We start from the raw sequence: 953579 nt of genomic DNA, 5'->3' as shown, positions 1-953579 counted from the left end.
TAAAAAAATTATGAGTGAAAATTACGTACATAGACTTGTGTCCCCAATTCCTCTTATATATATTCTGTAAAATATAAAAGAAAATAAATGTTAGGTCAATTCATTATTTATGTTTGTAGAAAATTACTTAAAATATTTAATATTTTAACAATAGCTATAGGTAGTATTTTACCATTTAAAAATTTTTAAATCTCTTAAATGTAATAGTTCTCCTATTTTTGTTTGAGGTGATATTTATCAGAAAATAGACATTTGCTAAAGAAAATCTAAAATTAGCACTTCTCTTTTGCACAATGTTTTATCTTTGCATTTATAATTATTATGTCCTTTTAACTTTCTGCTTTCTTAAATTTCTTCTAAGTAAAAAAAAATAAAATAAAATAAAATTTTGGGCTATAAATTTACCCATAAGATCAGCTTTGGTAAGATCCCATAATGCATTACATTGCTCAAAAAGGTTTTAAGGCCAGCTCAGATTCAAGACGAGGGGAAACAAGTCCCACTTTGGGGGAAGAATAATACTCTCCTCAAGGAGGGAAAGAATTGGTAGAAGTCAGTTTTTAGAGACTAACAAAACTTTCTTGTAGAGTTACAAATTTTTTTAACATATCAAAGAAAAACTCTGTTTAATGGATAACCAAATTATTCTAGGCAAGTCTTTTTCTCACATTTAAATTGTCCTCCTTATAATAGTAGTTTCAGAAGTGCTGTCCTACACCAGCACTACCCAACAGAGATACAATACAAAACATGTAATTTTAAGTGTTCTAATAGTCACATAAAAAATAAAAATAATTCAGTACTATATTTTATTTAACCCCATTATCTAAAGTGCTATCATTTCAACATGTAATCAACATGAAAATTACTAACATGTTTTACATACTTATCTTTGAACTATGTCCTTGAAATCCAGTGTATATTTTACATGTTTTATTGAGGTAAAGCTGACACACTGTACGTTAGTTTCAGGTGTGCAACATAAGGATGCAACAACTCTGTGCATTATGTTATGCTCACAAGTGTAGCTACCATGTGCCATCATACAACGCTATTCCAATATCATTGGCTATATTCCCTATACCTTTCATCCCCTTTCATCATGACTTATTCATTCCATAACTAAAAGCCTGTACCTCCCTCTTCCCTTCACCCATTTTTCCTATCCCCCCAACCCACTCCCTTTTGGCAACTATCAGTTTGCTCTCTCTATTAATGGATCTGTTTATACTTTTTGTTTGTTCATTTGTTTCATGTTTTAGATTCCACATACAAGTGAAATTATATGGTATTTGTCTTTGTCTGACTTAGTTCACTTAGCAGAATACCCCTATGTTAGAGTACATCACAAGGGTTCACTAGGCATGTGTGACTCTTCTGGAAAGTGGTGTTCTAGTCTGTAGGTTCTTGAGAAGCAGGAATCATGTTCTGACACAAATCTGCTTGATACATGGGAAGAACTTATATGTGTTCAATAAGTGTCTTAAGGAATGAACTTCAAAGTCAAAACATTTTTAAATGCACTCCTCCAATTCTTCCTCCCTTGTAAATTGAGGTATCACTTGCCAGTCTTCCCATATTCACTGCTGGGCTTTGTCAAGAGGAATTTGCTATACTTTTAATGTTCTTAACTTACAGAAATAATTCATAGATTGCATTAATTTTATTAATACATTGATAGCAGTAACTTTGATAGTTTTGTTTTGCAAAGCCACTCATTTATTCCTCTTTTTAGTCAACAAATAATTATTGAGGTCCTAATATTTGCCACATTGTACTGGGAAGGAAATTTAAAACGATGAGAAAAATCAAACATAATTTCTACCCTCTTTCTGTTACTCTCCTTTAATTAGGCCTTAATTTGTTTTTTCTGAGTCTTCTAGTATAACATTTGGAAAAAAGTGATATAGGTTTTTGTCCTAGAGAAATTGTCAATGTATTTCTATTGATGCCAATTTGACTAAATATATATTCCTTGTATTGCTACCATTTCCCCTTAAATATAGAGTATAGATATTTCTCTACCATCATCAAACACAAACTGTTACAGAGAAAAATTCTGAGACTGGCACGATTATTTTCTAGTGGTAGTTGTTTGTTTTCTTTTTTTTTTCTTCTGCATAGTGCTTAGAAGATTGATTTCTTGCATGTCAAATTTCTTCAAGGTGTCTCTTTTATTTACTTTTTCTTGCAACATAGTAAATTCCTTTAATCTCACAAAGACTCATTTCTTTTTGTTAGTTCAGGAAAGATTTCTCCTTTTTTTTATTGTTGATTTCTGCTTCTGGTTCCATTTGTTTCACTTTGTTGTTTTCTCAACTTAAGCTATGCATATCTATCATATTTTCTTATGAAATTGTTTTTATTTTGCTTTTTCTTCTGTATTTAAAAAGGATTTTTATTCTCCTCTACACAGAACTGTGCACAGTTGTGCCATCGTGACCAAATATTAGCCCATACTCCATTTGTCAAACCATGTGCTCTGAGAGAAGCTGAAACCACTCAGGGGTATACCTTGTTCTTATTTTGTCATTTAGATGGGAGCTTATTTTCCTAATTCATCAGCCAAGATAAAGCACCTTTTCCTAGCCTGCATTAAGGACCCTCTAAAATCTCTCAACAGCCCTGATTCTCTATCATTAACTTTGTATTCTGCTGGGCCATTTTCCTTTTTCATCAATAATGTTTTTCAGTTCCTTACTGATTTTTCTTTATCAGATCCATCGTTTTCCTAAACCTATATCTCAGTTGCTTGATAGGGTTTTTAAGTGTTAATAAACTTACCAGATTCTCTGCATCAATTTTTCTTTCACATATCATTGTTTTTATTTTCTATTTTTCTCCCACATTTGATTATGAAAACTTCTCAGCTACAGAATGTATTTTCTTTTATTCTTTGTCATACAAACATTACTATAACTCTGATGAAACACATGAAAACTCTTGTGACCCAACCTTCAGACCACAATGTCTGCCTCCTCAACTTGAGTCTGTCTCCACAGGCCCAGGTAGAGGCACTTGTGCTCAATTTTTTTTCCACCTTTTGAAAATTAGTATGTATTCTTGATTATAAAATTAGTATATGCTCACTTCAGACAGTTTAGAAACTATGTATAAATATTGAAAAGAAAAAAAATAAAAATAACCCATGACCTACCACCCAAAATATTAACTTTCCGATGTGTTTCTTTTCATTCTTGTGTTTTCATTCTTTGCCTTTCTTGTACAACTTATATCATGACGTTTCAACACCATTAAATATTCTTCAAAAACATAATTTAAAATTTTGTATACCATCCTACTATAATGATATTCCATAATTTACTTAACCATTGCTTAGTTTAGGTTATTTTAAAATTAAGGTTATTTTCAAATTTTAGCTATTAATGTACAAAAATATCTTTGAATAGAAACCCCTATATGTACTTTTGGTTACTTTCTTTGGCTTTCACTAAAGATAAAATATTTTTTACATACTTCTTTTGGGAAAATATCTTTTAATGACTCTGACCAATTTTTCTTTTGGAATGTTCATGTTTTTCTCAGCTTTATTAAGATATAATTGACATATAACATTGTGTAAGTTTAAGATGTACAATATGTTGTTATGACAATCTTATATTTTGCAAAATGATTACCACCATAGTGTTAGCTAATACTTCGTCACTTCGTATGCTTACCATTACATTTTATTTCCCATTAGGACAAGCTTGTTAATTTAATTTAATTTATTTATTTTTGAGTATAGTTGACACATCATGTGGCATTAGTTTCATGTGGACAACATAGTGATCCAAATTTTCTATGCCTTGTGCTATGCTCACCACAAGGGTAGCTACATCTCTCGCCATATAATGCTATGACAATATCATTGACTAGGGTCCCTATGCTGTGTCAGTTATTCCTGTGAAATTTATTCCCATAACTAGAAGCCTGTATCTCCCATTCCTCTTCACCCATTTAACCCATCCTCTTACCCCCTCCTCTCTGGCACCCATTGGTTCTCTGTATATATAGGTCTGATTCTGCTTTCTATTTGTTTCTGCATTTGATTTGCTTTTTAGACTCCACATACGAGGGAAATCATATGGTATTTCTCTCTCTAACTTATTTCACTTAGCAAATACCTTCCAGGTCCATCCATGTGGTTGCAAATGACAAGATCTTATCCTTTTCTATGGCTGCATAATGTTCCTGTGTGTGTGTGTGTGTGTGTGTGTGTGTGTGTGTGTATGCGTGTGCACATGTGCACGTACATGTGCATGCATCTAAAAACATGCCACATCTTTATCAATTCATCCAGTGATGAACACTTGGGTTGCTTCCAGATCTTGGCTATTGGAAATAATGCTTCAATAAAAATAGGGGTGCATATGTCTTTTCAAATTAGCAGTTTAGTCTTAAAGATGGCCAATAAACACATGAAAAGATGCTCAATATCACTAATCATGGATGTGCAAATCAAAACCACAATGAGATATCACCTTATAACTGTCAGAATTGCTAAAATCAAAAAAAAAAAAAAAGAAGAAGAAGAAGAAGAAATGACAAATGTTGGCAAGGATCTGGAGGTGAAGGAACTTTCATGCATTGTTGCTAGGAATGTAAATTGGTATAGCCACTAAGGAAAAGAGTATGGAGGTTTCTCAAAAAAATTAAAGAAATCGCATATGTACTAATTTCACTACTTTTTTTTTTTTATAAGTAGGATCCTTTATTTTTAAAAAAATTTTTTTTTCAACGTTTTTTATTTATTTTTGGGACAGAGAGAGACAGAGCATGAACGGGGGAGGGGCAGAGAGAGAGGGAGACACAGAATTGGAAACAGGCTCCAGGCTCCGAGCCATCAGCCCAGAGCCTGACGCGGGGCTCGAACTCACGGACCGCGAGATTGTGACCTGGCTGAAGTCGGACGCTTAACCGACTGCGCCACCCAGGCGCCCCAATTTCACTACTTTTTAAATATATTATTTTGTGCTATTATTCTATGTGTTTTAGCCATTAACCCCTTATCTGATAAATGATTGGTAAATATTTTCTGCCATTAATTAGGTTGTCTTTAACTTTTTTGACTGCTTCTTTTGCTCTGCAGAAGCTTTTTAGTTTGATTTTTTGCCCCACTTACTGGCTTTTGCTTTTATTGCTTGTGCTTTTTGTGACCTATCCAAAAATCATTGCCAAGATCAATGTCAGGGAGCTTCTTCTCTGGTTTTTTTTTCTAGAAGTTTTATGGTTTCAGGTCTATATTTAAAATCTTTAATCCATTTCAAATTAATTTTTGCAAGTTGTATAAAATAGGGATTCAACATCATTTTTCTGCAGATGGTTATCCACTTTTCCCAGAACCTTTTTTTGAAGAACCTATATTTTCCCCCATTGAATATTCATTAATCACCTGTCAAATATTAGTTCGCCTTGTATGCAGAACTTCATTCCTGGGCTCTCAATTCTGTCCCATTGATGTATGTATCTATTTCTTTGTCTGCGCCACACTGTTTTGATTAGTATAGCTTTGTAGTAGAGTTTGAAAACAGGAAGTGTGATGCCTCTGGCTTTGCTGTTCTTTCTAGGATTGGTTTGGCAATAAGGATCTTTTGTGGTTCCTTAAAAATTTTAGGATTTTTTTTTTCCATTTCTGTAAAAAATGCCATTGGAATTTTGATAATGGTTACATTGAATCTATAGGTAGCTTTGGATAGTATGAACATTTTGACAATATGAATTATTTCAATCCATGACATGATATATCTTATCATTTATTTGTGTCTTCTTTAGTTTCTTTCATCATAGTCTTATAGTTTTCAGTATACAGATCTTTTACCTTTTAGATTAAATTTATTCCTAAGTATTTTATTGTATTTGATGCAATCAAATGGCATTGTTTTCTTTATTTCTTTTTCAGATGTTTTGTTGTTAGTGTATATAAATGCAACTGACTTCTATATGTTGATGTTGTGTCCTTCCCAGCCTTTTGAGTTGCTATCAGCTACAAGTGCCTGAGGCACTTGCCCTGCCTGCCCTTATTACTTGTACTGAGTCTCCTCAGACATTTTCCACACTGGGGTCAATGTTGCCACTTGATCAGCCCTGTGGTTCTTACGATTTCAGGACACACTTCAGCAGTAACCATCGGGCAACTTTGAGGAATAAGGTTTATTACTCACAGGTTCTGCAGGATAACCAGCATGTCAGCAGCCACACAGCAAGATCACAAGGGAAAGAAGGAGAGAAAGAGCAAGCAAGCAAGCATGGACCAGACACTTTGCCTTTATTAGGGTCCAGGGGTGGATTATATAGAGATTTGCAGTTTCACTCTTTATTGTGTAACTTGAGGCATAAAAGTGGCATAAAAGCATCCACGTTTCCTGGACTTTCTGAAAGAAGAATCTTCATGGGTGCAGGTAGTCTAATTTCTTACCTAGATGTTTTGTTAGTAGCTATGTTTCACAGCTGACAATATTTGTATTCAAGATGGATATCATTTGAGATGGGTGGCTTGACAATAAAAAGCTTAATGTCACTCACTCACTCTACCCTTTACCCTGTGAGGCATTAAAGAGTGGCCGATATGTAAAAGTCAGGGGTAGAGCAAGTAGTGGCCAAAAGTGTGAACATCTGCATAGGATTACAGTAACAAATCCTATAGTAATTATTCAAGCAGTGGTCCCCAGGCTGTAGCCATTACCCCCAACTAGAAGAGTCCAGCCACAAAATATGTCAGTGATCTCAGGGACCCTGGAATCTGTTCAGAAATTTGGGTAATATTACAGAATATTTTAAATCTTGGGTCATCTGGTAAAGCAGGTTTGAATGTGTCTTGAGTTGCTGATATACACGATACAAGCAGTCCCAAGGGGGCACAAACCTTTTGTTTCTTGGCCAGTAGGTAGTAGGGTCAGATAGTTGTCTAAAACCATTTGGGCAAGAGACTCCTGGGACTGTTGCACAAGAGGCAAGGTTCTATGGAGTCACTCTACATGTTGGGTTAAAGTGGTCAGTAATTGCTGGTTGGTCTCAATTACCCAATTTTGAGTGCCTAGGGCCACTACACTTTTCCCAAGTCCAGTCAATCCTAGTAGTATTGAAATGTCCAGGAATAAGGGAATGAAGATGATTCTCTTGGATTAGTAGTAGCCAGTCAGGGAAGAAAATTCAGGAGGCCTATGACCTGAGGGGAATACTTATAGAGGCAAGCTGAGTGAGACAATAGTACATTAGAGTGTAGCCCAGGGGAAGCCAATCAGATGGTCGATGAAGTATAGTGCGCCAGGTGAGGTCTTTACAATGTGGGCCTACAGTAAAACCTAAAACTGGATATTCCTAGTGTAAAATATTAATCAGAGCTTCTGGTGGTAAAACCAGAAATGTGAGCCTCTTCTTTGCCTATCAGTGCTATATGATTCCAGGTGGTATAATTTAAGTGGTATGGGGGCCAAGATCTGTTTTTGCCTGGGCACAGAATCACCAAGGTGACCTCAAAGGCATCCCAAGATGAACTTCAAGGAGCAGGTAGGGCAGAAAATAGTTGGGGCATCTAACTAAAGGGAAGCTCAGGGTAAAGGTAGTGGTGGTAAGTGGAATTGGCTGAGGTTGAGTATATCGGTAGAGTATGAATTTATAATGAGGTATTGTCATTTGGAGGCCAAATCACAGGTCTAGCAAGCTCTGATTTCCAGTGCATGGGCAGCCCTTTCAGCCCAAAGGATATAAATGTTGGTGGTGTTTATGAAGCATGTTGCCAGCCATGTGGAAAGTCTAGTGGGAAGAGTAGTGAAAGTGGTCATGATAGCGTGGGGGGTACTTGTGGTATGGGATTGTGGCATCACAGGGAAGTACTGGAGGCAGGTTCAACAGATATGTGGTCAATGAAGTGAAACCTGTGGTATAACTGAGGAAAGCAGGAGAACAGCAGAAGTTTTGGTTGGGTATTCCCATGTAAGCATACAGAAGCTGAAGATAAGAGAGTATAGGCAAGGAGGAGTGATCTAAATGTGTCGTATTTCTAGGTAAGGGAGCTGTCTGGTTCCAAATGAACATTTTGGCCTGCCACAGTGGGGAGATATGATACAATGCTGCCCTGTGGCTGATGGAAGAGGTACTCAGTTTGACAGACAGCTTGGGTAGGCAAACAGAAGGTAAATTCATGAAAATAATATTCCACTGGATCTTCTGATTCCATCAGAGCAGTGTGTTTAACCCATTGTTCCCAGAAACTTTGAGTCCCCATTGTAGTATCTTGCTGAGTTTGCAGTGAACTGGGGCAGGGGGTGGGGGGCGGGGGAGGGCAGGCATCTGAGTTAGTAGTAATATCTGTGATGTAGTGATATGTCCCTGGGATGTCATCTATGATGTAGTGGGAATAGTCATTTCCAATGATGACCACTTGGGCTAAGACATAGTCATCTCTAACCATGAACTCTTGAGTTGGGGTGATGTCATCTTGGGTGATGTCCTTTCCAGTGATGAGTCTGTTGCAGTTGGGGTTGAGATCCTCTGGAGTGGTGGTCACCGAGGGTAGGTGACCCTCCTATAATGTGGCTGTCTAGTTAGAGTATTGGTCATGGGCTGAGAGTAGAGTATCCTGATACAACTTGGAGGCTTCCCTGAGGACTGAGCTGCATATCTGCATAACTGTGGTTAGTGAAACAGATTTTTAAGAGGTCCCTGGAGTTGTTAGTGGCACATTTAGCATAGGAAGAGGTGCTGCCCTTGCACTCCCTCAGGAACTCATTCAAGATGTACAAAGATTCTGGGCAATATCTATATCCTGGGCTAAGGCAGATCTTACAGATGCTATTGAGGCATTCCTAGGACCAACCCATGAGAATCATTGAAAGATTATAGGGGCACAGTCTCTATAACCAGATGGGTTTTATGTATGAGCAACATTTGATGTATTTGGTAGGGGGTGAAGGTGAATGTCATTTAAGCATCACCTCCAGAAGGCCCATTGCATGTATAGAGATTTAGTCCCTTTGCTCAGTGGCATGCTGTCCTGAGCTCTTCCATCAGGGCTCTGCAACATTCCCTTCTTTTCCACCTTGTGGAGCAATTGGGGACTGGAGTCATGGTGTTCCAACATTGCTTCTAGGTAAAGATTAGGCCCAAGGGTCTTCTAGTAACCCATCACTCAGACTGCACAAAGCAGTAAGAATAACAATAGCTGTATAAAGCACCAACATTTGATGAGCTTGGGTTAAATTCCTTCTGGATGAGCTACCTGCATGTTACTAATGGCTGAATGTGGTTCTCTTTGAGAAACTTTGGGTTACCTCATCTAGCATGGAGTAAAGCCATGACTTGTACTTTTCTCTCCATGCTATTCTCTCTAAATATGGATCCAAATATGGCAGAGAGTTTCTTTCCTTCTTGCAGACACCCAAACTGTGCCACTGGTTGATCATGGGGTGATGATTTCCACTTCCTGTAAATTAGTAGGGGAATTATTTTCACTAGCCAACCTTTATAGACACTATATTCACGCAGAGTGGCTGGCATGGAGGTGGCTGCTTTTGGAGACTCCTCACCATTGCTAGGGTTTCCAAAGAAATGATCTCACACTGACTTGGTAGACATTTGACCCAGGGAGTATTCAGTGATGAAGGGATCAAACTAGTTGCCCTGGATCACATTGCCATTGAGATGCAAGTGATGAGAGGATGAAAAAATCATAACAATAAGGGAACAGTGAGTCAGAAGATGAAATAAAAAAAGGCAAAATCTTGGAGGGTAAAACATTCATCATCTTGGAAGATAAAAGCTTAAGGATTTCCAGAGACAATCAAAGTGGAATTTTAGGGTGTGTGGAATAGTTGGTATGTGCAGTATGAAGGCCCCAGGGATGAGAATTAAGCCAGGCAGGCAGAATTAAAGGGGCTTAGGACAAGAGTTCAGTCCATTTTGGGAACCACATGTCTGAAAGTAATTTAAGGCTGTGTCTTTAAGGTTATTATGATGCTCAATGAAGCTAGTCACCTGGGGGTGGTAGCCTAGATGGAAGTTCAAAGAATATGTTGGAAAGCCAACTGTTGAATCTTCTGGGAGATGAAGTGGGTACTTTGATCAGAATCAATGTCTGGTAATCCAAAAGGAACAAGAATATATTTAGGAAGGAAAGAGATTTCCTATTTTGAAGTGGAAATCTAGGTGGGAGTTGCCAAAAGGAGAACCATTTTAGGTATCAATGATTGTTATTGTATCTGAATGCCCTAGGAAAAATAGAGGATCAGGCAATAAAATCAGTCTGCCAGCAGGAATATGGCTGGTCTCCCCAGGAAGTATATCCCCATCTGGACAGTCTCCATTGTTTACTGGGATCAGAGAATGCAATCATGTGTCACAACTTTAACTGCTACAAAGGAGAAAGAGGTATACCCTCATGTAAGCCGGAGTTGTTAAGGCATAAATTTCCCAGTGACGTAAGGTTGTGTGGGCCCATATAGTGAGCCAGTAGGAAAGGCCAGTACCTTGAGGAGCCTGTACCAGGCAGAGTATGAAGGGCTTAGTGAGGGAGTCTATGATATTATTGAAAATGGTTTCTTGTATAGAGCAGTTGGTGTGAGTGGAAACATGAGTAATGATAGGAGCTAGGGGTTCTGCTAGTTCCTTTCATATATGGATGCCCAAATGGTCTTGCCTTGTATAGAAAATTGTCCCTCAGCTTTTGGCCAGACTGAACCAAGAGGCCATTAGCAATAGCTCAGAAGTTTGTGAAAATGTTAATATTCAAAGGACCCTTTTTATGGCCTCCTTAAGGGCTAAGTGAACAGCTACAAGTTCCACTAATTGGACTGAGCCAGGAGTACTCTCCTCAACTAGAGAGGTGTTTTGAGGCAAGATGGAATGTCATGGCCCTCCAGTGAGATGCATTTCCTACAATGGCAGCACTACCATTGGTGAAGAACACTAACTCCCTGTCCATCTTTGAAAGGTGGTACTAGAGGGATCCCCAAGATGAGGAAGGAATGGAGTGCCACTATCAGTTAAGCAAGAGTCTTGGGCAAGGGTTGAGTATGAGAGAAGCCACATACTTCTGTGATTTGGAGAAAGCTTTGATGTCAGGTTTGGCCTTCTGAAGGAACCATTTCCATTTCATCAGGGAGGCATCAGTGGCTGTGCTGAGTCTGCTGGGAAGCATCTCTAGCTCAGGGCATTATAGGAACTTAGGAATGGAACAGTACTGGGTGGAGGCTGATTAGGGCATTGATTTCTAAAAGAGACAAGTAGGATGCCAGAAGTTGGAGCTCAAGGAGCTCAGGGTGTTGCTGGGTGAAGTAATTAGTCCTAAGCCTCATAGGAAGTCAAATAAACTCATGTCTGGTCCAGAAACTCCAGTCAAGTGTGGCCAATGACTTGACTCAGAATACAGAACCAAAAAAATAATTTAAAAAAAGAAGGTGAAACCAGGTGGGACTAAAGATAAGTTTTGTCAGGCTACCTGTTTGGCAGCTTCTAGAGTGTGCGATGGGGGCTCACCCCAATGGAAGGTAGCAGATTGACATGTGATTGTGTATGTCAGCTGAAGAATTAGTGAGAGATGAGGAATGTGTTGCCTTTAGAACATGAAAAGACCTAGTATGTGTGATGCCTAAGTATAGTGGGTAGTTTAATAGTGAGAAATTGATATTTGACACCTAGGAGAATATCTCAGCTCTAAGAGAACCATATGATGCCCAGAAATTGACAGATGGATGATTGCCCACCCATGTTGGTATAGATGGCACATGAGAATGTGTAGATTTGTCTGTACTGCCCCCTCAGCATGCCATCAATATAATGCCAAAAATGGCAATTTTCCAATTGTAAGGTATTTCAATCCTGATAGCAGAGGTTATGTGCATTTGCAAGACTGTTGAAATATCCCATTGGGAGCCAAGTAAATGTATCCTGTCTCTTAAGAAATGAAAGCAAATTGAGTCAAGGATTCTTCCACAGTGGGAACATATTAGAACATATTAGCTAGGTCAGTGACTGCAAAGGACATTTCTTGGGTCCATTGAATGTCCTCAATCAGTTCTATAACATTAGTAATTGGAGTTTTAATGGGGGGAACCTGAGCATGGAGGTTTCTATAGACAATGGTGAGGCACTACTTATTAGTGACTGGCTTAAGTACGGGCCAACTGTAGCTATTAAAAGGGGAGACTAGTGACCCCATCTCAAGCACATCTTTAATGACAGGCCTTCAATGCCCTGTTTAGGTTGGTATTGGATGGTGTTTACCATATTGACTGGAAGAGGAAGTCACTGGCATCCATTTGGTGAGTCCCACCAAGAAAGCCAAGTACTTGGGCTTGTTCCATGTGGCTTGGCATAGTCTCAGTGTATCTATGTCTATAAAAGGGAACAAAAAATTAGCCAAGGGGGAAACCACCAGAGGAAGCTGTTTGAGTCAAATGATTACAAAAGTTACGTGAGAACAGATATGTTCACCTTTGCTTGTTTTACCAACAGCGCTCTATGTTGAAGGCCTTCCCTGCTGGAAATTTAGAGAGATTACCTGGAATGATAGTGATTTGGGTTCTGGTGTTTAACAGGACCAAAAAGGACTATATATTTTTGTTGTCCCAATAGACCACCAGAGGCGTAGTTGTCTCCAGAAGGTGGGACAAGCCCCAAGGAGCCACTGATTTCCTAGGGTAGGGGCTTAATTGAATGCCAGTCCTGGAGATAAGGGAAGGATACACAAGAATTAGTGGAGACTGGGTTGGGACAGAGGGTTTAGAAGTAGCTGTGTGGCAAAAGGGTAGATAGTAGAAAGATAGATATAGCTGGAGAATATGAGTTTTAGGGACTAGAGTTTAGAAACTGGGTCTGGTGATCAACTGGCCAGGAACACTGAAATTTTATAACTGCCAGTAGAGTTTGCCTGTGTATTCCCATAAGTGGCAAAATTAGGTCAAGGATTTACTGAGGAGGAAGTAGGGAGCCCTTTCATTGAGGGAAATTTTCTCAAAGGGAATTCCTCTGGAACAGAAGGGGGTACAGGGAAATGAGCCCGGAGTATCTGGACTTCTGAATGAGAATGTCCTCCCTGTCTGACAACCATCTCAACACTCTCCAGTACCTTTTGAATGGTTTTGGCACTCCCAAATAAAATATAGTAGTGCCACCTTGTAATTGGAGGGAACACCTTGTAAAAAGAATTCTCTGGACTTGGTCCAATGGAGCCTCTTATAGATGATGAGGGGATCACTGGGTCACTATGATCATAGAAATGATAAAGCCATTGGACTAGGCTAATTTTACACAGCAGGAGACTGGCCTTATTTGACGTTTTCCATTCACTGTGAGCCTTGACAGTCATGTGATGAAAAGACAGGCACAGTGCCAGGCAATAAATACCAAGTGAGGAGAGGGAGGGCCCTGGTATGAATATCAGTAGCTCAAGGGCTCCTTTATTTCCTTCTCCCTCCTCGCTAGACATCTGGATAACCCTGTCACCTTTTCTCCTGGTGGCAGGAGGCCTCATGAAGCATGTTTCTTTGTATTGCACCATTTGAGGGGCAAGCTGAGGGGTGCAGGATCTGTGGTGTCTCAGAGGAAACATGCATATAGCCCTGATGCGTCTTGAAGAAGGTTATGGATTTTAGGTTGTTTTTTGAAAACTATTCTTTTTTCAATGTTTATTTATTTATTTGAGAGAGAAAAGGAGAGCAAGGGAGGGGCAGAGAGAAAGGGGGTGAGAGAGAGACCACCCCAAGCAGGCTCAGCACAGAGCCCAACTTGGAATTCGATCCCACGAACCATGAGATCATGACTTGAGCCCAAATCAAAAGGTGGATTCTTAACTGACTGAGCCACCCAGGAGACCATGGATTTTAAGGTTTTTAGAGGTACCTGCCAGTTGGTGCATTTTGGCAGCCATAAGTAACAATTGAGAGCCTGTTCCAAAAACCTGTAGGAGCCAATCAGCTTCTTTATCTCGCTGCTACACAAAATCTTTAAAGGTTTGAATTTCAGTTAAAGTATAATTTTTGGTTTCAGTTTCTGCTTCCTAGTTTTCTCCTGTTATTTTGACCTTCCATGTTGTTACTGGGAAAATTTGTGGAAGACATCCCTGCAAGCCCTCTTCTTAAGGGGCCGCCTCCCTTCCAGGGTGTCCCAATTGACCTCTCCGGGATTGGGGTCTGCCTCTACTTGCTCAGCACTCACAGGATACTTGGGGAAAGCGGCTAGGCCTCTGGAGCATCATGATACCAGAACCTTGGCATGTTGGTATACAGAGGAATCAAGCAATGCCCAGGAAGCTTCCATGGGGTGGGGGGGGGGGGAGGGTTACACTTACCAAGGAACTGGTGAACCTCCTTGGGGGTTTTAGCTCAACTTGGCCCAAGGCATGGAGGACACAGTCCTGTACTCTATGCCAATTGTCTGTCCCCACCAACTAATAACAGTGTTATTAATTAGGAATGCCTAAGGCACTTACCTGGGCCCATACTTACTAGTAGTAAGCTTCCCATGAGGGCCAGTGTTGTGGTGAGACCAGCCCTTGTGAGGCTTATTTTGATTGCAGGACAAACTTCAAAAACCATCAAGGATTTGAGAAACTAGATTTATTACTCACAGTTCACAAAGAGAGTTCTGCTCACCTCAGGGTCACACAATGAGGTCATGGGTAAAGGGACCAAGGATGTTAGGGTCCAAGTATGTGGTGTCTGGAGTTTTCCAAGTTCACTCTTTATTGGCTAACTTAAAGCATAAGAGTGTGAATTAGGGCATGGGAAAGGAGAAGAGGAGTTATCTAGATTATTAAAAGAGAGAATTCACTGGGGGATGGGGGCGGGGAGCTGATGTCTGATCAGACAGGGATGTCTGATTGTTTTGCTGTGTCACACAGCTGGTAATGTTTATTTAAGATGGATGTCTTTTGAAAGGGATCCACTGACAATCAAAAGCTTAATGTCAGGCAATTTTACTAAATTTGTTTATTCTAACAGTTTTTGGGTGGAATCTTTATGATTTTCTGTATATAAAATCATATCCTCTGCAAACAGACAATTTTACTTCTTTTCTGATTTGGATGCCTTTTATTTCTTTGTCTTGTCCGATTGCTCTGGCTAGTACATCCGGTACTGTGTTGAATAAGACTGGTGAGAGTGGACACCCTTTTCTTGTTCCCAATCTTACAAGAAAAGCTTTTAATCTTTCACTGTTGAGTATAATGTTAACTGTGGGTTTGTCATATATGGCCTTTATTATGTTGAGGTATAATTTCTTCTACCTATACCCAATTTGTTGAGTATTTTTTACCATGAAAAGATATTGTTTCAAATGCTTTCTCTGCATCAATTGAAAAGGTCATGTGATTTTTATCTTTCATTCTATTCATGTGGTGTATCACATTTGTTGATTTGCTTATATTTTTTCAATTTTTTTTTAATGTTTATTCTTGAGAGAGAGAGAAACAGCATGAGCGTGGGAAGGGGCAGAGAAATCTGAAGGGACAGAATCTGAAGTAGGCTCCAGGCTCTGAGCTGTCAGCACAGAGCCCGATGTGGGGGTTTGAACCCACAAACCATGAGCTCATGACCTGAGCTGAAGTCTGATGCTTAGCCCACTGAGCCATCCAGGTGCCCCTGATTTGCTAATTAACCATCCTTGCATCTGATAGATAAAGCCTGCTTGATCGTGGTGTATGATCCCTTTAAAGTGCTGTTGAATTCAGCCTGCTAATATTTTATTGAGGATTTTTGCATCTATGTTCATTAAGGATACTGGTCTATAGCTTTCTTGTAGGTGTCCTTATCTGGACTTGCTATCAGGGTAATGCCGGCCTGCTAAAATATGTTTGGAAGTGTCACCTTCTCTTCAATTTTTTGGAAAAGTTTGAAAAGGATTGACATGAATTCCTTAAATGATTGGTAGAATTGACCAGTGAAACAACTAGTCCTATAGGCTGTTGTTGTGAAGGGTTTTGTTTTGTTTTTATTGAAGTATAGTTGACATACAATGTTATATTAGTTTCAGGTGTACAACAGTGAGTGATTCCAAAATTCTATACATTACTCAATGCTTACCATGAAAAGTGTAGTCACCATCTGTCACCAGACAACGTGATTATAATAGTGACTTAATGTGCACTTTTCATCTTCATTACTTATTTTATAACTGAAAGTTTATACCCCTTTATCCCCTTCACCTATTTTTCCCATTCCCCCACCCACCTCCCTTCTGGCAACCACCAGTCTGCTCACTGTATGTAAGTGTCTGTTGGCTTTGTTTGGTTGTGATTTTTTTGTTTTTTTGTTTGTTTTTTAGATTACACATTGAAGTGAAATCATTTCATACTTGTCTTTTTTTTGTCTGACTTATTTCACTTAGCATAATACCCTAGGTATATCTAGGTCCCTCCGTGTTGTTCCAAATGGCAAGATTTCATTCTTTTTTATGGTGGAGCAACATTCCATTTTTTTCATATACACCCCACACCTTCTTTATTAATCTATTATTACACACTAGGGTTGCTTCAGTATCTTGGCTATTGTAACTAATGCTGCAATAAACATAAGGGTACATATATCTTTTTCACTTAGTGTTTTCATTTTATTTGGGTAAATACAGAGTAGTGGAATTAATTGGTGGGTTATTTGGTATTTCTAGCTTTGATTTTCTGAGAAACCTCCATACTGTTCCACAGTGGTTGCACCAATTTACATTCCCACCAACAAGGTGCAAAGGTTTCTTTTCCCCCACATCTTCACCAATAGCTATTTCTTGTCTTTTGGATACTAGCAGTTCTGACAGGCGCAATGTGATATCTCATTGTGGTTTTGATATGCATTTCCCTAATGATCAATGATATGGAGCATCTTTTCTTTTGTCTATTGGCCATCTGTATGTCTTCTCTAGAAAAATTTCTATTCAGGTCCTCTCTCCGCTTTTGATCAGACTGTTTTTCTGATGTTAAGTTGTAGAAGTTCATGATATATTTTGTATATTAACCCTTTAGTGATTATCTCATTTTGAAATACCTTTTCTCATTTAGTGGGTTGCCTTTTCATTGTTTATAGTTTCTTTTGCTGAGAAAAAGTTTTTTATTTTGGTGTGTTGTGAGGTTTTTGATTATAGATTCAATCTCTTTACTCACTGATCTGTTCAAATTTTCTATTTCTTTAGGATTCAGTTTTATCAAGTCATAAGTTTCTAGGAATTTACCCATTTCTTCTGGGTGTCTAGTTTGTTGGCATATAGTTGTTTATAGTAGTCTCTTAAGATCCTTTGTATTTCTGTGGTATCAGTTGTAAGGTCTCCTTCATTTCTAATTGTATTTGGATGTTTTCCTTTTAGGTGAATCTAGCTAAAAACTTGTCACCTAGTTTATCTTTTGAAAAAAATCAGCTTTCAGTTTCATTTATCTTTTCAATTGTCTTTAGTCTCTATTTCATTTATTTCTGCTCTGATCTTTGTTATTTCATTCCTTCTGCTAACTTTGAGCTTCATTTGTTCTTTTTCTAGTTTCTTCAGGTGTAATATCATGTTGTTGTTTGAGATCTCTCCTTTTACTTAAGGTAGACATTTTTCACTATAAACTTCCCTCTTAGAACTATTTTTGCTGTAGCCCATAAGTTTTGGTATATTGTATTTTCATTTTTTTCAAGATATTTATTTTTTATTTCTTCTTTGAAATATTGGCTTTCAGGAGTGTGTTGTTTAATTTCCACTATTTATAAGTTTTCCAGTCTTCCTCCTATTATTGCTGTCTATTTTCATATGATTGTGGTCAGAAAAGATACTTGATATAATTTCTAACTTCTCAAATTTGTTGAAACTCGTTTTGTGGCCTAACCTAAGATCTGTCCTGGATAATGCTGCATGTGCCATGGAAATTCTGATTCTGCTGCTGTGAGATGCAATGTTCTATATATGTCTGTTAGGTGCATTTGGTCTATAGTGTTGTTCAATGCCACTATTTGCATATTGATTTTCTGTCTGGATGATCAATCCCTTGTTGAGAGTGGGGGTACAGAAGCCCCCTACTATTATTGTATTGCTTTATATTTCTCCTTTAGTTCTGTTAGTATTTGCTTCATATATTTAGGTGATCCAATGTGGGTGCATAAATATTTACAATACTTATGTTTTCTTGATGAATTGACCCTTTTATTATTGTATTATGAACTTTTTTGTTTCTTGTGACCATTATTCACTTAAAGTCTATTTTGTCTGCAATTAAGTATAAGAATACCTTGTTTTATTTCACTTTCTTTACTGCACTTCACAGATATTGTGGTTTTTACAAATAGAAGGTTCATGGCAACGTGCATGAAGCAAGTTTATCAGCACCATTTTTTTCCCAATAGCATATGCTTCCTTTGTGTTTCTGTGTCACATTTTGGTAATTCTCACAATATTTCAAATCTTTTAATTATTTTCTTGTGTTATCTATGATCAGGGATTATGACTAGCTAAAAGTTCAGATGATGGTTAGCATTTTTCACCAATAAAGTGTTTTTTAATTAAAGTACAGACATTGTTATCTTAGATAATGCTATTGGACAGTCAATAGACTATAGTATAGTATAAACATAACTTTTATATACACTGGGAAACCAAAAAATTTCTTTGGCTCACTTTATCGCAGTGGTCTGCAACCAAACCTGCAGTATATCCAAGTTATCCTGTATAGCTACCTCTGGCCTGTGTTAGTTAGTATGTGGTTGGAATATCTTTTTCCATCCATTCACTTTCAATCTATGCCTGTGTTTTAAAGCTACAGAGAGTCCTTTGTAGGCAGCATATTACTGTATCTTGATTTTTTAATCTATTCAGCCATTCTTTTGATTAGAGAATTTAATCCACCTACACAAAGTCATTACTGATAGTTATAACTTCCTATTTTAAATGGGGCTGCTAGCTGGGCTCCACAATCATCTCTGGGTGGGTGCAGTCACAGGGTGTGTTCCCTGGCAAGGTGGTACCATTGGTTGCAGTCTGCAGTGAGTTGGTACTATAAGCTGGGGTCTTCAATTACTCCTGGCCAGATAGGGTCTCAGACTGTGCTCCTTGGGTGGATGGTACTGCTATCTGGACATTGTTCAGGCAGGGCTTCAGGTGGAGCTTCACATCAGACAGAGCCTCAGGCTGTGCTCCAAGATCAAGAGAGCAACAAGCTGAGCTCCATCATTAGGCAAGTGCTGGCTGTGCTCTGCTGTTGGACAAGCTCACAGGCCAGGCTCTCTGGTCAGATGGGGCCTCTAGCTGTGCCCCACTGTTAGGTGTGGGTGGAGGTTGTGCCGTGTGGTTAGGCAGAGTCACTATCCAGGCTTCCTGTTTGGGTGACACCAGGGGCTATGCTAAACAAATGAGCAGGGCCAATAGGTTGAGTTCAGCTGTTAGATGGAGCTCTGCAGCCTGCCTGTACCATTGGCTGAGCTCCAAGGCTACTCAGATCACTGTTTGTGCTTCCTGGTCAAATGGAACTGGAGGTTATGCATTTGGGCAGGTCTGCTGACTTGCTTCCTTCTACTAGTGTGCCACAGTGTTCTTTGAAGTTTCATGGCATCTATGGTTAGACTTTCTGGTGGGGCAGGGATGGAATCTATACTCACCAGTTGAATGGGGCTGCTGACTTGCTCTCCTATCCAGGTAGGGCCATACAATGGTCTGCTAAGGCCCTTGTCTGGGGATCCAAACCAGGCAGAAATGCCACCTGACTTCCTTGGCCCTGCAGGGTCATGGCTTGGGTCTCAGATTGGGTACCACTTTCATCAGAAACATGGTCTGCCAGTATACATGCATTGGTTGCTCTAATCCATGGCCCCTTCTCCATCTCTATCTGATGCCTGGTGGTCCAAGCACCCTAATTATTTCAGTGGTCCCTGTGAGGCAAGACCCAAGTGGCCCTCCTGGGAAGCATCCTGCAATTCTGTGGAACAGGATATTTACCTTGGGCTCTCTTTGCCCACTGGAGAAATCCTAGGCTGAAGGACTCCTCTGTGTGCCACTGTGCTGGCCTGGGGAAGGAGCAATGCAGAGTGAAACCAATTCTGTTACCCTTCTAATGTGGTTCTTCTCAGCCTCATTCCTAGGAGAAGCTTCTACCTAACCCCTGGGTTCTGGGATTTTCACCGCTGTGTCTTGTCTGTGGATGGCTTCTAGTTGCTCTTTTTGTGAGTGGGATTGAAGTCAGGAACCACCTATTCTGCCATCTTGATGATACCACCTTGTTTCTTTTAATAAGGAAAAAGTAACCCGGCTCAGGACTGTCAGTAGAAAGAAAATACAGATTACCCTTCTTTCTGCTCCATAGTTATTAGGCTGCCTTTAAGTAACTGCTGTTAGGCTTAAACTAAACAGATATAAAATGAAATAGCCCACTTGTATTGATTCATAGGAATTCATCAGGTATCACTTTGCTGAACAAAGGTAAATCTCCGCCTTCACTCCTTGATTCTCTAGTTACCAAAGTATGTAAGAATTTACTAATGGAACCTAGGAAGGGGATGATCCTGATTCAGCCTTAGAAACCAATGCTACACAATGGGAAATTGGTTGCCACGGTTCTTATTGCTTTATAATCAGCATCAGAATGCTAGAGGTAGATAGTAAGGAGGACTAAATCCACTTTATGATAGATGGCTCTATTTCTATATGGCAATATGAATCACAGTGTTATATCCTCAGCTCCTTATGATCTAAATTTATTGTGATCTGTTCTGTCCCATATATATGGTATTTTTAAATGCAGTCAGTTTCAGAGATCAATTAGTTAATCACAACATCAGTTTAGCTGATGTAACTAAAATGATAATAATAATATGAAAATAGTGAGAGAGTCCAGTATTAGTCAATACTAGCAACCAGAGAGAATTCAGGTATCCCCTATTGTTTTTTTACCATTGTCTGTCAGGATTGCATCTCTTTGGAGTGTTAGCTTTGGACTTTCTTTTGAGATCTTCGTCCTTTGTAACTCATTTAAGGTTAGTACATAGGACTGGTCAATTATCTTCCATTTGGGAATGGTTTCTTGGCCTGGAAAAGCCTGTAGTTCTCAAATGAAGGCAGTTTTTCCACTAGAGGACTTTTGGTGATGCCTAGAGACATTTTACATACTGAAAAGCATAGAACAGCCCTCCACAACAAAGAATTACCCATCTCAATATATCATTGTACTGAGGTTGAAAAACTCTATGCTAAAACGACCAGGATGAAGACCACACGGAGGAAAGAGCCAAGAGTAGGTGACATAGTACTTACATTATTACATGTTATTTCTGATTTTCACTATCAAAGTAATCCTGTCATATAGGTACTATTATCCCCATTTTACACATGAAGAAGGTATTTTGTGTATGCACACATATGTAGATAGGTAGGTAGACAGAAAGAAACATTATAAATAACCTTACAAAGTCTATTTTAATTATCCGTTTCCTGTCAGTGCTCAAAAAATACTATAACAGTTCAAAAGGAATATTGGACTCATAGCTCAAGAGCCAAGATCTAAGTCCAAGTCTGTCCCATTGTAAACCCCCCACCTTCCCATGGTAGTACTCTAATACTAATATACGAATGCATATTTGTTCATCTGTGAAGCATTGGTGAACACTCAACTGTTATTTTGCTCTAAAGGGTAGGTGGGCCTGGAAGCATCTGCCTGCATGTATCCACACACATGTAGCTCTGTGCAGTTGTAGAAAAGGTTTTTCATATGTTATCTCATCCTCAAAACAATTGTTGAGGTAAATGAAGTTGTATACACCATTTTTCACTTGATAAAACTGAGGCCACATGAGTTTAGGGATGCCAAGACTCAAACTCTGATCTTTCTGATTCTTTACATTAGTCTTTGCTAGAAAAGCCATTCTTAGCTTAGCTTTCGTCATGTTCACCCTAACTGTTCTTTCAACGCTTCTCACAGTTGAACATAGTCGTAATATTTGCTCTTTGCCTTTGGGAAAGCAAGGTGTTATTTGCTTACGATCCTGAGATTTCAGCTGTTTCAAAGCCTCCCGGGCCAAAATAGCTAAATGGACCAATAATTTGGCACATCAGTACCCTACACTAGTGCATTGTGTACACTGTGAGAATATCCACTTAGTCTCACAAATAGGCTTTATAAGATATCTCAATTGACTCCATTGCTCCTAAAATGCTGTAGGCTACACTGTTAATATGTCAATAAGAGTACAAATTTACAATCAAAATTATAGTGATTACTGCCCACATTGGGTATGCTACCTACATAAACACAGTATTTTCATGTTTTTTGCTACTGTAAACATTAAAGAAAGATCAGTTCGAATACTGCCTACATTATTACTGGGATGGATTAAAGATATAGTTGCCACCTAAGGATCTTTCACCCAATATATTGTGTCTCCTTATCAACAGAAATCAGTAAGAAAAGTAAATTATGATATAACCCTGGGTTTTTTTTTTAGCCCACCATTAATCGTTACCTTTACATGCTATTGAAATTCACTTTACCTAACAAAAACAACATTCTTAATGATATATTAGCTCAAATTTAACAAAGTATGTCAGGAATTAGAAATGTGAATCTCAGACGTAATAACATGTCAGTATGAGTGAATTTCCTTCTGTGTCTGTGTCACTTTTGAGCTTATTTTTCCCCCATCAGATCTTGATCTCTTCAAATAACACTTACCAACCCCCATCACATCATTATAAATAAGTTTTAAACCCTTCTGAATTAAATAATTTCACAGTTTCCTCTTGGCTAACCTTTTTCTCTAGCTAATCTAGAATTTTTACAAAATGTGAACAGATCAAATAATCACATGCCATCCTATTTCTTACTTGAATGTGATAATTGTTAACATCTTGCAGTATTTTCTATTATCATGAATAAGATCACATTGATTCACTTCATCAAAGATGCTGAAAAAATTAACTGTTTGTGGGAACAGAATATGTTGAATGCTCTAGTTTATTTGATGGGTTTTTAGTAAAATTGAATTATGATTGGAAGAGATTGTGAACTTTTCAAATATGTATCTCAGAAGATGTCTATTTGCTTTATTATGGCTAAATGCTTTCAATCTGCTATGTTAATAATATTTAGTAACTTAGACTCCTAGTGAAGAGAAGATATATTCTTACAGAATTATAGAAAACAAACTGGAATGCCAGTCACCTGTGAATTGTCTAAAACCTAGGCTCAATAATTTAAATATTATAAGATCATGTGCCTATGCTTTCTTTCTTTTTTTTTAATTTTTTAATGTTTATTTTTGAGAGAGAAAGAGAGCAGAAGGAGGCAGAAAGAGAGGGAGACACAGAATCTGAAGCAGGTTCCAGGCTCTAAGCTGTCAGCACAGAGCCCCATGCAGGACTTGAACCCACAGACTGTGAGATCATTACCTGAGCCAAAGTCGGACACTTAACTGACTGAGCCATTCAGGTGCCTCAGATAATGTGCCTATGCTTTTAAAACAAACACCTGGTATTTGTACCCTGTATGTTTTGTTTTTAATATAGGAATTAAACTGAAAAACAACAACAGCAAAAACTGTGATCCACCTTTCTGTTTGTCACCAAAACTGCTTAGCTCTAATAAAAGTAAATTTTTTTTCTGTTTAATCTGAATACAATGTTTATAACAGCAACTCCTGCTTGGAGTTACACATACACACACACATACATATGACATACAAATTCCTTCCTCCTTCTTATTGCAAGTAATGAATTCTGCCTGCAAATTGAGAAAAAATTAATTCAAAAGTATTTTATAGACAGCGACTCATAATTTGTAGAATATAAGAAAAAACGTTTTGAATGTAAATCTGTTTAGGTCTCTCCACTTTTAAAAAGTCTTCCCTAATCCCCTACTTACTCAAGGATAAATAATAAGCACATTATTAGGCACCCAAGAACCTTCATAACCAGAGCTAAGCTTGTTTTCCAGCCTCATCTCCCATCCCTTCTCACCATTTCTTCTGATCCATGTCGGGTCTATCTGATGCTCCTTGGACCTACACCCCAGGACACTGTTATTTCAAGTGTTTCCCCATAAATGGCTTTCCCAGGCTTCTCACTTCATGAGCTCCCATATTTTCTTTATCTCAATGAAAATAATCAGCATTCTTGTCTTATCTCATGCCTGTAGCCCTAGTTTGCCACCTAGTCTTATGCTACCTTGTACATACCTCTCCCTGAGTTAGAACCTGACAAATTTGCACAGAACAGAAATATTTGATCTTCCTCTAAGAAACATACAGGACCTTAAAATGTGCATTTTGTACTCTAATCTTACACCTGTTTCAACCTAAACTTATTTTCCCTTTATAACCTAATTCCTGCACTTATTTTGGTTTTACCTTGTTCTCTTTTATGAACACATTTTCAAATAAATAAATATAGTTGTATTTAACTTAAAAGCTGACATCAGAATTATTAAAGAGAAAATTGTCTTTATTTTGAAGCACGTTTTTAAGCCATTGGGAGAAAAGGTTAAACTCCTTTGGGCAGCCTTCAGGGCAACAAAAGTGATCATCAAATTGTTCTGCAATAACAATGAAGAGAAATTTGTCAGGAAGAAATGAAAAAGAAAGAAGGTAGGGGAGAAAAGAATATAATATATAGAAGATTTAAACTAGAATTTTGAATATTTCAGAGGAATTTAGGAACAGAATTATCCTAAGATTAATATTGAGCTTATTTCATTGATGTTAATACAAACCTATGCATCATTCCAAATACCAAATACATACTGTGCACCAAGGGACAGAATTTCATCTCTTGGATGTCTAGATACATAGCAGGAGACTGCTAAAAAGAGGATCTCTAAACTGAGCTAATTGTTGAATTTGGGAGCTAAGTCAGTTATATCCATAAGAACCCCTGATAGTTTCAAGAATGTTGTCCTAGACATTGACCACAATCTATGGAACACATATTAAGTCAATTCGAGCTATACTTTAAGGACAGTGTGATTCCACCAGATAGCTACTATGGAGGAAAATCAATCGTGGCATTATTAACATAAGACTTTGTTTGAAAATGCTTAGGCAGAGAAGGCTTCAGAAATCTTTCTAATTTGAGAAATAAGGGCAGTAATTTTACAGGATTTTAGCAGGAGGGCTTACATAATTTTCAGCTTATTTTAAGAATAGTGTAAGGGCAAATATAAATTAAAAATAAGACAATTTTTGAAAATAAAGAGACTGCTGCCCTTTTCCTTAGAACATTTATTTTAGAGAACTTACTGTAAGTTCTTTTCTGTCTCTTTGAAATGCATATAAATCTTTTTAGAAGTTATTAAGCCTCTTGCCAGCTTTATGACCCCGAATGTCTTTCTCAAGGACCTGGGAGCCATCCCCTTTTAATGTAAGAATCAAAAGAGTTTGCATCCCTTTCCCCAGTTTCTAGGGGAGGGTAGGAGCCTAACTTAAACAAGTGCCTGGTGCCATGTTGCAAAACTACCTCCTACCAACAACATATGAGAAATTTATTTTCCCTTGATATTAAAACAAGTAATACAGATTATCACCCCAATTACCAGGTGAATAAATTTAGGGTGAACTGTATATGACACATGGTGCTTTCAAACATTCTTATTTGAGAATCAGTTATCATTTATCTTTAGAAAATGTATGCAATGGGTTGTATCTACTTCCCTATATAAAAGGATGTGATTTCTTCCTGTTTTTTCAATCTCTTAGCACATTGCCTATGGTACGTATCACATTCTGGTTTAATGCTCATTTGTTAATAATAAAACTGGTTACTTTCTTTACTATCCTTGTGAGAAGTTTTCTGGTTGGGAGAAGATTTAGTTTATGATTATGTCCCCAACAGTTGGTCAAACAATTGACCAACAAGTGGTCAAAAGATGGTTTTCCCAAAGGGAGAAATTTTTCTTCGGGTTAGCAGCAACTGGGCAATTTGGATTTACTGAAAGAATGTGTAGGAGGGTATATTACACCATCAGAGATCATTGTCTTTTGCGAAAGAGGATGAGAAGAACAGCTGTGTGTTGGAGGAGTTGGAATAAGGACATGTAAAAATCATAGTGGAAAATCCTCACTCAATGTCCATTATAATGAATTATAGAAATTGACAATTATTTATGTATTTGAATGATCTCTCTCCCATTAAACACATTGACATTAGACTGTGTAACTCATATTTGTATTCTTGATGTCTCGAATATATTACTGTCTAATGGACATTTGTATTGATATATAATTGGCATAACATTGTGTAAATGTAAGGTGTACAATGTGTTGATTAAATACATCTATCTATTGCAACATGATTCCTCCCTATCTTTAGCTAACGTCTCTATCATATTACATAATTATCATTTCTTTTGTGTGGTGAGAACATTTAAGATCCAGCCTCTTAGCAGTTTTGGGGAATATAATATAATATCATTGATGATAAACACTGTGCTGTGCTTTAGATCTCCAGAACTTTTTTATCTACTGCTTGCAAGTTTGTACCCTTAAATAATATCTTCCCAATTCCCCCACCTCTCAGTTGCTGATAACCATCATCCCGTGTTTCTGCAAGTTTAGCTTTTTTTATTATTATTCCAAATATAAGTAATACCATACACTATTTGCCTTTCTCTGTTTGGCTTATCTCACTAAGCATAATGCCCTCAAGGTCCATCCATGTTGTTGCAAATGGCAGAATTTCCTTCTTTATTATGTCTGGACAATATCCCATTGTATATAAATAGCCATATCTTTATCCATTTATCCACTGGGAGACACTTAGGTTGTTTCTAATTCTTGGCTATTGTGAACAATGATGCAATAAACATAGGAGTGCAGATATCTTTCTGATATACTGTTTTCATTTGCTTTGGGTATTTACCCAGAATAACATTGCTGGATCATGTTCTATTTGTGGTTTTTTGAGGAACCTCCAAAACTGTTTCCCATAGTGGCTGCACCAATTTACATTCCCACCAGCAGCACACAAGGGTTTCTTTTTCCTCTACATCCATGCTTACACTTGTCTTTTCTCTTTTTGATCTTAACCATCCTAACAGATATGAGGGACTATTTCATTGTGGTTTTGATTTACATTTCCCTGATGATTAGCAATGTTCACCACTTTTTCATATACCCATTGTCCATGGATGTCATCTTTGGGGAAATGCTTATTTGGTTCTTCTGCCCATTTTTTAATCAGGTGGTGATTGTTGTTGTCATTGTTGTTTTTGATGCGGTTTTTACTGGGTTGTATGACTTCTTTATGTATTGGCTATTAACCACTTATCTGATACATGGTTTGCAAATATTTTCTCCCAATTTGCAGACTGCCTTTTATTTTGTTGATTGTTTCTTTTGTTGTACAGAAGCTTTTAAGTTTAACTTAGTCCCATTTATTTGAGTTTTGCTTTTGTTGCTTGTGCTTTTGGCATCAAATCCAAAGAATTACTGCCAAGACAAAGGTCAAGGAGATTTTTCCCTATGTTTTCTTATTGGAGTATTACAATATCAGGTCTTTTGCTTAATTGTTTAATCTATTTCAGGCTAATTTTTGTTAGTGATGTAACATGGGGGTCCAGTTTCATTTTTCTGCATGTGGTTATTCAGTTTTCTCAGCACCAGTTATTGAAGAGACTGTCCTTTCCTCAATGAATGTTCTTGGCTCCTTTGTCAAATATTAGTTTGTTGCATATATGGGGGTTTATTTCTGGGTTTATTTCTGCTCCTTTGGTCTATGTGTCTGGTTTTATGCCAGTATATACTATTTTGATGACTGTAGCTTTCTGGTATAGTTTAAAACCAGGAAATATGATACTCAGTAGTGAAAGAAAGCTTTCCCTCAAAGATCAGAAACAAGATAAACATGTCCACTTTCAAAGCCTCCAGCTTTGTTCTTCTTTCTCAGGATTGCTTTGACTATTCAAGGTCTTTTGTGGTTCCATACGAGTGATAGGATTTTTTTCTATTTGAAAAATGCCACATAATTCTGTTAGGACTGCCTCAAATCTATAGATAGCTTTGAGTACTATGGGTGCTTTAACAAATCAATTTTTTCTGAATTATGAACATGGGATATCTTTCCATTGTTTGTGTCATTGTCAATTTCTTTCATCAAAGTCTTGTAGTTTTCATTATACAGATCTTTCATTTCCTAGGTTAAATTTATTCCTAAGTATTTCATTGTTTTGATGCTATTGTGAATGGGATAGTACCGCTCAGTTCTTTTCAGATATTGCATTGTTACTGTAAAGAAACACAACTGGTTTCTGTATGTTGAGTTTATATCCTAAAATTTTACTGGATTTATTTATTAGTTACAAAAGTTTTTTGGTTGAGTCTTGAGGATTTTCTATATATAATATTATATCATCTGCAAACAGAGATAATTTTACTTTTTCTTTTCCAGTTTGGGTATCTTTTATTTCTTCACTGATTTGATTGCTTTAGCTAGGACTAAAGAGTATTATGTTGTATAAAAGTCATGAAAGTGGACATGCTTGCCTTGTTTCTGATCTTTGAGGGAAAGCTTTCTTTCACTACTGAGTATAATATTAGCTGGGGGTGGGGGTGTCATACTGATCATTTATATGTTGAGATATATTCCTTCTATATCCAATTTATTGAGGGGTTTTTTCATGAAAAAGCATTATGTTACATCAGACGCTCTTTATGCATCTATTAAGATGACCCTATGATTTTTATCTTTCATTCTATTGATGTGGTGTATTATGTTTTTTAACTTGTATTTTGAACCACTCTCACATCCGAGGGATAAATCTCACTTGGGTATGGTGCATGAACCATTTCACATGTTGTTGGATTTGGTTTGCTAATATTTTGTTGAAAATTTGCATCCATATTCAGCAGGGATATTGGCCTGTGATTTTCTTTTCTTGTGATGTCCTTGTCTGGCTTTGAAATCAAGCAATGCTGACTTTATAAAATGAGTTTAGAGTGTATCCTGATCATCAGTTTTTTGGAAAACTTTGAGAAGGATTGGCATTAATTCTTCTTTACTATTTGTTGGAATTCACCAATGAAGTCATCTGATTTTGGGCTTTTGTGTAGGGGAAGGTTTTTGATTATCTATTCAATCCCCTTACTAGTAATTGATCTATTCATAGTTTCTATCTCTTCATGATTCTGTCTTGGTATCTTGTGTTTCTAGAATATCATTTCTTCTAGGTTACCCAGTTTGTTGGCATATAATTGTTTATGGTAGGCTTTTATGATTCTATGTATTTTTGTGGTATCAGTTGTAATGTCTTATTTTCTAATTTTATTTGAGTCTTCTTTTTTTCTTAGTTTGTCTAGCAGAATTTTTATTAATTTTGTTTGACTTTTTGAAAAACCAGCTTTTATTTTCACTGATAATTTTTATTTTTTTTTTATTTTTTTAAACATTTATTTATTTTTGAGAGACAGAGAGAGACAGAGCAGGAGCAGGGGAGGGGCAGAGAGAGAGGGAGACACAGAATCCGAAACAGGCTCCAGACTCTGAGCCATCAGTACAGAGTCCCATGTGGGTCTTGAACTCACAAACCGTGAGATCATGACTTGAGCCAAAGTCGGACGCTTAACCGACTGAGCCACCCAGGCACCCCTTTCACTGGTAATTATTAGTCTCTATTTCATTTATTTCCACTCTGAACATTATTATTTCCTTTCTTCTGCTAACTTTGGGCTTAATTTGTTCTTTTTGAAACTAACAACTGACAAACTTACGCCATGTTTTAGGCTTCCACTACCAATTATTTTTAGAAGGAGTCTAGCTATATGCCACTTAAAATAAGAGGTCTTCTTACAGATACAGATGAACCCTTATGACTTTAATGACCCTATTTCTCTGATTATTTGTTGGAAAGGGTAATTAAGCTCACCAGAACCACAGCCATCCAAATCTGCTTTTGCAATTTGACTTTTTCTTTATGGTAGTTTTGTTTGTTGATTTGTTTTTTAATTTCTCTTTTTTTTAAAGAATAAACTCCCTGTCACTATACTAACACCTTTTGTTATCAAATATTCCTTTAAAGTATACATGTCCCATGGTATAGGTGTCAAGAAAACTTGGAATTTAAGGACCTAGGTCTCTTGTTCTTAGCACAGATCACATCATGGCACTGGACACTCTCCTTATTACTGTCCACTTAAGAGACAGTATGTTGCTACAGTTCTTGAAAGATCACACATCCAGACCAGAGGGCTGCTTTATTCAAATCTTTAACCTCAAGGGGCATAAATAAGCATTTCCTCCTCTGCTTCTTTCATTATACTACTAATCACCCTGCTATAATCATGTCTAACCTCTATACCAGCTCTTCCACCAGATTGAGAGGTCCCAGATCAGAAATATACTCTATTCATATTTCTGTCAAATCCAGTACCTTTCCTGGTACTTAATAAATGTTTTCTGACTCAATGAATAAATTGTAACTTCTTCAAATACAAGTGAAATTTGCTGAATTAAAATAAAATGAGAGAGAAAGTTTATGTAGTGTGCATCTCTGGATAATTGGTGGTGACCATCTGGAGAGCTATATTGAGAAGGGCTCTAAATATAAATATGTAAGTAAATAAGCACGTAAATACACATACACTCCTTGAAAAGACTGCTATAATAAATTAGCAATATTTTCTGTGCACTAGTAGAATAGTGCTGACACGAATGACACATAGTTATCACCTCAAGACCAAATGATGAAAATATCTATATTTTATAGTTAGTTTTCAAAGACTACAATGTAATTTAAAGCATTTGATTTTCACATCAACCTTTTTCCTGCTTTACAAATGTGTAAAAAAGAGATGAAAGCATGGTCATTTTCCAAAGCTTAGAACTTACAGGTCAATAACTGGCAAACCTGAAACTCACATCTGAATTCTAGCAACAATAACAACAAAATACCAGAGATATCCCCCCTACACCACTATTGCCATCTTTTCTATTACCTGTAATGAACTCAGCTCATGTGCAGGCATTCCCAAGATACACATGGATGGCTACAGTTTGGGCATAATTATAGCAAGGGAACAGGCTGGAAAGTGCAAAGTGAACAATTTTACCAAAGTGTATCCAGATGTGTTTCTTGCAAAGTCCTGTTGCATTAACAGTCACTAATGATATGTTCTTAGACATTTCATTTCAAATTCCTGTATCACCCAATGATTGAAGGTTATTTAAAAGTTCGTTTAACAGTAGAAATGTCCAGATAGCGATTGAACTTTGATTGTGAAATGAAGTTGAAGTCCTTTGCTCTTTGCTTTGTATTGCCTAGAAAAGTCAAGTTAGCATAAACAAGCAAACAACTCTAACAGCTATAATCCAAATGGTAATGTAGCTCAAAAATGTGTAAGGTGAAAGTATAAAGCAAGAGGAGGAAACTCAAGAAAACTGGCCCAATGCATTATCAGCCTTTCCATGTATTTGATATTCTTTTCTTATTCTGTTCAGTCCCCACCCCCACTCCAGTCCACCTCCTCAAGCATGTAGAATTGTTGGTCATCAGAGAAACAATTTCAAGGATTTCTGCAATCCCGTATAAATTCTGCTAAGGCCTTGCTCTGTAGTAGTGTGTCCTGAATTGGAGACTGAGGAATAAAGAGGTTTGGGAAGGTAGTTCTTAGATGTGGGAAGACCTTCATGTCAGCATCGGCAAAGAGATTTCCCACAGGTCTCTGGCCTCACATCTCTCACCAAACAGGATAACATGGAGATGTTAGGAGTCTCAAGTGTGCAAAATGCTTAGGAAAATGCCAGGCATGTGTCAGCCGCTCAATAACTGTAAGTCACTAGTAATAAAAGTAAGTGTGGTTATCAAATTGTTTTCTTTTTAATATAAATAGTATTAAAATGGTGCTATAGTGGAGAGAACATAAATTCTGAAGTCTAAAGATCTCTCTTTGAATCCAACCCTGCTGTGCATGTAAACAAACCTCTAAACCTCACTATTTCTTAGTATCATCATCAGGAAAATGGACCTAATAATATTTAATTCAAAGGTATGTTGTTAAAATCGGGGCTTTACACATTAAGAAAAAGGGTTTTTTTGCAAACTAAAGGAAAAGTGCTACGTAATCATTGGTTACCCTATCTGCATAGAGTAGGCAGAACCAGTCTGACTTGAGGGTGACTGAATCTTCCTAAAATCACTTTCTAACAGGCCTCGTGTAGATATTTTTTTCTCACCCTTACAAATTATTTTTGTAGCCAATCCAAGTGCTTCTAAAGAAGATACAAAGCTGTTATATCAATTATGCCATTAGGTAGGCCTAGACTTGTAACAAAGGTATCCCACTCACTTCTGCTCTGACAACTAGGTGAGAACAGATCTGAATGAAGTAGAGGATAGCATCAGAAGAGAGACCTAGCACATAGAAACAATATTTTGGAAGGACAGAGTGTGTAATAGGTGGTATGAGCAACACACATTAGACTTCAGAGAGACAGGACATTGGCAGAATCAAACACCGAAGAGAAATTTCACTTGCAAACAACACAATTCAACTAAGGTTGAACTCACAAAGACTTTTTGTCATTTTCTTTTTGATAAAAACTATGAAGACTATACTTTTGGACAAAATATTTTGCTTAGTTTAAGTTTGATATGAAAGCCATTTAAAAAAAATGTTTATTTTCTTCACTTATGTTACTTGTCAGTCCACTGATTCATCTAAATGAACTATAGACACAAACTACCATATTCTTGAACCACTGAGTGGGGGTAAAAATCCTCTTTTATTGTAAAATCTTTGTTTTTTTCCCCCAAAGATTCTGTGATGAACACTACATAATTTTGATGTGTTATAGTCCCTGAAACTAACTTTATAAAGACAGAAAACAACATTCTGGCTACCAGAAATCTCTCTGTAGTGATGCTGACATCCTGAAGGAGCAGAGAAAAGTGGGAGAGGCCACTTTTCAGTGGGTCTTGGTAAAAGGAAGGATGTCTCCCTTCACAGCAGGCAATGGCTATTACTCTTTAATATGGAAATGAGCAGGCTAGGCATTGTTTCAAAACTTATGAAATGTCACCACGCAGATTTCCCTGCACCTGCGTGAGCCACAGAAATTACAGCAGTGCTCCCAATTCATTCCAAACATCACTGACAATCACCTTACTTTTTGTTTTGAAATTATAAACTTATCTCCTCCTCTGTTTTCTCTCCTAAGTATACATATCCAGACTACCCCTGGGAAGCAGCTAGACTTTGGGTAGAACCTTCTGAGATACACAATGGTAATGCTGATTCACACACAAGATTGTGAATTGCCGAGGATTCTAAATTGTGTCCTATACCATGTTTAATTAATGTGCAAACTTAATGTGTTCCTTCTCAGTTACTCTTGCCTGCCTAGTCACAGCAAAGCCACAGAGAGGTCTTTGGGGGAGATTAAGAATTAATACTTGAAGTAGTAACTAGACTGGGGAATGAGATATTAAGATAAGATGAGTAAGATGAGAAATATGGATTTAAGCATAACTTAGACTATAAACATATTTTCTACAAGGTTATGAGTACTTTGGGGGAACCTCTCATTCACTCAGTATTGCACTCCTTGCAGCATCCTGCTCAAATGGGCATTTCATAAATACCTATTGATGATAACACACAGATATGGCTTTTTTAAAATTTTTTAATGTTTATTTTTGAGAAAGGGGTAGGGACAGAGAGGGGTAGGGACAGAGAGAGAGGGAGACACAGAATCCAAAGCAGGCTCCAGGCTCTCAGCTGTCAGCACGGAGCCCAATGCGCAGCTCGAACTCACAGACCTTGAGATCATGATTTGAGCCAAAGTTAGTCACTTTACGACTGAGCCACCCAGGCTCTCCGACATGACTTTTAACAGTATCCAAGCAAGGAACTCAAAGCTCCAAGTTTTATTAAACCCTTTTCATTGCATTTTTCACCCAATTCCCTAGTTATTTAGAATAGTAGAATATTTAGCTTCCCATTTACATTCTGTACCTAAATACTATTTTCTAACATTCTCATCACTCATCTCTGGACAGTTGTTACTGTCTGGGATGCTTGTGAATGGAGCTAAGTGGAACCCTTTTTTTTTTCCTTTCTGAAACTTTGTATTGGCAGGTGTCCTCTTCTTAGGAGGATGACAAGTTAGCCAGATAAAAAGAGAACAGGAGAACCTCTCTGAGGTTTGTAAATGTAAAAAAATATTTCTGATGAGCTAGAATAAGCTCACTGAGATCAAACTTCAAAATAATACCAGGGCTCCGGAGAGGGAAATCTACATAAAGGAAAACATCCCAGGGTGATGATCTGGCTGCAACACCAAGACCTAGGTGTGTTTAGAGATATCAAGGCTCTGGCAGGGCTTGTGGTTCAGTGGAATCCATACTGTGCCAGTCTCCCTAGCATTTGCCACATTTCTTAGGGTAACACCAAGGGGCAAACTCCCCAAGAGAGATAACACCACTTCTGGCTCCAAAGATGGCTATAGGACACACTTTGATTAAATGTGGGCTCATTCTCTAACTTTGCTAAACCTGTGCATGTAACTAGCAGCAACATGTGCAGACTTCTGGCTTCCCTGTGGGCCTGATTTCTCAGAGAAGCAAGGACCACTTGACTGCAGCAGCACTGCTCCCAGCCCACTCAGGTGTTGGTGAGTTCCAACTCAAGTGGATCACTGACTTCTAGGGCCATTTACAGTTGAGAAGTACATTCCTAGGTTAATGATTATCTTTGGGAGTTTAGAGAAAATATTTGAAGAAGTAAACCAAGGAAAAAAAACTGGATTTTTTTTTTTGTTAGTTAATACGTCGGGTATTTGAGCCTTGAGACCTACGACAAATTGTAAACATGACCTTATTTGATACTGAGTTGTCCAACTGATACACCTAACCATCATCCAAATTGCAAGAACTCTAGGGATTATCTGGGATACAAACAAATAAAACTAATGATAATACAGAATCTTATTAGTTATGGCAAATCAAAATGTCATTTCAGTGGCACACACATCATGCCATTATTTCTACTTGCACTAGCTTTCCTGCAAGGTGTCTGTGAGCTAGTTTAACATGGCTTATACGTTCATTTCCCCAGCTAACCTTCATGCAGTGAAGGCATACATACCTCCTACTGATAACCAAGGGATTCTTATTTCCCTCGTTTGTGAGACACCTCCCATTCAGCCTCTTTTAACTGATGCCAAAGCCATGATGCACATATTGTGAATAGTCCGACATACCCAAGGAATTGACTCATCTCCTCACTTTTAGTCACCTTCTTTCCCCTTCATGCAAATGTTATGCCCATTGACCACCCTGTGGAGTAGTCATGTTGAGCTTTCAGCTCTCTCCAGCTACCCTACCTGCCACTTGCACAGTGGTGTTTCAACTAATTGCATCATATGCAGTGGATTTTCCTTTACCACTTTTAAAGGTACAGGAATTTAGAATGTTGAATTTTTTTTTAAAAAAATTGCTTTTCAAAATAAACAAAAGTTTATGATAATCTACCCAAATATTTGAATTTTTTTAATTTCATTTATTTATTTTGAGAGCAAGAATGAGAATGCATGTGTGCACAAATGGGGGAAGGGCAGAGAGAGAGAGAATCCCAAGAGAGAGAATCTGCACTGATAGAGCAGAGCCTGACACGGGGCTTGATCTCACGAATCGTGAGATCATGACGTGAGCAGAAATCAAGAGTCAAGTGCTTAACCAACTGAGCCAGTCAGGTGCCCCTCAAATGTTTGAATTTTTATTTTATTTGTTCCATATTTATGATTAGAAATTTTATAAAATCTGCCTGATTCTTTTCCACTGTTGGCAAAATAATCACATACTAATTAATAGCATATAAAACCATATCAATTCTTCTTTAGTATCCTACATGTTCTCCTGTAGTATGGATAACTTAGAGCTTTTGAGGAAAAGTTTAAAGGAAAAAGGGAACCAAAATATCTATAATCAAATATAACTATGACCCTATTAAATAAGAAATGTAATAGTATAACTAAGGAAGTTAATATAATATGAATCATGAATAATGGCAGGGTAGTATTCTTCACAGGACTCAGTTATTATTGGCCCACCTACTCCCAAGCTGTAGTGGTCAATAACTCATAAAACCCTATTACCTTCACACGCCAATCCCCACCAAGGTTCAGGGAGAAATAACAAGTGGCCTTTAGCAGCAGCAGAGTGAATAAAGATTTGAGGAAAATGAAGCTGTCGTAGTTCTAGTATCACATGGACCTATGCAGTAGCAAACAGGGAAATACAGCTGCTGGTACTTTAATACAGTTGATAAAGTCTTCATACCTTAAAATCTGAATTGTATGCACTTACAGATTGCATAAGAATTATCTGGCCTTGGATATCAAGACTGACACATGGAAGTGATCACATTAATGTGGTGAGCAGGCTGGTTTGTGACACAAAAAAGAATTAGAAAACAACCAAACTCTGTACAGGAGTCTTTACAGGAAAGGCTAAGGATGGAGACATTTAACACATACAGTCAAAGCTAAATATATCTCCGGAGACACAAATATTAATGATTCAAGTAAGGTGGAAATTTTCTTCCCTCCTGTAATAGTGCAAGACTGGCAGGCAGACTCCACTCTGTCAAGCTATCTGGGGTCCAGGCTAGCAGGACATCTCTACCATCCTGTGGGTATTATTCTCCTCTGTGTGATAGAAGTGAATTTCCAGCCAGGATAACCAGCAAAAAAGAAAGAGCATGAAGAAGCCTATCTTAAAGCCCCATCCAAAGGGAACACATTTCACTTCTGTTCATATTCCATGAGAAGAAGTAGATAGCAAAATTTGGACAGCTAGCAGGATTGGACTTAATAGCAAGTCTGCACTACAGGTGCATTTTATTTTTGGTTTGAGAGAGATAAATGGTTGGGTGGATGACTGCCATGTATTAGTGATTTTATAAATAATTTGTAACTTATGTTATCTAGTTGGTGTAATGACTTTAATTAACCCTTTTTATCATATTGTACAATGCCCTGAGGTTTTTTTTTTTATTTTTTAATGCTTTTATTTATTTTTGAGAGACAAAGAGAGACAGAGTATGAATGGGGGAGGGGCAGAGAGAGAGGGAGACACAGAATCCAAAGCAGGCTCCAGGTTCTGAGCGGTCAGCACGGAGCCTGACACGGGGCTTGAACTCACGGACTGCGGGAACATGACCTGAGCCCAGTTGGACGCTTAACCGACTGAGCCACCCAGGTGCCCCTACAATGCCCTGAATTTAAAGAAAAACTTAGGCTATTGGGGGGGGGGAAGCTTATTGATCTGATTGGATTCAAATTGCAGAGGTTAAAATGTTAAGACTAAGGAGAGTAGGTAAGCAGCAACATGACCAAAGGGTATCTAAATCAGGACTTCTCTAGACCCTCCCTTTACTGTGTTACTAAGGATTTACACCTATTTTGCCACATCTTCAACTTTCTTTATTGATGTATTGATATTTCCTACTTTCTGAATAGTGAGCAATGATAGATAGGTACAATATACCTATTCACATATGTAGCACATCACTGAGAAACATACTACACCAAATATCAATAATTAAATGTGCTGCGAGGATGTGAATAAAAGGGAACGTTTCTGCTTTTACAACTGTTGGTGTGAATGTAAATTGATAGGGCCATTATAGCAAACAGTATGAGAATTCTTCAAAAAATTTAAAATAGGTATGATCCAGCAATCCCATTTCTGGGTATAGAACCAATGGTAATGAAATCAGTATATGTATTCCCATGTTCATTGCAGCATTTTTCACAATAGCTAAAATATGGATATAACCTTTGTCCATCTGCAAATGAATGGCTAAAGAAGGTGTAATATATGTATATGTGCGCGCACACACACACACAGTGGAATCTTACTCAGCCATGAGAAAAAAAGGAAATACTACCATCTGTGAGAACATAGATGAACCCAGAGGACATTATGCTAAGTGAAATAGACAGAGAAAGGCAGTACTGTAGGTGGGATGACATGTGTGGAATCAAAAACTAGAAGAGAAAAGAAAAGAAAAACTTATAGAAGCAGAGAGTAGAATGGTGATGGCCAGGGGTAATAGGGTGGAGGAAATGAGAAGATATTGATCAAAGGTACAAAATTGTGAGTTACATAGAATTAATACATCTAGACATCTAATATAGATCATGATGATGATAGCTCAGAACACTAGAAATATACTAAGAGAATGGATTCCGGGTGCCCTCATCACAAAAAAATAGTAACCATGTAAAAAGAGTTTATGTTAATTAGTTTGATGGTAGTAATTATTTTGCTATATTTACGTATATCAAATCAGGCTGCAATCTTAAATATATATAATTTTCATTTAAAAATATTTTTAGGTGTGCCTGGGTGGCTCAGTCCATTGAGCATCCAACTCAGTTTCAGCTCAGGTCATGATTCCACAGACCACACTCAGCATCTCTCTCCCGCTCTGTCCCTCTCCCACACTTTTGCTCTGTCTCTTAAATATAAATACATACATACATACATACATACATATATACATATATACATACATACATACATACATAAATACATAAGAAAATAAAAATTTTATGAACAAATAAAATTTATTTGTAATGTGCTGTAATCTGGTCTGGAGACAAACTAATTGACCTCTAATATTTGGGAGGAAAAGGGAGGTTTTTCCACAAGTTCCAGCCATTTGGCTCATAAAACTACTCTCTTTCCTCAAAGCAAAGCATGTCAAGAGGTTACCAGGATCCATATTTAGTATTGTCCATGTATGTAAAGGCCTGACTCCCAACTGCTTTTGTATCTCTGATCTATTCATTTTTATCATTTCCCCACTAATAAGATAATGGAAATTTGGGAGGGGGGTTTATTCCAACCATCTGAATATTTCCTGATCTGATCTGAGAAGGGTAGTCCATCCAGGAGAGTTCAGAGTGCATTTAACCTGACACTTTTCAACTAGATCATTTGAGATTCACAGTCCAAGTACCACTTTTTTGGTTTTCCCATCACATTGATCTCAGCAACATCTAAATAAAGAGGGAAGGATATTCTCAAAAACTAGTTTTCTACAACTCTTGTGAGCTATAAGCAAGTGGCAGCATCCACAGAGTGTTGCATGGAAACAGGATCACCATTTTAAGATGCTTCTGTCATAGTATTTCTTAAGGTTTAGGATTTTAAGCTCATTTCACTGACAAGGAACTGTTCCTTCATCCCTATAAAAAATAATCTTCCAGCACAGTTTTTATTTATATACCAGTATTTTTTTCTTTCTTTCATTCTCTCATTCTTTCTTTCTCTCTCTCCCCCTCCCTCCCTCCCTCCCTCCCTCCCTCCCTCTTTTGTACATCAGTATCTCTTACATGATGTAGAACACAGTAAGGAAAATAAAGTAGCTAGTCTTACATAGTGGTTAGACATAGAGATTTTGCAGGCTGGCCAGTAGATAATGCACCCACTGCTTGTTAGCTTTGAATCCAGCCAAGTTATTTAAACAATCTAGGGCTCCATTTCATCATCTGTAGAAGGACGGTCATGTTTATGCCATGGCATTGTCTGAGGATTAAATGAGCTCTTTTGCCTGGCACATGGTAAGCTGTCAATAAGCATATGACAGTTACTAACTATCGTTTATCCTTTGATTGACTTTGAGTTTAAGAATAATGTTGACCCCTTTACAAATTATGACAGAATACTGTTGAGGTCTCTTCCCAGGTCTGCCATCTGCATTGTCTTTCATTAGTATTTAAATTGGCTGTAAGTATGTACATTTCCCCAGCATTTCAACATTATGTTTTCCTATATGTTTCAGTGGTGACTGATGGTCAAAACATCTGAGACTCACTATGCTTGAGAAACTGGTAATGAAGCTTAGAGAGCTTATTGAAAGTGCCATTTAACAAAATATATTAGTCCATTCCAAATGTCATCTCAAACTCTATTGTATTTCACGTTAAACGCCATGCAAAAACAGAACTAAAAGGCTCCAATTACTTGCTTATTTCCAAGGGCATGAGGAAAATGTCCCTAGCTGACAAAGTAAAAACAAGGGTTTCTGTAGCACCCCTCTGACAAAATGGTGGAAAGCAAGCTGAGCAAAAAATAGTCACTGATAATGACTCATCACTTATTGGGAATAATTGATGTTTTCTGATTTCCCAATCTTCTTTCAAAATAGCATCTACTCATTTCACTATTTCATGGTATCTTTTTTGTATCCGTTAATGTAACATTTTCTTCCACAATTCAGTGGGGGAGATTTCTCCCTCCTGAAATGTCACCCTCCATAAATAAGTGGAGTGTAAGCCTTCCATCAATGTAATAGTTAAACTATGGCAAAGCTGAGTAATTGAAACAGAAAGAGAAGTCACCTTGACACTCCTATAACTAGGAAAGCAGCTTAAGGCACTGGAGCTTTTATTGTGAATGAGCTGAGTGAGTTTATATCTCTTTGCCAAACAACATATATTTAAATAATATTCCAGCTTTGAGGCAAATCTTCCAACAAAAATTCTTGTTGGATTTTTAATATTCTATCAATTACAGTAAAATATACATACTTTGGGAAATAAAGTGAAACCATAGTTTCTCTAGGTATTATGCAAATTATTGCTATCACTTTGACATCTTTTTAAATGATTTTTTAAAATATTTTTGTTTATTTTTTTGACAGAGATAGAGACAGCGTGATTGGAGGAGGTGCAGAGAGGGAGAGGGAGAGAAAATCCCAAGCAGTCTCTGCACTGTCAGCGTAGAGCCTGACATGGGGCTCAAACCCACGAAACCATGAAATCAAGACCTGAGCTGAAACTGAGGGTCTGACGCTCAACAGACTGAACCACTTAGGCACCCCTCACTTTGTCCCTCACAGGCATCTTTTACAAAAAAAAAAAAAAAAATTCTCACCAAAATGAAAAATAAATGAAGTCATTGCTGTTGACCCTTCATATGAATTCCAGGATTCATTAAAGTTTGGGTCTTGTTTTGTTGTTATTTAATACCCCACAATAGGCATTAGAAAAACAGGTATACTAAACAGTCTGGTAGATTTGGAGTCATGCTAGCCCAAGTAGATATTAGGGGGAAAAAACCAGAAGGGATTTAGAAAGGTAAGGATGCCACCTTACTGTATAGCTCACTGGAGTAAGATTTTTTTTTTCTCCTGAATTAAACACATAATTGTACCAAATTGCCATTTTGGCATTGCTAATGTAGGCTCATTCTTGAATCATCATTATTATTTTTTATACATACAAGAAAATGGCAGCACTTAACTTTACATAATAAAAGTTATTTTTTGGAAGACTCCTTTGGGTCATGAGGATATAGAATATTTTATAACCTAGTTTGGGCAAAGACCCCATTTTAATGATCTGAACTGAAATTAAACTTCCAGCTCAATATCATTGACACTTAAATTCCATGTAGCAAATACTGTATGACCCAATAATAAAAATAAGGGCTATTCATAAAAATTAGAACTCTTAGCCTTAGTGTTTATTGCCTATCAAACAGATTTTCTCTAAATTTAATAAAATGCAATGTGTTCCTGCTTTGATGCATTAACATTTCCCATCACACTTTCAATAGCATGGTGATTATTGCTTAAAATTAAATTAAACTTGAACAGGCCTTGAAGTCTAAGTTCAAGAGCTGTTCAGTTGCTGCATTTTTCTGGAAATGATAGAAATGTAAGGAAAGATGCAAAGGTGGAAATCACAGTGCCTTTGGTACCATGGTACCTTATGGTACGCCACTGGGCAAACTGAGTTGCTTCATGGAATAGTTACAGAATAACTTGTTTTGATGGAAGTAGTTAGAGACCCTTTTAGTAAATTCAGGCCCCATGCTAACTGGGAATGTGTAGAAATCCTGCACACGGACTCTATATGCAAACAAGGAAGCATTGTTATAGGTGGCCCAGAAATGACTGCTCATGTCTCATTGGACTCTTCAGGGCCACCTGATCTTTCAGTTAGGAATCTCAGTCTAAAATAGTTCTTCCCTGATAGAATGTTTATTGCCTAGATATAGGATGCTTACAGTTCCAATCCAATTACAGACACATAAACACACTCAAAGATGGTCATATGTTGGATTATAAGAATATTTTTCTTTTAAAAAAATCCTTTTACTTGGACTTCCTATTTTCCTTCATGTAAAGCACAGTGAAAACAAAAATTAATACCACAAGGCACTTGCTATAGTGCTTCAAGTCCAGAAGCATCAAGAGATGACATTTTTTAGATTTGTGTTCTGTGTATTTTCCTGGTTTCTAAACTTTGAATATTTATTTATCAGTATGTATCAGTGGTGTTTTTATTTACCAAAACTGAAAATAATGCTGCAAAGTATGATATGCAAGTACACTTACAAAGAAAACAGAGGAGGATTTTAAAATCAGAATTATATTTTAAAAGTTAGGTATATTGTTTCCTGGGTCTTATTATGCTCTGTGGAGGGGCTGCCCATCTGGGCAGAATATTGGCAAGGCTGATCCCACACTGAGCTGGTGTTATAAGGGTAAAAATATCGAATAGGTCTGGCCCTAACTATAGGCCTCTAGGCTTGGTCCTGAAATTGCCATTAATATAAGTCTTAATGTACTTTGCTGAAAGCAAATTCTTAAAGGGCCAAGCCTGGCAATTGTCTTCATATTTAAATGACCTTTTAAAAACTATTACAATAAATCCATAAAATAGCTATATGCTGCTCTAGTATGAGGGAGCCGATGGTTATCCTGACATTTTTTACCTCTGCATTATACTTTTCGCTCCCATAGCAATGTTATAAATTTTAAGTATAACCGCCCTTTTATAGAAAAAGGTATTTAACATAAAATTCAGCTTTCAGCATTGTTTGACCTGAATATTACCAAATTATAAATCCCCTTGTTCTCAGGCAAGCAGTGCTCAGTGAGATTCTGTACACTTACTATATTGCCTTCGCCAGGCTGATTGATACCTGAAAAGTAGAAGATATAATCAGCTGCTACTTAGTTTAAACTATCTGAATAATTAATTCAAATTTACATTTTGCCTGGAGTGTGTAAATAAACCATCTTCCTGTATGTACATCCTTTCTTTGGACTCATGATCCCTGATGAAGTATCCTCAGTGTTTCTTCCAATTGTCTTGTCTCTGGGTAACAAATACAGTGATTATCAGTTCACTATTGGATTGACTTTTTTTTAATATAACTTATTGTCAAATTGGCTTACATGCAACACCCAGTGCTCATCCCAACAAGTGCCCACCTCAGTGCCCATCACCCACTTTCCCCTCTCCCCCAGCCCCCATCAACCCTCAGTTTATTCTCTGTATTTAAGAGTCTCTTATACTCCCTCCCTCTCTGTTTCTAATTTCCACCCCCCTTCCCTGCTCTCATGGTCTTCTATTAAGTTTCTCAAAATCCATATATAAGTGAAAACATGTGATATCTGCCTTTCTCTGACTGACTTATTTCACTTAGCATAATACCGTCCAGTTCCATCCACATTGCTGCAAATGGCATGATTTCATTCTTTCTCATTGCCAAGTCATATTCCATTGTATATATAAACTACATCTTCTTTATCCATTCATCCATTGATGGACATTTAGGTTCTTTCCATAATTTGGCTATTGTTAAAAGTGCTGCTATAAACATTGGGGTACACCTGCCCCTATGCATCAGCACTCCTGTAATCATTTGGGTAAATTCCTAGCAGTGCGATTTCTGGGTCAGAGGGTAGTTCTATATTTAATTTTTGAGGAAGCTCCATACTGTTTTCCAGAATGGCCGCACCAGTTTGCATTCCCACCAACAGTGTAAGAGGGTTCCCATTTCTTCACATGCTCATCACCATCTATAGTTCCCCGGTTTGCTCATTTTAACCACTCTGACAAGTGTGAGGTGATATCTCAGTGTGGCTTTGATTTGTATTTCCCTGATGAGTGACGTTGAGCATCATTTCATGTGTCTGTTGGCCATCTGGATGTCTTCTTCAGAAAAATGTTATTTATGTCTTCTGCCCATTTCTTCACTCAATTATTTGTTTTCCAGGTATGGAGTTTGGTGAGTTTTTTATAGATTTTGGTTACTAGCCCTTTGTCTGATATGTCATTTACAAATATCTTCCCATTTTGTTGATTGCCTTTTAGTTTTGTTGATTGTTTCCTTTGCAGTTCAGAAGCTTTTTATCTTGATGAGGTCCCAATAGTTCATTTTTGCTTTCATTTCCCTTGCCTTTGGATACATGTGGAGTGAGAAATGGCTGTGGCTGAGGTGAAAGAGGTTGTTTCCTGTTTTCTCCTCCAGGGTTTTGATGGTTTCCTGTCTCACATTGAGGTCTTTCATCCATTTTGAGTTTATTTTTGTGTATGGTATAAGAAAGTGGTCTAGTTCCATTCTTCTGCATGTTGTTGTCTGCTTCCCCCAGCACCATTTGGTAGACTGTTTTCCATTGGATACTCTTTCCTGCTTTGTCAAAGATTAGTTGGCAATATATTTGTGGGTCGAATTCTGGGTTCTCTATTCTGTGCCATTGGTCTTTGTGTCTGTTTGTGTGTCAATACCATACCTTCTTGATGATTACAGCTTTGTAGTAGAGGCTAAAGTCTGGGATTGTGATGCATCCCGCTTTGGTTTTCTTTTTCACCATTACTTTGGCTATTTGGGGTCTTTTGTGGTTCCATACAAATTTTTAGGATTGTTTGTTTTATCTTTGAGAAGAATGCTGGTGCAATTTTGATTGGGATTGCACTGATTGTGTAGATTGCTTTGGGTACTATTGACATTTTAACAATATTTGTTCTTCTAATCCATGAGCATGGAATGTTTTTCCATTTCTTTGTCTCTTCTTCAATTTCCTTCATAAGCTTTCTATAGTTTTCAGCGTATAGATCTTTTACATCTTTGGTTAGGTTTATATCTAAGTATTTTATTGTTGGTGCAATTGTAAATAGGATCATTTTCTTTATTTCTCTTTCTGTTGCTTCATTGTTGGTGTATAAAAAAGCAACTGATTTCTGTACGTTGATTTTGTATCCTGTGACTTTGCTGAATTCATGTATCAGTTCTAGCAGTCTTTTGGTGGAGTCTATAGGGTTTTCCATGTAGAGTATCATGTTGTCTTCAAAAAGTGAGTTTGGCTTCTTTACCGATTTGGATAACTTTTGTTTCATTTTGTTGTCTGAATGCTGATACTAGGGCTTCCAACACTATGTTAAACAACAGTGGTGAGAGTGGACGTCCCTGTCGTGTTCCTGATCTTAGGAAATTTCTTAGTTTTTCCCCACTGAGGATGATATTAGCTGTGGGCTTTTCACATATGGCTTTTATGATGCTTAAGTATGTTCCTTCTACCCTAACTTTCTTGAGTGTTTTTATTAAGAAAGGATGCTGTATTCTGTCAAATGTTTTTTTCTGTATTGATTGACAGGATCATATGGTTCATATCCTTTATTTTATTAACATAATATATCTCATTGATTGGTTTGTGAATATTGAATGGTTTTGATGGTTTCCTGTCTCACATTGAGGTCTTTCATCCATTTTGAGTTTATTTTTGTGTATGGTATAAGAAAGTGGTCTAGTTCCATTCTTCTGAAGCCCCGAAGCCCAGGAATGAATCCCACTTGATCATGGAGAATAATTCTTTTTCTATGTTGTTGAATTCGATTTGCTAGTATCTTGTTGAAAATTTTTGCATCCGTGTTCATCAGGGATATTGGCCTGTAGTTCTCCTATTTTTGTGGAGTCTCTGTCTGGTTTGGGAATCAAGTACTGCTGGCTTCATAGAATGAATCCAGAAGTTTTCCTTCCACTTCTGTTTTTTGGAACAGCTTGAGAAAGATAGGTATTAACTCTGCTTTCAGTGTCTGGTAGAAGTCCCCATCTGGTCCAGGAATCTAATTTGTTGGGAGATTTTTGGTAACTTACTCAATTTCTTTACTAGGTATGGCTCTGTTCAAATTTTCTATTTCTTACTGTTTGAGTATTGGTAGTGTGTGAGTGTCTAGGAATTTGTTAATTTCTTCCAAGTTTTCCAGTTTGTTGGCATATATTTTTCATAGTATTCTCTGATAATTGCTTGTATTTCTGAGGGATTGGTTGTGATAAATCCATTTTAATTTGTGATTTTATCTACTTGGATCCTCTCTCTTTTCTTTTTGATAAGCCTGGCTGGAGGTTTTGCAATTTTGTTTATTTTTTTCAAGAAACCAACTCTTAGTTTTATTGATCCATTCTACTGTTGTTGTTTTTTTTTAATTCTATATTGTTTATTTTTTGCTCTGATCTTTATTATTTCTTTTCTTCTTCTGCTGGGTTTGGGGTTTCTTTGCTGTTCTGCTTCTAGTTCCCTTAGGTGTGCTTTAGATTTTTTATTTGGGATTTTTCTTGTTTCTTGAGATAGGCCTGGATTGTGATGCATTTTCCTCTTAGGACTGCCTTTGCTGCATCCCAAAGGGTCTGGGCTGTTGTGTTTTCATTTTCATTTGTTTCCATATATTTTTCTAATTTATTTTTTAATTGCCTGGTTGGCCCACTCATTCTTTAGTATGATGTTCTTTAACCTCCATGCTTTTGGAGGTGTTCCAAACTTTTTCCTGTGGTTGATTTCAAGTTTCATAGCATTGTGATCCTAAAGTGTGCATAGTATAATCTGAATTGTTTTATATTTATTGAGGGCCGTTTTGTGACCCAGTATGTGATCTATCTTGGAGAACATTCCATGTGCACTCTAGAAAAATGTGTATTCTGCTGCTTTCAGATGAAAAGTTCTGAATATATCTGTCAGGTCCATCTGGTCCTGAGTATCATTCAGGGCCATTATTTCTTTATTGATTTTCTGTCTAAATGATCTGTCCAATGTTTTAAGTAGAGTATTAAAGTCCCTTGCAATTACCATATTCTTACCAATAAGATGGCTTATGTTTGTGATTAATTGTTTTATATATTTGGGTGCTCCTGAATTCAGTGTATAGACATTTATAATAGTTAGCTCTTCTTGATGGATAGACCCCATAATTATGATATAATGCCCTTTTTCATCTCTTGTTACAGCATTTAGTTTAAAATCTAGTCTGATTTGACTAGTAGTCTGATATGACTACTCCAGCTTTCTTTTGACTTCCAGTAGCATGATAGATGTTTCTCCATCCCCACACTTTCAGTCAGAAGGTGTCCTCAGGTCTAAAATGGGTCTCTTGTAGACAGCATATAGATGGGTCTTGTTTTTTTTTTTTTTATCCCCATATCCTATGTATTTTAATTGGAGCACTTAGTCCATTTACATTCAGTGTTATTATTAAAAGATATAGGTTTAGAGTCATTGTGTTATCTGTAGGTTTCATGTTTGTAGTGATGTCTCATGTCCTTTGTGGTCCTTGCAACATTTCACTCACAGAGTCCCCCTTAGGCTCTCTTGCAGGGCTGGTTTAGTAGTGATGAATTCCTTCAGTTTTTGTTTGTCTGGGAAGACCTTTATCTCTCCTTCTGTTCTGAATGACAGGCTTGCTGGATAAAGGATTCTTGGCTGCCTATATTTCCTGTTGATCACCTTGAAAGTTTCCTGCCACTCCTTTCTGGACTGCCAAGTTTCAGTAGATAGGTCTGCTACTACCCTTATGTGTCTCCCCTTATAGGTTAAGGCCCATTTGTCCCTAGCTGCTTTCAGAGTTCTCTCTTTATCTTTGTACTTTGCCAGTTTCACTGTGATATGTCATGCAGAAGATCTATTCAAGTTAAGTCTGAAGGGAGTTCTCTGTGCCTCCTGGATTTCAATGTTTGTTTCCTTCTCCAGATTGGGGAAGTTCTCACCTATGATTTGCTCAAGTACACCTTCAGCCCTTTTCTCTCTCTTCTTCTTCTTCTTCTGGAACTCCTATGATACAGATATTGTTCCATTTCATTGAATCACTTAGTTTTCTAATTCTCCCCTCATGATCCACAATTTTTTTTATCTCTCTTTTTCTTAGATTCCTCTTTTTCCATAACTTTATCTTCTAATTCACCTATTCTCCCCTCTGCCTCTTCAGTCCTCGCTGTGACCGCCTCTATTTTATTTTGCACCTCATTTATACCATTTTTTAAAAATTCATCGTTACTATCTTTTAGTTCCTTTATCTCTGCAGCAATAGATTCTCTGCTGTCTTCTATGCTTTTTTCAAGCCCAGCCATTAGTCTTATGACTATTTTTCTAAATTCTTGCTCCATTATATTGTTTATATCTGTTTTGATCAATTCTTTAGCTGTCATTTTTTACTGGAATTTCTTTTGAGGGGAATTATTCTGTTTCATCATTTTGGCTAGTTTTCTGTCTCATAGGTGCTTTAAAAGCTTGTTGTGTGCCCTGGACCTGCGAGCACTACTATTTTAAAGAGGGGTCATACACTGTCCAGGGCCTGGCCCTTCAGGAGGTGTTTTTTGGAGAGTGTTACTTGCTGTCTGTTGTGACTTTGGTTACTTTAGCTCCCTACTCATAGTGATATTTTGGACCCTCCACTAGGTGTGCTTTGATTTGTTCGTTGAAGTAGCCCTGGGAAGGAAAACAAACAGAAAACGAAAACAGACAAACAAAAATACCAAAAACAAAGTAAACAACAGGATGGAGGCAATGCTGATGGAAGAGGCTTTATCCCATATAAGGAGAGAAATGACAGGGGTGGGGAAAAAGAAAGAATAAAAATAAAGAGAGAGAGAATGGAAAATAAAGAAGGAGGTGGGGAGAGAGAAAAAGAAAATAAAGTTATCCAGACAGAGAAACTATATGGATTAATCCAGGGAGAGAGAAAAGAAAATTCAGAAGGAGGTGGGGAAAAAGAAAAGAAGATAAAGTTGTCCAGACAGGGAAAGTATATGGCTTAATCCAGAGAGAAAGAATGGAGAATAAAGAAGGAGGTGTGGAACATGTATCAAGAGAATGGATTAAATATGTCTGCTTAAACAAACCAACAACCAGAGTAACCAGAATAGAGGAGTGAAGACATAAGAAGGAGAAAAGGAAGGAAGAATGTATCTATATAATAATAATTGTCCAAGAATTAAACCAGGCAATGCAACAGTGCAGGTCTGGAGGAGGAGCTGTCTGTTACCTCAGTGTCTATCCAGCTTGAGTGGATGTGCAGTTACCGGGAGCAGAGGGGTGGGGTTTGGTATAGGCGGGTCCTGGACACCAATCCCTGAGGCCTTGCCTTGGTGGTGGTGGGGAGAAAAAGGGTGACACCCCAGTCTCTTCTCCACAGACCCGGTGTCCTAAACCACTCTGTTCGAGCCATCCTCACTGTGCTGTGGGCGCAAATGAAGCAGTTTGTCTCGCTCTGCTGACTCCTGTGCCTGGCATTTGGCTTGATTCAGACTCTCACTCTGCACGCCCCAGTACTAGGGAAGCATTGCTCCGCACCACCCAATATGTGGTCCCTTCTGGCGGTCACAGGCAGGCTTTGTCCTGTCCCATAGCTCTCCAGGCAGGGGATAGCTTTCTCCTACTGCGGACTGCGCCCCTGAGCTAGCCACTGAGCCTGGGGCAGGCTCCCCTCCTCCCCAGGCTCATGATCCAGGCAGCAGGCCACAGTCCAGAGCAAGCCCCACAGTTAGAGATCTGATCTTTCTCCCTCAATTTCTGAGTTTTTTCTCTTGTTCAGATACAGTCCCATGCGTCCCCAGCCGCACTTTATCTTCCCTTTGTTTCTCTGCAGAAGTGGATCCCTCCCCTCTGTTAGTTTTATCTCTCCCAGTTCACAATCACACACCTGTGGCCCATCAGGTTGTCCTGGTGGGTCCCTGGAAGCGCAACCTTCTCTTTTCCTCTGGGACTCTTGGGATTCAAAGTAATTTGGCTTCAACACTTCTTTGTTTGAGAGAAAAGGGAAGTTTGGATCCCCCTACTTCTCCGCCATGTTGGCCCCCTCTCACTACTGGATTGATTTAAAATTCCATGTTAATATTTAAGCCTGTGGTGGCATGTATCTTTTCCACAGAATAGACTGAAAAATTAAAGAATCTAGTTTGCTCATTTTATCAAGACCCCTCTAACAGCGAGGCACTAGAAACAGAGATTCTTTCAATCTATTTGATAGGGAAGAAAACAGAGTAAATTTTGTTTTATGGTATATTTGTCTAAAGTCTATCCCTATAAAGCTTTGAAAAAAATAGAAATGGGGTTGGGGCGCCTGGGTGGCTCAGTTGGTTAAGCGTTTGACTTTGGCTCAGGTGATGATCCCACAGTTCACGTGTTTGAGCCCTACATCAGACTCTGTGCTGACAGCTCTGAGCCTGGGACCTGCTTTGGATTCTTTGTCTCCCTCTTTCTCTGCTCTTCCCCCACTGATGCTCTATCTTTCTCTCTCTCAAAAATAAATAAACATTAAAAATATATAAATGGGGTAAATGCTTGAGTAATCTGGTCAAAGTGTAGAGTCAAAAAAGATAACCTGCTTGTCTATCCCTTATCTCCACTTACATTTGTGATATTGAATTCACACTTTCTAGATTTCTACTTGGCTCAGCTTCCTGAAGATAGAGTCTAAAAAAGGAAACAAAATTCACCATCCCATTTACTGGGACCCTGGAAGAAGCCCAGTGTAAGTCAAGAAAGATAATGTTGTTGGAACATGGCATTTGCAAATATGTCCTAAAAAGTTACATGAATTATTTTTTGAATCTAGGGGTTTTTTTCCTTGTCACTCATGTCTCAACTGAGGAGATTGTTCTCAAAACATTTTTCCATTAACATCAGTGACAGAAGGAAGGCCAAGAGCTTAATGAACAGAACTCACAAACAGGAAAAATCAGATGGCATCTTGGGTTACATTTTGCAATAGGTCTTCTTTACCAATTGTGCCACTGCAAAGATGCTGACTACTATATAATAACGACATACCGAAAAAGAAAGTCTCCTGATAGAATAATTGACAGAAATCATGATTCACACTATATAAATAGATGACAATAATATGCAACAAATCTTACTTATAAATATTAGAATCAACCCTCAGTAACAACAAAACAATGTATTGTATTTCAAAACTTTTAGTTTGACTGGTATGAATTTGGATGTGTATTTGGATTGTTCCCTCTGGTAGCTGCAATTTTCCATTATCTGAATGTCCTTTTCTTTTACCCTTTAGCCTAGTAGGATAAAAGTATTTTTAAAATAAATGTATTCATTGGGAAACTGTCCAGTGATGGTGATAATGATGACAACTTAAGTAGGAGAACCTGATTGACATTAATCAATTCACTAAATTCTTACAACTTCAGAGTTAGATCCTGTTGCCCTTACTTTATAGATGAAGAAATAAGGACACAGAGACCATAAATAGCTTGTGCCAAGCCATGGAGCCTGAACTGGAACCCTGGTCTTTCTGATTGAATACTCCAAGCTCTGAACTACTAAGTTAAAACACCTCTGTCCTTTTAATGTAACAATTCTTCCATCAAAAGAGAGATCACAGCTTCAAAAAATTCAACAGCATCTCCTCTTCCACAGAATAATTAAGATTTCTGAAATCACTGGGGCACTTGGGTGGCTCAGTCGGTTAAGTGTCCAACTTCAGCTCAGGTCATGATCTCACGGCTGGTGAGTTCGAGCCCCGCATCGGGCTCTGTGCTGACAGCTCAGAGCCTGAAGCCTGCTTCAGATTCTGCGTCTCCCTCTCTCTCTGCTCCTCCCCCACTCGTGTTCTGTCTCTGTCTTTCTTTCTCTCAAAAATAAATAAACATTAAAAAAATTAAAGATTTCTGAAATCACTAACTAGACTTTCAATACTGAAAAAGAAAATTAGAGAAAACAGTTCCTCTGGCCAAAAGGCCAGATATTTTATTTCAATTGAGAATGTTTTCACTTGCATTTAAGACAGTGAGAATTAAGTTACTATCTACTTCATGAAATAGCAGTCATTACTATGTTTAGTAAGCTGTTTGCAGCAAGATCTTTTAGAATATAAATACACTGTTATACAGCATTTTCTACCAATAGAATCATTGTTTCCCTCCATATGTTCTTCCTGTAGGTGTCTAATGAGTTTCCACATATGAAAAATTAAAAAGGAATCTATCTGAGGAATAATTCCAGCAACCACGGCATATGGAGACATAGTTTTCAAGTCCCTTTGCCATGATTCCTAGGCAAAGCAGCAAGATTTCCCGGTGGTAGCAGCTAGCAATACTGTCGTCCTCCACTTATAAGTTCTACTGTGTTCTTTGCTGCAGATCTTGGGCTATTCTATTTTACTCCATGTCAAAAGTGATAATGGGAAATGAGGCACATTTTCTGTCAGACTTTGAGTACATACTTTACCTTGTCCAAACCATAGTGGATGTTTCCCTGCCCTCAGCTCAATGCCAGGACTCTGTGAAAGGAATTATTAGGACATGTGCATATGGTGCATTTAGCTCTGCCTCATTCATGAAGCCCTTTCATGTTTCTGAGTGGCTGATGCTCCCCCAAATACTTGTGAGAATGTGCCACACTAACTGGCTGTGTTTCAGTAAAACATTTTCCAATCCATAGCTCTACTTTTTCCTCATTCAAATGAAGACCCTAACACCTTTGATACAGGGTAGTAGAGACACACAGTAAAAAGTGACTCTCCACCCGCTCTGTCCTTCCAGATCCTTAAAGGTAGTGATTATATGGCTTATTTCTCTTGCATTCCACTTACACATACATATATGAATGAATACTCATTCACAAATATTACTGAGAAAATTCCTGGATTGAGGAATTCGTACTACCTTCCATCACACTTTAGTGTGTGTGGTGCTACCTAGGAGTACATATGTTTACTTCACCGATTACATGCCAATTCCCAGCTTGGTCTTTGGTGTTTTGACATTAATGGAATTGACACAGTCTTCACTCAGGCCTATACTATAATTCTATATTGTGATTCAAGCAAGTGGCCGTTCCAGCCTTCTCTCTCTCTCTCTCTTTCACCTGCCTGCCCGCTTCATCACTTAAATAAATGAATATGAGTGTCTGCTACCTGCCAAACACTGTCTTGATACAAGGAAACAATGCTGAAGAAAATAAACAAGATGTTACCTTCATGGGATTCACATTTGAATCAAATGAGAGGTATAAGAGTAAACTAGATAATATCATATCTTGATGAAAGCTTTAAGGAGAATGAAAAAGTTAAATGGTAGAGTGAATGGACAGAGTAGAGTGTAACCTACTCTGGATAAGGTACATAAGAAAGGTGTCTGTTTAGGAGGAAACATTAGAAAGGATATATGAGTGACAAGAAGACAACCAAGTGAAAATCTGGAGGGATGCCTTTCCAGACAGAGAGAACAGCTCTAGAAAGGAATATGGAGTTTATTCTGTTTTATTTAAGTCTGGTCAACTTATGGTGGGGCTTATTCAGAGGGGTGATTTACACATTTTTAAAAGAAATTTTTATTGAGAGAATTATAGATCCACTTGCAATTTTAGAAATAAAGATGATGGATACCTGACCTCTTACCAAATTTTACCAATCTTATCTTGCAAAACTATAGTGAAAAAAAAAACTATAGTAAATATTACAACCAGAATAATGACATTGATAAAATCCACCCCACTTTTACTTACCACTACCTTTCATTTTAGCTAGCCATATTTAAATATGAGTAATGATGGCTTATTGTGGCTTTAATTTCCCTAGTACTTAGAACATATTTTCTTTGCAATCTCTGTATCCTCTTCAGTAAAACATTTATTCATGTCTTTTGCCCATTTTTCTTCTTAGATCTTTTATTTTATTGCTGATGTTTTGTTTATTTGCTTGTTTAGATTTAATTGATGTAATATAGTATTGGTTTTAGATGCACAAAAAAATATGCCTTGATATATGTGCATGTTGCAAAATGATCATCACAATAAGTTTAGTCAACACACAGTTATAACTGTTTTCTTGTGATGAGAAGGTTGAATATTTACTCTTACCTCTTAGTACTGTCCAAATATATAATACAATATTGTTAACTAAAATTGCCATGTTGTATATTACACCCCCAGAATTTACATAACTCATAATGGGAAGTTTGAACGTTTGGCGACTTTCACCCATTAGTGCACCCACCCAAACCCCACTTTGGGCAATCACTAATCTGTTCTCTATACCTGTGAATTTGGATTTTTGTTACGTTCCACATATAAGTGAAATCAGACAGTTTTTGTCATTCTCTGTCAGACTTATTTCACATAGCATAATACCCTCAAGGTGCATCCATGTTGTCACAAATGTCAGAATTTCCTTCTTCTTTATGACTGAGAGATATTTCTTCTTTTAATAGAGAATAAAGCAGAATTTTAATCTTATACTACTGTACTTTTTTAAAAACATAATTTATTTTCAAGTTATCTAACATACAGTGTATACAATGTGTTCTTGGTTTTGGGAGTAGATTCCCACGATTTACTGTTTCCATACAACACCCAGTGCTCATCCCAACAGGTGCCCTCCTCAATTTCCATCACTCATTTTCCTCTCTCTCCCACCCTCCCCCATCAACCCTCAGTTTGTTCTCTGTATTTAAGAGTCTCTTATGGTTTGCCTCCCTCTCTGTTTGAAACTATTTTTTCCCTTTCCCTTGTCCCATGGTCGTCTGTTAAGTTTCTTAAGTTACACATATGTGTGAAAATATATAATATCTGTCTTTCGCTGACTGATGAAATACCTTCCAGTTCCATCCATGTTGCTGCCACTGGCAAGATTTAATTCTTTCCCCTTGCCAAGTAGTATTCCATTGTGTATGTAAACCACATCTTCCTTATCCATTCATCCATTGATGGACATTTAGGCTCTTTCCATAATTTGGCTATTGTTGAAAGTGCTGCTATAAACATTAGGGTAAATGTGCCCCTATAAATCAGCACTCCTCTATCCTTTGGATAAATTCCTAGCAATGCTATTGCTGGGTCGCAGGGTAGTTCTATTTTTAATTTTTTGAGGAACCTCCACACTGCTTTCCAAAACGGCTGCACCAGTTGGCATTCCCACCAAAAGTGCAAGAGGCTTTCTGTTTCTCCACTTCCTTACCAACATCCGTTGTTGCCTGAATTGTTAATTTTAGCCATTCTGAACAGTGTGAGGTGGTATCTCAATGTGGTTTTGATTTGTATTTCCCTGATGATGAGTGATATTGAGCATCTTTCCATGTGTATGTTGGCCATCTGGATGTCTCCTTTGGAAAAGTGTCTATTCATTTCTTCTGCCATTTCTTCACTCGATTGTTAGTTTTTTGGGTGTTGAGTTTGGTAAGTTCTTTATAGATTTTGGATACTAACCCTTTATCAGATATATAATTTGCAAATATCTTTCTCATTCCATCAGTTGCCTTTTAGTTTTGTTAACTGTTCCCTTTGCAGTGCAGAAGCTTTTTATCTTGATGAGGTTCCAGTAGTTCATTTTTGCTTTCATTTCTGTTGCCTTCGGAGACAGGTCGAGCAAGAAATTGCTGGGGCTGAGGTCAAAGAGGTTATTGCCTGCCTGTTTTCTCTTCCAGTGTTTTGATGGTTTCCTGTCTCACATTGAGGTCTTTCATCCATTTCTTTTTTTTTTTTTTTTTTTTTTTTTTTTTTTTTTTTAAATTTTTTTTTTCAACATTTTTAATTTTATTTTTGGGACAGAGAGAGACAGAGCATGAACGGGGGAGGGGCAGAGAGAGAGGGAGACACAGAATCGGAAACAGGCTCCAGGCTCCGAGCCATCAGCCCAGAGCCTGACGCGGGGCTCGAACTCACGGACCGCGAGATCGTGACCTGGCTGAAGTCGGCCGCTTAACCGACTGCGCCACCCAGGCGCCCCAAGGTCTTTCATCCATTTCGAGTTTATTTTTGCATATGGTGTAAGAAAGTGGTCCAGTTTCATTCTTCTGCATGCCACTGTCCAGTTTTCCCAGCACCACTTGCTGAAGAGACTGTCTTTATTCCATTGGATACTCTTTCCTGCTTTGTCAAAGATCAGTTGGCCATACATTTGTGGGTCCAATTCTCCGTTCTCTATTCTGGTCCATTCGTCTTTGTGTCTGTTTTTGTGCCAATATCATACTTTCTTGATGATTACAGCTTTGTAGTAGAGGCTAAAGTCTGGTACTGTGAGGCCTCCTGCTTTGGTTTTCTTTTTCAACATTACTTAGGCTATTCGGGGTCTTTTGTGGTTCCATACAAATTTTAGGATTGCTTGTTCTAGCTTTGAGAAGAATGCTGGTGCAATTTTGATTGGGATTGCATTGAATGTGTAGATTGCTTTGGGTAGTATTGACATTTTAACAATATTTGTTCTTCTAATCTATGAACATGGAATGTTTTTCTACTTCTTTGTATCTTCTTCAGTTTATTTCATAAGTTTCTATAGTTTTTAGCATGCAGATATTTTACATCTTTGGTTAGGTTTATTCCTAGACATTTTATGGTTCTTGGTGCAATTATAAATGGGACTGATTTCTGGATTTATCTTTCTGTTACTTCATTATTTATGTATAGAAATGCAACTGATTTCTGTACATTGATTTTGTATCCTGTGACTTTGCTGAATTCATGTGTCTGTTCTGGCAGCTTTTTGGTGGAGTCTTTGGGGTTTTCCATGTAGAGTATCATGTTATCTGCAAAAAGTGAAAGCTTGACTTCTTCTTTGCCAATTTTGATGCCTTTTATCTTATTTTGTTGTCTGATTGCTGAGGCTTGCACTTCCAACACTATGTTAAACAACAGTGTTGAGAGTGGACATCCCTGTCATGTTTCTGATCTCAGGGGGAAAGCTCTTAGTTTTTCCCCATTAAGGATGATATTATCTGTGAACTTCTCATATATGGCTTTTATGATGTTAAGTTATGTTCTGTCTATCATGACTTTCTTGAGGATTTTTATTAAGGAAGGACAAAATAAGCTGTATTTTGTCAAATGCTTTTTCTGTATTGATTGATGGGATCATATGGTTATTATCCTTTCTTCTATTAATGTGATATATCACCTTGTTTTGTGAATATTGAACCAGTCCTGAAGCCCAGGAATGAATCCCACTTGATCGTAGTGAATAACTCTTTTAATACACTGTTGAATTCAATGTGCTGGTATCTTGTTGAGAATTTTTGCATCCATGTTCATCAGGGATATTGGCCTGTAATTCTCCTTTTTAGTAGGGTCTCTGTCTGCTTTGGGAATCAAGGTCATGCTGGTTTCATAGAATGAGTCCAAAGCTTTCCTTCTGTTTCTATTTTTGGAACAGCTTGAGAAGGATAGGTATTAACTTTGCTTTATTTTTTAAACATTTTCTAATGTTTATTTATTTTTGAGCGAGGGACAGAGCATTAAGGGTGGAGGGTCAGAGAGAGAGGGAATCACAGAATCTCAAGCAGGCTCCAGACTCTGAGCTGTCTGCTCAGAGCCCAATGCGGGATCGAACTCATGAACCATGAGATCATGACCTGAAGTGAAGTCAGACGCTTAACTGACTGAGCCAGTTATCAGGCACCCCAGATAATAACTTTGCTTTAAATGTCTGGTAGAATTCCCCTTGAAAGCCTTCTGGGCCAGGACTCTTATTTGTTGGGAGATTTTTGATAACTGATTCCATTTCTTTGCTGGTTATGGGTCTGTTCAAATTTTCTGTTTCTTCCCATTTGAGTTTTGGTAGTGTGTGGGTGTCTAGGAATTTGTCAATTTCCTCCAGGTTGCCCGGTTTATTTGCATATAATTTTTCACAGTATTCCCTAATAATTGTATTTCTGTGGTGTTGGTTGTGATCTCTTTCATTCTTTTTCATTCATGATTGGGTTCTCTCTCTTTTCTTTTTAAGAACTCTGTCTAGGAATTTATCAATTTTGTTTATTTTTTCAAAAAACCAGCTCTTAGATTCATTGATCTTTGTTTTTGGATTCTCTATTATTTATTTCTGTTCTAATCTTTATTATTTCTCTTCTTCTGCTAGATTTGGGGTTTCTTTGCTGTTCTGATTCTAGTTCCTTTAGGTGTGCTTTAGATTTTGTATTTGGGATTTTTCTTGTTTCTTGAGATAGGCCTGGATTGCAATGTATTTTCCTCTTAAGACTGCCTTTGCTGCATCCCAAAGGGTTTAGACTGTCATGTTTTCCTTTTCATTTGTTTCCATATATTCTTTAATTTCTTCTTTAATTGCCTGGTTGACCCATTCATTCTTTAGTAGGATGTTCTTTAACCTCCTTGCATTTGGAGGTATTCCAAATTTCTGTGTGTGGTTTATTTCAAATTTCATAGCATTGTGATCTCAAAATATGCATGGTATGATGTCAGTTATTTTATATTTATTGAGGGCCATGTTGTGACCCAGTATGTGATCTATTCTGGAGAATGTTCCATGTACACTCGAGAAGAATGTGTATTCTGCCACTTTCAGATGAAAAATTCTGAATATATCCGTCAAGTCCATCTAGTCCAGTATATCTTTCAAGGCCATTGTTTCTTTATTGATTTTCTGCAGAGATAATCTGCCCATTGTTGTAAGTGGAGTATTAAAATCCCCTGCAATTACCATACGGTTATCAACAAGATTGCTTATGTTTGTGATTAATTGAGGGGCGCCTGGGTGGCGCAGTCGGTTAAGCGTCCGACTTCAGCCAGGTCACGATCTCGCGGTCCGTGAGTTCGAGCCCCGCGTCAGGCTCTGGGCTGATGGCTCGGAGCCTGGAGCCTGTTTCCGATTCTGTGTCTCCCTCTCTCTCTGCCCCTCCCCCGTTCATGCTCTGTCTCTCTCTGTCCCAAAAATAAATAAAAAATGTTGAAAAAAAAAAAAATGTTTGTGATTAATTGATTTATATATTTGGGTTTCTTCAAGTTGGGGACATAAACATTTACAATTGTTAGCTCTTCTTGATGGATAGACCCCATAATTATGATAAAATGCCCTTCTTCATCTCTTGTTACAGCCTTTAGTTTAAAATATAGTTTATCTGATATAAGTCTGGGTACTCCAGCTTTCCTTTGACTTCCAGTAACATGATAGATGGTTCTCCATCCCCTCACTTTGAATATGAAGGTGTCCTCAGGCCTAAAATGAGTCTCTTGTAGACAGTATATAAATGGATCTTGGTTTTTTATCTGTTCTGATACCCTATGTCTTTTGATTGGAGCATTTAATCCATTTACATTCAGAGTTATTATTGAAAGACATGGATTTAGTGTCATTGTGTTATCTATGGATTTCATGCTTGTGGTGATGTCTCTGGTCCTTTGTATTCTTTGCAGCATTTCACTCACAATGTCCCCCTTAGGATCTTTTACAGGGCTGGTTTAGTGGTCATGAACACCTTAAGTTTTTGTTTGTCTGGGAAAGCTTTTATCTCTCCTTCTATTCTGAATGACAGCCTTGCTGGATAAAGGATTCTTGGCTGAATATTTTTCCTATTCATCACATTGAATATTTCCTGCCACTTCCTTCTGGCCTGCCAAGTTTCAGTGGACATGTCTGCTACTACCCTTATGTATCTACGCTTGCAAGTTAAGGCCCATTTGTCCCTCGCTGCTTTCAGAATTCTCTTTATCTTCGTACTTTGCCAGTTTCATTGTGATATGCTGTGAAGACCTATTCTTTTAAAATATTCATGTATATTATATATTTATATTAATATGTATTTATATTTATATTTGTATATATCTCAAATCAGAAAATGCAAAACCACTGGACTGGTATCTGACTGTGCCTTGCAACCAGTGGTTCCGCTGGTCTGGAGGAGGGGCTCTCTTCTTTGGGCTTGAGGGGCTCTCAGTGTCAATCTTGCTCTCATACACAAGTTACCAGTCATGGAGAGGCATGGTTTGATGTAGGTGGGCCCATTGTCCATTCCCTGAGGCCCTATCTTGTTGGTGATGGGGAGAAACATGGTGACACCCCAGTCTCTCCACCCCCCCACTGCCCCGGTTCAGGTGTGCCAAACCATTCTTTTCAGGCTGTCCTCTTAGTGCCACTCAGGCATGAGCAGGCCAGTTTGTCCCACTCCACAGTCTCTCATGCCTCTCAGGTTGTCAGCTGGCTTTCAAACCCTGATGTCTTGAAGGATCCCACTCCGCTTGCCCTGGTTTCATGGCAGAGCCACTCTGCCACACGAACAAAGGGCCTCTGGTTCCTCACTGTGCCCTGCAGGCACGAGTGGGCCTGTTTGTTCTGCTTCACACTCTCCTGCATTTCCCAGGCACTCAGCTGAGATTCAGACCCTGATATCTTAAAGGATCCCTTTGGTGTGTCCCAGTTCCAGGGTAGTGCCACTCTGTCAGCCAGCTGACAGAGGGCCTCTCTAATATTTCATTGTATGCATATATACTAACTTTCTTTGTCTATTCATCAGTCAATGGACATTTATATTTTTCCATGTCTTTTCTATTTAAAATGAAATTTTAATGTTTTTTTCTGGGGGAGAGAGAAAGAGAAACATGAGTAGGGGAGGCGCAGAGAGAGAGAGGGGGGGAGAGAGAGAATCCCAAGCAGGCTCCATGCTGTTAGTGCAGAGCCTGACATGGGGCTCGATGTGGGACTTGATATCAAGAACGATGAAATCATGACCTGAGCTGAAATCAAGAGTTGAATGCTTAATCAACTGAGCCACCCAAGCACCCCTACTTACATTGTTTCCACGTCTTTCATATTTTAAATAATGCTACAGCAAACACAGTGTTGCAGACACCTTTTTGAGATAATGGTGTTGTTTCATTTGGATATATACCGAAAAGTGGGGTTGCTAGATTACATGGTAGTTCTATTTTTATTTTTCTGAGGAACCCCATACTGCTTTCCATAGTGGCTGCATAATTTACATTCTACCAACAGCATACAAGGACTTTATGGATTCTGCATCCTTGCCCACACTTGTTATCTATTGTCTTTTTTGATAACAGTCATTCTAACAGGTATAACCTGTTACCTCATTGCAGTTGATTTGAACTTTCAAATTTTCAAATTTCAAGATTTCTCAAATTTTCAAATTTGAATTTCAGATGGCAAAACTGCTATCTCATTGCAGTTTTGACTTAATTTTCTTGATGATTTGTGATGCTGAGCACCTTTTCTTATTATCCATTTGTATGTCTACTCAGACAAAAGTCTATTCAGTTCCTCTGCCCATTTTTTAATCATATTGTTTATTTTTTAGCTATTTAATTCTATGAGTTGTTTTAAAATACATTTTGGAGGGGTTCCTGGGTGGCTCAGTCTGTTAAGCATCTGACTTTGGCTTAGGTCATGATCTCCCAGTTCTTGGCTTCTAGCCCCATGTCAGGCTCTGTGGTGACAGTTTGTATTCTGTGTCTCCCTCTCTCTTTGGCCCTCTCTCACTCATGCTCTGTCTCTCTCTCTCTCAAAAATAAACATTATATATATAAATATGTATATGTTATTAACCCCTTACCAGACATGAATTGTAAATATTTTCTCCCATTCAATAGGTTGCCTTGTCATTTTATTGAAGGCTTCCTTTGCTGTACAGAAAGTTTTTAGTTTCTTTGTAGTCCCATTTACTTACTTTTACATTTATTGCCCTTGGTTTTGGTGGCAAATTAAAAAAAAAAAAATCAATGCCAAGGCCTATGTCAAGGAGTTTACTAAGCATGTTTTCTCCTAGAAGTTTTATGGTTTCAAATCTTATGTTGAAATCTAATTCATTTTGAATTGATTTTTGTTTATAGTGTAAGATAGTGGTCCAGTTTCATTCTTTTGCTTCTGGCTCTCCAGTTTTCCCAGCACCACTTATTGGAGAAACCATCCTTTACCCAAATTTTGGCTTCATTGTCTTAATTGACCATATATGCATCAATTTATTTCTGAATTCTCTATTCTGTTCTATTGATACATGTGTCTGTTTTGATCACTGTAAGTTTGTAACATAGTTTGAAATCAGAAAAGTGTGGTGCCTACAACTGTTCTTTCTGAAGATTGCTTTGGCTATTTGGATTCTTTTCTGGTTCCATACAAATTTTAGGATTGTTCTATTTCCATGGGACATGCCATTGGAATTTTGATAGGAATTGCACTGAATCTGTAGATAGCTTTGAATGGTATGGACATTTTAACAATACTAATTTTTCCAATTCATGAGCACAGAATATCTTTTATTTATGCCTTCAGTTTCTTTCATCAATGTCTTATAGTTTTAATTGTACAGTTTTTTCACCTGCTTGGTTAATTTATTCCTAGATTTTTTTATTCTTTTTGATGCAATTGTTAATGGGATGTTTTCTTAATATCTCTTCATGATAATTCATTATTAGTGCATAGAAATATGACAGATTTTTATATATGGATTTGTATACAGCAACTTTCCTGTATATTTTAATTAGTTCTAACAGTTTTTGGTGAAGTTTTTAGGGTTTTTCTACATATGATATTATATCATTTTCAAATAGAGACAGTTTTACCTGAAAAACTTTTATTTCTTTTTCTTGTATTCTGATGCTTTGGCTCAGACTTTCAGTACTCTACTGAATAAAAGAGGTGAGAGTGGGCAGCCTTTTTTGGTTCCTGATTTTTGAAGAAAAGTTTTCAGCTTTTCATCATTGAGGAAGCTGTGGGCTTGTCATACATGTACGATTTTTATTATGTTGAGGTACATTCCTTTTATACCCACTTTGTTGAGAGTTTTTATCACAAATTGACGTTGAATTTTGTCATACATTTTTTCTGATCTATTGAGATCATATGATTTTTTATCTTTAATTTTGTTAATATATCACATTGATTTGTGGATGTTGAATGATCTTGCATCTCTGGAAAAGTTCCATTTGATTGTGATATGATCCTTTTAATGTATTGTTGAATTTGGTTTGCTCTTACTTTGTTGAAGATTTTTGCATCTGTGGTCCCCAGGAATATTGACCTATGATTTTCATTTATTATGGCATCCTACTCTGGTTTTCATCTCAGGGTAATGCTGGCCTGGTAAGATGAGTTTGGAAGTGTTTCCTGCTCTTTTATTTTTTGGAAGAGTTTGAGAATTTGGTATTCTTTTTTAAATGTTTGGTAGAATTGAATAGTGAAGCCACCTGATCCTAGACTTTTGTTTTGCTGGAAGTTTTTGATTACTGATTCAATCTCTTTACTAGTTATTGGTCTTGTCAGATTTTTTATTTATTCTGGGCATGTTGTATGTTTTTAGGAATATATCTCTTTCTTCTATGTTGTCCAACTTGTTGGCATATAATTGCTCATTGTAGTTCCTTTACAATATTTTTATTTCTGTGTTACCCTTTCTAATGTCTTCTCTTTGATTTCTGATTTTATTTCAGTCTTCTTTTTTATAGTGTGTCTATCTAAAGGTTTGTTATTTTGTTTATCTTTGAAAAAAACCACCTCTTTCAATGAATCTTTGTTATCATCTTTTTAGTCTCTATGTCATTTATTTTCATTCTAATGTTTGTTATTTGCTTCCTTTGCAAACATTGGACTTAGTTTGTTCTTATATTAGTTTTGTAATGTATATATTTGGATTGCTTATTTGAAATCTTTCTCTTTTCTTTATGCATTTTTCACTATAAATTCCTTTTTAGCACTTTTGCTGCATCTCGTAAGTTTTGGTACATTGTATTCCCATTTTCTTTTGTCTCAACATTTTTTAAAATTTTTTTGTTGACCCATTGGTTGTTCAGTAGTATGTTGTTTAATCTCCATATATTTTTTTAATTTTCTACTTTTCTTCTTGTAACTTCTAATGTCATACCATTATGATTGAAGAAGATGCTTGATATGATTTCAGTCTTCTTTAATTTATTAAGACTTGTTTAGGACTTAACATATGATCTCTACTGGAGAATGTTCCCTGTGCCCTTGAGAAGAATGTGTGCAAGACATTCTATAAATGTCTAAGTTTATCTAGTCAATCAAGTCATTTAAGTCCAGTGTTTCTTTATTGATTTTTCTGTCTGGCTGATCTACCCATTGATGAAAATGGGGTATTGAAGTCCTCCAGTATTATTAGATTGCCATCTTTTTCTCCCTTTTGGTCAGTTAATATTTGCTTTATATATTTAGGTGCTCTTAGAGTGGGTGCATAAGTTTTTATAAATGTTATATCCTCATGTTGGTTTCACCCATTTATCATTATATAAAAACCTTGTTTGTGTCTTACTACAGCCTTTGTCTTAAGGTACTTTTTGTCTGATATACATACAGTTACCCCAACTTTCTTTTGGTGTCTGTTTGCATAAAATACTTCTTTCCATCCCATTACTTTCATTTTGTGTGAGGGTCTTCTAGGCCACATGTATTGGGTTCTATTTTTTATCCATTCAGCCACTCTGTGTCTGTTGATTATAGAATTTAGTCCATTTACATTTAAAGTAGTTATCAGGGGCGCCTGGGTGGCGCAGTCGGTTAAGCGTCCGACTGCAGCCAGGTCACGATCTCGCGGTCCATGAGTTCGAGCCCTGCATCAGGCTCTGGGCTGATGGCTCGGAGCCTGGAGCCTGTTTCCGATTCTGTGTCTCCCTCTCTCTCTGCCCCTCCCCTGTTCATGCTCTGTCTCTCTCTGTCCCAAAAATAAATAAAAAAACGTTGAAAAAAAATTTTTAAATAAAGTAGTTATCAATATATATGTACTTATCACCATTTTGTTAATTGTATTCTGGCTGTTTTATAATTCCTTTGTTTCAGCCTCCTACCTCTGTGCTGGTCTCTGGAGGAATAGTCAAGGTGAGTAAGCTAAAGTCTATTAAGAACTGTTTCTTAGTTCCCTCTCACTTGTCACTGTGCTGGTTTTATGGCAAGACTGTATGTTGTTGTGCTGGTGTTTATGGTAAGGTCGTGGCTGAACCTCTCCTCCCCATTTTGATGTGTGTTTTTTTTCTCATTAATCTGATGTGTAGGAGTTGTCCAGCTAGTTTTTGGATTTCTTTCAAAGGGAATTGTTCCATATGTAGCTGTAGACTTGGTGTGTCCATTGCAGGAGGTGAATTCACAATCTTCCTAAGTTGCTATCTTGAATCAGAACTTCTATTGTTGACTTTTGAGAGTTTTTACATATTCTAGATAGTATTCATCTGTTGGATATGTGGTTTGAAAATATTTTCTCCAAATCTGTAGTCTGTATCTTCAACCTTTTCACATTGTCTTCCACAAAGCAAAAGTTTTTAATTTTGATGAAGTCCCAGTTATGAATTTCCTCCCTTAATGGATTATGTATTAATCTCAAATCTAAGATTTCTTTACCTAAATCAAAACCCCAAATATATCTCCCACTTAAAAAACCATTTCTATTATTTTAAGTTTTACATTTAAGTCCATAATCTGGATTGTTTTATTTATTTATTTTTTTAATGTTTATTTATTTTTGAGAGAGAGACAGACAGACAGAGAGCGAGCAGGGGAGGGGCAGACAGAGAGGGAGACACAGAATCCAAAGCAGGCTCCAGGCTCCGAGCTGTCAGCACAGAGCCCATTGCGGGGCTCAAACTCACGAACCACAAAATCATGACCTGTGTCGAAGTCAGATGCACAACTGACTGAGCCACTGAGGCGCCCCAAGGATTGTTTTAATGTTTGTACAAAGTATGAAATTTTGTTTAAGGTGAGATGTTTTTTGTTTATTTGTTTATTTTATCTGTTTTTGTTGGTTTGTTTGCCTATGAGTGTACAGTTGCCCCCGCACAATTTGTTGAAAGATAGATTTATTCTTTTAAAAGTTTTTTTCTGGCTGTTGTGTGCAGAATGGATTATCGTCAGTGGTCTGTATAGGAGTGGGAGGACCAATTAAGAAACTTTTTCATTTACCTAAGTAAATCACCTGGTGAATTAGGCCAGGGTGATGGAATAAGAGATAAAGAAAAATGGACTCAAGGTATTTGGGGCGGTTAAGTGAATAGTGCTGCTGATGGAATAGATGTGGAGGAAAGAAAATGAGAGAAGAATTCAAAGATGACTAAGTGTTTAACATGATAAGCGAAGTATATGGTGATTTTAACATTAGAGGAGACTTAAGAAAGAAGGAAGAATGATCTGTTTTGCTCATGTTCTGTTTAAAATACCAATTAGACAGCTGAGTGAGGATGTCTGGTTGTAGGTTGTTAGACTAATGATCTTATAATTCAAGGGCAAGAGCAGGGCTGAAAACACACATTTGAAGAGTCATCAGTGTAGATGATCTTGCTTAGGAAGAAAGTCTAAATAGTGAAGAGAAAAATTTTCATCATTGTCATTGTTCAAGAAATTAAATCTCCTGAAATACTTACATATAAAGATTTCCTAAAAGTGATTAAGTTGGGATACTATTAATCTAACATAGCAAATCTCTATTTATTTATACTGGCATTAATCTTTGATTAAATATTTTAATACATTTTATTGTATATACTTATATAATAATATACTAATGATCTTAATGAAATGACAGATTTTACATTAAAATCTTGTATGTGCTTCATTGCACCAAATCAGAATCCAATGAAATAAAATGACTTAGTCTATATTGATTAATATTTTATCTTTTAAAAATAGAATCCAGGGGCGCCTGGGTGGCTCATTTGGTTAAGTACCTGACTTTGGCTCAGGTCATGACCTCGCAGCCCATGAGTTCAAGCCCCACATGAGGCTCTGTGCTGACAGCTCACAGCCTGAAGCCTGCTTCAGATTCTGTGTCTCCCTCTCTCTCTGCCCCTCCCTGGCTTTACTCTGTCTCTCTATCTCTAAAAAATAAATATTAAAAAAAATAAAGATAGAATCCATAAAATAAACAAAATACACTGGCATAAATTACCACTGGCCAAACATTATAAGTTTTCAACCTTAATAACTGTGATTCTAAGTGAAGGCAACCCTCACAATACAATGAATCTTCACTTTTATGTGAATCAAAGGAGTCTTGAGTGAATGGATTAGTTCTGGATATAGTAAAAATACTTGTGACTGCTTTTAAGTGGATCAAAGTTTGTCTCTAGGAATTGTTAGTCAAAGATATTGATAGATTCCTATAAATTGGAAAACAAGTTTATTTACGAGTGACCGAGAAATTGAAAATGGGGTAGGAAAATTTACCTAAAAATACTGGTCGAGCTGCAAAGAGAACTCTATAAGGAGCTCCAATTACTAAAAAAAAAAAATGTGCAAAAGATGAGAGCACTTTAAGTATAGACTTTACAGTATAGGCTTGCATAAATAGTAACTGGAAATCAAGAACTGAGAAATATGGGAAATTCTTATAAAACTAAAAGTCTCTTTAATTTCTCGTAACACCCATATCCCTCTGTCCTAACTAGTTGCTTATGTTAAATGGTGGTTGAGAGAGAATTGCAAAATAAAATAGAAAGTATAATGTACTTTGGAGTTTGGGGAGATTTGGATTTGATATTCAATGATTTACTTAATGGTTTTATAGCCCTCAGATAGTTACTTATATCTATGAATCAATGTTCTCTGTAAATTTAGTGATTATGTATATTCTCACATGACTGTAGTAAATATCAAATGAAATTAAATAAATCAAGGGTCCAATATTGCAGTAGGTGTGTCTTAAAATACAATATCTCTCTTTAATTTGTTTTACTTCTGCCTGCTTTCTCAAAAGGAATTAGTCTTTATTGTAGAGGGGTAATTAACATTAGAAATAAGGGGCGCCTGGGTGGCGCAGTCGGTTAAGCGTCCGACTTCAGCCAGGTCACGATCTCGCGGTCCGTGAGTTCGAGCCCCGCGTCAGGCTCTGGGCTGATGGCTCGGAGCCTGGAGCCTGTTTCCGATTCTGTGTCTCCCTCTCTCTCTGCCCCTCCCCCGTTCATGCTCTGTCTCTCTCTGTCCCAAAAATAAATTAAAAACGTTGAAAAAAAAAAAAAAAAAAAAAAAAAAAAGAAATAAGGTAGCAAGTGCATATATGAGGGAGGAGATTATTTTAACATGATTTCATTTGATATGGTTGATCTCTCAAAAAATTATTGAAAGAACTCCTAGATTATAATGTCAAACCCTTGAATGAAATCATTGACTAGTCACAGATAGTGGAGAAATGCTGGAAGACTAGGGATAGTAAACGTACTTTTGATTTCCAAAGATCAAAAGAATAATAATGGTTGGATTATGGTACAAATAATAGGTGTATCCTATTCTAGGTTACAAAATAATTTCAAGTTACATAGAATTCCTTTGATTCCTTTGATAATAGTGTTAACATAGCTACACTACAGTTAGAAAACATGACCAAGCTACATAATTTTTTTTTAAAAAGACATGTAAACCTCCATATGGTACTTTGTTCTCATTTGATGGAAATTTTGACTCCCAATAATAGGACATTTGTTTAGGAATATTAAACTGGACATGGAAAAGCCTCAGCTTGTGATAGCATCCCATGCGATATCATAGTTGTGTGAATATTCAAATATGACATCTGGTCAGCAGTTGGGAACATGTGATGACTCACCGGAAATATTGGATATTTGCCAATTTCTTCTTTTACTTTTTCTAGTCCACAGGGACTAGATAAATAAATGGTGTTGATGTACATGGAAAGTTGTCCATGAAAATATGGCCTTCAACCTTAGCCTTATTTTTACAGCACTCAAATCACCTGATCTAGAAATTATAGGCATCTCTGCACATTACCCATGTGATCTGTAGTGTTTTCCTATACACAACTAAAGGGAACACCATGATTGATAACAAGTCAATGCTCATGAGACACAGACTTGTGTAGTCAGACATCTAGGATTTGAATCCTGCTCTCACACTTAATAGCTATGTGATGTATGTCAATTAGTTAATCTCTGCTGCTTTAATTTCCCATCAGAAAAATGCAGACAATAATAGTACCTGCTTTACGAAGTGGCTGTGAGCACTACAGGAGTGAAAATTTGTAGAAGGCTTAAACCATATATGACAAATAAATATTTATAAAGTAAATAATTAAGCTATTGTTTACATTTTGTCTTTAAACTGAGGCTGTGAACTGACTTGAACATGGTCTTTTGAAGAAAAATAAGCATTTCTAATTAGGAGTAAGAGAATTACAGTGCTACTCAGTCCTTAGGATAGCATAAGAATGCCACACACCTACCCTATTTACTCAAATATATAAATGTTTAAAAGATAACATCCTTCTAATTGTAATAGTATTAAAACCTTGTAAGAACCACAGTGTAATATGCCCTTGTTTTAATTAACAATGTACTGTAAATAGCTCTCACTGATAGAAAATGTTATACAGATTTCACCAAGATCATATGCCACGTGTCTTCTCTGGCACACTCTCACAATGAAAATAATATTAGAACACATTTTCCTAGCATGTTTAACTTTGCAGAGAATTAACCAGTCTCTCACTTCATCTTCACAATAGCTCTGGGCAGCAGAGAAAACAGATATTATCATTTATCTTTCACTGGTAAGAAAATTGAGGCCCAAAGAGGTTAAGTCATTTGCTTGCCTAGGGTCACAATTTATCAATTCGTGGCCCATATTCTCTACAGTGCCCTCAAAAAATGCCTAAGTCACGAATTGAAAATCTCTGTCACTCTTATTCTCTGTATTCCTTTGAAACAAAACAGGAGGCAATATCTCTTTCATGATGGAGAAACTCAACAGAGATTCTGTTTGTGGTTGTGCCTAGTGGACACTGCACAACTCCTCAGGACTGACATCCACATAACGATATATATCACTGGTACTCCCTGGATTTGTAGTGTCTAACCTGTATGACCGCTTGAGGCATGGATGGAGCAACTAGTTTCGCTGATCCAAAAGCCTGAGTCAGAAGCAGCAAGCAACAGTAGAATTGACATCCTGGTTTCCATTTCATTGTATGGTTTCACAGCAAATAAGAAAAAAAAATAATAAAATCAAACAAAAGTAACTTTAAGAGAAAAATCTGTCACTCAGGTTGAATTTTCTCTTAGTTGAAATTCACCCTGTCTATATTCAATTGAATAGAATGACATTTGATTGAACTGACTGGGAAAAAAAGTGACACGATACATCCGGATTCAGGCTCTCAAATTCGGTTTATTGTTTAGTGCAGCAACCCCTGAAATTAAATGAACACATACAGGAGATTCATCATAATGCTATCTGTGGAATCCTGTTATAGGAAGACAGTGCTATTACAAAGTCCTCCCACAGTTAAACTCCCAAGATGGACTCGATATTCTGCAAAATAGCACATTGCATTTAAGCTGAGCCTGGGATTTTTCTCTTTCTTTCCATTTTTTGACCTAAATAAGAAAATCTTGCAGTTGGATTTTAAAAAGCTCCTTGTGAAGTAATTATCTATAATCCATTCACAAGTATTCTTTTTCAGTAAACTTGTAAGAGATGCTAAGAGATATCTCATACTTTCCCTTTCACAACTGCCACATGGTTCTCATCTAAACTGGTTCTGATAATGAGTCTTTTAAAACAGAAAATGGACCATTTTAACTTTTTAAAACTAAATAGGAATCATAATAGAAGAAAGGGGCCTAATGTTAAGCCAGAGGTGAAATGAGGAGGCTCAAATGAGTTTCATATAGTATCACTAGGAATGCTACCAGAAACACTTAAGGCAACAAGAATATTTAAGCTTCCACTAGTGTTTACGGATGCTGGCAACATACATCATTAGGTTGTTATGAAACAATATGAAATTTAAAAACTTCTAAAATTATCTTGATAAAAGCATAAAGGAAATTCACGAAAAGAGCACTGAAGGTGAAAATCAACAGTGACCACTGCTGTTGATAATTTTAGTAAAATATTTGAAATGACTGACAATGAAAGAGCAACAGCAACAGATTGTGTACTTCAAAACAAACAACTTTTAAATTGTAATTTGAGATTTGAGTGTGTTTCTTAATGCCTTCAAAGTAAAAAAAAAAAAGAAGGATGTGTTTTCTATGTGAACTCACCAGCAAAGACTGACAACAGTGGTTAGGTAATATCTTTCTGCCATTTAGCAGCATGGAGATTATGAGGAACGGTTTAATCCTTCAGATTGTTTAGCTGTGACATTTTTGATGAATAGTACAAGAGATTTAACTATCAGCCAAAAAACAAAAAGAATTAACGTGACATTTGCACTGCAAATCACCATCACGCTCCATTTGCCAGAATCTTTCCTAACAGCTGATACTCAGCATTTTGAATAAGGAACAAGTTAGTAAATCAACAAGAGCAAACTCAGTTATTACTAAATGTGCCTTTAATGTAGTGTACATTAAATCATGCAATGATTCACTTAATAAGCAATGTCTTGGCTGCCTGCTGCATCCCAGAGACTGTTATGCAGTAAGATTATCAAGAGAAAAAGACTAGGATTGCAGAAGTTAGCCAGACAGCAAACAAAGGAACATTGCAAAAGAAAGCAATGTGAGCATGTAGAAAAGGCACCTACATCCTGTGGGGTTCAGGGGAGATTTGATGGAGGTACATACTGTAAAGGAAAGCTCTAAAGTATTTTTTTCTGTCTCATATCAAAATCATTTTACCAAAAAAAAAAAAAAAGACCTGAGAATGGATGGATCACAATTACCTCACAAGCAACTCTACAAAACATCTCTGTAAAATATTTTTAATACAAATTATAAAATATCAACAGAAAAAACTAAGATTAAATATTTAATATACACTACCCTTTGTAGAACCCTGAATTAAGTCCTTGTTGAGAACAAGTCCTTGTTGAGAGTTGGGTTGTAGGAAGACTTTACCTCAAAACTGTTTTACCAGTATGAGTCTTGTGATAACATCTCAATATTCATCCACTTAATTTTATGGTGGAAATATTAATTAGCAACGGAATTTGATAATTTAAACTTACAGACATGAGAAAGGGCTGACTGGAAATAGCTAGGGAAAGATGGAGAAAGAATCCTTCAGAGGCAAAATGAGTGTTTGTAGAAGCAGATGTGTTCTAGGAAGTACATACAATGACTTGGTGTGACAGGATTTGTTGCATAGGGGGGGAGGTAAGAAGAAGTAGGTAGGGGCCAAATAATGGAATGCCACTTATGTTTGAGTATAGAGTATGGGTTTCATTTCAGGATAGTGGGGAGCCATTGAAGAATTTAAAGTTGATGTATATCAAAATCCCATTAGGATTGAAAAGATTACCGAGATAAGCAAGTAAAGTTTGCATTGAAGACTATCATGAAGCTAGTAGTGGTGATTGAAAAAATGGCTCCAATTCTTCATCCTTTCCTGCATCTAGCCTTGTATTGTGACTTTGCAGCAACTTTCACCAAAAGGTGGAGTCTTTTTCTCTACTCCTAGAATGTGACCTACCCTTATAAGTTGCTTTGGACATAGAATATAGCCAAAGTGAGTATGTCCCAGTCCTAAGCCTTTGCCTATCTATCTTTATTGTCTCAGAACCTTGCTTTCTCTGCCATGAGAACAGGCAAAGCACGTGAAAGGCGACATACCACGTGGAAGTAACTAAGTTGTTCCAGCTAAGGTAATGGTAGATTGGCCTATATCCGGAAATCTTGAACACATGTGACAGTCCAAACTGAACACTGCCTGTGCTTCCACAGCCACCAGCAGTCACAAGTGTGAGCCCAGCCATGACCAGCACAATTTCCCAGCTGACCCATAGATTTGGAAGCAATAATTGAGGGTTGCTGTTTTATGCTTCTGTGTTGTGGAGTTGTGTATTACATAGGAATACGCCTCTCTAACAGATCTTCCCTTGATACATGACAGTTGGGCACAAAAACAGGAAACCTCACTTCCAATTATGAACCAGAGGTAAGCCTTTAATATAGAATGCCATCTATTTGGTAGTCTTTCTTCCATAACATGCTCAGACATTGCTGAGGTTCCCAGTAATTAATACAAACCTGTCCTCATCAAAAGAATAGGCTTCTTTCTAAGCTATTTTATCTCCCTGCTCTTCATTTCGCCATCTTACATCCAGCTGGTTCTCTTTGTAGTGCTATGACCTCAGTGCCTCATGCCATCTTTCTGAACATTCTTAAGCTAAGTATCTTCAAATTCAGTTTATTACCCCTCCCAAGAAGGATATCATTTGAAAAGAAGGTAAAGCTTGCTACATTTGACCCTTGAACAATGCAGGGGCTAGAGGCACTGATCCCATGTACAGCTGAAAATCAATGTATAACCTTTTTTCTAATTGAAGTATAGTTGACACACTGTTACCTTAGTGTTAGGTTCAAACCAGCGATTCAACAGCTCTGTACATTATTCTGTGTTCGGGGGTGTAGCTTCCATCTGTCACTTCCATCTGTCATACAACACTGCTGAAGTACCATTGACTATTTCCTGTGCTATACCTTTCACCCTGTGACTTGTCCATTCTATAAATGGAAGCCTGTACCTCCCACTCCTCTTCATTTGCCCGTCCCCCAACCCCCTCTCCTCTGGCAATCGCCAGGTTGTTGTTTGTGTTTATGTGTCTGTTTCTGCTTTTGTTTGTTTTGTTTCAATTTTTAGAGTCCACATGTCAGTGAAATCATATGGCATTTGTCTTTCTCTGTCTGACTTATTTCACACATAATAGACTCTAGGTCATCCATGTCACAAATGGCAAGGTCTCATTCTTTCTTATGGCTAAGCAGTATCCCATTGTGTGTGTGTGTGTGTGTGTGTGTGTGTGTGTGTGTGTGTGTGTATTTACATGTGTACCTACCCACCACATCTTCTTGATCCATTAAGCTATCAATGGACACTTATGTTGCTTCCATATCTTGGCTATTGTAAATAATACTGCAGTAAACATAGAGGTGCATATATTACTTCAAGTTAGTGTTTTTGTTTTCTTTGGGTAAATAGCCAGTAGTGGAATTAATGGATCATATGGTATTTCTATTTGTAATTTTTTGAGGAACCTCCATACTTCAGTGGCTGCACCAATTTACATTCAAACCAGGAGTGTACATGGGTTTCTTTGTTTCTATATTAATAACACTTGTTATTTCTTGTCTTTAAATATTAGCCATTCTAACTGGTGTAAAATAATATTTCATCGTGGTTTTTATTTGCATTTTCCTGATCATTAATGATGTTGAACATCTTTCGATTTGTCTTTTAGATTTAACCCCTTATCACATAAATCATTTGAAAATATCATCTCCCATTTAGTGGGTTGCCTTTTTGTTTTATTGATGGTCTCCTTTGACGCACAAAAGTTTTTATTTTAGTATAGTCTCAATAATTTGTTTTTGTTTTTGTTTTTTCTTGCCTAAGGACACATGTCTAGAAAAATGTGAAGGCTGACAAGATTATTGCCTGTGTTTTCTATTAGGAGTTTTATGGTTTGGGGTCTCGCATTTAGGTCTTTAATCCATTATGAGTTTACTTTTGTGGATGATGTAAGAAAGTACTCCAGTTTCATTCTTTTGATTGTAGCTGTCCAGGGTTCAGTGTTCCCAGTACCATTTATTGAAGAGATTGTCTTTTCCCCATTGTATATCCTTGCCTCCTTTGTTATAGATTAACCAACCATAGAAGAATGGGTATATTTCTGATCTCTTCTGTTCTGTTGATCTATGTATCTATGTTTGTACCAGTACCATACTGTTTTGCTAATTATAGTTTTGTAGTAAATCTTATAATCTGAGATTGTGATATATCCAGTTTTTTTTTTTTTTCTTTCTCAAAATTGCTTTGGCTGTTTGAGGTTTTTTGTGGTTCCATACAAATTTTGGTATTATTTGTTCTAGTTCTGTGAAAAATGTTGCTATTTTGATGGGGATTGCATGAATCTGTAGATAGCTTTGGGTAGTATGAACATTTTAACAGTATTAATTCTTCCAGTGCATGAACATGTTAGATATTTGCATTTGTTTGCGTTGCCTTCAGTTTTTTCATTAATGTTTTATAGTTTTCAGAGTACAGGTATTTTACGTCTTTGGTTGATTCTTAGGTATTTTTGTTGTTGATGGTGGTAATTGTAAATGGAATTCTTTCTTAATTTTTCTGCTACTTTGTTATTAGTGTATAGAAATGCAAAAAATTTATGTATATTAATTTTGTATCCTGCAACTTTATCAAATTCATTATTACTTTCAATAGTTTTTGGTAGAGTCTTTAGAGTTTTCTCTGTACAGTATCATGTCATCTGCAAATAGTGACAGTTTTACTTTTACCTTACCAGTCTGGATGTCTTTTATATACTTTTCTTGTCTGATTGCTGTGGGTCAGACTTCCAATACTATATTCAATAAAAGTGGTGAGAGTGGACTTTCCTGTCTTGTTCTTGATCTTAGAGAAAACTCTCTCAGGTTTTCATCATTGCGTATGAGGTTATCTATGGGTTTGTCATATAAGGCCTATATTATGTTGAGGTATATTCCCTCTAAACCCACTTGTTGAGAATTTTTATCATTAATGGATGTTTGAATTTTGTCAAATGCTTTTTCTGCATCTCTTGAGATGATCCTATGATTTTTATCCTTCATTTTGTTAATGTGGTGCCATCACATTGATTGATTTGCAAATACTGAAACATCTTTGCATCCCCAGAATATATTCCACTTGATTGTTTAATGCATTGTTAAACTAGGTTTGCTAACATTTCGTTGAGGAGTTTTGCATCTGTGGTCATTAGGGATATTGTTCTGTAATTTTCTTTCTTTCTTCCTTCTCCCTTCCTCCCTTTATGTCTTTCTGTCTTTCTGTCTTTCTGTCTGTCTTTCTTTATCTGGTTTTGGTATCAGGGTAATGCCAGATGCATAGAATGTATTTGGAAGCTCTCGTTCATCCTTTATTTTTTGGAATAGTTGAGAATAGGTCTTAACTTTAGAAGAAGAATAGGTCTTGTTTAGATGTTGGTAGAATTCATGTATGATGCCATCTGGTCTCAGTCTTCTATTTTTTATTTTAGTATTTTATTGATTACCAATTCAATTTTGTTACTAGTAGTCATTCTTTTAAATTTTCTATTTCTTCCAATTTATTTTTGGAAGATTGTTTCTAGGAATCTATCCATTTCTTCTAGTTTGCCAAGCTATCTGGCATATAATTTTTCATAGTAGTCTCATAATTCTTTATATTTCTGTGGCATCATATGTTATTTTCCCTCTTTCATTTCTGATTTTATTTTTAAAAATTTTTTAACGTTTATTTACCATTATTAAGAGACAGAGAACATGAGCATGGGAGGGGCAGAGAGAGGAGAAGACACAGAATCTGAAGCAGGTTCCAGGCTCTGAGCTGTCAGCACAGAGCTGGATGCAGGGCTCGAACTCACAAACTGTGAGATCATGACCTGGCCGAAGTCAAACACTTAACCAACTGAGCCACTTAGCCACCCCATTCATTTCTGATTTTAAATGTTTGGATTCTCTCTTTTTTCTTGAGAAGATTGACTGTCAATTTTATCCTTTCATAGAATTAGCACTTGGTTTCATTGATCTTTTCTCTTGTGTTTTTGTCTCTGTTTTTATTCATTTCCATTCTGATCTTTATTATTTCCTTCTTTTTACTAACTTTGAGTTTTCTTTCTTTTTTTTTTTTTCTTGTTCCGGTTCCTTTAAATGTGAGGTTAAATTGCTTATTTGATGTTTTTCTTTTTTGTTTGTTTTTAATTTTTCTTATTTCTTAAATTTTTTTTTTTCAACGTTTTTTATTTATTTTTGGGACAGAGAGAGACAGAGCATGAACGGGGGAGGGGCAGAAAGAGAGGGAGACACAGAATCGGAAACAGGCTCCAGGCTCCGAGCCATCAGCCCAGAGCCCGACGCGGGGCTTGAACTCACGGACCGCGAGATCGTGACCTGGCTGAAGTCGGACGCTTAACCGACTGCGCCACCCAGGCGCCCCAAATTTTTCTTATTTCTTGAAGTAGGCATGTATTGCTATAAATTTCCCTGTTAGAACTACTTTTGCTACATCTCAAAGACTTTGGACCATTGTGTTTCATTTTCATTTGTCTCAGGTATTTTTTATTTCCTCTCTTGAGTTTTTCATTGACCTGTTGGTTGTTTAGTAGCATATTGCTTAGCCTTTATGTGATTGTGTTTTTTCCAGTTTTTTTTCCATGTAATTGATTTCTTGTTTCATATTGTTATGGTTGGGAAAGATGCTTGATATTATTTAAGTCTTCTTTAATTTATTGACACTTGTTTTCTGGCCTAACACGTACTCTGTCCTAGAGAATATTCCATGTGCACTTGGAAAGAATGTGTATTCTATTGTATTTTGATGGAATGTTCTGTATATATCTGTTAAGTATATCTGGCCTAATATGTCATTCATATGTTTTCTTATTTTCTGCCTGGATGATGTATCTATTGATGTAAGTGGGGTGTTAAAGTCCCCTACTAGTTAATTATTGTCTGTTTTAGGTATTGCTATTCTGCCTTTGTTTGTTTGTTTCATTTGCATGAAGTATCTTTTTTCATCCTTTCACTTTCATTCTGTGTGTCTATAGGTCTGAAGTGAATCTCTTATAGGCAGCATATAGATGGGTCTTGTTATGGGTTTTTTTTTTTTTATTCTGCCACCCTATGTCTTTCGATTGGAATATTTAGACCATTTACATTTAAAGTAGCTATTGATAGGTATGTACCTATTACCATTTTGTTAATTGTTTCTGGTTGTTTTGTTCTTTGTTCCTTCTCTTTTTCCCTTTCCTTGTGATTGATGAATTTCGATAGTGTTATGCTTGGCATTCTTACTCCCTATTTTTTTGTTCATCTGTTATAGGTTTCTGACCTGAAGAGAGTTTCAGCAGCTTTCCCCTTCCATTTGGTGGAGTTCTAGTGCTACATCTTTTATATTGTAGTTGCTCCTTTAAAATATGTTTTTTTTTTCTTACGCTCCTAGAGCCTGTAGGGTTGTTATGTACTAGGGGCCTGAGGCTTGCTAAGGCAGCAGGGCAGTTATGGTACCTGGATCCTACTAACAAGGTGGGGTGAGAATGTAAACCATGGTTCTTGCCAGCCTTGCTGACCTGAAGTGGGTACCAGCTGTTACCCTGCCATTTGTCAGGATTCTAGGGCTCGTTCCTTTATATTTCAATTGCCCTTTTAAGCCATGGCCTTTTTTGTGAGCCCCAGGGTAAATGAATCTGCTCGTGTCCATCAGTACTATCCCTCCACACTGCAGTTTGCAGCATTGGGGGTGGCGGTTCCTTTTGTTACTGTGTCTCTGTCTCTCTTCCTATTTTGTACATGGTCTCTCTGTCTTCTGTTGTGCAAAAGCTGTTCAGTCAGGCTTCAGCTTTTCTTCAGGAGGATTTGCTGTATAAGTAGGTATATATTTGGTGTGTCCATGGAGGAAGTGAGTTCAATGTCTTTGTCACCAGGTTAGACCTGAAGTCTCCTGTATAACTTTGGACTCTCCTAAAACTTAACTACTAATAGCCTATTGTTGATCAGAAGTCTTATCAATAACATAGTCAATTAACACATATTTTGTATGATATATGTATCACATACCATATTCCTAAAATAAAACTAGAGAAAAGTAAATGTTATGAAAATCAAAGGAAGAGAAAATGTATTTCTAGTACTGTACTTTAAAAAAGTCCATGTAAAAGTGGACCCACACAGTTCAAACCTGTGTTGTTCAAGGGCCAACCATACTTATATTGTATTCATTGCTTCTAACACAATTCTTGGCACACAAGAGCACAAAATGATTTGTTAAATAATGGATCTCTCCTTATTCCTTATGTCTAATAAAACTGCTCTCCAGTTTCAAATCTAGTTTCTTTCCTCCTCTCTAAATTTATAAACATCATTCCCTTTTATTTTACTTGCCCTCTGGGGTCTTCCTCTAGCCCTATCATATACTCTAATAGCATGTAAACTGACAACCTGCTATTTACTACTACACAGGTTAAAATCCTGGCTTTGCCACTTACTGTGACACTAGGGAAACTGTTTAACCTCCCCATGCCCCAGTTATCTTATTACAAAATGGTAGTAACAACAATATGTATCTCAAATAATATTAACTTAAGTAATAAAGTTCCTAGAACTCTTGTCACAGAGTAAGTACTCAAGTGATGCTAGCCTGTTTTTAGACCTTGGACTATGTTCATCCAAAGATGATCCCAACTATTTATTTTCACCTGTTCTTTGTCCAGACTGCATTATACTAAAGGAAAATCACCTATCTCTACCAATTAGGTGCCTTATATTGTGACATTATTGTCTTGTGAGCTCTGAGTATCTAAAAACACCAAAGTTTGCTTCAAATATTTTCTCTTTCCCCTGATTTCAAACCAAACTCTGTATCTTGTATACTCAGCAGATAAATCTCATCTATTTGAGACCTGCATGTGCTGCTGTTCCCTCAGCCCAGAGGCCCCTAGGCATTATTTCTCTTAACCGCACTTTTAAATAGCTTCACTCATTTTTGTTCATTTATTTAACAGCAGAAACACAGATTCTTCTCACACTAAACCGTCCCTTTGATATTCCCAACCTATTACCAATAAATTGGTAATAAATTGGTAACTCTTCTTTTATCAATTCCTCCTTCTCTACTTCTTTTTCAGTCAGCCTGTGAATGTTTCTGGTCCGTGTCAAAACATAGATATATTTCCGCTTGTTCTGCCACGAGTTATTCTTTAACCTTCTTTGCGGCCACACAAGTTTTGAAAAAAGTGGCTTAAATGTAATGCCTCTACATCTGCCCATATACCAGCGGGCCCCCGAATTTTTCATATCATATATGATATGATGTTATTATATTCTATCAACACAACTTTTACACTGACTGCAGGGTGAACAGAACTGACCTCTTTCAAAAATGAAGCACCACCATTTAGTTAAATACTATGCACTAGATGCTGCACTTTGCATATATTAACTCATTGAATCTTCACAACAATCCTGCGACATTAAGTATTTTCACATTATAAATAAGAGTATTGCCACTTAGGTAATTTATTTCTTATATATTTATGATCTTAGAGTCATTAACTAAAGTCTCAGTAGCCTGGGTATAAATTGATACCCTTGTACTAGTCAACCCAAGTTACTTGACTCAGGGTCTACCATACTAGTGACACTGTTTTATGGGGGGGTCACCAAAGACCTAAGCACCAATTGCTTCTTTACTGTTCACGCCAGTAGATTTTCTTTGGGATTTGGTTCTGTTTATTCCTTACACATTATGACTTTATTTCCATCTAGACATGGACACTCCTGCCTTCAGTTCCTTTGTATTTTCAGTTCTAGGATTTTTTTAATGTTTATTTATTTTGAGAGAGAGCGTACAAGAGAGCAGGGAAGGAGAAGAGAGAGGGAGAGAGAGAATCACAACCGGGCTCTGCGCTGACGGAGGGGGTGGGGCTCAAGCCCTTGAACCGTGAGATCATGACCTGAGGCAAAACCAAGAGTTGGTCACTTAACTGAGCCACTCAAGCACCCCTAGTCCTAGTTTCATAACACACCTCTTCCGCATCTTCCCTCCTTCTTTTGCAGAATATATAAACACAAATTTATCTCTTCCACATTTAAAAAAAACACACTTTTTGAATTCTACCTCCTCTCCGTAAACATTACCCTACTTTGCCTTTTCATTTCCCACTGAAAGAGAAGTCTGTGTGTGCTACTCCTACTTTCAAATCTCTCATTCACTCTCCAACCCACTGAAAGCTCAATTCTACAATAGACACTTCATTGAAACTGCTCTTACCAAGACCAACAATAATCTATAATTACAAATCCAATAAAACCTGTTCCGTTCTTATCTGACATGAACTTTCTGAATGTTTCATTGGCACTTTAAACTCCATAGGCTTAAAAAATTTAACTCATTGTCTCTACTAGCCACTCAGCCTGCTTTTCCCCAGGTTTTTCTGTCATACGTAACTGAATCTCAACTATCCCATCTTAGTAGGCTTAGGACATCCCAGAGTCCCCTTCCAAGTGTCTCTTTCACTCATGCAATCATGTCATCCAACTCATCACTCCCACCCTGGGCAAAACCCTTCATTAGTGGTTCTTGACCCTGAGTGCTCATTAGAATTACCTGGGGAGCTTTAAAAAAATGGCCTAATATTAAAGCCTGAGCCCAAGTAAGAGAATATCAGTAGGGTCAGGCATGGGTCATTGTTAGTATCCTCAAGTAATTTAAATTGCAACCAGGATTGATATCCACTGTTTCACATTCTTCTCAGTGTAATAATAGTCCAAGTTCAGGCCCTCATTCCCTCTACCTGGATTTTTTTTTACTCCTCTGTCATTTCTCTTCAAGTCCACAATCTCTCAAGATTCTCAGTCACATTTTTGCTAAAATCTATAAAACACCACTTGGGACATGCACTGCCCTCCTCACCTAACTTCTAGAATAAAGTTCATAAATAAGTAATTGAGTAAATAAATAAATACTGTTCATTCACTTTGCATAATAGAATTTCCAGAAAAACACTTAGGACATAGTACCTATTTAGTAATTTGCAATACTTTGAAAACATATGAAAAAATAAAAACAAATGTGAAATACTTAAAAGTGTTTTGGGTGCTCACTTTCTCAAAGGTTAGCATAGTGCCATGCATATGGAGAGCATTGAAAAAACTACCTAGTGTACTGATTTTAAAAGTGTTTTAAAGGCTAAACCCCAGGTAACCCCAAAATGTAATCTAGCCACATACATTTGGACCTAGTAGGAATTTAGTAACTGTCAGTTAAATGCCAGATACTTGTAATGTCTATGCTACTTTTCACAGCTTTACACAGTGCAAATAAAAACAAGGAAGAAGAAATCTGCTACCTCTACTCTTTTTCAAGAGCATTATATTACACATAGGCCTTACCTTGATAAAAATAGTACCACGTGGAGTTCTCTGTGTGGATAAGGGGAGCAGGAAACTGCCAGTGTACTATTTCTCTATTTTTTCTGTTTCTCCTAGTGAAGTGTCTGCCATCATTCTAATTCTCCCCACTTCAAAGTAAGTAAGTCGAAATGAGAAAGGGCAGGATGATGAAAAATACTATTTGATATTTTTGCATATATGGCTCTTTCAGATGGATATATCACCTATGAATTGAGAAAAGAATCAAATCTTTAAAAAGATCCAAGTTCCATTTAATCACTGTGCTATTAGCTATTGTGTGTTACCAAAAGTCACAACCCAACTGTACAGCATTGTGTGATAGAACAGGACTTGCTGAGGGCAATAAAAAAACAGGATCAACTCCCTTTTTATTTCAACCTTAGATACAGACTCTCAGTTCTCCTCCTACCCATTTAAGTCAAAACTAAATTTGAAATCACATGTGGTACGGCCTGTTAATAAAACTGGAAGTTTCCATTATGTTAAGGCAACAAGGGTGTATAAAAGTAAAGAAAAATACAGCTAAAGGATGTTATTCTAAAAACAGAGAATTTGCAAAAGTTATTACAAATCAGTCACTTATTGACCATATTCTTAGACTCTACCCCACACTACAGTGAACATTTGCCAAGTTAATTGAGAAGGATAATATCTCTTTCCCCCACCCCCTTACACAAACAAATATACACACACTGTGCATGTGAAACTGGTAAAATCTAAATAAGGTCTGTATTTGAGTTAATGGTATTATACCCATGCTAGTTTCCTTGTTTTGTAAGATTGTATCACTGGAGGACAGTGGGGAAAGGGTACACAGAGGTTCTCTGTTCTTTCTTGCTTTTGTATTTTAAACTATTATTAAAAATTGCTTTTTTAAAAAATTTAAAAGCTGAGTTATAACCGTATCTGATATTTTCATCAATATTTCCATATGTAATGTATTTCAAAGGATAAACAGCCTATTTAATAATTTGTATAATAATAACTTTGCGTATTACTAGCAAACATACAGCAGTTGTGCTCATACTCAAGATGTGGGCAAGTAGCACAAGTGTAAATGTATCTCTTTCATTTGTTTCCTAGCAAAGAAGCAAATCAATGATTGGAACCAAGATTTGCCACAGGTTTTTATCAAAAGGAGGTTGAAAAATTTATGTCAGCTTCCCCATTAATTCAGAGGTTTTCCTGAACAGTAACAGAAGGACTTTTAAAATAAAACACTCAAGGGGAGTCTGGGTGGCTCAGTGGGTTAAGCGTTTGACTTCGGCTCAGGTCATGATCTAATAATGGTTCATGAGTTCAGTCCCCACATCAGGCTCTGTACTCTCAGCTCAGAACCTGGAGCCTGCTCAGATTCTGCCCCTCCCCCTCTCAACAATAAACATTAAAAAAAGTTTTTTTTTAAATAAAACAGAATCAGAAAACAGATTCTCCAAATGTAACTCATGAAAGAGAGTCCATTTTATATCCCAATTTTATTTACCTTTTCTGAATAGTCACAACATTAATCTATGGGGGATAATCTAGTTAGTATAATTGAAATTCCATTTATTTTTTTCTATTGATATGCATGTGTCACACTTGTATATAATACAGAATTTCCAGTGTTGTTTTAAAGGACGCATTTAAAAAAAAACGAGAAGCATGATCTACAATTTCAAACAAACCTAGGATGAATTAATAATTTCCAAGATAAAATAGTTTTCTAACTCTGTTCCAAAGAAATTAATGATATTATAATTGGTGCAAAAACTCCAGCACAACTGTTCATTCTTTCTGATTTCATACAGTCTTGAACTATTGTAAAATCCACTCAGAACCATCTAATTCATTTTATGTATAATTAACAGGGAGGGAAGAAGTCATTTCATTCCATGGATTTGTGGGGCAGTGTCCTTTTTGATTCAGTGCCAAAAGTGTACTTTACAAATTTAATTTTGAACAGATTTTACACTTTTAATTTTTATGCCCAGAGACATTCTGGGAAATGTATTGGTCTTTGAAATTTGTTACCAACTAACAGTCCAAAATTCTCCAAGGTATATCAGCCCCCATCAGGGAAGCCAACATATAACTAGTTGGCCACGTCAGTGAGTTTTAAAAATATGAAAGATGTTCATATCTTCTCTAACATAATGGAACTTCTAATAGGACAGTTTCTGAAGTATCTTCCTATTAGTCTAAGATGACTAAGCAAAGAAGTCTTTCCCTTTACATCCTAATTACAGAATGGCTATGAGATTTCAATTCTTCCTTCACATAACAAATGAAACAAATGTAGTATAAAATTATACATTCTGTAATAACTTAGGAAAAAAGTACATACATGTTTAAGGCCTTTATAAATATTTGTAAGACTTTCCTGTAGAACTGAAAAACAGAAATGTTAAAATGACTACAAAAATGTGGACAGAAACTGACCTAAGAAATTATTTGAATGGGACAACTATAAGCAAATATTTATAAATTTGATACCAAGGAAAATGAGTAATTCTATTAACAGACTGAACAAATATATAAGCATTCAAACAGTCATTGGGAGCGAGCAAGGGGCAGTCTATTAAAATGATAGAAAGTATAGTTAAAAAAAATTACTAGAAGAAATCTAAGTGAGTAACACTCAAGCTAAGAAATCAGATATCCACATGCATCCCTGGCAATTTTTTGAAACTGAAGGCTACCTACATATTTGCTCACTGCTGATTTCTGTGAAGGAAAAAAATAAACACAAACATGAAAGAAAAAGCCCACTTAAAAAAAAAACTGAAAGGGAGAGTACTCTAGAAGTATAAAATAGTATATAATGAAAATGGAAATTCAGTTCTAACTATTACCTATTTGACTGACAGAGAGCTGCAGTAGAATGTTAGCCTTGGGGAAACATGTCAGCTTGTCTATACATTCTTATATGATTGATGTATTCAGATAACTATTACTTGCCAACAATAATTATTATCAATGGATATATATTTCCATTCCTTTAACAAAAGCAACTTTAAGATGTTAAAACATGTAGGCTTTCAGAGCTCCAAGATTAGGATACAAATAAAATTGTCTCAGTCTACACCATGCCAAAGGAGAAGTTTGCAAAGGAAATATCAATAAAGCTGGGTGCATTCCCACTAGCCAGTGAACACAGGACCGGACCCAGGAACACATCCATGGCAGAAGGCTGGTGCACTTGGCAAACTTTCAGAAACAAGAAAAGCAGTCATATTTGAAGCCAAAAACCCAAACGGTGAGTGTCTCTGACATCACCTGGAAACACCAACTCTTCAGATGGGAACTTCAAATTCTTTTAGCAAGTGCAATTTTACAAGTTGAACACAGTTCAAATCTGACATCTTCATGGCATAGAAGTTCATGTCAGACTTTTTTAAAGTCTTGGTTTCAAGAAGAGGCTGATTATGAGCCATGAAATCCCTTGGAAATATAGCTCTGGAGTGCCTCTTGTGAGCGGTATAAAAATCTCCCTTCAAGATCACCTCAGGAATTAAGTTTCTGTGCATATGTTGAATGTAATCAGGCTTGAGGATCACTTGATTGATTTATCCTTGGTTAATGGGTTACCTACAAAGGAAGAAGAAAATATAATCATTTTATAACAAGGCTATAATCTTAAAACCCCAAACACAAGTTAGTATTAGAAATTAATAGAGAACTCAAAATGGTGGTATTTACTTTATCAAATAAAATGTTAAAATTTTAAAGGCTACCATACTCAGGTGTTGCCACCTTATAAAAATACATCACTTCTATTTATCAGCTCACAATATTTTTAGAGCCACTTGCACAACTATTCAAATGACTGCAACTGTGACCAGGAAGATCTTAACTGGTCTTGTTACCCATCTCAAGTCCAAAGAATGATTCTGGAATCTTCATATGTCTTCTTGGACGACATAATCCAGAGATCATAAACACATTATGCTAGGCCTCAGTAAAGAAAGGCCTTTGTTCACAGGAGTACAATCAGACCACATACAGTCCTTGGGCCTTGTCTCCATAAAATCCACTCTTAAAATAGTTTAAAACATGGGTGTTTATTTGATTCAATTATGTTTCATAAAAATTAACTCTTTAGTGAGGAGAAAAGGAACACCTGGGAAGAAAAACAATGATTACGCACCTGTTTTACCAAGTTTTAAAGGTGTCAAAAATTCTCAAAAATTTGATTAGAGTTGTATGAATGCTGTTATAAATATTACTGAGGGAGATCCACACTGGCTTTTCACAACATAATAAACATCTAGAATTTCTGATACCTCTATCTTTCTATATACGCATAGATGTGGATGATAGATGGACATAGAGAAAGAGACAGATTTCTGCTGTGTCAGTGAACTTCCAGGCACACTCTAATATCAAGGTACTTAGAGTTTCATAATTGTTCTTTTTAAGCAATAGTTATAACAAAAAGTGAATCCTTGGAAATTACTGTGGATACTTTGGTTTTATTCCATTAAATTACATAATTACTCATCCTTTCATAAGACATTTATAGAAAAGCTTTTTTTTGTTTTGTTGTTTTTTTGAGCAACTATGAAAAAGAGAAACAGTAAGCAAAATAATCCAGCGATGGCTCTACCATGGCTAGTCTCCAATTACACTACAAAAAGAAGATATAAAATTTAAAAAAGTATTTTCTGCATAGAGGCAGTCATCTTATTTGTGTCTCTCTGGTCAGCTGTCTTTCCCAAGGAAGGAGCATCTGCTTACATATTTAAAACTACATGCTCCCATGCACAGAGGAACTATGGAAGGAACTGAACTGAGGATGGAAGGATACAAACACAGAAAGGGCCTGCTGACAACTAGAGATGCTGGGAGCAGGGGCTATCTTAGGTAGAGCAGCAATCTCATGATCAGTTTGTCTTCCACTTAGTTGGTCACTTTACAAAAGTTCTGTGAATAGCTCCCAATTTGAGTGTTAGTGTTAAGAACAACATGGAAAGTAAATATAAATGTCTCTACAGACATTAATGGAGAGATAACTGATCATTGTGAAAAACACAGAAACTTCATGACAGACTCTCTTGATAAATGCTGATTTACCAGAGTCTTCGATTGCCATTGCCTGAGCAAGATTGCCACTTGCCTTTTCTGAAGATTCTCCTCTTAGTAGGAAGAATTATAAAGCATAACAAGGGATTATATTTCCAAACTAGTGCCAGGAAAAGAGAGGAATTGAGAAAGAGAGGGACTGAGAGGAAACCAAAAGGTTAGCCTCAGCAGAGATTCAGCACAGGCATCTGGAGGGACATGGTGCAGTGAATCCATGAGAGCAAGTGGCCTGACCTCCTACATCATTTCAAACCCTGGTTACAAGTAATCTCTTCATGGGTATGGTAAATGCATTCTTCTATCTTCATTCCAAGCTAAGCATTTTAACCTACTAGGTTATATCAAGCTGGGAAGTGATTCTCTCAACTATTTATATATTAAAGCTTTATTTTCACCTTATTTTAAAAATAGACACTCAAGTTTACAGTACAACACCAAAGGTCTATGTACCTGGAACAAATTTTTCCTCCATCTCAGTAAACATATATGTGTACACATAGACATATATGTATATATATTGTGTGTGTGTATATATATATATATATACATATATATATAATCCATATCCTAAGAATATCATAAATATACTTTTTATTGTTTCTATCAGCTAAAATAATTGCTAGAAAGTGAAATTTTAAACGCAACTAAAAGAATGATCTAAATAAGCATAGACTGAAACCTGATTAAAACGATTTTTTCTCACCCCAGTTTTACACAATACTCCTATGTTATTAATCCTAAAACTATCCTAGCACATTTTATGAGATGAAGATAGGGCTTAAGTGGACTGTTTTAGATTCAGCCTTTGTAGGGGTGTCTGGGTGGCTCAATCGGTTAAGTATCTAACTTCAGCTCAGGTCATGATCTCACACCTCATGGGTTCGAGCCCTGCCATTGGGCTCTGAGCCTGGAGCCTGCTTGGGATTCTGTGTCTCCCTCTCTCTCTGCCCCTCCCCTGCTCACACTCTGTCTCTTTCACTCTCAAAAATAAATATTTTAAAAAATTATAGATTTAATTTTTGTAGATTACTCTGATCCAAAAATTGTGGTTTGGCCTGTGGAGTTCTACAATAAGGTCAGTGTGGCAATAATAGCAGTCACAGTGGATGTGTCATGCTACCTCTGGGCCCCTCAGCTTTCCCCTATGTAAAAAGGTTGCTGTGCAGATCAAATAGTATAATGTCTATGAAAACACCTAGCTCTGAGCACCTGGATGGTTCAGTCAGTTGAGCATTCAACTCTTGATCTCAGTTCAGGTCATAATCTCATGGTTGTGAGATCCAGCCTCACATCAGCTCCATGATGGGCATGAAGCCTGCGTGGGATTCTCTCTCTCTCCACCACCTCTCCCCTTCCCCCCCCCACCCAAAAAACAAAGAAAGTAAGAGTGAGTGAGAAAGAAAGGAAGAAAACACCTAGCTTTGCCAACTCTGGAGTAGTACAATGAAAGTTTGTTTTTTTTTTTTTTTAATGCACTAAAAGCACAATGAAAGGGTCACATTAATAGACATTCAGTCAAGTTAGAGAATTCCTACAGAATTCAAACAAAGGCTAATTGTCCTTTTCAATGTAATATAAATATGAACCTGTGTGAGAATGTATCAGCACCCTCCTTGATACCCTCCAGATGTGTACCAAATGAAATGGCAAAACCAAAGATTTAAAAACATAAAGATGATTTTGAATATAGGTGAATTATCAATTTTAATTGCCTAATACGCAAGACCCAATAATACTTAAAAATGAAACTGTCTAAAATGTAACACACAAACAAGTCAACCCTTCACAATTTAATGTGCTTCTTAAACAAGTGCAAGTTACTCAAGTCAAAGTTCTGGCAGACTAGTTGGGAAACAAGTACCATTCTACCCTTTGTGGACTATAAACTAGAACTTCCTGATATGCAAGGGTTGTTTAAGCAATATTTATGCAATCTAACATTTAAAAATGTTGCTTTCATTTAAAATTAATTTTTAATACACTACATTAAGCATCGCCTTATTTTCAGAACTCAAATATTGCTCTCTTTTCACTCAAGCTGTATCTTTTGGAAGAGGCCAAAGAGTAAAAAGTTTTAGGTGGTCAAGAAGATTTTCAGTAAAATGTTTTAGCTGGTAAGAAGATTTTCAGCAAGTTACCAGTAGCTAAAAGCAGGAGGTTATTAGAAAACCATCCTTACAGGATAGGAAATAGCATTTGCTACCATGAATGCACTGTCTTTTGGTTCTGAGGGCAATAGATATAAAATACTGCATGAAGCAGTGAAATGGTCTACAGTCATTATAGTTGTGCCTTGAGCTTTATAGGCTTTAATCACTACCTCAGTGAATTTGCTTTCCAAAGGCATTGTTTCACAAAGCTGTTTCTTTTTATGTAAGTCTTATTTGTGTGTGCTGCACACCAGCCAATTCAGCAAGAGAAACTACTTAACAGTTGAACACATGCAAAAGGCTAATAATAATAATGATAATAATGGCAGTTTTTCTAGTCACAAGCACAAAGCTATCTTGATAATGATCCACCAGGATGAAACTCACCTACTAACATTAAACAAAAAGCATTAATTCTTTAAGAATTACCCCCTTTTTAGCCCATCCATTTATCTCTCCCAACCTAACAAGTCTATTATAGAATACTGATTAGGTTTCTCAAAAATTTATGCTAAAATCACATCCTTTAAATCTGTTCACCAATTAGAGAAAATAAAACCAGGTAATAGCATATATAACATTAGTTAAGTGTGAAATTAAGTGAAGTCAACTATTTTATACTGTTTCTATTTTATGTTTTGAACATTATGAAGTATCCTCTGCCTATCTTCAAGATAAATTAGAAAGGCTAAAAAGGAAATTCAAGAATCTATCCTGTCCCCCGTGTAAAAGATGATTTTATAAAGTTCTTAAAATAATTATATTCATGGAGTCTGTAATTCCTTTTTTTTTTTTTTTCCCACTCAAGCCTTGCGCCTGCATTGTCAGGGGGAGACAACACACTATGGTGAGAGGCATGACAAAGTGTGGGCTCCGTGGGCACAGAGCCTAGGTTCAGATCTCTGCCTTAGCAATTTCTCACATTTTGGGGCTGAAGAAGTTATTTGAATTCCCTGAGCCTTAGTCTCCTGGAATGTAATACGAGAATTGTATTATCATCAGGCCTCATACATTTGCTATTGTGGTTAAATAAGACAATCCCTTGAAAGTCTCCAGGTAAATGCTTTTTAAATTATAACAGGTGGTAGTAGTCATAATTCCCAAACACGACACAAAAGATACTTAGGATAACTATTGGAGGGGGCAATACTGCTTATTTCTCTGTAAGTATTGATTTCAAGTTAATTTTCCATGTCTTCTAGAAACTGATCTTGCAATTATTCATTTCATATTCTTCTAATCATAAAAGTCATATAAAGAGGGGAACACGACCTTTTAGCCTGCTTTGGGAGTGAGACTATCTTTTCAGATGAGATGATACAGAGGAGCGGTTTAAAAGAATGTACCTGAGGCCATGCTTCCTAGGTTCAGTGCTTAGTTCTTCTGATAACTCAGTGTGTGACCTTGAGTAAAACAGGGACCTATATCATAAGGTTGTATGATCTGAGGAGCAAATAATAGGCCAAGTGCTTAGAACAACGCTAGGCACATAAACTCTATGTAAATGGTAACTATTATTCATACACACACACACACACACACACACACACACACACACACACTTCTAGGTATCTGAATGCAATGAATTCCTAGTTTTTGTTCCTGATTATTTCTGATCATACATCACTAGTCTTTATAGATACATAATTCCATTATTTTTTATTCTTACTTTGTCTTTTGCATCAGACTTTGCATACAGAACAAATATTTAGTAAATAATAAAGAAATATGTGGCGATATTTCCAAAAGGAGGTGGCAGGTTTAAATGGAGCACATGTCCAGTCTTCATAATACAGCTACTTAAATAACATCACAATAGGCACCATGTCAAACTCACATTCCGATAAATAAATGTAACTTACTTGATAAGAGTAAATGGAAAGCTAGATACCTTTATAATCCTAAAAGCTGATTTGAGTGAACTTTCCCTTGCGTGGAATATCATTGCTGCTTCACTGCAAATGTATTTTTTTAATGTAGCTCTTACAAGTACATGAATTAAGCTCTTCCCTTACTTTCTGTGTACAGAATGTGCAATTAAAACATCATCACTCTGCAGAAGCAGGTTTTCTCATTTAAACTAGAGAAAAGCTGCCATTGAGCTGGTCATAACTGTACATGAATGCACTTGTCCTATCTTAAAGCGCCTTATATACTGAGGTATTACAAAGTGAAAGACACCTGTCTGTCTAGGATAATCATTCAAGAGCAAGCTGAACAGACAGCTTTTAGGTATTGATGAGGCACTATAAGGCAATGACATATGAATCATCTTTATAATTATACCCCCTATAAAAAAAAAACTAAGGCTGTATTTTACTTTCTGGGCAATGGAGGTGATTCCTATAGACATGAAAACTGTTGGATTTTCATGCCACAGTTTAATTTTCCCTCCTAAGAATGTCTGGTGCTGGCTTGGCCTGAACATTTAACATTTGAGGCACCAAAAGCCATCTGTATAATAGTTCAGCTAGGGTCAGTATTTCTACTAAATGACTTTGTTATCTGTCCTATAAATTCTCAAAAAATCTAACAGCTTTGGATGTTTGGGAGTCATTTCAGACAACACAGAGCACTGCCCTAGCTAGCTGGTTATATTTACGTATAACACATGTGGGTACCAGTGTGGAAGCAGAAGATGGCATATAATCTAACCAGACTTCTGGAGAGAAGCAAAGCACCAAACATAACTGAGGAGACATGGCCTTATTCTGATAAAAGTTTTATACTAGTGTTACTACCTGCTAGTCTTAGAACAGTGGACAAGCCACTTAAAAATCTCAGAATCTCCAGGGCTTATATCTGTCAGCTCAGTCTGTCGGACTAAGTGAGCTTCTAATTCCCTTCTATCCCCAAACTACTAAGAGTTTTCTTAAGAAGCACTAATTCCAAATGGGATTAAGCTTTATTCTGATTACCTAAATTCACTGGTGGAACAACCACTGTGTAGAGTTCATTTTTCTAAGAAGCCTATTCATTATATTAGAATGCAGAACTAGTAAGCTTTTACCACAAACACAACATCTGTCACTGGCTTTCAACTTCATATGCTGTGTAAATGAAGATCTTGACTGGAAATGAATCTTTTGAACAGATGGACCTGCCCTATTTCTTGGAACTTTGAAAGCTGTACAGTGCGCCTGCCATGAACTCTTCTACGTGACTCATGAAAGCAGATGACTGTTTGCACTGCCATTTATGCACATTCATCTCCTCAGAAGCAGGTCGACTGATACTGCCTGGATGACATTCACTGCCAGCAAAACAAAATATTGCCTGATTTCTCTTTGGATAGTTAATAAATTCCTCTGGGACATCAAAGAAATTTAAGACTTTCCTTCTCCTGGCTCCTGTACACAACTTGTATTTATTCCAGGTGGAAAATGACCCCCAAAATGAAGATAATTCTGAAAGACAACAGGATAATGGGATCCAGTTATTTTTCTCTCAGAAACATTCAAAAGTCCTTAAAAGAGGAAAACAATTATTTTGAATACTTGAAGGAAATCTGAATAGACTTAAAAAAATATTCCACATACCAGCAGAGTTCCCACATTTTTAGAGACAGTGGAGATTATGAACTCAATCGGAAGGTACTTTACCTGCAAAATTTGATACTGGGTTCGTTTTTTAGACTCACCTCTAATTTATGAAGGAGTCATTTGAATTGATAGTTTTTATCCACTTTCTGACATAAAGCCTTACTTTAAAATTTTAAATCTGTTCAAGGATCTCACTTTTCAAGAGTTTCAGCTTCACTGCATATGAGGGCTGGCAGAAGGTACACAGTACAAATTGTGCTCAAAAGGTGAATTTAAGAGAAGTGGGTAGGGGAGAAGGGCTAAAACTTGATAGCCTAGGGATTACCAAGAACAACATGTTCTCTGAGCTTCCTGGATGGTTTGAGTTATAAATACAAATGGCTCTTTCCTTGAGATACCTGTCTGAGTAAAGAAGATGTTGTTGTCACCTGGAGAAGAACTTGGTGCAACGTGTACCAAGCCGCTACCATGCCTGAAGTAGCACATTCACCCTCTTCCCCAGCCCTGTCCTTTTCCATAATATTACATTAGAAATTATCCTACCATATGTGGCAGATCTTGGAAAAAAATTTGCTGTCTGTAACTTCCAAACCTAGAATGTATTTTCTGACAAACAGGGTAATATAGTCAGTGATGTTTAATATGTCGGGTGCTTTTGCCTCTTCCCTTCTTTTTTCTCAGTTATATTCTTCCCTGAGTTTCTTTTTTTTTTCTTTTAAGAATAATAGTCACATACCAGAAGTTTCAAAATCTCAAAGTTGATCAAAATATGAATCTTTAGCTACTTCTAATAGCTTAGATGCTAATTTGGCATAGCTGATTCAATTATAGAGCAATTTATGTAAGGATTGGACCAATAAATAAGAATATTATCTTCATTTGGGCTCAGTACTTTTCATGTTAACTTCTACATTAATAGGCAGGTTGAACACTGACAGAGGTCCACTAGTACACCCAAAGTTTTTATTATCCATTTCCTATGCTTGGAAAAACAATGTCAATGGCAGGGCCACTGTAGGTGACAATATTAGGTTCACCTCCTTGTCGCAGGGTTGTTTAATTGGTGGGCCTCATAATAGTTCAAAGAGCGATGCCCCCTCCTTATTTCTATAGGAGATAGTTCAATGCCTTTCTTTACTGAATACTGAGACAGTTCTTTGCTTTCTGATCCCTAAAGCTATACCAAGTTCATCTTTCACCCTGAAATCAGGAGCATCTGGAATGCTAATGGTAACTATAAGAAAGATTAGGTTACAGGTAATCCTGCAACACAGTGTACACACCTGCTCTGTGAGAAATAAACCAAGACGAGAGCTCATTTCGGGAGATGTTTTGAATCTTTACTCCTCAACGAAACTTCTGTCCCTTCCTTAGAATCCGACCAACACTAGGATTCGCCACACTAGTGCTCCAACGTGGAGCCAGAATATTTTTGAGTGTGGAAAAATCAAAAATTGTCATCAGGCACAGCAGAAACCTTCTCTTTCTACTTCTCCATTCGAACTTGAAGAGTTTTACACGTTTGCCTAAGGAACAAACACATGTCAGGTACTCCACTGTTCAACAGATTATTACAGGAAGCAAACCTGGGAGAAAGGGAACATTTCAACAAACATAAAGGGACAATGAGACAATAACTTCCTTTACGTCCATAAAAGTTCACAATGGAGATAGGTTTGCATCTCTCCTAGAGGATCACGAACTTGTAGAACATTTTTTTTTTAATTTCAGAAAGATACTCACAAATGGGACCTAAAATAAAAACACTTTTATGAGAAATTGATACAAAAATAGCAAGAATTTCTTGTGAATATTTTGAGAAGCGTTCTGCACAAACGTAATTAAAAAGTTCATTAAAGTCAAGGGAGAAAGTATATAGAAATTAGTACACCATCATTTTAATATAAAAGGGTAAGAGAACTATGCAAATAGTATTATGTAGTAATATTCAATCACAGTTCAAAGATTTAATATTCATGATCTTTCCTGAACAGCCATGTCTATGGTAATTTGTGATTTTGCTAAAGCATGAACCTAAATTGTACACAATTTAATGTTGATAAATGGGGCCAGGTCATTTAACCAATGTATAGGTCTAGCCACCCATAGGCATTCACAAGCCAGCTTTGTTATTCTCTGCTGATCAACTGTGTAATCCTCATTAACAGTCTGAATGGGATCCATGACATTTTACAGATATAGACTTGCAAAGGTTTGCTTTATAATCTCTTTCCCAAGCTACTCCAGAGATATCAAACATCTACTATTTGAATTTCAAATATTTGAATAATATTTGAGAGTATAACATAAATAACAATAACAAATAATAAAAATCCTATCAAGGAGTGGCTAACAATTTAGAATCAGACAATAGAAGGTTTTGGTAATATGAACCAGAAGTAAAACATTTCCTACATAAATTTGAGAGTTCAGGATAGTTAAAACCAATAGCAGGAGAAAAAATTAATAATGTTATAATATAGAAAGATGTCTCCCAATTTTGAAAAAAAAATGGAATATTTGAGTAATGAGAACCAACCCCTAATCCTCATCACACCTAGATCTCTCCCTACCTCAATGGAAAATGGAAGACTAAAATGATGGCCTGAGAAATAATGGAACTTTTGAGTTCGGGTCATCATGAGTACTTGATTTTATCCACACAGGTCAGAGCCAATGCAGTCATAAAGTGGGTCGGTGTCATGACTTGCCATAGACACTTGTTATAAAGGACGAAGCTGGAGGAAATTTATAGGAGCTTCATATCAATCCATCTACCCTCATCTCTCCATCTTCCCAATCCCTTCAGAGACAAACAGGCTTATCTCTAGTCATAACTATTTAATACTCACAGGACTTGATATGCCCATTCATATCTCCTTATCTTTATACATTTTTACCTTTGCCAGAAATCTCTTCTTTCAAACCTCAGAAGCAATGTTACCACTTCATAATTCATAAGCCTTTTGTGATTCATCCAGTCAGCACTTTGTCCATACATCTTTTATAAGACATATCTCATCATATTATGATTATTTAGTAATCTCTGTTTCTCGCACTAAGCTATGATATAGTAGGAAAAAAAAGATATTCAGCATACATTTTGTTTCCTCAGTGCTAAGCAGCATTCTAGGCACATAAATAATGCCTAATATTTGTCAAATGAAAGACTGAAATGATGGATGGGTGGGCGGATGGATAAATGAAAAAATGAATGAATGAAGGTAAGAGGAAAGTGATACATAATTTCAGGAGAAGGACACCTGGGACTACTATTTGGATTCTCTGTGAATAGCTAGGGGAACAATGAGGTGACCCCAAAGGTCAGTTCCTCCGTTTTTTATTTTTTTAAGATTATTCCCATGATTCTGTGGTTTCAGAATTTGAAATTATAGATATGCATGGGTCCTGACATCAGTTTCACATTTGCACCTTGGATATTTAAATTTATTCTCATTTGGAAAAGGTCTGATTTTTAAAACAAAATTAATTCATGAAAATAATGATGCAAGAAGATAATAGCAATGTGTGATGCTTTAATTGGTATTAGACTAACCACTTGGGATGTGGAAAATGTCCAAATAGATACATCAAGGTTGATTCCAGCATACTCATTACAGTTAACATTTCAGTTAGAAATTATCCTAATTTTTTAAATGCAATTCTCTCTTGAGTAATTTCCATACTGCTGCTTAACACTGTCAGGAAAATTTTCTCATGAAATATTCCGTGGTGACAATTATCCTACACCTAAGTATTACATGCTCACTTGACATCAGGTATGGTGTTACAAATGAAATACCAACAAATTTCTTATAATGGAACAAAGTAAACAAATTTCACAATGATTGATTCACTTCCAAAATAACTAATGTGAATTCAATCTCTCTTTCTTATATACTGATTATATACTCTATGTAGTTAGGATGCCTCACCCCTCCCCCTATTTCTTTTTTCAAATATAGAGGCTAGAAGGTTGGTTTTGTTTGTTTGTTTTGTTTTGTTTTGTTTTGTTTTTGAAAGAGAGAGATAGCAAGTGTGTGCAAATGAGGAAGGGGCAAAGGGAGGGAGGGAGAGAATCTTAAGCAGGCTCCACACCTAGCATGGAGCCTGATGTAGGGCTCAATCTCACAAACATGAGTCTAAAGAGTAGAAATAACAAATAACAATAACAGTAGAAATAACAAATAACAATAACCAATTAATGGACTGAACCACCAGGCACCCCTAGAGGCTAGTGTTTTAGAAGGCAAAGAGTTGATTTTTGCTTAGTGAAATGCAACAGACTCCATTTTCTGGTCTAGACTAGAATGCCAAAGACAGCTGATCCTTCTCCTCGTGGAAACCTGGAACCTTCCTCACCCTTTCCTTTGCCTCCACCTTTCAGATCATAATTGCTAGAATCAATAGACAACTTGGTGCACATTTATGTTCCCTTGTAACCCTCAGAATTATTCTTTGAGATTATCCCCATTTACTATTTACCGTTATTAGGCCTTGTTATTAATGACTGTTATCTTCAATTTACAGTTGAAAACACTGAAGTTCAGAAAAATTAAGCAAAACTTCTGGAAGATGCATCTAAGCAGTGATAGTCTAGGGACTGAGATCCTCATTCTGGGACTTCAAACCTACTAAAATAGGTACTGCATACCTGTTTCTTCCATTAATTTATTTGACTAATATTAATTGAGCACATAATAAGTAGTAGGGATACACTTGGGATATATTTTCCAGTTTGAGGAGTAGTCCTGCTTTACACCTGTTGTCCTGACTTTCTGTTGAACTTATCTTGGAAATATGTCCTATTATGGGCAATAAATTATATCTTCATTATATACAGTACTTATCTTTACTGTGGAAATTTGAATTTTAGTAAACAACGACTGAATGTTGAAATCTTAAAGCTACGAATGAATGATTCTTTAATACGGGAATTTAAGCCACTGTGGTTGCAAAAAAGGGAATATTTTTTGAAGCATAAAACATTTCTGAAATCCATTAAATCACATCAAGTTGGTAATAAATTTTTAAGGCTGGCATTGAGGAAGGGTTCCTAGATATATCTCTGTACTAACTTCTTCAACTTTTCCATCATAAAAATGAGACATTGAGGTTGTAATGTGAAAGACTGACTATAATATTATCAGTTACTATTGTAATCCAAGGTCATGAACTCAGAATCAAATTAAAGCCATGGCACACACTATTACCTTTGAGATAGAAGATTCATTTTAACAAAGAGGTCAAAAGAAGCTTCTTACAAAATCTAGATCTATTTTAAAACACTAATACTCCCTTAAGTATGAGGTTCACTTACTAGATATTTTTGTTATTTCTATTGCACCATAATGAAAAATATTTTAATGGCATCTTTCTAATCTTGAGTAAAATTGAAAAGTGATCATTGGGAATTTCAATTTCCCTCATTTTTTTTCTTTTCTTGACCATGAATAATTAAAAGTTGGCCAAGAGGTGGTGTGTCCTACATTTATTGAAAGTTCACCTACTGATGATGTTAAAAAAAAAAAAATAAATTTAAGACTTTCAGAGAATCAGGCAAGCAATAATTACAAGTAATGGTTAAGAGCATGGGTTAAGAGCATCCTCCAGCCATGGCTGGTTCTGACTTCAGTATCTTAAATGTGTGGCGCTGTTATTTCACTACAAAAAAACCTGTTTCCTTTCCTATACATGGAGATTGTCCCTGTCTCATCATACCACTATGAAGATTAAATGAAATAATACCTATAATAAGAATACAATAAATACTAACTTTTAAACATAAACAGTACCTTGAAATAAATATTTTCAAAACCATAAGTTTGTATACTTAACAACATTTTCAATATCCCATTGTCATTATAAAATATGAAATCTTATTCTATAATAAGACATTAAGTATGGATGTATTTCTGGCTCTCTGATACTATGTCCTTTCCAAAGCTATAAATTTCCTGTGCAAAGTCTGCTTTATTTTCAAAGGTTATGCTAGAGTCAGGATAAATTATAAGGAGGGTATATTATGCACATGAGGTCTAACACAACTTTTGTTATTTTCTAAGAGTAGAAACTTATATATAACACATTTTGTTGGAAATGTACTGAGGTTAAAAAAATCACTTAGGTTTTATTTGTTATTCCATAAATAGGAATTATTAGCTTCTGCTAATTGCTAAATATCTATAAACACTTTCAGCATCAGCTTCTACTTGCTGTTTTTGTGATTTAGTAAGAACATTAATGTTGTATTAGTAACAGCAAAATGGGCAAGAGTGGCTCAGGATTCAATAAAGCAGTCCTTTACTGCTGTACCAACTACTCCAAGCTAACTTCATCTTAAATTGCCATAGGCAAACAAATACAAAAACCTTAACATGAAGAGAAAAGAATAACCCACAAACCTAGCACATAAACCCTAGCATAACATTTCTTTCAGGTTAAGAAAACATTTTGACTATAAAGGGAAACTTTTTTGGTGAGAAGGTCTTTGAAATATACGAATGGATATAGAAATACCAGTTGAGTAATGACAATAATTGCAGTGTTCAGGGGGAAAAAAATGCCACCTTCATGTGGTAGCTTCTGATAAGTCCCTGAAGAGATGTTGCTGAAGAGCCATGGTCTAGTGGCTGTAAAGGAAAACCTGTATCTGCTCCTGCAGCGTAAGCCTAGCAAAGGTGCCTTTACAATTGATAAACACAACAGTTTCCATGAGGCCCATCTGTGGTAGCTAACTGGAATGGCCCAGATCCTGTTACCATCACAGACATTAGAATCCACATATTTCCTCTTTGTGGTCCCTTACCAGCATGATCTCTGCAGCTAATCCAAAAGAGAATAGGTGCATAGAACAACCTTGGAAGAATGTTTGCTTTTGAAAGCCCACGTATAATATGTATGCAGGCGGTAAGGGAAGATTTGAGGTATCTCTACATTAGTGCTTAATCAGGTTGACAACTTGGAATATAATGTTCATGTTTGAGTTCTGAAAAAGCTGGCTCATTGTATACACCTATTAACTTTATTGTTTAATGTATTTTACATAACAAGTAAATATAACCCTTACCCTTAAATAGGAACTATGTTGAGTGCTTTACAAATACTAACTTATTTATTCCAGACAGGGACCCTATGTGGTGGGTATACTATTGTCCGGATCTCACAGATGTGCAAACTGAGGAACACAGCTATTAAGTAACTTGTTAAAGGCCACCAGCTAAAAAGTGGCAGATTAGGGAAATGAATCCAAGTAATCTGACGCCAGAGACCAGTTTCTTAATCATTACACCATCCTTGAAGACATTCTCAACAGAACACAGCAACCATTTCTCATCAAGGCAAATAGGACCCATTGTAAAAATAGACAAACAGCTCCTGGCAATTCATCCATTGTGAGTGATTAAGGCAAAGCTAGTACAGCTCTTGGAAACGTTCTGGAGTCTCAGAGAAATTTTTTTTTCATGCAAAAGTCTTGTTAAATTAAAAACAGAATATTACTCCCTTCCCAAGAAACACTTTCTTGCTTATATATTAGACTAAATCACTAGGCATACTAGCTCTAGAATGTGTTTCTGACCGCTATGTTTCTTAGCTCTCTGTATGTGGTATGACTAAAGAATGAGGTTATATTCTTGAGAGTAATAATGGCTGTTGTTGTTCTTATAAAAAAAAATGCATCTGGGGCACCTGGGTGGCTCAGTCAGTTAAGCATCTGACTTCGGCTCAGGTCATGATCTCGCAGTTCGTGGGTTCAAGCCCTGCGTCAGGCTGTGGGCTGACAGCTCAGAGCCTGGAGCCTGCTTCAGATTCTGTGTCTCCCTCTCTCTCTCCCCCCCCACCCTCTATCTCTCAAAAATAAATAAACACTAAAAAAAAATTGTTAATGCATCCTTTAGGCATAAATGATTTAGAATGACAACTTTATAATTTACTTGCTTGCCTTATGGATCTTCTCAAAAGACTGGCATTTCCTAACTAATCTGGTATCTCATAATATGAGGTATATAACCTGAAGAGGTAGGTCAGAAAAAATATGTCAAACTTCCATTGTAGATGGGACAAGACAATGCGCAGAAGAACTGGGATCTCCATACAACAGAAATATTGTGACTAGATTTGTCTTTGGTATCTAGTTCCTAATATAATGACTGGCACTAAATAGGTGTTCAATAAATGCTTAGCAAATTCAGATTCAGGTATGATTTTGTTCTATTTCCATTGACAGGTACAACACACACAGTTTTTAAAAAAAACCTCCAAATTTATACATAGAGTGCCAAACCTGCACACATAGAAAACATCCTCTAGGCATATAAAAATATTCTACTTTTTAAAAACATTTTAAATTCTTTTTTGATATATAATTGACATTAGTTTCAGGTGTATAACATGATTCAATATTTATATACATTGCAAAATAATTACAACAAGGATCTACTTAACATAAAATTTTTTGTGTAAGAATTTTTAAGATTTATTCAGTTAGCAACTTTCAAATATGAAATACAATATTGTAAAGGATAGTCATCATGCTATATTTAATATCCCAATGAGTAAATTATTTTATAACTGGAAGGTTGTGCCTTGTGACACCCTTCACCCATTTCGCCCACCCCCAACCTCCACCTTTCATGACCACCAATCCATTAACTGTATCTATAAGCTTGGTGCTGTGGGTTTTTTGTTTTGTTTTCCTTTATTTATATTCCACAAATAAGAGATATCATATGGTATTTGTCTATGTATGACTTATTTCACTTAAAATAATGCCCTCTAGGTCCATCCATGTTGTTACAGATGGCTGAAATTATGCCATTGTATGTGATACACACACACACACACATACACACAACATTTTCTCTTTTTCTAAGTTTTTATTTTAATTCTGATTAGTATACAGTGTTATATTAGTTTCAGGGGTACAATGTAGTAATTCAACAATTCCATATATCACCTGGTGCTCATTACAACATGTGAACTCCTTAATCCCCATTACCTATTTCATCTACCCCCCTCCCCCCACCTCCCCTCTGGTACCATACAGTTTATTCTCTGTAGTTAAGAGTCTATTTCTTGGTTTGTCTCTCTCATATTTTCCCTTTGCTCATTTGTTTCTTAGATTCTACATGAGTGAAATCATATAATATTTGTCTTTCTCTGATTTATTTCACTTAGCGTAATACACTCTAGCTCCATACATGTCATTACATAATATATATGATACATATATGATAGATATATATATGATATATATATATGATATATATATATATATGATAAATTACTTTATACACCACATCTTCTTTATCCATCCATCATTTGATGGATACTTGGGTTGCTTCCATATCTTAGCTATTATAAATAATGCTGCTATAAACAGGTGTGCATGTATCCCTTTGAATTAGCATTTTTATATTCTTTGGATAAATACCCAGTAGTGCAATTGCTGGATTGTAGAGAAGTTCTGTTTTTAACTTTTTGAGGAAACTTCATACTATTTTGCACAGTGGCTGTACCAGTTTGCATTCCCACCAACAGTGTAAGAGGGTTCCCCTTTCTCCATATCCTTGCCAACACCTGTTGGTTCTTTTGTTGTTGATTTTAGCCATTCTGACAGGTGTGAGATGATACCTCCTTATAATTTTGATCTCAATTTCCCTGATAGTGAGTGATGATGAACATCTTTTCATGTGTCTGTTGGCCATCTGAATGTCTTCTTTGGAAAAATGTCTGTTCAGGTCTTCTGCGTATTTTTATATTGTATTATTTTTTTGGGGGGGGGTGTTGAGGTTTATAAATTCTTTATATATTTTGGATCTAACCCTTTAACAGATATGTCGTTTGCAAATATCTTCTCCCATTGAGTAGGTTGTCTTTTAGTTTTGTTAATTGTTTTCTTCACTGCACAGAAACTTTTTATTTTGATATAGTCCTAATAGTTCATTTTTGCTTTTATTTCCCTTGCCTCAGGACACATGTCTAGAAAACAGTTGCTGTGGCTCATGTCAGAGAAGTTGCTGCCTGTGTTATCTTCTAGGTCTTCAGGTCTTACATTTAGGTCTTTAATCCATTGTGAATGGTGTAACAAACTGGTCCAGTTACATTCTTTGCATGTAGCTGTACAGTTTTCCCAAAACCATTTGTTGAAGAGACTTTTTTCTATTGGAAATTCTTTCTTTGTTGAAGATTAGTTGGCCATATAGTGGTGGCTTTATTTCTGGGTTTTCCATTCTGTTCTATTGATCTATGTATCTGTTTTTGTGCCAGTTCCATATTGTTTTGATTACTATAGCTTTGACATATAACTTGAAGTCCAAAATTGTGATGCCTCCAGCATTGCTTTTCTTTTTAAAAGCTGCTCTGGCTATTCAGGGCTTTTATCATTCTATACAAATTTTAGGACTGCTTGTTCTAGTTCTGCAGAAAATGCTGCTGGTATTTTGATGAGGATTTCATTAAATGTATAGGTTGACTTGGGTAGTATAGACAGTTTAGCAATATTCTTCCATTCCATGAGCATGAATGTCTTTCCATTTCTTAGTGTCATCTTCAATTTATTTCATCAGTGTTTTATAGTTTTCAGAGGACAAGACTTTCACTTCTTTTTTTAATGTTTATTTTTGAGAGAGAGAGAGAGAGAGGCAGAGTGCAAGTGGGGGTGGGGGGAGCAGAGAGAGACAGAGACACAGAATCCAAAGCAGGCTCCAGGCTCTGAACTGTCAGCACAGAGCCCAACACAGGGCTCAAGATCATGACCTGAGCCGAAGTTGGACACTTAACCAACGGAGCCACCCAGGTGCCCCATAAGTCTTTAACTTCTTTGGTTAGGTTTATTCCTAAATATCTTATTATCTTTGGTGCAATTTTAAATGGGATGGTTTGCTTAATTTCTCTTTCTGCTGTTTCATTATTGGTGTATAAAAATGCAACCAATTTCTATGCACTCATTTTGTATCCTGCAAATTTACTGAATTCATCTATCAGTTCCAGCAGTGTTTTGGTGGACACTTTTGGGTTTTCTACATATAATGTCATCTCATCTACAAGTAGTAAAATTTTACTTCTTCCTTACCAATTTGGATGATTTTTATTTCTTTTCATTTTCTGATTGCTGTGGCTAGGACTTCTACTATTATGTTGAATAAAAGTGGTTAAGAGTGGACATCCTGACCTTAGTTCCTGACCTAAGGTTCCTGACCTTAGGTGAAAAACTCTGTTTTTCCCTATTAAGGATGATATTAGCTATCGCCTTTAGGATGTTGAGGTACATTCCCTCTAAACCCACTTTGCTGAGGATTTTTATAATTAATGGATGTTGTACTTTGTCAAATGCTTTGTCTTTGTCTATTGAAATGATCATATGATTCATATCCTTTCTCTTGAAGTGATTGATGCAAATCAATGATTGATTTGCAAATACTGAACCACCCTTGCAATCTAAGAATAAATCCCACTTGATTGTGGTGAATGATTTTTTAATGTATTTTGAGCTCAATTTATTAGTATGTTGAGTAGTTTTGCATCCATGTTGATCAGGGATATTAGCCTGTAGTTCTCTATTTTAATGGTGTCTTTATCTGGTTTTGTGGGCTAATGTGATGTATTCTGGAGAATGCTCTGTGTACACTTGGAAAGAATGTATTCTGCTGTTTTAGGATGGAAAGTTCTGAATATATCTGTTAAATCCATCTGTTCCATTGTGCCATTCCTAGCCATTGTCTCGTTTATTTTCTGTTTAAATGATTCGTCTGATGATGTAAGTGGGGTCTTAAAGTCCCCTACTATTATTGTATTATTATAGATTAGTTCCTTTATGTCTATTATTAATTGTTTTATGTTGGGTGCTACTATGTTGGGTGCATAAATATGTATAATTGTTATATTTTCTTGGATTGTCCTAATTGTTATTATATAGCATCTTTCTTCTTTGGTTACAGTCTTTGTTTTAACGTCTGTTTTTTCAGGGTGCCTGGGTGCCTCAGTTAGCTAAGCAGCCAACTTCAACTCAGATCATACTCTTGTGCTTCATGAGTTTGAGTCCCACATCAGGCTCTGTGCTGACAGCTCAGAACCTGGAGCCTGCTTAGGATTGTGTCTCCCTCTCTCTCTGCCCCTCCCCTGCTTATTGCTCTGTCGATGTCTCTCTCTCTCTCTTAAAAATAAACATTTACAATTTTTTTTAATTTTAAAAAAATAGTCTCTTTTGTCCAATATAAGTATTGCTATTCCTGCTTTCTTTTGACATCCAACTGCATCATAAATTTTTCCATCGCCCTCACTTTCAATGTACAGGTGTCTTTAGGTCTAAAATGAGTCTTCTGTAGGCGTCATATAGATGGGTCTTATTTTTTATCCATCCTGTCACACTATGTCTTTTGATTGGAGCATTTAGTCCGTTTACATTCAAAGTAATTATTGGTAGATATGTGTTTATTGACATTTTGTTACTTGCTTCATGGTTGTTTTTGGAGCTTTCCTTTGATCCTTTCTTGTCTTTGTCTCAAGTTTTGTTGATTTTCTTTAGTGATATATTTTGATTTCTTTCTATTTACACTTTGCATAATCACTAGGTTTTTTTTTTTTTTAATATGGTTACTATTAGGGTTGTGTCTAACTTCTTCTGCCTATAGCAGTCTACATTAAGGTGATGCCTGTGTAAGTTTGAACCCATCCTTTACTCCCTTCCTCCCCACATTTTAGGTATATGCTATATTTTATATCCTTTTTTGTGAGTCCCTTGGTTGAATTTTACAGAAATATTCATTTTTACTACTTTTGTGTTTCCTACCTTTGTGCTGCCACTTTTGGCCTCTATTTTCCACTCAAAGAGTCCCCTTTAAAATTTCTAGCCAGGCTGGTTTACTGGTTACAAACTCCTTTAGTTTCTGTTTGGGAAACTCCTGATATCTCTTTTTATTCTTAATGGTAGTCTTACTAAGTAGAATATTCTTGCTGCAGATTTTTCCCATTCAGCACTTTGAATATATCATGCCACTCCCTTCTGACTTGGAAGGTTTCTTCTGAAAATTCCTTGCTAGCCTAATGGGCTTCTCTTGTATGTAACTGTCTTCTTTTACATTGTGGCTTTTAAAACTTTTCCTTTATCACTGTATTTTCAATTTAATTACAATATGTCTTGGTGTGGATGTGCTTTTGTTGATTTTGTTGGGGGTTCTCTGTGCCTCCGGGATCTGCATATCTGTTTCCTTCCCCATATTAGGGATTCCAGTCATTGTCTCTTCAAATAAATGTCATGCTACCTTTTCTCTTTTTCTTCTGGAACTCCTATAATACGAATGTTATCACATTTAATGACATCACTGAGTTCCCTAAGTCTATTCTCATTTTGCATAATTCTTTTTTCTTTGTTTCAGCTTCATTACTTTCTGTTACTCTATTTTCTAGGTCACCAATTCGTTCCTCTGTTTTTTCATCAAACATGTTCATTCCATCACAAGTTTCTCATATTGTTTATTGAGGCTTTTATCTCTGTTATTCCTTATGTCTGTGTGAAAGCTCTCATTCATGTATTCCACTTTTTTCTCAAGTCCCATGAGTATTTTTATGATCATTGCTTTAAATATTCCATTATGCATGTGACTTATATTTGTTTTGCTTAGATCTCTAACCATGGTCTATTTTTTCATATGGAATAAATTTCTCCATCTTTTCATTTAGCCCCAAGTCTCTGTGCCTGTTTCTGTGTGTTAGGAGAGTCAGCTATGTCTCCTCTTCTTAAGAATAATGGCATTATGAAGAAGAGGTCCTATAGTGCCCTGCCATGTAGTGTCCCCTGTTCCCCAGGGCCTATTGCTTCTGAGAATGTCTTCAATGTGTGATGTATGTGCTCTGCTGCTTTGTCTTGGCTACTTTATCCTTTAGGCCAGTCATCTGCAGAGGCTCTCTTTGCCTATTGTGAGCAGTGTTTGGTCCCTGTCCTGAAGGTGGCTCATTTTAATGAGGTGTGCTCTGGTCTGCTTGTGAAATGAGACCTGTTGCCACCCCCACTGGAACTGAGGTTCCATAAAACTCCTCCCATGTTGGGAGATGTGTAAGCAGGAGTTTGGGGTCAGTTTTCTGGGGGAGGGGGCCTGTGAAGCTTGACTGAAGCAAAAGTGACTGTGAAGGGTGGTTCCAGTAGACTGGAGAAGCAGGACTTAGTGTAAGCTAGTTAGTTAGCAAGAACCTGCTCTGCACTTGTTCCCACAGGTGGCCCTGTGCTTATGCTGAAGGGTAGGGGAAGGAAATGGCAATAGTCAGTTCCTTTGTTCCCAGTGAGGTCTCTCTGTGAACACCGCCTCTCTGGTACATGCTCTGGGAAGAGCAAATAATCCCACACTGTGTGCCCCAGGTTCTCTTCAGATTGCTATTTCCATACTGTGGATTGTTAGCTTGCCTTCTCTCCAAGATCAGCACAATGCCCTCTGGGCTCGATCTGAGCCAAATCTGCTGACCTTTAAAACTCCAAGCTTTAAGCACCACAGGTGCCAGAAGTAACAGAATTCAGGCCCTCTCCCTTTCCAAGTCCATTGATATGGGGATTAATTTACCCTGCATAGTCCTCTGTGTTAGTCTGCTTCTCAGCCTTTTCCGTGTCTCTGGCTCCCTCCCTGCTGTAGTGTCCATTATATGTTTCTCTTCCAAACCACATCTCCACCGTTCCCACCTTCCTTTATATGGCCTTTTTTCTACCTTTAGTTGTGGAGTTTGTTCTGCCAGTCTTCAGGTCAATTTCTGGGGTATTTAGGATGATTTTTATAGTGATCTAGTTGTATTCGTAGGATGAAGCAAGCCTAAGGTCCTCCTACCCTGCCACCATATTCCTACATCTTAACACATTTTCTTTGTTCATTCATCCATTGATATACAGTTAGGTTGCTTCCATGTCTTGGCTACTGTAAATAATGCTGCAGAGAACATGGAGGTGCATATATCTCTTAAGTTAGTATTTTTGTTCAGATAAATGCCTAGAAGTAGTTTACTGGCTCATATGGTACTTTTAGTTTTGATTTTTTGAGGAAACTCCATACCGTTTCCATGGTGACTATACCAATGTCTATTCCTACCAAGAGTACACAAGGTTCCCTTTTCTTCATATCCTTACCAACACTTGTTATTTCTTTTTTTGATAGTAGCTATTCTAGTGTGTGTGAAGTGACATCTCATTGTGCTTTTGATGTGCATTTTCCTGATGATTAATGATGTTGAGCATCTTTTCACATATCTGTTGGCCATCTGTCTTTGGAAAAATGTCTATTCAGATCTTCTGCACATGTTTTAATCAGATTTTTTGGCTATTGTTTGTATTCTTTATATATTTTGGATATTAACCCCTTATCAGATATATGATTTGCAAATATTTTCTCCCATTCTGTAGGTTGTCTTTTCATTTTGTTGACAGTTTCCTTTACTGTGCAGAAGATATTTAGTTTGTGGTAGTGGCAGTTGTTTCTTTTTCTTTTTGCTTTGGGTGTCATATTAAAAAAATCATCTGCAAGACCAACATCAAGGAGCTTACTAATGTTTTCTTCTAGGAGTTGCATTGTTTCAGGTCTTACATTCAAGTCTTTAATTCACTTTGAATTAATTTTTGTGTATGGTGTAAGATAGTGGCCCAGTTTCACTCTTGGGCTGGTAGCTATCCAGTTTTCCCAATACAACTATTGAATAGGTGATCCTCTCCCCATTATGTATTCTCAGCTCCTCTTTTGTAAATTAATTGACCATATATGCATGTTTTTATTTCTGGGCTGTCTATTCTCTTCGACTGATCTATGTGTCTGTTTTTATTCCAATACCATACTGTTTTAATTACTATAGCTTTCTAATGTAGTTTGAAATCAGGAAGCATGATATCTTCAGTTTTGTTCTTCTCTCTAAAGATTGCTTGGCTATTCAGAGTCTTTTGTGGTTCCATATAAATTTCAGAATTCGTTGTTCTAAAACTGTGAGAATTGCCGTTGGAATTTTGATAGGGATTACACTGAATCTATAAAATGCTCTAGGTAGTATGGGCATTTTAACAATACTAATTCTTCCAGTCCATGATCACAGTATATCTTTCTATTTATTTGTGTCTTTTTCAGTTTCTTTCATCAATGCCTTATAGTTCTAAGTGTGCAGATCTTTCACCTCCTTGATTAAATTTACCTATGTATCTTATTCTTTTATATTGGGATACTTTTCTTAATTTCTCTTTCTGAAAGTTTATTATTAGTGTATAAAAACAACAGATTTTTGCATATTCATTTTGTATCCTGCAACTTTACTGTATTCATTTATTCTAAGAGCTTTGGTGGAGTCTCTAGAGTTTCTAAATATAATACCATGTCATCTGTATACTAACAGTTTCCTCCTCGTCCTTTCCAATTTTGATTTGTTTTTGCCTAATTACTCCACCTAAGATTTCCAATATTATGTTAAATATAAGTGGCAAGAGTGGGCATCCTTTTACTGTTTCTAATCTTAGGGAAAAAGCATTCAGCTTGTCACCATTGAGGATGATGTTAGCTGTGGGTTTGTCATATGTGGCCTTTACTATGTTGAGAGTTTCTATCATAAATGGTTGTTGATTCTGTCAAAAAGCTTTTTCTGCCTCTATTGAGATAATCATATAATATTATTCATCATTTTGTCAATGTAGTGTATTCACATTTATTGATTTGCAGATGGTGAATCATCTTTGCCTCTCTAGAGTAAATCCCTCTTGATCATAGCATATGATCCTTTTAATGTACTGTTGAATTATAATGCCTGAAATTTTATTGAGAATTTTGCATCTATGATCATCAGGGATGTTAGCCTATAATTTTATTTTCTTGTGGCATTTGGTCTTGGTATCAGAGTAATGCTGGCCTCAGAAAATGAGTTTGGAAACATCCCCTGCTCCTTGATTTTTTGGAAGAGTTTGAGAATAATTGGTATTTAATCCTTCTTTGAATGGTTAGTAGAATTCATCAGGGAAGCTATCTGGTCCTGGACTTTTGTTTATTGGAAAGTTTTTGATTACTGATTCAATCTCCTTACCAGTAATCAGTCTGTTCATGTTTTTCATTTTTTTCATGATTCAGTCTTGGTAGGTTGTATGTTTTTCAAAGTTCATCTATTCTAGGTTATCCAATTTATTGGTGTATAATTGTTCATAGTAGTATGTTATTATCCTTTGTGTTTCTGGGGTTTCAATTGTAACTTCTCTTTCATTTCTGATTTTATTTATTTGGGTCCTCTCTTTTTTTAGTGATAATAGCTAAAGGTTTATTAATTTTGTTTATCTTTTCAAAGAACTATATCTTAGTTTCACTGATCTTTTCTATTGTTTTTTGCCATTGCTTTTCTTCTAACTTTGGGCTTCATTTGATATTTTTCTTATATTTCTTAAGGTGCACAGTTAGGTTGCTTATTTGAGACCTGCCTTGTTTCTTAACATAGGCATTAATGGCTATGAACTTCCCTCCTACAAGTGTTGCATAGGTTTTGCTTTAGCTGTGTTTCATAGTTTTGGGTATGCTGTATTTCCATTTTTATTTGTCTCAAGGTATTTCTTTTCATTTTGATTTTTGACCCATTGGTTGTTCAAGAGCATGTTGTTTAATCTCTACATATTGTTGAATTTAGTTTTATTTTTATAATTTCTAGTTTCATTCCACTGTAGTCAGAAAATATGCTTGATATGATTTCAATAGTCTTAAATTTATTAAGATTTGTTATGTGGTCTAACATATGATATATCCTGGAGAATCTTCCATGTGCACTTGAGAAAATGTGTATTCTGTTGTTTTTGGATAGAATGTTCTGTAAATATGTGTTATGTCCATCTGGTCTAGCATGTAGGTTAAGTTTGATATTTCTTTATTGATTGTCTATGGATGACCTATCTATTGGTAAAAGTGGAGTATTAAAACCTATTTATTGGATTGCTGTTGATTTCTCTCTTTAGGTCTATTAATTTTTCCTTTGTATATTTAGGTGCTTCTATGTTGTGTGTGTAAATATTTCCAAATGTTACATCCTTTCATTGGATTAACCACTTTATCAGTATGTAATGCTCTTCTTTGTTTCTTATTACAATCTGTTTTAAGGTCTATTTTGTTTGATATAAGTATAGCTACCTCAGTTTTTTTTGGTTCCCATTTGCATGGAATATATTTTACCATCTATCCACTTTAAGTCTATGTGTCTCCTTACATCTAAAGTGAGTCTTTTTTAGGACATATACAGATGGGTCTTATTTTTTATTTCATTCAACCATTCTGTATTCTGATTTTAGAATCAGCCTATTTACAATTAAAGTAGTTATTGGTAGGTATGGACTTACTGCCATTTTGTTACTTGTTTTCTGGCTGTTTTTTTTAAGCTCTTCCCTGTTCCTTTCTTCTTCACTTGCTTTCTTCCTTAATAATTTGGTGACTTTATTGAGTTGTATGTTTAAATTTTTTCTTTGTCTCCCAAAGGTTTTTATTCTGTGGTTACTGTGAGGCTTACATATTTGTAATGGTCTATTTTATGTTTGTACTGAAGTTATTATAAGCTTATCTAAAGCTCTACATTTTTTTAAGTTTACTTATGTATTTTAAGACAGAGAGAGACAGACAGTGCACATGTGTGTGCAAAAATGAGGAAAGGGCAGAGAGGGAGAGAGAGAATCCCAATCAGGCCCCATGCTATTGGCACAGAGCCCAATGTGGGGCTCATCTCATAAACTGTGAGATCATGACCTGAGCCAAACAAAAGAGTCAGATGCTTAATCACCTGAGCTACCGAGGCACCCCTAAAACTCTACATTTTTACTCTCCAATCCCACTTTTTATGTTTTTGATGTCATATTTTACATAGCGTGTTTTCCTTAACTAATTATTGTACTTATTACTTTGTCTTTTACTCTTCATACTAGCTTTGTAAGTGATTAATGCACTACTTTTTCTTTATATTTACCTTTACTAGGGGGATCTATACTTTTCTTGTTCCTAACTAGAGCTCTTTCTTTTCAACTTAAATCCCTTTAGCTTTTTTTTTTTTTTTTTGAAAAGCCAGTTTAATGATGATGAACACTTTTGGTTTTTCCTTGTCTGGAAAACTTTATTGTTTTCTCAATTCTGAATGGTAACTTTGTTGGGTAGAGTGTTCTTGGTTGTCAGGTTTTTGTATTTGTTTCTTCCTTTTAGCACTTTTATACATCATGCCACTCCCTCTGGTTTGTCGTTTCTGCTGAAAAATTGATAATTTTATGGGGGGATTCTCTGTACATAACAAGTTACTTTTCTCTTGTTGCTTTTAAGATTCTCTCCTTGCCTTTAACTTTTTAAATTTTAATTATAATGTGTTTGGGTGAGGTATTCTTGAGTTCATCTTATTAGAAATTTTCTGAATCAAAATTAGGTTTCCTTCCCCAAGTTAGTAAAGTTTTCAGGCATTATTTCTTCAAATAGGCTTTCTTCTCCTTTCTCTTTCTGTCTTTTCCTTCTGGGACCCTTATAATGTGAATGTTAGTCCACTTCATGTTGTTCCACCAATCTCTTAAACTATCTTCAGTTTTTTAATTATTTTTTTTTGTTGCTATTCTGATTGGATGTGTCCCACTGCCCTGTTTTTAAGTTACTGATTTCTGTTTTCTGCTTCCTCTAGTCTGCTGTTGAATCTCAATAGTGTATTTTTCACTTCAGTATCGTATTCTCCAGTTCTGTGACTTCTGTTTGGTACCTTCTTATATTTTCTATTTCTTTGTTGAAGTTCTCAATGTGTTCATCTGTTCTTGAGTTTGGTATCTCTGTACCAAATAGTATTTTTATACTATCAGTTTGAATTTTCTATTATATAACATCTCCATTTCATTAAAGTTTTTTCTGAAGCTTTATCATATTCCTTTGTTTGGAACACACTCCTCTGTTTCTTCGCTTTGCTTGACTCTCTGTGTTGGTATGTATGCATTAGCTGAAACAACCACCTCTGAGACTCTTGAAGGAGTGGCCTTATGTAGGAGATTTGCCTTATTGCTCAACACTGCCATAGCTCTTGGTTGTGTCTCAGACCTTTGTAATTGTCCAAGCAGCTTATTCTATTTTATTAGCTCCCAGTGTTTAAGGGTGTGCTACAATCTATGTGTCCCAAAAGGGGTGGGATCTAGATTCAGCGCCTAGATTCAGGCTAATTTTAAGTGACATCCTTAGCAGATTTTAGAGTATGCAAATATAGTCCTGTGTACTACATGTGTAAGCCTTGTTAGCAACCAGAGCCAGGCAACCTGGAGGTGGCCACTGGGTGGCAATCACAAAACTCAGGACTCCACACAAGTGTATAAGATCCTTTCTGGGAGATATTGGTGCTCTAGAGCACAGCAGAGAGGGAGCATAAAGATGGGACCTGCCAGGAAAAAAAAAAAAGTTGGCGACTGAGTGCTGGAGCAAAACATAGGGAGGGTGTGAAAATGGTGCCAGCCAGTCTTCATCCCCAGAAAATATTCCAACAGTGTCCTACATATGTATGTTAAATGAGATGCCTGCCCCTTAGGCCAACACTTTAATATAAGCAAATGAGACTCTCACTTAAAGTCTGAGCATGATCTGCTACCTTTCAACAGGGCCCTGGGGCAGGTGACTCCAAGTGCACAAGCCCTTTAAGAGGCATTTCCCAATTCATTGCAGCCTTGTGGGTCTTACGAACAACAGCTCCGTTGTTTTTCAAAGCTAGATGTCTTGGCAGTTTGTCTCTCAGGTGTGTCTCTCTTAAAAGTTAGTGTATCCAATGTGAGGTTCAAACCCTTTGCTCCTCGGGGAAAAGCTCCAGGCTTGGAATTCTTTCCCAGTTGTGCGTTTGCTAGGCCAGGGATAAGGTTGATAGTGAGATTGTGTCCTGGTCTGTCCTACCCACTTTAATGTGGGGTTTTTTTCTTGTTTGCCCAGCGTGTAGGAGTTATTTAGCCAGTCTTGAGGATTTGTTTAAAAACCTCTTCCATATATATAGACTTAGTGTGTCCACATAGGATCTTCCTATGTTGCCATCTTGAACCAGAACTCCTAGAGAAAAACTCCACTTTTTGAACCTGCTGCAGTTGGGTATATCCATAACAGTTTTGATCAAGAATTGTGGTCAGATTTGTTGCTTCAGGGCTGATTACATAATTGCTAGTACAAACCCCTCCAGAATTATCTTTCCGTCTACCTTGGAAAACAACAACATGCCAGACCATGTCTGCACTTTGGTCTTAGTTATGGAAAGAGGATGACCCAGAATTGACACTTTGAGGCCCTCTATGATGAGAATTTAGCCTGAATAAGACATAAATCTTTGCTTTAAATTATGGATGTTTGAAGCTCATTTTTTTTTTAGGCTAATCTGACTAATGCAGAGTCCATCCCATCAGATCATGTGTTGGAACATCTCCTGGGCAAAAACAATATCTTACTCATATATGTATATCCACAGGATTTAGTATAGACCCTGACAAATAGTAGGTATTCAATATTATTTTAATAACTGAATATCTGTTTAATCTTTATCAGCACAACATTAAAATGAGGTACAATACCTACAGTTTTAGGGAAACAGAGTTTATAAACAGCACTGGAAAATTCTGTAATTCACGGCAATCAAGTCAGGGGAACCTGAGTGGCTCAACAGGTTGAGCATCCGATCCTGGCACAGCTCATGATCTCACTGCTTGTGAGTACTAGCCCCAAGTCGGACTCTGTGCTGACAGCTCAGAGCCTGGGGCCTGTTTCAGATTCTATGTCTCCCTCTCTTTCCACCCCTCCCCTGCTCATGTGTGCACTTGCTCTCTCTTTCTCTCTCTTTCAAAAATAAAATAAACATTAAAAATTTTTAATAAAAAAATCAAGTCAGAAACCTGATCAAAAGGGGTTATTATATGGATACCTAAAACAAAGTCACTGAATTACAATTATAAATTTTGTATAGACCTTCTATTATGCAAAAACAACAGTTGTCAATTGAAAGTCCTAGAGAAAAGTTTACTTAAGTGATTTACAATGCATTTCTAGTCTCCAAAAATTCTCACTTGAATATTGGTGCATTGGTTATAATTCTGCATGCCCATGGTTAGTTCAAAAGGTCTTTTCTTCATCAGATACTAAGTACCTTGTTTGGTTTTTTTTTTCCTTGTTTTCATCTTAGTACAAAAGTTCTTCCCGATGGATGTGTATAACGCATGGATCTTAATGAATTGGTATTGTTTCCCTCATGAAAGCTGCAAGTTCCTCACATTATACCCTGTGAAAACTACTACCAGTATTTTATCTGACTTCTAACTATAGAAATGTCTTAACTTTTAGTGGTGGGTCTAGTTCTTTAGCCCTTGTAATTGTATATGGATGATTATACACACAGTGTTGAATATTCACAATATTTCTTCTAAGAATATCCACTATGCAGTCATAACATTTGAAGAACAAATGACAATCATGTCAATATTAGTCAAAACTGAGAAAATATTGTAGAAAATATATTTACATTATAATGGTTACATGACACCTAGAATTTTTATACTTCTTGTGAACAATATATTTATTTGGAGAGTGTATAATCTTTGGTATCAGATTGGTGTTTGACCTTTGTCACTTACTAATTATATAACTTTAAGAAAGTTAATTTCTCTGGGCCTCTTTTTCTCATCTGTACTAAGGAATAAGAAAACTTATAATGCCAATGTGGTAATTACTAGAAATATTTTGTTGAGATGATATAGCATAATGCCTGGCAAACGTTGTAACTCATCAAAGACAGGTATTATTATCAATGTGATTGCTATTTCATATCTTCTATCTATTTTTTAATACTGTTGCAAATAAAATATCCAAATGTATTAGGACAGGAGGGCAGCCTTTTGTTCTAATTAAGATTTTGAATGGATAAGGTCCACCCACATTAAGGAGGATAATCAGCTTTACTCAGAATTCACAGATTTAAGTGTAAATCACATCTAAGAACACCCTCACAGAAGCATCTAGAATAATGTTTGACCAAATATCTGCGTACTGTGACCCAGATTAACACACAAGATTAACTGTCACAAAAACTAATTTGTTGCCTTTGACTTTCTGAACATATGATTCCTATACTTTACCATCTTGTGAATAAACAAGATTATCTGATGACTAAGCAAAAACTACAATACTTGTTGAACTTCTCTCTAGTGGACATTGAAAGAGACACTCCTAATGGGATCATTCCTCTTATAAAACCTATTAAGAGGTAGTTGACATCTGCATTTTGAATGGGGATTAGTCTATTTTTATGTTTGGTTTGTAGAGCTCTCATTTTGTACTAGATAAGAAGAGAAAAGAAGGCAAGTGCTCTGGAGAATGTAGTATTTCTATTCCAAATAATTAATGGCAACACTAATACCCTATCCTCATGTTAGCAAAATCTACCTAGTAGCACTCTGGAAGAGCACAGCATACTCGGCAAGCATTCGTCATGACACACAGTTGGTGTGCATGTGTGAGGATGTGGCTGAGAGAACCACAGTGAAGAAAAGTGTAAGGATGACATTAGGTTTATAAGGCTTGTGGTACCTTGACGTCACTGCACAGCAACCAGAGCGACTCTCCTGGGGAAAATGGTGAATTAAAAATCACCTGATCCGGGGCGCCTGGGTGGCGCAGTCGGTTAAGCGTCCGACTTCAGCCAGGTCACGATCTCGCGGTCCGTGAGTTCGAGCCCCGCGTCAGGCTCTGGGCTGATGGCTCGGAGCCTGGAGCCTGTTTCCGATTCTGTATCTCCCTCTCTCTCTGCCCCTCCCCCGTTCATGCTCTGTCTCTCTCTGTCCCAAAAATAAATAAAAAACGTTGAAAAAAAATTTAAAAAAAAAAAATAAAAAAAAAAATAAAAATCACCTGATCCATTCTGACAATGTCTTCATCTTTCTGTAATCTCAGTAACTTCAGAAAGGCTGAACCCTCAGTGAGAGGTTACTGGTACTACCAAAAATAATTCTACCCTAGATTTTTTTTAGATCACTGATAGGAACACTTTCCTTCCATGTTATGATACCTGTGGTATCATATAGCAAAGTGATATAGTTTCACTGACTAGGGTCTCCTTAAACCACCACATAAGTGTAATATCAATTTGTCAAGATTAACATTAACAGCCTTTATTCTAAACCTGTTCATAAGGAATCCCCTTACATCTCCTATAAGAAATCCTTATAGTTAAATGTTAAAATGTGGAGGCAGATAGTTCACATCTATGTTACATATGCAAGGGTACTCTCAAGTTGATTTCATTTGTGAAATTTAATCTCAAACAGTGGTTGACTGTCTGCCAGACATTTGCCTTCAGTAATCTTGCAAATCAGTCATATGTTGTAATTGAAGTTGGAGGTAGAGATTTCTAATCATGATACCTGTTTAAATTTTTCTGTCAGCCAAAGTGTCTACAGAGAATATTCAATTTTATTTCTTTCAAGACAGTATAAAAACATCTCAGTATATGAATCCTAGAAACAGTCTGACCAAATCAACTCTCCCCACAATTATTCCAACAGCTCTTTCCAGAAGAGGTTATTCTGAAGTTGCAAAGTAGAGATTGTATTCAATTATTTCCAAACATCCTTAGAAAATGAATTTACACTACCTAGTATGACCTATTCTGTCTCTCTCACTCCTATTCTTTTCCCAATCCTGTAAAAGAAAACTAGGAGATAAAAGGTAAAGGTAAAATATGTGTGCCGCCAGAAGAGAACAAGCAATAAAAGGTGAAGTAGTCAAGAGTAAGCAGAACCCTACAGAATAGTCCTTTATTGACTTTGGGCTAATCCCACCATACATCATGGGAACCCAACATTGCTACTTAATATAAGAGTAAAACCCAATAATACTAAACCACAAGAGCTAAAGGTATATTCAACAGCTAAATAACTCTCATCTTTATTAAGTTCAGTATTAACCATTACAAGAAATAGAGTTCCTAGCTTAATATAAATGATAAAAATATTTATTTTAATTTGGCAATTTGAGTTTTAGATCTTTTCAGCTGAATGGCTGACTTTGCTTTAAAATATATTAATTGTGGTGCACCTGGGTGGCTCAGTCGGTTGAGCATCCAACTTTGGCTTAGGTCATGATCTCACAGGTCACGGGTTCAACAGCTGACAGCTCAGAGCCTGGAGCCTCCTTTGGATTCTGTGTCTCCCTCTCTCTCTGCTCCTTCCCAGCTCATGCTCTGTCTCTCTCTGTCTCCCAAAAATAAATAAACGTTAAAAAAAATAAGAAATAAATAAAATATATTGTCTTTAAAGTGTTATTTTTTAAAAAAATTTGTTAATGTTTATTTATATTTTTGAGAGAGAGAGAATGAGCAGGGGAGGGGCAGATAGAGAGGGAGAGACAGAATCCAAAGCAGGCTCCAGGCTCCCAGCTGTCAGCACAGAGCCTGAAGTGGGGCTCAAACTCATAAACCACGAGATCATGACCTGAGCTGAAGTCAGATGCTTAACCAACTGAGCCACCCAGGTGTCCCATGTTTTTAAAGTGTTCTATAAGCTCAAAGCATTAATAAATGTGTACACTGTTGTGAGGCTCCAGTATTATTTCATGGCCACAATCTTAAACTATTTTTTATTTAATCAGTTATTACTATTACTCTCCCATATATAAAATCCTTCTTTCCCCCTCTCCTCTCTTCCATATTTTGTAACTGGTAGGAAACTTTAAAATGATTTAAAAATCTAATCTGAGAAGTTTTACTTATGGGTCTATTCAAATTATTTCTTGTTTCAGTTTTGGTAGTTTGTATGTTTCTAGGAATTTGTATATTTCTTCCAGATTTCCCAGTTTGTTGGCATATAATTTTTCATAATATTTTCTTATAATTGTTTGTAGTTCTGTGGTGTTGGTTGTGATATCTCCTCTTTCATTTGTGATTTTATCTATTTGAGTCCTTTCTCTTTTCTTTTTGGTAAGTCTGGCTGGGGGTTATCAGTTTCATTCTTTCAAAGAATCAGCTCTTAGTTTCATTGATCTGTTTCATTCATCTGTTTTTTATTGTTGTTTCTATATCATTCATTTCTGTTCTAATCTTTATTATTTCCCTTCTTCTGCTAGTGTTAGGCTTTATTTGCCATTCCTTTTCTAGCTCCTTCAGGTATAAGGTTAGGTTGTGTTTTTGAGACTTTTCTTGCTTCTTTAGTAGATGTGTATTGCAATATACTTCCCTCTTAAGATGCCTTTTCTCCATCCTAAAGGTTTTGAACTGTTATGTTTTGATTTTCATTTGCTTCCATGTATTTTTTAAATTTCTTCTTTAATTTCCTGGTTAGCCATTCATTCTTTAATAGGATATTTTAATCTCCATGTATTTGTGATCTAAATTTTTTCTTGTGTTGACTTCAAGTTCCATAGTATTGTGTTCTGAAAATATGCACGGTATGATCTCAGTCTTTTTGTGGTTTTGAGGACTGCTTTGTGACCCAGTATGTGATCTACTCTGGATAATGTTCCATGTTAACTCAAAAAGAATGTGTATTCCACTGATTTAGGATGAAATGTTTTGAATATATCTGTTAAGTCCATTCAGTCCAGATTGCCATTCAAATTGTTTCCTTGTTGATTTTCTGCTTAGATGATCTTTCCATTGCTGTAAGAGTAGGGTTTTAAAGCCCCATACTATTATTTTATTATCAGTGAGTTTCTTTACATTTGTTATTGACTGATTTACATATTTGGGAGTTCAAGTTTGGGGCATAAATATTTACAATTGTTAGATCTTCTTGATGGATAGACCCCTTAATTTTGATAAAATTCCCTTCATCTCTTGTTATAGTCTTTGTTTTAAAATCTAGTTTGTCTAATATAAGTATGGCTACTCCAGCTTTATTTCTACATCCATTAACATGATAGATGGTTCTCTATCCCCTCACTTTCAATCTGCAGATGTCTTTAGCTCTAAAATGAGTCTCTTGTGGGCAACATACAGATGGGCCTTGTTGGTTTTTTTTTGTTTTTTGTTTTTGTTTGTTTGTTTGATACCCTATGTCTTTTGATTGGAGCATTTAGTCCATTTATATTCATAGCAATTATTGTGTTACCTATAAAGTTGGTGTTCCTGGTTATGTTCTCTGTTCCTTTCTAGTCTTAATTGCTTTTGGTCTTTTATTTCCCCCGTCAAAGAGTCCCCTTTAATATTTCTTGCAGGGCTAGTTTAGTGGTCACAAACTCCTTTAGTTTTTGTTTGTCTGGAAAACTCTATCTCTCCTATTCTGAATGACAGCCTTGCTGGATATTCTTGGCTACGCCATTCCATTCAAACCTGCCACATTTCTGTGGACAGATCTGTGAACCTGATCTGTCTTCCCTCGTAGGTTAAGGACTCTTTTTCCCTCTCTACTCTCAGGATCCTTTCCTTGTTTGTGTTTTTGTGAGTTTGACTATGATATGTCTTGGTTATGGCTGTCTTTTGTTGAATTTAGTGGGAGCTCTCTGTGCTTCCTGGATTTCGATATGTTTCCTTCTCCAGATTAGAGAAGTTTTTATTATAATTTGATTAAATCTCCTTTTTTCTTTCCCTCTTTTTTTCAGCTTCATTATTTTCCATAATTTTATCTTCTATATCACTCATTTGTTCCTCCACTTTGTCCATCCTCTAGTTCTTTTATCTCTGCAGTAAGGGATTTTCTAATGTCTTCTATGCTTTTCTCAAACCCAGCTAGTATCCTTGTGATTGTTGTTTTAAATTCTGGTTCAGACATCATCTTTGTATCTGTATTGATTAAATCCTTGGCCATGACTTCTTCCTCCATCTTCTCACTTTGTGTGGGTCATCACTGTTTTTCGTATGTGTTAAGAAAGCCTGTTGTGTTTGGGCTCCTGAGAGTAATGGCTATAGTAAGAAGAGGTCCAGAAACAAAAAATTTTTTAAAATTAAAAAATAAAAAACAGGAAGCTAAAATCTATTTCCCCTAGAGCTGAAACTTTGCAGCACTCTATGATCAGTAAACTTGATGCATGGGAGGGGTCTGTGCTGGTGTTCTGGGGGTAGAGCTTGCTGTGCTGATTCATGCTCTAGTGGAGGGCACGGCAGGGGGTGGGGGAGGGGGGTGATGTAAGCAACTCTGGCCTCCACTTGGGGGTGCTGTGTTGCACACTAAAGTTGGTCACTGCTGATGGTGGTGTCGGGAGGGGAGAGAATGGTGTGTCCCTGCCCTCTCATCCTTAGAACAGGGAGTTCATGCCTGCTACCTCTTACTGCTACTCTCACCTCTCTTCCGTCAGATCCCTGGCTTCAATGAGCTGTCTGCCTGCCCGGCAGCGCAGTACTCCTGTTTTTTTTTTTTTTATCTCAGGTGTGTTGCTGTGTTTCAAAACTCCAAATCTTAGGGACCCACGATGCAGACCTGCACTTAACCTCTGGGAGAGGGTCTGGTTACACGTTTGTTCTTTCCTGGTTTGTCCCAGAAAAGTGGTCCCACCTCAGTGCAGCAGTTCAGAGTTTATGGTAAAACACAGCACAAAGCCAGCAAAGGTTTGTTTCCCTCAGCCAGTGTCTTTCTTCCTATACTAGGAAACAGGGCAGCAGGTTGACATCACCAGTTCTTTTTGTCCCTGGAGAGGCCATGTCAGCACTCGCAAATGTACTCCAAACAGGGGAACTATTTCTCCCCAGGGGGCTCAGGGGATCCTCAGACCATACTGCCTGCTTCCAGGTCTCTGCCAAGCCCACCAGGCATGACCCTGGTGATGGTGTGGACTTCTAAAACTTCAGACTTTCAGCTCTGCTGCTTATAACTTGTAGTATTCAGCCCCTCTTCTTTTTCCAGTCAGTGGTTTTGGGAAAAAGTTTTTCTTGTGCAATTTCCCCATGTACTTTTACTCTCTTTACCTCTCTCTTGCTCCTCTCTCTCTGATAAGGGCTCCCTTCCCTTCACAGCACTCGCAATTCTTTTCTTCCCCAAATTAACTCTCCATAACTCCCTTCTTCCACAATGTCCCATTTTTTTCTATCTCTAGTTGTGCAGTTTTACTCTCAGTCCTTGGATCAATTTCTTGGGTATTCAAAATGATTTGATATTTATCTAGGTGTATTTGAGGGATGAGGCAAGTCTAAGGCCCCCTACTCCTCTGCCATCTTAATCTTCTCATTCTGCTATATTCTTATTTTATATGTTTTATATTTTTATTCTTTATATTCTTTTTATGTTTTTATTTCTTTATATTTATATCCTTTATATTCTTTATATGTTTTATATTCTTATTTTATATGTTTTAAATGTTTCTTATATTACATTCTACTTTAAATAGATGTATATTCTACAGTATTTTCAATGGTTTGTCAATGGTACCATACAATGAGGAAGGAAATTTTAAGATTATGAGGGTAAATCATATTCAACTAACAGATTGTGAACTTCTAATATTTCTTGCAAATGTCATGTTCAGAAAGAAATTTAAAGTCCACATAATCTGGTAGGTTCTATATATTTGTTGTATAAATTGATGGCCCTGGCTCCCTGGAACTCTCTCTTTCTGCATTTTCTAAGACTCTACGGTCTCTTCGTTTTCCAGTCACTCTGTCCACATTTCATGTTCCTAAGCAGGGACCTTCTTGTGAATTACCTGCAAAAATGTCTTTGATTCTCTTCTCTCTCAACACATTTCTTCTCTGACAGCCTTCAGAATCATTTCCTCATCATCTAGGGGATAACTGTTCTCAAACTTCTGTCTTCATCTCTAAGGCTGTATATCAAACTGTCCAGTCGATCTCCATCTCATCGTGTCCTTGTCAATTAATATCACCAAATAGGTTAGGCCAAAAATAGGGACCTTTCTGAAATTTTCCTTTCACTATATTCTTATATAAAATTGCCAAACCCTATTGATTCTACTTCTTAGGCTATGACACCCTCAGTGTGTCACTTTCCTATCTTAGTTCAGGCCCATCATCTCTTACTCCTCTCAATTCCTTGCAGGTGACACATTGCCAACAAATAGATTTTCTAAAGTGTAAACCACATCTCTTCTCTTTTCATTAAGGTTCTTCAGTGGTTTATCATCTCTTAGAGATTAACATCCAATCATTTAGCATGGCATTTTAAAAAACTATTATGATAAAAACTTAACCTTCCATGATTCCCCTCACACACACATGAACTGATTTGTATTCCATGAGCAAAGAAAGACATGATCTTCTATACCTCCCTGCCTTTGCATAAGCCGTTTTGTGGTGGTGGTGGTGGGATAGTAAACTAGCCCACTCTAAATTTCTGCACATCCTTTAAGTCACAAATTGATGACTTGCAGAAATGTGGAATTTACTTTTTCCCAAGGCAGCCCATTCAACACCATCTAGAGCTGACACCATTAGAGTTATTCCTTGCCCTTAATTGTACTCCTTGTGGTCATGCAGAACAAGTCTAATGTTTTTCTTTTATGTGATAGATCTTCAAATAATTTAAAACATGTTACTCCTAGTGCTTCTGTTCTGTGACGTAACTATCCACAAAATCCTTTAGATAAGCCTTTTTTTTCCCCCTAGCCCACTAAAAGTTAGCATCCAGAACTTTATCATGGTCAGACATGGTCTCTGGGGTACACAATAGAGTGAAGCTTGACTCCGCTCTTTGTATTATGCACACCTCACATTATTCACAAGTGGATTGCTCAGCAGAGAGCTGGGATTCATGCTCATCCTAGAGAGAACTGGGAATTAGGCCACAGTTTTGTTTTCTTATGCAATCTCTGCACCAGTAATAAAGCATTTGAAATTCTGAGCCTGTGGGAAAATTACCTTTTATTTCTCAACTGTATCTTCATCCTGTTGGCCAAAGTAAGAAAATGAAATTGGATCTGAAATCACTGATTAAGAGTTTTAGATTCCATGTAAATTGTATGAAGAGTAGAGAAGAGAAAGAAGTATGGGGGATGTATACAGTGAAGATCATCCATGGTTTTGGACAGAGCTGTCACCCACTATTGGAAAAGGAGAAGGCATAGAACCCCCACTAGCTAGGGTGCCTTGGAGAGGAAAACGGAATATTCAAGTCCTTTGAGGTAGTGTTCTTCATTTATTAAGGCACTACAGATAACCAAAAATGGGCTTGCCTCTCTGAGGGATAGTTACCTCTGAACAAACATCAAGCTCTTCCATATTAAAAATGTATCCCTCACAGAAGTTTAATCCTCAGATAAGAGAGAGGGATGTGGTCCTCACCACTTAATTCACAGGACATAAGCAAGAACCTAAGGATGTACCTCATAGTTGCTAATGAACTTGTACCATGTCCCAACTTGATTCTATTACCATGTGTGAACATTCACAATTAATGTTAAGATTATAATCACAATATTCAGAATAACATCTACAAATAAACGCTTGGCTCAAATACTATAGAAGTATTTAAATCTTAAAGGAACTTCAACATATTCATATGTTGCCCATTTTTCATTTTAATTATAACACTATAGGCCTGATTTTGGAAATATAGCCCTGGTGATATGTATTTTTAAGTCTTTGCGTTAATTTCCATTAACTCTCTAAAGAAATACCAAGAGAGACACTTCTGGCCCTATTAGATTATTCTTAAGTAAGCAGCTCTTAAATTTATTTATTTTTTTTTAATTTTATTTTTTAATATATGAAATTTACTGTCAAATTGGTTTCCATACAACACCCAGTGCTCATCCCAAAAGGTGCCCTCCTCAGTACCCATCACCCACCCTGCCCTCCCTCCCACCCCCCATCAACCCTCAGTTTGTTCTCAGTTTTTAACAGTCTCTTATGCTTTGGCTCTCTCCCACTCTAACCTCTTTTTTTTTTTTTCCTTCCCCTCCCCCATGGGTTCCTGTTAAGTTTCTCAGGATCCACATAAGAGTGAAACCATATGGTATCTGTCTTTCTCTGTATGGCTTATTTCACGTAGCATCACACTCTCCAGTTCCATCCACGTTGCTACAAAAGGCCAGATTTTATTCTTTCTCATTGCCATGTAATATTCCATTGTGTATATAAACCACAATTTCTTTATCCATTCATCAGTTGACGGACATTTAGGCTCTTTCCATAATTTGGCTATTGTTGAGAGTGCTGCTATAAACATTGGGGTACAAGTGCCCCTATGCATCAGTACTCCTGTATCCCTTGGGTAAATTCCTAGCAGTGCTATTGCTGGGTCATAGGGTAGGTCTATTTTTAATTTTCTGAGGAACCTCCACACTGCTTTCCAGAGCGGAAGCAGCTCTTAAATTTAAAACTCCAGGTTTAAATGTTACTTTTACCAGTGCTGCTACATGGACACTAGCTTGTTTTCCTACCGACCTTTGGATTCATTATCTAATTGAGGGGGAAAAGTCCTTCAGTATATTAATCCATTTCTGTCTGCATCTCTTTAAAAAAATTATTATAGTAATTATATAGTCCCTTATATACTTTTCCAAATGTCCCTACTATTTGAAATTTTAAATCTTTTGTGATATTAAGGTCACTCAATGTGTGTATTTCTTACTATAGTAAAAACTTTTTACCTACTCTTCTTAATACATATCAAGTTCAAGATGTTCTACTGTATTTATTTCCATTAATTAAAGGACCTAGACTTAGCAGTATTAATGCAAAACATAAGACATGCTCTGCCTACAATCGTCTCCATCTCCCCTACTGGCAACTTCGTCATTCTGCGTGCTCAGGACAAAAATTTCAGTCAGTCGTGATAGGCCTCTGTTACCCTTCCAATCCTAAACTTAAGCCTCGCTCACTGCACTCCAGCCACACAAGCACCACTGCTGTCCCTTGAATGTGATATTCCCACAGCAGGTCCCAGGTCAGGTCCTTTGTACCTGTTCTTCTCTTTACCTGGAAAACCTGTCCTCTAGGTAGCCATGTGCCCCATTCCCTCACCTCCTCCAGGACCTCAGTGAAATATGCAAACCTCCTCCTCTGCACTGTCCATTTTCTTCCATGGCACTTATCACCATCTACCATACTATCTACTTCACCTACTTATTGTCTCTCTCTGCATGATAGGTACAATTCTAAAGATGGACCCCCCAAGATTACTGTCCCCTAGTTACTGAAATAACTTTGTAAGGGACTTTGTAAGCTCTCTAAAGTTGCTAAACAGCTGACCTTAACATAGGCAGATCATCTGGGTTACCTGTGTGGAGCCAATGTAATTATACCTGGCCCTCAGAAGCAGAAAAGTAAGGCAGAAGACATATGGGGGTCAGAGAGATTCAAGGTATGAGAAGGACTCCATATGCAGTGGCTGGTTTGAAAATGAATGAGTGTGATGAGGAAAGCAGGCATTCTGACTGAGGTGAGAGAGGCTCCCTAATGACAACTACTAGAAGAACAGAAACCTCATTCCTGCTTGTACAAGGAACAAAATACTGTCAACAACCTGAATGAGCCTAGAAGCAGAGTCTCCCTATAACCTCCAGACAGAAACACAGCCCTGCTGTGAAAAGATGAAACACATCCTGCAATTTCAGCGTGAAACCCAGAGCCGATAAATAACTGAACCATGCTGTGCCGAGTCTTACCAACAGAGAATAAATGAATGTTACGGTAAGTCACTACATTTGCTAAGGGTGCAATAGAAAACTAGTATACCCTATTAGAATATAAGCTTTATGAGGGCACAGATTCCCATCTGGGATTTTTTTTTTTCCATGCTGTGTGGCAGAGCCTAGAATAGCACCTCACAACAATAGACAATAAATACTTGTTGAACGAATGAATATACACAGTATATGCATTCTTTCCCATGAAATCTGTATTTTACAAGATGATAACGTTTTTTGACCCCAAAACATTGAATGAAAATATTTAAAACTAAAATGTAAAAGGCGGATTGATTTGAAAACTGTTTAATCAGTAGTCTGTATCTCTGCAAGTTAGTGGCGACTGGTTGCCACTTCCTAAAGCACTGGTTTTCAAAATGCATATCCTAACAGGTCATAAAATCAAGTTGTGGGGTTGAGATAGGTAGGAAGAAAATAAAACCAAAAAATTAGAACTTTAACTTCAGTGTGGGATGTATGAGTGTGTGTATTCTGGATCACACTGTAGGATGTATTTCTTACTGTAGAAATGCACCAGCAAAATAATTGGAAAACAACAGCCCTAAAGGTCACTGCACTCTGTGCTGTGGACCAGGATGCAATTTAGGGCCTGACCAGAGGTGAGACGAAGACAAATGAATGGTGAATGTGTCTGTAACAAAAGAGGTGATCAGGAAAGAACTACACTATGCTAAGTCTGTGATTAAATTTGCAAGGCAAGAGAGAGCACTATGGTTGAAGTAGTCACACAGATTGCACCGTGTTAAAGTGAAGAAATGAACCCTTTTCCTCGTGTGATGTTTGTTTGTTTTGTTTTGCCTTGGGGCTGGAATGGTGCCTGTGGACACTGTTCAGACCCCCCTAACAAAGAACAGTCAGTGTTCTCGGTATAAAATCCAACAGCATCTGGAAGAGGAAGACTTGAGGCTTTCATCAGCAAAGCATCTAAGATGCTGTTTCTTTCTTCCCTTACAGGGAAGGATTAAAAACCTAATACCTATCTATCTTCTGAGATTAGCCAGTTATTAGTGTCATATAAATTTAGCAGGAAAGGAAGTTAGAAATTTCCTTGGCACGTGGAACCAAAACATAAATACTAGTTAGAGAAACTGGAAATTGAATCTAACTCAATATTCTCATTTATTTTGCAGATGACGAAGCTGACCCAAAGGCTTACACTATCCCCATTATTATAACAATATTACTCTTATATTTATCCATGATTCCAGTGCTGTCTGTGGACTGCATATGGATAACAAATATAAGGATTGCAACTGTATGCTCTTCATTCCCCTTCTCAAGGGCATACTTCTGGCTGATAGGGCTCACACCATGTATCTTTGTACCCTCATTAATGCCTATTGTGGTTGGGGAACTAAGATAATACCTGCAGTCCACTTAGCAGAGTGCCTAGTACACTATAAAAGCTAAGTAAATACCAGCATATATGCTTTTGTGGCTTTGACTGTAATAAGAGCATTATTACTATAGAATGTTTATGCATGGGGAATTCTTAACAGCTGTTGATTTTCATTGCATTATACGACAAAAAAAAATCATGCTTTATCCACTTATATTCAGAGACATTAGAAAACTAGAGTTTTTATCTCTGTAATGCACTTTAAGTAAATTAGTAAAGATGAAAGAATTCCAATTAAAAATCACCCAGAAAATTTCTTATGTGAAAAATAAATAGGCCTAGGATTTGTGATTCATAAAGATAATGTTTCTAATGAAAATATAAAATCTTGCATATTATGAAGTTCATCTTTCTTTAGGTAAGAATCAGACTTAATGCTACATGACCATTGGCATTTAGAGTTTCGAGCCCATACCCAAGGCCATAGGCTCTGAATTCTGAAAGCAAAATGTGAGTTCCTTTAGGAGATGTTCCACAAAGAAAGAATATCAAAACATTAAAATAAGTGAATCATAGTCTGTTTTTTTTTTTTCTGAGGATCCAACAATGTTATCAAAGATTTTTTTTCCCCTCAAATCTTACAGCTCTATAGCACCTTTCCCCCCTGCTACTTTTGTATGATAGAATTAGCGTATAATTATGTGCTCTTTCACACTGGAAAGACTATTCTTTTATTAATGACTCTTTGAAAAAGTTCTTTATTATTTATCTTTGAAAGTGAGTTTGAAATCAAAAGGCTCTCATGACTTTTCCTTTCCTTCTTTTGAGCTTAGGAGTTCTTAAAAGCAATACAATAGGTGGTTATGGATGTCACAGGCAGTCCTAAGTTTCCATTTTTAAGATGAGAAATCAGGTTCAGGAAACAAATGTTGCATCCTCTTTTCCCTCCATATTAAATGTTTGAGGTGTCGAAGAACATGTATGCAAAATATTGATGTTCCAAAAAGGCTATTTGCCTTTTCTCTCCCTTGTCAGGACAAATAGAAAATGGGTCAGAACAATAAGAAGGGGGATATAATTCACATTTTATAGTAGGCAAATTCCAAATTAGTCTTAAATGAGGGATTCACCCAGCCCATAATCTGTAGTCAATTCTGGAAGGTACCACTGTATCTCTGCGGAGGCTAAGCAAGCCTCATTGCTGTTTTTGGCTGACTGCTTTTTTTCTAACATTAGGCTTACCAGAGTACTCCAGATTGAATATGGGCAATTAAAAGGGAGGGCGTACATTATTGCAAATTTTAATCATTTCTCGAGCCATTTTGCTTGCAGTGATAATCCCACATGACCAACATATCTTGCATAAGAAACTCAAATGACTCTTGGCTGCAAGCAGCTCTTCAGTTACTTTGTAACCTATTCCTGCTTAATTTCTTGGACTTTCCCCACTTATGGCCAGGACCTGCCAAATCAGGGCTTCAGTGGCTGCTTGGCTCCCCACAGCCATGGCTAACTTATCTAAGACTGGCACATGAACAATAATGCCAATGACTCAAGTGATGATCAGAATCTTCTCAATTACACTGCTGCCATTTATGTATGGCAGAAACTCTCTCTGTCCAACACTTCCACTGTGTGCAAAGTAATACTGTGCCAGAACTATTTAAAAAAATGTTGGGGCGCCTGGGTGGCGCAGTCGGTTAAGCGTCCGACTTCAGCCAGGTCACGATCTCGCGGTCCGTGAGTTCGAGCCCCGCGTCAGGCTCTGGGCTGATGGCTCGGAGCCTGGAGCCTGTTTCCGATTCTGTGTCTCCCTCTCTCTGCCCCTCCCCCGTTCATGCTCTGTCTCTCTCTGTCCCAAAAATAAATAAAAAACGTTGGAAAAAAAAAAAATTAAAAAAAAAATGTGTATCTCCTATGTTTTTGGTACTATTTCAGTGGAGAGAGAATAATAATAACCTGATGACCTTGGAAACTTTGTTTTTGAGGCCTCAGGGAAATTTACCCAAATTTTTTTGTGAGCCAAAAAACATTCCAAATTGCACATCTTTTTGCCTAGCCATTTGGAATGCCATGATATCCCTTTAGTTGGAAATGTCTACATAGCTGCATTCTCACCAGCCATCTTTTGCTTTTGAAGAAAAAAATAATAATTTACTTTGTACTCAAGAAATTCCATCTTTCTAGCTCACTGGTCTTATATATGATGATTTTTCCTTTTTAAATGAGAATAGTTGCCTGAGTCCTCCCTCAAATATCTTCAGTGAGGTCCTCCTTTAACAGATCTTCAGGGCAAAAGACACAAAATAAAACAGAAAGTACAAGCCACTATATGTGACATCACACCTTATAACTAAAACAAAATGGAGGATCTAGATATGGTCTTCCTCACTCACAAATTCTTAGCCTGTCATCCAACTTGTTTAATTACATTATGAAAGCCAGTTAAACCTGAAGAATTTCAGAGACTCAATTTTACCTTTGGACCGCTGAGACTAGAGCCCAGCAGGGAGTGAAGCAACCACTTGTAAAACAATTTACTATGAGAATTTTCATCCCATGGTCTTGACCTTTTCATTTCAATGATCCAGAATGTTAAAGGTCTACCTGATATGAATAGAACGATAGGAAACTTTCCTCACTATTACTTAGTTAAACTTAAGTTAAATTATCCAGTTTCAACTACGGTTTAAGAGATTAGATTCTGGAATGAGCCTGCTTGGTTTGAACTCTGGCTTCCCTGTTAATTAGCTGGCTGACCTTGGGAAGTCACTGAAGATTCTGAAACTTTGGTTTACTCATCTGTAAAAAGGAGATAATAATATTATCTTCCTCACTGGGCTGTTAAGAGGATTAAATGAGCTCAGTCACATGCGGTACTTTGTTCGGTTTATGGCATATGTTTTAAGTATCCAATAAATGTTAGCTTCCCCATGTCCACCAAAGTAATAAAAAGCTAAGTTTAGTTGTAGAGTGCTATTTTTTTTTTTTTAATTTGCTTCAGAATCTCAAATCTTCAGTGAATTTCCATGAGTGCTATTTTGGACTAAGAATTAATAGTGTTAGGAAGGAAATATTCCCATGCTATAAATAACTTATAAGGAAATTTTATATTGCCAGGATGTTTTTTAACAAAACAATATAGTTGATATCATGTGCTAACTGACTGAATAATACAATTATTCTAATTAACTGATCATACAGTCTATGGGTTTTGTAAAAGTGTGTCAGCATTTAGCCAACAGATACAGTCATGAATAATTTGACAAAGTATAAAGTTATTATTTTTGCTGTTGGAAACGTAGTTTTGTGTATGTGTGAACAGTCAATGCACTAAACATGTTATTCAACAGACTGAATTATATATCTCATGGGATTTTAAAAATAATCCTCTTGAATAGGTCCAGACAAGGTTTTTTAAAAAACTGCTATTATTAAACACTATGGTAAATTAACCAGTCTCTGGTTTTATGTTACTTTTTATAAAGTATCACCTTATATCATTATTCTGTTCTTGTCTCCAATTATCCAATTCTAATCAATAGTCTGCTTTCCCCTCAAAGCAAAAAGCAAAACAAGACAGAACTTTCATTTGCTGATTCTACAAAGAATTTAAATTCTGCCAGTCCAGAATATCCATGGAGCTAATTAGGAAATTAGAGAATAAATCTAACCATTGTTCACTTCTCTACCATGTCCCAGAAGTCAATCATTGCAAAATGAAATACATCATTGTCTGAAGAGTATTCCTTTCATATTGACCCTGAGATTTAGAAACTACTCTAGATAACTCATTACAATGATTACAGAGTTAACCATTAGAAAACTATTTACTGACCCAGAAATCAGGGAGATCAAAATAATTACTTTCATGAAAATGAAAGAATCTTCACTGGGAAATTGAAATAAGGTTTGTTTTGGTTTTGGTTTTTTGGTTTTTTTTTTTTCCCAGAATTTATTCAAATTACTGTCCATTAGAATTAAAGATCGGGGTTACCTTCCCAGCATTTAACATGCATCCTCAGGGGATTTCACATTATTGTAAGTATCTCATGAAGGAACAAATAACATTAATTTATTAAATAACATGACAGTTTATGGAAATCTATAGAAGATGTTATTCTGAGTGAAATAAAAATGTGCTATGAGAAAATGAATTAGGAAGAAAATGGAGGGGGTGGGCGGAAATGTAGTATGGAAAAGTCTTTGTTCTACAACCACCACTTAACCATGTTACTACAGTTTCCCATGCTCTATAAATTCAGAGACCTTTTGCTTTCCCAAGCTGGCTGTCCACTTACCCTAGTTGTTTTCACTTTATTCCCAGAGGAACAGCTCCATCCTTTCCGATCCGGAAGAACTTTACATTCCTCTCCCTCAAGACATGGCTGCATATGGCACCACCATTTCTGTTCCACTATTGAAGCTACAGGAGATAGAAAAATCAGTTCAGTGTTTTCTATTTGGACTAGTTAATTCTCTGAATGTACATTTAAAGAGGAAAAAAGGGCACCAATTTTCCCCATCACTGGGTAGATTGGGTTTTGAAGCATGCTTCTCTTTTTGTCCAAAGGGGCTGAATCTTTCTAGATTTTCTGACTAAAAGAATTTTTATTTTCTATTTTAGTTTATTGTGGTTAGAACGCTTAACATGAGCTCTACTCTCTTAACAAATAGTATTGTTAATTATAGGCACATTGTTGAAGGATTTTTTCATGTGAACATATAGGCTTCATTGGAAAGAGACTTCTGTAGGCATATGTGTGCAATTATTTACCTAAACATATAAAAAAATAAACCTATTACCAGTTCATAGTATTTTAGAATCAGTGTAATATTTCCCACAAGTAGGCTAAAATTAGGAGGCTATTAGAATTAATGTAATTGGGGGGGGATTTTTTTTCTTGTATTTTTTTAAATTTTATTTTTTTATTTTTTAAAATTTACATCCAAATTAGTTAGCATATAGTGAAACAATGATTTCAGGAGTAGATTCCTTAATGCCCCTTACCCATTTAGCCCATCCCCCCCTCCCACAACCCCTCCAGCAACCCTCAGAATTAATGTAATTTTTTTAATGTGGGCACTAACCATCATCACAAGGAATGAACCATGCTAATATGAGTACTTAATTATCTATGATAATATCAATTAAATAGACCCATACAAAGATTTATCTCCTATTGTAATTAGGTGAACCCTCCAATAAAGAAATTAATATTTTGATGGATCTCCATAAAAATCAATATTTCATGTGAATTTAATCTACAACTACAACTTTGCTCATTTGTATGGTGCTTATTTTTTCATTCTTAAGAACCATCCATGGGTTCTTAGGCAACCATACTGTTTAATCCATTATTTTCATCCTTCCTTTCCCAATTAATTTACATACACAAGCCCTTCACTGGCAAATCAGTATTTCATGGTATCAAAGTAAGAAACACATGGACTTGTCGGAACCTCATTATAATGCCTTATTACAAAACAGAGTAAGGTCTTCGACCTCCTTCCAAAGGATTTCAGATTTCAGAATACCCCCCAAATAATCTCTGCACAGCCACATGATTTATGGTATGGTCCCTCAGGATTGACCACAGTCAACAGCATTGTAGTGGGGTTCCAGTTCTAATGAGTCACCAGCTATACAACCACAAGGAGCAATGAAAGAAGTCTCACCATCCACACAAGATGGAGCTGCTCGTGTGGTGCCTGCCACCTGTCCGGGGAAGCAGGAACACTTGACCGTCTGTGATCGCTCTTCTATCTTGTTCTTATTACAGCATCTGTGGAGTGCCACCACCTCACAAGTGCCCGTTTTAACATGGTGAGCTGCACAAACAAAAACAAGAGATAAGGCAACGCTGAGAAAGCTTTGGATACTCCTGCCCCTTTTTAATTAGAAGCACATTAAATATTGCTCTATAAGGGACCCACCATGCATGAAACTAGAAATACAATGATGCTGACTCCATAATGCAGATTTGATTTCTTTTCTAAATGTGGTAGGACCATTTCTGTCAGTAAATGCTTGGTGAAGCAGGAACAATTAGTGACCAGATTAGGATGAGCTGTTAGAACAGTCTGAAATACAGAGACAATATGTGGTGCCATCAAAAACATACTTATCTGCATATGACTTTCTGTCCAACAAAGAAGAGTAAAGCCATAGACAAGGTATCCTGCAGTGGGGCTAAGAGCAGACCTGGTCTCAAAGTGGGGGAGGAGGGATTAAGGTTATGTTGTTCTTCTAGGGATGAGTGCAAAGGCCAGAAACGGAACCTCTTTTCAGGAAGCAAGTACAGGGTGGAACCCATCTTCTAGGTATTCTTCTGCCCAGTTTCCCTGGGCATGAATTAATTGGGAATTCTTCAACTTGCTGCCATTTTCCTGAAAGTCCCAGCCAGTTTCAGACCTGAAAATCATTTCTTTCAGTTCCTCCTGAGGGAACAACTGCCACCAATAGCAACAACTGTCGCCAGAATGTGGATGGATTTATATCTAGCCTGGAAGCCCCATCCAGCCAGCTTTAAGTGTCCCCGACCCATTGCGTTAACCTGGCAGTAAGGCTACTGAATGGTCTGGGTGCTTGAGAATTTTGGACCTCACTTATCACGTTACGTTAGGGTTCTAGTTTGCCCTCACTTTTTTGCAGCATTTCATCTTCAAAGTATTAACCCTACTGTGAAATGATAAAGAAGTTTCATCTGCTAAAAATAACAAATTTAAAATCAAACATCTGTTGAAACACTATGCTTTCAGAAATTTAAAAAATGTGATTGATATAAAAAGCACATCTGAAGTTGTTTAATGTTATAAACATATCGAGGCCCATTTTGTAAATGAGATCAGTACATCATATATTAATCTTCCCCTTGGGTATGAGTATCACTGTGCTGTAACTCAGGTTAGGTACCTTCCTTAGATTTTTCTTGTGAGAGAGAACAAATCACACATATTGTCAACATCATCCCTCTATGTGAGTCCAAGAAAGTTGGATGTGACATACAGCTTTGACATGCGACTCTCAAAAGAATTTGCAAGAAGCAGATACCATTTCCAATGTCATAAAGATCTTCCTGCCACTGAAGATACAAATGGGGATGTCTCGGTGTTTGATTCAAACAGAAGGCTATCTGTGGGAAAGTTAAAAACTTGAGAGCGAGATTTTTTCTTCTTATGCTCTAGAAAACATTTTCTTAGCTAAGGATGATTCAGTTTGTTTTAATTTATTGAATGCTTCACATTATGCCATCCAAGTCCATATACTGCTTTCTATACTGCACTTCACTTAATCAGATTTTATTTGAGTCAATATCACACCTGAGGTATGTTTCTGAGTACTGGGGCTACAACAACAAAAAGGCGGGACATAAAGCCAATACTAGATTTTTAAGCTCCTGGAAGGAATTTCTGTAGGATAAGGTGAGAGTAGGGAGGGAAATTATATTTTTGTAAGTCTCAGAGAAGACTTCTGTGAGTTAATCTAATGATGACCTGAGTGAGAAGAAAGCATCTATTATGAAGATCTAGGAAAGGAAGAGCATTCCAAAGAAAAGAAGCAGTAAGTGACAGGGAACTGAAATGGCGAAATGGGGAAATGTGTGCTGTGTTCCCAGGCTACAGTGTGGCTGAACAGTTGAGAGGTCTATGGAACTGTGTCAGAAATGTAGGAAGATCAAGTGGGGGCTGGGATGCTGCAGTGTGGGGACTGGATTTCACAAGGGAAATACTCTGGGTGGATATGGTACCATCTCATAAATGCTTTAGAAGTTTGCTCAGACTGTTCTTTAAATAATGGACTGAAGAAAGCAAGAGTGAGATCAGGGAGACCAGTTACAAAGAGTTTGCAAGAGTCTCAAAGATAAAGGATAGGACTTAGGCTATACTAATAGCAGCAGAGTTGGGGAGAAGTGGAAGATTAGGAGTATTTCCCTGTAGAGCTGTCTGACTTGTTAGGGGATTGAATGTGAGCTGTGAGTGAAGGAGGAATTAGGATTCCTCCTCAGCTTGTCCTGAACAATTAGAAGTTGGTAAATTGGTGTTCCTGCAAATTGATGTTTGCCAGATGGGAGATTGGGGGGTAGGGGGTTGAAATAGGTGAAGGTACATTCATCATGATGAGCACTGAGCAATGTGTAGGACTGTTCAATCATTATACTGTATACCTGAAACTAATATAGCACTGTATGTTAATTATACACGAACCATATACATATATAGTGGTGGTTCTGGCAGATAGAGAAAGCCTGGGAATAGGGGGGTCTGGCAATAGCTGGGTGGGGTTAAGACATCTATAGTTCTGTATTGTCAGTGTTAAATTTGAGATTATTACAAGGCACCCAAGTAGCTATGTAAATCAGGCAGTGGCATTTATGAACAGAGCTTAGGGAAGAGACATGGGCTGCAGATACACACTTAAGAAATCTAGGCTCATAGGTGATATTTAAAGCCACAGACTAAACCAAATTACCATGGAAAAGTTGCCGTGAGAGAAGGGAAAGAATAGTCAAAAAACCTCAGTCCGAAATGGGGAAGACAACAATAAAGACTGACAAAGAGCAGCGCATTAGGTAAGAGAAAAAGACCACAGGATGAAAGCATGAAAAACCAAAAACCAAAATGTTTCAAGAAGGAGGGGCTTGATCAGCTTTGTCAAGTGCTGCTGAAAGGTTCAATAAGCAAAGAGAAATCACTGTCCATTAAAAAAGTAATATCATGTACTAGCTTTGAAAACCAGAGTAGCTGGGTTCAAATGTAAGCTCCTCCGAAAAGCTGTGTGACCTTGGGCAAATTATTCAGTATCTCTGAATAGCATTTTTTTTTTCCTATCTAAAAGAGGGATACTAACAGCACCATCTTTATAGGGTTGGTTTGAGGCTAAAATGAGTTAATGGATATAAAGTATTTAGAGCACTGACTGCCTTATAGTAGGCACTCTGTGTTAGCTATTGCTAGCATTTGATCACAGTAAAAATCATTTTAGAGGCATGGTGAAAATAAAAGCATGATTAAAGTAAGTTTATTGGAGAATGGGATGTAAAACAGTGTAATTATACAAATTTCTTCGAAGAAGCTTTTCTGTTAAGGGAAGAAGGAAGCGAGCAATAGTTGGAATGAAACATGGTGTCAAGGGAATTTTTTTTTTTTAATGGATGCCATAAAGGCATGCTTGCTTGCTGGAACGATCTGGTAGAGAAACGCACAATATAGGAAAGAAGATGGGTAATTACAAAAGAATGTTCTTGAGAAGGCAGAAGGAATTGAGACTCGGAGCACTTGGGGGGTTAACAATAAATTGATGTGAAAATACTTAATCCATTTTAACAAGAGTGAAGGTCGGATGTGTAGCTACCGAGGCAGGTAGGTGTGAGTAGACTAGGTGGTGAGGACGTGAGGCAGTTTCTTATCCAATTTCATCTAATTTTGCCATGAAATATGAGAGCTGCTTGAAAAGAAAAAAGAGGATATACAATAGTTATCTGAGAAAGAGGAAAGTAATTGTACTGGGAAGGAGTAGGAGGATCGCCTGAGGGAGCTGGCTGGTGCACACTGTAAACTGCAGAGGACATGGCAGGATGCAAGAAGGGCTGGGATTTCAGAGCGGAATGGAGAAGACCCTCTCTGTCATCATTATTTGGGATCCTTGGACTTCTGATAGTGATTCGGGAAAACGGAGATGTAGGTCATGAGATCAGCCCTACAAGTCCTTGAATGGAAGCCAGGCTGGAGGTAAGAGATTATTAGTGACTCTGTTCAGCACTGAGCTGAGACAGCTCTGGGGACAGCCTGAGGTGGTGGGGGTTCTGGTCCCTTCCACAGTACAATGGCAACCAGGAGCACAGAGCAGCAGGCCACTGACCTCTCCCCTGAAAGAAGAGGCACTATTTCAGCACTCACAAAAGCCATTTTACCGTCTTTGTTATAAGGAGAGTTTATCATACACTGGAAAGGGATGGACAGGCAAAAACTCTGCATCTGGTGTCCCCTTCCCAATGCCAGTACCAAAATTCATTTCTACGTTGCCTGATAAGAACTATAAAAGGATAAAGTAGTTGTGGTAGTCATAATAAACATTAGTGCTGACTGCCAAATATTTCTGGTTCTCTCTCTTCTGGACACATGGTAATATTGTACTTTTCCACCTCATTAACTTTAGATGTGGTGATGTGACTTGCTCTGGCCAATGAAATGAAAGCTCAAGTAAAATGAAAGCAGTCACTTATGAGCAAAAGCAAAGGATATCAGTCTGTGTGGCCGCTTTAAAAGCTAGTGTGTAATTCGCTACATTCCTCCCTACCAGCCCGAGCCACCAAATCTGTTCCTAACAGTGGGAACTACATCAACCTGAGTCTCCAAGCGAAGAGACATGAAGCAGAGTCCCCACCAACCATGATGGACCTGAGTGGGAAATAAGCCTTGAGTTGTTAGAAGGCTCTAAAGTTTTGAGGTTGTTGTGGTTACTGTGTCAAAACTTAGCCCGCCCTGAGGACATAGTAGTACTTTCTACCACATCCTAGATTTTTTAGTAGGATATATTTTTCAGAATGCATTAGTTGGAGGATAAACCAGTGAAGCATCATATCTCAAAACATATTCTAGCTTCTATCTGAGTCAATGCAAAATGCATAAAGGAAAGTGTTTATATATTATATAAAGGACTGTAGAGAATTATTCCATGATTGGATAATTACATTGGCTAGGTTTGATACGTGAGGACTCTAGTGAAGGAAGTTATGCTTTCTTGTCTGAGGAGAAAGGAGGTAAAATGATGCCCATATGGCATAATGAAGAGGAGGAGAAGGCAGGAGCTGCACTGGGAAGACTGACAGACATGTCCTCCCCCTCAGAGAACATGGTACTAAATATGAAGAGATTAATAATAAAGCTGACCAGGAAAAGCAAGCCTGACAGACACGGGCTTTGCTGCCGTGACCTTTCTCTTCATTGAGGAAAGAAAAGAAAATGTACAGACATACAGGTTGAGTTTCCTGGTGAGAAATGAGACTGAGTAAAAACATCTCTCTCAGCGTTTGTTCTTCTTATTAAAACTGAAGTTGTAAAGCTTCTTTTGTGGAGAAATGAGAGAGTGTTAATTAACCTTTTTAAAATAGAATAGATGATAGGTAAGTGGATGGATGGATGGATGGATGGATGGGTAATATACTCACAGTGTTTGAAGGCATGGGTAGGAAGAATATGGTCCAGTACGTTATCATACAAGCCGGTAAATATGCCAAGTGAAACAAGACACCTCAAAATGCGGAAGTGAAACTTCTAGCAGAATTTAGTTCATCTAAGCATGGCCAGTATATACATATACATAGTTTTCTTATTTATCTATATGTCTAATGTCTTATGATAACCAGATTCTTATATACAAAGACTGATTTTTCATGTAAACTGCCCAGCATGTGATATGTGTTTAATAAATGGTAAACAAGCAATTTAAGAAAATAAAACTAATTCCCGTGGTTTTCCTTAAAAGGTTAATGAGACTGTAGGAAATTCCAGCAGTTACTAGAATTCTCTACACAGATTCAGACAGAGCTCCATGATAAACTAACCTAATCAAATATCAGGGCTTTCCAAATTAACAAAATAGGCTTCACAGACAGTTAGCATCATATTAAAATAATGAAAGACCCCCTGGAGAAGATTTAAATGAAAAAAGAACAAACAAACAATTTTCTTCATGTCACAATTCCCAAGTCAGGCACAAGCAAATAAAAAACACCTTTCTTCTATTCTATTTTTTCCTCCCTGGATGTGATGCATAAACACCAAGTGTTGCCTCCTACATTATTGCGAAAGGATGCTAGAGACACATAACTCTTATGAAACGTTAATTCTTATGAAAACAGGGATATCAAGTTTTACACAGCTCTAATTGTTGCCTTCCAAGGTTATTACCCTATGTTTCATTTCAACAATAGGATCATTAGCCTAGAGTACCCCCAGAACATGACCTTAAGATAGAAAAGAAAATGTACAGACATCCAGGTTGAGTTTCCTGGTGAGAAACTCACCTTGCCTTACAGGGCAACTGGGTGGCTCAGTCGGTTACGTGTCTGACTTCAGCTCACGCCATGAACTCATGGTTCATGAGTTCAAGCCCCATACTGGGCTCTGCACTGACAATGCAGGAGCCTGCCTGGGATTCTCTCTCTCCCTCTCTCTCTCTGTCCCTCCCCCACTTGCTTGTACTCTCTCGCTTTCAAGAAAAATAAACTTTTAAAAAAAAAGATACTGCCTCTTAAATCATGTCTCAAGACTCCTGAAAGTTTTCTAAAGCTATTGTGACTGGTAAATTCTGTGGCATGAAGTCCTATAAGGAATTTTAGCAAACGTTTGTTGTTTTCAACTACTTTTTTACCTACTGAAAGGAATTTCTCCAGAGGGGGGAAAAAAATTGAATGAAATAACATTTGCTCTGTATGCATGCATAGCTTTTTAAAAATTATATGGCCATACACATAATTATGTATGTATATGTATATACATATATATACACACACAAGCCTTGTAAAAATTATGCCCATACACATAATTATATATGTGTATATATATATATATATATATATATATATATATATATACACACACACACACACACACATATATACATATATATATACACACACGTAGGTTTATACATATGTTAATATGGTCACATTTTATTCATCAACTGTGAATCAGCTATAAACGTATGGGTATGAAAAATTGGTACACCAAAGAATAATATTTATGCAAATCATTTCACCTTGAGTAGTGTTTGCTGGCCTTAGGTTAATAAGAGCACAGAGCTACACATATCACATTCTCTATATATGAATTATTCACTCTGAAAACAATGTATAAAATAATGATTACTGCTACCATTTATTGAATATTCACGGTATGCCAGGCATTATTCCATTTTATCATTACAACAACCACTGGAGAAGAAGATAAAATTATCCCCAATTTACAAATGAAGAAGCTGAGCCCCAGAAATATTAAGTAAAATAGCTAGCTAGTAAGAGAAAAACCAGAGATGAGAATCCAGGCAGTCTGCTTTCAGAAACCATCATCTTAAACACTATCCTACAGTGCCTTTTCTGTAATGCTCCACACGCATCAACAATCTCCAGTTCCAGATGACTGGAGGTATACAGGACATGTTCCCCCACAAGCGATGCTTGGTAGCCTCAAAGGGACATGGGCTCTGGAGCTCAAATACCCCAGTCCAAGTCTTGCTATACCTACACTGTACTTAAGTAAGCCCTTAAGCAAATCCATTCACCAAAGAACTGCTTCGTACATCTCTAAAATGGCTCCACAAAGTCCTTGTGAAGACCACATGAGACAATTTATATGAAACTGCTTTTAAATTGTACAGCATTACTGCAATATTAATTAAATTTGTTTTTACTATTAATGTAATTAACGAATACGAAATGATGGAACATATATAAGTTACAAAGACACGAAAGCTAGGGAAAATTATCTACATTTTCTAAAAGTTCTAATTTGATATTTCAAAAAATCTATATATATACTTAATTGTGTTGACATGAGATGCATGTAAAAAAATACTTAATTTGACACGTAAGCTACAGAACAGTAAATTTAGCATCAAGTTGTGAATTTGTTCCTAGTTGGTTTCCTTTCCATTAGATTTCAGTTCTTATTTGTATTCTGATTTGTCTCATTGATTCCAAAATTTTGTTTGTCTCCGTACACTCCTATTTAATAGTTTTACCCAGCTTGACTAGCTCCCCGGAGAGTCTGCATTACACCTTCTAAGCAGAAATAAAGCATCACCTACATGCACCAATAGACATCTGAAATGCAAGCTAGTTAGTGGATTTAGGTTGCTGTAAATCACTTTGAATGGAAAAAATGTGCTGAAACAAAAACTTCTTAAGACAGCTAATTTCTCACTTTAATTCATTAGAAGGAGAAAATAGGGCACATTTTTAGACTTTCATGCTAAAGCAATCTAATTAAAAGAAATGGTTATTTAAAGAGCTCAATGAAATTTCAAAAGTTCACATAATTTATGAAGTCAAAATGATCAGGGAGGAAATAGCCAAGTGCTGGTGACATTTTTACAAAGCCTGTTTTCTAAAACTGCTCCGTTTTTATCTGAAAAACAGTCATTGGGGGAAAAAAGATTGCCACTAAAGGATAATAACCCCACTAACAGTACCATTTCTATTAAGAGAAAGCTCTCAACCAGAGGATGTCCACCAATCTATTTTAAGAGAAAGAGGTAGAACAGAAGAAGATCCACTCTTGAGAGAATTTTAGACATGTTGCCCCTCAACTCAATCATGAACATCTTCTACATCCACATTCTTTTAATATTTATTTATTTTTGAGAGACAGAGAATGCACACACATGAGCAATTGTGAATGAGCAGGGGAGAGGCAGAGAGGAAGGGAGAGAGAATCCCAAGCAGGCTCCACATTATCATTTTGGAGCTCTACATGGGACTCCATCCCACAAATTGTGAGATCATGACCTGAGCTGAAACCAAGAGGATGCTTAACTGACTGAGCCATCCAGGCACCCCTACATCCACATTTTAAATGAGAATTGATGTTGAGGGAGACAAACCTCACAGAATAGTGGTCTCTTTATAAACTGTCCAGAACTTCTGCTGGTAATGCGTGCTCTGAAGAACAGAAACTGGACGAATCAAATCCCTCTGGCTGGAAATTTGAAATGAAAGCCACCAAACTGCCACATGGAAATGGGCACTTGAGCCAAAGGTCATCTGGCATTCAGAATCAGGTGACCCACGGAGAGATGTGTGTATGTGTCACGGTGATGGGACTCAGAGGAAGCAGACGAGAAACGGAACTAACCACAGATACAAAGCGAGGTTAGAGATAAGAGAATGAGTAGTCCGACAAGCTGCCTTGGTGTTTGCCCTTCCTCAGGTCTTCCTGAAAATTTTCCTGCATTCCTGAAATACTTTAGAGAATAAGTTTCAATGAACCTCTTTTTTTTTTTCCCAAGGTAATTTCATGATGTTTGTGTTCTTTGACCCAAAAATGTGCTGGCCAGGGTAATTCTCTCTTTTTTTCTAATTGAAGTTATTATTCACACAAGCTAATTATCAGCTAGAATTATCTCTGTCCCCACTTGTAAGAGCAGGAGACAAGTGTGTACCTTTTCAAAGTAGGATCCAAGAAATGCCCAATCCACTTTCTACATTTCCCTCATAATGAAAATTCGACATTTCAAGTCATGACCCTGAGGCCATCTTGAATTGCTCAGACAGGAAAATGGCCTGTTGTGCTTTTTTAAATGTTTCTAATGTCAAACGTTTAAAAGCAGATTTTCTGCTTAATCCCAAATTACATACACATTTAAAAAATGTGAAGAATCAGAACATCCCCAATTCCTATAAACTGTAAGAGTCATGCTGTTCTTTTATGATTAATAATATTCCTGTGAGTGTCCCTGGGAGGAGGGTAGCACAGCCCAAGAGCTTCTTGAGGAAAATGACATGATGAGTAGAAAAGCAGGCACAAGAAAGCTGGGATATTTGGGCTCTGATGAATAGTTCTCTGTCTCTGAAGAGTGTAATGTGGAGTAGGTCATTTAGGTCTCTGGGTATCTTTCCTCTCCTGCAAAATGAAGAAATCAGACTAGTTTTAGTGGTAATTTAGAATTGAAAGTTCCTTCCAATTCTAAAATTCTTGGAATTTATGAAATGACTAAGTTTCATTATAATGGGTACAATATATTAGACCTATCAGAAAATGAAAGTCAAAGTAAAAGATTTTTTAACTGCTTCAAACTAACATAAATTAAGTCTATTAATTCACTGAACTTAATGAGAAACTGAGAAGGGAGTTTATGAAATTTATATTTTGAATATATTTCTTATCTGTGTGAAGTCACAAATCTTAACTACACAGAATATGCACTATAAAGTCAACCTGCATCCTTATATTGTTTTATGTACAAAACAGTTTGATTACTGTCAATTCCATGAAAGCAATCAAATCCAAAAGGTAATATAGCACAGTGGTTTGGGTGAGGATTTTTTTTAGATATTTGTTTTTAAGAGACAGAGAGTGTGAGCAGGGGAGGGGCAGAGAGAGAGAGGGAGAGAAACAACCCCAAGCAGGCTCCATGCTGTCAGTGCAGAGCCTGATGCAGGGCTCGATCCGAAGAACTGTGAGATCATGATCTTAGCCAAAATCAAGAGTCAGATGCTTAACTTACTGAGCCACCCAGGAGTCCTGGGTGAGGATTCTGATGCCAGATGGTCTAGGCTCAAGTCCCAGCTTCAAAAGAGAGTGCCTAACTGTTCACCAAGCCTTCTTTTTCTTTTCTTCTGGGCATACAACTAGACTGACTACATTTTCTATTCTTTCTTGCATGTGACACATGGAATATAGGCAGAAGTTATATGTCTTCAAGAACAGGTCTATGAAAACCTACTTTGTCAGCCACTCTCCCTCTTCCTCTTTCATACAGATGTCAGTGCCAAAGGTGACCTTGAAGAGCTACCATCAGCCTGTGACCCTGAATGACTGTATCAAGGAAAGATCCAGCCCCTGACACTAACCGGTTTCACATGCACAAGAAACAAGCTGTGTTAAGTCAATGAGATTTAGAGGTGTATCTGTTACAATAGCAAGTATTAACCAATATGCAATAATATTCCTATTATTGGAAATAGGAAAGAGTCAGGTAGAGCACAAATGCTTCTTAAGGGAGTTTATACAGTGAATCAAAAGAGCAGTGCTGTGTTTTGAATGTTTGTGTCCCTGCAAAAGTCAAATGTTAAAAAAGGTATGCCCAAGGTGATGGTATTAAGAGGTAACACCTTTGGAAGTTGATTAAGTTTACTGCTGATACAAAAGAAGCCCCCAAGAGCTAGCTCACCCCTTTTGCAATGTGAGGGTACAAAGTGAAGTCAGCATCCCCGAGAAGGGTTCTCACTATACCATGCAGGCACCCTGATCTAGGGCTTCTAGCCTCCAGAACCGTGAGCAATAAATTTCTCTCGTTTATAGGCCAGTCTCTGGTATTTTGCTATAGACAGCCTGAATGGACTGACAGAGAACAAAAAGATATGATCTAAAAAAATTTTTTCAAGTCTCTATGCTTCAGCTACTCATCTGTAAAATGGTAATTATAATATCATCTACCATAAAGGGTTGTAATGAGGATCCACTGAGTTGACATTCATAATGATGCTTATATTTTGATGAAGAATAAATGTTAGCTATAATTATTATAGAGGCTAAGATGACCTTACTTAGATCCTTGATTCTATTTATATAATACAAGTATCTAAGAGAGAACCATCAATTTGTAGAGACTTAAAGAAAAATAGAGGTAAAATCCTACCTTGCCATTTTACAAAAAGGAAATTGATGGTTAGAAAACATCTACAATATTCACTAGCGCAAGATCACAGAGCTAGAGAGTGGAAGATCCATAATTAGAACTCAGCTGTCTTAATTTTCCATTCAATCTCACTTCCATTACCTAACCCCCACATCTCTGTTCACCACATTCCTCTCATTCTGCCTCTGTACTCCCTAATTTCTACCCCTTCCACAACTTCACTTCTACTGACTTGGCTTAAGCACCTTTAGCATCTTTTCCTTGCATAACCATCAGGGGCCAGGACTGGTCTCCCTATTTGCTAACTTGTTCCCTTACACACACATAAACATATGCATTATATTACAGTAGATCTCCTTAAAACTAAGCCCAGAGTGTAAACTGTTCCTAGCTCTTCATTTTTTTTTGTAGGATACAGTCATACTCTTGGCACAGCCCAAGCATTTCTCCACTGGTCCATCCTCCAGCCACAATTTCATAGGCACTCTTGTTGCACACCCCACTAAAATCCTATAAACTATTTTTAGAATCTTATTATTATATCTTTGCTCAGGCTACCTATCACTCTTGAATCCTTGCCCACTTTTTATCTCCAGGAAACTTCTACCCCTTCTTTCAAACTCAGAACATCACAACATCTACTCTTTGAAGCTGTTAACTCCTCAGGTAGACTGAACCACTCTGTCCTCTGAATAACATTTTCTTACTTTTTCTGCAATACCTGTAACAGTGTTCTATATTTACTTTTTATATCTCTGTTTTTCTCTACTAAATTGTGAGACCCAAATTCATGATTATTCATCTCTGAATCCCCAGCTTGAGGCACAGTTTGAGATCCATAATAGAAAAATCAATATGCTTGATGAATAAATGAATAAATAGGTGATTTACTATAAGAGTTCTCAAAAGAGAAAAAAACAGTAAATTGAATCATTTTTCCAAATGCATGCTTAGATGAACTTACTAGAAATTGTAAAAACATTTGACCTTGTCATTTTGTGGTGGTGTGTGTATATGTGCTTAATTTGTTCTACTAGAGAGCCAAGTAGGGTTTCAGGAGGAGAGATACACTCAGTGAGCCCTGGATTGGGAGATGGAAAGTCCTAGTTTCTATTTATAGCACTACCATGAACTATTTAATCTTTGGTAAATCAGTTATCTCCCGAAGTAACAAGTTATCTGTAAAATAAGGAAGTTGGCTATGATGACAGATGATTTAATATCATGTCATAATGGGGAAAAAAAGTATAAAGTCAGCTAAAAGTATCTCAACCAATAGTATTGGCATATAACAGAAGAAACCTCCAATGTAGTCAATGAAAACTTACTCATCTGAGGATTATGACTTTCTGTTCTTCCCCCCAAAACCTTGATTTTGGTCCCAAATTGGTCAGGACAATTCTTTGAAAACTCAATTATTTGGATTTCAGTTTCCTCAACTACAAAATTAGAAGGATCTCTCAGTATCTTCTCCTCTCTAAAAATGTAATCTATGGTGTGCTATATGTACAAATCAGAGGGATAGAGGCACTAAAGTCTTTTAATTTTAGGAAATAATTATCACCTAAGAGAAGGAAAACTTTTACTGTTTTACTGTTTCCTTTATCTAATTTTGCAGATTCATAATTCTATACCCTTCAGTATACTAAGAGGTTTTCTACATATGGGGTATTCTTTGAAGCCAGCAAGACACCTATAAGCAGAAGAAATCAGTATCATTCAAGAATGAACAAAATCTTTGCCTTCCAACAAAATCTGTTCTCACACACAGATTTGCTTTGTTCCCAGTGATTGACATGAAAAGCAAATTTAGATTATCTTTCCTCTACACTTCAGCAATTTCAATATGGAACATCCAGGTTGTGAGTGTCACTCTAGATCAAAAGGATATAAATCTTAAGTCAAATTATTAAGGAAGACTAGATGAGGCTTTTTTTCAGTTTTTAGAAGAAAGATGCCAGTAACTTTTTGAGAAATTACATGCCATACTACCTATTCACTGGATAAGGATTTACACTGTATCAGTTAAGCTTTTTGTTGTTGTTGATAGCTTCTGAAAATGTCCTTTTAAAAAATGACTTTAGAATTCATTAATGATGTGAAATTCAAATTAGAATAGAGAAGTAGCAAAGTATAGTGAGAGCATCACTGGTTGGTGAGTTGGAAAATCTACATCCTCATTTGTACTCCATTACTAACTAACCAAGAGAGCTCTGCCAACTCATTCACACACTGAAGACGCATCCAACACTGACTCAGTGCCAGGCATTGTGCTGTAGGCATTGTGCTGTCTCCCCAGAATACAGACCAAAGGAAAAACTCTACCTGTTTTCATGGATCTCAGCAGGCCGTAGCAGGAGGGCATCATGTATACAAAAAGAAAATAAAGGATTAAGGGGCCATGATACCAGGAGCCACAGAATGTACTAAGAGTTTTAAAAAATAATAATAATCCCACCCAATGAGGGGCAGGCATGAGAAACGAAATAGGAAATAATTTGTGAAGAAGAGTAGGGAATTTTTTTTTAATGTTTATTTATTTTTGAGAGAGACAGAGTGTGAGCAGGGGAAGGGCAGAGAGAGAGAAGGGACACAGAATCCAAAGTGGGCTCCAGGCCCTGAGCTGTCAGCACAGAGCCCAACGCAGGGCTCAAACCCACGAACCATGAGATCATGACACCATGAGACCATGACCTAAACCAAAGTCGGACACTTGACTTACTGAGCCATCCAGGTGCCCCGAGGGAATAATTTTTAAAGAAGGTGATGCTTAATCTGAATTTTGTGAGATGCCTGAAAGTTGACATGTCAAGTCAGCAACATTGGCCTCACTTAGTTTCCTGATCTAGACTAGATGATCTCTATGTTATCTCTGATTTTAAATTTCTATAACTTTATGTACATTCTTAATAACAATACAGAGAGGTACATATTTGTGTTTTGTTTACATGAGTACATTTAACCATACCACATATACTATCTAGAATGCTATATTGAAATATTTCTAATATAAAACTTTTTTTTAATATTTATTTTTGAGAGAGAGGGAGACAGATGATCCGAAGTGGACAGAGAACCCAATGCAGGGCTCAAACTCATGAACCCTGCCTCAGATCATGACCTGAGCTGAAGTCGGATGCCTAACCAACTGAGCCACCCAAGTACCCTCTCATATAAAACATTCTAAAACACTTACCTTGCCTTTTTAAAAAAATTTTTTTTTGAATGTTTACTTATTTTTGTGAGAGACAGCACAAGCAGGACAGGGACAGAGAAAGGGGGACAGAGGATCCAAAGCAGGCTCTCTGCTGACAGCAACCAGGTCAATGTGGGGCTCAAACTCACAAACTGTGAGATCATGAAGTCAGATGCTCAACTGACTGAGCCACCCAGATGCCCCCCACTTATCTTGCTTTTTTTAAACAGTATCTCCTAAATATCATTTATGTTAATCTTGGCCATGATCATAAGCATTCAGTTCTCAGGTGTGTTGGAGTATAGCTTTATACAGATGCAAAACAAAAAGAAAGAAAAACCCAAACAAACAAAAAACAAACAACAAGACATAGTGTGAAATATGTACAACGTATACTGACTGGCATCCCAGGAATTCTTGAAGAGGTCACTGGTGTTCTGTTGTTCTTTTAATAATTTGCCTTTTTCTCCTGAGGGTGAAGTGAGCACGTACAATAACATGCCCTCCTGGGCAGCTTAAAATGGACACCACCCAGCAAAACTAATTAATGAATCAAAAGCTAAAACACCCCTCTGTGGGAGGCAGCAGAGCTTCTGGGATGTTCAAGGTAAAAATCAGACAGATGCCAGCTTTTCCACAGCTGTCAGTAGCTGTGTGACTGAGCAAAGTAACGTCCAAGCTTCAGTTTCCTCATCTGTACACCAAGAATAATAAGCTAACTTCACATTATTGTTGAGAAGATTAAGAATAGGGAAGGCTCTTAACACCATGTCCAGCACATAGACAGTGCTCAGTGATCATTGGCTGTTGTTATTATCATCATTATTACTAATCCAGAGACTCCTATTATCCTTGTGAGAACATTCCTCAGGAGGAGAGGTACACAGGTGGCAATGGTTTTAAGTGAAGCTAATTTAAGGATCTAGTCCTCAGCAAGTTACCTCTTTGAGAGTCGGTAGATAACATAGTTAAGTAGTAATTATGAAAACACAGATTCTGGAGCCAAGCTATATGGGTTCCAATTCCAGCTCTGCCATTTACTTCCCGCATCATTTTTGACAGGTTAAGTAACCTCATCTCAGTTTCCTCTTCTGTAAAATAAGGCACAACCATAGTGTCGGCCCATAGCACTGTTCTGAGGACTTAATGTATCTAAAGTGCGCGCAACAGCATTTGGCCACAGCAAGTATTCTGTAAATGATTGCCACTGATAGAAATGACATTTTGCTTAACACCTGTGGACAAGGAGGAGGTATTGTCATCCATGGGGAGTGAGAGGGACACTGGTGTTCATGGTAACATCTGCCTTGGTGGTTATGGTATTCTCATGAAGCCCCCTGAGAGTTCATTCTCTAGTGTCAGACTCAGACCCAAGTTGGAAAGGTGACCTCTTGTGCATGATTTTTGCTCAAGTTACTTCACTCCAAAGTCTCAAGGGACTCGGTGATAACATAGGAATAGCAGTATCTACCTCATAAAACTGTTGTGAGGATGAAATGGGATCCTGAATGTAAAATGGTTACTTCTATACTGGATTTTTGGAGATATTTTAAAGGGCTCTACCTTAGGCTTAACTGAATTTGAAGCTCACACCTTGACTGCTGCCCCGCACTGTCTCTGAGAGGCAAGGAAGCTACTCAACTGCCAAACTGTTCCACTGCCAAACCCCCGCTCTTAAACCTTGTTACCTCATTCTATCCGTCTGCCGGTGCTGCACTGGTTCTCACCCAGGACTCTCAGTGAGCATCCTCATGATGACTTGTGAACATACACATCCAACACTGTGCCTCCCTCAGATGCCGTCTTTTGTTCTTATTCCCTCTCCCTCTCATGTGTGACTTTAGTCATTCATATATTTACAAACACCTGTGATTTGCCAAACACAGGGAAGCCAAAGTCCCTCCCCTCATGGAGAAGATAACATTGAACTATGACAGGGAAAGGCAATATAGGGGGCCAGTTCAGGACACAGGCTGTGGAATTAGATTAACCTGGAGTTAAGCCCCAGTCCTCTTGTTCATTAGCTGTGTGTTGAACAAACTAGGTAATTGCTCTAAGCTTCAATTTCTGCTTTTGGGAAATGTGAGTGCCAAAGTCCACTTGAAACTGGAAGAATAACCCTTTTGTTGACCATCTACTTCATATCTGCCTCTTAGAATTAGCTGCAGACCAAGAAAGGAAAATAAATCATCTTACTAGTTCCCCTTTGCTTACAGAGTCTGACAAGAGAGGGTAACTTGCTTTAAAATGTAATTAGTTAAAAAGGTGGGGGGGGGGAGTTATGTTTTCAAAGCTTTGGCCAATTTTCTGTAATAAATGGTCACCACCACATTTCTGTCTTTTGAAAACACAAAGCAGTGAGTCCCAATGGAGAGTGAATTGTGCTTTACATCGCAATGTAAAGCTGTTTGTTCACTGTGAGCAGGTATCTTTTTATGTCATGTTGCATTTAAGACATTTTTTTCCCTCAAATTACACTTAAAAGGTAGTCAGTCTAAAAAGCACATTTTTTCCCTTGGAGTAGTGGTGTCCATCATGTGAATATGTGTATATGTGTGAGAGACAGAGAGAATGAGAAAATGTAATCCAATAATTGCACACCTGAAAGCATGATTGAATAAGGAGACGCACCTTCAGCACATGCTAGTAGAGGACCCTCAGAAGGGATCAGTACATGGAGTGAACAAGCTCCAGTGACCATATAATTTATGATCCACGTCAGGAGCCATTTGAAAAGTAAATAGATTTGCTATTAATGATTATATTGGAATAATAGGTGTTAACTGGAGCTGTGTAGATGCAAACTGGAACATATAATCACTGCCAACGCTCACTCTGAACTGTTCTGCTAAAGCCTGCCCTTGCTAACTATGGTGTTATTCTAGCCTAAATACCCAGGCTTTTGAAAATGTGCTGATCTGGGTCATTATGTCCTATGAAGTCTCGCATTGGGGTTGGGGGCAGGGGAGACTAAAATCCTAGTGATGAAGTTTTGGGGTGATGGTGCGGGGTTTTGAGCTGACGGCCAAGAAAGAATTTTTGAAGATGTCTTTGGTGCAAAAAGGTAATTTTATTAAAGCATTGGGACAGGACCCGTGGGCAGAAAGAGCTGCACTGGGGTTATGACGGGTAACTGATTACATGCACTCAGTTTGGGAGGGGGTTAGGGATAGAGTAGGTCTTTAGGGAATTTTGAAAGCAAGGTTTCCAAGACCTTGAGGGGGTAGCTGTTGTTAGGAAAACACCATTTATTATCATTTAGTAAAACCTTAGTCATGAGACCCTTCAGATCTGTATCAGAGGCCATAAACTTGGACTATGATTGCCAGCATATATCTTGGGGGAGTTCAGATAAAGGAAGTTTCCAAAGGAAGTTTTATATATTAAAGTAGACTTACAGGATCCTGGGGGCTGGGATAATGTTAAGCTAAGATTGTCTTTGGCCCCTAGCCAAGTGTCATCAGTGAGGCAGCTGAGCTCCTAGAAGGAGGTCACTCTGCCAGCTTCAAGGACTTGTCAATGGGCTGTAGGCAGGAAGTGAATTTAATTTTTCATTTACCTTGGTTCCCCACATCACCAGGCAAGCACTTAAACCCCTTTCCTTTGTTCTTGGGTAGCCAGGAGTATCTGAGGAATATCATACATATTCCACCTGGGGGGGTAGGGGGAATGCCGTTAGCCTGTACTTTGCCCTCAGCTTGCCCCACATTCCCTCATCATAGAAGAGACTAAAGTCAATCGGTAGGGAACAGGTTTTCCTACATGGGCATAGGGATTTTTGCACTCTGAAAACTCAGCCACATGTTTTCTCTGAAAAGCCTAGATTATATTGGCTGGGCTTGAAGCCTCCCAGATACAACACAGGTGGTTTCCTCTTGCTCTGCATCTATGACATCTTCTTTTCCTTTGTTTTGTGACTACAGATATTAACCCCCAATATGTAACATCTCTATTCACGAAGGCATGCAGCCCAGTACTATGTGGGTTTTAGACAAAACCTTATATCCGGAGGTATAAATAACATTGTGTTCAGAGGTGTGTTTGAGGACATCAAATACAGAAAGTTACGATATGTAAAATCATTAAATGCAAACGGAAACAATGTCAAGTATCCCAGAACATAATGTATGTGATTCCAAGCCAGAGAGCATGTGGAACAAATGGCAGAAATTAGATTAAAATTGGGAGAGAAGGCACATAAGGTTGAGGTAGGATAAATGCTAACACACATACCTCTGTGAGGGCAGAGCATGTATCATAAATGCAAGAAACTAATAATACAGGGATATCAGGTCAACTACAGTCAATGCAGTAAGAACCAAACATTTTATAATGTTCTTCAGCAGGCTGGAGAGCTTGTAGGTGGCGTTAGAAAGGGGAAGAGTGTGGAAAGTGGATGGCCAAGATGATCTTATGGTTCTCCTCAGCCTGACTGAACCTGAGACAGGCTTTGCCCAGACTGTATATCTCTGACCTCCCTTTTCTTACAAAACTTACTTTAGAAAATATGCACTTGTAGATTCTTTCTCTGCCTCTTTGAAATGTAAATCTTTCCCCAGGCTTTTGCCCATTTTATAACCCAAGAATATCTTTCTCAAGGACCCTGGAGACATTCCTTTGAAATGCAACCATCAAGGAAGACAGAGCTTCTGTCTCCCAGTCTCTGTGACAGGTTAGGAGGCTAACTTTGATATTCACCAATTAGCAGACACAGATGGCCCCAGATAATCACATTGACCAGTCTCCCCAAATTGTCCTTGAATACTCTTCCACCAATTCACCCCACTGTTTAAAAATCCCCCTGCCTTTTTTTGAGTTCATTCTTTCCACCCTTTTGCCATAGTCTTGAATAAAGTCTTCCTTGCCACTTTTAAACAAGTGTCCAATACAATTTTCCTTCCATAGGGCTTACTGTAGAGCATCTGCTCGGACAGCTGAAAACATCATAAACTCTAAATTAAATTTGCTTGACTAGAACAACTGTGATTTCAGGGGCTCCAAAGGGCCTCCTCCTACCTTACTCTCCAAAAACAATCTCCTCACCAGTTTGCAGAGGAAAACAAAATTTTTCTAACAAAGAATCGGCCTCTCCTACAATCAGAGATAAAAGGCTGGTTGAGGTAATGCTTCAGTGTGAAGGCATTTCAGTAGTGGTGTAATCAGCCAATCAATAGGTATAAATGGGTCATTATGAGAGCCTTTCCTGTTTGGATTAAGGAGCAGGAAGCCTGAGAAGAGTAGAAAGACAGGGGGCTGGTGGTGCAGAGGAGGAAAAAAGGCAGAAAAAATGAGGGCAAAGAAATTTCACAGGATTTACAGCTTCGCCTAGAGTCTGCCTCATCAACCTCCAACTGGTTTAGGATAAAAAGAAGTTGGGGGCTGAGGTATTTTTGCCATGCAGCTGCACACACAGGCAGCCACACTTGGTTTGATTAATGAAGATGTTCAGGGTTTGTTTTATTAAACACTTCTGACTTCTTGTAAAGTAGCTTCGATTTTAGAATATCACTGTACTTGAAATCTGACATTGTTTCTTCACTTTTCTTTCTATAGCATGTGTCAAATTAGCGTGTGTATGCACGTGTGTGCACGTGCGCACACACACACCACCATAGCCTCGGACAAGGCAAAAATTACCAATCTCCCTCCATTCCATTTATTGCTATATTGAAAAAAAAAGCCCTCAGCAATAACATTAGAAATAAACTATATATATATATATATATATATATATATATATATATATATATATACACACACACACACACACACACATATGTATATATATATGTATAAAGTCGTTAATAAAACTTTTAGGGAAAAATATTGTAACACAATTATATATTGATACAAAAAACTCAATAGATTTTACGAAATAACCTACAATTGACAAAATAATTGAGCTAAGATAATAATAATTACAATTAAAAATCAGGAAGACCAGCAATTTTTACTTCTGTGCAGGAAGAGTTGCTAATAAAAGAGGTAAAAAATAGAAATTTATGAGATTTCATGCCATCACCAACCAGTAAAGCTCATAAAATTCTTCTAGATGTTTTTTTTCTCATACCTCCTGAACTGGGATATCCCTTAGGAAACGGGGAATTTGAGATAAAGGGGAATCTTGTGTTAGACATAATAGTGTAAATGACTACTGAAAACGTCAACATTTTCATGTAAATGTTTCCACCCAAAGGTATAAGCTTAAATTATAGGCCTAAAAACAAACAAACAAACAAACAAAAAACCTTGCAAAGATTTCTCCATCTTTCGTTATTTAATCATGTTTTAAACTCCTCTGTAATTCAAGAGACTCTTTAGAAGAGGTTTTAAGTAAAGTTGCCATTGTATGTGACACAGTATTTATGAGCTCAGGTGAAGCAAATATATTTATTTCCTATTTAAGATATTTAGCAAAGACTTGAAACCTACTTCCCCTAAGAACATTCCAAAGAGTTCTTTCATTGTCTCATAATGAAGAGCACAGCTGACATACAATTTTTTTTTTCCTGGAAGTTTTAGAATTTAATCTTAAAGCTTCAGGAAAACATTTATTTTTGGAGAATTTATGTTAAATTACTTTACATATTGAGTTTTCAACATACTATCACATCAAAGGGTCAATAAGTTGTTTGAAAACTACTTATATAAAATACTGCTTACAGATCATTAACTACCTGATGGACAGCCCCAGGCAAGGAAGTCTGAAGTGCTTGGAGCCCAGGAAAGATCAATCAGAAATGTGAAAACAAATCCAGAAAAGGATATTATAAGGAATACAGAAATTAGTATTCATTTTACAGAGAACTGTTGAATAATGCCTCCCTATTTTGATTAAGACAAATTCCTGTGAATAAGCTTTGATTTCACATGCCTAATTATACATGACAGAATCAAGTTTATTTCTGGTAATAAAATTAAGAGCTTGTGACAACTTCTCTTTTGTACCCCCAATGCACTGAGGCAGTTATCAGATTCTATGGTAAGAACTGGCTTCCTCTGAGACAGACATTTCTTGCATTTGGCACAAAGTACGTGCTCAATAAAAACCTATTGACTTAAAATTAATGAACACTAAGCATATGCCAGACAAGAAGCCAACCAGGTGTTCTCCACTTCCTGTCCCAGACATGATATTAATTACTTCATGAACAGAAAGCAACTTCAGAAAGGAAGTGGGCAAGAGGCTCTGCTCTTTAAACTAGTAAAGGAATAGATGGTTAATATTGTAAATTATTTTAAATATGACTCATTGGGACTTAAGTCCCAAGACAAAAATCAACAAGACCTCACCAAAAACTGCAAAATTCAACATTACATTTTCTAAAGAAAATTCATTGCCATTAAGGAAGGTAAGAGGTATGCCTTTTAAGTATTTATAGCGCTTAATGTTCCATTTCAAGGCTTGTATTAACAGTTCAGTCAGAGGAGATTAATATATTGGTATTTTTCTTAAAATAACTCAAGACAATCCACTTTAGATCATGTATAAGTGGAAAACTAAATGGAAGCCAAAGGCATAAAAACAGCATGGCTACTTTATGAAAACAACATACTTTTGTCATCAAAGTTTGTTTGGATAGTCATGCTTCCTCCTGTGAGACTGAGACCTTTTCTGCAAAAGGGATGTAAAATAGGAAAGAAGGGAAGAAGTCATAATCTAATTCTTTTAGGTAATTTGGAAATAAGCCCAGCCTATAGAGAAAAATATGAAAAGTGTAGAGGGAAGAGGATACTGAGTAAGAGGTCCAGGAGGATGTCTTAGTTTGGTCTCCTATGACAAAAATATAATAGACTGGGTGGCTTAAACAACGTACACTTGTTTTCTCACAGTTCTGGAGACAGATCTGGTGTCTGGTGAGAGCTCACTGCCCTGCTTGTAGACAGCTGCCGTCTCACTATGTACTCACAAGGCTGAGAGAAAGAGGTCATCTATCTCCAGTCTCTTACAATATGAGCACTGATCCCATTCATCTGGGCCCTGCACTCATGATCTAATTACCTCTCTCTCCTAATACCATCACTTTGAGGGCAAGGAACTTCAATCTATGAATCTGGGGGAGGGAGGGAGGGAGGACACAATCATTCAGTGCACAACAGAGACTGCCTCCCACTTTAAGTCATGAAGCTTAGGTGACTGGGGAAGGCCTGAGAAGTAATTTTTCTTGCTAAAAGAGTGATCAACATAACAAAGAACTGTCAAGTATATTAAGTGCTATAAAAGAAGTCCCCTCAAAAAGGGGTGAGGCAGGACTCTTCTCTGGTCCTCATAGTGTCTCAGATTGATGAAGGAGCCAAAGACAAGCTGAGGGCAAAGCAAAAGCTAACACCCCCTCACACTCCCTATCCCCCAAGGTGGGATATGTGTGATATTCCTCAGGCACTCCTGGTGCCTAAGAACAAAGGAAAGGGAAAAACAAATGGTTAACTGATAGAGATCACAGTCATGCAGGACACACTCTCCATCAGTTTGCAACTTTTAATGATTTACAAGAACAAAAGGCTATCTCCAGAAACCTATAGACTCAGTTTCCTGGAGCCCTAACATCACCCTACCCTCCATTGTGATGTGGGGAACAAGAAGAAAATGTAGATAAAACTAAATTTCTTTATAACCTGCAGCCCACTGACAAATACTTGGGACAGGCAGAGTATAACATTTCTCTAGGAACTCCCTACTGTCCTAATGTTAATGCTTTGCTAGAGGGAAAAACAACAGAGCTTGACAACAGCTAAGCATCCTTATGTCAGGAGTCCTCTTTAGCATATGAAAGTCCTTATGGAAAACTCTCTTCTGCCTTTACCTCCCCCAACTCCATAGTGCACAATCAGTCACTCCTTACAGCCCCAGTGTCACTCTTTCTGCCTACAGGTCTTGCCCCCATGCTTTAATAAAATCACCTTTTTATGCCAATGTCTCAAGAATTCTTTCTTGGTCATCAGCTCTGGACCCCCACCATCACTCCACAACTGCAAAAAGATCAGAAGTGAGAAGAACCCTCGAGTTTCACTGGCACAATGTTATCCTACTGGAAGTGGTTCCAAACCACAGTTTGGGAAGAGAGTTTATGGAGAGAATTTCTCACAGTCCAGTACAGGGGGAGAGAATATGTTACAGATATAAGTATGCAGTGTTCAAGAATTTTTTGGTGTCAAAAGAACAAAGTTAGGTTTGAATGTATCACTAACTCTAATCAAACTAAATGGGGACTTCAATATGTCTTAAAATATCTCCCTCCATTTTTCAAAAAATTGTATTTCAAATTTATGTTATGTACAAGGGAAGCTTTATGTATTTAGTCTTTCTTAAATTCCCTCATTTTTAATTATTTACTTTTATCTTTCCTTGTTTAATTTCATTTTCTGACTCTTAAGGAAAGAATCAAAGGAAATGAACATTTTACTATAGTGTAGTTTTTCTATGCTACAAAAGCCAAGATTACTTCTACTTGTTGGCAATGGAATAATAACTGTAAATATAAAAGTGCACCTCTCATGCCATTTTGCAGTCCGTGAAGTATCAATTATGCCTTGAACTTTGTAAGAATTAGGACTATAATATGTCCGCACTTTTAGTGTATGAGCAAGTTTGTATTATATTGTTTATTGACTCTAACATATTGACACAGATACAGGCAAAAAATCAATGCCCCCCACACACACACACACACACACGGCTCCTCTCAAAATCCTATATAAGAAATATTGGAAATAAGATATAATTATCAATAAAAAAGAAGAGATATTGGACATGTGAGAAAATTAAAAATTGAGCACAAAACAGGAAAAAAGTGCTTTACCAAAATATATGTTTATAAGAGGATTGAAGTCTTAAAGATACTTTTCAAGTTAGAAGCTATATATGTCATATTGCCAAAATGTGTTGTTGTAGCACTGAGATAAAAAGCATGCATAAGGTTTACTTTCATCTGTAAGCTTCTGCAATAGTTACTCGTATGTAATTTATTTGTAATTTTTTTTTTTGCATATTGTGATCTATATGAGATCCTTTTCCTCAACTGATACTCTAAAAACCCAAATATTAACATTAGGAAGAGTCCAAAAGTGCAAAATACATTTCTTATCTTATTTCTCATATAACTTATCTCATAGAAACTTCATAACTACATATCGGCAGGGAAAGCTGTCACCTTAGACTTTTGGAAACTGAGGATCAGAGAGGTTTAGCAACTTGTTCAAGGTCATATCATTTATAAATGATAGAGCCAGGACTGAAGCTCCGGTCTTCAGATGCCAAATCTTACTTTTATATAATTTAAAATGATTCATTTATTAAATGGCCAGATATTTGTTATAAGCCCTATACCAATTGTGTCATAATTAAAGTTACTTTAAAATTTGTAGGTGACCAAAGAATTAGTTTCATGCTTTCTTCAAAGGAAACAAATTCCTATTCTAAGGATAGTTTGATCCCTATGAGAATCACATATAGGATGAATTATTAAACTAAAAAACATAACAAAACAAAACTAGGGAGGAGAAGCCCAGATGGGGCCTAGCTGATGCCATGATGCCCAGAGTTAAGGAGACACAGTTGTGAGAAAAAGTAGCTAGAGTTCACAGAGCAGTTTACCAGAGAGATCAGCTATGCAGAGAGAGAACTTGAATATTCAGCAGAGTACTGATACCACATGCTTCTGAGAAAATTCTCTGAAGCAAGGGAAATACTCAAAAGGATTCAAAGAAACAGTCACCAGAGACCACACAGGACTGGGAGTTGTAGGTGTAAAGTATGTGGGTATAAAGTATATTTAATTGCAGTTTCTGAAAGAAAGGAGAGAGAGGTTGGGAGATAGAAAAAAATATTACAACATTTATAAGAACTAATGGATAAAAATCCCCCAAAGTTGATAAAAGTATATATAAACTCACAGATCCAAAAAGTTCACCAAACACCAAGCACAATAAATATGAAAAAACTGCATTAAGGAATATTACGTGTGTGTGTGTGTGTGTGTGTGTGTGTGTGTGTGTGTGTGTGTGTATTCTTACAAAATGAAAAACGTTGCCAGAGGAAAAAGTCTCATTAGGTACAAAGGAACAAAGATGAGGATATTAGCAGATTTCACACTAGAAATAATGCAAATGAGAAGTAGTGGCACAACATCTTTTCACAGCTGAAAGACAAAAACTGTACACCATAATTCTATACCCAACAAAAATATCTTTTAAAACTGAAGGCAGAATACACACATCATTTGACATAAAACTATTAGAATAATTCATCACCAGCAGACCTACACCACAAGAAATGTTAAAGGAAGTCCTTTAGACATAAGGAAAATGATACCCAGTGGAAAAATGGATCTATACCAAGGAATAAGAATCCTGGATGTGGTATTATGTGGAAAATATGTAAGTTTTTCTGATAATTCAATTCTCTTAAAAAGATAGTTGACTTCTAAAGCAAAAATAATAATAGTGTGGTTTGAGGTGTATACAACAAATGAAGGAGTAAAATATATAACAACAATAGCACAGAGACCAAAGAGGGAGAAATAGAAGTACATTACTATAAGATTTTAAACTGTACATGAAGCAGCATAATATTACTGTCAGATAGACTGTTACCTTAAAGATGTGTACTGTATACTCTAAAGCAAAATAAGAACTATAAGAAAGTTACAATTAACAAGCCAAATAAGATATGCTAGAATTGTAAAACTTAATCCAAGGGAAGTGAGGAAAAAAAGGAATGAAGAGCAGATAGAAGAAAACAAAGAACAAGATCAGTGATTTAAACTTAAACATACAAATAATCTACATTAAATAAAATAGTCTGAATGCTCTGAGAGGCAGAGATGATGAGATTAGGTAAAACCACAAGACACAACTATTTCTTGCCTATAAGAAATCAACTATAAATAATGAAGACATAAATAGGTCAAAACAAAAGGATAGAAAAAGAGACACTATGCAAATACTACACTAAAAACGTGGTTGTGACTATTAATTTCAAATAATGTTGACTTCAGGGCAGAGAATATTAACAGGGATTTAAAAAAGAATACTAATGGATAAAGAGATCAGCTCATCAATAGGATATAACGATCAAGTTACAGAAAGCATGTTATCTGGCCACATGGAATGGAATTAGAAGTCAACTAAGGAGCTATCTAAAAATTGCCCAAATATTTGGAAACAAAGTAACACCCTTTAAATAACTCATGGGTCAAAGAAGACATCAAAAGGGGCACCTAAATGATTCAGTTGGTTAAGTGTCCAACTTCAGCTCGGGTCATTATCTCATGGTTCCTGGGTTTGCATCCTGCTTGGGCTTTGAGCTGACAGCCCAAAGCCTGGAGCCTGCTTTAGATTCTGTGTCTCCCTCTCTCTCTGCCCCTCCTCTGCTTGTTCTCTCTCTCTCTCCTCTCTCTCTTTCTAATAAATAAATAAATATTTTAAACATTAACAAAAAGATAGCAAAAGGGAAAATAAAACGTGTTTTTAACTAAAATATATCAAACATATGTCATTATTGTTAGGATGTCCTTGGAACCACAGTGGAGGGGACGGCCATCTTGCCAGCACAACCCAACGAAAAGCCTCTAGTAGTGTGCTAGAACGAATTGGAGGTTAACCAATCACCGAGCAACAGCACGACCTGACGCGAAAAAGGCCCACCCGGACCTAAACCCGGAACCGCTGCAGCTTAAAACCCCACCCCACCATACCTGGGTGCGACTTCCCTGACTCCTCTCTCTCTCTCCCTGAGTTACGGAACATCGCCCCAGACCTTAGTTCCCAATAAAGCCTTTGACTGCTAAAATTTTTTTAGCCTCTGACTCTTATCTTTACCCTGCCTTACGCCTGACCCTAACATTTGGTGCCGAAACCCGGGGGAGGTAGTAGCTCGCCTCCCTTGTCTGAGCTCCCTCCTCGCCAAGCCAGACGCCAACCACCCTACTCCCAAGCACCTACAGGAGCCGGTAAGTAGGACAGACCCCTCCTTCCCTCCTCAAACTATGGCTGACACCCACGAGACATGTCTCGCAAGTCAGTCTCCTTTCCTCCGCAGCCACAAGGCCCGCACGCCAATAGGCCCCTTACTGCAGTGTGAGGGGCACCTCGCCCTGCCACGCCAATGGGGAGTAACGAGTCTAAACTGCCTCGATCTCTTACCCCCCTCCAATGTCTGTTAAAAAACTTCCCGCTCCTGGGCTTACAAGGAGAACTTTGTCCTAACCAACTCATCCGCATTTGCACTGTAGTCTGGCCTCAGTACAAATTAGATAATGATTCTCAATGGCCACCCGAGGGGTCTTTACAATACCAAATCTTAACTGATCTGGATAATATTTGCCATCGGTGGGGAAAATGGGGAGAAATACCCTACGTCATGGCCTTTTGGGACCTCAGGTCTTGCCCCAACCTATGTTCCTCCTGCCCCTCTGCACGCATGCTCCTTGCCCACCCACAACCCCCCAATGACCCCACCTCACCAACTTCCCCGATCTCCGACCCATTAGAGGATCTAGCCACGCCGCCCACCTGGCCCTCGCCCCCCTCCATACTCCCAACCCCCAGCCATCCCGCCCTCGCCTCCCATATCATCCCAAACTCCTGCTCAGGCCCCTCCCAGCGAACAGACCCCAGTGGCCATCTTACCTCTCTGTGAGGTGGCAGGACCTAAAGGTCTGGTTCACGTTCACGTCCCCTTCTCCCTCCAAGACTTATCCACCATTGAAAAGCAGCTAGGGTCATTCTCGGCTGACCCCATCCAATACATTAAGGAATTCCAATACCTTGCCCAAGCCTACAGTCTCACATGGCATGACATCCATGTAATCCTCACCTCTACCCTCACCCCTGAGGAGAGGGAGCGTATCCAGGCCACAGCCAGAGAACATGCAGACCAAACCCACATGACCGACTCCACTATGCCTGTAGGGGCCGATGCTGTCCCGGCGGCCAACCCCAATTGGAATTACCAACATGCAGGCAATGGTCACCGGCACCGGGACCAGATGATCCAGTGCCTACTAGCAGGCATGAGGGCAACCTCAAACAAATCAGTAAATTTTAACAAACTTCAAGAAATAATACAGGACCACAATGAAAACCCCGCAGCCTTCCTTAGCCGGCTCACAGAGGCACTTACCCAGTATACCAGACTAGACCCTACCACCCCCGCCGGGGCCACAGTATTGGCCACCTATTTTGTTTCCCAATCAGCCCCTGATAATTCAAAAAAACTAAAAAAGGCCGAAGATGGTCCTCAAACCCCTATGGCCGACCTGGTAAAGATGGCTTTTAAAGTTTTTTAAGGCCGAGAGGAAGCTCAAGAACAACGGCGACAGGCCCGTCTCCAACAAAAGGTACAATTACAGACCCAAGCCTTGGTAGCTGCCCTGAGGCCAGCCACAATAAAGCCCTCTGGACCACGGCCCCCTCTGGGGCCTTGCTTTAAATGTGGCCAAGAAGGCCATCCGGTCTTGTCAGTGTCCCCATCCCAAAAAGCCTACCAGTCCATGCCCATTGTGCCAGCAAATGGGCCACTGGGAATCCGATTGTCCTAACCCAGGAGATGACAGACTCACAACACCCCCACGTGGTGAGGCTTCACCCTGATTGGACTCTGCCTTCCAACTGCTGGAGATGGAGGATGATGACTGACGAGGCCCAGACTCAGTAACTCCGGTGACCCACACCAAGCCCAGGGTAAAACTCCAGGTAGCGGGTAAGTCCATCTCCTTTCTGTTGGACACGGGGGCTACCTATTCCATCCTGCTGAGCTATTCCGGCCCCATCACACCATCCTCTGTTTCAGTCATGGGTATAAGCAGCACCTCCTCCATTCCCCCGTGCACACCGGTACTCACCTGCTGCCTGGATGGCTTCCACTTCTCCCACTCCTTTCTAGTCATCCCCACCTGCCCCGTCCCCCTGTTGGGCTGAGACATCCTCAATAAATTAGGAGCCTCTATACACCTACCAGCTATCTGCCCCTCTCCCTCCCCCACTCATCTCCTACTGACTGTTATCACAGACAACACAGACCACAACCTTAACCCACACCCAGACCTCCCAGTAAACCCAATCATATGGGATATGTCCACCCTGACGATCGCCACCCACCACCAACCTGTCCTCATTAGACTCAAAAATCCATCGCAATTCCTGTCTAGACCCCAATACCCAATTTCCCACACCCACTGACTAGGCCTAAAGCCCATCATCGATCGCCTACTCAAGGAAGGCCTCCTAATCCCATGTCACTCCCCCTGCAACATCCCGATCTTGCCTGTAAAAAAGCCTAATGGCTCATATAGACTAGTACAAGACCTCCGAATAATCAATGAAGCGGTAATCCCTATCCACCCAGTAGTGCCCAACCCATACACCCTCCTCTCCCAAATTCCCCCATCCACAACCCATTTTACAGTGCTTGATCTCAAAGATGCCTTTTTCACTATTCCCCTACATCCTGAATCCCAATTCCTCTTTGCCTTCACATGGCAAGATCCAGTCACCTCTTTGGCCTGCCAACTCACATGGACGGTACTTCCCCAGGGGTTCCGTGATAGTCCCCATCTCTTTGGGCAAGCCTTGGCCAGGGATCTCCTCAAAGCCCCACTCTCTAGTCACTGTACTCTACTACAATACGTAGATGACCTTCTACTATGTGGTACCTCTTTCAACCACACCAAACAAGATACAATCCATATCCTAAACTTCCTGGCTAACCTGGGGTATCGAGTCTCCCCACACAAAGCCCAAATCTGTACCAGCACAGTCACATTCCTGGGAGTCTCACTCACACCTACCACCAAGGCCCTAACCCAAGACCATCTCCAAGCCCTCCAGACCCTGTCCCCACCTACTAATGCAGACGAAATCCTCTCCTTCCTGGGTTTAGTGGGCTTCTTCAGGCACTGGATCCCTAACTTTGCTGTACACACAGCCCCCCTATACAAAGCAGCTAAAGAAACCCCTCAAGGCCCACTCTCCAGCCCGGGATTGGTAGCAAGGGCCTTCCAATGGCTGGTCACATCTCTAGTCACTCAACCGGTCCCTTCCCTCCCCAATGTTTCAAAGCCTTTCCTCTTATACACAGATGAAAGGGCTGGAATTGCAACAGGACTCCTAGCCCAACCATGTGGCCCCAAGTTACAAGCTGTCGCCTACCTCTCTAAACAACTGGGCCCTACTATCAAGGGGTGGCAACCCTGCCTCAGAGCACTTGCATCACCTGCCACCCTAACCAAAGAGGCACTCAAACTTACCCTACACTGCCCCCTAACGGTACTCTCATTGCACCATCCATCTGATCTCCTTACACATAAGGCCTTGGCGCTGCTCTCCCCATCACGCACATAATTGTTCCACCTGCTCTTTATTGAAAATCCTGAAATATCTCTCCAACTCTCCCCCAGACTCAATCCAGCCACCCTACTCCCACAAATTGACCCCAAAGACACTTCACAGCCACCCTTCCGCTCCTGCACTGAACTCATAGACATTCTCTCCAAACCTCCATCTAACTTAAAAGACCTTCCTCTCACTTCCCCTGATCTCACCCTATTTGTAGATGGTAGTTCACTAGTTGACTCCCAAGGCCACCGACGAGCAGCGTACGCTGTGGTTACATTAAACCAAACCCTAGAGGCCCAGACACTACCCACGGGAAACACATCCCAAAAGGCTGAACTCACAGCTCTTGCTAGGGCTCTCCAATTGTCCAAAAATAAGAGAGTCACAATATACACAGACTCAAAATAGGCTTTCCTTATTGCACATACACACTCCCACTTATGGGAAGAAAGAGGATTCCTCACAACGAAGGGTACCCCCATCATCAATGGGCCACTCATCACAAAACTCCTTGAGGCCCTCAAACTCCCACAAGAGGTGGCCATTGTCCATTGCAAAGGCCACCAACCCCTAACCACAGAGATAGCTATAGGAAATCACAAGGCTGACAACACCACCAGAAAAACAGCTCTCTCTCAACCCAGTTCCTATGGGCATCCTCACCGATGATACAACTCCCGACTACACCCCAGATGAACAAAAACAATACATGACCCATCCCGATGCCCATACCAATGCAGGCTGGATCATGTTAGGCCCCCGACTGGCCCTCCCAAATAACCTAGCCCCTTCCCTACTAACAAAAATCCACAAAACTCTACACAGTGGGCTGGAGGCCACCTTCTACTTCCTTGAGCCCATTATGTACCATTCCCACCTACAACAACTGATCACCAAAACACACCAACAATCCACCACATGCACTGCAGTCAGCCCCCAAGGGGAAATTAGGAGCCCAGGCCCCACTTATCAGATGTGGGGCCATCTCCCGAGCGAAGACTGGCAAATAGATTTTACTCACACGCCAAAACACAAAAAATTACGGTATCTCCTTACTATAAGTGACACCTTTACAGGGTGGATAGAAGCCTTCCCTACCTCATCTGAAGGGGCCTCCACAGTGGCTGAGATCCTACTCAAGGACATCATCCCTCGCTTTGGTCTACCAAGAAGGATACACTCTGACAATGGGCCTGCTTTCATCTCAGCAGCCACCCAACAGGTCTCCAAAGCTTTAGGCATTACTTGGAAACCACATACCATACCACCCCCAATCTTCGGGTAAGGTTGAAAGGGCCAATGGCCTCATAAAAGACCATCTCACTAAACTCTCCATAGAGGCTCGGCTTTCTTGGCCTCAACTCCTACCTATAGCACTCACCCGACTCCGAGCCGCTCCCCGACGACCCACAGGCCTCAGCCCATTTGAACTCCTGTACGGGCGACCCTTCCTGCTACCCCAACCCATATCAAAAGATCCTCCTTCTTTGGCTGCCTATCTTCCTTACCTTAGCCTGCTCTGCCACCTGATCTGACAGCACGCTGACCTCATTCTACCAGCTCCCACCGATCTCTCCTCTCCCCCAGTATCTGTAAACCCAGGAGACTCGGTACTCCTTCGAGTAAGACAAAAACCAACCCTTGCCCCCCGATGGAAGGGTCCCTACATGGTCATACTCACAACCCCCACGGCTGCTAAATTATTGGGCCACACCCCGTGGGTTCACACCTCCAACCTCAAGCGGGCCCCCCCCTTTACTCCCCATACCAGAAGAGTCGTGGACCTCCCAACCAACCGGCCCCCTCACCCTCAAACTAACTGGACAAACCCCTTCATGACTGACCCTTCCCCTCGGTTCTCCACCTTCACAATCACGATACTACATGAGCTACAACTCTCCCACCCATCCGACCCTACCACCTTCCCCTCATTCCTCTCCTGGGTCTCCGACTGTTGGCTTCAGGGAACTCTCTCCGATTTCTCCCCTGCCGAAATCTCCTTCTTTACCTTTTTGCTAACCATACTTATATATCATGATGATACTCCCCCTGTTACTCCTCGTTAACATCTTCCCCCTTATACCCTCACAGCCCTCCTATAGGTGGATTTTTTATCTATCCGAAACTTTTAATGGACACACCTCTATCATATCCTCTACCCCTTACCCCCTTGTTGGGTGCCAAAATCAAGTTACCTTTAAATTTCCCTCCTTCAACACACTCTGAGCCTCTGCACAGATTACTCCCGCCATTTGCTTTTTATATGACCAAACCGACAACAAATGCTCCCAAACCTCCCCCCCACAATATGGGGGATGCCCCTATTACTATCGTAACATACACTGGCTCAACCAATACTGTTTCACAGGGACAAAGATGGGCCGCTTCTGCTTGAGAAATGGCAACTTTACCCTTACTATCCCCGATCCATGGGATATCTGCTGGCAAACTGGAACAAGGGGCAAACTGTATCAGAACGGCCATCACTCTAACCCCGTCTCCTCTTTAACCATCTATCGATCCTAGGAACCCTCAATGGCTCCTTCCCTCTCCAACCTTAACGATTTTACCCAAACAATCACAGACCAAGAAAACCAGCTCAACACCCAACTACAGACACCCCCACACAACATCCCTTCTCATGGCTTACACTAATCAGACAAGGAGCGATCCTGCTTAATCAATCAGGCTTAACTAACCTGTCACACTGCTTTCTTTGCACATCCCTCCAGTGGGATCCAGTAATAGCTGTCCCATTACCCACCCCCTTTCCCAATGCCACTAACTCCATCAATCACCCCAGAAGTCAAATCTTCCTACAGGTTCCCATCCTCACTGAGACCCCTCAATACAACACATCTCACCTGACATGCTACTCTTCTCATGCCTCCCCAACTTGCCCCTCCCCCTTGCCTATGCCTAGCCACAATCCCTCCCCCCCCAGGGGGATTCTATTGGTGTAATGGCACAGCTTATAAACAAGTACCAAAACGCCTCTATCTGCCTCCCAGTCACCATCATCCCCCAACTCACCCTATACGGACAGGAAGAACTCCATCAACTCCTCGAACTCCATCTCCAAAAACGAGCCATTTTCCTCCCACTAATGGTCGGACTATCCCCAGCCACCTCCCTATTGGCTGCTGGGGTGGGGACCAGCTCCCTAATACACTCCATTAGCTCTTCCAAGGATCTGTCAGACAGGCTCCCAATCACAATAGAAGCCTCAGCAACCTCCCTATCTGCCTTAGAAAGGCAGGTCAACTCCCTAGCACAGGTCACTCTACAAAACCGATCGGCCCTAGATCTCTTGACAGCAGAAAAAGGGGGAACATGTCTATTCCTGAGAGAGGAATGTTGCTACTACCTCAATGAATCAGGCTTAGTCGAAACCAATATAGAACACCTAAAGGAAATCCAAAAAACTCTATCCGCCTGCCCAGGATCCTCAGACCCCCTAACCCCCTCCTAACTTGGCTCCTCCCCATAGTCACCCCACTAGTTGCTATCTGTATAATACTTATGCTCTTACCTTGTTTTCTCCATTTTGTATGAAAACAAATTCATGAAGTTTCCCAGGTTGCATTTCACCAGATGGTGGTCTGGCCATATTCCCGCATTCCAACCTCAGACCCCACATACCATAACGTCGCCCTTACACCCACAGGAAGCAGCCAGATCAGATCCGTCGCCCATTATCACCAATAAGAGATTGGAATGTTAGGATGTCCTTGGAACCACAGTAGAGGGGATGGCCATCTTGCCAGCGTAACCCAACGAAAAGCCCCTAGTAGTGTGCCAGAACGAATTGGAGGTCAACCAATCACTGAGTGACAGCACGACCTGACGTGAAAAAGGCCTGCCCAGACCTAAACCCGGAACCGCTGCAGCTTAAAAACCCCACCCCACCACACCTGGGCTCGACTTCCCTGACTCCTCTGTCTCTCTCTCTCTCCCTGAGTCATGGAACCTCATCCGAGACCTTAGTTCCCAATAAAGCCTTTGACTGCTAAAATTTTTTAGCCTCTGACTCTTATCTTTACCCTGCCTTACGCCTGACCCTAACAATTATATATTTGCCCAAATTCAGAAAATGTACAAAACAAAGAGAGAACCCTAAGGTACACTAGGGACTTTGGATGATTATGATGTATCAATGTAGATTTAACCTTGGTGGAAAAGTACCGTTCTGGGGAATGTTGATAATAGGAGAGGCTATGCAAGTGTGGGGGCAGTGAGTATATGGAAATTCCTCTATCTCTCTCTCAGTTTGCAGTAAACATAAAACTGCTCTAGAAAAAACTGTCTTTAAAAACAACACCAATCTGTTCTCTGTATATATGAGCTTTTTGTTTTGTTTTTAGATTCCACCTACAAACAAAATCATATGGTATTTGTCTTTCTCTGTCTGACTTATTTCACTTAGAATAATACCCTCAAGATCCACCCACGTTGTCACAAATGGCAAAATTTCATTCTCTTTTTTATGGCTAAATAATATTGCATTTTTCTACATATATACCACATTTGCTTTATCTATTCATCCATTAATAAAACTAAGGTCGTTTCCATATTGTGGCTATTATAAATAATGCTGCAATAAACATGGAGTGCATATATATTTTTAAGTTAGTGTTTTCATTTTCTTCATATAAATACCCAGAAGTGGAATTACTGGGTTGTAGGGTAGTTCTATTTTTAAATTTTTAAGGAACCTCCATACTTTTTTTTGCCAGAGTTGCTGTACCAATTTACATTCCCATCAACAGTGCACAAGGGTCCCCCCATCTCTCTACATCCTCTGCAATACCTTTTATCTCTTATCTTTTTGATGAGTTACTGTAACACGTGTTTAAAGTGGTATCTCATTATGGTCTTGATGTGCATTTCTCTGATGAGTAGTGATGCTGAGCATCTTTTTCACATACCTATTGCTCTCCTGTATGTCTTCTTTGGAAAAACGTCTATTTGGATCCTCAGCTCACTTTTTAATCAGATTTTTTAGTATAGTTAATAATACTCTATTGCATGTATTTTTTAAATGTTTATTTTTGGTAGTGCATAAGTAGAGGAGGGGCAGCGAATGAGGGGGACAGAGGATCCGAAGTGAGGTCTGTGCTGACACCAGCGAGCCTGATGCAGGGCTAGAACTCACCAACCATGAGATCATGACCTGAGCTGAAGTCAGATCTCAATGGACTGAGGCACCTGAGTGGCCTATTTTCTATTGAAAATTTTAAAGTCACTAAGAAAGTAAATCTTAAAAGTTCTCAACACACATACACATACACAAAAGTTCTCATCACAAAGAAAAAGATTATAATCGTATAGCAATGAAAGTTAATTTGGGCTCTTTGTGATGATCATTCCACAATCTATAAATATCAAATCATTATGTTGTTTATCTGGAAATAATATAATGTTATGTGACAATTATATCTCAGTAAAAAAAATTGAATTGAAAAAATCAAATAATACAAGCAAATTTTCTGGTCACAACTGAATTAAATTAGAAGTCAACAATAGAGAGCTATCTAGAATTACCCAAATTTATTTGAAAAAAATACATTTCTAAATAACTCATGAGTCAAAGAAAATATCAAAAGAGAAAATAAAACTTGTTTTTAACTGAATTTTAAATTAAAACAAAAACATAATCTATCAAATTTTATGGGATGCTGGGAAACTTATAACACTAAGCACCTATATTATAAAAGAATACGGATCTCAAATCAATGACCTTAGCTTCCACCTTAAGGAACAATAAGAAGAAAGGAAAATTAAGACCAAAGTAAGCAAAAGAAAGGAAATAATAAAGATTAGAATTAAAATTAGTGAACCAGAAAATATAAAAACAATAGAACATATCAATAAAACCAAGAGCTAATTCTTGGAGCAGTTTGATAAGATTTATAATCTTCCACCCTGGGCTATCAGGAACAAATGTGAGGGGGGGGAAATTACCCAAAACAAGAACGAGAGAAATGAGAACATTGTTTTTATAGATATTAAAAAGGGAAAAATAAAGATATTAACTTCATACCAATAATTTTAACAATTTATATGAAATGGACAAACTCCTTAAAAAATACCAACTGCCAAACCTTACTCAAGAAAAACTGAATATGGGGCGCCTGGGTGGTTCAGTCGGTTGAGCGTCCGACTTCGGCTCAGGTCATGATCTCGCGGCGGTCCGTGAGTTCGAGCCCCGCATTGGGCTCTGTGCTGACCGCTCAGAGCCTGGAGCCTATTTCAGATTCTGTGTCTCCCTCTCTCTCTGACCCTCCCCCATTCATGCTCTGTCTTTCTCTGTCTCAAAAATAAATAAACGTTAAAAAAAATTAAAAAGAAAAACTGAATAACCCAAATAGCCCATATCTGTCAAAGAAACTAAATTTTTAATGAACCACCTTCCCAGGAGAACTCTATGACTGGATGGCTTTACTTATTAATTCTACAAAACATATAAGGAAGAAATAATACCAATTCCACCAAAACTCTTTCAGAAAACTGAAGTGGGGGACTACTTCTCAATTCATTCTATGAGGCCTTCATTACCCTGATAACAAAGCCAGCAAAAACATTATAAAAAAGGAGAGAAAGCTATAAAAAAAAAATGCATACACACACACAAACTATTCTTCATGAACACAGATCCAAGAATTCTAAATAAAATTTTAGTAAAAAAAAATCTAACAATATATAAAAATGATAATATAGAGTGATGAAGTGGGGTTTATCTTAGGAATTCATGGTTTAACATTTGAAAAATAAAAATCTGCCATATTAATAAACTAAAAAATGATTTCAATACAGAACAAGCATTTAACAAAATCCAGTATCCATAATAAAATCTCACAACAAATTATGAATAGAAGACAACTTCCTATCCTTGATAAAGAATATTTATAGAAAACCTACAACTGTCATACTTAACTGTGAAAGATTAATTATTTTCTCTCTAAAATCAGTAGCAAGACAAAGATGTCCCATTTTCACCACTTCTACTGAACATTTTACTAGAAGTTCTGGATAGTTCAATCAGACAAGATAAAGAAATAAAAGGCATCCAGAATGGAATGGAATAAATAAAACTATTTGCTGACAATATGATCACCTATGTAGAAAACCCTCTGGAATCTAGAAAAAAAATACTAGAACTGAGTGAGTTTAATCAGGTTATAGAGTATAATGTTAATATACAAAAATAAGTTGTACTTATATATATGAGCAACAAACAATTAGAAACTGAAAATGTTTTATGAGCAATTATATGCTAATAAAATGGGCAATCTAGAAGAAATGGAAAAATTCTTAGAAACATATACACTACCAAAACTGGAACAGGAAGAAATAGAAAATTTTAACAGACCGATAACCCGTAAGGAAATCGAATTAGTAATCAAATATCTCCCAAAAAAACAAGAATCCAGGGCCAGATGGCTTTCCAGGGGAAATCTACAAAACATTTAAGAAAGAGCTAACACCTATTCTCTTGAAGCTGTTCCAAAAAATAGAAATGGAAGGAAAACTCCCAACCTCTTTCTATGAATCCAGCATTACCTTGATTCCAAAACCAGACAGAGACCCCACTAAAAAGGAGAACTATAGACCAATTTCCCTGATGAACATGGATGTAAATATTCAACAAGATATTAGCCAACAGGCTCCAACAAAACATTAAAAAAATTATTCACCATGATCAACTGGGATTTATACCTGGGATGCAGGGCTGGTTCAATATCCACAAAACAATTAACGTGATTCATCACATCAATAAAAGAAGGGCAAGAACCATATGATCCTCTCAATAGATGCAGAGAAAGCATTTGACAAAATGCAGCATAACTTCTTGATAAAAACCCTCAAGAAAGGAGGGATAGAAGGAGCATACCTTGAGATCATAAAAGCCATATATGAATGACCCAACACTAATATCATCCTCAAGGGGGAAAACTGACAGCTTTCCCCCTAAGGTCAGGAGGAAGACAGAGATGTCCACTTTTACCACTGTTATTCAACATAGTATTGGAAGTCTTAGCCTCTGCAATCAGACAACACAAAGAAATAAAAGGCATCCAAATCAGCCAGGAGGAGGTCAAACTTTCACTCTTCGCAGATGACATGATATTCTATATGGAAAACCAAAAAATTCCACCAAAAAGCTGCTAGAATAGATTCATGAATTCAGCAAAGTTGCAGGATATAAAATCAATGCACAGAAATCAGTTGCATTCCAAGACACCAACAATGAAGCAACAGAAAGAGAAATCAAGGAATCGATCCCATTTACAGTTGCACCAAACCCATAAAATACCTGGGAATAAATCTAACCAAAGAGGTGAAAAATCAATACACTGAAAACTATAGAAAGCTTATGAAAGAAATTGAAGAAAACACACACACAAAAAAGGAAAAAGATTCCATGCTCTTGGATAGGAAGAACAAATATTGTTAAAATGTCGATACTGACCAAAGCAACCTATATATTCAATGCAATCCCTATCAGAGTAACACCAGCATTCTTCACAGAGCTAGAACAAATAATCCTAAAATTTGTATGGAACCAGAAGAGATCCCGAATAGCCAAAGCAATCTTGAAAAAGAAAACCGAAGCTGGAGGCATCACAATCCCAGACTTCAAGCTGTATCACAAAGCTGTAATCATCAAGACAGTATGGTACTGGCACAAGAACAGACACTCCGATCAATGGAACAGAACAGGGAACCCAGAAATGGACCCACAAACATATGGCCAACTAATCTCTGACAAAGCAGGAAAAATATCCAATGGAAGAAAGACAGTCACTTCAGGAAGTGGTGCTGGGAAAACTGGACAGCGACATGCAGAAGAATGAACCTAGACCACTTTCTTACACCACACACAAAAATAAACTCAAAATGGACAAAAGACGTAAATGTAAGACAGGAAACCATCAAAATCCTCGAGGAGAAAGCAGGCAAAAACCTCTCTGATCTTGGCCGTACAACTTCTTACTCAACATATCTCTGGAGGCAAGGGAAACAAAAGCAAAAATGAACTACTGGGACCTCATCAAAATAAAAAGCTTCTTCACAGCAAAGGAAACAATCAGCAAGACTAAAACGCAACCAACAGATAAAAAAACGTATCAAACTCAACACCCAAAAAACAAATAATCCAGTGAAAAAAAGGGGCAAAAGACATGAATAGCCACTTCTCCAAAGAAGACATCCAGATGGCCAAGCAACACATGAAAAAATGCTCCACATCACTCATCATCAGGGAAATACAAATCAAAACCACAATGAGATACCACCTTACACCTGTCAGAATGGCTAACATTAACAACTCAGGCAACAACAGATGTTGGCGAGGATGCAGAGAAAGAGGATCTCTTTTGCATTGTTGGTGGGGATGCAAGCTGGTGCAGCCACTCTGGAGAACAGTATGGAGGTTCCTCAAAAAAACTAAAAATAGAACTACCCTACAACCCAGCAAGTGCACTACTAGGCATTTATCCACGGGATACAAGTGTGCTGTTTTGAAGGGACACATGCACCCCCATGTTTATAGCAGCACTATCAACAATAGCCGAAGTATGGAAAGAGCCCAAATGTCCACCGATGGATGAATGGATAAAGAAGATGTGGTGTATATATACAATGGAGTATTACTCGGCAATCAAAAAGAATGAAATCTTGCCATTTGCAACTATGTGGATGGAACTGGAGGGTATTATGTTGAGTGAAATTAGTCAGGGAAAGACAAAAATCATATGACTTCACTCATATGAGGACTTTAAGAGACAAAACAGATGAACATAAGGGAAGGGAAATAAAAATAATATAAAAACAGGAAGGGGGACAAAACAGAAGAGAGTCATAAACATGGAGAACAAACTGAGGGTTACTGGTGGGGTTGTGGGATGGGGGATGAGCTAAATGGGTAAGGGGCACTAAGGAATCTACTCCTGAAATCAGTACTGCACTATATGCTAACTAATATGGATGTAAATTAAAAAAATAAAATAAATTAAAAAAAGAAACAAAATGCTTTCAACAGCAAATAAGATAGCATCAAAAATTATGAAAACAGCTGAGAAAAAAATTGGAAGACCTATACTCTAAAAACTGTAAGGCATTTATGAAAGAAAATAAGATTTAAATCAATGGAGACATATATCTTGTTCAAGTGTCAAAACAGTTAATATTGTTAAGGTGTCAGTTTTCTCCACAGTGATCCTTAGATTCATTGTAACCCTACTTAATACTAAAATCCTAGCAGCAGATTTTGCAGAAATTTACAAGAAGCTTCTAAAATTACTATAGAATTTTAATTAATTGATCAATTTAATTAAATGATTAATTAATCTACAGACCTAGATTATTGAAAACAACTTTGAAAAGAAAAACAAAGTTGGAGAATTAATGTTTCCTGATCTCAAGATTTCTTATAAAGCTATGTTAATCAAGAATGTAAAGTACAGGGGCAGCTGGGTGGCTCAGTCAGTTTAGCGTCCAGCTCTTGATTTCGGATCAGGTCATGATCTCACAGTTCTTGGGATTGAGCCCCACTTTGGGCTCTGCCTTGATGTTGCAGAGCCTGCTAGGGATTCTCTCTCTCACTTTTTCTATCCCCTCCCAGTCTCTTTCTCAGTAAATAAATAAACATTAAAAAAAAAAAGAATGTATAGTACTGTTAAGACACACAGGTGAATGAAACAAAATAGAGTCCAGAATTAAACTCACACATATATGATCAATTGATTTTCAACAAAAAGACAAAAGCAATTCAGTGGAGAAAAGACAGCTTTTTAATAAATGGTACTGGAAAAATTGGCCAGCTATAAGCAACATGGATACTTCAAAAACAGAAAAATATGATGAGTGACAAATATGCATATGAAAGGATGTTCCACATCAGTAGTCATTGTGAAAATGTTAAACTACACCACAAGAAAATATCATCACACACTATTAGAACTGCTAAAATGACTGCTCTAGAACAAGTATTAGTGATAATGTAAACAAAATTGAAGACGCTGAAGTCTCACACCCCCCCCAGGAGGAATGCAAAATGAAGAGCCACCTTGAAAAGTAGTTTGACAATTTCTTACAATGCTAAACATACCACATGACCCAGTCATTCTACTCTGAGTAATTTCCTGAAGGAAATAAACACGTGTGTCTATATAAGGACTTGTAAATAAAATGTTTATAACAGATACACACATACACTAATCAGAAACCGGATATAACACAAATGGCAAGCAAAAAGTGAATGGATAAATTATGGTGTAACCACACAGTAAAATACTACTGAGCAATGAAAAAGAAATGAACTATTGATACAAACAACAACATGGAGGCTATTCAAATAATTATGCTGGATAAAAAAGCCCGATTTAAAGAGTGTATATAATTCCATTTATATAAAGTTATAGAAAAATTCTAACTAATTTATAATGACAGGAAGCAGAGGCACCTGGGTGGCTCAGTCGGCTAAGCATCTGACTTTGGCTCAGGTCATGATCTCACAGTTTGTGGGTTCAAGAGCCCAACATCAGGCTCTGTGCCAACAGCTGGGAGCTTGGATCCTGCTTTAGATTCTGTATCTCCTTTTCTCTGCCTCTCCCCAGCTCATGCACTCTCCCTCTCTCGAAAATAAACATTAAATAAAAATTTATAATGACAGAGAGCAGGTAAGTGGTTGCCTTGGAACTGGGAGCTAGAGCAAGATTGGGAGGGGCAGAAGAGAGATTTTTAAAAGGAAAAAACAAAGAAAAAATGATAACATCATTCTCATAATCTGAGAAAAAAATTTCCTACTCCAATGGGAAAAAAAAAGAGATCAAGAAATAAGATTTGAAAGTTATTATTAAAAGTGTGCTTTGACTTGATGGGCACCTGGATGGCCCAGTTGGTTAAGTGTCTGACTTCGGCTCATGTCATGATCTCACAGTTCATGAGTTCGAGCCCTACATCAGGCTCTCTGCTGTCAGTGCGCAACCTGCTTTGGATCTTCTGTCTTCTTCTCTCTCAGCCCCTCCCCTACTTGCTCTCTCCTTCTGTCCCTCTCAAAAATAAATAAAACATCTAAAAAACTTTTTTTGTAAGTGTGCTTTGACTTGAAAAGTCATGAGTGTTTAGTAGTTTTAAGTCCAGCTATTTGTGTTCGTGATGAATAGATGAGAAAATGGTGGCTTCATTCATCTTGTCTTACCTTTAGTGAACAATTCTGTCAAACACCGTCTTCTTCCCAAATTTTGGGAAGTGGCAGGGAATCTTTGCAAATCTGAAATTTACTGACTTCACAGTTTAACATATATACAAATGCAGAAACATATCTAACAACTAGCAAGAAATACAGGCAAAGAGGACATGCTTAATCATACCTCTTTCAAAGAGCTGTTACAAAACTCTCTCAATCAGACTAATTCCAGGGAGAGCAGTTGTGAATTCAAAGAACTAATTCTTGGTAAGTGTTTACTATACAGATGTTATGCCAGTTACATCAGAAGAGCTGATTCGACCAAGCAGTTAACCCATTTAGTCCAGTTGGGTGTAGAATGTTGAGCAGAATACACTGAGCATCACACACCAACAGCAACTCTGGTAGCCTTTAAAAGCGAGGCTAACAAATGGTTTGCCAGATCCACACTGCCAGGCATGCTCCACCACATCATGCCAAAGGAGAAAATTCTCCTCCATCAGTCTGCCTGCCAGCCACCAGTAACAGCCATCTGTCAAGGAAGAATTTTCCTCTTTGGAAAAAAAAAATCAAGGGAAACTCAAATGCAAGCAATTCTCTAAGGAGTTTATACACTAATGACCTAGTGAAATTAAGCCCCAAATAGTCCCAGGACACTGCCCATGAGCTGCAATGGAAGTTGGATGGATTTATAGCTGCTGAGTCAGGAAAAAGTTTATACAAATTTCAATGGAAAATTGGCCTAGACTCAGTTGGGCACAAAAGTCATTAAAGCAACAACAACAACAACAACAACAACATAAAACCACAGATGGAGTACTCCATGTACAAACTCTAGGACCTGGCCAGTTTTCAGCCATCTGAATTCAGCCTCCTGGCTTTACATGGACTCATTTTATTCAATCAGTGCTTCAGCACTGGTGAAAGCATGTTTCTCTGAATAGGTGACCTCATCTTCCACAAAGTCAAGATCCCTCCATGGCCACAGGAACAGAGAACTTTATTGCCAATGCTGTAATTAAGGGTGCAGGGATGGGCTGGACACCGGTTCCCTATACTTGTCGATACAAGAGCTTGCTGCCAATCAGACTTTCCCTAGAATGAAATTTTTGTCTTTCAACTTTTTGACTCTCAACCACAATAATAAATATATTTTATATCATGGTCTAGTACATAATACATGCAGAGGTGATTTTCCAAATATTTAATAATCAGTGTGTTAGAGGCACCAATCTATCAGAAGAGGGCATTAACTCAAGAGACCAAACATCAGCTGTAAACAGCCTATTATCACTATACCAATGTCGATTCGGTAAATTATCATGAAATGGAAGTTTGAGCAACGCGTACTCTTATGAGCAATGCATGCATAGGTGGTGGTTGTGTTGTTGTTGTTATCTTCTGTTCTTCCTTTTATTTGTTCAAATGCTGATCAATGCTGTCAGGATCAACTGATGCCTTACGTCTTGCAGTTTTAAAAATATTGCTCTTGAAAATCGGTTTCATGTTTGTTTGGTTTTTTACTGTGGTAAAATACATGGAAAATTTACTGTTTTATTCACTGGAATTGAGCACATTCACATTGTTGTGCCACCAGCAACACCATGCCTCTCCAGAACTTCATCTTTCCAAACTAAAACTCTGTACTCATTAAATACTAACTCCCCCATTCCTCTCTATCCCAAACCCTGGAAAACACCATTCTACTTTGTCTCTATGAATCTGACCACTTTATGTACCTGAGGTCCATTCTTAAGGCATCATGGTTCCATGAAATAGGACAATAAGAATATGTGCAGTGGGGGGAAAAGGTGAAACAGGACAAGAAGTGAACATATAGTAGACCCATTGTCAAAACGCAAAGTTCTATCATACTTACATATTGTATAGTTAACTGTTTTATAAAAAAATATTAAAGATCAGTTATACAGAGATCCACTAGGATACATAAGATATCTAAAATGTTCTATAGAATGCTAAGACAACTGACTATATGATCTTTCAGGAGAAATGCCCAGCACCAACAATGTTTATTCTCCCTTTTTCCTTGAGGGCCAAGTGCCCAGAATATGAAACCAGCAAGAAGAACAGATTTCAGCCAAGAGACAAAAGCAGATAGAAAACACAGCTTCCTTCATTTCAACTCCACTGAGTCTTTATACAACTGGCACCAAACGGGCACATACGCTTTATTACCAAATGTGTAAGATGCACTTTTCACTTTCAAACTCATGTAACAGATAATAGTATTTTGTGGCTAGAGAACAGTATTATAGAGTCCCTTTGTGATTCTTTCAGTATGTGTTTGTTCCTCATTTTTCTTCTTGTAACAAATTAATAATGTGTTGTTTATAGTTTACTGTTTAGCAGCATATTATTATTTTTACTTTGGAGAAGTCACATAATAAGTGTCATCAAACATTTTTGTCATTAAAGACACTGGTCCTATTTTAGATCACGTTTTCAATGTGTGATGAGAGGAGCTTGCATGAGAACTGAGGGAAGGCATAAGAGATCTCTCAGGGCACAGAACCAAGGCTCTCTTAGGATAGAACCCCTGTCTGAGGCTCATCAGAACTCTTATGAGGTAAACAATCAAAAAATATATTTATATCTCTAATTTAGAAGTGAAAAATTAAAAATCCAGAAGATAAAGTTGTTTACCCAAGTGGTGGAATCTAGACAAATACAGAGGTTTGAGGGTTTCAATACAGCTCTCTGTCCCTCCAGGAAAGAAGCTTTCTATTCCTTCTAGATTAGGATTGCATAAAATCAAGTAAATTGCATTGCTCCCAAATAAATACTATCATTTGGAATGGTGAGCAAGTAATGGATATTTTTATATAAATGACAACTGAGAAGACATCATACAATTAATTTAAGTGGCACTTAAGAAGCAAAATGTACTTGGGGTGCCTGGGTGGCTCAGTCGGTTGAGCATTCAACTTCGGCTCAGGTCATGATCTCACTATTCATGGGTTCGAGCCCCATGTCGGGCTCTGTGCTGACAGCTTGCTCAGAGCCTAGAACCTGATTCAGATTCTGTGTCTCCTTTGCTCTCTGCCCCTTCCCCACTTGCACTTTGTCTCTCAAAAATAAAAAAATGTAAAAAAATTTAAAAGCAGAAGCAAAATGTACTTGAATAAATAAAACTGGTGATCAGATGTCATTAGCCATCATCATGAATGATAGATTCAGTATTGTGTGTCCCAGATATAATGTTGGCTACCTGTACTTTTGATGACTCTTTTGATCTTCACTACAACTGCAGGAAGTTGGTAATATTTGTACCCATGTGTTCTGTATTCAAATTTAAGGTTTGCTGCAGAAAGAAATTGCATAATTAAAACCTTGCTTTTAGAAGATATATTTGACAGATTTATACAATTTATACTTATTAGGAGGAAGCTGCAGGTGAGAAACCATGATTCAATAACTGAAATCAGGAAAACATGAGAGAGCTTTATTCGAACACAATGAATTGGTGGTAACAGCCCAGTACTGGGAGAGAAATTCATCAAGCACTTGGAAACATGGGGCAAATATTGAGGAACTTGATTAGCCTGAGAAATGAGATGGGAAGAGGTTTGCTACAAAGGTGCAATCTATGAAGTTTTAAGACTACAGAAGGCATGAGCGGCAGCAAGGGTTCAGAAAGAAGAATTTGGGAAAGGGAGAAGGAGCAGCAAAAGAGAAGGAATGTTCAGAGATACAGAAGAAAGAAGATAATGCCAGATAGAGAAAGAAATGGAAGACAGATTTGAGGTTATGGACAAGAGTGCCAAATGCTTCAGAAGAGCTGGGGAGGTCCCTTATGGAAAAGATTCCTCCCCTGATCCCCAAGGGAACACTTATAGGGTCAGAAATAGACTCCACATGGAGCAAAAAAGGGTAAAAATTAATAAGATGCTATTTCTCACCCTCTTACTGTAAGGCAGCAAGGGTCACTGCATTACACATCACTTATGAAGAATGCATCACAGGACTCCACTGGGCTGGAGATTTTCAGCATCAGGGACTTCCATGTGTGCGGTGTTCTATACCCCAAGCAGTTATAACTTGAACCTTGAATCCCTTAATAGCAGTTTTTTAATTGAAAAAATATAGATAGATAGATAGATAGATAGATAGATAGATATTCCATTTTTTAAAGAATGGATAGCATATGGAATCTAAAACCTAATTTTTTTAAAAAAAGCAGAATCAGATGTGTAAATGCAGAGAACACACTGATAGTTGCTAAGGGGAGGAGGGCAGGGGGGCTGGAGAGGGGAAGATACAGGCTCCCAGTTATGGAATGAATAAGTCATGGGAATACAAGGTACTGTCAATGGTATTATATTAGCGTTGTGCAGTAACTGATGGCAGCAACACTTGTGAGCACAGCATAATGTATAGGCTTGTTGAAGCGCTATGTTGTACCCCTGACTAATGTAACATTATGTGTCAGCTACACTCAAAGGAAAACATTTTTTTGAAACTTCTCACAAGTCCAGCGTAGTAATGAAAAAAGTTTTTTAAAAATGCACAGCATGAATAAAATAACTAATATTTTTCTTCCTGTGGAATATAGATCTGACCAATACTTTTATCTATGGATTACAAATGATAAGACAAATTGATAAGAATAAAAGACATATAAAATGACTAGCCAGACTCAAGAATGAGCATGCCTACTGTTTCATCTCTAAGGCCCAAATTTCTGTTAATTCAGAGTCTCTGACTAGGGAGAAGCTATCTTTGAGTTGCAAGTCTATCATGCAATAGAATTCAGAGTATAGGGGCGCCTGGGTGGCTCAGTCGGTTGGGCGTCCGACTTCGGCTCAGGTCACGATCTCGCAGTCCGTGAGTTCGAGCCCCGCGTCGGGCTCTGGGCTGATGGCTCAGAGCCTGGAGCCTGCTTCCGATTCTGTGTCTCCCTCTCTCTCTCTGCCCCTCCCCCGTTCACGCTCTGTCTCTCTCTGTCTCAAAAATAAATAAAAAACGTTAAAAAAAATTTAAAAAAAAAGAATTCAGAGTATAAAAAAGAAATTAGTAGTGGAAAAGTAACAAAATTAATTGCCAAGTAACACAAAGCCATGTCTGATTTCATAGGGGTAGATTTCATTCAGATTCTGCAATGAACTTTGTGCACAGCTTTAAACACTAATGGTCTGTTCCATCTACATACATTAAATAAGAATTTTCAGTGATTAAAATAAACAAATTGTGTCAGTAATTATATGTCTTAATGGATAACAAAATTATCCTAAATCCCCCTTACACATTATATACATAACCTCTATACTGGCATAAATACTTGAATGGAACACAAACACAATTATATTTTTAAGATTTCACTCAATTTTATTTTTACTTATTTATTTGTAATTTTTTAATGTTTATTTTTGAGAGAGAGAGAAAGAGAGAGAGAGAGAGAGAGAGCATGAGTAACGGAGGGGCAGAGAGAGAGAGGGAGACACAGAATCTGAGCTGTCAGCCCAGAGCCCGATTCAGGGCTCAAACTCATGAACCACGAGATCATGACCTGAGCCAAAGTCAGATGTTCAAGCAACTGAGCCACCCAGGCACGCCAGATTTTACTCAGTTTCCTAATGTGTAACTATCACTCATTGGCTTATTTAAATATTTTTATTAATTTTTAAAATATGAAACATAACTTCTTCCTTTATTGCTAGCTAAATGAGTTCTCAAGAGATTTGCCATTAGAAACCACAGATATACCAAAGAGCACATACTCCAGAATAATGAGAAAAGCAATACCTAAGATTTATATATCACTCCTATGTGCAAAGTGCAATATTATGCATCTTACATATATTAACTCTTTTAATACTTATAAGCCTAGGAGAACAGTATTATTATTAAACACATTTTTATTATTCACTCAGTAACCCGAAGAAGAAAGATAGTACTGAACTCAGTACATTTGTCTAAAGTTTCCTACTCAAAATACTCAATATCTTCAAATGACAGAGTGAAGTCTTCTGAGACCTGGAAAACCAATCTACAGTTTTCTATCCAAGTCAAGACTAGAATATAATAGCTTTGCATACTTTGAATGTAAACACTTATAACTCATATTTCTCTTTCATAAGCCTTCAGTAATTTAACAAGCAACTGACACAAATGTTCCATAAATGTTCCATTCACTACTACCGTTGCTAACATAGAAGATATTATGTCCATCTTCAAAAACATTTGTCACTAATTCCAAACATTCACATGCCTATCTGTCAAAAACTTGCTATAAACAAAGCCATATGTTTTATGCCGCCCCCTTCTCACCACTTCATATTCAGAGAGACTTGAATTAGCTCAGCAGGCACACTCTCCTTGGTCTTCTCTAAGAGAGAAAGACAAGAAAAGGGTACTTCAACCAGTTACTACTTTTTTAATTACTAAAGCACAGTTGACATACAATATTGTATTTGTCTCAGGGATACAATATAGTGATTTGACAATTCTATACATTATGCAATGTTCACTATGACAATATAGGCACCATCTTTCACAATAAGAAGTTATTACAGTGTAATTAACTATATTCCCTATGCTATGCTTTTCATCCCCTTTTTCATGATTTTGTAACTGGAAGTTTATATCTCTCAATCCCCTTCACCTCTTTTACACATCCCCCTACTCCCCACCCCCAGGAACCACCAGTTTCTTCTCTGCATTTATGAGTCTGTTCCTGGTTTTGTTTGTTTGTTCATCTATTTTTCTAGATTCTGTATATGAGTGAAATCATACTGAATTTGTCTTTCTCCAACTTACTTCACTTAGCAAGATTTCATTCTATTTTATGGCTGAGTAATAATGCATTATATGTATGTATGTATGTATGTATGTATGTATGCATACATATGCCCCATATCTTTCTTTTAATGTTTATTTTTGAGCGAGCACACACACACAGTCAGGGAAGGGGCAGAGAGAGAGGGGGGAAGAGGATCCGAAGCAGGGTCTGTGCTGATAGCATAAAGCCCAATGTGGGGCTTAAATTCATGAACCATGAGATCATTACCTGAGCCAAAGTCGGACACTTCACTGACCAAGCCACCCAGGCACCCCCCTGCCACATCTTTCTTATTCATTTGTCTATCAGACACTTAGGTTGCTTCCATATATTCATAATTGTAAATAATGCTGCAGTAACATAAGGTTGCATGTATCCTTTTGAATTAGTGTTTTTGTTTTCTTTGGGTAAATACCCAGTAGTGGGATTACTGGATAGTATGATATTTTTATTATTAATTTTTTGAGGAACCTCCATACTGTTTTCCAAAGTGGCTTCCCCAGTGTACATTCCCACCAAAGTGCATGAGGGTTCTCTTTTCTCCACATCCTTGCCGACACTTGTTATTTCTCGTCTTCTTGATACTAGCCATTCTGACTGGTATGAGATGATATCTTATTGTGGTTTTGATTTCTGTTTCCCTGATGGTAGGTGTTGCTGAGGACCTTTTCATGTATCTGTTGGTCATCTGTATGTCTTCTTTGAAAAAAAAAATGTCTTTTCAAGTCCTTTGCCCTTTTTCTAATCAAATTATTAGTAGTAGTAGTAGTAGCAGTAGTATTTGGTGTTGAGTTATAGGGGTTCTTTATATATTTTGGATATTAACCTCTTGTTGGATATATCATTTACAAATAATATCTTCTCCCATTCAATAGGTTGCTTTTACACTTTATTGATGGTTTTTCTTCACTGTGTAAAAGCTTTTTAGCTTGATATAGTCCCATTAATTTGTGTTTTTGTTTCCCTTTCCTGATGAGACATATCCACAAAAATGTTGTTAAGGCTGATGTTCAGGAGATTATTACCTATGTTTTCTTTTAGGAGTTTTATAGGTTTGCGAGCTCACATTTAGGTCTTAAATCAAAGTTGAGATTATTTTTGTGTATAGTGAAAGAAAGTGGTCCCGTTTCATTCTTTTGCATGTAGCTTTCCAGTTTTCCCAACACGATCTATTGAAGAGAATGTCTTTCCTATGGTATATTCTTGCCTCCTCTGTTGTAGACTAAAAATATGGATTTATATAAATATGGATTTCTGGGCTCTCTATTCTGTTTCATTGATCTCTATGTTTATTTTTGTGCTAATACCATATTGTTTTGATTACTATTGCTTTGTGGTATCACTTAAGATCTGGGATTGTGATATCTCCAGCTTTGCTCTTTTTCAGACTCCTTTGGCATTCAGTAGTTTGTAGTTCCATACAAAATGTAAGATTATTTGTTCTAGGCCTGTGAAAAATATTGGTATTTTGATAAGGACTGCACTGAATTTGTAGACTGCTTTGGGAAATATGAACATTTTAACAATATCAATTCTTTTACCCATGAGAATGATAGATTTTTGCATTTATTTGTGTTTTCTTCAGTTTCTTTCATCAATGTCTTACAGTTTCAGACTACAAATCTTTCACCTCCTTTGTTCAATTTATTCCCAGGTGTTTTATTCATTTTGATATAATTGTAAATAGGATCATTTTCTTAATTTCTCTTTCTGCTACTTCATTATTAGTGTATAGAAACAACAGATTTCTGTATATTAGTTTTATATCTTGCAACTTAACTCAATTCATTTATTAGTTGTAAAGTTTTTCTGGTGATATTTTTAGAGTTTTCTACACATATTACCATGTCATCTGCAAACAGTTCTTACTAATAAACTTGTGCCAGTGCTATCCAGGAAATGGATTAGGTCAAGTTTGGAGGAGAGAATCAAGTCAGGGACTGCATTTTATATGGCAATGATTCTAAGTGCCATTTATAGAACATATTTGGGCCAAAATCATTTAGCCAAGTTAATTTTCCATAAAACGAGCTACTACAATATGTGCTCTGTAGAATCATCATTCCTGGAAGTCTTTTAAAAATTAATAAACCCTAATATCTTTGAAGCATTTTGAAGCTTTATATCCATTATCTCATTTAAACCTACAATAACCTTTTGTAACTATCCCTATTATTTTTCCTACTTTTCAAATGAGGAAATTGAGACACATAGAAATTAAATAACTTACTTAAGATCATACAGTTCATATTTGGAAGAACCAAGATACAAATTGAGAAAATTTCAAAATTCCAACGGTATTTAGAAAGTTACCTATACTATTCCTAGTTCTACAATTCTTATTGACATTGTAAACTAGACAGTAGGACAAGGCTTACTATGCACTTTCACATGTGACCAATTAAGCCTAAAAGCAAAATTAGCATATAATCATGAATATGATAATTCCTTGTACCAAATTAATAACTCTATTTTTATCTATCCATAAAAGAGTATATATCCTGAATTTATAGGCGATAACACATATTATGACCAAAATTTTATTTTAAAGATAATTTAGTAATTTAGAATAGTGTCTAAAGAGGGCCACGTGGGTGGCTCAGTCGGTTGAGTGTTCATCTCTTGATTTCAGCTCAGGTCATGATCCCAGGGTCATGGGATTCAGCCCCATATCCAGCTTTGTTCTGAGCCTGGAGCCTGCTTAAGATTCTCCCTCTGCTCTTCTCCTCTACTTATGTTCTCACTCTAAAATATTAATAATAATAATAATAATAATAATAATATGCCTGAAGAAATAAAATGAATAGAATAATGATAAAATTCTTTCTAATATATAACATTTGGCCATGACATTTAGCCACTACATAAATAAGTTGTCAGATGTCAAAATACACTTGCAGTTTGCATTTCTAAGGATTATTACCTTATAGTGACAGAGATTTATGACACCTACCACCAGTGGTAGAAAAGATTCTATCCTCACTTCATTCATGATTGTATGTGGAAACATCCACTTTTAATTCAAAACCTCAAACTTCAATGAATATTAAGATTACATATTGCAAGATTTAGAATATATTTATTATTTTTAAACAAAATGCTCCAAAGTGCATTTTTATTTTTACTAATAGTTTTCCAAAGTTTATTGCTCAGATGTTCAACACTGTTTAATACTTAATATTGTGATGGAGATTATTATGACAACTTCATGCCATATTAAGTAATTCTTTTCTTCAGGATATGTCCATCAAGATGCCCTAGGCAACATTATTTTAATTTCCAGAATGAGTATGTACCCATAGAAATAAGAAACCATATTCATTAGAATGTGGAAATAGCAATTTATTTAATTTAACCTCTTAAAAATACAGAGATACAGGGGTACCTGTGTGGTTCAGTTAGTTAAGCTTCTGACTTCAGCTCAGGTCATGATCTCGTGTGATCAGGTCGTCAATTCAAGACCCACGTAGGCTCTATGCTGACAGACAGCTCAGAGCCTGGAGCCTGCTTTGAATTCTGTGTCTCCCTCTCTCTCTGCCCATCTCCCACTCGTGCTCTGCCTCCCTCTTTCTCTCTCTCAAAAATAAATAAACATTAAAATCTTTTAAAAAAATAAAAGTACAGAAATACTAATAAGGAGAACTTAATAATATGTTTTTAATAGGACAATAATTTATTTATGGAACCCAAAACTGGGATGAGATTTTACCCTAAACTGCTGATGGTTTCATCTTGGTGGAGTTAACAAATTAACAGATTAAGTTGTTTGCTACTATGTATTCAGAAATATACAGTGCTAGAACAAACATCCTTAACACATAGTCTCTATAATCAAAACACATGGAGAAGAGGAAAGAAGGGAACAACAAACTATTAACACTGGTTACTTGGATGTGAGGGTGAAGAATGCAGCTGGTTTCCCCCACACTGTGTTGTATTTTTGCAGGGAACATGTATAGTTTTATTTTTCTATTTTATACTTTTTTGTATAAATGTATAATAATTAGAAAGTAGTATACAATTATTTATGTGTGCATTCCCTATTTCACAGGCAATAGTAACCCCATGGGAAAACCTTAAAAGATGATTAGGATTTAGGTAAGTTGAAGAGCAAAGCAATGTATGCCAGCATGGAGGTAGAAAAGAGAGGAAAGGACATGTTGTTTAGCCTGTAATCAAGACTGGATCAATGCTTTAAAAAGTCTTTAAGCAGCAAAGTTTAAATTTCCAGGATGAAACCAACATTGAACGACTGTTGATCTGGAAGGAGTAATGCTAATGGGTTCTAGGAGGGAAAGATTGGAAACAATGAATCAGTATTTTTTACAGCAGCCTCACATCCCTATAGAGTGCCTGCAGCACAATATGCAATCAGTAAATGTTTACTGAAGACATAAATGAATGAACTATGATATCAAGACAGAAAGTCTAGTAAAGACATCTAGAAATGGTGGTTACAGGAAATAGATGAGTCACAGAGGCTCAAGTTTGAAAGCATGTGTGCATAAGACCACACGTATGGAAAGGCAGAGGGAGCAGGGTTCAGTGAGCAACTCCAAAGTCAGGCTTCCTGGATATCATATTGGAACCATAATACTTACATGTGAGCTAATTGGGGGCAAGTTATTTAACCGATGTTTTTTTTTTTTCATATTTAAAATACTGACAATGATAGTAATTTCCTTACCTTTAAAATGGCATTAGAATAGTACTTATAAGATTAGTTGGGATAGTACAAGTATTTGTCAAACTGTCTTACACATAGTAAGCATCAATAAACTCTAGTTACTATTCTTTTTTTTATTTATTTTTTTAATGTTTTGTTTTAGAGAGAGAGAGAGAGAGAGAGAGAGAGAGAGAGAGAGAGAGAGAGGCAAAGAGAAGTAGAGAAAGGGAGGGGGGAGGGGCAGAGAGAGAGGAAGACACAGAATCTGAAGCAGGTTCCAGGCTCTGTGCTGTCAGCACAGATCCCAACACGGGGCTCGAACTCACGTGAGATCACGCCCTGAGCCAAAGTTGGAAGCTTAAGGTACTGAGCCACCCAGGTGTCCCCATTAGTCACTATTCTTGATGTTATTTTTTTCTTTTTTCAAAGAAAGAAAAGAGCTACTGCTCTTTCAGATGTGGTTCAGGTATAGTTGACTGAGCCTCAGGGCATTTGTCATAATAAAACTATGCTTTTTATTTAAAAAATTAAAAAACAGTGCATGCACTAATTATTATCTAAATAATGAAACTAGCAGGAATCATGATTAGAAAATTTTTCAATTAAACAACAACAAAAAAGCATTACTCCTATAACATTTCAACTGATAGTATTAATGCATTTTCTTCCCAGTTTTACATCTTAGTGTTTTACTCTAGAGGAAATTTAACTTTTACCTCCTGTTGAGTATAGGAACGCCTATTGAGGATAAATGTATGTACCTACTTTACCCTACTGTCATCAGCACAAAGCACCAAGCCCTTCCCGGCTTTGGTGGCCACTCTGCCACAGAAGGGCAAATTGCAACACTTCTAAGCACAGGTGACTTGAGTTTGATAAGTTCCAGCATTTCCAGGGGGTAATTTCCATACAGTTTCCCATTCCCATGGTGTTTGCTGCAGACATAATGGGGCACCCCTCCACATCGGCAAGGGAACCATAGGACAATGTTAGGGTCCTCTTGGGAACCACATTTCTTCTCCCATCATCTTTGCCCTCTGATCAAATATTTGCCTTGTACAAAAAATACATAAATAGTGATTTCCTGTCTTTTAAATATTTCACAAGTATTGGTAAATGAGCATGTAATATTTTTCCTCAAAATAAGCCCTGCCCAACATTTTAAGAATTCTGCCTCTCATTTCCAGTGTATCAAACTTAAACCTGGCTTCCTAAAATGAGCTCTGCTCTTTCTCTAGTGGGAAAAAAAAGCGTTTTAAGGAGGCACCACCACTATTTTGAATCTCTCTTTTCCAAAAATATAACTTTAGATCATGACTCCTCTGTTTTTAAAATGTACATATTTCCACATAAGTATATTTAAGGAGATTAAATGTACCCTCAGGTAAAATTATATGATTAGGAAGGGAGTGCTCACAGTCAAGAACAGATTAGAATTAGTGTTTCATATAAAGTGTTCCTATTAGTTTAAGGTGACTGTTCTAATAACATCTAAATATTAGAAAAGTTTAAATAATATGATAGAGATAGCTACTTACCTCCCTTGTATTCCCTTCCTCATTTCAGTGCTATTGCTGAAAAGTTGAAAGTTGCTGTCTGACTAGACATGACATTTCCCAACTTCCCTTATCTCTTGGTGGGGCCATGTGAGTAAGTTGTAGTCAGTGGAATCAGGGTACAAATGAAGTTTGCTACTTCCAGTCCTGGGGATTATAATCTCCTCTACAATCCTCAATGATCTTTCTCTCTTCTACCATCAAGCCAGCTGAAATTGTCTAAGGTGACCTTGTAAACCAGGTATTAAAGAAGGCAGAGTTTAGTCAGCCTGGGTTGCTGCAAGGCTGGGTGAGAATTAAGACCAAACTACCACTATTTCTGCCACTGTCAAGTGGTGTTGGAGGAGGGGAGGGCATGGATAATCTTTTATTGTATTAACCTATTGAGTGTTGGTACTTAATTTTTTATACCAGCTAGATTAACCTTAACTAGTCCATGTAGTCAAATTACTATCCAGTAAAAGAAAACCATATTGACTCTATATAACTTATAAGAAAAAATTATCATTTCTCTCAAAGGGAGATTTCTAAATGATAATGTCAACAGATTAACACACAATTATTATAAATAGCACATGATGGAAATTATTATGATTTGTCTAACACTTATTGATTTCTTACAGTGTGCCATTCTACATACATTACCACGTTAATTCTGAAAATCCTACCACTGGAAAACATAAAGCATAAAGAGGTTGAGTGATTTGCCAAAGATTATACTGGTATCAGTTGGTAAGAGAGGGGATTTGAAACACCCATCAACTGCAAAATAATCATGCGCCTAGTGAATGAAGAGAATATTAAGAAGCCCAAACCATAAAGAATAAAGCCAATCTGTAAACTCATCATTCATTCAATTAGGAAGTTTTTAGGTGCAGGGCATGATGACATTCAAGGACTGTGAGAAATACGAATATGTAAGGAACATGAAGCACATTAAAAAGTAGTTGGGGGCATCAAACATGTACAAAAATAACTGCAACAAAATATAGTATATAGTAAATGTCATAATAATACTACAGAATATTCTGAGAGTTTAGATGAGAAAGGTCATTTTTAGCAAAGAGTCAGCAAACTCTATAGAAAATACCACTTAACCTGGCCCTTCGTGAATAGGTAGAATTCAATGGGTAGAGACAGGAAAAAAACCTTTCAAGTGGACAAATATATGGTATAATGGAAAACAGGAAATGGATAGGCAAAGAGCTAGAATGACAAGTTGGGATCAGTTCATAGTGGTTCTTGAATATCAAGCTAAGTTTTGACTTTGTTACGCATGTAACAGAAACTATTATTAAAGTTCTATACTAGCTAGATAAATCTAAGGATCAAATATGGATTGAACTAGAGGATTAGAATCTGAAAAGCCTCATTTTTTTCTTCCTCTATTAATGTAATAGCTATTTTGTGTTGTGTTTTATTTTTCTTTGTAATAAATATTTACTGAAGACAATTCAGAGAATACAGATGAATAAAAACCAACAAATAGTCTCCTAACATGTTTGCTGTAACTCCTTCCCTAATTTTTCCTTGAAAATATACACAGAAAAAAATGCTTTAAAAAATAGCATGAAACAACACACACTGTCTGTAACCTACTGTTTTTCTAATTTTTTTTTTTAACATTTATTTTTGAGAGACAGCGTGAGACAAAGTGAGAGTAGGGGAGAAGCAGAGAGAAAGGGACACACAGGATCAGAAGCAGGCTTCAGGCTCTGAGCTGTCAGCACAGAGCCTGATGCAGGGCTCAAACCCACAGACCATGAGATCATGACCTGAGCTGAAGTTGGACACTCAACCGACTGAGCCACCCAGGTGCCCCATTCTTAACCTACTTTTAAAACTTCTTCATCATAATGGTTGTAAAGCATTTCAATGACTAAATCATAATGTATTAAACACCCAATTATTAGAAAATTAGTTTTTATTCATTCACTGTCATTGATAACTGTGATGAACAGAGCAATTCCTCTTCTCCACAAAGATGTCCACGTCCTCATCTGCAGGACCTGTCAGTATGTTACCTTACATGGCAAAAGAGACTTTGAAGATGTGATTAAATTAAGGATCTTCAGATGGGAATATTATCCTGGATTATCTGGGTTGGCCCAATGTAATCACAAGGGTCCTTTCAAGATGGAAATAAGGAATCAGCATCGGAAAAGGCAATATAATAATGGAAACAGAAAAAGAGATTGGAGGATGCTATGCTGCTTGGCTTTAAAAATAAATAATATGTGAAAACCGCCAGAGGATTAGCAGAACGGAGTCTCCAGAGCCAAGCGCAGACGAGAGGCCCACAGAAGAGGGTAGGAAGGGCGGCGAGGCGGTGCGCGCTCCACGGACTGGCGGGAGGGAGCCGGGGCGGAGGGGCGGCTCGCCGGCCAAGCAGAGCCCCCGAGTCGGGCTGGCAAAAGCAGAGGGGCCAGACGGACTGTGTTCTGACAGCAAGCGCGACTTAGCGACTGGGAGGTCAGAAGTTAACAGCTCTGCTCGGAAAGCGGGAAGGCTGGAGGACAAAGGGAGGGAGAGCTGCTGAGCCCCCAGACGGCAGAGCTCAGCTTGGCGGGGAACAAAGGCGCTCGCCAGCGCCATCTCCCTCGCCCATCCCCCAGCCAAAATCCCAAAGGGAACCAGTTCCTGCCAGGGAACTTGCTCGCTCCGCGCAAACACCCAACTCTGTGCTTCTGCGGAGCCAAACCTCCGGCAGCGGATCTGACTCCCTCCCGCTGCCACAGGGCCCCTCCTGAAGTGGATCACCTAAGGAGAAGCGAGCTAAGCCTGCCCCTCCCGCCCCCGTGCACCTTGCCTACCCACCCCAGCTAATACGCCAGATTCCCAGCACCACAAGCCTGGCAGTGTGCAAGTAGACCAGACGGGCCACACCACCCCACAGTGAATCCCGCCCCTAGGAGAGGGGAAGAGAAGGCACACACCAGTCTGACTATGGCCCCAACGGTGGGCTGGGGGCAGACATCAGGTCGGACTGCGGCCCCGCCCACCAACTCCAGTTATACACCACTGCACAGGGGAAGTGCCCTGCGGGTCCTCACCACTCCAGGGACTATCCAAAATGACCAAACGGAAGAATTCCCCTCAGAAGAATCTCCAGGAAATAACAACAGCTAATGAACTGATCAAAAAGGATTTAAATAATATAACAGAAAGTGAATTTAGAATAATAGTCATAAAATTAATCGCTGGGCTTGAAAACAGTATACAGGACAGCAGAGAATCTCTTGCCACAGAGATCAAGGGACTAAGGAACAGTCACGAGGAGCTGAAAAACGCTTTAAACGAAATGCAAAACAAAATGGAAACCACGACGGCTCGGATTGAAGAGGCAGAGGAGAGGATAGGTGAACTAGAAGATAAAGTTATGGAGAAAGAGGAAGCTGAAAGAAAGAGAGATAAAAAAATCCAGGAGTATGAGGGGAAAATTAGAGAACTAAGTGATACACTAAAAAGAAATAATATACGCATAATTGGTATCCCAGAGGAGGAAGAGAGAGGGAAAGGTGCTGAAGGGGTACTTGAAGAAATTATAGCTGAGAACTTCCCTGAACTGGGGAAGGAAAAAGGCATTGAAATCCAAGAGGCACAGAGAACTCCCTTCAGACGTAACTTGAATCGATCTTCTGCACGACATATCATAGTGAAACTGGCAAAATACAAGGATAAAGAGAAAATTCTGAAAGCAGCAAGGGATAAACGTGCCCTCACATATAAAGGGAGACCTATAAGACTCGTGACTGATCTCTCCTTTGAAACTTGGCAGGCCAGAAAGGCTTGGCACGATATCTTCCGTGTGCTAAACAGAAAAAATATGCAGCCGAGAATCCTTTATCCAGCAAGTCTGTCATTTAGAATAGAAGGAGAGATAAAGGTCTTCCCAAACAAACAAAAACTGAAGGAATTTGTCACCACGAAACCAGCCCTACAAGAGATCCTAAGGGGGATCCTGTGAGACAAAGTACCAGAGACATCACTACAAGCATAAAACATACAGACATCACAATGACTCTAAACCCGTATCTTTCTATAATAACACTGAATGTAAATGGATTAAATGCGCCAACCAAAAGACATAGGGTATCAGAATGGATAAAAAAACAAGACCCATCTATTTGCTGTCTACAAGAGACTCATTTTAGACCTGAGGACACCTTTAGATTGAGAGTGAGGGGATGGAGAACTATTTATCATGCTACTGGAAGCCAAAAGAAAGCTGGAGTAGCCATACTTATATCAGACAAACTAGACTTTAAATTAAAGGCTGTAACAAGAGATGAAGAAGGGCATTATATAATAATTACAGGGTCTATCCATCAGGAAGAGCTAACAATTATAAATGTCTATGCGCCAAATACCGGAGCCCCCAGATATATAAAACAATTACTCATAAACATAAGCAACCTTATTGATAAGAATGTGGTCATTGCAGAGGACTTTAACACCCCACTTACAGAAATGGATAGATCATCTAGACACACAGTCAATAAAGAAACAAGGGCCCTGAATGATACATTGGATCAGATGGACTTGACAGATATATTTAGAACTCTGCATCCCAAAGCAACAGAATATACTTTCTTCTTGAGTGCACATGGAACATTCTCCAAGATAGATCATATACTGGGTCACAAAACAGCCCTTCATAAGTTTACAAGAATTGAGATCATACCATGCACACTTTCAGACCACAATGCAATGAAGCTTGAAATCAACCACAGGAAAAAGTCTGGAAAACCTCCAAAAGCATGGAGGTTAAAGAACATTCTACTAAAGAATGAATGGGTCAACCAGGCAATTCGAGAAGAAATTAAAAAATATATGGAAACAAATGAAAATGAAAATACAACAATCCAAATGCTTTGGGATGCAGCGAAGGCAATCCTGAGAGGAAAATACATTGCAATCCAGGCCTATCTCAAGAAACAAGAAAAATCCCAAATACAAAATCTAACAGCACACCTAAAGGAAATAGAAGCAGAACAGCAAAGACAGCCTAAACCCAGCAGAAGAAGAGAAATAATAAAGATCAGAGAAGAAATAAACAATATAGATTCTAAAAAAACTGTAGAGCAGATCAAGAAACCAAGAGTTGGTTTTTTGAAAAAATAAACAAAATTGATAAACCTCTAGCCAGGCTTCTCAAAAAGAAAAGGGAGATGACCCAAACAGATAAAATCATGAATGAAAATGGAATTATTACAACCAATCCCTCAGAGATACAAGCAATTATCAGGGAATACTATGAAAAATTATATGCCAACAAACTGGACAACCTGGAAGAAATGGACAAATTCCTAAACACCCACAAGCTTCCAAACTCAAACTGGAGGAAATAGAAAGCTTGAACAGACCCATAACCAGCGAAGAAATTGAATCGGTTATCAAAAATCTCCCAACAAATAAGAGTCCAGGACCAGATGGCTTCCCAGGGGAGTTCTACCAGACGTTTAAAGCAGAGATAATACCTATCCTTCTCAAGCTATTCCAAGAAATAGAAAGGGAAGGAAAACTTCCAGACTCATTCTATGAAGCCAGTATTACTTTGATTCTTAAACCAGTCAGAGACCCAGTAAAAAAAGAGAACTACAGGCCAATATCCCTGATAAATATGGATGCAAAAATTCTCAATACGATACTAGCAAATCGAATTCAACAGCATATAAAAAGAATTATTCACCATGATCAAGCGGGATTCATTCCTGGGATGCAGGGCTGGTTCAACATTCGTAAATCAATCAATGTTATACATCACATTAATAAAAGAAAAGATAAGAACCATATGAGCCTGTCAATCGATGCAGAAAAAGCATTTGACAAAATTCAGCATCCTTTCTTAATAAAAACCCTCGAGAAAGTCGGGATAGAAGGAACATACTTAAACATCATAAAAGCCATTTATGAAAAGCCCACAGCTATCATCATCCTCAATGGGGAAAAACTGAGAGCTTTCCCCCTGAGATCAGGAACATGACAGGGATGTCCACTCTCACCACTGTTGTTTAACATAGTGTTGGAAGTGCTAGCATCAGCAATCAGACAACAAAAGGAAATCAAAGGCATCAAAATTGGGAAAAATGAAGTTAAGCTTTCACTTTTTGCAGATGACATGATATGATACATGGAAAATCCGATAGACTCCACCAAAAGTCTGCTAGAACTGATACATGAATTCAGCAAAGTTGCAGGATACAAAATCAATGTACAGCAATCAGTTGCATTCTTATACACTAATAATGAAGCAACAGAAAGACAAATAAAGAAACTGATCCCATTCACAACTGCATGAAGAAGCATAAAATACCTAGGAATAAATCTAACCCAAGATGTAAAAGATCTGTATGCTGAAAACTATAGAAAGCTTATGAAGGAAATTGAAGAAGATATAAAGAAATGGAAAAACATTCCGTGCTCATGGGTTGGAAGAATAAATATGTGAAAATGTCAATACTTCCCAAAGCTATCTATACATTCAATGCAATCCCAATCAAAATTGCACCAGCATTCTTCTTGAAGCTAGAACAAGCAATCCTAAAATTCATCTGGAACCACCAAAGGCCCTGAATAGCCAAAGTAATTTTGAAGATGAAGACCAAAGCAGGAGGCATCACAATCCCAGACTTTAGCCTCTACTACAAAGCTGTCATCATCAAGACAGCATGGTATTGGCACAAAAACAGACACATAGACCAATGGAATAGAATAGAAACCCCAGAATTAGACCCACAAAAGTATGGCCAACTCATCTTTCACAAAGCAGGAAAGAATATCCAATGGAAAAAAAACAGTATCTCTAACAAATGGTACTGGGAGAACTGGACAGCAACATGCAGAAGAATGAAACTAGACCACTTTCTCACACCATTCACAAAAATAAACTCAAAATGGATAAAGGACCTGAATGTGAGACAGGAAACCATCAAAACCCTAGAGGAGAAAGTAGATAAAGACCTCTCTGACTTCAGCCACAGCAATCTCTTACTTGACACATCCACAAAGGCAAGGGAATTAAAAGCAAAAATGAACTATTGGTACCTCATGAAGATAAAAAGCTTCTGCACAGCAAAGGAAACAACCAACAAAACTAAAAGGCAACCAACGGAATGGGAAAAGATCTTTGCAAATGACATATCAGACAAAGGGCTAGTATCCAAAATCTATAAAGAGCTCACCAAACTCCACACCCAAGAAACAAATAGTCCAGTGAAGAAATGAGCAGAAAACATGAATAGACACTTCTCTAAAGAAGACATCCAGATGGCCAACAGGCACATGAAAAGATGCTCAACATCACTCCTCATCAGGGAAATACAAATCAAAACCACACTCAGATATCACCTCAGGCCAGTCAGAGTGGCTAAAATGAACAAATCAGGAGACTATAGATGCTGGAGAGGATGTGGAGAAACGGGAACCCTCTTGCACTGTTGGTGGGAATGCAAACTGGTGCAGCCACTCTGGAAAACAGTGTGGAGGTTCCTCAAAAAATTAAAAATAGACCTACCCTATGACCCAGCAGGAGCACTGCTAGGAATTTACCCAAGGGATACAGAAGTACTGATGTATAGGGGCACTTGTACCCCAATGTTTATAGCAGCACTCTCAACAATAGCCAAATTATGGAAAGAGCCTAAATGTCCATCAACTGATGAATGGATAAAGAAATTGTGGTTTATATACACAAGGAGTACTACGTGGCAATGAGAAAGAACGAAATATGGCCCTTTGTAGCAACATGGATGGAAGTGGAGAGTGTGATGCTAAGTGAAATAAGCGATACAGAGAAAGACAGATACCATATGGTTTCACTCTTATGTGGATCCTGAGAAACTTAACAGAAACCCATGGGGGAGGGGAAGGAAAAAAAAAAAGAGGTTAGAGTGGGAGAGAGCCAAAGCATAAGACACTCTTAAAAAATGAGAACAGGGGCGCCTGGGTGGCGCAGTCGGTTAAGCGTCCGACTTCAGCCAGGTCACGATCTCGCGGTCCGTGAGTTCGAGCCCCGCGTCAGGCTCTGGGCTGATGGCTCGGAGCCTGGAGCCTGTTTCCGATTCTGTGTCTCCCTCTCTCTCTCTGCCCCTCCCCCGTTCATGCTCTGTCTCTCTCTGTCCCAAAAATAAATAAAAAAAAAAAAAAAAATGAGAACAAACTGAGGGCTGATGGGGGGTGGGAGGGAGGAGTGGGTGGGTGATGGGTATTGAAGAGGGCACCTTTTGGGATGAGCACTGGGTGTTGTATGGAAACCAATTCGACAATAAATTTCATATATTAAAAAAAAGCAAAAAAAAAAAAGAAATAGTAGAGAAGTAAATAAATATGATATATATTTTTTCTAGGCAGATCTGATAGGATAAGCATTGGATTGGATCTATGAGTTTTGACTCAAGCAGATAGATAATGAAGATAGGTATTAAGTTGGGAAAATTGTACAGAAAACAGGTTGGGCAAAAAAGGAGAAAGGGAAAATACAGTTTTATTTTGAAAGTGTTAAGTGTCTGATGCCTATTAGACAGTCCCGAGAGGGTAAGAAGTAGGCAACTGGATATGTTCATTTGGGATTCAGTGCAGAGGTAAGGGCTGGAGAGTTAAATTTTACTTAGAATTTGGAAGTCATCACTATTTAGGTGGCATTTGAAGCTATGAGGCTAGATAAAATTACTCCTTTAACCACTAAATATTTATTAAGTATCTGCTTTCCTAAGACCAGGACACACGGCAGTGAGCAAGACAAACTGTCCCTACTCTCATGAAGCTTTTATTCCAGTGAAAGGAGACAGATAATAAACCACATGAATAAATAAAAATTATAAGGAGGAATAAATGTTTTAATGAAAATAAAGCAAGATGGCAGGGGTCTCAGGGCTGTTTTACATAAAGCAGTTGGAAAAGGTCATTCTCAGAAATTGATAAAATATATTAGCATTTAAAAGAGAAGGCATCCTTAAATTGAGGACCAGAAACTTTTTTTTTTGAATTTTCAGGTTAATTCCAAGACATTTCTTTTTTTCTTAATTTAAAAAAAATATTTTTTTCTTCAATATATGAAATTTATTGTCAGATTGGTTTCCATACAACACCCAGTGCTCATCCCAAAAGGTGCCCTCCTCAAAAAATATTATTTATAGCAGAGGAGGGGCAGAGAGAGGGAGGGGGACAGTGAACCAGAAGCAGGCTCCAGGCTCCATGCTGTCAGCACAGAGAGAGCCCCACCCAGGGCTCGAACTCAGGAAGCATGAGACCATGACCTGAGCCAAAGTCGAAGGCTTAACCCACTGAGTCACCCAGGCATCCCCAGAGACTTCTTTATTGAGGAATCATTCAAGCTGAGATTTGAATGACAGGAAGCAGCCACACTTATTGTCTTCTCCCATCTTATTAAATACTTGGAGAAAAAAAAACACCTTTTCTTTTTTTGCATGCAGTCTGGCACTGAGGTAGCTATTATTATGATATATATTATTGTGTTTGCCACTGAAAAATTATGAGGAAATAATAAGTATTTATTATCTACAAGGTTGGGGGGACCAAAAGAAATAAAAGGACTTGCCCTTTCCAATAGTTCACAATTGACTTGAAGAGACTGCATAAACACAGTGACCCAAACGGCAATGTATCAGGCAGCATGATGTGTATTGCTACAGAGTACGCTACCTAAAGACATCCTGATAAAGTGAATGAAAAGTGGACTTGTAGTAAGGAGACAAGATTCTCAAACCGGATCTCACACACAATAGGACTGGGGACTTTGACAAGTAACTTCTGAGGCTTAATTTTCTTTATTTTAAGTTTACTGATTTTGAGAGAGAGAGAGAGAGAGAGCGAGCAGGGGAGGGCAGAGAGAGGGGGAGAGAGAGAATCCCAAGCAGACTCCACACCATTAGTACAGAGCCTGATGCAGGGCTGAGACTCCCAAACTGTGAGATCATGACCTGAGCCAAATCAAGAGTCTGACACATAACCTGTCTGAGCCACCCAGACTCTTGAGGCTTCATTTTCTAATCTATAAATGGTGGTAAACATATCTTCCACTCTTACCTGCATGTGACAGGGCCAAGCCAGTCACAAAGTAATAGCAGTAATTATTATAATAGTAAAAATAACAAATATTGGGATAATCATTAGGATAACACCATCAAGAAACTAAAGTGCCAAAAAATGGCCTAGAGATAGAGAATGTATGATGATGAATTTGCTTTACATGGTTTTGATTTACTAGAAACCTTAAACATACATGAATCAATTCCTAGACACAAATATTTCCCCTGGAGAGCTTTTTATTTTTTCCTACTCAAAAGGTCATCTTAAAGTTAGTGCTTTAAAGATGCTTTTTGTGTGTGTGTTAAGTGGCAACTAGGCATGCCCTGGGTCTTTAAAGACTGATTCCGCAACTCTTCCCAGTTCTGATGCAGATTAGTGTAGCACAGAGCAGCCATAAAAAGGCCACAGTGAGTGAATTTTAGCAGAAAGCAATAACAGTGATATATAAAAATGCCTAAAATAAACATAAATCAGCTACCTCAAAATGACATATTGACACAATTCTGTGGTCTACTCAACCACCCTCTACCTTCCTCTAGGCATTTTTTTTCTCCCAGTGCTCCAAACTTCATTCTCAGAAACTTTAAATCACAATGATGGCTCTGGGGAGCCTCTGCTATTCAGTTACCTTCCCTTCTTGCTTCCATCATCCTTCAGCAACACCCAAGGCTGCCAAGTAGCCAAAACAGGCTCTCTCCCAAGCGTCCAACATCGGCTAAATCATTCCTCCTCATAAGTCAGCATCAGGATGCCTGGCAGCCTCACCACAAAAATGGAATCCACATCTTCCTCCACTGAGACTTTCAGCCAATTGACTCTGATCATTTTTTCTGAAGCCCCAACTTTCTCTATCCTTCTTACTGGTCATTAAATCTTCAGCCCATTCTCTCTGTTCTATATTGTCACATCTCTCTTTTTCTTTAACAAACAGAATCTGCCAAACCCCATTCTTTAAAAAATTGTACATTTCAGGGCTCATGTTCTTTTACCTGTGTTTAATAAGTAATGAGCCAAAACAGTTATTCATTTTGGATACGTAATATAACGTCCCTGGGTCCTTCTCACAAGTAAAATTGAGGTGGAGTGGACTAAAATGACTGGATTTCACAATTTTATTAAATGTTGTTGTATATCTAGGTATAAAAAAAAAAGTCACCCAAACAAAGCACGACCTGACACAGGTTGGAATGGGATTCCAGAACCCTGCCCCCGTGGTGTATCATCACCCTTTTTTATGGTGGCCCCTGAGATATTTCCAACCCACAAGACTCCAGGGAGCACATGACAGTCTTTGAACTAAGGGATCATTAAGTCCCTTTACAGCTCTACTATCCAAAGATTCTATTCAACATAAGAAAAAAATAAGTAGGGAAGAAACTATAATATTGTTGAGTGCTAATTTTCACTTTATTGAAATGTTCCATAAGCAGTATCCCATTTAATCCCCCAATAATGGTATCATTTTTACTAATGAAAAGACAGATTCAGAGATGGTAACTTGTTTAAGTTTACATATTTTTTAAGAAGGCTGGGATGGGATTGAAACTCTTGCTTCTTCTACTATTGTACGTTACCTCTAAACCAGATCACATCTTCCTAACCTAGTCTGCATCCCACAATTATCACGAATTACATTCTCTTATATATTGTATTGTGAAGGTGTTCGGCATATCTGATTAACATGGTGGATGTTAATATTTACTTATACTAGTAAAAAACAGAACAGCAGCAAGGAGTAGGTTTGCATAGAGCACTAAGTAACAATAGTTTTGACTGGAAGAGAGAAATGGGGAGGATGGTATTGATAAATTTATAGTTAAAAGTTTTCAAAGTTTTCAAAGACTTTTTTTAAACTAAGTCTTTCACATCCGGATGGCCAACAGGCACATGAAAAGATGTTCAACGTCGCTCCTTATCAGGGAAATACAAATCAAAACCACACTCAGATATCACCTCACACCAGTCAGAGTGGCCAAAATGAAGAAATCAGGAGACTATAGATGCTGGAGAGGATGTGGAGAAACAGGAACCCTCTTGCACTGTTGGTGGGAATGCAAATTGGTGCATCCGCTCTGGAAAGCAGTGTGGAGGTTCCTCAGAAAATTAAAAATAGACCTACCCTATGACCCAGCAATAGCACTGCTAGGAATTTATCCAAGGGATACAGGAGTACTGATGCATAGGGGCACTTGTACCCCAATGTTTATAGCAGCACTCTCAACAATAGCCAAATTATGGAAAGAGCCTAAATGTCCATCAACGGATGAATGGATAAAGAAATTGTGGTTTATATACACAATGGAATACTACGTGGCAATGAGAAAAAATGAAATATGGCCTTTTGTAGCAACGTGGATGGAACTGGAGAGTGTGATGCTAAGTGAAATAAGCCATACAGAGAAAGACAGATACCATATGGTTTCACTCTTATGTGGATCCTGAGAAACTTAACAGAAACCCATGGGGGAGGGGAAGGAAAAAAAAAAAAAGAGGTTAGAGTGGGAGAGAGCCAAAGCATAAGAGACTGTTAAAAACTGAGAACAAACTGAGGGTTGATGGGGGGTGGGAGGGAGGGTAGGGTGGGTGATGGGTATTGAGGAGGGCACCTTTTGGGATGAGCACTGGGTGTTGTATGGAAACCAATTTGACAGTAAATTTCATATATTAAAAAATAAAAAAAATAATAAATAAATAAATAAATAAATAAATAAAAAATAAACTAAGTCTTTCAAATGTACTAGAAAAACTGTCATTACCTGAGAATATTACTTCAAAGAATATATTTTTAATTCATATTAACCCATCCAGTACCATCAAGTCCAGAGCATACACTGGATTTGTAGCAATTGTAAAATCTTTCCAGTAATAAAATGTAAAAATAAGCAGAATTCTTCTCCTAATCAGCTGAATTCCGTGTCCTTAGAACACTGCTACTGCAAATCCAAATATCTCTGGATAATTACAGAAACAGCATAGTTGTGGAAAACATACTAAGGATCTGAACTCAAAAACTTGTTAGATACTGCATTATCGCTCTCTGTTTATCAGCTTATATTTTCCCACAGATTCTATGTTATCTTTGCTCTTTTTCCTTTGGCAGATGTTCAGGGGTGAATTATGCAATTTAGAATCCAAAATTTCACTCCATCCAGATGCCTAATTTGCTAACTATTTACTTGTCAAAAACACATGTTTACTGTCTATTACGTAATGACACCAGCTCAGAACAGCTCTGGTTTCCATTTCATGAATCGATACAGAGAATCTGACAAATGTCCCGGAAGGCATTATTCAGTGCACATTTCCATGAAATTTTATTAAATTTCATAAATGCACCAACATCTGGGATAGAAAAACTTCTCCAAAAGTTTTAAGTTTCAAAATCATTGTACATTTTTCTGTTCAAAAATCCATAGATAAATTTGCGGAGTAATGATAAAATTTCAGAGTCTTCATATTTTGTTAAAAGTTTAGCTGATCTTGAAAAGAGCCACTCTACCGTACCCCAGAAACACAGGGCTGGGGGGGGCGGGGAATGTTTGCACAAGTCTTAATAGTTGTTGTTAAAATTTTTCATTTTCTTTCTTTCTTTCTTTCCTTTCTTTCTTTCTAACAAAAAAGGGGGAGGGGCAGAAAAAGAGAGAGAATCCCAAGCAGGATCCTTGCTGTCAGTGCAGAGCCCAATGTGGGGCTTGATCCCACAAACTTGTGAGATCATGACTGGAGCTGAAATCAAGAGTCGGTCACTCAATTGACTGAGCCATGCAGGTGCCTCAGTCATTGTTGAATTTTTAAAGAAAAGTGCATTTGTATTAGTTCCTCCCATACCAATAGTTGCTAATGCCCCTCACAGGGTCAAGGATTACATTACTGTGTGAATCAGTGATGATACAGTGATAGGCAGTACATCTATTATATTTACTTTAATATGAAAAGTTTATAAAACAGTGGGGTGGTCATGGAAAGTTGAAATAACTAGACACCAACAGATAACATTATACTGTGTTCTCACTTTAAATCTGTCTTAATATATCCAAATAATATGGGAAACATAAGCTTTTGTTAACTATAACATCTAAATTCATTCCCTAATTGATTTTTCACTAAACTCTAATAAGCACTAATATAAATAAGCAGTAATATAAGAATAATATCATCTTATCTACATATGTATCTATTAATCTTACCTACCTACCTACCTACCTTTGTGACTTTCTCGAACTACCTAACTGTAAGCTTTAGGAACTTCCAATAGCCAGAACAGTGTCAGTTAGAGTAAGTAATACAAAAGAAGGAGGAGAAGGGGAGGGAAGGAGGGAGATATCAAGCTTTATTATACCACCTTTTCTCTCTGTCCTACTAAACAAAGTACTCATTGATTATTTGATGGCTCTAAATAAATGAATATGAAAATAAGTTGTAAAGAATTCTATTTGGGAAAGGAGATGGATTTTAGTCCAAGTTTTTTTTCTCCAGCAGGAATATTCAGAAACACATTGGCTTTTGTGGATGTCATATACAACATGAAGAACTGGGACAAGGCAACTTGTAATTTGAGCACTAACATTCTATGAGGGTGTGTATATATAGTGATATATATGCTTATATGGAGACTCTTATTTTTGTTTTGAAATATGATGCAAGCCCTGGATATACCTATATACTAAGCCTTGGGAAGGGTCTGTACCTTTGCTAATTTGTTGGTGGGAAATAATAGCTTTTTTATTGCCTGCACACATTAGTCATTCATTCAATGATTAGTTACTTCCTTTTTTTCTTAAAGACCTACTACCTACAGTGTTGACACTTCATTTGATAGAGCCTTACACACACACACACACGCACGCACATACACACTACACAATTAAATGAGTTCACTAAAACATCTCATTGCAGTTTGAACTAATTGCTGTATTGAAGGTGAACATATCTCCTAACTTACTTTCTATAGCTAAAGGGTAAAATGTTGATATAGTAATATTGATGATTAAGTAGTTAGAATATAAGTGAATGCCTTGAGGATTCTCAAATTTTTATTAGGTGGAATCTGTTTTTACTGGTTCTTTTTAATACCTAATTTAGAAAGTAGTTAGGAAATAAAAATAAAACCAAAATACATCTACAGTTAAATAAGAGTTCTCTTCCCAAACCTAAATTGGAATTTTCACTTTGAGATAGCCTACTGAGGGTTATCTTTCAGTAAAGTGGCTTGCAAGAAAGAAAGGGAAGGAAAAAACAAGAAGAAGAAAGACAGGGAGGGAGGAGTAGAGAGGGGAAGAAAATAGAGACCCTTAGAAACAAATGTTATTTCAGAGCTGTTCTAGGAAACTCTGTGTCATTTGGACTGTGACTCATATTAACATAAATTTGCAAGCAAGAACTCTAATAAGAACATATTTATCCTCCATCCTTAAAATTCCACCAGCACCTCTCCAAGAGAATGTTAATTATAACAATGTATAACTAACTTTATGGGATTTAAATTCAGAGAAAAAATTTTTTTAATTAACTCATTTTCTGCCATGCTTCCAAACTTGTTCTCAAAACTTAAGAAATGAAAATTCTGAATTCACATTTCTGAATTTTGAATGGTTTTCATTTCTTTAGAGCTTTTAATTTGTAGGGAGCTTTCCTAGCCATGATCTTTGAGTTTCACAACACATCTACAGGCAAATTGGGATTGTTAGCCCCATTTTTCAGATAATCACAGTTACATGTGATTAAATGAATTAATTTGAAAATTATCTATAGTTTTATAATTGAAAATCAGTTATAAAGCAACAAATAAAATAAATTTTATGATAGATTTTTATGGATAATCTCTTTTTTGAATTTATTTTGCAAATTTAATTTCTCATTTATCCTTAGGAAGTCATTTGTACTAAAAGACATAATTAATTTGTATACTAATCCAATCTGTGTCTACTATATGTAAAAATGTTTACCTTATTCTTCACTGATGATGAGAAAACATGAATTCAAGATCCTGAGAAATTTTTCTCTCACCTCTAAATCTCGTAATAGCACAGATCTAAAATAAATCACCTACTTATTAGGCACATCATTGCATGTACCCCTTTGCTATGGGGTCATGAATAGCATTAAGTCGGGAGCAGTATCAAGTTGTAAAGGAAATGACAAGGTGCTTTCCCCCATGCCTCCCCAACTGTAATTTATTACAACTTCAGTGCCGCCTAAATATTCTAAATTGGAATAAACACCCAACTTTAAAGAATCAAATGTAGATAAGGTAAAATTGCTAGAGAACTAAGAAACCAGTAGGGAGGACAAGGTGAGTGTTCACTGTGCATCCCTGCCTGATTTTAAATGTCACTTCTCTGAAAGTCTCCTGAATTCTTCAGACACAGATATTGTTCCTGCCTATGGACTTATACCAGGGCTAGTTCATATCGCCACACTCTGAGCATACTGTGTATTAACTTTGTTTATGCTTCCTTCTTCCCCACTAGACCATGAAGTACTTAAAAGGACTAACTCTTGATCTTGACATTCCTAGGGCCAGCATAATGTCTATGATGTAGTATATACTAAGCTGCATTAATATATAATTAAGTAAATGAGCTGATGATTCACAATGAGGGAAACACAAATATATACTCTAAGAGGTAGAGCCTAACCAGGATCCAAAAAAGAGCCAGGAATATAATCAAGATTCAGGTCAAGGTGTTTCGTGTATTTATGATTCATAATTTTGACTGTTCATTCCATATTTTTCTCTATAGAGTTATAGTTAGAGACTTGTAGGAAACACCATGTTAGTTATTTTTTTTACTCTATATAAAGCTAACTGCTAAAAAAAATAAATAAATAAAGCTAACTGCTAGCATATGCATAAAATATCAAAGTGTCAAAAAATAAAAAAAATAATAAAGTGTCAAAGAATCTTTTAATTTTATTTTTTGTGTACCAAAATAAGTATAGTTTTTACTCTATTACACTTTTTTTTTAATGTTTACCAAAAAATCTTCCAAAACCTGTTTCTTTGGATCAAAGTCAATCTCCATAAACTACATTTAACTGAAATAATTTCAGGTCAAGTACTCATTACCTCTGCTATCTAAGAGCTCAGGGTCCCCAGGTAGATCACAGATTGACTTTAATCCTGGACAAACCAGACAACCTCTGAGCACTTCTGTTTGCAAGTGAGTAAAGTGAGTAGTTGTATCAGATGACCTCACAGGTTCTATCCCACTCATCACATTCTGTGTTGATGTAACTCCTTTTTAGGAATCTTAGTATGAACTCTGTAATATTTTCAGTTCTTGAAACTACTAACAAATAAAGGTAGTCTCCCTGCCCCCTGCAAAACTATCAGGTCCTTCAATTTTAATATCCTTACACTGGAAATCCACACATAAAAATAATTTTTAAAAAGAGGTACAGGGAAGATTCTTAAAATAAACTACAGCAGAGCTTGGACAAAAATTTATGCATGAACAAACAGGAATCATATACCAATGCCATCACTGTGGTGAAAGACTTTAAGTTGGCCCCTAAGATAGCCAATTATTGGTGTTTACACCCTTATAAATTCCCCTCTCTTTAAATATGGGTGAGACCTGTGATTTGCTCATAACCAGGAGAAGATGGCAGAAGTGATAGGATGTCACTTCATGACCATGTTATATAAGACTGTCTTGCCAGCAAAGTAACTCCCCTGTCTCTCTTCCTTATCAGCTGTCAAGAAGCAAGCTGCCATAAAGTAGAAACTCATGCTGCAGGGAACTGCTAGTAGTCTCTAGAAGGAAAGAGTGCAGCCTCAGTCCTAGACTGCAAGGAAATGAATGGCCAATAACCCAAGAAAGCTTGAAAATAAGTTCTAACCCAGTTGAGCCTCTGATGAGACTGAGACCCAGCCAACACCTGGATTTCAGCCTGGTGAAATCCTGAAGCACGGAACCAAGTCATACCATGTCTAGACTCGTGACCTATAAAAACCATGAGATAATAAATGTGTGTTGTTTTAAGCAGCTAATTGTGTGCCAATTTTTCATGCCCCAATAGGTAACTCGTACAACTATGAAGTTAATCTTGGTCTTTTCATGCTTGAATTTTGTGTAGGGTCCTCATTAGTGCTATGCACATAGGAAGTAAAATGACTCATTTTATCTCCTCTAGAAAAGCAATGGATATAGCTACTGTATTTCTAAAAAAAGTTATTACATTTTATTCTCTCAGAAATCTGGAATAAAGCATATTTTAGAGAATGAGTGAGGAACATATTTTCAAAGTAACTGACGAGGTCTCTGGCCATTCTTTACAATTAGGGTCTACTAATACTGATAGCAACAAGTCTTAAATTGGTTCACTCATTAATTTATCAAATATTTAATGCACTTCTGTCTTGTGTAAATTGTAAAGAGTGCTCTGGGGAATACAGATATGAATAAGACATGGCTAGTGCCTTAAGAGAAACTACAAGTTTGTTGCACTAAGTTTTGAGAATATGTTGTCAATATGAAAAGGTTTAAATTGTTTGTAGTACCAAATACCTTAACAGAAGAAAAAAAATTATTACTGAAAAGTAAAATTGCTTATATGAACTCATCTATACCATCTTTGTGGGGAAAAAAATGGCTTCAGTTAAATGACCATGAGTGTTATGAATGGATGGGTAATATTTCAATAGCTAAGTATAAGACAGAGAACATTCTATGGGAGAAAACAGTAAATGAATGCACTTAGGGGTAAGAATTGGGGGAATTTTCATAGAACAAGTGATTTGGGCTTGAAAGACATCATAGTTTATTGGGAAAAAACGAGCACGGGAGTCAGCATCAATTAAAAAATCATGAAGGCTTGAACCAAGCTGGCATGGAGAAGATCCTGACAGAAAAGAAAGATATTGTGGACCTGGACCCTACAATAAGCTGGTCAACTGATTGCATGAGACAGATGATAGAGAAAGACGAATTGAAAATGACTTTGAAGTTTCAAACCTGCATGAGAAGGAACAGAAGCATCATTAAACGATGTGAGAGAGACAAGAGGCAGACTGGTTTGTGTGGAGGGAGCAGGTGTATCTGGTATGTGCTGGACTTAAAGGGAAAAGTGAGTGAGACAAGAGGTGAGGAAGAAGTCAAGGAGGTCTGCCAATGAGGAAGCCCATAAAAGTGCAGTTTCACTTGAGTATTGGGTGTACAGTGAATAAGAAGCAGGTTAAGAAATAAAGAGGACATAACAACTACATGTAACATGCTTTCAAGGTAGCAAAGCAACAGGATCTTGAATAAGAACATGCGAAAAATTAGGAGGAGATTGGAGTTACCTAAATGCTTTTCAGGGTATGTCTGCCTACCAGTCAAAAGAAGAGTTCTGATCTGAGTATTTTCAAAAGATGAAAAGTATTATATTGAAGGAAGCCACTGAAATACATACAACAAGAATCTTAAATGTAATTTGGTGAGTTTTGACATACATGCCCTTTGGTACATAGCAACTCTGTTGTCTGTTAGGGAAAATTAAAGGAAAAAAGTAGATCATCTGTCCTGATTTTGAATGTAATATAAGATAGGCACATCTATAAAAATGGACCACATGGCAGCTGTGATGAGTATGAAAGGATTGGTGAACGTTCAGAGGAATATGGAGCTACTTTATGTATGTATGTGTATGTATGTGTGTGCATAGATAGATACACACATATATATGTGTATACATATACATACACACACACACACACACACACACACACATACACATATTGAGCAATTTTCTGACATACTTTCCATTTCTTGATACAGCACCCTAGATTGACGCAATGACAGCTAGATGCAAGATTCTAACAACTATGTTTTCAGCTATGAAAAGCAAGTTATTTCTTGATGATGAATGTTAGGTCCAAACAAGCAGATAACACCATGCCCACTAGTCCTATAATTTGCATTTTGTTTTAGAAAATTTTGTTTTCTAAGTTTTCTATTTTTAAAGTATGTGTAGCACACAACCTCACAGTAACCAAGTGCTACCCTTTTTCACATATTCCATAGCATTTACTGCAATTCTATATAGAGAGGGTGCTTATAATTACTTATTAGTTTATATATATATGTGTGTGTATATATATAGTTTATATATATACACACACATATATATATAGTTTTATAGTTTTATAGTTAATATACACATATTAGTTTATATGTTTATTAGTTATATATACTTTATATATTAGTATATATAATTAAAAGGTTCTTATAACTATTAGTTTATATATGTATATGATGTATATACATAATGTAAACATGTATGTATTTGTAAATTTGAAATTGTGTTTAGTGTTTAGTGAGAAAATAGATGTCAAATATAGGCAAATTGATTGTTCATTAAATAATTAAAAGAAAAATGCAATCTTAAAAATAATGAATGACAGGGGCACCTGGGTGGTTCAGTCAGTTAAGCATCCGATTCTTGCTTTAAACTCAGGTCATGATCTCAAGCCCTGAGTCAGGTTCTTTGCAGATAGTGTGGAGTCTGCTTGGGACTCTCTCTCTCTCTCTCTGCCCCTCCCCAACCCACATGCACACATGCTCTATCTCAAAACAAATAAATAAACTTAAAAAAAATACTGAATGACAAAAAGTTTTGAAATTCTTAAAAAAAATTAGGAAACAGTCCTTAGCTTCGAAATTATCTTACATAAAATATGAACTGTTAACACCATCATAAAGCAAATATATATGAATATTTGAGTGGCTATGAGTCAGAAAGCACATGTGGCTTTTTGAAACAGTACATATGAATTTACCAATGGCCAGGGAATCTTACCTTATATGCAAAATGTTACTCTCAGCTTTGACTCACAGCAAAATGCATTATACATGGTCTAGCTCATCTCATTCATATAGTTTCATTTGTTCATTCCTTCTCTCAGTGTGTTTGCACATTCTTTCTCTCTCAGATTTATTATCAACATTTTATATTTTGCTAGATTTTCTTGGATTTTAGGTATATACTTAAGGGAATGACAGAAATCAGTAAAGAAATATACTTTTAATTTCCAGAGGGAATGTTTTCTTACAAATATTATGTCATCAAGATGGCCAATAGACAAATGAAAAAATGCTCAACATCACTCAGAATCAGGGAAATACAAATCATAACTACAATGAGATATTGCCTCATACGTCTCAGAATGACTAAAATTAAAAACACAAGAAATAACAAGTGTTGGTAAGGATGCAGAGAAAAAGGAACTCTCTTGCACAGTTGTTGATGGAGATGCAAACTGGTGCAGCCACCCTGGAAACAGTATGGAGTTTCCTCAAAACACTAAAAACAGAACTACCATATGATCCAGTAATTGCATTATTGGGTATTTACCCAAAAAATACAAAAACAGTAATTCAAAGGGATACATGCACCCTATGTTTACTGCAGCATTACTTACAATAGCCAAACAATGGAAGGATCCCAAATGTACATCAAGAGATGAATGGATAAAGATGTGGTATATGTATACAATGGAATATTATTCAGCCTTAAAAAAGAATAAAATCTTGCCATTCCCAACAACATGGATAGATCTAGAGAATATAATGCTAAATGAAATAAGAGAAAGATACCATAAGGTCTCACTCATACGTGGAATTTAAGAAACAACAAATGGGCAAAGGAAAAGGAGAAAGAGAGAGAGAGAGAGAGAGAGAGAGAGAGAGAGAGAGAGAGAGAGAAGCAAACCTAGAAACAGACTCTTAACTATAGAGAACAAACTGAGGGTTACTAGAGGGGAGGGGTGTAGGGGAACAAGTGAAATAGGTGATGGGGATTAAAAAGTACACTTGTGATGACAAATTTTTTTTTAATTCAAAAACCACAAATATTATGTCATCAAAAGAAACTGCTCTGATAGCTCAGAGACTGCAGGTTTTTCTCTAGTATCCATACTCTCCTACTTTTATAGTAAGAGAATTTCCCAATCCTTAGCTGGGCATATAACCACCCAGAATAAACCGAGGTAGCTCGGTTTACAGTTGCAGTTACAGGTAGCTATAAGATTCAATTGTAGCCAAAAGGATGTCAGTAGTAGTGTGCAATTTGTAAGTTGTGCCCGTAAAAGAAAGTGGTTTGTCTTCTCTTTCCCCTTTTCTGCCTTCTTAGACCACGGAGATGAAGGGACTGCGCTAGGAGGCTGGAGTAACAAGGTAGAAGAACCCTCAGACTTGATAAATTCCCACAGCATATCGCCAATACCATTTCAGAATTTTATGAGAGAATAACCTCTTTTGTTTAAAGCAGTATTATTTAGGATCTTGTCATGTTGCTGAATGTCTATCCTTGTGTATTACTGAGGAAATAGGAGGTTCTCCATCATTATTTGCTCTTGGACATCACGCTTATTTTCTTTTCCTTCCAAATTTGCAGTTCCACTTTGGAAAAACAATTATAGTCAAATAATCTTAGAGCTTTAAGGAGCTTTATGTAACATGCAGTCTGGTGTTTCCTGATGTGTATTTAACTGGATAGGCAGTAGTCTCATGAGATAACAATAAAGGGCATCAAAGTCAAAAAAGTTTGGAAAACACTTAAAATTAATCTCTTCTTTGAGATGCACAAGGCATATTAGCATATCAAAAATATGAGTATTCCTGAAATAAAGGATCATGTTTAACTTTTTTCCCCTAGCAATAGAACATAGAAACACTTTAAACACAAAATATATTAACATATTTTATAACTGCGATTCTGTAGAACATTCTTTGGAGAATTTTTAATCACTACATAATGCATAAGTTTCTACATGTTCAACAAATAGTTCAACTCTTGCTAAGTAAGAAACCTTCCAGTAACAGAACTTGCTATTTCACAATATGGTCCATTTCATCCACTTCTTACTTTTCTAAGTAAAGACATTAATTAAGATAGACATTAACTGGTTCTATTAAATGTGCCCATGTCCACCTTTACTGGCCACAATATAGTAAGGATTATTTGCTAGTTCAGTGATGGCATCTGAAAGTTTAATGACACAAGTAGCACTCAATGAAGCAAGTAGCAACTAGAACTCAGTTCCTCTACTGTTATTGTCCACCTGCAGCAGTGTGCACTCAATTCACTTCAGTTTCATGGACAGCCTACATTGAGGAAAGGGGTAAACTGAGGAACTTTTGCTTTCACTCAATCATATAATAACATAACAAATATCAATGAAAGAAAGTCATTATTTTCTTTTTTTAATATAATTGACAAATTGGCTAACATATAGTGTGTAATGTGTGCTCTTGGTTTTGGGGGTAGATTCCGTGGTTCATCGCTTGCATACAACACCCAGTGCTCATCCCAGCAAGTGCCCTCTTCAATGCCCATCACCCACTTTCCCCTCTCCCCCACTCCCCCATCAACCCTCAGTTTGTTCTCTGTATTTAAGAGTCTTATGGTTTGCCTCCCTCCCTCTTTGTTTGTAACTATTGTTTTTTCTCCTTCCCTTCCCCCATGGTCTTCTATTAAGTTTCTCAAAATCCACATGTGAGTGAAAACATATGATATCTATCTTTTTCCGACTAGAAAGTCATTATTCTCTGATAATGAACATTACCAGTTTCATTACTTGCCATTTGACTAGGAACTCAAGAATCACAAAACCAAAGAATTATACAACTAAAATGCACATTTGGTCTTCCATATCCATTCTCTTAATCAGTAATTGTTGCCTCAATAAACAATCATAAATTCATATGTGGACAGGGCATATTAAAGTTTCATTAGTCATGTTAATAAAGTACAGTCTATTAGAAAATTTTAAATAAACTATATCTACCAAAATTATAGGATTTACAGTATAACTAACTTTGTGTAAGTCTACATAGTAATATGTTTGGTAGTAATAACTAACTATAAAATTAAAAATTGCCTTACCAAAATAACCAATTTTGAAAAACAAGTATATAAATTATTTGTGTGACCAATTTTTCAATAGCATTGTCTTGGCCAGTTTGTTTGTGACCAAGTTTTAATCAGATCATGTGCTACCATTTCATGAATTAACCAAATATACGGTTCTCCAAAAAAAAAAAAAAAAAAATTTAACTGCGTTTAGTCTAGGTAATCAAATTGATTTCAATCAAATCTCTTGGACCTCACTAATGGTAGCTCTCAACATTAAATGTCAGAAGTTTAATTAAAGATAATTAATAGTGATTCCACTGAGCTCTGAGTAATATGTAAACTTTTGAATAGCTATCTAATGACTCCACATGGACAGTTTGATTCTGAATATGAATATATTCTTGAATAAATTAATAGTGTTCTTGTTTCTTTTCTCAATTATAATTCCAAATTAAACTTATTCAAATGTCTTGTCACATTGGTAAGATATTTGTGGGTATTAATTAATTCTATTTAAAAGAAAAAATGGTCTCAGGATACATTTGGTTCCTGAGCTGTTTGTTTGATACTTAACAGTTTTACAAAGAGATGGGCATTCAGTAGGGAGAGACTAAAGTTTAGCTTCAGCCTTGGTATTACACTCAAATCTGCTGTCACATGTGACTTAAGCCATGACCTTGAGACTTCCAAGGAGTTAAAAGCCTACTTTGATGCCATTTCTGGCCTCAGTGAACTTGTGTGTGGTCAAAGATCATGTAATGGGTAGATGACCATCATTTCTACAGTATTAAATAAAGACAAGTCATTTCAATCCATTGTTAATATGTGAATATGTAACTTGGAGGAAATTTCCTTCTGTGCTATATATATCATAATATATAATATTTAATATGTAATAATTTGGAGGCACCTGGGTGGCTTAGTCAGTTGAGTATCTGACTCTCGATTTTGGCTCAGGTCATGTTTTCACAGTCATGAGGTCAAGTCCCACCTCAGATTTGGTTGGAGCACAGAGCCTATCAGGGATTCTCTCTGTCTCTTCTTCTTCTTTCTTTGCCCCTCCACCATATGTGCATGCACTCTGCCTCTCTTCAAAATAAATAAAATCTTTAAAAACCGGTAATAAGTTCAGTCACTAATGCAAATGCATTTTTCTAAGAGTAAAATGCTGTAACAATTTATATCTAATAATAAAAGCTGCTAATTTTATGTTGAAAATGATTAAAAACACCCAAAGGGTTAAACAGGGAAATGCATGTAATTAATAAATATCAGGGAAAAACACATTAGCTATATAACTTTATGAAATACATATTTTCTTGACAAGTTTTTATGAAATGTAAATAGTAAGAATAGTAGGGACTATATTGTCATTCCAATTTCTCTAGAATTAGTTTATAAGCATTGATACAATTAAAAAATCTATAATTACTTTAGGTAATCTTCCATCCATAAATAAATAACACAAAGTATAAAAAGAAGAAAGTCTGAGAAAAAAATGTAGTACTCCAAAATATCCTGCTCCTCCACCTACTTCAGTTAGTGTTCTAACAAAAATAGAGTTCAAAAACTTTTAAGAGCAAAATTTGGGGGAAAAAACACACACAAAACAAATAAGCCTTGTATTTAGTGCAACTGATCGCTATGAATAAAATACTTATTTAGATGTAAAAATTCTTATGTCTGGTAGAAGCACATACATACTTGGCCCAGGGAAGCCAAGGCCAAAGTCATATTTCACATTCATAGAATTAAATTCTGAGGTGTGATCATAAATCTAAAGGTTTATATTGCATAAAACAGTTGACACTCACTTATTATAAAGTGGAGATTGTTCTACTGCATGTGAAGTGAAGCATGCAGATTTCTGTATGTTCTCAGTATGCATCACTAGATAATGAAGTCTTTTGTGAAAAAAGGGGAAAAAAGAAGAAAAAAAAAACACTGTCTTTGTAAACTAACCAATTTCGTTTGAATGATTGAGTGACCCTAGACAAGCAATCTGAATTATTTGAACCTTTTGGATAATAACACCTACTTTGCAGGAGTGAAAGGATTTAAAGGGATCATATCTGTAAGGACTCTGGCTCAGAGCATGATATGTACAGATCTGCAACGACTGGTACTTTTCACTTTCTTCTTCCCCTGGCCTGTCCTCAATGTTTGGAATTGCTGTCAATGTCAGCTTATGAACAATACACAAAAATAGGAACATAGAAAGTTGGAAATAGAAGGAACTTTGAGAACTTCTACTTTGTTGTTTTCATTTTTTTTAGCAGCAAAATCCTTTTTCAAAATAAAATCCCAACTGGAGCCCCAATATAAAACTGATCAACTAAGAGCTGCTCTAGTTGAAGCAGAGATGGAGAGCCCTGAATCCACATCTACTGTGAGCAAAGCAGATTCTGGACCACCCCACTCCTACAGAATTCCAGGCTGTTATAATGGAATGGAAAGCACAGAATGCATGAGGGCTTCTGAGTCCTGCTTTCTGGAAACTGGCTTTCCTCCAAATTGTGTGCCCTTGTTCAGGTCACTTAATCTCTTTGGTTAAACTCTTCATGTTATTATCATGATGATGATGATGATTATTATTATTTGAAATAAAAAGTTTGAAATATTCCATTTATGTCTAATCCAGTCCATCTCTTTCTTTTACCACCAAGCAGAGAAATCTATATACATAAATAAGATTATCAAAAGTTATCAATTGTGGCAAATTGCATTTTCAAAGATGATAGCTATGAAATATCTCTCCCTGCATCTCCTTTTGCACTGTGATCTTGTCACTTGCCAATCAAGAAATGGAATCTAATTCCTACCCCAACCCCCAATTTTGAGTCTAATTATCTTCCCTTATCTGCACTGGCCATAGTTACCTGCTCATAGTCAACATCATGTAGCAGCACGACACTGTGTGATTTCCTAAACCGGATCAGAAGGGCCATGCAACTTACATCTGCTTCCCTTGGAAAGCTCATCTACCAGATGTACCTACTCTGGACAGTTCATCTCAGAAATAACCCTGACATCAAGCTATGATAAGCCCAAGCCAGAGGAAAGGTCACCTTTAGGTGCCCTGGTCAACAGTCTAGCTAAATCCCATCTAGACCAGGCACCAGACATGTGAACAAAGCCTCCAGATGATTCCAGCCCTAGTCTTTAAGTCATTCCAAGCCAATCAAGCTTTCCCAGCTGAGACCCCAAATAAGCCACTCCCACTGTGCCATGTCCAAATTCCTAACCCAAAGAATCTGTGAGCATATCAAAATTGTCTTTTTGCCACTAAATTTGAGATGGCTGATTATGCAGCAACAACCAGAACATATGTGGCTTTATTACTTACTAAACCCAATGCCCTCCACAAATTTTTCATTCTGTTAAACCTTGCAAGCACCCAGTCTTTAAATCTCTGTCCTATCTTTACATTCATCACTTAGCACATTCTGATTCTCTCCCTACCTCAATCTTTTTCAGTGGATTTATTTCTTCTAGCACACTCTTGAAAGAAGGCACTCCTAGAGGTCATTTCTTCAGCCCTCTTCCCTGCTATCTCCTTTTGATTAGCTCATCTACTACTAGGATTTCAATTATCACTTCATGTATTAATTCATTCAATAAATATTTATAATGTGTGGCAGACACTGTTGTAGGACCAGCTATAGATAGCTGTACACCAAACAGGTAACATCCTTCCTCTGATAGTGCATAAATTCTAGTAAAAATAGAAAATAAATTGGCATACAATAATATAATAATACAAGTATAAATAAGTAATATGAAGAAATATAAAGCAGGGTACAAAGGATAGAGAGGTACTTTTTACATAGAGTGGTACTGGAAGACATTTTTTTAGTTTTATTTCCTTATTTATTTTTAATTTATTGTTGAGTTAGGAAGACATTTTTAATAAGATGTATTTGATCAGAGGGGCACCTGGGTGGCTCAGTCAGTTAAGAGTCCGACTCTTGATTTTGGCTCAGGTAATGATCTCGTGGATTGTGAGATTCAGCTCCTCATTGGGCTCTGCACTGACAGCATGGAGCTTGCTTGGGATTCTCTCCCTCTCTCTTTGCATCTCCCCTGCTCGCTCACGCTCTCCCTCTCAAAAATAAAATAAATACTAAAAAAAAAAATGTATTTGACCAGAGACCTATATAAAATGAGAGATCCAGTCTTACACATAGAGAGAGATCATTCCAGGGAGAGGTCTGTGATCAGAGTGTTCAAAAATAATAAGAAGGCAGGAATAGCTGGAGTAGAGTGAAGAAGTAGGACAGTGGCAGAAGATGTAGCCAGAGTTATCCAGGAAGCAGATTCTATGAGCTCTTTTGGCTATCACAAAGGCTTTGGATTTTATTCTAAGTAAAATGATGTGTGAAACATTAAATATGTTCATGAATCTCTAGTTTTCTTCTCCTTTTTGGGCCACAGAAAATACACTTCTCAGTTGGACAAGACCTTTTGAATAGATGTGGCCAATGAAATATGAGTGGGAGTACCAGGTTACATTTCAGCTGAGAAAATAAAAATGTCATGTGGATTCTTTAGCCTCTCTTTTCACCTGCCTAAGCAATCAAGAAGGCTACAAATTCCAGGTGGTTGAACTACCACAAAGTAAAGCCTCTATTAGCTTGGATACCTGAGTAACTACTGGGAACAGAGATCACCACTCCTTTCCCCAAACAGACACACAATGGACGTGGTATATAAGTGACAGTCTTTGGCAGGGACGGGGGGGCTCACCGCTGAGGCTTATTCCTTTAGTATAATCTGGCCTACCCTAAGGATGGAAGGTACTGGAGGGCTTGAAGGGTGACTTGAGGGCTTATGTTTTGAAAAGGTCATATTGGCTACTATGTGGATAACAGACTATAGGACAAAAGAATGAAATGAGAGACTAGTGAGAGTCATTGGCAATAGTCCAGGAGATAGATGATAGTGACATGGATTAAGGTGGTAACTAAGATGACCATTATCCAAATTAAGGCACTTTTGAGAGTAAAAGGGAATGCTGTTAACAATCATGAACTAAGAATGCCTCAGGAAAATCAAATGGTAGCTATACAGGTGAAAAGGTAGGAATATCAACAGGATATGCTGATGGATTGAATGTTGAATGTGAGAAAAAGAGAAGTGTCTGGGTAAATTCCAATGTTTTATCTTAGCAACTGAAGAATGGAAATGGGAAAGACTGAGAAAAGAGTAGATTTAGGGCAAGAGTTGGGGAGTCAAAATATATTAGAAAAGTTAGGTTTGAGATGCACATTAGATATAAATGGGAGATGTCACTTAAAGAGTTAGATTTAGGACTATATAAATAAGGGGACAAGTTGAGGCTAGAAATGAAAATTTTTTTGGAAGTCAAGAGTGTATAAGTAGTATTCAAAGCCATGAAATGGTTGACCACACCGTGGGGGTCTAAGTAAATAAGAGATCCAAGGGCTGAGTGAGAAGATGAGGATTCTTCAAAGAAATAGAAGGATGACAAAAGAGATTAAAAGAGAACCAAGAAAAAAAAAAAGGATCTCCAAGAAAAATAAGTAAAGAAAACATCTTAAAAGAAAGTATGCTCCATGTCAATATCTGCTGTGATGTCCAGTAAAGTGAGTGCTGGGAATATATTATTAGTTTTAGCAACATGGAGATCCTTGGTGACCTTGACAAGAGCAAATTCAAAGGACTGATGGGAACCAAGGCCTGACTGAAGTGGTTAAAAGAGAAAACAGAAAGATAAAATATAGAAACAGGACATTCAGGCAACTCCTTCAAGGAATTTTGCTCTGATATGGAGCAAATAAATGAAGCAGAAAGTGGAGATGGGGTCTGGAGAAATAAGTGTGCTTTTATGTTAATAAGAATGATCCAAAAGAGAGGAAATAATTGATGATGCAGGGGAGAAAAATGAAAAACCAAAGGCAACCTTGAGTAGGTAAGAGAGGATTTATCTAGGGTTTATACATAGAAAGTTTGCCTAAATAGGGATCAGGGGCAGAAGAGAAAGTAGAGTACTGAATAAGAAGATGCACTTACAGGTTCAGGTTATAGGGAATTGTTTCTATTTACTCAAAGAAAAAAAAAAAAAAGAACAAAGCCAATACCTGAAAGTCATGAGGTAAGAAAATGAACAGCATTCAGAGAGAAAGAGAAATCTTGAAATGCTTTTACTAGTATAAGAGTGAATTGACTATGGCAGAGCTTCTCAAACCTGGTTGCATATTAGAATCACCTGGGGGATCTTCACTTGCTATCAACGGGGACACTCTACCCCAGAACAATTAGATCTTCTGGAATTGGGACCAGGGCATAGTTATTGTTTAAGAGCCACCCATGAGATTATTAATTGCAATTAAGTCTCAATTAATTTGATGACCATGAATATAAAATGAGATAAAGCATAATGGTTCTTCATGCCCACCCTCCCAAAGTGTTCCAATTTATATTCCTGATGCTCAGGACCAAGAATATCATTCTTAATCTCTCCTCAATCTTCAGTGAATCTCTAGCACCTAGCCAGTAAAGTCAAATACCTCTGGCATAGCACCCAAGATCCTTTATGTAATAACCCAAACTACCTTTTTGAATTTATCTTCATCTATAGCATTCCAGAACTCTCTTCCTCAAATAAACTGGGCTGACTCATTACAAACATCACACAAACCTCCACACTTCCTTGCATTTCATTATGCTGTTGTTCTCCACCCACAGCTCCAACTTCAATGATCTCAAACCAGGCTGTGCATCAGAAAAATTGGGGGAGGTCTAAAATACACATGATATAGCCCTGTTGCAACATCTAGGTAGAGCCTAGAGATTCCCTATTATTAGTAAATTTCCCGTGTGATTCTTACACAGCCAAGGTTGGTTCCTAAACCAAAGATGGAAATCAATGCACCTACTGAATCCATTAAAATTCTGCTCATCCTTCAAGACTCAGGGACTATCCCTTTACCATTATCCCTTCTTACTGCAATTTACTAATCCGTTTTCTCACTTACACTGTGTTTATTCCATAGGCCAAGCACTGATCTAAATACTTTTATATGCATTAATCCTCACAAGCACTATGAATCAACATAGCTTAGATATGGCTTCTGCCTTATTTCATCATTTTGCTCCTGGGCCCAGCTGTGGACATATGTCCAGTTTACAGAGATCCGCTGCTTCTTCCTACTCCAGAGAAATGAGAATTTGGCAGCATGAGCAGGAAGTCAGTAAAATCAATAGCATTGGGCTGTCTGGTGCTGTGGCTTGCTACTGGATTCCTGACCTGCACATCAGCTCTTATTTCTGCTATGAAGAACACCTCTGATTCACAATGTTGACCTCAGCCTGACCCAGTGACATTGGCTTCTGCAGAGGGAAATCTGGCAGACTGACAGGGCCTTCGGGCCAGTCTGCAGCTCCTTTTGCAACAGAGCACACCCGCAGGTTATAAGTCTCTTTACGGTTGTATACTGATCTGGTATATGGAGCTCTGTACAATGTTTTGCTAAGAGGTCAGTACAAGTTTTCCCACATTCCTTCCTGGCAAAACATCAACTCATGGGGGACTATCCTAATTAGATAACTTCAAACAATGAACAAACTCTGCAGATAAAAATAAGTGGAAAAAAACTGCAAGAAATAACCAGTTTTAAAACCCTACCAATGATCGATTTTATCATTTGGCTGGGTTCTTATTCTTTCTGGATTAAATGACAGACATTTCTCTTACTATCATTTACTATCCAATAAAATCAATACTGTGTAACTTATTTAAGCCACAGCAATTATTTGTTACATCAAATCGTGTAATTTATTTCTGTCATGGTTCTAGTCACTCCAAACTTAATTTTTGGAATACAATCTTTTTTTTTCCGTCACTTTGTTAATTTTTCTTTCTCTGTGACTATGATCTTCCATAATTGCTTATGTTGTCTCAGCTACCCTGTCTTGACTGTTCTTTGCATTTCTAACTGAAGGCTAATTCGTTTCCTCTCATTGCCTAAGGAAACAAATCAGTTCTACCCCCAAAACTTTATTTTCTTCTTCTGACTATAAAGTAATACATAAAACCTGTGAACAGGTATCAAAAAGAAAATTAAAATTACACACACAACCCAATCTGAGCCACTGTTAATAGTAATGTGTTTTTCATTCCAGGCTTTGAGATATATATAAATTTATTTATTATAATTTTTTATAATTAGGATAATGCTATGTATAGTTTTCACTGTAACTTAAAATAGAGCAAATTTTGAGCATTTTCCATGTTCTTTGAAAAAGAGACTTTATTATTTAAAAAAATAAATCACTTTTAATAATGGTATGACAGGTTATCAAACATTACCATAACTTATTTTTACATTTTTGGATATTTAGGATATTTTCCATCTTTTACTATTACAAACAATGCTTCAGTAAGCAACCCTATAAACCGTCAAAAAAACAACTTTCAATAAACACCTTTAAACATAGATGTTTGGCATAGGTCTGAATTTTTGTTAAGACAGATTTATAGAATTGAAATATTACCGAATGAAAGAGCACAAATATTCTGTTCCTTCCTTAATCCAACCTAAAAGTGCATAAACACCTATTTTGTGCTAGACCCTCTAACAGGCTCAAGAAACATAGGTATGGACAAGATGGAGTACCCATCCTGAAGGGGCCTACAGTTGAGCAGGAGATAGGTCAACTGTAAAAGTGCACTTAGCATCTTCAGTACTGAAATAATGGTAAGCACAGCAGATGTGTCTTAACTCACTTCCACTTAGCCAATACTGGATTATTTGGTGTCATCCACTCCTAGCCTTTGATTAATGGATTCCCCAACACCAAAAGTACATATTCTTAGTTAATGGCTATTCACTTCTACTGGTTAAATTGATTACTTACCAAAAATCCTTTGCATGTGTCCCCAGACATGTTTATATTACTTGTACATGCCATTGCACTTACATAATTTAATTATTGTAAAAAACTGATGCTATATGAATGTGAAAAGCTTTGGTAAGATTCAAGAAAGACAGGTTACTAAAAACGTATTTCTGGGGCGCCTGGGTGGCGCAGTCGGTTAAGCGTCCGACTTCAGCCAGGTCACGATCTCGCGGTCCGCGAGTTCGAGCCCCGCGTCAGGCTCTGGGCTGATGGCTCGGAGCCTGGAGCCTGTTTCCGATTCTGTGTCTGCCTCTCTCTCTGCCCCTCCCCCGTTCATGCTCCGTCTCTCTCTGTCCCAAAAATAAATAAAAAAAAAACGTTGAAAAAAAAAATTTAAAAAAAAAAAACGTATTTCTGAGGAGTTACATGTGACTGAAAAACATTTTTCAAAAATTAGGAAAGATTCTACAAACAGATTATTCAGCAAATGCCTTAGATTCTTGAATCCCAACCTAGAAATTTAGATGATGTGTTATATACAGGGAAGATAAGGCAAAATTCTACTTTGAGGACCCATCTCAAAGAAAAGGCCTTAGCCTCTGTAACAGTGGGGTGAATTAGTATATATATTTGCCAGTTTTAAATGATACAATTTCCTCCTTAAGCCAGCTATTGGGCTAACTAACTACTGCTGGCCTCAGTGTGTATGTGTGTATGTGTGTGTGTGTGTGTGTGTGTGTGTATGTGTAAAGATATATACCACTATTATGCTTTTAGCAAATTAATAGTGAAATGGAACCAATTTCTGTTTGTTTATATCTTTATTGGGAATTTGTATTCCTTCCTTTGTGAACTTCCTGCTAATCCATACAAGTGTTTGCAGAGGGGTTTTTTTTTCCTTTATTGATTTGTAAAAGATTCTTAATGCATTTAAGCTATTACCCTCTTATGTCATACATATTGTGGAAGTCTGTTCCATGTATTTTATTTGTGGTGTTTTTTAACTACCACAGTTTCCAATATTCATGTAGTCAAATCCATCATTCTATATCATTGATCTCTAAACTTCCCTCTACCTTATCTATATCTTGTGAATGATGTAACAACCAACAGATTTGATCGGGATGGCAGCCAGTATTCTATCTCAGAGCCAGTTTAATTTTTTTTCTTTTATTACTATTTAAGTTTTGAGGACTCAAAGGTCATGTGGTATGCCTTCTTATATCCATATGAGATTCCTCCTCTACTCCAGCATCCTCCTCACAAGGATGAAAATGAGTGTTGCTCTTTAGTCACATCATAATTTTAACTATTGGTGCTACCTTAACAGTTACATAAATTGCAAAGCACGTCTGGTATATAATAGTATTTAAATAGTATTTGAATGGGAATCATATTCTTGGTGTAGATAGCGGGCATTAGATGGAATCTACTAATACTCCTGTAAATGACTAATTTGGAAACTTTAAGCACTTCCTTGCTAAGACATCACTTGCATATGTGATTTGCTAGGTTTGAAATCTTATGACTTGGTCCAGGAATTCATTCCTATCTCCAATAACTATGAACCAAACGTGTACTTTTAGCAAGACTTAGTGCTAATTGTTGAAAACAACACAGAACAAACCGACATGGTTGCTGCATTCCTGAAGCTTGCATTTTACTGAGGAGGAGGGATGGCAAACAAATTATACCAATAAAAAAGTAATTATAATTTTAATAAGTATTATGAAGAAGTTAAAAGTGCTACAAGGGCTTGTAATTAGGGTTCTTTGGGTAAATGACATCAGAGATGAGCACTGAAGGATTGGAAATAATAAGCCAGTGAACTAGATGACATTGGGGTTAGCTGGGTAGCTCACAAAATCTAGAAAAGAACCCTGTGCTGCTATGTCTGTTTTACATGAGCTTAGCCCACAGCTTGAGCTGATTAAAGTATGCATAGACCTTTGATCTAAGGTAAGCCAATTCTGGGGACTAAACCTAAGAGAAGAGAATCAATGCCTCACAGGTGGTAAAACAGTCAACACAAGAGGCAGACTCAGCACACCACTGTGGCTCTGTTCTTCGCATGTGGACAAAGAAAGTTGTGGGAGGAGAAAATGAAGTTTCTAGCAGAGAGGAAAGGACAGAACAGCAGAGGGGTCATGCAGACAGCATTTAAGTTTCTTGTGCCAGTTGTACCCAAGGCCTGATCACCCTGCCCTTCGTATAATCTTGCAAGATACAATAGCATGCCTCCAATAAATCCTTTTTCCAAAGTTTGTTGAATATGAATTTCTGTAACTTTCAACCCAAATCATGCTAATTAACATGAGCAGGGGAACAGAGGCAGTATATTCCAGATAGAGAAGATAACACATTCCAAGGCTCAAGGCAGACAAAAGATTGACACATGAAAAAGTCCTTCTAAATGAAAATAAAAATCATCTGAGAGGAGAGTAGTCAGGTAGGAAGAGTTGGAATCATTCAGGGCCTTGTAGGCCACGTATAGGATTTGAGATGTAACCTACAAGCAATTTTCACATTGTTCCTACTGAAGCAGAAAGAGAATCAAACAAAGAAAAAAAGGGCAATTCAATGATTGAAAAATCTGTTCTTTCCAAGCATTTTTAAAATACTTTCAGCAGACATTTTTGAGCATCTATTATATAGCAGGTGTATCAAGGAGCGGGGCAGCAGTAGGGGGTGGGGGGGTGGGGAGGATAAACATTGGATTTTCCAGAAAACATTACATAAAAAGTACATTTTTCAATTATTTTGAAGAAATAGAAAGTTTGTTCAGATTATGATGAATATCCTGAGAGCACTAATTCTCAACTGGGAAAACTCTGCCTCTCACCTCCCAGGGAGAGTGGTTGAATACACTTTTGGTGGTCACAGCTGGAGTTGGGGGCTGTTTGTATCTAATGGATTGAGATCAGGAATATTGCTAAAATCCTACAGTGCATAGGGCAGGCCCCCACAACAAATAATTATCTAACTTCAAATGTCAATAGTGCTGAGGTTAAGAAACCCTGCCTCGGAGGAAACAAGGTGTTATCAAAGCTATTAACATTGAAGACAAAACAGCCCAAGAGCAGAGAATCCACTCAGGCTTGTGTCAGATGTTAAAACCGGTCTGTGCCATTAGGGCCCTGAAACAGGCAGTCATTTGCCCTCTAGAAACTTACAGTCCAATGGGGGACATAGGGCCAGGGAGACAGGAAGACAGAAATGTTGTCAGTACTAAGATACTGAGGAACATATGGTCCTATAATACAATGAAGTGAGTATCCAATCCAGTCTGGGGCGATCAAGGGACACTTCTATAAAGGAAAATGGTCTTAGATGCTGCCTAAGAAGGTAAGAGAAGGATCAGAGTCAGTACCAGAAGAACAAGGTAGAATTAGCCAGGCAAAGTTGGCATCAACATGGGGAAAAGATTTCAAACAGAAAAAAGCCTTATATGCAAAGATGTGAAGTCGTGATTCAAAGATCTGCACCTGTGAAAGCATGTGGACTGTCCACGGGGCTCAGGCTCTCAGGACTTCTGAAGCAGAGAGACCCAGAAACAGCAAGGCTAACAGAGATCATGCTGAAGTGGCAAGTCCTCACTGCCCCCAGAGCAGCGGTAATTCAAAACCAAACGCAAGGCTGCACCAGTCGAGTTGACAAAGCACACAGTTGTGATTTGGTGCACTGTGAAGTGGGAAGCAGGGGCATTTTGAGGTTAATTCTGACTTAATTTGCTTCAAGTCTATTTTTATATGTGTGCCTGAAGTGCCTCCGTTCTGTATTTCACTGTGCCTGGATATTTATATCGAGAGTGTGATAAATCAGTGATAATGTTATTTGGCATGTTTCACAACCAGTCAGTTTGACTGACACAAGGAATCAACCTCACATATTTTAAAACTTCTTAAATTCACTTTGGTTATAAGGTTGTATATATTCAACATCCACCTCCATTGTTCCTTGACAAACCTTTCTTTGATTTCATATACATGTTAATTTGCAAGATACACCAACCAAAGAGCAGATATTAAGCTGCACAGATCCTAGGAAGAGAAGCCTTACTAAAGGGACTGGTTGAGAGATGACACAACAGATGAGGCAGCTGAAAAATCTCAGGTAGAGAGCAAAACAATTTGGTATCAGTTGCCAGGGAATTATCCTAGTTTCTAAGGTAACTCTCAACATAGCTTGTTGTCTTCAGTATCTATTATATTATACTTTGGAAGATTTTCAGGCTTTTTTTTTCTTTTTCTTAAAGGTCTTTTACTCTTTTAAACATTCAAGATCACCAGTTAAACAAACAATTGTCTATTTACATGACCAGCCTCCCAGTAAAGGAGCAAAATAAAATAATGATTTTTCTTTCCTATGGGGTTTTGTTTCTGTTTCTCTTCTGAGAATGTCATATCAAGATGGTGGGAAGGTGAGGACAGTGGGAGACAGACACTTGAGAGATCAGGAGTAGAAATCATGAGGGAAACTTAGAATTTAGGTAAGGGCAAGGCCAGCATTCAGAAGCCGAAAAACACAGAGGTGCCTGAAATCAATGTTAAGCAAGGTCAATCATCAAAATGAAAGAGTCAAGATCCCAGATATAAAAAATATCTTATACGGACACAAAGCCTCCTCCATTTAATTCAGCAAAGACTGGTGGAGTCCCTAATTCACACAGGGCACTATGCATACCCATGTTTCCTGCTGGAGCAAGGATCAACACTAGTGACAGGTCAGCCAGCCCCCAATCTGCTTGTAACAATAGGTGAGTCCCATTGTAAACATGGCCCATAGCACTATATCTGCCATGGACAGTGCACAACCATATCGAGAGCAGCTCCTGAAAGAGTGGTGTTACACTCTTCATCAAAGGTGCTCTTCCTTTATCCAAACTCAGAATAGTCAAAATAGGGCTTCTTTTTACCAAAAGAAGGCTATTTTAGAAGGGCCTGTCTCAAACCAGTATACTTAAGGATGAGGCTGTTTGGAAGAGTAGGGAATTCATAGGGAATCTTTCTTTTTTTCCTTTTTGTTCATAGTTCAAAGGTGTACAGAAAATAATTACACTTAACAGGTTATGGATCTTCTCAACCAACTACATGGGTTTACTAACTACAGAGGGACAAAGGGTAGGAGGGAAAGAAGAAAAGAAAACATGGTCTATTTTTCCTCAATCAAAAGGCTACTTCAACATGGGGGAACTTACTCTTTATTTTGGGGAGGTCAAAATATTAACTGCAACTAAACGCCTTCATTCTAAAGGCAGATGCTATTTCAGCACAGTGTGTTCTTGATTTTTTAAAAGTTGAACTCTGTTGTTCTTGAAAATGTCAGGTACAAATCCTTTGAAATGCCTGACCTTTTCAATTTCCAAACAATGGACTGCATAAATCTGTATGAAGAATAAGAGGCCAAGTTAAGAACCTGAGTTTATTCAGATTTGTGAGGTTTTTATGATGAGCCCATTTAAAGGATGCTCATGACACTGGGTGGTGTTTGTAAGCGATGAATCATGGGAATCTACCCCCAAAACCAAAAGCACACTGTATACACTGTATGTCAGCCAATTTGATAACAAATTATATTAAAAAATAAATAAATAAAGGATGCTCCTGCAAAGGCCTAAAGGACTCTGTGAAATACTTTCTTGAAGTCACATTAAAACATACACTCTATGTCAAGAAAATTTGGGTGTTCTTAGATTTTTCAAAAACCTCAATGAGAAGCCCTAAATATATGATATTTTAATTTCATCAAAAATGAAAAATATAAAATAGTAGCAGCCACAGACTGAACACTGGGGCAAACCAAAGAGCGAATCAACATTAAAGTAGACACTCTTTCCCTTTGAAATTTTCTACACAAATCATATTTAAACTTGAACCACAGTTATTTAGGGCATCTTTCTCGGGAATTTTCACTTGACATTGTGATACTTCAGGCTCAGATTCAGTATGTGCCTGCATCTGATGTTGTATAAACTTGAGAGTTTATGGGCGGCCATCTAGGCATGGAGAAGTAGAGCAGATTCATCGAAGGAAGAAGGAAGAAGGAACCAGACACACAGAGGAGGGCTGAGATTAACCAGAGAGACACTAAGGGAATGGCTGCCTTTGTATCATTAGACCTTGCAGGGAAACTGAGACTAACTTCAGAACAAATTTGCCTCACCTAAGGGAAAAGAGGGCAATCAGGAAAGGTTATTTCAGTCAAGTCTTTTCTCTCTGTAACTACAGATCTGAGGTGCCTGAGTCAGATAAGGAAATTATTTCTTTGTTTGCTGAATTACCCTACTACACTCTGTTCTTAAAACAAAGTTGTATGCTATTTAAGAAGCACTGGGACTCAAGAAAATGGGAAAATTATATTTGAGGGAAGCCAGAAAAGTGAGGTTGACCAAAAAACTGCAGAAAAAGCAATAGAAAAATATTCAGAACACTGTACTTTCCATTTATTGTGCTTTGGACAGTTCCCAGTCCATAAATTAAAGTAACCTCTGATACACAGAGGTAAGTCCTCAAAAGATTATAAAGGAAAGAGTCTGATTTGAAGATTAGTTGAAAGAATTGGGAATTTTAATTCTAAAGAAGAGAAGACAGGTGTCTGGGACATTTAAAGGACCATTAATTACATAGAAGGAATGGCCATGTGATACCTCATTACCTATTTTCAATTGCAGTTATGCAACAGATGTTATTACTTCTAATTTTCAAAGTAGATGCATACATATCGCACAAATTGGTAAACAAATATATAAGTATATAAAGACATGATACAGAACTTCAAAAGAAGTTAGTCGTTCAAAAAATAAAGTAGGTGAACTTCGTGAAGTTGTGAAGCAAGCCTGTGACAATAGATTTAAAAAGCTGAAGACTAATCAGGAGTGTTATAGAAGTGATTCCTGCTTTGATTAGTGGTTAGAATATATGACCTCTGCTTTTTCAATCCTGAAACTCTGGATCAATGAGTTTCCTGGGAGGAGAAAATGTTTCATGTTAATAACAATGTATACATGGCTTGTATGAGATAATTCTTAAAAGATTTAATATTTTATGCAGAAATGTAGATTATTGAGAAAGGTGGTATTTTACAAGATGTTAGTTTTATAAATTTGTACTTTCTCATTATTCATTTAATAATTTCTTCCCTATAACAGCCAAATGAGACTTCCTGAGAATTTCACTTTAAATCGTTTCTACATTTTAGCCAATAAAAAATACTTTAGCCTTGAGCTTAAGACTGACACTAAATGGGAAACATCTCTGGTTTGAAAAAGATTTTAACTTTCCTGATAAAATATTTTGAAAATATTTTGGTTTTTTGAAAAATATTTCAAAGAATCTGTAGCAAAACTGAAAATTGATCTAGTTTCAGTGTTTCAGTATTCAGAACTGAATATGGAGTCACTTGTTTGTAAAAACATTTTTTAAAAAAAAAGTTTGCTTTCTTGTTACAGTAGTACCAAAAAAAAAAAAAGAGCATTTTGTACATATTTTCAAATGTTTTTTATTTCTTTGAGATACAGAAATGTATACTACTAAGTCTTTATTATTTAGGTTAAAATGGATCATTTTTACAGGAACTAGGTTTTAAAGCTCATTACACCCAAAGATTTTCATTATGATCTAATGTGAAATGAAAATAAACAGAAATAATAATTTGGTTCTTCTAAAAGAAGTCGCTGTGCTTTAATAAAATATCACCAATCACAGTTCACAGAGAAACAAGAAATTAGCTAAAGAGCACAACTCATGAACAATTATCAGCCATGTGAAAATTCATTATTAGTTTACAGAAAATCATCTATGTCTATGAGGAGTAACTGGCAGTTTGCTCATCCCTAGATCGTATATTGTTGCCTTCCTTACAAACAATCCACAAAGCAAGCTCATCTGGCAGTACCACAGAACATAGAACTATATGCACAGTGTACATTTCTAGGTTAATATAATACATAATAGACTACCTACCAGTCAAAGAAAGTTGCTATTGTGTTGAGCTCAGGACCAGCTACAGAAATGAGTTGAAGTCACAAGGAATTAAGCATGATGAAATTGTCTGTGTGACATGACAGAGATGGGTTCCAGGAAAAGAGGACACAGAGAGCAAAGATATTTCATAAAGAGAAGAAAGTCAAATAATAAACTAAGAAGTTTCCAAGGCAATTAGTTGAGTTAGTATTTTAAATCTCTGGTGTCTGAGAGAGCTCCAGCCTGATCATGTCTGTAGCAGTTATAGCACTACCAACAACAGAGGAGTTTTTTTTACTGTGACATAAGTCATTCAGTGAGACTATAAAAATTGTAACACAAATTTTCACTTGCATTATTAATAGTTTTTACCTATGTTCCCATGTTTAATCAGAGACACTATCTCTAGATAAAAGGAAAAGCATATGGAGACTCCAAATATGCCCAAGACCTTGGTCACCTGCAAATTCTGGATCCTAATATCCAACCCCAAAGCTTCTCATTGCCTTTTTAGGCCAGAGAAAAATGATACAGAGACCTTGAAACACTGCAGTGTATGAGACGCTGTGGCTTGACGATCAACCTTTGATTTATGAAGAATTTGTTTAGCACAGGAATGTTCCCTATGAGGAATCAGTATTAGGGCTTTGAGAGAAGCCAGATTTGAAACATTAAAAAAAATCCCCTAGAGAGTTGAGATAGGTCAGTATCCCCCTGGAAAGATCACCTATTTTCCAAAGAGAGTATCTCAGCATTTGGAATTACAACTTCATATTTTAAAGCTCCCCAGCGTGTGCAAGAAGCATAAGCAATGATTTGATAACTCTAAAGTCTAAAGCCCTTTGCTACTACCACTCGTGTGAATGATCCACAAAAGAAGATTCTACAAAAATACAAAAAATACAACATACCATATGGTAAGGGTCCAGGATGTTCCTATTGACAGAATAGGTAGTTGCCTAATTCCATTTTACAAGTTCATAATTTCTTCACTAACAGTACAATGCCGTGTCTGTGTTGAACTGACCACAGAATTCTTATATAAAATAAGCTTTTGTTCATTTTCATGATATTATTGAAAGTGCTATCAGTCTACATTATGAAATAAAGTAATACGTTTAGAGCCCAGATTGGGAGTCCAGACTCTTTTTGAAATATGAAACTTTAGCTAAAGAACAACAAAGTGAATCGTGAAAAATAATTCTAGAACTGATCATCAATAGCAATATCCTAGAGTACCTTCAGAGGTTCTGTCTTTGCATGTCTCACTTCCATTGCAAGTCTGATGGAAAGACTTTTCTCTATACTTATTAATGCATTGTAAATATTATTGTGGCTTTATATCTCATATTCCTTAGCATACTTTCTTCAAGTTATTAGGATTTGGGGCTTTTCTCTTCATCAAATATACATACTCACTTCCAAGAGCATTTTCTTAATGATTAGACTCAAGTTCAAAAACTACTTCTGAAAGATGAGTGGGAATCATCCTACTACTTCTACAAAGGTGATACAGCATTTTCATTAAAAAGACAACTTCACAGAAGTTTATGACTTATTTGAGAACTCTTCAGTCTGATAAAATAAAATCATAACCCCGAAACAAATTCAAGTAAGAAAACCATAATGAATAACGGGTTTTAAATGTTTCTATGATAGAAAGGTAGACCTTATTAAAGCTATAGTCTTTGTTCATATAACCTGAATATTATTGCAATTAAAATAAAAACTTGATTTGTGGTTAAATGAGAATGCAACTGCAACCTAAAACAACCACCTGACCAAAGAGGTCTGAGAATGACAGTCACATTTTGATAGAGATATTTAATGTCCTCTGTAAAAACGCAAAGAGATTAGAACAACTGTTCAGTTAAAGTGGTAAAAGTTCTACAATTTCAAAAATCCAAGCTGTTACTGGGGAAAAACCGAAGACTCAAGTTCATCTCCCAGGGGTGTTTCATCAAACAAGTTGTTTTGTGATCATAGCTTAGTCTCCCTTCCTTCTTACTTCCCACATAGATTTCTCATCCTTCCCTTAGCTGCCTTCTCACCACCTACGTGTTACCTCCCATACAAGTCCTTTACTCATCCATTAACACATCAGCCATCTCCTACCTACATGGACACTCTAAGGCTGACAGATTTTTGCACTTTTTAGTAACTTTTTTTGGTACTTTTTGCACTTTTCAACATTAATATGAACTTGCCTCTATCAGTTCTTCTGCTGTTGTTATTATATACACGTGAACATGCTTTGTCCTTATCTGTGAACGGTTAAGATTTTATTAAACACTCATGGTGTTCATACTTTCATTTCACAAATGTGCTTTTCTTTTAGTTGATGAGTTCCTTGAGAGCACAATGATCTAATTCATTGTGATGATCTCCTGGAGCCTAAGCAGTATGTGATATATGATAAGTGCTCAACCCATGTTTCTGAATGAATGAACGAACGAATGCTTGGAAGGGAAAAAAAAAAGACAATCAGAATTTGATTTTATTTCTGAAACTTAATTGTTTTCAAAGAGCTGATTAGTATAAATTACTTTGAAAAAACACATTATATGTAAAATGTGTAAGAGAAATACTTTGGGATATAATTATATGTTAATATGATTTACCTAGAAAGGTGAAATTTCTTCAGTGTTTTTTTTAAATGGTCTCATTTACAAAGTTCATTTAACATAAATTTTAGAAATATATAAATTGCAAAGAATAAAAGTGCTTCATCTGTCTTCGATCTAAATGTCTAGTGGGCACCAGCATTCTGGAGGAGTATTTGCTACAGGGTTTCATATCAATGTTAGAGCAGCATATTTTTGTGAGGAAACAAATACAACAGTAAAGGTGATTTTACTTAGGTAACATCTGTACTGAGATAAGACATTTGCAAAGTTAGAAAAAAACACATAAGCTAAAACTACTACACAAATAACCTAATAACATATTTTCTCCATGGATCCTCTATTAGTGAAGCTGTCACGTTTATCTATAGTTGATTTTCATTTCTTTTTTAATGCAGTTTGGTTCAATTCAGGTAAAATTTTCAATTAATTTTCTCAACATGAATCTTCCAGTGAACTAGTTATAACTTGAAAATACATTACAAAACAACACGTAACACTCTACTAACAGGTAACACTCGGTTTCCTCAAAATACTCCCACAGGTATATATTTGCAAAAGCATAATAATTTCATGTATATGCAAATAATTAAGGGACTGATCATTTTATGTGCCATATTCAAAAGGGAAAGAAAATGTTCCCTATATGACTTACACTTTAATTTTATTTCCCAAGAAATGCCTTTCAAAATAATCAATACTTATAAAAGTATCAGTAAAATTTAAATTAGACATCTAGTAAAAACTATAACTTACATTTTACGGCCCTTTAAAAGAAATATCACACACATTATCATTTTTTATCTATCAATCCAGTATAGGATATAGAAAAATAAGCACCTATTATTCCAATTTATGGATAAAGAAATTAAAATTTCAGAGATGATATGTTTTATTCAAGGAAATTCAGCTTAAACCCTAAATTCTCTTGACTCAAGTTTTTTTCTCTTTTTACTACTGTCATCAGATACGTATATTACCTTTTAAAATTAGTCTCTCAATCTGTTTATCCTACAAATACAGTCTCCCACAGCCATTGTGAACTTATAAACAATTTATTTGGAAAAGTAGACATGTTCATCTTGAGTGATCAGTTAAGTAGTCATTGTTTGGTAATTTAATATCTTGTCTTGTGTCCTGTTTATTTTATTTTATTAACATCCAAATATCATGACTAGACAAATTACTAAGTAAATGACTTCCTATTATCCAGGCATCCAATGTGTTAGTGATACAGACATGATATTCACAATATGAAAAAGTAGAAACTATAGAAAATACTAAGAATATTTCTCAGTGGCCCAATAACATATATTATTGTAAAAATTATAGAACAGTATGGTTTGATAATCTGATAAGAAACTTGTTCACAGCACTAAGGTTAGAAGGCTGATGTGACTGAACAAAAATTTTAGTACTTCAATAGGCCAGCATTTTTTCTTATAACACTCATGAAAAAGACATGAATAAAATAAATCATATGATATACGAAAGAACTTTTTCCCTCAAATATGTTGTCATATGAACTCATTAAAATGTAGATTATTGATCTGCTAGGTGATATTAGCTCCTCCAAATCCTTAAGGTCTATTATGTCAATATGTTATTGGGGACTTTGATAAATGATGATTAATGACAGGAGAAGAGTACTGTGAAACAGATAGCACACTAACAAAAATTGACTAACTCTGGGTCATGCATTTTCAACAAGGGTGAAAATTGATTCATGAGAAAAAAATCTTACCCCCTAACTGTAAGTCACAGATATATATGCAGCACACAATCAGATATGCAGGATATCTGTGGTATTAAAATCTTAAAAGAGTGGGGATCAATTGGGGGGGGGAAATCTAAAAACTCCTTAGAGTGCAAAAATGAGAAAACAATTGAGAAACACTCCTCTAAGTAAACAAGGACTAGCAAATTCTAAGTTAAACTAATTCAAGATGTCTTTGACTTCTTTTGATTGTTGCTACACAAGGCAAATCAATCATAGGAATACATTAAATTTCCCCAAATAATTTATGGAATGCTTTTTGATGGCTACACAATGTCCAGTATATGCCTGAAAATAACTAAATATTTTTCACCTAATGAATTGTTCACAATCAAAAAAAGAATAAATGCTTTAAGATGTTTATCTTTTTTTAAGCATGGAACTACACAACGATATATACCTTTACTCAGTGACTATCGAACCTGCCAATACCAAAAAAACTATATTGTACTTCCTGAAATAGTAAGATCTAGTCTCCTCATAGTAGACCTGTTCTACTTTAGGTTTATTATAAAAAAAAATTCTTGAATGCATCAGACTGTGAAAGAATATTCCTTTCATTGCCCAAATAATGTAGTTCAAGTCATACTAGAAATAATAGGATTATCCATTTTTTAACTTTAAATATTCAGAATTTCTCTAATTCTATACTTTCAAATACATTCTGAACCAAAACCAAAACCCAGTAACTTAAAATAAAAAGAGAAAAAGATTTCTTAAATATAATTTTTAAACTTTTTTTTTAAAGTCAACATTATACTTAATGCTGAAACACTAGACCTGCCACCAATAATTTTTTTCCAATGGAATATTATCCAGTCTTTTTTTTAATATATGAAATTTATTGTTAAACTGGTTTCCATACAACACCCAGTGCTCATCCCAAAAGATGCCCTCTTCAATACCCATCACCTACCCTCCCCTCCCTCCCACCTCCCATCAACCCTCAGTTTATTCTCAGTTTTTAAGAGTCTCTTATGCTTTGTCTCTCTCCCACTCTAACCTCTTTTTTTTTCCTTCCCCTCCCCCATGGGTTTCTGTTACGTTTCTCAGGATCCACATAAGAGTGAAACCATATGGTATCTGTCTTTCTCTGTATCGCTTATTTCACTTAGCATCACACTCTCCAGTTCCATCCATGTTGCTACAAAGGGCCATATTTCATTCTTTCTCATTGCCACGTAGTACTCCATTGTGTATATAAACCACAATTTCTTTATCCATTCATCAGTTGATGGACATTTAGGCTTTTTCCATAATGTGGCTATTGTTGAGAGTGCTGCTATAAACATTGGGGTACAAGTGCCCCTATGCATCAGTACTCCTGTATCCCTTGGGTAAATTCCTAGCAGTGCTACTGCTGGGTCATAGGGTATAGACGTGCCACCATTAAAATAAAAAATAAAATAAAAACAAGGATATCTTGTATCACTATTAAATTCTTAAATTCTTTTGTAATTATGTAAATTTGTAAATTTCTGTTCAATGTTTTGAAATATGAAATCTAAATTAAGAGCATATTTAAAAGAGGAGACCAGGTTATCATTTTAGTTATGCTAGATACTGTTAGGAACAGTCAATGCTGAACATGAAATATACTTGCATCTATCCTCATAAAGCTTATAGCTAAGTGGAAAAGTAAGCATTAACAAATAAATTGTACAAATAATCAATTAAATGTAAGATAAGACATATAAAGGGTACAAGGTACTATGTGACCCTTTGAAACTAACCTAGAAGGATATGAAAAGTTTTCTGGGGGAGATAACAGACGTGAATAATAGCTTGCATTTAGGTAGACAAATAAGGCAATAAAATGCAAAAGGCACACAGAGGCAAAGGTCACACAAAGGAGCCCAGTGCCTTCAAGAAACTGCAAAAGAGAATGCGTTTGGATCACACTAAGAGGGAAGGTACCTAAAGAAGAAAACCAGAGACAAATCACACAGGGCTTTGTCAATTGTGTTCTAAGTTTTAACTTTATCTTCAAGGTCCTAGGGGTACCTGGGTGGCTCAGTCGGTTGAGCGTCCGACTTTGGCTCAGGTCATAATCTCGCAGTCTGTGAGTTCAAGCCCCGTGTCAGGCTCTGTGCTGACAGCTCAGAGCTTGGAGCCTGTTTCAGGTTCTGTGTCTCCCTCTCTCTGACCCTCCCCCATTCATGCTCTGTCTCTCTCTGTCTCAAAAATAAATAAACGTTAAAAAAAATTTTTTTTTAAAAAAAGTTCCTAAAAAGTAAAATCACCAAATATTTACTTTTTTTAAATGTTTGTTTATTTTTGAAAGAGAGACCACATGTGCAGTGCACACACAAGCAGGGAAGGGACAGAGAGAGGGAGACAGAGGATCCAAAGCAGGATCTGCACTGACAACAGAGAGACTGATGCGGGGCTTGAACACACGAACCAAAATGTGAGATCATGACCTGAGCAGAAATCAAGACTCAGAAGCTTAACCAACTGATCCACCCAGGTACCCCACCAAACATTTACTTTTAAATTTCACTTCAGTAGTTGTGTGGATAATAGAGTCAGGAAAGTCCTGCTTTGTACTTCCATATAATTCGAGAAAAATGGACTTGATGAAAGCAAGAATGACAAATGAGTTGCAACAACAGAATGTGGAGTAAAAGTTTGGAACTGGAAAAGAGATATGTGGATGTAAAAGAGAGCCTAACAAGAACATGTAAAAGAAAACAAAACAGAAAAAAGAAAATTTAAAGCATCATTAGTGTTCTGATTTAAGAGGGTGGACTGAAAGACGCATCTAAGTAGGAGGCAATGGCAACAAAATTTTAGAATGAATTTCCTGGTCTCAGGAAAGAGACTCTTTAGGCTTGCAGTGCAGAATTATCAGAGAATGGGGGACTGAAAGCAGCAGATAGGTGTGGAAAGGGTGAGGGATTGAAGGCAATAATTAGGAGCCTTGGTGAAAGCTGTCTGAGAGGCAATTAAATCTCCAGTTACTCTCCATCATTCTATGTCACTAGGCAGCTGTCCACCTGCCAACCTGGCAAAAGCTTGTAGGTTTATTATTTGGGAAGAGACACAGGTAGTGTCTGGACAGGGGAACCCAAGAGAGAGGAGAGGTTACGGGCACCCTACTGAATCAACTACAGAATGGTGAAGTGAGACATAACTGCTCACCCCAGCCACTCTTACCTTTCAACTCTCTGACATTCTCAGCCAAGAGATTAAAGGATTCTTCTCTAAGAAATCTGGCCAGTCCAAAAGGGAAAACTCAAATGTACTGACATCGCTGGGCCTCCAATGAAAGCCCTACATCATCTTAAATTGAATCTCAAATTCTATAAGCCCCAGTGACGTGCCCAGAGTTTCCAGAGCAGACAGTTTGGGATTAACTATCCGTTATTTGAGAAAAGCTTCTAGCATGGAACACAGAAACTAAAGTAACAAAGGAGGGAAAAAATATATTAGAAGCAAAACTATGTAACAAGAAATATTTACAAATGGGGGGCAGGAGAACATCAGATAACAAAATAGCACATAGAAATTAAAAGTATAAAAAAGATATAAAATTTTACACAGGTTTAGACAAATAAAGGTGAAAATATCCCCCACCCCCGCAAAGAAAAAAAAACAAAAACATAAAGCAAAAAGACAGAAAATATAAGACTAGAAGAAGACAAGTCCAGGAGGCCAAAGAGACAAACAATAGGGGATCTAGAAACAGAGAGGAGGGAAAAAACAGAACAAAAAGACAAAAGCATTATTAAATGCAAAGTAAAAGTAAGGTTTTCTTTGTTCTTTGTTTTTGTTGTTTGTTAAGTTTATTTATTTGGGGAGAGTGCCTTGAGTAAGGGAGGGCCAGAGAGAGAGAGAGAGAGAGAGAGCAAGAGAAGCCCCATCAGGCTCCACACCATCAGGGTAGAGCCAGATGTGGGGCTCAAACTCACAAACCATGAGATCATCACCTGAGCCGAAACCAAGAGTCCGACGCTTAACTGACTGAGCTACCCAGGTGCCCCAGTAAGGTTTTCTTCGAAAACTGAAATCTAAGCTTGGAAAGATTTACTCCATAACTGAAAGAAACTAAACCTAGATATATATTGGCAATAATCATTTTTTTAAAAATTTAAGGTAAAAGAAACTGTCTTAAAAGTATCCAGATATTCCACCCCCCACCCCCCAACAAAAAAAGAGAAGCAAGATTACCTCCAAGTTAGTAAAAGGAGAAGTATGGATTGAAATAGACTGGGGCTTGGGGGCTCACACAAAGTGTGTGCTAACACAGTGACTAGACAAAATATAAACTACCGGTCACGTGACACGAAGCATTTGTTCTTTACAAAGAGCTTTCATAAAACTATAAAGAAAAACAGGGTCATCTAATAAAAATAATAGATAAAATACACGAAAAGATCATTAATAAAAATATCAGTGATCAATAAATCAATGAAGATGTGTATCATTTTAGTAATTAAGAATTGCAAATTAAAACAAGATGAACTCAACCAAGATTAAACAGAACGATAAATCTCGGTGTTGACAAGAATGTGTGAATTCCCTGCTGATGGTAACGTAAATTGGGATGTTTGCAACTTGACACTATATAGCAATATGCATACATTTTGCATATAATAAATATTAATAAACATCCTATATTAGATCATTTTTATCAGTGCTTCTTTTAGATTTTTCTAAAAAGAACACAAATAATTTTATAGTTAAAAATACTATTGTCGAAACACAGTAATATTTTAAAATTTAAGTCATTTGACCTAATAATTCCATCACTAAAAATCTAGCGTAATTAACAGATATGGGGAAAAGCAACATACAAATGTTCATTATAAGAACTATTTTATCAGAGAAAAATAAACAGCTTAACTACCCAATAATATAGTGTGGCTAAATATTTTCATAAGAAATATGAAGATAGTCTTGCAATATAATAAGAAAAATCTATGGATATAACATATTCTTGATATTATATGAATAATATTCAAGGATAGTGATATATGTGTAAGATTATAGGTGTTATAGAATTTCTTTATATTTTTATATACTTTCCAAAATATCTCCAACAACAAGCGTAGGATGCTTTATGTTCTGAAAAATATAAACATTATTTGAAAACAACATTAAATTTGAAAAGCATATAAACTGAAAATACACAACGAACATGATCAAGCTTTAAGAGTTATGTAAGGTTTTCAAACAGATCAACAGTAAGAAACACTGAATTGGCAAAGGAAACGATGAATAATTCAAATAATAGAAAATGAAGAGTTCAAAATGTATTCGTTCATTAGTACTCAAAAATATTAACTAAAACTTGAATAACTATGTCAGGACCTTTTTATTTAAAAAAGATTTTTTTAAACTAATAGTCAATATTTTCAGAGTGGTAAGATGGGAAGTTTTATATACCTCTGCGAGGGAAGACAGAGTAAATTGATAATATAACTATTCCTGCATATATAATATACATTCCTATATAAATATTCCTGTGGTAGATATTTGACACTTTCTTTTCCAACATTCATTTTTCCTATGTTCCTCTCTGTACTGAAGGGGGAGTGGGATCTTAGATATTAGATTTCTCAGATTGCCTTGCCATTTAGATACTGTCCATCAAGGTATGACAGCCATAAGGTGTGTGCTTAGATCTCCCTCAAAAGAACCCACTGCAAAGAACATCGTCGACCTATGACGTCCACCTATCCCACCTGTAGATCCATTATAGGCTCCCACCAAGGCCACACATTCCCTGAGCTGCTACCAGTGGCTGAGCATGACAAGAATTCTATAGCACATAATGGGACTCTCTCCAAAGGGTAACCTTTGCTTAAGGATTCCAAGTTTGCCTAAGATGTTTTCAAAACTGTGCTGAAGTTTGAGGCTCCTCCTCCTCAACCTTCCTTCTTTTCTTCTCTTCTTGCACAGGGGTCAGAACTTCCTCATGCTCTGAAGGCTTGCCTCCATTTACTCCTGCTCCTGCCCCCTTTGTACTTCAAAAGTGTCTACCCCAATAAATTTCTTGCACATTGAATTCCATCTTGGAGTCTGTTTCTCAGACGAAGGTTCTCATAAGAAAGGGAGACTGGAAGAACAAAGAGCCATCTATTTTTTTTTTCCTGTTTCTGGCTTCAGAAGTGCTAAGGAAGGATAATGTAGATGCCTGTGGGCTTTGGCAGCATTAGTGGAGTGTGTCTGGCAGCATCAGAATTGGTGCAGGCTTCCTACTCAGTGGCATTGGAAGTGATTCCTAAAGCAGTACCAGTGTTTCAGCAACATTGACAGGAAATACATTCAGGAGCTCTGGGTAACACTGCGTTTGGGGGGGTTTTGTTTTGTTTTTGTTTTTTTGCTCTTCCACCTCTAGAGGCAGGAATGGCTTTCTGCAGTTACCAATGTCTAGGGAGTAGTATCACCCTCCTTGTTTCCTTTTCCCACCCTTTCAATACTTTTGTAGCCAATTCCCTATTTTTAAATACCCTAGTATGATCTCCTCATTCCAGAGTGAACATTGAATGATACAAACCTGTTTCATTCTTTTTGACCTCAGAAATTGTCATTAGTGTTAACTATGTAAAAAAATGAATATGAACAAAATTTATTAATAAATTTAATGAGTTAGTATTACATGTAAATGATTATTGCACAAAAATTTTATATTAGTACGAACAAAAAAGTCCCAAAGAAATCTAAGACTAGAGAGAAGTAATTTACCAAAGGAATTTAGAGTACATTATTATGTTTTTTTAAGCCCCAGATAATATTTGTGTTTATGAATGGTGTTTAGATATATAAGTTAATACACATCATTTACTGTTAATTATACAAAGTGGGGGGGAGGGGAATGTTAAATATGCAGTTATCAGATGAGTCATAAATTTCTTATCTTAGAAATATATCCTGGGGAAATTTTTTACATGTAAATCAAAATACATGTACAATAAAGTCTACTGCAGTGTTGTTAAAAAACAACCAACAACTTGAAAGACCCAAATGTCCATCAATCATAAAAGAAATAAACACATAACAGTATATTCATATAGTGGAATCCTATGTCACAGCATAGATGAATCTCTAGAGAAAATCTTGAGGGCAAGCAATAAATAACACTTAAAAAATGTCCATAATAGGATTCCACTTTTACGAAATTAAAAATCACACAAAATTATGTTCTGTTGTTTAGGGGGAGAAAGTCAGGAAAGGAGTACATCTGTAAGAGGAGGGGTTATAACGAGGGTGAGGCATAAGGAGCTGTGAGAGGATGACAATATTCTATTTCTCGTCCTGGTTGATGGTTGCCCAGTTGTTTACTTTATAATTATTCTTGCAAGTGTACATACATGTTTTATTCTGTATGTATGAGGTATCTTAAAATAAAAGAAGAAAAATACCAGGACATGGAAGGATAAACTCCAGGAAGACAACACCTCTGTCTTCATAGTTTAAAACAGAATCACCAGCTCAGGGCAGTTCAGTCTCTCACACTTACCTATGTCCATGTCAATAAATGTGTGAATAAATAAATGAATGAACATCAAGCTCTCAGACATTTTAATATGTTCATAAATTAAACCAGATGAAAATACACCCAAATGACATCTAATAATTACCATGCGAAAGGATTATAGGTAACCCTATTGGTCTTCTTGATATTTCTCTTCGTTACCAAAATTTCTCAAATGAACATGTATTACTCTGAAAATTAAATAAAATAATTAAATACGTTGTTAAAAGTTCAGAATTAGGTCAGTTTTATGTTCTGGCCACTTTTCTTTCTATGGGAACATTAATCCAATTGTTTCCACAAACAAGATCCTTACAACACTGAATTGTATCAATATTTTATAGTTTTCAGAGTACAAGTCTTTCATCTCCCTTAAGTCTGTTCCTAGGTATTTTATTCTTTTTGGTGGCGCTGTAAATGGAAATATTTTCTTAATTTCTCTTAGTGTATAGACACTCTATCAGTTAGTGGGCATTATTTTTGTATTCTGCAATTTTACTGTATTTATTACTTCTAAGAATTTGTGTTTGTTTGCTTGTTTTGTTTTTTGATGGAGTCTTCAGGGTTTTCTAGGGATAATATTATGTCATCTCCAAATAGTGACAGCTTAACTGCTTCCTTACCAATACAGATGCCTCTTATTTCTTTTTCTTATCTTTTTCTTACCTTATTTCTTTTTCTTATCTGATTGCTGTGGCTAGGACTTTAAGTACCATATACAATAAAAATGGTGAGAGTGGACATCCTTGTCTTGGTCTTGATCTCAGTTTTTCACCACTGAGTATGATGTTAGCTGAGGGTTTTTCATATGGCCTTTATTATTTGAGTTATGTGCCCTCTTAACCCACTTTGTTGAGAGTTTTTATCATGAATGGATGTTGAATTATAAATCAGGATTCCTAAACTTTGGTATACATCATAGTCAGGTGAAAACCAGCCCAAGAGAATCTATTAATATCATAGCTAAATTGGATCAATTTTAACTGTTAGAAAACCAGCATTCTGAATATGGCCTCAAAGGAGCTACACCAGCCACCTTGCCAAGCTGACTGAATGCCACTAACCTCCTTGCTTATTTTCTCTGCAGACGCAGCAGTCTTCTCAGCTCCAGAGCATTTTGTTCCTTCATATCTCAGCACCTCGCACAGGCTGCTACTCTGGCCTGGATGCCCCACCCTGTGCCTACTTAATTCCCACTCCCCATTCAAAACTCAGCTCAAAGGTCTCTTCTCTAGAAAAGACTTCCCTGATCACCCTCCACCATTTTACAGTTTAGATACTCTTATCCTGAAATTTTATTTTTATAATACTCTTATACCATTTTAATTAAATATTTGCCTGATTATCAGATTAATGTTTTCTTCTCTGACTATAAGCTTCATAGCACGTGGGTCATGTCTATTTTGTTCACTTTTATTTTTATTGAAGTATAGTCAAAACACAATGTTACATTAGTTTCAGGTGTACAACACAGTGATTTGATAAGTTCATATGTTATGCTGTGCTCACGACAAGTGTAGCTACCATCTGTTACCATATAATGCTATTACAATACTATGGACTATATTTCCTACGCTGCACCATTTTGCTCACTTTTATATCTCCAGAACTTGATCTAAAACTCGATCCTCAAAATAGATTAACAATCTCAATATACATTAACAGGCCCTCAATATAGATTTTGTTTACTGGGTCATTGGTTAGATAAATAAATAAACTATGAAAATAAACCAACAAAGAAATAAAGAGCTACCAAAAAACAAAAATTAAATGACAGCTCTCTCTTCCAAGCTTTGAACTAAAAATCATCTGAATTTTAATTTTTTTTTTCCTTTGGAAAAAATTCCATTTAATCAAAAGTCTCAACTCAGATTAGTAATTACTTTGTATGACAATGAGGATAATATATATTAAATCTTAGCTAAGGAATTTTGATTTTTTTTTGTATATAACTCAACTGTGTGTATTTCTTTTACACTAATACAGATCCTTTTTCCAACCCAAATATCCTGTGATGACTCATTTTCTTTAGATTTAGTTTGGACATGATGGGTAGAGGAAGAAAAGGCTAGAAAATGTATTAGCCTCCTAAGATTAATGACTATATTTTTCTGTAGGGAACTTCGAGTCCTAAACTGAAATGTTTCCTCTCTGATCCCTAATATCTGAAGCTGGACCTAATGTAATTGCTTCCAAGGGGGAAATACTGCTTATGCTTTCTGACTGGCTGTCACAATGCTCTGAGTTAATCACCATCCCTTCCCAAAGTGCCCAGCTCAGTACAATCATGAGGATTCAGGACTGAATCTCCACGGCAGTTCGAGCAATAAACTTATTTATCTGTGTGTGAGGGACTTTTAGTTCCCAAAGCTCAGAATATTTTACTAAGTTGGTGACATTTTCTGATTTTTAGATATCTCATTTTTCAAACCCAAATGCTCTGGATTTCTAGTGTTCCTACGTCGTGTTCAGAAAACAGAGTAACAAGATTCTCCATTTGGTTGCTCTTGAGAGCACAATGCTATGGCACTGATATTTTAGAGTTATTTATTCCATTCTTTCATCTTCTCCATTTACCTGTTCTGTAATGACCTAATCTCCTACCACTATCTTTCTTACATACTCTCCTCTATGCATATCATCCTCCTCACTGTCTCCAAGCATGCTCCTACTTGAAACCATTCATGTTTATTGCTGCTTTGCCTGCAACACCTTTCCCCTAGATATTTCTGTGGCTGGCTCTAGGGGAAATGTTAAGTCTTACCCAAAGGCTTTATTTAAAATTACAATCCCTCTTGAACACTTCTTATACCTTTCTTCTTTTATTTTTTCCATAGCACTTACATGATAAAACTATTTTATTTTTCTCTTTATTATCTGTTTTCCTACCTCTAGGACAAAAGTTCCATAAAGACAAAAATTTTTGCCTCTTTTATGTACTGATATATTCTCAGCCCTTATTGTAGGTACATGAAAATTACTGAGTAAAACAAATATCCCATTGGAATTACCATAACTTAATACTCTTGTGAAAACTACTGATAGACTCTATAAGTCTAGGAGTACTGGTTCCCAGAAAGGGGATACTTTTACCAGGGGAAACAGTAGGAGTTCAGCTGAACACAAAGCTACAGCTGCTTCCTGGTAAACCGCATAGACCAACAAGAAAGAAAGGAGTTAATAATATTGATGTGGCAAATGACCCTAATGACCATGAGGAAGAGGGTAGTTGCTATGAATGGAAGGAGGAAGTACAGAAACGAGTATGTTAGGCTCTCGGATGATTCACTGGGCCATTTTTTGGCATCTTCATGTCAGTTATAACTATAAACTTGTAAGTACAACCATAGCATTAAGAACATGATAATCCAGGGCTCAGAATCCTCAGGTATTAGGTCTGGGTAAAACATCAAGCAAGCCTACCTGATGAGAAGTGCTGGCTAAAGGAAAGTGAAACCTAAATGGCTAGGGGGCTGGACAGATCATGAGTATCAGTAATGGCCTTGGTACCAACTGTATTATCAAGTACCTTTTCTTAGAAATTGCAACCAACTGTGACCAATTTGATAAACTTTGCCTGGATGAAGTGAACTTATATAAGCAGCAAGTGGATCTGAGGGCTATGAAAAATGGACAGTAATGGAATACAGATGGTGCAATGTTACCAAGATTCTTTTTTGTCAGCTGTGCACCTTTCCTACATTTGCTGTGAATGTGAGCAGAATGTTAGCAGAATGTTCTCAGCTCTTCCCTTCTTCAGAGGTTTACCCTCTGCAAAAGAAGAGCCACTTCCCCAGGAAGGCAATCAACAGACTTGACTAGACAATTACTAGTAGACACAAGGGTGGACGAGGCTGTCTATCTTATCTCAAGGAGAGGCCAACTCTGGAGCAATTCATGTTTCAGAGCACCTTCAAAGGACCTGACCAGGCTATTCTCCAGCTGACACTGTATTTGTATTTAGCCTTTATTTCCTGCTCTATCCTGCTTCCCTTGCTCTCCTCCTGAGAGCACTCTTTTAATAAATCACATAAACAAGAATTCCCGACTTGGCTCTGCTTCTGGAGAACCATACCTAGGACATAGGGTAATACGCAAATCATCTGAAAGAATGCATCCTAAGCACAGGCCTTAAAGATTCTCACAAACATGGTTTCAATGAACATTAGTTCATAATTTTTTTTTCAAATCACAAAACTTTATAATACATATCATGAGTGAGATTCACCAAGAAAAAGACACAAAAATTTTAGAAAAGAGAATCAACTCAAATAGAAAACATATATATAATATACAAAAAACATGTATTATATATACAATATATTCTGTATATATTATATGTTGTATGTATACAACATATAATATATTCTCTATATATTGTCTGTATATAAATACATATGACTATATATACTTTAAAACATATATGATATATACAAAACATATATTATATAAAATCCATAAAAAGAGGAAATGCAAACATGAATGACAACAAAAATATATCAATATCAAAAGTCAATTTCACCAAAAGGAAAAAAAAAGTAATCTTGAATAGCATATAGTAGATGAAACTAAAACTCAATATATGGATTAAAGAGAGATTAGATTGAGGAGAACAAAGAACTAGTGTGGCAGGAAGATGTGAATAAATACCCCAAAATATAGTACTGAGAGACTTAAAGGTGGAAAATACAAAGGTTGAGATACACAGAGGACACTATGAGAAAGCTGACATACATATAACTAGTAAAAATCTCTAGTTTAGTAGAGATGGTGGTGTAGAAGAAATATTTGATGAGATAATGCCTGAAATATTTTCAAAGTTCATGGAAGACACCAATCCACAGATTCAGAAAGTCAACCAAACCACAAATAGTGTAAAAAGAAATTCACTACTAGGTATATATCATGGTTATATGGAGCAAGACTGCCTAGATTTAAATCCTGCCTCCGAGTTACTAACTAGCCACTAGGGGACAAAGTATTTAACCTTCATTTGCTAATTTCTGATCTGTAAAGTGGGTTTAATAATATTTCATACTTCAGAGATTGTTATGAGGATTAAATGAGTATCTGTGAAGCTCTTAGAATAGTGTTGTTGAGTTTTTAATATTCATCTAACTTTTCTCTTGAATGTTTATACAAGGTGCTCTGAATCGGATATAGATTCAGATATAGATATTATGATTATCTCCCAATAAATAAGTATATTGGCCTGCTGTGCCCCAAGCCTTACTCATGATGAAAACCAGCTCAAATGTCCTACACAAATAGCTGAATACTTTACAGGTGAATGAGAGAAGAATGGGCTTTTCATCACTTATATACAGGAGAGACAGTCATCCTCTCCCATCCTGAAAGGAAAAAAAAAAAATCTTTTGCTGCTTTGAGATGGGTTGGAAAGGATCCTAGGTTCTCACTCTAATCTTTTGAATGTAAATACATCTTTCTAAGGGTCAAAGAAACCTCAGGGGTCTCCAAGATCTGAGTTTCATACTTAGAAAGGTAGTGGCCCTAATCTTTCTGACACCTTGAGAGCTTAATCTAGGGACCTAATCCAAGCTGTTAACCATTTATTTCACTTGAGGGGACAAGAGGAATTTTATCATTCTTTTGAATCAAAGCAATTAACTATATAATTAACTCTAGGTGTGATATATCTCAGGAGGCTGGGACTTTTTATTGGAGCACTGAAAACTCCAGAAAGTTTCACTTTCCCACAAATACCCACCCTATACTGAGTTTAAGTGATTGTTATATAAATAAAAATAAATACAATTAATGAAGCTATAAAGATAAGAGCAGAAAGTAATGACATATAAGAAGATACACAAAGGACAGGATCATTTGAAAATGAATAAAATTGACCAATTCTGGTTTCCTCAATCAAGAAAAGAGAGAAGACACACTGAGCACTAGTCACATAGGAAGAGGAGATATACATACAGACACAGAAGGTTACAAAGATAGTAAGAAAATATGCCCTGAACTACCTTATTAGCACTAACGCTTTGGAAAACCATTTGGCATCATCCGGTAAGTCTGAAGATATGCATGCCGTGAGAACCAGCATTTCTGTTCCTCAGAATGTGTTCTGAGAAACTCTCGCACACGTGCACCAGAAGTATGCAGATATGTATAGAAGCATTGTTCATAATGGCAAGAAAATAGAATACCAAATGTTCATGTACGAGAATATAAATATATTAATTGTGGTGACTTTATACAAAAAAATACACAGCAATAGTAAAAAATGAATAAACCAGAGCTATATGCCATCACCCATAATTAATGCCACAAATACTTATTGGGCAAAGTGCAGAAGAATACAATATAATACTATTATGCAAATTCAATAACAGCCAAAATTAAGGAATATGTCATTTGGATGTAAAGACATAGTGAAATTAGAAATAAATGCAAAATTATAATCACAAAATTTAAGAATAGTGATTATCTGGGGATCTAAGAGGCAAAGGAATGCAATCAGAGTGGCAGACATAGCCACAGAGTATGAGAAATACTACATTTCTCAACTGGGTGGTGAGCATGAACCACATATTCATTTTATAGACATGACTTACATATACATCATACTTACTATTTTAAATGTAAATTAGTTTAAAACAAAAGGGGCACTTTGCATGGATCCTATCACTTGGCTTTGAGCTGAGAAAGCATCTTTATCACAAACCTTTGCTTCACAAGAGTAACACCGACCATTCCTATAACCGTCCTGCACCCAACTTCTCTCAATTCTTCTTTTATCGGCTGGGAAAGGGAACTGGGGTGACCACCCATCACAGAAGGAATGGTGTGTCTTCTCCTGTTATGCGAAGGCAGGGGGTTCGGCCCTAGTAGTTTGCAAGTCTTATTAAAAGGTGAGTATTTGGGGTGCCTGGGTGGCTCAGTCAGGTGTCAGACTTCAGCTCAGGTCATGATCTCACAGTTCGTGGGTTCAAGCCTAGAGTCTCCTTCAGATTCTGTGTCTACCTCTCTCTCTGCCCCTCACCTGTTCCTGCTCTGACTCTGTCTCTCAAAAGAAAAAAAAAAAAAAAAGAGGTGAGTAATTAACACTACTTTGTCCTTAGATTTGGTCCATTGTTGCCAATTGGAGGCATGGGGAATAACGTCCTTCTCGCCATCTTTTTAATTTTACACTAATAACAATTATCAAAGACCATTTAAAGTTTGATTTGTGGATCAGTATGCTGTATTAAAGAAAGAAGGAAATTCTAAAAAAGACATGATATAATTAATATTATATGTATACACTGCCACACACACTGTGGGGTGAAAACAGGATTATAAAATATGAAGGGCTGCTTCATAAAACTCTCTTATTTTGAAAGATGTCTCTTTTTGGTTTTAAACATGGGGGTAAAGATTTTGTCCAAGAGGCATACCTCTCACAACACATCCCTCCTCTCCCTGGTGTTAATGTTCCAGGTAATGCTAATGAAGTGCACATGTGTAACTAATTTAAGTGTTACAGAATTCAAGGCACTCTTAACTCCCTCTCCCCCTCAAAATAAAATTTAAATGTTGCTCATCTCTAGACTTTACAGAGGACTGAAAATTGAATTGTAAAATCATATTTCACAGAAAAATCTGAACTGACTATTCAGGTTATGAATACTTGATTATGGTAGGGACAGTTCAGAAATAGCCCCATTTTAATTCATTTTGAAAAGGTAGTTATTCATATACTGAGTCTTACGCTCAGGAAAGAGAACAGAAAGGTCCTGAGCTGTCAGGCTTAACACATATGTTTAAAACAAATATTCTCACTCTGTCCTGAATTGAGCCTGCTGAATATCGTACTAGGGATAGAGTCCAAAAGGTGGTGAAAGAGGTACTCTGGCATGAAGAAATATGATCCATAAAAAGCACTGAGGGGAAATTTACATAAATATATATATGTGCATATATATATATATATATACACATACATACATATTTACATATATATTATATATGTATATTAAGATACAGATCCTTTCATTACCAGGATGACTGCAATTTGAAATTCATGTTTATTACATGTCAACTAAACATTTTAACATCAATACCTTGAAAATGGAAATGACAGCAGAAAGGCAGAGCCAAAATTCCGAACTCTTTGAACTCTTTGCAGAAATGGCAATAACCCTAGAAACATTTAAGCAATCATGCTTCCCCTAACAAAGCCATATCAAGGATAACTCTCTCTGCATTTTTACTTAAAGAGAATGACCAGGAAGGACCCATACCCAGTAAAACTAACAGACCAGTGAAGATAGAACAGGACAGTCTGGGTTAAAGGAAGTCACTTTCTACAGAGAGCTGAGGGAAAAAAAAATCAGAAGAGCTTACCTTTATGATGGTTTGCACTGGACACAACTTTCCCCCACAAGGTCACAATAAATATTATTATGAGCAGCTTTCCTTTTGTGGCTTTCTGTAAGTATCTCTTACTCATCCTGCAAATAAAAAACAATAATAAAAACCCTAAGCATATGAAATCACTGTTTTTCCATTATAATTGTGCTACATTTAAAGCTTTCATGACACCTGAACACCTGAAAATTGCATTTATTGTATTTGGAAAGCTGTTTACTGTATATAAACTCTGAAAAGAAAAAATAAAAGTATTCCAAACAAACTACCTTGATATGATGAAAGAGATAAGAGAGGCCCTATCTCAGTCAGTCTTCATTCACTTAACAATAGCCTAAATCAACTGGGAAACATTACCATTTTTCTCCATATAAATATAGATTAACTTATTCACAAAATCCGAGGCATAGTTGTTTGAATAAATAAGTGACTTATCTTACTTTTTTCCCTAAAAGATTCCTTCTTCAATTCCAAGTCAAATGGTCAGAGTAAACAGTTTAGATAAAATGTGTGAGATGAATTCCTGCCCAGAATAAACTCATTTCAAATCTATTATTCCTAATGTGCTTTAAAAAAAAAAAGTCACCTGGTACAACTTCTTACAATGCTACCATTAGAGACACACAGATGTTTTAATATTGTTGGAATCCACCATTCTGCACTTTATCAGAAGCAGGAGAGAAATGGAAAAGCAGAATGAAAAACACCAAGCAAACATTTTATTATTTTTTTTAATGTTTATTCATTTTTGGGAGACAGAGATAGACAGAGTACAAGTGGGGGAGGAGCAGAGAGAGAGAGAGAGAGAGAGAGAGAGACAGAATCTGAAGCAGGCTCCACGCTCTGAGTTGTCAGCACAGAGCCCAATGCGGGGCTCGAACTCATGAACCTTGAGATCATGTTCTGAGCCAAAGTCAGACACTTAACTGACTGAGTCACCCAGGTGCCCCCCAAGCAAACATTTTCAAGTTGAATGCACAAAACTCAGGAAAGCGATGTTCTAATAAAATAATAGCCACCTATAATAAAAGTTCAGCACCTACTTTCTCTAACTTTCTATGACATTATTTCAGTCATTCTTCACAACAAATTTGGGATATTGGTACGTCCATCTCCATTTCAAAGATGAAATTTAGAAATTTGCCTAAGCTCATATTTAATGATAGAATAAACATTCAAACCAGAAATGCCTAATTCTAAATTCCTTACATTACTGCCTTGTTAAGGGGTGAGTGAAACTGATATAAAATACAATTCATCTGCATTTATTTCTGAGGGACATAAAATATATGTCCATCACTTAGTGCCTTCTCAGATTCTGGTCCTATATTGAACTCCATTCTTGTTTGATCTACAGATTCTTACATTATTTCTAGGGAAGGTTCATGAGGTCACTTTCTGACCTAGCTTGATTCTTCTTCCTCTTGATTCTCTAAGTTACCTCTTTTCTCACATATTTACTTCCAAAAATTCCATCTCCAAAAATATGATTCAGTGGTAGCAATGATGGCTATAATTTTGTAAAATTTTGAAAAGGAGTCTTTCATATGGGTAAATGCCTTAAAATTGAATTATTATCTATTTTAATATAGATATATGCTAATATTCCTTGGCATGAAGAAGCTGTATGCACTGTGTATACACTATACACAGAAGATAATAAGTACTCAATAAATGTTAACAATTACTATAATCAATGATAGCAATGGAAATACATGCTGTTTTCTAAAAACTACACTGAAATTACAACTATGTAAAAGGTGTATGTACATAAACACAATGGAGTTTGCAAAAATAAATAAATAAGTAAACTTTTAAATCAAATAAAACAATTACTTGGTTAGTCCAGCTTTTCCCTTGGGGCATTCTGTGAGGCATCAATTTTCACAGAATGTTAATACAGTATTAGTGAAAAACATAGGGGGCATATATGTTTGTGTATGGGATTCAACAAATGTAAGAGGCATATCTGAGTGTGCAGCATTTTCCAGAAGCCTTTCTCCACAGAGTAACACAGGATACAAGTGTTCCCAGGAAGCCTCTTGGAGAAATAATCTGGTCTTGTATTCTCTCTCCGTAAACAAAATACCCATTCTACACCTTCCATTTTGTAGCCTTTGTTTCCTCTCAGGACTCTTACTACTAGAGTTTTGTTCTGAGAATCTACTTTTTCTATACTTTTTCTAACATTTTTTTTAGCCCTCCTGCCTCCCCACACACACACACCCGATCCTTGCAATCTTACTGTACTGCATATCATATAACTGAATGAACAGTTTAGCAAAACTCATCTGACAAGAAGAGCTGCTTAGCATAATTCTTGATAATAGCTTTCCCATAGCAAATGGCCTCTGCTACAAGGTCAATGACCCATTTGTATGTTCCATACCATTGTGCACTCACCAAATGGGATGACAGAACTGACAGCTGGTCAAACTGGTAACTGGACATATGGAAACAGAAACACCCACAAAGTCACCAGGCTGTCAAACTAAGAAAGGAAGGGGAATACAATGCAACATGTGGAGATGTATAAAGACCCCTTCCTTCTCCCTCTCACACCCCCTCCATCCCCTCCAGTCAATTATCATCTTCGGTCAGTACTACTTCCTGAGTATTTCTTAAATGTATACACTTATTTTCATCCCTACTGCAGTACTGCAGTTCACACCACCCAAATTTCTCTCTTAGCTGGATTTATTACTGCCAACACTGTCACCCTCTGGAATTGAAGACAAGCTCTCTGCCTTTTTCATGACCAAATTTGTAGTGTTTAACAGTCAGTAAGTGCCTAATATTATTGACTGAATGTAATAGAGTGTGGTCAAATACATAACTATGATCATGAGACACGCTTTACATGATTAAAACCTTCACAAGAATCCCCTTGGGTTCAGAAGTAAACACCCTTAATAAGTTCTTAGCAATTATATTAAAAAAAAAAAAAAAACCCTAAATCAGAGATAAACATTTTTTTTGACTATGTCCCTAATCTTAATGTTAGGGCTTTCCTCCCCATCTCCCTCTCCACACATGCTCCTAGTCTGTATTTTAACTCCATTACATTTCCTCAATTTCTTCCAGCCAAATTTCACTTCCACGTCACCTAAAACCTAACAGCCATCCACTCCATCCTCCATTCTTGTTAATGCTAACATTCTTTTTTTTTAAATTTTTTTTAATGTTTATTTATTTTTGACACAGAGACAGAGCATGAACGGGGGAGGGTCAGAGAGAGGGAGACACAGAATTGAAACAGGCTCCAAGCTCTGAGCTGTCAGCACAGAGCCCGATGCGGGGCTCAAACTCACAGACCGCGAGATCATGACCTGAGCCGAAGCCGGCCGCTTAACCGACTGAGCCACCCAGGCGCCCCAATTAATGCTAACATTCTATTCACTGGTCAAGGGGCAGATGAGCAGTCCCTCCAGGACCAGGTTGAGCATCCTTCCTTACACACACCAGCCACGTGCCACACTATTATAATTTCCATTTACTTATCTCCATCCCTCACTGTCATATAAGGTTCCTAAAGATAGGGACTGTACTCCATAAGTTTGTGAATAGCTAGGGCCTGGCCTAAGGGTCAGCTTAGAATGGAAAATGAGTTTTTGTTGAATGTTGGTGGTATCCTAGATCCAAATATATTGTGTAGTTGTCAACATGAGGAGGAAGCAAGTATGTGTCATTTCTTTAGGGTAAAACTGGGAAAAGACAAACAGAAAGAAGAATGTGAGAAAGAGGTGGGGGAGGGGTAGACAAGAAAGGGCAATCTGGAAGAGAAGAAAAAAGGAGAAATCCAATCTGGAATGTGTTTTATTCTGATTTTAAGTTTATTTATTTTGAAGGAAAGAAAGAGGGTGCATGAGGGGCAGAGAAGGAGAGAGAGAGAGAGAGAATCCCAAGCAAGCTCTGCACCATCAGCACAGAACCAGATGAGGGGCTCATATCTATCAACCGCGAGATCAGGACCTAAGCCCAAATCAAGAGGCAGATGCCAGACTGAGCCAGCCAGGTGCTATTCTAACTGAGTTTTAAAGAACAATCAAGTTTGAGCAAACTGAAGTGCAATGGAGTGAAGGAGGTTTTCAACAAAGGAGCGTTATCAAGAAGGAAGAAGGCTGAGTGCTCCATTTCTTCTTGACCTTCTGTGAGAGCACAGAAGAGGGGGCATTCACTTCTCATTCAGTGTGTAAACACCAGACCCCAGTTTGAACGTGTCCACCACAGTCAAGGGTCAGACGCACTTTCAGAACTGTCCCCTTCGTCTGCGAAAATGACAAAATATAAGTGCGTTTTTTAACAGCAACCTCTGAGGGAAGAAGAAATGGGAAACTGCAGGATAAATACACACAGAGGATGAAACCTTGAAACTGCTCCTCCAGCAGCAGCAGCTTACAAGGAGCACAAGGGAAACGGGATAATTGAGTAAGGGTAACCTTGGCAGTGGAGGATGTTGAAAAGTTGTCAGAGGAGAAAACTGACAATTAAACCTTCAGACTTTCTCCTACTCCTTTCTTTCATATGACATGTTTCAGTTATATTCTCTTAGATTACATCTTTGAAGCACTGGGAAACCCTTCGCCTCCCTACTGATGTTAAAAGTGTGTTTAATTGTAAATAAGCAAGAACAGAAAAATTGTTACGCTACTAGAAAAATCGTCTCCCCATAAAAACAGAAAGTTTAGCTGATCTAAAGAGGAGAAGATGTATGGGAAAAGGAGATAAAAGCTGGAGCCTAGTATCCACCTGGGCTCCCCTTGAGCTTAATATGCTCTGTTGAAATAAAGGCCACGTAAGACAATACACATAAGGGTCTTTTTAGGGCTCTCCTCTACACTGATCTAATGTGTATACCAATCCAGTGTAGGCATGGACTTTATCAGCCGAATCTAGTACAGGAATTTACCCTTGAGGCAGAATGCTACAATTGATAACACCAGTTCCTTTTCTCCTCACAGGGACCAGATTGGTCTTATAAAATTTAAATCCAATCATATTAACTCCCCCTAACCCTCCTGCACCCCTGCCAAACACACACTCCTTACTTTAAATTCCAGAATTTACCTACCTATTGAAACCAGAGTAAAATCTAAAATTCTTACCAGAAAGATAGCTCAACATCATCTCCCCCCTAGACCTCTCTGACCTCACCTCACATTCCTGGTCCCTTCCTTGCCTACACTGAAGCCACATTGGCCTTCTCTCTATCCTTTTGCTGAGGAAGTTCATCAAGAAGACATGACTGATAATTGGCTGCCGAGCTGGACCCAGGCAATTAGAGGCTTCTCACCCCTTGCCTGTCCTTGGAAGATACATTCTTCCCACCATTTACAGAGTGGGAGTTGTTTCAAAGACCTACTCTTGAGAGTAGAAGGTGTTGCTGACACCATCTGGAATGGTATACGTGACTGAACACCATTCAAGACTCTATATATACTTTTAAGAGTCTGGTGGGTGGGTGGAGACATCTACTCTGCTTGCAGCCACCCAAGACAAGCCTCATATGTAAGTCCCCTTGCTTAGTATTCCCTTCCCTGACACCTACCAATCTGGAGGGGCCTGCCTCTTTCTTCACTTTCTCCTTGCCCCACATGTATGGGAGTCAGTTTTAGATTTCACCCAGGAAACTCCCAAGGGTACAAACCAACACCCTCATGCCAAGCTTGTTCTAGACCTTACACTAACTGCTAGCTCTGCCTTAAAGTCTCCCCACAGGTCTTGGTACAGTGAGCTTCTATCTATGATAGCCTCCACAGAGTGGCTCCTGACCAGCCTACTTTCCAGAGTCCAGAGAAACCCACCCCACAGTCTCTCTTGTTCTCTTTCTCCACTTATTACAATCTGAAGTGGCCTTATTCACTTATTTATACATCTTTAGGGTTTACTTTATTCTTCTTTCCATTAAAAGATAATTTTCATGAGAGCAGGTCCTGTCTAGTAATCATTGCTCCAGCACAAAGAATACCAACATCATGGAATATCAACAGCTGTTCAATGAAGGAATGAGTATACTGATTTTACAATCAAAAGAAATGAATCCTGTTTAATGAATAACTTTCATTACTTTTTTTATTATTTATTTTTAGAGAAAGAAAGAAAACACATACACGTGCTTGGGTGGGTGGGGGGAGGCAGATGGAGAAGGAGAGAGAGAATCTTAAGCAGGTTCTATGTGGGGCTCCATCTCATGCCTGTGAGATCATGACCTGAACCAAAATCAAGAGTTGGATGTTTAACGGACTAAGCCACAGGTGTCTTTTAAGTTAAACAATTAAATTTCTATTATATACAGCAGCTAGGAATGCTAATGGTAAGAACCACATACATATTAGTGGAGTGATAGGAGATAAAATAAAAAGAGGACTGAGTGGGAGGCAAGGAAATAAAAACAGAGACCAGATTAATCTCTCAAGATACATGCAGAGAAGACAAGTAAAAATAGAGTGGTGCTAGAGAGATCTGAACAGAGTGAAGGGAAGGGGAGAGAAGGAAGAGAGAAGGTAAAGATATCAAAGTGAGGATAAACTTGAAGACTGAAGTTTTTGTATATTTTTATGTTCCATAACTATGTTATTATTACGATGCTGTTATAACATTGTTTTTTATGATTATTACTACTTCTAATTTCCTCATTTTATATTGAAACAAATGTATCTTCCAAAACTAAATGATTCTTCATTTCCTGATAGGTGATTAGAAAAAGCCTACTGAGTAGCACATGTAGAGCCACAAATTTCACAACATTTTTGGCTTTCTCCAAGAAGAATGTCAAGCTTGATGAACATTTTATGATAAATACTATGACTCTATCTACTATATCCAGGTGTTGACTGAAATAGCAATTATCTTTGAAGTAGACAGTAATATCTAGATTAAAGATTAAAGTATTGTGCATATAAAAGAATATATAGTAACAAACTTAAGAGATAATCATGCAACTCTACCAGTAATCCTATACTGTGTGTTACATCATCCAGAAGCTGGGGTGGTTGATTCAACACATTTTCATTACTGCAATTTATTTTGTTTACATTTTACATCATATAAATACAATATCATTACAATACAGTCCTTAAACCACACTTACCAAGTACATTTAAATTAAAACCTCCCTCCTGAACAATCAGAATCTGGACTTCCCATCTTGTAAATATGATCAAAAGTTTAGAGTTGCATTTTCATATGCCAGTCATATGATTAGCCCAGTTAGCTTGTATTTCCTTAGGTAACTTCAAAACAAAGTTTTTGGAATCTTAATCAGTTTCTCAACTCTTTCTGAATTAAAACAATGGCTTTAAAAATTTCATTCTATTTGTTACATTAGTGTTTTATGATGAATCTACATTTGGGATTTTATTCAGTTAAGTCAACCCTGGAGGTTTTGCCAAAAAAGCTCCAATGGTTTCCAAGGCTTGCCTGGTAGCAAGTACAAGATCCATTTAAGAACCACAACTGCCTCCTCCCCTCACCCAAATTTTATACTTCCATTCATTTTGCCACAATACTGCAATTTTCATGGGTGTAGAAACCCAGAGAGAACTTCTGCTTAATGCCTGGCAATGTATAGCCAAAGTGTTGATTGTGTACAAATGCCTTTGCCACCTAAAGACCATAATGATAGGAAATAGAAATGTATCATCACTTAAATGATTTCTCCAGAAACATGCAATATTCTAGGGATCCAAGCTCTAATACACCAAACTGGCAAAAATGAAAGAAGGCAAAATAAGTCAATCACTGGAGGTTTATGAAAGCCCTAGAAAGATATCTGCAATGAGGAGGACTAAATTGAACCACAGTGCTGTGCATCTGTGATTACAATTGAATCACGTACCCTCCTTTTCCATCTATAAAATGAGAATGTCACTATATTCTCAAGCAGGAATGCCACTCTAACAAACAAGAATTCACGTGACAGTTGGAACTTAATAAAAGATATATGATAGGGGTGCCTGGGTGGCTCAGTCAGTTAAGCATCCAACTTTGGCTCAGGTCATGATCTCACCATCTGTGAGTTTGAGCCCCGCGTCAAACTCTGTGTTGACAGCTCAGAGCCTGGAGCCTGCTTCAGATTCTGTGTGTCCCTCTCACTCTGCCCCTCCCCTGCTCATGTTCTCTTTCTATCAAAAATAAAAAAACATTAAAAAAATTTTTTAAATAAAAAAGTAAAGATATATGATAGATCAGAGGTGTTACTATTTCTTCAAAGGTCCTTCTATCAGAGCATTGGCTTACAAGTCAGAAATACCTGCTTGAGTGAGATACTGGCTCTAATACCTAAGGAAACTTGATAAATTCATTTGTCTATTAACAGCTTTGAGTCTCAAGGCCCACATATGGAATGCGTGGATACTATTACATATTGGTGGGACTGTTGTAAGAAATAAAAACGATGTATACAAAGCATCTACCACAAACCAGAATACAGTAGACATCAAAACTGTATCTATTATTTTATATTATTAATATTTGGAGCATAGCTTCATTCTAAGAATGAGTGAAATAGAAAAAGTCCTTGAGCAACAAAAAGACCTCATGTTCTCTAATCATAAGACATAAACCTACTTTTAGGGATGTGGGCTAAGTCTACAGAATTAAAAGGTGAGAATATGAAGCAACAGGCTAAAAACTGGAGGCAGGGCTAACGAACAGAGATTTCTGATGGTTCTGCAAAATAAATAGTGATACAAGGATAACAAAGAATACATCAAATCTATAAATATACAGCATTCTAGGATCATTAGGTATAAGGACAAATACTCCATGGGGTGCCTGGGTGACTCAGTGTGTTAAGCCTCAGACTCTTGATCTTGGCTCAGGTCATGAACTCAAGGGTCCTGAGATAAGAGCCCTGTGTTGGGCTCTGCACTGATAGCACAGAGCCTGCTTGGGATTCTGTCTCTACCTCTCTCTGTCCCTCCCTCACTTGCTCATGTGTGCTTGTTCTCTCTCTCTCTCTCTCTCTCTCTCTCTCTCTCTCTCTCTCCCCCCCCCCATCTCTCTCTCAAAATAAATAAATTTTTTAAAAACTTCAAAAAAAAACCTGTTAAAGAAATAGGACAAATACTCCCCAGATGCCCCTAGAGGTAAGTAGAGCACAGCATGCTAACTGAAGTTACTAATATTACTGCATATGTTTCTACAGCTCTAAATGTACTGGCTTAAAATATATTGGCTTGTTTAATGTATCACTGAATCCTCATGATAACTCTTTGAACAAAGCTCTGCATGTATTAATATCGCCAGATTACACATGAGAATCTGCAAGAATAATCTGAAGACAAGTTATAAGTGGGAATGCGGTCTTGAATCCAGATCTTCTGCCCACTGGCTTGGTCCTCATTGAGACAGTAGATGAACAATGCTCCACATTCTCTGTAATGTATCTCAAAAGTACATGCTGCATTTTAGAAAAGTGTGCACTGAAAAAGGCTAAAATGGAGTGCTAGCTCTTGGTTATCTGGCATTTTTTTTCATCACTTCTGTGCCATGATACTGGATAAAGGAGATACTATTGTATCTCATTACTGTGGGCTATAAATAAGATAAACTATCTTTACATGGTGCACCCTTTATCATGTATACACCCTGGTTTGATGAAAGGTGAGTTAACACTTTCAGAATTAAACAGAATTAAGTGTCCAGGATCTACCAGACACCAGTCTTTTGAGATTAGACCTAATGGAATTGCTACACCAAGAATGACAACCTTAGTTAACATTTGTCAGATAAAATACACAATGCCAATTTAAGTTGGAATTCATCTTTTTTTCACAGGTTGAGATACAACTGATACACAAAAATATTTACAGATATTTGGAAATATATCTATTCAGATCCCTTATTTTTTAATCTTTTTTTTCTGCTACTGTGTGTTTAAGTTCTGTGTATTTTTGGAAAATAATCTCCTATCAGTTTTATCTGAAATTGACATTTTAACTGTGTGTCCTATAATGCTACTTGCCAAATCTGATGACTCTACCCTAGTTTTCAACTATAACATCTTAAGCAAGAAACTAACATTGACATCTACATGGAAGCATGCTCATCTAAAGAAAAAAACAAGCTTAGAATTTTAGAGATGCTGACAAACAAATAATGAAATCTTCACTTGGTTTGTTTTTTTTTTTTTTTTTTTACTATTTTATGCATACGGACGCAAGAAGACATGGCTAAAAACTATTTATTCAAGTTGGCTGCAGTTCTGCTGGCCAATTTTGAAGATTCTGAATTGTTTATTCTGGCTAAAAATGTAGCATATTTAGTAAAGTATGGCAATTAAGAGTATGAGGTTTGAAGTCAGACATGGATGTCAAGACTTCGTGTGTACGAGCTGTTAGAGACATGCTGTTTAATTTCATAAAGATCCATTTCCTCTTCCATAAAATGTGGATAATAACTGCCTCCAAGAGCTGTTGGGAAGGTAAATGAGTTCACTGATGGTAAAGTATTAAGCACAGATCCTGACACATAGTAAGCAATCTATAAATGGGTGTGTAATATAGTAGACATTTAAAATTCTTCTGTGATTAATTCTTCATTAAATAAGAAAAAGCCAGTCAACTGATCTCCAAATCTGGCTGATAAGCACCACAAGGCATAAGGAAGTCAGTACTGAACACGTCTTCCTTCTTATGTGACCTGTTGAGGTATTTACTCCCTTCTCAGTGGCTTTAGACAATTGAGGGTAGTGTATCCATCAGATTTAAATTTCATATCTCTTTGCACTTCACAATATTAACCTTAAGCTACATTCTTTCTCTGCACTTCTGTTTCATATTCAGTAGCCCTATCCATACCTTTTTTTTATTGATTTTTTTAAATTATGGACTATTGCTTCTGGGATCCAAATGTGTTCTTCCTAAATTAAAAATAAACAACAGGCACTACGGTTATATGGTATGATCAAAGTGAGATTTCATACTGAACCACCTGAAACAAGCAATATACAATATCAAACAATAACCGATAAACAAATGTGAGTGTAATTGAGCTAAAACTTAAAATGTAATAAAGCCATTTAATTGGAAATAAACTAGCTTGTACAATTTAATATAAAACATATGTTTACCACCAAATAATGGTACATTGATGATACTTATAAAGAAAACTACTAGACCACGTAAAGCATCATTTCATATTCAATCTCTTCTATAAAGAAAAACTTCAGGCAAAAATGTCAACAACTAGGAAAATTTGGATTTACCTCCTCTCACCCTCTTGCAGCAATGACGCTATGTCACATGATGGCTAGGAACAGGTTGTGGGAGACACAGTATCTAGACAACTCACAGAGCATCTACTCCTGAATAATATAGATATGGCTACATCTCACAATTGTTGGGTAGAGGATCATTAAGTAGCATAAGAAAGAAAACTTCCAATCATATGTAGCTAAATCATAAGCCTAGCATTTAATTTTGTATGTATGATAAAAACAGCTCTGCACATGTATCTAAGGTCCACATAGAGTGTTCGTAATAAAATATGTCCTCTTTTTATTTTAGAGAGAGAGAGAAAGAGAGAGAGCAAGCTGGGGAGGAGCAGAGGGAGACAAGGGATCTCAAGCAGGCTCCATACCCAGCACAAAGCCTGACATGGGTCTTGATTCCACAACCTTGGTATCATGACCTGAGCCAAAATTTAGAGTCAGAATAATCAACTGACTAAGCCACCCAGGTGTCCCTTCCTTTCCTTTTTAATAAAGCTTGTATAGTTATGAAAGCAAGTAATTTATGGTCATGAAATCAGTTCTTTTTGTCTACTCTGTTAGCACTGGGACTAGTTAAGAACTTTTTTCCTTTTACTCTAGTGTACCTGTTCTCTTGGGAAATGAGGCCACAGAAAAAATCTACTCCACCTCAGGTCCTCCTGTATGCTAGCCAAGGAGCGAAAGAATGAGTGAGAATAATAAAAAAAAATTAATCTTTAAGGGTTTCCTGTTAGGATAAAGTTTGTGGTCTGAGAAGGACACATCTCACCTAAGAGAGATACACCTTTACCAATAAGCCATTGCAACACAGACCTTCCCCTCCACATAGAACCTCCTGTGACATAAGTGAACTGCAAGGCTCAAGACCTCCCCTTATGTAACCATCTCCCCCAAGGCACCAATATAAACAAATTTCAACCTTATGAAAATCTATAAAAGTAAATAAGCCATGAAAAAGTTAACAGCTATGTGTTGAAAGGCATGTGATTCTACATCCTCATAAGAAAACAGTAAGAGGTCCAAGAAGAGGCTATTCTAATCAAGTTCTCAATGGTCCACACTTTGCTCTAAGAATAATTGTTTAGCCAAGATTTTTGGACAACCATGTATACCCAGTATTAAACTCTAAGCATATCAGCTTCACAATGTATAATGAAAGAGAGTGACACTAGGATTCACCCATTTTCCTAACTGCATTTCATATACAATCCTTGTTTGTGTTCAGTATTTGTACATAACTTCATATATCTTAATGAGCTCCTTTTGAGGGAAGAGCAGAACATTATCAGATTTTAATATAGCAAAGTACTATAGTCAGCTTTCAGTTAATAGCTTAAGCAGCTGTAAATGCAACCAATTAAAAATCAAAGCAGCAACATCCATCTACACAGTAAGCTCTATGATAAATTAATAAATGGAAGAAATACTATATGTCCTCTTAATTTTGAGTTTGATTATCCTACATGATAATGTACTTTTTCTTACATCTGGTAACAATGACTGCCTCTTTCCCTTGTAGGCAGGATACTTTCAATTGTTATTTTATCTTATATGTAAGCCCTGTCTCTGTAACTAGATTCCAAGTTTGGAGAAACCATATGCTAGCTCTGCTTCCTCATAAAGTATCTCACCCTTGAAAAATGCCATATGGTGTACTAAGAACTTTCACATCCATGATCACATTCAATACGCATGACCAAGAGGCTGGCAGATATAATCACCTGGCAGAGATGAGGAAACAAGCACAGAGAAGTTAAATGACTTGTTCAAGGTCAAAGTTAGTTAGTGGCAGAGCCAAACTCAAAACCAGGTCTTCCAGATCCAATACTGTTTTCATTGAAAGTATGATAATGAAGGGCACCTGGGTGGTTCAGTTGGTTAAGCATCTGACTTTGGCTCAGGTCATGATCTCACAGTTCGTGAGTGAGAGCCGGGTGTCAGGCTCTGTGCTGAAGCACGGAGCCTAGAGCCTGTTTAAGATAATGTGTCTCCCTCTCTCTCTGCCCCTTCCCTGCTCATGTTCTGTCTGTCTGTCTGTCTGTCTGTCTCTCTCTCTCTCTGAAAAATAAATAAAAACATTTTTTTAAAAAGATTTAAAATGACGATAATGAAAACAATGACACTAATGGCACATTTTCTATGCTTTAAAATAGAATACTTTAAGTCCTACTATATTTCCTTTTGGGGCTTCTAAAAAAGATACCCTGACCATAGATATCTTTTAATCCTCAAAGATGCAGATTATCCATGTCTGGAAATAAATTTAGTGAACTATTTCCCAATATAATACTAGATGAAGGGAGAGAGGGCCTTCATGGGTGGAGAGGATGTGGAGGAGTAGGGGAAGGAAGGAAGGAAGGAAGGAAGGAAGGAAGGAAGGAAGGAAGGAAGGAAGGAAGGAAGGAAGGAAGGAAAGGAGGGAGGGAGAGAGGCTACTAGCTGTATATAGATCTATGATGGGGCCAGCAGGAGCAATAAAGTAAGGAAGTGAAATGGGAAATCAGTCTCACCCTCTAATTCACCTCCAGAAACCACCTCCAGTCCATTGGTGATACATGGAAATGTGAGCTTTGTTCTGTCATACCCTCATTTCTTATGAAGAGCCAGAAATCCAGAACCATTTATGAAATCTCTCAATTTTTCAATGTTTTCAATTAATTCCATTTTAAGAACACTCTGCATGCCAAATACAGCCCTTGAGCAGCTAGTGTGTACCTTTGATCTAAGCCATTATTTTTCTGGGTAGGTTATAGAAAATACTTTCCAGTAATAGGCTATATAATTCTGTTTGACTTGGATCAGAAAAAAAAAAAAGGAGCATATAAAGATGAAAATAACCTTAAACCAATTAGCAACTTTCCCTATACTTCTTATTTATTCCCAATTTAAAATTGTACCTAGACTTACAGGCTTCAAATGAATGCTTTTTTAATCAGACAACTGAGCTTATAGGAGTATTTTAAAGTCCTCAGATTTAAAGATGCTCCGTTTAAATGGTATCTTAAAACTCAGTTTGCATTCCATGCGAGAATCAAGAGGCTAAAAACAGAGTATTCGTTCTTACAAGGACAAGATGTGACTCTGTACTTTAGCAGTGGCACATAAAGATTATAATCAGGAATGAAAGAAAGAAAAGGACCTACTGAAAAGCAGATGTCTTGAACTAGAAGTAGCAATCACAGCATCTGCACTTTGGCATCGTGTAGAAAACACTGAAGGAAAACAATAAAGCACAAGGTATAAGAATACCCAAGAAGTCAGCTGGTTCTTTTCAGCTGATAGGAACAAAAACTACAGAGTACAAAAGGCTATTTAGAAGATTTTGGTAAAAATGTGAAGCCTTAAATAGCTTATGGTTCAGACAAACTAGAAACTAGAGGCAAAGGAAGTAAATGGAAAATAAGTGGTTTTACTTAATTTTTCCTCCTCGTCTAAGGCTCGAAGGACAATTCAGAACTACCTCAAGTTCAGACTCTTTCACCAAAATCATTAGCATTGTTTTCTTGGTGATACCATCTTTCAGATGCCAAAGCCACATCAATTTATTACATATAACTTTCCAGAAACACCTTAAAAGCATGTCTAATGTGATCACCCCAGTCAACATTCCATTCTACATGAAAACACAGAAGGACTGATTTGCAGTAAGAATATTTGGATTCAAGCCTTGGTCACCAGCTACTGTTAGGTAGATGATTTCTGGAATCATTCTATCTCTTGAAGCCTCTTTTTTTGTTAAATGAAGGTAAGAACACTTGCCTTCACTACCTCATCAGGTTGGTGTGAAGATCAAAAGAGATAACCTATATGAAAATGTCTTGCAACCTAAATAATATATTATCCAGAGTCAAAGGTCCATAACCCAATGAAAACTACATCCTCACCCACCGTTCAACAAATATTATTAAACATCTACTGTCACTCTAAATACTGGCAATATAGCTGTGAAAATCATAGGCAAGATCTTTACACACAGAGCCTACATTCTGCTAAAACTGCCAATTCTTTTCAAATTATTTATTTTTAAAAAATTTTTTAAAGTGAGAAAAAGTGTGAGTAGGGGAGGGGCAGAGAGAGACTACCAAGCAGACTCCACACTGTCAGCGCAGAGCCTGATGTGGGGCTCACACCCAGGAACCTTGGGATCATGAACTGAAGTAGGACACTTAACCAACTGAGCTACCGAGGCACCCCTAAAGTTGAAAATCCTTAATTTAAGGTTTGACAACAGCATAGTAAACACAATAATTCCTCATTTGGCTAATAAAGGATTATAAATAAGGCTCTGATAATGCATTGCTTGCTTTCCATTCATTTCCATTAAAAAAAGAATATAATAGCATATCTTAAATAAATTCAGAAAGACACTTAGCCTAAAATCACATAATCAAAGTACTGTTTACTATATATGCATCATCGGTACATAGTCATTATTAAGCAGTCAGCATGAACCCACTTCCTATCAGGCAAACTTAAGGGAAATGCAGCTGCTTACTCAGTTTGGCTTGGGGAAATACCATATATTCATCCAAAATAGCTATTGTTAAATGCTTATGTTATGCAAGGCCCTATGGAGGGCACTTTAAGTGATACCAAGATCAGCAAGTCCCAGGGCCTTCCATCCTTCAAAGGACTCATAATAGAGCAGAAATAAGATTTGTAGATGTGTAAGTAGGGAATAATGCATGAAGTATTAAATGAAGGATTGTAATGGCTTAGAGAGATAAACCAAAGTTAGAAGTCAAATAAAAAATTTTAACAAATAGGACAGAGAGGAGAAAAAGAACAAAATGCCAGACCAGTAGCCAAAATTCTGAGTTAGATTCTGATTATGTCTTCACCTAAGTCTGGTTATATGAACTAAAGCAAATTACTTCAACCCAGCTTTCCTATCTGTAAAATAAAACAATAAAACTTTACTAACTTTCTGGCCTTCACAAACTCTTCTGAAAAAAAAAAGGATAAATTAAACAGATTTATCTGAATATCAGTTACTCCACAACTTTGGTAGTTGAATTAGATAACATATGTGAAGCACCCTCACTATTTCGGACACCAGAATGTCCTCAATATGTTTTAAAACTGGCTTTGAAGTAAGAAATAACTGACCTACACCTTGAAGTATGGGTCAAATTTTAATAAGCTGAGATGATAAGAAAGACATACCAAGTCAAGGGAACAGGTAGGGAAAGATATGGAATCGGGAACGTGCAAGGAGGAGGGAAGGCAAGCAGTCTCCTTTGGCTCCACCCCAAAGTCTATGGAATGGAGTAATAAGAGTTAAATCTGGAACAATCTATTTCAAAAATAATAAAATCAAGATAGGTAAAGTGACTTGCCCAAAAGGAACACACCCAGACAGGATAGCTGTAGGACCCACATCCAGGTCTTTGACTACAAGGTCCTGTTCTTTCTACTACATCAACCTAAAGCAATGCCAGTGGACATTTCGCCCCAGAAGAAGAGTAGAGAAAGAGTCCTCGCTTATTAAGTGCCACTTTGCACAAAGGAGGAACAACATGACGCCAGGGTGCAGGGTAGCACTGCTCCTTTTATCCTCTTCTTTAGTTCTATACCAAGAACTGTACAACAATCACGTTCACAGAACGCTGACATCATACTGTACAAACACCAGAGGACGATGATAATACAATTAAGTGTTCATCTACCGGGGGTCACTTCCCAATTTGTGGATTATCTGGGGAGCATGCGTCCCCCACATAGTTCACCTTCGCTCTTCCCCTGATTCTGAATTAACTCCTTCCAGCTTAAAGTGTGAAGACTAAAAATTGATCACTATACGAAAACATATTTAAGGAGGTGATTATATGCTGACAACTACACAATGGTCCCTAATAGTCAATAGCAGCAATCTTGGACTCTCTGCTATGTAGGCTTAAGGACATCACCCTTCTCCTCCCTCCGTACCAGTGATTTGACCACTGATGTTATGACATGCCTAAATACACTTAATTCCCACTTTCTACCAGAAGATAACATACTGATATGAAGGATTCTTCTCTCTTTTCAAATTTTTTAGTCCTGAGGAAAGCAGACAACATATCTAGGAATACTGTCTTCGCTCTTCCTCAAGAACCAATCAGAAAAGAACCTAGTAAGTACAACCAATGGAATGCACCTAAATCTAGAAATAACCCCCACATTTATGACAAATAATTGGTTAATATTTGAGACAGGATATGGGCAAGGTCTTCCTCTGATATACAAAAAAGCATTTTCCCAAATCCAGAACCTCTCTATCTTCTTTAGGCTCAGACCTTCCTCCAATAATTAGGATCAGCCCTAGCAATTGCAATAAGAAATTTAAGAGGATACAGTCCAATACCATGGTACTCACATCACATTTGTCATTCTAACTATCTCATGGTGCTGCAGTTCTGGAAACTGAACTTCTGCCATTTTCCCAGGCTTGACCTCCTCTCTTAGTAAGGACTTTGCTCTTACTACCCACCTGGAGGGCTGTCCCTGAAATTTATCTCTGGTCTTTGATCTCTCCTGATAGTCTTTCCTGACACTAATTTGTCTGTGTATATCTCTACTGCCCTCCATAAGATTTCTCAGGCTTTATTGCCCTTGCCTTATCACTTAGATACCATGCATTGCCTGTCAGAATGGACCAACCCTCAAGACCCAAGCTGGATTTGATTCCAAGAGCAAACTCTCATAGTGGCAAGGTCTAGTTATGGGCCCCAGTGGTCGTCATCTGTGTCAACTTGCTGATATTTATCACTCAGGGCTTATAATCTAATTGAAAGAGATGTACATAGGTGCACTTGGGTGGCTTAGTTGTTGAACACCCAACTCTTGATTTAGGCTCAGGTCATGATCTCATGGATGTGAGACTGAGACCTGCATTAGGCTCCACATGGAGCATGGAGCCTGTTTAAGATATTCTCTCTCTCTCTCTCTCTCTCTCTCTCTCTCTCTCTCTCTCTCCCCACTCTCCTTCTCCCTCTCCCCCTCCCTCATGCCCATGCACACATGCACATGCTCTCTCTCTCCCAAAATAAAAAAAAATAAAATAAAAAAGAGAGAGATATACATAAAAAAAAAGATTGGTTCCTCACTTTTGTTGTTTTATACTGCTAGCTCTTACAGGACATTTAAAATATCAGAGAATAAAATAGTATGGTTCATGAACTGGTAAGGTTTGGGCAAAAGCTATAATTACAACTACCTTATTTGACATTGACAGTGCAATGGCTGTACTGAGTGGTGGGTATGTAACTCAGGAGTGACTTCCTGGAATCAAACCATACTTTTGACATTTGCCAACTTTGGGTAAATGGACAAAATTAGCAAGAACTTTCATTTCTTCAACTATGAAATAGGGGAAGATAATGGTGCCCTTCTTTTCTTTTTAAGCTTATTTATTTTGAGAAAGAGAGAACACACAAGTGAGGGAGGGGCAAAGAGAGGAACCCAAACAGGCTCTGCACTATCAGCACAGGGCCCAACTTGGGTCTCAAGCTCATGAACGGTGAGATCATTACCTGAGTGGAAATCGAGAGACAGAGGCTTAACCGCCTGAGCCACCCAGGCACCCCAATGATGCCTTTCTTAAAGACTTCATTAAATAACACATATAAAGGGCTTATAGCAGGGCCTCATTCATAATAAATGTTCAACAAGTATTATGTGGGTGGGCTGCCATATCTAATAAATAATTAGAAGAGTCATAGACAAGACCAAATGTAAAAATCAGTGCCATGTTGAAATCAACTATTAACTTTTCCACGAAGGCATCTCTGCCATTCCCCAGGACAATTTGGATTTGCCTCCTATGTATCAGTAACTGCTTAGCGGGGAGGTTTGAAGCACTAGGTCAGCCTTGACAGCTTACTACCTGTGTATAAGTCCTTTATCTGTTAAATGTGGAAAATAATTCTTCCCACTTAACAGGGTTAGTCTTCTTATTAAATTAGTTAAGACACATAAAGCACTTAGACTGGCACCTGACATACAGAAAACACTGAAGTGCTAGCTACTCTTCATTATTAGTGTAGCCCGCACAATAGGCAGGGAGATGAAATGATGAAACCAGCATGTCCTTAAGTGATTAAAGCCAGGAGGCATCCATGTTTCTAACAAACAGGCAGTGTGTCATTAGTTCTGGCCCTGATCAGGACTCTTCCCACTGAAAGCAAGCTGAAATATTAATTGCAGCCTAAAGAAGAACACACCCCATGGAAAAGATCACCCAAACTAGAAGGAAGTAATCATAACTGCATCACCCTACAAAGAAAGAAAGCAGGCAAAGGGAGCATAACAAGTATACATAACAACTCACATTTTCAAAGCTTTTAAAGGAAGCGATCTTTGTTAGAAATTCAGTGAAAGACTACACTTTAGAAGAGCAAGTGAATACAAAGACTCTTAGAATAAAAATTAGGGGCCCTGAGCAAGAATGCAGCAATCCAACACACAATGGCATGAGGTAAGAATAGTGTGAACACAAAAGAGGATTAGAAGTACCTAAAGGAAGAGAAATTCGGAGTGTGCCAATGTGCATTACCAGCTTCATAGTGACTACATCCTGGAAATGAATACAAGTTCCATTCTACACCATTTGTAGTTATCTATAAACATGTCCTAGTCATGTCGTAAATTTCAGAGAGTATTTCTTATTCCAAAATGTAGATTCAGTAGGTTAAACTCCCCTAGAGTCACGGGATGCCCTGTAAGGTGTCTACAGCAGGTTGGTCTTGACTGCTAACTGCCTGTGTGACCTTGGCAAAGTTATTTCATCTCATTCTCCATTTGTCTCATCTGCAAAGTGAAGCTAATGTTCAATTCTAGCTAATAGGAATAGCATGATTATTAGCTAACGCAAATGAAAGACTTAGGATGGTGCATGACACATACAAACATACGCATGTTCTGTTGTGACATAAGGTACCAAGTTAAAGGAAGTCACCTTTTGTCGTTTATGAATATCCAGACTAACTGGACCCCACTGAGTATTCCCGTCACTAATCTGGAGACCAGAGGGGGCACAAGCTGATCAGTAACACTTCTCTTAGAATGCTGTGTCTTGCTCTGTTCCCCAAGGTGCAGTCCCCAACCAAGGCTTAACAAGGTTCACTTTCTCTAGATTTACTCTACATTTACAACCCGAGATACTAGGAATGTGCTACTTGAGAAGTCACATTATGCCTTTGATCTCTGTGCACCTTACATTTAACACAGCACCAAGCTCAAACCAGGGTCTCAAAGAATAATGATCAACGAATATCAAACAAGAAAAAATTATTATAAATCCAGGACTACTTGCTAAAATCAGAAGACTTTTAAACTAACAAAATGATTGTCATTGTAATGTTCTTTTAATAATTTATAGCTAAGAGCATTAGCAGTGTTTTAAAAAAATTTTTTTTCAATGCTTATTCATTTTCTGAGAGACAGAGAGAGACAGATAATGAGCAGGAAAGGGGCAGAGAGAGGGAGACACAGAATCCAAAGCAGGCTCCAGGCTCTGAGCTGTCAGCACAGAGCCAGATACGGCGCTCGAACTCATGAACCGGGAGATCATGACCTGGGCTTAAGTCAGCCACTTAACTGACTGAGCCACCCAGGCACCCCAAGTAGTGCTTTTTAAAGGGCATTGTGTAAACTGGTATATTAGAAATCTTGAAATGTTTAAAATGAATATTACCAGCATTTCCTTCCATCTAAAGACTTTTTCAAGGTTTTTTTTTTTTTTTTTTGTCTGCCTCAAATGTTCTGAGAAGCACTAGGGTCTCTATGCATTGGAGTGCCTAAACATAGAAAAATTATCTGCTTCCCCATCAACGACTGATTTTTTCCATTACCAAATGAGAGGTTCTAAAGGCCCACAATGACTAGGATAAATCACTCCATTTCTTTGACTCTATTAGATATTTTATGTTCCACTGCCACAAAATCCAAGATGAACACCAGAAATAGCCTGTGAGTTGAAGACTCTCATTTTAAAATGGCACCACAATTTATCCTAGTTCTTACTGTACCATGAGCATTACATTATTCATTAGAAGTATTTGTTTTTTAAGCAGCCATTACGCAGCTTTTGCTGATTGTGGCATAAGGCGATGATTTTGAGGAATATCTTCCAGAGATAAGGTCACTTTGTGGAATCCCCACCTACGTGAACCTAATGTGTTTGCATAAATATAAATTCACTCTATGACATTCCTGTCATGTTTGCTCAGTGAGCAAGTAATTTGCCATTCTCATTACTCCAGGTACAAGGTACCTTGTAGAAAATCAATCTTCTTTCTGCTTCATACATCACAGCTTCCCCCCGACATCCAGAGCAGTCTGACACTGAAATGAAGGTGTAAGATACAGACACAAGTCTGTCTCAGCAACTGCATTGTCCAAAGGGGCTAATGAATGTTACACCTCACTGGGAAACCCCATCTTGGGGCAGGGGAAATGTCTATATACAAAGCAAAGATGTTGTTGCGTGCAAAGCATTTCCTATACCAGAGGGAGGAAGGTCTTAAGAGTGGAACAAACAAGTAGCTACAGGGGGTTTAGTGCACAGTTTTTCAAAAATATTAATCTACCATCTCTCCAGGTCACAAATCATTTTCTCCACCTCTTGACAGGCTGAAATTTGACTTTGAAAGACAATACATTGCAAGATCCTGACTGGCTATAATGTGTCAGCCTTCTCCCCAGGGACAGAGCCAGCTTATACCAGCAGATGAAACCATTTTCAGTGTTTTCACTGGTGTTGATTGCTGTTTTTTTCACCAACACATCCAATTCAACATCACGTATAAGTTCCAGTGGGGGGAAAAATACGGTGCAAATATTTTTATTCTATACCCATCTTCAAATCCATCCAAGGGTAATATGCTAGAACTTTCATGATATATTGTGGCTCACATTTATTGCAGAAAACCACTGTTTCAAATGTCAACAAACACTTAAGTACTTACGTATTATCATACAAACTGTACATAAAAATAATTAACAAACAAGCAAAAAATACAAAACAAAACAAAACAAGGTCCCTCCCTCCATGAAATTTATGTTCCAGAAGAGAGAAAATGAATGAAGACCTAAATAAATCACTGTGAAAATTTCAAATATTGATCAATGCTGTGAATAAAAGAGTCATGTGATAAGTAGTGATAGGTGAAAGTTAGAAAGTAGTATTAGATAAGATAATGACAAAGATATTAGTGATGATATTAGCCAAGGAGAATAGCCACAAGAAAAAAGAAGAGAAAGTATATTCTGGGGCAAAATAAAGACACAGAAATAGTGAAATAGAGAGAAGGCAGTGTGGCTGGAGGAGGTAACATGAATCAGAAGAGTAGTACTGGCAAGCATCAGATCATGGAAGCCTTGTTGGTTATGATAAAGAATTTGAGTTTATTTAAAGTGCAATGAGAAGTTACTGTCAAGTGGAATTAGGAGCTTTGAAACAACAGGGCAAATGACAGGATATGAGAGACAGTTTTTAGGGATCACTTTACAAACTGTTTTGCATAGATAAAGAGTTGTGGGGAGATAGATGTATTAGAAGCAAGAGGAACATTTAGGAAGCGGAAGCCATGGTCCAGGCAAGTTATCATGATGGCCCTGACTGAGGAAGCTATTAGTGAAGATAAAGCAAAGTACATATACTTGTTTTAGACATATACATCTTGGGACTCATCCAAAGACTGATGAGAGGATGCTAAAAAGAATATTGGTGTCATTACTAAGATGGAGAAGGGATAGAAATAGGCAATTCTCTTTCAGACATATTAACTTTGAGAAGACAGATATCCAAATGTTACTTATGAAATTGAGAGCACAAACCTGGAACTAGTTAGAGGTAAATTCTAGGGCATACAGATCATATTTAACACCAAGTAACCAGAAGAGTTCATCCAGAAAATGGTTACAGATGAAATACAGGATACTAGTGAAATTTGAATTTCAGATACAATAAATAATTTATTAGTATAAGTAAGTCCCAAATACTGCATGGAACATAATTATACTAAAGTATATCCCTATAGTTTATGGGATGGATGCACAGATAGACAGAAAGACAGGCAATACAAAGATAGATGTGTGTGTGTGTGTGTTGTGTGTGTGTGTGTGTGTGTATTACGTGGGAAAAAATTACACTAAAAAAATTTACTTGAGGGGCGCCTGGGTGGCTCAGTCGGTTGGGCGGCCGACTTCGGCTCAGGTCATGATCTCCCGGTTGTGAGTTCAAGCCCCGCATCGGGCTCTGTGCTGATAGCTCGGAGCCTAGAGCCTGTTTCAGATTCTGTGTTTCCCTCTCCTCTGACCCTCCCCTGTTCATGCTCGGTCTCTCTCTGTCTCAAAAATAAATAAACGTTAAAAAAAAATTTTTTTAATTTACTTGAAATTCAAATTTACTGGTTATTCTATTATTTTTTTCCTCAACGTGGAAACCCTAACTCAGGATGAGATTATAAATACAGGAAGACCAAGACCTGGTGTACTCTGACCTGCAGAGGTGGATCAGAGGAAGAAGAGTTTACAAAGCATATATAAGGAGACTTAGAAGGAAGGATCAAAAGGAGAGTGTGGGATCACAGGCAATAAGAGAAAAAAGGTGTCCCAAGAAAGTGATGCTTGACTGAGTCTAAAGTTTTGGCTCTTGCTCAGGTGTTAAATAAAATGGATTCAACTAGTAACCATGACCCTGGGCAGCATGGAAACAAGCCTTTATGACCTTGAAAACCACAGCTACAGTGAAGTGGAGGAACAAAAGACCCACTGGAGTGGGATGGAAAGATGAAGAAGTGAATACAGAATATAGGGGTGGTACGATGCAGTGACAAAGGTGGAGAAGATACACTAGGATGTGTATGTCAATGGAATGACCTGGTAGATAGAACTGGACGATTCAGAAATGAGAGGGGAAAATGGTGGGATGAAAGCCTTGGCAGGAAATGATATCCAAACTATGATGGATAGGTTGACTTTTAACAGTAGTAGAAACAATTCTTCCATTTTAACAGAAAGTAGATAGCAATTTGGTGTGGTTTCTGAGGGTTTCGAATGTTATAAAATGACTCCACTTATAAACATGTTCACAAAAATATCTCATGTATAATAAAATATATTGCCTACATTGTAGTTTGTCCAAAATTACTCAGCTATTATGTACTCATGCAAACAGAGACATACTCAAAATTAGTTGCATGTTTCAAGATATCTTGATAGGTAAATGAATTACTCTTAGATAGTTGTTTAGGAAAAAGTGTTCACTTTTACTTTCCCATGGTTGCCATTATTTTCTTGAATATGGGAAGTATAAAATAGCCTCTAAACTGTTATAACATCAAGCCTGAAGTTTTTCTAAATGGAAACCAGAAACTCCTAAATAACATTTCCTGCAACAACTGCATCATACCATACATCATTAAGTAGAAAAGTTTTGCTAATACAAAGTGAAAGTAAAAACTGCCAGCTCCAGAGAAACAAAGGTCAGTTGCTGTGGGAACCATACTTTGGACCTCCTGACCTTTGCATGTATTGCATTAATGTGGATATTTGCATTGGATCTCCTCCAAAATAAAAATCAGGTATTCAGTGATAGAGCTATAAATGCAGCTCAGCAGCAAAGAGGGCTGCATTTTGAGGAGCACAAAGAGAAACAGTGAAGACATTTTAAAAATAGATATATTACTTTTAGAACATTTTTCTAAGTATCATGCAGTCATTTGTCAGTTACCTGAGTTCCTGATATTTGTAAATGAACATAATTATTTGCCTATAACACTTCATGTTCTTATTAACAAGAGTGATGGTCTGATAAACAAAATTCCCTGATTTATTGAAATTTCAGAGTAAGGATTGTATGCATGGTTTCTGTTATTTTTAACACAAAGCTCACAGCTAAAACAATCCTGTATTCTTTTGAATATTTAAAGGAATGTGTCTTCCTATCCATATCCCGCATTTGAAATCAAACTGATACTGCTTTAGAATTGATGAAAATATGGGTACAGAAAAAAAAATCCTGATTATTAAACCAACACATCGTTATCTTTTGATAACATTTTCCAGATAAACAGGCCTCTTTCTCAGCAAGTTTACTACAATTTAAAATTTCCACCTTCACTATCTTTGGGGAGTATTTATCTTAGTTTCCTTCTATGAACACAAGGAGCATAGACAGAACAAAATCTAAGCTCCATAAAGACAGAGCCCTTTTATGCTGCAATTGCAGAGCATCTGTTACCCAAAAGGCAGTCAAGAAGATGGATGGATGGATGGAGGGAGGGAGGGAGAGAGAGAGGGAGGGAGGGAGGGAGGGAGGGCGGGCCAGCCAGCCAGAGGATTACGGAAGTGGAAATTATGAATTTAATGAGATGATAGAAAGAGATCATAAATATATTTTTAACCACATGAGAAAACTAAAACATATCAGAGATTCTCAATGACTTGGTACCATCCTAAAGCAACAAGTTAGTGACAAATATTTTAATTCCTTTTTAAAAACCCAATCCTTCTATATCCTTCCACCCCTCCCCTACAAAGCACACACTTTCCCTCTTCTCATTTACCTATTCACACACTCAAAAAGTAAAACAGATCTCATAAAAATTAGCCCAGTGACTCTCTACGCTCTTGTGGCTAGATTTTTTCTTCAGTTTTATTGAAATATAACAGATAGTATTATATAAACTAAAGTATACAATTGTGATGATTTAATATACAAATATCAAGTCTTGCTAATAGAAACTGAAAACAAATACTAAGAATATTAAGAAATAATTACCACAATGAGGTTAGATAACACCTCTATCACTTAATATAGCTACCTTTTCTGGTGTGTGTGGTGAGAATATTTAAGATTACTCTCTTAGCATTTTTCAAGTATTCAATATGGGTATTGTTAACTATAGTTCACTATGGTGTACATTAAATCCCCCAAACTTATCTTACAACTGGAAGTCTACTGTACCCTTTGACCAGCATTTCCTCATTTCCCCCACCCCCAGCTCCTGGACACCACCAATCTACTCTGTTTCTTTGAGTTCTGCTTTTTGACCATATTACATATGTGAGATCATACAATCTTTGTTTTTCTCTGACTTATTTCACTTAGCTTAATGCTCTCAAGATTCATCCATGTTGTCACCAAAAGGCAGGATTTCCCTCTTTTTACAGCTGAATAATATTCCATTGTGTAAATATCCATGATATGTAATAGATCTTTATCCATTCTTATTCATTCATCCACTGACAGACACTCAGTTGTTTCATGCCTTGGCTATTTCAAATAATGCTGCAATAAATTTAAGACCTGGTACCTGGGATTTTCTCAAGGGTACCAAAGCCATCACATATACAGTGCAGAAGAGAATTAGAGAGGAAATCACAAAGGCCAATATCCCCAAGAATGACAACTGTCCATCTTATTAGATAACCCCAACAGTTCATATATTTGACGGCACATACTTCTAAACCATAAGTGGGGTAATTCCTTCACCCAGAGAGAAAAAAAAAAACTTCAGAGGCTGGGACTCTGTTATTTTCAACTTGGTATCCTAGCAGTCCACCACAGCACTATCGTGTGGTAGGTTCTCAATACAGTGTGTACTGGATGAAATACAGTGTGAGCGAATGAAAGCATGAATGCCCAGGCACTCTATTAAGAAGTAGAATGTAACCTGGTAACTAATGTATTAAAAAAAACAGTTTATGCAAATTCCTCAAGGGTTTGGTTTTAGAGAGAAGTTACTCCAGCCCCCAAAGAAGGATTTGCCTTGTTAATAAGGATTTCTTAAGACTAAGACCACAAATCCAAACAGCAATAAGAGAAAGGGGAGATAAAGGAGAGAGAAAGAGAGAGGTAGAGAGAGAGGGAGAAGGAGAAGGGAGGGAGGGAAAATAGGAGGGAAAGGAAGAGCCAAAGGGAGGGGAGGGAAGAGATACAACTGCCAAAGGATGGTACCAAAAATCTATGCTCCTAGAGGAGACAATGGGGAGCCAGTTCTTTATTTTACTTTTCACTTCTTTTTATAGCAATTAAAGCCTTGAACTTAGCCAAAGCTAAGTATGGAGTGTATGGAAAGTAATGACTCTGGGGTTGGGAGTTAATAAAATTTTGGAATGAAAAAAATTAACAATGGCAGTCAAAAGCACAAACTAAGCCAAGATCTAATTATATTATACTTTCATGAATGTAAAAAACATTATGAAATATTTAATAATCTACCAAACTCCACGTTTTTCATCTGCCCAGGGATCCCATAGACTTGCATACAATTATCTCTTCAGTTAAATACACAGCACTTCACAAGTGCTTAGATTCACATTCACTTCATTGTTCCTGATATTATGTGGCCACTTCAAATGGCTGGAAGCTCTTCCCTTGACAATCCCTCTGCTTAGAGAGCTTAGGTTACCAGAGATTCAATATGCTTGTTTTAATTAGTACTTCTGTACTATCTGCCTATACCTTACAGGTGAGCCTTTCAGCAGGTGATTTGATTTTCTTTATTCTGATCTTGCCAGGATTTCTAAAATTGAATGAATGAAGAAAGGGAAAGCGTTCAGCAGGCATCGAACAACATGACTCCCTGTCAACCAGAATGCTAAACAGATATCCTGGCTTCTTAAGGACCCCAGAACTCGAGCTCAGCTTTCAAAAAGAAATGTAACTGTTTGTATTATCTATGTTCTTTTGTTTGCCATCAAGATAGTTGTGATTTAACTAGCAAAGGAAGGTTACCTAAGAGTTATGTAAGAGTATAACAAATAGACTTATTTAAGAACATGGTAACCTAGGTAGTACTCCACTGTCAGTCAAGAGGATTCCCATTATAACTGATTTCATGAGATACTACTTTTCTATACTATTTGATACATACACAAACAGGTAATGTGTGTATAGTTAGAAAGCATAATAAAATAAATGTGAACCACCACCTACTATGCATTACTAATTTAAGAACAAAAACATTATCACTGTTCTTAAACCACTCTATTTTGGGCTCCATCCCAGCTCTTTCTTGCTTCTCTTTATCCAAAAGTAACCAATAACTTTCCTTTTATAAAAATAATTTTAGCACATATATATGTATCCTGTACCAATGTATTATTTCTATTTTCTTGGTTTGAGCCTTATAAATATAGTAGCATACTGTGTATAGTATCCTGACACTTACTTCATCCACTCAACGTTACATTTCAAAAGATATGTTTATGTCATTGCATTCAACTGTAGGACATTCATCTTCACAGTTGTACAATCCCTTGTGTGGTTTTAGCAAAATACATTCACCCATTTCTTGTTCATGGACATTTAGGTTGTTTGTAGCTTATGTTTTTGCCATTGTGAATAATACAACTAGAAATAATCTTATACATGTCTCCTGGTTCACATGTGCTAAGAGTTTCTCTAGGAGTTATACAAGAGAAAGAAATTGGTGGCCACAGGGAATGCATGTGTTTAACTTTGCAGGATACTACTGAATTGTTTTCCAAAGTGGCTGTCCAAATTTACATCACCAATAGCAGTAGTGGATGAGGTTCCATTACCCTACATCCTTGCCAACTTTTGATATTGACAGGTTTCTGTATTTTTTACACTCTAGTGAGTACAAAATGATATCCATTTTGGTCTCAATTTGCATTTCCCCATTTGAAGGCAAATATTGTTTTTATTATTATTAAGATATAATTGACATGTAACATTGTATTTAGCCAATGTCTTTTTCTATGATGCTTATATTTTTTGACTTCATGACTTTCATTGATATCCATTAATTTCTGAACAATTAATGGATTTTCAGGCAAGCAGTCAACACCATCCCTTTTTTTCTATCACCAAAACCCCAAGATCACATCAAGTTTTTCATTAAATTAGCCACCCAGTACTGAACTTTGAGTTGTAGATATGATTACCAGTTTCTGGTCCACTTATAACAAGTATGTCAGATTTTAAGAGCTGCTGGTCACTTTTTCATGATCTTTATAAAATCTATGCCTAGATATGTCTATTGACTGATCCTTTTTTTGCCAGTAGTGTTTTGTATATTTTCTAAGTAGAATTATTTCAATTTGCCAAAGTTGCTTCCCAGGTTTTAACTCTTTAATTTCACTTTTTATAATAATTTTGATTGTTTTCCACCTTTGTAATTGAAAATCATTCTCTAAGTTTTATTAACACTTGCTAACTGTGGCAAAACAAACATATAGAACTCCTAGAGTAGAAAAAAGACACAGTGGAATTACAGTGAAAAATGCCTTGATTTCCTTAAGATGCTATTTGAAGACAGCTCATGTACTTGGCCAATAAAAATGAATTCTTCTCCTCAGATGAGAAAAGACAGAATGGTATTTAAAGTTGAAATGAAAGCACAGCCTGATCAAACATTTTAGATCCACACAACTCTGTTACATTATGTCTCCCACAGCATCCAGAGACAATTTTAGATTGTTAGACCATGTCAGTTAATGATGATGATTATACAGCTATACAACCTACCACAGATCTACCATAATATCATTTCTGACAATAGGGTCTGTTTCTTTGAATACTTTTATGCATAGGCATCACATTTTTCTTATTTACTACACATGACTAGAATAGCAGTACATCTTCTATCAAATATAGTTTTATGATTTTTATAGCACCTAGCTATGGCTATGGACAGGGCTTCCAGCTCTGCACCTCTGCCAGTTAGACTTTTTAAATTCAACCTGTTAACCACAGGGCATTAACATTAAAGAATGTGTATTTTTCTGGTATGGTACTATAGGAATAATCTAGCCTCTTAGTACCCTATTAAATCTAAGCTGTCTACATAATGCTTCAATCTAAGGATTCTAGCTAAACTATATAGAACTTGGGAAACATCTATTACATTAACTTTACATTTTAAAAATGACCAACTGTCACAAGCTTAAAATAACATGTTAATACTATGACTTACTGTCCATCCAGTTCAAAGCTGGACATAGCATATTATCAATGCTCAATTCCAAAAACAGCACAGACACCACCTCCTATGCTGTTGTTAACTTTGCTGTCCTCATTTCCTGGGGCTCTCTGTAGCATAGACACAATCGAGCATATCCTTCTTTTTTAAACATTTCTCCTTCTTCTGGGAGTGAGGAACCCAACACCCTCAGACTCTTGATTCTCCTACTACCTTACTGGGCTCTCATTCTCAGGACACTTTGCTAATATTGCTCTTCTGGATAACCTCTGAATGGCTATCACAGTGCCCTGGGGCTCTGCCAGAGCCTTCTTCTCTATCTACAATTTCTCCCCAGATGATCTCATCTAGTCCCACAGTTTGGGTATGATCTGACTGTTCATTCACAACCTTTTCCTTCAACCCTGCCATCTTACTGGAGCCAGATTTTCACATTCAATTGAGAGTTTCAAATCTCCAATATAGATCACATCCTTATAGACATCACAACCTTAAAAAGTAGAGTTATGCATTTCCATCCTTCTCCCCAACCCACTCTTCCTCTCCCATTCTCCATTGTACCACCATCCAGCCAATGGAAATACTCAGAAGTCACTTGTGATTCCTCTTTCCCTCACTCTCATTTCCAACATTTCAGCACAACTGATGCTCAACATTTTAAATATAAATTAAATCCATCCATTTTTTTTCCACCTACATTCTTTCCCAAGTCTAGCCTTCACTACTACAATGGCCTCCTATCTGATCTTTCTGCTTCCACTATTTCACCATAGGATATTTTCTCCTAATAACACACAGAGTCGTTTTCTTTTTTTACATGCAAATCTTACCACTGCCCACTTACAATTTACCAATGTAATGTTACTCAGAATAAAATCTCAACTCCTTACCATGACCCACTCACCTCTTTTCTAAAAGTGCCGAAATCCTCAAGCTCTTTATACTGCCAAGTTCCTCAGCCTAGAAGTCCCTCTCCTTCTTCAGATTTCGGTTCAAAGTCTTCATAGTCTTTCCTGATTATCACTTATAGCTGAGCATCCAATTTATTTCCAGTCAACAAACATTACTATCAGTGATAATGTGTTTGTGTACTTGTTTGTATATTTTCTGACTCTTACCACTAGCACCTAAGTTCCATATGAGGAATCTTTTGTCTTGCGTACCACCATGTTCCAAGCTACTTGGTCTAGAGCAGCTACTGGTTCACAGGAGATAGCAAATAAATATATAAAACATAAATTTAATAAAGACTCTCTTTCCAATACCCAATAGCCATCCGCCCCCAAAAAATGCCCTGAATTATTTATATTTTCACATAAATTTTAATAGTTTTTCAGAACTTGCTTGATTTGCATACCATTCTCTAATTTTAAGAAAGAGTCATTTAAAATTTCTACAGTTTGTATATCAGCTATTCCATGTTGAGTCAAAAATGCAACTGCACTTATGAAGTCAAAAACCTCACTTTTATTTTTACTTCTGAGGAACTTGAAGAGCTAAAGCTTTTCTCTACAAAGTCAATTGTAATTTATACTAATTAAATTCTATGCCTTTCAGACAATGAAATAATAATAGCCTAAGTGATTTGAGAAAAAATACTCAGCTTTTGGCAAGTCCTGCTATTCTTTTCAAGATCCATCATCAGAAATTACTAAAGATTCCATACCTTCAGAGCCATACTTTGGGGACAGTATAAAACTGACATAGAAGTTAGAAGTGGAAACCTCAAAGCATCCTTCCATATCAACTACATTATTAATAAGGTAAAGGAAAATGTAAATTTGATGAGCATCAGTACAGTCTAGCAATTAATGGTGATATTCTAAAGATATAACACCCACAAGGAGGTCCCCAGCTTTGCAGCCACCATACTAGGTGAAAGGTAAACAATCTCCAACATAAACATTTGGACATTTAAGCAAAAAATATTACCGGTTTTTTCCTGGTGGGACAAACTCCCTCCAAAACTCAGGTACTGAATCAAGACGCAGGGTAGAAGAGTAAGAATGTAGGGAGATTTTAGATTAAGTTCAAAATTTGGCTCTGCCTCTCACTGCTTGTACTTGAGCAGATTACAGGTCTTCCCCTCATCAAATAGCCACTGAGCACCTACTCTCCCAGGGGCTATCCTAGGTGAAGGCTACAAAAATAAGCCTATCCGGTAATTTAGAGACATAGTTTAGAACATTAGCTTTCTCCGAGATAAAACAAGAAAAATACTAATCCCATTAATGATCAGCCAAGATAAAGTAGGCAACATACTTAGCACAAAAGAAAATGCTTCAATAAGTAACTTACTATTTTTATAATTTTCAACCAGGTTACATTAACACATGGGCTATGTGATTCCTTCTAGCCATTGACAGTATACATTCATTCCATTCCACTGGCAAGAATACACTATAACCATTGGCCTGAACATATAAATGAACAATACTAAAAAATAGTTATAATTATATATTTTCTGTATGCTTAAAGATTGACTGAGTAAGCATTTCATTGGCCTCATCTCTGATTCACTGAAAAAGTACAAAAATTCACGGTGTTGATATATTTACTAAACAACCTAATTTTTAATGTCATATATTCACCAGGTTGCCATTAAAAACTATATCCTAAAAAGAAGTCAGAGGAAATTGTACATTTAGTACCCACTGGTGATTCAAGAGTGTGGGGTAGTTTTTCCCCCCATTTTCTGGTTCTCCATTTCATAACAATTCGTTGGTTAAATACAGGAATATAGCCAAGAAGTATTATTCTGTTTCACAGAGAATTACTGTACCTAATTCAGCAGTATGTGAGACTTCTATAGTGTAATGGACCTATTTTATACCTATCTTAAAAAGGTTGTCTCTTATCTTCTCATAGAGTAAGAGATTATTTTGTTGTTCAAAAGCCTAAGCCAGTGCCAGGCCTTCTAATAAGTGTGCTAATAACTTGAAATTACTTGAGAAGTGCCACAAATGAAAAAGCAATAAATTGTCAGTTCTTCTGAAACTATAGTTTAATGGCCCAATATTACTATTACCTTCATATCAAGATACTAATTTGGAGTAATAAATAGCTATAATAACAATGACATAAATTAAACAAAATAAATCATTCGCTTACCCTCTCAAAAGGTAATATGGTCTTAATATTTTTTCACTGAGGATCAAGTCTGAAATATACATGTATGAATATGTAAACTCCAAAGTGCTAAATAAATGTACAGAATTAGTATCACCAGAGAGTCTCAGTATCACCAGACAGATCACTGTTACATATATTAAAAACTGTTGAGGTCTCTAGGAAAATTTTCTTCATATCAAATTAGTATAAAATGAGATTTTAATTAGAAAAAGGGCTTCTTATCCTCCTCACTTTTGAAAGCAAAGAATAACGTAGAATTCCTTTCTCATATACAGGAGATAATAGCTTTTTGAAAATTACCAAAAGGCAAATACTCATTTTATTAAGTCCCTGAACAAAATGTCTCTGACATCTATCTATTGCTATCAGGCACAAAGACACTCTCTCTCACCCACAGGCCCCAAATCTCTCTTTTACAATGCTTTATCAATTCATCTGAGACGACATGGAGAAAGTCTAAGTTCAGTAATCATGTTGTTAACATACACCTTTACTACTTTTAATCTTTCTTTTAAGAAAGAAAGTATACTACCTCATTCAGAATAACTGCAGATGAAATTGGTTTTTGACAGGTTGTCAAGAAAAAGTATAACTATTCTAAACACTGAATGTTAACTAGGAAATACAGAGGAGTCACTGTATCCATCTGCAAGTATTGAGGATGTCATAAACTCTACAAGGTCATGGATTCTAGGGATTTTGAAAGCTTCAAGCCATGTGATATGTGGTACTAGGATATCCCAGAACTTCAAGACTGCCAAGAACCACTGGCCCAGACACCCAAAATATTTTGTGATATGACACCAAATGATGGTCCACTGAAGATACTGGTTTTGAAGAACATGAATGTATTCCATGTAAAATTGGGGAAATCTCTTTACAGAGTGACATAAACCTATACGTGAGAATGAGGGAGGAAACAAGGTAATAGTTCATGGTCTTTCCCATCCTTTTATTTCAATGTATGACCACAATGTTGCATTCTTTGCAAACCTAAGCCAAAATGATAAAACTGCTCCAAAGTCAGTTTATTCTCAGGTCTCAAGTGTAATTTTTAATCCTAGAGCGATCCATTAGTGCAACTTCATGAAGAAAGTTTTGTGTGAAGGAGCCTGTGTTTCACTGTGAGAGAGATACCAGAGATGGGAGTTTGTAATCCCATGGACACAGTGAAGAATGTCCACATATCCGGAGAGAAAGATGTCCAAGGCCCTACACAGGATAAGTAGTCAGTCACAAATTCATAAACTATAAGGAGCATTTTGACCTTGAAATCAAAACATTTTCAAGGTTCTATTTGCTAGTTTGAGAAAATGGAGGTATGTTACCAAAATATAAGAAAAATCATGCAATTTGAGAGCATGCTAACAGTGCCTAGGAACGCAAGGCTAAGTAACCCACAGACCCTTCTCACCAGTAAAGCTGACCAACAGGACATTTTTATATAAGGTTCTGAGCCCCAGGAGGAGACGTTTAGATTAAAAATACACATTTGGGAATCGTATCATACTGGGGCAAGAGGTAGGGATAGTTAGGACTGAGAAGCATGATAAGATCAACCAGGAAGGAATATGGCATCAACAGAGCTCTAGAAGAAGATAAATCCCTAAAGAAATGCCAGTATTTAAGGAGAAGCAAAGGAGAAGCCTACAAAAGACAGGAGGCCTGCCAAGTACCAGAAGAGTGCAAAGGTTAGGCAGCCAATGGAGGATAGAGAGTCAGTGACAAGGGATTAAATAGCAAATGTATCAAAGAATAATAAAGAGATTGGAAACCCTTCACTGACATATTTATACAATGGGGAAAAGCAGATTTGAGAGTGGTCACATCTAAAGGCTTCTGGTTTTCCACAAATTAAAAGTCATGGCAAACTGTAGAAAACAGAAGTAGCAAATTTGAGGGCAGTCTTAAATAGAGTGTGAAAAGTTTAGAATATTCACTGAGAGGAATTTACTTAAGGAAAAATTTCCTAGATTCCTTAAAAGAATAATTGATACACTTACTGCCTTTTAAATATGTAAAGAAGGTACATTTATTCAATAAAAAAATATTAAAGGAGATTATGGGAAAGGACAAGGATATGGAAGACAAACCTCTGACCTCGGGAATTCAACTGTGTTAATAATTTTCAATACAATGCAAAACAAGTCCCCAGAAAAGTCACAAATATTCTTCTATATGTGTGTGTCTTGTCTGATGGTTATGCTGACCCATCCATACTCTTTTCTCTTTCAGTCCCTCAGGACACAAGGCATGTACTGTCAAGAGAATTTATAGAATTTAGGGGTACAGTCCATGGTATGAAAAGAAGTTCTCTCTTACCTTATTCTTTGGTATTACATATCAGTATACATGCTAGGAACATTGCTTAGATAATTAAGTAGAGAATGCTGACTTCCAAAAAGTACAGGTAGCTGACAACAACTAACTGAAGCTCTCAGGGAGCTGAAAAGCCTCGACTCTGCCTGTCTCTCATCTCACTGGGTAACATGGGCCCCAGAAATTGACTCTTGGAATCAACATAATCAACAAATGCCCACTGGGCAGGGCTGGGGGTTAAAGTGATATAAATAATAGCCCCTGTTTTCGAGGAGCTTCCAATTTAACTGGAAAATTACACCCAGCCCTGAGAAGCCCTAAATAAATTAAGATGTTATAGCCTGGTCAAGACAACTAGAGGGCAGTTAGCTCAGGGTTATGCCTAATTGTTAATGAAATTTGTAGTACAAATGGAAATGTATTAAAAGAAGAAAGAACATACCTCAGGAAAAGCTGGGAAAAAGGCAGGAACTGCACTATCTCTTAAACCTAAGTGAAGCCAGAGACCCCAAGCAGCAAAATGAAACCAGCCAGTCTTCTCAAAGTTAGCACCCCCTTCACCATTACCACCAATAAACTCACCCCATGCAACTCTGAACCATCTGTGTTTCTTCAAAGTGAGTAATATCAGCCCTGACACTGCCAATGACTGGGACAGCTCTAATTTGGGAGGCACTTGTTTCAAAGATCAGATGTCTCACAATTTCTTTGTCCTTCCAACTTGCAAAAATAAGTAATTTGCCTAGAAGTTCCCCACATGGTTAAGGAGTTACATCATGTGCAGATGTTCACAAAGGTTGTATTTATTGTACTTTGTCCTTGCAATTTTCAAAAGAAAATAGCCGTGTTTATTCTATGTTATATTTTCTGGGCCATTCATTTAGGATTGGATTGGAAAGTTTCTTTGAGTTTACATTTTTGCATTTAAAAACACAACAAAATAATCCAACATGCAACCAAAAAAAATAGCAATTTACCATAATTAGCACTCTTATAATCACTCAGCAGCAAGAAGCTCCCTTCCCTGATTCTCTACTCAATACTCCCACCTTTGCACAGACTCTGGGCAACATATCAAGCAAAGAGGCATTGGGATTGGCCCAGTCCTCCAAATATTCTAAACAATAAACAACCCTACCATTTCCCTTACACTCATTACTCCCACGTCAAGGAAACTCCATGTACCACCAAGTGAAGTTGTATTAAATCCTGACATTTTGCACTCAAATACCACTTCAAATTAGTTTGCTTTGGCTACCAAATTAAATCCCGTAAGGCATTCCTTGTCAGGCTGAGGTACTGATACTAAAAATCACCCCAAATCTTTAGAAGGCCAACACTTCTCAGGCATTCAGTGAACAGGGTTATCTATCCTACTTTATTTTCTGAGGTAGAACAAGAATAAAACCAGGGTTGGTGCCAGAGAAGCAGAAAAAGCTAGCATCAAGCCTAGACAGTGAGTCACAAATAGAATTGGGGGGTAAAATCATAATTGACAGCAAGGATCCTGAATGAGAGATGTCAAGAACTTGAAGGTGAAACACCAGAACAGCATCCAGGAAACAACAAGCAAGGCTCTGAAGAGGGAAGTGAGCAATCAAAATGCAAACAGCACAGGCTAAAGCAGAGGATGCAGAGAATCTCAAAGAAGATCCAAACCAATGCCACACAGAAATTAACGCCTTGTCCTCACTGGCTAATAGTTTTCACCCAGTCCTTATTGAGTAGAAACTTAAGAATATCATGCAAACCCTTCACCGGAATCTAAGAATACTTGTAGCTATGATATACCTAGTGCCTGTATGCTAAACACTTTATATACACTATCTCCTTTATTTATTTAATGTTTATTTTTAAGAGAGACAGACAGAGTGCAAGCCTGAGATGGGCAGAGAGGGAGACAGAAGCTGACCATGCTCTAGGTTCTGAGCTGTCAGCACAGAGCCCGATGAGGGGCTTGAACCCATGAACTGTGAAATCACAATGTGAGCCAAAGTCAGACGCTTAACCGACTAAGCCACCCAGGTACCCCTACATTATCTCTTTTAAATGTCACACCCTCTAGACAGTTATTAATTTTCTATTTCACATATGAGAAATCCAAGGCCCAGAGAGATAATTTCCTTAAACTCACCACATAGTAAGAGCCAGAGCTGGGATTCAAAGGGCTCATTTCTCTATAATATGCTATTTATGATAAAGTTTGTGCAGATGAAAATGCATGTAGCTCTTTTTCATTCTAGAACAGTGCTGACCAATGCAATTGCCCCTGGCCACAAGTGGTTACCAAGCATGTGAATTGTGACTACGGCCACATGTTGAAATGATAATATTATTAATACATTAATTTGAATAAAATACATTGATACATCATGAAAATTAACTTCACCCCTTTTATTTTTTAAAGTGACTAACAGAAACTTACATATTTATATAAAACTTTTATAAAGAAATTTATATATGTACATATATATATGACCGAACTTACATTCTAGAATAGTGCTGACCAATAGAAATGCAGACAATTTATTTCTTAAAACTTCTTAAAACAAAACAGAACCTCCAAAGTCTTAGCTACAGAAAAACAGTAACCAGAAGAGAAAAATGACAACCGAATGCCCTCACTCTGCTCCCTTTTTTACCGTCCTCACTGGAATCCCTACTTAAGGCCACACCATCATGCCAGCATCTAAGTGTGGAAACAAACTCTTCTTTTACTTCCTCTTAGAACAGCAAAGAAATATTTGCCTCTTCAAAAGGATATTTTAAATGACCACAATACAACAGAGGCAAATCACAGAAAATTCAAGAAACATTAACATAGACCTGAATACAAGTCAGAGGTTTCAATTCTGAGCTTAGTTAACTTACATAAGAACTTGTGAGCCTCATCCTAGCTCAGAAAGGAAGTAATCCTCTAGGCCTGAGATCAGGGACCCAAGGACTTATAGAGTCTATGCTGGTTATATAAATGTAGTTCTGGTGTAGTACAATAGAGAGTAGTAGGAAGTCTGGTAATAGGTGATGTATGTCTGGCTAAAGGCATCAAATTTGAAAAAAAATTAAGATATTCTGTTGTAATTGCTGAGGTAACCATGAACAATCTTCTGTCGCAGTCTTAAGGCCATAGGCTTTAGTACACAGAACGAAAACCAAGCTAAGAAAGAAAGAATGAGGAAAGAAAATATGGAAGGAACGAGAGTGCTAAGAAAGGAAAGTGAGCATAAAATGTTCTGATTACTCCACAAAGTGGCCATCCCTATATGACCCAAGAAATCTGAATAATCAATTGACATATATAATACAAATCCTCTAACACTTCCCAAAATACTGTATGGATATGTGCTGATTATTATACACTATAGTCCCTAGAGGCAACCCTAATCCAACAAAGAAAAAAACTGGGAGGTTTTATTATTGAAGACAGCACTTTGAAAGCATGACTATGATTCTGTTCTCAATCTATGTGTCACATTCCTTTTTGTCTTATACCAGAGAAGTCAGAAGGATGTGATTCACAGAGACCGAATGGATAGAATCACGATCCTGACTTCCAAGTAGTTGTAACATTTTTCATTAATATTTTCTACACCACTTTCTCAGTAATGTAATTCTTAAGCAAATCAATGAGGTCAACAATAACAGGAACCTATGTCCTTCATGCAAGAAAGCCACAATCTGGTCACAGAAGAACATATACCTCTAAGGCAGCTATGCCCACCCCTGAAAGAACACTTAAGGACAGTCAGATGACAAAAGCTGGAGGCAATAGCTTCCCAAACTTTCAAAAGACTCCAAAATCTGAGTCCTAAGAACCATGATTTCACAGTATTCAGAATAAAGGTGACAAAAGAAACAAATGTTTAAGTAAGAACTTTTGGAAGTGGCTCTGTGGTATAGTACTAGAAGCCCAGGACTGAAAAAAGAAGACTTATATGTGTGCCACCTCGATTGACCTGAGGCAGGACATTTAACCTTGCTGGACTTAGATTAGATAGCCACTGAACCACTAAAAGCACTAACACTGTAGGATTCTGTAATGGAGAAATTTGTTCCTTACACCTATTCTAAGCAATTGTACTCATGCCATGTAAGGACCAGACCAGTCTTTACTAGAGACAAGAAGAGTGATGAGATTTGGGCACTCCAGGAAATCACCTTTCTCTCCTCACATCTGTCCCTGGTGCCTTAACTTTAAGGTTGAGGACCCATGGGTAGAATTTGAGGCAGTATAAGAAGAGACATGTTAAAAGTTCAGCTGGAAGGCATTAAAGTCAAACTCCATTCACTTCATAATTATGCCATGGGCCATCACTGTCTTTGGATCTGATAATATATTTCTATTAATAGTCTAAAGCTAGTCTCACACCAAAAGTAAAGGGGAGGCCCAGAATATGGATATCACATTCACCATACTGCTCCCCATAGCTCAAAGGTCCAAAAGTGTAGGAGTTTGAGCAATCACTATGAGTGTCCATAGGTTGGAAACGCATTCTTTGGAAAGCCTACTTATCTGAAACTATAGGTCACTCTCAGTCCCATGAAAATGATTAATGCCACTCCAGTTACAGACTCTCTTGGTTTATCAATAAGGCTACCTAAAAGAAGAGAAGACATGAGAGAATTTTCCTCAAAAGAAGTTTCTGAAAAAATATTCTCATTGCTAGATTGTAGGACCTATCATTATGTTCTCAAGACTTTACTCTAAGATTATCCTATACCATTCACAGATTCATTCAATAAGCATTTCAGCATCATTGTATGCCAGGCAAGGGATCTAAAGTTGGCAAAGAATTAGGCAAGGCTTTCATTCCCTAAATAGCTGCTTTCCAGTTGGAAAGACAGGCTATTAAAAAAAAACTTCTTTTATATATGTAGTGTAAGAAAATGATGTGCCATGAGGCGCCTGGGTGGCTGTCGGTTGAGGGTCGGACTTCAGCTCAGGTCATGATCTCACAGCTTGTGAGTTCAAGCCCCGTGTCGGGCTCTGTGCTAACAGCTCAGAGCCTGGAGCCTGCTTCGGATTCTGTGTTTCCCTCTCTCTCTGTCCCTCCCCTGCTCATGCTCTCTCTGTATTTAAAAAATAAATAAACATTACAAAAAAAATTTTTTTTAAGAAAATGATGTACCATAAGCTGGATGTGATTTGCAACTGCTCTACGATTCTATTTCCTAGACTAATATCATTTAAGGTTTAGAAGAGACCATAAATGTATACGGCCCAAACTATCCAATCCTCTCTACAAGATCCCCACCAAGTGGCTGTCCCACATATCCTAGAAATCACCATCACCAAACTCATTTTCCCAGTAGATCCTTGTCTCCCACCATGTAAATGAAGTCGCAGTCCCCATCCATATGGGTATTTTTAAATATATAGGACAGCTATCACCTTCTTCCTGATTGATCTAAGCTGTTCCCAAGGCCTTCAGCCCTTCCTCATAATGAAATGATACAAAAACCCTTTGCCACTAAGTTCACTTTTCTGGACAGGCTCCAGTTTGTCTATGTCCATCTTGAAAAATGAGATCCAGAAGTAAACATAATCAAGGGAAAATATATATCATAATAGCTTTAAAAGAATAGGCTTTGAGTTCTTATAGATCTGTATTAGATCCTCAGCTCTCCAACTTCCCAGTGCTTGGCCTTCAGCAAGTTAATTAACTTTCCTGTTTCTTCATCTCACCTTCCACATAGTAGAGATCAGAATGTTTCATTACATTCCTCAAAGGTTGATTGTAAGGATTAAATGTGATGTAGTGTGTATAATATTTAGTTTGGTATCTAAAAGTTTAAATCAAAAGTTTAATAAATGGTAGTTCTTTTTGTATTGTTACTGTGTTTACTCTCCAGCTGTTATCTGACCAGCCCACAGTAAAGCATGACTAAGTTATATTTGAAGTTGTTTAAAATCTACCTGAAGACAGCCTATTATCTGTTTCTGCTTTTCATCTTTTGGTTGCAATTCTATATTTTTGCTTTTTTTATTCTCTGATTTCTTGGCTTGGTAACTCACCTACCTCTGGCTTCTTCTTTCATCCCACTTTTATTTAGAAAAAAATTCTAAGTGGGGACACTGAGCCATGTATCACAGTAAATTCGGTGTGTGGGTTCATGATAAATCTCTAACTCCCAATTGACAGGATCATAGTGAAAACTCCCCATTAATCTAAGATGCTCTCCATTTTTGCTTGAAAAATAATTAAGAAAGGATATATTTCACATTTGATGCTTCCTTATCCAAATTATGTACAGATGCTGCATGGAAATGTCTTCTTAATAGCTACATTAACTATGGTAAGTTCACTCACATCATTGTCATTCATGTCTAATTAACCTAAGTGCCCGAATGGGAGTAGTAAGAACTTGCACAAGGCAAGGAGACTGAGTCATGTGGATCTCCTAGCCCCCAGTCCTGCCATCTAAATCTACAAAAGATAAGAGAAGGAAAGCAAAATCAGTGTTCAAAATCAAGAGGAGTAATTGTCAAGAGAACCTGGCAGACTGCTTTAATAGCAGAGATCTGAAGTTGTTGGGCATGGAAACTTTCTTTTGACAAGGAAACATTTGTGAAATAATAAAAACAGTAAGAAAAATGTATAAAATTGTCCCTATAAATCCAAACCTAGACAGTGTTTTGAAAGGAATGCGCAAAATTTTTTTTAATAATTTTCTCTTGCCAGAAATTAAACATTTAGTTTTCTTTAATAGTAAAGTCAGAGTTATATCCAGTTTCTTGTGTAGTATCCTTGACAATAAAGCATCCAGATTGTGCTTGATTATGCCCACTGGAGAAGGGCTCACTACCTCACAAGCCATAGCACAACAGTGATAAAAATTTTTTTGTTAGGCATTTACTCCATTTATTTGATTAAACTCTATACCCTCCCATAATACCTCCCCCCGCAAACCCATAATTGACCTGTGCTCTCTAGAGTGACATTGATCAGTAAGCTTTGCAGGTGGGAGATCAAAGGGAAGGAGCTGGTGGGTACTTATGGACAGTGCCTATTAAAGCAGGCCAGGCTACTTCTACATACTGGGGGACAATCTCTACTAGGGGCCTGAAAAACATAAGAATGTGTGATAACTGGGTATAGGTCTAAAGTCACAATTCCTACATCAGGCATGGATGTAAGGCCCAAGAAGCCATGCAGTAAAAAACAAAACAAAAGCAAACCTTAGCTAGCAGGCAGGCAGAGTCTAGCCTCATGGAAGAGAATCAATAACTAAGTTTTGTAAACAAAGGACAACTTGTTCAAGAGCTTCACAAATCATATGAATGAATACATGCAGTTGTAGAGAAGCAGTACTGGGTAGTTCAGAGATTCTCAAATTATTTAAGCCAGGCTTGTTTAAAATGCAGACTATTGCCTCCTTTCCTGGAGATTCTAACTCAGTACCTCTAGTGTGAGGCCCAGGAGGTTTTATATTTATCAAGAGCGGGCTCTTTGGGAAATAGCAATGCCATGGTTAAGAGCTCTAGAGTCAGAAAGACATGAGTTTATACCTGCACTTTGGCAATCCCAAACATATTTCTTCTTTAGCAAAATAAAAATGATAATCACAGCTTCCATCTGTTTGGATTGTTGTAAGAATTCAATAATAAAGTAAGTGTAAAGTATGTAACACACTGCCTATAGTGGCCACTAAGTAATTTGTAGCAATTATTATTTTTAGTTCTCATTATTATAACATATTGAGTTTAACTTCCCCTCAAGGAATTACTTACACTTTCAAGACCACATTTCTCTCTTGGCTTCCTTATTTCTGATGCTCTGTATATCTTTGGAAATAGGGCAAAGAGGAACCAACCAAAAGACCTGCTAATTTAATATTCACTGTATCTTTCATAGACAACCCTTCTCCCTTGCCCAGACACTACCCTCCACATGCTCACTGCCACTTCTCCCATACAAGCCTTCTGGCATGTTGCACTTTTTGCTAGAAAGCCTTCTAAGTGACTTTCTTAGCAGCTAAATATTTTCCATCTGTGAAACACTCAGATCAACCATCACCTCCACAATGCAATCTTTCTGATCATTGTATGTGTTCTCTAATTGTAATTGTATAACAGGCAATTTCTTCATTTATCTCATTTGATCATTGAGTCTAAATCTGTAGTAAGAGAGAGAAAGGGGGAAGTTGGGCAATGAAAGATAATCAATCACTCAACTCAAAACAGTAAGGTCTGTTTCAATTGCTGAATTCAGGCAAATGCATTTTGGGCCTAGCTTATCAGCATAATATCCTCAATTTCCTATGTCACTTTCTTGATGTTGACTCATGCTAAAATTTCTTGGTCCCATTAGTTCATTAGCAATATGAAATTATTATATGCAAAATTTAAAAATAGGTAATAATCACAAAGGCAATTTTTGAAGTACTTGAAGCATTTTCAAGTACTAAAATTAAAATACCTATAGTATCAATATAATATATAGTTGATAGACAAATAAGCACCAACTTAGACATTAAATGAGACACTGAATTGTGAAAGAATATTTTTTCATTGACAATAAATCATTAGTAAGCATACTACATAAGATAGTCTAAGACCCTAATAACATAACAGTATAACAACAAGTTATCTATGTAGTAAGTACTAAATAGTAAGGTTAAGATGCTATGAACAAAAGGGCAAGTGAAGAGTTGCCAGAGAAGCCCTCACTAAAAGGATACAACTTAAAGAAGATGAAGAGTAGCCTAGTGAATACTGGGAGCAAAAATTCCTTCTGGAAGTGCAAAGATCAAGACTCAGGAATGACACTGGTGGGCTTACAGGCTAGTGTAGTTAGAGTAAGAGAGGAAAAAGGGAAAGCAGTGAGAGTCATTAGAAAGAAAATGGTGGTCCAATCATTATGGGATTTTTTGGCCATTAGAGGAATTGGTTTTTACTCTGTGTGACAAATAGCGCCACAGGAGTGTTCTGAGCAGAGGAATGACAAGTTCTGACTTAGATGTGAAATTAATCACTCAGGCTGCTTGATTATGATGTACCTTAAGGGAAGGCAGAAAACAGGGGGGCCAGTCTGGAGATTATGCACTAATCCAGGTCAAAATGATAGTGATTTAGGCCACCTGATAACAGGGCAGGTGGCAAGAAGTGATCAGATATTGGATATAATTTGAAGGTACAATAAGACCTACTAAGTAACTGAACATAAGTGTAAGAAAAAGAGTTCTCAAGGAGAACTCTAAGATTTGGGGACTGAGCAGTGGAAGGATAGAGTTTCCACTATGTGAGACAGAAAAGGCTATCAGCTGTGTATCAGCCCTCCATGGAAATGCTGGATTAAGCAACTCCATATCTAAGTGAAGAATTAGGGATAGAGATCTGAATCTAAATACCAGCTTGGGAGCCACTAGCATAAAGAAATAGATCTAGGTATGATGACTATGGGAGAGTATGAACAGAAAAAAGAAGAGAATTAAAGACTGTGCCCAAGACCTCACCAACATGGTAAGGTCAGGGAAAAGGAAGCAACCAGTGAAGGAGACAGAAAATAAGGTAGGAGAAAAATCAAGTGTATGATGCCCTGTAAGTCATATAAAGAAATTGTATCAAGAAATGTGTAATCAACTATGTCAGATGCTGTTAACAAATCAAGGAAGATGAGGACTAAGAAATGAACCTTAGAATTGGCCACGGAGAAGTCTTTGGTTATCTTAGTAAGAACAGGTTTCAAGGAGTGGTGACACATGGACCAGATGAGATGTGCTGTCAGAGAGAACGGAAGAAGAGCAAGATTTGTTGCAAAGGAATATAAAATAATAGAGCTGATGGGGAAGTGCAGTAAAAAGAACTTTTAAAAAAAAATAATAGAGAAATAACACCAAGTTTGTATACAGGGAAAATGAATCCACTAGGGAGGTGAACAACTGATAACGGAAAGAGAAGGGAGAATCACCAGTGTTATGTCCTTGGGAGGTGAGAGGAAATAGGAGCCAATGAACAAATGGAAAAAATCGCTTTAGATAGTAATACGGATACATCTGTGGCAATGGTTCACAATGCTGTCTGAACAAAAATATCCTCCGGGAAGTCCTTAAAATATAATACCCTGGCCTCAACTAACCATGCAAGAGCAGAGGCATTACTAGATTTATAAGAGTCCCAGGTGATTCCAGTGAGCCCAGAGGGTTGAAAAACACTGCTCTATAGTACAAAGCAGGAAAGCAGATGAGGGGGTACAGGTAAATGTCTCAGTGGAACTTCGGTGTTGATCCTTTTTTTTTTTTCCTCCTCAATAAATCAGGAAGCAAGGCCATTAGGGAAGGGTGAGAATGAGGATGAGGAAGAGGTTCTGGACTATGAGGACAGAGAATAAATAGTGAAATGGGCATGCAGAGAGCAGAAGAGTAAAACAAGTGAAGAACACTATGCTGGCCAAGAAGCATTCCAGACCCTTTTGAGGTATATGGTTACAGATTTAAAGTGATACCAGTCAAATGGTTTTATTCTAACATCAATCAGCTACATAGGTATAGAAATAGAGGAGTTGAGTATAAAGAGAGTTGTGCTTCTCTAAGCAAGTATCGAGAAGCACAAGAAAAACAAGTGGGTCAAGAATGTATGCAAGGCAGTGAATATAATGATGGGCTAGGAGATTAAAATCAAGTAAAGAGGGGCTCCTGGGTGGCTCAGTTGGTTAAGCGTCTGACTCTTGACTTTGGCTAAGGGCATGATGTCACAGTGATAAGACTGAGCCCTGCATGGAGCTCTGCATTGATAGTGTGGAGTCGGCTTGGGATTCTCTCTCTTCCTCTCTCTCTTCCCCTCCCCCACTCATGCTCACTCACACTTGCTCTCTCTCAAAATAAATAAATATTTTTTATAAAAAAAAATTAGGTAAAGATTGGCTAAGAGAATAAAGAAGCTGAATAATGGTAAAAAGATGGTAGGATTAATGGATTGAAGATCCTGGAGGGTTGAAAGATTCATGAAGGATATTAGAAGGATGTCAGGATAAGAAAACAAATTAAATTAAAAGATCACCAATGGTAGCCAGAGAGCAGCACAGCTGAAATTGAAATTATATGTGGGCTACAGTTATTGGTAATGCAGAGGCCAGAGAACCACCATATGATTCAGTGGCTGAATCCTAGGAAGCAGGACAAGACTATAGAAGAGGAGTTTGAGAAACTTACCTGTCAAGTGTTGGAAGGATTATGTATATATGCATATTAAAACTGCCATGAATTAAAATATAGATAGTAATGGACAGTGGCATGAGTTAAGATTATCAAGAAATATGGAAGAATAATTCAAGGATCAGTTGATCAGAACAGTGAGAGGTAAAGGATCAAACAGTCTGCCAACATGGGATTCAGCACTGGGGTGTTTCAGGGAGGACAGAGGGAAAATGATCTACAAGTGGCAACAGATAACTAGGAAAACTTCCCCAGCTTCAGCCTTGATAGTAACAGAGCTATTGGAGGGGAAATGTCACCACCTGAGATAATCTGCAGGGGAAGCAAGATCCTCTGAAGAGAGTTAAAGGAACTGTTCAGAGCAAAGGATGTGAATATGGGGCTGGGCTCATGATGGACCTTGATGAGCCCAGTGGAAAAGTTTTGGGGTATGGGGAAGGGTAAGAGAAGGAGACAGAATAGGATACAGGCAAAGCTGATGCAAATTACAAGGTGGGAGAAGACTGGAGTCTTGTGGAGAATAACTTTAAAGAAATTAAGGGCCAACCTAATGGGCTCAAGTTCAAATGGGCTCAAGGTAGAATGTGATAGTGAGGCTGAGAGCATTTGGAAAGAATGGAAAAGAACCTGTGGTTCCCTCTAGACTCCTTCATGTATAATCAAGGAGGTCTGGAGTAACACGATGTTCTTACCCCTACTGTGGGTGGAATGTAGGCTCTCCCCTTAAAACTGAAAGTAAAGCGTCTCTTTAAAAAAAAAAATGAGGTGGTGATGGAAACAGTGTAAAGAATACAGGATTGGGACACAGAACTCTTGAAGTTAAATTCCAACTACAGTAATTGGTAATCAAATAATTGCTTTTATAGATTCCATCATTTATTGACCATAATGACTCCAAAAAGATTTATGGTCACACAAGCTGTTGCTTAGCACCTTTATTCAGTTTCTGTTATCCTAATCTCTAGCATACTCTTCTAGAAGATTTAGAATCACTAATAATCTTAATGATAAACATAAGCTCATTAAGCAGAGTCTGCAAGGGCTACAGAGTCAATAGGCCAATAGAACTGGAAGGGCAATTCAGTATCAAGAGCTAAGATGGGGCCAAGTCTTCAGAGAAAGTCCACCAACCTCCCCCAGATCAATCTCCATGCAATTTCCACATAGAGAGAATTGGAGATACATCAACACAAAGCAAAAGATGGCAAATGAAAAGCAAAACAGACCATTTGATACTTCCTGGATGCCAAAACACTCAAAAAGTCCCTTGGAGTTTAGAATCAGCTCTGGGCAGAAGGAGGACAGAGGGGGAAGAAAGGGGGAATAGAAGGGGAATATAAAATCCTCAAATCTATTCACTCAAAGCAGACTTAAGTTTTAAATGAGAAGTGACTGTATAACCTCAAGTTGGCAAGATTAAATCTTTTTTTTTTCCCTAGAGCAAAAATGAAGCCTCAAGAGCTAAACTAAGTTCAGAGAAAGGAACATACAGAAGCTTACATCTTTGTATCCCTTGAATGCTATGAAGCCACTTCAATAATAACAGGAGACATGCATTGAGCACTGAGTATGCGATAGCCTCCGTGTTAAATAGCTGACATGGATTATCACATTCCTCTTCAGAGCAAACTTATGAGGAAACACTATTATTAGTTCGACTGTGCAGACAAGAAAGCTGAAACCTCATACCTACTCATAGCAAAACCAAGATTGTAACTGCTGGGTACAAAGCCCCTGAACCTAATCATTGTGTTCTATATCTGCCTCCATCTAGTAGAGCAAAACATTCATACACTCAATACTTTAGGATATTAGATTCAGTGGATATCTTCAAAAGACTTATTTTCCCACAAGATATAAATTCCTTAGGACCTTGGAACATATTTTCAGCATTTTTAGTTTTCCCTTATAGCATTCTGCATGAGGTAGGGGGTAACTTATGCCCTTAAATGGCAATGTCTGTAATCCAATTTGTCAGGTGCCATGAGGTACAATGGTCCACATCGGAAGAGCACTTCCTATGATAGCCTTGCTGATAAATCCTAAAGAGGATTGCATGGCAGAAGTGATTTGGTGCCAACATCTTAATAAATACAGTGAGAATCTATCTCCCACTTAGGCTTTGGGATAGTTGATTTGTTTGATAAAATGACTAGAGAGACCAAAAAGAGATCATTTATTTCCTTTTTTTACATGTCAAAATGGCTAATGAAATTATACTGTTCAACATGTTCCTGTTCCTCATGCCATCATCAGTGTAATCATTATCATAAATTAGTATAGTTTCTCATAAGGAACTAGAGTGTATTATGCTAAGCTAAATAAGTCAGTCAGAGAAAGACAGATATCACAGGATTTCACTCATATGTGTAATTTAAGAAACAAAACAGATGAACATAGGGGAAAGGAAGGAAAAATAAGATAAAAACAGAGAGGGGAGGGAGACAAACCATAAGACATTCTTAAAAACAGAACAAACTGAGGGTTGCTGGAGGGGGTGTTGGGTGCGAGGATGGGCTAAATGGATGGCGGGCATTAAGGAGGACATGTGTTGGGATGAGCACCTGGTGTTACATGTAAGTGATGAATCACTAAATTCTACTTCTGAAATCATTATTACACTATATGTTAACTAACTTGGATTTAAACAAAATTTTAAAAAATATTTACGGTTAAAGTATATTACCACTTTTTTTTCAATTTTAGAATTACTAGAAACTGATCCATTTCATATGTTGTCTTTCAGCATTCATAATTAATCCCTGCTATGTGCACATCAAAATTAATCCTCATATTACCTATATTATATTGGAAATCTCAGATACCTTGGTTCACCTGATATATCAAAATACTTACTTTAATTTTAGATTCAAATATTATAGTAGTCCAATTCAAATCAATATAATAAAGAGGGCACAATGCCTGACCTTATGCTGTGTGAGCACATAGTAAGGTCCAGCTGCTGTGAAACTGGATACCGTTTAATGCCTTTCTGTGATTACCATATTATATGAAAGCCATAAATGAGGAATCCCCAAGCCCAAGGTTTATTTTTGTTGCAGCTTACCTGTGATCCTTTATGAAACCCTACTCAACACACAAAATCTTGGATCTGTTGTGCCTCTCCGAGAAGTTTCAAAAACTAAAGAGAAGTGAGCTATTTTAATCTCCAGTATGGAAGGTGCTGTTTGACTCGAGCTGCATATATGTCCCTGTTGGTCACTGTCATTTTGTAATCTTACAAGGTCTTTTGTTTTAAATGCACAGTGGGCTTACAGAGCAACTTTATCAGATGAATTATCTTCTTTGGGAAGTCTTCTGGAACACAAAAGGTAATATACAGCAAACTAATTTTTGTATTAGGTTTGTGCCAGGAAATTTCTATATATAATCAAAGCTCTGTATATAGGGCTCTTGCTTGCCTACAAAAATGTATTTGAAGAGAATTCTGCTTCACCAATGTTTTCATTCCTTGCAAGTGTTATACCTAAGCCTAAATTTCCTCCTTTGCCTCATATCTTTTTTCACTTCAGCTACATCAAATAACATTAAAAATCACTGACTCATTTCAAATTAATTTTGTACCAAAAAATGAACTTCCTTATCTACAGTAATAAAATAATGTATATTACTAATGTAATATACAAGAAGCCCCCAAATGGTATTTTAAAGGGAGAAAAATAGTTTGTAGATTTTCCTATTGGGGGAGTGATCTCTGAAGGGGTACCACAAATGCTGTCTGCCGAGTGCATCAAGGATGGTGCCCTTTGCAGCCAAAGACAAGGGGCTACGATCACATGACACGTTATTTTTCTTTGCTACTTGCATTTCAACTTTATAAAGAAACTTTGTGGTGGTGACCTCTTAATCATAGTGGAATAACAGCTGTTTTCCAAGGTTGGGAAATGGTGTAGCTAGAGTAGAAAGTGGAAAGCAGATAGTAGTACAGCAAAGAAAGGAAAGACAGCATGTACACCCTAAGTCTTCTACTGCCCCCGAAGAGGCCCCCACAACCCTTCTTTTCTATTCAATAAGCTCTAAGTTTTGTGCACCCAAGTGGTTCTGTTAACCTTCCTATACCCTTCCTCTTCCTGGCAGAGAGTCGACTCCTTAATATTTAATGAGAGTCTGTTGGAAATTAGTCTGTGTGGTAGACATTTTGCTACATTATGGAGCCACCAAATCAAATGTTAGATACTAGTAGGCTTCCCTAGGCCACAAGCTACTGTCTCCTGGGACTAAGGAACTATAAAAGCTGAGCTGCATTCAAGGCAACCATGGAAAAAAACAGAAAATTGAGTTTGCCTCACTGAGCTTCTTACCAAGTTCCCCAAACAAGTCCCCCAAACACAGTGAAAAAGATCCATTGAGGTCAAGGTAAAGAAGATACTTGTGTTCATGCAAGAAGAAATCTTTGTAAGCTAACATGAATTTGATTCATTTCTAGATTTATCTTAGATACTTCATGGCATCAAAGAAGAAATGCAGAATTTGGGATCAAACAACTGACTTCAAATCCTACTTCATGCTCTTACAGATCCTTAGCAAAAGTATTCTGAAAAGGTCTGAGCTGTGGTTTCCACATTTACTTAATGGGTAGATAAGAGCTACCTCATTAGTTTGTCATGAGGATTAAATAAAATAATGTACATAAAGTTCCTGGTGCAGAGCTTTATCCCAGGGTTTGAAAAATTTGTTACTTCTTTATTGGTCAAAAACTATCCAAAATAATAGTAGCATCCATCCCAACAGTAGCAGATACAGTAAAAATAACAATGACCTACTATTGAATACTTTACAGGCTAGTCACTGTGCCAAGCATATGGATATAGTATTTCTAAATCTCATTTAAAAAAACCTACAGTGTGAATACATTATTATTTGACAGAACAGTATCCCTGGTAAGTGATACAAACAGCACAGAGAAAACTGGATATGTAAAGGATATCCCATCCGTTGCTTTGAGTCAGGGTTCCACCAGACAAATTAGCATCTAATTTGACTTCAGAAAAGGTAAGTAACTTCTCCAATGTCACACAGCCAAGAACTGCCCAATGCTCATTTTCGTCATGTATTCTAAACGTAATAGTTTTCCTTAGTTTATGTAACAGATCTCAAAACCTAAGTGAAAGAGATTTTTGGGACCCAAGTAAATCTATACAAACTCACCACCCTAATTCCTGCTGCCACACTGCCCAAGACTCCCCAGAACTCCCCTAACCAGAAACCCATGGAGTAGGGTAAAGTAGTACCACCTATCAGAGAAAGAAGGTCAGTGCCTCTAGCTTGATTAGAAAGTCCCAAGAGGCTAGCTGACAGTGACCCAATGTCACAAAACTTCCACTCAAAGAGCTTGGAGACTCAGAATTGAAGAATAAAGCCTAACGCTCACAACCGCCAATGACACTGAAGTAGGTAGTGGAGGAAAGCAAATGCCTCTTCAGAAATTAAGGTTGAGACCAAACACCAATTGAAATGACCTCAGCAATGAACAAAATTACTATAAGAAAATGAAAATCTACTTCCTGTACCTTTTTATCAAGCTAAATTGAACTCTGAGATGATACAAAATAACCCCTGGGCCCATATATACCTACCAAATAGATGTTCATTTGCCTGGGAAAACTCTGCCTCAAAGCAAAGATAACTGTCCTCAACTTCTCCAGATGTTTCTTCATGCTGCTATGATACCTGACAGAGACATTTCTCTGTATGTCAAAAACTGTTTTTCAAATATTGGAGATGAGCAAAAGTTTCTCTGGAGAGAAACTTCCACATCATCACTCTTGACATTTATCACACTGCGCATCCAATGGCTAACTCAGGAAAGTGATAAGAGAAACACCTAGATCAGAATCTAAATAAATAAAATAGATTGATTTTTGCAAGAGTCTCCACTTCTCAAGAGGATCTCTTTAAATAACCACTTCCTCACCACAGTTAATGTGTGATTCTATTTACATAGCCCTTTTGGGGAAATAGACTTAATTTCTAAAGAACACCTGTATGTATGCCTCCGATCAGATAAGATTTATGAAAAAATGAGTGCATTTGGCTGAATTCATAAACATCAACTAAGCACGACATGAGTATATGAAATAACTAATTATTGACTGTATAACACCATCGACTGAATCAGGATGAAAAATGGAACTACAAACAGCTATATGCAAAGTCCTAAGTTTTACTAATATTCCTTACCTTGAAAAAATGTTAACTCTAGGAGAATGTGTTTTATTTTTAGAATGTCTGGCTTCTGACAACATTATCCAGAAATAATCATTCAATAGTGAATGCCAAGAAACCCGAGTACTAAAATGATAAGAAATATTTCAAGCTACCTTTCCCAGAAATACAATCTGTTTCTCAATTGATGGAAATTCATCATAAGCAACTGCCTAGATCATAGTTCTCCAGAAAACTTCATCATGCTCTAATTCATCAAAAGCCACCAGACCAAATTGCCATTTAATCCCTGAATCAATGAAATAATTCATGTAGCTATTTATAAGTTTATGAACACCTTATCAAGTACCTGATGTGCTATGCCACACTAATTTTAAACTCCATCTAACGTATCAGAAACTCTAATTCTTGACATATACTTACTTTCTTTATGGGATTTGCACAAGATTAAAAACCATGGCTTTAAGAAAAATACAAGGGTTGCCTGGGTGGCTCAGTCAGTTAAGTGTCCTACTTCAATTCAGGTCATGATCTCATGGCTTGTGAATTCAAGCCCCGCATTGGGCTCTGTGCTGACGGCTCAGAGCCTGGAGCCTGCTTCAGATTCAGTGTCTCCCTCTCTCTCTGCCCCTCACCAGCTTGTGCTCTGTCTCTGTGTCTCTCTCTCTCTCTCTCTCTGTCTCTCAAATATAAATAAACACTAAAAAAAGAAAGGTATGAGATTCTTCAACATATTTATTACTTAGAAATACAAAAAATGGTAAGTAAGCATTTATCAAGAAAAAATTTGCAATAAATTAAAAGAATCATTTGTTTGAAAGATCAACTCTTGAACAAAGCACAAAGAGAATCAGAAGCGAAAACCCCGGGGTCCCCAGCAGGGACCTGCTTCTCACTAGTTGATTAATCTTAGGCAATTTGGATTCCAAATTCCACATCTATAAAGTGGGAAAAAGTACAATTTCTCTCTTTCTCATAGACTTTTTTTGTGGAGCAAATGGGATAATTTAAGAGATACATAAAAGTATGTAATGTTATTATCAAGGGCATTTTCCAGTGACTGGAGAGGAGCAGCAAAATACATCTGGTGGCTGCCTCTTCTTGCATGGCCTTTCTCTCCACCCACTCAAAACAGAATACCAAAAAATAAGTTATCACCTGAAGTAGGACCCAGAGAAAAAGACCAATTCTCTGGCACTGAAATGTTCACTCTGGGGGCAGTTACTAAATGTCACAGAGCCTTAGTATCTCTTTCTAAATGGAACAGCTTACCTGACCCCTCCTATGCAGGCAAATGACAATAGATTTAATAGTGTTATCTCACACGGCTTTCTGTCTGTAGAACTGGCTTTAGAGATAATATATTTAAAGCAGATAGCCTTGTGCTTAGCACATTCATTTACTCAACAAATAATCTTTTCTAGTTGCTGTAGATATAATAGAGATTGGAACAGAAGAACCCCAGGCCCCACTGAGCTTATATTCAAGTAAGAGAAGAACAACCAACCAAATAAATGGGTAAAATATACAGTCTGTCAGATGACGGCAGCACTTGCTCCATGGACATGCAGCCTGTGCAAGTTCACACAGCCCTGAGCTCAAAGGATCTCTGATTTAATCTTCTACTGTTGTCATCTTGAAATTCTTAATGTTTATTCAATAAGGGGCCCCATTTTCATTTCCTAGATGGTGGTAGATGCTATGGAGAAAAATAGTGAGAAGGGATTAGGGAGATGGGAGGCAGGCAGTGATCACCAGGGCCTCAACATGACATTGCACATTTTGAACATGACACAAAAGTGCCTAGCAGAAGGGGCTGATAGGGGCTGAAAACCACCTGGAGGAAGGGGACCTGGGTTTCTCTGCACAAAATTGGCTCCAGGAAGCTGGCTTTAAGTGGGGACAATCATACATATGACAAGGTGCCAGAGGTACCTTTAGATGCCGTAGTCTAGCTGCCTGTCTTCTTGTCCATCTGTGAAACAGAGAGCCATGACCCAAGAGTGGGTACCCACTGTCTTATTTACACAGAGATTCCAGTTAAGCTAGCAATGGGCCTGCCAGTTAAAAAAAAAAGGTATCCTGAAAAGGTGACACTTGAATAAAGGTCTGAAAAGGTGACCAAGTGAGTTGCACAGAATGGAGTAAGAGAACAGTAGGCCAAGGGAATAAGGGCCAAGTGAGTTCAAAGGTCTTGAGACAAGAGCTTGGTTCATGTTCCTCAAACAGTCCCAAAGCCAATAAGCCCAGAAGATGGAAAGGAAATCAGATCAGAAAGGCAAGTAGCCTTGTGAGGCCATTATCAGGTTTCATTCTAACATGGGAAGCCACTGGAGTTTATACAAAGTATCATGTTCCAGATTCTGCACTGAGAATGTAATGAACTGAGCAAGAGCAGAGACATGGAATGTATTTAGTCATTATTTAGTTGAGAACAATGGTAATTTAGACCAGGATAGTAGCAGAAACAAAGTGATGAGAAGTGATTTAAATGTCGGACATATTTTAGAAAGTAAAACCAACAGGATACTGGATATGAGAGGAGGCAAGAATGACTCCAAGTTTCTTGTCCAGAGGAACTAGGATAGAGTTGCCATCGACCAAAATAGGGAGACTGCCAGAACTTCCTGGTGGGAAATCAGGAAATCAGTTTTAGATACATTATGTTGGAGATGTGTATTAAACATCACACTAGACATCAGAGTAGGTCTATGAGTCTGGAGTTCAAATAAAGGTCTGAGCTAGAGATTCAAATTTGGTAGTCATCAACATGTTGATGATATTTAAAGTTATGAGACTGGACAGGATCAAAACATGAGTGATAAAAAGTTCCAAAGACAAAGATATGAAGCCTTTCAACATTTAGAGGTCAGTGATATAAAAAGTAAAGGAAATTGAGAAGGACCAGCTAGCTTAAAGGAAAACTGGGAGGGTATGTTGGCAAGAATCCCAGGAAAATATGTCCAAGAGAAACAAGAGATCATTGCACCACATGATGCTTAAAGGTCAAATAAGACAATGAATGAGAACTGATCTTTGGATATAGACACATGGAAGCAAGAGTAGACCCTCAATAAATGGTGGTTTTATGGTAAATATTGTGGAAAAACTGCTCTTATCTATAAACTACTTCATGAAGCTACTAGAATGCCACAGTTGTGAGTTTATCATTCAGATACATTAGGGGAAATTGCGTTCATTTATTTAAGGGGAAATAGTTTAATGCCAGGTCATTCCAGACAAGAGCCATTAGCCATATTTTAAATGAATTTTTAATTAATTTTACTTAAATATAATTTAATTTTTAATTTAAAAGATATGACTGTTATTACAATTTTTTTGTGTATGTTTTGAACATGTACATGAAACTATTTTTAATTGTAAGTTTATGAAATTGAAATATGGTGCTTTCCTTGTGTTTAAAATTTGGGGTCTAGAGGCACCTGGGTGGCTCAGTTGGTTGAGCCTCTGACTTTGCCTCAGGTAGTGATCTCACAGTTCTGTTCATGAGTTTGAGCCCTGCATTGAGCTTGCTGCGGTCAGTGCAAAGCCTGCTTCAGATACTCTATCACCTTTTCTCAACCCCTCCCAGATTCATGCTCTCTCTCTGCCCTTCCCCAACTTGTACTCTCTCAAAAATAAATAAAACATTTAAAGAATTTGGAGTCTTAATTAAAAAAAAAAAGAGAGAGAAATTTGGAGTCTGAATTACAAATGCTATCACTAAATTGCACACCCAAAATTTAAGACTTAGTACCAAAACATGAACTTAAAATATGTCATGAATAATTTTTATATTGATTATATGTTAAAATGATAATATTTAGATATGTTAGGTAGATAAAATATATCATTAAAATTAATTTCAACTCTTTCTCTTTACTTTTTTAATGTGGTTACTAGAAAATTTTGAATTGCATACTGGCTCCCATTATATTTTATTGGACAGTATTAGTCTAATGGATTATGTTGTAGGCAAAATTAAGTACTGCAAAAATTAAGAATTTTGTCACCTGTTTCATTACAAGCTTCTCTACAACAACTGAAAGACAACCATGTACTAGGGACCACATGATGCTTCCTGTCTGAAAATTGGCATGTAATCTTTCCATTCTGTCTGCTCATTGGAAAGCCCCATCTTATTTCCCTAGGCCAATTTCTACCTACCCTTCCAAAATTCTACCCCAGCAAAATATGCTCTAAGAAGGTGAATTTTCTGATTCCTGAAAGTCAAGGTTCCCCCTGTCTCCCTGCATATACATGACAGTACTAGTACATTATGCTTTACACGTCTGTGTGCCCTACAAGACTCCTCAACTTAAAAGCAAGGACGTGTCACTCATTTTTGGATCTCACGAGTTTAGCACAAGTCTTAATATATGGTAAGCCTCAAAAATACTTGTTGAATAAAGAAGTGTGCACAAAGTATAATGGTAGTGGAGATATATAAGGATATACACATGCATACTTTAGAGAAACTCATTTATTCAGCTGTAAGACTTATAGCAACCTCAAATACCTGAAAAGCAGCCATGTAATCCAAAAAAGAAGAGAAGAGAAGAGAAGAGAAGAGAAGAGAAGAGAAGAGAAGAGAAGAGAAGAGAAGAGAAGATGCTAAGAATGACTGAGTACCCAGGCACACTGAAGAGAATTTTTCATTTAATCTACACAAGAACTCTTCATTATAATAACCTTTAACAGTTATTGAGTGTTATTATTTTCCAGATACTGTGGCAAACACTTTACATATATTAATTTTTTCCATGTTCACAACTCCATACTGTGGGTTTGATTATTATTCCTGTTCCAAAAGAAGTTAAGTAACTTACACAAAATTACACAGCTTGCAAGTGTCAAAGCCAAGTTTAAAATTAGGCAGTCCCTAATAGTTGAGATCCGAAGTAAGTATAACCTTACTGCAAAGGACTTCTAATACAAACATTTACAAACCTGGAAGCCAAGAGAAATCAACTGGAGGTAAATGTTGACCACAGATGCATATGAGGGCAATTGTGAGACACAGGTTTTGAACCAACTCTCTACCATCAACCCTCTTAATCCATAGGAAAGGTGGGAGCTTCCTTGGACTAGAACCTACTGCTTTCTTATTGGCTATACAATCTAGCAATCATGTTCACCTGGCTTTTGCTAGACTAGAGTTTTGCATTCAAAGACCAAAATCGCAAATTAGATGCCAAAAGGGCTGAGGTGCGGGGGAGAAAGAAAGGGCTGAGGAAAAAATAGTACTAGATGAAGATCAACTACTGAAGTTTGACGTAACAAAAAAGAAGTCAGAAGAACCATCAACTCAACAGGAAACTGAAAAGATTTGGTGCAGGAGAAGGCAGCTTCACATACATGAATTTTCCCCCAAGGGCTCCATGGAGCACAAGAGAAAGACTGATGTTTACAAAATGATGTCTACAAAAACGATCTTACCAAGAACAGGCTAAATCGTTTTGGTTTTTTTGTTTTTTAACAGGCAAATACATACTTTAAAGTGTTTTTTTTTTTTTAACAAAATGGTAAAAATAAAAAAAGTCTGGTATTTTAAAGAGAAGAAATATCAGCAGTATGGACTATTCTCTACCCAGAAAACCTTACAGACTGAAAATAACATCAGTCAAGAATTAGTGTGAGTGTGCATGCCTGCAATAAATGTGCACGTTTACGTAGCTCAACAGTTTGACAACTAACCACTAGATGTGCAATGGAAATTAAATAAGCCATGGGAGTGAGGAGTGGGGGAAAGTCAGAACCACATGGGAAAGCCTAGGCAACTTTATGTCTGGAAAACAAAAGATAGGAAATGAAGGACATGGAAGGAAAGAGAAAAGTAAAGATGGTGTCAACAAAGGAAATATAGTTTCTCTTTTTTTTCTTCTCCAGATGACATTGAGGTATATACTACAAATTTCAAAATAAGTCTGGAAATCCATACACACAGCTAAAATTTTGCCATAGTTTCATTCATGGGTTCTGGAAGGACTGTCAGTGATGCCACCTTTGGTGCCCTTCGAATGATGATCCACGATGATGCCCTCACTCTTTTAGACTCATGTGAGACAAGGACACCCTTTCAATAGGATTTGGTGCTACATAAAACCTTGGCAGTAATATGTAATCATGTCAATATTTATTATATCCTATTTCCTCTTTTTTTTAAGTTTATTTTGAGAAAGAGAGAGAGGGGGGAGCAAGGGAGGGGCAGAGAGAGAGAGAGAGAGAGAGAGAGAGAGAGAGAGAGAGAGAGAGAATGAATCACAAGCCGTCTCCATGCTGTCAGCATAGAGCTCAACACGGGGCTCAAACCCACAAACTGTGAGATGATGACCTGAGCTGAAACCAAGAGTCAGACGCTTAAGTGACAGAGCCACCCAGGCGCCCCTCCCCTATTTCCTCCTAATGAAATATCAATTGAGACACTTTATATTCAGTACCTGTATGATAGATCAGGTATACCCAAGAAGACTAGAAGGAAAACACTAGCTAAAAATAAAAAGTCCTGACAAAATGCTACTTGGTTCTTACTACTTCCCTGTCAGAAACTTTGTGGTTTAGGGGCGCCTGGGTGGCTCAGTCAGTTAAGCGTCTGACTTCAGCTCAGGTCACGATCTTGCGGTCTGTGAGTTCGAGCCCCGCGTCAGGCTCTGGGCTGATGGCTCAGAGCCTGGAGCCTGCTTCCGATTCTGTCTCCCTCTCTCTCTGACCCTCCCCCATTCATGCTCTGTCTCTCTCTGTCTCAAAAATAAATAAAAAAACGTTAAAAAAAATTAAAAAAAAAAAAGAAACTTTGTGGTTTTTCTAACAGAATAAAATATGTTGTCTGTCAGAGACAGTCCAACTTTCCATAAATCTTTAGTTTGGCCCTGGGGCTTTTTTATTTTGTAAATAAGTCACTGTTCTAGGTGACTATTGCATTAAACTGATTTTAATTTTGCAATTGTGAAGTGTCTGGAAGGCGGGATGAGGAGAGAAGGCATGCCACAAACTACAGAGTTACAATGAGGTGCTGACTGCTTGGCTTAACTTTTAAGGTCTAAGACTGTAAAAATAAATCTGAACATAAGGAGGTTTTTTTTCAGATGACCAAGCAAAATTAGTTGAAGCTACACCTTCAACTAGGAGTTAAAATAAACCCATCAACTGCAACGGTGGAGGTTAAAAGAAAATATGGGTTAGTAAGGGGCACCTGGGTGGCTCAGTTGGTTAAGCGGCCGACTTCGGTTCAGGTCATGATCTCACAGTTCGCGGGTTTGAGCCCCGTGTCGGGCTCTGAGCTGACAGCCTGGAGCCTTCTGATTTTGTGTCTCCCTCTCTCTCTGTCCCTCCCAGGCTCGTACTTTCTCTCTCTCTCTCTCTCTCTCAAAAATAAATAAACATTAAGAAAAAAAATTTTTAAATATGGGTTAATAAGTTTAGGTTATGTACAGTCAAACATTGTGCTAAGGAAATAAGGAAATCAACCTTAAACAGAACACTGGGATAACTTCCAATTGTGCAGCTTAAAATAAAGGGATCCTGAACTCCAAAGTATCTTCCAACTGTCTTCCTCCCAAAACTCACCGTGCCACTGCAATCTGAACGCCCAGTCCCCAACTCACACAATGTTAGAAATAAAAGGGGTCCCAGCTACCATTTACACCTCCCTGTGGTACAGAGAAAGACACTGAGACCCAGAGAACTTAAGCTACTTGCTCGAGGTCACACAACAGTATTAATTAGAATTAGGCCCAGACCACTTTCTGCCATACCACACTGGCAAAGCCAGTTGGTTAATCATTAGGATTATCATCCAGCTATGTCAACTGCTGTCCCAATTTTGTCATCCATCACCACCTCTTTCTGCCACAATCCTCCAATCCTGATCAGTCAATAATCAGCATCAAAATTAATCAGTAATTCTATTTCAAATGCCTGAATTCTCAATTAAGTCATACCTCTGCCAAACTAATCACTGTGTGCACCTATTACGGAAACTGGCTGCTCTTAAAGTTTAAGGCTTCAGTCTAATATTTCTGCAGAAGCTGCAATATTTACTTCATAATACAAAGGAAAAGTTAAATATGGCTTCACTAGTATACACTTGAGAAAGAATGCAAAGCGCTTCAAGCAATATAATAACCTAACACGGCCAAATCCAGGGTAGCACTTGGACTTCTTCCTGGTGTTACCGATGCATAAGTGGTGGAAAAAATGGATGGCCAAAGAAATATTTCTCATCTCTATTTCATATTTTTTTCTGCTTTTTATGTGCACACATGCCTCATCCCAAGTGTCTGCAAATACTACCATCTATCAAAGTGATGATTGATAGGAAGGCAGACAGGTGGAGGCAAGACAGATATCAGGGCTGCCCATTTTCCACCACAGACCGTGTGGGTAAAAATAAATATCTAACCTGTCAGTCAACAATATTACAGTGTTTTCATTAATTACTTTTCTCTACTCATTAGGTAATGAATAAACTATGAGATTTTCAGACAGAAAAAAATAGGACTATGAACAAGTAAAATTGAAGACTTATATCAATTTTTTTCCATCCTCAATTGGCTTTGCATGCACCTTTCAGAGGGTTTATATTTTTATTCCTTGTTCTTGTCATCAATTTTGCTTTTAATTAACTCAAACTGGCTTGTTCTTTTTCGGATTTCCAGTAAACACTTATCTTGCTGGGATCGATATAAAAACATCAAGAACTGACAAGGAGTAGCCACTGGAAACAGAAAGATTTTCAGAAACACAATACTTGCACTATTTACAGAAAGGAAAAAAAGCAACTGACCTTTTCATCTCTACATATATAAGCTACAGTTTGGTTTTCCAATTTGTTAATCTTTAGGATTCTTTTTATTGCCTGAAAAACTGCATACAGAAATTTATGAAATAGATGAAACTTTAAGCGAAATCATTTGCATGTCTCAGAATGAGGAGTGCTCTCTGACTAAATACATGATTATGTATATATGATGATGTATGTGGCCATATAAAGAATTAAGTGCCCATTTTTGGACCCAAGATCAACTTTTTTAGACCATTGCTCCTCTTTAATATTTTATAAAAACAGAAAGATATGATCTGTTGAAACAACCTAGACCAATTTTTAAATATGTCATTTTATACTGAATAGCACAAGGCTATGTCTTTCACCAGTTACTTTACTTAAGTGAACATCAATTTTGGGAAAAAAAAAACACTGATATATATAAAAGAATCTCTGGAGCTATTAGATGTATGGGTCTATATGCAATTTTCACTTACATGACCATACTTTTAAGTTCTTATTAGTTGGGTACTTAAATAGGAAAAATAGACTGTCTTTGTTTTCGGGAACTTTACAGTATTTCATGGGGATGAATGAAATAGGAATTAAAATAAATAGTAGATAAGGGAAAATATACATGTTTGTGAGATGCATAAATAAACTATTTTAAGAGTCCAAATGAGAGGGAAAGGACATATCTGGTAAAGGAGATAAGAGAGAGATCCATGTAGGAGGTAATATTTAAGATGGACCTTGAAGGACAAGAAGAATTATGTCAAAGGAAGCAGTAGGGGGAAAGTTCTATGCTGAAGACACAGAATAAACAAAGGCAAGGAAGAGTTAATGTACTCAAAGAGCAGAGCAAACTGGGGGCTTAGGGAAAGCAGTTTAGCTGGAACATATACTATCAGGATCAGTGTGAGACAAAACCAATGCCTCGCTAGATTTTTACTTAATTTAGTAGTCAAATAAGGAGTCACAAAAATGTACCCAAACCCAAACTGTGACTCTTCATCCCATTTCTCATGTTTATCATTTCTTCCATGAAGCTTAAGTCTTTTCTGGAGATCAAAGAAGCCACATATACAAATGCAGCCAGTCCAGCGTCCTGAGAACCCATCACCTCCTGAGCACTAGGCAAAGGCACTGTTTGCACTTTCCAAGAAATGACACTCCCCTTAGAAAAGCCCTATAACTTTGTATTACCACCATCCACCTAGTCTGTATTTTTCAGCTAGTTATTCAAGTTGAATTACAGGTGTTTGTAACAGGAAGTTAAATGCAAAAGATACTAATCCACTGCAAAACAGGTACAAGTCAGCACCAGCTTTCAAGTCAAGAAAATAGTTAAGTAACAGTAACTCAAAAAAGGTGTAATTTCAGTGAAATTACGTTGCAGGATAATAACAAATGAAATACAGCTATGATTCAGCTTTTGTCGAGACTAATAACTACTGCCAATCACTCACTGAGAAATTCACATTTCTTACAGCTTTCATCATCATTTATTTGCTACATTTCTGTGGGAGTTTAGCTTATAAAAAATGTGTATGATTAATAATCAGTGGCTTCAGCTAGGAGATATTTGTTAGTAACACATACGACATAACAGTTTCATGATTTCTATACAATCGGGGGTTGGGGGAAGGCAGGAATGCTGTCTCAGTATCTTCAAAAGTACTTCATCCAGCAAAACACCAGGGCCTGGTTAGACAAACCCCAGAAAGTCATACATCACAAGGACACAGAGAGAACAGATGGAGTGTGACAAAATCAGACACAGAGATAAGGCATTCCATTGATAAATCACTATACAGGCAATTTTTTTGAAAACTGTATTTAAAAAAGGACATCCTTTCTTAAACATACCATTTCCTGAATTTATTTAGAAATATGGGTTTAGGGGGCACCTGGGTGGCTCAGTCAGTTGAGCATCCAACTCTTGATTTTGGCTCAGGTCATGATCCCAGGGCCGCGATCTCATTCTGAGCATGGAGCCTGCTTAAAGTTTGTTCTCTCTCTCTCTCTCTCTCTCTCTCTCTCTCTCCCACTTTCCCCCACCCATGTGCATTCTCTCCCTCTCTAAAACAAATTATAAAAAAAAAAAAGAAAGAAATACAGGTTTAGAAATGAGTGTAAGGGAGATGTTAAAGTATGAACTTATAGCACCTGCAGAGCCACTAATAGGAAGTAATAAAGTGTTAAAAATAAAGGTTTTTACAAAGTCCACTCAAGAGTCTAGGGAGAATACTTATCTTTTTCTTTGGGTGGGGAAGGTGAGTCAGTGGAACACTATATTATATAGCATTTGGAGTTTGTAATATATAAATCTAATTTCAAGTTAATTGCTCAGAAAATAAGAGTCATCTCATTCACAGTATAGATTTGACAATGGTCAATTAGCATCTACCCCATGTGTGTAATGCTCCTAGCTTAACTTTATAATAAACTTTTGCGGGGTATGTGGGGGTTCTGACATAGTGGCAGGGAGAGGATGGGCTGGGATGGGCTGAGCATCACCAGTGGCTCAGAGAATGGTGGAATCCGGGAAGGTGCTGTGGCCATGACCACTGTTCCCTGAAGTCCAATCTTGCAGAGTCTCCTGAGAGGTAGGGGGTGGGCAGAAGGACGCCGGGGTGAGAAATAGCTGGGTGCCCCAGAAGCCAGAGTCACCTTTTCTAAGAATAAGGAGTTTGGCTCACAACACTAAACACAAAACCCAACGGTCATGGACCCCCACACCTGCCTCCTGGCCCCAAACAGAGTCACAGCACAGGGGTGCCTCTGCCCAGAGGCTTGGCTGGGTGCCGGAAGTCCTGAGGCCCAAAGGCAGTGCAGGAAGGCTACACCATAGGCTAGAATAGAGAATAAACTACACATGTGCCAACCCCAAATCTGCAGCCTTCCAGGAGAGAAAAAGGCTTGGAGTAGCAATGGTGGGCTTGCAGAACCCTGGGGCCCCAATCCCACCTCTGCTAAGGTCCAAGGCCAGAATAACCTTAACATTCCATCCTTGGGACCAGCTGTTCCTCCCTGCAGCCATGAGGTATCTAAAATTCATCCCTAGAGAAGGTAGCTGCTTCCCCCCACCCCACCCCACCCCCACCCCAGAGGCTTTCCCCTAAAGAGCAGCCTCAGGGCATTACTCTCTCTGACCCAGTTCATTCACTAGCACCCTGTGAGAAGTTTACATACATAGGAAAAGTACCTGGGGTATTACTGCTTCAAAACACATAGGTGGGGTGGACCAAGTTGACAAGACAGTATTACTTTGGGGAGTAAAGTGGACAGAACAGATAATGAGCATCCTTTATGGAACTTTGCCTAAATGGTGCTTACTTTTATTTGAGTGATCTACCTATTACAGTGTTAAACATACAATAATCTCAATTTGGTGCAAAAAAAGGGAAATTCATGTACATGAATGACACTAAGCAACTTGTAGTATTTGAAACCAGAACAGACAAAATAAATAAATAAATAAAACTCTAGCTATTACATTACTACAGAGATATTGTGACTTCAGGAGGTTTTTCTCATAGAAAGCCCTATTTCAGGGTTCATTTGATCTATAGGAAATCATTAAACCACAGAAAAAAATTAACCTGAAACTTCATGTATTTTTAACTCTTAGAAGCTTACCAGGTACCAGGGTAATATAACTTTCCTAAATATGCAAATATCATCATTCCAGTAAAGAATATTGTGAGAGTCTTTAGGTATTAGACTACAGTATGTGGAAATAATATTAGCTCTACTATAAATAGTGTCAAATTCCCCATAAATAAAAATAAAATGTCTGGCTTATAAACTTACTGGTTGGTATTTAATGCTTCATTTGGAGAAAGTGTTAGCTAATCTAGATAGGTTGGTCATATACTGTTAACTATTGTAATTTAGACAAAAAAACCAGAGCACAATATTATCCTATGTTTACTGTCATATGATAGATGTTTCTAGAAAAATTTAAGTTAAATAAAAATGTGTATCAAATTAATTTTAAATTTGATGCATACTCAAAAAGAAGGCTGAGTTTTTCTGGAAGGTGTTATTAATTCAGAAATCCACGAATCTCACAAATTACTTAATTTACAATGTTATATAGTTCTCACACTGGACATTGGAGTGGTAGATGAGATTCAACCATGAATCAAGCACATGTTGATTTTATTTATACCAATTATCCTGGTGCCAGGAAGCTCCAATAATGCCCTAAATTTCATGATATAATTTTAGTGATTCTAAAATTTTGTAGATCAACGGGCTCCTAGCAAGGTGGTTCAGTCAGCTGAGCATCTGACTCTTGATTTCAGTTCAGGTTGTGATCCCAGTGTCATGGGATTAAGCCCTGCATCAGGCTCCATGCTGAGCATGGAACCTGCTTATGATTCTCTTTCTTTCCCCCTCTGCCCATCTCCCCTACGGTGCTCACTTGCTCTAAAATAAAAACATATATATATATATTTTGAAACTTCATAGCTCAATAATATGTATAAATTTTAAATTTGGTCTTAATTATGATTTCTAAATTAAGAGAAACATGAAATTTAGTGGCAGGCAGACAATAACACATGAATAAGTCACCAGAAAGCTAGGTTCCAGTAGCCTAGTAATTTGTGAATACCAACTAGATTTAAAAAAAAAAAAAAAAAAAAAAAAAAAACAACAAAAACTTTTGATCTGCATTTGCTAAAGATTTTCAGAAACCTTCATCAGGGTACAACAACTCCATTTTGTAACACTGTGTCTCCGTAGATTCTTGTGTATTCTTTAGCAATGTATCTCATAATGTCTCACATTTCTTTAACAATGGTCACTATGAACAGAAATAAGCCTCTGCAAGGGCACCTGGGTGGCGCAGTCGGTTAAGCGTCCGACTTCAGCCAGGTCACGATCTCACGGTCCGTGAGTTCGAGCCCCGCGTCGGGCTCTGGGCTGATGGCTCAGAGCCTGGAGCCTGTTTCTGATTCTGTGTCTCCCTCTCTCTCTGCCCCTCCCCCGTTCATGCTCTGTCTCTCTCTGTCCCAAAAATAAATAAAAAACGTTGAAAAAAAAAATTTAAAAAAAAAAAAAAAAAAAAAAAGAAATAAGCCTCTGCTAAGAAGAGGATTCTGTGACAATGTATCCCTTTATTAGCTTTATACATGTCAATTTTCATATACTCATTCATTTTCTTAAACTGAGACAGGTATGTAACCCTTGCCTTTGGTAGAGGGATTAAGAATTTCACTGACAAAGTAAAATGAAACAACTTTTTCATGATTATGTTTTGCTCCCATCTTCTCAAAACCCAAAAGGAGGAAGGAAAACACACAGTAATATTGGTTTGATAACTCTTTGCCTAAGACCCCAATATTTCTAAGAATTAAGAGGAATAAAACAACTCTATGTTCAGTATGCATGATACCTGAAGACATCATTGGGGTTGTTGTTGTTGTTTTTCCTTAAATCTGAACTCTTGTTTTCACAGAAAACCAGATGGTGTTTTTTGGTGTGGGGGTGGTAGTGGAATTTGTTTTGTTTGTTGTTGTTTTTGCAAAAACAGGTGTGACAATCATTTTCTCCTGCTACTGTATTAGCACATTTAATTGCTAAGTTCACAGGCAGCCATCTCAATTCTTTTACCAGCAGATGGTGAAAGTGATTTTAAAAGAGGAGTAAGGATTTTTCAAAAACCATTTCAGAACAGTACGAGATCTGCTCTTTCCTCAATGGGTGTGTCAGCCTCTGATGAACACTAATGGAAGTCACATAACAGCATCCACATTGCATTTGCCTTTAATTACTTGACAGTTATCCAGATTTTGTGAAATTACTCGCACATTATCTAACAAAGCATTATGTACTTGCAGTAACTTTCATCAAATCACTTTATAACCATTAGCTAATTAAACTTCACAATACTTCCACAAAATATGGAGATAGAAAGTTATACAAGTTCATTTTGCTGAATTCTTGGGTATGTATCACTAACAAATGGGAAAGTTAAATCCAAGTCGCAAACTCACAAGGATTTATGCCCCATTTCACACTGGTTCCTCAAATGGAAACGACCAACTTTTAGAATAAGGAGACCTTTGGTTTGCAGGCACACTGTTAATTGCTTCTCCATTATCCATTTTTCTCTTCTTCTTGGTTAGCAGAGTCCTACTTCTGTTCAGAGTGACCATCATTAAAGGAAAATGATTCTGACACTTGTTAAAATGGTAAGGAAGACTCTATCCAAGACTGTTGCAATAAGGATATTGCAATAGTGGACAGAGATCAGACAGCTCCAAATACAGTGAAGACAGCTGGGGATTTATAGCCACGACACAGAGTGACAGGGTCAGTGGAGAGAAAACTGCAGACAGAAGATTTCAAGGGTAAGAGAATTCTTGTGAAACTAACCTGATTCTCACTATAGACAAGCCAAGAATTTATACAAGGTGGGGGAATAAGGCACGTGATCAAATATCAAGGGTGGAGAGATTCTCACTAAAGTGACTTAGTAGGATTCTTTTCTAATGCATGGCTGGGCAGGCCAAAGATAGAGTGGGGGCCAAACTTAAGTTTTAGTCAAAAAAGAGGGCTCAGAGGACCCTGACTAGAGTTTGGCCAAAGAGTCTTTGTCACCACATATGTAGCTGAAAGTTCAAATCTCTCTTGCAGCTAGGTATGACATGTTACATGGCTCTGAACATCAACTCATAAGAAAAATCCTGCTGGAAAAAGTGTTGGGAATGTTTTCAGTTTTCTGATACTGGCACTGCCTCTTCCCCTCACTTCCTGCCTGATTACAACAAATCCCAATTGTGACCATACGAATTAAAGCCACATGCTAAAGATGGTGAGATACAAAGGAGGAGTCCAGAATATTGAAAATGTGGAACTGTTAATGCAGCTCTGGACTGCTTCCTCCAGACTTGTTGTATGAGAAAAATTAAGGCAATATAGTCAGGATTTCTGTAATTCACAAAGAAAGCAATCTTGGCTGAGACACTTGACAAATATGACTCCCTTATGACAATAGAGTGCTCATGGCAAAATTATCCTAGGTCGAGTTGGAAAGATAAAATCCAAAAGATAATTCTAGGAAAATTAAATGTTAAGAATGAGTGAGCCATTGACATTTCTTTCTTCAGCCTGCATTCAGTGCTTGCTTTGAGAATATTCCACATGGAGGAGAAATTTGGGCTATGGGATATAAAGATTTGCTACCCATTTTTTAAAAACTTAGCATGAGCTAATATAACCCATAAGTAACAAAAAATTGCTGGTTAAATAAAAGAGAAAATAACTTATCATCAAAATTGAAATTATAGCTTTCCAAATGGCCACACACACATTTTAACTCTCTGGTTCTCTGGAGCAAAACCTCTCCCCCTGGGCAGCAGAGTACATGGCTTATAGGACTGCAGAGCCCCTGGGCAAGTCCAAACTAAGCTCCAAACAGCCTCCCCCACCATCCCACTGTGCCAAGCAAATGTTATCATTTCCTATGTGTGCTAGGAGATGAAAATACAGGGAAGCCCTGCTCTCAATACTGATTCATAGCTATGGCATAAGTTGTGGAATGAATCACAAGTAATTTGTTATAAAAATATTAAAATTTACAAATGGCTTTTTTTGCAAATAGAGGCAAATACATAGTTACTCGTTAGTACCATTTCTCTCAGTCATATTTTGGTAATTTCCTCTTTAGTTTGTCAACGCTTTGAATTTAAATTATGTATAACTACACATAAATGCATAAATGTGGTTCACATTTTTTGGAAAGGACAGCCTTCTTTTTCTCATTTCCCTTTTTAGTCATCTTCCCATGTCCCCTTATCCTTTGTTCATGTCCTTTAGTCTCCATCCATAATAGCACTTGCTCCTCAGCTAAACCTATCATAAGTTAGCACACTGATGTGCGTCCTTTCCTATTTTCTCATACAATCCTACACAGACGTATATGTGCACAGAGCTACATATACAGATACATATATAAAATTTGCCTTGCATTGTTTTATTAAAACTGAGTCATATTATTAAACATTTTTTCTTCCACAATACTGCAAGGAAATCCCTCAAAATTATCTAGTATAACACAAGCATTTTCTTCTCTAATGGCTGCATAATATTCCAAAGTATGGATATATACCCTACTGCTGGGTGCTTTCTTTACAGATTTTTGATAGAACAGAGTATCATACTAAATATTTAACTATATCTAGCTGCTTTTATTTCTATAACTCCCCAACACTACAATTCTAGATTTTTCCAAAGACCTCTGCAAGAGGCTATATCCATCAGCAATATATAAATTTGTCTATATTCCTACCAATAATTTGCATTACTAGTCTCTAATTCTGCCATTCTAATATTTATGAAGTTATATCTCATTTTTATTTTCATTTACATTTCTCAACAGAAATTTTTTTTTTCAACATTTTTTATTTATTTTTGGGACAGAGAGAGACAGAGCATGAACGGGGGAGGGGCAGAGAGAGAGGGAGACACAGAATCGGAAACAGGCTCCAGGCTCCGAGCCATCAGCCCAGAGCCCGACGCGGGGCTCGAACTCACGGACCGCGAGATCGTGACCTGGCTGAAGTCGGACGCCCAACCGACTGCGCCACCCAGGCGCCCCCAAATTTTGCTTTATGCTTTTAATTAGATGTCATTGTTTTGTTTATATAGGTCTGCTACTCTTCTGGTTAAATTTACTTCTAACTATTTGATAGTTTCATCATGATTATAAGACAGCATTTCTATGTATTTATTCCTAGAATAAAGAAAATAAACTGGTTACTTTTGTTTATGTGATGCACATCTAGCCAACTTGCCGAATTCTAACATTAATTCTTTAATTTGTTTTTATTCAATATACATTTTCGATATATGCTTTAATGAGTAGTAACAAAGAAACAGAGCAACAGTATGGACCCCAGACCTGGAAATTATGTCTATCATGTTAACATTAAACATTATGCCTTCGTGTGGAGGTGGAAAAATAAAGACAATGTCCAATAAATATAGGGACTGTCTAAACTGATTTTATGTAATATTTTCTATAATTTTTTTTCTTCAGCTAGAAGTAAACATTTCTGTGTTTTCTTTAAACAGTTGGAATGATCTCATAAATTAACAGTTTATCAAAAGATTCAGTACATTACTTTTTATGCAATAACATGGCTGGTTTGTGTGCTGCAATTTGTTGATTTGATTTTTTAATTTCATCCTTTAAATTTCATATTTAAATAACTTGATAGTTTCTTTACCATTCACCATTGTAAATCTATGGGTGTGAATCTTGGTATCTCAAATTTGTATGGTGCTTTTCAGTATGATTCTAGTTTCAAAATCTTTCTCTAAAATATATCCATGCTCCTCCCTCTGTCCTCCAAGATCACTCTGTACACATATCTAATTAAGTGGCAACAAAACAGCACAATAAGGTACCTAGCCCATTACACTGTGTGTTCTTGAAGCGAACAAGCTTTGTCCAATTATCATTATAGTCCTAACATCTAACATCCTGCTAAGCATATTTTTGGTGCTAAATGTATTTGTTGAATAGAGTTTTATGGCTCACTAAATTTATATTGATTCATTTTATCTACATACTACCCTTGAGAAATGCATTATTATTAACCTCATTTGTCAGATGAGAAAACATACTCTAAACAGCTCAGAGACTGTATAAGGACTGGGATCTAGTCTCTCAGTTCCCCCTCCCATATGTTCCTTTCTATTACCCACATAATCATAAGTAGTATATCCTCCAATTATAAATTAATGTTTAGCTATTTAATGAATTCTATGAATCAATTACACTACCTTTCAACTTTTTTTAGATAAGAAATTTATTAAGATGTAAATTACATAAGTTTCACCTTTTAAAAGCATAGAATTCTGTCAGTTTTAGTACAGTCACACAGTTGTGCAATCATTCATCATTAAATTTATCAGATATATTCCTCGGACAAGACCCAGAATCCTCTTTTCATCATATCACAGCATGTTTTCACAAATTGCCACATTGGATCATTGGGCATATTTTTATTTATTTATTTTATTTTTATTTATTTATTTTATTTGAAGTTTAGTTGACATACAACGTTACATTAGTTTCAGGTATACAACACAGTGATCTGACAATTCTATACATTACACGATGTTCATCATGATAAGTGTAATCACCATCTGTCACCGTACAATGTTATCACAATGTTACTGACTATATTCCTTATGCTGTACTTTCTATCCCTGTAACTTATTTATTTATAATTAGGAGTTTGTATCTCTTGATCCCATTCAACATGTTTTTTAATTATTTAATTTTATTTAAATCCAAGTTAGTTAACATATAGTGTAGTGTTGGTTTTAGGAGAGCTGAGTGATTCATCACTTACTTGTAACACCCAGTGCTCATCCCAACAAGTTCCCTACTTAATGCCCATCACCCATTTAGCCCATTCCCTCCACCTAACATATTTTTTAAATTATCATTATGCCTTTTCTAATTACAGCCACTTAGTTCTATTTCAATGAAAAACTTTCTATACTCAAAAATGCCTTGCTAAACATTTACATGTACCACCTGGTGACAACAGAGAAAACGGAACTCGTCTTTTTTTCCTTTCTGTATTTGCTATCAACTTGGGGCCTATAATTTTTACTTGGATATATACTCTCCATCTGAATCGTAATGTTATAGAACTGTGGTCATCTGGGGTGATGAGATGATATAGTTTCTAATCAAAATTTTATTCCAGAGCTAATCCTTCACTTTGTTTTCTGAAAACTTTTAGCTTGACAGAATGCATCCTATTCCATAGCACTTTTACATAAATTATTGGCAATCAGGCTGCATCTTTCCTCCCTTATTTTACAGATAAAGCAGTTATAGTCTGAAAAGGTAAGCATCTCATTCAAGGCCACAAAAGTACTCAGTGGTCAAGCAGGGATGCATGTCAGGTCAAGCAGGGATGCACCAACTTCAGAGAGTTGTTCCTCTTACTTATGCATGTAATAGAGTATATTTCAGGCTCCATGTGACTGGTTGTTTTGTTCGCTTTGAGGTTCATGTCCTTGTAGTTTTTCCTGTTTGTTTTAATCTCTTCTCTAATATCAAATGCTTTGCTTAGAATGATCCTCCAAATCTATCTGGTTGTATTTTGTTATCTATCGTTTTTGAGATAAGTAGACCTAGTGCTTTCTCTACAACAGGAGATAGCATTCAAATACAGCTTGAATTCAGAATATTTAATCCCTCTAATTGGTAGAAAGCTAAACTAGTGTGTTTTTTTTCCTTTCCACTAGAACTCAAAATTTGAATTTTGCTGATTACAACTACAATACTTTCACTACTTATATGGATTTACATTAAAGCCAACAAAATGTCACATTCATTCTTCATTAATTATTATTAAAGATTATGTACATTAAAGCTAATACAGAAATTCTAGGAGTTTCTGTTTACCTTCATATTTTAACACAAACTGTGGGGGATAAGCTTAGGAATCCCCAGGGCTTACACCAATGGGTTAAAAAGGCATGAAGAAATACAAAATCATAAAATGCTCACACCCAAGTTTGGGTAAACCAGATTGGCACCCCAAGAATAAGGGGGGTGCAAAGGCACTCCGAGAATATAGAGGCACAAAGGCGCCAGAAATAGGGAGAGGCAAAGGCACCCCAAAATAGAGAGGGGCTGCAGAGCCCCAGAATAGAAAGGGAGAGGCAAAGGCCTAAAATAAGAATGGTGCAAAGGTGCCAATACATAGGTATATGTAATAAACAAGATTAGATATTTAGGGTGGTAACACCCCCAATTCAGTACTAAAGCAGAAAAGCTGCTTTCACAGGAGGATAGGGCCAGGTTAGGTATATTGGCGAATTGGACTATGGACCACTGAGCTGCAGGCAAAGCAGCCCAGAGGGGACACGGTTAACAAAAGAAAAAGTGCCTTGTTAACCCTGAGGCTATTTTCCCTACCTGTCTCATCTCCTAGGCTAGCTAAGATAAACAGAGCTGCTACATCATGTCTGCTGTTAACAACAACCTTCCTCCCAACTGCCCGGTGCCTGGATTTTGTTTTGTATTAACCCAAAGCCCTAACCACATATATCCTCAAGACCCCCTTTCCCTCACGTCCAAAGTTAATGTTCACAGATTCATTGTCCCTTTGTGCACGTCCATCGCCATGTTTGTAAGCCTTCTGATCCTAATAAAAATGGGGCAAGGACCCTTATTCAGGGCTCTTGTCTTTCATCCTGAGTCCCGCTCTCTACCTAGACAGGAGAGAACTTTAGACCCAGAGTCTATGACGCCAAACCTCTGAAAAGTATTTTAAGTATTTGCTTCACAGCTTCATTCAGAACAAAACTCAAGTAAAATAAGTTATCTCCCTGATATAGCTCTTTTTTTATACATAGAAGGCTTTACCTGGTCTTCTTTTCCTACAATAGTGTTTGATCTAGTCACCATGGAGCTTAAAAGGAGATAATCAAATAGCCAAGCTTATAATTCTGAAAAATGCAGTCATGATTGGATGGGGACCTGAGTCATAGAATTTTTGTTGCTTATTTGGTTTTTGTCTTATTTCTTATTTCTTTTTTTTTAATGTTTATTTTATTTTTGACAGAGAGGGAGACAGCACATGAGTGGGAGAGGAGCAGAGAGAGAAGGAGACACAGAATCTGAAGCAGGATCCAGACTCTGAGCTGTCAGCACAGAGCCCGATGTGGGGCTCAAACTCCCGAACCATGAGATCATGACCTGAGCTTTTTTCTAATTATATCCTTATATAAATTCTTTATTAGAAAATCATATCACTCCTTCTAATATATTCCCAGTATCTTAATTTGGACAGTCATTTTAATCTCAATTTTTTAAAAAATCCCCCAAATTATCTCCCTCCCACTGTCTTTCCTCTGAGAAACCTCCTTTCTATGAGGTGCTACCCAAGGAATGCTAAGGTTGAGCTATCAGAATGCTGTAACCTTCACAAGATGCACCCAAACACCTCAAATTCACCATATGTTAAATAACCTTCTCTTCCCCTACCTTACCCAAATCTGCCACTGCCCCAGAATCCTGAGTCTTGGCATTACCACATATCCAGGTAGTCAAGTTAGCAACACACAATCTCTTTGATTACTCCCTCTTTCTTATCCCATACTTTTATCCATTCATTAATCACTGAACAAATATGTAAGGCACTCCATGTATCTGGGACAGTGTCAGATGCTAATCATTTTGTTCTGTTTGTTAGACTTTTCTTTCAGTAACACCTCTCTTCTCCATATATCAAAATTCTATTCATCCTTTGGGACCCAATCCAAATGGTATTTGCAATGCCTATATAACACCTTCTTTAATTTCTCTCCACCATCCCCTGTAAAAATAATTTTCTTATGTGTTCAAAGAATTATTTACTTACATACTACTATCACAATACTCATCATAGTTTGATTTGTATTAGACAGTTATCTGTAGCCCCTCCACTAGGTTATATATGACTGCCAGGTAAAATGCTTTACACATCTTTAGTTTCCCATCAAGAGATTAGTACAGATATTTGAAGGTTAATTGACACCATAACCCAAAATTCCAAAAGGTTAGCAGAGCAAAGAAATAGAATATTTAGGCAAAGTTCATACCTAAGAATCCATGCAAGTAAACAATTACTTAGGAGAAGGTAACTGACAAGAAAAGATCCCCCCTAGGAGAAAAGTGATCTACTGGGAGGGTAACCAGGTAAGGACTCAATCAGAGAGCAAGGAAGGTTTATTTTAAACATGAAAGTCCAAGCAAAAATAACAAGTGAAACAAAATCCCAACTAAAAAGCTTCTGGACAGCAAAACTTCTAAAACCATCAACAAAATGAAAAGGCAACCTACCAAATAGAAGATATTTTCAAACCACATATCTAATTAGGGATTAATACCTAAAATACATAAGAAACCCATGCAACTCAATAGCCAAATAAAAAAGAAAGAAGAAAGAGAGAAAGAAAAAAAGGAAGGAAGGAAGGAAGGAAGGAAGGAAGGAAGGAAGGAAGGAAGGAAGAGAAAGAAAGAAAGAAAGAAAGAAAGAAAGAAAGAAAGAAAGAAAGAAAGAAAGAAAGAAAGAAAGAAAGAAAGAAGAAATGGGCAAAGGACCTGAATAGGCATTTTTCCAAAGAAGATATACAAATAGCCAACAGGTAAATAAAAAAGTACTCAACATCACTAATCATCTGGAAATGCAAATCAAAACCACAATGAAATAACAACTCACACCTGTAGGGATGGCTATTATAAAAGAGAGAGAGGGAGAGAGAACAAATGCTAGCAAAGATGCACAGAAATGGGAACACTTGCACACTGTTGATGTAATTATAAATTGATGCAGCCACTAAAGAAAGCAGTATTAAGTTTCCTTAAGAAATTAAACATAGAAATACCATATGATTCAGCAACTCCACTTCTGGGCATATATCCAAAAGGGCTGAAATCAACATCTTGAAGAGTTATGTGTACTCCCATGTTTAGAGCCGCATTATTCAAAAGAGCCAAGATATGGAAACATCCTATGTCCACTGATGGATGAATAAAGTGTGATACACACACACACACACACACACACACACACACACACACACACACACACACGTATATTATTCAACCTTGAAAAAGGACAAAATCTTATTTGCAACAACATAGTTGAAACTGCAGGTCATTATACTAAGTGAAATAAGACAGAGAAAGACAAATTTCACATGCTATCACTTATATGTATACAAACTTTCAGTTATAAGATGAATAAGATCTGAGGGATTAATGTATAATCTGATTACTACAGTTGATAACACTGTAATGCATAATTAAAATTGCTTAGAGAAGGAAGCAGAAATATTCACACGCACACACACAAAAAAGGTAAATATGTGAGATGGTGTACTTGTTAACTCAGTGGGGGAGGAATTCTTTCAAAACATATATGCACATCAAATCATTACACTGTAAATATCTTATTTTGTCAATTTTACCTCAATAAAACTAATTTAAAAAATCAATAAATTCTAGAATCCAAGATCAGACAAACTCAGAAGCAACAAGAAGTCTGATTGTCTGGGATGGACTGGTTCTAAGAATACTCTGACAACCGCATGGAATTATTACTCCTTAACCAGTCATCAATGGCACGGTGAAGCCAGAACAAAACAGAAGCTGCAAGCAGATGATCAGTGGCCCTAATTATGGGAAACTGAGAATAATATGGAGTTATGCAACCCCCAAAACACCTAATCAGAGACACATTTAATTGCATTCAATGAACATGGATATTTGGGTTAAAGACTAAAATCTATAATGTGGCCTAGAACTTCTGAAAAACACGGACCTTGCCTCCCTCTCAAGGCTCATCTGATACCACGGTCTACACATCCCACAAGCTTTGGCCATCCTAACACCTATGCCTCTCCCAGGGCCCTCTACCTTTCTGCCTTCCTTCTACATGAAGCTAACTCCTAATCAGCCTTTAGTATTCCACTCAAGTAAGTATAACTTCATTTACTTCATCACCACAAAGAGACTGTAAAACACTGAAGACAGGAACTGTGTCTTAATCATCGTGTAGGTGTGAGGGGGTGGAGTAAAATATACAAAACATAAAAATGATTAAGATGATAAAATTTAATTAAGATGGTGAAAATATAAAGCATAAAAGTTAAGATGATAAAATTAAGATGTACAGCTCATCAGTGTTAAATACATTTACACTCTTGTACACATATCACCACCACCCATCTCCAGAACTCTTTTCCATCTTGCAAAACTGAAACTCTATACCCATTAAACAGTAAATCCCCATTCCGTTTTTCCCCCAGCTTCTGGCAATGACCTTTCTACTTTCTGTCTCCATGAATGTGACAATTCCAGGTTCCTCATTTAATTGGAATTGTTTTTGTCCTTTTTTTGTGACTGGCTTATTTTACTTAGCATAATATCCTCCTCTAGGTTCAGTCATGTTGTAGTATATGTCACAATTTTCTTCCTGTTTAAGGCTGAATAGTATTCCATCCAAATGTATATATGCCACATTTTGTTTATCTATTCATCTATGGATGAATAATTGGGTTGTTTTCACCTTTTGATACTTATAAACAATACTGTTACAAACATGAATGTACAAAATCTCAAGACCTTGCTTTCAATTCTTTTGGATGTATGCCAAAAAGTTTAATTGCTAGATCATATGGTAATTCTATTTTCAACTTTTTGAGAAACCAACATACTGTTTCCATAGCAAAGTGCACCATTTTACATTCCCACCAACGGTGCATAAGACTTCCAATTTCTCTTCATCCTCACCAACACTGGTTATTTTCTGTTTCTTTTTTTTTCTAATCTAATGGGTATGAGTGGATATTAATCATATTTTAAATCATTCACATCAAGGCTATGGCTGAGCATATACATTTTCAATAAATATTTATGGAACCAAATCGGAGAGTTCAGCTCCATTGCATCCAAACAAAGTAGAAGCACACTGCATAGTATAATTCCACTTCAAGAATCTTGGAGTACAGCCCATTTTGTTCTCACTTGCAGCTTTGTTAACATAACTTCTATCTTCCTTCTTTCTTATTTGAAGTGTTTTAAACTGCTGAGACATATTTACAACACTAGAGTGAGAGACTTCTATAATAAATATAAAATTCCTTATGTTTTGCCAATCAATGAAATAATCACTTTTCTATGGGTGTCTTTTTCTATGTGTATATTCTACTGTTAAATAAGTTTACGTATGAGCAGTAGACATGTAGAAGAATACCCAAGCTGACCTGGGGAAACAATGTATATATTATTACAAATAAATTTTAAGTTGCTCCAAATTAAAAATGAGAAATTATGAACGTCTGTAATACAAAGTGTCCCAACCTTTTCTTGTGGGTCAGGCTTCAGTGAGGAGGTGACATCTGAGTGTATCTTTTTCTATGTATATATTCTATTGTATTAAGTATTCAGAGCATCACATGTACTCTTCTGAAATTAGGCAATAATTAATTCAATCAAGAGACACTAATTAATTACCTGCTAAATATAAACACTGTGCTAGGCCCACTGGGGTTACAAAGAAGAACCCAAGGACTTGACTTCCTCCAAAGAAGTGACTGAGAATAACGATCCATGCTCCATGGAGGTCCTGTATCAGAGGGAATTCAAAGTCCTCGAATGCAATAATTTAACTGTAAAGGATAAGTTAAAGAGAATCTAACAGCCATCCATTATGTATCTAGTGCAATGACTTGATTCTAAAAAACATACTACACCCGCACTGTTCCTTCTATCATTTTGAATGAAACACATTCAACATACCACATACATTCTATCAAACAGCACTGGCAGGCTGATACAGTTCTTTCAATCTATAATAATACAAAATGCTGGAAACTCAAGTAAAAGTTGAACCAGCTCCTTGAACCATTCAAAATAATGCTTTCAGTATTTCAGTTCAAAACTTGAAAAGCAATCAAGAATACTGGCAGGAGAAGTGAAAACATCAGAAGAAAGCAAACTGATAAGCACTTACAGTCAGGATTTATGGAGCTCCTGTTTCTGCATTGTATTATATGAATGGGGAGAAAAGATAAAGGTGATCTATTCACCACTGTCATACATTCTCCAATAAAGAAAATAATAGTCCAAATAGGATATATACACAAGCAGTGAACCTCTTCAACAGGTGTACAGTCCCACATTTCTGTAATGTTGGTCCTGCCCTGGTAATGTCCCTGTGGCCAACCATTGTTTAATGAGGTCTCCATGTTGGTTCAATGGGTACTTATCACTTAATAGATTTAACTGCAACATATTATCATTTAAAACATGTTTAAAACATGTTCCTTATCTCCTTGTTACATTAGCTACTCTTCTAGGTGGCAGCAGAGATGGCTAGAGATTTAAAAGAAGAAAAAAATTTGTCCAGGGCCGACCTCATTTTTTTTTCCTCCATATACAACTTGTTCATTCCAATTTCTGGTCCTTTAATTATGCTATTTTATCTACACACATTTATCTATCTATCTCTCTATAAACGCTCTACCAGCACTTTCATTACAACTCTGTCAGTATTTTTAATTTTCCCTAACTCACTCCATTCTCCAAGCCAAATACCTCTTTCTTTGAGCTCTCTTACTCTACAAATGTATGTCAATAGGGGCGCCTGGGTGGCACAGTCGGTTAAGCGTCCGACTTCAGCCAGGTCACGATCTCGCGGTCCGTGAGTTCGAGCCCCGCGTCAGGCTCTGGGCTGATGGCTCGCAACCTGGAGCCTGTTTCCGATTCTGTGTCTCCCTCTCTCTCTGCCCCTCCCCCGTTCATGCTCTGTCTCTCTCTGTCCCAAAAATAAATAAAAAACATTGAAAAAAAAATTTTTTAAAAACAAATGTATGTCAATAAAATAAACTTGAACTTTAGCCCCCGACATTTAACACGCCTTAATAATATACATTAAAGCAACTGGTTCATTTTAAAACACTATATAAAAATATGAGACACACAACATGGGCCTCACTATCAATGTCATTGCTTCAAGCCCACATGCAGCATCTTGAGCTTGCTGTGTTTGTAGATATAGGTCTGCTTTCCTTATTTATTTTTTCAAAGGCACTATGATTACATCATGATGATGATCATAGTGGCTTCCAGTTTTTGAGAGCTTTGTTCCAATCACTGGGCTCATTATTTTTCACATATTATCTTAGTCAATCATTAAAACAATTCTATGCAGTTGAGTTGGGAGGAGGATAATTATTTTATTTAACTATATCAGGAAACTGATAGAGAAAAGAAATTAAGAAATTTTCCGTAGAATTCATATCTCAACGAACATTCAAAGAGATCACTAGTAAAGGGTGGGACCAGAGTGTTGGCTTTAGACACACATAAAACTGGCTGATTTCAAATTCACGAGCTAGGTTATCCTGAATGAATTTATTAACCACTTTAAGCCACATTTCTTAACAATGAAATAATATACTTGTGAGTATGAACAGGAATTAGGTATATGAAACACACACACAAAATGACTGTCATACAGCAAACACTTAAGCAACTATTTTCTCTTTTTCTCCTAAATAAATTGGAAGCTCTTCATGCCAAAAAACAATTTTTTTGACTTTTCTGTGCTCTATTGTTTCAAGTATAATAATTTTACCATAAGTAATCAATAAATGCTTTACTACTGAATATACACTTGTGATTAAAGATATATTCATATGCTAACCAATTTTAATGTTAGATTACAAGATCCCTTTAAAAATCTACTTTAAACTTTTTTTCTTTTTAACTTTTTAGTCTATTATCCATCAGTGAGATTATACTGAGGATATGAAAAATGATAATTTAACAAAGGCTGCCTGGAGACAAACATCTTCAATGACTAATGAGTAGAATCCTAACCCAGCTTGTGGCCATGAGACACTTTAAAAATATAGGATCTGGTATGCTTGCCCAAATCTTATTTTATATATGGTATAAGAGAGCAATGCATAAGAGGCATGTATCCCTAAGCATCTCTAATGAAAGATCTGCCAGGTATTGAGTGGGAAAAAAAAAATTTGAAGACATACACCTGATCTCCAATGAACTCATAGTCTAATAGAGAAAACATGTATAACATAATGTGGTAAATACTTTTTAAAAGGTACAAAAACAATGATATAACAACATAAAGGAAGGAGATATTAGCTAAGCTTGAAGCATCAGAGAACTCAATACACATACGAACTAGGCCTTATAGAAGAATACAAATTCACAAGGCTAAGAAGGAAACAAAATGATATTCCATATAGAGGGAATTGTGGGAACAAAAACACAGTTGCATGGAAAAAATAGGTTGCAACATTTTCAGAGGATGGCAAGAAATCTGATAAGGCTAAAGCAAAGGGCAGGTCAGAGACAGGATGGGAGAGAACATACAGTCAGGTTGTTAAAGACCTTGACAGCCATATTTTCCTAATAAAATTTGTATCTAAATATTTTTGTGTTCCCCAAATATTGGATTTGTTAGAAATAATGGCCACAAAAGAAAAAAAAACATGTCAGAAGCTGTAATTTATTAAATGTGGTAAGAACAAAAAACTAGTTGCAAAGGACAGGCAAGATTTTAAATAAACAAAAGAGGGTTAACATATCTGAGATGTAAAAAATAAACCAGGATAGCAATAAGAACTTTTTTCTACCTCAAAAGTTACAGTGTTAAGAATTAAATGGCAGATCGAGCCCAGAGTCTAAAGTCCAACAGTCAAAGGAGTTTGGCAAAAACAAAAACTAAGGTCCTCTGAGAGAAAATGACAGAAGCACTATTTTTGGATCATTAATTAGCTAACAAATATGCATTCAGTGCCTACCACAGATCAGGAGAGAGGAGTCACTAAGAAGTGGTTACAGAAAGAAGAATCACCAGTTAGCAAGCTCCTGCAAAAATTATTATGAACACCCAGATTAGAAAGATCTTATTAAGAATTATGAGGAAAAATTCAAAAAGCTTTTGGGAGATGAAAGAAATATCCTCAGTAATTCATTTTATATTGGGTTTTTTTTAACTTGAAGAATATTTCTGGCATATCTGCATTTCACTGTAGAAATTTCAAGAATGAGAAGGTAAACCATAATGTCTAGTGACCCATAAGTTCTATATCAATTGAGACTGACAAAAAGTTAGGATATAGCAAAACATGTCATTAGTAAACTTGAAGAAATAAAAAGAAAATGGGAGGGTATGGAAAGCAGGGCAGAAAATGGAGTGAAAATCAAAGACACAACGATGATGGTTATAGAATACTCATTCAAAAATCACATGGAAAAGGTGACCAGTGACTTCTTGGGGAAAAAAAATAGAAAGGTTATCTGGGTTTTGAATGGTAAGAACCAGATAAAGAGAGTGGTGAATTATATAATAATCTTGAATCTACTCAAAGTTATGGGGAGAGAATAAAGGAATAGAAGTTATATGCAATAAAAGGTCAAGCATCTGGGCATGGTAATCAGCACGGTCGATAAAGAAGATATAAAGAAGGAAAACTTGAGAAGGGAGGACCTCAAATTTGTTCAGTCAGGAGATATACTCCAGGGGTGATAATTTCACTCTCCCAGGCTTTCCAAAGTTGTATGAATCCTCAGTCCCCGTATTAGAACCTTCACATTTAACATTCACAGAGTGGATTCTGTTTTCTTGGCCAAACCCTAACTGGTGGGTATGGGATGAGGGTAGTAAGTTTGGATAACAAAGGAAGCTAGAAAAGAGAAAAAAAAAAAAAAAAAAAAAAAAAAAAAAAAGGACAGAATAAAGAGTCTGTAGTGGAGTGAGAAGAAGCCGAATGATTTTTTTTTTTTTAAAGATCAAATGACTTGTAGCTGAGAACAAATTTGTCATTGGACATAGGTATTATTGGCAGCAGTAAATCATCTGGAGGAGAAGCTGGGCAGCCAGAGACAAGCTGCCAAAACAAAGGTGCCAGACAAGGAATATCTGAGGGAAAGTGGGACAAAACCATTAAACTAGGGTCAACTGCTCCAACCCATTATTAAGAATACAGGATTTATCTTACACAAACATCTAGTGACCCAAATCAAGTAACTCATACTTTAAAAATTTTTTCCCATTGACCTCAATACCCCCATTCAAATACTAGTACCAGAAATTAGAACACCTACTATATTATTACTCCAGATAAAAATACTCATGTGAATTATATGAAAGTAATTTGTTTTTTCTCTTTCAAATATATAACACTCATTTTAAAAATGCATATTTTTGGGGCGCCTGGGTGGCGCAGTCGGTTAAGCGTCCGACTTCAGCCAGGTCACGATCTCGCGGTCCGTGAGTTCGAGCCCCGCGTCAGGCTCTGGGCTGATGGCTCGGAGCCTGGAGCCTGTTTCCGATTCTGTGTCTCCCTCTCTCTCTGCCCCTCCCCTGTTCATGCTCTGTCTCTCTCTGTCCCAAAAATAAATAAAAAACGTTGAAAAAATAAATAAATAAAAAAAAATAAAAATGCATATTTTTATACATCTGTCAAAGATAGATTATAGATACTAATAGTAAAGGGCATTTTTGTCCATTTCTTCTACCTGGGAGCATACACATGAATACAATTTAAAAGTGCACTACAGCACTACTAGGTATTTGTCCAAGAGATACAGGTATGCTGTTTAGAAGGGGCACACGCACCCCAATGTTTATAGCAGCACTATTAGCAATAGCCAAAGTATGGTGGTGGGAATGCAAGCTGGTGTAGCAACTCTGGTTGCTGGTGTAGTATGGAGGTTCCTCAAAAAATTAAAAATAGAACTACCCTATGACCCAGCAATTGCACTACTAGGTATTTATCCAAGGGATACAGGTATGCTGTTTTGAAGGGACACATGCAACCCAATGTTTATAGCAGCACTATCAATAATAGCCAAAGTATGGAAAGAGCGCAAATGTCCATCGATGGATGAATGGATAAAGAAGATGTGGTGTGTGTGTGTACACACACATGCGCGCGCGCGCACACACACACACACACACACACACACACACCAAATGGAGTATTACTCAGCAATCAAAAAGAATGAAATCTTGCAATTTGCAACTACATGGATGGAACTAGAAATATTACGCTAAGCGAAATTAGAGAAAAACGACTATCATATGACTTCACTCCTATGAGGACTTTAAAATACAAAACAGATGAACACAAGGGAAGGGAAGCAAAAATAATAAAAAAAAAAAAACAGGGAGGGGAACAAAACAGAAGAGACTCTTAAATATGGAGAACAAACAGAGGGTTGCTGGAGGGGTTGTGGGAAGGGCTAAATGGGTAAGGGGCATTAAGGAATCTACTCCTGAAATCATGGTTGCACTATATGCTAACTTGGATGTAAATTTAAAAAAATAATTAAATTTTTAAAAAGTGCACTACAGTTGTACCTGGTTGGCTCAGTAGGTTAAGCGTCCAACTTTGGCTCAGGTCATGATCTCATCATGGTTGTTAAGTTGGAGCCCCATGTTGGGCTCTGTGCTGACAGCTTGCTTCGGATTCTGTGTCTCCCTCTCTCTATGCCCCTTCCCTTCTCACACTCTGTTTCTCTCTCTGAACAATAAATAAACATTAAAAAAATTTTAAGTGCACCACAAACATTTTATGAGTTCCAAGTACATCCAACCTTTCACTTACACAATGTCAAGGGCAAAGAATATCTCATATCTTATTTTCATCAAGTACACAGACTCCAAGGATTACCACATGTTGAAAACATATACAAGTTCTGATTTCCTTAGAATATATCATCTAAAATTCTCGGTTAATACAATGGTTCCCAAACCTGTCTTCAAATTGGAATCACAAGGGATTTTTAAAAATTCCAAATCCCAATCTACCACCCAGAGAAATTAAATCACAAGTTCTCAGGGTACAGCATAGGCATCATTTTTTTTCTATCCCCTAGATAATTCCAACATGCCAACAATATGGAAACCACTGTGTTAACACAGAACTCCTTAACGGAAACCTGATTACCCCTTGAGAGGATCAAACTCTGCTGCACATCAAAATCATGTGAGAGTCCTAACATCCCTAGACCCAGCTGCACCACAGACTAATTAAACTATAATCATTGAGCAGTCAGAGGCAGACATCAGTTGTTTTATAAAGAGCCCAAATGTACACCCAAGTTTGAAATCCAATGCCTTAAATCGCAAGATGGTTTGTAATACTAATCAAAATCATTAGATGTCTGGAAAAAGAACTTCATTGATACCATAAAAATTCTTGCTAAAACTCTCCAAGAATAGAGAAAGAACAAAAATACATATGTTATGTAAAAATAATGAAGCTCTAATAAGTAGACCAGCTATTATGTTAACAATATTGAAAATTAAGACAAAGACAGAAAAGGGCTAAGCAAGACAAATGGAGAAAAGGAGTTGTAACCTAACCTGTTATTTAAAGATTATGATTCTTTCCATCTCTATGTAATTAAAAAATACATATATGCTCCTATCCTATTTACTACTCTTGCCAAATGTATACACCTAGGAGAATTAAAAAGAATTTCGGTGGTACAAAAAGGTTTTCAAATACTCAGATATGTAAATTAAGTAACTGAATAATTTCAAAGTCAGAAAAGGTCATCTCTCATTTCTCACCACCATTCTAATCAGTAGTAACTGGCCATTCTTTGGCTGTCTTGAAAATTAGCTCAGGAAGAAAAAAAGCATCTATTACATTTCAAATGCAATGGAGGAGGAGGTTGAATTAAAATAATTTGATGATGTAATTTTTAAGTGTTACTTAATTCTTCACTTTTATGTAAATATCTTTCAATGGGATGTTTAAGTATCATTTAAAACAGGTTTTATAAAGTATAATTAGATGTGTTGTCAGATGGGAAGACAAATTAAAAGTGCAACTCACACTGTTACGGTAGCAATGCCACCCAGGAACAGCTCATCTTTTCCACAATGCTCACAGCAGAATGTAATCCAGTCTCTACAGCACATGTGATTATGAGACTCACAGAATAATAGTATTTAAATTATTAATCAATGCAGTTTCCTTTGGTGAAAGAACCTGAGTGCTACAGAAATAGGGGAAAGGTGTGTGTGTGTGTGTGTGTGTGTGTGTGTGTGTGTGTGTGTGTGTGTGTGTGTGTGTGTGAGAATTGACTGCCTGGTAAAAAGCCTCAGTTAGCACCAGTTCATCTATGTAAGAGCTAGATATACACTACCAATTGATAGTACATGTTTAAGATACAGTTAAGTGCAAACATTTATGTAGCCAATCATTTTGGGAAGATTTTGTAGTTGTTATAAATGCAAATCCTTAGACCAAAGCCTGATGACCAACAGATTTCTAAATTATCTGCACAGTTCCTAGTGCAGAGGTAGGTATGATTCTAGATAATTGTACTCTTACCCTGAAACATCAAGGGGGAATCAAGAGGCAGTCCTTTAAAAACCACTTTTCCCTCTTCATTGGCTTAGAAGAATTTCTTTAAAACGAAAAAGTCAAAGATGATGTAATTTGCCTTTTCAACTTCTTCAGTGAGCCACTAATGGACTCACTTGTTGCCCACTCAAAGCCAACACACTTTTTTTTTTTTCAACAACCTGAGTTATTGTTACATTAATAAGGTAGCCATTAGACTGAGATGGCTCTAATGCTACGATGGCCCGTGTAAGCAAACCAAAATATAAGTCTTCCAATGTCTCGAAGTTACAGAATCAAAACCTAAGGATGACCAATCACAAACATCCAACTAGGCATTAAACTGTGGCAAAATAACTTCTTTCTTTGCTTCCATACCCCTTCTGTGTCTTTTCCTTGGCTCCTATAGGTAGAGCAGTCCTAACTACTTCTGATGTGGCACTGCTGGACTTGATCAATTTTCATTCAATTAAACTCTTAAAATTTTTAATATTCCTCAGTTTTCCTTTTAAAATATGTAACTCTGAGAATATAAATAGTAAAAACAACTTTAAAGTGGACTCTCCTGAAAGTAAAAAGAAACACACGTGAATCACCTAAATCAGCTTTTACTTTGAAGCTGGATGTAGGGAAGCAAATTTTGCTGCTCCAAAATATGCCTCTTTGGCATACTGATGATTCAGTATGAATAATATTGTTATTGGTTATTGAATAATGATTATTCAATCCAGTTATTTTTAAGAAACTGCAGACACAAGAGATACTCAAACTCGAGAAGTTACTCTTTTGTAAGAGACATTTACATATATATATATATATATATATATATATATACACACACACACACACATATACATATATACATATATATGTATATATGTATATATGGTAAATCTCCATTTTTTAGTGTTTTCCTCAGCGAATTACTCTAAATTTCTAGAAAATGTTATCTGTGGAAAAGGCATGAACTTCAATCTGCATAACAACCTTACTCTTATTCACTGTGTTTTGGTAACCTCCCCTAATGGACTCCCCGCCCACAACATCTTCTTTTGTCTATAGCTAGAGATAGTATTTAAGGGGGTGGCTGTGGCCATCTTGGGAAGTTACTCAGTTTTCTGGGGTCTCTCTCATGTATACAGTAGGTATACATGTTATTAAACTTTTGTTTGATTTTCTGTTATTGTCTCATGTCAATTTTATTCTTAGTCCAGCTAGAAGAAACTTGAAGGGCAGATTAAAAAAAAATTTTGTCCCCAACATCAGCAATATTTATGATGATTTGTAGGGGCTAAGGACAGACCACCCCAAGATGGGCCACTTTGGCACGAACATTATTGTGGATGAAAAGCAATCAAAATCCAGCAGATTCAAGAAAAGCTCTTTATCTCCCCCTCAATTGCCTGCCTGTACCAGCAAAGAGCTATTAACAAAGATTCCTCTTTACCTAAAAAACTTATCTAATAGGGCAACCATTGTTTTCCAAACAGCTCTCACCTTCCTGCTAATGGTTTTCCTCTTCTTTGTATCCTCAGACCCTAACCCTCTCTCTAACTCATCTAAGCTTCACATTGCCTTATTGTCCTTGGAATTTCATGTCTGTGTGGATTCCTTGTACATACAAAACTAAATTTGATTTTCTCCTGTTAATCTGTCTCATATCAATTTGATTCTTAGAAGGACTTTGAAGGGCAGAGGAAATTCTTCCTCCACAATAGATCCAAACATAAAGAAAGTGAAATAATTTAAAAATAATTCTCCACACAAAACATTTTGGAATTTTTCATATGAATTAGCACTATAAACTATATGTACTTTAATACCAAATGAAAGGCTCAAGCATGCTTTTCTGACAAAGCTTTATCAAATGATTGATGTGATCAGAATTTCACTTCTTTGTGCAGAATTTTCGGATAAATAAAATATTTTGTGTCCAAATTTTAAAATGGTTCTAAGTTGTTAATATTAAATAACTATTGTTAACATTAATTACCTTATTCCCTGAAAGGTGGTCTACGCTTTTCACATCTGCACTAGAAATATTATAAAGAGCTCTAAGCAAATTATGAAACAAAATGACTTTCCTATTGGGCATTATTCACCCAAGTGTATACTGAATGTTGCGTCTTCCATTGCAAAGCTCAAACAATGGATGTGCTTCTGTCAGCAAGACCTGTCTGACTAAAACCTCTTCTTTTGTAAAACTCACTCAGTAACCCTGTACCTGGCCTCTAAAATGAATAAAATTGTATTTTTACATCTTATAGTTGGTAGGCCAATGAAGTAAAGTTATCACTCTTTAAAAGCCTAGTTTTCTCGAGGTTGCATTCACTTAAGTCTACACTTTGTCACTTCCTCACGTATGCAGCCATTCTTTCACTTTGTCTCTCTCACCACAAGAAAAATCAATGCACAACAGCCACTTCTGTGAACGTCAGTCTTTCTTCCAGCCAGGCTCTTACAATGCAAACATAGTGGTGTCCTCATTCTTCTGATAGGTTCTCACACATCTCGGGACTCAGGGCGCGAGGGGAGGGGAGGAGGTGGTGGAAAATATAAAAAAGGAAAGAAGGAAGCCATAACAAATTATGGTAGATTAAAGATTTGCCTTTTTTTTAATTAAGAATTTCTTTTATAAAAATCATAAAAACATGCCTACAATGCTGTCCATGATTAAGGTGCTCAAAAGCAGTGAAGGGGAGTAGAATTTGACTTTAGAATATGTTTCTTTGGCACAAAGATTACTTTAGGATGATTGTTTTTAGGAAGTAGCAGACACAGGAAAAGCTGTAAAAACAGAGAAATTGCCCTTTTTTAAGAGACATTTACAAGGAAAATCTCCATTTGTTAGGGTGTCTCCTTTTCCATACCAAAAAGAGGATGCCTAAATCTCCAGAAAATTATCAATACAGAACGCATAGATTTATACCTGCATAGCAACCAGAACCTTGATTACTGTGCTTTGCCTGGTAACCTACCATAACTGGCCTCCCCTCCCTCCAACATCTTTTGTCTTTAGCTAGAGATGATTTCTAAGGTATTATCTGGGCCATTTGAGGGAGTTACTCAATTTTCCTGAGTGTCTCCCATGTCAGTAGGAGGTATACCTGCTATTAAACTTCTTTTAGCTTTTTTGTTAATCTGTGTTTAATTACAGGGGATGTCTCAGCCAAGAACCTGGAAGGTGCTAGGAAGGGAAAAAATTCCTTCTACCCTTCAAAATTCTTTGGCTGAGCTAATAACCAAATTAACATAAGCCAGGTTAACAAGAGAGTAACAAATTTAATTACATTGGTATGGGGTCCCCATAAGAATTTAAGACCCAAAGACAACCCTGGCAATTGAAGCTTAATGCCATCTTGAGTTAAGACACAGGATAGGGGCTTGAGGCTTCAAAGGGGAGGAGAGTGATTCACAGTATAAGAACAGATATTTGGTAATTAGATGTTTGTCTTGCCACACAGGTCATTCGCATAAAAATTTATCTCTTTGTAATAGCTCTCTTTCTAAGTCTACATTCTGTTAGGTAAAGGGAGAGGTAAAAGTTTTTCTTAACTCTGCTAGGCCCTGATCACCTTTAGCTCAAAATAGTCCACATGCTAAAGTGGCACATTTTGGGGGAGGCTTTTTCTGAACCCCATCAAACAATAAAAGGAAAATTATTCTTCCTCCCCACAGCAGCATTACTCAAGTTTTACTTATCAATGAATATTTACTAAGCTGTGTGATTTGGGGCAAGCTCCTTAGCTTCTCCATGCCACAATTTCCCATGTGAAAATGAGTATATTATTACTTCTCTCAACATGAGATTGTTAGCTTAAAAGGGATGAGGTATATTGGGGCGCATGGGTGGCTAAATCGGTTAAGCGTCTGCTATCGGCTCAGATCATGATCTCACAGTTCGTGAGTTTGAACCCTGCATCGGGCTGTGTGCTGACAACTCCAAGCCTCCTTTGGATTCTGTGTCTCCTCTCTCTCTGCCCCTCCCCTGCTCACACACACACACACACACTCACACTCTCTCTCTCTCTCTCTCTCCCCCTCTCTCTCAAAAATAAATAAACATTAAAAAAATATAAAAAGAAAAAGGGAAGAGGTATGTAAAATACGTGACCTGCCTAACTGTCCTATTAAATAACCCTTATTTTGAAAGCAAAATTTCACAAAGATCTCAAAAGGCCAATCATCTTTTATAAATGTATCCTAAAATGAATTTAGTGAATCCAGTATCCTTATGTGTTTACTATGTACATCATACCTCACATTCAAGACATATATGTATTAGTCACAATATTTTTGTAACAAATACTCTTATTGGGGGGCTTACTAACTTCAAAAATGGAAGTGTACTTTGAAATTGAAAAGAAAGGAGAAGAGTGCCTATGAGAAAGAAAGTTGAACTGGCATACACATATGTTAGACAGAAGTACTGGGAGGGGACGATGAAGAAGAAAGAGCCCACACAGGTCTCTACACACACTCACACATCAGACCTCGGTATCCTGATGATGTTTAGTGGCTTTGGATTCATCCGGGGAGCATTTGAGTCCATCTAGGTAAAACACAGATTTTAGCGCCTCAACCTAGACCTACTGAATTAGAATCTGTAGGGGGCCAAAACCAACATTTGACAAGAACCCCTTCCTAGGCTCAGTTCTACCAATAACTGTGATGTCAGGAGTCCACGTACCTGAAAGGGTTCAGAACAGGTCTCCCCAAAATGTGCCACTTTAGCATGTGGACTATTTTAAGCGGAAGGCTATCAAGACCTAACAGGCTCAAGAGAAACAGTTAACCGTCCCTTAACTACATAGAAGAAAGTAAATTGGGGACCTGTCCCAGAATTAGGGTTATTACCAGAAATCAATTTTATCTGCATGGCTCATCTGTAGGGCAGAACCAATATCTAGTTGGCAAATAATCTACTCTTCTTATTTCCCTGTGAATTGCCCTCCTCCCCTTTGAAGCCCCAGGCCCCTCTCCTATTCCTTAGCTCTGGGTGGCATATATACCCCATTTTATATTTGTTTTTGAACCTCTCATGCATGCGGGGTTTCTGTACATACAAAATTAAACTTTATTTTCTCCTGTTAATCTGTCTCCTGTCAATTTAATTCTTGGGCCAACCAGAAGAACTTTGAAGGGTAAAGTTTTTCCTCCCCAATATGCCATACTTGAAGAAACTGTAAGAACTCAAGTCCCAAGTTGGCAGTAGTTATGCTTGCTGAGTCTTGCCTATTCTTGCCTTTGTTTGCATTGCCTTTCAAACTAGGCGCACACAAGGAGATAATCAATATTTCCTAAATGAACACTTGCAACTGCTTCCCAATCAAAAAAACCGAGGAACTAGTTCTCCAGCAACCAGGAAAGTGTGTGAAACTCATTTTCACGGGAGAATACACTTTGCTTCTTTGGTGCTAAACTGTAATAAGCTATAATGCAAAATGAAATGACATTTGCCATTTTCCTACAAGGAACTTGATGTTATTCTCTTTTGGTATCAAATGAGTTACCATTAAAATGAATCCTGATCACACAAACTCCTCCAAACACCACACTTTGTAATTGTGGAGAACATTGTTTAATTACCTGTCCCTGCATAGCATTTACCACGTAATTAGAGAAATAGTAATTATCCTTTGAGGAACCAATAACTAAGTGGAATTGGTATATGGTAAAGGATATCAATGCCTTACTGGATCAACAAAAGAAGGAGACCTTCAATGAAGTCCTTAAAATTAAGCCACTAAAGAACAGCTCAAAGGTCATGGGTTTTAAATTATATCACCTGAATAAGAAAAGGAACAAAGTCAAACAGAAAAAATTTAGTGAAATGGTGATTCATATACTGTATCATCATTTCAGAACTTAAAGTTGGCAGCATAATTTCACCCTTTCCACTTTAAAAATGCTAAAATTCAAGTGAATTTATATAGCCAGGGCATAGGAACAGTACAGGAGGGAGGTAATATGTATTCTAGCAATTCACTGAAGCACTGCCCATAAAATATCCTGAACTGGATAAAGCGACATCAGAGTTGGAAAAGGATAGAGAGTTCCTAAGGAGGAAATTAAGAAAAGAACAAAGAAAATTAGAGGAAAGAAAGGAAAAAAAAAAAGGAGAAAAACCAGTCTCAAAGAGAAAAGCTGTATTGCCACAAAGTAAGTTCACAGCAGACCCCCAACCCCAGGCAGCCCCATCACCACAGTAGAGGGGCCTACAAAAAGGCCAGTTAGTCAAAGACACAGCTAGGAGGAACTAGACTGGAAGAGAAGTCTCACAAAGAAAGCACTGTGGAAACAAAGCAGATATAAATGAATAATTAACAGCCCTCTATGTTCACTCCTTACCCTCAGACCCCATAGACAAGCCTTACCAACCCTGTATTTTACAAAAGAGCACTCTAAATGCCACACTAACTAGAAGCATTAGTGCTAATGCTGAATTAGAAAATGTATTTTCTTTCTTTTACATAAGTTATCTTTAAAGTGTATTTCATACTCATGAATTATTTAGAATTACTTCCAGTACTCTTTTCTCCATAGGAATGTATCTCTGAAGTCACAATATATGAGAAGCAGAAAAGACCATTTAATTTCCAAACAAGAGAGCATGATTTCCTGTGCCTTGAACCTCGGATGCAAGAGTTCATCATTTTCCTCAGGTCAGAGCACACTATCATTACTGTAAAGCCTCTGCCCTGCTTTAGCTTCCTTTCCAGTTAATCCTTATCCTCCCTTGCCCAAACATCCCTCCTTTCCCAAACTGCTTGCTTTAAGTCCCTAAACATGCCCATATTTATAAAAATATTAAGTTCATATCAGCGTGTTTAATTGGCAAAAGTAGTATTAGGCTTTGCATCTAACTCATACCAGATTACCATCCATCCAAGCTCTGATGTCTGTCCATGTTGCTCTATTCATATCTAGTCTATTAGCTTCAAGTGCCCTTAGTAAGTAAGCATACATCTTCTGCATTTTACTTCCTCAGTCTCCAAGGACTGAGGAAAGATGGACCATCTTTGTTGCTTCTAACTCTCAAATATTCTCCCGACACCACAAAACTAGACAGGTAAGAAAGATGATTCTCAAGCATATTCCGTGCCCTTTTTTAGAATTTTCTATAAGGTATACCTGGGCCTGGGTGAGTAGTCATGCAGCAAATACTCATTTAACCACGTGCTGCCAGACTGCTTTCCAAAATGACTACATTCCCACCAGCAACTGGGTGAGAAAAACCTGGGCGGCTTTTCATATATTTAAAAGTTCTCTAATTCTCCTCCCTACCCTATGAATCCACACTCCATTTAAATTTAGTTGACGAAGGTGGTGGAGGAGGAGGAGGAGGAGGAGGAGGAGAAGAAGAAGAAGAAGAGAGGCAGGCTTGGTTTTGAAAGCAAAAAGTCAACTGGAATGCAGTTTGGATGGAGTAGGAGATAAAATATGTCCTAGTTTAAAAAGCTCATAGAATAGACTGTAGTGAAGCTAAAAAAAAAAAACAAAAAAAAAACACTATACAATGCTAGAATGTGGTGTATTTTCTATGGACCACCCTACTTTCTTTTCAATAAGCCACAACTCCCATAAATCCACTCTCCCATTTATGCCCAGTGAGATCTAAATGACACCTCTGGGGCAGAAAACAAGCAAAAACTCCCATTCAGACTGCTACTGATTTTGAGCCTGGGAAAATTTCTGCTATTATCACCATGTAAGAAAAATTGGAAAGAGGTGGAATTCTAGGTCCGAGGCCCCTAGGACTATTCATCAGGACTTTAGAGACAATTCGGAAGCCCCTGCAATTTAAGAATCAGGGAAATCAGTGCAATATTCTGCTCGAAGGCTGAAAACAAGCTTGAAGGCCACGATTAAACAGAAAAGGCTAATAGCCTCAAGTCCTATCACCAGCACCTCTATGATTTCAGGTTGACTCATTTTTGTTTATATTTATTATTGTTATTCTTTAAACACAACTAGCATCCTAGAGTCTCTATTTACTGTGCCCTGAACTCTCTATCCCCATATATCCACATGGCTCATTCCTAGCTTTACTCAAGTGTCACTTGAGCAGAGAGGCTTCCCCAACCACTCTATACAGCACCATGCCCCCAATCACAGACACAGCAATGTTGTCCTTCGAAGCACTTATCACATATATCTTCCCACTACAGTATTAATGCCATAAAAGCAAGGATTTTGTCTATTTCTTTCACTGTGCTAGCACCAGCATGTAGAAGAGTGTCTGGCCCAAAGAAGGCACTCACATATTTGTGAAACAAATCAATTGAGATTATGATAGATGCCTAAGATCCAAAAATGAACAAGAGAGTGGAGTCCCTGCCTCATGGAGCTTATACTCTTGCAGGGGAAACAGACAAGTAGGCTGTCTGATTTGTAGCACTCACATCTTATAATTCATGCAGCCCTTCCACTTCTGCCATGCTGAACAAAGTACAAAAGAGAGGGTTCAATAATTTAGCAACAGCTGAGGGAAGACATTAACAAGCATGAGAAAGAGCTGAAAAGGCTGAGTTGGTTGCCTTTTTCCATCATCTATCTTTAAAGCTCTCTCAGTTTTTTAGAGGCCTATTCATATTAGGCCACAAAAGAGGAAGTAGCCATGAGAACTCTTCAGACTTTTATTGTTCTAAGGAGCATTTTCAGCTATATATTTTATACATGGGATCATATTTAGGTTTTAAATAAATTATCACAGTAGTAATTTAATCGATGTGCGTAAATTTACACATATATATAATTCCGTGTATAGTTTAACAATGGGTACAGGAACTGACAATTTGGAAATGTCTCAGTGGTTATGTAACAGGTCCTCATTAAGTCATGATGCTTGTTTTCTAATGGAATGAAATCATCATCTACCAAGTCTTAGAATAATGATACTGGTCTCTCAGTGAGCCAGTAAGAACATAAAGCTTCAGTCCATATATACTGGTGTAAGAATAAATATGCCATGTTATATTATAAGCCAGACTCTCCTTGACTAAACATGAGGAATGTGAAAGAAACAAAGTTTTAAATACTGTCCTAGATTTTAGAGAGAGGGAGAGGGTGAAATTTGCTTAGAACGTAAACCTGAGCTGATCATGCAATTTACTCTCCAGAAGTTACATTTCCTTCCTGGCCACAGACAATCCTCTCTGACACAGAAAAATCCAATAAAACAGAGGAGTTCCTGCACTGAAAGTTTAGGGACTGAAACCCCAAGACTAAGAAGGAATAAAAGGCTTATTTTGACTTGCGTAATAACGCCTAAATATGTGTGAATAAAAGAGCCTGTTTTTCATATTTTTACTAGAAGTTTACTTTGTCTTATATATACCTCTGCTCTTGGAACCATAAATGACAAAGTGTTAAGCAGCAGTAATTCTAAGCTCTTGAGGGGAGGAAAACAATTTTGGTTTATTCTGAACGATCTCTTATGAAAAAAATTCTATTGTTCTGAGAATTCTGCATAGTTACAATTGGGTTATTGTTATTTACTTTTAATTTTAATGTTTTCAATCTAATAGATTCAAAATATTATCATTTCAACATGTAATCAGTATGAAATTAATGGGATATTTTACACCCTTTTGTTTTTTCCTTTTTTCCCCCCAGCTGTAGTGAGGTATGGTTAAAACAAACAAACGCAAAAACTACCCATAGGCCCATTGTCACTTAGACCGAATCTCAAAGTGGTGTTCAATACAAAATTTAATTACAGTTTTAACTTCCCCCAGAAATGTAGTCTTAACCAGCCAGCCAGGAATTTTTCAACCCATGCCAAATATGTCTGCTACATGGGCCCTCTCCACCCCACAAACAAAGAGGAGATCATCTGCATGATGAGATCATCAGCATCTTATTTTTCCCCCAGAAAGCTGCCCAGCCTACAACAATCATTTTCCTTCTCTAATAACTTTCTTACCCCTACCCTCCTTCTATAAAAACCTTCCATTTTGTACAACTCCTTGGATGGACTCTTACTTGCTAGATGGTGTGCTTTCAGGCTCATGAATTGTTTAGTAAAGCCAACTGATCTTCCTATTTACTTGAATTCCATTATTCAACAGATTTAGTGGCAGCAATGAGATCCAAAGTGAACGTCCAACACCAGTGAGAGATGAGAAACTCGGGTGTGATACCCGCAGACCCTTTGAATTCAGCAACTTCTCAGCTTTTTTGAGGGCTATGGTAAGCTCCTCGGGGTCTAAGCTTGCCTCTTTGTGGCACTGGACTCCAAACCTGGTTGGCTTTCCTTTACAGGGCAGGTCAGCTTGAGCTGGCAGACATTTATACCTGGAGTCAACTGAGATGGACATTCTGCCCAGAACCCAGTCAAGCGTGCAGTTTTGCCCAGAGTCTGACTGAACTGACAGAAGGGTCTGCCTAGAGCCAAGCCCCTAGCCTTTTAAACCACAATTCCCCAGGTGGAAAACCTCAGTAAAGTTCTACAGGCATTGGAGGTGGTACACACAGGGCCTTCTTATGGCCACAACACAGTACTGCAAATATACAAAGGTACATGTTTGTCTTGTTTTGTGTAAAATGAGTTTTGAAGGCTGCTTAAGACTCCACCTCAAGAAGGATCCCATGATAGGATGAGCTGGTCATGGAACAGGTTAGACCGGCAGTAGTTCACCCACCAACCTCAAGAAAATTTTATGCAATGAAGTACAATCTCCAACCCCAAGGTCCATCCCTTTTAGGTCTTAGATTGATTCCAAGAAATCCAAAGACTTAGCTAATGGGATTCTTATATTCTGGCATGCTACCTTCCAGCACAGCTGTTTATTTTATGTCTAAAAACTAGAGACCTGGACATTGCAGGTATCTAACAAGATAGAAAAATTTTATTAACAGTAACTGAGAATTACAGTGGCCATTATGGGAATTGTTCCAATTAAATAAGATTGTTCATTTAAGAAGTGTTCTTGAAAGTAAAGGTTCCCAAATTAAGTCAACAGAATGGGGTGACTATTTTCATTGGTATACAGAAGCTTCTAAAAGGCTTTAAGATTCCAAACTAGTCTCAGTGAAGGATTTGTTACAAAAGACTAACATAAAATTAAAAACACAAGAGGTATCTAAGACAAAAGACAGTAACACTGATGTAATTTCCCTCTCTTCTTCAACAGCAGCCAACGGCAGGCCTCCCCAGGGTGGGCCACTTTGGCATAAATATTTTGAGTTAAAAGAAAACAAAACCCAGCATATTGAGGAAAAGCTCTTCACCTCCCCCTCAACTGCCTGCTTATACCAGGAAGAGAGCTATTAACAGAGATTCCTCTTCACATAAGAAACTTATATACATATAGGGCAACATTGTTTCCCAAGGATTTCTCACCTTTCTGCTAATAGTCTTTCTCCCCTTTGTATCCTCAGACCCCCATCCCTCTCCTTACTCATGTCATTTTGCCTCACTGTTTGTGGAATTCCATGTCCATGTGGATTCCCCATAAATACACTATTAAATCTGATTTTCTTCTGTTAATCTGACCCATATCAATTTGATTCTTAGCCTAGCAAGAAGGACCTTTAAGGGCAGAGTAAATTCTTCCTCCTCAGCACTTCTTTACTGGAACACCCAATCTACTAATTTGGTAGTAGTACAAAATTAGTACTACTAATTCATACTACTAATTTTCTGAGCTGTCTTTCCACTCTAAAGAGATAGTTATCTTTTCAAATAAAGTCACCTGACGTCATAGGCAACCCTCTTCAGAGAGATCTTTCACTCCTTGGTCAAAGACTGAACCAAGGACCACAGTAAAATATTTTTTAAACATAGAGATGATTCCCAACAGTTTTTTTTCTTTTTCTTCTCCTCCTCCTTCTCCTTTTCCTTTTCCTTCTCCTTCTTCTTTTTAAATAGATTATCTCCTGAACTCAGTTAATATAGGGAAATAAAAATTTACATTATCTTTTCCTTTCCAAATCCAGACCCACAGGCTAGTAATCCCTTCTTACCTGAGAATAACTAATTTTTTTCTTGCTCATCTCATTATAACTCTAAGAATATGGCTTGGCTTTCTGCCCGCCTGTGACATGCAGACTGTCGGTTCTTTCTTTGGCCCTCTTTGGGAGTAGCTCTAGATCTTGTAAAAATAGTATTTTTCACACCCTCTTTGAGGATGTTTCCTGGGTTCATAAGGTTGTTTAATACTGCCAAAAATCTTTACTGTTGCCCTGGCTAAAAGCTGACAAGGTATTTAAAATAAAAAAAATTATGTTTATTTTTGAGACAGAGAGAGAGAGAGAGAGAGAGAGGCAGACAGACAGGGGGACAGAGGATCCAAAGCAGACTCTGTCCGCACTGACAACAGAGAGCCCAATGTGGGGCTCGAACTCATGAACTGTGAGATCATGACCTGAGCCAAAACCAAAAGTCAGAGGCTTAACAAAATGAGCCACACAGGTGCCTCAAGATTTAAAAATTTTTAATAACTCTATAGTCAGAAATTTGGCCAGATTGAAAGCTGATATTCAGACCCTGATGGAAATTTTAGGCCTTCTCCACTAAGCTAAATGTGCCCAGAAGAAAACAACACTTTCTCATAGATGGATGGATGGATGTGTCAGTACTTTGCTATTATTTAAGCAACAACCCAATTGTGTGAGAAATTAAAACCAGCTGTCCTTGTTTTACAACTCTTTTGTTTTCACAGAACCAGAAGTGTAGTTCCAAAAACAATTCAAAAACCACAATTCCCTTTACCAATCTCAAAACCTCTGTCCTTTTATCTCAAAAGGCTCATAAGTACTGTTAAAATTCTGGCCTTAAGAGAACGAAAGTCCTTCTAGAAAGTGCTTGCATTTTTTTCCTTGTGCCTTTAAGATGTAAATATTCAGTGTTCTGCCTGGTCTTCTCCAGCAACTTCTTATCTAGCCCATCTCTTTAAAAATGCCCATTGCATGGAGGAATTCTTATGAAGTAAAAGCAATGGCCAAAGGCCTTTTAAAACCTGACTTGCCAAAGAAAAATACAAATCTTAAGAGTCTTCTCCACAAGTAAAAGGAAGCTTTAGCCATCTAGACCACAAAAACAAACTCAGATCCAATGTGTGATACACATACATATACATAGACAGATACAGTGTGTCTGTATACGTGTTGTGTTGTAAATACGTTTCTAACCTTGGGATGGTATAGCTAAAATTAATTTGTAAAACAGCTTTATTTAGTTGAAGACAAGCACTTATAAGGAATGGGCATTCTAAAACTCAAAAAAAATTAATAGAAATAAACAAAATGCTTTTCAAGTTCACATATCTGAAAAAATATTTGATAGAAAGACAAGTTTGAAATTGATGGTTTAATTAAACATGTCTTCAGAGTTACCAACATTAAATGCAAAACTTTTATTCTACCTAAGTTTACTAACTAAATTTATGCTATCTCTTTTTTTTTTTTTTTTTTTTTTTTTCAACGTTTTTTATTTATTTTTGGGACAGAGAGAGAGCATGAACGGGGGAGGGGCAGAGAGAGAGGGAGACACAGAATCGGAAACAGGCTCCAGGCTCCGAGCCGTCAGCCCAGAGCCTGACGCGGGGCTCGAACTCACGGACCGCGAGATCGTGACCTGGCTGAAGTCAGACGCTTAACCGACTGCGCCACCCAGGCGCCCCATGCTATCTCTTATAAGACCAATTAAATAACAGCTTAAAATAATGACTGACTTCATCTAAAGTTTAATCAAGTTTTTGTGAGTAATCTAAACCTAATTGTTAAGTAGATTAAATTAAAATTTTTAGGTCAATTTTCTAAATAGTGTGGGGGTCACCGGCAAGCCATCTCAAGAGGGACCACTTCAGCTTAAAGATTATTTCGAGTTAAAGGCAATCAAAACCCAGCAGATAGAGGAAAAGATCTTTACCTCTCCCCCAGATGCCTGCCTATACCAGAAAAAGAACTGTTAACAGAGATTCCTCTGTACCTCAGAATCTTATCTGTGTAACATGGGAACCTTTGTTTTCCTGAAGATCTCCTGTCACCTTCCTGCTAACCGTTTCCCTTCCTTTTGTATAGCCAGATCTGACCACTCTCCTTAACTCAAGGTGTCCTGTAAGCCTCATGTTGCCTGACAGACTCTGGAATTTCACGCCTATGTGGATTCATTGTACATAGAAAACTAAATTTGATTTTCTCCAGTAAATGTGTCTCATGTCAATTTACCTCTTAGTCCAACTAGAAGGACCTCAAATGACAGAGGAAAATCTTCCTAACAATACCTTCTCCATTTTTTTTTTTTTTGGTAATTTAAAAACTTAAAAGTTTTGCTAAGTTCAATAATGAAGTAAATTCATTAAATGTCTAGATCGTTTTCAAATAAGAAAATAATTAAAAAGAGGTTAGATTGGAAGAGAGCCAAAGCATAAGAGACTCTTAAAAAACTGAGAACAAACTGAGGGTTGATGGGGGGTGGGAGGGAGAGGAGGGTGGGTGATGGGTATTGAGGAGGGCACCTTTTGGGTTGAGCACTGGGTGTTGTATGGAAACCAATTTGACAATAAACTTCATATATTAAAAAAAAAAAAGAAAATAATGGAACATTAATTACTAAACATAGGTTTGTCTACCTTTGGTTTATTACAGAAAAACTGTAAATATTTGTATATGTTAATGTTGTAATTTGAAAAAATGGTAAAGGAATATGCTTCTAGAAATTTTAAAATATGTTCATAAATTTGCAAATTTAAAAATAAATCCTCGAGACAGACCATCACTATTGTTTACTGCTTGACTTTCACTAGGAATCAAGTTTCCTAAGGGTTAAAAATTCTAATTAATATGTTATTTAAACTATAAAAATTATATAAACATCTTCATATGCCAGGAAGACAAGATATTTTCAATAAAAACAAACAAAAAAAGAGGTTTGAGAAAGAGGTACTTTTTTTGCTAAGGAAAAAATAATCTTGTCCTAAAAATGAGACTGGTTTAAAGAAAAAACAGAAGATAAAAAATCAGGTTTATTGAACAAAGGGGGGAGAAAAAAGACAAACCAAAAATCAGACTCTTTTTTAAATTTTTTTTAATGTTTATTTATTTTGAGGGAGAGTGTGAGCAGGGGAGGGTCAGAGAGAGAGGGAGATACAGAATCTGAAGAAGGCTCCAGGCTCTGAGCCGACAGCACAGAGCCTGATGTGGGACTTGAATTTGTGAACCACTAGATCATGACCTGAGCCGAAGTTAGAGGCTTATCCAACTGAGCCACCCAGGCGCCCCAAATCAGATTCTTAATTATAAAGAACAGAGGGTCACCAGAGGGGAGGTGGGGGAGGGAATGGGTGAAACAGGTAAAGGGGATTAAGAGTACACTTATCCTGACGAGCACTGAGTAATGTATAGAATTGGTGAATCACTATACTGTATACCTGAAACTAATATAACACTGTATTTAACTATATTGGAATTAAAACTAAAAGCTTAATTAAAAATATTGTGAAAAAAAATAGAGGTAAATTTTTTTTTAAGTGTTTTTAATATATGGCCAACGTAAGATTAAAATAAATTTATTTTTAAAAATTTTAATATCAAAATTAAGCTGTTCCAAAATTAAAAATTGATCTTCTCTGTTAAAAGGACAAAGTTTTCTTGGACTTTGGGCTGCTTTTTGATAAGGTTGTTATAAGTTTGTATACCTTTTAAATATTAAGTTTCATAATGATCTGTGATCCTATTTAGATGAGAACTTTAAAACCTTTTTTGACATTTTTAACAAGCTTTCCAAAATCAAATTCTAAAAAATGAAAAAAAAGTGCCTTTTTGATCTGAAATATTCCTTATTTACTATGTAAATTACATAGGAAATATTATCAAACACTACATTTTTTTAGATTATATTTGTAAGATGACGACAAATGTAAATAAAGCCCATTTCACTTCTGCAAAAATGGCTCCTCCTTGCCAGACTTTTGCCATTCTAATGTCCTTGTGACCTGGTAACAATCTGCTTCTGAAAAAAAATTAATATGGACAAATAATGGTCGTAAATTCAGTAAACAGTCAGGGCTAGGGGACGCCCAAACCAAAAACGCCATTTTTTAAGTTTTTGCATTCCTTCATCCACTACGGTACATTTCAGATGACTCAAATTATGAATAAACATTGGTATAAAGACGTCTATAAAATTTTAACACTTGCAAGTAGATTCCATGTAGCTGCACTTAGTATGAGTTATCAATTATGTTCTCGTTATTTTATGTATATTATCTGGATGCGTTAAAGCCTTTCTTGCCCCAAGGCTGAAGGCCTCAAAACTGTTAAAAAATGTATTTCCCAGTTGGGGGACACTTTCCACTATCTCCAGTGATCAAGGCACCTACTTGACAAGAGAAATCACAGGAACCTCAAAAACCTTCTTAAAATTCTATCAGTATACAGCCTTCTACTGATCCCCTGTTGTCTCATGCTAGCATGACCTGCTATTATAAGTCTCTAATATTTCATGCTCAAGCCTGTCGTCAATGGATTAAAGAAGCCTTTCTAGATCCTAACTCAAAAGAACTTTTTGGTCATTGTCTACAGCCTGGCAACTTGGTATTATAAAATGTTATCAGAGAAAGACAGCCCTCATGCCATTAAAGGGGACCTTACCAAGTGTTCCTGACCACTGACAATGCTGCACTAGAAGATCCTAGAGATCTCCAAATGAAATTAATAAGGAAGATAAGTGGCTGACATTGAGCTGAACTGCTTCTGTCCAAAACACTGGATCAATTTCATACTGAACATAGAACACTTTATCTGAACATAGAACACTTTCTCCTTCTTTTCCTTTTTTTTATACTGACATTGGCCTACAAGAATAGTGCCCTCCTCTGTATCTCCCAGGCTACTGCTAGGGCGGGGTGTGTGTAACCTGTTTTATTTTAGTCTAGGAAATAACTGAGCCCAAAACTTTTCACAAGCAAAATAAGACATCTCATTGGTTGACTCCCTAAATTTACATTGTTGAGTTAAAAAAGACCTGCCAGGAGACTTTCTCAATTTAGGACTTACTTCTTCTGGCAGGTCACAATTTCCCTGATTTGAGATAAATGTAAATAAGGCTATGATCAAGAATGTCTCCTTAATTCTTAAAATTATTACATAATCTGCTGCTAAAGCAAGAGCAGCCCAACAAAGATTCTTCAACTTTCTAGCCAAAGTTGTCCTTTATAATAAAATAGCTCTTGATTATTTTTTTTTTCGGGCAAAGAGATATCTGTGCTGTGTCTACCAGCACCTGCTCTGCCTGGATTAACACTTCTGGGGAAGTTAAAAATCAATTACATAAGAACAAACTGCTTGTCTTTAAAGGGTGACTCCTTCCATAGGAGTGCTTCTTTGACTTATTTGATTTTGATTGGTTTGGGTCTTGGAGACCATGCCTCTAAAGTGCACTCAAATATTGGGAGTCATCTTGTTTACAGTAATCATAGCTATCTCCCTGGTGCATTGTATTCTCTCAAAAAATTTAAACATGTATTTACAGCCATTAAGCACCAAACAAGTGAGCTCCCTAAGACAAAAATGTCTAAAAAACAACAACAAATTAGGGAACAACATGGAAGTTTTCTGTGTGTCTTGTGTGCATGAAATACAGACAGACCAACACTAAACCATCCTGCACACCTAGAAAACTTATCTGAGGATTAACACAATAATCTGCACAACCTGAACCACAGAATTCAGCAGGTACACAGCATGGAGAAGTGAACTGGGGGGAGAGAGAAGCCATGGAGGGCAGGAAGCTGCTTTTGTGTGCGGAGAGAGGATGGAGATGGGGTGGGGGGGGGTGCAGGAAGCACCCCCCCCCAAAGCAGCTGGAGAGAAAGTGGAAAAGTGGAAACAGCCATGGTGACTGAATTAAAAAGGGAGAAAGGAGAGGGTTTAAATTCCATTAAGACTATAAATAGGGGGAGCACAGAGTCTGAAACTCCACAGCTCAATACCTGGCAGTGCTCTGGTGGAAAGGGCAAATTCCCAGGAGCAGAGTAGAGTCTGGGGTTCTTTAGGCCACATGGGAGAAGCAGTTCCCTTGATGGGAGGACATCTGGTAGAAGCTGTGTGGCCACCCCACAGGCAAAGGCCTCAGTGGACTGGGGAGAACAACCACATTCACTGGTGCTAGAACAAGGTTATTGGGGGTGAAGCCTGGTGCCAGATGTGTGTTGTGATTTTCCATAATCACAGCAGACACTGCTGCTACATTATCTTGTGAAGTTTTTCTGGGGCAGGCTGGCACCCAGCCACAGTCTCTGGGCATCAGCAACAGCACAGGACCGCAAACATTCCTGGGAGCAGATGGTACCTGGCCATTGCTCAATGAGACACTCCTGCAAAGGGGCAGAACGGGTAAAAGCCAGTCTCTCAGAAGTAAGGGATCGGGAAAAACAGCCACATCTGAGACAAAATTCAGGAGGGAGGTGCTGCCTGGGGCTTGGTCACTGACTGTGTAAAAGTGGGGAGTGGGTGGAAGCCAGAGACAAAGGACAGGTGTGTGATTGCTGACTGGGGAGGACAGAGTACTGACACTAGAGACTTGGTGACCGGGTGATTCCATTTTCACCACTCCCGCACATGCACATAGGCACCTACAAGCACCAGAACAATTCACCCCACTAAGCTAAGCAGCGCCATCTAGTGGAGAATAGAGCCATTACACTAAGCCCCACCCAATGGGGCCAACCTCACTATTCAGGAACACAAATCTCTCCACCTGCTTACTTTATGGACTATAAAGTGCTTCAGAGTTTGACTTGTAGGGGAAAACAAAGTAATTTCAGTCATATTTGTCTGTTCGCCAGTCCATCTATTCAATTTTCTTTTTTTTTTATTTTTCTCTTTTTCTTTTCTTTTTTTGAATACAGAAAGAAAAAATTCATTTCAATTTTCAATTTTTATTAAATATATTTTCTTTAATTTTTTTCTACTATATTTTTTACTTTGGTGCAAATTTTTACAAATTCTATTTTACTTCCATCATTTCATTTTAGTATATACTTCAGTATATTCATTTTTTCAAATTTTAAAATGTTTCCTTTTTTTCCCCTTTTTTCTCTAATCAATAAAGCTGCTTTCAACACCCAGACCAAAACACATCTAAGATCTAGCATCATTTATTCAATTTGTGTGTGTGGTGTGTTTACTTAAAATTTAATTCTTTAATTATACATATTTTTTAATTTTAATTTGTTCTGGCTCATTAATTCCTTTTCTCCCTTCAAAATGATGAAATGAAGGAATTCACCCAAAAAAAGAGCAAAAGTAAATGACAGCCAGGGACTTAACCAACACAGGTACAAGTAAGATGTCTGAACCAGAATTTAGAATCATGATAATAAGAATACCAGGTGGAGTTGAAAATAGATTAGAATCCCTTTCATCAGAGATAAAAGAAGTAAAGGCTAGTCAGGATGCAATAAAAAATGCTATAACTGAGCTGCAATCTCGAATGGAGGCCACGGTGGCAAACATAGATGAGGCGGAACAGAGAATCAGCAATATAGAGGACACGCTTATAGAGAATAATGAAGGAGAAAAAAGAGGGAGATTAGGGAAAAGAGCATGATTTAAGAATGAGAGACATCAGTGACTCATTAAAAAGCAACAATATCAGAATCATAGGGGTCCCAGAAGAGGAAGAGACAGAAATAGGAGTTGAAGGGTTATGTGGGCAAATCATAGCAGAAAACTTTCCTAACCTGGGTAAAGGCACAGACATCAAAATCCAGGAAGCACATAGGACTCCTATTAGATTCAACAAAAACTGACCATCAAAAAAAAAAAAAAAAAAAACTGGTCATACTCAAATTCACCAAATACTCAGGCAAGGAGAGAATCATGAAAGCAGCAAGGGAAAAAAATTCCTTAAACTACAAGGGAAGACAGATCAGGTTTGCAGCAGACCTATCCACAAAAACTTGGCAGGCCAGAAAGGAGGGCAGGATATATTCAATGTGCTGAATCAGAAAAATATGCAGCCAAGAATTCTTTATCTAGCAAGGCTGCCATTCAAAAGAGAAGGAGAGATAAACAGTTTCCCAGACAAAAAAAATTAAAGGAGTTTGGGACCACTAAACCAGCCCCGCAAGATATTTTAAGGGGGACTCTCTGAGGAGAGAAAAGATGAAAGAAAGAAAGAAAGAAAGAAAGAAAGAAAGAAAGAAAGAAAGAAAGAAAGAAAGAAAGACCAACGAAAAGCAACAAAAACTAGAAAGGACCAGAGAACACCACCAGAAACTCCAACTCTACAAGCATCATAATGGCAATATATTCATATCCTTCAGTACTCACTCTAAAGGTCAATGGACTCAATGCTCCAATCAAAAGACAAAGGGTAACAGAATGGATAGGAAAACAAGATCCATCTATATGCTGTTTACAAGAGACCCACTTTAGACCTAAAGACTCCTTCAGATTGAAAGTAAGGGAATGGAAAACCATCTACCATGTTAAGTGAACAAAAGAAAGCTGAGTACCCATATTTATATCCGACAATCTAGACTTTAAAATAAAGACTGTTTCAAGAGATGAAGAAGGGCATTATATCATAATTAAGAAGTCTATCCACCAAGAAGAACTAACAGTTGTAAACATTTATGCACCAAATGTGGCGGGCCCAAATACATAAATCAATCACAAACATAAAGAAACTCCTTGATAATAATACCATAGTAGTAGGGGACTTCAACACCCCACTCACAGCAATGGACAGATCATCTAATTAAAAACTCAAAAGGAAAAAATGGCTTTAAATGACACACTAGACCAGATGGACTTAACAGATATATTCAGAATCTTTCATCCTCAAGCAGAATATAATTCTTCTCCAGTGAACATGGAACGTTCTCCAGAATAGACCACGTACTGGGACACAAATCAGTCCTCAACAAGTACAAAAAGATCAAGATTAGGCCATGCATAATTTCAGACCACAACACTATGAAACTCGATATCAACCACATGAAAAAATTTTGAAAGGTAACAAATACTTGGAGACTGAAGAATATCCTACTAAAGAATGAATGGGCTAACCAAGAAGGTAAAGAGGAAATTAAAAAGTATATGGAAGCCAATGAAAATGATAACACCACAACCCAAAACCTCGGGGACACAGCAAAGGCGGTCATGAGACAAAAGTATATAGTAATCCAGGCCTTCCTAAAGAAGGAAGAAAGATCTCAGATTCACAACCTAACATTACACCTTAAACAGCTGGAAAAAAGACAGCATATAAAACCCCAAACCAGCAGAAGACAGAAGATGAGAGCAGAAATTAATGCTATCGAAATCAAAAAAAACCCACAGTAGAACAGATCAATGAAACCAGGAGCTGGTTCTTGGAAATAATTAACAAAATTGTTAAACCACTAGCCAGTTTGATGAAAAAGAAAAAGGAAAGGACCCAAATAAATAAAGTCAAGGATGAAAGAGGAGAGATCACAACCAACACAGCAGAAACACAAACAATACTAACAGAATATTATGAGCAGTTATATGCCAATAAAATGCACAATCTGGAAGAAATGGACAGATTCCTAGAAACACTACCAAAACTGAAACAGGAAGAAACAGAAAATTTGAACAGACCCATAACCAGTAAGGAAATCGAATTAGTAATCAAAAATCTCCCAAAAAACAAGAGTCCAGGGCCAGATGGCTTTCCAGGGGAATTCTACCAAACATTTAAGGAAGAGTTAACACCTATTCTCTTGAAGCTGTTCCAAAAAACAGAAATGGAAGGAAAACTTCCAAACTCATTCTTTGAAGCCAGCATCACCTTGATTCCAAAACCAGACAGACACCCCACTAAAAAGGAGAACTATAGACGAATTTCCCTCATGAACATGGATGCAAAAATCCTCAACAAGATATTAGCCAACCGAATCCAACAATACATTAAACAAAGTATTCACCACGACCAACTGGGATTTATACCTGGATGCAAGGTTTCTTCAACATCTGCAAAACAATGTGATGCATCACATCAATAAAAGAAAGGACAAGAACCATATGATCCTCTCAATAGATGCAGAGGAAGCATTTGACAAAATACAGCATCCTTTCTTAATAAAAAGCCTCAAGAAAGTAGGGATAGAAAGAGCATACCTCGAGATCATAAAAGCCATATATGAAAGACCCAATGCTAATATCATCCTCAATGGGGAAAAACTAAGAGCTTTCTCCCTAAGATCAGGAACAAGACAGGGATGTTCACTCTCACCACTGTTATTCAACATAGTATTGGAAGTCTTAGCCTCTGCAATCAGACAACACAAAGAAATAAAAGACATCCAAATCAGCCAGGAGGAGGTCAAACCACTACTCTTCACAGATGACATGATACTCTATATGGAAAACCCAAAAGATCCCACCAAAACACTGATAGAATAGATTCATGAATTCAGCTAAGTTGCAGGATATAAAATCAATGCACAGAAATCAGTTGCATTCTGAGACACCAACAATGAAGCAACAGAAAGAGAAATCAAGGATCGATCCCATTTACAATTGCACCAAAAACCATAAAATTCAAGGAATAAACCTAATCAAATAGGTGAAAAATCGATATGCTGAAAACTATAGAAAGCTTATGAAAGAAATTGAAGAAGACACCAAAAAATGGAAAAAGATTCCATGCTCCTGGATAGGAAGAACAAATATTGTTAAAATGCCGATACTGCCCAAAGCAACCTACATATTCAATGCAATCTCTATCAAAATAACACCAGCATTCTTCACAGAGCTAGAACATATAATCCTAACATTTGTATGGAGCCAGAAAAGACCCCAAATAGCCAAAGCAATCTTGAAAAAGAAAACCAAAGCAAGAGGCATCACAATCCCAGACTTCAAGCTATACTACAAAGCTGTAATCATCAAGACAGTATGGTACTGGCACAAGAACAGACCCTCCAATCAATGGAACAGAATGGAGAACCAGAAATGGACCCACAAACCTATGGCCAACTAATCTTTGACAAAGCAGGGAAGAATATCCAATGGAAGAAAGACAGTCTCTTCAGCAAGTGGGGCTGGGAAAACTGGACAGCAACATGGAGAAGAATGAACCTGGACCACTTTCTTACACCATACACAAAAATAAACCCAAAATCAACAAAAGACCTAAATGTAAGACAGAAAACCATCAAAATCCTTGAGGAGAAAGCAGGCAAAACCTCTTTGGTCTTGGCCGTAGCAACTTCTTACTCAACACCTCTCCGGAGGCAAGGGAATCAAAAGCAAAAATGAACTACTGGGACCTCATCAAAATAAAAAGCTTCTGCACAGCAAAGGAAACAATCAGCAAAACTAAAAGGCAACTGACAGAATGGGAGAAGATATTTGCAAACAACTTATCAGATTAAGGGTTAGTATAAAATCTAGAAAGAACTTACCAAACTCAACACCCAAAAAACAAATAATCCAGTGAAGAAATAGGCAAAAGACATGAATAGACAATTCTCCAAAGAAGACACCCAGATGGCCAACTGACACATGAAAAAATGCTCCACATCACTCATCATCAGGGAAATACAAATCAAAACCACAATGAGATACCACCTTATACCTGTCTGGATGGTTAACATTAACAACTCAGGCAACAACAGATGTTGCGAGGATGTGGAGAAAGAGGATCTCTTTTTTGCATTTCTGGTGGGAATGCAAGCTGGTGCAGCCCCTCTGGAAAACAGTATGGAGGTTCCTAAAAAAACTAAAAATAGAACTACCCTATGACCCAGCAATTGCACTACTAGGTATTGATCCAAGTAGTGTGTGCTGTTTCGAAGGGACACATGCACCCCAATGTTTACAGCAGCACTATCAACAATAACCAAAGTATGCAAAGAGCCCAAATATCCACTGATGGACGAATGCATAAAGAAGTTGTGGTATATATATACAATGGAGTATCACTCGGCAATCAAAAAGAATGAAAGCTTGCCATTTGCAACTACATGGATGGAACTAGAGGGTATTATGCTAAGCGAAATCAGTCAAAGAAAAACAAATATCATCTGACTTCACTCATATGAGGACTTTAAGATACAGGACAGACGAACACAAGGGAAGGGAAGCAAAAATAATATAAAAACGGGGCGTGGGGGGACAATACATAAGAGACTCTTAAATATGGAGAACAAACAGAGGATTACTGGAGGGGTTGTGGGAGGGGGATGGGCTAAAATGGGTAAGGGGCATTAAGGAATGTACTCCTGAAATCATTGTTGCACTATACGCTAACTAATTTGGATGTAAATTTAAATAAATAAATAAATAAATAAATAAATAAATAAATAAATAAATAAATTTTAAAAATTAAAAAAAAAACAAGGAATTAAATGTAAACTAGAAGACATGACCTGTGACTATCACAGAGGTTAAGTAAAAACATTAAGGCACACTGAGGATTAATAACCTCTGGGAACCTCAAAGTGGTATCCAAGAGTGACACTAATGACTAGATATTTGATCACATCCCTCATTTAAGCTTAGAGTCTGATCAAAAGAGGAGAATTCTTGGGTGCCTGGGTGGCTCAGTTGGTTAAGTGTCCGACTCCTGATTTCAGCTCAGGTCATGATCTCAGGGTCATGGGACCTAGCCCCATGTGGGTCTCTGTGATGAGTGTGGGGCCTGCTTGGGATTCTCTCCCTCTCTCTCTCTCTGCCCCTCTCCCCTGCTCACTCTCTCTCAAAAAAAAAGGGAGGGGGATGGAGGTGAGGATTTTTTAAAAGCAAAACAAAATAAAAATGGGCCCAAATATTGTCACTTAGACCGAATTCTCCAACTAGTGCTCAATATATAATCTAAGTGCAGTTTCAACTTCCCCCAGATATGCAGTCTCAACCAGTCAGTGAGGAATTTGTCAATCCATGCCAAATATGTCTGCTACATGTGCCCTCTCCACCCCACAAACAAAGAGGAGTTCATCTACAAATTAGGATGCTGAGGTCATCAGCATCCTACTTTTCTCCCTAGAAAGCTGCCTAGCCTACAACAATCCTTTTCTTTTGCTGATAACTTTCTTGCCCCCACCCTCCTTCTATAAAAACCTTCCATTTTGTACAACTCCTTAGATGGACTCCTACTTGCTAGATGAGGGGCTGCCTGATTTATGAATCATTTAATAAAGCCAACTGATCTTCCAATTTATTTGGGTGAATTTTGTTACTTAACAAGTATAATTGACAAATAACATTGTAAGGTATTTGAAGTATACAAGGTGATGACTTAATAAGCATATACACTGTAAAACACACACACACACACACACACACACACACACCATCAAGGAAATGTGAGCCACCACATCACCTATTTACACTTTGTTGGGTCAGGGACTGGGGCATGGGGAGTAGAAACATTTAAGTTCTCCTGTCAGCAAATTTCAATTATATAATATAGTCTTATCAACTATAGTCATCAAGTTATATATTAGATCCTCAGCCCTTATTCACCTTATAACTGAAATTGTGTGCCCTTTTAACAACCTCTTCCTATTTTGCCCACTCCCCACCTATGAGGTTATTTTGAAAGACTCAAGTGAAATGATCCCTACTGAACAGAAGTCAAAATAATTCAAAGGTTTCTAATATTTACTTGTAAGATACAAATCTCCCCTGCTCAGGGACACAGTATTAATATAATGAAAAAACCTAAGAATTTATGAAAAAGACAGTAAGTTATCACATTTTAACACACCAGCTCCTTCCTCTTCAAAAGTTTGATTTCTCTAACCTTCTAATAACATGTTTCTCTTTCTCTTTGTTGCTTCTGTTTTTGAATGTGGGCAAAGAAACCAATTGCACTTATTTCCACTGAATTATGATTTTTAGGAACAACCAAAAGAATTCTTTTTTCATTTTCAGCTTAAAAATTCAAGTTATTATATACAAAATATGTTTTTGATTGCTGTATTTAGATGCAAGATACAAGTCTGCGCACTTCTTGGTTCTGTTTGTTTTTGAGTGGGGCATACACTGGTAATCACAGCACTGGACCATTCAACATATTATCAAGACTTCTCACCTAACTTAGCCTGCATCCATCACTCTGGGATATCATTTTTCTCATGGCATCTAATAGCTTCCCCTGGCGACCACTGAATAAATAGTACACACAAAGGGGTCCTATGCCACACCATCTTTTGTATCATGTTCAGCATATTTCCTAAGTGAAAAGTGACAAGACCCAAGTCAAATGATCTAAGCTCTACAAAAGGTCTATCACATATTGGTCATGAGATCTGGGGGAAAAAAGTCACTTAAACCTCTTCAATGGTAAAACCCTACCATCCTAACAGAGTTAATTATATCAAATAAAAATAAAAGGTGTTCTTACGTAGTATTTAAGAAGTGTGTGTGTATATGGATGGTCAATAGTAATGAAATCACAAATGCAATCAGATCTTCAGCATATGGTTTTCATTCAAGCAAAAATCAAATGGAGTCCTTCCAGGAAAAGAGCTCTCTGGTAAAACAACCATGTGTTGGTAATGTTCACTTTCTTCCTTTCCACAGCTATTGCTCTCAGACTTCTAGGATCACAGGGTATACAAGAGACTCAAAAAACATTTCTTTTTAATCCGAAGAAATATATTTATAGATGTAGAAGCGTCAAAAGCATACCAACTTTCTTTTATATGTTTGAAAACTAAAATCATTTAAATTTTAATAATTACATAAAACATGACATCATATAAACACATCTTGAAAGAAGCAAAACCAGGGAGAAGACAAGCAGATCATTTAGGTCAGAGGCTCGCATTCTTCACCAGTGGAGATAGTATCTGCTACACAGAGATTCTCTTGGTCAAGAAAAAGCTCCAAGAAAGTAACTGGGGAATTCTTTTGAACAGAACAGACATACTATTTTCTTTCAGAAACTCCTATTATGTGGCTGCGTTCCCGCCTCCAAACATAAGAAAAGTCATTAAAGTCATAATTTTGCTATAATTTTTAAGCATCTATTTTGAAAGTGAGAAGAGAAAATACTTTTTTTTTCTTTTTGAAATTCAAAGAAAACAAGTTTGCATTCTGGTTTTAAGAATCTTGGTGCAGCAGACTCCACAACTCATAAATTATAATGCACTTCTCTGCAGTTTCCTCTTTACATGTAGCTGAATTATAAAAGCAATAAGGGGAAAGCAATTGTGCCACTAATTTTTTTTTTTTAGAATGAGGACTATATCTATAGATCTCTGCCTTCTTTTCAAACCAATAATCCATCAAGGTCCAGGACAAAGAAGTAAATGGTTCTGCTCAACTCATCACTGAACAAATATGCTAATGTACTTCTCTCTGGGTATGTGTGCCATTATTGCATAGCTTGGGTATCATGTGCAATTTATATTTTGCTTTGTTCAGAATGCAGATTACCTCTGTTAGAAATAGGCCAGAAATATTATCCCCTGCAAGGTACTAAACCACAGAGCCCAAGAAAGTCTGCACCCTTCCTGAATGACAGTTGCCCTATTGAAAGTTGTACTTCTCTGATAATACAATAACACCTGAACCCAAAATAGCCCAATCTAAAAGCACTTGAATTATTCATATTGTTCTGCCACCTAAAGTGAATTATCAAAATCCGTAAATAAAATAACAGTGTTACATATAAGGAGGAATCTCTGTTGTAGAAGTGAACAGACTCAGAAATGTTACCCCAAAACACAGTGTACTCAGAAAGCTCAAGAGGAAGACCTACCGTTCTTGTAAAGTGCTCAACTTAATCGAGGCTCTCAACAAATGTTTGCTGAAGCAAATTAAAATCAATAAACTTCCCTAAGGCTTAAATCACATCAAATAAATCAAAGATTATAAATCATCACCACAATGAAACCCTTCTTTTAATTAGTATTCTCCCATGGTGGAGGAGTTGGTGCTTCTGATAAATGCAGTGGGTTATGGCCAGGTTGAAGGGATGTCCTAAGCTTTGGGGGGGTGTGTATGGGGATGCCACCATGGCCCTGAGCTCCAGGCTGAACTAAGCTTTCGTCCTCAATGAGAGGAGCCCTTTCTTCTCAAACAACACTTTTGGGGCTCTTTATTATTTTGTTGCTGCTTTCTTTTTCATGTTTCATATATGTCCACCTCATGCCCCAAAAGGACTTGAAGCATTTCAAGCAGCAGATAATGAAATATACTACAGATATTCTAAAATGTTCCAAGAAAGAGCCTGGAGAATTTCTGTAATAATTTTAAAACATATAAATATTGGAGTTAAAAATTAAAATGGATTTGAAACCATTTAGGAAGTAATGAAATCAAAAGATGCGAATACATATAGAAAGATAAACTCTGGGGGAGAAAAAAAAGACAAACTATGCTGGTACTAAACCCTTGGACGTGTTTTCTACATGATACTTCCTGGGGGAAGGGGACCTTAAGAAGCAGAATACATAAGGTCTTCAATTCATTCATGAATTCAACTGTTTACTGAAAGCACCCACTCTGTGCACTACAATGTTAAGAAATACTCTTCAAATAGCTGTTTCTTAACTTGGCCTCTGATCAAAGTCATGAACATAACTTTAACTGTTCTCAATAAGTCAAACTCAAAAAAAAACTTTTAAAAAGTACTCAACAAATACATTCTATCAGAAAACTAAGGTTGTAGCTAAGATATGTTGTATTCTGGTGATATGATTTGGCCCCAGCAATAGAGTTCAGAGAGTATTCAGTTTTTATGGAATAGTTAGTGTGTCTTTTGAACTGAAATGTTTCTCCAAATACTGTTTTAAACATGCTTCAGCAGGAGGCTGCCCATGCAAGCCTGAGCTCCCTGCTGAGTGCTGCAGGAGGTGGGAGTCTACATTTTTTAATTGATGCCAGACAAGCAGAATAGACATTTTATTTTGACACTTAGGAATATAACGTTCATCCTTATTTCAATGGAAACAAACCCACCTCAATATAGGCAGATACAGAGGTGTCTATGAAAAGGACGAATATTTTTCTTAAAAATGAATATATTTTCAGCTGTTCAAACTATTCTTACATAGTACATAATACAGATGCTTTTAAGCAAAAAAAAAAATTGTTAAGGATGCTATTAGCTAATACTGTTCTATATTGGTGTGTTCCTTAAGATGACAAATTTATTTTTTTAACCTTTTATTTATTTTTGAGACACAGAAAGAGACAGAGTACAAGTGGGGAGAGGCAGAGAGAGAGAGGGAGACAGGTAATCTGAAGCAGGCTCCAGACTCTGAGTTGTCAGCACAGAGCCCGACATAGGGCCTGAACTCAGCAACTGTGAGATCATGATGTGAGCAGAAGTTGGGCACATAACCAACTGAGCCACCCAGGTACCCCTAAGATGACAAGTTTAAAGTAGCACTGCATGTTGAGGCTCCCCCCACAAGATGAGCTAGCTGTAACAGGGGTCTCAGGTCTGTGCTCAGTGGTTTTGTGCAACAGCATGGAACCTGAAAGTATAGTTGCATGTGTCTTCTCATCAAATGTGGAAGAGTGCCTGGAAATCTGTAGAGGATGACAGTAACAATGTACACCATACAAAAATAAACAGCTATCCCTGCCCCCCCCCCCAAAAAAAAAGGCTCATGTCTAAGACACACTGAAAACCTGGATCTTCCCATTAGCTTTTTCCCCACGGAGCACAACTTTGACAACTGTACATGACAACTGATTTTGACAAATGCCCATCACATTCCAACAGTGCCTTGGCTATGTGAAATCACTCCTGTCTAACCAAGAGTGTAAAAATAGTGCTCCCCACTAACTCTTTCCCAAGCCCCTCAGCACCACCTCATGTAAACACCACCTGCCTTCCTCATCCAGACAGCACTACTGCCCATCTTCTCAGAAAGAAGAAGCCAGAGCCAACTCACAGCTTGTGTCAGAAGATGGATGTGAGAAGCCACACGTCTTTACCCACCCCCAGAATAGATGTACTTGAAGTGTGGCATCTGGCAGATCTAATCATGTGAAGCAAATCTGCAGAAGTGCTCCAAATAGGATGCCAGAAAGCTTATTGCCCTCATAGCCTGTTACAATAAATGGAGAGAGGTATGCACAGAGGGAAAGCTATCAATTACTCAAGCTGGAGTGTGCCCAACTCACACAACTAACACACCCTAGATGTGTAAATCATCACCCTCAATATTTTAATGATTTAGGTAATTGGGAATCGTCTTTCCTTCACCCATTTCACCTCCAAAATAGCACTCCCTACAATCCAGTCTCCATTAGCAATCTGCTGAGACATTAATTGGATATTGACCCAAAGAAATGTCTGCTACCTGCAGCATCACTACAAGTCTCAATTGAAAACCAGCTTGGAATGTGAGAGGCGGCTAGTAAAGAATCCCATCTCACCACTTTGATTATATTTTAACTGCTAGTACCTGGAAGCCAAAGGATTCTATTTTAAAATAATGATTAAAAAATTTCAAGACAACTGCAGTATAATGAAAAAGCCCTGGCTTAGTAGTCAGGAGTCCCAGCTTTCTATTACTGCTCTGTTCTTCCAAGCTCTGTGACTATGACTCTAGACCATTTGTTCATTTACTCTTTTATTCAACTATTTATTAAGTGTCTACTCTAAGCTAAGCACTGTGCCAGTTTCCATCAGCCTCTGATTTTTCATCTGTTTAAAGGCAATATTTATATCTATTCTAACCACAGGGTTGCAATGATAATTAAGTAGACATGTTTATGTGGTAGTTTTTAGGAAACAATAAAGCACTATGTAATTATGAAGTGACCATTATTAAAAACATTCTTATTTGCTTGAATCTGTGTCTGACCACCACCTCAAGGGGTGTATATGTATATGAACAGAAGCTGTGTATACATGGTATGTAAATTATGCACAGTGATATACGTATCATAATACATGTGAGCCATAACAAAGCAGATATAATTTGTAGAACAGGAAAAAGAGAGGCAGAATATTTAGGTGAAGGAAAGAGCAAACTTTTTTTAGATTCTGATGAAATAACTATAAATGGGGCCAAAAGAAATTTACAGTTTAAACACACTACATGGAGAAAGACACATCAAACATGGTGCTTTATGCTGTATTCTGGAACCAGATTGTTGGCCTACTATTAGCTCTACTACTTATAGCTGTTGTCTAGGAAAAGTTGCTTAATCTTTGTGCCTCGGTTTCCTCATCTATAAAATGTGGTCAATTATAGTATCCACCTGGGCTAAAGTACTAAAGTATATGTTGTACAGCATGTTTTAAGTCCACCTAAAGATGAGATGTTTATCCTGCTGGGACTTTACCATCTTTTATTTTTAAGGGGGTGTTATCAGAAGTAATGATGCTTAAAAATCAATGAATTTAACTATGGGCACATATTTAGGTTTTTATGTAATTTCTCTATTCAAATATCTACAAAATCTTCATGTTCCTACCATATGGAGTTTAAGGTTATTCACTGGCTTTCAAAGCTCTGTATTATCCATGATCCAAACATTTCTCACAAATTCTAACATGAATTCTACAGTTCAATGACATCAACTTCTCCTTCTATTGGCTCTTTGCCATTAACATAAATAAAAATTGTATCCTCCATCTTAAAAAACAAACCTCTGTTGATCTTCTTTATTTTCTTTGTTCCCTTTTACAACAAAACTTCTTGAAAGAATTATCTGTACTTGCTGTCTGGATTTCCTGTAGCATTCTCTCTTGAACCTATTCTAATTTGGTTTTATTCCCTGCTCTTCTCCCTAGAACAGCTCTTGTCAATGTCGCTAATAACCTAAACATTGTAAAACCCAACTGTCATTTTTCTCAGGGATTCTCTTTCTCATCTACTTGTCAAAAGTTGATTTTACTGGTCACCTCCTGTTTTTTGAAACACTTCCTTCGTTTTGGCCTCCAGAAGACTGTTCTTTCAATTCTTCTCCATCACCTTTCAGTCTTTGCTGGTTCCTTCTCACCTCTCTGACCTCTAAGCATTCATACAACCCAGGACTCCATCTTCAGACCTTCAGAGGGACACTAACTCTCTCGTTCCTATCAACCAGTCATATGGCTTTAAAAAATTATCTAAGTGTAGATTTCTCTCAAATTTAAATTTTCAGGTCCTTCCTATTCTCTGAAGTCCAGACACACATCCAACCTCTATTAGTTCATTCCATTTGTAAAACTAAAACCTCTCAAAGTTAGTACGTCCTGAACTCCCATATGTTGTTCCCATATGTCATTCCCATATTTTCATATGTTATTCCTCCCATAGTTGCTAATATTCCCATCTCCCTAATCTTTGTAAATGAAGACTCCATTCAGAAGAAATCTTCCTTGATTACTCTGTCTCACACTCTACATTCAATTTATCGGCAAATCCTTTCAACTCCTTTCTGGAAATATATACAATATCCAACCAGCTCTCACAGCTTCCACTGCTACCCAACCCAAAGGCCTCTTTGCCTCTCAATCTGCACTTCTTATAGGAGCCTCCACACTTTTGCTCTTGTATTCCTATAGTCTGTTCCTACCCAGAAGCGAGAGTGATCCTTTAACGTAAGTCAAACTGTCACAGCTCCCCTCAAAATATCTCACTGCTTTCCCATTTCATGCACTTAAACCAAGTATCTTCACCACAGCCTCCTGTGATGCCTTCACCAAAGCCCTGTAGGACTTGGCTTTCTCTGACCTCAACCATCCCACCTCACCACCTTCTCAACCACCTTTTTCTGCTTCACCCACACTGCTCTTCCTTTTCTTCCAACACACATCCCTTCACAAGAATATAAGCTCCATGAAAGTGGCAACTTGGGTGTTTTATAAACTGATGTGCCCCTAAACTACAACAATTCATATATTCATTGAAGAGACTCAATGATGAATCTTCATATATATATATATATATATATATATATATATATATATACATATACATATATATATATGTATATATATATTGTTCCATAAATAGTAGCTCCTCCACATTGAATGCCAAGCCCCACGCCTACCCTATGTGAAACCTTCACAAAAACTTATTATCCCTGTTACATAGATAAGGAAGCTGAATCATGGGAAGGTTGTATTTCATATCCCAGATCACACAGCTGGAAAGTGGTGGCACTGAGGTTTCAACTCTGTGGTCTTTTCACTAGGCTCCTCTACATACTAAATATTGCACAATTATTTCTATTCTTTAAACTGGTAGTCTTATGTATCTGGAATGCCCTCTTCCAACTCCAAATCTCCCATATATTACAAATCGATACTTCTCTTCATAATTTCCATTCATTCATATGAACCATTCCAATTTATATCAGTGTCTCCATTTTCAGGATTAAAGCACTTAAAGTTTGTGAAGTACTACAGTGCTCTCAAATATGCAAGCCTTTCTATAATTTTCTAAATTGTAGGTCTGTGTTAGTCTTATCTGTCCAAACAAATACAATTCAGGTCTTTAGTTTGGAACCTACTTTGTTAAAATGTCTTTCCACCTCATACATTGGTCATTGTGTGTGTTTCATTCTTTTTTTCTTTCTTTTTTTCTTTCTTTTTTTCTTTCTTTTTGGGAACTGTTTTGTTTGTTTGTTTGTTTGTTTCTTTTGGTGACTGTTTCTAACAAGTGTTAAATGATGAATTAACCTGAATATACACACAATATGTAAAAGAATACAAGTTATCTGTCAGAAGCAACACAATTCATTGTTGCTATTCAAATATTCCTATCATTGAACATAAGGGCACAGAGAGTAGATGCCCATTTGCTCACTCTAATGAAAGTCTCATAGATCGGTATTTTCCTTTGTTATCTTGTTTTTTTTTTAAGTTTATTTATTTTGAAAGAGTGAAAACATGAGCGGGGAAGGGGAAGAGAGAGAGTGGGAGACAGAGGATCCGAGCCAGGCTCTGCTGACAGCTTTGAGCCTGGTATGGGGCTTGAACTCACAAACCATGAGACCATGACCAAAGTTAGATGCTTAACCAACTGAGCCACACAGGCATCCCTTTTGCCGTCTTGTTAACCCTCAGTTTCCCCATTTGTAAACTGAGGATATTCTGCAACTGGTCACTGTTAGATACAGATACTGAAATAGATTGTAACTAATTTTCTAACACAGACACTAAAGTGTGTGTGTTAACAGGATGTTTATTTGCCTCTTGAGTCTTTCCATTCTGTTCGCTATTTACACTGAAGGCAGTGAGAGATTCACCTTTATTTTTTTAATTTTTATTTATTTTCAGAGAGAGAGAGAGAGCATATGTGGGAGAGGGGCAGAGAGAAGAGAGAAAGAATCCCAAGTAGGCTTTGGGCTGACAGTCTCAAACACTCGCAGGGCTTGAACCCATGAACCGTGAGATCATGACCTGAGCCAAAATCAAGAGTCATACACAACTGACTGAGCCATGCAGGCAGCCCTCATTTTCTTAAACACCACTTCCCTCGCATCACTCCCTCCCCTATGATACCCTGCACAAACAGCTCTCTACTACCTAGAGTGGAGTTTCGACTTCTTAGTGTGATACTGAACACTTCCTACAACCAGACCCCACTCTCTACAGGCTGACAGCCCACAATTTTGTAAGAAACACTTCAGGCCAAAAAGCTGGAGTCCCCTCTGCGCTCTGTGCCCTTGCCCAGGTAAGTTTACCTGCACCGCGCACCCTCCCCCTCTCTCTCTCTAAGGTCAACATTCTCACCATTTTTCAGTCTGTACACCTCCACTGTGGAGAAAGTCACCAAAGTGGCACTCTATCAGCAGCACAACCTCAAACAGACAAAGCTGTCTGTGCCTGCTTTTTCCTCTTTCCTCTGATTACAACGGGGAAAATGCCATTATTTTTATTAAAGACCAATGTCTCCAGTCACGCTCAGGATCCCATCTTGCCTTCTCCAGACCTCTCTCCCACAACTTCAGTCTCCCAGTCTCTCACCTTCTCCTGAGTAATTCTACCAATCAAATATGTTTCAATACATCCCAACTGGAGGGGAGTAAAACACCTCACCTAATTCACTTATCACTCCGCTTGCTTCTCTGCTCCTCCTCCAAGTCTCCACACACTTCCTCTATCTTTTCATGCACATCCCATTTCAGTCCAGTCTAAGTGAATTTCCATCCATCTTTTCATCAGTATTGTTCTGGCTAAAGTCACCAATAAACTTGATCTTGTCAAACTTAATGCATTCTCCTTTGTCCCCATCTTTTTTGACATCCTCCTCCGTTTCCATACATTACACACCCAGCTTTCTCTCTATTTGCCTAGAGATTTTTCTCAGTCTCCCTGTCTCCTTCTCCATCTCTTACTTCTACATATGGTTAGGGCTTGGGCCTGGGCCAGCTCTTTCTCTAGGTTCTACATTGTATGTTGAACATATTCACTTCTCTGCATCTCCATTGAAATGAGCCCTTTCCAGGCCATCATCCTTGCTAGCCTAGTCTACCGTAATAGCCTCCTACCTGGTCTCTGCCTCATGTCTTTTGCATGAGCCACACAAGAGTCACCACATTAAACATCAATCAGTTCACTGTCCTGTGAAACACCCTCAGAGGCTTCCCAAACACCGAGAACAAAATCGAACCTCATATAATGATCTCCAAGGCCTGCATCATGTTACCTTCCCCTGTCTCCACCCCACATGGACTTGAATAATCTCCATCCCTGTGTTCACTATGCTACAGCCACAATGGTCTCCCTTCAGTTCTGCAAATAAGCTAAGTTTTCCCATATTAGAGACTTTACACATACTGTTCCCTCCTGAGAAAACACCCTTCTCCCACCTTCATATCACTAGTTCCTTCAAGTTCAGCATAAATGTCACCAGCCTAGGGAGATTTTTCTCATGAACTCACAATTCAGAGGGTCTCTTCCATTGTCAGTTTTCTCTATTTGTGTCCTATGCTCTCATCATAAAATTTATCACAGTAATTATTCTATGTGTTTTTTAGGCTTGTTTTGTTTCTATCTCTTCTACTAGAATATAGACTGGACCAGGTCTGCCTCTTTTAACATCATGCCCCCCTCGCCCCATACCCAGAATAGTGCCTGGCTCACAGAAAGTACTCAGGAAATATATGTTGAATATCAATAAATATGTCCAAGATTTAAGATTACATGTAATTATATATTATATGATTCTATCTATCTGAAATATCCAGAATGGGTATATCAGTAGAAACAGAAAGTAGATGAGTAGTTGCTTAAGGCTTCAGGTAGATGAGAGGAAAAGAGGGTGGATGTTAAGAAGCGTGGGATTTCTTCTGGGGTGATAAAAATGCCCTAAGCTGGATTGTGGTGATGACTGCACAACTCTTCAAATATACAAAAATCATTAAACTGTACATGTGAAATGGGTGAAGTTTACAGTATATGAACCATGTCCCAATACAGAAAAAAAAGAACATTTGATTAATCCATGGGTTGATTGATTTTTTAATTTCATAGATAACAGATGTACACTCGCCTATATTTTGTTTCATTTTATGGTACTAAAAGTAAATGAATATGGACTAATGTTAATAAGGCAGTCAACAAGGAAAGAAGTACTTCTTCAATACCTACTGCAAACCATGAAGTTACTGGAAGTGACCAAAAAGAAAAATGCCTCAACTCTTCCCTTAAGAAGTTTGAAGAACCCATTTAATCCATATTAAGATGATGAAGAGGTGAACAGTGAAGGTCACTGTATCAGAAACCTCTCATGATTCATCTACTATGCTCCACCATCCCTTTTTACCCCAGCTGGCATTTCAGCAACCAGCTGTGTGCAGGTTTAACTAAACAACCCCTCACTCCTACTTTCTACCGAGTCTTACACAGGAGCCTTGTGGGACATTACAGAACCACTCAGCCATTCCAACATATGTGCAAACCTGGAGGAGGTGGGCACTGACAACAGGTACAACCCTCAACCACATCAGAGCTAATCCATAAATACTCCACTCTTCTGTGTCTCAGGTGTAATTATACCACTCCTCTAAGTCTGCACAGTGGGACTGAGTCATAGCTGCCCGTAGCAGTAAACAGCTCAAAAATGTACCTTGAACAGGCTATTACTCCTTCCCTCTCTTTCTTCCAAATGCTCCACTTCTGTGTCCTGGGATCACTTCCCCAAATAAACTACCTATTGAAAGCCTTGTCTCAGTATCTATTTGGATCTCTGTTTCAGGCAATCTGCAAAGTCTATTTCTCTATTCTCATTGTCTTACCAAGAGGACCTAAATATTCTGAATTCATACCATAGCATAATGTCAATCAGATAGGACAACCATAAATTATGCTTATAGGACTACATATTTGCCAAAATAATTCATTCAACAATTCACTCATTCTCACACCAAATATCCATTTCCACTATAAATCAGGTTTTCTTCTAGGTTCTGAAAATACAGCAGTGGACATAACAAAATCCACATTCTCTAGAGGTTTTATTCTAGTAGCAAGAAACAACCAACAAGTAAATATATAATATGGTAGATAGTGATAAGCTTTATAAAAAAAGGGGGGGCGGTTGTTTTTGTTTTTTTTTTTTTTTTAGAGGCTGTGACCAGAGAAGGAATCTCTGGAAAAGTGTATATGAGCAGAAATCTGAATGATTATTGGGAGGAAATCCTCCCAGGTTAAGGGAACAGTAACGACAAAGACCTGCAGTTAGAAATGAATTTGTTATGTTCAAGGAAGACCAAGAAGGCAATACAGCTGGAATTGAAGTATGCAGGAGAAGGACAGGAAAGGAGGCAGGGTGGCTTTTGAAGGCCAAGGGACAGAAGTTAAATTTTATTCTGAAAGCATTTCTCCAGTGGACAACTGTAAAAAGGGGAATGGTGTGATTGCATTTACATTTCTATAAGATTATGCAAACTGCTGGGTGGTGACACTATGGGAGGCAGAGGTGGAAGCAGGGGCCCACTCAGAAAGCTTTAACAGTGGTCCAGGGGGGGATGTGAGAGCAGATCACCATGGAGGGAGGGAGAAAGCATTCAAACGACTTAAGCATCTAAAAAAAGGGGGGGAGGGGTGCTTCAGTGGCTCAGATGGTCCAACTCTTTTTTTTTTTTTTTTAAGAGAGAGAGACAGAGAGTCAGAAAGAGAGGGAGACAGAATCCAAAGCAGGCTCCAGACTCTGAGCTGTCAGCACAGAGCCCAACACAGGGCTCAAGCTCATGAACCATGAGATCATGACCTGAGCCTAAGTGAGCCGCTTACCCTACTGAGCCACCCAGGCGCCCCAAGCATTCATCTCTTGATTTCTGCTCAGATCATGATTTCACAATTCTTGAGATCAAGCCCTACGGCGGGCTCTGCTCTGCCCTGACAGCACAGAGCCTGCTTGGCATTTTGTCTCTCCCTCTCTCTGCCCCTCCCCTGCTTGCATGCACACATGTATGCACTGTCTCTCAAAATAAATAAATAAATGTTAAAATTAAATAAAAGTAAAGACGTTTGTTCTGCTCAAGCATTGTTTTTCTTGCAAATGAATATTCTGACAGAAAGCTATTCATGTTTAACCAAAAATTTTAAATTAATTCTTAATAAAAGTATAAAGCTGATCTGGAATATTATATAGTGTTCATATTGGTTACAAAGCAAAGCAAAATTTGATTTTTAAGCACGTCTTTTAAGGAGAAAACTTAGATCAACCCCATTGTCACAATCTACAGGAAATCACAGTCAGGTGCAAATTATCCATGTCAGAAGGGAAAAGAAAATCTTAGGTTCACTGTGCTAAAGATTAAAAAATTAAAAGGAATTTAACGGATAAAATAGCACAAGTACAAGAGGAGTGACAATTTCCCTTAGAAGCATAATTGCCCATTCCTGTCACTCAGAATATCAGTATGAGGGGAAATCTAGGTTTCAAAGGACATGATAAGATTTCAGATCTATAAATTTCTTAATAAATGTAATTTAGCATAACATTTTAAAGATATTTCCAGAAAACTTCATTTAAAAACACCTTTTGCTTGTTCATTTACTTCATCTGCCTTTCTTGCTCACATCTCTAAAAAGACAGCACTCTAAAAGGTACAAACTTAATGAGTAAGTCCTGAGGATATAATGTGAAGCATGGTGACTATAGTTAACCATACTGTATGGCATATTTGAAAATTGCAAAGAGTAAATCTTACAAGTTTTTATCATAAGAAAAAAAAATTTTGTAATTAAGTGTGGTGATGGAGATTACCTAGACCTACTATAGTGATCATTTTGGAATACATAATCAATTATGTTGTACACCTGCAACTAACACAATGCTATATGTCAATTACACCTCAGTCATAAAAAAGATTGAATCTAGATATAAAGATGCAAACAGTACTTTTTATGACACAGATAGGTATTTTTTTTCCTCTTAAAAACTTCATATATTAACGGCCAACACTTACATAGTACTTAGTACATACAAAACACTGTTCTAAGTGTTTTACATGTATAAAAGCATTTAATCCTCACAGCTACATTAGGCATGTACTATTATTTGCCCCATTACACAAATAGCTCCCAAGAAGTTAAATATCTGGACCAAGGCCTCACAGCTGGAAGCCAGAATTCAAACCCCAGCAGTCTGGCTCTGTCCTCTTAACCACTACACATACTACCTCCTATTGTATTGTGCAGATGGTACCTTAGTTTAGAAAAAAAACAAAATCAGAACCAGCACCTAAAGGATGTAATTGAAGAAAAATGAGGAAAGGGCTGGGAATAAGCATCTCTCCTCAATAGCTAATTCTACTGCCACCAGGGAAGATGCAAATGATGTTCTCTAATCCTCATCTCATCTACAACTGTGAGAGATTCACCTCCCATATCATAGGCTGATTCTCATAACCTGAAAAATTTCTCCTACTTGTAGCACTCAAGTACTAACCTGTTCTGTAATAATACCAGAGCATCATGTCAAAGAAGCCGGCTTTTACTGAGCTGCATGAACAAAATCTAGTTTCAAATATTATACTTCCTTACTTCTTCTTCTAGAGATCTTATTGAAGACTGAAAAAGATCCTTGCCATAAGAGGATCTTAATAGGAAAGGAACCAATTCCATTTAATTCCAGGGGATTTTGTCCTCCAACTTAACTGAATGACAAATTCAAATTACTATTGAACTAAAGCTAGTCCCCTTCTTCAAAAGTGACCTCAGGACTCTCATCTCAAGAACCTTCTCAGATATTCCCAATTTATCAATAGCCTCAATAGCTGAATTTGTTGTAAATAATGGCTGTCATTTTGTAGTACCCAAATTTAACCTCATAAAATCCACCAAGAAGACTCATCAAATTTAGTATCTGAATTTGCTAAAGAAGATAAAGGATACAGAGCTTAAATGTCTTGGTAGGATCACATAAGTAGGTGAAGTATGGAGGTGATATGTGGATGTAGCTCCATGAAAGTGAAGATCAGACCATTCAATCATCCATTAAAGGTAAATCATTCAACAGGCCATTCATGTGGCAAGTTCCATGCTAATTGATAGAATTCCATAGAGAATGCCGTGAAATTCTCAAGCAAGTTATTTAAACACCTTGTACCTGTTTCCTTATCTATAGTGAGGCTAATACTAACATCTATATCCCAGAACTATTGAGATGATTAAATGAACTAATGTATGTCAACATTTAGCACAGTCCCTGGAACAAAGGATTTTAATAAATACAAAGAAAAATTTTGCAAATGTAGCTATCTAACGAGTGAGTTCTGTTCACCAGAAAGGCAGAGAGGTGGCCTGGGGGACATATCTCAGAAATGATGCGAAAAGACTTTCCCAAACCTGTGAGATTATGGAAAGAGATAGGATCTTGGCCAACATAAATAGTTCTTACACCTATTTTCTTTTATTATTTTACTTTATTTTAGAGAGTGAGCAAGCTAGGGAGGGGCAGAGAAAGCAGGAGAGAAAGAATCTTAAGCAGGCTCCACAGTCAGCATGGAACCAGATGCCTGGGCTCCATCTCACAACCCTGAGATCATGACCTGAGCTGAAATCATCAGTCAGACTCTTAACCAACTGAGCCAACCAGGCACCCCTACATCTATATTCCAATAGAGGAGATATTTCCCAGAAATTTTCATATATTTATAAAGAAAAAATCTTATAAACAAAAAAATAATATTTTTTAGAGATACCAAAATAAATTTGATCAAATGTTTGGATGAGCCAAATTATTTATTTTTCCACTAAGATTACTGTTATTTCCTATTGCTTATACTTTTTCTTTTTTTATTTTTGAGAGAGAGAGAGCATGAGCAGGGGAGAGGAGCAGAGGGAGGGAGGGTGGGGGAGAGAGAGAGAGGGAGAGAGAGAGGCAGAGGGAGAGGGAAAATCTTAAGCAGGCTCCACACTCAGCACACAGCCCAACATGGGGCTCGATCCCATGATCCAGGGATCATGGCCTGAGCTGAAATCAAGAGTCGATGCTCAACCAACTGAGGCACCCAGGCACTCCTAGCTTGTACTTTTTAAAAAGAAAACCAAAATTATGAACCGAAACAAAGTCACAATTAATGGATAAATATAGCTGTTACTAGTTTAATCCTGTAATTCATTATCTTATTATAAACTATGTTATCCTTTGGTTTCTTCACAGGTATTACCTATCCAACTACATTAGGGGAAACTCAAAGACAGAAAGTACATCATACATTGCTTTTTCATTCCATGCACCATTTACTATAATTTCCTATATATAGAAGGTCAATACCTCAATAAGGCCATGGTAGTTCTGAACTAGATTCTATAACAAGTGTTGGCAAGAATGTGGAGTACATGGAAATCGCATCCATTATAGGAGGGAGTTAAAATTGGTACAATCACTTTATCAAAACGTTTGGTAGTATTTACAAAACTGAATATACACATTCCCTACACATACAGCAACTCCACTGTTGGTACATATTCAGCAGATATGCATAAATATGTGTACTCAAAAAAGTGTACAAAGATGTTCAAAGCAGTAAAACATGGAATATCCCCAAAATGAAACAATCTAAATGTTCTTTCAGTACAGAATAAATTAAGATATATTCACATCATGGAATGCTGCACGGCAGTGAAAATAAACTACCCCCTCTGATGATAAAAATGGTGACTCTCGGGGCTCCTGAGCGGCTCAGTTGGTTGAGCGATCAACTTCAGCTCAGGTCATGATCTCACGGCTCATAAGTTCAAGCCCCACGTCTGGCTCTGTGCTGACAGTTCAGAGCCTGGAGCCTGCTTCAGATTCTGTGTCTTTCTCTCTCTACCCCTCCTCCACTCATGCTCTGTCTCTATCTCAAAAATAAACAAATATTAATTTTTTTAATGGTGACTCTCACAAGCATCATGTGAAACAAAGGAAACCACCCCCAAATAGATTCATACTCTATGATTCAATTTATATAAAGGACAAAATCAGGAAGAGTGAATCTATAATAACAGAAGTCAGAAATAGTGATTACCTTTGGGGGAAGGACACGGGAGGGACCTCTGAAGTACCTGATCTTTCAGGATTCCAACACCCAATTTTAATGTGGGGAGGAGAAGTTTTCCCCGCCACACACGACACCTCGCAATTCTCAGACACCAGCAAGGTATAAGAATTCAACTCAATCCTGATACTGCCCACCCAGAGACAGCCTCACATTCCACAGGTTAGGGGTTCAGCCTTAAAACACCGCCCTCCATCCTCCACTTCAGATGCCATTCATAAATCTCAGTCCTGGTTAACTATGCTTCTGACTGGCTGGCTATGAATTGGAGGTTGCAGTGATCTTTTTAGGTTTGGTTAGTTTGCTAAACGGACTCACAGAACTCAGGGACATTTACTTACATTTGCCAGCTAATTAAAGGATATGATCAAGGATACAAATCAACAGCCAGATGAAGAGTACATTGGATGAGATCCTGAACAAAGGAGCTTCTGTCCTCATGGAAGTTGGGGCCTAGTCCAGTGGCACAAAGAAGTGCTTTGATTCCCTAAGCATGGAAAGTCTTGAAGAAGAAAAAAGAAGAAGAAAGAAAAAGAAGAAGAGGAAGACCAAAAAGCTAGTTTCTTGGGTTTTTTACAGAGGCTTCATTACATAGCCATGACTGACATGGCCATAAATCACTGGCCATTGTTTTTATTCAACCTCCAGCCCCTATCCCCTACCCTGAGGTCAGAAGTTGGAACTAAAAGTTCCAAACTCTCAAATCACATGGTCTGTCTTCCTGACAACAAGTTCCTGCCCTTGAGCGGGGTCTAAAAGTCATCTTCATTAATAATAAGACACCCTTTTCACGTTTACGGCTCTGAAGTTTTTTTTTTAATTGTGGATGAAGACCATATATATCTAAGAAATATATTTTGGTCATCTGAATGATGACTTATAAATCATATCACAACTGATAAAAAGTGTTTATGTAAATTTAAATCCTCAGAATGAACATCATTGTACTCCACTGCTCTGCTCCCTCTTCCCAATGATATCCCTACAATTCATAAATATTCTACAGAAAGTATAAAAGGCAGGGGAAAGAACATCACAGCATTTACACTGGCCTATACAACCTTTGAGATTCTGTTGCTTCCTCCAACTAGCTTTGAAAGATTGCCAAACTTCTCCCTGCTCCCTCATCTGGGAAATAAATGTTCTGGACTTTTGTATACCCTAGGCAGCACAATATATAGTGATCCATATTGTATGTAAAAAGTAAAACAAAAACACATATGATTACAACAAATTAAAAACTATGCAAATATCAAAACACACTCTAGAGAGATATAATTAGCTGTTCATGAGTGATGATGTTTAAAAGAGGTTTTAATATGAATAAAACTTGGAATCAAAAGATCCCCTAGTGATATAAACAGAATAGTGGTACCAGAAAAATAGAGCCAGATGGTTTTATCACCACCCCCGAGTACCCTCAACCCTCCAACCTCTCCCTCTTCTGTAAAACCCCATATTAATTGACCCCTTTGTCCAGACCATGGAAAAAATCTTCAGAGACTGGTGATGATATGGTGGGGCAGGTCACTGTAATTGTCTGGCAATGGCTTATGTTTCACTGCATTTTTCATGGACCACAGACTATAGTACTTTTTACATTGCAGGTATTCAGTAAATATTTGTAGATTTGATTCCTTGGGATAAAAAAGAAAAAAACAGGAGCAGGAATTTTCTGTGAGGCATATACTTCTATCATAAAAGACAGGTCTTGGTTTCTCTTTTCAATGGGAAAGTAGCCCACTTATAGCCTTCACCCTCTCTCCCTTACAGAAATCCTGGCTCCTCCATGACATGAGCACCCCACTCCCCTCACAGCTCAAATGCTGGTTTCTCTCACAGAGAGCCTACAACTCAATTGAGCCTACAAGTGAGGTAGATGTCCTCCTTTCTCCTCATTGCAGCCTCCCTCTCTGGTGATGTTTTCATTGTACCAAGTCACATCCTGCTCTTTACACCCCCACTACTCTCCTCTATAAAATTTCCCAGCTTGGAATCTCATCAGATATAATCACTGTTGGTGCCATCCACTGATACTGGAGTCATTCCCACTCACTGCTTGACAATATTAACTCCTAGTTCACTACGACTTTCCTACAACACAACTCCTATCTTAATATTTGGCTATTTCAATTCATACATAGAAAGGCCTTCAACATCCTGGCCTCTTCCCAAATTTCTCTCTTCCAATAATCATGTCCTATACCCTGCCCTAGCCACTCACTCCTAAGACCCATTCTTCACCTTTTTATTACCTACAAACTCTCCAAAATTTCAAGCCTCCCACTTCCTGGCCACTTTCTGTCTTCAAGTGCATTGCTTCTAGTACCTCAGTTCACTCCAGCTTAAATCTCCTGGGAACTTGCAGAGCACTGATCCCACTAATTTTCACTGTCCTCCATCCATCTGACATCTCTCCACCCTCTGTACTCAAAACTCCATGGTAAATCATTACAATCACTTCCTCACATACATCCTTGATTCCATTTCCCTCTCACCACATCATCTTTCACCTGGGTTATCATATTAGTCTCCTAACAGTTCCCCCAGCTTATCCACCGTCAGTCTATTCTTAATAAAGCAGCCAGTAGCAGCCTTTAAAAAAAGGTCAATCGAATCATGCCATTCCTCTATTCACTACTCTCAAGTGGTTTCCATCTCATTCACAGTAAAATCCAAGTCCAAGCAATGGCTTATAAGCCCAGCTGTGACCTGTGCCCTTACCTCTGACTCCCCCTCCTACTCTTCTTCTGTTCCCTCACTGTAGGCCAGCTACTGGAACCCTCACTGCTCCTCAAATCTGTCTGACATGCCCCTCCCTCTGGGCCTCTGCATGGACTAATTCCTCTGCCTACAAAGCTCTTAAACTAAATCTATTCACATGACTTCCTCCTTTGCCTTCTTTCAGTTTTGCTCAAATCTCAGCCTCTGAATGAGGCTTACCCTGAAACCTTATTTAAAACTGAAACCTCCCCCAGCCTAGTACTCCCACTTTTCCATACCCTATTCTATTTTTCTTTTTACCATTGTACTTTTAACTGTCTACTATAGTATATAATCTGTTTATGTATTATACCCATCATCTTTCTCTTGCCCAGCCCCATTACTAGAATTTAAACTCCATGAGGGTCAAAAGTTTTGATCCGTCTTATTCACTTATATCCACCAAGTACCTACAGCAATGCCTACTACATAGTATATATACCATTTATACCAAATAAATCTTTAAATAAAAAACACAAATATGCCTCTATGTGTTACTTGCTGGATTTCAACAGAACCAGAACTAGACTGCAGTATAAACTTGCAGATTCCTCATTTGCTTTCTTTCTGCAGGAAGTGGATTCAAAAAATAAATAAAAATCTCCTAATTGACCATATGCTATAGTCCAAAAGTTTATTTCTACATTTTCCCCCCATAGGTAAGAAATGTTCTAATTGGAGATCCAGAAGTCAGTCTACAAAAGCATATTTAATTTACAAATACTTAAAATACTGCATATTATAAATGGGTAACAGTGAATTCAACCATTTCAATATCAATTAACAAGCAGAAATGCAAAACGCAAAGTAACTTTGGGAGTTTATGCATCTATTACCCTGATTGTGGTAATGGTATCGTGGGTACCTGCATCTGTCCAAACTCATCAAACTGAATACAGTAAATATGTGCAGTTTCTTACATACCAATTATACCTTAATAAAGCTTTTTTGAAAAGCAAAGAAAGTAATAAAAAGTATTATTTGATCTTGAATACCAACACTTGAGAGCAGCCATATTTAATTAAAGAAAGTGAGAAGAAAGTTGGAAACTTTTATGTTAATTCTGAAGGGGACTTCAAGGCCCTGGTAAAGTTATTAGAAATGGAGTCTTTGCCACGTCTATTTTCACTTCAAAGCCAAGCGTTTCCCCTTGGCTGTCACAAGTGGATCACCAGCACTGCTCTTATACTTCTAATCCACAGATACTTTCTTTTCAACTCATCTAAACGAAATATAAGGAGAACTAGAAAAAAAGTGAAGGAAAGTAAGTCTTTCTGAGATTGCTAACCAAGAGCTAGAAGGTGGCGGAGACAAAAAGTTACCTAAAAATTTACTTAAGTTGAAAACAGGTATGTTGTAAAAGACAAAGGAGCATTGCATCTCTGCTCAGACATGAGCAGAGAAAGGGCAAAACACTGTCTCTAAATTTGGTGGGAAATGTGATAGTGTGTAAACTGTCTTTAGAGTAAGCAGGATGAGCAAGACAATTGTTCGGTTAGTGAATTAAGTGAATGAATGCACAACTCATGCATTTATAACCCGAGGATTACTTTGTCACTGGGAAGGAAGGTGCTTGGGAAGAAGGGTTATGTTTCCTTGATGGTCTGTCATACTGGCTGCCTTTTAAGGGCCTTTGTTTGGTTCATATTGCTTCCATGAAACACTTGCTTTTTTCTTTCTTTCTGCTTAGACCTTAAATATTGATCACCGTGGCTTCAGAATGCAGATACATTCCCAGAAATTCACATACAATATAATTTAATTTTAAAATACAGAGACAACAGTAAGCAAATAAATAAATAAATAAATAATATAGGTACATACTGCTTTATTATTCAGTTATATTTACATAGCACTTTCCAGTTTACTAGCCATTTTTTCACATTTTTTTTCAAGTTTGTTTATTTTTGAGAGACAAAGTGAGAGAGAAAGAGTGTGTGTGTGAGAGTGGGGGAGAGGCAGAGAGAGAGGGAGGCACAGAATCTGAAGCAGGGTCCAGGCTCTGTGCTGACAGCTCAGAGCTGACACGGGGCTCAAACTCTGAACGGCGAGATCATGACCTGGGCTGAAGTCAGACGTCGAACTGACTGAGCCACCCAGGCACCCCCCAGTTTACTAGCCGTTTTAACATGAAATTTTAGGATAAAATTTCTTACAGAGACCACATACCTAGGCCATAGATAATCTACTTCAAACTAGATAATCTACATCCAGAGATGGTCAACAACTTGTCAAAGGTCACAGAGCTGGCCTACAATGCAGCTTCCCTCTCTCTCCATCCTTTCTTTCCAATAATCCACATAAGTAATTCAGCCAGGCATGACTACATGCATTTTACAAATAAGGAAAATAAGGTGTAGACAGGTCATCTGTCCTAAACTGTGCAAACCATAGCGGTTCAAATCACATTTAACGATTTAATATGCACACCTGCCAATGAAAAATCATATCTGGAAAAGAAGCAACTGCACAGCACATCTTCGATAATCTACCCCTAGATCATCTATTTATTAAAATATGTATTTCAATACTTTCATACATAGCTCTATTCAGAAAAATAAACCTGTTTTCCCTCTTTAAGTATTCTTCAGACTCATACCCAGCATTTATTATTGTATTTTTTTCTTCTCTTGATTTATAAAAACAACTTTTAATCTTAGATGACTTCGAACAGTGTAAAATCTTACCTGTACTGACTGACTAGATCCTAAGTTTCCTTCTATTTCATGTTTTTGTTTCATAAACCATATACAGAGAATTTGAAAGTTTATCATTTTTTAAAGTTTAAAAAATCTAATTCATCTGTGCTTTTGTTGACAAAGGCAAAGAGAGTTGTGAAGTGCGCCCTCTGCTGGTAAAAAAAAAAAAGAAAGAAAGAAAAAAGAAAATTGTCATACTTTAAACCAGAGAGATCCTATGAGCTATGTGACTATCTAGTATTATCTAAAGATCTAAAATATACTAGGCTAAAAATTATTTCTAAAAAAGCCATCATGATATAAGACTTCAAATAGGAAACAAAATATATCTATAAGGCATAGAAACTGAAATTGAATGAAAAGATTTATCTTATTAGCATTATATTAGTGTGTGTGTGTGTGTGTGTGTGTGTGTGTGTGTGTGTGTGTGTGTGTGTATGTTAGTATTTTATGTTTGCCTTACTACTAACTGAAATCTAACAGAAGCTACAGCTAGGAGTGATAGTGAAATCATACTCAGATAGACGGTGTCACTTCTGTTATTCATCATATTTCACCAAAGGAAATTGTCGAATGGAAGTCCCCAAATTTGGTGGCCAGCATATCTTCTCCCAACCCAAAGTCTGTCACTATTCTACAGTAATTCCCCCATAAACCTTTTAAATATCTGTTTACAAGCCAAGACAGACAACTCCCTGCTTGTGGGCTTTGGATTCAGGCAAATTACTTAAACTATCAACTATAAACTTAGGATAATATTTCTTACCTTCTGGGGTGCCTGGATGGCTTAGTCGGTTAAGCCTCTGACTCTTGATTTCAGCTCAGGTCATGATCTCATGGTTCACAAGACCAAGCCCTGTGTGGAGCCCCTGCATTGGGCACCGAGCCTGCCTGGGATTCTCTCTCTCCCTCTTTGCTTGCTCCTCCCATGTACACACGCGCTCGCGCTCTCTCTCTCTCTCTCTCTCTCTCTCTCTCTCTCTCTCTCTCAAAATAAATAAACTCTAAAAATATATATACTTATCACTTCCTAAGGTATATTTGTGGACTAAATGGACACTATATGTTCCTTATGGGGCGTTGAGACACAGGTGTTGCCCATGATGTATGACATCACTCTGGGAAGTGATAAGGAACTCTCTAAGGTGGTCACCTGGCCACCTCTCTGACCATTCTCCCCACTTGCTCCCTGTGCTATGGCGACATTGATCCCTTTCTAAACACACCATGCCCCTGAGGCCTTTGCACTTACTGACCCCTATGATTGTAATGTTCTTTATACATTTAGCCACACAGCCTGTTCCTACAGGAACATACAGGACTCTGCACAAAGGTCATCACATCAAAGAGATATTCCCTTGATTACCCCGTATAAAATGACCACAGCCCTTGACTCTGCTTCTCTCATGAGCATTTATTCCTTCCTGTTATTATAGCCACTGTGCTTTGTATATAGTCCCTATCTTCCCACTAGGAGGCAAGCTCTGTGAGGCAGAGACTTCACTTACCTGGCGCCCTGCTCTGTTCACAATGACTGGAAGAGTATCTGGCTAATTGCAGGTAATCAATTAATATTTGTTGAATAAAAAGTAAATGAACTTATCAGGGACATTACAGAGCTCATTTCCACTTTGAATGAGAGAGTGGTCTCATGATGTCTAGAGCCCTAGCCTGTGATTTTGTAAAGAAAGATTATCTCAAATAAATAGACCCTATGCTCTTCCTACTGGTTCTAAGAAGAGTATTTTTAGAAATCCTCATAACTTTTTGAAAGGAATAAATTATAAATAAAGCAATTAAATTAATTTTGAGGACACCATCAGATGTTTAAAGATTTCAATGCACTGTCATGTAAAATACTTTTTTCTGGATCACTGTCTTTTTCTTTTGATCAAGCATTTTAAGACAAAGTACAACACCAAAAACAGCTACAAAAATGCAACATTTCTGGAAATGGATAAGTGGTTAAAGGGTAAATATTTCACATAGCTTCTACTCTTTTAAATGAAGGCTATAATACAATAATGTTTCTTGAGAATGAGAAAGGAAAAAAAACATAGATAACCTACCAATTTTAAGTGTGTGAGCTAGTACCTGTTTTTAATAGGTCACTGCCAAACCTCGTTCAAATAAAAGTGTTTTAACACATTATCACACACTATTAACATCTAAGTCTGATTCAAAAATGATATGCCTAGAATTCATCTTAAAAAATATTACTCTCTTAAATATATGCTCATATAAAAGGCAAGCTCTAGGATGAACACATTTTAAGTATGCTTATCATCACTAAAAAATTAGCAAAAATGGGAAAATTGTTAACACGTATGAAAATCCTACCTGACTTTCTGGCATTGCTGTCTATCTAGATGCACCAGGATTACACACAAGACAAATGATTGCAATCATTTGGAATTTTGAAAAAATGCCTGACACTCTCCATTTTATTGCCAGCATTTTAGGCCGCATATTGCACATGATGAAAGAACTGACCTTTGAAAGAAAATCGTGGGGTTGAATAGAGAAAAATCAAATGACAGAAATTGACAGAAAGGACCACTATTGCAATCATACTTGGATCTCCTTCTTAAATAACCAACTTTTCCAACCACTAAAGTTTTGTTATTAGTCACGCTTCTCAATGAAAATCTCCCATCCAAGTACCTACATGGAGAGAAATCTGGTAGCACAAATAATCAGTTTTTTTTTTAAAAAGGACAAAACTATAAGAATTTCATTATCTACTCATATGTAGAATCATACTGAACACATAATTGTAGATCTTTGTAATATTTTCCAAAGTAATAAATTATTTTAAAATAAATTAAAATTTAAGGACATCGTAAGACCAAAAGGTGATGCAAGTCCCTTCAATTATGAAATCATCATGTCCTCTGGGACTCATTCTTCTAATAGAGGTATCAAAGGACAAAGGAGAAACTTCAAGTTCCTTAGATATAGCTCTTCATTTATTCATTTAATAGGCATTTCTTGAGTTTCATGAACTAACAGATATGGGGAATATAAATATGCATAGCCCCCCAGCCCCTTTAGGGCTGACAGAAGCAATAGCATGGCAGGGACTACTTCTGATCTGGAGAATAACATCACCATCATGAAAAGTTCTCAAAGAAAAGTCAAAACAGGAGATAAAAGAAGTAAAAACCAGTCAGGATAAAATAAAAAATGCTATGACTGAGCTACAATCATGAATGGATGCCACAGTGGCAAGAATGGATGAGGCAGAACAGAAAATCACTGATATAGAGAACAAGCTTATGGAGAATAATGAAGCAAAAAAAAAAGAGGGAGATTAAGTCAAAAGAGCACAATTTAAGAATTAGAGACATCAGTGACTCATTAAAAAGGAACAACATCAGAATCATATGGGTCCCAGAAGAGGAAGAGACAGAAATAGGAGTTGAAGGGTTATGTGAGCAATCATAGTGGGAAACTTTCCTAACCTGGGAAAGGCACAGACATCAAAATCCAGGAAGCACAGACAAGTCCCATTAGATTCAACAAAAACTGACCATCCACAAGGCATATCATAGTCAAATTCACAAAATATTCAGGCAAGGAGAGAATCATGAAAGCAGCAAGGGAAAAAAATTCCTTAACCTACAAGGGATGACAGATCAGGTTTGCAGCAGACCTATCCACAGAAACTTGGAAGGCCAGAAAGGAGTAGCAGGATATTTTCAGTGTGCTGAATCAGATAACTATGCAGCCAAGAATTCTTTATCCAGCAAGGCTGTCATTCAAAAGACAAGGATAGATAAAAAGTTTCCCAAACAAAAATTAAAGGAGTTTGTGACCACTAAACCAGCCCTGCAAGGTATTTTATGGGGGACTCTTTGAGGGGAGAAATTATGAAAAAAATATATATAAATACATATATAATAAATATAAATAAATAATAAACATAAAAAATTTAAATAACTATAAATAAAAATATATATAAATATATAAATAATATATATAATATATAATATATAATATAAATATTTATATAAATATAAATACACATTACATATTTATATATTTAAATATAAATATAATATATAATAATATAAATAATAAATATATATAAAATGAATAAATTAAATACCAAAAGCAACACTATTATATAAACATTTATTATATAAACATTATTATATAAATATTTATTATATAAATATATATTTATATTATATATTTATATATTTAAATATAAATATAATAATATATAACAATATAAATAATATATATATATAATGAATAAATTAAATACCAAAAGCAACAAAAACTAGAAAGGACCAGAGAACACCACCAGAACTCCAACTCTACAAGCATCACAATGGCAATAAATTCATATCTTTCAGTACTCACTCTAAAGGTCAATGGACTCAGTGCTCCAATCAAAAGACACAGGGTAACAGAATGGATAAGCAAACAAGATCCATCTATATGCTGTTTACAAGAGACCCACTTTAGACCTAAAGACACATTCAGATCGAAAGTAATGGGATGGAAAACAATCTATCATGCTAATGGTGAACAAAAGAAAGCCAGAGTAGCCATACTTACATCAGACAATCTAGACTCTAAAATAAAGACTGTATCAAGAGATGAAGAAGGGCATTATATCATAATCAAGGGGTATATCCACCAAGAACTAACAGTTGTAAACATTTATGCACCAAATGTGGCAGGCCCAAATACATAAATCAATCACAAACATAAAGAAACTCCTTGATAATAATACCATAGTAGTAGGGGACTTCAACACCCCACTCACAGCAATGGACAGATCATCTAATCAAAAAATCAAAAGGAAAAATGGCTTTGAATGACACACTGGACCAGATGGACTTTACAGATATATTCAGAATCTTTCATCCTCAAGCAGAAGAAAATACATTTTTCTCCAATGAACATGGAACGTTCTCCAGAATAGACCACGTACTGGGACACAAATCAGTCCTCAACAAGTACAAAAAGATCAATATCATGCCGTGCATATTTTCAGACCACAACACTATGAAACTCTAAATCAACCACACGAAAAAAATTGGAAAGGTTACAAATACTTGGAGACTGAAGAATATCCTACTAAAGAATGAATGGGCTAACCAAGAAGGTAAAGAGGAAATTAAAAAGTATATGGAAGCCAATGAAAATGATAACACCACAACCCAAAACCTCGGGGACACAGCAAAGGCGGTCATGAGACAAAAGTGTATAGTAATCCAGGCCTTCCTAAAGAAGGAAGAAAGATCTCAGATTCACAACCTAACATTACACCTTAAACAGCTGGAAAAAAGACAGCATATAAAACCCCAAACCAGCAGAAGACAGAAGATGAGAGCAGAAATTAATGCTATCGAAACCAAAAAAAACCCACAGTAGAACAGATCAATGAAACCAGGAGCTGGTTCTTGGAAAGAATTAACAAAATTGATAAACCACTAGCCAGTTTGATGAAAAAGAAAAAGGAAAGGACCCAAATAAATAAAGTCAAGAATGAAAGAGGAGAGATCACAACCAACACAACAGAAACACAAACAATACTAACAGAGTATTATGAGCAATTATATGCCAATAAAATGCACAATCTGGAAGAAATGGACAGATTTCTAGAAACGTATACACTACCAAAACTGAAACAGGAAGAAACAGAAAATTTGAACAGACCCATAACCAGTAAGGAAATCGAATTAGTAATCAAAAATCTCCCAAAAAACAAGAGTCCAGGGCCAGATGGCTTTCCAGGGGAATTCTACCAAACATTTAAGGAAGAGTTAACACCTATTCTCTTGAAGCTGTTCCAAAAAACAGAAATGGAAGGAAAACTTCCAAACTCATTCTTTGAAGCCAGCATCACCTTGATTCCAAAACCAGACAGACACCCCACTAAAAAGGAGAACTATAGACGAATTTCCCTCATGAACATGGATGCAAAAATCCTCAACAAGATATTAGCCAACCGAATCCAACAATACATTAAACAAAGTATTCACCACGACCAACTGGGATTTATACCTGGATGCAAGGTTTCTTCAACATCTGCAAAACAATGTGATGCATCACATCAATAAAAGAAAGGACAAGAACCATATGATCCTCTCAATAGATGCAGAGGAAGCATTTGACAAAATACAGCATCCTTTCTTAATAAAAAGCCTCAAGAAAGTAGGGATAGAAAGAGCATACCTCGAGATCATAAAAGCCATATATGAAAGACCCAATGCTAATATCATCCTCAATGGGGAAAAACTAAGAGCTTTCTCCCTAAGATCAGGAACAAGACAGGGATGTTCACTCTCACCACTGTTATTCAACATAGTATTGGAAGTCTTAGCCTCTGCAATCAGACAACACAAAGAAATAAAAGACATCCAAATCAGCCAGGAGGAGGTCAAACCACTACTCTTCACAGATGACATGATACTCTATATGGAAAACCCAAAAGATCCCACCAAAACACTGATAGAATAGATTCATGAATTCAGCTAAGTTGCAGGATATAAAATCAATGCACAGAAATCAGTTGCATTCTGAGACACCAACAATGAAGCAACAGAAAGAGAAATCAAGGATCGATCCCATTTACAATTGCACCAAAAACCATAAAATTCAAGGAATAAACCTAATCAAATAGGTGAAAAATCGATATGCTGAAAACTATAGAAAGCTTATGAAAGAAATTGAAGAAGACACCAAAAAATGGAAAAAGATTCCATGCTCCTGGATAGGAAGAACAAATATTGTTAAAATGCCGATACTGCCCAAAGCAACCTACATATTCAATGCAATCTCTATCAAAATAACACCAGCATTCTTCACAGAGCTAGAACATATAATCCTAACATTTGTATGGAGCCAGAAAAGACCCCAAATAGCCAAAGCAATCTTGAAAAAGAAAACCAAAGCAAGAGGCATCACAATCCCAGACTTCAAGCTATACTACAAAGCTGTAATCATCAAGACAGTATGGTACTGGCACAAGAACAGACCCTCCAATCAATGGAACAGAATGGAGAACCCAGAAATGGACCCACAAACCTATGGCCAACTAATCTTTGACAAAGCAGGGAAGAATATCCAATGGAAGAAAGACAGTCTCTTCAGCAAGTGGGGCTGGGAAAACTGGACACCAACATGGAGAAGAATGAACCTGGACCACTTTCTTACACCATACACAAAAATAAACCCAAAATCAACAAAAGACCTAAATGTAAGACAGGAAACCATCAAAATCCTTGAGGAGAAAGCAGGCAAAAACCTCTTTGGTCTTGGCCGCAAAACTTCTTACTCAACACGTCTCTGGAGGCAAGGGAAATAAAAGCAAAAATGAACTACTGGGACCTCATCAAAATAAAACGCTTCTGCACAGCAAAGGAAACAATCAGCAAAACTAAAAGGCAACTGACAGAATGGGAGAAGATATTTGCAAACGACATATCAGATTAAGGGTTAGTATCCAAAATCTATAAAGAACTTACCAAACTCAACACCCAAAAAACAAATAACCCAGTGAAGAAATGGACAAAAGACATGAATAGACACTTCTCCAAAGAAGACATCCAGATGGCCAACCGACACAAGAAAAAATGCTCACATCACTCATTATCAGGGAAATACAAATCAAAACCACAATGAGATACCACCTCATACCTGTCAGAATGGCTAACATTAACAACTCAGGCAACAACAGATGTTGGTGAGGATGCGGAGAGAGAGGATCTCTTTTTTGCATTCCTGGTGGGAATGCAAGCTGGTGCAGCACCTCTGGAAAACAGTATGGAGGTTCCTCAAAAAACTAAAAATAGAACTACCCTATGACCCAGCATTTGCACTACTAGGTATTTATCCAAGGGATACAGGTGTGTATCCCTGTATTCACTCAAGATAGCCAATGAGTTTCTGGCCTTACATTAGGTAGACCAGAGTTTTTTAAAACCCTGGCAACTCCTCTAAGCTCTTTAAACCTCAGTTTGCCTCATCTGTAAAACAGAGCTAGTACCAACTATCACGTTTGTGCAATGCTTGGCTGAGTTCCCAGGACACATGTGTTAAATAAATCATCCATTTGTGTATAATTTTCTAGTGTTTCTAAGTCATTTCATATTGCACCATCAACACTACAGCGAGCATCTTTGGTGCAAATCTAGAATTTCTAAGGGCAATTGTTTTTTAGTCATATCCGGGAGACATTAAATAAAAGTGATTTAGCAACAACAATGAGAATCCAAACCACCTGATGCACATCAGGACATGGGTAAATCATCAACAAATGTTAATTATTAAATATAATATTTAGTGCAGTGAAAATCTGCACTTCTCTTAAGGCAGATATAAAAACATAACATTCTTTCTGTAAGCAAACTCTTAGTTTTCCTACTTTTATTTTCCTTTAGGTGTATGTACCATATTGAAACCAGTGAGAGGCACACATATCATCCTTCTCATATCTCAGTATTTCCAACCAAACACACTGTTCAGTTTATAATAGAGTGCTGTTGTTGCTGTTGCTATTTTAACCTCTGTAGGAGCTTTGAGGAGGCACAACGGTGCCTGTGGTCAAAAAGATATTTTCCATTTTTATTAGTACCTTCAAACTTTCACTGCTTTATGTTCCTACTGAATTTTCTCAAAGCACAAAAGTAGAAAAATCTCTACCATGGTGAGACTGTACCCAAATTATTTCATCTCAGACTTTGTCTTATTCCTAAGTTTATTCTATAGAAATATTTGGAAATTTAATGGGAAATAATTCAATCTAAAACACAGTACTTTAAATTTCACCTTAGCAATAATAAAAGCAAATCAGTACAGTATGTTTTTGATACTCTAACACAGCTAAATATTCCACAGTAGAATGCATTTGGAAGAGAAAAAAATCCTATTTTCCTGATTATTGCAAGGTTAGGGGGGAAAAAATCGCTTAAATCTAAATATGGAGGGAACAGTAGTTTGTAGTAAATAAGGTAACATGCACTCATGCTATAGACAAACATCATCCTGAAATTGGCCCAGTTAACAATAGAGTTCAGAGCTTCAACGTGCATTTACACACCCTTCTTGTTAAAAAGGTGGAAATCAATTCCTTGCCCAAGAGGCATTCATGGTCCCATCTTTAAAATCATGCAGGTTCACAAGGGAACGTTTAGATTATCTGCAGATGCTGTCATGTGAATTTAGCCTCTTATTGAGCATTTGCAGTTTATGGACAAAAGATCGGTAAATTCAGTGAGGTAGGCTGTGTGAGAAGGATTAGGTTATGAGACTACAAATGAGATAGGATTTTACTACATGGAAATTGGGGAGATAAATTGAAGCTTTGTAGCTTACAAATACGTGGTATTTATAGCAAGGGCGGCACAAAAGAAATTGATGCCTGCCACTACCCACCCACAAATCTCTAATAATAGCACGTTAACAGGTTTGAACTAATGCAGGTTCAAGTAGAACACAACTTTCCTGGTTAACGCATTTTAAAAGTGTGGTAATAAGCACTCAACAAGATAAAGAAAGGAGAGTTCCTATTGCTAATGGGTACCATTTGCGGCTTGAGTTCATAGTAAGTCTAAAACTCCAATATCACATTCTTCAGACAAACACTACACCCAGATATTTAACACCACACATGTCATCATGACACAGTATAGTAGCTCTGTGAGATTTAATGCTACTAAAATCACCCTTGTGACTAGCCCAATACCACAGCGTGAGTAATGAAGTGCATTGTAAGTAGTATAGGATCACTTACTGAACTGCAATAATAATGCAATTGCTTTTTAGTGGAATGTGTTGAAGCCAGATCATTTCATCTAATAACCTATCTTACTTCCTCAACTATTCAGTCTTCAAATCTTGACCATCTACAGTTAAGCACTGTGGGAGACTCACTATGTAAATATGATAAATTAGCTGTAAGTTAAGTGATAATGTAAAGTCACCTTCAAATATAGCATAATCAAATGCCAAAATAGCATTACACTTTTACAGTATTAGATACAATGGCCAAAGGTTCTATCTCATAAGGCCTACCCAATTGGTCTCATCAACATACACAGAATGAAAATTACCAACCTTTGATTCACTTTGCATCAATAGCACCTGGAACACAGTAGATGTTCCTTAAATACTTGATATCTATCTGATTGCTGACTGATAACTTAGCATGCTACTATAAAACAAATTACCCAAATCTTTAAAATACATATTATTCCACTGAGTTCTATAAACAGACATTAACTTGAAAAGACCCTACTGGCATCACAAATCTTGATTCCCAATTAGGCACTAAAAGGCAAATAATTAGAAAGCTACACCCTCAAGGTTACTATGTACACTTAGTACAACAATGGACCATATTTGGCAGCATTCAGACCTAATCAGACAGTATGTTAACCAATACTGCTAAGCAATTAATTTTGTGTTTATGAGCTTGAAGTAATTTAAATCATTTTCAGTTTTCTGATTTTTCATCTTGGCTGCCATAATTAAATATACCAAAGAGCAATGCAAAGATTCAGCAGCATTTACTAAGCATAATCATTAAATACCAAGCACTGGGCTGGACCTTTCCACATACACTGGTGATTCAGATGGTCAACCAGGTTTGGAAACCAGTTGTCTGAGGGCACTCTCTCTACAACGTATGCCTAACTAGCTCCAGTGATATGACAGACAACGTGAAAAAGGCCATGCATTTCATCTTTGAAGAGCTCTATTAGCAAATTCTTCCATAATTAGCCAACATCTGTATTGTAAGAATGTCTACCCTACTACCTCTTTAAGGCTTTCAAACAAGCCTTCTTGTTCTCCTACATGAGAGCACAGGTCTTCACAAACATGAAAATAGTTATCATTTCTCCACCTGCCTCAATTTAAAGTTGTCCACCCATCATCAATCTTCCTGATAGCATCCCAGCTTTCACCCTTCACAAAATTTACAACTAATATATCATTTGTTGTACAAATGTGCTCTCTACTAGGACTCTGTCCATGAGTTCAAGGATCACGGCCATTTTGTGCACCACTGCATAGCCAGCACGTAAAACATAGCAGGTACTCAATAAATATTTGATGGATAAATAAATTAAAGAATAAATGAATGATTTGGAGGGGCATAAGCCCATAATCATTTGGATTAGACCACCACAGTTTATTTTTAGAGAGATGATCATAGAAGCATAGGAGTTGCTGTTTTAGCTGATCTCCTACATAGTAGAAAGTCTCGGTAAGAGATATTTAAATGATTTTTAAGTAAATATTTTCCCAATCAGAAAGATCAGCAGCATTTGTTTATTCTATAAATATTTGTTTCTCTACAGTGTACCAGACACTGATTATATAGTGGTAAAGAGAACAGATACAGTTCTTGCCCTCGTGTGATAATGAAATTTAAGGGGTTGCTATATAGAGAAGCAAAACAGAGTATTGATTGCAAGAGAATTCCATTAAGTTCACATCGTCACATAGATCTGGCATTGGAACATCAATCCCAATAATCAGATAATAACCACAACAAGGAAAAACAGAAGATAGTAGGCCTCAATTTAAACCAATAAATTATGGAGTTATAAAAGTGAAACACAGGCAGTCAAATTCACAGAGACAGAATGCAGAATAGTGGTTGCTAGGGGCTGAAGGGGGAGTTACTGTTTAATGGACACACAACTTCAGTCTGGGTGGATGAGAGAGTTCTAGAGATAGATCGTGGTGATGGTCACACAACAGTGTGAATGTTCTTAATGCCACTGAACCATACACTTAAAAATGGTTAAAATGTAAGTTTTAGGTTTTTTATATTTTTCCACAAAAAAAAAACCTACAGGGAAAAAAACAGTCACACAAAGCACCCCCATGTACAGAATTGCTGGTCGTGACTTTGTTATTGAGTTGCACATGCACAAGTATGGAGAAACACCACCAACAGCAGGATCTTCAAGACAGACAACTATGTTCGACAAATGATGCATCATTAAATGACGAGCAAGAAACCTCAGGGACACAGCTCATTTTTTACTCAAATTCCCTTTCAGGAAAGTTCTCCAGGGCTAGGAGACTCAGTGATTTTTGTTTTAATTCTCTTACCTCCAATAACGCAAAGAAATTTTTCCCCTTCAAGTGAAAAATCTTACACTTTGAAAATCCCAGAGCACGACCACCAGAAATGACTTCAGAATGAAACTGAGAAATACTGGCAAAGCTAATTGGAAAATGTTAACTCTGACTGAATACAGACCATTCTCAGTCCCTTCTTTACACAGGCACAGGGGAAACAAAACTCAAAATCAAGATGCAGGTAGTATATTACTGGGGCAGGGAGGGAACTTTACAACATAAAGGGTGAGGAATACTATACCAGCATTCTTCTGAGTCCTACTCAGAATCAAACACTGTACCAATCATTCATGTGAAAAGCAAAACTAGAAACAGTATCACTGCCAAGCCAGGAAGCTGTCAACATTTATTACTGTGTGTATGGGGTACTAGTAGATGATACTAAAGAAAAAGTCTCCTCCTTTGCCCTTCTGGAGCTCAAGATTGGAAGGATAATGATTGCACCATGTATTTTCCCCATCGAGTTGAAACACAATGATGTAAAGAGCATAGGCTCTCTGAAATGAAACAGATCAGTGATGTAATCCCAACTCTACAACTTTTTAGCTGCACAACCGTAGTAATACTAGCTAAATTACTTAGGGTTTACCAAGCACCAGGAAGTTTGGTCTATAATCCAACCCAGTTAATCCTCACAAACCCTACAAAATAATACTCTTGTCATTTTAGATATAAATTCCAGTTATTTTATTTCCCTGAGCCTCAGCTTCCTGGGGGGGTGAGGGAAGAGAGGGATTAATACCAACCACATACAATGGTTTTGAAAGTCAATTAATTTAATGTGAAAAAAAAATACTAGGTTCTCAGCGAATGATTGCCATCATTTAATTATTTTATGTTTATAGAAATAGCACATGTTTGTAAAAGTTATTCTAGGAGAGAATTTTAGCAATCATTACTTTTTCATACATACTGTCTGAACTATTTATAAATAAAACTTAATTCAACAAATATATGTGCTGTTGTTATATACAAGACACTGTACCAGGCACTGCTAAGTACACAAAGATATAGGACACAATTCCTATCATTAAGGTGTTTGCATTGCAGAGAATATTTAACAAAATATATTGTAGTTTAAAATTAAGGAAGATACCCAAAGGCCTAAGGGTGAGGGCTTAGTGTGAAATGCCCCTATTCTGGAGTGTGTTCTATTAACATTCTCCATCATTGTTTTGTCCGGTAACTGCAAGATACCTATTTTTTCCCCCATGTAAGGACTTTGCACAAGTTAAATATCAAGTAAGTTCACCTGAGTATGGTTGCTCTTGCTTTTCATATTAATACAGCATATATTTTATAAACACGTGTACCAATTGAACAACATGCTTATTTCCAATCATTGGTATGCAATTCTCTCAAAGAAAGAAGATAAGCAGCCAGTATTCTGACATTCTGTTTATGATGACAACCTAAACTGCCATTGAAACTCATTACTATCTGTTATAATTATCAGAACTGGTGAAACTGATTGATCAATAATGGAAAAGCTGGTTATTCATTGCACATGATGAGATGCCTTCAATTCCTAGAGAGATTTCCCAAGACATTTATGGTGAAATATACTCAGAACAGTGATCTCAATTAGAAATCTTATAGTGTGGGGGAATGCAGGAAATTTCCCCAGAGAACTAAGGAGATATATGATATAAGGTACTGGGTATTCCCACAGTAAGTAAGGACTGAGCATGTATAAAATGCTTGAGAGACTTTTTATAACAGAATATTTGACACAGTAATTAATGTACATTACAAAGTCTCCTATCTCTTCCAGCTACATTCCATCAAAGTAAAGTTTTGAAACCCGTGAACTTGCGGAAATAACATGGTCATTAATTAAAATCTATTACATTTCGCCACAAAATCTTCAGTAATATCACTCTCCTTTGCCTTTCCAGAAAACAAGAACAATACACATATGCTATCACTATTGATATCACCATTTATTCACACAAAACCAAGCAAAGGCTTAAATACATCTGGAGATTTCAATTCTACTAAACTTGAAATTAAGTTACAAAATTGAGATATAACATACATAATTCATTTAGTTAAGTTTCCAATTTTAATTTTTTTCAATTTCTTAATACCGACAATTGTATTCAATTTTAATTACATTCATTTCAATGTTAAACACTGAGACTACCTCAAGAATCATTGAAAGTTAGTCACATCACTGTAGATTAAAGTGATGCCAGTCTCAATAGGATACTGGAAATTTATATGAAAAGGTTTCATTTTATTTAGTTTTTAATAAATGACCACCATGCCAAGTTCTATACTGGCACAGGCATATGACTTTAGAATATGTTGGGAAAGAGCAACACACACAAACATAAGAGTTAAAATACAATGTGAGGGGTGCCTGAGTGGCTCAGTAGGTTAAGCATCTGAATGGGCTACAAATAATGTCAGTATATTGTAAGAGCACGAAATTGGGACACAGAGCCCAAATTACAACAAAGGACTGTGATTAAGAAAAAGCTGATGAAATTAGATTAGATTAAATTAAAAGAGCAAATCACAAGGAACCTTATATGTCATGCTGAAGACTTCAAATTTCATTTTGAAGGCAATGGCAGGCCTCTGCAGGGTTTTAAGAAAGCCTGTGAGGGGAGCCTAGGTGGCTCAGACGGTTGAGAGACCAACTTCGGCTCAGGTCATGATCTCGTGGTTTGTGAGTTTGAGCCCTACGTCAGGCTCTGTGCTGACAGCTCAGAGCCTGGAGCCTGCTTTGGATTCTGTGTCTCCCTCTCTCTCTCTGACCCTCCCCCGCTCATGCTCTCTCTCTCCCTGTCAAAAAAAAAAAATAAAACATTAAAAAAAAATAAAAAAAAAAAAGAAAGCCTGTGACATGATCAGTCTTACATTTTAAAACAGTCATCCTGATAGCAATGTATCTGATTGTATTTAACGTGTTTTCTTTTCCTAGCTAAAAAAACACAGCACTGGGATGTAAGGAATATTTTCTCTAGGGAGAACTGAGAAACATTCTTATCAGGCAACCATCATCCTTACTCATTTTCTCTCTCTTAATAAAAATAATAGCAATAACACCTAGTACTTAATGAATGTTACTATGTACCAAGCACATGTAAAGTCCTTCAGATGTATTAGCTCATTCAATCCTCACTTACATCCCCTGCACAAGTAATTCTCATTGAGCTGGATACATAAGATACTATAACCAGATTTAACTGTTTTCTGGATGAAAACATTTCTAGGGTTCAAACCACATATGTTTTCTGCTCCTGGCTAAATATGTTCAATATTTGTAGCATAACTTTAACTTCCCTTGTGAGGTGAGACAGGCAAGTAGTTGACTAATGAACTCATTACCTACTATGACAGTGCACTAAGCATCCATCATGTACCAGGAATGGGGCTGAGGAAACAGTGGTTTACACCAGTCAACAGTGCCCATCCCCAGGGTTCCAATCACTGACTGAGGGAAGCAACCACGACCAATCTCAGACCTGAAACACACCGTCCGCCCGATCCACCCAGGATTATACTGCCAAATACACCTAAACCTTGAAATCCTCCTTATTTAAGCATCTGCCTTCTAAGTAATTTGGTGGGTAGATGTTTTAGTCATGTGGGGAGAGAAAGAGAAACAGAGAGACAGATGGGGTGGGGGGAAGGAATTAATGAGCGTTAGTGATGAGAATGAAGCTAAGAAAGAGAGAAATCAATGCTTAATACATGGTATTTGGGGCCTGTTTCCCAACAGCAAAACTGGTGAAATTACAAGGAATTGATACTGGCATGACTAGCTTAGTAACAGGGAGAAGAATGCACAGGGAAGGTTGGGAGGGGTGGGGGGTCAATAGGTGACCCACTATGGATGAACAAGAGGTAAACCTCTCTTGGGGATAGGAAGCAATTAACTTCATTTTTACACTGAAAGTACAGAAAATGATTCATACTCTAAGTATTTTGCTTATATTAAATACAGTAGCTTTTGAGTTCAGATCTAAATTTAGTAATTATAGGATACGGTATATTTTATAGGCTTAATCACTTTATTGGAAAATTAGACAAAATTAGATGACAAACAAGGAAGTTACCACTTCATTCGAGCACTACCCACACAATACAAGACTGACAAACCAAGACTTCTGGACCATGAGTTAGAAACCATGATTTTCTTGCTGAAAAGGTGCTGAAGCGTACGTGGACTTTCCTCTCAATATCCTAAAACAGCAACATAGCTTTCAGATACACTAGAAAACAGCAGTGAGAGGGTGACAGCATTTTGTACCTCCGTACTTCCTCAGTTCACCTTCGATAGCTAGCTTTTTCTACTACCTCCACTCCTTACAGTCTGAACTTGACCTGCTACCCCACAGGAGGAAAAAAGGGAAAGATAAAAAATCAGGGAGGGAAAACTACAGGTATCTCCCAAAAACTTCCCACCAAGGTTTACCTATTTTTTTCTTCACTGTGTGTTACCATATTTATTGCCAAAGGGTGACTAACCTCAGTTATCTTATGAGAAGGTTTATAGGATAGTTAAATAGACATTTGTTAAGATTGTGGAAGTCTGAAGTGTTGATTAGTTCTAAAGCATCTTTTTTATATCTGATGTAATTAAAAATTTTCTAATATCAAGATCAGCTGTCTTACCTGGACAGCTTGAAGAGACTCTGTTCCTATTCCTCTTGCCTGCCTCTGATGTGGAGACATTTTCTGTATCATGCAGATGCTTTCCTCCCCCTCTCATCACACGATAATTTGGTATAATCATCCTTGGCCACACTAGGAAAGTCAACCAACAGCTCCATGATCTCAGCATTCATTCTCCTTAGTTTTTTGCACAGATTTGGCATATACTACCAGAAATACCTCCTTCCCAAACCCACTGTCTAAGGAACCTGACTGTATTATGTTGATTGAAGATGAATAGTCATGGAGAGTTGAATGAATAGTTGTCCAGAAAGAGATAGGGATCTCACCATACATAATTTCTTCTAAAATGATTCTGTGATCCTGTCCACGGTGCCTACTGCTTCATTAGAGCAGAGCCTCTGAGGCTTTTTTCTTTGCAGCTATATGAAATTAATATCCCATGTGAGAATCCATTCTGATTTCTACACACTGATAAACTAGTATTTGACAGCTTTCTCTCAATATGACATAGATCCAAGAAACATTACTGTGGAATGTTTTTACTTGTAGGAAAGAGTTTCTACATAAAATTTATCATGTGTATTCAAGTAGAGGAGATAAAATTTAACCAGAACACTTTATTGCTGTTGTTTTGTTCTTGCTATGGTTAAAAAAAAATCCCTTTTAACTTGCTTTGTATCACACTTACTAGAGCATAATAAGTATGGCATTTTAAAGTCCTCTAATAATGAAAAATGTTTTTATGAGAAAGATTGTAACCTAATTCAAATTTCATTTTATACCTTTAATTATTAAAAATTGGTTGTTCCATCTTAATTACAATGCAAACTAGAATTTTCATCTAAGGACAAACTCTAATAAAAAATATTGAGCACCTACTCTGTGTACTGCAGAGGAACCCAAGAAAAATAGGTAATCTAGACAAATTAACTCTAAATTAACGGGTAACACGGCAAATAAAAAACCCTACCTCATTTTTCATACAATATATATTTCAGTACATGCAATAACCCAATCAAAGAGGGGCACTAATAATTTACATGACAAGGGGTAAAAAAATCCTACTAACAATATAAGCGTTGGAAGAGACATTCACATCATCCTTGTCAAATCTAAACACTAACCATAAAAAAAATTTCTTAAAATTAGTCTATTGCCTTTCTTGAATCTCTGACAAATCACTGGCAAAATAGTTGCTTAGGTGTTCCATTTGGGTCATTTCCATTGCTCATTTATTTCAACAAGGTTTACCTGAGTAGATGATATAGCCAGTCAAGGAAGGCACACAAAGCAGAGAGAAAGGACCCTCTCAGGCATCCCTACAATTTGCACTGAGGTGAACCCATAACAGATCTGCTTCCTTCTTGGGAATGTGAATTTCCAGACTCTTGGCAAAGCCTGGAGACATCCCTTGTCACTAGAACAGGTTGATGTACTTATTGATCTGATTCTATCTTCTAGCTCCAGCTCAGCTTGACCTTTCCTGTTGCACACTTCGCCGATGGCCTCACAAATGGCTCTGATTCCTCCATCAACTGGCAGACAGGGGTTATTTTGTCCAACTGTGTTTGGGTTCACAGAGCCTGGGAGACGAATTTGCTGAATAATGCTATATTATTCAGCGTACTCTCTGACTCTTCTATTTTTATCAAAGGTTTCCATTTCAGAAAATACTCAAAATTGTGGTAAGCCTTTTGGGGATTTCAAGCTAAACAAAAATGCCTTCAATGAAAAAAAGCATTCAGAATTATAAATTTGCATTTAAACGCTTGGCCATACTGGCATCACTCTTGTGGCAATATCAAACAGCGTGAGATAAATCAGAACACAGCTTGAAATTATACTCCTAACTTAGCTGATTTTGTAATAATTTTAGGGTCTTTTCCTTTAAAAACCAATAGCTCAAAGACTAAGATTTTTTCAGGGGAATTCTCTCTTTTTGAATAATAGCTCTCCCATGGTTCACAGAAAGGCATATATAAAAGTACTATTTCTACAATAATTATTCCTAATTTTTAAATTTAGCTAAACATGGGCCACATATTTATAACTATAAAATTAGACAAAATCACTGAACTGAAAGCAGACTAATTTAAAATATGTAAATGAAAATTTTCTAGGCTGGACCAAGGACCTGCATGTAAGTTACTATTTTGAATCACATTTTGTGTGATTTGAAGATAAAGAATTAACATGCAGCAGGTAGCCTTTGGCATGGCCCTAAACACAGAACAGAAACTAAGAGGATAATGTTTATACTCAAACAAATTAATAAACTAGAGTGTTGTTCATGAGGCAATAGAGTAGGGCTGAAAAAAAAGCTACTAGAGAAAATTAAATTATCCCCAAGAGAAGTGATATAAATTTTAAATGTCCTAAAAAGTGAAATTCACTGCAAAGAACAAAGCAAGGAAACATTCATAGCTTTCTTTTCGCTGCAGAGCCCAACACAGGGCTTGAACTCAAGACCCTGGGATCAAGACCTGAGCTGAGATCAAAAGTCAGAAGTGACTGAGCCACACCCAGTGCCCCATGATTGGTAGTATTTCTATAGCACTCTTCATATATTAATCCCCCACTCTAATGATATTTTTCTTGCACAGAACATCTATGTTACCCTACTTCATAAAGAGTATATTTTACCTCCCCTCTTCTCAAAAAACAACCTCAAATGTGGTACTTGGCCATATGTCAGCCCCAGTTCATTGTGTATTTTTGTATTCTAAATCCTCTATGCAGTAAATACTATTCCCATTTTAGAGACAAAGAAACTGAAATACACAGGGGTTAATTTGTCCATTTATTAAAGGTCAAAAATAATAAAGTGGAGATTTTAATCCAGGTACCCATCTTTAGGATTCATGTGCAAAACAGCCATGCTTTAATGCTTTTCCATGACAAGCACCTCTGCAGAACTACAAGACTAGCTCAGATCTCTGAGGAGCAGCAGGCTAAGAATCCCATGTCTCTGTGTTATCCAAATCAGTCCATCCTGCTTCTTTGTTGAAGGACTTTGAGCCTCCAGGCTAGGTCTTTACTTTATACCTCTTCTGCTATAGAGACAGGCTCTATTACCTGCCCGTTTGGGTCCAAATTCCATCAGGCCACGTCATAGATGGAGGAAAATCATGTCCCCAGTGTCTTTATTTTTCATAAGAGCAAATTCCCCCAAATATTTCTCTGCTAACCTATTACCATATCAAGGTCTCAAGGAATATATAAAAAGGCAAATGCTCACACGTGTTTTCTGTGGACTTAATCTGGCTTTCTACTATGGCAAGCTGGGCGGGGCTTAAGGACCTTGTCTGTCCATGAAGAGCTAGACAAGGAAGGGGCAGGAAGACAAGGGATTTGCTCCTTCCAGTGAGTCCCATGCTCTCTCTCCCCATCTTTAACCTCTGAACCTTTCCCCTCTGCCAGAAGAGAAAGCCAGCGGGTCTTGGAAAAACACCTCTTCTACCTAACCCTCATAGCAGAGACACTTTTGAAATAATTCTCAACTGCCAGCTACTGAATGCTTAATACACATCTAATGTTAGAGTCCTCTATAGCCAAACATGTCAACACAGCATAAAAGAAAAGCATCATGTGAGTCACTAAAATCCACGTCAGCTTGCAAGCAAGTTTACAAATTGTGTAAACTCAGTTAACTTCCCCAAGTTTTTTGAAACTATTGCTTTAATCACAACAGAAGGTTTTCAAAGCTCCTGACAATCAGCAGTTGCAGAGGCAACAACAGGCTCACTGACCACCTGTTGTGAGTTGGGAGCCAAGAACAAATGTGAGTAAAATCAATTTTGTTTATTAAGTAGGAAAAGGGACTTCTGCCATAACAGCCAGTACAATGACCCCAAAGGACAAACTATACACCAAACTACTTCCTGGTTTCTGTTTGCTTCCATTCACCCCTCCTTCATCTCTAACACAGGAATCTCTGCCATCTATTATCTGTACTATGATAACGTGTTACCAAGCATAATTATTTTCACTTTTAAAACATGTGTTAAAACATGTGTATTTCATTTGTAATTAATACACAGACACACAGACACACACACACACACACACACACACACACACACACACATACACACACACACACTAGAAAATTTAGGGGCACCTGGGTGGCTCAGTCAGTTAAGTGTCTGACTTTGGCTCAGGTCATGATCTCACAGTTCCTGAGTTCAAGCCCCATATCAGGCTCTGTGCTGACAGCTCAGAGCCTAGAGCCTGCTTTGGATTCTCTGTCTCATTAAAAAAATATTTTTAAAGAAAATTTATAAAAAATGGGTATTTTGAAAGACTGAATAATATGTTCAACATTAAAAATGGAAAATGTTGTCAATGTATTTAATTGTTTTTTATTTTTTAAGTTAATTTTTTGAGAGAGAGAGAGACCTCCTGCACAGCAGTGGGGGGAGGGAGAAAGAGAAAAAGAGAGAGGATCCCAAGCAGGCTCTGCACTATCAGCACAGAGCCTGACACAGGGCTCGAACTCACAAACCCTGAGATCATGACCTGAGCCAAAATCAAGAGTCAGATGCTTAACCCACTGAGCTACCCAGGTACCCCAATGTATTTATTTTTAATCAAAAATTAGGGGTGCCTAGGTAGCTCAATTGGTTAAACATCCGACTCTTGATTTCAACTCAGGTCATGATCTCACAGTTCATGAGTTCCAACCCCACATCGGGCTTCCCACTAATAGCATCCAGCCTGCTTGAAATTATCTCTGCCTCTTGCACATGTGCGTGCTCTCTCTCAAAATAAATAAATAAACTTTTAAAAACATTAGGTTAGTAACATTTTAACCTCCATTAATTGGTTTTAAACAATCCTTTTATATTTCTATTCCAACTGAAATCAGACCAGTTATCTCAAACCATTTAGTTAGAATTTATAACCTATTAGACAAACACCCACTGGCAACACTGTTGTAGTCAGTTAAGATGACAAGAAGGAAGAAAAACAACAAATTATATAAGATCTAGCACAGGCCTGATATGCTGGCCAGTTTCAACTGTATGGCATCTTTCTAACACTAATATTATTCATGTTAGGAAGGTATTATCATAGCCAAGTTGCAGATAATGACATTTTATCTCTGAGAGGCTAACAACTCATCTAAGGTCATACAGCTAATAGTTAGCAGACCTTCCGTTTGCAAAGTTGCCAATGCCAGTAAACTATGCATTATTTAGTTTCTATGTCCCATACCTCTTGAAGAACTTAAATTCATATGATAATGTGGCTAAGTATCAGACAATATGGAAGAACATCCAGAATTGACAAGATAAACTCTTCTTCACCCTCACTTACCCAATGTGGAAGGAAGGAAGGAAGGAAGGAAGGAAGGAAGGAAGGAAGGAAGGAAGGAAGGAAGGAAGGAAGGAAAGAAGGAAGGGAGGAAGGGGAAAAGCCAAAACACAGAAATGTGGACTCTAAAGGCAGGAGAAAGTACAATTGCCCTGTACTTCGATATCACCTCATTAGTGAAGTATAGGTCAAGGTCTCTCTGGAATAAACAATAAGCCCATGTGAGAAAACTAGGCTCCAACCCTCATGATCATGGCCACATAGATGAACCTACACAGATAGGGGTCTTTCTCCCCCTCTTCCCCTAACCATTTTCCATGTGTGTGCATACACACACACACACACACACACATACACATACACACACACTCACACTATCCTGGACTCCAGAGAAGTTTCTAGAGAATCAGATAAACATAGGAGCAGTATCACAGCAATGTCTGAAAAAAAAGTGGCCTCAAAATTAACTGCTTTCAGAGCTACATATACTTCTCACTGATGTCTCAAAGGTGGTAGTCAGAGCAGGATGCCCAAAACTGGGTATTAAGGAAGGGTTGCAATTATTGGTAAAGACAAGATCTCTGGAATATAAGATCACAGAGAAGGAGACTCCTAGGAACTGAGAGGCAAGGGTAGTGAAAAATCATCTATATGTACATTTCAGTGGCCGAGAATTAAGATGGGGTAGCATGGGACAAAGTGAGAGCCAGGAGAGAAAACTGCTGAGAAATGAAAATCAAACACCCAGTGGTTGGTAGGCAAGAGAAATGAAGAAGAGTAGTTTAAAGGAGTTTAGGAGGAGGACAGAAGCACAGTCTGAAAATGACAATAAGGAACAAGGAAGATGCCTCCTCACCCTTGGGCCGAGCAGTATGAAGAAAAGGTACAAGAGGAAAACAGCCACTTCTTGCTAGGCTTGCAGTGAAAGCAGCAACCTCAAGCAGAGCCAGAGGTCAGAACAAGAAAGTAAAAGGGGGGGTGGGTGGCTCATGTGGGTGGCTCAGTCGGTTAAATGTCCGACTTTGACTCAAATCATGATCTCGGGGTTTGTGGGTTCTAGCACCTTATCAGGCTCTGTGCTGACAGCTCAGAGCCTGGAGCCTGCTTCGGATTCTGTGTCTCCCTCTCTCTCTGCCCCTCCCTGCTCTCACTCTGTGTCTCTCTCTCAAAATTAAACATTAAAAAAAAGAAAGTAAAAGAAATATTCAGAGAAAAGTCTGACACTATTGCAGACTTTACTGATAACAGCTCTCAAACTTTATAAGGCACAAAGTAGAGTTCTAGAAGTCAGGGAGGGGTGTTATAAAGGGACGGGAGAAATGTTTCTAGCAACGCTATTGATAGCCAAAGTATGGAAAGAGCCCAAATGTCCATTAACAGATGAATGGATAAAGAAAATGCAGTATATATACAATGGAGTATTACTCAGCAAGCAAAAAGAATGAAATCTTGACATTTGCAACTATGTGGATGGAACTGGAGGGTATTATGCTAAGTGAAATTAGTCAGAGAAAGACAAATATCATATAACTTCACTCATATAATAGATTTAAGATACAAAACAGATGAACATAAGGGAAGGGCAGCAAAAATAATACAAAAATAGGGAGGGGGACAAAACATGAGACTCTTAAATATAGAGAACAAACAGCCTGGAGCCTGTTTCGGATTCTGTGTCTCCCTCTCTCTCTGACCCTCCCCTGTTCATGATCTGTCTCTGTCTCAAAAATAAATAAAACTTAAAAAAATTTTTCTTAACAATAAAAAAAAAATAGAACAGAGGGTTGCTGGAGGAGTTGTGAGAGGGGGAGATGGGCTAAATGGGTAAGGGGCATTAAGGAATCTACTCTTGAAATCATTGTTTTACTATATGCTAACTAACTGGACACAAATTAAAAATCAAATAAATAATTTAAAACAAATAAAATGTTAAAAATAAAATAATAAAGTAAAACAAAAGGGACAGGAGAGAAGATGTACAAAGGCCGAAATAATTCAAGTATGAAACATAGGGGTGGGGGGTCACCTGGGAGATAAAATTCTTGTCATGACTAAAGATTAAGAACATGAAATTTGTCTCAATGGATTCAAGGTAGATGGTGGAGATAAAGCTGTGAGTGTTAGAGATAGAAGGGATGGGTTCTGGGGCTACCTCTTCACCCTCAGTGATGCAGATAAAAGGCATAGGGCAAGTGTGGGCTTCATCTCAGTTCATATCCAGTCCTCATAATGGCCCTATGAAGGAGGTACCATTATCATCCCCATTTTACTTATGAGAAATAGAGTTAACTCTATTGAGCTCCTGGGCAAAGGAGTCATGAACTAGAAAAGTTAGGTTGTCTTTGCTTAAAGGAGAAGGGATGTGTACCTTCAGAGAGATGTTGCAGAGGGTGAAGATCAATGGGTGGACCCAGTGTAAAGGAGCAAAGACCTGGACTACCAAGAAAGTCCTTAAGGCCAGACAAATCCACGGTAAATTTTACAGAATGCACACAGCCTATGCATATATACCTTGAGAATTTGGGGAATCTAAGTTTAATAGTCATTTATACTATAAAGTTCTCTTTCAACAAAAGACATGACTCTGCCTGTTGCAGAGTCATGTCACTGCCAGCAATATGTATTTTGTAGCATTTGGAACATAATCCCAATATTTATGGTCACCTACTTTATTGCTAATCTTACTTTTGAGTGCACTCCAGTATTTTCAAGATGAATTTTCCAGGCTAATTTCTCATTTGATAAGAAAAATATAGCTGACGTGGTATGATGAATATTATTAGGAAACAAAAAGTGAATTCTTTTTACCATTGACAAAGATTTTAATTAGGACTTTTTTGCCTTCTATTATCAGATATGGTTCCCACCATAAATGACAGCGAAAAGTTGGCTGGAAACTGCAGTTAGAAAGCAGTTACTGATGGTGTAACACCAACCTGGAGATGCAAAGCAAGTGTTAGTCCCAGAGATCAGTGGTGAATGATGACTTACAAACAGCTCTGTGGGTAGGTTTAACAAATAATGTTGAACACACAAAGCAGACAAATGTAGCTATGATGAGGGAGAAACACACCTGAGAGAGGGTACAAGACAGAACTTCATTCAGTAATATGACCCTTCTCAATTTCATTCGACACAAAATTTCTCCACTGGATCCCACAATACAAATTGGCGTTGATAAAACATGCCCATTAAAATTTCATCAAATTTTGCCAATATCTCTAACAACAGTTCTGAGAACTATTTTGCAAATCAAATATATGAAAGGATTATAAGTATCTTGCCATTTGCCACGAGGAGGATGGAGCTAGAGTGCATTATTATGCTAAGTGAAATAAGTCAGTCAGAGAAAGACAAATACCATGTAATTTCACTCATATGTGGTATTTAAGAAACAAAAGAGATGAGCATAGGGGAAGGGGAAAAAAGAGGGAGGGAACCAAACTGTAAGAGACTACAGAGAACAAACTGAGGGTTTATGGGGGGGGGGGAGGTGGGGGAGGTGGGCTAAATGGGTGATGGGTACTAAGGCGGGCACTTGTGATGAGCACTGGGTGTTATACGTAAGTGATGAACCACTAAATTCTATACCTGAAATCAATTTTACCATATATCCATGTTAACTAACTAGGATTTCAGTAAAAAGTTGAAAAAAATCTGGAGGAATATATTAAATTGAAAATAAAACAGGATTGTAAGTAATAAAAACATATTGCTTTTAATAATGACATCTGTCATAACAGTAATAATAATAACTTTAGTATTACTTCTAGTCTCACCAATATAAGCCTCAAGAAACCTGGCATAATAACCACTGGCAATCATATCATTCATTAGCCGATTTTTTTTAATTGCTTAAGTTCCATACAAATCGTGGTGTCTTCTTCCAACAAACTCTCATATAAGACTTCTTGATGTATTAATAAAGAATCCTGAGGTCGCTTTTTTAACAAGGCAAAAACAACAAACCTGCTTGGAGCTACTTATATTTATGAGCATCAGGAGTGTTGTTAGCTTCTCTTGCTAACATTAATCAGACAGCAGAAACAAAGGAGTATGGGGAAGTTCCCACATTCCACTATTTTATCTAAAAATTAACAATAGAAAAGGAAGCTACATTCTCACCTAAGAATATCCTCTCCCTTAATAATGATTCCCACATCTTCATGGATTTATTACTATTATTACTATTATCATTATTATTATTTCCTCAAGGGATTAAAAGAGTTAATAAAAACTCATTCAGCTCTCTCTTCTTCCTCCCCAAGTAAAGATCTTCCCTATAAAGAAACGCACATATGGACCACTCCTACAGCCATGTCATACTGGCACCTGGAAAGTTATTCCAGCCTATGCAGAGAGCAGGACTGAGCTAAGCTGTTACCCCTGCTCTTCAAAGGCTGAAATTATGGTGAGTTACATCACCCTTTGGCAGAAACAGCACCCTTCCTGTGTCTCATTATGAAACACCAACCAGATGCCCACTCACATCATGAGATTTTTCACAAAAACACAAATATTCCTGTGTGTCTGGAGAGCTGAAAGTCCATGAGCTACAGAATTCCCAAACCACTAACATCAGGAAATAAACAAACACTAAAAATGGCCTTCATTCATAACAGCAACCCATACACATATATCAGCTCCCAGAAAGGGGGTTTGCTTCTTATAATTCTGCAAATTTTTCCTACATTTTATAAGATCACAAAGACCCTGTTCCCTAGTGACAATGGTTTCTATTAATGACTCAGTGCCTCAAAAAGAGGACACAGACTCCAGTAATACTGACATTATCGTCTAATTCTCTTCACATCCCTAATTGCTAGTCCTAAACCAAATGACTAACAAAGTATCTTCTATCAATGATCCTGTCAGAAAATGAAGAAAATTCTTACAGGTCCCATAATTTAGGTCACCAATCTATGAATACATCATATACTCAGTGTACATATAAAGTTGAATTTTGTAGTTGACATGCCTTTTCCTACTGAATCAATGGCTTAAATTATTGCTAAATTTTTCCCGGTAGGCTATAAAAATCTATTTGAACCATTATGTACCTGAACAAATAGTATGATTTCTAATTTGTTTCACTATTAATTAGAACATTATTTCTATGGAAAAATGAATTCAAAGTTCATCCATTCATTTATTTATATTAAAACAACCCATACGAAAATGTCATTTTTGGTAGGTCAGAAACAGTTGAGTACTAACAAATTCATAGGGTTAAACCTGAAACATTCATCAAAAAAAATTTAACTGAATGACATAAAATAGAAAGAGGTTAGGAACAAAGCTGTGTAAATCAAAATTCTTGTATTTACAGACCATCACATCCAGTTAATGCACAAAGGTGTATAACTGGTATGTGACATTATGAGCAGCAACTTGTTGCATTTTGACTCAAGGGCAGCTAAAAACAAACCACACATTTTTTAAACCCCAAGCCATGGAAGCATGAACCCACCCCCCTCTGTGAACCCCACACCACACCCTGAGTAGGGACAGGATGAAGGTTAGGCATCATTTACTTGGCAGTCAAAACACATGAGCAGGAGTCAAATGTTTACTAGACTTACAGACATGAGAAAGGGCCAGACTCAACTCATGCTCTATGAATATATTCATAGAGAATGGTCTGTAATTCAAATTTTTTATTACTCTCTTTAGCTATAATGTTCATTCAAATTTGTTTCAGGTAACAAATAGATTAATCAACCTAATAAAGATCTCTGGTCTGCTTTCCATTTGAAAAATCTAGAGGATGAACACCTCTGTTTTGTGTAGGCTGCTTAATTATGCTAACTATATTTGGCTGAGAATATATATTAGACAGTGAGCCAAGCAGGATGTTTGGATCACAATATAAACCCTTATCCTCAACTCCAAATTGCATAGTTAATCTTCAGTGAAATTTCTCACAAATTTCTCCATAGTCAATAGAATGCATCTGTTATCTTAATATTATTAAACTCCTACAAAATTGCAGTTTGTTATCTTAATATTATTAAACTCCTATAAAATTATAGTTTGGGGAATTGGATGATAAAATCTTAGAATCCAGTCCAATTCCAAATTGAATTCTAAAATTTTAATCATCTTTCTGAATATAAAGTGATATTCATTAATTTTTTAAAAATCAGACAATGCAAAAATAAAGTAGAAATTGAAAGTCAGCTGTAATTGGAGAGGGCAGAAAATGGAGAACAAGGAATGGTGATAAAGGAGAGTGACTTTGCACTCATTGTATCAAAAACAATCACATCCAAAAAGCCACAGCCAATATAGCCTACTTAGCCTATAACTACTATACAAAACCATGTATGTTTAATACCAGATACTGGTTTATATAAAAAGGCCTTATGGATTTAGAATAAAGAGGTCACCTAAAGTGTCAAAATAGCAATGGGTCTAACTTTTCCTAATTAACTGTCAGGTACATTATCTTATTTGATGACTCACTCATTCCAAATATATTTATATTAATTGACTACCAAGTACGAAGCACTATGCTAGTCTCTAGGGATACAACTGTGAATAGGCCCTGCCCTCCTGAAGATTACATTCTAATGCAGCAGGTAAGATGTGAACAACCAGTTACACAATAAAGTATTTAATTAGAGTGTAAATAAAGTCCAAGGCACAGGAATACATGGTGTTCTAAGAGCATAAGGGATTCTAAGCTAGTGGGAGAAGCATTGGGAGGCTTCTTTAAGGAGTGCTATTAGCTGAGTTCTGAAGGATTCGGAGCTAATTCACACTAGGCAAATAACTGGGAAGAAGGTCTATGTACAGAGAGCTGAAAAATCCCTAAAAATAAAAAAGCAACAGAGACTACTCAAAGAACTGAAAGGAAACCAGTACGCCTGGAGTAGAGAGAGCAAGTGTAGGGTAGCCCCAAGATTAGGATGGTGAAGCAGATGGGGGCCAGATGGCATTAGGCAAGGTTTCTGAACCTCAGTGCTACTGACATTTGGAGTCAATAGTCCTTAGTGTTGGGGACCTGTCCCACATACTGTAGGACTTTTAGCAGCATGTGTGGCCTCAACACACTAGATAACAATAGCACCTCTCTCCTGCCACCACCACCGCAATAACCAAAAATGTCTCCAGACTTTGGCAAATGTCCCCTTGAGGACAAAATTGCGCTTGGTTAAAAACCACTGCCACAAGGCCTTATAGGTGATTTAAGTTTGGCCTTTATTCTAAAAGCAATGAAAAAACACTGCATAATTAAAGCAAATGAATGATTTTTTCAAACAATCTGGGTAGGGCAAGAAGACATTAATTAAAGGAGTTAAATTCTACAGCTGCCGGAGAAATCATAGCTCTCCAAGCCTACGGAAGACTAGGGTGACAGTAGGTCAGTCACTCCCAGGATAATCTGAGTAGGTCAGCTGCCTCACTGGAAGTGCAAACAGGGTCACTGGTCACATACTTCCCCACTGTCCCTTCATGTAGCTGGATCATCTAGGCTTCAGGGGCCTTTTGTGCATCTGTGTTTACCAGGCAGCCTGGCAGTAATGCTCTACACAGTGTTTGCTAAATAAATGTTTGTCCATGATTATTGGAATTCCAATACGGTTATTAGGGACAGGGTAGGACTTAGACAAAAATAGTATGGACACATTGAGGAGGGCATTTGTTGGGATGAGCACTGGGTGTTGTATGTAAGCCAATTTGACAATAAATTATATTAAAAAAATAAAATAAAAAATAATATGGAGAATAAATTGTAGATATATATTATAAAATAAAGAATATATTCTCTCTATATATCTCTCCATATGTAAACAGATGGTATTTATGTTCCTTTGAGTGTGTCCTTATACACTTTTTAGCACAAAACTAAAAAACCCAAATCAGCAAAACCAAAGCAAAAATCAAATACAGAAAACAAAGTAGTTTCACCAGAAACAGTAATTCTTTTCTTTAGAAGTCTCATGGCTGTACTAACTTGAGAACTTTATTGGTTAGAACAGAAAGTTAGTCAACTATTTCCACTCTTGTTAACTTAGCTCCTTCTGCTCTGTAGGAAAAACGTAATTTGTCACTGAGGTTTCTTGTTATTTCAATCCTGTTGCATTGTTAGCTATTTTTATTTTATAAGTGCTTCAAAGGTATTTACTATGCAATTTCATGGCAATAAGTAAGGTAACTCTGGATGAGCATCTAAAAGATTTGCTATGTATACCCTTACTGAGAAACTTAAGAGGATGGAACATTTCCTATAATGACCAGGTGAATGTTAATTTCGTTTAGCACCTCCACCCCCAGCCTTTGTCTTTTTCTCTCTTGCTATTTCCCACATGTGGGCTCTGCCAGTGAACTTACTGTTCCTTCTCCATCTGTGCTTACAAACCATGGTCCATCTGTGCAGGATGAGTTTCATTTAAACCAATAACCAAGAAGTAAGAGCCAATGTCCTTAGGCATACTAGAATGGAAAAACACTGCCCACAGAATCCCTCTGACCCCTGCGTCTGGTGAAGTCTCCAAGGGCCAAAGCTATCATTAAATTGCTCTACTGGAGTTCTGGCTCAAATTTCCAGGCAAATTCCTGATTTTTACAAAACCTTATGATTATCAATCTACTCGTGCCACAAATCAACATATAGATCATTCCTGCTTCTAGGCACTTGCAGCAGAGGCTCCTGAATTGTGATGAACCTTATCTGCACTGCCCTCAACAAAAACATATGTGTGGGCCCCCTACAGTCTAATGGAATAAGATTAGCCGGAGATAGGGGCAGACCCCCAGTCCTTTTAATGCAATCCCCAAGAAAACCTGCACACCCAATTCTGTGTGCACCAAAATTTAAGAATAACTACCTTATAGATGAGAGCAATAATTATTAATGGTCATATAATTATTAATGAGTCAAGGATAAGAAGATTGACAACATAAATTATTTTTCCCTAGATGAACTGACAGGCTCCTGGAACAGACTGAACAAAATGACCTTCGAATCCGGATCCAGTTATATAACAGATGTTTAATAAAATTTGGATAAGGAAATACAAGCATATTTACATACACGTACATGTACTTTAATCCGTTTTCTCGTTTTTTTTTATATAAGAAAAACCTCAAGACATACACGAAGGAGGAGAAAAAATGAGATTTCTCATTTTATCACTTGGAAGTGTTATGCAAGAAAGTACCAGGTTCCCAGGAAGGAAATGCATATTTATCTTACCCATCTTTTTCACCATGAATGCATCTTAAGTCTCAATTATTAAAATGAATTAAGATAAGCTATTTATACATGATAGACCTCCCAGGAAGAAATTAGATTACTCCCAAGCTTCTCACTCAGTTATCTCCTATACTCCCTGTTGTCTGACCTGACCACTCGTCATTGCTTTACTCTTTTGCAAAGTCGGCCTCAGAAGATGTCTGCATATTTGCAAAAAACAATGTAACAGTATCTGTCCTTGCCACAGGTGACCCACAAAGGAAATTCTAGACCCCACATCTAATTCGAGATGTCAGGAGCTCAAATGCAAGGAAAATGGAGAACCAGAACTACCAATGTACAAATACAAAATGCAGTTGGGTACACTGGACTATAATGACAGGCAAATTCATTTGATATGTTGAACCCTAGGCATCTTGCACTAGTTCTCTTTTATTTTAAATCTGTCCAAAAATAACAAATACTTTCCCACTCATAGAGCATTCCATGAAAACTGCTGAGTAAGGACACTAGAATAGGTTCTTCAGTCCTAATAAGTCACTCTAATTTATCATTTATCTTGCACACATCCCCTTGGGGAGGATAATAAGAGGATGATATGCATAACATATTTCCTTTAAAAAGAGAAATGCCTTTCACTAGGTTCTTACTCACTCTAGACAAGAAGTTGTAAAGCAGAAACTTGATGGTTGAGAGCAGGGCATTAAGCAATGATGAGAAAGATCAGTTGCCAAATGGAGCTTAGAATAGGACTTTTACAAGTAACTCAGATGAAATTAATGCTACATTGCCTCAATATCAATGCCATCTTTCCCATTAGTATGCCTAGGAATGCTGCTAAGAACTCAAAGGAAGGGAAGTTAAAGAGGAGGGGGAATGCTCCTACCTGTTGCTTAAACAGTCTTGCTATGAATATACACTTGTGTGATCAACCCATAAAGCCTGCCATCATCACCATAGCCAGTCGCCACAGTATTCTATACATACCAAATCAAATTCAGTACTTCACCTACAAAGTGTGTAAGAATCACCCAGAGATATTCTTAAAACAGTAATCTGAACCCGGGGACCATGGATTTGCATTTCCAAAAATCTCCCAGGTGGTGCAACTGCTGGTCTATGGGCCATATTTTCAGTAATATTCCTCCAAGTGATTTTTTTCTGATTTCTTTTACCCATGAGGGTTGTTTCTGAGTGTCCCATACTAAGTTGGTAAACTAAGAATGCTGAAGGCCAACTCACTGGTAAATTTAGCCTCTGCTATGCCATCTTGGCCCTGTGTTTCCCTGGGAAGAACCCTGAACAGGAGAATACCACTCAACAGACCCCTGTCAATATGGTGCTCACATTGGTGAACTCACCAGAAAGTGAAATAGCCACAATCCAATGTGAAATGGTCTGATTCAAAGACCATGTTCACTCCATTATGTGACAGTTATCATTAAATTCAAGAATGGATACAGAAAGAGAGGACCCAAAAGAGGCTGAGGTCAGAAATAAAAAAATAAAAAAAAATAAAAAAAAAAAGATATACTGAGATTCTAACCCCCAGTACCTCAGAATGTGATGTTTTTTTGGAAATACAGACTTTACAGAAGTGATCAAGGAAAAATGAGATCATTAAGATAGGCCCTAATCTAGTAGGAACCGTGTCCTTGTAAAGGGAAATTTCAACACAGAGACAGACACACACAAAGGGACACAACTACCTAAAAAGACACGGAGCAAAGACGGCTATATGACTGGAAAAATCCAACCACCAGCCAAGGAACTCCAACGACTGCTAGGAGCTAAAAAAGGCAAGGAAGGGTTCTCCTCCAGAGCCTTCAGAGACAGCATGTCAGTGCAAACATCATGATTTCAGACCTGTAGAGACTAGAATTGTAAGATCATAAATTTCTATTGTTTTAACCCATTCAGTCTTTGGTACTTTTATATAGCAGCCCTAAAAAACACACAAATATTCACAGGAACAATAGGAAGTGGCAGCAAAGAGCCCATGGTTGGAGAAAAAGGAGTGTTGTACCATAAAACCAAAGGGGAAAGAGGCTGAACTGAATTTCAGACCAAAGACAGTAAGAATTTCACAGAAATTACCTAAACAATTGTTCTCCCTCTAAAGTGACCTTCCTCACACCCAAAAAACAAATAACCCAGTGAAGAAATGGGCAGAAAACATGAATAGACACTTCTCTAAAGAAGACATCCGGATGGCCAACAGGCACATGAAAAGATGTTCAACGTCGCTCCTTATCAGGGAAATACAAATCAAAACCACACTCAGATATCACCTCATGCCAGTCAGAGTGGCCAAAATGAACAAATCAGGAGACTATAGATGCTGGAGAGGATGTGGAGAAACGGGAACCCTCTTGCACTGTTGGTGGGAATGCAAATTGGTGCAGCCGCTCTGGAAAGCAGTGTGGAGGTTCCTCAGAAAATTAAAAATAGACCTATCCTATGACCCAGCAATAGCACTGCTAGGAATTTATCCAAGGGATACAGGAGTACTGATGCATAGGGGCACTTGTACCCCAATGTTTATAGCAGCACTCTCAACAATAGCCAAATTATGGAAAGAGCCTAAATGTCCATTAACGGATGAATGGATAAAGAAATTGTGGTTTATATACACAATGGAATACTACGTGGCAATGAGAAAAAATGAAATATGGCCTTTTGTAGCAACGTGGATGGAACTGGAGAGTGTGATGCTAAGTGAAATGAGCCATACAGAGAAAGACAGATACCATATGGTTTCACTCTTATGTGGATCCTGAGAAACCTAACAGAAACCCATGGGGGAGGGGAAGGAAAAAGAAAAAAAAAAAAAAAGAGGTTAAAGTGGGAGAGAGCCAAAGCATAAGAGACTGTTAAAAACTGAGAACAAACTGAGGGTTGATGGGGGGTGGGAGGGAGGGTAAGGTGGGTGATGGGTATTGAGGAGGGCACCTTTTGGGATGAGCACTGGGTGTTGTATGGAAACCAATGTGACAATAAATTTCATATACTGAAAAAAAAAAATAAATAAAAAATAAAGTGACCTTCCCGGGGCACCTGGGTGGCTCAGTAAGTTAAGTGTCTGGCTTCAGCTCAGGTCATGATCTCATGTTTCAGGGGTTCAAGCCCTACAATGGGTTCTGTGAGGACAGCTCAGAGCCAAGAGCCTGCTTTGGATTCTGTGTCTTCCTCTCTCTCTGCCCCTCCCCCATTCATGCTCTGTCTCTTTTTCTCTCTCTCTGAAAAATAAACATTAAAAAAATTTTTTTAAATAAATAGATAAAGTGACCTTCCTGGTCAGGTGAACAACTTTCACTGGCCATGTGATTATGCAATCTCAGAACAGTTTTGAAGTATCAGTTGATAGCAGGAAGGAATAACAATGAACCCTATATGTCCTTGGGACCTTATTATTCAAAATGTTTTTATTAGCAATTCTGAAGACCATCTGATGAGGTAGGCATTATCTCTACCGCTTAAATCAGAAACTGGAGCTAGCAAAGTACTAAACTTTAAATGAAATTATGTAATGTACAGGCACTATATTAATGAATTCCTTATTTAATATCTGTAATTCCCTCTGAGGAAGGTGTCTTATCACCTTTCACAGGTCAGGAAACCCATGTGTTAGGTAAACTGCCCAAGATCAGAGAGCTGGTAAGAGGTTTAATAAAAAATAAAAGGAGGTCGGGGGTCAAAGTCATATCTGTTGCTTCCCAAACTCACAGCCTTTGGGGGGCCTAGGTGGTTCAGTTGGTTAAGCATCTGATTCTTGATTTCAACTCAAGTCATGATCCCAGGGTTGTAAGATCAAGCCCCACGTCAGGGTTCTCTTGGTTTTCTACCTCCCTCTCTCCCTCTCTCTCTGCCCCTCCCCAACTCGCACATGTGCTCTCTCACTCTCTAAAATTAAAAAAAAAAAAAAACTCGTGGTCTTTCCACTACACCATAACTGGCTCCATGTGGACTGTGGGGCTCCATGAAATAATTGTTAAAATGAGCATATGATGAAAGTGGATTGATGGAAATATATACATATATTTTAACCTTTTAATCCTCTTCACCCATTTTTCCCAGCCTCTATCCCCTGGCTTCTAGCAATCACCTATCTAGTCTATAAGCTTGGATTGTTTTGTTTGCTTTTTAGATTCCACATATAAGAGAAATCATATGGTACTTGGCTTTTCTGATTCAATTCACTTAGCATACTTCCCTCAAGATCCATTCATGGTACTGCAAATACCAAGATTTCATTCTTTTTTATGGCTGAGTAATATTCCATTCTATGTATATACCACAATTTGTTTATTAATTTTTCTATCAACAGATGCCTATGTTGTTTCCTTATCTTGGCTACTGTAAATAGTGCTGCAACGAACATGGCGGTGTATATATCTTTTCAAATTAGTGTTTTCATTTTCTTTAGGTAAACACCCAGAAGTAGATTTGCTAAATCAAATAGCAGTTTTATTTTTATTTATTTATTTTTTAGGAAACACCGTACTGTCTTCCAGAGTGGCTGCACCAATGTACATTCCTAAAAACAGTGTATAAAAGTCCTTTTTTGTTTCACATCCTTACCAACACTTGTTATTTACTGTCTTTTTATAATAGCCATTCTAACAGGTATGAGGTGATAGCTCACAGTGATTTTGATTTGAATTTCCCTGATGATTAATGATGTTGAGTGTCTTCTAATGTACCTCTTGGCCATCTCTATATCGTCTTTGGAAAAATGTCTATTCAGATCATCTGTCCATGTTTTAATAAGATCGGGTTTTTTGCTATTAAGTTATATGGATTCTTTACATATTTTGGAATATTAACCCCTTATCAGATAGAAGTTGCAAATATTTTCTCCCATTTGGGTTGCCTTTTTATTTTTTTGATAATTTTCTTGGCTGTGCAGAAGCTTTTTAGTTGGATGTCACCTCACTTGTTTATTTTCTTGCCTTTACATTTGATGCCAGATTCAAAAAACCATCAGCAAGACCCATGTCAAAGAGCATACTGCTTGTTTTCTTCTTGCAGATTTTTAGTTGTAGGTCTTACATTCAGGACTTGAATCCATTTTACTTTTTGTATCTGGTATAAGATAATGGTCAAATTCATTCTTTTGCATTTGGCTGTCCAGATTTCCCAGTAATTATTTCCAAATAATTATTAAAATGAGACAGAAACTGAAGGCAGGCTTAGGAAACTACAGTTTCCTAACTTCATAGAAACAGCTAAAAAGTATTTCTCTTATTGAAAGGCTGTATGCATAGAAGAGCTGAAGAAGCCACTCACCTGGAAGTAATCAGAATTTATTGCTGCCAAAATAAAATATATTTCCCACCAATGTGTATTAGTAAAATTGTCTTTCTGGTCAAGTGGACAACTTCAGAATTTTAGAAAATCTCAAGGTGGAATTTGAAGGTTACTATCAGAATCATGTGTATGCTTACGTATTCTTCCCTTAATAAAGAGTGGAGAATCAGCTAGAGACCCAAACCATATGGTACATTAAAATATAAAATTTAAGTATTTTTAATAACATCATGTTTTCTTATCACACTCAAGATTAAGTAAAGCTTTATGGTTTAATAAAGATTTCTCACAGGACCTAAAAGATTCTGCTCAAAGACTATCCTACTTCATTTTAAAGCCATTTTTTATTCGTCTTTAAATTCTGAAAGAAGATCCAACATAGCTTAAAATCCAAGAATCCAATGATAGAGCATTCCTTTTATTATTAAATGTTTATTCTCAAAATCACAGAGTTATAACGGATGTCCAAGAGGTATTTCATTTATCCATGTAGTCTTAATACTTTATATAAGCATATTTTAAATAATGATCATGATGGAAAATCTCTAAGAGTAACATCTGTTCCATATGGGAAGAGAATTCCTACAGCACAGGGGAGAAACTCATGGGATGTCCTCCCAAGCTCTTTTCTTCCCACAACCAAGAGCACTTGAAGGCTCAACTCTCCCCCAGTATTTAAGCCAAACCTGATCTTTTGGAGGAACACTATGAACAACTCTAGCCCAAAACTTACAGATGGACAGAAGTCTCCTTGACTACAAATCCACTTCAGGTGCCCTAGAAATTTTTGTACCCCAATTCTGATCAGCTGGATTTAATTCTAATTTCTATACTCGTTTTTCAGTAATAGGCATAATGCGTGCATTCCTCCAGATTTGAGACTTTGTCTTCCCAGTGCCCCTACTGGAATACACGTCTGCCTGGACTCCTAAGTACCTGCATTATATTACTTTACATTTGCAACTCCATGATGAGACTGTATTTTGTTGTTGCTACACCTTTTGATAATGTGCTCTGTATCTCATCAACTCTATTAAACCACATAAATCATCTCAATACCTGTCCCATCCTAGTGGAGTAGACTTTCATATACTCTACCCTATGAGGTTAAGTGTGCTATATCCAGTCCAATTCTGAGCACGATCTCTTGTGGTGATCACTTCTTGGATCAACCAAATGCAGAACTGCCAGTACCTTGTCCTTCCTTCCTTTTATTAGGGCCCTCACATTAAAATGTCATAATTGCTACCTATCTCAATTGTTTTAAAAAATAAAAATTAGATCCTTGAAAAAAAAGCAGATAGAGATATTAACCATAAATGATAAAGACAGTAGTAACGAATATTTATAAGTATACAAGTAGTATATTTCTTGTTTCTAAAATAAAAATCTAAAAAATTCCATTTTAATTAATATTTCAATGTGTGTTTTAAGTTCTGTCTTCTTTTAGGAGTACTAGTATTTACTATTAATCAAAATTATTATGGTAACTGAATCTCAATAATTAATTACATATTATGTCTTTAAATTTTACTTGTTGGTGTTCTGATTTGCCTCAAATAATTTTTTGAAATGTGTCACACATAAACCACCTTGCAAGAAATTTAAGTTCTTGGTGGAAAGGGCTATATTGTTTTGTGTATAGCAAGTGATAGTTCCAGCCCATATTAAATCCATAAATCCCCATACATTGGTTAAAACGACATGCAGGGCACTTTATTAAAATTTTTTAAAGCTTGGCTGCCATCAGATTGAATGCTGTATTAAAAGCAATTATGCTGTATTAACAGGAATAATAGAATAAACAAAACAAAGCACAAAAAAGTAACAAGTGGCACTTGTTCTAACATTTTAAAGCAAACATAATCCTCTCCCAGTCCAAATCTATTAATTACTCGTGAGACTTATAACAGTTCTACACAATTTCCAAATCTTTTTCATCTTTGAAATGCAGACTTTCAGATGCAGAGGTACTTGAGAATCCACTAGCAGTGTGATTCTAAAGTAATAAGCCTTCCTCCTTGCCTCCTGAGAAGAGCGGGTGGGTGGAGAGTGAGTATTAAGGAGTTGTGGTTTTCTTTTCCTTCTTTCCTTCCTTCCTTCCTTCCTTCCTTCCTTCCTTCCTTCCTTCCTTCCTTCCTTCCTCTTTCTTTCAAGTAACAGGAAAACTCAGATTCCAAAAATCTCCTTCCCTCCTTATATATTTCTTCCTCTTTAAATTGCCCAAAACTTTCTCTTTAAATGTGGGATTTGAACTTACGACCCTGAAATCAAGAGTCGGATGCTTAATTGACCAAGCCACCCAGGCACAGCAATTGCCCAAAATTTTTTAGTTTGAATTCTTAATACTAGTATAAGTAGCAACAATTGGGGAATTTTAATACTTTAAAGTTGCTATCATTTTAATATAACTTAGAGTGACAAAAGCTCTGTATTTAAAATTAAAGGGTGAGAGCAAATGGATCATGAGGATTCTAGGAATCTATGCCTGGTAGAGGGGCTACCAAAAGGTAGCAGAGGGCAACAGATTATGGAAGGAAAACAAGGCCAATTGTGTGCACATCCCAAGAGTGGAGAAAGCCTGAACAGCCTGAATTTTGGCAGGTACCATCACAGCTCAGGTCAACAGATACCAAGAGCTATTAAACGTGGAGGGGACCAATGACATTCAGCTCAGATTCATCCTCCTTTCATCTGCCTCCACTGTCTGCTTCCTACCTGCTGGGAAATCAATAGTCTAGCAGACATTATTAGATGTACCAGACATTCTGGGGGCCAACTGGTTCTGGAAAAGTCTATGAGAACTAGAATTTTTTATCTTTATCTTTCATCCTCTTGAGGCACTACCATCCAAATAGCGGTTCAACAACTGGGCTTAAAATCTCTCTCAGGCACAAAGGAATGTGAAGCCAAGCAATCAAGCTTCTTCAAGCTTCCAAACTATGTGAGAACAGAATAAGACCTAGGATGGTCAGGCTGCTTTCTGCTTCTTCTTGCATTTGGCAGGAAGGGGTTTCCATCTGGGTTCCTTGAGCCCTTGGAAAATTGTTGTTCCTGGCATTTTAAGGCCCGGAATACCAGAGACAACACTCCATGGAGAGGAAAGAACAGACTGAGATATGCACCCAATACAGCAATGGGCCTCTTTACAGAGAAACTTAAACTAGCCCATCTGGCAGGTATCTGAGGCACAAATATTCTTTATTGACTGTGGACACAGCCTAAATCATACAGAGTAAGAAAATAAGAATATAATTCTAAGGAAATACAAGTTCCCACAAATTAAATTGATTTCATTCATGCTCCAGTTGCCCTGTTCATTTCTAACATTTTTTACACTGATAACCTCCTTCCCAACTTCTCTGTTCATGCTTGGGCTCACACATTCTCGTAATCTGTTCATTATCTGTATTAGTTATTCATCAAATACTATATACCTTTGGCTGGAATCTGACCAACTTATAAAAAAAAAAGTTTGCTCTCCTAGGAAGAACTTATAAAAGACAAATCTTGACTTCATCATACAATGGCACATGGTATACTCTCCAAAGAGTTCGCCATTAAAACAGAGCTATCTACCCCTTCCTTTCAAAGCCAAGATATGTGGATTCTGAAAATTTCAGCCAAAAAAGAGTATCTTCAAAAACCACAAACTATTTACAGGTAAAGGTGTTATTTATTTATTTGTTTGTTTGTTTCACCTTCAAATTTATGTTCTACAGACTTTTGCCATGTCTTCTATTAGAAAGCATCAACATAATACACAGGTACCAGACATTAGCGCAGTCTTTAAAAATGTTTGTTTATAAAAATTAAGAAATACTACGTGTGAGAATCTAATATGACATTTTTCCTTCTTTATTTCCCCTTTGCCAAATCAATCAAATTACAATAGCTACCAGAACAGTATGAGAGAAACCTCATCATCCACAACACACAGAGAGCAAACAGCAAGGCGCTTCCCAAACCAGTATTGCATGTAGAGAGTCAACAAAAGACAGGAAAGAATACAAACTGCCTTCAGTAAGAAACACCAGAGCAAGGGATCTGAGAGCTAACAGTGAACTTAACAATAAGAACTGGGATCCAAAGGAAATCTGAGGGAAAACACAATAAATAGTGAAATCAGAAAGAAAGAAAACTAGCTCGCAAAATAAGGTGCCCCAGACAGACAGGGATACAAAGGTCAAGGTAGCCCATGACCATAATGATGCGTTCAGAAGCAACACTTCTGTAATGTGCTCTTTAAATACTAAGACTGGATCCAAATGATTAAAGTGTGTTTCTCATACTATTTGACCCCAAAATTCAACCTGCTCCCGTGTTGGTTAGATATCAGAGCTAGAAAAATGAGCCAAGATAAGTCAGTTCCTGTGCTGATTTATTGCCATCCAATTAGGCAGCTCTCAGCTCACTGATCAGAAACTAAGATTAAAGGAAAAAAGACACTATAAAGGCTAAAACTTCTGCAATCTTCTATCTCAACCAACTACACGAAAAGATATGCAGAACCAAATTTAGTTTGGGTTATAAATCACTCCAAGTGTTAAAGGGAAAAGAAAACAGATGTTAACATTTAAACATGCTCCTTGTGAATTTTGGTACATTATTATCTAACCGATTAAAAATATTTTTAAATGAAGTGGAAAATGCTGTTATTTTACTGCCTACACCAAACAATTACATCCGATATAAAAAGCTGCTACAGGAATGAAAAGTTTATCGAAGTACAGAATATTATATAGATTTGAGTAAGTATTGTTAGTATAATTGTTATTTGTCCCACTTCATTCTAATTGTTTATGCCTTACTAAATCAGAAAAAAGAAAACACACATCAGGATCAATATATGAATAACTAACACTGTGTGGACTGAGGGATTTGTCTCAATCCAATGGTTATGTAACCGATTACTGCTCTGTTCATTAGAAGATGTTAATACTCCAACACAGTATTTGCAAAATCCCAAGAATTTTAAATTATGCTTTTATTTTTTATTCCTTAGGAAAAAAGTGCATGTAGAAAAACTAAGACAATCTACAAGTTGGGAAAGTAAAATAGTAATAATAATTAGGTCCAGAATTGTAGCATCAAGCCATAGCCTCTCTAAACCACAATTTTTTCTTAATATATCAGCCCAACTTATATCCTACAATCACTGTCATGATTCCATTAGATGGTGTAGGTTACATTTTTTAAATGATAGAGCCCTATGTAGTACACATGTATTACTACTACCAATGCTTGGGTAACCAGAGGAAATAAGAAATAATGAAAAATAAATTTAATTTGGTTCTGGGTTGGTTTTATCACAGAATACTGGTAAGTGTCATTAATTCAACTTCCAATATAGATTTTCAAAATTTATTTATCCAAAGTGTTAAGTGGCATATTTTATAAATATCTGTTTAACAGAAAAAACTTAATTTAAAAAGATAATTAATAAATTATTTTCCTTCCTTGAGGTACACATACCCAGAAATGTGAAGCAAATTGTCCTTTTGCTATGTGAGATTTTCAAAAACATCAATAAATAATAACCTATTAGTACCGCCTTAGCCTACTGTCATTGAAGAATAATATAGTTCTGTGAAATAAGTCAGAGAAAGACAAATACCGTATGATTTCACTTGTAGGTAGATTCTCAACACAAAACAAAAACAGACTCATAAATATGAAGAACAAACTGGGGGTTGCCAGAGGGAAAGAGGTAAGGGGAAAGGTGAAATAGATAAAAGGGATTAAGAGGTATAAACTCTCAGTTATTAAGTAAATAGTCATAGGGATGAAAAGCACAGCAAAGGGAAAATAGTGAAAAAGATTGTAATAACGTCGTACGGTGACAGATGGTGACTACATTTGCCATGGTGAGTGCTGCGTAATGTAGAGAATTGGAGAGTCATTATGTTACACACCTGCAACTAATATTATATGTGAACTATTACTCAATTAAATTTTTTTAAAGAATAATATAGTTCTGGATTCCCTAGAATACTAGGATGTGCCCAGGTAGAGGTTAAAATGGAGCTAGTATAACTATTTCCTCACTCTGAAAGTTCCTGAATAGAACCTCTTCCCAAGTCCTTGATCTGTGGGTCTCCAAAATTTTACAAGGGAAAAATAAATAAATAAAATAAACACAACCACACAAATTCCTGCTTCAAAGTAAACACTAATGTGATTTCTGAAGCATATTTTTTTTAAAAATAATTCTTCTTTTGGTGATTGCTTCCAACCAAGGAAATTATCTCCCCAATACATGCAGTAGATAGTTTTGGTAAAAGCAGATATAAGACAGTAAGAATACCCAAAAGATTCTGGCAACTTAAATTTTCACTTAGCAGCTAACTTTTCTCTGGTTACATTTCCCAAATTTCTGAATCTTCACTTGTTGTCAGTTACCCCTTTATTGACAGCTCAACCTCTGATCATAATGCTGTTATATCAAATTCATTATTACTTTTGCCCCCATTCTTATTATTATAAACAAGCCTTATTAGGAGTAAATTATACCAAGTGTCCAAATAGCTGAATTAATAAAATGGAGAGCTAAATCATTTTGCACAACCTAAGATGTAAACCCAGTTATCATAATAGAGTTCTCTCATAGTAAGGGACAGCACCCACTTAAAGTGTGTGAATATTACAGCTGAGTACTATGTACTATATACACAGAGCAAGGAAGGGTACCTATCACCAAAGATGTGATAACAGACAAAACCACATTAAGAGGCTGACTAGTCACATAGTTGCTCATATTACCAAGAAACTATCGCTAGAAATATATCAAGATGGTGAAAATTGCATTTTACAAAGTCCTCTCAAGGACAGGCTAAATAAGAGACTACTTCAGTGAAGTCTCATGAGGCAGAGTATATCCTCCTCTGGACGTATCCAAGTAGCTCCAGTGACGTGCTGCTTAGGGAAGCAGACAGGAGTTACTGAGCAAGCCACCAGCAGCTGTACTCAAACTGCTGCACCCTCATGGCAGCCTTCTAAATCAATGTGGAAGAATAAAGAGAACTTTTCCAGAAGGGGCACCAAATTATTGCCCTAGGAGGGCAGCCAGATGTCACCTAACCCAATCCGATTTTCATTTTAGATTGGTGCACTCTGGCAGCACTACGGATTGGAGGGGAGACACTTAAGCGTCGTCTTCTTGCAACCACCCAGACAAGAAGTACCTAGCACCTAACTCAATCTGTGGTAGTGAGGATGGAAAGGAATGAGACTATGTCCTCTGGCCTTCCTGAGAGGTGCATGAGTTTGAATGAGGTCTTAAGGAGAACAAGCAGAAAATGATGAGAGCAGGGGTGCCTGGGTGGTTCAGTCGGTTTAAGCGCCCAATTTTGGCTCAGGTTATAATCTTCCAGTTCATGAGCTCGAGCCCTACATCGGGCTCACTGCTGTCAGCAGAGCCTGCTTCAGATCCTCTCTCCTACTCCCTCTTTGGCCCTCTACTGCTCATGCTCCCGGTCTCTCTCAATAAAAATAAACATTTTTTAAAAAGAAAGAAAAGAAAATGATGAGAGCAAAGAAGGTACTTAACTAACACAGTTTCAGTTGAATAATGGGCAAAGAAGCCAAACAACACTGAGTTCAGGAGGAAGTGGGAGAATATGAAGAAGAAATTAATCTAAACCCCTTTTCTATGAAGACTATCAAAGAATATCTTAAATGTCATAAATAGCTTTGAAACAAAGTCAACAGATATAGGATAAGTAAGATATGAAAACCAGGTCTCCAACATAAAGTAAATTTATGTACATTATGTCAATATGCTATTAACTTTTTTGAGTGGCATCTTAGCAACACAGAGAAAGAATAAGTCAGACTCTTACCGGGTAATTGGACGATGGAGGCACACTGCTGTACCTAGCACACAAACAGGATGGACACAGTTCTGCAGGGAAGCAGTGTTACCAGTTGCCTATAAAAGAAAGAGGCTTCTCAAGCCTTCCAAGCAGCTACTTGAATATCAAAACTGGATCATTTAGTTAGGTGTGAACTATCATCAGGAAAGGTGCAGATTCACAAAACCAGATCAGTGTTGGCTAGGACAATTACACAGTGCTGGCTCATGTCGGTATACACCAAAAATTCTCAAAGCCATCTCTTCCCTGTACCTTTAGGAGAGTTCACTCATTTGAAAAGAGCATAATGAAATGCCTTTACTTGTCACCACTACTGAATGGCAAAGGAAATGCCTAGAACCATTCTGTCCAACCTTCCTAAGACACAAATTTTGCAAACTACAGTTGCCTCTCCCACCAAGATACAAAGAATAACACTTTGTTACAAACTTTCCACAATTTCATACCTACCCGTGTATGTAAAACAAATGATCACATTCATACTTCTTAGTTAATAACATGAAACACCTCCACATAATTTCTAATAACCTTGCAGTAAATCCCTACAACAAAGAGCCAAAGTTACTTTAAAGGGCTGTGTGCTAGAACCAGCTAGCGCTCCTGAGAGTTAATTTTGTGTATTTCTTCCCAACTCCATTTTCAGTACTGTCAAGTCAGTAGCTTAAATCAGCCATGGTGGGAGTATTTACACCACAGAAGCTGGAAAACACTACAAATCAGAGTTTTTGTCACCTTATAGAGAGCAGTTGTTAAACCTTTACCAACCCACCACTACTCTAGGCACCCTTTAAAAGCTGACTTGGATCCCCTCCCATCTCTCAGTTTAGAAGAGTTCTCCAGGATTTCCAAAATGCCAACATTTCCCCGTCTGAAAATTCACTCTCTCCAAGGGAACATACCTTAATAGCATCCTTACTGTTGCTAAATTATACCAGAGGGGAAAAAAAAATACTTTTTTGCTAAATCAGCTCTTGGTATTGCTCTAATATTTCAATTCTGTGCTGCCTGACAGCTAGGAGTCTAATTACCACTCTTCCATTCATCCATTCAGCAATCCTTGACTATTCAGACCTTCAACCCAGCAAGGCATTACAGATTACTCCTTACTCCTCCTCCTCTTGCCTGCTTCCCGTGAAAGGACTTCATCGGAATCCAGAAGCAAATGCCTATTTTTGTGTGTGATGAGGAATGCCAGTCACCGTACTAATAACTTGCTTCGCAGGTATATACTCCATGCTGTATGCCAGGCGCAAAAGAGGAATCAAGCACAATCCCTTCTTACGGAGATCAAGTGTGGCAAACAGACGTCCCCCATTGTATTTTAAGTAAGAGTAGGAACAGTGAAAGTAACTGCTTCTCCATTGTATGTTAACTAAAAGCAATTAGAGTAAGAATACTTTGGAATTCAAGGAGGACTTTTTAAATATGCAATTTCTCATTACATGGATACTTCGATTCAACACAATTTATTGACTCAGGGACTACAGTGAGTGACTTACTGTGCGTACCTGTCACCTATCCATGAGGAGATAGAAACGGGAGGAGAAGCAAACATGCAGTCAAGTTATACTACACTATGAGCCATGTGTCAGACACCATTCAGCCCTAAGATACACTTTAGTCCTTAGAACTATATCATACATAGCCAGAAAAAAAAATGTTTAAATGAATTAAATTTAAAAAGTATTAAATAAAACCAAAATATAAAGAAGCTGGCATGCTTTCCAAAATGTTTCTCTGCCAACCTTCAAAAAAATAAACCAATTATTCTAAAACTTCTCTTTCAACCACTAGATGCATTTTATAAGGTTAATGGTTGTCATGTAACGTGAAACTTACAGACATCACACATTGGTGTCACAGACTGCTACTAATTCAGAGGAATATTTAATTGATATCTTGTAAAGTGTCCTACAAACAAGAAAAGTAATCTGTACTAACTCCCATTAACAAAATATCAAATGCAGTAAGTAAAATAAAAAGCTATTTTGGCATTCCAATTTTCATTAAGTCATGATCAAGATCTCCAAATGAGAATTAAATTTCCATACAAAATAAAAATTCATTTTACCCCAAGGAATATAACTCTATTCCTAAAATAATTGAATTATAGTAATAAAATATAAATTTTTCCAAAGGTATGAACATATCTTTTCATATGATGAAGTAATTTACTCAATGTGACATTCTAAGATAATTTCATTCCAAACCACACTACTCAAGCTGTGTGATATGACATCAGTTTATATGTATACCTACAATACCTTGAAGGGAACTTGCAAATAATTTTCATAAATAATTTAGACCAGGAGTCAGCAAGTATTTTCTATAAAGGATCCTGTAGTAAATATTTTAGTCTTCACAGTCTATATGGTCTCTGGGGCAGCTACTAACACTGCCCTTGCAGTATGTAAGCAGCCATAAAGAATGTATGAACTAACAAATATGCCAAGCCCCAATAAAACCTTATTCACAACAACAGTGGGTCACAAGTGACCTGCAGGCCATAGTTTGCCAACCCCAATTTCAATTTTTTTTAATGTTTATTTATTTTTGAGAGAGAGAGAGACAGACGGTGTGAAACAGGCTCTGCACTGTCAGCGTGGAGCCCGATGTGGGGTTCAAACTCACAAACCATGAGATCATGGCCTGAGCTGAAGTCGGAAGTTCAACCAACTGAGCCACCCAGGTGCCCCGCCCCCCAAATTTCAACTTTGAAAACTGAGATGACATCTTCATAGTGCAACCGGCAACCCAAGAGTTAACAGGGCAGAACAGTGCCTCTGCATCTCTTATCAAAATCTTGTTCGTTCTCAGAGTGCTGATGCCACCGTTTCTATAATATTCCTGCCTGACACCGTCATAACTGAGCGTTAATTTAGTTATTCTGCAGGAACTCGAGGTTTCATCAAGCAGCCAGCCAGAACCAATTACGACCACTGACCTCCTCTTTGAACACAACAAAATGAAATTAACACGCCACCACCCCCCCCATTAGCAATTTCTTTTTATCTGATTTTGAGCCTAGTAGTTCCTCTCTCCTTTACCCAGACCCTTCTTTCTTGACTTTAAAAATCCCTGACTCTCCTTGGGGGAGGTGGGGACGAAGTTGAGGCTTGCCCTTTCCTGTCCTCATCTGGCTGCCTCTCAGACTTTCCTTGCACACAGTCCATGTCTCAGAGATGGGCTTTGCTGCAACTGGGGCACACAAACTTGGGTTCAGTTACAACAAGTACCTCTGAGATTTACCAGTATATCCTTCTCCTTTTACCTTCTCTTCATTCTGGATAGACTGTCTTAACATGTATGGTCTAAGCAATTGGCAATTAGATACTTTTGCATATTAATATTTTATTTTAACACGTCCTCTGCCTACACATTTCATCAGTCCTCTAGCACCTAGCACTGAATAAGCTACTCGTAGGTCCTCAGTGTAGCCAGTTGATTCTGTTGGTGCCACTAAAATGAAACAAAGCTGCTCTGCCTCAATTCTAACTGTTCCAGAACATCAGGGTCTGACTCAGCAAAACCATGGAATAGTAGGATTTAAGAGAACTGGCAGACTTGGTGAGTATTAGTCACAAAGGAGGACTGTATCCAAGCATGATGTTTATTACTTGCTAAATAGGGAGTACAGATTCAAAATATTAAGATAATTTTTTAAAGTTAATCATTTGAATTTTTTTTTTAAGTTTACTGAGCAATTTTACTCAGTTCATTCAAAAAAACTGAGCAATTGAAACTTACTTTGTTGGTATTATGGATACCTTGCTTTATTGAATATTTTTAGTAAACAAGTATTTCAAACAGGGTCATACTAAGTAGCAATGAGCATCCTAGATGAACACTGGCTTGCTTAAGAAGTAAAAAGTGGGGCGCCTACGTGGCTCAGGTGGTTAAGCATCTGACTCTTCATTTCAGCTCAGGTTGTGGGATCGAGTCCCTTGTCATGCTCTATGCTGGGCATGGAACCTGCTTGAGATTCTCTCTCTCCCTCTCCCTTTGCCCCTCCCCCCCCCACATACACTTTCTTTCTCTCTCAAAAAAAGAAAAGACACAGAGAGAAAGAGAAGTAAAAAGTGATGGGGAGAAATGTTGAAAGGCTAGTGATTTCTTTTATTGCACAGAAATTTCTGAATTGAGCAAAGGGCCAAAACATCACAACAATCCACAATTTAATCTCCTGGAACCATTAGACCAATTATTGATGGTGCCATAAAGACTTCCAAAATGAGAGTTAATTTCTTGTCCTCCACATCAAAATCATGAATGCATATAAAAAGCAAGCAGTACATTTTACATAAGCAATAATTTTTCCTTTCCCTAAGTTTCATGTAAATTACAACAACCCAGATTAATATTTTTTGAGACATTTTGAAAAAGTAGATTTCTTTGGTCAGTATACGATGCCTCTCTAAACACATATATTTAATCTTCTGGTATATTTTTCAGGATATTCTTAGTTATCCTTTCACTGTGAGTTTGAAAGATCTTCATAGAAAAAGACCCTCTACTGTAGAGTGAAACACGCAGAGCATACAAGATTCTAATATAAGTATTACAAACAATTAACCAATTTTGAAATAAAAATCAATAAGCAAACTAAAAATTTTGTAGTTTAAGCTATTTGGTATGATCCTATCTGAAATACTTATTTACTGAAAATATTATTTCAGCATAAAATAAAGCAAAACATCCATAATACCAACAAAATAGGTTTCAGTAACTCAGTGTATCAGAAAAATGTTAAGGGGGACTCCCTTTTTCCACTGCTTTGCAAGTTGAGAAGCTGTACCACACGACAGAATGTGACTCCCTAACACAAAGTCTGACTCATGCTTAGTAACTGAGAGACTCTGGGCATGTTACTTAACCTCTCACGTGGTCTCAGTTTGCTGTGCTGAAAAATGGCATAATTAATAATATAAGAGCCTATCTCACAGGGTTGATGTGAGATAGTTATCTGTAACCTACTATAAACAGAGCTTAAAACATAGAAAATGTTGAATATTAGCCATTAGGCGTATGTTGTTTTGTCTGGGTTCTATATCATTTGCTACGACTTAACCTCACAAATGACAAACAAGAGACTATTATGTAGAGCTGTATAGAAAGGAAAATTGAGGTTGAGCAGTTTGGACAGGAGAAACACACCAGACAGAGCACAACTCAATGGATATGATACAGCTGTGTGCTTCTTGTGACGTCAGTGGCTGCCAGGTGGGTCCCCTGCACTACAGGCACGATGCTGAAGCAATGTCCTTGGCCAATCACATCAAGTAGATCAGAAACCCAAAAAGCAAAAGTACATCCAGTGACAGATTCTGTGGTTAACAACTATAAATCAAATATAGAAAGCGTGTCTGTGTGCACACAAACTCAAATATGGGCATGATATTAAAAAGTTCCTGTTTTGCCTTTTCAGTCCCTTCACCATCAGTGCCTTAGATTTAACATGAAGACTTGCCCACTGTGTTTTTCACAAAGCAACGTTTCAGAAATAAAGTTCCAGAACATTTAACCTAAGTCTCAGACCATGCAAAATCGGGAGTTCGCCAAACCGTCGTCAGCCTGAGGAAATGCACACATGCTACCAGATGCTTGAAGCTTTAGCCCACTGAATCTTATTAAAAAAGAAAGGGAAGATGTATTTTACTGCGAATTGCATTTTAAAGCAAAGGCAATATAATGGTACTTCTGGAATCTCATAAACTTTGAATAAAAACGGAGCAGTTCACACTTAATGCTTTGTTTTATAAAGCTCTTCCAGATACCTGAAGTGTGAAAGCTGCTACCTTACATAAAACAACATTCTATTCCATACAGCTGTGTTCTAAATATATAACACTTAGGTACATTTCATGGCATTTTAAAATACCTTGTTTTGTATTCTGGAGCTGCATTTATTTTATTGATGTCAGAACCAAAGAATTATAAAATGGTGTCACAATTTAAAATGTGGAAACATTAGGATTTCAACACAGAATCTTCTTTTTAAAATAGTATTTTTATCTTCTAAACATAATTAAGAAACAACTTAATCTCATACATATGATGGGTTTTTCTAGATCACAGCAGCAGTTAGTAATTAACCCATTTATTTCAGAATTTTAAAAATGCCTGTAACAGAAGGGAACCTCCTCTCCATCTAATTTTCCACATACAATTTAGTCAACTTACTACAATGGTAACTATAGGTATTTCCACATTCAGTTACCATGGGCATTAATTCCAAACTTCACAGTAGAATTAAACTCATCCAAGATGATTATGTGTTCTGCAGGTTACAATTACTATGCTGCCACCATTTCAATGGCAAACTAGAAAGATTGAAATAAAAATGATTTCAAGTGACTATATCTAAATAATCTGTAGTAATAGAGATCAACGGCTATCTAAAGAAAAATGAGCAATCTAATTATATTTTAAATAGTATTTTTCAAACTGCAGGTTGTGACCTATTAGTATGCCTCCAAATAATTTAGTCGTTTACAACCTGCATTGTTTTAGCTAAATGACAGAACAGAATAAAACAAAAACATGAGAAATATTAAAGTATATCGTAAGACTATCTTTTCATGAAACATTTTTTTAATTATGTATTTCTGTGCATGTTGAATTGCAGTTACAACCTATTTCTTATTATAAGTCACTGTCAAAAACCTTTAAAAGAGAGAACTATTACACATAAATATAAATATAAAAGTAAAATGTAAAACTCTTGACTACTGCTTACAATTGATCTATGTAGTTCACTTCCCACGCAAATCCAAGAAAGCAATATATACTTACACAATATCTGAAGTTCTAACAAATACAGTAAAATGATTCTCTGCATTAAAGACCATATTTTCATTCCTGATGTTATGACTTCTAAAAACTGGAAATACAACTTTTCTCTTTTTATTGCTCTATCCACCTCTTCTAACTCCTTTTTTGGGAGAGTGAGGGTGGGGGAGATATATGAAGTTGAGTACCACAAAACCAACTACACAGTGGTTAGTTGCTAGCTTTCCGGAAGCTTAAAACATTCTCTCTTAGAAAGTAATTATGTTTTTCTGAGAAAAAGAAAAATCTCTTCTTCAGCTCAGCAATATGCTATTGTAGTAGCCGATATTCCCTCTAATTTTCACAAATGTGTATAGGTATCATGCTATAAACATAACTGACCACAATGTCTGAATCTAACTTAGAAAAGTTAACCTGATATATATAAACAGCAGTGTGGCATATAATAATTAATAAATTAGTAGTAGCAGTAGGAGCACGTGGTCTAACCAGTCACTGAAAGGGTATCAGCAGAAAACAGTTGTCCTGAACTTCCCAGAAGCTGGGTTTTGTGGGCCACAGGCTCCCCTACCTAACTCCCTTCCCTCATGACACACTCCTAGAGCTCCATCAGCACTCTGGATCTTTCTCAGGCTGACTGGACCTTTGTCTGCTCTGATACAGATCTTAATTCCCCAGGAATGAACACACCCTTTAGCCAGGATCTCCCAAGAACACTGAGGTCACAAGATGGGCCGTGCAGAGAAAATGAAAATCAAGAACTATGTCAGAGACACTAACTCCTGCATTCCCTAGCAAGCTAAACAGGTGGTACTGGCCTTGAATAGTAACCAAAAACAAGAAAAGTAAGGCAGTGAGGGGAGGGGTGCCTGGGTGGCTCAGTGGGTTAAGTGACCACCTTCTGCCCAGGTCATGATCTCACAGTTAACGAGTACAAGCTCTGCATGGGCCCCGCTGTCAGCACAGAGCCTGCTTTAGATCCTCTGTCCTCCTGTCTCTCTGCCCCTCCCCCCATGGTTCTCTCTTTCAAAATAAATAAATAAACTTAAAATATTTTTTTAAAGGGGTTGGGAGAAGATGTCTAATCCTTCGTCAAGACAAGGTTTAACTAGCATTCTCTGTACAGCATTTCTATTTACATTCCTGAGAAAGGCCTACCATTTTCTTTTCTCATACTGTTCTTTTCTGATTTTGATGTCAAGACTGCTGTACCTTCCATCGCTATTCTCTGTAAAAGTTTAAGGTGGAAGATAGGAATTAGTTGTTCCTTGAATATCGGGATGAACGTACCTCTAAGGCCATGGGAACCTGGCATTTTATTTGTGGGCAGATATCTACTAACTGATTTAATTTCTTCAATGCTTATAAAAATTTTCAGGTTTTCTATTTCTATTTGAGTTTGGGTAAAAAGTAATTTTCTAAAAATTTTTGCCACTTTGGGCTAAGTTTTCAATTTTATTACCATTCCATTACTCACAATGTCTTTCTGATCATGTTAATTTCTCAATTGTGCCCCTTTTTTATTCTTAATTTTTTACACTTGCTTTTCTTTCACTTGACCAATCTTTCTAGGTATTTGCTAATTATGTTAAGTCTTTCCAAAAAAACAGATTTTGACTCTGTTGGTCCTATCTCTTAAAAGTGTGTTTTCTTTCTAAATTATGATTGTATTTGGATTTATTCCTACTATGCTATATTCTGTTTTCTATTTTTCTCTCATTTCTATGTTTTCTTCCTTTCTTGCCTATGTTAAATTATTTTCTTCCTTGTTCCTTTTTTATTTAACTAATTTGGAAATTATGTATTCTTTCCCTTTTCTTTGAGTCCTACCCTTGAAATTTTATTATGCATACTTACTTAAAAATGCAAAGCCTAGGGGTGCCTGGGTGGCTCAGTTGGTTCAGTGTCCGAATTCGGCTCAGGTCATGATCTCGTGGCTTGTGGGTTCAAGCCCCACGTCAGGCTCTGTGCTGACAGCTCAGAGTGTGGAGCCTGCTTCTGATTCTGTCTCCCTCTGTCTGCCCCTCCCTGCTCACACTCTGTCTCTGTCTCTCTCTCAAAAATAAACATTTATTTTTTTTTTCAAAAATGTAAAGTCTAATATTCATCAGTATTACCCTCCTTTCAAAAAATGTTTAGATACCTGAACTTGTCATATGCCATCGTTCCACTGGGAATTATATACCACGGTCAAATATTTTAGTTCTATCACTTTAAGCACACTAATCAGTTATCATTGTTACTGATTCATGCAGTGAGTAACCACAAGCTTCCAATTTTCTTTGGTCATCATTCTTTCTTGCATTCAGATCTCCTTTAAGGAATCACTCTTAAGTATATGCTTTAGAATTTCCTTTAGTGAAGAGTATATTGATGGGAAGCTCTCTCTTAATTGCCTGAAAATCTCTTTGGTTCACCCTTCCTCTTGAAAGACTGGTTTGCTGAATATAAAATTATAGTGAGATAGTTGTTTTCTTTTCATCATTTATCATGGCACCATCCTCTTGCTCCCATTCTTGCTATTCAAAAGGCAACTCTGCATCTGCCTGTGTAGGAAATCTGTCTTTCCACTGAGCTGATTATAAGATCTTCGCACTGGAGGGGAGAGGAGACCACACAAGGCTGTGAATATCAGGGAATAGGGATCAGGGCCCACGCTAGAGTCTGTCTGCACTGATTCAGCTGCCTCTCTCACATCAGGCCTTGTTTCAACTTGAAAGTCCTTGTCTTCGTTAATTTTTTTTTTTTTTTTAATTCTTGGAGGCATAGATACAAGAAAGCCTCCTCTGGAGTAGATTTAGCTCTGCTTCTACTGATAAGGAAAAAGGAAAAAGGAAAAAGGAAATCGAGAACATGATAAAAGAGCTTCTAGTTTCAGGTTTCTTATGGGCCGCAAAAGCAACAAGAATTCAAATTTCAACTCAAGCAAGAGCCATATTGTTTTTACAAATGCTCAGGGGTGATTTTTTTTCCCCCTTTAAAACCCAACAACATCGAGACAAGTATATTTTCTTGCCTCATCTTTCTGTATGATGGGCTTTCACAGGTTTACTCTTTCACAAAGATCTAACTGTTTGGTCTCTAAAACTGTTTGGGTGGGCCTTAGGTTTTGTCCCCTGTCCTCTGTCCAGAGCAGCCATCAAATAGAAGTAGGCAGGTGCCTCCAGGGATGTTACAAGTATTAAATATATCCTACAGTGAGGGCAGTGGGATGAAAGGGCAGTCACAAGATGTGAGGGAGAAAAAAAAATGTTCCATTTTTAGTGTAACCTTTAAATATAATTAAACCTGATGGCCATTAGGAGATTACCCACATTATGAGGTAGAGGAACTAATTTTGAAAACTGGGGGCATCACAGGAATATGGAAAGCTATCAGGTGCCAAAGAAAGTAAGAAGTCTTCATTCATTCATTCATTCATTCACTCAACAAATATTTATTGAGCACCTATAAGGTAACAGATTAGACTTTTCTCCAGCTTTTGGAAATACATGAGTGTCGTAAGTGTCAAAACTCCTTGCCCACAGGAGACTGACATTCTAGAAAGCATGAGGACATTAACCTATTTATTGTAAGGGTGAGAAAGACATGGCATTAAGAAGTCCAGAGGAAGCTCAGAAAAAAAGAAACGTAAAATACAAAACTCTCCTCCTTGGCCATTTTACTTAGAATCAGATCCAACCCTTCATTTTCAAGATCTCATCTATTATCTTAGAATGCTCACTAAGTCTGTAAACAACATGCTCTGAATTATAGGAGAAACTCAAGTTTCTTGCATCTGGATGGGGAGCATTAGAAGATAAAATTAAAATAATATTGGAGGTGCCTGGGAGGCTCAGTCGGTTGAGTGTCTGACTTTAGCTCAGGTCATGATCTTACAGATCATTGGTTTGAGCCCCAGGTCGGGCCTTGCACTGACAGTGCAGAGCCTGCTTCAGATGCTGTCTCCCTCTTTCTCTGCCCGTCTCCCGCTCACACGCACACTCTCTCTCTCACTCTCTCTCAAAAATAAATGAACATTAAAAATAATAATAATATTGTATGGTGACAGATGGTAGCTACACTTGTGGTGAGCACACTATAATGTATAAATTTGTGGAAACACTATGTGTACAACATAGCTAATGTAACATTACATGTCAAGTAAATAAATAAATAAGCAAGCAAGCTAGCTAGCTAGCTATAAAAAAAAAAATTAGAAGGAGAGGGGTTTTCAGGGTGACCTGACATTCCAGGTCTTTTCTTCTGTATATGGAGTATCTCTTTAATACTTTGAATTCCTTTTTGTTGTTGTTTTGTTTTGTTTTGTTTTTTAAGAATATGCTCTCTTGACTCAGCCTTATTGTGAAGGCTACCATGCAGGAGGTATGGAAAGACCATCCTCAGACTGTCTAGCCAGGGAGGATCTCTCCCCACCTGCTCTCAGGACATCTTCAAGTGGGTCAATTAGGCCATCTCTGCTCTAAATCTCAGGGGAAAGGGGCACCTGGGTGGCTCAGTCAGTTAAGCGACCAACTTTGGCTCAGGTCATGATCTCACAGTTCACGAATTCAAGCCCCACGTCGGGGTCTGTGCTGACAGCTCAGAGCCTGGAGCCTGCTTCGGATTCTGTGTCTCCCTCTCTCTCTGCCCCTCCCCTGCTCATGCTCTGTCTCTCTCAATAATAATAAACGATTAAAAAAAACACTTTTTTTTAAGTTTATAAATCTCAGGGAAAAAATGTGATGCCTTTTTCCCTTGGGTTCACCTTTCCCTGCTCATCTTACCATGTTAGGAGGAGGACAGCAAGTGTCAAGTTCAAAATATTGAACCTGGGGAAAAGGGCCAAGAAGTACAAAGGGATTATTTTTAGTCTAGTCCTTCCATGAGAAAGATGAAGGATGCTGGAGGTCCATGCACAGTCGCATCCAACTTATAAAGGCCAGAGATTTGGAGCAAAAATGTATGATGACAAAAAGAGTTATTACATCAAAGAATCTCACTCTGCAAGTTTCCCGATAATACTACAGTTTCGGTCAAGAGCTAGTCAAGGACCTAGCAATAAAGGTCGCAGGCCAACTCAGCCTCCTTCTACCCTTAAGTTACATCTAAAAAGATCCAACACTATTAAACAGAGAATATTATCATACCTCTTTACAAGTAAAGAAATCAAGACTTGGAACTCAAATGACTTGCCCAAAGCCACACGCTAGTAAGGATTAAAACCAGCTTATGGTAAAGATTCTCCACTCAACTGTACTGATTTGTTAAAAGACCTGGCTATTTTCCATTGGTGTTTGCAATGGTTTTCATACATGGTCCTCAAAATCATCGAGCAAGGTGTTAGAGCAAGTATTATTATTCCATTTTACAGAAAAGAAAAAATCCAACTCCACTGTCCCCTTATCTTTATCTGCCGAAATGAAGTGCAGAGGTGATCCCACCTCTATTAGTTTTCTGTTGTTATCCTAACAGATTACACAAACAAAGTGGTTTACAACAGCAAAAATTTATTTTCTTACAGTTCTGTGGCTCATCACACTAAATTCAAGGTGCTAGCAGGCTGCATTCCTTTCTGCAGGCTCTTAATGATATTCCATTTCTTGCTTGTTGACAATTCAGTTCCTCATAGTTGTTAAACCAAGGTCTCCATTTTCTTGGTGGCTATCAGCTAATGGCCTTTCCCAGTTAGTAAAGGCCAGTGACTTTCTTGGCTCATGGACTCCCCTTCTCTACTTTCAAAGCCAGCAACAGTGGGTGGAGTATCTCTCACACTTGAAATCTTTCCTTCTCCCTCTCAGCTCTCTGAGCCAACAGGAAAGATCCACTCTTAAGGACCCATGCAATAGGCTGGACCCACTTATATAATCCAGTAAAATCCCCCGTTTCAGTGTCCTTACCTTTGATCACATCTTTAAAGCCTTTTTCCCATCATTACAGACTAAATGTTTGTGTTCCCAAAATTCTTATATTGAAATCTTAACCTCCAACATCATGATATTAGGAGGTGGGGCTTCTGAGAGGTACTTAGGTCATGAGCCAGACTACTGCTCTTATAAAAGAGGCCCCAGAAAGCACTCTTATGACCTCTATCATCTACAGATAACAAGGGCAAAGCAGTCTTCCACAAACCAGAATAGGACTCTCACCAGAATCCAGTCTGCACCCTAACTGCAGACTTCCAGCCTCCAGAACCGTGAGAAATAAATTTCTGCTGTTTATTAGCCCCCTCATTTATGATGTTCTGTTACAGCAGCCCAAAATAAGACAGCCATGTAAGGTAACACATTCAGTTTCTGAGTATTAGGACTCAGACATCTTTGGAAGGAGAAGACGTTATTCTGTCCACCATACTTGACTCCCTGGTGGACTTCAAGCAGAGAATTTGTACTTCTTTACAAACAGCGGCTGGTTTCAGAAGAAGAAGAAAAGTGTTTTATTAATGGCCTCTGCACAGCACAAAAGGGGAGATTTCAAATAATCATTATAATTAAATTACTATTCTCTAAGTGCTTTTAGAAAGTTTCAAAAGAGGACATCAACTTCCTAAATAAAATTAGAACAGAACTTCTTTTATTGGGGTACACTTACTTTGTGATACAGAATAACTTTGCAAGATATGTATTATTAAGTTCCTATTACATATCATTAAGATGCTTTATGAAACAATAATATTCCAAATCTATAATACCAAACCATGTCACCATAGGGAAGTATTTGTTTCCATAAAAACTTTGGTAATGACGATGCGTTAGGGTTGTTTTCTCTGTCTCTAGGTTTATGCTTACAGTACTTTATCACTTCAGGATAATTCTCTTTTTCAGCGATGCAAGTGTTTTCCATTAATTCAACCCGAAATGGCAAACTTTAAAATGTTCTTTGTGATTTCAGAGTACATTTACTTTGTTCCATTAGAAGATTAGTTTCTTCTTGAGTATTATTTAGTCGTTTTAGTCTTATAAATGAGAGATGTTTTGTAGAAGACAAAATTGGTTATAATCTTACTATTAATGTTTTCCCCAAATCTCAACATGAAATAGTTCTGCAATTTCCAGTGCCAATCTAAGCCAATAGAGATAATAACTGGGCTATTTATGTATCTACACCGTGTTATGAATAAATCCAAGAACCACACCTTACCATAAAATGCTTATTCACTTATCTGCTAAAGTTTATCTGAGCAAACAGAAATGTGTATTCCATATATTGTTTGGGTTAACCTTTACTCAGTACGCTTGGGATCTTTCTAAAGCAATGAAATTCATTCAGTATGCAGCCCTAGAAAAGGCACCTTTGATAGAAAGGCAGATACAGAGGCAATGAAGTGTTCAATTTAATGGTTACCCAAATCAAATTTTTCTATCTATTTGCCCAATGAATGCTATTCTCATAGCAAATTCTTCATTACCCAAATGGAATAAGTTGTTTTGATATATCATTTACTACGATTAATAGAGGTATGAGACCTGTAGATTTCTTCTAATCAAAAAACTTGAAGGATAAAACGTAAGCATCATTAACAATACAGATATCCCAAAATGAATCCAAATACAAAGGCCAAAGTTTTTTTGTCATCACACTTAGGAAAGGTGGCTAGGCTCACAAAGAAAATAGATCAGATGATCCTAATGTTTAAAGACAAGAACAGAGAAGCAAATCTGGAGAAAAGCAATATAATAAGAGTTATTTACTGTCCCTTTTCTATTTCTGAGACAGTGCCAAGTGCATAATATATATTAATACATTCCTAACAGCAGCTGTGTAATTTATGTGGCATGCACATTTCAGAGATGGGGAAACTAAGGCTCAAAGACAATTTTTAAAACTTGCTTAAAGGCAATTAGCTAGCAAGTGTCAGAAGTGTAATTGTTTTACTGTTTATTTTTGAGAGAGAGAGAGAGAGAGAGAGAGAGAGAGAGAGAGAGAGAGAGAAAGGGGCAGAGAGAAAGGACGACACGGAATCCCAAGCAGGCTCCAGGCTCTGAGCTGTCAGCATAGAGTCCTATGAAGGCTTGAACTCACAAATGGCAAGATCATGACCTGAGCTCAAGTTGGATGCTTAACTGACCAAGCCACCCAGGTAACCCTCAGAGTTGTAATTTTTAAACCTGAGTCTGGGCATAAATTTCATCATCTTTCTAAAATATACTGAAAACTTTACCTAACAGTCATAAACACTGTTATTTTTTAAATTCTAGGGGGAAACTTAGTTATGTTAATTTGTATAATATAAAATATATAAATTATATTTTATGTATTTATATAGAGACAATTTGGCATGTTTTACCATTGCACACTGACAAAATAATTTAGGTCAATTTAAAAAATTATAGTTGTCAGACAACAAACTTACAATGCTTTCTTTTTTTTTTTTAATTTATTTTTTATTTTTTTTAAGTGGGCTCCAGCATGGAGCCCAGTGTGGGGTTTGAACTCACGACCCTGAGATCAATATCTGAGCTGCAATCAAGAGTTGGATGCTTAACTAACTGAGCTACCCAAATGCTCCAGCCTCTGCTTTCTTAGTAACAAATTGCCAGTACAACATTATGAGGGAACCCAGGTTTGGCTTGGGAGCCAAAGCAATAAAAAGAAATAAAACAAAAAACATACATCACCCAAATATGTTGAATTTGGTTTTCAAATTTGCCTCTCCAGTGGATTCCACAACAATGCAAAATCTTAAAATAATTACCCAAATATAAGATATGTTTCCATTCAATATAATCATTAAGTTTTCCATTTGTTTCATATAAAGTATAGTGCTGGGAAAAAATAACTTATTTAACTGAATGTGATCTCTAATAAATGATATTAAGATACATATCAGTTTGCTATATACAAATCCATCTGCAAACCTAAAACAAAATGGTGGTCAATAACAAGTTTCAAGTGCACATGGTTCCCATGTAATCCAAAGAATTTACGAAACTATCGCTGTAGGAATACCACTGACAATCCTCACAGTGATTCTTCTGAGTTTGCATCATCTAATGAACTACAAAGTCCAGCTTTTGCTGTCTACATTTCCTAAGTTGTCAATATTAATTGTGCTATTTTAACTAATGATACAAGGTCTTGAACATACGTAACTGAATGCCATATATTTTAACATTATACCTTAAAGCAGTGCCTCAAGATTAGCAAATCACGCGGCCTTGTTTTTCCTCCAAAGAGTTCAGTTCCAAAAACCAGTCACAGTACAAGCATTTTCTGCAAGTTATTTTCATAATGAATACAAGCTTTGCATGAAATCAGAATGTACTACACAACACATGTATTTTACTGAGAAAGGGCTCATTAAGAGGATACACCTCACTTCCAGAAAAATCTGAGCCATGTGACTCACTTCCAGGAAAAAACATACAGCAGTCAAAACATCAACAGTTTCTGTATGCAGAGTAAACAGGAATAGGAATTTCCAAATTACATAAATCAAATATTCAGCAACCTGTTAGAAACTAAAGTCCTGTGAAGAAACAATCACTGAACATAATATAAGAGGCTTTTGTTTTCCTACCTAATTATACCAATAAAATACTGTAACCATGTTGGAAAATGCAGTTGAAAACTCAAAATCATACTGAGACTTGTAAAATTAGTTTTCAGACTAAAAGTGTGTCATAGTATCTGAGCACAGGCCCAGAACATAATTTATTATAAACTTTTTTGTCTTTATTCTTAGTTGGCCTCTAGTTTACAAAAGGTCTTCGGCGCTACTCAATTTTTAAAAATCACAAAATCTGACTATCCAAGAAGTGTTACGTATGCCAATGAAAAATTTAACTTGTCTGTGTTAATGATTAATGAAGGTAGAAGTACAACTCTGATTTTCATCTCAAAAGTAATATTTACATCTGGCTCAGCCTTATCATCCACAAAATGATAAAAGAAACAACAAGCTTTCTCTTGCATGTCAGTTATGAAAACACCAACAATCCCCAGAACCACACCACTTTATAAAACAGCAGGTTACAATTATTAATGTCAGTGTAATCCAGAGAGCACCAGTGCATATAGGAAAATCTGGAGATAAACCCTGTCATTTCTGTTTGACCAGGAACAGGAATTTTTTTTTTTTTCACAGAGAAAGGAAACTGTGAATTAGTAACATGAAAGTAAAGACAGGAGAATTCCCCATACAAATAAAAGTCTGATAAGCCTTTTTTGAAATAGTCCAACTTAAAAAAAAACATGCAAGTATCAGACAAAATTCTAGTCTTCTTAGAGTCTCAAAATGAACTCTTGAGAACTAAGTATCTTCTTAATATCCAAGTATCATTCAGAAGGCAAATAAAACACTAGACTTCACAATAAGATTTGCATTTTTATGTCACTTAATGACTTTGATTTGACTCTGTGTTTCTTTATTACATTCCTTTTTGAAAGATTTTATTCTTAAGTAATCTCTACACCCAACATGGGGCTTGAACCCACAACCCCGAGATCAAGAGTCACATGCTCCACTGACAGAGCCAGCCAGGCACCCCTATCACTTTCCATTTTAGTAATTCTTGGTTTTACTTTTTGATTTGTTCAGGTTCTTCTGCATAGAAAGGATGATTATTAGTATCAGATCTTCAATACAACAAACTCCTTTTTGTCGTTCCACAGTGGCCCCATTCTCCAGTCACTGGACTGTAATTCCTTTTCCTTTGGCTTCCCCAAAAATAAAAATAATAAGACTTCTCTACCATCCTCACTTTGAAAATATCAACACTGATGCAACTCAGAACAGATTTCTCTAATTTTATTTGTTTTTAATGCAGGAAACATTGTGATGAGCATCCTTACAAAGACAACCGAAAGAAGGACACTAAACTACCAAGTGAACTTTCAAGAAATGTTAAATTACAAATGCGCCAATGTGAGCAGACCTGTGGCCACTCTTAAGTTCCAAAGGCACATCCTCGGCCACCTGGGAAAATCCACCACAAAGACATCTCAGCACTGACAAAGTTGTGGGACGGAGCTGCCTGAGAAAGAGATGAGATGGGATTCTCTTTTTATAACCTCACTTCTGCTCTCTTTTGAGAAGCTGAAACGTATCAAAGCTATTTTTCCTGCTGGCAGCCTAAGAGCAATTATCTTGTCTTCCACCTGCCTCCTTGGAATAGGTCTTACAACAGTCAAGCAAGAGGCTCATATATCACACCAGTCAAATTATCAGATGAGCCCACTTTCCGTGAGAATACAGAATGGAAAAATGCACGGACTTCAAATATTGCTCAAAATTTTTAATTTAGAGGATTTCTCCTTCATCAAGTTAAATGTTATCTTTGGTTTCATATAGAGGACTGGGGATGTTTGATACTACTCCGCCATTATTACGCATCACTGGAAAATGTGAACCTGCAGTCTGCAACACGGCATCCGTCAGAAATAGTGATGATCATAAGCAATCATTTAAACATAGAAATGACGAATTCCTACTCATTGAATGCATCAGTGCTACCAGCATCAATGCTCCAACAGGAGGAGGCTACTCAGAAACTGGGTGCCTGCGTGTCACCAATTTTCTTCATGTTTTCAAAGTTTCTTGTGTAGGGACATCACAAAGCATGTACTCTCTAGAAATGAACAAAGCCGGCTTGAAAACCTCAATCACAAAAGAAACACAGGGATTCCATATCACAATTTCCACAGAGAAGATTAGTTTATGGAATCTAAGGGAACCACCAATAAATGGCGTCTGGGCTCCATACTGGTCTCTTGCTCTACAGGCTGACCACTCTTATTGCTCCATGGGAGCCTGTTAACTCTGACCTTCAGACACACTTTAGTTTATCTCTGACCATAACAGAAAATCCATAATGGCATAGGGGCAGGAAAGAATTAAGACAGAGATTTCTTTAACGTCTTGTGTTGTTTATTTTCTGGAAATGACCAATCGGTGCTCTTACTGAGTCCAAGGAGCAGAGACAGATGAAATTCTTTAGTCTGTATACAAATAGTGCATTACCAAAATTAAGAATATGCTGAACTACAGTTTTTCCTGGGCTAAAACTACCTCAGAAGCTTCAGAAGCTACATGCCCTAGGAGTTCACCCAAATTGTACTTTAATAGTAAGAACTTCCAGGGGATCGTGAACAACAGACAAGAAATGCATTAAACCGTGTAAAGACACTAGCTAACATGTGTTGAGCAGTTCCTAAGTGCCAAGTAAATCTGTAAATACATTCCTCACTTACATTGAGTCCAAGTACTTGTTTCTTGTACTTAAAAAAAGGAAACTGATAATATATCACTATTCATGACTCAATCGCCAATGTTGGATGTTTGAATTTTAGCACTTCCATGTGGTAAGAACAACACAATACTAACCATGCACATCACTACGGCCTCAACGTGCAAGTCCATTGCATTCTTCCTTAACATTGTAAAGATTTACGACAACATTTTAAAATAAGAACAATTTTATTTGAATTAAGTAGCATGCTTATTATGGCCAACGCATATATGTTGAGTTTCTTCTAGTACTTATAATGTTGTAAGGTATCCTTACTTTAGGTAGACATTTAGACACCTGCTTGCTAGTCTGGGGAGTAACATTAATTTGTTCATTCATTCATTCTTTCATGAGCCATCTGAGACAAGCTCTCAGCATAGAACTAGAGGAAATTCCAAAGATAGAGGTCAGTTTCCTTTTTAAGGTATTTATTGCCTCTGTTGCTTTATTTTTGGAACATTATTAGGGAATTTGAGTTTAAAAGGTGTATTGAATGACATAAAAATAGCAATGGACTGCTGAGACTTTCTTAATCTCTAACACTGATACAACCGGTAACTTTTTTCAAACCATCCTCAAGGGATATAATTCTTCCCATGAGAACAGGAAAATCTGTATGTGTGTGCATATCAGAGAGACAAAAATAATGTGACAAAACTCACCAAACATTGAAAAATAGGCTTTAAAATATACCAGCCAGGAGCAACAACCAGAAAAGGAAATATGGTCAACAATCTGATCTGTCCCTTGATTAAACTGGCACCCCAAGAATTTTGGTGGCAACTCTCTGTCTAGGGAGCTAATATTAACGATGTTCTTGTTCTTCAAGGGAGCCAATGAGATCTTGACAATTTCTCCCACCAGAAGAGCACAGAGGATAGGGCAAGGACTAAAACAAACTAATCCAAAACATTGCTTTTGATACCAGATATGCCACATCCCACTTATAGTGTTATAAAATAAGCAATGAAGATCAGTGGACAGAAGCAATCAAAAAACAGGGACCGAAAAAACACTACAAATATCTTGCCCTAAAGACTCTTGCCTCAAGATTTTCACTATCACTCTATTTTTCATTTCTGTGTACTAGACATTTTTCATAGTTTGTCTTCTTCCATTTAATCCTTACATCACTCCTTTGAGATAGGTATTACTATATAAACAGGAAAATGCATGTTCAGAAAAGGTAACTTGCATAGCATTGCATAGTAAGGGATTTAGCCAGGCTGTGGCTTTAGGTCTGTTGAACTTTCAAATCCCTGATTGTGCCTCCCTATTTTTTATAATTTGCTAGATCCAATTTCTTTTTTGTTGTTGTTTTGCATTTTTATTTATTTATTTTTAATGTTTTTATTTATTTTTGAGACAGAGAGAGACAAAGCATGAGTGGGTAAGGGGCAGAGAGAAGGGGAGACACAGAATCTGAAGCCGGCTTCAGGCTCTAAGCTGTCAGCACAGAGCCCGACGTGGGGCTCAAACTCATGGACCGTGAGATCATGACCTGAGCTGAAGTTGGACGCTCAACCAACTGAGCCACCCAGGAGCCCCTATTTTTTTTTTAACTTACATGTAAGTTAGTTAGCATATAGTTCAATAATGATTTCAGAAGTAGATTCCATTTAGCCCATCCCCCCTCCCACAACCCCTCCAAGTAACCTTTTGTTTGTTCTCCATATTTAAGAGTCTCTTATGTTTTGTCCCCCTCCCTGCGTTTATATTATTTTTGCTTCCCTTCCCTTATGTTCATCTGTTTTGTTTGCTAGACACATTTCTAGTTACACCATAGGTATAAATAGGTATACACCATACGTATAACATGTACATAGGCAGTACATGTTCAGTTTTCTTCCATTATGAAGTGACAGGAGGGCTCAGGTAACACAGAGATCCTCCTATAGCTGTGGGTCTCCAGACAAGAGTGAATCCTTCCACAGGATGGCCAGAGTGCATGGACTGTTCCTGAGAGGATGAACCAACCATCACACCTGAACACTGCTGGAGCAAATTGGATCTCTATCTTGACTACCTTACGGGTTTATGAAAGAAATATTCTTAAAGTTATGAGTGCTGAATCTGAGGCTGGGTTAGTGAGTGCAAACTTGCTTTCGTTTGATTGACTTGGCCAGCAAGGCACTTTGTAGTAACATCTATTTTTCATTAAATGTACAGTAACTGACAGACACAAGAGTGATTGAAGTTTATGCATTGTTACCCTTTACTTTCCAGAGCTAAAACACACACACACACACACACACACACACACACACACACACACACACACACGAGAAGATAATGTATGTCAAAGCCATGATGTGCTTTAGACTTCTTGTGCCCAGGCAGAATATAGCCCAGCAGGAACCACAACATTCTAGCCAACACCACAGCAGAGCACAGAGGTTCCCCAGCATATATCACTAAGTATACTTTTTTGCACTGTAAAATTTCCCATACTTAATTCTGAAATTGAAGGATTCATTTAAAAGGAAGGATTTTTTTTTAAACCCTTCAAATTCGAGTCTCTAATGCAATTTGTTTGGAGTCATGTGTCTTATGAGCTAATTCTTAATTCATGGTAATCAATTTGTTAATTTGGAAGCATTTTCAGTAAAGCATTATATATTTCCATTTTTTTCACAACAAATCCATAGTTATCGAGCACTTTGAAAATAAGAAATTCTATTTCTCTCTTGCTTCTGAAGCCACATCTGTCAATCACCAATTTATTTTCACAACAAATAGCTTTCAGCAAGCTTGTCTGTGCAATATTCACATTCAGAATCCTTTCTCTACATGATTTTTAAATATGTAATGACTACAGGAAATTCATCACATGTGAAAGACAGACATGTGTTGTATTTTCAGATTCCAATCACTGCACAAAGAAACAACATTCTCCTTCACTGTTAATAAATGAAGCATTAGTAATAATAACTATCACTTGAGGACTTACTGTATACCAGACACAAACATACTATTTAGGTGGTATTTAATATGCAAACCATTCGACATTCTAGGTATTCTTAAAAACATTTTTTTAATGTTGATTTTTTTTAAAGAGAGAGACCAAGTCCAAGTGGGAGAGGGGCAGAGAGTGAGGGAGATACAGAATCCAAAGCAGGCTCCAGGCTCTCAGCTGTTAGCCCCACACGGAGCTCATACCCATGAACCACGAGATCAAGACTTGAGCCTAAGTCGGACACTTAACCGACTGAGCCACCCAGGTGCCCCAACATTCTAGGTGTTCTATTAAAAGGGTAATAAAGAAAAAGCAGTGTCCATCATGGCTGACAGCATAGCTATCCATTGTTCTTCTGAAAACAATGAAGTCCTAGGTGGGATGTGAATGCCACCCTAGGCGTTATTTATCCCCTGGCTCCCTTGCACTTAAATGCAGCCACATACACAGGCTCTTGCCAGTGGCCTGGGTAGAAGCAATGTGTGCAAAGTCCACCTTATTTGCCTGAGTGGAAATCAGTGGACCCAGATTAGACGCTCTCCTCCTTCTCATAGCTCCAATGGCCGTTTCAAGTCTGTTCCCAATTAACTGTAAGAAGAAAAGCTGCCACTTAGATGACAACAATCAACTTAGAAACTTTTCTTTAACCATTATTTTGACGTATGTTTATTGTAGCAGGCTAGCCTACCCTAATAAATTTTGCACACACGTGTGTATGTATACACACGTGTGTGTGTGTGTGTGCACTATAGTCAATAACCAAGAGGGGCTTTTGTCTTTACATCTGCAGGTTTATTAATCCATGAAGTTCTTTAAGAAGTACAGACCAAAACATCAAGAACACCCAATAAGCTATAAATGAAACTATTGCTTTTCGATATTATATTGCTAATGACAATCAACATTTTAATTGAATAGTTGTGAACTTAAATTTTATGTTTTACAAAACGTTTCCAAAAACATTCTCACTTTTTCCTCATTATACATGTTCTATTTTGTAGATCCCAAACTGAAATTGAGAGTGGTTAAGTGACTTGCCAAACAGAAACAACTATCAACTGGCCTAGGAGGTACTATACCAAAATCTGTACGTTCAAAACTACATTGTACCAGCAATTTGTGATGATATCTCTAATGTCTGACTTGGTAAATTCAGCTAATTTGAGCTGCATATTCAAAAGGGAAGTTAATTTTGCCTGTCGTTATGTTAAAAATTAGCTAAGGGACAGCTGGGTGGCTCAGTCAGTTTAAGCGTCCGACTTCAGCTCAGGTCATGATCTCATGGTCCATGAGTTCAAGCCCCACGTCAGGCTCTGTGCTGACAGCTCAGATCCTGGAGCCTGCTTCAGATTCTGTGTCTCCCTCTCTCTGTCTCTTTCTCTGCCCCTCCCCTGCTCACACTTTGTCTCCCTCTCAAAAATAAATAAAAATGGTAAAAAAAAATTTTAAAACATATTAAAAAATTAGCTATGATCAGACGTTCCTACTTCTATATATTTGAGCATGTCTGGTATAATCTATATTATTCTGAAAAAATCCAATAGACCTATGTGGCGAAATAGGAAAAGAAAAATGAAGAATTTTAAAGTTTAAAGTCTCTGCGGAGAAAGCCTCCAAATTATCTTTACATTTTGTTAGCAGGGTAACTCAGTGAGATTTAAGACATTAGAAATAGAAATTGATTTTTTTTAATAAATAAATATTTCCAGGGCAAAAATCTGTATAACTTTTTTCAAAAATCACTTTTCTGTACTGGATTTCAGCAAAGTCTTATTATTGACATGACAGTTGGGATAGTTATGTATTTTTTTTCTGCTTCCTAAGCTTTCCTTAAAGCTTTCCAGGGATCTCCCTCAGTAAAATCTAATATTCTCCTCACATCTCTTCCAATTCTTCTTTTGCTAAGGTTAGACGCCAAACAAAAGTCCATGGATATTCACCAGGAACCTTCCCAATCCCGCACCCAATTTTGTGTCACATTTAAATAGGGTTTCTCCTACACCCTTAAAAGGAGGTAATCAAACAAGGACTTGTATCAATTCTTTTTTCCAGAAAATTAGCCGGCAGTTCTGTTACACAACACACAAAGCAGAAGGGATAGAGATATAATTTATTTTTTTATCCCCATAACTATCCTCACAGGCTAGTATTCAGATAAGACCATTCTTTTGAAGGCCCTGAGGATGTAAAAAAGCTGTTCAAGGCAGCATCAAAGTCAGGTAGGGAAGGGGGAGGGGGGGACATCGACATGCAACTGAAACCTGTCAAGAAAAGAACTCAGAGGTAGAATTCCAATAGAAATAAAGTCTCAAAGTTTCACCTGGGTGGCTCAGTCGATTAAGCATCCAATTTTGGCTTAGGTCATGATCTCCTGGTTTGTGAGTTCAAGCCCAGCATCGGGCTCTATATGCTGACAGCTCAGAACCTGGAGCCTGCTTAGGATTCTGTGTCTCCCTCCCTCTCTGCTCCTCCCATGCTCATATTCTGTGTCTTTCTCTATCAAAAATAAATAAACCTTAAAAAATTTTTTTAAAAACAAAGAAAGAAAGCAAGCCTCAATGAATTTTAGATTCCTCTGGTATATTAGTCTAGTTTCATGATTAGCTTTCTGAGATATTTAATATAAATGAAAATAATGCATATTCTTCAAATCCTAATTATTTATGAATCTATCAGCCATAAAAGGAATTATTCAACACGAGATAAATTATTAAATTCATTAATTATCAACCTAGAAAATTATTGTTGACTGATTTGATTAGGTTTCTCCTTAAAACCAACAGTTTAAAGATACCTCTTTCAATTAAATTGACACTAGTGATTTCAGATGCTGCAAAATATATGAATGTGGTTTAATGAGATGCTTTTACTCTGTGTTCTGTTTTCATTAACTGACAAAGAAATATTCACTGAGAGTTTGGCTCCAAGTCATTGTACAAGCTATCTTTTATATGAGACAAAATTAAACATTAAAGTTCCTTCTTAAATTAGCAAGTAATGATTATTTAATTACAAAAAAGGAAACGCTTGGTAACTTCTTCTGGATTGTTAAAAGGAAAGTGATATTGTTGGTAAAGAAATGAGGATCACATCGAGCATGGCTGATTTCCAAGAAGAAATTTCTTTTAGTGACTAGATCATTAAATCCCTCTAAAGCTATTCAACAGGTATCACCAAGGGTGGAAGAAATTTTATAAAGACGTGAAACCCCGTTTCTCCCTTAGCTGCTAGGATATATCACTTTCCAATTCTCTTCCAAACTCATCAGTATTATCCAGTATTGCCTGTCTGTCCTGAGAGCTTTTTCTTATTATCCCACATACTCCTCCACATGATCTAATTCACATTCATGAATTCAACTTGCACCAATACACTGATTGTCAAAATCTACATTTTCAATACCAACCTCATTCTAAGTTCCCAGTCCATATTGTAAAACCTCTTCTCTAACACAAGGACCTCAAAATCAACATGCTCCAAATTTACTATCTCTACTTCCTACCCCATAGGCAAATAATCTGTTAGCTCTCCTGCATTTCCTCTTTCCATGAATGGTGTCCATCTTTTCCTTCAGAACTTGGTCAGTGTACCTCTGGGTATATCCACGAGTATCTATGGTCTTCATATCGCCAGAGGCAATACCAAGCCTCACAAGAAGAGGGGAAAACATGAAAATCCCCCTCTCTAGTTTACTTTGGCCCTTGGAGATCCACGCAACCCAGCTCATGTGCATGTTTCACAATTTTTTCTTGAAAACAACTCATGTTCTGGCTATAGTCTTTCTCTGTGTAGGGTCCTATGTAGCCCATGGAGACATAATGGATTCCCAATGTTGTATCATCTGCAGATACCATTGTCTTAACCTCAGTTCTCCAGCAAGATACACCAACATCTCTTTTGCGAGCCCCTTTCCTACAAATAAGTCTACAAACAGAAGCCTAGGCAAATTGTGGGCCTCATATACATTTGAATCTGTTTAACCTCAATTCTCTCTCTCCCTCTCCCTCTTCCTTCCCCATACCCCTCCCACCCTCCCTCTCTCTCTCTCTCTCTCTCTCTCTCTCTCTCTCTCTCGCACACACACACACACACACACACACACACACACACACACGTTCCCAAATCTGCAAATTAAGGCTGCATTTCTCATCATTATCACTCACCAGCGTCTCTGCCAGAGGGCAGGGAGTAAAATGACATAAGAAAACAGAGCACGAATTTAAAATGTAGATGTTTATTAAAAAAAAACATTTTATCAATTACATTCAAATTATTCAATATTTCTGATAGGTCTTGGGGTTGGAGTCAACAATGTGACTTGATAAAGGTTTAACAACACATTGTGACTGAATCCATTATCTCAAATTAGTATTTCTGTCTAAAATAATTCTAGGATATTCAAGTTAATGTGGTTCAACCTACTCTTTTTTTTTTTTCAGAAGCTGCTCACAAGAAGTAAATCAAGAAACACACGAATGGAATAGCTAATCCCTAATCTCCCTGTATTAATTCTCTCTCTATAGCTGTGTCACAAATTACCACAAACTGGACACCTTCAAACAAGACAAATTTGTTAGCTCCCAGCTCGACAGGCCGGAAGTCCAAGAGCAAAGACACTGGTTTCACTGCTCAGGTCTCACAGGCTGAAATCATAATGTGAGCCAAGAGGCATTGTCATCCGGAGCTCCTCTCCTCTTCCAAGGCAATGTCATTGTGGCGGAATTCTGTTTCTTGCAGTGGGAGGACCGTGGTGCCGAATTCCCTGTGGACTATCAGCAGGAGGTTGGTTTCGACTGCTAGAGGTGAGCCAAACCCCTCGACATGCGGCCCCCTCTCCATCTTCAAGGCAAGCAACACGGATTGTCCCTCGTGTCAATACAAATTCCCATTCATTCCAAATCTCATTTTCCAGGAAGAGAGCAGTCCCTTTTAAAGATGTACCTGATGAGGTCAGGCTCAACAAGAATAATCTCCTTTTCCTAAAGCCCCATTATAGTCACAGTTCAGGCCCACATTCAAAGGGAGACAATGTATACCAAGGGTTGTAATCTTGCGGACCATCTTAAAATTCTGCCTACTAATTATAGTTCTTTCTACTACATAATCAGACACTAGACCACATTATCCCCTGAGCAGAGAGAGGAAGGACCAATGGAAGGAGCAACAGACACAAGGAAGAAGAATGTGTAATACTGTTGTGGCTTCTTTGATTTACCACATATACAAACTTCACAAAATTCTAAAATCTATAATTTATTTAGTGTGGCTCTATTAAATATCTGAATTTCTCTGGCCTTCAGTTTCATAATTTATGAAACAATGATTTCCATTTTGCATGACCATACATTCATATGTAACATGTTTATATTAAAAAATGTACAAGGTTACAGAAAAGGGAAGATGGTCTCAACTTAACTTTAATGCCATGAAGAGTAGTCTATGCAACAAGTTCATGAAAAAGCAGCCTCCTGATCCTTTGACGCATGGTCTATTTTCTCTTGGCATTAAAACCTCCTCCTAGGAGCACCTGGGTGGCTCAGTCGCATAAGTGTCTGACTTGGGCTCAGGTTACAACCTCACGGTTCATGAGTTCGAGGCCCGTATCAGGCTCTGTGCTGACAGCTCAGAACCTGAAGCCTGCTTTGGATTCTATGTCTTCCCTCTCTCTCCCCCTCCCCTGCTCATGCTCTGTCTCTCTCAAAAATAAACAAACAACAAAAAGAAACCTCATCCTAAATATTACTTCTACCTATAGAATTATAATATCTTTGCATTCATTTTAACTTTAAATCAGCCTACATTTTCAAGTAACTTCACAATTATTGTCCCATTAATTTTATAATTAAAAAAATCCATGTACAATAGATAGGTACAGCATGTGTTACTCCTCTCATTTCACAGGTGAAAAAAAAAAATCTTAGTCTGGGGAAAGGTTTAATGATTTTTTCCTTAGCAAGTTAGGAACAGAACCAAGAGCAGATTCCAATTTTCTTCTCATTTGGCCTGAGGCACTTCCTATTCCACTGGCACTCCCTGTCATCTTTATTAATAAGCAACTGAGGGGTTTTTTTTTTTTTTGGTTGTTGTTTTTTTTTGTTTTATTTTGTTTTTCAGTGTACAAACATCACATCTTGTTTATCTTGCTTTGTACAGGGCATAGCACACAGTCAGTACTTGTTCATGCAATAGATATTGAACACTGCTGTGTTGCACATAAGGTTCCAGGCTGGGGTGCTGAGGCTGCCTCAACACAAGGCATAGTCCTGCATTTATAAAGCTTATCCAATTCGGAAATTACTTCCAAGGAGAGTGGTTTCTGACGGTCTCCAGGGAGCACCTGGATGCACATCGAGTCTTTTGATGGGGCTATGGAGTCAAGCAAAGACTCCATCATGTATCAAAAAAGTAACTAATCATAAATTCATCACAGTGGAACATTTCCATCCAATTCTAAAGAATATCCACTCTAAGTTGTAAAACACAGCCTCCGAGAATAGTTTGTGCCATTTACTCACTTACTAAAGACAATAACACACAATAGTAACTATGGGTCCACCATGTTCTACAGTAATTTTTTTTCCATTTAATCCTTGCAACAACCCTTTGAGAGTAGGTGCTGTTATTATTCTCATTTTACAGATGAGGAAACTAAAGCAAAAAAAGGAACTTGCCCAAGTTCCTGCACAGTAGATCACAGAGCTGAAATTTAAATTCTCAGAATCTGGTTCTAGAATCAAAGCTCTTTACTAGTAGACTCTGTTGCCTCAATGAACATTTTTTTGAGTTTCTCTTAAATTCCAGGCACAGGGAATTTATCTTTTATGTTAAAGTTCTCTTTTGTTAATCAAGATTGTAAACCAAGGCAGCAATCTCATCTCATATGAACTTGTCAGGCTCTGATAGGACTAGGGTAAGGCCTGATCTGAATCATCTCTTTGGGTGGAAAATGCACTGGTTCACTGTCCACAGCTTTCTCAATGGTAGTTATCTCTTCTTCCTTCTAACTCTCTTCTTATCAGGGGAGAGTTTTCATTTGTAAAGGAATTTCAGAAAGTACAAAAATGCTTACTGGACACGCCCCAAAGTCCAATTAAGTATTTCTCTGGGGTATGTACCAAAGATAGCAGGTTTTATATTTTTAATTACCTTTTTTTTAAATTTTTTTTTTAACATTTATTTATTTTTGGGACAGAGAGAGACAGAGCATGAACGGGGGAGGGGCAGAGAGAGAGGGAGACACAGAATCAGAAGCAGGCTCCAGGCTCTGAGCTATCAGCCCAGAGCCCGACGCGGGGCTCAAACTCACAGGCCGTGAGATCGTGACCTGAGCTGAAGTTGGACGCTCAACCGACTGAGCCACCCAGGTGCCCCAATTACCTCCAACTTTTAATAACCTGCTCTCCTCCCCACCATCAACAAAATTAAATATGGCTGAGCTTTTGTTTATCTGAGTCTGACCAATATTTTTAAAGCTGCAAACCCAAATCACATCTGACTACAAAGGCTTGTACATCATTTACAAACACAACTTTACCATCAAGAACTCTGGTTTGGGGGCACCTGGGTGGCTCAGTCAGTTAAGCGTCCAATTCTGGATTTTAGCTCAGGTCATGATCTCACAGTTCATAGGTTTGAGCCCCACGTCAGGCTCTGGGTTGACAGCATGGAGGCTGCTTCAGATTCTGTCTCCTTCTCTCTCTGCCCCTCCCCTACTTGCTCTCTGTATCTTTCTCAAAATAAATAAAAAGAAACTTAAAAAAGAACTTTGGTTTGTCTTGCAAAGTTTCAGCATGAGAGAGTAATAGGCCTTTTATGTTTAAATGTTATTTTTATTAGCAATGGCCAGATAGTAGAAAAACTAGTGTAGGAGTATCTAGTGTACTAGAGTATCAACAGATTACCTGTCATCAAAATATCTAGAACATTTAAATTATGTTAATAGCATTAGCATTTATGTGACTTTTTAATTTTTTTACCATCTAATTTAAATTCTTCCCACACTGCTGTTACTCAGAGAATATTTTATAATCACGGTGTGTGTGCTTGAGCGTGTGTGGGTTTCTAAAGATACATTCAAAAGGAAATGTGTCGGTATTCCCAGGGTGTTTTAAATTGAACTCCAAATTCAAGAGATTTATGGCTTAAGTATGAGTATACAGTACATTTTCAAAGAAGCCAACCTTTCATCAAAATCTGTACCAGGTATGCAAAGAGACAAAATCATCTGGCAACTGCACTACATGTTTCTAATATTTTCTTCACCTATTATATTCCTTTTCCTCCTACAATTTTCAAATCCAAGTTTACATGGAAGCTTTTGAGAGCACAAAACCACTTCCCAATTATATGCTTAATACTTAAACACCTAATAGCTTATCTAATACTTGTTTAAATAATGAATCCAATTATGACAGTCATTAGCATTTTTCCATTTGCTCTTCTCTAATTATAAAAGCATAGTATAAAGGTAGAGGCGTAATACAAATGCTGAACTGACTCGTGCACAGTCATATTCACAAGAAGTGGGGAAGGTCTCTTGGCATATTTACCAATGCACAGTTGTAAATGTTTGCCAAAACCTGAGAGCCATGTTTGGATATGAGTCTGCAATAATTTTTATGAGAGGAGAAATTCTGCTCCCCCCAAAAAAGGGAAAAGAGAGTAGCAAAGGCAAATTCTCCCTCCAGTGGTTTATTTATTTCAGCTGAAATTGTCCTTTCTAAGTAGCAGGCCTCATGCTTAGACTATCATAAACACTCATGACTAGAAATAAAGACTGGACAAAGCAGTAATAGAGATAGCAAACACTTATCTGAATGATAGAACCCTTTAGAAACACTCTAAAACCCACTCAGAGAATTTATTTTGTTTTCTTTTCCTCATAATCAGTAGAGTTAAAAAATAAAACTTACATTTCAAAAAGAAAACAATCAGTGAGACAGAAAGGTTATAGCAAGACAGGTTGACATCAGTTAAAACATTTCAGGCTCTCCTGATATAGGAACTGTTTCCCTATGCCACATGAGCTAGAGAGTATGCTCAAAATTCAGTTCTTTCGGTGACTGAATTAAAAGAATATCCAAGTTTCTTTCTTTCTTAAAAAAGAAGAAGAAGAACAACAACAACAACAACAACAGCAACAACAACAACGACCTGTTTGAGTTGCCCCAGAAGCCACTGTATTCATCACACATAACCTCAAACTTTAGGATCCATGAGGAAATCACCAGTTGCTACTCCCACTAATAACTAAAAATCCCAATGATGTTGACCTTGACTGACCCCTCTCAGTCAGGCTTCTCCAAGACAAATGCTTCCTCACTATCTGTTCAGGCCCTCATGCCCCACTCCACATGCAATCAGAGGGATGGATTACCCCACCCCAGACTGAGATGAGACTGTTTCCCACTGTCCTGGTAAACCCGTCCCTATAGCACCTCTATCATCAATAAGCTATGTTTTGTCTTCCTTTCATCAGACCTCCCTATCTCTAGCAGCAGATTCTTGCACAAATAGTTTAAGCAGATTTTCTTGAGGTAAGAGGAGGGATTATGAAGAGTTTTTTCTACCCTCCAATCAATTAAGAAAAGCAATGCTGAAGTTTCCAAGCCTGCTTTCTCAATTATTGTTCACATAACATGCTAAGAATTATAAACAAGACTATACTTTCCCAGGTAAAAGAAAGAAACTAGACAAAGTTACAGCATCTTTAACATGAAACTTACATGAAACTTCAAAATTCTAAAAAGAAGATCTATTCTCAAGTTCATTGCCCCCATTTTTTCTACAGAAGAAAGAGGACTTTTCAATGTTATGTTTGTTATGTTACATTACCTTACACTACTTACATTATGTTTAATCCCACTCTTAGCAGATGGAGATAAATTGATAAACCACATTTCCAGGAACATAATTTCTAGGCTGGATGACCAAAGAAATAAGAGCTAGAAGAAAGCAGACCTAGAAAGTGATTAACACAAATTAAATAAGCTCTCATGTTGGCACAAGATTCTATGATTCTGAGAAGTGAATGTTTATTTACCTTAAACACTTCACTTGAATATCTCCTTTTGTTCGCTCATTTCACATTTTACTATATGCTAAGCCCTAATGGAAGGGCTGGAATGCAATGTAGAGCAAAACAAGCATGATGCATTTTCTCATTAAGCTTATATTTTATGGGATTCACAGAAATAAAAAAGAGCAGGTACAATATACCCTATGCAAAAATCTATTTTAAATGAATCAAAGACCTGGGGCGCCTGGGTGGCTCAGTTGGTTGAGCATCCGACTTCAGCTCAGGTCATGATCTCACAGTTGATGAGTTCGAGCCCCACGTTGGGCTCTGTGCTGACAGCTCAGAGCCTGGAGCCTGCTTCTGAGTCTCCCTCTCTCTCTGCCTCTCCCCCACTCATGCTCTCTGTCTCAAAAAAATATATAAACATTAAAAAAAATTTTTAAATGAATCAACGACCTAAAAAGAGCTAAAACTATAAAACTCTTAGAAGAAAACATAGAGAGAAACCTTAATAACATCGGATTTGGCAATTATTTCCTGGATGTATTATCAAAAGCACAAGTAACAAAAAAAAATTGATAATTTGGACTTCCTCCAAATTAAAAATTTTTGTGCATCAAAGGAGTAAAAAAGCAACTCAGAGAACAGGAACAAATATTTGTAAGCCATATATCTTATATGGAAAGTATCCATAATATATAAAGAACTCCTATAACTCAACAACAAACTCATTTTAAAAGTGAGCAAAGGACTTGAATACATATTGCTCCAAAAGAAGATACACAGTCAATAAGCATATGAAAAGATGGTTCAACATCACTAGTCATTAGCGAAATGGAAATGAAACTATAGTGATACCACTTTACATTTATTACAATGACATATTAAAAAAAACCCACCCAGAAAATAAGTGGGGGTGAAGATATGGAGAAATTAAAACCCTATTCACTGTGGTGGGAATGGTGCAGCCAGGATGAACAACAGCATAGTAGTTCATGAAAAACTTTAAAACGTAATCCAGCAATCCAACTTCAAACTTCTGAGTGTGTACTCAAAAGATCTCAAAGCAAGGTCTCAAAAATGTAACTGTACAGGGGCATCTGGGTAGTTCAGTTGATTAAGAGTCCAACTCTTGATCTCACCTCAGGTCATGATCTCATGGGTTTATGAGTTCGAGCCCTGCCTCGGGCTATGAGCTGTCAGAGAGGAGCTTCCTTGGGATTCTCTTCTCCCTGTCCCTCCCTCACTTGGGCTCTCTCTCTCTCTCTCTCTCTCTCTCTCTCTCTGTCTCTCTCAGACTTTTTAAAAAAATTTAAAAAGGCATCTGTATGCCCATGTTCATAAAAGTATTACTCATAGTAGCCAAAAGGATCCATCAATGAACAAATAAACAAAATGTGGTTTATAGACACACAATGAAACACTGAACCTTAAAAGAAACTCTGACATATGCTACAACACAGATAAACCTTGAGGGTATTATGCTAAGTGAAATTACACTTACATGAAGTACTTCGAAGAGTCAAACCAAGACAGAAAGTAGAACAGGGGTCCCAGGACTTTGGAGAAACAAAACAAGACACGTTGTTTAATGAGTGTGGAGTTTCACCTTGGGGAGATGAAAAACATGCTGGAGAGAGTTGCACAACAAGGTCGATGGACTTAATGCCACTGAACTGTACATTCAAAAGTGGTTACCCTGGTGGATTTTATGACATGCGTATTTTACCACGATTTTGAACAGCAGAGTAATTTCAGATACTGGGAGGTGCTATAAAGAAACATAACAAGATGCAATGACTGGAGAAAGGGTAAAGATGGCATTAGAATGAGTTAGAGTACTCGGAGGAGGTGACATTTTCTGAGATCTGAATGACAAGAAAGAATCAGAAAGGTAGACCTGGTGGGCGAGCATTTCAGGCAAGAAGAGCAAGTGCAATGTCTCTGTGGCAGACCCGGGCCTTGCACGTGAAGAACTACAGAGAAGGCCCAGTAGAGATGAGGCCTAGGAATGTTGCTATGGGATGACCTACAAGAGATAGGTAAGGCATTACAGGCCAGGGGAGCATATGAATTTTCTTCTAAGGACTTGGAACTTTGGGAGATTTTGGAACAAGGGAATTATGTGCTCTAATTTGTTTGAAAAGATTATTTTGGCTGCTGTGTAGAAAATGAAACCTGTGAAGGCAAGAATCAAAGCAGATCCACTAGGAGTTGTAACAGCACACATTGATGGCTTGGAGATCATAGCAGTGGGGATGGAGACAAATGAATTCATTCAATGTATGTTTTGAAGGCAAAGCTAACAAATCTTATGTATTTACTCACGAATAGGGTAATCATTCATTCCCTGTTCGCCTGTGACAAAACTGATTTCTGTCTATAGTTGCAGTGCCCCATATAGGGCACTTTCATTCTCAACATTACCCCAGTTTGGACAAAAAAAACCACAGTTACCCCAGCTATGGGGAATAAAGGAAAAAGAAGAATCAAGCATGACTCTTCAGCTTGAGCAACCAGAAGTTTGAGGTATTGATGTTTCAATGATAGTCTATTAATAGCATCATCAAATAAGGAAAGAACAGTTAGAACTCCACATCCCATTCGTTTTTATTCAATCCTTTTTGTCCATGATCATTCAAAAATCCCATGTTTCTCTTTTCATTCCAATTTAGCAGATAAGTATGCATCTTAAAACTTCAGCAGAAAAAAAAATAATAATAATAGAAAATAAAGAAAAAAAAAGCAATTTCCAGAAGGGAGCAGCATACAGAAGAATAGCTCCCATGGTGCCCCCAGTCCCATGTACAGACAAAGATCACAGATGTGGCTCTCTGGCATGGCAAGACTATGGTAGGATAAGCTTTATTCTTGAGCTGGGAACAACAATGGGTCTGTAGCACTAACTGAGTAGAAGGAAAGACTCTCAAGGATCATCTCTGGGAAAGGAGCCCTACAGAGACACTGCTTGCTCGCCAGAAAATGGCACTGGCGATGAGCTAGAAAACACATTAAAAGTGAGAAAGGCTATGGAAGATGCTTCCTTAGGAAGACAAAGGCATAGGAATACCTTGCATCTAAGTAATTACAAGTGATGGAGATAGCACTATGTAAAATTCAAGTTAAGAAATATGTTCGTATATTGAAGTTGTCAGTTCCTGAGGTACTCACAACAGGTGTCAGATTTATTATGATTTCGCATTCTGAGAGAAAAATCTAGATTGATGTACACTGAAAAAACACCTGCTATCTATATGTCTGTGTCTTTATCTCTCTCTCTCTCTCTCTCACACACACACACACAAACACACACACACCAAACCTCATGAAACAGTATTCTTTCTTTCCCTTTATCCAAAAGAGAAGTAGTAGCAACAACAACAAAAAATGCTCTAAAGTTTTCTTCTTAATTCTCAAGGTCAACAGATTTCCTCAAGGACAAAATAGGATTTCAAACCAACTCTGAGATAATGGTAAAACAAATTAACACCAAAGCTATACTAGCACTATTCTCTTTTATGAATATTTGAAGTCCAGTTAGTTAACATTAAAACCTCTTATGACAAAATAAACCAATATACTTTTTTTGCACACATATTTATTCTCATGTTTTTACAACCTTGCTGTGATATTAAGATTTACTCACATATTTCTAATGGTGTCATTTTTTTTCAAATTTTTATTTAAATTCTAGTTAGCCTACAGTGTGATATTGGTGTCAGGAGAACAATTCAGTGACTCACCACATATATACAACACCCAGTGACCTGGTGCTCATCACAAGTGCCCTCCTTAATACCCATCACCCATCTAGCCCATCCATCACCCACCTCCCTCCATCAACCGTCACTTTATTCTCTACTCTTAAAAGTCTCTCATGGTTTGCTTCTCTGTCCCTTTTTCCCCCCTCTCCCATATGTTCATCTGTTTTGTTTCTTAAATTCTACATATGAGTGAAATCATACGGTAGATGAAATTGACTGGGGACTATCAGTGAATGTGATCAGAGTCAAGCAGCAAATGCAAAGATTAGTTTTGTTTCAAAGGGAACCACCACACTTCACCTGCTACCCATCATTTCCAGGCTATTTTAAGCCTCAGTTTTGTGAACCATCTACATACTATGATTTCCAGTATTACCCTAAATGAAAGAACCCTAGCAGTGCCCAAGGTCTTAAGTGATGAGTTTTTAATTTCAGTCATTGGTTTTGTCAATTGATAGTTTTAGGGTGAGCCAAACAGGATATGAAAAGCAGCAGGACTTAACCAGAGTCTATATTGAGCTGTAACATTGCGGGGGGGGGGGGGGGGGGGGGGGAGTACCAATCCCTTGAGGCCAATTGAATCTATTCTATATTCCTGTTGACCTGCCCCAAGCTTTTAGATATATGTGGCCCGCAGAAACAGCTGAATGATCTTTGAAAAACCACAGTGCTGAAACAAATAACTGCTGATGAGTCATGGGAACTGAAGATGAAGTCCATGTTTTATGAGGTTTTGAAGATCAATGGCTACAGGTAACATACCTGATTAGGCTTTCACCTATGCAAGCATCCTTCGTCCTGCCACTTGCCATTTGCTTTATCCCCCAACAGAGTTCTTTAATCACACTATAGATCCATCAAACCTCACACATCATTGTATCCTGCACTGTGAATTAAGCTGGTTATCATTTGGATATTATCCTTTATGAGTTATGTGCTACCTAAATATTAGCAATCCTCTCAAGACTGCCTGGATATTGTGTTCCACACACAGTTACCTTCAGGCTCTGGGAGCGACTCCCCATTTTACTTAACGTTAGAGTCTCCCCCTTTGGTTTCCTTTCACATTCAGATCCTGACTTTTCAGTGGATAAAATTTCCACATGATTGCAAACTAGTCTCTAACCTCTAGTCCAGTAGAGTCAAACTCTTGGGGAATTTATTCAAGAATTTCAATTAATGGACTGAATTGAAAGCTTTTTCTACAAATAAGTGAGGAGCTACAGGAAATTGGACCCTGAACAAAATCTCCTGGCAGTCATTTACACATCCATTATCTAACAGGAAAATTTTCCAACTTTACCACAAAGCTATCAAAATTATACTGCAAAATCAAATAAAATACGTTTCTACTTTGGAAAATAGAAGCATGCTTTTACAGTCTGAAGAACAGCGAGGTTTCTAAACAAAACAGTTGGCATTACTTTAAGCAAGCTGCTGATTTAGAAAGAGAAAGGGCTTGCCTCAAGACTGTGAATAAGAAGTTTTCCTTTGGCAATTGAGTAATAATTGAAGGCTGAAATAGAGTCACTATCAATCCTAGTGCCGGAACCTCAAGGTCAACTGAAAAGCTAGTCTCTTCTCTCTTTTCCACATTTAGTTATGCCCTTTTCTTCCCTGTTGAACATGACAAATATTTTTTCTAAAGAATAGATAATCCCAATTGCAACCTTCACATTCCAGGGAAAATATTCCCAGTTAGATCAAGACAAATAAGCAAATCTATCTCTTCTTTGGTTGTTCGGTCACTTCCAGAAATCTGCCACTTTTGTTAGGACAGTTCATAAATCTTTAGAGGATAGCCAATTTGGGCCTACACTAGATTTTCAGTAATTTAGATTTGATAAAGCTGGCAAAGCTGGATTCTTTTCCTACATACATACAGTTATTTATGCCTATTATCTATTGCTTTGCCACTTTCAGGAAATCTGAACAAAAGATTTGAATATTCACACATGTAATATAGCAAAAGTAACCAAACAGATATTGTTAACTACTTATTACGTGCCAAACATCTTGCTAGGTGTAGATACATCCTTTTCTTATCTCAGGTGCCAAGACAAAGACATGGCTGGAAGTCCTAGTGCAAACACCACATTTTTATCCAACTTTTCCATGACTATTCCAGTTCACATTTGTTCTGTAAGCAACTACAGCATTTATATTTATATTTCTCATTTTAATTCAAGGCAGTGAATGCCCGTATGACATTAAACAACATTACAGAGCTCGGCACATGCTTAGCATATAATAGATATATATTAAGTATTTGTCTCCCTCTTAAACATAATGTATATACTTACATAAACACATAGACATCCATTATGTAATGTCTCTCTAGATACTGGCCTTGCCTTTTATGCCCTGTACTTTACAACCTTCCGATCACTGGCGGGTGAAGAAGAGGAGGATCACCAAGCACCCATGTATAACTAAGTGACAGATCAACTGGTACTCTGAGCAGGTAATTCAGATCTCATACAGCTATTTGCCATCTTGTCTAATTACTCAGATTTCCAAAGAAATCATTTGAAGGTCCCAAATTAACAGCCACAACTAGGTGATCCCAGTCCCTATATATTCATTCAAATATTTGTCAAATTGAGGACAAAGTGTAAGTTCAGTCATAATACTGTTCCAAAACCACCTCGTACCTGGCTCTAGGAAAGAGATTCCAAATCGCTTTTTGAAGAGTTGCTATTAAGTATTTTTCATTCTCATACTAGTTGGCACAAATAAGTAGCCCAGTTTCCTTGAAATATCTTCCTCACTTAACTTGCAGAACATCACACTCACCTGGTTTTCCTTTCTACTCCTTCTCAGCCTCTTTTACTGATTCCTGCTCCCCTACATCTAGGTAGCCCAATATCTAGAACAGTGCCTGTAACACTGTACATGTCCCACATATGTCACTTGAATGAATCAATCTCATTAACAAATGTATTGAAAACCTACTAAAAAGTAGGTTAAGACATGTCTCCAAGGACAAAGGTATCTTTTTTTATTTTTTGCCACATCTGCCTGTTTGTGGGAATATTCTATTAAGAGAGAAAAGGCACAATGTTTACATTTTTTTCAATTTTTTTTTAACATTTATTCATTTTCTGAGAGACACAGGGAGACAAAGCATGAGCGGGAAAGGGGCAGAGAGAGGGAGACACAGAATCCGAAGCAGGCTCCAGGCTCTGAGCTGTCAGCACAGAGCCTGACACGGGGCTCAAACTCACAACTGCGAGATCATGACCTGAGCCGAAGTCGGATGCTCAACCGACTGAGCCCCCCAGGCGCCCCTACATTTCTTTAGACAGTTTCAGAGACATCAGTCCTGTAAATCATCTCTCTCCAAATCCCATACAATTTTTAAAACCATTATAATTAAATGAATAATAACCATTTACTATCGGTCAGTTTTCAGTCAGATTTATACATCAATATTTTCTTTGCAATACGGAAACTTTATAGTCCATTCATATCTTCTTTATAATCAATATGTTCAGTATATTTATGGATATTTTATATGACTTAGTATACTACTTTAGTATTTTAAACTATTATAAAGGGCTTGACTGTTATAATTTTGCATTTTTAATACATTATTGCTACATCTCTGATTTATTTGATTTTTTTGTCATTTGTTAGGAACACAATCTCCAACAGTAGTTCCTTTGGGAAGACATTATCTCCTTTATAGAACCATTTTCAAGAATGTGTTGTGATGGAAAGCAATGAGAGAATGCACTTATATGTTTCGAATATAAACCACTCCCGTGTATATGTTATGGATTTATCAAGGTAGTATTAATGATGGAAGTGAAGATTTCAAATATGTGTAATTAGAATGACAAATATTTAATGATAAAATGCAGCCATGACAAAAAAGGATCGCAAATTGACATTGCTAGAGTTTTGTTGTTTTCTTTTTTTTTTTTTTTTAACTAATAGAATTCACACATTCAAATGAATTTTGGCTTGAAAGTTGTTATTTACCTTGAAAGCAAAGAATCAAAAAGACCCTCCGGGGAGTTCAAATTTTAGCTATAAAACTAATAACAGCTAGAACTTCTACATCCAAATACATGTTGTTCTCAAAGTGGTAACCTTATAAGGCAACACCAGATTCCAATGATGGTGCCATATGTTCACGATGTTTTGAGAACTCCACCTTCGAAAACATTCCCAAAGCACAAATTGCACTCTTGATTATCCTCAGAGAGCCACACGTGTTCATTCACTGAGGGTGGATTAAAGAACCAAAACCATTTTGTGTCAAGTCCAATAAATCAGGTGAATGATAAAATTAAGCAATACTCAAAACAAGATTTAACTACAAAATAAAAAGGCAGATGTCCTTTTAACATGTATTGAGTAATTGCAGCAGGGTTGAAATGTGTGCAGCCTCCAGGGGAAAATATTTTCAAAGATATCAATCATGTTTATTATACATTCAGGAACTTTTGTGTTTTAAAAATTCCTTGCTATGGGTATTTGTAAATTTAGGCACCTAGGTGACAACTGTCCCCATATTTCTCAGGGTTATGTCTCCCAACTTGAAAAATATCCATGACTGGCATTACCACAAAAGAATTTTAGAAAGAAATTAGTTTACCTTTCAAAATTTCAAATGGCTACATAACATAGGAAAGAAAGAGAACAAATTTAAACTTGAATTTTAACCCTGATTTATCAATTTATTTTGGCGAACACTGAATGTTTACTCTCTTCTGGAGACTGCTCTGAACACATTGAACCTATTAAAAAATTGCATCTTGGGGCCTGGGTGGCTCAGTCAGTTAAGCAACCAACTTCAATTCAGGTCATGATCTCGTGGTTTATGAGTTCAAGTCCCATGTCAGGCTCTGTGCTGATAGCTCAGAGCCTGGAGCCTGCTTCAGATTCTGTGTCTCCCTCTCTCTGCCCCTCCCCCGTTCATGCTCTGTTTCTCTTCCTCTCCCAAAAATAAACATTAAAAAAATTTTTAATAAAAAAATTTCATCTTTACAAGACTACTGTAAAATACATCCTCTGGTTAGCTTCATTTTTAAAATGAAGAAACTCAAAGTATAGAGATTTAGAAACCATGCATACTTGTGTTTATTGCAGCATTATTTACAATAGCCAAGATACAGAAGCAGCCCAAGCATGCATCGACTGATGATTGCATAAAGAAGATGTGGTATATACATGCAATGGAATATCACTCAGCCAGAAAAAATAATGAAATCTTGCCATTTGCAATGACATGGTTGGATCTAGAGTGTATAATGCTAAGTGAAATACATCAGAGAATGACAAATACCATATGAATTTATTCATAAGTGGAATTTAAGAAACAAATGAGCAAGGAGGAAAAAATAAGAGAGAGCACCAAATCAAGAAAGAGCCTCTTAATTATAGAGAACCGATAGTTACCAGAAGGAGGTGGGTGGGGGTGAGGGGATGGGTAAAACAGGTGATGGGGATGAAGGAGTGCACTTGTGATGAGCACAGGGTGATGTATGGAAGTGCTGAATGACTATACCACACCCCTGAAACTAATATAACACCATATGCTAACTAACTTGAATTAAGATAAAAGTTAAAAAAAAAAAAAAAAAACACTAAAAATTACACAGATCAAAAGAGGTAGAGCCAGGACAGGAACACAGACAATTCAATCTAGATCCTGTTCTCTGAACTACGGTGATATAATTGCTTAGAATATTGGCCAAATTACTACAACAAATTAGAAGAACATGTGTTTCAAAGGTATTAAAATTTGCAGGAATGAGGAGAAATAACAATTAAAAAAAAAACCAGCCATTGACAGGTTTTTCTCAATTGCCCAGGTTTCCAAATGCTGTGGATGCTTTTAAAAGTACCATCTATACATGCCTACCTACCCCCGGATCCCAGGCCCCAGACCTTGTAGGCCAGATTTTGCTAAGGTATCTCAGGGGCATACTGAAAGTGTGTGGCTTGCACACATGTAGAAAACATTCTTACCTAATCATACCTACAACCACAAGAGTATCATATGCATGATTCTACGAGAGGAAGAAATACAAGGTATTTAGGTATCGGGCACTGGGTTAGGCACGGGACTGCACCTGAGAGATGGAATTACAATTGCCAGCCTGCTGGAGCTCACATCTTGAGGGGTAGATGGTCATGAAACAGGCAAACAAATTAAATGCTATTTGACTTATGAGGGAAATAAACATGGCACTGTGGTAGAGAATAAAGGAACGGCTAGGAAAGGTCTAGAAGACCAGGGTCAGGCCCTTTAAGGCCAAATATCACAGCAGTAAATCAAATGTCATGGCACAGCAAGAAATTACGGACCTAGCATCCACATGTGAGTGGCACAGCTCAAATGAATTTTTTTTAATGTTTATTTATTTTTGAGAAAGAGTATGAGCAGGAGAGGGGCAGAGAGAGAGAGAGAGAGAGATACACAGAATCAGAAGCAGGATCCAGGCTCTGAGCTGTCAGAACAAAGCACAATGTGGGGCTTGAATCCCCGATCCGTGAGATCATGACCTGAGCCGAACTGGGACGCTTATCCACCTGAGCCACCCAGGCGCCCCCAAATGAAATTCTTTTAATAAGGCAGAACCTCACCCTAAGTTGGTATGTCCAACTCTCACACTAGCCTAAAAATGGTTAAAAGGCAAAAAACCCTTCTGCCCTGTAGGATCCGTCACAGCTGATTCTACTAAATTTTGGGTGTGCCTCTGAAAAACACAGGAGGTTGAGGAATCTGTTCCCTCCTTCCAATTGTGTTTGTTGCTAAACTCACATGTACCCTTGCACTGTTTATTTTCCGATTCATAGTAATATACAAGAACACTAACAGTACTCAAAGATCAAGAATTCTTTTTTGCAAATCCTCAAGCTTGAACCAGTCTTTGCAAACTGGCCTACCCCAGAAAGCCTAAGGATGTGATGTTAAAACTGACATCTAAAAGGTGAGAAGGAACACGTTATGCAAAGCCCCAAGAAAAAGAGCCTGACAGATCTGGTTCAAAGAGCAAACTTTACAAAGACTGGTATTAGGAAAATGTCTCCCTGTACTGCCATTGCCATATCTTTCTTAATACCTTTGTACATGATCATTCCCCACCACCATTAAACCAGCATCCCATGACAAGTTGTGGAAGCTATTATCAAAAAAAGCAGAGTGTGACTTTGGATTCCCTTCTTTGGGGATCTTATCTGTTCTTTGTACCTTTAGGTACAGCCCAACATCACAGATAGATCCAGGGACTCCTATCTGGATGCCAAAGATGTTGCTCAGACTGAGATGTGCTCCTTAAAAAGTCAAGCATCCACATATCACTGAAATTACAAACACCAAAATCATGCAAGTATCATCGAGAAAACAGGGGAAAGTGAAGAAGGCCTGCTTAACTATACCTGAACCCAAAGGAAAAGGGTTTTGAGGGGGAGGGGTTCGTTAAAGCTAAGATAAAAAGACATGTAACTCATCACAATGTGATCAACTCATGGAAAAGAAAATGTAAAATATTACCTCTAAAAAAACAGGGAATAAAGTTCATTTAAAAAGAGTAAATTTGGTACAAAGGATTATAATCCCAACTACAACTGTCCCCCTTTGTGTATGTATTCCCAGAAGAAGGTAAATGATCTTTAAATTATTTTTAAGGAAAATACTTCCCAAGTGTACAATGCAATTTACAGTATTTCGATAATGATAACTCAGTGTTACAAATAAAGCCAAGTCTACCAGCGGAGAGAGTGTTGAAACACAGCAGAAATGGCTTAGCTTGTCATTCACAGGCAGTGTGCAAAGCTTTCCCCAGGCTGCTAAGCGGTCCTGATTGCCAGGCCTCCCCAGCGTCACACCGATTCGCTCAGGGGCGGTTGAGCAGGAGGCACGCGTGCCTATGCGTGTCCTCAAGGGACACGTGCCTGCAATCACAGAGTCCCACGCCCCAGGCGGCAATGCTGCTCAGTGTGCGTTTTGCATGTGTATCTCTCTCTGGCTCCACCATCGGAGTATCTGCTATAGTTTATCACCCCATTGCTCCTTCTGTGCTCTGCACTCAGCTGCTGCAGCTGCTTGGTAGCATCACTACTCTCTTCCCGTTTCTTCGCTGATTATTTAAAAAGCATTCATTAAAAATTACGTCCCAAGCATTGTGTTGGGCACCAAGTGAACAAAACAGACATGATACCTGACCGCACAGGGCTTATAATGTAAAAAGGAGATAGACATTAAACCAACAAATCCATCCTCACAACTTAAACCGATACAATACTACTGAGGGAATACCACAAAGTCCAAATATACTTAGGTTCCAGAAGGCCTTTCTGAAGTAGTAATAATTAAATCAAGGTCTATAGGACAAATAGGAGAGAGCTACGGGGGAAAAAAGCAAAAGTGAAGACGTTTAATGAATAAATCGCAACGTGGGGAAAGACTAAGAAACATAAGAGCTTGGCGCATGTGCAGAATAGAAACGCCAGTCAAAGGGGTGAAACTGGCATATGACCACGTGGGGAAAGGAGGCGGAGCCAGACCACAGCTTATAGATCATGTTAAATATTTTTACCACAGGGATTGGTCAATGGCCAGTACTCACAAATCTGCTTGGTTACATGTTGAATGATCGCTCCGTCTGTTCTGTGGTAATAATTAAAAAAAAAAAAAAAAAAAAAAAAAAATGGGGTGGAGGAGGTGTGGCACCTGGGTGGCTCAGTCGGTTAAGCTTCCGACTTTAGCTCAGGTCATGATCTCACAGTTCCTGAGCTGGAGCCCCATGTCAGGCTCTGTGCTGACAGCTCAGAACCTGGAGCCTGCTTCAGATTCTGTGCCTCCCTCTCTCTCTCTGCCCCTTGCCGGCTCACACTCTGTCCCCTTTCTCTCTCAAAAATAAACATTAAAAACATTAAAAACTTAAAAAAAAAAAAAAAAACTAAGATGCAAGAGTGGAAGACAGGAGGCTGGTTTCAAGGGCATTGCAATAATCCAGGTGGACTCCATCTCTTTCAATTAGGTGAGTTTCTTCCTTCTCCACCAGTCACTTATACCCTATTCTGATTTTCGTGGAAAAGCTTGAGTTATTAAAGGCCCAGATCCCTCTTTTCCTCTGTGTGGTAAATCCAATAACTAGCATGAGAAAAGTTCTGGCCCTTCCCTTCTCAGCTGTGTTCACTCTTCATGGAAGCTGCTTTGTCGTTAAAGCTTAAAGATGTTTTAAGCTTGGGAAGTCAATCCCCCAATAATAAAATCTTTACATTTCCCCATATTACAAGGAGATATTACCTTGAATTCTATCAAAGATACACTCTTTTCTCTCTAATAAAAAGAATTTAGTATTTTAGAAGTAAAAATTCGATGGGGCGCCTGGGTGGCTCAGTCGGTTGGGCATCCGATTTCAGCTCTGGTCACTATCTCATACTCCATGAGTTCGAGCCCCGCATTGGGCTCTGGGCTGACAGCTCAGAGCCTGGAGCCTGCTTCAGATTCCGTGTCTCCACCTCTCTCTGCCCCTCCCCCACTCATGCTCTGTCTTTGTCTCAAAAATAAATAAAAACATTTTAAAAAAATTTTTTTAAAGAAGTAAAAATTTGATTTCACATTTGATTTCAACAATGAATTGAATTATCTTAACATTTTATCACAGGGGCCTTAATTTGAAGTCCAAACTTCTAAGACACCATGAAGCCGCTCCCTGAAAGAATTACAAACACTTAGAGCCGTTGGTACTTAGCAATTTTCCTGCAGAAGTCTTTAACACTCACCAGATTTGCAGTAGGGTTCAGGAGTGAATGACTGAGGTTAACCTACCTGTGCCTAGCAAACCTTCCCATCACCACCATCTGATCAGCCTGGCCAATGGAAATCTTCCCCCAAACTGACAAATGTATAAGAAGAGAATGAAGTTGTTTTTCCATTGGCATTGCTAAGCTTGGGCTGCAATGGTCTTGTGTCCTGCCATATGGAAAAATCCTTTCGAAACAGAACAAATATGTAAATAAATAGACACATGGGTAAAAAATAGAGATAGACTTCTGCCATCATTGAGTCCCTGGTTCTACTCATTAAAGTCCTACTTCTTGCATCACTTCCTCCGGGTCTGAGATCTACTCCCAATATTCATTGAAGCTACTTAGCCAATCAATTCTTTTTAAGCAAGTTTGAGTTGGGGTTCTCTGTCACTTGCAACAGAGTTAGTCCTGGCTTAAAAAATATCCCCCAAACCTTAAGAATCATCTCTTTCATGTAGTGGTCTGATGTCAGAATTCAACAGAGACTTAAAGATATTAAAATTGACCCAAAATACAAATTCCTATTTGATCAGTTAATATTATGAAGTATTACTAGGACTTAGAGACCTAAGTATATTTTAGTGGATTTAATTCTAGTGGCAGAAATTAAAGCCTAATTAGAAAGCTGTGGGAATCTTATTAAATTATATTTACACATTAAATGTTTGCTTAATAAATGTAATAAACCACAAGATCACTTGAGGTTACAAAGCAGATGGTGTATCTTAGATAAATTTAAAGGAATTAGGCAGCTCTCATAAAATTATTTCATCCAGTACATGTCATAAAAGACTAAAACTTCTATGAGAGAAAAGGATCTGTATGTCTTTTCAATTTGATTCTACTGGTAATGATGATACAAGGAACAAAAACTGGTAAATCACAAAATATAGAAACACTCTGCCTAATCAATAGTGTAAGTCTCTAGAACATCCTCCAAATCAATAAGATATATAATAAGGACAAGAACCACCTAAGAGTAAATGAAAAAAAAAAGTGAATTGTAACACAGCCCAGAAACATTATCCAAACTATATTAAAAGTGCATTTAACACAAGAACGTTATCAGTCTTCTTAACTTCAGTAGCACTGGCAACAAATAAAATTTATCTTTCCTTCTTCATACTAGAGAGTCATAACATTCCCAAAACCTCACCAAACTACAAAACAAATAGTTTTAAAGTATTCAGACCACCTTACCACTTTGCTAGAGACTCCCCATCTGCAGGCTTTTTGCAGTATCAAGACCAAAGTTTATAATTACTAAAGTCAATGACCGGTTATTGTCAGAGATGTGCATTATGAATTTAATTTCTAGTCAGAGAAAAAGCAATGTAGGGAAACCTCATTGAGAATGGGGTGTTTTAGATAAATAAATTTTAGGGGGCACTGGATGGCTCAGTCAGTTAAGCAGCCAAGGCCATTTAAGATTACAAGATCAGCTTGATTTCAGCTCAGGCCATTATCTCAAGATGGTGAGGTCAAGCCCAGCATGGCACCCCATGTGCTGAGTGTGGAGCCTGCTTATGATTCTCTCCCCCGCCTCCTCCCCTCCCCCCACTTTGTGTCTGTCTCTATCTCTCAAAATAAAACATAAAAAAAATAGGTAAATTTTGCCAAATTGGTAAGAAGGAGGCAAATAATATATTGAGCCGCACATGCCAGGCCCTTGCTGGCTGTACTTCAATCACAAATACGATGTCATCCGAGCCTCACAGCACCCCTGCATGGTGGGAACTATCATCTCTGCCTTATACAGAAGAAAGCAAGCTGAAACTCACAGTATTAAGTACACTTAAGCATAAGTGGCAAATGTGGAATGAATCCAGTCCAATACCAAGTCCTATGTTTTTACCGTGTCATACTGTCTTCTCTTAGCTACCCAAGTTTTTCTTTTTTTTAACATACTTTTATTAATGTTTTTATTTGAGAGAGAGAAAGAGCATGAGCAGGGGAGGGGCAGAGAGAAAGGGAGACACAGAATCTGAAGCAGGCTTCATGAGTCAGCACAGAACCTGACATGGGGCCCGAACTCACAAACCATGAGAGATCATGACCTGAGCCAAAATCAAGAATTAGCCGCTTAACCCACTGAGCCACCCAGACACCCAAAGTTTTTTCATTTAGACCATGTTTTAGATAATAAATGATCATAAAATGGGAATGAATTTTAGAGGTAAATTTCCCTTTTAGCACAAAAAAAATGGAACATATTTTCTTAATGTCTCAGAGATAATCATCAATATGGAGATTTTGTTTTGTTTTCTTTATTAGCCCTCTAGGTCAAACTTTTGATTATTCCACTTACATCATTGTGTATCCCACTAACACCTCATAATAGTAGCTTTACACACACACCCACAGCCCTTCAAGTTTGGTCTTCCAGTCCGCTGTGGATGGGTAAACAACCAGGTTGTTTAAGAACTGTAGGTTTATTAAGAGTCATTAAAATTCCGGTAGAACGTAGAAAGTCAATTCCGTGTCTTTGTAGGAAGCTCTTTGAAATCACTGTTTCAGAGGCCACCTCACTTTATTTCCTTACTTCGAGTAAAAGTTATATCCTAAAAAACTGACATTTCAGAAAGCAGGACTGCAGATAGAAAACCACCTTCAGATACATGAAATGTCGATATAATTATACATTTATACAGTTTGGTCTGGCGTTTCTCGCCAACAATCTGACTTCTAAATATAGACTCTAGCAATGATTTATGGAGATGACAATTTAATCCTTTACTTGCCCATTAGCATCACTTTAAAATATTGTTTGTTGTAACGATACTATATCTCATCCTATCCAGTCTTCTTAAGGGAACAGTGTGAACCTTCCGGTAACAATGAAGGTTATCACTTGTGCACATCCTGAATGCCAAGCATTCTATGTGCAGTGACTTGTTTATTCTCATAACCAAACAGGTATTCTGGTAGTGGCTGTACACATTCTGCTCTTTCAACTTTGGGGTGCCAGTCATATACATCATAATATGAATAATGCTCTTTAGGGATGGAACCCAATCATGAGTGGCCTAAAGGTCAGTGCTATTTTGACTCCCCTATCATAGGAACTAAGGAATATAAGGTTTAGAAAGTTACACAAATGATGGAAATACTTCAGAAAAAGAGGTCTTAATCACTGTGACAAGCCGCATCTTACAATTTCCTACAGATACTAATTAACTGGGATGCGATAAGACATGCCGATTGTGCTAAATATCAATGTCCCCCCAAAATTCCTAGGTTGAAATCCTAACCTCCAATGTGATAGCATTCAAAGGTGAGGCCTTTAGGAGCTTATTAGGACCTGAAGGTGGAGCCCTAACAAATAGGTTTAGTACCCTGATGAGAAGAAACAAAAGAGGTTGCTCTCTCTCTGTTCTCTGCCATAAGAGGATACCACCAGAAGGTGGATCCTTATTAAGAACCAGACCATGCTAGAAACCCCATCTCAGCCTTCCAGGCCCCAGAGCTGTGAGGAATAAATGTATGCTGCTGAAGCCAGCCAGTCTATGATATTTTGTTATGGAGGCCCCAACTGACAAAGACCATATTCATAGATGCAGACACTTAGATACACACGCACCAAACACTCAAAATGTAGAAATGGCCTAGGTTAGCTTCAGATTATCCAACAATAGCTATGAATCAAAGTCTGTTTTTCAACAGTGCTCTAGAATAAACCAAGATCCAGGAAAGCCCTGAGGACTGTAAGAGCTCCCTAAGGGCAGCTTGAGGAGCCAGCATGCCACAGACTAGGTTCTTTGACAATAACCCTGCTCATCTGAGATCCGTAGGAGTCAAAACATACTTAACTAATGGACTTGGCTGATACAGTGCTGTGGCTGATGCCAAATTACCAGCCTTCTAAATAAACTCCAAAGGTGAGAAGTGACCTATTTCAGATCTATAATCATGCCTATCATAAATTTATACTTACACTTGAAGGTTTTTGCATTTACCTGGAGATGCATATTCATCATGAAATATTTGGTTATCAAATTTCCTTAGATTGAGTTAGTTCTTCTATAAACCCAGACCTATCTTTTATCCTGAAAGACAAAGTGCTGCAAAATGCAAGTGACTTCCAAGGGAGATCTACAGCTGGAGATCTACAGCTAATGGTTTGAAGGACCCCATGTGCAACTTCTACAAGAACAATCCATCAGAGGACAGGCACCATCACCACCCTACATAGAGAGTTCTACTTCAACACAGTGAGGATCAACCATTTCTGAAGTCTAATTAAGAGCCCATTCATTTTTTTCATTTTTCACTATGTATTTATTAAGTGCCTACTCTAGGTCTAACACTAGGGTTAGCATTAGACACTGAGATGAGTAAGGAATAGTCCTTGTCCTCAAGGAACGCACAGGCAAGTGAAGGAGGAAAATATAAAAATAAATGATAGAACACCCAGCAGTGCTAACAAAACTTGAACCAAGTGCTAAGAGAGTCATCAGCTCTGCCTATGGGTAGCGCAGAAGCTTAAGAAAAAATTCACACACATACAAAGCAACATTTCTAGTGATTTGTGAAGGACAACTAGGAGTTTGCCTGGTTAAGAAGCTGAAGAAGACCGCTGGAATCAAGTTTCTTCTTGCTGTATCACTAACTGTAAGCATGTGAGAGAAAAATGTTCTTCCGGCTCTCATTATACAAGTGCTTTGTCCTCCCCTCGATTATATTTTCTCTGACTTTAAAGTGGGTAATCAGGGAAGATTTACTAGGTTGTTACTTGGATTGAAACAAAATATGCTAGAGTCAGGTAGAAACTACTGTTGTTTTTAAAATATTTTTCTGGGTCCATTTAAAATATCTGCCACAGTATCTTGACTTTTCAACAGCTTGCGTTGTGAAAACATGAGACATTTTTCTTCAAAAAGTATAACTGAAAGGTCACAATTAAATTAAACATCAACATCTATTAAGATCAAGTTAATACCCCTGAAAAATAGATGACTCTTCCAAGTGTGTATTTAAATTGGCAGCTGGTGACTAGTATAACGTGTTCCACATTGTTACACCACAGCAACATGCAAGCTATTACGTGAATGCAAAAATTGCTGATGTGATGATTCCTGAGATCGTTTCCAGTAAACTCTAAGAGCTAAGCTACCTATGAAACAATAGTATCAGATCAGTTCTACGATTACCATGACTTTAGAGAACTCCAGAGCTACCTCCAAAATCTAAGCAATTCCTTCATTATGGGACAATAATATACCCTGAACCCAACTGCCTCCTCAACTTAAAGATAAAGATCAAATATATTCTGGTAGAGAAAAACTAAGGTAAGAACTCATGATATTTTGGCAGACCTATAGCTCCCATGTGTAATCTTCACAGTTTGTCATTAAAGAAGTCTCTGAGGGTGTCTTGAGCAGGGTTGCTCCATCTCCTTGTCTCTTTCTATCAACAGTCCACCCCAGTTCATCCAATGAGGAAAGAAAAAGTACCCAATTCCTACACTGCTCATATATATATTCTGCATGGTACTAGCCTTGATTTCTCTGCCTACAGCACATCCTTATGCACATGCAACCTCTAGTCCTGTCGACAACAGATGTGCAAACTCTGTTACATGACTTCCACTCATCTGATCAGAGTTCCTACTCAGAAAGGTTGAAGACAACCATCTGTCAACACTGCCGTCTCACACTCGATTACAGCTGAAATCAGAGGCATCAAACCAGGGGAGACATTGACCAAAATATTTGCCATTCCTTGAGAAATGCTGCTTGCCCAGAACCGCTGACATTCACCTTGCTAACAGAAATACCTTCTTGGAATCTGTGGTACTTGTTTTATGTCCAGCTGGTCACTTTCATTTCTGATCTCATGCTAAGGTCAGAGTTGTACACTTACCCCATCAGAACCTAGCAGCAATGGTCTGTTATTGTCCGGTCCAATTTATGAAGGAGATTTTCAAATTAGGACAGCGACCAGAGATGTGCAGAATGGCTATTTACAGACCACGTGCTTCCTCGGAAGCACCTGGGAGCTGGCAGGGCACGATGGTATGCACTGATAGGAAATGATACAAATGACAAATGAGCAATGTCTAATTATTCCAGTGCTGCTCAGACACAGAGACAAAGACAAGAAAACTGAGAGTTAGGGATGAAACTCCATCCTCCTCTAACCCTATTGTGTGTATTGCACTACATATTAATGTAACATCAAGCCCTATTTTTAGATCTCTGCAATCCACAGGCATAAATCATTCCGGTGCCACAAGTCACCTCTGAGTTAGCAATGCCAAGTTTAACATTTTGCAGGATCCTACTAACAATATAATTGAAAGCAAGTGATATTTAAAATGAATAGTGGTAACTGTAATAGAATAGCATTATCCTATAAATAGATTTTTTGCGAGAATTTATTAAGTAATAATTAAAAGAAAAAGTGACAAACGTGCCACTTAGCTAATTCTATCTTCACAATAGCTCTCAGGGTTGAATTTGGAATGCCGTTCTTCTGCAAAAAAAAAAATGCAAATGGAACAGTCTTGTTTTCTTTTTACATAATACTGATTAATCCACAGTGGTTTCAGCCAAGAGGGTTGTCTCTGAATTGAACATCTGATTAAAGAAGGAAAGACACAGCACAACTAAAGCCATGAGCTGATCAAAGTGTTACTTTCTATGATAGTCCATGACCATTTTTGATGAAACAGAATTTAAAGCTAAATCTTCCCTCAACTCAGAAATCCTCCTCCCAAAGTTAGTAGAGGGAAAAAAAACACTTTTACTTTTAAATTAATATTAAACCAGAATGTAATGTGCTTCACATGAAATCCACTAAGAAATGGCAAGAATGGAAGGGGATCTCCGTTTTATATAGCCAAGCAGATACAATTCACTACATATTTTCAAGATAAACAATAACCAGTCCTCAAGTAAGAGGACACGATAGCACCATTTGTCACACATAATTCATCTTAAATTTACCTGGTGTTTGAGGTGACCATGTGTGTTAGATAACTGGCTTTATCCAGAAGAGGAGAAACTCCTCCTATCTTTATGACCAGAGGTAGTTTTGCAGCAAGGTTCCCAATAAAGTGAGATTCCCACCCTCCCACATGTAACAGGAGTGAGGAACACTTTTTTCCTTAATGTTTACATTGCAGAGGGATGGCTCCCGGGTCCTTAAGGAAGATATTCCTGGGTCATAGAGGTGAGGAAACGTCCATAAGGTTTTCAGAAGGATTTATATACTTTTCAGAGGCAGGAAACAGTACTTACAAGTTTGCTAAAGGAAGTGTTCTAGGAAAAAGGGAAAAAACAAGTCTCTTCCCTTATTTTCAACAGGGAAAATTAAACCTCTTAATTTTTATTTGACCTTACACCATATAGGTTCAGTATGATAATCATAATGCAAACTCATTTACGGAAGATATGTGATTACTGCGAGTCCCCAGAAGAGAAAATCAACAAAATGGGTAAAACAAAAATGCTTTCTAGACCATTAAATCAGCACAAATTAATACATCATGCCAAACCACATGCATTATGGACTGCAATGATTATTGATAATATATTTCACCAAGGGAAAAGCAGACTCTTAATAACCCTTTGTCTTCCTGTCCATTTCTGACAAGGATGATGATTTCATTTTTAATTAGTTCAGAAGTAAATGTATAATGATAACCAAAGGGAAACATTTTTGCCCCTCTGCATGAGATTATCTATACAATCGTTAGCCATTAAAAATGTATTATACTGAGTACAAAGGGTAGCTTTGCATTCTTTTAAATAATGCATGTTACCCTACAAATGACAAAAAGTATAGCAGAGATTAGGTAAATGAATCAACTTAGCAAAATTCCCAATCAGTCCTATAGTCAGAACAGGTATTTGGCTGATATGATGTATCCCAGACATGTAGTTCAAACTACTTAATGAACTTTCTACCTTTATGTAGTAATTTTCCACTAAGTGCTCTCATACAGCATCATCTAATGTTAGCATTAAGAGGGATGTGTAATACCAATCAATAGCCAAATAAAACAAAACCACCAGAAGTTAGAAGGGGATAATGCAGAGAGTAATGCTTTCTGATGAGACCTTTAGAGGGCAACATCAAAAGGAATCATCCAGAGGCTGCAGCCATTAGATCACATGCACCATTGAAGATGTTGCTAACACAGCTCCTATTTGATGAAAAATGGGTGCAATCTTAGTTCTTGCTACATGTGCCTCAATTCCTCTAGAGAAATGCTTCAATAAAAAGGAATATCATAAAGAAAAGAATAAAGGTTTAACGAAAACACTAAGCAGAATCCTAAAATCAGACATCATCCAAAAAGTTTTCTGGTTTTTGGTGTTCGGGAAGGTGGAGAAAGGGGCAAAAAGGAAGGAATGCTCAGTGCTGTCAAATCTAAAATCTGCCCTCAGATCTGATGTGTTCGGCAAATTAAAAGGAAGCCTAAGAGAATCACTAAAGAGGACATCCTGGCCTGCTAGCCAAGAGAGACTCTGTAAAGCAACAGCTAACTTTTCTTTAGTCTGTTCTCCTTTAATTTACATGAAAAGAGACGCTGTTTCTCCAACACTCACCCCGAACTTCCTACTGTGAAGACAGCTGCCTTATTTGCCTTTCAGCAAATTAAAAGTTAAAATAGCCTCACTGTCAGGAGTAGCAGCAGCAATGGAGATGCTTGAAAAAGCTTCCTTTTACTGCAGTGTATTCCATTTCTCAGAGACCACCTCTACCTTTTGACTCCGAGAGAAATCTCTCAAAAAAGGATACCCTTCCTTTACGAACTCAGGATCACACCCTCTGCTGCTCCCCTCATTGACAAAGATCAAGATAAAATCCCTAACGAGGAGGATTCTGCTTTCTTAATGCTCCTCGTGCACTGATTTTTGCTTTCGTATTCACCCTCTATCCATCACTGCTAATAAAAGTTATTAATAACATTAAAAGCAAAACAAAAGTTTAGGTCATGCTGCAGTTTGGGCAAAAGTGTAAAAATATCTCTAATATTTTCTTTACAAAAATGTTGAGAATGAGGAGCAATGAGAGCTCATAAAGGCAGTAGGAAAAAAAGAAAAACAAATTTCTTCCAAGCAGCAAAAGGGAACATCAAATAAATGCCATCTGAGTCCTAAGTTTGGTTTGCATGTGATTTTTCCAGACAAACCAAATTCTGTGTCCAAAATGAAAATCAAGTAGTGACTTCTGAAGAATCTTCAAAGCCATGTTTTCTTAATTTCAGTCTAGGGACCTCAACATTTTCAAGATTCTGACTCAATGAACTACAATTATTTTCTTAAGCAAGGCTTGCATCCACAGAGGAAATGGAAACAGGAGGCCTGGAAGAAGAATTAGTTCATTAGGATCATATTACTGGACATCTTAACTCTTCTGCATTTATATTTTCCTTGGTGTAAATTCGTAACAACAACCCCTTCTTTCCTCATTTAGCATACACAAGCTCACTGTTTCATTTTGTTAAAATCCCCTGGATGACTGAAATAAAAATGCTACTAAATAAAATATAAATTACTGTAGTATTTATTACAATAATATTATCATTACTATCAACCAGAGGCCATTAAAATTTGTTTTAATTTTGCCTAAGCCATAAAGAATATTGTCTAAAAAAATCATTTTTTCATTCATAATCTTTTCATAGCTTTTTTTTTTTTTGCCATACATTAGGAAAAGCTACATGGAAGTTTTTGTCAAGTATCATTTCTAATGAATAACAATTATTTAGATAATGCAAAACTCATAAAGTCTCACTAATTAAAGATATGTTGTTAAACCAACAAAGAATATATTGGGTCAGACTGCTAAACCTCCAAGTAGTAAACTTTTAATAACAGTATAAATTATTACCATTACCAGGCCCATTAAATATGTGTTCAGACTTAATATTGATAATAATACTATGGAATTGAGCTTATATTCCCATTTTATAGAAAGGCAAAGTGCATTGCCCAAGCTGACACAGATACTAAGTTATAGAGCCAGCCTTTGAATCAGAATCTACTTGAATCTAAAGTCCAGGATTTTAACCACTACTTAATATTACAGGGTATATTTATATCAATTATCACTGTTGTAAATATATGGGTTGTTTTATTGGTATGATTCATAACACTAACAGTCCCAAAAGATTCCTCCAAGAATTTTATTTTTATTAACAATTTTGGTCATAGTTCTTATTTGGGACATATTCTAATTCAAGGGCCTCACTCAACTGAACATGGGCTGATAATTACGGATTAGTTGAAGTGCAGTGTGATTTTGGTCATTTAGGCAAGGTCAATTTTTAAAACTATCAATTCCTTTCTTTTTAAATTTTTTTTTGGAATATTGACCTCCTTTTGAGTAATTCCTCACCTATAATTTGGCTAGCTTCCATTTTTATTTTAATCTCAAGCCTAAAAGAGAAAGTAATGAATTCATCCAGATTAGACATCATCAAGCTAAAAACTAACAAGAGTTACCTTCTTACTGTACCAAGACTGTGTATGCCTCCCTCCCCAGGCCCCCATTTTCCAAGTTTATATAACAGATCATCTTTATGCTGTTGCAGAAGATCAGTATTTCACATTGCACTGATTTTTTTTTCAATTTATGACAGCATATTACAAGAGCTGTGTATGATTTTTACAGTTCATGAGTCTCTAGCCTTGGATCAAGCCACGCTGCAGCTCAATCTTCTTCAGTCCTTGTTAGCAGAGGCCATTGTAACAAAACCAAAATATATAGAATACACAGTGTCAGCTCCAAATCCTAGACCATAAACTCAGGTGGGCAAGTAATACAACTTTTTTAATATTAATGTTTCTGTAACAGTGTGACAGAAACACCTCAGTAAATTTAAAGATGTAGCCCCTCATCTACACCCTCACCTGCCCTCCCCAAAGTCCTGGTTTCCCAAGGTTATATCCAATTTCCATCCTGAGGAGGAAGCTTAACTGTACCACATTCTAGAGTAGGGGGTGAATCTGACCCTCAAATGCCATTGATCTGCAATGGTATTTTCTCAGATATCCAGCTTCCTTCCTTGTCCTTGGTCACTGGCCCAAGGAGGTTACTGCCCGGTGTTCCCTTATGCTCAGCCACAGTAGCCCCCTCACTTCTAGATGCCTCAACATTAAAATCATTTGGCTCCGTTCCTCTCAGCATCCCTCTGTGTCTAACCTCCCAAATAAAGGGAAGTCAAAGGAATAACAAAAATAGAATGGAGAGAGAAAGGCTATATTAGCTAATCTTGGAAAGTAATATCCAACCGCATTTTAAAGTAAAAGTAAATATGAGTTCTTTTTTCTGTGTATGAAAACAAAATAAAAATAATTGATCGGACTTTCACAATACTTAGAGGGTATCCCAAATGGAATTTTTCAAAGAAATATAACAAACAATCCTAAAATATGTATGGAACCACAAAAGACCATTTCTTTCTTAAGAAAGAACAAAGCTGAAAGCATCACATCCCTGATTTCAAATGATATTACAAAGCTATGTAATTAAAGCATTATTTAGTATTGTGTTGGCATAAAATACAGACACATAGATCAATGCAACAGAATGCATAGCCCAGAAATAAACCTACTCATATATGGTCAATTTATGACAAAGGAGACAAGAATATAAAATGGGGAAAAGACAGTCTCATCAAGAAATGGTGATGGGAAAACTGGAAAGTAACCTGCACAAGAATGAAAGTGGACCACTAACCTACACCATAGACAGAAATTAAATCAAAATAGATTAAAGACTTGAATGTAGTACCTAAAAACCATAAAACTCCCTGAAGAAAACCCAGGTGGTAAACTTCTTGACATAGGTCTTGGCAATGATTTTTGTGTGTCTGATACCAAAAGCAAAAGCAACATTAATTCAGAAATATATATGCACTCCTCTATTTATTGGATTCTTTACGATAGCCAAGATATGGAAGTAACCTAAGAATCTACCGATAGATGAATGAATAAAGATGTGGTGTATAAACAGACAAATATTACTCGGCCATAAAAAGGAATGGGATCTTATTATTTGTGACAACATGGATGGTCCTACAGAGTATTAGACTAAGTGAAAGAAGTCAGACAAGACAAATACCATATGATTTCACTTACATGTGGAATCTAATAAAAACCCACCAGAAAGTGGTGGTTGCCAGATGGGAAGCAGGTAGGGAAGGGCCGAAATAGGCGGAAGCTATTAAGAGGTATAAACTTCCAGTTATAAAATAAGTAAGTCATTAGAGTTCGGAGTTGAGGCCCTGGCTGGCCAATGAACTCACAAATGTAGGGAGTAGGCTACATTAGGAGCACATCTTTCGCTAACACCACAAGGGTCCCGGCTTAATGACTGGAGTTTGATAGTAATTCTTGCTGCAAGCATAAAAAATTAGAATAAATTAAGTCATGGAATTGCAAAGTACAGCATAGGAAATACAGTCAAAAATATTTTAATAACATTCTTTGGTGACAGATGGTAACTACACTTATGGTGAGCATTGTGTAAAATACAGGATTGTCAAATCACTATGTTGTATACCATAAACTCAGAAACCACTGTATGTCAACCCTACTTCCATAAAATGTTTTACTTAAAAATAGGACTACCATATGATCTAGCAATCCCATTTCTGCATATTTATCCAAAGAAAATGAAAACACTAACTTGAAAAGATATATGCACCCCATTGTTCACCGTAACATTATAAACAAGCTCAAAGATACAGAGAACAGATTGGTGACTGCCAGATGTGGAGGGTGGCAGATGGGAGAAATGGGTGAACTATTTTTGGTTTTTGTTTTTAGTTAAAATAATCTGATTTTTTTTAAAGCTGCAAGAAGAAGTTTTCTAAGGGACTTCTAGGAAACTTTTGTTCTGAAAAGAAAAAGGAAAAAAAAAGAAAAAAAAGAGGAAAGAAAGACACAAAAAGAAAAGGTCCCCCTCCCTCCTCTCCTGCCTCCTTGTTTGTGGCACTGATGTGAGGATATGATGTCTGGACCATTTTTTAAACATAAATTGACAAGCTCAAGGATGAAATATTGATGCGATGAAGAAGACCAAAGTAGAGTTGGGGTGGGGGGAAGCGAGGGGAAGAGCCAGGATTCTTTATGACCTCACAGATGCTGCCCCAACTCTGCCTATTCTTGGCAAAGGAGTCATTAAATATTTTGCTGAATGGCTTGGGCCATTTCAACCAAGCACTTGCAGCCCAGAATGAACCTTACTGATTGTGTTGTCCAAGGATGGGATTTATACCTAGGCTTCTGTGATGCTGAAAACTGTTCCCTTGGTTTTCTGGGGACAGGGGCAGGGGGTAGCAGGGTAGGGATAGGGAGAGAAGACTGCTCCCAGGGGCCCTCTGCTGAGGACCACCTTGCCAACCCTAGACTGCTGACACCTATTAGGTTTTGAGAAAAAAAATCCTATCTTGTCTAAGTCATTTGTCTCCATTTCTGCAACATGATGTTTCCTGCCTTAAAGCCACCTGTGTTGTCAAACAAGCACAATAAGGTATCAGTTTTTGGAATGTGACACAATACCACTAAAGTTCATCTTTTAAAAAAACGGGAACCTATTCTTGGGACTTCAAATGTGTGCTACGTGACTTCCCTAAATTTCTCTTTGAGGGACTGAGGAGCACCTCAAAAAAGATAGGTAGCCATCCCCTAGAGCAACTAACACTAGGGCGCAAGAGGCCCAGATGACCACATTTAAAATTTTTTTTCAACATTTTTTATTTATTTTTGGGACAGAGAGAGACAGAGCATGAACGGGGGAGGGGCAGAGAGAGAGGGAGACACAGAATCGGAAACAGGCTCCAGGCTCCGAGCCATCAGCCCAGAGCCCGACGCGGGGCTCGAACCCACAGACCGCGAGATCGTGACCTGGCTGAAGTCGGACGCTTAACCGACTGTGCCACCCAGGCGCCCCCCAGATGACCACATTTAGAGATGACACATCTAAAGCATGAAGCAAGATCTTGTCGGCAGAGAAAACACAGTCTTCCAAATATGAGTCCACAACCAACTGCACAGTGACAGAAGCTTCTAATTATTGGTGTTCTTTAAGCTGTTATCCTGTGCTCAAATACAAACGGCATGCTCTAGACTCTAGAGTCAGTAGCGACAGGGATTTCTTTATTGAAGTGGCTAATTCTCCCAAACAATTAAGGGGGGAGCCTACAGCCCTTGGTAAAAAATGACAGGGATGTGGGGATAATGGCATTTGCAAATTTAATATCATAAAAATTTTTCCTCTAATTTGGGGTCCTTGCTGCTTTTTCATGTCCACTGTGAGACATAAGTTATAAGCTTTATTGTTGTACTCCAATGCCTAGAACAGGGTCTGGCAAAGAGCAGGCAGTCTCTGGGACAATCACAGTCACAGAAAAGGATGTTGCTGGGGCGCCTGGGTGGCTCAGTCGGTTAAGCGGCCGACTTCGGCTCAGGTCATGATCTCTCGGTCCGTGAGTTCGAGCCCCGAATCAGGCTCTGTGCTGACAGCTCGGAGCCTAGAGCCTGTTTCAGATTCTGTGTCGCCCTCTCTCTGACCCTCCCCTGTTCATGCTCTGTCTCTCCATGTCTCAAAAATTAATTAAAAAGAAAAAGTAAAAAAAATTAAAAAAAAAAGAAAAGGATGTTGCTATGGGTTGAGCTGTGTTCCCCCAAAATCTGTATGTTCAAATCCCGACTTCCAATACCTTGCAAGGTAACCACATTTGGAGATAACTTCTTTGAAGTGGTGATGAAGTTTAACTGTGGCTGATAAGGTGGGGTCCTACTCTAATATGACAGGTGTCCTTATAAGAAAAAGAGATGCCTATGACCAGAGAAGAAGACCATATGAGGATATAGCAAGAAGGTTGGTCATCAAGCCAAGGAGAGAGGCTTCGAAACCAAACCTCCCAACATCTTGATCTTGGACTTCTGACCTCCAGAACTGTGGGAAAAGATTTATTCCCATTGTTTATGCAACCAGTATATGGTATTTTGCCATGGTAGCTCTAGCAGCTAATATAGATGGGAATATATATGTTTCACTACAAAATAGTATTGCCAAATTCTAAAAACTGCCCATTATTTTTGTAAGCTGAAATTCCTTTCCCTTTTATTGATTAGTTCTTGTGTTTTGGATGTGGTATACACTACATGATATTTGTATTGTATTTTTATTTACAATAATTCACAATAGATTTAATTTTGCTATTCTAAGATACTTCCAATTTTGTTTTCCAAATATAACCAAATGTGAATTATAGGAAGTGTATTTTTAGGAAAGCAGACATTTAGATCTCAAGTTCCACATACTGACCCAGCAAATTCAATCCAGGTCCCCGTATCTTTTTTTTCTATTACCGCAAAGCCTGATGTGAGGCCCAAACCCACGAACTGTGAGTTCATGATCTAGCCGAGATCAAGAGCCAGACACTTAATGGATTGAGCCACCCAGGTGCCCCCCGCCCCACATCTAACAGATATGTTTAGGTTGATGATTTAATGCTTACCATTCAAGTGTCTAATCTCAATGAGATTAGTACAATGATACACTAAAATATGGTTAAATACTAAATTTCCGTAATATTCATATATTTGGGGTACTATTTCCTTTTTTTCTCTTTGTACCTCCGGTGCACAAAGTTGCATTACTCAATTACTCATAATCTCTGGCTTATAACATATCCTTATTATTCATAATTGTATGACCCACTTTTATTCATTTATTTAGCCATTTTTCATAATATAAGTAGGAACCATGAATCTTCTCACCTGAAAGAAACAACAACACTCTAATCATAACCCATGTTCAGCTATGTGGTCACCTCATATGACATCCCTTTCAATTCCTGAGACAATAACCATACTGCATTCCATATTCATAATTCCCTTGACATCCTTGTTATACAGAACTACTACGTCTCCCAGTATTTAAGAGATATTTTAGTTGTTAACTTTATAAAAACAGTATGTTGTAAATGATTTTTTAGAACTTGAGTTTTTTAACTTACTATTATATTGCTAAGATTCATTCATATTTATAAACGCTGTACTTCATTCAACTGCTGTATATTATATTGTGAACATACATCACAATTTATTTATCTACTCTCCTACTGATATGCACTTGGATTATTTCCAGGTTATACCCTAAATAGCACTGACATGAACATCCTTGTACGTGTTTTCTGTTATACATGTAAACAAGTTTCACTTGATACCTAGTAGTGGAATTTCTGGAATAGAGGATATGTGAATCTGCAATTTTTTCTAAAATGTCAGTATTTTCCAAAATGATTGCACCAATTAGCTCCCTGACGAGCAATGAACATCTACCAGATCTATATTCTCTCCAACAATTGATATTATTAGGCTTTTAAATTTTTTGCCAAAAGAAGAGTATAAAATAATATTGTATAATTGTCTCTATTTGCATTTCCATCATCACTAAGGGATATGAGGCGATGGAATGAACATCTCTTCACATGTTTGTTAGTCTTAAGAGTTTCTCTTCTATGAAATACCTATTAAGATCTTTTGCCCATGAGGCTCCTGGGTGGTTCAGTCGGTTGAGCATCTGACTCTTGACTTCAGCTCAGGTCATGGTCTCACAAACATGAGATAAAGCCCCATGTCCAGCTCTGTGTTGGGTGCAGAGCATGGTTAAGATTCTCTCTTTCAACCCCTCCACCCGTCCCCCACATGCAAGCATATCTCCCAAAAATTTTTTTAAAAAAAGATCTTTGCCCATTTTTCTAATTCATTTGTAGATGTTTCTGTGCTCTTGACGCCATTCTTTAGACAGTAGTGTATATTGTGAATAACTCCCCCTAGTTTGTTATAGGACTTTCAATTTAATGATCTCTTGAACTCAAGTTTCTACTCTTAATATAGTAAAAATTACGTTTTTTATAATCAACATGTTATATGCATTATTTAAGCAATATTTTCCTACCACTAGGTCTAAAACACATTCACCGACATTTTCTACTAAATGTTTAAAGATTTGTTTTTGGTATTGAAGTCTTCATCCGAAGTCGATCTTTTTATATAGTGTGGGATAAGTATCTAATTTCATTTTTCTTGACCCTTAATGAAATTTTCAGGTTTTGATGTCCAGTTTTAGAAAACTATTACACAATTCTAAAATAAGCTATCCCCAAATTCTGATATTACTTACATAATACTTTCCTAAATGAAAGAAAATCTTGCATGGTAGAAATATACGTTGCTAATTCCTTCATATACACTAAAATGATAACAAAAAAAGAGAAACAGGAAGGTGATTTTCCTAACAACTAAGCATTCCCATTCCCTTCCTTAAGACATAGCTATAAATCTATCATGACTAACTGAAACACATATAAACATACACAAACCACACACAGAAAGCCACAGCAATGTGGAAAAGGCAAAAACACTCATAGCTTCACATAACAGCTTCCATTTCCACTTTTGCATTCATACTATGATTTGTTTTGCAGTCATTTTATATCAGTTATTTTTAAATCTACTCTAAAATTCAATTGAGTAAACCTGTTCTATGTATAAAATTAATTCACAAATAAAGAAATGGCATACTAAATAGTAAATCAATTGCCAAATATCAACTATCTCAGAGGAGCTCTTGTTTCTCCATTTCTCCACCAATTTACTCCGTAAAAGTAAAAGGGTTTAACTTTTAATCCATTTAACAAACGTCTATGATGAGCAAAGCAGTGCACTAGAGAGTAAAAACAACACAAATTTGCTCCATGATATAATCAGGGAACCATAAATAAATTTAAAATGGGACCAATTATGATAAGTTATATAATAGAAATGCCCACAAATGTTGATTGAGTTCAATTATGTTTGTATTTACTAAGCACCTAAGGATATGTCATTGTACGTTTCAACAATCTCATTGAATAGGCATTTTTTAAAATTTCTTTTTCAAGAAGCTACTTCATAATTTCATGATGTTGGAAATTCAGAATAGAAGTAATCAACAGGAGTGTAATTTGTTAGGCAAAATCTATTGGCAGGCACGTCTCGGACCATAAGATAAACACTGGCACAGAAGATGATAAATGTTACCAACATCTGATAAAGGCTTTTCTCCAAGCCCAAGAGAGAAGACGAAGAACTGAAGAATAAAGTCTTTTCAAACTCTCACCTCCTACAGTGTTTATAGTCAGACAGTTACAGGCAACTCAGTTACTTGGCTTTAGGTTTCCACCTGATCCAAGCACCGGACAAGTTCTACATAAAATTATTAGGCTTTTTAATGCCTAGTCCAGGTCCTCTATTTTCCAGTCTTCCCTATCTTGACCTTTGCTACACTCCCACTGCTTTTATTCAAAACCTCTACCAGAGCATCCCATCCGGGACTTCCAGTCACAATGGACTTATCATGATTTCTGTGACCTATCCAAGTGGAAATCTAATTCCGCCCTGTACTTCTCCTATCTCAAGGTTCTGTTTGGTATCACATCCCCTTTGGGCATGTTCCATGGCAATCCCAGCCTAATCTCACAAATTATGTACATAGATATGAGAAATTTGTCGAGGCTCCATCATTCCCTAGGGAATGAAGATAATCATGAAGCTCTCAATTCAGGTTACACACACATCTAAAGAAAACCCTCTGCACTTGTAGTCCAAGGACTTGATCAAGTCCAAAGTCCACAGTAATTCATATGTAAGATTGAGTCAGTCATTTAACTCTCCTGAGACTAGGTCAATTTATTAAATGGAAGAAACAATGAATTCACCTGAATGCTGTAGGAAATTACATGAAGAAAGCACTTGTAAACTATAAAGTGATCTAAACTATAAGTGATGTTCCCTTCATGGCAATGATAAACCACCAGGAGAGATATTTAATTAGCCTTCCCCCAAGACATCCTGTCGTGATGCTTACTTCACCTATACTAGGAATAAGACTGCCAAAAATTTTGTAGTAGGGGAGAGGTTTCATTTTTAGAATCATGCCTTCATTTAATCATTGACCCATTCATTTTAAAAAAAAAGAAAAGTGAAGGCCAGGCACTGGAGATAGAACAGTGACCAAGGTACACAATTCCTGCTCTCATGGAGTTTATATTCTGTGCGTGGTTCAAAGCAACTGCAAAGTGTGGAGACATTGCAGGCACAAAGGGGACCACCAAATTCCCAGGTGAGGACACTTACTGAAATGAGTGTCATCTTTGTTTTTCATTGAAACAAGGGAGGCCATGCTGATATACATCCACCAAGCAGCCTGCAAAACCAGCGTAATCTTGAACCACATGATGTGCTCCTTGATTCTCAACCAGCAAAAGACAAAGTAGCCTAGGTGAGACCCATAAATTTCATAACAGAAAGTCTAATGAAATAGTTCTGCACTTGAGAAAGGACATTTGCTTTCTGTTCCAGTTAACACATTAATTCTTTGATAATAACAGCAAATACTCAGGGATCACTAGACTCTAGGTACTGTTTTAAGCAGATGACATTCTATCCCATTTAACCATTACAACTTGATGCCATGGGCACTATTATTACCATGCCATTTTATAGAAGAGGGGGAAATAAGGCATAGAAAGGTTAAGAAATTTATCCTAGGTCACACATCTCTTTTTATTCAAATCCAGGCTGTCTGATTACACAGTCTAATCTACACCCACCATGTTATAGATTCCTCTCATTAGAGTGACTGATTATAATATACAAAGGGCAAAGAACCAGTGTTTAATGTAACCTGTCACTCCAGAACTCATTCATAAGAGACAGGATACCTCCAAGAACACCATTCCCTCAGGCTTGATGTGAATGGCACCCCATAGGAGTACACAATATACAAACAACATCACCTCACACAATGAACCTGTATCTCCATCATAAACCATTCTTTCTCAAGTTGCTTCTCTACCAAAGAAGGCCCGGTCCCCTCTTTTCTTTCCAGGCACAAAGTCAGTTATCATTCAGGCCTGGCCATATCCTCCCTGAAGCCTTTCTGGGCTCTTCCACCTACCTCAAAGATCTGTTGATCTCTTCTACACACACTTACTTTATGTTCAGTTTACTTTATGTACACTTTGAACTACTGCTTAACACTTGGTTATGTAATGTTTTGCAGTTTACCGAACATGTATTTACTCAGCTACATGTAAGTCTGTTGAGAACAGAAAAAGGTTTTGATTCCCTCTCCTGGTTGCACGGCACCCCCTCATGCCCACAGACACACACCTTCCATACCTCATATTGTACTAAAAGTTCAATAAATGCTGTTTGGATAGTTGGCAGACTAATTGATTAATCTATTGAATAAATATTCAGCTAAACTTAAACAGCCTCCATAATTTTCTGTACTCAGACATGGATACACACACAATGTGTGGGTCAGTGAGCTGATGAAATGAAGAAGGAAATAAATAAAGCGTTCATTGGGAAATTACCCTAAATATAAAAATCACAAGAAATGGGAATGTATTAGGATTCAATCTAAAAAGTTTTAAGGGGAGAACCGGCTAATTGAAAAAGAAAAAGAAGTAGTTTTATACATTTAGCATTAAAGTAGCTTCTCAGGATCTGAAAATCAAATGCTTTAGTCCATCAAGTTTGCCATTTTCCCACTGGAGATGTAATACATCAACCACATTTCACGTACATCTTAAAATTCACATGACTTGCACCTTCTATTTTATTTCTTTCTTCTACTCTCTACCCACAGGCCCACACACGCGCACACATGTACTCTCTATCCTAACTAACCCCCTTGCCTTAAAAAAAAAAAAATCACCATCTGACCATGAATTACTAGTTCTGAGTCATCCAAACCGCACCAGAGAAAGTTTTGTTCATTACCTTGGGCTCCCTCTGCTGGGTCTGCAGGAGTAAAACATACAATTCTGTAGAATTGGAGGTTATGGAACTCCATTCCCCCACAGAACTTCTCCTGTTTTACCTAAAATTAAATTCACTATGTAACAAAACACAATCACTTGAAAACAGAAGAGATTTAGGACCTGGATAAACTAGTAATGATATATCAAGACAAGTGGCTTTTAAGAAACTACTAAACAAATCAGTGTTCCTTGCCCGTGTTTATCATCATTGGTAGTAGAATGGTGGAATTCAGCAGGGGAGCTCAGATATTAAAGAGACAGGGATATAAAACTGTACCGAAGAAAATAATCACAAGAAAAAAGATCTGGACTACACATGTGTTTGTCAGAAGCAAATGCAGATGAAGAGGACAAAGGCCAATTTAAAGCCTCTCAGTAAGGTTTCTAAGAAAGAAAAGACAGCATTGGCCAGGCAGTATCCCTAAAGCACTACAGATCAAAGCTGTTGTTAACATTACTGAAATATAGTAGCAAATCCGATAGTAAAGAGTATATTGAGCCTACGGTCACACCGCCTCCCCCAAACATCCTAAAATCACAAAGTACATTTGCATTTACTAAAGATAATAGCAGGGCGCCTGGGTGGCTCAGTCAGTTGAGCATCCGACTTCGGCTCAGGTCATGATCTCACTCACAGTCTGTGAGTTCGAGCCCTGCCTTGGGCTCTGTGCTGACAGCTCAGAGCCTGGAGCCTGTTTCGGATTCTGTGTCTCCCTCTCTCTGACCCTCCCCCGTTCATGCTCTGTCTCAAAAAAATAAAGGTTAAAAAAATTTTTTTCAATAAGTAAAGATAATAGCAATGTAATTTATGCATCAAAATGGAAATGGTAGATATTGATTTCTGTCAGAAGGAAGTATTATTTCTCATTTAATTGATTTGGTGCTAATTATAAAAGAGAGTGGTTAAGTTGTACTAAAACAAACCATCATACCAGGAAAAAGAATGAAACTAGACCTGAGATCTCTAAAACTCTGGAAAATATGGTCTATAATATTTTTTTCCCTTTAGGCTGATTTTCTGCAATGAAGATCTTAAACCAGTCCCAGGGTGATATTATAAAATCATCAAGTACTCAGAGAATTGTATACTCCACAGCCTTGAAATCTAGGACCTGAGCTTTTCTCTACAGAGTCCAGCACGGATCCTGGCATAACCTCAGGTTACTAAAGACCTTTGGCAGTAGCTCTTCTGATGTTGCCAGTCTATCTCCTGTCTCCACTGTCCTATCATGAGCGGCCATAAAGGGTTAACCAAGACTCCAGCCCATGAGTAGCTACAAAATTTGAGACGCCCAGTGCAAAATGAAAATGCAGGGCCCCTTTTTCAAGAAGTATTAAGAACTTCAAGACAGTGACAGCAGAGCAGGAAGTCAACCAAGGAAACCCTTCTAGGCACAGCCTGTAAATATGGAATCCTATGCAACTGACTACAGGGGTCACAAGCCCATGAAGCTGGCCTTGCTGGAGCCCTAGGTTAGTTTAAGGTTAGCAATAACAGTGTCTTCATGGATCCTCATCCCCAACATCGGACAAAGATGCCAACCTCATCTTATCATCCTCAAAGCATTACCTTTGCAAGAGAGACATCCTTGCTAAAACAAACACGGTTCGGTTTATTTCCCCAAATACATGCCGGAACCTGTTAATAGGGCATGTTTTTTATTCTGTCCAAGTTTGGTTTGGGAAACAGAGCATCTGTTGAGAGAACCTAATTCATGCACATCTCTTTTTTTCCTTTCTTGTGAGGGGCTGTTCAATTTAAGTGCTTAAAAGCACAACCTCCAGGGTCAAACCACCAGGGTTCAAATCCCACCTTCACCACTGACCATCTATGCAAGTTTGAACAAGTCACATTACTTTGCTGAATCTGTTTCCACTAGCAACCAATATTAGAACTGCTTCATTGGGTTGCTTACCAGGATATAGTGAGGCATAATTTATAAAGAGTTTAACTCAATGCTTGGCACACAATAGTGATGGACTCGGCATTATCATTACATCATAATTACTTTTAAATGTATTGGAATACGGGTCATAGAAACCCAGCTGGTTGTCTACGAGCCACCTGGTATTTAAATTTCAGTTGTTCTCAGTGTGGTTTAAAGGACTGTCTTAAATAAAACTTTTGTTATAGCCCCAAGTTCTCCAGGTTTTTAAAGGTCTTTATTTATCCATTTACTTCATAAACATATATTGATTCTCTAATCTGTCATAAGCACTATGCTGGATATTAGGGATATAAAGATTGACACGATTAAATCTCTGCTTTAAATGGACTCACTAACCAGACACGTAAATGGATAATTTTAATGTAATGTGCCAAGCCCAACAATTGCTGGAAGAAAACTCTCCAAGAATGGCTCTTATTTCTACACTTTCTGCAAAGGCATTAACCAATATTTTGTTTCAGACTAGCTGCTCTGGAATGTTTGCATACCACACACCCTTGGAAGACACAGTGTCTCCCTCTCCAGGGCAGAGGGCAGATTTGTTTTCAGAACAGAATAATTAAGATAATGTGTCCCTCCAGGGTAAAGTTTGGGCAGATTTTCTAGCCACCGCCTTTAAAGCACTGGGGTTTCCAAAGTTTCCTCAATTGTGCCACAAATCCACTGTGTGTGTGTAGAAGGGGATACTCCATGCGGAGGAAACAGAGGTATGGGACACCATCATATGGATGCATAACTATAAACAACACAGTCGTGTAGACAGGTATGAGATACAAAGTGGGGAAAATGAGGCCGGGAAGCAATGCAATGGCAGAATCTTAGGGAACTTCGTGTGCCAACTGTAAACTTATTTCATAAAGACTTTAGGTAATGACCTGTATAGCTGTTGAAAAGTTATGCATTTTTAAATCAATTTTTTAATACAGCAACATTTTTCCCAATAATCCACTAAATAAATACACTGTAAGACATGATATACTGAAGTTACGGTTTTAGGGAGACACACTCACCAACTTACTTGACTTACTAGTTTTTAGTCAAAGTATCTTGGGGAATTCATTTAAAAAAATTTTTTTTAATGTTTATTTATTTTTGACAACGAGAGAGAGACAGAGCATGAGTGGGGGGGGGGGGGGGCAGAGAGAGAGAGAGGGAGACACAGAATCAGAAGCAGGCTCCAGGCTCTGAGCTGTCAGCACAGAGCCCGATGCAGGGCTCGAAGTCACAGACTGCGAGATCATGACCTGAGCTGAAGTCCAACGCTCAACCAACTGAGCCACCCAGGCGTCCCAGGGAAGTCATTTTAATTAAGTACCACATTTGGATGAACCCAAAACATTTTTTGAAAGAGAGAGAAAGAGAAAATACAGGTGTGCGTGCACACATCGTTTGTATTACGTGTACTCTTGTGTTTAACTTTTATTTTGCCCTGAAAGTGTTTTCCTGTGTGATCACTTATAAAGTGAAGCTTGAGTGCAGCATAATCTTAAGCCCAAAAAAGGGCCACGAATTGGTAAAGAAAAAAAAAAAAAGAATTGGTTAAAAAAAAGAAAGGGGATCGTGTTTTCCAAAGAGGGTTTCCACTGTACTCTATTTCTAACATTCACTACCTGCTCCCAACAGTCTTCTTCCTGCTTCCACAAGTAAAATAAACCTTCATTCCATGTAGATTCTATTTATTTACTTTTAAATTGTTCTTTATTGTTTACATAAACCTGCTTTTAGTGTTAAATTGCTATCTTTTTCTACCTGTGAAACCTGTTTAGTTATCCTGAGATGGAATTAACTATAATTTTTAATTTTGGGTTAAAATTACTGGATTTTTCTTTCTTACTTTTAGTTTTTCATTTAGCAACAAGTTTTGCAAAAAATGAATTAAAAGTCATTAAATGAGAAGTGTGTTTGATTTTCTTGGTAGGCTCTGAGGGGACACTGATAATCTTAAGTAGAAGAGCATAGCATGGCTGTTGTGACCCATTGATCCCAAATCAGAACACCAGGTAAAAATCCGGCTTTGTCACATACTAGATATGTCACTTATAGAAAGTTCTTCTTGTACCTAAGACTTATCATCCATACGATAAAGATAAGAATAGTTCTGATATTATACTGTTGTGAAAACCTGAAGGATTTACTATACACTAAATACTTAGAAGAACACCAAAGTACAGAGTAAGCACTCCATTAAATGTTATCTGCTAATATCGAACTGGAAGACATATTACAATTTATATGGCACCACAAAAGACCTCGAATACCCAAAGCAATCTTGAAAGAGCAGAACAAAACTGGAGGTATCACAATCCTAGGTTTCAAGATATACTACACAACTGTAGGAAACAAAATGCTATGGTACTGGCACAGAGAACAGACACATAGATGAATGGAAAAGAATAGAAAGTCTACAAGTAAACGCACAATTATATGGTCAATTACTCCCCGACAAAGGAGGCAAGAATATGCAATGGGGAAAAAACAGTGTCTTCAACAAATGGTATTGGGAAAACTGGACAGCTACATGCAAAAGAATGAAACTTTCTTACACCATACACAAAAAATAAACTCAAAACAGAATAGAGACCTAAATGTGAGGTCGGAAACCATAAAACTCTTAAAAGAAAACACAGGCAGTAATTTCTCTGACATCAGCCATAATGACATCATTCTAGATAGGTCTCCTGAGGCGAGGGAAACAAAAGCAAATAAACCTTTGGGACTACAAGATAAAAAGCTTCTGCATAGCAAAGGAAATAGTCAACAAAACTAAAAGACAACCTACTGAATGGGAGAAGACATGCAAATGACACGTCCAATAAAAGGTTAGTATGCAAAATATATAAAGAACTTATATAACTCAACACCAAAAAAAACCAATAATCCAATTAAATTGGGCAGAAGCAGGGGTGCCTGGGTGCCTCAGTCAGTTAAGCATCTGATTTCGACTCAGGTCACGGTCTTGCGGTTTGGAGTTCAAGCCCCCACATAGGGCTCTCTGCTATCAGCACAGAGCCCATCTGGGATCCTCTAACCCCTTCTCTCTCTGCCCCTCCCCTGCTTGCATGCTTGCTCTCTTTCTCTCTCTCAAAAATGAATAAGCATTTTTTTAATGGGTATAAGTCATGAGCAGACATTCCTCCAAAGAAGACATACAGATAGCCAACAAACACATGAAAAGATGTTCAACATCATTCATCATCAGGAAAATGAAAATCAAAACCACAATTAGGTATTACCTCACAGCTGTCAAAATGGCTAAGATCAAAAGCACAATAAACAACAGTGTTGCTGAGGACGTGGAGAAAAAGAAACCCTCATATACTGTTGGGAAAGCAAACTGGTACAGACACTGTGGAAAACAGTATGGAGGTTGTTCAAAAAATTAAAAATGGAATTACCATATGATCCAGTAACTCCACTACTGAATATTTACCCAACAAATACAAAAACACTAACTCAAAAAGATATATGCACCCCTATGTTTATTGCACAATTATTAAAATAGCCAAATTATGAAAACAGCACAAGTGTCTGTCAATTGATGAATGGATAAAGAAGATGAGGTATATATCTACAATGGAATATTATTCAGCCATAAAAAAGAATAAAATCTTGCCATTCACAACAACATGGATGGAGTTAAAAAGTAGAACACTAAGTGAAATAAGTCAAAGACAAATACCATATGATTTCATTCATGTATGGAATTTAAGAAACAAAATTTTTTTGTAAACAGACTTTTAACACAGAGAACAAACTGATGGTTACAGGAGGGGAGGTGGGTGGGGTAAAATAGGTGAGGGGGTTTAAGAATACACGTATCATGATGAACACTGGCTACTGTATGGAATTGCTGAATCACTATACTGTATGCTGAAACTAATAAAACACTGTATGTTAACTATACTGGTATTAAAAAAATATTATCTGTTAATATTATATTATTCCCTTCATACTTATGGTTTCTGTAGGTCAGTATGACTGCTGTGGACAACAACTTTGAAGGTATCAAGACTGACATGAATGAAATCCACCGGAGCTACACTGAAGAACAGAAAAAATACAGGGTGCCTGGGTGGCTCAGTCGGTTGAGCGTCTGACTACAGCTCAGGTCGTGATCTTACGGTTCATGGGTTCGAGCCTTGCATCAGGCTCTGTGCTGACAGCTCAGAGCCTGGAGGCTGCTTCAGATTCTGTGTGTCTCTCTCTCTGCCCCTCCCCTGCTTTCTCTTTCTCTCTCTCTCTCTCTCTCTGTCTCTCTCTGTCTCTCAAAAATAAATAAACTTTTTTTAATTAAAAAAAAGAACAGAAAAAATGCACAGGGATTAAGAAGCACAAGGATGTTGGAAAACAATGCATTCAATTTTAGACATGTTGAGATTAAGTTGCCTGCATCACTTCTGTCTTCTCTCTCTCTCTCTCAGCAGTGTGTTCAGGTCAATTTTATCACACTAAGACAAAACAAAAAACATTTAAAAGTTGAATTAGGACTTGTTTTGAAATAGAAACTGCAGAATATATAGGCTCAAGAATTTTCATTGTTTATTCAATGTTAATCTATTCAGAGAAAAGGCCCTGAAAGCCACAGGCTTGTTATGAAGTGTGATGAAATCAATGCACGGAGTTTGTGCTTAGAGAACTCATTTCCTTGGAAACTCAGAGTCTGTGAAACAGACATAAATTATGCTTGTGTGTATTCTGCCTTTCCCAAGGCTAATTATTCAATGTAGTGGAGAGTTAAAAGTATCCAACATAAAGGGTTAAGAGTAATCAAAGCCAGGTTAAAAAAGAAAAAAAAAAAAAAAAAGAGGTCAACACAGGTATAAGTGACAAATTGCTCCTTTCATGCTTTATCATCTTTTACCACTTATGACACATTACTATTCACATAACTCTATCTCCTCAGTGCTCCTATCCCACTCAACATTCTCAACAACCGTTTCTCCAACTTTCTCTCCTCCTGCAGCGTCTCAGGAAGGCAGGGACTATTCCTGATTCATGTTTCTGTCCCTTCTTGACAGAATGGCATAGTACATATCAGGTGTTTAATGTGTGCTTAGTGAAAAGGAATAATTGCATAAACCCACTTAAGGATGGTAAGTATTTAATGAACTCATATTCAGAGTGGTTCAAGGGATAAGATTAGGGTCACAAAATGGGCCGCTTCTATTATTGAAGTCTTGATAGCTGTAAATATCATACATTATATCTGAATCCATGTGTGTAAGAAGCTACTATAGACATAAAATTAATTTCAGTTTCATGCTTTAAACTTTTATTATTTTCCAAATAATTCAGTAAACAACATCATAAAAAGTTCTATTTACCACGTTAGACCCAGAATGTGAATAAGACAATCCTCAATAAATATTTAATTGAGTGACTAATAAATAGATTCCTTTGTTTTTCTACCCAGAAACACACAGTTTTCATTTCCATTTTCTTGAATTGTGCACAGAAATAAACTTTATCCTACAGTAGGAGGAAAATTTTTCTTTCTTATTTTCCCTCAGTACACTTAAAATAAAAGCATGGGATATTCTAACAACAGCTGTGTTGACATAAGTATTCCTCCAAGACCACATCACCTATTATTTTTAAAGTACATTTAAGAACAAATTAACAGGAGGGGCGCCTGGGTGGCACAGTCGGTTAAGCGTCCGACTTCAGCCAGGTCACGATCTCGCGGTCCGTGAGTTCGAGCCCCGCGTCAGGCTCTGGGCTGATGGCTCGGAGCCTGGAGCCTGTTTCCGATTCTGTGTCTCCCTCTCTCTCTGCCCCTCCCCCGTTCATGCTCTGTCTCTCTCTGTCCCAAAAATAAATAAAAATAAAAATTAAAAAAAAAAAAAAAAAAAAAAAGAACAAATTAACAGGAGTGCCTGGTTGGCTCAGATGGTTAAGCGTCCGATTTTGGCTCAGGTAATGATCTCACGGTTCATGAGTTCAAGCCCCACATCGGGCTCTGCGCTGACACCTCAAAGCCTGGAGCCTGCTTCGGATTCTGTGTCTCCCTCTCTCTCTGCCCCTCCCCTGCTCACACTCTGTCTTCTCTGTCTCTCAAAAATAAATAAAACATTTTTTTAAAAATTTAAAAACACACTAACGAAGTTAAGTTATATTTCACTTCTGTTATAATGTGAAATGTAAATAATCCTCCCTATAAGGAAGAAGTTGCAATTCCAACTATTATGACACAAGAATTAATTGAGCCTCTTCAAATAATTGTGCCACAGCATAACATCCTTATCCATCTAGCAACTGGGAAGCCTCATAAACTCTTGTACACTTCGCCAATACAGGAGTAAAGACACAGAAGCACTGTAGACACTAAACTATCATCTAAATCATCGAAAATACTTGCTGCCATCTTGTACTATAGCTCAATTTTGCTGAATATAATTTGATAAAAAGTGCTCATCTGCAGAGGACTGTTTCTCAAACTCAACGCTACCAACATCTTGGACCACATCATTCTTTGTCGTGAGGATGGTTTTTCTGCCTGGATGTTTAGCAGCATCCCTGGACTTTACCCACTCAGTGATAGTTGGTGCTTCTTCCTCTTGCCACCCTGACAATCAGAAAGGTCTCCAGACATTGTCAAATGTCACCTAAGGAGCAAAATTGCCCCCAGTTGAGAACCACTGCTATAGAAGATGTAGTATTTGTAACAACTCTTAGAGATCCAAAGTACATAATAATCCATTTCTCAGTCATCCTGGATAAATGAGTAGTCTCTATGTTACGCATTAGTAACATTTCATTAACCAGCATATTAAGTCACCATAAACCCCATTTCTTTGTTACAACAGATGATAAACATAAATCCAAGGTATTTATTCATTACTCAATTCTAATACTCTAGGAACTTAACCTTCTTACATTTTAGCAGCTATTTTCAACCATAAACTAGAAGAGAGAGTTCTGATAAATTGCCTCCACTATTCCAAGTAAAAGTTGGGGAGGGAGAGAGTTGAGGAACTTTACAACCATAGTTGTAGTCTTGTACATAATGTCTCCTCAGCTTTCTTTTACTCCTTATAATCAAGAGTTTACAACAGCTATCAGGAGGCCTTCAGAATTTTTCCTGCTGTTGCTGAAACTCACACAAAGGAAAAAAAATTATCTTAGCTCAAAATTAAAGTGGCTGAAATGAAATACACAATTCAAAGGAATAAGGAATATATGAATATATAAACTAATAGTATAAATCCAGTAAGACCGGTTCATGACATGTTTATTGGCTAACCCATTCCCCAGGATGTACTGTAGCAAGAAAATGAATTAAAGTTAGAATTCTTTATTATTTAAACTTAGAAAGTGATCATTTATATGTATTCTTCATTTTGCTTCATTTGACATTTCCTGAGCACCCACTAAGGGGCAGGAACTGTGCTAGGGACATTCACAGCTAAATAAAAACATTTAAAAACATTTCTGCACATAAATGTATGACATGCTCCACATAACGATCTTCTTTGTAAGTAGCAATTGAAATCTACTGACCCATATTTGGTATGTTTTAATTGTTCAGACTTTCAAACACAATATGTTTCTTTGAGAAGGAGATACCTATTTTATAGGCACGGTCAACAAGAGGAAAGAGAGGGGAGAGAAAATTACATGTTTGGTAACATTTTATTAAACTGCAAAAACCATTTTCTGAACAAGAAAATGACAATCATGTCAGCAGTTAGCAAACTGAAAACCTGACAAGTGATAAGCACCAATAAATCGCTTAACAAAATGTTAGCTACTGATTACAATGTTGATGTAAAACCAAAACAGCCAGCTGACATAAAATAATATGTTAAAACTGAAAACCTCACTAAGGGACAATGCTGTATAGTTCATGCGCTTTGTGAAAAAGTGTCACATACAAAACAATGCAAAAACATATACTGCAGTTCACTGGAGAAGCTAGAAATTTGGGGCACAAAAGCAAAAGGTCAGAGCCATTCTCTGCTAAGAAATTACAAAATAAATAGATCAACTACTACCCCTGAAATTGTAAAGACTCTGTGGGTCGCATCCACACACAAGGAGTAAGAAAAAAGTGGTAACATTTGCACTTTCTCTATGCATTTAAGATTATCCAAGAGCAAGTAGTTAATTCCTGCATATTTACAGGTGGTTTGGTATATAAAAAAATTATTTTATAGGAACTTAGAAAGTCCTAGAAGTAAAAAGCTTTAGAAGTATGACCTAGGAGCACTCCATAAATCCCTCTTTAAAATTCAAATGACTCTCAATTGTGCTCCTCGAACACCCTAGAGGGCTATATGCGCACTGCACCAAATATGTATGACCAAAGGAATAGGCATACCTTTTTGGTTTGTAATTTAATTCAAGGCAGCATAGAAGATCTTCACTTGGGTGTGAATTTTATAGCAGTAGAAAAAAAAAAATCTAAACTCCCACTATCTAAAATGGCGATTTTCAAATGTTTGTTCTTAAACCCTGTTTAAAAGGAACCAGATATGTTTGTATAACTCGTCTATGAGTTGTCTCAACTATTTAGCATATAAAATAAACCAACCATTATTCATGTTTTATACTTGCTGCCTTCCATTTCTATCCTTCTACTGATTCCCTGATGATTCTTTTACTAGAAATTAGTATTTCAGTCATTCCTTTTCATGACTTCATGGCCAGGTCAGGCTTTACATTTGAGAACCCTTCTAGATGCTGAAATTGTGCATTTAGTTCACAACAGTAAAATGGAAAATGGTGTGTTAAAACAACAAACAAATGAGAGGTGACTAAGCAGAGATGAATTAAGTCAAGAGAGAATCTGAAATCTATGTTGATAAAATCTTCAATGTAAAATAAAATTTATATCACATTTAATCCCAGATGAACTTGCTTTTTAAAGTAAACAATTGGTGCGTATCTTCAAAACGAGAAGTCACCTTAATCTGGATTTTCCCCAAGAATGCATTTAACATTAAAAATATTAAACTCCATGGGGCACCTGGGTGGCTCAGTCGGTTGAGCGTCCGACTTTGGCTCAGGTCATGTTCTCACAGTCTGTGAGTTCGAGCCCTGCAACGGGCTCTGTGCTGACAGCTCAGAGCCTGGAGCCTGCTGTGGATTCTGTGTCTCCCTCTCTTTTTCTGCCTCTCCCCTGCACACTGTCTCTCTCTCAAAAATAAATAAAAACATTTTTTTAAAAAATTGTTTTAATTAAACTCCAGGGTCACCTGGGTGGCTCAGTCGATTAAGTGGCCTACTTCAGCTCAGGTCGTGATCTCACCATCTGTGAGTTCAAGCCCTGCATCGGGCTCTGTGCCTACAGCTCTGAGCCTGTATCCTGCTTCTGATTCTGTGTCTCCCTCTCTCTCTCTCTGCCCCTCCCCTGCTCAGCTCTGTCTCTCTCTCTCTCTCAAAAATAAAGATTAAACAGTTTTTTTTAAATATTAAACTCCAATTCTATCTTGCAAAAGGTTCACATTTAACAATAAAATGAGCATTTAATGGACAGTGTGGATATCTCTCCAATATCCACTTCTATGAGTGTATATTAATGAGGTTGTACAGGTATTGACCCTACCCCCAACTCCAGGCCTGGTCTCTGATGGGTCTAAACCAGTGACTTCAACATGATCAAACCTAATAATCCTTTATATAATATTTTGTGATGCCTTCATTCTATACTAAAATTAATTTCTCAAATATAATTATCGCCATACATAATTTCAAAAATCAATATAATTTTCAAAATAAAACAAAGCAGAATTTTTAAAGTAATTTATAAAACAAATGTATTCCAATATATAAACCAGCATGATATCAGACACCTACAAATGCAGGTCATAAGATATACTAAACAGATTAACTCCAATACCAGGGCAACATCCCAACCATGATGAGATTTTTTCAAATGGGTCAATAAATCTTAGAAAAATTCTGAACAAAGTACAATATTCTCACAATATACCCAGTAGCTGTACTTCTAGAAAACTCAGTATATACTCAAACAGTACCACCAAAACTACACTTCATGTTTAAATGTGAAACAGCTAAGTTCTAGGTTCAGATAATTATACAAAATTTTTCAGGAATTCAAACTGATGCAGCAGCTCTGGGGAATAGTATGGAGGTTCCTGAAAAAACTAAAAATAGAACTACCCTACAATCCAGCAATTCCACTATTAGCTATTTACCTAAAGGATACAAAAATATAGATTTGAAGGAGTACATGCATCCCAATGTTTATAGCAGCATTATTAACAATAGCCAAACTATGGAGAGAGCCCAAATGTCCATCAATGGATGAATGAATAAAGAAGATGTGGTGTGTATGTATGTATGTATGTATGTATATGTGTGTGTGTATGTGTATATATATATATACACACATATATAATGGAATATTACTCGGCCATCAAAAAGAACAAAATCTTGCCATTTGCAATGATATGGATGGAGCTAGAATGTATCATGCAAAGAGAAATAAGTCATTCAGAGAAAGACATCCCACTCTTATGTGGCATTTAAGAAACAAAACAGATGAAAATATGGGAGGGGGGTGAAGAGTGAGGGAAGTAAACCATAAGAGACTCTTAAAGATAGAGAACAAACTGAAGGCTGATGGATGGAGGTGGGTGGGGGGATGGCTAGATGGGTGATGGTTGGAGGGAACTTGTGATGAGTACTGGATGTTGTATGTAAGTGAGGAATCACTGAATTCTACTCCTGAAACCAATATTGCACTGTATATTAACAAACTAAAATTTAAAATTTTTTAAAAAAGGGAAAAAAGAATACCTAAAATAAACTGAAATATTCTACTTACTAAATAAGTAATTAATAACAGGAAAAAAAAAACGTTCGTTCTCATTACCACTATTACTTTATATTTTTTTAATGTTTATTTACTTTTGAGAGAGACAGTGTAAGTGGGGGAGGGGCAGAGAGAGAGAGGGAGACACAGAATCCAAAGCAGGTTCCAAGTTCTGAGCTGTCAGCACAGAGCCCCACGCAGGGCTCAAACCCACGAGCCATGAGATCATGACCTGAGCTAAAGTCGGCCACTTAACTGACTTAGCCACCCAGGAGCCCATCATTATTAATATTACTTAAAATAGCAATTCAAATTTGCCAAGTCCAGTGTCCATACCCAAGAAAGCTAAAAAGATAAACAACTACAATAAAATTCAAAAGCCAAATACATTTTAACAATGCAAATTCCTTTCCAGCTATAGATATTTGGGGGGAAAAATTCTGATGCATGAAAAACCATGGTTTTGATGGTATTGTACACAGTAAAGATTAAAATAAATGAAAAAAGGAACAGTCTTAATTTATTCATTAAATAAATGTTTACCAGTTTATATTATACGCCAGGCTCTTTTCTAAATATTACCTAAGGTAGGTAATAATAAAAAATAAAAATAATAAAAATAAACTCAACCTCTTTGAAAATGTGTTAAGCATTTTAAAAGAAAAGTCAAATAACTTGTGTATTAAATTTAAAAACTCATAATTGATAAAATTATATAAAATTGTTTACCTATATATATAGTCCAGAAGCACATCCAAAAGTTATGCAATTCTTTGTGGTGCAGACCTATCTTACGCATTAAAGTACCTCTAGAATCCCTAGCCCCTGTCCACTAAATGTCAGTTTTGACTCCCCCTTCATTGTGACAACACAACACTCATCAAAAGTTACTGCGCACACTTTTCCTTATGCTACCATGCACATACAACTTGACATCACACCCTACTAAGAATTTCTGGGAATATTTTTATCGCGATAATTCATTCAGGAATAAATATGGAACCTGGGGTTAAGCTGGTTCTGTCAAGATCAACTCAATCAGCACAAAGCTTAGGACTTATAACGGAAATTCTGGGACCCTTTCTCCTTTTGGACAGAGTGGTATGTGCATACGAACTCTGGAACTGGGCAAAACTGAATTACACAAGAGTAAAGAACTAAAAGAAGGACAGAAAAAATTAGAGATGGAGATTTAATCATCCTGGAAGTTTTATTCCAATTACATAAGCAAACAATTCCCCTTTAATTCCTTAGATATATTAATCTTTGTTTTTCCATTACTTACAGATCGAAGTCCCTATGTCTTCCTCTTGCCCTACAAGGATGCAACATAACTCAGGGAAAAGATGGAACCCTAGCCCCATGGAGGCAAGGATCTTGTTTATCACTTATAATATGGAGCATATAGCATGATGCCTGGCTGCCAATAAATATTAATTAATTTAGTGAGTAAACAAACATATGATTGGACAAAGATATAGTATATAGGCATGTACTATTTTCATAGCTTTACTATTTTGTACTAGAAATAACCTTGGGCAAATAGCCTCTCAGATTCCTTACCTGTAAAACTCAGAAGAGTTACCTCTTCATCTCACAATACTTTGCTCCTAGATTGATAATGCTTTAGCCACATTAGCCTCCTTGTAAAACCTCTAACATCCCCCTCTCTTTCCTGATGATTATTTGCTCTGTTGCAATGTTCTTTCTCTTCCCCCTATGGTTAGCTTTTCCTGGTCCTTCATGACTCAATCTAAATGTCACTTCCTCCACTGCGTCATCCGGGATAACTCTGCAGCCATGTCCACCTTGCTATCGTGCACTGTTAATTTCTTTCACTGCACTTATCACAAATCTATGCTAATTTTGGGTTTTGTTTCCTTGCTTACCTAGTCTCCTTTTCACTAGAAACTAAAGTTGATGGGGGCAGATATTACCAACACCTAGCACATAACCTTCAGTACATAACTGTCAAATGAATGGTCCCTACTTCTCCAGCTCACCTCATACCACTCAAACTCTATATTCTGTTGCTACCTGGACTCATTTTAATTCCTCAGATATGCTTTGCGTATGCTATTCCTCCTGCCAGAAGTCATCTTCTTCCATCCCAGCATTGCAACACTATCTACCCTCACCCCCAATCCCATCATTCTTTACCCATCTCATTTCTACTGTTCTTTCAGGTCTTACCTTAACACCCTCCTTTTCCAGAAGGCTTTCTCTGACCCAAAATGCTGTGTCCACTGCCATAATGCCCTATTATAATACCAATCACATGTACTATCATAATTATTTAATTACTTCTTTTCCCTGGTAAACTGTAACCTCTATGGAGGTAAGGAGTATATCTTGGTCACAGCCATAGGCACATAGTAGGGGCTCAACAGAAACTATTCCATTCCCTCTTCCAATAAGACTGGTACTTAGGTTTGAGGTTGTGAACAAGAGCCTTCTGCCCCCCCCCCCCAAAAAAAAAGCCAGGTGTTTTTTGGTTTTATTTTTTGTTGTTTGTTTGTTTGTTTTGCCAATGACCCAAGCAAAGCCACATTCTTAGCAAAATCTGATTCCTCTAACATCCTATCAAGCAAAATGCCACTTCTGAAGGATTGGATAGTTCAATAAATTGCTCAGCGCTCCAGTGACAAGCATCACAAGATTGCCACCAGATTTATGATTTGGAAACTCAACTACTCAACAAAAGTAAAAATCTCTTCATCACAAGGTCAGAGAGCTAGCAGAGTGTTACTCCTACAAGGTGAGAAAGATTTGGAAATCATTACATATAGAAAGCAAAGGGTTATTTGAAAATGAGAATAAACATTAGGGAGAAAAAAAACTAATGAAAAACAGATTTTCTATATCGTGGTAAAACAACCAAATTAAATAACAAAATAAGCTTTCCTTTCAGAAAGCAAATTTAGTGGCTGATTTACCACCTCTGAATTTTTCCACTCATGGATATCATCAGCTCAATTAAGTTAATAACAAAGCTTACATTATACAATAAAGTGAATATCATATAAAGTACTATTAGAAAAGCTTATCTTTTGACTGGTCGGTAGCTCAAGAATGAGGATTTACTTTTTCTGTGATGTGAACTGATAAACAATGTATATCTCAGGAGAAGTCACATATACGTAGAAGGAATGCATGGCTTCTTCACCCTGATTGACTTTTCTCTGCTCTCCATGTGTCTCAGGAGAAGAATGCTCTTTTTCATGCCAGAGGCTCCATGATGAATGCTGATGGGTCATATTTGACTCATCACTGCCTCGACCCTTATTTTGCATGCAATTTTTCAACTTTGTAAATTCAATGGCTTGCATACACAGCAGTGTTTGTGGTGTCATTCCTCATTAACAAGTGGGCATGTTTTTGTTTTTGAATTGTAGAGATTTTAATTAGGAGGAAAAGTATATTCCTTTTCATTAATTCAGAAGAGCCAAGAATCTTAAAAGTTATTTTATTTAATACAGGGATCCTAACAAATATTAGAAGTCATTTAATGGAAATATGGATACAAATGGATTAGACAGAATCAAACCCAGAATCAGACAGGATGTGGCAGTTTTCATCTCCTTTGTGACTTTTCTGTCAACTCCGATAATTTTCAAGGAAGGGAAGTGCTTTCCCCGTCTACGAAACTCTATCATTCCAATATTCAACAAATATAAATGGCAGAGGACAAACCTTTTCAGAACAGGATTCCTACCCACACAGGTTTTTGGTACAGAAAAACTAAGAATAAATAAGCTGTCATTGTAATTCATGACAAAAAGCATAAGTTATAAAGACGTCCTAAGCTTTTTCTGTAAACAGCTATAGGCAGAGAAGTTTATAATTAGCAGTGGTTGGGGAGTCAAAGACAGAAGATATTGACAGACTGAGAAATATAAGAAACCAGGATAACATCTTCTAACCACAAAGTGTTTTGTGGTTAAATATTTGTTAACAGAATTAGCAAGAGTAGGCAACAATTTCTCTTTGGGGGGGGGGCGGTAATTTAGAACACAGCCATTGGCTAGGTAAAGTTTTATAGAACAGTGGTTGGTAACGTTTTGGGCTTTGTGGGTCTCTTTGCGAATCTTATAATCTTTGATTTCTTATTCCCAGGAAAAAAATAGGCATATGCACAAAATTTTAATAAAATCTGAGAGGATTTCCTGAGCCCCTTAAGTCTATCCTTGGAAATCCTTCTCCATCTCCCTCCCTAAAAAAACCTCTGCTTTGAAGAGGGCCCTCACCTTAAATATGAAGGTGGGACTGAAACTTAAAGAAAAAAAAAAAAACATCTTATTAGGAATTTGTCTTCAATACAGTTGCAGCTCTTCGGCCAGGAAAATCTCCTATATCTCACCCCTGCCACCTGAGGGTCAGATGCACTGGAAGAAGCCCTAAACAGATACTGCCCAAAAAAGTAAAAGGAATATACTTATAGTTTAGGAGCAAATAAGCCATGATCTACTGAATTTGCACCATAAATGACCATATCTAAACTACTGAAGAATTGAAGAAAACTAATACTTATGAAGCATTTAGGTAAGCTAACCCCTCTACAAGTTGTTATTAGCGCCTACCACAGTAAATCTTCCTTAACAACCCTAGGAGTTAAGTTACTATTCCATCTTAGTCCATTCAAGCCACTATGACGAAGTACCAGACACTGGGTGGTTTATAAACAACAGAAATTTATTTCTTATAGTTCTGGATCCTAGAAGGCTGAGATCAAGGTGCCAGAACATTGAGACATTCAAATCAAGACATGTCACATCAAGACATCAAACATGACTGTGTTCTGATGAGCGCTCTCTTCCTGTTCATAATGTCACCTTGTCACTGTGGTGGAAGGGGTGAGGGATCTCTCTGGAACCTCTTTTCTAAGGACATTAATCATACTCATGAGGGCTCCACTCTCAAGACTCAATCACCTTCCAAAAGACCCTCTTCCTAATACCCTCTCTTTAGAGGTTAAGCTTCAACATAATGAATTTGGGGGAAACACAAACATTCAGACCACAGAATTCACATTCAAACACAGTGGTTCCATGAGAGAGGCAAACCAAGAAACAGACTCTTAACTATAGAAAACAAAGTAATAGCTACAGGGCAGTGGGAGGGAGGATGAAATAGGTGATGGGGATTAAAGAGTACACTTATCATAATAAAAACAACAACAGTGGCTCCATGAGGTAAGTAACCTATCCAAGGTCACACTGCCAGTAGCTGATGGAAATTGGATTCTAACTATGTTAATTCCAAAGCCCACATTCTATTATATTGTATCTCCCCACAGCTGAGGGCATGGCATGGTCATCTACAGTGCTTAGAACACAGAACCCAGGACTGCTTTCTTGAAGCACATACTTAATCTAGTCAAAAGAATCGCAGCCCTTTCTCACCACCTCTACCACAACCCCCCTGGTATGAGTCAGCATTATCTCCATATGGATTCTTATAAGGGCCCCTTCACCAGTTTCCCAGCTCCCATCCTGGAGCTCCCATCCCACCCCATACATTCTATTCTCAACCCAGCAGCCAAAGGGATCCTTCTAGAGTATAAGTTAGATCACAGCATTACTCCCTTGCTCAAACCCTATGGTGGCTCCCCAAGAGAATCAGATTAAACACAACATGACTTACAAAAGCCTACAAGGTCCAACTCTGTCAGGTCCCATCCCTGCCTCTCTGACTTCACTTCAGGATCTTTGAAATGTCTCCCTATGGATTACTCCAATCTAGTTATACTGGCCTCTTTGACGTACTTCTTGACTTTTGTACTGTTCATTCCCTGTGCCTGCAATGTTCTTCCCTAGATTTCCCATCACAAACTCCCACACATCTTTTAAGACTCTGCTTCAAATACTCTCTCCTCTGTGAGGTCTTCCCTGACCATGCCATTTAAGATTGCATACCAACTCCTACCCCAACATCCCCTTTCCCCCTCCCCTTCTTTATTTTTCCCCATATACTTATCATTTGATATACCATTAACATTACTTATTTGATTATGTTCTATTTTCTGCCCCCTGTGAATGTAAGTTTCAGAAGAGCAGGAATTTTTGCCCAATAGTTTACTGTCATAGCTCCAGATCCTAGAACAATGGCAGGCACACAGTAGGTATACAATCAACATGTGATGAATTAATTAATTACGAAATGGTCACTGGCACTTCAAGTCTCAGTTGACAGACCAACAGAAGACACTGAATTGTAAGGTTTCCCAGAGCCTATTTGGATGATAGCCACTATAATAGGAGGGTTGCCTTGATACACTCCACTGCACGTCAATTAAATGCAGCTTTTGAGTGCATATGCAATGCTCAGCAAAGTTTGGCTTCCCCTGGTACAACCAAATGTCTGCTTCACGTCCTCTTTTCAGTTCAGTGCACCATTTAAGACATCTAAAACAATGGAAACAGAAACATTCATTTTAATTTAAAATAACCTTTTTTCAGAAGAGGTGTGAGCTTCCCATTTTAAACAGGCTTGCCAACTGAATCCTTAATTCAATAATGAGTTCCACAAGAATTAATAGATTTCATGCTATCCGAAGACCAGCAATAGGTTAAAAAAGTAATTTCCATCCTTGCCCACAGAGAAACTAGATATATAAAAGACAAAATCTTAAGATTTTATGAAATTGTTAAATGTGGGTAAATGGATAGAAAGACTGTCCCAAAGCTGGTTACTTTTAACACCAATGTAGGAAGAGGTCTTATCGGTCACTTGTTAAAAAGGGGGCTTAGGGAAAATAAAATAAATACAAGTAAGTCCACCAACGTATTTCAATACTCCTGAAGAAACTAATAGAGCATAATCATTATTGTAATTCCTTGGTACTGTCACAACTAATGCACCCAACACTGTAAAATGAGTACTCTTTGCTGAACTACAGAGTGTTATAAAATTCTTAAGTATTTCATAGAATTCATTTCCCCCATTTAGGGACTGAGATTTACAAAGAAGTAAGATAAACTGAAACATTCTACCCTAGAGTATCAGTGCTGTAAGTTGTTCTTACTGAAAAAGCAAAATACAGTATTTTGCCCCTTATCTTCAGGAAATACATTCCAAGACCCCCAGTGGATTCCTGAAACTGCAAATACTACAAAACCCTGTTCTGTGTTTTTTTTTGCTACATATACATACCTATGGTAAAGTCCAATTTTAAGTTAGGCACAGTACAAGATTAATAATAACATAGAACAATTATAACAATATACCATAATAAAATTTATGTGAATGTGAGGCGCTTGGGTGGGTCAGTCGATTAAGCATCCAATTCTGCATTTTGGTTCAGGTCATGATCTCACGGCTCTTAAGACCAAGCCCCGCATTGGTCTCTGTGCAGACAGGGCAGAGCCTGCTTGAGATTCTCTCGCTCCCTCTCTCTGCCCCTCCCACCTCGTGCACACTCTCTCAGAATAAATAAACATTGAAAAAGTTATGTGAGTATGGTCTCTCTCAAAATATCTTATTGTACTGTAGTCACTCTTCTTGGAGTGATATAAGATTAAAAAAATGCCTACATGAGGAGACGAAGTGAAACAAATGGCACAGGCATGGTGACATGGCATTAGGCCACCACCGACCTTCTGACAATAGGTCAGAGGAGTATCATCTTCTTCCAGACCACAGTTGACCGCAGGTAAGTGATACAGCAGATAAAGGGGGGGGGGGGGCTACTGTACACAGTTTTATTATAGAGTATGAAGACTAGGCCTACTTTTTATAGTGTACACATTGATTTAATATAAGACTACAGCAATTCTAAGAAATCATTAATGTCTTCTCTTGCTTGGGGATGGGAGAAGGAACACATGAGTCAACATCTATACTAGATAAACACTTTCTCCAGTTAGTAGGCTATGTGACCAATGCCATACATCTCAGTAACAAGCATTGCTTGAAACCATGCCATGTCATAAAAAGACTAAGGAGGCTACACTTTGGGGACAGGCTTTCTTACCCCAAAGTCATAACATATGAGAGCTGGAAGGTATCGAGTCCAATTTCCTCATTATACCAACAAGATAACCGAGGTTTGAATTTGAAAACTGACTTGCCCAGGGTCACACAATGACGGAGCCAAGGACTAAAATAGTCTCCTAACCCCTAATCCAATCATTTTTTCCACTACATCATGGGTACTTGATAAATCATTGTTTTCTTTTAAGCAGCAGGAGGAAAGGCAGAGGGAGAGAGGACATTCTCATTTATTATTGTTTATTTGTATTTTGTAATATAAAGACTTTAGAAAGACAATACCAGAGCGGCAATGTGTATCTTATTTCCCCAGAGCACGATGTGCTCTTGGGTAAATGTGTTTTATGAAGAGATATGTCCTGGGAACTTGGCACATTTTACTGTAAATATTTTAGCAGTTTCCTTTTATTTAGTTATAGGATTAAATTTTTATCCCAGCCTCCACAGATCAATGTCTACAGATTATCAGTGGTCTTGTGAGGGAGTACCTGAACAGGGATGATGTCTTTCGTCATTAAAGAATGTTATGGTAGACATTCAAAGAAAGACCTTCTCAGGGTGCTTGGGTGGCTCAGTCAGTTAAGTGTCTGACCTGGGCTGAGGTCATGATCTCTTGGTTTGTGAGTTTAAGCCCCACATGGCGCTCTGTGCTGACAGCTCAGAGCCTGGAGCCTGCTCTGGATTCTGTGTCTCCCTCTCTTCCCTCTGCCTCTCCCCAACTCACACTGTCTTCTCTCTCTCAAAAATAAACATTAAAAATTTTTTTTTAATCAAAGAAGGACATTCTCCCGGTCAACAAGGAAGAACAGCTTCAGATATCGGTTCCTTCAGCTTCCCATAAGCTGCAGCAAACTACCTTTCAGAAGCTCAAGCCCTCTGATACCACCCAAATCTGGTGTCCAAGCAAGGTGGGAGTATAAACTTAGTCTGGCTAATGCAGGGCAAATATGAGGGACAATATTTACTCCCAGAGCTCGCTGCCAAGAGGAACAAAGCTTTGTTGGACCTGCCTCCATCCACCCAATCCTGCTTCCTCCTCTCTTCCTTCACAAGCAGTCAATCCCAAATAAATATCTTCCACACCAAGCTCTGCCCCAATGTCTGCTTCCACTCAATCCAACCTACAACAAATGTCTACTGTGTTTCCTAGGCAGATACCCTAATCAGAGCTAAGAGGATGCACAGTTCACACTACAACCAACTTCCCCAGTGCTGACTATGTATCAGTGCTGTCAGAAATAGGGTATTTCCTGTAGGAACAGGACAGTTTGAGAGACTACCTGGTCGAAAACCATAGGCACTACTCCCATCAGATCAAAAAGTCAGCACATAGGGTGGACTGAAAAGAACCTGGACTGTAGAGAGAGCAGACAGGCCACTGGTGGCAGGGATATCTGGGAAGGACCCTCTGTTCATATTTCGTGACCAGCTTGTCTGGGCCAGGGACTGTGCTGGCTGCTTTGTATATGCTGTCCGTCCAAGTTCTCACAACCACACTCTTCTCTGAGGTAGGTTTTGTTGTCCCTGTCTACAGTTTCGGAAGTAGACTCAGGCTAAATAAATTGTTTGAGGTCACCACCTCAATCACAGACACCGGAGATTCCTTTGACAATGAACAACGTTCTTCATTCCATACACAGAAGTTAGATTTAAAGCCGGTAAGGATCTCTGGAGATGGAAAAGTCAGAAAGAATGATGCCTGGTTCTGGGGGTTGTGTGTTCCATGCTGCCTGACCAGGAACACCGCAGACAAGAAGGCTTACCTCAGCTGATAGGGATGCTTTTCTCTGATGTGGTTTAAGGTGGTTGGTGCCTGCCTGGAAGGTTCCAGTTTCTGGCCCTGTTGGATGGGCTCTCGTCAGCCTCCACCTTCAGAAGCTTTACCTGAAATCGTCATTAGCTCTGCTCCTGCCTTGGGGATATACCTCACACTTGTATTCGAACAAAGAACTTTGGCCCTTTGACTGTTATTTCAGTGCTTAAATCTGAATGTATGTCGCAGTTTAATGGTTTTGTCTTTTTTCGTCAGTCATCTTTTGATTTGGCTTCATACTGTTAGTTGTTTTTTGAAAACTTTTAAACTGTGAACAGTAAGAGACAAGGTATGCAAAGCAATTATGAGGACAGTCATATCCCCAACAGGGGAAACTGAATGCTCATCTTCTATAGTTAGCTCTGCATAGATAGGCCTTTCCTAGATCCCGAAGTGGGACTCCTACGCAAACCTCAATAAACACTCCACTCGGTCAACTAAGAGAGATTGACAAAGTCATGCTCATCACTGATCCTAGTGATTTAGGAGACTCCTAAACTAGATCTTCCTACAAAATGCGTTGAAACTAACCTTCACCGATTACGGTTGCTTCTGTTATCCACTACTTATTGAATGCCACGAATGCCCAGTTTCCTGTGTTATCCAACCAACAAGGGAAGCATTTTCATCTCCATATATACTAGCTACTGGCAGATATCATCCCTCCTTTTTATAAAAAAAAAAATAACAAACTGAGGCTCATAAAGATTAAATAACTTGCCACGTTATAAGCTTGCGATTTTAGAGAAGCTATTTCATTGATCTGAGCCAGTTCTCAGATGTGTAAAATGGGGAAAATACTAACTACCAGAGTCTCGTGCTGTCCCCATTTCCCTAGTGCTCTGCCTGACACTAGGCCCTCAATTATCATTTGTTAAATAAATCAAAGTCTCAAAAATGGAATGTGAGCAGAATTAGAAATACTATATGAAAACTGATAAAGTCATTATATGGCAAATGGTGGCTCCGGTGTTGATATTCAGAATTACATGCTGGTCAGGAGCAGACCAGAAATTCCAACTTTGTCTCTCACTCTCCAAATGCCTAAATTCCTTTCACTACATTATATCATGCTTCAGATCACAGCACTGTTATGTTCCCAGAATAATTTGCAGCCTAACTAAAGATATGCCACAACAAAAATTCATAGTGTCTCCCATACTTAACTCCCCAATGTTGATCAATATTCCATAGCATCTGAGAAGGAGAAAAGCTCTACCCAAGTCAGACTTCTCAATAAAATTCCTCAGCTCTCCCTCAAATAAAATTCACCATGACACTTGCTAGAAGAAGGTACAGCCTATAATAAAATTATTAGGATCACCTTTAAATTTAGGTGGATTCTCAAAGAAACCCAACTAAACAGATCCAACCTTTTGTCAAAGCAGAGTGTCTGAGATAATTTTTAAGTGGTTAATATTTTTTGAATTGTAACTCTTTTCCAGATAATGTTTTAACCACTTCATGTGGGTCAACGTCTTTAATCCTTATGACAACCCTATTATATAAGCACCTCTAGTATCCCCATTTTCCAGGGGAGAAAAGTGAAGCACACAGAGGTCGAGGAACATGCTCAAAGTTGTACTGTGAAGGCTTACCTTAAACCCAGGCATTCCAGTGCCAGAGACCATAATGCTATACAATCCCTTTATTTCTGCCTTGCCAGACTCCTTTGCTTTGAAAGACACCTAAGAAGTGGCTAGGTTTAAAACTGTGCCTAACAAGGTTTTTCAACACAGAGGCGGCTACAATGTGTTGTTACTTCCCGCCCTCCTCGGCATAATTCCATGGTCTTCCAACACTCACAGCCTTCTTTACTTCCCAGAAAATACTCAGCCCCATTCACAGAAGGATCTCCCCCACATGACTAGTCATCTAAAGAAAGTCTCCTACTTGCATCTGAAAAATAGCAGTTATTGCTAAAGGCATGCCTGACTTTCTATAAAGTCAAGTGATCAAGGGGCACCTGGGTGGCTCAGTTGGTTAAGCATTCTGCTCTTGATTTTGGCTCAAGTCATGATCCCACAGTTCCTGAGTTCAAGCCCCCGACTGGGTTCTGCACTGACAGTATGGAGCCTGCTTAGGATTCTCTCTCCCTCTCTCTTTGTCCCTCCCCCCTCCCTCCCTCCCTCTCTCTCTCTCTCTTTCTCTCTAACACTCACACACACGTGCACTCTCCCTCCCTCTCAAAATAAATAAACACACTTTAAAAAGATAATAATAAAATAAGTTCAAGTGATCAGTATACAGAGTTTAAACCTCACAGCTAATAGTACAAGGTATAACCTCCCTGGAGCTACCACATTACTCAATTCCAACATATGCCATTCACCCTATCTACATGAAATGAGCTACCTGGATCAGTGCGGTGTACAACCTGAGCCACTGCGAGCAGCAGTGCTGACACATCTTATGGCAATGTAGTAACAATTTTCTCTGCCTCCAACCACAATCTTATTCACCCAGTGTCCTCCGGATAGTATCTGTTTCCTCAAGACCTTTAGTCAAATTATCCTTTGAAGTTCCAAAACTCCCTTACGTTTACCATATGGATGATTTTTTTTCCTGTGGGAAAGAAATGGAATTAGCAAAATGTTACTGCTGCCTATTGTTCTTAAATAACATATATGTCCTTCTCTAGAAGGTATATTTCAATACAGAGAGAAGGAGATGTTAGCCAAGCTCCTTTAAGAAACATCTCTATCCAAAATTATGCCAGCTTCATGTTTCATATTGCTACTAAAAAGCACAGAGATGCCCTGCTCCTGGTTACACCCCAACGGAGGCATGCAGTCATGACTGAATATTCTTCTGCCCATCATGTCTGTGCAGGGGAACTCCACAAAAATCACTGAAGCCCTAATGAAGGCATGGCCTTATCCCTCCTCCCAACCAAAAAAAGGAAAGGTCAAGATCTGGTTGAACATTTGCAGAAAAAGAATTATAAAAAGAAATGCACAAGGTAGGGCGCCTGGGTGACTCTGTCAGTTAAATGTCCGACTTCAACTCAGGTCATGATCTTATAGTTTGTGAGTTCGAACCCCATGTCAGGCTCTGTGCTGACAGCTCAGAGCCTGGAGCCTGCTTCGGATTCTGTGTCTCCTTCTCTCTCTCTGCCCCTCCCCTACTTGTGCTCTGTCTCTGTCTCTCAAAAATAAATAAATAAACGTAAAAAAATACACAAGGAGAGCCAGTGGGAATACATAAATGTTGTGTCACATTGTTTTAGACACAGAACAAAGAATCTTCACCGATTTATGTCTCTAAGTGTCCTGGATTTTTCTCTTTAATTTAAAATACACATTAAGATTAGCCTGAAAGGAAACAGTCCTAATATTTCGCATCACCTAAAGCAACATCCCAGACCCACAAGCAGAGCCCTAATGATACCCAATACCATAGGATGTCACCTCCTTGCGGGCTGGCTGTTTTTTCATTGAGCCGCTATCCTCCCAAGATGGACTAGTGAAGAAGGCCTGTATTCTCACTTCAAAGGAATTGGTCTTGTAGTTATGGCTTAGCCAGATGGACTTGGCCTTGATGTCTAACCTGGAAGTGTCAGTAAATCATCAACTACATGTAACAGTTTATTTAAAGGCGTCTTCTCACTGGGGTTGAAGCATAAGGTTGGGTGTTTTTTTTTTTCCTCTCCAAAGCCTCCTAAGTGGCCCCTCCCTCCCTGTAGCAGATCATTTAACAATATCCTGGGCAGGTTCCCTAACTTCTTAGCCACCTTTTGGTTTTAATAGTTTGTGCAGTCTGATTTCCCATCTCCTACTGTATTCAAAGCTTTTCCCCTCTCCCGACATTGCTCAGTCTGTGGTAGAAAGGACTGAAGGAAGTGGAGGACATTTTTTGTCTTCCTTCTTTACCATAGAGTGAACATCCATACTGTCCATCTAGGACATCCTCCTCCCCTACTGAGTGGCTCCCTTTTCAGGTCAAAGGGACCCAAGTCTCCTACTTGAATGGTATTACTGGCTACCACTGGTAGGCCACAGATGCCCAATCTGGAGGAAGTGTCCAACTCTTCACTCTCGCAGGAGGCCCGCTTGTGGCCTCTTTAGCTGACTTTGCAGGTATCCTCACTGTTCCCTGACATGATGAAATCTAGTTCCAGCCTGAGCTGTCTGCTGGCCTGCTCTCAGTTCCTACCTCAAAGCCCATGGCTGTGGGGATGCCCCTCATACTCAGGGGTGGGGCAGGGAAGGTGGAAGCCATCAGCTTCAGTCCAGCCATCTAGGACACCAATGACAAACTGACGCTTCCTCCTTGCTGTGCCACAGAGTGGAAATGCAGGCTAGTCCCCCTCTCTGACTCCTCTCTGTCCTGTTTCACTCCAGCTCTCCTTTCTCCTGTTGAGATAAGCACAGCGATAGTCCAGGTCATTTGCCATATCCACCCTCTATCCTGCAGCGCTGTCTTCACCGCCTTGCAGGCACCTGCAGTCCCGAAGAAGAGCACTCTCTTAGAGTCCCCCTCATTTCGTCTTCAGAAGCCGAAGCACCCTCCTTCTGATTGGCATCATTCCCCCATGCAAGATCACAGCGCTGCACTCCTAATGCTGCTATTCTGCACGGCTGCAAGTCTCCCCAGTCCTCTCCCCCTTCTTCTTTTACAGACTGGAATTAGGGGTAGGTGTTGGGGGTAATGACTGGAGGTAACAAGGCTTCCACCCTTAGCCTGAGTGAAGTGGCTCCCAATCAGGGTGGCTTTCTTCAGAAAGGGAGGCTTAACCTCTCTGTCCCTAGCTTTAAGATCTAGTCTCCGGAACCCAGGCAACAGAAAAACTGCCACTCAACATCCTGTTACGTGTAGAAACATCGTCCAAGGCTTTAGGAAGCAAAAAGCTGCCTTTTCGATGATCCTGAGAGTTCTCTGGAATACATCTGATAAAGACTGAAAGTCTTCAGGATGTGACAAGATTAGGAAATCAAACGCAGGGGCGCCTTGGTGGCTCAGTCTGTTAATTGGCCGACTTCGGCTCAGGTCATGATCTCGCGGTCCGTGAGTTCGAGCCCCGCATCGGGCTCTGTGCTGACAGCTCAGAGCCTGGAGCCTGTTTCAGATTCTGTGTCTCCCTCTCTCTGACCCTCCCCCGTCCATGCTCTGTCTCTCTCTGTCTCAAAAATAAACGTTAAAAAAAAATTAAAAAAAAAAAAAGAAAGAAAATCAAACGCAGACTCTGACCTGATAATGTCTTCAGGGAGTTTTAAAACAATTTGTTTCTACTGAGGCTGCGATCTTGAAAGTGACTCCACCTGGGCTAAAGTTTGGGTTCTTTATTAAACTACGAGCACTATGCAATGAAGATATAAGAGGGGCTTATCTCACCAATCCTGATTAACATTAAAAGGGACATTTTTCTTAGTTACTGCATATAACCAATTAGAAACCATTCCTTCTAATGCCAGTATGACCCGTTCCCCAACACAAGATCATATATGTTATAATATATATGTCGGGCTCCCCTTTTTGAGGTGTTTGTGGATTTTTATTTTTTTTAATTTTTTTTAACGTTTATTTATTTTTGAGACAGAGAGAGACAGAGCATGAATGGGGGAGGGTCAGAGAGAGAGGGAGACACAGAATCTGAAACAGGCTCCAGGCTCTGAGCTGTCAACACAGTGCCCGATGCGGGGCTCGAACTCACGGACTGCGAGATCATGACCTGAGCCGAAGTCGGACGCTTAACCGACAGAGCCACCCAGGTGCCCCTGTGGATTTTTTTAGATATCCCAACTTAACAGTCTTTCAAAATTTTTATTTCTTATGATCCCATTACCTGGGGATCCCATTATTATCTTAGGATCACTTAGAATTCTTTTCTAGACCACGCCAAATTGGTGGTGGAGTAGACACGCCCTCAGCCTGACCCTGAGCTAGGACTTAGCACAGACTTACAGAATTTGTTAATGTAACATTTGCTTTTGATTCCACAACAAAAACATTCGTGAATCCACAATGTGTTCTTGATATAAATCCCAGTAATATTTCTTTTTTACTATAATTTGTTAAGAATCAACATGAATAGGAAGTGGCTCTTTAAAGTTCAAGTCCTACAAATGTTGGAAAGTAAGACATAAGACACAGATCTAGGCAATCATCTAAAGCTTTTAGAAAGAGGTTTTCGGAAAGTTCCGGAAGATGGCGGCGTAGGAGGACGCTGGGCTCACCGCGCGTCCTGCTGATCACTTAGATTCCACCTACACCTGCCTAAAGAACCCAGAAAACCACCAGAGGATTAGCAGAACGGAGTCTCCGGAGCCAAGCGCAGACGAGAGGCCCACGGAAGAGGGTAGGAAGGGCGGCGAGGCAGTGCGCGCTCCACGGACTGGCGGGAGGGAGCCGGGGCGGAGGGGCGGCTCGCCGGCCAAGCGGAGCCCCCGAGTCTGGCTGGCAAAAGCGGAGGGGCCGGACGGACTGTGTTCCGACAGCAAGCGCAACTTAGCGTCTGGGAGGTCATAAGTTAACAGCTCTGCTCAGAAAGCGGGAAGGCTGGAGGACAAAGGGAGGGAGAGCTGCTGAGCCCCCGGACGGCAGAGCTCAGCTTGGCGGGGAACAAAGGCGCTCGCCAGCGCCATCTCCCTCGCCCATCCCCCAGCCAAAATCCCAAAGAGAACCAGTTCCTGCCAGGGAACTTGCTAGCTCCGCGCAAACACCCAACTCTGTGCTTCTGCAGAGCCAAACCTCCGGCAGAGGATCTGACTCCCTCCCGCTGCCACAGGGCCCCTCCTGAAGTGGATCACCTAAGGAGAAGCGAGCTAAGCCTGCCCCTCCCGCCCCCGTGCACCTTGCCTACCCACCCCAGCTAATACGCCAGATCCCCAGCACCACAAGCCTGGCAGTGTGCAAGTAGACCAGACGGGCCACACCACCCCACAGTGAATCCCGCCCCTAGGAGAGGGGAAGAGAAGGCACACACCAGTCTGACTGTGGCCCCAGCGGTGGGCTGGGGGCAGACATCAGGTCGGACTGCGGCCCCGCCCACCAACTCCAGTTATACACCACAGCACGGGGGAAGTGCCCTGCAGGTCCTCACCGCTCCAGGGACTATCCAAAATGACCAAACGGAAGAATTCCCCTCAGAAGAATCTCCAGGAAATAACAACAGCTAATGAACTGATCAAAAAGGATTTAAATAATATAACAGAAAGTGAATTTAGAATAATAGTCATAAAATTAATCGCTGGGCTTGAAAACAGTATACAGGACAGCAGAGAATCTCTTGCGACAGAGATCAAGGGACTAAGGAACAGTCACGAGGAGCTGAAAAACGCTTTAAACGAAATGCAAAACAAAATGGAAACCACGACGGCTCGGATTGAAGAGGCAGAGGAGAGAATAGGTGAACTAGAAGATAAAGTTATGGAGAAGGAGGAAGCTGAAAGAAAGAGAGATAAAAAAATCCAGGAGTATGAGGGGAAAATGAGAGAACTAAGTGATACACTAAAAAGAAATAATATACGCATAATTGGTATCCCAGAGGAGGAAGAGAGAGGGAAAGGTGCTGAAGGGGTACTTGAAGAAATTATAGCTGAGAACTTCCCTGAACTGGGGAAGGAAAAAGGCATTGAAATCCAAGAGGCACAGAGAACTCCCTTCAGACGTAACTTGAATCGATCTTCTGCACGACATATCATAGTGAAACTGGCAAAATACAAGGATAAAGAGAAAATTCTGAAAGCAGCAAGGGATAAACGTGCCCTCACATATAAAGGGAGACCTATAAGACTCGTGACTGATCTCTCCTTTGAAACTTGGCAGGCCAGAAAGGCTTGGCACGATATCTTCAGTGTGCTAAACAGAAAAAATATGCAGCCGAGAATCCTTTATCCAGCAAGTCTGTCATTTAGAATAGAAGGAGAGATAAAGGTCTTCCCAAACAAACAAAAACTGAAGGAATTTGTCACCACGAAACCAGCCCTACAAGAGATCCTAAGGGGGATCCTGTGAGACAAAGTACCAGAGATATCACTACAAGCATAAAACATATAGACATCACAATGACTCTAAACCCGTATCTTTCTATAATAACACTGAATGTAAATGGATTAAATGCGCCAACCAAAAGACATAGGGTATCAGAATGGATAAAAAAACAAGACGCATCTATTTGCTGTCTACAAGAGACTCATTTTAGATCTGAGGACACCTTTAGATTGAGAGTGAGGGGATGGAGAACTATTTATCATGCTACTGGAAGCCAAAAGAAAGCTGGAGTAGCCATACTTATATCAGACAAACTAGACTTTAAATTAAAGGCTGTAACAAGAGATGAAGAAGGGCATTATATGATAATTACAGGGTCTATCCATCAGGAAGAGCTAACAATTATAAATGTCTATGCGCCAAATACCGGAGCCCCCAGATATTTAGAAAGAGGTTTTCAAACCAGGTTCTACAGAACCCTGGGATTGCATGGAGGCATCCCAGGAGCCTTGCCAGTGGTGGGAAATTCAGGAGTGTGGGTCTCCCAGCACTGTCGTTCCACACATGTTGCCAACCCAAGTAGACAAGATTTCATTTGCTTTGTATATTAGGCTTAAGGTGTTGTATGGGGAAAATGGTTTTGTCACCAGAAAAAATGAACATTTCCTTTATGAACTCCTTCAGAGAAAATGAATACAGATCCTCTTGCCTTATCAAGTAAGAATAAAAGCTTCCTTCGGGAACAACTGGACTTTTTACTAATTACCACCATAAGAAACAGAATGTTAGTAACTATGCCAAAACACAATCATTATTTTTGAGATTCACTGTTCTGTGTCCCTCTACACAAATAGTTTCCTTCAACGCTCACAGAAATGCCTTTACAGAACTCTAATTTACTATTATGCCTTAGCCTTTATCAGGGGTCGATCTAAGGAAGAGCAATATGACAAACAGTTCTGCCCTGTGTGTGAAATTGCTATTGAAGATACTGTCCATGTCCCTTATATAAAGACACATGTAATGAACTCCCCTTAGAGCTGAGAGCTAGAGAAATCTAGGTTTCTTTTTTCTTTTTCTTTTTTTTTTTTTTTTTAAGATACCCAGGAACTTGTAATGTGGTTTGCCTTTAGCTGCTAGTAAACTGAAACTGATATTCAGTGTTTAAAGGCACAGGGTCAGAGGGAAAAAAAACCAAAGGCATGGCGTCAGGGAGAGGACCCATATTCAAGATGCGGTGTTTTCTGACCCAATTAGCAATTTTCTCCTGACTTTCCAGGAACTCAGCCAATGTTAATGGAGTACTCAGGTGCCAAGCACTGTGGCAGGTGTCGACAGCCAAAGATTATTAAAACAGGATGCTTTCCTCAAAATAGACCTCAGTTAGGTGGTTCTTATTCTTATCTTTATGATATTTCTGTGTATCTACCATTATTTGTATCCAGTCTCATATTTGATAACAGATATGGTATTACAGTTAAGTACATTGAATTAGCATATTACATAAAGAGAAGGCCCTGATTTCCATTTCCCTAGAGGGGCAGATAACAGACATGATATTCTCTCTTAGCTTCCTAAATCATCTCACAGACTGAACCTCTCTTCCAACCCATCCTATAATCATCAGATTAATTTTCCTAATAGGTTTGTTCTGATCAACTCACTCATCCACTCCCAAATATTAAGTGCTACCCCATACACATTGTCCTCAAAATCAACCAACAGTATCAAGTCAGAGGCAGTCTTGGCACAGAGAATATAGAACCCACCTAAATGCATTGTCCCATATATGTGCTTACGACTGGATGGGACTGAGTAACACACTTCTAGAATGAAATGGGCACATCCAAGTGCTAAAGGCCTTGTCATTTAAAAAGAAAAAAAAGACAGTCACACCAGATACATGTGTACTTTCACCTAAAAACCCACTTACGTTTTATCCATTTGGGATCTTATATAACTACCATGTAAGTTGTTTACTTTTTTTTTTTCCCACAGATTTGCTCACATTTGTATCACCACCACCACCACCCCCTGGGGGAGGCGGGTAGGACTGATCTGCAGTTTTTAATTTGTAGTTTCAAATGTGTCTAAAACCTGACTTCTGGAGCCAGAGGGGCTCCAAGAGGTTCCTTGATATGCACACCCGTTTTCCTCTTTTAGGCAGAGAGAAAGGCATTCTTTTTGCCCTTCCCAAATCCAACCACCTGGGCGAATCCAGGTCCAAGGGCACCCAGCAAATGAGCCCCGATCATGCTCACTCCAGCTTCCTCCCACAGAGCCTCCACGCAGCAGGAAGCCCACCCATGAGCCCCTGGCTGAGAGCAGTCCACATGTCTGCCCCCCCACACACAGCCCATCAGCGCATTCCTCCTACCCACCGCCTTCAGTTTCATTCTTAGCTGAAAGTCTATGTGGAGAAAGATAGCGCTCCTAGATTTTGTTACTTGCAGAAAAGCCCAAGACGTGCTTTCTATGGAAAGGAAGGTCTTCTCTTCTTTTTATGCAGAAGATTGCCCAGAATGACAATATATATGGCCCATTTGCAATATCTGAGGTGTGTATAGTTATTTAGTGTCCTATAGAAAAGACTGGGTACCTAATAAGACTTTAGTAACAATTTCAAACACAATTATATATTGTCCCAGAAAAGAAGATCCTTTAGCCAGTTTGCTCTGATTTCAACTGTCATTTTCCCAATTTTCAGAAAAGTGTTCATAAGCTCATTTCTTTCTCCTCCAGATTTAAGTATCTTGTACATAGAAATCGCTTCTACACACCCATGAGCCCAAGAGGGTTTCTATGCCATACATTAAAATAGACTATTATTTAGAAAAGTATATTTATGGGGTTAGGAATATTAACAAGACTCAAGAAATAAATTCTTCAGTTATGTCTCATTTAGTTATCAGATACAGTTACCCAGTGAACCAGTGAAACACAGTGATGTTAGCCTTTAGATGTTTATGGTTCTGGAGAGCAATAGGAAACATAATACAAGGCTGTAGTGCAAAATATTTTCAATAAAGTAGGCATTTCTGATTTAGTACATTCCTCTGGAACAGCAGGCCTACCCTATAATACACAGCAGAATGATATTGCTTTGGAAAGTGTGCAAACATCTTACACTGCAGTCAACTGTATCCAGAGAAGGAAAAAAAAAAAAAAAAAGATGATGTCTGGAAGATTTTTTTTTGCCATGCTCATTAGAGAGCATTTTTTAATTACATTCACATTCCCAGATTACTGATTTGTATGCACAGTGAACAATGTAGAGAAAAGAACATAGAGGGGATATGATTTGCTGTAAACTACCAGGGAAAATGTGAACTTAGTGTCAGTTCCTGATACAGATAAAGCAGCTTTGGGGTACAGAGACCCACCAGGAAGATGAAGCATCCTGACACTCCTCAAGCTCAGGAACTCACTCTTGACCCAAAGGATAGAAAATGTGACCAATAATTCAATGTTGAGAAATTTTACTTATTGATTGATTGATCACTGGTAGCATAAAGATGTTCCAAGTTCTCTGCCAAGTTGGAGTCCATAATTGTCTAATCCATATATGAAGGATAGATATAAACATTCTGACAATGTTCTCCTTTGCATGTAATTCATCTCCTGTTTAAAGATCTGTGTTATGCTATTCTGAAATTCAGGGTCACTCTCCCACAGAAGTGAAGCACAGAGCCCTGATGGGGGCAGTGAATAATTTCAGGCTATTTGGACACAGCTGCGGCTACTTGCATGGGTAATTGCTTTTGCCCAAATCACCAGCATAATTGTGGCTCTAAAGACATAGATTTAAAAGCCATTGAAGTGTCAAATTATATTACAACAATAGAGCCAGTTCTCCAGAAAAATATTCATGTTTTAATTTTCATCAAGCTCCAAGAATGTGTTGAACCCTTGCTATAGGGCAAAAATGTCCAAGTGTTGTGATGTGTTGATGTCAAGCATGATAAACAGAGGAGGGAGGCTAACTGCATATACTATCGTAAGAACCTATCCATCATTCGGTACCACTATCTCGCCCAGGGCTTGGCTTTCAATAATTTTGTTTTAATGAATGACTACAATACCTAACTTCTACAATTTAAACTGGAAATTTGGGGCTTGAAGATTGAAGGTGGGTGTCCAAAGCAGTGATGACCCCAACAAAAACTGATTTAGCTGTTACCTCTGGCTTATGTTTAGCACACTGACCCCTCACCTTTCACATCCCATTATTTTAACAGGTAAGAAGGAAGATGAGTGCCTGCTCTGGAAAATATTCCAATCTCATTAGACAAGATCTCTGAGAAAAACAATCATCAATATGCTAATTCCATGGTGTGATAGAAATCTATTAACATTCTCAGTTTCAGTGATTTGACTAAGAATACACATCACGTAAGGGGCAGTCTTTGGGACTTGAATGCAAGTCTTCAGACTCTGTATCCTATATTCTGTCTCACTCTATTCCATTGGCTGATTTGTATTAATAATGGATTGCATGCAGACCAACACATGTGGAGGCTGTTCTCACACAACAAGTCCAAGAGTATAGAGTTGCTGGAGTTGGTTTGGTGATTTAAGGATGCCACAGTCACTACAGTTCCCTTGGTCTTTCCCTCTGGTCCCCAGAAATGTGTGAGCACTCTAACAATTTTGCCTGTGATAGAAGAAGGAAGGAAACAAGTGTGGAGGAGAATGGAGCAGAGGCTTTAATGGAAGAGACAAAGCTCTCCAGATCCCAGGAAGACTTCCATCTATAGTTTGTTGGCTAGAATTGTGTCATATGCCACTGGTATCAAGAGAGGTGAGGAAGTGTACATTTTTTAGGTTAGACATGTTTCCAGTCCAGTCAAAACTGGGGTTATATTAGAGTGGAATGAATCGGTAACTGGCATGGTCTGCCTCAATATTCTTTACGGAGCTGGTGTTAAGAATCATGTGAGAACATATTTGAAAATGTTTTGTTGACCATGAAGCTTAACAAAGTTGATTTATTTAAGTTGAATAAATGTGATACTATTTTCATGTATATACAATATCATGAAAATGGACATAGATAAAATACTTATTTTAACTATAGATAGGCATATTACCAAATATACAGTATATTAGGTTCCACACACATACACCTAGGAAACGGGAAGGATGTATTTTTCCTTGTATATTTGGGACATTGTACATTAAAAATATATGTAAAAACATGTGCTAAATTAAAAACATATAGCCTATGATATTAAGGCAAAGTATAAAAGTTTTTTACTTCTTTTTTATTTAAGTATATCATTTATCTTTGATGACCCAATTTTTTGTCTAAAAATGAAGTATAAGAGAACAAACTGATGGCTATCAGAAGGGAGGTCGGTGAGGGAATGGGTGAAGGGGACCAAGAGTGCCCTTGTCATGATGAGCACTGAGTAATGTATAGAATTGCTGAATCACTATAATGTACACCTGAAACTAATACAATACCGTATGGTAACTATACTGGAATTCAAAATAGTAATAAAATAAAAATTAAAACAGGGTATATATGCCTTTCCCTCATTTACATGTGATAAAACTAAACAGCAATTATTCAGTTTGTGAATTAAAATACCTTGAAGCACTACCCTCTCCTTCAAAAAAATAAATAAAAGGAAAGACAACCGCAAGAAAAAATTTAAGCATAAAATTTTATATAATTCATCTTCTCTATCCAAGCACATATGATAGACACTGAATTTTTTTTTCAGGAAGTCTATTAATCTTTTCACATCCTAGAAAATGGTTTGAGAAAAAAGTCATTGCGGGAAAGAAGAAATAAGGAAAATATTCTGTCTCAGTGACAATATAATTACAGTGCCCTGTGAAGAAGCAGTTGGCACCGTAACATGATTTTTAGTGAATATTGGAGCACAGACCGACATGAACATGCAATTTGAACATGCATGATGTTAAAGTAACATATCAAGGAGCAAATTGTTTGGAAAGCCTGAAAAACACCTTACCTACTGCTCCTATCCCTACACCTACAGCATACGCCATGGCCAGCAAGACGTCTGCGGTCAAGCCCACCCTCCCTCATGACATCTCTGCCTCCCTGAATCACACCCATTCACCCCCACCACCTCAGGGCATTGGCACTTGCTGTCACCTCCTCAATTTTCCACGTTACTGGCTCCTTCTCACCGTTCCACTGCTGATTCAAATGTTACCTCCATAAAGCTGTCTTCTCTGAACATCCTGACTTAAAAGCTGACCCCCTTCAGCCATTCTCCCCTGAAAAAGTCACTCACCATCACCTTGCTCTCATTTCTTCATGGCATTTACAATTATCTGATATGCTTTATTTGGTTCATTTGTTTATCTTATGTGTCCCCACCAGGCTGGAATGTAAGTTCCACCAAAGCCAGGGGCACTGTCTGTCTTGTTTATAGCTCTATCTCCAGTAGCTAGAACAGGGTTCATCACAAAGTAAGTGCTCCATAAATATCTGTTGAGTGAAAAAAAAATTTATATATATAGTGGCTCTGATGGTCTGGTAGGTTAAATTGTGTTCCCTATAAACTTTACTGAAAAAAAAATCAATACCTTTATGGTTTATCCAAAATAAGTTGTTTAAAACACAGGCAGCATTCAATACTTAGTATAATCTCGACAGACAGAACGTGACACAAATAATTATAGGCTGAATTGCATTAATTCAACTATTATTTATACTTAATCTACAAATATGACAAAATAACAAAGTATTTGAAAGGACTAAAGCTGCTGCATAGAGGTGTACATAATAGGTAGTATCTCAGATCACAAATATAATTCTTTTTTCTTAATTTTTTTAATGTTTATTTTTGAGAGAGAGAGAGAGAGAGAGAGATAGCAAGCATGCTACTGGGGAAGGGGCAGAGAGGGAGACACAGAATCCAAAGCAGGATCTGTGCTATCAGTGCAAAGCCTGGACACAGGGACGAACCCATGAACTGTGAGATCATGACCTGAGCCAAAGTTGTACACTCAACCGACTGAGCCACCCAGGCACCCACACAAATACAATTCTTAACATAATGCTTCATTAAAACATTTCTATTGGTTTCTAATTACCTCAAGAAAACTACAGAGAGACACAGCCAAAAAGAAATTAAAATATTAAAATTAAAAAAAGAGTGATCCAAACATTCTCCTGGTGAGTTCTTCACAACTTATTAGCATAAGAGAACATATTTTTCCAGATACTGTCAACTGTCCATGGGAAAGAATAAAGTACGTCTTCTCAAATCTATAAGCTAGATTCCTTAAATTGAAGACTACTAAACTGTTATGTCCCCTCAAGTCTGCCTCTTGTATCTTAGACCTAGGTCTCTGGTCTCTGTTTTTCAGATTCAGTTCCTTCCTACCCAACTATTAAGACATAGTTGTGAAAATACAGCTGGTTCCATTTTGGATGTTTATTTCCCACCCCACAGCCCCACCCACTCCTGACCCCAGCAAATGGATATTCTCTCCCCCCTTAGTTCCCAAGATAGGATGTTAGAGGTACCTAGTTAAAAGCAAATCAGAATGCTCATGTCCTCTACTGTCGCCATCACTTAAGCTTGTGTACTTCCTTCCCACCCTAAGGACCCAGTACTAATGAAAAGGAAAAGCCCTTGGAAAATAAGAAGCATTAGATTCCTTCTTCAATTTATTTAAGAAAAAAGGAAACGTTTGTCTTGAATTCAAATACTCCAGTTTAGAAGTAAAAGGTAGTACCTTCACATATTATACAGGTATGCCAACAAACTTCCTTAATTCAGTAGAGTTCTAAAAAAACTATTAGAGTTCAGGCTGTCAAAAGACTCATTATAAAAGAGACATAATTTCTTCCTGTCCCATGGTGTAACTTGACCTAGCACTGAAGGACTCTTCTGTTTCTGTAAACGCGTCAGATATGGCTAAATGACATTTTTTTAATGACACTTTTTAAATGCTCAAGTTGTTTCCTTAAAATACTGGCTCATGCAGTGATATAGTCAATCACTCACCAAAAGGTGGGTTCAGGGGAGAACAAAATGAAAAAATAACTAAGCAAAGGATTTTTAATGATACTGAAGAAACAAGCACTCCATGGATTGGTCATTAATAAAAATATTCAAACTATAACTAAAGCAGAACTGTTACCATAAACTGAGTAGACTATGGTGAATTACTAAGAACCATAAAATTCTTAAGTATCTTGTAGATGCATTTCCCCCATTTAGGAATTATAACTCAGAAAGAAATATTCTGAAAGGAACAGTCTGCTCCTCTGAGTGTCAGAACTCTAATTTGTTTTAATAGAAGGCCACAATAAATATTTTTTATGGCAGAAACTGAATAATATGCCTGTGTATTCTATCAAGTCCCAGCTTTTGAACTAAGCTCAGTGTGATCAATTAGCAGAAGACTGATGCTCTTAGCTTCCCCCATGATACGCCAGTTCCTACACCCTTGGGTTCCCTGCCCCTGGAGTTCCATGACTTCAAGTTTCTTCTCTCACCCCTCTACCTTTACCCAAGCCATTCAGTTCAAGAACTAAGTACTGCAATACTCTGTGTAACAGGTCCTGTGTTTTTAGAGCTCCAAAAGGCAAAGTGGTTGATGGTGAGGCGATAGTTGAAGTCCTTGAAAAATATCTTGGGAAGCCAGACGTGCAGCTGTCTCAGTTGTCTCTCCACCCCAAGGATGTCTCTCCTGGCCTTTCTTCTCTCCCTAACAGCTCTATGATCTCAGAAGACAATTAGGTAACAAGAAAAAGTCAGTACGTCTGAGTGTGCATGTAGGCAGCTGACAGGAGAGATTTCTACCAAGGTTCATTGTCACTTCCTGTATTAGTCAGTGTTCTCCAGAGAAACAGAACCAACAGGATATGAGAAGAGATTATGAGAAATTGGCTCATGTGATTACGGAAGCAAAGAAGTCCCACAATTTACTCTCTGTTTGACACCTAGTGGTACAATTAGGCTACATCCAAAGGCCTGAGAACAAGGGAGACGTTGAGGTAACCTCCAGTCCCAGGGCAGAGAAAGAGATCAGATGAGGTGTCCCAGTTCAGGCAATGAGGTAGGAAAACGGGGCATATTCCTCCTTCCTCTTTTATTCTGTTAGTTCCCAAAAGGTTAGCTGATGTCCCCACCCTTGTGAGTCACTGATTCAAATGTTAGTCTCACCTAGAGCACCCTCACACACCCAGATACACCCAGAAACAGCACTGAATCTGGGCATCCCATAGCCCACTTACACTGACATATGAAATTAACCATCACACCTTCTAAGGGAATCTTTCCAGAATCCTCCAGGTGGTTATTCCTTCCTTTGAGCCCTCGGAGCATTCTGTTCTTAATTCTCTGAAAGGCCAGATGCATCATAATTACTTGCTGTCTCTGGTTTCTCCATATTCATCGTTGTTACCCTATCCTATCACAATATCTGTCACAGTAAATTTTGAATAAATATTGCCAAACATGAAGAAGCTAGAGAATAAGAAATTGTTTTCTGCTTGCCATCCAGGGGCTCCAAGTCATGCAAAGGAGATGAAACATGCAGAGTAATATCTAATATATGACAGAAAGTAATGATTAACTCAAAGTACTTGTGAACAGGGAGGCAGGTCTGACCCTGACCAATTCTATGGTCCTTACCTGTGAGAGGGGTCAGAATTGAGTAACAGGGTGCCTGGGTGACTCAGTCAGTTATCTGTCTGACTTCAGCTCAGCTCATGATCCCACGGTTCGTGGGTTCTGTGCTGACAGCTCAGAGCCTGGAGCCTGCTTCAGATTCTGGATCTCCCTCTCTCTCTGCCCCTCACCTGCTCATGCTGTCTCTCTCTCCAAAGTAAATAAAAACAAAAAAGATTTTTGGGGGGTGCCAGTGTGGCTCAGTCGGTTAAGCGTCCAATTTCAGCTCAGGTCATGATCTCACGGTTGGGTAGTTTGAGCCCCACTACGGGTCTGTGCTGACAGCTCAGAACCTGGAGCCTGCTTCAGATTCTGTGTCTCCCTCCCTCTCTCTCTCTGCCCCTCCCCCCACTTGTGCTCTCTCTCAAAAATAAACACAAAAAAAAATCTTTTTAATAAAAAAATTTTTTTAAAAGTTTAATGAGTCTTGTTGCTCTCAGGTGGCACTGTAAGATAAATTATCAATTCAAAATAAGAGGCTTAATTACTATCTGGAAGAGACATCTGCACTCCCATGGTCATTGAAGCATTATTCACAATAGCCAAGGTATGAAAAAAAAAAAAAGAAAACAAAACAAAAAAGAATAGAAAAAGGTATATTGGTGGCTTGCCAGGGGTTGAGTAGAAGAGGTCACGGAATTATTGTTTAATAGATGTAGTATTAGGTTTTGCAAGATGGAAAGAATTCTGGAGATGGATGGTGGTGACATGGTTAAACAACATGAACGTACTTAAAATCACTGAACTGGACCCTTAAAAATGGTTGACACAGTATGTTTTATGTTATGTGAATTTTACCACAATAAAAAAAAAATAGCATTCTGATGCATCAAATACTACCGGAAAAGAAAATTACTTTAGAGTGGAGAATGTCTGGATTTGTATCTACAGCAGCACAATGAATGAGAAGGTCACTCTCCTATATATAATGCTTTAAAAATCTTGGAATCATTTTTTAAAAAAAAAAAAAAAAAGGAAGAAAATAAGCAAAGAGACATCTTCCCTCCACATTGTCCTTTTTCTTATTTACTTTAGAAAACTTGTCATTTTAATTTCTCTCTTTGAAATACATGTAAATCATTTTAAACGCCACCTAAGCCTCTTGCTGGGCTCAGGACCCAGGAAGGTCTTTCTCAAGGAGCTCTCTCTCTGCAATGTAAACATCAAGGAAGATCCCACAGACACTGGGAGACAGGGGCACTAACTTTGGCGGAAGCCTAGCACCATTTGCAAAACTCTCTCTCAGCATAAATAAAGGAGAAGTTTGTTTCTCCTCTGAAGGAAACCAATCAGCTAACACACAGAGACACTCTGAATTGCTAGGTAAATATTGGATGGACTATTCTTGAGAAGCAGTGCTATGAAGTCCTCATAAAGACTAGTTATTGTTTATCTGGAGAGCGGGTATATAACGATTTGTGTCTTCTTGGCTATACACAAGAGTGAGATTTCTGCTTTTCCATCTCTTGGAGGGCCTATGATTCACTTCACATTCTGATTTAATCATTTTTCAATAATAAAGCGATTCTCTTCCTCTTCTACGTTTGGGCAGAGGTTTTCTAAATTGGGAGGACAGGTTTCTATTTCCGCAACAGTATTCTGCACCACCTCTGGGCACTGAAATGCCTGATACATTGTAGCTTTTGTCTGGTTCCCAGCAAACATGTCCCTTTGACTGATATACCGTCTTGGTTTCAGACCTCATATAATAGTGAAATCTTGTAATGTGAATGAAATTTTGAGTCAATAAAGAGATTTCTGTATCTACTGTATGAATGTCTCTGTGGCATTACACACAAGAAAGGAAAGGAAAGGAAAGGAAAGGAAAGGAAAGGAAAGGAAAGGAAAGGAAAGGAAAGGAAAGGAAAGGAAAGGAAAGGAAGGAAGGAAGGAAGGAAGGAAGGAAGGAAGGAAGGAAGAAAGAAAGAAAGAAAGAAAGAAAGAAAGAAAGAAAGAAAGAAAGAAAGGAGTCGAGCTTTTATTTAAGGTCTAAGGAAAGAGAAGATTTCTCCAAAGGTAGAAATAAAGGAAGATGGCATTGCAAGGGAAGGCACAGCATGAACAAAGTGTACAGAAGGAAAAACTGAGCTTTTGAAGAACACAGAGACGTCTAATCACATAAAAAATGTCAAGGGTAGGTAGGAGCTTGGAAGGCAAAACCAGTAACGGAAGTTAGGACAACAGTGCAGATATCTGAATGCCAGGAAAAAGATTTAAAATATTCAAAAAGACTATTGAAATACAACCCAGTTTGTCTCTGAAGGAGCAGTTTATGACTTAACAAGGATCTTTCATGAAAAATATGAACGAGTATGTTCAGTGCTATGCTTCCTTTATAGTTCTGTAAAAATGAGCTCCCAGATTCTGGACAACAATCTCCAAACGCTAGAAGAAAATACAAACAAGTCGCAGCTTTTCATTGCTCTTAGGACTTGGTCTTTTGTCTGTCCACAATTATCTGTTTTATATCCATAATAATTAACAGCAGTCTGGGATGTTGATATTAAAATGGCAGGACTGTTTAAAAGAACAATTTCTTTGTTCTCAACTCATCATCTGGGCCAGAAGCAGCCACTGCTCTCACTTTTCCTATGCTGTCTCTCACAGTGGCTAAGGCCAGTGGTTCTAGTTTTTCTTTGACCTTCCTTCTCATTTTCAGGGAGGTGTCTTGCCTATTTAAAGATGATTTGTTGAAACCCAGAGGAGCAGTCACGGAAATGTAAGAACCCACAGAATGTCCTCTTTCATTTGCAAAATCTGCATTCAAAGACAGATGCTTTCAGAAAGTGGCTCTTATTTAAGTATGGCAAATATACCTGTTTGTTTTCCAAGTAACATAAATCTCTCGCTGGCCTAACGTAAACGCAATGGACCTTCAACAAGCTGGGCACAGTGACGAATGGATACAGGCAACAGCCATTTGTATTAACAAGTCCAACTTCTTTTGATGCGTGTATTAAAAGCACATGGATTGGGGGTGAGGAGAAGTTGGGGGAAAGCTGTATTTTAACTCTTTCCCATGACTTCATTAAGAGGATTTCCCCCTCAACAAAGGCTTCTATAATCAGAGCTGAGATCTAATTTATTTTTGGAAAACAGAGAAAATGAAAATGTTATGAATAGTCTTTTTTCAGGCAATCAAAGAGAGTGGCACAAGAAATCTAGTATTTGATTTGTTTTTCACAAGTACAGTTCAAAGAACATCTGTGCTTAAATCATGGATCCTTCTGTGTAGGGTTCTCCCTTAGAAGTTTTAATAAGAATGGAGTCCATTGATCTGCAATTTGGTAAACTTGAGGTTTTTGAAGGGCAGCCAAAGTTTCACTTAGTTTTTCAGTCCCTCCCTCCCTCTCTCTCTCTCACCTATCTTGTTCCTAGAGAACTTAAGATATGTTTTTATACTCAAGACATCACTGTGCTAAAACCTGCAGACAAAAGCCAGCCAGCCTTTATTGAGACACTGAGTTCTTTCTAAAGAAATATTTCATTTACCTTCTTAACGAACATGTCTGTCTTTAGTGAAGAAATATGCCTAAAAATATACTTCCCATGAGAATTTACAAGTTTTAAATCTAGACAGGATTCAGGTCTTAGACATTAATACACACATGATTCACTCAAGATTTTGGATAATTATTATTTTTAAAAATCTACCCAGCGATTAATCAATTGGAAAAATTAATCAGCTAGAATGTTTTTCAGACATAATCTTGGTTAATTCAGAGCTGCTTCCAAGTGTTAGCGCTTCTGAGGCATTTCAGATTAAATCATGTCATTTTTCATGAAATAGCACCTAAATGAAAGAATAGGCATAAAGTAGTCAGTACAGGGTCTTGCACAGGGTTCAGTAAGCAATAGCTGGCAATTCAGCAGCATAGTAGTGGCCATAATAGTACCAGTCACACAACCCTCTCTGGCCCCAGCAGTTCATTTCACAGATGAGGCCCAAAGAAATTCACGGATCTGCCCAAGGTTACAAAGCTAACTAGAGGTAGAGCTGAAATTGGAACGCAGGCCCCCTGACAAGTCTAATACTGCTTCCCCAATACCTTAAGGGAAATGATTTTTTTCCATTATAATGAGCTATTTTGTCATATAAACTATCCTTAGAGAGAAGGGCTAAGCGTTACTTCTATCCTCTAGTAGGAAGTCTTCTCAGTTTCTATCCTGTACAACTTATAATTTCAGAATGTGATAGCCTTTTTCTCAGCCTTCACCTTCCTTTAACCTCTCTGCTACATTTAACACCATCACCTACACTGTCCTTTGGCCTAAGGACACCACACTGAATGAACTCCTATCTCTTCTATTTATTCCTTCTGTTTACTTTCTCCTCCTTCCTCATGTACTAGAAGTATGGGCATTTCCAAAGTTGAACACTTCAATCTCCGTACTGTCTCCTTCAGACATCACACATATTCCCCAGTACTCTGTGCTGGTAACTCCAAAACATTTATCTTCAGCCCTAATGTCTTTCTTGAAATCTAGCACCAGATTTCTAGCTTCCTACTGGATGTTGCCATTGGGTGTTCTAATGTTATGTCAAAATTACCAGGACCAAAATCAAAATCATCTTCCCCTTAAAAATAGCTCAAAACCCAAACTTCCACAGTTTATTAACAGTTCCATAATTCTCCAGTCTTGAAACCAAGAAGAAGACACCTTTGAGTCTCCTCACCCTTCATAAGTAATCCAGCATACATTCTATGTCTTTTCTTTATTCCTTCCTTCCCTTTCCCACTGAAATCACATTAGTCTAGTTCCTCATTCCCAGGACCTCTTAAATGATAGGTGTGCTTTTAGTTCTAGCCATCTTAAAAACTACCCAAGGGTAATTGATCCTCCTGAGTCACATTCTATCACATTGTTCCCTAGATCACATCTGTCCACTATGCCTACTAGATAGGATCTAAATGCTTTGGTCTTGTAACCAAGACTCTCCGCCATCTTGTCCAGCCCTGTTATCCACTATGTTCAATCAATTTCTCAGCAAAATACAAACACTACATGTGTTCGCTCAATGTTTGAGACCGAGGCAATGAGAAAAGGCACTCAGTGCTCAAAAGTACAGTGATTGTTTTTCTCTTAGGAGAGCAAAAATTAAATGTAAACAGCCTAATACATTTTTAGAGGTGATGTCACTCACTATGAACACTTCTGAAACTAAGACTTGCACTCTCTCAGAAGGTTTTATAACCATGGTCTTCCACACATATTTCAGGCTAAAATACATTCTCAATGATAATAGTACTGAAGAAAATCACGAAGTCTATTTCATTTTTCTTTAAGAAAAGGTTAAGGAAGTCTGTCCAAAAATTACTGTGTAAGGACTCAAAATTTAACACTTTGCTAGCTGGACTATTTTTGGTTTGGGTTTTTGTTGTTGTTGTTTTTTTTTTTTTAATTGGTGGTTACTTAAGCTTATTATAGTCACTCTTTCTCTTTCTTCCATAGTATTAACAAAAATTGTCTAGACTCTGACTTCTCAGAATGTTTAGGGGACTGGTACCATGAATTCTCCCCTGGGAAGTCTATTGACTCTTCACAAAGAAACACCTCTACAATACCATTTCTTTGATTTTGTCACATTCTATTTCTTGTTTTTATGTATCCTTTGCTTTTAAAAAGTTTTTTCTCTAATGTAAATTAAACTGAAACACCTGTTCTCATCTATCATATTAGCCTAAGTCCCAAAATTTGACAATATGTTCTTTCAGCAATTTGGTAGAACAATGGGCACTTTATACATTGCTGGTGTTAATGCAAAATGGTATAAACCCTAGGGAGGGAAATTTGGTAAAATTACATGTACTTTTAACCTGCAATCCAGCAATTTCACTTTAGCAATACATCCCAAAGTAATATTGGCAAAAAGACAAAGGCCCACTTTTATAGCGCTATTTAATAAGAGCAAAGGAACAGAAATAATTTATAAATGGATTAAAACAAACCCCAGTTGCCCTTGCTCAAACTTTGCTTCTTTTTTTTTCTCTTTTTTCCCCTTTCTCCTTTGTTTATACCCCCACTCCTCCCCAGCATCCCCAAATCTTGAAAAACTACAAGGATTGCAAAAGAGTTCTACAATTTCCAGGAGGGAATTATCCCCATGATCCCAAACAAGAGGCATGAAGAACCAAAACAATCTCCAAATGTTCCAATTACAAGTTCCTCCACAGTAAGAGGTGAAATCACAGGACCATAACACAAGGACACGCCTTTTTTCCAGTTCTATAAAATTCCTATAAAACTCCAGTTGTGACGCAGCTCAGGGCATTACTTGGTCTTCAGGTAATGCACAGCAGCTGAATGAAGTCTTTAGTATCTACTTAAATCATTTAAATCTTATTTTTCTTTGACAAACCCAATGTCCATCAATAGCAACTGATTAAATAAACTAGGTTACATCACCCATTGAAGTGTTACTCAACTATAAAAGGTCCAAGAAATGTCTACATACTACAATGGGATGATTTCCAGAAATAATAACTGAAAAAAAAAATCATTGGAGAAAAAAAATGTATGGACTATGCAACCATTTTATCTAAGAGGGGAGGATGTACATACACATATGTATTTACCTAGTTTTTAAGGTAAACAAAATTTTTAAACCATGACCTACAAGGGGAAGAAAGGACAGAGAGAAAAGTTAAACTTTTCTGAATAGGCCTTGTTTTTTACATTTAAATATTTTACATAAGAATTCAATTTTTAAAAACAAGCTCTAAAAGCAAAAAGTAATATGAAAGAATGAGTCTGTCTATCAAGCTGGTAGTATAACCACAGTGAGGGGAGCTAGTTACCAATATTACAGGTTTTCAGTAATCATTTGTTGGTGGTAGCATTAGTATTGTGATCCTTACACCATTCTATGTGCGTTGTCAAATAAAACAAATGAACAATTATATTGGCATCATTAGTAACAAGGATTTCCAGCACAGAAAAAGATACAGACAAAAATCAAAGAAATTACGTAAAAACTCTATAGTCCTAAACTTTAATTGGAGATATTATGAATTTATAATAGAATTTACCTTAAAGTTCCTATTTCCTAGTATTAGTACACTGGAAAAACTTTGAAACAGCTTTCAATCCAACAGTAATGGGCATTGCTTGTTCCCAGATTATACTTCAAAATGTCACTTCCTACTAAAATGAACCAGGGCTTTTCAGGAAAATAGCTTGTCCCAGGTTTATGGCAGGCAAATATAAGACAAGGTTGACATACCTTGTTACACTGAAAATAGGGTTGTTTAGAAACACTAATGAGATGGGGCGCCTGGGTGGCGCAGTCGGTTAAGCGTCTGACTTCAGCCAGGTCACGATCTCGCGGTCCGTGAGTCCAAGCCCCGCGTCAGGCTCTGGGCTGATGGCTCTGGGCTGATGGCTCGGAGCCTGGAGCCTGCTTCCGATTCTGTGTCTCCCTCTCTCTCTGCCCCTCCCCCGTTCATGCTCTGTCTCTCTCTGTCCCAAAAATAAATTAAAAAAAAAAGAAACACTAATGAGACAACTTGGAAAGGTTCTCACTGACCAAAGATAAGGCAATTTGAACCTCAGGATAATAAAGTTCATAATTCTAATTTTTAGAAAACTCATTCACCTTTGAAAGAGGCTAAATATATATATCTGAAAATGTGTAAATAAAAACAATCAAGCTTTTCTCCTGCCATTCGGAACCTGGAGCCCACTTCAGATTCTGTGTGTCCACCTCTCTCTCTGCCCCTCCCCCACTCACACTCTGTCTCTCTCTCAAAACTAAACATTAAAAAAAAATATTTTAATATTCAAGAGCTATCATCATCAACGAATAAATGTATAGACTTCTTTTGAATCCTGATTTAAACTATATATCAATCAATCCATCCATCACACTCCTCTCTCTCTTACATATATATATATATATATATATATATGTATATTATTGCAATTATATGAAATTGTGACCAAATTTTTGGCGTGTAACAATGTATTAGTTTAAACTGTACAAAGGGCACCTGGGTGGCTCAGTCAGTTGAGCATCTGCTTTGGCTCACTCAGGTCATGATCTCACGGTTCATGGGATGGAGCCCTGCGTCAGGCTCCATGCTGACAATGTGGAGCCTGTGGGGTTCTTTCTCTCTCCCTCTCTCTCTGCCCCAACCCTGCTCACTCAAAAATAAATAAATAAGCTTAATAAAAGTAATAAAATAAACTGTACAACATAATGATTTGACATATGTATGCATTGTTTTAATGATTAACACAGTAATATTGATCATCTCACTTTACAAAATTTCTTGCAATGAGAACTTTTAAGATTTATTCTTTTATGAATTTTCAAATATACAATCCAGTATTGTTAACTAGAGCCACTATGCTGTACATTACATCCCTAGGACTTATTTATCTCATAAGCTGAAGTTTGCATCTTTGATCACCTCCACCCATTTCTTCCCACTGTCCACACTCCACCTGGCAAATACCAGAGGTGTTTTGTTTCCATGAGTTTGGTTTTTTTAGATTTCACCTTTAAGTGTGATCATATAGTTTTTCTCTGACTTATTTTACTTACTATCATGCCCTCAAATTCCATCCATGTTGCCAAATACTGCAGGATTTCTTCTTTTTATGGCTGAATAATACTCCACTGTGTGTGTTTCACATTGTGTATGTGTGTAGGTGTGTGTGCGTGTGTGTGTGTGTGTGTGTGTGTATATATATATATATATATATATATATATATATTTCCCATTATTAATTTATTCATTGATGAACCTGTAGGTTGTTTGCAGGTCTTCGCCATTATAAATAATCCCTCAATGAACATAAAGGTGCAGATATCTCTTCAAGACAGTCATTTCAAATTCTGCAGATATAAGGAACCGCTAGATCATAAGGCAGTTCTTTTTTCAATTTTTGAGGAATTTCCATACTCTTTTCCATTATGACTGTATCAATTTACATTCTCACCAACAGTGCACAAGGGTTCCATTTTCTCCATATTCTCTCCAACTCGTGTTATCTCTTATCTTTTTGATGATAGCCATTCTAACAGATGTCAGGGGATATCTCACTGTGCTTTTGATTTGCATTTCCCTGATGATGAGTGATGTTGAGTACCTTTTCAGGTTCCTGTTTGCCCTTTGTATACTTTCTTTGGAAAAATGTCTACTCAAGTTCCTCTGCCCACTTTGTAATCAGATTGTTTATCTCTTTGCTGTTGTTTGAGTTCTTTATATTTTTATATATGGCTACATACATATTTTATATGTGTAAACATATACCTATAAACATTTATATGTATACATGTACAAATAATATACATTCATATACATACATTATATAAAGTTTCATATACTATAAGACATTGATAAAAGATTTTCAAGATGATACAAATAAGTGAAAAGATATTCAATGCTCCCTGGTTGGAAGAACCAATAGTGTTAAAATGTCCATACTACCCAAAGCAATCCACAGATTCAATGTAATCCCTGTCAAAATCCTAATGGGATTTTCACAGAAATAGAATAATCTTAAAGTTTATATAAAACCACAGAAGACTCCAAATAGCCCAATCAATCTTTAGAAAGAAGAATAAAACTAGAGGCATCATACTTCCTGATTTCTAGCTACACTATAAAGTTGTATAATCAAAACAGCATGGTATTAGGATAAAAACAGACACATAGGTCAAGAGAACAGAATAGAGAGCCCAGAAACAAACCCATGCATATATGATCTAGTGATTTGTAACAAAGGAGCCAATAAATAGCGTAAGGAAAACTAGACAGCCACATGCAGAACAAAACTGGAACTCGATCTTACGCCTTATCCAAAACCAACCTGAAAATGTATTAAAGACTTAAATATAAGACCTGAAACCATAAACTGGAAGAAAACAGGCAGTAAGCTCCTTGATATCCTTCTTCACAACTGTTTTTTTATATATGTATTTGACACCAAAAGCAAAGACAACAAAGGCAAAAACAAATAAGTGGAATTACATCAAAATAAAAAGCTTCTGTATACAGCAAAAGAACATCAACAAAAGAAAAAGGCAGCCTACAGAGAGAAAATATTTGAAAACTGTATCTGGTAAGGACTTCATATCCAAAATATATAAATACTTTTAAAAAGTCATTATCTTTTAGAAAAAATACAGAAATATTTTCAGAAAAAAAAATGATAGCTATCTTCAACCTTCTAATCTGGGGGTAGAGGAGTGGGTGGAGGTAAAAATGAAACAAAACTGGGTTTTGTGGAAGCTGGGTGATTTGGCCAGTATCATACAACTAGTAAGCAATAAAGCCAGAACTCTAATCTTGTTTGTCTGATTCCAAAGCCTATGATCTATTAGATACTCTGAAATACCTCTCAAATGCACCACACAGACACCTGCACACAGCCACTTGTAAATTATTACCACCTGTATTACTTATCTTTGCAGGGTTTTCTATGCCTTAAATATGCATTTAGTAACAGTTTAACAAGTATATATTGGTTATAATAAAGAGAAAAACCAACTAAGAGTGGCAAATTAGACTTAGAAAACAGCACAATAGGCACTTTAAAATAAATGACATGTATTTTTAATAAATGCTTTTTTTAATCCATTCCACTCATAACTGATTAGCACTTGTATAATAGAAATGAGTCTGTGATATATAATAGGAATGGTATTACAATATAAGCACATATCTAAAAAATACATTTAAGATTCTAAGTGCATATAGTACATGGCTTTCCAGGTTCTTTATAAGCACCATAACTGTCCTCTTCTTCGTCTTGTTGTGCCAGTGATTTATGGAAGGCAGAAAAGAAACTTGTAGTCTCCAGGACCAGAGGGCAAAACTTAATAGTACCCTCACAGCCTGAAATAATTGGTACCTCTTTTTTAAATGCCAAAGGAAACTATGTGTCAGAGTCCAGTGTTACCATCATCATAAGGCTAAGATATTTAAGCAGGTGAATCTGATATTAAGCGATTAGCATCACACTGGATACTTTAGACAATCTCTTTGAGGAAAGAAATTTCCTAGTGATGCAGCTCATGTCAAGATACACCTTCTTCTGAAATGTTGCCAAGACATAAAAGAAATACTAGTTTTGAAACTTGTCCAACATGTATATCAAGTCAGCCAGGTTCCTGAGATAGATTACTCTGCTTTTATGTTCTTCCATTTCTACATTTGCTCTCCTAGAGTTATGTATTTGTTTATTAGTTTTCTATAGGATTTACTAAATAGAGAACACAAAGAGCTATAAACCCCAACTGAAAAATGGGTTTTATCAGATAACAGACTTGGCTGTTGACCTATTCTACCCAGAACGTTTTATACTCTGAGTTTTCAAAACTGTTTATTCTTAGTTTTACACTTAGGCTGCTGTAACATTTCTTGACTGACCCATGTTTTAGGACCAGTCAGTAGTATGAAACCTAGTAACATTGAATTATTCACTTTGCTATGACCCACCACACTTAAGGTGTCACATAGTCTCTCTATACATCAGATCGTTGCTGTTATTATTTTAGTTTTAGTTACTGATTTTATTAATCATCCCCTTTCTTCCAATGGTTGACCCACACAGATGATCTATAGCATTTGGAGAGAAAAAAAGAACAGAGAACATAAGTAAGCAAATCCCCTCTGCATAATTTTTTGGCTCCACTCTGCTACAATTTTACATTAGGGAACAATTCTAAATCCTGAAACACAGGCCCCATACTTTGACGGTATTGTAAGACAACTATAGCTGTGGCTAAAACAACGTTGGAGCAGTAACAAGAAATTTCTGCTCCATGACATTCCCTTGGTAATAAATTGTCAAGAAAAGACACCCCCCCCAAGTTTCTGTTCTTTCCTTCTGATGCATTACATATTGATAGTAGTGAAATCAAGTAAGAATAAATACATAAATTGGTATGTCTGCATGGCTCAGGTCAGGATCTCCCAGTTCCTGAGTTCAAGCCCCACATTGGGCTCCGTGCTGCTGGTGAGGAGCCTGCTTAGGATTCTAGTTCTCTCCTCTCTCTCTGCCCCTTCCCCACTCACTTTTGCTGCTCTCAAAATAAATAAGACTTTTTTTTTAAAAAAAAGAACATATAAATCTCTTTTAATACTAAGAAATTAACCACAGGCCCATATCTATCATTCTTTTAAAATTCACAGAGGTTTAGGAAGAACCTCAGAATGTAACTGTATATCTATATATTTTAAATGTAACTGGAAACTTACTGAAGCAAATCATCACAAAATTCTTTATCGAAAAATAAACAGTATTGATCATGCAGTAAAACCCCTCTTTTGAAGAAGAAAACATTTCAGACAAATTTAATATTCTTACTTGACAATATTATAGGCCCAGAAGATAGAAAACAAGGATACTTTCCTTCCTCCCTTCCTTTCTTTCTCCCCTCATCTTCCAACAAACGTTTGCTAAGGGACAGTATCATGCCAAGAAATAGACAAAGATCAGTCTCTGCCCTCAAGAATCACATAATCTACTGGTTAAGGCAAACAAACAATTATATTTTAATAAGGTGGATGCATTAATAGATGTCAAATAGAATCAAAATTGCATAAATGCCCAAAAGAGAGCCCCAATAGCTCCATCCAGGTAGAAGACTATCTTGATATTATTTGAATGATATATTCATCAATATACCAAAGAGACTCTCCAAGATCAGGTAACTAGAACAATCCAGCAGGAAAAAAAGAAGTGTGGGGGGAGGGATGGGCTAAATGGGCAAGGGGCATAAGGAACACACTTGTTGGGATAAGCACTGGGTGTTATACATAGGGGATGAATCACTGGAATCTACTCCTGAAATCATTATTGCACTATATGCTAATTAACTTAGATATAAATTAAAAAATTAAAAAACAGAAAATAAAAAGTTCTTTCAAGACAAGGGCTGACTTCTGCCTCTTTGTATTTAATGCTCAGTATAAAACACAAGGCAGGTGCTTTAATACATCGTAATTGCACACTCAAAGCTAGAAAAATATGCCAAGTATTTTCACCATAAAGAGAATTAAAATGCCAGTGATCTTGGTGAGTTAAAAATATAAGCAGAAAATAAATGAAAACTAGAGCAAGCCTTTGACTTAAAACTCAAATAACCTGGGTTCAAATTCAATTTCAATCATTTAATAAGCCTACTGGCCTTAAGCAGGGTACCTAATAACCTCCTTGACCCTTCATTATTTAGCTATAAAATGAAGATGAGGATACTGATACTAATCCTTTGGGTCATTTTGAGGCATCAGTGAACTAATATATCTATGAACTTATGGCCCATGTAGAGTATTCAATAAATTAGTCTCCTGTCTTTGCTATTTACATGGAAAAAAAGATTTCCCAACTATAAAAGACCTTGAAGGATCTCCTCATCATTCTCTTTTAAGATGTTCTAAGCTGAATGCATGTGGAAAAGGTTATTCTACAACCTTCCTTATCAAAAGGTTAAATCTCCCTTGAGAGCAATCAAACAGTGCCATCAATATCAAGCATAAACTCCACCTATTAATTTATTTGACAACTACTGCATATCTACCCTCTGTCATGGATTGTGTTCCAGACCAGTGTCTTGTAAACCTGAGTCTAAGTTTCTGTTCTAGATAATCTGATGGATGATTAGTATGCCCAACAAACACCAGTGTTGGAATTCACCACTTTCTGAAACAACTTTCAGTCTTTGGACAGAAGGAAGTATTACCCACTGTCAAAGAAAAACAGAAGAAGAGCTTTGAGGAAATTGAAAAGGAGTTGAATCTCAGATGTGTAGAGTTTAAGATTCCTGAGACATCCAGGTGGAACGGTCTAGTATACAATTGGATAGTCAGATCAACAAGGTCTTGCCAGGCCCCAAATTTGGCAATTGTCAATACAAGGGCGCTAGATAAGTGATGAGAGAAGATGAGATCAACAAGGAAATAAGAATATGTTGATAAGAGAGACATGCCAAGGACAAAGACCAAGGAACATCAATATTTTGTGGAAAGGCTAAGGAAGAAAAGCCCACAAAGGAGGTTCTAAAGAAATGGTCATAGAAGTAACTTCCTACAAACACTGTTTAACAAGACCATAGGGGAGAAGAGTTGAGCAGAAAAAGAAGGGAGCAGTCATCTAGAACAAAGGTCAAAGAGATCAAATAAAATGAAGCCCAAATAAAATCCATTGGATAAACAATTTACTCATTAAAATGTTCAAAGGAAGATAACAATAAAGGGTCCACTTAATGTTTGAATGCCTACAAAATTATGCTCTCCAGGGAACTGTCCACTTGCACTTAACACTCCCAGTGTTAGAAATTTACCACTTTCTAAAACTCTTTATCTTTGGACAGCTCTAAATACTATAAACTTTCTCATTATGAATCAATATATTTCTCCATATATGTATATAGATATATGTATATATCTATATATAGATATAGATACAGATATAGATATATATCTGTCCACTGATACAACAGTAGACAATAGTTTTCTAAATATTTGAAGATCAATTTTCTGATACAGCACTTACCCTAATTTTCAAACACGTGTATATACATAAATATATATTTATTGGTTCACTCTCCTACTAAACTCCAAGGATACTCTCTGTTTTACACACTAAGTACCTACAGCACATATCACAGTGCTTGAAACATAGTAAATGCTTCATAAACAATGATTAAAAAATGACTACATTGACAAATAAGATTTAAACTCTAGAATTACTGACTGAGCTTTTAGCATTCCTTTTTTTTTTTTTTGAGAGAGAGAGAGAGAGAGAAAGAGAGCGAGCACACAGGAGTACAAGCATGAACAAGGGAAGGGCAGAGGAAGAGGGAGAGAGAGAATCTTAAGCAGACTCCACATCCAGCACAGAGCCCTACTCAGGGCTCAATCTCACAACTAGGAGACCATGACCTGAGAGGAAATCAAGAGGCAGACACTCCACTGACTGAGCCCCCCCCAGCCACTCCTGGTGTTTTTTTCCTTAATTAATGTTCATATAACTTTCCTAATCAGTATGAGAAAGCAAGATAGACTAAGTGCCTCTTCAACTCCTTCCAGAATGCTGATCATACAAAACACTTACAAACATTATTTATAGTGGAAACATCCCACTGGGAAATCAGGAAACCTGGATCCCAGACCTGGTCTGCCACTATTTCTGTGTCCTTCAGCACATCTGGCTACTTTTCTGGACTGTGGGGTCTCATTTATAAAGTGAATCTTTTGGATTATATATACTCCAAGGTTTTCTCCTGGTTCAAAACTCTAAGATTATGGGGGAGGAGGAGCAGAATCACATGTAAATGTTATAATAAAATGTGTAAAAGAAATATTTGAAGTGTCTACTCATTGCTCTGATCATATCATTTTCTCAAACTTCACATTTTTCTTCTTTTCTAAAGTTATCATGTGTCTACGGTAAGCTCCTTTTATACCACATTTTCATTTTGCCATATCCCCAGTCATTTGAAATAAAACTTCCCTGTCATCTTCGACAAAGAGGCTCTTCAGGTGGAATTATATCGTTGTTTGTTATGATTTTAAATCCTCTCTGTAACAAGGGGCTTTTCTCTTGGCCCCAGCTAGAAAGTTTTGTTGTTACTTATAATTTTAGAGCACAATCTATAGTGATATTTATTGGCAATTAAGACAAATTATCACCAACTACTGCTCCCATTCTTTAAGCCACAGGAATAATTCAGACCAAAAAAGTGATTCAAGTATACAAAGAGCATATTATATATATTCTAAAAATAAATATGTTTTATACACACACACACACACACACACACGTATTGCATAATACTTCCCATTAAAAAAAAAAAAAAGAGCCAGTATGTCCCCATTCTTTTCCTTCAAAGAGTCAAAAGAAAATACAACATAGCAGTAATACAGTACTTCTCCTTTGATGTTGTCATCATATTAAAAACACCCATAACCTACCAGAATAGGAACTTATTATTCTATATTACCATAGAATGTCTGCTGCCTGCATTATCATATCATTAGGGGGAAAAGTCCATTTACAGTTATCTTTTCTGTTTTACTCCAAAAGGAATTGTCTGAATTCTTCCAAAATAATCAATGTTTTCATGAGGCTTTGTCATTAATCTGAAAATTAGAAGATTGCATTGTTCAATACTCAGCAAGCATTTAACATCTAATTAGCCTTTTTTGATGTTCTAAAGAATCAACTGAGTTCTGCAACCAGGGACTCTGCATAAGGCTATTCCCACCCTACCCAGAAGAAACCCATTTCTTACACAGCAAAAAGCCCAAGAGAGATTTTTGTAAGATAGACGTAGTAGGCTATTTCTGTCTGAATTTAAATTCCAGGGGCACCTGGGTGGCTCCGTTGGTTAAGCATCCAACTCTTGATTTCAGCTCAGGTCATGATCTCAGAGTTTGTGAAACTGAGCCCCACATCTGGCTCTGCGCTGACAGCATGGAGTCTGCTTGAGATTCTCTTTCTTCCTCCCTCTCTGCCCCTCCCCCACTCACATGTGCACTCTCTCCCTCTCTCTCAAAATATAAATTCCAGAAAAAGACATACTTTACCTCACATTTCTTTAAGAGGTGGAGTTTTGGGGGATGTTTTGCAATTCAAAAGAATAAATATTTGAGTATATAAATGAATTTTTCAATTTTTCTTGAACACCAGTACTGTATCTCATTACTTAAAGTTTTTCATCAAATGAAATTAGGGAATCATAGAACGTTACTTATGGGATATTTGAGGCATATTCAAAGAATGCTATGCATGTTAGTGTAATTTTAATGATACAATTCTAAACCTAAAGGAATAGAATCTACTTAGGAGGTCTAAATATAAATCATTTGAACCAAGACAATTCTCTGACCAGCACCGCATTAAGCAAAAGGAGTTTCATTTTCCAACAAGTATGATTGAGATGTGTGTTGTATGATTAAAAACTCAGCTCTGAAGGCAGGCTGTGTGTTTCAAGATTCATTTCTTCTTACAATCTGTGTGGCCTTGGTCAAGCCACTTATTTATAAAATAGGGATAACTGCAGTTCTTTCCTCTGGAATTTCTGTGTGAATTAAGTGAGATAATTCATGTAAAGTGTTTAGCACATGGCTGGTCATTGTAAATGCTCAGGTTTTAAATGTTAAAAATGTCTATAGATCTCTACAGCAAGTAATGACCACAGAGGAGATGTCTTTGTCCCCTCCCATCATTCTTGTCCATGACAGCGATGCAGGGAACCAGTCAGTACACAATGATACTCAGGGGGTGGCAGAGCCAAAATGGAAACAGGCGACTCTGGACATGCTCCCCACTTTCCTCCATTGCTCTCTTTTCTTCTCTAGGCAGCAGCTCACTGCAGGAAAGGTAGATTCCATGATGTATGAGGTTTACTTGCTGTAAGCTGAGCAAAATCCCTGAGAGAAAACAATGGAGAGAAGGGTGGCTCTTCCTGCTGACATTAAAAAAAAAAAAAAAAAAAAAAGCTACGATTCTCTTATATCCTAGTGTTCTCCAGGACTCTCCTCTTGGTGATTTTTAAGCACTCTTCTTGGAGACCTCATCCGGTTAGAAAGTTTCAACAGTTACATGTACACTGGTGACTTCCCAAACCTCTAGCTCTAAACCGTAATTCTGTCGTCAACACCAGACCCAAATTTACGAGTATTTGGATTTTCTTTTGAGTATCCCAAGGATGCCTCAAACTCCAAATGCTTAAAATTAAACCAATTATCTTCATCTATAAAGACTACAGTTGGCTCTGAGATCTTACTGTACAAACAGCATGCGTCACCTAAGCTAGAATCTGTACAAACAGCATGCGTCACCTAAGCTAGAATCTATTCTGGTCTCTTTTCTCTCCCTGTCCCACACATTCAGTCTCCAAGACCAGTTGGTTCCACCTCTAATTTATGTCTTCTTTTCCTCCTTTATTCCAACTCTTTTCTTCAAACTCTTGCCAGTTTCCACAATCACTGAAATCACGATCACTGAAATAGGTCTCTAGTTGGTTTCCCCGGCTTCCTAGCCTCTACCCTCCATGGAAATTATCCTCTATGCTGCCACCAAAGAATCTAATTACAAGAGAAGGGTGGGCTTCAAGAGGGACCCCAGTAGATAAGTACTAAAATCCTGGCAGTATAACAGATCACTCATTTTTGCTACAGTTTTACTTAGAGTAGCTACAAAAGTAGACATAAACTGGGCAAAGAAAAGGATTTCCTTTGATGTGACAGAAAGATATACTGTCAAGAACTGTGAAGGGTCTGAGATTTTTACCCTCCTTGTAAGCTTACAAGTTAGTCTACCATATATTATGGATACTGGCAAAAGACCTAAGACTCCTGAGTCAGAGACAGAGGGCTATTTCTCACACACAGCAAAGCAGCATGAACATCACATTTGAATTGGTTTCCTTTGCCCCCAAATCTCTCAGGTGTGATGCAAGGCTTCCCACGTGGATGCTGCACACACATTGATTTTGTGGAGCCCCAAACTTAAGGAACCCAATTGGACAAATAATGGACTGCAAAGAGATATACCCTTTGCTCTAGAGGGAAACACTGTATTTATTATGTTGGACATTGAGTAAATCTGCCATTACCTTCCAAGCCTATTCACTTCTTAAACATCCTTAAAAAGGTATTATGAGAAGTTAGCATCTTGAGAGACCCATGGAAAATTGTTCCCAACACCTAAGCCTTGAATTCAAACCAGTTGGCACCCACTGGCTGTATCATATTTGCCACTGTCAGTTTCCTCACCTAAAATTAAGGATAGCACTCATCCCTAACTCACTTTACAAAATCAAATGAAATCACATGCATGAAAGAGTTTTATAAAGCAATATAGCACTAACGATGCAAATGTAGTCACTTATGCCTCTGGAAATTTGTTGTTTATTACAGAAATGAAAGATGAAAATAATTCAGAATTTTATAATAAGAAATTAAATCTCAATTAATAAAATTATTATTAATGCCTTACTAAATGCCTGAATGTGTTCTAGGTTAGGTGTGGGTAGTACAAGGTGAAGAATAAGACACATTCCTTGTCCTCAAGAATTCCAGTGTAGGAAAGAAGCAGATAGGACAGCATCTAAGATGTATTCATGTGACAAAATAAAAGCATAAAAGGATGACCTATGGTCATCATTGACTTATAGAGCTTAGAGGAAGTTAAGTAATCATTAAACCTAACCATTTCATTTACCAACAAGAAAACCAATAGATATATATTAACTTTTTTTAGAAGTTGACAACTAACTGGTGGCAGGGTCAGCATTAGACCCATTCTTTCTGACTTTTAATTTGATAAAAAGCCTTGACAGAAATTTCATATTCCTGATAGGGTTTTTCCAAGACCAAGAGGAAAATTTGGCTTGGCACTACCATTTTTCTCTCCTCTATGGTCTTATTTCAGTTCAATGCCATTTTACCTCTTTGCTACCCAAGAATAACAATGGTTTTATTTATTCTTTGTCTAACTACCACTACTACTACTACTACTACTACTACTACTACTACTACTTCTCTCTCTCTCTCTCTCCCCCCCCACCAAAGGTCAAGGATTTCCTCTTTTATTTGTATAAAAATGCTAGCCAGAACAAATTCCCTTCTGACCTCTATTTTCTCCCTTTTGTTTCATCTGGGCCCCTACCTAATTCTTCCCCTTCATAGCCCACAAAATGCTAACTAACCCTACCACCTTCTCAATCTCTGACTGCCAGTTAATCAATCTGCTTCTTTCTTTCATCTCACTCCAGTCTGCCATACCATCTACACAGTCAACTTGAAGCAGACTTCTCAAAATACAAAGTGAAACATTAACCACAAACTCTTAAATCCACCTTGAAGAGTGAATGTAATCAGCTGCCAGGAGAAGATACAAGGCAAGGAAAACCATAGCTCACCTACCCTTCCTAGAAGCACAGCTGGACTTAACAACAGGGGAATTAAGTGTGCCAACTCCTGGCACAGATGAAAAATCTGTGTCTATCTTCTGACTCCCCCCAAAACTTAACTACTATTGACCATGACCAGAAGTCTTACCTGTAACATAAACAGTCAATTAACGCATATTTTCCATGTTATATTATATACTCTACTCTTAGAATAAAGCTAGAGAAAAAATATTATCAAGAAAATCATAGGGAAAAGCATTTATAGTACTATACTGTATTTATCAAAAACAAAACAAAACAAAACAAAAAACGTATAAGTGGACCCACACAGTTCAAACCCGTGTTGTGCAAGGGTCAACTGTTTAACATGGACTTTGCCCCACAGCAAAATTCACCAAAGTACAATAAGCTCGATTTTTTTTTTTTTTTAAATTTTTTTTTCCAACGTTTTTTATTTATTTTTGAGACAGAGAGAGACAGAGCATGAACGGGGGAGGGGCAGAGAGAGAGGGAGACACAGAATCGGAAACAGGCTCCAGGCTCCGAGCCATCAGCCCAGAGCCTGACGCGGGGCTCGAACTCACGGACCGCGAGATCGTGACCTGGCTGAAGTCGGACGCTTAACCGACTGCGCCACCCAGGCGCCCCAATAAGCTCGATTTTAATTCTACTTACTGATTTTGAAAATTTTTCAGTACTATACAGTACCTAAATTTTTCACTCATCTCTTATTTGGGATTGAGGTGGGGAAAAGGAATAGATCTATTTTTCAGTAAGTTCCAGAGTAGCACTAGCTTCATAACCTTAGAGGTTGTAAATTACGCAAGTATGAATGTTTAGGGACAATACAGGGAAAAACCAGATCCATTCAACTTAAAGCCTGTCTCTTGACTCATTTAAGAGTTCCAAAAATACTTGCAAGAGTAAATACATCACACTTAAGGGTTCTGAGAAACTTTCTAAGTATATAGTTTATATGTGTGTAGGTATGTACATAAGTATATGCTAATATATGCAGTTTAGTGCAATTTTTTAAAATAAAAGCAATGCAAAAAATTCAAATTAAAGTTTCCAGTAATCCAATCAGTTGACTTTTTTTGGTTTTATAATACATAAAGGTTTCCTTAATAATTATAGTGGAAGAGTTTTAATTTTGTGGAATTCTCCATGGCAGCAAGCATTTGAAAGTTTATTTAACACAGAAGGACTAAAATAAAAATCAATAAATATTTGAATGCATACTATCCATACTAAATAGCATTTAAAATTAGAATACCAATAATTTTCAATATCACTGAAGCCAAGAACAATGGTATCACAGTTAACAGTGTTCCTGAAGGTGAAAAAAGTAAATCTGGTTCATGGTAAATTATAAAAATGGTAATTATGTAGATAAGAATAAATGGCTTTAAGTTCCCTAATGAATGATGAGTCAAGTCACTGACAAGAGCAATCAAAATATACTCCATATGTGATTAACATTTAAATTTGACATTGACAAATATTATTTAATTGTTACAACAGTAGAATCACAAGCATACATAGTCTCTAAACCTTCAGGTTATAATAAATTGTGGAAACAATGGAATTATCTATCAGCATGTTTTTGTCCTTTATGATTTGCCTAAAATGTATGTATTCTTTGAGGGCTAAAATATCTTTCATGTTAGAGATGGAAAGTATAGGTCAAAATAAATGGCTCTCCCTCTCCTTTTTCTCTCACATGCACTCAATTAGACAGGATAAAAGACAATTCTTCACAGAATACTTCTCACCCATTGAAGAAACTTACAAAAAGACATTCTATCAATATGAACTATTAATCTTCTTCCCACTAAATGTATTAAGTACCTATTATGTGCTACACATTACGCTAAGCACTGAGAATCAACAGAAACATGATATACATGGTTTTGCCTCACAGAGCTTACAGTCTAACAGACTCAATAAAATTCACATGATTACTCACCTATAAGCAAAGATATTCTACATAATAGAAACTCCTAAGCCCTTAAAAGAAATTGAGTAAGAAATAATAGCATTATCATTGTAAACTATATTAATCATACAACTTGCAAGAAAACAGATTGCTTCTCTCCCTCAAACTGACATATTGAAATCTAATCTCAGTTTATAATTAATATACCAGCATAAGGAAACTTAAGAATTCCCAGGGCATTGATAAAACTGACAACAAAATAGTCTACCCAGTGAGCTGAACCTGTGACATGAGACCCAGGTCAGACTTCTGTAGAATAGTCACACACCTGAGCTATGATACCTTCTGGCATTAGTAAAATGGTTTTAGGGGGGAAAAATTAGTAATATATGAAGGAGTCAAACTCCCTAAATAGTAAGTTACTATGTCCTCAATCCTAAAGAGACCTCTTCTGGAAAGGTATTTAGGGTCAAGCAGAGCAAAAACAAAAAAGAGATTCAGTTAAAAGTGGTAAGCCCAGTAAACACACAAAACCATCATTTTTAAATCCCTCTTCTCACCTACTCATAATGACCACTCAAGTAGAACAAAAATCTAGACATTGTGGCCAAAATTTTGACATTTAAGCCCTAAGAGGAAGCAACTGCTGTTGAAATTCCAAAAAACAATGATTTGGAGAGCTAAAATTGACCTTGTATGCTAGAATACAGCCATGTATAACGTGATGCTGTAGTTATGAAATAAATACATTTACTTCTTCAAACTATAAGAAGTAAACCAAACTTGCATTAGTATGTGAAAAGCAGACAGTGAAAAGCAGAAAGATCTATGTTTTGGGATAAAATATATCCTCTAAATAGAAAACTAGTAAATAAAGCAAACACTTATAAATTCTACACTCAGATTGGAAAGCCTTTGAGGCAAGGGTTTTGAGTCAGTGGCCAGGTTTAGGCTACTCACTATGGGGAGAAACCTGTCAGAGAGGTAAGAGTGGGAGACCTCCCCAGATTCTTACACACAGGGAATGAAATTCAGTGGTGAAAAAGCTCTCTAAAGCCTTGAAGCTTAAAGTGTAGTCCATGGGCCAACAGCAATAGCTTCACCTGGGAGCTTGTTAAAAATCTCAGGCCCCCCCACTCAGAACCTCCATTTTGGCAAATTTCCCCCACATGATTTGTGTGCAAATACAAGTTTAACAAGCACTGATCTAAAGGAATAAGGCATTACAGAACGATACAGCCCATTCCAAATATTGGGCATAGATTTAAACTTCTGCATTTCCAGCACATCCCTTAAGCCCTCCAAGATACCACCAACTTTAAGGTGAGCTCAGCATCAAGTGTACAATGAGTCAATAAGAAGAAACAACACTAAATGCAGAGGTTAGAATGACCCACTCCTCATTATCATTCAGCTCCTCCAGCTGAGCCCTAAACTGGAAACCACCCTGGCTCCAAATGCCAGGGGGTTGGAGGATTATGGGTAGAGATGACAGAAGGGCAGGCACATGCATATCTTCCTAACTAGCTGTCCCCACACCTCCATCTGTCAACAGTGGCACATTCATGCCCCTTAGCCTGCATATGGCCTGCAGATATGTCTGTTGGCCCACACAACAGTTCAAATTTGAATTCATTCCCAACATTCATAAATCTGGAACTTTCACGTTAAAAAAAATCTAAACACCTAATTCTCTTCCACAAATCAGAAAATCTGGCAACACCAGACCCACATTCCAGCACGGGGCAAAGATTCAGCTGTCTCACTTAGATGTTGACCAGAACCTCCTACACTGCCTAGGGTCTCCCCAACACTATAGCTGAGGTTGCGTGTCACTTGCAATTTGTTACCTTCCATTTGGTCTGCTTCACTCATTCACATTCCCAGCCTGACCCCTATTGGCTTTTGAATTTTTGACCCCTTTATTGATCTCAAGTCATTCAACCTATCTGAATTTATTCTTTCATATGTGTAATTCAGGAAAAGGGGCTATGGCTTATATCACCTTCAGTTGGATCAGAAACCTTTTGATCTGGAATCAATCCACTGAATTACACAGTACCTCACCTTAAATTAATACTATGATTTTTTTCTACATAATTCATTCCAATTCTGACATTTTAGCTATTTTAACTATTTCTTTTCAAAACTGTGAATCATAGTCATAAACAAGAATTAATAGCAAGAGCAGCCACAGCAAAATCCATCGTTGAATCATTCTTCCAGATTCATTTCAAAACTTGTATATACTGAAATGGCAAACTGGGCACCTGGGTGGCTCAGTTGGTTGAGGGTCCATCTTCAACTCAGGTCATGACCTCCTGAGTTTGAGCCCCACACCTGGCTCACTGCTGTCAGCACAGAGCCCCCTTCAGATTCCTTGAAACTTTTTCTGCCCCTCTACCAATCGCAGTCTCTCTCTCTCAAAAATAAACACAAACATTAAAAAAAAAAAAGAAGTGGTAAATTCTATGAGGGCAAGTACCTTTGTCTTTGTTTACTGACATACCTCAAGCACCTAGAGCATGCTCAATATACTTACTGAATAAATGAAGGAACTTTCCCAAGAATGATAAATTCTCAAAAATTCATACACAGATTTTGAATGAATGCCTTTAATTGCCAACAAGTATATGAAGATTGATTTGCTAGCCTAACTCTATTTGGGTTCATCAAACAAACCTTTCTATTTCAGTGACTATAAAAACCAGCAGTAGAGAGAAGACATGTTAACAAGTCTAAGCCTAGTGACCTATCACAACTTGTTTTGCAACAAAACAATGTCATGTAAACTAGGCAAAATGGCTACACTGAATTATGAGATTTCATCTGATTCAATTCTAGGTACCCGCATCTAGAATCTTGGGTCATCATCATAATCACCATCATATCATCATCCCAGTCTTATAAAGCTGGACAACTGTCACAGATCACTTATCGAAAAGCATTTATGGAACATTTACTGGTGTGCCAGGAATTAAGCGCTAGATGTCTGACTTCCTAACTAAAAGATATGTCCTATAATACTATTGTATGTATCTCCAAAACCATGATGTTTATTAGATCTGTACACAAGAAAAAATTTTCCACTTTTAATTGTCTTGAAAACTTGGTCAAAAAAATACATTCCTAAGAAACTGAGGCACAGAGAAATGAAGTGATTTTCTTGTGGTTATGGGTTATTTAATGGGAGGGCTACAAAAGCATCTCCAGAGCTCTCACCACTGCCCTACACTGGTTTTATAATAGTCATTTTCAAAATTTAGCCGCTAACCAAAATGCAAGCCAATGAATTTTAGCCACTCAGCAAATGATATGATGAGCAAATGTATCTTCAAATAGCAAAGTCTAAATTTTGACCAAATTCTGGTATATTTATAAACATACCAACAATCAATCTAAAAAGAGCTTGCAATAAAGTACATGCATCTTAGCAGAAAACTACTGTGAAACAGTATTTCAAGAACTAAACCTAAAATAAAATTGTTAGAAATTTTCCTTCAACTTAAAGCTGCCCCAAATGGGGCCTGTTTTATGGAGTATGAGATTTCAACGCCCTTTCACTCTCCTCTTTGCTTTTGGATTGCCTGACTGAAGAAATGTGGATCTTCCACCTCCTTTCTCTTTGTATACTGTACAATAACTAATTTGACTCACCTTTCTGTAGAAAATACAAACAAAAGCAAGACCAGGTCACTGCTACTCACATGTCTGATGGCCATTCTAAGAAAGAATTTACCAAACTCTTCAGCACCAACAAATGTGAGTATGCTTTTCACCATACATCTAGAGCAAGGTAAAACTAAACTAAGAAGGAAATGGTAACAATAACCAGATTCTCCCACCTTAAATACCTTTGGAACTGCCCATAAACTAATACAAATAAGAAATATAAGTGTGTATGTTGCTTTCCTCAAATGATCTGCATTGGTCATTTCTGAATTCTTGACTTATTTGAGTAGTCACAAATTCACTGCATTGGTACACAAAGCTCCACCGTTCAAGGAGACCAAATTTTAGAGCTGTGGAAAGCCTGCCCTCCAGAATAATGTATTCTAACAAAAATCTCTGTGTTCTATTACTAGGTTGAAGCTTTGTTAGTAAGATTCCTATGACCACATAAGCCTTTTTCAGTTGCCTGCTTTTGTTTAGGGTGATCCATAATGACAAACAACATGAAGACAGGAAAAAAAGACAGGGACAACTAACCCAACCTACTTTTCCTCATAGGCTTTTCCCTAAGAGAGCAAGCATATTTAGTTCCTCCAATATTTAAATACAATTCTCATTGGAATCTCAAAGAAGGAGGTTAAAAAACAGAAATGCTGATCCAAAATCAAATAAAACCATGGCGCAGCTTCTTACCTATAGGTAATAATGAAAGATCAGCTTTTTTGTACCAGAAAGCATTTGTATCCTCATAGCCCAGGCCATTTGGACTTGAAAACTTTAATTGCAAAGCACAAATGCACTTTTCCAAAAATCTTCCATCATAGTGCCTACTACAGATACCTTCATAAATTTCCTTACAGAAGCTGCATAATCCACCACAGAAAACCAAAGTGTTATTCTCTATTATTAAACTCAGCAGAAAGCTCTATATGCAGCAACAGGAGGCCATAGCAATTAACTCTGTAAATTGAAAGGTTTAAAATTTTTGCATGACCTTTAAAGGTCAACACAGTTGCCCATTCACATGCATGCAATTATACAGCGACTAGTTCATAACAGAAAAAAAAAAAAACAAAAATATTTAGTGAAACAAACCTTGCATTCATTAAAAGCTACTGTGCACTGCCCAGCTTTATGTCAAGAGTTAGTTTTACATAGCCCACAGAGACAAAAAAGTAAGACACTTGTCGGCTTGTCCCCATTTTGCCAAAGTACTAAATTCAGCCCCACCACCATAATTGCTCAGAATGCAACACTGTCCCATTAACCAAAATACTCTGTGGATAATTTCAAAAATTTACTGTATAAAACAATATAAATATAAATTGAATTAAATTAGTATGTTTGTGCTATGCCTACATAGCACAGAGAAAGGGAGCTAGACCTTTGCTAATTGGCCATTCAGAGGAAATCACAAAATTACAGCACCTATGGAATAATCTAGGAAATTGAAGGAAGTGATTAAAAGGGCTTTATTATAAGCATGTACACACTGATTCCTTAGTTATAGCTCATACCTCATTCATATGGATCGCTGTGAATAAAATAGAATATTCTCCTTATAGCTTATATATTGTTTTCATCTGAATCACAAAAGTGACCCGAAAGTCTTCTATTTTCCAAAGGCAGTATCGATAAATTGGCAAAATAGGCCAGAATTTCACGGATTCCAGTTACTAGCTTGCCTATCATCGCAACATAGGATGAAATCCAACATATACATGTGGTACACACATTGGGAAGTGGGTGGGTTTTGGAAATCAAACAAATGTGGAATCAATATGTTTCTAGAAAATATGTAGATACCATGTGTAAACCAGAGTAGTATGCTCCAATGTAACGCATGGTTTGTTTTAACTGTGGAGGTGCATAGTTAAGAAAGATCACAAACATATAAGTGTTTTAAATGTGTTGAAATTCCCAGTCATAGGCTCAATAAACACAACCCAAGCAACTCTACGTAAAGGACAAAGCTGTTTGGTTTCTGTTTGGTTTTTTTTTTTTTTTTTTTTTTTTTGCATTTGTAACCTAACAAAAATATCTCCAAAAGAAAAACTAAAAACATTTATAACCTAACAAATAAAAGTGCCTCCAAAAGAAAAACTAAAGAGAAAAACATACTACATGCAACAGTGGTCCAAATAGTAAAACTCAATTATAAATGACCTTGTGAAACCATGGATGCAGTTACACTGTAGGTCAAATCATGTAAACTAGTGAAAAACTATGTACCTAAAAATGTAGACTTTTTAAAAAGTCATTCTTTCCTCTTTAACACAAAACCAGTATAATACATGGGTGCCATTAAATGAATACACATATATGTATATGGACATACAGAGATATAAAGATTACATAGATAATACAGAGAAATATATTTAAATACTACTTTTCTTCACATTCCAACAAGTCTAACCACACTTCTTAAATTTCTGTTAAAAATAAGAAAATAAGAATTGCTTGCTATATTTCATTGACAAGGACACGTGAATCACTGTGCCAAACGAATAGAATCAGATTTTCCAAAAATGGCCAAATAAATCAGTGGTCGATGACAACTAAAAAACAAAAAATGAACGGGGCCCACCTTTCCATCTCCCCTGTATCACACTATGCTCCAGATCTAAGCAAACCAGATCTAAAGCAAAACTTTTCTCTAAAAAGACTTATGATAACCCCCTTGTGAAATTATTCCTATTCTTCCAGTGGTATAGTGGTATAGTTCTCCGAGTAGTTTAGAATAAAGTTAACCAAAGAATTTTGGAACAAAATGGCTAATATACCATATTATGTATCATTTAAAAAAAAAAAAAACCAATGGTTTGTAAGAGAGATATATGTCAAATACTGTGCAAGCATGGGAACCAGATAGGAAGTTGATTCAGTTAGTTTGGCCTTCATACCCAGCAGCAGCCGGTGTTAATGCATTTCTTCTCTTTGTTTTGATGGAGCCCTACTAATGACAAGTTGATGAATTACATGTGTAAATGTCAGGCATAGATCAAAGGGGACTATGTTAGATGCTTATTTTACTTCAACTTAGTGTTTTTCACCAAGAAAACAAAACTGCATTGCACAGTAAAGTTCCTTATTTTTACTTGAATCTTCAATGAACAAAACAGCTGCAGAATAATACGACTTAATGAGGCATCCCTAATAAAACACTGGAGAAGTAAAAGCAAGCACACTGAACTGTTTGCACTCTGGTTGTTTCATCTTCTCAAATCTATTAGAGGTAACTGATGACACTTTGGAACATTCCTAGTTTGGGGAATACATCAGAGAAGCAAATGGTCATCAGTTTGGAGCCACAGCTGAACTTCAGCAGAATTTAACAATACCTTTTACCACAACCCATGATGATGCCTGGAAAATGCTGGAAAGGCACATCTCACCCTATGTGTATAGGTTAATCCATAGCTGCAATTAGTGATAAATCAACTCTAAAATGCACTTTCAACATACCAATATCCAAAAACACCTTGTAAAAGAATCATCATTAAATACTATAATGGAGATACTGGATCCAGGACCACTAAAATTTTTGATAATATATAAAATAATTTTTAGAAAATCATTTATCACCCCCTAAGTTGCATCACTTTATAAATTTTTAAAAAGGTAAAGTGGCCATGTCTAAAAACAGATCATTTTACAGCTGTGTCATCACATTTTATAACTTGGTGGTTAGTAAATACTATAATGCAGTATCTAAGCAATATGTATCTTTTTTGACACAGATCCATGGGCATTTCAATGAATCTTCATTCTTGGTTAAAACAGCTAACATTTTTCAGATTCAAAAGCACATATACTCAGAAACCTTAGATTCCCCTTTGGCACAACTTGTAGCATCATAGGTGTTTGCTTTACATCGAGGTTTTTGGTTCTTCTTTAAGAAGTATTAGCATGGCACTATGCATAATGTGTAAGTTCAAGTATCCTCAACTACACAATTTTATTAAAGGCAAGAAAAGAATCAAGATTTTAGTCTCAAAAAATGCCACACTGAAACTGTGCTCTTCCTCTTAAGTCACCGGTGTCTAAGTGTTCCATCGGTAGTGACACTGCTCCCATAGCATCACATCTACAAATGTAACCCAATCTTTTCACTGAAAACTAAGAAAATAATCAAATAAGCTCCAGTGTGATAACTGATGGCCTCTCAATGACTACTGATGGCTTTAGAAAATTAGGACTCTAAAAAAGTCAGCATGCAAACAATTGACTCAAGATGAGATCCAAAACAGATAAAGTAGGCAAAGAGAAATATGAATGTGTCTGATGATTTTTAAGGAGGTTAGGTACCAATTCTGAAATTGTAAAAGGTTCAACCAGTCTTGAGAACACATGTGCAAACATGGAAAGGCTGGAGTAAATACAAGGAATCTTAATGCTTTGTTTTTTTAAGGTTTTAGAAGTGTTTTTTAATCCCCTTTGCTAGTTATTGCCATTTAGCACTTTACACAGAAATCTTAAATTAATTACTCATTTGTCTTAACTTACATTGCCTAATAGAGCAGTTTTAAAGTGTTAATTGATAACAGTCTGATTATTGATGTCTCCAACAATCTAGTTGGGAAGACAGGAACCAGATAATTACCATCCAGTCAATAGTCATTGAAATTCATCCTGTCCTGTGTGAAGGACCCTTACACACTAACTGTTTCGGGGGTACTTTTCAGAGTTAAGATTGCATATAGGGTTTGTTTGTTGTTGTTGTTTTTCCAAGAATGATTTTTGCACAATTCAAGAGGGGATTTACACTCACAAAAGGAAGATATTTTCTTTTCTTACTGCCACAAGTCAAAGTCAGCCAGCACGAGGGGGAAGAGAGGCTAGCTAGCCACTACAGTAAGTACACATTTGATTCCAAACCCTTCAGGCAATTGTTTTAACACTTGGTCAGGAAGTGGAATATTGAGTAGAAAAGCGACGCGTCTACCCGAGGGCTCAGCGAGCGCCTACAGTTCGTCCTTTTCAAGTAGAGATGAGATAGCTCAGACTGCAGTTCTAGGAGAAATAGGGCGACGAATATCAAACTTTCCTTTGCAAAGGCAGTTTCTGGAAATAACACGTTCCCCACTGACAAGTGCAGATCAGTAGCCTAAAGAAAACACCTCTTAGTAGGAACCCGGCCTTTTGGAACAGAAGGGGGAAGGGACAGCAAAGCAGCAGGGCAGAAAAGCCACGTACCATTAACAAGATTTGGGGAGGCACCTATTAGGAAAGAAAAGTATTTTAAAAAATCGTTTCTTGAAGCTGTTCTTTTTTTTTTCTGAACGCTGTTGGTGAAACGATCCTTTCCCTAAAGCTGTCCTGTAGAAAGAATCCTTTACCGAAGCTTTGCTTCATTCAGTCATGAAGTGTCCGTTCCCAAATCTAAGAATATCTTTAAAACACGCGAGGCTCCAGAACTTACCAAGATGATTCTTTATGAAAAGAGTTAGAGGTGGGAAAATCAATAGCCTCATTGAAACGCCCACCCTCTGCAGACAGGCCCGAGAATTAACTAATCAGAAGTGGACGGAAAGTAGGGATTTCAGAAAGGCGACCCGACACGTCCCACCGATCCTCCCTTGAACGCGACCCCCAACTCCTTACGAAGAGTCCAAAATGGTTACCAGGCGGGATGGGCTTGTGTGAGGAATGGCATTAAACCCACTGCAACCCTCGGCCGGGCCGCTCGCTGTGTTAAGAGAAATGGGGCAGAGGAGAGAGGGAGGGCACCGCTCCCCGAGCCTCCTCCTCCGCGTGCTCTGAGCCCCTCTCGGCGTCCCTCCACCCCCGCCCCTACCCTGACAGCCCGCGAGGGAGGTGCCGGGCGCCTGGCCCGCACCTGCACTCACCCCTCGCCGTCCCGGGGCGGGCCGCCTACGGCCCGCGACCCCCGGGCCCTCCAGCTGCCGCCCGCTCCCCGGCGCCGGCGGGGAGGGGAGGCGGGAGACGCGGCTCGCACCTACCTGCAGCCCGGCTTCCTGGTGGCGGCAACACCTAGCGACGCTCCTGCAGCTTCCGCGGGCCCGCGCCAGCCTTATCGCTCTTGCATCGCTTCCAAGATGCCAATCCGCCGTCGCCGTTCAGGGGCATAGGGAACCCACGTCTGGTGTGGTGTGTGCTCGTGGAGGGCGTGTGAGGGTGGCCCTGAGCGCGCGTGTGTGCGCGCGCGTGTTTCCTCCTGCGATGGCAAAGAGGGCTCAGGAATCTCTTGACATCCACACTGGAGTCCCCCTGAAAGCGGGTGCAAGGTGGCGCGCGTGAACCTCGCCTCTCTTCCCGGCTCTTTCTTCCGCGGTGTCAAAGTAATCAAAAGACGTGTTTCCTGAGGCAAAAGCCCGAGCCCCGCAGCCCTGGCCAGCGCCCGCGGTCGCCCGCGGTCCTCAGCGGGTGCGTGGGGTGCGCTCGGCTCCCCCGAATGCGAGAATCGAGGCGGTCTTGCAGCAAGTAGCTCTTATTCCATCTCTGATCCGTTTGCTCTCGACGCCGAGTAGACTTTTCCTCTCGTCTCGCGTCGCCTCTCCCTCTCACAGACACACACACTCACACATCCTCCGTCCCTCTCTCCCGCCCTCCCTTTGGCTCTCGAGGGAAAGGCAATTGGACGGAACGATTCACCTTCAGGAGAGCAGGCAGGCTACTCCCGTTCCCTGGCTCTCGCGGGTCCCAGGTCTCCAGCGCGGAGGAGTTGCCGGCGAGGCTCGGGGCAGCAAAGAGCGGCTCTGCGCTCGGCGGTCCTCGGCCCTCAAGACGCCGGCCTCCTCGGATCAGCTGCCCCTTATTCCCGCTCTTAGCACACAGGTCCCAGCTGGTGCCCTCTCTCTCGGACGCTTTGCGCCCAGGCCACTTAGCAGCAACTCCTGGCCAGCTGCAGCCCCTCAATCCCGCCTCGAAGTGCTGCGGGCAGAGCCCCACGCAGCCCCGCCGCTGCCCCCCTGGGCATCGTGGGCTGGAAGGAAGGCAAATCCGCCGCTGTCCCCTGCCCCCAGCACGCGGCCGCCGTCACCACCGACAAGGTGCGACTTCCAACATCGAACACGAGCGAGCAGCTGTTGCCCGTGTCACTTCGCTAAAGGCGGGAGGGAAGAGAGGAGGGGCGGGGGAGGGGGCCCAGGAAACAAATCCGGATGACCAGGCGGAAAAAAAGTAAGCGGTTTAGTAACCGAAACCCGCTCCCCGCCTGCCACCCCAGGCGCTGTACTGTCGAGACACCGGTGGTGTCTTTCAGAAAGTCACCGTAAAGGGCAGGACCCCCTGGGTCCACCCAGACCCCTTATTCCAACCAGGCTGGCTGTCCTGAGAGTACGGAGTGAGGGCCTCCTTGGATGGTGCAAGGACCACGCGGAGAGAGAAGAGGTCCCGACACCGCAGGTTGAATTAAGCATTAAAGTGGGATGGCAGAACCCGGCGGCGTGGCCTCCCTCCGGTCCCTGCCAATAGCCTGTTCTGTTAGCAGCCGCGGCTGCTGCGAAGAGCGAACTGCGGTCCTGCAGGAAAGGAGACAGTAAAGGATGAGAGGGCGGCAATCGGTGTAAAAGCTGGACTATGTCTCCCTCTAGAGGGAGAACCGGGTTAGAAAGCTTGGCTGGAGGTAAGTAGGACTCCCAGTTTCTCCACAAAGAAAAAAAAACAGCATCTGGTTCCTGAGAATTTTGCATTTTTACAAATTCCAGCCTCTAATGGATTTAGAGACAAAATTTGCACTGCCACCCTATGTAAGCAGAGTCCTTGCTAAAGGAACATCGAGATATTTACAGAAATATAATAGCAAGAGCCTGGAAGGTCATGTCCTTACAGGTTTGGTCAAATTGGCTGTTGGTTTAGAATGCGTATGAACTCAAATGAAGGGTCTTCTTAGGCTCGCTGTGATCAAGTTTTGGATGAGCAAAACTTAATCTAACGATTAGAACATCATAAAAAACGAATGAGTAGCCATACTAGATTTAGAAAAAGATAAAATCTGAAGCAAAGAAGATGCTGATCCACAAAATCTTACATACAAGTCCCTTACAAACTGGGAATGTCTCAAAGATCTTGTTTCAGAGCCAACATTTATACCTCTTGTTCAACTAACTGGTAATTTCCAGGGTGACTGAATTCCTCCCAGCTCTAAGTGTTGTGCTTTGATAACTCCGATTTGCTGAAATCATCGACAAACTAGGCATTGCATGCTCCCTTCACCAGCTATAAAATAAAGGTAACACTAGTCACCATATTTACAAACAAATATGGAATATATGTTTCACTTGTTAGTGATTTTAACATGCTTTGTAATTCAAACATATTTTATATCTGAAAGGCGTCAAGTAATTTAGGTTGGCGTGGTTGTTTTAATAAAAGCGCTACAGATTTTGTTTTGTTACTTCAGTCAGATTCAAGCGAGCTTCTATCTGTAACCTTAATATTTAAGTGTTGTGAACTTGCTAATTGAAGGCTTGCTTTCGAAATGTTTCTGCATGTCTGACTTACAAAATATGTACTTATGTTATGATTAAATTCCTTCCCATTCACCATTCACTCTGAATTTTTGAAGCAATTCTATTTTAACTTGATAATTGAATTTAGTATAAGCCTAAAGAAAGAAAAGAACTTATAAGAAAATACCTTAGACTGACAAGGAGCCAAAACCAAACCAGGTGAGGATTGCTATTTTAGCTAATTTTCCTGTGGTACATTTGAATCAGCCTAGCACCTGACAACCATTTCAGGTACCCTCAAATGGTCTCTTTCAAAAGACTCATGTCACATGTGCCAAATATTTTTATTTTATTCCTCTTGCCTGGTTACTTATTTCCCCAGGGATCAAAGTTTTCCTCTTAAAACAACTGGCACTGTTTTATTGCAAATCTTATAGTAATTCTGTGTCTGCTACGTTAAGAAGTAGGATGGAATCCAAGTAGGAATGGCAGTGGAAATCGGGGCCCTGTGCTGGGAGGAATAGCCATTTATAAAATCACTTTAGAACATTGGCCTTCCTTTCCCACAAGAAATAAAAAGCATACATCATAATCCTTCAGTTTCTAATTCATTAGTTCTGTGTGGTTGTAGGAAAATCTATAATCTTATCATATTGCTGAAACTATTTTTTGTTAAAATGGCATTTTCATCCTTATTTTCCTAATTAAGCCTGTCTTTATAAAAATATGAAAAAAGTAAAGAGAACAAATGTATGAATTAACTACGAAATACAACAGAGAATTTCTTATCCAGCGTCATATGATACTGGAATTCTATAACAACATTCGTACTATTTGTCAGTATCCAGATAATTCCTAGTGATTTTTAGATCAAGGTATTCCTATTTCCAGCACCTCCTAGACTTTAAAACCAAATCTTTTGTTTTCTCCCCAGAATAAAATAGCAAATACATTCCTAGTTTGATAGAAATCTTGAGATGATGCTTATCATCTATTTGTTTAAACTGTCCACTTCCTCCTGTGTAAGCAATAAAAAATCATTGCTTGGAATGCTGAACTTCACCAATTGTAACTGTGTATAGCTCTTCATATTCTGAGGGAGTACTAAAATGTCACTTTGGGGCACTTTAAGCTTTCTGCCAGAGGTTTAATACGTTATCTCAAATCTTTATCTCAAGTCCTCACAACATCCCTTAAAATAGATGATATTACCCCCATTATACATATGAAAAAAAAATTGAGACTTAATTTCACTGTCATGAAATGGCAGAGCTGGGATTCAAACCAAATCTACCTAAATCTAAAGCCAGTTTTTGGTTTCGGTTCGGTTTGGCCTAGGCTTTGATTTTTCTCTATGTTCCCAAGCACCACCGCTAAAACGTGCTATCTCCTGTGTTACAGAGAAATAAAAATCATTTGGATTTTTGGATATGGAAAAGCCTTAGCCAAGGAACTTGGCTTCATTAATGAGAACAGAAAGGAGTGATGGAAAAGAGAGGAAAACTTAGCACCAGCCCCTCTCCGTAGTCAGCCCGGGGCAGGGAGTATTAGAACAGATGAACACAAAGTTCTGATTCCCAGTACATACATGAAAAGGAATATCACAAGCCTCTCATTCCTGCTTGTCTCCTCTTGTTTTGTTTCTTTGGTGCTAACCGCCTTATTTCTATCTTTCCCAATAATGCCTCTCCCACTCATCTTTTAGGTGTTTTTGTCTACTTAGGTGAACAGAAGAAGCACCGAATCCATTCCATACAATCCAAGCTGGCATGCATATGTTATTAACTTTTAGACTCCCCATCACCTAGCATACTACCTAACACAATAAATACTCTTTAAATACTTTCTGGTCGGTAATCAAGACACCAAAGATCAAATAAGCAGACAGACGCCATGAAAAGAAATCAAGAGAACTACTCCATGGAGTGGTGTGAGAAAGAACTGAGGCGGGAATACTGTCCTATATGTAGCAAATGGAATAATCCACTCCAAAATTGTAGTGACTTAAAGAACAAATATTTTTTTTTAATTTTTTTTAACGTTTACTTATTTTTGAGACAGAGAGAGACAGAGCATGAACAGGGGAGGGGCAGAGAGAGAGGGAGAAACAGAATCCAAAACAGGCTCCAGGCTCCGAGCTGTCAGCACAGAGCCCAACGCGGGGCTCGAACTCACGGACCGTGAGATCATGACCTGAGCTGAAGTCGGACGCTTAACCGACCGAGCCACCCAGGCGCCCCAGAACAAGTATTTATTGAGTTCACATTTCTGTGAATTAGCAATTTGGGTTGAGCTCAGCTAGGCTCAGCTGCGTAGTTTCTCTGGACTCAGCTTAGGTATCAGTGGTGACCAGAAAGTCTAGTGCCTCATTCCTTATCTGACAATCGGCTGACCATACCCTGGAGTATCAGGGAGTAACTAGGCCACGTGTCTCTCACCATCTAGTAGGCCAGCCTGGCTGTTTAACACAGGCTTCTAAGAGTAGCGATAGGGGAAGCCTCAGTACTTAAGCACCTTCCAAGGCTCGGCTTGCATCGTGTTTACTACGGTCTCCTTGACTAAGCAGCTCATCAGGCCAGCCTCGTAATGGATAGAGCTACAATAACATATTCAAGAACCTGGTACAGGGAAAGGAAGAAGTTGTTTTGATCTTTACAATCCGGTACAATAGGTATCCCAGAAGGTTAGCATTTTGCATGGTAGCTTAATCCACTAGATGTCTTGTGGACTGATCTGTGAAAAGCAGAATATTCCCAGCACAGTATAAAGGACACCTATCTTGAGTAAGAATGAGAAGTTTGTCCAGATTATCAAGTCTCCAGCTTTGCTGTCATTATCAGATAGTCTGTGCAACAGCTTTCACCAATACAATGGAACATGCCTCTGTAATTCTTTCTCACTAGAAAGCACAAATTTTCCAAGACTTAGTGTACTTTCCACATTAGCCATTGAATCAATCCCAAGGCTTTAATGGACAGTTAAGATTTATCAACAGTATTATAAAATCTGACTTGTTAGTTAGAAATCACTAGCAACCTTTACATGGCAGTAATTATTTCATTGTTGGTAAATGGACCCCACATAATCTGTTTTGGTTAAAGACTTTGTTTACTTCCTGATTTCTTAACGTGTTCCAAAGAGTTAAGAGGAAAAATACCTATCATAAATAACTTCCCAAATGGGCTTGATTGAAACCCTTGGCCCTACCACATCTATAAATAATCTCACCTAGTTAACTCCAACTCATTCATTATGGCTCAGGACCAAGGTTAGCCCCTCTAGAAAATCATCTGATACTTCCCTCCATCTTCACACTCACTACATTGTGTTATAATTGACTCATTTTTATAAATTTCATAAATTATCCCACATTAGTACATTTGTATTTCACCTCGTGAAGCTTTAGACATGGATAGATGGATGGGTAATGAACATATGTCAATGGACAAGATTTTGGAATAACATATGATCACACTTACCTTAATATCCAATAATAATGATTTCATGCTTTCATCGTGCTGATCACATGAATTACATTCATCTAGAGATTAGATCCTCAAGTGACTTCTGGAAATCTTGAACAATGCTGACATGGTCTATGAAATTAGCCTTTTTCATTGCTGTACAAACACACACACACACACACACACACACACACACACACACACACACATCTCCAGAGACAAGGATCTCAGACTTACTCCTTAAGGTCTATCTTGGCCTGCTGACCTCCAGAGTCCCACCTACTTGTTTCTATTTCCTACATTCAGCTGTTTCCATGCATAGTTGAGCACTAAGCCTTGTTTTAGAATAGTAACTGAAGTCCAGTTTGCTCCAACAGCTGAACTACAGTGGCTCCTACGGTTCACAGGAAGTTCCGCTTCTCCACAGTGTTATATTCAATCAAGGATCAAAGAAGAATAGCCCTAGACTCCGAACCCTAGCTTTCCATGATCAACTCATTTAAATTACAAGCACATAAACCTTTTTCCCATGTTGCCAGAGTAACTAGGTAAGGAAGAAACCCAGCATTAGCTTCCTGTTGAACTCAGTAAGAGCCCTTCCCTTTGACAACTTAGATGCTGGTGTTTTGCCTGGGTCTCTAATGTCTAGGTATCCTCATCCCTTGTAATCACTGAGGTCTGCCACAAGGAGGGATAAGGTGAGATGGGCCTTCTTGGTTTCTTTGCCTGCCTGGATGCTTGCTGAGCTGCAGAGACCAGAGAGAAAAAGAGCCTTGGGAGAATCTAACATTTGTTTCCCCCGTTGTTTGGGAGCAAATGTGAAATTTGCCTGCTTATTGCCTGCTTATTGCCTGAAAATTTCTAAGGGGAGAAATGTGGCTGAAGTGGCCAAGAACAGCAGTCCAAAATAGAGAGATCATCTGAGAGTCAAGAGTCAAATCTATTCAACTGGTCAAAGACATATTAGTTTTATGGACCAAGTGACCATCACAAAAGGCTGTATATAGCCTGAGACATCAAGGCATTGGGAGAAGAATAAAGCAATGCCTTGACTACACTTAATAGTTTGTGCCCAGTTAGTAATGAGCTTAATGTTAAGTTATATGAATAATGGCCTTTTGGACATTTTAGTTCTATAGGATAAAGCAGCACACACAAAAAAAACTATTTTACAGACACCACTTGTTCACAGAAAGGAGCTATTAATATTACAGTAGTCTGAGATCTCATGACTTCTGGAACTAGGTAGGAAGCAAGTAAACAGCTATAGAATGATTATGAACATCTCACATGGATTGAGGATTGGGAAGAAACTGACAAATCCCAGATATATGAGAAATTAGTGGCCCATATAATGAACATACCAGTCTCAACAACATAAATTTGGAGGGCAGGATCATTGGCTTTGTAGGTGTTGTCTTACTAACTGTTCTCTTGCTCCATCAGAAACAAAAATTTCCATTGGTTTGAGGAAAGAAGTCCAGGCTCTTTAACCACTGTTCCTCATTTAATTCATTGGCTGTCTTCTTTCATAAGATTTTTGTAACAGTTACCCAGAGCGGTCTTTCTTCTGTCTTCACTTAAGGAGCGATACAACCTCCTACAGCCTATAGCTCCAGATGGCCCATCTCTTGATTTATCGTGCTTGTAGTAATCATGGCCATTTGATATTTCTTCTAAACCTCATTCTTCCTGCCTGGTTTACTGCATTAATTAGATTGCCTTTGGCCTCTCGCCCCCTTTGCAACCACTTTCCTCTCCCCACTTACCCTACGTAAGGTTGTGGAAGCAGACAGACTGTCGCTTCAACAGGGAACCAAAGATTTCACACAGAAAAGGTACATTCTGGAGGAACAGACCAAGACGAAAGTCAATTTTCAGTACCATACTTAAGAGGCTGGGTCGTCCTAACCTTTAGCTCAAAGTCTCATTTCCCTCTATTATTTGCTGACTAAATAGATTAATAATCCACAGTTTTGTTCATTCACAGAATGTGGCTAAGAATGGAAAGAAGGGGGATGAAATCCACTAAACTAAATGACCACACAATAAAGACTGTTTTTAACTGAAACTAAGTAGAGAGCAATGTTCACAAATTTTCCATCAAAAATAAGAAAGAAAACTAACTTCTCTCTTTCTTCTCATAATAGTTCTCTAAAATAGATATCATCTCATTTTATGATTTATAAACTAAGGCTCAGAGGTTAGATAACTTGTTCAAGTAATTCAGGTAAAAAGTGAGGGCAGCCAGAATTGTAATTCGATTTTTATTGACTCAGGAACATAAACAAGAACTCCGTCTCCCAGTTTCCAGTCCGGCGTACTTTTCACCCTACGTATTGTTCTGATCTAATTATTTCCAGAGAGCTCAAGCTCAAGCTCTGAAATTTCTCCATGCAAGCTCTCTTTGAATCCCTATACAAAATTTCCTCCCTTTTTAGTATGATAGAGAATGATTTCTGTCACCCAAAAGGATCAGAATGTTGCCCAGGCAAGTTTTAGTTTCAATTTTTTTGTACCTTTTGGCCACCCAGTGTCAAAACAGCGCAACTGCAGGCAAATACTAATGTTTCCGAACAAGCATGATAGTGTATATACACTGTTGCTTTATAGCAACAAAAATAAATCATGACAGAGGTTCTGGAGTCTCTGAACGGTAACGTTTATACATATAGAAGATACTCCCACCACAGAAAGATGTGCATGAAACTGAGGAGACAAATCTTTAAAAATGAAAAATTTAAATAGCATAAGTGAAGATGTGCCTGTTCCAAAATGCTAGAAAAAATAAAGGAGTAAAAGGAAATGAGATAATAAAATTTAATTGTATGTGAGGAGGCAGTAAAAATAAGAGGAGTTGTATTCAGGTTTTGTTTCACACATTTTTTAATGTAGAGGTTAATTAGACAGCGTAATGAGCCACACAAAGAATTAGTGGAATTGCCAATATTAGAGGTATTCAGTGAAATCTCTAGTTAGACAACTGATGGGAAACCTATAGAAATCAAGTTCCACCAAGGTGTAATGACAAACACAAGTGAACACCACGCAACAAGAGATCCATTAGGACTAACATTAAAACATCATCATCTAAGTGGACTCACTACACATTTAATTGTACATAGATATCACCTGCCCTTTGGAAAGCACAATCTAATTAAGCAGAGATGATGACATCATCACAAAATAAAGGTATTAGCTCATTGATCCAATTACATGAATGACAAAGCAGATTAGGTATAGAGCATATGTTTGTTTTTAATTTAAAAAGCAGAGGGGCGACCGGGGTGGCTCAGTTGGTTGAATGTCTGACTCTTGATTTCAGCTCAGGGCACGATCCCAGGGTCCTAGGATCAAGTCCCACTTTGGGTCCCATGGTGAGCATGGAGCCGGCTTAAGATTCTCTCTCTCTCCCCCCCTCTGCCACTCCCCCCCCCCAACTCATGCACTCTCTTTCTTTAAAATTAATTAAGTAATTTTAAAATTAATTAAATTTTAAATTTAGAAAATATAGCCATAGAACTCTGAGTATAATAAGAAAAGGATTTTTAATGATAATAGGTCTTCTTTTGTAATTATTCAGGATTTGTGCTTGGGTTCTCTGGGTCAACCTCTATTATGAAATCCTACCTCTATTGGAGTATTGGCCCTAACACCGTGCAAACGTGTACAAGGCTATGGATTAGACCAGTGGCTCTCACATTTTGATTATTTCCTTATGTGAGACAGAAAGCATTCTCATAAATGTACCAGGGTTATTCAAAATTCTTGGCTTCTTTCCTGTAAGTCCTTTCTCTCCTGCTGACAAAGCACAGCTAATACAAGTGAGTGAAAAGGACAATTACAGGGATAACATTTCCAGTTTACCTTTCAAAATAAATTCTTCCCAAAGTTCAGTGCTTTATTAGTAGTAACTTTATTATTAACAACTAACTTCACAACAAATCACCAGATTTTATGAAGCTTGTAATCAAGCAATAAATACTGTTAAAAATCATAATATAATTATCCCTTTGTGGTTCAAGGCATATAGCAAATCAGGAAAAAGTGGGTAGGAAGAGATTCAGTCTATACTTATCATCAACTCATAGGATTGGAAAGGAAACTTCCAAAAGCACTCAGTTTTCCTTCAAACTATCCTAGACCCAAAATCTCTTTCTCATTTTAATAACGTTCAATACTCAGCAATGGAAACTCAACAGCCTCTCCAAGAACGTACTTGTAAGGAGATGCTTCACAGAGTGCTCTATTTCACAATGTACCTGTTCCAGTTTTGTCTTTGTGGGTTTTGAATAAAGGTCTCCCTCTTTTTATGATCAAGTTTCAAATTCTCCAAGGATATCCTCTAGGAAAACTCCTCACAGTCACCATTAGATATTTTGCAAGTTGACAAGGTATTATAGCTGAGCCTACCAAAGTCCTCTGACATCTATAGAGGAAAAGTCACCCTACTCCTCTCTCCTTAATAACATTATGGGATGCCTGGGTGGCTTGGTCAGTTATGCATCTTCTTAATCTCAGCTCAGGTCTTGATCTTAAGGTCATGAATTCAAGCCCTGCATTGGGCATAGAGCTAAATAAATAAATAAATAAATAAATAAATAAATAAATAAACATTGTCTAAGCTTCAGTTCTTTCCTTGACAGACCTCACTGTTTCCTTTAAAAGACTGTTAGAATCATTGAGATTGTAATACGCTCTATCCCTCCAAAAAAGTACTAATACAAATGAAATATTTGAAAACATTTGTTTTTTTTATTCACTCAGCATTCTGAATTACCAAAGGTGTAATCCAACCCTTGAGAGAAAAAAATATAAATTGCAACTGTGCTGCTACAATAAGTTTCTTAACTATTTCATTATTCTGAGAATAAAAAATATACCTCATTTAGTCCAAGAGATGTAAATTCCAAGGTAAAAATTATTTACAGAAGATTAAAACTTAATATGAGGGTGCCAGAAGATGCCCCAAAATAAGCTCAAACAATGATTACTACTTGAAATATTTGCCTCATATTCTAGGGTTTTTTTAATGCAACTATGAAATTTTATAAAACACAGGCCACAAGTAATGTATTTTGTTCTCTTTGGTGGAATAATGAAGTAACTGTAGCATTTATACCAGCAACCCAGGAAGTTTTAAGACCACAAATTTTGCCCCGTTTCTCTAATGAATTTATATCCAGGAGTCACTATAAATGTCTGTCTTTCTCTTCTGGACTTAGACTGGGTAGCTGCTAATATACCAAACAGTTTTCAATCCCTCCTATTTGAGCAAGAAAGGAGGGATTGAATAGGTCTAAAGCCATGCTTTAGAATTCAGAGGAAAAATCCCTCTGCTTATGGATTATCTGCCTAGTTTTAAGGGTAATTACTTGAAAAATTAAGTAAGTTCAGGGGTGCTTGGGTGGCTCAGTTGGTTGAGCATCCACTCTTGATTTTGGCTCAGGTCATGATCTCATGGTCATGAGATTCAGCCCTGTGTCAGGCTCCACGCTGGCCTTGGAACCTGCTTGGGATTCTCTCTCTCCCTTCTCTCTCTCTCTCTCTCTCTCTCTCTCTCTCTCTCTCAAAAATAAATAAGTAAAAATTTTTGAAAGAAAAGAAAATTTAAGTAAATTCAATTTGTTTGATAATTACTTAAAGTACAAGTTGCTATTAAGTACTCCTGTGTGTGGTAGTGTGCTTCATAAATATACATACTCTGGTCTTGTAGAAGTTATAATCCAAGCTAAAGCATAAAAATGTTTCTCAACCACTGAAATCCTTTAAAATCAATTATTTTTTATCCCAGTTATAGGTAGCTGCAACTAACAAATGGATGTCTTGCAAAACTTTGTTATTTGGAACTCAGATTGTCCCCATCCCATGGAAACAGTGATTAAAATGGGTAGTAGGCACCCAGAAATGTGAACTAAGATAAAAAAAAATTCTGAAAAAGGTGTTAAACACAAAGAAGTTGAACCAAATTCCCAGTTGACACCACTACCAGCACATAAACACCGTTTGGCCTCCTCACTTTTCAGAGAGCCATTGAGAACCTGATGAAAACACATACTTCTCTAAAATTTTCATAAACTCTTTCAAGGAGTCCAACAATTCCTGACCCATTCAAGCATCCCAGGCTAAGAAGAGCTGATTTAAGAACGTGTGGGTGACTCTGTGGGTTGAGCATCCGACTATTGGTTTCGGCTCAGGTCATGATCCCAGGGTTGTGGGATGGAGCCCCACATCAGGCTCCATGCTGAGCATGGAACTGCTTAAGATTCTCTCTCTCTCTCTCTCTCTCTCTCTCTCTCTCTCTCTCTCTATCTCTATCTCTATCTCTCTCTCCTTCTGCCCCTCTCCTCTGCTCGCTCTCTCTCTTTCTCTGTCTTTCTCTAAAATACAACGAAGGGGCACCTGGGTGACTCAGTCATTTAAACATCCCACTTCCGCTCAGGTCATGATCTCATGGTTTGTGAGTTCAAGTCCCACAATGGGACCTGTGCTGACAGTGCAGAGCCTGCTTTTAGATCCTCTGTCTCCCTCTCTTTCTGCCCCTCTCCAGATTGTGCTCTCTCTCTCTCTCTCCCTCTCTCTCAAAAATAAATAACCATTTAAAAATAATAATAAAATAAAATAAAATAAAATAAAATAAAATAAAATAAAATAAAATAAAATAAAATAAAATAGAAGAGCTGCTTTAGACATTTGAGCGATACCAGCAAGATGATAGAATAGGAAGTTCCAGCCCTGGTCTCCCAGCAGAGACACTGGTAAAACAACAATTCTTGAGCCAAAATACTTTTTATGCAACCTCCAGAATCCTGTTGAGAATTTGCAACACCCCAGGGGATCATAAAATTAAGAATTTTGCTTTGAAGTGGGTAACAGAAACAGTTTCACTTTATCTGTGTCAGACCCTCCCTCAAGCCACCCAGGTCAGGTTGAGAGAGATCCACTCAGCCTGTAATTTCTCCCTCAGAGAAAAGGCAGCCCCAGGCTTTCAGGGCACTGCCCCCAAAGGCCTACTACCTTCTCACCTCACCCAGAGTGTTGAGGCAATGAGTGTGATTAGAACACCTGGGGGCAGCTGAGAACAGAGAAAAGATGGCTTCACTAGTGAATTCTACTAAACACTGAAGAAGGATTACTACCAATCCTTCTCAAGTTATTCCACAAAATTGAAGAGGAGGGAACAGTTTAAGCTCATTTTATGAGACCAGAATTACCCTGATGCTAAAGAGGGTACTACAAGAGAAGAAAATCACAGGCCAATATGCCTGATGAATGTAGATGCAAAAATCCTCAATAAAATACAAGCCAACTGAATTCAACAGCACATTGAATGGGTCATATGTCATAATCAGGATGGATTTATCCCTGGGGTGAAAGGATGGTACAACAGAAGAATATCAATAAATGTGATGCCACATTAACAGAATGAAGGGTAAAAATCATATGATCATCTTAATAGAAACAGAAAATGCGTTTGACAAAATTCAACATCCTTTCAGGATTAAAAACTCTCAAAAAATGAGTTATAGAAAGAATGTACCTTCACACAATAAAGGCCACATATAACAAGCTAGCATCCTGCTCAACAGTGAAAAGTCAAAACCTTTACTAGAAGATGGGAAAGTTCAGCACTAAGACCTACCCTCCTGATTCAAAACAAAAGGAACATGTCTAGAAAGGAAAGAAACTTGTAGAATTCTCACTTGAGAGACATAAAGTTAAATCATTATTTTTAGGTAAGATATCTTTGTATATGAACATAGGAGACTGAAACTTTCCCAAAATACTCATACCCTCCAGTTTCTGAACAAGGCAACAAAAGGCAGTTTCCATCCACTTGTTCACATTTGGGGTTATTGATAATAGGTTAACAATTTCCTTAGTCCCTCCCCAGATGGGTTTGACCTAATTCATTTACTCAGCTAAGAAAATACTCAAACATTTCAAGGGCTTTGGGACACAGGGTTTGAGTTGATACTGAAGCATCATCATGTTTCCTCTGTTAGAGTACCAGCATATATGAGTAAAGTAATAAATGGAGTCTTGGCCAAGTTTCTGCTAACAGTGGGTCCACAGACCATCCAGTGGTCACCTCTCTTGCTCTTAAATGCATAGTTATAATGGATATACCTGGTAACTTGCAGAACCCCCATATTGGTTCCTTAGACTGTAGAATCGTCTGAAACTTTACCCTCCCTGAAGATTATAAATTTTTATGAAGTATTCTATCCCTGGATGGAGGGTGAGGGAGTAGCAGAGATCAGTGCCCCCCTTATAAACCTAAAGGATGCATGGCTGCTGGTTCTCATCATTTATTTAGCTAGCTTGGACCCTACAAAAAATAGACATATCCCGGAGAATTACCTCAATTAGAAAGTAATCCCAAATGCAACTGCGGGCCCCATGTGGCCTCTCTGCTAAAACAGATTATCATGGCCTCTGCTGCTTGTTATGCCATTACTGATCCGATGAAAGTATCATTTTCTCCATCCCTATCGGAAAGATCAGAAATTGTTTGAATTTACTTGAAGCAGCTATGTATGTATATTTGTAGTCTTACCCATAACTAGGTTAATACTTTTGCTCTCTGACATAACATAGTTAGAAGAGACCTGACCTGGTCATTTGGTAGAACATTGCATTGGTCGCTGTATTGATGGTACTGTGCTAATCAGATTGGATAAACAAGAAGTAGCATACAAATAACGGGCCTTGGTATAACATGCCTTACAGAGTGGAAGTTAGACCCTGTAAGGATTCAGGGAAATGCCATGTAAGTAATATGTAGGTGTTAAGTGATCTGGGATACTCTATGACATTCTTTCTAAATCAAGAAACAAGTAATTGCATCTTGTATCTTCCTGCACAAAAAAAGGAAATATAATGCCTTGCATTACTCTTTAGATTCTAGAAGCAGCATGTTACATACAAGGAAATACCAGTCTGACACACTTACCAGGTAACATGAAAGTCTGAGCGAGACCCAAAGCAGGAAGGAGACTTGCCGCAGGTTCGGGTTGTAATGCTTGGGCCATATGATCTGACAGACCCTTCAGAATTAAAGGTGGCAATGACGAGAAAGGATATCATGTGGTATTTATGCCGGGTCCCTCCACTGAAATCACAGCATAGATCCCTAAGGTTCTGGATCAAACTATGCCAATTGCAGCAGTGAGTTACACACTATTGAGAGGGAGACGGTGTGTGTGAGAGAGAAGCTGTCTATAGTGCTGCTGTACCTTGGTGGCGACAGAGAGCCTGACCGCGGGAGATCAAGTAATCAGTGGGCCAGAGAGAATCATTATGAGGTGGGTTCTGTCAGACTTCTCCTAAGTCAGCTCAAGAGAGCCATTTCTCCCAAGACTAAGCCCTTTTCCGGGGGGCACCCCACTTTCAGTGACTAATCTAGATGTAAGAGTATAAAAGTCTAGCACTCCATTCAAAGTTGAACTCTGAAGGGGTATACTAATTCCAGAGCTCCCCTGGAGATGGCCAAGGCCGTTGTCACAGCTGCCTCACAGCTTAACGCTCCATCTTGCCATTCTTACTTCCCTTGATCCCTATTGATTCCAAGGGCATTCTTCAGTAAACTTCTTGCAAACAAATCTGCATCTGAGAATCTTTTAAAAAAAAAAAAAAAAAAAAAAAAAAAAAAAAAAAAACCTACCTAAAAATACATACCAAAATTCTACTGAATTAGATGGATGAAAATAAGAGAAGGGAAAGAGAAGCTTTACTTCTGGATTTTTGTTTTAGTGAATCTGAATTAAATTGCTAATTTATAAAGACAAAGAGTGGAAGAAAGGAAGAGAGGGAAGGAAAGGAAAGGTAGAAGAGATTCCCCTCCCATGTTTAACATATCTCTCCCATTCCTTAAAATGCTATGCGTAAACTTTCACTTCCAAAGTTACTAAAGTGAGGAATAAGGTTAGTCCAAAGAAATACTACCATTTGCGGGGCGCCTGGGTGGCTCAGTAGATTAAGCGTCCGACTTCGGCTCAGGTCATGATCTCACGGTCTGTGAGTTTGAGCCCCGCGTCGGGCTCTGTGCTGACAGCTCAGAGCCTGGAGCCTGCTTTGGATTCTATGTCTCCCTCTCTCTGACCCTCCCCCATTCATGCTCTGTCTCGAAAATAAACATTAAAAAAAAAATTTTTTTTTAAAGAAATACTACCATTTGCTATTCAGCAAAGAACTAAACATTTTAACCCAAACCATACTTGTGAAAAGTCTGAATTTCATTCATTCACTTAGTAAAAACGTATTTACTACCTATAACATACCAAATACTGCTCCATATTCTATAATATAGTGCTACTTTTTCTATGTACACTCTTAAATCTATGAATCAAATAGATTTTCTGAATATTCTTGGATAAAGAGTTGTTCCTAGCCACTTATTTTCCTATTTTATATTTTGTTGATTCCTCATTGTAAGTCACAAAGTCAATAAAGCAATGATAATCAGAGTAGATATCAAAGGACATTTAAATTGGAATCGTTTTCTATTTACCAAAGATATTCTGAAGGACATTTTTTCAAGCAGTTACACATTTACATAGGACATTGAATAATATCATACTTGCAAAGTAGGTAGACATTTTGGCATTTAAGATTTGAGATGATGGGATTAAAGTGGCAATATGTGAAACCTGTGATTTGGACTGATTGAGAAAAGATGAGGACAAAATTATATTTTAATTAATAAGAATAAATATGTCAAGGTGAGCATAGTAAAAGAAAAGTTTTAAAGAAAACACATTTTTAAAAAATACAATTTAGAAGTTCTTCTTATTAATATTTTATCTCCATAAATTGATGAATTAAAACATGCTCCACATCCAGCTCTGAAAATAAGAACCTAGGTTGACTTCTAAGAATTCAAACACATAACTAAAAGAAATTAATTTGGTTATTTAAGTGTAAAAATGAAAAATTAGCTTTGGTTAAAATTATAAATGAAACCAATTTAATTATAAACAAAATACAATTTTATTTGTATTTAATAGAAAACAAAATAAGTTGCTAACGTAAATGCTTTTGGAAATGCAAAGCATTGGTAGATACGGGAGAAGTTTAGAGAATATTTACATACAGTAACCACAAAATAAATTAAATCTACCTTAATCTAAATCAATATAAAACTAAATTTCTGTATACCAAGGACAAAGAGTTGTTCTAAAATATTCACAAGTTGATTTCAGTAGTAAAATTCCCAGGACTGTTGACTTAGAGCATCTGAGAGTTGCTAATGAGAACTTTTCACTTCAAATTGTAAGCAAGATGTTTCATGAGGGGTTGAATTTGTTCACCAAACTTAAGATAATTAAATCACTAACTATAACCTCACAGTTCACCCAGTCCATGAAAACTTTGCCACCTTCTATCATGTCAGAACTGTAACGGTGAGTCTTCCTTTTGAACGGGTTATTAAAATAAATAAATAATTCTAAATATTAACTTTAAACAGTGCAAAATCTCATTTCTTTAAGTCTCCATTTTTCATAGGGATGTCAACAAGCTAACATACAGACTTGGAATTTTTTTTAGAGCAACTGATGAGCAGATCAGAGAGAATATGAAATGAAAACTGAAAATACTTACGGAAAGTAGAAAAATCTAGGACAAATTATGGAGTATTTTTTAATTATGGAATATTTTAAAATAGCTAATTATTGAAATGTCACCAAAAAGAAAATTATTTCAGAGTGTCTTTACTAAAGGTAAAAGCTAACTAGAGGCACTAACAAACTGCCCCCTGCCCCAGAAGAAAAACAAAAACAAACAAACAAACAAAGCTGATTAAGTTAGAACTAGGGGCGTCTGGTCTGGGTGGCTCAGTCGGTTGAGTGACCAACTTTGGCTCAAGTCATGATCTTGCAGTTTGTGAGTTCAAGCCCTGTGTTGGGCTCTGTGCTGACGGCTCAGAGCCTGGAGCCTGCCTAGGATTCTGTGTCTCCCTCTCTCTGCCCCTTCCCTGCTCATGCTCTCTCTCTGTCTCTCAAAAATGAATAAACGTTAAAAAAAATTTTTTTTTAAAAAAGAACTAGAACAAAGTATGAGTCGTAGGAAAGTAAGTAGAAAAACAGATACAACAATGAAAAACACTGATAGTTATTTTGAAAAGAAATTATAAAACTGAGCCCACTTAGTGAAAAAAATACAAATTAACAAAGGGAGAAATGAAATATAAGAACAAAGATAAAAGATTTTTGAAAAATACCTGATTGAAAAAATGAGATACCACCACACACGTGTGAGAATGGCCAGTCCAAAACACTGACAATGCCCACATGCGAGGATGTGGAGGAACAGGAATTCTCACTCACTGCTGGAAGGAATGCAAAACGGTACAGCCACTTTCAAAGACTGTTTGGCAGTTTCTTACCAAATTAAATACATTTGTAACACACAATCCAACAATTATGCTCCTTGGTACTAATCCAAATGAGTTGAAAACTTATCTCCACACAAAAACCTGAGCGCAGAGGTTAATAAAAGCTTGACTCATAACTGCCAAAACTTGAAAGCAACTAAGACATCCTTCGGTAGGTGAGTGGATAAATAATGGGATATTACTCAGCACTAAAAATAAATGAGCTATCAAGCCATGAAAAGGCCTGGAGGATATTTAAATGGATATTACTGAGTGAAAAAGGCCAACCTAAAAAGGCCATGTACTGTATGATTCCAATTATATGACATTCTTAAAAAAGGCAAAATTGTGGAGATAGTAAGAGAAAAAATAAAGAAAAGATCATGATTGCCAAGGGTTCTTGGTGGAAGGGGTGAATAGGCAGAGCACAGAGTATTTTCAGTCCAGGGGATCTATTCTGTATGATACTGCAATAGTGGCTGCACAATGCATTTGTCAAAACCTGTAGAATACACAACACCAAGAGTGAGCCCTGATGTGGACTAGGGACTTTGGATGATGATGATGTCAATGTAGGCTCATCAATTCTAACAAGTGTCCACTCTAGTGGGGGTGTTGATAATGAAAGAGGCTATGCATGTACAGGAGCAGGGGATATATGGGAAATCTCTGTCCTTCATCTAAATCTTGCTATAAACACTGAAGTCCATTAAGAAAGAAAGGAAAAAGAGGAAGTAAGAGAAAAAATGTTTGAAAACAAAGAAACCAAAATTTAACAAAATAATCCTCTCTGAGTAGCTGAAATGTTGGTCATTTTTATTTTCCTTATCATACTTTTCTATATTTTCTATGATATACATGTAATACTATTATATGTTATAACCAGATATTAACTACACTATTTTAAAAGACTTGGAAATTAGTGAAAATATTTTCTAAGGTGTAACAATAAAGGTGATATCAAAGGGAAGTGAATAGTCACAAAACACTGAAAATATATTTTTAAAAATAGGGAGTATTCATAGTCAATATGATCAAAACAGACCAGTATGAAAAAGAATTTATCTTAATAAAGTTTTAGACCACAGATAATTCACTGAAAAAAAACTTATTATTTTTTAAATGAGCATTATTTAATATACACTGTCCAAAAATATTGAAAATATTGAAAGAGCACCCAGCTTATTTTAGTAGGCATCTGAGTTGGTAACAAATACTAAGGTTCATTATTAAGATATGATAACGACGATTGTGTGTTAGTAGCACAGAGATAAATAATTAGGTCAATGACTAAGAAACAACAGAAAACCAAGAAAAATCTATTCATATATGAACATTTGATATATGACAGGAGTAGCATGAGGGATTGGTGGGTAGAGGATAGACTTTTATTAAACGGACCTGAGATAATTGAGGAAAATGACATTGGGCCTCACCCTCACTGCATTTATGAACATCAATTCCAAGAGGATTAGAGAAGCAAATATAAAGACAAAATGATAAAGATTTTAGAAAATAATGTTAAAGAATATGTTTATGGCCTTAGAGAAAGAATTTTTTAAAACAAGATGAAGAAAAACTATAACTATAAAAGATTGAAAAATTCTAATACATTAAAATGAAGAATTAAATGACAGCATAAAAGGGTTAATTAAAAAACAAAACAAAACAAAACAAAGGAAGCTACAGGGGCCCCTGTGTGGCTCAACTGGCTAAGCATTGGACTCTTGGTTTCCACTCAGGTCACTATCTCACAGTTCATGGGTTTGAGCCCCGCATCTGGCTCAGTACTGACAGTGCAGAGCCTGCTCAGGATTCTCTTTCTCCCTCTCTCTGTCTCTGCCCCTCCCCTGCTCACTCTCTATTTCTCTCTTTTGAAATAAATAAACATTAAAAAAAAAAGAAAGCTATAGAAAGGAGAAAATATATTTTCAATACAGTATCCAAAATATATAAAGACTTACAAATCAAAATGTTGCAGGATATTTCCAGATTAAATTTCTAAACCATGTTAAACAAAGAATTTGAATTCAATAAATTGATGGAGTAGGGCTAAATAAGGATCAAAGCAAGCAAGCCTTATTCTAGGAGGCAGTCTGTGTCTGTGACAGAAGGCTGAACAGAGATATTGCATTGTGAGAACCCCTACCCCATTGATCATAGATGCCTATCTCCGTTGAGTAGAGAAAAGTAAAGGTTTGAAAACACACACCAGAAAATCCTGAGTCATAAGGAAACTTCATTTAGCCTCAGTATGGCCCCAGCTCCGCTCCAACATGAGGTATCCACAGGTACCTTGCCCTGGAAAAACTGACTTCCCTCAAGATGAGTAGTCAAAAAAGAACCAGTACACGATCTGTACAAAGATACTGCCAGAGTAAATGAATAAGAAAAGCTAATGTAGATGAAGAACATTCTCAAGAAAATAATGCTGAAAAATAAATAAAAGTTGTAACCCACACATTTCATCATAAAAATGATTTAAATATTCAAAGATGTTATTTTGCCTCCATGAACTGAAAACAAAAGAATTCAGAAAGTCTTCATATAAAAACAATGTGACCAGTTAAAAGATACAAAGAAAAGATCTCACTTATAATAACAACAGAAAACATAAAAACACTTGAGAATGTATTAAAAGTATGTGACACCTACACAAAGACTATCTTAAAACAATATTAAAGGACTTGAAGAAGACAAAACAAATGAAAAAGTATACCACATTCTTGATTAGGAAAACTCATTATTAAGATACAAATTCTCCTTAGGCTGATCTTAAATTTCGTGTGATTCCAGTAAGTATACTAAGATTTTTTAATTAGGCAAGCTGATTCTAAACTCTACATATTCAAAACTTAACATGTAATATATGATCCAATGATTTTTGACAAAGGAACCGAGACCATTCAACCGGGAAAGGACCGTCTTTTCAACAAATGGAACTGGGAAAACTGGATATCCACACACACACAAAAATGAAGTTGGACCCTCACCTTACACCACATAGAAAAATTAACCCACAATGGGTTAAGACCTAAATAGAAGAGCTAAAATTACAAGACTTTTAGAGGAAAACACTGGGGAAAAGTTTATGACATTAGGTTTGGCAATTTCTTAGATATGACACCAAAAGCACAGACAACAAAAGGGAAAAAAAATAAATTGGACTTGATCAAAATGAAAATTTCTATGCATCAAAGAACATTATCCACAGAGTGAAAAGAGAATGTAAAATAGTGCAGTCACTGTGGAAAACAGTATAGTGGTTCCTGGAAAATGGAACATAGCTACTGTAAGATCCAGCAATTTCACTTCTGAGGATATTCCCAAAAGAGATGAAAACAAATACGTGAACAGATATCTGTACACCCATATTCACAACAGCATTATTCACCACAGCTACAAGGTAAAAGCAACCCAAGTGTCCAACCACAGATGAATTCATAAAATGTCACACACACACACACACACACACACACACTGAAATATTCAGCCTTATAAAGAAACAAAATTCTGAAACATGCTAGAAAATGTTGAACCTTGAGAACATTGTGCTGATTGAAGTAGGTTAGTCACAAAAAGACAAATACTGTGCGATTCCACCTATACGTGGTACTGACAGTGGTTAAATCATAGACACAGAAAGTACAATTGTAGTTGCTAGGGGAAGGTAGGAATGGAGAGCTGTTATTTAATGGGCCCAGAGTTTCAGTTTGGGAAGATGAAAACGTTCTGGATGCACAACAATGGGATGTACTTAATATCACTGAACTGTACACTTAAAAATGGCTAAAATAGGGGCGCCTGGGTGGCTCAGTCGGTTAAGCGTCCGACTTCGGCTCAGGTCATGATCTCGCGACCCGTGGGTTCGAGCCCTGCGTCGGGCTCTGTGCTGATGGTTCAGAGCCTGGAGCCTGTTTCGGATTCTGTGTCTCCCTCTTTCTCTGACCCTCCCCTGTTCATGCTCTCTCTCTGTGTCAAAAATAAATAAATGTTATTTTTTTAAAAAATGGCTAAAATATTAAATTTTATAGTGTGTATATTTTACCCCAATTTTTAAATTAAAATTAAGATTAAAAAACAAGTAATATCCAATACATTTCTGAAAAAAATATTAAAAGGGAATTAGTTCAGCCAATTAATTAAAGTACTAAGATAATCGTAGACCAATGGTGGAAGAAATGAACTAGCATATCCAGAAATAAATCAAATATGGCAAGAATTTAGATGTTTCAAGTCACTGGAGAAAGACAAATTATTATTCCTTTTTATTGAAGGACACACAGTGTTACACACTGACATACAATGTGTTGTGTTGACACACAGTGTTACTAGTTTCAGGTGTAAAAGTAGTGATTGGACAGCTGTACACATTACACTATGCTCACCACAACTGTAGGTACCAGGAAGATGGATTATTTAATAAGTGGTGTTGGGACAATGAGCAGCCTTTTAGAGAATAATGAGATTGGGATTCATATTTCCCATCTTAAAAAAAACAAAATTAAGCAAAAACTCAAATTTAAATAAATCATAAAGGAACTTGAAGAATTATGTGGAAAAAATCCTGATCTGAAAGGAGGAATTTCTAAGTGTGTTTCCAAACTGAAAAGTCATAAAAGAAAAGACTGATTAGTTTGGCTGCAATTATTTTAAAAAAACAAAAAAACAAAAATGTGGAAAACCCACTAAAGTTTTCTTTAAAAGAAGAAAGTTGGGGAAAATTATTACAACTTAATCATGAGAAGATGATTAATTTTCCTTATGGAGTAAAAGTTTCTCCAAATCAGTATTATAAAGAAAATATGGAAAATGGGGAATAATCTAAAAAGACATTTCATGGGCTCTTGGTCATATAAAAAGATGCACAGACTTTCTCACAAGAGGAGAAACATATATACAGATACGCCAAAATACCAATTTATACCTATAAGTTTGGCAAAGATCAGAAAGTTTAACAACACACTCTTGGGAAAAGCATAGAGAAGCAGGCATTTTTATACATTGCTAGCTGGTGTGTCAATGAATTTAAAATCGTTGGAGGACAACTTGGCAAAATTTATCAAAATTTCCAAGTTTCATGCATTTGGATCCAATCTCACTTCTAGCAATTTACCCTACCAATGGTCTCGCACAACCAATATGTACACCTTTCCCAAACAAATTACTTAGATTTTGCTCCCCAGGCTATACCTATTGACTTCGAAAAGTTTCCTTTTCTGGCTCTTTGGGAGATGTTCATAATAATGTGTTCTCTCTGGTCCCTCCTACAAATATCTTTGCTTAATTTCTAAGGATTTGCTAACATTTCTACCCATTTTATGCAATGGAGTTTTAGCAGTCTCCTGGTTTGTGTTGTTTTATTTTCTCATTCTCCTAGTTGCTTTTAGATGATTTTTAGCAAAGGGAAAGACAAATGCCAACCACTTATCCCACCATCTTCAAACCGCAAGTCATCCTGATTACTTGAATCCTCTAATCCCTTGGTGTCTGAAACCGGAATCTCTCCTGCTTCTTCTTGTCCTGTATGACCTGCCCTTCCCATACACAGTCATGAATTCTTCTTCCTACGCCCATCCTTTAAACACTGTTGTGTTTTAGGATTCTATATCTTTCTCTTGATATACTTTCTTAGCAATTCCACCTACTCTCATGACCTTAACTACCACCAGTATATTAATGGCCCCCAGATCTTTAGCATTGACCCCCATCTTCAGACTTGTATATCAAATCACCTTTGTGGTACCTACACCCTTCAATGGAAACCTAGGATTAAATTTATCCCACTTTCCCACCCAAAAACATTCTTCCTCCCATATTTCCAAAAATCAATTAATGATTACACTATTCACCAAGTTACTGAAGACAAAAATATATATATAAGAATCATCCCTCTTCTTCACTTTTCACTCATGATCAATCATCAAGTGGTACCGATTTTACCTCTTAAATGTTTTCCAAATCTCACTCCTCCACTGCATCCTTGCTACTGCTGCTTTAGTAAAGGTCCTCATCTTTTTTGCTCCTGGAATATTGCAACAGCTTAACACCTTCTCTTCCTGTGTCCAGCCTTGCCCCCATTAAGTTAAAGCCTTAACAATCCATCTAAAATCCAGATCCAAACACGTAGGCCCTATGCTTAACATCCATCAGTGGATCCCCACTGCCTTCAGGTTAAAGCCCAGACTATTTGCCATGACACAAGGCTTTTGTAACACATTCCTGTCACCTATTTTTCCCATTGCATACCTTGAATTAATGTTCAGGTAGTGCAGAATTTGTGTGGTAGTTTGGCTCTGATATCAAGATGTTTCTTACTTCTGTCCTCTCTGTTTATCTTCCGTATCTTCCTTCTTTTTGGCTAAACCTTGTTTATCTTTCAAGACAGCAGTCTAATCATATGTTCCAAGAAGGCTACTCTGAAACTCTTGGTTGGGATAAGTGTCCAATCCTACTCTGTACAGTTGTGCAGTTTATACACTTCGCTAAAGTACCTGGTTGAGGGGACAGGTGGGGGCAAACAGCGGCATGGCAAAAGTGTGCCTTTTTCTTTCACAAAGGTACCATGGGGGCAGAACCAGCTTCATGGGAATATGACCTATGTCATCTCATGAGGCCCCAGTCTTAGAAGGTTCCCACACCTGGTTTAATACTCTGATGTCACCTTCTTTAATTCACAATAAATTTTAACAATGGCCCCACATTTTCACTGGTATTGAGCCTGTGTATGGACTATCTCAGCCCTATAAATACTCCAATCCTCAATGTCCTCATGGACATCTCTTGTGTACATCTTAACCTTTATTAGTTTTACTATATTATATAATAATCGTCCATTTTATCAGCACTTTCCATGTGCTGGGCATTGTGCTAAGTATCTTACATGCATTATCTTATTTAACCCTCCCAACCCAGCTCACTGTGGTAGGAACTATTACCTTCTCATTTTGTAGATGATGAACCTATGGCTTAGATACGTAGCTTACCCAGCATTAGGCATATTGACTCTAGAATCCTGTTAAACCTTCAATCCCTAAGGATTTTAAGCGAAACTTCTAATCTATAAATCTGGTCATCCCACTAGATTTAGAATGACAAATTATGTTTTATTCATCTTTATAGCCCTGGCAACTAGCATTGTCCGAACATTTTAAGTATCTGTTAAATGTGTATTGATCTAAACGCAAATCTAATCTGCAATGAGTTGTATTTGGAAGTTATCAGCAGAACTATAGTATAGAGCATTCCTAATGTAGGTGTATTCTTGGTGTATTTATATATATCCTGAATATGACTGGGTACCCTGGGCCATTCTTGCACTGTCTTTTAGCTTCCTTTAAACCAATTAGAATGTATCTTTGCTATCACAAAAAAAACAAGAGTCCAATTCCAGGGACAGTGAAAAATACGTAGATTTTTACAAAACAGAATAGCAAAACCTCTTTCTAATTCCCTTTGAAAACCTCAGGAATTTTCTTAGAGCTTTTCTTTCCACAGCAACTGACCTGTCTTTCCTTTTTTCTCCTACTGTGTCAATTGCAGTCATCTCCTCCTTCCAGAGTCTTCTCTCTGAGTGTTAAATCTACAGAGTGGAGAGCAATTTAGCTCTTTAGGCTTCTTCAATTTCCATCCTCACTGTGGCAAAGTGTATTTTCCAAGGGTTAGCATCACAATATGTCTCATCTCACAAAGCCCACCCCTTAAAATACTGTTGTGTTTTAGGGATTCATTCTTGATCCACATCTTTCACCTGGTATACTCTTCTAAAGCAATCCCATCTACTCTCTGGGCCATATTAGTATGCTAATGGCCCCCAAGTGTTCCGCACTGATCCTCTTCTTCAAACTTTCACACACTTCTACACATGTCTTATTACAAGATGACACTGACATTCCTGTCATCAAGAAACAGCTCTTCTCTTGCATCTGAGTAGACACTTGTGATTACTTCAACCAACAGAGTATGGTGGGAGTGATACTATATGACTTCCACAGCTAAGCCATAAAAATGACATGCATTCTACCTTGCCTTCTTGAAATGCTCTCTTTTTGAAGCTAGCCATCACGCTGCGAGGAGGCCAAGCAGCCACATAGAGAAGCTATGTGTAAATGATCCACCTAAGGTACCAGACGACAGCCAGTATCAACTGTCAGATATATGAGTGAGTGCATCTTCGGGTGATTCCAAACTCCTGCCTTTGAGTTACTCAAGGCAGCCCAGATGATACTGCATGAAGTAGAAATGAGCTCTCCCCACTGCACCCTCCCAAATTGCAGATTCATAAGTAAAATAAATGGTTGTTGTTTTAAGCCACTAAAGTTGGAGTGGTTTGTTATACAAAGAAAGATAACTGAGACAGTTATCTAATGCTTGTCTCAATAACACTAAAGATTTAAGACAGAAATTATTTCAAAAGTTTTAAGTTGTATATATATGTATAAGTTTACTTACTATGCAGTCGCTTAGTCCATAGTTTTTTTTTAAGGTTCATTTATTTTGAGAGAGAGAGACCACATGCATGAGTGGGGGGAGGAGGGAGAGAGAGAGAGAGAGAGAGAGAGAGAGAGAGAGAGAGAGAATGAGAGAGAATCCCAAGAAGGCTACATCCACGCTGTCAGCACAGAGCCAGATGCAGGGCTCAATCCATGAACCATGAGATCATGACCTGAGCCAAAATCAAGAGTCAGATGCTGAATCAACTGAGCCACACAAGCACCCCTATTCCATTGTTTAAAATGATAATGCTTGCATAAGCTTTTAAGTAACTACAATATATCACCACTATTAGTATTATTTTTGTTATCATTAAATCCTGAAATAAAGCTCTTATGAATTATGATAAATAGAAAAGTGAATTGAATAGGTATCATTTAACCATTTTAATCAAATTTTGACATCCACCATAGAATAGGTGGACCAGGGAAGCAGCATCCATTACAAAATGTGTCCCATAAAAATTATTTCTGTCTACTTACAGTACATGTTATATAAACTCCTTGAGGAAGTATATCTGATTTTTTTCTGGTCTTCATCAGCACCAAATAGTAAAGTAACACAGATTCATCTCTGGGCACAGGCACTCCCTCTGCAGCACATGATGATGGAGAGCTGAGGGCCCAGAACCAAAAATGGTTAAGAAAGTGGTAATGATGGAGAATACCAGTGATTGTTATTTGGACAATAACTGTCCTTATTTTTCTTTTGATGCCGTAAGACTGATTTTTCTTGACTGCTAATCAAAGAAAAGCTTAGCCGTTATAGCAGCCAAGCCTTTCTCCAGTAGAGACCAACCATAGTTCTTAGATTTAGGAAGTTTTTTTATCTTAACTTCAGCCTGAGTGGACTCACCAGACAAAGGCTGGTTATTATTCAAGCAGTTTGAATAATAAGTACTATTGCTTTGCTATATTGCAGTATAATCTCCTGTTTCCTATATTGTGTAATTTTTTAGTCAGCAAATTCTACTTAATTGGCTCTCTAATTATTGGGGTGTGGAGATCTATAATAATTCAAGGTGGCTGTCATTGCAGAGTTGTTCTGACATAGGAAATTAGAAATTGTAGACTTATGTAAGCTCCTGAAGATTTGTCTGTTACTGTGTTAGAAACATCATAGCTAGGAGCACCTAGATGGCTCAGTCATTTGAGCGTCAGATTTCAGCTCAGGTCATGGTCTCATGGTTTGTGAGTTCGAGCCCCACGTTGAGTTCTCTGCTGTCAGTGAAGAGCCTGCTTTGGATCCTCTCTCTCTCTTTCTCTCTGTCTGCACCTCCCCCACTTGTGCTCCCTCTCAAAAAGAAATAAACATAACAAAAGAAAAGAAACATCATAGCTATCCAGGCTTTTAATATTTTATAGCAAATATACTCAAACATAGAATTCACTAATCTGACCTGCTACTGATTACACCCTTATTATCACATCCCATAGACTTCCAATCTCAGTTTTCTCAGTTAAAAACAAGCACCTCATCAAAAGGTTTTGAATTATTCAATGTAACAAATGTTTATTGAGTACCCACTTACATGCAAGTCCCTGTGCTAAATGCTTTGAAAGATGTAAATATGAATAGAGATTCTTCCAGGGATTTACAGCCTAGGGATGACAAAAACAAATAGTAAATACAAGTCTTCCATGTGAAAGAATATAGTGCGTGCCATAAAAAGTATATAAATAAAGAGCTACAAAGGATCAGTGGAAAAAGAAATAACAGGGTAGGGAAATGGAGAGTGAACAAGGTCAGTAAGAGATGAGGTTGTCCTTGAGATGAGCAGAAATACTGGGTAGAATTTTACTACAAAGAAGCCTGAGGGCAGAAGAGAAAAGGGGTGATAAGGACATTCTAGATCCATGGGTTTAAATCCTGAGTGCATTCTAGATCACTAGACGAATATCTAATTCTCCACACCTCTATCCAACACACACAAGCCAAGGTTGGAACCATTTTTCTATGAGGACAGAATAGCATGGGTTTCTGTGTACCAAGAAGATATGAAATACAGATATGTTCTAGGAAACTGAAGTGTCCATTTTGGTTTTAAACATGAAGTACGTGTAAGAAAACAATGAAAGATAGATTTGTAAAAGTTAGATTGGAATCATATCCTACAGCAAACTTGCCACACAGTGCACTTCCACTGTAAGCACTTAGATCTGGCCCACTTCCTTTCTGACTTCATTTACTGTGGTTTAGAATTTAAAATGTCTTCTAGTTTTATCAAAGATAAGGAGTGGGTTTCCTAGTTTTCTTCTCTTTATTGTATTGACATTATTTTCCAAAAGAGGACTCAAAAATACTTTGCTATCTTTAAAAGGGACTACTCTTAATTTTTCAATTTAATTTCCCTATGAAGTCCTTATCCTGACATACAGGAATTTTAACTAGTTATTTTCCCCCCGCAGGTGATCTTTTTCCAAGTTAGTGATGTGTCAGTGAACTTCCTAATTTGGTTCCAGCAACTGCTACCATGGTAGTTAGTGGGACGGTGGAAGTCTAATTTCTGGATCTTCTGAAGAAATAGTGTACCATAGCAGAAGTGAGGAAGATGTTTCCAACTGCCTCCCCATTTGAAAATTACCTCAAGCAACAAGGAAAACAAGAAACAAAAACACAAAGTACACCTTTGCCTATACTGGGAAAAGCAAAGGGAAACAAGCTGCCTTAGCCCTCAGAACCCTACAAGGACTTGGGAATGGGAGGCAGTGATGCAGAGAAGGGACTGATAACACAGGGATTGTTTGTAAAATGACACGGTTAGTAATTAGACTCCCAAGTTTTCATCTTCAAGAAAGCCAAGCAACTGTCCTGTCCCCATCCCCATAGCAAAACACATGCTTGTTCTTGAAATACAGAGGTGCCAGTCTGAAGGTTATCAGACATAGGGGAAGGTGGTGAAAGAGTTCATACTGAGCAATAAGACCGCTCTCCTCTCTCTTCTCTGTCCAGATCCAGAAAGAAGACCAAGTAAAGCAATGAGAATTCCAAAAATAGTGACAGCGGGAAGTTCCAAGACAACAGTGAACATCAAGGAGAGACACCAACCTATTAAGACTGGCAGGACATCACATATGTCCAGTGTTGATGTTTCTAAGAGGGAAATTAGAACAAATAAACTTAAAGTTCACACCTGATGAAGATGATATTGAGATATATTTTAAGGAAATTTTGAAACCATGGGAAAAGTTTAGCCAAATTTCCAAAGAAATTCAATGAATGAAAATGAAAAATAAAGCAATTATCAACTTCAGAAAAAGAAAAAAAAGAACAAGATAGTAAACACCTGACTCATCAGCGATCAATATTCACATAGTCAAAAGATGCAGACACAAGATAGAGATTTAATAATCAAAACTTGTGATATAGAATGTGTAAAAGAATAGAAGGAAGGAGTAAGAAGCTATAAATTACCTTAAGTCTTTACATCCCAAAGCAGAAAGACTATAGATGTCTATGATTAATAATCAGGCAATACCAGTATAAGCATATTATGTGTAATGGAGGTAAACACCAAAGTCAACTTTTAAAATAATTGAAAGTGGTGGCTTCCAGGGAGGAACATGAGAGAAGGTAGAAAAAGAGACTTTAATTTTTATGATATATTCTTTATAGTGTCTACTGAATTTTAAGCTATTTGAGTAGAATACTTTGGCAAGAAGTAAAGAAAGGACATAGATGTTGACATGAACATTTTGCATATGTCAACATTTCTATTTCTAGATACACACTCTATAGAAACTCTCATACGTGTTTACAAGGGGATGAATGTAAGGATGTTCATTTCAGACTTGTTTGTAAAAGTAAAATATTAGCCCAAATTGAAAGGTCCACTAGGAGAATAAATAAATAAAATGTGGTATATTTGAAGGACAAAATATTATACAGCAAGTAAAAGCAATGCACTAACTTTATATAATATATATATATATATATGCATGTGCATGTTTGTGTGTATATATATATATATATATATACATGAAAAACAATGCTGTTGAAAAAAAAGGAGTTGAAAAGTGATTTATGCAGGATGAATTCATTTAAGTAAGGTTTAAAACATAAAACGATACTATATATTTTGTCTGATACTATAATGTGTATAAAACCATAAAATTTGAATGGAAGGACACACATTAAATTTATGGAAAAGGGGAAAGGAAATTGGACTGAATTGGGGGAACAAAGACTTCAATTTATCCTTACTGTTTTAGTCACTATGTTATAAAAAGATAAAGCAAATATGACAAAATGTTAACTATTGAGTATTGTGTGCTCGTTTCACAGGTGTATTTTTTATCACTTTGTGTAATTTCCTACACTTTTTAAATATTTCCAATTTTAATATTTAATGTCACACATATACAGTCTGTGACTGCATCTACAAAGCAGAGTCTTCTTGTTCTGAGAAAATATAGTACTTTGACCAAAGTAAAGTTCACAGAGATTGAAATTTACATGCCTTATAAGAACACAATCTACAAGTAATAGGAACTAACCAGCTTGTAAAATTCTCATCAAAAATTTTCTTCCCACCTTTCTGCCCAAAAGTTGGATTCGTTTAAAAGGACTTTGAGGGGTGCCTGGGTGGCTCAGTCAGTTAAGCATCCGACTTCAGCTCAGGTCATAATCTCATGGTTTGTGAGTTTGAGCCACCTCATCAGGCTCTGTGCTGACAGCTCAGAGCCTGGAGCCTGCTTGGGATCCTGTGTCTCCCTCTCTCTCTGCCCCTCCCCTGCTCACGCTCTGTCTCTCTCTCTCAAATATAAATACACATTTAAAAAATAAGTTTTATAAAAAGGACTTTGAAATGAGTTCTAACCTGAAAAGTAGATATGAAATATGTGTTTAACATAAAATTTGTGTTGAAACCTATAGGCTAACCTACTAAGATTTTAACCTAAGTTATTAAGATTTTAAATATTAAGATAGTTAAGATACTGAGAAAATGAGGGGCACCTGTTGAGTTACTAAAATGTTAGTTAAGAAAATGAGAGCCTCAGTCAGTTAAGGGTCCGACTCTTGGTTTAGGTTCAGGTCACTATCTCAGGGTCATGGGATCAAGCCCCACAAAGGACTCCAGCCCCACATAAGGCTCCATGCTGGGCATGGAACCTGCTTAGGATTCTCTTTCCCACTCTCTTTCTCCCCTTCCCGCATTTGCACTCTCTCTTTCTAAGACAGAAAGAAAGAGAGAGAGAGAGAGGGAGGGAGGGAGGGAGAAAATGAAAACACCTTTAGTTACAAAGATTTGCATAAAAAGGACTATCAAGATGCAAGTTTTCCATTACATATTTCGTATAGCGACTACGTTTCAATGTCAAGCTGCTCCACTTAGTAATATTGATATAGGAAGTGTGGCAGGGAGAAGCTTTAGTACTTATGATGCTGGACATGCAATGTAGCACTAGCAAATTTGGCTTTAAGAACTGCCTAATTACATATTTATAAATGCATATCATGTACCTTTAGGATGGAATGAAGCCCCATAGCCATTTCAGTTTATCAAGTAGATGATGTAATTTTTTTAAAATATTATGCAGTCGATTAAACCAAGCAACAATATACACTCATGGTTACTTGTGAAGGCTACCACTTATGGAATGATTGTCTATTTCATTGTGTGGTTAAATGCCAGGGACTGGAGCAAGCAAAAACGAAATAACCTGGGTAAATGCAGAAATCTGAAATGATGGCTCAGTAGCACTCTCCTGTCAATCAGCACAGCCATTATCTTTAACAGTCACTGTGCATGGGCAATATTCTACTCATTTTATCAAATATCCCTGCCTCTTCAAAGACCAGCTTTTGGCTTTGGGGGATCCTTCTTTTTGTTTCTTTTTTTTTTTTAATTCTTTTTTATGTTTGTCTATTTTCGAGAGACAGAGACAGAACATGAGCCGGGGAGGGGCAGAGAGAGGGGGAGACACAGAACCTGAAGCAGAAGCCAGGCTCTGGGCTGTCAGCACAGAGCCTGATGCGCAGCTCGAACCCATGAACCGTGAGATCATGACCTGAGCCGAAGTTGGATGCTCAACTGACTGAGCCACACAGGCGCTCCTGTTTCTTTCTTTCTTTCTTTCTTTCTTTCTTTCTTTCTTTCTTTCTTTCTTTCTTTCTTTCTTTCTTTCTTTTTTTTTAAAATATTTATTTATTTTTGAGAGAAAAGAGTGCTAGCGGGGAAGGGTCAGAGAGACAGCAGGACAGAGGATCTGAATTGGGCTCTGTGCTGACAGCTGACATCCCAGTGAGGGGCTCACAAACGGGGAGATCGTGACCTGAGCTGAAGTTGGCGCTTAACCAACTGAGTCACCCTAGCGTCCCTTGTTTCTGTTTTCTATTTTATATACTTCTGTGGCTTATTCTGTTGTATTTTTCCCAACATCTTAAAATAAAATTTTAGCTCACTAATTTTCATTTTTTCTTGTATATACATGAAAGACCTTAAATGTCACCCTTGGTTCTCTTTTAGCACCAAATTATTTTCATTGTCATTCCTTTATCAATCTTATATAATTTCCAATTATGATTTATTTTAGCCATGAGCTATTTAGTTTCATTTTTCAAACACAAAGGACTTTGGAACAACCATTTTTTTCTTAAAGATTTCTAATTTTGTACAGAAATGGAGATCTTTACAACATGGATTGTTTGATACATTTAAAAAATTTTTTACCACTTCAAACTGCAATTTTTATGAATGTTTTATCCTTGTTTGAAATAATCTGTATTCTCTAGTTGGGCAGAAGAATCTGATTATGTTGTCCTAATTTTCTATATCTTTAATGATTTTTGCTTGATCTATCAAGCTTTTTTAAAGTTTCTCAATTTCTATATATAATTCTTGAGTCTTTCCATGTTATATACTTTGAGGTGATGCATTCAGATACAAAAAGATTCGAGACGTTACATTTTCCTTATAAGCCATTCTTTTCATCATTTGACAGTGTCTTTTTCTTTTTTTTTAAATTTTTTTTTAATGTTTTTTATTTATTTTTGGGACAGAGAGAGACAGAGCATGAACGGGCGGGAGAGGGGCAGAGAGAGAGGGAGACACAGAATCGGAAACAGGCTCCAGGCTCCGAGCCATCAGCCCAGAGCCTGACGCGGGGCTCGAACTCACGGACCGCGAGATCGTGACCTGGCTGAAGTCGGACGCTTAACCGACTGCGCCACCCAGGCGCCCCTGACAGTGTCTTTTTCTAATAAGGTTTTGTTTTGTTTTGTTTGCTTCAGAGTCCACCTTGATATTTAATTAATAACATGATAAGATAACTCAAAACAGATTTTGATATGTCAGCAAAACCAACTTTCCTTGATATTTTTCTGCCATGTTATTTTTCATCCTTTTACATTCAACGTTTCTGTATGTCTTTGTGTTTTAGGTACCTCTTATGATAAAATAGCTTAAAGCTGCTTTTTTTGTTTTTGTTTTTAGGTATAAGAACCTGTTTTTTAACAAGTCAAATTAGTCTACTCACATGTATTGCAATTGCATTTGACCTTATTTCTACTATTGTAGATATGTTATGTTTTCTATATGCTATGCTTTTCATTGCTTTCCCTCCCACCCCCACCCCCCATTTGCTATTATTGTTATCATTGTTGTCTTCATCTGCCTTCTACTGGATCGGCTTAATTTACTGTATTATTTTCCCTTCTTCTACTCATTTGGAAATTGTTCGTTTTCCTTTCCTTTTTTTTTTTTTTAAATGTTTACTTTTTTTTCTTTTGAGAGAAAGAGAGAGAGAAAGAGAGCACGGGGGAGGGACAGAGACAGAGGGAGAGAGACCATGAGAACATGACCTGAGCCAAAGTCAAGAATCGGATGTTCAACTAACTCAGCCACCCAGGCGCTCCATTCTTTTTCTTTTTTTTTTTTAAATAGTGACTCTTAAATCTTTAACATAGTTGTCTTAAAAATGTCTAAGGTTAATTGATATTTCTATACTTCTGTCATTTATTGTATTTGTTAAAATTATTTCGCTTCAACTTCTTTTTTTTCTTAATTTTAACTGTGGTAAAATTTACACCAAAAATCTATCTTATCCATTTTTTAGTGTATAGTTCAGTAATGTTACGTACACTCACATCATTATGTACCCAATCTCCAGAACTCTTTTCATCTTATAAAATTAAAACTCTATACTAATTAAACAGCAAATCCTCATTCCCTGCTTTCCCCCGCCTTTTGCAACTACCCAGTACATTTTCCGTCTCTATGAATTTGACCACTCTAGGCACCTTGTGTACGTGGAATCCTATAGTATATATGTCTTTTTGTGACTGGCCTTTTTCACTTAGCATGAAGTTCTAAGGTTCATTCAAACAACTTCTTTTTAAAACACCCCTCCCTCAAGTCAGTCTATTGTTTTTATTTCCTCGCTCACCAGTGCTCCTTATATTCCTCTCACTTCTAGGTTCAAATTTCATCTTCCTGAAGTACATGTGTGAGAAACTGCGAGAAGTCAGTATGTTGTAAATTCAATCCTTTCCTATAAATCTCTTTATTTCCCTTCATCTTGAATAGTTTTTTTTTTTGTTTGTTTGTTTTTTTTTTTTTCAACGTTTTTTATTTATTTTTTGGGACAGAGAGAGACAGAGCATGAACGGGGGAGGGGCAGAGAGAGAGGGAGACACAGAATCGGAAACAGGCTCCAGGCTCCGAGCCATCAGCTCAGAGCCTGACGCGGGGCTCGAACTCACGGACCGCGAGATCGTGACCTGGCTGAAGTCGGACGCTTAACCGACTGCGCCACCCAGGCGCCCCTCATCTTGAATAGTTTAACTGAGTACAGAATTTTAAGTTGGTTTTAATTTTTCCCTCAGCACTTTGAAGATATTATTCCAATGTCTCCTTGCACATACTGTAACTGACAAGTTTCCATCTAAATGGCATTTCTTTAACAGAGAAATCTTCTTTTTTGTATTTAAGACTTTCTATGAGATCCATATTTTTATGTTCATGAAAATGGGTCTATGTACTTATAGGTATGCATGTATGTGCATTGATTTTTTTTATTTTTATCATTCCCATCAAACTCATTGTAATTTCTGTGTGTATGGGTATGTATGTGCGTGTATAGAGAGTGTGTGTATGTGTGTATATAGAGAATTATTTTTTGTTTTATTTTGTTTTCATGAAATTCGTTTTAATTTCCAAATCTGAACCTGAAGATTTCTGAGTCTTTTGAGGGGGAGGGGGAAGTGTAGGCATTATTACTTTGAATATTGCTTATTTTTCATTCTGGAACTCCTAATAGAAATATGTTGGGTTTTGTCCACTCTCCACATGTCTTAATCATTCTTTCTGATTTTTCATACTTTTATCTCTATCCTGCATTCTGGTAATACAGTAGATTAAAGGATTTTTTTTTAGCAAATGATCCCTCCCTTCACCTCTCCCTATAGGAGGAATATGCTTTCTCTGCCACAGATTTTAAGCTTGCAAAGTTGGGCTTCTCTCTCCATCACCTGCTTTTTGCATGAGAACGTGACTCAAGTGTCTTCTGGCTTGAGGAGCATGAGATGTATGTGGAACACACTTTAGTCCAACCTGCAGGTGGCAGGCCAGCTGAGCCTGCCAGGATCAGCTAAACTTCAGCCAACCCAGAAGGGCATGACTAAGAAATATATGTATATTATCATATGCCACTAGGATCTGAGGTGTTTTGCAAGGCAGAAAAAGTTGACTGATACAGAATTTTATATTTAATTTTTTTTAACGTTTATTTATTTTTTGAGAGAAAGAGATAGAGCACAAGTAGGGAAGGGGCAGAGAGAAAGGGGGAGACACAGAATCCAAAGCAGGCTCCAGGCTCCGGGCAGTCAGCACAGAGCCCGACGCGGGGTTCAAACCCACGAACTTTGAGATCATGACCTGAGCCTAGGTCGGATGCTTAACCGATTGAGCCACCTAGGTGCCCCTATAGAATTTTGTATTTAGAGTGGAGTGCTGTCATAACAAAAACTTAAAATATGTGGAATTGGCCATGGGAATGGGGAGTAGGCAGCGATGCAATTATCATAAGAGAGTGGGAAATGGCAGCAGTCTTATGTAGTAGCAAAACATTTGGGAAAATTGTTACCTGCGATAACACAAAAGTCAGAGTATGTACTTAATATACTTATTAAGTTGGGTGAGGTGATTTCAAAGCAGAATGTTAATTAAAAAAAAAGCTAGCTGCTGCTTAGCTACACTGCATTTAAAAAGGATAAGCTGTGATGAACACCGGGTGTTGCATGTAAGTGTTGAATCACTAAATTCTACACCTGAAACTAATATTACACTGTATGTTAACTAACTGGAATTTAAATAAAAACTTAAAAGAAAAAATGAGACATAAGAGGTGAACTCAAAAAGAACTGCCTGGATTACAAACAGAATTGAGAAGGAATTTAAGAGTCCAGAAATTCTGAAATTTGTAGGGTTGAAAATGAAACTATTTATCATGAAATCCCAACCTAAGAGAGAAGGCAAATCTAGGTTGCTACCAGTAACACATGACCCTTGGGTAAAGGCAAAATCAAGGCTGTAACTGCAACATCCTTTAGTAAAACCTCAGAAAAGATAAAGGTGGTACTGCAGGTCAGAGTACCATGAAAGCAAAGCTTGACATGGAAATTAGCCTGCACAAAAATGTTCTCAGAATCAACACCTCTGAAAGAAAAGGAAGCAAGCAAGACTGGGCAGAGAAAGAAGGTGAGCTCTACTACATTTACAAAAAGTCTTCACTCCGCCGAATTTAGATGGCTCCTCAGAGTTGTTCCAAACTGAGGCAAAGGTGTCAAGCCTTTATAATCCCACATCAACCAGTCATTACATACTGATTGTCCCCTGGAACTGAGCATGACCTAGGCATGGTAGCTCCTTGTTTGATATTTTATGAAAGATCCTATGTCATGAGATCAAACCCTCTGTAAGTCCTTTGATGGTAGAAATGGTTGAGGCACTGTTGGCAGGAAAGGAAAATAATACCTGTAATGTCAATTCCAATCAAGATGAATCACTGCCTTCTTCCAGGGTAGGACCCAATGTATTTAACTTACCACCATTTGTTTCTCTTCTGGGGTTGATTCCATATCACAGGCTCACCATTGGTCTCTGTTCCTGGCAGAGGACACATGTGGTAGCAGTAAGGGTTAGATCAGCCTTGGTAAAAGGGAACCCATCCTTTGGTGCTGTTGTATAGACACTATGGTTATGCATTCATGTGCTCATTGCTCTGGCTCTGGGGATGGAGGCTATTTGATGTCAACTGTTGGTGTCATTCAGTCTGTTTGTTCAATACCTGTAGTGGTGTATCCTTTATGATTGGTGTTCACAGGTAACACTAAAATCTTGACACTTTTACCCACTCCTCTAGGTCCAGCCACATAACTTTTCCTTAAATTTCCTGGTGCTCAATCTAACAATATTTCTCTTTTCAGGACCCTGACCAAACTTGTCTTTTCATGCAAAGTGGATGACCAAGTGTACCATCCAAAGCTCTGTTCACTGGGAGAACTTCCCCTCACTACTGCTTTCAAGTCCACTCACGAATGGATCTATAGTGCAGACGCCATCATTTTTTGGCTTATACCCACATACTGAGCTGAACCATTTCTAAATAAAACCTCAACTTGTCCCCTTTATTGTAAACTAGTCATAAGGTAGCCATCATGCAGCCAGAGGTATGAGCTTAGGTGGACTGTCTACTACACATATTATCTACTAGATCTCTTCAGCTGGGGTGGGGGGAGGGGGGAAGGGAACTAAGAAAGATTAAGAATATGGCCTAACAGAATGTTGATGGAGGTATCTGTAATTAAGGCTATAAAGTGAGGTGATCATATCTCAAAGAGAATTGTGGATGTAGCTTTTGGCATGTAGCATTGACTAGCATCAAATACATAGAAAATCCACAACAACTGAAAGTATCACAGGCTTGGACTAAAAGTCACTGAGACTCTTCAAATATAAAAAGAACCTTGCGCGCCAGTGTTCTACACACAGGGGACAGACCACGAGTCTCTTAGCCACCAAGAAGAACCCTCCTCAGAAGTGGCTAAGGAGGGTGATGGAAAAGGATAAATTCTCCCTCCTCACCAGAGGAGCAGAGCAAATTGCCCTGAAGAAGCATAGATGGGAAGTGTTTTTCAAGAAATAGAAGTAAGACTTCATCAAGGAATATTCCACATCCCCAAGGTGGAGGGTCTTGGAAATAGTTGCCTAGCAAGATTTAAGAATTGCTGTGGACCAGTGACTCCCATACGTATCTCATTCTTCTTGTCAAACATAACTGTTGACTATAGTTATCCTACCTTTGTTCTACCATCATGTATTGAATGTGGGAGAGCAGATACCTTATCTTTTAAGTATTCAGGGCTTTGAATCACAAGGAGACACTCTACACCTTATATAAATCATGTGATCCTAGACTTTAAGCCTAATGTCATGCTTGAATGAGATTTTTGGGGTGTTTTGAAATGATTGAGTACATATGGTTAGTGAATGAATATTTGTGACTAAAAGGGCAGACTGTAGTAAAGTAGATGTAAAACACTGTCCAACATATAGTCATTCCTTCCCTTCTCTTCCAGGCAGGAGTATACTTTCCCACTATTTGTTTTATGGCTTAGTCATATAACATCCTCTGGCCAATGGGATATTAATGAACAAAACAGGACCAAAGGCTTACAATGTGCTTGTGTGGCTGGACTTTCTCTCTTGCCCTCCAGCTTTTCCCATCAGAAGAACATGCCTCAGGTAGCCTCAAGTCCTTATGATGACAGAAATGTACAATATACTTGGGCTCAACTTGCAGCTTAGAGCCAAGGTCACTTGAGTCTAAACTAGATTTGCCAAATCCTAATGGTAGTAAATGTATGGGAAGTAAATGAAAGTATATTTGTTGTATGCCACTGAGTATGTGGGTGGTTGGTTACAAAGCAGAAGCCAATTAATATAGGGAAATTTTCTCAGATTAAGAATTTATGAACTGTTTCCTCGTTTGCATCATATTGGTAACTTAACCTGTTACTATGAATATTTGTTGGGGGGGGGTGAGGGGCACCCCCCCCCACCCCAATTCATATGTTGAAACCCTAATCCCCCATACCATGGTATTTGGAGGTGGGCCTTTGGGAGGTAATTACGATTAAATTAGGTTATGAGGGTGGAGCCCTCATAATGGAATTAATGGCCCTATAAAAAGAGGAAGACATAAAATGGCTCTCTGACTGACTGCTTGGACAGAAACATCTGTCTTCCCCTGTCTTTGGCCTGGGACTGATCTCATCTGAACCTTCTGCTAGGTCTCAGGTCTTCAGACTTGGACTAGAAGTTAAACCAGGGGCTTTCCTGGATCTCTAGCTTCCAGACAGCAGATTGTGAGACTTCTCAGCTTCTATAAATTGTATGAATAAATAAGTATATATATATATATATATATATATATATATATATATATATGTGTATATATATATATATATATACACATATATATATACATATACACACACACATATATATATACACATTTGTATGTGTATGTATATGTATATATGTATATCTATGTATATATGTATATGTATATGTATGTATATTTGTTTCTCTGGAGAATACAGAATTTGGTACTGAGAAGTAGGGTGCTGCTGCAACAAATACCTAAAAATGAGGAAGTAGTTTTAGAACTGGGTAATGGGTAAAAGCTGGAAGAATTTTGAAGCACATTCTAGAAAAATCTGGTATTGCTATGAAGGTGATTCTAGTGAGAGTTCAGGAAGAAAAGAAGAGAGCTGAAGAGAGAGTGCCTCTGTCTTCCTCGAAAACACATGAATAATCCTGAATGGAATGGTAGTAGAAATGTGGATGGTACCAGCCATCTGATGAGATCACAGGAAACTGGAGAAAAGCAGCAAAGAATTTGTCTGAATTGTGTTTGTGTCGTAGTGTTTTGTGGAAGGTAGAACTTCCAAGTGATGAAAGGGGATATTTAGCTGAGAAGTTTTCTAAACAAAATGCTGAAGGAAAAGCTAGGTTCCCCCTGAATACATAAAGTAAATTTCAAAAAAGAAATTAATTAAAATAGAACTGTTGAGCAAAAAAGAGACCAGATCTTAAATATTGTGGAAATTTTCAGCCTGTCCATACCAAATAGGAGAAACTGTGTTGGGAAAAGAATGCTAAGGGTGTGGCTGACTTGCCATTTAATTAAGAGATTAATATGGGTGTGAACCACGGACCTAATCGATGACCCCAGCAGGGGTGTTGCCAGTTTGAACCCAAAGGAACAGAGATAGGACAAAATAAAGGAAGGCTTTTGGGTTTCTTAGATCCTAGAGGACCCAGACCATTGAGTCTTAGGCTACAAATATGTGACATTCTTCAAGACAAGGGAAGCATGACCCTGCTGCTGATTCGGAGATCATGAGAGTCGCCAACTCACATTCAGCAGGCCAGACAGCTCTTAATCCAAACTATGGGGGTGAAGCTGCCAGGAGCTGTGGGGGATTCACAGTCACTGGCCGAGCTGTGAGGTACACTGCAGCTTCCCACTGAGCCATGGGGATGAAGCTGCCAGCCCAGTGGATCTGGACGGCAGAGCACCAAACGAAAGAAGACTATTCTCCCACTTTAAGGTCAAATGGGATTTGCCTTGCTAGATTTCGGACTTACTTGGGACCCCCTCCTCTCCCGATTTCTCCCTTTTGGAATAGAATTGTCTACCCTATGTCTAAAATACCGTTGTATTTTAGATGCAAGCACACAACGTGTCTGGTTTCACAGGTTCACAGCTTGAGAGGAATTTTGTCTTGGGATGAATCATACTTCAAGTCTCATCCATATCTGACTTAGGTAATAGCTACATGAGACTTTGGCCTTTGGAGTTTAGAGTTGGTGGTGGAAAGAATGGAGACTTTAAGGGATGTTCAGATGGAATGAATATACTTTGCAACGTAAGGATATACATTTGGGAAGGAGCGATGGCAGAATGCTATGGACTGAATGTTTGTGCCCCACCCCCCAAATTCAAATGTTGAAGCCCTAATCCCCAATGTGATGGTATTTAGAGGTGAAGCCTTTAGGAACTAATTAGGGTTAGATTAGGTCATGAAGGTGGCTCTCTCATGATGGGATGAATGCCCTTATAAAAAGAGGAGGAAACAGGAGATCTATCTCCACCAAGTGAGCACACTGGCTGGAAGGCAGTCACCTGCAAACCTAAAAAGGGCTCTCACCAGAACACAATCATGTCCACACCCCGATCTTACACTTCTAGCCTCCAGAACTGTAAGAAATAAATTTCCATTGTTTAAGCCACCCAGTCTGTGGTATTTTTGTTATAGCAACCCAAGGTGACTAAGATCCCTATCCATTTAGATTTTAATTTCAATAACCAACTTATATATTCATAGAAGGTCTAACTGGTTCATTTTTCAATTTGCCTTTTCATTTTTGCACATTTTACTGTTCTTTCCTTAGTTTCTATTTTTTATGTTTACGACCATATGAAATTTACTTATTTTTAACACAGATTTTTCCATTACTTATGGTTTTTTAATTTTCTCTTTTTGGTGCATATGTTGACACTTAAATGGTAGTTGGTTTTCTAGTGCATCTTGTAAATTTTTATGTTATCTTCTGTATATGATACTTTTCTATGGTAGTCCATGAAACCTAAAATAGAATAATGTTTCTACTGGGAAGTGTTCATTTGATTCTTTCCCATATCGAGGGGTTTCAACATCCTTGGATCAATAGCCTCTATTCAGCACGTTCTACATTCTGAATGTATTCTTTCCCCATACACGTATCATAGTAATGTTTGGTGAGAGTTTATACCTACTATTCTTTAAATCTTGTTTTTGTTTTTATCTATGATACCTGGAGAATTTTTTTAATTCTTGATTAATTTTTGATATAATATCTACCATTTCTATAGGTTCAAGAGGGATTAGATAAACCATGTTGACAAGTTTCCAGATTCCCAAATTCTTGTAAAAGAATCATGTTTATTTCATCAGATGTTTTATGCCTTATGGTACTGCACCCACACTGTGATTTAAAAGATTGCTTTAACTCTATAAATGAGTGTTTTGAAGATAATAGAGCTTCTCTAGAATGATTGAAAAAAAAAAGTTGACTTAGTTACTTGCAAACAGATAACTGGTGATCTAAGCATAAATTACAAGTATAAAGATCTATTAAAGTGGTCTAATTGAAAAGTAAAGTTAACACTGCAGAGGTAACAAATACTAAGATCACTGTAGAATAGATTATACTGCAGATTACTTTAATATTACTTTGGGGGTCTGGGGTGCCTGGGAAGCTTAGGTGGTTAAGCATCTGACTTTGGCTCAGGTTATGATCTCACAGTTCATGAGTTCGAGCCCTGCATCAGGCTTTGTGTGGACAGCTCAGAGCCTGGAGCCTACTTCAGATTCTGTATCTCCCCCTCTCTCTGCCCTTCCCCGCTCATGCTCTTGCTCTCTCTCCCTCTCTCTCTCTCTCTCTCTCACACACACACACACACTCTCAAAAATAAAATAAACATTAAAAAATATTTTTTAAAAATATTACTTTGGGGTCTGGGGGGTTGGCTTTAATTATTTTATTTTCTCTTATTTTTGTTTTGCTTTGTTTTCTTTCAAGTTTTTATTTAAATTCCAGTTAGCTAACATATAGTGTAATATCAGTTTCTGGAGTAGAATTTAGTGATTCATTACCCACATACAACACCCATTGCTCATCACAAGTGCCCTCTTTAATACTCATCACCCATTTAACCTATCCCCTCTGCCCATCTCCTTTCCAGCAACCCTCAGTTTGTTCCCTATAGTTTAGAGTCTGTTTCATGGTTTGCCTGTCACTTCCCCACCCCCACCCCCATGTTCATCTACTTCAATATTACTTTGGAATTCTGTATCTGAGGAATTTTACCTAAGAGCATACTAGCATGTCCTATGTGGTTGACTTGGGACTCAAAGTGAGTATTAGGTATTCAGAAATATTTGTTGATTGAATTAGTGAATGAATAAATGTTTCTTTTTTGTATGTAATATAGGTGTTATGTAAAAGCAAATCAGTATGGTGGGGTCAAAGTGCACTGAAATAGTAGAAAATGTAGATTCTATTGCTCTGCATGTAATGCCTTTATGATTAGAGGAGGACACTTACCCTCTCTGCACCCCATTTTCCTCATACATAAGGCAAAAATATCTTTACACTTTACAAAGTTACAGTTGAAATAAAATCAGATGAATATACACGAAAGCATTTTGAAAATCATAAACTACTTACTATGCTGTTAAAAAATATTATTTGCACTGAAATAAGAAAATATGAAAATGAGACCCTCTTACAGCAAAGACTTTTCCTTTAAAGGTTAAGCTATGGTAACGAAGTGACCCAAAAGTACAGTATCTTAAGCAAGACAGAAATTTCTCTCTCACCTAGAAGTCGATATAGACAGTCCAAGGCTGATATAGTGGCTTAATGATGGAGTACCAGACTGTATCTTTTTGCTCTGCCATCCTCAATAGATGGCTCCCAATATGTGGGGAAAGGTGGTAACTGTAGCTCCCACTAACATCTCTGATTTTCAGCCAGCAGAAAGGAAGAAAGGAAAGGGGGAGTGATAAACAAGACCCTTTTTTGAAAGAGCATATATGAGAAGTTTCACACATCACTTGTGCTCATGTCCCATTGAACACAACCTAGAATATAACCACATGTATTTGCACGGGAGACTTAAAGCCCATGATGTGATCACATGTTCATAAATTGGAAGACAATATCGTTAACATGATAATCCCCAAATTGATCTGCAGATTCCGAGCAATATTTATCAAAATCCCAACTGACTTCTCTATAAGAATTGAAAAGTGAATCCTACTATTCATAGGGAATTTCAAGGGACTCAGAATAACCACAGCAATGTTGAGAGAGAAGAACAAAGTTGGTGGACTCACACTTCTTAATTTCACAACTTTTTACAGAGCTATATTAATCAAGGCAATGTGTTACTGCCATAAGGATAGACATAGAGATGAATGGAATAGAACTGAGCCTTCACAGTTATGGTCAGTTAGAAAAAGGGTTCCAAGACAGTTAAAAGGGGGAAAGAATAATAGTTATAACAAATGGTGATAGGACAATTAGATATCCACATGTAAAAGAACTAAATTGGCGGGGGGGGGGGGGGGGCACCTGGGCGGCTCAGTCAGTTAAGTGGCTGACTTCAGCTCAGGTCATGATCTCATGGCTCGGCTCGTGGGTTCAAGCCCCATGTCGGGCTCTGTGCTGACAGCTCAGAGCCAGATCCTGCTTCAGATTCTGTGTCTCCGTCTCTCTCTGCCCCTCCCCTGCTCGTGCTCTCTCTCTCTTTCTCTCTCTCAAAAATAAATAAGTAAATTTTTAAAAAATTTAAAAAAGAACTAAATTGGACCCTTTCCTCATACCACATACAAAAAGTAACTTAAAATGGATCCAGAGACTAAATGTAAGTTCACTAACTATAAAAATCTAAGAATAAAACAAATGTGTAAGTCTTTAGGACATTGGGTTAAGCAACAATTTCTTAGAATACCAAAAGGATAAGAAACAAAAGAAAAAAAAGAGAAAAAACAGATAAAACTTAACATGACAAAAATCAAAACTCTTTTGCTTCAAAGGAACCAACAAAAAAAAGTGAAAAGATAACCGATAGGAGAAATTTGAGGGAAATTATCTATCCAATAAAGGTCTAGTATGTATAATATTTAAAGAACACTTACAACCCCATAATGAAAAGACAAATTACCTGACTAAAAAATGGGCAAAGGATCGATTTGGATAGATATTTCTCCAAAGACGATATACAAATGACCAATAAGCAAATGAAAAGATTCTCCACATCATTAGCCATTAAAGAAATAGAAGTCAAGGGGCACCTGGGTGGCTCAGACAGTTAAGCCTCCAACTCTTGATTTCGACTCCAGTCATGATCTCAAGCTTTGTGAGTTCTAGCCCCACATGGAGCTCTGCCTCACAGCATGGAGCTTGCTTGGGATTCTCTTCTCCCTCTCTCTGCCCCTCCTTTGCTTGTGTTCTCTCTCTCTCTGTCTCTCTCTGTCTCTCTCTGTCTCTCAAAAATAAATAAATAGAAATCAAAACCCGAGTAAGATAACACCTCACACCCACTAGGGTGTCAATAACAAAAAAAAGACACATAATAACAAGTATTGCTAAGGATGTGCAGAAATTGGATTACTAGTAGCAAATGTAAAATGATGCAGCCACTTTGGAAAAGTCTGACTTTCTTTAAACGCTGAGTGGCCATTTGACCCAGCAATCCCACTTTTAGGTACTTACCCAAAAAAATGAAAACGTACACAAATACTTATATGTGAATGTTCATAGCAGCATTATTCATGGTAGTCCAAAAAAAGAAATCCAATTGTCCATCAACTATTAATGGATAAATTAATGTGTATATCCATACAACGGAATATTATTCAGCAATAAAATAATGAACTACCAATACATGCTACAACATAGATAAACCTTGAAAACATTATGCTAAATCGAAGAGGCCAGTCACAAAGGTACACATATTGTTTGGTTTTATGAGAAGTGTCCAGAATAAGCAAATCTATAAACACAGAAAATAGATTCGTGGATGCTTAGGGCTGAAGGATGAGGAGTTGAAGTGACAGCTAAAGGATATGGGGTTTCAGCAGAAGGTAATGACAATATTTTAAAATTGATTTGGTGTTAGATGTACAACTCTGTGAATATACTAAAAACTATTGCATTGTACTTTAAATGGGTCCAATGTATAGCATGGGAATTATGTGTCAGTGTTTTAAAGAAAAAAAAATCCATGGTTTCTTTGTGTGGCCATGTGTTCAGTTGAAACTTCTATTGCTATGGAAGAAAAGCAGAATATATATGTGTATACTAGTGGACAGTAAGCAATCTCTGACATAGGGAGTATCGTGACTTTTGGCATTGTTGGTAAGTTTCCAATTTAGTGTCGAGTCATATTATATTAGGAACGCCCAGCAAAGGAGCAGCGCCTGGGTGGCTCAGTCAGTTGAGTGTCTGACTTCGGCTCAGGTCATGATCTCAGGGTCAGTGAGTTCAAGCCCTGCATTGGGCTCTGAGCTGACAGCTCAGAGCCTGGAGCCTGCTTTGGATTCTGTTTCCCTTTTCTCTGCCCCTCCCCCGCTCACACTCTATTCTCTCCATCTCTCAAAAATAAATGAACTTGAAAAAAAAAATTTAAGAATCCCCAGCACCAACACAGTGATTTATTGAATTATTGTGATACTACAGCAAGGGGATTGAAGTAAGCAGTTATTTGGATGCTAGTCCTGGCTCTACATTCACTAGCTTTATTATCTTGATAAGTCACAACCTCTCTCACTGAAAAGGTAAAAATTAAACCAGATGATTGCTACAGGTCCATTAAGTTCTAAGATCATTTGGTTCCAACTGTACAAATTGACCTTTTCACAGATTGTTTCCTCCCCATGTGTCATTTCGAGGCACGCACTTGTTTAGAGTGTTCCCTTGAGTGACCTTCATGTATATTGCCCACTTTAAATATTGTTTAAATAATATTTACTTCTCATTCTCAAATAGTTGATCTTGAATTTTCTTTGTCCTTTCCAAGTTTGTATTTTACTATTTGAGGTACTAATGTACCTCAAGTTTTTGCCTCAATATTTATTATAGATTCCTAGGGCTGAATTTGACATCAGGGTAACAAATCCAAAGGACTGACTTTATTCTTTTTTAATTTTTTAAAGTTGCTTTATTTATTTTGAGAGAGACAGAGAGAGAGTACAAGCAGGGGAGGGGTGGGGGGACAAAAGATCTGGAGAGTGCTGATCTGCGCTAAGAGCAGAGAGCTCAACGTGGGGCTTGAACTCGTGAGCTGTGAGATCGTGGTGAAGTCAGATGCTTAAGCCACTGAGCCACCCAGGTGCCCCCAAAGTCCTGACTTTAAACAGGGAAACACTCAACTACAGTTTTAAATATCATTAATAAAGGAGATTCCCCAAATTATTCAGCAGTAATTTCTAAATAAGGAATCTCTGTTGTAATTAACACAAATCCTTCAATTCCATCTGTTTCCAATTAAGGAAAGTACATCTCTAAATAATATTTTTCTAGATGTTTTGCTCCTAAACTTAATTATATTTAACTATTCTTATTTTAAAAGCCATGTTTACATTGTCATCGTCTCTGTGTGTTATCTAATAACTGGTTTTTTATTCAAGACTCCTTTGGTTCTCATTTTATGTTCCTTCTTACCTGTTAAAACAGGAGAGTCCGAAGGAAGGAGTTAGTTCCATAAACCAATACATAGGAACGTTCAGTACTTTTTAGGGAAGTCATGTTCCCTAAACTGCTCCTAAGTATGCTGTACTCATGAGAAGAGAAATGGGCCCAGGAAGAAAAGATCACTTAAGCTCATTTTGAGGTAGGGTAGGTAGGATAGGGGTGAGGTATCCATTGCCACAATATAAAATGGAGAATGTTTAGCAATAAAAAGAATAATTGCTCATTTTTCATTTTTGTTGCACTCTTTTTCTGTAGAAATCAAGTACTAAAGTACTAAAGAATGTGTCATTTTTACATATCCCCTACATGATTCTTAGGTCAAGAAGAATCTAAAGTTTTGGGATGACAGCAGCCTATAGAAAAGTCTCTTTTCAGTGCTTCCAGAATGAAATCACCTTTTAATAATAAGAGTTTCTAGTGTGGTAATCCTTATGCAGTAACAAAGACTATGACCCTTAAAAATGTAAAGCTACCAAGGTTTTGGTACAGAATCTATAACTTATTACACATTTAAATTGTCATAGAGAAAAATGTGTGGTTCACTATACAAGTATTTCATTCCCTCTGCTAAAAATGATCTCTAATTATAAATATCTATGTGGTATAGTATATTTGTATTATGTTTATATTTAACCATTTATGGCCTAAATCTTAAGTTAGGTCTTTTTATACAGTACTTCTCTTTTACTATAAAAACTAATTACTTTTACATTTTTACTGAAAATATTTGTCACCAACTGAATACACAATTCTTAACAGTTTATTGTGTTTTAACTGATAGGGACTATACATGGTTAATGTAGAGACATCAAATAGAAGAAATTATTGAATATTAAATCAGTCCACTGAGATAAGCCAATATCTTTATTGAAAATATATTTTAAAAAAGAAAAAAATCCTATTTGAAACGATAACAGTTACAGTATGTGAGTTATACTAGAGCTGTTCATTTAATTTACTGAGATTAAATAATCCTAGAGGGCTAGGGAGAGATCATTCTATCAAGAATGAACAATCCAGCCCCACAGCTACGATATAATTTCACTCTTGTCACAGGCCATTGCCTGAATTTGGGCAAAATTAATTGAAGAAGCCAACTTATCTCCTTAGACTAATGCTTCGCAAACTTTGGAAGGCACAAGAATCACCAGTGAACTTGTTAAAATGCAGAATTCTAAACTTTATCTACCAGAGATTCTGATTCAGCTCTGGAGTTGAGCCGAATAATCCGCATATTAAAATGCACCTCAACTCTTTGTGATACAGCTTATCTAGAGATTCCACTTTTAGAAACACTACCTTAGAAACACTACCTTAGGCTAAGATGATTTCCTTTTTTAACCCTCCAGCCATTAACAGTCCATTGGATAAGTGATACCTCTAGGCAGCCAAAAGGAAGAGAAAATTCCAACTGAGTTCCATCATCCTTTTAAGTTCAGATGAAGAGTAGCATTCTCTTGCTAGATACACTGCTTCCTAATTTAAGAGTTCTCTTTTTTGAGGCAAAGAGCACTAGAATTTAATTTGGGGTGCCCAAGTCTATTCTTAATCAGAGAATACTATTTCTCTAGCTTTTAAGGAAATATCTTAAAAAATTCCTCAATTGATTTTATCATAAATTTTCTTGGATGTCATGATAGCAAATATGTAATAGACTCAACATTGGTAAAAATTTCCTTCCTACAGTTTCCCATTGAAGAATCTTTCTGCATTTTTAAAAACTGACTTATTCTCTTTAACATAGTTTTAAACTTCTTTCAAACTTGGAAAAAGTGTTCACATCTCTATAAAATTTTATTGTTTTCTGAATTAATTTGCACAACATGAAAATAGAAAGCTAGAAAATGCAAACCTTTTTAACAGTAGAAGCATTTGGGGGAAATTATTTTAGAAGGCTGACAGTTCTGAAGTTTTAATTTTCTAATTCCCTTTAATTTACTTCAAGAAAAAAAAGTTTGAAATTCATTTTTCTCTGAAAAGGCTGAAAACTCACAGTGCAATGCCATTTACATGAGCCATTGAAAAGCAGTTACAGGATATAGAGTCTAAAGGGCATTACTTAAAAGCACTCAGCCCTTGCCCTACTAAAAGCAAGGTTTTTGTCTTCTTACCTTGATCTACTTCTATTTCCTATCAACCACTTTAAGTAGTCAGTAGAGCTGAGGGTTACTCTTAGTTTTAACCTGCCCACAAAGACATTTCATTCAGTAAGTACTTACAAGGGAACCACTGTCCACATAAGGTTTTATAAATGCCTGAGGACACAGGCAGAAAGAAAGGGAGGGAGCAACTGAAGGAGACAGAGGAGAAAGGAAGTAGGGGAGGAAGGGGGAAGGAAAGGAGGGAGGGAGAAAAGAAGGAAGGAAGGAAGGAAAGAAGGGAGGAAGGAAGGAAACTTTTGGCTATATGTATTGATTTGTAGTTTGGCTAGTAGGCATAAGTACTATCTAGCTCTATATATACTTACAGCTCTATTTCTCATAAGTCAGCTTGACTCAATTTCCTCTGATTGTAATCATGAAGTTGGCTAACAGCTGCTTTAGCTTCCCTGAACTGATTCAGTCTCTATTAGTAAGTCTGGATAGCATTTCTTTTGCATAGTCAATAATTATTCCACTGCAACATGTCTAGAAGCTGTTTGAGGATCTACTATTTTCTATCCTTGGCTGATATCTGGCCAGTTGAAGTGTAATCCGCACATTTATAAGCTCCAGGTCCTCACCTTTGATGGGTATTTATTATCATTTGATGTTAAGAATTTGGTGACATTACCTGAAGAGTTAAAATAATCTCATAATTGCTGATGACTTTGGTATGGCTATTATTTTATGTATTGTATCAGTTTTATTATTATTTTTAAATGCTTATTTGAGGGGGTGGGGAGGGGAAGAGAGCTAGGAAGGAGAGAATCCCAAGCAGGCTCCCCACTGTCAGGGCAGAGCCCAACGCGGTGCTCAATCTTGTGAATCCCGAGATCATGACCTGAGCCTAAATCAAATGGGCCACTTAACTGAGTGAGCCACCCAGGTGCTCACTGTATTGTATCAGTTTTAGAGCTCATCTCTAAAAATGTCTTCCATACTTTTGTCAACTAGCAGTTCGGATAATATATCTTATTGAGCCCAATTTCTTATCATTGTTATCCAAGACATATCTGTGTACTGCTATAGTAGACAGACAAATTGGTCATTTTGGGTCTAAAATGATTTTGTCTCAACTTCCTTAGGGTAGGCTGATCTACTACCTGTTTTAGTTTTCTATTACTACTATAATAGTAATAGAAATACTATTACCATAACTTAGTGATTTGAGACATTATAAATGTATAATCTTATATATTTCTATAGGTTACAAGTTCAATACAGGTCTCACAGGACTGAAATCAAGGCATTGGCAACACTGTCCCTTTTTGGAGGGTTTAGAAGAGAATTCATCCGTTTCTAGAAGCCATTCACATTCCTCAGCTCATGGCCCCTTTATTTTATCTTCAAAGCGATTTCTCTGTTGTCATATTTACCTTTGACCGCAGCCAGGAAAGTTTCTCCACTTTTAAAGATTCTTGGGATTATATTAATGGATAATGGATAATGGAAGATAATTTTCCCATCTCAAGGTCCTTAACCTAAATCAAATCTGCAAAGTCCTTTGTGTCATGTAAGGTAACATACTCACAGGTTCTGGGATTAGGACACTGACATCTTTGGGGAGCCGTTATTCTGCCTTCGGTGTTGTCAGTCCATGGGTAAGATGACTGTGACACATGTCTTTGATATGTTATGTACCTATTTTGTAATTAGAGAACTTCATAACAATAGTAATATTTTTCTGTTATATTGCTTCCAAGTACATTGTTTTATCCTTCAGAATACCTTCACAGAAAAGACTGTGAGTAAAGCTGGAATCTTAATATTATCTTTCTTACCCCTTTAGTGATTAGGTTTCTTTGATATGGGGTACTATTAATTTTAACACAACTGCTTAATCATTTTAATTATTGCATAGCAGCTTTGTGATCTTAATGAACTTGTTTAGACATTTGTCTTACTAGACAAACTGTCCCAAAGAGGGACAAATATTTCATGTGTAAATGGTACTATACACTGAGCACTATTAAGAGTTTCACATTCAAGGGGCTTCTGAGTGGCTCAGTCAGTTAAGCACCCGACTTCGGCTCAGGTCATGATCTCGCTGTTACCGAGTTTAAGCGCCATGTTGGGCTCTGTACTGACAGCTCAGAGCCTGAATCCTGTTTCAGATTCTGTGTCTCCCTCTTGCTCTTTGTCCCTCCCCAACTCACACTCTGTCGCTCTCTCGCTCAAAAATAATAAAATAAACATTAAAAAATTTTTTAAAGTTTCACATTTGTGATTTCATTACCATTTTACTGAATCCTATGAAATAAGTCTATTATTCCCATTTTACAGATGAGGAAACTAAAGTTTTCAGTGTTACAGAACTAGCAAGTGGCAGAGTGGGCCATTCACATATAGGTCTTTCCAATTCCAAAATGTATAATCTTTCCACTCTATTCTATAAACATTTCCATAAACATTAAGTTAAAATGTGTATGGAGGTGTATTACTATTTCCTACACATCTCATGAAAAGGAAAAGTTTTCCTTTCCTCCATACTATAGAAATCATGTCAAACATATTATATAGTAGCATTCAGCCACTAATAATTTTAGAAATCCATAACTGACATAGTTCAAAAGGGCCTAGACAGAAGTATACTGGCTAGCAACAAAAAGCAATGGTAAATATTTTATAAAATCACTAGACTTGTTTTATCTTCCTCATTGAGGTCTTCTAACAGACCCTTAATAGGGTCTATAGTGCCCTATTGCTTAGAGACCTGGAAGACAACATCATGAAAAATGCCTCATTTAATGTTTACATCACTCCTGGAACATAGATGCATTCTTTAAGACCTGCCATTATATTGTTCTAAGACTCTTTGTAAGCAGTTTAAATCTTTTTGCTATCTAAGCCAAAATGAAGAGAAGGATTGACCAAATAGAAAATCTGAATAATTCAGTCCTCTCATGGGAGAAAACAAAGTTAATCTCTCAGGAATCTATATACTTACAGAATCAGTAGATCATTACACAACTATCTCCTTCACTTTGGATGTGTAGACTTCCAAAATCCATAAGCATTAAAGAAAACATTTTTAAACTCTTGCACAAAACTGATATAAAGTAAAAACAATCAAGTATATAAAGATCAATATTTTGTTCTGATTTAACTTGTCTTTTAAGACAAAAAAATCAGCATGTCTAAAATAATTTTGCTTTCTAAAGTTCATTCATTATTATGAAGTTGGGGAAAGGACTCAGAGGCTGTTTAATGTTTCTTTTTTTTTTTTTTTTTCATGAAGTGGTTCTTTATCAACCTTGAAATCTGTCAGTAAATATAAATAACAAAGTATAAAACAGGCAGATTATCCCTACTAGCAACCTTGATTCGATCTATATCACTCTTGCTTGGATAGGATAACCCAATTCTTTCTTGGAATAGTTTCCCACCATGCAAGTACATTTCATTTAAAAATTCCTACAAACCATAGAATGTACTATGTGTATTAAGGATTTTTTGTTGTTGATGATAGAATTCTAGACTGATTAGACTATCTGATTTGTTTACTGATTTCATTCAGTTTAGTTCTATTACCATTCAGTGAGTATCTACTATGGGTAGACTGACATCAACCTTCAGGGTAGTGTCAGCTTTCAGAGCATTTTGTGTGTGCTTCCAAAAAGAGAATATCAAGCAGCAAGTCAGATAATCAAATTCCTAGACTTCATGCTGATGTTAAAATGTGACTTTCCAGATCTTTTAGGGTAGGAGATATAATTTTGTTTTTTCTAATTTTTTTAATTTAAATAACTTTCATTGGAGCAGACAGTTCATTAGAATTCCCACAACTTCGTACCATCTTACAACAGATTTGCTTCACCCATTTGTAGTTACATAGTCTAACCCTTGAAAGCATTTGAGTTTTAGTCCTGGAAGAGTCTAATCACCTTATTTTATAATGAGAAAACTAATGTTTACAGAGATTAAATGACTTGACCAGGGTTACCCAGCTAATTAGTGGCACTGAGCCAAACTCAAAATTCATGTATACTAGTCCTTTGTACAAGACGGTGTATTCATTTCACTACTTTCTCTTTCTCTTTATCAGGACCTAACGTTTATCTGAAATAAGGAGACTTTTTTTTTTTAAGTTTTAAAAACTATAATGGCACTTAACAATTTTTACTCATATCTCAAGTTTCACATCATTAACAGATTAAGCACTTTACTACATGCTGTTTTGGTGTTTGCACTACTCCCCCGCCTTTCCACTGCCTTTTAGCTATTTAGAGAGCCAGTAAAGGGAGAAGGGAACTATAAAATTACAAAAGAGAAAAGAATAAAGGGTTTAGAGTAGTGAATAAAATTGGAGGGAAAGGGAGTTATCAGAGGAAATAACTGTAGAGGAAGAACAAGGTAGAAAGAAAAAGTGAAACACTGCTTATTGAAGACTAAAGATAGTAAGACTTGAGAAATAAAGACAGCAAGGTATCAATCACTGTTCTCTTCAGGGATGTGCTCATTCTGGAAGATTCTTCCTTAGGCTCATGTAGCCAGCACCAAACAATACTGTGAAGTAGGCAAAACTTGTCTTGGACTTCTCAGTATTTTCTTCCATTCCACTTTATTTAAAAACACAGTGTTTTTTCTTCTTTCTCTGGTGTATCCCAGGCTGAAAACTGGTTCTCACTTGAAACCTCAGGTTTAAACCTCACTCTCTCCCAAAGGTTTACATTTGAAGTCCTATCTTTTAATCGGCGTGTATAAGAAACTCTCTGAAAGGGATCATATAAACATCAGTGAGTAGAGAGGGGAATTATTCAGAAGATCAAGGAACCTTTCCTACAGTATCTCTAATTTCAAAGCCTACTCTGCCTTTATGTAAGGTACACTTGATTTGTATCAAGCCTCATTTCTTAAGTTCTCAGCATACTCCTCTCCCCTTCTCAAAGCCCTAGGTTAAGGTTTTAGTGGACAAGAAAAGTGCAGAGAGTCTGAAAATGTAATGATAATCACCAAGCAAATAGTACACTCTTACAAAGTTGACTGAAGGGAAACATCAAGACACTGATTCCAAATAAGCAATGTAAGTCCTGGCTTATATTCATTTATCTGTATGATTCAAGAGAAAGTTACATTTCTCATCAATTACTGCTCATTCAGAAAGGAAGAGGACTTTAACCAATTCAATGTTTATGAATAATATCTTATCTCTCTTCATAATTTAAAATAGAAGCATAAGTAAAACAAGCAGAATTTCCATAAATTAGTAAACTGAGGTGTTAGAAAGTTGACTGCTATAATTAAGATCATTTCACAATACGTGTAAGTCAAACATCATGCTATACTCCTTAAACTTACACAGTGATACAAGTCAATTGTTTCTCAATAAAAAGCGGGGGGGGGGGGGGAGGAGATTGTAAAGATTGGTAGAAAAATTTAAACTTACCGAAAACTTCTAGATTTTGGAGCTAGACTGGTTTCAAATTTTAGTTCTGTCAATTGCCTCAATTCCTTCTCTACAGAATGGAAATAATAATAATACCTATGTCACAGGGTTGCTATGAGGAATGAGTTAATATTTTAAAGTGCTTAGAACTGGTCTTGGAACTCTATAAGTGCTTATTAAATAAAATACTGTAATTGTTATTTCTTTCCTGCCTCCAAAGGCAACTAATTAGGGCTACAAAATGACCTCATAAATCTAATGTATAATTCAAATTAACATTTAACTTACATATGTATGTTCCAGTTAACTCATTGTCTTGAACATGGTGCAAATGGAAAGATTATTTTACTTTGCTGCATGGTTATAGGCTTCAACATTTCAAATATGCATTTTCTTTGAAAGAAAACTGAATAGTGTGCATGAGGCATCACTTCTCAATTATGCTATGTTTATAAAATACCATTCATGCTGTCTCTGTCTCTCAAAAATAAACAAATAGAAATAATAATCAATGGAAGCTATGTTTATAAAATGATAGCATGGTTTTGATTTCGAAGTCTGTGAAATTTTTTTCAACAGCTTTATTGAGATATAATTTATATACTACACAATTCATCCTGTCACTGGTAAACATTAGTGTTTACTGATTAACTATTATGTCCCAGGCAATAAAAATGTTCCATTTAATCTTCATAAAAATCCTTTAAGATAGGTATTATTATTCCTAATTTTATGATTAAATGAAAAGTTAAGTACTTTGGAGCTAGAGGTTGAGGTGAGGTTTTAACTCCTATTCATGACTCCAATATTCCTATATCATGCTGCTTCCCCTTGGAAAATTACTTTGTTGTCTTTTAGGGGTTGGCGGGGAGGGGGGAAATGTGACCCTTTGATGGTACTCATGGGTAGGGAAAGTTTTTTTTTAACCTTCATAAAGAAAGTCAAATAATATAAGAAATAGCAGTAACTGGAAGCTTCAAAGTCTGAAGACTCTCAAATCAAGGATGCCATGATAATGCAAAATAGTATTGTGAAGAAAATAAGCAATCATAATGCTGATACAAACACATCATAATGCCAGTATACACTACGTTAATTTAGAAGGGCTCAGTACTTCTTGTGAGCATAACTGCATTCATCTTTATTACATTCCCACCAAATGAGTTAGGGTAGACATTAAGAATGGGAAAGGGGAGATCATGCAGGAATTCTTATCCATCTTCTAGACTTTTCAGATCATTTACATTATCCTAAAGCCAAATTTCTGGACCTCATGCTTGGAAACACTCAAGCAGTTTTGCCACAATTCATTTGAAACAAATATTTAGGTGGTTCTTACATGTTAGGTAGCACTATGCTAGCCACTAGGTGTTCAGAGGTTTAAAATACACACACACACACACACACACACGCTAGCCACTAGGTGTTCAGAGGTTTAAAATACACACACACACACACACACACACACACACACACACACACACACACACACAAACCCAGTGCAGCTCAGTTTATATTTCAGGTCAGGATTTCAAAAAAAGAGGTAATCAGCGTGCTCTGGTGGACAGATAGCACGTGGGCCTTGGAACCTGGGTTATGAACTTACCTCTCCACTTACCGTGTGACCTTGGCATTTGATTTTGATACTCGATTTCCCCATTTGTAACATAATTGGCTATAATTAAAGCTGCTATTACTACATATTTCAGATATACACACATTGGGAAGGTGTGGTCAAGAAAATGTTACTTTATAACATCGAAGATACAGGCTTTCTTGCACGTTTTCTTCCTCTGTAGTATCTGGCATTATTTGATACATATTTCACACCCTGTTCACCGAGGAATCGGAACGTGTTTTTCACTGCAGTTTGGCGTCTGGGTGTGCCTGGGGAGGCGTCACAAAGAGCCTATAAAAGGTTTCCACCTACAACAGGAGTAGGAGGGCAGGAAGGAGTCCAAGAAGGGCACTGAGGCCAAGTGTTCGGTTTCGGATTGCTCTTTGTTTGGGCCAAACTTCACCGAGCTTAGGTTCTGCGACTAGCAACCTAAAGACTGGTGTCTCAGAATGGTTAAAATTCTCTGCCTGCCGTATCTTAGCCGTCCCCACGCCCCCCGCCCCACCCCACCCTCCAGCGTGATTGAATGCGCAAATAAGGGTTTTTAGCCGTCTGTGAGAAAGAGGGAGGGAAAGGCAGAAGTCGAGGATGGACGGGGCGGTGGCACCGCTCTAGAGACAGAGGACCCAGGGTCCCACAGAGAAGATATAAAACCTGGCGGTCCCGGGCCACAGGAGGCCAAGACGAGATGCTGAACGGGCGGGGGCCGATGGGGGGCAGCAGACCACGGCGGCGCACTCGGTCCGCTCCCGGGACCGACTCTTGTCCCGAGGTGCCTCCCCCCATTACGTCTCTTTTGGTTTCGACCTGCCGACTGGGCGGGGCCGCGGGACGCCATTCCCACAATGCTCTGGGGCGTGCCGCCGCCGTCGCTGCCGCCTCCGCTACCGCTAGTGGAAGAAGATGGCGGAAGGCGGAGCGGCGGATCTGGACATCCAGCGGTCTGACATCGCGACGCTGCTCAAAACCTCTCTCCGGAAAGGGGACACCTGGTGAGAGAAAGGCGTTGAGGTGGCCGTGGTTGCGGGAGGATGGGGGAGAACTGGGCGGGAACTACGGGCCGGTGTCTTTCGCTAGTGACAGGTGCGGGCAGGTCCGGCGGCCGCCGCACTGGGCAGCAAGAATTGGGCTGCTCCCGAAATGCTGGGGCAAAGATTGGACCCGAGATGAGGGCCAGGGTTCGTGGCTTGTCGGGGCGCGCTGAGAGGTGTGAGAGGAGGGGCGACGGCGACTCACTCAGTTCTTTTCCTTTCCGTCCTCCTTCCTTCCGTAGTGCCGCTCCCACCTCAGGCCTTCCCGAATGATAGGTTACAGTCCTTTGGCGTAAGTCTCCGAATTTTTGACAGGTCCGGGTCCCGCGGCTGATCAAGAGCTCACCCTCTTTCCTCCTCCAGTCGTTTCCTTTTCCCGGCATTGTCGGCATTCAAGTTCCTCGTTATTCTGTTGCTCGTATTCTTCCGGGAGGCGGGCTGCAGGATGTTTGCGGTTCCTACTACACAGGTGGCATGTGTCAGGGCGCCACTTAAGAGAAAGAAACCCTAGTTTCCAGGTCCTTGTCAAAAGGAGGGATAGGAGTACAGATCCTTAGGCTAATGAGGAGTACCACGTGGTCTTGTGCTTTCGGGGAGGCTTGGTAGAAACCGGCAGCATTTCTCTTAGAAGCGCAGCCCTCTCCTCGTTTGAAGGATAACGCAGGCCTGCAAAAAGTAGATAAGTCCACTTGAGGCTTAAGTCGCTTGCTAATAGTCAGACTTATGAAATCCCAAAGGATATCCTTAAAACAACTGAAGGAAGTGTGTATACATTCTAATACTTGTCGGCCATTGCAAGCGGCGTTCAGAATAACTTAGATACGGGAATGTGTAGCGTGAAGAGCAAGTGCTCTGTTTATTAAGAAGGATGATGTTCCCCTTCACAGTGGTAACCATTATTTTCGTGTCCCATTGTCACCATATCGCTGGTATATAATTTAGAGTGTTTTTTCACCTCCTCTATGACTTATTGGAAGGAACATACGATTTAGACCTAGTTAGGTCACTGTTTTCACCACTTAACCTGCGGAGTGACTTTGAGGAAAGTTAATTTAAATCGTTGTACCTCAGTATCTTCATCTATGAAAAATGGGCAATAATAGTGTCATTATGGGGTTTTTGTCCTGATTCAATGAAATGCTCTGAAATATTATCTGTTTATGCGATAGCATTAAATTTTAGTTACTTTCTTGTCACCGCCATTTACTTCTAATAAAATGCTGTAGTATTAGGACATTTTCAAGTTAAGCTAGTAGATGGCAGTCTTGGGACTTGAATGTTAGTACTTTGATCTAAGTCTTGGTACTGTTTTCCTACTTTGTGAGGCTGCATTCTGTGCTTATATGATAAAAATCCCTGAGGGTGTAAACATACACTTGTTGCAGTACAACAGAAAATACACTCTTTGGATGATTTAATCGTCATTATTGTTCATATTGGAGTGCTTGTAACATGTTTATTCTTGTGTGGAAATTGGGTATTTCCTGAGACACAAGTTTACCTTAGTCTGTGGATTATTGAAGGTAATTCTTGCTTCCTACGCTTAAAAATTCTTGATTCACCTAGCCTATTACCACCTCATAGGAAGATAAATGTGGACTTCCGTGAAATAGAAATCTAAAATTTAAATGTGCCTCTTATTCATGTGGCTATTACTTCTCTTTAATGTGTGTTTTTGGTATACTGAGTAATAATTGGTGGTGTTGACACCATAGGGTGATAGGAACAGTATGTGTATTGTGGGCATTAAACTTTTTAAAGTTTAATGTTTCTCAAATAAAAGTATTTTTGCTTTTTGGCAAAGTTATTATAAAACATTTTAAAGATCTAAAAGAATATGGGAAGTCCAAAATTTGCGTCTTTTCAAAGCTTTCATTTTAAAGAAAAGGAAACTGATGCCTGTATTTTTAGGTAACAGCAGAATGTGAAAAAATTTATTCTCAAATTCATTACCCTCCTTAGTTAAAGGGAAAAAGAATGCAGGAACAGGATAGTACTGGGGATTTGCAAAAACCAGTTTGGTTTATATGTAAGGCAGTTAATTTGCAATTAGGTGAAACCTGTCAAAAAAGGAAATAGTTTAGATTCAGTTTGATTCAGAGCTTCAAGGAGAATAATTTGGTAAGTACAAATTTGATTATGTACACATAATTACAGAACTGGTAAAGATATTTAATAATTTAGTTGTTACTTGGGCTCATGTTTTTGGGACTCTTTCAAACTTATTTTTAACTTGTTAAAAAGTTATTTCTTTTTAATGTCTTTTTAAAAGATCTTTGGATTAGTCATTTTTGCTTATTGGGGCAAATCCAGTCTGGTGTTTTATAACTGAGATGGATTATATATAGATGGAACATTGTCTTCATATATGTGTGGAACCATCTTGGAAAAACTGGGTTAATGAGAAAAAATGGAAGATTTACCATAAGTTTATTCTTAAAAGTTTAATACTAATGTTTGATGTTATGGTCAAGGGAATTAAAATGAATAAATTTCATTAAGTAGTTTGTGAGCACTTTTGGATAAGGACGGGTTTCATAGTAGTCTGCTCGGTAACTAACACGTAAGCATGGGTACAGATTTGATTCTGCTTGAAAACTAGAGTTTCTGTTTATTTGTAAATAGTGAATGATTTTTTTAATCTGCAGACTGACTTTCTATAGATGAAAATAAGTTGCACAAGTCTGAGATGAGGAAGAACAAATTCTATAACTTTGATGCTAGATTTTATAGTGACAACTCAAAATTGATGCAGAGTTATACCTCTTAAAAAAGTGAGGTATAAAAGTGACACTGATCTGCATTAGAAGGAGTAAAGAAGTAGTCTTATAATGCTATTTCTTAATCTGTATTTTAGCTCAAAGGAGATATTCAGAAAACCATGAACAAGGTTAGAACTTAATAACTATAGAACTAAGGATAAAGAAACTAAAATTGTTTAGTTTAGATTGAATGAAAGATAATCTTCAGATACTTGGTGGCTTCTCATGACATGGAGAGAAGAGGAAATTTTGTTTAAAGTATGTTACATGTTAAGTATATTAGGGATAAAGGAACCTATTCAAGGGGGATAGGTAGTTAAATGACTTACTAAGACAATTTGTGGGGTATGGACTACTCTCTTTGGAGATATAAGTAAATAAACAGATAACTACATATCAAAATCATCGCATTATTTCCCCATTTTTATGAAATTTTATTTCTCTACCAGTCGTATTCACTAATTTTTATGTGTGATTTTAACTTTTATGTACAGTCTGTGGTAATGCATAGCTAACTTACAAATATAAATTTTGCGTCATTCTTTTAATTAATTTTTCTTATTTTACTTTAATGAAAGAGAGCGTGGGCAAGCCAGGGGAGAGAGGGTAGGAGGGGGAGATAGAGAACCTTTAGCAGGCATGGAGCCTGACTCAGGGCTTGATCCCAGGACACTGGGATCATGACCTGAGCCTAAATTAGGAGTCACCAGCTGAGCCACCCAGGTGTCCCTGTGTGTCACTCTTGTATACACCCTAAGAACTATAGTAGGTTTAAGATACTTCAGAGAGTAACTTTAATTTGTATTTGGAGTCATTGCACATGATATGTATGATATTTTTGTTTAAATACGCTGGCAAGGAGTGGCCCATCAGATCAAGGTTTTCACATTAGGAGACATTCAGTTTTAGAGTTTTCCTTGCATTCCTACTCTTTTTACTTAGAAATCTTTGAGGCTTTATTTTATATGGTCTCTTATGTTTGTGAAACTTTGACACTGACAGAAAATACTTTAAAATGACAAATCAGTTTATAATGTAGAAGAGCACTATTAATCAGTGTAACCTCCAGATTGTTTACTAAATGCTTGCTAAAAATTTCTTTTCATTACTATTACTGTAAATGTTAATTTTAGTTGTGCCAAAGTGTTAACCACTAAATTAGGGTACATGTCACATCGTTTTCAGGAAATGAAACCAGAAAGCAAAACTGTTTTTTTAGTGTTGGTAAATTGGTGAAAATAAGGGCAGAAATAGTGACATTATTAAAGCATATTTTTTACATTTTGGTTGCTTAAAATCCAGAAAGGGAATTTTTCCTAATTTAAGCCTTCTTATAAGTTTTTAAATCATTTCTAAGTTATTAGTCCAAAGTTAATGTACCTTATTTGCCAGGAAGATCCAGAGCTTTTTAGTCAGTGATTTCATTTATCTGTTTAGTGACATTTAGGCTTTTCCCCCAAAATCCTATCCTTTTTGCCCCATTAGCACATGTAAAATATTAAATGTTCGTTTTACAAAATAGTTTTGTGACAAGTATTAATCTTGCTTGTACATAAGTATAATAAGAAATTAGTGTCAGGCCACGATGTATAATATTACATTTTTAAAAAAAATTTTTAATGTTTATTTTTGAAAGAGACAGAGCACGAGTGGGGGGAGGGGCAGAGAGAACCAGAAACAGACTCCAGGCTCTGAGCTGTCTGCACAGATCCCAACACAGGGCTCAAACCCACTAACTGTGAGATCATGACCAGAGCTGCAGTCAGTTGCTTAACTGGTGATTGAGCTACCCAGGTGCCCCTAATAGTACATTTAAAAACCACCTGCTAGGTACTGTTTTAAGTACTTACATATGTTAACTTGTTTACTCTGCTACAATTCTAGGGCACTAGAATGTGAAAGTGCTGTAGGAATCTTAGGCTCAGAGTATTCACACAGAGATATATTTGGGATTTGTTTTTTTGTTTGTTTTTTTAAATATAATTTATTGTCAAATTGGCTTATATACAACACCCAGTGCTCATCCCAACAAGTGCCCACCTCAGTGCCCATCACCCACTTTCCCTCTCCCCCACCCCCATCCACCCTCAGTTTGTTCTCTGTATTTAAGAGTCTCTTGTGGTTTGCCTCCCTCCCTCTCTGTTTGTAACTATTTTTTCCCCTTTCCTTTCCCCCATGGTCTTTTGTTAAAGTTCTCAAGATCCACATATGAGTAAAAGCATATGATATCTGTCCTTCTCTGGCTGACTTATTTCATTCAGCATAATACCTTTCAGTTTGGGATTTGAACCCAAGTGGTCTGGGGCTTTAACTCAGGCCCTAAAATCACTGTACTATACTGCCTCTTATTTTGAAGATGCATTTTAAAATGTCCCACTTTAAAAAGGCAAAAAAAAAAAAAAAAAAAAGGACATGTTTTCTTTTTAAATGGAATCTATTTTATATTTAGTAGCAGAATTCTACCATTTTATTGCCAACTTGTCTTTTCCGACTGTTCAGTTTAGATATGATGTAGTATTTAGAAAAATCGTAATGTCTTTCTCCTGGAAATTGAAAATTTAATTCATTTAAAGTTTAATGGGTGATTAACTCAGTATGTAGAATAAATGTTATTTTGATCCAGAAGTTTATTTAAAATAAAGAAATTGAGATGATTTACTGTTGAAACTTTGAATTTAAATTGTTTATCAGTAATTGTAACATTTTATTAGAGGCTGTATGGCTCCTTCTCATACAGTTTTACAGAAATAACACATCAAGCAGACAGGAAGAACTTGTAGGATATTTTTGTTTTAGTTACCTTGCCTGTATTTTAAAAGTGTTGGCTTATAGTAAACCACAAACACATAAGGATCCCTTTTTGGACTATGAATCCATAGGAACAGCCCAGCCCAGAAATGCAAATATGAAAGTTTGGTATTTTATGTTCCATGTTTACCAAGTGATTTTGTTTTTCAAAAACAACTCTTCATGAATTTTCAAAGTCAAAAGACTTTTGAATTAAGACAGTGAAAATATTGATACCTCTTTAACATCTTCCTGAAAACTGATGGTTCAAGTAGCATTACTGCAAAGAGAACAATCAGTTTTGCCATATTAGTCATTAGATATATCCATTTTATTATATGAGTTTAATGTCACTTTTCTATTCCTCACTTTGAGAATCACTTCATTAATAAGCCATGATTATTGATAAAAGTGAATTGAAGCCATCAGACATATTAACAAGGAGATAATGGGAAGGTTAAGAGCAACCAATGAAGGTGTTTACTTGCATTATCTGATTTAGTCCTTAAAATAAGGATCAAGTATGTATTTATATTCCTTTCTTATAGGTAAGGAAACTGAGCTCAGAGAAACCAATTGATTTGCATGTGGTTCACAGGTGGTAATGCCACCACTAGCGAACATTTATTGAATGCTAACACTGTGTCGTTCACTGTTGTACATGCTTTATACTTAGAGTAAGTTTTCTTATTTGCCTCGTTTTATAGATGCTTTGAAGAGTTCAGAGCTGTTTAAATACCTGGTTTATAATGATTTAAAATACTAGATATTATCAGTATCTCTTTAGTATTAGAAACGTCCTCATGCTGTCACTACTCAAATATATTGCAAATAGTATTTCATTAAATCATTATTCCCCTTAGCTCCTTTATAGAGTTTTTCAACAGTTACTAAAACAGTTGTTTTTCTTCTTGACTCAGTTCAGTTTGTGCCTTTTATTTTCATTTCCCTAGTTTCTACTGCAATTCATACTCTATATCTTATATTTTTTCCATCGAAGTCATCTCTCCACCCTCTTTTCCCATCTATTCTTTAAACAAGGGAAAGGAAGGAGCTCCTTTCAGTTTTATCATCCAGTTTACACAGAAGTCACTACTAAAGAAACATAGAATAAGACTGGTAGTAAGTAACCTCAGTTTTGGATACAGTTTAAATGACATATCTGAAGGCCTAATGAAGAATAACTCCTCAAAAAGAAGAAAAGAAGGTGAGATTTTAATAGGAGGCAGAAAACCTCTGTATGATTAACCTGTATTTGGTTATGCCTACAACACTCTTTACTACCTCCGTCAGTAAGATTCTGCATGGTTTCTTTATAGCCCTCCTCCCTGAAAAGGAGGGTAATGACTACCTTTTCTTCTCCCTGAGGAGGAGAGCTAGCTGTCCCTTCTCTCCTTTTAGTTTTGAGAAGACCCAAATAGTAATGTGATAATTCCTTACTGTTAGGAAAAATCATGTAGCAGAAGCAGCCATAGAAAGGACCTCCTTCGTGAAAGAAGTCAAAGACTTTCACAAGCAAGTCCAAAAGTGGCTCAGGCTATTCTAAATTTTAGAGAGCCAGTTAAATCAAAACCTGGAGCATTAAAGACCAAATTAATTACCCGAGTCAAAAGAGCATGAAGTTCCTTGAGTAAAATGTTACCAAAAAAAGATTAAAAATGATGAGGGTGAAATGATCATAGTAAAAGAAATATGAAAATTTGGGTTGTTTTATATTATTTATGTTTAAAAAGCTTGACCAAGTTTAACAGTTTAATCACAGGAGATTTATGTTTGATATAGATGGAAAATTTATATTCATAAATTTGAATGGGTTTCAAGCTGTAGAAGCTTAATTCTCTGGAGAAGTACAGCTGAATAGTTACATGTATCATATAGTTATGGTGATGGTTACAAAAATTATCACTCATTTACCGTGTTAAGAGCTTTATACCTGTTCTCATTTTGCAGATAGAGAAACTGAGGTACAGAGTTATATGTACACAGTCACACTTGGATCAGTGGTAGAGCAAAGATTCCCAAGCTAGATAGTCAACTCGAAAGCCCACAGTGCATGATGCTCATTTAAAACTGAGCCATATACTCATATTATGGAAGCAGCTTTTTGAAAGAAGAATACTTTCAAGTTTTAAAATCAGGAAGTGATAGCTTTATCATATCAAAATAGCACTTTCATCTGTTTTCCATCTGAGGAACGTGTAGGATATTCTGTGGCTCTCTCCTTGGTTTAGCTTTCTAGTCTCTTAGCAGTCTCATTTCTAACTTATATAGCTCTGCTTTGGTACTGATGGTGTTTCCCATTTCCTGCAAATTACTTACTGATTTCTGCATCATAGGGCTTTACACATCATTCATATTGTTTCAAGTACATTTTACTAATTCTTGACATTGACTTTCTTCAAAACCTAGCTCAACACCAATTTCTGTAGAATCATCCCTAATAATCCTATCCACATATATGACCCTTCCACTCTTAGAAAGAAAGAAAGAGAAAGAAAAGAAAGAAAAGGGTGCCTTGTTGGCTCAGTCCATTGAGCATCCAACTTTGGCTCTGGTCATGATCTCATGGTTCGTGAGTTCAAGCCCATGTCGGGCTCTCTCCTGGCAGCTCAGAACCTGGAGCATGCTTCCAGTTCTGTGTCTCCCTCTCTCTCAGCCCCTCCACCACTTGCGCTCTCTCTTTCTCAAAAAAAAAAAAAAAAAAAAAAATTAAAAACGTTTTTTAATAGTAAATAACAGCTTTATTGTGATGTAATTCACATATCATACAGTTTGCCCACTTAAAACTTACATTTTACTGGGTTTCAGTATTCTCATAGAATTGTGCAACCATTACCTTAATTAGTGTTGGAATATCACCCCTCCCCAAATCCTCCGTAACTGTTAGCAGCTCCCTTCTTCCCCGCCCCCCCCCCCATTTCTCCTCAAATCTCCCTGCTCTAGGCAGCTACTAATGTGCTTTTTGTTCTATAGATTTGCCTATTTTGGATATTTTGGAATCATATACATGATATTTGTGTCTGGCTTCTTCCGTGAAGTATTAGTACTTCATTTCCTTTTATTACTGAATAGTATTTCACTGTATAGATAATATACCACATTGAACTTATTCCTTCATCAGTTGATGAAATTTGAGTTGTTCATATTTTTGACTCTTATGAGTAATCCTGCTGTGAACATTCATGTGCAAGTTTTTGGGTAGATATAACTGATTTCTCTTGAGTATAGACCTAGAAGTGGAATTGCTGGGTGTCTATGTTTAATTTTTGAGGAACTGACAGGCTCTTTTCCAAAGTGGATGCCGCATTTTACATTGCCATCAGCAGTATATGAGGGTTCCAATTTTTCCACATCATTGTCAGCACTTGTTAATGTCTTTTTTTGATTACAGCCATCTTAGTGGATATAAAGTGGTATCTCATTGTAGTTTGATTTGCATTTTCCTAATGATTAATGATTTTGCACATCTTTTCATATGGATATTGACCATTTGTATACCTTCTTTGGCAAAATGTTTATCTAGATCCTTTGCCCATTTTTAAATTAGATTGTCTTTGTATTACTGAGTTTTGAGAACTTATGTATTATAGATACAAATCCCTCATTAGAGAAATGATTTGCAAAATTTTCTTCCATTCTCTGGGTTTTCTTTTCACTTTCACAATTTTACTTGGCCTCCTTCCTGAGTTCCTTTTTTAATCTTAGTTTAGATGTAAAAAGAGGTCATAAAAATTAGTTCTTGCTAACTGATGAATTTAATGTGCAAAGCAGAAAATCAGTTGGAAATGCTTGAAATTTAAAATGAAGATATAAAGAGATTAATCAAGCCATTGTTTTATTTGAAAGGACTTCGTAGCTTTCTTTGGTTAAGTTTAACTGAAACAATGAAATCCTGAGTTATAGTTTGGTACTTTTTTTAAAAGCCTGTATATTATCTGGTTTATAATGGCTTAAAATGCTAGATATTATCGATACCTCCTTTAGTCTTAAAAATGGTTTTATGGGGGCGCCTGGGTGGCGCAGTCGGTTAGGCGTCCGACTTCAGCCAGGTCACGATCTCGCGGTCCGTGAGTTCGAGCCCCGCGTCAGGCTCTGGGCTGATGGCTCGGAGCCTGGAGCCTGTTTCCGATTCTGTGTCTCCCTCTCTCTCTGCCCCTCCCCCGTTCATGCTCTGTCTCTCTCTGTCCCAAAAATAAATAAAAAACGTTGAAAAAAAAAAAATTTAAAAAAAAAAAAAAAAAAATGGTTTTATGTTCTTGCTATGTAAATGTAATCTAAATAGTATATCATTAAGTTAGAGAATGAATCTTAGAGTGAATTAGCATCGAGAATTGTTTATTCTGCTAATTGTGCATAAATAGTTATACATATTTTTTTCTGAAATTGTGTGCTATGTTGAATTAGGCTGAAATTTTTGTGTATTTTCTAAGTGGTAAAAGAATTACTATTTTACGTATACGTTGCAGAGAAAAAGGTGGTTTTTTTAGAAAATAAATGACATATTTATGTCAGTATTAGACAAAGAGGAACTGCTTATCTAAAAGTTGTAAGTATAAACATACTAATGGAGAAAAGAAAAGAAAAGAAAGAACTATGCATTCATTAGCTCTATGATTTTCTAAATGCAGCTACTGAGATTCCCTCATTGCCCCATACTGCTTTTAAACTTCTTTGTGTCTAAAACTATTTCTCATTGGCCCCTATATATCTTTCCTTAAATTTGCTTCCAGCGTGCATAAAAACACTAAACAACTTATAGAATTCTATCTTTACCCTGCCACCACCAAAAAAAGAAATAAGAAGAAGAAGAAAGAAACTTGGCCTTTTTAGTTCTTATAGTAGGTTTTCAGCATTTGACGACTGTCTTAAAATTAACTTTATTTTGGGTCCTAAAACTGACCCAGCTACTTTGGAGCCATTGAAACCTATTCCGTCCAGACCACAATACAATTTGTTTTTCTTGACGCATTCAGATATTTAGCACGATATAATATAGACCTTTTTGAAGTACTTATAGCTTTATGTAAGTTTTTTACTCACTAAAGATTTGATTTGTATTTGATCCTCCCAGTAATCTTGTGAGGTATTTCCAGTGGTCTTCATGAAATGTAAATCAGATCATGTCTTTTCCCTGCTAAAAATCTTACAGCAGTTTTCTGTTACACTTAGGATAAAATCCTTATTATTACCCTAAAGGCATTGTACAGTCTGAGTCCATTCTACATCTCTAGCCTTGACTAGCATTTCTCTCCCCACTCCCCCACCCCCTTATAAACTCCAATATCATTTAGTCAGTTCCTCCAACATACCAGACTCCCAAAGTTCTGGTCCTAACACATGCTGTTCCTCTTGTCTAGATAGCTTTTTTTCTTACTCTTTCTGAAATAACTTCTATTCATATGCTAAAATGTTACTTTTTCAAAGAGGCTTTCCTTTGATCTGAATAGGGAGCCCTTATATATTTTCATAATTTCCAGTACTTTCCCTTCACAGCACTTACAGTATTTTACTACATATGTTAATTACTTAATTAGTGTCCTCCACTGGACTCTGAATTCTGTGAATATAGGGACCTTGGCTATTTTGCTAGCTGTCTATTCAATATTGAATAGTATATATGTAGTAGACCTTCAGTATTTATTGAGTGAATAAATGAATTGCCATTTCTAAGTTGAACAATCTAAAGGTTTTAGCACTAACCTCTTTAAGATCTCACAGCAAGTAATGTTAGAAGATTTTGGCCTAGTCCTTTTTCTTTCGAGTATGGTTGACAACTCTGTACATGATGCTCTGCTTACCACAAGTGTGGCTAACATCTGTCACCATACAACACTATTGTGATGTTATTGACTATATTCCCTCTGCTGTACCTTTTATTCCCAGGATTTATTTATTCCATAACTGGAAGCCTGTATCTCCCACTTACCTTCACCCATTTTCCTCATCATACAACCTCCAGATATTATCAATAGTATGTCATTAAACGAGAGAATTAATCTTAGTACTTCCCTCTGGCAACCATCACTTTATTCTCTGAATTTATATGTCTGATTCTGCATTTTGTTTGTTTTTTAATTCATGTTTTTTAGATTCCACATGTAAGTGACATCATACCGTATTTGTCTTTCTTAGTCTGACTTATTTCACCTAACATAATACCCTCTATAGCCTAGTTCTTTCTCTGTTCTAAATTTAGAAATTATATATATTCCAGTCTGATTTCGGGAGGTAGGAAAATTTGTAAGCAAAACTAAGCATGAAAACAAATTGAGATTAGATGTGAAAAAAAAAATTCACCCATGATTTAGTATTCACCTACCATTCTGGAAAACCTCCTAAAAGAAAGATGGTGTTCACTTTTTGTGTAGCCTTAATTGACATGAAAGTGTGACTCTCATATAGGCGTAGTGTGAACACTCAGGCTTTTTCTACTAAATTCTTGATAGGCAAAGATCTAACATTTACCAAAGATGCCCCACTTTGAAAATACTTATTTTCTTCATACGTAAAATGGCTAATAGTTGTTAAACTATGCCTTTTGAATAAGTATTTCACTTTTTATTTATAGCTTGGTAATAACATTATGATGTCCCTCTACTGTTTCCGTTTTTAGGAGAACGCTTACTGTTTCATAAAGAGGGGAATGGTACGTGGTTTTACTAAGCATCTATTACATCTTTAGGTCTTTATTAAATGGGACTTGTAATCAAGTTTAATGTATTAAAAAAAAGCATTGAACTTTAGAGTTTGAAAACTAGAGTGCTTAATGAAAAACAGGCCTTGGGGCGCCTGGGTGGCTCAGTCGGTTAAGCGTACGACTTCGGCTCAGGTCACGATCTCGCGGTATGTGAGTTCGAGCCCCGCGTGGGGCTCTGTGCTGACAGCTCAGAGCCTGGAGCCTGTTTCAGATTCTTTGTCTCCCTCTCTCTCTGACCCTCCCCCATTCATGCTCTGTCTCAAAAATAAATAAACGTTAAAAAGAAAAAATTAAAAAAAAAAAAAAACAGGACTTGCATTACTCATGTATGCAAGTAGAGTTGTATTTCATTAGTAAGTCACATTTTCTGAGTTTTGGTTTCCCCATCAACTAAATAAAAAAAGAAAGGAAAGGTTACTCTAACTATAAACTAATTAACATGAAAGCACTTTATACAAAACTTTTTATAAATATAAGGCTTTTATATTTTGTTATGTGGTAGAATTCTGATTTAAGCAATGAGCAACATGATCATATTTGTGTCTTTAAAATGTCTGTGGCAGCAGAATGGAAGGGAAATTGGAAGCAGTAAACTTAAAGTGGAAAGACAAGTTGGGCAGCTATTGCAATAATCTGTGCCACTCAAAAATGATAGGGGAGGGGAGGTACAGAAATAAGGTACTTTTCTGAAGTTACTTGGTTACTAGATGTTATAGGGTAAGGAAAGGAGGAATACAGGGTAGTATTCTGGTTTCTGGCTTGGGAAATTAAATTATTGATGACATTTATTAAAGGACCCTTAGTGAAGGAGTAAACATGAAGGTGTGAAAATGATTAATGACTGGAGGTTGAAATGTATGAAAAAACCAAGTTGACATGGACTAGTAGGAATTGGAAATATGACTTAAGGATGTGAGGACTGGCCCTGGGATGCAGATTTTGGAATCATTGGTATGAAGTACAATATCATTGGAGAGTATGAACAGTGAGTGAAGAAGAAATTAGCAACTCTGTGAAGTGGTAACATTTGAGCAGAGGAAGCGCAAGTTGCAAAAAACAAAAGGTAGTATCACATAGTTTAACTTAAATTTTTTTTTGCTTATTTTTGAGAAGGCGAGACAGAATCCAAAGCAGGCTCCAGACTCTAAGCTGTCAGCACAGAGCCCAACGTAGGGCTCGAACTCATAAATCATGAGATCATGACCTTAGCCAAAGTCAGAAGCTTAACTGACTGAGCCACCTGGGTGCCCCTCACATAGTTTAACTTTAGAAAGGCTTGATAAGGTACATAATACTATGAATCCTTTGAATTTGTAAGAAACTTTTTGAGGGCTCTTTGGGGTAGGAAGACTTCTTGTACAAGGGTGAAGAGTAAGTGAGGATTGAGGAGTAGAAACTTAAGCTTGATTGCAAGGACAAATCAGAAGAATGGAAGTAGATACAGAAGGAAATGAGTGTAAAAGTTGGGAGGTGATGTGGGGGGAAAGGGTGAAAGAATTGGCCCTTTTTACATGCTGAGTGGGGAAAAAAAAGGTAAGATACAAGGAGAAACGAGAGTAGGGGTTCTTAATGGGGTAAGTCTCCAACAAGGCAGAAGGAAATTAAATCCAAAGCTTAGGATCAAAAATAATTACCTTGGATTTAAAGAGGGTTACATCCTTCACCAAACTGTAACAGAATCAGATAAGAATAAAGATGTGAAGCGAGAGAGTTGGACAGAAAGTAGAGGCATCTAACTTCCTCAGAAAGTAGGGAAGCAAGATTGTCTGTTCAGCCTAATGGATGAGAGAGTTAGACTGGCAAAGTTGAAATTTTTGGAAATAGAGAAGGCTATCTGAAGATATGCTGGAGGATTGTGGGTTATCTCTGAAGGATTTGAGAGACTGAAGACCATAGATCTTTAATCTCCACGAGATATTCTTTACTAATTTTTGAACCCAGATAATATTAACATAATGATAAAAATATTTTCATATTAGCGTACTAGTGTGGAGAATCATGGGTAGTGCAAGGGTGAGACACTCATGAAGTTCCTTGTAACCCACTGAAACAGAGGGAAATGGTAGTGATTAAGCTACAGCCAGAGGCCTCAATCATAAATAAAGTGATTTTGATCATATTTTGGTGCATGTTCCTCATGGCATTTTATATGGGAGCACAGCCAGATGTCTTCAGATTATTAAAAAAGGACTCTATAGATTTCACCTTTGGTCTCATCTATAAGATATAGAGTCTGTTGTGCAAGAAACTTAAATTAGTGCATTCATCACAAAGCAATTTATTATTACCCTTCTACACTTTGGACTCTCTGGATATTTGCAGATTGGTATTTAGATGAATTTTAGATGGTTACAAATCTATAAAGTAATACTTCGTACTAAAACTTAAACCAGCTTAAAATCAGTATATGTGTCAATTTTGGGATTTTTGATTGTTTTGCTTATATCATCTTCCCAGATATCAAGGGTTATAATCTGTACTTTCTATATTTTATGTGCTTTTCTTTTCTTTTGAGATATCACCCAATATCTCAAAGTAGAAAAATATTCTACTTTTCTGGCTTACTTACTGGTTGCTTTAGTTACCAAAGGAAATAATTTCTTGAGAATGAATACATTAATATGTGTCAAAAGCATAATTTGATAAATTTAGAAATAATCAAGTAAATCATGCTTTTTCCAAAGAAAATTCTCCAAAACTTATGTAAACGTTTTATTAAAATTCAAATGTGAATTTATCTATTTGGAAAAGATCATATAAGATATGAGATTAGTATAAGAGATAACATAAACCTACAATTTCAAAAATAAATACTAAAACAAACTGCATTTTATACATTTTGTTGTACATATTTCTATCCCAATGTAAAAAAAAAACCTAAGTTGTATTTATAATTTTCTTATTTTTATGGTGGAAATGTCTTTTCATTTATTGACTGTCACTTAACTCTTACCAGTTTTGACCTCAAAATTATTCAGTCTATACATTTGACTCCATTTTTGTGTGTGTATATGTATACCGTATATATAAACTGTTATTCTATCTTAAATAGAAAATATTAGCCATGTTTAATGTCCTATTTCAGGAAGACAGAAGAGTATAAAGGAAAATATAACAAAACACTTGTGTACACATCTCTTAGTTTAAAAAAATAAAACCTCAGGTGGCTCAGTTGGTTAAGCATCTGACTTCAGCTTCTTTTGTGAGGTCGAGCCCCGCATTGAGCTCTGCACCCTCAGTGCAGAGCCTGCCTGGGATTCTCTCTACTCCTCCCCCACTTGTTGATGCACATGCTCTCTCTTTCAAAATAAATAAACTTTAAAAATAAATAAATAAGCAAGTAAGTAAAACATTACAGAAACAGTTGAATGTCCCTGTGTATGTTTCCCTAGTCCCATCCCCTTCCCTCCCTTGTCAGAGGGAGCCACTGTCCTGAATTAGGTTATTGTTACTACTTTAAATTCTATATTTTATTTAGTTTTATAATTATTAAAATTATCTTCTGTATATATTTTAATATATGCATGGGTCATTAAATAGTATGTACTGTTTGTGGCATGTTTTTAAGTTTTCTGTAGTTGTTCTGTGTGTGCATATCTGTTATCTTTATGTATTTGTGTTATATTACATGTGTCTTATTTTTTTGGTTTAACATTGTAGTTTTGAGATTTATCCTTATTAATACATGGAGTTGTATTTTTCATTAGAATTCTTGTGTAATATATTTGGTATGAAAAGTGGATATTAGGTTTTTTCCCCCTTTTTCATTCTTGACAAATTATGCTGCAGTATATATTCTTACAGTTGTATTTTTGTAAATATGTGCCAGAGTTTCTGTAGGGTAAAACTTAGTAATGACACTACATGATCGTGTGGTATATACATCTTCATCTTTAGTAGATATTGCCAAACTACCATCCAAACTAGTTGGAAGGAACTAGTAGGTTCTAGTTTACTTCCCTGTGGCAGCATACAAGTTCCTGTTACCCTACATGTTCTCCACAACTTAATATTGTTGACACATGTGCACATGCTTGTGTTCACCAGCTTCATGATATGGTTCAGAACGATATGGTACGGTGTTAGTTTCTTTTTTTTTTCCATTGCTGATGAAATTGAGTATCTTCTCATATGTGTAGAGGCCATTATGACTTTCTCTTCTGTGAGTTGCTTTTTTTTCCTTTTTCTGTTAAAAGAATTTTTTTTATTTACTAACTTAAAGGACTTTTTCATGTATTGTAATCCTTGGTCGGTTATGTGGAGTATAAGTATCTTCCCCAGTCTGTATGTTATCTCTTTACTTAATGGTGTCTTTGTTGTTGAAGCTTTTCATTTTAACCTTGGCAAGTTTATCAGTCTTTTTTTGCTTTTTGTCTTAACTCTTCTATATTCTAAGGTAATGAGGATTTTCTCCTATCTTTTTTTTTAAAATTATACTTTTACTTTCACATTTACATTTTTAATCCGACTATAACTTATTTTTGTACAGTTAGTTCTGTTGTAACACGGCATGTGTTCCTAAAAATCACTGTGTAATATGCAAAATCATGCAATAAAAAACACAGCATATGGGAAAAATGGGTCTAGGACACAGCACTCAGAAAATTTTTGTCAGTGACACATTAAAAAATATAATAGGTGCGCCTGGGTGGCTCAGTTGGTTGAGAGTCTGACTTCAGCTCAGGTTATGATCTCACGGTTTGTGGGTTCAAGCCCCATGTCGGGCTCTGTGCTGACAGCTCAGAGCCTGGAGCCTGCTTTGGATTCTGTGTCTCCCCCACTCTCTGCCCATTCCCTGCTCATGCTCTGTCTCTCAATGATAAATAAACGTTAAAGTTAAAAATATATATATAATAAAAGTGATAGCACAGTTTTACATATGTTAAATTGTTAAGAAATATAGAACTACCATAATAAATATGACATTTTTCTTTTGAAAATGATGAAGTTGACTTGCAGAAGGAGGATTTAAAGGGTTGCAGCTTGTGAGTTATTGTGGAGAGTTGGAAGGAAAGTTTTCTGAAACCTGCCAAGAAGTTGTGGGATTTTTTGTTTTTGTTTTTTAATTTTATTTATTTAAGTAATCTCTACACCCAACATGGGGCTAGAACTCACGACCCTGAGATCAAGAGTCACATATTCTTCCAACTGAGCCAGCCAGGTGCCCCTGGAATCTGCCAAGAAGTTTTAACAGCAGATGTGGCAAATGTGACTCATAACACACATGAAGGTTTGAAGTGTGTGTGCTTTGTGCATTCCTAAGCCGTTCAGTGCAGCTGAGTAGTTTGCTACATCACCTTGTGTGTGTGTCAGTGTTAGGACTATGGTAAAGCAATCTAGGCATTTATGGGGCAGAATTGAAGAAGCTTCCTATTAGGGTTTCTAGGCATCTTACCTGCCTTACCCTAGTCCCAGCCCTGCTTGTGTATTAAAGTAGTGCTTTAACATATACTGAAATTTGTGCTATTGTCCTCAAATATATTAATCATGTTTAGTATATAAATACATTTAACATTTTCAAGTTTTCAAAACAAACATTAGAGTAGAACAGACTGCATATGTGAGGTAGAGCTCTAATTTTTTCCCCCACACATTTAACCAGATCTTTCCCCACTATTCATAATCATGTTTTGGCATATATCATAGTTCCACATACACATGAGTCCAATTCTTGTTTCTTTGTGCTGTTTTCATTGGTCTCTTTGCTTCTCTCTATGCCATGATCACATTTTTTACCCACAGATCTGGCACTAACTTTGTAACCTTGGGCAAGTTATTTCTGTGTGCCTATGAAATTACAATAGTACCTACATTATTGAGTAAAGGAATAAATGAACCAATATATTAAAGTGCTTAGAAATATGCACCTGGCCCAAGAATAAAGCTCAAATGTTAATTATTTTGTTATTAAAAGTAATTTCTTTAACTTAATAGTCTTGATAACTAGTAGGCTGATATTGCCATCTTGTTTTTCCTAATCTAAACTGAGAGGAAATGGGAAAGGCTTATGGAAAGATTCCCTGAGAAAGTGACATGTAGAGTATCTGAAAGATGATAGGAACTAAATAGATGTTGGGAGCAATAGGAGAATATTCTAGGCAGATGGAGCTGTAAGGCAAAAAATGGAGTATCTAGCAACTGAAAGAAAGTTCTTGTAGTTAGATCTCAGCACAAAGAAAATTAGTACCAGTTGAGACCAGATAGGTAGGTAGGAGTAGATAGATCAGGCAAGCCCTAGTAGGCAACGTTAAGGATTTTAGACTTCATCTTAAAATCAAAGTTATAACAGTTTATAAAGATTATTATTTCATGACTTTTATTCTTTCTTAGCAGTCTAAGAATAAAAGTTATGAAAAAATCAATCTTTACAAATGGTTCTAGCTATTAAAAAAAAAAAAAAAATCCTCAGAAACTGAAATTGGTCCATCTGGATCCTAATAGCACACCAAGGATTAAGAGTGCTGTTGAGAGAGGCACCTGGGTGGCTCAGTCAGTTAAGTATCCAACTTCGACTCAGGTTATGATCTCAAGACTGGTGAGTTAGAGCCCCATGTCAGGCTCTGTGCTGACAACTCAGAGCCTGGAGCCTGCTTCAAATTCTGTGTCTCTTCCTCTCTCTGCCCCTCCCCTGCTCATGCTCTTCCTCTCTCTCTCAAAAATAAATAAACATTAAAAAATTAAAAAAAAAAAAAAAGAAAGAAAAATGAGTGCTGTTGAGAATGTCTAAGTCCTGTCTTTGTTCACTTATTTGTAATCGTTGAGAGGTACTGATTCTGTTGTAGGCTTTTATCAGTTCACATTGAGGAGTCTTACATTTTGGCAGATACGCAGATTAGGGATTAAGTTTTTATAGTATAACAAATCTATGTATATGTCTTGAAATATTATTTTTTTTAGTTGTCAACTTCATCTAATACTATTATCTTGAGTATATTTGAGAAGTCTACATACTTTTTTTAAATTTTGAACTATTTCTTAATTTTTTTCAATTTATTTAAATCCAAGTTAACATATAGTGTAATAATGGTTTCAGGAACAGAATTTAGTGATTCATCACTTACATTTAATACCCTGTGCTCATCCCAATAAGTGCCCTCCTTTTTTTTTAATTATTTTTTTAATTTACATCCAAGTGAGTTAGCATATAGTGCAACAGTGATTTCAGGAATAGATTCCTTAATGCCCCTTATTGGCCCATCCCCCCTCCCACAACCCCTCCAGCAACCCTCTGTTGTTTATATTTAAGAGGCTCTTACGCTTTGTCCTCCTCCCTGTTTTTATATTATTTTTCCTTCCCTCTCCTTATGTTCATCTGTTTTGTCTCTTAAAGTCCTCATATGAGTGAAGTCATATATTTGTCTTTCTCTGACCAATTTCACTCAGGATAATACCCTCCAGTTCTATCCACATAGTTGCAGATGGCAAGATTTCATTCTTTTTGATTGCCAAGTAATACTCAATTGTATGTATATACGTGTATATATAAGAAAATACGTATGTGTATATATATATATATAAATACACACACACGCACATCTTCTTTATCCACTCATCCATCAATGGACATTTGGGCTCTTTCCATACTTTGGCTATTGTCAGTAGCACTGCTATGAACATTGGGGTACCTGTGCCCCTTTGAAACAGCACACCTGTATCCCTTGGATAAATACCTGGTAGTGCAATTGCTGGGTTGTAGTGTTCTTCTATTTTTAATTTTTTGAGGAACCTTCTTACTCTTTTCCAGAGTGGAGAAATCTACATATTATTTCTATAATAGATGTTCCTGTTTTTTTCCTACATTTCCTTCATCTTTCATTACCACAAAATTCCACAAATAAGATATAGGTAGCCTATAATAGAAATATGATGGACTTTTTAATTGAAAGTAGTGTTGAAAGCAGATAAATATCCATCAAATGAGAGAGTATCCTCTTACAGTAGTAGTAGTATACAGAAAGTAGTCACTTCATGATCTGAGAGTTGAACTAGAAATATTATGGCAAAAGACGAGATGAATACTACCCAGTACAAACTTATACTATAACAGTAAAGGATTTATTAAATACTTTGGCAGATAAAATGCCATCTTTTAGAAGTATCTTTTAAATATAAATAGAATTTGGTAATATTTCCCAAGTAGTTTTAATGTAAGTTTTATAAATCGCTTGTTATTTATAGTATTACTGTTAATCTATAAATTCAGTGTGATTCCAATCAAAATCTTAATCATAGTTTTTGTGGAACTTGGTAAACTGACTCAAAAATTCATGTGGAGGAGCAAATGGCCAAGGATAGTTTAGGCAATTTGCAAAATCAGCAAGCTGAGGGAACTTGCCCTAAAAAAATAAAGATTAAGATTAAAGTAATAAAGATACTATGAAATTGGCACAATGATTAAAAAAATAGATGAAACAGAGGAAAGGCCATTTAGTGTGACATTAATTTGCAAAGAAAGCAAATGAAACATCTGAATAATTTTATTTAGATATAGGAGACACTCTAAAAGATGTTTAGTGAATGAGGTACAATTAAGTATAATTTTCTTTATTATTTAACATGTAAAGTTATTGCTAATCTATTTATTTTAGAAACAGGGTTTTCTTAGGACTTAGTCTCTGAACTTTTTCTCCACATAAGTCTCAAATTCTGCAGTTTGAGAACTTTCTGTTACGTAGTCCTGACTATAGGTTTGGGGTACTAGTGTATAGATAATTCTCCAAAACCCATTTTTAGGGAATTAAACTGCTGACGAATATTCTCTAGGAATTTGCTTCAGATATTTTCAGATATAACTGTAGGGTTTCATTCCTATACTTAGTGCTGCATGTGGTAAGCACAGATACATAATAATGATGGTCTCCAAATAAACTTGGCTTACCTGTGTTAGTACACTTGTGGGCTTTAAACATCTTGTTGACCTTTACTCCTGATTTTGTTTGTGATTAAACCTAGTTAAGTGTGGGGAAAATATTTCTGGTAAAGAATTTAAAATAATTATGAGTCCATGGCAAAGTGGTATTTCATAGTAGATATAAAATAATCAGAATTAATTTGTAAACTTTTTTACGTTTATGATTTTTTTTTATATTTTGTTTGCTAGAACACCATTATTTGACTTCTTCTGTCACTGACCATCTGATGAGAAGCCAATTCTAGATATTTGAAAATAAGATGAATACAGTTTCAATAAAGTAAAGCTTATAGTGCTTGGGTACCACACTTTTGAAACCACCAAAAAAGAAAAAGAAAAACAATTCTCCTTGCCCCAGCAGATTTTACTACTGTATGAAAAACAGATGGAGACAGTATTATTGTTATTAATTTTGTTAGTGAAGAAACTAATTGTTTTTATAGTTTTAAAAAATGTGAGGGGCGCCTGGGTGGCGCAGTCGGTTAAGCGTCCGACTTCAGCCAGGTCACGATCTCGCGGTCCGTGAGTTCGAGCCCCGCGTCAGGCTCTGGGCTGATGGCTCGGAGCCTGGAGCCTGTTTCCGATTCTGTGTCTCCCTCTCTCTCTGCCCCTCCCCCGTTCATGCTCTGTCTCTCTCTCTGTCCCAAAAATAAATAAAAAACGTTGAAAAAAAAAAATTTAAAATAAAAAAAAAAATGTGTTATAGTTATTATAATCGATCTTGCATACTTTTAATAATCCATTTTCCTTATCCCCAAAAACATAGAGTAAAATATATAAAATTAACATACTGTGTGTGTAAGTTTTTTGCAGAAGAACCATTTTCATGTTCCTTTATAGTTTACCATGTTATATTTTAAAGTTTGTTTTGATTGATTCTTAAGATTACCATTTGAATTGGTTCACTTGTCAAATATTTTATTGAATAGTTACTGCATTTTTTAAGAGGTACTGTTAAGGATTTTTTTTTTAACATGTATGTCAATACTTGTCCTCAAATAGTAGATATTTATAGAACAGTAGAAATAACACTTTACACAAATGAAATATTCTTTTTCCAGATACTGAGTCACGTTACAGTTATTCTCAATAATCCTTTGAAGTAGGCATATACTGTAGTATAAAATGAAGTATCAAAAATAGCTTCTTTGCTGTTCCTATAGTTCCTTTACTGATTTCTTTTCTTTTTCAGGTACCTAGTCGATAGTCGCTGGTTCAAACAGTGGAAAAAATATGTTGGCTTTGACAGCTGGGACAAATACCAGATGGGAGATCAAAATGTATATCCTGGACCCATTGATAACTCTGGACTTCTCAAAGGTCATTATTTCTTTTCTTCAGTCAGGTTGTAAATGTGTTCATTTGAATATGTTATAGTAAATGTATGTAATATGGAAAATGTTAATGTAAATAGATATATTAGAAATTTCTTTGGGGCTCAGTTGGTTAAGCTCAGCTCAGGTCATGATCTCGCAGTTCATGAGTTCGAGCCCCGTGTCAAGCTTTGTGTTGACTGTGCTGACAGCTCAGAGCCTGGAGCCTGCTTCGGATTCTCTCTCTCTCTCTCTCTCTCTCTCTCTCTCTCTCTGCCCCTCCCCTGCTCATGCTCTGTCTCTCTCTGTCTCTCAAAAAAATGAATAAATGTTAAAAAAAATTTCTTTGTATAATAGATTTGACTTAATGAACTCAGATTATTCTATCATAATTAGTTATTACTGTGTATTATGACAGATTGTTTTCCTTTATTATGTAAGAAATGTTTATTATTCACATCTTTAAATGAAGAATGTAAGTTAGAAAGCACTATCTTAAAACACTATAGTGCTACATTATTCCTAATGGACGCATGATTATTTAGTTGGGGAGCACTGGTAAATGTTTACATTCTTGGATTTTTGCATCAATCTTCTCCAACCCTTGCTACTTACCAGTTTTCTGTACCTCTCATTACATTTAAAGGGTATAAAACACAAGTACCGGAGCTTCCATTTCTGGCCAAGATGGAGTAACAGGGACTAGATTTACTCTTCCACCTGAGCAAACTAAAACCTTGACAAAATATATAAATCAGTGATTCTCAAAACACTGGATACCAGGCAGCAAAGAACAGTGATCCTTGAGATATAGGAAACAAATCTGGTAAGCCCTATGATTGCCTCAGCTTACTGCATTGATACCAGTTTTCAAAACAAGGCACAGAAGAGGAAACCCATGTAGAGCCTGGCACTCCCCCCAGTTGAGGAAAGAGTTTGGGATTCAGGGAGACCCAGGCCACCAGAGTTTTGAGTTTAGAGTACCAGATAGGAATGACCAGCAAAAAGAGACAGAGACCTAGAGATATACAGAGTCTCTCTCATATATATCTCCAACTGAGTGTTGATTAGCTCATGTATGTGAAAGGGGTACCCAAGGCCAAGGAAAGAAGCTCCCAAAAGAATTAGAGGGAACAATCATTGGGGCTCATATAGTACCAAGAATAAAGTGTTCATAACAGAGTGGAAAGCCTTAGAATTCATGGAGTATACTACTGCGAACAGTTTTGCCACTGTAATAGGGCAAAATTAATCGTCCTGTCCTTTTATCCTGAAAGCATCAAACTTTATATCTTAGAACAAAATGCAAGAGTACTTAGAGAAATTCAAAAATATTCAGCATCCAACAGGATAAAATTTATAATGTCTTGGATCTAACAATATATTACCTGGTAGGCAAAGAAGCAGAAAAATATGCATAATGAGGAGAAGTATCAATGTTTAAAAAATTTTTAAGTAGAAAAAATTAACAAATGGAACATACAAAACAAATTAGCAACGTGGTAGATTCAAACTCTTCTCTATGAATAATCACATTAAATGTAAATACCCCTAATTAGAGGTAGAGATTGGATAAGAAATAAGACCTAACTATGTACTGTCTATAAGAAACCCCTCTTTTGATATAAAGATATAAATGGATTAAAAGAATTGAAAAAGTATGGCATGTTATGGTAAGCAGAATTCTAAGACTGACTCCCAGTGACTGCTCTCTCTCTTATATAATCAGCTCCCCTTTGAGTATGGGTAGAGCATGGGAATTAGGATGAGATACCATTCCCAGGATTATTTATGTTGTATAGCAAAAGGGAGATTATCCCACCAGGTTTAATCTAACAACAAGTGCTCTTTAAAAGCAGAGACTTTTCTCTGGCTGGTAGAAGTCAGAGATTCAAAGCATGAGAATTACTCAGTACATCATTGCTGGTTAAAAATGGAAGGGGCCATGTGAGAAGGAAGGCAGGGGATCCTTTAGGAACAGAGAGAGACCCTGGCTCTCAGCCAGCAAGGAAACAGACCACCTCAGTCCTGGCATCATGAAGAACTGAATACTGCCAACAGTCTGAATGGGCTTGGAAGCAAATTCTTCCCCAGAGTCTCTAGTTAGGAGATCAGCCCATCTGACATCTTGATTTCTGCCTTATGAGACCCTAAATAGAGAAGTCTGTTGAGCCCCCTGAACTTGTAACTCACAGAACTATGAGATAGTAAATGGGTTATGGTTTTCAGCCGCTGCATTAGTTTGTTATACAGCATATAGAAAAGTAATACCTGTGCTAACACTAATCCAAAGAAAGCTGGAGTGACTGTATTAATATATAATTATATAATACATAAATAATATATCAGTAAAGAAAATGAGACTCTCAAATCAGTGACAGTTTTTAAGAAACTAAAAAAGAACAGATTAAACTTAGAAGAAAGTAATTTCAGAACAGAAATTAGAGAATAGAAAAATAGAGAAAAAAAATCAATGAACCAAAAATTGGTTCTTCTCAAAACAAATATAATATGTCAATTATAAAAAAGGAAAAATAAACTCGTTCTTTGTGAAATAATAAAATGGGTCCATATCTAGTTTCTGACTAGCATCCGACTCTTAATTTCATCTCAGGTCATGGTCTCACAGTTCGTGAAATTGAGAGATTGAGCCCTGTGTCAGACTCTGTGCTGACAGCAGGAGCCTGCTTAGGATTCTCTGTCTCCCTCTCTCACTGCCCCTCTCCTACTCTTATGTATACACATGCACACTGTATCTCTCTCAAAATAAACAAAAAAAAAAAGAGAGAAAAAAGAAAAGACAAAATTGCCAATATCAGAACACGAGAGGTAACACCAGTTCGGAATCAACAACTATTAAAAGGGCAATAAAGAATTATTACGAACTTTATGCCATTAAATTCAACAAACCAGATGAAAAAAAGTGAAACTGCCAAAGCTCATTCCAAAAGAATAGATTGCCTGAATAGCCCTGTATCAATTACAGAAAATGAATTTGTAGCTTAAAATTTTTCACAGAAAAACCCATCAGATCCAAATGGTGCCACTGGTGAATTCCACCACATATTTACAGGAGAAATATATACCTGTTTTACAAAACTCTTCCAAAATTGGAAGCTAATACTTTCCCACTCATGCTATGAAACCATCATTACCCTGATACCAAAATCTTACAGACATCCAAAGAAAACTCTTGTCTACGTATGTTGTCTAAACAGAAGTTTAGTAAATAAAGTCCAACAATGAAATGGGTATGTATGTGTAAGATATATATATATATATACATACCCATTTCATATATACATATATATACACACACACACACATATATATATACATATATATATTTTATATATATATGTATCATATAGAAAAATATATTTAAAAGATAATACATCAGGGCTCCAGGGTGGCTCAGTTGGTTAAACGTCCAACTTAGCTCAGTTCATGATCTCACTTTGTGAGTTCAAGCCCCACATTGGGCTCTGTGCTGACAGCTCAGAGCCTGGAGCCTGCTTCAGATTGTGTCTCTCTCTCTCACTCAAAAATAAATAAACATTAAAAAAAATTAAAGATAATATGTAAGATAAAAGAATAAAATGAAGGAAGTGTCCTCAGCCTCAAAATGGGCTTCTACAAAAAACCTACAGGTAACATGAAAAAAGCAAGAGTGTCCATTTAGGTCTTCTGCTGACCTTAGAGGTTCCACCCAGTGCAGTAAGGCAAGAAAAAGAGGTAAAAAGCATACAGATTGTACAGGAAGAAGTAATAAATCTGCTTTTATTCACAGGTAACTATGCCTAGTTGTCCAGAAAATTTGATTGAATCTACAAAAAACAAAGTTTCTAAGGAGTAATAAATGAGATTGGTTTATAGGATATAAGACGATTATTTAAAAACCCAATTGTATCTTTTTAATTTTTATTTTATTTTAGACAGCGAGAGAGGCAGAGGGGGAGAGAGAGAAAATATCATGCTCAGCATGGAGCCTCACATGGCCCGATCCCATAACCTTGGATCATGACCTGAGCTGAAATCAAGAGTCAGACATATCCTTGCCAACACATTGTCCTTTTATTATAGCCGTCCTGCTGGGTGTGAAGTGATACCTCATTGTGATTTTGATTTGTATTTTTCTAGTGATTAATGATGTTAAGTATCTTATCTGTGCTGTCTATATATCTTTTTTGGAGAAATGTTAGTTCAGATCCTGTTCCTATTTTTTAATTGGGCTTCTTTTTATTTTTCTGTTTTAAGTGTTATTTATATATTCTGGATACTAGCTCCTTATCAGATATATGATCTCCAAAAATTGTCTCCCAATCTGTAAATTGTCTTTTTACTTTCTTATGTCTTTGAAGCACAGTAGTTTTTAATTTTGATTAGATCCAATTTATATTTTTTTCTTGTTGTGGTTTTGGTGTCAGAATGCATTCCCTAATCCAGGGTCATGAAAGATTTACACCTATGTTGTCTTCTAAGAATTTTATAGTTTTAGCTGTTACATTTATGACTGATCAATTTTAAGTTAATATTCGTATACAGTGTGAGACAAGGATCAATTGAACAGATTAGAGAATCCAAAAGTAGATGCACACATATGTGGTCAATTGATTTTAAACAAAGATGTAAGAGGATTTCAGTAGAGAGGATAGTCTTTAAACATACTGCTTGAACTTGAGCTTTAGGTATCTGTTCGCAAAAAAAAAAAAAAAAACAAAAACAAAACCAAGAAACTGAACTTGGATCCATACCTGGCATTATATACAAAATAAACTCAAAACAGATCATATAAATTGTAAAAAATAGGAGAAAATCTTTGTGACATTGTGTTAGGCAGATTTCTTAAATGTGATATGAAAAGCAAACTGATAAAAGAAAAAAACCTGTGCTCAGTAATAAAATCTTCTTCAAATGATAAATGTTAAGAATGAAAAAACAAACCACAGTGTGGGAGAAGTATTTGCAGATCACCTAACTGATAAAAGACTTGTATGCAGAATAAAGAATTCTTGAAACTATATTAATACAACAAAACCTAGTGGAAAACATAGGCAAAAGATTCGAACAGATGATTCACAAAAGAAAATGGAGTTTTCAAAAACTGCATAATTGCATAGATTATCAGCATCATTAGTCATTAGAGAAATGAGGTTTCAAATGTGTATGTGTATGTTTGTTTGATACGTGTATCAAAATGATTAAAATTTAAAAGAATGATACCCAAGTGTTGACAAGGATGTGAAATAAGTGGAGCTTCTATACACTGTTTTTGGAAATAGGAAATTTCTTAAAAACCTAAACCCATGTTTACCGTAGAAACCAGTCATTCCACTCCTACATATTTACCCAAAAGAAATGAGAATATATATCCATATGAAAACTTATACACAGGTGTGCATAGCAATGTTATTTGTAATAGAGAAAATTGGAAACAACCCCAAATGCCCATCAATAGCTAACTGGATAAACAAATTATAGTATATCCATATAATGAAATCCTACTCAACAATTAAAAGGAATGAAGTATAGGGACGCCTGGGTGGTTCAGTTGGTTAAGCGTCCAACTCTGGGTTTTGGCGCAGGTCATGATCTCACAGTTTCATGAGTTTGAGCCCCATGTCAGGCTCTGTGCTGGCAGTGAAGTATTAATATGTAGAAACATAGATGGCTCTCAAGATAATTACGCAGTGTAAAGAAAGCCAAACAAAAACGCTATATATAATTTTTACATGAGATTCTAGAAAATGCCTGTAGTAACAAAAGACAATTTTCATATAAAACTACAAAGTGCACATTAGTCTATAGTTGCAAAATATGGAGAAACAGATAAGTGATTTTTGGGGGACAGGACAGTAGACTTAGATAAACGAAAGTAGAGATTACAAAGGACTCTTAGGAATCCTTTAATGGGGAGGAATCTATCCATCATTTTGGTCATGGTGGTGGTTTCACATTTGTATTGATCTGTCAAAATTGACCAAATAGTTCACCTTAAATATGTGCAATTTATTGTGTATCAGTTATGAGTCAGTAATTGCAGAAGTAACAAATATTGTTCACTACACATAAAGTTACTATTTGATTCTGGTACATAGTAAAATCATTTACTCAAACTCTTGAATTATTGTGGAAAACAGCTTAAAAGTCTTAATTTTTAAACTTTTCTTTCTTTTCCTAAGTTTTCTGGAGGGCAGTCTGTCAGTAGTAGAAAGAAAATGGATGTTTAAGTAAACCAATCTATTTGAGTCCAATTTGTACAGTCTTCTGTATGTGTCACCTTCGGCGAGTTAATCAGTACTGGAATCTGTTTACTCATTAATTTGGAGATATCTACCTCATGATACTGTTTTGAAAAGTCAGCTAACAGTGTTTTCTGTAGTAACACCTTTCAGAGTACCTGCAGTTTTCTGTATGTATGATCTTGGGAAAGTTACTGAGTTTCCCTGAAAATATTTTCTAACCTAAAATGGAGATACCTATCTTACAGGATTGCTTTGAGAACTGAGATAACATGGTTGTCTCCTGTAGTATGTCTCATAGGATATGATGCATAGAGGTGTTTACAATGTGTAAGTCTCTTTCACCTTCAGCAGGTTCTGAAAATATGTTCCAAATGATCAGTTTCATAAAGAATTTAGAATTACAACTAAGGTTTTAAAAAACTGAGTTTAAAAATTAATGCTTAGTTTGCATCTGCGATTGAAGTTTGTATTATAGAACTTAGAGTTTTACCATTTCTTCTCTACATGAAAGTTTTCTCAAAGTTCAGTGTGATTCTCTGACCATAGATTGATGCTAGATGGAATAAATAACTTTCTTTTAATCTTTTCAGAATTTTTCCTGCTTGTTTTATATTGTAATGTCTAATTAAGAATATGTGTTCTCACTGAGATACTACTAACAACAATTTTACTTTCCATGTTTGTTAGTTTAAGACTGGGTCAGATTTGGGGCGCCTGGGTGGCGCAGTCGGTTAAGCGTCCGACTTCAGCCAGGTCACGATCTCGCGGTCCGTGAGTTCGAGCCCCGTGTCAGGCTCTGGGCTGATGGCTCGGAGCCTGGAGCCTGTTTCCGATTCTGTGTCTCCCTCTCTCTCTCTGCTCCTCCCCCGTTCATGCTCTGTCTCTCTCTGTCCCAAAAATAAATAAAAAAACGTTGAAAAAAAAAAAATTAAAAAAAAAAAAAAAGACTGGGTCAGATTGAGAAAATCTTTATGTTGTGTGTAATTCAATGAAGTATATGTGTTTGTTTCTGCACTTTGAAAATTCAGGTAACAGGACCAGATAATAAAAAATGAGTCTAAGATTAGAACTGTCATACAGGTGTAACTCATGCTCTTGCTTCTAGATCTCTGGTCTGCCCTGCAGTAAGTTTTTAATTTAACCAGAATTTTGAAAATGATTATAGAATTAGAACGACATCAGAACAACTACCTCTACTTTAGATTTTGGGAGGAACGTAGATTATGGGCCTTCTGGAGTAATGATTTGGTTTTCAAGGTGCCCTTTTTTGATTTCCATCATGGTTCCCAGCCCATATGCTTTGGAGTCTTGTAAAAGGTTATTGATTTGCTTCTGAATTTCCTTCATCACCTAATGCTAGAATGATCACTTTTACCACGTGAGGAATATCTGCTACTTGAAATATTGGGGAAACACTTTTCTTTCAGATCCCTTGGTATTTTTTTAAGATTACACCTTAGTATTTTTTTTAAGAGCTTAATAAAAAAATTATGTCTTAAACACTGTTCATTGACTACTGGTACACCTTGAAACTTTTGAAAGCAACAGTTTATTTTGAAACATGTAGATTTATATGTGAATTTCTTCAGAGCTTTCTTCAGAACTCATTGGTTAAATATTTAAATTAGTCTCCATGAATTTAAGTAATCTATCATAGTTACACTATATAGTTTTAAATATATGTACTATTGTTTCTTTTTACATATCAAGTTTACTATTTTCTTTTGCAGATGGTGATGCCCAGTCACTTAAGGAACATCTTATTGATGAATTGGATTACATACTGTTGCCAACTGAGGGCTGGAATAAACTTGTCAGCTGGTACACGTTGATGGAAGGTCAGGAACCAATAGCACGAAAGGTATGTATTAAGCATAACTGAATAAAAATATTTTTCTCCAACAGTTCACATTTTTGTTTAGGAAGCAATGTAGGGTACGTATTCTTACCTTCATTTTATAGATGAGGAAATGAGGGCAGAGATAGATTCAGGGTCTTTTAGAAAGTCACATCAGTTTAAAAACTTAGGCAGCCTGTTTTCTTAACCACTATGCTACAAGTTTTACAGTTAGAGTTTAGAAACATTAAAAATGATGCATTATCAGGGTACCTGTGTGGCTCAGTTGGTTAAGCCTCCAGCTCTTGATTTCGGCTTAGGTCATGATTTTACATTCGTGAGATTGAACCCCGTGTCAGGTTCCATGCTGGGTATGGAGCCTGCTGAAAATTCTGTCCCTCTTCCCTTCCCTTTCTCTCTCTTAGTCTCTGTCAAAAAAAAAAAAAAAACAAACCCATTGTTTTTACTTTTTGGAACTAAAAAGTCATTTATGAAAGTAACGGTGTTGTCATTTAACAGAATACCGAATGTTTAAAGTAGGTCTGCCAATCTTACACAAGTATTTAATAGTGTATCAGGCAGGGAGGGGGAAGAGAGGAAGGAAGAGTTTGGGGACCAGAATCTCTGAGCATATAATTATTTATCTTTTTTTTTTTTCAACCCAGAAACAATTAAAAAAACAAATTAGGTAACACAAGCGTATAGACCTGTAGTAGACCAAACCATACATGGATTTATTTGGAACTGCTACAGAGTTGCTATATTAACAATTTGTATGTGTATATTGGTGGTTTAGGTATAGAATTAAATCTTAGGGTGCCTGGGTGGCCTAGTTGGTTAACCGTCTGGCTCTTGATTTAGGCTCAGGTCATGATCTCATAGTTTGTGGGATCGGGCCCTGCGCTGACAGTACGGAGCCTGCTTGGGATTCTCCGTCTCTCTCTCTGTCCCTGGAATTATCAGACAGAAATTTTAAAATACTGTGCTTATGGGGAGCCTGGATGACTCAGTCACTTAAGCGTCTGACTCTTGATTTCAGCTCAGGTCATGATCTTATGGTCATGACAACGAGCCCGTAGTCCAGCTGTATGCTGGACATGGAGCCTGCTTGAGATTCTCCACCCCCCCGCCATCCCTCCATCACTTGTGCATACATGCGCACACTCTCCCTCTAAAATAAATATGAATAAATAAATACTGTGCTTATTATGTTTAAAAATAAGACCGTTGAAGGACTTCAAAACTGTTAAGAATTAAATATAATTCTAAAACTATTAACCAAATAAAATCTGTAATTCTAAAATAATATGAAAAAAATTAAGAAGTAATCAGTATTTGGGTAAAACAGTAAGCAGAACCAAAGAGAAAGTTTGTAAACTAACTGATAACATCAGTAGAAATAAATAGACTTGGGGCACCTGGGTGGCTCAATTGGTTATGCGTCCAACTCTTGACTTCTGTCAGGTCATTATCTCAGGTTTTGTGAGATTGAGCCCTGCGTCGGGCTCTGTGCTGTTAGCACAGAGCCCGCTTGACATTCTTTGTGTCTCTCTCTGCCCTGCCCCACTCATGCTCTTGCTTCCTCCCTCTCTCAAAATAAACTTTAAAAAATATATACAGATTGAAGCTTAGAGACACTGAATGATGGAATATACAGAAATAAGCAAAGGCACTTTGAGCAAAGTGCATTAGTTTAATATACATACAGGTGGACTCTTAGAAGGAGAGAAAAAGCAGAACAGCATAGAAGTAACATTGGAGGTGGGACACCTGGGTGGCTCAGTCAGTTGAGTGTCCCACTTCGGCTCGGGTCATGATCTCGTGGTTTGGGAGTTTGAGCTTCGCGTCGGTCTCACTGCTGTCAGTTTGGAGCTCACTTTGGATCCTCTGTCCCCCCCCCCCCCTTCCTCTACTGCTCACACTCTCTCTCAAAAATAAATAACAACAACAAAATTTTAAGAAGTAATGCTAGAGATAATAGCTGAGAATTTTCTAAAACCAGTGGAAGGTAACATGCTACAGAATCAAATGCTGTGAAACAAACCCATGCTCAAAAAAATACAAACAAAACCATACCCAATAAAAATGTTCAATAGCAAAAGCAGAAAGATATTCCTCTTATACCCAAAAAAGAGGTCTATTTACCTTCAAAGTAAGAATAAACAAAGAAATTATTTCTCAGAAGAAATCTGAAAAATAACAATAACCATCTTCAACATGATGAAAGAAAATCACTGCCAACCTAAAATGTGTATCCAAGAAAAGGATCCTTCAGAAAAGGATCCTTCGGATAGTGAAAAAAGCTATTTTCAGATAAACAAATTGATAGAATTTGTTACTAGCAGACCTGCACTAAAGGAAATACAAAGCAGTTTTCAGAATGGTAAGAAAATTATTCCGTATGGAAGCTTGGAGACCCAGGAAAAAATGTAGATTAACAAAAGTAAATATTGTGAATAAATCTTAAGGCAGACTATTTAAAATGGTAGTAATATCTTATTAGGATGAATATATACATAAACTTAAAATACATCATATTAGTATATAAGTTAAGGTAGTAGCCTCCAAGACAACCTCCTTGTATCCATATCCTTGGGTAGTCCCTTGTGGCAGTAACATGGCAGAAGTTAAAGTGGATGTGTCACTTTCAAGATTAGATTTTAGGATAAAGGGAGTCAGAAGGTACAGACTTCCAGTTATAAAATCGGTAAGTCATGGGGTTATAATGTATGGCACGGTGACTATAGTTAATAGTACTGTATTGCATTTTTGAAAGCTGCTAAGAGAGTAGATCTTAAAAGTTCTTGTCACAAGAGAAAAATGTTTCTAACTATATAGGGTGACAGACATTGACTAGACTTTTTGTAGTGATCCATTTCACAACATACACAAATATCAAATCATTGTTTTACATTTGAAACTAATGTTACATTTCAATAATACCTCATTAAAATAGAAAAGATGAGATTATAGAAGGTACCTCAGTTTCCATCTTGGGTGCACACACCCTATTGCACTCTGTCATTTCTCGTTCTGGGAAGTTTAACTGCATACTCAGGCAGCCTGTGGAACGGCTCATATAGTAAGGAACTGAGATCTCTGGGCAATAGAGAGAAATGGAGACCTGTTAACAACCATGTGAGTGACCTCACAAGTGAATCCTCCAGTGTCATTACAGCTTTCAGATAATTGAAGCCTTAGACTACAGCTTGACCTTAATCTCATAAGAGACCCCAAGCAGACCAACCTAGCTAAGCTGCTCCAGGTTCTTGACCCTCAGAAACTATGTGAACTAATGTTAAGTTGCTGAATTTTGGGATGATACATTATGCAGCACTAGAAAACTAGTAACTGGGATGCCTGCGTGGCTCAGTCAGTTGAACGTCTGACTCTTGATTTCTCCTCTGGTAGTGGTCCTGGGGTTGTGGTAGTCCTACAGTGGGCTCCCACTGAGCGTGGAGCCTGCTTGGGATTCTCTCTTTCTCCCTTTCTCAAAACAAAACAAAAAAGTATATAAAAGAAAACTAAGAACTAATTTTGGTAGTTCTGGAAATAGTGTGCTGCCTTATCAAAATTTGAAGTGTGGTGTGGCTTTAGAACCAGGCAGGGAGTAGAAGCTGTAAGAAATTATGAGTATTAATGAAAGCTTAAAGTGCCTTGAATAAATTGATAGCACAATTTTAGACTTTGAGGAGGCTGCCAGTGAGGGCTCACAGGAAAGTGAGGAAAATCTTAATGGAACCCAGAAGAAGTGATCTTTGTTGTAAGGTAGCAGAAAGTTTAGCAGCATTTGTCAATTGCAGTAAATTGAAAGGTAAAAAAATATCTAATGAGCTGAATGATATGCCAAAATATTGGAAGTACTGACTGGTTTCTTCTTGTGCTTCATATAGTCACATGTGAGAAGGGAGAGAGAAACTAAAGAAAGGGCTGTTAAAAAGGAGCCAAGACTTCCTGGTTTGGAAGATCGATGGCCTCTCCAGATGACAATGCTGAAACTCTGATGTGTTCCCAAGCAAAGATCAAACTTAAGTCACTCTCAGGAAAGCATGAACGAAAGTTGAAGCCAAGAGTACAACTGTAAAATTCTTTATTAAGACCTCAGAGAAGTCAAAGGTGGTACCTCACAATACTGTTCAGACAAAAGGCCTTTAAAGAATTTCAGGGTGTACTTCACACTTCCTTTCAATATGTGGCTTCTAAGAACAGTAGAGCTTCTAAGAAGCTTAAGAGCATTGCCCTTCAGGCTTTCAGCGTAAACCCAAGATAGGACATATCTAGAGGACATTTGTGGATGTGACTTTTGTCTAATGGAATGAGACTCCAGTGAGATCCACTGGAGACCTGTGGTGTTTTCACGAACTGCTACCATCTTGGACTACAGAAACAGTGTTAAGATCAAAGAGGCCTTTGATCTCTGAGACTTCTACAAGCAGAGGTCAGACTAAGAATTTACTCAACTGCACACATGTGCTAACTTTCATGAAAAAAAGTGTGATTCAGGAAACAAACAATGTTGTAAAGAGTCATTTTCAGGCCCTGATCAAGGAACTTTAAGTATTTGCCCAGGTGGATTTCAGAATTTCCATGGACCGTTGACTCCTTTGTTTCTCTCCCCACCCCATCCCCATCCCTTTTAAGAGGAATATCTAAAAAAATTGTCTTCTGTATGCCCCACCATTTTATTTAGGGTGTATGGTAGGCAGAAAACTTATATTGTAGTTCACAGGATTATAGATAAAGAGGAACTATACCCAAGATGTTTAAGAAACTATATCCAAGGCCTTATCCATACCTGGATCCGATATAGATGACAAGTTTCTAAACTTGGAGTTGATATTATAATTGGGTGATACTAATGGGGGCTTTGCAGGGAGTAAATGTATTTTGCATGTTGTAGGGAGGGACTGTGACTTACTGGGAGCCAGTAGAGAGTGGACTGTGGTAGCCAGCCTCAAAAAGCTTCCCAGTGACTGCCACCTCCTGTTACTTATATACTCTTGTGTAATCTCCCACGTTGTACCAAAGTTAGTCTGTGTGACCAGTAAAATATGGCAGAAGTGATAGTATGTCACTTCTGGGATTAGTTTCTAAAAGAAAAGATAACTGGTGTTTCTAACTTGGGAAGTGCTCTTTTGTGTGTACACTCACGCGTGTGCTCTCTGTCACTCTCTCTCTCCCTCCCTCCCTTCCTCCTTCGCTCACTCACTCTCTCTCGGGTCAGTCACTCTGAGTGAAGCCATATTGCCATGCAGGCAGCCTATAGAAGCACTCACATAATGAGTTAAATTCTCTGCCAGCAGCTGGAGAGGTTCTGAGAACTGCCAGCAACCACATGATTGAGCTTGGAAGCAGATTTGAACAACGTGGTTAAACAGCATGACCTAATTGACATGCATTGCACTTAGTGCAGAATACAGATTCTTCCAGAGTGGAATTTTTACCAAAATTGACCATATGCGGGGCCATCAAGCAAATTCCAATGCACTTCTAATGTTAGAAATTATTCAGTGACTTCTGTCCCCAGTGGAATTTAGAAGTTGGTAACAAAAAGGTAACTAGATAATCTCCTAGCTATCTAGAAATGGAACATTATACTTGTAAAGTAATCCTTAAGAAATACAATGTAAAATTAAACATTTTAAACTGAATAATAATAACACAACATGAAAGAATGACTAAAGTCATCCTTAGAATGTGCTAGCTTAAATACTTATATTAGAAAAGAAGTCAAAATCTTTTGTCTCAAGGAGTTACGAAAAGGAAATTAAGCCTAATCAAGAAACAATAACATAAAATAGAAAAAAAAAAACTATATTAAATGAACAAAGTTGGCTCATAAAGAACAGTAAAATTAGATCAGTAAAATAAAGATGAGTCCGGGCAAGACTGATCAAAAATAAAATAATGCTTGGGGTGGGGGGGTGGTGTCACCAAACTTTTTCTGTAAAGAGCAGATAGTAAATATTTGCAAGCCATGGTAGTCTCTGGAAGGTATTCATCTCTGCTGTTTTGGTTGCAGTCATAGATGATACATAAGTGAATGGGCATGACTGTGTTCTAGTAGAATGTTATACAAAAATAGATGGCAAGTCAGATGTAGATGTAGCGTGTGGGGTCATAGTTTCCCCATCCCTGATTTCAGCACTGGTTAATTAATGCCTACCAACATCACAAAAAGAGGGGCAACTAGATAACTATGCATCTTATTTAGAATGTATCTCATTGAAGTAGTTTTACTGAATATTGCAAGAATATGAAGTAGTTTTACTAAAAATTGCAAGAATAAAAAAATGCATGGTGAACTTGCAGTTAAAAGACATTTTAGAGACTTTTGTGTATGGACTTGATTTGGATCCTGATTCAAACAGTATATTAAAAACGAAACAGTAGGGGCAGTTTGAATATTGACTGGATATTTGTATGAGGGATTCGTTTTAAAGGTTTTTTTTTTTAATTTTTTTAATGTTTATTCATTTTGAGAGAGAGAGAGAGAGAGAGTGAAGCAGAGCCTAAGTAGAGGAGGGACAGAGAGAAGGAAACACGGAATTGGAAGCAGGCTCCAGACTGTGGGCTGTCAGCACAAAGCCCAATGTGGGGCTCAAACTCATGAGCCATGAGATCATGACCTGAACCAAAGTTGGAGGCTTAACCAACTGAGCCACCCAGGCGCCCCTAGTTTTAAAGTTTTTTTTAGGTGTGATGTGGTATTATGGTCCTGAGTCCTTGTTTTCTTGTTTTTGAAGAAATAAGTCCTGAAATATTTGTGGATGGAATATCATATGTAGGATTTTTTTATGTATTAACACCTATGATTTTGAAATTTTGTTAGACTTCACTACTTGTCTGTTTTTACCACTAGGATAAGCATAGTACTCAGTAAGTGCTACAAAAATGAATGCAGCTAACTCCTCAAAAATAGTAAATGTGTCCATTAGGCCGTATTATCAACTTGTTTTAGATACCAGATTTCCTTAGAAATCACTTGCTGTTTCCAAAGGGGGGAAAATGCTAATATTCACAGCAAAATGAACAAATAGAAATTATATTTATTTTAATTCAATATAAATTTTTATTTCCCTCACTAGTAAAGAGATTTTACCTTTGTTGTGGATATCAATTAATGGAATTACTTTTATTTAGCCATAAGTTTTAAATTTTGGACAGGGAGCCAGATTTCATCTTGTATTTGCTTCTTATTCATATTAATATAATTCACTTAGAAAAAAATATTTCTGTGGTTATCTCTAATTCTGAAACATAACTACTGTTTTTGAATATTCACATTCCAGTCTTAATTTCAAATATATATTTCAATGTTTATAATAATTAGGTAAATATAACTTTATACCTTGTTTTTTATGAGCCTGTTTCTTCCTGTTGCACAGTCTTCATAGTCATTATTTTAAATGGTTATTTTCTGTGCATTTTTAATAAGGCAGTAGACTTTATATAAATACATATAAATAAGATGTTATATAAATAAATAATCTACATAAAACCGTAATAACACATACATAAATATGGTAATTATTTTTCTCTGCAGTGGAGCTACTGTATTCAAGCTTTAATTATTCATATAGTATGGTTCTTTCAAATAAAAACAGTTGAGAGGACAAACTCACATTTATTTAAAAGAACATCTTTTTATTACACTACTTTTAGAAGTAAAATAGTAGTATTTTGAGTACTGATGATGAGGGTTTTAATAATATAAGATAGTTTTGGAGAAAAGAAAAAAAATGAGAAAAATCCTGAAACCCAATAAAGTGGATTTTGAAATAATCTTGGTGTTTTGTTTTCATTGTTTACAATGAGTTTCTGATAGTTGAATCACCAGATTCTTTCCAGGAAAATATCTATTGGTATTATTAAAATTAATTCTCATTTTTTAAAGAATAGGCTTATTTAGAAGAAAATATATCTCAATATAAATCATAATGAGGGATTTTCTTTTTTGTTATTTTATCCTGTTTTGTTATCCTATTACCCTATTCTATTATTGGTCATTCCATTTTTCCCTCCTAAAAATGAGGCCTATAGCCACCTCAGTTTTAGCAACCTGCCAATGGTTAGTATTAATACTATTTTAGGATTCTCACTCAGATACTAGAGTCCCAGAGTGGAAATTTATGATTTACAGGAATATTTGATTTCTAATTTTTCTTCTTAAATATAGCTACCAATAATCCTATAAAATTAAATGATATGGTATCTTTTGTTACATTCTTAACCTCAAAATAAATAAGCAAAAGGAATTTAAAACAAATTTCATTAGTTAAGAGACTAAGTTTGTAAAATTAAAAGATGGAGAGATGCAGGCTGTTGGCCTGTTTTAGAAATATGAATATAACAAGTATAATTAAGAGAATATAAATGAAAGAGTATCATAAAAATTAGTGTTGGATTGGACATTAAATATTAGCTAAGCTACATTTGAATTTGTTGATCTAAAACAACTTCCCTGCAAGTGAAAGACAAATTTGTAAGTCCTTTACTGAACTGATGCTAAGCTTGTGAGTACAACAGTCTTTTGGAGCCTCCCTTTTGCCATATTTGTCTAATGTATCACATATCAGGCCGATTACTATTTTCAGAAACAGTATTCATGACTGAAATCCTACAGTTAACCTTTAGAAGATCAAAAGGAAATATACTTATTTAAAAGGTGACCCTAATATATATATATATATTTTTTTTTACTCTTTTTTTGCTTTGTTGCTTGCATGTTTAGCAGCTTTTTTTTTTTTTTTCCATTTGTTGAATAGAATTACTAAGGGCGTATATAAAGGTCAAACAAAGTCATCTTAGGATGGAAAACTAACGTATCAGTTACAGACCATAGCTGAATATTTTGGCAGCAGTAATTTGGAGTTATTTTAAAAGATTTAACATATAGAGTGAATTAACATATAGAGTTAGCTGTTGCTAACTGAGATTTTATAAAACTTACCACATTTAAAGGTTTTCTGCTAGAGCTCAAGTACTAAAAGCTAGAAGTAGGTCTGGATAATTAATCAGAGCTGTATTTACATTTGGGGTAAACTTTCTCATTATAAATATTGAATGTATTTGTTATTTATAGTATACCAAAGTATCTTCATAGATCAGTAGAATGCCTTTCCAAACTACCAGTTAATGTCTAAAATGATTATTCACATTCTGTTAAATATTAAAATTTCCAAATATGTTTCTTGCTTTTCAAACTATCTAGTATCTTTTATTTTATATTGACAGTTCTTAATAGATGTTTTTCATTGGAGATCCGTAGTTTTTTTCTAAAGCCTCTTTAGAGATATATATTGATAGCTGTTAGAGACAGTGAAATATATTGAGCTTTGGCTAACTGATTTCCTTTGGTTTTTAGGTGGTTGAACAGGGTATGTTTGTAAAGCACTGCAAAGTAGAAGTATATCTCACAGAATTGAAGCTCTGTGAAAATGGAAACATGAACAATGTTGTAACTCGAAGATTTAGCAAAGCTGACACAATAGGTATGCAACATCCTGTCCATTGCTATTAGAAATATAACTGTAATTCTATTTCTTATATGCTTCTAGGATGATAACTTTTTTAAGGTTTACACTTAAACATTACAGATTTCCAAGCTTGAGGCAACAAATCTTAGCCTAGAGTTGAATCATTTATCATGTCTAGATCTAGTTTACATTATTAGATGAGTTTATTATTTGTGTTATTTTACTTAAAAAAATGAAATAATTACTGTTCTAATTTAGCATTTGAAAAAATACATATCATGTTTGTAACATGAGTATAAATTAAAGTAGAGAACTGTAAGTAACATGGAAACTGTTACTTGCCATGGAAAATGACAACTGTTTATTTTCTTTTTTCCTGTTTATTCTTTGGACTTTAAATACAATTAAGTAGCTACTTAAATAAGGCAGTAGGCTTAGTAGAGTTAGCATTTTTATGATATGTTAATTTTTTTCTTGTTTAACAATGAGTGGATTAGGAAATTATAGTCGCAAGTGTACCCAACTCCCTCTATATATTTATATATCTACATATCATTATATATTTATATATCTACACATATAAGTGCGTATTAAAATATATGCAATTTTTTATTGTATTTTAAAGTCACATTTTAATTTAAGGTCAGAATATGTTGAATAAGATATTTTTTAAATAAATGATTATGGATTTAATAACAAAATTGTAGTTCATAGAACACAGCTCAAAATAAAAATTATAGAAGGTAGTTATTTTATAATAAAGTTATTGGAAAACAAGATGAATGGTAATATTGATCTTGTTGGAAAATGTAGACAGACAGTGGAGACATAGCAATTAATGAACAGAACTTCTCAGCCCAAAAAAAAAAAAAAAATTGCAAATTTATGTATAGCTTTCTTTGTTGAAACCAGTCGTTAAGTATACTTTCATTAAAAGCAAATAAAAATATTTCTGAATTTCACAAATATATTTGACTTTCACCACTTACCCATTTCACAGCAGAAGATACTTTTAAAACTGTATTTTCCATGAAATAACACCATTCTTCAATACCTAGTGCTTGGTTAATCCTCATGTTTTTACAAATATAATATTATGTATGGATTTTCTGTTATTTACCTAGAACATTTATAAGCTTGTGATGCAAGTTAGTAAACTCATTAAGTCATCTTTCTGAAATGAATGCTTAAGGGGTGCCTGTGGCTCAGTTGGTTAAGCATCTGACTCTTGATTTTAGCTCAGGTCATGATCTTACGGTTTGCGAGATTGAGCCTTGCGTCAGGCTCTCTGCTGCAGTGCACAGCCTGCTTGAGATTCTCTCTCTGCCCCTCCTTTGCTTGCATGTGCATGTGCTCTCTCTCTCTCAAAATCAAACTTTAAAAAAATACAATGAATACTTAAAATAGTAAGAATTCCATATATAAATGTCATTTTATTATATTAATATGTACAATTAGTTGACTTTTGAACTTCTAGACTTGTGGAACATATTCAGGAAAATAAAACATTTCTTCTGTATGTGAAAAACTGAAAGTTATCAAATATAGGGGCATCTGGGTGGCTCAGTCAGTTAAGCGACCAACTTTGGCTCAGGTCAAGATCTCACAGTTCATGGGTTCAAGCCCTGCATTGGGCTCTGTGCTGACAGCTCCGAGCCTGGACCCTGCTTCGGATTCTGTGTCTCCCCTCTCTCTCTGCTCCTCCCCACTCACGCTCTGTCTCTCTCTCTCAAAAATAAAAACATTCAAAAAAATTTTTTTAAGTTATCAATATATATAAAATTGCATTAATCATGATATTAAAATATGCAGAGTAAGACTCTAAAGTCTAATAAGGGTAGTCTATTGAAATTAAATAATGTCTGAAATGTTCAGCTAGTTGGAATATAAATGAGAAGCTACTATACAGATAATGTTTTCTAGTTATTTTAAACTAGAGTTTGGTATTTCCTTTTCTCCTTAGCTTATTTCTGTAGAAAAATTATGTATAAATATGGGACAATCAGAAATCTTACTTTTAGAGAGGCACCTGGGTGGCTCAGTTGATTAAGCATCTGACTTCGGGTCAGGTCATGATCGTGGTTCATGAGTTGGAGCCCCATATCGGGCCCCTAGGCTGACTGCTCAGAGCCTGGAGCCTGCTTCAGGTTCTGTGACTTCCTCTCTCTACCCCTTCCCTGCTCAAGCTCTGTCTCTCTCCCTCTCAAAAATAAATAAACATTTTAAAAATTAAAATTAAAAAAAATTTATAAAAGAAATCTTATTTTAGAACATTAGTTCACGGAATAATATTTTTAAGCTCATTATATGAAGATCAGCTGGTTTAATTTCTGATTTCAGTACAAGCAGTGTGGAGTTCTCATATTAAGTACTACATAAGAATTTGTCTTATGGAGTTAAATCATTTATAAAGAATCTGCTTCGAAAAGTTTATGATTTGTATAGATTTTAATCAACATACTAATACTTTAAAATGCTACATACATTGGATATATACCTTAAAATTGTAAGTGAACTGAATTTTTGTACAGCCAAAGTTTCTTACTGTATTAGAGCATGTTTGTCAATACTCTGGGTGGTATAAGTAGTTTGGGAGTGAAAAGAATGGAACAGAAAATATCACAATAGAAAACAACACGTGTATATAGGGCCACGATTTCTTACTGTAGGTCTTAGTTTTTAAAGTTCAGTAATCTGTACTTGAGCAAGTTTGCTCTCTAAGCAAAAGGTTTTACAAAAACTGAAATTTTGTAAAACCTTCACAAAAATTAAAATTAAACTGGGAATTTTAGAGACCTGATAAAATAGTTATCATAGTAGTTAGCAGTTGTGGGACTATGTTTTTGGCACTTCGTAGGAAATTTCTTTTTAAACCTCAGCAATACTTTATCTTCATTGTATAGATGATGAAGTTGGGGCTAAGAAAGGTTGAAAGACTTACTTAGGATCACCCTGGTTCCAAGTGGAAATATTCTAACTGGACACAGTCACATCTCTTAATTATTGCCTAATATAATCTGTGCAAGGGTTAATTGGGCTGATTTTGTTTTTCTAAAGGAAGTAAGTTTTGAAATGATAAAAAAATTTGGATAATAAGAAAGGAAATATGGGATGTATATTTTTCCCTGGTCGTCTCATCTTGATTAAAAATGATCCAAATATTTATGTCCATAAAATACAGCTATATGCTATGTAAATAGAATTAAGAAATAGAAGTATTTGTTTTCTGGTTTTGCCAAATCAAAACTCATTTTCAGCTACTACTATTTACACTGACTTATAATAATAATAGTAGCCACAGGCAGGATCTAAATAATTTACCTCATTCAGAGCCAAAATGCCTTGCCTTTGAGTATTTTTCTCCTTAAATTGACATATTCGGATATAGAAAATGTTCCAATAAGAAATATAAAATTAGGTTTTTATTTTTTCTTTACGAATACACTGGAAAAAACAATGTTATAAAATTTATTGAAAAGTATTTTGTTTCTATAAAATTTACTAATAGAATTGCTTAACTTTATTAAATATTCTTACTAAAAATGTTTGTCACAACAATTTTGTTTTTATTATATGAGGTAATAATTTTTCTACCTCTATGCTTTTTATTAACTGCCTGACACAGTCAGATTCGTATGTGGAAAAGTCTGCACACCCTCTCAATACCTTGACATTCTCAAGTGACCTTTAATCTGTATCCAATTTGAGGCATTAATTCCCTAGTTATACCCTAGATCGTCGTTATCTGTAGCTGCACCTGGTGAATCTCAATGTGAGCATCCTGCTTTCTAGCTACCACTTACTCTGTTCCCATTCTCACTTGACTCTGCTGCATCAGACCTTCAGACCTATCACTCCCTTGGCACTGCTGCTATGATGGTCTCTACTTTTACATTGATAAATCTGATGGTAATATCAGTCTTCCATTTTCTTAACCTGCCAGCAAAAATTAATATACATACTCACTTTTCCATTTACAAATATTTCCTTTTTACATGGCTTCCAGGACACAAGTTCTCACTGCCTGCATCTTCTCAGAGAATCTGAAAAGATCCTCTTCATATTTCTGATCTCAAAACATCAGGGTATTGCCATGCTTAGTCCTTGGATTTCCCCATTTCTTTGGTGATATCCTTCTGTGCCCTGACTTCACATACTTTCTGTGTATCGATATCTTTTGAATTTATATCTCCTACTCAAAACTCTCCCAATTCCAGTTTTAATCATTCCCTAACTTCACTTCTGCCTGATAGGAATCTCAAGATATAACATGTACAAAACTAAAGTCTGTCCCTTCCCCCCAAAAAACCTGCTACCCTGTCATTCTTCCCCATCTGAGTAGTCCCCACTTGTATTCTTCCAGTTGCTCAGGCTCAAAACCTTGGAATCATTCAGATTCTCTTTTGTTTCATGCCCTGCATGTAATCTAAGCAGTGTATCTTCTAAGCAGTTCCTTCAGAATCTGTTCTCATTCTGACCACTTAAGATTGCTTCTCCCTTGGTTTTGATTGCTTCAGTAGCCTAGTCTCCTACCCTTGACTCAGATAAAATAGTATATTCTCATAGCTCACAAGATTCTATATAATCCATTTCCACCTTGCTCATTTCACTTCAGCCACACTGCTGCACTACAGTATTCTGAAACATGCCAAATGCATTCCTATCTCAGGGCCTTTGCAGTCCTTTCTTCTGTCTTTAATGTTCTTCCCCTATATGTGAGTAGATTGCAGAACTCTTTGAAGAGGAAATTCCCATATGTGTCTCCATGTATTGTATTATGTATCTGTGTATTAACAAATAAAGGTCTGAAAGAAGAAATAACAAAATGTTAACAGTGGTGTTTGTATTTCCTGAATTTTTGCAATGAGCAAGAATTATTTATGCAATCAGGAAAAAGAGTACTTAGTTTTATAGAAAGACGAAAATGACCTCCCTTCCTCAGCTTCTTCCTCTACCCTCCTTCCTAGGTAATGTTGTGTTTCTTGATATGGATGCTAGTTACGGGGTGTATCCACTTTGGAAATTTATCATTATATACTGATGACTTGTGAATTTTTCCGTTATATATTTATATTTCAATAAAAAGAACAAAAAGGAAAAAGACCAACCCACCAAAATAGAAAGCAGTACTGTTAGTATATTTATTTTGTGTAATTATTTAAATATTCTAGCTAATTTGCGCCAAGTTTTCAGATACACTGTAAGATTTCCTGTTTACTTAAAGCCTTAATCAAAATCTCATTGACTATAAGACTATTAATGAATTTTAGCTAAGTAGAGCATAAACAATATTCTTCGACTAAAATTAATGAAGTAGGATAGGTATAGGTTTTTATATTTCTTCAGAGAACATGTATTAATAGGTTTAGTGTTTTATAAATAATTTCTTCCCAAAGCTAGCCAGGTACTCTAAAATGTAGAAGTATTATATATTTCTTCATATGTCATAAGATATTTTACACTTTTCATGAGTCTAAGGTAGGCAAGTTACTGACCAGAATTCAATAGTTTTAATGCTATTTTCTAATAATCTCTCATGTTTAAAAATTTTAAAGATTCATTTAACTGTATGGCACTGAAATTTAATTACATCTCTGCTCTCATATGTGGGGACTCCTGTTGTATAGCAGGTTAAGCTGCTCCAGGTTAAAAATACTTTTTCTACTCACATAATTGATTTAGAAATAAGGAAAATATATGGCTTTACTATGAAAACAAGATATTTTTACTAATACAGACATCCCTTCAAAAAGGCACTTTCCTTTGTGTCCATTTATTCTGTTTAATTTTAGTGAACTATTCAAACTGTAAGTTATATTCAATTTAATATAAATTATCCTAAAATTAGTTATGTTACAATTAAAAATAGAATTTTCTATCTGTAGCATCTGTGACTCATACTTCTTCTGAGTCCATCATATCATCAGAAAAATACATTGAATTTATAATGTGTAAAAAGTTAAACTTCATCCTGTATAATATAAATTATACTGGAGTGTTACATGATTAAATTTTTCTACCTTGTGAGATCTTTGTTTTCCCAAGTAATTATCTGTCAGAATTATAATTACCGTTTTGTTTGTAAAAAAACACATCGGTCTTATCTTTTTTGTTCTTTATATATGTCCTACATATTTGTTCACCTATTCTTGCTATTATATCAGTATTTTAAATTTAGGATTTTTATGCTGGTGAGCACTTAGCTCTATGTGGTATATTTTAAAATATGTATTATATTTATATATCTTTCCTCCTTAAATCTAGATACAATTGAAAAAGAAATAAGAAAAATCTTCAATATTCCAGATGAAAAGGAGACCAGATTGTGGAACAAATACATGAGTAATACATTTGAACCACTGAATAAACCAGACAGCACCATTCAGGATGCTGGTTTATACCAAGGACAGGTATTGTTTAGCAGTACTGTTTATTTTAAGCATACTATACATGAAGCTTTTTGGAGTCACAAACTTTATGAATATCTTGACAATCTATAGTTGGTTCTACTCTCTCTGGCTTCCTCTTTCTAACTCATCTCTTCCCGGTTCCTGCTGTTCATTGGCAATAGCTTTTGCTTCCCTCCTTGAGCTTGAGAATAACCTACTTTTTAAAAAGAAATGATTTTCCATCAAAAAACAGCTAAAAATATAGGTCAGCAAACTTTGTGTAAAGAATCAAATAGTAAATATTTTTGGCTGAGTAGGCCATATGGTCTCTATCACAACTACAACTTTGCCTTTGTAGTAACAAAGTAGTCATGGACTATATGTAAACAACAAGCTTCATTTACAAAAGCAGTCAGTGAGCTAAGTGAACTGTAGTTTGCCAACCTCTGCTAAGGTATCAACCCCCAATTTGGTCCTTCTTTATGATACAATCCAAAGAAATGAATGTGTTGAAAAATGAAGATGTTTAGACACAATCAACAAGTCCTACTGCTTCTACCCTCTAAATATTTCTTGAATTAATCTCTCTATTCCATTCTCACCCCTATCAGTAGTGTCTTAACAGATCCCTCTGCATCCAATCTTTTGCATATCCACTCTCAGTCTTTCATATTTCTGTTAGAATACTCTTTCTGAAATGTAAAACGTCAGTGTTTCCCTTTTATAAACCTTTCCTGGTTCCTTAACAATTAAATAAAGTCCAGGCAACTTAACACGGCATGCAAGTCAAGGTTTGACCTTTTTGCTAGTCTTCCAGCATCTTACATTATCCTTGCCTTGTGATTTGTACTCTGACAAGTACCAAACCGAACTGCTTGTAGTTCTCTAAGCATACTATCCTATTCCAAACTCCTGTGTTTTCATTTGTGTGATTCCATCTGCCTGTTATACCCTTCTTCCCAGTGCCTGCATCCATCCAGCAAAAAGTCCTTTTAAACATCAAAATAGTCAAATTAACCATTCCATTTTGTCATGTAGTCTAACCAGATCAAATCTTTCATCCTTCAGATTCCAATTCAAATGTCACGTCATCTCTTCAGCCTTTCCTGGTCTGTTTTTCTCAGTATCTATTTCAGGTATAGGAGTTTTCTACTTTGGAGAAAAAATTATTCCCTTAACTTTATAATGATTTATGTATAGGTCTTTTGTGTCATTCGTTATGTACTTTATTTATATGTTGAGCTTCCCAGCTAGACTATGAGTTCCTTGTTTTAGTTGGACTTTGTGTCTATTTATTTTTGTTTTTATTTTTAGTACCTAACACAGAGCCTGGTGCTCTGATATATGGAGGGTTTTATTTTGTTCTGTTTTATTAAAAATAAGTATTGACATTGGTATTTTGGTCCAAGTTGTTAAAAAATTCAGAACAGAAGAAATTAATTTTTAGTAAAAGTCTACTGGATGTCATGTATTGGGCTATAAAAACATTAATTTTCAGACTTATTTTAGTTATAGTCTTAAGGGAAATCTTACAAAAACTAACGTATTATAATTAAAAGCAGAGTTAACCTGACTGAAGCTGGTGTAAGGAATTTGGAACTCTGTTGGTTAGTCAACACTCCCCTCCTTGGCCAATTTCCTCTTTGACTCCTGAGTTACCATCCATAAGTCTTGAGCTCCAAGAGTTCAATTTGAAACACATGGAATCATTTCTTTAAATGTTTTCTGGGATCAAGCCCATGTAATGGCTGTTATCCATCCATCACGTACACTAGAAAACTGAGACTTAGACAATTTAAATAATTTGATGTTCCTGATAGGAATGCACTTATCAGCTTGCAGCTGACGATAAATTATTTTAACAAGTTTAAATATCCTTAAGAACATTTGATCTATGATGTTTCAAACAACATGCTTTAAATTTTCCAGATTTTGTAAACAGTTATTTTCTGACTGATGATAAGTGAACTAACATTGTCCTGGACTTTTTAAAATTTTTACCGAAATTGAAAGTAAACTGAAACATCAGAAAGTGAAACAAAGATACATAATTGAAGAGTTTGCCTCCCAAAATGGGCGATTCTTATCTCTCTCCCTTAAAAGAGTGTGTACGTGTATGTGCACGTGTGCATGCACACATTCAGCTTAATTAAATTTTGAAATATTTCTGAAATAGTTTTCTTCTTGAAAGTTTTAACCATGTGCAAAACTTTATTCAGAAAATAATATATTTGAATAAAGGAGTGAACATTAACATTTCTGATGGCCTTCAAAATTAATATCTGATTGTAAAACATGAAATTTTAACTACACACACTATTAGGAATTAAAATATTATGGTTCACCTTTAAATATTTGTTTGATTCTTCAGTTGTAGGACCTTCCATTGGAAAGCAAACCATAAACAATGATAACTAAATGCATAATTTTGGAATTTTTATAACTAAAGTCTTTCATTTTATAACTAATTTAAGTCTTCCAAATGACTGAAGCTTACATATATATGTGTGTGTGTGCGCGTATGTGTATATATATGTGTGTGTGTGTATATATATATACATATATATATTCAAATTTGTAATGCCAAGACATGTTTTCTATGTGTAGTTCATATGTAGATGTCTGTAGAGTTATAAGTTGCAGTAAAGAAAAACTTCAGGAGTTAAAAATTACTAAATTCAGTTTTATAAATCTGTGAAAATATATGAATATATGATTATATCGGAATGATATCAGAAAATTGAGGAGAATGATTAATTGTATATGATAGGAAGGGAGAAAAGTATGATCAGGGAGAGATCAGGATAGTAGGTAGAGTGCTCTTATTCTTTATATACTACACATGTACTTCATACACGTTCCTTGAATGTAGGCAGTATTAACACTTAGAGATAACTTTTATATTTTAATTAGAATACTCTCAACTACCTGGTTCCATTAATTTTTTTTTTATTGATGCTTTATTGTTTGTTGTATGTGCTCTGAAACAGGCTTACGTTTTATATGATTAGGATCCAAATGCCAACTTACAAATGGCCTGAAACATACAGTCCACAAAAGTATTTTACTGAGAGTATGTAGAGTAGGTTACAAAATTGCAATTTCAAGAAAAAGAGTTGAAGGTGATATGTAGGATGTATTCACAATTTGTAATGCTTGAGTTTACTTGAAGACATGTTTTCTATGTTCTAGTTCTCCCATGGAAATTTGGTTATTAACGTATTGATAAATCACATGTTTCTTTTGCTAATTTAGTTATTTTTGCTTAGTTTTTCTTCTTTGCACAGATTCACCCATAGCAAAAACTGGAAGAAAGTCTTTTTAGACTGGCAGATAAGGGGGAGGATTCTGACATGTTTTAGAATAAAGCATAGTTCCCTTGCCCTGTACTTTACATTTATTAGAATTGATTTCTGTCTGCCTTTACCATGCTGCAATAAAGAACTTGAGTCTGAATCTCACAAATGTGACTCTATCATTTATACATATAGAATTAAAAGATTCTATAATTTGCATAGTGATAACGTAAATAAAGACAAATTTTAAAGCCCCAAATAAATTACGTGTGATCTGTAATTTGGAATTATCTGTGGGGCTATTTTCCAGGATTTGCGTAATGATAGCTAAGTTTATATATCAGTATGTTTAACAACTTTGACCTTTTATTGAGCATCTGGGTTTTTTTGCATGGTACTTTACTATGTCACAACCTATAAATAGAAAAGAAATAAAAAATATACTCCCTAAACTCAAGGAATTTATATTCTATTTATATTGCCCAGCTTTGGAATCAAAATTCAAATACCTCTTCACCTTGTCTACTATGTCCTTTAATCCCCAGAGTTACTTTAGCTTCTTAGTGTACTCACCTAATCTTCTAAAGCTATCTTAACTTCAGAGTTAAGGAAAAACACTCTTTTATTGTGTCATATTTACAGGTGTTAGTGATAGAACAGAAAAATGAAGATGGAACATGGCCCAGGGGTCCTTCTGCTCCTAAGTAAGTGCTCCCACTTTTTATGGCTGATTGCATGATCTTAAAGCCTTTGATTTCAGATAACAAAATCCAGAATGATAGAAGATACCTAATTGTACATTGCAAGTATATATACCTACTTTGTATTTAAATATTTTATTCCCATTATAGACATTTTCTAAGTTTGCATTTAAATTAATATGCTATAATTAAAAAGCCTTCCAGTTTGGATCTCTTTTAGAATAAGGTACAATATACATATGTTATAAATATTGTTACATTGTCTAATACATCAAATCACTATTAAACATTTTGTTTACTATTTTTCAAGCTTTTTGTGATTTCTTTTAAAAGTATCTGTTAAAGAACACTGTCAAAATGAGTCTGACATAAAGTTAATATTTGTATTTAAATGTTTTAGAATATAAAAGCACAAGTAGAGATAGAGGAGTATAAGAATTGCTTTTGATGGTAAATGAAGGAAGGATGAAAGAATTAGAAATCGTTTTAACATTTGTTTGAACATGGTAAGAACCCTTAATTTGAGATCTACCCTCTTAACAAATTTTTTAAGTGCACAGTACAGTATTGTTAACTGTAGGCACATTGTTGTGTAGTAAATCTCTAGAATTTCTTAATCTTGTATAACTGAAACTTTATTTCTATTGCACAGTAATTTCCCATTTCTCCCTTACCCCCAGCCCCTGGCAACCATCCTTGTATTCTCTGTTTCTATGAGTATTTGACCAAGTTTAGATATCACATGTAAGTGGAATCATGCAGTTTTTGTCTTTCTGGGATTGGCTTATTTTACCTAACAGAATGTCCCCAGGTTCATCCAAGTTATCATATATGGCAGGATTTCCTTACTTAACACAGTCTTACTTCCTTAAAAAAGTCTGGATAATATTTCATTGCAGTATGTGCCACATTTTCTATATCCATTCATCCATCTATAGACATTCAGGTTGTTTTCCTATCTTAGGAATTGTACTGCAGTGAACAGGGGAATGGAGATATCTCTTTGAGATGATTTCGTTTCTTTTGGATATATACCCAGAAGTGAGATTTCTGGATCAGATTGTACTTCTATTTTTAATTTTTTGAGGAATCTTTGTACTGTTTTCCATTGCAGCTGTATCATTATATGTTTCTACCAACACTGTACCAGTGTTTCAATTTCTGTACATCCTATGAGCACTTGTTATCATTTGTTCTTTTGATAGTAACCATCCTAATAGGTATGAGGTAATATCTCATTGTGGTTTTGATTTGCATTTCCCCAACAATTAGTGATGTTGCACATCTGTACTTATTGACTATTTGTATGCCTTCTTTTTGAGAAATGTTTATGCAAGTCCTAGGCCCACTTTTTAATCTGGTTATTTGTTTTTTTGCTATGGAATTGTAGGAATTCCTTGTATATCTTGGATATTATCCCCTTATCAAATATGTGGTTTAAAGATTTAAAACTAAGACGTGAATCTATAAAACTCCAAGAAGATAATTTAGGGGGAAAGCATCATGACATCTGTCCAGGCAGTGATTTCTTGAATATGACAGCAAAGCATAAGCAACAAACGCAATAATAGAGAAATGGGACTACATCAAACTAAAAAGTTTATGCACAGTAAGGGAAACAATAAACAGAGTGAAAACACAACAAACCGATTGGGAGAAAATATTTGTAAAGGTTTTAGAATGATCAGTTTTATACTACATTATCGAAAACACTTAGTGCCAGTTGTATTTCAATTTTAGACTTTTCAAACCTTTGAAAATAATATGGTGCCTATTATTTTAGTATATCTGTAGAATCCAAGGGGACTTTCTTAACCAAACACATTAATCTTAGCAAATATTCACACTAAGTAGGATAAAGGACTATAAATAGTTTAATATCAGTTTAGGTTAGGTTTCCCTCAAGTGAATTGTGAAATATTTTAAACATTTTCAGAGCTTTTGAAATTTCAGAATTTTCATAAGGGATTATAAACCTATAGTTTGAAATACTTAAAATAATGATTCTTAAGTAAATTAAAAATAATTTATTAAATGTTAACCTCGCAAATAAAAGAGAAAAATGATCTGGTACTTAATTTTTATCTTTAAAACTAAAATGCATCTTTAATGAGTGGCTCTCTGTCCTTTTTATCTTGTGAAGTTTTTTTATTTAAATTTTTTATGAGACCACTTAAGTATATTAATTAGATTTTATTATTACTCCCACTTAGTAGGGTGTAATATAAGGGTAGAACTTAGAATAAGAAGATATTGAAAGCACATGGTAGATAATTGTAAATTTCTTGATTGATGAAGCTTAGAAGTTAGAAAGGTTTTCTTTGCGAATATTTACTTTTAGTCTTTAGATCAAGATAAATGTTCTTTTTTCTAGCTTATTGTTAGATTGTTATGTATTTGTTAACAGCTTTAAATAATTTTTGAAATTTCAAAGTTGCTTGTGCCTTAAGAAATACCATGAGTTCTAAGGATTTAGAGATCTTTTCTACTTAAAATTATTGATTTTCACTTGAAAGATAAAACTGTATATTTTCTTTTCTTCCCTATTTGCTAGCACACAATACCATTTTTATTAAACAGCTGAAGTCCTTCTATAAGAGAAAACACAATTTCTCGTATATAATACCTAACAACATAGACATAAAAAAATGTTGGTGAATGAAAGTACTGTACTAGAAATGTGCTTAGTTAAGAGTTCCATTCTTCACTGAATCACCCAGTATTTTAATACAGAACCCAAATGTTAAAGCATGAAAACATTATACATATATATAGTATATATACATGATATACATATATTATAGTGTCTATTACTGTATGTTGTATAGTATCCATTATATACTATAGTCTATGATCTAGTATCCATTTACTATAAAATATGCCTAATACCATATAACAGAATGTCCTAAATTGCCCAATGATAGTTCATTAGAATGCAAAAAAAAAAAAAAATGTTTTTTTTGAAATTAGCATCAGTGTATGAAAAGACTCTCAGAAAACTAAGAATAAAAGGAAATTCTCCTAACTTAATAAAGTCTGTATACCCAAAGTCTGTAGCAAAAATTATATTGAGACATTTTGAACACAAACCAAGTAAGATTGAAAGTGAAAGAAAAAATTCACTATTTGCATATGATACAGTCATCTATGTAAAACCCAAAACCCATCAGCAGACTATTAGAACTGAGAAAATTCAGCAAGATTCTTTAAGATTAATTTGTAAAAATTAATGTGTTTTTTATACCCAGAGGTCAGCAATCTATTTAATAAAGAACTAGATATTTTAGCTTGTGAGCCATATGGTCTCTGACTTAACTATAACTCTGCCAGTAGAGCTTGAAAGCAGCCATAGACATTATGTCAACAAACGGTTATGGCTGTATTCCAGTAAAACTTTATTTACAGAAAAATGTGGCAAACTGGAGTTAGCTTGTGAGCCATAGGTTCCTGACCCCTGCAAATATCATTAGTATATACTCCATAAGTAACCCAATCAGAAAATAGTATAACAAAAATTAACCTAATTAGGAATGCATAAAACCTTCATGGTAAATAACTAACCTATTAGAAGACAAAGGATTATCATGTACTGTGTGTTTTAATCTGATGATACCTGTTTCTTGAAATCTATTCTGTCACTGACTCCTGTTAAAAATTCTATCCTGAGTTTTGTTTTGTTTTGTTTTGTTTTGTTTTTTTTGAGAAACTTCACAAACTCATTCTAAAATTAACATATCCCAGTAAAGGTCCAGGATTAGCTAAGTCACTTTTGACAAAGAAGAGGAAGGAAGCTCTGAGCCTACTACATAGTGAGAATTACTACAAAGCCATAATAATGAAAATAGTATGATGCTAACAAAAGAAAGGCAAATACACTGGAATAAATTAATGAGCTCAAAAAAAAACGCTCACGTAAATATGAGAACTTGGTAAGTGGCACCACTAGGCAATGAGAAACAGGTTGCTTAAAGCAGGTAGATGCTTAGATTTTATTAGGAAAACTAGCTGTTTGGAGAAAAACAGGATCACCAGCTTACACATTATTTATAAAGACCAACTCCAGAAGGAATACTCAAATATGAAATGTAAAACTTTAAAGCTAATAAGAAATTTCAGGAAATATCTATATTTTAAGAATCAGAGAACATAATGTGAAAATTAGTGGGTTTGATTACATCAAAATTAAGTATTTCTGTTAAAGGAACCATAAATGAAAGTAAAAAGTCAAGTGTCAGTTTTTTTAATATCTAAAACCTACATGAGAATAATACCTTAATGTACAAAGAACTTTTATAAATTAACAGAAACAAAGCAAAAATCTTTTAAAAAATAACTGAAAGATATGAATAGTTTAAAGAAGGGGAAGCTCCATTGCTGACAGGCAGATGAAGAGATACACAAACTCACTTGTAATCAGAAAGCTTGACGCACGAGGTACAACCTAACAGCCACCAAAATGACAAAAATGTAAAAGATAGCTATTACAGAGTTTTGAAGGGTTGTAGGAGAAGCGTTATGAACCAGTGGTGGGAGTGTTCACTAGAACTGCCATTCTATAAACCAGTCGGTGTCACTGAAATCAGGAATTGTTTAATCCCTCTGACCCAGCACTCAGGGGAATTTTTATGCAGGTCCCTGAAGATACAAGCTGTGTAGCTGCGTTGTTGCTGGTAGTGGGGATTTGGAGGCAGCCTAGCTAAAACCAGTGATGGTATGCTGTGGAATACCAGAGCGGCAGGTAGAAGTACACAATGACAAGATCTTTAAAACTGGGTAAGTTTTAAAATAAATATACAGTTGAGAGAAAAGAAAAAACAAAATGAGATTTTAATTAAGTACCATTTACATAAATTTAAAACAAAGCAGAACATATTACATAAAATTATAATATTTAAGAGCATAGAGAAAGCACCTAGTATAGAGGAAAATAGGAGTACAGATTAGGAAGAAAAAAGATGAAGGAATTACCACTTCTTTTATATGTATAAGTAAAGTGAGGATGCACATTGTTTTTTCTGGGCAAATGCCAGCTTTGAAAAGTGGAATTCTTTGTGTTCATTGAAGTCACATTATAAGCACATATAACTTAAACAAATTCAGCTCCAGCAGAGAGCCTATAATCTTTAGGCCCTCAAGAGAAATTTCAGCATATTAATGTGTAGAACATTCTATTGCCATTATTATCTGGCAGGAGACAACTCCTAGTCCTCAAGATGGTGTGAAGATGCTAGTTCTAATAAACATCACTAACCTGGATTTTTCTGGTGTTCATATTGCTTACCACATAACCGGTTCCTACATAGAGCATCAAAAGTCGAGGGGAAAACATTAAAGTTGTAATAGGGTGATAGAAGGAAGAATCATCTGTTAAATTTGTTAAAATATGGTTTCCTAGGCCCCATCCTCAGAATTTCTGATTTGGTAGAGCTGGGTGGAGCTCCTGAATTTAACATTTCTAATTAGCTCACAGGTGATTCTAATGCTGTTTGTCTAAGGATCACACTTTGAGATATTCTGTAGGTAATGTTTCTTAATATTTACTGTGTGGGACACCATAGGTGGCAGCTTCCAAGGTCTTCACCCCGATAAGCAGAAGATAAATCTTTATGGTGGGCCCAGGAATCTTCATTTAGGTGCTGCTTATGAACAAGAAAATACCATTATAGTAAGCATATGTTTGTTGAGAGAAAGCATGTTAGTATCTAATTGTCTGACTTTACTACACCACTGAAAACAGGAACTAAAGTGCTCTGAATGTCCTAAAATTGTCCTGAGCCCATTTTTATCATAATTGAGCCTGTATATCCTCAGCTGAAGCTAAATTTTTATGCTACTTGATTGAGAAGAAATGCTAAATATTAAGAAATGTTAAGGGTAAAATATAATTTTGTTTAAAATATGTAGTCCTGCAGTTATAAAAATGCATATACCCTAAAATAACCCAAAATCCATGTTAGAAATCTAAACCTACCTAAAAAATACTCAAGAGTTTTCCATCTGGATTTTTCTGCTAGATACCAGCATGTGATTTGAAATTTTCAACTTCATATTTATGTTATATTTTAAAAACTAAGTGCTTAGTTTTTTCAGAACTTGCACTTCTCATCTAGTTTTGCTGATTTCTTACAACCTCTAAAAACACAATCTTTTCTAATAATACCTTAGAGAAGTTTTAACCCAAGTTTTCTGTTCTGTTAAATTTGACCATTTATTTTCTAAAGATGTTGACATCAGGTACATAGTGTAATTATTCAGGTGAAGATATATAGTTAGTTAAATCTTGTATTTCTAAAAAATTATTTTACAGTAGATAAATTGTAAAAGTATAGAAGTTCCTAAAAAGAAGAGAAACCTGACCAACAGATGATCCCTCACTTTCCAGTTTGTTTAAACATAATACTTTTTTCCTTAGCCATAGCTTCTGAAGTACAACTTTATTAAATTTTGAATTCATTCAAAAATTATGCAAATTTTTTCTGTATGGTTTTATTTAGGTATAGTTATTTCACTTGATCTTAGCCAAAAGGCCGAGAAGCGATTAGGTATAGTTATTTCAAAGAATGGTTTTGAGATTATTAGTATTATAGAAATGAAAAGATCCAAATTTTACAGTTTTACTGAAATAAAATTCTTGTGAGAGCAGCCCAAGAAACTGATTTAATTCAGGTATTTTCAGTAATTGCTCACAAATATTGATAAAAGGCATGTTGATTAAGTATCGGGTGAATAAAAGTTAAGTGTTATTGATGATTGTGAAAGCCAGTTTTCATGGACTAAGAAAACATCCAGAGAAAGAATCCAAAATCAACTAGATAATGCATGAAAGGCCAAAAATACTCAAATGGAAAACTAAGTTAGTTCTCACTCATACATTGTCGTTCGGCCATCTGTTTTGTTCTAATTAACAAATTCCAAATTGGTGACCAAAACACTAAGTATAAACTTAATCTGGTGCCATATTAGTTGTTTTTTTTTTTTACAGCACTCTGTCCCTGAGTGCTCTGCTTGGCGAGAGGGAGCATTTTATAAATAAAACTATTGCATACTACTTTTTGCCCAAGATAAATAATAAAAACACCTACGTGACTCTGCAGTATTGTTTTTGTTTTTGTACACTATCGGTTTCAAATCTGTATTCGTTTAAATACATTCAAAAAATGCATAATTCTTTAGAACTTTTTAGAGAATGATTAAGCCCAATTTGCTTAATAATAGAACATTAACTGTATAAATGGATTCAGAAATGGTGCATAGACCTATTTGACTGAATATTATTAAAATAAATATTAGGAAACTCTTACCACGTAAAGTATTGGTTTCATTTTAACAAATTGTACTGAGACTTTTTAAGTATTTGTACATGATAGGTTCTGCTTATTTGAAACAGATTTGGTTATTACAGTTCTGTTTGGGTACTAAACAAGCCATAGTTATTAGCATTCACAGAAAATGCACCCTCAAAGTTTCTATGAAAGTATACAAACTTGTTACCAATCTTAACCTTGTTCAAACACAAAGTAGGGGGTTGAATGATTTGAGTTTGTGGGAGTTGAGAGAATGGCTCATAAGCCAGCTTTCAATTCCTTGTCCATTCATTTATATTCACATATTTTAAATTAATAATGTGTCTTCTATTTAAAATGTAAGCTCTGAGCCAGAAATCTAGGGTAGTATTCCAAAATCTGCAGTTTGTTGTCAATTTTTAAGACGTTTTGAATTTTTGTAAGTTTTCTTGCATGCTTTATATCATTTTATTTTGTTCCTATTTTGTTCTCCTTCAGTAAGAGACATACAGTGACTTTTTCCAAGACTTTAAGTTGAGATAATGGAACAGCCAAACAAAACTGCCTAGTATGCAGTTAAAGATCAGGAACCAAAGCTTGGAGAGTAATAACTGCAGGTGCAGAGTTCTATTCCTGGAAGTGAGAAATACAAGCATATATGAATTATCTAATAAAAAATGTAAAGAACTAAATACTGAATTTTAAAGGATGTCCTTAAGAAATGATATAAAACAAAAAGATTAAATAGAGTAATCCTGAACATTTAGGAAAACTGGGAACATATTATATCGAAGAGAACAAGGAGAAACACTTTCAGAAGGTAGCGAATGGTCAGCATTGCTAAGTGATGCAGAGACTGGGGAGAGGGATGAGGAACAAAAGAGATATTCTGTGTATTTGACAAGTGGAAACAGTATGTTGGGAATGAGAAATAGATGATAGGGAAAGAGGAATTGAATAGTCAGAAAATGGAACAGCCTGTATAGATCAAATCACTCACCATGAAATGTACTGACAGAAGAAAGATAACTAAGAGGGTAAATTGGTTGGAAAGGCAGGGTTCCAAGAGAAACTATATATAAATCTTTTTGTTATTTGAATATATACATCTTTCTTAGGTATTTGTCACCTAAAGATAGGCATCATAATGATGTTAGAATGAAGTTCCTGTGTGCTGCTGGTTATCAATAAGCAGCTTTTTTCTGGTTATTTTAGATGTCCAAATTCTAAATTCTTTTTGGAAATGCTTGTGCCTACACATAAATACACTCCTCATAACTGTACTTTGAGGTTTCTCATTTTAATAAAACACCCATTAAGACCTTGAGTGTATATATACACTCCTTTGACATGCTGAAAATGCACATGGACTAAATAAATATTTCCTTCCTCTAAACACTGTACCAGCTTCCTGTTCTGGAAAAATAATATATAATCTAGTACCAATACCATGTCTCCCAAGTTTTGCCAAACAGCATGGTCACAGTCAAGTTTATGTTAACTAGTGTCCAGATATTTATTTATTTAAATTTTTAAAAGTTTTATTTATTTATTTTGAGAGAGAGACAGCATGAGTAAGGGAGGGGTAGATAGAGGGAGAGAATCCCCTCCATGCTGCCAGGGCAGAGCTTGGCATGAGGCTGGAACTCAGGAACCCTGAGATCGTGACCTGAACAGAAATTAAGAGTCCATCGTTCACCCAACTGAGCTACCTGGGCGCCCCCTAGTGTCCAGTTATTTAAAAGCCATTAATTGAAGTTAGAAAATTTAGTGTATTTCATGCATAAATGAATATTAAGTTTACAGTTCTCGTATAGATGCTTAATATTCACAGGTACTCACATATAATTATTGGATATATTCTTTTTTGTTCCCTGGTTCCAAAAAAGATTTGAGCAATTTATGGTAACATGTATAAGTCAGTGTTAACTATATGAATAGATACAGAAATCACTCAAATGTAAACTAAACTTAGTCACAGTAAGGTGAAGCCAGAGGAGAAGTTAGCTGGTGGGAGCAAGTAAGGGCTTTTGAAGTTATCAAAATTGATCTGCAAATATATGGACTTGATTTGGGTCCCGATTCAAACTAACCAACTAGGGAGAAAAAAGGGAACATGAACTGACTGTTTAATTGGGACTGGCACTGGTATAGTATCTCTTGTGGGTTAGGGATCTATACTATAAATTTTTGTTTGTTTTAAGTTTGTATTTAAATTACAGTTATCATATAGTGTAATATTAGCTTCAGGAGTAGAATTTAGAGATTGATCACTTACATAGAACACCCAGTGCTCATCTCAACAAGTGCCCTCCTTGATATCCATCACTGCCCACCTCTCCTCCAGCAACCCTCAGTTTGTTCTCTATAGTTCTGTGTAGTTAAGAGTTTGTTTTATGGTTTGCCTCTCTTTTTTTCCCCTTATGTTCATCTGTTTTGTTTCTTAAATTCCACATATGAGTGAAATCATATAGTATTTGTCTTTCTGTGACTTTCTTTGTTTCGCATAAAACACTCTAGCTCCATTCATGTTGTTAGAAATGGCACGCTTTCGTTCTTCTTTATTGCTGAGTAATATTCCATTATATATATACAGGTGAAATTATAAATGTCTGGAATTTGCTTTAAAATAGTCCAGCAAAAACATGGGGAAAGGAGGCTGAGAGGATACAGATAAAAGTGGCAGAATGTTAATTTTTGAAGCTAAGATCTGATACTGGGCACATGAGGACTTGCATATATTTGGAAGTTTCTATAATAAGTTGAAAAAAATGGGTTGCAGTTTGGGTACTGGGATTCATAATGACTAAAGGAAAGTAACTGTAATTTTATTTTTAAGTGGAATGTTTTATGTTGTAAGTACCATTGGTAGTCAAAATAAGGAACAAAAATAAAGTCATGAGAACCAATTTATACATAAATTCCCTTAAACTTTCTTCCATTTATCTTTAAATATCTAATACCCTGCCTGTCATAGGAGAGGCACACAGCAAATGCTTGTTGAATTGAATTAATCTGTATCTTGCAACAGTAAAAGTGTTTAATTTTTAGAGAGATTTAAACTTTTCTTTTTCTCCAAGAACTTATCTTTAGAAATGGGGAGGGGTGCCTGGGTGGCTCAGTTGGGTTAAGCAGCCGACTTCAGCTCAGGTCATGATCTCACGAATCATGAGTTTGAGCCCCGCGTCGGGCTCTCTGCTGACAGCTTGGAGCCTGGAGCCTGCTTCGGATTCTGTGTCTGCCTCTTTCTCTGCCCCTCCCCTGCTGATGCTCTATCCCTCAAAAATAAATAAACACTTGGGGCGCCTGGGTGGCGCAGTCGGTTAAGCGTCCGACTTCAGCCAGGTCACGATCTCGCGGTCCGTGAGTTCGAGCCCCGCGTCAGGCTCTGGGCTGATGGCTCGGAGCCTGGAGCCTGTTTCCGATTCTGTGTCTCCCTCTCTCTCTGCCCCTCCCCCGTTCATGCTCTGTCTCTCTCTGTCCCAAAAATAAATTAAAAATGTTGAAAAAAAAAAATTAAAATAAAAATAAATAAACACTAAAAAAGAAATTAAAAGAAATGGGGAAAGTTTAAAATTGGTCTTGTTTTTCTTAATAAGATAATTTTTGTTTTACAATGTTAGATTTTACAACATGGGGTTCTTTTATGTCAGATTTGAAAATAACTATAAAATCTTTCATTGTTTTGCAATGTCAGCGTTCAAACTTAACATCTCCATATTTTGGTTGCTCAAAATGGTTTTTTAAATTACATGGTTTTCATGTAATTTAATTATTAAGTTAATTTATCCAGAATATTCAGGTAATTTATCAAGTTGTATTTTTCTGTTGAAGGAAGAAGTTCAACTTAGCCTTGAATTGCATGCTTTTAGTTGAAACTCCAGTTTGAAGTAGGGCAGTTCAGATACTATATTTGTCAGGCATGAAGTTTGAATTTCTGTCTTCATGAAATAATTTCAGTTAAATTGATGTTTTACTGTTTTCTGTCTTGTTTAAGACTTGGATCCCTATTTTATATTATACCTAGCCCAAATTAGCCAAAGTTAGTTTAACACTAGGTTACTGGCTTAGTATCTAATCTATGAGTGATATTCTAAGCGCTTTTTTTTTTTCTCTCTGTTCTCCTTAAAAATCCAACTAGAGCAGGGTTGCTGAGGAACGGTGTAATTTCTAAATTACTTCAAAGAAATAGATCTCAAGAGCTCTGGTTATAATCCACAGACTGACTAGTCAACCCCTAAATTAACTCCACAAATGTTAGCTAGATTGGGCTATGTATAATTTATGTCAGAAGCTGGAATCAGAATAAATAAGTGATCTGTTAACATTTATCAGTAATGTCTATAATGGCATTTTAAAAGTCTTGATATACTTTAGCTTTACCTGTGGACCACATCTATCCTTCTCTTTCTTCTGATCATTATGCTTTTTAAGAGCAATCTCTCTACCAATGCTATTTATCCCAAATAGAGCATATCCCAATGCTTCCTAGACCTTGCTTTTTCTTTCACTATCTCCTCCCTTCTACATATGTATAAATGCCTACCATACTACCACACATATAGTAGGCACTTAGTTAACAGTAATTCATTCTTATTTTTTTAATTTATTTGTTTAAATTCAATCTAGTTAGGGGTTCCTATGTGGCTCAGTCAGTTAAGCACCCAACTTCGGCTCAGGTCACCATCTCACAGTTGAGGAGTTCGAGATCCACATCAGGTTCTGTGCTGATAGCTAAGAGCCTGGAGCCTACTTCAAATTCTGTGTCTCCCTTTTTCTCTGCCCCTCCCCTACTCATACTCCCTCTCTCAAAAATAAACATTAAAACTTTTTTTTTTAATTCAAGTTAACATACAGTGTAGTATTGGTTTTAGGAGTAGACGTGCTCATCCCCAACAAGTGCCTTTCTTAATGCCCATCACCTATTTAGCCCATCCCCCCACAAACACCCCTCTAGCAAACCTCAGTTCTCTGTATTTAAGAGTCTCTTATGATTCACCTCCCTCTCTGTTTTTATCTTATACTCCCTTCCTTATAAGTTCGTCTGTTTTGTTTCTTAAAGTCCACATATGAGTGAAATCATAAGATATTTCTTTCTCTCACTGACTTATTTCACTTAGCATAATAGACTATTGCCATCACATTGTTGCAAAAAACGATTTCATTCTTTTTGATCACCAAGTAATATTCCATTATATACACACACACACCTTCTTTATCCATTCGTCAGTCGATGGACATTTGGGCTCTTTCCATAATTTGGCTGTGGTTGAGAGTGCTGCTGTAAACATTAGGGCACATGTGCCCTTTCAAATCAGCATTTTTGTAACCTTTGGATAAATACCTAGTAGTGCAATTGCTGGGTTGTAGGGTAGCTCTATTTTTAATTTTTTAATTTTTTTTTTACGTTTATTTATTTTTGAGAGATAGAGTGAGACAAAGTGAGAGTAGGGGTGGGGTAGAGAGAGAGGGAGACACAGAATGCGAAGTAGGCTCCAGGCTCTGAGCTGTCAGTACAGAGCCCAATGCAGAGCTGGAACCCACAAACCGTGAGATCATGACCTGAGCCGAAGTCGGATGCTTAACTGACTGAGCCACCCAGGCGCCTCTCTGTTTTTAATTTTTTGAGGACTCTCCATACTGTTTTCCAGAGTGGCTGCACCAGTTGCAGTCCATCAACAGTGCAAAAGGGTTCCCCTTTCTCTGAATCCTCACCAACATCTGTTGTTTCTTGAGTTGTTCATTTTAGCCATTCTGACAGGTATGAGGTGGTATCTCATTGTGGTTTTGATTTGTATTTCCCTGATGATGAGTGATGTTGAGCATCTTTTCATGTGTCTGTTAGCGATCTGGATGTCTTCTTTGGAAAAGTGTCTGTTCATGTCTTTTGCCCATTTCTGAACTGGAGTATTTGTTTTGGTGGTGTTGAGTTTGATAAGTTCTTTATGGATTTTATATATTAACCCTTTATCTTATGCGTCATTTGCAAATATCTTCCATTCTGTCAGTTACTTTTTTTGTTGATTGTTTCCTTCACTGTGCAGAAGTTTTTTTCTTGATGAAGTCCCAATAGTTCATTTTTGCTTTTATTTCCCTTGCCTCTGCAGACATGTATAGTAAGAAGTAACAGTAATTCATTCTTTTCTTTCTTTTCCAGTGTCATCTTCCCCCCAGCCTATAAATATAAATCTATCCTTTCTTTAAAAACAAAAATAAAAACAAAAACCGTAAACTTACTCCAAATACCATTCTTTATTTTTTTTTTCCTTTGTTGGTCAACTTTAAAAAACTAGTACTTACGGGATGCCTAGGTGGCTCAGTCAGTTAAGCATCCAACTTCAGCTCCAGTCACAATCTCATGGTCTGTGAGTTCGAGCCCCACATTGGGCTCTGTGCTGACAGCTCAGAGCCTGCAGCCTGCTTCTGATTCTGTGTCTTCCTCTTTCTCTCTGCCCCCCGCCCCTGCTCATGCTGTCTCTCTCTCTTTCCTCTCAAAAATAAATAAACATTAAAAAAAAATTTTTTTTTTAGTTTTTTTTTTTTAACTTTTATTTATTTTTGAGACAGAGAGAGACAGAACATGAATGGGGGAGGGTCAGAGAGGGAGACACAGAATCAGAAGCAGGCTCCAGGCTCCGAGCTGTCAGCACAGAGCCCGATGCGGGGCTCGAACTCACAGACCCTGAGCTCATGACCTGAGCTGAAGTCAGACACTTAACCGACTGAGCCACCCAGGCGCCCCTAAAAAAAATTTTTTAAAGGTAGTACTTAATTATTCCTTGCCACTCATTTAAGAGTATAACAAAGTTCTCATTTGACTTTTTCTCATTTGTTTCATCTTATTTGACCTTTCTGTAATACTTCTTTTTGTTAACTATCTCCTAAAGAAATTCTCTTAATTTGAGTCTATGATTCAAGAGTGTTTTCACTTTTTCTAACCAACTCTCTGGCTGGCTGGTGCTCTTCCTTTCCATGACTGCCATGTTTGCTTGTGTGGGTTGTGTACTGCCCAGTTTTTGGTCATTTTCCACATTGTAATCTCTCTGTGAAAGGACCTCCTTGGAATTGTGCAATGTACAGCTTCATTGTCTATATGCAGCAGCTCTGCTCACAACTTCAATGCATTGATACTTCACAAATTTCCATCAGATGATCCCTCCTTTCGTACCATAATAGATTCTCAAAATCAGTGGATAGACTACGCTAATTCTGTCCCTCAGCTCAAACCCACACAAACATCCCATTCTGTATTTCTAGCCTAGAGCTCTCTTCTGAATTCCAGACTTTTTCTAAATGTGGTATAGGTTTCGCCATACAAGATTCACCTACAATCTTTTTTACCCCACCTTCCCCCATTCCCTCAACCTAATCTATATCCATGTCCTGTATTCCCTACTTCAGGTACCATCTCAGAGCCATCTTGAATTCCTCCTTCAACTTCAATCTTTTCACCTAATTAGTTAGCAGTCTTGCACATTCTACCTCCTAAATCAGATATTTTGATCTTAATACCCCTTTACATTCTTAAAAATTATTAAGGACCCAAAGAACTTCTTTTATATGGGTTAGAAATAAAAAATAAATTTTTAAATATTTATTTAAAAATAATACTAAACTATTGTATCTTTACATAAGTAATATTACGGAAAATAACTTTCAAAACAAAAAAATTGTACTGAGAAGAGTGGAATTGTTTTACATTTTTGCAAATTTATTTAATATCTGACTGAATAGAGGACAGCTAAATTCTATGTGCTTCTGCATTCAGTTTATTGTGATACATTGTTTGGGTTGAAGTACATAGAGAATACTGAGCCTCACACAGATAGGTAGAACAGAGAGAAATATTTCAAATAATTGCTACCACATCTGAACTCAACCAGTGGTAGTTTAATGATCAAAGTTTAATCGTAATGTGGAATCTGAAACTGAAATCTTATCAGTGAACTTTTTATACTGTTATTTTAAAAATCTATCATGTGTAGGGGCGCCTGGGTGGCTCAGTCAGTTAAGCATCTGAGGCTCAGGTGATGATGTCACAATTCATGAGATCAAGCCCTACATTTGACTCTGTGCTGACATTGTGGAGCCTGTTTAGGATTCTCTCTCTCTCTCTGTCTCTCTCTCTCTCTCTCTCTCCCTCTCTCCCTCTCTCCCTCTCTCCCTCTCTCCCTCTCTCCCTCTCTCTCCCCCCCCTCCCCCCATCCCTCCCCTGCTTATGATCTCTCTCTCTCCTCTCTCTCTAAATAAATACATAAACTTAAGAAATATATATCATGTGTAACTTGATGTAGTTGGAAAATACTAATTGAGTTATGCAGACCGTCCAAATTAATGACATATTTCATTCTACAATATTTTTAAATCACATTTGTTAAAATGTTACCAATCTTACAAGTAGTGGGAAGCTGTCAAGCCTCATGGTGGCAAAGTCATGTTTTACAAAATTCTGTTTTTTATATGATCACTTGAACGTTATCATTGGCAACAAATACTTTGTTTTCCTTGAAGTGATAGGCTCCCTTCATTTATTTTTGAGAAGATGTTCTACCATATAGCCTTTTATGTGAAAGAATGTTGCTGTGAAAAGAGTTGCTAGTTCTGCTTGAAATTCAAATAATTATGCAAGTCTTTTTCTTCATGACAACCATGTTACTTCAGTATAGAACCTTTGTGCTTTCTGCAGACTTTCCAGTTGGTCGCATAATAGTAAAAAGAAGTGTATTTAAGGGTCAAGATTTAATAAAATCAGTATTTTCTATTTTTTCAACATGGATATTCTTAAGTGAAAATGACCATTTTCTACTGCAAGGGGCAGTGAAGAATACAATGACTCTATAATTTGGTGCTGCTGCCTTAACTCATGCTAAGGTGTCAGCAGTTTCACCACCATTGTTTTTGCGCTATCATTGCAAATATCCACCCGTGAAAAAGGTCAAATAACACTTAAATAGCACCTTGAAGTTATTATGAAAATAGTTTTGACTTCATAGATGTACACTCTGAAAGAATTGTGCGACCCTCTAAGGGTCCATTGAGAACCACTTCCTAAACATCCAAGACATGTTGCCCTTGCCCACTCAATAGTCTTAGCCCCATTCTTTATTAATTTTATTAATCACCTCTGGTTTCCTAAATGATCTCTCAGTCTTCTTTCTTTTTCTCATGAATTAGCTATCTAAAATACAAATCTGATTGTGTAGATACACATTCTTCCAAACTTTTAACATGCCCAGCATAATGAAATAAAATAAATTCCTTCATAGAATATAAAAGTCTTTTATTATTATGCCTACCTTATTAACTTCTGTTCCTGTCACTACCTGCTTCCTGTTCTTTAAGCCAAACTGAATTTATTGATACTTCCCTAAGCACATCATGGTTTCTACAGTCCCATACATTTGCATGTGCTGTTCTTTCTCCTGGAGGACTCTCACGTCCAGTTTCTACCTTTCCCTCCAACTCTGCACATCATTTTGAATCACTTCATTTTACTACCCACAAAATTTTATATTTTGTTATAATTTTGAAATTTGTGACAGGACTTGCACTATGTTATAGTTACTTTGCTTATGTGTCTTTTTCTCCCATTAGATTGTGAGCTATTTGAGGTCAAGAACTGTGTCTCTCCTTGTATTCCTAGTATTTACCAAGAGCAAGGCTTATAGTAGTCACTTAATAAATGTTTTGAGTGCTTCAGTGAATTTCATAGAAACTTCTAATAATTATCCTTGGATAGAGTTGCTAATGAATAATAAAAAAGGGGAGAGATGGGCAGAAAAAGGAAAAAAAAATATGTGCCTCAGCCACTTTATTGGACACAGTAATGAGTCTTTATTTTCAAAAATTTTATTGCAAGTAAAATTTAAGAGAACATTTCAGTTTATTTCTGTGTTTCTGAAAAATTGAAGTGAATTAAACTAAAATGCAGTAAATGGATCACATTTTGAAAAATTAACTTCCTTTAATTCATTATAACTCAATCTCTAATAAACTCGGGGGTTTTTTTACTTAGCTAATTTAGCATTCTTAACATGAAAGCAAAAATGCCAGGATACTTCTATATTTCTATTAATATTTAAAAACTAGTACCTTAAAATATTAAATAACATTTTAGATGTGTTCTCTCTTTTATATTAAAACTTGGCTGATTGTGTTTTATGTTTTTAACTTAAGCACGGTAAAATAATATCTTGTAAGATCTTCTGTCAGAAAGGCTTCTAAATAGAAGTCTCACTTAATGTAATCTACCTATATACAACCTGTATCAACAAAAAGAAGCACCTTTAAAATGAGAAAAAAATCTTTACCAAGATTTCATAATATACAAAAACCTCAAAAGATAAATAAAATTTTTGTGTGTAAGACATTTTTTTGCCCAAAATTTATTCTCCAAAATATGTTGCAAGTATATAGATTAGGTGAAATCCAAATCACCTAAAATTTATAGACTTCAAACAGATTCTGTAGATATACTTTCCTGCCCATTGACCATTTCATTGTTCATTAGCACCTAAGTAAAGGAAATAAAATAATTTTTTAAAACTACTCACTTTGGACCTCACTAATTTAGAATTTATGATGACTGAGATGCTGAACTGAAAGTTAGCTTTTTACAGCTCATAGACTAGATGTTACCTCATAAAATAAAATTATTAACAAAATTACAAGGGAAATTAAATCTTTAAGAAAGTAATCATTCCTATGTAATGGATTTGTGATTATAAGTTATGCCTTTAAAGCATATTGGTTGATTAAAAGCCATTAGTAATTGAGATTTCTCCAAAAAGATTCTGAATTAATGAGGTGTGTAATATATAGTCAGATGTATGTCCTTTCAGTTTTTGCAGAGATAACTTTGGCCAAAAATTACTTCTTGGGATTTAGTTTTGAATTCTTTTATGCTATTCTGTGTCCCTATTGCCTTAGATGTTAAAGAATTGTTAAGTTCTCAGATATCTGTATCATTGTTGTGTATAATTAGAATGCCATGGTACCCACTGGGACACAAATTGGATTGCTTTTATGTGCTTCCTTTAAAAAACTGATATTTTAATTCTACTCATTTAATGAAATTATTGATTGTAAAATATTAAAAATGGTTACTTGAACTCAGAAATGGGTGTACTGAGTCAATAGATATATAGGAATAATAAATATCAAGTTGTATATTTAATTTGGTAAATTTCTTTTGAAAATAGTTCCCTTTTGTACCATTATTTTTTATATGAAAGAGTACATAGGAAATAGAAAAACAAAGGATATACAGTGATTTTGCTCATGAATCTGTTTTCCAGCATTCATTTACTACATACATTGTCATCTGTCTTTTCTTTATTTCATAATTAATTTCAAAATTCAGCATTTTTTATCTAATTTAACATTTTCATATTTTTAAAGGTCCCCAGGTGCATCCAATTTTTCAGCTTTACCAAAGATCTCTCCTTCATCTCTGTCAAATAATTATAACAACATCAACAACAGAAAGTAAGCACTGAATCTTAAAAACTCTTTGTTTAATCGATCGCCCTATTGTGGTTGCAAAAAATCTCTTGTATCTAAAATTTAGGATAAAGTCTTAATGCACTAAAATTGATTTTTTTTTTAAATTACGGATCACTTCTTCTAGGAGTAACTTTACAAGAAAGAAAGCACAGTTATAAACTTCTTTAATACATACACTATAGTAATTCACAAAAAGAGAAATACTTTCATAATTTTACATTTTAAACGCTAATTATTGAAATTTATATAGAAGTCTGTTAGAACTCGATTTTTTAGGAAGTGTAAATTTCAGATGTCACTGACCTACAATATGTAGTATTTTTTAAAAGTGTGTATCAGTGATTCTCACCTGGAAAGCATACACAGATTTTCACGTTCATCAACAGGCAATCACTTTTTCTTTAAAAAGTTTAGAGAAACAATTCCTTTGCCCCATCATGAATAATATTCACAATCTTGGAATTTGTAAGAGTTGCGTGAAAGTGTGTGTTGTATGGCCATAAGAAAAAAGGTTAAAAATCACTTGGACTTCACTATAACATCTGACATGAGTGTATTACCTTGAAAACTGGCTTGGTTTCTGTTTTCTAGAAAAGGATAAAAAGAAACCTTTTATTGTTTGTGATTCAGTCAAATTAGGGGAAAACCTTTAATCTAGACAATTTTATCCTTGTTTTATTTTTTGAATATATACATTACATTGTCGTTTATTTTTTAGGTTGACTGTATTTATGTAGTTAAATATTTGCATTGTTTGGCCAGTTCATAAAGGGCATCTGGTTTCCCAAAGAATTAATTTGAAAAGAATAGGCTATTTGTGAAATAATATTTAAAATAACATCATTAAATGAATTTATAGGTTAAATTCATTTGACCTTAAAATTCATATTTAAGGTGGGGAGAGGGCTTGACAAAAAGATTTTAATGTACATCTAGATTATAAATGTGTAAGAATACCCAAAGTAATTTTGGAAAGGAAAATGAGAAAGGATTAACCCTACTAAATAATGACAACCTGTTATAAAGATATAAGGTTTCAAGCAGCATAGTAGTGACCCAAGAATAACATCTACAAATCAATGAAATAGAAAAGACAGTCCAGAAACAGCCCTTTATACATAAAAGAATTTAATGTGATCAGAAAACATTGTAGACTAATGGGGAATGGGCAGATTATCCAGGAAATGTTGTTTGGAAAATTGGATCACGATTGAGAATTTCTTTGTAAAACTTTATATTAAATTGACTTAAATTGTTAAGCATATAAAAAATGAAAGGCAAATATATGGCAAAAATACTTGCTACAAATAGCAGAGGATAAATATTCTTAATATGTCAAAGCTGTAAAGATCAGTGAGAAATTTTCTAAGACAAGTAGAAAACTGGGCAATGATGCAGCTGGCAATAAAAGGAAAATAATTAAAATATATAAACATTTAGAGGTGCCTGGGTGGCTCAGTTGGTTGAGCATCCGATTTGAGCTCAGTTCGTCTCACTGCTGGTGAGTTCGAGCCCCACATCCGGCTCTGTGCTGACAGCTCAGAGCCTAGAGCCTGCTTCAGATTGTGTCTCCCTCTCTCTCTGCCCATCCCCTGCTCATTCTCATTCATTCTCTCTCTCTCTCTCTCTCTCTCTCTCTCTCTCTCTCTCTCTCAAAAATCAATAGACATTAAATAAGATAAAGTAAAATATATAAACATTTAAATATTCAAATTCACAACTAACTAGAAATGTGCAAATGAAAACCATAAAAAACTCCATCCACTTCTTTCCATCTCAGTCTCACTGGGAAGCATTAAGTAATTATTCTTATTCTTGCAAGGAGTGGTTGGAGTATCAAGATTTAAAACATTCATCCCCTTTAGTAGTTTATAAAAAGACACGTACCATAGTGTAATAACATTACATTGTATTGTAATAGTGAAATATCAGAGACTCTATGAATATCCAGTATTGCAGTTTAGTATGCTCTTTTCTGTTTAAAAATGTATGTCCACAGGCAAAAAAGTGAAAGGGAATACCCTTATAATCTGGTTTGTATTATTTTATATGGTATCTTTTAATTAAATTCATCAAAGTAATTTTTTCATAGGAGATAAAGTACTTCTTGTATTTCTACCAGTTGGAGATGCTCACACATTTACTGTAAAAGAAGCAGTTCCAGGTATAATGTGTTTATAGTTATTCTTTGGAGAGACTTTTAACATTGTATGTAGACTGTATTGAGCATAGACTGTATTTTGACCTTTTGACTGGAGTCGTCTTATTAGTATATGTAGTCTGGTGAGTCTCTGTTTTTGTCTTATCTCCCTCCTGTAGTAAAAATATGATGTTACAATCGGATCTTAAAACCTCTAACTGCAGAAGATACTGAGAGGAATTGGAGGATTTTCTTAAGTTTAAAATATGATTAACTAATGATTCTCCTCCCATGGATAGGTTATATTTTTGGGTATTTATAGTTGTTTAATTTAGACACTAAAATAGTCCTTCATATTAGGAAATTTTTATAGCAAATAGCTAATGAGTTACCACCACGCTTAAAAGTCAAGTTTACTTTTCTTAGGTGGAACAAAATTTAAAAAATGGGAAAAAATGTTTTACATTAATTTGACTTAGTATTTTGATTATTTTAAATTAATATTTGAATTTAAATTAATATCGTCATAATTATCTAAATTATTTCACATAAAATTTCTTCCCATTCAGCTTGTAGAAATAAGTAGCGGCTTAAGGCTTCATATGGAAATAGCATGCTTTATTTAATTAAAAGTATGTAAAAAGGTTAATGACATTTTTTAGATAAATTGCATTTTTGAAACTTCAAGTATATGGAGATATTCTACAAGAACAAAGTATGTATGAAAATCAGTAGTTATGACGTACAAGTTTATATGAAACTATCTACAGTTTCAAGATTTGAATTAAATGGATACATTACTAAGATAAAAATTTTCACTACCAGAAATAAGGATATTGGTCATAAAGATAGTAACAAAGTATACTTGGAACTATTTCATATAAATTTAATAAAGCTTTTACTAAAGACTAATATTATGAAGAATCAGTTGTTCACCCTGATGTAGTAATTTTGCCTGATCGTACATACAGTATTTGGTTTTGCCTCGATTATAATTTAAGTACATTTTTAATATACACCAGTTTCTTTCTGTTCACTGCATTTTTCTGTCTTGCTGCATTTGCCTTGATAGAATACTGCCTTTAAAAAAATCTTTTTAATGTGTGTGTTGTTCCAACTCTTGGCATTCCACATCAGAGCACATTTCTATTTTTATGTTAATTCATTTAAAGCTCTTTTATTTGAAATGGAAATGACTCCCTGTAAGAGATTAAACTGTGAAAAAGAACTTGATTTTGGAGACTGCCAGAGCTAGCCAGCCATATGGCTCTTTACAAGTTACTTCTGGAAAGCATCGTTCATTAACTGCAAAATAGGTATCATTGTACTTATGAGGATTAAATTATAGATTTTTAATGCTCATAGTGTCAAGTGTAAATGCTAATTGAAAAGTCAATCTTAAATTTGTATAGATAGAGCTCACTTTTACCAAAAAACAACTTACTTTTTTCAGTGTCTTCATTTAGGGTGATAAATTTATAATACAGAATTTATATAATATAGTAAGTACTAAAATTCCTATTAAGATTACAGGCATATTTATTTTTGCAAAATAGCATAGCCTTAGAGGATAAGGATTAGTTTACAATCTCTAGGAAAAAAATAGTCATGAAAGATAACAGAGGCTATCTTTAGGCCTAGGTTTCCAGGACTTTGTTGAAGTGTTTAAGAACTGGTAGTTTTGGTATTTTCCATGACTTTAATATTTGATTCACAAAGCACATAACATGTGGATTATAACTGGCTAATCTATATAGTATTAATATATTTTAAATTTATCACTTTTCATTACTATCATTGAGCATCTAGACTGTTTCAGTTTTTGAGCAAGAATTATACTTATCCTGTCACTTAGTCTAAAATGTAGATATCCTTTAAGGATTCAAATTTTAAATGACAAAACAAAAGGGTGCCTGGGTGGCTCAGTGGTTAAGCATCCGACTTCAGCTCAGGTCATGATCCCCTGGTTTGTGGGTTCGAGCCCGGCATCGGGCTCTGTGCTGACATCTCAGAGCCTGGAGCCTGCTTTGGATTCTGTGTGTGTGTCTCTCTCTCTCTCTCTCTCTCTCTCTCTCTCTCTGCCCCTCTCCTTCTCACACTCTCTCTCTCTCTCACTCTCTCTCGCTCTCTCAAAAGTAAACGTTAAAAAAACATTTTTTTAAGACAAAACCAAAAAATTGTTCTGCAAGTAAGTTTTTTGTTCATTTCTCAGTAAATAAAAATCCCTATCCTAGCAAATTCCATCCTGTTGCCACAGAGATGGAGAGCTTCCAGCATCCATTCACGTTACTTGTGGGCAGAGATAGATATCTGAATATATACTTAAGGAAGATGCATGTAAATGTGTTTTTAGTCTTTTCGTGTGTGTGTGTGTGTGTGTGTGTGTGTGTGTGTGTGTATGCACGCACGTCTAAGCATGAGCATGCATTTGAGCATACTTTCCCTATATACTCTGCTCAAATTCTATTATAGTTTTATATCTGGAACATGTAGAATGTATAGAAAATATAGACCTTTCATTTTTGTATGTAGAGACCTTGATTTTTAGCACTACTTATAGGACTAACAGAAAAACAGAATTTAGCTTTTTGTTACATGTCCTTGAAGAAGTTAGATTTGATAATCCAATCACCAGTCACTGACTGAAGAATTGCTAATAGGTGTCTTGTACTTTATTAGTTATTGGGCATATAAAATATGAATCATAAGGCTAGTGATCTGACAAAACCAAAAGATGCTTGTTTTTTGTTTTATACTTTTTTTTAGTTTAAAACAAGTAAATATAGTTATAAGTCTAGAAATTCTGAATTTGAATTAATCAAGGTTGCATTTCTTTGGGCCCTCTTTTTTTTTTGTTTTGTTTTGTTTTAATCTTAGGATATATTGCTTTTTTGAGTCTTGGAGTTGGTCTTTGGTGGGGGGGGGATATGCTCTTAAAAATGCAAAAGTATTAGTTGGTTAGCATCGTATGTTTAGTTTTTGGTTGAGGTACTTTTGTTTAAACTGTTTAGCTTGGTGTGTGTGTGTGTGTGTGTGTGTGTGTGTGTGTGTGTGTGTGTGTCTTTACTAAAGGGTTTGTTAAAACAGGCAGTAGTATAGTTCACTTAAAGTGTTAGAAAAGTGAGAATATAGAAGCTACAATAGAAAGTATTTGAAATCTTAAGTAAAAATTATTTTTAAAAAAGAATACCAGGAGTAAAGTGTAGCCAATTGGGATTGTCAGGTTTACTGATTCATCATGTTTATTTGTAACACTGTATTCTTTTATTTGAATCATCATTTGCTTTTAGCAATGACCTTGATTCTCATTCAGGTTTGTTCTAATGAATAAAAAAAATTATGGTTGAAAGTATGCTTTTGAATAATAATCTAAAGTGTCCATTGTAAATATTTTATAAAATAACCTATTAAAAATTAAGGAAGAATCCATCCTTTTCCACAGAATTATTTTTTATTACATGTAAAAAGAAAGAGGACAATTTAACTTATTGATTGACTTTCCTTAGTTCTTTCTAAAATTACCCTGGTTCCCTAACGTTGAAGATGACTTGGCTCTTTGCTTTTAAGATTAATATTTATTCTACTGATAGTCCAAATTATCCTAAGGTTATATTCATCTAGTTGAATAAACTACATCATTCTAACAAGCCAGAAGAAAGAAAAGGCAAATAATACTGGAATGTACTTGCGTAGAATCATCTCATTTTGCAGCCTTGATCAGCCCAGGCTTTTTTCTGCATTTGAATACTAGATTTTGCTGGCCTAGCATAGAAACTATAAATAGAATCTTCAGTGCATCAGACCAGTGATGTCACAGAGGCCTTGGAAATCTCTTCTCTCACCTGTAACTAAAGCACAACTCCTGTTTCTACTGTTCTCATTCAATTACAGTAGCAGGATGTAAAAGGGACATAAATGAGATGATTTATTGCTGTGGGTGGTGTTTAAAATCTGAATGTTTTAAATTTGATGGAGCAATGAAGAATGGAGCAAGCTGTGGAGCTGCTCCGGCTAATCAAGGGTAGAAGGATATAACAGTGGTTTGTATTGGTTGGTGTGGCATAGTGTGCAGTGATTTTGTTGATGGGATGTATCTTGATTAGAGGGGTTCTTTTGATTTAGATTCATATCTTTAAAAGTACCTGAGTTAATTTTTTTTATAAAGAATTTAATGACTGACCACCTATCCCAAGTTTAAAGTACTGTGTTCATATAACTATATTATAATCAGCTGCATTATGAAAAATATTCTTTGTTTTCTTCCAGTGTGAAAAATTCAAATTATTGTCTCCCATCATATACTGCTTATAAGAACTATGATTATTCAGAACCTGGCAGAAACAATGAACAGCCAGGCCTCTGCGGCCTAAGTAACTTGGGAAATACGTGTTTCATGAACTCAGCTATTCAGGTAGGTCCTTTCCAAAGTGAAACTCATGTGTTTCATGGAAATCAGCAATAAAAGAAGAGTAAACTTTTACATATCAAAACATAAGTATTATATATGTTTTGAAAGTTTCTGTTTTCGTGGAAGATTTAAGCATGTATATTTGAGTCACTCATTCTAGTGCTAGTATCATTATCATGTTCCTCAATTAGGTGGCATATGACTGATTACCACATGGTGGAAGATTAACTATCACTTCATGCAAAAATATAATTTCAAACAGAAAACCTAGACTCTTAAAAAAAAAGAAAGAAAGAAAAACACCACATGAGATCTCTCCTTTACATATTCAGTAGAAATTTCATGCGTTTTTTGGACATCTGTGGGAATGTTAGAGAATGAATCTTTTATGGTCACCAGTCCTCTAACTCTAAATAAATTTATTTTTAAATCTTTTTTTTTTAAACTTAATATGAAATTAAGATTTTTTTTAATGAGAAAATTCTATGAACCTCCTTTTGCATACATATTTTAACAAATCACTTTCCCTTAAAGATCTTTTAATTTGGGGATATAATTGATCACTGCCCCTTTTTTCCCTTTGTCTCTCCATGGAACTCCCCTTTTCTTCCTGCTCTGTCTATATCCTCTTCCAACTTGTTAAATATTTATGTCTTTGATCGACTTTGAAGTAATGACAATAATCTATATATTTTTTAATATCTCACTGTTTATAAAATTAGAGCTGGTTGTTTCATTCCCCTTTGATAAAATTCTGTATTTCAAAAAGCCCAAAATAATGGTATACTATTTTTGATATTTCAATTTTAACCTTTTTTTTTTTTCTTTTGGTCCTTTGTTTTGGGGTGTTTTTTGTTTTTGTTTTGCAAATTCTGAAATTTTATTTTTAAATATGAATTTTTTGTTCTCTATTCATATTTTAATAGTAAATCTCCTATGCCCACGTGTCATCCTACAAAGATATAGATTACATATAGAGTATGGATTAATTAAGGACATTATTACAATTCTTTTTCACTAAGAATAGTATACGACTCTTAACCACCCAAATTTCTAAATAAATCCTTTTGTACTTTGGCATTAATCAATTTGTCTCCTAAATTAACCATTGCCTTTGCAGCATTCTTGGAAAATTAGAACTTAATTGTCATAATTCTCTAGATCAGGAATTGGAAATCTTTTAGAAATGCATAGGGGACATAAATATGCTTAATTTCTGATTTCTTGGTTTAGAGTTGAGCCACTCAGGAAATAACCTTTCTGTTCAAGCATATACTGTGTAAGGTTAATAAACTCTTCCTAAACCCTCTTTGATGAGTAATATTGCTTATACTTTAATGTGAATTTTTTTATTCAAAATTATTTTTCTGGGATCCTAGCACTAAATAAGCAATTTTTTAAAACATTTAGCTTTATTTTTCTGGGAGAGGAGAATGGGAACATCATCTGAGAACAAGTCAAAACATATTATTATCCTGACAGCTATTTAGATAAAGTGTGTGGGTGCTGAGCTTACAGAGACAGGAACAGGCCAGACAGGTTCTCATTTTATTTGGGTATCTGTTGGACTACTCTACTTGACCTCTGAACATCATCTTTAATACCATCTCTGGAAAATGTTTTATATAAATGGTGGTTTCATCAGTACCAGAAAACCCTGTTCTTGTGTCACCAGGTCATAATTTTTGTATAACTCCTATCCTTGCACTGCCAAAATTATTTTGGTTCTAGACACTTGATGAAAACTTGAGAAATTTTTTTTTGTTTTCTTTTTAATGTAGTGTAGAAAACCAATCCTGATGCTTTCTCATAAGGATTAAGAAAATAATTTTAACACTATAGGCACTAAAAAATTTGAGTCTCTCAGAAGAGAACGAGTTCATGTTCATGCTAATCATTCAGAGAAAGCTCTGGCTTTTATTCAAACTGAGTTCCTTTGAAGGGATTATTACATTCTAATTACCTCTGCCTTTGATATAGTCTTTAGTGTTTTGTTTCCAGATGGTTATAATTTCTCAAAAATGAGTATTAAAATTAAATCTTCTAATCACTTATGTTGAGCTGGATTTGGCATTTGTTGAACTTTCTTGTATATGTTTAAGGTATCAGAAACTTCCATTAGTTTTTGCCTCACTTTAAAGCAGTGTTATTACAATAAGTTGGTAGGTCTATTGCTGACCGTCTCTTAATGTTATATCGCCTTCACATGTTTCATTTCAGTTGAAATTAGATTCATGAGGGTGAGGTTTGTTAGGGTGATAGTTTGTTACTTTCTTGTACTAGTCATAAAATAAGAAAAACTTTTGATGAAAACTTAAGGGATTTAAAATTTTTAAGCAGTGGATATTATTTCATGTCTGTGTCTTGGCTGGAAATTGTATTTTCTCTAAAATAAAAATCTCTACATCAGTTTGGGTAAGAGAAAAAGATGAGTTTTTATTTTTGCTACTTTTGACTTTTAATCTAAATCCACAGTTAGAAAAGCTAGTACTAGTTTCATTTTCTTAAAGCTTTTGTGATTTTTGATTGGTTAGATGTCCACTCTCAACCTGAAAACTCACCATTAAAGGGAATACAAAATGTTGGTAGCCTTTATCCCTGTTTCATGAACACGTATGTAAGTTGTTAGGTCTACAGATGAAAGGGGTAAAAGATAACTAATAGAGTAGATTTTTTTAAATATTTTTTTTAGATACTATTTCCTCAATTATCCTTATTTTCCAGTTTTCTTGTAATACCTGTGAAGTTGAAGACAATTCATGAGCTTCAGAAATATTCCAATATTTCTCCTGATAATTTGAATTTCAATGTAACTTCTTATATTTACCAATCCTAAAAAATGCATAGACATTTTAGTATCTCAGGCAGTATAATTACTGATATATTTTAAAAAATGTGAGTGGAAAGCGTACCTTTTTTTTTTTCTATGTGAGAATGGATTATGCTTATTAAGCTATCAGTAGCCTTGAGGTAATGAAATCTTTTGGCTTCTTATGATTAAAAACTAAGTGGCACCAATCTTATTATGAATTTAATATTATTAGTGTTACTTAATTATATTGGTATTCAAGATTTTGTCTGATGTAATGGTATGAATGAATATTAAATTTTTTTGATGAGAGTAGTACTGCCATATAGTTCTAATTTCTTAAGTTAATATTTATTGAATATCAAACATGTGAGATACTTTTGGACATAAATCCTGACCTCATGAAGATTATAGTCTAGATAATTTGATTTTCACACTTTCTGTATTTCATTATGAAAATCTTTTTTTTTTTTTTTTAATTATTACTATGAAAAGTTTAATTCTATCTTCTTTTTAAACAGATGCAGTGAAGTTGTTTTGGGTAAAGGATGTGGAGTCCCATCTGCTTTCTCTTACTTTCTTTTCTTAATGGCCCCAGAAGCATTTTCATGGGATTCTAAGACTCTAAGGAACAGTCTAAAAACTATATTATAGCAAGAAAAAAGAAAAGAACACATTAAAAACTAATAATATAGATTAGGAGCACAGACTATAGAGTTTCACTGTCTGGATTGAAAATATGTCTCTCCTATTTATTAGCTGTGTTGCCCTGTTTACATTATTTCCACAACTCATTTTTCTCATGAGGAAAATAATAGTACCTGTATCTTAGGAATTTCATGAGGATAAAATGAGTTGAATATAAAGCTCTTAGAATAGTGACTGGCACATCATAAATGAGTAGGCATTAGGTTAATATTTTATCTTCTTTTTTTTTTCTTTCAATTCAGGGAGCTAAGCAGAGTGACTCTGGAAAAAAGTCTACCTTCAATAACCCCTGTATTTATTCCCCTTTCCTACAAGTCTTATTCCACTTGGGTTGAACCTAGTGAATGAAGAAAGAATTAATTATATTTTTAAATTATTTTTCACTCAGTATTATTGTAATAATGGTATTTATCATCTGCTCCATTTCTGAACTGTGTTTAACTCTCCCTACACAAACTGATAGGCAAGGAATATAATAATGAAGAACTCTTTGTGCATATTTAGTCTTCAGAGAGCTCAAAATTCTTGAGATCAGGTTATCCCTGGCCTCAGCCTCCTCAGTAGTTATGATTGTAGGCATATACCACCATGTCCCAGTGGTACAAATAAGTTAGCAAAATAGTTTTCTAATGTCCTAAATCTTTGAGAGAATGTTTAGTTATAAAAGTTTGCATTATTGGAGATAATTTTAATTAGCATCAGTTGAGTAGATTCAGGAGCACTCCAACCCTTGTCTTTTTCATTGTCAAGGCCTAGGAGGCTCATGATTGGCTTCCTGGAAGAAGCAACTCTTCAGATGGATTTGAAGCAGGGAAGTGATATGGTCTTTTCCACTGGAAGGCAGCATGGCGTAAGATGGTTGTTTTCAAACTCTTTACTTGGAAGTAATAGGGCTCCTTACTGTAGGAAGTCATTGAAAAAAAAATAATCGAGGGTCTGTTCTGTCATATAGTGTAAAATCAGTTGTGATTCCAAGCATTTTTAAAGTCAACTTTTTTATTATTATTATTATTATTATTATTATTATTATTATTATCTGTTGGATTAGGAAAAAATCTATTCAATAAATTCAGAAGAATGTTAAATAGAAAGCTTAAAGTTTATTTTTCAAATAAACAGAATGAGTAATACACAGAAATAACATTTTTTTTTTTCAACGTTTTTTTTTTTTTTATTTATTTTTGGGACAGAGAGAGACAGAGCATGAACGGGGGAGGGGCAGAGAGAGGGAGACACAGAATCGGAAACAGGCCCCAGGCTCCGAGCCATCAGCCCAGAGCCTGACACGGGGCTCGAACTCACGGACCGCGAGATCGTGACCTGGCTGAAGTCGGACGCTTAACCGACTGCGCCACCCAGGTGCCCCAGAAATAACATTTTTTTAAGAAACTAAAATCCTATAATACCGTGAAACAGTGGAAAAGATATTACTGAAGGTATTATTTTTGTGTTGTAGTACTTTATAGCTTTGCATATGATGAAGTATAATGCTGTTCTTCTCTTACCCTGAGACATTCTTTTTGCATTAATTGGAACACCAATTCTTAGAAGCCTGGTTTAACATGAAGCTAATTTTGTTTAGCCAAATTTATAGTTAAATAAATGAAATGGTTTTCATCAAAAAAAGAATCATTTAACCCCTGAGACATAAGAATTTTAAAAAAAACAGTTGAGGGGCGCCTGGGTGGCTGAGTCGGTTGGGCGGCCGACTTCGGCTCAGGTCATGATCTCGCGGTCCGTGAGTTCGAGCCCTGCGTCGGGCTCTGTGCTGACAGCTCAGAGCCTAGAGCCTGTTTCAGATTCTGTGTCTCCCTCTCGCTGACCCTCCCCTGTTCATGCTCTGTCTCAAAAATAAATAAAACGTTAAAAAAATTTTCTTTTAAAAAACAGTTGAGGATCTTGAGGAAATGACTTCTAATAAACAGAGAATATAGCTAAAAATTCAAATATTTCTTCATAGGGCAGATTTTTAAAAAATGATAAATGGCGTACAATATTATGATAGTTTCATGTGTACTACATAATGATTTGATATTTGTATATGTTACAAAATAATCGTCTGTCACCATGCAAAGTTATTACAAAATTATTAACTGTATTCCCTATGCTGTACTTGACGTATCTAATCCAGGAAATTAAAATCAGTTATTTGAGTTCCTCCCATATTATGTGCCAAAAATTACATGGCACTATCATCAAAAATATGTTGAATCATCTATCTTATTCTTTTTTTTTTTTTTTTTAAATTTTTTTTCAACATTTTTTATTTATTTTTGGGACAGAGAGAGACAGAGCATGAACGGGGGAGGGGCAGAGAGAGAGGGAGACACAGAATCAGAAACAGGCTCCAGGCTCCGAGCCATCAGCCCAGAGCCTGACGCGGGGCTCGAACTCACGGACCGCGAGATCGTGACCTGGCTGAAGTCGGACGCCTAACCGACTGCGCCACCCAGGCGCCCCGTATCATCTATCAAATGGCAGCTCACTTGGGTCTTCTTTCCATTTTGATGTAAAATGGAAATGACCTTATTTATATTAGAACCATTCACTTTCTCAACACAGATACCAATGTTTTTACTTTTCTCTTTGTTTGAGCTAGGGTAAGAGAGAAGTCACCCCTTCTTTCAGAAAGAGAAAGGGGGATGCACCCGGGTGGCTCAGTCAGTTAAGTGTCTGACTCTTGATTTCAGTTCGGGTCATGATGTCACGGTTCGTGAGTTTGAGTTCCCGCTGTTAGCACAGAGCCTGCTTGGAATTCTCTCGCTCAGCCCCTCCCCTGTTTGCACGTTCTCTCTCTCAGAATAAATAAACTTAAAAAATAAATAAAGTTGGAAAAAAAAAAAAAAAGAGAAGGGGGTGGAAAAGGAAAACCTGATTTGTCAGGCATTTTATTTGGGGGAAGAATATATATAGCATAGTTCTGTAAGAATATAGTTTTCATGACTGGGGGAGAAATGGTATCTTTAAAAGAATGACTTGAACCTGTGTAATTTGGCTCTAGTGATTTTTTTGTCATGAAAACATGCCTTCTTAAAATTTAGAAAAATTGTTTTTTAGTTTTTAATTTACACCCGAGTTAGCTAGCAACAATGATTGCGGGAGTAGATTCCTTAAGAAAAGATGCCTTTCTTAAAATCAGATATTGAAGCAATCAAACTTATTTGTCTGCTCTTCACATTTTCTGAATGGAAATACAAATTTCTCTAGGATTAATGCTTCAACTTCTGAATTAATATAGACTTAAATGTTTTATCTGCCCCTAATTCTATAATAGGAAATGACATTAAGTATAGATTGTGGAGAAATAGAGGGATGATTTCAAGGAGTTGTAAATAATTACCCCTGATTCTAATACAGAATTGTTTCTACATTATTCTGGCTATAAAAAGATCAACACCAATTTACATATACTCACTAGAAAGGATTACTTACAGTGATCACACCTTGTAGCAGTGGTTAATACAATCAGACTAAAATATCTTGTATTGATTTTTTTTTTTTTTTTTTTAAATTTTTAAGTAATCTCTATACCCAACATGGGGCTCAAGCTCACAATCCCAGTTTCAAGGTCCACATGCTCCATGGAGTGAGCCAGCCAGGTGCCCTTCTTGTAATGATTTTAATAATTGTTGTAAGGATATTTATTTGTAGGGGCACCTGGGTGGCTCAGTCAATTAAGCATCCAATTCTTGATTTTGGCTCAGGTCATGATCTCAGTTTGTGAAATTGAGCCCCTGTTCCAGGCTATGTCCTGACAGCACAGAGCCTACTTGGGAGTCTCTGTCTCATCTCTCTGATCCTAATCCGCTCATGCTTGTGCTCTCTTTCTCTCGAAATAAACTAAAAAAAAAAAAAAAAAGTATTTATGGGGTGCCTGGGTGGCTCAGTTGAGCGTCTAACTCTTGATTTTGGCTCAGGTCGTGATCTGTCAGTTCATGAGTTTGAGACCCATGTCAGGCTTCATGCTGACAGCACGGAGCCTGCTTGAGATTCTCTCTCTCTTTCTCTGCCCCTCCTGCTCGCTCACTCACTCTCTCAAAAATAAACATTTTTTTAAAAAGGATGTTTATTTGTAATCAAAGGAAAATGTAAGAAATGTCAATCTATAATTTATAACAATAACTACAACTTTCCTCCCCTCTAAAAATAAAAACCGAAAAAAAAACCAAAGTGGAAGTGTTTCCAGATTTACTTCTATCACCTAAAAATCAAACAGTTGATTTTCTTGATGGCAGAATGTTTTCTAAGATCTATTTCCTCCTTTATTAAATATACACTAATATTCAACACTTTATAGTTGGAAGATTCTAAAATGTGTCAGGCTTATAGTCTAAATTCTAAATTGCTATTATGGAATAGTGTCACTAGAAAATATAGGATATTGGACTGATAGAGCCTTAAGAAAAGGAAAGGCACACTAGATCCCCTCTAAATCCCTCTTAAGGGCTTGTTTTGTTATCTTTTGTCTGTTTGTTTTAATGTATACATATAAACTGGTCAACTGAAGCTGTGCTATATATCTATTACTAAAACCTCCCTAATCTTCTGGACTCTTTTTCTTTTTAATGTCCTTTATCTTAAAATCACCTTTCTATTTTTGTTTTTGCGTAGAAATAGTTTGTGAGTATGCTTATTGCTCATGAACCACTTCATTAGTCACTTTACAAAGAATTGCTTAGTTACATATTCCTTTAGTAGTGTATACATATATGGAAACCAGTTGCTAAGTAATATCAATAAATTCTTAACAATGATTTGTAAACTATGCTATATGGGGCAGGGAGAGGGTCAGTGAGTTGGTTACTGAAAACCATTACTTAATAATAATTTTTGAAATAAATTACTCATTTCCCTAAACTCATATTAAAAATTAACAGCCCAGTAAAGAACCTGCAGCCTCTGAAAACAGTACCCTTCTTTGCAGAGTGCAGGTTTTTATATCATTGTCACTTTCTTAATTTCCTCTTAACAGAGGTCTGTCAGGGCATAAGGTATCCTTATTTCACTGATGAAAAAATTGAGGCAAGGAAAGTTTAAGTGATTTGTCTAGAACAAGTTAATAAGTGAGTTAAAACTCAGTTGTTATTCCAAATATTCTGAGATAATGTATCTGTCAAAATTATACTAATCAACTTGTAAGAAATGCATAAAAATACTTAATTGTGGTCAGATATACATAACATAAAATTTACTATTTTAATCATTTTAATGTACAGTTCAGTGGCCTTAAGTATACATATTGTATAGCCATTAAAAATGTTTTTTATCTAGGCCAAGTATATGGTCCCCTTAATACAAGATGGTCCCCCAAAAGTAGTGTTACTTTTGTACAGATCAGAATAGTTTTGTAGGAGATTATGTACACATTTACTCATTTGATAGAGTGTTCAAAACATTTTAAAAACTCCTTTTGGAATTGCTTTCCTTTTTCTTAATATCATTGATATTTCTCTTCTTTGATGATGAAGTTGATTTTCAAAAACCTGAAGTTTTTCAGAACATTATCTTCAGAATATTGTAGGTGATCAAGCTGGGTAATTCTTTTTAATCAAATATACTTATGAATTCATCCATTCATTTACTCAGCACATATTTATTGAGGGCCTACTAAGTTCCTTTCGTAGGCACTAATTATAACATTGTGAACAAAACTGTATTTGTTTCCATGGAGCATAGTCTAGTAGAGAAGATAAACATTAAATAAATCATGAATTCTGATAAGCAGCATGAAGAAGAAAAATGGGGTGCTCTGAGAAAATAACAAGAACTTGGGGAATACCTGCTTGATCTGGGTGTCATACTGTCCATAAGTAACATTTGAGTTATGACCAAAGAACTCATGAATTAGGTGTGAATTAGGTGAGAGTCGAAGTTAGATGGAGAGCAATAACGTGTGCAAAGCCTCTAGGACAGGCAAGTTTGAGGAGCCAAAAGATGAGTAGTAACCTGTGGAATAATATTTGAACGGGAGTGGTATAAAATGAGTCTGAAGAAGTAGGCAAAGCCAGATCATGTAGGGGGAATTTGGATTTTAATGTATTATGAAAGCATTAAAGATTCTTAGGCTACCGTAATTTCATCTGATTTATTGCAGTTATCTCCTAGCTGATTTATCTGCTTACATTCTTCATCCCCATGACCTTTTCTCAAAAGAGCAGCCAAAGCTATCCTGTTCAGACCTAAGGCATTTCCATTACTCCTTGTCTGTAATACTAAATGCTTTCGTATTTCACTCAACCAAGGTGAAGTTCTTAAAACAGATACAAGGCGCTGTGTGATATTGGCTGCATGCTATCTTATTTCCTTCCACTTTCTTCCATGTTCCCTTTTCTCCATCCTTATTAGCCCTAGTCTTGTGATGCCAAGAATGTTCATGCCTTAGTATCTCTGAACTTAGAATTTCCTAGCCCTGGAATTTCTTCCTCCAGATACTTATATCCTTGTTCTCTCTCTTCCTTAGGTCTCTTATTAGTCAGAACCTTCACACTCACTTTATATGCAGTAGTAACCACCCTCTCCACATTCCATACATCAGCCATGACCACCTCATATGCTCTCTACATATTTGGGTTTTTTGTCTGTCTGCCTTTGCCTACTTCACACACACACACACACACACACACACACACACACACACACACACTCCATGAGCTCAGGGCCTTTGTTTTAGTCACTGCTATAGCCCCAAATATCTGTCTACCTCCTCCTACCTCTCTCTCACATACATCCTCCATGAACACAGGAGTCACTGCTGTACTTCTGTTACCTAGAACAATGTTTGATATGTAGAAGGAACTCGAGTTAATGAAAAGTGAAGAAAGTCACGTTTGTCTCTAGGTACTGGCTTGTGCATCATAATTATAGCCATTTAACGAAATTGGAGTGATGGGAGGAGGGGCACAGTAGCAGGAGCAAATTTCGGGTAGGGAGAAGAATATGAGTTAATTTTTTTAGGCATATTCAGTTTGTGACAACCATGAAACATCCCAAGTTAGATACATTATAGGCAGATAGATATTCTAACAAGGAATACAGACCAGAGGCTTAGGTTAGCAATGGAAATATGGCTGCTTATAGATGATATTTAATATCAGGTATAGTTGTATCTAAATGAGGGCATCTATGAAAAAGAGGTCCCAAGACTAAGCTTTAAAATGTAATATTTGAGTGGAATAAAAACACTGCTGTTGCCAACAGGAGAAAAGAAGATTGTTTACAAGTAGTTTCTAGATTTTGTGTTGACTTTCATTATCCTAAAAATACGAGACCAGGTTATTTGCTAAGAATGAAAGAGTAAGATTGCTTGGCAGTATTGAAATCTCATTTCAGTCTGGAGATCAATTTAGAACGGTGTGGGTTTATTCACTTGAAATTTTCTCTAGCAGTGTTTAGCTACATGGTGCATACAGTAGATGACTGGGTTCATATAGTAAGTAACTGGGTTTATCTAGGGTTGGAGAGAGAAAGGGCAAAGGAATTAAGAGCAGCTAAACTAGTTGTCTTGTTTTTATCGGGGTAATTTATTTAGCTAATCCAACAAACATCCACTGAGTCTCTGGGTACCAAACAGTATTCTAGCCATTAGTAATAGAATTGAAAAAGACTGCCTGTGCTCTTAGAAGTTCTTGGTGTTGTGAATGAAATAGACGTATAAATAAATAAGACACAGTATGTCATATGATAGAAAGCATGATCAGCCAAATGTTACAGAAGCAAAGAAAAATGAGCCCCTGGGAAATAAGTGAGGCTTCACCAAGGAGGTGACTTTTGAGTCAGGCCTTGATTTTATTTGATAAAGTACACTATTCATAATGACTTCTCTTTTATTCATCTGGTCATAAAAATAACACTGAATTACCAAAGGTACAAATACAACATTACAGCTCATGCTTGTTCCCATAATTTTCTACCACAAAAATCCCTACATTAGAAATCTATTTTACCATACCATGGGGTGCCTGAGTGACTCATTCAGTTAGCGTCTGACTTGAGCTCGGGTTAGGATCTCACAGTTCATGGGTTTGAGCCCCATGTTGGCCTCTGTGCTGACAGCTCAGAGCCTGGGGCCTGCTTCAGATTCTGTATCTCCCTCCCCCCCCGCCCCCCCACTCTGCGCCTCCCCTTCTCGCACTCTCTCAAAAATAAACATTAAAAAAATGAAAACAAATCTATGTTACCATACAAAAAAGCTCATTGAGTATACACACATGAAACACATATTGGCACCCACTGTATGCTAGATATTAATGCTTTTTCATATGTGTGCCAGCTCTAACGAAAAGTACCTAAAATATTTTGAGCAATGACAGTATCAAGAAAACATACAGCCTTCTAAAGTGATTACATCAAAGATGATGTTCATTTGAACTTGAAGGGTTTACCAGAAAATCACTGCCTTATAACCATGTCGTGTATAATTAAAAATTGAAAGTCTGTCTCTGGCTTTCATTTAGAGAAATGTTGCTTTGAAAATAAACTGAATCACTGACACACATGCACTAATCTATATACACACGTATGTTCATTATGTATATATGAATATAAATATATATCTACATATGTAAATATAAATATATATATATATATATAGTTGTTGTTACAGATTTGGTATGTAATTGAAGTATTATGAATGATTCTTCGGTAATTGCCCAGGACCTAATTATTATATACTTTGACAAGAAAAAGTTTTCAATAACTTTTTAAAAGAAATTATAAATTTTTAACCAAAATGTTAATTGTTTATAAGGAAATTCTTAATAGTAAGCTAGAACATTTTAAGATTCCTCTTATTCTCATTGTACCATACCTGAAGTGTCTGTGTCATCATGATTATACCACCATCTTCCTGGGACCTCTGCTATCTTCCCTGAGACTTGTTCCATTAGTCATCATATCTTTGTTATGTACCTTTTACCTCACATTTTCACTGTGTTCCTTTCAGCATATATATATATCGTCAAGTCTTTTTTCTTCTTCTTCTTCTAAGTGAGGAGTGAAGAGGACTCTTAACCTTGAAAACTGAAAATAATGGTTTGTACTTTCTTCCTACTTTCTCATCTTCCATTCAGTAGTCCTCTGCAGCATAGCATAGTAGTTACAAGCATAGGTTTTGGAACCTGACTGCTTGGATTCAAAACCTAGTTCTGCCACTTGGTTGTGTGAAATAAGAAACTTTTTAGTTTCTTCATCTGTTAAATGAAGATAAATTGTTTAACAAATGCTTGGTACCTGGTAAACAATATGCAGTTATCAACTATTGTTATGTCATTACTGTGACCATCATACCACCCCCAAAAAATTGCTTTTGATAAAGTCATTCTTGACCTTCTGTTTGCAGGGTTGTTTGTAGCCTCTTTACCTTTGAGATGTTGACATCCACTTTAACTGACAAATCTCAAATCTGTCTCTACTATAATTCTCCCTCCTGAGTTTCCTTCCAGTATATAACAATTAGATGGACATTTCTGCCTAGATAATATTACACTTAAACTAACCTTGGCTACTAAGACCAAACACTCTCCCAAGAAACCTGATCCTTTTATCTCATACTCCCCTAGTTGCAACTGTCCACCCACTAACCCAAGTCAAAAACTTGAGACTCTCCCCAGATCCTGTTCATTTCACTACCTCTTAGCATCACTTCCATCCATCTTCTCTTCTACTGTCAGTACAATATTTGAGTACTTGAGCATCTTTTATGTGACCTGTTGAAATATATCTCTAACTCCTATCTTTATTCCTTCATTTATCCTCTTCCTCTCCATTTAGTGCATTGCTTCCAGAGTCGTCGTTTTAAAATGCAAATATAATTATTTACCTCTTTGCTTAAAACTTGCTTCTCATCACCTAAAGGATAAAACCCAAATGGGGCTTTTCCTACCCCTTAAGCCAAAACTAAAGGTTCTTGGAATTTGTTATGTATCAAACTTGTTTGTGTATACTCCTTCCTTTTCCCTCGTTGCCTTTCCCACATCTCTATCTCTCCTCCCTTTTCTCTCTTTCTTCTGGATAAATACCTATTACACAGTGAGAGTCATGAAAGTAGAGACTGTCTTTGGTTTTCTTTTATATCCCCAATGTTTAGCATAATGCCAGATAATGATTAGAACAGTATTTCTCAGAGTCTGTCTATGGATGAGACAGTATGGTTGACAAATAAGCATAGAAATTAAGTATAAGTGATCTAAAACTTTTCTAGCAACTTGGTCAGGGTATTTTATATCTATTAAATCTCCTAATAGAAGATGAGGCTTTGTTTTTTTGTATGTCATTTTTTATTTCATTTTTCTAGTGGTTCATTTTTACTGTACTTTATAAAAGTCTCAGTCTATGATGATTTGGAAATTGTTAAGAAATTAGTTCTTTCACATAAACAGAGAAATACTGCATTAGAAAATTTACCAGAAACGTTTAGAACTTCACCTGGACCAGATTAATGATCTTTCTGGAGCTGTCTAACTCCAAAAGAGCACATTAATTTTAAAAAGAATAATAGCACATTTTATATATATTTACTTCTTGCAACCGAGTAAGTCAGAAACCCAGCTATATATAAAGTTGAAGAAATAAGACAGCGTTAGGTTCCACCGGTGTAACCAGTCTGATGGCACTTGCGTCGGGCTGCTATGTTAACCCCAGCCTGGCAGAGCAACCCCCAGTCCCACGCAACTAGTTCCATGAATGCACAGTGAATGATAGGAAAAAATCCTTTTGGAACATTATTTTTATATTACTAGAAACTCTTCAAATAATAATCTTCTGTTCCTAATAAATATCTGTTGAGTGATTATTTAGATAAATTTAAAGTTCTTTTGGATTATGAAAATAATCAGAAACCCTTCATAGTTCATGCTATTACATGGTCCTTAAACTTCTTTTTCAACTCAGCTGAAGTATTTATTGTCAGTTTGGGGTCTAGTGTAATGAAATAATGAAGAGAAGTACATGACTTGGTGATTTCCCTTAAAGAATGTAAAAATTCAGTTAAACCTTGTGAAAAATTTCTGCTATCCTTTCATGTATGCCTTCACAGGGAAACTAAAAGATCAGTGAATCAGAAATTTGCGATACTTATTTTTTCAAAAATGTTTCTATACTGAATATTATGTGCAAGGCACTGAACCACACACAAAATTATGAAGAACCATTGCTTTTTCTAAAGTCCTTCATCTTGCTTGCCTAAAATAGTGGCATTCATTTCATTGTGAGCCAGTTTTGAATTATTAACAGTGTAGAGCAGATAATAATACTAAATATTACAATTGAATTCATATGCTTTAGTTCTTTAAAATAAATACAATTTTGGGGCACCTGGGTGGCGCAGTCGGTTAAGCGTCCAACTTCAGCCAGGTCACGATCTCGCGGTCCGTGAGTTCGAGCCCCGCGTCAGGCTCTGGGCTGATGGCTCGGAGCCTGGAGCCTGTTTCCGATTCTGTGTCTCCCTCTCTCTCTGCCCCTCCCCCGTTCATGCTCTGTCTCTCTGTCCCAAAAATAAATAAAAAACATGGAAAAAAAAATTTTTTTTTAAATAAAATAAATACAATTTTTACTAAAGTTTATTAATATTATTAGAACCATTTGATTTTAGCTTGCTTCCTATAAATAATATTAAACATAAAATCACTCATTAAATAGCCTCTTACCAAAAAAAAAATTTTTTTCTAGACAATTGATGCTATAGCTGAGTAGTTTGAAAACCTCACTAAAATACATCTGCCTGAAACTTGCAGTATTGTTGTTGGTATAATCATCTCAGAAGCTTTCAAATTTACTTATATTAAAAATAGATCTTCCGTCTAGTTTCTGCTGATAGCTTTTAGTATGAAAATTAATGGTCTTTACATAATCATGGCTTTTTTAACATTGAAATCTCTAGTTATAAGCTTTACTTACTGCCAGTAACGGGGTAGACCTTTTCACAAACTTAGAATTCTCCTTCTTCAATTTTATAGATTAGAGAAAAAAATAACACTATTTCTTTGTTAGCCCACAAAATGTTCCCCATTAGTTCTCCTATTTTCCAGAGCTTTCATAATAATTCTTTATTGAATTTAAGTATTGTATGAAGAAGAAATTTCATAGAATTTGAAAGAAAGGGTGACAGCAGGAACTTAAATTTAATTTATGTCTTAAGCATAGTGACCAGGTTAATAACATACATTACATTGTTAGAACATTATCTTTGTCCTATTCAAAAATGCAGCCTTTGAAACTATTTTATGTAAAGTTCCAATATTTTAAGTTGAGTGTATGTCAGTTCTCTCTTCTCTGACTAGTTGGGAGAGGGAAAAACAGAAGTTTTGGTTTTTTGGGTTTTTTTTAAATAAATAAATTTATTCCCACTTATATTTTACTTACCTGAATTTATTTTTTAAAGAAAGTTTGGAGGGAGATTGGAAATGAAAAGCAAAATAGAATGATTGTATATGCTTTCCCAAAATATGTGGAGAAGCTTCAGAATTGATCTCTCAAATGTAACGAGATTGGCCTTTCCTAAGGGAAAAAGTAACGAAGAATAAAATATCAGGTGTCTTAAAAATACTTCATTTTTAAAATTTACTTGATGAAGGGGCAGGCTTATATTTATACTTCTTCATTGTAAAAATCTACATCATACTTTCCTTTCTCATCCACTGTTTCATTACAGAACTAGAGCCAATGTCCCAGTATTTACAGAAATGCTTCAGAATTCAGACCTTTTTAGAATGTCTATACTATTGTCATGACAAAGTGAAAAACGATAGCATGGCAAATCTGAAAATTCTTTATCCATCTAATGTTAAAATCCAGGAAAAAAATATTGGATTATTCTAAGGTCACTTCAGGTGTAATTTTTTAAATTATAAGAAAAGAATATGGTTTCCTCATTTTAGATTGGGTTTTTATTTTTAGTATTGGTTAGTTTGAAGGTATAGCTACTTTTTTTTTTTAAAGGGTGTGAGTGGCATTACATTTTGATCAGTTACAGAATGAGTTACACAACTCAGAGCTTTAGGTAATCAAAAATTAAGTTTGTTTTCTTTCCTGTTCTAGTTACCGGTTTACTAAAATAGTGAGCATACATGATCACTTGAAAATTGGGCTTCTGGAGCACCTGAACAGAAAGGGAGTGGTTCATATTCAGCATTACAAAAGACAACTTTCTCTTTTTGAAGGGGATTACTTTGGCTATTTTCCAGGTACTGGGGAAATTCCAGATTCATTACAAGTTATTGGGATGGCTATTAATTATTCATTTCCTAAAATATGTTGATTACAGACTTGAGATTTGGTTATATAGTAGAACTTTATTTCACTTCATCAATTAAAAAATGATATAGAAATTTATAGTGAAATACAAAATTGAGACTCTTATGAGTCATTAATTTTTTCCAGAGAATTCTAGAAACATCAGTCTTATTGATCAGAACATATTTAACGGAAGAACTTTTTGAAAATAATGTAAGAGCAATAGGATTTGTGCATGTGTGTATAAGGAAAACTTATGTACAGAGCATTGTAGCCTTTCCAGCTAATTAAATAATGAAAGAAAATCATAACCTCACATAATATTCCAATTTTAGATGTATGGAAATTTGTAACCAGAGAGTTTTTCATAGACAATTATTACTTTATAAAATAGTTGAATGGTATATGCATTCTTTTTAAAAATAGTTCTTCATGGTGGCAGTGGTTAAAGTTCTATATACATTGAACCATATGGCAGAATGTCCACTGGTTGAGACATTCGATTATTTAGAAGAACTCTCTTCAGAATTTTTATACCTCATTCTAGGTTGAAGATTTAGTGAGGAGTCTTGATAAAAATATATTTCCAAATACTTTTCCTTCACATGTCTTTGACTTACATGGATTTATCCTGATAGCTTGGGGCATTCACAGTAGCTGTTTTTCTTCATAAGAAAAGCCTGCCTAGGCATTACTGGGACTTTTGTTTTTGAACTTACAGAACTTTTAGATAGGTTATAGTTATATACCAGGGTGTAATTCAGTTCTCTTTAGTCTAGTGTTTTCCCACTGTTCTCAGTTTCTGTAAGGACAGCTTCCAGTCTTTCTGTCATACAAGTTTCCATTCATTCAACACACCTTTATTAAGGTATGTGTCAGGCATTGTGCTGTAGACCCTGAGGTACAAAGGTGAAATAGACATGGAGGCTGCTTTCAAAATAAGCGCAGTGTAAGTGAGTTCAAGGTATAGAGTTTGCTCAGAAGAAGTAATAATAGTTCTTCCTTGAGGTGCTGAGCAAGATAAAATGTTGTAAGAGATACTGACATGAGTGTTAAAGAATAGGAATTTCTTACAGGGGAAGAACATTCTAAGAATGTTTCTTAGAACATTCTAAGAAAGGGAGGAAGAAGTACATGGCTAAGGTTCAATCTTAATACATTAAACTAAGGACTAATATGTCTTAAGACTCCTAATTCAAATTCACATTCAAGAATACTCTTATTACTTGGGGTTTCTATTTTAAATGCATATGTAAGCACAGGTAGAGAACCACAGAGCCACTTTCAGGAACAGATACTTAGTAGTCATGTCTGCTCACAAAATGACTGGCTTGCACATACCCAGGCATTCTCATTCCTCATGGATAAACCAATTTTTCATACTAACTTATGTCCTGACCTTCCAGTTAACCAACTGGTTGTTTTATCACAAAGACTAATTTAAATTAATGAGTACCAAAACTCTTTAACATCTACTAAATGTGAAATTTAGTTTTTTAACTAAAGCAATTTTGCTTGTTCATTACTGTAAGTTTTTACTTACTCCTTTTTACATTAAGAATTGAGACTACTGGTACAGAATCCTTCTCTTCATTCTGTTTATTGCTTTATTTTTAACATAGTGTTTGATAAAATTCTACCAATTGTAAAAACCACTGTAGGCACCATTTGATATAAGTAAAATGTGGCTTAAGATCTGTGTTTTTTTATGAGTCACATCACTTCATACTTGAACTTCAGTTTTTTTGGTGGTGAGTTGTAAGAGGTAGCTCTCCTTGAAATACTGAAGTGTTGGTATCTGTCAATGTCAGGTAGTTGAAATCTGAATTAACAAAGGTGAAGCTCAAAATGGCATATGACTGGTAGAACATCACAAAACTCATAAGTAGCCATAAAATAACATACTAATACTATTTATGTAATCCCATTTGTTTTTACAATAGATTTATATCTGTATTCCAGGTTTTGCTAGGAGAAACCGTTTATGTTAGGAAAGGATGAGTTCTGTTCTGCAGTTCAAGAATCATTGAGAGTGAGAAATATATCCACATAGGTGCATAAAACGTGTGATTTCAGGTCCATATTATGTCACTCAATAAAGTATCTTACATGTTAAAAGGAGAAATTCCCTTTGTCTGTATATGTCTTAAGAAAGGAATTATTTTGGGACAGTCCCAATCAGATGGAAAAGTGATACTTGTTATAGCAGAGGAATCTTTGAGAGAGATGCTTCAGAACTATGGTTATTGTTGTTTTTATTATTGAACTAACCAAAATCTTTATTCTTTAAAACACTGTATTTAATGGCAGCTAGTCCAAATGTCCAGTTTTCTTGTATTTGTCAAAGATGTTCATTCTTCTAAGATAGCCCCATGTTAAAAGATAGAATGAATTGTATAAATTATAACTCAAACTGCAGTATGACCAATATTAAGAAACTACCTTCTTACTTCTGCCACGGTGATGGCATTGAATACTGACAACACTTGAGGCATGGATATACTTCAGTTGTTTGACCTGTATTCTAATTATACCTTGAAATTTATACCAAAAATTAAAAGAGAACTTTTAGTATTTTAGGTGGTCTTTATACTACTCCAAGAATATAGTGATTCCCAGAATAATAATTTCAAGGTGAGGGAGAAAAGTATTGTATTTTACAATATGAGAAAGAAAAGTCTGACATTAGTTTCAGTTTTTAAACTACTATGATATGTGCATTAGTAGAACACTTAAACTGTCTATTGAATTTCTGTATTTATATATGTTTGTATAAATTTTTAGAAAAATGTAGCTTGTGAGTTTCTTAACACAGTATGTTCTGGTGTACATCTGAAACTAATGTAACATTGTGTGTCAACTATCTTAAATTTTTTAAAAATTATGTTTAACAAATAGAATGCTTTTTTTAAATTTAAACATAAGGGTTACCTCAAAATATATTGGTTATGATATCTTGATAAGTAATACAAGCACTTATTAAAACTGTGTTTTGTTTTTAGTTTGTTAATGTTCAATTATAGTCATCTTCAAAATGGCTTGTGTCACTTTGAAAATAATCATTGGTCTCTGTATCAACGACTTTAAAAAAAAATCCAAGCAGAGACCCACTACAAAGTAGATAGTGAATTGAATGAAAGTTAAAAGGATGGGAAAGTTTTTTGGTGTTTGCTTGTTTGTATGTTTCAGTTTATTTATTTTACATAATCTCTACTGTGGGGCTCAGGCTCACAACCCTGAGATCAAGAGTCACACAAAAGCATGGGCAAGTTTTTAATAGGTGCTGTCCTTCTTTTGGTTTATATAATTTAAACCAAGTGATTTAAACCATTAAATCAGGTAGAAGTGCTTGATGAAGTTTTTGAGATTATCCATTACCAGCTAATATATTTTTGCCTCCCTAAGTAATAATTCATTCAAGAAAAATTTGCTCTGTGCCAAACATTGAAGGAAAAGATTTAAAAAGCCAAAAGGATAAAAACATTTGTATATATAGGCAAAAACATGTTTTGTTAAACGTGTGTTTATTGTACACATACTGAGTGCTGGAGATATACATATAATTGATATTATGGTTCCTGCTCTCATGAAGGTCACAGTCCATTTGGCAAGACAGATAAACTAAAATTAAAGTTACAGTATATTAGAAGATAAGTGGTGTAGTACAAGTGAGCATTATGCAATATGGAAACATACCAAAGGAAACATTAGAAGGAAATCTAGGAATACTTCCCAGACAGGATACCTGAATCTTGATGGTTTAGTAGAAGTTAATAGAACAAAGAAGGTATATTTCACATAGATGGGATGGATTGATGTTGCAAATTTAAGAGTGAGAGAATACATGGAGGTCAATGAACCTCAAGTAATTAAGTGAGGCTAGGATAGAGTCACATAAAGGTATTAGCAAGATAAGAGGCCACATAGGTGGGCAAAAGACAGACTCTTCTCAAAAATTGAGATTTCAATCTGAAATTGCCATTATTTTTAGCATGAAAGTGATATACATTTTAGAAAAATCACTCCGGATGCTACTGGAAAGCTACAGATTTTAAATTATATTTGGAAGTTCTTTGCAAGATAAGGATACATAGAATTAAGTGAAAACAAAGTTCAAAAATTATTCACATCTGTACAACTTGGTTCTTAGTTTGGTAAAACCATAAATTAGGTTCTTTGTATAATTGTGTTACATTAGTAGAATATCATATTCTTAGTATAACCCTGAACTGGTCAAATACAAGGATTTGAAAACTGATAATTGTTGGAAATGCTGTCTGACTTCCCCTTTGCCTCATTGACTATATAGTGTTCATCCTGTTTGTATTAAATCAGATGATACTACTAAGTGGTGGCATTTAGTGTAGCCATGGTGTATTCTGGGTTGCCTGACCCTACCTCTAGTGCTGGGTTTATAGTTAAAAGAACATATAATGCAAAAGGAAAAGAGAATGAATCTCAAAAGCTGTGTAAGATTTTGAGAGGTTGACATGTAAAAGGAGTTCAGAAGTTGGAAAGTATCCTTTCCTGAATCGCCTCCTACACTGTAATCTACCTTTATCTTCCTCTTGCTCACATAAAATTTGATATCTGCTGAAAATGGCTTGTAAATGACACTAAGGTCTATATAGTCCACTCTAAACATTTTCATTTGCTTTCATTGCCTAAGAATTAATTACATAATACAAATTCCATGATATTATAAACAATTTCCCTTTTGCCTTATTATAGGTACTAGACTACCAATTTGAGCAGTATTATTTTTATTACATTGAAAATACCAAAATAGATATTATGGTTACTTAAGTAAACCTAAATTAATTCATAATTGAAACCACAAAACAGAACATCATAATTTATTTCAAAAAATCAAATATGCTTAATTTTGAAGTTTTAGTCAAACAGTACATGGTATATAGACATAGTTTATGGCATGCCAGTTATTGGCATGAACCCAGCAGGTTGAACTTTTCATAGCTACCAAGACTGTTTAATCCCAGACTATTAACCTAAATGAGTGGTAAGCAAGCTGTGAAAAACTTTGACTCCCAAGACAAATGTCTTCCTGCAGTAAAAATAAAGAAAAGTATATGTCAGTCATTACATATTCTATTTAATGACTCTAGACATCTAATTCATAAAGTAATATTGGATTCCTAATAAAGAATAATAACATTGGGTTCAAATTATATGGTATTATCAACTTAAAATTATTCTATCTTGAGATAAAGTGTTACGGAAAAACTGTACTTCTGGCATCTATTTTATTTTAACTCCTAAATTATTTCATTCTGAATAGAAAGGAGATGGAGAATTAACTAATTCATAGTTTTAATCTTGCCAAAAAGGAAAATTGAATTGTCATGATACTGAAGAACTGGAGGAAGTAAGAACACACTTAGCCAGAGTTCACATAACAAAAGTTAAGTTTCCTCAGGCTCAGCGAATCTGTACTGTCCCTTCTAAAATTGGTTGACCAAATGGAAAATGTAAAGGCTGCTCTTTCATAAGGAATTGACAATGGAAGCAATAAATACCTCTTTAAAGTTAATTTCTTGCTTGCACTCTATCTCAGTTTTTACCTACTCAGGCTAATTTGCAGGTGCCTGGGATGAGTAGACAAACCATAATTTCTACCAATCAAGTAAAAGAAGGAAAGAAAACTCTGAGCTTCTCTCCCAGTTAACAGGTAGTTTGCTGTGGTTAAAATTAATGCAGATTTTACAGCAACAAATAATAGCATTTTCATTTATTATAAGTAATTGATTTGAAATTTGGGAAATGAATAGTTGAGTGCATCATTTGAGTGTTCATTTGACCAGTTATTTATTAGTTCATGAGGCCATCATTTAAATTTTTCTCTATATATTATGGCAAGTCCGTTTGTTTCTCTCTTCATTTTACATGTTTAACCTGTGATTACTTTTACTTGAAAATGTGTTTTATTCTTTGCAGTGTTTGAGCAACACTCCTCCACTTACTGAATATTTCCTCAATGATAAGTATCAAGAAGAACTCAATTTTGACAATCCCTTAGGAATGAGAGGTGAAATAGCTAAATCTTATGCTGAATTGATCAAACAAATGTGGTCTGGAAAATTTAGCTATGTCACGCCAAGAGCCTTTAAGGTTAGTATGGTTAATACATTTTCGTTAGGGCTATATGACCCCCAGAACAAAAATGTGTTCTTTGGGGGATGTAGTGAAAAATCATAGCTGTTACATTGGCTTATGGCCCTCCATAGGGACCTAGCACAAATAGAAAGATACACAGTATATCAGTGCTGTTCAATTTTCTGGGTGGGAGGTGGGGTGGATGATTACTTTAAAATGTCTAAAAAATCTCTGGGAGATGGGGAGGGAAATATTGAAATAAAGATTGGAAAACACTGTTATGGTACAAAATGACAAGAAATAGCAGAGCATAGGCAGGTTGCTTTATAATAAATACATATATGAGAAACCTACATAAATTTATTTATACAAATGTAAAGGCTAAATTTGGGCATGTCATTGAAATCTAAGCACTCAGGTTATTTTGAGAGTCCTTGTAAATTTGAAAAATTGTTAAAATGAAACTAGTCTATATAACCAGCGCTAAATATGAATTACTTTCAATATAATCCTTACACTTTTAAGTTCATTCTTTTTTGTGAAGTGGTTTCTTAGAACCAATAAAACTTTAATTTGTCATTCAAATAAGAATGAAATTTAGTTTTATATAGTTAAAAGAGTTTTCCTATTTATTTACAGGTGAGATCTATGGGAAATTTTAAACTTAAAAGAGAATAAGAAGCTCTCAGCTTTCAGCCATTTTTTTTTAACGTTTTTTTTTTTTTTTTATTTTTGGGACAGAGAGAGACAGAGCATGAACGGGGGAGGGGCAGAGAGAGAAGGAGACACAGAATCGGAAACAGGCTCCAGGCTCCGAGCCATCAGCCCAGAGCCTGACGTGGGGCTCGAACTCACGGACCGCGAGATCGTGACCTGGCTGAAGTCGGACGCTTAACCGACTGCGCCACCCAGGCGCCCCTCAGCCATTTTTTAATATACACAAATGACGCTCATATAGGACATCTGCTAAGCAATATTTTATTAACTGTATACTAGTTCCTAAAACATAAAAACAACAAATCAAAATACTCCTGTATTTATCTTAACTTTCTAAGCTTTGAACAAGCTAGTTTAGACAAACTATTTCTCAATCCTTACCCAGGATTCTAGTTAGTTTCATTTTGCCAGCTATTCTCTTTTAAAATTATGTGTAAACAGGCTCTTGATATCTGACTTTTCCTTTCACATTTCTTTTCAGTCTTATAAAAAAATAGTACTGCAAAGACTAGGAAAATTATATATGAACACAAACATTCCTTTTATCTCTGGAATTTACCCTCTTTTTTATACACAGAAAGTAAAGGAGAGCGTTGTAATTTTTTCTAGTGACCCAGAAATATTATTGAATTTTAATAAGTTTGAGTATTTCCAAATCCTTTGTACAAAACTCTACCATATTTTCTCCTTGTTATTTCCTCAGGTCAACATTTCTACATTAGAGATTAGTTATAATTTTAAAAATGTTTTTAGATATGTAATTACCTGTATGTACTTATGTGTCTGTAGTTACCATATCTGCAAATGACTGCCAAAGTGCCACAAGTTGTTTTGAGGGTTACAAATAGATTGTAACAGAGTCAGTGAATTCACAAATATAAAATCCGTAAATAATGAGAATCATATTTGTTTTAATCAATTTTGTCCCCATAACTGATTTTGTATTTTTGCTTTTCTTGCAGACGCAAGTAGGACGTTTTGCACCTCAGTTCTCTGGATACCAGCAGCAGGACTGTCAAGAGCTATTAGCTTTCCTATTAGATGGACTGCATGAGGATTTGAATCGAATTAGGAAAAAACCATATATACAGTTAAAAGATGCTGATGGAAGGCCAGATAAGGTAAATTTAATAATATCATTGTCACCATTGTTACAATAATGTGATATTTCTGTGTAATATGTGTCTGTTTTTCTTACAGATAGTTGCTGAAGAAGCCTGGGAAAACCATTTAAAAAGAAATGATTCTATCATAGTAGATATATTTCACGGCCTTTTTAAATCAACTTTAGTTTGTCCTGAATGTGCTAAGATTTCAGTAACATTTGATCCTTTTTGTTACTTGACACTTCCATTGCCCATGAAAAAAGAACGTACTTTGGAAGTTTATTTGGTTAGAATGGATCCACTTACCAAACCTATGCAGGTAGGTCATGATTGTTTTCTTTGCCTTTGTTGCTTTTATTAAAACTTAGTGTCGAGGGGCGCCTATGTAGCTCAGTTGGTCTAGTGTCTGACTCTTGATTTCAGTTCAGGTCATGATCCCAGGGTCGTGGGATCAAGCCCCATGTCAGACTCCACACTAAGCTTGGAGCCTGATTAAGACTCTGTCTCTTTCTATCCTGCCCCTCTTCCACACTCACATGCACTCTCTCTCTCTCTCTAAAATTAAAAAAACAAAACAAAAACTTAAGTGTTGAGACCTTGTGTCTCAAGCACAATTCAATAATTAAGTTTATATATGTAAGAGATTTTATAAGCTAAATACTTTGGAAATTAATACACCTTTTTAGAATCGTGAAAGGCTGAGGGATGTGTAAAGTATCATTATTTGTAAAAATAAAATTCTCAAAGGCTTTTTCTTACAAAAGAAAAAATGAGAGGTTCAATTTTGCAATGTTATGATAAATATTTTTCCTATTTTCCAACTTTAATGTTAATTGTAATTTTTTTTCTAGTGTCTTTTGAAAATAAAACTAATAGTACACATTTTGATTCATGTTATGATAATGGTATATTTAAATACCTGTAATTTTTAGTCATCTTAACAACTTGGAGGAGAAATAGAAATTTAGTTGGGCTGGGATGCCTGGGTATGCCTGGGTGGCTCAGTCGGGTAAGCGTCCAACTCTTGATTTTGTCTCAAGTCATGATCTCACAGTCATGACATTGAACACCACATCGAGCCCCATACTGGACATGGAGCCTGCTTAAGATTCTCTTTCTCTCCCTTCCCCTTTCACCCCTCTCCTTCTCTCTCTCAAAAAAAATAAATAAATTTAAAAATTTTTAAAAAGGGGGGCACCTGGCTGGCTCAGTTGGTTAAGCATCTGACTTCAGCTCAGGTCCTGATGTCACCGTTCACAAGTTCAGGCCCTGCATTGGGCTCTGTGCTGATAGCATGGAGCCTGGAACCTGCTTTGAGTTCTGTGTCTCTCTCTTTTTCTGCCCCTCCCCCACTCATGCTCTCTCTCAAAAATAAGTAAACATTAAAAAAAAATTAAAGTAATTTAGTTCAGCTATAAATACTTGCTTCAATAATGTTCTAATCTTCTAACAGTTTGGAGTATCAAACACTGGTTATTCAATTCAAGAGCCCTGAAAAAGGCCTTAAGATCAGTTGTCAGCCTGATTCCATTGCCTAGTATTATAGGATTATTTTTAAAATTTGTGAAGCAAAGCACTGTATTTCCTCCCTTTATTAATTCTTTTCTGACACATGACCCACCCTAACAAAAGTAGTTCCTTCCTCTTCTACCTTCAGTTCCCCTAAAATTCTCTTCCCACACTTAACCAAATTTCCCTATAACTTTGGTTTACTTAATCATTTCTCTGCTAGACCATGAGTTCTACTGCAGAAATGCATTCCTAATGGAGAAATATTCAAAAATTCTATTCATTCAAATATGTGTTGGACGCCTAGTGAGAGTGTAAAGCTCTGTTTGGCAAACGGTTCTGGAGGCTAGAAGTCTTACGATCAAGAATGCCAGCATGGTTGGTTTCTAGTGCAGACTCTGTCTTGTCCTCACTGTGTTTACATAGACCACATGCATGCACATAATCTGTAAGGGCACCCACCTTTTTGATCTCATCTAAACTTTCTAAAAGCCCCATCTCCAAAGGCTATTACATTGGTGGTCAGGGCTTCAACATATAAATTTTAAGGGGACACAGTTCAGCTAATAACAATGTCATGAAATTGATGTGAAACATTTGCTTTTAACGCATGTACAATCTTACCATTAATTTAGTCAAAGTGTTTGGTTTTACTGTCGGCAAGGGCACAGCAAATGAAGTGTTCATCATAAAAGTACAGTCCTTTCATTCAAAGTAATTAAAGTGTGGTGGAGACTAGTCATGTATTCAGTTGTAGGAATTCCCCCTATTTCTTTTGCTGCTGCTTTTATGTTTCCTTCCTGAAGTCAATGAGCCTGATGCCCTCGTGTCAATATTTCATTCAGTAGTACTAAGAATGTTAAGGAGGGCCAGTAAAGACCCGCTTTAATTTTTGACCGGGGGAGATGTGTTCACATTTCTAAAATCACATCCTTTAATAAGTATAAAATTAACATTCTTTTCAATGGAGGGAAACCATGGCAATGCTAAACTACACCCTTACCTCTCTAGTTTGTAAGTTTACAAGTATATGCCAAAGAGTATAGTGGAATGAGAGAGCAGCATAAAACAATAAGTAAAAATTGATCACAACAAAAGAATATACTCTGTTTCTCCACAGTACATTTGTTAAAGACTGTACTCTCCCATGCCAATAATATAATCTATATTACATAGAGACAGATTGCATTCAAATTACACAGTAGCCCAGAGGCATGTATTGGATATTCTCCCATGATTTGGATTTTAAATTATTTTTCCAGCAATATTAATTTCATTAGCATACCTCTTTTCTCACTTGATTTTTTTTCTCACCAAAAGTACAGATTTGTAGAGGTTGGAGTCATGGTCAGCACAGAAGAATTGGGAGGTTTTTTTCCAGTTGGAGGCTGTAACAACTCAAATACAAAATGATAGCCTCATTAACAATGTGCTTTTAACCAGCTGGAGAGGAAATGGAAATTAGCTGAGTTAACCTACTTGATGAGTTTTCCCATCACCGAAGTTGATTTAGGTCATAGAAGTTTATTAGTAATTGTATTGAACATGTATTACGTATTGGAACTTAAGATTCTGCAAAGTGCTAGAAATACAAAAGTGTTCCTGTTTCTTGTTCCCAAGAAGTTTGTCATGCAGTGTGAAAAGTGCTATGATAAGGTACTTTAGGAGTATATAGAAGGAGTGACATACCCAAACTGGTAATAATGCCGGTGTTGAATCCTTAAGGATGATTAGGATTTAAACAAGTGAAAGCTGAAAATAAAGGTATTGTAGACCAAGAGATTGGCATATACAAAGAGCTAAAGGTGAAAGAGGACATGTCCCACTTCTGGAAATTATAAGTAGATAATATGGTAAGTGCTCACAAAGAATTTTGACACCATGATAGGAAGTTGGACTTCATCTTAAAAGCTAGGGCACCCATCAAAGGTTACTAAACAGATTTGTATTAGAGAAAGAAGATTCAAGCTAGTACAAAGATTGGATTGGAAAAGCTTAGGTCAGATGTACTAAGACCATGTAAGAGGTTTTTGCAGTGATCAGATGACAAATGAAAAGCGCTTGAACTCTTAATATTAGTGTCAGGATGGCAGTTTGAAGAACCAGTTGAGTATAAGAAACAAAAATGTTTACAAGTATACAAAGATGATGCCAAGCTTACTGGGTTGTAAAACTGAGGAAATAGTGGTGTTATTTATTTTAATGGGATATATAGGAAGAAAGATTTAGGAAGAAACCTGTTTTAATATTGGATATGTTGACCTAATAATGACTTAAATCATGTGTAGTCCTGGACGTGCTGAAATGCATGAAGAAAATTTAGGTAGAGTTTTCATTAGGTGTTGAGTTTATGTGTCTAGACTAGAGAAGAGATGTCTGTTCTTGAGATAGAAATTGGGTTATGAGGTCTATGAAAATGATAGTGAATATCTTAGAAGGATGAGATCCCCAAGGCTAGGATGACCTTATAATCTATCACCTAAACCAGAACTCTTAAAAATAAAAGGGGCCATTATTAATAATTATACAAGGACAGCAGACTAAATCAGGACTGGCCAAAGTAAACTGGGATATATTATCACAGTCTCTAAAGAGAGCATATAGAATTCAGAAGAGGGCTGGGGTCAAACTCTAACAGGGTTTAACAACCTTGGTTACAGTTTAAATAAAGAGATGAAGACAAAAGCCATGAATGGATTGATAAGTGAATGGGAAGTGAGGAAGTTAAGATAGTCCATGTAGACATTACTTTTAACAATGTTATTTAGAAAGCAGAGGAGAAAGATAATTAGAAGGGAATTTTTAGAGGGAAAGCAATGAGGGACTGGTTTCCTTTTTTTTTTTTTTTTTTTTTTTTTGAGAGATTTGTAAATTATATGGTAACTGAGAGAAAAAGCAAATAAGAGATGCACAGAATTTCTGGCAACTGTTGAAGGATCTGTTGAGAGTTGGACATTATGAATTTGTAGCAAACCAGTCTCTAAAGTTGGTCAGGTTCCTCCAGCATATCCAAACAGCTCTAAGAAAGTATAGCAAGAATAAAACTGAATAACAAAATAAAGGTTTTGCAATAGAGTAGTTGAAGTGATGAATCAATCATATGGGATCCGGATGGAAGGTGTATGAAGACAGTAGGAAGCTGGTAAACTTGGAGAAAATTGAGAATTAAAAGGACTAGAGCTCTAAATGCAAACCAAGAATAGGAAAAAATGAATTTCCAGGAAAATTAAGTAGTGGTTGGTTAGTCAGTAGTATGAAAAGAGTTTAAGATATCAGAGGTGAAGCCAGTTTATGACAAGGTGCAAGAAGTGAACTCCAGTTGAAAGTAAGTGTGTGTCTTTGTATCAAAGAGCCAAGAAACAGTAAGGCTAAGATAAATTATCCCAATGAAAAATGGTGGCGAGGATGACGGCAGGATTGGAGACAGACACTGTAAGCCAAATACCAGGCGAATGTGAGGAAGTCACATGAGGTCATTTCCAACTACTGAATATTTTTTCCAAAGTAATCAATTCATTATAATTTTTTGTTTTTTAGTACAAAGTGGTTGTCCCCAAAATTGGAAACATACTTGATCTTTGTACAGCATTGTCTGCTTTGTCAGGAGTACCTGCAGATAAGGTAAGATGTTTCTGGGTTTGAAGTATGTAAGTTGGAGTTGAGTTTTTCGGTGATGTAAAACCAGATTAATAGAAATTTATTTCCTTTTAGATGATAGTTACTGATATATACAATCATAGATTTCACAGAATATTCGCTATGGATGAAAACCTTAGTAGTATTATGGAACGGGATGATATTTATGTGTAAGTATAAAATTCATTGTGCAAAATATTACTTGGGAAAAATTCAGAGGAAATAACGTAAAAGTTTTCAGAGTTTATAGTCAGTTTTGTCCTTACAGGTTTGAAATTAATATCAATAGGACAGAAGATACAGAGCATGTGATTATTCCTGTTTGCCTAAGAGAAAAATTTAGACACTCAAGTTATACCCACCATACTGGTTCCTCACTTTTTGGTCAGCCTTTTCTTATGGCTGTACCACGAAACAACACTGAAGATAAACTCTATAATCTCCTGCTTTTGAGAATGTGGTAAGTGTCAGACAGTTCTTCATTGACAAAACAATAAAATAGTTAATAAAAAATATGCAGCATACTATCAGAATATAATTTGATAAACCTATATTATCTCAACTTTGTTTAAACAGGTAGCAACTTAAAAAATCAAATTATAGTTTAATTTTGTCTCTTAATCATGTAAAACACATTACTGAGGTAATTTCAAACCCTGAAAGTGAATTCTTTTAGCTGTTTTACACTGCAAGTTTACAGTTGGAAGAAAATAGGAACTTGTCATATTAGCACTGTGAAATTAAAACAAATTTCAGATATTTCATTTTGTTAAACACATTGCTAGTTTAAGAACTCCTACTGATGGTTTTATTTAAAAGGATAAACGTTCATGCTTGATAGTATTTTAAGGCAACCCCTTTTTTGTCTTCCTAAAACCTTGATTTGAATTATAATATAATCAAGACTTCCATTTGATCCCTTTTATTTTATCATTTTTAACTGACATATGTAGTATTCTTTCTTGCATACCTCTTTGAATTGTTACAATCCCAGAACCCATACGTAAAGATCATATTATAGAGTTATAAGTAATCTTGGCAATAATACATATCATCTAAATGTGGATATTTATATAATAATTTTTTTAAGTCAAGAAATTATTTGCCACAAACTTTTAACATAGAAAGACGTTAAAACCCTAGAAGTAACAAATTGCTGTCTTTCTTTTTATATAGACAACCAAAACAGAAATGATTAGTCACTTGCACTTATGGTGCTAGATCCTGAGTTTGAATTTATCCTTGAATGTAGTATAAGACCAACATTACTCCATTAAAAAGTTATGTTTCACTGAAGGAATGGAAAATGTTTTTTTAAGGTTTCTACCTTCATAGAACTTAAATTTGATTTCTGATTTTATTTAAGCCGATATGTCAAAATATCTACTGAAACCGAAGAAACCGAAGGATCCCTACACTGCTGTAAGGACCAAAATATTAATGGGAACGGCCCAAATGGCATACATGAAGAAGGCTCACCAAGTAAGACTTTCCTGTTAAATTATAACACCTTTCACTTGGATTATTGCCTCAGAAAAAAAGAAGATGGGGATTAAGGAACTGAAAAATATCTTCAAGCTGGGAAAAGTAATGTTAATATTAATTTTGAAATGTAACATTGGGTTTATTTAAAGACTTCTAATGTCTAAAATTAGGTGAGATGGAAACAGATGAACCAGATGATGAATCCAGCCAGGATCAAGAACTTCCCTCCGAGAATGAAAACAGTCAGTCTGAAGATTCAGTTGGAGGAGATAATGATTCTGAAAATGGATTATGTACTGAGGAAACTTGTAAAAGTCAACTCACGGGACACAAAAAAAGACTATTTACATTCCAGTTCAACAATTTAGGCAATACTGATATCAACTACATCAAAGATGACACCAGGCATATAAGATTTGACGAGAGGCAGCTTAGACTAGATGGTAAGTGTGAAAAATGGCTTGAACACTGAACTTGAGCAAACCATGGTTTTTTTTAGGTGAAAACTCTGAAATTCAACAGTCATGGGAAATAACCTTTACGTATTTGTATAAAATCTTGAATGAAAAGTCTTAATTTCTAAGTATATTAAACACATCACTGTTTATTAAATGGGGGTTGGACTTATTCTTAAGTCTTGTATCTTTTTTCTTTAACTGCTTAAATATTTTAATGGCTTGGAAACAGCAATTTATCCTGATCACCTAGTGCAAGTAGAAAAGATGGCTATTTGTTTATTCTGGTATATATCTTAATATTAAAATATGTTGATTTTAACATGAAAGCATATTAAGTTTTAAAGGAGAAATATGTTTTCCATCTTAGAAAGATCTTTTCTTGCTTTGGATTGGGATCCTGATTTGAAAAAAAGATATTTTGATGAAAATGCCGCTGAGGTAAGTCATCGTTCATTCCCATGTTGATCATACTGTTTTGTTACACTCTTTGCTGCTACCAGATGTGTTTATTTTGCTGGTTATAGACTAGAAAAGGCTTGTTGGTTTCGAACATGCTTTCTATTAACAGTTTCAATCATCCATGTAGGTGTGTAATCATAAGTTTTTTAGACGTGTGTAAATCTCAGCTGAAAAAAGCTTTATAATTCTTCTGAGAAAGTTTAGGAGTTTTTCATTACTATTCATAGTAAGATGGTATCACTAAAATGAGTTTTGTTTCATTTGTTCTCTTAACTCAAGAAATACTTCTCTTTAGGATTTTGAAAAACATGAAAGTGTGGAATATAAACCTCCTAAAAAACCCTTTGTGAAATTAAAAGATTGCATTGAACTTTTTACAACAAAAGAAAAGCTAGGTGCTGAAGATCCCTGGTAAGAGACAAAAAGTTAAAAAATGTTTCTAATTATGTTTTAAGGATTTATACTAAGGTATGTGCTATATATCAAGTTGAAAAAGTACTAAATTCCCTTTGATAATTTAAATAATAAGCATTTCTTTATATGATAATAGTCTGTTAAAAGTGATTAAAATGTCTTTAAAAATATTATTACAATGTTAAGCTCTAATCTCATTACTGTATTATCTCTAATAGCTGTTTTACTATGGATAATTAATTTTAGTTACTTTTTCCCAAGAATTTTTTTGCTGTGCAGCCATTTTGATAGAAACCTTTTTAGGAAAGTCATACGTTTTGTGGTGCTTTAATTCCATTAGAGCCCAGAAGTATTAAGATTTTCTAAAGCTTATTTCTCAACATAGTTCTGTGTTCTTGTAGCATACTAAATTGTAAATAATCTAGCCTTCATCATTTCTTTGATACCTATTTACATACTAATTTATCTCATTATCTGATTTTTTTGAAGATAAAAATGATAAAGAAGTTTATCAGTCTGGTATATATTAGGTGTACTGAATAAAAGAACTTTCCAAGCATTTTTTAATTATTATTTTCATTACCTCTATCAAGCTTTAAAGATTTCTCTTTATTTTTAGGTATTGTCCAAATTGTAAAGAACATCAGCAAGCCACAAAGAAATTGGATTTATGGTCCCTGCCTCCAGTACTTGTGGTACATCTCAAACGATTTTCTTATAGTCGATACATGAGAGACAAATTGGATACATTAGTTGATTTTCCCATCAAGTAAGTTTTGATTGTGCTTTATCAGCATTGGACAGCTGTAGGTTTTTATAAACATAAGGTAGCATCAGATCCAGTATTTGTGAGTCATTCTAGCAGTTTGTAAGGATCAGTAACAATTTTATTCCTTTTTAGATATTTTTCAAAGTAAAAGAAAATACACCTTTTTGAACAACGAAATAAAAGTAATTTTATGTTACGTTATCATACGGGTTCATTGGCCCTGTTTATATATCTAAGATACTCTGTGGGATTTTAGTGATTTTGTTTTTCCTAGGAATTATTTCATCATTAATCATCAGTTATTCCTTGGTATGCTTTTTAAAGAAGACTGGAATAATGTGAAACAGAATAATGTAATTGCTTAAAAAGATGACACAGTAGTGTAATCACTCATTCCTGTTGTGTCATACTTCAGTTTATTTATCGCATTGTCCAGAGTATTACATCACTTTTTTAAAAAGTCTGGAGACAGCATCTCTGTAGTCTTTTTTTTTTTTTTTAAGCTTTCACTAAATTTAATAGAGCATTCACAAGGACAAAAATGAAATAGTGTATTCTCATTCACGTGGTCCAGGAAGGACTTCATCACATAACACTTTGCAGCAATAACTTGGCACTCTCCCATTTTGCTAAAAGAAAATCGATAGTATTCTTTTATATTTTATGATATTTATGCACCACAAGTTTGAGACAGTTAATAAGTAGACAACTGCCATAGGCAGGTGTATGTACTAGATGACTGGAAGTAAATAGATTATGTAATATTGAAAACATTCTTTGAATTGCTTATTCTGATTGTTGATTACAAAGTTAAAAATGTTTTGCAGCTTTTTACCAGAAACCAATGGCAATTTTGTCCTTAATTATGAATCATCAAAGTTTTCAAAAATATAACATTTTAACAGTGTGTAAGTATAAGAAGAACCAGCAGTAATGATAATCTAGAATCTATGAGAGATATATTTGAAATTTAGGATCATTATTGCTTTTTGATGACACAAGTACCCAAAAATGAATAATGATAAGCTATTAAAATGGTCATGTTACAGTTTTGTGCATGACAGATTACAAACAGTTGGTTGCATTTCAAAGAATGTTGCCTACTCGGGATATATAGATTATCAAAACCAGGAAAATAGAATAAATATTGGGTTTAGATATATCTACATTATTATAAGATTTCTGTGAAAGTTCGTTTTCACTATTGTTTTATTCTTCCTTAAATAAATAATTACTAAAAATGACTTCAAAAATCTAAAAAATTAAAAGGGTCCAGATGGTAAAGGGTGATGACTGTTTTACTAGTATACTGAAAGTTAAATGTATTAGCACAAAAACATTAATCTGAATAACAGCATTCAGTAGAGAATTTGGAAATTCCCAACCTTTTAAGAATAATTTTGCCAAAATGTTCACATCTCAGAGGGTGTGTGTTTGTGTGATTTGTTTTACAGTTGTTTGGTTCTTAGTGATTTCTTTAGTGAAAGAGCTATTTTTTATATAAATGAGAGTCAAGCAACATTGACAGAGAATAGAATTCATGACATTTAGAGAAAACAAAACTAATTTGATCTCTTTGTTAAACAGTGACCTGGATATGTCAGAATTCCTAATTAATCCAAATGCAGGTCCTTGCCGCTATAATTTGATTGCTGTTTCAAACCACTATGGAGGGATGGGAGGAGGACACTGTAAGTTGACAGTTACCATTTTGCTAAAATTATGATGCTTGATAACTGCAGACTTTTTTTCTTAAGATATTTACTACTAAAAGGGAAAATATGGGGTGCTTAGCGGCTCAGTTGGTAGAGCATGTGATTCTTGATCTAGGATCATGAATTCAAGCTCCACTTTGGACCTGGAGCCTCTAAAAAAAAGCGGGGGTGGGGGGGAGGGCGGTAGGCCAGGGTAGCTTAGTTGGTTAAGTGTCCGACTCTTGATACCGGCTCAGGGCATGATCTCTGCCCCCTGCTGTGCGCTGGGCATGAAGCCTGCTTAGGACTCTCTCTCTGTCTTTCCCCCACTCGTGTCCTTTCTCTCGCTAAAATAAAAATTTTTTAAAGAGGAAATATAAAACGTGTCTTACATATAGTAGTTGTTCAGTAAATTTGACTAATGAATGAATTAGCTTTTGAAACTTTTTTAACATCAGGAGTAAAGTATTGAGTTAATCATACTTTTCACTTTAATGTACAGGGACATCATGGTCAGGACTCGTGTCCATTTCCATTCTCCTTCCCTTTCCCTTTCTAAAATGCTTGATGTATGTGTTATAAATCATGTGTCATTGTTAGTTTTTACATGGTTGGTGCAGTATGTTACAGATCTTACATTTTTCTCTTAACACATAAGACATCTATATGTTACTTTGTGTCCATTTAGTTAATTGCTTCTAACCACTTAGGACTTAGATCTACCATATTTTATCTCTGTGCTCATTTCATGGTCCACATCCAAATTGCCTTTAACTTTCTAACACCACAGGACTGATAAAAATCGTTGTTTATGGTCCCCTATGTGAGAATTTCTTTGAGCAACATACCCAGAAGTGAGATTGCTGAGTTACAGAGTATTTAGGTACTGCCAGATGGCTCTCCAGGACAGTTATACTAGTCCACACTCTCCAATTGATAGATTTTTCTGTTGGACCATCTTTGCATTCCTACTTAACCTTTTAAGTTTTGTTTTGTTTTGTTTAGAAATTAATTTTTGTTGGGGCGCCTGGGTGGCTCAGTCGGTTAAGCATCTGACTTCAGCTCAGGTCACGATCTCACGGTCCATGAGTTCGAGCCCCGCGTCGGGCTCTGGGCTGATGGCTCAGAGCCTGGAGCCTGCTTCCGATTCTGTGTCTCCCACTCTCTCTGACCCTCCCCCGTTCATGCTCTGTCTCTCTCTGTCTCAAAAATAAATAAACTTAAAAAAAAAAAAATTTAGAAATTAATTTTTGTTTACTTAAAATTGTGTTTAAATTCACAGTTGAATTTGGTTAACTAATTTTATTTAGAGTGGTTAAGATTTCATTCCTAAGTGAAATGGTCTTGTAGTTTTTTTATATTCTTCCTTTGGAATCAAGATTACAGTCTGTCCTAATAAAACAGTCTGGGATAGTTTTTTTCTCCATCCTAAAGCAGATAGTATAGTACAGGAATTAACTATTCATGAAAGTCTAGTAGAATTCACCTGTAAAACCATCTGGTTTTATGTAGTTTTTACATAGCCATAGTTTTTTCTATGTATGTCATGATTATTGAAGTCTGTTCACTTTTCTTTTCCCCAAGATGTATGCATTATGGCATTTTCTACTTTTCTAAAAATGTATCTGTGTATTCCACTTTATTTGAGAATCGTTATATATAATACAGTTACATGATGTCTTTGTCCCTTTTTCGTTCTTTTCTCTAGGTCCAGAGGTCTATCTTATTAATCTATTCAAAGAATTAGCTTTTCACTTTATTAAATTTTTCTTTTTGTTATGTGAATGTATTCTTTCTCACTGATTTCTTTGTTATATTTTCTTCTTCTTTTTTTAATGTTTATTTTTTAATTTATTTTGAGAGAGATGGAGAGCATGAGCAGAGGAGGGACAGAGAGGGAGATACAGAATCCGAAGCAGGCTTCATGCTCTTGAGTTGTCAGCACAGAGCCCAGTGAGGCACTCAAACCCACAAATCACGAGATCATGACCTGTGCCAAAGTTGGACACTTAACTGAGCCATCCAGGCGCCCCACTTTGTTATATTTTCTTCTTGTTACTTTGAGTTTGCTCCATTCCTCTTTTTTTAACTTTTGGTTTGAATACTTTGTTACCTTTTGCTTCACTTTCTTCCATGCTCTCTTGAAGGCTATAATTAAAGGTCTAAATTTCCCTCTAAATACTGCTTTATTCCATAAATTTTGAGTTGTAGTATTTTCATTGACTTTAAATTCTATATATCTTTTTAATTTCCTTTATGATTTCCAGTTAGTCTAAGGTCATTTAATCATCTGCTTTTCTTTTTACTTTTTTAATGTTTATTTATTTATTTTGAGAGAGAGAGAGAGAGCAAGAGCACAAGCAGGGGAGGGTCAGAGAGACAGGGTGAGAGAGGATCCCAAGCAGGTTCCACACCATGAATGCAGAGCCTGATACAGGGCTTGAACTCAGAAACCATGAGATCATGACCTGAGCCAGAATCAAGAGTCAGATGCTTACTGACTGAGCCATCCAGGCACCTCATATGATCTGCCTATCAAAACATAGTTTTTTTAAAGCTCTCCTTTTGTCTTAATTTTATTACAGAACAATTGGTTATATTGCCTGTATTATATTAATCCTTAGTTTATTAAAGCTTCCATGTGCCTTAACTTAATACAGGGTCTGTTTCTTAAATGTTTGTGTGCTTGAAAAATTTATATATTTCTCATTCAGACATAGAATTCTATATGTTTCTAATAACTTGTTTATCAGTTGTATTCAAATCATTACTATCTCTGGTTATTTTTGATATATTTGTTATATTTCTGGGAGGAATTTGTCAGGATTCTTACTAAAATGTTGATTTATCTATTTTTACTTTATTAGTTGTTTTGCACTATTAGTTGCACTTATGTTTAAAATGGGTAGATCTTTTTGTTTCGTTCCTTTTACCAGTATTTGACTTTTTTTATTTTGGTATCAGTTGGCTTGCAAACTCTGTGTGCCTTTTTGTTGGATTTGTCTCTTATAAACCATTTTATTCTTAGACCTTGTCTTTTTATTCAGCCTGGCAATATGTTTCTTTTAATTTGTGGGTGCATTGGTATTCAGTTCAGTTGACAAACTTACAACCCACATTAGGATCCACCCAAAAGAGCAGTAATTTTGTTTTGTGAGGTGTAGAATTATCCAGAAGATATAGCCTATAAGGTGTCACTTTTTAGAAGCTATGACAGCAGATAATTGGGGGACATTTTGTAACTTTGTTTCCTCAGTTATTAGATAGTTTATATAAAGCCTAGGATGTGAGAGGGAGCATTTTTTTTTTTTAACTTTTAAAGGTAAAGCAAATCTTTACTTTTTTTTAAGTTTATTTTAAGACAGAGAGTGTGAGTGAAGGAGGGGCAGAGAGGGAGAGAGAGAATCCCAAGCAAGCTCTGTGATGTTGGCACACAGCCTGACATGGGGCTTGATCTCATGAACTGTGAGATCATGACCTCAGCCGAAATCAAGAGTTGGATGTTTAAACAACTGAGTCAGCCAGGTGCCCTGATAAAGCGAATCTTTAAAAATTTTACAGATTAATCACTTTTTATTTTTCTCTTGCTTAGTACTTTTGTTTTTTGGTGTAAAACTACAAATTACTGGGATAGTATTATTGAAAAAAAAATTTGTAAATATTTATAAAAATAACTGAAATACAAAATTTAAATTATGTTTGAAATGTCAAACTCTGTAGTCAGGGACAGACCTGGCTTTAAATGTTAACTCAGCCAATTAACAGCTTTACCCTTGGACATTAAATTTCTCTTCATGCTTCACTTTCCCCATTTCTAAAACTAGAAAAAGAATAAGATAATACCTTCTCTATGAGATAATACATGTAAAGTACAGAGCTTTGTGCCTGATCCGCAATAAGCACTACATAAATGTTAATTCTCATTTATTGTCATTCATATTGTTATTCTGTGCACTAAAAAATAATAGATCTATTCTGTTGTCCTTGGGATTAAAAAAAAAAAGTCACAGATTTCAACTTCTTTGAAAACCATCTTAGGTGTTTAGATTTTAGGAAATTATGCTAAAACCTATAATCGATGGAATCAGTTGAATGTGTAAAATATAGGCCTTGTGTACATGATTATCATGCAGCTTTAGTATGTATTCCTTATATAGATGATTGTAAAGATTTGCAGGTTCCCCCCAGAAACCATAGATCATTCCAGTCACAGAAGTGATTATATTTTTCATTAGATACTGCTTTTGCAAAAAATAAAGATGATGGAAAATGGTACTACTTTGATGACAGTAGTGTCTCAACTGCATCTGAAGACCAGATTGTGGTAAGTGTGTCTTTTACTTCCTGAAAATTACAAGATCCATTTTTTTTTAAGGATGCCCATGGAATGGAACACTCTAGTCTGTATTCTAGCCATTCTAATAGTTAAGAGAGACTTGCTCTGATTTAAAGAAATGTAAAATTGTCCTCTAAATGGAAATTTGTCTTCTAAATCTGCCCACTAACAGAAACATAAATTGCAACATGAAATTTTTTCTGGTACTTTTCAACATGAAAACTGGAATTTAAAATTCTTCCTTTGGGAAATGAGCTTAGATATTTTGGGACATTGACTACTTAAAATCAGAGTACTAATATAGAAAACAAGAAAATCCTTTAAGGGTCTTCCTTACCATACCTGTGATTTTTAAAGTAAAGTCTTACCCTGTATGACAGTTAAACATTTAAACTCAAAATTACATGATTAGATAAAACAAATTAGAGATTTTTTTTTTAATTAACCTTGTGTGTCTGTTACTTTGATATCTTCTGAATAGTAGAAAAATGAGGAAGTAACATCTATTCACATTTACATCAGTTAACCAGCTACAGCTGGAGCGAAAATATTGGCATTTGCTTTGCTTCCCATCAGAGCATATTTTTATTGTCAAATATTGATTGGTGAAGGGATGATGAGTTGATTCTAAGAAGAAAGCTAACACTCACTTGATAAAGGTTTATTTTTCTATTAAAGTTTGCCTTCTATGAATTTTACTGTTTGACCACAATATTATGAAGAGTGAGAAATGTAGTATTTGCTCCTGTGAGCACGGAGCTCATATTTCCCATATAGAGATTTTCTTTTGGTGTTCAGAGAACTGACTGCTTTATTTCCCAGTTTCAGTTGAGGGCAGAAACCAGCTTTTTCTTGAGTTCATAATGCCTTAAATGTCTTCAACTTATATTGTTTAATTTAGTAAATTAATAAACTTCTGAGCTCTGTTACTGGCATAGTTTCAATTCATCATTGGGTGAAGAGATATGAAATAATTTTGAATTCTCTACAGATATTTTAAGTTTGTGTGTTTGTGTGTGTGTGTTATGTACTGTTGCTTAATCTCCCTATAGCTATAACATAAAAGAGAACGCTAATATTTTTAAAATCTGTATGTGCCTAAGTTAATTACATTTCCAGTTTATATTTAGACTTCTAATTTCAGCTCTCATCTGTCACTTTTCAGTCGTGTTTTCCTCTTTAATCTCTCAGCCAGAACATCCTGAAATTACCTATATTCTCTTTCAACATGTCTTTGACAGTGCTTTCCTAATCTTGCCTTCAAATAAACAATATATCTTGTTTTTATACAATACATGTATTTAATGTTACCTTACATCTTAACAATGATGATACTTCATTTAGTCAACAAGTATTTGAGTACCTTCTTCATGTAGGACTCAGTTCTAAACAAGATTAAAAGACCGCTATCTCTAACTTAAAGAGGCTTACAGTCCAGAGATGAGAGAGAAGTAAATTACCAATTATATCATAAGTACTATTAAATATCTTGGCTATAAGGAGAAAGGACAGCTATCTCTGCTGATGTGGGGTGTAAGGAGATAGGACCAGTATAGGGGAGTTTGCATAATAAAGTGGTGTTTGACCTGAGTCTGCAACTACAAATAGAAAAATTAAACAAAAGAAGCAAAGGAAACAGTACTACAAAAGCAAGGAGGCATGATAAAACATGGTATTTAGCAAAACAGCAAACAATGTAGTATTACTGAAAGGAAATACCTGTTAGGAATATGGGGCAGAAATTAGGCTAGAGCTAAACGTGGCAGTCAGATCAAGGAAAATGACATTCTTCACAGTTTAAAGCTTTTCTTAAAAACTGTGAGAATCATAGGTGATTGTTAAGCAATAGAACATTATTAAATTTGGAATTTGAGACAAGAAGCAGGCTATTACAGCCTGCAGCAAAAACAAGGCTGTCATGTCACTTCAGCAATACAGGTTTCTAAATTTAAAGCATGGTAGTAGTAATAAGTAAGCAAGTAAAAATAAAGTTGTGGTAGTATTGTATAAACAACAGGGAAATGGATTTATGAGATTATGAGTTCAGGAGTGAGTACCAGCCTAAGTTATAAATTTGCATTGTTGGTCTTATACTTGAAGCCATAGGTTTGAATGAGTCACCAGGTGAGAAGATACAGAGTAAGAAAGAGTAGTGGGCAGGGGACAGAACATGATTTTTTTTTTTTTTTAAGTCGGGATTTACTAAGCCCACAAAAAAGTCAGACGCAACCTTGGAGATAGAAGATCTATGGTAAAGTAGTGTCATGAAAGCCAAAAATTGTTTGATGTAGGAAAGAAAAATAGTAAAGCATTAAATGCTACAGCGGGACTGAATAAAAGAACTTTAAACAGTATCCATTTAATTTGTTTACAGCAGGTTATTGCCCCTAGTGAAAGCCTGAAATTTCAGTAGAATGATGGGCGCAACAGATCATGCTGAATATAGGGGTTTGCATGAGAGTGAAAAATGGATATTATTTGGTGGCTCTGTCTATAGCCTGGCAGCTGGAGCAGGTGGTAGAGTGGAGAGGGATTTATAATGGGAAGAGACATGAGTGTTTTTTATGCCAAGAAGTCCAATTGGAATCACTAAATACACGCAGTGATGACAAATGGAGCAGTACCCTGAAAGCAGCAGGAAAAGCTGGACTCTGGAGCAAACTGAGAGGGAAGGGATGAGTATTAGAAAGAAGCTTTCCTTTTTTCCTTAGACACAGGAGGGAAGCAGACATAGAACTGTTTCATGTGGCAGTAACTAGGTTAATCTGTGATAGAGTTGCATTTACTCCTCTGTTTAGCTAATTTAAAAGAATAAAAATATTCATTCTAGTGACTCTTCTTCCTTTATATATAGCAGTGATCTTGTATTTAACCAATTTAAATAAGTTCTGTTTGTCCATGTACAGTTTTTCTATTTGACTTATGCCCTGTCTCCAAAATCAGTTACCAGGTGAAAAATCCATACTGTGCTTAATATGATCTTTGAGACTTATGCCCATTTTGACATCCTTTGTTTGTTTCAACAGTCCAAAGCAGCATATGTACTGTTCTACCAGAGACAAGACACTTTCAGTGGAACTGGCTTTTTTCCTCTTGACCGAGAAACTAAAGGTGCTTCAGCTGCCACAGGCATCCCGTTAGAAAGTGATGAAGATAGCAATGATAATGACAATGATATAGAAAACGAAAACTGTATGCACACTAACTAATGAAAGTCCTAGAAGCCATAAAAGAGAGACTTTCCTGCTGGTGGTATGAAATGATGAGGTTACCCACCACATTAAACAAAAGTCTGAGATGGGGAGTTTCAGATAACCGAATGTAAATCCTTTATCAGATTTTAACTTGTGCAGTACTTGAAGTGAAACACAATGAAAACTTTAACAGAAATTGTCTCTTAATACATTTACAGTCTTGTAATTACAAGCTAAATATATATAGGAAATCACAAATAAATCCCTTTTAAGTTTGCTGCTGTTTTGATGAATTATGTTTTCTTTAATTTTTTGGATGTGAGTTAATTGATGACAGATGTTAAATTTGTGGATGTTGGTCATTTATTTTGCTCTAATAATACTGCAAGAAAACTATGGCTGAACTTAGTTTTTGGATAATCTAGTTCATGTGCATTAGGCTGCCACATGTATTACTATGATATTTAGCTGCGGTATCAATGTGGCATAAATACTGCAGTAGTATTCTTGGAAAACCAAATTTTCAAATCTGTCCCTGGTAATCAACATGGGCCTATTAAAAAAACAAATCATGATACAGGAAACAATCTTGGAAAAGTTATTTTCTTCTGTAGAATCATTAAAAATCCAGAATGTTATGTTCATAGTACTGCCGCTGTGAAAAACAGGTTCTAGATTTCACACTCCATCTAAAATCATTTTTCAGTTAAATGTAAGTATTTTTTACTGCTATTGAGATCTATTCCTTAAGTATTCAAATTTTGTTGACTTGCTTTAAAACGCATATCTTTAATCTGGTGTTGGTCCAAAATTAAAAATTTTGCTGTCTGTTTTTCTCTACCCCATTTTTTGGTAATTTGGCAACCTTTAGCCCTTCCAATTGCTATAATACATATAAGGACAGACTTATAGTATTCTGTGTCCATAGTAATAATTACATCAAGCTTAGATGAGAAATTTTTTTTCATATACTGGCCTTTAAATCATTAATGGACAATTGGCTTTAAAGGTAGGTCTGTTAACTTTCTTTGTGTGTTCCTGATGGAATTCACCATAGCCTTACAGCTTTTCTCAGAAGGTAACTTGTTATAAGAGAATTGGCATTTGCATGTTCTAGAGTCAGAACCTGTATAGTATATAAAGTATACAAACCTTGAATTTGATTTTTAGTTCACCACATTCAAGGATCCAGGATGCCAAAAATATGTGTGAACATTTGAAACATTTTTCATTTGCTGCTTTTTCCCTTTGATCTAGTTGAAAGAATGTATTGTCGATTGGCATACAATACTGCCTTTAATAGAAAAATCTAAATGCTGGGGCACATTTCACATATCGACTACCTGAGAAATTGCTTTGTGTCCCACTGTTATTAAAGCAAAAAGTATAATGTTCTTCACTTGAACTAATCAAATACAATAGATTATAAATTGTGTATTGTAAATAAAAGTTCACTCTGTGAGTGCACATTTTGGTAAATTATTTATTTATGTTAGCATTTAAAAGTAAAAAAGAAAAAAATGCATTTGACCAGGATAAATGAGGTATGTTGATCATGGCTTTGCTTTATACCTTGATATTAAAGCTGGTTTTTCATCCTGGTATTTTAAAAGCTGCTTTGGGTTTGTTTTTTGTTTTTGTTTTTTGTTTTCTTTCCTTTTTTCTTTTCTTTTCTTTCTTTTCTCCTTTTTTTTTTTTTTTTAATGTAAACTAACCTCCTGCATGACAGAGGTTAAAATTTTGTCTGCACTTGAGTTCACTTGAGTTTACATTTGAAATGTGCATGTTTATTTATACAGATTTCAATAAAGCTATTTAAGGCCTTATTTAAGTCTTTTATTTCTTACTCTGAATCTTGATAAAAATTCTATGTGGGTAGGTGACTATATGATAGACTTTTTAGTTATCATATAGTTAAAAAATAGAAAGGAAAGCATGTCACAGCTAAACAAATCCTGTTAAGGATGTGTTTTAAAGTTGAGTTTTTAAAAATATGCATTAAACATATATTTGTGCACCTACTAATCACTATTCTGTAGTCTTGAGATATAGCAGTAAACAAACATCCCTCCACTCAGAGCTTGCAGTCTTTCTGCTGTCTACCACTTAATAGACTTTCCATTTTTCTGAGGTTTAAAGAAAAACCAAATTAACTTTTCCAGCCCTAAATTGTAGTCTCCACCCTAACTGTCCATAGAGACCATTCCTTTTTAATGCCTGCGATTAACTTTTATTCCCACTAAAAGAAGTGTTTTAAAATAGAAAAGGATGTTAATAATACCATGGAATTTGTCAAACTCAAATTACATTTTCAGCTGCAAAAAAAACCAAAGGCAGTGCAAAAGGCTAGTCCATGCTCTAATTAAAAGTAGATATTCGTAGGTAATAAAGGTGGTAATAATGCAGCCAATCTAGAATTCTACTGTTAGCTTTTCTACTTGGTAGTCATATGACTTTGAAGTTAATCTCCCCTACTATCTTTCTTCATCTGTAAAATTATAACAATGGTAGTAGTATTCATTGAGCATTTACTCCGGACCAGGTAGTGTATTAAAGTGTTATATGTATTATCTCATTCATGCCCACAGTAGCTATGAGACAGAGACATTGATCATCACCATTTTTCATTTGAAGAAACCAAGGTACAAAGCAGTTAAGTGATATTCCCAAGTTCATTCAATTACTTTGTGATAGAGCCAATATTCTGCCCTCAGATATGTGCACTGCCTCCCACTTTGTTACAGTGTCTGCCTCACAGGGTTGTTGAGATCCCAAATGAAATCATGTATTTTATGGAAAGGTGCTTTGTAAACTATGTGGTATACTCATTACTGATTTTAAGTGTAATATGGCATTTTTTTCCTTGTTTATCTGACTCAAGTACACCCTTTTGTATATTTCTGCAAATGCAGCCCTGATTTTCATGACTTTTTTCTTCACCTGTAGTTTAGTTTTAATCTCTGAGCAAAAGCAACAGTTTAATACTTTGCTTAAATATCTTGCTTTCTCCTATAGTCTATTCTTTTAGCAGTCCTATATTTATCCTTGCTTTCTGGCAATGCACTATAAAACCACACAAAGCATTGATTTGGGCAAGAAGAAACCCAGTAACTACCAAAGCCAATGATTCTGTATATGGATAGTAGTTTGTCACCAACTAATTTCATTGAGGTGAGGACATCTTAAAATAAGCCAGGAAACTATGGGAGAAGATGAAGGGAGTCCCAGTAGCTTACCAAAGGGGTGGCAATGGGGCATATTCAGGTTGGAACCTTCCACCCCCCAGAGGAATTGACACTACAGTCGTGTATGGTGAAAATAAAAAGCAAGTCAACTTTCAAGTTGCTTTTTATTTTTATGTTCTTTATAGACAGTGCACTTGATTACTGCCAGCTTCCCACCCTCCTTTCTTGGTATGCTTCTGATCTTTGTGCAGTGTACATTAGCACATTCTCTTTAACTCAGTTTTTAAAGTACAAATGTGGAAAATTCTTATATACTAGGGCATGGGACCAGACATCCTCTAAAATCTCAGAGGAGTAAGACTGTAAAGAAAATAATTGCATTTCTGGAGGCAAAGAAGAATAGTGGACACCTTTGTTTGTGTTTTTTACTCAATAAAATAAAATTTCTCTTTTTCTTTGAAATCACTTCTCTTGAAAACATAATTATGTGGATAATTCCCCAATAATTCTTTTAATGACACTTAAAGGGCCAGAGGATAGTAGAGAGGTGGGAAGGAGAGTACATGCATATCCTTGACGACTTACATACTAAGATGCAGAACTATAGTAAATTGTTTTGTGACCAGATTTTTCCAATGAGAAATCTATATAATTTTCTTATAAGCATGTTAGGTTGTAGGACATTTCAATTAGATATGTATGTTTTTGATATGTTCAATTTATATTTACTATGTTTTAAAAATTTTTCCAAATAGCTCAGACAACAAAACTTTCATTTAAAAAGTGTATTTAAATTTTTATAAGCTACATGAGTAGGTTTTTAAATATTAGAATTGGGAAGATAAAATGTATATGGTAAAATTCAAATTATCAGTCAAAATTTATTTTCAGTAATGATGGGGTAAAGAATATTTTGATGGATAATATAAAACTACAAAAATTATTTTTGGCAAATATATGCATTGGGAAACATACTCCACATCATACCATAGTCTAATGATATCCCAACTCTGCCTTTGAGAGCCTGGAAATTGCCAGGGTAATAAGAGGAAAAGAGCCTACATTATAAAGGGAATCCAGAAAGTTGGTAAACCATTCATGAAAATCAAGCCTTGACAACATTTTGGACTAGAGTCTCAAAGGACAGGAAGAAAATCAAATGGATTTTGAGGTTTTTGTTTTTTGTTTTTTGTTTTTTCCCTAGAAATGTTAAATGTGATTACACAAAGCAGCTGAAAATACAGCTATCTCTTTGGTAATTGTTCTTTTAAATGGAAATGCTGTAAAAATAAGACCAATATCTTCCAGTATGCACAAAATCAAATATTTTAAATGTTTAAACTGTTTTGGTAATTAACTGTATTCTGCAGAAAATCCTGGTTGAAGGTGGCACTCATTTTGCTCAAAATTTTCCTCCTATCAGGACCTTGTAGCTTGTTCTATATAGTTTGGTGAAACAAACCATAGTTTCATTCACTGTGATTTTCAAGTCCATTGCTAGCTGGAGTTAAAGCTCCATACATAAAAGTAAAAAGTATTGAACCATCCCAATAGTCTTTTCCCATAATGTATATTATTACATTTTTTTCAATAATTACATAATTTCTCAGACTTGTTTAAAAGCTTAAATATCACTTTGTTTTTTAATTCTTAAACTTTTAGGATTATTAAATTTTGTAACATCTCAAATCTCTTATTAAAACTTTTATTACAGTATTTGCCTTTCTTTCAAACTTTATAAGAGAACATTGTAGGTTCACAGACATTGTAACTCCTTATTCCTCTTCTGCTCCTTGAGTCTTAGATACAGTCTTAGATATAATTTAGACTCCACTAAAATATTCTGCTTATGTCTGGCCTTCCATGTGTGCCTTCACTGTTTCATCTGGCCTGCTTTCTTCTGACCTTCAATTCTCCCCATGAGCAAATGAAAGTATTTCATTTTCTTTATAGTGAAAACCATCTTTCCATTATATCAAATGGTGAATTATCAGTGTTCTGAAAATAACTTAAAGCACCCTACAAACAAATACAGATCATTTTAGAATTGCCCTCAATTGAGAGAAACAAAAACAATAAATTGTAAATATAGAGAAACTATTTTTAGTGTATTTTTTTGAGGGTGGATTCCTGTAGAACTTTTAAATATTGAGTGACTTTAGTAAAATTAAACTCTTTAGTTTAAAAAACTCAGAATTACATTCCATTTTGAGCCATGTGTCTATGCGTGATACTGCAGATTCAAACAATAAACATCAGTAATTACAGATACTTGGTTAGTATATTTGTTGGGATACCATGAGATTTGGTAGGGAACATTCTAAATTTAGAAACCATTTCCCCACAGCTAGCTCTAAACAAGTCATTAGCTGATGTTTCAGTTTTCTCAACCATAAAATCATATCAGTTTCTTGTGAGGAAGTAATGGACACGTAGGTGTGAACTTCCAGGTGTGCAAAATAAGACCATATTTTGTAGTATGGACAACGAGAATGTTGTAGCATCACTCATAAAAGACTTCTTAAATGGAAGGCTCAAATTCAACTTTGGAAATTATTGTTGAAGTATATATTCTTAGCAAAAGAATAACTAATGGGATGGGCCAAAATAAAATTTGTTTTTTGTTTTAAACCCTCCTGGCTCCTGTAAAAGAGCAAAAGTATCAGTGTGATGGTAAGCTTAAAAAATTTCATCATGGATACTAGAATCCAGTTGTATACTAACAATATGATTTTTAAAGCTTTTTGTGAGCATAATTTCATAGCTTTTAAATTTAGAACTTTTTCTCTGCCTTGGGCAGACATGGGTTGTGCTGGGTTTTCCCCCCAATTTCATTAATCGTTGTCTATAATCATTTGAGTTAAAGATAATAGTCCAGACTCCAGAGTTTATGGCCTTTATTTTGTCTGAATATATTTAGTAACAATTATAATTAATTTAACCAGTACTAAATAACTGCATGTCATGGCAGACTAAAATGTTGCATCCTGTTTTGAAAAATATAAATGTACAATCAGATCCACTCACCAGGATTATGCCTCCTCGCCACCAGCCTCTTCTTACTCCAGTTCATTCTTTATTCTGCCAGAGTGATCACCATTAAAAAAAAAAAAAAAAAGAAGGAAGGGAGAGAGAGAAAGAAAAAGAAAAAAGAAAGAAAGAAAAAAAGAAAAGGTCAGATTCTATTCCTCTGTCCAACTTAAAGTTCTCCTCTAACCCCTCCTTGGAGGAAAGACTGGTTTGGAGCATAGACTCAGGAATTAAACCACTTGAGTTCTGGGCCTGCCATTTTCCTGCAAGTCATGTCACTTTCTGCCTCTCACTCCTAGTTTACAAACTAGATCAGCTCTTGAACTCCCACCTAGGAGGGCTTGGGGTCTGATTAGAAGGAAGTGTGAGACTGTCAAAACTGCATATTTGCCTAGCAAGCACGTGATTTTTCTCGGGATGCACAGTTTTCTAGTGGACTACTAATTATTTGTGAGGAAACGGAACTCCCCATCAACCTGAGCCATCCATTTCTGGCACTGCAGTACCTACCTTTCAGAATTGTGAAGTTTATGTCTTGATCTTGATGAAGAATGTAGCAGGTATTATTACTAATAAAGTACCCACGTGTAGGAATGATTGTTCTCTTTATCATTCATTCTCAGTTTCTAATAAGCTTCTTTTAGCAAGAGAGCAAAGAGTAAGGTAACAATTAGTCTACCCAGATTGCCTGTTCAACTGGTGTTTAAGGGAAAAGGTTGAGAATTTGCCCCTTAACTCTTTACCTTTCTTCAAACATACCATACAATTTGACAATGCTGGGCTTCCCCATATATGATTCTAGTTTGCAGGGCTTGCCTTATCTTCTACCTGGCAAACTCCCATACACGTTCTTCAAGACGTGTCCCAGCATGCACCTGCTTAGTCTTCCTGACACATAAGTTGCCATAACTTTCTTTACCCCATTAAACTGAATTATCTGATGGGAGAATCCTGTTCAGTGTTCCTAAATGTGGTAATTACCAAATGAAATTTTCTTAAAACTCAAACATTGTATTGTGATGTTGTTTTATTCCTGACATATTAAAAAATATATATTTTAAAAGTAAATTTGTTCACCAGCAGGCACTAAAACATAAAAAATACAGTGAGAGTCTAAATTCAGTATCATTTATGAAATTTGGAATATTCAAAATTAAATGTAAATAAGAACTATAGTTTATATTTTCTTTTTTAATGTTTTTATTTATTTTTGAGAGAGAATGCAAGGAGGTGAGGAGCAGAGAGAGAGGCACACACAGTCCAAAGCAGGCTCCAAGGCTCTGAACTGTCAGCACAGAACCCGACACGGGGCTTGAACCCACAAACCGTGAGTACATGACCTGAGCTGAAGTCAGACATTTAACCTACTGAGCCACCCGGGTGCCCCTATAGTTTATATTTTCTAAAGATGTTTTTAAACATTGGGGCACATGTGCCCCTATGAATCATCACTCCTATATTTTGGGGATTAATTCCTAATAGTGCAATTGCTGGGTTGTAGGGTAATTCTGTTTTTAATTTTTTGAGGAACCTCTACACTGCTTTCCAGTTTGCATTCCTACCAACAGTGCAATAGGGTTCCCACTTCTCCACATCCTTGTCAACATGTGTTGTTACCCCAATGTTTATAGCAGCGCTATCAACAATAGCCAAATTATGGAAAGAACCCAAATGTCCATCAACTGATGAATGAATAAAGAAGATATGATTTATATATACAATGGAATACTACTTGTCAATAAGAATTAAATCTTGCCATTTGCAACAATGTGGATGGAACTGGAGGGTATTATACTAAGTGAAATAAGTCAGAGAAAGACAAATGTTTTCACTCATAATGTGGAATTTGAGAAACTTTTAACAGGACCATTGGGGAAGGGAAGGAGAAAAAAATAGTTTCAAATAATACAGAGAACAAACTGAGGGTTGATGGGGGGGGTGCAGAGTACGGGTAGGGAAAATGGGTGATGAGCACTGAGGAGGAGGGCACTTGTTGGGGTGAGCACTGGGTGTTGTAAGCGATGAATCATGGGAATCTATTCCCGAAGCCAAGAGCACACTGTATCTTAGCTAAATCAACAATAAATTATATTTTTAAAAATAAAACTACTTGTAAATTTTAAATAAATACTAAAGATTTTGTATTGTAAAGAATATCTTCCAACCCAGATCTTATCTGGTTTCTATGGCAAAGTAAAGCATGCTGTGACTAGGCTAATAGTTTTCTTCTGCCCAATATTACATGTTAAGTCTTAAGATTGTCCATTTTACTTGAAAAGAGTCCAAGGTTTTCCAGGAGAATAAACAACAACCAAAAAGATCTAGATTCTTTTTGCCTCTGCATTGACTGAAAATGTAGTCAACAAGTCTGTCTTCCTCCATCCTCTGAGAAGGCAGAGTTCTTAAATGCTAATGAGAGGCTTACCTAGCAATTGCTTCCAGGCAACCTGACAAGTGGTACTGCGTTTAAACAAACATTGCGTCCACAAACATTGTGTCGAGACCCCATCTCCATGAAAGGGCACAATTTTTATAGTATGAATCAGCCTGAGTGGTTACTGCTCTTACTATTTAGAAGTTCCTAATCACCCCCACCATCACCACCCAAAGCACACTGGAATAATAAAACATTAACTATTTGGTTGAAATACACAAAAATAGGTGTGCAAATTACTAACTTGGGGAGTGAAATAGTTTTCATACTTGAATCCCCATTTTAAAAAGATCTCACTTTTAAGGCAAAAATTCTTATTGATGGCCAAGATCAAGACTCAGTTTCCCAACAGAGTAAGTTAATTTTGAAAACAAAAGGAACCAAATGTTAAGAAAGGAGAAAATAGTCAAGTTTGGTTGGAAAAGAGGTTTTATGTGGCTTTTTTTTTCTTTTGCGGGTGAGTTAAACTATAAAAATATTTTGACGGAAATATTCCCCAAAATTCCCTTTAAACAACTAGGTAAACTTGAAACATCCTGCATCTTCCCAATTTTGTAAAAAGGCATGTGAAAGATGAGCTGTTTAATGATACCAATTGTAGTTGTATAAAAATCAAACAGCCCAACCAGAATTACTTGCGTACATAACTCATTAACAAAACCTCCAAACCCTAGATAAATACACTCAGGAGGAAAATTAAATTGCTTAACTTGTTCAAAATATGTTTTCTGAAGCACATGGCAAATGATTTAATTGATGTATATTCTAGAAGTAAGTAACAGAAATGTTTGTGCTATTTTAATAGGCTCACAATGAGCTGAAAGGTGCTAAAACCAGGTGTTTCTTTAGTGCTAGTGAAATTGTTAGAATTCTGAAAATTGCTTTCATACTAAAATTATTAACTAATTCAAAACTTAGCTTCAGAGTTTAGGGTAGTCCTACCAGCCCTTTTTGCCCTCAAAGTGAGACAGCCTAAGACCAGAGCAGAGATAACTCCTTACCTTAGATAATAGCCATATTTTCCCTCTCCCATCAAGGGGACCACTTACCTTTCACAGATTCCGAGACACTTCTATTCACTTAAAACTTTTATGCCTGTATGTTTCTACCCCGATACTTGGCTGATATCTCTGTAAACCTGAATTTTGACCTAGCCATTCTTCTGTAACTTTTGTCTGTTTCTACAACTACATTGTATATCCAAGGGCATGGGTTATCTGTCCAGACTCTGACGTTTGCTCATATTCTGCAGTTTTGGTTTGGTTTGTCAAAATGTGATGTTGGGATTTAACCCTAAAATTCAAAGTTACAGTTTCACCTTCTCTGTCTGTGTAGGTCTTCTCTTCTTTGACTGCCCTGATCTGCCCTCCTCCTAAGCTGCCCATAATGAATAAGAAAACTATACTGACTGCACTGCCTATAACTAGACTGTTAACTTAAGGGATGAAGGAGGTCCTTCTATAGTAAACCATTTGCAGCTGTATTTCCACAACTGTGACATCGTTGTTCTTGTTGTTGTTTTCTTAATGTAATTTCAAATACAGAAAAACCAAGTTCTTGGACAAATGTCAGGATCAAAATCATTCCATGAAAATTTATCATAAAAAGAATTGGGAAGGGGTGCCTGGTAGGCTTAGTCAGTTGAGAGACCAAATCTTTTTTTTTATTTTTTAATTTAATTTTTTTTTAATTTTTTTTTTTTAATTTACATGTAAGTTAGCGTATAGTGCAACAATGATTTCAGGAGTAGATTCCTTAATGCTCCTTACCCATTTAGCCCACCCCCCCTCCCACAATGCCTCCAGTAACCCTCAGTTTGTTCTCCATATTTAAGAGTCTCTTATGTTTTTGTCCCCCTCCCTGTTTTTATATTATTTTTGCTTCCCTTCACTTATGTTCATCTGTTTTGTCTCTTAAAAGTCCTCACATGAGTGAAGTCATATGATATTTGTCTTTCTCTGACTAATTTCGCTTAGCGTAATACCCTCCAGTTCCATCCATGTAGTTGCAAATGGCAAGATTTCATTGTTTTTGATTGCCAAGTAATACTCCATTGTATATATATACCACATCTTCTTTATCCATTCATCCATCAATGGACATTTGGGCTCTTTCCATACTTTGGCTATTGTTGATAGTGCTACTATAAACATCGGGGTACATGTGCCCCTACAAATCAGCACTCCTATATCCATTCAGTAAATTCCTAGTAGTCCTATTGCTGGGTCGTAGGGTAATTCTATTTTTAATTTTATGAGGAACCTCCACACTGTTTTCCAGAGCGGCTGCACCAGTTTGCATTCCCACCGACAGTGCAAGAGGGTTCCCATTTCTCCACATCCTTGTCAACATCTGTTGTTTAATGAGTTGTTAATTTTAGCCACACTGACCGGTGTGAGGTGGTATCTCAGTGTGTTTTTTGATTTGTATTTCCCTGATGATGAGTGATGTGGAGCATTTTTTCATGTGTCAGTTGGCCATCTGGATGTCTTCTTTGGAGAAGTGTCTATTCAATGTCCATTTCTTCACTGGATTTTTTGGGTGTTGAGTTTGAGAAGTTCTTTATAGATTTTGGATACTAACCCTTCATCTGATATATCATTTGCAAATATCTTCTCCCATTCTGTTGGTTGCCTTTTAGTTTTGCTGATTGTTTCCTTTGCTGTGCAGAAGCGTTTTATTTTGATAAGGTCCAGTAGTTCATTTTTGCTTTTGTTTCCGTTTGAGAGGCCAAATCTTGATTTCGGCTAAAGTCATGATCTCACAGTTCGTGAGATCCAGCCCAAGTCATACTTTGTGCTGACAGTGTGGAGCCTGCTTGGGACTCTTTCTTTCCCTCTCTCTCCCTTCCCCTCCCTTGCTTGCACACTCTGTCGCTCTCTCAAAATAAACAAACATTAAACAAAAAAAAAAAGAATGAGAAATTCTTTTTTCCAAAGATATACATGAAAATGTTCTTTGATGAGGCATTGACATGCCTCATACTACATTACCTCCATATGTTGTTAAGTAGAAAATAACATATTAACAATCACCAGAAATATAAAGAAATGGAAACAGATACAAAAATAACCAAGATGTTGGAAGTAGCAAACAAGAACTTTAAAATAACTATAATAAAGATGTGATATATATACACAATGAAAATTACTCATCCATCAGAAGAAATGAAATCTTGCCATTCACGATGGATGGAGCTAGAGTATATTATGCTAAAGGAAATAAGTAAGAGAAAGACAAATACCATATGATTTCACTCATGTGGAATTTAAGAAACAAAACAGATGAACATAGGGGAGATAAAGAGAGAGGGAAACAAACCATAATGACCCTTAAAGAACAAACTAGGGGTTGATGGAGGAAGGTGGGAGGGAGATGGGGTAGATGGGTGATGGGTATTAAGGAGGACACTTGTGAAGACCACTGGGTGTTAGGTAAGTGGTGAATCACTGAATTCTCCTGAAACCAATATTGCACTCTATGTTAACTAACTAGAATTTAAATAAAAATTTGAAGAAAATAAAAATAAAGAATCAACAGGAAAAGTTTAGAATGAATAAGAAATAAAGAATTTCAGGAACTATATGAAAATTATAGAAATAACCAAATGGAAATATTAAAACTAGAGAATATAATAACTGAAAGCAAAAACTGTTTTGGATGGATTAATGCAGAACAGAAGAACTTAAAAATAAGTTGGGGGTGCCTGGGTGGTTCAGTCGGTTAAGCGTCCGACTGCGGCCCAGGTCATGATCTCGCCATCTGTGAGTTCAAGCCCCGTGTCGGGCTCTGTGCTGACTGCTCAGAGCCTGGAGCCTGTTTCAGATTCTGTGTCTCCCTCTCTCTGACCCTCCCCCGTTCATGCTCTGTCTCTCTCTGTCTCAAAAATAAATAAACATTAAAAAAAAAAAATTAAAAATAAGTCAAAAATTTATCCAAACTAAAAGGTTTTTTACTTAATTAACAGGAACTCAAAAACCATGTGAGACAGAACCAAACAGAAGAGACAGAATGGAGCAAAAAAATGTAATTGAGGAAAGATGGCTGAAGTTTTTACAAATTTGATAATAAAAAAATCGACTCATTAAGACAAATGCAATAGGGAAACACTGGACTTAAAACCACACATAGAAGAAAACAAAATGATACATTAGATCAGACGGACCTAACAGACATTTACAGCACATTCCGTCCAAAGGTAACACAACACACATTCTTCTCAAGCACGCATGAAATATTTCCAAGGATATATCATATATTAGGCCACGAAATAGGATAAATAAGAAGAAAACCACATGCATACCCTTAATAGTCAAGCTGCTAAAATTCCAAGATAAAAATAAATTCTTAAAAGCAACCATAGGAAAAAAGTCACATTATTAGGAAATGATGTGACAAATAACCATTTCATTAGAAATAATGAAGGCTGGGAGAAAATGGGATGACATCTTTGGGGAGCTAAGGGATGGGGTGGGGAGGGACTGTCAAAGTTAGGATTGATACACAAGAAAATACCTTTCAAAAGTGAAGGCAAATTAAACATTTTCAGAGAAAACCAATTTGTCCATTGGTAACCTATACTGAAGGCGTATTGAGGGAAATGCTGGAGGAATTTGCAGATGGAAATTCAGGTCTACGTACAGGAAGAAATGAGGGTTCTGGAGATGGTGAATAGAATATGTGGATAAATATAAAACAATGTATCTTTCTTAGAAAAATCAAATAGTTGTTCAAAGCAAAATGATAATGTGCAGTGAGATTTGTAATGTGGGAATAAAATATATGTATAACAATAGGATGAGTGGAGTGTGTGGGAAATTGTATTGTTATAAATTTCTTACGTGTGTGTGTGAATTAATGCAAAGAGATCATGATATATTAAGTACACATATTATAAGTCCTGGAGCAACCACATACGCAAAAAAAAGAAGTGAGGCTTAACTAAAAGCCAATAAAAGAAGGGTGCACATGGGTGGTTCAGTCAGTGAAGCCTCTGACTCTTAATGTCAGCTCAGGCTGTGATCTCACGGTTCCTGAGATGGAGTCCCACACTGAGCTCTGCACCAGCAGTGCAGGGCCTGCTTGGGATTCTCTCCCTCTCTGCCCCTCCCCTGCTCACACATGCTCGCTTGCTCGCTCTTTCTCTCTCTCACTTTCTCTGATCTCTCAAAATAAACTTTTTCAAAGACCCAAAAAAGAGAAAATGGGAAAGTAATACTATTGTCACCCCTCCTTGCCCAGAAAAAGTAAAGGTAGGAAAGGAGAAAAAAGGAACAAAGAACAGAAAGAACAGGTAGAAAACAAAGGAAGATGGTAGATTTCAACCCAACCATATCAGTAAAGTTAAATGTAATGGGCTAAATTCTCTAAGGCAGAGAAATTGTAAGATAGGACAAAAAAAAAAAAAAAAATCCAAGTATGAGCTTTTCCCAAGAGACACACTTTAAACATAAAGACAAGTTTTAAGTGAAAAGATGGAAAATGGAAAAAAAAGATGGAAAAATGATATACCATGCAAACACTTAGCATAAGAAATTTAGTGTGTCTACATTAATATAAGAGGAATGATACTTTTAGAGCACTATACACTACAAAAGCATTGTGGAATAGTCTACATAAACCAAATGCTGGCCCATAATTAAGTCAGCCAATTGTTAAGGATGAAGTCATAGAAAATATGCTGTCTCACCACCAGATAATGATACTGGAAATAAATAATAAGCTATCTAGAAAATTAATGGGTCAAAGAAGAAAACTACATGAGAATTTGTGGGGTGAAGCGAAAACCTCTTCAAGGGAGATTTATGACTTAGAATGCTTATTTTAGAATTTTTAAATTTTAATTTTATTTTTTGAGAGAGAGAGCAGGGGAGGGGCAGAGAGACAGGGAGAGCGAGAATCCCAAGCAGGTTTGACACTTGTCAGTACAGAGCCTGATGTGGGGCTGAAACTCACAAACCATGAAATCATGACCTGAGCCAAAATCAAGTCAGACGCTTAACTGAGCCACCCAGATGCCCCTAAAAGGCTTATTTTAGAAAAGCAGCAGTTTTAAAATAAATTGTTTAAACATTCTTAAGAAACTCATAAAAGAAAAGCAAACTTAATGCAAAGAAATTAAAATAAGAAATCGGTAAAATAGAAAAAGAAAATCAAGGCAAAAGCTGGTTTTAGAAAAGTCTAATAGGGGCGCCTCAGTGGCTCAGTCGGTAAGTATCCGACTTTGGCTCAGGTCATGATCTCACTGTTGGTGAGTTCGAGCCCCACATCGGGCTCTGTGCTGACAGCTCAGAGCCTGGAGCCCACTTCGGATATTGTGTCTCCCTCTCTCTCTGCTCCTCCCCCACTCACACTCTGTCTCTCTCTCAAAAATAAGTAAACATTAAAAAAATAAAATAAAGTCTAATAAAAGCAGTAAATTAGCAAGACTGTTTTAGTTTGCTGGGGTTCTGTAACAAAATGCCACAAATTGTATATTAAAAAACAAATTTATTTCTCTCTGTTTCCAACAAGACACTGAAGCCCACTACAGCTTATGTTTTGTGAATTACAGTAAGATCAAGAATATTCCTAGAGCAACCACCTGAAGGTCCTGAAAAGTACATGAAAATGAGGGGATTGTGGAAGGAAGTCAGAAGTTGGAAAAGCAACCCATAAAGGGGTGGGTTTCCTGAGTTTCTTTTGTCTCACAGCTATGCTCCTAACACCAGGCCCACTTAAAGAAATCTAAATCATCTAGATGGCTAACCTCCAATGGAGCCTTGTTTTCCTTTCTAAATGAACTGTGAAAGGGGAACCTTGCAGGCTGGAAAATGTAACAGGAATTCTGGAAAGGAGAGATTTATGGAAGGTGATTAACTCAGCATAACACTTAACATTCACCTCTGAGTTGTGCATGAACAGGAGAAATCTAAAACATCATAACCTTTAATATTTAGACCATTGCTCAAGTCTCATACTAACCCCTGAGAAACACATGTGCAGGACAGACCCAAAACAATATAGCCAAAACACTGTGGCTTGAACTGAGATTTAAACCATGGCCCAATTCTCAGACTAAATCTGAGCGGTGGATGTGTGGGAATGTCTGAAAGGAAAATAGAAAAGACTTTGAAAACAGAACTGAGATTGAAAGAACTGCCCATAGAAAGCAAGACAGAACTTTTGGTCTGAGCCTAGACTGGGTTGATTGGTTAAGGAAAAAAAAAAAAAAGTTAACATCTTCCATAGGATTATAAGAAAACTCACAGTCTCCATAGTATCACAGTCACAATTTCCAGGATAGAATCCAAAATTACTTGGCATACAAAGCATGAGGAATGTGTGACCAATTCACACAGGGAAAGAAAACAGATTTCAAGACATACAGCTATAGTAATAAGATTAGTATTGGCAGAGGGATAAACACACAGAGATCAATGCAACAGAAGAGAGATAAATAGTGTCACTCAAGGACAACCAATCAATCTTTGACAAGCTGCAAAAGCAAATCGGTGGAGAGAGCATAATGTTCAACAGTGGTGCTGGAGTAACAGGACAGCCATAAGCGAAAGAATAAGCCCAGACTTAAACTCACACCTCAAACAAAAATGAACTCAAAGTGAATCATAGATTTAAATGCAAAGCATAACATTATAAAACTAAAAGAAGATAACATAAAAGAATCAAACTTAGTGAAATTGCAAATGCTGCTAAGAATACAGAAAAACTGGATCTCATTCATTACTGGTACAGCCATTCTGGTCAATATTTGGACATTTTCTTTTATAACCATATATGCAATCATCATGCAACCCAGAATCGCTCTTGATGTTTATTCTAGAGAAATGAAAACTTAGGTCTTCATAAAAACCTGAACATGATTGTTCATAGCTTTATTTGTAATAAGCCCAAACTAGAAACAACCAAAATGTCTCCCAATAGGTAAATGGTTAAATAAACTGATATAGGGGCGCCTGGGTGGCGCAGTCGGTTAAGCGTCCGACTTCAGCCAGGTCACGATCTCGCGGTCCGTGAGTTCGAGCCCCGCGTCAGGCTCTGGGCTGATGGCTCAGAGCCTGGAGCCTGTTTCCGATTCTGTGTCTCCCTCTCTCTGCCCCTCCCCCGTTCATGCTCTGTCTCTCTCTGTCCCAAAAATAAATAAAAAACGTTGAAAAAAAAATTTAAAAAAAATAAAAAAAAATAAACTGATATATCCATATTATGGAATTCTATTCAGCAATAAAAAGGAAAAGGCCTTTTCCTTTATATATCCATAATTTATTTCCTTTATTTATCCATAATATGGATATATCAGTTTATTTATATTTATATATGCATTTATACATACACACATATATATACACACACATATATACATATGACAACTTTATTGGATGTCAAGGGCATAGTACTGAGTGAAAAAAAAATCCAATTTCAAAAGGTCACATATTGTATGCTTCCATACACATAAAATTCTCAAAATGACAATATTATAGAAATGGGAAGCAAATTAGTGTTTTTCGGAGGTTAGGTGGTGGGCGCAAGAAGTGGTATGATTATAAAAAAGCATAAGAGGGGCGCCTGGGTGGCTTGGTCGGTTGAGTGTCTGACTTCAGCTCAGGTCATGATCTCACAGTCCGTGAGTTCGAGCCCCACGTCAGGCTCTGTGCTGACAGCTCAGAGCCTGGGGCCTGTTTCGGATTCTGTGTCTCCCTCTCTCTGTGACCCTCCCCCGTTCATGCTCTGTCTCTCTCTGTCTCAAAAATAAATAAAAACGTTAAAAAAAAAAAAAAAAACAACATAAGAGAGGTCTTTATGATGATGCAATAGTTTGGTATTTTTACTGCAGTGGTCATTACACAAATCTACACATGTGATTAAATGATACAGAACTATATACACACATTGTACCAATGTCATGTCTTGATTTTGATATTGTACTATAATTATATAAGATGTAGTCATTGGGGTAAACAGGGTGAAAGATACATAGTGCCTCTCTGTACTTTCTTGGCAACTTTTTATAAGTCTATAATTATTTCACAATGAAAAGGCTTTAAAAGTTAAATATCTAATTACTGGATGGTTTCAATAGCATAATAGCAATCTAAGAGAAAAAAAAGGTGAACCTGAAGAGTGATAAATTATACAGTCTGAAGAACATGGTGGGGGGGGGGGACTTTTAAAAGAAAGAAAAAGAACAGAGCATCAAGGACCTGTGGAATAATATTTTTAAATTTTTTTAATTTTTTTATTTTTTTTAATTTTTTTTCAACGTTTTTTATTTATTTTTGGGACAGAGAGAGACAGAGCATGAACGGGGGAGGGGCAGAGAGAGAGGGAGACACAGAATCGGAAACAGGCTCCAGGCTCCGAGCCATCGGCCCAGAGCCTGACGCGGGGCTCGAACTCACGGACCGCGAGATCGTGACCTGGCTGAAGTCGGACGCTTAACCGACTGCGCCACCCAGGCACCCCAATATTTTTAAATTTTTAACATACTTTTTATTGGGATCCCAGAAGGAGAAGATAAGATTGGAGCTAGGAAAATTATTTGAAGAAATAATGCCCTCACACATCCCAAACTTAGTAAGACATAAATTCACAGATAAAGGAAACGTGATAAAACCCAAACAAGATAAACTCAAAGAAAAAAACATTTAGTCACATTGTAACAAAACCACTGAAAACTACTCAAAAAACTATTTTTTAAAAATCTTAATAGAAGGTGCCTGGGTGGCTTAGTTAAGTATGCGACTCTTGATTTTGGCTCGGGTCATGATCTCACCGTTTGTGAGTTCCAAGCCCTGAGTCAGGCTCCCCACTGACAGCATGGAGTCTGCTTAGTCTTTCTCCCTCCATCTCTGCCCTTCCCCCTCACACCTGTTCTCTTCAAAAATGTCAAGGTCATATAAAACAAGAAAAAACTAAGGACCTGTTCTAGATTAAAAGACAGTATAGCAACATGGAACTAAATTCAACATGTGATCCTGGAACATAATAATTTTTAAAAAGTTTCTTTTTTAACTTTTTTAATGTTAATTTATTTTTGAAGGAGAAAGAGAGAGACAGAGCGTGAGTGGGTAGGGGCAGAGAGAGAGGGAGACACAGAATCAGAAGCAGGCTCCAGGCTCTGAGCTGTGAGCACAGAGACTTACGCAGGGCTTGAACTCACAAGCTGTGAGATCGTGACCTGAGCTGAAGTAGGAGGCTTAACTGACTGAGCCCCCAGGTGCCCCATTATCCTGGAACATAATAGAACTCACTGGAGGGGATACCTGGGGGGCTCAGTCAGTTGAGCGTCCAACTTCAGCTCAGGTCATAAACCTCATAGTATGTTGGTTTGAGCCCCACGTAGGGCTCTCTTCTGTCAGCACGGAGCCCACTTCAGATCTTCTATCTCCCTCTCTGCCCCTCACCCACTCACAGGCACATGTGGGTGCCTGATCTCTCTCTCAAAAATAAATAAACATTAAAATATATATACGTATATATTTCCAAAAAATCTTAATAGAACTAGAGAAAAATGAAACTGCATATGGAAAAACAATGATTTGGATGAGCTTGGATTTCTCATCTGAAGCCATGAAACCCAAAATAACAATGAAAGGACATCTTTAAAGTGCTAAAAGAAAAGAACTTTCGACCCAGACTTCTCTATGTAGCAAAATTATCTATCACAATAAAGGTGAAATAAAGACATTCTGCAAGAGATTTGAACAGGCATTTCACCAGAGAAGATATATAGATGGCATATAAACAAGTGAAAAGATGCTTAACATAAGCCATTGTAATGATTTATGCAAACTAAAACCACAGTGTTAACACCACTATAGATCAATTGGAATGGCTAAAATAAAAATTACTGACAATAGCCAGTTTTAGTGAGGATGTACAGCAATTGGAACTCTCATCCATCACTAGTGGGAATGCAAAATGGGGTAGACACTTTGGTTAACAGTCTGGCAGTTTTTATACAGTTAAATATACACTAACCATAGAACCCAGAAACCTCACTTCTAGGTATTTCCCTGAGAGAGAGGAAAACTTATTTAATTCATAAATTCATAGAACCCATAGTATGATACACCCAAAAAATGTTAATTTTACCTGCCAAATTGTTAATTTTATTCTAATTTTTTTAAAAATCTGACCAAAAAAAGCCTTAAAGTTTTACTGCTGATATCTGCCTATCTATCACATACTTAAGGAACACATAATTCCAATCTTATATTCCAGAAAATAAAGAAGGGAACATTCATGGATTCATTTCATGAGGCCAACATAAACTTGATACTAAGACCTATCAGGTTCAATAAACACAGATGCAGAAATCCTCACACACACACAAAATGTTAGCTTAAGAATCCAGAATTTATAAAAAGAATAGTACATCTGGGATTTATCCCCAAAATTCAAGATTAGTTCAAAAATCAGTGAGTCATTGCTCAGTGGATATAGAGTTTCAATTTTGAAAAGTTCAAAAACTCTGTTACAGAACAATATGCTTCATATATTTTGATGGTCTGTCATTAAAAGTGTAAATTTTAATAATTTTTATATCTTCTTGCTGTATTGAACCTTTACTAGTATGTAATGTCTTTCTTTGTCTCTTGTAGCCTTTAAAAAATTTTAAGTCTGACATTAGTGTAGCCAACCCTGCTCTCTTTCAGTTACTATTTGCATCAAATATCTTTTTCCATTCTTTCACTTTCATCCTGTTCATGTTTTTGGATCTCAAGTGCATCTCTCTTACAGACAGCATATAGTTGGATCATGTGTTTTTATCCATCCTGCCAATCTCTGTCCTTTTGATTGAAGAGTTGATTCCATTTACATTTAAAGTTTTTACTGATAAGGAAATACTAACTTCTGTCATTCTGTTATATTCAGTCTCCTTACTAGTAATCGGTCTCTTTACATTTTCTGTATCTTTTTAAATTTAAAAAAATTTTTTAAATATACATTTATTTTTGAGAGAGACAGAGATGGAGCGTGAGTGGGGAAGGGGCAGAAAGAGAGGGAGACACAGAATTCAAAGCAGGTTTCAGGCTCTTAGCTGTCAGCACAGAACCCGACACAGGGTTCAAACCTACAAAATGCAAGATCATGACCTGAGCCGAAGTCAGATGTTTAAAAAATTGAGCCACCCAGGCGCCCTTAGATTTTCTACATCTTCATGATTTAGTTTCAGTAGTCTGTATGTGTCTAGGAATTTATTCATTTTTTTAAAAAATTGTCATATTCAATATTCATTGAATTCAATTCATTCAATTATTTATAGTAATATGATCTTCAATATTTCTGTAGTAACAGTTGTAATGTCTCCTCTTTCATTTCTGATTTTTTTTTAATTTGAATTCTCATTTTTCTTGGTGAGTCTAGCTAAAGGTTTGTCAATTTTTTTTTTCAGAGAACCAGCTTTTAGTTTTGTTAATCTTTTCTCTTGTCATATTAGTCCCTATTTTATGTATTACCACTCTGATCTTTATTTCCTTTTTTCTACTAACATTGGGCTTAGTTCTTTTTCTGTTTTAGTTCTTTGAGGTATAACGTTAGATTTTTTTATTTGAGATCTTTCTTTTTCATAATGAAGGCATTTATTACTATAAATTTCCCTCTTAAAACTGCTTTTGCTGCATCACATAAATTTTAATAATGTGTTGCCATTTCGAGATTTTTTTTTTTCTTTCCTCTTTGATTTCTTCTTTGTCCCATTGGTTGATCAGGAGCATGTTGCTTAATCTCCACATATTTGAACATTTTCAGTTTTCTACTTATAATTAAGTTCTAGTTCTATGCCATCAAGGTCAGAAAAGATATTTGATATGATCTCAATCTTCTTTTTTTTTTTGAGAGAGAGAGAGAGAGAGAGAAAACATGAACAGGGGAGGAGCAGAGAGAGAGGGAGACAGAGAATCCCAAATAGGCTCTGCACTGAACTCACAAACCATGGGGCTTAAACTCACAAACCCTGAGATCATGACCTGAGCTGATACCAAGAGTCAGACGCTTAACCAACTGAGTCACTCAGGTGCCCCCTGATTTCAATCTTCTTAAATCTATTAAGACTTGTTTTGTGGTCTAGTATATGATATATTCTGAAAATATGGGTGCTTGAGAAGAATGTGTATTGTGCTGCCATTGGACAGAATGTGCTATAAATGTCTGTTAGGTCCATCTGATCTAATGTCGTTTTGTTGTGTTGTATTTTGTTTTGTTTTGTTTTTCTAATGTGTAGTTTTAAGTCCAGTGTTTCCTTACTGATTTTCTGTCTGGATGGTCCATCTACCCATTGTTGAAAGTGGAAAGACTCCATGAATTTGTAAGTTATAAGAGAAAAATACTAAGAAATTTTTCCCCTGAGTCTGTTTCAGGTCCTCTACCCCACTCCTTCTATACTTCACCCACCTGTGCTAGTAGTGCCCCTTTAAGGGATCAAGTGGGAGATGTACCAGGTTGATGAAGTTGGCTCTCTGCTATAATGTTATCAGCTCTGATTACATTGCAGCAGGCAGATGACTTACCTGAACATATTGGTACAATACTGCTGAAGCTGTTTTTCTCCTCTGTCTCCTCTCTCCCCTCTTCTTCACATCCTTTGGAGAAGCACCATGCTGCTAGTTAAAAGTGTGAAATGTGGAGCCGCACTTCCTGTATTCCCAGCCCACCATGTAGCTATTTAACCATGGGAAATTTAACTTAGCCTCTTCCTGCTTGAGTCTCCTCATCTGTAAAATGGATGTAGGAGTGTTTATTTGATAGGATTATTATAAGAACTACATAAGAATATTTGTAAAATGCTTAGATCAATGCCTATGTGTGCCACCTTAATTGGATTCCTATTTCATGTGCCTGGAACATACTAAGTGTGATATTTATATCCCTGAAATAAATCTTTCTCTGAAATAGAGGTGGCAAGAGTCCTTGAAAGAATAGGTCTTGTCTCTTTTCCTCTTCTCTCTCAATCCCTCTCCAATTTTCTCTTTTGCTACTTCTCACTCACTTAGCAAATATTTAGTGAGCAGCTGTATGCCAGGTGGTGTTTTAGGCTGTGGTTATATTTTGAATTAAAAAAGCATTATCGGGGGCCCTGGGTGGCTCAGTCAGTTAAGTATCTGACTTCAGCTCAGGTCATGATCTCATGGTCTGTGGGCCTGAGCCCCATGTCAGGCTCTGTGCTGACAGCTCAGAGTCTGGAGCTGCTTCAGATTCTGCGTCTCCCTCTCCTTCTGCCCCTCCCCCACTCGCACTCTGTCTCTCTCTCTCAAAAATGAATGAACATTAAAGAAATTTTTTTAAGCATTGTTCTTGTCTTCTTACAATATAATGAAACAAATCAGTACTTGAACAGACTATTACAATGCCTTGAGGTGGGGAGAGGAGAGGAGAAGGCAGGATGCAAGGTATTCTGTGTTTATGCTGTTCCTTTGTTTCTCTTTCTGTCTCTCTCTGTCTCTGTCCCCTTTCTTTCTCTCTCTGTGTGTATGCCTCCCGAAGGAAATTAAACTAAGAAATTTTCTGGTCAAAGTACACAAAGAGCTAGCTATCTTCTATTAATAGAATAGAATAGAATAGAATAGAATAGAATAGAATAGAATAGAATAGAAAAACCTGTCTATTAGTAGACAGATTTCAACTATTACTGTTAGTAGCTAGTCTGAGATAGTCTGGTTGCAGTCAGTTCCAGCCAGCAGGGGGCAGGAGTGTCTAGCTGTACAAGTCATTGCAGTTCTTTTGGTCTTTCCAAAACCTGTGTTAAATAAGAAGTGCTTCTAATTTGATGTGTCAGATCTTTTCATTTTTAAAAAAATTTTTTAATGTTTATTTATTTTTGAGAGACACAGCATGAGCAAGGAAGGGGCAGGAAGAGCAGGAGACACAGGATCCGAAACAAGCTCCAGGCTCTGAGCGGTCAGCACAGAGCCCTACTTGGGGCCTGGACTCAAAAACCTCGAGATCATGACCTGAGCCGGAGTCAGACACTTAACCGACTGAGCCCCCCAGGTGCCCCAGATCTTTTCGTTTTTCAGCTATGCAATTGGTGCATAGTAAAAAATGGCTATGGGTATTGTCATGTTAAAACTGGTAAATTGGAATCAGTTTCTAATTACGACTCTTGATTTTGATTTCCCACAAAGATTTGTCTTCTCCTTAGACCTCCAAACAAAAAAAATCTATCTTCACACTCAGCAGATAATGTCAACTGGAGATAGGAATGGAGGGAAAAACATTTACTCTCAAGACATCAGGCTTCATCAGCTGGGCAACCTTGGACTGGCTTATTTAACTTCTCTGAGCTTTTGCTTAATATGTTTTCTTTCCTTTTTTTTCTTTTTTAATGTTTATTTTTGAGAAAGAGAGAGACAGAGTGTGAGCAGGGGAGGGGCAAAGAGAGAGAGAGGGAGGCACAGAATCCCAGGCAGTCTCCAGGCTCTGAGCTGCCAACACAGAGCCCAATGCAGAGCTTGAACTCACAAACCAAAGGATCATGACCTGAGCCAAAGTTGGACACTTAAACAATTGAACCACCCAGGCATCCCTGCTTAAGACTTTTTCGAAGACTAGAGTGGAGGTTATATTAGACTGACCAGGGAAACACACCGTTCAGGGACTGTGGACATTCAGAGGATACATCCAGGTTAGGAGCACCTGGTAACTCATTTGGATAAGCAGCCAACTCTTGATCCCAGCTCAGGTCATAATCTCACGGTTTGTGGGTTCGAGCCCTGCACCTACAGTGTGAAGTCTGCTTGGGATTCTCTCTTTACCTCTCTCTCCCTCTCTTTGTGCCCCTCCCCCATTGCACGCGCGCTTTCTCTCTCTCTCTCTCTCTCTCAAAATAAATAAAAACTTAAAAAAAAAAAAAAAGAGGATTCATCCAGTTGGCATTGAAGAGCTAAGCCACAGATATCACCTTGCTGCCTAATATCTTGGCTTTCTGCACTCACAGTGGTTACAACAGAGAGCCATGCATTCCCAGAAGTCAGATCCAGCTCAACTGTGTTAAAAATCTAGGCTTCTTATGTGTTCCAGGGATCTTACTTTTTATCCCTTTGTTTAATATTTATTTTACAAAAGATGTTTTGAGTTCCCACACAACATACAACTTGTTCTCTAGCCTTGTTGCAGGCTTTCATAGGCTTCATTTGTGCTTTCTAAATATTCCTTGAGACAACCCGTATAGAGAATACTCCTCAATTTCCTTGTTTTTATTATTTAATTTCTTCTTAATCATGAGTATTTTATTTTAAATGTTCAAAAATCATACAAGTTCAGGGGCGCTTGGGTGGCTCGGTGGGCTGAACATACAACTCTTCATTTTGGCTCAGGTCATGATTCCAGGGTCATGGGATCAAGTCCACACTGGGCTCCTGCTGAGCATGGAGCTGCTTAGAATTCTCTCTCTCTCCCTCTGCCCCTCTCTCCTGCTCATGCTCTCTCCCTTTCTCTTTCAAATTAAAAAAATAAAATGAAAATTTTTAAAAATTAAAAAAATAATACAAGTTCAAGATAAAAATTTTGAGAAATATATGTTGAAGACAAAAATTGTTTAATATTTTACTGACTAGTGACAGCCAGCACTAATGTTTTGCTATATATCTTTCTAGTCTGGCTGTCTCTACCATTTTTTTTTAATTTTTTTAAAGTTTATTTATTTTGAGAGACAGAGAGAGCAGAGGAGGGGCAGAGAGAGAAGGAAACACAGAATCCGAGGCAGGCTCCAGGACCTGAGCTGTCAGCACAGAGCCCAACGTGGGGCTTGAACCCACGAACTGTGAGATCATGACCTGAGCTGGTCAGATGCTTAACCGACTGAGCCACCCAGGTGCCCCTGGTTGTCTCTATCTTTAAGAAACATGGAATCACACTGGATATGACAGAGGCTGAGAATTGTCTCCCACTATTTGTTTTTCTTATCTTCTTTAGTAGTAAGATCCGAAAGTTTTAGTTCAGCCCATCACCTCAACTTGCAGCCTGGTGTGGCCATTCGATGTTAAGTTCCAGCCAATGGGCTATAAGTACAAATGAATGAATGGAAAATTCTAGCAAATTTCCTTAAAGTAGGGGCATGCCCTTCCTTTCTTTCTCCTCCTTCCCCCTAGTTAGAATACAAACGATAATGATCAGAGCCGGAGTAGCTAGCTTGAACTACAAGAAGCCCCATGCTGAAACTGGCAGTACAATAACATGGAAGGAGCCTGAGTTTCTGGAGTACCTTGGGATGGCCATTCCAGCTTGGACTTCTATGTTTACACGAAGGCAAAATGAGTTCAACCTTGCTAAGCCATTGTGCTTGGCATTTCTGCAACTCACAGCCATACTTAATTCAAACGAATATACTGGGTGAGGTGTGTATCTAACACAATTACATTCAAATATCCAGTCTCTTTTCCTTAAGGGGGGTGGAGGGCAGAGAGAGGGAAAGAGACAATCCCAAGCAGGCTCTGTGCTGTTAGCACAGAGACCGGTGTGGGGCTTCATCTCACATATTGTGGGTTCATGACATGAGCTGCAATCCAGAATCAGAAGCTTAACCGACTGAGTCATCCAGTCGCCCCTGCTCTCATCTACTGTTGGGATTTTATTGTTCTTTTTAGAAAAAACATTATTCTTATATTTAAAAACAAATTTTTTTTAATGTTTATTTATTTTTGAGACAGAGAGAGACAGAGCATGAACAGGGGAGGGGCAGAGAGAGAGGGAGACACAGAATCTGAAATGGGCTCCAGGCTCTGAGCTGTCAGCACAGAGCCCGACGCGGGGCTCAAACTCACAGACCGTGAGATCATGACCCGAGCCAAAGTCGGACGCTTAACTGACTGAGCCACCCAGGCGCCCCTATTGTTTTATATTTATAAAAGAATATGTAATGAATGTGTAAGTTTGAAGAATAATAAAATAAACACCGTGGAGCCCTCCATCCAGTCCCTGAACTAAACTATCAATACTTGAAGCTGCCTGAGGGCTCCTCTCTAATCTCAACCCCTGCCAACCCACAAAGAAAAATACTGTACAGAAGTTTGTGGTTTCCATCCCTCCCTTGTTGTTATTTGCCTTACTACATATGTATCTCAGTTGCTGAAGCCAAAGCCTTGGTGTCATCCTTGATTTCTTATTGCTCTTCCCCACCCCGCCCTCCATATCCAATCTGTTAGCAAATCCTGTTGGCTCTGCCCTAAAAAATATATCCAGAAAACACCACCACATCAACATTCTACTCCAAGCTACCAGTTTTAATTTCCTATTGCTGCTGTAATACAGTTACCACAAATTCAGTGACTTAAAACAAGACAAATTTATTATCTTAAAGTTCTGGAGATACAAAGTCAAAAATGGGTCTTATGAGCTAAAATCAAGGCTTCAGCAGAGCTCTGTCCCTTCTGGAGGCTCTATGGGACACTTTGTTTCCTTGTCTTGTCCAGCTCTTAAGTTCATCTACATCCCTCGGTCATGGTCACTTTCTCTGTCTTTAAAGCCAGCAGAATAACATCTTCACATTTTCCTCACTCCTTTTCTCTCACATACCCGTGCTTCTGTTGTTACATCTCCTCTTGTGATTTGGACCGTTCTGGATCTCTCTCACAAGAATCCATGCGATTACATTGGGCCCACCTGGATAATCCAGGACAATTTTTCCATCTGAAGATCCTTCATTCAATCATACGCAAAGTCCCTTTGGCTGTGTGAGGTAATATATTCACAGGTTCCAGGATTTAAGATTTCGACTCTTGGGGGTTCACCTTGGGGTGGGGGCAATTTTTTGTCTACCACACATACCTATGAAATCCTAGGAAAACTGTTTGCATCCGAGGGTGGTCATGTAGTTGGAAGGTACCATGGTAGCAATATAGTCATACTTACTGTGGAAGATTTGTGAACCAAGTTCCTATCATACTTTGATTTGAGGGAGCGACCACAGAGACAGAGATGTAAAGGGAGAAGGGCCAATTTTAATCTGATGCCTTAGCAGGGCAGGGGTTTGAATTTGTGATCTGAGCAAGGGGGCTGTATGTAGTTCAGGGCACAGTGAGTTACTTGATGTGGATAATCCTAGTTTCTGACCATAAACCTAGACATCTAAGATGGCAAGATCATCCTATGTAACAGTTGGAACCATCTGATATGGTGACAACCTGTAGGGGCAGGTGGGGGGAGGGAGATACATTGATTCTTTAATCCTGGGGAAAGCCTAATTTCTGTAAAATTCCCCAAGTATACTGTAGCAATCTACTTCAACATTAGAAAGATGATGCTTTGGTTCCATTAGAAAAAGATATTAGAGAGCTTCACCATGCTAGGAAAAGAATAAAGAATACTATTAACTTTGCCATTGGCAATGAGTATCTGCTGGCATAGGAGTGAAGGGAGAAAGTACATTAGGTACCCGTGTACTCGGTAAATGGGTAGACTGTGGTTAAAACATGTACTTAATCAAAGGGGGCATGTTACCTACAGTTACTGCTGAGAACAAGTGGATCCCATAGATTGTAGATGGAGGTACTGAATGTGCTGAAGTGTAGGAGATCCAGATAGACATGCTCATGAATAGTACACACACGAATGAAAACAATCAGGGTCACACACCTTTGGGCTCCTGGAATCTGTTTGGGGGCTTAGCAATGGCAGGAAAGACTTTTATGGAAAGGAAAGCTGCTGATTGCAACTGACCAGTGAATCATTACCATTTGTGCTGGGTATTTTCCTCTTTCTCTTCTAAATCCACTCTCCCCTATTTTACTTCCTTCTCTGTACTCTAAGATATGAATATTGAACATCAACAAGCTTCTGAATCCCTGAGGTTCCTGTTGGGTTTGGCCAATGGGAGGCACTGGCAGGAGGGAATAAGGAAGGAAGAGAGTGAGGGCAAGGCATTATTCTTCCAGCCCGCTTCCTACAGGCTCGCTGTGGGACATCTGCTACATTACAGCTACTCACACTAGATTCCAGTAACTGGTCCTCTCCCTGTGTCTTCAGGGTGGAGAGGAATAATAGGTCATCATAGTTTTCAGCCCATGGTGGGTATTTCACCTTCCCTTAAGGGTTCTTTTAACCTGCCCATACTTTTGTAAATAGCCCTGTTGTTAAGCAATCCTTAAATACCCCTTGTAGGAGTGCCATCCACTTCTTGCTTGTCTCCTGACTGATACATCACTCAAACTAAGAAACAGATCCCCCACCAAGGGAATTCCTTATGAGCCTGAGGAGTTCAGGGGTGGCTTAAGGCACTGGGAGGTGCTTCTGAATAAAATAATCTAGTTTTTTGACCTAAAGGAATGTAGCAACCCTTGTAACACCTTGGAATTCATTTATTCAATAAATAATTATTGAGCATATGTTTGTTATCTGCCAGACACTGGAAATACAGCAGTGAGGAAAACAGACAAATACTCCAGTGCTAGTGAACCTTTATGCAGGTGAAGGACACAGATGATAAACAGGGTGAATAAAATATATGCTGTATGTTCGATGCTATGAAGGAAGAATAAAGCAGGGAATGGAGATGGGGGAGTTGGAAGGTGTGCAATTGTAAATTGGATGCTCGGGGAGAAAGCAACATCTGAGTAATGACCTCAAAGAGAGTTGGCAAAATGGTTGACGGCATACAAAAATAGGACATAGACTATGAAGTTGGTGCCTGAAACGTTACCTACCAGATATCTGCAGGTGAGAGATTGTGCTGTGTCTGTGACATTACATGAAACAAGCTTTTTTCCAAGGATGCTCCCACCAAATTTTCAATACGGCAGCTGCCAGCAGTAGTGCTGATGGTGCTGAGATTGAGCTGAGGGAATGTGGGCATGCCTGGCATCTTTTCCAACATTAGGCTGCAAACTCATCGTCTGCCTTTCTAATCCTTGGAACGGGTGTATTGCAGTGTAAGGAATTCATCTTCTTCCCATGCTGCTTCTTGTAAAGACGTGAAAGAGTCTCTGAAGAGCTGTGTAAAGAAGTGGCAGAAAGAGGGAGTGATCAACATCCAGGGGCCTTCTGCCCTGGGGTCTCATCCCCATTTCCTCCCTTCACTACCCTTCAGCTTAAACTCACCAGGAAGAGTAACAATGAGAGCAGGCTGTGGCCTCTTCAATACACAAGATCAGACCAGGGAACTGATACCTCAGAGGAATATGAGCTCACAGGCCTGAATAACAAGATACCTCGATCAGGTAGGTAGTTGCTGCTCGTAACAGAAACACATCTATAGTGATACATAAGGGTTAATTTTCCCACATAATTGAAGTCCAGGGAAATAAGCAATCAAGGGCTAATAAACCAGCTGCACAAAGCCATAAGAAGACAGGCTTTTTTTCTCCACCCTTCTTAGCAAGAAGTTTCCACCCTCAAGATCACAAAGTGGCTGCATGAAAGCTCAGCCATCATATCTGTCTTTCCAGGAAAGACGGAAGGGCCAAGACTACACCTCAGCTGAGCTTTTTCAAAGTCCTACTTATCAACTTCCACTTAACCGTAAGGTTATCAGGAAGGGATGTTTTGAGCATTTTGTACATTTACAGTACTGTTTGCTACTTATAGGTTTTTTATGAGTTGTCTTTGTTTTAGGAAATTTATTTGGAATTGGGGCTGATGTGAAATGCATTATAACTTTTACTCTTTAATAACTCACAACCTCTCATTTTCTTTTTTTTAATATGAAATTTATTGTCAAATTGGTTTCTATACAACACCCAGTGCTCATCCCAAAAGGTGCCCTCCTCAATACCCATCACCTACCCTCCCCACCCTCCCACCCCCCATCAACCCTCAGTTTGTTCTCAGTTACAACCTCTCATTTTCAAAAAGGACTGATGACATTAAGCAGGAAATGACTGTAATAGGGAACTAAGTCCAATAGTGTAGTGTAGTGTAATAAAAAAAAAATCATTATAATCAAGTTTATCCTAAGAATGTAAGCATAATCCATATCAGAAAAGTCTAGCAGGACGCCTGGGCAGCTCAGTCAGTTAAGCGTCCAACTTCGGCTCAGGTCATGATCTCCCGGTTGGTGGGTTCAAGTCCTGCATTGGGCTCTGTGCTTACAGCTCAGAGCCTGGAGCCTGCTTCAGATTCTGTGTCTCCCTCTCTCTTTGCCTCTCCCCGACTCATGCTCTGTCTCTCTCTCTCTCTCTCTTTCTCAAAAATAAATAAAAACATTTAAAAAAGTCTAGCAATAGAATTCCTTCATAATATTCTACAGAATATCATGTGATAAACTCATAAAATTTTTATGATTTTCATTTATGCTAAGATTAAAAAAAATTTTTTTTAATGTTTATTAAAACATTAAAAGCCAAAGCAGGCTCCAGGCTCTGAGCTGTCAGCACAGAGCCTGATGCGGGGCTCAAACCCACTAACTGTGAGATCATGACCTGAGCTGAAGTCTGGCGCTTAACCAACCGAGCCACCCAGGTGCCCCTATGCTAAGATTTTTTTGTGTTTTTTCTTTTTTTAGTTTTTATTTTTTTAAGTAGGCTTCATGAGTAGTGTGTAGCCCAACATGGGACTTGAACTCATGACTCTGAGATCAAGACATGAGTTGAGGGATGCCTGGGTGACTCAGTCGGTTATGCATCCGACACTTGATTTCACTCAGGTCATGATCTCACAGTTTGTGAGATGGAGCCCCATATTGGGTTCTGCACTGGCAGTGCAGAGCCTACTTGGGATTCTCTCTCTCCATCTCTCTATCCCTCCCTACTAGCACACACACCTCTCTCTCAAAATAAATAAACTTAAAAAAAAAAACACCTGGGCTTAGATCAAGAGTTGGATGCTTAACCAACTGAGTCACCCAGGCACCCCCTTTTAAAAACCTTAACAAACATGAAATAGAAGGAAACTCCCTTATCTTGACAAGGGTTTAACTTAGAGCAAACTTTTTCTCAGTGGAAAAAATGTACATGTGTTCACTTTGAGATCAGGAAAACACAAGGTTGCTCACATTCATTGGCTGTATTTTACATGGTTCTACAGCACCAAGTAAGCTGGGTAAGAAAAGAAAAAGAAATAAGTGATGTAAGAATTGGGATGGGGGAAAAAGATAAAGCTGTCACTGATTCTCAATGATATGATTATGTATATAGAAAATTTATATTCAACAACCAAACTATTCAGCATGAAAGAGTATTCAGAAACAACACCAGATATAAGATGAATTGATACAAATCAATTTGTATCAATTGATTTGACATTTCTGAGTTAATAATCAACCGGAAAATATATAATTATGTTTCACTTATGAGTTAATAATCAACTGAAAAATAGAACATAAACAAAAATATAATATAAACAACAAAAATATAAGTACCTGGCTAAGTCAGTTAAGCGTCTGACTCTTGATTTCAGCTCAAGTCATGACCTCATGGTTGGTGATCAAGCCCCTCATTGGGCTCTGTGCTGACAACATGAACCCTGCTTGGGATTCTCTCTCTCTTTCTCTCTCTCTCTCTCTCTCTCTCTCTGCCCCTCCCCAGCTCATGCACTCATGCACTCCCTCTCTCTCTCTCTCTCAAAAATAAATAAATAAACATTTAAAAATATATACATATATATGTAAGAATTTAATTTACCAAATAATAGACAAGTTATCTATGAAAATATTTTTAAACTGTTAAGACATAGGGAAATATTTGAGTAAATGGAAAGAAAGTTTGCTATGTTGAATGAGATAACATTATTATGAAGGCATCTACTCTCCCCAGATTAATCCACAAATTCCATGCAATCTCAAGCAAAACTGAAGCTGTGTTTTTGTTTTTTTCGTTTGGTTTTGTTGTTTGTTTGGAAACTCAACAGTTAAAAGTTATTTGAAAGAACAAAACTCCATGGTTACCTAACTTCTTCAGTTGTAAAAGAAGAGCCAAATGGGGAGGAACAGGTGTTCAGATACATTACAAAGCCATAGAAATAAGGAAGAGTAGAGTATAAGAACAGACAAAATAGACACTGGAACAGAATAGAGAGTTCAGAGATAGACCCGCATGTATTTGAGACTTATTACCTGGAAATAAGGGAAAGGACGAACTTTTAATGGATGGTTTTGGGAAAACTGGATCACCAAATGGAAAAAAGTAAAACTGTTTTCCTTCCTGACAGGATAGTTAAATGTGGACCACAAATATATTCAAGACTAAATGTGAAAAGCAAATTCCTAAAGATAATAGAAAATAATGTAGGAGAATATCTTTGTGACCCAAGGCCTCAGGGACATCCTTGACTTTCTAGTAGATAAAGATGGCCGCAGGTAGTGCAAAGAAAAGGGACACTGGATTAAAAATATCCCAAATTTAAAGACAACAGACTACAATCATAGTAGTCCCAATAAATCCTCTCTCCCTGGAATAAGCTCCTAGTTATCCCCCAATACCCTTGAATATGCTGGGTGAAATAATGATCCTGGTCAGTTGGTACCCCATTACCTTTTCAGTAGACACCAGAGTTATCTATTCTACCCCAAGTGTGTAGGGTTAGATAACGTATCTCATGATTTGCCCCTTTCTAAGCCCCTTGGATCACATGTTGACCGACATAACTTTTTGTTAAACTGAGTGACAGTCTCTTAGGCAAGATTTACTTTCTACTTGGGATATTAACATTTCATGTTGGTCCGAGGGACTGACTCTTCAAGTCCCAGGCTTCTCCCTCACTCATCTTTGTCCTCTGACAGCTCTGATAGATTTTATTGTTTTTGCACTGTGAAATGCTCCTGAATGTTTTATTGTATTCATGATCTCACAGTTCATGAGTTTGAGCCCCCGTGTCAGGCTCTGTGCTGACAGCTCAGAGCCTGGAACCTGCTTCAGATTCTGTGTCTCCCTCTCTCTCTGCCATTCCCTCACTCGTACTCTGTCTCTCTCTCTCCCTCTCAAAAACAAATAAAACACTGAAAACATTAAAAAAAATAAAGTTGACCCTTTCTATTTCCTATGCCCAAAGTCCTGGGATACCCTGACATATACCCCCACTCAGTATTGACAACAGAACACTGCTATTAAGAAGAAACAGGGAAAAGTAAAAGTCCTTGCTCATGATAAACAGAGACCATCCTCTTTAGAAGATTGCTAGCATCAGGGCTATTAGATTTTTGTCCAGGTATGTATACAAACATTGCTTCCAGAGATTTTCCTCCTTGGAAAGGAGAGAGGATTAATTCCTGGCTTATTTGATGAAAAAACATCCCCCAAACACCCCATCGCTCTAAAACATCCCTGTCTTAGTTGGGAAAGTGACCTTGGTCCATGCTTGAGCATCCTGGTTTGAGGTGGAGTCTCCCTAGAGTGTGGACATGGGATGGGGTGGGTGTGGAAGAAACCAGACAAAATGCCTTATGCTTTTGTAAGAATCACTCTCGTTTTTCATCATCCTGTCCCTGCTGGATGTCCCTCAGCCTCAGAGCCTGCTCAGTGGTAGTAGAATGTGGTACGTGTCCCTTTCCTTCAATCTGGGCAGGAGAGGGCCTTGGATCTCCCATCCAAAAACTATGCCTGGACCTGGAGTTCCTCCTTGTTCTGACTTCCCTCAAATGCTGGAAATTTCTGCCTAAGATCCTGTTTCTCTCCAAGGATCCACCCCAAGACTTGTATGTGCCCCGGGAGCTCCAGGATTCTGAAAACTCATAATGTCAGCTCTATTTTCATCTTAGCTTCGGCTTCACACAGAACCTGGTACCGACCTGGGTTTTTGCAGTAGTCTTTCCTGGCACTGAGCTCATTATGGTTCCCCACCCCCGCCCTCTCCATTTTCGTTTTGGAAGGACTTCTCTGTTCTGTGGCAGGACCAGTAGAGTCTTGCTCATAAGGATCTTGGGTAATTCACTGGCTTGGGCAGGTTGGCTCTTCCCTCTGACCTGGAGATCCTCTGATCCCCTCTGTACCCTCAACATGCTCTCCTGCTTTGGGGCACCTAGTGTTCTCTCAGTCATAGCAATTGCATTCTTTTTCTAGCTCTTTCTTGAAACCTGAAATTTAGCATGCTCCTTCTGACACTGGCTGCTCTCTCAGGCTTCCCTATTAAAGACAAGCACCCAGGAAGCTGCTGGGTCTCGCCCCACTCTGACATAACCCTCAGAAAGCCAAAAGTCAAGCTGTCTGAGGTTAGGGGCAATGCAATCAAAGAAGCCTGGGCCGTGCTTAGGCTCTGTGTCCAATGTTACCAGGAAGCTGCTCTTTAAAGCATGGCTATCGTGTCTCTGGATCTTGTGTAATCAACATGCTCAGTGATGTGGGCCATTCCTTGCTTACTGAAGCCCCTAGACCACATAGATGCCCATCTACTGTATCGTAATTTTCTAGGCCACTAGCTTTCACAGAGTCTCCTGATAGTTGAGAAGCAAGGAGCTATTTGGACTTAACTATTTCCCTGGTTTCTTTGACCGCTGACCCTGATTTTAAAAATATAAAGTCACTAATCTTATAATGCAGTAATTTATTTAAAAGAAAGACTTATCAAATGTTGGGCATATCACCATAGTTATGAAAGTCATATGTTACTGCATGCAAAGTAACCAAGACTTGGTCAAGAATCTACACTGTTTTCATTGATCTGAAGAAGAACTCCTGTAGTTACTCAAGTTTTATTTCAAAGATTTAAGACACGTATTTCTGGCACACACCATGTGCCACATATTGTTGCCTTCATAGTGGCCAGGTATTGTTACAGGGGAGGTATTAAAATCAGGAGAAAGAAATCTCATTCTTCTTTTAAAAATTAAAAAAAAATTTTAATGTTTATTTAATTTTGATAGAGGGAACACAGAGGGGGAGGAGAAGAGAGAGAGGGAGACAGAGGATCTGAAGCAGGCCCCAGGCTCTGAGCTGTCAGCACAGAGCCTGATGTGGGGCTCAAACCCATCGACCTTGAGATCATGATCTGAGCTGAAGTCGGATGCTTAATTGACTGAGCCACCCAGGTGCCCTTAAATTTTTTAAAAATGTTTATTTATTTTTGAGAGACAGAGTGTGAGTGGGGGAGAGGCAGAGAGAAGGAGACACAGAATCCGAAGCAGGCTCCAGGCTCAACATGGGGCTTGACGTGGGGCTCGAACTCAGAAACCACAAGATCATGACCTGGGCCAAAGTCAGGCACTTAACCAACTGAGCCACCCAGGCACCCCATCATTCTTAAAAAAAAAAAAAAAAAAAAAAGTTTATTTATTTTGAGAGAGAAAGTGAGTGAAAGAGAGAGAAAGAGAATGTGAGCGGGGGAGGGACAGAGAGAGAGGAAAAGAGAGAGAACCCCAAGCAGGCTTTGTGCTGTTAGCTCAGAGCCTGACTTGGGGCCTGATCCCCTGAACTGTGCGATCATGACCTGAGCCAGAATCAAGAGTCGGATGCCTAACCGACTGAGCCACCCAGGTGTCCCGAGATACCTCATTCTGCTGGCAGCATTCATGTACTCACGCAATCACTCATTTACTAACTCACTCAATAGACATCTTTTGAGGGAAGGATGCAGCTATTCAGGGAAAGCTACATGGAAAAGATGCATGGCAGTTCTCGCTTCCACAAGATTGATCCCAGTCCTGTCTGCAGGAGCAGGGGAGCAGGCGGCCCAGTGTGTACACCTCAGTACCTCATTTTATTTTTCTTTGCCTGATTTCTTGTCATGTTTTTCAGTACCTTTCTTCCTCTATGATTGAGGACAAGAATCCATATAACTAAAACAAGTGTTAACGAAGCCCACTATACACATTCCAGTTGCCAGGAACATAGCTATGAATAATGCAAAGTCCTGTCCACCGAAGAAACTGTAAGACAGAAAGATAACCTTACAGTTACACAGGATATACGTTATTCCCACAGGGAAATGTACTGAATGTTAAGACAAACCCAAGTTCATTCTTTCTAAGCAAACAATCAATCTGAAAGGAAGGTTCCAGTCACAACACGTGCAGGAAACAGGTGAAGGGAGGACACAGGCCTCCAACTTTAACCGATTTTTCAAGGGACCCCATGCCACTTCGGAAATACAGATGAAGTAGGAGCACACATGTTACAGTCCAAAAAGCTGGAATGCTGACTCACTACTTTCTAGCTAGAGGACCTTCAGAGACCAAATTAATCTCTTTGAGACTGAGTTTCCTCATCCATGAACTAGAAACAGTAATTCTTCATTCACAGGATTTTTCCAAAGGTTAAATCCTATGAGATAGTAAATGCATTTAGTACAGGGCTTCCCACACAGCTGTTCCATAAATGATAACTATTATCTCTCTTCACACTCAGAGGAGGTCTCATAAGACAAACCTAGTCTGGATGCTGCTTGGCATGAAATGTTCTGTCTTCCGATTTCTCCAGTTAGGAGATATGGAGCTAAGCCAACATGATTTCCTACCTCTATAACTGGCTTTATGGGACATATCTTTTAACTCCAAAACAGCTGGACATAGATGTATCAGCTGCAATGAGATAAGGCTAAGCAGGAAGAATAACATTTGATGAATGAGCAGCAGCTTGAGGAGCAGGAAGAAACGGCCAGAGAATGAACTAAACTGAGGCCGTAAGAAATCTAGACGAGGAGGCGGCATTTGAAATCCAAGAAAAGATGAACAAATAACCCCTGACATTAATATTCAGGGTGGATCATTGACTTCAAGAAGATGCAGCCAGAGGGACTGAATGTTCAGCCATGTGTGCAGACAAAACTCTTGGATACAGGGACCTAAGAGCAGGCAATAGTCTGAGATTCAGGCAGGTGGGGATAATATGGAGCTGGATTGAGGAACTCTCAGTCAAGGAGGGGTCTGGGGATTTATAAAAATAATCTTAAGGAATTGAGGGGGTACCAGGTAGCTTACAAACCAGGGTTTCAAACATAGGAGAACAAAACAGTGATCTAACTACTGGGACTGGTGTTCGCAAGCTTAGTACTACTGACATTTTGAATTGGATAATTCATTGTTGGGGGGTGCTGCTGCATGCATTGTAATATGTTTAGCATTGGCCCAGATTCCATTAGTATCCCCTCTCCAAGTTGTGACAATCTAAAATGTCTGCACTCATTGCCAAGGGGTCCCAGTGCAGGGAGGATGACAGGATGGGAGCGGGGAAATTGTCCTCCCTCAGTTGGGAACCACTGGGTTAGATGATGCTGAGAGAGCACTGCAGAGAGAGTGCTGCTCCAATGGTGAAGGCCAGGGGGAGAGGGTCTCACCAATAAGCTGATCCACAATAAGCAATGACTGTCAGTGGCCCAGTAAGACAGTGTAGTGAGCATTCTGCCCAGATCCCTGCCCCTTCTATCATTTCTGTGTAGCTTGTCTGGTCTTCTCCTCCTCCTCCTCTCCCTCCTCCTCCTCCCTCTCCCCGTCTTCCTCTTCTTCCTTTCTTTTTCCTCTTCTCCTCCTCTTCCTCCCTCTCCCTCTCCTCCCTCTCCTCCCTCTCCTTCCTCTTCTCCTTCTTCTTGATATTATTGTTATTATTATTTTTATTGAGAGAGAGAGAGCACTGAGCAGTGGGGGGATGGGGTGGGGGCATGTGGGGCGAAGGGCAGAGGGAGAGAGGGAGAATCTTAAATAGGTTCCATGCTCATCTTGGAGCCCAATACAGGGCTCGGTCCCACGACCTTGGGATTATGACCTGAACCAAAATCAAAAGTTGGACACTCAACTGACTAAGCCACCCAGACACTCCTGTTATGCTTCTTTTGTCAGAATAGGCAGTTAGGTTCTAACAGGATGCCTGGAGGCCAGCAACAAGGAAGTCATGCCCAGCTATCGGAAGAGTCAGAGGCCTATCCTGGCAGCACTCTACAAGATGCCGGATCAAACCAGAAAGGCCCATGATGGTGGGTGCCATGACAGGAAGCCCCTGACCAACATGGGAAGAAAAGGTGTGAAATCCTGCATCTTTGCCTCAAGTAATGAATGTTTTACCCCCTAGTTAACAGCTGTCAATAAAAGATAAAAACCCAAATCCCAGGCCATGCGTCTCTCAATCCTCTCTCTTTCTCTCTGTCTCTCTCACTCTCTCCCTCTCTCTCTCAGCTCACCTGCTCTCACATCTCAAGAGTGTACTTTTGCTTTAATAAATTTTCCCACTTGTGTTGCTCTCCTTGAATTCTTTCTCATGAGAAGACCAAGAACCTTCCACAACACCTTTGGGCATGGGTTGGGTCGAAGGCGTGGGGTCTCCCCAGTTCACCTGGAAGACTTTCAGCATGATGTTGCTCCCAAAGTGCTGCCCATGGACTTCTGGGGTTAATTTTCTCCACATATTTGGAAAGCCATACTACCTAAGGGAGCTTTTGGCCAGTGGCTGGTGTTTAAGAGATCTCCCTTGCCTAGGGGTTGGGGTTTTCTCTTATTGGCCTCTTTCACTTCCCTGCTCCCACTTTCTACTGGCTTCTCCTGGGAACACATCCTTAATAGATTAACTACACACAAATCTCTCCTTAGGGTCTGCTCCCAGGGAACTCAGCTTAATACAGGCAGTAGGGCTGACCTGAGAAACAGACTCAGGTATGAGAAACAAGTCCAGGAAAGCAGGAAAGAATGAAGACTATGAATGATGAGTCTGGCCTGAGCACCCTCCAACCCCCCACCATCAGTGTGATTTCCAGCATGAGATCCAGCAGTGAGAGAGGTGATTTTAAAAGCTGGAGAGGACTAGACAGTGTGGTTTTGGTCTCAGAAACAAAGCTGAAAGCAAGAATAGAGCAGAAAGCGTCAAGGCAATATAAAAATAACCGAACTATTAGAGGAAATACCTCTAAAATAATTTGTTGTTAATATTAAATATCTCCAGAGAATCTTCACCACAGAATGAAGGAGTTTGTGATCCTCTGGACTCTGAAAATTTGAACGGGAGTATTTCAATCTGTACTTCTGTAATGTAGAAAGAACCTGGAAAATTTGTATACTCCTCCCTGCTCCCTTTGTTGTTTAAACCATTCTTTGAGATCCCAGGAGTGGAGGACATCTTTTGGCTGGGACTGTTGCTTCTGCTTTTTTACAGAAGAACTATTTCTGCACTATTTGTACTCAGGTGCGCTCTGGTACGTGACTGATATGATGGTTTTGGGAAGGACTGGCTAAGAGAAGTTCCCTAATAAAGATGGCTGTCTTAAAAATCTGTTCCTTCATTGTTACTACATTGTTGCTGACCTTCCATGCAACAGGCAACAAACTCATGCACCAAGTATAAAATATGTTCTTAAAGCAGTTACAACAAAGACAGAAAATAAAGTGTTTAAAAATAATCTTGGAGGAGTACCTGGCTGGCTCATCGGTAGAGCATGTGACTCTTGATCTCAGGGTTGTAAGTTTGAGTGCCACGTTGGGTGTAGACATCACTTAAAAATTAAAAAAAAAATTTTTTTAAATTCATCTTTAAAAAAGGATTTAAAGAGTAACCATAAGAAGCATATAAACAACTTATTCTTACATCTAGGAACACAGTGTTTAAAATAGCAAATTATAGGTTCTCCACTTATAATTTGTCCTTTGTAATCATTTCTTTATTCTGTAAAGAAACCATGTGTTCTTCAGTCAGTATGTAATTTAGACCAGCCAGCAAGTTATAATTTTTAATTCTGAAAATTAAAGTTAAGGGATTCTTTGAAAATATGTTTTAAGAAATACATAGACAGCATGTACCAAGAGCCATTAAAGACTAATAATTTCTGGACTCTGGAAAATTCTTTGAAAGAGAAAACTGTAAAACTGAATTCCTTTCCGGAAAAGTAATTCAGAGATAAAGAATTAATGATGACGGAAAAAAAGACAATAGAGTAAGACTGAAATAAGTCTAAAATTTTAATTCATAACAACTATTATGAGTTTAACATATTTTCATCTCTAAATATAAAGTTTAAATTATACATAATACTTAGAATATAATTACTGATAAGAAGTGGGTAAGAAAGCATTTACAAATACATTTGCATATAGGGGTGCCTGGGTGGCTCAGCCTAAGTTCCGACTTCAGCTCAGGTCATGATCTCACGGTTGGTGGGTTCGAACCCCACATTGGGCTCTGTGCTGACAGCTCAGAGCCTGGAGCCTGCTTTGGATTCTGTTTCTCCCTCTCTCTGCCCCCTCTCCAGCTCATATTCTGTCTCTGTCTCTCTCTCTCAAAAATAAACATAAAAAAACCCCCAAATACATTTGCAGATAAAATTTCATATTAACTCATCCAACTAACAGATCTCTGATATATTTTCTTCAACATAGTTAGTTATCCATGTCCTGTATCATGTGAACTCCTTACCCTGACCACATAAACCAATCACCTTTGACCACAGCTGTTGGAATCAGGGGTGTCTCCTGGTTCTGTCTCCAAGGACAGTTGATCTGTATTCTTTTCAGTGACCTAAAAGGCAGTCCAGCAAAAAGCATAGCGAAATTGAAATACTCGATCATTGATGATTGTTCAACTACTTTGACATTGTCTCTTTAAAAATTTGAATGGGACACATCAAGAGAGAGTATGTAGTTGGAAGGGTAGAGAACAGAAGTTAAATGGACATAGAGAAAAGAGAAAAGAGCAGATGCCACGAGGAAACTAAAGCTATGAGAGAACTGGATCCTGGTGACATGTGGAGTCAGGAGTGAGGCAACTGGTTGGTAGAAGCAGGAGAAATATTAGCAGAAACATGAAGGAGATTGTCTTGGTAATACTTCAGGATCAGATGAGGGAGAAGGAAGCAACATAACAGCTGCTGAGATGAGTCAAGCAGTATGAACACCCAAGGGCTTTCTAGTTTTCCAAACTACATCCTAGGCTCTGTGAAACCAAGCTTTTCCTATATTTCCATAGGGCTCTCTCTTGTGGCTGAAATTCCTTGGTCTCTTACTTTCACATGGGTTATTTATTTGAAGCCCTACTGTTTGAGGTTTCTAAAAGAATCTAACTAGTATACCATGTAAAGGAGTTTGGGCTTTAATCTCAAAACATTAGAAAACCATAAAAGGCTTCATACTTTGATTTTAGAAAGAGGACTCTGACACAAGTGTGGAAAATAAATTAAAAATGGACTAGAGAGAGATAGGGGTTATACATTCGGAATTGTTGTTTTAAACCAGTGGGAGAGGGGCACCTGGGTGGCGCAGTCGGTTAAGCGTCCGACTTCAGCCAGGTCACGATCTCGCGGTCTGTGAGTTCGAGCCCCGCGTCAGGCCCTGGGCTGATGGCTCGGAGCCTGGAGCCTGTTTCCGATTCTGTGTCTCCCTCTCTCTCTGCCCCTCCCCCGTTCATGCTCTGTCTCTCTCTGTCCCAAAAATAAATAAAAAACGGTGAAAAAAAAAATTTATAAACCAGTGGGAGATGATGATGGCCTGAGAATGGAGAAAATGGATGAACTGAAATTTACAAAGAGGGATGAATGTAACAGAGTTTGATTCAGCTTAGATGTAGAGGATAAGGGAGGGGTAAGAGTCAAGTTTGATTCTTAGTTTCCGGATATGGGTAACCAGATGGATAGTGGCAACCAATTTCTCTCATTGAGAAAGATAATGTATGAAGAGAATCAACCTCTTTTTGGGAAGGAGTATAGGTGCCAATGAGACTTCCAGGTAAGGATGTCCAGTAGGCAGCGGAATATTCACGTTTGGATCTCACACAAGAGCTCTGGAGTTACACATTTATGTATAAGGGCTTGATATCATGATTCTCAGAGATATTCCAGTAACAGTTTCTTGTTTTATTCCCTTAGTACTAAATTCAGGAATGTACTTGGACTAGGCTGTGTTCGCCTAGGGAAGCTGAGCATCAAAGGAGTTTTCATGTCTAAGTATTCTCTGCAGGCTTCCTTAGCTATCACGCTGTGCATTATATAACTTGAGATTGATGAGCTTCCTTGCCTAAGTGAGATGGTCTCTAGAGAATGCTATGTATAGGACCAATCTATCTTTACATATATAAGGGTAGGACCAGAAGGGGAAGTGAAGTTTCTAGAAGGTCTGATGTTATGTATTCCAGAAAGTTTGAATATTTGGAAGGTTTAGAAACTTGAATGTCCATCTCTTAGCTGATATTGCAATCACATACCTGCTGTAGTATTTCTGTTAATCTGACATTCTATTGCTATTTGTCAATATGGAGGTTATACAGGGTGTTATCAATAGGTTGGTAGTTATATAGGGGCACCTGGGTGGCTCAATCAGTTGAGCGTCCGACTTCGGCTCAGGTCACGATCTCACGGTTTGTGAATTTGAGCCCCACACGGGGCTCTGTGCTGACAGCTCAGAGCCTGGAGCCTGCTTTGGAATCTGAGTCCCCCTCGCTTTCTGCCCCTCCCCTGCTTGCGCTCTGTCTCTCTCTCAAAAATATACACTAAAAAAATTTTTTTAAATAGGTTGGTAGTAATTGAAACCATTGGTGTGCATATTTTCCAGAGTAGAAAATAAAGAAAAGAAAGTAAATAATAGAATTCTGGGAAATACTAATCTCTAAGGAGTAGGTAGAAGAGAGAAAAATCCAAGAGGAGAATAAGTGAATGATGGTGAAATCTGAGGGATTGAACAACTAGAAAGGTAAAATGAGTTACATTTGTATTTCACCATCACCTGAGACAGATATTTTAGAATGTCATTGGACAAGTTTTCTTGTTACACATGAATATATGCTCATTGTTAAATAAATACATTTTCCAAAAGATTCACAACAAAGGCTCAGAAAAAGAGAAAAAGACACAGGTTTCCTAATTTTCAACTAGGAGTTTAAAGCTTATTGATAACTAAGTCTTTTTATTTAAACATTCTTTAATGTTTATTTATTTTTTTTTTGAGAGAGAGAGAGAGAGAGAGAGAGAGAGAGAGAGAATGAGCAGGGGTGGGGGGCAGAGAGAGAGGGAGATACAGAATCCCAAGCAGGCTCCAGGCTCTGAGCTGTCAGCCTAGAGCCTGACTTGGGGCTCAAACTCACATGCTGTGAGATTATGACCTGAGCCCAAGTTGAATATTTAACCGACTGAGCCACCCTGTTGCACCTAGCTGATTTCTTAACTTGTAGAATCAAGAATGATTTTTACTCCTGCTAACTTGGTTGGTTTTGGCATAAAGCCATGCATTGTTTCTGTGGCAGTACAATCTCCCTGGGCATATGTACATAGAAAACTACTTGGTTTTGTTATTTATTTAATTTGATTTTTGAGAGAGAGAGAGATCGCACACCAGCGGGGGTGAAGGGCAGAGAGGGAGAGAATGAAAATCTTAAGCAGGCTCCAAGCTCAGTGTGGAGCCCAATGGGCCTCCATCCCATGACCTTGAGATCATGACCTGAGCTGAAATCAAGACTCTGGGGCTTAACCCGGCTCAACTGACTGAGCCATCCAGGCGCCCCACAAGAGGATCATTTTTCAAAGTTTCCTGGGACCTCAAGAATAATGTCTGCCCTATATTCTACCTAAGATTTTGTTTTATAAATTCACAGTTTTTAATATATAAAGCTTATGCTATAGGACCTATCAAATTTCCCAAAGTCACAATAGGCACAAATGATACAAACTAGTGTTCTGAGAGGTCTATTACCTTATCTGCTATCTTTATCCATCCTTGTGTTACTTCTGTCGGATGAGGAAAAAATTATTTAGTTTACAAAGTACTTGTGGTGCAAGGCTTATTTTAGGGCCAAATCCTTCCTCCCACTGACAATCTCAGTCCGCTGCCCTGCCTACTGCAATGATGTCATCCGCTCAGTTGTCTGAGGTGTTCCTTTCTTTATCTCCTACCTCTATCCGGGTTCAGGCTTTCCCTCTACCTTCCTCTGCTTCCTACTCAGTGGTTGCAAGATGTTTTGGGCAAAAGCACACGGACCTAGATCTTGGGAAGCACAGGTAAGTTTTCTGCTTACTTGTGCCTCACTTAATATTTGTTACCTAATAAAGGCTTTTATATTGGTTTCTTATTTGAGCACCAAAATTATTTTTACATTCATTCATTAAAATATTTATTGATCAGGGCGCCGGGGTGGCTCAGTCAGTTGGGCATCCGACTTTGGCTGGGGTCATGATCTCACTGTTTCTGAGTTTGAGCCCTGCGTGGGGCTCTGTGCTGACAGCTCAGGGCCTGGATCTACTTCACATTCTGTGTCTTCCTCTCTCTCTCTGCTCACGCTCTCTCAAAAATAAATAAACATTTAAAAATGTAAACAAAATAAAATATTTATTGATCATCTACTATATGCCAAGAACTATTCTAAGTGCCGGAGATAAGAAGGGAACAAAACAGAGGGGGACAAAATCCCAACGCCTTTTAGCTGGAAAACTGGCGGTAAAAGGGGGCGGGGCAGATCGCGTGGCTCCTGGCAGGTGTAAGGAGGAATTCTGACTTTTACCGTGGGCAAAATGGAAGGCCAGCGGAGGGTTTTGGAACAAAGGGTAGTTTTCTCTGTCATTTTACAAATTAGGGAAATAAAGGACTACTCCGCAGTAAGCGCACCAGTATGCTTTGTGCAACTCTGTGGAGGAATTGCAATTTAGGTACTTAGGAGGAAAATAAAATTAACAGGAGGTAGGCATTGGTTTGGGGCCACTAGCCCAGAGATTCCAGGGGGCAGAAATGACGAACGACAAGACGGATGAAGATTAAAACAAAAGGAAGCAAACTGTTTACACCGAAATACAATGTAACACGAACAAACCCCAAGAGACACGCCAAGATACACGTGGCTCCATTCTGACAGCTGTCACATATCTAAGAAGAAGCCAATTTAGACGAGGCAAATGGTGGCTCACGCCTAGCAGTTCCCAAACTCGAGCTGGGGAAAGCAGCCCCTCCGGGAGCCGATCCAGCCCCGGACGTGACCACGCCCCTGGCCACGCCCCGCCTGCGGCTCACCGTCCCAGTTGGCCGCGGCGGGGGCGGTGGCCGCGGTGCCCGGAAGTGCGGCTGACGTGTCCCGGCCGCGCTCGGAATTGTGGGCGACTCGGCTAATGGCGTCGGCGAGTCTGGAGGGCTTGGGCGGCCAGCGCCGAAGATTTTGCCAGGTTGGCTGCTGACGAACTGTGCGGCCGGACCCCGCGGCAGCGGGAGGGACCTGCCCGCCTTGTGGGCTCCTCGGCCAGAGCCGCTGGAGCCTAGCGGGGCGGGGCGACCGGGGGAGGGGGTGGGGCGCCTCGGAGAGGAGCCGCGAGAGTTGCGAGGAGGCTGCGGGGGGCGCTCGGGTACGCTGTGGGTTCGTAGTCCAGGCCGGGCCGAGCCCCGCGGAGCCCAAGAGGCGCGCTGAGGAAGGGCCGGAGGCGCTCTGAGGGAGCTGACGGTCGCCCGAAGGAGCTGACCGTGCTGGAGTTCGTTTGCGCCGCTCAAATTGGATTGTAGTTTGGTGGATCATGTCCGGCACCAACAGCCCCGAGGCAGTGAAGAAGCTGCTGGAGAACATGCAGAGCGATTTACGGGCCTTGTCCCTGGAATGCAAGAAGAAATTCCCACCTGTCAAAGAGGTAAGCTTTGGGTGACGTCGGGAGAGGACACGGTGAGCATGTCTGGTCCTATTAGATCCAGTCCTTCGCTCCCAAACTCCTGTCTGATTTTAATTTGGTCCTCACCTTTCCAGATTTGCTAGTCGGTGGGTTGTTCCACAAGCGCTCTTTAGAGTTTCCTTTGGAGACGTCTGGGGAGCTTTGATTTTCTCCACTCCTGTCCTCCGGATTTAGGAATGAAGTTCGCGGAGTGAGCCGATGCAGCTAATTCAGCTGAATGTGTCTTACCCTCGCCTTTTCTGGCCTTTTTCAAGCTTGAAACTAGCCAAGCCAGAATTGAAAAAAACTTATGTTTGTTGCTTCTAAAACTATCATCCATCGTTGCGCTGACATCTGTGCTCCTCACGTTTAAAGTGTGTATCACTCAAAGGGGAGTAGCCTTCCTTGTTGTCTTGTGTCATGCAGCTTCACTCTGTCAGTACCACGAAGTGTTAATAAATTATTCAGCCACTTAACTTATGACAAATATTGAAGACCCGCAAGAATTATGTTAAGCCTTGTTATTAGCAATACTTTAATGGGAAGTTTGGGTTTAGAGTCAAATCCAGTACACCTTGAAATACATATTAACCTCTTTGAGCTTCAGTTTTCTTTCCTGTGTAAATAGGGTTAAAGGGTGGACTTACTGGATTATGATGGTAAAGTCGTCAGAGCAAAAAGGGTATTATTAAAGAGGTTCCAGTTAATTATTTATATAAATTCTCCAAATCTTTCCTAAATTGAAAAATTTGACGTTTAGTCACTATTGATTTTTTTCTCTTAAGATGCCATTTTATTTCTCCTAAACGTTTTAAAAATGCTTCCCAATTTCCTTTCTCATATCGGGAACAAGATATTTCAGTGATAAACTTGTAAAAGCAATCATTTTTATTTTTCTATAAAGTAGTTTGGCCTACCAGCAATTTTATTTACTATTTAGGATTCACCAAAAGTTTACTAGGAATTTTGGAATGTTTCATATTAATTTAAATGTTTTGCCTTTATAAAGGTTTTGTAATTAAAACTTACCCAATAAAGTTTGGATTTTAGGCTTCCAAGGAATCTTAACTTTTCTGTAAGTGCTTTTGGTTTCATTAGTCTTCAACATGCTCCATCTACTATTCCTTTAATAAAGTAAGCAAATATTACCCAATAATGGGAACCTGATGTGCCACTTTTGGAAAGATAACTATCGAAATATATTTTATTTCAGATACTCAATAGCTTGTGATATCAATTTTAATTATTTTCTCTGTGTCATTTTCTGTTGAAAGTTATAATAAGTAATTTTAAGGAATTAAGCAGTTTTAAAGAATTTTAAAGAATTAGACTGTTCTGTTGTATTTTTGACAATAATTTATAGAACTGATTGTTCGCAGCTCTTATAATTTATATAGAAACTAAGATTCCTCTATATTACATATAAAGGCCTTTGTGGACTTGTTTGAGAATTTAGTTGCCATTTATTATCTTATTTATTTTAGAAAATGCATTCAGAATTCCAAACAGGTAATTTACAGAGTCCTAGAACTCAGTCCATTTAATCTAGGAACTTTAAATATAGCTCATTAGCTCTTTTATTTGGACATTGGCCAAAGAAATACTTGGTGATTGCACCACTCTTTGAGGTAATGGCAAAAATCATTCTTGGTGTGATTATCTCTGATACATAATTTCCTATATAGTACCTACTCTGTAAGAATTTGTTGAATGTAAGAACCTTGACGTCTTAACCAGTGGCACTTCTAATATGCTTAGGGGCCCACTTTAGGAATTAGAAAATGACCATCACTGTGTTACCAGTTTAAAACAGTAATGAAGTAATTAGTCTAAGAGTGATGATTTTATAGGAGGGACCCTTGACTTTCAAGAAATATTTTGATTGAATTAAATTTTTCCTGATAAATTAATAGCAATTTTGGCTTTTGTTTTTTAAGAAACTGGTAAGTTTTTAGTTTTATTTATTTGGGGGATGAAGGGAGGATGAGATCATGACCTGAGCTGAAGTCGGACACTTAACCTTCTGAGCCACCCAGGTGCCCCAAGGCAAGGCCTTTCTAAGTATAAAAAGCTTTTCCATCTGTATACTGATTTGCTAGGTAACACTCTCCCAGTATCTTCACAGTTATTAGTTGAAAAATACTTCTGAACTTCTTATAAGGATACTTAAGAACTTACAGTGGTAATTGTATATGTACTTTGGAAGGCAGATCTCCTTCCCCAGTTCTTTTTTTTAAATGTTTATTTATTTTTGAGAGAGGGAGACACAGAGTGCAAGCAGGGGAGAGGCAGAGAGAGAGGGAGACACAGAATCCGCAGCAGGCTCCAGGCTCTGAGCTGTCAGCACCAGCTTATTTTTCTTAGTCCTTAAATATGAATCTTTATGTTTCAGCAATGTAACTTTTTTAGGACAAGTGTACTAGCTAATCTGTTCTGGAATACTTGTATGAATAATTTTTTCTTTGCCTTAAAAATTACCTTAAAGGGGCGCCTGGGTGGCGCAGTCGGTTAAGCGTCCGACTTCAGCCAGGTCACGATCTCGCGGTCCGTGAGTTCGAGCCCCGCGTCAGGCTCTGGGCTGATGGCTCGGAGCCTGGAGCCTGTTTCCGATTCTGTGTCTCCCTCTCTCTCTGCCCCTCCCCCGTTCATGCTCTGTCTCTGTCCCAAAAATAAATAAAAAACATTAAAAAAAAAAAATTACCTTAAAGCTTTGTAAAATTGCTTTTCTGAAAGTGACGCTCACTGCCTTCAGAGGCACTAATCTCTGAAGCTTTATGTTTATATATTTAATGAATAAAACATTTTGGTCATTTTCTATTTGCAGGCATTATTCTGGAAACAAATGAGAGGGATCCAACTGAGCTTGGAAGTATGTCAGAGAGAGTTTGTAATTCTTCAGTTGAGTCTTAATAGGATGAGTAGAAGCAAGCCAATAGAAGAAGGGGGTGGTCATTCTAGGCAGACAAATTAGCACAAGTTTGTATTCCATGTTAAATAAATTTCATGCTGAAGGTAATTAGGAGCCATTAAAAGTTTTTAAGAGAGGGAATAATATCAAATTCATATTTAGTAGCATTTCCGTAACAGTATTCATGGGAAGAATTAGAGGGGACTAACATTGACAAAGAGAGTAAATTTTAAAAAGTGATGATTGCCTGTGTCAAGGTAGCAGTAGAGGTAGACAGGAGGTTGCTTGCATTGTGATAGTCATGTGTGAAAGAGACAGTATGGATTAAAAAGAGACTTAGCAGTTTAAATTATCAGGGCATAATGACCTTTTATATAACGTAGAGAAAGAAATCTATGATGCCTCCCAGGTTCTGGCTTGGGAAACTGGGTAGATCACTAAGAGAAGGAACGTAAGAGGAGGTGATGTTTTTGGGCAAAGTGAGTAGTCGTGAATATAATAAGTTTAACATTTATGTGTGTGTCAAGTGGAACTGACCAGTAGGTATTTGAAAGTGATGGTTTGGTTCTTAAGGAGGAGGTCTAGAATTTCAGATTTAGGAGTATCAGTTTACATATGATAATAGAAACCATAGGAGTAGATAAGATGGGTCTGGAACAGTGCATAGAATGAGAATGTCAGAGCCGAAGAAGGAAGTTTGGGAAACAACAGCAGTAAAGGGAAAGAGGCAGCTGACTAAGGTTAAGGAAATGGGAGAGAAACGGAATCCTTGGCAGAGCAAGGTCCCTGAGAAGCTGGAGTTTCAAAGGCATAGGTAAATGAACTGGCTGTCACTCTGAGAAGGAACATATTTTCTTCTGACAGAGGAAGGGAAGAAGAAAAAAATGAGTTTGAATGTGATAAATTTGAAGGAGGGACATTGTGGAGAGATAGGAAGTCGTGGATAGTTTGGCCTATGGCCTCTATTCTTGGTAAGGTAGGAAATAAGCTTATTGCTGGGAGCAATTGGTGATGAAAGGAGTGATGGGTAGAAAGTTTGAGAGGAGCAGTGGATCGCTTTGTAGAAGTGGAGGAGAAATTAACTTGGGACACTAAAGAGTCTTGGCAGGAAAAGTGGTTGAAATGATGACAGATCGTAAGATCTGTGTTCTATTTCTAAAGAAGGAAATACATAAAACTTTGATTGATTGGAAGAAGATGGAAGGGTTAAGGGACTAGCAGCACCAATTTAATCAAAGAGCGGTGGGAGAGCTAGAAGGACCGGGATTGGCACAGGAAAGGGATGTTCGATTTCAGATTGCCAAGTCATGCTGCACTAGAGGATGATGAAGTCCAGGGAATGGGTGGTAGAAGAGGAAGGGGATGAAGGCCGTTTAAGCTGAGGTGGTCAGAATTAGGGTTTTGAATGGATTTTCTCTTTTTTAGTGAGATGGAATCAGGAAGGGTGTAAATAGTAAGAAAGTGCAAGTAGTCTTCCTATGCTGTCTTTGTTTCCACTTGTGTATGTGGGCTTGACAGAACCTAGGTGGGCAGGGATTTTTGGCTTAAAAAGCAGAAGTTCTTGTGGTAGAGTTCCTCAGGGCCCAGTGTTTTTTATGTGTTAGTTTGGTGAAAGAGATGCTTTTTACTCACCATGACAGGATTCTCCCTTTAACCAGCTATTTGGAGATTGAAGATCAAGTCAGTTGGCTTTTCTGGTAGGGAGAAGATATCATTTTCAGGACCTTGTGACAGTGGAGAATGAGGGCTGGATAATGTTTATTACATGTTTCGTTGGGAGCTATTTGGGTTTAGCATTTTATAATGTACTATAGTTTTTTTTTTTCTGATGACGTTGGTTGGACAGATTTGCTCATGACACAACCAATTGTGTTCTTTCTCTCATAAGTATGACAGAATAGGTCGATGTTTTACATAATGAAATAAATTAATTTTCATAATTTATTTGAAAAAACTTGCCAGCACCAGTCACATAAATAATGACAATTATGGTAAGGAGTTAGAAGTCATTTTGGTCAAGACTTACTTTCCTATATAATGCAATTTTAGATAATTGTGTTAGATGTGCACGTGGCCTTTGACCTTTGCTTTTTTGCTTTGTTTTGACTCTGCTCTTTCTTTGACTTTATTCCATAAAAGTTATATTAGATTCCTAAGTCTCATTAAATTCATTTTCTTCTGATAAGCAATGTAGATGTTAACTTCAAGAATATATAAGCACAACTTTTTCACTAGGACTTCGAGGAAAATTTTGCTAGATTATTGCAGTATTCTAAGAGCATTTTTACAGTGAGATTTCTTTAAAAAGCTTTTGGTTATTCTATAACCTGTATTATACACTTATTAAAATTCCATAACCAGTGAAATTTATTATTAAAGTATAAAACATAATAATTTATTTTTACTAAGTTTTTGACCATTGCGTTTTTACTTTTATGAAGGAAATGAATAAGCAAAGATCAGTGGAAACATACTTTAGTCAAATGTATTGATTATCTTTTTAGCACTGTGCTTTGGTGATACAGAAGAAATAAATGACATTTATCTGGCTCGTAAACCAAAAAGGAAGACATACTCCAAAAATGGAATTATTTTTCTTTTTTCTTTTATATAAGCATAGCTTATTTTCAGTCATGTACGAAACACTGGGTTTTGCCGTTACTGTTATAATTTAATAGAAATTTATTAGTTTCTTAAGCATAAAGCATGGCGAAAGATAAAAACAATGAATGAGAGACTGCCTTTATTTTTATGAAGTTAACTCAGTGTTGAGTATTGTCTTTCCATTAGGCTAGGGAGGTTGCATCCATTTACTTTATTACAAGATGCTATTTTAATTTTACAGATGAGGAAATTATGGTTTCCTCTTGGCTCAGTAACTTGCATAAGTTAGTAGATCTAGAAAGTGGAAGAACTGGGATGTGGCTCCCTGTGCATCTGTCTCTAACTCCTCTCCATTACTCCGAGCTGCAAAATGCCTTCAAAACGTACTTACTTGTTTCTATCATTGTTTCCATTTGTCTGCCTTGCTTCATTATTTGTTACTATTCATCATTCTTTCCATGTTGCCATTCTCTCATTTTGATGTTTGTGGCACTCTACTTTCCTATTACTCCTTCTCTCTCAGTATTCCTTCCCTTCATGTTTATGTAGAATTGTATCCCACGCTCTGTTTTCAGGCCTCTTCTGCTTGCTCCTCCCTCATTACTGTCTTCTACTTACCCCCAGTAAAGCTGCCGGGCTTTACCCTGATGCTGAGGACTCCTGAATCTACTCCGTGTACTCTGCTCTCTTTCCTGAGCATAGACCAATGTCTTTCCTTAGACCAGAATATCTTTCCCATACTTGACATAGGACTTTTTGTAGTTAAACTTATTTGCCCTAAAACTTGCCCTTTACCCACATTTCACTTGTTCTGTTAATGGCATTTATCACTGTTGCTTACCTTAGTCACATTTGGCTATCTTCTCCCCCTCAGTTCTCTTTCTTTATTCATTGTCAGCTGTTCCTTCCTGCTCTGTAGTTTCCAACATACCTCTTCTTTTTTCTGTTTTCTCAGCTTATTATTGTAGTACCAAATTTCAAATACCTGGCCGTTAATATGCATCAATGGCACACACACACAAAAATCATTCTGTATGGTGGGGTGCCTGGGTGGCTCAGTCGGTTTAATGTCCCAACTTCAGCTCAGGTCATGATCTCGCAGTTTGTGAGTTTGAGCCCCACGTTGGGCTCTGTGTTGACAGCTCGGAGCCTGGAGCCTGCTTCGGGTTCTGTGTCTCCCCTTCTCTCTGCCCCTCACCTGCTCACAGTGTGTCTGTGTCTCTCTCTTTCTCAAAAATAAATAAACATTAAAAAAATGAAAAGCAAAACCATTCTATATGTAACCACTAGCTTAATATACTTAAGCAGCTCAGAAACCCTTAATGGCTACTCTCTACTTACTGGACCCCTTAGTATAGCATTTAAGACCCTCCTTGATCATCCCAACCTTCCTTTCTAGCTTCATCATCCTCAGTTTTTCCTGATACGCCTTTGTACTTCAGCCAAGGTGTATTGCCTGCTATTTATTCTCCAGATATATCCTGCTGCTTCTCTCTTCCATGCTTCTGAGGTTCCTTTTGCTGGCCCATAATCTCCTTCTCTTTTTTTTTTTTTTTTAAATAAATGTTTGAGAGAGCGTGAGCAGGGGAGGGGCAGAGAGGGGGACAGAGGATCCAAAGTGGGCTCTGCGCTGACAGCAGTGAGCCTGATTTGGGGCTTGAACTCACAAACTGTGAGATCATGACCTGAGCCTAAGTCAGCTGCTTAACCAACTGAGCCACCTAGGTGCCCACCTTCTCCTCCTTTTAAATTAAGATCCTACCTTTCATTGAATCCCACTTTAAATGTTGCTTATCTGTTTGTTGCATAAATAAATCAACTTTACAGATAATTTTCTAATTTCTCCCCTCATTCCCTTCATTCATTTGTTCATGAAGTAGTTTTTGAGTACCTACTCTGTGCTATGTACTGTTAGTTGTTAGAGCAAAAACAGTTACAGCTCCTGCCCACATTTTCAAACTAATATGTTTTCTTCTCTTTTCTTAACTTTCATTTAAACATATTTTAGGTGTACCCTGAGTGGCTCAGTCAGTTAAGCGTCGGACTTCAGCTCAGGTCATGATCTCACGGTTTGTGAGTTTGAGCCTGCATCAGGCTCTGTGCTGACAGCTCAGAGCCTGGAGCCTGCTTCAGATTCTGTGTCTCCCTCTCTCTGCCCTTCCCTTGCTTACGTGCAGTCTCTCCCTATCTCAAATATAAACAAACATAAAATTTTTTTTTTAAATTTATTTTTATAAGTTATTTCCATATAAGTCTTATGTTTTACCTTTTGTTTAGTTATTTTAGGTTTTTTTTTTGGGGGGGGAGTCTAAATAGCACCTTAAAGGGTCAGTTTTACATCTTGTTTATACTTTGTTCACCATAGTGCAAAGTATTTGTATATCTAGGAGGTACTAATTAGTTACTTTTTAGAGGTTAAATTTTTTAAAAGGAAAGAAAAGGGATACCATATATATAGGAATATTATATATATATATATTTAGCGATCCACATGTAATCTGCATTTTTTTTACGTTTACTTATTTTTTGTTTTTATTATTTTTTTTTAATATTGTATTACTTGATTTTATTTTACAGTAGGTGGTGGGCACAAAGCTATCCTCCTTAGTAAAGTTGACAGTCAGCTTCACTCAGAACATTTTTAATAATGTACATTTAAAAAAAAGTATTCATCTTACAAATTGTTCTGCAATCCAAATATGCAATAGCTTGGAAAACAACATTTAGAAAACAAAAGCCAATGTAAAAAGACAGATTAAAACAACTAGAACAGTACAGGTTTTATATGGCTCTGATTTTACAGTTTACTGCATCATCAGTGTCAGAAATCTGTTCCTTCAGCTGGCTCCATTGCTTAGGATTTAAAGAAATACCTTTTCTTCCTGGTTTTATTTCACCTTCCGGATCCATTCAGTATTCTCTAATATCAATTAGGACTTTCCCTTTAAAGTCTCAAACACTGACATACCTCATTTTCCCAGTCTAAAACATGTTATCATCTCTGTGGCTCCTACTCTTCTTAGAGGATAATAGGGCTCTTGAAGTCTCACCGGTCTTTTGCTTCTTTACAGGTTTTTCTGGAGTAACCTGCCTTTTCCGCTTTAACTTTTTGTCAACCTCACACTCAGAATCACTGCCCGAAGACCTTGAAGAAACAAGTTCCTTTGACTTAGGCATTGCTCCACTCTTGCAGCTGAACAGCCCTCTGCTCACTTGCTTGCAAGTGGAGTTTACTTATTTTGAGAGAGAAAAAGCATGAGCTGGGGAGGGCCAGAGAGAGAGGGAGAGAGAGAATCCCAAGTAGGCTCTCTGCTCACAGAACCCAACTCTGGGCTCCATGTCATGAACCGTGAGATCGTGACCTGAGCCAAAATTAAGACTCAGAAGCTTACCCATCTGAGCCACCCAGGTGCCCCTGCATTTCAGTCTTTCATTTGATATGTTAAAGAACTTTTTTTGTTGTTGTTTTGTAGAAGCCAGGGTTTGTTGTTGTTGTTATTTGGTTGGGTTTTTTGGTTTGTTTTGGGGCAGTGTTTGTTTGTTTGTTTTTGAGAGACAGTGCACGTGTACCCGTGGGTGGAACTGGAGAAGGGCGGAAAGAGAGGGAGAGAGAGAATCTTAAGTAGGCTCCACACCCAGTGCAATCCCTGACCCAGGCTCCATGGGACTCCATGTCCCAATCATGAGATCATGACCTGAGTGGAAATCAAGAGTCAGATGCTTAACTGACTGAGCCACCCAGGTGCCCAGGTGAGAGGTTTTGAATTAGATGCCATGTAGGTATATATCTTTCAGAGTTTGGGGTTGTAAACCAATTATATGTTATAGAAGAAAACCGTATTGGTTTCAATGTATTAATTGTTTTATGAGCAGATTGTCCTGTAGGGAGTATTCTGGATCTCCTTATTCCCAAGTGTGGACTTCATTTTAGTTTTTTTTTATTTTACCTGATATCTAAAATCATAAGTCTTCAGGCAGCTTTATACCTCCCTGATATCTTATGAGTACATTTTTGGATTCAAATTGCTGTTAATCTGAGTTTCATAATACTACCTCAGCTCTTGTGTTACGCTATGTAAGTAAATAATTCATTTGGACCTTTGGTAAATTTGTTCTCATTTTGAGGTCGATTTTCATAGATGTGAAAAGTATGTATTTTTTTTTTAAAAGACAACATAGGAAAAAACAGAACATAGGAACTTTGATGAAGGAAAGCATCATTAATTTTTTTTTTACTTGTAAAATTGTTTCTAGTACAAGTAGTGGACCTTTGTTAATTCCCTTCCTAGCATCCATTCCCTCTCGCTTCCTTCTGTAGTAGGCTGCACTCTTCTTTCATTTCCAGACCTTTGGATTGAGATGAATTAATCTGATTCCTTCCTTAGGGTACCTTGATTAGTTTAATCTAATTTAAACCCTCCCCACCGCCACCAGCCCCACCTTCATTTCTGTCCAAGTTACATAATGCCAGTGAGTGCTCCTGGACAAGGAGTTTCCTCTTCCTTTTTAAAAAGCTGCTAAAAGAGGCCTTTTTCATGTAAAATTGTGAAATGTAGAATGGCTGCAACTGTTTTTATTGGCAAGTTTGGAAGTGGCCAAAGGATGGACCTACCCATGGAACAGGACGGAACCAAGAGAATGGCAGAAAGGTGGACCAGCAGCCCTGACGGCCTTGTGCATACCTGGATCGGATTTCTTCTGGGTTTTTAACTAGTGGGCAGTAGAGTCTCCTTCTCTACTTAGAACTTGTAATACTTTTGTTTAGAAGCATTTATTATGTAGCTCCTGTATGCCAGGCACTGTGATAGACGTTAGTGATATGGAGCAACAAGTGGAATAGATTTCTTGTCCTTATAGGGCCTATAGCTAGAATGGAGGAACAGACATGTAGTGAGATGAGTGGGATAAAGTGTTACCGGTACAAACCATAGACAGCCCACAAAGATGGAAAGGCTTTTTCATAGTTACCAGAGAAAAAAATTGATGGAAGAAATTATTTCTGTCACTGCTCTTATAGTACCAAAAGCAGGAGAGCCTCCTCTTTAAGCCTACAATTATCTTCATTTTGTGAGTAGTGGTTTAATTTCAGCAAAGCATTATTTGTCGCATTAGTGTTGATTTGGGTTTGTATATAACTTGTATATAACTATAATTTAAGAGCTGTAAAAATAGGAATTTATTCCTAATAAGTTTATACAAACTTAAATTTATCAGTAACTGGGTAGGTTCATGATTTTTTTTTTTTTTTTTTTTTTTTTTTTTTTTTAAGGAAGTCCTTAAACTACTCAGTTTTGAGAAACACTAGTTGGGATAGGCACTGGGGAACCATTGAAAAGTTGAGTCAATGGATGAATGGAAGGCAAGATTGTAAGTCCAGAAATCTTTTAGTTTAGGTCGGTAATGAGCAGTTTTTTTTGTTTTTTTTTTTTTAATGTTTGTTTATTTTTGAGAGAAAGCGTGAGCGGGAGAGGGTCATAGAGAGAGGGAGACAATCCAAAGCAGGCTCCAGGCTCCGAGCTGTCAGCACAGAGCCTGAAGCAGGGCTTGAACCCACAAACTGCAAGATCATGACCTGAGCCAAAGTTGGACACCCAACTGATTGAGCCACCCAGGCACCCCAGAAGTTTGAATTAAGGTGCAGAAGTGGGATTTGAGAGAAAGGGTACAAAATATGTTCCCTACATAGCCTTTGTGGCTGATATGATTTTTGGGATGAGAGAGAAACCCCAGATGTCTAGTCAGTGACTGGATGGATACTGCTGCTGTTCAGAGAAGTAGAGATTATAGGAAAAGGAACAGGTTTTTTCTGGGGCTGAAGTGGAAGTGTGTGGAGGGGGTGACAGGATGACACCTGTTTTGAGTATCTTGAATCTAAGGTGCCTTTTAAACATTTAGGTTAGTAAGTCCTATAGTTTAGGAGACAGGAATATAATTTGGGAGTCTACAGCATTTAGAAAGTAATGGAAACCAGGGAATTATTTTTGCCCAGGAAAAGTTTACTGAGTGAGAAGTGAGGTCAAAGATATTCTAGACAGTCTTGGAAGAGGAGTCCACATTCTCTCTTGTCTCTGTTTTTTTGTGCTACTATCCTCCCTGTTCATAGTCCCTGGTGAGTATGTCTATTTGGGTAATCAAAGAATATTGAAGAAAAGAAAAGGTATTTCTTGAGAGAGATTAATTTTAAGAGTAACAAGCATTAAATACTGCTGTGTATTTAAGACTTTTGGTATTTTCCCCAAACTCACAGATTGCCCCCCCCCCCTCCCCAGGAATAGAGATATTAGACTATACACCTTAACCTATGTCATCTCTAACCTATGTCATCTCTATCCAGTCCACAGAACTGGCAACTTTTTTCTTTTTTTTCTTTCTTTTTTTTTTTTTTTTTGGTCAACTTCAGCAACAACAACAGCTTCTCTTTCTTCTCCTCCTTCTCCTTCTCCTTCTTCTCCTCCTTCTCCTCCTTCTCCTCCTTCTTATTCTTTTTAAATATTTTATGCATGAGGGCCAATTCATAAAAAAGAACTATGTTTATAATTGAGTAGCTCACCTGTGGATGTACAAGATACCTGTTCAGAGTAGGGGATACTTTTAAAGCAAGAAGTTAAAGACTCTTCTTTACATAGACTGTCCTTGATAAAGAGAAGGAAATCTGAGTCTGAATACCTCCATTTATTTGAGACACTCTTGAAGATGTAGCTAGGCTTCCGTATAAAGTAAGACTGCAGTGGTTAGAGGGACCCTGATATACATGTGTTGTCAATAAACATTGATATTGAAACTTTCCAGCAACACAGTCTGCCTAGAGAATAAGATGTTACAGTTTCAAAATTTGAGAGTAGAAACCTGCATGTAAGAAATGAGGAACTATGTGATAGGTCTAATTATATCTAAGGAAACAAATAGTCCTTTTGGTGGTTTTTTTTTGGTGTGTTTAGGAAAGAAAACACTGGTTTTATGTATCTTTTAAACCACTACTTTGGAACTATTAAACTTTAAAAAATGTTCTTATTCCTTTTCCTTACTGTGTATATGTGTAAATATAATTGGTAAACATTTTATACTCCTTACAACTTATTTATTTATACTTATTTGTACTTATTTATGATATAGACATGGGTCAACTCTTAATTAATCTCAGGAAATCAAAACAGTGTTTGGCAAATCTGAAATCTTTTATTGACATCTAGTATCTAGCATGCCATAGGACTGAGTTTGGAAACTGTTAAGAAGGTCAGGCTGGCTAGAATTCCAGAAAGTCAGGACAAATGACATTGCTATTTATGGTGATGGTTCAGTGTGATCAATTTTTGTTGAAAATGAAGCAGAAAGAAATATTGAATTTGAACATATACGGGGTACCTGTGGTTATAGTGAAGATGGGGAGAACTTGAAAATCATGGCAGAAGAAATCTCAGTGACCACAGAATGGCCCTGTAACAACCCAACAGAGTTTGAGATGAGATATGTGAGTATAACAAAGTATAGATAATAATTTCAGTGTCCTTGAATTTTGTATTTGTTTTGTCTGATTTTTCTTTCTCCAGATCTTTATTATAAATGTGCTATGGTTTGTACATCTAAAATGTGTTCAGAATCTGACTTCTTACCATCTCAGTCACTATTACCTTGGGCTTATCCACCATCATCTTTTGCCTACATTATTGCAACTGTCTCCTAAATTTTGTTGCATATTGGACTCACCTGAAGATTTGAAAAAAATACTGATGCCAGCTCCCGCTGGCATTCCTTGTAATGTATTGCAACCTGGGCATCAAGGATTTTTTTAAGCTTCTGGTGTCTCTAATATGTACTCCCCGCAAATTATCAGAAAATCAGTAATCTTTCCCTGAAGTAATTTATTTTGACTGTATTTCTGCTTGTAGCCATATTAATTTAACTTGGGACATTTCCATTTCTTAAAGTTGTAGAACTAAGGCCTTCTTGGTTGTGAGCAGTGAAAGCTGACTGGCTGGTTTAAGCAGAAGTGAAGTTTACTGCTGTCATCAGAAAGAATTCTGTCTTGTTTCTGCTTTTCTTTGTCATTAGCCTCCATATTCAAAATCCCTGGTAGGTGTGTCTGTTTGGATTAGAAGAAGCTGCCAGGCCATGTGGGAAAGCGAGGTATCTGGCATTTTCAATTTTTACTAGTGGGAGATAAGTTCCACTTGCTTACTCATCTTGCTAAACTCATGAAGTTGGGAAATCTCTAGACACAGGCAAGGGCTTCACATGCTTGGAAGCCAACAAAATGACGAAGGTCTGCTATACATAGGATAACCTACAATGTGTTATTTATTTTCATCCACTGGTACTCAAGCTAAGAACCCACAGGACACTGCTGTTATTCCATAAATATTATTAAACCTTTAGAACCTGCTACCACTTGTCCCTTAGCAAGCAATAAAAGATAACAAAATAAATGAACAAGTAGCAAGCAAATTAATAGGACAACTTAGATATATAGCTTATGAATATTGATATATTATTTTTGGAGACCAGTATAAGTATCAAATAGGCATGGTTCTTGCTAGTAAAAATGTTCTGAGTTTCTATGATGGAAGTTATATATCAGTGTTATATGTCAGCACTGTCCAATAGAAATAAAATGTGGACCACAGATGTAATCCATATGTGTAATTTTAAATTGCATTAAAAAAGTAAAAAGAAACAGGGGCATTTAATTTTAATAATATATAATTTAACCCAATATGTTCAAAATATTATTTCAACATTTAATCAGTGCAAATATTTAAGGGATAGTTTGCATTTCTTTTCCATATTAAGTCTTCAAAATCTGTGTATTTTATACTTAGAATACAGCTGAGTTCAGACTAACCTCACATAAAGTGCTTAATGGCTACTGTATTGGACCACACAGTTCTGTGGCATTTTGTAAAATGCTATATAACTTGCAAATACTGCCCACTAAACATACTTCTCGTGAAGTGTTTTAGGTACCTTATGAAAATCTAATGGTTGTTTAAAAAATGTAAATTAAAAGTAATAATAAAGTTCTTGGTTATTCAGTGTCTTTGAATCCAAAAAGGTTTTACTGGATTTTGCAGTGTTTGGCTTTTTTTTTTTTTTTAAATGGTTGGAGGGAGGTATGAAATGGGGAAGAGAAACCTAATTTTTTTTTTAGGCTTTGTTTCTGTTTATTATTTTTATATTTTATGAACACTTCAATTCATGAGGGATTAGATGTGCCTTAGGCAGAGAAGGGCGACATGCTGTAGTGCCGAGCTTGCGTGTGAACAATCAAATGAATCATGTTTTACGACATATAATGTATATGGCACTACTAGGCTTTAGTATTTGAAGTTTTGTAAATAAAAGTAACAGTGATCATATATATTTCTTTCCCTAGCTAATCCATGTTGATAGTAAGTTTTATGTTCTAATTATTTTTATTCTTACAGGCTGCTGAATCAGGAATAATAAAAGTTAAAACAATAGCTGCACGAAACACCGAAATTTTGGCAGGTAATTTTTTGCATTAAAAATTCAACAATTAATGAAAATTTCACTAATAGTAAAAGTGCACACTTTAAAACAACAAAAAACAGCCATCAGTTTTCTGTAGCCTCTCCTCTGTGCCCTAGCATGCTATTTATGATAAAGAATATGTAAAAGTCCCTAACTTATGAACTAATTGGGTTTGCCAAGGATGAATGTTATAAAATTCTCTGAAATTAGAAAGCTTTAAACTACTAACTCCTTACAGGCAAGGATTTGCATTCTCCTCCACCTCTTCTCAGTCACCTAAAACACACCTTACCCATAAAAGGCATTCAATTAATATTTGTTGTATTGAATTGAATAAAAGGTTGGTTCTCAGTCCACCTTCCAAGATCTATTTTCTCTTTAGTATAATATAAACAGGTGATAGCGTAGTATTATAAATTTAGTAGTACTTTATGAGTTTTGAATCGTAGGACTAAGACAGTATGGTCATGAAGAAAGAGTGGGAGTAGGGTGGAAGAAAGAAGAAAATGTTTTCTTACATTCTCGTGATTGAACCTGGTTTTCAAGGAGGAATTTTAAGAGTTGTCTTTGGCACTCTTTTGATAGTCTACTCATTACTTTTTTTGGTGCCTTCTTGTTCTTGCCTCTGTAATGAACATGGAAAAGAAGGAAACTGGATTTTCTGAGAATCTGTTACATGTGAGACATTCGTGCCACTTTGTCTTATAAAAGACAACCTTGTGGGGAAATGTTTTTATGTTATAGTAGAGCAAATCGAGATGCAAAGAGATTAAGTTACTTGACTAAGGTCATATGATAAATGGTGGAACTAGACTGAGGTCCCTGGCTGTTGAGAATCCAGGGCATGTTCTTCCTGCTACAGTATGCTGCCGTGATAATGTGAGGTTTCCACACTAGCCCCTCCCTCCCAGGTGTTTATACTTAATCATTGCTTACTTCACTGATTCTTCGTTCTGCATTTCCAGTTCCAGCGGTGCTATTAGTCTCAGCTGGTTACAGGAGAAAAATAGTCCTATTAAGTTAATTTACCCAAAATCCAAATAGTGAGGAATCTCTCTAACTCTCATAAATCTCTTTACATTTTTAAAAAAGGATACCAGAAAAGCTCTAATTGGTGGAATTTCAAAGACTATTACAAAATGAAATGAAGACTTTTGGGGGGCAGTTTAAGGGTGGAAGGCAGATTTCACTTAGGCTTGCAGCTTTGCTGGACATGTGCCCATAGGGTGAGCTCTCCTGTGTTGCATCTGTTTCTCACAGCTTCTTCTCTGATTTTGAACATTGTGTCAAAACACCATATAGTTTCATAACATTATTCACAGCACTGAATAATGCTCTGTGTGCATTTTGAGAAGGGGTATAGTGAAAGTGGTGGGTAAAGGCAAAGGTATGTGTGGTTGGATTGGGAGGGTGGGCTAGTGGGTTTGGGAGATGCATGTTGGGTGGATTTAGCAACTATGAGGACATTAATGTTTAAAGATAAATTATGATCTGGATATTTTTAAGTTGGCCAGGCGTATTAGAATATCCTTACAGATAATAACTTTAGCTACCATAATTGCTAATATCATGGTTAGTCCTTAATCATTTCTCCAACAGTGGAAGTTTTCATTGGGTCTGTAGTTGATGGAAAATTTTAAAAAGAGACTGATTTCTTCAGAGGATTGCTGTCTGGTGCAGAGTTCTATACTAAAGTAAGGTGTCTAATTGGTTAATCTTAAGGAGGAGTAAGAAAAATTTTGTCTCAGTATGCGTTTAATATATAGGGGGCTATTAATTGCATTTTAATTCAATTAGCTGTATTCAAATCAAACTAAAACAAATCTTTATGTGCATACAATTAAGTTCATGCTTTAATGTCCATAGTTTCCAGGGCCATGTACTTGAGGACTGTATTAGCATTTACACTATTTCCTAGCATTTTTTACCAAGTATAACAACTGATACTTTAAAATGTATACATTTTTAGACCACTAGCATCTTGAAAATCAAGGGCTCTTAAGAACAAGGAAAGAGTTTAGTCAATATATAGTTTCTAAACTGCTTAATTAGAGTATAGTTAACACTAAAAACAATTTTTAGTTGACTTTTTAAAAAATTTCATTTCCTGAGAAGTGTTTACTTCTCTATGGTGGTAGGGACTGTAAATTACTACTTTTGCGCTCTCATGGATGTTAAAGATATCAAACAATGGAGGAATCTCAAATGAAATGGGATATTGAATTCTCAGATATCTCTACATATTCCAAAAATACAAAGGGTTGCTATAAAAATCAGAATCCTTAATTAGGATCAACTAGTCTGATCAGTGATACTTAGCACAGATTTCTAGCCAATTTTAGTTTTCTGAGATTTATTTTCCAAGGGAAGGTTGTTTACATTGCAGAATAAATCTTTGCTTTACATCTCCCCTTCTCTTAAGCATCCTCCTTTAATGTTTATTTTTCTTTGTTTTCACTGCTGTCATGAATGCTGACATAAGTGGGAATGCTATGCCAGGTAATGTCAGCATTGATTCAAATATACAGATCATTTTCTCCACATTTCCTTTTCCTTTCAAGATAAAACTCTGCAAATGAGAGATAGCAACATCCAGTTCTTAATTTACGAGGCCAAATGCCTTAACCTGACACTTGACTACCATATATTACAAATGTTTTTATTAAGCCAGCTTACGGTATACTTGAAATGACTGAGAAGGCTTGTGTTATACAAAAATTACATAAACAGAGAATCTGTTTTTTAATATTTGAAACAAGGAAACCAACGAGGTTGTGATATCTTAAAATTGTGTTTAACCCATATTCAAAACCATAGTGGTTACATCTATCTATGGCTGCTTTCAGCCACAGTCAGTATACAAATAGAATTTTTACGTAGATGATCATTGTGTATGATTTGTGTTCTTTTCTCACACAGTTTCCCTCATCTTTTTCATATCTCCGTGGTCTTGTTACTAAAACATCTTTAAGTAGCAATGAGCAATATACTTTGGAATTTTTTTCTGATGTTAAAAGGTAATTTATCTGCTGATTTTATTTAGTATTTTCTATTTTAGCAATACATATGCTTGTGATATTTTACAAATATCTAGAGAATATATCATAAATATATTCTTTTTTTTTTTTTTCAACGTTTTTTATTTATTTTTGGGACAGAGAGAGACAGAGCATGAACGGGGGAGGGGCAGAGAGAGAGGGAGACACAGAATCGGAAACAGGCTCCAGGCTCCGAGCTGTCAGCACAGAGCCCGATGCGGGGCTCGAACTCACGGACCGCGAGATCGTGACCTGGCTGAAGTCGGCCGCTTAACCGACTGCGCCACCCAGGCGCCCCTATCATAAATATATTCTTAATAAGGAAAGAATTATGTAAGAATCACTGGAAGAAATACAAAGATGAGTAGTGTAACTCACCTATAGTCTATATGGAAATTTAAGAATATACTTGAATATATACTTGAAAAGTGTGTTTGTGCCTGCCTTTCATTCCATTTGCCTTTTGAAGTCCTTTGCCAGAAATTTTTTCTTCTAGAGGACACACTTCCTGAGGTCAGGATCAATATCTTATTCTCCTTATATTGCTAGAAGTTAGCACATTACATAGGAAATAGTAAGCCCTCATTTAGCACAGGCCAATAGTGAGTGAGTCATTCCAAAATGCGAGTAAGTCTGTCAGTGCTGCCTCTAGTGTGTTTTTCTACTTTTCAGTCTTTACCATAATTTTACATGTTATGATGATTCAAGTAGATGAATTTTGTCATACTTCATTCATATCAGCCAGATCACAGAAGAATGAAGGAGACAGACTTTAAATGGAGAATTTTCATAGTGTGGTAAATGCCAAGATGGAAGTATAGACAGGCTTATTTATTATGAGAACATAGAGAAGGCAGGCACCCAACCCAGTCTGGGAATCTTAAGCTGAGTCTCAAAGCTTAAAAAGGAGTTAGCCCAACAAATAAGGTAGAGAAGTGGAAAGTAAAGCAGATTACTTAAATATATGAGGTATAAAACAGTGTGGTCTATGTGGATACACTATTCAAGTATTGCCATTGTGTGACTTTCTGAGCTGCTGGATGGAAGGAGTTTGAATCAAGGAAGTGACACGTTCATTTTAACGTTTCTATGTAAACTCGCCCAGCAGTGTGCAAGGTGTATTTCAATGTACCATCAGTAAAGTAGAGGTCTGTTGGCAGGTGGTGTCTATAATCCAGGCTAGAAGACCGAGGGGGCTGTAACTAATGCCCTGTGTGCAAGTTAACCTAGTGGGTGAGAGAGATTACATAGTTTCTCTACGGTATAATGTGTTCTTATTTATTCTTTTTTCCTTGGATTTTTTTTAAACTTTTAAAAACTTTAATTTGTATTCTGCCTTTTATTATATCATAAATACTTTTTTTTGATGGTATCTTTTGGTATTTTTTTTAATTGCTTCTAATATTTTTTAGCCAGTGATTGTATCTTATTAACCATTCCTTTATGTGAGGCCTGTTTCAGTATTTAGAATTATTTTTTTAAGGTAAATTTCTAGCAATTAAATTATTAAATCACAGGGTATGAACAGGTTCTTGGAATTTGTTACCACAGTGCTTTCTGATAAAAGTTTATGCCTTTAGCAGTAATAGGTGAGTGTATTTTTATAACATCCTTGCTGATTATTGTTTTAAAAAATGTTTTTGGGAATTGAACAGGTAAATGACTTCTTATTTTAATTGATACTTCTTTTTAATATTGAACATTTTCCTTTGAGGTTATTAAATTTCCTTTTTTCATTTTACATTTATTTCTTTGAGTTTTTGTGTTTTTCTTATATTATTTGAACTATTTTATAGCAAAGGTATTAACTTCCCATCATGTTTATATTTCCTGCAAGTCATTTACCTTTTAATTTTTAATTGAGATGTTTTTCATTTTTACATAACATAATTTTTCTGATTTGTTGCTCTCCACTTAGGAAGTCCTTCTCCTTCCACATAGTGGTAGTCATTTTTATTTTCTTTTAGTTTTTTTCTTTGATTTTTTCTTTTTTTTTTTTTTTTTTTTTTTTTTAAACATTTTTTGTAACATTTTATTTATTTTTGAGACAGAGCGTGAACGGGGGAGGAGCAGAGAGAGAGGGAGACACAGAATCAGAAGCAGGCTCCAGGCTCTGAGCCATCAGCCCAGAGCCCGACGCGGGGCTCGAACTCACAGACCTCGAGATCGTGACCTGAGCTGAAGTCAGACGCTTAACCGACTGAGCCACTCAGGCGCCCCGATTTTTTCTTAATAATATAGGGAGTGATGTGAGGACCTAGATTCTTTTTTCATTTGTAAAATTACTAACCAATTGTAATAGCTAGCATCATTTTTTAAATAATCCTTCCTTTTCATATAATGTGCTTTTAATATGAAACTGCCCATACTTTTATTTGTCCTTCAATTCTTGACTCATTTAAAGTATTTTCAGACTATTTGAACCATTAAATTTTTTTAAATTTTATTAGAAATATCAGTCTTTCCCATAACTAAATTTTAAGGGATTTTGAGGGTAGCAATCATATCTACATCATATTTTATTTCTTTCACAAGAATTATAATTTGTTATTTAATGACCATTAAAATTTATCATGATGAAACTTTTATTAACCCCCATTAATGTGATTCGTAGTGGGGTATCCTAGTTTAATTCTTTCTTTCCAGGATAAAAACTACAATTATGCAGTGAAACTGCTCAGAGCAAGGAAACCCCTAGGATATGGGGACCTGCTGGACCTCTTTCAGGTGTGTGAAAGTGTATCATTTGATCTCACAGTTATAAAATTTGGAAATAAAATACATTTATCCAACAGTGTTATTCTATTAAGGGAGTCATATTTATTAAGGGACTTAGGTTAAAAAAAATAAATTTTTTTTCCTTACCCCCTAAAAAGCCTGTCTTTATATTTTGAAGGAATTTGAAATAGAGAGTTCTGATTAAAAAGAGTTGAGCCTTTTCTTCTTAATTTCCTGGAATGAGTTTAAAATATAGTTAAAGCAAGATGTCTTTATATCATTATATAGCTTTTTCCTCATGGTCTCAGTCCATAGGAAGGTTTTTATATAAAGCTGTATTTAAAATAACATGTCATTAAAATTATTGTATGTAAAGAGCATCTATCTCTCAATTAGAAGAGCAGGCTAATTTTGTTTCCTAAGACTACTATCACTTTTACAAGAAGAAAAAAAAAACTAACTTTTTTTTGTTGTAATTTCTGTCTTACTGCATTGTGATCTGGATATGGTAGATATGTTTTTTTCACACTGTGTTTCAAAAGACAAAACAGATCAATATGTTGTATTTTTTTTGTTATTGATTTATTCTGATAACATTGAAACATCCTTTTTTATTATTTTATTCTCATATAAACTGGGAGAAAGAATGGGAAGGAGGCAAGAGATGGATGTTGGATTCCTTTCAGTTACATTAAAATAAAATTCATAAAAATTATTTTTAATACTATTTTAATTTATCCTAACTTGAGACACCTGGGTAACTCTGACGGCCCCCATATGCAACATTTTGCTGAAACTCACTTTATGTTATTCTTTCTAAGAGGCACAGTTTTTTCACATTTTAATATTGCCCAAGTTGATATGCATCTTACAGTTGATGGCATCTTACAATCATTGTGGGCCAGGTAGTATGTAGCTGTCATTTACAGTGCAAATGTGAACTTGTTTATAGGTTCATATTACTATTAATGTCATTTGAGTTATGTGCATTGTTGATAACTCGTAAGTTTAATTGCTATTTAAATTGTCACCCTAGTTGTACAGAAATTTTCTGTTGACATCTTAATGGTAAGGTCACAAAAGCACCAGCATCAAAATGTGCAGAATGGGTGACACTGGCTTAGAAGATGATCTCAGAGACAATAGGGAAGTACTCTTTCAAGAAGTGAGGCATCCCAAACAATCTGATTATAAAATGGGCAGAAGATCTATATAGACATTTTTCCAAAGAAGACCTACAGATGACCAACAAGTATATGCAAAGACGCTCAACATCATTAATCATCAGGGAAATGTACGTCAAAACCACAGTGAGATATCACCTTACAGCTGTCAGAGTGAGTGTTATCAGAGACGAGGGAATACAATGGCCTTGATAGATGACATTGTGAGGAACAATTCTAAGTGATGAGAAAGCATTGTATCAGTTTAATTGACAGAATTAATATTGGCACTGATTTTTCTGTGTGACAATTGAATGTGTCTTGAAGTCACTTTCATCAGAGACTCTATGAAAGTACATTTTTTTTTTCCTTCTATGAGGACAGTTTCTTTTCCTTCATTTACCTGAAGACTTCAGGCAGACAGCATGAAAGTGCAGATCATTGGTTCCTCTGAGATACTTGTAACTGTTTGAACTTTGATTTGCTTTAAGTGCTGTTTACCTTAAAGAGTGGCAGCATAATGTTGTGGGAAGAATAGTGAACCAGGAGTTAGAAGACCTGTTTTCAAAATGTGGCTTTACCACTTACTATGCACTTGAGCCAAATCATGCTCTAAAAACTCTCTATGATTATTATGATACTCAGATGAGAAACATGTTAACATCATAAAAATGATAAATGCAACTTGTTACTGTTGAAAACTTGTATTTGCTGAATGGCATTTAATAACTAGGCATGTTCAGCAGAGTTGGGGTAGCCTCACGCTTCAGCAATTCCAGCAGGATTGAATATGGTAGGATATTTACTGCTTCAGAATAGTATTTTTTGAGCTTTATTGTCCTCTGTTAATCATTCATAGAAATGTTTTGAGACATTGTTACGGTACCTTGTGTCTTGATTTGAATCAAAACGTTTATGCCTAGGAAATCAAGGAAATAAGGCAAGGGGAGCCCTTTTGGAAACACTGTTCTTTGCCAGTCATATTTGCCATCTCTTAGCTGTCTTAAATCAGTAATTTATGCTGGCATACTGAAGGACTTTGCAGAGTATGCTGTAGGAAATTGTGGTCTTTATTTAGCATACTATAATGGGAGCTTTGGGAGAAAAAGGTGGGGATTTAAATGATGAAATTAATGTTAACACTGATTTTACGTTTTTAATGTGATCGTGGATGACTTTCTAACAATTTCTTTTGAAAAACATGTTAAAACTCAGATTTGTATGTCTTCATTACAATTCTTAACCTCAAAAAATAATTGATGGGTGTCGTACTTTTGAGAACCATATACCAAACACATAAGTTTAATGTTCTCTTTCCTTAGAATCCCATGTTGTCTTTTTAAATTCTCTGAGGGTGGCAGACCTGTCTCATTCATCTCTGTATAGCCATTAAGTGTGTATTGGCTTAATTTCATTTTGTAAATTTAATTTTTGGTTTTGTGCATTTTCTAACTTTTTAGATTTTTGTTACCACTTTAAAACTTCTGAAAGAATTGGCTTGGTAGAAGGGGTTAAATTAAGATTTGGCATTATAGCATGTGCATCCAATTAATTTAAAGTGATACTTTAGTAACAAGAGGAGTAATGTTACTGTTTTTAATGAGTTTGTTTCTTGAAGAAGTAATTAGGGCTCTATAAATTCAAAGCATGTAATAAGATTGTGTGGAGATTCTGAACATTCAGAAGGGTAATGAGGATGATGTATATACTATTTTTAATTACTTTTTCTGCCCTAGAATATTTTTATTCATATTTCTCCCTCTGCACTGTTGAAGAAATAGAGTGCTTCTCTGAGGCAGGATAGAACTTCTGAGAAGTTGTCCTTAAAGAGTTTGCAGCAGGAGATGAAGGAAAATCAAAAAACAGTGCTAGGAGAAGGCCATGGGAAAGCTGAGGCTAAGGGGTAGTTAAGATACAGAGTCTGTAATATCTGTCTGAAGTATTTTAACTCTTATTATTTGATTTTTGTTTTGGCATTTATTTTACATAAAGTTGTTTTTCTTAAGATTGTTATTACTGGTTGTAAATACATAAAAGTATTTCTACTTATGAATTAGATTTAATAATTTATTTTATATGTGTTCTAAATAAAGCTTTGAAAGAGAACAGCTCAGAGGTTGTTCAGCCGTTCCTGATGGGTTGTGGAACCAAGGAGCCGAAGATTACTCAGCTGTGTTTGGCCGCCATTCAGAGACTCATGTCCCATGAAGTCGTGTCTGAGGTAATGTGAAGATCTTAATTTAAACTGTGTACTTAAGAATCAAATCAGGAGTTTTCATTAGGGGAAAATGAAGTATACCTGATAATTTAATGTAAAACAATTTATGTGCTTGAAGGACATGGCTTAATTTTAAAAGATCACCAGATTTTCTCACTATTAAGCACTCATGAATAATGAATAAAGATGAAGTGCATTTTGTCATGTCATGACTAAGAAGACACCATTGAGTACTATAGATCAGTATCACCGAAGAGAATATATTTATTTTTAAAAAGGAAAAATCATGACTTTGCTATATTATCTGAAGTGGTAATTTGTTGTTCATTAATTTCAGTGGTTTCTAATTACCTTATGATAGTACAACACTGAAAAACATTTCAGCGGTCTATCTGCATCCTGCTTTCGAGTGCAATGGTCTCTAACTTTGTGGTACTCCATAAGGTACTTTAATAGAAGCGATACATTCTTTTGCCTTTAATACAGCATTCTAAACGATGTCCAATTTAATTGAGTTTATAAATGTTTTGTTAATTTGAGTTGAATTTTTTTTTTATGACATTGTAAAGGGAATAATATATGAAACAGTAGTAGTCAGTCTCAATTAACTTGCATGACTATATTTATAAATGTCCACATGAAATATACCCATATTGTAGAAATGAGCTTTGATTTTTTTGACTAGACATCTCAGAACTGCATGCTGCTGTTTGCATATATTCAAATGGTACATTTTAAAGAAATTTATTTTTTGAGAAAAAATTAGTTTAAATCTCAGATTAGTTGAAAGATGTGTTTTGACCTATAGATCCAAAAACATAGGTTTTGTTATTATGACCAAGAACTTCTCTCCAAGTGAGGTAGTAATATTTGTACATCTTTTCTTATTTAGGGACCTAAAACCTTATATTTTATTTGCTGACAGTAATTCAAATAATTATTTTACAGACTGCAGCTGGAAATATAATTAATATGCTTTGGCAGCTAATGGAAAACAGTCTTGAAGAACTTAAGCTACTTCAAACAGTTCTTGTTCTTTTAACAACCAATACAGTAGTTCATGATGAGGCACTTTCTAAGGTAGGAAACCTGTGGTCAAAGTTCATAATTGCTTTGGAGACAGTATTTGAATAAGCTCCCTGAAAGAGGAAAGTCTAGTACCGTTTGTACTGAAAGCAACTTCCCTGTAGTTCTTGTGATAATGGACATTGCATGTTAAAAATACCACTAATGCTTTATTTTCCTCAGGTTAGAGTTAAAATCAGGTTAAGGTGATTGAACAGAGTCCTTTGGGAATAGCTGACAGGCTTAGTCATGAATAGGAAAAGAGAAAAGTAGCAGAAAAATACAGAAGAATAGGAAACTGAGAGAAAAAAATGTGTTTGGGGTTATCAGTATTCTCCTGAATTGCTTTGAGTTTTCCCTGTAAGAACTCTTCCTTCTCACCTTTTAAAAATAATTCCACTTGTAGGAGTGCTTAGGTGGCTCAGTCAGTTGAGCATCTGACTTCAGCTTAGGTCATGATCTCGTGGCTCATGAGCTCCAGCCTCGCATCGGGCTTGCTGCTGTCAGCACCGATCCCGTTTTGGATCCTCTGTCCGCCCCCCTCTCTGCCTCTCTCTCTCAAAAATAAACATTAAAAAATGTCTAAAATTTTAAAATTTTGTAAGGTGTGTAAAATCACTTTGGGAAACTAGCATTTTCTTTAATAGTTTAACCTTATATTTACCGTATGATCTAGCCTTTTTACTTCCAGTTACTTATCCAAGGTAAATGAAAACACGTCTCTACGGAGACTTGTATTTGATGTTCACAGCAGCTTTATTCACAGTGGCTAAAAAGTGCAAACATCTCAAACGTCTATCAGCAGATGAATGGATAAACACAATATTGGTATACCTATACTGTGAAATACTACTCAGGTGTAAAAAAGTACAAACTACCGATACAGAGAACAACATGGATGCATTTTACACACATTACAAGTAAAAGAAACCAGATACAAAAAACAGTGCATACTGAATGATGACTGTGTTTGTAGAAAATGCCAGCTTACCGTAATGAAAAAGGCAACCAGGAGGTTGACTGGGGCCAAGCGCGGAGGAGTATGTGGAGGGCAAAGGAACATCAGGAGAGTTTTAGGGTGATGGAACTGTCTTGTGTCTTGATTGTGGCAGTAGTTTCATGGGGGAATATAACTAAAAGAACTCATCATATTAAATACTTTAAAGGATTAGAATTTATTGTATATAAATTATAACTTAACCTGAAGTTGATTTTTAGAAATAAAGAATGACTTCTTTTAAAAAATTATCATTTTATTCATTTATGTGTTTAGCCTATTTATATTTCTCCAAGTGACTTAGTGATGTAACAAACTTTGAGTACTTGTTCTTCACAAAACAAGTCATTCTGGGGAAATAAAAGCATAACACATTTTTATATATACATTAAAAGAACCAAGTTGTGGGGTGCCAGGGTGGCTCAGTCGGTTAAGCGGCCAACTCTTGATTTTGGCCCAGGACATGATCTCACAGTTTCATGAGTTTGAGCCCTGTGTCAGGCTCTGTCCTGACAGCATGGAGCCTGGTTGGGATTCTTTCTCTCCCTCCCTCTCTGACCCTCCCCTGCTCTTTCTCTCTCTCTCAAAATAAATAAATTTAAAAAAACAAAGAACCAAGTTTTGAAATGTGTGTTTCACATTATCTAACCAAATCTTATGTGGCTGTATATTTACACAGTTTGAATTATTTCAGAATCCAAGGATTTTTGTGGCTTTATTGTATAAGAGAAGAGGGTGGGACTTTTAGTATCTGTGATTGGAACGGCCAAACATAAATTATTTAGTTTTGGGTTATGTCTAATAAAACAAATAGTTATTATATTCTTCAACCTTATTTCACACTAAATGAAAATTGTTCTTTTAGGCAATTGTTCTTTGTTTTCGACTACACTTCACAAAAGATAATATTACAAATAATACAGCTGCTGCTACAGTGCGACAGGTTGTCACTGTTGTTTTTGAGAGGATGGTTGCTGAAGACGAACGGCACCGAGGTAGAGTGATAAAAGTGGTTTCCTTTTCACAGTGGGTGGTTTTGCTTGCCTAATTCCTCTTTTTATTTTCCATCTTCGCCCTGTGAACTTAGGCATCTAAACACTAGAATACTTTAAAAAACAGATTTATTTTAACAATATTATTACATTGACAGTGGCAGTTTAGATAAATCCCTTACAGTGCTATCATCCCAAGAAGAGGCTCTTTATTTTCCATGTTTATTTCTAATTATGTATAATTTCACATTTTTTTATATCAGCTGTTGCATTGTATGTATTTTTAGCCAAACATTATGTTCTATGAATTTTTCATGTCATTCTTTTATTTTTGTAATTTAAATTTTAACGGTTGCACCGTATTTTGTAGCTATTCTACAATTTAATGAACGAGTTTCCTGCTGGACAGTTATATTGTGTTCAGTATTTTAATACTGTTTTGAGTGTCTTCTTACATATTTTTTCCATTTGATTTACTTCTTTAAGGTAAATTTTCAGGAGTGAGTTTCCTCATGTGAATTTTTGTCTATGCCTTTTAACGTGTGTTAATGAATATTTATATAATGTAAAGATTAACCTTTTCATATCTTCATCAGGTATCTTTATTGTAACTTTAAACATCTTTTTCTTTGTGATTTTAGGAATTTGTCCATTTCTTCCAGGTTGTCCAATTTGTTGGCATATAATTTTTCATAGTATTCCCTGATAATTGTTTGTATCTCTGAGGGATTGGTTGTAATAATTCCATTTTCATTCATGATTTTATCTATTTGGGTCATCTCCCTTTTCTTTTTGAGAAGCCTGGCTAGAGGTTTGTCAATTTTGTTTATTTTTTCAAAAAACCAACTCTTGGTTTCGTTGATCTGCTCAACCGTTTTTTTAGATTCTATATTGTTTATTTCTGCTCTGATCTTTATTATTTCTCTTCTTCTGCTGGGTTTAGGCTGCCTTTGCTGTTCTGCTTCTATTTCCTTTAGGTGTGCTGTTAGATTTTGTATTTGGGATTTTTCTTGTTTCTTGAGATAGGCCTGGATTGCGATGTATTTTCCTCTCAGGACTGCCTTCGCTGCATCCCAAAGCGTTTGGATTGTTGTATTTTCATTTTCGTTTGTTTCCATATATTTTTTAATTTCTTCCCTAATTGCCTGGTTGACTCACTCATTCTTTAGTAGGGTGTTCTTTAACTTCCATGCTTTTGGAGGTTTTCCAGACTTTTTCCTGTGGTTGATTTCAAGCTTCATCGCATTGTGGTCTGAAAGTATGCATGGTATGATCTCAATTCTTGTATACTTATGAAGGGCTGTTTTGTGACCCAGTATGTGATCTATCTTGGAGAATGTTCCATGTGCACTGGAGAAGAAAGTATATTCTGTTGCTTTGGGATGCAGAGTTCTAAATATATCTGTCAAGTCCATCTGATCCAATGTATCATTCAGGGCCCTTGTTTCTTTATTGACAGTGTGTCTAGATGATCTATCCATTTCTGTAAGTGGAGTGTTAAAGTCCCCTGCAATTACCACATTCTTATCAATAAGGTTGCTTATGTTTGTGAGTAGTTGTTTTATATATCTGGGGGCTCCTGTACTCGGCGCATAGACATTTATGATTGTTAGCTCTTCCTGATGGATAGACCCTGTGATCATTATATAATGCCCTTCTTCATCTCTTGTTACAGCCTTTAATTTAAAGTCTAGTTTGTCTGATATAAGTATGGCTACTCCAGCTTTCTTCTGGCTTCCAGTAGCATGATAAATAGTTCTCCATCCTCTCACTGTCAATCTGAAAGTGTCCTCAGGTCGAAAATGAGTCTCTTGTAGACAGCAAATAGATGGGTCTTGTTTTTTTATCCATTCTGATACCCTATGTCTTTTGGTTGGCGCATTTAGTCCATTTACATTCAGTGTTATTCAGAAAGATACAGGCTTAGAGTCATTGTGATGTCTGTATGTTTTATGCTTGTAGTGATGTCTCTGGTACTTTGTCTCACAGGATCCCCCTTAGGATCTCTTGTAGGGCTGGTTTCGTGGTGACAAATTCCTTCAGTTTTTGTTTGTTTGGGAAGACCTTTATCTCTCCTTCTATTCTAAATGACAGACTTGCTGGATAAAGGATTCTCGGCTGCATATTTTTTCTGTTTAGCACACTGAAGATATCGTGCCAAGCCTTTCTGGCCTGCCAAGTTTCAAAAGAGAGATCAGTCACGAGTCTTATAGGTCTCCCTTTATATGTGAGGGCACGTTTATCCCTTGCTGCTTTCAGAATTTTCTCTTTATCCTTGTATTTTGCCAGTTTCACTATGATATGTCATGCAGAAGATCGATTCAAGTTACGTCTGAAGGGAGTTCTCTGTGCCTCTTGGATTTCAACGCCTTTTTCCTTCCCCAGTTCAGGGAAGTTCTCAGCTATAATTTCTTCAAGTACCCCTTCAGCACCTTTCCCTCTCTCTTCCTCCTCTGGGATACCAATTATGCGTATATTATTTCTTTTTGGTGTATCACTTAGTTCTCTAATTTTCCCCTCATACTCCTGGATTTTTTTATCTCTCTTTCTCTCAGCTTCCTCTTTTTCCATAACTTTATCTTCTAGTTCACCTATTCTCTCCTCTGCCTCTTCAATCCGAGCCGTCGTCGTTTCCATTTTGTTTTGCATTCGTTTAAAGCGTTTTTCAGCTCCTCGTGACTGTTCCTTAGTCCCTTGATCTCTGTAGCAAGAGATTCTCTGCTGTCCTGTATACTGTTTTCAAGCCCAGCGATTAATTTTATGACTATTATTCTAAATTCACTTTCTGTTACATTATTTAAATCCTTTTTGATCAGTTCATTAGCTGTTGTTATTTCCTGGAGATTCTTCTGAGCGGAATTCTTTCGTTTGGTCATTTTGGATAGTCCCTGGAGTGGTGAGGACCTGCAGGGCACTTCCCCTGTGCTGTGGTGTATAACTGGAGTTGGTGGGCGGGGCCGCAGTCCGACCTGGTGTCTGCCCCCAGCCCACCGCGGGGGCCACAGTCAGACTGGTGTGTGCCTTCTCTTCCCCTCTCCTAGGGGCGGGATTCACTGTGGGGTGGTGTGGCCCGTCTGGGCTACTTGCACACTGCCAGGCTTGTGGTGCTGGGGATCTGGTGTATTATTAGCTGGGGTGGGTAGGCAAGGTGCACGGAGGGCAGGAAGGACAGGCTTAGCTCGCTTCTCCTTAGGTGATCCACTTCAGAAGGAGCCCTGTGTCAGTGGGAGGGAGTCAGATCCGCTGCCGGAGGTCTGGCTCCGCAGAAGCACAGAGTTGGGTGTTTGCGTGGACGGAGCAAGTTCCCTGGCAGGAACTGGTTCCCTTTGGGATTTTGGGTGGGGGATGGGCGAGGGAGATGGAGCTGGCAAGCGCCTTTGTTCCCCGCCAAACTGAGTTCTGTCGTCCAGGGGCTCAGCAACTCTCCTTCCCTTTGTCCTCCAGCCTTCCCGCTTTCTGAGCAGAGCTGTTAACTTATGACCTCCCAGACTCTAAGTCGCGCTTGCTGTCGGAACACACTCTGTCCGGCCCCTCCGCTTTTGCCAGCCTGACTCGGGGGCTCTGCTTGGCCGGCGAGCCGCCCCTCCGCCCCGGCTCCCTCCCGCCAGTCCGTGGAGCGCGCACCGCCTCGCTGCCCTTCCTACCCTCTTCCGTGGGCCTCTCTGCCCTTCTTGGCTCTGGAGACTCCGTTCTGCTAATCCTCTGGCGGTTTTCTGGGTTCTTTAGGCAGGTGTAGGTGGAATCTAAGTGATCAGCAGGACGCGCAGTGAGCCCAGCGTCCTCCTACGCCGCCATCTTCCAACCTCTTCTTTGTGATTTTAAAAAACTGTCTAAAAACTTAGAAACATGTCAGTCAGCTAAAGATGCTCTGTTTCTGTTACTGTTTTTACAGTTTGATAACTTTTAGCTATAGAAATTCTGCTTTTTTCATTTATTTTCCTTATTGGATGAGGAAATTTTTTCCCATGATTAGTTTAAAGGGTCATATGGTACTACCATCATGAGCAACCTGTCTGCTTTATTTACTCAAGAAACTAAAGATTAAACTGGTTTTCCCTTTTATATAGCTTCCCCTACCCCACTCTTAAAATGCAGTTTGTCATTTCATTTGAGGTTCTTTTGGTAATACTGATAAAAAAAAATGGCAGTCTTAGTAGGTGACGGTAATGCTGCCTACTCTAATTATTCCTTCACTTTTCCTGAAGTTCACCATTGATCAGATTTTTCACGTTTGGTTTTAGGCATTCTTGATCTGTTGTTTATTGTAGTATTTCCACTTTGGTATTTTGGTTTTTCTGCATGTTTCCCTGGGGAATTCTAGAATTTGAAATATTAAGGAGTAAATTTATGGGGTAAAATGGCAGTTCTCCAGTTTGGGTGTGTTATACATTCATAAACTGAGTGTGATTCCTGGATTGGTAGTTTTAGCTTTGTGCCTCTAAAGACTAGTATCTTATTTAATACTTTCTAACAAGGTAGAAACACTTAGAACCTCTTTTTTTTTTTTCAAGTTTTCATTAAGTCAACATTTATTCAAAGCAGGCTGTCATAATTAACAGAAAATGATATCTTGTTAGTATTCAAAGAAGTGCTGAGTTGGGAAACACCTTTTTAGCTGATTCTTAGCTAGTCAATATGTATAACTGACATAGTAATTATGGCAGATCAAGTGGTTAATTCTCTTTTATATGCTGAGATGGTATAGAAATTAACCATGTGGTAAACTTTTATATGTTTGATATTTAAAGGCACATTGAAAGATCATGTGAATTTCAAATTCATAAAATAAAGGGGTTCAGGAATGGGAGACTGGGAAAATGAAATGTATGGATAAAGATGCTAAGCTTAAAAATGTCATAAGAGGGTAAAGAGTGATTTTGATGGTATTTTGTATAAAAACAGTTTTTTTTTTTCAAAGTTATGACCTTTATTCATCATATGTTTTTCATCCTTTTTTTTTTTTTACTTTGGTTGTTAAATTTTATTTATTTTTCCCACGTAAGGCATAGGGAACTGATTCAGTAATTCCCAAGACCCTGAGACAGTTTCTCTATTTAGTTTTTTTTTGTGTTTTTTACATTTTTTTCAATATATGAAATTTATTGTCAAATTGGTTTCCATAGAACACCCAGTGCTCATACCAAAAGGTGCCCTCATCAGTACCCATCACCCCCCCCCCCCCCCCGCCCCATCAACCCTCAGTTTGTTCTCAGTTGTTCTCAGTTTTTAAGAGTCTCTTATGCTTTGGCTCTCTCCCACTCTAACCTCTTTTTTTTCCTTTTCTTTTCCTTCCCCTCCCCCATGGGTTTCTGTTAAGTTTCTCAGGATCCACACAAGAGTGAAAACATATGGTATCTGTCTTTCTCTGTATGGCTTATTTCACTTAGCATCACACTCTCCAGTTCCATCCATGTTGCTACAAAGGGCTATATTTCATTCTTTCTCATTGCCACTTAGTACTCCATTGTGTATATAAACCACAATTTCTTTATCCATTCATCAGTTGATGGACATTTAGGCTCTTTCCACAATGTGGCTATTGTTGAGAGTGCTGCTGTAAACATTGGGGTACAAGTGCCCCTATGCATCAGTACTCCTGTATCCCTTGGGTAAATTCCTAGCAGTGCTATTGCAGGGTCATAGGGTAGGTCTATTTTTAATTTTTTGAGGAACCTCCACACTGTTTTCCAGAGCGGCTGCACCAATTTGCATTCCCACCAACAGTGCAAGAGGGTTCCCGTTTCTCCACATCCTCTCCAGCATCTATAGTCTCCTGATTTGTTCATTTTGGCCACTCTGGCGTGAGGGGATACCTGAGTGTGGTTTTGATTTGTATTTCCCTGATGAGGAGCGACGTTGAGCATCTTTTCATGTGCCTGTTGGCCATCCGGATGTCTTCTTTAGAGAAGTGTGTATTCATGTTTTCTGCCCATTTCTTCACTGGGTTATTTGTTTTTCAGGTGTGGAGTTTGGTGAGCTCTTGATAGATTTTGGATACTAGCCCTTTGTCCAATATGTCATTTGCAAATATCTTTTCCCATTCCATTGGTTTTAGTTTTGTTGGTTGTTTCCTTTGCTGTGCAGAAGCTTTTTATCTTCATAAAGTCCCAGTAGTTCATTTTTGCTTTTAATTCCCTTGCCTTTGGGGATGTGTCAAGTAAGAAATTGCTATGGCTGAGGTCAGAGAGGTCTTTTCCTGCTTTCTCCTCTAGGGTTTTGATGGTTTCCTGTCTCACATTCAGGTCCTTTATCCATTTTGAATTTATTTTTGTGAATGGTGTGAGAAAGTGGTCTAGTTTAAACGTTCTGCATGTTGCTGTCCAGTTCTCCCAGCACCATTTGTTAAAGAGACTGTCTTTTTTCCATTGGATGTTCTTTCCTGCTTTGTCAGAGATGAGTTGGCCATACATTTGTGGGTCTAGTTCTGGGGTTTCTATTCTATTACATTGGTTTATGTGTCTGTTTTTGTGCCAATACCATGCTGTCTTGATGATGACAGCTTTGTAGTAGAGGCTAAAGTCTGGGATTGTGATGCCTCCTGCTTTGGTCTTCTTCAAAATTACTTTGGCTATGCGGGGCCTTTTGTGGTTCCATATGAATTTTATGATTGCTTGTTCTAGCTTCGAGAAGAATGCTGGTGCAATTTTGATTGGGATTGCATCGAATGTGTAGATAGCTTTGGGTAGTATTGACATTTTGACAATATTTATTCTTCCAATCCATGAGCACAGAATGTTTTTCCATTTCTTTGTATCTTCTTCAATTTCCTTCATAAGGTTTCTGTAGTTTTCAGCATACAGCTCTTTTACATCTTTGGTTAGGTTTATTCCTAGGTATTTTATGTTTCTTGGTGCAATTGTGAATGGGATCAGTTTCTTTGTTTTTCTGTTGCTTCATTATTAGCGTATAAGAATGCAACTGATTTCTGTACATTGATTTTGTATCCTGCGACTTTGCTGAATTCATGTATCAGTTCTAGCAGACTTTTGGTGGAGTCTGTCGGATTTTCCATGTATAATATCATGTGATCTGCAAAAAGTGAAAGCTTAACTTCATCTTTGCCAATTTTGATGCCTTTGATTTCCTTTTATTATCTGATTGCTGATGCTAGAACTTCCAACACTATGTTAAACAACAGCGGTGAGAGTGGGCATCCCTGTCGTGTTCCTGATCTCAGGGAAAAAGCTCTCAGTTTTTCGCCGTTGAGGATGATGTTAGCTGTGGGCTTTTCATAAATGGGTTTTATGATCTTTAAGTATGTTCCTTCTATCCCGACTTTGTCGAGGGTTTTTATTAAGAAAGGTTGCTGAATTTTGTCAAAGGCCTTTTCTGCGTCGATTGACAGGCTCATGTGGTTCTTATCTTTTCTTTTATTAATGTGATGTATCACATTGATTGATTTGCGAATGTTGAACCAGCCCTGCATCCCAGGAATGAATCCCACTTGATCATGGTGAATAATTCTTTTTATATGCTGTTGAATTCGATTTGCTAGTATCTTATTGAGAATTTTTGCATCCATATTCATCAGGGATATTGGCCTCTAGTTCTCTTTTTTTACTGGGTCTCTGTCTGGTTTAGGAATCAAAGTAATACTGGCTTCGTAGCATGAGTTGGGAAGTTTTCCTTCCCTTTCTACTTTTTGGAATAGCTTGAGAAGGATAGGTATTTTCTCTGCTTTAAACGTCTGGTAGAACTCCCCTGGGAAGCCATCTGGTCCTGGACTCTTATTTGTTGGGAGATTTTTGATGACTGATTCAATTTCTTCGCTGGTTATGGGTCTGTTCAAGCTTTCTGTTTCCTCCTGATTGAGTTTTGGAAGCGTGTGGGTGTTTAGGAATTTGTCCATTTCTTCCAGGTTGTCCAGTGTGTTGGATATAATTTTTCATAGTATTCCCTGATAATTGCTTGTATCTCTGAGGGATTGGTTATCATAATTCCATTTTCATTCATGATTTTATCTATTTGGGTCATCTCCCTTTTCTTTTTGAGAAGCCTGGCTAGAGGTTTATCAATTTTGTTTATTTTTTCAGAAAACCAGCTCTTGGTTTCATTGATCTGCTCTACAGTTTTTTTTAGATTGTATATTGTTTATTTCTGCTCTGATCTTTATTATTTCTCTTCTTCTGCTGGGTTTAGGCTGTCTTTGCTGTTCTGCTTCTATTTACTTTAGGCGTGCTGTTAGATTTTGTATTTGGGATTTTTCTTGTTCCTTGAGATAGGCCTGGATTGCAATGTATTTTCCTCTCAGGACTGCCTTCGCTGCATCCCAAAGTGTTTCAGTTGTTGTATTTTCATTTTCGTTTGTTTCCATATATTTTTTTAATTTCTTCCCTAATTGCCTGGTTGGCTCACTCATTCTTTAGTAGGGTGTTCTTTAACTTCCATGCTTTTGGAGGTTTTCCAGACTTTTTCCTGTGGTTGATTTCAAGCTTCATCGCATTGTGGTCTGAAAGTATGCATGGTATGATCTCAATTCTTGTATACTTATGAAGGGCTGTTTTGTGACCCAGTATGTGATCTATCTTGGAGAATGTTCCATGTGCACTGGAGAAGAAAGTATATTCTGTTGCTTTGGGATGCAGAGTTCTAAATATATCTGTCAAGTCCATCTGATCCAATGTATCATTCAGGGCCCTTGTTTCTTTATTGACAGTGTGTCTAGATGATCTATCCATTTCTGTAAGTGGAGTGTTAAAGTCCCCTGCAATGACCACATTCTTATCAATAAGGTTGCTTATGTTTGTGAGTAATTGTTTTATATATCTGGGGGCTCCTGTACTCGGCGCATAGACATTTATGATTGTTAGCTCTTCCTGATGGATAGACCCTGTGATCATTATATAATGCCCTTCTTCATCTCTTGTTACAGCCTTTAATTTAAAGTCTAGTTTGTCTGATATAAGTATGGCTACTCCAGCTTTCTTTTGACTTCCAGTAGCATGATAAATAGTTCTCCATCCTCTCACTGTCAATCTGAAAGTGTCCTCAGGTCGAAAATGAGTCTCTTGTAGACAGCAAATAGATGGGTCTTGTTTTTTTATCCATTCTGATACCCTATGTCTTTTGGTTGGCGCATTTAGTCCATTTACATTCAGTGTTATTATAGAAAGATATGGGTTTAGAGTCATTGTGATGTCCGTAGGTTTCATGCTTGTAGCGATGTCTCTGGTACTTTGTCTCACAGGATCCCCCTTAGGATCTCTTGTAGGGCTGGTTTCGTGGTGACAAATTCCTTCAGTTTTTGTTTGTTTGGGAAGACCTTTATCTCTCCTTCTATTCTAAATGACAGACTTGCTGGATAAAGGATTCTCGGCTGCATATTTTTTCTGTTCATCACATTGAAGATCTCCTGCCATTCCTTTGTGGCCTGCCAAGTTTCAGTAGAGAGATCAGTCATGAGTCTTATAGGTCTCCCTTTATATGTGAGAGCACGTTTATCCCTAGCTGCTTTCAGAATTTTCTCTTTATCCTTGTAGTTTGCCAGTTTCACTATGATATGTCATGCAGAAGATCGATTCAAGTTACGTCTGAAGGGAGTTCTCTGTGCCTCTTGGATTTCAATGCCTTTTGCCTTCCCCAGATCAGGGAGGTTCTAGCTATTATTTCTTTAAGTACACCTTCAGCACCTTTCCCTCTCTCTTCCTCCTTTGGAATACCAGTTATGCATAGATTATTTCTCTTTAGTGCATCACTTAGTTCTCTGATTTTCCCCTCATACTCTTGGATTTTTTTTATCTTTTTCTCAGCTTTTTCTTTTTCCGTAATTTTATCTTCTAGTTAACCTGTTTTCTCCTCTGCCTCTTCAGTCTGAGCCGTGGTCATCTCCATTTTATTTTGCAGCTCTTAATAGCATTTTTTAGCTCCTCCTGGCTGTTCCCTAGTCCCTTGATCTCTGTAGCAATAGATTCTCTGCTGTCGTTTATACTGTTTTCGAGCCCAGTGATTAATTTTATGACTATTATTCTAAATTCACTTTCTGTTATATTGTTTAAATCCTTTTTGATCAGTTTGTTAGCTGTCGTTATTTCCTGGAGATTCTTTTGAGGGGAATTCTTCCGTTTTGTCATTTTGGATAGAACTGCAGGGCACTTCCCCTGTGCTGTCTTGAATAACTCACGCTGGTGGGCGGGGCCGCAGTCAGACCTAATGTCTGTCCCCAGCCCACCGTTGGGGCCACAGTCAGACTGGTGTGTGCCTTCTCTTCCCCTCTCCTAGGGGCAGGATTCACTGTGGGGTGGCGTGGCCCGTCTGGGCTACTTGCACACTGTCAGGCTTGTGGTGCTGGGGATCTGGCGTATTAGCGGGGGTGGTTCGGCAAGGTGCACAGCGGTGAGAGGGGCAGAGTCAGCTCGCTTTTCCTTCCGAGATCTGCCTCGGGAGGGGCCCTGTGGCACCGGGAGGTAGTCAGAATTGCCAATGAGGGATGGATCCGCAGAAGCACAGCCTTGGGTGTTTGTGTGGTGCCAGCAAGTTCCCTGGCAGGAACCGGTTCCCCTTGGGATTTTGGGTGGGGGATGGGCGAGGGAGATGGTGCTGGCAAGTGCCTTTGTTCCCCGCCAAGCTGTGCTGTGCCGTCCAGGGCTCAACAACTCTCCCTCCCGTTGTCCTCCAGCCCTCCCGTTCTCCGAGCAGAACTGTTAGCTTATAACCTTCCAGATGTTAAGTCCCACTCGCTGTCAGAACACACTCCCATCCAGCCCCTCCGCTTTTGCAAGCCAGACTTGGCTGCCCCTCTGCCCCGGCTCCTTCCCGCCAGTCTGTGGAGCGCGCACCGCCTCTCCGCCCTTCCTACCCTCTTCCGTGGGCCTCTAGTCTGCGCTTGGCTCTGGAGACTCCATTCTGCTAATCCTCTGGCGGTTTTCTGGGTTATTTAGGCAGGTGTAGGTGGAATCTAAGTGATCAGCAGGACGCCGTGAGCCCAGCGTCCTCCTACGCCGCTATCTTCCTAATGATGAATCATCATATGTTTTTCATCTTACTGATACATTCTCTTTTTTGTTTTTCCTAAATATAATTTATTTTCACTTTAGGTAATGTACAGTGTAGACAGTGTGCTCTTGGTTTCAGGAGTAGATTCCCTTGATCCATTGCTTACATACCGCACCCAGTGGTCATCCCAACAGGTGCCCTCCTCAGTGCCCATCACCCATTTTCCCCTAGCCCCCCCTCAACCCTTAGTTTGTTCTCTGTATTTAAGGGTCTCCCGTGGTTTGCTCCCTGTTTGAAACTATTTTTTTCCCCTTCCTTTCCCCCATGGTCTTCTGTTAAGTTTCTCAAGTTCCACATATGAGTGAAAATATATATGTCTTTCTCTGACTGACTTATTTCACTTAGCATAATACCCTCCAGTTCCATCCATGTTGTTGCAAATGGCAAGATTTCATTCTTTCTAATTGCTAAGTAGTATTTTTCCCCCAGTTTCGAAGCATAGTTCTGAGCCTATAAAGTTTGTAATTTCATAAACATGTATTTATTTTAAGTAGTGCATATGATTTTTTAAAGGTCCTTATAGACTCCTAAAACTCATCTGATTTTGACTACAGATATTATAGAACAACCAGTACTGGTCCAAGGAAACAGTAACAGAAGATGTGTCAGCACCCTCAAACCTTGTGCTAAAGATGCATATATGCTTTTCCAGGTATTTCAATTTATAAAAAATAATTTTTATTACAGAATATAGTTTTGTGTAAATTTTTGATTTTTGCAGTTTATGTTTGTTTTAATTTTTAAAGTGTCGGTTTTTAAAAGTGTCCAGTTTTGAAGTGTCAAAAGTAGTATTCCAAAAAACTTCTTTAACGTTAAAGACTATCCACAGTTAAGTAACATGATAAAATGTAACATTTCACTTTAAGGAAATAGAATGAATTAAAGTATACTAGAAAATACTATATTATATTATACTAGAAAAATAACTAGTAAGAAAAAATAATTTTCAACTTAAAATTTAACTAATAAACCTTTGGCCTATTTAATATAATTTGATATACAAATACCTAATTTTTACATTATTTGTCGTGAATAAATCTTTTAAGTAAGATGAGATTTATCGGCACTGAAATTTTATTAATTATTTATTAAAGGATTATTATAAGTGTTTTTTCATTAAAAGACTATTAACCATTTATCTCTTTATATTATGTCTTGTCAAAAGTTACACGATTCTTTTAAAGTTTAATTATTTAATCAAGTATATAGTTTGTCAGAATTTCAGTTACCAGTGTTTAGTTTCTAAGGAGTAAATATACTGTATAAGAAGAGATAATTTTTTTACTTTTATGAATTCTGAACAGCACATTTCATTCTAGCATGTAAATGTTTTATTTATTTTTTATTTATTGTTTGAATTATTTTCCCAGGATCTTTGTCAGTTGGTTAATGCTGATGCCCCTTACTGGCTAGTAGGCATGACAGAAATGACTCGAACATTTGGCCTTGAATTACTTGAGTCAGTCCTGAATGATTTTCCACAGGTCTTTTTACAAGTAAGCCATTTGTAGTATCTTGCAACAAAATTAATTTATAATTTTTTCACAGATATTTTTCAAGAAAGTAACATGTATTCTTTTTCCCATGTTAGAGGACTGAAAGAATTATAGCTTTAGACTTTAGAACTGTGATAATTTAGTGTGTCTTACATTATTGTAGTGCCCTCACATTTTGAAATTTTAACCTTAGAATCCCTAGAGACTATCTAGTGAGACATTTCTCAGTCTGTGAATCCACGAAGGAATGTAGTATGTGGCTATTTTTTAAAATATGTAAAAACTGAAAAATTGTTACTGATCTTTACTTGTTTATATGTACCTATGTGCTTTTTGATAATTTATTTGGAAAAAAGTAGTAGTCAATGGCTGATAAGTTTAACTTGCAATGAGAGTTGTAGAGGAAAAAGTAAGAATCCAAATTTTTCATTTAACTTGCAAGAAGCTAAAGTCTAATATTGATTCAGTGATTTACATAGGATTCCTTAGTTATTAGCAAATCTTGAACTAAAATTTAGATCTTTTTACCACTAACCTAGTTCCTTTCCTTACCATACTGCCTCCCTAAGTGGCACTTCCAAAATGTGTGAGCCAAGTGCTACAATAGTAGAAGATCCTTTAGCCCAGGATTTGGAACTGAAACTTTTATTATACAGATGATAATTTGGGGACATAGAGATCATGATGACTGTAGTGAGAATAATTTGAGTGGAGTTGGGGTGGTTCCTAGTGGTTATGAAGGAAGCCCAATTGTATTCAGTTGAGTAGTGAGTGGAAAAAGCGTGAATAGATAAAACTTTAAAGAGTTGTCTATAATACTTATCAATTAACCAGTATATAAATTTAGTTAGTGAAGTATGAAAATGTACTTTGGTATGCTTTTCATTTTGGCAGTCAAAGAAACTATCGATAGGACAGTAGAATTTCAAATCACTTAACTCTAAAGATTCCATTTTGGGGGACAAAGAATTAAAAAGTACATTAAAATGTGTATAAAAGTCTAGAAGAATATACATTCGGAAGTTAGCAGTGATCAATAGCGTTTCTCCAGGAAGTTAATATTAGGCAAGGCTTTTATTTTTATCTTTTCACTTACTGGTATTTTTTCATTTTTTTTTTTTCCTCTGATGAATCGGATTCTAATAAGGAGACATTTAAAAAAATCTTAATTCTGAACAAATAAACTGCTCTGTGCCTTATTTTTTCCCTTTTCTGTAAGATTAAAAGATTAGATTGGATGATTTCTATTATTGTGCCTTGTTCTCAGCCTCAGTGGTATTTGGATGAATAAAAAACCAAAATAATGTATATTTGAGGTTAGGCATTAGTTGTGCACTGGACTTTATATTATCAGTAAAATGGGACTATTTTGGGCTAATATAGGCAGGAAATGAATAGGTTAAGGAAGGTTTTTTGCATGACATGATATGACTATACGTAAATTTTAAGAATCCTTTGGAAGATTCCCCAGACTAAAATAATTATGGGGGGTGTCAGGGTAGCTCAGTCAGAGGATCATGAGACTCTTGATCTTGGGGTCATTAGTTCAAGTTCTAGGCTGAGTGTAGAGATTACTTAAATAAATAAAACTTTAAGAAATAAAATAAAATAATTATGCTTGTCATTGCATTTTTAAAAATCAGCTTATTGTGTTCTGTTCAAGCAGCCTAAGAAGAACAAAATATTAAGTTAATTCTTAAATCTTCCATACATGAATAGAATTGTTATCTTGGCAAAATAAAATTAATGAATTATATAACATATTTTGTTAAACTGATATTCTTTCAGCTGCCTGTTTTAAATGCCTTAGCTATTTGTGTAATCTGTTTTCTTCTGTTCTTTATGTTTTTAATTGATAGTGTTCCAGCAAAATTAAAATTCCTAATAATAAACCACTTAATTCCAATTCATTAGATTCCTTTTTAAATTAGATTCTTTTTAAACTTTGAAATAATGATGAAAAGTTTGATCTTACATTCTCAAAGAGCAGCACTAATTTCATACTTGTGTGTCAACTAGAGTAATAAACTAAACATATAATAAAGCTAAATTATTCATACTGGTTATTAAGTTTTATTTGCTAGTACATATGTTTGAAAAGTAGTAAGTAAAAAGTAAAAATAATAAGTACCAATTAAGTTAATTTTTTTTTTTTTTTGTCTTTGCAAATAGCACCAAGAGTTTAGTTTCCTTCTCAAAGAAAGGGTATGTCCTCTTGTGATAAAACTCTTTTCTCCAAATATAAAGTTCAGACAAGGTTCCAGCTCTTCATCTTCTCCAGCACCAGTTGAAAAACCGTATTTTCCTATCTGCATGCGTTTGCTGAGAGTAGTATCTGTTCTGATTAAGCAATTTTACAGTCTTTTGGTAAGTGCTAATTTTCATGCATGTTTGTATGTGTAATTGCATGCAGTGCTCTTTTTAAATGATAATTTATTACAGTGCATTCAGCCTTTTCACTTCAGAATTTTTTAGGTATTTATAGGTATTCTCCTAGTTACTCTAATAAAGGTTTATGCTGTCCTTTCTTAAATCTTGCTTATTTTTAATGTATGTCAAGTAGAGTCATGGCCTATTATCTGAAGGCAGCATAGAATTTGTGGCTGGGGAATTTAGCTTCTTAGCTAATTATCGATATTTGAAGGATAATTAAAATTATAGTATCTTAAATTAATGCTACTTTCATTTATACTGTTTTATGTATCTTAACAGATTAAAGCAAAGAAGTTAAAAATTTGGTGAGCTCTAGGATTAATAATCAACTATATTGGCTTCTAGTCCAGTATTATATTTATTTTGCATAAATTTATGAATTTGTGATATTCCTGATCACAATACATCAATGTATCAATATTTCTCGGAGAAAATGATGTATTATATTTCTTTTTAATTTTATATTAAGTCAAATCCAGCATTGTACTTTTTTTAAGCTTGTATACTTCATTTTAATTAACAGGAATAATTGGTTATTGATCATTGTGGAATAGTAAACTGTATAAAATTATAATACTTCTAATACTGTGAGCATTTGATGTACTAAATATTAGAGATAGCCAACAACTTCACAAACTAGTAGATAATAGTTTATACTAAATTCTGTGGAGAGCTTTTTAAAATAAAGGGCTTTTTTTTTTATTATTTAGGATAAACATGTTATACATTTTCTTTTCATATTCCAAATCCATTTATGCAAAGTGCATTTAGAAATAATCTTCATAAGCACTGTAGTTATAATTATTTCTGGGCACAAAAGGTATATATGTATAATATACATTGATGTATTGAATGCATTGTATTGAGATAACTGTAGGAAATCAAATCACTTCAAAAGTGTTGCTATTTATTAGGGACACTATTAAGTTATCAGAGTTAAGTACCAAAGGTTTAAGAGTCTTTTGGTACACTCATTATTATTGGCTTGGACTTTTTCTCTTCTACCCATATTAATAACATATAATTGAACATTTAGGTATATGAGTTTATGAACTTACTTTATTTCATAGCTCCATCTTTCTCTGTAGGGATTAACTTTTTAAAAATTACAGTCAGTGTTCCTCCCAACATGCATGGTATTTGATATAATTTCCAATAATTGTTTTTAATTGAAAAAATAAGACTTTTTTGTCTAATTATATACAGTTGAAATGGAGGGAAATTCTGTGAATCTTTACATTGATTAACTTTTGGAGGTTTTGAAAGGTCTCCTGTCACTTGTTGAAAATAAATGAAAAATTGCTTAATTTCTCCAAAGATGGAGAGCTTTTACCTGGCAGTTGTCATATTTTCTTAATTGTATTTATTTATAGTCCGTTTCAGTCTACACAGAAACTTATTTATTGCGTGTTTTTTTATTTTGAGAGAGAGAGAAAACACGAGCGGGAGAGGGTCAGAGAGAGAGGAAGAGAAAGAATTCTAAGCAGGCTCTGTGCTGTCAGCATAGAGCCTGACACATGGCTCAGTCTCATGAAACGAATTTCTCACGATTTCTCATGAAATCAAGACTCGGACACTTACCTCACTGAGCCACCCAGGCACCCTAGTCCGCAAAGAAACTTAAAAAAAAATTTTTTTTTTAACATTTATTCATTTTGAGAGACAGAACAGAGCCTGAGTGGGGGAGGGGCAGAGAGAGAGGGAGACACAGAATCTGAAGCAGGCTCCAGGCTCTGAGCTGTCTGCACAGAGCCTGACATGGGGCTCGAACTCACTACAAGATCATGACCTGAGCCAAAGTTGGACACTCAACTGACTAAGCCACCCAGGAGTCCCTGCAAAGAAAGTTTTTAAAATTGTAAACCAGAGTGACATCAGCAAAATGTTGGAATATGAGGATTCAAGCCCGCTGTCCCCCAGAGAGACACCAACTTAACAGTACATAATTACCTCTGTGACAACTTTGGAAACCAGTTGAGAGGTTATAGCACCATAGGCAAATGGAAGGCCAAACAGAGAGGTTCATTACAGTGGGTAGGAAAGCTCATGGGCCTTAACTGCATACCTCACTCCACTCCTTACACATCTCAGCATGGTGTGATCAGGAGAAAACTGCCAACCTATGGCTTCTCCTTTAGATGGGCAAAAGATAAAATGCGCATCTAATATTCTGACTTTTTTGGGGTACTGCCCACCTAGTTTCTGTCTCACCTGATTTTTGGAACACTGACAGGCAGCACATTTGGGCCTGCTAGGCACCAAGGCAAACCTGTTGCTTGCCCAGAGAGGCATAGTACTGCAGACATACACCAGGGGGAGCTTCTGAATAGAAACAAGTAAGTGTCTTCTGCTGGGAAATTATACACACAAGCCCAGAGGAAACACATTGACAGAAGAGGTTTGAGAGGTTTCCAGGCTGATTGGTGAAGTTCTTTCCCTGTACAAAGCCAGTCCATAAAGACTAAAAGAGTTGACTTTTTCAACAACAACAACAACACCAACAACAAAATAAGGCATACAGAGAAACAGGGAAATATGGCTCGGTTAAAGGAACAAAATTAATCTCCAGATACTAACCATAAAGAAATGGAAGTCAGTGAATTACCTGACAGAAATTCAGAATAACCATCGTAAAGATCTGAATGAACTAAAAGAGAATACAAACAACTAAATGAAATCAAGAAAATGGTATATGAATAAAATGAGAATATCAATAAAGAGGTAGAAACTATAAAGGAGAACAAAAAAATTCTAAAGAAGTATATGGTAATTCTGAATTGAAAAATTCATAGAAGGGGTCAACAGTAGACTAGATCAAGCAGAAGAAAGAATCCACAAACTTGAAGACAAGTTATTGGCAATTACCAGGTCAGAGGAGCAAAAACATAAAAAGCAAGAAGAGCTTCTAGCAGACTTCTGGCATATCATCCAGCAGACCAAGATATGCATGTCTAGGAAAAGCACATTGGGTTATGCTCCTACACTCACAACACCTTGGATATCAGATGTATGGATTTTTTCCCACATCAGCCAATTCTCTGACAGCCAGATATCGTATGTTGAGTTCAACTCTCACACTAGCCAGAGTTAGTACAGATCCTGTAGTTAAGGGCTCAGTTCCACAAGACTCCCCTGTTGCAGATGCCAGTTGCAAGTAGTGCATTGCCTGGTTATCCACAGATTCTAAGTTGGCTGTAAATGGGAAGTTCCCACAACCTCCTCTTTGGGTTTGATCATTTGTCAAAGTGGTTCACAGAACCTAGGAAAACAGTTTACTTACTATTGCTTATTTATTACAAAGGATATTTTAAAGGATAGCAACGAACAGATTCATGAAAAGAACAGGCACATGAAAAGATTCATAGGGTGAGGTCTGGAAAGGTCCCAAGAGCAGGAGCTTCTGTCCCTATGCAGTTGGGGTGTGTCACCCTCTTAGCATATAGATGTATTCACCAACCTGGAAGCTTCCTAAACTCCATGCTTTTAGGATTTTTATGGAGGTTTCATCATGTCAGCATGATTGATTATTAACTCAATTTCTACCACTCTTCTCTCTCCAGAGTATGAGAGGTGAGGCTGAAAGTCTCAAGCTTCTAATTATGATTGTTTTTTCTGGTATCCAGCCCCTATCCTGCAATCCATTGAGGGTTGCCGCATTTGAATGAAAGAATCACATAGGAAATTTCAGGAGACTTAAAACTCTGTGTCAGATGCTCCTATCACTCAGGAAATTATGAGAATTGTAGGAGCTCTGTGTCAGGAACCAGGAGCAGGGACAAATATATATATTTCTTATTACTTCACAATACATTATTGGAGTCTCAGATGAGGAAAGCAAGGGGCAGAGAGCCAGTTTGAAGAAGTAATGGCCCAAACCTTCCCAAATTTGAAGAAGGAAAGGGACATACAAATTCATGAAGCTCAGAGAATTACAACTAGGATTTATCTAAAGAGAACTATACCAAGACATGTTATAATTAAGCTGTTAAAAGTTTCAGAGAATCTTTAAAAGCAGCAAAACAAAAGCAACTCATCATGTTCAAGGGAGTGCTCATAAGACTCAGTAGATTTCTCAGCAGAAATCTTGCAGGCCAGAAGGGAGTGGGATGATGTATTCAAAGTATTGAAAGAAAAAAAAACCTGCCAGCCACAAATACTATACCCAGCAAAACTTTCCTTTAATAATGAAAGAGAAATTAAGACTTTCCCAGGTAAACAAAAGCTGGTAGAGTTCACCTATGACAAGGCCAAATATCTATCACTCCCCTACTTATTTTCCTAAGTATTATCAGAGTTATCTTAGGAAGACTTCTCTAAAATGCTGGTTTAACTACATTAAATTAAGATAAAAGTATAGGAAGCAGAGATATTCTTCCTTTTCCTTTTCATATCCACTCATCAGTCATAGAACACCAAATCTTCTACTCTCATAATAATGCATAATGCTATAAAAAACTTTTATATTCTTATAAAAAAAAAAAGTCACCTTGGGGCGCCTGGGTGGCTTGGTCGGTTGGGCATCCGACTTCGGCTCAGGTCATGATCTCACGGTCCGTGGGTTCGAGCCCCGCGTCGGGCTCTGTGCTGACAGCTCGGAGCCTGGAGCCTGTTTCGGATTCTGTGTCTCCCTCTCTCTCTGCTCCTCCCCTGTTCATGCTCTGTCTCTCTCTGTCTCAAAAATAAATAAACGTTAAAAAAAAAAAAAGTCACCTTGGTGCTTACTTGTACCCCCTCAAAACTAGTATTTTGAAGCCCTAACCCCTAATGTGATAGTATTTGGAGATGGAATCTTTGGGAGATAATTAAGTTTAGATGAGGTCATACTGTAGGGCCATGATGATGGAGTTAATGACCTTATAAGAAGAGACATTAGAAAGCTTTCTTGCTCTTTCTCACTCTTTCTGCCATGGGAGAACACAGTGATAAAGCAGCTGCTTGTGAATTAGGAAGAGCAGTCTGATGCAAATCTCACCTTGCTGGCACCCTCATCTTAGACTTCTCGCATCCAGAACTGTGATAAATAGATTTCTGTTATTTAAGCCACCCAGTCTGTGGTATTTTGGTATGGTATCTCAGCAGCCTAACAACTTAGTTTCTGTCCACCACTTTTAGTATATAGCAGTTCATCCAGTGACTTCTTAAGAGATACAGATACCTCATTCCTCAGTAATTTTGGTTTGGGATGAAATTGCTGTTTTTGAGTGCATATATTTCAGACACTATACAAAGCACTTTACATATATTCACTTAGACTTTACTACAGCTGAAAAAATAAGGCTCAGGATATTTATGTAAAATGCCTGAGATTATACTTTATAAGCACAGAGCTGGGATGTTAACTCATTCTTTTAGACCCCCAAATCCTCGCTCTTAATCCCAGTGCTTTTTACTACTTCTCTGTTTTCTTAGTTCTTATTTCTTTTCTCTCCAAGGCTGTTTAGTGTCACATTTTTCATACTGTTACCATACCGTTCTCCATATTTTGACCTTAATCTCCTTGACTTGGGTGGGGGATAAAAGGGGAAGATAAGTAACAGTGTCACCAACTACTGGAAAGATTGAATATTACTACCTAAAGGTGGTAGAGAAAGGCCTACTTCCGTGTACTTCACTCATTGGGGGTAATGACCAACTGGTAAAACTTACCTTACTGTGTTTGTAAAGGCAAATTCATCTTCAGATGATATAAAATATTAATTCCACACTGTTAGATTTTGTAATATTGGCACTTTTCATTATGAGCAAGTTCAGACATTCTACAGTTTCTCCAAGGGCAAAAATTAAAGGTATGGTACTTGTGGAGTAAGATATGTAATTTATGTGCAATGCTTCTCTCTCATTTCTTTGTGTTTTCCTTATTTAAACATAGAAATTATACATCTAGGAGACATACTGGAGTAGTAATTCTTACACTTTTTAGTCTTTGGATCTCTTTATGCTTGTAGGAAAATATTGACCTTTTGTTTATGTGGATTTTTTCTATCATTTATTGTACTAAAAATTAAGTCAGATCATACCGAACCCACTCATGTTAACATAAAACTCATTATTTTTCCAAGAGGAAAACAAAGATATTTTTTGCAAATCTCCTTAATGTCTAGCTTAATAGAAGATAACTGGATTTTCTTATCTTTTTTCATTCTATTGTGACGTGTTGTTTTGGTTGAAGCATGTGAAGAAAATCTGTCTTGTCAAAGACATGTAGTTGGAAAAGGCAGAATTGTCTTCATGGATATTAAATCTATCTTAATAGTGGATATTCCTCTTTGCTACTACACCAGACTGGACCAAGTGACAGTTTCTTAAAGGTGTAGTATTGAAACCATAGTAATGACATTTTCATACTCGGTTACATTAAAATTCATTGATTCATCTTGTGCTCTGATTGTATCTTTTATCCATACATGATTTTGTAATATCATGTATTTTAATTATGCAGATAATTCAAATGTCAACATTTTATACATTACCAGAAATCACTTTTGTTAATCACCAACCATTTATCAGATAAATCTGTTATTAAGAAGTTGTCAAGGTCACAGTGGTAGATATAAATTTTCTAAAATACTTACTTTTGCTTGAAAGCTTAAATCTCTCGTTGGCAACAAATACTGTTATTTGTTTCCCTTACAGCTACAAGCTTACTTTGTTCATTTTTTTATTAAGTGTCTGCAATGTACACAAGTCTAAAAAGTCGTAATTTACCGTTTGCTTTTTCAGTTAAAATGGTGTTCCTTAGGGGGGAAAAAGTGACTAGATCAGTTCTTAACTATGTTTTTCCCCATCCAACCGTTGTACTTTGATACGTAGAAAAACTGCTTCATATATATTCTCATTTTGTCACGCAGAAAATTAAAAAGACAGACACTTACAGGTCAAATTTAATAAAATTAATAATTTGTATTTTATTTTTTATTTATGCTTATTTTTATTTACTTATTTTCATTGTGGTTTAGTGAAATAGACCTTTTTAAAACAAAATTGTGTGTGGGAATGAAAAATACAATGATACTAGTGCAGTTTGGTGCTACTGCCTTGATTCGTGCTAAAGCACCAGCTGTTATACCCACCATTGCTTTCGTATCATCAGTGCAAATGTCAATACACTAAAAATGGCAAGTAATATCTTAGTGTTACTATAAAAATAATTGTGACCTCATTTTAACCCCACTTTGGGGAATCACTTAACTAGGGAATCTGTTCTCCTTCAGTATTCACCAGCTTATTTTGTTGTATCAAGTAGCTCAGGGGTGGAGATACCTAACATTCAAAGGTTGGTTCTGTTAATATATCTAGAGTGACTGGAGGAAATTGGAATGCCCCGGTCATTCAGGAAGAGATATAATATAGCAGGTATAGTATATTCTTCCTCTTTTCTATCATCTGAGCTAGATGTTTCTCTGTCCTCTGAATCATTTATGCTTTGTGTCCAGATATCTTTTTTAGGAAGATAGTTTAAGGGATTTGTGAAACTTAGCTTATAAGTTGGTAGCATATCTCTTTTCTACCTTTGACTCACTGCTTTTAAAAAGGAGTTAATGGGGCTATTTTGACTTACCCAACCTAATTTTCTACTGCTTCACATACATGTCTCCAACAAAGGATCTTAGCACTACAAATTCATTAGCCAAAAGGTTGTTTACTCTTACCAGCCTTTGAGAAATAGACTCCTGCATTTATAGTCTATCAGACTGTCTTTGTTGTGTCCTAAGTCAATAGTTACTTTATTATGTACATAGTTCCTTATCAGAAATCCATGTGCTACTGTGGTTAAAATTTCTACCAGAATGAGTGATTAATCTTAAGCATCAGTTGTCTCTTGACTACTATCCAGTACCAAAGGACTGTAGGAATTCAGAAACATTCATCACTCTTCATGCTAGTATAATGGAGTTTATGAGGTATCTTCATGTCACATTAGGCCAATTAGACTTAGGCCATAGAAACCATTCTTTTAAATATTCTTTTTTAAAAATTTTTTAATGTTTATCTTAGAGGGAGAGGCAGAGTATGGGCAGGGGAGGGGCAGAGAGAGAGGGAGTCACAGAATCTGAAGCAGGCTTCAGGCTCTGAGCTATCAGCACAGAGCCCGACGTGAGGCTCGAACCCAAGAACCGTAAGATCATGACCTGAGCTGAAGTCAGATGCTCAACTGACTGAGCCACCCAGGCGCCCCCCATAGATGCCATTCTTAATACACATTTCCCTGTGAGTGCAGCTTCTTGGGAAAAAGGCTTAACAAATTCACAGCAGGTGCCCTCCATTGATGTCCTTGAGAACAATGCAGTGACCTCAACACTAGTTCTCTGATCAGACTTTCACACTTGGCAAGGAGGAAGGAAAGGAGACCAAAGTTCCAGACCTCAGGAGAGAGGCTCTCATTTACCCAAATTACAAGGTTGTAGTGGCTGTAGTATAAATTGTTTGATTTGCTTTTTTTTTTTTAAGATTACAAATTATTAAAGCCTTTGAATTTTTGTATGTTACGATATATTCAGATAGTAATTTTTATGGAATAAGTACTAAAATGATACAGGTTTCTAGGTATTGTTATGTACATAGTACTCCTCGTACATGATTTTTCAGCTGACAGAATGCGCTGTAGTCCTTCTCTTACAGGAGAGGAACTGATATACTCTTCAAGGCAAGTTTTATAATAATATTTCTTTTGGCTGTGATATAATGTTTTTGAGAGCCTTTGTTTTCTGGCCTCAAAACCTGGCTTATGAGCCTTCAATTGTACTACCGCATTTATATTTCACTTTTATTCTAAAAGAGGTAGTGCGCGTTTGGAGGACCCACTAATGTTAAAACTCTGTTGTAGATAACAACTTGCATAGTGAGTCACCAGCATGATTCTTTATCAGTTCTTTACTAAAAGGGATCATTTGTTTAGGAAAAAATGTGCTCCGTATTTGCATGGCACTTTATCATATTTACGAGACGTTTTTATTTTTACAATTTTCTCATTTGATTTCTCTGGAAGATGAGATGCTTTTATCCTTTATTTATAAGGTTATGTAACTTGTCATCCACTCTGTTGGATAAAGCTGAGCCCATCTGATTTCTGATCTAATGCTTTTTAACAGTATCATGTTTAGGACAGTGATAAGCCTCTGTTTTAGGACTTCCCCAATCATAGCAGTCCAAGAATAAAGTTTTTAATTACCCCTTCTGCTTTATCTTCATGATTATGTCCTAGTTTTAAGCATCCAGTTAACAGGACTGTAAGACATTAGAAGATACCAACTGCTAAGACTTTGGGCTAACATCCTGACGACTGCTATATTTCTGAAATTTCTTGCCCCACATGATGCTTACTCATTTCAGGGTACCCCCAGCTAACTCATCCAATAATGTGCTACACTTGGTATAAAGGGAGATTTCAGTTTGGCCTACTAATCACAATGTCAGGTCCTTACCTCACAAGGATCCTGCTGTGCCCTCAGTTAATGTGTAACATTAAGAAGTAATCTATTAACTTTTGAAAAAACTGGTTACTTTTTTTTGTTCATTTATTCATCTGCCACACATTTAGTGTGTAATGTTGAGAATGTGCTCTAAACATTTTTATTTACAAAGAGCTTGCAGAAGAGATGATTTATATTAACAGTAATGATAACGGATATTTATAAAGAAAGGGAAACTATGTACCAGGCGTCATTCTAAGTACTTTATATCTTATACTTGTTAACTGCTATGGATTCCTTTTTGTTTTTCCCTAGAAAATATACACTAAACGTGCTTACGTTTATTGCCTCTTTGTTTAAGCAGCACAAGAACATATGGAAAAACTCGTGGTATTATTAAAGAGTAGAATATACATCCTACCAGCAGTTTACATGTATGTGTGCTACCTGGCAGCAGTGAGGATGATGTGATGGCGCATAGTGCTTTCTAAAGAATGAGGATAAAAGATTGACCATGTGAGCAGATGACTAGTGTGTGTTTTCAGAGATGTACTTAGAGAGAGACTGATTATTTTTACTGTTAGCTTTTCCGTTATATAACTGCTCTTCCCTTCCTTTTCTCTACTCCCCATTAAGAATTATAATTTATTTAAAGTTAGAAGATTTTATTGATTTTTCCATAAACTAAGAACAAGAGTGTATTTTATAAATTCTTATCTTAGATTTAAAGATATATTATTAAAAAATCTTATACTTTTTAGGTAACTGAATGTGAGATATTTCTGTCACTTCTGGTGAAATTTCTGGATGCAGATAAACCACAGTGGCTACGAGCTGTTGCAGTAGAATCCATACACAGACTCTGTGTGCAGCCTCAGCTATTAAGGTAGAACCTCAGCAGTATTTAGTTAAATAGGTTAATGTTTGTGCTAGTAGGAAGACTTTTAAGTTTTCCCAAATGTTAGTGATTTCTAAACAAAGAAAATTGTGTATTGTATGTATATAGAGGGGTAGGGGTGTGAGTGTGGAAAACAACTGAGAAGTGGGCAAAAAACATGGGTAGTAATTGCCATCAGTTCAAATTACTGGTTAATACAGCCAAGAAAAATGTTTTTGGAACATTGACCTCAGTCTCAACCTTTGTACTAACTTAGTAAAATAACTCAGGTGTGATGAAGTTTTAAGTATAGCATTCAGACTGACAAATCAAAATTACTTGCTATTAAAAAATGTTAATATATTCAAATATTTTCCCTAGAAACATTTTATTAAACATTTTATTTTATTTAAAAATTATTTTACAGGTCATTTTGTCAGTCCTATGATATGAAACAGCATTCTACCAAGGTTTTTCGTGATATTGTAAATGCCCTGGGATCTTTTATCCAGTCATTGTTTCTTGTCCCTCCTACTGGAAATCCTGCTACAACAAACCAAGCTGGTAAAGGCTAATTCATATTTTGTTTTTTATATTCTGCCACGATTTACAATATGCACTATTCTGAGAGGGTATTTCATGGAAATTTTGTGAATAGAGAAATTTGAATTACCTAAATGTGTTGATAGTAAAGACTTTCATTTAAAGAATATTCAATCTCGGGGCACCTGGGTGGCTCAGTTGGTTAAGTGCCCAACTTTGGCTCAGGTCATGATCTCATGGTTTGTGGGTTTGAGCCCTGCATTGGGCTGTGTGCTGACAGTTGAGAGCCTGGAACCTGCTTGGGATTCTGTGTCTCTCTCTAACCCTCTCCCACTCATGCTCTGTCTCTCTCAAAAATAAAATAAACATAAGAAAAAGTTTTAAAAAAAGGAATATTCAGTCTTATTGAGGCAATTGTGTTACTTTTTTTTTTTTTAAGCTTATTCATTTATTTTGGGGGGTGGGGGATAGAGAGAGTCAGAATCAGGCTGTGCATCATCAGCACAGAACCCAGCATGGGGCTTAAAGTCATGAACCAGAGATCACACCCGGAGCCAAAACCAAGAGTCGGATGCTTAACCAACTGAGCCACCCACGCACCGTATTTCTTTCTTTCTTTTTTTTTAATGTTTATTTATTTATTATGAGAGAGAGAGAGAGAGAGCATGTGCATCAACAGGGGAGGGGCAGAGAGGGAGAGAGAGAATCCCAGGCACGCTCCATGCTGTCAACCCAGAGCCCAACTTGGGGTTCGATTCCACAAACCGTGAGATCATTACTTGAGCCGAAATCAAGAGTTGGACACTTAACTGGCTGAGCCGTTCAGGAGCCCTGTGTTTAGTTCTTTCCAGAATATGTTTCTTTCTCTGGTATACTTTCAGTTTCTCTAATCACATAAGAATAAGACTTTAGATGTTTATCTTCATTTTAAAAGAGTCTTCATTTTGTGCCTCTCTTTAAAAAGAGTCTGGGTGCGCCTGGGTGGCTCAGTCGGTTAAGTGGCCGACTTGGGCTCAGGTCATGATCTCGCAGTCCGTGAGTTCGAGCCTGGCGTCAGGCTCTGTGCTGACAGCTCAGCCTGGAGCCTGTTTCAGATTCTGTGTCTCCCTCTCTCTGACCCTCCCCTGTTCATGCTCTGTCTCTCCCTGTCTCAAAAATAAATAAAACGTTTAAAAAAAAAAAAATTAGAAATAAATAAATAAATAAATAAATAAATAAATAAATAAATAAATAAATAGTATGGTTCACCATCTTAGGAGGTCTGTTAGTCTTTCTTTTAACCAAATGGGTGAACTTGATTTAAGCTTGTTTGGAAATCAGTATACAACTTCTAGTTTCTCTTTGTCTTCTTTATCTTCTACTTTTTACTATCTGATTAATGGTTCTTTTAATTCATTATTTTCACCTATGGTGAAAAGTGGTCTAACAGAAAGTATATTGTAAAGTTTGTCAATAGTTTTACTAATTAGTACTTTTTTTTTTTATAAAAAGGGAAATGGTGGGGTATCTGGGTGCTCAGGCAGTTAAGTGTCTGACTCTTGATTTCAGCTCAGGTCATGAGAGCCTGTGTTGAGCTCCATGCTGGGTGTGGAGCCGGCTTAAGATTCTCTCTCTTTCTCCTTCTGCCCTTCTTCCCTGCTCGTGCTCTCTCTCTCTAAAAAATAAAAAAGGAAATGGTGTTCTGGGAAGACAGAGAGACTCTCTAATAGCCATAATAGGATTGATAAACTTCATTTATTTGTGCAGTATCCATTCCTGTAGAACAAATTAAAAAAAAATTTTTTTAGAACAGGATTTGGGGAGAGTGGCAGAGAGAGAGAGAGAGAGAGAGAGAGAGAGATTGAATCCTAAGTAGGCTCCAGACTCAGCATGGAGCCTGATTCCAGGTTCGATCCCATGACCCTGGGATCATGACTGAACCAAAATCAAGAGTTGGATGCTCAACTAACTGAGCCACCCAGGTGCCCCTAGAACAATTTTTTTTTTTAATTGAACAGATATTTTAATATCATTGATTTGTAATTAAGTAGTAAATTGGTATCTTTGTTTTCTTCTCCTTATCTAATAGGAAATAATAACTCAGGGGGCCCTGTCTCAACACCAGCTAACTCAGGAATGTTGGGGATTGGTGGAGGTGTTACTTTGCTACCAGCATTTGAATATAGAGGAACTTGGATACCTATTCTGACTATAACAGTACAAGGCAGTGCAAAAGCCACCTAGTAAGTAGTAGTAGCCTTATTTTATGATTGATGTTGTTGGGGATATTTTATCATAAAATGTTTCTCTCCGCATTATATTTTGAATTTAAGCCTACTAATACAGTTTAGAACTAATTTTTTTGGCCATATTTTGAGATTTTTACTAAGGATTGGATTTTGTTTGTTTTCTTTTGTCTATTTGTAGACCTGTTAATAGCATTATGAAACAAAATGTGGTTTTTCTACCTGAGGACCGAGTCATCTGTTTTATATGGCTTTTTGATTTAAGTATGTGACTTGATTTCAGACCCTTTGGACTTAGGTCTTCTAATACTGACTTTACCAGCAGCAAATTCTTTAATTTTAAAAATCTCAGTTTCTTCACCTATAAAATGGGAGTAGTGATATATTTACCTTTCAGGATTCTCTAGGTAATAAAAGTTATTTTAACTGTTTAGCTAATTCCATTGTTAGGGTTTAACATACAGTACTTTTAGTTTAATTAATTTGAAGTGTTTAATGGATACCATATATGTTATTTGTATTATCATTAGTTATTTCAGTTTAACAAATATATAGTCGGCAGTGTATTGTTTATTTTTCTTAAGTCGAAGTGAACTGCTATGCTCCAGAGATAAAGCAGTTAACACCACATAGGTTTAATGCTGCAGCTGTTGTGAAGCAGTTAATTCATACATTTTTGAATGCTTAGTATGTATAATTAAAATACTATTCCGATGACAGTAAATCAAAACTTAAGATTTGAAGCAGAGTCTCTGACTAGTTTGTTGGTTTGTTTGGTTATTTATTTATTTGTTCATTCATTAAAATTTGAGCATAGGGGCACCTGGGTGGCTCAGCCAGTTAAGCGTCCGACTTTAGCTCAGTTCATGATCTCATGGTTTGTGAGTTCAAACCTGGTGTCAGGCTCTGTGCTGACAGCTCAGAGCCTGGAGCTTGCTTCAGCTTTTGTCTCCCTCTCTCTCTCTCCCTCCCCTGCTCACACTGTCTCTCTCTCTCTCTCTCTCTCTCTCTCTCAAGAATAAATAAACATTTTTAAAAAATGTGAGTATAGTACACGTTACATTAGTTTCAGGTGTACAATATAATACAGTGATTTGACAAGTTTATGCATTATGTTGTATTCATCACAATTGTAGCTGCCATCTGACTCCTTACATCACTGTGACAATATCATTGACTCTATTCTTTATGCTTTGCCTTTTATTCTTGTCACTTATTCATTCCGTGACTAGAAGAACTGGAAGCCTGTGTCTCCCACACCCCTTTACTCATTTGCCCAACCTCCTTTTCTCTGACTAGTTTTAATGATAAATTTATATGGTGTGTCAGTCTACATTGTATGATCATGATATTTTGCTGTGCAGCTTTATTTTGCCTAAAAGTGTAAAAGCATGGAGTCATAGAGGACTGAAATATTTAACTAAAATTCATTGTTATTTTTAGTCATTTAAAAGATAATGTTACCTAGTCTCATATAAGCTTTTGCTTGCTATAAAGGCTAGTGGTGCAAGTATACTAGAGAATCAAATTTAAAAGAATCATATTTCTAGCACTGAAGGAGACAGTAATCTGATTCATTCACTTCCCCACCTCATTTTATAAGTTGAAAAAACCCCAACATGGAACTAAATTGCTGCCCTTATGGAACTTATGTATTAGTGAGTGAGATAGTCAATAAAGGCTCAAATAAACATGTAATATCACCTTGCCAGTGGTTAATTCTTTGAAGAAAAGACAAGTTAAGGGGATAGAGAATGACCAAGGTGAAGATGGGGACAGAAATGATCTCTGAGGATAGAAGATTGAACAGATACATAACTAAAGGGAGAGAGTGAGTGCTTGAGGAAGAAAAATCAAAACAAATGACAAAAGAGTAATTACTTGGCAAAGTTGTAAGAATTGCTTTTTCATTAATAAAATGGAAGTCAGAAACCAATGGTCTAATTTTTCTTTCTTTCTTTCTTTCTTTCTTTCTTTCCTTCCTTCCTTCCTTCCTTCCTTCCTTCCTTCCTTCCTTCCTTCCTTCCTTCTTTCTTTCTTTCTTTCTTTCTTTCTTTCTTTTTCTTTCCTTATTTCGAGAGGCAGCATAAGTAGGGGAGAGGCAGAGAAAAAGGGGAGAGAGAGAATCCCAAGCAGGCTCTATGGTGCCAGCGCAGAGCCTGATGCCGGCCTTGAGCCCACAAAGCCGTGAGATCATGATCTGAGCTGAAACCAAGAGTTGGCCGCTTATCCAACCAAGCCACCCAGGGGCCCCTGAAACCAATTGTTTAATTTATTCTTTTTGTTTTAAAAGAACAGCAAATAGTTTTTTTAAGTTTATTTATTGAGAGAGAGAGAGAAAAAATCCCAAGCAGGCTCTGCACTGTCAGAGTGGAGGCTGACGCAGGGCTCAAACCCATGAACCATGAGATCATGACCTGACCTCAGATGCTCCACCAGCTGAGCCACCAAGGAGCCCCAGGGCCAATTGTTTGTTGATAATTTAGTACTTGTCAGTTAAGAGAGTTGTTTTTAACTAGTTCTGCTACTAAATACTGTGATTTCGAGTATAGCACATTATTTCACTTGAAGACAGAGCTAGGACTAAATCTCTAAAGGAACATGTAAATAGATTTTTTTAGTGCTATAAACACTGAGATTACTCACCTCTGAGATCAAAAATAGCTAAAAAAATATTGGGTGCTCTTCTGTACATGAATTAGCATGTTTTCATTGAAGCTTCCCTGTTGAATTGGCATCTTTTATTCATTCATTTGTTTTGAGATTCAGTATAAAGTTATTTTTACTATTTTCTTTGAAGGTAAAAATGGAAATCTTGATTGTGTATTCTGTTCATGTATTGACTTTTTTAAGTATGTAATCGTTTGAAAACTTAAGTGATGTACAGACAGAAGTAGTTTTGTTTTTTTAAATTTTTTTAATGTTTATTTATTTTTGAGAGAGAGAGAGACAGAGCATGAGCAGGGGAGGGGCAGAGAGAGAGGGGGACACAGAATCTGAAGCAAGCTCCAGGCTCTGAGCTGTCAGCACAGAGCCCGACGCGGGGCTCGAACTCACGAACCATGAGATTGTGACCTGAGCTGAAGTCGGACGCTTAACTGACTGAGCCACCCAGGTGCCCTCAGAAGTAGTTTTGACCTAAGTATTGTTGACATATTCTTTCAGATTAAATACACTGTGGTTTCTTTCAAAGTTGGGCTTGTGACAGTTTTGCAAGTTTACCTAAATTTAAAAATACTTAAATAAACGAGTTACATTTTATCTAAAACTGGAATTTCAGGGCTACTAATAAAGTAGCCCTGAAATATTGAGGTAAGAAAGTGTAGGCCATGTTATAGGCTGTGGTATAAATAAACATAAATCACCTTTTTTCTCCTAACTATTCTGGCACTTAAAGTCTTTACCGTCGAATTTGGGGATTGGAGTTTTGGATATTTAGGATTATATTATCTGTTTTAGATGCATTTTCACAGTAGATCATTTGTTCTTTGAAAGTAGAGATTTGTCTGAAAAAAACAATTAGTGCTGATAGGCTTAATGTGTGGCTTTATACAGTTGAATCCAGAAAATTTACCCTTGCTGTTTGAGCTTAGATCTCTTGATCAAGAATGTATTTATATTTTTATTGAATACCTAAATTTTAAAATACTCAGAGCCGGCACATGCTAGGGGCTAAATTGATAGACTTTAGAATCAGACTTGGGTTAAGAACTGCTGATTGGTAGCGGTGTCACCATAGTCCTTGATTTCATCATCTGTGTCTTTTAGGGGTTTTGTGTGGAGTTTAAACAAGACAAAATGCACCAAAAAAATACCTTAAAGTCCCGGGCCAAGAGTAATTGCACAACAAATGATAGCTATTTACTTTGAGTTTTGCATTTATAAATTACCTACCTCCAGTCTTGATTATGATTCAGGGACTTTTAGGATTTGAAGTAGGAAATCTCTTTTATTAACTTTAATTTTTTTAAATAATTTTTTCAAGTTTATTTATTTATTTTGAGAGAAACAGAGAGAGCACAAGCCAGGGAGGGGCGGGGGGAGGGGAGGGAGGGAGAGAGAGGGACAGAGAGAGGGAGAGAATATGAGAATCCCAAGCAGGCTCTGTAAAGTCAGCGCAGAGCTCGATGTGGGGCTCGAACTCATCAAACCATGAGATCATGACCTGAGCCAAAATCAGGAGTCAGATGCTTAACTGACTGAGCCACCCAGGCACCCCTTTTATTAACTTTTTTTATTGTAATCTTTAGTGATTTCAATTGTATAGATGTAATTCACAAACCTAAAATTTAGTCTTAGTGTATAATTTTATGGTTTCATTGTATTCAAAAGCTATATACAACAGTAACTACCATTTAATTCCAGAACTTTTTCATCACCCCAGAAAGAAACCCCTTACCCATTATCAGTCATTCCTCAGTCTCCCTTTCCCCACCCCCTAGCAACCATGAATCTACCTTGCGTCTCTACTGATTTGCCTATTCTGGATATTTCATATAAAAGTAATCGTACAATAAATATTCTTTTGTTCAGGCTTTCACTTAGCATGTTTTGAAGGTTCATCCATGTTGTAGGATATATCACTATTTCACTTCTTTTTATGGGTAAATAATTCTGATTTATGGATGTACTGCATTTTGTTTATCCATCATTTGATGGGCATTTGGGTTGTTTCCACTTTTTGGCTTTTAGAGATAATGCTGCTGTAAGCATTTGTGTGTAACTTTTTTGCTTAGACATATGTTTTCATTTTTCTTGGATATATACCTAGGAGTAGAATTGCTGGGTCATGTAGTTGTGGATGTTTAACTTTTGAAGAACTGCCAAACTATTTTCCCAAGAGACTGTACCATTTTACATTCCCACCAACAGTATATGAGGGTTCAGATTTCTCTACATTCTGAGCAATGCTTATTACTATCTTTTGATTATTGTCATAGTCTTTTGATCATAGCCATCCTAGTGGATATTAAATGTTATCTTACCATATTTCAACTTGCATTTCTCTAAAAACTGATGACTTTGAGTTTCTTATTCATGTGTTTATTGGCCATTTATATATCATCTTGGGAGAAATGTCTTTTCAGATCCTTTGCTCCTTTTTATTTATTTTTTATTATTATTTAGCTATAAGTGTTATATATTCTTTAGTCCCCTATTAGATATATGATTTGCTATTCTGTGGATTGCCTTTCATTTTCTTAACAGTATCCTTTGAAGGACAATATTTTTTAATTTTGATGAATTCAATTTATTTTTTCTTCTGTTGCTTGTGCTTTTGGCATCATATCTAACAAATCAGTAAGTACTTAATGTGAGGTTGTGGAGATTTTTGCCCAGGTTTTCAACTAAGAGTTTTTAGTTTTAGCCCTTACATTTAGGTCGTTCATACATTTTGAGTTAATTTTTGTATATGGTGCAAGGTAGATCCACCATCATTCATTTACATATGAATATCCAGTTTTTCCAGTACCACCAGTTCTTTTTCCATTGATTTATCTTGACAGATTTCAGTTTTAAGGAACTTAAAACCATAACTCTTGATTTGCCATGATTTAAGACAAAAGATTTATCTTCCCTTTTGAAAGCTTTGTTTTAACTATGGGGTAGAAACTGCTCTAAAATATGACTTTGACATACTGAAGCTCTGAGTATTATTCTTACTCTGTTGACATATTGTATCTGAGATGATAGCTAAGCTGGATATCTCACAGTAATACTTTCTCAGTGTGAAAGTATCTTCCCGTTTAAAGGATTGATTTGATAGCACCTTATTTTGAAAGCACCTTAGTCAGATTTGAGTGGTTTTATAATCCATTTAGTCTTACACTATTTTGCATGTCTTTATTTTTCTAGTGCCAACATTTAATGAAAATATTGGCACATCTTGTGGGGAGAGGCAAAAAAGTAAGTTATTAAACTAATTAGTTATGGAAGTGGTCAGACCTTAATTTTTCTAATCAGTTTCTTAGAATACTGAGAAGGGAGCCCTCCTCCGAACAACACAAACTCAGTAATGTCCATTCACTTTCGCAGTTTGTTGCTCTTAATTTCTGTAGACTGCAAATTATGGAAGTCCTTTCATGTATTTTCATTATTGTGGCTTTTAATTAGTGTTCTGATTTTCTCATAATTTCAGCCTAGAGATGTTGGACAAAGTTGAGCCCCCAACTATACCAGAAGGTTATGCTATGTCTGTGGCATTCCACTGTTTGCTAGACCTTGTACGTGGAATCACTAGTATGATTGAAGGAGAGTTAGGAGAGGTGGAAACAGAATGTCAGACTACCACTGAAGCAGCTTCTTCACCAACACAGTCATCAGAACGGCAAGAATCACCGTCAACGTCAGACCAAATGGATAAGGAAATAGGTATATGTGATGTATTTTTAACTTTTATTTTGAAATAATTTGAAATTTACAGAAAAGTTGCACAGATACTAGAGTTCCCATATGTCCTTCACCCTGATTTCCCAGTTGTTAACAGTACCATATTTGTGTAATTGTATTTATATTTGTCACTATACTTTTTACCTTTTTAACTATTAGAGAATAAGTTGCAGACATGATGCCCAATTTCCCCTTAATACTTCAGTGTTTTCTAAAAAATAAGGACAGTTTCCTATATAACTATAGTACAGTCCCATCATAAATTTAGCATTAGCCCAGTATTATCTAATTTGAGACCTCATTCAAATTTTGCCAGTTGCCCCAATGATGTCTTTTTTTCTATTTCTTTTTCTTTTCCTTTTCGTTTGTGTTTTTGTTTTTGTTTTCTTTTTTTAGAGAGAGAGACAGACAGTGTGAGCCAGAGTGGGGCAGATAGAGGGAGAGAAAGAGATAATCCCAAGCAGGCTCTGCACTGTCAGCGTAGAGCCTCATGCGGGACTTGAACTCATGAACCATGAGATTATGACCTGAGCCAAAACCAAGAGTCAGAGGCTTAATCAGTTGAGCCCCCCAGGTGTCCCCCAATGAGGTCTTTTATGTTCTGGGATTACCTGTTGAATTTAGTTTCATGTTGCTATACTGTCCTTTAATCTAGAACATGTCCTTAGTTTTTTCTTGTTTTATATGACCTTGACCCTTTTGAGGGGTAGCTCAGTCAGTTTGGGTTTGTCTTTTGCTTCCTCATAATTAGATTCAATTTATTCATTTTTACCATAGAAATGTTGCTGCATTATACTTAGGGTATCAACATGTCAGGAGCATACAGTGTCAGCATGTCTCATTATTGGTAATGTTACCATTTGGTTAATATGTCTGGCTGGTTTCTTCAATGCAAGAATAATTATGAACTTTTTGTGGAGAAATATTTTGAGACTAATCTAAAATATAAAAGAGAGCTTTTCCTTCTCTCCCATTTATTTTTTTAAGATTTATTCATTTAGGGGCGCCTGGGTGGCGCAGTCGGTTAAGCGTCCGACTTCAGCCAGGTCACGATCTCACGGTCCGTGAGTTCGAGCCCCGCGTCAGGCTCTGGGCTGATGGCTCAGAGCCTGGAGCCTGTTTCCGATTCTGTGTCTCCCTCTCTCTCTGTCCCTCCCCCGTTCATGCTCTGTCTCTCTCTGTCCCAAAAATAAATAAACGTTGAAAAAAAAAAAAAAAAAAATTAAAAAAAAAAAAAAAAAGATTTATTCATTTATATTATTTTTTATATATTGGACATTATTCTTTTTCTGCCACCTCCCCCCTTCCTGCTATTCTTGCCCTGATGTTTTAATGGCAAATACAGTCCTAAAATTACAGAATGTTTTTTTCACTTCAAGCCTTACTACTACTTTTACAGTGATGATGATTATCAGTTGCTTTGATTTTTTTTTTTCCCCCAGAATGGCAGAATGGAATTTTATTTTATTGAAGGGTTGCAATCTGTGATTATCATTATTTGGTTTAACACTCAGATTGTTCCTGACATTGCCAGTGGGACCCCTTTCAAACTGGTCACTATGTCCTTTTGTCATTTTCTGACCTCTACCTTACTATCTGACACAACAAAATGTTCTAAACTCATCTTTGATTTTTCTTGCCAAGCCCAGGATTCAGTTATTTATCTAAGGAGCCCTAGCTTCTTTTAGTTTAGAATAGTATTTGGAAACTAACACATGGGCACTAGTGTGCTTTTTACTACTTGAAAAAGAAATGCACGCATACACATGCACACACAAGCATACATCTCTCTACATTTTAAAAATGCCTGTCTAAAAATGTCTGTGTAAATGAGGTTTCTCCAGTTCTGGTTTAATACTACAAGGTTTATTTTCAACTTTCCATGTTTGTAATTACCTTCTCCAACAGTGAAAACTTGGTCCCAGTTTATTCAGTGGATTCGCTTTATTTACTTGATTCCCAATGTGTGTGTGTGTGTGTGTGTGTGTGTGTGTGTGTGTGTGTATCACCAATCTCCTGGCTGAACCAGCTGATCACTCTTAGCTGATCACAGAGGCTGAAAGATTGGCCCAATGAAGGGGAAGGGAAAAGGAACTGACATTACACACACACACACACACACACACACACACACACACACACACACACCAGTCAGTTAACTTTTTGAATTCTGAAACTCTGGTGTGGTTTTTAAGTTTTCATTGATTCAAATATATTTTAAATATTATAGATTTTAGTATTATAATTGAGTTGTTGATGGAATATATAATGTATCATCATATGACTAGGGAGGTTTTAGAATAGCATTTTGTCAAATACTATGTTATCATGAAGTATTGTGTGTTTTTGTCATTTAAGTCAGTAGAGCTGTTTGGGAAGAAATGGTGAATGCCTGCTGGTGTGGTTTACTTGCTGCTCTCTCTCTCCTTCTTGATGCCAGGTATTAAGTCTTTATAATTTTTATATTGCATGTGACAGTTAATAAGAAACAAACATTAAAATTGTTACTTCAATTTGTCTTAAGATTTATTTCTTAATATTAGTTTTTGGACATTATTCTTTTTCTGCCACCTCCCCCCTTCCTCCTATTCTTGCCCTGCTCCCCACCAGAGTAGTTGTCATAATGTTTTAACGGAAAATCCAGTCCTAAAATTACAGAATTTTTTTTTTCACTTCAAGCCTTACTACTACTTTTACAGTGATGATGATTATCAGTAACTTTGATTTGTTTTCCAGAATGGCAGAATTTACTGATTTTAAAATGCTTGATATTTTAAGTTAAATCTTTGAGTGCTTAACCATTTTCTTCAATAATGAAATATGTATTATATATTGCTTTCACCCAATTCGGATTTTCAGATATTATGTTGATTAGTTAAAATTCCTTAAGTATATTTTGCTGTTATTTGTCTATAGATTTTCTTAAAACTCCACTGAATACCTAATTGCACATCATGTTTACAGTATAATTAAACATAATCATATTAAATACAATACTTTATCTTTTCAGCACAGATGAAGCTGCCACTGAGAATATTTTAAAAGCTGAACTGACTATGGCTGCTCTTTGTGGAAGACTGGGCCTTGTAACTTCAAGAGACGCCTTTATAACTGCAATATGCAAAGGTTCCCTGCCCCCCCATTATGCTCTTACTGTGCTGAATACCACCACCGCAGCCATGCTTTCCAACAAATGTAAGACTTCAGCTTACTCGGCGTTTTTTTTCATCTAGTGATGTGACATTATGTAGAGAAAATATTATAGAAATTCCTAGTTCAAGCCTACCTGTTTTACTCTCTGACTATGACCTCTGCGAGAAGTCTGCAGACTTCTCTGGGTCTGCGACCCAGAGCTTAAATTTTTTCCATCTCTTTAAAACAATGGGGGTGCAGGGAGTATAATACCAATTTTCAACAATAATAGTGAGGATAAAAGAAAATAAATCTCCATGGTGCCTGGGTGGCTCAGATGGTTAAACATCAAATTTCGGCTCATGTTGTGATCTCATGGCTTGTGAGTTCGAGCTCAGCATCGGGATCTGAGCTGACAGCTCAGAGCCTGGGGCCGGTTTTGGATTCAGTGTCTCCATCTCTCTCTGCCCCTTCCCCACTCATGCTTTGACTGTCTGTCTCTCTCAAAAATAAATAAACATTAAAAAAAATTTTAAAAAGAAAATAAATCTGGAAGTCTGTTGTAAACTATATCATACTGTTGAAATAGTGGTTTGGGGTACCTGGCTGGCTCAGTCAGTGAAACATGCAACTCTTGATCTTGAGGTCATGAGTTTGAGCCCCACATTGGGTCTAGAAATTACTTAAAATAAATAAATAAACTTAAAAAAAATAAAAAAAAGTAGTGGTGTTTTTTTGTTTGTTTTTGTTTTTATTTTTTTCAACGAACTAGTAGAACAATAATGCTGCTTTTAACGTTCAGATATTTTTTTTCTTGTTCAATACTTTGAAAACACTCAAGTTTGTTACATGTAATAAAAATATATTTCAAGATGGTATTTAGTTTTCAGACTGAAGATGTGAGATTTGACATCTAACTTTAACTATAAAAGTTTACTGGGAATATATGTTAAAATACTCAATGTGTCCTAATTCTATTTTGCTTGTGAAAAAGTATACCTAAGTTTTATAATTTTAAAAAGTTATCTAGAAAATTACTTAAAATTTGCTTAAATTATATTGGTTTTTATACCTCCTGAATTTCAAAAATGTTTGCATATAGATAATAGGTAACTGCGTAAGTGTCATAGTTGAACTTAGTTGAATCAGATTAATGTTTTAAAATACAACATTACTTTGAATAATGTGAAAAGTATATCTTAATTATTTAAGCTTTCCTTTGTGTTCTAGCATATTCCATTCAGGGCCAAAGTGTTATGATGATAAGTCCATCAAGTGAATCTCACCAGCAAGTTGTGGCAGTTGGTCAACCTCTGGCAGTCCAGCCTCAAGGAACAGTAATGGTGAAGGACTTTTCTTACCTTAGTTACCAATTAACTACCCAGCAAAATTATTATACCTTTCTTTTTTTATTTTTTAAATCCAAGTGAGTTAACATGTAGTGTAATAATGGTTTCAAGAATAGAATTTAGTGATTTATCACTTACATATAACACCTAGTGCTCATCCCAACAAGAGCCCTCCTTAATGCCCATCACCCCTTTAGTCCATTCCCCCCATCCAACACCTCTCCAGCAACCCTCAGTTTGTTCTATACTTAAGAGTCTCTTATGGTTTGCCTTCATCTCTATTTTTATCTTATTTTTCATTCCCTACCCCTATATTTTTCTTTTTTGTTTCTTAAATTCTACATGAGTGAAATCATATGGTATTTGTCTTTCTCTGTCTGACTTATTTCACTTAGTACAATATACTCTCGTTCTATCCATGTTGTTGCAAATGGCAAGATTTCATTCTTTTTTGATTGCTGGGTAATATTCATTGTATGTATATACCACATCTTTAAAAAAAATTTTTTTTTAATGTTTATTTATTTTTGAGAGAGATAGACCGAGTGCAAGCAGGGGAGGGGCAGAGAGAGAGGGAGACACAGAATCCGAAGCAGGCTCCAGGCTCTGAGCTGTTGAGAGAGGCTTGAACTCACAAACTGAGAGATCATTACCTGAGCTGAAATCGGATGCTTAACCGACTGAGCCACTCATGTGCCCCTATATATACCACGTCTTCTTTATCCATTCATCAGTTAATGGACATTTGAGCCCTTTCCATACTTTGACTATTGTTGATAGTGTTGTGGTAAACATTGGGGTGCATGTGCCCCTTCAAATCAGCATTTTTGTATCCTTTGGATAAATAGCTAGTATGCAATTGTTGGATTGTAGGGTAGCTCTATTTTTAATTTTTTTGAGAAATCTCCGTACTGTTTTCCAGAGTGGCTGCACCAGTTTGCATTCCCACCAGAAGTGCAAAAGTGTTCCCTTTTCTCCTCAACCTTGCCAACACCTGTTGTTCATTTTAGCCATTCTGACAGGTGTGAGGTGGTATCTCGTTATGGTTTTGATTTGTATTTCTTTGATGATGAGTGATGTTGAACATTGTTTCATGTGTCTGTAAGCCATCTGGATGTCTTCCTTGGAAAAGTGTCTGTTCATGTCTTCTGCCCATTTCTTCACCGGATTATTGGTGTTTTGGATTTTTAGTTTGATAAGTTCTTTATAGATTTTGGATACTAACCCTTTATCTGATATGTCATTTGGAAATATCTTCTCCCATTCCATTGGTTGCCTTTTAGATTTGTTGACTGTTTCCTTCGCTGTGCAGACTTTTTATCTTGATGAGGTCCCAACAGTTCTTTTTTGATTTTGTTTCCCTTGCTTCCAGTGACATGTCTAGTAAGGAATTGCTGTGGCCGAGGTCAAAGAGGTTGTTGCCTGTTTTCTCCTCTAGGATTTTTATGGTTTCCTGTCTTAAATTCAGGTCTTTCATCCGTTTGAGTTTATTTTTGTGTATGGTGTAAGAAAGCAGTCCAGATTCATTCTTCTGGATGTCACTGATCAGTTTTCCCTATACCATTTGCTGAGGAGACTTTTTTTTCCATTGCATTTTCTTTCTTGCTTTGTCAAAGATTACATGGCCATACATCTGTGGGTCCATTTCTGGATTCTAATTCTATTCTAATTCTATTCTGTTCCAATGGTATATGTGTATGTGTCTGTTTTTGTGTACCATACTCTCTTGATGACTACAGCTTTTTAATACATCTTGAAGTTCGGGATTGTGATGCCTCCAGCTTTGGTTTTCTTTTTCAAGATTGCTTTGGCTATTTGGGGTCTTTTGCTTCCATACAAATTTTAGGATTGTTTGTTCTAGCTCTGTGAAGAATGCTGGTGTTATTTTGGTAGGGATTGCATTAAATGTGTAGATTGCTATGGGTATTATTAACATTTTAACAGTATTTGTTCTTCTGACCCATGAGCATGATGTTTTCCATTTCTTTGTCTCTTCTCAGTTTCTTTCATAAGCTTTCTATAGTTTTCAGCATACAGATCTTTTACCTCTTTGGTTAGGGTTATTCTTAGGTATTTTATGATTTTTGGTGCAGTTGTAAATGAGATCGATACCTTGATATTCTGCTGTTTCATTATTGGTGTATAGAAATTGCAGCCAATATCTGTATGTAGATTTTATATCCTGTGACTTTTCTGAATTCATGTATCAGTTCTAGCATTTTTTTGGTGGAGTCTTTCAGGTTTTCCACATAGAGTATCATGTTGTCTGTGAAGAGTGATAGTTTGACTTCTTCCTTGCCGATTTGTATGCCTTTGTTTCTTTTTGTTGTCTGATTGCTGAGGCTAGGATTTTTAGTACTATGTTGAACAATAGTGGTGAGAATGGACATCCCTATTATGTGTCTAACCTTTGGGGGGAGGCTCTCAGATTTTCCACATTGAGGATGATATTAGCTGTGGGTCTTTTGCATATGGCCTTTATGATGTTGAGGTGTGTTCCTTCTATCTCTACTTTCTTGAGGGTTTTTATCACGAAAGAATGCAGTATTTTGTGAAATGTTTTTCCTGCATCAGGATCATGTGGTTCTTATCCTTTCTTTTATTAATGTGATGTGTCACGTTGAATGTGGATATTGAACCACCGCTGCATCCCAGGAATAAATCCCACTTGATTATGGTGAATAATTCTTTTAATGTATTGTTGGATTCAGGTTGCTAGTATCTTGTTGAGAGTTTTCGCATCCATGTTCATCAGGGAAATTGTTCTATAATTCTCCTTTTTAGTAGGGTCTTTGTCTGGTTTTGGAATCACGTAATGTTGGCCTCATAGAATGAGTTTGGAAACTTTCTGTCCATCGTATTTTTGGGAACAGCTTGAAACGAATAGGTATTAACTCTTCTTTGAATGTTTGGTAGAATTCCCGTGGACATCCATCCAGCCCTGGACTCTTGTTTGTTGGCAGATTTTTGATGACTGATTGAATTTCTTTACTGGTTATGGGCCAGTTCAAATTTAGTATTTTTTCCTATTCCAGTTTCGGTAGTTTATATGTTTCTAGGACTTTATACATTTCCTCCAGATTGCCCAATTTGTTGGCATTCAATTGCTCAAAATATTCTCTAATCATTGTTTGTATTTCTGCAGTATTGATTGTGATCTCTCTGTTTTCATTAGTGATTTTATTTATTTGGGTACTTTCCTTTTTCTTTTTGGTAAGTCTGATTATTTTTATTAATTCTTTCAAAGAACCAGCTTCTGGTTTTGTTGATCTGTTCCCCCCCCCTTTTTTTTTTTTTTTTTTTTTGTTTGTTTTAATTTCAGCATTGATTCCTGTTCTGATTTTCATTATTTCCCTTCTCCTGGTTTTGGGCTTTATTTTCTGTTCTTTTTCCAACTCCTTTAGATGTAAGGTTAATTTGTATATTTGAGACATTTCTTCCTTATTTAAGAAGGGCTGGATTGCTATATACTACCCTCTTATGACGGCCTTTGCTACTTCCCAAAGGCTTTGGACTGTCGTGTTTTCATTTTCATTGGCTTCCATGTACTTTTTTAAATTTCCTCTTTAATTTCTTGGTTAACCCATTCTTTCTTTAGTAGGATGTTCTTTAATCTCCAAGTATTTGTGATCTTCCCAAATATTTTCTTGTGGTTGACTTCAAGTTTCATAGCTTTGTGATCTGAAAATCTGCATGGGATGAGATAGGTCTTTTTGTATTTGTCGAGGGCTGATTTGTGTCCCATTATGTGATCTACTCTGGAGAATGTTCCATGTGCACTTCAGAAGAATGTGTACTCTGCTGCTTTAGGATGAAATGTTCTGAATATATCTGTTAAGTCTATCTGGTCCAGCATGTCATTGTTTCCTTGTTGATTCTCTGCTTAGATGATGTGTCCATTGCTAGAGTGGGGTGTTAAATTCCCCTACTATTACTGTATTATTAATGACTTTCTGTATGTTTGTGATGAATTGATTCATGTGTTTGGGTGCTTTCAAGTTGGCATCAATATTTACAATTGTTCGATCTTCTTGGTGAATAGACTCCTTAATTATGATATAATGCCCTTCTTCATCTTTTGTTACAGTTTTTGTTTTAAAATCTAGTTTGTCTGATATAAGAATGGCTCCTCTGGCCTTCTTTTGATGTCCATTAGCATGATAAATAGTTCTCCATCCCCTTACTTTCAGTCTGCAGGTGCCTTTAGGTATAAAATGAGTCTCTTGTAGTAAGCATATAGATCAGGTCTTGTTTTTTTATCCTTTATGATACCTATGTCTTTTGATTGGAAGATTTAGTCTACTTACATTTAGAGTGGTTATTGAAAGATATGAATTTTGTGCCTCTGTGTTACCTGTAGAGTGGTGTTTCTGGTGACATTTTCCAGTCCTTTCTAGTCTTTGTTACTTTTGGTCTCTTTTGTTTTGTTTCATTTTTTTTCTCCAAAGAGTCCCCCTTAAAATTTCTTGCAGGGCTAGTTTAGTGGTCATGAATTCCTTTAGTTTTTGTTTGTCTGGGACACTCTGTCTCTCTTTCTATTCTGAATTACAGCCTTGCTGGATAATTCTTGGCTGCATATTTTTCCAATTTAGCACGTTGCATATTTCCTGCCACTCCTTTCTGGCCTGCCAAGTTTCTTTGGACAGATTTGCCATGAACGTGATCTGTCTTTTCTTGTAGGTTAAAGACTTTTTTTTCACTTTCTGCTTTCATGATCATCTCCTTGTCTGTGTATTTTGTGAATTTGACTACAATATGCCTTGGTGATGGTTAGTTTTTGTTCAGTCCAGTGGGAGTTCTCTGTGCTTCTTGTATTTTGATGTCTGTGTTCTTCCCCAGATTAGGAAAGTTTTTAGTTATAATTTGCTCACATAAACCTTCTGCCCCTCTTCTCTCTCTTCATCTTCTGGGATTCCTATGATATGAATATTATTCCTCCTTAATAAATCTTTCAGTTCTCTTAAGTCTTGTATGGTGATCTTTCGCCTTTGTTTCCCTCTTTTTTTTGCTTCATTATTTTCCATAATTTTATCTTCTGAATTACGGATTCACTGCTCTGCTTCATCCATCTTTGCCGTCATATCATCCATTTGAGATTGTATCTCGGTTATAGCATTTTTAATTTCATCCTAACAGGATTTTAGCTCTTTTATTTCTGCAGAAAGAGATTTCCTGGTGTCTTCTATTCTGTTTTCAACCCCAGCTAGTATTCTTATAATCATGGTTTTAAATTCTAGTTCAGACCGTCTTACTTATATCTGTGTTGATTAAATCCTGGCCATCATTTCTTCCTCTTCTTTCTTTTGGGGTGAATTTCTCATCATGTCATTTTGAAGGAAGAAAAAAGTTAATAATAAAGTAATATTAAAATAAAACAAAATCAAATAAAGGAAGCCAGATCTTAGGTGTATTTCAGTCTTCTTGTGGAGAGAGGTTTGATAGAAAAAAGAGGGGAAAAAAAGTAAAATTTTTTAAATTAAATTAAATTAAAATTTTAAATTAATTAAAAAATGTTTAATAATAGAATAAAATAAAATAGGATAAAAATTGCTCTTTATGTATCCAAGAAAGAGAAAGAAAAGAAAGAAAAAAGAAAACAGCATAAGCAAAAACAGAAGCAAAGAAAACAAACCAACAAACAAGCAAACAGAACGAAACCCGAATAAAGTTAAATCCAGTTTCCCCTGGAACTGAAACTTTTTTTAAAAATTTTTTTAATGTTTATTTATTTTTGAGACAGAGAGAGACAGAGCATGAACGGGGGAGGGTCAGAGAGAGAGGGAGACACAGAATCTGAAGCAGGCTCCAGGCTCTGAGCTGTCAGCACAGAGCCCGACGCGGGGCTTGAACTCACGGACCGCGAGATCATGACCTGAGCCGAAGTCGGACGCCCAACTGACTGAGCCACCCAGGCGCCCCTAGAACTGAAACTTTGACGCACTCTATGGTCAGTAGACTAAGCACGTGGATAGGATTTGTGCTGGTCTTCTGGGGGATGTCTCTGGAGGATGCAGGTGGGCAGGGCTTGGTGTATCAGCTGTATTCTTCACTTGGTGGTGCTGCTTAGCTCAGTGGGGTCAATCCTGGTCTGCGAATGCATGGGCGAGGGGTGAAAATAGCTTAACCCAGCTCTCTAGTCTCTGGATTAGGAATTTCGTGCCCTCACAGATGCGTGATCAAGTACCCCTCCTTTGTATCAGGCTTCTGTCTGCTCCTTGCCTTTACCCTGTCTGTGTCCAAGCTGTCTGCCTGCCAGGTACTGCCTCCCTCCACAGTTTTATCTCAGATGGGGCTGTGTTTCAAAACCCCATACTTCATAGACACCTTCATCTTTGACCTGCACTGATTCTCTGGGGGAGGGTTTCGCTGAGCAATCACCAGATGCTGGCTTTCCCCAGAAAATATTTGTGCGATCATGCAGTGGCAGTGGCTCAGAGTTTTTGGTAAATCATACCCCAGCCAGTTTTGCTGCACTCTGGTGCCTTTGTTCTACTATCAGTAAATGTGACAGCTCTCCAGGGTCTGCTGGGACTTTTGCCAATGGGGAGGACAGATAGCCTCTATCAAACGCACTCCAGACAGGAGAACCGCTTCTCTCCGTGTTGCACATGGATCCCTCAGTCCACATTGCCTGCTCCTGGGGATTTGCCCTACTTCCTCACTGGAGCATCGTCAGGCACTGATCTCTGAACCTTCAGACATTGCGCTCCATTGTTTATAGAACCCTGGTGGTATTGAAACCCTCTCCCCTCTCTCCATTAATGGTTTTGGAGAACAGATGTTTTGTCCAGTTCCCTGTGAGTGTTCTCACTCTTTCCTTCTCTTTCTCTCCAGCTTCTGTCGGGGTGGGGAGTGCTTTTTTTGAGCAATCCTGATGCTCTGCATTCTCCCCCTTTCTCTGCCCTCTCTCTGTGAAAATGGCACCCTACTCTGCAGCTCCACGGTTTTTCTCTCCCCTATTTCACCCCTCTGCATGACATTCCTGCCAAGTTCTCTGGCTCATATTATGCAAATTGTTGCATTTATCATGAGATCAATTTCTTATTCAATTTCTGTTCAAAATGTCTTGATGCTGATCTAGCTGTGTTTCAGGGACAAGACAAGCTCAGGGTCCCTATACTACTCTGCCTTGTTAACTCTGTCCCCTGTACCTTTCTTTTTGTTTGTCAGATTTTGTTGTTATAGTTATTTATTTTACTTGGATGATCGATACCTTTAGAAGACAACTGACATTATCATAACAATGATGGTAACACAATTTTTAAGCAAATTAATTTGTTCTATACAAACCATCCACACCTATTTTCTTAATATATTTGTTTTTTTATTTAAAAAAATATTTGAATATGATAATCCTGCTTTACAAGAATGCATAACAATTCTTACAAATATATATTTATTTAAATATAGCTCACTTCCAAAAATATCCAGTGTATGAGGACTTTACTTAACTTGGCACACTGCCATGGAGCTGTTCTTGGAACATCATGGCAACTTGTCTTGGCGACCCTACAGGTATGTTGTAGGCTCTGAGTCAAAGATCAGTGTTCTTTTTATATCTAGGTGCTACCAATTAAATTAAGCAATGCCTGTTGGTAGTTTGGGGAAGCCTAAAGAATAGACAGTAAGTTTGAAGAAGGAAAAGTTGGAAAAGAAAAAAGATGTGGCTTCTCTTAATGGCCTAAGTTCTGCCTATGCTTGGTGTTTTAAGTATTTTATATGAATAGCAGTTACCGATTTAAATTTAATTATTGGAAACCTACTTCTGATTTTAATTTTAGTTATTAAAAGTTACTAATGACTTTTAATTTTAGTTATTAGGGTTTTTACAATTTTACAAATTTAGTTATTTTTTTTCTTTAATTTCACAGCATCTTGTATGGATTCTGGGATTAAAGCCTAGTAGTGGTGGTGCCTTGAAACCTGGGAGAGCTGTAGAAGGACCCAGTACAGTAAGCTGTAGTTAGTCTTACTGTATTTGTGCTTCTCAATATGTTCATATGTTACATTTAATTGTACTCTTCTTTTAGGTTCTCACAACAGCAGTGATGACAGATTTACCAGTGATTTCCAATATACTTTCAAGATTGTTTGAAAGCTCACAGTAAGAATCAGTTTTTGACTCTTAAATACAGAGAACAAACAGAGAGTTGCTAGAGGGGTTGTGGGGGGGGGGGGTGGTCTAAATGGGTAAGGGGCATTAAGGAATCTACTCCTGAAATCATTGTTGCACCATATGCTAACTAACTTGGATATAAGTTAAACAATAAATAAATTTTTTAAAAAAAGAATCAGTTTTTGAAATTGAAATAAATATTATTAGCTGTATATTTTAGATCAGAATGTCATACTTCTTCATTTTCATTATAGGTATCTTGATGATGTATCATTGCATCATTTAATAAATGCACTTTGCTCCTTATCCCTAGAAGCAATGGATATGGCCTATGGAAATAATAAGGTGTGATATTCTGTCTTTCTGTTTTAAATATGGTACATTATTGAGTTAAATAAGATGTACACTCATAGTGATCTTAGTATTTTAGTAGTGGGACTAATACTTTCTTCCAGTCTGTGTTGAGCTTTGCCATTTAGGTTGAAGAGGGAGTGAAGAGGACATGACGTGGTTTGTGATATGTCTAATGTATTGTAAATTTAAATTGTGTCCATTTCTGTTGTGTACTGAATATTTTAAGAAACATTTTTTAAAAGAATATATGTAATACCACATTTATAAATGAATTCCATAGAATGTCACAATAATATTTATAATTTCAATTTATGATTGGGACAATACAAGGTTTAAGTCAATCAATATATATATATGTCTCAGTTTCTCTTGCCTTCATTGGGATGGAAATAAGGAGCTAATCATTTCTTAGTAAAGGTAATGATTCTCCCTACCTTGAAAATTAAATTTTTCCTTTACTTATTGACTGAATGAATAGAATATAGTACTTTTGAATATTGGCATTCAAGAGCATTTCTTTCTGTAATCAGAATATCATTTTCTATTATACTTGGACAGCACAAGAATATATGGATTTGTTTATATTTTAGAAATTATGTAAAATGCCTTCTATGTTTTAAAATAAATATGGTGTAACCATTTACAAGTAAGTGAAGATACCTAGTACATGATTAAAAAGCAGAGAATGCAGCTTTGTAACTTGTTTAACATGTATCTGTAAGATCCAAAATTATGTTGTCTGCTTAGTCTTCAATTATAATTCTTTGTATTGTGGCTTGTCATCTGTAGGACTCATTTAAAGATTAACCAATGAGGTCTTATTAAGGAGAAGTTTCATATACTATAGCATATAGTTAGAGTATTACATAAACATGTAGGTGTTTGAAAATATGTTTTATACTTTACTCCAAATTAAGGCATGGGTAATATAAAATACAGTAAAGTAGTAAATTTCTTGATATCCTTAATAATCCTGCATCTTTAAGATTAACTCAACGCACAAATATATTTTTAATAGAGTACTTTAATGAAATATGAGCAAGTTTCTGTGGTAATGTCTTGAGATTTACGTATTAACTCAGTAACCATGGTATGTGTACTGCATACATGATAGTGCTAAGAAATATAAAGGATATTTAAGATTTTTACTTTCTAACAGCATGTGAACTACTGGCTCATGGTTAAGTGGTAGTTTAAGTGGTATAAGAGTCTAAATAAATAGTTATAGATACTAAGTGATGTGAGACATACTCTGTGAATCTTTAGTGTCCTATTATAGAAGATGTTTCTAAGTGCATATTTCTACTAAAAGAATTAAGATTAATTAACATGAATTGGTTTGTTATTGGAGGTGGATATTGAAGGAATGGTATAATTTACATAAGAAAGAGCAAGTTCATGGAAATCAAAAGAAAAATGTTACAGGAAGTCAAAGATCAATGAGAATTGAGGAAAAATAGGGATTTGATGTTTATAATTATGCTGGAAGAATACAATTTCAAGAGAGTGGTTGGAGCAGATATATTTCAGGGAGGCTTAGAAGGAACAAATGTTGAAAAAATGGATGCGTTGGAATGGAGATTATGTTCCTGAGAATGGATTCTCGTTTCTCTGTTTTAGGATTTAATATTATAAAGCGAAGTGATGAATGTGGAATGGAAATAAAAATTTATAAAAATATAAACTATAAAAATTTTAGACAAATATGGTCAGGCTGACCTTTGCTGCATGTATTAATGTTGTAATGTTATAAAAATATTAAAAAATGTTTAAATGGAGGCAAAGAACAATTCATTATTCAGTTGTGCTTTTTATAAAAATTATTATAAATATGCAGATGTTAAAATTAGAAACTTTTATATTTTTCTTAATTATTAAAAAAAACTTTGACAATGTCAGCTCTTCTGAGTGAGTTAAACATTCTAGGGATTAAAGATATATATATTGGGATGCCTGGGTGGCTCAGTCAGTTGAGCATCTGACTTCGGCTCAGGTCATGATCACACAGTTTGGGAGTTCTAACCCTGCATTGGGCTCTGCGCTGACAGCTCAGAGCCTGGCGCCTGCTTCAGATTCTGGGTCTCTCTCTGTCTCTCTGCTTCTCCCCTGTTCATGATCGCTATCTCTCTCTCTCTCTGTCTCTCTCTCTCAAAAATAAATAAACATTAAAAAAATTAAAAAAAATTAAAACGAAAGATATATATATCAGTGTTCTTTAGTGTGGATTTAAAGTCATCTCATTTTTGGTCCTCATTTCAGGAATTTTTGCTAATGTGTTGAGAAGTAGCTTATGATGAAGCTTGCAAATTCTTCCCTGAAAGAAGGTGTGGTGGATGATACTTGTGCAGACATATTACCAAACTCAGTATAACAATGACAAAAATATTCTTCATAGTTTACTGTATGCCAGGCACTTAAATGTTTAATTTAATACTTTAAAACAACTCTGTGAGGTTTGGCGGTAGTTTCCCCTTTTTACAGATGAAATATGAAAATAGAGAGTTTAAGTAATCTGCCTGGGATCACATATTTAGTAATTGTTAGAACTTGGATTTGAACCCCCATAGGTCTCATTCTAGAGCTTTATTCTTAACCACTTCACTAGTGGCTGTAACTTTTGTGGGCATCAAAGTCTGCTGTGGAGTTTTTTAAAAATGCAAATGCCGGGAATACATTCTAGGCTTTCTGAATAAGAATCTTTGGTTATGAGGTGTGGGCATTTGTACATTTAAAAAAAAAATTTTTTTTTTGATGTTTATTTATTTTTGAGAGGGAGAAGGAGAATTAGAGTGTGAGCAGGGGAGGGGCAGAGAGAGAGGGAGACACAGAATCCGAACCAGGTTCCAGGCTCTGAACTTGTACATTTTTTTAAATGCCACACAATTCCTGTGTTCATCCTGGTTAGAATTAGCAGAAGAATGAGGTGGCTGGCCGGCTCGGTTGGTAGAGCATCTGACTCCTAATCCCAGGGTTGTGAGTTCAAGCCCCATGTTGGGGCTAAGAAGGAGGAGGAGGAGAAGAAAATCATACTAGGCAACATTTATGAGGACTTATTATCTGCCAGATACTTTCTAACATGTGGTTGTCTCTGTATATTTTTACCCCATTGTATAGATTTAAAAAATTTTAGTGAGGGGCGCCTGGGTGGCCCAGTCGGTTGGGCGTCTGACTTGGCTCAGGTCACGATCTCATGTTCTGTGAGTTCGAGCCCTGCTTCGGGCTCTGTGCTGACAGCTCGGAGCTTGGAGCCTGCTTGGAATTCTGCATCTCCCTCTCTCTGCCCCTCCCCTGCCCCTCCCCTGCCCATGCTCTGTCTCTCTTGCTTTTAAATAAACATTAAAAAAATTTTAAAAATTTTAGTGAAAGTAGTAACTTATTCAAGTTACATAGCTATTAAGTGGTATAGTTGAAATGAGGTCCTAGTCAATTAAAACTTCACAAATGTCAGTCTTAACCACTGTATCATACTGTTTCTACAATGGTACATTCGTCTACCACACAAATTTTTAGGGTGCCTGTAACATTAGTACATGCAGCAAAGGTCAGCCTGGCCAAATTTGTCTTAAAACAATACTGATTCCTTTTCTGGTTGGTGAAATGCTAGCAACTGAGGAGAGGGGTTTGTCACCTGTCTCTGGTATTTTTTCTGTTATTTCCTAAGCTCACAGTTCCAATATCTGCCTCATTCCTGATTCTATACTTCTTTCCCCTGGTCTCTGTTGTTTCTTTTCGGATTTTTTCATACTTCCTGACATTCACACATAAAACCTGGACATTTGAAGACTACACTAGTAAGAATATATATCAATCAGCCTAGGCTGTAAGTCTGAGATCAAGATGCCAGCATGGTGGTCCTCAAGTGAGGACTCTTTTCCTGCTTTGAAAGATAGCAGTCTTCTCACTGCATGGTGGTCCTCAAGTGAGGACTCTTTTCCTGCTTTGAAAGATAGCAGTCTTCTCACTGGGTCTTCACATGGTGGGAAGGAGTGCTCAAGAGCACGCCAGGAAGCTCTCTGGTGTCTCTTAAGACACTAATCCTATCTTACCAGAGTTTCACCTTATTACCTCACTTAACCTTAATTACCCCCGTATAGGCCCTGTCTCCAGAGACCATCACCTCGGGGGTAGGGTTCAACATAGATATTTTTTAAGGGGACACAGTTTAGTCTATAACAGAATGCATCTTTCCTTCTGGTCAGAAGAGTAGCCACTCTATGTCTGGAATAATTTTGAATTTTTCACTTTTTTCTCATGAAAGCATTCTCTTCCTAACCAAATTTTATAATTAGAATCTATCCTGGATACTTGAGGGTGGGTTTCAGAAAGGCTTGTCTCATGATAACTAAGGTTCTGTTATGATTATTGCTAATTTATACTAATTATATATTAATTATAGTCATGCTTTTCAGAGTATCGTCAGTTTTATTTATAGTTGAGGTACTAAAAATTTCTTACAATATCAAAATGCAATATGTTTTCTCTCTAGGAACCATCTCTTTTTGCTGTTGCCAAATTGTTAGAAACTGGTCTAGTTAACATGCACCGAATAGAAATTCTTTGGAGACCTCTAACTGGCCATCTACTTGAGGTAACTTCTTTTTTCTTAAATGCTGTATTTACTTTTGTTAAGAATAAAGACAGACACATTGAACTATGGATTCTGGATGATCATGTGAACAATCAACATTAACTTTTTCCCCCTTGTCTTTATGTCTGTGTATTTCATTAGGGACTAAAGTTTTGCAATGATTGCCTTGGGGAAGGAATAGGTTGGTGTTTTGGACTGATAATGGGTGACACATCAGTGAAATCTCTGAAGTCTCCTCTAGCTGTTAGCTTGGGTCCTCTTTCTTTTGTTACAGAGTCTCTTGATCCACCTCAGTTTCAGCTAGTTCTGAAACTTTAAGGCATTTGGAGCTGAGAGTTCATTATAAACACTGTTCCTTTATAACCTTTCCTGTGATTCTGAGATAGCTCTTCTCTAAAGGGAAAAAGCCTGTGTGGTATCACTAATTGTAGATAGTGCCAGGGAATTTCGTCTGGATTTGTATACTCTTGTGTTCAAGTTGGAGTGACTGGTAATAATTAGCTGATTCTCAGTAATGGTTGCTTCTGTTAGTATGCGTGTGTATGTTAACTTTAGGTTTAGTTTCCACGATCATTTTGTATTATTTTAGTAAGCTAGGAAAGGTATTACTCTTCATAAGAGAAACAAATGAGCTTGAACTTTTCTTTATTTTTTTCCCCCATTTTGTTGGGATTACTTTTATGAATTATTATAGAGGAAAAATGCAGATTTTCTTGTCCTAGACATTCTCATCAAATGGCACAAAAATAAGTTTTTAAAATCTTAGCATATTATTTGATTATGAGGGTTGGCCTGATTAAGAACCTTAGTATCAGCTTGCTGCTTTTGTTTACTCTGATGATATAATTTACTTTTTTGAAATCCTTTTTTTTCTGTGACTTGTTTAGTTTCATCTTTTATTTTCTGTCTCTTTATTGCTTCCTTTGCCCCTTATACAGAAGGTAAGCTTACTTCCATTTTAGATACAATTTTTTATTCAGCCCTTATTGGTGAACATTTCATATAATTTTTAAAATGTGAAAGAATACAAAATGTTATATTTAAATTTTTCTTTTCTCAGTTGATGTGTAATATGTAGCTTAAGTGTACAAATTAAATATTTAATTTTTGTTCAATGTTTTGTCTTCAGGTGTGCCAGCATCCAAACTCTCGAATGAGAGAATGGGGAGCAGAAGCTTTAACTTCACTTATTAAAGCAGGATTAACATTTAGTCATGATCCTCCACTTTCACAAAACCAGGTAAGAAAAAAAAAGTTACCTTGTTTTAAAAAAATTTTTAATGTAAAATCATCCTCTCCTATGTGTAGTCTTTTTCTTAATTTATCAAATCGATGATATTCTGAGAATGGGTGTTGTTTAATATTTTATATGTAGGCCATGGATATCATACAGAAGACTGGTATGTCTGGATTTTTAGGATTATCTTTATTAAAAATCATGAAAACCTTCTTGTGAATGACACAGAATTAAAGCTTCTAAATTACTTAGAATTGGGCTCCCATTGTGGAAGTTTCCCTGTTCATGCATTGCTAAGACTTTATTTTGAAGCCCTACTTTATTAGCCTCCTTGCTTTGGGCCCTAACTATTCCTAATTTTTTTCTCTAATTATCCTTACATGGGGAGAAAAGCAAGTGGTAGAAGAGACAAGTACAATAAAATAAGTTTTTATTTTTAAATAATTTAAAAAGTTCCTTTGTACTTCCCCAATTTATTTTTGTCTTGAGTCCTTTGTCCTGACTCATATAATCATTTATAGATCTCTTATACGGTTTTTTAAAAGTCCACTGAAGTTCTTTTGTTTGAAGATTGAGTAGGAATGAAGATGGTGATTGTATTCTATAAATTTACTCAATACATAGTTACTGAGTACATACAAGATGCTACCTAGTGATTTAGCTCTTGGAATAGAATGATGAGCAAGACAGAAAAGATATATGTTCTTACAAAGCTTAAATTTTAGTGACTTCATATTTTTTTCCTGTTACAGTTTAAGTTTTTTGAAAAGAAAACCCTTAACCAAATCCTATTCACTGTAATACCTGACACATAGGTGAGAGCTTAAATGTTTTTTCAATCAGTGAACGAAATAAATGAATCCTTTAAGAGAAAACAGGTAAAAATGATGCAAGTGCTTTCAGGTCTTGAAAGGACTAGAAAAGAATGCTGTCTTTACTCCAGTGGATTCTAATCGTTTGACGCTGTCTTTGTTAATGGGTACCATACTTACTCACTTTTTAGTAGTATTAAGAATTTTTTTTTTTTTTTTTTTTTTATTTATTTTTGGGACAGAGAGAGACAGAGCATGAACAGGGGAGGGGCAGAGAGAGAGGGAGACACAGAATCAGAAACAGGCTCCAGGCTCCGAGCCATCGGCCCAGAGCCCGACGCGGGGCTCGAACTCACGGACCGCGAGATCGTGACCTGGCTGAAGTCGGACGCTTAACCGACTGCGCCACCCAGGCGCCCCAGTAGTATTAAGAATTTTAAATTTAAATGTATGTGATATAGGGGCATTCACTTTTGAATGTCCCCTCTCTGTAAAGACAGCTTTCCTACTATTCTTCCTTTCTAATTGTATATTCTAATAAACTTTTGCCTGCTGCTCAAAATAAACAAACAAAACGTGATGTATATTAACAGAGTAAATTATGAAAGATAGTTTTAGAAATTGGGGATTATTTCCTCTCTCCAGATATAGCTAGATGTATATAGACACATTTCCTTTATTGAGATTAATTTCTATATGGGTCTTTAATTAGTGTCCTTTAACGCATAGTCACTCCATTTAATCTGAAATTTAACATGTTAAAGATAGGTTTTTATTTCTCTTATTTTTAAAAAAAGGTGACATATAAATCTCTTAATTACTTCAGAGAAATCAGTGTTTGTTTTAGTAGAAAAGTTTTTATTTACTCTTATAGTCCGAGTGGAGGTGAATTTAAATTTAAAAAGTAACAATAAAGCTTCTCTTTCTAATTAGTTTCCTGCCCTCTTTTCAGAGACTACAGTTGCTTTTATTGAACCCATTGAAAGAAATGTCCAGTATTAACCATCCAGATATCCGACTTAAGCAATTAGAATGTGTGTTACAGATTCTTCAGAGTCAGGGAGACAGTCTTGGGCCTGGATGGCCATTAGTGCTTGGAGTCATGGGAGCAATCAGAAATGATCAAGGGTAAGTTTTTAAAACTAACATCCAGAAAGTAATAGAGGTAAAGAATGAATTCATCCTAAAATGTTGCAGAAGTGGTAATTTTTTATGTATGCCCTTCCTGTTTAAGTCTAAGATCTAGAATCATTTTTTCTTAATCCTACCTCCAGTTGGTTGGAGTGAATTATTAGGGCTCACCTTTGTTTTGGAAGGATGGAAAAATTGCTGTTTATTTGACATTTGTACAAGAATACAAAGTTCATAATTAATATAAATGCACCAAGCTAAAAAATTTTGTAACACATCCAAAGATTGGGGTTTATATTATTAAAATAAATATTTGATAAGATATAAATTAACACTTAGGACTTCTCTGCATATATTGGGAAATCTAAGAATTTGCTTTTAAGTGACTTTTAAAATTTTATTGTTCATTTATTCTGTGCCTAGTATATTCTAAATACTATGCTTGCTAGTTTCTATGATTACACAGTTGGGTAGCTCTTGCTCTAAAACTAGAATCTTATGGAAAAGGAACAAGGTCTATGTTAGGATCCTAATAAGAATAGTCTGTTATGCTCCAAAGAATACGATTCCAGTGGGAAGAGCCTGTGTCCCTGGAGTGGGACTGAGCCAAAATTATAAGGGACCTTACATGCTTTTATAAACTATGTATTTGGATTTGTCCTCAGTACATTTGAGAGACATTTAGGAGTTTTAAGCAAAGGAACATTGTGATGTGCATTTGAGCTCTATCACTTTAACAGTACCCTGGAGGGGTGGGGGGAAATGAGAGAGCCTGTAGTGCTCTCTAGAGATAGAAAGGAGGAGATGATGGGGCGCCTGGGTGGCTCAGTCAGTTAAGCATCTAACTTCGGCTCAGGTCATGATCTCCCAGTTTGTGAGTTCTAGCCCCGCATTGGACTCTATGCTGACAGCTCAGAGCCTGGAGCCTGCTTTGGATTCTGTGTCTCCCAGTCTGTCTGCCTCTCCCATGCTCATGCTCTGTCTCTCTCTGTCTCTCAATAATAAATAAATGTTAAAAAAAAAAAAAAAGACAGGAGGAGATGGATTTGAGCTACTTAGCAGATTCACTATAGAGGTGAAGGGTGAAATAGGAAATAGAATAAGGAATGACTCCCATATTTCTGACTTAGGCAGCTTAATGAATGGTGGTGGTATTAACTAAGTAGTAAATACGGAAGGAAGAGCAAAATGGACTTGTTTAGTTTAAAGTGAAACATTGCAGTGGAAAGGTCTATTAGATGTGTTGATATATTTGTCTCATTCTGCAGCAGAACTCATGCCATCTTACATGATGACTAGTTGAGGAGTTTTGTATGGTTGAAATGCTTGAGACTATCTATTATGGAAAATTGATCTTTCTTATTTATTTGTAGTAGTAAATTTCCTTAAATTCTACAAAATACTGGGATGATTAAAGTGGAAGGAAGCCAGCGATAGCTTAAATCAAGCTAAAATTTCTTCTCCTAATTTACAGTGCAGTTATAAAATAGGATGTTGTTGTAAGATATTATTTAGTACATGTAAAACAGGAAGTACATGACATAGCAAACAGTAAGTGTTAGCTATTATAATTCACTTTTGTTATTATTTTTCCCCACTGCCATTTCTCTCTAAAGTCAAATGCTTCTTTAAAAAAAAAAATGTTTATTTATTTTTGAGAGAGAGAGAGAGAGAGAGAGAGAGAAAGAGAGACCACAAGCAGAGAAGGGGCAGAGAGAGAGGGCCAGAGGATCTGAAGTGGGCTCTGCACTGATAGCATAAAGTCCAATGAGGGACTTGAACTCAATGAACCATGAAATCGTAACCTGAGCCAAAGTCAGTCACTCAAGGAACAAGCCACACAGGTGCCCCTAAAGTCAAATACTTCTTATTCTCTTCATTTGAAATTCAAAGTATACTATTTTCTTATGCAGACTAGATGGATTATTTTAAATGAGATATGCATAAAAAAGAATGGGGAACTCATTTTCATTAAGTGTCTGTTTGCATATATGCTGGGCACCATGCTAGATTTGTGGGATATAGTGGTGAGAAAGTAGCTATAGTCAATTTCCTTTTTTTGTTAATGTCTAACTTTTGTTTGGCTGGTTGATACAAAATCCTTTCTTCAGTTTTGTTTGTTAATTTATTTAAGTATAAGTATCTCTTTTACATTTATGTAAATGTTAAAATACCGTATGACCTATATTAGGGGAGATTTTTTGGTCCAAATTTTAAAGTTTATTTTTATTTATTTTGAGAGAGAGCATGAACAAGGGAGGGGCAGAGAAAGACAATCCCAAGCAGACTCTGCACTGTCAATGAGGAACCTGACATGGGGCTCGAACTCAGGAACCTTGAGATCAGGGCCTGAACTGAAATCAAGAATCTGATGCTTAACCTACTGAACGACCCAGGCACCCCTCTTGTTCAAATTTTAGAATAGAATTTAACTTGGTTCAAATTATTGTAAGGTGTATATTTTTACTTACATTTCTTTTAAGTGCATAAATATATATTTATTTTTCTTTTTTTTTTAGAGAATCCTTGATACGAACTGCATTCCAGTGTCTTCAGTTGGTTGTGACAGATTTTCTACCAACAATGCCTTGCACATGCCTGCAGATTGTTGTAGATGTAGCAGGTAGCTTTGGACTTCATAACCAAGAACTTAATATTAGTTTAACTTCAATAGGTTTATTGGTAAGTATTACTGCCTTTCTTGTGATCATATAATTTAGAAATCATTGTTAGGCAATTAAGAATGAATGCTAAGCAAATAGGCTTTTTGTTTTATGGGGTTGTTTGAATGACATTTAAGTGCTAAACTTTTATTTTGCATGAAGGATTAAATGACATAATTTAAGAAATAATTCATTGATAGAATATTTGGAATAATTTTTATCTATTGAGCTGAAATTTTGCTTTAAAAGGCTTGTCATGAGAGGATTTAGTAAACAAGTAATAGTACATAAAAGAGAAATATTTATTTGACTCTCGTGTAAGGATTAATTGATTTTCAATATTGTTTTAGTAGCAACATTTTCATGTACTACTTATTTAGTAAATAAAGCTCCAATAAAAGTCTTTACATGGTCCCGTAGTTCATCCACTCTGCTTCGTTAGCTACTAGAAGGCATATGTTAATGGAAGAGCCTTGACTGTGGGAACAGATATACTTGTATTTTAATTCTCTGTGCCTGTTGTTAATTGTTTAATGACTGACCTTTTGAGCCTCATTTTACTCACTTTGAATGTAGAAGTAAAATCTAAGTTAGGATGTTATTAATATTACATTAATAAACAAAGCTGTTTCTAATATAAATGCATTTGAAGGCAATTATTTACATTTTTAAAAGTTTATTATAAGCCAAAAGTTTTTACTTATTTATTTATTTATTTTTTAAGTTTATGTATTTTTGAGTGGGGGAGCATGAGCAAGAGAGGGGCAGAGAGAGAGGGAGAGAGAATCCCAAGCAGATTCAGCACTGTTAGCGAGGTGCCCAACGTGGGGCTTGAACTCCTGAACCACGAGATCAGGACCTGAGCTGAAATGAAAGAGTCTGACACTGTTAACCTTCTGAGCCACCCAGACGCCTCTATAAGCCAGAAAATTTTAAAGTCAGATATCCCTCACAAGCTAGATAAGTTACTATTAAAATGTAATCATAGGAAAGAAAATAAGCACACATATAGAATCCCTCCCAAAGAGTATTTAATTCAGTGTTGACTATATTACTGCCTGGTGTCACCTCTTATATTTATGTTTATAGGATTCTCTACATTTTTATCATTGGTGTAATTCTCATTAATTCATACACTGTACTGTGGTTGAGAATGAGGTCATAAGCTACGTTAGGATATAGTAATTGTTCTATGAAATTATAAAATGTCATTAAATGATATTAAAGAACTGTTAATAATTTTTTTGGTGTCATAATGGTATCATGATTAATTTTTTATAAAATGTAGGCACGTGGGGCGCCTGGGTGGTGCAGTCGGTTAAGCGTCCGACTTCAGCCAGGTCACGATCTCGCGGTCCGTGAGTTCGAGCCCCGCGTCAGGCTCTGGGCTGATGGCTCGGAGCCTGGAGCCTGTTTCCGATTCTGTGTCTCCCTCTCTCTCTGCCCCTCCCCCGTTCATGCTCTGTCTCTCTCTGTCCCAAAAATAAATAAAAAACGTTGAAAAAAAAAAAAATTTTAAAATATAGGCACGAAATAAATATGCCAAAATGTTAATAATAGGTTTTGGGTACATTCATATGGTGATACATTTTCCCTGTTTTTTGTTTTGTTTTATTTTGTATGTTCTTGAAATGTTTCATAACAAAAATATTTAAAAATATTAATGTCAGCACAAGATTGTTTCCCCATATTCTCCTGAAATCAGATGGAGACATATGACAGAGATGTTTTCAAATCTATTCTGCTAGAAAAGGAATTTCTGAAGTGACTTTTTAAGGTTTTGTTTCTGAAAGTTAAAGCAACCAATCATGTATTGAATATTTATTTATGTGTTTAAAATAAAATCTGTGAGTGAAATGGTATTTTTCTACTTTGCTCTTTAGTGGAATATTTCAGATTATTTTTTCCAAAGAGGGGAAACTATTGAAAAGGAATTAAATAAAGAAGAGGCAGCACAGCAAAAACAGGCAGAAGAAAAAGGAGTGGTTTTAAATCGGCCCTTCCACCCTGCACCACCGTTTGATTGCTTGTGGCTGTGTCTTTATGCAAAATTGGGTGAACTATGTGTGGACCCCCGTCCTGCTGTGAGGAAAAGTGCAGGGCAAACTCTGTTTTCAACAATTGGTGCACATGGAACTTTGTTACAGCATTCAACATGGCATACTGTTATTTGGAAGGTATTGTGTATTAGCCTGAGTTATTAGCATTTGAGACAGATTTAAAAATTTTTAGATTAAATTTGTTCTTATTAATTTTTAAAGAAGAATTTCCATGCATTTGTGCTTTTGGCCAGACAAAATGTTAGTTTTGTCCTGCTATAAGTTACACCATGGAGCAAATTACATATTGAAAGCCTATTCTCTCTTTTTCTATCTTCATCTCTTAATATCTGTCTCTGATTTCTGCCTTTGTCCCTTTTTTCTCCCTGTTTTTCCAAGTGGCAAAACCACATAATTGAAATGTAATCAACTACGAATTTTATAAATGAAAGAATATCAACAATAGTGAAATTTACTTGCAGACTAAGCAAACAGAAGTAACCTCTAAGTGTTAAATTCTGTATGTTCATTAAATATACAGTTTCATTTTTTCTTTTTCTTTTTTATCCTCTAAGCCTTTTTTACAAAACTAACAGCTTATTATTGAGCATCTCCTCTTTGGTTTCCTTTTTGGTTCTGTCTGTTCCATTTTAATACAAGTCTGTTCAAGGGCACCTGGGTGCCTTAGTCAGGTAAGCATCTGACTCTTGATTTTGGCTCAGGTCATGATCTCACAGTTCATGGGATCGAGCCCCGTGTTGGGCTATGTGTTGACAGCAGGAACCTGCTTATAATCCTTACTTTCCCACTCTGTCCTTTCCCTCCTCACGTGTGTGTTCTCTCTTTCTTTCTCTCTCTCAAACTAAATAAACTTAAAAATAAACCTGAAAAATAAAATAAAATAAATAAAATAAAATTCTGCTCATCGTCTTTACACTGCTTTTGTGAATCTGAGATCAGTTAAGTTTGGTAATAGGCAACATAGTAAATCCTAATTGTATTTAACAATTTTTCTTCAATTTAATAAAAAAGACTCCAGAATGTCTTCTTAAAAAATTAATAATGTAGCCATGCTTTGGGCTCTGGGCAGATGATGTGGAGCTGCTTGGGATTCTGTCTCCTTCTCTCTCTGCCTTTCCCCCCCGCTCACGTTCTCTTTTGCTGTGTCTCTCTCTCCAAATCAGTAAATAAACATTTAAAAAATTAATGTGCATTTACTAATAAAAATAATTAAAATCTCTTCTCCTTCCTCTGTGTTCTGTTTCAGCTCTATCTGTTGGCTCTTATTCTAATCATAAACATGCTTTAGTCTCCCTTACTAGTATTTTAAAAAACAAACTGATATTTTCTCTGATTCCTATTTTCATTTTAAACAGCTTTATTGTTAATCTTGCTGCCTAATTCTCAGTGAATTTTTTTCCTTCCTCACCTCTCCTGCATTCTCTTGACCCTTTAATATGATTTCTAGATTATTCTAATTCAAAGCCTCTTAAACCTTAGTAACAGAGTCCCCTTGAAGTCTTACCACCCCCAGACCCCCAGAGTTTGTGATTTTTTTTGATCCCCCTGTCACAGAGCCTGAGAATTTGCATGTCTGTGAATTTCTTGGGTGATGCTATGCTGTTGGTTCTGAGACCATATTTTGAGAACCACAGAAATTGTTCATAGGCTACAGGTAGTCTTCTAATTGCCAAAATGTTCGCCCTAAGTTTAGTTCTTATCCTACTCATTTTTTTTTTTTTTTTGGTAGCATTTAATACTGTTGGCTATTTTCTCCTTGAAATTTCTCTTCCCTTGGCTTCTGTTTCACAGAATGCTTTTGCTTGTCTTTTTCATTTTTATTTTTTTTCTTCAACTCCTTCCCCTGAATCTACGCTTTAAATGTAAACATTCTCCAAGTCCCAGACACTTCCTGCTTGATATTTTCAAGCACCCTCATCTAGTCCCGAAACTTGAGTTATAACCTCTATTTAGATGTCTTCTATAATTCTGTTTTTTGCCTGGACTGAATTCCTTAGCTTCAGTCCCTTCTTACACATTACCCCATAGATGCTCTGTTGATACGTCAACAAGTCTTAGAAAATATCCAATCAAATTAAAACATTTTTCATATTCTATAACTTCAAGTATAAACTTAATATAATACTTCTATTTTTTCTAATATATTGGATTGATCTGTCTGATGTAATTTCTTGTGACTTTTGTTGTGACAGTTCTTAGTTGCTATGCTTTTATTTAAGCTATGTTATTTTTATATGCATTTTTATAAATATTCAGGTTCTCTTTCATCTGTTGGACCGAGTTCGGGAATCTTCTACCACTGCAGACAAAGAAAAGATTGAGTCTGGAGGTGGGAATATTCTCATTCATCATTCAAGGGACACAGCAGAGAAGCAGTGGGCAGAGACCTGGGTTTTAACATTGGCCGGAGTAGCAAGAATCTTTAACACTAGAAGATATTTACTGCAACCTTTAGGTATATATGCATTTTTCCCTCTAGTTAAACAAGTAACTCATTTTAAAGGCAATTTGAAAAATTTAGGAGATTTTAAAAAAATTTGTATATAATGCTACTTCCCAAGAATAATGTCTTAATGTCAGTTTTTGTTTATGTGTGGTGTGTGCATAAGCATACACAGTTTCATTCATTTTGTTGAGAAAATGTGTAATTTACCTCATATGGGCTAGCCTCTAGGGGATACAATGATGAATAAAATACACAACATCTTTGTTGTCATGGGCATAAGGGAATAACTGTAATTACATAAATAAATGCAAAATTGCTACAGTGATAAATGCTACAAAGGAGTGGTGCTTTGTAAGCTTATAATAGTTATTTGACCAGGCCTATGAGTTCCAGGTAAGCTTCCCTAAGGAAGCAGTATTTTACCTGAGGTCTGAATGGTCAGTAGTAGTTCCATCAGGCAAGGGTAGGATGAAATGTGAAGAATTTTATAGGCAGAGAGAATGTGTAAATGTCAATAATACTGAGATTGAGAAGCCCCACTGTAGATTATACCTTCAGTTCTGATGATAGTGGTGAGGGGGGTAGAGAAAAGTGAATGGAACAGAAATACTGGTTTATAAAATTATGAGCATGCTGTACATATTATTGCATTTTTACAAATTATTATTTTATATTTGGCTTTTTTGTTCCTGTTTATGTTAAAGCATAAGCATATTTATTCTTTCCATCAGCAGTTTTGTGTGTTCTTCATGTTCATTTTTTCCTTTTTTTACCAAAAGTGGTCTCTAATGTTTGATCCTTTTTGCTCTCCTAGAGCTTAATGTTAAATGTATATAAAAATCCTAGCTTTTTATTTCCATATAAAATTTACATAAAATGAAATGTACCAGTCTTAACTATATATTTGCTGAGTTTTGACAAAATAAGCATCATTTTTAATACGTCTGTGATAGGGCACCTAGATGGCTCAGTTGGTTAAACGTCGGATTCTTGATTTTGGCTCAGGTCATGACCTCACACTTTATGAATATGAGCCCTGAGTGTGAAGCCTGCTTGGGATTCTCTCTCATTTCCTCTCTCTTTACCCCTCCCCTATTCATGTTCTCTCTCTCAAAATAAACTTAAAAAAACAAAAACCAAAAAACTTCCATCATAGTTACTTTATTTTAAAAGCTAAAACCTGGGGCACCGGAGTGGCATAGTTGGTTAAGTGTCAGACTTTGGCTCAGGTCATGATCTCATGGTTCATGAGTTTGAGCCCCACATCAGTCTCTGGGCTTACAGCTTGGAGCTTGGAGCTGGCTTTGGATTCTGTGTTTCCCTCTCTCTCTCTCTCTCTCTCTGCCCCTCACCCCCCCCCCCCCCGTCTCTCTCTCTCTCTCTCTCTCTCAAAAATAAACATTAAAAATTTTTAAAAGTATGGGGCACCTGAGTGGCTTAGTCAGTTAAATACCCAACTTCGGCTCAAGTCATGATCTCAGTCGGTGGGTTCAAGCCCCAAATCAGGCTCTGTGCTAAAAGCTCAGAGCCTGGAGCCAGCTTCGGATTCTGTGTCTCCTTCTCTCTCTCTCTGCCCTCCCCTGCTCACACTCTGTCTCTCAAAAACAAACATCAAAAATTAAATAAATAAATAAATAAATGTAAAACCTAATAAAGATCTAGTTTTTTAAAAATGAAGGCTGTTTGTGTAGCCTTAGTAGTTTTTTATAATTTGAATATTGGAAAATGGTCTATATTATTTTAGAATAAGGTTCATATTTTCAACATAACCATGAACAATATATACTTACATCTAGTCTTTTAGAATGTGTACTTTTTCCTAGGTATAGAATATTTTAAAAGAGGAATTACAGGGTTTTCCTTCCTGTGGTATGGAATATTCTAAATATGAGATTGAGTCCCCATTCTGATGTCAGCTTAAGTCATGGTCTCATGGTTCCTATCGAGCCCCATGAGCAGAGCCTATTTGTTTGGGATTCTCTCTCTCCCTCTTTCTCTGCCCCTTCTCTACTTGCACACACGTGCTCTCACTTTCAAAATAAACAAACTTTTAAAAAATCTGTTTTTTATTGTATGTAAGTTATACCTCAATTTTTAATTAAAAAAAAAAAAAAAAAACGTGGAAAGGAAGAGGCATATAACTGGCCAGGTGTTATTTTTTGTCCTGTATAGGCAGAGTAGTACCTATTGTTTCATCCCAGAACTACTTCCAGCTTTTCTGTTAACTGATTGCTTCCTCAGAAATATGAGGAAAAATTTAAAAATTTACTCACTTATAGCCTTTGCGAAATGACTTTAAACCTTAATTATTTATGTATTTCACAGCCTACTTATGTCACCCTGCTTTGGAAAATGTCAGTTCTTCTGATTTTTGTGTTAAATGCATGTATGTGGGTAATAAGCCATTCTGTTAACAAAGCCATTGGGGTAAATTGCTCTAGGAACAAGGTCATTTTTGCTGGGTTTCATAGAAACAGACTACATGTGGCTGTAAAGAACTTCAACATAAATGTGCTTACCTGATCATAGGAGTAGAACAAGAGATTGGATTGATCAGTGGAAGCCAACAATTGCCACTCAGCCCATACTCTGCTGTGGGTGGGTCAGCAGACTCCATTTCACATGAGAGGAGCAGATCTAGACTCAAAGTTGTAAAAAGACAGTCTCTTCTTTATGGTGCACTTTCTTCTGGTGACTCACTGTAATTGGGAAGAAATGTTTAAGAAAATTCTACAACGAAATAAAAGAAGAATTCTGCAGCTCTAAGTTATTAAAATATGAAAAGGCGTGAAGTTGAGATTTCATGAGTAGAGCATAGTGTATTTTAAAAACTTAGGCCAATAAAAAAATACATATTATTCTGTTATAATTTGTAACTTTTCCAATATGTTTAAGAGTGAGAACATCTTATCTTAATCATTAAATAAAGGTAGATGAGTAAATCAAAGTTGTTACTGAAAAGCTTTTGTTTTTACCCTCTTACATTTTTATTCTGTTTTCCGTAGGCAGAAATAACTAGGAAATAGTGTGAACATGTGTATATACATTTATAGAGTTTTGTTTTTAATATTTTTTATTTAATTTTTTTTTTTTAATTTTAGAGAGCATAAGTGAGGGAAGGAGGCAGAGAGAGAGAAAGAATCAAGTAGGCTCAACGCTCAGTGCAGAGTCCCTGATGCAGAGCTCAATCCCATGACCTGGGGCTTGATCCCACCACCCTGGGGTCACGACCTGAACCTAAATCAAGAACTGGTCTCAACCAACTGAGCCACACAGGTGCCCCTATAGAGTTTTGTTCTTAAGACCAAAACATTGCTATACTCATCCTCTTCTTGGTGCCCTTTGTCCCTAGATCTGAAAAAAAATTTTTACTTGATATTTGGGTTTCATTGATTTTCTTTTTTTTTAATTAAAAAAATTTTTTTATTTATTTTTGAGAGAGACAGAGTAAGAACACAGGAGGGACCGACAGAGAGGGAGACACAGAATCCGAAGCATGATCCAGGCTCTGAGCTGTCAGCACAGAGCCCAACATGGGGCTTGAACTCACAAGCCATGAAATCATGACCCAAGCCGAAGTCAGACGGCTGAAGTCAGAGGCCTAACTGACTGAGCCACCCAGGCGCTCCAAGGTTTCATTGATTTTAATTCACACTGTTAGTACCTTAGTACTTGATCATATTTCTTCAGTTTTATAAGAATTTAAACAGAAAAATAAATTGTAAAGTTTGCAATAGTCTGAGAAATCTTGACCATTTTGATAGATTTTGTTTTTCTCTTCCCAATACAGGAGATTTTTCAAGAGCATGGGATGTTCTTCTTGACCATATACAATCAGCTGCACTCAGCAAAAACAATGAAGTATCTCTGGCTGCCCTGAAAAGCTTCCAGGAAATTTTACAGATTGTGTCCCCCGTCAGAGACTCAGATAAGCCCGAGACACCACCTGCAGTTAATGTACCTGTGCCTGTCCTGCTAGGGTCCATATCAGGCCCTGGCCTGAGCAGACCGTTTGTAAGAACAGATTCCATTGGAGAGAAACTTGGACGATACAACAGCTCTGAGCCACCCATAGTTACTGACGAGCTTGAAGATTTGAATCTCTGGTGGGCTGCGTGGAATACCTGGTATAGAATTGGATCGGAAAGCACTAAGCCTCCTGTTACTTTTGACAAATTGACTTTCATCCCCAGCCAGCCTTTCCTTACAGCTTTAACTCAGATATTCCCAGCTCTCTACCAGCACATAAAGGCTGGTTTCAGCATGGGCGACTTGCAGAAGCTGGGAATCACACTGCATAGTGCTGTGTCAGTCCCCATAAGTTCAGACGCGTCCCCTTTCATTCTTCCATCTTATACTGAAGCAGTTTTGACAAGTTTACAAGAAGCTGTGCTTACAGCTTTAGATGTTCTCCAGAAGGTAATAGAGTTTCAGTGGCTGTCTAAACAATAACGTGTGTGGTTCTCTGGAAGTTTTTTAGTTTGCCACATATTTTTTAAGATAAATTCTGGATCAGCAAGATTGTTGTATATGCATACTTTCAGATTAACCCAAGGTTCTAAACATCCAGTTACTTTAAAAACTTAGGGCTTTCTGATGTATTTGAAAAGGTAATTCAGGTTTATTTTGAGAGAGTTTCAGAAACTGCCTGTATCCTTTTTTTTCTATTCACCAACATTTTTGGTTTGATTATGCAGCTCTTCACAAGAGGGTATATACTTCTCTGAATAACAGCTTTAGTGAAGTACTTCTATAATTAGAAAATCAATAAGTTATGAGATTATATATATCTGTATTTTTTCATTGTACTTAAATTTAGCTCTGGAATTGTTGGAAGCTTATATTTTAAAAAAAGAAGTAAGAATAAATTTAAAAGTATGTTTCTCACAGAAATTGCAAAAAGATAGATTTTACCTGTGTGTGTTTTGTTACTGTGAAAGTTACTAAAACAGACCTAAAAATCATTGAGCAAATTCCAACTAGCAGGCAAAACCAGATCAGAATCAAAGAGTTCTCTAAACTAGCAAGGTAATTGTTGGCACAATTCACAACAACCAAACTGCTAAACAGAGAAATGCCAACCGAGGAGCCAGCAATTCCAGCAAAGTCGCTGTGACATTCTAGCAAAATGAGAATGGAACTAGATTCTGATTACTCATGTGTTACCAGATTTGTGTATGGCAGATCGTTTTCTAATTAGCTGATTGCATTATATCCAGCTGGAATGATGAAAACTTTCACAGTGAAAGTAGTGGTTTCTGCTACACCAGAATACCTCTTCACTGGCTCTGGAAGAAGTCTAGCTGTGCAGTAACCTTGATCTCTTTAACCCTAGTTGTTTGTGCAGAGAAACAAATTGTGTAGAAACTTAAATTTTAAGAGAATCTGACATTTAAAAAAATTTTATTGTAGGGTTATCAGTTTTCCACAATTGAAATCAAAATAGCTGTTTTTATTTTCAGTGAAGAAAAAAAGTAGCCTGTTAGTACCTACTTTTCCCCCCTTGATTGACCATGCACATGTTACTTATGCAGTGCCCTGGAGGGAATTGGAAAGTTATTCTGTCAGCAAAACAAAGCACAGACCTTAAGTGATGTTTATAATCTACAACACGCATTTAGATGTTAGATTCAGGTTTTTATAAACAAAGAAATAACAACAAACCTCCAAAATTCTTTTCAAGGAAAGAAATTATATAATTTTATTTATTTATGTATGTATGTATGTTTAATGCTTTTTATTTTGGGGAGAGAGAGAGACAGAGAGTGCAAGCAGGGGATGGGCAGAGAGAGAGGGAGTCACAGAATCCAAAGCAGGCTCCAGGCTCTGAACTGTCAGCACAGAGCCTGATGGGGGCTCAAACTCCCTAACCGCAAGATCACCTGAGCCAAAGTCGGACGCTTGACTGACTGAGCCACGCAGGCTGTATAATTTTATTTTTAAAAGCTCTGCTTTAGCAGTGTGAGAACAAGTAGAATAATTTACTTCAACTACTAGGAACTTTTTCTGAGCTCTTACTAGTTTTGAAAACAACATATACCTTCATTCTGAAACTTAGGAAGCCTTATTTGTTGTTCATTTGTATCAACTGATGCAATTTTGCATTACTAATTCTCACTCTAGCTGTTGTTTATTACTTCTATAATTATCTAAAGGGTATTTTATAACACTTGAATATGATTCAGACATATGGTGTCTTTAATATTTCCTAATGGAAAAAGTAAGATATTTCACTATCAGTAAAAGTGTTTCTGTGTTTTTTTCCCACGTGTGTCAGAAAATTTTTTCATAAGCAAAATTTACTTGCTTTGGGACTTTATAATTAAATTAGTTTTCCAACAAAACTTTTTATTGGTTAAAGATAATTTCCTTTGTAAAAAACTCATTTTTTATTTCACGTTTACCCTTACATAGTTCAAAGCTACAGAGTGACAGTCTTCTCTTGGTTTTTAAATCACTAGATCCCACTAAATTGATTTAGTTATGTATGCTAATTAATTTTTCTTGGCCAAGATATTTTGACATGCGTGGGACCTGAGAATTTGATTCTGTTTTCCCTGAGTTCTGAGGTCAGGAGACTGCATCTGTCTTATTTATTACTAAACTTCCAGTCAGATGGCTGGATGCTGTATCTGCCTCCATCATGAAGACTATTGGAGGGGTACTCCAGGAGACACTGGCACATTGTGTGTGAATGGTGCCCAGGGAGTTGTGCAGTGCAGCCCTGCCTGCTGCTTAACGGGGCAAGTTTCTGACTCTCTTTATTCATGAGCTTCCTAATCTATAAAATGAAAATGATAAATCTACAATTTTTTTTCTTATTAAGTGGGATTTGCAAGGCATTTACTGCTGGGCACAGTTAAACATTGAGTGAATGTTAGCTGTTACTGTCTGTATCATCAAGTTCCCTGGCATAGATCTTAGTATCTGAGTTGAGGGGGCAAAAAAAAGTCTTTGTATAAGTAGGCACTGAATGAATTATTGTTTAAGGACTTAATAAGAGAAACCTTGAACCACGGGAGAGGTTGGATGTCCATTTTCTGTTCTTGTTTTCACATACAGTTTTCAAACTGGACTAATAGGAAATGTGCAGCTTGCTGACTGATTCTTAGCTTTTGAACTGAAATCTGTTATCAGGTTCATACTATAGTTTTTTCTGATATACAAATTTAAGAATACTGAAAGAAAACCAATAACTTTTTCTTAGATGGAGTTTTTTTTTTTTTTAATGTCAATTCAATAGTATGCATTTTAAGATCCTGGAATTGCTTATTAAGTCAGCTATAACAATACAGTATGTTTTCTTTTTATAAATAGCCACTGAAAATTGAAATATGTAGTCAAAGTCATTGTTTGGTGCTAAGATATTTCCAGAGAAACTGTTAATACTTAGTTTTGTAAGCTAATCATATGGGCTTTACTTTTTTTTAGTCCTTGAAACTTAAGAATCCACTTAGGATAATTATTTCTTTTTCACAGTAATTACTGCTTATTTACTTCTGAGAATTAAGACTCAGCAAGAGCTTAATAAAAAAGAAAGTGAAATTTAACAGAAGCAGTCAGTAGAGTGATTTTTTTAGGCTGTATACCATTCAGATTCCTCTAATTCACTATTACAGAGAAAAATAACCAAATATTGAGAGATAGTATTAGATATCTTTTTTTTTCTTTTTTTACATTGTATTTATAGGATGATCTAACTTAGGTATGGGCAGCACTTTGCTTATCTACTTTATATTTCAAGACACTTTTCTCTAAAACTTCAGTTACAACTAAATGGCTCTGTCTTCTCTGAGGGAAGATAAAATTAATCTATTATCTGACAGATCAAAAAGCCATGGGTTCTGGAAAAACATAAATGTTGTGTGCATCTTTTTAAAGGAATTCCCTAAAAATTGGAAATGCTTTGAATTTTGATCTAGTATTTTGAGAGTATTCAAGTGCAGAATGATTATGTTTTTTGTTTTGTAAATAAAGCACAAGTGTATTTTAGATACTACATAAATACTGTCATTGAGTATTTTTCACACAGAAAAGAAACATTAAAACAGGAATTTGTGAAAGGATGGGAGGAGAAAACACATTTGTTGCTAGAAAAAATGAAAATATAAGACTCATTTTAAGTACTTTCAGGCTATCTGAAGTAATTAAAATCTGTAGTGTCAGGATATGTATTTTATTCTGTTTTATCAAATTATTTATAGCAATAAGTTTAATTTCTATTAAAAATTTTAAATTGTTTTGTTTTAAATCAAGTCTGTATATTTAGATACATTAGACATTAAATATACACTGCCATGTCAAAAAATTCACATATACATTTCTTTTAGAAACAAATTTTCACACATTTTCCCAATGATGGTATACATGATTATTTGTTAAAGTTAGGAGACTAAGCATAGTGCAGAAATCAGCTGTCATTTCAGTGAACTGATGCCATTTCTTAAATAGAAGTCAGTATCAGTCAATATCCTCTTGGTCAGTGAAGCATTCTTGATGACCTAATGGCTGTATTACTGAACAAATGATCGGATTGTGGAACCTCAGGACTGCCTGGGACTTCTCTTCAAGTGCTTGCTCTTTTTCTAGCCTGTTAAGTAATAAATCACACTTTTTATTAAAAGGCATTTTTTAGCTGATCAACACAGTTAGCTTACACTGTATTCAATAATAGCTTAAAATAGCTTGTAGTAGCTGTGTCCTTCAGGGCTTATAAAAGATTGTATAATGCTTATATAAAATAGGACAGTCAGATTCTTTGGTTAAGTGCATATACAGTGAAGAACTTATTGGAATTTAGATTATCCATTCTATTGTTCATATTTTGCTTTTATAGGCCATCTGTGTAGGGCCAGAAAACATGCAGATAATGTATCCAGCTATATTTGACCAGTTACTGGCATTTGTGGAATTTTCCTGTAAACCTCCACAGTATGGACAGCTGGAAACAAAGCACATTGCAAATGCAAAATATAATCAGGTAATTTACTCTAAATTATATTTTTTCTGTAAGATTTCATGCCTTATTAACAGTTCCACTTAAGATGGACTTTTGAGTATCTCAGAAATTTGTCATTTACAAATAAACTTTCATATGTCTGTTAACAGTTTAAACTGAAAAGAAACACTTTTTGGAAAACCTTTTCTGTGTTCTATTTTTTTCTTGTTTTTGACTTTCCTTTCCCAAGTAGTTCTCTAGAAAGTTTGGCCTTTCATGTTACATTTTTCTTCAGAGGTCCTTTCTTGGCTGCCCCACCCCATTACAAAATGGCTTCTAAATCCCTAAGCCTAATCTTGTCTAAATATCTGTAATACAAAATGAAGAAATCTGTGTGTGCTAAATAAATTGTCTACTGCTGGTGTGAAATGTAGTTGGATTTTATGTCAAAGATTTTTATAGCCATAGTTGGCAAATTTTGGCTTTGTTTTGGCTTAGAGGAAAAGTAAGTTTCTGAATGCATGCACAGGTTGATTTTGTTCCCTCAACATAAAATAATTTTACATCATCCGAAAAGTAGTTTTAATGTGTATTAACTTTTCTCATTCTATTTGTCTTGCAACACAATGGAATCACAATAGATCCAACTATTTGCACCGGTGAGTTAAATTTCCTAAAATTGTCCTAACCTATTGGCAACAAGTAAAACACATCCTTCCCAGTACTTGATAGAATGCTCTCTGCTTTTTCTGATAGTTTTAATTTTTGCCTGGCTGAAAATTACTCTTTCATGAAGTACGTATCTCTTTGAAAACTTTGCATGTGATATAATCTTGACCTAAAACCAAGGACTGAACTTTAAGACAAAGAAGGTTTCTCTTTGAAAACAACATAATTTAATCTCATTTATTTTTAACTCCATGTGAAAATATTACTTTTTAGGCGGAATGGGTAGCCTTGAATTATGTACCGTTTGCTGAAAGGTCTTTAGAAGTAGTTGTGGATTTATACCAAAAAACAGCCTGTCACAAAGCAGTGGTGAATGAGAAAGTACTCCAGAATATTATTAAGGTATCTTTTTTTTAATTTCTATACTTTCACTTGATGATGATACTATTATTGAAATTACAGTAAATTATTGAAATTATAGGTAGTGATATATTATCATATATTGAGATAATGGAAAATATTTATATAATTATTTGTAGAGACTTTTCTCCAACATTCATGGATCGTATTTAGGAAGCCATTTTTCTACAGTATGAAAAATTCTTTTTTTTTTTTTTTTTTAATTCACATCCAAGTTAGCTAGCCAAAGTATGGGAAGAAAAGTTCTTTTTTAAATGAAAAATATTTTGAAGTAAGTATGCATTGGATTTTTTACACTTCTTAAATTTTGCCACATGATAACAAAGTATCCTGTTTCTTATACTTCAAGGTTGATGAGTATTCAGGGAGAAGTTTATAGCCCATTGACTTAACTGATATCATGCATGCCTTTTTTGTTTTTAAAGCCAGTTCCCTAGTGTATGGACAACCATTTGCAAAAACTCATCTTTAGTGGATTTATGTCTGATTCTTCCAAAGTCTGTTTCTTGTTTTTTTTCCCTGTGTTTTGAAGAACACACCTAAACCTTGCCTTCTATAGGCCAGTATGAACTGTCTTCCCTCATGGAGAAGGCCTTTCTCTGTTTCAAAGCTCATCCTTCTCTCTGTGTCCCTCCTTTCCTTTTTCCCTCTTTTTTTGTTGGTGACGCTTTGTTTCATTTTCCTTTTAGTCTCATAAACTGTACCTTGGAAAGATGATTAAGCCCTTTATAGAAGAACTTCCTCTCACTTTACTTCCTACTCAAATGGCCCATCCTCTTTCAGCTTTTCTTTCCTTCCAAATTCCTTTAAACAGCTTGTGGCCTTCATCTAAGCTGCCACTCGCTCTCACCCCGCTGCATGCTGGCTTACTTTCATTTGGTGCTCCAGAAATGACTTAAAAGTTTAGAAGATCAAATCTTCAAATCCTGTGTGCTTTTCTAATTATCCTCCTTGTCCTATGATACTGCCCTTAACCTTCTTTAAACTCCTTCCCGTGATTTTTGTCATACTCTTTCTTCCCCTCCCTACTCATCCCATCACAGCTGTTCTCTCCTCATTCATTGAGAATAGTTTTTAAGCACCTCTGTTGCCAGGTACTAACTAGTAGAAATTTAAAAATGAGCAAGATAATTCTTACATTTAATAATTCAGTGAAGGGAATATAGAAAAGGCAGACAAAGTATGTTAAGTCCTAAGTGAAGAGTACACAGTGGATTCAGATAGACCTGCCTGAGTGTATTGCTGTTTACTTGCTGCTGTATAATTTTGGGTAAATGGACCTGTCAGAGCGTTTCTCATCTATAAAAGAAGGTTGATACCAATACCACTTATATGTCTTAACTATTGAGAGACTCATTCGAGATAAAGCTTATAATGATACTTGCCAAGTAGTCAGTGCTGAGTAAAAAGTTAGGTTCCCACCTCCCATCCCCCATAGACAAGGAAATAACTGAACTGTCCAGAGGATTTTGGCAAGGATCAACAGAAGTGACACTTGAAGGAGTAATAGATTTGCTAGGGAGAAGGCAAGGGATTAAGCAATGTAAAAGATTGTGGTATTTTTTAAAGAAATTTTGAGAAATTCCATTTACGGAGATGTCAGGACCTAGAATAAGTCTTAAAAAATAGCTATGGTTCTTATAAGCCATCGTAAGGAATCAGACTTTATTCTTTAGCCATTGAAGAGTGACATGAATCAGTTTGTATGTTTAAAAGAATTAAATAATCTTTTTTCTGTACTCCTTCCCCCTACCCCTTTTAAAAAAAAATGTTTGTTTATTTTAAGAGAGAGCTTGTGTGAGCAGGCAGAGAGAGGGAGAGAGAAAATCCCAAACAGGCTGTGCACTCACAGTGTGGTGCTTGAACTCAGAACTGTGACAGCATGACCTGAGCTGAAATCAAGAGTTGGATGCTTTGGAGCACCTGGGTGGCTCAGTCAATTGAGTGCCCAAATTTGGCTTAGGTCACAGTCTCACGGGTCATGGGTTCGAGCCCCGCATCGGGCTCTGTGCTGATGGCTCAGAGCCTGGAGCCTGCTTCGGATTCTGTGTCTTCCTCTCTCTTTGCCCCTCTCCCGCTCGCACTCTGCCTATCTCTCTCTCAAAGATAATAAATAAACATTAAAAATAAATAATAAATAAGTAAACATTAAAAAAAAAACAAGAGTTGGACGCTTAGCTGACTGAGCCACCCATGCGCTCCTATGCTGCCCCTTTCTTGATGCCACTCACTACACTGTAATGTGATTAATTGGACAAGGCTCTTTCTTTCTCAAAAATTGTGAGCTCTGTGGCAGCAAGAGCAGATTTCCCAGTTCCACACAGATTTACTTAGTATATGCTTTAAACCAATCTCCATCTTAGTTGCTTACATGTTTTTAAACAAAAAATGTACAAATCACATAAATCTACTGTGTGTAACATTCCCTTAATTTCAGTAAAATATTAATTGTAGTAGTTAATTATATTTTTCTTTTATCTAACCTTGAGTTATAAAATGTTAACTTAGACTGGCCCTTGTATAATTTAGCACTGTTTTCTTTGCAAATGGCAAACACTCAGGCTCTGATTAGCCTTAACAATAAAAGGGATTTATTGCCATGCTTAGTTGGAAAATTCAGAGATGGAGGGTTTTAGGATTTGTTTATCCAGTGGTTCTGCAGTGTCAACAAAAATCAAGTTTTTTTTTTCTCTCCATTCTGCTTTTCCAAAGATTGATTACACCCCATGTTTCTCCTCATAGTTACAGGCTAATAAGGGGTTTGATGTCCAGTACAAGGTGTGTGTATATACGTGGTTCTTATATTATTCTTCTTAAGTTTCTAAAATTAACCTTAATTGGACCAGCTTTAGTCCTATGCCCAGTCTTGAACCAGTGATTATGGTCAGGGAAATGGAGTGGATTGATTGGCTTAATGAGCTAATCATCTCTTTACCCTAAATCCCAAATGGAATTGAAGTCAGGTTCCCCCAAAGCACCTGGGGAAAGGAAAGGAATAGATCTGGCTAGGCTAATTATCTCTTAGTGGAGGCCCATTTCATGCTAACATGTAATGGTTCACGAAGTGAGTGAGTGAGTAAGTAATAATTTGTATGGAGGATGATGAAATTAAGTTTTATATTCACTCCATAACCTTGAATATGAAAATTTATCTCTGCTACTCTTTATCTTTCTGAGACTAGGATTTTTATATAAAAGTAGGATTTTTACTCTAATGTACATTATCTGCTGATATGCTGAAACTGGGAGTTTGATCAGTCTAGCCTTGTAGTTGCTGGATAGAACTATAGCCAGAGGACTTCATTCTGAACCACCAAATTAGTTCTTTAATGGTTTATAGTGACCTACCTCAAAAGTTGACCAGTTAAAAAGTAAATCCCAACATCACAGTCACATCACTATACGTAACTCAGATGCTTTACTTCTGTATCTGCAAGGGTTAAGGTATAAACAGTCTTTCTGAATTATCAAACTTACTGAAATAACTTGGAAAAGGAAAAAGTACATTAAAATGTTAGAGTAGAACATAAAGTTCAAAGAATTTTAGAGATAAAACATAAGACTTCAAAGTATTGATGCTTTAGGTTATATTTACCTAACCAATAGTGAAAAAATACAAGGTCTTGATCTTTCTTAAATGGGAGAACCCCATCAGTCAAATTATTTTCTGCTAGGAAAAATATGGCAGAACGTTCTAATTCTGTAACAGTAAGTTGAGAGAAACTGCGAAATTTTAAGTTTACTATTCCTATCTTTTTGGATAACATCCCTATATTTTATGATGAGAAACTGAAGTTCAAAAGGTTGTTACTCATTCAAGGTCATTGTTTATAAAATGGAAACAGAATATCTTTTTAGGCAGTAGGATTTGAGGACCATGTCTGAAATACTGATTTTTCTAGAAAATAATATCCTTTTTTTAAGTGAAAATACCTGTGCTCTTATTTTTTTCTCTTTGCTATAGTTTTTTCTAAGTAATTAAAGTTGTATTTATATATTTTAATTAATACATATCTTAAATTGTCTTTATTTTCACAGACCCTTAGGGTTCCTCTCAGTTTGAAGTATTCCTGCCCTTCTGAAAGCACATGGAAACTAGCAGTATCTTCTCTCCTCAAAGTTCTTTCTATTGGGCTACCTGTTGCCCGGCAGCATGCTTCTTCTGGAAAATTTGACAGTATGTGGCCAGAACTAGCCAATACTTTTGAAGACTTTCTCTTTACTAAAAGGTCAGCTCATTCAATTTTACAATTAAGACAATCTCTCAAAAAGTACCTGTGATTGATCTAAAAACAATCTTTCTCATTACTCATTAACAAAGTAATTATTAAGATTGCCATGTTGTATACGAAGCAAGACTGAGTAGACCTTTATCCACTAGGTACATTATCATGAGCAATGGAGATTTTTGCTTTTTACACTGTTTTTGTTTTTTTAAGCTTATTTATTTATTTTGAGAGAGAAAGAGGGAGAGAGAGAGAGCCCATGTGCAGGAGAGGGGCAGAAAGAGAGGGAGAATCCCAAGCAGGCTCTGCGTTGTCAGTGCAGAGCTTGTTGCAGAACTCAATCCCATGAACGGTGAGATTATGACCTCACCTGAAATGAGGAGTCGGAAGCTTACCCCACTGAGCCACCCAGGTGCCCCTACAGTGGTTTTTTTGTTTGTATGTTTTTTTAAATGTTTATTCTTGAGAGAGAGAGACAGAGACAGAGCAAGAGCTGGGGAGGGGCAGAGCGAGGAGGACACAGAATCCGAAGCAGGCTCCAGGCTCTGAGCTGTCAGCACAGTGCCTCACTCGTGGTTCGAACTCAGAAACCGTGAAATCATGACCTGAGCCGAAGTCAGACACTTAACCAACTGAGCCACCCAGGTGCCCTGTATTTTTGATTTTAAGACAGAAGTCTGTAAGACAATATGGATGCGTCATAATTAAGATTTTAACTTGAGGAAGCTAAGAAGATCACGACCTGAGCCCATGTCAAGAGTCAGACGCCTGACTGAGCCACCCAAGTACCCCTTGTTTACTTTCTTATGTATCTCATCTCTAGAAATCTTGTAAATACCAATGCAAGCATGCTCTGTATTTGCAGGAAAATTATAAGGACTCAAAGCACATTGAAACAAATTATCTTTTTATCTGTAACTCTGAAAATTTGAATTTCTTTGTGGATTCCATTGCCCAAAATCACTGTATTAATTTGTATGAATCAAATAGGTTTAGAGATTTAAACTTTTCTTTTTCCTTCTCAGTTGTCTGTATATTCATGTTGCTTTATTATTTTATTTTTATTTATTTTTATTCATTGTTTATTTTTATGTTTTTTTAATTTTTATTTATTTTTCTTTTTATTTATTTTTTAAAGATTTTACTTTTACATAATCTTTACACCTAGCATGGGGCTTGAACCCACAACCCCAAGACCAAGAGGTGCACGCTACACCAACTGAGCCAGCCAGGTGTCCCATAATAATATAACCTTTTAGAGCAGGTTTTTTGGCAATGAGTAAAACTTCTTTGTTTTCTTTTGGCTGGGTCTTTCTACCATCTTACTTCTCAGGTTTCTTATTGAACATTTTTCATTTTCCAAACTTTGTTCTTATTTTATTAAGTTCAGTTTTCTGAAATTAATTTTATGTGTTTGTGTACAATAAAGTAGGCAATGAAACAAAAGGCCTAATAATAGAAACTGTACATCTTATGTCATTTTGTATTAATGCAGTCGTACTATAATTCATTATAGTTTTTAGCCCAATGGCAGCCCTGCTTACATTAAAGTTTTGGGTGTATTGAGTATGTTGAAAATCATATTACTTAAGAAAGCAGACAGCATAGTGGGTAAGAGCACTGATTTAGGAGTGGGGCCATCTGGATTCAAATCTCGACTGTATTACTTTATAACTGAGATGTTTTGGACAAGTTACTTAACCTCTCAGGAACTCATTTCCTTATCTGTTAATGGGAATTATACTTAACTCATAGGGTCATTATGAGGGTTAAGTCACTTAAAATAAATGACTCCTTAGAGTAGTACCTGGCATGTAAGTGCTTTTAAAATGCTTGCTACCACTATTATTATCCTCATTATTTCCTTTCCTTAAGAGAAAGTGATGCTATCCGTATCCTTTCCCATCAAAAAGCCATATTTTAAACTAGAATTTTAAAGACCAAAACTGTAAATAACTAGGAGTAGGAAATTTACTTCTAAATTTGGAATTGTGTATAATGGCTAGAAAATAATAAAGATACTGACTTCAGCTGTCAGTAACACAGAATCAGTGTTCTAAGTTGTAGTTATTCTACTTATAGATTTAAGCCTTCTACTACATGGAGTAGTAGAGACCTACCCTACATTGAAAGTCATGACCTACTTTGGACTCTATCACCTACTTCCTGTTGACCTTGGACTGGTCATTTTTATTTCATAGTCCAAAAAATATTTTAAAGCTCAAATTGAAAACTTGGATTAGTTAGCTGAAGCTAAAAATGGCAATGCTCACTAGGAGAACTTAAAACAATGCACATTTTCAGTTTCATGAGGTTTTGTTTTTTGTTTTTCAAATAATTGATTACTTTGGAAATCACAAAATATTATTTTATGTCATATATGTACTTGTTCTATAACTGAAGTTCATCAGTAATATTGAACAGTAGGGTGTTTCAGAATGTTGCTTGGAATAATAAGGCCTTAGTTTTTATATAATACTAATATTTGAGCATATTTCATCTTGGAACATTTATAAGTCCTTTAACTTAATATACACTCTAAGACTTTGAATAACCATGCCTTTATAATGCTTAGCTTTCTTTTGTTCTTTAAGCTGTTTTGGCAAGGCAGTATAATAACAAAGAAATACAAATAAAATCAAAATTAGCTAGAAGAAAATGAAGGCTTTGGACATCATTGAAGACTATCATAAATAAATAGTTGAAAGGAGAAAAAGAAAAAACATGATTAAAGATGAAAAACATAAAGGCTGTAATATGGTAGACACTTGAAGTTTATTAGGAGTTCATTCAATCATCCTTGGAGTACTGAAACATGGTGCTTGTCCTCTAGAATACACTTGGGCTGGGGGGGAATTCATACAAATGGTCTGTGGACCTTAAGTTAAAAATCACTAAGTACTACCCAAAAGAATTCAGATGAAACATGTTCACACAAAAACTTGTTCACTAATATTCATAGTGGTATTTGTCATAATAGCCCCAAATGAAGACAATCCAAATGTTTATCACCTGATGAATGGATAAAGTAAATGTGGTATGTCTACAGATTGGAATATTCAGCCATAAGAAAGGATAAAATACTGATGTATGCATGCTACAGTATAGATGAATCTTGAAGATGTTATGCTAAGTGAAAGAAACCAGACAGAAAAGGCCATATATTGTATGATGTCACTTATGGGGTATATCCAGAATAGGCAAATGCGTAAAGACAGAAAGTAGATTAATGGTTGCTACAGGTGGGAGAGGAGAGGATGAGGAGTGACTGGTCAAAGTACAGAATGTGTTTCAGGAGTGATGAAAATATCCTAGAATTAGAAGTGGCACAACTTTGTGCAGATACTAAAAAGCACTGAATTATATAATTTAAAAGGTGAATTTTATAGTATATGAAATTGTATCTCATTACACTTTTTGAATGTACCATGCAGAGAGAACTGACAAAAAATACAAATCATACTTTATCAGTTATTTTATTTCAACTAAATATTTGTGAAGATAATTTTTAAAATTACCTCCATCTTAGAGAATTAAGGATCTTATATGGCCCGTTTCTACCTGCAGTGTTCACCATCTCTACTTATAATTTATAGGTAAACTGTGTTAATCATCAGTTTTTTAGAAGCTCAACCAATTTTTTTGATATGCTCAAAGTGTTTAGTAAGGATACTAACTATAAGTTAAAAAAATAACCATTAGTTTGAGTTTTGAGACCAGAATACTTAACCTATGCATCATCAAATAATTCCTGATTTTTTTGATCTCTGGAATTAGGAGTGAACTTTTGAGTTTCTGACTTTGTATGCTTTCTTTCCTCATAAAATATTTTAAAATCCACTTCAGTGTTTGATACATGATCCCTGTCACATTTATATTATTACTGTCTGTTCCTAATAAGCTTTTTTTTTTAATTCATAGTCAGCCCATCCTCAGTTACCTCCACCATTATCACGGTTTTTTTTTTTTGTATCACTGAACACTTATATTACTTGATTATAAATTAGAATTAAACACAGCTTTTATCTCCAGAGATACAGATAGGATCTGTGAAGCTACATTAGTTGTAGCAGTTATGAAATTCCCACCATTGGTTCCAGTTTGGGTACATGTCATTAAAATTTTTCCTGTAGTTTCCTACTAGCAGATTATAGAATTAGTCTAGGACTTGCACCCCAGAATGCAAGTTTCATGCAACAGAGACTAAGTGCATCTTGTTCACAGCGGGATCTTGAACACGATCTTGCTCAAACTCAATGCTGTATATATGCTGTATATGGTACAAAGCATCTGATACTCAATAAATATTTGTTGAATGAAAAACATCTAAATCAAGTAAAGATATGGTACCCATAACAGAGTACATGTGCACGAGTGCTTGTGTGTATTCTAATACTTATAAATAGAAAAACCAAATAATGCTAGAGCAAAAATAGCCCTAGATACAAAACTGTATATTATAACTCTAAATCTAAGATAACACTGCTTTTACATTTACAACATGAAAGAGAAGAATTTAGGCTCAAATACCAGAGAAGTTTAGGGTCAAATTGCAGCCTTGTCATTTGCTTACAGTACATTCTTGGTCATTTTACCAGCATTCAAAGCCTCAGTTTCCTCTTCTGTCAATTACATGAGGATAATACTTGCTACATGTGGTTACTCTGGGAACTTATGAAATAATACAAATTAAAGCTCTTAGTACAGTGGCTGGCTCTGTAATTTTTCGCTGTCATTACTGTAACAATCATTAACATCTTATTCTCAGCTGTAACAATCATTAACATCTTATTCTCAGCTGTTTTTAAGTAGTTAATATTTCACTGCTTTGTAAGTTTAATACCATTTTACCGCTCATTCTAATTAGGAGCCACATGGTTTAGAATTCACCTTGGTTCTCTCAGAATTACTGATTTCCATTGATCTTGCTGGAATAATTTTCTCCTTTAGAAAGTCTGAATCAGTCCTGTTTTGTTTTTGATGTTCTCTGTCTTTAATGTAAAGATCTTTAATACATTGTGTTTATTACAAATTAGTGATTAATGGCCAGTCTCTGAGTGAATGGGTTCAGCAGATAACCAAGACTCTTTTAAGTCACTGGCAATGTAAGTGAATTCAGGTATCCTCACAGTAGTAATTTTTGTTGTAGCTGAAGATGATAGTAATACCCCTCACTTTTTATTGTTTTTTTCATAATACTGAAAGGAGTTTAATTTTACAGATTTTATTTAATTCAGGATTGGACCAAGCATTTTTTGTAGTTAAGAAATTCATTTTGTAATTGGTATAGTCCTTATTATACTAATAACTTTAATTAAAAATACTGTTCTTTTAAATAAATGGTAATGTCTAACCTGGGTGAGAAAATAAATCCTTTTTGTCATTTGAATACTGCTTATTTCCAAGGAACATGTTACTTTTAAAAATCAAGTGTTTTATTTGTTTATTTTTTAGCATACCTCCAGATAATCTCTCTATTCAAGAATTTCAAAGAAATGAAAGTATTGACGTTGAGGTGAGGAAGCTATTTAAAACATTTTCCTGTAACCATTTGTGCAAACCAAATAGTAGAAATGTTGAAATTATGAAATTGCTGAAAGAACAAGTAGGGGTAGTAAGTTAAGATTGAACCTAAAAGCTTTAAAACTCTCGCAGAGATTAAAGGTTGGTTCTTAAAGCACTGACATGATTTCCTTTTATTTGTTAGCTTTGTGTTGTGTGTATATTGTCTAGATCCATAGTTGTGTCCACTTAATAATTTTAAAAAGTAGTTGATTCAGTAAAATCTCAGTCATTGAGCATGCATTTGAGAGTTTGTGCTACAGTTTGGCAAACCAGGTGTTTGTCGTTCAAACTAATCAATAAGTTGTTTAGATTTTTCTTTTTAACCAGCTGTAGATAGAGCCTCTCAAACTCTTGAAGCACATAATGAGAGCTTGTTAAAGAATATATTTTGTTGATTATAAATTGACTTTAAAGAAGTAGTTTTTTTTGGTTATAGATTTTTTTGTTGGGGGTGGTGGTTTGATGATTTTCCTTTAAGCAGGATAAAAGAACTTTTAAGTAAATGAAGTAAATTATTTTAAAGTATATCAAAAAAGTATACGTATAAAATATTGCTTTTTGTCCATTTCTGTATTAAAACTCTTGTAAACTTTTCTTCTTTTTCTTCAAAGGGCAAAATAACACATTATATATTAGAAATGAGCTATTTAACAAAAATGAATGTAATTTTCCTTTCTCTTTTGTCTCATTTATGGCTATAAAAAGTGATTTCAATCTTATTCTTAATTCTGTTTTGGATACTTTATTCTAGCATGGATACATTTCATATAACATCAACATTTACTAAAATGGTTGCATAGTAAACAGTCTATAGTATTGACTATTTTGTAATAAATTTATTATTATTACTAAGACAAATGAGGGAAATGGACTACTCATCCTGTATGTTAACATTAAAATGTTTGTGTACTTCAAGGAAGATTCTTTAGCTGATTTTCTTTTAAAATAAAATTTAGGTTTTACTCTAGATACTGTCATTTGAGTTGGTCTCTTTCAAGAAAAAAAAATGCATTTGAGTTTGCCTCTTTTATTGTAGGTAGTTCAGCTTATCAGCACTGAGATACTACCTTATGCCAATTTTATTCCTAAGGAATTTGTTGGTCAGATAATGACTATGCTTAATAAGGGCTCAATACATTCTCAGTCATCTTCATTTACAGGTATGTTATTTTAATGATGTATTAAAAATGTTAGTATTGAAGTACTTTGGAAGAAGCTGACTATATAAATGTTTACTCCTGTGATTATGGTAAAATGTAAACTGGAGAATGGTTAAGGTAATTTCTAAGAACATGATAGAACATTAAGCTTTCTGAGGGGAAAATGTGAATATTCTGTTAAACTGTGCTAAGCACTTTGAAGAACATTTAAATGTGTGTAGTCTGGCCACTAGATGTCTCTCATACTGCTTACTTCACAAATTACAGCACTTCTTTTTCGCAGCCCAAACAAGTTTTAAAAGTGATCTGGTAAAGTGCAGATTTAACAAAAATAATAGTCTCAGAAAAAATAATTAAATACTACTTATATTAATACAGTCAACTTTTTATTATTAAAGAGTATATAAAAATTTCTAGATACATTTTTATAAAATGTGCTACAAACAATATAATCAGATGTAAATACTTTAAGCTTAATAAGGATTACTGAGTTGCCATGTATACTTTTTCTAGCAGTTTCTGATGATACCTCTTGCCATTTATAGTATTAAATATACCAAAGTAAGGAAGGTATTTGGACATTCTTCCAATGACTTTGCCATTGGACACAAACTTCTCGACTTTAACTTGGAGGTTTTTTTTTTTTTTTTTAAACATATACATAGAAACATATACATAGAAACAGGACCAGGCTTCTATAAAGACCTAGGTTCCTGGGATCAGTTTTGGTCCCCACCATTCTTAAGTATGACCTGATAGCCAAAGCTTTCAGAGAAAATCTTTCAACATGAAAGAGAAAAAACAAAGAGGGAGTAAAAGAAACTGAGAGGAAACAGATAAAATTCAGAGCCATAAAAGCATTACTCCAAAAAAGCACAATTATAATTAGGATGTTCAAAGAGATAAAAGATTTATATGCATGAAAAGAAATACTATTAACAAGGAGGAATCAGAATAAGAAGGAGCTCACAGAAACTAAAAATGTGACAGCTGAAATAACAAGTGCAGTGAAGGGTTACAAGAAAATATAAGGAGGTAAACCAGGAAGTAGAGAAAGACAAAAAGTAGACAACATAAGAAGAAAGAAATAAAATGAATCCAAGGGGTCTAACATCTGACAATAGGTCTTCCAGAAAGAGAAAATAGAGCAAAGCTAACAGAGGAAATTATCAAATACATAAACTAAAGAAATCAGTCTCCAAATTAAAAATGGCCACTCAGTGACCAGAACAGTGAAAGAAAAAAGATCCACAAGAAGGCATGTTGTTAGGAAATTTCAAAATACCTGGGATAAAGAGAAGATTCTACAAGATTTCAGAAAGAAAAGAAAAAAGTCCAACACAGAAGAATTGTATCAAGAGGACATTGGACTTTTCAGTAGCAGCACCGTATGCTAAAAGACACCAATGAAGTAGTTTGAGAGTTAGAAATGGAAAGGATTTTTAAGGAGTTTTAAATGTGGGCCCATTGTTGGCAGAGTATAAGCGTAGAATGGTAATTTTCAAATGTCAGCATGTATTATAATCAGCTGCAAGGGCAAGCTATTGCTGGGCTGTACTCTCAGAGCTTCTGATTCAGTACGTATGGGGTGGGATATGAGAATTTGCATTTCTAACGAGTTTTCTGGTGATGTTGATGCTGCTAAGGAACAACTCTTTGAGTACCACAGTAAAGTAATGATATTTTCAGAAATGCAAGTTCTCAAAAATGTTACTTCCTATTCAGAATAGTCTTTCTGAGACATTCTAGAATGTGCTCCATGAAAACAAAGGAGTAAGCCAAGGAAATGGAAGGCATGGATCTAGGAAGTGGGATATACAATAAGAGAATAAAACAATTCCCAGGCTATGACAAAGACTAGTTCTAGGAGATAGCGGGACAGCAGGTCTAGAGAGCAGCTAGTCCAGAATAGAGCTCAGGTCTGGCTCTAGAAAGATGTCGCTAAGAGGAAAGTAGGAAGGGAGGGAGGAAGAAGAAAGAAAGAAAAATCACAAACTTGACCTTGTGGCAAACCATTGAGAAGTATTTTATAGTGCTGTCAAAGAGTATGAAAAAAAACAAGACAAGAAAAATACTAAGTAGAAATGATGAGAGTTGACAGTCTTGCCTTGTTTTTGGTCTTGAAAGGGGGAAAATTATTATATACATGCTGTTAGCTGTAAGGTTTTCATAGATGCTCTTCATCAGTTGAAGAATTTCCTTCTGTTCCTAGCTTGCTAAATTGTTATCATTAAGGTTATTAATTTAACTTCCTATTAACCATCAAAAATTGTTAATTTTACAGAAGCAGAGATTGATATTCGTTTGAGAGAGGAATTTTCGAAAATGTGTTTTGAAACATTGCTCCAGTTTTCCTTCAGTAACAAAGTCACAACACCTCAAGAAGGCTATATCTCACGAATGGCACTCTCAGTACTTTTAAAGAGGTCTCAAGATGTACTTCATCGCTATATAGAGGATGAAAGATTAAGTGGTAAATGCCCTCTTCCAAGGTATAGATTTTATTTTATAGATGAAGGGAATATGCTGTCATAGTTATTAATTAAAAAAAAAAAAAAAAGCTTTGAGCACCAAGTTGTTTTTATAAGTGATGTGAATGTAACCTGAAGCTGTTTATAATTTTATTTATTTTATATGGTGTAAATATTTATAAGTTTTGCTGCAGATATATTAATGCATTTTATTTTGGGATGCTTTTTCAGACTCGTCATGAAGGTTAAGTAATATATGATATGTGTACCAAGTTTCCTTTTTGGATTTAAAAGAAAATTTTGAATTCTAAAATATGTTTTCTCAAGGATTTCTGGATAAGGACTTGTGGATCTGTATGAGCACATAGGTGTGGATCTCTCTAGAGAGAAAATAATTGATAAATCATACTCTGGGAACTTCCTAGTTAGTTTTACAGTTTTTTTTAGATTTCTCTACAAGTCAGCTAGCATTTTAGATCTTCTTTTTATCTAGTTTGCTTAATTAAGCCCTTGTTCCTAAACTAATTTGCTTCCCACTTAGCCAAGCTGTGTCAGTGGAAGGGGCTCTAGGTCTTTCTGCAAAGCGAAAGCTAATCAAAGTTGGGATAGAAATCAGAATTCATCAAAAAGTGTAATCATAAATTTGAGTTATGTCACCAATCTATTTTTTTTTATGTGGGAATTAGAGTTTAAAGCAAAACAAATGAAACAAAATACCATTGGAAGATAGAGTTATCAAAGTCAAGATAGAGTTTCAAAAATCATTATGGGTCCATCTCTTGAGGTACTATTGGAGAGGTAAATCATCAGCCCCAAATCTTTGTGCACATTCTTATTTACTTATAATAAATTTTTGGAGTTAGAATTATTTGTCAAAAGATAAAAACATTTTTGGGGCGCCTGGGTGGCTCAGTCGGTTGAGCGGCCGACTTCAGCTCGGATCATGATCTCGCAGCCCGTGAGTTGGAGCCCTGCGTCGAGCTCTGTGCTGACAGCTCAGAGCCTGGAGCCTGTTTCAGATTCTGTGTCTCCCTCTCTCTGACCCTCCCCGTTCATGCTCTGTCTCTCTCTGTCTCAAAAATAAATAAACATTAAAAAAAAGAAAAAGATAAAAACATTTTTTAAATTTCTTTTAATGTTTATTTATTTTTGAGAGACAAACTGTGAGCAGGGGGAGGGGCAGAGAGAGAGGGAGACACAGAATCTGAAGCAGGCTTCAGACTCTGAGCTGACTGCACAGAGCCAGATGCAGGACTTGAAGTCGTAAACCGTGAGATCATGACCTGAGCTGAAGTCAGAGGCTTAACTGAGCACTCAGGTGCCCTGAGATAAAAACATTTTTAAAGCTTTTGATATGTATTCCAAATTGCCTACAAGAAATTTCTGCCAATTTACATTCTCCCAGAAGTATATAAATGTCCTTTTCTCAGTTTTTAGCATTTTAAAATTATTTGCCATTTTATGATTTATTTTATCTTTTTCAAATTTGATGAATGAAAAATAGTTACATGGTAGTTTGGTTTTTTTAAAATTACCAATGCTTAATAGTCATTTGTATTTCTATTTTTAAGATCCACTATATTTTGAATTTCTAAAATATAAATTATACCTCCTCGTATTCAGATTTATATATAAAAGCATTCCGAAGACAAGTGTTAGTAATTTGGTTATGGGCATGATTGAAAATTGATTTATCATAATCTCTGAAGTATACTTGGAAAAGCAGTAATAAAGTTGCTTTGCTTGGAATATTTTTATTTACTAGATTATAACATATTATTTGACTTCAGAAAGCAGCTTTTCCTTCATTTTTCATGTTTTTAGTGTTTATTGCTTTTAAATTGAGTCTTACTTATAGTTGTCCTATAAAGTATTGTATTGTATCATCCTGTGTTTGATGCAGTATCATTACATTATTTTCTAAACTACATTGCAACACAGTAACTTCTTCTATGCTTACAAAGGGAGGCTTGAAATAGTACTCTGTCATAGTATTAGAAAAATTTTTTCTGCAGAATGAAAATACAGATTGGTGTCAGCAATGAGGGGAAAGGGAGGAAACTATGTAGGGATAAAGAAGGGAATGAAGCTACTCTTGTTCATCCTTTACTCCCAAGTTCATTCTTCATTACTGATGTCTCCAAATAGGAGACGCCTTAGGATTAGTTTTGAGCATGTTTCTTTTTGTTGTATTAGAAAATCAAACAAGTACTATTATAATTTTAAATGTTCTTTTAACAGCATGATAAAATATGTGTCAGGAGGTAATAGTGGTTTTTATTTCCATTTAAGCTTTGGCAAATCCCTTTTGGTGCTAAGGAGTTAAAAAGAAAAAAAACCATTTTTGTAGAGAAGCCTTAAAAGCATATATTATAAAATGTCTTAACTTTAAATAATTATATGAAATATTTTACAATTATCTTACCAATTTAGATTTGCCTGAAGAGATTGCCTCCCCCTCCCTTTGAAATTGATAACTTATGGTAAAAATAACTATAAATCTTATTTGCACACTGAAGTATATGTTAATAAAATATTTTAATAAGAATTTAAAACTAAAATTAACTTTGTATTGTGTTCAGTATTTTTCCAAAAATATATCTATTTGTATAAACCTAGTAAACACACATGGCATATCTTAAAATCATGATGGAAATAATTTCCCATCTGTTTTTTAGGCAACAAGTAACAGAAATTATATTTGTTTTAAAAGCAGTCAGTACTCTCATTGATTCACTTAAGAAAACTCAGCCTGAGAATGGTAAGTGCTTAGAAACTCAGTTATTCTAAACTCATAACATTTATGTTCTATTTCTGATATACTTTTCTATTACTAAGTTAACTGAATTTTAGGAATATAACAACTATTAGACTTTCTTTTTCCCAGTCCTTATGACAGCAAAGCATCGTCCATTAGGATGTCAATTAAGTAAATGTTTTAGCTTCTTAATATTAAACAACAGTTTGGCTTTTTTTTTTTTATTTTTTTATTTAACTAAGTTGGTCTGAAGTTAGGGTGTTGCATGGATAATTAGTATTTCGTATAAGTTTAATATGGAGCATCACTGAGTTTTGGGTGAGAGTAGTCTTCATCCTGCATGTGTACTGAATTATGGTATAAGTATAAACTGTTCAACTTTGAATCATTTTATAGCCTTCTCTCATTTGTTTCCCCTTTCTGTTACTCATCTCTCTTCTCTCCGTTCTTTACATTGTTGCTAGAAATGATTTTTCCAAAAGTGCAGCTTTGATCATTCATTTTCCCATCCTTGTAAAACAAAACAAAAAATTTTCATGTACCATTACCTACCAAATGCAGAGAGTACTATTCTCAGCCTCTATTAGGTTTATGCTTTATTTCCACTAGATTTCATGTATCCTGTTTCCCACCAAACTAAAATTTTCAGTCTACCCAAGTTTTTCTAACCTTTTGCTTATTTCATTCTCCTACCTATGTCTACCTAGTTCAAATACCACTCCACTTTTTAACCTTGTTTTTAATCTTTAGTGGTGAATAATTTCTCTTTTCATTGAACTCGTAGCTAGTTTATGTGTACCTTTGTCCAAAGGCACTGTATATGTATTACTGTTACACATATAGATGAATCAGTCACTTCCCTTAACTTGTAAACTTCTTGAGAGGCTTTTTGGGCCATATTTTGTTCTATTTGAATCCTCTACAGCATTGCTACTCAAAGTGGTTTGTTTGAGGATAGGATAAAGAGCTGGCATATTTGTGTCACTAAACACAGTGGTTTAGTTGACATTTTTTATACAACAAGAGTTTGTTAAAGAAGGAAGTGTGTTGGGGCGCCTGGGTGGCTCAGTTGGTTAAGCGTCCGACTTCAGCTCAGGTCATGATCTCACGGCTCGTGAGTTTGAGCCCCATGTCGGGCTCTGTGCTGACAGCTCAGAGCCCGGAGCCTGTTTCAGATTCTGTGTCTCCCTCTCTCTCTGACCCTCCCCCGTTCATCCTCTGTCTCTCTCTGTCTCAAAAGTAAATAAACGTTAAAAAAAAAAAAAAAATTAAAAAAAAAAAGAAGAAGGAAGTGTGTTGATTTACATTCTGGCCCAAGCACATTAGCAGACTGGCACTTTATGGAGCATTACTTTTAATACCCAAGAAGAAGGTTCCTAATAAATGCCTAATAAATGAATCATAGGATATTTGTTCCTGGCAATTATTATGTAATAAAAGTAAATACATATTTTTTCATTTTCAAAATTTACCCACTAGTACTTTGGCCTAGAAAGAGTATTATACTAAACCTTAAGGAGTAATAGATTTGTACTTATTCAATACAAAGGGAGGGGGGTGGAATTTGGTGGGGGGTTTTTTTTTTTTTTAATCTTTATTTATTTTTGAGAGAAAGACAGAGTGTGAGCAGGGGAGGGGCAGAGAGAGAGAGGGAGACACAGAATCTGAAGCAGGCTCCAAGCCCTGAGCTGTCAGCACAGAGCCCAACGCGGGGCTCAAACTCACAAACTGAGATCATGACCTGAGCCGAAGCTGGACGATCAACCGACAGAGCCACCCAGGCGCCCCGGGAAGGGTGGAATTTGTAAGAAAATTTTTGGAGCAATATCTTGACTTCATCCCATCAAATTCAAATTTGAGTTCTCATCAAAAATGTTCTGGTTGATATTTTAGAGAGAGAAGTCATGCATTAACTTCCTAGTAACCAGTAAAATCTTTATTAGATCATAGGATAGAATTGGATTCTTAATTCAAGTCTAAAATATATTTAAGACTTAAACAGGAAATTCTCCAATTCCCATGTTATTGCTATAGTATATTAAATATAACCAGTATATTTCAGTGCATAGTGCTTGCATTATTTTGCAGAATTTTTAGACAGCTGTCAAGAATTTAACCAAAATTTGTATAAAGGAAGAAAAGAGAAGAAAAACTCTGTAACTTTTTTTTTTTTCATAGCTAGTGGGCCAAGAATAGGGCAGTGTAGTAATGGTAAATGATTTAACTTACTGTTAAAAATTGTCTAAGAGAGTTTGAATTGTGGCTCTGGGTATATGAAGTGAAATTTTAAACTAAATGTAACCATAAATGAAGATGATATTGTAACATATTAGAAAGCTATGATAAGCTTCATTAAGAAACAGGAAAAAAGAAGATAACTAAGAAAAAGCCAAGCCTTTCCAGTGGAAATATGTTGGATTGCTCGTTGCCAGTCCAAAATTGTTTAAAACATTGGTCATTTGTTTTAGGGTTTTCTAGTGAGAGAGGAGGCATTTTTTGGACTTATTTTTAATTTGGGGGAATTTTGTTTTTATCATTTTACTTGATCTTTACTTTAAAATTTGAATAGGCAACCCTCCTACAAAGGCATGTCTGTAGTTCCCTGTCTTTGGACACGTAAGAATTGGAGGAAAAGAAATGTGGACTTGGAGAAGTCTGGGGCCAGCTTGCTCCATGCAGGCTCAAGATCAACCATCCAACAGAGAGAGAGAGGGGGGGGGGGGAGGGAGAAAATAGAATTTGAATAGCTAGTAACCACATACACATGTTTCAAAAATTCAAAAATATACAGGGAAAAGTTTTGAGATAGCTTTATCCTATTTTATATCTGCCTAGTTCTTACCTCGCCATAGGTAACCATTTAACCATTTTTATTAGTTTGTGGATCTTTCCATGAGTTTATTATGTAAATACAATATATATATACTCCAGTATTCCCCCAGTTTTAAACATAAATGAATATGCATAGTAGCCCCATATTATACCTACTGTCCTGAATACTCTTATTTTTCTCCGCTTCATAGAATTTGGAGATACTTCCATATCAATACATACAGCTTTTTCATTCCTTTTGATAGGTAAGCCCAAGTTCTGTAGTGGGATTTTTTTTTTTTTTAAGTTCATTTCTTTACTTTGGGAGAGAACACAGGTGGGGGAGGGGCAGAGAGAGCAAAAGAGAGAGAGAGACAGAGAATCCTATGCCAGCACAGAGCCCGATGCATAGCTCCAACCCACAAACCGTGAGATCATGACCTGAGCTGAAGTTGGATGCTCAACTGACTGAGCCACCCAGGCACCCCATATGTATGGTAGGTTTTAAAAACTATATTTTAAGAAATTTGAAGAGCCTTCCCTGAGTTTAGGATGTGATCTTAAACAGTGTATTTTTTAAATTTTTTTTTTTTTTTTACATTTATTTATTTTTGAGACAGAGTGTGAGCAGGGGAGGGGCGGCGGGGGGGGGGGGGGGGGTGTGGGAGACACAGAATCCGAAACAGGCTTCAGGCTCCGAGCTGTCAGCACAGAGCCTGATGTAGGGCTTGAAACCACAAACCATGAGATCATGACCGGAGCCGAAGTCGGATGCCCAGTCGGCTGAGCCACCCAGGTGCCCCTTAAACAGCGTATTTTTTTATTTTCCAGTAGTAAACCAAGAATTAATTTTGTCAGTTGACTCTCCATCTGGGGCAATCTAGATAGGTTTCAATCTGTGCAACCTTTTTTTTATTTTTCCCAGTTTTTTTATTGTTGCAAAATACACATAAAATATTTATCTTCAGCCATTTTTAAGTGTATAGTTCAGTGGTATTAATTTCTTAATAGTGTGCAACCATCACCATGATCTATCTCCATAACTCTTTTTATCTTGTAACTGAAACTCGACACTCATTAAACAATAATTCCTTATTCCCCGCTCCTCCTAGTTTCTGACACCACCATTCTATTTTTTTTTTTTTTAATTTTTTTTTTTTAACGTTTATTTATTTTTGAGACAGAGAGAGATAGAGCATGAACGGGGGAGGGTCAGAGAGAGGGAGACACAGAATCTGAAATAGGCACCAGGCTCTGAGCTGTCAGCACAGAGCCCGACGCGGGGCTCGAACTCACGGACCGTGAGATCATGACCTGAGCAGAAGTTGGCCGCTTAACCGACTGAGCCACCCAGGCGCCCACCATTCTATTTTCTATTACCATGACTTTGCTCTCGGTATCTCATATAAGTTGAGTCACAAAATACTTGTCTTTTTGTGACTGGCTTTTCTGCTTAGTATAATGTCATTGAGTTTCATTCATATTGTAGCATATTGGAGAATTTACTTTTTAAGGCTGAATAATATTCCATTGTGGTGTGTGTGTGTGTGTGTGTGTGTGTGTGTTGTGTGTGTGTCTCATATTTTCCTTATCCATTCATCCATTGGTAGACACTTGGGTTAATTCCACATTTTAGCTATTGCGAATAATGCTACTATGAATGTGTGTACAGGAATCTCTTCAAGACCCTGCTTTGTTCTTTTGAGTATATACCCAGAAGTAGAATTGCTGGATCATATGGTAATTCTATTTTTTTGTTTTTTGAGGAACCACTGTATTATTTTCCACAGTGGCTATACCATTTTACATTACAACCATCAGTGAACAAAGGTTCTAATTTCTCCACATCTGCACAAATACTTGTGTTTTTTTAAATTTTGTTTTTGTTTTGATAGTAGCCATTTTAATCAGTATGAGTTGGTATCTCATTGTAGTTTTGATTTGCATTTCCCTTAGGTTGGCGATGTTGAGCATCTTTTCGTGTACATTATTGGCCATTTGTATACATTATCGGCCATTTGTATATCTGCTTTGGAGAAATGTCTATTCAAGTCCTTTGCCATTTTTTGAATTGAGTTGTTTTTTGTTGTTGTTGAAGCCCCTTTGTTTACACCTCTATGATCAGAAGCAGCGATCAGAGCACAGATCCCCGATATTTGGAGGATATGGTCTTTTTGCCCACCGTGGCCTGCTGCAGGCAAGCTGCTCCAGGAACACGTGCACAGCTGCCTACCACATGGCTAGGGGTGAGGGATGGGTAGCTGCTACTGTGCTAAGAGCTGAAATTGACCAAAATTAACCACAATATTCTATCCAAGTCTACCTCTGGAAGTTGCAAGCCTTCAGTAGACTCCAGAGTTCCAAAATAGTTGTATCAAGCCGATTCTGCCAATACAATTGTTGTCTAGGTGGGTAGACAGATTCCGGGTACTTGCTCTCTGCCATTTTTCAGAATCCTCTCTGTGTAATCTTTTGTTAAATGATCAGTGGAAAGTTTCATAGAAGACAGCTGGAGCAGACTGTTTAAAACTTCTCTTTATAATGTTTGTTTTCTGTTAAGCAAGGAAAATTCTTTTTACAAATGAGATCTCGTATGGATTCCCAAGATATAAAACAGATAAAAACAGCACTGGCCTGAGTCCCTCCTTCACCATTACCCATCCACTCCCCTCCCTTTTTCTTTTTCCCATTTCTAGTCTGAGGAAGCCTCTGTTTGGGTGAAGAAGGGATTGTGTGAACAGTTCAGCATTTCCCAAGATTTGTACTCAGGAATGAATATTAATGATGATGAGTGATGTCAGTAGATATTGAATATAAAAAAAATTCCATAATCAAATTAATTTTGGAAATCCTAGATTAGATAAAGTTAAGCCTCTTTTTTACTGCAAGTTTTTAATAAATTCGTGTGAATTATGAGTCCCCCAAAAGGAAGATAATATATACAACATGTGCCAAACTTCCCTGGTCATCGTTTTTATAAGAAGTATTTTGAAGAATACTAGTGTAAGAAACACATTCCTTTATTCTCCAACAGAAGCTGAGATAAAGAGAAATTGGAGTGAAAAATAGAATCACAGTTCCTTGTGTATAATACAGTATCTTTCTTTTATGCTAGACTGCCTCCTAGATTTGAGACTTGTTTCATAGTGTCGTATACATATACTGTGTAACAAAATCTGTCAGCTGGTTTTGTTGCGTATTGCAGGCTCAGCAATATGCACAGCATTTACAGAAAAATAGACATGTAATATGTGATCTCAGAGTATAAGGAAATTATAAACTAAATGGGATGTAACACTTTTTCCCATTCACCAAACAGTATTCAACTGTACTACTTGTTGGTGATAGTGGAGAGGAACACGGACGTGTCTCTTCACACTGAAGTTTAAATCTAGTGATACCTGTTAAAGATTAGGAAGCAGTACAAGAGAAGAGTGGATCTTTGGTCACTTGAAACTAAAATCAGTATCAAGGACATTACTGGGGAAACCATTTAAATATTTATATTTTTAGCATACAACTGCATAAGAAATTGAGTTGTTTTCTAATTCTAATTCTTCTTGAAATATGCACTACATTGTCTGGCACTTACACTGAAAATGACAGAAGTTTGAATTCCAAGTTACTTTGTTAGCTTCCAATGCCTTCACAAATTGAAGTATCATTTAAAATGGACTTTAGCACATTCCTTGGTATGGATGACTCTGTACTCTGACCATATGTTTCCCCCTCATATCTTATTCGATCTATCGGGAAGTCTTCCAAAGATTAAAAAAGAAAAGGGTATAAGATTGTGGAATCTCCATATTGGGGGATTTTTTTCTTTGCCTTGTATTTAAAGGATTGTGTTATGTTAATTGGATAATCTCTGCTATTTAAATACACATGTTTTTGAGATTTTATACTTTTTAATTGCAGTTGATGGAAATACCTGGGCACAAGTGATTGCTTTATACCCAACTCTAGTCGAATGCATCACCTGCTCGTCTGCAGAAGTCTGCTCTGCACTTAAAGAGGCACTCGTTCCTTTTAAGGATTTCATGCAGCCACCAGCATCCAAAGTTCAAAATGGAGAATCTTGACCAGCTATAATAATTTTAAAGAAGAAAGATTATCTAAAGACTGTTTGATCCTCAGTGAGTCTTCTATGAGAAGGACATTTCTTACTACCAATAATTCTTGGCAGCTGTTGTTCGCCTCCTTTAAATTGTACTTACCTGAGTTCAGTAATTCATATTACAAGCTTACATGTCAACAAAGGCTCCTGAGTGAGCAGCGGTGGAAGCCTTTAGTAGGTTAAACTGATGGAGAGTTAGTTAATACTGCAACATACCTGCTACTGTATCTTCAGTTGGTGATTTAAAAGTGAGCTTATGTACAGTTTGTGGTGTATGTGTTAATGATGTACTTTTTAAAAAGAAAGAAAAGATATTTCATTCAGTCAGATTTATTAGGCTGGTGTTTTTGCACCCTTTTTCAAGTACAAATTGTACTAAAATTTTATGCAAGATGGTACTGTAACATTCCATATTATCTATAACCAGCCTTTGTAAACAAAGGGAACTGATAAACTTGTGTGTATAATAAATGGTACAGTTCTGTATAAAATAGTTGCATTTATTATTTAAATTTTTAAAATATTGATAATGTTAAATGCTTGAAGCTGTATTTATTATTAATACAAAATTGTTTGCTTTCATTTTTACTTATAATTTGCCTTCTTAAGCGGCAGGTATGCTTACCATATGATCATGCAGTTATCTTTAGTGCTTATTTTAAATGTATTTACTAGTGACTATTAAACATCTGACCAGAAAGGTCATGTGAACACAGCAGCAAATAGTTTATGATTTGCTGATTTTGCAACTTTGAAGTATAGTTATTAGCTTAATACATTGGGATATATTGTAGCATTCTGACTCCGTCATACCTCATTTCTTTAAATATCTTTCCCAGCTTTCACGTAAGTCTGTCTGTTTTTATATTTGGTGTTTGGATTTTAAAGACTTTTCATATTATATTTCTACTGATTTTCTTTTTCTCACTGACTAAGCATTTATCACTGTCTTTGAATTATGATCCAGGCAAGATGATTCCAGATTTCCTAAATTTTGCCTGTGAAGTTTTGTTCATTTCAGTGCTTCATTTTGTAATGTCTTCGCAAGAAAAAAAATAACTATGCCAACCCATAAATATAAAATGTGTGTGTGTTCTAAAACAATGAGAAGTGTATTTTTGGAGACAGTGAAGCATTTAGAAGTACAGTAAACTTTCTGTCATGGAGTGAATTGCTAATTTTGTTTCACTTTTCTTAGTGAAGAAGAAAAATGCTCTTGAGTACATTACTTGTTTCTTAAAAAACTAACCTAGCTTACTGTATTTTTTATTAATGGATTGTGGTATTATCATATTAGTTACATTTGCATAAACATTTATGTGAAGACACAAAGATGTTTAAAACAATTATTAAGAAATCATAATGGTTTCAGTATTATGTTAGTGTGCTGGAAGTCCTTTGATTTTAATAGAATTTATACATTGCAGCCTCTCCAGAATAATTATAAAACTAGGAGAAGATACTAGAATTGAGTAATGAATGAGATACAATTTTGAGGCTGTTGTAATTGTGAAATTATTTAATTTGCACTATTATCTGTAAACATGGTAAGCTTTTATCGAGGAGATATTATTTTTATTTACATGAATTAATGAATTTCTATTTTATAATTTCACCTAAAATTAGGGTAAATTAATATGGCATTTCATAGATTCTGTCTTCAGCATTTTCCTTAAAGTTGTAAAAAAGAAAATACCAAGCTGTGTATTCAGTTTAGTTCCTATATTTGGATATGTTACATTGGGAGTTAGAAAGATCTGTGTATCATTGATAAAGTACTGAAATAGACTAACAAGGGTAGTGTGCCAGTTAAGTAACATGTTAAAAATATTGCCATGAATTTACATGAAGTGAAAATGTTTATTCCTGAGAAATAATCGATTGATTGCAATCATAAAAGTTATTCTCCAGTGAAAGTTAAATACAAATCAAAGGTATACAGCATACATTTATATAAGTTGAAGAGTTTTAGTTAATATTGTATTAGCCTTCAATACCAGGACCATTCCCTATAGAGCAAAGCACTGAATGTGTTGATACCACAGAATATGGTAATCGGTGCCAGTCTTAGTGACAAGCAAAGTGGGCTGCCCGCTTGGTGGTATAATTTGGCAGGTTTTTTTCCTCCCAGAATATGTCCTGCCACCCCAGGGGTCACTATCAGCAGTTCATCCCTTGAGTCACACATTCCTCTTAGTCTGCATTTTCTAAGATATCCTGGTCCCTGGGGAGGTTAACACAGTGAGTGCCCTTGTCTTGTTGGTGTGAATTGGGTTCTGTAGTGACCAGAAGAACTGGGCTGTGTGAGATTACTAGATAGTATGACATTAAAAAAGGAAGTTCTCAAGGCTAATATCACTTTACAGCATAGCTGATACTATGACTAGTCCTTGAAGCATTAGTAATAATGTTCTTTGGAACGCATATTATAAATACCATGAGTTTTAAGCCTAATATCAATTTTTTTTCCACTGGCCATGCCTTTCTTTTTTTTTTTTTAATTTTTTTTTTTCAACGTTTTTTTTTTTTATTTATTTTTGGGACAGAGAGAGACAGAGCATGAACGGGGGAGGGGCAGAGAGAGAGGGAGACATAGAATCGGAAACAGGCTCCAGGCTCCGAGCCATCAGCCCAGAGCCTGACACGGGGCTCGAACTCACGGACCGCGAGATCGTGACCTGGCTGAAGTCGGACGCTTAACCGACTGCGCCACCCAGGCGCCCCGGCCATGCCTTTCTTAATATAGATTGTCAGAGGGCAGGTATAATCCAACATCAGATTATAGTTCTTCCGTAACTTTTTTCCATTATAAAAGAAACAAATTTTCAACTTGAATAACTTACTTTTTATTTTCCTACAATCCTACCACTGCCAAAAAGGAAAAGAAAATAGGTAATTTTGTAGTGTCTCATTTAGTATTTCTGTATAACTAGTGTTAAAGTTTTGTTAGTTTTACTGAATAAGTAACACTTATCAGGAGCCTGTAGCGGCTAAAAGAAAAAGAAAATGCATGAAAGTCTGGCCAAGAGAAAACCACTTTCACTTGCTTTCATTTTTTTAAATTCTTTTTAATGTTTTTATTTATTTTTGAGAGAGAGAGAGAGAGAGAGCACAAGAAGGGGAGGGGCAGAGAGAGAGGGAGACACATAATCTGAAGCAAACTCCAGGCTCCAACTGTCAGCACAGAGCTGGAAGCGGGGCCCAAGATCATGAACCTGAAGCGGGGCCCAAAATCATGAAGATGGTGACCTGAGCTGAAATTGGACGCTTAACCAACTGAGCCACCCAGGCGCCCCATCACTTGCTTTCGTTTTTAATTTTATTGTATTGATAGCTATGTTGTTTCTTTCCTGTTTTCCCCCTATTCTTGCTATAATCCTTAAGTTATGTTTAGCACCAGAAGGAAGAGATGAACAATTTACACATGTATTTTATTCCGAAGAGTAACACTCATTTAAATTAATTCTATAACAAGCCAGTAACAACTAGGTTGTCTTTTCTCGCTGTAACCTTAGAGTAAGCATTTTGCTTATTGTCACAGTTTGGTAGCACTAGTCCCAGGTGACCCTAAGGCCAAAGGATCAGTTGTGAAACTGAGGGTGTGGGGCGCCTAGCTGGCTCAGTAGGAAGAGCATGGAACTCTCAATCTCAGGGTCGTGAGTTCAAGCCCCACATTGGGTGTAGAGGTTACTTAAAGTGAGGGTGAAACAGCATAGTGTAGAAAACAACACAAAAGTATTAATGAGGTTGTCATTTTTATACTCGTGTTACTGAAAAACAGTTTATTATACAGTGACCTAATATAACATAGTCTTCCCAAATGTACAATAATTCAGATAGGCAGCCAAATCCTCAAGAGACTACCATAGGTGATAGTACAAGTAGAATGCTCTCAGGAACCCACCTGCCTGTGATTGCTGTACAACTTAATGTTGGTGATTTAGAAGCCATAGATATAATGTCCAGGCCAGGACATTTTATTTTTATTTTATTTTATTTTTTTAATTAAAACTACCATGGATGTGGACAAAAATAGTCTTATGAAAGTATTGCCAGCAGCCTAGTATGTCCTTTAGATGTCTACAGATTAGGTTTGACATTATGGCAGATAGGCTGACCTTGTATAAACTACCACATTTCACTGTGCTTCATGTTGCTGAGTTGTATATCAGAGTGCATTTTACTTTTTTTTTTTAATTATTGTTGATGATAACAGGTGTTCATACTACAGTGTGTTAGTGATTTTTGTATTATGGGAAAACAGTTTTTAATACTTCAAAAATCACTTAAATTGCATTTTTTGTATCTTATAAGTAGAGTAGTGCTTTCAATTTGAAATTTTTTATGGATTGGGAAAGAAAGTCTTTGTATCTTGATTTATGTAAAAACTATTTCATAGAAGTTCAGTAAATACCAATTTCTTACAAATCTAGTTAATTCATTTTGAGTGCACTAACAGTGTTTGCTCTCTTTAAAAGAGCTCCCAGTGAGTCCTCTTGTGAATATAAACACTCTTAGTAATCTTGACTTAGTTACCTTTAGGCATGTGTAAAGGGGCCCCTGGCTGGCTCAGTTTATAGAGCACATGACTCTTGATCTCAGAGTCCTGAGTTTGTGCCCCATGTTGGGCATAGAGTTTACTTAAAAATAAAAAAACAACAATAACAAAACAATCCAGTAAATCATAACTTGAGGCACATGAACTTTTCAAGGCTTCTATTATCATCTGTAAAGCACAGGTGATAATCAATGAGTTACTAATTCTTTGGAGAAAAATAATACATGGTTTGAACTTAGATTTGATTTCATAATGATATTGTTAGGTTAACTATTAAAATTATTTGATAAATTTATTACTCTATAATAAATTTGACTATATATTTTTCTCTCGTTTTCTCCTGCATTACTTTCTTTCCTTCTCTTTCCCTTTCTTTAAAAAATTCTATGTTTACCTTATCTTCTTTTTTAATACATTCTCCCCAGTTTTTCTATTTTTCATTCTTCTTTTATTTTCTGCCTCTTCTGTTCCAGCTCTTCCTTTAATTTCACCTATACTTTGTTCAAAAGAAGCAGAGCTATTAGTGGTAGAACCACTGCCAACTGCCTTTTTATTAAACGATATTCGGGAAATACCTTCTGCTTTGGCCACTGTTGAATTTTTGCAAAGGTGAAGTCTCCCTGCTATTTCAAAATAGCTGAACAAGTTCGAGTAATGACTGTAGCTTCTACTGTCTTTCTGAAACCACAGGGTTCAGCAGCCAGGATGCTCACAAATGGGATTGCTATGAATATGATGAATTCAGCTAAACCTGGAACAATCATGTCTTTTCTGTTACATGGAGAGAGATTATACCACTTTTCTGAAAGAGAGTCTTTAAAATCTGTTTAAATGAGGTTTTAAAAAATTATTTGGTTTCTTTTGGAGAGGGCTTTTTCTTTGTTTTTGGAGGCAAATGCTTTGAGCTATTTTAGATTTATGTTATCTAAATATTGTTTACTTTCAAAAAAACGAGGTCGCACGTTGCCCACATATTTCAGCTGTTTCTAATTTTCTGTGGCAAACAGTATTCTTCAGAGAAGAGCCACAGCGTTACAGTACTCAGCTCCAAGTCTTTATAGAGTATATTTGGTATCCCTGTGCTTAGTGCTTACAGTGACACAGAGGTCAGTTGAAACATTCTTAATTACATTTTAGGATTGATTCTAATCCCTCAGGTAAGAAAAAAAAATTTATTTTACCTTTGAATTCTGAGATCATTTCCAGTTGCTGCAAATGTAGTTACATCGAGTTTTATTTTAAACCAACATTCAATAGAGTGCAACCAGGGGAAGATCTGCTAAACCATGGCATTATTAGGAAACTATTGCAATATAGTAACTCATTTCTGTGAAGTCTTACTAGATGGGAGAAAAATTCCAAGATTGTAATATTGCAATCTTATTCTTTTTATCTAGAAAAATCAAATAAAATATTAGGCTTCAGACCCAACTGTGCAAATTGCATTTGCTTTCCAGCTTTTACTACCTCTGTGTCATAATTTTAACACATAACATACAACTCCTGTCTCTTAAGGCAGTTACCATATGGTGTTTATGTCAGACTGGATATATTTATCTAATTTTGTGAGATTCTTTTTTAGCTCCCAACACAGTTCTTGAAAGTAATACCGCTGTTGTTACACTTTCTCCTTACAATTTTTATGTTGTTGAGACGTATCAGTTATGTATTATAATCATGAAGTCTCTTGGCCTCAAACCCAAGTTTTCTTTGTGGCCTAGGATATATTTTTCACAAAAACTTCATAGTTATAGCTGTGATTACATAGATTTTTAATTTGCTTTACAGTTACCACTCAGCACGATTCTAGGTTTTTTAATTATGTTCCAGCACTACTAGTTTTCTCAGTGTAACTTAAAATCATAACCACTTTCAGAATTTACTTTCAGATACTGCAAATGTTTCATTTTTTTCGTTAATGTACTTTGTATTTGCTTTCTCATCCCCACTAGGTTCAACACTTTAGAGACACCCCACGTAATTGACTCTGGTTAAAGACTTCATAAGTAATGATTCAATATGTTTAGGATGGCTTACATATATGGTCATTTTGGAAAAACTTTCATAGAATAATGGACATGTGTTTTGAGAGCTTTGTTGAAACTATTAATGTGTAAAATAAAGATTAAAAGAACATCTAGTCAGAAGAACATTATGAAGTATCTCAGCAGTTTGGAAAGAAAATAGATGTAGAACTTTGTGTAAAAATTCTAGGTCAAGTGAAAAACAACCCTCATGTGGTTTAGACTCTTTTAATCTTTTATTTTGTATATTTATGTTTAATTTAGTGAGGCTAATATTGAAATGGCCTATCTATAGCAATGTCAGACTATTCCTCTACTTCTCAAAGAAAAATAGTTTGTTTTAAAGTTTCTTTTTTGAGAACCTGAGTTGTGTGATAAGTGTATGATACTGAAAAATGCCTACATAGTACTTACAGCAATTAGGTATAGTTATAATACATTTTCTAATTTCTCTTAATCATCATTTCTGGAGTACCTCGTATATGTCAGCCAGGGCTTTACCTATAATTCCTTTTAATCCTCACAGCACTCCTACAAGGAAGGTTTTATATATTATACTCCTTTTACAGAGGAGGAAGTCAGGGTTTAAAGGCTGAAGTGACTTGCCTAAAGACATAGCCTGTGCATTAGCATGTCCTGCTTCAAACACAGTTTTTTTCCACTACAACATGCTAGTTGCACAGCTTACAAAAAATATTCTCCATTAAAATTCAAGCCTTACTAAAATAAATCTAAAATACTTTTCAGGCAATTACTATGGATAGGAATTGGGACGTAACAAAGAACTTGAAATAGTGTGAAAAAAGATTTGCCTAATGGCTATGACCTCCAGAGCTGCGTTGGACTTTTATTATTGTACGGGACAGTTTAAAACATCTTACTGATTTGTAGTTTAGGAGGTCTCATTATAGTGATGAAGAGCCCAGAGTGTGGGGTCAGACTCTAGTTCAAATTCCTGCTCTGTTGTTTACTAGTGTGTGATGTTGGGCAAGTTAATTAATCTGTTTTGTTTTTCTCATCTGTAAAATGGATTTAACAGTGGTGTTTAACTCATAGGAGTTGCTTATTAGGATTTAAAAAGGAGTAGGGGCACCAGGGTGGCTCAATGATTGAGTGTCTGACTCTTGGTTTCGGCTCAGGTCATGATTTCACGGTTTGTGGGTTCGAGCCATGGGTCAGGTTCTAGCTGACAGTGTGGAGCCTGCTTGGGATTCTCTCTCCCCCACTCTCTCTATCCCTCCCCCACTATCTTTCTCTCAAAAATAAACTTTTTGTGTTTTAAAAGAGTACTGTAAAGCACTGTCCCTGGCACCTAGGTCAATGTTATATAAATTAAATATGCTTTTGATACACAACATTCCAAGAAATGAGTAGAAAACCCATGCCTTCTCACAAGACCCCTTTTTTTTTTTGCCTTTTATTGGACAACCACTGTGTATTAAGAACTACTGTATGCTGGGGCGCCTGGGTGGCTCAGTCGGTTGGGCGGCTGACTTCGGCTCAGGTCATGATCTCGCGGTCCGTGAGTTCGAGCCCCGCATCGGGCTCTGTGCTGACTGCTCAGAGCCTGGAGCCTGTTTCACATTCTGTGTCTCCCTCTCTCTGACCCTCACCCGTTCATGCTCTGTCTCTCTCTGCCTCAAAAATAAATAAACGTTAAAAAATTAAAAAAAAAAAAAATTAAAAAAAAAAAAAAAAGAACTACTGTATGCTTACATCTGTGTCCTTGCTATATGCGCAAAGTCATTGGAAGCTCTCAGGTGCTTATAGCTACTTGAGGAAACCACATACATAAAATAATACAAGACCATATATGAAGTACTTGTGTCCATGATATTTTAGTTCCTTTTATTTGTTAGGCATTAGGTTAGTCTCTGCCCTCATGGAATTCAGTTCTGCAGGAAATACAGGTCTTTAACAAGTGTGCAAAGTACTGTGAAAGACAAGTACAGATTAATACGCAGTCATAAAGTAGGGAACCTTAGCCTAGTCTTGTGTGGCTTAGGGTATTATCGCTGTTAGTATTCAGAAGGAAAATCAATTAAAAAGAAAGAAAAGGCTTGATGGTAGAAATAGAATTTTCAATGGGCTTTGAGGGTAGGTAGATTTTTTTTTTTTTTTTTTTTTTTGCATGGGTCCAAAGAATATTTGAGGGTATCTCAGGTAAAAACAAATAATGTGAGCAAGGCATATCTGTGAAATATGAGAAAACTGATAGTACATTTCGGTGTGTTGTGTGAACCAGGATTGACTGTGAGGGATTGAGGCCCATTGATGGACATTCTTTGAAAGCCATACAGACTAGATTTCAGATGGCAGAAGCGTGGAGTGATTATTTTTAAAAGTAAATTATAAAACTAAGGAAGATAAACTTGCAGTTATAAGCAGGATTGAGTTGAGGGAATATAGAGCAGGGAAAGCTAAGGTAGAAGCTGTTGCACTTTTCCTGCTGTGTGGTCATGATGAAGGATTGATAAGCTGAGGGCAGTCACACTGGGAAAGGATGGTAAAATTCTGAGTATTATGGCTGGAGGAAAGAAAGCTGATAACAATGCATTGTGTCTGGGTGATGAGTACATTGGTGTCAGCATTGTCAAAAATGGGTTAATTGTGGAAAGGAATCAGATGCAATTGAAGCAGTGTAATGACTAAATTTAGTTGGAAACTTGATTGCTCTAATGTATTTGTATCCTGTAAGCCAAACAATTGACCATTTGAATTTGAAATCCTGTACTATTAGGACATATGACATTTGCTATGATGCAGAATAATGTGGTTGACTGTGCACTGAATGAAAAGTGGATTGGGCCATGGCAGCCCAATCATTGCTTATCAGGACAGGGTGGTACCAATCATAATGAAACTATTAGTCAAGTTTCTGCAGACTTCCTGGTAACCATCACTGTGATGCATAGTCGAATTTCTGCTCTTGTCAGGTAAAGCATTTAACTGCAAGTGGTTCTACATCTATACAAAACCAAATACATAAAAATACATAAACACATACACAAAATACGTAAGTACATAAATGTTATTAATTGGAACTATTTCACAGTGACAACAGGCAAACTACCTTTAGCGGTTGCTTTAAAAACACCTATAACGGGGCGCCTGGTTGGTTCAGTCGGTTAAGCGTCCAACTTCAGCTCAGGTCATGATCTCCCAGTCAGTGAGTTCGAGCCCCATGTCAGGTTCTGAGCTGTCAGCACAGAGCCTGGAGCCTGCTTTGGATACTGTGTCTCCCACTCTGCCCCCCCCCCTCAACATTCTGTCTCCCCATTAAAAATATGTTTTTAAATTGCTTATACTAAGTCTAACATTGAGATCTGTTAGTGGACACAGTCAAGTGTATTTTATTTTCTGAATTTGCATATTACAAATGTTATTTTGAATCATGTCAGGCAGGACTTGTTATAATTTGAAGACTTGTTCTTCATGAACTTGTGTTCCATCACTGATTAAGTGTAGAGAGCAGAAACGAAAAGGCCATGCTATGTAATCTTTACTTTGCAATGAGCCTCTTGACCGAGAGGATCTTTTATTCAAAATAATAATGTAGTTTTAAGGCGAAGGGGGGGGGGGGAGCGGGGGGAGCTTACTCTTTCAAAAAGGAATTATACATGAATGTCCCTTGCGCATTGTTACCATATTTTAGTTTGTGCCGCAGTCCCAAGTTTGAACAGTTTAATTCCTCCATTCCTTACTTTTGTTATGTGTAGTCAGTATTTGCAGAAGCGTGATTATTAACAGGGTACCCAGATTTAACAGATAAAAATATAGGATGCCCAATTAATCTGAATTTCAAACAATTGTTTTTAAGTACAAACATTAAAAAACTATTCGTTTACCCGAAATTCGAATTTAACTGGACGTTCTGTATTGCATTGGACAAATTCTGCTCCATTGTTCTTTCAAATGATTTAACTTCCTACAAAAATCTCTGTATGTGAGGCAAAAAAGTAACTTGCCTGGGCCAACAGCACATGAGGCTCACCGCAGGCGGCCTTCTCCCAAACTTGGCCTTTAAAAAAACAACAAAAAAAACCACCCAGAAGTCCCAGGAGCGTGCGCATTAAAGCGAGCCGTGAGCAGCTTTCCCGCCTTGTTTTCTGCGAAATGCAGCACAGTGGCCACCCGCGGGGTGGAGCGCAAATGGCCGTGTCCTTGCGGGATAGGAAAGGAGGTGCCGGAAACTTTGAACCCCGGCCAGAGTACAACGTGTCCACTTAGACGGCGGTAAGTGCCGCCATTTTCTTTGCGGGCAAAGATCGGGAGAAGTTTCGGGCGCCACCTTGCCCCGTTAAGCGGATTGGGGCGGGAGGAGGGGGCAAGGCTCCCGGCCTCAGCACTATGGTGACGTGGGATTCGGGTCCCCCCTTTTGGGGCTGATTTCTAGTGACACGTCGAAACTTGCCAAGGCGGGGAAAGGGGACGCCGCCTCTGTCCCGGATGTAAGATGGCGGCGCGGGGGTCGGCCTGGCGGGGCAGTCACGTGGTGGGGAGTAGCGCGCGAGCCTCCTTAAGTGATCTCTATGGTTCGTCCGGACGCACAGGAGCAGCGGAGCGCGAGACGGGCCGTGTGTCCGCGCGCGCAGAGCCACCGCCGCTGCCACCCAACACGTCGCCCGGCTCGGTTTCAGTTTTACGGGGCTTTTTATTTTCGCCTCTGCAGAGGTGTACGGGACATCCCCGAAGGGTGCTGGGGAACGGGTGGCCTCGGGACTTCCGGGCTATGACTTGGTTGCTGTCGCGGCGCCGGAGCCGGCGTCCTCCGCGGGAAGCGCCCCGGGCGCTCGCCCGAGCGGAGAGCCGGCTGGGCGCCGAGTGTGGGGAGCGTGGCGGCGGCGGGGGCCCAGGCGCTTGGCCCGGCCTCCGCCCAGCCCCCACCGCGGGCTCGGGACGGGGAGGGCCGCGGGCGGTGCAGCGGAGACGTGGCGGGAGCTTGGCGGGGACTGTCCGGAGCTCCTGGCGGGCGTCGGGCAGAAAGCGGGAGCGCGGCTTGCTGCCCCAGGGACCGTCCGGATCGCGCTGGCCTCTGGCTGCTCTTTTGCCGCCCATTTCCTGCTTTCGAGCGGCCCAGGGGACGCGCTCTCCTCGGGCGGCGGAGGAAGCGGCTGCCTCCGTCAGGACCTCTCCGCACCTTTTCTCTTAGCAGAACGTTCGGCCACTCAGAGGACGCGCCGCCCCGGCGCCACCTCTGCCTCTGGTCGCCGGCGCTCTCGGGGCGCGCCCGCGGCGGCCGAGCGGCGCGGCGCTGGGCGGGGTCTCCGGGCGCGGCGGGGAAGGGCCCGGGCGCCGGCCCGACGTCGCGGCGAAAGACTGAGGAGCGCCGCGGCCGCTTCGCTCGCCCTCAGCGTGGTCCGCTGCGTCCCCGACACCATGGCCCTGGCTGAGGTAGTAGTTTGTGCTGTTGGTCGGGTTGTGACATTGCCCGCTGTGGAGATAACTGCGCAAGCTACTGCCTTGCTAGTGCTGGTGATGCTCAGCGCCGCGGAGGACAATGGCTGGGAATCCCCTTTGTTTTCCGGGGCGCGGGGATGGCCCGCGGAACCCCGGCGCGGAAACCGTTCTGCGTGTTCCCCGAGGGAGGAAGGAATTGCGGGGAGAGGGGCGGGTGTGCGGGCGCGTTTTTGTAGAGGTGGGAAAGAGCTCTGCCTTGGACTCGTTCTTTACTCCAGAAGGAAGGAAGGAAGGAAATCGTGCAAGACGTTAACAGATAACTTTTCCACCCTAAATCTCTTTAATGCTTCTTTTAGCAGTCGGTGCAGGAGTGTTTACCTATTTGACTTCATTCTGTAGGTGGGAATGGAGTGGGCTGCCCTGTCGGGCAGAAGTGGTATTGGGGGCAGAATAGTAGACCCGTTAATCATAAAGTTTATGTCTTAACCTTTAGAATGTGGTTTTTTGATATATTCCCTCAGTAAATTTAAGAGTGTTTAAAATGTAAACCTAAAGCTATTAAAAGTTTCTCTTTAAACTTTGTTTGCAACTCTTTGAATGAGAAGATTGAATTTATAGTTCAGTGTACTATGGAGATTTTTTTTAAATGTGTGAGACAAATAAATTTTTTCTACAGTGTGCTGTGGCTTTTTTTCCCCCCCATTTTCTTTTTAGTTTAACTGCGGGGGGGGGGGGCTACAATTCTGCTGGTGTTTTGTGTGGTTTCTTGGGTAAGTTTTTAGTGAGTGGTTTTTTTTTTCTTTTTGGTTTTTTGATCCTCATACTTTTTAGTTTATGTCGTTGCATTTTTACTATGGGAGGAAAAGATCTCGGTAGGAATTAAAAGGATGGTTTCTGGATACCTTGGGCTTAAAATTTAATAATGCCCATTTCTTGTGAAATACAACTACTTCAAATAGGAAGCACAGGATATGTAGAAAGAAAATGTAGTTCGGATAACTAGGGAAATTCCTTGATACTTTAAATGCCCTGAAGTTAGATAATTGTATTTAAAGTTTTTTAATTTACTGAGATAAATCAGTGGTAAATTTTAGCACTTAATACTGGTTTTGACTTTACAGAATCAGCTTTGAATATAACGTAATCACAAAATGCAGTGTTCTCTGGTTTAATATTTGATGCTTCATTCGGGAAAAAAGGCAGTTCTTCACAAGAAAAAAAGGTTACATATGGAGAAAAAAATGTAAACCAACTAAATTCTTCTTGTTCACTTCAATAGGAATGTGATGCTTTTGTAATTCAAAAGTGATCTAATAAGTGTGCCTTGATTTGGTTTGGTTTAGTTTTGAGAGATAACCTTAATCTGATCTCATCTGGATGGAGCTGCCTCATTGTGGGAAGGACAGTAAAGAACCTTATGTTGAATCTTAACATGCAGAAAATACTTGAATGTTGGTTCTTTGAGCTTGTTTTTCTTGATATGAAAGACCAGTTTAAATTCAGGACTTTATTAAGTGCCAGGGTGGTAGGTCAAATCTTGATTTATGGAGAAACTAATAATAAAATTCTAATTGCACTGTGATACTTTTCATTTTCCAAGACCCTTCATTCAGCCAGCCAAGCTCATCCTCATCCAGCAGTGGTCATCCTCTTGCCCACTACACCGGGCAACCTTTTACAGAGGACCAACAGTTGTTAATCTGTACACCAAAGTATTACAGATTCTGCTGGCAATTTGTTGAACTTTAAAGTGGGTCAGCAGATAGGAAACTACCATACAGATACAATGTTCATAGTTTATCCTCTGCGTTTTTAAAGAAAAAAAAATTTTTTAACGTTTATTTATTTTTGAGACAGAGACAGAGCATGTACAGGGGGCGGTTAGAGAGAGGGAGACACAGAATCTGAAGCAGGCTCCAGGCTCTGAGCTGTCAGCACAGAGCCCAACGTGGGGCTCGAACTCACGGACCGTGAGATCATGACCTGAGCCCAAGTCGGACGCTTAACCGACTGAGCCACGCAGGCGCCCCATCCTCTGCTTTAAAAGTAAATTCATCCAAAACTATGTATTGCCCACATAATAGGAACATTTTTGAGGTACTTTCTGCCATGTTATTCTTGTTTGCTAAATTATAAGAGAATATACTGCTCCCAGCTGACTTACTTTTGGTACCATGGTTCTATTTATGCTATAATCTCCAATTGAAAAAGCAGTATCAGCCTTTCACTTGCATATTCCTCTGTACACCAGAGAAAATTACCTATTGAACATTTTTTGACCGTTGACAGTGTCCTACAAGATGAATTTGCCTTATCAAAAGTACAACTTACAATTTTGGTTTTGGTTTTTTTTTTTTTTTTTTTTTTTTTTTTTTTTTTTAATGTTTACTTATTTTTAAGAGACAGAGGGAGACACAGAATCCGAAGCAGGCTCCAGGCTCCTATCTGTCAGCACAGAGCCCGACGCGGGGCTTGAACTCAAACCGTGAGATCATGACCTGAGCCGAAGTCGGGCACTTAACCGAGGGAGCTGTCCAGGCGCCCCCAAATTTGGTATTTTTGACATTTACTTGGCACAATTAACTTTTTCGTTAAAGACCTGTTTTCAAGCATTTAATTAATTTGCATTAGCAAAAACCACTGATGGGAGAGAATAAGGCAGTATTTTGGGTGCCTTTCTCAAGTTTTCTAGCAAAGGAAAGCTGGGTTATGGTAATGCCATTTTAATGTCATCCTCAATTATTGGAAACAGATGTTACTGTATATGGGATATCTGGGGAAGATTCTTTGGAAACAGTTTTGCTTTAAATGCCCCAACGTTAAAAGTTTCTGATTTAGTCTTATATATAAAAACTGTGTTAATAAGCTGTTTAAAAATATAATTGCCTTGGGGCTCAGTTGGTTAGGTGTCAGACTTGATTTTGGCTCAGGTCATGATCTCGCAGTTTCATGAATTTGAGTCCCTCGTGGGGCTCTGCACTGACAGCACAAAGCCTGCTTGGTACTCTTCCTCTCTTTGTGCCCATCCCCCGCTTGCACAGTCTCTCTCAAAATAAATAAACTTAAAAAAAAATTTTAAAATATAATTGCCTTCTGTCAGGTAGGCAAGACTGCTCAGCATGGGTGTGCTCAAGATATAGTGTGTCTTGTGCAGTAACCCCAAAAGAATTGTTGGCAAAGGAACCTGACAGCAGAGATTAGCTCTTCACTATATAGGAACAAGGTGCCAAGAAAGCGGTGAGATTTCATTGTAACTACACATTCTCTCTCCATATTGTCTGTTACACTCCACTGTCTTAGTGGTAAAGAAACCTGACCAGAGAGTTGCTTTACTTACCTCACTGAATACTCCTCTGTAATTTCTGCAACAAAAGCAAAATCATCGTCAAAAGTTAGGCCAGATTAGTTACATCCAAGAGGAGAATTATGACTATTTTTGTAAAATCTAAAAAGCCATTGGAATCATTAAGATCCAGATAATCAAGGCAAAAATATTAAAATCACCTGAATGGTTGTCTAATGCAATTCATTAAGTGTTTTTGTTAGATCATTATGGTTGGGCACCATGGGGAAAGCAGAAAAATTATATGGCTAGGTCACTGCCCCAAAGGATCATGCAGTTAGAAAAGATAGACCATGAAGTACTTAATCAAAATGTGGGCAGGTGGGAAAAACATTCGTGACCTAGTTCACTTTTGACACCTGTGGAAAAGTGGGTGAAAGCTGAGGGGAGAGACCTGTCGAGCACTTAGAATAAATAGATGTTGTCACTTAGGTCTCTTGATTAAGTGTATTGCCATCAGTAGATGGGTGGAATTGGGATGTTGGAGGTGAGTGATAGAGTTGTAGTTGGTATTGAGTGGTAGTCTAGGTGGCTGACCCTTGAGTTGTCTGCTAATATGCTGGGGCTGTTAGTTGAATTAGTCCAAGAGAAATACTAGTTTGATAGTGAATAACAGTGTGCTTTCTCATGTCAAGTTGAGAGTTCTGTATTTTTGTTTAAGTTTTCATTTTACAGTTACCTTTTTAAAAAGCGCTGTTTGGTTGGGATGTCATGGAATTGTGCCTCCCAGACTTCTGGCTACTAAATTTGAATAGGATCCTTTTAAGCTGCGGTGTTGACACCCAGCAGTACAAAGTTGTCCTTTTAATTATATCAGATATGAACAAACCTGAGACGGAAGTTCTGTGTTAGTTTTAAAGGATAAAATCTTAGTTCTTTCTTCTTAATCAACTTCAGACATCACTTTCAGAAAACACACCATTTGCCTCCAGTTGGTTTCAAATTCTTTTGCTTCTGTCATAATTGAGTGTTTTATCACAAAGATCCAGGTTTGTCAGAAGGCCAAATGGTGTCAAATGTCAGAATAGTCAAGTAAATTAGAGACTAAAAAGTGTCCATAGACATTGGCAATTTAGATCATTGATGTAGTTGTAATGCTCTGTTTTATAAGAGCGATCCCTAACTGCTCTCTGGTTGAATAACAAGCTACAATTAATATGTGTTTCATACCCTTTGAACATAACAGAAAAGTATTGATTCGGAGGTTGCTGTTTCAATATTCTGCACATGGGCGTGCCTGGATGGCTTAATCGGTTAGGCGTCTGACTTCGGCTCAGGTCACGATCTCACGGTTTGTGGGTTTGAGCCCTGCGTCGGGCTCTGTGCGGACAGCCCAGAGCCTGGAGCCTACTTCAGATTCTGTGTCTCCCTCCCTGTCTCTCTCTGCCCTCCCCCACTGGTGCTCTGACTCTCTCTCAAAAATAAACAAACATTAGGAGCACCTGGGCTCAGTTGGTTAAGTGTCCCACTTCAGCTCAGGTCATGATCTCACAGCTCATGAGTTTGAGCCCTGCGTCGGACTCTGTGCTGTCAGAGCCTGGAGCCGGCTTCGGATTCAGTGTCTCCCTCTCTCTCTGCCCCTCCCCTGCTTGCACTGTGTCTCTCTCTCTCTCAAAAATAAACATTTAAAAATAAATTTAAAAATGTTTCTTAAACATATTCTGCACATGATATATTCAAAAGCACTTAAAAAAAATTTTTTTTAACATGTATTCATTTTTGAAAGGCAGAGCATGAATGGGGGAGCGGCAGAGAGAGAGGGAGACACAGAATCCAAAGCAGGGTCTAGGCTCTGAGCTGTCAGCCCAGAGCCCGATGTGGGGCTCGAACTCACGGACTGCGAGATCATGACCTGAGCTGAAGTCAGCCACTTAACCGACTGAGCCACCCGGGTGCCCCTAAAAGCACTTTTTAACCAAAAAGCATTACATAGATACAAGCAGTGGGCTAACTGTAGTAATGGTAACACTGACTTAATGTTACCCGAATAGATGGCAGAAAGAGCTGACTAAACTCTAAAAAACAGGGGCATCTGTGTGGTTCAGTGGGTTGAGCATCTATCTGACTCTTGACTTTGGCCCAGGTCATAATCCCAGGGCTGTGGGATGGAGCCCCAAGTTGGGCTCTGCGCTGAGCATGAAGCCTGCTTAAGACTCTACGTCTGCTGCTCTCAGACCCCACTGGCAAATGTTCTCTCTCAAATAAATTAAAAAATAATTACCCCCCCCCCACAAAAAAATCTGAAAAAGAAATAAGCTAATAGAAATATATTTTCCCACTTAAAAAATGTTTATATACTATTTAATAAGACTTTAGGTGAATTGTGAGAATACAAATCCTATCTCCCTTTTAGTTCTTTAGTGAATGCAACTCATACAAAATAACTATTCTAGGTAAATCAATTCATTCATTTTATTTAACAAGTATGTTGAGTGCTTACTATGTAGCAGGCACTAGGGCTGCACAGAAGACTAAAATGAACAAATCTTTGCCTTTAACGGGATGTGTATTCTAATAGGAATAGATCTGAATAATAATAACAAACACATAGGGAACCCTATCTATGGGCCACTTGGGTTGTTTGCAAACTTGAGTCCCCCTCAGGTACCTACTCTAGAGCCCTTGCTCCAGAAACACTAGTGATATTGTGGTTGTGTTTAAAAAAAAAAAAAAAAAAATTCCCGGGGTGCCTGGGTGGCTCAGTTGGTTAAGCATTTGACTCTTGATATCAGCTCGGGTCATGATCTCACAGTTTCCTGGGATTGAGTTCCAGGGTTGAGCTCCGCATCAGGCTTCACTGCTGAGAGCTTGCTTGAGATTCCCTCTGTCCCTCCCCTACTCACGAGCGCTCTCCCTCTTTCTCTTTCTCTCTCTGTCTCTCAAAACAAAAAAAGTTCAGTCCCACCAGAGGAATGCAGACTGTGATATCTGGCTTTGCCATCTTTTTTTTTATATGTCTCCACAAGACAGTCAGGTATCACATATTAGGGTGTACATTCTAAATGTTGTAAAGAAGCAGGAATGCACTGAGAGTAGGATGTGGGTCTGGCCTCAGAGAATGCACATCTCTGGAATAGATGCATTGTGACCGTACAAGTAATGGACAGTGGATTATGAGCCTTCCAGGGACTGAGTACAGGAGAGAAAGGATCGAGTATTTATTCTGCCTTAAACAAACTACACCGCAGGGTAACTAAATAGTTGTGAGGGACATCTTCTCATTATAGCATAATTCCAGCTTAAAGATAAAGATGGTATGATAGTAGTAGGACGTTAACATTTACAAGAGCTAATGAACCCAGCTAGGATTCTTCAATGGCTGTTAAAACTATTAAGTGAGATGCTGATGGGGAGCTATTTAGTGCATGGATCAGGCTGACAGCGCCTGAACCTGCTGACCAGTCTTAACATTGCAAAAACAGACATCTAGACACTCTGTGTCCCCTGAAGTGTTGCAGTAGAGGTACAGAACCACATCCGTGAAATTCAGGTAATTGAACTTGACTCTGCTCAGGCTGGTAGACCTGACTACCGGTTTACTGGAAATTTAAGATAGACGAACATGTTAAATCAGCACAGGGTGCAATTAGCAAAATACACACTGGTAAATTCTACATGACAAATGACCCGGTCTTTGAGGAAAAAAATTGCAAGAAAAAAAGGGAGAAGAAACCTATAGGTTAAATATGACTTTTTTGTTGTTGAAATTACAACTTTTGTAGCAATTCACTATGTCTAATATACATACAACGTAGGAAATAACATGATTATTAATATCATGTCACATCAAAACCAAGAAGAGCTTAAACAGTCAAGATGTGGAGGATAAACAAGCTTCTGTGTACTTTTTGTTTTTCTCTGGTGCATCTTTTCTGGCCCCTCTGTATCCACACAGACGTTTTTCTTTTTAGTTTTAAAAACCTTTTTGAATTTGGGGCACCTGGGTGGCTCAGTCAGTTAAGCTGCTGACTCTTTATCTCCGTTCAGGTCATGATCTCACGTTTGTGAGTTAGAGCACAGAGCCTGCTTGGATTTCTGTCTCTCCCTTTCTCTGCCCGTCTCCAGATATGCTCCCTCTCTCTCTCTCTCAAAATAAATAAACTTAAAAAAAAATCTTTGTGAATTAAGAGGCATATCTTCAAACATTCCATGTAAAGAGATGACTGGTGTCAACATCTGATTCCTTCATACCCATAACTGACATCTCCTTGGAGAGCACATAAGATGTTCTGGGCTGAAGTCATCATCTGGTGGACCGACCAGAGACGTCCAGCCTCACTCCTATATAATTTTTCTTAATTATGACTCCATTTTTCTCACGTAATAGGACTTTCATTTTTCTCTGTCCTTCATTTTACTAGCTCATGTATTACCTTAGGCATTCAGTGCAGTTTGTGTGTTTTAAAAAATTGAGGTATAATTGACATATGACATTAGCTTCAGTTGTATAGCATTACAATTCCATGTCTATATATGACGAACACCAGGGTAAGCCTAGTTAACATCCCTCACCATACATAGTTACATACAAAATTTTTTTTCAGACTTAACCAACTGAGCCACGTAGGTGCTCTGACAAGAACTTTTAAGATTTCTCTTTCAGCAACTTCAAGAATACAGTACAGTATAATTGTAGTCACTATGCTGTACATTAGATTCCCAGGACTTATTTATTTTATAACTGGGTGTTTGTACAGTTTGTCCCCTTCACCTATTTTTGTCCATGCCCTGCTTCTGTCACCCACTAATCTGTTCTCTGGATCTATGAGCTGTTTTGTGTGTTTGTGTGTGTGTATTTTAAGATTCCATATATAAGTGAGATCATACTGTATAGGTCTTTCTCTGACTTATTTCACTCCGTATAATGCCTTTAAGGTTGATCTTGTTGCAAATGGCAAGATTTCCTTCCTTTTTATGATAGAATAACAGTCTATCACACACACACACACACACACACACACACACACACACACACCATGGTTTCTTTAACTGTTCATGCAGCATCCAACACTTAGATTATTCCATATCTTGGCTATTGTAAGTAATGCTGCAGTGAACGTGGGGGTGCAGAGATATTTCTTGAGCTCATGTTTTCATTTTTGTTAAAATGGACTTAACGAGATTTAGGAGTCATTTGCAATGTGCAGAACTCATTTGGATTCTAATTTGATCAAAGCCAACTATAAAAAATATAAGACTAGTACAGTAATTAAAATACTGACCGAATATCTGGCGTTAAAGAATTGTTAATGTTTGATGACATTATTCCAGTTCTGTTTTTGAAAAATACTTCTCTTTTAGGATATGCATATGAAGAATTTACCAGTAAAAGGGTATGATGTACAGAATTTGCTTTATACTTGAGAGTAACCCATGGTCTTGGATGGGAGCAGGGGGCATGGACATGGATGGGAGGATACGTGAAAGATTGCCCTTGTGTTGGCATTTGTTGAGTCTGGGTGACATGGAGGTTTATTTACTTACTTAATTTTAAACTGAAGTGTAGTTGACATTAGTTTCAGGTGTACAATATAATGATTTGGCAATTGTATACATTATGAAATACCATAGTAAGTGTAGTCACCGTCTGTCACCACACAAAGTTATTATGGTATTATTGACTATATTCCCCATGCTGTACTTTTCATCCCTGTGATTTATTTATTTTACAACTGGAAGTTTGTATTTCCTAACCCCCTTCACCTATTTCACCCTTTTCCTGAGTCCCCTCCCCTCTTGTAATCACTTGTTCCCATTATTTATGAGTCTGTTTCTTTTTGTTTGTTCAGTTGTCTAGATCCCACATATAAGTGAAACCATATATTTGTCTTTGTGTAATTTATTTCACGTAGCATTATACCCTCTGGGTCCATCCATGTTGTCATGAATGGCAAGATTTATGGCTGAGAGTACTCCATTGTGTCTATATACACCATATCTTTGTTCTCCATTCACCTATTGATGGACAGTTATGCTGCTTCCGTATCTTGGTTATTGTGAAAAATGCTCCAGTGGACATAATGGTGCATATATCTTTTGAATCAGTATTTTTATTTTCCTTGGGTAAATAACCATAAATGGAACTAGTGATCATTTGGTGTTTCTGTTTTTAATTTTTTGAGGAGCCTCCATACCCTTCCATGGTGGCTATACCAGTTTGTATTCCAACCAACAATGCTTGAAGGCTCCTTTTTCTCTGCATCCTCACCAACACTTCTTGCCTGTTTGATACTAGCTCTTCTAACAGGTTTGAGCTGTTACCTCATTGTGGTTTTGATTTGCATTTCCCTGATGATTACTGATGTGGAACATCTTTTCATGTGTCTGTTTGCAATCTTTATGTCATCTTTGGAAAAATGTCTCTTCAGATCCTCTGCCTATTTTTAATTGGATTTTTTGGGTTTTTTTGTGTGTTGAGTTGTATGATTTCTTTATATATTTTGGATATTCACCCCTTATCAGATATATCATTTGCAAATATCTTCTCCCATTTAGTAGTTTGCCTTTTTTGTTTGTTTGTTTTTGTTAATGGTTTCCTTTACTGTGCAAAAGCTTTTTAGTTTGATGTAGTCCCAAGAGTTTATTTTTGCTCTGGTTTCCCTTGCCTGAGAAGACAGATCCATAACAATACTGCTAAGGCTGATGTCCAAAAGCTTACCGCAGCATGGAAGTTCTTTATGCTATTCAGTTTTCTGTGTGTTTGGAATGTTCCATACTAAAAACTAAAAACAACAAGAAAATAAAACAAAGGAAAGAAAGAATTCTGTAGCTGAGAGAGCACCAAAGGGAAGAAAAGAACCCTACCAAACCACACAAAGATTAATAGGATTGAATTAAGTGTGCTGAGGGTGTCCTCCCCGACTACTTTGAAATATCACCTTGAACACTATCACAGGATTAGTCCATTCTCCTTATAATGCAGATTAAAATTGTTGACTTGTACAATGGAAGTTCACACATGTCTACAACAAGAATACTATTGTTTATCTATTATAATTAAAACTATTTAAGAATAGAATTAATAAGGGATGTGTTTAAAACCTGCAATATTGGGGCGCCTGGGTGGCGCAGTCGGTTAAGCGTCCGACTTCAGCCAGGTCACGATCTCGCGGTCCGTGAGTTCGAGCCCCGCGTCAGGCTCTGGGCTGACGGCTCGGAGCCTGGAGCCTGTTTCCGATTCTGTGTCTCCCTCGCTCTCTGCCCCTCCCCCGTTCATGCTCTGTCTCTCTCTGTCCCAAAAATAAAATAAAAAACGTTGAAAAAAAAAAATTTAAAAAAAAAAAAAATAAAACCTGCAATATTAAGTATTTTGTATGTGCAAAATAGTTGCTCTAATGTTACCCTATTAATCTTAAAAACTTTCCATTTTAAATATTGGTATTTTGCTGGTTCCATAGTCTTTTTGTAGAAGTATGCTTTGTTTTTAGGATCCTTTTTTTTTTTTAATCTAAAACAGGTATTCTAAGCTAAAATAATTTACTGAAAATACTTATTTTTTGGCTTGAACTATTTTCGTGAAGGTTAGTTTTTTCATCTTAAATGATCAGCTGTCATAATTGTTTTAGCAATTTATTAGATTTTTGTGTTTCTACTTTAAAAATTCCTTAATTTTTTTCTTAGTTTTTACTATCTCTATGTTTTATCAATATATAGTATACAGCATTCCTACTAATACATGTTAACTCTTAGTAATTATAGTTGATCTTTGAACACCACAGGTGCTAGGGGTGCCGACCCCCCCATGCAGTTGAAATCCTTGTATAACTTTTGACTTGCCAAAACTGAACTACTAATAGCCTACATGGAAGAGCATGCATGGAAGCTGGTAACATAGACTGTCAGTTAACGCCTATTTGTATGTTATGTGTAGTATATATTGCATTTGTACGATAAAGTAAGTTAGGGATAAGAAAATGTTAAGAAAATCGTAAAGAAGAGAAAATGTATTTACAGTATTATACTGTATTTATATAAAGAAAAATCCATGTATTAGTGGACCCCTGAAGTTCACACCTGTGTTCAGGGGTCAACTGTAGTTCATTGCGCTTCTCCCTATACCAGTATTATTCAGCTAATACTCTGAATATTAATTGAGTGCTGTTCTTTGCATATATTAGTACACTGTAGAGGTTAAAAAGTACGACTGACAATTTGGCTTTAGGTCGAAAAGAAACAATCTGTTTTACTACCACAGAAATCATCCTGTTACTTAACACCGACCATGTGCCAGAGATAAACATATATAAACAGTATAATAGAATTGAAGGAAAAGAATTCTAATATTAAAGCATTAATTACAGATATAAGAAAATTCCTTAGATTTATAAATACTGTCGATATTAGTTTTTATGTCCAAGTATGCATTCTAATGACTTGTTAACTTAGTACCTCTCTCTCTGTGTATACTTAGTAAACCACTATCTGGACTCATTGGTTTTAGATTTTGAAATAAGCCATGACCTTATCTACTACATACATGGGCATTTTCTATTTTAACACTGGGACTTCAGTTGTCTTACAGTAATATTAATAATTATTATTTGTACGGATGTTGCAACTACTAAACACCTTTAGTATCTGTTGATGACTCTCTGTTAAGTCCTCCGTAGTTCATTATGCTTGAAATGACTATTCCTTACACTCTGCCTGACTCTGCGTTATGACCCCTTCTTGTTACCATTTTATTTTGGGGAATTAAAGCCACCATTTCCACAGTTAGGCATTCTCTAATAGTCAAGTCATACCATAAACAGAGATTCAAGAAGCAGAAAGGTCCACCACTCCCAGGAAATTACACACATTATCCCAAAAGTTAGTGTGCAAGTTTCAGAATGACCTCTGGGCATTTTGGTCCAATGTTCATCGTTTTCATCGTGCCCCTTCCCCCACATTTTTTCTAATGTCTGTGTGATTGTGGCAAAAATAATATTCCCCTTCCCCAAAATAAAAGCCATGATCAGTTGGAGGTGTAAAGGTGGTTGTGATGTCAGGTCTTATGTACATTTCTAATGTAAGAAAAGGTAAGCAAGAAAACTAAGGTGGTGGTCTTACAGGTAGATATGTGGTTTGTGCACCGTGAAACCATTGGGAGCAGTTATGATGAAATGCATGCATTTGAGCTGGGCTAAGTGGAAAGTCATGTTGCGGGACAGATGGAGTTTTGAAGTGCTAAGAAAATGATTTAATGAAACTGGGACCATAAAATTGCTAAAAAGAATGTCAGCTGATTTCTTCCAGAATTTAGGAGCTCTGGAAATACAAAAGCCATAAGAGCAAGAACAGGAAAAGGTCAATTAAGCACCAGATCTATACCCCTAGATGAACTTTGGGAAAAGGGTGGGTTTTCAGGAAAAATGCAAAAGGATCTGGGATCCTTCACTTATTTTTAAAAATAATTGTTTATTTGTATATTTATTACATATGAAGATGAGTAAGAAATACCCCCTGGCCTCAAGGAACCTTTCTATTTGAGGAAATAGACATGGGTGTAAATAACTGAGAACAGAATAAACCAAGTGATACAGATCTCCATACAGCAACATGCCACGGAGATGCAGAATACTGAGCAGTTCCGATCAGGATCATGACCAGGGGTCAATATTTGAAGATATTGAGACAAGAGACAAGAATAAGGATGTTCTCAATATGGTAAGAATGAAGGAATGGGCATTTCTGGATACAAGAGCAGCATGAGAAAAGTTACACAAAAGGCATCGACTTTCAAGGACCATATAGCCTAACATAGATGTTACATAGGAATCTGGGTCCAGGGACATGGACGGTGGTACAAAGAGGCTGAGAATATGGTATGGGCTCCGACATGAGTGATCTGCAAGAGTGAGGAGTTTCAGCTATTCTCTCTCTCTTTTTTTCTTTTGAAATATAACTGACATACAACATTATATTAGTGTCAAGTGTGTAACACAGTGATCTATATTTGTTATTGCAAAATCATCATCACAATGTGCCAGACTTAACATTTGTCACCCTACATAGTTACATTTTTTTCTCTGATTTACTCTCTAGCAAACTTTCACATATGCAATACAGCATTATTAACTATATTCATCATGCTGTACGTTACATTCCCAGGACTTATTTTTGTGTTATAACTGGAAGTCTGTTCCTTTTGACTCCCTTCACCCATTTTACCCATTACCACCCTCTGCCCCTAGCAACCACCAATCTGTTCTTTGTAAGTTCATCTCAAAATAACGAATTTATAGATTCCACATGGAAATGAGGTCATATGGTATTTGTCTTCCACTTATTTTACTTACATTGCATTCAAGGTCTATCCATGTTGTCACAAATGGCAAGATTTCATTATTTTTTATGGCTGAATAATATTCCACTGTAAATATGTATACACTCACACACACCTCCCCCCACATCTTTCTCCATTCATCTATCCATGGATATTTAGATTGTTTCCATGTCTTGGCTATTGTAAGTGATGCTACAGTGAAAATGGGGTGCATATGTCCTTTTAAGTTACTGTTTCCTTCAGTTAAATACCCAGAAGTGGGGGGCGCCTGGGTGGCTCTGTCAGTTGAGCGTCCGGCTTCGGCTCAGGTCATGATCTCACAGTTTGTGGGTTCAAGCCCTGCGTCGGGCTGTGTGCTGCTTGCTCAGCCTGGAGCCTGCTTCAGATTCTGTGTCTCCTTCTCTCTCTGCCCCTCCCCCACTCACGCTTGGTCTCACTCTGTTTCAAAAAAATAAAATGTAAAAAAAAAAAAAAAAAAAAAAAAAAAACCAAAAAAACAAACCCAGAAGTGGAATTCCTGGATCATATGGTAGTTTCCATATTTAATTTTTTTGAGGAACCTCCATACTGTTTCCACATTGGTTGCACCAATTTACATTCTTACCAACAGTGTACAACGGTTCCCCTTTCTCCACATTCTCGCCAACGCTTGTTATTTCTTGTCTTTTTGATACTGGCCATTCTGGCAGGTGTGAGGTGATAGCTCACTGTGATTTTGACTTGCATTCCCCTAATGATTGTAATGTTGAGTAACTTTTCATGTACCTGTTGATCATCTGTGTGTCTTATTTGGTAAATTGTCTATTTGGATCCTTTGCCTATTTATTTATTTATTTTTTTATTTTTAATGTTCTTTTTTAAAGTTTTTAAATTATTTTGAGAGAGAGAGAGAGAGAGAGAGAGAGAGAAGTTGGGGTGGGGAGAATCCCAAGCAGGGTCCGTGCTGTCAGCATGGGGCCCAATGTGGGGCTTGAACTTACGAACTGTGAGATCATGACCTGAGCTGAACTCAATAATAGTCAGACACTTAACCAACTGAGCCACCCAGGCGCCCTGGATCCTTTGCCCATTTTTTTTAATAGTTTTTTTTTTTTTTTTAATATTTATTTATTTTTGAGAGGCAGAGACACAGACTGCAAGCAGGGGAGGGGGCAGAGAGAGGAGGAGACATAGAATCTGAAGCAGGCTCCAGGCTCAGAGCTGTGAGCACAGAGCCTGATGCGGAGCTTAATTCACAAATAGTGAGATCATGAACTGAGCTGAAGTTGGACGCGTAACCAGCTGAGCCACCCAGGCACCCTCCTTTGCCCATTTTTTAATTGGCTGCGGTTTTTTTGTTGTTGTTGGTTGTTTGTTTCGCTATTAAGTTGTATGCGTTCTTTATGTATTTTGGATATTAATATCCTATCAAATATATGACTTGTAAATATTTTCTCCCACCCAGTAGGTTGCCTTTTTGACTATTATTAGGAATAAGAAACACATAACAGCTCTTGAAGAGGCAAATTACACAGGGAAAAGAAAAATTGCACACACAAAACTTGAGGGGGGGTGGTAGTGAAAGGATTGTTTATTAAGAGATGAGAATGTTGGTAGGTGGATAGAGGACAAATTAGAAAAAAATCTGGAGATTCTAGATTGAACATACACTAGAAAGGGATAATTGATAGGATAAGGTCCTGTGTTATAGTATCTGCTCTCTTTTGTGGGGAAAATCTATATAATATCAAAAGTATCCTATAGATGCTCTTCTGCCTGTGGAAATCATCTGAAAACATATTTGAAAGTGCTTTAGTGAACAGGGATCAACAGATGTTACTGTAAAAGGCCAGATAGTAAATATTTTAGGTTTTGCTGGTCACATATGGTGTCTATTTGCTTATGCTGCTGCTTCTCCCTCTCCTCCTCTTTTCTGCTCTTTAAAAATGTAAAATCATTCTTTGCTTGTGGGGCTTGCAAGAAGAGGCCATGGGCCAGATGCCTGCAGGCCATAGTTTGCTGACTCCTGCTTTGGAACATTTGCTGTTCTCCACCACCACCAACCACCACCCCCCCCACCCCCCGTAAGTGAAGAAAGAAATAAGTCTTTTTTGGAGAATAAGAAGTTGGACTAATTTAATACATTTGAATGTATGTGCCCCCTGACCCGTTTTTGACCATCGTCTCTCATACTTGTTACTGTAACTGCTAACTATTTGGGACCATAGAATATAGGATGGTTTCAACAACAGTTCTTAAGCCTGCCTTCTTTTCTGTTCTTTTTTCCCTCCCTTTTCCAACTGTGGTAGTTTAAAAACATATCTGCAAACTATTTGACACTTGTCATAAAAAAAAATAGTCTATATTCAACTATAGAGAACAAACAGATGGTTACCAGAGGGGAAGTGGGTAGGGGGATGGGTGAAATAGATGATGGGGATTAAGAGTGCCCTCATCTTGATGAGCACAGGGTGATGCACGGAAATGTTGAATCACTATACTGTACATCTGAAACTAATATAACACTATATGTTAACTATACTGCAATTAAAATAAAAAAGTATAGGGGCACCTGAGTGGCTCAGTCGGTTAAGCGACCGACTTCGGCTCAGGTCATGATCTCGCGGTCCGTGAGTTCAAGCCCCGCGTCGGGCTCTGTGCTGACAGCTCAGAGCCTGGAGCCTGTTTCAGATTCTGTGTCTCCCTCTCTCTGACCCTCCCCCGTTCATGCTTTGTCTCTCTCTGTCTCAAAAATAAATAAACGTTAAAAAAAAAATTTTTTTTTTTAAATAAAAAAGTATAAGTATACCACCATACTCTATATTTAGGTTAAAAAAAAAAAGTCTGGGTTCTATTCCCGTGAACCCAGGTGGCTCTTGTGGCTGCCTCAACAAATAGGATGTGACAGAAATGATACTTTGTGATTTCTGAGATAGGATCATAAAAGATGATACAAATTCTGCCTTCCTTTCTCTCTCTCTCTCTCTCACATGACACATACATACACTTTGAAGTTATAAGCTGCCAAGTAAGAACAGCTATCTGAAAGCTTCCATGCTGCAGAGACCATGGGAGAGCACATGGAGATAGGGAGAGATGTCTGGGACCCCCAACTGTTCCTGCCCCCAGCTATACAAGTCTTTGGAGGTCCGGTGCCATGCATATGAATGAGCAAACCTTCAGATGTTTCCAGCACCAGACACCATCCGGCTGCAAGCTCATGAGACACCCTAAGCAAGAACCATCTAGCTAAGCTCAGTCAAGCCCCAGAACCCTAAGAGATAATAAAAATGTGTGTTGTTGTTCTAAGCCAGAATTTTGCAGTGATTTGTTACATAGCATTGGGTAACTAGAAATGATTTTGGGATCTGGAAATGGAGTATTACTGTAACACAATCTAAAACATATGGCAGTATCTTTGGAGCTGAGCTGCAGGCATAAGTTGGAAGGGTCTTGAAGAGATTAGCAGCAGAAGTTGATGGCTCTTGAGGTTGTCACTAGAACTTAAAGGAAAACAAGGGAAAAATTACTAAATCTGAAGGAAAAGACATTGTTAATAAAACTGTTGCCTGTGATAGTGTAGAAATAGAAGATATGCCTAACGAACTGATGGATTGGCCCAAAGAGTTTTCAGGCTGGAGGTTGAAAGTTTCACCTGGTTTCTTTTTGCTGTCTGTCTGCAAATACAGACTATCATGTGCCATAGAACAAATGACTGTTTTCATGCAAAAATTTGAGGAAATACAAAGGAGGCTTGACTTGCTGGGTCAGAAAATAAAACCTGTTTCTTTCTGATGACCAGTCTCTTCCCACAGAATATACACAAAGTAAAAAAAGGCCTCGTGGGAAAAAAGTCAAATTCATTGCCATGTCACAAAATTTCCCAGGGTAAAGATGAGGCTAAGGATTTGACTGTCAAATCTTCTGTTAAGACCCTAGAAAGGTTTAAGTGGTGCCTTCTAAATACTTGCAAAAAGACAAAAGCTTAAGGATCCTTTCCATTAAACAGTCAGAATTTGAAAGAATATTAAGGACATGGATGTCCAGGAGCTTTACAAGGAGCCCAGGGTAGACAAGATTTGTTGATGTGGCTTTTGTCTAATGAAGCCAACTCCAATAAAATCAATAAGATTCATAGGAAACTTGCAAAGCTTTTAAGAAAATTATACTTGTAGAAATACTACCAGCCTGGACTAGGAAGAAAAATGGCTTCAAGATGAAAGAAGCTTTTAGACCCAGGAATTTTTACAGGCAGGAAACAGGCTCATGAAATTACTAAACTTAAAATATGGTCTCTATTTCTTGGAATAGGAAGGATAACTCAGGGCAGAGCAAAGAACCCAGAGGATGATGCCAAGAGCTGAGGAGAATCATTGCAGGCAGCAGAAGAGAACCTTACTCAAGGGACTGGCAAAATGTGCCCATGTTGGATTTGCTATGGACCAAAGACCTCCACATGCCTTTCATTTTCTCCCTTGGTCATCCTGTGCCTGCTCCGCCATAGTTCTTGAATGTGTGGGGCAGTTAATTGGTTTCTCTAGCTCACAGGTTTTCTGACAAAGAGGAATAGTAGTAAAAGGTAATTTTCTCATTGGTTTTCTTTTTTTTCTTTTTGTAACTTAAACCACATAATAAAACAACAAGAATATTTTAGAATGTAGCTAGAATGGCTGTAAAGTAAGCACAAAAATTCTCCTTCTTCTAGAGTCTCATGTTAGTATATTCTAGGTACCTAATACAGGACTTATTTAGTATGTAATAATTTTTTTGTAAATGTTAGTTTCCTTTATCATTCTTTTTGCCTGTCAAGGAAGTTACTTTATTCATGGTATCCAGCTCCCTTATGCTGACTTCTAGTTCACTAGGGCTTTCCACCCCTACAACTCCCCCACCAGCCCCTTCACCTCCCCATATGCTCTAAACAGTTTCTGGCCTTTTACTATAATCCAGACTCTGAACTTGCCTGTCTTAATTTTTCAAAAACTCAGAGTGACTAGTTAATATGATGAATGCTAAAATATTAACAAAAATTTCACTTATGTGATTTTAATTGCAACCTTCAATGTTTACCCTGTGGAAGAAGCAGAAGATTTCAGATGCTTTTGTAGGCCCTCTGACTCTATTTTGGGTGAGGATCCTTAAGTTGATACTCAAGTCATGACATTGATGTTCCTTTCTAGTGGAGAGTTGCTGTTTTTAGGGATGTAATACAGCATAGAAACTGTGCTAAAATCTGTCCTGGCTCCTTTTCATGTTATGGGCCATCTGTGAAGCTTTTGAGTATAGGTCAGATGTAGCTCTCATCTCCTTTCCCCCAGTATTTTGTACAGGATTCTAATTTAATTAAAATTAATGTCAGTAGCATTATTGTAGCATTATGTTGAAGAGGAAAATCTAAAGGAGGAGGAATTTTGAAGGAAGGAGGGATGGAAAAGAGGGACGCAGTTTTACCTGGGTTGTTTTGCCTTGGAAAATAATGTGCTTATGTAGTCTTGCGAGTCAGTGAATATACATATACACATTAAAGAATATACATTTATTTATTTAACCAGTTTTATTGAGTATCACTATGGGGCTTCTTTGGAGATAAAATAAATCAGAGATCCTTACTCTGAAGGACTGGTTCCTGCAAGGATTTGGTGCTGCGTCCTGCATGGGGCCTGGGTGATGTGTGGATTTGCCATACCTTAGGGAAGGTTTCTGCCTAATGTTAGACCATGTCTCTTACTGCAGTCCATAGGCATTCTTAGATTTAAAGATAATACTGAGTTTTCAGGAAAGCTGAGTTCCATCAACAATAACCTCTTTCTGTAAATTATAAAAAAGAAATTATCTGACCTTAAGAATGAATTTATTACTGAGTGAATTTAATTCACCAAAGGAATTTTCTCTAATATTTAGGCTATTGTTGGTTTTGGCTTTTAATTAGTTGTTTGGTCAAATATTAAATTTGAGTCCAAAGATCCATCTCCTCTGAGGATGTGGTCTAAAGAGGACTTGGTAAATAATGGAAAATCAGATTTTCCAAGTTTTTTGGAGCAATTCTCTCTAGTCTTTCCATGGTAAACAGTATGTGTGGCTTTTTCAGTGTTTCTACAAAATGGAGCTACTCCCTTCCTATGCACATAAACGTGCTCTCATTTTTGTCTTGTTTTCTTCTTTGCTCAGTTTTTTCATTTCTTCTTGTTTGCCTCATTTCTTCATTTCTTCTTGAGTAAGGTACAACCATCTTTGGGGAGAAGTGGTGTGGCACCAGAAACGAGAGGGACACTCAGGATAGATACCCTGCTGACTCATCATGGGAATTTGGGCAAGTCACTAAGCAGGAAATTGGAGGAGTCAGTGCTGGTTAGGGAGTTAGTTGATGATGGAGGCATGGACAAAATCTGGTGACCTCAGGGCCTTGGCAGTGGCATTTCTATATGTTTCTATTGCCACCACCTACCTTATAGGTATTAGATGATCCAGCAGTGAGTTATTCTGTGCAAGATGGAGCAAAGGCTTTGGGGTCAGGGAGCCTAGGGGTTATTTCCTGTCTCTGTTGTTTAATAGCTGTGTGACCTCAGGTGAATTTATTAATCTCATTTACCCTCAGTTTCCTTGTTTGTAATACCTGCCATGAAAGGTCCTTCTGAGGATCACAGATAATACACCTAAAGTGCTCAGCAAAGTCCTAACACAAGGAGAGTGTTCATAAATGGTCGCTATTCGAGGGAGTCTAAAAAGTCTCTTTCAAAAACTTAATACACCCATATAATCCCAATTTTAATCTCTTTCTCACACACACACACACACACACACACACACACACACACACACACAGCATTTACCATTTTAAGCTCTTGAAACTGGATATCCACCCTACTATTTTAAAAGTGGGCTTCTGTCATCACAAAAGTGATCCTGTTGCCAGTTCAAAAGAACACTCATGAGGGGTGCCTGGGTGGCTCAGTTGGTTTAGTGTCCAACTCTTGGTTTCAGATCAGGTCATGATCTCACAATTCGTGAGTTCGAGCCCCTCATCGGGCTCTGTGCTGAAAGTGCAGAGCCTGCTTAGAATTTCTCTTGCCTCTCTCTCTCTCTGCTCCTCCCTGGCTTGCTCTCTCTCAAAAAATTAAAACCAACATTAAAAAAATAAAAGTAAATAAATAAAATCTGCTTAAAAATAAAACAAAGGAACACTTATAGCTAAGAAAAAAATTAAAAGGCAGAAATGTATTATTTTCTTAAATTATTCTCTGGTAATTCCAACTCATTCTCTTCCATGCCTAATAATGATGTCAAAAACAACAGCCAATCCACATCCTTTCTTGTTGACTGAAGCCCGGCTGGTCTGGAGCCAAATCACCCTTTGGGCTTGCTAGGAACTGCACCAAGCAGCTGTATTACATTGCTTGGATAGATAAATAAGTGGTCAGGAGTCATTTTACACGACAGCCTTCCAGTTCTACAGAAACTAAAAAAGATGATCCATACAAATGGCCAGGATCCCCAGGACCGTGTACCTGTATGTTGCCCCTACATTAGAGCACCTTGCAACTGCCTTCTGGGGCAAGGATGCAAGGATGCAGGGCCACCAGGAATTGTGTGACACTGGTATGAGGAAGCTGGGGCCGGTGCAGGGACCCCTGCAAGCAGTGTGCTGCCTGCTGAAGGATATAGCATTGCTCTTGTGAAAAGTGCCTTTTTAGTCAAAGCAATAAATCTTCCCTTGTTTAAATGACAGATGGTTAGGATTGTCACTTCTGTTTCCAGCAAAACCCGTAAGAGGGAAAACAAATAACGGGCATTCAGAGTTCTTGGTTTTCAAGAATACCACTTGGAAAAATTTGAAACCGTGTAGCTTTAGCACAGTTATAGGGTGTTTTGGTCGACACCAAATGCCCCACTCCAGTGATGTACCGGTCCTAATCCCTGGAATCTGTGACTATGTTATGTTCCATGGTGAAAGGGAATTAAAATTGCAGATGGAGGCAAGGTTCGCTAATCGGACAGCTTTAAAACAGGTGATTATCTCGGATTGTCCAGTGGTCCCCGGGCAATCACAGGGGAAGGAGGAGGCCAGAAAGTCAGGAGTCAGAAGCAAGGTTTTAGTGATGTGAGTGAGGACTTGACCCGCCTTCACTGGCTTTGAAGAAGAAGAAAGGGGCCGTGAGCCAAGGGAAGCAGTGGCCTTTAGGAGCCGGGAAAGGCAAAGGAGCGCATTCTGCCCTCGAACTTTCAGAAAACCTTGCAGACACCTTGATTTTGGTCCAGTGAGACTCCCTTCAGACTTCTATCTAACCTGCAGAACTGTGAGATCAGAATTTTGTGTTGTTTTAAGCAATTACACCCATGGTGATTTGGTACAGCAGCAATACAAAATTGACATAGCATTTCGCTCTGAACAACGAAAGATCTAAAATTGACGAGCCCAAATTTCATCTCTTCCCTTTTTCTAAGAGAGTGGGATGACAGAGCCAAAGCAAGGCAGAGGACCGTGACACCAAAGGGCCCAGCTGGCTGGCAGGGTCACGGCTGATCGAGACCTGTACAATCAGTTCCCTGGCTATTTCCCCCTCCCTGCCTTACACCATGGGGTTCTTCTCCACTGGCCCAGGCCTCATATTGCCTCCATTTGCTTTCACTCCTCTTGGCTTGCTCTCATCCCCTTTTTCATGATTTTTCTCTTCTGTTTCCCTAGGTGTCTCCTCTCCACTTCTCCTCTTCCACTCTGATAGGGTCTGGCAGTGGCCCAAGCTGGTAAGGGGAAAGTGGACATTCCTACATTTCCCTCCCTCTCCCCTCAAAGTCTGTAGTCCCTGGGGATAGAATCTTGAATGAAAGTGCCAAGAGTAAAAGGAGCAGATAGGAAAAGAGGCACCTGAAAACAGTAAGGATCCAAACAAATGGGAAGGACGACAGACAGATGCCACCTCGTCGTGTTGACTTAAGTGTCACCGTTTCCCTTACAAAGTCATTCCAGTTTACACCAGGGATGACAGTAGATACCATTCCTGTGCTCTTGTTCCCTAAATAGTTCACTGCACACTCCCAGCAGAGTTTAGGATGCAGAGCTAAGTGCTCTCACCGTACCCAGCCCCATCACCATTTGTGGCGTGTGCAGAATTTGATGGATGCTTCAAGCTAGTCAGATATTCACTGAGCGCCCACTGCGTACTGGGCAGTGCACCAGGCACAGGCCGTGCCCGGGCTGTGGGGCCTGCTGTCTGGTGGGGGGTGGGCTGTCTGGGACTTGAAGCAGTTGCCATTTTCCCAGCGCAGCATCCAAGCAGTTTACCGCGGGTGCTGTCCTAAAGACACAAGCTTATCTAATTTAGACAAGAACAACACAATAGAAAATTTCCACTAAAGGTTAGTCAGTGACTCTGTGTGCCTCCCAAGAACACGGTAAGTTCTTCCTTTGGAGTCGGGGGCTGCCTCCAGGGCCCAAGGAAAGAACATTCCACTCCGCTGCCTGCGACGTGATGTCCCAAGTACGCTAAGTAATGCCTGTATCATCTCAACCATCTTTGGTCATTTGACAAGCTTTATCAGATGACTTCATATATCCGGTGGAACTGAATCTTTAACAGGGACGATGCTGCCGCTCTAACACCCCACCACGCCCTAGGCAGACTCCGCCTCAGGACCGCATTTTCATACATCGGAGATGGAGGAGGAGATGGAAACTGTCTGCTTCTAGTTCCCTGAATTGCTACAGCCTCCAACTGCTCTCCTTGGCTTCTGTCTTTCCCTCCTGCAGTTTTGCCCAAAAGCTTCTTAGAGGGATCTTTTAAAAATAACACTGAGCCACCCCTTTCTGTCCCTCCTGCCTCTGTACCTGAGTTGGACGCTTTCATAACACCCACATTTCGCCCTTTGTTTCAGTCATCATACCCAACTGTCATTGCCTGTGCACCCAGTGCATCTCCCACTAATCTCTGATCCTCTGGCTGGCCTGTGCCTGTCTTAGGTTTGTATGCAGACCACTCAGCCCTGAGGCCAGGAGCCAAACACTCCATGGGTCTTGAGCGAGAGCCACTCTGCTACCTGAGAACTGAGTGATCCCCCACTGTTCCAACAGTCAGGCCCAGACTCTTCATTTCAGTTTTCAGCTACTCTGATTTTCCTTATGTACAAGCTTTCAGATCTCCTGTTGGCCCTCATCTGGTTCTTGCATCTTCAATCTGTCAGTGGTTTCCTCTGCCTATCTGTGGTAACTTGTCTTCCAGAGAGAGCTGCCTTCATTGTCTTCTCTTCTGTGTACACATACCATTCCCCCACTGAGAAACGGGGCTCCGTTCCTTGAATCTAGGCTGGCCTCTGACTAATTTCACCAACAGAATATGGTAGAAGGGAAGGGCCAATTCTGGACCTACTCTTTAAGAGGACTGGCAGTTCCCACTGCCTGTCTCTTGCAGCCTGGAACTGCTATCAGTAAGGCCAGGAAACTGTTCTGAGAGAGAAGTCACATGGAGTGGGGCCAACGCACCAGACACGTGGTCTGAAGAAGCATCTTAGACAACCAGTCCCGTCAAGCCATGAAGGGAATCCAGTCTGAGTGTAACAAGAGGAGAGATCCCAAGCTGAGTACAGTCAGCCTACAGAGATAACTGCGGTTTTAAGCCACTAAGTTGTGGGGTGGTTTGTTATACAGCAATAAATATCATAAATACTATCGTTCAAAGTGCCAAAGCCAAAGCTTTGCCTTGGTGGTTGCTAGTCTAGGTGCCCTTGATCTCTAACTTCTTTAATTCTCATTGATGCCACATATTTTGTTATCCAACTATATATATTATTATTTTCTTCATGACCAAACTCTCTGGTCTTTAAGGTGCTGAACAGCAGAAATGTCTTTTGTAATCCCTTCAAGTCCTAGTACTGAACACAAATGTAAGCAGTAAGCTGTTGAATTGAATTCTTGGTCATTGCATTCTTGGTCATTTTAGCTCTCTGCCAACTGTTTACATTTTTTTAATGTTTATTTTTGAGAGGGAGAGGGGGTTTGAGCAGGGGAGGGGCAGAGAGGGAGACAAAGAATCCAAAGCAGGCTCCAGGCTCTGAGCTGTCAGCACGGAGACCAATGCAGGGCTCAAACCCACAAATCACAAGATCATGACCTGAGCTGAAGTTGGACGCTCAACTGACAGAGCCACCCAGGCGCCCCATCTGCCAACTATTTTAGCTTTGACTCTCCTTCACGGGCTCTTTCGGGGCATTCTTTCAAGGCATGGTTATGAGACGTGTGTGTGGCAGCAGGCAGCCCTTTGTTTCTAGTCAAGCAGCATTTGATGAGACTAGGCAGCGATGACAGGAGGCCCTCATTCCCCCACTGAGCCAATTCTACCCTGCAGGATTGCACGTGCCCACCTTCATAGGTGGCGGGACAATTACTGGTCGCCTTCTAGACCTGCTTCAAAGCTTCCTGGAACCTGGCAGTGAATGAAATGCACAACCTTCCAACTCAATGACATTTAAGGCAACCACTCATCGGTTCAGGCAGCAAAATAAATTGGTACTCAGATGCTCCTAGTCTATTTTTCTGGTTAGAGCTATAAATAAAAGAAATGATTGCACCACTGCCGGTGTGACACCAACCTGCCCCCTCCCCAAGCAATCACATTTTCTTGCTCGCTCTCTGGCTTTGTTCTGGGCCCCCTGAGGAACACAGTGTTAAGGATTGTATTTCGAGGTTGCCTGGTGGTGTATCTACATTTGAGTCTCACACAAATAAATATAATGAATGAATGTGGATACATTTCAATTGCATATCCACCCGTACTGAATTTGTAATTCATTCATAGGAAAATATCTTCCATTAAATATTCTAACTCTTCCAATATTCTTACTTAGTCCCTTTTGTTCATGGGACTAAGTTGCATCACTCAGTGGTGACATTTAAATGACAGTTTCTACAGTCACACTGAGTGATGACCTTGTGAAGTGTGGTGCACTGTGTGCTTATCCAGTAATTTATATATCTCATATATAGTTGTGATGTCTGAAGAGAACTCAGATGGCAAGAAGTATTTTCCCCCACACAAATGCAACATCTTTGGAAGCATGTTCTGATACTTATTTGCCCCATGATTCCCCAAATTCCTTCCCTTCAAGGACATAAACATTCTAAACATTGCTTTCCCCACCCCAATACCCCAGTACTTGAACGTTAAAAATAAAAGCAAAACAGGGTTCCCACTCTCCTTCCCACCCCCCAAGACCCTGATGTCTGTACAAACACAAAAGGCGGGGGGAGGAATCCATCAAATCAAATGATCTTCACCTCTTTCCAACGAAATCTGCTTTACTCAGTATGCTAGCACATTCTGTCAAACTCCCCTGACCTTTGAAACAATACATTATTCCTTCAATTTCAGCCAAAGCTAAGCCTTTGCCAGCCCCAAACCGGCTCTACATAGGGGCTGTTGCCAAGCTGACTTCCCTGGCTCAGTCGAGAGGCTGCTCCCCGGCTCTGCTCGAAATTAATAAGGCCAATCAGAAATGCACAAAACCTGCATGACCAATCATTCTCCAGGCGTTTGTCATCTCCTCTGCGGTCAGATAAATCACGTTGAAGCTATTACACCAATGACCATAAATTAGGGGGCCTGGCGGTGCGTCCCTCCCGAGGACACAGCAGGCTGAGACTGGGGAGAGCGAGTGCAGGTTCCCGCAGCGGGGGAGGGAGGTGGGAGCGCCGGCCCGAGACCCCCCCCCCCCCCCTTCCAACCCGAGCTGGACGCGCGCCCCCAGCTGCTGACGCGGGCTGCTCAGGGCTGGCTTCGATCCCCCAGGTGCGGGGACTCCATCTGCGCCGCTCCGCCAGGCTATTTACAGCCGAGGTTAGGCCGGTGATTGCTGGCATGGAAAACTCATTTCTCAGCCTGGCTTTTATTTACACTCTTATTAAGGAGCCCTTCACTCACGGCGGAATGGCAGCGAGTGGCCGCGGCGCGCGCTTGGCCCCGGGCCAGGCAGCCGGAGGGGCTGCGGGTGAGCGACGGCCGCCCCAGAGAGCGCGGTGCGCGCGGGGACAAAGGCGCCCTGGAAGCCGGGCGCCGCGGCGGGGAAGAGCCTGGGCGTTAAGACCACCCTGCAAGAGTTCGAGCTCTTTGCGTCCAGATCGCCCCTCGCAGTCTCCGCCCCCTTGCTCGCCGAGCTCCTGGTAAACGTTGAACAAGAGAAAGCAAAAGAGTGATGTGCTTTGACCTCCATCCAAAACCCTAGGTAAAGATTCTGTCCTCCTGCAGCCCCTCTCCACCCGCCGAGGCCTCCCCTGCCGGGTGTAGTTCCCTCCCCCCTGCATCCAGGGGGGGTGGACTCAGCAGTAACGACTCCGGAGGGGGAAACTTCCCGGCTGTTCTTTCCTTTCCGTTGGCAGCACGTAAAACCGGAGCAGGCCTGCGTGTGTGCCTGTGAGCCTGAATGTCCTGAAAACCCTCCAGCAGCCCCTGCACGTCTGGGGCTCCTCAGCATGCATATTCATGCCCAGAGCAGTAAAACCCAGGTCAGCTGCTTGGGGACTGTGATCCTGAAAGCTGACCAAGCTGGAGAATTCAATAAAATGAAGACTGAGCAGTCGGAGTCCCCTGCAAAGAGGACTTGGGGGCATTCAGGCAACGTTTTTTGTTTTTCCCCCCCTAAAAGGGACAAAGGAAAGAGGAAGAAGTTTCCTGGGGGACGGTTTCCACAGCCCTTCCCTTTGCTGTGGACATCGTGATTTCTTTCTTGAATCCCACCCACTCTCTTTCCTAATGTCCTCAACCCCTGTCATCTTACTTTTTTCTGCACAGGGTCCCTCTTGGTTGAACACGTTCTTCCTTCCTCTATCCTCTCATCTGATGACACCACTCTTCCCCCTTCCTTTTCTTCCCAGAAAATAGTGGGTTCCTCTTCTGTCCTCCTGATCCTCATTCCCATCACTCCCTTCAGAAATGCCCCTTTCCTCTTTCCTGGTAGCTCAGGACACAGTAGGTGGTGCTGGGGAGAGTGAAGACACCAGAGCAATAATGTACTGCCCTCTAGGACTGCTGTGCAACGGGTAGCAATATTATGGCGCTGCACTGAGTCTCTGAAAATTTATTTGTTGAAGACCTAACTTGTAGTGCCTCAGAATGTGACTGTTTGGAAATAGGCCCTGTAAAGAGGTAAAGAAGGTAAAATGAGGTCATATGGGTGGGGCCTAGTCCAATATGACAGGTGTCCTTCCAAGAAATTTGGACACACAGGGTAGACACCAGGGATGCGTGAACACAGACAAAAGACTACGTGAGCACACAGTGAGAAGGCCAAGCCAGGCAAACCAAGCAGAAAGGCCTCGGGAGAAACCAAACCTGCCAACACCTTGCTCTTGGACTTCTGGCCTCCAGAACTTTAGGAAGTAAAATTCTGTTGTTTAAAGCCCCCAGTGCGTGGTGCTTTCTCATGGTGGCCCTAGCAAACTAACACAGGTACTAAGGAAGCCTGCCTGGAACATTCCTCTGGCCCTCCCTCCGCCTCCATGATTTGGAAACTCTCCCTCAGGATGGCTTTGCCCTGGTACAGCTTTCCTTTTTGTTATGTTCCAGGTGATCTTGTTTAAGATAAGAACCTACCAACCAGTGAAATTTCTCTGCTGGAAGAGCTTGATTTTTATGCCTTCTAATCTGCACTTTTGTTCTGTGTAGGGTTTCCAAATAAAAAACAGGATACCCATCTAAATTTGACTTTAAGATGAACGGCAAATAATTTAACTATGTCCCAAATACTGCATGGGACATACTGTTCTTAAATTTTTTTTTAAATAATTTTTTAATGTTTATTATTTTGGAGAGACAGAGACACAGCGTGAGAGAGGGAGGGGGAGAGAGGGAGACACAGAATCCGAAGCAAGTTCCAGGCTCTGAGCTGTCAATACAGAGCCTGACTTGGCTTGAACTCCCGCACTGGGAGATCATGACCAGAGCCGAAGTCGGATGCCTAACTGACCGAGCCACCCAGGCGCCCCTGTTTTTTAAAAATTCTTTATTTGAAATTCAGATTTAGGTAGGCTGTAGTTTTTATTTGCTAAATCTGCACTAGTTCAGGGGTGTGTATCTTTAATATCTTTACACTGTGGTTCTCACAGTCTCCTGAAGAACATTTTGAAAATACTGATGGCTGGGTTCCTCCCTGGGGGATTCTGATTCTGATTTAATTAGTCTGAGGTGGGGCCTTGTCAAAGGGACTTTTTTTTTTTTTTTCTTTTTTAAGCTCCCAGGTGATTTTAATGTGCAGCCAGGGCATAGACTCCCTGCAGGAGATAGGTATTAGCTAATTAAATGCTCAGGGTGACTGCATTGTTGGATTTAGGCTCCCTTAACCTTGAATTCTTTGGGTTTTATTCTGTGAAAAAATGTCATCTTATCACTGTTCTTATGGCTGAGCCCAGAGGCAAAGGTCAAGCAGATCACCGAAAAATGCCCTGTTGGTATGTGAAATGGTCTTTTTACTTCAGGTCAACTGAGCCCATAAAGAAAGAAAGATGTCGAGAGCTATAATATTGACACCACTGTAGCAAATGACTCTCCATCTCAACACTTCAGGTTTTGTAATAAATAGTGCAGCTGGGCCCCCTGGTAAAAGATTTACCTTTTACCATTACTTTTATTACAGGTCAG

The 953579-nt window shown here is 37.1% G+C and overlaps 3 protein-coding genes, 2 long non-coding RNA genes, 2 other non-coding genes and 1 pseudogene across 23 annotated transcripts; 6 read left to right on the top strand and 2 right to left on the bottom strand.

Moving 5' to 3' along the window:
- Window positions 1-82995: 82995 nt before the first annotated feature.
- Window positions 82996-598449, bottom strand: TAFA2 (TAFA chemokine like family member 2). 5 transcript variants are annotated; one of them, XM_058742176.1, is made up of 7 exons: window positions 598404-598449; window positions 595439-595508; window positions 594390-594522; window positions 250223-250329; window positions 132844-132996; window positions 131466-131590; window positions 82996-85109 (listed from the first exon to the last, which is right to left on the bottom strand). In XM_058742176.1, exons 4-7 carry the CDS (start codon window positions 250326-250328, stop codon window positions 85098-85100), a joined length of 396 nt encoding a protein of 131 aa, XP_058598159.1. In that variant the 5' UTR covers window position 250329; window positions 594390-594522; window positions 595439-595508; window positions 598404-598449; the 3' UTR covers window positions 82996-85097. The 5 variants fall into 5 exon arrangements, 4 of the variants coding, with proteins under 4 accessions (XP_058598159.1, XP_058598158.1, XP_058598157.1 ...); XR_009265588.1 differs by lacking the exons at window positions 594390-594522; window positions 595439-595508; window positions 598404-598449 and adding exons at window positions 93579-93821; window positions 566785-566884; XM_058742175.1 differs by lacking the exons at window positions 594390-594522; window positions 595439-595508; window positions 598404-598449 and adding an exon at window positions 567124-568169.
- On the top strand, window positions 160526-168115 carry LOC131519306 (uncharacterized). The gene is made up of 3 exons (XR_009265589.1): window positions 160526-160672; window positions 162268-162423; window positions 167629-168115. It is a non-coding gene; the product is annotated as an uncharacterized LOC131519306 (long non-coding RNA).
- Window positions 486911-487058, top strand: LOC131484183 (small nucleolar RNA SNORA62/SNORA6 family). The gene has a single exon (XR_009248086.1). It is a non-coding gene; the product is annotated as a small nucleolar RNA SNORA62/SNORA6 family (small nucleolar RNA).
- A 26771-nt stretch (window positions 598450-625220) lies between the features above and the next one.
- On the top strand, window positions 625221-744061 carry USP15 (ubiquitin specific peptidase 15). 9 transcript variants are annotated; one of them, XM_058742166.1, is made up of 22 exons: window positions 625221-625357; window positions 647746-647873; window positions 655842-655972; window positions 665316-665442; window positions 671692-671837; window positions 675755-675816; window positions 694497-694583; window positions 701008-701152; window positions 723849-724022; window positions 725687-725845; window positions 725925-726149; window positions 730877-730960; window positions 731051-731145; window positions 731244-731435; window positions 732342-732457; window positions 732631-732903; window positions 733286-733356; window positions 733673-733788; window positions 734411-734560; window positions 736148-736251; window positions 740490-740578; window positions 743617-744061. In XM_058742166.1, exons 1-22 carry the CDS (start codon window positions 625269-625271, stop codon window positions 743797-743799), a joined length of 2946 nt encoding a protein of 981 aa, XP_058598149.1. In that variant the 5' UTR covers window positions 625221-625268; the 3' UTR covers window positions 743800-744061. The 9 variants fall into 9 exon arrangements, 8 of the variants coding, with proteins under 8 accessions (XP_058598149.1, XP_058598150.1, XP_058598151.1 ...); XM_058742167.1 differs by lacking the exon at window positions 694497-694583; XM_058742168.1 differs by lacking the exons at window positions 734411-734560; window positions 736148-736251; window positions 740490-740578; window positions 743617-744061 and having other exon boundaries at window positions 733657-733785.
- On the top strand, window positions 675823-686394 carry LOC131519304 (uncharacterized). The gene is made up of 2 exons (XR_009265586.1): window positions 675823-682307; window positions 682356-686394. It is a non-coding gene; the product is annotated as an uncharacterized LOC131519304 (long non-coding RNA).
- Window positions 744062-789422: 45361 nt separating the features above from the next.
- Window positions 789423-913554, top strand: MON2 (MON2 homolog, regulator of endosome-to-Golgi trafficking). 5 transcript variants are annotated; one of them, XM_058742164.1, is made up of 36 exons: window positions 789772-789789; window positions 804742-804805; window positions 810493-810573; window positions 813821-813948; window positions 814894-815025; window positions 816873-817002; window positions 828546-828643; window positions 829362-829487; window positions 831660-831854; window positions 842092-842216; window positions 842635-842771; window positions 844819-844972; window positions 851115-851347; window positions 853724-853805; window positions 854376-854560; window positions 855728-855840; window positions 863257-863361; window positions 863718-863798; window positions 863877-863950; window positions 864217-864307; window positions 868803-868904; window positions 870034-870144; window positions 871906-872081; window positions 874604-874766; window positions 876631-876924; window positions 879064-879262; window positions 883044-883672; window positions 888090-888233; window positions 888833-888850; window positions 889134-889262; window positions 893319-893509; window positions 898961-899021; window positions 900108-900231; window positions 902516-902723; window positions 905381-905463; window positions 912190-913554. In XM_058742164.1, the coding sequence occupies exons 4-36, from the start codon at window positions 813862-813864 to the stop codon at window positions 912351-912353; spliced, it is 4944 nt and encodes a 1647-aa protein (XP_058598147.1). In that variant the 5' UTR covers window positions 789772-789789; window positions 804742-804805; window positions 810493-810573; window positions 813821-813861; the 3' UTR covers window positions 912354-913554. The 5 variants fall into 5 exon arrangements, with proteins under 5 accessions (XP_058598144.1, XP_058598145.1, XP_058598146.1 ...); XM_058742161.1 differs by lacking the exon at window positions 810493-810573 and having other exon boundaries at window positions 789423-789789; XM_058742165.1 differs by lacking the exons at window positions 789772-789789; window positions 804742-804805 and adding an exon at window positions 807291-807307.
- Window positions 797945-798539, bottom strand: LOC131519301 (activated RNA polymerase II transcriptional coactivator p15-like; annotated as a pseudogene).
- Window positions 908034-908164, top strand: LOC131484197 (small nucleolar RNA SNORA38). The gene has a single exon (XR_009248099.1). It is a non-coding gene; the product is annotated as a small nucleolar RNA SNORA38 (small nucleolar RNA).
- Window positions 913555-953579: the final 40025 nt, after the last annotated feature.

Source organism: Neofelis nebulosa, chromosome 8 (assembly GCF_028018385.1).
Source record: "Neofelis nebulosa isolate mNeoNeb1 chromosome 8, mNeoNeb1.pri, whole genome shotgun sequence".
NCBI classification, from domain to species: Eukaryota; Metazoa; Chordata; class Mammalia; order Carnivora; family Felidae; genus Neofelis; species Neofelis nebulosa.
The sequence above is the reverse complement of the archived record's forward strand: the minus strand, read 5'-3'. Positions and strand labels throughout refer to the sequence as shown.

What these genes read in the sequence shown, in the direction of transcription:
- TAFA2 (XM_058742174.1), bottom strand. Translation starts at nt 566,816, where the DNA reads ATGCCATTCCTCACACAAGCCCATCCCGCCTG. An exon ending in ACACAAGCCCATCCCGCCTG is followed by an intron (nt 250,330 to 566,784) that starts GTAACCATTTTG and finishes TTTTATTTGCAG; the next exon opens with GATGAGTAAGAGATACTTAC. An exon ending in AGCTCCATCTTGTGTGGATG is followed by an intron (nt 131,591 to 132,843) that starts GTGAGACTTCTT and finishes TATCTCCTGTAG; the next exon opens with CTTCAATAGTGGAACAGAAA.
- MON2 (XM_058742161.1), top strand. Translation starts at nt 789,679, where the DNA reads ATGTCCGGCACCAACAGCCCCGAGGCAGTGAAGAAGCTGCTGGAGAAC. An exon ending in AAACACCGAAATTTTGGCAG is followed by an intron (nt 804,806 to 813,820) that starts GTAATTTTTTGC and finishes TTCTAAATAAAG; the next exon opens with CTTTGAAAGAGAACAGCTCA. An exon ending in TAACTTCAATAGGTTTATTG is followed by an intron (nt 874,767 to 876,630) that starts GTAAGTATTACT and finishes TTTGCTCTTTAG; the next exon opens with TGGAATATTTCAGATTATTT.
- USP15 (XM_058742166.1), top strand. Translation starts at nt 625,269, where the DNA reads ATGGCGGAAGGCGGAGCGGCGGATCTGGACATCCAGCGGTCTGACATC. An exon ending in AGGAACCAATAGCACGAAAG is followed by an intron (nt 655,973 to 665,315) that starts GTATGTATTAAG and finishes TTTGGTTTTTAG; the next exon opens with GTGGTTGAACAGGGTATGTT. An exon ending in CTAGGTGCTGAAGATCCCTG is followed by an intron (nt 733,789 to 734,410) that starts GTAAGAGACAAA and finishes CTTTATTTTTAG; the next exon opens with GTATTGTCCAAATTGTAAAG.